At 45.3% G+C, this 1,153,433-nt stretch overlaps 1 protein-coding gene and 1 long non-coding RNA gene across 2 annotated transcripts; both read left to right on the top strand.

Annotated features, from left to right (window-relative positions):
* Positions 1-242,925: 242,925 nt before the first annotated feature.
* On the top strand, positions 242,926-1,055,195 carry SLCO4C1 (solute carrier organic anion transporter family member 4C1). The gene is made up of 13 exons (XM_069625459.1): positions 242,926-243,585; positions 362,722-362,985; positions 417,592-417,786; positions 490,781-490,877; positions 639,124-639,245; positions 683,087-683,202; positions 721,911-722,055; positions 794,026-794,221; positions 871,572-871,725; positions 930,177-930,358; positions 940,483-940,547; positions 1,015,519-1,015,656; positions 1,054,744-1,055,195. The coding sequence occupies exons 1-13, from the start codon at positions 243,336-243,338 to the stop codon at positions 1,054,866-1,054,868; spliced, it is 2,049 nt and encodes a 682-aa protein (XP_069481560.1). The 5' UTR covers positions 242,926-243,335; the 3' UTR covers positions 1,054,869-1,055,195.
* On the top strand, positions 1,016,519-1,017,308 carry LOC138510043 (uncharacterized). Its single transcript, XR_011280304.1, has 3 exons — positions 1,016,519-1,016,637; positions 1,016,992-1,017,091; positions 1,017,196-1,017,308. It is a non-coding gene; the product is annotated as an uncharacterized lncRNA (long non-coding RNA).
* Positions 1,055,196-1,153,433: the final 98,238 nt, after the last annotated feature.

Raw genomic sequence — 1,153,433 nt, 5'->3', positions numbered from 1 at the left:
AAGGCTATGGGATTCTCGGGAGGATAGCTCACAGCCAACGTGCTTGCCTTGGAAGCAAGAGACACGGAGCAACACAGGTTTGACCCCTGGGTCAGCGCTTAAAAACCTCTGGGTATTAAGCGCATTATAAATAACCAATCATATCATATCAGATACAGTCCTGCCATTGGTTAGGTGGCGTTGTGTCGGGAAAGAATACACATAACCCTTCCATGGCTGAACCGGGCCCACAGGGCTGACACATGTGTGATATCAATACTGAATGTGGCTGCAATGGTTATAAGTAGTGCCATGAACCATTCTTTAACTCAGGTATAACTTTATTTTAAAATGTTGCTTGCCACCAGCATGGGTTAATTATGATCATCATAGTTTTGGTAGAAGGGTGGCATAACCTAAATGCAGCCCCTGCGCTGCAGAGACTTGGCTGTCACTGGAGCTGTCAAATGGACAACTGTGACATCTGAACCTGCTCTATGCCACTGGTAGAGCAGGCACTGAAAATCAGGATACTGATCCAGCAAGACTCAGATACACACTATGCTTTTGGCATGGAGTTTATGAAAAGGGAATCTGATCAGAAGATCACCCTTTCAGAGATGGAATTACCCACATCCTTTTATTATAGATCACCCTTTCAGAGATGGAATTACCTGTATCATTTTATTATTTAATAAAAATAAAAAAAGCAATGACTTTCACACCTTTGTCAGATGCCAATTCCACGCAAATACTGTGAAATTTATTGTGATTCCTTTGATGATATTGCTTCATACGGTCATGTATGAAAGAGGTACACATACTGGTTGCTGTTTTTCCGACAGAGTGCAGGTGGTAGAATGCTGCTCTTAACCCTGAACAGAACAATTTGACACAGGAGATATGCCCCCAAAAGATGCCAGTAGTAGCTGGAGGTGTCCTCGGTTGTTGGGGTGTGGCAGGAGGAGTGGCAACACATGTGAGGCAACAGGTGCCATGTATGTCACTGTTTGCTCCAATGTCCTGTTTGGTGCTGCCATTGCTTGACAATGATATGCGTAACTGACACTTCACTGTAGACCTGACATGTGGTTTGTTGAATATCTTTACCCTTCATGCATGCTAGGGTGGCATTGCACCCTCTCTGTGTTTAATAGCCCCCCATATGTTTGTCTGGCTCACTGGTGGACATGGATTGGACTCAGTATCAGTGTTCTCAGTTATATCTCTGCTCAGTCTCTTTAAAGAAGATGGGATGAAGTCAACTTCTTGGGCACCATCCCGTTACCAGATTCATCTCCAAAATTACCATCATTGCATCATAGGCCCAAGGATGGAAGAAATGCAGTGAGTGTGCCACACTTAGAACGACTCTGCACCTTTAACATGGGTGATTAACAATGACCTTGTCATCCCTGAGCTACTGCTGAAAACCCCAACTCCAAACCCTGCTCATTACGCAGATCCCCTTCTGAAACAATATCTGTGGGCAACTCTTCCTCTGGCCCCTCAGAAACCCCCTGAAAACTCTGGATGTGTATCCTGGTATGTTGCAGCATGGGAAGATGGGATACATGCCCACTTGCACCAAACTCAGATGTTAGGGGCGGTGGGCTTTGGATTTACAGTAGTGAAGTGTCAGAAACAGCCAGTGTTGATATTAAAAGCATTTGTAGCCATCTCAACTGGTTTCTCATTGACTGGAGTAGTTTTAGGCCATGACCGATGTGCTACTTCTGGTTGCTGTACTATGATGCCACCTCTGATTCATCCATCCCAAACAATTGCAGCTGCAGCTGTTTCTGCTTGCAACCGTGCAACATTTCTGCACCTTCTTCACCCCCTCCCATGTGTGACTGTTTCTCCTTCAGGACATCTTATTTGGTGATGCTTATTGTCTCACACACCTGAAACACTGAGGGCCCTAATAGTGCATTTTCCAAAGCTTGGTAGGGCTGTCTGGTGTGCCCCTGCAACTGACAGCAACTCCTTCAACAAGTAGCAATACTTCAATAATCATGTCAAACAAGCACAACCCAAATACTCCATCATTCAATGTAGGCTAATACATTTAAAAGAAATTAAAATGTTTGTGTCAGCTATTTTGGTAAACCATATTGTGACTCATGAGTGAGTGCATTCAAACAAGCATACTCAGTACAACATCCTCCTCTGTCCATGCAGGTAATTTATTGCATCACACACCCAATCAACCTGCCACTAATGCCACTGTGTGAGTGGTTGCCAAAACCCTTCAAAAAATGTTCCCAGCATGCACAAAAATGCTCAAATTGTGCTAACAATTTTAAAAGAAATGTGAGTGCTGTCAGCTATTGTGATGCACTCAACCAAGTCATGTGAGAGCATGTGTTCGCTCAGGATACTCAAACACAAATTCCTCCTCCATCTAGGCAGGTGCTCTGTTTTGTCATACACCTAATCACCATCCCAAAAATGCCACTGTCTGAGTGATCAGCAAGACCATTCCAACATTTTTACCAAGCAACCCCCAAAAACCTTTCCTCGCCCCTCAAAGTGTACTAATATATTTTAAAGAAATTCAAGTGCTCTTGTCAGCTCTTGCGCGCATGCAAGTAATGACTGAGTGTGCACTCACTTAAGTAGCTCAACACAAATTCCACCTCAATTTAGGCAGCTGATGTGTTGGATCATACACTCCATCACCCAGCCACTAATGGCACAAATGAGTGATCAGCAAGACATTTCAAACAATTGTCCCAATACACCCCAAACACAAGGGCTTCATTACAAGTTTGGCAGTATCTCGGCAGTGCATTTGCCAAGATACAATCAAACGGATTAACTGTTACCGCCACTTGGTCTGACGGAATGACCGTCAGATTACAAGTGGCGGTATGGCGGTTATATTCCCTATTTGTGGAGTCCATAGGGCTCCATGGGAATTATGGCGAAATTAGCACCTGCAGTAATTCCGCCAAAAGGGCAATTTTTTGGCTGTAAAGTGTCGGAATTATCTCCAGGATTTTGCTGGAGGATTTCCTCCACCTTACCTCGAAACCCATAGTTCGGCGGTTCGCTAATGGGGCAGTAATGCAGTGGTAACTCTGTTATCACTGCAATGCCACTGTTTTTGGCCACACCGCTGAACTCATAATGAGGCCTCATTTATTCCTTACCGCAAAGTGTTCTGATGAATTTGAAAGATATGTAAGTGCTCCTGTCATCTACTGTACTAATGCTACTGACTTGGGGCGTGGCCTGGGCTCATGGAGTGAAGGCAGGTCCTGCGTGAGCTCTGTCCGGCGATAGCAGTGATTCTCCACAAATTGAAGATGCGCGCAACTCTAACTTACACAATTACCATCAAAAGGCAGCTGAAGCACTTCCCCACAGCTCGGTGGCAGATTTGGAGAAAATCGGTGCGGGCTTCGCACCAAACGGAGCCGCGGAAAGCAGACCTGAGGAGCGAAGGGGGAGGGGCGAACCAACACCGAAAGCCCCACACGAGGCGAAGAGAGAGCGGCAACCTGTCGCGCTGAGAGGCTCTATCCGGGCCGATTGTTACCCGGACCCAGCGGGGCTGAACCACGGCCTGAGGCGGTGTGAAGTGGAACGAGGACGCAAGAAGCAGGAGACTGCCCAAGGCGGAGGAGGCCGCCCCGAGGAACCCGGGCCACAGTTGAGAGCTGCTATGCGGAGACTGTGAGTGCTGTTGGCATTACGAGGTGGGCTCCGCTGAGGCCACGGGGGTTGAGGCGCACATCCCAAGCGGAAAAAGCAAACACCGCAGGACGGCAGGGAGCTGCAGGTGGTGGAGGAAGGAGCTATGCAGTGAGGCAAGGGCCGGGCTGGGCGCACGGAAGGGACCCGGGCGGGGCGGACACTCGCCAACGGGATCTCGAGCTATCACGGCACCAACAATCCCATCAGGGGGACCAGCCAAAGGCACAACTTGGGGGCACTAACGGCCCGCGACTACAAGGGCACGGACTGCCGAGCATGCTGAGGCATCGCTGGGGAAGGCGCACCGGGGGCCCAGACGCAGGCCCCTGACCGGGGCTGAGCAGGAACAGGCGGAAGGCCCCCACACACAAGCAAGCTACAGGGAGGCCAGTGACTCCCCTCCACTACGCAACACAGATCCGAAACACGGGTGCTGGAGCCTGGTGCACTACAGCAACATCGGACCTTGCCAGGCCCACAGGGCATAACTGGATGCATACCAGGACACACAAACAGGGCTAGAACGCGCCGGGGGAGCCGCTACTGCAGCACTCCCATAGCAGACAGGGCTCTGGAGACCACTGCTGAGACAACGCCATTGCCGGAGCACAGCTGCACTGTGCATAAACGCCTGAGCCCGTTAAGAAAAGGTTGATGCACCACTGAGAATCAACACAGCATAGGTGTACCTGCTGGAATATTGTGAGCCCCTCTCAAGACACCACCAACACGGCAATGTGCAAGGCCACAAAAGAGACGTCTCCTCCCAAAAACGAAACCAAGACATCCATAATGGACTCATTCGCGACAACAAGGCCCAAACAGCCGCATAATGGAGCCGCTGCAGGGGACGAAGCACCTGCCCCCTATGAGGCACCCCAAGACACACAAGTCCTCCAGGCCACAGCGGCGCTCAGGTCATTAATTGAAGTGAAAATAGAGGAGTTCAAGTCAGACTCGCACCTGATGCGCCAAGATGCCCGAAAGCTGACAGAAAGGGTGACCACGGCGGAGACAACCCTGCAAAGCACTGTCGAAAACACTTCGGAGCTACAGGCGAAGATCCAGAAGCTTGAAATGAGAATAGCCCAACTGGAAGCGCGCTCGGAAGATGCGGAAGGTCATGCCCGGTGCAGCAACATACGTATATTAGGTGTACCAGAGGACATGGAGGGGCCGAACCCAACCGACTTTGTGGAGACCCTACACCTACAAGAAATAGGGGCCGGGAAGTTCACTCAAGGATTCTCTGTTCAACGGGCTCACAGATCTCTGCAGAAACGGCCCCTGCCAGGATCATACCCATGCCCAATAATTGCAAAATTTTAAACTTCCGTGATAGCGAAACAACCCTGAGATACTCTAGAGAAGGAGGAGAGATCACACGGAACAACTCTAAGATAGTAATGTACCCCGACTACACTCCTGCGGTGCAACAGGCCAGAAATTCTTTTGTGCCAATAAAAGCGAAGCTGCGGAAACTCAATCTCAAGTATATGTTGCTCTACCCTTCCCGCTTGAAAGTCATCTACAACGGAAAAGCGACATTTCTGGAGACCCCTGCTGCAGAAAACATGTGGCTGGAGCACAATAACCTGGCTGATGAAACCGACCCCACGATGCAAACGGATGCTGCGAGACGCAAATTAAAAAAAGGGTCTACACCAGGACTCTTTGTCACAAGACAGCACAAAGATGGACGATTGATCTTAGCCATCCATGCAACAACAAGGTCGCAAAACAGAAGTAGACGTCATTGGATACGCATGCAACTACGGGGCTCCGGGAACCACACATGAGGCCCAACACGACCCACCCCCAAGAAACCGGTGCTGGCAGGATGCTGGCACGCCACCCGTGCCCGAAGACCTGGAGAGGTCCAGACGACGCGGGAACCTCTGAGTGTTGCAAGTTGCAAGCAACTGCTAGAGGCAGTTTATTGTTGACTGGTTCAGTTCCGTCATTCGTTGGAATGAAAGTTAACACAGTTGAAAAGTCACCAGATATGTGCACAGAAACCTTGGGAGGCCTGGAAGGAGGGCTGGGGCAGAACAAACGGCACAAAGAATCGAAGCGGTACCCCGTTTGCGCGGGAGCTGTGACGAAGACCCGAGGAGGGGGACCAAGGAGACCTCAGGAACTCTTCTCTGGAACGACATGGCGACAGGGATCAACGTCTTAACCTGGAATGTGCGAGGCCTGGGCTCATACCTTCGCAGAAATAGAATCAGGTCATACCTCCAAAGGAAAAGGGTCGGTATAGCCCTACTACAAGACACCCACTGCACGAAAGAGACTGAGACGAAGCTGAAAGATCATTGGGGAGGTCAGGGGTTTGGAGCTACCTATTCCAGATACGCAAGGGGAGTATTCACCTGGATCGACCCCAACTTCCCTTCAGACTGATCGATCTGGAGAAGGACCCTGAGGGCCGGTTAGTGATACTGAGGGGCCACATCGAACAGACAGAGGTATGCATTGTGAACTCGTACTTTCCCAACACTAACATCCCTGCCCATCTGAACTCGATGTACACTAAGACTGCACAACACAGAAACTGTATCTTCATTTGGGGGGGAGACTTTAACTGTGTACACGATCCGAACCTAGACAGATCTACACCCCCCACGGGAGGCACAACGGCGACCTCATCGGCATTCTGCGCCATGCTAGACCGACTGGAATTGGCCGACATCTGGCGCAAACTCCACCAGGGAGAGAGGGGATACGCTTATTTTTCCTCTCCACACGGCCTTCACACTAGATTTGATTATATTCTCATTGGAAAGGAACATGCATTCCAGATACAGAAAGCCCGATACCTGGGGAGAACCGTCTCTGATCACGCACCCCTTCTGGCCAAGTGGAACAATATGGGACCCAGACCCCTTATACCCTGTGGAGAATGCCGACAGAGTCCTTAGGGGATCAGGCTTTTAGGGAGGAACTCCAGAATGCTATTGAGTCCTACATAGAGCTGAACATGGGAAGTGTGGGCAGGGTGGGCACAGTGTGGGATGCGCTGAAGGTGGTAATGCGGGGAACGATTATAGCAAAAGCAGGCGGGATTAGAAGACACCTGAGATCAGATCTGGAAAACCAAGAAAAAGAAATCGAGAGGCTTGAAGCTGCCCCCCTAGGTGGAGCTGGAGGGGAGGACGTGCTTAGACAGCTAAGAGAGGAGTGCAGTGTTGCCTGGGGTAGACAAGCTAAATTTGATTACACCAATAGAACTGCCAGGGCACACGCGGAAGCAGATAAGCCTGGCCGCATGTTAGTCTGGCTTTGCAGGAAAGAGAATCCCAGACACCTAACCACAGCACTAGTGGATGAGGATGGCACCTTGCACCAAACACAATCGGGCATCAATGAAGCCTTCAAACGCTTTTATGCGAAACTATACTCCCATGAAATCCAGATCCCCAGAGAGGAGATCATAGACACACTGGAAGAAATAGGGCTGCCCAAGCTGTCACTAGCACAAGTTGAAGCAGTAGACACAGACATAGAAGACATAACGGAAGCAATTAAATCTCTAGCTACAGGCAAAACACCTGGCAGCGATGGGCTACCCTCAGAATTTTCTAAGACCTACGAATCGACCCTGGAACCCATGCTGCACAAGGTCTTCCACGAAGCATTTGAACATGGAGTCCTACCCAAAAGCATGAGAGAGACACTAGTGGTGCCAATACTTAAACCCAACAAACCTGCTGAAGAATGTGGCTCCTATCGCCCCCTCGCAATGTTGAACTACGATGTCAAAATTCTCACCACGATCCTGGCCACGAGACTGTCCAAAACCATAGGCGAGATAGTGCACCCCGACCAAAACGGTTTTGTACCAGGCCGAAACACCTCCCTTAATTTGCGCAGGGTCCAACATATAATAGATCAGACCAACCAGAAAGAAGGCTCATATGCACTGCTGTCACTGGATGCCATAAAGGCTTTTGATTCGATTTACTGGGAGTGGCTGCTAATGGTCCTCGAAGGGTTTGGATTTGGGCAAGGGTTCATTAGGTGGGTAAGAGTGCTATACACAAGGACACGAGCGCAAGTAAAGACCGGAAATACGTCTCTGCAGCATGGGATATAGAAAGGGGAACCAGGCAGGGCTGTCCACTGTCACCCATGCTTTATATCCTGGGACTGGAACCCATCGCAATTTTCTTCAGGAAACAATTTTTTGACGCAGGCATAAGGGTTGGGGGACAGGACCACATAAGCTCACTGTATGCGGACGACGTACTCCTGTACATCACAGACACCCATCTAAATGTACCAACTGTACTAGAGGTCCTGGATGACTACGCCAGAGTTTCTGGGATACAGTTCAGCAGGCAAAAATCATGCCTGTTCCCCCTGGCAGACCTGAGGGGATGAAACGCGGCACAACTCCCTTCAGTGAGAATATAGTGTCAAACTGAATCCTTCTGCTACCTACGGGTAAACATCCTACATACTCCCACACTAATGCATGAGAACAACACCAAGGCAGCGCTCCCCGCCCTACGCAGATCGATTGGGTTCTGGTCTAAGCTTCCCTTATCTGTGATGGGAAGGGCATCAATCATCAAAATGATTGTCCTCCCCAGATTCCTATACGGGTTCTAGAACGTGCATTACTACATTAACGGCCCCTTCTTTCGCTTGCTAGACACACTGCTAAGAGACTTCCTATGGGGGAAAAACAGGCACAGAATTGCATTCTTCACACTAGTCCTACCACATAGGCAAGGGGGGATACAACTACCACACATGGATAAATACTATATAGCGGCACAACTCAGCCATGTAACCAAATGGTTGGCTGATGACACCACGTCTGAAACGACACTGCTACGACAAATGATCTCCCCAATACAATTGAAAGAACTAATCTGGGTGCCCTGACAGCGCCTGAGCAGGGTACCGCTACTTGTTGAACTGGGCAGGAAAATATGGCTCAGGGCCAGAACACTCTTGCACATGAGACACCCATACTCACCGGAGATCCCGCTGCTGGCAGACATATGCACAACCAACGCAGACCTGAATAGGGTCAGACTCTGGGAGAGATTCTGGGTGTACACCTGGGGGGAACTGTACGCAGGGGTCAATTTCCGGGAGTTACTGTCACGACCGCTGAGCGCTGGCGGCTGTGGAATAGGTGGAAGCTGGGCCGCCATTAAATTGTGCCGTCACGTTATTTCCCTTACGGCGCTAACGGTCTAGTCTTTTTTCAACATGGCCGCCGCCTACGCGTATTTACTTTCACACGCTAGGCGGCTCGGCGCGTTGCAACTTCGGATTTCCTTCTGTTGCGCTCGCTCATATCCATAGTTCTCTCCTAGGCGGTGCTCCGCCCGTGCTGTCCTATTCCTTCCAATCTCTTGCTCTCTTTCCCCTTGCTCTTTCTTCTCTCAGTCTTTCCAGTTTCCCCCCCCCCTGGTGTTTTACACCAGTCCGTTCCTTTTCCCTGCGGTCTCTCGCGCTGCTCCCTTCTCTACGGAGCCATCCTACTCTGGTTACGCTCTCTTACTCACCTTACCTTGGATCGCCTGATTTCTTCACCGAGCATCATCTCACCTTACCTTGGATCGCCTGATTTCTTCACCGAGCATTCCTGATTTGGTTCCTGGTTTCCGGAGGGGTTTTTATGCCGTTTGGCTTTTCCCCTCACTCCGTCTTTTAGTCCGTCGCGGAGGGGGGTCACCGTGCCTCCTGTGTGGAGCCGCGGTGGCTTCCTTTCGAGGCCGACCTTACCTTCTCCAGAAGAAAAGGCATCCCCCTCTACACACCAGAAGAAAGAAGCTAAATTACTCTTCAAGCTCAGGTGAGGAGGAAAGGGAACGGGGGAACGAGTCGAGTTTTACTGAAGAGGAAGACATTACTGATCAACCTAAAGAGGTGGTGAGCCTGCCAGCCCTTTGTGATAGCTTGCAATGCCCCAATATTGAGATGGCGGCCCATTTCCTGTTATATTGGGGATTGGTTGGCTCCGCAAACACAACCCAACAATAAATTGGACAGACGACCTGCTGAGTTTCCACTCTTCCTTTTGTCAAGAAAGGTGTTTGCCGGGACCTATGTTTGAGGAAGTCAAGACGATATGTGCTACTGAGAGTAGCTCCATCCACAATATACCCAGGATATTTGAGGAATTTGCTGATATTTTTAAGGAACAACAACCTTCGGTACTCCCCCCTCATCGGCCGGAAGAATGTACCCCCTTTCTATGTCTGAAAAGGCAGTTCTCCGGAGCTATTTGGATGACAATCTTGCTAACGGATTGATCCGACCCTCGAGATCCCCAGCAGGGGCATCCTTATTTTTCATACCCAAGAGAGACTCCAAGGAGTTGAGACCTTGTATCGATTACAGGGGTCTAAATCGAGTAACGATCAAGGACAGATACCCGATGCCCATAATCTCGGAGATACTTGAAACCATTCAGGGATCGGTATTGTTTACTAAGCTCGATCTTCGGAACGCATACCATTTGCTTCGGGTGAAATCCGGTGATGAATGGAAGACTGCTTTCCGCACTCCCTACGGGCTTTTTGAGTACCGAGTGATGCCATTTGGACTAGTTAATGCTCCTTCTATATTCCAGAGGTTTATGGATCGCATATTTTCCGATCTGTTGGGGATCAACACAGTTGTATACCTTGATGATATCTTGATATTTTCCCGGAAGAAGGAAGAACATTCATCCCAGGTATTGGAGGTGTTACACCGACTCCGATTACATCACCTCTTGGTCAAACCAGAGAAATGTGCTTTTGCTCAATCATCCATGCCTTACTTGGGTTTTATACTCTCTGAAAAGGGGATAACCATGGATCCCGAGAAGGTAGAAGCCATTCTCTCATGGCCATCTCCTTCATCTGTCAAGGACGTCCAGAGGTTTTTAGGTCTGGCAAACTTTTACCGGAAATTCATCCCGGGGTTTTCAAGGCTCACCTTGCCCATCACTTCTCTCCTTAAGAAATCCTCTAAACCCTTTCTCTGGAATAAAGAGGCTGAAGACAGTTTCGCTAGTCTCAAAGGAAGATTCTGCACGGCTCCTATTCTTCGGCAACCAGACCAACTGAAACCTTTCATAATGGAGACCGACGCTTCTGCTGCTGCAGTAGGGGCCGTTCTTCTCCAAGTCAACCACGACATGGAACACCCAATAGCATATTTTTCTAAGACCTTGACAAACAGTCAACAAAACTATTCTGTCATCGAAAAAGAGCTACTGGCTATGAAATTGGCTTGTCTGGAATGGAGACACTTACTTCAAGGAAGTGTGCACCCATTTCAGATACGTACCGATCACAAAAATCTGGAGATTTTGAGGCAACAGGAATGCTATAACACTCGACAATCCAGGTGGGCACACTTTTTTGCTCAGTTTCATTTCACCATCACGTATATTCCAGGATCTCAGAACCAAGTCGCTGACGCGTTGTCCCGAAGAAATGAAGTCAACAAGCCATATCAGAAAGAACTCATGTTTCCTCGAACTAAGATCGTCCTGGTTGTGTCGTCTTTTCTAGAAGAAGTTAGGGGGGCTTATACTTCTTTAGAAAGACCCGCTCCCACTCTAGGAAAGCTACCTGTCGAGGAAAAAGATGGACTGTATTTCAACCTAGGAAGACTCATTCTACCTACACACGACCTCCAGGTACAAGCTCTTAGGTGGTGCCACGACTCGAAGGTTGCGGGTCATCGAGGTCTTCGTGGTACGCTAGAACTACTCCAAAGAACCTTCTTTTGGCCAAATATGAGGGCAGACACTCAGGCATATATTCAAACATGCTTGACTTGTTTACGTAACAAGAATTCCACCCAGAAATCGTTGGGGTTACTTCAACCCAGCCCGATACCTCCAGGTCCTTGGATTAACATTTCTACGGACTTCATCGTCGACTTACCTAAATCCCAAGGTTGTACATGCATCATGGTAACTGTCGATATTCCAAATTGGCGCATTTCTCCCCATTGTCCGGCATACCTTCTGCTTCACACACTGCTGAAGTCTTTCTTAAAGACATATTCAGATTGCATGGTCTCCCTCATAAAATTGTAACCGATCGTGGGAGTCAGTACACCTCTAAGTTTTGGTCAGCTTTGTGCAAATTGTTGGGGATTGAGAGGGCTCTTTCTTCTGGATTCCATCCTCAGACCAATGGCCAAACTGAGAGGTTGAACGGAACCCTAGAACAATATCTGAGGTGTTTCGTAAATCAGTCACAAGACAATTGGGTTTCTCTTCTCCCAACTGCCGAATTCACATACAACAATGCGGTTCATGCGTCTTTAGGTATGAGTCCTTTTTATTGCACTTATGGATATCACCCCAGATCTATAATACCCACCTTCTGGAAGGATACCTCTATCCCATCAATTGAATCCGGTTTGGCGCAGCTGCGAGGAGCTCACATATCCGCCGAACAGAGTCTAAAGAAGGCAAGCATTCAATACAAGGACCAAGCAGATCGCCACCGGAGACCGGTGCCGATGTGGGACAAAGGCTCAAAGGTTATGCTGTCTACCAAGTTTCTACCCCGTTGGGTCAGACCTTCCAAGTTGTCCCCCCGGTATATTGGACCTTTCGACATCCTGACCAAGATCAACCCAGTGGCTTACCGCCTCAAGTTACCTAAATCGCTCAGTCGTGTTCACCCGACTTTTCACTCCTCACAACTTCGCTCCTATGTGGCTGATGAGAGGAGGCAGAGAGCTCCCAGACTTTACGTTCCACCCGACCCTAACTCTGAGGAATACGAAGTCTCCCACATCAGTGATTCCCGTTACCATAAGGGTCGCCTGGAATACCTTATCCATTGGAAAGGCTTCCCTTCATCCGAGGATTCCTGGGAACCCCGATCTTATGTTAACGCACCCCGTTTGTTACGCCGGTTCCACAACCTGCACCCCGGCAAGCCCGGGGGGGGTCGCCCTAGAGGGGGGCATACTGTCACGACCGCTGAGCGCTGGCGGCTGTGTCCATGAGTTTCATTGTGTGTTTAGATTTGGCTAGTCTGGGGTAAGTTCCCAGCAGGCATGTGCTAGGTGACCATTTGTATATCGTCACGCCCGCTCTCGTGCAGGCGTGTTCCACTCGTGTCCAGAGGTTCTGTACCTTTGTGCAGGCCCATAGCATGTGGAACAGATCTGCCTCTCCGTTATTGCCCCATACGTAGCTGGATGATGTCTGTCTTAAAACTTCCAGAGGTTTGGCGTATCTCAAGTACCGTTGGCCATTTGCGTGATTCAGAGTTTTGCTGAAATTATTTCACCAGGATTATCTGCAACTTTACCCAGCCCATACAATTCCTCCATGTGTTTCTTTGAGTGCTCACACTGTCGTTACAAGGGATTTATAGACACCACTAAGCCATTTTCCATAATTTTGCTGCAACCAACCAAAATATTATAACTGGAGAAATATTTGTCATGCTATCAGAAACAGCAAACCTACTGGTGGGCATGGTGCTGTACAGAGAAGGAGCAGTAACACAGGCAATGTTAGCAGCAACAACATCATCATTATCCACTTTTAAACACTTCTCAACACTAAACATAGAGTATCGGTATGCAGCTTATATGAGGACGAACTGCATATATGCCTGAACAGAGTCAGTATGATGTCAAATTTCGCAGAAATTCCAAGTGTTAGTGCACTGTTCTTGCATGACATTGATCGAGTGGAATTTGTGGACCAGTTGAAAACAGACAGGTGCATTCTTCACTTTGGGTCTAGAATTGTTAGGGACTTGGTCCTTAAAGAAACAAATCCTTTACCCTATTGGGTTTTGACCTTCTGGCGGAGTCTGCTTACCCATATGAGCTGAATGGATGGGGTAACTTGGCAGGAGCCCGTAACTTGGTTGTAACAGTGTATGCAGCAAATGCTTTAAGCAGAGAAGTAGCTCTAACTGATAGTAGGAGACCCTGGGTAATTATAAAGAAGACTGGACTTGGGAAAACAGAGGGCAATGATGAAAGATGTTCTAAAAGAACCCTTTAGCCATTCGAAATGGCTGGCTGCTGTATCCAGGAACTCCAGCGGCAACACCCACTAATTTACTAATGTTGAAGTAATGAATCATTTGAGACAATTCAGTTGTGTCCATCTGCACTAGACATGGCTGGTGAGTTCAAACATTCTAGATGGTTACCATGTCTTCTGTCAGAAAGCCAAAACCAGCAAAAGGGGTAGAACATATGGGGGTCTACTATCCATAATTAGATCTTGTCAGGGCATCATCACTAATAAAATTCCACATCTTCCCTTTGGTATGCTGGCTATAGAACTATTAGCAGGGACACATTGGGATTTTAAGCCTCTGTTACCGATAAATGTATATTGGCACGCAGGGTGCGTGAATTAGACAAATGTATCAGTGTCATTATTGAAGTGGTTATAAACTTTAAATGTGATAAGGAGCAGGGGCGGGTAATTTTGGCTGGTGATTTGAACTCCACTTGTGTACAATTGGAAAGTGATCGGCAGTGCCTTAGGCTAAGACTTCTTAATAATGAGTGGAACGATAATAAGATGGTGGGTGCAGACTTTGGTTTACTTTAGGGAAAGATTGAGAATGTGGGTATAAAGAACTTAAGGGTAAACCCAGGGAAAACTAGAGTCTCTTGGTGGGGTAAATGATATTAGGCGCCTTAATAAATATATGGAAGAGGTGGCAAAGGCAAACTCATATGTGTGGAAGCTGGAAACATTTAGCTCAAATAATTACAATAAGACTTTAGAAGCCGTAGTGGAGAAGAATCTCGCAAAAACCAATGATGATGGGCAGTAGGAGAGGAAGTTGTAGTTACATGCTTTTGATAGGAATATTGCTGAGGGGAAAACATGAATACACTCTACTTAAGAAGGATTATTAACTCTGGTATGGCTCAGGTAGAGAAATGAATAGTGATTCAATAAGCGAAACAGAAACTTGAATTTCTGTAAGCAACACAAAGAAAACGTACTGCAGAGGGATGAAGGATGGTGGACATTTTGAAAAAAAGATATGTAGTGTCATTTTGGGAAGTTATTAACGAAGTGGAAGGTGGCCAGGTGGACGCGCAAATAAATGCAGTGTCAGAGGATATCTGGGTACTGCATTTTGAAAATGCATATGGCCAGATGCAACCGAGGGCGATAGGGGAATCAAGTCGAGTTGCGGGTGCTGATGGGAATTGGTCTCTCCTATTCAACCAAGAAAAGATTATCGAATGATTCAAACATAGTAGTAACTCAGGAGCTGCTGCCCAAATAAATTAACAAACCGAATATTTAAAGAGGACCCCATACCTTGTGCAGGTGTCCTATTTATATTATTTAACAGTGTAGTGGACATAGACTGTTTCCCTAGATCATGGAGCATAATATTTTGTGCCAATTTTTAAGAGGAGCACGAGGAAAGGATGAATCCAGTTAATTGTCATCCAATAACGTTCCTGGACATATATAGGAACATAGATACTAACATTTTCATGTCCCTATCTTTAATGCATCTAGAGGACTGGGTTAACATGTCTGGTAGGTTAAACAAATTGCAAATGGGCTTCCGAAAAGGGTATGTTACCAACTTGAATATCCAGGCAATTTGGGATATTCCTGAGGGCTTTTAAAATTAATCAATGGTTTACATCGGGCTTCAAGGATAAGAGTTAGACTCAATAAGGAAGGAGATCTCAGTCGAAGAATAGAAACTAGGTCAGGTTTGAGGCAGGGATGCATCCGTGCGCCCTGTCTTTTTAAGATCTACGTCTCAGTCATTGGAGAGCATTTGAAAACTGCATTTTTATCACCTAAAATGGGACAGTATAAAATTCTTTGGCTAGGGATAGAAAATAAATGTTGTTGAAGTTTTACCATACCACAGAATATCCCTACTTTCTTGGTCCATTCTGAGTTAGGATTGGACTTTATTGAGGATCCATATTTTATAGCTCCAACCCTGGTGTGGCTTGCAACATGGGTGAATCAAAATGCCAGCCTATCTAGAGATATAATTTTGTATATTATGTCACATGCCCATGCCATTAAAATCTGGTCGATTAGCCATAGAAAAGTAACCCTTCAATCAATGCTAGTCACCTAGACATAGCTGGTGAGTTCAAACATTCTAGATGGTTACCATGTCTTCTAAATATTGCTGAGGGGAAAAGATGAATGTGCTCTACTGTAAGAAGGCCCCACAGAGCTAATGAGAGGAAGGCTAATGCATTGCAAAATCATTTATTGGCACATAGAGATATTTCCAACCATGAGAAACCCTCTAATAGAACCCAAATAATTATTTAATCTCCTGGGATTTCGGAACCCTATCTTGAATGGAGCGTAAGCACCGGTCAATGTATGAATTTAGAATGATTAATATTTAATCTTTTCTAACTAAATTCTGTAGTAGGTAAGTGATTGGGGGTAGGGATTGAGCAACAGACCACCTCTTTTTGCCCAAAGGATCTGCAATCATAAGAGTATTTTCTCCTTTTGTGCCCAGTTTATAGCTCACTTCGTAAGAGAAGTGCCCTATAAAATTGAGGGTTCTGCCTTTTGATAAAAGATTAGATTATAAGATGGGCACATGAATCTTTCATTAAAAACGATTTACGTTTGGAAATACTCTTGGATACCTTGAGGGTATTATCTTTGTGTGTGTATAAAGATTGGTTGTGCACATTTTTTGATTTTAACTGCAGACATCTGATTGTATGAGTAAATATTTAACAGAGTTGTTTTTTTGAATGCCTTGACTTGTTGATAGGAGTCATGACAATATTTTATCATGGTCCTATTCATGATTTTATTACAGAGGCAGAATATATTTTATGTGTGGTCTTAATGTAGGTTTTGATGTTGTTTTAATATGTGGATTTTCTATGATTTATGATTGTCTGCAATCGAATACAATCGAATACATTTCAAACTTTGAAGTTTGATTTTATTAGCCTTCATCTCCTTAATCCTCATTCATCACACCTAGAGGATTTCAAAATCTGATTTGACATGCCTCAGCAAACCATGATCCGCTCCCTACTAGCCAACCTAAAAAATATAGCCCTCGAGGTGGAAGGGAGCGGGTGTTTGAAGCCACAGTGTGCAGGATGCTGCGACACATGCCACGTTCCTTAACCAACACCTCCCAGCATATTTAAACTTGGCCCGCCGCCCGGAGTGGTGAAGCCCGTGAAGTGGAAGAGAACATGTGTTTAGAAGCCGCAGCGTGTAGGATGCTGTGACATATGCCATGTGCCTTATCCAATGCCTACCAGAATATTTTAACTTGGCCCGTCAGCCACAGCGACAAAGCCCGCGAGGTGCAAGGGCACATGTATTTTAAGCCACAGGGTCTTCGGAGGAAAAGGGTGTCTAGCCACGGCCCACACTTACCTTTTGTTTTATAACAAACATTGTAACAACAGGAACTGGACATGGCAGGTTCGGAGGATGCTGCACTTGGGATCATTGGAGTACGAAGGTCATGGAATCTATGTTGAGATTGATCATGAGACTGAGATAGTGTTGCATCCATATAATTGCTTGATTGCTTTCTTTGCATAAAGCATATGCATTTGAACCTACTTGCACCCTGCTAGGGCAAGTTAATTCTTCAGATTCCTGGGCTCAGTGGCCTGGTGGGACTGAATATGTCCAACATGTATAACGTCTACAAACTAGTCAATTTAACTTGACCTTATTGGTGTGCCGATAACAGTAAAACTACGTTAAGTGCTATTGCATGTCGTGATCACTGCATTCCAGAAGCCTGACAGAACAGTTTATTTATGACTGGAACTACTGTTCTATTGACTTAGCTAAGGGAGCGAGGGGGGGGGGGGGCAGCTGTACTAAGGCTGTGTGCATATGCAGTTTATATAGCTCCAAGGTTTGTGTGTGAGCCAATCAGCCATACTGTGCAAAGTCTAAAAGGAAGGCAAATACATACATTTCCCCAAGGGCAGGGCCCAAGATGTTCTATAAAATGTTCAAACCTATAAATGAGGTTAATGTCCTTATCACAGATATCCAGGATCTCCTTCAGGATATTGATGGTATTTGGAAAAGACATGCCCTTCCAACTACCGATGGGGTTATGTACAAGGCTATTTTATCCAACTGTGTGGTGGAGGAGGTTTACAAACTGTGGGGGACAAGACCAAACCCAAGACTGGTCCCATTAGACTTGCTGGATCACTTAACATTTGGCCAGCTACTAATGTTAAGCAGCAGGTAGAAGACCTGCTGGGGGCTTAAGAGGTGGGGAAACACCCAGGTGAAGAGGGGAGGACAATATTATAAACTACTTGCCAGTGTACTAGGTGTCAAGGAAACAACTCAGTTGAATGTAATCAAACTTCAAACACCTCTAGAGGGTAGCGGTGACAGCACAAGTCAGGCCAAAGAAAAGATCTGTAGGCCTGTTCATGCCTTATTAGGGCAGGAAACACAGGCTACCCAAAAAGGGGTGGTTGTGATTGACCCCAGCATTCTGCTGTCTAAAAGGGACTCTCCTCTGGAAGGAAGCCCAGTAGATGTATCTGGTAGAGATAGACACAAGGGTGTGCCCCCTACGTGAGCAGCTGAGGGCCAGATCCTTAATGTGATCAAGGACAAGTTCAGCACACTTCCCTTGCCAAGAGCAAAGAATGTAGCAGAAGTTAATACCACCCAACAATGTACCACCCAGCATGAAGAGGAATATAAAGAACTGCGTAGTGAAATCTAATCATTAAGAGATATAATTAATACTTTGGTGATTAAGGTATATCAGTTGAGCAAGGGCAGATCCTGACACCCTGACCCCTGTGTATACAACATAACCCAATTGTCACGAATTGGACATCATGCATTGAATGCCCCATTCATTTGGAATTGGGGTCTTCTAAACCTGCCATTAGCAATCCTGGCAGTGGTTTATAGAAAAGCCCAAAGAGTACTTAGACAACAAAGAGAGCGAAGGAAGCTACAAGATCCACCTGAATGGTCCAAATCATTAGTTGCCACCATCGATAGGCACACACTTAATAATTTCTCATATACCATCTGTTTTACCCGATCATAGGGGGTAGGGCTAACCTGGGAAAAGACCTGTTCTCCGAATCATATAATTCAAAACCAAGTATTGACAAGGAAGAGGCCTTTGTTATCATGTACAATGTCCCCATACTGGCTACAGGTATTCATGAAAAACATGAATCCCTAACAGACAAATGTAGTCACTGGATTTGGTTTGTCAAAGGCTGTGTCTTGGTAATAAGGGAAGATATTGTCCAGTATGTGCGGTGGGAAATGCCAAACAGTTCGGATGATTGTATACAAATATCTTTCATTAAAAGATTCCTTGTAGAGGGTCTTTTAGCAATTGATTTTTGAACATAGCCACCAAATTGTTCTCGAATCACCTTGAGAGCCTCGCCGACAATGACAAACAAATCACCATGATGACCCTAAACATGGTACTGGGTGAAGCAACCATTAAAGGCTCCAACTAATAGGACCCCCATGAACCAATAGGGGGCAAGGGAATGGCACTACTGCATATGGGAAGGAGCTTTGAAGGTTTGGACTGACTCATAAAGTGTAATGGGAAGGACATCCCCACTTATAGCAGATCTTGTAAAATGATATCTTGAAATATAGCTGGCATAGGCAAACATATAGTTGACTCCGTTGCAGCAAATATATAAGGGGTTTCAACCTCAATTTTCTTAGGAAACCTGGGCCTAGGAGAGGGTTGTTTTGCAGGGCTACCAGTCTTTCACCATACCTGCATGTAAAAGTGCTAGGGGTAAACCGATTGGTGGCCTCGTCGTTTAGGTGGAAGTAGTATTAAACTGGGATGTTGAGGAGTGAGCCACAAGGTGTTAAACACCTAATAGTCCAAACACCCTTTGGGCACAGATACCTTTTGTTTAATATCAACAGTAGGCCAAATAATAGCTCTTTGGCCAGTTTGGTTGGGAAAATCCAGGAACTGGTGAACCTCTCGGAGTATGGGCATATTAGCAAAATATATATTTTAGTCATAGGCGATCCTAACCTCCATCTTGAGCCTGTAAGGGCTGTGCGATGATGAAGACGAGGCCTGGGGAGTTCCTGCCCTCATTGCGGTGTATCCAAAAAGAACACATGGACAAGCTATTGAGACAGCTCGGCTATTTTATGAACTTAAGCTGAGAGCATGTAACAGTAGGTTCCCTAAAGACTAACTGGCCAACTGTTCTTCTTGCATTGACTACGTTTTAATATCAGCTAGGGATTGGGAGGCTATTAAGTCCTTTGAAGTGGTAGATAGGCAGGATAGTGATCATAAGCAATTAACTGCCACCCTTTGCATTATGCAGAACCAGGAAAACATTTTTGGGATAACAACAATGTAGAACCAATTCTCTGATCGGCCACCCACATCGCAAAGTCAAGTGGGAAAAACTTGAGAACCCTAATAGCAAGTCAGGGATCTATAAATGGCAATTTTGGGGGAACATTGATAACATTTTCTCGATGGGATTCACTGACCTTCGGGTTATGAGTGAATTTGATGTCTTGGCAGGGAATATACTACTGTATGTAGCGCGTTCCAAACCCATGGCAAAAAAGTGAGCATTTGCCAAGGAGGAGTGGTGCAATGCTGAATGTAGATCAGCCAAGTCAAGATTATTTTCCTACCTGCAAGCCGGCCCTCCGGTGTGCAGGGATCTGCTGGGCACCCAAAGAGCGTGCTATAAAACATCAATTAAGGAAAAGAAAGCTACATTTTCACAGTCTAAATGGGATGACCTATTGCTAACTATTGAGACGGGTGATCCAGTAGCATTGTGGAAAATGGTCTCAGTCAAAGAAGCTAAATGTGATGAATTGTTTCACTATAGCATTACTGCAGATGCATGCTTTCACCATTTCTCTGTGTTGTGTGGATTAAGCACTGATTGTGCACCATGTAGGGTACAAGTTAGTCCACATTGAGATTAGAGTCAGCAAGTGGGGGAAACACCCAAAAAGACACAGGGCATAAATACTGAAGTCCAAAAGCCTGGGCCCATTGGTCCGCATATATGTATATATATGTGTGGAGGGTAAAGTTAATAAAAAATGTATAGGGGTTAGCTGTGGGGTTGCGGGGGACTCCCCCTGAATATACATATGTGGAAAAATGGGAAAAAAGAAAAAAATAATCGGGCTTTTGAGATTCAGGCTTTTTTAGTTAGTCTTTTCACACAGATCCCAATTGGGGGCGTTGATTTTTAACTCAATTTTGGAGAAGTTCTCAATGCAATTAAGACACAAAAAAGGGGGAAAGCACCTGGGCCCGATAGAATTCCCATTGATCTCTTTAAAGATGAACCTCTTATCTAGGCTCCCGTGCTGCAGCATTTAGTTAATGCAGTTATCCATGCGAATAAGGTCCCCATGTCTTAGCGCAATGCAGAAATGGTCTCGAGCTAAGTTGGACGTCATTTTTGTGGATTTAAAAACAGCCTTTGATGGGGTTCCACGTGACCTGTCAAGGACAGTTTTGCAAAGAAGAAAAGTGCCCAACCATCTCCTATCCATTGTGCAGGCTATTTATCTTGATCACCAAGCAGCAGTTTGTTGTGTGCTGGCGGGCAAGGTCACAGCCCCTATTGAGGTTGGAAAGGGAGTAAGACAGGGTTGTGTCCTCAACCTGCTACTCATTTGCATTTAAAATCAACTAGGTTATTGAAGAACTGTTGCTTGGATACCTCTCGATTGGGTAGTGATAGGCATACTGCATTATTTTTTGCAGTTGATGCTGTCCTCCTCTCAACCTCTCCATTGATCTAAAATCTACCATTGAGTACTTTGTGTCTAAATGTAAAGAGCTGGGATTATCATTAAATGAGGGGGAAACACAGATACTGACCTTTAGACCCTGGCATACCAAACACTGGCAGTTAAATAACTCAGTGGATGGCAGCAGGTTAGAGCAAGTCTCCACCTATGATTATTGAGGCATTAGATTTGCAGAGAACGGCCTATGGTTGGCCTTATGTTACTGCAAGGAAACCCCAAATGTTCTGTTCCGTATGGAGACGGATTTAGGCCCCATCAGGGACAAGGCTTTGTTGAAACCAGGGATGTATTGGGTCAGGTTGTGCGGTACTAGGGGCTGTGGGGCCTAGCCAGATATTGGGAGGCTTTATTACATATTAGGAATTCCTTGGACGAGGTGCAGCGGGTAGTGGGCCTTCTTGGCAAGGTCTGTGATGTGAGGAGAGAAGGAGAGAGTGGAGTTGAAGATGACACCAAGGTTTATTCCCTCAAAGGAAAGCAAAGGAGGAGGGCCCAAGGAGGGCAGCCAGAGTGAGAAAGGGAAAGCGAGCAGGGGTCTCAATGAGAAGGATCTCAATCTTACTGGCATTGAGGCTGAGATCGTTGGAGGGCGGCACGTCCTGAATTGTGGATAGAAAGCCAGGAATGAGCGACAGTGGAGAGGAGGCTGAGGGGAGCCTGAAATCTGAGTATCATCCGCATAACACTGAAAGTTAGACGAGAAGGTTTCTAAGAGGTGGACCAAAGGGGCCAACTAAACATTGAAGAGCCAGGGTTAGAGGTAAAAGCCCTGTGGAACAATACATGTTGAGAGAGAGGTGGTGGAGAGAAAGGAACCAAGTTGGCCCTGGGAGGGTCGATCAGGAGGAAGGAGGACAACCACTCCAGGGTCTGGTCCGTGATTCCCAGGTTCTCACAGAGTCGATTGATCAGGATGACGGTTCATAGTGATAATACCGAATACCAAAATCTCGAAAACCAAAATCTCGAAAACAAAAGGCCGAAAAAAAAAATATCGAATTTTTTTTTATGACGTTTTTTTTTCGAAATGGGGGGGTTCCTCCCCCAACCCTTTTTTTTATTTTTTATTTTAACCATTTTTTTTACTAACCTGACCCCAAAAACACATAAATAAATTAATAAATAATTCAATATTTTTTTTTTCGAGATTTTTGACATTTGGTATTATGTATTCGGCCTTTTGACTGACCACCCAGGATGACATGATTGATTGTGTTAAAAGCAGAGGAAAGTTCAAGGAGGATGAGGACAAAAGGAAAGCTTACATGTAGATTTGTGAGCAGTTCTTCACGGGTGTTCAGGAAAGCAGTTTCCATGCCCCATTGCTGCTCTGAAGCCAGACTGATGGTCATGGAGAAAACCAACAGATTCAGTGTGGAGAGTAAGCTGGGAGATGGCCAGCTTTTCCAGGAGTTTGCCCAGGAAAGGAGTGATAGAGATTGGTGGATAGTTTGCCGGACATTTAGGGTACACAAGGGAGTGAGTGCTTGAGGAGAGAGAAGAAACTTCCAGTGGAAAAACAGTGATTGCAGAAATCGGACAAGGCTGGAGGAGCAGGGAAGCACCTGTTTGGATGACACTTTCATAGATCAGACTTGTCTAGAAAACTCGTCATCTGTAATGAGAGAGCTAGGGGAAAGGAAGAGGAAAGGGAGAGGCAGCCAGAGGTGGGCCGAGAGAAGTTGAGGGAGAGGAAGAGGAGAGAGAGGTCAGGGTGTCCTGAGTTTTAGTGGTGAAGTGAGAAGCCAGAGCCATGCAAATGGCCTGGGAGGGAACAGAAGAATTGGAAAGTGCCTTACAGATTTTAAAGAGTTTGGCTACGTTGTCAGAGCTGCAGAGACACGGGCTTGGATGAGGGCTCTCTTCTTGGACAGGACAGAGTGTCGGTATTCCATTTGGAGAAGGCAGTAGGCCAGTTTGTTAGAGGATGTGCCCGATGCCCTCCACTTCCCCTCAGGCACCCTACACTTGCGTTGCAGGTTGGTAACACCGGGGTCATACCAAATGTTGCCCTTGAAGGCTGTCTTCATCCGGATTCTCATGAAAGGGGATATCCAGGGTGTTGGAGATAGAGAGATGCAGGTTGGAGAGGGATGTGTCAGAGTGTGAGTCAGCCGCAGGTGTAGGAGGAGCAGAGAAAGTAGTAGCAAAGGCATCCACTGACACATGCTTCATGGGTCGAATGGCCGAGAAGGTAGGTAGCAGTGCTGGTGTGGGCTTAGCCTGGGAGACAGAGAGCATCCAGTGAGAGAAGAGCAGAAAGTGGTCAGTCCAAGAGAGAGGAGTGGTGAGAGGGTTCGAGAGGGGGATGTCTGAGGAGATGAGAACATCCAAGCTATGCCCGGCCGAGTGTGTGGGACCAGAAGGTAGAATGGAAAGAGAGAGAGTGTCACAGAGGTCGCTTAAGAGCTCCCAGGAGGGATTAGAAGCATCCAAGTGGATATTGCAGTCTCTGAGGAAGAGAAGTTTAGAGGTAGAGGCAAGGAGAGAAGAGGAGAAGTCAGTCCACTCTGAGAGGAAGAGGGTGACCTGGGTATGGTTAACCGCAGTTAGAGAGAGGCCAGGACAGTTAGAGAGTCTGAAGAGCAGGCATTCAAAGGAGGAGTAGGCCTGCGTAGGAATGACAGAGTCAGGGACCCACTCCAGAAAGATAAGAGCTACTCCACCTCCAGGACGGTTGGTTCTGGGCTTGGAGAGGATCTTGTAGCCATCAGGGAGTAGAGTGTCAAACCTTGTGACAGAGCTGGCCGCAAACCATGTTACGATGAGAGCGAGGAAATCCAGGTCGAGTTCATCGAGGAGGTCCCAGATATCAGAGGAGTGTTTGACAGCAGAGCGAGAGTTCAGAGTAGCGACGTGGAGCAGGTTACCACATTTGAAAGACTTCTGTGGAGTGATACAGGCTTGAGGTACATCTTGCAGAAGTTGTTGAGGGGTCTGAGAGTAAGCAGAGGAGGTAGAAGGAGGTGGCAAAGAGGTCAGCGAGGAGGAGGAGTAGGGTGCCAGAGAGGCATCAGAGGAAGCAGGTGATGGAGGATCCAGAAAGGTGCTGGTGGGAGTAGCAGGAAAAGGAATGAAGTTGATAAGATGTGGGATATGCCTATTGAAAAGGAGGAGATTGAGCCGAGGGCCCTGGACCAAGACAGTGCCATTCAGATAGACATTAATGATGGTCTTGGAGGAGTGGAATGAGGCCAAGAGAGACTCCCGCCTTGTGGGACCATTAATAGGAGAGGAATAAAAAGGGGAGAGGGCAGAGACCATATGAGGGGTCCGTAGGTCTAGAGAGGGAATGACAAATAGGATGTCAGTGACCGTCTGTCTGGAGGAAGCACTAATGTAAGTATCAGAGATAGGGAGGCGAGTGTTGGAGTCCATGATGTCCCTCTTGAACGTCTTTCTTCCCGACTTAATGAGAAGGATACAATAGGAGATAGAGCAGCAGTTAGAGAAGATGGGAGAGAGGGAAAGCACCATAGGGGTATGAGGAGGACGTTAGGAGGGGGAGGGAGCGAAAGAGAGAAGGAGAGACACCGTTCAGCGCCACAAAGCACAGGAAATGCAGAGGGGGGTTGAGAGCCACACAAGAGGAGCAGACAGGAGACAAACAACAGTAAAACGATACCCACAGTGGGGTGGGGACAAAAGAGGGAGAGAGAGTCTAATCGGTTGCAGTTCACAGTCCAACAGTAACCAACAATGCAAAACCACCCAAATTCAACTTTCCTAAAAAGAGGGGAAAAGGCCTAGTTATAAACACAGCAGCATTGAAAAACCACCCAAATTTGACTTTCCTAAAAAGAGGGAAAAAGCCGTACTTGTAAACACAAAAGCAGTGCAAAACTCCCCAAATTAAATTTTCCTAAGAAGAGGGGAAAAGGCCTAGTTATAAACACAACAACTATGATAAACCACCCGATTTGACTTTCCTAAAAAGAGGGGAGCATGCCTAGTTAAAAACACAACAGAAGTGCGAAACCACCCAAATTCAAGTTTCCTAAAAAGAGGGAAAAGACGTCATTATAACACAGCAGCAGTGCATTGCGTCAAATCAGGGGAAAATACAAAGGGTGGCTAAACAAGAACAATTAACGGAGGTATAAAAGGCTAGTGGGGTAGACAAAAGGAAAATATTGAGGGGAGGGTCAGTAAGTGGAGTGCAGTGAGTGCTGCCTCCCGAATCGCATCACCCTGGTTCATCGCAGCAGGTTGGCGGCTGCAGGCTTCTTGCTTCCCTGGCTGACACCGGCAGACATCATCTGGAGCTGCAATGAGGTAGCTGCCCTTTGCCTTGAGGTCCTTCGACAAGGACTGCCAGGGCAGAGGCTGCCCAGAGAGGTAAACCTAAAAGGCACACAGGCCCAATCACAGCACTGTGGAGGTAAGAGGAGGCGGTAGCTGGGAGGGAGTGAGGGGAGGCAAGATAAGCGGTAACGGCCTGCAATGAAAACAAAAAAGAAAAGCAAGAAACGAAAAAAAGAAAGAACAGAAGTGCACAGTGCTGATTGGGCAAACAGCTTACCTCTAGACCACATGGAAAGTGCCAGCAAGGGGGTTTGCTACTTGGGGCTAACCCTGGAAGGTGAAACAGGAAGGGTGCACAGGGCCAATCACTGCACTGTGGAGGGAAGAGGAAGCAGGAGCTGGTTGGGATGAGGAGGGTCTGAGTTGAGGCAAGAGTTTACCTTGAGTTTAGGCTGGGCGCACTGAGGGTAGCATTTTTAATGAGAGGTGGAATGCACTCGAGCTTGTGCCCACTTTATGGGACATGTGAAGAAACTGTACTCCATTTATTGCTAATTTGTGATGAATTGAAAATTCTGAGGTGGGCTTATATGAAACCGATTTTTAACATGATGCACATCCATCTCACCATGGAGGTAATGACTGTTTGCAGATCTACTGACTGACTATTTGGCTGTCGTGCAACAAGTGGCCAAGTATATACATTGTGCATGACTATGCAAGAGACAGGCAACCAAATCTACAGAAAATCTAGATTAGCCTCTTCTTAAATGCAATTCTGGCCAGCTGCAGACCAATAGCAACAGTTAAACATGCTGGCCGAGGACCGTACCCCCAACTGTTCTACTACATTGCATCAAACAACATCCTTGAGAAAGACTAATATGACCTGGGCTCCTGCAGGCTCAAGAAACTCCAGCCAAAACATATTTCACAAAATTATGGATGGGGAGGTGAGCGCCATTGGTCTGGACGCATGTGTGGTGATGCCCAACATCACAGATTAATAACAAATGCAAGTAAATGTACGGACCAACGTGTGCTCATGTCGTATAATTAAATTAAAAAAATCAATGGTTTGAAAATCTGAAAATACTTTTTTACCAAAATCTCTTTAGGAATTTCTATTGCTGTTTTTCAAGGTGAAATCACAGCCAATGCATGTTTCGACCTATGCTCTGGTTTTTTTAAGGATATTCAATAATGATATTGAAACATATATTCGATCAAATTTAATATCCATATTTGAGTAAAACTTATTTTTTCATCTTTCCACCCCTCCAACACATCTTCCCATTCTTAACATTTCTACACAGAATGGCTGCGATCATAGCAATCATCATCTCATGCCTGGATGAGGCTAGCACTCTCTAACTGTGGTCACAACTTTTCAACCAGCAAAACAGCAATGTGTACAAAACACTGCTGCAATACCTGAGAGAAACATATCCCCAGCCTCTTCTCTGGCGAACGGTCCTGTGACTAGCCACCTTCATAGCAATTTGGATCACCCACCAAGTCCTGCACAAAAAGACAAGAATTCCCCCAGTGGAAATTCTCATGCTACATCTCAGAATGAAACCTCAGGTATGGCACATCCCACCTACTTAAAATCCCTGAGAAGCAGTCTCTGCAGTCCTCCCTATGTGTGTTGCTATGTGTGTCCAGCTACTGCCCGAAGTCTTTCTACTAGCTTCATTGTTTTCATAGGGCCGGACTTTTGGATAAAATCCCTCTCATTCTGCAGAGCGGCCGCGGAGTGGCTGCAGAGTCACAGTATCTGCAGTCCTCCCTACGTGTGTTGCTACGTGGGTCCAGCTACTGCCAGCAGTCTTTATACCAGCTTCATTGTTTTCAGAGGGCCAGACTTTTGGATAAAATCCCTCTCATTCCACGGAGCGGCTGTGAAGTAGCTGCAGAGTAGCAGTCTCTGCAGTCCTCCCTACGTGTGTTGCTACGTGTGTCCAGCTACTGCCAGCAGTCTTTCTACCAGCTTCATTGTTTTCAGAGGGCCGGCCTTTTGGACAAAATCCCTCTCATTCCGTGGAGCGGCCACAGAGTAGCTGCAGAGTAGAAGTCTCTGTAGACTATGGCAGCACAGGCCGCCCGCAGGGAAACAGACTTTACGATCGTTGCAAGCCCCCCCTTTGGAGGAAGAGGGACGCTGCCTTCGAAGTTCACGGAAAATCAAAGAAAAGAAAATGGCCCAGCCCTCGCTGTCCATCCCTCCCCCTACCTTGGGGGCAGGGTCTCCAAGCGTGTTGGAGGCACCGATCATGGAGCTGGCGGAGGACCGGCTCGCCGTGCAATCCTGTCTGCCTCCTCAGTCAACTTCAGCTGGTGGGCAATGTGGCACCTGCATGACTGCTCCTCCCTCTACCGCCGGCTCCTTGCCGCAGATGCGACTGCCTGCCTACCTCAGAGGAGGGGCAGCGCTGGTTGGAACAGGTAAGGGGGCTGAGGTGCGGGGGGTGCGGGGTAGCTTTGAGCAGGCTGGTGCCGCCATGCCGCATCGAGTGATGTCTGCTAGCACCGTTGGAGAAAACGCGCTACCCCCGCCTCCGCCAGCCGTTCTGGAGACGGCCGTGGGCACTGGGGCAGTGACTGAGTCCACAAGCCCCCCCACCAGCCTCTAAATCGAATAGAGAGGCCCATCTTGATTCACCCTCGACCACTATTCAGTGGTCTTTTTGATCCTCTGTGCGAGCCGGTTAACTCTGACCTTACCATCTTTAATCATCGAGCTCTTACAGATGGGTGGTAATCCTCGGGGTGTAGATCTCCTGAGGGTTCACAAAATGACAGCGATTCTACTTGCGAAACCTGCGTACTCTTCGGCAAAACCAACGGCTGCAGAAGCTAAAAAAAGCTCCTGTCGAAGAAAGCACTGCTCGAAGAAAGCGCTGCACCCACCTCTGACAAAAAACAGGGAACAAAGCGCCTCCCAGCTCGACTTTAAGATCTACGTCCTCCAACACAAGCCTAAAGAGGGACCAGATGAACTTAATGAAAGGAGAGGCTTGGAGTCACCCGCCACCAACATCTCTAACTAACTTTTTTGCCAAACATTCAAAAAGGAAACATCTAGAATCAGTTGAACTTTCGGACGCAGAAATCCTGAGTGTGGTTTCGGACCAGACGCCCCCCCCTCCAAGACCTCCCAGATACTCTGCCACAAGTTGGCAGTGCGATGCCTGCCATGACTTTGAGGCCTGGAGGCCTGGATGTATTTGCACCCTCGATTAGGTGGCACTTTGGGGCACCTTGTCCTCCCTTAAAAACTCCTGTGCAGGTAATCCATTCTGCCTTGCGAGCCGAAGAAGAAAGGGGCGCCAACCCCAAACCAGGGACTGCGCCATGGGTTGTGATATCAGACAATCCTGCTCTTCTCGAGTCATTTCCCCTGTTCCTTCACCATCCACTCACCCTCTTGATTTGTCTGGCTATCAACCGCTCCTCACTCCAGCCTTAGCCAATGTAGACGTAGAGGGGACTTTGAAACAGGTGGGTGGTGTTTTTGGAGGGGAAGTCTTAAAGCCTCCAAACCCACTGCCCTCGAATACGGACAACTTAAAGGGAAACCGTTACCCTCGGCCTCAAGCGACATACATCCTTGAAATCACACCCAAGCTACACAGTTGGGCAATTACCCTCCGCCATCACCCCAACCAGAGCAGGCTCCTGTTTCAGTCGGAAAGAACTTAAGGCTGCAATCTAAGACCAATGATCTATCTCTCCCTGATAGTGCTCTGGGGTTGGGATCATCCCCAGTACTGAAAATTCCTAGGTTTCCTCGTCCCCAGCAATCCCCTCCAAGAAACAGATGCTTCAGTGAGTTACCAGCAAATATACCAAAAGACTCACCAGGAAAGAAACCTGATCGCTCCTTTCTGTAAATTTTATGAGTCTATTAATGACTCCCTGAAAGACAACACTTCAATTTCAGCTATGATGAATAGTAGATACATTTTTCTAAAGGGTTACATCAATGCCTTAAATACACGGGTGGAAAAAGCAAAGTCGGGGGCCAGTGACCACTCTATAGACCCCTCTAAAGAGCCCTCTCAGGCGGTGACAGTGAATCTCTTGACCCCTCCTAGAATCAAGCATCCTACAACCTGTGAAATAAGTACTCAGACTTCATTAGATCCGGAGGCCGGGCAGTTGGCTGAGCAAATAGATAAAGGGAAAAAAAGGTTGAATGTTCCTATGCCTTTTAACAAAAAGAAAAGGCCTGAGGGAGGCCGCACCAATGGTGCAATCAACAACGAGGTGATCCTCATTGTGCCAGCTCTGCCTGAAACATCTCGCACGGACATGACCCCAAAAGAATCTTTTAATAAAGATTTTGCAATCTTCGACGCATCGAAATCCAAGGACCAAACAGCAAAAACCCAGTCCCGTCTCTTAATCGAGGAACATCCCAACAGAGAGGGGGGGCCTAAAATTTGGCTTCCACCTTCACAATCTTCAGAAAGTGCCCAAGGGGGTGAAAGCAGTGCAATCAAGGGGGAGTTGACAAACCCTAGGAAAAAAGGTGAGGGATTACAGCAGCCTTCACAATCTCCAAAATCTCCTGAAGAATTTATTGCAGCTGACAACCTAATTAATCTAAGTGAACATCTTCACTCTGAGGAAGAGACGGAAGATCCAAAATCACTGATCATGGATGGAGAAGGCCTTGCTCAGATCATCAACCTATCCAGACCTATGAGAATCTCTACAAAGGTGGCTCACAGCCCAGAAGAACAAGATCACTTCCAGATTCTGGAGAACTGCTGTACAAAATGAATCGCCAAACCTACTTGGGGTCCGGTAGCAAAGCAGCGGTCTCCCTACCATTCATCTCGAAGGACCAATCAAGAACACAGAGATCGGTCCGCACGACAGGTCCATTTGGGTGCAAGACATGAGGTTGGGAGGCATCTCTCACCGACCCACTAACTGAAAACTGAGAAAAAGCGTGCTAATTTTACCCCCGACTGGCGGCCTTCAAATCTGCCCAGATGCCGGCAGAGTAACTATCTGGCAAAAATGAGCTCTCACCAGACAAGAAACAACTTGCCCAGAAACTAAAGCAATTCCGACCATGTGAAAACAAAATGGACGTTTAAGCTGGAACAACTGCTTGACAACAAGGAATACATCATCCTAAATGAGGTTCAGTGCTTAATTTATTCCAATGTATTCCAAACCTACGCCTGTTAAGGAGTGAGGATTTAAAATTGGTTGAGCCAATACATGAAGAACCAAAAGCTACGGCACATCTTCACATAACTTCATCTGTAGTGAAGACAATGATTGCGACGCAGCTAAAAACTTTTTGAGACTGGGATTTGATCTCCTAGAATTAGTCGATAGAGGCTCTTCCCCTCTTGTGGCGGAGCATTACGAGGATAATAGGCTAAGAAACTCCAAACGTCTCACAAAATCCAAGCATACGACCATAAATTTACGTCACAGAAGATCGACGCTGGTAACATTAAAGAAACACGGACCAAAAGAACAGTCGTTGCCTCCTCAGGGGAAACAATAATCAACCCCTGTTGGAGTCTACGATCCATACCCTGTAAACAGTACACGGGGGTCGATAAGCCCACTGAGAGGACAAGTTATACAGACCCTCTAGGGATAGGCAAATTTCTGCAAGGCTGTTGGACAAAATTCAGCAAACCATTGCACAAGTTCCTCAAGTTGATAATATCGCGCCTCATGAACCTACAAAGCAGGCTCCACTTCTCCAGCTCTGGTCCTGGCTCCCGAAGGCACTAACTGCTAATCGGAAACAATAGCAATGCGCCCACCCCCTTACAGGTTCCGGTCTCGAAGACACAACCACACGACTAAACCCAGTGAAAGAGGTGTTGATTTTGGGGTCCTGGAACACACGGGGGTCCATCATTTGACAAAGCAGGGTGCCATAAACTTGGGATTCTTTGATATTCTCTGTATACAGGAATCTTGGATGATGGACCAACCTGTAATGGATGGCTATGACATATCTTTTCTCTCAGCGAAAAAAGGGGCCAAGGGGCGCCCGTTCTCAGGCTTTATCACAGCGATATGCTCGGGCAGGGGGCTGCACCTTCAAAAAATGCTAACCACCAACTTGTATCTACTTGTTACGCTATTACGCTGGGAACAACATACGAGCAAACCGAATAAGACCTCATCAACCCCGATGATCATCATGAACACCTAGTGGAATCCTCATGCCATGGATGACAAGACTTTTTTTTATCAATGATCGAACAGGCTATTGATGAGCCCTACACGGAACATTAGGTTTCAAACGTGATTGTATGCAGAGATTTAAAAGCAACATGTCGCTTTCAAGATGATAAGCGGCTGTGGAGGTCTCCGCTGCTCCAAAGAGAAGAGAGAGGACTAAAGTGGTCAGATCTTATGTCCTCAAGAGACCTCCTGAATGTAGGAGACTTATTTCCCCATTTAGATCGGGCCCCGACGTGGGAAACGGATAGCTCCCATGCAGATATAGATCATATTTTTTGGACAAGGTCACTAACCTCCAAAGCTGTTTCATTTGAGGTATTAAAGTGAACTCCAAGCGACCACAACCTCCTGGCCTTCACGTGGAAATCTCGCTCAACCTAGAAATTGCAAATGACAAATTGAGTAGAATGCAATCCCCAAAGAAACCGTCTTAAACTGTCCGCTAGATCTATAATGGACATAACAACCAACTATCTCAAGAGGATAGAGGCACCATACCCGAAAGACGCCCCAGGAGCGCTGGACTATCAGCCACTCTTGGTCCCGTACAAATCTACCAACAAAAAGGCAAACCCACCTTCAAACTCCCGTAACCATGTCTATTGTAAGACTTTGGTAGAGAAAAGACGGGACCTGCGGAAAGCGAAACGGATGGCCCAAAAACATCCCTCCATACTCAATTTCGATCAGCTACTCATAGCGTAAAGAATTTACAAATCCTGGGCAAAGAAGCATCGCCTAACTGTATATCGGCCATAACCCTCATGAGTTTTGGGCCCTAATCAGATCCGTCGACTCAACTGTGGAGGATGCTCCGCTGAAGAACATCGGCGAGGAGACGTGGGTGACGTTTTTCAAAACATAATTCCAACAGATCCCAATACCCACGACTATAGAGAAAGTAAGCCACACAGAACAATGGGCCGACTTAAGTGATATAGAAGACATTACAGATGCCATTCCCAGACTCAAACCATCTAGAGCCCCGAGACCGGATGGCATTACAAACAGTGACCTTAAACAGTATCCAGAGGAATGGGCGACTCTTATTAGTGCAATCTTCAAAAGATGTTCGGAGCTAAAGTCTATTCCAACATCTTGGACTTCAGCTATTGTTGTTCCTATATTTAAAAAGGTATCCAAAGATGAGCCATCCAACTACTGCCCCATCGCGTTACTAGACGTGATTGGTAAAGTCTTCGGGGCCCTCCTCTTAAAACGATTCCAACTGTGGGCTAAAACCGCACCCTGTGCAGATCCATTCCAATCAGGTTTTACCAAAAATATTGGGACCACCGCAAACATCATGTTCATGAGCGCATTGAAGAGCAAGATTCTTGAAGGGGCGCCTCGAGTCTTTGTGGCCTTCATTGACCTGGCTCAAGCCTTTGACCAGGTCAATCGAGAAACACTATGGAAGAAACTAGGTGTGTGGAAATGCCCTCCCGCTATCCTCCAACCCATTTGCGCTCTCCATGAGAACACCAAATTGAGAGTGTGTTTAAGTCAACAGGGTTGGCTTTCTGAGGAAATACCAGCAGCAAGAGGAGTTAAGCAGGGCTGTCCCTTAGCGCCTGCTCTCTTCATTATATACATGGGCGACTTCAAAGACTCTGAGGCTACTATAATTTCTTTCCTGCCCACAATGGGCTCAATTAAAACTATGCATCTGCTGTACGGCGATGATATGATACTAATGGACTATACACCAATCGGCTTACAGCGCCAACTTGATAACCTGGCCTCCTGTATACATGTGAATAATCTGCAAATCAACGTTGGCAAAACTAAAATTCTGGTATTGGAAAAACTACAAAAGAGAAACGAAAGGATGAAGTGGTTTCTCGAAGGCTCAGAGGTTGAGAAGGTCGACAAATTGAAATACTTTGGCGCGAATCTCGACTCTTCAGGAACAAACACGCCAGCGCAACAAACTCTCTGGGATAAAACGAGAAAACTGCCCAAGCGAGAGCACTGGATAAAAAATATGGTTGTTTTTCCTTAGTTCCTACGATCAGATTCTATCGATCAAAGGTGGTGCCATCCCTAACTTATGGTATGGAGGCCATGCACCAAACACCGAAAAAGCTACGGATCAGGCTTGAAGGCCACTTCTGGAGATCTCTGTTGGGCCTTTCGAAATCCTCATCTATGGTGCTAATCAGACAGGAACTAAGCCTCCTTTCCCTCCAAGCTATCATCGAAAGAAACAGCATGATGCTCTATAGCAAAACACTTTTGACAAACTGTCCATGCATATTAAACATGATTAGAGCAGAAACAACAGGTAATAGGTGCAACATGCTGAACGTATGGGAACAAGGCGGCAAAGCAAAACTAAACAAAATTCAATCGAACGAGGCTGAGCTGATCCAAAATCCCATGAAAATAAAAAAGAAAATGGAAGATCTAGATTGGATAAACACCTTGGACTCTGCTGCTGAGTTTAAATCGACTTCACATCTTCCTCTACAGTCGAGGAAACTAAACTGTGTGCAGAACTACTTAAAAAGTTTTCCAAGCAAATCGGTAAGAAACACTTTCCTAAGAGCTCGCCTTAACCTTCTTGCAACCAATGAGATCCTGGCAATTAGAGATTTAGCAAACTTCAACAAGTGCCGATTCTGCACAAAAGACGATCAGATCGAAACAATACGGCATTTGCTCCTCAACTGCCCTCAAGCTACGATTATAAGATCTAAATATCTGCTGGCGCACCTGACCTCTTCCTATACCCAAGAAGAATAAGTTTGGTGGGAGCGATTAATTGGTGGAGAAAAAACAACCTGGTCAATAGCAACTGTGCAGCTACTCAGACACTTTCTGGGGACTTTTAATCAATATGCAAAAACTGAACTTTTTGTCTTCGCAGAGAAAGCATTTACTTTACTCTACTAAATTCTACTTTGTACACTTCTGTTGTCTTTGTTTTTCTTGTAAAAATCACTAAACTGATTAAATCAAGTAAATAAAAAATAATTTAAAAATCCCTGTGACAAGAAAAACCTGCATGGGAGGCTCTGCATGTGCTGCTCACCAACATGTGCACCTTCTCTGCAGAGAACCACCCAAGAAATGGCTCGTCCCTAACTCTCACCTCCTCTTCCCTAATTGTCATCCTTAAATTCTAACCAACCAACCAACATGAAAATGTTCTGGTCCAAAGCCCACTCCAACAACCAATAGGACACTAGCCATTCATTTCCAAGTAGAGTACATGGAAGCATAGTAGAAATAGCATGACCACCTAGAGCATCAGTCCATATCCTCCATCGCATCCTGCCCGGTCGGATGCAATGAAACAAATCTCAATCCTTCTGAAAATCACCTTGATGAGAAGCAACACAGACAATTGGGGCACTCTCACCAATCACAGAATCAATCGATTTGCATCTCCCGAACACGCAACAGACACAGTATCTTCAATGGCTCTGAAAACAAACTGAAAGAGCAACAACGCCATGTAAAATACTCTTGCTCAATCCACATGATTCCACTCAGCGAGCTTTCTCCCTAATCCTGTTTGCCGCATGCCAACCCACGCACAAATACACATTCTACCTCACAAAACCCCCACGGGAAAATACCAGACACACCAATGATAATTCAACTTGACCCCCATCGTATACTATCCCTAGCTCTACGGAAGCAGAATCTGGTAGGATGCTTGTGGAGAGCCGCCACTACCCTGTGAGCACTGTGAATTAATTCCTGCAACAATCCTGTCAGGAAGGCCAGAGCAAACTGGACCTGCCAGGTAATCGCAAAAGGTCTTCATTCGCCACGAGGGGACTTAACTTATTTACTGACACAGACAAACCTACAACGCTGAAAACTAGCATGAGGAGCTGCTCTTGATGGTGTTAGCAAAACTGATCTTTTTTGTTGGGCACTGAACACATGGTACCGTTATCATGTGATGTCATTCCACAGTGCAGTTTGCATGCAATACCAAATATGCATGCAATGTAGCAGGACAGTTTGACACATTGGGCCTCATTACAGCTCTGGCGTCCGGTGAAGCCAGGCGCCGGGATTTGTAACTCTCTATTCCCATTTGAGTCCCATAGGACTCAAAGGGAATGGGGTAGACGGTAGCACCGGCACCATTCATAATGGTGCCGGTGCTAGCGTCAAAGTCTGAGAGCGGGTGCCTTTCCGCCTGCCAGGTCAGACCTGGCTGGCAGGCGGGCATCGGGCCTGCAGACCTGTAGTCTGCCGGTCCGGTAACAACGATGCCGGTTAGCCTACCGGCACAGTTGTTATCGGGCAAGCAGGGTCGTAATGAGGCCCATTATCTGTGTTTGACAAGTAATTTCCCTGCAGCGGTATGACTAGGCTTTACTCTGCTAGTGTATGTACTGTTTGGCATTTAGTGTTTATAAATATGCATGTAATGTAAAATACTGTTAGGAAGAATTCTCATAAATGTGCTAATTCTTCTCTACCTTAGAAACCCCAAGCTCTTTTGCTGACCTTTGGAACTTTGTACTTTTAATTCTGTTTGTTTTCTGTGTTTGTTTCTTTTGATTATGGAGTTTTAGACAACTCCATAGGCATCATCTTTTCATGTGTGTCACACAGCACCCTCAGTGCAGTGACACAGGGAAGCTTTTTAGGCTGTCCCAAGGTTTAAATGCCTTCTTAGGGATAACCTACTGTTTCCCAGAGAATGTGACGTTAAATTGACTTTATTAGTCTTTTTAAATTCCTAGACCCAGCATAAACTATCTTACAATAGAGTGCTGGAGTACCTAGTATCCCCTATGTTTAGAAACTCATGTAGCAGTAAAATGCTTCCCTTTCCTATCGAAATGGCTGGTGGCAGTGGTTTTACAACAAACTACCATGATTTTTCCTGACGCGAACACCGGTAGCTAAAAATCATGGGAGCCATGTTTTTCAAGATGGCGTCTGAGCCCCCTTTGTTTAAACAGGTCCCTAGTCTTCTTTTTTCACCATTTCTTTTTTGAAAGGTCCTTCTAGAATTTGTCTCTGCGCGCCAAACTAGGTTTGGTCCCTTTGTTTCTACGCCTTTGGTGGGCTGAAGACCGCCTCTGGCGCCCAAGTGTCTGGGGTGGGCAGGAAGTCAGGGAGGTGCCCGAAACTTACTGTGCTTAGTCTCCTACGAGACCCAAATGCACTCTGGTGTGATTGGCTGGCTGACTGTCCGGCAAGGACAGCCCCCCTGCTGTGTGAGTGGCAGGTAGGCTGGAATGAATGGGAGAAAACTGTTTAAAAGGTGAGTCTCTTGGACTAAAAGGCAGAGTCGACCACTGGAACGAAAGAACCGAAGACGAGCTGGAAGAGGATGGCTGCTGCAACTACTGGACTGTTGGTCTGTCCGGTGGAGCCCTGCTGCAGGTCAGAATCGCCAAGTTTACCTCGACAGTGAAGCCCTTCTAGGATGACTTCTTCCTTTGTGTTGGTAGGACCAATCAACTCGTAAGCCACCTAGACACCATTCTCAGAGCTGGTTGTATTTTCCTCAGAGTGCTACAGAACACCGAATAACGAGGGAGAAGGACACCAGCTTGTGCGCTTTAAGACAGCTACCGGAATCAAAGATTTGCCAGTTTGCCAGCTTTGTGACTAGTCCCCCTGCAGTGTAGGTGTCCCCCGATGTCCTCTCTCTTGTCCCCACGATAGAGGCTCAGGAACAGCAAGATCTGCAGGAACTGCCAGGAACCGGAGTCTTCAGCTGCATCTTTTTCCTTCAATATAAGGTACTGTGAAAACCCGACCGAGAGAACTTACCTCTCACTGTGAATGTGCGTATAACTTTGCCAATTTGCAAGCCTAGTCAGCTTGTGACCCTACATATGAACCTTTCTTCCGTGAACTACTTCCGAGAACCGTGGCAAAGACTTTTCTGTTTAAACACCAGAACCGTTTTTACCTGTACAAGACACTAGCCCATTGACTTTGGCATACCTACTCTGATATTCTTTTTATTAACTTTTCCTTTTTGCTCCTACTTCAACTGCTCTGAATGCCATTTTGCTCCTCGTTCAAAGTAGTATAAATGTTTCAGGACCGTTTATTGTAATATATTTTTGTGTGATATTGATTGCCTCCTTTTAGTGAATGTTTTCTAACTGACTGTGTAGATAAATTAAGAAGTGTTTTACCAAGAAACCTTGAGTTTAAGTGTCTATCTGAATACTTGTGATTGTAGACCTCTCTGTAACATCCTTACAAGCTCACATTCCCTCTTGAGATAAGCCTGGCTGCTCAGCTTGCTACCAAAAACTGTGTGGTACAGACTTATACCGAAGGTTGGTTTTGCTTAGACCTGTAGTCCTAGTTGTGTGTAGTGGTCCCAAAGGGTACTGCATGCAAACCCTCCCAAACAAATACTGCCTAACATATGACCCCTCAAAGACAATCATCAACTCTAGAGATAGGCAGTTGTGTATTTACACACGGCTCGCTGCACCTTTTGGTGCAGCAGCCTCCCATTAATTGGCTGAGTTGAATGCCCAATTCGATTCTCAAGCCAGCAATAACTTATTCACTGACATGGAAAATCACATAGCACACCCAGTTCACACATAAATCTGCTTAATATAATATGACAGTAGTCGCACCTCTGCCAACAATAACATTTTTGTGCAAACCGTTATGCATATTTGTATGCAATGGCCTTCTCTTGTAATACAATGTACCATTTTCCATGTATGTTCAGGTTGTGGTCTGGTCAACTCCCAGAGAACCTGAAGCTCTTCAAGGCTGTGACAGTGGCATTAGCCACTGTACACATTTCAGATAAGATATGTGCTACAATCCAGAACACGGAAACACAGACACACACCCTGCCCGACCATGCCACGGCCACATGCTCAGGCAAGACTATGCCACAGACTGAATACGCTTTTTAGGTCCAGCTCCGATTCATTTTAATGATTCTCGTCTGAGGAAATATGATTTTCTGTACAAATCATGATTGTGTTCCTTTTCAAAGACATCCCGTGTGCCCAAAGACATTTGGGAGCCCCTTGCTCTAAATTATGGGAGCTTGTCATTCAAGATGGTTATTATCATTATTATTTTATTATTATCATGGTATTTTTGAGCGCGGAAGCAACAAAGTGCTTTACAGAGGCATACACCAATACAGATACATAATGGAGCACTTTACAGAGGTGTACAAAATTACAGATGCATAACAGAGCGCTTTCCAATGGTAACAACCGAACAGATATACAGCGGGGGTAGACTACAGAGGGGGACAGGGGAAGGGTACAGCTGTACTGGGTCGAGGGCAGGGGTCAAAGGGTATGAAAAGAAGTAGTGTAACTATGTTCCCTGTGGTCTTGCTCTGCTCCCCACAAACCCCATCACTGTGCCCCATCCCATGCACAATACAACCCCCCAAACAAATGCACCTGCTGTTTAAGGGAACGTTCAGTGCAATGCACTGAAGTGCAAGTTTCAACTGCTTCTTACACTTTTATATTAAACCTAATCCATCCCGGAATGGTTTCTTATTAAAATAAAAGTATAGGAACAGTAAAACTTAATTAAAAGAAGTAGAGGAGCACCGCTCCCAACTGCTCCCGCCCACTTTGACCACTGGTCATGAGGAGTAGAGGGGTGGGTGGCATCTAGCGAGCCAGTTGGCACGAGGGGCAGCATGATGGCCTAGGTGATGAGGAGGAGAGACTCCTTGAAGAGGTGGGTCTTGAGTTTTTTTCTGAATTGTAGTACCGTGGGGGCGAGGCTGATGCTGACAGAGAGGAGGTTCCATAGTCTTGGGGAGTAAGCAGAGAAGGCTAGTTTTTTGGTCCTTTCCTTTTTGCCGCAGCGGATTTCAAGTCTGCACATGGCCTGGCTTCTGGTTGTGCTTTGTTTGCCAGAGATGCAGAGTTCCTTCGTGAGGTGGCTGGATGACTTGAGGGCGACTGCCTTATAAATGATGCTGCAAGATTTGAAGGTGATTTTTGCATGCAGTGGGAGGTAGATGAGGGGCGGGGAGATGAGGGCTGGGGTGTTTTGGTTGTACGTGCATAGACCCTTGATGAGGCGTGCAGCCTCATGTAGGACACTTCTCTGGAGCACAAGGCAGGATGAGGCAAGGTCTTCAAGGAGTGTATTGCTCCATCCAGATGGGAAAGGACCATGCTTCAACAGTGTCTTTAAAACTGTCCGGAGGGAGGAAGGGTTTTACTTTTCGCAGGAGGGAGAACTGATACCAAGCTGTATCAGTTTTCTTAGCAGTGTGTCTTGAAGGAGAGCTGTTTGTCGATGTGGAACCCAAGGGACTTGGTACAGGAGGTGTGCTCGGGTGTGAAGCCCTCAGAATTCATGGTTGATAGCCAGGTCAGTAAGTCTGGGTATTCGGTGTTGTTGGTGAGGAGCAGGAATTTTGTCTTAGAAGGGCTGAGCTCCAGGTATGCACTGGACCTCCAAGACTGGATCAGCGAGAGGCAGGTTTTGAGCCTATGGATGTTCTTGATGGAGTCAATCCTGAGCGATAGCTGTGTGCAATCGGCGTATTGGTGGATGTTAATGTTGTGTGTGGCTAAGAGGACTCCCAGCAATAGTTACTTAGGTTTTCGTGATCAAGAGTGGGTTTCTTTAGTAGCGGGAGGATTTGTTCTGATTTTAGGGTCGATGGTTGCAGTGTCAGTGTGCATTCACTGTAGAGCTCTCCCAGAAAGTCCTGTCACCACATATCTCTTGTAACTTGACACAAGTATGTAGCTTTTTTACATATTAGTAGCCGGCTAGGGCGGTATGGCGGCCTCCCGGCCAATGGGAAGGCTTGGAACGGGGTCCTTACCACACATTGAAAGACTGTGCTCTGTGCCTCCTCAGAACGGGAGGCTGCCATCTTCCTGCGCTGGGAGTAAAGGTAAGCACACTCCACATGACTCCTGCCCCTTCCCCTCCTTTCCCCTTACCCTCCACCCACACCTCCCTTTTCCACATATATGCTTCACTTGGGCTTGTAACTATTGACCCAAGGGCATTAACCGACCGGTAATGCCCCTCTCCTCAGGTTCTATTGCTGTATTAATGTGCAACGTATATATCAAAAATACATAAAATCTCAATATCTAAACAACATTCTTAGAATTAGTGATGCAATACTGCAAAGGATAGGAGCATGTTAAGTGTAAAAAAAATCCTTTGCGAAGACAGTGTGAACTGCATATCAGCAGAGCATGGTCAAACAGTGCTTTTTTCGTGGTGTTCAAAGAAAAGGTGTCGGCGCCATTAAACCCTTAACGCCTGATTACGAGGTCCCTTTGCGGGACCTGACCTTAACGGCTGGTTTTTCCAGCCGTTAAAGTAGGGACCCGCAATGGGACTTTGGTGCCAATAACGGTACCGCAATTTGCGCCTTCCCCATTGCCATTGAGCCCTATGGGGCAAAAATGGGAATGGGGAAGGGCCATGGCGGCATGGGGAATTACCGCCCCACCAACCTCGGAATGGGGTGGTAATTCCCCATTCCGCCATGGCGGACACCGGCATGGACCATGGTGCTAATAGCACCATGGTCCTCCGCCTGGGTCGTAATGAGGCCCAAAGTCTTTACACAGGAAAGGTGAATTTATTTGCAGCATGAAAAGGGTAGTGGCTCAACTGATTACGCTATCATGTAGACTCCTTAATAGTGCCTGGTTGTATTTTGGTGTCGTCTAGAATGACTAATAAGAGACATTGGGGGTCATTATGACCCAGGCGCTAATTGCGCCAAATTTACCACCGTGGATGGCGGATTTACCACCCCATTCCAAGGTGAGTGGGGCGGTAAATCCCCATTTCCCATTTTCCCTTCCCCATTCCCATTTTTGCCCCATAGGGCATAATGGGAGTGGGGAAGGCGCTAATTACGCCACCGTAAATTACGGTGGCGTAATTAGCATCATGGCAGGTTAGCGCCATGGATTTTAACGGCTGCTAAGAGCAGCCGTTAAAATCAGAATAGGCGTTAAGGGTTAACAACGGCGTTAACCCTTAACGCCTGGGTCGTAATGAGGCCCATCCTCTCAGTAGATCATTCTCTTTACTTGTACACATTATTGGCTTACTTGAACTTGGCAAAAATGATTGTTAACGAGGGCCATTAACATACCACCTTCCTGTTATCACAATGGATGTTACAAAGATTATCAGTGAACTGAGGTGGAAGATTACAGCTCTGCTTGCGCAAAAGGTTCAAGTTGGCTCATGTGTGCACGGGCGGGACAAATCAGGTGAGTTATAAATCAAAGTTCTGCAGCTGTTAAACCATTGCTGACCCTGGCACCACAAGCCTGAGAAAAGAATAAACTTCAGAATGCAGGGTTCTCACTGGATGTGGCTTGTTGATAAACATGTGATATTGCTCACTGCTTTGTGGGTACATCGGTCAGGTTGCCAATTTCAGAGCACTTTATTCATTGATACATGATTGACAAACCCTCGGGGATGAGAGGGTTCAGATTGATTTTACAGGCTTGTAAGGATGTCACATTGAGACCATTACATGCCAGGTTGAGGCCTGGGCCTTCACTGCTTGCTCACATCTAGGGGCAGTGGGCAGAAATGTGAGCTCACATGTATTTCCTTAACTAAACACTTCCCTGAATGTTCTGGCTGCTTGGACTAGCTTCCTTCTTCTAAACACAAGACAAGGGAATGAGAAGAACAACAGAGAGTTAAAGCAACACCCTTTGGTAAACTGAAGGGTATGTGGAAGAGATCGCTGGTGCAGCCATTATACTGGTTTTTGCTTCACAATTCTAGATTTATAATTCTAGAAAGTCTCTCTAAATCTGGTCATATTTATCAGTTATATCCTCTTTCATCTCGGATTTTCTCTCCAATGCAGCCAGCATTTATAGATCTGTGGACCATATTTCCAACTCTGGTCTTCTCCTTGGCTTCCAAAGATTCATTATCCTCCGCTTAGCAAAGTCACTGCTGAAAGAAGCCATTTTATTTTCTCATCTTTTAATGCATGAGGATGCGTTATATTTACCTGTGACGTTGCAAAGCACCAAGGAGAATAGAAATTCAGAAAAGGGGAAATGAAAAAGTAAATGGGAAGACACAGAAGGTGAATGGAATGAAAAAGAAATGGAAGTAGAAGACAATGGAAAATAGAGAATGTGAATGAACAGGCAAAACAAAACAATGAAACAATGAGGAAATAGGAACGGAGTGCAAACGGAAAGAAACACAGAGCGAAATAGAAGAAGGGAAGGAAAGTGAAAAAGAAGTAAAGTGTAAGAAAATGATAAGCAAATAGCAAGACATGCGGAAGCTATATGCGGAAGCTATATCTGAACCCAAATGAGACAATCAACATGTTTTTCATCCACAGACCACCACAGCACATGCCAGACTTTTTACTTAATCTCAGTGACCTAATCACTGCTCGCCTTAAACCTACATCTAAAATACTGATTATGGGTGATTTCAATCTGGGCTATGATGGCAAACAGACTCCCAATCCACATTAGTCACTAAAACACTGTATGACATGGGCTTTACGCAACATGCCAAAACACCTACCCATACTAAGGCAAGAATCCTGGATTGGGTTCCAACCAAAAATCTGTTCATTCACAATCTGAGGTGTAACTCCTGCTCTTGGTCGGATCATTACATATTGGACTGGAATATGTCTATTCCAAGCTGTGAGAAAACTAAGCCCCATAAGAGCTGGGTAACTTGCAGGAACCTGGGCAAATAGACACCGGACACAATGGGACCCTTTATATAGCCAACTATCGAGATTGTAGACTCTCTAAATTCTGCTGAAGAACTGGCTAAGGCCTACCATGATACTCTCGAAAGGGCTGTTAATCTTCTGAATCAATTGAAAAGTTGCCTATCCAAAAACAGGCCAGATAAAAAATGCTTCCTCACTGATATGAAATTGCTATGCACAGCTAAACTTCAGGCACTGAACATATGGGATAAAACTAATTTAGCAGAAGACAAACCATCCTTGCCAATACAACAAAAACATACAAAAAGGCTGTGCTAAAAGCAAAAACGTGAAATTATGACAATAGAATCTCCGGAGCAACTTTAAGTTCAGGTGAACTATTTAGGATTCTTAAGGAATTGGAAGAACCTTGCCCAGTTCTTGTGCAGATGGTAAAGAACGCCAGTTGGTTTACATCCATTCAACAAGCCATGCGAAATACAATAGGGAACATACAGAAAAATCTATAAACCAAAATCGACCCTAGCACCAAAGTAAATGTGACCCTGCCATCAGTTCCCCCCTCCCCAATGAAGACACTGATCATTTCAAGTTTCAACCCATCTCTGAGCAACACCTGTAAAAGGTCCTCAGCCAGTTTACACCAACAAACTTTAAGGGGGATGTCTGTCCTGGCTCAGTAATCAAAGAATGTGGTAATCAACTGGCCCCCCTCATTACCAAATGTATTAACCTTTCTTTTAAAAAGAGTGTTGTCCCTATCAGTATAAAAAAAGCCTGGATCTCACCTCTCTTAAACAAACCCACTCTTGACCAGAATGTGTCAAGTAACTACCAGCCCATTACGAACGTGCTGCACTTGTTGAAGATTCTGGACAATGCGGCATAGATACAGATTGAGGAGGTCCTGGCTAAACATAAGATCCTGGGGCCTAAACAATCAGGCTTTCGATGAGGCCATAGCACCAAGTTGACTCTTCTAGTTCTGAAGTCCAATATGTTAGAGATATTTGACAAAGAGAATGTAGCTCTGCTTGTGCTACTAGATCTGTCCGCAGCATTTGATCTTATGGATCATACCATTCTAGCAGACAGACTATGCGACACAGCGCGATTCTCTACCAAAGCAGCTAAATGGGTTCCGTCGTTGTTATCCAACCAGACTGCAAGAGTTTCTTCCAGGACTCAGTGGCAGAAGAATTTCAGGTATCCTGCGGCGTGCCGCAGGGTTCCTGTATATCTCTAACATTATTTAACATCTTTATGCTACCCCTGTTTAAACAACTAGATGCTACAGAGACCATCTATGCAAATTACCCTGATGATACTCAGTGCCTCATCCCATTACCAGGGGACTACACCACTGATCCAACTACCCTAAATTGCAGGTATGCAAAAATACAAGCCTGGATGCAGGTGAACACACTAGCCTTCAATGATTCAAAGACAGAGCTGATGGTTGTGGGTACAGCTCCCCAGCTACGAAAGATTGGTCAAAAGTATTGCCAGTTTTGCGCAGCTGGATGGTCGAATAAAACCCAACCCAAGGTCAAGACCCTTGGAGTCATTCTTGACCAAATTTGATCTATGAAGGCACATGTGAGCAGCCTTTCTCCTGTTACTCCTACTACCTTAAAATGCTGGCCCAGCTTTGCCCCTTTTTGAGCACTGCTAACAGTGGTACGATTGCATGTGCCATCACAGGGGCTAAACATGACTTGTGCTAGCCTCTTATTAGCGGTAACTAAAGGAGAACCTTTCCGATTTCCGGTGGTGTAGAACAATGCTGTGCGTGCTGTAATGGGGTTGGGGAGGGCAGATCATGTCTCCCTAGCCAGAAGGGCTTTGCATTGGTTGCCAATGAATAGCTGCATCCTGTACCGAGTGTGTTGTATAACTCACCAATGCCTCTATGGCTTGGGCCCAGAATATCTAGCCCAACATCTACATTGGCTGCCGGAACACAGGAGCTTGCGTTCTAACAACAGCTCTCTGTTGGTGATGCAATGTTCCAAATGCTCCTGTGTGACAAGAGGGTCATTCCCTCATGCAGGCCAGAGTCTCTGGAACGAGCTTCTTCTCAATCTTAGAGCATTCTAATCTTTTTCTGTTTTCAAGAAGGTCCTGAAGACAGCACTTTTCTGCTAATTTATTGAACTAGCATCCATATAGTTTTCCCCTGGTTACCTCTCTTACTCTGTTTTATGTATGTATATATTGTTTAGCGCCACCATGCCGATGGGCTCCCGTCATTTGCACTATATAAATAAATACAAATAAATAAAGCAACACGTGGTACAGATGCGTTATAAATGAAATATCATGGTGGTAGAAAAGCGTGTGGACAAGAAAAGGCAATAGGAAATTCTGAAGAAGAAGAAGGAAATAGAACTATATAAATAATTAAATGTAAAGAATCAATAGAACGGGACAAGTGAGGGGGAGAAAAAGTCAATGAAAGTGCAATAGAGGCAGAAGCAAAAGGCTGAAAAGATGAAAAAAGGTCAAGGAAATTTGCTAAGAAAAAGAAGCAGGACATGCAAAATAAGATGAGGCTCAACAAGGCTGAAACATGTTTGGGGATGCTTGTGGTCTCGTGCTGAAGGGATGTGACCAAGCTTTTCAGGCTGGACTACCCCTTTTTGGGTGGGACCAAGCCTGAGTTGCATATGGTCTTTCCCCTTTTGTAATGGCTTGGCAGCCGAAGAACGATGGTCTGGATGGTTGCCCAGAGTAATGCCAGAGGTTAAGATTAATACAGCCATCATCTCTGTTATTTTGCTTCATGCAAGATAAGAGTCACAAAAAAGATGAAAGGTTAAGTAAACGTGAAGGAATAGAAAATGAAAGAGATGTAACAGCAGGACAAAAACAGGAGAAAATGGAGAATGAGGAAAAGATGAGTGGTGTGAGGAAAGAAAATGAGGAGTCAATGAAGGAGCAGAGTACAGGAAGAAAAGAGGAGAATAAAGAAAACATGGGATAAGCAGAAAAGAAGATGCAAAGAGGTGCAAGAGAATGACAATTAAGAGACAAGAAGAATAGGAGAAGAGAAAAACAGTAGCAGGCATGGGCTGAGGAAGAGAAGAAGATAAAGCAAGTACTGTCCATGAAGTGTTAGGGGAAGCTGGACCAACCTCTCACAGTAGAGCTATTCAAAAACCTAACTTCACTTCTGCGGGCATAATATGGGCCAACTATCATATCATTTGTGACAGCTCACCAATATTAAACCATCCAACAACTAAGTCGGATGTCTTTGGTGGGTGCTACCATTGAAGCCGATACATATAAGCAGTTTTACAGAGAATGTTTCAGGTTTGCTGAGTGATTGCAACTCTGACGTCTTTGGGGGTAATGAGGTTTCCTTTGACGGCTACATTGGCACCATGAGATATATTTAATATTGGGGACTTGGGTCACGAAGTAGTGGAAAAAATAGTCAGTACCCTATGGTTCAGTTCACGGACTGTGCCCTCTCAGGAACTCTATGATTCTTTTTCTTATTTTTTTGTCAATTAGATCGATACTATTCGTCAGAATATTAGTAATACTGCTGCTCAGTCTACAACTCTTTCCTCCTTTGTTTCTTCACCTACTCTTAATGCTAATTGTTAGGGAGAATTCTCTGTAAAGGCTAATTTCCCAAACCTTGCTGGATTTTTGGGGTTTATTTCTTTCTCCTGCTAAGAGTGAGACACTTTTACTCCCACTCTTAGACATGATTTGAGGTGTTCCTTTGTCTTTCCATGTGTTTTATGGGCTATGGGGTCTTTTACTCCATAGGGTTTCATGTGTTTTTGATGTGGGTTACACAGCACCCTCCGTGCCGTAACCCAGGGGTGCTGTAGCGACCCCCAAACATGGACTCCTTACCCTGGGACTGACTACTGTCTCCCAGGGCATGTAAAGTCACCATTGGCTTTACTAGTCCCAAATTATGAACAGAAACCAGTACAAACCATCATATTGTGGACGTACTGGTCGGGCAATTCGATTGCCCCGGGGTCTGTTGTTCGAGGGGGCACGTCTCCGTCCCCCCTGATCGAGTTTTGGCTGGTAGCACTGGATACTACTTTTTATATTCGACCGCAAATATGTCTCTATGGGATTTTCCCATTGGTCGAGGCTACAAACTTTAATTATTTAATTCGTATAGCCTCGAACATACCGCCAGTTTATTTAATTAATATTAATTCACTGTTTGGTATTTTTTGCCAGAAATCGATTCTAAAATGGCGTTTGTATTCTCTTCTGTGACTCCAACCCAAGTCGAGCCCTTTGTTCCACTTTTTGGCGGGCTTCTCCACAGAAGCCTCCAAAAGTGGTGCCACTCTGTCTGGGTACCACATAGGGTGTGGGAGGGGGTTTAGGCACCCTGGACTGAGTTACCTTGGTAACTCAAGTCGCACTCTTGTGTGATGGGCCCAAGTGGCGAGCCGGCCATGACCTAAGGACCTAAGAATCCGAGGAGGGAGAAGCTGAGCCGACCTGCAATGATGACACCACCGGTGGAGCCCTGCTGAACCGTCTCACCACTTTTCCCGACGACAGAGGAGATCTCCAGTCCGGAGAGTCTTCTTCCTTTGACTGGTGGGGATAACCAGTTTTGTCTTCTTTTCACCTTCCTGGAGCATCTCGTGGCTGCTTTGCCTGTGCCAAGCACCCTGGCAACCGGAATACCACGGTTTACCACTACTGCAAAGAGAAGGGTAGTACCTTTTAACTGAAGAACTCCGCGGCTGGTTTCTTCCCTGGCAGTGCAACGACCTTCATCTTTCCTCCACGGCGAGACCTCTTCTTCCTCTGGATGAAACGCCGACTTGCACCTGCTGCCAGGAACAACTGCCCCCGCTGGAGCTTCCTTCACTTAAGGTGCTGTGTCCCGCCTGGCTTCCCTTGCGACAGATCGTACGGGGTGACACTAAAGTCTCGACTTTCTAACCTGGGCTAGCCTGGGACAACCTAGCTAACTTTTCATGACTTTAATTTCATCCTTTTTGTGCGAACTATCTACAAGACTCTTTGGGCATAACCCCACTGTGTGAACCTGGACCCCTTCTGCTTGCTCTTTCCGAGAGTGGGCCTTGCAATTGACTTCCCGGCTCTCCAGTAGAACTCTGCCTATCTTGCCTTACTGTGGTTCTTTTAAAAGTATTGAAACTTGTGTGCTTCCTTAACTCTGCCTTTTTCCCTCTCTTTCTTTATAACTTATTAGAGTGCCATTTTATGCTAAGCGCTCACCTCTGTCTGAAAATAAGTGGTGTTTCTCACTAAGACTTGTCTAATAAGTAATTAGGGTTGTATATATATAATAGTGACTGTGTGCTGAATTTACTTACCTCTTTGTGCTAGTGTAATTTACAAGTGTGTCTTTAAAATAAATAATTATATACTTTTACACCAAAGCTCTGGTCAGTGTTTGCTTGTACTACTGTGTCTCTGTACCTATTGTGTATACTCTACATACTGCCTAAACTCTTTTTGAGGGAAGTCTGACTGCTCAGCCACAGCTACCAAGTTAATCTGTGTGGTACAGACTGCTACCAAGTGGGTTTACTGCCAAACATCTGTAGTCTTAAATCTTTTGGAGTGGTCCCAGAGGGAACTGCACAGGTTTCTGCCTAACACAAATTGGTCTACTTTTCCCATCTTCCTTCACCACAATGTTTTGATTGCTATTCATAAGCTAAAATCTGCTTCACCACTTGACCCTATCCTTCTTGTTATTCTTAAGGAGGTCTTGGGGGAGATTATTACACTGATTACATCTTCAGTCAATATTTCACTCTCCTGTGGGCATATTCCCAGTGCTTTGGAACATGCTCTGGTTATTCCTCTGCTTAAGAAACCTTCTTTTGATTCTTCTGTTCTTTCTAATTTCCGTCCTATTTCGCTTCTTCCTTTTTTCTTGAAGTTGCTTGAGACTTTGGTGTCCCCTTTACGCTAATCTTTTCTCGAATTCTCTACTTTCTTTGATTCCGTTCAGTCTGGTTTTCGTCCTGGGAAAGGCACTGATCCAGTTCTTATATCCGTGATTGACGATCTTGTCCATTTGGTTGATCATGGTGGTGTTGGGGTACTGATTTTATTAAATCTATCTGCTGCTTTCGATACTGTTGATCATCCCACCCTGATCACCTGGCTATCATCTGCGGGTCTGTCAGGCCAGGTCCTGGCCTGTTTTTCTGCTTTCTTGGCGGGCGGTTCCCAGTCTGTCTTTCTTTCACCTTTTTGCTTTAAGCCTGTCCCTCTACCTTGTGGAGTCCCGCAAGGCTCTGCTCTTTCCCCCACGGTATTCAACATTTATATTCAGCCACTTCTCTGCCTTATCCATACCCCTGGCTTCTGCTGTTACTCCTATGCCGATGATATGCAGATCCTGGTTCGCCTAGATCTCGCTAGGCCCGATACTGCTGCACGGCTTAGGGGCTGCCTTGAAGACTTGGGTTTATGGATGGCTGAGAACTGGCTGAAGATAAATGGTGAAAAGACAGAAGTTCTGGTTGTTGGCACCTCCAGCCCTCTGTCCTTCTGGACTCCTGACTTTTTGCTGGTTACTCTTGGCCAATTTCCCTCTCCTGTCTCCTCTGTTAAGGATTTGGGGGTTAAAATCTCCTCCTTTCTCTCTATATGCAACCAGGTTGCTTCGGTTTGTAAATCTGGCCATTTTAAATTTAAAATTCTACGGAAAGTTCTCCCGTTTATTCCTGTGCAATTTCAGTCACCCATGGTGGCCACTCTTGTACTTAGCAATTTTGATCATTGCAATGCACTTTACTTAGCTATACCTGCTTATCTTATGCGTCGTCTGCAGCTCCTTCAGATTGCTGCGGCCAGATCTGTTATTCACACACCTTTTGGCACCCATATGTCTCCACTGCGTCGACAGCTTCATTGGCTCCCAGTTGAGAAACGTGTCCTTTTTAAGTCACTCTGCATTGTACACAAAGCTTTTTATAAGTGTGGCACAGAACATTTGCAGACTGAATTCCCACCCTTATGTTCCCTCGAGACCACTTCGATCACAGTCTGCCTTCCTGATCCAAATTCCTCGGGTCAGACTTTCCCTTATGGGTGGCCATGCTTTTTCGGTTGCTGCGGCAAGGGGTTGGAATTCTCTTCCCCTGTTCCTGCGCTCCACCCCTGGTCATCTTCCTTTCTGGCAGGGCTCTGAAAACCTTTTTGTTCTGAACTGCTGTATTTGATCTGCTGCCCGTCCTGCTCGGTTAGCGCCATGATGCCTTAGGGTGAACGTGTGTTAGGCAGAATCATATGCAGTACCCTTTGGTAACACCACACACAATTACGACTACAAGTGTAAATACAATTTCACCTTTGGTACAAGCCTGTACTACACAGTAAAGTGGTAGCGATGGCTGAGCAGCCAGTCGTATCTCAAGAGTAAAGTGAGCAGTATCAACAGTTACACAAAGGACAGCAATTACTATGGTTCAAACAAACACTGACTCAAGGTTTGTGAGTAAAATAATATACATTTATTTACACATCAGTTGTAAAACAGTTCACTAAGTTAAGCAGTTGAAAAATCACACTGTTAATATACTACACCACACGCAATGAATTCTGGACAAGTTAAGCTCAAACTGAAGTGTGAGCAAAATGGCACTCGAGCAATTAAAAAGGGAGGGAAAGACAAGGTTATACACAATTAATGCAGCACCAGGCAATCTAGTAAAGGCTTTCTACAATGAGGATTCAAATCAATAGGCCAGGGCCAATGTTAATGGGTCACAGTCTTTTCTCAGGATCACACAGTTCAGAGTAGTTTGCGGTTAAGTCTTTGCCAAGAGTTCGAAACGAAGTTGGTCGGAAGAAAAGTTACTTAAAAGAGTAGAGAAGGCCAAGCCCTCGGATTGGAGAAAGATTTCAAACACTTTCACCGCGGTCGGACGGAACGAACGGCTGGATTTAAACAGTAGCTTACATGAAGAAGAAGGCTGAAGCTGAGGCAACGTTCGTGGCAGATCCTACAGGCTCACGGTTCCTGAAGCGACTGTCGGACTGACATGAAGGAGGAAGACTGGAGGGTCCTGCACTGCCCAGGGAAGAAACCAGCAGCGGAGCACAGCAACAAATAAAAGGTGCGTTCCTGTAAACCCAAGCAGGGTCCGGGCCTCCTGGCTATCTGGCGCACTGCAGCTGAGCACAGAAAATTCGACCAGGAGAGGGAGGTCTTGCTTGGAGTTTGGGCAAACTGGTTGGTCCCACCAGCTCAGGGGAAGAAGATTCCTTGCAGATCTTCTCTGGCATCGAAGTTTGGAGATTCAGACCCGCAGCAGGGCTTCACCAGGAGGTTCAGTCGTGGTAGAGGTCCTCTTTCCTTAGCTTCTCTTCGGTTGTCTCGATCCAGTGGCAACTCTGCCTTCTCAGTCCCAGAGACCTGCTTTTCATGCAGTTCTCCCCCATTCACCCAGCCTGGCTGTCAATCACACAGCAGGGTGACTGTCCTGACCAGACAGTCACCCAGCCAATCAAACAGGGTACCGAGGGAACCCATAGCAGGGGTCCTAATACCCCTCCCTCACATCCTGCCTACCCAGGCATTCAGGCGCACAAAGGAACCAAACCTGGTTTGGCGCGCAGAGTAAAACACTAGAAACACTTTTACAAAAAGAAATGGCGACTAAACCCAGCCGGAATCCAATTAAAGTGAATATGGTCCAGCAGGTTTAAGTTCCAGGCTAACAACATAGCATAAAACAGTACCAGGGCTATTTAATTAAACGGTGGTAAGAAAAATATGGTAGATGCCACTGCCACCAGCCAAGTCTTAATGAAAAGGGAACGGAACAATGTTCCATGAGAGACAAACAAAATGGAATCACTATTAACCCTTTCCAGTACTCTATGTAAGATAGTTTGTACTGGGTCTGTCAGTTTAAAAAGACTAATAAAGTCAATGGCAACTTTTACATGTTCTGAGAGACAGTAGTCAGTCCCAGAATATGGAGTCTAAAGTGGGAAGTCTGAAAAAGACCACCCTGTGTGATTGCACTAAGGGTGCTGTGTGACACACAGTAAAACGATGATGCCTATGGAGCAGGTGAGTCTCCACAATCTATGAACACAAAAATGTTAAACACACACAGCAAAATACATGTAAGAGTGAGAAAAAAAGGCTCACACTCTTATCAGGTGAAATAAAAAATCCTAGAAATCCAGCAAAGCTGCTGAGGGACTCAGTAGGTAAGGGAAAGCAGCCATTCTGGAGAATTCTCCCTAACAACGTGCGTTATATACATTTTTTTAACATAACATACCATGGTAGGGCAATAAATAGGATTAATTGCATTATGAAATATGTAATGTGTTTTTGAGTATATGAACCATATAATAAGTAGATATTAGCTATTCTGTTTCTTTATGTTTATACCTACAGTTCAGCTCCTGAAGAAGGGCGAAAGGTCCCCAAAACGGTTAAAGTTACTGGTAGAGCTACTGGTTGACATCTGAAAAATAACGAAGTTTTGAATATAGATCTACGTGAAAGTGATTTATTCCCAGAGGAAGAATATATAACATTCAGAGGAACTAAATTAAATATTTGTGTGCTATTTATACAGCTATATGTATAGGGGACGGGAGTATCCATAAATTGGGCACCATTGTTGTATCTTTGTCAGACAGTTAGTGTCGTCACAAGAAATCAGATCTTGGCCAGACCAAACAGCAGAAAGGCAAAAAAGAAAAAGCATGTAAACAAGTGTTTTAGGTCTCTACCCTCATACTGTGAAGCCTTCTACTCAACAGCATCAGACTCTGCCTCACCCTCGTGCAATTTAGACAATAAAATAAGCCCCTCATTTTTAAGGAGCATTGTTTTCACACACTGTAAGATTTGTCAAACCAACCACTCCCAACCCACCTCTTGTTGCATCCCCACACCCACTTAAAGCAAGGTTCTCTGCCACTAAAAATAGTATGCTTGCAATGAATACTCTGTATAAGGACTGTTTTCCTCTGTGGACATCACGCTGTGTCTTATAACCATTACCTAAGTGAAGCTATGTTCACACTCAATAAATAGCCATAATAAAATTAATGCATGAAATACAAAGCAGGCACTGATGTAGTGTCATCAAACTTTGAGATGTCTGGAGGCGCAGCACACGCATCAATTCAGCCGTTACAACTAGATCCCACTGTAAGCTTTACCTTAAAGACCCAAAGAGGGCAGTAATCCAAGCCGATTTGTCAAGCATCTTCTTCATTGCTGCTCATGCCCTGTATGCCAGTGATGCCGTGTATGCCAGTGATGCTGTGTATGCCAGTGATGCCGTGTGTGCCAGTGATGCTGTGCATGCCCTGTGATACCATGTATGCCAGTGATACCTGCATACTCGCACTAAATTGGATCATATTTGCTGACATCTAACCCAACTTGCCAACAGCACATCTGCCCGAATCTTTGATAAATAGCCATTGTCTTCTAGCAGGAGAATTGGCAAATGCCTATTGTACTGTAAAATGATGGCCCCTTGGGCAGAGGTTAATGGGGGTACACCAATGATGATATCCTGTGTGAAGAAGGGCCATCCATACAAGTAGTAACAACATATGCACTAGACTACCACAAACCAGGAGACACCCAGAAACATGTTGGCAGTGCTATGTACCAACACCACCACATGTGTTGTGGGGCAAGGGAATGTAAGTAGTCTATCAGCACTGACATTACTATTTGCATTCCAATGCAACTCTTTGCACGGGCATCAGCACTGATCCAGGCCAGATATACCGAGCCATTTGAGTAGTGCGAGTAATGGAATAGGAGTGAAGATGGAGTTTATCTGTTGATGCTAAACTGGCCAGATTATTTAATGTGGGCACTGATGCAAACGACTGAGCAAATTCACTAAGCACCAGTTTAACTACTGGTGAAAAGGGCAATGGGTCAAACAGGCTTTGCACCAATCTACATTGCCTAAACATTGTTTTCATAGAGTAAAAAGATTTCTTCAAATTATTCTGTTAGTGTGATAACCGTAGAGCAACAAAGCAAATAGAGATGCGCCAAATTTAGCCAGGATTTTATCATGGGACATGACAAACCAAGGCAAGAAAATTGTGTGCACAAACTGATATTTCAGTTTATTTTCTGTCTATGCAGAAAGGAACACACCAAATGTAATGTGGCTCCACACTCCTATGGTAAAAGATGGGAGTTTGAAGGCCAACTCAAAATGGACTGCTGGCATTCCATGCAGCTGCACAAATTAAATGCTTGTGGGTTACTTGCCTGATGCGTTGTACTTTGTAATGCTAGCGTAGATGGACTAATGAAATTGTTCCATTAGCTACGTTCATTTATTTTCACTTTCTAAGAAGCTTGTGAAGCTGATGTAATGCAACTTGTCATCCCTACCCCAGCTCTTTTTTTGTATGAAAGTTGGATAACTTGATGCTCTTTTCTATTAACTTAAACTGTACTTAAAGTTAGTTTGATGTGAACTGACAAGTTAAATTTTTTTCTTCTGGTCTTGTAAGCCTGTTGATAAATTACCCTTCTCGTTGTGCTGAGCTGGTCCTTGCAATCTATCTTCCCTGGTAGCAGTCTGGTGATCTGGCAGCAGACCAGCCTCTTGTGTAGCCAGGGAGAATTGGCACGGTCACCACCAATCTTCTTTTAGCAGGCTGCCCGGCATGTGCCAGCAAAGAGAGGTGACAGCCATGGCAAGCTGCCCTTTTCCCTGTGCATCCGAGCAAATTCAAAAGAACAAAATCAGAACCATCAGGATCATCAGATACAAATTCAGTAGAGAAGAAAGATAAGGAGAGAATAACCCCTGCAGAATAAGAAATGCTGAGGACTAGTAGGGGAGAGGCAGTTCAAGGAATGTGAGTTGATTCAACCATAAGCAGTGACACGCTTGGACATGAAGGTCAAGAAGAGGGACCAGAGTGAATGAGAAAGAAATATAAACGCCAGTCCAATAATATGCAAGAGGTAGAACCTGCAGACATCCCCCAAACACTGACAGAATTAGAAGGGTGTGAGGTCAAGAGCTAGAAGGGGGTGATCCAAGGAGAAACGTTGTAGAATGGAACTGTAGGAGGGGAGGCAAAACGCCCTCCAAGGCAAAGCAGAACAAAGGAAGTCCAAAGAGAAGCGCAAAATAGAGCCGTCAGACGTACACTCAAACACAAAGAGTGAGAAGAGAGTACGTTTAAGAGGAGATATGCCAGGTGTAACACTGCTGAGTGGAACAAGGAGTAAGCAGTGTGAGGAATTGATATCTGGCAAGGGTGTACACACCTTGGTCGTTTTCTATTTTTATTAGTTAATGAAATGATGCAAGTAATTCCATCTCTGAAGGCTACTCTGCCAGTCAGAGTGCCCTTTCATTGGTTCCATGCCAACAGCATAGTGAACACTTGTACCCTGCAGCATCAGCAGCCTGATCTGCAACACCTGCTCCCCAGTGGCACAAAGCAGGTTCAAGGTCACAGATGCCCATTTAACAGCTGCAGAGACAGTCCAGTCTCTGCAGCACAGGGGATGTATTTAAGATATCCACCCCTGCACCATCATTCTATAATTATGAGAATACAGTTCTGGTGGCAGAATAATAAAAACAAAAAAAAGCAGCACTGGAGTTAGGGTATGGTGGATGGCATTTAACATATTTATTAAAACCACATGAAATTGATATCACACATGTGTCAGCCCTGTGATCCCAGTTCAGCTGTGGAAGTATTATGTTATTTCCCCCAGAAAGGCTGCCATGCTGCAGCCAGCAAAACTGTAGCCATAGGGGCTGAATCTCTGTGTTCCTTTGTGAGGACAGGTAACACCATCCCCAGAAAGTCAGCCAATCCATAGGAAGCTGTCCTGGGAACAGGAACCAAAGCACACACTCATTCACAGAAGGTTTGATCTCACATCAGGGTGCTGCACATCAATAGGACTTTGATACTATTGAGAAGAGAAGGGCGGGTTGGTGTCAACAGATGGAGCTCTTTACAGCTGGAGGAAGGTTCCATCTTATTTCTCTCAGCTTCTATCTTTCCTACCTGTCCCCTCCACTAGCACAAATAGCCTTGTGTGTGATGTCAGGAGGCAACATGGTTTGATTTCCAGAATAGGGATTTGACCCCTAAGGAGGCTACCTTTATTAAGCTATTAAGTTATTTATTGTACATTTGTAAGGCACCTATACCCAAGTGTTTCCAGGTGCCACAAGTCAAAGGAGGGGGGAGGCACAGAGGAGAAGAAAATAACAGTAAAACTGTCCTACTAGTCCCTGTGACATTTCCACTGTGCAAGTGCAGTGGCAGTATGTGCAGGGTGGGAGGGAGCAGGTCAAGGAGGAAGGGATGGGATAAGGGAAGGGGGTAGGGAGAAGTGAAGGAAGGGAGGGGTCCAATGGGCTTGGCAAGTGCTGAGGGGAGCCCAGGAGAGCAAGTGCAAGGGAAACCAGGGGTAAGGCTCAACTAGTGGGAGGAGGGGGTGAACTATATTCAGACTAGTCAGGGAAAGTGTGCCCAAGGGCAAGTGCTGGTAAAGGTGCTGGAGTAAACTGGATGAGGAGGTCTTGGCCACAGTAATGCACATAAGAGACCAGGCAATCAGTTGCAGTGGCAGGGGACATTAGCAAGGGAGGGGGAGAGGGAAGGAGGAGGGGAAAAGGAAAGGCGTGAGAGGTTTCCTGAACTTAAGGAGATCTGGCTCAAGTCTGAGAGGGGCAGGAAGGGTGTTTCATAGGGAGGCACCTGCCAAAGAAAGGAATCTACCCACCAACCTCTGCTTAGAGAAGCATCTGATCGGTAGAGAGTTGGAACTAGAGGACTGAAGCACTCTAGCAGATGAGAGATAGTTGGATGAAGTGGAGTCCCAGGCCCCAAAAAGCCTTGTGGATGATGCAGAGAATCTTGAATTTGATCCTTGCAGCAACCGGGAGACAGTCAATAGATTTTAGTGCTGGAGAGATGCCGTCCCTGGGCTTTAGGCCAAGGATAAGTCTTGTGGCCCTATTCTGGATTAGTTGAAGATGGCAAAGAGAAGAAAGAGGCAGGTTGAGGAAGAGGCTGTTGCAGTAGGCCAGCCTAGATAGAACCATAGCTCTGGTGACATTGATCTTCTGGGGAAAAGTGAGATGAGAGAGAATGCCTCTGAGGAGGTGGAGCAGAAAGTTGGACTTCTTGGCAAGGTCCCTGATGTAAGGGAGAACGTTAGAGGGGAGTTGAAGATTACCCCAATGTTTTTTGCCTCACTAGAGGGAGAGGGGAGGGGGCCCAAGGAGGGCAGCCAGAGAGTGGGAGGTAACCAGGGAGCAGGAGTCCCAATGAGAAGGATCCCAGTCTTACTGGCTTTAAGGCAGAGATCATTTGCAGAGCACCATGCCTGAATAGCCGTCAGGTATGAGGGATGAGAGAGAGGAGGTAGAAGAGGGAAGATTAAGGAGAGGTGTGTGTCATCAAAATAACACAAGATGTGAGGAGAGAAGGTGGAGATCAGGTGGGCCAGAGGGGCAAGGAAGATAGTATAAAGCCACACCGAAAGGCTAGAGCCCTGAGGAACACCACAGGTAGAGAGTGAGGTGGAGGAGAGGAAAGGGCCCAGTTGCACTTGGGCAGGACAGTTAGAAAAGAAGGAGGTCGGCCAGTCCAGTGCCTGGTGAGGATAGCAAGACTGACCATATCAAAGGCAGAGGAGAGATTGAGGAGGATAAGAACAGAGGGAGAGTTGGAATCAAGTTTTGAGAGTTGGTTTTCATGGGTGTTCAGGAGAGCAGTTTCTGTGTCTCTGGATGCTTTGAAGCCAGACTGGTGGTCGTGAAGATAGCCAGCAGATTCGATGTGGTGGGTCAGTTGGGAGATGACCAACTGTTCCAGGAGTTTGCCCAGGAAAGAGGTGATAGAGAAAGGGCGATAGCCGGACAGGAAGGGTCAGCAGTCGGCTTTTTTCAGAGAGGGTGCACAAGGGAGTGCTTGAGGGATTGATGAAACAAGCCAGTGGCAAATGAATGGTTACAGAAGTCAGCCAAGGAAGGGGCAAGAGAGGAGACCTTGTCCTTGATAGTTCTGGAAGAGCAGGGGAGCACCTGTTGGGAGGAGATTTTCATAGAGAGCAGGGCCGGTCTTACAACAGATTGCACCCCAGGCGGGAAGCATCGTTGGCGCCTCCCCTCCCCCAACCTGTGATCTCATGCATGTGTCATGGGCTGAGCAGCGGGAGTGGGGACTATGGGTTAACAAAATAGTCAATGCTGGCATCTGCTGAATTTCATGAACCTCAGAAAACAGCAATAAGAGGGTCAAACCCGAACAGGCCTGGTTATGTTAGTCTGCTTTTGCTCTTCATTTTTAGTAACAATGACCAGTTTGCTGCTGTGACTCAGGTCAGAGAATCGACAATTTCAGATCTACACTAATGTCATTCGTATGACCTCAAACATTTAGCCACTCTTAAAAGGTGATGAACTGGTCTTGAACAGTGTTACTCAAACCTCCAAGAACAAGCACCAGCAACATACCCACCGATAGCTGTACAAGCACGTCTATCTCAGCATTAAAATACATGCATTTATGCAATATGTATTGCATCAAATATTTCACGTGAAGTTAAATATATTTAGGAGGGACACACGTAAACAATATCACTACTCCATGTGAGTGGTAAAGTCTACTTTAAACATATGCAGAGAGGTAACATGCATGTAGAATTCAACATAGCTCCCAATGTTGATGTTGGAGAGGTGGCGTTCTAAAATTATGACATTACAATGTGGACTTTACATTGAACCACACTGCAGTGCATTACAGGGGAAGAGAAATGGCAGTTCGAGTATTGGGGTTTGTTTCGCTCATGCTTGTGAACTCTCCAAATTCTTAAATGTTTCCTTCGTGATCACTCATTTTAGCTCCCGACATCACCTGAAACTGTAAGATCGCAAAGAAAAACGATGTCTACCATCCCAACATAAAAACAAAAACAATCAAATTCTTAAAGGGTGGAAGATTACCTTTTCTTGAGACTCGTTAAGTTTACTTTTTGCAAATTACTAGTCACGTGCTGCTTGAATACCAGTGGCCCTTGCACATTGTGCAGTGTACAGACAAAGTTCATTTCAAGGGACTCGGAGTACTGCGGGTATCAGGGCAAGCATCTCCAGTGTACCCCAAGCGTAGTGCGCTTTGCCCTCTACCCTCACCGTAAAGAACATTGTCCCGAGCTTGGGAGAGAAATGGACAATGCAGAAGGAGCTGCCTCCCCAGGGTGTGTTTAGCTGCTGGTGTATCAAATGCAGAAATGGGTGGCATCAAGAGCCCCATGCTCTGAAACATCTTTTGCGCACTGGTTGGTCACACGACAGAAAGTGTGAGCAGGTGATTCCCCAACACTTGAACCATTCTTTAGAGACCTGGCTTTGATTAATGTGGCATTAGCTAGTCATGGCCATATCCCAGCGTTTGTGTTAAAGGCGATCGGAAGCTGCACGGTGCAGGGTAATTTAAAGGCCATGAATTGATGCTACAGCATGTCGCCCCCAGTGGAACAAAGAAAGTGAAGCATGCATCCTACAAGTCTGGGTAATTGCATTATACGGAAGACGGGCCAACCGTCCACAGAGACGGTTTCTACTGTAGTTGCTGAGTCGCTTTCCCAAGCCAGCTACTTTGCAGACTTCGCTCAGCTTTTGGTCCAGCGCCTGAATCCATCCTTCACACCATCATTCACAAGGCGCGTTCGTGTAGGTGTTTGTTTATCTCGTTAGACTAGCGTGATTGCTATTCCAAACAAAAGAAGCACAACGACAAAGAAGAGTATAAGACAAGTCTGAGCGAACAGTGAAATGTATGAAACTCTTGCACTAAAATAAAGTCAGCACTGCATGCCCAGGAAAGAGAGAAGGACGAACAATATGCTCGGTAGCGGGAACTAGGGGGGCGTAGTAACCCCCAAACCGCCCCAAGCATGGTAGCGGCCCCCAGGGCCTCGCCCTCAAAGTGATTTTGGCCCAGCCAACGGACCGACCAATCCAACCCTGCTGGAACGTGCAACTGTCAAAGATCTGCTGACGGTGACACTCTGCCCAGAACCGGCCTTTTGATCTCCTGAGGAGAGTCCACCACCTGTGCCCGCTTCCTTTTTCATGACTACTTGAGCCTTGACAAAAGTGTCTAGCTTTGTGGCCTCCAGAGGCTGTTCTTGGATGGCCCAGTCATCTCCGCAATACCATTTTAAAATAAATAAAATGCCTATGCAGCAATAGGCCTCGCTTGCGAGGACGGGAGCAGGTGGAAAGAAGTGTGCTTGCCTCGGCAGGCTGTAGTTACTGCCGGGTTTCCTGAAACAAGGCCAATCAGTAAGGGCAGGATGCAGAATCTGTTTGTATTTGCTGATTCTGCTGCTTGGCAGTGTGTGCTTGTGATGGGAGCAACTTCAGGATTTAGTGACCCACTCGCTCCTCTTTTCTGTAATGGCCGGGGCCGACAACACCAGCCAGCCCCAATCGATCCACACTTCAGTGTCAGTGTGCGCCCATAGCCTAGAGGAGGGCACACGTCACGTGCCCCCACGGGCCTGGCCGGCTCCAGCAGCGCCTGCGCCCCCCGGGGCCGGGGGAAGGTAATAAAGCAAAAAATGTTGATAATTTATTTGCCAATTGCCCTGCCTGAGGGCCGAGGCCAGGCCTGTTTCTTCGCCCGGACGCGGCGGGCAACTGCCTGGGACGCATTTGCCCCGGTCCCTGGAGCCTTTGGAGGGGATGGAATTCCCTAGTTTGTGGGGCGGCTCATTGACGTGGGGAAAGTTCCGCAGGTCAGGTGCTGGCGCTGCCCCTTCCGACTGTAATGTCACATAGTACATTAGTACTACGTGACATTACAGAAGTCAGAGGCTCCCTCTGACCACTTTTGCACCACTTGGGGTGGGAGCATAAGCACGCTAATACAAACACTTTAGGTCCGCCTGCAGCTAAGACCAGCCCCTTCCATCACAATGCCGGCAGGAAACTGCTAATGGTGGCCCATTAGTCACTAAATGGCTTCATGCTGGCATTGAGATGGGAGGGGAGGTGCAGTGGACTGTGGGGAGTGTGCGTGCCTTGCAGGGACGCACCGTGGGCCCCGACCCGTTTGGGCCCATGGTGCGTCCCTGCAAGCCCAGAAAATGGCCAAAAAAATAGTTTAAAACAGCGCTATTTCTTTCATGCTGCTTCTTTTGCAAACTATATATCAATTACACTTTTAACCACTTCCATGGCACTGGTGATGAGTTACTTCACTATGCGGATAATAGTTTTGACCAGTGTTGCTGAGTAAATAATCTTTAAGCTACGAACCGGTTTATTTATCTATTCATGCAATGTTTGTCGGGTACATGGAGACGGATAATTTATTTATTTATGCAATGTGTGTCGGATACCTGTATCCGACACACATTGCATAAATAAATAAATATGCAGGTACCCGACAAACATTGCATGAATAAATAAATAATCCTGGTCCATGTATCCTTAAAACAGTCAAGACTTTACTGTATCAAAGGATAACCCTTGATTCCCATTCAAAGAATGTTAAAGTGATTGTTTATTGGGTTCAGGTGTCTCCCTATCATTGCCCTTTTGGCTTAGTTTGCCACCAAACCCCCTTCAGCATCTTGTGTTCTTTGTTGGTTGTATATACTGCATCCTGTGCCATATTCATGGTCTCTTGGTTGGTGTGCCCAGTCCTCATTATCTGCAGCCTAAGTGGGACTGGGGCATAAAATTGTCTTGGGCACCAGTGAAAAAGTGGCCCACCGTTGCAAATGGCAATTCATTCCTTGTGTGACAGACTGTTTCACTTTGGGTAGGAGTTCCTTAACGGTGTAGTTTGGGAATGGCGCGCAGGGTGCGGTGGGAGTGGTGCGCGGGGTGGGGTGCGGGGGGGGCACATTCCTACTGTTTCGCCCTGGGCACCAAATGGACTAGAAACTGCCCTGGCCGAGGCCACAGCCTGCAGCAGTGCCAGTGGTAGAATACACGTGTAACACGTTTGTTTCCTAACATTATAAAAATGAACAGGCACATTAAATTTTATAATGTTAGGAAATGAACGTGTTACACGTGTATTCTAGCACTGCGCGGCCTGAGGGCCGAGGCCACAGCCTGCAGCAATGCCAGTGGTAGAATACACGTGTAACACGTTTGTTTCCTAACATTATAAAAATGAACAGGCACATTCCCTTTTATAATGTTAGGAAATGAACATGTTACACGTGTATTCTAGCACTGCCCTGTCTGAGGGCCGAGGCTGCATCTTGCATCAGTGCCAGTGGTAGAATACATGTGTAACATGTTTGTTTCCTAACATTATCAAAATGAACAGGCACATTCATTTTTATAATGTTAGGAAACAAACGTGTTACACGTGTATTCTAGCACTGTGGACTGCTGGTGCAGCGCCCCCTAGAGGCTGACTGACGTCAGGCAGCCACCTGGGCTTCCTGATGCAAAGACCGGCCCTGATAGAGAGGACTACTCTTGAGACCTTGCCCGGTGTCATGGGAGAGTACAAGGAGAGAAAGGGAGGCAGGAGCGGAGGGGGGTGGGCTGGGGAATAGAGGAGAGTGAGAACAGAATGCCCTGGGTTTTGGTGCAGAAGTGAAAGGCCAGTGCAATGCAGAGGGCCTGTGAGGGAAGGGGAGATTAGGATAGGCAAGTTACTTGAAGATTTTGAAAAGTTCACCCTTGTTGTTGGTGGCCCGCGAGATGTGGGCATGGATAAGAGCCCTCTTCTTGGAGCAGATGGCGAGTCGATATTGCCTTTGAAGCAGGCAGAGACAGACTTCAGGTGGATACCCCTGTCTGGGGCAAGGACGTCCAGAGTGTTTGAGAAGGAGAGATGGAGGTTATCGAGTGCAGAGTTGGAATGAGAGTCAATAGCAGAGGTGGGAGGTGGAATGAAGGTGGCGGCGATTGCAACAACTGATACACACTTCATCGGTCGAATGACAGAGAAGGAGACTGCCAGTTTGAGCAGAGGCATTGCCGGGGGGCCAGGGAGCACAAGGTGGGAGGAGAGGAGAGAGTGGTCAGACCAGGAGAGAGGGGTAGTTAAAGGGTTGGAAAGAGGGATGTCAGCTGAAATGAGCACATCCAAGGTGTGACCAGCAGAGTGGGTCAGGCTGGAGGGAAGTAGTGTGACGGAAAGAGGGTCACAAAGGTGACGGAAAAGAACAGTGGACGCATCAGGAGTCTCTGTGAATATTAAAGTCATCAAGGAAGAGAAGTTTGGGGGGATGTCAGAAGAGTGGAAGAGAGGTGGGTCCATTCAGAAAGAAAAAGAAAGGAAGGTCCAGGGGCCCTATAAATAGAGGCACGAGTGAGCGAGAGGGTAGGAGAGTCACCAATCCTACAGATCAGGCATTCAGAGGACGAGGAAGATTGAGTGGGAATGATAGTAGCAGGTATCCATTCAGGGAAGACCAGGCTAACTCTGCCTCCAGACCGGTTAGTCCTGGGTTTGGAGAGGATCTTGTAGCCTTCAGGATGGAGAGTGTCAAAAGCAGTGACAGAGCTGCCATTAAACCATGTCTAGGTGAGAGCGAGGACGTCAAGGTCAAAGTCTTCAAGGAGCTGACAAATGTTGGAGGAGTGTTTGACAGCAGAGCGAGAGTTGAGGGTAGCTAAGTGAAGCTGGTTGCCGCCTTTAAAGGACTTCCAAGGTGGGGTACAAGGATGTGGTATGCCCATCAGAGGGGGCGGAGAGGCCAGAGTGGTCAGAGTGGTGGCAGTTGTAGGAAAGGGAGAGGAGGAGAGGTAGTTGAACTGTGCAGGAGGAATTCACCAGGCAGCCTAGGAGCCAATACATGGGAGATGAAACAGAAATATAGTGAATTCAAGAGCCCAATGAAAGGCTAAAGTTTCAGGCTAAAGTTACAGCAGGCAGTAGTATCACAACATGAATGAGAAAATGGGGGAATCAGGTGAATAAACGCTTAGATTAAACACTGTCACAGGAACGAAACAATGCCCAGAATCAAGATTGTAAGGGTCCAACAGGAGGGCAAGATTAGAAAAGAGTTTGAGGGCAGTTAGAGGGCAGTTAGAGGGCAAAGCAAAATTACGCCTAGATTCAATTTTGCATCCGCACTAGAAATGCAAGAGTAGGCAGTAAACAGGAGAGCAACATAACACCTAGATTCCACTTTGCTGCAGCTCACTAGAAATGCAAGAGTGTACAGTTAACAGGAGAGCACAATTACACCTAGATTCAACTTTGCAGCAGCACACTAGAAATGCAAGAATATGCAGTTAACAGGAGCGCAAAATCACACCGAGATTCAACTTTGCAGCAGCACACTAGAAGAGCACGAGTATGCAGAGTGCATTCAGATTAGGATCATGATACATTTGGTATGAAAACAGCTGAGGATAGACAAGGTTTCAGGACACATCCAGGATATACCAATAATTCATGAAGGCCAATGTTCCAGAGGATGGGAGGCAACCTCATAGTGCACTTAGGATTGAGTCATGTAAGTTGTAGGAAACAGCAGAAATCTCTGCAAGGTGAAACACTTTGCTGTAGAAGAGTAGGTATAGAGTAATACCAGATTCAGTGCATTGGGTAAAGGCACAGCCATGCAGACGTCACGTGGAACGATCTATACAAGGATGTGGGTCAGGGCAATATCAGTGTGTGTGCTGATCTTTGGTGAGTAGAGGAGCCAGAGGATCTCACAGAACTATGAGGCGGCCAAAGACCTCCTACAAAGGGTGAAGAGACAGCCTCCGAAGGGAGCGAGGAGAGTAGGCACTACCCGGCATGGCAGAAGATATGAGAGTTAGAGGTCACAGGCACATCGATGAGGGGGGGAATGAATAAGGCTTACCCACAGTCTGTAGTGTAGGACCGTAGGTGTGTGACATTGAGATTCTGGGCAAACGGGGCCTCCCAGGCCCAGACAGGATGAGACCCTGCCCTTTGACGGTGGCCCTTAGAGGGGGGCTGGTGTTCGCATGCCAGCTCTCCAGGCCTGCTCTGATTTGTAGAGAGGGCAGAGCCAACCACACGGCTGCTTCAAGGCTGCTTTGAGGCCTCAGCTGATGGTGCAATTCCGATGGCCATGTTAGAAAGACCTGGGACAAAAGAAGTCAAAGCAGTGCCCATGCTGCTTGGACCTTGCTGAGAGTGAGGAGCGGGGTGCTGCTTGCTGGAAGGGAACGCTGGGAATAAAGGCCAGACAGGAGAGACCCTGCCTTTCGACGGTGGCCCTTAGATGGGAGTCAGCGTTAATTTTACGGCTCCCCTGGCCTGCTCTGATTTGTGTAGAGGGCACAGACCATCACGTGGCTGCTTCAAGACCGGTCAGAGGTTTCCGCTGATTGTGCAATCCTGGTGGCCATGTTAGAAAGGCCCGGGACAAAAGAACTCAATGCGGTCCCAATGGCCACATGGGCCTTGCTGAAAGTGAGGAGGAGGGTGCTGTTTGCTGGAAGGGAAGGCTGGCAATGAAGGTCATACAGGGGGGACCATGCCCTTTGATGGTGGCCCTTAGAGGGGGGCCAGGGTTTGCCTGCCAGCTCTCTCGGCCTGCTCTGATTTGTAGAGAGGGCACAGTCAATCACACAGCTACTTCAAGGCCGGTTGTAGGCCTCAGCTGATGGTACAATCATGTGGCCATGATTGAAAGGCCGAGACAAAAGAAGATAATGCGGTCTCCGAGGCCCCATGGGCCTTGCTGAGAGTGAGGAGCGGGATGCTGCTTGCTGGAATGGAAGTACAATCACCTGTTGCCATTTGCCTTTAAAAGAAGGAGTTCCCCCCTCCTTCTTTGATTCTTCTCTGGTTTTTAAGCCCCTGAATAAGAATTTGTTTGGACACAGCTGCAAGGGCAGTCCTTCCCAAAGACTTTTAGTGTCTGTGAAGGCAAGGGTCTGAATCCCACCGCTGCCAACAGTGTGAAAAATTAACTTCTGCCCAGCAGGAGAACAAGGATGAGTAGAGGTGAAAATGCTCATCTAGCCTTCACATGTCTACAAACCAATAGCCAACACTACCATAAAGGTAAAACAGGGACAGTGAAGAGATTTACCTCCTTTGCCTTTTGTGGTCACATGGACTGATGGAAGGCTGTATTCTCATGAGTGATGTGAATGTGGTTCAGTAGCAATGCAAACAGTGAAGTAATCCAGTCCATATTAAAGAAAAGTGCAATCAAGGTTGTATACAAATATATATATTTAAATTAAGTACACCATGTACAATAATAATGGACTAGAAAAATACAGCACAAAGCCCACCCATGAGGAAAGAAACCCGAATAAGCAAAGATGACAAGATACAGCACTTTGAGTATTTAATCAGGGGTTTCAGGCACTTAATAACCACACTGTTCTTTAAAAGTATACGTTCTTGGGTGCAAAAATGATTAATGTGACCTAGCCAGTCTCTTAGGCCCAAAGATGGACCAATGGGCAGTTAGCAGTCAATCATACATTTCTTAGCTCTTGGTAGTCTGGCAGAGCTGAACCAGACTTCTTGGTGCTGTGCAAGCAATTTGAAGATCGTGAGAGTGCAGAAGGCAGCAGTGGAGGTTCCTGAAACATGGATCCAAGCAGTTAAATGGGGGAAACACTAGGTTCCCAGCTGTCTTGGCTCTCAGGGTGCTGTGTGTCCCAATCCAGGGGATCAGGGCCAAGATGAGTCCTTTTGTCGTGCTCGTAAACATGAGGGAGACTGGCACATGACTGTAGGAGCCCTTCACATGGAAAGGTGCTGGGTACCACTGGCTGGCAGAGCGACAGGTCTTGTTCCAGTTTAATGTTCCCTGGGGATGGCTAGAGAGCAGAGCTGGCACTGTTACAAGTTGCCTTGGAATACCAATGGAGGAGGTCCACTTTCAGAGTTCCATCTACCATTTCAGGGGCAGCACAGAGAGGGGCGCAGGTCTTACACACTGAAGATCAGGTAGAACGAACATCTGGTATAGTTGAACAGTGGGAGGAGTTTAGAATTCCAGGTCTCTACCGCCACTGAATCAGTAACTGATAAGTGAGACAAAAATGATGATCATCATTATGATCTGTGGAATATTATTATCCACACCAATGCGCCACACTGCACCCCTTTGCCAATGGGGAAAGAAAACTGCCAAAAATAGAGGCGATAACCCTGTGCACACTAAATCTGCAAAATTGTGCATGGTTCACCTGTCACTTGAATCAATGCCACAGAAGTGGTAAAATCCGAAAATGCCCTTAAATACATCTTCCTAATCAATGACAAACTTCAGTGCTATTTTGTCGCTATATTCAGTCATTTTCCCCTGTGAATTATTGGAAGGAAAGTGTGCTAAAATAATGGATTGTCCAGGCAGTCAGAGGATTCCAGTCCTCCCTGCCTGACAGCTGCATCAGGAAGTTAGCTGTCAAATCTAGCTTAAAAGTGTTTCTGTTTCCTGATTAAAATTGCAAAATCTGCCTATTTAAAGCATGTTTGTGAAGGGCTAATTCTTTTAAAATGTCCAAATCCCTTATAAACTCTGCTTGTATTTATTTTTTTTAAATATAGTTTTTATTATCATGTTTTAAGGTTATTACAACAAACATGTCATTTCAATTCGGTACCATTCCCAGAAAAAAACGTTCAAACAATTCAAACAGTAACCCTCCCCCCCACCCTCCCCTAGCCAGTGAACATGTGCCTATTTCAAACTTGTCTTGCAGGGACGCATTGTGCATTTTTAAAGTTTGGGCTGTCAAATAGGTTAGTGCACACATAGTCTAGGGCTCAACCTAGCAGCACCCCGTGAGGGGGCGCGTGTCTCGTACAACGGATACCTATGAGGTCCCCAAATTCATCCTGGCTCAAAACCCAAACAGGCCAACAGATCAAGGGCTCGTACTTTTCAAAGAAGGGGAGCCAGAGTTCCTCAATGTTAGATCTGGATTCATCCAGGACATGGGTCAGAAATTCCATATTGTATATCGTCCGAAATTTCGCAACCCATTCCCTCTCATCAGGCATGTGCGGATTCCTCCACTTCTGGGCCAAGCAGCTCCTGGCCGCCACGAGCATGACCTGTAACATGTGGCCCTGGGTGTCCTCCTGGTCATCACCCACCTCGATGCCGAATAGAATCAACCAGGGACAGAGGGGCCTAGAAACACCATCCACCCCCCTAATCCAGGATAGGAACTCTCCCCAATATGACTGCACCCTCGGGCAAGACCACCACATGTGCATGTAATCCCCTTTTTCCTTTCGGCATTTCCAGCAGTGTGAGTCGTAACCCAGGCTCATTCTGGCTATCAACTGTGGAGGGTAGTGCCATCTGTGTAAAACCTTTAGAGCTTGGTGTCTGTAGTGGGGGGAGGTCATTGAGCGGTGGGCCCGGATGCACATTTTAGTCCACCTTTTATCATCTATTGGCGTGCCCAAATCTTTTTCCCATTGCGTCCGTGCTGGCGGGGGATCCCTGGGTATCGAGAGCAGGAGGAGTTTGTACAAACGGGATATGACCCCCTGGAGCCCCGTGTGGAGATGATCGTTTTCTCGAAGTCCGTGAGTTCCCTCCTGAGTGTGTCCCCCCATGAGGGTTCGGAAAGGACTCCCTTCAGTTTAAGGTAGCGGAAAGGTGATACGCGGCCGGCTCCGCCACCTTGGCTATGAATGGTGGCGCCCAAATACAACTTATTGGGGATGGCCAGGTTGTGAGCCATCTGTAGTAACCCCCTCCTTCGAGACCGACCACAGAACGCCCAATACCGGGTGGTCCAGTACCCGCCTGGGGATGTGTGATCTAGGGACCCACAACCACTCGTCGAGCGTGACCGGGGCGAGTAGCCTATTATCCAGTGCTACCCATTGCTTTTCTGACCCAGGGTGGAAGTGGTCGACCAAAATCCTCAGCTGGGAGGCCCTGTAGTATGTGTCAAAATCTGGGAATCCCACCCCTCCGTCTTCCTTGGGCCTCTTTAGGACGTCATAGGAGATCCTATGTTTTTTCCCCGCCCAGAGGAACCTGAGCAGGGTGCGTTTCATTGACTGTAGGAATGTGGCGGGGACCTGAGTGGGGAGCATCTGGAAGAGGAATAGGAATTTGGGAAGTACCACCAGTTTGATCAAGTTGAGTCGTGCCAGCCATGAGAACCCCGAGACCGCCCACCTCTCTACATCTCTCTTGACCTCAGTCCACAAATGGGTGAAATTGCTCAGGAAGAGGTCCTTTGGGTCAGGTGTGATTTGAATTCCCAAGTGCCGGAACCCCTCTCTCTGCAATTGGAAGGGAAGACCCTCCACATACTCTCTCTCGGTGTCCGGTAATCGACCCCCCATAAAGGCCACAGATTTGCCCAGATTGACCTTGTACCCCGAGAGGCTCCCATAACGCTCCAGTGCTCGCAACACATGAGGGATCGTCCGTGACGGTTTAGTGACATAGAGGAGAGCGTCATCAGCGAACAGGCTCATCTTACAGTGGGAGCAGCCCATCTGTACTCCATTGATAGCCTCGTTGTTACGCACCGGGATCGCCCAGGGTTCCATGACAAGGGCGTATATCAGGGGGTATAGTGGACAACCCTGTCTCATTCCTCGCTCTAGGGGAAAGGCTTCTGATTCCATCCCATTGGCGGCCACCCTGGCCGTGGGTGTGGAATATAGTGCTGCCAACCATCCCAACCACCTCTGACCCATCCCTATTGCCGAGAGGACCTCCCCCATGAAAACCCAACTAACCCAGTCGAAGGCCTTTTCTGCGTCCAGGGACAGCAGGAGGACCCCCTCGTCCCGGGTTTCCCTTGAGTGCAGCACATGGAGGGTTTTGCGCATGTTGTCCGAGGCTTGTCTATTTAATATGAAGCCCGTCTGATCTGGGTGACACAGGCGGGGCAAGCATTTCTCCAGGCGAGTGGCCAGGATCCTGGCAAATATTTTAGCATTGAGGTTTAAAAGGGAGATGGGTCTATAGGAGCCGCATTCTGTGGGGTCTTTTCCTGGCTTGGGGATTACCGAGATGAGGGCCTGTAGGAATGTGGGGGGGATCATCTCTGTGTTGCGGATTTGTTTGATTAATTTGGCCAAGGGTTCCGTCAGCATGGGTTGGAATTGCTTGTAGAAATCAGCCGTATACTCATCTCCCCCGGGGGCTTTCCCTGCTTTAAGTCTCTTGATAGCTGCCTCCACCTCCTCCACCGCTATGTCCCCCTCCAAGCCCTGCAGCTCAGCCTCCGTTAAGCAGGGTAGCCAGTGTTCCTCCAGATAGGCCCGGATCTCCTCCGTGATTCCCCTTCTTGTTTTGTGTACAGGTCCCTATAAAAGGTTGCAAAAGAGCCCACTATCTCTGCCTTTTTATTGAGGGCCATACCCTCCCCATCTTTAATAGGTCTAACCCTCCTCTCCAGTCTACAACCCCTGGCTCTACGTGCCAGTAGGGTCCCCACCCTATCCCCCTTTTCACAGTACCTTTGTCACGTGTATCTCAGTTTCTTGACCACCTCCCCTATGAGGACCTTTGCAGAGCTTGGCGTTTCTCGCTCATTTCCGATAGGAGGGACTCCTTGTCAGCCCCCTCTTGGGTAAGCCTACCCCGCAGGCTCTTGAGTTCCGTCCGTATCTTGGCCTCAATGAGCCCTCTTTCCCGCTTACGCCTAGAACCCTCAGCTATAAGGAGACCACGAAAGGTGGCCTTCGCCGCCTCCCACACTGTCACCATATCCGTCTCCCCATTGTCGTTTGTCTCGAAGTACGCCTCCATTTCGCCTCTCAGGAATTTCCTGAAGACCGGGTCCCTCAGGAGCGTGTCATTACACCTCCACCGGTCTGACCTGGGGGACAGGGGGAGCGCCAAGTCCGCCACAAGAAGCTCATGGTCGGACCACGTTATTGCCTTAACCCTTGGGGCCCTAGCTACCCCACTCCCCTCTTTAGAAGTCGAAAGGAAATCAATTCTGGTGTAGGTGTGGTGTGGGGGGGAGAAGAATGTGTATCCCCCGGGCTCCGGGTGTGCCACTCGCCAGACGTCCTCCCAGTAGTGTTCCCTCAGCAGTGTCTGGAACGTTAGGTTATCTTTAGTTATCCCTTTCGGTTCGGTTGCCCTTGCCGTCCACCAGTCCAGCCCGGGATCTATTATGAGATTAAAGTCACTCCCCAGTATCATGGCCCCTTCAGCTCATTCATCCAATACCCCTAGGATCTGGGTTAGGAAACCTATCTGGCCTGAGTTGGCGGCGTAGATGGTGGCTAGGGTTATGCGTTCCCCTTCTTAAGTACCCTTAATCCCCAGGAACCTCCCCCCAAAGCCTCTCTTGGTTTCTGTATTAGTAAGGTGGAGTGTTTTGCTCAAGAGAATCCCCACCCCATCCTTCTTCGAGCTTCTGTGGGAGGCCCAGAAGTTGGCACCGATTTCCTTCCCCCTGATGGGTGATTCCTTCCCCTGTCTGTAATGGGTTTCTTGGAGGAACAGCACCATTAGCTGCTGTTTGCGGAACATATTACTGGTCAGAGACCTCTTGTTTTGTGAATTGAGGCCCTTGACATTGAGTGTGCCTATCTTGCCTTCAACCATTGTCGTCTAGGTAGTCCATCTCTAACTTCACCGTAGTATAATGCTTGCGTGTGACTTGCTGTAAAGTGGAAGATTCCTGTTCGGATTGGCTAGTCCCCCCACACCCCCGTGAACCCCTCTAAGTGTTACCATTTCGACCTTGATGATGGTCGTTCTTCCTCCTCCCCCCTGCCCCTTTCCCCCTCCCCCTGCGCCCCGTCTTGAGGCGTTCATCCATGTCACCCGATCTCCTTCGGGGACGGTCAACGAACCACCAAGGACTCTACCCCAGTCCCGGGTAGTGTGAACGTGTGGATAACCCATTCTCTTTAAAACAGAATGAACTTGTGTGAACCTTTAAACCAAACTTGTGAGGCGTAACTTTGCACCCGAGGTCCCCCGCCTCCCCCCGTGTCCCCAGGCGCGGACCCGACGCGCAGGTCCATCGAACCAAATAACAAACATAACGGAAAGAAAAACAGTGGGCAGACCCAAAACTCCCCAAAACTCCCCACGGGCCTAGCACGGCACCGATGTGGCGCTCCTCCATGTGGCCCGCAGGCCCCGGCCCTCGAGAGCCAGCGACATAGCCCCCAGCAGCCATGGTCACTGGGAAATCTCATGCTCAGATGTTGAAGTGGTGTTACAGTCACATCAGGTGGTCCTCAGAGGCCGATGATGGGTGCCTGTTATTTTGGAACTTGCGCGCCCCCTTGACCTTGGTCTTGCCACTGGATTCTCCCAGTCTGTCGGGCCCCCGCGGAGGGTTCCTGGCTTCACCCCCAGATCCGCCGGACAGACCGGGTTGCCAGTGGCACGCAGAATGTCCTCCTCCATCACCAGGTGGTGTCTTTCCCCCGACCACTCGAATGCCAGGTAGAAGGGGTGGCCCCAGCGATATCTGACTCCCTTACCCTGTAACCATCTGGTAAGGGCTCTGCATTTCTTTCTCATTGTGAGGGTGAGGGCCGAGAGGTCCTGGTAGATTGCCACCTTAGAGTCTCCGTATTGGATATCACCAAAGTTCCTTGCCTTCTCCAGGATCCTGCTTTGTCCTTATAGTAATGCAGTTGGCCCATCACCGACCTCGGGTCTCTGCCACCTCCGCCGGCTCGATGCACCCTGTCAAGTTTAATTTCGATGTCGGCCTCCGCCCCCATGACGACTCCTATGATATCGTGAACCTTGCCTTCCAGTGCCTGCAGGCTCTCCCCTTCGGTCTCCACAAGACCAAAAATATGCAAGTTGTTCCTCCTTTCTCTGTTCTCCATGTCATCCACCTTGAACCGTAATTCCTCCTCCCTTCGATGTACCTCCTGGAACCTGGCCTCCATTTGCGTCTCCAGGATCGCCGTGGAGAGCTGATTGTTCTTGACTCCCTCCACGCTGTCTTCCAGGGTGGTGACTTTAGTGGTAAGGTCGGCCAACTTAGCACCCATGTTGGTTTGAATCCCACATATCTCCTCCAAGATCATCTGGATGTTATTTTGAATGGCTCCCAGGTCGGGAGGCGGCACTGATGGAGACCCGGCGGCCATTTTGTCCCCTCCGGCCGCAAACTGGTACTTGGAAAGGGCCTCTTTCCAACTCATGGGATGCTGATTGCGGCAGAGTGTGGCAACTGACCACCGCAGGGCCCACGGCCATGGTAGGGCTCGTGTATGGGGAGAGACCGGGAGAGTCCGGGGCCAACCATGGTGGGGGAGGCACTCCCGGAGTGACTGTCTATGGTTGTGCCAGCCGTATAACTCAAGGGTTTCAGCGCCAGTGGGAAAGCGGGTCTATCCCACCCCCGTGGTTAGGGAAACCACTAGATGGCTGGTCGTGTTCGGTGTGGACACCTGTGGCAGAGGTATGGGGGGCCCCTTCAGTCGAGCGGTGTTCGTGGGGGCCAATTCATGAAGTCCTGGCCCGAGGGCCTTTCACCTCGAACGTGCCTTCTCCAGTGTCCCCCAGCCGGATGTAGTGTGGCCGCGCTCCTGCGACGGCCTGGGCTGGGGAGTTCTGATGTGCGGTTAGGCGGGCCCGTTCAATCCCGTGGGTGGGTGGGTGGAGTGTCGGGGGGGATGCAGTACGTTGTTCAGCTCCTCAGGCATCTTCGTTCAATGTCGAGCGCCGCCTCACGCCAGCCCCGCACCGCCTTGCCACGCCCGAGCACAGGGCACCAGAGGCCCGGGGTGTGGCGGAACCTCTGGGGTCCCCCGCCTCCGACTTCTCCTCGCTCCAAGTGGCTACACCCCCCACAGGCGGCCGCAGTGTTTCCCCGCTCCTGTGCTCTGCTGCGGCCTTGGCGTGTCTTGGTGCGCACCGCCTGCGTGTTGCTCAGGACCGCGGGGGGAGGGGCCACGGGGACCTCGGGCGGCCGAACTCGGCCCATGGATGTCATAGAAACTCCTGGTTTGGACCCCTTGGGTGCGCAGGGGTTCGCACGGCCTTTTTTAAGAAGCTTGTGAGAGATGGGCTCCTTCTTCCTGCTAAACTCCGCAAGCTTCCTGGGGCTGGGTGCGGAGCTGTCGGCTCAGGCGGCCATCTTGCCTGCGCCCCCTGGTGGCCTCCGTGCTTGTATTTTATATGTGAATTACATACATAAACTGTGGCTTCTCTGCTACACTTACTAAGTTATTGCTCATTGAAAAGACTTTAATGTATAGGAACGCAGTCTGGAGCGAATCAACTATTTAATTCTGATCTGACAGCCCAGCCTGGGAAGATTCACATTTCAGCTTGACACTCAGTTGCTACAGGAAGGCTTAAGTGATGCTAATGGTTCCCGCTTAATGAAAACAAAGAGAGCTTCAGACATTCGTCTGCTGGCTGACCCAAGGACAAAGGAAGGCTTGGACACCCTTCCTCCTAAAGGAGGGGCAGGATGTGGAGGAGGTTTCTCAGTGAACTTCAAAGGACTGGTCATTTGCTCACTTTGGAAGTAAGAAAAAAAACCTGGCCTGGATTTTGAATGGAAATTACTTGTTTTTGCCTCAGAACTTTATGACATTTAACATGACAGCCAAAATAAGTAGACAAGTGAAAAATACAAACTTATAAATCTGAACTCATGCTAGACAGTTGAAGATTTGGTAGGAGTTCTTACTATATATGGAACCAAAGTTATGAAAAATGTCTTATTGTAGCAGAACGATCAATGTTGCAAACCTAAAATTGTATGTACATGATCCACTGATCAGCACCCAGAGAGGTACCAAATTCTAAATGATTAATCTTAATTGTTATGGGTAAAATTGATAAAAATCCATAGAATGAGAAAGACAGATCGCACAAGGATGGGGATTGAATGTGGATGTAGACAATCAAATATGAAATATATGTGTCCAATTTTATTAGGGTACTTAATGTTAGAAATGTACATGTAGCAAGAGTTACGTTTTGGTAAAAATCAAGGTGGGAGTTCCTAAATCCTGTCATAATGATGACAGCTCTGTTCAGACTGCCAACCAGGACAAAACACATGCCTGTAGCCATTCACAGACATGGGGGTGTGTTTCTGAAGTTCTGCCCATGCCATAAACTTTGTGATGTATAAATATAGGAGTTTCACTACACATAGACACACTGCTTCCAGAACACACTGCTTCCAGAACCCATTCAGGTGTCCGTGCAGCACCTTATTCCTGAACTCTTCATCTTGTAGCTGTCTCCAGAACTTTTTGAAGATCCAGATTCTTTGCAGAATCCAGACTTAGCATTGCTGAACTCTTGTCAGCTGACCCAATTGCAAACATGCAGAACTTAAAAGAATAATTCTGATTCAGCTTGGCTTGCTACCATTAAGTCTTATCCGCTGAAACTTTCACCCTGCTATCTACCGGTTCCAGTAACCAGAAGGGGCCCTTCCAAATACAGTCTAAGGTGCAGTCCAAAATTGACCAGAACCGTGTCGCTGATCCAATCCCTTCCAAGATGCCCTGCTGCCGGTAGACTTGATCCACCCAATGACCAGACCTGACGGTCCAAGTTAATTGTAAAGGACTGCAAGTATAACTGGAAGCACAGTAACCCATAGCCTATCATTATTGTATTATCCCTATCTCAACCCATCGCATCTTTAATTCAGAACCCTAGTATTGTTAGAATCCTTCTTGCGCTGATTTTCTCATCTATCTTACAAAACCATAACTCCTTAGGGATTTCAAGTAACTAAAGTAAATCCCAGAAAAAATTGAGGACCCATCATGTGAATGGTTGCGCTGGCCACGTAGCCGTGAAGATTCATGTGTGGTCTTTTCTTTTTCATAGTCATTAATCTAGTATAAGAAAACCTATCTGTCATTTTTAAATCGAATTTCTGTTTTCATTTCCGTGTCTATTTTGCAAAAACGTCTCTCACTAAAACCTCTATAACTCCTTCAGTTTTAAAGATAGAAACAACATTTCAACTCTCACTGATACCTAAGACCCTTAGCTGCATCCACAACTAAACCGCATTGCGGAACAGTGCATTTGACCCAATTTTCTCCAATATCGCATAGTAAAAGTTTGACGCGAATTTGCAAAGTTCAAACGTTTACACGTGTCTTTGTTTCATTTGAAAGTGCTTCTTCCATCCCATCCTGGTCTGAAGTGTGTACTTTTGTATATTATAGCTCATGTGTGTTAGGACCTGTTTAGTGTTGCTTTGGTTAGAATGTTTCTCCATTTAATCATTTTTGACCATTTTGCATTATTTCACAAAGCCATTCTTACCTTTCAGTTTAGAAGTGTCATTTGCCAAAATGTTTATTTTCTCTTGTTGAGGGAGGGTAGATTGCCTATAAACTCTAGAACCTGTCTTTCATTCCTGAATACCTGCTGGTTACTCACATTGGTGTAGGATTGCTCATTTGTCTTTAACCCAAACTTTGCAGGGGGAATATTAACCCTTCTTATGCCTTCAGTGCTGCATGGGCTTGCTGATGATCCCTGTTTCTGAACCCTGATATCTGCATTTGCTATCACATTTTGGAAGGCAAAAACCCTTCTAAAATGGGGGTGGGGGAGGAGGGGAATGCACGAACAAGAGTTGTCAACAACTCCTGCTCATGGACCTGCGTTGTTCTCCTTCCCCTCCCCCCACAGTGTTGTTGTGTGAATCATCATCTGCAGTGCCAGCCAGGCCCATGGGAATGGAATCCACGGCCTGCGCTGCTTGCAAACTTCAGACATAGTCTGAAGTTTGCACGCATGCGTGCACACACTGGACACACAAACTGGGGGGGAAACTGGGGGGATAAAGGCCATTGTATCCCCCCACTTAAAATTGTGGGGGGATCTATCCCCCCATACCCCCCATGTCCTACGCCCATGAAAATGGCCACCGTGTTTTGACTATTAAGTCTGCCTCTCCCAGAGACCAGCACTGACGCGCGATTGGCCAATTGCACCTCTTAGCCTATCAGGAGGCACCGGCAGGCATGAGCCGGCCTCTAAGGAAGGCAGACAAGAAAGGCTCCTGACCTGGGCCTGACCAGAGGCTGCCAGTGACCAGGGCCAGAAACGCTGCCCAGTTGCTACCCGTAAGTTCTTGAGTCTTTACCACCCCCATTTGCCACCTCCTTGACTTTACTTCATTGGTGTGCCCATATACAAATGTGCGCACTGTGGTGTGTGAACTCACATGCTTAGGATGATCGCCGTCTGCACGTTCTGCTCTCTCTGATGGTAAGTGAGTCTTACGTTCGCCTCTAGTGCTGCAATACGATTAGCAAATTGACTTATTCCTACACCTATGATACAAGCTGTGTTTATACACAGCAGTTTGCTGAACTGTTTCTGAACTCATGCAAAAACACAGCTTCACAATGCGTTACTGTATCTACCTACCTTGCTTGACCTTACTGTGTGCACCCCCCCAGTAAACACCTGCCATTCAGCACTAGTCAACGACATACATAAACTGTGGCTTCTCTGCTACACTTACTAAGTTATTGCTCATTTATCCTTTGCAATCTACTCCTGCCACGTGTTCTAATTCCCATTACATGACAATGTGTTAATATCCTGCTTAGTCTATACCACCTGCCAAGCACCTACTTCTCAATCTACAGCATACATTACCTGCCTCTGGTTGATCTTACTCTTCTGCATTTAACTACAATATGTAATGTATGTGCACACTAACCTGACTAGTAATAGCTTAGCAGCCTGTACTTATCTGTTAGCACAACATTGTCCTGCCTTTCTCGCCTTGGTTTTACTATTATAAGTGCAGAGGTTTTTCATTATGCCATACATGGTTTTAACAGTTATTTTTGATGTCTCAGCACAATCTTTGGTGACTGTAGAAAGTAAGTTATAGTAGACATAAATTGCATAACAGCCTGGCACAAACTTACGAGACCCACCTTTGCACCTAGCTGTTTCAAATTATACTGTCATTTATTGCAGAGATAGATTTCCTATAGGCCTAGATACATGCCAATTTAATGTGTTTGATTCTAAGCCTAGCACATGTTTATCCCTTGTTGTTGCAGCTTACCGTAGGCAAGAATTGAATTAACTGGTATATATCTTAATTTAGTGCTCATCCTATTAGTAATTATTCAAGCCGCCTTTAGTTACGCATCTGGAGATACCCTTTCACCTGAACTGCCTATCCTTCAGACCCCAGACATAGACCACTCTCTGTACTTTAAAGAGCATGCATACCTCTGGAAACATGTCTGGCCAGGCTCCTAAATTTCGTGCCTAGACCGACCTAGACTATTACATAAGGACACAGGTAGTCCCTCCTTTGATTCAGCCCAGACTAATACTCCCTGAGTCTCAGGCTTAACTGCCCTCACTTGGTGCTCCTCCCATTCCTAAAATGTCAATACTAATGATTCTACTGCCCCTTTTCAATCTACCAACAAGTCTATCTAATATATTTACTACTCCGCTTATGCTCCACGCCTATAGCACCCTGGATGTCAGCATTACACATTATAATACCCACTTAAAAAATCCACATTATACTAGACAATCAGCCAAACTGAACATGGAGCCTCCATCACCATTTACGTTAAACTCTTACCCATGTAACATGCATGACAGAAATAACAGACTCCGCTCAAGGCTTGCAAAAATATTTGAACCTTTAACAAGAACACTTATCTGCTGTAACAAAAGGTCGAACCCATATCCAGATACCTCCAATTTCATAAAAATAGTTCACAGGAAGATAGGCTCTGCATATGACTCCCTCAACCATACTTCACAGAAGACCCAAAAGTCCAAAACCCTATTAGATCCAACACCTACCAACCACTGCCTTAAAGGTGCACTATTAAATGCCAGGTCTCTGGTAGCCCGTGCCCCTGAGATAGCGGACATCATCCAATCAGAAAACCTTGACATTCTGGCTATCACGGAATCTTGGATGCATGGGCGGCAGGCCCTGCTCTCTCCCTAGCTATACCTAATGGTTACACGATCTTTAGATCGGACAGAAACGATTCACGAGGAGAAGGCATTGCCCTCATTAACAAAGCTAATCTACCAATCAGATTAACAACTCCGACTGACATTAAATCATGTGAACTCCTTACTGCCAAACTCACCAATTACAAAACTCAAACTCTCACGATTCATTTGGTCTACAGACCTCCAGGCCCTATTGGTACCTTTTGAAGATGAGATCTCCAACGTTATATCCAATAACCTTAAAAATACCTCTCCTGTACTAATACTAGGAGATATGAACTTGGGACGTAATGATCCAAAAGACTTACAGCCAGCTAGCGTGACAAATCCCCTAACTGAACTAGGATTTACTCAAAGAGTGCTTGACCCTATTAAAGGCTGAACATTCGATTGGGTGGCTGACCATAATTGTATCACTAGAAAAGCCTCCATATCTCCCCAGATCTGGACCGACCACTACATGATCTCCTTCTCCCTAGGTACTGAAAGACCCATTCCTACGCCGGCTCTTGCCCCCTCCATCCCAACGAGATGCAAAAAGAACATTACAGTTGACAGCCTACTCCCTCTGATTCTCCCCACTCTTAATGCTCTTCCAGACCATACTCACCCAGATGACTTAGTTAAAGAATTCAATCAAATTATGTCCACCTCCTTAGACTCAATAGCACCATTAAAAACCAAACGAAGTAAACCTAAGGCACACCTTAATTCTTGGTATGCCCCACACTTGTAGACCTTACGGAAAACTAAAAGGCAATGTGAGGTGTCTTGGAGACTACTGCCATCTGAGGAAAATAAAACTAATCTCCATACCATATCGGCTCTCTATAAAAAGGAAATACTCCAAGCTAAACGCGAACCTTACAATACTAGAATAGCCCATGCCAAGTCAAGCATGAAGGAACTATTTGCTAAACTTAAAGAGCTGGAAACCCCAATACCCATACTGGATAACTGTACAAATGACAAGCACTGGTGTTCGGACATTCAGCACGCTCTAGTTAATAAAGTCAAGACCCTACAAACGAAAATTGGCAAAAAATATAACGAGTCTCTAATCAAAACATCACCACCGTCTCCTCCCCTCATGGCTGATACTATACCTAACAGCCTTGACCACCTCCCACGCTTTAAGTTCACTTAGGTTACCATACTTGAGACGGAAAGAATTATCCTCTCACTTAAACCGTCCAACTGCAAGGGAGATCTTTTCCCGACACAACTTATAAAGGATGCTACTAGAGACCTGGCCCCGTTTATCACTAAACTGATCAATGCCTCTTTCTCATCTAGCAAAATCCCAGCTAACCTAAAGGAATCGTGGGTGCTTCCACTCTTAAAGAAACAGACATTGCACCCTACTATCCCTACCAACCACCAACCTATCACTACTGTGCCATTCCTGCTAAAAATACTAGATAAAATGGCTTACTCACAAATTCAAAAACACCTGGAATCCAACTCTTTACTGGGCTCATGCCAGTCTGGCTTCCGGCCACAGCATGGGACCGAAACAGCCTTATTAGACTTAAAGGCACAGATTTACGAACTCAGAGATAAGGGGACATCCGTCCTTCTTCTCTTATTGGATCTTTACGCTGCATTTGACTTAGTGGACCATGGAGTCCTATGTAGTCACCTTGATACAGCTGCCCACTTCTCAGGGGAAGCTATAGTCTGGATACAATCCTTTCTTAGCAACAGTACTATGAGAGTTTTCTCCCCGACTGCAGCTGTTAACCCCATCCCCATCACCTGTGGAATGCCCCAGGGGTCTTGCGTCGCTCCTACCCTCTATAATATCTTCATATCTTAATATCTAAGCCCATTTTCGATGATCTGGATCTTATGGGTGTCACCTACACTAACTATGTAGATGACACCCAGATCCTCCTACTGCTTTCTGGTGATTGTGATAAGGATTTGGCCTTGGTGAACAAGATTTACCTCGCCATCCAGGCATGGATGGCTATCCACGGTCTATGCATGAATGACGACAAGTCTGAGATCATCATCCTGGGCACCACTGCATCCCTTAATAAATTTAATTCTAACTACTCCACCTTCAATATTGATAATAATTGTATATAATCAATAATAATAATAAGCGATGAATAATAATGTTGAGCGCTTTGGTGTAAGGCACTATACAAACAAAATAAATACAATACAATACAATAACACTATCACTGTGGCTAAAGAGGTGAAGATGTTGGGACTTTACCTAGATTCAACTCTATATATCTCTCAATAAGCAAGTTTATGCGGTGGCCTCTTCCACAGCCTTCACGTGCAAATTGATTAGGGCTAGCAAACCCTTTCTATCAAATAACAGTTGCATCACCCTAGCCCGAGCCCTTATTTTATCAAAATTGGACTATTGAAATGCTTTATTCATAGGTGCTAATAAACACGATTCAGACCCTGCAAAATAATGCTCTTAGAGCAGCATTAGGAATTGCTAAACGAGAACACATCTCCGTGACTCGAAGAGCCAACAACTGGCTTTCTACACTTGACAAAATTAAGTTGAAGGTTGCAACCTTGACCTATAAATGTTTGAACAATGCTGCACCCAGCTACCGGTCAGAAAGATTCAACAAGATGTCCACTAGGATCACCAGACTATCTAACATGAATCACCCTGCAGTCCCTAGTTTCAAGCTATCAATAATTGGGGGTTGTAGCTTCCCTGTCAAGGCAGCTAAATTATGGAACTCATTACCACCTACACTAAGAGTTGTTCAGTCCTTCCACAACTTCCGTAAGAGTACTATCAAATGGCTTAAAGAATCAGACCTATAGTTGGTACCAGACACTGGACTGTAATATGACTGTAAATAATGACTGTAAATACTTGCCTCAAACTGTACAGCTTTTCTCCTCATGTTACGCATGCTACTTATGTTACCTTGTTTTACTCTCTTGCTTCTGTATATTGTACCTACCGTTGTTATTCTCACTTTTTACCTTAATCCTTTGTGTGTTCAATTTGGTTATTCCTGTAATCCTCTTGTGTAACTAAGCTTTGAATTACCTTATGCTCTGCACCCTGTTACCCTTGGGTCTGGTGCGCAATACAAATACAAAAAAAAAAAATGCTATCTGTGCACAAATCAAAACTGTTCTTTTTCCTGTGCTTCATCTGCTGTATCATTATAAGTGAATTCCATTGCTTGACTTATATTCTGAATTGTTTTGCCACTGTTAGGTGATTGCTGCCCCATATATATGTATATATATATATATATATATATATATATATATATATATATATATATATATATATATATATGTATATATATTAAACTTATGTGTCATTTGAATATTAAATAAATAAAATAAATATTTACCTTTACAAACTAGCCTGATTGCTGGTTCAGTGTGACCTGGGGGGTATTTTGAGACGGGTGTGATATGTGTGGTATATCATTCCGAATATTGAATTTATAGACAAAAATAAATAAGGGCATCATTCCGCACTACATTGCTAGGCGAGACCTGGGTGTGTGTCTGATTGAAATCCCTTACAGATCTGTCAGTGTCCAGGCAGAACTCCGCTTTGTTGCTGGACTGCAGTGGCCCTCAGGAGGATAATGAGGAGGATAATGACAGCACAGATACAGAGGCAGTTGCCTTAATAGAAGCCCACTCTCTTCCTATCTAGAGTCTCTTTGAGAAATAACCTTTCTGATACAGATCCGACAGGGCGTCACATCATTATGTTGTTAGCCCATAACAAAAAGAATAATTTGGCAATCGGGCAGTACTTCAATTCCTGGTGTATTTTCTGCCCCCTTGACTATCCACTAGATTTCTCCCTCAATAAGCACACTTGCATACGTCTGGCACAATATGATCTGCTCTTCCTCTCAAGTGCACTCAATGACATTTGTCTTGTTGGCTCACTTCGAGAGACAGACACTGACTGTTGTATCTCCTGCCTCAAAGAATCTCTATTTACAGCCTAAAAAATCACATGACCTTGATTCTTGCATTCTTGCATGTTTCTTTGATTATTTTCAAGAGATGGAAATTCACTGATGTATCCCATACCTCCATACATCTCTGATAATGTATCCCTCAAAAATCGTGCACGTGTGAGTCTCTCACAAGCTACCCTCAGATATTATCTATTCCCAAGTGTCCCATGATGGCATATATCTCATTTTCTCACTTCAAGAGATGGACACAGACTGGTGCATCTCCAGCTCCCTCAAACGCTGCTACTTTCTTCCTCAAAGATCACATGGGTGTGAGGCTTGCACAAGCTGCAATCAGGGATTCTCTGCTACTTCTGCGACTTATCCCAAGTGTCAACTGATGGTAGAAATCACACTGGCTTACTTGAAGAGATCAACATTGTCTGCTTCATCTCCTGCCTCCCTGAATCTCTGCTATATCCTCCCTCAAAAAAGACAGGAGCATGAGTCTCCCCCAGGCTTATGTTAGGGATCTTCTTATTCTTCTCCCAAGTGCCACTCTATCCCCATGTCTTGTTTACACATGAGATGGACACTGACTGGTGGATCTCCTGTTTCTCTGAATCTCACATTTTCTCTCAATAATCATGGGTACATCAGCCTCTTGCAAGCTGCTCTTTGGATTCTCTTACCCTCTTTCTCCCCCGCCAATGTCACCCTGTAAGACATGTATTGTTAGCTCACTTCAAGAGATGCACACTAACTGGTGAATCTCCCTTCTCCCTGAATCTCTGCAACTTTCTCCCTCAAAAAATACACTGCGTCAGTCTGGCACAAGTTATCCTCATGGATTGTATGCTCCTTCTCAAGTGTCAATGGATAGCACATTTCTTGTTCACTCATTTCAAGAGACAGATACTGATTACTATATGATTGGTATATGTGCCACCTCCGTGATTCACCCTAGCTCAAAAATATTCAAGTGAGAGTCTCACATAAGCTATCCCCAGGGACTCTCTGTTCCTCCTAATGCAATTGTGAAGCACAAGCTGAAAAACTGTTATTTTTTTCTCATGGCACATGTGTTGCTGAAATTAATTTAACACCACAACATGCCTGATATGTCCTACAGTAGTCTGACTTGTATTTAATGAAGAATGTGCATGCTTCATTATTTTGAATTTTGAGCACACAAATTAAAGTGGGCAGCATTTAATATTAGGAAGAAAAAATGACCAGCTTTTGTTTGCTGAGACTACATACATATATTACATCATAAATTATGGTATGATAATGTGCCTATTGAAGGAATAATCACTTATAAGGTGTTTAGATTTTTAAGCTGATTGTACAGTTGTGTTCACATCTTATATAGAGATGTGCTTCCTATATTTCTTGAAGTTAAGTCCAGTTTGTACATTAGCATATTTGTTTATAATTGAAACAACAATCAATTTGATAGATAGTTTTCCTTTCATTATACTAGACATCCCAGAAATTTGAATATTCATGAAACATCCATTAACTTTAATTAATGTTTTCTAAGCCAAAGGGCACTGTGAACTTGTTCGCATTCTGCTTGCAGTGAACTTTGTTTTCATCAGCTCATAATCAATCAGTTTAAGAATGCAGTTGGAGGATTAGTATCACTCACTTTTACTACAATATGTTGTTTTCTAATTTTCATTGGAGATGCAGACCAGATGGTTTTTGTATACATCTAATGGCCATCCACATGATTGTATGTTTGTACTCAGATACTGGGGCCTCGGTCAGAGCACAGTCCAGTACAGGGGCCTTAAACGAGATCCTCATGAATAAAGGTGTGCGTCGGGACTGCCTGTTGGCCCCCCTCCTGTTTGTTATCTTTTTATCTGATTTTACACCACCCATCGCATCCGGTGGGCCCTCTCCCCCTGAGCTTGAATTGGGTTTTATATCCCTCTTTATTGCATGCAGATGATGCAGTACTTTTAGACGGTTGCCAGTCAAAGGACCGACTCTAAAGGGTCGACAGGTCAAAGGATCGACACCAAAGGGTCGACAGGTCAAAGGATCGAATTTTTTTCACATATTTTTTTTTGGGGGGGGGGTCCCCCAACCCTCTTTTTTGCTAAAAAAACACTTTTTTTCCCTAAACGAAAACCTAAAAAAATATACAATCTAAAAAAAAATTAGATCCTATGACCTGTTGACCCTTTGGTGTCGATCCTTTGACCTGTCGACCCTTTAGATTCGATCCTTTGACTAGACACCCTTTTAGACCTGACCCATAAGGGGCTTGCCTGCAGCCTTGCCTATGCATCGCACTATTTTAAAACCAATGGTCTAATATTTTATTTAAAGGAAACAAAGATCACTGTGTTTGGCTTAAAAAATGAAAACACCTTTAATTTATTTATTATTTATTTAGATATACATTTAGCCAATAGGCTTTGTATAAAACATAAACATACAACATCAATACACAAGATCTAAAAACAATATTACAAATCCAAATATATCCTATACAGTACATTTTAAAATTGTCACAATCTTCAGATAAAAAACAACAATGAAATATATCAGATTAATATCATTCTCTCTCATAAAAATCATCCATTGGTCAAATATATCAGTCATCACAGTGCCATTATTATAAGATTTAAAACATGTAGATCGTAATGTATTTAAACTTTCACAACACATAATAAGATGGTGAAGGGACTCAACAACATTTACTCCACATAAACGACAATACTGAGAAGTATGTGGAGTCCCCATTGTGACGCAATTAGTCTCTAGTGCAACAGTCGAGTTGAATTTCATCATGAGGTAAGTGTGAAAAGTACCTTTATTAGGATAGGCAATAATGTATTTAGGGGGTGAGACTCTGCTCAGATACTAATCCAAAAACCAACCACTGTGCCTTTGAGATGCCAAGTTTACCATATTGAGTTCATGGCAGTACACCTTTAAATGGTGTATAGACAAGGTCAAACTAAGTGTGGTGGACTCTTACTGTTATTTGGGTGTTATCTTTGCAAGCAACTATCGGTTGTCTGCAGATCTAGTAATGGTGGAAAACCACCTAAGGACTAGTTTGGGTGGCCTCAGGTGATTTTATAAACAATTCTGCGCATTTCGCTTTGATATATGTATCCAAGCCCTTTAGGCTAAGATCTATTCTGCCATACTATATGGTTCTGAGCTGTGGGGTAGTGTGACCTGTACCTCCTTGGACCGTATACTTGGTATTTCTTTGAAAAAGCTGCTAGGTTTGATGCCCAGCACACCGGGAACACCTCTTGCATTTGAGACTGGGGTCTCTAACATTGGAGTTCAGGTTAAATTTAGGTTTTTGGAATACTTCCGCAAACTACACTCTTCTCAACCGCTGAACCCTAACCTCTTGAATGTATGAGAGGAGCTAGAAAAGGCAGAGGTGTATGTCATATATCCCTGGTATAAAGACTGTGGTAGTCTATGCAAGAAGTGGGGAATTGGCGTTGAGGAATTGAGAAATGGGGCGATTTCTAAACATCAATTATCCATGAAACCCAGAAGGAGAAATTCTGTTGTTGCAATGCAACGCATGGATAAGCTAACTTCATTGGTGCATCTGAGGAGGGCTTGCCAGAACTGCAATGAAAATATTTCTTTGAGTGTTATTCGTTCCCCGACTCAAAGGCGAATCATTTCAATGATCCGCCTGAATTTTTTATTTACCTTTCAAGGCTCGGATGAAATGGTTGTTTAACTCTAAGTGGTGCACATGTCGTTGCAGGTCTGAGGAGGATTTACCTCACTTCTTATTTCTCTGTCCCAATCTTTTGGATCTGAGATGGTCATGGTTGAAAAAGCACTTTATTGCTAATAACATCAGGCATGTCCCAGATGCGATGAATTTTACTTTGTCATGTGCAGATGTGTATTTTATTAATAGTTTATGTAATTATAGTGTTGAAACTTTTAAAAGTTTGGCAAGGATATTTTAACTTGTTACTATATTAAATTACTTTGTGCTGTAGTATATACTTTGTATCCATTGTTGAAGGTGAAAACCGAAATAAAGTGCTAACTAAGGACCATCTATTTTCCTTATAGAATGAAGGTTGATTGTTTAATGCCCCCTTTAATAATACAATAGCCATTTAGATCAACTAATGTACAAACTGGATTTGACTTCAAGAAATATAGGAAACACATATCTATATAAGATGCTAGTTGTCCACTAAAGAACAAAATTAGTGTTTTTGCACATAATCTGGTCAATGTCCTATGAGTCCACATCATAAAAGTCAGATTTCTATAAACATCATGAACCTACTATTAAATACAAAGCGAAACATGTAATTCTACAATTACATTTGATTTAAAAAATCCTCATAATTCCCTTACCATATGTTCTAGGATATTATAAAGAATATTTTCAAAATCTCCATAAAACACATAATCATATGTTCATATTAAAAATGCATTTTTCTCCAGATCATTGTCAGATATTGACAGAGTCAGTTGTTTCTTGTTTCTAGGCTTCACATGAACTGTGTTGGAATCTGCACATGCTTACAAATCATTTGTCATTTAGCACAATTTCAAATGTATGCAAATGATGTTATGTAAGAAACAAAAATTGTAAACAAAAATGACAAGTCACTTGCAGTGGCAGAGTGACATAGAGGTTAGAAAGTCACTGTGCTGAAAAGCCTTTAGACCACTGAGATTTTGAAAGTGGGCTCTGCTCCAATGTATTAGGAACATCAGGCCAAGAATCTGCTGAAAGAAGATAGTTACATCAAAATACTCTGATCTGGAGTAATGAGCTAAGCATAAAAGACATAAATACATTTGCTTCTATATCACATTTTTTTCAGCCAATGTGGTGCGTCCTTCAATATTCAAAATAATCACACACACCCCTTGGAATCAATCCCCCACGTGCACCTTTTAAATTGGGTGTTACAATCCGCCTTTGCTCCACCTCCCCTCCCTGCCGTGAACATGCATACACAAACCCACCCTCCCCTCACAGACACGCACACAATAAGAAACACAGACACTCGCCCACCTGCACCTCCTCTTCCTTGCAAAAGACACCCCTCAACCCACACACTTGCACTTACCTTCCACTCCACCCTTTCCCCCCGCCTTCACACTAAAAGCAGTCCCCCTCAAAAAACACACAGACTAACACTGAAACGCTTATCTCTTACACCCATGATGTCTGTCCTCCCCTACGCGGTGGCCTGCCAGCCCCTACATGTACTAGAATGTGGCAGGGTCATGATCGTTTGATTTATAAAGACTTAATTGGCCTTTTTTATTTAAAAAAAATAAGGAAGACATTTTCACTTAGGACCATATATATGCAGGGTGTTGGGGGTTTGTCTTTGGCCCCATGCGTGCCCGCAAGCCCCCACACTGAAAGGACCACACAGCTCACACGTCCTTCCAGTTCGGGCTTCCCGGTCGCTCTCCTGCGGCCGGGAATGCCCCGTTTATTTATGCAGCACGCGGCGGCGTGCAACGTCACGCCGCCGCGTGCGCCTCCCACACGGGACAGTGCCACACTCCTCCTTTTTCGGGAGGACACACAACTGCTTTTCTTACTAAACACTACAAACCACACAACACAATAACAGCAACATTTTACGCCCATACCCCTTTAATGTCAGCCGCCCGGGTCCCCCTTATTCGGGCATACTGTCCACATGTCCCAGCACGTATTCGCTGAGGTAAGCGGGTTTCCCTCACCCAGCCCTCTGGGGATACCTCCCGCTTACCTCCGGCACGGGAAGTCCTTCCGCAGCAGTTCCCCGGACAGGGGAATGCGGTGTGCCCAAGGGACCTCCGGCGTCCTCCGGCACTTCCGCCACATCCGGGTCCAGTGGTGGTTCAGGTTGTGGATCACCCAGCTTCTTAAAGAAACTGACGTTTCGGGTGACGGCAGATTTTCCATCCGAGGCCGTCACCATGGACCCCTTTACGGCTACCACGTCCAATGGCTCCGGCTCATAGGGGAGCGAGAGCTTCCCATGGGGGTGTCGGTTTCGAATGAGCACCTCGTCTCCCGGTTCCAGCCGCTGGGGGCGAAGACCCCTTCGCAAGTTCTCCTGGTCAATCCTGACCCGCCTGTCGGCCTCAACCTGCTGGTTGTCAATTACTCCTGGCTCCTTCTCCCGGATCTCGGGCAGTAGACCCCGGGGACATCGCCTGAACAGAGCCTCCGCCGGGGCTACCCCCATGGAGGCATGTGGGGTGGTGCGGTACACTCGCAGGAATTGGTAGAGGGCTCGTTGGAGTGGCTGCCCTTGTCCCTGGGCAATCCTGAAGGTCTTATTGAGTGTCCGCATCAGTCTTTCAGCGTCACCATTAGCTCGGGGCCACAGCGGGGATATCTTCTTGTGCTGAATCCCGCAGCTCTCCAGGAACTCCGAGAACCGCTCACTTTGGAATGGCGACCCATTGTCCGAGCACAGAGTGATGGGGAAGCCATGGGCCGCAAACACCTTCTCCGTGGCCACGACCACGTGCTCGAAGGCCACCGACTTCACAAACTCCACCTCCGGGTATCGTGAGTACTCATCAACGATTACGAGGAAATGGGTGCCTACGGACGTCGACCCAAAGTCCGCATGGACGACCTCCCAGGGCCGGGTCCCCCAAGGCATTGCCTCGATGGCCGGCTCTCATTGCACAGGAGAAGCCGCCTGGCACCGCACACAGGCCGCAACAAAGTCATCCACCCTCCTCTCCAGTTCCGGGAACCAGACCTTCACCCGCAGTCTCGCCTTGGTCTTGTCAGCGCCCTGATGTCCATGGTGGGCCAAGGTGATTACCTCCGTTATCTTGGATTGGGGGACCACTATGCGATCACCTCGGAGTAGGAGACCCGATACCGAGAAGGACAGCTCGTCCTTGACCTTCTACAATTGCTCGAGCCCTGTCCTAGCCTCCTGGGTCCGCCCCGCCAGAGCCTCCAAGATGGATTTCCAGGAGCCGTGCTGCATTGAGTGCTTTAGGATCTGGAAGCACTCATCCTCGGCTGCGGCCGCCTCCAGGTCCGACAGGGGCATTGCATTTGGCGTGGCTCCCTCCACCACCATTCGAACATGGTCGTCGGCCTCCTCCGCACAGGTGTCATACTCCTCTCCCCTGCGCACTCCAGGATGCCGGGAGAGGTAGTCCGCTGCATTATTGGCCCGGGCCGATACACCAGGGTAACTCCATACTCAAGCAAGGCAAGCATCCACCTCTCAATCCTAGCCGGGGGCTTCGAGGATGACCCAGCCAGAATGGGAAGCAATGGCTTGTGGTCTGTTACCACAGTCACTGGACGCCCCAAGACATAGAGTCGAAAATGTCTGCAACCCCAGAGGACCGCCAGTGCCTCCTGCTCGCTCTGGGAGTATCGTTGCTCCGTTTCTGAGAGCGCCTTGCTGGCGTATGCCACTGGGCGGACGCTCCCGTTCCGGTCCACCTGAGTCAGTACAGCCCCCAGGCTGAACGGACTAGCGTCCACAATGATCTTGGACACCAGCACCGGGTCGAAGAATGCCATGGTGTCCTCTGCTGTTAAGGCGCTCTTAATGTCCTCAAAAGCCGACTGCTCAAGTGGGCCCCACTGCCAGATCGACTCCTTCTTCGTCAACGCCCTGAGCGGCTCGGACCTTGAGGCGAGATTTTGAATGAAGCGCCCACAGTATGTCACCATACCAAGGAAGCTCCTCACGTCGGACACCGACTCGGGGGGCTGCGCCTTCTTAATGTCCTGAACCTTCCTCGGATTGGGCGACACCCCCCCCTCCTTGAACACGAACCCGAACCCGAAGAATTCGATGGAGGGGCGCAGGAACTCACATTTATCCCTATGAAGGGTGAGGCCCAGTGACTGCAGCCTCTCAAAAGTCTTTCCAAGCCTCCTCAGATGGTCCACCTCTGTCCTAGCGAACACCAAAATATCATCGCTGATATTAAGAACACCCTCCAGATCTGCTAGGGCGCTCCGTATAATGTTCTGAAATACTTCTGCAGCCGATGACACCCCAAAACTCAACCTCTTGTACCTGTATAGGCCACGGTGGGTGGTAAACGTTGTTATGTACTGGGACTCGGGGTGGAGGACAACCTGATGATATCCTGCTCGGATAACTTGGAGAAGAAACGGGCCCCTTGTACTTCAGCGATAATGTCTTCGATGATAGGGGTGAGATGCCGCTCCCTCTTAATGGCCTTGTTGGGTAGCCTCATGTCCACACAAATCCGCACAGAGTCAGGTTGTTTAGGTTTTCTAGCCACCACAATGGGGGACACCCAGGGCGTCGGGCCCTCGATCTTCTCGATAATGTCCAGACTCACCAGGTTGTCTAACTCCTTGTCCACCTGCTCCCTCAGATGGAACAGTACCCTGCGGTGCTTCAGGGCAATGGGCTGTACGGAGTCATCAATGTGCAGCCTGACCGGGTCACCGGTCATCTTTCCAATGCCGTTGAAGAGGGCAGCGTACTTATCAAGGAGGTTATTGATGTCTTCCAAGTACACCGAGTACGCAAAACTGACAATTCCGAGAGCCTCGGCAGCAGCACAGCTTAGGAGAGTGTTCTTACTCACACGGGTCACATAGAACTGAGCCCTGATCCGGGAGCCCTCATGCTCCACACTTGCCACGAAGGCAACGTCCAGCGGTATTGGTTGTAGTCCTCCAAAAGCGAATATGCGGGCTCTCGGCGTAGCCAAGTCCGGGGGTGGGTCAAGGGCGTCATGGTGTCCCCTGGCCATGACAATGACCGACGCCCCCGTGTCCACCAGCACCGGGACCGGAGAGTGGTTAACCTCCACCACACACCTCGGCTGCCTCCTGCTCTTCCCCTTCAGGACTTCCACACTCGAAACAAAGAAGATGTTCTCTTCCTCTTCCTCATCTGCCTCGTCCACCTGGGCCTCCTCTTCACCTTGCTCTACCTGGGCCACATTTGGTGGTCGGCTCTGGCGCGGTTTCCATGTCCGAGCCGGACCTCTCAGTACCATCACGGGCAGGGCCGCCTTGCACACTCTAGAGAAGTGGTCAGGCAGGCCGCACCTGCCGCATGTTCTTCCCGCTGCCGGGCACTCCGTCGGGTGGGGAAGGTCATAGCTACACTTCTGGCACGACTCCCCTGAACTTCCTGCTCTGTCCCGGGGTCCTCCGCCAGGCCTTCTCATTCCTCTGCCGCCTCACCACACAACACACACCTCCTCCGACTTTATTGAGCGGGACCCCGCCTCCATCTTGCTTGCGTGAGCCTCTGCCACCTCATGACATCGGCCCAGTTCCAATATGCGGGGCAGAGTGATGCCCGGTTCTCTCAGGACCTGCCTCCTGAGCTTGCTGGAGGAACACACCTGAATCAGCATTGTGCGCATCATGTCCTCCGCGTCCCCCCATGCACAGCCCAGGGAGAGGAGGCGCAGGCGACCATAACAGGTGTCCAGTGTCTCATCGTCCTTTTGTTTGGCCGACAGCATGACAAATCTTTCATAGTCCACGTTGGCAAGGGGCAGAAAGTGTGCAAGGAGCACTGCCTTGGCTGCATAATAGGATTGGTCCACCGGAGTAAGCGATTAAAAAATTTCCTGGACCGCAGGCCCCGCCGAGTACAGCATAGTGGCCACCATGCTGTCGTCGTCCGTCACCTGAGCAGCCCTGAAATACATGTGCAAGCGGCCAATCCACCTCCTCTACCGGGGCCCCATGCTGGAAGGTTGGCCCGATGCATCAAATTCGGGGATGGGCTGCAGGGCAGCCTGGGCTCGTGCCTGAGCCATGACAGGGAGTCCTTGCTGAGCACCTGGCTGTGCCACCGGCAGCACCTGGGGTGCAGGAGCCTGAACACCCACTTGCGGGGGCAGCTGTAGAGCCGCCGCTGGTTGTTGAACTGGAAGCACTGGGGGCTGCAAAGCCTGCTGATGTTGCGCCGCTTGGCCACCGTCCTGGGGAAGCTGTGCAGCTACGGCGGCCTCACCCTCATGATCATCAATGGTACTCATGGGCTTGAGCGCACAGGCACCCCCACCTAGTGTCCTGAGGGCCGCACTCAACCACCCACCACCACCATGCAGACAAAAGCCTCCCCCCCTCTTCCAGGAACAGCAACAGTCCAACCTGGGGGAGAGGCGGTGGTGACTTGTCCCTCGCTCACCTGGGACAGCTTCCAGCCACAAGACCCATGGAGGAGAAGAAGACACCCACTGCAGCCATCCTCGTGATGATGAAGGGGACAAAGAAGAAGCCACAGCGTCCTAATGATGAAGGGGACAAAGAAAAACACTGTGTTTCCACCTTGCCGTAGTCCACAGGGGTGTGGATGTTCCAAAAATTAAGCTACAATTGTGGAGTGGACTAGACAGGCCCTGCCATGTTAGTCCTTCCCCTAGCTTTCACTCGACGTAGGAGTCCCAAAACTCGAGTAAAATTCACAAACCAGGCATGGGCATGCATGTTAGTCTGCCTGCAAGCAGAATATCAAAAAATTAGACCTGGATCACCTTCACCCTCCAAACCGGAGCCTGATGAAGTTCCACGGCCTCAGAGACAAAATGGCCGCCAGCCACGTGTACGATCCGCAGCCACGGCGTGAAACGAAACATCCGAATGTTCCGCTTCAGGGAAAAATTCCGGAATGCCTTCACCGCCGATCCCGGGCATCCGTTGACACTTGTCGCCACTGTTGGGGGTTTGTCCTTGGCCCCATGTGTGCCCGCAAGGACCACACAGCTCACACGTCCTTCCAGTTCGGGCTTCCCGGTCGCTCTCCTGCAGCCGGGAATGCCCCGTTTATTTATGCAGCACGCGGCGGCGTGCAACGTCACACCGCCGCGTGCGCGTCCCACACGGGGCAGCGCCACACAGGGGAGACATGATTGTATTCTTGCAAGCTGACAACGCACCACATTTGCAGAAGAAATTCATGCTAATTGGCTGACATGGAGCTGAGACACACCTGAGCAAAAGGGGAATCAATTCTCAGAGACAGAAAAGGGGCACAGTATAGGATAGTTTGATACCTGGATACAGAGGCATGGAAGGGCAATCGTTTTACTTGTTGTCCAATGATTTGACCCTCCCTCTCAGCCAAAGGGGGAAAGCAGCAACAAGAGGTTTGAAAGAGACTCCACCAGGATGCTTACTCATGTCCAACTGTTTTCAATAAGCAATAGAAATTAAGTAAAGCAATGACCCTGACAGGTATTAAGATGTTATAATCTATTCAGGGGGGGCACTTTTTCTCTATGCCTCTATACTAAACAATGGTATGCCCCTGATTTGTTTTAGAAACAGGAGTCTTCTGGAATCTGTGATCTCGGGGTGCATTAGAATTCACTAATTTGTCAAAGGAATTGGAAAGAGTGTATTCCCTGTAACAGCGTTTGTCAATTAGTGACCCCAGTGGGCTCTAGAGATCAGGTGCTATGAAACGTGTGTTCTTGGGACTATGTAATGAGGGACAGAGATTTCATTATCTCTAAACACTGTGAATTTCTAGGACGAAATACAAAAATAGTTACAAAGTGCAAATAAAGGGAGGAATTTGATAATCTTTTTGATATGAATAGGTATTTTAACATGAAAGAGAATTCCATACATTTTAATATTTGATGCCTTTTATGTGAGTATAGAAGATTTGGTTCGAATTATATCATACTTTCAAATCAGACAACATGGATTTATGTGTAGGATTTTGGGGTCTTAGTCTGTTATTAGGTGGGTCCATGTGCATTTGAATGTATGTTTTATTAGTAACTAAAAACAAAATATTCTAATGAAAACAATGTATTTCTTGTCCCAGATTGTGGGGTGGTTTCTGGCCAATGGAGTCATTCAATTGTGTTATTCTTGTCCATTAAATTAACTAAATCAAATCATTGCATGAAGTAGGCTTTGGGGTGGATTATTAAATTGTCCTGAAGGGAATGTCACATAATTAAGTATGCCAAAAATTGTGGTAATTAGATTACCACACCGCCAAACTCGTAATGACCCCAATCATATTTAACACTTTCAGGGAATGGCAACATATACTGGAATTCACTCATTCTCCAAAGCAGCCTCATTAGGTCTAAACAATTGAACAACGTTTATTGAAAGTATGTTAGGAAAACGCTTTCAAATAGGGGATGTTATCCTTGCTGCTACCCTGGGGTAGCAACCTTATCCTAAGTTTCCTAAGACTGCATTCAGCAACAAACTCCTGCCTCTTTTAAAGCGGCCTGAGACTGACAATGAGCCTCATTACAGTGTTGCCAGTCCGTTAAAATTGCCAGTATAATTGCCGGTAATTCCATCACTGGCAATTTTACCAGACCGGAAAAAGACAAGTTTGCTGGTGGTTGGTGCAGGGGTAGGGGGCACTGATTTACCTCCAAACAAGAGCTGTAGTTAAATCAGGCCCCTACTGGTAAATAAATGCCGGAATTACTGACACCTGTATTACAGGTGGCAGTAATTCTGGCAATCCCCTCCATGGAGTCCTATGGGACTCCCTTGAATGGGGATGTACTGCCTTTTCTGCCATCTGTATATCCCGGTAAATCCATGATATCAGGTGGCAGAAATGGTAGATGCAGTTTGTCGGTATCCTGCCAGAATTAACGGCGGGATACCGGCAAACTTGTAATAAGGCCCATTTGAGTTGAAACCACATGTGCTCCTTTATAGCCTATGAGGTCAAACGTGGTTACATTTCTTAAAACGTTTGTGAGAAGTTCGACCAGGTCTATTCACACAAAATCCGGGTGATTGGAGCTGATATCAATTAAGTTAATTCTGGCCTATTCATGGATACAGTAAATGTGAGATTGTGTTTTTATGTATAATTTGCATATCAAATAAGTTAAAATAGCCTACATTATTACATTTTGATTAAATCGAAATACATGTATTTCAACACAATGGGCCTCATCGCGAGTTGGGCGATAACACTGGCGCTAATAGCGCTGGTGCTATTTGCCTTACCGCCAAACCCCCGGCGCTATTAGCGCCAGATCACAGGTTTGACAGTAATGGAAGTCCCCATTCCCCACTGAGCCCATTCGGAATGCCCCATTCCCCATTGGGCTCAATGGGGAATTTTCACGCTGATACCGCCGGCGGATTTCCTGCCGGCGGTATGAGAGCACATTTTCGGCAGATTTCCCCCCAGCTCAGAGCTGGGGAGAAATCTGCTGAAGCCCTGATTTGGCGGACCCTTAAATCCGGCGGTAATAGCACTACCACCGGATTTAAGGGTTACCGCCAAACTAGTGATGAGGCCCAATGTATTGATTTTGAACAAAACGAAGTTCAGCGGACAGGGCTTTGGCACGAAAAGTTTCTAAGGACACAGCTATTTCAATGTAAGTCTACTTGAGGGAGTGCAATAGTTAATCCTATGATTACATCTTTTCAGTCCACCTGTCATGAGCTAGGTTTTAGAAACTGGGACTTTGATAGCTATTGATTCTCTAATTCCAACCTAGTTTTCAATCTGGTGATATAGTTAATTGATTACATGCAGGCTTCACAGTTCTGTGTGAAAACTGCAGTAATTGTATTGAATCCAGATGGCAGTGACTCATCCCGTACTACTTCCAAGGATGATAAATTGAGTACCATTAAATTGCGAGGGGTCAAAAATGAACTGCTGTTTAAAAATGTACTAGCATTGTCTGTGTGTTGTTATATCAGGCATAGGCAATAGGGGAAATGTCATTAAGGATTTGAGTGTGATTTGCACCCATTGAGGGTCATGGTCTCTGCCAATCTGAAGGTGGATGGCCTGAAGGTTTTAAAATAATCATAACCACTACCACCAACATAAATAGTTTTTCAGCCTTACATGTCATTACAGAAGGGGGAAGAACATTGACCAATCGGGCTTGGTCTCACTGCAAAATTTGACATCACCAGTGAAGTGTAGCGTGGGTCTCTGGGCAAAGCCAGCACGGGACACACATCTGGCATATCTGGCAGCTCCTAGTATGTATACTTTTGTAGGTTTTTCGTTCTCTTAAACAGTTAGGAAATCCCCTGCTGCATTGTGGAATGGTCCATTAGAATGGGCCTAATCCCTTACTGCATCATGGAATCTTCCATTACCCTAGGCCTATATTCAGTAGTCTCTCAAAGAAGTATCTCATATGTTTGTCAACTTGACAAATGTTCACTAGTGTCTCTTAGTTTGGACACATATTTAGGGAATTTAGGCTCCTCATGCTACAATTCTCTGTTCTCGAATTTCCAAAGAATTTACTTCAATGCATGATAAACCATACATTATTGTACCGTGATGGTTTCCAGGTACCTTCTCAGACAAAGAAGCCAGGATTCACCTTTTACAAAATGGAGCAGCACAGAACTGCTATGAACACTTAGGTTACTGGAGCCAGGAGTCGTTCTGTCCGTTTGGAGTGTATATCAAAGGAGGTCTTTCCCTCCCATCTTAAGAAAGGATGGCAATTTCTATAACATAATCATGGGTCACTTTTCAATTATCTGGCTGTGTTTGGAGCAGATCCGGCACAAGGATAACTAACTTTAGGGCATAAATAGAGGTGCAGAGATAGAAGTGTGCCTCTCTCCCAGTATGGAGCAGATACCATGTCCTCACTTTCATTTCCCTCGATAAGCCGGGTGCGGGCGGACAGAGACGGTTGGATTTCGGCGCAAGTGTATGAGCACCACTACTGGCCTAGGTGCGATACATTTTATTCCTGTATGCCATGAAAATAGATGTGCTTGCAGAAGATTGTGGTGTGGCATGTTTTTTAGCAGGCATGTGCGATCAAACCAAAAACATCTCATTTAGGTATTGTCTCTGGGAATGGGTGATCTTGGGTGTTTAAAGGCTCAGAGCGTGTTGTTGTGCCTGCTCTCCCCTCCCCTCCCACTTCCTGGTTCTCCTCTCCCTCCCGCCTCCCTGCCCGCCCACCCCCCCCTCTGATTGGCTGCCTGGCCGCCTCCCTTCTTGGCTACTCGACGCCCGCTCCCCCTTCTCGCTTCTTTGTTCAGCTGAGCCTGGGAGAGCGGTCGCCGGGAGCCCTGAGGGAATTGCAGGCCCTGTGAAGCCCTGCCCTACCCTAGCGGGCATCCGTGAGTACATTGTGTGCTCCTTTTCAAAAAATAGTGAAATTACATCTGCGCTCAGAGCGCGTTGTTGTGCCTGCTCTCCCCTCCCCTCCCACTTCCTGGTTCTCCTCTCCCTCCCGCCTCCCTGCCCGCCCACACCCCGCCTCCCCTTCCTCTCCTCCCTCTGCCTATAACCACCCCCTCCTGGGCAGCCCTCTGCCCGGCAGCCCCCTGCGGCTAAGGGCCCCAAGGCCAAGTGCGACTCCTACAGTTGCGGCTCCCTGTGTGTCTGCAGGTGTCCGCAGGGGACGCAAGACGCAAGTTCAATTTGCCTTCACCACCTTCTCCCTGCCCACCCCACCTACGCCTGGTCACTGCATTCGCATGGTGTCTTCACCTCACTGTGTTCCACAGTTGCGGTAAACTAGGGTTTTTCTCCCCTCGCAGGATTCTCAAACGTAGGTGGACTCTCCACTGTGTACCTAAAACGCATTACTGTTGCTGTTCTTAAATGTGGTAAACTAGGGTTTTTCTCCCCTCGCAGGATTCTCAAACTTAGGTGGACTCTCCACTGTGTACCTAAAACGCATTACTGTTGCTGTTCTTAAATGTGGTAAACTAGGGTTTTTCTCCCCTCGCAGGATTCTCAAACTTAGGTGGACTCTCCACTGTGTACCTAAAACGCATTACTGTTGCTGTTCTTAAATGTGGTAAACTAGGGTTTTTCTCCCCTCGCAGGATTCTCAAACTTAGGTGGACTCTCCACTGTGTACCTAAAACGCATTACTGTTGCTGTTCTTAAATGTGGTAAACTTGTGCTTGGCGCTCTCTTCCTGTCTGCAGGCTCTCACATCGTCTGTCTTCCCCCCCCACTCCCTCCTACTCTATGGTGCTCTCTATCTCGCCTATCTTCTCTAACTGCTTCTCTACTGACTATCTTGCTCTCCTCACTAAATCCGGTAGGAAAAAGTTTAAAAAGGACATCCTGGTCTCCAACCCAGGCCTCCCTATCGCTGACACCTACACTAGTGCCTGCTCTAAGGAAACTCTCACTGACATCCTCTTTTTTGTGCCTTCGTCTGACCTATGGACCCTTCATATGGTCTCTGTGCTCTCTCCTTTTTCCTCTTCTCCCATTAATGGTGGCACCCGCTGGGATGTCCTCTTGGCCCCCTTCCACTCTTCTAAGGCCATCATTAATGTCTACGCTAATGGGACCGTCTTGGTCCAAGGCCCTCAGGCCAACCTTCACCTCTTTGATAGACGCTTCCCTCGCCTCATCAACTTCCTCTCCTCTCCTGCTGTCCCCCCTCCTCTGTCCTCGGCTACCTTGCCTCTACCCTCCCTGCCCCCTCTCTTGCTCCTTCTTCACCTCCTTCTTCTACACCTCCGCAGGGCGTACCTCTGATCTGTACCCCTCCCCGGAAGTCCTTCAAGGATGGCAACCTTCTCCACATTGCCACTCTTAACTCTCGCTCTGCCATCAAGCATTCCTCTGATATCTGTCACCTTCTTGAGGAACTGCACCTTGACGTCCTCGGTCTCACTGAGACATGGTTCACAGTCAGCTCTGTCACCAGCTTTGACACACTCCTACCTGACGGTTACAAGATCCTCTCCGTGCCCAGGCCCAACCGTGCAGGGGGGGGTGTTGCCCTTATCTTCCCTGAGTGGATTCCTGCCACTGTCACTCCTACTAAGAACTATTCCTCTTTTGAATGTCTTGTCTGCCGACTCTCTCTCTCTCCTAGCCATTCCCTTACCGTGGCTAATATCTATCGGCCACCTGGTCAAATTTCCTCCTTCCTCTCCGAGTGGGCTGACCTCTCCTCCTCACTCCTGTCCACTACCACTCAACTCCTCCTTCCTGGTGACTTCAACATCCACCTAGATGCCTCCTGTCCCCCCACTGGACTCTTTCGTGACCTCTGCGACTCTCTCTCACTCTCTATTCTCCCATCTGGGCCTACTCATTCTGCAGGGCACACTCTTGATGCTCTGATCTCTTCTGACCTTCCCCTCTCAGTCCCTCTCTCCACTCCTTTCTCCTGGAGTGATCACTTTCTCCTATCCTCCCACCTCAGCCTCCCTACCCCACAGGCCAAGCCACCCTCATCATTGCCACCCACCTTCTCGGTCATCCGACCCATGAAGCGCGTGTCAGTTGAGGCTTTCGCTGCCACCTTCTCCCCCCCCCCTTCCCCTTCGGCTGACTCCCACCCTGACACAGCCCTCTCCTTGCTCCACTCTTCTATTTCTGATACTCTTGATATCCGTGCCCCTGTCATTAGAATCCGCCTGAAGCCCAAAGCCAAATGTAACTCCTGGTATGATTCGGATCTCGTCACCCTAAAACGCAAGTGCAGGGTGGCAGAGAGGAAATGGCGTGCTTCTTGTTCATCCTCTGACAAACTGGCCTGCCGCCTGCTCCAAAGGCAATACCGTCTCTCCGTTCTCACCAAGAAGAGAGCCCTTATCCAAGCCCGCATCTCTGCGGCATCTAACAATTCGGCCGAACTCTTTAAAATCTGCAAAGAGCTTGCCACCCCTGCTGCAGTCTCTACCTCTCCTGTCCCCTCCCAGGCCCTCTGTACTGCACTGGCCTCTCACTTCATCTCTAAAACTCAGGGCATCCTGTCCTCACTCTCCTCCTATCACCTCCCTCCCTCGCTTCCCTGCTCTTCCTCCGGCCCTTCTGCAGCCACCCCTCCTCCCTCCTTCTCTGCCTTCCCCCTTTTCTCTGCTGACGAAGTTTCCAGACAAGTCCGATCTATGAAAGTCTCGTCTAAACAGGTTCACCCCTGTTCCTCCAAAACTATCAAGGACCACATCGACTCCCTGGCTCCTGCCCTGGCTGACTTCTGCAACCTCTCCTTCGCCTCTGGAGTCTTCCCATCCCCCCTCAAGCACTCCCTTGTGCACCCTCTTCTTAAGAAACCCTCTGCCGACCCCTCCTGCCCGGCTAACTATCGCCCAATCTCCATCAATCCCTTCCTGGGCAAGCTCCTGGAGAAACTGGCCATCTCCCAGCTTAACCTCCATGCTGAAGCTGTTGGTAGTCTTCATGACCACCAAAGCGGCTTCAGAGCGGCCAGAAGCACGGAAACTGCTCTCCTGAACATCCCTGATGACCTGCTCTTGAACCTCGACTCCAACACTCCACGTGTTCTCATTCTGCTCGATCTCTCTTCTGCCTTTGACACTGTCAACCATGCCATCCTGCTCAACCGTCTCCGCGATAACCTGGGTATCACTGGTCAGGCTCTGGCGTGGCTGACCTCTTTCCTTTCCAATCGACCCTCCCAGGTCCAACTTGGGTCCTTCCTCTGTGACATCTTTTTCTCCACCTGTGGTGTTCCCCAGGGATCTAATCTCTCTCCCTGGCTTTTCAACCAGTATCTGGCATTTCTTGCCCACCGCATCGCCGCCCTCTGCCCCAACTTTCAGTGCTATACGGACGATACCCAGCTCATTTTCAGGCTACCCTCGGCCTCCTCCTCTCCTGCCCTCATCTCTGACTGTCTGTCTGCTATCCAGGAATGGTGTGCTGCCAACGACCTCCGCCTTAATGCTAGTAAGACTGAGATTCTACTCATCGGCACACCCACTCCCTCATTCCCTGCAGCTCTCTGGCCAGCCTCTCTTGGGCCTCTTCCTGCTCCTACCTGCAAGGCAAAAAACCTCGGGGTCATCTTTGACTCCACACTCTCCTTCTCTCCTCATATATCTGACGTCTCTAAGAAGTCACACTACCAGCTGCACCTCCTTAGAGGTATTCTTCCCTTCCTCTCCTTCCCCCAGAAGCTCACTGTCTCCCGAGCCCTGGTTCTCTCGAAGCTGGACTACTGTAACAGTCTCTATCTTAATCTGCCTGCCTCCACTCTCCGCCCTCTGCAACTCATCCAGAACAGAACTGCGAGACTTGTCCTTGGCCTCAAGCCCTTGGACCGTATCTCTCCAGGACTGAAATCTCTACACTGGCTGCCAGTGGCTGCGAGGAGTAAGTTCAAAACCCTCTGCATTGTCCACAAGGCCTTCTGGGGCCTGGGGCCTAAATACCTGCAACTCTCTCTTCCTAAATATCTTCCTTCCCGAGCCCTTCGCTCATCCGTCTCCAACTCCCTCAGGGTCAGCCGCTTCTCGAAGCAACGAGCTGGGGGTAGATCTCTCGCCGCGGCAGGAGCCTCCCTCTGGAACAGCCTTCCTGCCTCCCTGAAACTTGAGGAGAACCATCTCCGGTTCCGGAAGCACCTCAAAACCTTCCTCTTTGCTTCTGCTTTCTCTCTCCCTCTCCCCTGCTAATTCTTCACTAAATTCTGCACTGAATCTGAAACTTGGCCACTCTCACCGACCTCGGTCCTGGGCCCAGCCACTCTCCACTTGCACTGCCTCCCTGGCAACCCCTGCACTGCGGGACTGTTCTCTGTATCCCTACAGCCCCCCCTTCCCAGCACTTGTCTGCACTTACCTTGCACTTGCCACCAGCTGGCCCTATTTATTTATTTATCTATTTATTTCTATTCTACTTACCTTGTACTGCACTTTTCCCTTCCCCCTACCCCTGCACTTGCGCGGTCTGAATGACACCTGGCCTAGTAGGATAGTTGTCTGTCCTCCCCCTGTTCCCCCCTCCCTGCCTCGTCGCGCCTTGAAGCACTTGTGTATAGGCGTGTTACAAATGCCATATCATATCTTATCATATCACTTTCAAACTTCTCATTGTGAGTATTCATTACTTTTATTGTCGCTTTCATGTCCCAGCCCTCAGGACTCTCCCTCGATTGCCGTTTCCTGTTCACCATTGATACCTCTATGCTGCTGTATGTACTCATATGATGTTTTGGTTGAGTTAGGCTATTATGGGCAGTTCGTTAGAGTGGGAGGACTTATATAGGCAGGGGCCAGAGCAGAAGAGAACGGGCGACTGAAAGGGGAGCCCCCGCATCATGGTACACCGAAGTGAAAATTAGTCTGGAAAGCACAAAGCATTTGCCCCAAAACCAATATTAACTGCACAAACAATGGGTTTAGTGCAGGCTCTCTTATAAATTGGAGCACCATTTGACAGGCCACCAGGACATAGAGGAGGGTAAAAACGAGCCATTACCCTCCCGAAATCCAGTGACAGGCGTGATGAGGGGCGCGTGAAGCACATGAAGCATCCAGGAATGCCCAAGGAAGGGATCACAGCTAATGTGGGAGCTTGAAGCGTTCCAGAACTGCAAAGGCAAAGGCCTGTGGGAATTCCAGCTTCCCAGAAAGAACTGCAAACACTGTTTCGATATGGAAACAGATGCGGCTGCCACTGTGCCCACACCCCGGTTATGGATAGCTCAGGGGCAACACGTGTGTCTTGGAAGCAACACAACACAAGTTCGAATCCCAATCCGTGCTTAGGAACCGATCGCTGGTATTAAGTGCGTTATAAACGAACCATTTTAATTAATTAATTAATTCCTTCATTCATTAGCCGCTGATGTGTTTACAACTAACAGATGTAAAATCTCGCCCAATGTGGAGGCATGAGTGCAGAGCGTGTTTGTGCTAGGTAAGAGCAGGCACTTTTTACAGCCTGGAAGGGCATGTGATATGGGCAACATGGTAGGGTCATTTCAGGACCAGTGCAGGGAAGAACAGACAGTGAGACGTGAGGCCCAGAGTTCTGGGGCTGTGTTATCATTTGCATTGTGCATTGATGGAAACACTTCACAAAACTGAGGCAAATATCTCCCACTCAATTGATGAATTCCCCGAATTCCTTTGTACCATCAGGAGAAGTTGCAGAAGACACGGTGCAATAACCAGTGAAGCAAGAGGAGAGCGATTGTGGGGGTTGTCGGTTTGTGGACCTGACCAATAGTTGCTTCTTGAGTCAGGACAAGAGGATGGGAGGTTAATAGTATCAGAGGAAGAGGAGGAACAACAGGACGTTGCAGTAATAGCAGAGAATCAGAGAAAGCGCCATATTGTGCTGAAGAGAAAGCAGGGGAACGATCCCCAGCGAAATTGCATCTGGCTTTATTGGGAAGGAGCTGTGAGCACCAGACTGAGACTGGAGTGCAGAAAGCGGGCAGGATAGGAATGATATGATATGATATGGCATTTATAACGCACTTATACACAAGTGTTTCAAGGCACGACGAGGCAAAGCAGGGGGAACAGAGGGAAGAAAGACAACGATCCTAGTAGGTCCAGTGTCATTCAGATCACGCAAGTGCATGGGAACGGGGGAAGGGAGAAGTGCGGGGGGGAGGGAGAAGTGCAGTACATGGAATAATAGCATAAATAGGATAAGATAAATAAAAACGGCCAACTGGTGGCAGGTGCACGGTAAGTGCAGACATAAGTGCTGGTCGGGGGGAGTATAGGGATACAGAAAACAGTCCCCAGGTGCAGGGGTTGCCAGGGAAGCAGTGCATGTGGGCAACTGGCGGGGCCTGGTCCCAAGTTCAGAGGGTGGCCAGGTAACCAGTGCAGTTTCTGTTAGGAATTCAGCAGGGGAGAGGCGGAGAGAAGGCAGATGCAAAGAGGAAGGTTTTGAGGTGCTTCCGGAACCGGAGATGATTCTCCTCAAGTTTCAGGGAGGCAGCAAGGCTGTTCCAGAGGGAGGCTCCTGCCGAAGAGAAAGATCCACCACCAACTCATTGCTTGCAGAAGCGACTGACCCTGAAGGAGTTGGAGGTGGATGAGCGAAGAGCTCAAGAAGGAAGATATCAAGGAAGAGAGAGTTGAAGCTATTGCAGCCCCAGCCCCCAGAAGGCCTTGTGGACAATGCAGAGGGTTTTGAACTTAATCCTCGCAGCCACTGGAAGCCAGTGCAGAGATTTCAGTCCTGGAGGGATTCAGTCCCTGGGCTTGAGGCCAAGGACAATTCTTGCAGTCCTGTTTTGGATAAGTTGCAGGGGGCGGAGAGTAGAGGCAGGCAGATTTAGATAGAGGCTGTTACAATAGTCCAGCTTAGAGAGAACCAGGGCTCTGGAGACAGTGATACTCTGGGTGAAGGAGAGGAAAGGAGGAATAGCTCTGAGGAGGTGCAGCTGGTAGTGTGACTTCTTAGAGACGTCAGAGATATGAGGAGAGAAGGAGAGTGTGGAATCGAAGATGACCCCAAGGTTTTTAACCTTGCAGGTGGGAGCAGGAAGAGGGCCAAGAGAGGCCGGCCAGAGAGCTGCTGGGAAGGAGGGGAATCCAAAGGGGCTTCCTCTCTTAACAAGATGCACTCCAGGCAATAACGGCGGCTGTGTTATTTTCCATTTGGGCCCCTGGCTGGCCCATATTTGGATGTCAATATGCCCTCCATGTTCAAAATGCCAAAATGGAGGGCTATATGACTTGACTTTGTGTCACTATATGGCTTTCTCCTGAAAACTCTTTGCCGCAAGCAAAATGCTGCAGAGTGTTTTCTAAATAGAACAGGAATAAGCAGATCACCAGGCTCTCAATAAACCATAGCAACTAAAAAGGGATGTATATTTATCACCCAGGCATGGATTAGGGAAAACATTGCTAACTCTCTCACACCCACTCTGCATGCACTGGCCGCTGCTGCACCTTGGTCCAACATCCGACTATTAACCCAACACCTCCAGCTTTCCATTTTCAACCCCCCAATCCCCCACCCCACTCCCCTGAGTAAAGAGATTAGACATTTACATTTGGCTCCTACAATTGCAGGATGGTATGAATCACCAATGGAAAACATTGGCAGAGGCACATGCAAAGTTGCACAAATTGACATTTCTCATAGGAAGATTTTAACAAAGGCCTAACTGACCATGGACGAATGGGAGAACAATGTAATCCAATGGAACATTTTGGGAGAAGAGTCTTTAGGACAGGGATCTGCAACCTTTGGCTATCCAGATGTTTTGGACTACAAGTCCCATCATCCATAGCCGGCATAGCCCACAGAAAAGGATAATGTGATTTGTAGTCCAAAACATCTGGAGAGCCAGAGGTTGGAGACCCCTGCTTTAGGTGAATAAAGCATACATTTCTGCCAATGGTAACTTCTTTTGGTGCCAATACCAAAATAAATCATGAGTAAGATAAAGAAATGCAGTTTTATAGGCAGCCTAGTGCTAGTCTTACAAGGTGGGCTCACCCTAACATAAGAGGGTGCAGAAAGGGCGAACCCAAGTGAAGAATACTACTGGTAGGGCATGCAGGAGTTTTACCTACCTCTGGGCTCAAGACTGGACCTGCCTTGATCTTATTGTAGTGTGAGGCAAGGAAGGAGGCTTTTAAATGAGAGAAGATGGAAAGGATAAATAGTCACACATCAAAATATAAAAGTAGAACTCAACAAATGGGAAAAGAAAGCTTTGATGCAGCAGTTTCACCGCAATACTGTTTGAGAACTTTTAAGTTCTCCCCTCACACAACCACAGTGATCTTCATTCAGTGTTTAATTTGAACAGGTGCTTTGCCGATCTTAATTCCGGAATTATTTTTAGTAGAGACAACTCAAATTTTGCTGAATTTTAAAATTATTTTTTCAGCACTAAATGCAGGGGGAGACTGCCCCACCTTTGTCACCTGCCACACCTTCGTCACCTGCCCTATCCGCCTTTCTCTGTGCCTAACCTAAATCCACCATCAGTATTTCTGCGGTAAAAAAGGTGCACAATATGCTGCAAAATGTGATTTGATCAGTTTAAAAGTCGAACAAAGTTTTATCTCAACTTGGCTATGTTGGTCAGGTCTAGCATGGCGACATATTTCTTCTGGTAATTATTGAGAATGTTATTTTCTCTTCATTAAATTTAACCTTCGGTCGCGTCCCCTTGGGTAGTGGTTTAGCCAAGCGAAGACCACATGAAAAATGTTTAAAGCAAAAAAGAAATCCCAGGTTGAGACTGCGCCCAATTTTTCAGAACTTGGTTTATTATCTGAATGCTCTTTCTGATGACACGTGTTTCGGTCCCATATAGGACCTTTTTCAAATCAGGGCTTATTTTCACCTACTGCCCCTTAATGGGTTAAATCAAATAGTAGTCGCTCATCAAGTCTCGGGTTAGATCCCTGCCAATACTGTTCTCACGTCTAATCGCGTACCGCCGATTATCCAGAGGATGCAGTTACTGCTGTGGCGTGGCATTCTCGTTGGCTGAAGGCGGGCTGGCTCCAAGCCTCCAACTCATTGTCATTCAATTCAGGAAATGGAGGCGCACGTTACCTCATCCGTTTCCTGAATGTACAGAAGTTGATGTCATTCGAGTTGGCTATGCCAAAATACGGCACCACTCGACCCGTATCCTTCGTGCTCCTGTGGTGCAGCTGCTACATTTTAAACTACCAGCTGCAAGCTGGCCATGTGGTGCAGGCGGCAAGGCATTCATAGTACCAGGCTTAAAATAACTCGGCATTTGCCTGCCACAAGCACTGCACCGTCACTGACACTAGCATTGTTGGGGGGGGGGGGCAGAAGGGGAGGCACCACCAGGCAAGCCCATGGAAAAAGTCACACTTATGATGGCTGGCAGTGCCAAGGCTGCTGACCTGTAATAGTATATAATACGGTGCACTCTACAGCTGTGGCCTGCCTTTTCCCGGTACCATTGAAAAGAAGCACTTGAATATAGAAAGTTCTGACAGATACTATTGGCATTGTGGGATAGTTTGCTTCACATAACCCGGACCGGAGGATAAATCAGCGGCAACGTGTTCGCCTTTGAAGCAGAGACGACAAGAAAGAACACAGGTTCGATCCCCGAGTCAGCGCTTAGAAACCTCTGGGTATTTAAGCACGTTAAAGATAAGCAACTAAGAAAAAAAATAGGACGAGAGTGGTGTAATATGTATTCATCTTCAGTGTAAGAGTCGTTTCTTCTTTCACAATCAACTGGGAGGTCAGACCCACGAAAATAGTCCAGAGAAGATGGAGATGCTTGATGTGCTCAGGGTGGTTGGCACTGTGTAGGTTGGGTACCATTAGTTCTCCACTTGATGCATGCATTCCAGTTCAGTCCTGTTCCATTAAAAGTATAGCAGCTTTACTAAGAAGTGGTGGCACTGTCCCCTAAAAAGAAGTGAAGAAGCGGGAAGTGTTGGTACAGCCCCAGTAAAACTACTGAAGTACTGTTACAAAGTGGCAGCCAGTCATTCTTGCTCAGTGAAAATAACTCAACCAACAAGAGCCTGACAATAATTAATATATGAATTAGCCTCATTCAGAAGCACCTGCGACAACATTCCTCGCCTGTTGACTTGCCAGTGGAAGGGTAGTGCGAACACAAGTGTGCTAGAAAATATTTAGGCCATGGCAATCATTTTATTTTCTTTTACTCATTAAGCACTACCTGCCTTGTCCTGTAAGTGAACTACCTTGCTTTTCCTCTCGCGAGCAAGCCATGAAGCCATAAACAGTGTACTGAGACTTTGCGGGTGAAGTGCGTCACACTTGAATGAAGAGGAAAGAACACACAGACAGGAGGACTTTGTTCCACGGCGCAGTAACCACAACACAGACAAACGCATACCACTGACCAAGCCTGTTTACTGGTGAACATTAACAGGGCATTACATCTTCTAGCACAATATAATGAAAGTATACACGCCACAATTTCCTAATATTTTAAATGTAATAACGTTTACTACGAATGTTCTTGGTCTAGTACTTCCTCTTTGGTGTTGCACTTTGTGTGATGTATCGCTCCCCCTCATCCATGAATGCCTTCCAGCGCTGTGATCCGTCTGTACTTTCTCCTTGATGTGGTTTACTGCAATCTGGCACCAAACCAAACTAAATAAATAATTCAACATTGGCGTAAAACGTGTGTGGCTACAACGGGAGCATATGTAAACACAGTGGTCCTTTAGTCTGTACCTTCTAGTTGTTGGCTTCACAATAATTGAGATCTCTGCACATACTTCCAAAGCTCCTTTGCCCCACAGTTCAATAGAGCGGGAGATCAAAATGGCGCCCCCACCTCCTGGTGTACACTCTGCAGTGCTCCCCCTCACTTGACAGGCTCCAGGGTTCATGGAGTTCTCTGTTACTGCCGCCGTTTTACAAATCCGTAATCCTGCGCATGGCAGTGGTGAAGCCAGGGCCACCAGCAGGTAAACATTGCAACCAACCAATGTTATTTCATGAAACGCATATTTGTATTACAAACCTTTTCCTAGAGTCTCCTCTCCTGACAGTTATCCCTGGCCTGTCATAAAAAGTCGCTTGTATTCAAATGATCAACACTTTCTTGGTCTCATTTTAGTATAGAGCTTCCACAAGGTAGCATTGCCGTTTATATGGCTCTTATGTTACAATTAGGGCTAATTCATTTCTACTCCCTTAAAATGGCCGTATTAGACAATCTGTACTTTTTGATTACATGATTTTTTGAACGTATTTGTAATTTTTTAAATGGTGGATTCCACTACCAAAATCAGCCTCACTTTTATCTGCTTATCCCTTTACCTTGCCCTGTGTTGTTTTTCATCTTTTCTTTCGTTTTCTCGTTAGCTGCGTACAGAGGACACGGGTGTCGCATTTTCCTAGAGGACTTGGTTCTTTCAGGACTCGTACCACACGTATGGCCACCTTGTTTGCACAATGCTCTCTGATCGGGAGGTGCTCACTGACCGTGGTTGAGAACCACTTGCTGATTTCTCCTTGTGTGAGTGGTTGTTCTCATCACATCCCACTTGAACCTTACAGTTATGCAGATTCCTTCTCTCCTGTCCCAGTTTAGCTTCGGTCTTAAGAATGAGGAACCTTATCTTATCTAAGATAATTATTTGACATTGTAGATATCAGATCCACCTTATATATAATCGGTTATTTATAAAGCGCTTAATACCAGGGTTTTCTAAGCTCTGACCCGGGAATAAAACCTGTGTTGATGCGCTCGTCTTGCTTCCAAGGTGAGCACGTTGCCCTTGAGCTATCCTCCCAACCCAAATACATAATGGCAGGGGGCACGACGAATTAATACTTTTTAAACCGGTTTATTTTCCCTGGTTTTGTGTGGTCAGCATTCCAAGTTGTCAAACATAGCTAATCAAAACAGAAATCATTCTTATTTTTAGTTTAAGTGACTTAACAGGAGGACTCATCAGTGCTGGGGTGCTAACTGGACCGGCCAGATTACTCACTGCTAATCTTCAAGTCCAAGTCTTCATTGTCACAGTAATTTCTCTATGAGGTGAATCCTCAATCGGGAGACAGATGCTTCACAAGGCAACTGAAAACATATATTTCTCTTCTCATTTTGTTTTAAAAACAAAAAAAAAACTCCTCCCCTAATCTGGGTATAAAAGTACCACTTTCTTATCAAGACTTATTGTTTGATTACCAAGTGGTTTAAAACCACAACAGATATTGGGAGAGAGGAATGTCGAGGGCTGTCACAAGGAAGACTCAAGACTCAGAGTAATGAATACTCAGAGGCATAAGGGAGATAAAGCCTGAGGCCTCAGTAAAGGTCCAGCTAACACAGCACAATCAGGTACACCTAGGAACAACACAGTGCAAAGAAGAGAATGTATCAAATGCATTTCACAAGGGCACCTGGAAAACACCAGCCCACCGCCCCATCCCCTGTTGTTAGCTCCCCATTTGATTGTTTCTCCACTTCGCGCACTGGGTTCTTCGCCCTATGATTGTAAAGCACTCTGTTGCTTCCCAAAGCTAAGTCCACGTTCAATGAATACCTTTTTAAATATTTTTTATTAAGTGTATGTAGTTTACTACAAACCTTTCACTATCTACAAATTAATTAAAAAAGGACAGATTTAGCAAACAGAAACAGCTAAAATCAGAAATAAACAATACACAATAATCAATAATCAATTACACTAATAGAAGCTAAAATAACAATACGCTATTTTTGCTAAATTAGAATCAAACATTAGAAAACAATCCAGCAGGTTGTTGATTAATTTTTGATTAATTTACAAAATGTATAACCAGTCCTAGTCTTCGTCAACCTTTCCGGAATGTTCCAACACCTTGAATGTTTGTTCCAAGAATTTAGATGCTGCATAATTAATTCTTGGTTTTCTGCAATCATATATCAAATTACACAATTTTTCTGAATCAAGACCACATAGATCTACGATGTTACTCCTGAGATATATATTTCTTCCATCTCTCAGTTCTGTACAGAATAATATCAGATGGCTTAGAGATTCTTCATTCATAAATACTTTAATAATAATAACAATAATAATAATAATAATAATAATAATAATAATAATAATAATAATACCTGGGAATTTGTCTGAATGTAAATGCAGAAATGCAGCCACTTATAACTTAAGGGACTAACTGACAGTCTAGAGACAAGGAAAGGAGTTGGTTTCCTAGATATTTGATTTTTGAGAAGTCCTTTAATATATCTTAAAGTGAAAGATGAAGGCAGAAGAGATAGGTCATCAATCAGGGGAACACAAAGGACTGTTAGTCATCATAATAAAAAAGGGAAGTCAGAAAAGCTCCCGATGAACAAAAATTGTACACGAAGGAGCTGTCCCACGAGGAAAGGTTCAGAAGAAAACTACTGCCAGGTGGCAGTATAACAAGGCCAGGGCTGACCTCAGTGGATTCTGCTTAGAATTAAGTAGCACAGCCGTTTCACTCATAGCTACACAGCATGATGAGAATGCTGAAAATCCCACCCATTCAAGAAGGGATATTTCAGAAGCTGAGTGAGTAAACCCTGCAAGCTTAGACCTTATTAAACCAATAGCTACTGGAACACTTGAGGATGTAAATGGCAGCAGCAAACACCACTGCATTGAGAACCAGACAAGGGGTCTTTGGAGGGCTTTCAATTTAGAAAGTGATGACTCTACTAGTCAATCATTGATGTTCCATAAACCTGCAAAATAGGTCAGCTTTGACCTAGCAGATAATGGATACATCAGGTGTGAGTGGCTGGCAATAGAGGAAACAAAAATACCTGAAATGGAACTCAACTGGAGAACACATGATTTTGACATAGAGGCAGCCCTATCTAGCATGATTTGGAACTCGAATAGGCAGTTTTATATAAAAAGAATAAGGTTCACGAATGCAGGACTGTTGTTGCATGCTAAAGACAATTTAAAGGTCTAAATCCGGAGATCAACATTGGATTAATGGATCTCAAATCAGAGAAACAGCATTGGAACTAAAATGACAAGTCGTCACTATAAGCACATTTTATGTAGAGCGTCCCATCCCAAAAAATAGGTATAGTGTCTCTGCTCAGGCCTGAAATTGTGACCCGAAGATCAAGCACATGATTGGTTCTATTGCTATATAATCATTCATCATTCTAGGTCAAGGGCTTTTGCTTTGACTCAGTGATGTGAAAAAGGAGCAAATATAACCCCCTTACATGGGAACATTTTTGAAGTCGTTTTTCTTTAACTGTTAAATATGCTCAGAAACTTGATTTGTAAAGCACTGCTACTATTGTCTTTGTAACTAAAAACCAAGCATGCTGTCCAAGTCATGAAGATCGAACCCTCTGGCAGTTCCAACTAAAGATATGAGCTGTGCTTTCCCAGCAAATTATTTGTATTAAACACATAAACTAGATTTTTATCTTGTGTGTTGCTTCGAAGTGTTTCAACAAATGTTTTGACTAATCTCCCCTAAAGATCACTTTAAATTATTGAATGTCAAATTCGGGAAGAGTAGTACACACCAATGACCATTGCACATGTCCTTCAGTTACACAAGAAGTACAATAAGGGCGGTAAGCATTATCTCCTTATACATCTTGTAAGATATGGGATAGTGGAAAACAGGTGTTTATTATTATATTATTATTATTATTATTATTATTATTATTATTATTATTATTATTATTATTATTATTATTATTATATTTATTGAGTGCAGACCTAGCTTCAAGAAGCAATGTAGCGCTTTACAGAGGTATACACCAATACAGATACCTAACGGAGTGCTTTACAGAGGTTTACAACATTGCAGATGCATAACAGAGTGCTTTTCAGTGATAACACCAGAACAGATATGCAGTGGGGCGTAGGATACTGAGAGGCACATACGAGGGATGCAACTGTACTGGGTGGCAGAGAGGAAAGGGTTGGGTGGTGTCTAGTGATCAGGTGGCATGAGGGGCAATGTCCATGAACTTAAACAACAAACTCAGAACAAACAGGACTTGTTTAGTTTTCCCATATTAAACGTGCATGGTGCTGCTACCTTGATTTCTCGTTAACACATGCAGTAGCTGGTAGATATTTAAAACGGAGGCACAGGGAGATGCACCATACCTCCAAGGATTACCTTCAGGTCCAGATGAAGAATGGCCTTCCACAGTGGCAGCAATGAGGAAATCACCACTTGCACAAATTATCTCAAATGGATGTCATCATCCGGCCAGACCCCAACTGCCCTTTATCACTGACATGCTGTAGGTGTCTCTGGATATGCCTGATGCTGTGTCCTCATGGACATCCAGAACACTACAAACCTGAGGAACTTTATAATGCTCCACAGAAAAGGACAATAGATGTGTACATGGGCTCCTGAGCGCAGCCTACATCTTCTAGTACCAGCACTGCAGTGCAGAATGGAGAAACGTTGTAACGTGGTAGCATGGTGATGTGGTAACGTGAAAACGTGGGAGCATCACCATCACCCGCTGCATGCTCCATTACCTGTCAGGGGACAGGTGCCAATGTGCAATCTGGACAGTGATCATGCAGAGGAGGCACTGCACCTCACAAAACTAGGCCAAACATTATTACTACTGTAACCATGGAGTCTTAGTTCTACCTGATTCAGGGAATCTTCAATTTATTTCAAACTTTCCCTTCTATGCATTAAGTACAAGTGGCATGGATATTACTAGTGCCATGGTTCAGGCATCAAATAAAACATTGTTTTATTTAGCTAAAAGGAAGGTTATCAATGACCCAACTCATGGATCTGTCCATGTGCTCCAACACACCTGGATTGAAGCAAATGTTAACTTTGTGTCTAAACTGCAGAGTAATTCTAAAACATATCCTTGAAGTAGAACAAGGTTTAATCAATGGAGCACTTGGTACAGTTGTAGGCTTCCAAACATATCCACAAGACAACAGCATTCAGTTTGTCAACATTCACTTTGACAAATTTGCAGACGTTAAAAAAATTGGCCGCCAAAAGCATGTTTCCTTCTTTTCAAAGACATGTATGTACTCAAAGAACAATTATCTCTGTCTATTGCATATGCTGTCACTATTCATAAATTGCAAGGTCTAACCCCAGATAACACACTGATTGACATTGGCAGCATAGTCTTTAAAGAAGTTATGAGTTACGTAGCACTTTCACATCTCTGTACACTCAATGGTCTATTCCTAGTTAACTTTGACACAAACAAAGTCAACACAGACATTCCTTGCATCCTAATATAACAGGCTATGTGCATTATACACACTCCACCTAGATATGTGTGCTGAATCTCAAAAAGAAAACCTTTAAAAAAATGTATACAAACAGAACCTATAACAGATCTCCCAACTATACCGCTAAAGAAACAACCACCAACTGCTTCTCCATCAAATAATACAACCACAAAACTGTCTAGTAAAAACTCAACTGCACGTCCATCAGAAGACAAAGAGATACATATTTCTTCTAAAAAAACAACTGCATGCCCATCAAAAGACGCAGAGGTACAACTCTCTGGTACATTTAAATTCAGCAACACAACTGGAGTAAATTGATGCGCAAATGTAACAACCAATCTTCTCTTCCAATTGCCACCAATTGTTCACAACATTTACTTAAACAGCTTGGACCAGTTGTGTTTGCAAATGCTCGTCCATCATAGAAATGCCATAAATAATCCTGACAGCACTTACAGTGTCTCAGGTCTAAGGGAAGAATTGGACTACTGTGCATGAATAGTACATTTTACACTAAACACACAAGAAGATCCTCAAGAATTCCTAATGCACTTACTGCAAGTACTGCAAACCAAAAACATCCCTATAAATGACATCTTCCAGATTTCATACACTTGGAAACGTTTATACACTCTCTGTAACCATGTTTCACAAGAGCACGTCCCTAATGAACAATTTGTAATGTACCCATACCAAATTGTGAATCCATTCCATTTCACCAGATTCTGCAAAATGCAAATCATGGCACACTATGCCCATTTTGCAGTTCAGACAATCATTCCAGCATACATGTAAACTCACACAGCCAATATGTCATACTAATGCTTCTAAGGTACAATGCAGATGGTACTAAAATAACTGTAAACTCACTAGCTTTAAACACAGCCAAGTATCTCTTGGCAAGAAAACCTTTACAGCAGTAGGCATGATATACCACACTGGTGCCACTACCACTTCAGGACACTATACTGCATATGTTAAAAGAATAAGAGGTTGGTTTGAATTTAACAAGACATCAGTTAATTCAAAACACAGGTTACCAGCAAATCTAACAAATGCCTACTCAATACTCCTTCAACCAAAATGTACCCACTAAACTGTAACAAAATGAACTAATAGACCAAGAGGTATCTAACTACATCGATAATACTACAATTGTACTTTTAAAAGTCAATTTAGTTAGAACACGGCAACAGGTATCTAACTACTTCAAAAATACCATTCACTGCAATACACTTCAAATACGGCATCCCAATTCTTGTTACTACACAACTTATTCTAAAGGCTAATGTAGTTATAATATGCCAACATGTATCTAAACATTCCCTTAATGACAATACACTTCAAACAAACATATTACTACACTTACACTCACATAATTGTAATTTTGAAAATCCTGTATGGATTGTTATTCCAATAACCAAATGATTTTATTTAATGTCATTACAACAGTGTATCATACACTAATGCTGTACCAAACAGTGCATAGAATGTACTGTTTATGAGGGTCAAAAAAATTAAATGTATATGTAACATTGTACGCAATTAAAGCTCTTAAACTATCCTGCTTAACACATTACATTGTTCCTTCTCACAGAAAATAAACCAGAGATTCCAGCATCATTACTGTATGCTACTAAGTAACCATATCAAGTATAAACAAATATATTCCATAAGGACCATCCTCAATTGTACTACAATCATAAATGCCATATACAGTTCAATGATATCATTCCACCTTATTGCAAACACTTTATACTCCCACTACATTACCTATCATTACTATACACATATTACTACTCTGGTGGTTGTGGCTAGTGGGCAGATTCTTCGGGCCATCGCCATAGCTACAATACACCTTCTAATACCAAAAGTCGCCCTGAACCCCCTGCAATTAGAATTATGTCCGCAGACAGCAGAAATGGCTGCAAACTCAGTGACCTCTGCAAACCTTTTCTTCAACTATAAAAACAGCTCCATATCATCTTTATTCCACTCTGCTACCCTTTGTATGCCTTCTTTCAGCCATCAAAAAACCCAAATGTTTTGTCCCAGCCGTCTGTTCACAGCGATGTCCTTGGACTACTGCGGTGTCCATGGAGCGGGCGGTACCCGCGCCCATTTATTTCACTTAGTAAACAGCTCCATATCATCTTTATTCCACCCCCTACCCTTTCCCGCCCACCTTCCGACCACCAAATAACCTGAAATTTGTTTTGGAGACTTTTTCCCCAACGCACTGCCCATGGACACTGGCGGCTGGCCACGGATCCAACATGGCAAACGTTTAAAAAAATATGACGCACCTCATGCTTTCCACCATCCAATCAGCGGGTGCGTATGATGTCTGCGGACATCACATCGCCCCCTGATTGGGCCGGAGGCCTGTCTACGGAGCAAATAGGGAAGTGGGTCAGTGGACCAAACCCATATATCACATATTTTTGTAACCTTCTTTTTGGCTCTTTTTAAAAAAACCAACGGGACAGATTTACACCAAAGTTACAAAAGCACACTTCCAGGACCAATCCGCCGCTCCTGGGGCAAATTAAGTGAAAATTCATCCCACGGTTTGGGCTGTAGGTTTGGGCAACATTTTTTTCCATTGAGTCTATGATGAAAACCACACATTTTGCGAACCCCCTGTAACTTTGCCCCCCCCCCCCCTTGACGAAACCTCACCAAACTTTGCAGAATCAATCAAGGGGATGGGGGTATATACTTTTTTTGCAAAGTTTGGTACGGATTTGCCCGAACGGAGGGTGAAGTACTACTCTAGCTGCCTTATTCTGCAACAACTGCAGACAATGGAGCAAGTGTCACAGGAGAGCTAAAGACAAGGTGTTACAGTAATCGATATTGCTGATTACCAAGAAAGAGACTACCAGAGCATGGAATTTAGTTGGAATACACGGGAGAACTTTCCGTAGGGTCCACAATTTAAAATGGCCTTCTGACAGGAAAAAGAAACCTTTTCAGCCATGGATAGTGAAGCCGAACACTTGACACCTAGGTCTTTCACTGATGAAATGGGAGGGAAAGGGACTAAGGCTGTCGGCCAGACCTCAGGGGTCCAGAATAAAGAGGGGGAGGCTTTGCCAACCACCAGCACCTCAGCTTTCTCGCCGTTCAATTTGTGCCAGTTCAAGGCCATCCAGTCGCCAACTGACTTTAAGCAATTCCTCAGACGTCCAGCTGTCTCAGGCTGAGTTAAGTCAAGCTGCACAATAATTTGCGTGTTTTTGGCGTAGGAGAAGCACAAGAAACCGTGTGCATGGATTATGCAAATAAATGGCTGAATAGACATATTGTACAAGGTGGGAGATAATGAGGAGCCCTGAGGGACACCACACAACAGTGGAACAGAAAGGGAATTGAAAGGAGGTAGGGACACAGATCGTGAGCGCCCGGCTAGAAAGGAAGAGAACCAGGCCGGACCTTAGCCAGAAAGACCCACGGAGGAGAGACGGACGACCAGGGTAGGATGGTCAATGGTGTCAAACGCTGCAATGGTGTCAAACGCCATCAACGACTGAGACCAACACTGATTCAGTGCCTCGACCGGCGCGAAAATCTGATTGAAAAGTAGCAAAGAAACCGGACGATTCCAGAAAAGCACTAAGTAGTGGGAGACCAAGAACTCGAGAAGTTTCATTAAGAAGAGGGGCAGAGAGACAGGACGAAAGTTAGACAAGATGGGCGGGTTCAGACCAGGCTTCTTCAGCAACAGAAGTACAGGAGCGTGCTTAAGATTGACAGGGATCACCCCTGATGAAAAGGAGTCATTGACAGCTCTGGTTAGCCATGGGACAATGTCATCAGAAACATTTTTTCAAGATTGAGAGTGAAATGGGATCGCTGGGTGACACTGATTATAAACTTTCTGTAGCCGCCAGACGCTTCCTGTTTGAAAAGACCAGAAAGGAGGACCAGAGACCGACCGCTGTGTCCAGACTGGTGGGTGAACCAAGTAACCGCCCCAGCTGCATCACCTGAGGGCAAGTCAAATGTATGACCTTATGAACAGAGGCTTATCGTCAAAAAAGGACGAAAGAGAGTCACAAAGTCACAAAGTTCCTGTGAGGAAGGGGTAGCATACTGAGATTTGGCTTGCACAGTTAAAGATTGAAGGGCCACAAATAAGGCTTTAGGTTGATTGTTCAATCTTAGTGCTAAAAAAGATTTGTTTGGCTGCCAAGATTTCTTTTTGGTATTTTACAGTGGCAAGACAGTAAAGAACTCCGTTGGATGGCAGGTAAGCGATCCTCCATTTTCTTTCACCTGTCTGCGGTGAAGTTTAAGAGTTTTAAGCTCCACTGTGAACCAGGTCTCAGAGTGATGCGACTTCACAGAACAGCGTTTACAGGGTGCAAGAGTGTCTGCCGCTGACTTAAACGTCTGGGAGACTGTCGCCAACGTGCAGTGGGGTGGGGGACATTAGTGCAAACCTTCAAGATCAGAAAACTAAGGTTCTGAGAAGGAACAGAATACCAACAATGCTTCGAGATGAACCGCTGAGAGTGGGGAGAAAGAGAAACCACCCCATCATAGAAAAAGGGACCACCACATGATCTCAGCAAATGATAGGAAACTCAGGAAAAACAGACAGGACTGCTGAAGGAGAAAAAAATGAGATCAAGGGTGTTCCGCAGCTGATGGCATAGTATAAGTAATCATCTGGGAAAGACCCAAGTATGACATTGTGGCCTGAAATTGACTGGCTAAATGACAGTTAGATTTATTTAATGGAAGATTAACACCTCCCACAATTTTCAGATTGAATCTTTTCTGACACAACATGGCCACGAGAGCAGGAAAATCAACACAGAAGCTCTCCTTGGTTTCAGTAAAAGGAATCAGGGTTTGCGGGGGTGTCCCCCCTTACCATTACATTTATTGAGGGACACCAAATAAAAAAAGACAGCAGCGGTGACAGCACCGCCCCACGTAAGTGGGACGAAATGATGCCACAGGTAGAAGGCAGTTGGCAGCGCACACAGAAGTGCACTGCAGTAAAGGTAAGTGGGTGGTGGGGGGTGTGGGTTGGAGGATTGTGGGCTGGGGCATACAGGCAAAAGTGATCTATCTGATCACTGCAATGCACCGTAATTGCAGATGACATTTTCTTTGGTTGAATTACGGGCGGCAGAGAGGTCACATAGATTCTTCAAAAATGCTGTGTCAAATGATGCTGCATGAGTGGAGTTTTCAGAATTTTTAAAGTCAAACATATGGGAAAAAGAGAGAGTTTTGGGAAAGTAGAAAGAGAAGAGAGCATGCTTGACAGGAGGAAAGTAGATTGGAACAGCAACTTGTAGTAGCTGATGAAAATTCTCTCTGGCCTTAAGATGGACTTTTCCAGAAGGGGGAGACCATTTTCAAGACAGAACGAGATTACTTGAAGGGGATCTTTGAAGACTGTTGACGCCCCCACCAAACCACAAGTGAGCATTAAGACATCTGTCATAATAATTAATTAAATCCCAGATAGCAGTTGAAAGTAATTTGAAAGTAATTTGGGTGAACCCTGCTTACAAACTATGTCACGGAAAATGATAAAAGGAGTATATGCTTTGTGGTTGATAACTAAAATGAAAACCCTGGGCAGCTTCACCAAAATACAGCTTTTCTCTTGCAATTTGGGATCTTTGGATGACTTAACAAAACTGAATTCAAATGTGGAATGGTAATCGTTTGTGATCAGTGGCTGCCATTTTTAATTAAGTAAATTATTTATTTGTATTTATTTCTAAAATGAACTTTTACAAATCAATTCATAAATATACAATTCTTTCAATCAGCTGATTGTACAATTCAGCATATCAAATTCACAATCATACAAAAACATTTTTGTATTCATGCCCAAGATAGGAACCAATAGTGTGTCACTGAAATTGTCCATCATTTTAAATTTGATTCAATCCTAATAAAAGAGAACCAAATACTGTGCCAATATTTGTATATGATGTAATTTTGTATGTCTTTGGGAATCCCTTCTGTTATGTTATGTATGGGCTCAAAGACTGAGTTAAGATGGTTGTCAGTTCCCACATCCACTGAATTGCATTAGATCTCATCGATCACCTTAACTCTTTCTTAACTAAATTAGTATGATTACTGTTATTATTATGTGATTCATTCAGTGTGGACCCAGCTTTGAGACTCAACAGACCGCTTTGAAATCATATTGAGGGAAGAAGTGAAACAAGGGAGAGGGGCACTAAAAAGAGAGGAGGGGAGAATGGTCACATCACTCAGCAATGAATCTAAAAACAACCAGGGGAGGAAACAGTCGGGATCAGATCACCCAGCCTCAGTTAGAGTGGGGAGTGGAAAGTCTGTGGACCTAGGTATTAGGTCCTACTAAAACATAAACATATATATATATATATATGAATATATTCAAGGAAAACACTTTAGTTGCAGGGATGCTAAGGTGAGCAATACATTGTAACAAAACACTTGAAATTCAAGGAAAATAACTTTAGTTGCAAGGACTTAGTGCAACAAAATCCTGAAAATTCTGCTAAAGCCACCTTAACTTTGCACCTCCTGTTGCACAGCCTATGACCACAGTGATAACATCACAGATCACATGACTGATGACATCACTAACAATATTACAACAGTAACTGGCATTAAGCACTGCCTTTAGCTATGGTCAGTGTACATGGCCAAATATATTTTAACACATGAATGGGTACTAGTGTTGGCCTTCTGCTATGGACAATGGTCTCAACCTTCATCCATGTACACTAACAGTTTACCAACCACAGATTTCAGCCTTTACCAGTGGACACAACTTTTAACCAGATTAGGCACTAGCCATGGACTTTATCACAATACTGGCCACTGGCCACAATCTTTGGCTGTGCCCACTATATATTCTAACATACAAATAGGGCTCTAGCCATGGCCTTTGACCTGGAGAAAAATAATAGAATGCAATAAGTGATGACCTTCAGACGTGGCCACTGTGTATTAAACAACACCAACCAAGCACTAGCTATGACTTTCAACCATGCCCATTGTATATTATGTACACTAACCAGTCACTAGCCATGGTCTCCAACACAATGCTAGCCAGTGGCCACGGCCTTTGGCTGGGCCAACTGTATATTCTGACAATTAATGGGCGCTAGCTATGGCCTTTAGCCATGGCTACTGACTACAGCTTTCAATTTTACCCACTGTATGTCTTTTAACCATGCAGATTAGTATTTTTGAACCCTAACCAACCATTACCTATGGCCTTTGATGCTCGCCAGTGACCCCAGTCTTTGTCATGGCCAAGTCCACAACCTAAATTATTATTAAGGTAACCAAACTTTTCATGAGCTACCTTATAAATGATGTCATGTCTATTAGTGTTGTCACCAGTGATGGCATCCTACTAAGACATTACAACATGTCTGAACATGAGAGCATGAGTAGTGATGACATCATCATTTGGGTCACCAATCCACCAACAAGGAAGAAGCACACTGAAATGAAAAAAAACAGCTGACAGTTGATGCTTCTTCAAAGTGGAGGAACACTGCTCCAGAAAAGAGGTGGAAGAGGTACTCTGCACATTCTGTAATAAGACTGCAGAGGAGGTCCCAAACATGATTTGCACCCCCACCACCCATTTTGAGGTGCCAGAAATGTTCACACCGAAATATGTGATGTATGATGAGCAAATAAACCAGCAGAGAGCAGCAACAGGGCTCTGCCCAGTACCTATCAGACTGACAGCACCTATTGAAGTACCTACACCTAAGAAACCTTGGACAGTAAGGTACCCATTGAGAAAACCATGCCGACAAGTGAGACAGAATGACGATTGTCAAAATGCAATACCGGAAGAAGCCAAGAAAGTTCTAAAAGACGACGAATGGTGACGTCACAAGAACCCAGACTGACTCACACATAAAAGATATGACGACCTAGGAATGATGAAAAGAGACGAAATACCATGGATAAGTGACATCCTGAGTTTAAAGCGAAATATCAATGTCAAATGTTAGATGCTTATGCCATGAGCGTGATGCAGATATTCAGCCAGCTTACACATGTACATATATAAGGAACCACAAGAAGCTAAGAAAATTGCAAGGCTTGCTAAAACTTAATAGTAAAGTAGAGTGCGGCAAGCATCACCTATACATATCTACCTCAAGAAAAGAACTGTATATAAGTATACTTGCACTATGCACAAGAGCAGAACTGACCAAAGGTTACTTAAGGTCTCACAAGGAGAGTTTTGCAGCAAGAAAATCGAGAATTAAGGACAGACAGAAACTCAGATGAAGACAAGTCATGCCAAGAAACCAAGGTCGTACCAGCTGAAGTAGGCCGATAGTAGACACATTTAATGGAGAGAAGAACAGAGTATCCTATTCTCAAAGGTCAAGATAAGCCTCAGGAGGCAGATGGCTGACAAAAGTAAATCAAATGCACGAATTACATGGAGAATAAGACAACTTTCACGGTGTCGGAATCATGTGACCGAGCCAGCAGAAGAGATCAAACTTTCACACCTACGCATGGAATTGTGCCATGCCCAGGCGCCTTCACTTTTCCAGACCAAGAGCAGTCTCAAGGCCAAGATACAAAGAAATAATTGACAAATGACCACTGAAGTGATGATTGATTGTTACAATAATTGGAGGGAAACTGGAGGAGTGAACAAACTCCCTGCACCTGGCCGGCTATTCTGCACGCTGCTAGGCTGGTGGAAAGGTATGAGTGGGGTTGATGCCAACCCAATCATAGTGAACCAAGTAATCTAGGGTCCTATAGTTAATAGAGCCAATGAGACGTCATACTTTTAGTGACCTCTACGGCAGCCGTTTTGAAGGTTGGGCTCAGATGCCTTACCTGACACTTTTTATCCAATCCCCTCACTTTGTTACCATATACAGATATAGTACCTATATTAAAGTTACCTTCCTATAACCATTAGAATTGCATGCAACATTTTAAGCGTTACACGTCAGTAATGATGAGTTTTCAGTATGAAAGATGTGTACGTTATGAAGTTTGTTGGAGTTGTGAAGCGAGAAGGAAGATCAAGCAACAGCTGATGTTCATGAACTCCCCGTTTTTTGTACTTGTCATTAAACAGACTCCCTTTGCCAAACTATTGAGTTGTCATTGTTGATTCGATGCAAGAGTATTAATCTGCACCCGATCCATCTCACGGGTGCTGCTACTCATCTTAAAGTGCTATTGGGCAACCCCCAGTTTTATGGGCCGGTTGGGGTCCTAGTGCACACTTGGTAGCAGAGAGAGGATGGTTTATCAACTATCGATTAGAGAAGACACTCATGGACCGTTGATATAACTACCTCTAGGTCCTCAGCAACATCACAAGTCCTTTGCCATCCGGCTAAGTAGACCGAGAAGCTACCCGTAGATAGTGGCTAGAGTAAATTATAAAATTTGCAGTTGAGGTCTGAAGGAACCTGTGTTTTCACCCACAAATCCCTTCGCACTTCTATGAGCAGCCTTCCAGAAGAAAAGCAGGAGAGGTGGTGACGAAGGCGGTGATCCCGAGGATCCAGAGAGGAAAAACATGCGAACGGTGAGTGAGAAAGACTAAATGCTTTGGCAAAAAAGTTGCATGCCTTAGAACAAGTAAGAGAAGGTAACGGTGGGAGGTGGGACAAAAATAAAGTCAGAAGTATAGTAGAATGCAAATATATATATGGGGAAGGTAATATTGACTCTATTGACTCGAGGGTGACCGAACAAAGCATAGAGGATACCGGGAGGATACCCGAGCTAGAGAGAGGATACCCCTAAATACCTACGCTTTAATATAGTGGTTAAAAGAAGCCTGCATTCAAAGTACTGAAAAGTTAGGGCAATAAGAGACTGAAACGGTTAAATGCGTTTTCGAAAGGAATGGGCTTACACTCCATATCAGAGTACATCATAGAGGCAGGAGATTTATGTAGCTGGCTGGATTCTGTCTAGTCTGTCACGTCTGTATTATGTTTTTTTCTTTTTCCTCTGACGTCCTAAAAAAAATAAGAGTTTTTTGGAAGAATTAGCACAAAAATTGCATGATTGTTTAACTAAGATATTGTATGATGTCAATTGATGGTTGTTGTGGAAAAATATTTTTGGGTGAAAAATGGGATTGGAGCTTCTGACGATTGGTGCTCACTCATATTGTTGATTTTGTTTAAACGTGACAAAGTGTTGTGTGAGGAGAAGATAAATCATTTTAAGTATGGAAGATATTACAACGCTAATACACTTGTGCAAACAGTTGCCAAACATGCACCTAAACTAAAAAGTACAGTGCAGAATGGGTCAAAGGAACCGCCCACAAAATGTTTATGCTATGGCCTCGGGGTGGATCACTTTCTAAAACAGTCCTGCAACACATGACAACATATTTGCATGCCACATATACTGGGAAAAAGTTAGACAAACACTTGGCTAATTTAGAGCTTTGTAAGATGTACTAGGAGGATAAGGAGGAGCCACCGGTAGATTTGATACTTAACATATGCACAGAGGGGGTGAAATGCCTTTCGTGCCACCCACCCCGTCTGAAACAAAAAGCGAAGCCAGTAAAGACGAAGGATTATATACATTAAGAGAACTTAAAGCAGCCACGGGATATAGCAACCCGGCATATGAGTCACCTATGCAAAGCAGTGATGAAAACCCAGACAAAGACAGAGACAGAGATATCACCTCCAAAGTCCTGAGGGACAAGGAGAGGCGAGAGAAAGAAAAAGGAGATCAGGCACAAGCAAGTACATCTCTAGAGACGAATAGAGAGGGAAAAAGATGGAAAGGGGATGAGGACAGAACTGAGGAGATGGCATTCACACAGAACTAATGGATGGGAGGTCAGATTCTATTGAAACCCGATGGTAAAGGCATTGAGGATTTGAGACAAAAGGGAGAGCCAGACGATTCACAAAGAAAAGAGAAAGAAAAGGAAAAAGGATTGAGACATAAAAGGATCAGGAAAAAAGATAGGCAGAGACGAAGCCAGGTGTATCGCGAAAAGCAAGAAAGGAAGCATGATCCTAAGCCAAGAGCAGCTAATGTCAGAATAGGCAGGAACAACAGAGAATAGAGGAAGAAGAGCAACAGATAAGGGAGAAGAGAATAAAAAGACAAAGGGATGAGAAAATACGAAGGGCAAATGAACGTAGAGATGCAAAGAAACAGGAAGAAGATAGGATCAGAGAGGAAGCGAGGAAGAGCAGAGAGTTCAATGACGACATAGAACGTAAGCAAAGACAGAGAGCATGTGATCTTGAATATCTGGAAAGAGAGGTTAAAAAGCTGATCCAGTAGTAGAATGGGAAGACATAGAAGAATTCTTTTCTGAGTACGATTCAGTACCAGGCACGTCTAGGGCAAATAACGAAGATGACTTCAACGCCAGAAGCATCAGAGAGATGATCGATAGAATATATGATGAAATGGGGCTAGAACAGGTACCCCAAGGGAATGGGGAGGAAGAACGCCTTGAGAGCACTCAGTTGTATGACGCTGAGGACTCCTCCCAAAGTAGTAGTAACAGAGAGCTGTACCTAGATAGGTTGACACTAAACAGAAACAAAGAAGATGAGAGGAGTTATACGAGTTGGGCACAGACAATATCAGACGCAGAAAGAGATGAAAATGAGGAAAAGGAAGAAGAGAGAATACGCGAAAAACGCTTCTCTGGAGGAAAAGGGATAAGATGGTCAGATTGTAGCGAGCCTGAATCTAAGGTATCAGAGTCAGCCACACAGTCAGACCGGCACGAATGAGCCTCTTACGGTCAGTGGGGGGGTGTCTCCACCATCCTATGTGAGCCGACTAAGGACATTGCCAGGTAGACGGTGATGCGGGACTATCACCCCTGCAGTGGACAGAAAAATGATGAGAGAAGAAAAAGAGTGCCATGTATTACAATTCACATTGCTCGAAAAAGGAGGAACAAGGTCACAGTATATTCAATGGGCACACATGGACCGAGAAAAATCTAAAAAATAAGGTTCCAATGTTAACAATTGGAGCTGGAAAATTGATACATGAGCTGGAAAAAATGACCGGTTGGCCATAAGGGATATCAAGGGTCTTTTAATCGCCATCCGTGGTGATCGAGCTGACGACGTGTAGACATGTGCAGGTTACCCTGGTGTGAATACAGTTAACACTGCACACAATGGAGCTCCTTTTAACAATTGCAGAGCCACGGTATGGAAAGCATTATGATTGCTATACACGGATACTTCTGACATGGGAGCCATAATGACCCGCAAAATGAAGGAGTCAGAAGATCCGTTTCTTTACATTCAGAATTTCCAAGACACATGGGTGCTGGAAACTCATGAATCTTGGGGGAAGTCCATACCTGTGTTTTACCATATATTATGCCAAGGGCTGCCAGATCAGGTATAGAAGCAGCTCAAGGAATTGGTAGGAATCGAGGCCAAGCCATGGTCTGAGATACAATTGACCATAGCTCACTATTGCAGACTTTTGCAAGAAAAGAATCGCAAGAAAGACACCACACTAAAAGTTGAAGAGGCAAAGTTAGTGCAGAAGAAATTGTAAAAATATGCCATTGAAGGGGCAATGATAACTAGCATAGACGGATCAAACATACAGCAGGTCAATAATCAACAGCAGGTTAATCAGGGCAGTAATGGGTTCTAACCCAGAGGGAGAGGCTTTCGAGGAAGATGATGGCAGAGTAATCAAGGAGGTTTCCAAGGTAATCAGGGAGGTTTTCAAAACATGCAAAGTGGCAACCAAGATATGGCAAATGGGTAATTAAGCAGACCGCCGCCAATATGTTGGACGTGTGGGATGACAGGGCATCTAGAGCGCAAAGCAGAAGTCAAGTCATGGTGCAAACAGGCCAAGAAATCAGAAGAGGAATGGTGACTCCACCTGTGTTTTTTCAGCAGGGTGGAAATGGACTTGCACAGAATCACACGGTGCAACAGCAAACGCCAGGAGCACAGCAAAGCTTGCAACCTCAGAACTTGATACGTTTTCCACAAGGACAGTCTCAACTTTCACTGATGCAACTGTCACAGACAACAAGTGCATTGAACTCTGGAATGAGAGCCAACACTGATGATGTAGGAAGACCATTCACACAGCATGGGACAAGGTTATATATGTACTAGGACAGCTCACTGGGAAACCTGATGTGTTCTATCCTATTGGTGACACCAAACCCTCATGAGGAACCAAGGGTGGATGTCGTTATAGGGGATAAAGAATATTACTTCTTAGTTGACATGGGTGCAAAACGCTGTTGTATACGTGAAGGCAAGTTTTCCTTGTTCGGCGATGCCATAAATACTCAGGGCTTTACAGGAGCAACAAGTTGTGTTCCTTTTACAAATGAATTTCCAGTCTCTATAGGAGAGTGTGGCATGAAGGTGCCATTGCTATAATCAAGGCAGACCCCAGTAAAAATATTGGGCCGAGACTTAATGACAAATTTAAACATGACAATCTCATTCACGGAGAAGGGCATAGTATGTTCGACTCCTGGAATGCATAATGTAAACGTCTGCGAAATCATTAGAGCATATGCGGGACAAACTGCTATGAGAGCTGTCCCATTGGAACCAGAAATATTAGCGTATGGGATACGCATACTAATGGCAGGGCTACCACGCCTCGCAGAAAAAACCATGAGAACCCCAGATGAATTTCTATTTAGGCCAAGAATACCTCTGCATTAAGAAAAGGGACAAGTATTTCCCTTGGCAATATTCACAGCCATAGTGCGAGGGAAAATGGTACTGATCTATGGTTGCGATGATGAAGCTAGACAATGGTGCACAGTAATCGCCATTGAGGAAGGGTACAGATTGACTGACGTCATTGATGACGATCTGTTTGACGAACAAAAGGATGTTGAGGAAACAACAGTTGAGGTAAATCTCATTTTTTAGGTGAGGATGATCAAAAGAGAGGTGCCCCAGAGAATGTTGCTGGCACAGAACCGTCCCGAATATTTTGATGACCACATGGCCCAGGTGCCTGTCTCAGTGTGGACCACAGGCCCCTATGATGCAGGCTTATTGAAAGAAATCAGAGAAGTAAGGATTAAATTGAAACCAGAAGCAATATTGCCAAAAGCACAAGAATATCCCATATCTAGGGAAGCAGATGAAGGGATTTTCAAGACAGTTTCTGCTCTGATGGAGCAGGGCATCTTAGTGACATCTTAGTGACATTGGAGTCATCATGCAACACCGCGGTTTATCCGATAAAAAATCAAAGGGAGGGTCGTGGAGACTAATTCAAGATTTACGCCCCATAAATGATATTGTAGAGGCCGAGTTCCCTCTAGTCCCTACACGGCCACAATCCGAATTAATATACCTGTTGATGCTCAATATTTCATGGTGATTGATCCCATTGCACAAAGACATTTACATTCAGACAGATGCGTCTGAAAAGCACAAGGTTACCCCAGGGGTACTGTGAGTCTCCTACGATTTTTAACAGAGTCCTGCAGATGGACTTAAGCAATATTGCATTACAGAGTGTTGTCTTACAATATGTGGATGACATCTTAATTTGCAGCACAACAGAGGAGAGCTGCAGACACGATTCTGTTCAGCTATTGACCATATTGGCTGAGAAAGGATATAAAGTTGACAAAGAAAAGTTACAATATTTTCAGCAAGAAGTGCTATGCATAGGCCAGCTGATCTCGCATAAGATGCCAAGATTTTTAGGACTTTGCAATTATGTCAGGGCATGGGTCTTTGACTACAGCTCATACAATAAGCCCTTGTTACAAGCCCTAAAGAAGGCACAGGGGACGAAAGAAAAAAAGGAATGGTCTGAGACCATAGAAGAAGGCTTTATTGAACTCAAGAAAGCCATTTGCACGGCACCAGTTTGAGGTATTCCCAATTATGTGGAGGAATTCTACCTGTTTTCACACATGAATGGCAGTGTTATGACAGCAGTACTCACACAGAGAACCACATTGACATACTACAGTGGGAATTTGGACCCAGTGATGAGAGGTAATTTCCCGTTCGCATAGAGAAGGCTACAACCATTGTGATGAGATGCTCAGTGACGTTGTTTGTCGAGCATGCCCTATTTGCCATTCTAGAGAAACCAAAGGGCACAGTGACATATCAGAGAGCTTCTGCTTATGAAGTGATCATATCGAATCCATCGATTAAGATAGTTTGATGCAAAATAGTAAACCCAGCTATGTTCATAGCAGAGCTAGTCACTGAAGGAGAATTGATCCCGACATCACTACGCCATAATGTTACTTAACGCAGAACCAGGAAGATAAACACACACATCCTCTCACAGTGCGTAGCTTTTCTTTCTTGTCCCAAATAGGAGAGCAAAACATTATTTTAAGAAAACATCAATAGTCTGCAATGTTACAAGTGCTTTTATTGATCAAAGATCGCTCACAAGAGAATATTAAATCCACAAAATGAACGATATTTATTTACCATACAACATATAGTCAGCGAATATCCCATGCTTTGAATGTTGTTTATAACTTCCTCATGGTACGCCGATTGTGATCAATGATTAATCACTCCCTGTAGTTCAATTCTTGTGTGCCCTTATGTTACACCAGCAAAACCTTCTAATGACGCACATGGTGTTGCGTTGGTGAGAAGTTATGAATTCTTTGCACTTTCGAGTGCAACACTTTCGCTTCAGCATGTTGTTACACCGTAAATGCTGACAGGTTGTTCCTTATTGCTCGTATGGACAAAGGGCAGATTGGTCCCTGTCAGTAGCCCCACATAACAGTTATACAATAAGCACCTTTATGGTTATACACCAATGTTGATTGAAGAATCCATCCAATTGCAGCTGGAAACTATGGCATGTGCAGAATGGTACAATATATCTGTGTAGATAACAGAATAAAATGATGTATTTTCGTAGCCGTTCTGTAATCAAATATAACAAGTTAGCCTATAATTCAGAAACCGGATGAAACCTAATCATAAACACAAACCACACTGAATGAACACACACATGACAACATGGGGGAGTATTTGAGACCACAATTTGCATGAAAGGTTAGTGTTGTGAGATATGTATAGCTCCCAATGGGATGTAGAAACAGATGCACCCACTTAACATAGGCCTCACCAGAAAATAAGGACAGAGTAGGTAACATGTTATGTTGAATCAAAGACAGATGGCATTATAACGGAACTGGTAAGACTAGTGATCGAAAAGAGAACCAAAAAGCTTCAATCCCTGCCCCTCTCCTAAACCCCCCTTTATGGTGCACAATGATGCAATGGTGACAGCACATCAGGACATTTCATGGGACAAAGCGTTTAGATATCATTAGCCTGCATAGAGGTTATGGTTGCGGGTCTTCGATGAATAATCGGCACAATATCCTCTAGCTAAAAACCCATAACAAGGCCAATAAGCATTAGGTCCAAAAAAATCAAACCTCTATGCACTCCTCTTTAAAGTATACACAAATAACCATCATTACTAGACAAATAAACAAACCACGATTTACGCACTCATTTTTTTATAGTGTGCAGTATAAATATCATTCAACACAACATAAACTACTGTGTCAATTCTTTTGATCAAATCGCACATTTGCACATCACTGAATTTGTCATTATGCATACAGCACACATGCCATTTTTAATTGCACAAATAGTACGTATAATTCAGCTTACATGATTTCAGGAAGTTCCATTCTCTCGTTGTCACACTGTGTAACCGCCCGGAACAACAGATTGTAGAAATGGGAACTACATTTTCGTATGTCCACTTTCAATATAGTAAATGTTATAATTTGTTGTTGGGTAGTCGACACATTGTGTCCTGCATCCTTTGAACAGTTGCTGACTTTCGCTCAAGGCCAAATAACAATAGCAGCCTGTTTTCAGCAATTGAAGTCAGAGACTGGTACGTTTCAATTTTGTGAAAGAACGGGACAAGACACTGCTTATGGCAAGTGGTTCAAAAAAGCAAGCACAGTTAGAAACAGCTACCTAAAATATGTTTCATGACAGGAACGTAGGAACAATCCAGAACGGTATGTGTTGCTGCTACCACAGGGTATATATCATCTCTGTAAGAAATTCAATCGAAACCCCACCTTTCCCTCGTCCAGCACAAAGAGCAGAATGTGTGGGTCAGTGTGACTGTATTTCTTCCTCCCTTCTTCTTGGCACCAGCCCACAATCCTCCCAGGTGCATTCCATAGTGACGTAGTAGTAGGCTTAGCATATTATCATACTTTTAACAATGTAATTTATGAGAGACCTGACCTTCACTCCATGGAGAGATGAACCAAGCTGACCCACGTGGGAATCAACAGATGGCTGAGAAACAAACCAATTGCAGCCTGTCATCCCCTATGGACCGAGATCATGTATACTGTCTTACCAATGAACTGTGTGTGTTCAGTCCCTATATGTGATGTCATTATTGATGCTGTGGCCTCTCAAAAGGCACCAACATTATTTCTGGAGTCCAAACATTCTTGAGCAGCATAGTCCTTTGCTGATATTTTGTATTCTGTACAATTAAATCTTGTTATCCTTGCAAGATATATCTTGGCTTCTTTCCCTAGGGGGTTGTATTTATTCATGTGTGAGTGAGCGTAACAGGGGACATCCTTCATTTGCACAGCACTTACGATAATTCATGCATGTCCGTTCATGCTCCCTTGGCACCTGAGCCAGCCCTCTCTTCCTTCTTGCGAAACAGGTGACATTGCTTTCATTAATACCCGGGTAGTAGGCCCTATCAGTTGTATTGTGACACTCAGCAAGAAATCACTACATTTTTCTGATCTAGTGATAACATATACTAGGCACAGTATAAACCTACAACTCTCATTCAGGATAACATAGTTATTCTAGGGGAGTTGGACCTTGGGGTGTAATATTCAATTACAGTTACTTTTCAGTTCACAGACTAAGGGAAGCAATAACTCTAACTTATTTTAGGACAACACAGTTACATTCAAGATAAGTAAAACCGATACTATAAGCAACTGAAATGCAGGTGTAACCTAAGACTCTTTTTGTGTCTGTCTAAAACAGGCCATGGAAAGCAAAACCCAGTGTTACACTGCATGAATGACCCAATGTTATTCTATGTAAAATCTAAGGCAGACTTTTTCTGAACATGCTAACAGCAAGTCAGGGGAAGCAAAACCCAGTTGGGGAACACATACAATTATTCTTACAGGAATAATAAAGTAAAACCAACAGCATAACTTTTGTAGAACCAATTAACAGGTGAACAAAATAACCTTTTATATACTTTCCAGAATGGCAGAACATTTCTAAGATAAGCAAACTTACCTTTTATATACTTTGCAGAAAGGTGATAACATGATTTCCAGTGATGTGAGGACTATTTGAATCCACTAGTGAAGTATAGGTGGGCCTTTCACATCAGTTGAAGTGTTCAGCAAATTACTCCCACCAGCTACTAATGGTAAGTTTGTCTGTGTAACATATATGTTACATTTATTTAAAATGAGAAAGGGGATACTCAGTACCACCCCAGCATTCCGCTTAAGGTTGGGGGTGCTGGTCCCACTTAATAAAATGTAAAAGGGATCCAAATATCCTTTCTACCCTCCAGGAACTGTAGTTCTGTCAAGGTTGGCCAGAGAAAGTTAAAAGTGGAGAACCTAGGGCAACCTAGCAACAACAGGCAATTATTGCCAAAAAGTTGTCAAAGAGGATACCATTGAAAAGACACTATGGGCACTATTACAATCTATGGAGAGCCCAAAAAATCACACCCATAAACCGACAAAAATATTCTGTGAGTATGTAAAAAGGTTCCCACTCACAGAGGTAAGAGAAAAAAATAATCCACCAGTAAAGCTAAATGTTCTGGAAGTTCTAGGGTTGACACAGGTCAGGAAGATTTATCATTACTATGAAAATCTTACCTTAACAGAGGCCATCAGCGCAAGTGCCATGGATTGTATGTATGCATGGGGTTTGGGTCTAGCAGAGGGTTTGACAGACACCAAGCCTCAGTGTACCTTTCACAGATGGTAAATATTCATTTGCATATGAGTCTTTCTCCCACCCAAATAGGCAGTTCTAGGGCAATTCTCTTCTGAACAATAGTACCAATAGCAACCACAAACTTGTGTCTTCTAGACATAGGATAAGTAATATAAATGAAGAAAAGGTAAAAGATATACATTAATGCATCATAAACCCGATCGTATTGGCATAAATAAATACATTGTAATACATTATCTAGCATTGAAATTGCAAGTGTAACAGCATTCAATTGTTTCTGTACAATGTCCAAACATTGGGGAACATATCTAAAATGTTATTGTGAGCAGATTTTGAAGACAGCTACAAATCATTTAAATCTGGAAGTCAACCTTTCAACAAGATCCTATTTTTGAGGACAAGGCTTGTTTGCAATGTTTTGTGGCATTGTATGTGTCCTAGGAACAAACTCAGGATCCATTCCATGAGTATGCCTGGCAAACACAGTCAATGTCAGATCTTTCACAAATTCAAATTCCATTTCCTGGTGTGTTGGCTTGGCCACCCATGGTTTGCCTCGTTTTGTAATGGACATGATGTAACGAAGCATCCCGAATGTTCCTGCAGTTTTCACTTGTTACCCCCAACATTCTCATTGTGTGCAATTACAGCGAGTCTTGTTCTGGCCTCCATACCGTCTATGCCAAAATGCAACCTTTTGGGCCTGTACTTTAGGCAGATGTTATGGAACACCTCGAAATCTCCAGTATGAAGGAATTCTGTGAGTGTCACGGTTCATGCTCCCAAACATCAGGTGCAGACCGATCTGCCCAGGGCATTGGCATCCATGGGGGCCTTTAAGGCCCCAAAGGATCCCTTGGGTGCTTCCTGGACTCGGTCCTGGCGCCGTTGGCACCAGGCTCATGGTGCCATCACCAATATGGCAAGTTTCAAACAAAGTGAACCACGTGTGGACCAGTCTGAGGCAGATTGAAGGGGATACTTGCCTGGGGAACATTTTGCTAGGGTGTGGTTGCTGGGACTACTTTCTGAAGGCTATATAAGCCACACCCTCAGTACAGAACATGCTTTGCGTTATTCTGCACTCCTGAAGCGTAACGCTCGCCGTGTCTAATACCTTCAGGCCAGCCTTCATCTACACCAGTCCAGTCCTCTCAAGCTACCTGCAAAGGAAGGAAGAGAAAGGTGAAGAAACAGAATTAGGCTCTTACCTGAAGCTCCGTGTCTTCGTCTGCTGAGCTGAAAAAGAAAAAACATCAGGTTAGCCGCGCAGACCAAGAAATCCACATCGCTTTCCTGCGCATTGTCAATATTTACCTGAGAGCTGCTCATTCCGGCGATCCAGCGAAACACCATCACTCGACCACCACCATCATTCGCCCACTGCTCCGGAGTCGCCGCACCTGTTGAACATAAGGAAAAACACCAGGTTAGCTGCGCATTGGGAAAAGCCTGCATTGGACATTCAATTCTTACGCAGCGCAATTACTCACCTGAAGGCTGCTTTTCCTAGCGGTTCCGCAAGGCTTCACTGCGGGATCCATCCCGGAGATACATCGCCTGCAAAAATACAAAGAACAACAGGTCAGTCACGCAGAAGGACAATAGCGCATGTAAAGACTTATCACAGAATGCTGGTGTGAACTTACCTTGGAAAAACAACTCTGTTTTCTTCATACTTTCGCACCAAAGGGAAACCTATAGGAAAAAGGCACAGACGTGAACTTGGGCAATTTGAACTCTACGGCGAACCATATCATTGCTATAAGACTTACCCATTTGAGTCAATGTTGTCTGGAACTCTACAGGATCAGTGAAGTAACTAGATCCTTGAACTCTACACCCCCCTGCATACTGTCGCAGCATGGAGAGCCTGCCATTCATAAAACTAAGGTGAGGCATAGCAGAGGGGTGTATTAGAAGGCAACGGGAGGCGGGAGTAGGCCTTCCACGTTACAGTTGGGTAACATTTCATTTAACCTTTTAGGCGCACCTTTGTGATGGAAGCGGGATTAAGAGGGGGTACGTGAAACCACTTAACATCGGACCAGCCAGTCCCGTTCGGCGCCCCTGTATAGACCAGGTGAGCGTAACAGAATACAAAGCCCTTACACAAACCTCTACCTAGGCGCCATGGAAACCTCAGAGACGGATCAACTAGCCCAGCTTTTGGGGGAACTCAGAGCAGATATGCATTTGGCAAGAGACTAACGCTTCAAGAAGAGAACTAATTGTGGCAAATGAGCGCACCAATGAGCTCACCAGACAATTACTCCAAGCGATGGGGGCATCAATCCCAACGCAGTCAAGTAATCCAGTGCAAGTGGTCCTTCCGGGAGCCATACCCTTAGCTTCACCAGTTTGCGGGAGACCCTAAGCGGTTTGCGGTTTTTATGAACCAGTGCTGCCTACACGTCATATGCCGGGCAGGGGCCTTTCCAAACGATCAAGCGAAGGTGGCCTTTGTACTTTCATACCTCAGTGGCAGTGCTGCAGACTGGTCTATACCACTAGTTAATCAGAATGATCCTCTTCTCCGAGACTTCCAGGGGTTTCAGCAGAATATGGAAAGGCTGTTTGCCCGACACTCCAAATGCCAGGCTTTAGATAATGAACTGCTGTCTCTTCGCCAAGGGAATCAGGATCTGCTAACTTATATTGCAACCTTCAACAGATTAGTGGTAGAAACCGGTTGGCCAGAAGACAAAAGGACTACGATATTTCATCGTGGGCTCAGAGGCGATCTGAAGGACGTCTTGGCTCAAGTTGTGAATCCTCCCCGAGACTGTTCGGAATACATCAACCTTCTGGTACAATTAGACAACAGACTGCAGAAACGGAAAGCTGACCGAGCTAGATTGGAAAACCGAGTGTTTGTGCGTCCGAAAGACAACACCCCCAAGATTACAGACACTTCATAACCCATGCAAGTCGGAGGTGTTCGAGGGCCATTGTCTAAATCCGAGAGAGATAAGAGGAGGCAACAACAATTGTGCTTATATTGCGTAATGGCCGGCCATTTCCTCCGAGACTGTCCTGTGAAACCTCCCAAGAAGGCACTCTGGGTTGCCGACAAAGTCAGTGCCGAACCAGAGCCGGAAAACTACCCCGCCCGGCAAGCGTAATAATCCTTATTAGTCACCAGCACCTGTCTCGTATGCACGCAGTCAGGGCTTACATCGACAGTGGAGCTATAGGTAACTATATGGATCAAGAATTGGCTTCAAGGATGTGTCTTTCTCTGTGCCCAAAAGCAACAACCGATTTGGTCACCACCATCGACGGAACAGAGATCTCTTCTGGTCCTGTAACGCACTCAGGGCCGGTCTTTCCATAAGGCAGCCCAGGCGGCTGCCTGACGTCAGTCAGCCTCTAGGGGGTGCTGCACCAGCAGTCCAAAGTGCTAGAATACATGTGTAACACGTTTGTTTCCTAACATTATAAAAATGAATGTGCCTGTTCATTTTTATAATGTTAGGAAACAAACGTGTTACACATGTATTCTACCACTGGCACTGATGCAAGATGCAGCCTCGGCCCACAGACAGGGCAGTGCTAGAATACACGTGTAACACGTTCATTTCCTAACATTATAAAAGTGAATGTGCCTGTTCATTTTTATAATGTTAGGAAACAAACGTGTTACACGTGTATTCTACCACTGGCACTGCTGCAGGCTGTGGCCTCGGCCAGGGCAGTTTCTAGTCCATTTGGTGCCCAGGGCGAAACACTAGGAATGCGCCCCCCCGCACTCCATCCCATGAGCCACTCCCACTGCACCCCGCGCTCCACTCCCGCCGCACCCCGCGCACCACTCCCACCGCACTCCACGCACCACTCCCACTGCACCCTACGCGCCCTACACCGTTAAGGAACTCCTACCCAAAGTCAAACAGTCTGTCACACAAGGACTGAATTGCCATTTGCAATGGTGGGCCACTTTTTCACTGGTGCCCAAGACAATTTTATGCCCCAGTCCCACGTAGGCTGCAAATAATGAGGACTGGGCACACCAGCCTCTGACTTCTCTAATATCACGTAGTACTTCTGTACTACGTGACATTACAGTCGGAAGGGGCAGCGCCAGCACCTGACCTGCGAACTTTCCCCACGTCAATGAGCCGCCTCACAAACTAGGGAATTCCATCCCCTCCAAAGGCTCCAGGGACCGGGGCAATTGCGTCCCCCGGGGCTATAGCGCCCCGGGCAGTTGCCCGCCTCGTCCGGGCCAAGAAACAGGCCTGGCCTTGGCCCTCAGGCAGGGCAATTGGCAAATAAATTAGCAACATTTGTTGCTTTATTACCTTCCCCCAGCCCAGGGGGGCGCCTGCGCCAGCCAGGCCAATGGGCGCACATGACGTGTGCCCTCCTCTAGGCTATGAGCGCGCACTGACACTGAAGTGTGGATCGATTGGGACTGGCTGGTGTTGTCGGCCCCGGCCATTACAGAAAAGAGGAGCGAGTGGGTCACTAAATCCTGAAGTTGTTCCCATCAGAAGCACACACTGCCAAGCAGCAGCAGAATCAGCAAAAACAAACAATTTATGCATCCTGCCCTCACTGATTGGCCTTGTTTCAGGAAACCCGGCAGTAACTACAGCCTGCCGAGGCAAGCACACTTCTTTCCTACTGCTCCCGTCCTCGCAGGCGAGGCCTATTGCTGCATAGGCGTTTTATTTATTTTAAAATGGTATTGCGGAGATGACTGGGCCATCCAAGAACAGCCTCTGGAGGCCACAAAGCTAGACACTTTTGTCAAGGCTCAAGTAGTCATGAAAAAGGAAGCAAGCACAGGTGGTGGACTCTCCTCAGGAGATCAAAAGGCCGGTTCTGGGCAGAGTGTCACCGTCTGCAGATATTTGACAGTTGCACGTTTCAGCAGGGTTGGATTGGTCGGTCTGTTGACCGGGCCAAAATCACTTCGAGGGCGAGGCCCTCGGGGCCGCTACCACGCTTGGGCCGGTTTGGGGGTTACTACGCCCCCCTAGTTCCGCTCCCGAGCATATTGTTCGTCGTTCTCTCTTTCCTGGACATGCAGTGCTGACTTTATTTTAGTGCAAGAGTTTCATACATTTCACTGTTTGCTCAGACTTGTCTTATACTCTTCTTTGTAGTTGTGCTACTTTTGTTTGGAATAGCAATCACGCTAGTCTAACGAGATAAACAAACACCTACACGAACACGCCTTGTGAATGATGGTGTGAAGGATGGATGCAGGCGCTGGACCAAAAGCTGAGCGAAGTCTGCACAGCAGCTGGCTTGGGAAAGCGACTCAGCAACTACAGTAGAAACCGTCTCAGTGGACGGTTGGCCCGTCTTCCGTATAATGCAAATACCCAGACTTGTAGGATGCATGCTTCACTTTCTTTGTTCCATTGGGGGCGACTTGCTGTAGCATCAATTCATGGCCTTTAAAATACCCTGCACCGTGCAACTTCCAATCGCCTTTAACACAAACGCTGGGATATGGCCATGACTAGCTAATGCCACATTAATCAAAGCCAGGTCTCTAAAGAATGGTTCATGTGTTGGGGAATCACCTGCTCACACTTTCTGTCGTGTGACCAACCAGTGCGCAAAAGATGTTTCAGAGCGTGGGGCTCTTGATGCCACCCATTTCTGAATTTGATACACCATCAGCTAAACACACCCTGGGGAGGCAGCTCCTTCCGCATAGTCCATTTCTCTCCCAAGCTCGGGACAATGTTCTTTACGGTGAGGGTAGAGGGCAAAGCGCACTACGCTTGGGGTACACTGGAGATGCTTCCCCTGATACCCGCAGTACTCTGAGTCCCTTGAAATTAAATTTGTCTATACACTGCACAATGTGCAATATTCAAGCAGCACAAGACTAGTAATTTGCAAAAAGTAAACATAACGAGTCCCAAGAAAAGGTCATCTTCCACCCTTTAAGAATTTGATTGTTTTTGTTTTTATGTTGGGATGTTAGACATCGTTTTTCTTTGCGATCTTACAGTTTCATGGTGATGTCGGGAGCTAAAATGAGTGATCACGAAGGAAACATTTAAGAATTTGGAGAGTTCACAAGCATGAGCAAAACAAACCCCAATACTCGAACTGCCATTTCTCTGCCGCGGTAATGCACTGCAGTGTGTTTCAATGTAAAGTCCACATTGTAATGTCATAATTTTAGAACTCGACCTCTCCAACATTAACATTGGGAGCTATGTTGAATTCTACATGCATGTTAACTCTCTGCATATGTTTAAAGTAGAATTTACCACTCACATGGAGTAGTGATATTGTTTACGTGTGTCCCTCCTAAATATATTTAACTTCACGTGAAATATTTGATGCAATACATATTGCATAAATGCATGTATTTTAATGCTGAGATAGACGGGCTTCTACAGCTATTGGTGGGTATGTTGCTGGTGCTTGTTCTTGGAGGTTTGAGTAACACTGTTCAAGACCAGTTCATCACCTTTTAAGAGTGGCTAAATGTTTGAGGTCATACGAATGACATTAGTGTAGATCTGAAATTCTCTGACCTGAGTCACAGCAGCAAACTGGTCATTGTTACTAAAAATGAAGAGCAAAAGCAGACTAACATAACTAACGCTCACCTGATTCCCACGGAGGCGCAGGTCTGGCTTCGAGTGCTGATGCTTCTTCAATGGTGAAGCGCAGGACTCTGAAGATGGACAGGAAGGGCCCTCTACTCTGGCTTCTCCGGCTCGCAGGAATATTCCCCTGTGCGTGAAAAGGGAGTATTACCTACTGACTGAGTTATGCTCAAGCCTCCCACTCTCTTCCAACCCTCCACGATACCCTTCCACGATTCCCCGTGAAGTCTCACCTTAGGGTCTGAAAGGACGAGCTCTCCATCCTGCTTCTGACGCAAGGGCGCGTTGAACCCAGTTACTTCACTGGATTGAGGTTGGATGGGAGTTCAGGTAAGCTTGATTATACTGGTAAGGCGCTGTAAAAGTTCTGTTGCAAGTTCAAAAGTTCAAGCTTTAAATAATAATGTTCATTGTCTTTTTTCAGGTGATGAATGAAGATTCCTTTGGAGACTTCTTGCAATAAAGCGCTGATGTTGATGTCTTTTCCCCATAGGGGCCGGGGTTCGGAATGCTGCAGAAATGGCGCCGACCCGAAGTGAAACGTGCAGTTCCAGTAAAGATATGGTAAGTCCTAGATGAGCGCTCAGGTAATGTTTTTGCATTCGCTCATCTAATGTCTTTGTCTTTTTTCCCCATAGGGGCCGGGGTCCTGCCTGGAAGCAGCAAGACCCGAAATGAAATGGGAATGACCCAACAGGTAAGTCTTAGAAGGAAACTGAGCTTTTCCTATTCCCTTCCTTCTCTCACCTCTTATTTTTGTCTTTTTCTCTAGGCTCTGGGAAGTGGCTGTGTATCCGGATGATCGCTGCTGAAGATGGAGGAATCCAGGAAAGGTGAGTGAAATGCAGCGCTGCAGCAATCGTAACAAAATGCTTTTAAAAATGATGTCTTCCCTTTCAGGATCGTCGGTGATGTCTCCGTGGTGCAGTATAGCTGGTAGGACTCTTGTCTCCCTTTGCAGGTGACCCAGGATGCTGACAGGCGTGGCTGAAGTCCAGATGCAGGAGCTGACACGGTGAGCGTCCAGCTGCGATGAGCAGAACAACGCGAAGCGTGAGTTGCTGATCGGGTGTGGTTTAAATAGCTTTGGAAGAAGTTCCAAGTGTGTATCCTTCCTCCGATCAGTTATGTATCCTTCCCCGACCACACCCGGGTGGAAAGTAGTCCCACAGGTAAAGTAGTTCCTATTCAGGCCTCAAGAGGGCCTGGATGTGGCAGCATGGTCTGCATCAGGTAAGTGCACATGCGATGAGCAGAACAACGCGAAGCGTGAGTTGCTGATCGGGTGTGGTTTAAATAGCTTTGGAAGAAGTTCCAAGTGTGTATCCTTCCTCCGATCAGGTATGTATCCTTCCCCGACCACACCCGGGTGGAAAGTAGTCCCACAGGTAGAGTTCCTATTCAGGCCTCAAGAGGGCCTGGATGTGGCAGCATGGTCTGCATCAGGTAAGTGCACATTAAAACACTTGAACACATGTCTAGCTTTATGAGCCTGGCGCCTAAGGCGCCAGGACAGAGGTCCAACATGAGCCTGGCGCCAAAGGCGCCAGGACTGCGTCCAAAGGGCCCCAGCTTGGGCCCGCTGGCACTCCCCTGGGGGAAATGATGCCTGCCTCTGGGGTTGCTGGGTCGGACCTGGCTCCTTGGAGGTAGGCATCATGACAGTACCCCCCCGCAAGGCCCCTCCCAAGGTTCTTCCCTCCGGGGGTTTGGGCTTGTTCGGAAATCTCTGGTGAAACCTTTGTACTAATCGAGATGCGTGGACATGGTTACTAGGCTCCCACGATCTCTCCTGAGGTCCATATCCCTTCCAGTCAACAAGATAGAAGAGTTTCGACTTTACCACCTTGGAGTCTAAAATGTCTTTAACTTTGAATTCTAATTCTCCTTCAATTTGAACTGGATCTGGAGGCTTGGACAATCGGGTTCCTGGTTGTACTGGCTTCAAAGGTGATGCATGAAAAACTGGATGAATACGCATGTTGGACGGTAGATCCAGTTTAAAGGCCACTGGGTTGATTATAGCTTTGATGGGATAAGGTCCTATGAATCTGGGATTGAAGGTTCGTGGGCCCTTGAGGGATAAATGTTTAGTTGCTAGCCATACCTGGTCTCCTACTTGGTAAGGAGGAGTTTTACTTCGGTGCAAATCAGCGTTTTCTTTATACTTTTTCTTGGCTTGCTGTAAATGAGTTGCAGCTTCTTTGAAGGCTCGGGTTATTGTGGAATGCAGATGATTTACTGCGGGCATTTCCAGGGTCAGGGATGGATCTAGATCAGAGGTCCGAGGATGGTGACCATACAAAGTATAAAAGGGGGTTTGTCCGGTTCCAGAATGCACTGAATTGTTGTATGCATATTCTGCGATCCAAAGGATGTCTTTCCAATTTAACTCGGATTGGTGTAACATGCACCGAAGATATTGCTCGAGAGTCTGATTGGTTCTCTCGGTTTGTCCGTCGGTCTGGGGGTGGTGGCTGGTGGATAACCGCACATCTATTTGTGCTAGTTGGCAACACTTCTTCCAAAAATGTGAGATAAATTGACTTCCACGATCCGAGACTAAAATGGAAGGGAAACCATGTATGCAAACTATATTCTCCAGGAATTCCTTGGCCAAGGTGGAAGCTGAAGGCAAACCCTTTAAAGGGATAAAGTGGGCCATTTTGGAGAATAGGTCCACAATTACAAGGATTGTGTTGTAACCAGCACAAGGAGGCAGATCTGTTATAAAGTCCATTGACAGGGTGTGCCATGGTGCCGGTGGAATATCCAAGGGTTGAAGTAGGCCGGCTGGCCTTTTCTTTTGACCCTTGTTTTGGGCACAAATTCCACAAGACAGTACAAAAGACTTTATGTCTTTTCTCCAAGAAGGCCACCAGAAGTGGCGTTTGATTTTTTCCTCCGTTTTAGCGATACCAGGGTGTCCTTCCATTAAAGATTCATGATGATGGGCAATAACAAGTTCTTGCAATTCTTTACTTGGCAGAAACAACTGCTCCTGGAAGTAGGGTAAGTCATCCTTAACGGTGTAATGAGGACCCTTTTGACTCCATTCCAGTAAGGTTGAAGAGTCTAGAAGTTGTTTTACTTGCGTTTGGATGTCCTCAATAGATTGCAATGAAGTTAAGCCTAAGATTCTTTGCTCAGGTATGATGGGCACTGGTTCTAAACTCGAATTAGGTTCTTCCATGCCAATCCGGGATAAGGCGTCTGCTTTTCCATTCTTGCAGCCAGGGCGATAGGTAATTACAAAATCAAATTCCGCAAAGAATAGAGCCCATCGGAGTTGTCGTGAAGATTGAGCTTTGGCCGTCTTTAAATACTGTAAGTTTCTGTGGTCCGTGATTACGGTGATGGTGTGTCTTGCCCCGAGAAGGTAGTGACGCCAAGCCTTGAAAGCAGATTTGATGGCCAGTAACTCTTTATCGGTAATTGCGTAGTTGATTTCAGGAGGAGAACATTTTCTGGACCAAAAGGCCACTGGGTGTAGTTGGTTAGTTTTTGGGTCTCTTTGCGACAGGACAGCTCCCATGGCCGAACTGGAAGCATCGGTTTCCACTATGTACGGGAGATCTGGGTGCGGGTGCTTCAATACAGGTGCAGAGGTGAATTTGGTTTTCAGGTCCTGGAAGGCTTGTTCGGCCTCAAGAGTCCATTCGAAGCGTTTATTTTTCTTTAGGAGAGCGGTGATGGATTGGACTGTTCGGGAAAATTCTGGGATGAATCTTCGATAGAAATTGGCAAAGCCGAGCATGCTCTGAACTCCCTTCAACAAACTTGGAGATGGCCATTTGAGGATGGCGTCCACCTTTCGCGAGTCCATTTGGACTCCTTGAGGTGTCAGGATTAATCCGAGAAACTCAACTTCTGTGGTATGAAAAACGCATTTTTCGAGTTTTGCAAATAGTCTGTGCTGGCGCAGTTTCTCAAGAACTGCCCTAACATGTTTTCTGTGATCAGATTCTGAAGAAGAGTACACCAGGATGTCGTCAATGTAAACAATGACGCAGACATCGATAAGTTCCCGAAGAACATCATTCATAAAGTACTGAAAGGCGGCAGGTGCATTGCACAAACCGAAGGGCATCACCTGATATTCGAAGAGCCCAAATTTGGTGCGGAATGCAGTCTTCCATTCGTCGCCTTCTTTTATGCGCACCAGGTGATAAGCTCCTCGGAGATCTAACTTGGTGTACACACAAGCGTCTTTCACCTGGTCGATAAGCTCAGGGATCAAGGGCAGAGGATAACGATTCTTAATCGTTATTTGATTTAGGGCGCGATAGTCTATACACAGTCTAAGGACGCCTTCTTTTTTTGGCACAAAGAACAGAGCTGAAGAGACAGGAGACTTGGACGGGCGAATAAAACCATTGGCTAGGTACTGATCTAAATACTGACGCAAATGCAGTTTCTCAGGTTCCGTAAGAGCATAAATCCTACTACAAGGTAGTTGAGCATTGGGTACCAGATCGATCTGGCAATCATAAGACCGATGGGGAGGTAACGTGTTAGCCTGTTCTTTCTGAAAAACGTCTTGGAATTCTTGGTATTCTGACGGTAGCTGTACAGGGGTGGAAGTTGCTATGGCTAGACCCATAGCTGGATTTCTTGGATAACAAGTTGGTTCACAATCAGGAAAACTTATCTTCTTTGCTCGCCAGTCAATTCTGGGATTATGTGTTTCTAACCAAGGAATTCCAAGAATTACTTGAAATTGTGGGGCCTTGATCACATCAAACACGATTGCTTCCCGATGTCCATCCTGACCCACCAGTGTCACTTCAACAGTGGAATGCGTTACAGGCCCTGAGGCTATTTCGGTTCCATCTACTGTAGTAATGACATCTTGGGTTACTTTCGGGCGGAGAGGAAGCTTAATCCTGGAAGCCAATTCACGGTCTTATAGCTCCACTGTCGATGTATGCTTTTATAGCATGCAACTGCTGAGGCTGTTTTGGGTCCACGAGCACCATTGGCATGACGAAATGCGAGGTCAAAGAGTTAGTTTTCAAGCTCGGCAAGCGGACCCCTACACTTGCCGGGTTAGGTCGTTTCCCGAATCTGGTGTCACTAATTCGTTATCAGTAGCTCCAACCACCTTCTTAAGTGGTTTAACTGGACAATTTCGAAGAAAGTGACCAGAAGTCCCGCAATACAGACAAAGTTGCATTTGCCGCCTTCTCTCTCGTTCTTTCTGCGTTAATGGTCCTTTAACACCACCGATTTGCATAGGTTCAGATACGTCGGTACTCTTGGAGGTAGCGTGGGTTTTGATCGGTGCTCGGTTTTCATACTTGAACCGATCTGCTTTTCTATTTTGAAGTCTGTGATCTAGTTGAACCACCAAGTCAATGTAGTCTGCGCAGACCTGGGGTGGGTTTACTATCTGAGCTAGAACATCCTTAAGCTCTCCGCGCAGGCCTCGATGAAACAATGTGATCCTTTTGCTTTCTGGCCATCCAGTTTCCACACCCAGTCTGTTAAAGGTGGCTATGTAGGACAGAAGATCCTGATTACCTTGTCGTAAGGATAGCAGTTCGTTATCAAGGGCCTGTCCTTGAGAGTGTCGAGCGAACAATCTTTCCATGCTGGCCTGGAAGCCCTGAAAATCCTGGAGAATGGGATCATCCTGATTTACCAATGGAATAGACCAATCGGCAGCACTGCCACTGAGGTAAGATAGTATAAAGGCTACCTTGGTCTGGTCGTTAGGGAAGGCTCCGGGTCTGCATAGAAAGTGTAAACGACATTGGTTCATAAAGACGCCATATTTCTTGGGATCCCCCGCAAAACGTTCAGGCGGGGCCAAAGGCATGTGTCCAGGTAGATTAATTTGTACCGGGTTACTCAAACCCATTGATGTGGAAATGTCTCTGGAATTAGGTAAAGGAGTGTGCCCTGCCTGGGCCTGTAATAACCTTTTGGCTAGGTCATCAGTTCTTTCCTTAGATAAGATCAGTTCTCTTTTGAGAGCGTTAGTCTCCTGGCGGGCTGAGTGCACCTCTGCCCGTAATTCCCCCAAAAGCTGGGCCAGCTGGTCAGTCTCGTAAGTCTCCATAGCGCCCGGGTGGGAAATTGTGGGTAGGCTTCGCGTTCTGTAACGCTCACCTGATTCCCACGGAGGCGCAGGTCTGGCTTCGAGTGCTGATGCTTCTTCAATGGTGAAGCGCAGGACTCTGAAGATGGACAGGAAGGGCCCTCTACTCTGGCTTCTCCGGCTCGCAGGAATATTCCCCTGTGCGTGAAAAGGGAGTATTACCTACTGACTGAGTTATGCTCAAGCCTCCCACTCTCTTCCAACCCTCCACGATACCCTTCCACGATTCCCCGTGAAGTCTCACCTTAGGGTCTGAAAGGACGAGCTCTCCATCCTGCTTCTGACGCAGGGGCGCGTTGAACCCAGTTACTTCACTGGATTGAGGTTGGATGGGAGTTCAGGTAAGCTTGATTATACTGGTAAGGCGCTGTAAAAGTTCTGTTGCAAGTTCAAAAGTTCAAGCTTTAAATAATAATGTTCATTGTCTTTTTTCAGGTGATGAATGAAGATTCCTTTGGAGACTCCTTGCAACAAAGCGCTGATGTTGATGTCTTTTCCCCATAGGGGCCTGGGTTCGGAATGCCGGCGAAATGGCGTCGACCCGAAGTGAAACATGCAGTTCCAGTAAAGATATGGTAAGTCCTAGATGAGCGCTCAGGTAATGTTTTTGCATTCGCTCATATAATGTCTTTGTCTTTTTTCCCCATAGGGGCCGGGGTCCTGCTTGGAAGCAGCAAGACCCGAAATGAAATGGGAATGACCCAACAGTTAAGTCTTAGAAGGAAACTGAGCTTTTCCTATTCCCTTCCTTCTCTCACCTCTTATTCTTGTCTTTTTCTCTAGGCTCTGGGAAGTGGCTGTGTATCCGGATGATCGCTGCTGAAGATGGAGGAACCCAGGAAAGGTGAGTGAAATGCAGCGCTGCAGCGATCGTAACAAAATGCTTTTAAAAATGATCTCTTCCCTTTCAGGATCGTCGGTGATGTCTCCGTGGTGCAGTATAGCTGGTAGGTCTCTTGTCTCCCTTTGCAGGTGACCCAGGATGCTGACAGGCGTGGCTGAAGTCCAGATGCAGGAGCTGACACGGTGAGCGTCCAGCTGCGATGAGCAGAACAACGCGAAGCGTGAGTTGCTGATCGGGTGTGGTTTAAATAGCTTTGGAAGAAGTTCCAAGTGTGTATCCTTCCTCCGATCAGTTATGTATCCTTCCCCGACCACACCGGGGTGGAAAGTAGTCCCACAGGTAGAGTTCCTATTCAGGCCTCAAGAGGGCCTGGATGTGGCAGCATGGTCTGCATCAGGTAAGTGCACATTAAAACACTTGAACACATGTCTAGCTTTATGAGCCTGGCACCTAAGGCGCCAGGACAGAGGTCCAACATGAGCCTGGCGCCTAAGGCGCCAGGACTGCGTCCAAAAGGCCCGAGCTTGGGCCCGCTGGCACTCCCTGCCTCTGCCTGCCTCTGGGGTTGCTGGATCGGACCTGGCTCCTTGGAGGTAGGCATCATGACAATAACCAGGCCTGTTCGGGTTTGACCCTCTTATTGCTGTTTTCTGAGGTTCATGAAATTCAGCAGGTGCCAGCATTGACAATTTTGTTAACTCATAGTCCCCACTCCCGCTGCTCAGCCCATGACACATGCATGAGATCACAGGTTTGGGAGGGGGGTGCCAACGATGCTTCCCGCCTGGGGTGCAATCTGTTGTAAGACCGGCCCTGAACGCACTCGACGAAGGAGATGACCCTGTTGTGCCAAGACGGGCATCGAGAGACCATTGTGTTTGACTTAATCAACGCCCCGCAATTTCAAGTAATTCTGAGAATGCAGTAGTTAGAAACGCATAATCATTGCATAGACTGGCATGACAAGAGGTTAACCTTCTCAGAATGTGCTCATACCTGCTATCCAGAAGAATTCCTGCCCAAGGCAATCGCAACAGTCATGAGTCCAGTAAATCAGTTACCCCAGGAATACCAGGATTTTCAAGATGTTTTTCAAAAAGACCAAGCCAATACCTTACCACCGCATAGACCTTATGATTGCCAGATCGACCTAATACCCGGAGCTCAGATCCCATGCGGCAGAATTTACCCCCTCACGGAACCCAAAAATCTTCATCTAAGACAATACTTAGATCAGTACCTGGCTAACGGTTTTATTCGTCCGTCCAAGTCTCCGGTGGCCTCCCCCTCATTCTTCGTCCCTAAAAAGGAAGGAGACCTAAGAACACGTATCGACTACCGCACATTAAACCAAGTGACAGTTAAAAATCGTTACCCCCTGCCTCTGATCCCGGAACTGCTGGACCAAGTAAAGGAAGCTCGAATTTACACTAAGCTGGACCTCAGAGGGGGGTACCATCTCGTACGAGTTAAAAAGAGGGACGAATGGAAGACCGCCTTCCGCACTAAGTATGGGCTTTTCGAATATCAAGTGATGCCCTTTGGCCTTTGTAACGCCACGGCAGCGTTTCAATATTTCATGAACGATGTCCTTCGAGAGTTAATCGATGTTTGTGTTGTATATATTGACAATATCCTAGTGTACTCGGCTTCCGAACGGGATCACGTGAAACACGTCCATGCCGTACTTAAAAATCGTCGGCAAAATTCACGGCAGCCGAACTGAAGTATGCTGTAACCGATAAAGAGCTTCTGGTCATCAAGGCAGCATTCAAAGCTTGGCGACATTACCTCCTTGGGGCAACACACACCATTACTGTGATTACTGATCACTGAAATTTACAGTACCTGAAGTCAGCCAAGGCCCAGTCCTCTCGCCAGCTCCAATGGGCATTATTTTTTGCAGAATATGATTTTGTGGTTACGTACCGACCTGGTTGCCTAAACGGCAAGGCGGATGCACTGCCCCGTATAGGCATGGAAGAGGCATACTCAAATCCGGATCCCGTACCCATCATCCCAGGGGTAAGAATCCTTGGAATCACCACTTCACTGGCCCTGGACGACATCCAAGAGGATATCTCGCACCTCTTCAATTCCGAGGCTTTACAAGACTGGTCAACCAAAAGCAGTCATCATTTTGTTATTGAACACTTACCTTATTTCCAAGGACGTCTCTACTTACCTAGTAAGGAACTTCAAAAACAGGTTATCTCAAATTATCATGAGTCATTTGTGGAAGGCCACCCTGGAATTGCAAAAACTGAAGCCAAGATCAAGAGACATTTTTGGTGGCCAACATGGCGTAAGGATATCAAACAATTTGTATTATCATGTGGCATTTGTGCACAGAACAAGGCCCAGAAAAAGAAACCACCAGGTCTACTACAGCCTCTGGATATACCTCGTTATCCCTTGATTTTTATGATGGATCTTCCTCCCTGTAATGGCTTCAACACCATATTAGTGGTACTAGACTTATTTCCGAAAAAGGCCCACTTCATCCCGTTAAAAGGTTTACCTTAAGCTTCAATTTTGGCGAAGGAATTTCTAGAACAGATTGTCCGAATACATGGATTCCCCTCAGTCTTAGTCTCAGATCGGGGGAGTCAGTTTATCTCACAATTCTGGAGAAAATGTTGCCAGTTAGCCCAAATTGACATAAGACTTTCAACCAGCCACCATACCTAAGATGCCTGTTACATCAAACTGAAAGCAATTGGAACGACGTTTTATGGATAACCGAATATGCCTACAATAACTCATTGCATTCCAGCACAGGGCAAAGCCCCTTCTATACAATATATGGAATGCATCCACGAACCTCAGAACTCGACCCACCTCAGCAGTTGGAAATGCCTACCATAAGCAGTCTGCACAAAACCATCACCCAAGCCTTCAAGAGGGCAACTGAACATTTAAGACAAGCTAAAGAAAGATACAAGAAATCTGCAGACCAGCATAGGAGTGAAGCCCCAAAATACCAGATTGGAGATGAGGTTTGGTAAGCCTCAAGACATATTCCACTAAAAGGAACCCACACATTTAATCCTAGATATTTGGGACCATTCACCATCAAAGCCATCATCAACCCAGTAGCAGTAAAATTGGAGCTACCCCCGAGCATGCAAGTCCACCCCGTACTCCACGTCTCCCTTCTGAAACCCGTACAACCAGGAACTCGGATCACAAAACAGCCAAGACCCATCTTGGTAGATGGCAAACCCGAATTTGAGGTGAAAAACATTCTGGACTCAAAGTGGGTTAAAACAAAACTCTTCTATCTAGTTGACTGGAAAGGCTATGGTCCCCAAGAAAGGTCATGGGAACCAAGTGACTACATTCATGCACCCCGCCTTGTAAACCGGTTCCATCGGAACTACCCGACCAAACCCGGACCAGCGAGACAAACCACCTTGGGAGGGGCCTCGGGAGGGAGTGCTGTTGCGGTTCATGCTCCCAAACATCAGGTGCAGACCAATCTGCCCAGGGCATTGGCATCCATGGGGGCCTTTAAGGCCCCAAAGGATCCCTTTGGGGCTTCCTGGACTCGGTCCTGGTGCCTTTGGCGCCAGGCTCATGGTGCCATCACCAATATGGCAAGTTTCAAACAAAGTGAACCACGTGTGGACCAGTCTGAGGGAGGCTGAAGGGACTACTTGCCTGGGGAAATATTTGCTAGGGTGTGATTGCTGGGACTACTTTACCTGGGGACTACTTTCTGAAGGCTATATAAGCCACACTGTCAGTACAGAACACGCTTCGCGTTATTCTGCACTCCTGCAGCGTAACGCTCACTGTGTCTGATACCTTAAGGCCAGTCTTCAGCTATGCCCGTCCAGTCCTTCTCGAGCTACCTGCAAAGGAAGGAAGAGAAAGGTGAAGAAACAGAATTAGACTCTTACCTGAAGCTCCGTGTCTTCATCTGCTGAGCTGAAAAAGAAAGGACATCAGGTTAGCCGCGCAGACCAAGAAATCCACATCGCTATCCTGCACATTGTTAATATTTACCTGAGAGCCGCTCATTCCGGCGATCCAGCGAAGCACCATCACTCGACCGCCACCATCATTCGCCCGCTGCTCCGGAGTCGCTGCACCTGTTGAACATAAGAAAAAACACCAGGTTAGTTGCGCATTGGGAAAAGCCCGCATTGGACATTTAATTCTTACACAGCGCAATCACTCACCTGAAGGCTGCTTTTCCTAGCGGTTCTGCAAGGCTTCACCGTGCGATCCATCCCGGAGATACTGCGCCAGCAAAAATATAAAGAACAATAGGTCAGTCGGGCAGAAGGACAATAGCGCTTATAAAGACTTATCACAGAACGCTGGTGTTAACTTACCTTGGAAAAACAACTCTGCGTTCTTCATACTTTTGCACCAAAGGGAAACCTATAGGAAAAAGGCACAGACGTGAACTTGGGCAATATGAACTCTACGGCGAACCATATCATTAGTATAAGACTTACCCATTTGAGTTAATGTTGTCTGGAACTCTACAGGATCAGTGAAGTAACTAGATCCTTGAACTCTACGCATCCCTGCATACTGTCACAGGATGGAGAGCCTGCCATTCATAAAACTAAGGTAAGGCATAGCAGAGGGGTGTATTAGAAGGCCACGGGAGGCAGGAGTAGGCCTTCCACCTTACAGTTGGGTAACATTTCATTTAACCTTTTAGGCGCACCTTTGTGACAGAAGCGGGATTCACAGGGGGTACGTGAAAGCATTTAACATCGGACCAGCCAGTCCCGTTCGGCACCCCTGTGGAGACCAGGTGAGCATAACAGTGAGTCCCTTCAGGTCTCTTGAAAGTGTTTAATCGTACACAATCTTCTCAACTACTTTGTGTCTAGTGGAACATGGCATCAACCACTTCTTCTTGCATTCCTGCTCCTTCGATAACGGTCCATGTGCAGATTCGTGGAAATATTGGTTTTCTGTCCATGAGTGTACTTTGGAATAAAGGTTCATCAATGAACACCATTTTCAAGTAGAACTTCTAAAGATCCATCACAAGTTGTGGAGCTCCACTAAGGATGGTTGCTGATAGACTGACACCACTTTAAAAGGTTTTCTAAAACCTTTTTTAACATGCAGCTGTATTTTTTTATTCATTGATTTGGCAACGTGCCACACATTGAATTGATGCTGAATGTGTGCAAACTGCTCTCGCATGGCCTTGGCTATTGAAACATGACTGTGCATGGCTATCAGGTCTATTTGCATTCCCCTGGATTCCAGATGTTCGATGGATTTAATGAAACCATGTTTCTCCATGGCCACAGATGATGTACATTTAGACACCTGCACGATGACCCAACTCACAGTGTGTCTACTTTCCATGTCTTGAAAGTGTAATGTGCAATACTTAGTGGAAAATCCTGGACTGTCACACTGTCTGTCGCCAGCTAGCCTCACACATTTGCCAAAGAATGTACTGTCCATTGACATCTGTTTGAGTTTCCAGGTATGGCAAATAGCGGAGAATTAGAATTTCCTCTGAAATTTGTAGTATTGGGTTTTAGCAAGGAACTCAAGTCCCACAAATTGACAGAAAATGGAAATCTTACTGAAAGTTGATCCGCTGAAAAGCAAATCTGCTGAAGAAAGTACATTTCCAGCAGGCACTTTGCCGAGCATCGGTTGAGCAGACCATGGAAATGTATTATGGAGGTGGACACAGCTGGCCTGGAATTTCAGGTTGGTGCCTTGTAATTCACAAGACACATACACCAATGGCTCCCTGCATATGTTCCCTCTTCATTTATGATCACATTTCAGTATTTGTACAATCTCTAGGATGCAGCTGTCAAATACAATACTTTCTTGCTTCTTTAATAGCCCATCGTACTGGAGTACTGTGTTTTGTGACTCAACATTGGTGGACAATTCCACCAAACTAGGCAAACTGAAGTCGAGATCTTTCCTCAGTCAATTGTGTTGAAGCTTCAGTCTCTGTTAGTTCAGGCTGTGATAACAGGTAACATTGAATTTTTGTTGGTTGATACATTTTTAGAGGGTGTAGATAGTGTCAACGGGTCTGTGAGCAATTGCGATGCATCATCCTTGTCTTCAGTTACATCGGGAAGAGTTTGCACAAAGTAGCTATAGTTCATGGTAACTTTGTATGGTTCACAGATGAGATTCCATTCATTTTACGGCCATTGGAAATATTCATCACGAGTCTAAATATTGACTGGACCACGCTGTACCACAAAGAATAGTTGCTCCATTGTGAAATCTGTTTGGCAAGCAAAATATTTGGTTTCAGTTGTTGTCTGAGTCTTTATACTCCTCTCCCTTCAGGGCCTCTAACAAATTTATAGAAAAACATGCTCAATGTATAGCACACATAACAGAAGATACGAGTTTCCAACTAAAAACATAATGTGACTAAAACATCAGCCTTAATACTTCTACAAAACAAACTGGCTTGTTCTTTACCCTTGTTTTCTTAATGTGCTTCGAAGCCGTGACCTTCTATGTGCTGACCGCAACATCAAGCTGAAAAAAGTGTTTTTATATGGTTTAAATCAAGCAAATTTTATTTCCACTCAAACAAACATATGTACATATCTACAAACGGAACCAACTTGACAGACTTGAAAACATGACAACATTATAAAAATGTATTCCTAATGCAATGTGATGACCAATTATATTTCTTATTAGGTTATGTATACCTCTGGTCCATATGCCTCTTCTAATTCCACATCTTGAGTACATTCCTTGAAAAAGGAAAATGTCAATCGCACTGACAATTAAAATCTTTCATTGCAAAGAGCACTTCCACACAAGGTAGTTTAAAATGATTACAAACCATATACTATAAGGTTGGTTGTTGCAACACAAATATAACATTCTTGTGAACATACCCTCGAAAACAGTTTACGTGAATTGGTCATAAAATGCATTTCAGATTTCACCAGATAACCTTCCAAGATGACACATGGACTCGATCTGAGATCACCCTGTAAAACATAGTGATTATAATGTTCCCTTCAACAGTAGTTTGCTTTGTAATGTTTCCTTTGTAATCTATTCTGCATTAGGGAGGAAGTGTAACGTTAGAACCAAAATCAGAAAACTGTAGGATTTACTTTCATTCTAGTTAGGGACCTGTAAGTACGCATACCTCATACTCTGGACCTGTTGCAAAGGAGGAAGTGATTGTAGTCGAAGTTCCAGCATCCCCCTATAACACAGTACTTGTTTTAATACGGATGAAAAAGCTAAATGAAATGGAAAAATGAGATGCAGACGATGGTACATACAGAGAGACACCCATACATGTCACTTTTTGTAAATAACCAATGCTGTACAGAATCATTTTCAATATGTTGAAATTCCAAGCATAACACATGCGCTTAGTTCATTTGCATATAAATGACTAGTAGTGAGTGAGGTTGATGTTGACTCCGGAAAAGTAATTTATGCAGAATCTTGCTCCTTCATTTTCAGTACACTGTCAGAAAATAGTACAATGGAAAAGGTAAATTAGCATTAGAAATGTGGCCACATCCAACACTGTAAAATATCACTTTGTGCAAGTCGGTAGGGCTCACCATTGGGATACTAGACATGTCGGTGGTTTTGTCACTTGTGAGTGTCTGTGCTTCCATCAGTGTGCTCTACGCAAAGAAGGACATGTCAACCAACACTTTTTGAAAACATTGGGTGGCTGTTAACGGGCACAATGGAAGTTTTTACTGAGGGTCACATTTAACTGATTTATTAGATGCTCCCAAAAGTGGGGATAGATAAATTATACTGAAGAGAAACATTTGTAAATTCTGGGGAATCTGGTAACTATGGAGTAATACAACTTTGATGGAAATAAACACCAAAAACTCTAAACCGTTCATGAATTTACCTTTTCAATACACTACTTTAAATAAATTGAGAGACCATAGAGAATATTTATTTATACAGACCATCGTCCTACATACCAACAAACATAACAAATTCATCATACACTGCTCACCTGAGCCAGCGTGTGCCTAATTTGAGTCAGAATTGCATTTGGAAGCAATTTACGAAGAATTCTCCGTCAACGCCTTTTTGTGTACCATGATTGTTCGTACATATTGACGGCAAAGTGCATACTGCAGAGGCCGAATAGTTTGCCCCTCACGTCTCATAAGACATACTGGTCTCTACTTTCAATGAGGTCCACTGGAAAACTGCAATTTGTAATGCATCTTCTTATTAAATCAATATCCTTTGGGAATGTATGCAGGACTGTGCCCTGAGTTTTGTCATGCCTCACAGAAGGGCAACCAATAACGATACATGAAGGCATTCTTGAAAAGTCTGTAAGATCTGTATAAAAAATATAATTAATTAATACAAATAATATTCTATGAATGTGAATAAAGGAATTATAACACAGCATTTTCTGTAAAGTTTTCTTTAAATAAATAAATAAAATCTGTGTAACCTAGTCGAATGAACACAGCGATAACTTTCTTACAGAATTGATTATTGTACCTCAAATCGTAACGTGTTACTCGTTCATTGAATGAACTTTCAATCATCAAAAGAAAACATGCTTACAAACATGGAGCACAAAACATTCCATTTCATTACATTGCACAGTGATGCAATGTGCTATCTACCGAGATCAAAATACATCGAACATTCGATAATGGTGAAGTCTTTGGGCTAAAAGAACATTAGAATACTGAGTACATTAGGTGGAAATCGATAGACATTTTCAGAGCAGCGATCGATGAACATAGAGAAGCAAATCAGTGACCTACCCTTACTTGGATGAACAAAATGAGCTGATTCAGCAAGGAGGGTAACCAGTAGCTGTGGAACAGGTATTGGGGGAACAGGTAGCTCAATGGCGATATACCTTGTAGATCTCAGAGATGTTCCCCTGGTAAATGTCAAGGTGTTTATAAAGGCTTAGAAAAGTGTGTATGGAATGTGTGACGTGTTCATTGACACCCACTCAACCGCAATGCCAATGTTTCACATCTGACATAAAATTGCCCACCCACCCAGCGCCCTTGCGAGAGCACAATCATAGTGTAACACTCACCTGAATCCCTCAGAGGCGCAGGTCTGGCCTGGGGGTTCTCGGAGTCTTCTAGGGTCACGCTCAGGCCTCGAATGCCCCCCTAGAAAGGCCCTTTCCTCACTGAGATCTTGATCTGAAGGGTGAGGTGTCTGCAATTATGAGAGCAAGGGGTTAATACGGATATATAAGCCTGACTGGGTAAGCTGCCTCCCCTTCCTGGTACTCCCAAGTAGTTCGTAGGCTAAATGTGCTCACCTTATGTAGGTGAAAGCGGAGCTCTCCATCCTGCGTCTGTGCAGGGGCGCCGAAGCCAGTTACTTCACTGGTTAATTGTCCAGCCTCTTGGTTGCAGAGGATGAAGATTTGGAGCTAGGCCGTTGTTAGCAGCACGAACGGCGGTTGCTTGAATATGGAGGTCCGGAGAGCGATGGAATGGCGAAGGTATTGCAGGCAAGTAAGTAGAAAATGTCAATTCGAAGTTAAAAGCACTTCTTAATGTCTCTTTTCCTTTTTCAGGTCGCAGAAGCAGCTGGGTAGAAAAATGGATGTCGAGGAATGCGCCGAGGAGTGAGAAAGATGAGCGCTGCCCAAAACACGTGCGTATAGATGGAGTTTTGTATTTCTTAATGATGTCCTTTTGTTTTGCAGATGCGAGTAGCAGCGTCGGCGCAGGCGAGAAGAATGCAGCGCAGGTAAGGAAAGTTTCAAGGAGGTTTACTAACCAATGTCTTTGCTTCCACAGGGTGCCAGAAAAATGGAAAGCTGCAGCCCGTGGGTTGAGATGCACCGATGGACTGGGTAAGTGCTGCGCTGGTTTTTATCTCGTGCTAACCTGGTGTTCTTTTCCCTTTTCAGATGCTGCTGAAGACGAATATGGTATTTCAGAAGGTAAGATTGCGGATTTCTCTTCCCCAGATGCAGAAGTTGAAGATTCTCTGGAGCTGACACGGTGAGCGTCCTGCTGCTATTGCAGAATAACGCGAAGCACGTTGCTCTGATCGGGCGTGGTTTAAATAGCTTACTGGAGTGCTTAGGTGTCTCCTTCCACAGCAGCCTCGCTCAGGTAAGAAGTCCCAGCTTCCAGAATAGTTCCAGTATCCAGTCCCAGGGAGTGGTGCTGGCCACACCCAGAAGGTAAAGTAGTTCCAGCCATGGATGGATGAGGATTTCATCCTGCAGGTGAGTGAGCAGCATGGTCTGCAGCAGGTAGGTCCACCCAAGCACCATTCCTTACATCATGAGCCCGGCACGTCCTGTGCCGGGACTGGGTCCCCTTATGAGCCTGGCGCCACTGGTGCCAGGACAAGGTCCATAAGGCCCCTATGGGAGCCGATGGGTGCCTGGAAATGAAGTTGTGACCCAGCTTCCGAGGCAGTTGGGCTAAACCTGACTCCTTGGAGGCTGCGGTCATGACAGCACCCCCCCTCAAGGCCCCTCCCAAGCTTGTCTTTTCCAGAGGTTTTGGCTTGTTGGGAAAAGCCCGATGACATTTTCGGACTAGACGAGGTGCATGTACATATTCTGAGGGTTCCCAAGATCTCTCCTGGGGTCCATATCCCTTCCAATCAATCAGGTAGTATAGTTTTGATTTGGAAATTTTGGAGTCCAAGATGTCTCGAATTTCAAATTCGGATTCTCCGTCAACTTGGATTGGCTCAGGAGGTTTAGTCAAACGGGTTCCGGGTTGCACAGGTTTCAGGAGAGAAACATGGAAGACAGGATGTATCTTCATTCGAGTAGGTAATTCTAGTTTGACAGCCACTGGGTTAATCACGGCCGTGATCGAGTAGGGTCCTAAATATCTTGAGTGGGGCCCTTTTAAAGATAAATATTTAGTGGACAGCCAGACTTGATCTCCTTTTTGATATTGAGGAGCCTCTTTTCGATGTTGGTCTGCTCCTTTTTTGTATGATTCTTTAGCTCGTTGAAGATGAGCTGTGGCTTCTTTAAATGCTTGAGTTATCATCAAATGCAGATGGTCAACAGCAGGTGTTCCGAGAGCTTGAGGTGGGTCCAGATTTGAGGTTCGAGGATGACTTCCATACAGCAGGAAAAAAGGGGTTTTTCCCGTCCCAGAATGGATTGAATTATTGTAAGCGTATTCAGCAATCCAAAGGACATCCTTCCAAGTACCCTCGGATTGATGCAACATGCAGCGCAGATATTGTTCTAAAGTTTGGTTAGTTCTCTCAGTCTCTCAGTCTGCCCGTCGGTTTGAGGGTGATGGCTGGTGGAAAGTCGTACATCAATTTGTGCTAAACGACAACAACTCCGCCAAAAATGGGAAATAAATTGGCTCCCTCGGTCAGAGATTAGTACTGAAGGGAAACCGTGCAACCGGACAATGTTTTCAAGAAATTCTCGGGCTAGAATGGAAGCTGTAGGTAAACCCTTCAGTGGGATAAAATGAGCCATTTTTGAAAAAAGGTCCACGATCACTAGAATTGTGTTGTATCCGGAGCAAGGGGGGTAAATCCGTGATAAAATCCATCGAGAGCGTGTGCCAAGGGCCTGGTGGAATGTCTATTGGATGTAGTAATCCTGCTGGTTTTTCCTTCTGACTCTTGTTTTGTGCGCAGATACCACAAGAAGCCACAAACTCTTTAACATCTTTCCTCCAAGATGGCCACCAAAAATGCCTTTTAATTTTCTCTGAGGTTTTGGCAACTCCAGGATGTCCTTCCATTAGAGAATCATGGTAGCAGGTGATGACCTGTTTTTGTAAGTCAGCGCAGGGTAAGAATAGTCTTCCTTGGAAATACAATAGGTTCTGATCTATTGTAAAATCCTTTCCTTTCAATTGCCAATTGGATGAATCTTCGGGAGTTATGAGTTGATTGACCCTTGCTTTAATCTCTTCGAGGGATAGTGTGTTGATTGCTCCTAGTATCTTTTGTTCAGGAATTATTGGCACCGGCTCCGGATTAGCTGTAAGTTTGTCTACCCCTATCCGGGAAAGGGCGTCTGCCTTTCCGTTCCTAACGCCTGGTCGATATGTGATTACAAAATCGAATTCTGCGAAGAATAAAGCCCAGCGTAGTTGCCTCGAAGATTGAGCTTTAGCTGACTTCAGGTACTGGAGGTTACGGTGATCCGTGATTACAGTTACTGTGTGCCGGGCTCCCAAAAGATAATGCCGCCAGGCCTTAAAGGCGGACTTAATTGCCAAGAGTTCTTTGTCCGTAATTGTGTAGTTGATCTCAGGAGCCGAAAATTTGCGAGACCAAAAGGCTACAGGGTGTAACTGGTGCGTTTCGGGGTCTCTTTGTGACAGCACCGCCCCCATTGCAAGACTGGAAGCGTCTGTCTCGACGATGTAGGGAAGTTCTGGACGGGGATGCCTTAAGACTGGAGCAGAGATAAATTTGGCTTTTAATTCTTGGAAGGCTTGTTCGGCTTCTGGAGTCCACTCGAATTTTTTATTCTTTTTCAGAAGAGCCGTGATAGGTTGGACTACCCGAGAGAATTCAGGAATGAACCTTCGGTAAAAATTAGCGAAGCTCAGCATGCTCTGTACACCTTTCACGGAAGTTGGGGAAGGCCATTTGGTGATAGCATTCACTTTTCTTGAGTCCATGTGAACTCCGTTGGGTGATAAGATGAACCCTAAAAATTCCACTTCCTTTGCGTGAAAGGTGCACTTCTCCAGTTTAGCAAACAAGCGGTGTTGGCGAAGTCTCTGTAAAACCGCTGTGACGTGTCTACGATGATCAGTTTCTGAGGCTGAGTATACCAGGATGTCGTCAATATAAACGACTACGCACACATCAATAAGTTCTCTGAGGACATCATTCATGAAAAACTGGAAAGCGGCCGGTGCGTTACATAGTCCGAAGGGCATTACTTGATACTCAAATAATCCATATATAGTGCGAAAGGCAGTCTTCCATTTGTCGCCCTCCTTAATGCGTACCAAATGGTAAGCTCCTCTGAGGTCTAACTTTGTGTATATGCAGGCGCCTTTTACCTGGTCCAATAATTCAGGAATCAAGGGCAACGGGTATCGGTATTTGACTGTAATCTGGTTCAGGGCGCGATAATCGATACAAGTTCTTAGGTCACCTTCCTTTTTCGGGACGAAGAACAAAGCTGAGGAAGCCGGGGATTTCGAGGGGCGGATGAATCCGTTAGCCAAGTACTGGTCCAAGTATTGCCTGAGATGGAGGTTTTCTGGTTCAGTGAGGGCATATATTCTACTGCACGGAGGGGTGGACCCAGGTATTAGGTCTATCTGGCAGTCGTATGACCGATGCGGAGGCAGGGTGTTGGCTTGATCTTTCTGAAAGACATCGCTTAACTCTTGGTATTCCAGAGGTAATAGGGGGTCCTCGGAAGTGATGGCTGCTAGCTTGATTTCGGGCTGAGGATAACAGGTTGAAGCGCATTCTGGAAACCGAATTACCTTGGCTCGCCAGTCTATCTGAGGATTGTGCTTTTCCAACCAAGGCATTCCCAGAATCACCTAAAACTGCGGGGCCTTGATTACATCAAACATGATCTTCTTCCGATGTCCGTCTTGACATAACAACGTTACCTCCATGGTGGTATGAGAAACTGGTCCGGAAGCTATTTCAGTACCATCCACTGTAGTGATTACGTCCTTTACCATCTTGGGACGTAGGGGAAGATCCATCCTGGTAGCCAAGTCTTGGTCCACATAATTACCGATTGCTCCGCTATCAATGTATACTTTGATAGCATGCATGCGATCTGGTCTATTGGGATTTATGAGGACCATAGGCATTACCAAATGCGAGGTCAAGGAACTGGTTTTAACGCTCGGCAAGCGGACCTCTACGCTTGTCGGGCGAGGTCGTTTCCCGATTCCAGTTTCTCAGCATTTTTATCAGAAACTCCTACGGTCTTCTTGACCGGTTTCACTGAGCAATCACGAAGGAAATGTCCAGAATTCCCACAGTATAGGCACAGCTGTAATTGCCTTCTTCTTTCCCGTTCTTTCTGAGTTAATGGTCCTTTTACTACTCCTATTTGCATTGGTTCCACGGAGTCATTCCCTTTAGCGGAGCTCTGAGGTCTTGAAAGTACCCGGGTTTCAAATCTGGATCGATCGGTCTTCCTGTTCTGTAGCCGATGATCTAATTGGACTACTAGGTCGATATAATCTGAACAGTCTTGCGGCGGATTAACCACCTGTGCTGAAACGTCTTTAAGTTCCCCACGTAGACCTCTGTAGAAGAGCGTGATTCTCTTATCTTCAGGCCACCTGGTCCCAACCACCAGTCTATTAAAGGACGCTATGTAAACCAGGAGATCCTGATTACCTTGTCTGAGTGACAGGAGTTCATTGTCCAAGGCCTGCCCCTGTGAATGTCTTGCGAACAACTTTTCCATACTGGTCTGAAAGTCTTGAAAGTTATAGAGGAGCGGGTCATCCTGTGTCACGAGAGGAATGGACCAATCTGCAGCACTACCGCTAAGATAGGAAAGTACAAACGCTACCTTGGCTTGGTCCGTTGGGAATGCGGCGGGTCTACACAGAAAGTGCAAGCGGCATTGATTGATGAATACTGCATATCGCTTTGGATCACCGGAAAAACGTTTGGGCGGGGCCAAAGGCACATTCCCTGGCAGATTCATTTGCACCGGATTACTTGAGGTTGTAGGAGTGCCGCCCCCTCCATAGGGAGGCAGTGGCGTCTGTCCCGCTTGAGCCTGTAGCAACTGTCTGGCCAGATCATCCGTCCGTTCCTTGGCAATGATCAACTCCCTTCGTAAAGCGTTTGTTTCTTGGCGAGATGCGTGTACTTCTGCCCTTAGTTCCCCAAGCAATTGAGCCAGTTGATCTGTGTCCGAGGTTTCCATTGCGCCTGGGTGGGAAAATTGCGGTAGGCTTCGCATTCTGTAATGCTCAACTGAATCCCTCGGAGGCGCAGGTCTGGGCTGGGGGTTCTCGGAGTCTTCTAGGGTCACGCGCAGGCCTCGAATGCCCCCCTGGAAAGGCCCTTTCCTCACTGAGATCTTGATCTGAAGGGTGAGGTGTCTGCAATTATGAGAGCAAGGGGTTAATACGGATATATAAGCCTGACTGGGTAAGCTGCCTCCCCTTCCTGGTACTCCCAAGTAGTTTGTAGGCTAAATGTGCTCACCTTATGTAGGTGAAAGCGGAGCTCTCCATCCTGCGTCTGTGCAGGGGCGCCGAAGCCAGTTACTTCACTGGTTAATTGTCCAGCCTCTTGGTTGCAGAGGATGAAGATTTGGAGCTAGGCCGTTGTTCGCAGCACGAACGGCGGTTGCTTGAATATGGAGGTCCGGAGAGCGATGGAATGGCGAAGGTATTGCAGGCAAGTAAGTAGAAAATGTCAATTCGAAGTTAAAAGCACTTCTTAATGTCTCTTTTCCTTTTTCAGGTCGCAGAAGCAGCTGGGTAGAAAAATGGATGTCGAGGAATGCGCCGAGGAGTGAGAAAGATGAGCGCTGCCCAAAACACGTGCGTATAGATGGAGTTTTGTATTTCTTAATGATGTCCTTTTGTTTTGCAGATGCGAGTAGCAGCGTCGGCAGAGGCGAGAAGAATGCAGCGTAGGTAAGGAAAGTTTCACGGAGGTTTACTAACCAATGTCTTTGCTTCCACAGGGTGCCGGAAAAATGGAAAGCTGCAGCCCATGGCTTGAGATGCACCGATGGACTGGGTAAGTGCTGCGCTGGTTTTTATCTCGTGCTAACCTGGTGTTCTTTTCCCTTTTCAGATGCTGCTGAAGATGAAGATGGTATTTCAGAAGGTAAGATTGCGGATTTCTCTTCCCCAGATGCAGAAGTTGAAGATTCTCTGGAGCTGACACAGTGAGCGTCCTGCTGCTATTGCAGAATAACGCGAAGCACGTTGCTCTGATCGAGCGTGGTTTAAATAGCTTACTGGAGTGCTTAGGTGTCTCCTTCCACAGCAGCCTCGCCCAGGTAAGAAGTCCCAGCTTACAGAATAGTTCCAGTATCCAGTCCCAGAAGGTAAAGTAGTTCCAGCCATGGATGGATGAGGATTTCATCCTGCAGGTGAGTGAGCAGCATGGTCTGCAGCAGGTAGGTCCACCCAAGCACCATTCCTTACATCATGAGCCCAGCACGTCCTGTGCCAGGACTGGGTCCCCTTATGAGCCTGGCGCCACTGGCGCCAGGACAAGGTCCATAAGGCCCCTATGGGAGCCGATGGGTGCCTGGAAATGAAGTTGTGACCCAGCTTCCGAGGCAGTTGGGCTAAACCTGACTCCTTGGAGGCTGCAGTCATGACACATAGGCCTGCCCTAGCGCTTATCACATCTGCTAAAGCCACTTATTACAACAAGAGAATAATTAATGCCCAATTCAACATGGGAGAATTGTTCAGAATCTTAGCTGAATTCCAAGCTCGTCCAGTTCCAAATAGAAATCTTATTAAGAATTCAGCATGGTGCCAAGAAGTCCATAATGGCTTTATGTCCAAAATTGCAGCCCATAAGGAAAATATTAAAAATATACTTAAATCTCACGACTTTGCTTCATCAGAACACACATCTAATATCACCAACAATACCAATAACATTCTTTTGTTCTCCTTTAGTCACTATTCAGAAGAAGAAGTGTGCAAGGTTGTTCGGGATCTAAAAGCCACTTCATGCCCAGGAGATGACTGTCCTACCAACATCTTTAAGGACTTACTAGATCTTCTTGTTCCCCGGCTCACTGAATTAATCAACTTATCCTTTGATGAGGGTATAGTTCTGTCTCTTAAAAAGCTGCGTGGATTACACCACTAATGTAAAAAGACAATCTGGACCCCTCAATGACAGATAACTATAGGCCTTTAAGCAATGTGCCTTTCATTTTAAAGATTCATGCCAGACTCGCTTATATTCAACTTCAGGCTCAGGAGGAGAAACATAACATCTTAGGCAAACAACAATCCGGCTATCATGCACGGCATAGAACAGAAACTGCAATGCTTGACCTTAAGTCAACTCTTGCTGGCATGGCAGATAAATATCATCCTGCATTACTGATGCTCTTGGTCCTCTCTGCAGCCTTCAATCTTGTTGATCACAATCTCCTGGTGACCAGGCTCGGAGAGGTCGACAATTGCTCCACTTTAGCCTACAAGTGGATTGCTTCCTTCTTAGGACTGTGCATAGTACAGGTTTGTGTAGGGAACGACCACTCTTCCCCATCACACAAACCTGCGGTGGTCCTCAGGGTTCATGCCTGTCACTGCTTCTCTTTAATATCTACATTCAGCCTTTGCTTGACCTGTTGTACAGCCTGGAAGTGCAATATACCAAACTACACTGATGATACCCAGGTTGTTCTTCAGCTCAGTGGGCATTACAAGCAAGACCTCACTGCTCTCAACATCATCTATAATGCCATCCAGAATTGGATGGCATGTAACTCCTTAGCCCTCAACAACAAAAAGACCAAACTCATGATCGTTGCAACCAAAAACACTCGATGCAAGCTTACATCTGACTATTCAGATTTCTTGATCGCAGATCACATAATTCCGGTCTCTAGGAAGGTGAAAACCTTAGGAGTTGTCCTGGAAGATGAGCTGTCAATGAAGCACCATGTATCCTATATTTCGGTCTGCATGTGGCTTTATCAACAAGCGCATACAAGACATTCAACCTTTTATAACCTCTGAAAATTGTGCATTGTTGTCCACAGCATTAATAAACTTCAGGCTCGACTACTGCAATAGTCTGCTGGTTGGTACTATCACTCTTAACATCCGCACCCTTCACGTTACACAGAATAATGCTTTACGCACCATCTTTCAGCTCTCTCATTGTACACATATCTTTACATTTAGGAAAGCCTTACACTGGCTCGTTGCGAGGCAAAGAATCTCCCATAAGCTCTCACTTTAGCCCACAAATGCTTATCTCTCTCATGTCCAGTATACCTACCGGATCGCATTAAGAGCAAGACATCCACTAGCACTCGTCGTTCATCTGTAGCACCCACACTTGTTCAGCCAAAATTCAAACTGGTTTGTTTTGGTGGCACAAGCTTTGATGTCCAAGCCCCTCTTCTTTAGAACTCCCTTCCTGTCTCTATATGCCTCAATAAGCACTACCTGCCCTTAAAATGGTCAGTAAGACTCAATTTTTCAATCTCAGTCCATATTAAGGTGCTCCTGCTTTGCTTGCTTCTTGCTGGTTTGACCTCTTCTGTATGTTGTGCGTCTTGTCTGATTTTGTGTGCGCCCTAAGACCTATGGCCAAGTAAAGGATACATGTGGGTGGACAGTGTAACTTTTAGTCAGAGGGCGGGTGCAACCCCTTGAACTTTTTGATGTTGGCAAGGTTTCTCACTATTTGGCTACCAGGATTTTACTCAGGCTGTCATGTTCCCATTGTAGACGCTTCCTCACAAGACCATACTCACTTGTTTCATATTGGGATTTTGTTTTCCACAGAATATTTCACTACAGATTTCTGGGTTTAAAGGTGTACACCTTTTATACTTTGACAGCATATATATTGGAACATTTCCTTGCTCAGGTTATTGTTCTGCTGTTCATTGTTTTTTTTAAAAGGCCAATGCTATCTCGTCTTGAACACTTTCTTCTAAGAGCACAGTCAACTGTACTAGATTAGTATATTTCACTTTAAGATATATGTTCACTTACTGGGCCTATATTCGTTGGTGACAGCTTTTGATTTTCACTAGGGGGGCAAAAGTACATGGGCATATGTTATTCTTGAGATTTTTTCAGTGCTGCTTAAATGATGTTAGTTGTATCACAGCAGTCACCAAGAGACCGGCCATAAAACAAGGGGCTTGTAGCACGCTGATTAAACAAGTTTGTGATCCTTGGCAAATAATGTAATCTCACTGTGCATTGCCTAAAAGAATTGTGAGTTTTGAAAGCCTGCCATTGTTTATACATAAGAATACCACTGTCAAAACAGGTCAAAATCAGTCTGTGATTGATGAACATCTTTGAGTGATGGCTGCATTAGGGTGGATTTCAAGGTTAACCTCTCAAACCTGGGTTTATGTTATTCTTGCAGCCGGTCATGAGAGATATTACCCTACTTATGCACGCCATGAAACAATAAAAGAATATGAGTGTGCTTTCAAGGGAAAACAGTTATCTGTGATTGTTTAACTGGTTTCAGGAAAACACAGAGGAACACAGAAAACTGGACATGGATAGATAGCACGACCGAAGGCCATGGCTAGTGACGAGATAGTGATTAAAAAATTACAATGACTAGTGGTCTGGTAGTGTTTTAAAATGAACAGTGGGCATTGCCAAAGCCCGTACCCACTTGCCATGGCCAAAGGCTGTGGCTAGTTGTATGGTAGTGTTCTAAAATATACAGTGGGCATTGCGAAAGGCCATGGTTAGTGCTGCAGAAAAAAATCTATGTAATAACAAACCCCCTGAAATTCAATGAAAAAAATGTAATTCGTGGTCAGTTGAAGCATAACAAAACACAGTACTTTGAGAAAGGGCAGGGGTGGGCACTACACAAGTAATTCAAATTTTCTTTATTCAATCAGTTCTTTATATTTCAAAAAGTCTGATTTGCAACTTTACAAAACTGAGCTCGAATCAAAGAAAATCAGAGAATTCAAAAGGGACACATAGGATTATCTCAATGATGAGGTTTATAGTTGGATGGATAAGTATGGACCATCGGTAAGAAAACCCAGGCAAGGAAACACAAGCGAAACATCAAATTCTGGATCAGAGACAGGGAAGGAACCTGAACGTCAAGAGAGAGAAAGTGCACCAAGCACCTCAGGTCAGAAACAACAGGTACTCAGAATATAAGAAGGGAAGCTTTTTCAGAGGTGGGCAGAGAAGAACAAGGAGGGAGAAGAGAAAGGCAAAGGGAAGGACCAAAAACAAGATTACAGCAGAAGAAGACTTAGTAATGAACCTCTCATCTAGAAGGTTGTCAGGTAAAGAAACGGAGACCTTACAAAAAGGGTTGACTTTTGTGCCCACGTACAACAGCACGCTGTTTGATACTGACATTGAGCTATACAAACTTGTAAGGAAAATGAAACTCAAAGTGTTCTTCAATGAACTAGCTCATGATCCCACCAAGGTACACGATGACTCTGGGCTCAAAGAATTCAGAACTAAGAGTAACTTTATTCCTCTAATAATGGTCCCGTCAATAGATATCTTTCAAAAACAAGTTACGAGAGACTTAGAAAAAGTTAAATTCAAACATTCTGGATACTGCAATCTGAAACCCCATGAATTGCAATTAATTAAGAACTTGTACAGTGATGAGACAGTGACAATTGGATCGGCAGACAAGGGTGGAGTATTGGTGTTACTAAACACCACAGATTATGATCAAGAATGCGAAAGACAATTGAGTGATGAAAATACATACGCCAAACTGGACATGGACCAAACAAGCCAAATAGCACATAATCTTGAAGAACTCCTGGGTAAAGCAGAAGAACTAAAATGGATTAACCACAACACATGGAATACCTGACCAACAACCTCGGACACCATACTTTTACCCAAAGTACATAAAGATCTTCATAAACCACCGGGAAGACCGATAGTAGGTGGGATCAATAGCTTACTACAACCATTGGGAAAATACATAGGGCCTCATTACAACCTGGCAGCTTCGGATCGTGGTGATTCCGTGACGGCGGTAATAAAGTTTCCGTGTCCGCAAGGTTGCGGAAAGACCGTCCGATTATGTTCTGTCATTCGCGCGCACCACACGGACGCGGAAACGTTACCGCCGTCACAGAAAAAGCCACGGAAATGGACATAGCGCTGCCACAAGTAGCGCAAAACCTGTGTCTGCCTCCGTCGCCACGGAAACGGAACCGGAATACCATGATCGCCAAAAACCGAAAACAGAGAGGCGCCCATCACATAAAGCACAATCCATTGCCATCCAGAGTCAGCACACGCACAATCCATACTGTGAGAAGGCAAAAGGGACCACCAGCATGTCTGCCAGGATTCCAGCGCAGAGGCAGCGCAAACAGCGCTTCAGTGAGGCAGAGCTAACTGTGCTCGTGGAGCACATAGTGGAGCATGCAGAGATGCTGTTCAGTGCCGATCAACGGCGTGCCACACAGCAGCGGAGGAAGGAAGTGTGGGCAGAAGCAGCACGCAAGCGCACAGCTGTGGGCGTGACAGTGAGGAGCGTCAAGGAGTGCCACAAGCGGTGGGACGACCTCAGGCTGAGGGTTCGTAACCTCATCTCCACACACCGCCAACGCAGCAGTGGGACAGGTCGAGGACCCCCTTCCCCACTGAGGCTGCAAGCATGGGAGGAGCGTTGCAGCAGTGTCCTCCACCGGGAGGGCATTCATGGGATCGGGGAGGCTGAGGCAGGAGTGAGCCAACCTGCAGATGCTGGTAAGTGGTCAAACATGAATGCCATATGAGAATATGTTGATGGCATTACAGTGCCAAAGGACCCATTAAACCCCCACACCCCCCAGCTAGTGCATGACTGGCCCAAAGGACCCATTAACAACCCCCCCGGCAGTGCATGACTGGCCCAAAGGACCCGTTAATAACCCCCCCAGGCAGTGCATGAATGGCCCAAAGGTCCCGTTAATAACCCCACCCCCCCGGTAGTGCATGACTGGCCCAAAGGACCCATCAAGATCCATGTGGCACCCAATATCACAACAATGCATACCCCCAGCAATCAGATGCATGTAACAAACACTATACAATGACCAACCTCTATGATGCATGTGATGCACCCATCAGCCACCACCACAACACTAATTGCATGTCCTCTGTGTCCCCACAGCTGTATCCAGTGACAGTGACACTGCACAACAGGCCAAGCAATCAGCACCGGCACGTGCCCAAGCCACCGCCCCCACACAAGAGGATGCTGCCAGCAGTTCGGCATCTCAGCCCCCACTACCAACTGCAACAGATGTGCTGGCCACCACCACTGACATCCCCACCGTCTCCACGCTGCCTGAGGCAAGACAGGTGCCACGGGAACCCACCATGCCCACCCAAACCAACACAGAAGGCAGCTGCACTGCAGAGGAGGCGGCCTGTAGTGACAACAGTGCCCCAGTAGAGCACTCTGATACTGGGCCACAGGGGGAGAGGCCCACATTTGATGACCTGGGTTCCTTCCATCAGCTGGAGTTTAGACCCACTTCACTCAGAAGTCCCATGAGGTCACCCACCCCATCCATGGCAGAGCTGAATTCCCGCATGCAGCGGATGGAGGAGCAGCAGACAACCCTCACCCAGCTGGTGGAGAGGCAGCTTGAAGAATCTAGGCTGCAGAGGGAGTGCTATAGCACGTCAGTGTGTCGCCTCTCAAGGTCTATTGGACGCTTTGCAAGCACAATAGTCACCCTGGCACGCCATGTGCAGGAGGGTAACGACAACACCTCCAGGCTCATTGAGGCCATGTTGATTGAGCAACAGGCAAATCTTGCACGGATGCCATCCATACCGGATTCTGTGCCATCAAGTACCACCACCCCATCAAGCTCCACTACTGCCAGTCCAAGGAGGCGCTCAAGTCGGCTAACGGGGCTCTCGGGCAAGGATGCACAGGCACAGAAGCGCACATGGAAGTGATGATATGTGTGTGGGGCACTGCAGGACACATGTGGACTTGAAGGGTGTAAGGGGTGGGTACATTTTGGGTGGTGGGAGAGGTTGTTTTGGGTGTTTGAACATTGGGGCCTGGGTGGGGGTGGGTACGTTTGGGTGGTGGGGGAGGTTGTTTTGGGTGTTTGAACATTGGGACCTGGGTGGGGGTGGGTACGTTTGGGTGGTGGGTGGGCTCGGGTGTACAGCTTCCCTAACCATTTCACCTCCTTCCCTGTTGTGAATTCATCAATATATCATCATTTGAAAGCAAAACATACATGTGTGGACATCTGCAGTACAACAAATCATTTATTGTCATCACTCTATGCATTGCTGTGATGTGCTGTGTCTCAAAAGTAAATGCAAATCAGCATATCCCGTGCTCTTTGGCCATGAAGTGCACGCCCAGGGGGAGGTGGTGCCATCCCATCCCCATCTCCATCCCCATCTCCATCCCCATCTCCATCCCCATCTTCTTCATCTGCGTCTGGGGGCATTGGGATGTTCCTGCGCAGGCACAGATTGTGCAGCATGGCACATACAAGCGTGATTTTACCCGTCTTCACTGGGCTGTACAGCAGTGATCCCCCAGATCTGCTCAGACAGCGGAAACGGGCCTTCAGCAGTCCGAATGCCCTCTCAATCATTCCACGTGTGCGGACATGTGCCCTATTGTGTGCCTCTTCATGCCTGTTCCTTGGTCTCTGTACAGGTGTCATCATCCATGGCGTGAGTGCATATCCAGCATCACCTACATGGGATGAAGATGGGGGGACATGTCAGTGTTTGTGGTATCATGTCTTAATCTGATGCTGTGCTATCTTGTATCATTGTTCATTCATGCATATGTGCCATGCAGTGGTTTGAAGTGTTCATTGGGCATCACAGTGGATGTCCCCAACTGGATATTGGCCTACACATTTATGTGCATGTGTACTGTGCCCTGCGGGTGACATTGGATTGTGAGTATGTCATAGTGCAGTGATGTGCACACATGGCAGAGTGACTCCACTGTACTGAAGTAGTTAATGCACAACGTCTCATTTACAGGCATCTCGTTCATTGGGAGGGCAGTGTTCCATTTGTGGGGGGGTGCCTGCAGTGGCACAAGGTGTTTGGGACAGTGACAGGATGGGCTGTGGCAGGGTGTGTACAGGCACACTGTGGTGACATGTCATGTCTTCCTTTGTGATGTTTGGTATCCGCTGTCTATTTGGTAGATGGGAGGGGGGTGATTCATGTGCGGTCCAGCGGCACACTCACATTGCTCATTGGCCTGGACACATACATAACGCTTCAACAGGGTCAGAGCATTGTCAGCTGTACTCACCCATTAGCCATGTGCTTTGTCCGGCATAGCGTTCCATGTACCGTGGCAACATGGAATTCCGCAGTACCATTGAGTCATGGGTTGAGCCTGGGAAATGTGTGCAGCAGTGTGTAATCAGTAGCGTGGCATCACATGCCATCTGTACATTCAGTGAGTGATACTGTTTCCTATTGCGGAACACCATCTCAATTGCACGTGGTACTGTCAGCTCAATGTGGGTGCAGTCAAGTGCACCTATGCAATTTGGCATGCCTGCTATGGCATGGAAGGCCAACTTTGTGGCAATGACCTCTGGGAGGGTACGGGGTAGGGCTATGTGTTCCAACACATGGCGCAAGAGGGCATCCAGTACCTGTACCAGGATTTTTGAGAAACAGGGTTGTGATATGCCGTGCAGCTCACTGACCGTGTGTTGGTAGGTGCCAGTGCCAAGGAAATGCAGCACAGACACAACCTTCAGGAGGGGGGGGGATGGCAGTGGGGATGTCTATGTGGCTGCTGATGTCGTCCTCAATCATGGCAGTGATGTACAGGATTGTTGGGCGGTCCAGCCGGTATAGTGTGTGGATCTGTCCTGGGGTAAGGTTCCAGGGTGAGGCCCTGATGCCTGGTATTGCAGGCTGCCTGCGGGGTAGTGGCTGCTGCACAATGAGGTTTGCCATAGGTGCAGGGTTGGCTGGTTGGCGCCTGCGCCTCCTCCGCCTCCGCCTCCTCCTCTGCACCATTACTGCCATCATGTGCAGTGCTGCCTGTTGGTTGAGTAGGCCCAGTCCAAGTGCTGCTAGAGCTGCTGCCTGCATGGTTCTGTGTTGTGTTGGGCTGGGTGTGGCCCTTTTGTGGGCTCCCAGTGTGCTGCTGGGTCCAGGTGGGCTGATTTGGTGCACCTGTACCCTGATTCTGTTCAGCAGGCACTGTTTAACGTCATGTTTGCAGTGGCGGCGGTACCGCCACCGTGATCACGGTTTTAACGCCATTTTTCTGGCGGTGTTTCCATGTCCGCGCTAGTTGTGATGCTCGTGGTGTTTCGTGTTGCCGGTAACGGAGGGGTTTCCGTGCAGGTGGACTTTACGGGACCCTTAACTCTGTGGTGGCGGTTTGAGGAGGTGCTATTTCTGGGGCCGCGGATCATGATTGGGCGGACGTGGAAACGGTGCCGGTATGGTTTTACCGCCGGCGTTAACTCCGGACTGGTGTACTTGTAATTAGGCCCATAGATTTCTTCCTCCAACCCTTGATTCAAAAAACATTTACCTATATTAAGGATTCAACCCATTTCCTACAGCTAATAAGTAGCATACAGTTTAATCCCAATCATATATTGCTCACAATAGATGTGAAAAGCCTGTACACGTCAATACTCCACAATTTGAGGAGAGAGACTATAAAATGGATACTACTGAACGAAGGCGAAATAGCAGCACAGAAAGAATTCATCTTGGCACTCCTGGAATTTGTAGGAGAACATTCATATTTCCGCTTCAAAGAAAATTATTACCAACAGGTTGCAGGCACTGCAATGGGTGCCACCATGGCACCTGTCTACACAAATGCATTTATGCATACATTTGAAATGGATCATGTTTTGAAACATCTGGTGCAGCAACAGAATTTGACAATTTGGATCCGTTATATTGATGACATTTTCGGAATTTGGACAAATACAGATATGAAACTGTTAGAATTCTTTCAATATTTGAACAGCATTGACCAGAGAATTCAATTCATGTATGAATACTCCAAAGAAACAATAAACCTCCTTAATGTCAATGTCACTGCCACAGAAACAGAATATAAGACCAACATATTTCACAAAAGTACAGACAAAAACAATATTCTGCACAGGTTAAGTTTCCACCAATTCAGCCTAATTAAGAATATACCGTACAGCCAGATGTTACGAGTCAAAAGAATCCTGAGCGACACAGAAGACCACAATAAAGAAATTGGAGAAATGGACAACACATGTATTAATCGGGTATACACCACAGAGGAAGTGAAATCAGCAGAGACAAGGGTTGAGACACAAAGGAAAGAAGACCTTCTGAAGATAAAAGAGAGAACTGACACAGCACCACCTCTGGTCTTTGTTTCAAAGTATTCTAAGCAAAGCAATAGGATCAAAGAAATCATCAAGAAAAACTGGAGAACTATCACATGTGACCAGTGAGTTGAGCATTTGTTTAAAGAATTTCCAACTTTTGCATGTCAACGCAGAAGAAATTTCAAAGACAGACTGATCAACACAAGACCTCCCAGTGAAAAAGACTCACTGATTGAATTGGAACTTTTCCCTGCCTCCATTGCAGTAATTGCGGATACATTTTGAACGGAGAGACTGTCAACCATCCACACATGGGAGAACGGATCCGGTTACAGAGTTACGCGACTTGTGATACACTTAGTATCAACTACGCGATTAAATGTCAGTGTGGTCTCTATTATATAGGACAATCAAGAAGGACTGCAAAAACCAGATGGAATGAGCACAGGTCGTGTATCAGGGACCACAACCTGAATTCGGCAGTAGCTAGACATTGGCACGAGAAAAAACATAAACTGGCACAGATCAAGTTCTTAATTCTTGAAGTTGTGATGAAAATAGACTCACATGAAGACATCAGAAGAAGCTTGACCAGAGAGAAACCTTCTGGATAGCCAGATCAAGCTCACTTTCACCAAAAGGACTCAATGAGGAAATCAACTATGTGTTTCTTATGATCATGACATGTATGAAGATAATATATGTCGAGCAGGGTGCCTCACACAAAGATGCAGATATATATGAATACCTAACTATTTGATGTATATGCTTGTATGTTAAACTACTGCGTTGAGTACTGGTAATTCTCCTCAATCTACTAACATGTAGTGAATGACACATTCACAAAAATGGAGATATATATGTATACCTAACTGTTTGGTGTATATGCTTGTATGTTAAACTACTGTGTTGAGTACTGGTAATTCTCCTTAATCTGCTAACACGTAGCACATGGCACACTCATCCATTAACATTCTAAGTATACAAACTGTACTACAGAAACATGACAAGGCTGACACATAGCAGTGTTTTTTGCATACAGAGATAAACTTGCCTTAACAGTTAGTAGATTGGTTGACAGGGGTTTGGATTGTCGACTTAACAAACCGACATAATAAGACATTTTTTTTCTAATTCACCTTAATCAACAAGACTTTAACTTCAAACTTAATTCTGACATGTTCTCATGTAGAACGTAATTAAGCAGTACTGATCACTGCTTGGACTTTCTGAGTACCTTCTGGCTTCACAGTAACACTGAGCTTATTGTTTGTATTCGTCTAGAAAATGCGATTACATGTTGCACGTTTAGACCTTTGCTTAACGTTTATTATTTTTCAGGATAAAGCAACACTGTATACTTTAGTTATGGATCGCACTCGCTAGCAATTACCATTAAGAATCACTCTGTGTTACATGACTAACGCTGCCATGAAGACTGTCCCGCCCTCCCGTTCCCATGGGAGGGTGGGACGCAACGCATACTTGCTTCGGAACTTCTGAGCCAGAGCGCAACGCCAACCTTTGGTCTCCATGGTGACATTTAAGAAGAGAGAGAGACCGCGCATCCCTCCGGTTTCTCCTTTGTGACTTTCGTTCGAGTCAGATCAAAGTACTGGAGGTATGATTAGACAGTATTATCCAACGCGCTTGATGACAGCATAAAAAGACACATGGGGTGTTGATATAGATTTACTTTCTGGGTACTGTTTTCTATGCGCTGTACGGGCAGCTGTCAGCTTGTTGTGGGATGCGAGTTACACGTGGCAACTAGTTAGTAACTGAATATGTGACAGAGGTAGGAGTATTTACCAAATGCGATCATACACATATAAAAGTACTTTGATGTTGTACTCAATAACAGTTGCTGATTGAGATTCTTTCTTTGTTTTACGCATGCCAACGAAATGCATGGACACAATTGACATTGCTCGGTATGTATACAATTGATAATGACGAACCCTTATACAAATAATGTTTTTTTATTGTATGGCCAAAAGTTCTGTATGTATCATATAAATTAGTTTGCATAGCCCTGAAGATGTTATTTAATACCGAAATGCATTGGCTTTGTGCATTAGACTGACCACAGTATTTGATTTCTGCCTACAAAAAGTACGACTCTATTTAACTAACTAACAGGAATGTGGATTAAAACATTACCTGTACTTTTCCATGACTACATGTTTTCTTTCTAAGTTAATGGTTCATTTGAACGTACAAAAGAAAATTTAAATGAGAAGAAACATCGAATTGGAACATAATGATACATTTTTGCTCTAATTGAGCCAACTGAGAACACCAGTTACCATGATGTGATTTCACATCATTTTCTTTTTGTTAACACAGTGCTTTCCCATCGCAAATCCCAAATGGGCATACTTAATGGAAGAGAAGGGATTCACAATGCCATATAAAATGGTATTATGGGGGATATAGTTATATAGCGGAGATCAACAGGATCACTCCGAGCTCAGCCGGTCCTGAGTTACCCAATGCATTGAATTTCAGGGGTTTTGTTGCGATGGGTTTCTTACCTTAACTGATCATTAACTAAAGTTTTTTTTCCATTGTATATATATATTTGTTTTTTACAAGAAAAAATTCCATTTACAAGGACGTTAAGGTGAGCAATACATTTTATTAAAAAACCTTGATATTCAATAAAAAAACTCGACAAGGGACGTTAAGGTGAGATCTTAACGCAACAAAACTTCTGAAATTCAGCTAAGGCCACCTTAACATTGCCCCCCTTTTGCACAGCCTATAACCGCAATGGTGACATCACAGATGACACCACTAATTACTTATTCTATGAGATCACTGATGGCATGACAGATCGCATCACTAATGCCATCACTCTGGACAACACTAATTATATTGCATAATACAGATTACATCAATAGTGGCATTAGACATTACATCATTTATAAGTTAGCTCATAAAAACTTTGATAACAGTTTAGGCCATGGACTTGGCAAGTTTAAAAGCTGTAACCACTGACCATAGCTAAAGGCCCATTAATACGTTCAAATATACAGTCGGCACGGCCAAAGACTATGGCTAATAACTGGTTAGTGTTGTAAAATATACAGTTGTCATGGCCGAAATCGATGGCCACTGGCAAAGTCTGAGAGCCTTGGCAAGTTGGCCGTTAGTGTTTTAAAATATAAAGTGGGCACGGCCGAAGGGCAAAGGCCATGGCTAGTTTCTGGTAAGTGTTGTATCATATACAGTGGGTGCCACAGAAGGCCATCGCTTGTGGCACGTTAGTATTTTAAAATGTACAGTCGGCATGGCCAATGGATGAAAACACATGTCATGGTCAAATGCCATAGCTAGTGACCCATTTATATGTCAGAAAATATAGTGGGCACAGCCTAAGGCCATGGCAACTGGCCAGTGGTGTGCTGAAGGACATGGCTAGGGGCTGGTTAGTGCTTATAATATACAGTGTACACAGCTGAAGGCCATAGCATTGGTTAAGGTCAAAGGCTATGGTTCGTTGCCTGTTAGTGTTTTAAAATATACAGTGCACACGGCTGAAGGCCATGTGTGTTAAAATATATTTAGCCATGCACACTGACCATGGCTGAAGGCTAATGGAATTAGTGGTGTCATCAGTGATGTCATCTGTGATGTCATCATTGTGGTCATAGGCTGCGCAACAGGGAGCACGAACATAAGGTGGCTTTAGCTGAATTTCAGGGGTTTTGTAGTGTTAAGTTCTAACCTTAACGTCCCTGCAACTAATGTTTTTTCCTTGAGTTTCAAGAGTTTTTATTACATTGTATTGCTGACTTTAATGTCCCTGCAACTAAGGTTTTTCCTTGAATTTTAAGGGTTTTGTTATTCCATATATTGTTGCCACAACATTAGCCATGCACACTGTGTATTCTATAGCACGACCACTACCACTACACTACTACAGTCCCAGTCAAACAATATAATATACAGACAAACATATGGTCTGCACAACGGCTTACCTAAATTCTTTCATGGATGTCTCATCTTCTCTGTTAAATCACTGTATAATCTCTGAAAGACAATGCAATACATTTCATAATAGAAATAAAAAGAAGTGTGGTGACCTTTATTTTCATGATAGTACTGTATGAATACTGAATTTATTCCTAGTGGCCAACCAAATAGGTTGTAGAAATTAATCATTATGTAGAGGAACAAAATCTTCTCATTGGAGAGAAAAAAAAACTCTACTCACTTATCTAAAATATCTAAAAATAACTATTTACACACAAATTAAATTCTATTTAACTTTGCACAAACTTCTCTATATGACAGACTTAGTGAGGATGTTAACATTCCAATAAATGCACATTATATTAAAAAAGAGAACTTAAAAGAATTACACTTGGAGAAGAAAGGGGTGTGGAGAGGCTGCTTTAGGTGCAGAAATCACTGCATGTGTACAGCAGCTACACTAAGCACTTAAGTAACTAAGAACCTGGTTTTGCATCAGCAAATTCTAAATAGAATTGCCTGCAATATAGTTTGTGCACCTACACATGCATTTCCGTATAATTCTTTTGAAAAAGAAGTGCAATAATAGTATCATAAAAATAAATAACTGCATACACAAAACATGTCTCATTTCTGTACAAACTTTGTTTCATATTAAATGATATGTAATTTGCAGAGTAGTTTATGAGATTGAGACATATAATCTAACAATGTCTTCAGTTTTACAAATAAAAATATAAAGACATGCCAATGTTGTAACATTATTTGGAGTGTCAAGTCTAGTCGTACTATTATTTGAAATAATAGGTAGATAAGAAATAGTTCCATGTGTGTAAATATATCAGCAACACTTATTACAAACCACACTAAGAATCTTAGAAATGTCATTTCAATAATTCTTGTAAAATCTGTGTGTGCCACCTACACACATGAGAAATTAATGATGGCATTTCATAATCCATGCATCATCTTTTACATTTTTGAAACATGTGGATTGTTATTTAATACTTCTATTTGCACAAAAACTTGTGTGCAGCATTAAATCGCTTTGTTTCTATTAAATAAAATGTCACTTTCAACTATTGTAATCATCTCTAAATTGTCATTAAAATACTTATTTTCAAATCTGTGTGCGTCAGTTCTTTTGGCCACCTACACACATAAGAAGTTAATTACAATTGTGTGTAATCTACTCTATAACAATAAACTGATATTTCCTTTAAAAAATTATATATATATATTTTTTTTAAGTCCACAGTTTAATGACAGAACACATTCCTGGATGTTTGTGAAAACTACCACGCTTGAAATGGAAGTTCTTTAGAGAATCCACCAACTAGTAATTAAAGTAGGCTGTTTTCCTTTTTAATTGAATTGGACAACCGATTTGTGTGTGCCCTTAATTTGGCCACCAACACACATAAGAAGTAAAAGACAATATACAAGAATCCTCCCATAAAATTCTAATTTGTGGTCGGATCTCATTTCTTTTTAAAACGCTGTACTTTTCTTTTTTTTTGCATCTACATCCTACTGTTAACTTGTTTCAGAAGTAAACATTTATGAACATCTACATTCCCTAGCATTCAAAATAATGTAAATGCAACCACATATTTAACCCAGTACTTATAGGGAACACTTAAACATATTATAATGTACAGTGTTTTACACAATAAAACAGAAGTAGAAGATTCCAGAATGCTGTTTTTTTGTATTTTATATTATCTTGGCGGTCTTATATATACATTTCTTTTGTTGTTATTTTATATTGCAACCTAGTACCTATCTATCCTCTAGTTTCCATAAAACCCTTTTATTAACCCTAATCTCCAATTTCAATCATCCATCTTGCATGTTTATATTCACAAAGAATATAAAACATATTCTAAAATGTTGCTTCTAGCAACATTAAATGAGCATTTTTTTAAACCCTTTGGTAATCTAACTTGGTGTGTGTGACTAGAGAGTCATTGCAGACAAGCCAATATACTTCTGTATGCACCCATGTTGTGAAATGTCCACAGTGAATGGATGCTCCCTCATGAAAAATAATTGCACATGTTTTAAAGTGCTATTATTATTAGACACTTGACTATTTACAAAATTCATTACTGACGACACGTTAATCTTCCTACCATCTACACTATATCTTTGAAACATAATTAAGAGGTACTTATTAAAAAGTAGATTTTGCAGTGTAGCTTGTAAATTACAACCACAGCCACTGCATTGCATTTCTTTAAAAGCTTTTATTACAAGATCAGAAAAATGCACACATCTGATCAGGGACAGGAAGATATAAAAACCTTTCTGAAACATAGAGAGTAATATGGGAATTGTGCTCTTTTGACAAAGGTATCCTTAAAAAGGATGAAGCGTGACAAGGTCAGAGAAATCAAATGAGGTTCCTCTACCCGATCAAACTTTACAAGAATATGTTCAATATTTGTACTGTGAGGAAAAGTGTGAAAATGCGACCACTCTTCCCACTGCTCCATTGATTAGACCAATTTCTACATTCAAGTTCCTCTTTTAAAACCGATTCTAGAACTGCTGTGTTGGAAACTGAACTGTCTAATTGGATCAATCAAGCCTTTGCTGTAATGTCATAGGATGGCCATCTAAAACATTGCATGATTTTATCCCTACAATGTCTTGCTTCTCAGAGAGCAGCATAGTACAATTGAACTTGTCACACTCTCCAAGTCTACACATCAAACCAACACAAGACATGTTCTTTTCTCGAAGAGTCAACATGACATCAGGCGCAGTGCAATCTGCTACCTATATATTTTATTTTACTTTCCTTAGATTGCAGCATCTTGAAAATTGGTTGACCTTTCACAGGAGGACAAATCTCAGAAAACAAGGAGATGTGTACCTCCAAACAAAATATTATAGTCAGTCTTAAAGACCTTTTGCATTCACAAGTGAATGAAAGCTAGCATCAAGTTAGGCACTATGCTTACTTCATCTACAATCAAGGTATTTTCTTTTCTTAGAACCTTTCCTACTTCTTGTGCTGCAATTGATATACGTTTTCGATACTCATGTTTATTGTCATGCTCCACTGGTAGCATCAGCAATCAAAGTAAAGTAACTCATCCTATGTTGAATGCTGCTAAACCAGTTAGAGCAGTTACAATACATGGCAGAGAGCAATGGATTACATTTTGTGTCTTTGCTCTCAATGCATGAGTTAAAAAAGATTTCCCTGTTCCCGCTTGTTCACTAACATACATCAACAGAGGTTAATTGGATATAGATTTCTGTAGCTGTCCACTATAACTAAATCTTTCATTTTAGCCTTAAGCTTGTGAGACGGTCCCCCACTCCTGAGAAGACGGTCTAGGAGATTAGTCTAATTTGGGGTCGATGTTCAAAGATGATTTGCCCCACCCACACACCTTTAAATTCTGATCGATGTATAGTAGGAATTAATTCTGCCTCTGGTTTGGAGCATACAATGAGGTTGCCGTGTGGTGCATTACTGCCACTATCCCTTTTAAAAAGATGTTACTGGATGTAATTTCAATGCCATTTTCCTCAGATCAGCTTTATTCAAATGTGTTTCCTGTGCGGTCAGATGCACTAATTTCTGTGATGTGCATGCTATGTTAATGGGCATGCTTAGCTTACGCACATTAAGAGACCAAATTCTAATCTTTGTAACCTAGAGATAGGAAAAATATATCTGGTCAAGGCTCCTTCTCTTATTTCACATCTCAGATTAAGTTTGCATTCTCTTGTGAGCATGTCGATACTTCATATACTTCTGGTGTAATTCAAAAATGTAACCCCCTTCCACCAAACAGTTTGCTCAACCTGAACATGTATCTGCTGGACAACTCCCTTTCTAGCAAAGTGAATCCTTTCCAAATCCCCTGTGTTGGTCCCCAATCCTCACTATTTCATTCCTGGCCCAATCTGCTTTTTGTAACTTGCAGCAATGATTAAGTGAATCAGGGTAATGGATATGAGTCCCCCCCCCTTGAATAATCACATTTACGGAGTAGTATTCTTCACCATATTTACCACATTAGGTATCTGTTATTGGCATTCCCCTGCACACCCCAATTAACAGTCATAGCTTGTCTGCTCTTGAAGCATGAACCCACACCTACAGGAGGAACATCTACCTAGAACGTAGCATTTCACATTTCCTGGAGGGAGACCTCACCTTAATCCACAGCTTCAGAGCAGAGCACACTGACTGGCATAGGCTCTCTTCACAACTAGCCAATTTCCTTCTGTGATGCAGGCTTTCACTACTGAAATTTGGGACCATTTTGTGCCTCGAGTTCTGGGAGATCCATGCCATTAATGCTGCTCTATCCAGTCCGCTTGACCTGCTCATTTGCACTGACCAACACCCTCCCAAGCTCTGCTGTGGCTGAAGCACGCCTCCATCGCATCCTTTTAGTCGCCATTTTATATATGTATCCCTTGATCCTGCGAAGTTGTTATGACTTCTTTGTCTGGGCTGCTCACTTTATTTCCATTATCGTTCAAGGGTCCTCACTCAATGAGACGCGTTTTATCTCTGTCTTGGAGGCTCTGGAGGGGGATTTGTTGGGACAATATTGCCATATGGGCAAGAGCCACAGGAGATTATGATCTCTCAGTTCGCCTTCTTGACTCCGCCCACTGTGTTTTGTTTCTCAAAAAAGTGCCTAAACTAATCAGGTGTTTTTGGAGTGTGGTGTAGTTTAAAACAGTTTTTAAAAGGGGGGCATAACGTTTCGGAACTTTAAAAAGAAACGCAACAGCACCGACGATTTTACATCATTACAAATCCATATCGATGTAAAAGCACGGTTGGCAAACCTTTCATTTAGATGAACAACCAGTGGTCCCAAACCAGAACATCAAAATCATTTGGACACAATATATTCCCACAAACGGACAGAACATTGATTGCATTCTCACAATCATCAGACCTCTGTACGTCTAAATCTCACTGAGCGCAAGGCTTTCCCACACAGATCAGTTCGGCTTAATGCTGAGAAACCTACAAAAGGAGAGGTCTAATTGTGTGGGTAGAACTGCACTGATCCGTAGTTTATAAGAAAAGGCCACTCCAAACAGTACAGCAGGATTTGTTTTGTTTTTCCACAGAAGAAAGGTATTGGCAAGCAAATGAAAGGCACCCATGAAATGGCACTCCATCGGAGTGGAATGCGAATAGCAAGAGGCGTTCTCGCTTGACTTTGATTACACATAATCCATTAATTAGCATTCCACTCAAACTTGGATTTGACCCAAGCCCTCTGTGCCAACAGAGAGGCAACCAGATTCCCATCCAGCTGTTCAATTATCTGGTGATGGAATATGCCTAGAGGGTGTGCTTTTGTTTGTGCTCTGTGTAGTTTCTTGCATTGCCATGGGTTTGGACTGTGGCTATGTGCAGCACATAGTGATTGTACGTGATTTCTACATTGTGCTGGGGGTACTGCACAAAGGGGTACACGTTTACCCGTGCTCTGCATCATAATTTATGTTAAAAATTAATAGTCATCTGGTGAAGGTGTAGAAGGCCTCACTTTGTTATTGTTATTGAATAATACAATTATGTGGGAATTACATTTTAGAAAGGGTTGCCTGCTAAAAAGACCCCATTTTAGAAAGCACCATGCCAAAAGCATAGTGAACACATGTGCTATGCTACATCCGGCTCTTCAATAGTGCCCCGTTTGACAGCTGCTGTGGCAGCAAAGCCATAGGAGACAGAGGTTGCATTTAAATCGGCATCTCTGATCCAAAATGAAAATAATTATGCATTTCCCATAATTGTTAAAGTCACATCTGATCTGTGTCATAATCATCTCACCACAGTGGGCACAGGCAAGCAATGGACAGGCAGTGTGCATTCCCTCCAGACTGCCTGTCTCTGCTGCAGATAGGAGAATAGGAAGAGGAGCTTTATCAGGTTAAGTAACACCTCCATGCAGCCCTGGAAATTCTCAGCAGGGTAGTCCTGTGAACTAAGCTTCAAAGTGGTGTTGGGTGTCGACTGGGACCTCATCAATAAAAATTACAAAAATAGTCAAAAAAGGAGTGTACACAGGCAAGAGGTAATGCAGGTTTATTTAGGGGCCAGACGCAGCTGAGACAGCTATATTCAAACAGGTTGTGGAACAGAACTGCATGGAAAGCCGCTGTCAAAGAAACGCCTCTAAATCTAAGACTTTTATAATAATTGAGCTAATTAACATTAGTAACTGTGCAACATGAAACAATCTCCCCAAAGGGAGCTGATTTGTGCTGGCACATCAGACCCTTATAGAAAAACATACATTATGTTCTGTAATTGGATCCATGAACCTTCCCAAGCCGCCCACAATTAAAATATGTGATGTCACAATCCAACCCCCATTTCGCACATCATAATGACAATTCATTGCAACATTTTGAAGTGACCAGCGGAACTTTATTCATCTGCCCTGGTCATCTCATCTAAGTACTCATCAGAAGCGCTCCTTTCCACGACACTGCCAGAGCCTTGAACCAGGAAGCACTGCTATACAAATGTTTCATATTAAGTACTGCAACCTTCTTCCTAAGCGAAATGTGCTAAGGGGCAATTTGAAATGGCTCTGGTTCTCTTGACTCCATCTAAAAATCATGTTTTGCAAATCATTTAGAATTATTAAATGGTTATGCTCTCCATGCCTGTTGGTGGGACCCATGGGTTCTAATCTGTGACCTCGAAAAATAATAATTGTTGTTTTGCTTCTTACCATACCAGCTTGGGATTGTGGGACCTGCAATCTGTTGCCAGCCACTGCGGCTTCATTGCAGATTAATAAAAAGCTAATACACGTTGGCTTCAAAGGCATGCTACAAGACCTATTTACCGTGTTTTAGCCTACCTCTAGGTTTTGGTTATACTTACCTCTGCCCCAACATTTCTTTTATATGTAAATTACATTTATTTGTGGGTTTGACTTAAGTAATGAATATGTGCGCACCTTTTCACGGTGCAGGACTTGCATTTTTATTAAATTATCCCCTTTTTATTGAACTATGAAGCCTCACGTTCGCTTTCTGCTACTTTATCTTTGTGAATCCATCTTTTTTCCATGTTTGTCATATCTCACAAGATCTCCTCCCAATTATCCAGAGATTCCCCCACCGACATACACCCTGTGCCATCCTTTAGGCATGTGATCCAAAATTGGCGCTAATTTTTTAAGTCTGCTGGTTGTGTGAAGACCCACCCATCAGGATCCCTTCTTCATTTTCCCCATTTATTTTATTACCTACACTAACTTTTCTTGCAGTGGCAAGGCAAGCCCTGCCCACTTCATTCACCAACCCTTTCAAAACCTCAGACCCAAACGCAACGCACAAGTGCTCATGAGAGTGCTGTTTGGCTGTTCAGCTGACCAGCAGACCAACACTTCAAGTCTGCTACCTCCTTTACCAGCCAGCTCCCCTCTGCTCTTGCCGGTTCTCCTTCAGCATTGTCTCTTGGAGATGTTGTGTGCAACCCTATAACGCACCAGCATGGCCCTGTACACGTTGAAAACAACAATGCCAAATTTTGACGACTCTGTTTCTGCAACTCAACAAGTCCTGCAACTACACAAACCACAGAAGGTGCACCCGTAATACCCGGGAAACATCTGATACATGTATCCAAAAAAGGGAAACATTCAAAATCTTTGTATGTGGATATTTGATACTTCTGTTTTGTAAAACCCATAGTCCAAAATAATCTCTCGATTACAAATGATACTCCTGTGATACTGTCAGCACCTCGGATCAAATACCACTTGAAAATATGTGAACGCGATACAAACCATATTACAGATGCAGAACTTTTAGCACAGGATACGCAGGGTGGTTCTCAGCCCCGAACTGATTCATTATAACACGTGAATAAAGTCCATATGCCAAGTCGTCAAGGGGAAGCAGTAACATGTCATGCACAAATAAATGAATGCGTTAGCATGAATTTGTCCACCCTATTTTCCCAAGTTCTTAAAGCTGGTACAACCCTGAATCTGCCCCTTGAAACAATTAACAAACATGGGCTAACAAATATCGCGCGAGATACGTCTCTCTCACAGCATGACACATCAAAAGAGGACTTAATTATCTCAAATAAGAGACAGGAGATAGTATTTGAAACACAACAAGATCGATTACCAAAGCTGAACTTGACAAACCTATCCAATTCCCCAATACTGACCCCAGAACCTCCAAATACCTCTTCTATTTCCTCAGCCTCTTCAGTGATGTCATTTGGTAAACTCACTCTGAGACCATCCTCTGTGTTCAAACAAATCCCGATCCCAGTCCATGAGACCACCCTAACAGCCATGAATAATGGCTTATACACAATAACAAAAATGTATGAAGCTCTGGATAAAAAAACAGATGCACATATGATTATGCTTAACTTATTGAATGACAAAATGGATTGGATTGCGGCTGAATTCATTAAAAAAACATAACCACTCCCAATGAAAAATTACCTTCTCCCCCCATAGAATCAATTGATATTATTCATCATCAATCTATGGGCCCAATAGAAAAAATCAGAGTGGATCTAGCAATAGAAGTAAATATTCCATCTGACATTCTATTGAATGTTCTTACACAAGTTGATATTGACCATTGGTCACTATAATAGAAATACCTGACACCCAAGAGCCATTATTTGAAGTTTTTCAAATAACAAAATGGAAGAAGTAAATCCCTATTTAAACCACAATAGAAAAAACAAAAAATCAATAAAAAGCAACTAAGACAAAGCAAAGTGAAAAAATGTATAGAGGCCCTAACAACTCCACCTAAAAAAATGATATTAAATATGAAACCAAATCCCAACCAACAAGTACTTAAAGCACAACGGAGAGTACATTTACCATCATGCTCTCAAAATATTGCAATACAAATATCTGCTAATGTGGACCCTTAGGGTAATGAAAGCGTATCAGTACAATGTGAAGACCTCATGAACGATTCAGCCTATTCGATAACATCTCTTCCGGGTCTGAATCCGACTAACTGACTAACCAGACTCGCCTGTAGAAATACCAATCCTTTCTATTAACCAACAAATGGCCTCCCCAGAAAATGAAAATGTTACCACTATGCAACAAACTGAACTTACTTTATGATCTGAAGCTGAAAGGAGAATAGAAAACGTAACCTTCGAACCCATGAAAAAATTATTTACTCACCTGAGAGACCGAGATCAATCACCAACAAATAGGAGATGTTTTCATACCCGTAAAACAAGTCGAAGTGGATATGCTGAAGCAAATGCCCCAGATATTGACTCGACCAGCACCCCTATTAGAGAGTCAAGTAAGAAGGATCAGCAAATCCTCCATAGCGATGCTGCAATAAACATAGTAACGAATGATACAAAAAGAAATGACCCTTATCCAAATCGGGCGACTCACCTAACTGTCCTGTCAAATATCACCAATCTAAAATTAATTGAGTCACATGACATTCAATCTGTATATCTCGAAAGATCTCATAAAATGGATACAGGATGGATAACAATACTCTCATAAATTGTTAAAGAAGCAATCTGGGATGAACGTGAAGCTTTAGCAAATTTAGGCTTTATCTTGACGATTAGCAGAAATCATGGAAATGACAGACAAGCCCAAACGCAATCAGAGAAATATGAAAGAGAAATCAATCCTTAAAAATCTCAAAGAGCAATATGACCTGCCTGAGGAAATCTTGAGCCCTTGATTATTAATTGCAAGGGAACTAGAGGAAAACGGACACGAGCAGTCTATTTTGATAATCCCACTCCTTCAGACTGGAAAACAACATGGAATTAGTTAAAGAAAGCGGTAAAAGATACTACCCAAAATACAAACTACTAATGCCAACCAAATCAGACCTGCCAAGTGTTAAGCTAGCTCTATGGAACACCAGAGGGTTTAAGAATTTAATGAATATGAATAACAACCACCATTTGACAGTCTACGACATAATCATACTCCAAGAGACTTGGATAACTAGACAACCCTTATGGACCAATTATAACCCCGTCTGGATTCCTGCTATCAAACAGCTAAAAGGTAGACTCACGGCTAGCCTGAAGATTGGTATGAAACTTGATATGCACGCCAGCTTCACTATATGGACTTCGCCACACCCATGCATTCAATTGGCAAAACTAACGCTGATGAACTCTTTGGACCCTCAAACTTCCCATATAGCTATTCTAAATCTTCACTGGAACCCCGCACTAATCACTGATGATGAATTCTTCAACTATATAAATCAAATGATTGACCTGATTGTAAATGAAACCATTCCGTATACAACACTTATTGTACGAGACACAAATATATCATGTATCCCAAAAGACGGCACCCCGCTAAAACCAAAGGCTAAAAGATGGTTAAATTTAATGCAAGAAAGAGATACCACTATTCTGAATGGAACACTACAGGGAGACCATCCATCCCAGCCAACCTGGAAAAGGAACCAGTTAAGAGCAATATTAGACTATGGGCCTCATTACACGGTAGGCGGTGAGCCATGGCGCTATTAGCGCCATGGCTCATGCCGGTAAAATACCGGCACCGCCTTGGCGGAAAGGGGATTTACCGCCCCATCCCAAGGTTGGAGGGGCGGTAAATCCCCCTTCCGCCATTGCCCTTCCCCATTCCCATTTCTGCCCCATAGGGCTCAATGGGAATGGGGAAGGCGCTAATTACGGCGCCGCAATTTAGCGGTGCCGTAATTAGCTCCGAGGTCCCTTAGCGGGTTGGTATTTAACGCCTGCAAAAAGCAGGCATTAAAACTCCAACCCGCTAAGGGACCTCGTAGTAAGGCGGCAGGGATTTACCGGTACCGGTAAATCCCTACCGCCTACCGTGTAATGAGGCCCTATGCCTTTATATCGACACAAGCGATAACTCTGATTGACAATTTCCAAATTGTGCCCACTACCTACAGTGACCATAATATTTTAACTATTACTTGGCAACATACCTCTACTACTAGGTGACACTATTACACTCCAAAATGTCATTTGACAGAGGGCCGGAACAGAAATAAATGGACAGTGCCAAAACTAAACCAGTTATTAATAAATCTTCAAACCAAAAATGATGCTCGAGCCTCTTTCACTCAGCCAATTTATACCCAAGCTCTTATGTTCTTTGCTGAGACCCCAAACACTTACTCACGTCCAACCTTTTAACATAAATATCCTTACGACCCAATTATTAAGATCACCAGAGCAAAAATGATGGACAAAATAAAAGACAAATGATCACTACATTTTATAGAGTACAAAGAAAAACGCTCTAAGATACGCACCACATATAAAAACTTCATAAAATATCACAAATCGTTGATAGCATAAGAAGCAAATAAGCATATGTTATCAGCCTTAGCTTTCAAATCTAGTGCAAATATTTGGAAACTCCTCAATGAATGCACAAATTCTGGCACTTCATCACTTCTTTTAAATTCAATTGCGTTATCAAGAAACCTGGATAAATACACAAGGAAATGATTTCACTCCCTTTGTCTTTTATCATCTGGATATCCTGATCTTATTTATGAAATTAAGTTTATCCCGAGCCCCGGGGCCAGATGGCCTTTCAAACGCCATCTTAAAGGCCCATCCAGAAGCATGGACAAATATCTTCTATGAAATATTTCAAGAAGTGAGAAGCACAGGATGCATGCTAGAAACGTGAAAACAGTCCATATTGATACCTATATTCAAGAAGAGAAATCGGAGCTTACCAACCAATTCCCGCCCGATCAGCCCACTTAATATATTGCGAAAGGTTTTTCGCGAGACTGATATTGAAAGATCTAAACACCTGGCTCAGATCAGAAAAAATTATGGATCCCCATCAATCTGGCTTTGTTGCCATACCAGGTACAGCTGTTAATCTCTTCATTTTAACAGCCCTAAAAAAGCAAGTATGGGAATCTAAGCAAACTATTTAACTAGCCTTTATTGATTTCCAACATGCCTTCAACTCGATATCTAGGAACATCTTATGGAAAAAACAAATAACTGTGGTTTTCTGAACCCACAATTTCCAAGCATTTTACCAACTATACTCCAACACATCTGTTCAAGGTAAATTAACCCAGGAAGGCCTATTATCAAAACAGAACTCCTCCTCTAGGGGTCTGTAACAAAGCTGCATTCTAGCTGCTATGCTACTTCATTTTTCCATTAGAGATATGTACAAACATCTCCAAGCCATGCAAGCCTTCCCAGCCAAACTCTGTAACTGCCCAATCGCATACTTACTCTAAGCTGACAACCTAGTTTTACTAGATCAAACACCAAGAGGGTTACAGAGACAATTGCAGGGGTTAAGAAATGTTGCTAGTGTAAACATTCTATGTCTATAAATATAAGCAAATCAAATATATTAAGGCTGACTCCAAATACTAGAACAACTAAAGCCCTCCCATTCAAATGGACAGTAGGTTCACACAAACTTGAAATAATCCATTACTATAAATACTTAGGTATTATTGTGAACAGTACTAAAGCAGATCTCCCATATAAAAATGCCTTGAAATATAAGACCCAATCTTTGTGCTCCCAAGCTAGACTTGTCCATAAGAAATATGGGAAATTGTCCTACGTGCCGATAATAAAATTCTACAAAGAAACGGTAATCCCGACCATTACCTATGGTGCACATACCAAGCCTCCTGAAAACTATCCGGACTGGGACTACCTGGAGGGGGTCTTCTGGAAGAACATCTTACTACTACCCAAAAGCTTTCTAATACAAATAGTCCGACACAAACTACGACTTATATCAATGAAAGCAATTGTAGCATGGAATGCTATAATACTGTATAATAAATGTATGAATAAAGATAAGTTCTGTGATACCCTCATAACACCATTAGGTAACTCACTAGGAAACACCATACAGTCTCCTTTAGCCACATGGAAGCAATACTGTATACTTATTATGACCAAGCCGACATTGATCAGACTCTGATTGAAATTAATCCTAACCGAGCTAAACATAAATGCTGGTTCATGGATTGGAATATGAACTGGTATGAATGTAACAAATATAAGATCTTCACCAATGGGCATTTCATACATGAAACACTTGAACACCTTCTAATAGAATGTATAAAGCTGACTGAGTTAAGACGGGAATATGTCCATAAGATCTTCTTGAAATATCTCCTTTTGATACCCCACCAAATGTGAGAATGAGTACCAATGCCGGTACAGTCACTCAAAACAGTTCAGAAAGCTAGTTGGGTACCCATGCGAAAATGTTGTCCAACCAACCACTTGATTGCACTCCAATAACTTTGCTTGTCATCTTTTCATGGAGTGTTCGTATCTCTATTATGGCTGCTTTCAATGTTCCATTTGAAGCTTTTCCATCGGGTATCATTGTGCAACAGCTGCTCCTGAGCTTAGCACAGACCCCTCCCTCAATAGCCATTAACAGTTCCAACACATACCTGTTTTGGAGGTCCACCAAGCGTAGCGCCCTCATTTGCTACTTAATTGCATTCAAACCTTTTGCTGTTGAGTTTGCCAACTGTAGCTGCTTGTATCTGGTGAGCTGCAACCACTTTGTATTAGTGGCAGCCTGGCCAGCTCAGAAAAAAACTGAGGTAAAAAAAACATTGCAGCCATAGAGAATAATCTGAACTCATCAGGGTTAGCAGCCAGGTTTTTTGAGCTTTTCTCCGAAAAGGTTATTGTTTGCCTACTTCTTCCTTCTTATTGATTTTTGTTCCTCCTCTTGCTGTGCATTTTTTCCCTGCAACACAATCTTCAAGGTAGTGCTATTTTGAAGCTCCACCAGTGCAGTACCATGCAAGGTGACACGAGTGCAAACACAACTCCAGTCAGGTAGAAGCTAGGCATAAGCCTTCAATCCACAGGCCCACCACATGGCCATCAACACAGCCAGCTCAGAACAGAACTGAGGTAAAAAAAACATTGCAGCCATAGAGAATAATCTGAACTCATCAGGGTTAGCAGCCAGGTTGTTTGAGCTTTTCTCCGAAAAGGTTATGGTTTGCCTACTTCTTCCTTCTTATTGATTTTTGTTCCTCCTCTGGCTGTGCATTTTTTCCCTGCAACACAATCTTCAAGGTAGTGCTATTTTGAAGCTCCACCAGTGCAGTACCATGCACGGTGACACGAGTGCAAACACAACTCCAGTCAGGTAGAAGCTAGGCATAAGCCTTCGATCCACAGGCCCACCACATGGCCATCAACACAGCAGTCCTCTGAATCAGCGCTGCATTCCGCATCAACTTGGTGCATTCAGATTTAGTGCCGAGGTAGATAGACCTACTCGATCTGAAACAAAAAGGGAATCATGTAAAGCTCTTGATGTCAACTGGTTGATGCTTTTCATGTGACCAAGTTTAAGCATGTACATATTTTCCCCAGATTTCCCTGCAACTGTTATTTGTTTGTTTATTATTTGTATAGCGCACCAAACGCGAGGGTATTCAGGCGCATACCAAGGTTACTCAAAGCTTAGTTACACATACAGAGAAAATATGTACAGTACATGGGAACACTCAATACTTGGTTACAACAAAAAGAGGGAAAAATACATTTTGGATGTTAACACATACAAAGTTGTAAGATTGACAGTGCATAGTATATTAACAGAGGATATGCCCCAGTCCAGTATATTACAGCGGCTAGAGGTAGAGGTAATGGTAAACGCATGTAAGCTCTGGGGATAAGTGGGGAGCTAGTGGTCAGCATTTTTTAGCCACTTTATTAAGTTAAGTCGGAATTCTTGGTAGGACTGCTCTAGTCTAATGGTGGAGTGGAGGGCATTCCAGAGTTGGGCTGCTTTGACCTGGAAGCTACTGCCTCCCACTCTGGCCAATTCATATCTAGGAATCAAAAGGCAATTCGTGTTGGAGAGTATGGTTGTTCTTGTCGTGGTTCTCAGGCTAATTCTGTCCAAGAGGTAGAGAGGAGATGCCTTGTTAATACATTTATGAGTGAGCGAGGCAACTTTGAGTTTGATTTTGTCAGATGTGGACAGCCAGTTATTGGCACTTCTCACCTCAGAGATATGTTGTCTCCTAGCTATTCCAAGTGCAGCTCTAAGGGCGTTATTTTGCAGAAGATGGATTTTCTTAGTTGCTTGTTTGTTTGCCACAGTGTACATGGCATTACCATAGTCTAACCTTGAGAGAATAAGTGCTCTGGCAAGGGTAATGCAGCTGTCGTTGGAGAGGAAGGCTTTACCTGCTCGTATCAATTTGCAGGTATAATATGTGGCAGAGGCCATGGCATTCACCTGTTTGTTGAGGGATAGGGTAGTATCCAGATAAAACCCCAGGGTTTTGACTTCTTTAGCGACTGAGATCATATTGTGGTCTATGTTAAAGGCTGAGTATTTGGGGCTAAGTTTTTTAAGGGAGGTTGGGGTGCCTAAGATAATGATCTCAGTCTTGTCATCATTCAGGCATAGTCCATGGGTGGCCATCCATGCCTGGATGATGAGATAGATCTTGTTCACCAAGGCCAAATCCTTTTCATAATCACCTGAAAGAGGTAGGAGGATATGTGTATCATCTGCATAGTTGGTGTAGGTGATACCCAGATGATCCAAATCATCGAAAATGGGCTTCGTGAAGATATTATAGAGGGTAGGTGAAACACAGGATCCCTGAGGCACTCCGCATGTGATGGGAGCAGGATCAGCTGCGGCCATAGGTGAAAAAGACTCTCATGGTGCGGTCACTGAGAAAGGATTGTATCCAGACTTTGGCTTCGGTGGAGAAGTGCGCCGCTGTGTCCAGGTGACTGCACAGAACCTGGTGATCGACCAGGTCAAAGGCGGCCGATAAGTCCAGAAGTAAAAGGAGGACTGAGTCTCCTCTGTCCCTCAGTTCATCTATCTGGGCCTTCAGGTCTATTAATGCAGTTTCTGTTCCCTGCTATGGTCGGAAACCTGATTGCCTTGATCCTAGTAGGGAGTTAAATTCCAAGTGTTTTTGAATTTGCGAGTAGGTCATTTTATCTATGATTTTCAGGAGAAAAGGTACAGTAGTGATGGGTCGGTAGTTAGTTGGATTAGGGGGTCTAGTGTCTGTTTCTTTAGGAGCAGGAGCACCCAAGATTCCTTGAGGTCAGTTGTGACGGTGCTAGAAGTGAAGGATGCATTGATAAGTTTTGTAATAAATGGTGACAGATATCTAGATGCATTCTTTATCAGTTGAGCAGGACATGCGTCACCCTGGCAGTTGGATGGTTTGAGAGAGAATATAATTTTTTCAGTTTCAATTATGGTGACTTTAGAAAACTTAAACCGAGGAAGGTCGATGTTATTTTTAGATGGGTCTACTGCAGTTCTGATAGGCGTGGTACTAGTTAATGATGTTTTTTGGTTGGAAATTTTGGCTTGTAAAGTTGTGACTTTGTTAGCCAGTGCTTGCTGGATGTTCGAACACCAATGTTTGTCCTTGATGCAGTTGTCTGGCACAGGGATCGGGGCTTCTAACTCTTTGAGGATAACGAAAAGTTCTTTCGTGCTAGAGTTAGCCTGGGTGAATCTTGCATTATAGGATTCGCGTTTGGCTAGTAGAATTTCATTTTTGTAATAGCACTGAGGTAAGTCTTATTATCTTCTGATGGGAGAGTTTTCCAGGAAGTGGCATATAACCTTTTTTTGGCACGTAATGTTTTGAGGTATGGAGTAAACCATGTGTTGAGATGTGCTTTGGGTTTGCTTTGTCTGAGTTTGAGTGGGGCAATAGCGTCTAAAGAGGTAGTCATGATCTGGTTATATTCCCTGACCATAGCATCAGGTCGAAGATTGTCTGGGATGATTTTGATTGTGGGTAAGATAAGTGGGAGTAGGTTGTCGCATGTAATGTTCTTTTTATTCTGAGTGGGAATAGGTGGCGCCAGAAGTATCGGAGCAGAAATGGGTTTGTCGGTGACTAAAGTAAAGGTTATGAGGTGATGGTCCGACCATATCTGGGGGGATATGGAGGTGATATTAACCTTACAATTATGGTCTGCTACCCAGTCCAGGGTTCTTCCTTTGATATGGGAAGGGTGTAACACTTTTTGTGAGAAGCCTTGTTCTGTTAGTATATTAGCTACGCTAGATGCATGTGCATCCTTAGGGTCGTTATAGCCTAGGTTGAGGTCCCCTAAAAGTAGAACTTGGGAGGAGAGTTTGAGATTATTAGAGGCAATGTTAGATAAATTCTCTTCAAAAGTTCCTATGGGGCCTAGAGGTCTATATATTAGATGGATCGTGAGTGCCTGGGAGTTGTTTATGTTAAGTTTGGTGGTCAGGTTCTCACAGGAGTTAGTGTCTAAGGACGGTACTAGTCTAAGTTGTAAGTTATCTCTAGCAATGAGTGCGACACCTCCTCCTCTGGTGTCCACTCTATCTGATCTTAGGATGATGTATCCTGAGGGGATAGCTAGTGAGAGAGCTGGACCTGCCGCAGCATGGAGCCAGGATTCGGTGATCGCTAAGAAGTCAAGGTCTGCAGCCTGTATCGTGTCTGCTATTTCAGTAGCATGAGCGATCATGGGTCTTGCGTTTATTAGCGCACCCTTGATGTTTTTACAGGCTAGGGTGGGGGTTGAAGAGCCTGGAGAGGGTTGAGAGTTGGGATTGATAGAGTCTGGTGCAGTAATTTTGAGTTGGGCTTTGATTTTGGGGAGAGGTGTGACCGGTGCGAAGGCCGATCTTTTGTTGTTGGGGGGAGGGTTCTTACAGGAGGATCATGGAGTTTGGATAGTCTAGATCGGAGTCTTTCATTTCTGGCAGGTGTTAAGGGACTTCAATTCAGCACTCCAACTAAGTCAATGCCTGGTCTGGGATGCCCAAGGGAAGCCCTTATTTATATATTTTTATGACAAGTTATAATCTGGATGATAAACCCTTATATAAAGCCCCTCTCTTTGAATCCCCCTGACCTCACTGAGCCAAGAAGTAGGTTGGTTTTGCAATTTACAAATTTATTGGAAAATTAAACAAGATATATATATCACACTTTTATAAATAAATTAATATTTGATAACACACTTATGAAGATAATGTTGATCAACAATGGATCCTAGCACATTTTTTTATCAGTTAGGAGTTGGTACAGAAAGGATAAAATAGCTGAGACTGCGTTATGGTTTCAAGGAAGAGTAATGATGGAAAGGAATGCAGTGCAGAAATAAACTGATATGGTTTCAACAAGAGATAATATAATCACTTTTCCCCTTTGTGGCAATTCACTCCCCCCTATGCAATATAAAGAGATGGAAGGAAAGCACACAGTTTTCAGGAATACAATCACAATACAATATGGATTTCAGTTCCCCCCTGGCAAGCTTAGAACACAGGGATGATTTTAAAACACAGGCAAAATACCTAAATGTGATTTGCAAAGAAGTGAAAATATGCTAAAAATGATTTTTATTCCCTATATGCGATTCAGGGTAGGTGGCAGCTACTTTGAATTAGTTCAGGTCAACACTATCAGTGATTCATGAGAGATTATTAGGTTGAAAACGGATTTCAGCAATGCAAAGCAAAAGACAGCGATTTTTGACAGGTGTTGAAATGAGCTTTAGGGTTAGGGCTTGTTGGAAAGCTGAGGATCTTAGCTTTAAAATGAAAGTTAAATCTTGTTCCTAGCACACGCGGTTCCAAAGATACGGACAATTTTGTGGAGGTAGATTTTCAGAAATAAAGTAGTGATTCAGAATGGCAAATGACACTTTCACAGGTTTAAAGTCAGAGAATGGACACAATTTCTATGATGCAGTTCTGGACAGGTTAAAATGGTTTGAATCAGATTATTTTAGACTAAGAGATTGGTTCTGGCACAGTTTTCAGGATACTCACTCCTAGTCTTGGAAGGAATGAGCCTCCGTCACGAATCTGGTCAACATGTTTAGCTGCGGTTCTCTCGCCACGGACGGTCTCTGGTACCGATTTTGAGGTCTGCTGAAAAGGATTCAGCTTGTAGTTCAGGCCCCTCTGCTTTAACGTTCTGGAGTCTGGAGTCTACGTTCTGGATGGTCCTTCTTGATATTGTCTGGTCCGGCAGAGTGCTTTGCAAGAAATCAGTTTGAAATGGAAAATGAATGTCTCTTCCTGGGTCTTAGTGGCTCTTTTTATGTCTTTTGAAAGTAGGTGGGAGGGCTGACTTTCTATGCCCAACCCTCTGAGGATCCTGATAGGTGAGAGAATCTGACGTCCTCTGATTGGGGAAGAAAATGAAGTGTCATTGTGATGAGGTAGGTTTATGGGTCAGAGGATCCTTCCCTTGTCAATTTGCACACAAATCTATTTTTGATCCAAATACATATTTATCTATGTACAATTTTTCTAATATTACATGTCCAGTTAACCTATTTTCTGTAGCACCAAATCATCCGATCCCTGTCTTTGTAAGATGTCGTGTCCACTTCTGACAGAATTCTGCCCTTTTCATCAAGAACACAACCTCTAAACTTTTCCAGAATTTACACAAACATGCGCAAGGAATATGGCCATCAGATGATAAAGTGTCAGATTTTTAACATACAGACATTTGGAGTAATACCTTATTTTCCGCTACTAACCCCCAGAACATACCACAGATCCCTAACCCCTCTTAAAATGTGCACAGAAAAATCACAAGAATAAATGATGTTATTATATAATTTTGACCATTTCGTACTATGAATTATCCATCTTTTTAAAATTATGCTCTGGCCCAGATGGGTGTGGTTTAGGTTCCAAAGCACATGGGGGGATTTCTGTCTGTCCCCGCCTCCAGCTCAGTTGGCTCCCAGAAGCACTGCTCCTCCCAGTTTCTTCCAAGAGGAAGACATTTACGACCCCCCTAATTTAACATTTGCCTGAGCCAAGGAAAGCTCATTGTTCTGTTTCCTGCAGCCTCAGGTACCCCACCCCTAATTCAATCGGAGAGGTGTAATCTCCTTTTGGTGGGAACAGCAGAAGGCAGCCAGGCCTGTGAATGCAGTTGATGGGCAAGTTTCAACTCCTGTCGGGGGTAGTTGCCGGGCAGAATTCAATCTCTTTAAGCCAGGCTTCAGCTAAATGTCACTTTTGTTCCCAGTTTTTCTTCATTCAAATCAAACTTACCATTTTTACACATGCAGCTAGAACGCTGATTCTAAGTTCAAAACTATGACATTTAAACAGTTGCAACCTATGTGACACTCCAAAGTAAATCACTCATTTATTTTAAACATTTCGATTTTAGTGGTTTTAAGTCCAATTTCACTTAAGCTGCTGACATCCACCGCTCAGCCAGTTGTGTTATGAACATTATTTTAGGCTCTTCATCTTTCCAGATTTTGTATGCACACAAGACTACATTCTGCCAAATGTCTGCTGGTGTTCAGTGAGATTTTTGAATATCTTGCAATGTTTGGAATAGGCATCTTGAGCTTGCATTTCAGAGAAACAAAGGTAATTTCAAGGCACTTTTTGAGCTAACCGGCACTGCTGTTTTTCCTTTGGCACCACGTTTCACTCATGGTGCTTCTGGCCCATCACGCTCGCACTGGTGGGTGGCAGGTCAGGCGACCATTTTGGTGTGCGCAAAACTGTGCGGTTTTCCTGGATTCTGGTGCAAATGTGGGCTTTTCAGCCATCTTGGATTTTCTAAGCCCACAGCAACAAATGTTGTAGCATAATGATTCAAACGTGGGTCAAGCCACCTGACACAGGCAGAGTGCAGGGATATGCTTGAGTCATGGTGGTGGCTAGGTTGTGGTCGTGGTTGGCGATGGGTATAGTCAGAAGATAGACTGTGGCTAGCACGGTAAGGAGGAGAGGTAGTGGGCTCCTTGGAATGTGCATGTTTTGGGTAAGCTTAGGTATACTGCTTGTTATGAGGAAATGGTCCCTATATGCAAAAGATCGGTACCCCGGCAGGACAATCAGGGCCGTCAATGCAAGCACAGCAAGTTTAGGTGATCAGGGCAGTCAATGCAGAGCAAACGCAGTGGGTTTAGGCAACCAGGGCAATCAATGCAAACACAGCAAGTTTAGGTGATCAGGGCAGTCAATGCAGAGCAAACACAATGGGTTTAGGCAACCAGGGCACTCAATGCAAACACAGCAAGTTTAGGTGATCAGGGCAGTCAATGCAGAGCAAACACAATGGGTTTAGGTGACCAGGGCAATCAATGCAAACACAGTAAGTTTAGGGGATCATGGCAGGCAATGCAGAGCAAATACAATGGGCTTAGGCAACAAGGGCAATCAATGCAAACACAGCAAGTTTAGGTAATCAGGGCAGTCAATGCAAGCACAATAGGTTTTAGGCATATGAGCAATATAGTCCATATAGCAAGCGAAGTTAGTGATGGGGTGCAATTGCAATAAATGGGGATGGGCGGTTCAAGTGAGTAAAAGTTGCACGATTGGGCACGTAGTCTGGATGTAGTACAGGTGACCGAAACGGTCGATGCAGGTATGATATAGGAGAACAAGTGAATACCATGCTTACAGATGAGGTAATCAGGGTCTCAGTATGAGAGCTATGTGGGTGACAGAGTCAGTGAAGTAATAGTTGGGGCAATCAGACATAAGCTGGATGCAAGTGGAGGAGTCAGACACACCAACACAGTAGAAAACAATGGGTAAGCACGTGTGTGTTCTCTGGTTATGTACGCGGTAGGTTTAGAATGGAAGATGCACATGTAGTGTGAGCGCATGTAGCCGGTGGTCACTCAGCGTAGGCAGACATGCGTAGCACTAGGCAGATCATAATAGGTATGAGGGACTCTTGGCTAACACTAGGCGAACAATGGAGAGGAGATATGGGTCTCACCAGATTGTGGAGGTTGGCATCCTAGCAGGAGGGAGTTCGGCAGTCTAGGACACGGCAAGCGTGCAACATCTTCATTGTTTGAGAACGCAGGGTGACGATTGATATAGGCAAGATGATAATGTTTTGGGTGGAAAAGGGCATAGTAGCACGCCCCTCGGCCCGACGCGGCACGACAGGCTAGGACAGGCACCAGCCTTCTCTCTGGGCCTTCCTGAGGAGGGCCGGCTTACGCCTGCCGGCAGCCGATTGGGCACTTTCTAGCCCAGTTAGCCAATGGCAGAGGATGATGGCTCGAGATGGGTGTAGGCAGGTGAGGGGTGGATGCCTAATACATCCCAGTGGCCATCTTGGAGCGGACATCCTCGTGCTCCATGGATTTGGAATGAGCACAAAAGTTGAATAAACGCCGTGTGGCGTTCTGCTTCAGAAACTGCTGCAGTGCAGTTTGCAGGCATTCATGTGACGCATTTAGCCAAGCTTTTTGATTTAAAAAATGAAGATGTTTGGGGGTGACCAGGAAAGCTCACAGGCTTACCTAAATAGTCAGAGGAAGCTCCAGCTTCTCCTCTGCACCGAGGCATTGCTCCTGCAGTGTCGGTGGGAGCTCCTGCTCCTAGGTAGGGTTGAGTGCTCTGGTAGGGCTAGGACAGGCACCAGCCTTCTCTTGGAGCCTTCCTGAGGAGGGCCGGCTTACGCCTGCCGGTGGCTGATTGGGCACTTTCCAGCCCGGTTAGCCAATGGCAGAGGATGATGGCTCGAGATGGGTGTAGGCAGGTGAGGGGTGGATGCCTAATACATCCCGGCGGCCATCTTGGAGCAGACGTCCTCGTGCTCCATGGATTTGGAATGAGCACAAAAGTTGAATAAACGCTGCGTGGCGTTCTGCTTCAGAAACTGCTGCAGTGCAGCTTGCAGGCATTCATGTGTGTGCATTTAGCGGCGCTTTTTGATAAAACAAATGAAGATGTTCGGGGGTGATCAGGAAAGCTCACGGGTTTACCTAAATAGTCAGAGGAAGCTCCAGCTTCTCCTCTGCACCGAGGCACTGCTCCTGCAGCGTCGGTGGGAGCTCCTGCTCCTAGGTTCACCACTGCAGCCATGTTTTGTTCAAAACCATTGCATTATTTCATAATTTGATTATTTCATTGTATGACATTGAATTATTTCCCACTCCCATTGGTCCCCATGCCCCACTGCTACCACTACCCTCATCAATGGCCTTGTATGACATCAGGATTTTCCCATCCCACTTGTGCACCATACTTTCTTGCGGTTGCTTAATTGTAAACCCCCTTGTTTAGGACACTCAGTGACACATTCCACTACCTCATGCCGGGTTTCCTTTTTCTGAAGTATTTTTGTTAATTTCACTAAATTGTCTTCATAAACATTTTCCCCTTCATCCACCCACTGACAGTTATCGTTTTTCCCTTGGATAAACTATTAGTTCTGCAGAGTTTCAGGTGTATTAGGCATCCTGCTTTCTCAAAGGACACAGCTTGGAGTACAATTTCTTTGGGCATTCCTATCACATCCGGGATGACTGAGTAGATGTATCAGGTACCATTCACCCTCTCTCTCCCCACACGCAACATCTTGGTGTGCCAAACATTTCCAGTTGATGAATCTGGCTCGCCTGCAGTGCCATGATGGAAACCTTCCTCATTCATTGAACACCTTTTTTCCCTATTTATTTTATCATTCAATTGTGTTACACTTGTTTCTCTTAAAACAAAATATATCAAAAGTATTAATCCTATACTAAAACATGTTAATATCATTACACTCCAAAACACTGAACACTTCTGTTTCTTTTTCATTAAAACCTTTCTTTATAGACATTTTCATCATTTTCTTTTGCTGATTTTCGATATAGTCTGAAAGCAGAGAAAAAGTTTAAAGAAATCTCCCATATACTTCCTATTATGTTGTGCTTGGGGAGACAGAGCACTTGTCTTTGGGCACGTCAGTGATGTGGACCCATCCTCGCTGCCTTTCCATCGTCACTGATGTGGGTGTCGAATATATCATGGTATGTGGGCCGGTGACATGTTCGGCCTTCCATTTACGAACGTGATTCTTAACAAGTATCTTCTCCCCGGGTAGAGAGTTGCTGCTTGTGGAAATTGTCCTGATTGTCTGCTTTGAGTTTTTGGCCCTGTCTGCAAGGAACCAGTTCAAAAAGAAAATTATTTTCCTTGTAGGATGGGGGACCAATCTATGGTTACTGTGGGTGTGTAGAGACCAATCCAAGGTCAACCTTGCTGATTATGTTAACAGAACAAAACTTCTGCTTTATTCCTGCTGTCTTTGCATATTTGTAGAAACTTCTTTTCACAAGAGAAATCCACATTTGTGTTTGGGACATTGATCTTGTTATGGTTTCTGTTTAACTTTTTTGTTTCACTTATGACTGTATTGAATTTGTATGCATGAATGTCATTTATTTTGAAAAAAAGTAATATTCCCAAAAAGTTTTTTTGATCAAATAGTGGTTTCTAAATCAAACACTGGCCCATCAGAGTTGTTGGCTCTTTTTCCCCTTATTGGTGCTTCTTAATCCAATCAGGTTAACCATGGGTATAGATTTTTGATTATCCAGAGCTACTTTAGGGTTCGCCATTTATTGGTTCTGGAGGCTAATTTGATAAGAGCCTCCTCCTCAGTTTAAGCAACCGCACTGGAATCAGAAGCGTGTTAACATATTCGCTTGGGAAGGCTAGACCCCACTTGTTTAGTAGTTGTTGATGCCCTTCTTTGGGCCTTCCCAATATATAGGGCTACCCCTTTCATTTACCACTTGACAAAGGGAGCAGTCTTTGCAGATGGGTATGCAGAGATCCCCTGGACAGATTTAGATAATCATGCCATCAGGCAAGTTGTGACTTTATAGAGGCCCACTGCGTTTTTTGTCTTTCCCTCTTTTTCCCTTTATTTTTTCATAAGATCAGATTGTGCTGTAGCAGAGCTTGTTATACTAAATGTGATGTCATTTTTGCAAGCAAAGATAATATTGACTGGCCTCCCGCTGATACGAAATCATGTGCTAACCACTCATGGCATGCCAGGCTCTGCCACTTGCCTCTGCAGGGTGTTGATATAGGAATGTTCGGATGGGCAATTTTGTCTACCTCAGATTCAAAGGCTAATTGGATGTGAATATTAAGTTGCCAAACCATGATTGCTGTGCTCAACCCGGTATCAAATGCTGTGTCTCACCTGCACTGGGTTGCTGTGGTTTCCGGTGCCCATACTGGGATGCCACCCCATGATACTGTAGGATGGCAGAGAGGAATGATGCACAAAGCTGTCCCCAAGCTCTCCTCCTTGATGAAGCAAAGGAGGATGACCTGCGACCCACTTCCTGCACCACAAATCAACTTCCCCTGATGTAACTTGATGCAGGAACAGCGCAGAGCACTGAAGGGGAAGTTATTCAGCATGTGCAATGGTGGTAAATGGCATATGGCATGATCATACAATGCACTGGAGGGATCTAAAAAGTTCAAGGTCAGGTGGAAGAGGAGGAGTACGACAGGCTGTGTGGCAAGCATAGGCAAGAGGGAGAGGGGCAGAAGCAGGGCAGTAGGAACCAGGAAAGTGGAAAAAAGTGAGCAGAGAAAAGCACAAAGAACAGGCAAGTAGCAGACTGGGAGAAGGCAGGAGGTAACCGAAACAGTGAAACCAAAGTGTTAAACGCATGGAGTGCTTACGAGTTGCTGGTTTTAAGGGGAGTTCTTGTCAGAATGAGGCAACAGAATTCTGCCGCCCCTGTTGCAGACACAATGGCAGACGCAAAGCAAACAGTGCAGGCATGCTTAAAGACCTAACGCTGGTCCCCAGCGTCTTTGCCTTGGAGATGTCATGAAGGCACTCTGTGACGATCCTTGAGATGTCGTCACTTTGCCCCAGGGGAGAACCCCTCTCCATGAGGCTAGGGAGCTGAGGCCGCTAACCAATATTCCCCCAAATGGTGGTAACATGAGGGAGGATCTCATGGAGAGGGAATTCTCTCCTGGGGATAAGTACATGATTGGAGGGCACAGCCTCTTGAAATCTTAAACGGTGGGCTGATGGTAGGAACTGATGCTTATGGGTTTAAACTTATGTCTCAGACCATGTCTTACTGTGAAACAATGAACTACACTGATGGTTTAGGTACTGAGATGAAGAAGCTCCCGAGAACGCTACAATTGAATGGGAAAAACACGAGAACAGCTGTGGTCAATGGGATGGATATCACCTCAGGGCGGACTCTACTATATTAGGGCATCTGAAGCAAACAAAGATGGAAGGGTTAGGGATGGATACCGGAGAGATTATTAGAAAGAGAACCAGCAAGTACAGTCGAGGTGGAGAGAGAAATCGAGAATCAGAGAGTGATCAAAACTGAGAGAACACCCACAGGCAGGCACGAGAAGCTTGAGCAAGAGATTTGGAGGGTGTGGCTCAAGGGATCACACAAGGATGTCTCACAGGGCAGCAGGGTGTTGGCCTTGGAGAACCAGAAACAAAGAAAAGATTAGGCATCTGCATGGAGTCTGAATGCCAAACGCTACACAACTGAAAGCTGGTGGTCTGTGGGTGAGAGGCTAGCCAAACAAGGGAAGGCATGGCAGAACACCTAGGTTGACCAGAAGTACATTGTTAGCGAGACGCAGGGAAAGCCTCATACCAGTATCCAGAGAAGTGGTGGCTGGACGTTCTGTACAGGGAAGGAAGGTCGAGTCCCTGGTCCGCTTCCCAGCGCCAACTGTACTGGGCCCAAGAAGCGAACCCTGATGAGAGTGGGAGAAGGTGATTGAGCATTATCTGAACTCCTACTGTCCTAGGGAAGCATCCCGACCCAAATACATGTAACAGGAGTTAATTAAAGTCTGGGAGGGAGCAGACGAGCTGTTTAAGAAACTTTTACGACATTCCATGAAACTTAAGGCAATTAGGGAGAACAATGAATAGTATGAACTGAGAGCCCCTACCTCAGCAGTTGAGAAGACACATTGTCCATGAACCTGAGACCCCAACTCCCTGAAATGCCATAAAAGGGGGTTACCTTATCAACCATGGAAAGTACAACAGAGGGGCCTAAAAGGGTTGGAGGCCTTGGAATAGTTTTTGGTCTCCTTCTCTACCTGAAATTTGAATAGCTGGGGAAACCCTCTACAAAGGAGAAAATCACTGTACACACCCCATAATCATCTAGGACTGGTCGTCGAGCCAAACCCCAATCATTTTCTGTCAATACCACTGTTACTCATTGCCGATAGGTCAACACTAGATCCAGCCAAGAGTCCCGTCTTTTCAGCTCATGACCTTAACTTTGCCTTCCTCAAAGATAAGAAGAATATTGCTAACATCGTCATATCCTTCTAGCTTAAAACGCAGATAAATAGAACAATCCTTTTAGACTGTAAGCTATAAAGAAAGAATGAAAATCATAAACCAATTTGTGATGCAGTTCCCGGTCTAGTTCCACTGGAGTGTGGTGCTGGAGAGTCTGAGGGGACTCTGGAACAGTTTCATCATCCCAGTGTGGCGGATCAAGAATTGTGGAAAAGATCGACAGATTGTGAAAACCTCCCTAAGGTAGTAACAAATCTTATTAGGAACTGTGAAAGACATTGGGGAACCAGTTGGGATAAGGGAGTAATTCTAGCCCCATGAGAACTTTATATGACTGTACATTTTCTGTTGGATTACAGAGAACCCAGAACGTTTGTGGAACTTTTACTTTAAACAACATGAGAGGCGCTTGGATGCTTTACATCCAGGAGAAGGGAGTCATTTTCAAGGATTACGAACAGTAGCTGGACTTTATGGTTTATGTGTAGTGATAGGGATAGAATAGGAGCCTTTGCGAGCAGGCTGTGAATTTTTGTTTTGACTCACACAGACTTCCTGACAAGCAACTAAGTTTCTTTAGTTTAGGTAGGGAAACCTCCTTATAGTTAGGGATAGATATTTTTTGTTTTCATTTAATTAAAGTCTATAGCAACCACTAATGCACCACTTGGTTATTATCTTCATTCCTGGTCATGATGGGGCCTCCCCGAACGTACCCCTGCAGGCAAGCCCCCACCCAGCGTTCTGCTGCCCGCGGAAGAGGTCAACATGGATAGAGCTACCAAGCAGATAAGTGGGCACACTGCTGATGGGCGGATGACGTGACACCTGGTACTCTGAAAAACCTAAAATCCTGAATTGTTAGTACCATATACATCCTATTTCTCCTCCACATTGCCCTTTAAATGAGGCCTTTTGAAGACTACATGCATTCTTTGTGCATTGTAACTTGTGAGCTACTTCAACAATCACTTATCCGGTTTTGTACAATACCGAAAATGATTCAGATATTTGGCCAGAAGATGGGTGTTAAGAATAAGGGGCTATTCAGGTTATGCCACTGAATAAACCCAGCAATGGATCATAACTCTTGGAATTTCCTTGATGCCATATGCCATCTACTACCGCACTGACAGGAAAAGCGCAGCCACAGAAGACGATAATTGAGCATCATGACGAGTAATTATTGTTGGGCACCATGGCCTGCTACTGTAGTATCATGTAAGAAATTGGGTGCATAGTGTGTACGGTATGTGTGTATGGTTAATGTGATACTATGCATGTTTTTTTTCATCATTTTGATCACAATTGTTTCACAAGTGCCTGGTCCAGGTCTTGTCAAAGGGGGATGGGGATAAACCAAGATTAAACCACCCTAACCTCAGTGCCTGAACGCCTGAGGATGGACCCACCCCATTCTCCTTACATTAGAGTCTTTAAAAGCAAACGGAACAAGCCATTTCATTGGATTTGCAGTGGTGACACTCCATTTGGAGACAGACTGCGACGATGAGGGAGTCTTCAAGGAGGTGTGAATGGGGATTTACCATTTCGACACCACTCATGATATCCCGGTAGCACCAGGATATCGGGAGGCGGAAATGGTGTTATGGGGTCAGCGGAGACCGCCGCCTTCCGGCGGGTTGTACCACCAACCTCGCAATGAGGCCACGTCTCAAATGCAGTTTGTTCTGTGTTGAAGTGTTTCCAACAAATCAGGCTAAGATAGCCTCTGTATCGGCAACAAGAAGGGAGATGCAGCACTATAGGTAATGCCACTATTGGCCCTGAGCCTTTCTACAGAACATGGCCTAATGGATTTATGAAAAGGCTCCAGTGAACATATTCGTAGGATCACACATTTTAACATTGCACAGCCAAATCAGACTGGAATGATGCAGCCTTGGCAGCTCATTTTCTCCAAGGACTCCATTGTGGAGGTAAGGGACAAACTATCCAGAGCCACTCTTCCTCGTACTATTTCCGAGTTAATATGCTTGCTGGTGCAAATTAATCAACATCTACAAGAAGAAGACCTTGAACTCTGCAAAGAATAGGCTGCTTGACTCCCTTCCGTGCGTCCAGCTGTGCAAACGGAGACATCCAATGAAGTTCTACCTCGTGAGCCAAATCAACTTAGCAGCACATCATGCTGAGGTTGATATTGAAGGAAGAGTGGCCACTAACTACACTTATGTCCCTTGCATCGAGCCAGGGAAAATTAGAGTGCTTGAAATTGCTGTATGGGGTTGCTGTTGGTACTCTTGTTCAGAGGAGAATTGCCTAGTATTTTGGTGCTGGACTGCCCCTGGGCAGGACAAAGACTGATATGCAGGGAAATGTCTTCTCTGTGAAAGGGACAGTGAGCTAAAGACTTGGTAGAGTCTCTCCCAGGGGTTACTCACCAAAGAACAGGTCATTGGGCTGTGTTCGTGCTGGTAGAGAGATTCCCAGACCCCCCCTTGCTTTGCTGAAATTGGAATAGTCTCCATGAATTCTGCAATTGCAGGCCTTAAGACCACCAAAGAGACCCATCAGTATATAAGCATTATTTTGACATACCAGAACATTCAGACCTCAGAAACAATGCATTCAGGGGCTGTCTAGTCTACATGGACACTTCCTTCACTCACCAGAATGGGGTACCATTGGAAAAAGAAGCCCATTCTGGAGAATACTACACCCACGTAATGTCGGGAAGAATCCTTCATCAAAGATCACCTCTGCATATGTCGTGCTCGGAACATCAAAAGTGGGCTCACTTGATTCAAGCTCCCCCCATACAATACTGAGATTAGCTTGGCTCCAAAAACACAACCCTGAATCAATTGGGCCACCATCACCTCCAGATGCCCCTTTTGCCAGGAGTCCTGTTCACTCTGGATATGACTAACTTAAAGATGCACCTTGATCCCAAAGAAATATGAGACACCTTTGCCGGCATGACCTTACCAACTCAATGTGAAGGTCTCAGGGAGGTGTTTCAAGACCAACACACATTAAACCTTCTGCTAGAAAGAGCCTTTGACTGTCCCATCAACCCCCTGTCCAGCGCCATCATTACCCATGGGAAAATCTATATTTTGAGACCTGTTAAAAAAGCTCTAAAACAATAACTTTCAGACACACTGGCTAAAAGGTTATATCTAACCATCTCAATCCCTTGCTGGAGTCCCACTCTGATTAAAGAAAGCTTAATTCAGGAAAGAACTGATAGCTCTTACCTCTAATCCTAGTGTTAGAATCACTGCAGGGATCCCAGATCTTCACAAAATTGGATCTCAGGGGGCCTATCATTTTCTTCCAGTTAGGTAGGTTGATAACTGGAACACAGCATTGCAAGTTCATTTTGGGCATTACAAGTTAATTGTAATACCTTTTGGACTCTGCAATGCTTGAGTCACTTCCCAGAGATTTATCAACAAGGTACTTCAGCAGTTCCAGTATATTTTGCCAATATATGTCAGGATGACATTCTGATTTATTCTCGGACACTCCAGGAGCATATAGGTCATGTAAGTGTAGTCTTACAGACCTTTATAGACTATCACCTCGGAGTTAAACTAGATAAATGTGCATTCTATTAGACCTCGGTTGAAGTCTTGAGTTATGCCATCAGCCCTTACAATGTTGCCATGTTCCCTTCCAAAGTACAAGCTGTTCATAATACCATATTCACTCAAGAACTTGCAACACTTCCTTGGTTTTGCCACCTTTTATAGGCTATGTATCCTTCAGATCTGTGTGCTGTTCTATGTTCTCATCAAATTGAACAAAAAGGACCATCCTTTTGAATGGAAGATAGAAACCGATGAGGCCTTTTAACGCCTTCAATTGGCCTTCTGACATTGCATGAGAGGCAGTTCTGTTGCAAGAAGACCGCCAAACCCATCTTGTAAATGTCATGGGGTATCTCTCATGGCACCTATCATCCACCACGGCAGGCTATACTATGCTAGAAAACAATTATTGGCCTTTGTGGTTGCATTCTCAGAATGTACATACCTACTGGAAGGTAAAGTCACATACCATCACCATAGGCATGGATTGCCATAGTCTACACCAAATTCATATCCTCTGATGCCTCAATTAGATGGATGTTCTTTTTGTTCACTTTGATTTTATCATCACCTACAGTCCCAGCAAATAGAGCAACTGTGCGGATTCATTGTCTCACATGTTTGTCACACCTTTGGAACAGGTGAAACATAAATTGGTCATAACCACATGTACAGGAGGGCAGAGCGACCTCTGACAGGCCCATGGGATCAGAGCTCACCCTCGAGTACCTTACGACGAGATAGCTGCACCTTGAGGTGGAAGTGGTGCGGGATTCTCTTACTCCAACACCAATCAAATAAGGACAACCCAATGGTTTGGCAAAGGGAAGTCCGTTAAATGACAAGTACAACAAATGGGGAAAACAAGGGAATCAAAAGTGATGCAATCGCCCGTCTCACTTCAACTCCCAAATTCTTCATTCAAACAGCAATTCTTATAGGCAAATAACACTCAAAAGTTTGTCATGCAAGTCTATTGGTTGGAAAAGGTAACTTAAGTATAGGTGCTATATCTGTATATGGTAATGGGGTGTGAGGATTGGTTAACTCTTATCGGGTGGGCGTCTACGCCCATCCCTCTACATCACTCGTGCCAAATGTCACTAAAAGTATGACGTCTCATTGGTTCTACTAACTATAGGACCCTAGATTATTTGGTCCATTGTAATTGGGTCGGTTACACCCCCAGGCATAAATCTCCACTTTTAATTAGCAGCATGCAGAATGGTCACCCAGATGTGTTATGCCCCACGATTCACCCTGCCTCCCTTTCATCAATCAGTACTTTAGGGCTATGGGCCTCATTACGACCCAGGCGGTAAGTTACCGCCTGGGCCGTGACTTTACCACCATGGCGTAAACTACGTTTACGCCATGGTGGTTGGCGGACTTACCGCCCCATTCCGAGGTCGGCGGGGCGGTAAGTCCCCAATCCCCATTTACCCTTCCCCATTCCCATTTATGCCCCATAGGGCATAATGGGAGTGGGGAAGGCGTTAATTACGCCACCGTAAATTACGGTGGCGTAATTAACATCAAGGTCCCTTACCGCCATGGTTTTTTACACCCGCTAGAAGCAGGTGTAAAATCCGCCATGGCGGAAAGGGAACTCGTGATTGGCGGTAAGGGGTCGGCGCAGCTAACGATGGCGCTAACCCCTTACCGCCAGGGTCGTAATGAGGCCCCATGTGTCAATTAGTTGGCTAAGGATGGCCTCGAAACTGTAGCTTCTTATCAGGAAAAGTTATGGCATCCTCTGGTTTTGGGTGACATCAGACGTTGGTACCTCTTCAAGCCTGGCTGGTCACGTGTTAGTACACCGTGAAGCTGCTTCATTTTCCATCTATTTGCATATTTGATTCTCCCTTCGGCCTCGCCACCTGCCTGGGCCTCCTTATCTCGACCTTCACGGGTAGGCTGCTATGCTCTTAAGTTTCGATTCTTCGAAGTTGCTGCTCTCCTCCTTTCCTTGGGTTGACCTCAAATTCCTAAGCATGAGCTGCTTCTTGCTAAGTTTCGATTTCGCTCTTTCGTCTGGATTTGTGCTGGTATATGAATCCTGGCCTGTTTGACCCGTACCATTCTGGGCTTAATTCTGCTTTCATGTAGAGTGGACTGCATTAATATAATGTGCTTCATTTAGGTAGATATATATATGGTTGGCGCTTGCCGCTCTATTCTTCTACTAAGCATAGCAAGCCCCACTGTTTTCTTAGCTTCTTGCGTTAGAAGCCTATGTACAGGCATTAGCAGGTTGCATACTTTCATCCTGCTCTACAGTTATGTTTCTTTATATTTCAACATCGTCTCTTCTTCTATGTCTGTGATATCCTTATCCATGGTGTTTCGTCTTAGTGTGTCATCTTTTTGGTTGTTGTTTCGTTTATCTGTACGTCTGTCCAGGCCCCTTGTCATCACCATTCGCCTTCGATTAAGGCCTTTGGGTCTCTTCTGGTACAGTTTGAAAGTCATCTTCATGTCGTGTCAGCTGCTGGTACGGTAGTCTCAATGGGTACCGTGCTGCCCATGGTTGTCTGGTTATTGGCACTTCAACAGGTATTGCTCTTCCGATGGGCACTGGGCAAAGCCCTAGCGCGGCTCTCTGCTGGTTTATTTGCTCATCATACGTCACATATCTTGGTGTGTACGTTCCTGGTGCTTCAAAATGGGTGGCTGGAGTGCAGGCCATATCTGGGACCTCCTCTACGCTCCCCCTTCTGGTCAGTTCATCGACCACTTCCTTCTTTTCTTTTGGATTCATCTTACTTGGTTCTTCTGTATCCATTTCTTCGTCTTCTGCGTTTGTACATGATGGTGTGAAGGAGTGTTTCTTTGGAGTCCATATTTTTATCACTCCTTTCAAACTTCCTGCTGTTTTTACATGTTTGTCTTTATTCCATGTCATTAGCTGGCATTGTCTATTTGGGCTGCAATAGATCCATTTTCCTTCATACTTTCTTCATTTCCTGGGCTACACAAATTTTGTTCCTTCTGGTGCATATTGGCTGGCCTTCATGAAGTCTCTTATTTCTTTGTCAGTCAGATCTCTGTGCTTCCATCCTGGTTTGACATCGATCATGATCTTCATCCTTTTGGCTTTCTTCGCAGTTTTCTGGCATTGTGAGATTATTATCTTAATGACACAAAATCCTAGTAGTATCATCAATAGCAGGGCTCCCAGAAACTTGAATATGTCTGCCATCCATTGTGGGACCCATGAGAATAGTGTTCCAAACCAGCTGTCATTATGAACTTCGTCCATTTCATCGATCATCTGGTTCTGTAGGTTTGTCAGCATACTTATGGCTTCTGTTAAGGTTCCATTTTCTTTGTCATGTGATGGTATAAATGTGCAGCATGATTCTCTGATTTTTGCACGATCACCTCCATCCATCGCTGTGATCATGTCAAGCACATATCTGTTCTGGAGAGTCATCAATCTAATTGCTCTTAATTCTTCCTTAATCGCATTGAATCCTTTTATGGTCATGTTGATGGTTTGCAGTAATTCCCATCTGGTGATTTGCAACCATTTAATATTTGCTCCAACCTGGAATCTTGGCATGAGGATTGTTGTGAACACTGATGAGGTGAGGCTAAACAGCCTGTGTTTATATGGGATTGCATGGAATGCTTCTTCTGATTTGGCAGAAAAGTAATTCTCTCTTTTCTTTCGGGATACCAGCTTCACAGATCTCCTTTTCCTCAGGTGAGCATCTGCTTTTGGGAAACTGTCAATATTCAGGTCACTTTTCGGGATCACTAGTGCTGGAACATGAACGTTCACTATTGTGCATATGCCTCCCCAGTTTTTCGGCAGTCTTATGTATGCTTTGGATCCACACGGCCAATAATGATCCATAATTACTGCGGTTCCATGCATCATTCCTGGAGGCTCAAAAATTCGTCCACAGTTCTGATTCTTTTCCATCTTCCTCGTGTCATTGTTCCTGAAGCACAATTTCGGGCTTTCCAGTGGCACTATCTGCAGGGGTCCTCCTCTGTCTTCAACCCAAGTCAGCAATTTTATGAGCTTTGTACAACCTCTGTGAGTTTTCTATTGCTTCTTTGCAGGCTCCAAGGACCATCCATGCTCGGCAAATCACCACTCCGTCTTCCCATCCGTTTGGTGAAACCACTGTTCCCCAAATCTGCATTTGGCCCCTGTTCTTCCAAATTTGAGCTTCTTCTGGAGTTTTTCCCTGGACATTTAGCTTTGGGTTCACTTCCCACCTGATTGCTGCTCCTTTAACTCCAGGCTTCTCATACGTGATCACATGATTCCTAGTATGGGCTGTTTCTCGTCTTAATGCCCTGTATATAATCATCTTCATCGGGCTAACTTTTCTCGGTTGCCCATATCAATGAGGCATCCCTCCCCATAAACTGCCCTCTGGTGTTGCACATTGCTGCGTGTGAAAGACAGTGTGCTGTCAGAACATCAATTTCTATAGCCATGAAGATCTTGGCTTTCCCCATGCTGTACGGTAGGAGTGCGCATATGAAGCATTCTCCTTCTGATTGCCTTCTTCCAACTTCTTTCATGTGCTGGTACCAAATGTTGTTTCTATATGTGCTGTGCTGTCCAGGTAGTCATTCAGTTCATTGTTATCTTCATGCAGGCTTCTCTTGATCCTTAGTGTCTTCCTCTAGTTTGCTATAACTACCTCTCTAAACGGGTCTGTGTGGCTTTTCCTTGCTGGAGGACTCTCGGGCATTTTGGTCCAAGGTGCCGGTTTCCTTATTGGCATCGATGGGGTAGATGGGGGTTCTGCAGTTCTCTTCCTCTCATCTTACATCCTTTTCCAGCCCTCTATAAGTGCCTTTATCAGCCACCAGCCTGTCACTGGCCCAGTGTATGGCTGCATCGTGGGCCTGGTACTTGTCCCTTGTGTTGGAACTTGTGTACTTGTCAATTTAGTCTTTGCGGTTTTATTTTTCAGTTCCTCATGCCGTTTCATCGCTCTAGCTATAAACGTGAATAAATTATCTATTAACATTTGTGTCTTTGCAGTTAATTCTCCTGTAGCCGCTTCTAACTTCTTAAGGACTTTTGATATGTCTGCTTTTGTTGGCCTTTCTCTTGATTCTTTTCGATTTCTCTCATTATTTTCTGGGACTGGTTGTTCGGTAGGCAGTCCTATGCTCTCTGTTGCCTTTGCTTGAGGTTCTGTGGCCTTTGACACTTGCCTAGGTTCGTGTGTATTCAGTGTGTGTGTGCGTGTAGTTGTCAGTGCTATGTTTTCATTCATTCTGTGCTGACCCTGTCTCCAGTTTTTCTCCTCATTCGTTACCTCAAGTGTGTGTGTATCACTGTTAATTACATTCATTTTCAGTTCATTTACTTTACCATCAGATTGTCTCGGGACTGGAATAACTATATAGGGTCTGGAGTCTTTTGTGGGACTCATGCGTACATCATCAGGTGGGTGCACTGAAATTGGAATGCTTCGTGCACCAATGAAGAATGCAGTTCTGATCGTCAAAGACAGCAAAATAATGATAAACACAATGCATAAAAACATAGTAGTACGGTAAGTCAGACGGCAGCATTTCCTTCCAGAGAAGCGAGGGCACCCCTCTGCTTGTAGGAGGCCCAGTTACCTGGGCCCCCATCCCGATCATAACAAAAATGTCAATGTTTATTCTTTTCCCCCAATTCAATATTGTTCTCGAACAGTTTGTGTCATAAAATGTCTGGTGCTTCACACGTGTTCCCCCTCTCGCGGGTGACGATTGTCTCGTGATACAGGATACAATTCTCTTGCTGGACTATGGAAAAATAGATTAGACTAACACTTCAGTGAGTCACTTTTACTGTACATGCTCAAAGTAGGTGAGTTCCCAGTCCAATCCTCTAATCTGCTTCAGTCCGGAGGACATTCTGGATGCTGGTCGATGTGAAGAAAGGGGAAGAAATGTCAACAATATATCAATGAATTCTTGACTCTGCTTCCTCGAACTGTCCCTCGACGGAAAGTTTCTTAGAATCTCCCAAGAAGTCGATGGACATTAGAATTTTTAATCTGAGCTATAATGGCGTGCAAGAGCATGTTTAGCTGAGTACTCTTCACTAGATCTCTGAGAAATGTAAGTACGTCAACATTGGGTGGTCTTCCCACTAGCTCTCGAAAGTTCTCAATGAGGTAAAAGAAGACATGGTATGCATATCTGCTGTCTTCTGGTGATAATGACATTCGTCCTGTCTTGCTGGGTTCAGGATTATAGGCTCTTCCCTTGACGTGAACAATATTTGCACTTTCCGGACGCGTGGATTGCGACCAAATGGCTTAGTTTGTTCCACAGCTGGTTCAAATGTTCAGTGTTTGCTGATCTCGAATAAAAGTTGGCGTGTCAGTATTTCTTCCGACAATAGCTGGGCACTCTTCGATTATGCAAAAGAAAAGTGTACTGATGAATTGCCTGTGGTGGAAGCATTTGTGTCCTTCTCACTGTATTCAGGCAGTACAATGAAGGCTTCCACGATGACGGTAAGTAGTTGCCAGATTACCTTCTTGTTGGCAGGATCTTGGATAAAGTCTGTGACACTGGTGACCCTCCCTACCAGCGACGGATATGATACCAATACTAAATGGAAGTAGTTGAGCACGTCCTTCGTGATGTCTCTACTGGGGGACACCATAAATGCTGCTAAACAAAGTCTTGATATTGGATGATTCAGGATGCTGTATTTTGCTCTTAAAGTAAACGTCTATAATCACTTCTGTTAGAGTATTGTTTCTCAACAATGCTTAAATGTGGCTTGGTTTACAAATTCGTGTCAACAAACGTGTTGTGGCTTACATGCGCAATTTTCTTCTTCACCCTGCAACTATGGTGCATTGAATGTCCGTTTTATGTCCTTATTCCCTTCTGCTTAGAGGAAATGTCCAATTTAAACCACAATTTGCACAAGGGTTCTTTTTTTTATTTTACTGCTCATGCGTCCTTCTTCCTTGTCATGGATCTCGTCTGTACGTGCTGAGGTTCTTCCCCGTTGTCTGTAATTTCTTTGCGGTGGGGTGCAGCTAGAGGACCTTCTCCGATATAGGGCTTGATGTCATTGAGAAAAATCCATGCTCTCCTGCCCTGCAGTTTCACAGCTGATGGAGTGGAGTCCTCCACGATGAAAGGACCATTGAATCTCGGCTCGTCCCACTTTTTCCTCGTGTGGTTCTTCACCAACTCAGCATCCCCAAGGAAAACGAGTGGAACACTTAGACCTTGAGCTGGGTCAGTTTTAGCGTCTCCTGCTGCGTTTTGTGCTGTGCTGCACCCTCTTCATCGTCACTGCAGTTGGTCTGAAATTACAGTAAGACTGGATGTCATGCAGTTCAGATATTTTTGCAATTCGGTTCTTACAACCTCTCGGGTTGGCTGGGCATCACATCTAGCTCTGTCTCGAGGGTATAGGGGAGTATTCATTCTCCTTCCTGTGACTATCTCGTGCGGCGTAAGATGATGGTTGGAGCCTGGTTGGTTCCAAAGAGCATACAATGCCAATGGAAGGCAGTGCAACCATCCCCTCTTTAGAGTAAGCTTCAACTTGGCTATCCTTTCCTTTAACAAGCCGTTGAGCCTCTCACAAATATCATTACCTTCCGGATGATACGCAGACGAGAACTTGTGCTTTATACCAAGCAACAAGCTAATCTGTTCAAATACAGCATTAACAAAGTGAGGGCCATTTTCTGATCTCACGACTTCACAAACCCCCCACCCAGGGAACACTTCCCTCACTAGAAATTTGGCTGCACAGGTAGAGTCTGGGTGTGTACATGGACCTGCTTCTATCCATCTAGAGAATGGACACACCACTCCAATTAAGTATTTGTACCGGTTAAACACTTGAATCATGTCGACATAGTCGATATGTAAGTTCTGAAAAGGCCCATTTGGCCGGGGATGACTCCTCTCATTACTTTTAATGTGTGCCCAGTGGTGAATTGCTGGCAGATTATGCAGTTCACCATAAAGAATGCATCCTCAGCTAAATTCGGTATAAACCAGTCTTCTGCAAGCGTTGCTGCTAGATTCTCTTTTGACATGTGTAATGGGTAATGCAATTGCTCCAATGCTATTTTTAGTAGGGCTACAGGCCTTACTGGTTTACCAGTGCTGATTTGCCACCACAATCCATCAGAGGGGTTTAAAGAACATCCTTGACGTTTCCATAGGTTCTTTTCGTCCTGTGGTGCCTCCCCCTGAAGCTCCATTAGTTGTGTCTGCCCCAGATTACTATAGGCTTCGGGTGAGGTGCGCGCCACCATCATTCTCTCATGGGTACACGCCACTTCCACCTACATGATCGTCTCACTTTTGGATGCCATACGCTTGGCTTCCGTGTCTGCTGTATGGTTTCCACATGACACAAAATCTGTCCCTTTGGTGTGGGTGGCGCATTTCGCAAATGCTATGCCCACTGGGAGCTGTAGTGCCTTAATCAGCCTGTTCAGTGTTCTCTGTAGCCATAGAGTGGCTTACATGGGACTTATCAGTATATATCCAATCCACCGTAGATTTCCCATTCCTCTCTCACCCACCTATGCTTTCTCCTACCATCCTGGCCACACCTTTGATGGCCCATTACTCCCCCAGAGTTGTGGTGTGACACAATAGTCCACAAATAGGCACCAAGGATGTCTGCCTTTTCGTTAAACAGCTGTGAGAAATGCATGCTTCTGCACTGTCTCTCAGCAGGGACACTGTATTTCAGCAGCCAAATAGTCAATTTTCCCATTGGCTATATTGCTATTTATTGCCCACCTGCAGCCCAGCTCTTGTCATCTGGTAGACCTCCCTAATGGCTATGCTACAAATCTCTGTTTTCTGCATGCCCGTTCTGCTTCACTGGCAGCTATCCTGTTGGTTACACTATTATCTTCTGCTTACCAGAATTTCAGTTCCATTCATCCTCACGCCTGAACTCTCCCTGTTCACCTCTGTCTCTTCTACCTGACAACATTGACAGATGCTCTCAAATACAGTAGAGAAATCATCACTATTTAAAGCTAGGGAATCAACCCCTCATTCCCCTAATATTTCGAGCTCCATAAAGGAAAATGGAGTCAAATGGTCAACAGTCATCAATGGTCATCAGCAAACTCTGGCCAATCAGGATGCTCGGAATGTGGGCTGTACTTTATGGTATAAACCCGCATTCTGAGCAGCTGGTTGCTGCTGGCCAGTGCCCCCTTCACTACTCTGCCCTCCCTCCCACTCGCCTCTTAGCACCTGTGTACTTCCCTACGTGGGTGTTAAGTGTGCTCTTTGTCTTTTCTTAAAACATAAAAGAGATGTACCTTTTCTAAATGTCCCAGCTCTGCTCTGTGTTTCCTGTAGTCCCTTTTCAATGTTGATGATGTCACAGTCATAAACTTTGAAAACAGACTCTGAAGCCTGATGCAGTGCCGGCCCACACAGAAAAGGTATGTTTCTTTTTTTTTAAAAATAACATTGAACACCATTATTATCCAGGTGCTAATGGTGATATTATCCTCGGCGAGGAGTCGACCCTGTCGGTAACAGCACTGCCACCTGCGTTAAGGGGCCCTTGCTTTGCATGGCCCCTTAACTTGGGCTGTGGGCCATTACCGACAGGGTCAGCTCGCTGCCTCAGATAATATCACCTCAATGTGCATGTTTTGGCTCTCATGAAGTCCGAGCCTTCATCAGGACCAGGAAAGCATCTCTCTTCAAGGAAATTGCATTATGATGATATACTGTATGCTAACGTATTATCACTTTTCAGTCTGTTTTTATCACACAGATGTACTCTTTGTACCTGATCAATTTCCAAAATACACCATTACCATTTGTGACATATGATACACAACCTTACTCAGTGAGCATCAATGAGAGAAGCTTCAGTACCTCTCCTTTGCCTCTGGATCATTCCCCTCCCTGCTGAAACACTCCCTTGTGCACCCTCTCCTCAAGAAACCCAGAGCTGATCGTTCTTGTCCGGCTAACTATCGCCCAATTTCCATTACCCCCTTTTTGGGTAAGCTCCTGGAAAAGCTTGCCACCTCTCCGCTTAACCTTCATTCTGCTTCTGTTGGCTCTCTCCATGACCACCAATCTGGCTTCAGGGCTGCAGAAGCACGGAAACTGCTCTCCTGAACATTCATGAAGACCTGCTCTCCAACCTTGACTCTAACATTCCCTCTGTCCTCATCCTACTTGATCTCTCCTTTGCTTTCAACACAGTCAACCATACCACCCCGCTCAATCGTCTCTGTGACAACCTGGGTATCACCCATCAGGCTCTGGCCTGGCTGACCTCGTTCCTCTCTAATCGGCCCTCCAAGGTACAACTTGGGTCCTTTCCATCTTCTATCTCCCTCTCTACCTGTGGTGTTCCCCAGGGGTCTAACCTCTCACCCTGCCTTTTCAACCAATACCTGGCAATTCTCGCCTACTGCATTTCCATTTTCTGCTCAAATTTCCAGTGCTATGCTGATGAAATCCAAGTCATTTTCAGGCTTCCTTCAGCCACCTCCTCTCCTTCCCTCATCTCTGATTGCCTAATGGCCATTCAAAATTGGTAGCTGCCCACAATCCTTGTTTAAATGCCAACAAGACTGAGATCCCCCTTATTGGAACACCTTCACCATCCTCTCCCCTCACTCTCTGGCCGACCTCCCTTGGCGCTCCTCCTGCACCTACCTGCGAGGCTAAGAACCTCGGGGTCATATTTGACTCCACACTTTCCTTCTCCAGAAACATCTCTGATGTCTCTAAAAAGTCAAACTTCTTACTGCACCTCCTTAGAGGTACTCTGCCTTTCCTCCCCTTCCCTCTGAAGCTCACGGTCTCCCAAGCTCTTGTTCTCTCTAGGTTGGACTACTGTAACATCCTCTTTCTAAATCTACCTGCCTCCACTCTCCACACTGTTAGGCAGAATCATATGCAGTACCCTTTGGGAACACTACACGCAATTAAGACAATTTCACCTTTGGTAAAAGCCTGTACTACACAGTAAAGTGGTAGTGATGGCTGAGCAGCCAGACTTATCTCAAGAGTAAAGTGAGCAGTAAAAGAGTTTACACAAAGGACAACAATTACTATGTTTCAAACAAACACTGATTCAAGGTTTCTGAGTAAAATAATATACATTTATTTACACCATCAGTTATAAAACAGTTCACTATCATAAAGCGGCAGAAAATCAGTCTTAATATACTACAACAACCCCCAATCAATTCTGGACAAGTTAGGCTCAAAATGAAGTGTGAGCAAAATGGCACTCCAGCAATTTAAAAGGGAGGAAAAGAAAGGTTATTCAATAGCACCAAGAAGTTATAGGCAGGGCAATCTAGAAAAGGCTACTACAACTAGGATTCAAGTCAATAGGTCTGGGCCAATGTTAATGGTTTAGAGTCTTTGCAGAGGATCACACAGTTCAAAGTAGTTCGGGGTTAAGTCTTTGCCAAGAGTTCAAAACGAAGTTGGTTGGAGGAAAAGTTATTCAACGGAGAAGAGAAGGACAAGCCTTCAAAGAGGCGAAAGATTTCCTGCATTTTTAACCACAGTCGGACGAAACGGATGACCGAATTTGCACAGTACCTTTAAAGAAGAAGAATGCTGTAGCTGAGGCAGTTGTTCCTGGCAGTTCCTGCAGGCTCACGCTTCATGAAGCTTCAGTCGTGGTGACAAGAAGGAGGATGGCTGGAGGGTCCTGCACTGGCCAGGGAAGAAGCCAGCAGCAGAGCAAAACGACAAATAAAAGGTGCGCTGCTTAAAACCCAAACTGGTTCTCTTCCCACTGGCTATCCCATCTACTGCAGCAATGCACAGTACATTCGACCAGGATGAGGACAGGTGTCTGGTGTTTGGTGAGCTGGTTGTTCCCACCAAGCTCAAGGGAAGAAGATTCCTTGCAGATCTCCTCTGTCATCGAAGTTTCAGGCCATTCGAAACCTGCAGCAGGGCTTCACCGGGTGTCCAGTAGTTGCAGCAGTCGTCTTGCTTGAGCTTCAGCTTCTCGGTGGTTCTCTCGTTCCAGTGGTGACTCTGCCTCCAGTCCCAGAGACTGTCTTTTTATGTACCAAATCCCCCATTCACCTGGCTGTCAATCACACAGCAGGTGGCTGTCCTGGCAGGGCAGTCACCTAGCCAATCAAACAAGAGTGCGACTTGGGTCTCCAAGGAGACCCTATGCAGAAGCCCACCAAAGGACAGTGAACAAAGGAACCACACCTGGTTTGGCGTGCAGAGTAAAACACTAGAAAGACCTTTACAAAAAGATATGGTGAAACAACTTGACCGGAACCAAGTAAAATTAAAAGTGGATTACCGGGTTTGAGTTTGAAGCTACCACCAAAGCCTCTAATGGTACCGAGGCTATTTTCATAGCTCGCAGTAGAATAAAAATGGTAGATACCACTGCCACCAGCCAAATCTTAGAGAAAGGGGAACATACTAATGTTCCATGAGAATCAGACAAAGGGAGATAACATATAACCCCTCCAGTACTCTATTGGAAGATAGAGTGTACTGGGTCTGTACATTTAAAAAGACTAGTAAAGTCAATGGTAACTTTAGATGTTCTGGGAGACAGTAGTCAGTCCCAGAAAATGGAGTTTAAAGTGGGAAGTCTGAAAAGACAACCCTGTGTCACTGCACTGAAGGTGCTGGGTGACACAAAGTAAAATGATGATGCCTATGGGGTGGGTGAGACTTCATAGCGCATGAGCAAAACAATTACAACAGACAGCAAAACACATGTAAGAGCGGGAAAAAAAGGCTCACACTCTTACCCAGGTAAAAAGATTAAACCCCAGAAATCCAGCAAAGCTGCTTAGGGACTCAAAAGGTAAAGGAAATTATCCATTCTGAACAAACCCTCTACAACAAACCCAGAACAGGACTGCAAGACTTGTCCTTGGCCTCAAGCCCTGGTATCGTATCTCTCCAGCTTTGAAACCCCTTAATTGGCTCCCAGTGGATGCAAGGATTACATTTTAAACCCTCTGCTTTGTCCACAAGGCTTTCTGGGGCCTGGGTCCAAAATACCTTCAACTATCCCTCTGTAAATACCTCCCCTCTCGAGCCCTTCGCTCCTCTATTTCTAACTCCCTCAGGGTCAGTTGTTTTTCATAGAAACAAGCTGGTGGTAGATCTCCGTCTTTGGTTGGGCCTCCCTTTGGAACAGCCACCCTACCACCTTAAAACTTGAGGAGAACCATCTACGGTTCCGGAAGCACCTCAAAACCTTCCTCTTCGCTTCTGCCTTTGCCCCTCTTCTCCCCTGCTGATTTACTTTCTCTCTCAAGCACTGTGAACCTGGCCACCCTCTGTCCTTCGGGCCCAGGTACCTGCTCACCCTGCCACCCTCCTGCACTGCCTCTGGGCCACCCCTTACACTGGGGCCTGTATCTGTACCTATACAGCCCCCCACCCACTCTTCTTCTGCACTTATCAGATACACCCTATATGACTAACCTAGCACTTTGCCGCTTGCCGGCTGCACTACCACTGTTTATTGCCTTTATTTATTTATTTTACTTATTATGATTTTGATTTTGAATATTTATTACGCGCACCAAGCAGAATAAACTGCATTCGGGCGCAGATGTTAACTATGGTTTGTACCTTGATCAACATGTAGGGACTGTGATATAGATCACCCAGGTTCACTTAAAAATAAAGGTTTTTTGTGCTTTTCTAAAGCTTTTCAATGATGGACAAGAGTGGATAGTCAATGGTAGTTGGTTCCATACCTTTGGGCCAAAGACTGCGAACCTCCTATCTCCCTTTGAGATCCGTTTAGTCCGGGGTATAGTCAACAACATTTTATCTCCTGATCAGAGATCTCTTATTGGTTGGAGATGATGGATCCTGGCACTCAAATATTTTTGGTGCATGATCATAGAAGCACTTATGCATAAGGCAGGCTATCTTAAATTTCACCCGGTCCTCCACCATCAACCAGTGGAGAGCTCTACGCGAAGCTGACACATGGTCTCCTTTTCTTAAGTGGGCAATTAACCTAAGTGCCGCATTCTGGGCCCTTTGCAGTCTCATCATCTGTTTGACTGGAATCACTGCCATTAAACTGTTACAGTAATTGATATGAGAGTTGGTTAACGCCCCTACGACCACAGGGTGGTCTTCCGCTGCCACAAAGGGGAACACATTCCTAAGCATACGTAGGGAGTGATATACGGCCTTCACTTCGGCCCCTACCTCGGCTTCACTACCTAGGTTTTCCTGCCATGTGCATCCGAGGTTCTTTATTTTCCTTGAAAATGTAATCTCTTCCCCTAGAATCCGTGGGATTATACTTTGTTTTTCGGCCATCAACTTGCTCCCTGCTCCAAATAAAATGATCTTGGTTTTAGCTGCATTCAGGTGTAGCTGATTGCACGCCATCCATATTCTAATTTCCTGCATACACTGGTTGATCTTTTCAAAAGCCTCCTCTATATTCTCTGTTTCCACATAGATTTGGGTGTCATCAGCGTAAGAAGGAAATCTCAATCCATACCTCCTCAAAATGTTGAATAATGGCCGGATGTATAGATTAAAGATCAAAGGTGACAATGCCGACCCCTGTGGAACTCCACATTTTAGCCATAGTAGTTCCGATAGAAAACCTCCCAGAGTTACTCGCTGTGTCCTGTCCATCAAAAAGGAACTAAACCAATCTACCAACATCAGCAATACTGTGGATCCTCCCCTATTTGCAGCTACTAACAGATCATCCTGGACCGCCAGCAAGGCGGTCTCTGTTCCGTGATTTGGGCGAAACCCCGACTAACATTCATCCAGGATGCTCTTGCTGTCCACAAAATCCTGAAATTGGCCACAGACCACTTTCTCCAAGATTTTAGTGGGCCAGCATAAATTAGCTACCGGCTGGTAGTTTTTGAGGACAGTTGGGTCTAAGTTGGGCTTTTTCAATAAAGGTTTTACCAGTGCTCCCTTCAGAGTACTAGGGACATAGCCCTCCATTAGGGATTTATTTATAAACTTTGTTCGAAATGGCGCAAGATTTGCTGCCAGACGGATAGCTGTACACGCTGGCATTGGAAAAGCCAGGTCCTTTGTTCGCTTTAGTTGGAGTATCTGTGCTAAGGCAGTCTTGTTTTCAAAGGTTTTAAAATTGAAACTCTCCTCTTCTCCCTTTTGGTCTCCTGTCTCCATCTCTTCTGAATACTCCTCCCATCTTTCACCCGTCTTCACTTTGGCAATGCTTTTCTGGATATCTAAAATCTTTTCTTCAAAAAAATTGTTACATTTGTTGGCTTGTTCCTGGGTTGCGGTAGTGGGGGCTGCCATACATTTTGGGTTCCTGAACCTTGCCACTACATCAAATAATTCTCTAGCTTGGTTTCCTGCCTGTTTAATTCGTCTTTGGAGGAAATCTTTTTTTTCTGTAGAGAGGGCTAGTTTATAGTCCATTAACAGGGCTTTCGCTTTCACGGCATCTCTATCCTGTTTGGATAGCCACCATCCATTATTAGCCTGGCGTAGCTGTTTACGCCAGTGCTGGTCCAAACCATGATTTGGATTTTTTTGTAACCTTTAATTTTAGGGGTGCATCTCTTCTAAGATCTCTGACCCCTTACTAAAAAAATCCTCACAGTGGAGCTCAGGGTCTAGCTTTCCCAGTCTTGCCTCCACTTCTTCTCCTGAGATCTTTTCCAAGTCCTCCATCTTTCAGATCCACACTGGTGTATTTTCCCGACCTCTACCTTCCTGTTATTCCGATCCCCCTAATCCAAATAATTGTGCACAATGGTCTGACCATAAGAGTGGGATGGACTTGACAAATGGTACCACTTCTCCTCTTATAGCTAGTAGGTCTAAGCAATGACCCTTATTGTGCAAGGATTCCCTGGTAACAACCTCTAAACTATGGTTGTCCAAGAGTTCTCTTAGGGCGTTTGAGTTGGGGTGTGTATCACTCTCCATCCAAATATTCCAGTCCCCCACACAGAGAAGCTCTTTGTATTTACTTCCCATTAAGGTAAGATGGGCATCTAGTTTGTCTAAAAAGTTTCCCAGGGGCCTGGGTGGTCTATATCCCAAAATCACCTTTATTGCCCTAGTATGGGATAGTGAAATTGAGAATTCTCCGAATTGGATGTTATCATTCCAATCCAACCTTTCCATATGTGAGATGGTAATTGAGGCTTTATAAATTATGGCTATGCCCCCTCATCTTCTATCCTCTCTGTTGATAACTTCAATAATGGAATTCTTGGGTACAAGCTTGTGGAATAAAGTTTCAACTTCCGCAGCATGTGCTACTGCAGAGCGTGCATTCAGCGAGGCAATTTTCATGGCTGTGTCCCCCTTTTCTATCTTTAGCATGGGGTCCCTTTTCTCCAATCCATATAGTCGAATTTTATTTAGATTTCTAAGATATAAATGACCACTCCCATTGTCACACGATTTTAACTGTGTGAATGTGTAACTCACATTACACTTGGGGTTCTCCATCCTCTGGATAGACAATAAAACAATTGGTCACCGTGTCCTCCACCTGCAGCGTTAATCGGCGCTCGCCGACTCCAGGCAGCAAACAGGCCTAAACAGGCTTCGCGTCAGTGCTTCGTGCTGACGCGAAGCAGTTAAGGGCTCTGTCGGCCGCGAGTGACGTTACTGCAGTGCGCCCTGTGTTAGTGCCTCTGGGAAGTGAAGTCCGTGTCTGACTACACAAGGCTTTCACTTACCCAGAAGTCACGGCAGAATCAGGAGCAATTTTCTCTGCAATTTAGCACGAACGCTGATCTATTATCTATTCTGTTCTCTCCTCTGTTCAGCACTTTCCAATTTCTCCCTTCTTCCATGCACTTTCTCCCTTTTCCCTTCTCCATGCACTTGCGAGTTCTCAATATCACCGGGCCTAGTAAGATCATTGTTTTTGTTCTCCCCTGTTCTCCTCCCTTTGTCTGGTCGTGCTATGAAACACTTGTGTACGAACGTGATATAAATAAAATATAATTTCAGATTATATTGAGTAGGTGCAGATGGGGAGTAGGTGCAGGTGGATCTAGGTCACCTAGCCTAAGCCCCGCCCACCTGGTGCCTTCCAGGTGGCTGCTCTTTTTCCCCACTTAGCAAGCCCTGCGCACCTGGTGCCTTCCTGGTTGCCACTCTTTTTCCCTACTTAAGGAGCCCTTCAGCCTCTTTTCGTTTGCTGATGGGGAGCAGCTGCAGGTGGATCTAGGTTACCTGGCCTAAGTCGCTCCCACCTGGGGCCTTCCAGGTTGCCGCTCTTTTTCCCTACTTAGCAAGCCCCGCCCACCTGGTGCCTTCTTGGTTGCTGCTCTTTTTCCCTACTAAAGGAGCCCTCCAGCCTCTTTTCCTTTGCAGATGGGGAGCAGGTGCAGGTGGATGTAGGTCACCGGGCCTAAACCACGCCCGGCTGGTGCCTTCCAGATTATAGCTCTTTTTCCCCACTTAGCAGGCCCCGCTCACCTGTTGCCTTCCTGGTTGCTGCTCTTTTTCCCCACTTAGAAAGCCCCACCCACCTGGTGCCTTCCTGGTTGCCACTCCTTGTTAGGGAGAATTCTCAATATGTGCTAATTTCCCTTACCTTTTGAGACCCCCAGCAACGTTGCTGGATTTCTCGGATTAGATTTTTTTACATGGAAAGAGTGTGAGCTTTTTTCCCACTCTTTCATGTATTTTGATGTGTGTTTTACTTTTGTTTTCTTTGGTTATGGTGTTTTAAATAAACTCCATGGCATCATCTTTTTCTAAGTGTCACACAGCACCTTCAGTGCAGTGGCACAGGGGTGTCTTTCAGACTCCCCAAGGTTTAAATACCTTCTCTGGGACTGACTACTGTCTCCCAGGGCATGTAAAGTTAAATTGACTTTAATAGTCTCTTTAGATTTACTGACCCAGCACACACTATCTTCCTATAGAGTGCTGGAGTGGTTGGCTACCTTCCCGTGAGTCAAAACACTCATGGAACAGTCAATGTTACCCTTTCCTACTTTAAATGGCTGGTGGCAGTGGTTTAGATAAAACTACTGTGATTTTTCCCGACCGCTAACAATGGTAGCTAAAAATCGGGTAAGCCATGTTTTTCAATATGGCGCCCAAGACCTATATGTAAAAACAGACTCCGGTCGACTTTTTTCGCCATTTCTTTTCGGAAAGGTCCTTCTTGTGTATGTCTCTGTGCGCCAAACCAGGTTTAGTCCCTTTGTTCGTTGGCCTTTGGGGGGCTTCAGTGCTGAAGCCCTCCTCTGGCACCAGTGTATCTGGGGTGGACAGGATGTGAGGGAGGTGCCCGAAACTCCTTGTGTTTAGTCTCCTAGCAGACCTGAATGCACTCTGGCGTGATTGGCCCGCTGGCTGTCCGGCAAGGACAACCCACCCTGCTGTGTGAGTGACAGCCTGGCTGGAATTAATGGGGGAAAACTGTTTAGAAGCAGGTCTGTGACTTGGAAAGCAGAGTCGACCACTGGAACGAAAGAACCGAAGAGGAGAGGAAGGAAGAGGATGGCTGCAACTCCTGGACGACCGGTGAAGCCCTGCTGCCGGACCGAATTGCCTGGAACTCTGACGGCAGAGAAGCCCTTCAAGGTTAACTTCTTCCCCTGAATTTGCTGGGACCAACCACCTCACAAGCCACCTGGACACTGTCTCCATCTGGTCGAATTTTTATCAGAGTGCTGTTGAAAACCAGATAGCCAGAGGGAAGGAAACCAGTTTGTGGACTTTAAGGCACTCACACCTTAAACCGACGTCTTGCTACAGCTTTTGCCCTCTTCCCTGGGCAGTGCAGGAATCTCCCGATGTCCTCCTTCTTGTCCTCGCGACTGAAGCTCAGGAACAGCGAGGTCTGCAGGATCTGCCAGGAACAACTGCCTCAGCTAGAGCTCTTCTTCATTGACAAGGTACTGAAAAAACACGGTCCAGAAATCTTTTCGGCCGTCGTGAAGGTTTGTGGAACTTTCCTCAAACTCGAAGGCTTGTACTTCCCTAAACATTCATCAAACTTTTCGCCTAGCCAAATTCTTCTAATCTCCTTGGCAAAGACTTAACCGTTATCTACCAGAACTGTGCTATCCTATACAAAGACTCTGAACCATTGACTTTGGCCCAGGCCTATTGAGAAGAATTGCTGGTTGTAGTTAACTGAAACCCTTTGCCCTGCCTATGAATGTATTTGGGCTGTCTAGTCTTATAACCTTGTCTTTTTACCCCTTTATTAAGTATCTGAAGTGCCATTTTGCTCCCACTTCAGGGGAGCCAAACTTGTTCATTTACTTACCGGTTGTATTTTTGTGGTTTATTAGTGTGTGATATTGAGCTGATTATGCTAGTGTAATGTTTTCTAACTGACTGAGTAAATAAATGTATATTCTTTTACCAAGAAACCTTGAGAAAGTGTTTGTTTGAATCACTGTATTAGCTGGTCCTTTGTGTAACTTGTTCTACTGCTCACTTAAACTCTTGAGATAAGTCTGGCTGCTCAGCCATCGCTACCACTTTACTGTGTATTTCAGGCTTGTACCAAAGGTGAAATTGTACTGACACTTGTAGTCTTAATTGCCTGTAGTGTTCCCAAAGGGTACTGGATGTGATTCTGCCTAACACTCGTGTACAGTGGTGAGGATAAAGTATACTTGTTACATTTAGAGTGCTACTTTTACCTTTGTTCAAATAACCCTCACAAGGCTAAGCAACACTAGTAAAGCAATTGTTTAATCATGACTGATATGGAAAGCTACAGACAGGATACTCTAGTGACTTTAACTGTTGATCAATTGAGAGACATGTGTTAAGCTAGGAATCTCACTGTGAAAGGCAAAAAGGTTGAATTGATAGAAAAGTTGTTAGAATGCCAAAGTCTGAGGAGTGGGCATGAAAACCCCACCCCTGCAGCAAATTTGGAAAATGTTGATGAGGATGATAATATGTCAGAACCCAGCTCTAATATTGTGGATGAGTTAGATGAGGCAGAAGAGTCTCTGAATGTAGGCCCTGTCTTACCTTTACCTGCTCATAGGCCTCAACCGTTGACCACACGGACCCCATCAGGTCCAAACCTATTTCCTGAATTTGTCTCACTTGAAAATATGAGACTGTAGTTAGAATTTAAAAGAATCCAAGCTCAATCTGAAAACAAACATCAAGAACTTAGACTCAGAGAAATGGAGTTGAATCATGCACTTGAAATGAAAAAGTTGTCTCTTGAAACTGGTTCTCTCCCAGAGTCCTCAAGGTCTTCCAGTCCTAAGAGGCCTCGCATGCCCAAAGATGCAGTAAGTATGTATGAGGTTAAGCTTGATATTTTGGATTGGTTGGCTGCTTTTGAATATAACCATGGGATTCAAGACATTACAGGGAATCAGTTGATTCCTTCGCTTTTTTCTAGGCTACCCCCTGTTGCAACTGATGTGGTAATAGAGTTGGGGGACATAGACAGAAAGGAGTATAAAACAGTGAAGCTGCTTTGATAGCTAGATTTGGGGAGACCCCTTCTCAGTATCTTAAGAGGTTTAGAACCCTCAAAATGCATGATGGTACCCTTTGGGTTACCTAGGTAACTGAATGTTTGTAACCCTTAACCCATCCATCTAAGTTTTTCAGAGTGAACACTTATGAAGGTATGGGAAATCTGTTTATGTTGGAATCTATTTATGATGCCTGCTCTCCTGAGCTGAGACAGCACTTGGCTGACTCTAAGAAAATTGATCCAAAGAGGTTAGCAAGGGCTGCTGACTTGTGGGTTGCCAACAGGACTACTCACAAGGATTCTGGGACAACTTAGAAGGATGAGGGAAAGCAGTACAAGAAAGATACCAAAGAGAATTCTAATACTTCCACTCCAAAAGAGGCCCACAAACATAACAAGGGTAAGCCCCAAGGGAAACCGAATCAGTCTAGTGTACCTTCTGGGGACAAACCAGAAGGAGGTCAGAACAAACCCACATTCATGAAAGCATTTGGTAAATGTTATGCATGTGGGTCAACTGACCATGTGAAATGGGATCCCAGATGTAAGGGTAAACCTTCAGTGATCCACACTGTCTCCTTAGCCTTCTCCCCAGTGAATGAAGTACCAATGGCAAGTGGAAACGTTCACTTACTGGCTGAGGAACCCATTAAAGTCTCAGCCAGTGTTTCCTTAGTATCCCTGGGTCTGTGGGAACAACAGAACTTAGATGTGTATAACTCTATTCCAGACAATACTGAAGTGTATAACAAAGACAGTGTTCTTGAGAATGGTCAGGAGACCCCTGCCATCAGAGACACTGGGGCCAGCATAACTGTAGTTGATGAATCATTTTTCAAGGAAGAGGATGTTGCTAAGGTACCCACATTCCTAACTAAGCTTGCTGGAGGCCCTGTCCAAATGCTCTGACAGTTACCAGCTCTCATCCAGTGCAATGACATGACTGTCAAGATACCTGTAAGTGTGCAGAGTGAAGTACCTGGGAGAGTCCTGTTGGGGAATGACTTAAAAACTCTTGGAGTTGTATCAAGCGCCCCCAGGTCTCCCAGCAAAAGGAAACAGGAGAAGACTAGGAAGGCCAGAAAGAGTACCTTAGGGGTCTCTCCAGAGGAGACTATAGAGGAATCTATAACTCCCAGTCCACAGGACTTACTGACTGCAATTTTAAAGAGGAAGGAGGAAAAGGAGAAACCTAAAACCTCCAGGAAGAAAACAGCCAACACTCCCGTGCTACCCACGAGGACATCCCTTAGGTGAATGTCCAAGATCACACCTGGGATCTTTCCACCAGCTGAGGCTGAGTGTGTTGAACAACCTTGTGTGGTTGAATCAGCTGCTGAGGAATCAGAGCTGGAAGAGGACCTTGCGCGCGCATACCGGAAGTGTGCTTTCTGAAGTGTGCTGATACAGATGACCACTCTGCTCTGCTCTGTGCCTGAAGACGCTTTTCTATGCTGTGCAGTGATTTTGTACACGGTATGGACTAGCCGCAGTATACTGACTTTGTATAGACTCAAGGGGACTTTGCCATTTACTTTGCTACTCAAGTGGACTTTGCCATTTATTTTGCTATTTCCTATTTTTCAGTTGCGCTGTCGCCCCTCCTCTAACCCCCAGAAGTCCATAACTAACAACTTAAACGTGCATCCCGCGCGCGCATACCGGAAGTGCGCTTTCTGAAGTGTGCTGATATGGCTGATGGGCTGTGGGGCATGCGGTGTGCGGTAGTTTTTGTATCCATTTGGTTTGTTTATGTCAAGTTAGTTATTGGCAACCTTTGTGGTACTTTCATTTTGCCAGTGCCCATAGGCTTACAGAAGCCGCGTGGACGGATACTGCATTTATTATTATTATTTTTTTGTTGTTGTTTTGGCCCTATTGTATTATTTTTGCCGCTCCTGCACCGTATATTGTGCCTAATTGGTTTTTTTCCCTACAGTTCCTTTTGTGTCCCGCTGTCGCGGGGATAAACCAGCGGCGCAACTTATTAACACATCATGGTGGTGCCAGTTTCTATGTATTACGGATCATAAGGGATCTGTGAACTGCTTGGCATACTTGGATTGGCTTGATAGGAGGTCGGGTTCAGGCTGTGTTACCCCGTTTGGTGTGCTGTATGCCCTAAGTGTCTGAGGAACTCGTGCTCTATTGATCATATATTTGGGGCATGAAGCTTCAAAAATACATATATAAGAGAACAGTGCCCTTAACAAGAAGGGAAACTATGACAGGAGTACGGGCCTATGATGACATTCTGTCTGCCCCCTTAGTCTTTACCCCAGTGAAGGGAACAATGAAAATGGCGTTGGAAATGTCCCTTCCCCCCTCTCCTCCTGGCGAATTTGGGCTGGGTTCCCCAGATATCTCTGTTGGTGATGAATCCATACTTTCGATTGAATCTGGACAGAGTAAGCGGGATGAGAATGGCGTTGCAAGTATGGATGAACCCCTAAGAACTAATGTGGAGGATGACTCTCTACCTCTGCTGGAAATAGGCACTACCCCATTGACAGCCCTATACCTGCTCTTTCCCAATACCCTATTAATCAGGAGGTTGAATGGGAGGTGTCTTCTGCACAGAAAGATAGTAGACCAGAGGGGGGCATTTGGGGGGCGTCTTCATATGGACAATTCAATGAACAAATATTAGCGGAATTGCAATTACACACACTGCTATTTGGGGACTTGATTATGGCTGTTGGGTAGAACAAAGGGAACCACTCAGTAATAGAGGCAAAGGTGGTGGCCAATAAAGGTACGAACACTGGAACTGTATACGAGAAAGGGCACTTTGTTCCCCCTTCTGGGCCCCCTATTGCTGATAAAAAGGGATAACCGGGGTTCCGTTGTTGATGAAACTGAAGGGAGGGACTTGGCTTCAAAAGAAATATTAGTCTCTTCTCCAAAAATCCAGAACCGCGCCACAAAAAAAGCAACAAATATTTCAAAGCGGAAACTTGGCAAAAGGCAAAATAGAATGTCTAAGAAAAATTGGCGGAACCTAATAAGAGAAGATGAAAATGATACACATATGGTCACTAATTTGAATGTGTCAGGGGAGGAGGAGGTGATCTGTAACAGAGAGGGTGGCACTGTGGCTACAGGCAAAATTACAGAAACCGTTAAGAAAAAAGGGAAATGTAAAACACAAGGTGGCAGACCCAAAGTGGCAGATGACCATCAGTGTGAAAATCGGAGTAAGGCTAACATCTTTAATTATTTCGCAAAAAAAAGACGACTAATGAAAGAGGGGAGAAGGAGATAGTAAAATCCCTACAAGTTGAAGTTATTCCTACTAAGAAGTCTATTAACACTAACTCAGTGCTTGTTAACTTGTTAACCCACAATCTGAAGTCAACCCATACGCCGATACAAGGCCTTCCGCCAATTCCATTGGCGAAGGTGAGATGTCTGCGAATGGGGAACTCCCTACAAATTTGAATATCCCTATGTTCAAGTCCATTCCCTTTCCTACTGACAATAGGACCTTGTCACCTTTATCCTACTCCAAGATATTTGGAGCCAAATCCAGTTTCCAATCAAACGGACCTGGTAGGGCTCAACATTTGGGAGAGGAGTGTGAGTTTCAGGATGCAAAATTAGCCCCTAGGCAAGTTGGGATGGACATTGTGCACACTTCTCAAGCTAATGGACCAGGGAGCGTCCAATGTTTGGGAGAAGAGCGGGAGTCTGGAGGGACAAATTGGCTCAGGTGGATGGTGGAATGGTAGCAGTGACTGCAGAGAGTGGCTTAGACGAAGTACAGGAATCTGAGTTAACTTCGACAGAAAAAATGATCTGGAGAGCCATGAAACAAATTCTAGAAGGGGGAAAAGTTGGATATATTGGTAATGGAGGAGTAAGTCGAAAAGCCATTGTGGGTGAGCTGCCGACTAAGTTACCGTTGGCAGAATCTAACATAGTACCGATAGTCACAGTGTCTGAAGGTCTAACGACTACTGAAGTAGTTGAACCCAGACAAGGTGATGATTTGGTTAGAAAGAAGGTCACTGTAAACATGCAACCTGATAAGGTACCATGTGAAGAAGCACATGGGCAGTGCTCAAAGATTTCTATTCAAATCCCTGGTCTAATGATATTCAGCTGAGGCAGCCCCACTGTGTGGAGTTACCAAGTTTTTAATATACTATCTGTTTCCTCAAGGTGGTCCCGTATCATTAAATAGAAGGAAGGTCTTGGCCCTATTCAATGAGATACCGATCCTTAGTCTCATTTCATCTGGGGACATCAAATTAATCGACTACATGCATCCGGAAAGATATGATTATGTCAGGATAGTTTTACACTCTAGAGCTGTCTATGAAGCTGTGTTAATGGAAGTGGATACCTATACTTGATTTGGCTATGATGTCATAATCGATAGTAGAGGTATACAAGGCGCCGAGAGCGGCAGCGATCTGCAAGTACCTAAAGGTAGGGGCTTGGAACAGGCAGAAGGGTTAGTTAGCAAGCCATTGAGAATTAATGATGCTGACTCTAATGAGTCTAGCCTAAGATGGCTGGCCTTAACTCTTCGAGACTCCATAGTGCAGCTACAGAGTTTAAAACCAAATATTTAGGATTGAAGATACATTTACCTTTGTGTCATGGAACACGAGGGGGAAATTGGTTTTTAAAAAACTCTTCAGAAATATGTACTATGCTGTGCAAATGTGCATTCTTTTGTTTACAGGAGACATGATTCACCCCTCATTGTGCTTTTGATGGTTTTGTTGTGTTTTCTGAGCCTGCAACTCAAGGACAATTGGGTAGACCGTCTGGGGGTCTGGCAATTGGAGTACATGTCAAAAGGGGACCAATGATAACAAAAATGTTCAGATTGTCAAATTGGTGCCTCGCCGTTCTTTTCGAACTTGTGAAGAGTGTGGGACCTAATCACTTCTTGATAGTCAATATTTATTGGAACGTTAAAAATCATTTGACTGACTCATTGATTTTACTTGGGGCAATGGTTGAAGAAGCCTACTCGATGCAATCTGAGGCAGTATTGACATTTGCGGGCGACTTCAATGTTTATATCCCTGTTTGTATGGGAGGGAAGCGCTTCCTTGGACCTGAGTTTTACCATATAAGAGGTGATTCTATAAATAAGATCATTCAGCTCTTGGGCAGTTTTTTGGAGGATTGGGGGTTAACTAACATAGCGGAGCTCTGGGGTGATATGGCTGACAAAGATACCTGGTTCAATGGTAAATGTTTATCCAAAATAGACTATATCTTTGTCTGTGTCTCACTGTGTCATCTGGCAAGCTCAATGCGTATAAGGGAGACTAAATGTAGCGATCATAAGATTCTGGAGGTTGATTTTAGTGGTATGGATCGTGAGGTGAAACATGGGGCATGTACTGATACTTATGTGGTCAATCAAGCTGGAACCCGTATTGTTTGGTACAATGATAACATTGATCATCTTAACGCTGTTTTTTAACTTGACTTTCAAAAACACCAGTCTTGGGCAAAAATGTTATATTTATTGTGTTGATCATTTTGATCACTATGTGCATACAACTATTAATCAGAATGTACATGTAGCTAAGACAAATGTAAGGAAGCCAAACCATCTTCATACCTTTGATGCTGGAATTAGAGAATTAAAAACCTTCACCAAAGGGAATTGAGACATAGGCGTAGACAGAATCTATCTGATACTGACAGAGAGGCACTGGGGAGAAAAATTAGAAAGAAATGGAAAAATCAAATTAAAGCCTGCAGAGCAAAGTTGTATCAGGGGGACAGTGAAGCAATGCTGGCAGCCTTGAGGGACCCATCTGTTAGATCTTTTTGGGCCTTAATTAATAATCGTAATGTCCAACAGGCTCAAATACAAACTTGTGTGGTATCGGAGCAACAGTGGAGGGGTCACTTTGGTTTGGTCTATGAGAATTCCAAGAATACAAATCCTTTGCAGAAAACAGTGCTAGAGCATCCATGGGACTTTCATTTTGCAAAAAATGATATCAAACTTTTGATAGACAAGGCCTCCCTGTCGAGGGCGGCTGGACCTAAAGGACTGACAAACATTGTCTTCAAGGGTAATGCAACTGTTTCGGCCAAAATACTTTTCCTCCTATTCAAGGACATAGTTAGACTTCGAGCAATCCCTAAAACATGGCATATTGCCTTCATAGTGCCAATTTATAAAAAAAAAAGGAGACAGGACATCCCCTGCAAATTATAGACCTATAGCACTCTTGGATGCGGACTCAAAAATGTTTTCAGGACTGGTACTGAAGCACATCCAAAAGTGGTAAGAGAGAGGTAAATAAGATTCTATCCTGTCTCCAATTTGGTTTTCGCAAAAAGGTGGCTACGGATGCAGGGGGACAACTTATGAATATTTTACAACAGAAAGTATGGAAAAAAGGGAGTACTCCTGTCTATGTGGCGTCAATAGACCTAACCATGGCCTTTGATATGGTTGATAGAAACACTCTTTGGGGAAACTACAACGAATGGGGCTACCTTTGCACCTATTGACAATCTTGTACCATCTACATGAAGGATCCAAGTTACAGGTACGCCTAAATAATTTGGGAATTCTCACACAGACGATCAACGCTACAAATGGTTTACGCCAGGGGTGCGTATTCGCACCGACAATATTCAATTTGTATTTATCAGATGCTGGAAAAGTCATTGAAACAGCTATCTTTGTACCACCTACAGTTGAAGGAATTAAGATATCTTGGTCTGCTTATGCGGACAACTTTCCACAGGGATTACAGCGCCTGCTAACAAAATTTAGAGACTACACTATTGCTATTTCCCTCCTGATAAATGTAAAGAAAACTGTGATTTTATGGCTACACTGCAGTGCTACAAGGGGTAATCCTGTTTGGTTTTTGAACAACGAAAGACTATGTGCAAAAACACATCTGAGGTATTTGGGCACCCAATTTTTGAAACTAAAAGAAAACAGAATTATCTGCAATTTTTGGATAAAAAGGTGCAGGTATTAATTGTCCAACTGAAAAAATGTATGCTAAATATGGGAAATTCTCATTCATACCGACTCTCCGTTACTATAAATCCAAGACCATCCCACAGTTCTGTTATGGTTTGGAGCTTTTCCCTAGGTGGCAATTGACGAGCTGGACTAATTTGAGGCTAAGATTCTAAGATCAGTGTTCACATGCCTGCCTAATTGCGTGCCCCTGGAAGCGTTGCGCTATGAACTTGGTTTAGGCTCCATTAGGAGCATGGTTATGTGGCGCAGAGTATGCTTATTTAGGAAACTAATTGTAAGCTCTAAAGACACAATGTATGATTTGCTGGGAAACGGGATTTGAACTGGCACATGTGTCTCAGAATATCTAATTGAGCTAACAAGGGAAAGCCTAGTATACTTATCTTCCTTTGGCACAACGTGTGAGTTGCTTATATTCAAACTAAACAAAGCAAAAAAATATGCAGAACAACTAGATTGGAATACCACCTCCGCAAAGTTAGTTGCAATTAAACTATATTGGCATTTGGTGTCTGGTTATAAAATTGGGGGCGGTGTGGAGTCATATTTGACTAAGTTTTCTGACAAAGGATGGCGTAATGAAATTATGCGTTTTAGATGCAATGTGCTACGACCATGGAAATCATAGATCTGCGGGAAAGGAAGCAAGGAATACTATCACTTTGCAGATTTTGTGGTATATTTGGGTTATCTGAAACTTTACAGCATGTCCTAGTTTATTGTACTGCTTTGCGAAGTGAACGCATACATCATTTCCTAAAATTTGTGAATATTCCAATGTGGATCTTGTATGACTGTGGCTCGAAATGTTACATGGAAGTAACTTATCTCTGTAGCTTGCGGTAGTAAGATTCCTAAGAAAGATCTGTCTGTCAGTTAAACAACATGAACTAAGCAAGAGAATTAAAATGTAATATTCCCCCTAAAGTGGACGCCCAAGTGATTGGTTGTAGTGGAAAAATTAATCAATAAGGAATGAATATGTAATATACACTGCTTCTTCTTGTCTTAATTTTGTGTATGTTCTTACTATGTATTAATGATTTATTTTTCTTCTGTAAATATGTATTCAATTGTGATTTCCTGATCTATATGTTGATGTGTTTTTGTAAAGGTTATGTATAACCAAAACAAATAAACAATAATAATAATAATAATAAGGAGGACCTTTCTCCTGTTGGAGACCTGGATCCTGCAGACCATCCTGAGCTTCAGTCTTTACTGACAGAAGGTGGACCCTGTAGGACAGACTTCAGCAGAGGTCAAAGAGAGTGTCCTACTCTTGAAGGTCTTCACCAACAGGCAGCTTCCCAGCTGGATGGGCAAGAGCCAGGGAAGGATAGGTTGTACTGGGAAGATGGCCTCTTCTACAATGAACCAACTGAGTCTAACCCGGGGGACTACAGAAGACGTCTAGTGCCTCTTGAAAGCAGAGTCAAGTTCCTACAGTTAGCCCATGAGATACCTTTGGCTGGTCACTTGAGTTTCAAGAAGACCAAGGAAAGGATTTCTTTGTACTTCTACTGGCCTAAGTTGGGGTCTGATGTAGATATGTTCTGTAGGAGCTGTCACACTTGCCAAACCTCTGGCAAGAGTGGAGCCAAGAATGTGACACCCTTGGTGCCTCTACCAGTGGTGGGAGTCCCTTTTGAGAGGGTAGGAATCGACATTGTTGGTCCCTTAGACCCTCCAACATCTTCAGGAAACAGGTTTATCCTGGTTGTGGTAGACCATGCTACTAGGTATCCTGAAGCAATCCCTATGAGAACTGTTACAGCTCAGGCTGTGGCTAAGACCCTACTTGCTATTTTTAACAGAGTAGGTTTTCCTAAGGAGTTTATCTCTGACAGGGGATCCAATTGGATGTCCCACTACATGCAGGCCATGTGGAAAAACTGTGGAGCAACTTGCAAGTTCTCAATTGCCTACCATCCTCAGACAAATGGATTGGTAGAGAGGTTTAACAGTACAATGTAGAGCATGATAGGTGCTTTAGAGGAACCTCTTAGAAGAAAGTGGGACCTTCTACTGCATTGCCTTTTCTTTGCATATAGAGAAATCCATCAGGAAGGAGTAGGATGTAGTCCCTTTGAACTTCTTTATGGCCATACAGTTAGAGGCCCCTTGGCCCTAATGAAGGAAGGGTTGGAGAGTGTTCCTTCCCCCAAGCCAGTGAGAGTCACTGACTATGTGCTAGGTCTCTGGAGGAGAATGTCACACATGATGGCAGAAGCATCAGATAACTTGAAAGCAGGTCAGGCTCTGGTGAAGCATTGGCATGACCAGAAGGCCAACATGGTTGAGTTTTCTCAAGACCAGCTAGGCTAGATCTAGTTATGGTACCTACAAGGCAGAGGGCCTTACAGGACTGTTTTGGGATGGTACACAGAGGTTTGTAAGGCAGTAATATGGAGTAGCTCTTTGACTTCACTCATGAGATTGCTCATAAAATTCTAACCTTGATCCATCAGGATTTCATTAGGAAAGCCGACACTGGGAAAATATGGTAGTAGGTGCTTTCGAATTTGCTGGGTGGTTTTGTTCCACATAGGAAATGCCTCTGGGTATCTAGTTGCGTAGTCAACAATCACAAGGACATATTTGTTTGGCCCAGTTTAGATGTTTGTAGAGGTCCAATGATGTCCATCCCGATTCTTCAAAAAGGGACTTCTATAATTGGTAACGGATTCAGATGGTCAGGCAATGGGATGTGAGTGCTGGTTTTCTGACATATTTCACACGTCTGAATAAAGGTTTTTATATCAGTGTGGATACCTGGCCAGTAAATCTTCCCACTGATATCTGCCTGGGTTTTGGATTGTCCTAAGTGCCCCGCCGTCAGATGGGAATGCGCAATCTCTAGTTCAATCTTTTGGTGGGTTTTGGGGATTGCTAATTGTGTTTTTCCTAAGCCTTCTATAGATGTTTCTTTTCTATATAGCAACCCCTGCTTTAAGAAGAAAAAAGGAATCCCCTTTTCTATACCTTCTCCTTCTGCAATAGCTTGTAAAAAAGCTTCAGCAAGGGCCAGATCGTTTCACTGGGTTAACGCCAGATCGGGTTAGATGGTAGGCTCTTCTCCCTTTATCCTTTCGATGTTAGAAGGTTTATCAGCTTCCCCAAAGCCTAAGGAACCTCTTTCTGTTTTGTATGGTTCACTTTCTGAAAATGAGGAAATACAGCCTTTTTTGCAGATTTAATAGGGCAATTTGGTCCCCACAATGTACTTCAAATGGAATTCCACCATGATTCTGTAAGAGAACCTTTATGTGTCTCCAGAAGTTGGGATTGATGACGTCTGCTAGAACATCTATACCGAACTTCCAAGCCAGGCCAGATCTTGGGGACACACTTATGTAACACCCAGGAGGGGGTATTAAAACCATGTCTGTGGGAATCATTCCTCTTTTCCCAGGAGGGATAGTAACCTCTATACTGCTACAGATATCAAAGCCTATTGATTCTTTTGTGGCAACAAAGGGGTTGGAGGCTATATGATTAAGCTTCTGAAATTGTAGGGTTCCCCAATTTGTTTCAATTGAGTCACATCCCACTCTGACACCATATGTAAGGAAGGCATGGTATGAGAGGGTGTGATGAACGCCTATCTAAACCTAAATCTAAGATGGGAGCAAGCTACGACCATCAAATAATAATAATGCAATCCTAGTGGAGTCTTGTCAAAATAAAAGGGCCTATACTGAAAAACGAATTGCCAATCCTTACCGCTAATTTACAAATAGTGTGGGAAAATGTTCATGAAAAAGAAATAAGTGTTCATGAAATGAGAAGTCAGGATGTTCAGGCCGTTGGCCTCCCTTCCCCATGTTTTCAGAATGGGACAAGGCGGTTCTCTCAAGCATTGCACACTCTTGGGCTTTTTCGGCATGAGGACACAGTTCCATTACCAACATCAGGGCCTTCTGTGCCCAAGTCTCTTATGTTATCAAAGTCTCTTGAATCAGAAGGCCAGATGTATCAAAAACAAATAAAAGGTTATTTCACAAATATGCAAGTCAGGTGTGTCTCTCTTTACCCTGGATCCCCCCCCTTCCGGGATCATATCCCTTTTATACCACTAGTCTCCCTCTGCCAGGCTCGAACCAGTCTAAGATAAATGTGTTGGCATCCCTCAGTTGGGTTCACATTTGCCACAGCAATACCTTTTTGCGGGTGACTCTCGGTTCACCCCAGACCCCCCTCTTCCGGGCTCAGATCTCCTCTTCACAATTACAGTTTGTATTAGCTATCGAAGACTTTCAAATGTTCACAGGGTTTGGCTTGTCCCGTTGCAGAACCACTTCGATTTCCCAGTTTACAATTTGACACTCTCAGTTGGATACCTAACAGAGACCTTGCGAATGAACACCCACGTGGTGCCAGACCACTCTGCATATGGTATCCACTTTTGTTTGAAAAGTTCAGTCACTCCTTGGATATTGAATTATATTTGCATCACTCATCAAATACGCCTTAAACTATGTTCTTTGCATGTTTCTTCATACAATGTTACTGCTTGTGACCTTGGTTCTAACACAGACCAGTCTGCTATCAGTCTCCCAGACTTAATAGCGTTGCTTACTTTATTGGAGCTGCTTTGTTATCGGAGCCAAGGACAGTACCATGGCGGCATTCACTCCTCCCCGCCTCAGCCGTCGATGCGGGAAAGCCCAGAGTACCTTCGACACACAATGCACCTTTCTTCATCTTTAATTCACGGTTTTATCGAGGGCTTCTGAAAGTAAGGGTTTTCTTCCATTGAAAAGGCCAAGGGCAATTCCCTCCTTGTAACCATTTCTGCTCTCACCGTCTTTCTCCTCATATTAAACTGCCATCTCGGAACTGCTGCTTCCTCTGTTGTTTTGTCTCGCTCAGAATGTGCTTTCTTTCGTGCTTCGCCTTTTAACTGTGTGGGGAAGTGTAATGGAAGTCAGGTGTGTGTAATTATCAGTAATTGCCTAACTCTGCCTGACCCTTGTGTTGGGACATGTCAGGTATACGGCTCTGGTGTTAGTCCATTGTCGCTCATGGTGAACTTTCCATGAGAAAGAGTTTGTGTTGGGAAAGGGGTGGGGGTTGAGTTCCTTGGTATCCTACCTGGTAGGATGGGGAAAAGGTGTTATTGGGAAAGGGATACATCGTCTCACCCTCCGGTGTCCAACTTCCACTCCCCGAAGACCCCTCATCCAGGTGATCGTCCCACACTGATCCACACCCAGGAACTGATTCCAATAGCGATGACTGTGTCCTGCCCACCTGGAGGACAGATCTCCGGGAACTATCGGGTGAGACACCTTCAGGTTTCTCACAACACCCTGAAAGCTCACACACACAGACACCAGTTCCTCCTGGCTTTGCGCACATCAACAAATGAGCACAAATTCTATCCTATCCCTCTCTCGCTCACTAACCAACCCTACCAACTTATTTTTACAGAGCCACGCAAGTGCCTGTAGACCATGCAAATGGCAGCAGTGCGCAGTATAAATCAAAATAACATATAACATTATTGACTGATAAGTGCCCAAGGTCCTTCTTCAGGTCCTAGAAACTGGTTTGGTCACCTTTAATTCCTTTTATCCCACACAAGAACAAATCCTTTCCTAAACACTGTGGTTTGTGATTACCTTTATCCCCTGTTTCATTACCCAGAGTACTGTATCTTTCTATCTTTGCATATTCTGTGATCTTTTCACAGGTGTGGGTCTTGTAGTGACGTTCTAGTTCTAGGCTGAGCCCCTCTCTTAGCAGATCATCTGAAGGCTATACCAGAAGCAGGAAATAAGAATTCATTTGGACCCAGACCGAAGGTACAGTCTGCCTTACCACTTCCGCCAGTAAAGGAAGGCCAGGATTTCCAAGAGGGAAGCAAGATCCCACCCCTAAACATCTTCCAGGGAACAGAGGGAGATACTGAATCAAGAAGACCCTACAAGCAGCTCCAGAAATGGTACCCAGAAAGCACACAGCGTGCCCTGCTAGGCTCTGCAGCAAGCTTACTAGATGGGAAGTGCCAGAGAGTCTCTGACCCAAACCAAGGACAAGGCTGTTGCCTGCAACACTCTCCTCAGCTTTGGGCAGTCCACCTTAAAGGACAACACGAGCCCAGCGAAGAAGCTAGGAGGAGTGCACCGACAAGCATCAACCAGCATCCACTTTTAAGGAAATATTCGAGGCAGTCGAGCCCCTAGAGCAGCAATCGACTGCACCACTGACTGTTGTCATGCCGCAGTCGCTCACACCGTCCAAGACGCCTTGACCAGTTCTTCAGACCCACCAACCAGCACTGAGACAAGGATTCCTGACCCCGAGCCACCATGTAGGCCACCCTGCTGCCATCTCTCCATACTTGCTCGTCCAACTGCCTGCCGTCTGATACCCGCAGCTGTCTCCCAACTTGAACTCTGTCGCAGAAGCTGCAAAGCGCTCTGAAACCGACTCGATGCTGTGGAGCACCAAAACGTTCTACAAGCACAGGGTACATTGCGGATCTGTCCCCCGGTCCTTCTCCGAAGGCCCATAGTGACATTTTACGACCCGTAGTTCCCTTTGTGCTGAGACCAAGTATCCTTGAACAGTGTGATTATTATTTATTTATTTATTTTATCTTCACATTTATATAGCGCACAAACTGCCCATGGGCATTGTGGCGCTGTTACAAGAAGGAATACTTGGTTGCATGAAAAAGACAGGAAACAAAGGGGAGGAAACATGGGAGAAGACATAGAGACAGCCTGATTGTGGTCATTGGTAACAGTGAACTTGCTCACAGTAACGTAACACAATGTTAATTGCAATGTACACCCCATAGTGCCGCTGTTACAAGGAGGCCGGGTGGGGTTTACTTTACCCACTACCCTCCTGTCAGTATCCAGTGTGCATCCCCTTTCCTTCTTGAAACTGTCTGTCCTCTGTACTCCTTTACAGTGTGGGTTGTATTTTGTAGTGTGCTAGAACTGTCTTTTGTGATAATAATAAAGTAGATATTTTTATACAACCTTCACTGTACAGTGCCTTTTATCATTGGGTAATAATTGTATTTGTATTCTCGCTGTTGCAACTAACCAACGATCCAGGACCTTGTGGAGATAAGCCTGCCGTTACGTTCACGTTACCAAAATTGGACAAGAAGGTTTATAATTGACTTTTGTTTCCAACCTGTTCGGATCTTTGCTGGTGTGGAGCTGATTAATTGTTTAGAAACCGATATTCATCCCTGGACCAGTGGTGCCCCGAAAGTTGATTCGTCGCAGCCATTAAATATAAGTAACCAACGTTAATATCCTCGTGTGAATATCACGATGATGACAGTAGCAGCCTGCCCTGTGTAGCTACGGACAAGAGAGACAACCTACTATAATGACAACGCGGCAATTCAGTTCCGCCTCCTCTTATTGCCGCAAGCAGTGGGAGGAGAGAGAGCTGGGGAAGTTTTGCAACAATGGCAGGCATGATTGCGGAAGATGCCTTCGGGGAAGTACGTTACCTCACAACAGTCGTACTATACAAGAAGCGTGTAAATACAGCCGGTCTAGCAAGTGCCCATCAAAATCAAGCGGCACTGGAAACAGGTGTGGCAACTAAGGGCAGCGACAAGTAAATGAGTGTGACGGACGCATTTCTTCGACTGTTCCTTGAGAAATAAACGCTGCACTTTGAAAGCATGAGGCGGTGCTACAAGCAAGGCTGCGCCAGGAATTCATGCAGCCAGGTGAGATGAAAGGAAACCTGAGCTGATTATTTTCATGTTGCCTCCCGTTTCGGTCGCAGGTTTAGTGGACTGTGGGAAACACGCTCTATAGGTTCACTGCGCTGCGCTCCTCTCTGCAAGCATATACCATGGCTGAAGGCGTCGACAACCCGGTCTTTACCTCCCTGGACGAGGTGGGCCTGAAGAAGGTCGCCAGCATTAGGCTGTGCGGGGAGCCGGAGCACGAGCGTCTCCCAGAAATTTCCAAGAGGCAATATAAGGAGGAGAATTACGAGGAAGGCCCCTGCGGATGGCCTTGCTTCACTCCCCGAAGTATCCAAGTCTGCAACAACCCCGTGGGTTACCTGGTGTTCTTCAGTTTACTGGCGATAATGCAAGGTAACTACGCTTCTCTGTTTACGTTTTTTCTGCGCAGTTACAAATGTGTTCGGTTTACATCATGCTTTGCACGTTCATTCAGAAAAGTGTGACAGAGTAACCAGGGACGGGAGATGAAAAACTGCTAAACGTTTGGGATTGGAAAGCTGGGAAGTCAAAAATCCCGACAATGTGGGCTGATTGGTAGAGTTTGGTGGGGTCATCATATGTGACACGGGCATGGGTTTATTACATTGATTTCATTATTTGCATATATTATTTTACACCCAATTGCACCCAATAGCCTCTTTGAGGAAAGCCGCATTTAGAAGAGTTCTCAACTGCATCTAGAAGTGTTCCCAATTGGATTCTGAAGCTGCGCCAAATAGCCTCTCTGAAGAAAGTTGCATCTAGAAGTATTCCCGTTTACATTTAAGTAGTGCTCCCAACTGCATTTAGCAGTGATACCAATCGCATTCTGAAGTTGCGCCCAATAGCCCCTCCGAGGAAAGTTGCATTTAGAAGTGTTCCCAATCACACTAGCGGTGCTCCCAACTGCATTTAGCAGTGATACCAATCGCATTCTGAAGTGCGCCCAATAGCCCCTCTGAGGAAAGTTGCATTTGAAGTGCTCCCAATTGCATTTTGAAGTGTTCCCAACTGCACCTAGAAGTGTTCCCAACTGCATTTGAAGTGTTCCCAATTGCATTTGAAGTGTTCCCAATTGCATTTGAAGTGTTCCCAATTGCATTTAGTAGTGTTCCCAATTGCATTTAGGCGCTGCGTCCAATAGCCTCTCTGAAGAAAGTTGCATTTAGAACTGTTCCCAATTGCATTAGTTGTGTCCCAATCGCTCTCTGAAGTTGCGCCCAATAGCCTCTCTGAGGAAAGCACCTAGAAGTGTGCCCAATAGCCCCTCAGAAAAGTTGAATCTAGAAGCTGCATCTAGAAGTGTACCCAACAAGCTAAATTGCGAATCTAGAAGTGCGCCCAACAACCTGTTTAAGTCAACGCAACACAACTAAGTCAACGCAATGTAGAAGCTAAATGGTGACTACAAAATTGATTTAGATCCACACAACACCGTCCCTGTATAAAGGCGAATTGAAAAAACTCCACCACCACCGTGCCCTACCCAATCCTATTCAGTATAACCAACAGTACTGCATTAGTTGTGTCCCAATCGCTCTCTGAAGTTGCGCCCAATAGCCTCTCTGAGGAAAGCACCTAGAAGTGTGCCCAATAGCCCCTCAGAAAAGTTGAATCCAGAAACGCACTTAGAAGCTGCATTCTAGAAGTATACCCAACAAGCTAAATTGCGAATCTAGAAGTGCGCCCAACAACCTGTCTACGCAACTCTAACTTAGAAATAACTAACAGTATAACTGCGCAATGTAGAATCTAAATGATGACTACAAAGTTGATTTAAATCCACACAACACCGTCCCTGTATAAAGGCGAATTGGAAAAGTCCACCACCACCGTGCCCTACCCAATCCTATTCAGTATAACCAACAGTACCACTGTATATTATTGTATCTAAAACTGTGACTAATAATCTGACTCCCCCTCTAAGCAAATAGAATCTAGAGGCTGACTGAATATCCTCCTGAGGACAAACAATCTTAGAAGTGTACCCAATAAACTAAAACAATCACTATCTACAACTGTAACTAGAAAAGCACCAAGTAAACCTAATACCATCTTCGAGCAGTTGAACCTTGAAGCGTACCTTAAAGCGTGTCATCACCGATCTTAGAACTACAATCAGAAAACCCTCCTAAACCATCCTTTAAGCTTACACCAATCATGAATGCACCCACTCCACCAGAATCAGTCAGAAACATCTCCCATGGAACACCCCCTTCCTCCGATCAGTCTTCCTTCCCATCCCGCCCCCCCGAACCCCCGCACCCTTTCCCTCTTTCCCTGCCTTTCCCCTCTCCAAACACCAAGCCAGGGGAGCACGATGGCGAACCACCCACCCTAAAACCACTCTTCCCCTGAACCCCACTCCCGACCCACCAGCACTCCCCATACCCGCTCCCATCACTACCATACCTAGCACACCCCACCCTGTAATCACCCACCTCCCACCCTCCCCTCATACCCCTGCCATCACCAACCTCCCGCCCTCCCCTCAGACCCCTGCCACCCTCCCCCCCCGACCACACCGTTTCCCCTCCCTAAAAACTGCACGGCTAGCCCTAGCAAGAACCGAAGCTGCCTCCTGCTCACCCTCCGACCCCCCTACTCTCTCCCACACACCAGTCGCAACAAAGAAACTAAAGAGGAAACGTTCTTGGTCCCCCTCAACCTCCCAGCACTCCTCGCCTCCCCTGGCTCGACCCATCACCTCTATCCCGCAATCCCCTCCTTCCCCCGTCGCTTCTCCCTACCTGAAACCCCTCTCCCTCGATTTCTCATCAACTCCAACTGAAACTCCTAACCGCCAACATCCCTCTTTCAAACCCCCCAATCAAAACCCGACCATCCTATCACACACTGCCTCCCAACCCCTCCCGAACCCTGCCAATCTCACTGCTCGCCCACTATTCCCATCTATCACCACCCACCCTACCCCTTTCCGTCCACACCCCCCACCACCGCCCCGTCCCGCTCCAGCACCGAGACCATCCTTAGCTGCCGATGTGAACTGCATCCTATTTAACGCCCGATCGGTAGCAAAAAACAGACATTCCATCTTTGACCTCCTCTCCTCTGCCACACCAGACCTAGTTTTCATCACCGAAACCTGGTTCTCTGATGACTTCGGCCCAATCGCTAATGAAGCTTTTCCTCCGGACTACTCCCTCATCCCACTGAACCGCACGTCCAGGGGAGGAGGGATAGCATTCGTCTTCAAATCCCTCTTCCGCGCCTCAATCATCGACAACCAACCCTCCATTCCATCCTGCGAATCGCTCCTTGTTAAACTATCCCTCTCCCTTTCACTCTCGTACAGCTTCCTAATAATCTACAGGCCCCCTGGCTATGATAGACACTTCGCAAACAACCTTTGCGACTCCATCTCCACCCTCCAACTAAACCATCCCAACCTCACCCTTCTTGGAGACTTCAACATATGGCTCGACATCCCCACCAACCCCATGACATACTCCCTGATTGACGGTTTAGATGCAATTAATCTCCAACCCCACATAAACGGCCCGACTCATTATAAAGGACACACTCTTGATGCCATCTTCAGCTCCAACACCCTGATTCATCTAAGGCCGCCCACACCTATCATCTGGTCCGACCACTTCATTCTCTCGTTCGCCATCCACTCACCTGAACCCCTTCCCATACTCGTATCTGAACCTCCGAACATTCGCAAAAGCTGGAAGAAACTAATAGTCACCCCTGACCTAGCCGAGGCACTCCTCCAGTCCCCACAACCTACCTACCATCTCAACAATCAACTAACCCCTGAGGCCTTTGATTCATGGCTCAACTCATCCCTGATGCGCCTGACCCCCTCGTGCAAACCATCAACCCGACTTGGCCTTTTCCCCAGATGGTTTACTCCTGAGCTAAAAAACACTAAACGACATTACAAATACCTAGAACGCAAATGGCATAAAGAGAAAACCCAAGACAGCAGGACCACCTTGGCACAACACCTGTACCAGTACAAAGCCGAAATCCGAAAAGCAAAAAAAGCCCACTACAACTCACGAATCCTAAACTGCAAAAACCCATGCAAAGAACTTCACAAAATTATCTCCGAATTCACCAAACCGGCATGTAACACAACCATCCCGACCGCGTCAAAATCACTATGTGACTCACTCTCCCTCCATTTCTACTCCACGGCCATTGAAAGGACAAAATCTCTGAACACCAAACAGGCTCTCTTACAACCACCAGGCAATCCTCAGCCCGTACCAGCCAGCCCCCCTACTACGACCACTACGCAACCAACTTTCGAATCCTTCAGTCCAATATCACCAGAACAATTTCTCAAACTCCTATCCGACCGCAAGCCATCTGGATCACCACTAGACCTTTGCCCAGCCACAACCCTTAAAGAAATCTTTGCCTCCACCTGCGCAGGAGAACACGCAAGATCTATCATAAACGCCTCCCTTTCCTCCGGTATCTTTCCAGATGCATTCAAATTAGTGTACGTCAAACCTCTGATTAAAAAACCCTCACTCGACCCTCTCGAACCAAAAAACTAACGCCCGATCTCTAACACCAGGTTCCTTGCCAAACTCATTGACCGAACAGCCTACTCCCAACTAAACGCCTTTGTTGAAGCCAACAATCTCCTAGACCCCGCCCAATCAGGATTCAGATCTTGCCATGGAACTGAAACCACCCTAACCTCGATCTGGGATGACCTAAAAATGACTGCTGACTCTGCAGGATGCGCCGCACTAATCCTTCTCGACCTATCAGCCGCCTTTGACACGATCAATCACTCAATACTCCTTGACCGCCTCCACTCCCTAGGAATCCGTGGAACCGCCCTTAAATGGATAGCCTCATTCCTCAAAGACAGGCACCAAATAACGACACTCTCCAACTTTACATCACAAGCCCGACCAGTTAACACAGGAGTCCCACAAGGAGCATGTCTATCCGCCCTCCTGTTCAATCTCTACCTGATCACCCTCCCACCAATAATTCGTGCTCACAACATCCTGTGTTACAATTACGCAGATGACACTCAACTAATTCTAAAGTTCCTGAACGTGAAACCCAACTCCCAACCTGACCTGACCTCCTGCCTCCTCAACATCGAGCGCTGGATGACCCAAAGCCACCTCCTGTTAAACCCCTCCAAAACAGAAATCATGGTCTGCGGCAACTCAGATCTTCTTCCGCACCCACTACCCTGGCCACCCGCCATGGGCATCTCACCGACCCCCTCTAACACAGTAAAAAATCTTGGGTGCACCCTGGACTGCGACCTAACACTCTCGCGCCAAGTCAACAATGTCTCTAAGTCCTGCCACTACCACCTCAAAAACCTTAGGCGCATCTTTCCATATCTCTCATTCCCTAACAGAGTCTCCGCGGTCCAATCAATCGTCATATCCCGACTGGACTATGGTAACCCCCTGTACCTCGGAATTCATGCCTACCAACTGAATAAACTACAAAGAACACAAAACGCAGCAGCCAAAATGCTTCTCGCGCTCGGTCCAAGGGACCACGTATCCCCAGCCCTTAAGACACTGCACTGGCTTCCAGTAGCCCGTAGGGTAGCTTTCAAAACCCTATGCCTCACCCACCGAGCTCTACATAAAACTGGACCCTATTATCTTCAAAAAAAGCTAATACCCTATCACCCTACCCGCACCCTTAGATCAAGCTCAGCCGGCCTCCTAGTAATTCCTAAAACAAACTCAGTCAGGTTAGGCGGAGCATCATTCTCAGCCCTGGCCCCAACCCTGTGGAACTCGCTCCCACCCCACATCCGCCGAACTCAGGACCTAACGGCCTTCCGCAAACTACTGAAAACCTGGCTCTTTCCCTAAAACCAACCAGCCCTAAACCACCATCATCCCAAAAAAAAAGAAAAAAAAGAAAAATAAAAAAATAAAACAAATATATTAAATAAATAAATAAAGTAACCGAACCAGATTGTAACCTACATTGACAAACAGAACTAAAACGAATAAACTATATCTAAACAGGGAAATGATTAAATAGAAAAAGAATCACTGAATAATGGAAAGAAGAGAGCGTGGAGAGCGGATGAACAAGGAGAGCGGATGAGCTTAGAGGGCACGACCAGATGAGTAGAAAGAACGAATGAGTATGGATGAGTATAGATGAGTATGGATGAATGTGAGGATAAATGCTGTTGGCAAATGAGCCTGGAGAATATGCAGAGCGCAAGATCATACAGAACGAAAGAGCGCTGAGAACAGAGGCACATATAGAGCGGAGAAATGTGGGGAACAACCGAATGGGGGGAGAGACTGAGTGTGGGGAGCGTATGAATGTATGGAACATATGAGTGTGGGGAGTGTATGAGTGTGAGTAGCGGATGAGTCTGGAAAGCGGATGGGTCTGGAGAGCGTATGGGTCTGGAGAGCGGATGGCTGAGTGTGGGAAATGGCTGAGTGTAGGGAATGGCTGAGTGTGGGGAATGGCTGAGTGTGGGGAATGGCTGAGTGTGGGGAATGGCTGAGTGTGGAGAATGGCTGAGTGTGGGGAATGGCTGAGTGTGGGGAATGGCTGAGTATGGGGAATGGCCGAGTGTGGGAAATGGCCGAGTGTGGGGAATGGCTGAGTGTGGGGAATGGCTGAGTGTGAGAAATGGCTGAGTTGTAGGGAATGGCTGAGTATGGAAAATGGCTGAGTGTGGGGAATGACTGAGTGTGAGGAATGGCAGGGTGTGTGGAATGGCTGAGTGTGGGGAATGGCTGAGTGTGGGGAATGGCTGAGTGTGGGGAATGGCTGAGTGTGGGGAATGGTTGAGTGTGGGGAATGGTTGAGTGTGGGGAATGGCTGAGTGTGGGGAATGGCTGAGTGTGGGAATGGCTGAGTGTGAGGAATGGCTGAGTGTGGGGAATGGCTGAGTGTGGGGAATGGCTGAATGTGGGGAATGGCTGAATGTGGGGAATGGCTGAGTGTGGGGAATGGCTGAGTGTGGGGAATGGCCGAGTGTGGGGAATGGCCGAGTGTGAGGAATAGCCGAGTGTGGGGAATGGCTGAGTATGGGGAATGACTGAGTGTGAGGAATGGCTGAGTGTGGGGAATGGCTGAGTGTGGGGAATGGCTGAGTGTGGGGAATGGCTGAGTGTGAGGAATGGCTGAGTGTGGGGAATGGCTGAGTGTGGGGAATGGCTGGGTGTGGGGAATGGCTGGGTGTGGGGAATGGCTGAGTGGGGGGAATGGCTGAGTGGGGTGAATGGCTGAGTGTGGGGAATGGCTGAGTGTGGGGAATGGCTGAGTATGTGGGAATGGCTGAGTATGTGGGAATGGCTGAGTGTGGGGAATAGCTGAGTGTGGGGAATAGCTGAGTATGTGGGAATGGCTGAGTGTGGGGAATGGCTGAATGTAGGAATTGGCTGAGTGTAGGGAATAGCTGAGTGTGAGGAACGTACATAATATGCATTGATATGCGGGAACATTCGAATGAACATATATCATACCACACCTCACGCCTACTCTCCTCTTTACACCATCACTCAAATAGAACACAGGGATACTATGACACCATTCGGTATAACTGTTCTCATATCAACATCTCCCGCTCACTCCCCATCACTCTAAGTAACCACCGCTGGTTTAACACCCCCAGCCAGGCGTTTCTCCTCAGGCTTAACGCAGCCACTCTCGAGCTGGATTAATTCTGCCAGAGCGTACACATTCTCCTGACCTCTCAACCACCACACCTACCGCTAAGAAGCAGCTACCACAATAACCCTGCACCAGCTGCACACATACTCTGTGCGCACACGCACCTTTTGTCTCTCTTCACCCTCTCTACTGACTCGAACCTCGGTTCCCAAGGGCGTTCAACCTACCAGCGCCTTCAGACCATACCAATGGTATATAAGGCGCTATATAAATGCAAAATACAATACAATACAATACAAGAGGAATTACATGACACGGAGACTAAGGAGCAAGCTGAGCCAAGCTCTCCGCCTGTTTTTTAAAGTTGGTTCCACCTTGCAATGGATTTTTCAATGGGGGCATGAAGTGGAAACTCTGCGTATTTCAATGCTGGGGCAGACTACCACTGGTGTTTTCAGCATCACATTTTGTTCCACGGGGAGGGGTTTGAATCTCCAACAGAATCCACAGGGATTACATGAAATCCCTCCTGTCAGACAAACAACTCGACGGCCGACATTGCCACTTGTTTACACCATTATCTCACAGCAAAATTCCACAGCAAACACGCATGTGATGCTGATGACGTCTCATTGCAGACGAGACAAAACAGAATAGAACATTATACTGCGATTATATTTTACTTTGGAGCCGAGTGCTGTGCCCTTTTTAAACATATTTGCATGTTATCAAACAAGACCGGCTAAAGTTTATTTATACAAAACAATGATGCCATATTACGTGGGAGTTGTATAATTTATTTTTATTTATTTGCATTTATAAAGCGTGCAACAGTCCTTAAGCATCGCGGTGCTGTTACAGAAGGCTTACTTAGTTACATAAGTGTTTGCAAAAATATGCAAGCTGCCTAACCTCAAGTTGCAGGGCGGCAGCAGCATACAAATGCATAGTCAGTTTAAGTGGCACAAAGCATGTTGCCCAGCCCCATGTTGCAGGGCGGCAGCAGCATACAAATGCATAGTCAGTTTAAATGGCACAAAGCATGTTGCCCAGCCCCATGTTGCAGGGCGGCAGCAGCATACAAATGCATAGTCAGTTTAAATGGCACAAAGCATGTTGCCCAGCCCCATGTTGCAGGGCGGCAGCAGCATACAAATGCATAGTCAGTTTAAATGGCACAAAGCATGTTGCCCAGCCCCATGTTGCAGGGCGGCAGCAGCATACAAATGCATAGTCAGTTTAAATGGCACAAAGCATGTTGCCCAGCCCCATGTTGCAGGGCGGCAGCAGCATACAAATGCATAGTCAGTTCAAATGGCACAAAGCATGTTGCCCAGCCCCATGTTGCAGGGCGGCAGCAGCATACAAATGCATAGTCAGTTCAAATGGCACAAAGCATGTTGCCCAGCCCCATGTTGCAGGGCGGCGGCAGCATACAAATACATAGTCAGTTTAAATGGCACAAAGCATGTTGCCCAGCCCCATGTTGCAGTGCCGCAGCAGCATAAAGATGCATGTGTGTAGTTATTTGTATAGTGCTTTCACTAAAGCCCTGTACGTAGAACATATTTACGTACAGTTATCACCCAACAGAAGTTAGTACTCATTTAACTTCTTCAGAAGGATGACAGCCTGAGTTTGCCTTGGTGGGATTCGAGCCTATGACCTGCAGATCACACACAGATTGTAGAAGCAAGCTCTCAATGCCCTGAGCTATCTTTTCATCATATAGTGCACAGAAATTCATCAGTTATGGTTCCTAAAGCAACTATTACTGACTGAGCCACTGCCATTCACTCCTCATTTCATTGACTTATTTAATTAAAGGTGTTTTGTAATGCACCATATCTGTGAGCAGGTCACTTTGTAAAACCCCAATTATAAATGTAAGGGGAGAAACTGACATTGAAAGCTTTTGAGCACTCATATCATAACATCAATAGCTCACATGTTGTGCTTATTCACGTGGGAAAAAGCCCATGAATATACCCTGTATGGTCCATTTGGGCATTTCTTTGTGTTAGACATCAAATCAACAGTTAAACTCAACATGAGCAGTGTGGGGCACTAAGGCGCTATAGAACTGGTGCCTGTAGTGGAGAGGAACAAGGGATGGTATTCCCCATATTTTTTTATTCCAAAGAAAGACTGGGGATTGAGCCCATCTTGGACTTGCGTTGGTTGAACAAACTCCTCAGGAAGGACAAGTTCAAGATGGTCACTCTTTCTCAGGTCCTCCAGGCCCTTCGACTTCAGGATTAAATTAATGAAATGGATGTAACGATTGCAATAGACAAAATGAATAAAATGGGCGAAATGAATAAAGAGAAGAGGATGGAAAGATGAACACAAGAGACTGATGAGTACACAGACAGATTTGTTTGTTTGTTTATTTATTTTGTATAGCGCTCCTGACCCAGAGGTATATGGGCGCTTAAGCATCAGGTTACAGGCATAGGTAAGAACATTTGTACATTTGTGCAGCATATGTATAGTTACAAAAGCAGTTATGAAAGCAGTTATAGTAGAATTAGTAACATCGATGCGGATACATACATACATACAGTGCTAGTTATTTGTTGAGTAACCAGGCGATGATCTTAGTTCTGAAAGGTTGAAATGTAGGGGTAGATTTGATGTCCAGTGGAATAGTGTTCCATAATTGTGAGGCTAGAACTGGGAAGCTGGATCCACCGGCTCTTTTTAGGGAGTATTTGGGCACTGTCAGTTGTAGTTTATTAGAGGATCTGGTGGTTCTAATATTCTGTCTTAAGGTGAATTTATCGGTTAAATAAGGTGGGGCCAGGTGGTTAAGAGCTTTGTAGGTGAGGCAGATAGTTTTTAGGTCTATTTTTTGTTGGATGGAGAGCCATTTGCATGTGATTCTTGTGGCTGAGATATGTTCTCTTCTGGGAATATTAAGGGCGGCACGGAGTGCATTGTTTTGTAGAACTTGCAGTTTATTGACAACCGATTTATTGGCACCTACATACAGGCTGTTGCAATAATCCAGTTTGGATTGTATAAGTGCTCTGGCTAGAGTAAGGCAATTGTTGGGGGATATCAAAGGTCTGCAGGCTCTGATTAGTTTCCCAGTGTAAGCAGTGGCTGAGGCGGTCATATTAATTTGTTTGGCGAAGTTGGTGTTAGTGTCGAGATAGAAACCCAGAGTTTTTACACTTTTGGCAGTGGGAATGGTGTTGCCGTCAATGATGAAGCTAGAGTAGCTAGGGCTGAGATTCTGGATAGTGTTGGGTGAGCCGACAAGGAGCAGTTCAGTCTTGTCATCGTTCAGGCAGAGGCCATGTGTGGCCATCCATGCCTGAATGATGGAAAAGACTTCACCGATCCTGTTGGCGTCCGAGTTGTAGTTGCCTGATAAAGTGAGGAGTATCTGGGTGTCATCTGCGTAGTTGGTGTAGGTGACACCCAGATGGTCCAGTTTATCGAATAGGGGCTTTGTAAATATATTATACAAAGTGGGTGAAACACAAGATCCTTGTGGGACACCGCAGGTAATTGGAATAGGGTCGGCTGCTGCTATGGGTGAGAAGACTCGCATGGTCCTGTTGTCCAGGAAGGATGGGATCCATGTGACCGCCGAGTGGGAGAAGTGTGCTGCCGATGATAAGTGGTTGCACAAGATTTTGTGGTCAACCAGGTCAAAGGCAGCGGAGAGGTCGAGGAGAAGCAGGATGGCAGCCCTCCCTTTATCTTTGATTTCGTCTATCTGGCTCTTGAGATGACACCGGCTGTATGAGTGCATGGCATAAATGGAAAGTACAGAATAGCCGATTCAAGTACATGAGACGGGTGTAGTGCATGAAACAGATAGAGAGCACGGAACGGATCCAGTGCATATGACAAGTGACATGGCCTGAATCGATAACGCATGATGAATGAATGAAGTGAACGGAGCGGATGAAATCGTTAGAATGAATGAAGCGGGTGGAACGGATGAGTGTGCTGAGCGGATGAATGCGCTGAGCAGATGTTCTCCTCAGGCCTAACGCAGCCACAATCAGTCTGGATAAATCTTGCCAGAACGAACACATACTTGTGATCTCTCAACCACCACACCTACCGCTAAGAAGCAGCTATTACACGAATTCCACACCAGCTGCACACATATCCGGTGCTCACACGCACCTTTGACTCTCTCTATTCTCTCTACTGACTTGAACTTCGGTTCCCAAGGGCGTTCAACCTACCAGCGCCTTCAGACCATACCAATGGTATATAAGGCACTATATAAATGCAAAGTAACATAACATAACATACCAGTATTGGTAATTCCGATGCAGTAAACCCTTCTAGCATCCTATAACACAATTACGTTTCTTGTTCAAACAACTAGAAAGGGCTGTTTTCTCCCAAGTACAAAACTGTTCAAATGGCTAACCACCTAGACAGTGCACAAGATGGCTTAAGGCCCATGCTATATAGCACCAGACTCGTTACGTTATCAGTCATGGATCATCTGAGATGTAAAGATGAAACAAATGAAACTGGTGACCTAATAGTATTGGACTTGTTGGTTTGACACCGTCAACCACCAAATATTGTTAGTGAAGCTGTACAACCTGTGCAAAACAGGATTAAATTATTCCTAGTTGATCAGAATTTGCAGACCCATTTGGGAACTTTTTATTTCCCCTTTCCTCACCCTTTGAAATGTGGCATCCCCCAAGGATCTGCTCTATCACCTCTCCTTTTTAATTTTAATCTTTACCCATTTATGGAAGTCGTAGACCATACAGGTGTCACCTTTTTTATCTATGCTGATGACGCTCAGATTCTGGTGGACCTTAATGGGTGCAGTGATGACCTATCTGTCAAGATTAGAGATGGCCTCCTTGATGTTAAGGACTAGAAGGACTCAAAGTTCCTAAAAATAAATCCAGAGAAAAAGAACATGTTAGTTATCGACGAAAACCTAATATCTGAACTCTATTCTTCCCAGTTTAGCTCTTATGGACAATGCCCTAGTCCAAATGTTCAGGTTAAGAATCTAGTATAATCTTAGATAACAAATAAACAGCCACGTTTCCTCAATAACAAAAACATGTTATTTCATGAGTAGGAAAATAAATATAAAAGCTTTTCCCTTATTTAGCCTTTCCCCAACAGGTGTTGGTGATGAACTCACGTTTCATGTCCATTTGGAATTTACCAATGGCATCAACCTCCCTAATGATATGATTTACGGGTTGCAGAGAGTTCAAAATACCAGGGCTAGACTTCAAATAAAACATTGTAAATATTAGCACATTACTCCTGCTCTTCAATCACTACATTGGCTCACAGTCAAAAACAGGATAATCTCCAAAAGTATGCGTTTAGTCTTCCAAAACTGTTAACACCCCACTGCAAACCCATTGTTTCTGAAGTTGAGTTCAATACTTCTTTCCACTCTTCAAGATTAAAACAGGATAGGAAGCTGAATGCACCTGGATATTGGAAGGAAACATCAAGCGGCCACTCCTTCCTAGTAAATGCAATCAGAATAGGGAGCGCTCTCCTTACTGATCTTTGTAGGGATTCCAACCGCTAATACTTTCAGGAAAAAATCAATGAGCTTTCTTTTCAAGTCAAATTAGTGCTACCTGTCTGTAACATCTGCAGAGCTTGCCTAATCTCAACTCATAGTTAATCTTTTCTGCAGCACAGAGAAAACTTTCTGGTGATTGTTGTGCTCTGTAAAACACTGATATAGCAGAACACAACATAATCCACACACTAACCCATACACACACTGATGACACATGCTGCTTGTACACACTTTGCACAAATGCACTGGCCATGCAGACACAAATTAACACTACCCCAAACACACTGACCTCTCACACACAACTGACCCCTACATAGATCCAAACACTGACCTTTGCGAGCACACAGCCATACACACACACACGCGCCCATTCAATGCCCCCTGCAAACGCATTCTACACATGCACTTCCCCCACAAACTGCCTTCCTCACATAATTCCCCCACACACACTGGCCCCACTTACAATGCCACCCAAACACAGACTGTCCCACAATGTCACTGCATCCATTGCAGACAGACACTGAAACGGTCTCCTGCCCATACTGCCCATTCACATACAATGACCCTACATACATTGACCCCTCACACACACAGTGCCACCACACACACATTTTCCCCAGAAACACAGACTCTGTCTGCTAACACTCACACTATCTGTCTTCCACACACAATACCACTCCTCACACTCTAATACACTGCCATTCCGCCACACCCATTTCCCAAATGCATGCACTGCCCCTCCCCAATACACAATGAACCCCCATACACCACCACCACACACTCTGCCCCACACACACTTTGCCTGAACACACTTCCACCAACCTATTGCCCACTAATGTGAATACTGCCCATACAACCATGCTGTCCATACACACACACACTGCTCTCCCCCAAAAGGTGCACCTAATATACTGATCTCACGCTGCCCCACCTCATTGTCACACTACAAATTCCCACCCTGTTGCATGCACATTGCCCCCATGCACACTACCCAACATACCCGCACTGCACCCGACCCACTCCCACACACACTATCCCCACACATACACACTCTCTCTTCTTACACACACACAGAAACTCCCACACACACTTCTCCCCCACACTTTCCTCATGCACTGTTCCCAAACTCTCCAATGCACACCCACTGCCCACACACTTCATCTGCTCCCATGATTCCATGCTTGAAAAATGTTGTCAGGAAGGTGATATTTTTTCCTGACCCCTAAAATACTGCCCCCAAATATTCTTTTGAGGGCTGTCATGTACGATTCTAATTCCAATCCTACAATATTTGGGGACAATGTTTGATTTTATTCAGGGTGCACATTTGGGGAAATGTCGCCCCTGGTGGCATTTTCCTTAATGAGATTTTCACTGAATACCGCCCCCACACAAAGCCATCCACCCACAAATCCCTCTGCACACAGACCCCACACTCCCCCACCATGCAAAACTCCCCATGCACATTGCCCCATGCAGACATCCCTTCTCACACATTGGTGAGCGTAACACATGCATGTATTGCCCACATATACTAACATTGCTCCCACAGACATACACACGCACACACACACACACACACACACACACACACACACACACACACGCACACACAGACACACACACACTCTCCGCATGCACACTAACACTGCCAACAAATACTACACCCCTACACACAATGGCCCAAAACACACACACTATCACCCCTCACACTCTTGTTCACCCCCAGACACCCTGACCCTCACACACACCCCTGCCCGATACACCTGGTCCCCACACCAGGCAATTGTTCCCAAAAGACACATCGCCACACACACACACACTGTTCCCACACATTTACTGCCCCCTGTACAGACTGTGCCTCAAACCACTCACACACATACATTAAATGTATATATGCACACGTACACACACACACACACTGCCCGCACACAACATACATGCAGGCACTCTCCCATGAACAATAGCAATGCCCACTTACACACATACTGCCCACATGCACTGTTCACACACTGTTCACAAACACATGCCATGCCCCCCACACACTGCACACACCAGCACAGTGCACACACACAAACACATTATTGGCATGATAGAAATATGTGGCCAATAACTGCCAAAATAGTGAGTAGTTGAGCATTGGATGGTTGTACTGGGAAAATGCTTATACATTGCCTATTCCAAACCTAAAAGTCTTGGCTTTGTCAGTCCTTGTTCTAGTTGGTAGTGCTTTCCTCCCTACAATCTATGGAAAATGCTGTGGAATCACAGATTGGGCAAACAGCAGAATGGATCCACTATTTCTGTACACATGTCAGGGCTGCATACTCTGGACCTACATAAGCGTGGGTCATTGTATTTGTATGTATGATGGCAAAGAGGGGCTGACTGCTCACATCCTGCAAAAAGCTGGGTCACTATCTGTATGGAGCATTCCTGTGAAGATGGGTAGAATTACTGCACTGTAGTGGCCATTTACCAACAAGCTGGATGTGAATCCACCACATTTTCTCCAGAAATTTGTGGTTTTACCACATGGTAATTCTGCCATCAGTAAATCCACCAAAAAATATAACTTGGTGGTTTGGGAAAAGTGGTGGTAACTGAATTACCACCACTTTTTTCCAGCAATGCAAAACTTGTGATGAGGCCCACATTCTGGTCACACAGGTGCCTTTTTTGTCAGTATGGAATATGTCTGGGAGAGATGGACTTTTTACAAATAGCTATATGAAGCTGAATGCTTGATAAGCTGTTTGAGGCAGGCAAGTTTAACAATAAGGTGGTTCAGTGTAGCAATATGATGCATGACGGTGAGGAAAGGAGGGGAGGGAGTCTGGGCGAATGAAGGAGAGTTTTGCTGTACCTGTATTAGGAAAGAGTAGGAGATACAGAGTGGTTACACATAGAAAAGAGTCACTAACTTAGAACATGAAGAACATGTAGACAGTGTGGTAAAATACGTGTGCACAACACTCTGTGTATGAATCTTTCCTGTATATAAATTGTAAAAAAATCTAGAGGGACAACTCTATATACATGAAGCGTTCTCAGTGGAAGGGAAAGGATGACTGGGCACACCATAATGGGCCACTCTACCTGCATGAAGCATTTATGGGAGCCAGTCACTGAGGGAGTCAAAGTCCTTGCAGTCAACTCTCAGCCTGCGTTTCATCCCTGCACAGTCTTTCTAGTGTTTTCATCCAGCTACCAGTGTGGGAGGACCTACATATACTCCACAACACAGCAGAGCGGCCGCGGAGCCAGTCATTGAGGGAGTCGCAGTCCCTGCAGGACCAGAGGGCTGGGAATGGAAACAACCACTGCTCAACCAGTGCCCAGTCACTCACAAAATAGCACACCGGAAGACGACAGCGAAAAAAGATGCCTGAGGAGCTCGAAAATGTCTAACTCAACACAAGACCCTCGAGAGTCTGCATGCGCAGTTATGCCCAACAGACTTCGCCTGCTCTCCTCTCCTAGTACAGCGTCCAAGCTGAGGGCTCTGAAAGAACGAGAGGGCTTGGAGGATCGCTACCGGCTCACAAAGACATAGAGTGAGCTGCACCACGATCCAAATCTTTCAAACAGAACTAAACTGCTGCCACGTTTGGCCCCTCACAAAAGCGCACTACGCGCCCTAACAGAAAAGACGAGTTTGCAGGAAAAACTACAGGAAAACGGGCTCTCAGCCCCAGCAAAGAAGTCCAACTCGAGAGCTAGCACCCCGACTGCGTTGATTTAGTCCGTGACCCCCCCGCCGCCGGGGACCCGCAACAACAAGTATGGGAGCCCACGCAGGAAAAAGCGTGTAAAACCACTGCACAACATACACCGCCACAGAGCTCCCCACTCACCTTCCATCGGGACGTTTTGTCAGAGGGGCTGAGGAGGCTGGAAGAAGGATCAAGGCCCCGGGACCAGACCCGCGAGACGGTGAAGCAGGGACTGCTGGTGGAATCGGAAATGGACAAACGGGAGCCAGGAACAAGGTGACAACGAAAGCGATGATCCACTCAATCGAAGGGAGGGACCCCCTTTTGGACATCTAGTAAACCCGGAAGCAGTAGAGGAACATAACATCTCGCCGGCGAAGGAAAAAAGCTGCAATTCCACAATCGAACCTGCTCAAGAAGAATGGGAAGACATAGAAAGCCATAGGAGTCGGCCATCCGCTTTCCCCACAGTAATGCAGGAAAAAAAACAGTAAAAAAAACAGACAGCGCAAAAGGTAAAACCAACCTCGAAGAAAGCGCCCACTAAAAATTCACAAATAAAAAATACTGAAACAACAGAAAAACAAAAAACCAAAGAAAAACAGCAGAAAATGGCGATTTGGAGAAAAATTGGACACACTCGACAAAGTCACAAACAACAAAAAAAAAACGGGGGAAAAATCCCTTCAAAGAACATACAAAGCAACTCACAAAAAAACTTTTTCAAACGTTTAGGGAAACAAACTCTCTGACGCTCAGATTTTGGAGGCAATACTAGACTGTACCCCGGTCTTTAAAGCGCGCAAAATTGGAATGTACAAAGTGCAAACTGCGCAAACAAACCCGCCTACTTTGGAAAATATTTCGGAAGCTGTAGCTGCAGAAGAATGCTTACCAAAAGCACCAATCCTAGAAGCAAGTATGGCGGACACAACCCACAAGTCCAACCTGGATGCTGCCATACAGCTCCCTGTGCCCAGTCAGGCTATTGATCTCCTGACGTCCAGCCCTGAGACCATCAGACCTCAGGTGACACAGTCAAATTCAGCCACAATCACTCCGCAACCACCAACGATATCACAACAGGAGGAAGCTCTCACCCCCAAGAGCCGGGAAACGTGACCCCAACTCCAATCACAAACAGAAGGTTACTGTTGCGCCCGCCTGCTCCAAATGGAATAAGCGAAAAAACGGGCCCAACCACGAACCGTGGGAAAAGCTTTCTATCTAACACCCCTCACTTAAGATCACAAAAAAAAGGACCTCTGACAAACCAAACGTCCCCTTGCAATATGTCTCAAGAATCTCTCCTCTACACGCCGGTAAAGAGTAGAAGCCGCAGTGAAGCTTTATCACAATCCCAAAAAGAAACGCCTTTCAAAAAAACGGATATGCTAACAATCATGTCGGCAATAGAAATCGCACTCACCCCATTCTGCAAACTATACGAATCATTGAACGAGTCCCTAAAAGACCAGACCACTGTGGTGGTGATGATGCATACAAAATTGATTTATATGGAGGGCTACATTACAGCCATGGAAAAAGCAATTTCAATCCAAAATAAAGAGGCAAAAGAACCCGCTACTCACAGAGACGCAAAGGACCAAAGAGGGGTCTCTCCTTTGGGTCACCAACACGTAAACAGTTAAAATCTGCTGAAACTCAAACTTTGCATGTGCTCCAAAAAGACCTCGAGTGTGATGGAAACCTGCCAAAGCCAAAACCAAGTCAAGATGATTTCAGTATATTTAACAGCCACTCAGCAAGTAGCACCGAACCATCAATCCATAGTATGGAGCTCTTAATTTTAACTCAACTCTGTCCCGGTCAGCAGCACAGTCTGGCTCAAGCGACCAGACTGTAAAAACAACAGTAGAGGAAAAGAGATTGAAAACCAGCACTATGGGTGGAAAGAAAAACAAAACACTGTTAAAACTGAAAGCACCTACGAGCCCAAACATTAGCTTGGCGAGAGTCCAGAGAAAAACCTCAAGCCAGGCACTAGAAAAATCCTCCAAACCCATAGCGACGCTCCGATCGCCACCGGACATGAGGAAAGAACAGCCAACTCACTCCGTCACACATCAGCAGTTCTCAAGATCTCCAATCACTGTTGAAGACTTCTTGGCCGAGGAAGATCTGATGAACCTTTCCCAACACTCTCAGCCAGAAACGGAGAAAAAAGAAAAAAAAAGGACGACAGCGTGATCGAAATATTACTACCAGAGAAAAAGGAGAAAACTCGACAGAAAAAATCCAAAGAAAAAGACCTGCGATCTTTCCTCGCTCACGCTCGCCAAGAAGTCATCACAAACAAAAACACGACACAACTGACGAGGTTCAGGTCATCGAATCTCCTATCAACCGAAAACAAAACAGGAGTGCAGTAGCCAAAACGCCGTTCGGAATGGCGAAAGATCAAGGCGTTCGAAAGAGCCCCGGCATCACAATCAAGATTCTCCACTCAACCAAAAGCCAAGAAGCTATGAAAGAAAAAATCAAAGTACAGACCGAGACAGAAGAACGCGATCCACTGAAAGAGCAAAGTACAGACATGCATACGAACCCAAGTCCAGAAAACATACACCAACGACCATCCTTAAACTGGAACAAACAGCATGGAACAAAGATGCCATAATGCTAAACAGGGGAATGGTACAAAAAACTTTCATAAAGAGCAACGCGCAAAAAATTCTGAGATCTGATGTCTTCATCCGGGTCGAACCATATCATAGAAACGCAAAAGCAAAGTCTTACCTCCACATAAGATCAGCTGCACTAAACTTGTCCATCAAAGAAGCCCAGGAAGACATGCTACAATGCGGTTTTCAGTTGACAGATCTGTCTAATACTGGACGCCCAAAACATGCGACGCTTGAGAAAACAAGAAAAATTCAAGAGCGACTGCACTATACATCCAGAACGGAATGCCTTTATAAAGATAACAGGCTGTATCACTCTGCGGTGGGAGAAACCTTTGACACATCATCCAAACAAGCCGACCAAACTTATACAAGGACAAAGGATGCAGCATCATCAGGAACCCAAACCGAAACAAGCTGAGAAAACCTAAAGCGATCTCAAGACAACTCAAGGCCCCAAAAAAACAGAGAACCTCAAACGCAACCGAATACTGAAAAAATCCCGCCGACAAAACCAGCAAAAGGCGACATTCAGACACAAATGAAACAAATGTGGGCCTGGTTGCCCAAAACTCTACCAACAACCATTAAGAAATAGCAACTTGTGGCCCACGAGTCTGGGCTAACCGAAATGAATATTGATCATCCAACTGGAACTGCAGAGACCTGCTTAAAAATCGGATCCTGGAACACATGTGGATTCCGACATCTTACCAGACCTGGTGACATCGATCTAGGCCAGTTCGATGTCCTCCTCGCCTTGCAGGAAACTTGGCTGACGGAAAAAACGTATCTGGACGGCTTTGACATGATATGATATGATATGATAGTTTATTTATATAGCGCCTATACACAATGTGTTTCAAAGCGCTTCAAGGCAAGGGAGGGAACAAGGGAAAATATGACATTCTTACAGGCCATGAACTGTAAGGATGTGAAATGAACTATCGTACTCGGCCTGACGACATTTCAGATAGTGCAAGAGCTAAGACATACATAAGGAAGGGAGGGGGAGAGTGGGAAGGAAATGGAAACAGACAGGCGACTAACGTACTAGGCCTGACGCCATTTCTGGTAGAGCTGGAGAAAAACAAAAGGTGAGGGAGAGGGGTGCAGAAAGGGTGGGATGAACAAAACAAGAGACTATTATACTAGGCCTGACGACATTTCAGATAGTGCTGGAGGAGGGTGGGGAGGAAAAGAACAGTAATGGGAGGGTGGAGGAAACAGACAAGGTTGCTATCATATTTGGTCCAGGGACAATTCTGATAGAGTAAGTGCATAGAAGAAATTAAGTGGAGGAGATAGGAAAAGGGAGAAGGGAAAGGAGGAGAGAACAGGGAGTAAGCAGTGAAGAAGCAAGAGTGGAGAGCAAATACAATTGCAGAAGTCAGTAGTAACACAATGTTGCAAGCCAGGATACAAGATGAAGATGGGAACAGCATGATTCAGGGCCACCATGAGTACAAGATTGAAAGGAAGTCCAGCATTAGAGTTGAGAAAGTGTGACGCACCATGAATGAATGAAGTCTATAAAAGTAAAATCCAGCATTGGCCACAAGACGGTGATGGTGAAACCAAAATGTATCAGGACAGACTCCTGCAGAAGTAGGCTGGAGGAGGTTGAGGGGGAGCAGGGTAGAAGAATCAAGCAAAACAGGCAACACCTGTGTGTGAGAAGGGGGGCACAAGGGAACATCACAGGGGGACCAGAGGGGGTGGCGATGGCCTGTGGGGACAGAGGGGATAACACATGTTGGTGCATGCTTACCTGCTGTCTGAGCAGGGGGTCAGGCCCTGGGTCCTCCTGGTCTGAACAGGTCCAAACAAGAATTGCCCTTTTCTTCATCTGCCCTTCACTGCAGACGCCTGGGCGAGAGACGCCCTTGATCTAATAGTCAAGAGCAGGAAGGAAGAGGCAGGGCTAAGAAGGTGGGTGCTGCTTAGGCCAGGTGACCTAGATCCACTTGCACCTGCTCCCCATCTGCAAAGGAAAAGAGGCTGGAGGGCTCCTTAAGTAGGGAAACAGAGCGGCAAGCAGGAAGGCACCATCACAATATCACCAGCTGTGAAGAGCCGGCTTGGATGCCCATCTTCAGGCATCCTACTGGCAGTTCACTCAGGGAGTGGTATCAGCATCTTAGAAACAACTGCAACCTGAAAACACCACTTAGCGGCTGTGATGAATTGGAGCAACCACGATAAAAAGACGATGAAAAAACAAAGCACCTGAATCGCAATCATAATAGCTTACTGGAACCCGCAAGCGATTGCCGATGAAACATTTCGGAGAATCATTGAAAAAGAGATTGATCATATGCGGAGACCTGAATGCCAAATGTCAAAATACCAACAAGTCGGACGCCAAGATCTCACAAACGATACCAGCTGAAAAAAGGGGAGAGCAATGGAACGAACTGATGGACTCACAAGACTTACACAATATAGACCACGCTTTCCCGGATCCAAAGAGAATCACGACCTGGGAAAGAATGAACCTAAAAGGAACCATTGACGATATCTTTGCTTCCGGGGTAATGCAGAAGCTAATAACATCTTTCAAAGTTATTCGGACATCAGCAAGTGACCATAATCTTCTGCAAGCAACTTGGAAATCGATAACTGCTCAAAACCCATCGATGATCCAAAAACTCGATTGTAATGTGCAGGGAAATCGACTCAGACTGACAGCTGAAAGAATAGATCAATTGACATGGAACTACAAAAGCAACAGTGCAAGGAACGTGCAAAAGGTCGACTATCAGCCCCTCTTGAGTCCTTATAAAGTTAAGCCCAGACGAAATCTTCCATCGAAGCCACAAAACCACCAATACCACAAGCAGGTGGTGATAAAGCATGCAGCATTAAGGCGCCTCAAAAGACTGGCAAAAAACTCTATCTCAGTGAATCTTCATAACGAACATGCTGCAGAAACAAAGAAATACAAAGCCTGAGTCAGAAACTACCATGCAACATTGTATCAAAATGACTCAGAGGAAATGCTGAAAAAGGAGCGGGCAAAAATGCTTGGGAATTCTGGGCCCTAATGAAACCGCCAGAAGCACTGAAAAAATGTGCCCCAACAAACAACGTCAGTGAAGAAAAATGGCAGGAACATTTCAAATCTCTATTTCAGGACCCCGAAAAATCGGAAAACATCCAGCAGGCCGAAAAACCAACTTCGTGGGACGATGTCTCGGGAGAAGAAGATATCACAGCAACCATACGAAAGCTCAAAACATCTAGAGCCCCAGGACCAGATGGGATCACAAATGTCGACCTTAAAAACTTCGTAACTGAATGGACACCTTTCATCAGCAGGGTTTTCTCCAACTGCTTGAACTCAAGAACAATCCCAAGATCCTGGACAACACAACGGTAGTTCCAATCTATAAAAAAGGCGACAGATCGGATCAGAGGAACTACCGGCCAATCGCCTTACTTGACGCAATCGGAAAAATCTACAGAACACTACTCCTCAAGAAATTCCAAGACTGGGCAAAGACAGCACCATGCGCGGATCGATTCCAAGCTGGTTTCAGAAAAAACACGGCCACAACAGTAAATATAATGTTACTCAGAATAATCAAAAGCAAAATCCTCGAGGGCACATCTAGAGTCTTCTTAGCGTCTGTAGATCTAACGCAAGCTTTTGACCTAGTAGACAGAGACAAACCGTGGACGAAGCTCCGGTCCTGGAACTTCCCAGAAATGCATCCTTGCTCCAATAAAAGCACTCCATACTGATACAACAATGAGAGTCAAACTAAACAAAAATGGCCTCCTATCAGCTGAAATACCAACAAGACGCGGAGTAAAGCAAGGATGCCCGCTGGCCCCGGTACTATTTACTGCATTCATTGGAGATCTTAAAGACTCATTCCAGCCATAAGAGCCTTCCCCCCCAAAAATCAGGGGTGACAGGGTGGCGCGACTGCTATACCCCGACGACATAACATTGCTGGACCAAACCCAGATCGGCCTACAAAGATCACTGAACAACCTGTCAGAGTACGTGGATCAGTCGAACTTGGAGATAAACAAAGCTAAAACGAAGATCTTGGTTTTGGAAAGGAACACGAAAAGATCCAATACCTTCCACTGGAACCTGGAAAAAGTCGAAATTGAAACAGTAAAGAACATCAGATACCTGGGAGCATTAATTCATAGCACAATCTCAGAAAAGAGCATGCAAACTGACCTTTGGAGAAAGACCCACTCAATGACAACGCAGGTGAGGGCCTTAGACAAAAAATGTGGTCGCTTCTCCCTGATTCCATTACTTAGGTTCTATAAAGCAAAAGTGATCCCTGCACTAACATATGGCGGAGACGCAATGCCAACAATCCCAGACGACATTTGGCAGAAAATGGAGGGTTTCTTCTGGAAATCAGCGGTAAATCTGCCAAAATCAACTCAGACGGCAGCAATCAGAAGAGAACTAGGCCTTATTTCTCTTTAATCGATGGTCGACTTCAACAGCATTTCCTTATATAGGAAAACAATCCTTCCAGACGCTCTACCCCTGTACAAACTGATCGACTCCGAAATCAAAGAAGGAGGCTGCAAAATGCTTGTAAAATGGGCCACACAGAAAAAAGAACAGCTTGAATCAATTGCGTGTTCAGAAGAAGATCTCATCTCGAACCCTCTAAAAAAAACTAAAAAAAAAACTAGCACAGCTGGACTGGATTGTCATCTTGGAAAGAGACAACACAAACAAACTCCTGTCTCATCTACCACCTTTTACAATGAAACTAAATGAAACTAAGCAACTTTTTCGGAGATTTCCGAATAAGCCAATGAGACACATCTTCCTGAGAGCCCGACTTAATCTTTTGCTTACAAACGAGATCCTTCACATCAGAGGCCAATCAGCTATAAAATCGTGCAGGCTGTGTAACAAGAGCGATCAGACTGAGTCTGTACGACATCTTCTTCTATCATGCCCGGCCATTTCCCAGATCAGACAAGCCTATTTACGTCCAATGTTGGGAACACACACCTCAAGAGAAGAAGACGTATGATGGCAACGTCTGATGAGTGGCCCAAAAACTGTGTGGACTATTGCAACGGCCAAATCTTACAAGCCGCTCTGGGGGAATGCAGCAAAACAAACTTAGACTAGGATACCATCCCAGCTTAAGTCGACCAAACAGCCAAAACAGCATGACTAAATTCAAACCCCGGAACCTGTTTTAGCATCTACCCAACGCAAGACCGAAGGAACTATCCCACAGCTAAACACTGTGTTAGCACATAGGAAGAAAGTAAACGAAAACTTGCAAAATCAAGAAAACTTGATACACACAAATGGAAAAAAAAATAATAATTTATGGGATTTCCAATGTCAACTGCTGACATATATTGTTGGCATGTCATAATCAAAGTGATTTACATTGGGAATTCTGACATTTACCATGAGTGCATCATACAAGTGATTTCCACTGCTGGCATATATTTTGGGCACAAAATCATCAAAGTGATTTATAGTGGCAATGTCAGGATATATTGTTTGTGCAATATCATGAAAGTGATTTAGAATGGCACTGCTAGGTCCTTTTGTGGGTACTAATCAAAGTGATTTATAGTGGAAATGCAGACTTATTTTTTAGGCATTACTTCAAAGGAATGTATAGTGGGAATGCTGACATATTGTGGGAACAGCAATGCTCTTACGTTAAACTCTACGTGTGTCCCTGGTCATGCGACCAGCTCTGCCTCCTCCAGCTTTTCGCGCCAAATGATGACCTCTGCCATCTCCCACTTTTCCTGCAAAATGGGCTTATTTTCTTCCCTTCCACATGTCACATGTCTAGCTCTGACTCCATCTTTTCCTGCCAAACGGTGGCTATTTGAGTGCCAGTTTTTTCCTTATTTATTTATTTATTTATTTATTTATTTATTTATTTATTTATTTGAATTCTTATATATCAGGCCACACGCCCGTAGGCCTCTGGGCGCACTTCTCTTGCTAGAGTTTTTCACAAGGTTCAGAGCAGTGTCCCTTGTCACGTGACCAGCTATTCTTCCTCCAGATTTCTATGCCAAATGTTGCCTAGCTCCACCTCCTCAATCCTTTCCCACCAAATAGTGCCTAGTTAAGGGCTTCTTTTTTCTCATTCTTGCAGTGCTCTTCCACCAGGCTCTAGAGTCACATGACAATCTCCACCATCTCCAGCACACCAGACAATTGGATGCAACCTGTTCTTCCTTATATCCAGCCTTCTACAGGGTTCCTTATAGCTGAGTACAAAAATAGGACATTGTGCCTCATTACGACTTTGGAGGCAACATGCCCTTAAGAAGGGCATGGCTACCTCCAAAGTCGGGGCCAGGTTCCTTGAATGAGGAATTACCGGGCCAATCCAACCTTGGAGGACCCAGTAATTCCTCATTCAATTTACCCATCCCCATTCTCATTTGAGCCCCCATAGGGCTCAATGGGAATGGGGAGGGAGCTAACAATGGGCCTGTTAATAATGGGCCCGCTGTTAGCTCCCTGGTCCCTGCGGGACCCGCAAAGGACATCTGGTCTGACCAGACGTCCAGAGCGGGTCCCGCAGGGGGACCTCGTAATAGGGCAGAATGGGTTTAACGGCTCCGGCACCTTTAACGGTGCCGTTAAACCCATTCCGCTAGCATCCTAATGAGGCCCATTGCCTATTTCTGCTGGTTAACGCAAAGGCTGGAACCCCTGTCTGTCCAAAGTCAAGCAGACATAACAATGCCATGATTTTTCCAATGCGGAACGCTGCGCCCCAGACCCTAACTGGGCATGATATGATATGACATTTATAACGTTCCTCTACACACGTGATTCTAGGCGCAGTACAGGGCCTAATCAGCCCAGTTAATGACGTTTCTGCTGCAATTGAATGTAACTTTTCCATTTCCCCTGTCTGTTTCCATTTCCTTCCCACTCTCCCCCTCCCTTCCTTATCTATGTCTTAGCTCTTGCACTATCTGAAATGTCGTCAGGCCGAGTACAATAGTTAATTTCACATCCTTACTGTTCATGGCCTGTAAGAATGTGGTTGTATTTTCCCTTGTTCCCTCCCTTGCCTTGAAGCGCTTCGAAACACATTGTGTATAGGCGCTATATATTTCTCTTTGGCTGGTGATGAGAGCATTTCCCTCACACCGTTTAACCTGATGGGGTTTTCAATTTCAAATGTGCTAATTTTGAGGTAACATTTCAAGAACTTGTCTGCAGGCACACTGCCGGTTTTGTTCCTTAGAAATGAATTCTGAACCACATCCTATCTCGTGCAGTTTAAGAAGCCCCACATTTCGCAGTTGTGCAATGCAGACGCGTGTACTGTAGCTTCCATAATCCTTAGACATTTGTCCATTCTTGTGCCTCCATAATTATAAGCAAAAGCCCTAAGTGTCATGATGCCTACCCCCGGGCATCAGGACCAAGGCCCTCAGCTCCGGGAGCAGGCATCCAGACATTTGTTTAAACCTCAACAGCCCCGGCTAGGGGCTGTCTGGGTTCAGTCCTGGCGCCCTAGGCGCCAGGCTCATCATAGAAATCGGTCCTGGCGCCATAGGCGCCAGGCTCATAGACTTTACTTACCTGATGCAGACCATGCTGCAAAAGAGTCCAAGCCTACACGAGGCCTGGATGGGACTATTTTGTTACAGGGACTATTTTTTAATCGGGCGTGGCTCTAGGGAACTTCTTACCTGGAACTACTTTGGAGGCTGTTTAAACCACACCCGAACAGCATCCAGTCTTCTGCCACGCCCGCCTCGAATCCGGAGCTCCTAGAATAAAGAAGAAGAAAAGGACAAGGTTAGAAAACAAACTTATTTCAAATCCTTCACCTAATTCCGTAACCATTTCATCTCCGGACCTGGAAAGTACATCAGTCCTGCACGCGTCGCTTCGCCAGCTCCAGCACGGCGCCATACTCACCATTTCTCACAGCATCTTTCGATCCAGCACTGTCTCCATCATTTCTTCGCCGTAATCCGGCACATAGGGGACACAAGAAAAAACAAGGTGAGCCAAGGGAATCTACAAATACAACCTCTTACCACCATAGATTTACCTGATTTACCACCGGCGGTATTATTCCATAACTCTCCACATTTTCATATGCCGCATCTGTAAAGAGGGAGAAAAACAACGCGTTAATGCATGCAATCGTTACCGGACAGCGTTGGGTAACACAGACTCTTACCTGAATGCCAGCAGCAGCTACGAGACCTTCTTCTCACGAACTTAGTTGCATTTTAAGGAAGGGGACAAGAGTGAACATCGGGCACATTGAACTCTTTGAACTTGATACTTACCAATCCCTCCAGGGACTTCAGAGTCAATACTTACCGGAACTCTCCCAACGCCTTCAAACCAGTGAGGTAACTGGTATCTATGCGCCCCTGCAAGACACGCAGGATGGAGAGCTCATCTTTTACGAACATAAGGTGAGGTTACTAAGGGGATATCGGAGGTGATTAGTGGGGGAGAGTGAGAACAGTTGGGAGGCCATCACTAAAACCCACAGGTGGTTAATCCCTGTCTCCATTTGCAGGAAAATACTTCTTCGGGTCCTGCAGACAAGACTATGCGGGCCAGTCCAGACAGTCATCTCTGCACTACGCATCACGTTGAAGGAGACCGCAGCTGTCCGGGTCCCCTGTGGGGTCCAGGTGAGCGTAACACTAAGACCTTCAAAGCATGTTTGGGTTCGTTTCACTATCCTTTTAATATGGTGAAGCCAGGTGCCATTCCGGTGGAACAACATTCCTATATAATTATATGTTTTCTCAACAAAAATATTTACATTGTTTACTGCCCATACACACTTCTTTTTATTATCTTTGTTTTCTCCAGATTCAATTGAAGGCTCTGCTCCTTAAAGAACCTTGCTGCATAATTTAAAGACTGTTGGAGACGCATGTGTGTTAAATCAAGGAGTGCTGGGTCATCAGCATACATCAGAGCCCCGTGTTTCGTCCCATTTATAATAGGCACATTAGTCTTCATTAGAGAATTAGATGGGTCAAAGTCTGATAAAAATAAAGTAAACAATAGTGAGGCAAGGGGAACCCTTGTTTAACACCTTTATTAGTAGAAAACTCAATGCAAAAGCTTGCCAAGCTTGGGCGTCTTAAGACAGCTGATGTTTCTGTGTATAAAAGTTGGATCAGCTGGAGTAATCCTGCAGGCACCCCCAGCCTATTCTATTTTTTTCACAGAATTGCCCTATCTAAAGAATCAAATGTTTTCGATAGATCAAGGAATGCAACAAAAACAACACAACCAGCACTAACCCTGACATATTTTTCTATAATAGTGTTCAGAAGGTAACAATAATCCAACATGCTATATCCTTTTCTAAAATCCGCCTGGGTTTTGGGGAGTATATTATTAATCTTGGCCCATTCTTCTAATCTGGTCCAACAGTCGGTAAAAATATGCTCTTTTTCCAGGACACCAGAGGTATCTGAGAACTCACTATACCATTAAAAACCCTTGTCAGGGTGGGAACCACCAAACAGGGAACCACTTAATGACTTTGACATTAATACCATCTGGTCCCAGAGCCTTTACGACCCTATCTGCCATCAGTGAGGCAACAATCGCTTCTTCAGAAAATTGTGGACAGTCAATGACAGGAGCACGAGGTATCCCAGTCTGTGATGAATTAAATAAGATAAATTGAAGCTCCAGACTTCAGGCTTGATTATACTGATTTCATTGTTGGCACTGTATTTTGACCCTTTAGCTGCAATCATCCTCACACAATCTTTGTTTTGCCTCTCTACCCTCAGAATCAAACCATGGTGCATCAACTCTTCTTCTGATGCAGATACTTAATGCACCGATTTGTCTCTATTTAAGAGCCTCCACTAATCTCTGTTCTAACAGCTCAAAAGCACCAATTAATTTAGAATATTCCTCCTCAGGATTAAGTATAAGCTACACTATTTAACGTGGTTTTAGTCAATCCCTTATTTAAGATGATTTCTCGTCTATCTGGGCTTGCAAGATTCTCTACAGTTAGCTCATTAGATCAGTCAACTGTAATTTCAAACTTAACCGCTAGGGGATTATGGTTGCTCTCCAGCCGATTAATAACCGCAAAATCTAGAGTGTTTTTGTATGCAAAATAATTTCTCAGCGCCTAATCTATCAACGAGGACTGATAGGGTTGTCTCAGCTTGTTTTTGCAGAAACAGACTAGAGTGGCCTGGTCCTCCTGGAGTTCTTCCTTTGTCCCTAGTTTAGCATTGAAATCCCCAAATGTTAGGCAGATAAAATATCGTGAAACAGGAAATTACTGAGAGTGCCTCCAGACTTAAACAAATTCCCATATATCTCCTTTGGGTGAATATGCATATTAATAATACATAGTTTCTCACCTAGACTTGATTTGATATCTAGAGAATTTATAATACATTCTTTATTATTGGAAGTATATCCCTCCACTTTATAACAAAGACTCTTACGAATCAAGGTAGCAAGACCCGCACTCAGACAACCTGGGCCTAATTGCCTTCCAGCAGCTGAGAACACTTGAAACTCATTAACATATTTCAATAGACAGCTCTCATCATCCAACTGTGTTTCCTGCATGCAAATGACATCGTGCTCTTTCAGCCATGCTGCCCATTTTGGGTCGCCACATTTATTAATAACTCCAGCCACATTCCAGCAAATTATCTTTAAACTATTATTTTGCTCTGGGTGCCTACTCCCTCAACCAGCGGCAAGGCAATTATTATGTTTTGAATTGTCACGCTGGTAGGTGAGGAAGTTTGTCTCGGATTAAGTTCTAATTCAGCCTTGGATTGGTCTATAATGAGACGATTATCACTACGAGATGTGGAGCGAATTTTACCTTGGCGTTGTAGTAGATAAGCTCTCCCTTCAGTATAGAATAACCATGTAGGATTTAACCATGTATCATGCAAATGACATGAGTTATGGTTTGTGCCTTTATACACCTCAATACCCTTGTGTGATAAAGCTTCATTACAATTAATTACACAGGCCCTAAAAATGGGCTAGCCATCCCAAACCTGATGTTACACCCTCTACAAAACATAGCCAGATAGAATCTGTGTAACAGTAAAAATATTAAAAGTAAGATCTTGCTTAATACTCTTTTATAGAGTTGATATTTCCATGCATAAGGGCCTTGAAGCAGCATATGATGTTCTGGTTCCTCCAGCTCTCCAGCATATTGTATGTGTTTTGCACTGTCACATTATTATCCTATCTAGCTAAAGGTGGGGCAAGATTTGAATTCCTATCCTGCTCCAACCCTCCAGTTCGCTATACACCAGGCGTGCTGACTCCAGTTGTGCTCACCACGCTATTTGCTGGTTTACTAACAATAGTCTTGACACTCTTTTTGCCTTCATTCGGTCCAGGTTTTTCACGCATTTTGACTTCAGGTTCTTTAGTTCCTATACCAGATTGTTGTGTGAAATGTCCTGTGTCAGACAGACTGGGTCACTCATTTTAGGAGGAACTGAAACCACTTTGTCCGCTTTGACCACCTCTGTATGCATGTTAGGTAATGTTTGTGAGGCCACGTCCCTCATAGATGCACCCGTCTTTACCTTTCATTCATAACCTTCCTCAGCTGTTTTGGTGTCAACCAATTTTGTAATCATAGCCACGCATTTGTCTAGCCGTACAGCATCTTATGTATGTTGCTCTTGTATTGACCACATTTCACTACTCAGATCAAAAAACATTGAGTTCAAATGAGCTAGCCACTCCACCAGCTGACTTTTCGCTAAGCCATGCCTGTACCATGTTTATATTAGTGCTATATGCTCTACTCTCTTTGTCCAGGTTATAAAAAGAATGGGAATGATTGTCTGTATTTTCCACCAGTTCAGCCTCTGAGATACTGTTGGGTTGATCAACCGCAATCAGGGGTTTCACCTCGCTCACTAATTGACTGGATACAGCTCCTTCCCTTTGAGGGCAGACCACACCTCTGTCCTTACAACAGTCCTTACCTCAGTCCTTCCATCAGTTAGTTTGTTTAGGCCGAGGGTTTGATTGTCCAAGCAGTTCCTGATGACCCTGCTAATCAGAGGGATTGAGGCATAGTTTGTCATACATTCTCCAGCCTTCTGTTGGGGTGCACCCTCCACATGTTCCCCCTCCAAAATTAGGAACAGGGCTGGAGGATTTATTAAAGGACCTGGGATTGGATCTGGGGCTACGTCCGGAAGATGAGCCTTTAGTGAACAGGCAGTCTGCGGCACAATCGATGTCAGGGCTGATAGCTGCAGAAACTCAGTGGTTAGGCTGGATATAAACTAATTATGTCATGCTCCAGCCCTTCAACTCCCTCCAAGAGGGAATTGTCCAAAGTAATTTGCTCCTCAGCTACAGTGTCTAACCACTTGGTTTGTTCATCCATCTGTGATGTTAGTGGGACTATGTAACGCTCACCTGACTCCCACAGAGACGCTGACCAGGTCTGGACTGCTGCGGCCTCTTCTAAGGTGATGCGCAGAACTCGGAAGACCGACTGGACAGGACCCCCAAATCTCGCTTGTCTGACTCACAGGAGAATCCTTCTGCAGATGGAGAAAGGGGATTAACTACCTGCGGAGTAGTGCGTCGGCCTCCCACTTCCCTCTTTCACTCTCCTCAGACCACCTCCGAAATTCCCCGTTAACTCTCACCTTAAGGTTTGAAAGGACGAGCTCTCCATCCTGCTTCTGGTGCAGGGGTGCGATTATATCCAGTTACTTCACTGGTGTTTGGATTGGTGAGGATCCAAGCTTACTTGACTTTCCTGGCAAGGTGCCGTAAGTATACTGTTGTAAAAGTTCAAGAGTTGGCCTCCTTTTCTATTTGACTTTATATTCAGTAGTCCGTCTCTTACCCCTTTTATCACAGGTGCTGAGTGAAGATTTCTCGTAGAGGAAACAATTCCCCGAAGGTAAACTCAGGTGAGTTTATGATGGGTGGTTCCTTTAATGTCCTTATATTCACCCACTAATGCGTGTGTCTTTTTTCCCCTTAGGGGCCGGGGTACGGTACTGCCGAAGAAGCGGCGCCGACCCGAGATGAGGAAAGATTCTCCCAACAATAATCAGGTAAGTCTTATGGTGAAAATCTGGCTTTCCTCAATATGTTCATTTTGCTCACCTTTTGTTCTTCTCTTCCCCCTTAAGCGCAGGTATGTGGTGGATCGTGCAGATGGTCGCTAAGGAGCACGGAGATGCCTCGTGAACAGGTGAGTGGAACGCCGCGCTGCAGCGAGCAACGCGATGCGCCTTTAAAATAAATGTCTTCCCTTAGGATCGCCGGCGTGATGACTCCGGACTCCGGGTAGAAGCAGGTAATGTTCTTCTGTTCACCTTTTCCCTTCTCTTCTTTCCTTTCAGGTGTTCCAGGATGGAGGCGGGCGTGGCTGGAGTCAGGATGCAGGAGCAGACACAGTGAGCGTCCACCTGCTAGGTGCAGAGCGAAGCGTGAGCTGCTGTCTGGGCGTGGCTTAAATAGCCCCCAAAGTAGTTCCAGGTACGTATTCTTCCCCGGCCACGCCCGAGTGGAAAAAAATAGTCCCACAGGTAAAATAGTCCTTTTCAGGCCTCAAAGAGGTCTGGATCTGGCAGCACGGTCTGCATCAGGTAAATTCACATAAACACTCCCTTTAAGAGCCTGGCGCCTATGGCGCCCGGACTGAGGTCCAAAATGAGCCTGGCGCCAAAGGCGCCAGGACAGTGTCCAAAGGGCCCCTACTAGGGGTTGCTGGCCTTTTCCCCGGGAACATGATGTCTGCTTCCGGGGACGCTGGTCCTGGTCTGGTTCTCCGGGAGTAGGCATCATGACAGACTATTGGTAACGGTTGAGATCTAGAACCTTCCGATGTGACCTGGGATATATCTTGGGATGGCTTTATTCAAAATATATATGATATATATGGGGAGTAAGAGTGCCCCTCAAAGTGTTCCTTGGCTAGAACTCCTTGCCCCTACCCATCCAGCATGTGCCCTAGTGCAACTTCAGGGTCAGCTTCGGAGTCAGCCAGGTCATCTAATCTCAATAAAGGCTGTGTGGTTTGGCTTTGAAAAACCCAGTTTATTTATTTATTTTATTTCTGTAGCACAAAACAGAAGCCCGGAGGCATAGAGGCGCTTAACAGAACAAACAACAATCAACAAGGAAAAGTAGAGAATATGGATCAGGAACAGTACATCATGGAGGTTCATTATTGCTTCTGATCCCTTGTTCATCTGATGAGAGGGGGAACAAGGTATGCCCCCCCCTGCTGTTATCAATGCTTTTGCAAGGTTTGCCCTTGGCGATTACCAATTACCGTTTAGATGTTTCCAGCCAACAATAGCCTCATCCAGAATGTTCCTCTCTCAAGGTACCACCTGCAGGTATACAGATGCTTGCAAGACCAGAGGGAAAGCCCCACGGTGCAGGTGTCAAAGTATATACACTCTGATACACTCTGTGACACTCAGTGTCTTTCTGACCACCCCTGGTCATCCACATCCTGCCCATCACAGCAAAGGATGCTGGAAGGGAGTACCAGTTAGTGCGAGTAAGTGAAGGGCAGCGACAAGGCAGCATGGCAACAAAGCAATGAAGGAGAGGAAAAGGAGAGGCAACCTTCCTCCCCACTTCCCCAGTTTTCTAGTTCCACTCCCACCTGGCCTCTCTACACGGGGTGCTGTCTGCTCTCGCCGCACAGTAAAGCACACAGTAGGAATTAGTACATTAAGTCTGGGCTGTCCTCTCTAGATATCACTATGCCTTGTGCCCCACTTACCGACTTTAAGAAAAGTCTCTTCATGCCAGGAGAGTGGTGAGCAGTGACTGCAGGATTTCAGTAGGGAATAGCAGGGCTCACACCCACACGGCATGTCATTGTGAAGCAGCTGCCTCAAGCAGACCTCTGATTAGCAGAACACAGTCGCGAGATGCGGGATGCAGAACATAGTCACTGCGACCAGCTCTGCAAACCGTGATCTGCAACCTGCAGCAACCTGTAGCAGGCTCTAGCAATTTTCAAGTGGTGCCAGCAGGCTTCTCTCTCCCTGCGTTCAGGACTAGAAGAGAGGACCTAGTGGAACCTCAAGCTATACTGTAATCTCTCACACAGTTGCTTCCGATGTCTGATGTCAGGGACCAGAGATGTATTTGCCACATTAGAGGAAACATACATGACCTTGTCTTCATAGCATCCTACATGATACATTGCCTTAACCCTATTGCTGCACTAAACAGACCATGCTGCCATGTCCATCTTCCTTACACTATCTCAGCAAAAGACAGGCTAAGCCCATCATGTCCTCAGGTCACTCTTCAAAAACGTCCTCATGGAAGAACTAGAACACAAACTACCAACTCTTACAAACCTCACCACTCACCACATCGATGCACTTATCAACTCTCAACCAAACCATAACAGGACTGTTTGCCCACATGCCCTGTTGGAACTTCATCATATCAGGATTAAACCCTCTTTCCCCTGGTACACAGAAGAACTAACCAACAATAATCACACCATCTGGTCACTCAAAAAACGCTGGTGCAAAATGCAGAGGACCAAAGACCTCACATTCAAGGACTCATACATTACGAATCAGTCCCTCATCATGAAATTCCAAACCGCATTTTACTCATCAGTTACCAATGTGGCCTGCAAGAGGTGTCCCAATATGACTTCTGCTCTTCAGGAGTATTAGTAGTTGCTAAACTGCCTACCTAGCCCCCACACTCCTACAAACCAAACAGTGATCCCAATCAAAAAGGTAAAACAGGCACGGTTTAAAGATATCCCTCCTTTGGCTTTCGTGGTAACATGGGGCACAGGAAGACTATACTCTCAGAAGGGGTGTGGATGTGAAACAATAGCAGTCCAAACAGCAAAGTACAGTGCAAAATAAGGGATTGTCCAATCAAGGGCACACACAACCATTCACTTACACCAACACCCACCCACATCATTCAAATACATTCACTGGTAAAGTCTCACTTCATCTGCTAACAGTTTAGCTGAATTCCTCCATCTTGGACTTTCCTCATGACTGCTGGCAACAAGGAAACTTGTTTTCATTCACATTGACGATGCCAATGGCCACTGGCCTTCACCTAATGAGACCAAGAACAAGTGCGGTTGAAAGTAAAAGTCTTTTTATATAAATTGGTATAGGACATGCAAAGGACTCTGCAAACTCTGAGAGCGCTCTTTCTGACAATAGCAAAGGCAGTCATTTATATTACAAGTACATGTCATGCATGAGCTAAGCTATAGGGGCCACATAGTCTTGGGGATTGGATGGCGACGACTAGCTACTATGTCAGCTGTAGGTACGGTGCTCCATGATTAGCGGGGATCACGTGATGGCATCATGGAGTGCTTGGGTCAGCGGGGCTCATCGGGGTGGAGTGCCAGGGTTCTGGCTGTCCATGGAGATACACTACTTTGGTGCTAAAAACTTGCCCTTGTGGCCATTCATACATATTCATCACACTCATTTATGTCAAGTTGGTATGTAAAATCTTCAACACATCAATCTAATACCAGGGAGGGGACACAGGAAAACAGTATGCAATATGAGGCTTTCTTTACACATCATCATAAAGTTGTCATTAACGAAGGATCCAATCTCATGGGTCCAGGTGTCGTATCAGGGGGCACGAGTTAGGCTATCTTCATCATTCTATTCTGTTAGATGTAGTGAGTGATAGTTTTACGATATGTTAGTACAGGGGTGAATAACCTTCTATGGCCCACTAAACTTAGGCTGAACTGAAATATAGCTTATACCTCAAAAAGGCGGTGGGGATTGGGACCATGTGGGTCGTAATTCTTCTAGACCTGGCCAGGGCGGCACATAGTGATTTTATGGTGGCATCTGGTGGCAGAGGCATGGGGGAAGGTAAATGCTTGGTGCGGGTCCAGCAGTAATGCGGGTAGGTGTAGCTGTAATGTTCCAACAACAGAATCCCGGGGACCTTCAAGCCCTGGCAAGCCTTGAAGGGAGGAGGGGGGGGGTTGGATGTGCAGCTCTCGAGAAGGAGGGGGAGATGGCCTTGTAACTTTTCACGGATCCTTGTTCACGGTACAACATGAATGCTGTTACGGGGCTGAGTGGCTGGGGGCGGGGGGCCATTATGTAAAGGGCACATTTCTACAATTCGTATATACTCGGGTTCACTGAATTAATACAATGACAGTTTTTCATTAGCATCACATCATATAACATTCATTACTCTGTTGCTTTAATTCCATGGGGGAGGAATGTACACAAAACGTGAGGTAGAACCTGGTTGGTGGGTACATGGGTCTCTGTGACACATCACAACATTAAACATATGATTTGGGTTCGTGACTCTAGGATCGGGGAAACAATGAGTTAATTTATCATTTAAATTACAGTGGATGTGGCTCAGTACTTTTAACAACTCACAAATATCACAACACTCTCAATTATACTATACACAAGCATTTTATATATGACTCTTGCAATCGTTTTACACTAGCAGCAAACATTCATCAATAAAAGGAGGATACAAGTGTCTATACGTTTGACACAAAAATGTCCTGGGGGTCATGACCACCATATATCATGGATGTAGGTTGGTGGTCTGCGCAGGGTCCAGGTGTACTTGATAGGGACGACTTTGTTCTTTCCCAGACCCCAACTAAAAGTCAGTTCACTGCCAGGGCAATGTTGTTCTGTGGAAGGTAAATGATACAGTGTTTGTTCTGTTACTTGTTCGCATCTAATTGCTCGTGAGAACGGGCCTTCAACGGATCTACCATGGGGAGGAGGCTTGGGGGGAGTGCAGGGCTTGCTGTGCGCGGACAAGTGGGGGGAGAGCTGCAGCTTCTGCAGGCAGCCTGTTCCACAGAGGCCTGGGTTCAGTATGCTCAAAAATGGAGTCTAAGTGTATTACAAAATGGGGTCTATGTTATGCTACACGGTGAGCCGTTCAGCCCCACGTGTCGATCTGCAGCCTCCCTGCCTCCTGGGCCCAGGTGCATTGGGGGGGCTGCTGACGAGTCGTATGCCTTACGTAGGAGATCAGTGTGGGTGAGGGGGTCCCAAAGACCTTTCCTTGCATACATTTCCCCCCTTTCATTACGTAAGTAACGAATATTGTAACTCACCCAACCTTTCGCATTCTTTCTCATTAGCTACTGCTTCGTCCCATGATGGTGTCCCCTTGATGGGCATCCATGTTCTACACACCTTTCGGAGGCTCTCTCCTGCCCTCGCATACTTGTCTGGGTGCAGTTCATATATATACATCCCCCATCCCCTTCCAAGTCCACCCATATTTCCTTATACCATTGTCCTTCCAGGGGTTCCTTTATTGTTGTGTGGTATAACCTGTCCACTATGTCCCCGTTATAATATAAAGCCACCATCCTATATTTCGGTTCGGAATCCTCACCTGTTTGTACTTGTGCCTCCTGCATAATTTGTGCTGCTCCTCTAGTGTTGCCCATTGTCACCATCATCATGGTACCATTAGGAACTGCGTTCGCGCAGCACCGAAGACCTAGCAGGCACACACAAAAAATCAGGAGCAAAAACACGATAATGGGTATCCGCGTTTTGACAGTCATTCCAAGCCAGGATGGCACTCATGAAAAAATGTTGTTGAACCAAGAGCTCGGGTCAACTCCACCTTCCTTGTTCATCCGCTGCCCCAAATTGTGCACTGCCGCGATAACATGTGACATGGATCCATTGTCTGCGTCCGCAGAAGTCACGAATGTGCAGCGCGCGTTCCCGATTTTTCGGCAAACACCTCCATCCATCGCCGTCAACAGGTCTAGGACATACCTGTTCTGCATTGTCATTAGTCTTAGGGCCCTTAGCTCCACCTTGATTATGTTGAATCCTTCTTCAGTGTCGTTGGCCAGTTGGATCAGCTCCCAGCGCGTTATTTGCAGCCATTTTGCATTGGCTCGCGCTTGGATACTAGGGATGTGGGAGGCAAAGAATGTTTCAGCGGAGTTGAATAGCCGGAACCTGTCAGGAATTTGTGCCAACAGTTCTGTGAAGCTTCGGATATGTAGTTGGATGATCTCCGCTTTCTCGACATCAGGCTTTGCATGTTGTCCGCGGATAGGGCATACATTGGCGTTTCTTCCGCTGATTGCATGTGCTCTGGAACTTGGATGGCTTGGAGTCCATTTCCCCCTTCGATATGGCTCTCCTGAACCACCATCAGGGCAGAGTGCAACGTCGCCAAAGAACATGTGCCCCTCCAGGATTGTGAGAGGTGCAAGTATGCCTGTTTACCACAGACCCAGTAGGTGTCCATAAGGGCAGCTGTCCCTTTCTTCATGTCGGGGATGATGAGCGTTTTGTTACAGTTCTTATTTGTGCCCATGTTGTTTTTTCCCTCGCCAAGGAAGCATAATTCATATATGATTTATTTTTGCAATTTGAAAGGTTTTTCTATGGCTGTCACCCAGGTTAACTTTGTGATGTGCTCGGTCCACACAGGTGTGCATGTTTTCTCGACCCATTGCAGTTTCTCTGCTGGCAATTCTCATGGCGCTTCTTCTTTGCATGTTATTACTTCCTCTTCCCACTTGTTTTGTGAAAATAAAGTTCCTTTGATCACTAAAAATGGTTCCTTTAAACATATCACTCCTTTGGGTCTTGAGTAGCATGTCTTCTCGTTTTGCAGCATTTTAAGCGATACTGTGTGTCCTTGGAAGGTGTTCTTTATTCTACTTAGGGTGAGATGAAGGAGGCACTGGGCATCTGCAAGAGGCAATTCTTGAGGCAGTAGTACCTTAGGTGTGCCTGAGGCGTGGGGTACCAGAGAGCATACGTAACAGCTCTCGTTGGTCGTTTGCTTGGCAGTGGAGCTCATATCCGCATACCACTTATTTGATTGATGTGGGTGTCTAGGGTCTTCTATGGTATCCAGCCCCAGCCGAGAGTACTCATCGTATTTTCTCCTCCCAACCTCCCTCCGTCTCCTGTTGCTTTTGAGGTACATTCTCGCATTCCTAAATGCTTCGTGTGTTGTGTTTTGTCCACCCGGCCCCCCTTTTCCCACTCGTCATAAAGGGCTAAGAACTGTTCAGTCATTTGTGCATTTTCTTCCTGCATACTTGTGGGGGATTCATAGTCTATGGATGGACAGACTGTTGGCGTGACAGGGGTAGTGTCATATAACCATGATAAGACTGAAGGATTACGATCGTTTAACCCATAGACACTATATTCAGAGGTATCGTATGGGGAAGTGGGACGTGGGGTCAGCTTATTGCTCGTGTCATTTAGGTGCTGTGCGTGATCAGGGTGAGTGTCAAACCCCCATATGAGCTGGAAGCCGTCCCATATAAGGTAGGCTCCTTCAACTTTAACTATGTTGGTTCCGTTCTCTCCTCCGTTGGTTCCGTTCCCCCCTTCCCCCTTATTTATATCGATAGATATAAATGCAACTGCCCAGTACAGAATCGGGCCAAACATTAGTGTAAAAAAATATGACAGCGCATACAAACAGACCACACTCATACCAATATCTACGCAAATCAAAATGTACATTTACATATTTGTCTGCCCTAACCCTATTCGTAGCAGGCGGCCCGTCCGTTGCCATGGTCTCACCTATATATTGAAACATAAAAGTGCATTAAGCATCCCAAAGAAGCTTTTTTATTATTTGTACGTCAACATTTTCAATTGACTATTATATATTTATATATTATTATAGTGAGCAGTGTAAGAGAGAGAGAGAGAAAGAGAGAGAGAGAGAGAGAGAGAGAGACATATTGTAGTGCATAATTAACAGTATGTACATTATAAGAGTCACTCATTTAGTCCTTTTTATATTCCATCAATTATTACTGGTAGGAGGTAGTTGTTTCTCTCTTTTTTACTTATTATTTGCGTTTTTTCTTCTTCTCCACTCCCTCATCCTGTCCCTGTGTAAAATTTTCATAGGCTTTTCGAACATCTGTTAAATGTATCCAATATCTCAGGCCCTTCACTTTAACCACTGTTGGTGTGCAATACACTAGTTTGTATGGCCCATGAAACCTTGGAGCATTCCACCTACGTATGAAACGTCTTACGTAGACCATCTCCCCTGGCAGTAGTTGGCCTGTTGAATTTTCTGTGATAGGGGATGTTGTCTCATTTCCTTCTTCACTTGTGAACGGGGGCGCGAGCTGTCTTGCTATCATACGGGCTGCTTTTGTGAGCTTTGTCAGATAGTCATTGAATTCTTCACCTAATACTGTAGCACTTCTGTGGGCGTCTGAATGCCTATAGAGTGGAGATTTCATGGGGTGACAGATGGTAGTCCTTGCTGGGTTGATTTCTCAGCTCAAACAAGGCCAAGGGCAAACAATGCACCCAATTTCTTTTCAGAGTGGAACATAGTTTTGACAATCTCCCTTTAAGGAGGCCGTTGATCTTCTCAACCATGCCGTTACTTTGTGGGTGATAAATAGAACATAGCTTGTGTTTTATACCTAGCAGGGCTGTTACTTCCCTGAAGAGATCGTTTACAAAGTGTGTGCCGTTGTCGGAGCAAATCGTGTCACAAATTCCCCAGCATGGGAATACTTCCCACACTAAGAACCTTGCAGCACACTTGGCATCTGGGTGTGCACACAGTCCTGCCTCAACCCATCTTGAAAATGGGCACACTACTACGATCATGTAGCGCGACCCATTGCACCTCTCTCCCATGTCTGCATAGTCAATATTCAGTTCTCTGAAGGGGCCTGATGGTTTGGGTAGTGTCCCCACGGTGTCCTCAGTGTCATTCCTGAATTATATATTTGGCATGTTGTACATTCCATTGCAAGTTTGGAAATTTGGTCCTGTAACCCTGGGACAAACCAATTCTCTTGTATCTCTGCGGCAATGTGCTGTTTTGCATTGTGGGCCTGAAAGTGAAGTTGTTGGAATGCTATTTCTAGTAGCTTGCAGGGCATAACCACCTTACCTGTGTTGTTCTGTTGCCATAGGATGTCTGTGGGTGACTGGCTACACCCTCTTTTCTCCCACACCTCTTTTTACTTGTTTGCTGCCCCATCTTGGAGTTCTAATATTTGTGATACAGGCATTGCATTATACCCATCTGGGAGATCTTCTTCTACATTTTTTTGTATCAAGTACTCACCTGTCCTTTCTTTCGTTAGGTAAGATGCCTCCTTGGCGGCAGCGTCTGCTGCCGCCAACACCAAAGAGATAAAATCAGTGTTGTTTGTGTGGGCCTGGCATTTCACTATAGCTACAATTATAGGGTTTTTCAAAGCTTCTATAAATTCCCTGAGCAATTCTGCATGTTGCACGGCCGACCCATCTGCCCTGTGAAATCCCCTTCTCCCCCATCGGGCCAATCCCCCATGTACTGTGGTAGTCATGTATGCCGAGTCTGTGCAAATTGTGACAGCACACACTTTGATGGCATGTAAGGCTTCAATAAGTGCTACCAGTTCGGCAGCCTGTGCTGAATAATGGGCTGGTAATCACTGCTGTACTAGCACTTCATATTCCTCTTCCTCTAGTTGCACAACAGCTATTCCCATGTGTTTTTCTCCTGTCTCTGAGTTTATTGATGCTGACCCATCTATGAAATATATTTCTCCTTCAGCTAGTGCATTTTCATTTGCAGTGGGCTTGTCCCCCTCCTCTCCTCTGTATGTTGCACAATCATGTGCTTGCATGTCTTCTCCTGTGCATGCCTCTGTGATAAATGTTGCAGGATTGACTGTTTTGCATCTCACTATGTGTATGTTGGCGCTGGACAGGATAATTTCATACGCTGTGACTCTGTGAGTGGTTAGTGTGCTTTTTGATCTTTCCAGTATGGCGAATAGGGAATGTTCCACGAACAGTGTCACGGAACATCCCATCACAATTGTTGCACTTTTTTCAATTGTGAACGCTGCAGCTGCGAGAGATTGTTCATAGGCGAAGTGTCCTTGCATTACTGCGTCCAACGTTGCTCTATAATAGGCCAATGGTTTGTGCCCCAAGGATGTTTTTTGTGTCAGTACTGCTGTCATAAGTGTCCCGTTGCAATGTGAAAATAAATAAAACTTGCGTTCATAGTCTGGGTTCGTGAGTACGGGTGCGCTTGAAATTAGCTCCTTAAGTGATGTGAAGGCGTCATCCAGTTCTATGGACCATTGTATTTCTGTGTTTTCTCTTTGAGCTTCTTTCAGTCCCTGCAGTAATGGCTTTGTGTATGCTGCATAGTCTAATATCCAGGCTCAGCAGTAGTTACACATGCGAATTTCTGCATTTCCTTCACTGTTTTTGGCCTGCTTACCGCACTGATGGCAGCCACTCTGTCTGGTATGATTCATTTGCCATCCTTTGAAATTAGTTGTCCCAGGTACAACACTTCTCGTTGACAGTATTTTAATTTTCCTTTATCTACTTTGTAACCTTTGTTGGCCAACAATGTTAAAAGTGTGATAGAATCTTTCCTACACTCATCCTCATTTTTTACACAAATCAGCAAATCATCCACGTACTGAATAATTATGCTGTCTGTGATCACATTTCCCAGATCTTCGTGTAGAATCCTGTTGAATATACTTAGGCTTTCAGAGTACCCCTGGGGCAGTCTACAATGTTCGTACCTTTTTCCTCCCAGTGTAAATGCTGTTAGATAACAAGACTCTTCCGTGAGTGGTACTGAGAAGAATGCGTTCTTCAAATCGACCACTGTGAAGCAAGACGCATCTTTCGGGATGCTGCATAGAATCGATGCAGGATTGGGGACCAATGGGAACTCCTTTTGAATTACGTCATTGAGTGGCTGTAAATCTTGGCTCATCCTCCAAGCCCCACCTTTTGCTTTTTTAATAGGGTAGATACAGGTACTGCATGGTGAATTCAATGGTACGATTATCCCCTGTGCTTACAATGCAGTGATTGTTTCTTTTATCCCTTCTTCTGCTTCCCGGGACAGGGGGTACTGTTTTATTCTAGGCAATAGTGCTCCTTGTTTGAGTTTTATCTTAACAGGTGTCACTTCATGCAACAGTCCCACGTCATGTGTACCTGTTGTCCACAGGTTGACTGGCACTCAATTCATGTCATTGTCAAAAAATGGGGGTGGCGCACCTACCACTGCCATCAGCTGCACTGGCACCTGCCTGGTCTGTATCATAATGTCACATGGGATGGCTATTTCCATTATTATTTCCCCATCACTATCTGAGTCTGTGAAGAGGTCTTCATCTGATAAATCTCGCACTGAAATGTCGGCATTGATGCACAGCACTGTGCGTCACTGGCAGCCATGTATGTCCATTGCAATGAATGCTATTCTTTGTGCTGAGACCTGTACTGCATTTAAGTGGTCAGGCTCTGGCATGGCTGACCTCTTTCCTTTCCGGTCGACCCTCCCAGGTCCAAATGGGCTCCTTCCTCTCTGACATCTTTTTCTCCACCTGTGGTGTCCCCCAGGGATCCAACCTCTCTCCCTGGCTTTTCAACCAGTATCTGGCACTCCTTGCCCACCGCATCGCCGCTCTCTGCCCCCACTTCCAGTGCTATGCGGACGATACCCAGCTCATTTTCAGGCTACCCTCGGCCTCCTCCTCTCCTTCCCTCATCTACGACTGTCTGTCTGCTATCCAGGAATGGTGTGCCGCCAATGACCTCTGCCTTAACGCCAGTAAGACTGAGATTCTACTCATCGGCACACCCACTCCCTCCTTCCCTGTAGCTCTCTGGCCAGCCTCCCTTGGCCCCCTTCCTGCCCCTACCTGCAAGGCTAAAAACCTCGGGGTCATCTTCGACTCCACACTCTCCTTCTCTCCTCATATATCTGACGTCTCTAAGAAGTCACACTACCAGCTGCACCTCCTCAGAGGTATTCTTCCCTTCCTCTCCTTCCCCCAGAAGCTCAGTGTCTCCCGAGCCCTGGTTCTCTCAAGGCTGGACTACTGCAACAGCCTCTATCTTAATCTGCCTGCCTCCACTCTCCGCCCTCTGCAACCTATCCAGAACAGAACTGCGAGACTTGTCCTTGGCCTCAAGCCCAGGGACCGTATCTCTCCAGGACTGAAATCTCTTCACTGGCTCCCAGTGGCTGCGAGGATTAAGTTCAAAACCCTCTGCATTGTCCACAAGGCCTTCTGGGGCCTGGGGCCTAAATACCTTCAACTCTCTCTTCCTAAATATCTTCCTTCACGAGCCCTTCGCTCATCCGTCTCCAACTCCCTCATGGTCAGCCGCTTCTCTAAGCAACGAGCTGGGGGTAGATCTCTCTCCGCAGCAGGGGCCTCCCTCTGGAACAGCCTTCCTGCCTCCCTGAAACTTGAGGAGAACCATCTCCGGTTCCGGAAGCACCTCAAAACCTTCCTCTTCGCTTCTGCCTTCTCTCTCCCTCTCCCCTGCTAAACCTGCTTAACTCCCCACTGAATTCTGCACTAAACTTGCATCTCGGCCACTCTCAGCGACCTCGGTCCAGGACCCAGCCACTCTCCACTTGCACTGCCTCCCTGGCTCCCCCTGCACTGTGGGACTGTCACTGTATCCCTACAGCCCCCTTCCCTGCACTTCCCAGCACTTGCTCTGCACTTACCTCGTACTTGCCACTAGCTGGCCCTTTTTATATATTATTTATTATTTAATATTTATTACACTACTTACCTTGTACTGCACTTTCCCCCCCACCTCCTCCCCCTGCACTTTCTCCTTTTCCCCCTACCTCTGCACTTGCGCGATCTGAATGACACTTGGCCTAGTAGGATCGTTTGTCTGTCTTCCCCTTGTTTTCCCTCCCTCCCTGCCTCGTCGCGCCTTGAAACACCTGTGTATAGGCGCGTTACAAATACCATATCATATAATATCATATCATAAGTCTAATGACATCACTGTTCCTGGCACTATCTCTGGGCGCGCTATGGGGCGGAAAACAAATTCTGCAGGCATCCTCCATTCCAGGCTCTTCAATTCTGGGACCACCCGTGCCAGTGTTTTTAACCCCTGGATGAACATGTCTGGGTACACTGGTATACCATGTACTTCTGGCGCTGTTGCTCGTGTGTATACTACAAACATCACTCGTAATGGGCAGATACCGGGAGTCGAGCAAACTATCCCCATTTTGGTAAAAGAAATAGTCATATTGAGCTTGCTGAGGAGGTCCCTCCCCAGCAAGTTGATCGGGGATTGTTCGTAATACAACAGCAGTGCTCATACTGTTTTGCCCCCCACTGTCGCATCCAAATCTTCTGTGTAAGGCACTTCGACCACCGCCCCAGAGAACCCCTGCGACTCCAAATTACGATTAGACAACGGAAACCTGCCTTCAAGTAGGCATGATTTTTGAGCTCCCGAATCTACCATAGAAATGAATTGTTTGTTCCCTATCTCCGCCCCTGTCAATGGTTCCTCTGCTGCATCGAGGGTCGTCGATAGTACTGGACACGCAAGTGCTCTCTGTGGGCTGTCCTATGCTGGGTGCCTCATGATGCCCCCTTGGCTGAAAACATTACCTGATACCAAGGCCACCCCACCCAAAGGGTGCAGGTGCACCATTTGCGGCTGTGGCGAAGGGGTTACCCTGGGTGTATGGCATGTGCTCACAGCTCTGAGGGTGTTGCTGGACATTGTGTGTTTGCTCCCTGCGTTCTTTTGGGTACCTTTGATCTTGCTGTTCTTGTCCTCCTCCACTGCCAATCAGTAGGCTGTATGGGCTTCCCGGGTAGGGGTTGGCCATACTGCTGATCGTTTTGGTAATTGTACAGTGGCCTGCTTCTACATTCGCGTGAGAAATGCCCCCACCTCCCACAATTCCAACAACTTCCTTGTCCTCCCCGGGGCCCTTGTGGTCCCCCGTACCCGCCATTCCCTCTGTATCCCAGGCCACCCCATCTGTTCCCTCTGTACCCACCTCTTCCTCCCTGGGCGCTCCACACTTGCCACTGCTGTCCTCCGTACTGTTCTTGTCCATTCCGCTGTGGCTGCCCATTCCCTGCCCAATTTGCTGCCATTCTCCCTTGTATCGCTACTGACCCCTCCTCCTCCTCCGCGTCTCTATCTAGAGGGAGTGCGGCTACAGCTGCTGCGGCCTTCACCAGTTTCATTTGTATTAGTTTTGCCTCATCTGACAACCTCCTCTGTGCTATCTCCTTCTCCCTTTCCTTGATCCTTTTGCAGTGGTGTACTATTATACTTTGAATTTTGGGCCAGCCTTTTGCTTCAATCCCTGCTATTTTGTCGATTGCTTTCTGAACTTCTTTTGGGAGCCCTCTCTTTATTATAAAGTAAAACAAAGATGTTGACTGATCCCAGGCCGTACCCGTTTCCGCTCTCCACATCTCCTGCATCCTTAAGATGAATTCCATAGCATCTTCCCCGTCATTCATTGTGCATTGCATAACTGATTGCAAATCTGGTGTGTCTGAGAAGGTGTCCCTCAATGCGCCCCAGATCCTGGTGCGTACTGTATTAAAAGAGGCACCGTCATGTCAGTCACAATCTAATGCTATCCCTGGGAACCCGGCCTTTGCCCAAACCCTCTCAGCTTGGTCACCTACTGCAGACACTAACAAGCTTTTGACATCACCAACAGCTAATGGGCCTCCCGCTGTGTGCTTCTCGAATGCATATATCCATTTGCTTGCTCCCCCCGACAGCAGGGGCAATGATTTCAATAAATTGGCTTTATCCATTTGAGCCCAGGGAATGTAGTTTGGCCTCCCACCTCCCCTATGTATCAGGGGTAGCTGTTACCTACTTTTTGTTCCTTTCCCACTACTCGCTTTTACCCCTTTCCTTCCCAGTGGTGCCATTCTTCCCACTCTATTCCTCAGTCTCCCAGTCCATTCTTCTTCCATGGCCCTCCACAATGATGTTTCGTCTAGACTCACTGGCCTCCCTCCTGTGGCCAGTCCTAATCTCCTTCCTTCTGACTCATCTTCCTCTATGTTGCACCACAACTCCTCCATTCCCTCTTCACCTGGGTTCTCTCCGGGCGTGTGTTGTTCTAACTCTATAATTCTGGTTGGCTCTTCTTGTATTCGGAATAGTATCTTCCACCCTTCCTCTATGGACCTGTCAGGCGTCTGTACCCTATGTGTTTGCTCTGTCCTAGACGTGGTTGATCCACTTTGCTCACATATGTCTCGTAACCTAGACAGTTCACTTCGGGCCATCGAGAGTCGGGAATCTAAATCTTCTGTTAATTTTCCAATATCTACTGTGGGAGTACTTACCTGTCCACTCGTTCTAGGACACTCATATGGCGGTGGTACAGTCGATTGTGTAGCAACTGTGGGAGTGACCCTCTATTGACCCTTCCTTCACTTTCACTTTCTTCTATTGCCAGGGGAGAGGTAACTTGTTCATGCGCTAATTCCTTCCTTTTAATTGGGGGAACTTCTTCAGACAGCCTCCATAAATCTAATATCTCTCTTCTGTTGTGGAACTGTTTTCCTTTGTATTTTATAAACAAACATGTGGCCACCATGTCTAGCACGCTTTTATCGAATGACCCTCCTTGGGGCCATACCTGCGGTAGCCCTTCCCCCTTTAGTTCCGTGACCCACTGGTCATGGTACTTGGTTATACGTTCTGCGTAACCTTGTAAATTTGTACAAATATGGGACAGAGGTATTTTGGCCCCCACGTTGTTCCCCTGTCTTCCACCCACTTGTGTCCCCTTACGTTAATTAGGGTACCTTGTGCGTACACTTAGAATGATAGCAGCTCTTAAATACTTATATATCTCTGTCACGCCCTGTGTAGTTAATGTCAAAAGGTCACACTTACCATGAACACTTTTTTGTCAAATCTTGATACCAACCAAATTTGTAGTAAAAAGAGAGCATGACATATTCAATGCATGATGTCACTTTCACAAATGTTTACTTACAACACACAACATGCACCACCTTTCCTTCCCCCATCATTTCTTATTCTAATGATCTCTTTCCCACTGACCCGTTACACCCTCTTCCCTTTGAAATGTCAGACCTTTTTCCCCTTGCAGTTTTAGAAAAAATGAGAAAGAAAAAAGCGTTTTCTAATTTTTACACTGAGTATTACTTCTTCTAAGACTCTTACTTATATTGTCCCTTGTTTCACTTATTCCCAGTACTTGTAAAGATAGCACTATGCGGCGTCGCCTTCTACCCCCTTGCAGAGCTAAGTTCCGGCTTCCTTTTTTACCTCATAATCTTTTTAACTTATCCTAATGGCCATATGCAACAGAAAGAGAAAAAAAAGTATGAAATCAACAGTTAATTTACCCCTAGGAGAACACCCTTTAGCTTATCCTAACCTTGTACACTTCTATCAATATCCGACTCCTTTTAATGTCCCTCGCACTTAATACTCACGTGCCCGTCTTGATCCGAGACCCTGCGGACTCGGTCCGTCCAGGCGGTGCTGCCTCACACTCAATGGCCGCCCCCGGCGAGCGGTACTAAGGGTTTTTTGAAGTGGGACCCGTACCCTCTCGCCCTACTGCATGCGCACGTCTAAGCATAGCAGTTGCCATAGGCGGGCAGCTCTCTGAGGGGGCGCACCGTGCGTCTATGCTGTGGCCGGGGATGTCTCGTGCCAAAAGGGTATTTCAAAATTGGGTACTCCCAGTTTTTTGTTATCGGGGGGACGACGCTATCAATGGGAGACTGATACGCTGAAAGCAAAGGATAATAGGTCGCCTACCCCTACCTTATGACCCTGAGTCACACCAGGTTAGATCCAAGGTGATCTCATCTAATTTTAGGATTACTCATACCACACGTGATTATCAAAAACGTTTTCTTTTTATTTTTATTGTTCAGACAACACATGCCTAAAATAAAACAGGCGTGCAAGCGCCTAAATCTGTAAAAACACTGTGCTAGTCACTTACAATCTAACTGGTGTAGACACACCAGACCTTTCAAAATGCCAAATTACATGGAGAAAGGTAACAGGAAAAACAGTGTATATTACTGCAAGCGTGGACACATGTAGTTTCAGGGAAGAATCAAGATATATTAAAGTCTCCCAACTGTGATGTATGCCTCAAAGATTTTATGACCAGAGCGGGTCTGCTAGTTCTGTGCTTTATTTATTAGCCGCTCTGTGCTGATTTATCTGCGTTGATGTAGGGTGACTGAGAGTTGCTTAATACATATCAGCTACCCTTTTTGCAATTTACTGAAAATGAGAGATAGGAATCAAAAAAGTGAAAAAGTTCCTATTAGCAAGTCGACATATGTTTCGGCCTTTCTGACTCATACGGAACTCTCTCTTGGTGCCGTTGGTTCTGATGGTAATAGTGGCCGTCTTCAGGACAGAAACAATTTTGTTGTTTTCAGTAATAGATACTTTCCCATTAGTAGAACATCTTAGTGTTTCTCAATTTCTTTGGGACGTGTATGGTAACTTATTCGGCATTTTCATCCGGCTCCTAAACGGATGCCACGCATTCAATTTATTTTCATGCACTGTATCTTTAGTGATTAGACTTGTGACGAACTGGTGAGGGCAAAAAAACTCCACTCCGCGTGGTTCACGGTGGTGCTGTGTTCACACTGTTGGCTGTTACGGGGCCGAGTGGCTGGGGGGCATTATGTAAAGGGCACATTTCTACAATTCGTATATATTCGGGTTCACTGAATTAATACAATGACAGTTTTTCATTAGCATCACATCATATAACATTCATTACTCTGTTGCTTTAATTCAATGGGGGAGGAATGTAAACAAAACGTGAGGTAGAACCTGGTTGGTGGGTACATGGGTCTCTGTGACACATCACAACATTAAACATATGATTCGGGTTCGTGACTCTAGGATCGGGGAAACAATGAGTTAATTTATCATTTCAATTACAGCGGATGTGGCTCAGTACTTTTAACAACTCACAAATATCACAACACTCTCAATTATACTATACACAAGCATTTTATATATGACTCTTGTAATCGTTTTACACTAGCAGCAAACATTCATCAATAAAAGGAGGATACGAGTGTCTATACGTTTGACACAAAAATGCCCTGGAGTAGGCAGAGGTCGTACCATACTAACCCGAGCAACTGGCACTATGGGTTTTGAGCCTTCTAGCACAAAGGCTTAGCAGCATTAAATGAGAATGGGAGACCCAGGGGTTTAATATTCATGTTTAACACTTTAGCTAGGGGGGCCGAGTTGGGGGGTCATGAGCACCGTATATCATGGATGTAGGGGAGTGGTCTGCGCAGGGTCGAGGTATACTTGATAGGGATGACTTTGTTCTTTCCCAGACCCCAACGAAAAGTCAGTTCACTGCCAGGGCAATGTTGTACTGTGGAAGGTAAATGATACAGGGTTTGCTCTGTCACTTGTTCGCATCTAGTTGCTCATGAGAATGGGCCTTCGACGGATATACCATGGGGAGGAGGCTGGGCGGGGGGGAGTTCAGGGCTTGCTGTGCACGGACAAGTGGGGGGAGAGCTGCAGCTTCTGCAGGCAGCCTGTCCCACAGAGGCCTGGGTTCAGTATGCTCAAAAATGGAGCCTAAGTGTATTACAAAATGGGGTCTATGTTATGCTACAAGGTGAGCCGTTCAGCCCCACGTGTCAATCCGCAGCCACCCTGCCTCCCGGGCCCAGGTGCATGGGGGTGGCGGCTGCTGACGAGTCATGTGCCTTACGTGGGAGATCAATGTGGGGGAAGGGGTCCTAAAGGCCTTTCGGTACCATACACACGGAAACTTGTTTTCATTCACATTGACTATGCCAATGGCCACTGGCCACTGGCCTTCACCTAATGCACCCAGTGTACCTGCTCTGCAAACCTCAACCTACATAAAATTTGGTGGACTAACCTCTTCAACATTTTGACTTGTGGAACTGCATTTCTATGGCCCTAAATGTGCTTCATTGGTTAATGGTCACCTTCTGCATCCTACAAGAAGCATTGCACATCAGATACATCAGGCAATTGACACAGGCTCTTACAATCTAAACTGTTGAGTGTCCGACGTAGAAGTTGTGTCAGCTTGAAATCCCAACTGTAGATTGAAATTCCTGATTCTCAATAACCAATCTATATAATGCTTTCTCCTCAGCACAAACCACCAAACCCTAAGACTCCTTGCATTCAAGTAACCACTTCAAACCAGTTTATTCCACTCACCACCTTCAATTATATAATTGGCCTCAAACCTAAGCATATTGTTGACCAAATCAGATAGAGGTACTTCCCTCATATAGGCAATTTCCTGCTTGATTTAATGCCAGCGAATGCCCACAATTGCCAGCAAAACTGTGTATAGTTCATGCAAACATTGCAATACTGAGCAATGTTTAATATCATGAATAATGATGTAGTCCTGCATACAAAACATGGGTTATGAAGTCATGTGCTCTGCCATGCGAAAAGTTGATACTTTCCTGCTAGCAAAGCCCTCATATTACTGCTTCTCCTGGATGCACTGAACAATGAAAGATGGCTGAAATATTTGCATTGATGCTTTTAAGGAATCATATGTAGTTAGGTCCGCTCAGGCGCTGCACTGGCTTTTGGTTGATAGTCAACATGTTTCTTTTAGTTAAAGGAATTACAGTTCACTTTTGTAAATTGCCGATTTTTGTCTCTTTGCAGTATGTGCATCCAACACCCTGTCAAACCAAAAATCAAACAAAAGAGCACCCTATCCAAAAACATGCATAGTTTATCGATGCTTTTTTGTTCGTTAGGTGAACAGGCAGCATCTGTGTTTCTACATCTTAGCTCTTCTTGTTTATTGCTGACCTGGTAGATTTGCAGCATCATGGGCAAAGACTGAAGGGGTTTCATTGCTGGACATGGGGAGATTGGCTATTGAAATATCCCTTCCCAACAATATTTATTCTATGCCACAAGATTCACATTTCGGAATCTTTTGCATTCAATTGGGGCACATGGGTTCATAGGCATTATGTAATTCACTATTATCATAGCTTGAGACATTATCAAAGGAATCACACACCTGCGTTTCTGAACTGAAGGAAGGTTTATTGTTCAAAACAATGTGTGGGAATACACTAGATAAACCAAGCATTCAATAACCAAATGCCCAGAAAAAACAGTTTCAGTCTACAGTAAGGACTGTGGTTTTTAGTCCCAATGTTCTCCTAGGTGGTAGTGTGTGGATAGGGCTCTCCTGCCACTTACAGTTCTCCATGTGGTGGAGTATGCAGCGACTGGCTTATGATGACCCTACTGGGCTTTTGTACCCATCTTTTAGTTGCCAGTCTATTTCTTTCCACATTTGTCTTTTAAGGCTGATCCGACAGCTGGGGCCAGAGAGTCCTCTTGACTCAATCTTCTTCCACACACCCCTTTAAGACCTCCACCAGTGTCTCAGCTTCTTGGGTGGCCTGAATGATTCCACCTAATCCCAGAGCATGGCTCCTGTTTAGCATACAATCTTTCTTTCCTTTTCTATTGTGTTGTTTTTTGACTTTTGGCCTCACCATTTTGAGCATAGGATCTCTAACCTTTTACTGCTCGTACACCTGCCCATGCCCACCACCTTTTCCATCTGCATCTCAGAACCACCTCCAGAATGTGCCCCTCTTGTCTTGGCAAAGGCTTGTTTTATATGCAGGTCCTCAGTCCCTTTTTACCTCCTCCTCATCCTCACCTCAAAACCTTTCTCCTTTACCCTCCTCCTTTGTTTTACTCCTCCCCTTTTCTCTCCCTCCTCTTCCCCCTTTTACCATCCAGAAATGTTAGCCGTAAGCTGCTTGTGGTTTTCTTCACCTTATTTCCTCAACCTTTCTACTCCAACTTCCTCTAATGTCCTTGTCCCTATGCCTCCGCTGGCCCCCTCTGCCATCTCTCATAAAATGGCAACACCTGTCACCAGCTTCCTTCGCTCAAGTATTTCCCTCCTCTGCCAGCAACCTTTTCTTTCCTTTGTCTCTGTTCTCCACTCTCCTGCTTGCCCTTTCCTCTCAGTCTTGCACAGTCCCCCTTTCTCCAAACTCGCAACCATCAAGCTTGGGCAGGATTCCCTTTATACTGATGAGCCCTGGGTGATTGTTCCAATGATGGATGCATATAATAAGTCTGACCCAAAACATGTACAATGGGGACTTGTTATGCTGCCACTGGATCCACGTGTCAAAGCTATAAAAGTGGAGAAACCATATTTGAATCAAGCATCCCCGTTATCTTGACAGCCTAATTCTCTCTTGGCTCCCTCCCCTCCACGTATGTGCCTATGTTGCTGTCTGAGCGTCTCTGCGAATATTCATAGTTTCTGCTTCTCTCCCTGTATGTGGTCTTTCCAGGTAAGATCACAATTGCAGTTCATCCCATGACCTGTGCTTGTGGGCTTGTCATTCTTTTTCAAAATTATTTTTCCTGCGTTCATAAACAGGAATCATGACCCGTGCTTATGAGGGGAAATTATACAGTTGCCTGTGTGAATGGGGTTTTGGCGTTAGGTGTGTGGCCTAGCAACGGAGGTTGGGAATGGGGAAAAGCCTTGGGGATCCCCCATACACTACTTCTGGAGTTGGCATTATGAAGCGGTTGGTCTTCCCTGTCCTTGAGTACCTCTTCACCCCCATTTCCCAGTATCCAAGCTGAAACTTTGTCACACTATCCTTTGATTTGCCATAGAAATAATTCACCATTGTTTTCTTTATCACTGTTAGCATGTTTTCGATGCTGATGTTTGCTCACTAAGTAAGGGCTGTCAAGAAGGACAAGATGATCGTGACTGGTAGACCTAGCTGTAAATACCATTACCTTGAGTCCCACTCTTTATTTTGGCTCTTTCAACAATTCGTCTGCCCACCCTTCCTTGTGGTCTATTATCAATGTGTTTTTATATTACTGATTTTGCAAACAACTTAGACAAGATTTGTAGAAACATACTGCACCTTAACTCATAAAATCAGAGAAGATGTAGGTGGAGTAGTCAGATCTGTAAAGGGTCTGTGCATATGAAGGTCTGTGTGGATAATGAAGAATATACACATTGATGAATTATTCATATCTTTTTCATTAAAATGTGATGAAACATTCTTTATGTCTGTTAGCAGCTGAAACACAAGAAATCAAGTACATGCTAGCTAGATAAAATACATTTATATTATGATAATATGATCAATGATGGACAGAATGTAATAGCTGTTGATAGCTGCTGTTTTGAATGTGTATCTCATTGATCAGATTTGATGTAGTCATGGCTCTAAAATGCATATTATAATATATGCTTTGTTATTTTAACATTGCCACAAGTTCAATAATTTCTGATTTTACATGGCTGTGTATACTGCATTAATATGTTTGTGTACTATTGGGTATATTAAATGAAATGCTATGTTTGATTTGTAATGCCGAAATAAAGCTTAATTGATGTTGGTGTAGGTAAATGTAAGGTTTCTGTTTGTTATTAACATGAATGAGTAATACATATCACTAATGAATAATAGTAGTTACCTAGTAAAGGTGTTAGTCATGAATACATTTTAAGGTTCAAAGAGCTGTGCAGCGGAGATTTTCCCACATCTGGCAGAGTATGTTTATTAAATGTGCGCGTTGCGCCATACTCTGTGCAAAAAGGATAGGAATGTGGGTTACACAGTTGGATATTATGCAGTTAAGGAATGAGTAAAGTATAATGATTTACCTAGTAACACTCCTGGTTTTCTACTTACAATATGATAGAGACGAGCCAACTTTTTACTTAACCTCGAGTTCAATTGCAGCATATGAATTGGGAAGAGCAGAGTAGAAAGGGTGTGCGCCCGAATAAGAATGTCATTAATCGAGAGCCTAGCATTATAAATTGGGGCACATTCTAACCTAAGGATATAAAATGATATGTTTTACTTGGCTTTAAAATAAAAACCTTTACCACTGTTCCAAATTTTCAACAACTTTACAATGTTAAAATATTCCATTCAATTAAAAAAGTCCTGTGACAATTGATTCACCCTTGTGAAGTGTGAACTGTCGATTAAGGTAAAGATGAACTTCAGAAAGTTGATCAACGCAAAGGTCAGTGATACTCGTTCACCTTGTGTCAGTAGTACCCACCACTGGTCTGCCGATGTTGGTGGTCACTCATTAATGAATGTTCCCCACATTGTTGTCCTCAATTCAGTAACTGCTTGGCAGCATAGCACTAAGTGCTGTAGTGATTCCATGGAGTCTTTACGCTTGTACAGTCTGCAGGTCACATCGGTCACACTCGATTTTTACCTAACACCCAGGATTTCTCTAGTTGGGTATAAATTCAATCGAAAGTGCATGAACTGTGACCGATGATATTTTCTATGAAATTTTAGCAAGCTTTTGGGAAGTGTATTTAAGGCTCGAGCTTCATGAAGAGATTTCCCATATACTTTGTATGCCTGTCTTTCTTGCTGGGTCCAAATCCAATCTTGGGTCCAAAGCTTGTTTTTGACTCTTGATGGGTTTTAATCAAGGTTTCCTCTGTTGTTTCCAGGTCGGCTAATATTGTCATCCAAATACGCTTCCATTTGCATAGAATTCCTTCTGAGCCCTCAGATAGGGCTTCTTGTAGTAGACTGGAACTTAATGGAGGTTTAGGTAATAGGCATTTTCGAAAGAGAGCCAGAGATTTCCATACTACCATTGCGTACATGGAACTTAGACCAAGATCCATCCGTTGTGATTGGATTGGCATACCTCTGGGTAAATTCAACACCGTCTTCCAGGATAAGCCTTCCAGAATTGGCCAAACTTCAGCCGGTAGTGCAAAAAATGCCTTGCTTCATAATATGATCTCTCTGGGGGCATCTCTCGCACTAATGTTCAGGCACATTCCCAGGTAAGTAAGGTCATTTACTTTAATTAACTTCTCTTTGTTCAAGAACCAAGAATGATTTCTTCCATTATTTCTATTTGTGGAGTCCATCGACAATATTCTCAATTTCTTGGCGTTGATCATGAGACCATTTTCCTGAACGTACACTTGAAGTGTTCCTAGCTGTCTTTGCAGGCCAATCAAGGTTTGATCTATGAGAATGAGGTTGTCTGCAAACAGCAGTCCAAAGGTTCTCTGGATAGTTTTGGGGGAAGCTTCTCGCTTTCTTTAAAGTTTTTGAGATATCTGAAATGAACAGATTGAATAATGCAGGGGCGAGTGAACAGCCTTGTTTCAATCCCTTCTGTTTCTCAATTGACTCAGAAAGAAGCCCACTCCTATCCAAGCTCACTCTTAGAGAGGTGCCTGAGTAAACATCTTGTATGGCTTCACTTATGTCTTTGAGGCAATCCCATCCCTTTAGCTTGACCAAAAGCTTCACTCGGTCAGTTTTGTCAAAAGCATGGACTAGGTCAATGAAGGCTAGGTAGATTTTGCCATCCTTCTTCTCCATAGCTCATGCTTTTAAGATTTTTATTAAGAAGACATTCAAAGCTGTCCCCACTCCTTTCACAAAGCCAGCTTGCCTCTTGTGGAACGTCTCAGACTTCGCACTCCAACTTGAAAGCACTTTTAGGATCAGTGCGGCAAAGATTTTCACTGCCACATCCAAAAGGGCGATAGGCTGGTAGTTTTTGGGTATAGTCCTGTCTTCCTTTTTGAATATAGGTACCATGATTGAGGTTTTTACCACCCAGGAACTCTTCTCGACCATTTTATGTATTCGAACAGTTCCCACAGGAAGGAGGCCCACAGCTCTGGATCTTTTTTTAGCATTGCTTTGATCATGTCCTCCTGGCCCGGTGCCTTCAAATTACTTGCTTTGTTAATTAAGGCAAGAATATCTTTTTTATCAGTTCAAAAACTCCATGCTTCACATCTTTGTACTCCATCATCCCTCATTGCTGATTCATTAATTGTGACTAGCGAGGAGAAATGATCCATCCAGATGCTGGCTGGGACAGCATTTGTCAGTAATGTTTCCTGAGGGGCGTTAAATGAATTCATTATCTGCCAGATTTCACTAGTGTTTTTAGATGCACCGTTTTAGAGCATGCTTTCTGAATCTTGTTGCAATTGACAGTGTCTACGACATCTCACCTAGTTGCAGTGATTTTGTTTTAATTTTTTGCAAAGAGTCATCCCATCTTTTGACCCCGTCCATTTGAGGGCCTTCATTCTAGAATTCAAGATCGTTTTCCTCTTTATCAGTTTTTCATCATGGGTGTGCCGATGTGAAAAGGAAGTTTTGGGGTCTGATTTCTTGAATTCTAAAAAGGCCATCAGCAACTTAGGGTAGTCAATGGCTACACCCCTAATGCCCAGTTAGATTGGGCCATGGTCATGCCGGTCAGTTGTCCTATTCTTTCAGGGTAGATAGTCTATTTCTCCCAGGTTCAACTTCCAGCAACATTGGGTAAACCTGAGACAGCCTTGTATTCGAAGGTGGCAGGTAAGCTTCAATATGTTATGGTCACTCATCTTGGTGTACAGAACTTCCAAGGACTTGACTTGAGTATGGCTACTGTGAGAGGTGAAAAAATAGTCTAGAATCTTTGCTTCCCGTCCCCTATTCCATGTTGTTTTTGCAGGGGTATCATCCTTGATATGTCCGTTCAACATATCGATGTTTCTTAAAAGCAGGTCCTCTCACCAAGCCAAGCCTCTGCCAGAGTCACAGATGGATTTATTTATTGTGATATGAGTTGTTCATTAGAGTGTTAATTTGGTCAAAACAATGGAGGTTAAGGTCACCGCACATAATTATTAGAGGGTCAATGCATGATTCCCTAGACCTGTCCAAGAGATCCATTATTATAGCTGAAAATTGGGCCGCTTCTGGAGCTGTCGTATTCCAGTAGAGTTTGAACACTATCAATATGTTGGGTCTTGAACAGTTGGCCCGCCTACCTTAATCGTTAAAACCTTAATGTAGGGCCTAGGATTTTCCATCATCAATACTTTCAGGTTTTCTGCATGTGAATTTAAGGAAATTTGTAATATGTAATTATTAGAAATGATTAGAAATATGAATATTTAGCACATATGCTTCTGAAATATTTACTTCTTTCCCAGGATGTACAGTGAATTTATATGCCACCCTTTGGTACTTACAAATGACAGGGGCTGGGGTTTAATTTATTTGCCTTAATAGTATTGTTCACCTCAGGATTTGTTCTTTATTATAGTATACTTACATCTGAGGTTCCTTTGGCTGCCTCACATAAAGGTAGGCAACCCCTTAATGACTGGTTCAATTATCCCCCTCTAGGAACAGGTGGGCATCAGTTAGCAAGATGGAGTCAACTCCCCTCCACAGCCTCCCTCTTTCTGTATTGGGACCTGTCTGCTCTCTCCTCAACTGAAGTGGTCCTGGGTCCTTAACTCCAGGTAGGCATCTCTTACATTGCTCTGCTAGTAATACATACAATGGGTACACACAAGGAGGGCCATCTATTCCATTCTCCTTTCTGATGTTATCAATTGTCCATTCTCTGTGTCTTCCTCTCCATCAGTCAGTGAGTGATTGAGTGTGTCTCACAATCTATGGGTTTAAACTTTAATGGAGCAGAATGCACACACCTTACCAATGTGTATAATTTCTCTAATCTAATTAGTCAATGCACGTGGTTGTACAATGTTCCTAAAGTGACATCACACTGAACCAACCCCTCTGTGGTCATTGGGCATATTAATAAAGGGGACAGTCTGATGGGAGTAACTTCTGAGCCCCATTTCCCTCCAATTTAATGTGATGTCATCTTGGAAATTTCGACATTAAACATTGGTAACATTCTGAAACAGCATATTTCACACATGTAATCATTTTACTTTCCATTTCATCAGATTACTCTGTTAGATTAATCACATAATGCAATTTTCATCTCTGTACAACCTGGGATGTTTGTTTTACAGATTTTTATCTTTTTCAAACTACTACTTTTACCCCAAAATTATTTTTCTCAAGAGAACAAGCTCGCCAGCACAAATGGTAGGATATATAAATCACTGGTGCTCACCGTTTTTGTGTGATGATATTCACATTTGCCTACTTTACATAATGAAGATAACATCACAAACATTATGCTTTGGAGCCATCTAATAGAGAATTTCACACTGAAAATGTTTCAAACATATTGGGCCTCATTACGAGCCTGGCGCTAATGGGTTAACGGCGCCGTAAAAGGCTGCAGCGCCGTTAACCCATTAGCGCCTGATCACGAGGTCCCTTTGCAGGACCCGACCTTAACGCTGGTCTACACCAGCCGTTAAAGTAGGGACCCGCAAAGGGACGTTGGTTCTAAGTACGGTACCGCAATTTGCGGTACCGTACTTAGCGCCTTCCCCATTCACATTGAGCCCTATGTGGCAAAAATGGGAATGGGGAAGGGCCACGGAGGAAGGGGGAATCACCGCCCCGCCAACCTTGTAATGGGGTGGTAATTCCCCCTTTCTCCATGGCGGAGTCGGTACGTTACCGGCATGGACCATGGTGCTATTAGCACCATGGTTTTCCACCTGGGTCGTAATGAGGCCAATTAACTCTCTACGACATTGAATTTAAAAGCAATAAAGTGAATCAAAATGTAAAATAAAAATGCATTTCTTTCTCTCTTCCAATTTACACAGTATTACATAGCAGTCACCAATTAATCTGCCCAGTTATAGAACATCTTGTGTGAGTTCCTTCCAGCTCACATTTGGGGAATTTGTGAATCCTTTGAATGCTGTTGTCATGGGAAATGATCTTTGTAATTAAGCTGGTAGGGGTGTTTACGGCCGTCAGTCCCACCCCTTAAGGATGTTTCCAGGATCCGGCTACCCCTTCCTATCACTTAAGGCGGAAAGAGGCAAGTTTTCACACTTTTTATTGTTTAATAGCAACCCCCATATCCTGCATCTTGTTGCTGGGGGTTTATGGGCTGGTCTGGAATACCATTTGGACGTTCAGGCCTAGCTACCTGCTGGTTGATTTCATTCACAATTGCAACTTTTAAAGTTACATTTTCTTTTCCCCTTGATTTTACAATTTCACAAAACACAGCAATTTATACATTTCTTTTTAATACAACTCCTTTCCAAATACATATTTTCAGCATCTACATGTTTCAAAATTTTGATTCAAACCTGTCAAAGAAATAAACACAAAGCAAGCTGTGTTTTTCATCACACAATGACCAGTTTTCCATTTTAATTAAAGTTGCAGGATACTTTCTGGTTCTTGGAAATATTTATCTTTAGTCTTGTCAGTTGCTACGACATGAACTCTAATGGAAGATGGGCTGCAAATATTGTACATTGCCTTGCATGCACCATTTCTCAGATGCTGTGTGCCAGCCACAGCTTGCATGTTGTTTTTTAAATGTCGCTTTTCTTCACATACATTTCCCTACAAGCCCCTCCTTTTATTTTGTGTGAAGCATACTTGAATAGTCCTGATGATTGAGCCATCCTTTACATTCCCATGATTTTTTTTATTTTAAATAATTGCCAATGCAGTGCTTAGTTTCTTTCAGAAAGAAACTTTTGATTAAGAATCAGATTGAGAATCAGAATATTGAAACCTGCAAATGCTGAAAATATGTGTTCGAAAAGGAGCTGTATATAATGTTTTTTATACATTGCTGTGTTTTCTGAAAATGCAAAATCAAGGCCAAAAGAAAATATAGATTTAAAAGTTGCAATTGTGAATGAAATCATCCAGCAAGTAGCATTCCTTATATGGATTCAAACGAGGATTCAGATCCTGTTAGATAAGCAGGCTTTATTCTTATATCTGATGTGATATTGAGCTAATGTCTGGCCTCTATGCCTTTTGAGATAGTGCCATTTTCTTAATTTCTTAGTGTCCCCGAATGTGTTAGTGCCCTGCTTTGTGAATTTCTCAAAACTATTTGGTCCTCCACACTGCAGGTTTATGAATTGGTGTGAGATATGCAATGATGAGGAGTTCCTTTGTCTGGCTCTCTTTTCCGTATATATGTTGAAAAATCAGAACTCCATGCTTAAGAATTTATTTGATTTCATTTCAGGAACATCGGTTCAATCAAGGAAAATATGTTCTCTAACTTGTACTCATTTAACCTGGAATGGCATGTTTTGAAGTCTTAGATAATAAGACGGTGGCCTTTTTTCCCCATTTGAAAGTCTTTTGACTGAGCAGGTCTGGTGATGTTTTTTGGTATAACTGTAGGCTTACACATTGTGGTTAAAACTGCTTTTTCTATATAATGTCCTTCAAGAGGTCAGATGTGGATGGTCTTCTTATCTTAATTTGGTTTTCATTTGGGTGTGCAATTAAATTGGTTTCCTTGTTTTAAATTGCACACATTGCTTTTAATGTTGAGGCCTGAAATAACGGTTCCCATTCTTATTTTTTAAATAAATATGTTTTATGTTGTTATTTCTTTTGATTGTATATATTATACTTGTGCCCTGATAAAGAATAGCCATTAACTTGAAAGGACTAGCGTTGACATCGGTTGGCTGTTATTTTTGTAAAGATTAACTTTTTTGCATTATTGTATTGTTTTTTCAACATCACTGATTTTAAATTCATGTATTTACTGCTTATTTGATCAAATTGTTTCACTTATTATTTTTGTACACACGTTTCTTTGATTTCCCAAAAATATTTTAGTGAAGAAATTTAAAGAAGAAAATAAAAATGATTCATAATTGTTATCAAATATAAAAATACCTTTTCTGTTATTTATATGTTATTTACATAGTTTTTCATGGGAATGTCCATTATTTGAAGACACATGATATTGGTACTGTTACCGGACCATATGTTTACTAATTATAATTGGAACTGTGTATGATTACTCCTGAGAATACATTAACATCTTTTGGTCTTAATGTACAGATCCAGTGGCATTCTTCTTGCCTCAGTTGTTGTTCTCTACATTGGGAATGTTTTGCCACTTGTTGGATTCCCTCAAATCTCTGTTTGTTCTGAGTGATAGTTGATCCAATGGTTGATGATTAGGTATTTCATGTCTTTATTATCGATTTCCCTGATATATTCCTGCATTTGTTGACTTAGAGGGCAGATTGAGCTTCCTATATCACACAGGCAGTAGACAATGTAGATTACATATTTAGTTCTACAATTGATGAAATCTTTGATCATCTTTTTTGATCGTATGTCTTTGGTATTTCCAAAGTCTTTTTGAGTGCCTGCTGTCATAATGGACATATCACACATTTTTAGGGGTGTTTTGGACATATGGGCATTCATTTTACTAGTGTGTTGTTGGATTTCAGATATTTCAATTAGATTAGATGAAGTTTTTTTCAAATGTTTTGTTTTTGTAAATATTGTTGTCAATGAGTTGGTAATATATTCATCCAGATTTTGATCCAACTGGAGGATATGCCCATTTTTCATGGCTATCTTTTTTATGTTGAGTCAGAAATCTAATGAATGGATCTTGAGCATGTCTTTTGTCACGTGGTAGGAGTATGTTTTCTCTAATGTTTAGAAATGTATTTTTAATATATGTGCTTTTAGTTTTGAATAATCAAGACTGATATTCAGAAATGAAGGACAATTGTGTCCAAAAAATACAGGATGCTCTCATAAAAATCATTCAGAATTAGTGTTTTTAAGCCATGAAGAATATACATATACATATCTCTCAGTAAAAAGCCCTACTGTGGAAAAGATTAAGCAGGGGCAAATAAATGTATTTGACCTTTTGAGCAGGCCATCTTATTCACAAAAGTGGACTACACTTTGCTAGGGGAGTGAGAGTTGGCCAGCCCACTTGCATACATTAGTTTTGGGAGCATATTTGGCACTCCATGCACTGGCATAACAGGGGCCTCCACAGCCCCCACAGTGCAGGGGGCTCCACCAGCACATGTCTTAGGTTGCAGCCCCAATTGGAGAAAAAAATGCAAAAAAGTATTTTAAAAAAATCAAATCAAAACGTTTCTTCTTTAACTCACTCTGCACTCATAAAGAAATTATTTCTGTAACAGAAATAATTGCTTTTTGAAGGCAGAGTGACTACAAAAAGAAATTTTCTTTTTGAAGTCCGAGGACTTCCACACCAGATGACATGGAAGACCCTAGGCCGGAGGCTTCCAAGTCATGGGGTGGGGGAAGCCCTATGATTTCAAAAAGAAATAGTTTATTTTTGAAGTCACTCCGCCTTCATAAAGAAAATATTACCATTATGGTTCGGTCCTTAATGGAAATAATTTCTTTATGAAGTCAGAGTGACTTCAAAAAGAAACAATTTATTTTTGAAGTAATAGGGCTCCCCTTAACCCCATGACATGTGTGTGTGTCAGTGTATGGTGAAAGGGTGCACACTTAAATGTATAGGTGGCTGCCTGTGTGAATGTATGGTGAAAGGGTGCACACAAATGTATGGGTGGATGAGTGTGTGTGTGTGCGTGCACAGTGAAAGGGTGCACACTTAAATGTATGGGTGGCTGCCTGGGTGTGCCTGTATGGTAAAAGGGTGCACACTTAAATGTATAGGTGGCTGCCTGTGTGAGTGTATGGTGAAAGGGTGAACACTTAAATGTATGGGTGAGTGCCCAGGTGTGTGTGCCTGTATGGTGAAAGGCTACACACTTAAATGTACAGGTGGCTGCCTGGGAGTGGCTGTATGGTGAAAGAGTGCACACTTAAATGCATGGATGGCTGGGTATGCGTCTGTGTATGTGGTGAATGGTGGGTGTGCTTGTGTTCAAGGGTGTTGTAAAACCTACATTTTGGGGGGCTAACCCTTCAAATGATGGGAGAGGCGCTAACTTCACAGGTGGTGGGGGGAGGGAATATATATTTGTGTGGCGGTATCTAGCTTCTTTACACATTTTAATGAGAATATTTTAGTGCATCTTCAATATTACAAACAGTAAACTTTATCCTTTAAGTCTGAAAGTACCCACTTATGGACTGCTGTGAGAATGAGCAGTCTCCTGTTCCCCCTCTACCCTTCCAATCACTCCCCTGGCATGCAAGTACTAAACCCACATCACGATTTCAATTGCCTAAAAAAAATTGGTATTTGAATGCAGGTACTAACAGTGAAATGCTTCACGTTAGTAATTGCTGGGCCCTTGTTAACAGCGAAACCCAGGTGCTGTTTAAAATGTGTGTCCTGTTCTGTACGGCAACTGCTCTGAAGGTCAGCCAAGTCGAGTAAACATAAAATTTCAGGGGATAGTGCTGAAGCCCAGCCAACTCAATGGTGTTGCGCATCAACTTGTGTTTAATGCATTGATTACTCATTGGTAATCTTCATTACACCTAGCCCGATTTTTCCTCATCCCAGTACTGTGTATGAGGCAGTACTTGTGTATGAGGCACTCTGCCTCATACACAAGTACTGGGATGAGGAAATGTCTGACCTAGCTACCTGTAATCTTCATGACTCCTAATCCCACTCTTCCTCATCGCAGTACCTACCTATGAGGCAAGGAGCCTCATTCGTAAGCTCTGGGACAAGGAAGAGGGATGTTGAGGTAATTCTGGGTCAGGGAGCTCATGTTGGTGCTTGGGGTAGGGGGTGGAATGGAGAGGGGATGTGTGGGGGGGTGGGATTGAGTGATACATTATAATGGTTGCCCATGTCCAGGCTAAGCAGGCAAGATAGGTGGTATTATTGGCTAGAGAGGCATTTTAGTGCAGCCAGTCTAGTCATTCCTCAGTTTGGTGTGACTTTTTTTTAACTGGGAATTTCTGATAAAGCAGTCCTGCTAAGTGTAATTACCTGGCTAGACGGGCATTTGGGTGCTGCCAGTCTAGCTGTTTCTTACTGTGGCATTGTATATTTTTCTGGGCATCTGTGATAAAATGATATGATATGATATGTCATTTATAATGCGCCTATACACAAGTGTATCTAGTAATGACAAAACAAGAGAGGGAAGACAGAGTGAGGACAAGACAAATAATCTTACTGGGTCTGGTGTCATTCAGATCGTGCAAGTGTGAGAACAAGAAGTGCAAGGAGAAAGGGAGAGGGGGAGGTGCAAAGGAGGGGGGGACAGGGCAGCAATGCTCTGAACAAGTGCAGCCAGTCATAGCGGCTCTGGGGAGTGCAAGCAGAACAAGGGACTGTAGGGTTACAGTTACATCCCCTAAGTGTGTGGTATGCCCAGAGGCAGTGTAAGGGTGACTGATCAAGAAAGAGCCTGGATGCAGTGACAGTCTGAGGGTAGCCAAGAAACCAGTCGGTACAGCAGACAGGTAGGTCAGGTAGGTCATCAGGGGAGGGAGTGAAAGAAAGCAGAGGAGAAGGGGTACATTTTGATCTTCTCCCAGAACTTCAAGTGGTTGGCTGAAGTTTGAGAGGGGCAAGACGGCCATTCCAGAGGGAGGCACCTGCAGAGGAATGAGATCTACACCCCATTCTCTGCCTAGAGAAGCGCCTAACCCACCGAGAGTTAAAGGTAGCTGAGCGAAGGCCTCGAGAAGGAAGGTATTATAGAGAGTGTTGGATGTCGTGCTGGCCCCCGGCCCCCGGCCCCAGAGAGCCTTGTGTACAATGCAAAGGGTCTTGAACTTGATCCTTGCAGCCAACGGGAACCAGTGCAGAGATCTAAGGGCTCGAAAGATACGATCCCTGGGCTTGAGGCCAAGGATGATTCTCGCAGTCCTGCTTTGGATTAGTTACAGAGGGCGGAGAGTAGAGGAAGGCAGATTGAGAAAGAGGCTGTTGCAGTAGTCCAGCCTAGAGAGAACCAGGGCTCTGGTGACAGTGAACTTCTGGGGGAAAGTGAGAAAGGGAAGAGTCCCTTTGAGGAGGAGCAGCTGGTAGTGGGATTTCTTAGCGACATCCGAGATGTGAGGAGAGAACGACAGAGTGGAGTCGAAGATGACATCAAGGTTTTTTGCCTCGCAGGAAGGCGAAGGAAGAGGGCCCAAGCGGGTGGCCAGAGTGAGAGAGAAGGATCTCTGTCTTACTGGCATTAAGGCAGAGATTGTTGGAGGCGCACCAATCCTGAATCGCGGATTGTTAGAGGAGAAAGAGAAATCAGGCAGACCAAAGGGGACAAGTAGAGGTTAAAAAACCAGGGTGAGAGGATAGATATCTGGGGAACGCCACAGGAAGAGAGAGAGGTGGCAGAGAGAAAGGAACCAAGTTGAACCTGGGAGGGGCTGTCCAAGAGGCAGGAGGTCAGCCACTCCAGGGCCTGATCGGTGATGCCTAGGTTCTCATGGAGTCGATTGATCAGGATGGCGTGGTTGACTGTGTCGAAAGCAGAGAAAAGATTAAGGAGGATGAGGACAGAAGGAATGCTGAATCAAGATTAGAGAGCAGATTTTCACGGGTGTTCAGGAGAGCAGTTTCCGTGCCTCTGGCAGCTCTGAAGCCAGACTAACGCTCATGTAGACAACCAACAGATTCAGTGTCGAGAGTAAGCTGGGAGATGGACAGCTTTTCCAGAAGTTTGCCCGGGAAAGTGGTGATGGAGATTGCGCGATAGTTTGCTGGGCAGGTAGTTTCGGCAGATGGCTTATTAAGGAGTGGGTGCACAAGGGAGTGCTTAAGGGGAAAGGGGACCCTCCCAGTGGCGAAAGAGTGATTACCGAAATCGGCCAAGGCTAGAGCGAGGGGGTCAATATGGTCCTTCATGGTTTTGGAGGATCAGGGGGCCGCCTGTTTCGATGACACTTTTGTAGATCAAACTTGTCAATAAGCCTCATCAGGTTTTGTCAGAGAGAAATAGGAGAAAGGATGAGGAGAAGGAGCGATGGCCGAGAGAGGAAGAGGGAGAGGAAGTAGAGATATAGGACAGGATGTCCTGAGTTTTAGTGGATAAGTGAGAGGCCAGGGCCATACAGAGGGCCTGGGAGGGAACAGAAGAGGTAGAGACTGCAACAGGATTGGCCAGTTCTTTGAAGATTTTTAAAGAGTGTGGCTGTGTTGTTAGAGGCCGCAGAGACGCAGGCTTGAATGTGTGCTCTCTTTTTGATGAGTGTTATTGCTTCGACTGGCATTTTGGTGCAGAAAGTTTAGGTATGTCTATATGTGGCCTGGCATGCTTTACTGTAATGTTATTATGTGTCGAAACTGGTCTAAATTGTGCAGCCAGTTGGACATGTTTTCATTGTGGCAGGACATTTTTAATAGCAAAGCGTTAATGTTCCTGTGCACTATCGGGACTTGCATGTATTGGATTGGTGTTACCCTCCAAAACCATTGCAAACACTCTGGCTTTTTAGCCAATTTTTCTCAGAAAGTGTACTGTATATTGGATTAAAATACATATGTATATCTTTCTATCTTTCTCCTAGTGCAGTGTACAGCATACCCCTTCAGCAGCAGGTTCGTGCGTATTGCGCTTGCGTGGTAATCTGGGCCGGCCCAGAGTATGGCACAAACTGTGAGCTCTCAGCATGGCTCTCAAGGTGGCCCCCACATTTTGTGTAATGCCACTGACTACATGAACCCATGTGGATGATGGGAGTGCATTTCATTATTGTGAAATGTGTAAGAAAAAGAAAACAAACTTTTCTGTCACTGTTTGAGAAATAGTAATGACAGTAAAGATTGCCCACGCTAATAGCTCAGGAAAGTCTTCATTCTATTAAAGACAAGGAGGCGAGCATTATGCCTATCTTTCTTTAATACTGCCAACTCAGCATTTTAAACGCTCAATTTTAACTTTTTGTTTTAGTTTTTTCTTACATAACTTTAGAAAAAACAAATGCAAAAATTACAACTTTCTCATTTAAAACAAAACTTCACAAGCTTCTGTGGACCATCATTCCCAAAATCCTGAGGTCCTTTGTAGTCCTGACCTCCCTTTTCCTACCAATCATGGCTTAGGTCATGGTATAAGGACTCTCCCCCTTCAGGTCCATTCCTCTTTCTTTGCCCAGTCACTAAAACCATATAACTCTTGAACTGTCCAATTTATATCACCAGAACTGTCCTGTTCTGCAACCGGCGTGTCCAAACGGTCCAACGGGGACAAATTGCTTGCATCAGGGCTGCGCCTTGGCAAAGTGTTCACAATGTCTTCTGGTCATCTCTGATAAGAACAGAGATAATCACATGAGGGCGGGTATATATCAAAAGTTATATTCATTCTCACATTTAAATGATCAAATGTTACATCTCCTATCATATTAAGATTTCTCTTCAACAATTCGGGCGGGATATAATGCTGGCCTCCTTGTCTTTAATAGAATGAAGACTTTCCTGAGCTATTAGCGTGGGCAATCTTTATTCTATGACAAGACAGGAGGCTTGCATTATGCTTGTTCAAAGCTTGCCATCACTCTATCCAGAATATCAGATACTGGTTTGAAATAGAACGTTTTAAAAGTAGACTCAGAGGACCAATCGGCTGATTTCATAATATCTTGTAATGAGACATCTGATGCGAACGCCCTAGAAGCCATTGCTCCCCTCGCTGAATGCGCACCAAATAAGGATAAATCTATCCCTGCCCATGGCATCACTTCTCTCACCCACCTCGCGATGGTCGCTGTAGCTACCGCCTGATGGGGCTTTCTGCGCGCCATAAGCAGTTGTGTTACGCTGTGCGGTCTAATCTATGTGCATGCTGCTTCATAATCTTTAATGCATTGCGCTACGCATAGCTTTTTATTCCCTGTAAAATACGGGTAGGAAATAACTCTGGAATCAGTCTTGGTCCTTCTAACGATAGTAAACGCCACTCCTTCTGGATAAAATATTTTCCTATCAATCTCTAATGCTTTCACATCTGATACTCTCCAGCAGGCTACAAGGCACAAGAGCATGGCTAGCTTGCCCGATAATTGTGACCGTGACAAAGCGTCATACACCGGCCATCTCAGGAATAACCGAAACACGTCTCTGATGTCCCAAAGAACTGCATATTTGGGTTTGGGCGGCCTTCGCAATTTTATGCCCTTGAGGAGACGCAGGACGGCAGGATGCTCTCCTGCTGGCCTACCTTCTACTTTGTTATGACCTGCTGAAATTGCTGATCTGTACACTCCCACCGTTCCATACGCACAGCCGTCCTGAAACCTTGAAGCCAAAAAATTGAGGATGTGTACTAGAGGAGCTGAAACGGGATCCAAACTGTGTTGTGAACACCATCGTGCCCAACCGTTCCAAGCTGTGTTATAGCTCATAACGGTGGAAGGTGTCCAGGAATCTTGGATACAGTCTGCAGCGAGCTCCAAAATTCCTGGCAAGTTCCATCTTTTCCTGAAACCCTGCATGCCATGAGCTGCAAGGTTCTCGCTTCTATCAGCGGGTGGGTCCGACCGGATGGATCGAGTAGAAGGTCGTGCCTGTTCGGAATCATCCTCGGAAAATCCGTAGAAAGTTCCATCGCTACCGGAAACCAGGGTTGAGCTCTCCAGCAAGGCAACACCATCACCAGATCTGCTTTGTCTCTGCGAACTTTGGCTAGAGCTCTCGTGATCATCATGAATGGGGGAACAGCGTAATGCACTGCTCCGCTCCATGGCTGCAGGAAGGCATCCGTGCCCGCTGCCCCCGGGTCTATCCTCCAGCTGTAGTATTCGTGGAGTCTGAGAGTTCAGCCTGGAGGCAAATAGGTCTATCTCCAGGGGCCCCCATATCTCCTGAAGGCGCCTGAAAATCGGGGGGTGCAGTCTCCAATCACTGGAGTCTACAAGATACCGAGAATTCCAGTCTGCTATACTGTTCTGTTTCCCTGGAAGATATACTGTGGTTACTGCAATGTTGTTCTGTAGGCAGTAATGCCAGAAATCTTTCGCTAATTCTGCTAGCATCTTGGATCTCGTGCCCCTTAGTTTGTTGATGTAACGGACTGCTGAGATGTTGTCCATCTTGAGCAACACGCAACATCTCACTTTGTCTTTCGTAAAGGCCAGAACTGTGAAGGAGCCTGCTAGAAGCTCGAGACAATTTATGTGGAGATTCAACTTCTTCTCCGACCATTTCCCCCCTGTCTGAGTCTGAGCACACCTGGCTCCCCAGCCTGACCTGCTCGCATCTGACTCTATGGTCAACTCCGGCACGTCCCCGAAAATCGCTCGCCCATTCCAGGCTTCCATATTTTCTAGCCACCATTGCATCTCCGCTACGGCTTCTTGATCTAGATCCACTATCTGATGGTACCTCAAGCCACCGCGCAGGTGTTTTATTTTCAATCTCTGTAACGCTCGATAGTGCAATGGACCCGGGAAAATGGCTTGAATGGAAGCCGCAAGCAGTCCCACTACTCTGGCCAGATTCCGAAGAGAAATAGATCGTCTTGCTAACACTAGTCTGAGCTCCTTCTTTATTGCCCTTACTTTGTGGCTTGGAAGCTCTAAAACCGCTCACACCGTGTTTATGGTGAATCCCAAAAATTCCAGTCTTTGCACTGGCGCTAACTGCGATTTCTCTAAATTCACTAATAAACCTAGAGAAGATAGGAATTTGAAAATCCACTGCACCTCTCTCGCGAGAGTCTCTTTGTTGGACCTCATCACTAGGATATCGTCCAGGTAGATGATCATCCGTATTCCTCTCTCTCTGATAGCCGCAGCAACTGGCTTCATCACATTCGTGAAGGCCCACGGGGCTGACGCTAGACCGAATGGGAGACATGTGAAGCGCCAGATCTCCCTGCCCCACCTGAATCTTAGATATTTCCGAAAAGTCACCGCTATCGGAATCGTTAGATATGCCTACTTGAGGTCCGGACGCGCTAACCAATCTCCTGACCTCAAAAGGTCTCGCAGGAGGTGAATGCCCTCCATTTTTAAATGATTGTACTGTAACCAGCTGTTCAGATCTTTCAAGTTTATGACGGGATGGATCTTCTCCCCCTCTGCACTAAAAACATGTTGCTGAGGAAACCTTGATCTAGCAAGCTCTCGCGCTCTATCGCTTTCTTGGCCACTAAACTCGCTAATTCGCTGTGCAAAAGCGCTTGCTCTTCTCGATCCATATGAATAGGAAAAGGCTCCCTGGCCTGAACTGGAGCATCTATGAAATCTAGTTGCAGCCCCTCTACTGCTTGATAAAGCTTGCCACTGCTCCAGAAAGAGGAGGGTTCTCCCTCCGATAGGAACCTTTGGTGTACTCACCGCCTGCTGCACTGGGTTGACAGAAGGAACCCCTTCCCCTGTGGCCTTTTCGGATGTCTTCCTCTTGCTGGGAAGAAGGTGTCTTGTTGGAGCCCTTCCCAATACTGGGCGCGTGGGCCTTGAGGCCTTCGCTGATAGTTGAACCGACCGGACGAGCGACCTCTAAAACGCCCGGTCCCGGTAAAAGCATGCCCTGGCAAAATGTTCCTAATTGAGCTCTGTGCTCTCTTGAGGGCCGTGTATGTGCCCACAAACTGAGACATTTCCTTAGCGAAGGTGTCGCCAAACAGAAGACCTTTCGCGCCTTCACCGGCTTCGTACGTGGCCAGGTCGCTAAGCTTCTTATCAATTTTCAAGAGTACACCTCTTCTTCTTTCTGAAGAAAGTGCGCAGTTGGCATTGCCAAGAAGACATACCGCTCTCTGGGCCCAGTTACCTAATGCTTGGACATCTACCAGAGTACCGGTGTCTTTCGCTTTCTCAACCAAATCCATAATTTTAGCAAGCGGTCCTGCGAGCCTCCTGTCTTGTCATAGAATGGGACAGCAGCAGTTCATGCAAATGCTATTTCACACTTAAATAAAATAGCATGAACATTTCAGAAATTACCTTATCATGCAATGAACATTCCCAGCACATGTTCCATAGCGGCACAGTGACTTGTATTTGTTTATTGCAGATTTTAATGTTGCTGAATTCGGGATGTACATTAGAACGTGCAGAAGGGCCACTTTATTGCCAAGAAGACATACCGCTCTCTGGGCCCAGTTACCTAATGCTTGGACATCTACCGGAGTACCAGTGTCTTTCGCTTTCTTAACCAAATCCATAATTTTAGCAAGCGGTCCTGCTAAATCTAGGAGCTTGTCCTGGCAACCTCTCCAAGCGCGATCTACCCCTTTCTTAATGTCTTGGGAGGACTTGGTAACCAAGGTGACCATCTTTGGGTCCAAGTCCGGGGTATCCGCTAATCTCCCCGGCAGCTCCGGTCTCGGACATTCCGACCTCATGCGGGATCGGACTTCTCTGTCCAACGGTTTTCTGATGTGCTGTGACATGTACAATGCCACTCTGGGCGAGGGCACCCATTCAGAAGACTTAGGGTGCCTAATAGCCTCCTGGTCGAACATCTCTACGATGTTGTCTTCATGGACACTTTCCTCTCTAGGCACTGCCATATCTTCCTCCTCGTCCCCCTCATCATCGGGGGCATAGCCTTCTTCGTAATATCTTGAATTGTCCACCCCTAGCGAAGGGGGTCTATCATGGCACTCAGCCATCTTGGCTAGAACCTCCGTGTAGAGGTTGCTGAATTCGGGATGTACATTAGAACGTGCAGAAGGGCCACTTTATTTGTACAAATGAGCAAACGGTACAACAACAGATGCACACATTAAAGGGAATTTTGTGAATAATAGGCACATCTTTTTGGGGTGCAAGTGATAAGGTAAGCTAGCTTTCTCATCACTTGTGCCAACAAATGTTCTAAGAATAGGCATCTTACTGAACATTTATATTCAGTGCTTTTCCCTGATACAGCTCTCATAATATGGCAATCCTTGTTAGGGAGAATTCTCAGTTCTGTGCTAATTCCTTTAAACCTTAGAGACCCCCAGCTCTTTTGCTGGACTTTAGGACTTTTTAATTTTTACCTTGGAGTGAGCCCTTTCTCTCACTCTCTTGTGTATTTTGACCTGCTTTGGATTCTGTGTTTCCTTTATTTTTGGAGTCTGCTCCATAGGCATCTACTTTTTGTATGGTGACACACAGCACCTTCAGTGCAGTCTCACAGAGCAATCCTTTAGATTTCTCAGAAGGTTTAAATACATTTTCTTGTGTGAACTACTGTTCCCAAGAACAGTAAAGTGAAATTGGCTTTACTTACCTTTTATCTTTGTAGGTCCAGCACACGCCATCTTATGTGGAGTGCTGGGGGTTACTTAGTAGCCCCCTTTCCTACCTACTCATGTAAAACATTTTATGTCACCCTCACTACTTTAAATGGCTGGTGGCAGTGGTTTAATGTTCCTACCATTTTGCTTTTCCTACCCAGCTGCAGTATAGCACCCATGGGTGACCATTTTTTCAAAATGGCAACAGTTTTCTTTTTTTGCCATTTTCTGTTTGTGCTGTCTTTTTTGGGTTTTACTCTGTGCGCCAAACCAGGCTTGAGCCCTTTGTTCATTTTGCCTTTGGCGGGCTTCAGTACTGAAACCCACCTCTGGCTCCAGTGTGTCTGGAAGGGCAGGAAGTGAGGGAGGTACCCGAAACTCCCGTTCTCTGTCTTTAGGAATGCTTGAATACCCCAGTCCTGATTGGCTGGCTGTCAGGACAGCCACCTTGCTGTTTGAGTGACAGCTACGTTGTGCATTAATGGGAGAATGCTGCTAAAAGGCGAGAGTTTTGGGACTGAAGACTGAGTCAACCACTGGGAAGAACAACCCGCCAAAGAAACCGTGAACAAACGTTTGCTGCATCCTTCTGGAGCATTGAACTGCCAGGTGAAGCCCTGCTGCTGTGCTGAAACTCATTTTTCTACTGGACAAGAGAGGCTCCAGAAGGGACAACCTTTTCCCTTGGGTTAGTGGGACCAACTAACCCCGACTGACTGTATTTCTTTGCTGCTGCAGGAACCGAGTGCCAGGAGTCGAGAAATCGATAGTCAAGTACAATGTCTGTAATCCAGCCAAAATGCTCCAGGAGTCTCCCCAGAACCATCCAGAAGCAGGATAACCAGAACTTGAGTCCCCTCACCAGAGTGCAGGACTCAAGGAGTGAAGGAAACCCAACCGGTATCCAAGATCTGTGGTGGTGCTGTTTACCAAGCGATGAAACCGCAAGGTGCTGCTGATCTGAAAAGAGCCATAGCTGCTGCCAACCTTCGAATTGCTGATGCATGAGTCCCTAGATGTCCTCCCTCTTGTCCCGACGACTGAGGCCCACGAACACAGGATCTGCATCACTGCACTCTTCTTCTAACCAAAGGTACTGTTCTGACTTGGGGTACTTACCTCAGTGTCTGTAGCTTGCTCTTCTCAGTTGAGACTTGCAGTAGCTGCCTTTCTAGAGCTGATTTCAGCTCTAACTTTCACAAGTGTAACAGCGTGTGACCCTACAGTGATTTTTCGTCAACCAACTATCTAACTATGTGCAAGACTTTTACTATCTAAGAAGTGCCTCAGCTCCATAGACTTTGCTCCAATTGACTTTGGCTGCCCTGGCTCCCTGTAGACCCTTTGATCCTTACTTATTTATAACAAAAACCTTGAGTATAAGTGTTACGTGGCTACTTGTATTAGTTGATTTCATTGCTACAGCTCTACATCTCACATTTATCCCTCTGGAGGTAAGCCTGGCTGCTTAGTCACACTACCAACTCGTGTAGTACAGGCCTATACAAATAGGTGGGTTACCCAATACCAAGAGGACAAGTGTTGTGTACTCTCCCACAGGGTTACTACATCAATTCTTGCCTAACACTGGTGGCAGGCGGCAGTGGGAAAAGATGTAGAGTGGTTACATTGATTATTTGCTGTACTTGTGCCCAACTAAACCAGCCACAAGGCTAAGCACCATCAAAAAGTGAAACAATTGTAACATGCCAAATATGGATAACCTCAATGAGGCAGCCTTGATTATCCTGACAGTAGATCAACTGAAAGACATGTGTAAAACCAGGGGTCTGACTGACTCTGAAAGGAGAAAAATGTGAATTGATTATAAGGTTGTTGAATCACCAAAATGTGGGTAGTAGGCCTGTAACACCTACTCACCCAAGTAATGTGGAAAATGATGATGAGCGGATCAGTTTAAAGTCGAGCTCCAATCTGCAAGAGGAGTCAGAGGAGGTAGATGAGTCTTAGGAAAGGAAGAGAGACCCTCTCTGCCACAGCCTGCCCTTATGCCTCAGCCCATTTCTATTGGGACCCGCAAGCTCCACAGTTAAGCCCAGAATATGTTTCTCTTGAAAGAATGTGATTAGAGTTGGAATTCTAGAAGTTACACACCCAAGCTGAAGCCAAACATCAAGAGGTGAAACTAAGAGAAAGAGAGATGCATCATGAAATGTATATGAGAAGAATGTCCCTTGATTCGGCCTCCCTTTCAGGGTCCTCGAGGTCTGCTAGTCCCAAGAGGCCTCACCTGCCCAAAGAAGCAGTGAGTATGTATGAACCTAAGCTTGATGTGTTGGATTGGCTGGGTACATTTGAATACACCTTTGGTCTTCAAGGAATCAGTGAGAATGGTGTAATTCCATGGCTCATGTCTAGGCGCCTCCTGAATGGCTGTGATGCTGTAATGGAGTTGGGTGCCATTAAGAAAAAGGATTATGAATCAGTGAAGCTGGCATTAATAGCCAGATTTGGGAACACTCCTTCGCAGTACCTTAAGAGGTTTAGGACCATCAAAAAGACTGATGGTACCCCATGGGCTACATGGGTATATGAATGTTTGAAGAACTTAGATGGTTGGGTTAAGGGTTAGAGAGTGAACACCTTTAGAGGAATGAAGAATCTTTTTTGTTAGAATCAATTTTTGATGCCTGCTCTTCTGAGCTGGAACAGTACTTGGCTTACTCGAAAGAGATTGATCCCAAAGCGTTAGCACAGGCTACTGACTTGTGGGTAGCCAACAGGGCCACACACAAGGATCATGGGGCAACTCAAAAAAAGGAAGAGGGGAAGCAGCACAAGAAAGAGGCTAAAGAGAATTCTAATTCCAACCATCCAAAAGAGGGCCCCAAACATAGCACATGTAAATTGCATGGGAAACCTGGTAAGTCTAGTGAAACCTCTGGTGCAAAACCAGAGGGAGGTCAACAGAAACCCCCATTTAAAAGAGCATTTGGGAAATGTTGTGTATGTGGGTCTGTAGATCATGTGAAAGGGGATCCCAGATGGAAGGGTAACCCTTCAGGGTTCCATACAGCCTCCTTAGCCTTCATCCCTGAGAGAGAAGATCAAATGGCAAGTGGCAACTTTCAATTACTGGCTGAAGACGCCTTTGGAGTTCAAGCCAGTGTTTCTTTAGTGTCCCTGGGTCTGTGGGAACAACATAATGTGGATGTGTACAACTCGATGAGAGATAACACCAAAGAATATTATAAGGATAGTATACTTGTAAATGGTCAGAAGACCCCTGCCTTCAGGGACACTGGCATTTTTAAGTGTATTTGATTGCTGCATATATTGCCCTTTTTAAAGAATGCTTATTTAAAAACGACTGATAAATAAATACATAATTATTTATAACAAAAACCTTGAGTACTTGGCTACATGTCTTGGTGGATTTCATTGCAACAGCTCTACATCTCACATTTACCCCTCTTTTTTTTTGTAATACTTTTTTTTAACATGTGACAGTGTCATACAGTGTATAGCATCAGTATACGTCAGGTGTAGTATATCCTATACATACACAATGCAGTTTATGCGCAAATACAGTGTCAATAACGTATGCATCTGTAACATATCGATTATCCTTCCAATTACAGTTTTAAAAGTCTATGCAGCAATTCAGGCAGGTAGCTGACTTCGAGCTGACTTTTCCGTGAAAGCTCGAAAGGGAGACCCGATGTCTATAGGCCGTGAAATTCTTACCATGGTTTGCACGTATCCTTCCTCATTTTCATTGATTAGTGCCATTTTGGAGAGCCATTGTTCTTTTGTCGGCCCTTCCTTTGCTTTCCATTTCAGTAGAATGCATTTCTTTGCGATTATGCCTCCTACATTAAATAATCTTGGGGTCTTAATATCTATTTTGCCAATGTCACCCAGTAGATACTTTAATGGGTGAAGTGTCGGCGCGATGGCCAGCATTTCGCTTAGTAATTGTGACATTTTTTCCAGAAGTCGGCGATCAGGGGGCAGTGCCAGAAAATGTTAATTGTATCTGCATCTTCTGTATTGCATTTCGGGCAGGATTGTATATTTTGGGGGTTGAATCTCATGATATGATTGGGGGTGTAGTGAAGTCTGTTTAGTACCTTGTATTGAATCAAACGAAGTAGTGCATGGAGTGATACTTCACTGGTCAGGGTGCACATTTTTTGCCATTTTACTTCATCAATGGCTGATCTGGGGTCTTTTTCCCACTGCTCCCTGAGCTTGGGGCTTGCTGGGGTTGCGTCTTGTATTTTGGAGTAGAGTCCTCCCAATAGCCTTTTCCTGCTATCGTTCTGTATTATCATTTCCATGCACTCGTTGGATTCTGGCTTGTTCGAGTAGGATGGCAACTGTCGTCGTACCGCAGCTCTCATTCGATAATATTGCAGTTTACTCACCGGGTTGTCCCGTAATTTCCCTTTGCATTCAGTTATAATCACAAACCTGCCTTCTGGGAACAGATCTACCAACTTCATTGTTTTATCCGGGTCCCATGCAGCTTGGATATCTACATACATAGTTGGGGGTAGATCTGGGGTATACCATAGTGGAATATTCTGATTTTATGGCTTTGTAATGTGGAGTCTCGACATTATGCGTCTCCAAGCGTCTAATGTTGTACGTAGTGGGTCGAACGGACAGGTGTCTGTCTTGTGGGAGCATATTAGTGTGGTTTTTATGTCATTGGGTGCGGCAGAACGTTTTTCCAGTTCAATATATGAGTATTTTATGTCAGGGTTGTACCATAGACCAGCGTAGTGGTCCTGTGCTGCCAGATAATATAGTTCAAAGTCAGGGGCTGCAAGGCCCCTACTGGAGTAAGGTTCAGTGAGTGATTCCCATTGTGCCCTAGCTGTGTTTCTGCCCAATGCAAAGCCCTGTGTCAAGCTACGGAGCGTGTAAAAAAATGTAAGACCTGGTAAAATCGGGATGGTGTTAAAAAACTAGAGTAGTTTGGGTGCCACAATCATTTTCAAGATGGCGATCTGGCCTATCAGTGACAGTGGGAGCTTCCCACATATAGTGAGTTTGTGCTTGAGTGTATTGAGATAGTTTGCATGATTATGCTCATATAGGCTCTTGTGTGTCCGTGCTAACTGGACCCCCAAATATCTCACTGTTTCTCCCACCCATTTCATCCCGTATAGCTGAGTGGATTTAGTGGTTTTGTCATTACGAGGGAACAGTTCATATTTCGTATTATTTATCTTATAACCGGAGTGTAGGGTAAACTGTTCAACCTTGTTTAGGATTGGTGAATAGAAAGTTCCATGACACAGAGTCGAAAGCTTTTTCTGCATTGAGTATCATTGCAGGTGTAGGGATTTCTGGATTTATTTGTGCCATGGTTCCAAATAGCTGTCTCATATTTAGGGAAGCAGATCTTCCAGGTATTAACCCTGACTGGTCCGGGTGCACCAGGGCAGGCATGAATGGCAATAGTCTGTTGGCCAGCGTCTTGGCAAAGATTTTCATGTCAGAGTTTCTCAAAGAGAGTGGACAATATGAGGCCATTTCATTAGTGGGTTTCCCCTGTTTAGCAAGTACCATTATTACCACTTCCGAGAGGGAGGGGGGCAATTGTCCAATGTTACATGCTTCCTCCCATACCATAAGTAGCTTGGGAGCTAGGATGTCTTTGTAAGTTGTATTTAGTTCTATGCCTATACCGTCAGGGCCGGAGGCTTTGCATGAAGCTAGCGAGGATATAGCTTTGGCAATTTCATCTACCGTGTTTGGGCTGTTTAGTTTGGCACGGGATATATCGTCAAGGTTGGGTAGTTTGGTTTGTGCTAGGTAACGGTCCTCTTCCTCTATTGTGACTTGGTCATTGTGGTAATATAGTGATCGATAGTAATCTCTAAACATGTTGTTTATTTCCTCGTGTCTGATGGTTCTATGCCCGTCAGGTTTAGTAATCCCACTTATGTGTTGTGTATCGCGTTCCCCTTTGATTATCCCAGCTAGTAGCCTCCCAGGGCGGTCCGCTTCGCCGTATCGCCTTGCTTGTAGTTTCTTGTATATGAATCGGGTTTCGCGGTCAGCCAGTTCACAACATTTTTGTCTTTTGCCCTTGATGACTTCCAGCAATGCCCTATCGTGTGTGCTGCTGTATTCGTTTTCGAGTTTTCTCAGGTTTCGTTCTATCTCCTGCAGCTCTATTCTAGTAGATTCATGTTGTGGCGGCTATCATTGTCGCTCGCAGCCACACTTTGAACGTCTCCCAGACCATGGAGAAATCATTGACTGAGTTCTTGTTTTCTGAAAAGAATGTTTCAATGTCTATCCTCAGTGTCTCTGCCAAGGAGCCATCCATTAATGTAGCCGGGGGGATTCTCCATGCGATTCTGAGTACATTTGTATTATTTGGACATATTTGAACTACTATGGGCAAAAGATCTGACCATGTCCATGGTAAGATTGTGATTTTACATTTTCCGTTTGTCCATGATTCAGAGATCACCCAGTAATCTATCCGGAAGTGAGCATTATGCACGGTAGAGTAGTATGTGTATTCTTTTTGTGTCAGATCTATTAAGAGGTGTTGCGACATAATCTGGTTTATCGGGCACAATGCTTTGGTCATTGCGATGCTGGAAATGCATCGGAGGGACAAGGCCTCCGTATCCTTGTCCTTTACTGCCTTCTATCGTGTGACCTGTCGTGTTTTCTGTGCAGGAGTTCATGTGGGACTCCTGGCGGTGCAGCTCTCTCTTTTGGTTTGTGTACAGACCCATGGGATACCCTTATGGCACCCATGGGTGGGGGTACAAGCCTGTGCCCCTAGTGTATGTTTTTGGGCACCTGTGTGTGGCCCACAGAGCAGGGTATGGGCTGGTGGCAGCTCCATGCTGAATTTGACAGATGCTCTCAGTATCCTCCATTTTGGGATATCCAGGCCCTGCCATTGGAATCAGTTGATTCCTGATAGGAAACAAGATGGCCCCTGTGGCCTCTTGCTTTCTATTGCCTGTTACCTTGTTTTCCCAAAGTCATGGGAATCCCTGACTTTGTCCCTTCCCCCTGACTGGCTGTTGGGTGGAAATTCCACATATGGTGGTGTTGTGAAGTCCAGGCCAGACTGGCTGGAGCCTTCCCAGTGACTGTATGTTGTGGGTACACCCTGTGGGTGGGACCTGGGTGAATGGAGTGTGTGACAAATACGCATTTTGTGTTGTGGATGTCTGGTATCTGGTGTTTGACACAATGACTGAGACAGCCCTGCCCGAAACTGGTATGAATGCATTGTGGAGTGTTGAATAGCTGGTTACTTGTCCCAATACACATAAATTGTTGTGAGTGTCTGGAGAGAAGTGAATGACCTGAATGCACTATGCACCTGATTGGATGCCTGTCTGCATGAATGCCCTTTTGACCGATTGGTTGCCTGAGTGTGGCCCAGCAGAATGAATGGGAGATCAACTAGTATATCTGGGGGCCTCTCACTGCTAGAACTCGTGTTCAGAAGCTGAAGAGAAACTGGAGTTGAGACTGAAGCTTAACCTTGAAGTCCTGCTGGAAGAGAATTTCTGTTGCCCTTCTTCATCAATCTGAAAGCTGCTGTGTCTCAAAGGACTGACCCAGAGAGGACCTGGTAAGGCACCCTCTTCCCGAGCTATGAGGGACCGTCGTGCACCAGCTGATCTTTGCCAAAGCTCCCTGGTAGACAGACCTACGACAGGCTGCCGACCGGAATCACAAGGAGAAGCGCCTGGACACTGTTGTCCAACACCATCGACGACAGCCATCGCCGACCGGAGCTGCCGTGCTCCCATTGCCTAAGAACTTTCGATTCATGGACGCGCTTGTCCGCACCGCCGCCTGCCTTATCCCGCCAGAGAAGGCCAGGCTGTCGACTGCCGAGGAGTATCCGCTGGTGGGTTTCCCGCCACCCAAAGACCAGAGAGATGCAGACGACTCGACGCCCTTGCTGGGCCACAGTTCTTCAAACTCTTTGCGGTCTTGAACTATTGACATGAGGTTCCCCGCACGCCTCATCCTTGCAGGACGTCTACGCTCCATCGCCAACGAGCACCGCTAGGAACAAAGCTGCCCCTTCACCGCCGTAGTTCACCTTGTTCATCGCCGGATGTTCAACGACCCGTGGCTCCTGCCATAAAGGGAGTGCACTCAAGAAGGGCTGTCGATTTCCCAACGAGGAACTCTACAACACCAGGTACTTTGGGGTTGCTGAACTATTGGAAAGATTCTTGTGAACAATATATGGACTGGGCTTGTGATATATCTTTATTTTACAGGTTGCCCAGGTGGGGGGATCTCCACACAGAACTGTGTCTAGGTAAACAGGGCCAGTATTCTGCCTATTGTTCTAACCAACTGCTTTCCTCTTATATCTATTGTTGCTTTCCTTTACAAACTGATTTGTGTGACATTTAACCATACAGTCGATGCACTTTAATGAGATTTAATAGTAATAGTGGTACCACGTAGATCTGCATCTTTGCCATTATAGATAACCGAGTACAAAGTGAGTTATTGTGATGTTGTACATAACCTTGAATATTATTATATAAAGACTGTGTTTTAACTAATACAGTATGCAGACATTCCGTTGTGGGGGCTTGTGGACTACACTGTACTTAAGAACCAGCCTGCATCACCTCCTGAGAAGCTAGGCCTTGATTGCTCGACTACGTTACCAATAATAGAGAACTTGGCTGCAGTCCTCTGTGCCTCTCCCATACCACAGAGAGCAGAAGTACAGACCCTCCCTCCAGTCTTTACAGTCATATTTCTTTGTTTTGAGCTTATTAGGCAGACTCACATGCAATACTCTTTGGGAACACTACATGCAATTAAGACTACAGGTGTCAGTACAATTTCACCTTTGGTACAAGCCTGTACTACACATTTATGTGGTAGCAGTGGCTGAGCAGCCAGACTTATCTCAAGAGTTTAAGTGAGCAGTAGAACAAGTTACACAAAGGACCAACAAATACAGTGATTCAAATATACACTTACTCAAGGTTTCTTGGTAAAAGAATAAACATTTATTTACACATTCAATTCCAAAACATTACACTAGCAATAGCAGCTCAATATCACACACTAATAAACCACAAATACACAACCGGTAAGTAAATGAACAAGTTTAGTTCCCCTGAAGGGTGAGCAAAGTGGCAGTTCAAATACTTAATAACGGGGTAAAAAGACAAGGTTATAAGAATAGACAGCCCAAATACATTCATAGGCAGGGCAAAGGGTTTCATTTAAATACAACCAGCAATTCCTCTCAATAGGCCTGGGCCAAAGTCAATGGTTCAGAGTGTTTTGTATAGGATAGCACAGTTCTGGTATATAACAGTTAAGTATTTGCCACGGATGTAAGAAGAATTTGGCTAGGCGAAAACTTTGACGAATGTTAAGGGAAGGACAAGCCTTTGTAGTTGAGGAAAGTTTCATGCACTTTCTTGATGGTCGAAAAGATTTCCGGACTGCCTTTGCACAGCACCTTGTTAATGAAGAAGAGCTGTAGCTGAGGCAGTTGTTGCTGGCAGTTTGAGCAGATCGCCCTGTTCCTGAGCTTCAGTCGTGGGGACAAGAAGGAGGACGTCGGGAGGTTCATGCACTGCCCAGGGATGAGGCCAAAAGCTTTAGCAAGACATCGGTTTAAGGTGTGAGTGCCTTAAAGTCCACAAGCTGGTTTCCTTCCCTCTGGCTATCCGGTTTTCAACAGCACTCTGAGGAAAATTCGACCAGATCGGGATGGTGTCCAGGTGGCTTGCGAGGTGGTTCTTCCCACCAAACTCAAGGGAAGAAGTTAATCTTGAAGAGCTTCTCTGTCGATGGAGTTTCAGGCAATTTGGACCTGCAGCAGGGCTTCACCGGTCATTCAGGAGTTGCAGCAGTCCTCTTCCTTCAGCTCGCCTTCGGTTCTTTCGTTCGAGTGGTCGACTCTGCTTTCCAAGTCCCAGAGACCTGCTTCTAAACAGTTTTCCCCCATTCATTCCAGTCTGGCTGTCACTCAGACAGCAGGGTGGCTGTCCTTGCCGGACAGTCAGCCAGCTAATCACACCAGAGTGCATTCAGGTCTCCTAAGAGACTAAGGACAGGGAGTTTCGGGCACCTCCCTCACATCCTGTCCATACTAGACACTCAGGCTCCAGAGGAGGGCTTCAGCACTGAAGCCCGCCAAAGGCCAATGAACAAAGGGACCAAACTTGGTTTGGCGTGCAGAGACAAACACAAGAAGGACCTTTCCTAAAAGAAATGGCGAAAAAAGTCGACCAGAGTCTGTTTTTACAGATAGGTCTTGGGCGCCATATTGAAAAACATGGCTGACCCAATTTTTAGCTACCGTTGTTGGTGATCAGGAAAAATCTTGGTAATTTCATCTAAACCACTCCCACCAGCCATTTAAAGTATGAAAGGGCAACATTTGACTGTTACATGAGCTTTTTGACTAGGGGGAAGCTAGGCAACCCCTCCAGCATTCTATGGTAAGATAGTGTGTGCTGGGACAGTAAATTTGAAGAGACTAGTAAAGTCAATTTAACTTAACAGGCTCTGGGAGACAGTAGTCAGTCCCAGAGAAGGTATTTAAACCTTGGGAAGTCTGAAATACATCCCTGTGCCACTGCACTGAAGGTGCTGTGCGACACACAGAAAAAAGATGATGCCCATGGAGTTGTTTTAAAACTCCATAACCAAATAACACAAAAGTAAAACACACATCAAAATACATGGAAGAGTGGGAAAAAAGGCTCTCACTCTTCCGAGGTAAAAAAAATAAAATCCTAGAAATCCAGTAAAGTTGCTGGGATCTCAAAAGGTAAGGGAAATTAGCACATTTGGAGAATTCTCCCCAACAGCACTTGATCTGTCCATGGAGAGGTCTAATATTGTGTTGAAATCCCCTCCCCAAATGATGGGGACATCAGGGGTGTGACCCATTAATGTCGCTATCTCGATGTAGAATATTGGATCATCAGAGTTGGGGCCATAGGTGTTCACAATGGTTATCGGTCGGTTGTTGATGGTGCCGGACAGCACAACAAATCTGCCGTCAGGGTCTATATTTGCAATTCCCACTCTGAAGTCAATGTTTTTGTGTATGAGTGTTTTCACTCCCCTAGCTTGAGTAATTAGTGTAAAATCTGTTCTTCCCCCATTTATACACCATCTGTTTGTGTGTTGGCTCTAGGGCATGGGTTTCCTGGAGCATAACAATGTTAGGAGCGTGGCGATATAGGTAAACCCAGACCTTCCTTGCCTTAATTGGGTTGTTTAGGCCTCTTATATTCCAAGAGATCAATTTCAGCTGGAGAGCCATGCTATATCGTCAGTTGCATTATCACTGTCTACCCATGCTGTTACAGTTCGGTTGTATATGAACGTGATATCAATTGCACAACTATTGCCACAACTTTTATGAACTTTATTTCCCGTAACTCCCGGATTGGCTACGGTCCAGTTAACTTGAACATTAAACATGCTTATTCTCACATGGTTCTCCCTACCCCTCGCCCCACCCTCACATCTACCCAAACTTGATGATGTGACCTCTCAGAACATTTGGATAAACCCTTAGGGGCCATGTTGTCAGCATTTCCTCCCGTTCAGCTCGATGCTCCTCGGGTTTGCTAGGTTTTTCATCCATCGCCTGTGACATTTAATGCTGGGTCTATCGATCTGGGGGTGTTATCATAACGGCGTTCTCAGTAATTTTCCTCTGAATGTTCTTCATTATTACGTGGTGTTTCGACCTCTAGTGTGGTTGCCGCCGGGGCGCAGGTATGTGTGACTCCACACAGGCTGTTGCCTAGAATGGGTTCTCGAAAAAGTGGGCTTTTCCATTGTGCTGTATTCAAAGCTTTGCTGGGAATATTAGCGAATATGGAATCTTTCTGGCATGGAGGAGGTGTTTCACTGTGCCATAGGATATATATGTATTCTGCTGGATTCAAATTGAAGTGTGTCTTTCTCCCTGGCGAGCCAGAACACCATGTCTCTGTCTCTGTAATTTAAGAGTCTGCCTATGCTTGTCCTCGGGGGGGCTTCGGGGTGTGGGGGGGAGCAAGTGCTTGATGCACCCTTTCAACTAGGAACTGTGACGATAATCTCGAGGGGTCGAAGAGGGATTTGAGGAGATTCTCCATGAAGGTTACCATAGGGCCCTTTATTGCTGACTCCGGGATCCCGACCACCCCGAGACCTTGACTCTAAATCATCACATTTATTTCCCACTTTCTTTAGCTCTGTCTGTATGGTATTTAGTGTGCGATCGTGGTGTGTTATAATGTCCTTGTTTTTGCTAATGTGCCCCTCCGTCTCTCTAATGCGGCCGATTTCTTTTTCAATCTTCGCTTTCAGCAACCCTATTGTACCAACAATATCGTCCAGTTTCACATTGATAGCAAGAAACCCATTTTGCCTGGTTTGCAGTAATTGTTCGTCTCTTGAGTTCTCCTCCCCTGATTGTATTTGCGAGTTGCTAGGGGGGAGAGGGGCGTTCGGTTGGTGTGGGTCTTGGGCCTGTGAAAGAGTCCATTGGTCCCTTTTTCCTATGGCTGCCTTTGGTCATAATGGTCGTTTTGCAGTATGTGGGGAGCCAGTCACCAGACACTGTTGATCTAATGTGTGTAGCTGCTTCAGGAACCCTGGCTCTCTATTGGCGATTTAGTGCACTAGTAAGTTGTTTAAGCAGGGTTCTATGGCCTACGCACAGAGGAGTACGTTGGAAGCGCATGTAGCATGATATTCCAGTGGAGGCAGTCAATTCGGCTGGCAAGAGAAAATAATTCTCCCACAGTTCAATGGAAGTAGTATGGTGTGGCGATTACTAACCACAAAGAGGTTGCCCCCCGGGGGACGTGATCACAGTTCGTGATAAGGAATATGCGTCGTGAAGTTGCCTTATCTATGCCCCACCAGAGATGCAGTTTGACGTTAATGCTGTGGTTGATATATGGCTTGGCAATTTAGTAGAGGGCTGTGGTACTTGTGTTGCGCCCACTGTGAGAAATGCATGAGAGCTGGAAGGTTTGGTAGAGCGCTATCTGAGTCCTTAATCTGTTATATCTGTGTGATTCCTGGGCAGGGGGACATGCAGCAGACTCTGTCCAGGAGTTTGTTGTTAAAAAGTATTATACCTGCCTGGTGCCACATGGGTTCTGGACTCTGGGGTCTAATCTGTAGCTGGGTTGATGCCTGCATGCCACAGTGCCCCTACGTCGTGAGTAAAAGTCTGGCGCGTGGACTCTTCTAACAGTAGGATAATATTGAAGGTCCTACCTTATGTTGCCTCGGGTGCACATCGCTGCCTCTCGTCCCAAGCAGGGTGTATGTGGCTTGCAGCGCCTCCCCCAGGCTTGCCGCAGTTCAGCGCTCGGACCCAGTGATTTCAACTGGGGTTTTGGTTCCCCAGAGTGCCACTGCAACAGCTATTGGCGTTCGGGGGGAGGAGGGGCCTAGTGCTTCTCACCCACAGTGCATGGGGTGCTCAGGAGGGTAGAGTTTGTGGCGCTTCTCTCGAGTCATCAGCAGCCAGAGCCGAGAAGGCTATGGCACCTCCCCCAGCTCAGCACGCTCTTCTACGCGCACCAAATCCACTGCTTTCCCAATCGGATTATCTCGAGCTGCAATGATGTGATCTGCTTGACTTTCGGATGGGATATGCCTAGTTGCTTCTTACACCGGCATATCTGCTTAGATAGAGTTGGGCAGGCGTGGTGACAGATCTATTTGGAAGGATTTTCTGACGAGGAGCGGAGCTGCTCGATCAAGCAGCCATCTTGCAGGCTGCTCAACAGCACCCCTCACATTTACCCCTCTTGAGATAAGCCTAGCTGCTCAGTCACACTACCAACTTGTGTAGTACAGGCCTATAACAATAGGTGGGTTACCTAATACCAAGAGGACAAGTTTAATGTAGTCTCCCACAGGGTTACTTGCCTAACAACCGCCAGTCTTAATCATGAATGCTTGACAAGGAACTAGCTGTACCTTAGCCCTACTGGACTTTCTGAGGGAATTGACCTGCAGCCAAGGACTCTCTCTATTAGCCCATAAATAACTTTAGTAGTCAAAGTCAAAATGTACCATTCAAAACCATGTGGGGCCTACATAACCCTTAACAGGTGAAATCGTTGTAGCTCCGGCAAAACCCCATGCACCTCTAATGCATGACTGACTGACTCTTTCCCAGTCCGATAGACTTTTCAGATGTTCATGTCTGTTATGAATTTGCTATATTCTAATAGTATAAACCTCAGTAGTACTCACTGAATTGGCTTCTGATTGATGAAAAGCAGACACAGAAAAGCATGCAACTGAATCTTACAATTTCCGGTTTAAGCTTCACTAATTTGATCCACTTTAGAAGGATGAAAGGCTGAGTTCTTCTTGCCCAGGTTCTAATATGGAGCCTGCAGGTTACACATAGTTAGTTCTCTGCAGTAGGTGCATTAATCCTCTGAGATTTCTTACTGCAGAGTTAAATACGCTACCATACTTGGATGACATTCCCAGATTCACAACACTGTTTTACCTTTGTCTAACATTAGCCTTACTCGACACCCCCTTCACTTTCTGTAGACTTTTAATTATTTTGTGTATGTTTTTCCAAAAGAGTAAGGTAGAACCCGTCCACATTTCTCCCAAACTTCCCTGAATATGTATGTCTCTTGAAGGAGATTTTGGCAAAATCAGGATGGAAGAAAAATCTGGAATAAATCGAAAACCTACACGAATCTCACTAGGAGATTCACAGGAGCCTTTGGGTCTTTGGGTCTCTTTAGAAAAGGTTCACTCATTTAAAAAAACATTTCTTTTATTGCGTATTCAGTTATAAAACTTTTACACAAATAGAACATTGTCATAATTACTTATATATATCATAGAAAAATACAAATTCATATAAAACACAAGAAGGGAGATATAATACAAATAAAACAAATACATCCCCTTCTAATCCAAAAGAAAAATAATTGTTAACACAGCATAAAGAAAAAAGAAAAAAGAAAAAAGAGAAAAAAGAGAAAAGAAAAAGTGGAAAAGAAAAAGAGATCATAGCAAGGCAAAACAGAACAAAAAATTACTGCATAACCACATATGACATCAGCGGTTTAGAGCATGACCAGTAACTATACATCAGACCTGCTCTCCAACCTTGATTCCAACACCCCCTGTGTCCTCATCTTACTCGATCTATCTTCTGCCTTTGACACGGTCAACCATGCCATCCTGCTGAATCGTCTCTGTGATAACCTGGGTATCACCAGTCAGGCCCTGGCTTGGCTGTCTTCTTTCCTCTCTGATCGACCCTCCTAAGTCCAACTTGGGTTTTACTCTCCTCTATCTCTATCTCTACCTGCAGTGTCCCCCAGGGGTTTAACCTCTCTCCCTGGCTGTTAAACCAATACCAGGAACTTCTTGCCCACCGCATTGCAGCTCTCTGCCCCAACTTTCAGTGCTATGCAGATCATTTTCAGGCTACCTTCGGCCACCTCTGTTCCGTCTCTCTTCTCTGATTGTCTTTCTACTGTCCAGGAGTGGTGTGCCGTGTTAGGGAGAATTCTCATTCTATGGCTAATTTCCCTTACCTATAGAGTCCCCCAGCAGCTTTGCTGGGTTTGAAGGGTTTGTTTTTTTCTCCTGCTAAGAGTGTGACTCTTTTTCCCACTCTTAGGCATATTTGCTATGTGTGTTCTAGGCTATTTTTTTGTGTTTAATGTCTATGGGGTTTTTCTCACCCTCATAGGAACCTTCTTTATACACATGTGTTACACAGCACCCTCAGTGCAGTGACACAGGGGTGTCATAGTGACCCCCAAACATAGACTCCATACCCTGGGACTGACTACTGTCTCCCAGGGCATGTAAAGTCCCCATTGACTTTACTAGTCAATTTTTATGAACTAAACCAGTACACCCCATCTTACTATGGAGGTACTGGGAAGGGTTAATAGTGTTTCCCTGGTGTTCATTTTTGAGAGGGTAACGTACAGTCCCTCTCTCAAAAGTTTCTGGCTGTTGGCAGTGGTTACTACCAAAAATATTCGACCGCGAATATTTCCCTATGGGTTTTTCCCATTGTTCGGGCCACCACTTTTACTGACAGCCTCTAACATACCGCCGGTTTATTTTATTATTAACTATACTCCGGTAGGTTTTATTTGCCAGAACTTTAATATAAATTCTTTCTCGTGTCTTTCTATAAACTCCTAACCCAGGTCGGGAATCCTTTGTTCGTCCTTTTGGCAGGCTTCTGCCAAGAAGCCCTCCTTTCGGCGCCACTGAGTCTGGGGTGGATCCATTGTGTGGGATGGGGAGTAGGACCCCTGGACAGGGTTGCCACAGCAACCCATGTCGCATTCTGCCCTGATAGGCTGGAGGGTCTCCCGCCAAGATGACCACTCCACTGTGTGAGTGACAGCTAGGCTGTATGAATGGGGATCTTTTTGCATAAAAGCAGGGTCCTGAGGACTGGAAGAGCAAGACGCCGCCACTGGAACTAAGAAGCCAAAGAGGAGAGAAGCCAAAGACCTCTGCAACGACTGAACCCGCCCTGCTGCAGCGTCTCACCACTTTTCTCCACACGACGAGAGAAGATCTTCATCTGCAAGAGCCTTCTTCCCTTGATCTGGTGGGGCCAACCAGTTTGCCAATCGCCATCCTGGACCTGCCCTGGTTGAATTGCCAGAACCCTGTACTTGGAGATCGGATAGCCAGGCACCCGTCCACCCGGACCGCAATTTAAAGGAGCGTACCTTTTATTCGTTGGGCAGAACCGCGGCTGGTTTCATCCCTGGGTAGGGCAGTAACTCGAACCTTCCTCCACGACGAGTGCCTCTCTTCCTCTGCTGGATCCCCCGAACTGCAGGAACTACCAGGAACAACCGCCACCGCAGGAGCCTCTTCTTTATTTGAAGGTACATTGTTCTGCCAGGCCGCCCTTTTCGCGTGGTAGTGCTAAAGGTGTTTTAACTCCTTTACCTACCTGTTGGGTTGGCTGCCCCTATCCTCTAACTTTGTCTTTTACCTTCTGCATCCACCTTTTCGAAACGTTAACCAAAGACTTGAATGCAGCTACAAGAACATTTTGCTCCTGGGCCCTTTGACCAGTACCACTGACTCTGGCACAGGCCTATTGACTCTGGCTGAATTTGTTAGAACTGCCTTCTTTAGATTGCTTCTCAATTAGAACTGTGTTGATGCACCTAATTCTTATAACCCCCTTTTCCTTCCCACTTTTAAAACTTGTGAAGTGCCATTTTGCTTGGTTTTCATTTAAGTATTCTCTATGCTAAAGTACTGCCTTGCCTAAACTTGTGCACAAACTTATGGGAAGTGTTGCAAGGGTGTGTAAGAAGATATTCCTGTATAACTTGTGCTTTACCTCCCTTGTGAGAAATTGCTAGAGTGCCATTTGTGTTTGGTTTTCACTGTGCCATTTTGCTCAGTTTTCACTCTTGCTCAAACTTGTCTACAATTTCACTAGAGTTGTGTGTACTTTTTTTGACTTATTTTAACTTGCTTTATTGACTGTGATTAATGTGTTGAACTAGAAGTGTGTAAAATAAATATATATATTCATTTTAATACGAAGCTTTGGTCAGTGTTTCCTTGTGCTATAGTACTGTAGCCCTATTGTGTAAACCCTGAATACTGCTCATCTCCCTCTTGCGATAAGTCTGGCTGCTTAGCCACAGCTACCAATTAAATCTTTGTGGTACAGACTGATACCAAAGGGGAGTTATTGCTCATACCTGTAGTCTTAATCTTCTGTACTGCTCCCTAAGGGAACTGCACAGGATTCTTCATAACACTGGTGTACAGCAGTGAGGATAAAAGTATTGGATTTACATTTTAGTGTGCTACTGGTGCCTTGGTTCAATTACCCACAAGGCTAACAATCACAAAAAGTGTATTTTAAACAAAGTCAAAGTATGGAAAGTTACAGCCAGGAGACCCTCCTAATACTGCTGATTATTTAAGGGATCTGTGTAGACAGAACGGTCTTCCTGTCAAAGGCAGGAAATCAGAAATGATTGATAGACTGTTAGAAAAACAAAGTCTGGATAGTGGTGCTGTAGTGCCCACTACTCCAGCAAATGTAGCAAACATTGAGGATGATGATGTTGAAAATGTTATTGTTGAAGCAGATGAGGAAGAGGAGGATAACAATGTCACCCCCTCTGGCTCTCTGCCTGCTCAAAGGCCTCAACCTGTGGCTATTGGACCATTGTCAGGTCCAACATTAAGTCCTGAATTTATCACTCTAGAAAAAATGAGACTTGAGCTCGAATTCAAAAGAATTAGTGCCCAAACTGAACAGAGACATCAATAACTAAGGATCAAAGAATTAGAGCTCAATCATGAGCTTGAGATGAAGAAATTGTCTTTGAAAAATGCTTCTCTCCCCGAATCTTCTAGATCTTCCAGTCCAGAAAGACCACGGATGCCTAAAGAGATTGTTGGTATGTATGAACCTAAGTTGGAGGTATTAGATTGGTTAGCTATGTTTGAATATAATCATGGGCTCCAAGATATCACAGGGAATCAGTTGATCCCCTGGTTATTCTCTAGGCTTCCACCTGTTGCATATGATGTGGTAATGGACTTGGGGGAGGTGGAAAGGATGGATTATGAATGTGTGAAACTAGCTTTAATAGCTAGATTTGGGAAGATTCCTTCCAAGTACCATAAGAGGTTTAGGACCCTCAAAAGCATGATAGTACCCCTTGGGCTACGAATGAGTGTTTGAAGAATTTAGAGGGATGGATTAAGGGTTACAGAGTTAACACTTGTGAAGGAATGAGAAATCTTGTAATGTTGGAGTCTATCTATGATGCCTGCTCTCCTGAGCTCAGACAGCACTTGGTTGATTCAAAAGAACTAGATTCTAAGAAACTGGCTAAGGCTGCTGACTTGTGGGTTGCCAACAGGGCTACTCACAAGGATTCAGGGGTCACTCAGAAAAAGGATGAGGGAAAGCAGCCTAAGAAAGACAACAAAGAGAATTCAAATAATTCCAATTCCAAAGAGGCCCACAAACGAAATTCTAAGGGTAAGTCCCAAGGGAAACCTAATCAGGCTAGTGCACCTTCTGGTCCCAGACCAGAAGGAGGTCAGAACAAGCCACCATTCATAAAGACATTTGGGAAATGTTATGTTTGTGGCTCTACTGATCATGTGAAAGGGATCCCAGATGTAAGGGTAAGCCTTCAGGGGTCCACACTGTCTCCTTAGCCTTCGCTCCAGAGGAGGAAGTACATATGGCCAGTGGAAACTTTCAACTACTAGCTGAAGACCCCATCAGAGTCTCAGCTAGTGTATCTTTAGTATCCTTAGGGTTGTGGGAACAAAAGAATTTAGATGTGTATAATTATTTTGCTCCTAATACTAAAGAGTATTATAAAGACAGTGTCCTAGTAAATGGTCAGGAGACCCCTGCCATTAGAGACACTGGGGCCAGCATAACTGTGGTGAATGAATTCTTTTTCAAGGTGGAGGATTTTGCTAAGGCACCCAAACGCCTCACCAAGTAAGCTGGAGGGCCTGTGCAGATGCTTCCCCAATTACCAGCTCTCATCCAGTGCAAAGGCGAAACCCAAGACTTCAAAGAAGAAACCAGCAGAAAGCACTCCAGTACTTCCAACCAGGAAATCTCCCAGGTTGTCAAAAATCACACCTGTGATTCCTCCTCCAGCTGGGTCTGAGAGTGAGGTACAACCCTGTGTGGTTGAACTAGAGCCTGAGGACTCAGATCTAGTAGAAGGCCAGGAACTCACTGGAGATCTTGACCCTGTGGACCATTCTGAGCTGCAGTCTTTACTTTGCAGAAGGGGGCCCCAACAGGGCAGACTTCAGTAGGGGACAAAGAGAATGTCCAACTCTGAAAAGTCTTCGCCACCAGGCAGCTTCTCAGCGTGAAGGGCAAGAGCCTGGCAAGTATAGGTTACACTGGGAAGATGGCCTCTTCTATAGTGAACTGACAGAGTCAATCCCTGGAGACTACAAGAGACTTGTAGGGCCCCAAGAAAGCAGACTCCAGTTCTTGCAACTAGCCCATGAGATACCTTTGGCTGGTCACTTGAGTTTCAAGAAGACAAAGGAAAGGCTCTCTCTCTACTTTTATTGGCCTAAAATGGGGGCTAAAGTAGAAAAGTATTACAAGAGTTGCCACACTTGCCAAACTTCTGGTAAAAGTGGCTCCAATAACGTGGCACCTTTAGTGCCTCTCCCTGTGGTGGGAGTACCATTTGAGAGGGTAGGAATCAACATTGTTGGCCCCTTGATCCTCCAACATCTTCAGGCAACAGGTTTATACTTGTTGTAGTAGACCATGCTACTAGAGAACCTGAAGCAATTCCTATGAGGACTGTTACAGCTCAGGCTGTGGCTAAGGCCCTCCTTGGAATTTTTACCAGGGTTGGGTTTCCTAAGGAGGTAATATCCGACAGGGGGTCACATTTTATGTCCCACTACATGAAGGCCATGTGGAAAAACTGTGGAGTTACCTACAAGTTCTCAACAGCATACCACCCTCAAATCGTTTGGTAGAAAGGTTTAACAAAACCATGAAGAGCATGATAGGAGCTTTAGAGGATCCCCTTAAGAAAAAGTGGGATCTCCTACTGCCATGCCTTCTCTTTGCATATAGAGAAGACCCTCAGGAGAGTGGGTTACAGTCCCTTTGAACTTCTCTATGGCCATCCGGTCAGAGGTCCATTGTCCCTGATCAAGTAGGGGTTGGAGAGTGCTCCTTCCCCCACACCGGTCAGAGTTACTGACTATGTGATAGGACTCCGGAGGTAAATGCCACACATGATGGCTGAAGCAAGTGATAATTTGAAAGCAGGTCAGGCTCTGGTGAAACATTGGCATGACCAGAAGGCCAACATGGTTGAGTTTGCTCAAGATCAGCTAGTTCCTGTTATGGTACCAACAAGGCAGAGGGCCTTGCAGGACTAATGGATGGGACCCTTCAAGATTGTGGGAAAACCTGGAGAGGTAAACTATCTGGTGGACTTAGGCAACCCTAAGGAGACTCCTAGAGTCTTTCGCACGAACCGTCTAAAAGCTTATGTCTCGACACCGGAACTGGGAGCTTTGCTTCTAGCTTCAGTTCAAGAGGAGGAGGAGAGTGAACCTCTACCTGACCTCCTCAGAGGCAAACCTTTAAATGAGCAAGTAGAAGGAGTTAATCTCTCTTCTAATCTGACACCTGAGCAACAGGAGGAGTGCAACGTTTTGTTAAATCAATTTGCCCCTCTGTTTTTTCTAGCACCAGGCTTGACCCCTTGGGTCCAGCATGATATCAATACTGGTGACTGTTTACCTGTCAAAAGCAGGGGTTACAGGATGTCAGAGAATGTAAGAACCCACATCAAATGAGAGATCAACAAGATGCTTGATCTCGGGGTAATAGAGCCCTCTACTGGTCCATGGTCTAGCCCAGTTGTGTTAGTACCAAATGCAGGATCCAGGGAGTTGAGATTCTGTGTGGACTATACAGCCCTAAATGCAGTCACTAAGACTGATGCCCATCCTTTTCCAAGGACAGATGAGCTGGTGGATAGACTTGGTTCAGCCAAATTCCTCAGCACATTTGATCTCACGTCAGGCTATTGGCAAATAGCACTGACTGACCATGCCAAGGAGAAAACTGCATTCTCCACCCCAGTTGGTCTATACCAGTTTAATGTTATGCCTTTTGGACTAAAGAATGCACCTGCTACATTCCAAAGGATGGTTAATCAGGTTCTGAATGGGATGGAGGACTTCTGCATGGCATACTTGGATGACATTGCAGTGCTCAGCCCTACTTGGAAAGAACATATTGATCACTTAGGATATGTTTTGCAGGCTCTTGAACAGGCCCATCTGACCATAAAGGCAAGCAAATGTCAAATTGGTCAGAGTAAAGTGGTCTACCTTGGGCATGAGGTAGGAGCAGGTGAAATAAGGCCTTTGGTCAGCAAGATTGAAGCTGTGCAAAACTGGACAACCCCTTCTACTCAAACCCAAGTGGGAGCCTTCCTAAGCCTCACTGGGTACTACAGGAATTTCTTTGAGAACTATGGATCTATAGCTTCTCCTCTGAATGTAATCTCCTCTCTAAAATTCCCTAAAAAGGTCAAATGGAATGAAGAGTGCAATCAGGCCTTTGAAAGCCTGAAGAAAGCCCTTTGTCAAGCTCCAGTTCTCAGAGCTCCTGACTACCACCAACCCTTCATTGTGCAGACAGATGCTTCTAATATAGGTATAGGTGCAGTCCTCAGTCAACTGGATGAGAAAGGCAGGGAGCACCCCATTTGCTTCATCAGTAGGAAACTGAAGAAACCTGCAACAAGGTGGGCAACTATTGAAAGATAATGTTTTGCCATTGTGTGGTCTTTGAAGAAGTTTAGACCATACTTGTATGGATCTACTTTCATTATTCAAACAGACCACCAACCCTTGAGATGCTTGATGCAAATGAAAGGGGAAAACCCAAAACTGCTAAAATGGTTAAACTGCCTCCAAGGGTTTGATTTTACCATTGAGCACAGGTCAGGATGTCACCACCAAAATGCTGATGGTCTCTCTAGGATGTTTATAACCGACTAGAGGTAAGAGACTCATCCAGGAGTGGATTAGATCCTCCTGTCCCTTAGTCTGAGGGGATGGGGGGGGGGCGAGTGTTAGGGAGAATTCTCATTCTATGGCTAATTTCCCTAACATATAGAGTCCCCCAGCAGTTTTGATGGATTTGAAGGGTTTGTTTTTTTCTCCTGCTAAGAGTGTGACTCTTTTTCCCAATCTTAGGGATATTTGCTATGTGTGTTCTAGGCAATTTTTTTGTGTTTAATGTCTACGGGGTTTTTCTCACCCACATAGGAACCATCTTTATACACATGTGTTACACAGCACCTTCACTGCAATCACACAGGTGTGTCATAGTGACCCCAAAATATAGACTCCATACCCTGGGACTGACTACTGTCTCCCAGGGCATACAAAGTCCCCATTGACTTTACTAGTCAATTTTTATGAACTAAACCAGTACACCCCATTTTACTATGGAGGTACTGGGAAGGGTTAATAGTTTTTCCCTGGTGTTCATTTTCGAGAGGGTACCGTACAGTCCGTCTCTCAAAAGTTTCTGGCTGGTGGCAGTGGTTACTACCAAAAATATTTGACCGCAAATATTTCCCTATGGGATTTTCCCATTGTTCGAGGCTACCACTTTTACTGACAGTCTCTAACATACCGCCAGTTTATTTTATTATTAACTTTACTCTGGTAGGTTTTATTTGCCAGAACTTTAATATAACCTCTTTCTCGTCTCTTTCTCTAAACTCCTAACCCAGGTCGGGGATCCTTTGTTCGTCCTTTTGGCGGGCTTCTGCCAAGACGCCCTTCTTTCGGCGCCACTGAGTCTAGGGTGGATCCATTGTGTGGGAGGGGGAGTAGGACGCTTGGACAGGGTTGCTTCAGCAACCCATGTCACATTCTGCCCTGATAGCTGGAGGGTCTCCCGGCAAGATGACCACTCCACTGTGTGAGTGACAGCTAGGCTGTGTGAATGGGGATCTTTTTGCATAACAGCAGGGTCCTGAGGACTGGAAGATCAAGACGTCGCCACTGGAACTAAGAAGCCGAAGAGGAGAGAAGCCTCCAACGACCGAACCACGGGTTAAGCACTGCTGCACCGTCTCACCACTTTTCTCCACACCACTAGAGAAGATCTTCATCTGCAAGAGCCTTCTTCCCTTGAGCTGGTGGGGCCAACCAGTTTGCCAAACGCCTTCCTGGACCTGCCCTGGTCGAATCACCAGAACCTCATACTCGGAGACTGGATAGCAGGGCACCCATCCAACCGGACTGCGATTTAAAGGAGCGTACCTTTTATTCGTTGGGCAGCACTGCGGCTGGTTTCATCCATGGGTAGTGCAGTAACTCGAACGTTCCTCCACAACGAGAGCCTCTCTTCCTCTGCTGGATCCCCTGAACTGCAGGAACTACTAGGAACAACCGCCACCGCAGAAGCCTCTTCTTCATTTTAAGGTACATTGTTCCGCCAGGCCGCCCTTTTCATGTGGTAGTGCTAAAGGTGTTTTAAATCCTTTACCTACCTATTAGGTTGGCCGCCCCTATCCTCTAACTTTGTCTTTCACCTTCTGCATCCACCTTTTTGAATCGTTAACCAAAGACTTGACTGCAGCTACAAGAACATTTTGCTCCTGGGCCCTTTGCCCTGTACCACTGACTCTGGCACAGGACTATTAACTCTGGCTGAATTTGTTAGAACTGCCTTCTTTAGATTGCTTCTCAACTAGAACTGTGTTGATGCACCTAATTCTTATAAACCCCTTTTCCTTCCCACTTTTAAAATTTGTGAAGTGCCATTTTGCTCGGTTTTCATTTAAGTATTCTTTATGCTAAAGTACTGCCTTGCGTAAACTTGTTCACAAACCTATGGGAAGTGTTGCTAGGGTGTGTAAGAAGATATTCCTGTATAACTTGTGCTTTCACTCCCTTGTGAGAAATTGCTAGAGTGCCATTTGTGTTTGGTTTTCGCTGTGCCATTTTGCTCAGTTTTCACTCTTGCTCAGAACTTGTCTCCAATTTAACTAAGGAGTTGTGTATACTTTTCTTGACTGATTTTAACTTGCTTTATTGACTGTGATTAGTGTGTTGAACTAGAAGTGTGTAAAATAAATATATATATTCTTTTTAATACAAAGCTTTGGTCAGTGTTTCCTTGTAGCCCTATTGTGTAAACCCTGAATACTGCTCTTCTCCCTCTTGAGATAAGTCTGACTGCTTAGCCACAACTACCAACTAAATCTTTGTGGTATAGGCTGATCCTGTCGCTCTCTGGCTGGCCTCTATTTGCCCTCTTCCTGCTCCCACCTGTGAGGCTAAAACCCTCGGGGTAATATAATCGACTCCACACTCTCCTTTTCACCTCACATCTCTGAAGTCTCTAAGAAGTAAATCTACCAACTGCACTTCCTTATTCCACATTTCCTCTCCTTCCCCCAGAAGCTCGCTGTCTCTAGAGCTCTGGTTCTCTCTAGGCTGGACTACTGCAACATCATCAATCTGCCTGCTTCTACTCTCCGCTCTCTTCAACTCATCCAGAACATGACTGCGAGACTTGTCCTTGGCCTCAAGCCCAGGGATCTTATCTCTCCAGCACTGAAATCTCTGCTTTGGCTCCCAGTGGCTGCAAGGATTAAGTTCAAGAACCTTTGCATTGTCCACAAGGCTTTCTGGGGCCTTGGTCCTCAATACCCCCAACTCTCTTTTTGTAAATATCTTCCCACTCGAGCTCTTCGCTCCTCCTCCTCCAACTCCCTCAGGGTCAGTCACTTCTCCAAGCAACGAGCTGGTGGTAGATCTCTTTTTTTGACCGGGGCCTCCCTCTGGAACAGCCTCCCTGCCTCTCGGAAACTTGAGGAGAACCATCTCCGGGTCCGAAGTACCTCAAGACCTTCCACTTTGATTCTGCCTACTCTCTTCCTCTCTCCTGCTGATTTCCTGTCTGATGCTGCATTGGTCAACTGGCTATCCTCTGATTTCGGGCTCAGGTGCCTGCCTGCCCATTTGCACACCTGCACTGCCTCCCGGCAACCCTTACACTCGGGTCTGTATCTGTAACCCTACAGGCACCCTATCTGCACTTTTGGACACCTGCTGTCTGCACTTACCCTTGCACCTGCCACCTGCTGGCCGCACTTCGTGTTATTGTGTTGATCCCATGTACAGCACTGCCCCTCCCCTTTACCCTGGCATTTTTCCCCTCCCCTCTCCTCTGCACTTGCGTGATCTCAATTTCACTTGGCCTAGTAAGATCATTGTCTCTGTCCTGCCTCTGTTCCCCTTCCTTGCCTCATCACGCCTTGAAACACTTGTGTATAGGCGTGTTACAAATGCCATATCATATATCATATTCCCCTATTTTTATTTATTTCATTGTTTTTTTTATAATGCGCTTAATACCTGAGTTCGGTTTCTAAGCACGGATCTGGGATTTGAACCTCTGTTGTTCGCCTTGGTCTTGCTTCCAAGACCAGCACGTTGCCCCTGTGCTATCCTCTGTTCACAAAGATAGCACACATTAACATTTACATGCTAATATTTGCATATAGACTCCCCCATTCAATTGATTGCATTATCTTCTCCCACTCCTTCACATGTGGTATTTGATTTCTTCAACTTGGGTTGTTGTCAGGTGATTGGTTAAGTAGCTCAGAACACTGCCCTGCCTAAGGCCTAAGCACGTGATGTGTTCTTGGCCTTCAACACGAGCTCAGTGGATAACTTCAAGGTCAGTTCGGTCCTTGCAAATAAAGCTGCTCTTTTCTCATCCCAGACAAACTGGTGGCAGCCATGCCTTTCTGTCGCAATATTATAACAGTTGGCATCATCCTTTGCTCTCCCTGGTACAAATCATGGGCCTCGTTGTCCTCTGTTCCCCCTTTATCAGCTACTCCTCCCGAGGGGAAGGCCTGGGTTTCCTGTAGGTCCCACTAATCAGTCTGAATAGTGAAGGATTTAAGAGTTTTGCTGATGGGCATCTGGTAGTTCAAATGGGATGGCAATTATCTAGGGGGGCGCTAGTGTCCTAAATCTCAGCTTGTGTTGTGGCAGCTCAAGACCTCTGCCCTGGCTCCCATGGGTTTGTCCTTCACGGCCGTATCCCTTCCTCGTCTTGGGCCTATCACATTCTTTTCCAATTTCGCAAAGTTCTAATAATCTATATCTGTGTGTCAATGTGTTTCCTACCTCGACCCGGGGTGGAGGTGGATTATCGCCCACAGGGCCTCATTGTTCTGTGTTTCTAACATGGCTTGCGAGGATTCAGGCCTACCTTCAATTGTAGTACCACTTCTATGACTCTTGTCATTGGGATTCATGCTATATGCGTGTGTCGTGAACATGCAATATATTTGCCTATCACTTTAAAAAGCTAGTCCTTAAATGAATATAAACCCCTATAGTAATCATGCCCTGCACCATTCAACTATATCTCAAACTCCCCCTGGCTCCTGTGCCTGCCCATATGCATTTCCCATGTATAACTATATTTTCCGCTATCTGAATCGTTTGGGAGGGGCTAGTGTCTGAACGAGCATCCCAACAGGAACACAGAGAGTATAGGAAGATAACCTGCCATGCTTTGCATGTCAGATTAATTAATTCACCAGTGGCCATATTGAACAAATGGTTCAAGAAGTACAACTGGCAGTTGCCCTTGTTTTCCACTCCTGGTGAAATTTGGTATTTGGCAATGGTCACAATCTGTAATACTGATCAAATAAGAGCAAAGGTTGGTGATGGGTGTTCGCACATTTGAATTGGGCTGGAAAATGAAGGAATTTGCACATGATTTGTTTATGGAACAGCTGCAATCACAAACAGGACCACAGCGGAGTTGCAGATTGTCCAACACACATCGGCTGTTGGGCAGGGCCATGCTAACAGGAATGGGCTTGCACACCTCACTCTTGACCTTTAAGAGAGGATCTCCAGCATCCTAGACTTGGATTGCACCCTCAGGCCTCTCCAGAAACTGCTGTAATCCTGTGCACTAGATGATGAAGATGCACCATCCACTATGGTAGAACAATTACTTTGGGAACACAGAGGACAATATCACCCATTATACTGCTCCTGGATAGCTCCCCATATTGCAGAAAGGGCAGCAATTGGCAACTGCGCCCCTTTGGTATAATGGACTGTGATGAGCACGATTAGCACTCTTGCATTCTCAAAAGGTTGTGCCCTCATTTGTCTGAAGGTAGTTTGCAAGAAAGCAAGGGAATTCCCTATGCCATTTCCTTCACTTCCTTCATGGAAGCATGCCCACGCAGAAACAGGCTGGATTTCTGCTTTCGCCTTAGGGTGGCACGCCTGTCCTTACTGGGACCATGGATCATGTTATAAAGTGGGACATGCACATATCCAGAGCACCCTGGCAGGATTTTCGCATGCAGGGTAAATTGTTGTAAATTGTTGCAAAGGCTCCAAAATGAAGGAATGCCCAATCGAGGTTCTGCAACAATATTGACCTTTAATTAAACTATACAAATTCAATCAGCTAACTAAAAACAGTAACACAATCCCATTGAACCTTTCGACACTGCAGAGGATTGAATCCCAAATAACAGCCTACGTGGTAATTGAAGGAAATTCAATGAGACATTAATATGTCACCTTTAGTTACATTTTCATGTCTTAAATATATATAAAAACGGTTTTCTTCACATGTGATTTCGAATAATATATGAACCGATTAATTAATTGTAATTGTTGATTGTGATAATTACCATGTACTGTATAATTGTAGCTGGTGTGCTTGCTATATTTGTTTTCATATTTCTATTCAAGTCACCATTATTGGCAACTGTTTAATTACTGCATTATTATAGGTGCAATGCATGCTGCACCCAATTAGCGGCAATTGCTAAAACACAACTTTAATTGGATAAGACACCAGTGCAGACTTTCTCCAACACCTATGCCTTTAATTGGTTTACTATATTAAGATAAGGTTCTCAGTCTACGTTACATTTTCGTTCTGAATACTGAGATAACACATTATTAGGATCCCAATTTCACAGTGCATGCATCATAACCATTCATTAAAACTGATAATAAGGGTCTTGTGCTGGGCACAGATAGTGCATCTTTAAGAGATCGCAAATGTTTCAGGTTCGAGGACTTGGGCATGTAAGAGACATATTTGACGCATGGTAAGTTTCTGTCCCCCAGTAAAGATAACACATCTCCCAGCACCTTTCCATACAAATATAGCACGGGGGTCGTCCAGGTTCCTAACCAGTAAAGTAGCAGTTGAAGTTAAGTATCATACGTGATGCCCCGTAATCATAATTCAAATATCAAAGGCTCATTTTGGCTGATACACCTCTAATGTTCGTGAGGTTGCTTTTCCAACAAACCTCAAGAAACACTTTCTAATTACTGCCCCTTGTTAGGATAATGATAAAGTGATTTTATTTAATTTGCCCCCCAAGAACCTTTTGAGCTAAGATGGCCGCCCACATAATTGTAGGTATCCACCCTTCAAGTATGGCACCCTGGAGCTTGATTGTGAACTTGCCACAATACATATTATTTGGGTGCCAGACCATTCTTTTAGTTTTAGTGATGTGGATTTCTAATCCCATGTGGCAGATCTACCATCAAATAAATCTAATTGATTAAACCTGGTGTTTTAGTGATGAGAATAATATGCTTGTATGCTCTCCTTATTTGGGTGTAAAGTTATGTTCTTCTAAAAGTCTAAAGCTAGCAGATTGATGTATAAAAGAAACAGCAGAAGAGCTAGCACACACGTGTGTATGATGCCTCTGCTAACTGGGAAATGATCGGTACAATCACCCCCTCCCTCCAGTAGCAGAATTACCCAAATATGAATTACAAACAGCCAATGATATATTTGCGGGGGCACCAAGTTCACTCAATTTGAGCCAAAGAGGATCACAGGGATCGGAGTCAGAAGCAAAATGTAAGTTAACAAATATAAAGGTTGTTTGGGAGGGCGTGGCTTGGGCAGCCATGGAGTAGGACGTGCTTCCTGAGCAGCTCCGGAGGATCCGACATATGATCCGTGAAAACTACCTACAAAAACGCGCTACTGGTTCCAGGATTGACTATACATGCATGGGAACGTGTGTTCTGCACACTGTATAAAGACCGAGTGAATCGTGTGTGGAATTCTGGAGGAATCGCTCGGCGAAGACGGCGGCTGCTCGGTCCATTGTCACACAAGATGGCCGACAACAAAGCAAATGAAACTGAAGCACCTGCAGCGACAGAATAGAGACGGCAGCCGCGGGGAAAGAATGATGATGGCGAAGTGGAGACGGAGCGAAACCCCTGCGGCGGTAAGCCTTGTATCACGTTGGCCCGCGTGCTGACCCGGAAGGCAAGAGCCCGGGGGCAGCGGGGGTGTGAATAGATAGGCCGCGCCATGATAGACATATGTAGTGCTCGCTTGGCATCGATGAGCAGAAAGCCGCGGTGAGAGGCGGCGGACGGTGCGACTGCTTGAAGAGTACTACAGTAGCTGATAAGGGTGGACAAGGCGGTTGGGGAGGCAAAAAGGAAGGAAAAGTCCCTCCCAGTATCTGGGACCTCCCCCCAGCAGCTCCTAGCTGCTCAAACCTAAAGGCTTCTTTTGGTATTTTCCATGGGGGCGCAAAAAACCTCCAAACTGGAAAGATTCCTAGCTCCATACAAAATAGAAAACCAGGAGGTCCTCCAAGTAGTAATCCTCACAACAAAAAGAAAGAAAAGACCAGATTTACAACGGCCCCAAAACAATCCCCAATCTCAAAGAAATTCATTAGAAACTTAACAACACCTCCAAAACCAAAAACTTTTGTCCGTGACAACACGTCAGGAAATTTGTTAAAGAGACAATCTCTATTCCAGACCCCGGTCTCCAACAGAGAAAATTGCAAAAAAGCAGAAGAAAAAACAGCCAACCATCCATCCCTGAAGAAAAACACGCAAAATTATGCAACTAAGTCAATGAAACTAAATCCACACAAGCGAAGGAGGGTCGTCTCGGATCCTAGCAGCGACTCAACCGTAAATGACCTTGAGGAACTTTGTAACCTGTCCACTTACTCACACGACGTGAGTGTGGACGGCGGCCATATCCACGACGTTAACATGTCAAATATTGACAAGTCCCCCCTTGAGCATCACATTCAACTACACAACAATCCTTGGAAAAAAAAAGAAGAAAAGCAAACATATTTGCCAACAAAACTGAGTGAGAAATGCACACAAGATGCAAGAAAGTCTGATAGCAAAATGATTGGAGAAAAACATCTCAATCTAAAGACCAACGAGGAAAAGTTAGTCGCAGTTCTAAACCCAAAGCGTACAATCGCCCAGAATCTTAAACTCAGGGACACAAGAGAAAAACGCTCCCCTGTCGACCAACACCGAATCATGACAGCAAAGAAAATCAAACTGGCTAACGTGTTGGCTGACGACTCTGATGTAAACTTGAATCGTGGCAATGTCATGCGCCTTCTGCATTCAGTTCCTTCTCTAAGGACAATTTCATCGGACGACATCCAAATTGTCGAATACTACTCCGAAGAAAGACTCGATTGCGTATTACTACATGTCAACTCACATGCAGTTAGAAGATCTATGATGGGAGCAAGAGAAGACATATTACGGCTCGGCTTTGAAATCCTTGAATACCTGGAACCAGCCAAACAGCACAGAGATAACCCATCCAAGGATCCTGAACAAAAAACCATCCTGAGCTATCGGCGTGAGCAGATTCGAAGGCATCTGTACTCAAACTTGACACCTGCCAAGACAAACAGGACCTCACAACACGATAAGAACAAACATTAACTAAACAACGGTGCACCCGAGGCCGCTAACACCCTGATCTCATGGAATACCAGAGGATTCGGCCACTTATACAACAACTTCCCAGTGGACCTCGAAGACAACTTTATAATATGCCTGCAAGAGACCTGGATGCGACAGCTTCCCGTAAAAGACGGCTACCACATACTAATAAACCCTGCAAGCAAAAACGCGAGAGGTCGCCCGTCTTCAGGATTACTAACATTGATAAAAATAGGAACAGGTTGGGAAGTGGCAGACACATTGAACCCTAATGGCCATGTCCAGTCAACTCTACTCGTAAGAAAAACCAGCGAACCTAGAAAAGACCTCAGCTCACCTCAACATCTGTTGCTAATTAATGTATATTGGAACCCTGCAAAGATCTCGGCTGGGGTTTTTATTCACTCAATAACTACAATAATCGACATAAATATAAGAAATCTTCACAATCTCTGGATAATTGTGTGTGGTGACTTAAATACATCCTGGTTCAATGGAAACCACTTAGACGTCAATCATCGCTGCAATAAGAATCTCAAGGACTCTTCTAAAAGAACAAGATGGCAGGAAGCTATGGAAGCAAGAGATTGTACAATGTTAAACGGCAATGTCCCGGGTGACACTCCACCGCAAATTACGTGGACGAACATGGGATTAAAGAACACTCTGGATTACATCTGGGTGTCAAATAATCTGATGCCGTCAATCATCAATATGCAGATTACGCCAACGAAGAACAGCGACCATTTTCCGTTGAAAATGCACTGGCAACCTCACTGTAAGCGTCTAAGCAGCTCGACATGCACTGACTTAGAGGTGAACACCAGCCGAAATAGAATTCGGATGTCCTCTAAACAGATACAACACCTCACTGCCGACTTTCAATCAAGAAATGAAGCATCGACAACCTTTACCGACTATCCCGCCATTCTCCTAACCGTGGCCAGCTCCCACCCAAGAAAGAACACGTCAGTGTCCAATCATAAACACACATGGAGTGTAGCCCAGAACAACGAGAAGAAGAAACTGAGGAAAGATCTGAAAGAACTAAGAGCGGAAAGTAGCGTTAATAAAGTAGCAAAAATCAAACACCGAAAACAACTATACCGAAATTGGACAAAAGCTTTTTCCCTCCAACGTGACCAAGAACGTGGCGAGGAGATGTTGTCCTTGATAAGATCTCAGAACACCAGAAACATTTGGAAAATCTTAAATATGGATCAGCCAAATCAAGCTGTAATTATGGCAAATGGTATTCCCGAGGCGGCCTGGGTAGCACATTTTAGAAACATCTTCTCACCCTCTAGCACCATGTTGGTGGGTGGGAAAAATGGTGGAGACGTACGCTGGGATATTGCTGAGACCGCAAAGACCATACATGGTGCCATATCAAAGTTAAAAAATTCCCGAGCAGCAGGCCCAGATGGCATATCGAACATCATGCTTAAACAACACCCCCACGAATGGGCAAAGTTCATAGCCGATCTATTTGTGACAATAGCCTCGTCCAGGATAATTCCGTCATCCTGGTTGGAGGCCATTATCGTCCCGATTTATAAAAAGGGCAACAGAGATGTACCTGCCAATTATCGCCCTATCGCGTTATTAGATACTATTGGGAAAGTCTTTGCCTCGTTCCTTCAAGAAAAGATCTCAGCCTGGGCACGTTGCTGCGGATTAAACGATGTACGTCAAACTGGCTTTACAAAAGGAGTGGGCACTGAAAACAACCTTGCTATACTCAATCTACTAAAGTTGGAAGCCATGAGACACAAGGGAACCCTGTTTTTTGCATTTATAGACCTGCAACAAGCTTTCGACGGAATCAACCGAGAAAAACTTTGGGGAAAACTGAATAAATGGAACTGTCCTCCAAATATATTAAATCCCATAAAAGCCCTACATGAATCTACATCAGTTAAAATAAGGTTGAACAAGGATGGTGTTCTTTCTGAAGCTATTCCAACGAAAAAGGGAGTGAAACAAGGCTGCCCCCTAGCAGCGGAACTCTTCAAATTATACATTGCAGATGTATCAGACACATTAATAAACACCCACTGCTTTCCTCCCAAACTCAATGGATTCCCTGTAAGTTATCTGATCTACGCCGATGACTTTGTCCTAGTTGACAAAACGCAAATAGGGCTACAGAGGCTACTAAATGCATTGAACACCTATATGATGGATCATGACCTAAAAATTAATGTGGACAAAACAAAAATTCTGAAATTGGGTCATGGCGTAACCCAGAAAAATAAGAAATACAAATGGTTTCTAAACAACGTCCCGATTGAGGAAGTGACCTCAATTCGATACTTGGGTATTCCATTCTCTATGTCCATAAGAGAATGGAGCTGGGTGTCCGAACTTGACAAAAGAATAAAAATCTTATCTTTACAGGGTGCAAAGATACATTCACAATTTGGAAAATTCTCTCTGATTCCAGTACGAACCTTCTACCAACAAAAGGTGATACCATCCCTGACGTTTGGATCAGAGACAGGCTGGAACATCGACTTCAGAGTCTGGCCTAAATTTGAGGGCTTATTCTGGCGCCGCGTGCTAAGACTACCTAAATATCTGTCAGTAACAGTAATCCGCCATGAATTGGGACTCGAACCAATGTACGGAGCTGTCATTTGGAAATCAATGACTTTACTACGAAAGATATCGTTGGAGAAGGTTGAACCAGCATATAAACTGTTCAACCCACAAACAAACTTAAATTCAAACACCTTACAAGAAGTATGGGCCGAAAAAGTAAAAATAATTATGCAAGCTGCTCATATCAGCATGGAGATGCTGATAGAACGACCCCAAAATGCAAAAAAAAAACTGAGACGTCATCTCTGGATTGCCAACTTGGAAAAACTCAATGAATTAAAGACTGCAACAGACCTAAGCATGATTCCGAACAAACTAGACTGCTTACCAAAATATCTAAGTACATTCCCGTCTCGCCATCATAGAGATGGCTTTTTACGTCTAAGAACAAACCTCCACAAAACCAGACAAATGTGCTTTCTACGACACATTGACAATGTAAAAGACCCCTCATGTAGGTTCTGTGGCAACCACTCAGAATCACTAAAACATCTTCTGACTGATTGTCACTCACTGAAGGACACAAGGTCTCTGCATTTACTTAAGTTCGCCCCTCAAACCGATTGTATGGATGAACTATGGTTGAAAATTTTAAGCGGGACCTCAGTTCACTTGACCTGTGCAGTTATAAACTTTCTGGAGCAAATTTTGAAGTCATGAACCAAGGAGCTAGCAAAATCCAGATGTTAACGTAAATGCAGGGTGAAGTGATCAAGGAAGAAAGTTGTAATAAAAGTTTGTAAGAAACTAGAAATTGCAATAAAAAAAAAAAATAAAAAAAAAAAAAAAAAAAAATAAGGGTGGACAAGGCGGTTGGGGAGGCACGCGGACGGTGAAACGAGACACCGAGGCATAACGGAGACCACAGAATGACAGCGCGAAGGGCCGTGAGCAAGAACAAGAATAAGCAACCCACAATGGATATTTTTGCCAAAACGCAACATTCTCCTGCGGCCATCGCGCCCAAAGGCTCGATGGCACCAGCGGAGGGCACCACAGTGGCTGAAAACCATCAGATTTTAGAGGCCATCACGGAGCTGAAAGACTCTTGGGGGGGTTGCGATGTCAGACCTGCGCACTTCCCTGGCGGCTAAAATAGACACAGTAGGCATAGAAGTCACCCTGCTGAGGCAAGATGTCAGGGGGCTGGCAGAACGAACAAGCAGCCTGGAAGGTGCGGTGAAAACCAACACGGACACCAGCACTAACAATGCAAAGGAGATCCATGTACTCAAACAACAGGTAGCTAACCTGGAGTCTCGTGCGGAGGAAGCAGAAGGGAGAGCAAGGAGGAACAAAATTCGCATGGTGGGCTTGCCGGAGGGTGAGGAGGGACAGGACCCAACAGACTACGTCGAGAACCTACTCCTACAAGGAATTGGGGCTGGAAAACTCTCGCAGGGATTTGCAGTGGAGCATGCACATAGAGCCCTTATGAGGAAGCCGAGACCAGGGGCCCCTCCCCGGGCGATAATCGCCAAAATATTGAACTACAAAGACCGCGAGAAAATACTGGAGTACTTCCGAAAAGGTGGAACAATCGAAAGGGCCTCGAGCACCATCACGGCGTATCTGGACTACACTATGTTGGTCCAGAGGCAATGGTACAGCTATGTGGCAATCAAAAGAAGGCTGCGCGCGGCTGGGATAAGATATATGTTTCTGTACCCCGCGAAATTGAAGGTGGTGCACAAGAGCAAAATGTATTTTTTTTGACACTCTGGAAGAAGCAACGACGTGGCTGGATCTGCAGGGCTGCCCGGAATGAGACACGGAAGAGACCCAAGAGGGACACGATATGTGACTGGGATGCGGTATGCATACTGTTAAGGCATCGAGTGAGCACCCCAGGAGTGCCTAGGTGAAGATTAAGATTAATGGGCGCGGCTGTAGGAGGCTGATATTTTGATAAGATACCGCTGACTGTAACGGCGTTGAAGGACTGGAATATAGAAGCGTGTACATATATGCAAATTGTATAGCAATGTGTAGTTAACCCGAAGTGACATAGGAGCAGCAGGGCGAAAGCACCCTACTCCCCAAATTATAGTTGTAGTAGTAGTAGGTTGGCCACTAGGGCAGCCTCACCCTGCGGAGCTTTGAGTACAGGCGAGAGCCAGAAAGAGCTAGATGCGGGGAAGCCTGAGATCCAGGGATGGAGCTGGGCAACAGTTGGGGGGAGTGATGTTGGGGAAGGGACGGGAGGCGGGAGGGAGGGGGAATGGGAAGTTTGGGGTGTTTTTGGTTAAAGGGAATTTAGAATGGGATGCGAGCCTATACAGATTGGATTGGAATTCAAAGTCAGACTGCACCTGGGGGAGGAGGAACGGAACTTGTACAGGCCATGGGGGACCTTAAGATTCTTACATGGAACATGCGGGGGCTCAACAGCTACTTAAAAAGGAACAAAGTTATGTTGTACCTGCGCAGGCAGAAAATAGATTTTGCATTGCTGCAGGAAACACACCTTACACGAGAGAGGATGGACACGATTGCTGGGAAGTGGAAACGAGTGTTGATGGGCTCATCGTACTCTGCTTATGCGAGAGGAGTGCTTATTTGGGTGGCGCCACATGTCCCTTTTCAGCGATTGCAAGTGGTGGCTGAGACAGACGGGAGGATGTTTATACTGAGGGGACTGGTGGAGAACAGGGAGATAAGCATTGTTAACATGTATGCCCCGAACCAGAACACAGCGGCGTACATTAGAACATCGAGTGCGAATTTGAGCGCATGCGTAGGAAGCGCGATGATCTGGGGAGGGGACTTCAACTGCGTATTGAACCCAAGGGTGGACAGATCGGATGGGAAGATGGATAGACCGGCCCCTGCTGTCAAAGCGTTACAGACATTGCTGGATGAGTTTGGTTTGGAGGATGCATGGAGAGTGAGGCACCCCCAAGAAAGGCAATATTCACATTATTCTGCCCCACAGCAGTTATCAACGTGGCTGGATTATGTCTTCACATCACCCGAAATGAAAGCGGAGATCGCACAAATAGAGTACAAGGCCAGGGTCCTTTCGCAATACTGCCCCCCGACATGGCGCCTACGAGCGGAAGTGCTGCGAGACCCCTTTTTTAGGGAGGACTTGAGGGAGGAGATTGTAAATTATTTTGAAATAAATACTGGGAGCGTGGATTCGGCGGGAACACTATGGGAGGCCTTTAAAGTTGTCATGCGGGGGGTAGCCATAGCGAAATCCAAGGGCCTACAAGGTGGGGTTTTAGCCGAACTGCAGGAGACGAAAGAAAAATTAGAAGAGGCCTTAAGGGGCAGAGACGATACAGCAGAGAAGCTAGAATTGACACTTAGGCTACATCAAAAAATGTGCGGAATATTGGGAGAGATTGTGTAACCTTAATTATAAAAAATACGTAGAGAGACAGCATGCGAGAGGTGATAAAACGGGGAGACGTTTGGCGTGGTTATATAAGAGTGAGACCCCCAGAGTCACAATCAGGACTATAGAAAGAGAAGATGGTAGCGTAGAGGACACCCAGGAGGGAGTTAATCAAGCATTTGTGGATTATTATAAGGTATTATACGGAGACGACGGGGAGAGTAGTCGCGCTATGATGGAAGAAACGCTTGAGGACATGGGGTTGCCCAAGATAAGCGAGGAGGAGAGAGAGGAACTAGATACCACAATCACTTTGGAAGAATTAGGGGAGGTGGTGAGGCAGCTGCCTACTAGTAAAAGCCCAGGGACAAATGGACTCCCAAGTGAGTTTTACAATGTATACATGTAAGAGGTCCTCCCCCACTGTTAGAGATGTTAAACGAAGCATTCGAGACGGGACGCTTACCGGAGTCACTGAGAGAGGCCGTCATAATACCGCTCCCCAAACCTAATAAACCTGGGCACAGCTGTGGTTCCTATAGACCCTTGTCAATGCTGAATCAAGACAGCAAGATATTAACTGCTGTTTTAGCAAATAGACTGAAGAAGGTTATTGGCAAACTAATACACCCGGATCAAACGGGCTATGTCCCACATAGAAACATTACCAATAATCATAGGCGACTCCAGAGAATCATTAGTTTGGCAGAGAAAGAGATGAGGAAATGGCAATTGTGTCTTTGGATGCAATCAAGGCCTTTGACTCCGTTAAATGGCCATGGCTGCTTGCGGCCCTGAAGTACTACGGGTTAGGGCCTGGATATGTAAAGTGGGCGAAAATTTTACATAGCGAACCGCTGGCTAGAGTTAGGACAGGATCTGTGATATCGGAAAGGTGGCAGCTCAGCAGGGGTACTCGACAGGGATGTCCGTGGTCTCCAATGCTCTACATACTTGCCCTGGAACCTCTAGCAATATATCTGAGGCAGCAATATGACACCATAGGCATCGAGGTGAAAGGGGAGTGGCATCTGATCTCCCTATATGCAGATGACATGCTGCTGTGCTTGCGATTCCCAGAAGAAAATCTCCAGTACATCCTAGAAGTGCTGGAGAGATATGCTGTGCTGTCCGGTATAGCAGTGAATCCCCAGAAGTCCAGCATGTTCCCATTAGGGGGGTACATGGGGATTCCAGCAGAGCGAATACCTGTATTGCAAGTGCCGTGGGCGGTTAGCACATTTCGGTACCTGGGGATAGATATATACCACACCGTGGAGGAAGAGCATAGGTGCAACACAGAAGTAGCCATTAAAAAAATTGAGAAGAGCATGCGTTTTTGGGCATAGCTGCCCTTAGCGATGATGGGGCGGGGAGCAATGCTAAAGATGGTGGTCCGGCCAAGGCTCCTACACTACTTCGGGAAAATACCGTACCTGATTCCTAAGAAGTTCTTCACCAAACTGAATAGCATGTGTAGGGACTTTTTGTAGCATGGCAAGTGAAATAGAGTGGCGTTATGGAAGCTACAGAACTTCCATGACAAAGGAGGGATAAAGCTGCCCAACTATGAGGCATACTACGTGGCAAGCCAATTACAGTATGTTGCCAAATGGCTCTCTGATGAAGAGACCTTGGAATTTAGGCTGTTTGGGCGTGATTGTGCACCTTTTTATTTGAAAGAAATGTTGTGGGTACCCAGGGCGGAAATGGTGGGGCACCCTAAAATGATGCTACTGGGGTGGAAGGTGTGGCGCAGGGCATGTCAAATGATGGGGAACCCGTCCCCATGCTCACCGCAGATACCACTGGTTGCATTGACGGGGGCAGACGTGCAGCTACGAATGATACTCAGGAACCACTAGGAACCGGCTGGGGTGGCAACAATGGGTGATATTTGGCGGGAGGGCTCTAGTGTTACTTTTGAGGGGCTGCGGGAAGAAACTGGGTTGCACGAGTGCCAGTATATTACGTATCATAGAATGGTACAGAGGATTAAGAGAACATGGCCTGAAACTGTGTTGGAGGAAGAATCAGATGCCACCATAGACATGATATACGACATAGCTGAGGGGGGGTCATGAGATTTCCAGATTGTATGAAATGCTGATGTCTAAAGTGGGGAAGGAGGTCACGCAGTTGAGACTAGATTGGGAAACGGAGGTTGGAGGCCCGATGGAAGACAGGATGTGGGAACGGGTGCAGGGGTATCATAAGAAGGTGTCTAGAAACGCGAGGCTGAAACAGATTCAGCTGTACATAACGCATAGGGCATATATGAAGCCTTGGAGGATATCGAGGTTTGAAAATACAGGACGGCAAGCATGCCCCAAGTGTGATGAGGAGAACGCGGGCATGCTGCATATGTTCTGGTCATGACGATCATAGAACATTTCTGGAGGGGAGTGAAAGGGAAACTGGAAGAAAAAGGGGTCAAGATTATAGTGGATACAGTGTGGGCCTGTCTGCTGGGGGGGTTCCCAAGTCCATAGAAGCTCAGGCACGTGAGTAAGCTGAGGGATCTGGCTTATGTGCTTGCAAAGAGGAGGATTGCCATAGGATGGAAGACATGCCATGTGCTAAAGGTAGAGGTGTGGTGGAGAGATTTGCAAAAATGGGCAGAAGCCGAAACCATGGCATGGCAAGAAGTGAGTAGCACAGGGGGGGAGGAGGAGACTGAGTCCTGGAAATCACTGATAGCCGAACTGTTTGGGTCATTAGATGAACCGGCAGAGCCTGTAGAAGAGGAGACCGAACCACAGGATGCGGAAACTGAAGGTCTAATGCAATAGACTTGTAGAGGGGGGTGGGATGAGGGAAGTAGTGGCTAGAAGTTATGAAAGTGTAATGAAACCGTTGGAACATGCATTGTTTGTTTGGTTTGTATTGTTTGGTTGTGTTTATAACTCAAAAAATGTTTTTTAAAAAAAAGAAAGGTTGTTTGAATGAAATCACATATTTTGAGGAAAAGAAATCATTATGAAAAGCCTGATCTACCGAGCTTACACCAGATCAGAAGCAAGCTTCTATAGCAAACACAACTCCTGCTACATTAGCCCATTTTTCCGCAAGAGCTAATAACACAAATGTTCGGTATGTCTAGGTGATGGCATCCAGTAGAGAAATAGAGAGATAGTTAGCGGCCATGTCAAGATCACCCTGAATATTGGGATAAAGTCAGCCCTCCTCCTGCTACTCAGGATCAGCTCATTCAAAGTTATAATGTTAAATAATTCACACACATTGATGGTTCAGATCCATGTAAATCAAAAGGGATGTTATGAAGCCCTGGGCTTTGTTGAATAACTGGGAATTGGGGGATTGTTATGTTCAGATGTGGGTGAATGGTGGATAAAAAGAAAGAGGATAATGCCTGAACTTCAGGTGCCAGATTACGGAAAGGTTGCACCAGTGCAAGTGCAAGGTTGCACGGTATTAGCATCACGGCAAAGTTTGCCGTATTTCTATAAACACTGGGACATACTTGAAAAATATTTAATCATGACACCAGGTACATTTATTTTAATCTCAAAACAATTTTTTCACAAATATTCTTTAGATATTTACATTATTTACATTACTTTCGATAAGCACGAATGTGACACGGACAGGTTTGGTATTCTAAAAATGGGGGGTACAACTGTGGAATATTTAGGTAAAGTTCCTTAAAAAAGTGCACACTTGGATACAACAATTAGGTAAAACAGAACTTGAGAAAGTGCTACCCGGGACTACTTTCAGTCCAGGTATAGCTAACAGACAGTGTACACAACACTATATACAAACACAGATCATCAACACTGTAGTGTTTCGGCCACAGGGGGCTTGATTTAAGCACATTATTATGGTGGCCTTCATCAGGAGAGATGTGTACAGTGGTTCTGTCTGTGGGTATTATCTGTGGGGGAAAGGATGACTGTAAGGATCTCAGATTTTTTGTTTCTTATATGAGGTTACTTAATAACGGCTAAATGATGCCTAGAGTATACACATTCATGTGTATTAAGTACGTCTTACCGTCAACTGAGTGTTCGGCGGTGTGGCTGTGCTTAAGAGTCCCTCATTTCATCATGGAGGACTGTAGTGTAATGAATACACTATAGCAGTTTGACCTGGGTTACCCGGATCAAAGATTTCAACAGGATCCACTAGGTCTATTATTGGCCTTTAGAGGTTTCAGATCTGTGTGAGGGGAGACAACAAAATGTCTGTGTGTCATTTCCCAAAACAGACTGTGGTGGCACCACAGTATAGTAAGTCGCGGTGTACTTGTTTGTAGGTGCCCTGAGTGGGAGGGTAGGGCATCACAAAGAGCGTAACAATAATGTCTAAACGCTCTTGGTCTTGAAAAAAGGTTGTGAGATTAACTAACAAGAACACGTGATGGTGTGTTCTATTACAAGTCATGGCACCTTATAAATTGGAGGCTGTGCCAGAATGGCACGTGTCGGTGTAGCATAGCTGTACACAAACAAATGTTGGTATGGTTAAAATGGTGCTGACAGGAGTGCTCAGTATTATCTCGCATGATTGTGCTGACCGGAGTTGCCAAACCCAGGGTGGGTTTGAAGTAAGGGAGCAGGTTGATCATCCTGTGTGCCTCTAAGTAAAGAATGGTAAGGTGCAGCCCCTGGCGTACTGATTGGTCTCTCGTGTAAACGGCTCTTACCGGCGTAATGACTACGAAGATCTCGCAGCGGTCACGGCATGTCAGGAATGCTGGTTGCTGTGGGAATCGAGGAGACAGCTTGCACTAGAACCACGCCGAAGGGTTCGATGGCGAATCAGGAGAGGTCTTGTGGACCAATGGGGTGCTAGGTGTGCGCCTCGGATGACGTCAGTGCACACTGTGGAAACCGAAACTGCGTTGGATAGGCTTGAGACTCCTCTAAGGCAATGGGTCATGAATGCGTCCCGCCCCAAATTGGCTCGAGCAAATCAGGGTAGGGGTGTGCGCTTTAGCAGGCGTGTTGGCCGTTAACCAAAAGTGAAACCCGGCCTGATGGGTTCACGGGTCTGTCAATAAGAACTTCTGAAGAGTTCAGTTTTCAGTAGGTTACCCGATCGGTACATGTGCAGGTTCAGAAAGTTGATAGATTGAAAATCACATTCGATGGCCCTTATCGACTGGTTTGATCGTGACGGATCTGTCCATGTTGAGTGCACTGAGGGATGTCCTTTCTCCTTTGCGCAAGTTTTATTGATAAAGGTTTTTTTGTGCTAGTCCAGCGGTAACAGTTTTGATTACTATTTTCTCAAAAGTATCAAACTCTCCAGGGATGGTGTGTGGAGGTGGCATAAAATTGAACTTCGGTTTGAAGTCTGTGGTGTTTTCTCGTGGTCTTTCTGGTTCCTGTGGGATCGTATTTTCTGTCCTGTTTCTCCGGTAGATATATCTCAAAGAAGTATTTAAGTTGGTTCCGAAAAAACCTTGTGAATTCTGCTTCTGTTTTGAAGGAGTCTGCTTTGGTGGCTGGGACAAAGGATAAACCTCTTTCTAGGAGTGTTTGTTCTGAGTTATTCAATATTCTTGATGATAAGTTTGAGATGGGGATTGATGTCACAGCTGGTTGCGAATATGTTGGTTGGAATGCCGTCTTTTTGGGTTGTGCCTATTTTACCACAAGACATGTACAGCAGGAGAATATCCAAAGTTCATCAAACACGGCCAAGATGTCTATCTGCTTTTGCAATTGCACTTGCTAGATAACAGCTATATGTTCATGTATATGCATCTGTTTAAACACTCTATCACATATGCATTTCAGAGCAATCACAAGGACTACCCACTCTTAGCGCACATCCCCATCGCATGGGCTTCGTACCTTACTACGTCCTCCAGGATGCACAGCACTGCTGCCAGTCCTCGGCACCTCAGCGCTGTGTTTTGTTGACAGACCCGTGAACCCATCAGGCTGGGTTTCCCTTTTGGTTAACGGCCAACACTCCGGCTAATGCGCACACCCCTACCCTGATTTGCTCGAGCCAATTTGGGGTGGGACGCATTCATGACCCATTGCCTTAGAGGAGTCTCAAGCCTATCCAATGCAGTTTCGGTTTCCACAGTGTGCACTGACGTCATCCGACGCGCACACCTAGTACCCCATTGGTCCACAAGTCCTCTCCTGATTCCCCAGCGAACCCTTGGGCGTGATTCTAGTGTGAGCTGTCTCCCCGATTCCCACAGCAACCACCATTCCTGACATGCCGTGACCGCAGCAAGATCTTCGTAGTCATTACGCCGGTAAGAGCCGTTTACACGAGAGACAGATCAGTACGGCAGGGGTCTGCACCTTACCATTCTTTACTTAGAGGCACACAGGATGACCAACCTGCTCCCTTACTTCAAACCCACCCTGGGTTTGGCCACTCCGGTCAGCACAATCATGCAAGATAATACTGAGCACTACTGTCAGCACCATTTTAACTATACCAACATTTGTTTGTGTACAGCTATGCTACACCGACACGTGCCATTCTGGCACAGCCTCCAATTTATATGGTGCCATGACTTGTAATAGAACACACCATCACGCGTTCTTGTTAGTTAATTTCACAACCTTTTTTCAGGACCAAGAGCGTTTAGACATTATTGTTACGCTCTTTGTGACGCCCTACCCTCCCACTCACGGCACCTACAAACTAGTACACCGCAGCTTAATATACCGTGGTGCCACCACAGTCTGTTTTGGGAAATGACACACAGACATTTTTTGTCTCCCCTCACACAGATCTGAGACCTCTAAAGGCCAATAATAAGCCTAGTGGATCCTGTTGAAATCTTTGATCCGGGTACCCCAGGTCAAACTGCTGCAGTGTATTCATTACACTACAGTCCTCCATGATGAAATGAGGGACTCTTAAGCACAGCCACACCGCCGAACTCTCAGTTGACGGTAAGCTGTACTCTAATACACACAAATGTGTATACTTTAGGCACCATTTAGCTGTTATTAAGTAACCTCATATAAGAAACAAAGAATCTGAGATCCTTACAGTCATCCTTTCCCCCACAGAAAATACCCACAGACAGAACCACTGTACACATCTCTCCTGATGAAGGCCACCATAATAACGTGCTTAAATCAAGCCCCCTGTGGCCGAAACACTACAGTGTTGATGATATGTGACACAACTGTTTAACCCTGTTGTATGTTTGTATATAGTGTTGTGTACACTGTCTGTTAGATATACCTGGACTGAAAGTAGTCCCGGGTAGCATTTTCTCAAATTCTGTTTTACTTAATTGTTGTATCCACTTGTGCACTTTTTTAGGGAACTTTACCTCAATATTCCAGAGGTTTGTACACAGTTGTACTCCCCATTTTTAGAATACCAAACCTGTCCGTGTCACTTTCGTGCTTATAGAAAGTAATGTAAATAATGTAAATATCTAAAGATTATTTGTGAAAAAATTGTTTTGAGATTAAAATAAATGTTTCCAAAACTATTTAACTGTATGGTGATCTCACATCCTGATTCCTTTTGATATTGATATATGTACCCTCCTGGGCATATCAGGACCCTGGCAGGCGCCCTTCAGATATAATCATGACACCAGGGCAAAAATTGCTGTAATGCAAACAAAGATACATTTTCTATGCATTTTTGTACCAGGGCAAAGTGTGCCCTACTTGTAAAACAGTATTAGCACGAGAGCAAACTTTGCCCTGGAGCAGAAATGCAGTAAAATGTATCTTTTTGCACTAGGGCATTTTTTGCACTGATGCTTAGAACATGCCAAACAGCACTAGTCATGGTGCAATGGTTTTCTAACATATCTCAGTGTTTTCAGAAAAAGGGCAAACCTTGCCCTACTGCTAATACCGGGCAACTTTGCACTTGCTGCGGTGCACATTTCTGTAATCTGGCACCCATAATATTACATGGTTTGTTGTAACGGTCTTTGAAACTTACCGTGTTCTGGCAGACATCTGGCGTACAGTTCTCAAAGAGTCAGGTTTCTTCCCTTTGATTTACTTACTCTGCCAACATTTTACATCTGCATGTGCAGAACTTGAAACCATGCACGGGGTTTCCTAATGTGGTCACAAGGGAGATCAGCTATGCAGATGTGAAATCAACCTCTGTTTGGTCGACTTCATTTTGGTCGCCAACTTTTGATTTGGTAGGTGTGTTAGTGGATTAATGGATAGTAAAGAGTAGGCAGTGGAAAAGGGTGGTGAGCAGGTGGAGTGGCGGCATGGGGGATCCGATGGTCAACAAAACAGTGGCGACCAAAATTAAATCAACCAAACAGAGGTTCATTTAACAACATTGAATCGGGCCATCATAATTGAAACTTTTTATATTCAGACCAACTTCTCTAATAAGGCCTAATTACCTATTCTAACCATTCTTTTCGTTTTCTATGCTTTATCACATACACATATTATAAAAAAAGTTGAAAGTAAACATAAAGCACAGGAAAAATCTTTATACACAAATCTGGGTATTGTAGATCAGCTGTTTTGCCAGCTGAACAAAGTAACATTTTTAATAGTATTTTTTTATGAATGCATTTTGCTAGCACATATGTATCCTTCTTAGCCAGGAATCCGACCCATATCCAGAATCCTTCCTGAATATAACATCCATGTACACATCATTAGTAGGCTACGCTTTTCCAGAACGGCCTCGCCTTTGCATCCTCTCTCTAGAAAGTCCATTCAGATCCACATCATAGAAATGTTCGAAAAGCTCAATCACAATGAAATGCACCAGTTAGGCCTTGCTCCATGGACTAGTGGCTAAACTAAAGATAGCCAAAAAGTCACTTCATTGTGTTTGTTTTCTGCTGTTTCACTTAATCTTGGCGGCCCTGCACAAGCTTCAATATATGTATCTTTAATAGACCCATGCAGCGGCGCCGTCACTGATGAAATGATGTTCTTTTTCGACAGGGACTGTTGTGAACGGCCTAGTGAACGTCAGTATTTCCACAATTGAGAAGCGCTATCAGCTGAACAGCTCCCTGACAGGCGTGGTGGCCGCCAGCTATGACATTGCCTTCTGCGTCTTATCGCTCTTTGTGTCTTTCTATGGACAAAGAGGCCACAAGCCCCGGTGGCTCGCCTTTTCAGCCTTCTTGATTGGTCTTGGAGCAATCATCTTTTCCTTGCCGCACTTTACGAGTGGACTATATGAATATGGAGCTGATTTTGAAGGTAAGACGTGTGAAAATTGTCAAGATACAAAAGAAAGCTCTTGATATTTTATTTCTTTGTTTAGAACGAGGATTGCTATGGTTTAAAAGTCTAACTCACATGTAGTTGTCAAAAACGGTTTAGAATGCGTCTCCTAGTATTAAATTTACAAGAACCATGAGGATTCATGAATGTCGTGACAGTCCTGCTTCGTTCAATGAATGCACAGATTGGGCCTCATTACGAGTTTGGAGGTAGCCATGACGCTATTTGCGGCATGGCTGCCTCCCAACTCGGGTCCGGGTTCGGGTTTCCTGAATGGGGACTTACCGGGTCATTCCAACCTTGGAGAACCCGGTATTTCCCCATTCAGGGAAGCTATCCCCATTCCCATTTCAGCCCCCATAGGGCTCAATGGGAATGGGGAGGGAGCTAATAACGGGCCTGTTATTAACGGGCCCGTTATTAGCTCCCTGGTCTTTAGCGGCTCCTGCTAAGTGCGGCTGGTTTCACCAGCTGCCCTTAGCGGGACCCGCTAAAGGACCACGGACCGTAAATTTCTGTCTGCTCAGAATTCCATCGCACGATGGAATTCTGAGCAGACACAAATTTACGGTCGCGTCGCCTTCCACAATTGCGAGGCAGTTTGAGAATTTATCCTGGCATTGTCCTACGTTTAAATTGTGAAGACTAATTGCTGTGATTTAAGCCTCTGATGAAGAGCTGTACGCAGCTTGAAACACGTGTCAAAAAATTCCAATTCCTTGGCGCAGAGAGACTGGGACATCCTTTGTTCTCTTTAACTTTCCTCGTGGATCTATATTGGCAGTATATCCACACCACCCAGATACCTGCAGCCTTGGTGTTCGATTTTTCCATTCGATATACAAGCGCTGTGGACCTGTGACTTTTTCTGCCATAACTTTGTTCTTGTTCCTAAGTACACTACGAAAAATATGGTTACAATATCACTGTAATGCAGTGGTCTTCAAACTTTGTTGGCCTGGGCCCCCCTGAGCAAAATGTCGGCAGGTCGGGACCACGCCATTAAATGCCAAATGGACAAAGAGTCCAAATGGCTATGAACTATAGGGTCCCATCGCCGCACCCTGCTCCCAGTATAGTCCCTGGGCTCTCCCACCCGCTCCCATCACAGTCTCTGGACTCCCACATCCCACTCCTAGCCCAGTCCCTGGGCTCTCCCCACCCCACCACAGACCCTGGGCTCTCCCTACCCTGCTCCCACCACTATCCCATGGCTCCCCCCATCCTGCTCCCATCACAGTCCCTGGCCTCCCCACCCTGTTCCCAGCACAGTCGTAGGGCCAGCAGCGGCTGGTGAATTTTTGTAAGCGGAGGGGCCTAAAATATTTCCCTCGGATATGTCATTGCGATTCAGCGTAGTGAGGGAGCCAGAACCAATCAAGAGGGTTTCGGGGTGTGGTGGTTTCTCCCCCCGGGAAATGCTTTAAAATAATGGGTTAAAATGCTGCATTTTAGAGCAGACTTTTTTCTAATTAACCTTATTTACCACTCTTACCTCCCATCCGAAAACTGCACAGTTTATTAACCAGTCTTTCTAGAACAAGGGTCACCATGTGAGGCAGTAGAAGGAAAGAAGAAGCAACATTTGTACAGATCTCTTTGTACCTGTCAGGGTGGATGGTTCTTGATTTAGGCTCACTTGTTTTAGACCTGTAATGACAGTACTATTTCAGTATCTGCACACCTACTGTTGGACTCTCAAGCACCTAGCATTAGAAAAACCACTAGCATTTCAATACCAAAAGGGTACCTCTACTGTAGGGCTAATACAAATTTGTTTCCTGTGTCAGGCACGTTTGTCTCACTCTTGCAGTCACATACATAGTTCATTATTTTATTGCAGCAGTGACATTCCTCTCTCATTTGGTGGTACTTGTTTTTGTAATGTTGCACTGGTCACCTTGCAGTAGTTATATATAAATTGCGCTTGTGCCTGTCCTACTGAGGATTACCTTTCCGTATTGCAGTGGTGGCGTCCTGTGTGAGGTGTGCTTGAGTCATTCTTGCACTGAAGGATGCATTTCAATAATTTAATACAGGGCGTTTGTCCTGGTTGAGGTGTTTGTTTTAATCCTGCAGTGTGAGTCGCATTTTAGTATTTCAGTGCCGGTGTCTATTCCTGTGTGATGTAGGCTTGTTTCAATCCTTCAGTGATGGTCGCAATTCAGTGTTTTATTGTTCGTGTCATGTTCTGGCTGAGGTATCTAAGGGCCATTTTCACTTATGCCCTCTCCTGCCTTGAGGAGCACTTGTTTTAATCTTGCATCCATTGTCACCTTTCAATTCTGCAATGCTGGTGTCCTGTGTGAGGTGAATTGATTGTGGTCATGTCATTGGTGTCACCATCAAGCATTGAAGTGATGGTGTCGAGTCTGATAAAAGGCACACTTGTTTCAGTTCCCCCAGTGGAAATGTCCTCTCTGGTGAATTCATGTGTCTTCAGCAAAAGCCACCTGATAAATAGTGGTGTGCCTGAGCTGGGTTCCCGAGTTTGTTTGTTTGTTTGTTTATTTATTTATACAGCGCTCCAGACCCAGGAGTAAAAGGGCGCTTAAGCACAGGTTACAATATATATAGAATTTACAGTTATACATTTTGTAGAAGCAATATACAATATATACAGTCAGAAGTAATTAGAGTATACAAATTAAACATTTGAGTGGTATGTGCAGTATATACAGTAGTCATGAGTTTTAGTCCGATTTGTTCGAGTGAAATCTCTGTTGCAGAAATTAAAGTTGTGTCTAATTGTGATCAACAGTGCTCCCTGATTTCTAATGGAAAAAGCCCCACTAAACCAATTGTGCACATATGACACCCAGAGAGCAAGTACCCTGTGCTATGAAATGAACGCTTGGCACCATATGGCTGCTTATAAATCACCTATATAAAACAACATTCTGAAGCGGCTGCTGGCGACATCAAGGTACAATATAAAATTCACAAATATTTGAAATTAATGAGTCATTTAATAAATGTTTCTCTCTTTCCTTCACAATGCACTAACATACAAACCTAAGCTGACATGATTAAACATGTAGTGATAAAGCCCACAGTTTTGGTTTTTGTGTGGAAAGGAGATAGGTCTTTGCAGGCATTACCTTACCAGTGGTATGTGTCCATAAAATGGTGACAGCTGGTGAATCGTGTGAGTACCTGAGCATGTGCATGGCAGTGGTTTCCAAACTATCTATCTATATAAGAGCCAACAGTGGCTTTGCCAAAGCTTGTTTTGTTTGCCATTTTTTGTGGCGAAAGAAATTATCAAAGCAGATTTCAATTCCTTTTAAAGCTTTGAAAAAATGTCAGGCGAGAATTTTTTCAAAAAGAACCCAGAAAACAGGAATCCCTAGATATGTGTGATCAAGCATGCGAAGGTCAGTATCCTGTAGAAAGACCTATCACGGGTGCAAATCCCTTAGCTTGTCAGCAATGACCCTATTTTTATGGTGCTCCTCAAACATCTGCATTTTAAATAACACACTTAACTAATGTCATGGATTAACAGAACTTGCAAGATCCAATGCCCAATAGTGTAGAGAGCTACACTACTGTATGTTGTGGCCATTATACTATATGCTAAATCTGGTCTTCAGCATGCAATGAATATTGTGTGTAATTATAACCGTGTGCAAGTAAATGGTACTATTGCACACAATATTCACTGCATGCTGAAGACCAGATTTTCTTTTTATTCTAGAATCTAGATTCCAGTCTAGATTGTAGACTAAAAAAGACAATTGTATTTTTTAATGCAGACTGTGGGTGTGACCCGCTGGACATGAGGATGCGTTCCCCCAGGGGGTCCTGCCCCCACAGTTTGAATACTGCTACTGTAATATGATATGCATTTCATACAAGAATGGATCCCCATATGTATTGTTAATATCAGTGTGTATAGGCCCATATTACCAAATTACTGAGAATGCAAGCAGACGTACAAGGCCAAATGATAATGATGTGTTATTATATAGCACTTACATGCTTTATATAGAACAAATATACCTGTGTTGGTACTCATTTATCAACCTCAGAAGGATGTAAGGCTGAGTTGGTTTTGCCGGGATTCGAACCTGCAAACTGACGATCACAGACACATCGCTGCAGCAAGTGCTCAACCCACTGAGCTATCTTAAAGCTATAGCTAACTTAACGGCTATAGTGAAATGAGCAATTACATGTCTGAATGTTCTAAAACTCAGAAAGCAAATTACACTCTGTAGTGGATACCTTTAAACTGGTGACAGATTTAACAGGTCAGTTCATCTGCAGGTCTGGTGTGAAGCTGGCCACATGTCAAGCCTACGTGGATCTACTTTTCAGGCTTCAGTGTTTGGCCTTACACAGCATCCCGTACTCTGGGCACTCGTTACCTCATACATGCAAACTAACATCCTGAACAGCATGCCCTGGAGATAGGCAATATAGACACATTACAACAAGGCATTTATTGTGGCACAATGAAGGCAATGGCCACTTGATGTGCTATGGTCAAACATTTCTACACTGTACATAAGCTTTGGAACAAGGATTTTGTCAAGAGACCGAGGACAGCGAGATGGAATGTCTTGTGATGATCATAATAGAGACAACAGCAGCAAAACACATGCTATCACTGCAACTTGCAAAAAGCAAAATACATTTATTTATAGTCCCAAATGGATGCCTATTCTACTCTAAATGCTTTTTGGATTTTTAGTCTGCTTTGTGATTTTGAGGTGTTTAATTAAATCAGTGACTCACCCCCTGAAGTGTCCCTGAACTAAACCTTTAATGAGTCTAGTGATTATTGTATGGAATTACAGAAAGACAAATTATTTGTTGTTCCTATTCTTTCTTATTTAGGGTCACGGCTCAAAGTGGTACATTTGTGGAAGCCCCTGTTTTTTAAGAGGCCTGAACAAGAAAGCCACCAAATCCAGAAACAAAGAGCCACGTGGTTCTGGTCCCAGCCCAGCAGTTTCCTCTTAAAAAAAAAAAAAAAAAACATGTCTTCTTTTTTTTTTAGGGGTAGCAAGGGAGACCACATGGGTAGCAAGGGAGTGACCCCTAAATGACGTCTCTGTCTTTGGTCCAATAAAAGCGTAGAAAGACTACTTACAAACATAGGGCCAGCTTCTCAGAAAGTAGCGCAAATGAAAGGAGCACATTCTCTGCGCTCCTTTCATTTGCGCTACTTTCTGAAATGCTCAGGCCACCCTATTCACAAAGGTAAAGTAATCATTTCAGAAAGGGTTGGACAATAGCTGAATTATTTAGTGTCCTGCCTTTTGCATACACGCTCCCGACTCTAATGTATGCCAGGCTCCCAGCAACCAATTGGTTGCTAGGAGTACATTTCACCCATACAGGTTAAAGGGCCTGTCTCAGTGAAATCCTTTTTTTTAAAGCATTTCCATCCATGTTTGGGGGATGGAAATGCGAGTGTGACAGCCGCAGTTAAAACCACAAATGGTACAGTTCAAGAACAAATCATGATGGTCTGAAACTGCACAGCAGACGTGCGGAGATCGGCACGCACAATTGTTAGCTGGGATTATAAACCGTGATTTTGCAGCAAGCAAACTGTATTATATCCACACTTGAACAATTAAAAGACTGGAAATGTGATTAGAAAATATGCCCTATTTTTTTAGACAGGCTCTCGTGAAGCCGAAACACGTGTAAATACATGGCACCCCACCATTGTACACAATCGCTTGCATTAACTCACTTTCAATACAATTTCCTTGAAAAATAACACTGTGTGGTGCAGTTATTGTGTGTGAAAACATTAACCACCATACTTAACCATGGAGGTAGGGCCTTTTGTTCCTCCGAAACCCTTCACACCAACTCGACACGTCCTTACGGAAGAGAAATCAGGTCGCAGGCATGAGAAGTTGCACCCCTGAGAATAACCCCTCAAAATAGGTTTCGGATACAATAACAAATCATGTCAGGATCAAAAGGCACAGGGAGGTGACACTTGTTTTTGGTCATTTTTAAGCGCATTGCATTTGGGATTTTGGGATGCACTTTAAAATGCCCAGAACGCCCCCTGAGTTGTGAAAGTACACAAAGGGGGACTAGAGCATCTGAATGAGCACATCGAAGATCCTCTAATTCAGAGGCCCTTTCTGAATTGGGCTGCTACTCAAAAAAGGTTGTGAGAATCTGGCCCCGAATCTCCTCCCGTTTACAGTCCCCCCCGGAAACTTCATCTACCCTCCAATTTCTGCTCACACCTCCAAGACATCCATCACCTCCCCATATTCTGCTGCTAACATTTCTCACTGTTTCCCCTTAAAATCTCTCAAATTCATGACACTCTCACAGCCCTCCTCTCTCTGCCCCCGAACACTCTACCAGCCTCTCCCTTACCTCTTCTACTCTCAACTCCTTCTACCCCACCTTTCCTATTGAATTAGCACCCATCCTTTGCAGTGCCAACACATCTTGCACTCCAATCGACCCTTTTCCTCCCCAAATGGTCAAACACTTAGCCTCAATCACCTGCCGTGTCTCTATAACCTCTCTCTCTCTGCTGGGCTCTTCCCTGCCACCTTCAAATCTGCAATTGTCTACCATTTGGTTTCTCTCCTTCAAAGGTCCTTCAGCGTGTGGTCTTTGATTGGATCACTGAGTACTATGACAATAAAGGCCTTGGAGATCCACTACATTCTACCCTCGGCAGTGACTGCTCCACCGAGACTGCACTCATGCATATGTCCAACGTTTTCTCTAATGCTCACCACGCCAAACTCTCTTCTATACTTATCCTTTGGGATTTCTATGATGCCTTCAACACTGTTGCCCTCTTCTCTTTCCTTCTCACTCTGAAGCTTACTCCTTCCTATCTACTCTTTCCACCCTCCAGAGAAAGTCCTCAACTTTGCTACCTCCACTCTTTGCAATCTACCCACATCCTCCTCCACTTCTACCTACAGACTACATGCTGGTTGGCTCTCCATGTGCAACTGCTCGCTCTCTTTTCTAGTTCCTTCTACCAGTCTACAAAGCTATCGAAGGACTTGCTCCTAAGTCCCTGTGTCATTGTATCTCAGTTTACTCACCATCTTATTACCTACGATCTTCCTCCAAACGAAACCTCACCATCCCATACCCTTGCTTTGCCTCCTGTCTCTTCCACTTTTTCTCTGTCCTCGCCCCACTCCTGTAGAACCCACTGCCCATAGCCATCAAAGTTAGCCCAACTGTGGATCTCTTCAAATCTCAGGTTATAATTCACTTACTTGCTAAAGAGAGAGCTCCCCTGCCATACCGCCATCCCCCCTATCTGACCCCACCACTGCCCCAGTGACACTTACTAATGTAATGTTCTTAATGTATATAGTACTCCTCTTTAGTCTCTAGCACTAGGTTAATGTTACTTTTGTAAGTCGCCTGTTTTCTTATATAGTTATATATTTTTTCTGTTTGTTTTGTGTTGTCCCTGGTATATTTCCCACCCTCAAAAACTGGCTGACCACTTGTTCTCATCTTGTGCTATTGTACAGGCACACTTTGTGGGAATACAGTTAATATTACTTTAATTTCTCCAAATGAGTCTGGACATTCTCAGTAAAGCAAAATCTGTAGGAGGATGCTTATGGCACAGACCATTGAAGAGGGAGCAAGTAAAAGCTTTAGGTACAGTGTCCCACTGAGGGCAACATCCAGAATCTTTTGCCTCGTCATCTTGGAAATATGCCAAATAAAACAGACATCTTCACATAACTGTACCTAATGAATGCAACAAATTCAGTCAGTACAAAATGCATTGCCGATATTGTTGACCCAGCAGGTAACTCTGCTGGGGCATTATAGATTGTGTTCCTTTCCACGGTTCTGGCTTCATTCATTGGGAAATCAACCCTCCCTTCCAGATCTGACAACATTGCATTGTCTCTGCAGAATAGCTCAGGGGCAACATGATCGCCTTGGAAGCAAAACGACACGGAGCAACACAGGGTCGATCCGCGGGTCCGTGCTTAAAAACCTCTGGCTATTAAGTGCGTTATAAATGAACCATTTGGGGCAAGAGTTGATACATTGTTCACAAGAGGAGTTGCTGATCTCTATTAGAGAAGCTGAGGAATATAGTTTGGAATTCTGTGTGCATTGCGTGACAGCCACGCGGGCCAAAAGAGGAACATGCAACATGTATTCTGAGTCACAGACTCTATCTTGCGTCCCAGTTGAAGACAGGTCTTCCACAGCAAAACAGACCGAGACAGTCTGTCGGCCCACCTGGGTAGAAGTATTATTATCACCTTTCTGGGGGCCACGTGCAGCCTTGGGGTAAATGTTAGTGATTTTTAATGTGCCACTACCCTTAGGTAGCATGGTCATGGATTTGCTACGACCCACTTGTGAGACGGACGCAACAGGTGTAGTTGTCTTGCGTTGATTGTTTTGATACTCACTTCATGCTATCCACCTCGGCAGGGTGGCCTTACTTAAATCAGTAAAGCACTCACCCTTTGCTTCTGTGCCCCTGAGCAACTGCCACAACTGCACTTAGCAGTGCACTTTGCGCCCTCTTCACGTGGCGGCGCTGCATAACTAATGACCTCCTCTTCCTCCGTCAAACAGTGCTGCATGCATAAAGAAAGGACTCCCAGTAGTGCACCAGGCACAATATCCTGGCATGAATGCACAGCAGCAAAGCCGGGTTTGGAAATCACTTTGCTAGCCAGCCACCATCATTGGGATCCTTCCTCTGCCGCAACGCTGCCACAACTGCACCTAGTAGTCGGGGATGGACTGGGAACCAAAAGAGGCCCTGAAAATAATGTTGACATTATTTTCAAACCCAACCCTTTTCCTATGCGAAAATGTGGAAATAAAACACAAAAGAGGCCCAGGGTGCAGAGGCCTACAGGGAAATCTCGAGAGTTCCCTGTAGGCCAGTGCACCCCTGTTAGCAGTGCATTTTGCTATTTTCAAAACAGCTTCTGTTTCTCCAGGAATTATTTTGGCTTGCATGCTCCTTGACACTGGATCGGGGAAAATATGTATGCCAAACAACTTTTCAAATTGAACAGTCATTGTCCCATGCCACTCTTCTGTAATATGTTAACGTTTGTCTCTAATATTTCCGCATCCTATGAGTACATATTAGCAATTGGGATATTTAAACTTTGACTTCAAATGGCAATAATGAAGGTTCTGTGGGACTTGGGACGAATGGCCCCTGCTGCACACCTGTTTTGTGTAGTGCGATGAACACCTGTTGAGCCTGTCTACCAGGGATAGACATGCATTGGTAAAGACAGCAGAGTCACACCGTGGATGAGGGGGCAACTCTGCTGGGTGAAACAGTAGACAGATACGCTCATCACATGGGCATCAGGTACCCTTTACACGAGCGAGAGATAGCTTACCCGACTTCACTTAATGAAGTCGTTAGGGATCTGTAGAAACATACCGTTTTCCCAAGTGGCCCAGTCAGGCTTTCATAACAAAGAAAACACAGTCATTCAAATAGGGAACGCTGTTTCACAATAACCTCGACATGACCAAAATACAGTCATTTGCGTCATCTTTTTTTTGTGAAAATGCCAATATTCCATAACGATACATATAAAAAACTGCGTTCTCATACTAAAATGATATTATCTAAGCAATTAATATATAGCAAAATCATCTATGAAATTAAGGTTAAAACCAAACATCATACTAAAAAGGTGCTTCTAAAAAGAAGGAGCTTCTGATTAACATACATCAGTCATCACAGAGGCAAGTTCATATAACTTCAACAAACGCGGTCAGTATATCGAGAGCTCACAAGCAAGACCTTGGCATCTGCCATCTTTCTCGGCCGGCTCTTTCCGCGCAGGGAAGATCCATCCGCTCGGTCTGTAGAAAGGGGAGCAGAGCAAGACATGGAATCCGTCTCTGTCTCAAGATGGCAAAGTGGGTACTTACTAGAGGTCGAGGGTGGCGTTTAGCAGTAGCCAATTCTACTAGATTCTACTGTAATGGTTGGCAATTCTGTTCAAATACACTTTTGGCCCCACATCCAGTCTTATGTGTCCAGGTATCTAGATGCCTCTGGCATCATTAACATATGTCAAAGACCCACTCCTTATAGCCGTTGTTTATTTCTTTTGAAGCCTTATCTGTTTTCACTATGTTTGATTCCACACAAAAACTAAAACGAAGGTCATATAAACAAGACTTTACATGGTAGGGTCATTTCCATTTCGGCCGTCTGATTCTCTTTCTAACTTTCAACGGACTGCCATCTGATACCCTGACTAAGGGCCTCATTACACGGTAGGCGGCCATGGCTCATGCCGGTAAAATACCGGCACCGCCTTGGTGGAAAGGGGATTTACCGCCCCATTCCAAGGTTGGAGGGGCGGTAAATCCCCCTTCCACCATTGCCCTTCCCCATTCCCATTTCTGCCTCATAGGGATCTATGGGCATGGGGAAGGTGCTAAATACGGCACCGCAATTTTGTGGTGCCGTAATTAGCTCTGAGTTCCCTTTGCGGGTTGGATTTTAACGCCTGCAAAAAGCAGGCGTTAAATCCCGCAACCCGCAAAGGGACCTCGTAGTAAGGCGGTAAGGATTTACCGGTACCAGTATTTTACCGGTACCGGTAAATCCTTACCGCCATCCGTGTAATGAGGCCCTAACTCTCAGAGGACTGCCATCTGGTACCCTGGCTAACCCCAAGAGGCCTGCAATTTGATTCCCTGGCTAACTCCCAGAGGAGCGCCTCTGAACCCCTGGCTAAATCCCAGAGGGCTGCCCTCGGATTCCCTTACTAACTCTCAGAGGGCTGCCGTCTGATTCCCTGGCTGACTCCAAGAGGGATGCAATTTGATTACCTGCTAACTCCCAGAGGAGCACCTCTGATTACCTGGCTAACTCCCAGAGGAGCACCTCTGATTCCCTGGCTAACTCCCAGAGGGCTGCCCTCTGATTCCCTGACTAACTCTGAGAGGGCTGCCGTCTGATTCCCTGGCTGACTCCAAGAGGACTGCAATTTGATTCCGTGGCTAATTCCCAGAGGAGCGCCTCTGATTCCCTGGCTAACTCCCAGAGAGCTGCCCTTTGATTCTCTTTCTAACTTTCAGAGGACTGCCATGTCATACGCTGGCTAACTCTAAGAGGGCTGCAGTTTGATTCCCTAGCTAATTCCCAGAGGAGCGCCTCTGATTCCCTGACTAACTCCCAGAGGAGCACCTCTGATTTCCTGGCTAACTCCCAGAGGGCTGCCCTCTGATTCCCTCACTAACTCTCAGAGGGCTGCCGTCTGATTTCCTGGCTGACTCCAAGAGGACTCCAATTTGATTCCGTGGCTAATTCCCAGAGGAGCGCCTCTGATTCCCTGACTAACTTTCAGACTAACTCTCAGAGGGCTGCCGTCTGATTCCCTGGCTTACTCCAAGAGGGCTGCAATTTGATTCCCTGGCGAACTCCCAGAGGAGTGCCTCTGATTCCCTGGCTAACTCCCAGAGGAGTGCCTCTGATTCCCTGGCTAACTCCCAGCGGGCTGCCCTCTGATTCCCTAGCTAACTCCCAGAGGGCTGCCCTCTGATTCCCTGACTAGCTCTCTGGGGGCTGCCATCTGAATCCCTGGCTGACTCCAAGAGGGCTGCAATTTGATTCCCTGGCTAACTCCCAGAGAATCACCTCTAATTCCATGGTTAACTCCCAGAGGGCTGCCCTAAGATTTCATGGTTAACTCTGAAAGGGCTGTCCGCTGGTTCCCTGGCTAAATACTTGAGGGCTGACCTCCGATTTCCTGTTAACTCCCAGAGGGCTGCCCTCTGATTCCCTAGTTAAACCCCAGAGAAGTGCCCTCTGATTCCCAGGCTTACTCCCAGGGGGCTGCCCTTTGATTCCCTGGCTAACTCCAGAGCATTTGTTTGCGTAAGTCAATTCTTTTAATTGATTGATATGTATCCATAATACCAGTGGTTTTACATGGGTCTCACAATAGGGTGAAGACCCAGTTCCATGTAGCGCGGGTGTTATTCTAGTACAGACACGACCCATCAGAGAGTAACAGGTTAGTATATGCATGCAACAGCTGGCACCAGGTGCACCCCCGTGGAGGGACAGCAGTTTCTTTAGGATGTGCTTTTTGCTAATTTCAAGCAATTTCACTGGGGTTCATCTGTGGAACTGTGCTCCATATCAGATTGCTGTTCGAACCTGGTCTTAATACCCTTCCAGTGTTGGAAGTGTCACTATACCCGCAAACAGAGACAGTATCTCCTTCTCTAGCTCTAAAAATGGTGCGACCAAGTCCCATAGCTGGCAATTCTAATGCCAAGTTAATAGGAAGAACCTTCTTGCTAGATGGTTTCTCCATATGCCCCGCCGTGCGCCCGAGCGAGCTGTGCCTAGAGACCCATCTACAAATCACTGATGACACCCAATGAGGCTGAAACATTTGCGGGGTTGCTTGTGATCTCGTCAGTAGGGCTGTGACTAGGAAGTTCAGGCTGGACTGCCCCATTTGGTCTGTTAGAAAGAATCACTTTCATATGATCTTTTCCCTTTGTGTAATGGCTTGGCAGGCTAAAGAACAATGGTCGGGAGGGTGGCCCAATGTCACTGCCAGAGGGTAAGACTAATTCAAAACCTTCCAGCCATCTCCTCTTTTTCCTTTGCTTCCCCTTTGAATCCAAAGGATACCTTAGAGGTCCTAGTTGGATGGCAGTGCAACAGTTTTTCGAAGTAGTGAACACCAAATTGCGATCTCTGTAAAACAATTGCAAGATGTCAAGTTGCTTCTTTATACCAATAGGGAATTCAGTATTAAAATAACATCATCCATATACGTTAAAATACCAATAGTTCTTCCATTAATTCCTGGTGCATCACAGTCTAGCCCTTGTATCAGTCCAATGAAGTTGTTTATGTGTTCATGTATAATACAATGCAAACGGCAGCGCGCACACCTCCTGCTGCACACCAATCTCAATTGGAAAGCAGTCATTACACTCCACATCCTGCCCATATCTGACCTTACCTATATTGCCATTATATTGTGAGTGCATTGCTGTCATGTGGCCAGAGCACATCTCCTATTTTCTTTTAATACAGTCAAAAGTTTAGGCCTATCCACACTATCAAAAGCCACTCTAAAGTTTATGAAAAATATATAAGCCCTCATTACGAGCTTGGCGGACGTTTTGTGATAATTCTGCGGAAACTACTGCCAAATACCTGTAGTACAGCGGTGCAGTAATACAGTGTTAATGGAATTAACACCATTTTTTACAGCACCGTCATACTTGTTATGATGCCCATATGGGAAAATCTGTTTCATGGCACACAATAGTAAGACTTGTTCAATTGTCTCTTTACTTTTTCTGAAACCACCTTGTAGTTCAGCAATGACATTTGTTTCCTCCGGCCATTCTTCAAGGTGCGCACTAGAACCGTGCCATACGTTTTCCAAGAATTGTCCATCAGAAAAATGGTTCTATAATCCTCAGGCATCGACCTGTAACCCCTTTTGAATGCAGGCACACATTCTGCTTTACGCCAGCTTGATGGTATGGCCATAGTAGAGTTTATCAAATTGAAAAAGGTGGTCAAAAGGTTAACCACATCTTTGGTTCATCAAGGAGAGGATCACTGAGTATACTATTATTACCAGGCGCTTACACTGAATTTTGTGAACTCAAAGCAAGGCCCCCCACTGTTTCTGTAAATCTTAGTTCTACCCATGAGGTCCTGCAATTTGCACGAAGGTCAGCCAGTAATTGGTTAAGAGTGTTATGCAATACCCATCTTTTAATATCAAAAGGTTATCTGAAATTGTTGAACGCTTCTGCAGAGATTACTGGGATTACTTCAAGGTGTTTAACGAACTTCTGTACCTTTTACTGGTATATACCAACACGCTTGTTGGTCTTTGCTTTTTGCTGCATCTATAAAACTAGCCTAGTTCTGCTGTAATATATTTGAATAGCAACACATGTGATATTTGGCATGTGGGCATTCCGCATCGAAGCAAGCATTAGGTTCTCTATGAAGGTATCTTAAAACAGTAATATGATTGGCCACAAAATGGACCATCACATCTCCCATAGTCTGGTAAAAACTGTCTAGGCATCCAGATCTTTTGGACGGGGGGGCATCGTGATAGGATTCTAAAGGCTGCATATGCTGCATGCTTAGTTAAGTAAGAGGTAGACAATATTACTTTAAATCGGATTTAGTTGAGTGCAGAAAGAGTAGAGTATTTGAATTGTATCTAGTCGATTAGAGTCAGGAGATGACATTCCCAGGAATTGTGAAGACCATTTAAGTGGAAGCCTTTTTGTTGGAGTTGAACATTATGTTCAACCTGGACATGTGTGCACCTTTCAAGCCAAAGACATTACCCATAGCACCTTAGAGTTCCTTTTAGAATGTGAGGGCCAGAATAGGATTTCAGACACAGGACATTTTGCTTTGGGCATCTTGACATCGGATAGACCCTTAGTTTTGGTTGAGGTAGGGAAATGCCTCTTAGAGCAGGGATAGTGAGGCTTTTCCAACCCTGTTATTATTTGAATAATAGTCAATAACAATCAACATGACTCCCCCGTCTCCGCGTCTCATTCCTGGTTCATCACAAACTAAACTGGGATTCTTCATCTCCTACTATAACAGTTTGAATCACTGAAAATCATTTTATTTTTAATCTGAAAACAGAATGCAACTGGAAGTTTTCAGGGACCCTTTTCCACCTCCAAGCATTGTAGAAGTTCTTCATATATATATATATATATATATATATATATATATATATATATATATATATATATATATATATATATATATATATATATATATATATATATATATATATATATATATATATAATACATTTTTTTTTGTGAGAGACTAATGACTCTTAAGTAAAAAAGGTAAAAAAGCCAGCAATGCACTTAGCAACAATTCACTTTTGTGCACTTGATATTCCGCAGCACTTTTTCCTTTAAATCATGCATGAATGAGGCTGATTGTACCCGCTTAACAAAATCACTCTGGGTGCTCAGTAATTTAGCAGCACATTGTAGAAAAGTTTTTTCACGGGGATAAGAATGGGTGAGGTGAGGACGCCAAATTCTTATCCTAGCTTCCCTGGTGCCACGGATTGCATAATATGTATCCTCTCACCCCATCCTTATTTTCAAACCAATACACACTGTTTTCTGAATAGCTGCCATCCAAGTGCTAATTTAGTACTCTGTAATAAAACTGACAGCATGTGAGAAAGGTTTGCAGGCAATCAAGTAGGATGCACTTATGAACCTGCCTCAACACATGGCCTTTCCTCCCGCTCTCTGCCCAAATGTTCAATGCTTTACCGTGCCTGGCACCTGGGCATGCCTTCAGATCATGTTACATCAAAGCACAGCTTAATGCACGCTGCCTTGTTCGGTGACCCAGTTAAAATCTGTAATGAATACTCCCTGCCTTCCTCTTCTGTGCTTATCTATGCAGTGCTCATTTCCGGACAACAAATAACACTATCCCAGCTCCCTCGCTGTGACTGCACCTTTTACCCCTGATGACATCACAGGAAGTGAAGTCACATACATGTTCACGAAGAGATGCCACAGGGCTTTTAAACCTTGATAACATCATAGGAAGTCAAATAGGAAGTTACATCAGTGAAAATGGATGCAAAGCTTTCGAAATAAATGTAACTTACCAACTTCAAAACATCACTTAAATGGTCAATGCAATGCAAATTTCTCAAATTTAGAAATAAACCGAAAATAGCATTGACAGATATATATCAAACACTTTAATGTGGTGAGAACTCAAATGTAATGTCTCCTCATATATTTGCCGAGTGAATTTCTTAGAAATAGGGCCTGGGTCGATATGTTAGCTGTTAGATTATTGAGGAAAGTATAAATACCTATATGATTCACCAGATTTGAGCTATGTACACCTCACCATTCTCTCAGTCAGAAGAACTGACAAGTCAGCTTTTGCATGTCCTTTACTAACTGAAGTTTCAATGCTCTCAAATTCCCATGAATCACAGCAGGGCATCACACTGCCCCATTGCAAGGCTGTCACATTGTAAGAGATGGCGTTTTGAAACGTCCTCCCTGCACACTTCAATGCCTCTCGTGAATAAGATGCTAACACGTACCTCACCAATAGATATCATACTTTATGGCTCGGGAAGTGCAGGAAAGTGGAAAGGCTAACTTGAGGTCATCAGTCGAGTGACCCTCACTACTCTCACTGTGGCTCCGGATGCAGGGCACCAAGGTATTCAAGATATAGGACTGCTAATTTATGCCGCGCTCACATCAACTCCTGAAGGGTCCCTTCCCCCATGTAGTTCCAGGTTTTTTCTCTCATCTTTTCTTTGGTAGGTCTACCAAGACTTTCTTCTCTTTACTTATAAAGACTAAACTCCTCATATTCCGCTATGTTGCATGCCTCCCTACTCTCTATCCTTTCACCTTCCCCCTCCTGAGGCTTTCTTGTCTTTTCCTTGAGGTATTCTCTTTTCCACTTCTCAGTTCCAGTCGCGCTTCCATCTCTCCCTGCACCTCTGTCTCTTCCAACACTTGATTCTGGCTTTCCTTCACTCACCTCTTTTTCTTGCATGTAGCCAAACGAATAATTATCTCCTGAAGTCCTCCATTTTCTCTGCTTTCTTATTTGATGCATTTCACCCCATTTTCCTTTCCTGTAGCCCGCTCTTTTTTTGCACCCATTTCCCCTCCACAAACACCCTCTGTATCAAGGAAATGGCATACTGAAACTCTGGTATGGAATCAAGGAAACTTTGGACTGAAACTCTGGGCTTGATTCAAGGAAAAACTGGACTGAAACTCTGGACTGGAATCACAGAAAAACTGGACTGAAACTCTGAACTGGAATCAAGAAAACTACAGACTGAAACTTTGGCCTGGAATAAAAAAAACTGAGGCCATAGAGCAAGAGATTGCAGACAAGGGACAAAGGGAACCATGGGCAGAGATCAAGGGGATGCAGGGAGAAAAAGGGTCTTATGATAACAACAGGGCCATACTCTTTCAAATCTTCAAGGAGCTGGCCAATCCTATGCAGTCTCCACCTCTACTGATCCCGCTCAGGCCCTCTGAATGGCTCTGGTCTCTCATTTCACCACTAAAACTCAGACATCCTGTTCTCACTTTCTTCTTCCTCTCCCTCTACATCTCTCAGGCCCCCGTCGGCTGCGTCTCTCTCTCTTCTTCCTTTTTCCTCCTTCGCGCTGACAACACCTGACAATGGGCCTCATTCTGACCCGGGCGCAAAGGGATACCGGGAACCGTTAAGGACAATGGTGCTGGTAATCCCTTTGTGCCCTATTCCTAGGTCCCTTAACGGGTCCCGCTGTGGGCGCCTGGTTTTACCAGGCGGCCTTAGCGGGAGCCGCAAAGGGACCAGGGTGCAAATAACGGTACCGCAAATTGCGGTACCGGTATTAGCTCCCTCCCCATTCCCATTGAGCCCTACGGGGGCTCAAATGGGAATGGGGATTGCCTTTTTCAATGGGGACTTACCGGTCCCGCAAAGGTCGGACTAGACAGGTAAGTCCCCATTGAATCAAGGCGGACTCGGTACCGTTATTGGAGGCAGTCATGGCGCTAATAGTACCCAGGACCACATTGCCACCCTCGCTCAAGCCTTGGTCGATTTCTGCAATCACTCTTTCGCCACTGGATCATTTCCCTCTCTCCTCAAGCACTTCCTTGTGCACCCCCTCCTAAAGAAAGCCCACTGCGATCCTACATGTGCGAAAAACTATTGCCCAATTTCTATCACTTGTTTCCTGGGCATCCGCCTGGAAAAGCTGCCCATCTCCCAGCGTACCCTCCACATTGAATCTATTGGCTACCTCCGGGACCATCAGTCTGGCTTCAGATCAGCCGGAGACATCGAAATTGCTCTACTGAACACCTGTGAAGATAAGCTATCTAACCTCGACTTCAGCTCTCCCTCCGTCCTCATCCTCCTTGCCCTTTCCTCTGCTTCCGACATGGTCAATCACATCACCCTGATCAACCAACTCCATTTGAACCAGGGGATCATGGATCAGGTCATGGCTTGGTTGACTTCCTTCCTCCTGGACCGTCTCTCCCAGGTCCAACTTGGATCCTTTCTCTCCACCGCCTCTCTCTCCACATGTGCTGTCCCCCACAGCTCTATCCTCTCACCCTGGCTCCTCAATGTATATCTGCCCCACTTTGGCCCACCTGATCTCCACCTTTTTTTGGAACTTTCATTGTTATGCAGATGACACTCAGCTCTCTTTCAGGCTTCCCTCAGCCTCCTCTCCTCCCTCTCTCATTCCTGTATATCCGCGATTCAGGATTGGTGCGCCTCCAACGATCTTTGCCTTAATGTGAGCAAGATGGAGATCCTCCTCATTGGGATCCCTGCTCCCGCTTTCCCTTTCTCACTCTGGCCGCCCTCCTTTGGCCCTCTACCCTCACCTTCCTGTGCCTACCTCTACTCTTCTCCCGCTGCAACTAATCCAGAACAGGACTGCAAGACTTAACCTTGGCCTAAAGCCCAGGGACTGTATCTCTCCAGCCCTGAAATCTCTCCACTGGCTCCCGGTGGCTACAAGGATCAAGTTCAAGACCCACTGCATCATCCACAAGGCTTTCTTGGGCCGGGGCCTGCACTACATCTAACTTTCTCTTCTGAAATACCTTCCTTCTAGAGCCCTTTGCTCAGCTACCTCCAACTCTTGGAGGGTTAGATGCTTCTCCAGGCAGAGATTGAGGGGTAGATCTCTCTCCTCTGAAGGTTCCTTCCTCTGGAATGGCCTCCCTTCCCCTCTCAGGCTTGAGCCTGACCACCTGAAGTTCCAGAAGCAGCTCAAGACCCTCCTTTACTCCTCTGCCTTCTCTCTCTCGCTCCCTTGCTAACTTACCTGTCTGCTAACTTACCTGTCTGCCACGCTTTTCCAAAGGACTAAAAGCTGCATAATGGGATATTTGGTTTTTGAAATCTAACAGTGAAGTTGCAATACTTTGCAGTGATGGGGCCCCTAGGGGACCCTCGCATATGGAAACAAGGCACAATCACCACACACGAACTGATACGCCAGACACAAGGTTCAATTCCCAAAATCTAGGGTTTATTGCAAAGCAAATAGTCTCAGTTGGCCAACTGGGTCTCGCGTCCCGATACGTGTGTCTCCAGACCATGAGGGACGCAAGAGAGCGAGCATTCTACAACAGTTACATATATACAAAACAAACATCTTATTATCAGAAATGACATATTCAATACCGCCCATAATGTGCTTCCTTTGAAATTGATTTGATGATTGACAATTGTGATGAATATGACACCTTCAGACATTCATTTAGCAACAGTTTGCAATTTGCGGACTTGCAGACACGATTCTTTGTTTTAGGGAACATACTGCCCTTGTTCTTTCAAGCAAGCTGCATGCAGGGGAGAGGCACATGCCAGGCCTCGATATCTTTTAGTTTCTATTTGTGTGCTAGGGATCAACTTGCTCTACAGGGCTCAGTGAAGGGGGGCTGTAAAAGAGAGCATAATTCAAGCCATTAATTGTTCATTCCTACCATTTCTACCGCATCAGTGAGACTAGCTGGCACCTGCGTAGTGATTAAATGCCTTGTTGCTTACTTCCAAGGACTTGTGAGGGAGGAGACCGGGCATTACTGTCTGGGTTGCCTGCGTTGTGTTTCAACATGTATCTTGTGGCCTTGCTCTATTGCATGAGCAACAACAGAATAGAATACGATTACAGCAAAGCAATTTGAACAGAAAGCAAGAAGCGAAAATGAATCAAAATGGAGAATTCTATTCCTACAAAATGGACGCTGTCTGGTCATGCTCATGGGTCTGTACTACCGATGCTGAATACATGATGTGGTTGGTTTTCGGCCAACAAAATATATTGCCTATGCTATGGGAGGGTCATTTCTAGACTCACAAACCCTCCTCTTGGCTGTAAGCCAAACGCATCATCCAAACATTGCATCCTCTTCTGATCAAGTCTCTGATTCCGAACTTTGCATACTACTATAATCGTCATCATTGTCATCAATATTGATTGACATGAATTCTTTCACTGGGCCTCATTATGACCCAGGCGCTAAGTGTTTAACGGCGCCGTAAAAGGCTGCGGCGCCGTTAAACACCTAGCGCCTAATTACGAGGTCCCTTTGCGGGACCCGACCTTAACGGCTGGTTTTACCAGCCATTAAAGTAGGGACCCGCAAAGGGACCTTGGTGCTAATTACGGTACCGCAATTTGCGGTACTGTAATTAGCACCTTCCCAATTCCCATTGAGCTCTATGGGGCAAAAATGGGAATGGGGAAGGGCCATGGCGGCATGGGGAATTACTGCCCCACCAACCTCGGAATGGGGTGGTAATTCCCCATTCCGCCATGGCGGACTCCGGCATGGACCATGGTGCCAATAGCACCATGATTTAGCGCCAGAGTCTGTCTTCATTTCATGATTCACTTGAGTATCCAACCCAGGAGGTTTTTTTTGTTTTACTATATGTACACACTCCTCTCTTATTTCAGTGCAAATTATTGGTAAACAGTGTATGCAACAACAACATGTCATAAATATTCCTAGCACTGCTACTAGGATTGCAACTAGTTTCCATCCCCATGAGCGTAATATTTCCAAAAACTAGGAGCTTATGTTTAATTCCCAACAACCTTCTGGGGGATGGAGGTCGGAGCTCAAAACGTGCAACTTTTTTATTGCTTAAAAAATCATAGGTGATGAGTCACTTACAAATTCGCAACACAATGATCCCAGGATTTTGCAAACTCCCCCACGATCAGCCAAAATTATGTCAAGAGCCATCCTATTTTGGAGTGTCATCAATCTAATCCCTTTTTCCTCAAATGTCATGTTGTATATATGTCAGTTGTCCCATTTATCGTTTTCTCTAATATTCTGGACAGTTGTCTTACATTATAGGAGTTTATTGCTTGGCCCCAAAATGGTATAAATGATTTTGCTATGTCCTCCGCAATTAATCCTCCCTCCTCGTCTCGTTGTGGTCTTGATCTAGATAGTTTGGCTATGTCGGCTGTTTTTGAAAGAAACACCCCTGGAAACAGAATCCCCAAATAACAAGTACCTCCCCAATTTCTAGGCAACCAAGGATAAGCTTTTTCTCCACATATGAAATAGACAGGGTCACCTATATACACTGGTTCTTCCTCTCTCTCAAGTATTGCAATGTTCATACACCGGGTGTACGTCCCTACTGAATAGGAGCCTTTTTTCTTTAAACAAAATGGAACAGAGCGTGGACTGTAATTTACTGCAGAGGAGGGGGGCACTGTATCTGTATTTCCTTCTAGGTTCATATGAAACGTGATTACAGATGATTTATATGGCACATGTAGTCTATCTTGTGGTGTGACTGCTGGTCTTATTAATCTAGCTTTGCTAAATATAGAGCAACCTACAGGTTTCATTACCACCTCCTCAAATTCATCCATATTTGTTTCATCTAATTGACACGTTTCACTCTTATTCCATTTCCCATAGTACAATGCACTTAAGGATGCGTAACATGCAGAATTTAATGGCAATGGCTGCACATACCAACTTATTCCTTTACCACCATGCTGTGGTAAGTTAGCACACACCCAACAATTGTTTTTTCTCAGAAATGATTGTGTCATATTAATCATCAAGAGTAATGTATTATTCCCATATCCTTCCCTGTGTCTCTTTTCCATTGGGGACAAAGTATAGGAAATTACGTGGACCGGGCTTTGAGTAGCGGAAATATTTCTAATTGGCAAGAACACTTTTAATGGGTGTATTTCTTCTAAATACCATAATACAGATACTGTCATTACCGGTGCTAATATTCTCATTACGCACATGACTATTGTTAGGATCAGCATACAATTTTTCCGTCAATTTTTTTTCTGTAACCTTACAGTCTCTATAGTTAACTTATTGTCAGCATTGGTGCAGGAGAGGGCAAAGCTGGTGCAGGCATCTTTCGCTTGTGGTCCTTCTTCTCCAACAATGTTTGTCGTGAATATCTCTTACCATTGCTCTTGTTCGAATGTTAATAAGTTCAGGAATGTCAACAAAGTGTTTTTCCAGTTCTCAGCAGCCTGGATTGCTATACGTTGGGCAAGATTTATCGTGCTTCTGCACATTGCTCAAAGAACTCCAGAGCGGTTATCAATTGCCTTTGTACTATATGAGCACCTCTTGTCCGTGAGGGGTGATCTGCACATGGATTTTCAAAGATAGCACCGGGGAGCCGCGTTCTTGGCCTGTCGGATTTGCACAACTCCGACGCCTCTCTCCCCTAGGCCTCCGATTCCTACTTCATCCATGATGGGGAAACAGAGGCAACAAAGATCAATAAAACAAAGATTTGATCACTCCTTGTTTCGAGGCCGTAAATTATACCGCCTTGCTCCTAGTACTGTGTGATCAATGAATAGTGCGGGTGCACTTCCAGACTCAGGCTTAGAGTCCGCCTGCCGTGCAACGATAAGTGGTGGGCGCCAAAGTGTCGATGCAGGCTTTGTGTCAGCCAGCAGTGATGCAGATTCTTCTGGGCAATGTTGGGGCACTCTTAGCCCTTTCTCCTTTATAGCAATCTTTCCAGGCTTTGTTTCAGGATCAGACAGATTTTGTGACAAAGAGCTGGCAACAATTTCTTTCATTTCTGGGGCCGCTGTCTCTCTTTGGTCATCTGGATCGGTCAATTCTTTCAATGGCGATGGGACCTTCTTCGTATGCATTGCATGCATCCACGCCTTCCTACCGTCCACACGGATTTCAGTCTGTGCTGCCAAAAGGATTTGGTAGGGTCCACACCACCTGGGTGCGAGCAATGACTTTCGCTCAAAGTTCTTCACTAGAACCCATTCTCCTGGTTGCAGCGAATGCCCCGGACCAGTATATCTGATAGGAAGAGCCTCCTGCACCTGCTGATGAATCAAACCCAATTTCTGTATTAACAGGTTACAATATGTACTGAGCACAGGATACTCGACTTCTCTCAATCGCCTCTGCTGTGGCGCACACCAAACATTCTCCGGCCTCCCCATCACAATCTCGTACAGGGAGAGCCCAGTCCTTGCCTGCACAGATGTGCTCATGCACAATAACGCTAGGGGCAATGCGCCTGTCCAAAACAACTTATTCCCCGCACAGATTTTGCTAATTTTGGCTTTCAAAATGCCGTTTTGGCACTCAATAAGACCTTCACTCATGGGATGTATGGCGCAATGGAATTGTTTGTCAATCTGGAGATCTGCGCATATCTGTAGTACCACTGCGCCCACAAAATGCAGGCCATTGTCTGACCATATGACCCGGGGCAAGCCAAACCGTGAAAAGTACTCCTTCAACATCACTTTTGCAGTGCTCATGGCAGTGCAGTCCTTCACTGGATATACTTCCACCCACTTACTGAATGCACACACTTTTTAAGTTTTGACACCTTTCCATTTCTATGAAATCAAAATGGATTACTTCGAATGGCATAGAAGGTGGGCCAAAACTACCTGTTGGAGTCGCTGTCCCCTTCCCCACATTGTGTTGCAGACACGTAATGCAATTCTGTACCAGTCTTTCTGCATTTTTCTTTATGAGTGTGTTTTGCCATACTGTGGCTAAGTGCTGGACTATCCTTTTTGCCCAAATGTGTGTGGGACTGTGGGCCAGTGTGACCATCGCGGTTACATAGGAGTTGGGCAGCATCCAATTTCTACTTTTCTTGTCCACCCAGCAACCTTCTAGATCTAATTCTGCAGAGCCGTCAGCCCATTCTTGTATTTCATCAGCAGTGGCTTCTGCCTGCATCTCTTTAACAGTGCCAATCCCATTCTCTATCATGCATGGCACTTCTTCTGATTCTACTGTTAACATCTTGGTACTCAAATCAGTGGCAGTTTGTTTCGCAATCCTGTCTGCAAATGCATTTCCCTCTCCCACTTTACATGTTACTTTTTTATGTGCCTCGCATTTCACTATTGCTAGGCGCTTTGGACACGTAAGTGCAGACAGCATTCGTACAATCAAAGGCCCATGTTGTATCCTAGTTCCATGTGATGTCAAGAAACCCCTCTCAGCCCAGCGTCGGACAAAGTTATGTACCACCCCAAAAGCGTATTGGCTGTCAGTATATATGTTTACACTCAAATTTTCAGAAATTTCACATGCTCTGGTTAATGCTATTCTCTCTGCGGCTTGTGGGGAGTTGTAGGGGATTCTTTTAATTTCTACAATACATTTTTGAGTCGTGATAGCATAGGCAGCAGTTGATGAGCCATCAGGTAATTTGAAGCAGGAGCCATCACAAAACAGTTCTCCATCTGGCTCTTTCTGTGGGGTGTCTGTTAAATCAATTCTTCCTTTCGTTTCTTCCTCAGTAACCATTAAACAATCATGGGGAGGTGATTCACTCTCACCTAGTTCACCATTGGGCAGTGGCATTAATTCGGCAGGATTCAAAGCGCTACACCTCATAATTTGGATGTGTGGTGCAAATAGAACAATTTCATAACTAGTCAATCTAGCGGACGTGTGGTGTTGCGTCTGCGTTCTATTTAATAGAACGTCTATGGCATGTGGCACCATTCAAATTAAAGTGTGCTCCAGCACCATTCCTTCAGTTTGTTTCACTGACGCCGCAGCCGCTGCAACAACTCGCAAACAACGTGGTAACGCGCAAGCAACAGGGTCCAGCGCAGAAGAAAAATAGCCGCATGGTCTATTTCTTCCACCTTGTTCCTGTGTCAAAACAGCCAACGCGCAGCCTTCATTCTCATGCACAAACAATCTGAAAAATGTTTCATAGTTTGGTGTGCCCAAAACTGGGGCGGAGCACAATGCAGTTTTGAGCAGATCAAATGCTCTTTGGCATGCTTCATTCCATTGCAAAAGCATCACAGCATCCTTTTTTGTCAATGCCACCATTGGTTTCACAATCATTGCAAAGTTCACTATCCACTGTCGGCAATAGGAAGCCATGCCTATTATAGCTCTGACTCCTTTCTGCGTTTTTAGAATAGGCATACCAGAGATACTTTCTATCCTTTCTGGTGTCAGTCTTCTCCCCTCTCTCTCAAGTAGGTAGCCCAAATACGCCACCTCCTTTCGACAATACTGGAATTTCTTCAAACTAGCTTTATGGCCATGTGCTGCTAAGTGTGACAATAACAAGACAGTACTTTCTTTACAAATTTTCTCCGTATCCGCAGCAATTAACAGATCATCTATATATAGTAATAATACACAACCTGCCGGTAGTTCTAACATATCTAATTGTTCTTTCAATGCCCTGCAATAAATATTCAGACTCTCTGTACAGCCTTGTGGAATGCGCGTCAATGTAAATGACCACCCTCCTAATGTGAAAGCAAACAAGTATCTGCTATCTTTGTGTACTGGGATGCTGAAAAAAGCATTTTTAAGGTATATCACGCTAAAATATTCTGCCGAGGCAGGTATCATTGTCAAAATAGTGGTGACGTCTGGGACCAATGGGAATTGAGGATCAACCACTTTGTTCAATGCACGCAGATCAATTATGAAACAATATGGTATCTCATTCCCTCCTTTCTTATACACCGGGAGAATGGGGCTGTTACATGTGCTACCTGTAATTTCTTCAATTACCTTCAATTTTACCAAATCTGAAACAATACTTTTCAATGCTTTCTCTCCCTCCATTGAAATCTTTTATTGAGGAATACGTGGCAATGTTACTCCCTCCTTCAAAACAATTTTTACTAGTTCTATCTTCAAGCATCCCACATCATGGTCATTCAACGCCCATATACAAGCTGGTACTTCACTCAACTCTCCCGGCAAAGGTTTGGACAAAAATTCGGACACTGGTATATTCTGTGGTGAAATTGTCAAGAACACACCATCAGGAGTGCAATGGATAACTGCACTCAGTTTTTTCAACAAATGTAATCCTAAAAGATTCTCCCCACAATTTTCTGTTAAGAGAAATTGACAATATTCAGTAATTGGACCTAATGTTACTGGTACTGATTGGGACGCTGGATTGATTACTGGCGTACCTGCAAACCCTACTGAAATATTTCTTTGCCCTGACAGCGGTATCTCCGGAACCAAGTGATGGTCTATTGAGCATTTTTGCGCACCTGTGTCTACGAGAAAGCTGTGCTCCCTATTCCCGACTTTCATTTCTACGTAGGGTCCTTTATGATTCACGGGAATAGACACTGGTTCCGAACCCTGTCTTGGGCTGTCCTATTGGGGAAACAACACATATCCGATGTATAATCGCCACAATAATATGTATGGGGTTGTGTGTCAAAAATGCTTCCACTTCTGCCTTTATTTTGCCCACTCGGATTTTGGTTATAAGGAACCTGACTCTGATCTTGGCTCTGATTCTGAGTGCCATTTCCTTGATTATTTTGGTCTTGCTGTATATTATCATTTCTATTCTGTCCATTTGTTCCCGGGTGTCCCCTGTGCGGTCTTCTCTGACCAAACCCATTCCTATTTTGCAAGTGTGTATTTTGCGCTCTCCAATGACCCTCTTCTCTACAATATGCACACTGATTTAATCCCAAAGGCCCTCCATGCATGTTAGAATTACTCCTCCCTTGTCCATTTCCTCTTCCTCTATTATGTCCTGCTACCTGCTGAAGTAACACCCTCGTTTTCAAATTTACCCTGTCCTTTGCCTCTTTCTCCTTCTCTGTATTCACCCTATTTTCATAATACTGGGCCATATGCAATACTTCACTCAATGATTTTGCTTGCCATGCACTTTCCGATGTCATTATTAAGTTTTGAATTGGAGGTATTAATCCTCTCACATACTTATCAACAAATAGCTTTTTACCTGCCTCTGTGCTTACATCCTGCCCACTAAAATCTGTAAACACTTCCTCAAATCTATTGAAATAATCTGTAGATAAGTCATCTTTGTTTTGAACACATGCAGTTAATTTGTCCCATACAATTCTTTTTTCTGGAACTATTTCCTTCAGTTTTTGTATTATTCGTCCTGGTAGCGCTGCCATATTTGGCGATGGTTCCTCACCTGCTTTTCTGTTCTTATCCTCTATTGCTAGTGGCACCGTAGGCTTCCTCATCATTCAATTTCCTTATTTGCTTCCATATGTCCGCTGGAATAATTACTGGGAATATTAAGTCTATGGGCCTCATTACACGGTAGGCGGTGAACCATGGCGCAATTAGCGCCATGGTTCATGCCGGTAAAATACCGGCACCTCCATGGTGGAAAGGGGAATTAGCGTCCCCATTCTAAGGTTGGAGGGGCGGTAATTCCCCCTTCCACCATTGCCCTTCCCCATTCCCATTTTTGCCCCATAGGGCATAATGGGAATGGTGAAGGCGCTAATTACGGCACCGCAAATAGCGGTACTGTAATTAGCTCCCTGGGTCCCTTTGCGGGTTGGTTTTTAACGCCTGCAAAAAGCAGGCGTTAAAATCCCCAACCCGCAAAGGGACCTCGTAGTAAGGCGGTAAGGATTTACCGGTACCGGTAAAATACTGGTACCGGTAAACCCTTACCGCCTACCGTGTAATGAGGCCCTATATCATTCATAGTAAAAATGGACGATCTCAAATAGGACTATATTTCCTTATAGAATCCCGCCGGATTCTTCCTCAAATCAGGAATCGTTTGTTTTATATTATTCACCTCTTGTCTGGAGAACGGGACATGTACATACTGTGCTGTATAATGCGCTTCCGTTACCTGCGCTGTGCCTCCATTAACACCAGGAATTTCTACTTTCGGCAGAAAAGTAAGTGAGACTTCCCTCATAGGAAATACCACACTTACTTTTCCTCCTCTCTCCCTCATATGCAATACTATTCCCAAATCAAGTGATAAGGCTGTTACTCCCGTTCCGCGTTCTATTGCTCTTTTATATATTGCCATCAATTCGGGGGGGCTAGCTTGTTTATTGTCTATATCTCTGCCCTGCAAATATTCAACCATCACCTGCAGTGCTTTTCTCTTCATTGGCAATGTGTATTGATCAAATATGTCATGCACTTCCATCGTAGGAATACTAGGATCTGTAATCCATTTTAGCGCCTCCCATGTACATATTTTCCATTTTTCACTCACCTGTTTTGATGGCAGAAGAAATCGCCGCTGCACATATGGTACCGCCTCTTTCCTATCCCTTCTTATATCTTTGTCCCTATACCCCGGCATGGCAAACATTTCAGCATATGCATCATCAAGTTCATTTTTAAATTCAAAAAGCCTGTCCATATGTTCTTTTATCTCTTCATCTCTCTCTCTACATCGTGCCAAAGCATTCAAATCCCGCAACGTCTGCGGCGGTACCATTCCAATATACTGCTTCCATCTCTCTATTAAATATTCTCCCATTCATTTCAACAATACCTGTCTTTCATTATTCTTCCTGAAATCATACATCGAGTCCAGCGTTGATATTTCATCATTTCCGTCTATATACATCTCTGCCTGTTCTTTCAACTCCCGTTTTCTTTCTTTGCTGACCGCACTACGGGTTACCCTAGTGCACTCACTTTGTGCCGTCCCCTCTCTTTTTGTATCTTCTCTTATTACAGTGAAATCAAGTTCAATGGGCGGAGGCGGAAGTGGAATATCTTGGGAGGGAGGTGCGGTTGGAACAACTGGAACGGGAACGGGGAGTGGCTGCTGCGGCGCTGAGGTTGCGGACCTCGGCGCTGCTGGCTGTATGATCTGTGGCTGCACTGGGATCTGAGCAGCTGGGAGGGGCTGGGCAACTGAAGGGGGTTGAGCAATAGGCACTGGTGCAATCCTCTTAGTCTCTCTTTTTGGGCGCTCTTTCCTTGTCTCAGTTAATATTTTATTTATTAGCTCATCTGATGAATGCAATTCTTGTTGAGGATATATTTTGTCTACCCCCAACAGACCACATCTCTCTGACTTTCTCATATTATCATTCCACTCCTTTTCATCCTGCTCTTTCACTCTTTCTGTTTTTGACTTGTGCCTGCGCGCATTTTTCTCCCTGCTTTTCCAACGAAGCATAGCTTCATTCCTCCAGTCTCTAATGACGTCAAATGCCGCAGGACGTGTTTTTATTGCAGCAATACTATTTCCAAATAATCTATCCTAGCAATCTGATAACTTCTGTGTTTTGGCCATTGTAAATCTACGTTGTGTCTGGTTTGCCTATGCCAAATTTCACAAAAAATGATCGCCCCTACACCATACTTCACATACATTTCATATGCCGGCGACCCCACTGGTGGCGCGACCTGGCCAGTTTCCAAAGATTGTCTACCGCAGTGGATGTTTTAACCTTACACTTGGTTCATTTTAACCTTACCCTGGGCGTTTGATTTTGTAAAACCAACTCTCAACCAATATCAGGGTTATTTAGAATCGGGGCACGACTCACCTGATCAACCAATTCGTCTTTTCAAGACGCAATTCGTCCATATACTGATGCAACCAAAAATCGTTGTGTCTGCGTATCTTGGCTCACTCTGCCTCATTGCGGGACCCTTGCCTCCTTGTTCTCTGGCCAGACATGTCGATCAGGGATCAGCTTTGTACAGATCTGCAAAGGAGTCTCATCACTTTCACAGGGGCGCCCCGAACACCTCTTGATCCCGGCTCGACCGTCTCTTTCTCGCTTCGTTTTCTCCTCTTGCCTTCTTTATATTACAATGTACACGATGGAACAAGTGGGGGAGGGTCCCTATTCGGGCACCATTTTGATGGGGCCCGTAGGGGACCCTCGCGTATGGAAACAAGGCACAATCACCACACACAAACTGATACGGCAGACACGAGGTTCAATCCCCAAAATCTAGGGTTTATTGCAAAGCAAATAGTCTCAGTTGGCCAACTGGGTCTCACGTCCCGAAACATGTGTCTCCAGGCCCCGAGGGACGCAAGAGAGCGAGCATTCTACAACAGTTACATATATACAAAACAAACATCTTATTATCAGAAATGACATATTCAATACCGCCCATAATGTGCTTCCTTTGAAATTGATTTGATGATTGACAATTGGACGAATATGACACCTTCAGACATTCATTTAGCAACAGTTTGCAATTTGCGGACTTGTAGACACGATTCTTTGTTTTAGGGAACATACTGCTCTTGTTCTTTCAAGCAAGTTGCGGGCAGGGGAGAGACACATTCCAGGTCTCACTATCTTTTAGTTTCTATTTGTGTGCTAGGGGTCAACTCGCTCTACAGGGCTCAGTGAAGGGGGGCCGTAAAAGAGAGCATAATTCAAGCCATTAATTGTTTGTTCCTACCATTTCTACCGCATCAGTGAGACTAGCTGGCACCTGCGTAGTGATTAGTTAAATGCCTTGTTGCTTACTTCCAAGGACTTGTGAGGGAGGAGACTGGGCATTACTGTCTGGGTTGCCTGCATTGTGTTTCAGCATGTATCTTGTGGCCTTGCTCTATTGCATGAGCAACAACGGAATAGAATACGCTTACAGCAAAGCAATTTGAACAGAAAGCAAGAAGTGAAAATAAATCAAAATGGCAAATTCTATTCCTCCAAAATGGACGCTGTCTGGTCATGCTCATGAGTCTGTACTACTGATGCTGAATACATGATGTGGTTGGTTTTCGGCCAACAAAATACATTGCCTATACTATGGGAGGGTAATTTTTAGACTCACAGCAGAGGGAATGCACAGTCACTCCTGTGCATGAATCTAGTTCTGGATGAATTGTGATGATGTATTGCAAGCCCCATTTAGTCCTTGGGAAGCACTGCCTTGTTTTCAAGTGGCAGAATCGTGACACTACTACTCCTAGTGACTCCTTGCATGACATCCATGCATGTGTTATTTCTTGTCAGTATTTCAGAAATCCCAGAAACATTTGGGAGCTGTAACTTGTGTAATCTTTTTTTGACTATTAAGGAGAAAGTATTAGGAAAGAGAAAACTCCTGTGTTGATTGGAGCACTTTTCGTGGCTGTAAAATAATGCCAACAACATGTGCCTTCCTTTTATGGCTAATAGTAGGAAGGAGAGAATTCTAGTGATACCCTTAAATGACATGCACACATGTGACATTTCTTGTTAGTAACTAGGGAGAAGGTCCCTAAATTGCTTGGAGGCAAGCAGGAAATGATCATTCAATAACAACTGAGGGTCCTCTCTTTTTTATGACGAGAGACTACCAGCACAGAAAATGTTCCTATAACAGCAAGTGTGAAGATTAATAACCATAACCTACACATATATAGGGAATAACAAACTTCATCCACTACATTTGCACATGTTCTAAGCCTGCTGGGAACCACACAGGAATATAACTGCCCCATTCTGTCTCGTAGATCAAACCCAGATCAGATAAGAACGGGGCAAAAAAACGTCCTAACAAAGTGCTATTGAAACCCCCATTAACAAATATACACGCTCCTACCCAGACACTGCTGTCTAAACATATATAACAGTTAAATATGAGCAAGGACAAAGGAGAACAAATCCTAAATGTTCACATAAAACGGGGAACCTTAACTTATGAACCACCAATGCTGGGCCAGCAAACCGAAATGCAGATAACGTATTCAATTTAAACCTGGAACACGAAGTTGGCCTACCGGTCACAGAAACATTTTTTCCCAGTCATTTTACTGCAATACAGACAGATACCTGTCATGAGCTGATTAAACTCTCCATATTCCCATGTGAAGGGGGGAAACTGCTTTGGACTAGGTTGGTCTTCAACTACCTGAGGATGAAAGGAGTGAAATCCTTCAGGCTCACCCCCACCGCCACCAAGATACAGTAGGGCACCGATAGAGGTGCTGCAGATCCCTGCTTCCCAAACATATAAGGACATTGAATCAATGATGGCTAACCAAAAGTCAGTTCAAAACGTGCATACCACCTTTAATGTCCAGAATAGAGTAGGGTGCAAGGTATGGGTCATAATGTTTTGCAGTTTTAAGGATTACAACTAAACCATATGATGATGAAAGCAATACCAACATTGAACAAATCTAAACTCCAGCCACAAGCACACAATGGGCCCAACTAATCCCCAGGGCCAAGACAAACAGCAAAGCCCTGAAAGCGCATTGTGAAGGGAATATAGGATGAGGAAAGGGAGGGATAAGCTTGGGAAGAAGCTTAGAAGGAAGCTGCAACATTTTCAGTCCAACCCGGGACACACAAGGAACTTGCTAACTGGGCAATTTACTTGACTTCTTGGCAAGCCATTAGCAGCTGCTCATGGAGAGAGTTATCAAGAGGTCACATCCACAAGAGGGGATGCTTGTGAGAATGTTGGTGTACTAGGGATCTGGTCCCTCAGCCACGCAGAAGGAGGCTTAATGTACACATGCTTCATAAAGAGGAGAGACCTATGGCATGAGGGTGGCATTTTCTACCCAAAAAGAACCCAACATGAGGGGAAAGAAATACACACTAACTATTGATGAAACCTAATATCTGTTAGACAATGCCAGAGGGTGTCAGAGAGAATGGAGGTCTAATCGAAATCTAAGCACGTGACACATTCAACTTGTTCCAATGCAATTGTTCAACTTACATTTTGGGTTTACCTACTTGTGGATGCAAACCCACATATGTGCTTTGGATTTGCTTGATGTGTTGATATTATCCTCTGAATTTACTCCACTTACTTCCCTAAAATCTTTACTATTTTCTTTAAGATGAACTGTTCCACTGTGGAAGTTAACTTTCTTGGGCCAATTTTGTCTTTAGACAGCCCTGAAAAATTCTTGCTTTATTTCTTTCTACCAGAGAGCCTGCACAGAAACGTTTTCCCTTTCCGTTGGCCATTTTATTTTACATTTTTTTTTGTTTCGAAACGCTGCAGCATGTGGGAGCAGAAAAAAATGCTATTAGTACCCAGGTCTAACGGGCCGGGGTACTAATGGCTATAAGCCCCTCGACAGCGGGCCAATACCGCACACGGTAATGCCCCTGGGGCCTCATTAAGTATCTACGGGTCCCGGGGGCAGTACCTGGGGCGGTATTGGCCTGCTGTCTCGTTCCTATTGCCACATTCCTATCTTCTACCCTAACATTAGCTGCAGATCAATGGGTCATGTAGCTGTCTTTAGCAGCATTACCAGTTATATACTGTCCACCCAAACCTGCTTTTTAATTGCCTTAATCTTATTCCCTTTCCTGTCCTGATTGCTCTTTTTCAAGTTACTTTTATTTACATTTATTGAATTGGTCATGTGTGAATTTGCCACTACTTATCATTCCTCACATTTATGTCTGCTAATCATCAAAACAACTGATTGCTCACACAATTGGTCTGAATGACTACTCTGGGGGGCAGGTAGGAGATATTCCATTTTGGAAGGGTTGAGTTTGAGGAAGTGAGTGGCCATCCCGATGGTGAAGGTGGAGAGACAGTATTTGAGGGTGTGCATTTGTTAGGGGAGGAGATTTGGAAGTATATTTGTGTGTAGTCTGCATATTGGTGAAATGGACAGTGTGGGTGTAACAGGTCTGTCATACTGGAAAAGGAGTGAAGACTGGGAGGATCCTTGTGGAACCCTGTGCATGACTGTGGTGGGGTCAGATCGATAGGGGGCATGGAGGCAAAGTAAGCCAGTCCAAAACAGTGCTGGAGAGTTTCATCCTTTGGGATAGGATGGTTAGGAGAATGGTGTGGTCAAATGCTGAGGAGAGGGCTGTGCATTTTTTGTCAGTGATGTTGTAAAGAGCATCCAACATTTGAAGTGTAGAGGCTTCAAAAACCAAATTGGAAGGGCTTGAGGATGTTTTTTTTTTGGTGATGTGTTGTTGAAGCAGACTTGTAACGCTGCGTCCCTTGGTTCTGGCAAAGTGTGATAGGAAAGTGACAGGAATGTAGTTTTCACAGAGTGTGGGACCAAGGGGTGGTTTCTTGAGTAGGGATGAGATGTGTCCAGTTTTGATTGCAGAGGGGATTGTACCAACTGCGAGACAGGGGTTGATGATGTTGAGTCATTGTGGTTCCAGGTGGGTGATGTAGTTGAATGCGGCTTAGGGTGGGCAATGTGAAGAATCCTGTGGATCCCTCATCAAAACCTGCCTAAAGTCTCCTCCCAGGTGGCCAGGGGAGGGAAGACACTTGCTGATCTACTGCCGGAGGAACCTGGGTGGAGATAGGGCCAAGGGTAGTGAGGAGAATCTATGGGATGAGACACAGGGCCTGATTCACAGAAGGGTTTTATAACAGCACAATCCCAGAAGAAAACCCTCTGTGAATCAGGCCCACTGTATTTCTTCTCTAAAGGGGATATTCTTACCAGTATGCCAGAAGAGGTTATGACCTATTGTCATTTTAACATCTCTCAACCTCCTGGTAAAATGGAGATGGTAAATCATAAGGTTGCAGGTCCACAGCATATTACACCAGAAGAGCAAATCTTTTTTAGCCCTAAAATCAAATGCCCTCCTCAATACCAAAGGTATAATACAAGGAATCTCTGTCATCTTTCTTTAATATGGTTGAAACCTACAATATTTTTTTGAAAATACTAAGGGAATTAAATCTACCCTTAAAAGCATAAAAGAAGTGGGAAAACCTAATTTCACTAAAGTGAACTACATGTCCCAGAATCCCATGGAAACTGGGACAAAGAAGGGGGCTGAAGAGGCATGTAGAAGTGAAGGACAGATAAGTAGGCTTAATAGCCTTTACCAGGGTCAGGCAGTTAACATTAAGGGCCTGCACCTGAAATCAATTGCCCCACCTGAGAGGTATAAAAGGCTGCAGGAGAAAGGGGAAGAAAGAAGGAGCTGGGGAAGGAGCTCGAGCAGTAGCTGGAAGGCAGGTAGTAGTAGCAGAAGGAGAAAAGCACAAAGCTGGCAGTTAATAAGGAAGTGTGTTCACTTAAGGGATGCCGGGACAAGAGAAAACCAGATTTCACCTGCAAGTTCTGAGTTGTTCCTATGTTCACAAACCCTGCCTTGCCGTAGCTGCACTGAGAGAGACATGCCCAGATTGAAGGTCTTCCCAGGTGCGCCTTATGGCTGTAATTGCAGAGCTGTGATCGTGCTGCAACCCAAGGCCCATGTACAGAAGTATGCCAGGCCAGACCAGAAATACCCAAGATGCAGAGGGATGTGGGTCCCAAGAGTGCCTAAATTAGTAGCAGAAGGAGAAGTGGGAAGTGGAAGCAGCTCGCAACCGCAGTGTTCCTGGAGCCACTGAGTGAAGCCGTTCAGCTCAGTGTTCAGGTTCACTTTTAAAACTTTGCCGGTAACTGTTAACAGCTCAATATTAACTTGCATAAGAGTGGGAACGAGTAGAAGTTGTTTGTCGTTGTGAAGAGTCCTGCTAACAATGGAAATGAATCATGCTCATTTCTAATGCACGTCAGAGTGCTTGTGTATGATGAAAAGCTTTTTAATTTCCCATTGTTGAACTGTTTAACTTTACCAGAGTGGTTGCGTGTCTCCAATTATGAAGGGGAACGCTTTTCCAAATCACTCGGAAACTTAAAGTTGACTTTTCACACATTGTTAAAAGGGATATTCTATCAAAGAAAGGTTGCGTGTGAACAATTGTGGTTCCCGACCAGAGTCAAAGTATAACTCTGTGTTAATAAAAGGGAATACAATTCCTTACAGTTCTTTAAAGTTAAACATCTTCATCAAAGAGTGGTTGCTTGTACCTAAATCTGTTTCCCTTTTGAAATTTGAACTTTGTAACATTGAGAACATGTATTTTGTTAATGTAGAAGTTGTTGAACTGAAGAGAAGAACAAGCATTACCCAAGCCAGTTGGTGAATCCTTTTTATAGTGAAACTAGCCGCTCTATTGAAATATAACCACCTGCATTCTGAAGTTGCTAAAGTTATTAAAGGTCCAGTGTCCTCTGATACAAGTGTGGCATTGTAATCTAAAGCTGGAAGTGTGGCAATGCATCTTCAGGGTAGCTACTGGAACCAAGAAGGTGTGAATAAAGCTGGTAAAGGGAGCTTGGTGAAGAAGATTAAGTCAACAATCTGTAATGCTTAGTCTGGTGAAACTGAGAGAAAAGCACTCTGGAAGCAGAGGCAGGTTTTATTGGTGGCAATAATAAGACAGAGAGAAGAGGCAAAGAGGCTGCCCTTTTCTTATAGCATAGGAAAGAAGAGTTCCTTGCCTACCCGTGGAGGTCAAAGAGTTTTGTCTTTAAAATCGTACCAAAGTCGAAGCAGAACTACCAGAACTGTGGCTGTGTATAACACTGTCAGCGAATGTACTAAAGGTAGTTGATGTAGCAGCATACTGTGGAACAAAGGAGTCTGTTCCGACAAGGGGGTTGTCAAGAGGAAAGAAACACCCTAAGAAGAAACATCCTGACAATTATACCAAAGATACTACAGAGGTTATAAATACTTGGAAAGTTGTTGAAGCAGAAATTGTTCCTTTTTTCTTTGAACTGTGGAAACACGATCTTGAAAAGAGGATATCTAGGATTTCCATTGGTACTGTTTTCTTAGCTGGAATTGGAAGGGAACATTTCAACAGAAAGCAGGATTGTTACCAGTGGATGTTTGTTTGATGAACTTTTATTTCATTTGGAACTTACAAAACTTTACTTTTCGTTTTCTGAACTTTGGGAGAAATTGACTTTGAACAATCCTGGGGGAGGCTCTACACGTGATGGGTGAAGGTCATCCAGATCACTGGTTGTTTGGTAGTCACTCATAAATGTTGTTTATTATTTATTTGAATGTTTTCTTTGGAGCTTAGATTAGATAGGGAGCTCCCTGAGAGAGTTGGTTTAGTTAGGATTTATTTGAACTTTTTCGTTGTCAATAAAATATCTAACACTGAGAAAATCAGAAGCAGTTATCCACCTCACATTACTGACCGCTCAAAGAAAGCACCATGCCGTAAGTGTGCTCGTTTTTTGTTTTTGCTGTGAGGGTACTGAGGGTGTCACTGCCAATGGGTTTGAATATGTCTCATGTGATGGAAAGTTTTGCAGTAGGCGGTGGGAGTGACACTACAGGGGGAGGACTTTTCTGATGTTATGTATTTTAGAGTGGAGGTAGTTCATGCAGGAGTTACATACTTTGGTAGATGTGGATTTGGATAGTAGGGTGGTGATTTGGTAAGCAACAGATTACTTGTATCCAATGGTCCTCCATCTTTGTTGAAATCCAAAATTGGACATTTCTGTGGTGATGACTTCTGCTTAACAGGGGCAGAGGATATAACACTCTCTTCATGTTAGTTATGATCCACCAGATATGATCTGTCTACTGAACGTAATGTTGGGACTTTTGACATGATCTGCTCTCATTCATTGTCAAACCCTTTAGGCCTTTCACTCCGCTATGGCTTGTATTTGCATCCTACTTTTCCTGGCAATGAGAGGGTTAAGGAAACACTCATAACTTCTCAGTTTGACATTAGAAACTGTTCCCTTCCCACATAACCCACCACACCCCACCATTTGTCTTAGGACAACTGGCGAGCTTCTGAAAAACTCATACTGAGCTTCTACCTCTCAGCCCTCTTGCTGTAAGCACAGTGGTGATGTACGTTACATGCATCAGGTGTGTTGCTGTCATGCTGTTGATGCAGCACAACCATGGCCATTGTTGTATGTGTTTGAGGCCATCAACAAGTTCACAACTCTGCTCAAAGGGCACCAAACCCTGCAGTCACTGGAATAAACAGTAAAATAAAGAGATTTGTGTGTTGTGCTAGTCAGAGTTTCAGAATCCAAGCACCTCAATCGAAATGGGCAGCAAGCAGGGAGACAGGCATAGTGCAGTGAGAAAGCATGATGTGTCTGAGCAACCACAGCAGTTATCTTGTGCAACATGGACCATCTACAAGTTCTCCACTCCGGCTCAAAACACACCTTACTTAAAAGAAATATATATTTATTATTATTATTTTTTTTTTTTTTTTATTGAAACACCAGTCTGATATGTCTCAATGCAAGCATTGTGACATCAGACTTTTATTACAATGTGGTCCTATGTATCCAAAAAGAAGGAAGAAGAAGAAAAAGAGAAGAAGACTTCTCCAAAACAAGCAAAGGTCCATCAGACTATTACCGTCCGCTCGAGCCATTTCTGAAAATCCTGGATGAAACGTTGTTTCAAATAAAGTTTGTGTCGAGACGTAGAGAGTCCAAGTAGTCAACTACGGCACAGCTTAATTTTATACAGTGTCCGGCTGCCGCATATGACCACCAATCTCGACTAATACAGTCCACAGGAATGAAGTCTCCCAGATGCGTCATCCGTTTGGCGGTGGTATCTTTGCATCTAGTGAGGAGATGTTCAGAAGTTTCGGTTTCACAGTGACAGAAACGACATATATTGTTACTCACTTCTTTAAAGTGACGACTCCACATCATTTATTTCGTTTTTATGGCATTTAAACGAAACCTTAGGAACTGCTCACGATGATGTCGAGACGGGCAGTGTTTTAGGTAGTTGCTTGTAACATTTAGCTTAAGTGCCCCAACTCCAGCGTCTAAGGTGGTCGGTTTCAAGAGACGTGAATCATTGTTCGAAATCCAGCACCATTGTTCGAACTTTTTTTTTGCTAGTTGTGGTCTCTCTAGTAGATCGTTCAGGTTGAGATCAGCAGTGGCTAAGATTCTCAGCATGATTTGCTTCCACTCATCGAGAAGTTTCGAATTCCCTGTGTTACTTGTCGTAGAGAAAATTTGGAATGCAGGGGCTGTCGGAGACAAATTCATCTTTCGCATTACTGTTAAGGACTTCCACATTACATGCGAATGTAGAGAATTCAGTGAAAGTTTGTATCTGATTTGGGTCATTGATATGTAGGTTGGAAGCTTCAGAACACGCCGCCAGAAGATTCCTTCCAATTTTTGCCAAAACGAGACATCTATGTTCCAACCGGATTCTGATCCAAAGGTGATTGCTGGAACTACCTTTTGGGTATAGAAAATCAAGACCGGTGTTAAAGTGAACTTGCCAAATGTTTTGTTCAGCAACTGTCCCTGAATGCCAAATTGAGTCATACGATTGACCATGTCAACCTTCCAGTGATGTTCATGGACTGAGTTGTTAAAGATGATTCCCAAATATCTGATTGAATTGACTGTTTCAAGACAGATGTCATTGATTTTCCACTTGAAGGTTTTTTGTCTTTTCGGACGATTTTGGCTAATAATAATGATCTTAGTTTTTTCAATATTTAGCTCCAGGTCATTTTTGTGCAGGTAGTCATGAAGGTTTGTTAATTGGCGTTGCAAGCCTATCTCGGTTCTGTCCAGTAAAACCACATCATCAGCATATATTATGCATCCTACTTCGATGTTATTCAGTTTTGGTGGAAAACATCGCACATCTTTGCGATGAGCAGGGATGTCAGAAATAAATAATTTAAAGAGTTCAGTAGCTAATGGGCATCCCTGTTTCACACCTATGCTGGTTGGTATCCGCTTGGATAGGGTGCCTTCGTTGTTTAGTCTTATGCTGACGGTGGTTTGCGTATATAGTGCTCTAATTGGCTCGATGAGGTTTCTTGGACAGTTCCAATTTGCCAGTTTTTGCCACAGTTTGTTTCGGTTTACACTGTCGAAAGCACCCCTCAGATCTATGAAGGCGAGAAATAGTCTCGTCTTTGCCTTTTGGCTTTTTAATTTGAGAATGTTTAGGAGCAACAGGTTCACCTCCACCCCCACGCCTTTGGTAAAACCTGTTTGCCGGATATCAGGGATTTGTTCTGACATAGACCACGCAGCCAGCCTTTGACGTAAAAAAGATGCAAAGATTTTACCTATAGTGTCCAGCAGGGCAATCGGGCGATAGTTGATTGGATCTGCCCGATTGCCCTTTTTGTAGATTGGCACTATGATTGCGTCCCGCCAGGAGTCAGGTATCGTTGCTGATGTAAGCACACGGGCGAACAATAGTTCGATGAAGATTGCCCATTGCTCCTCGTTCTTTTTCAACATCATGTTTGATATTAAATCTGGGCCTGCTGCGTGGGAATTTTTCAGGGATCGTATGGCGAGTCTTATGTCTGGTCCTGTTATTCGAGGTTCCCAAGATAATGTCTCTTGTGCAGGTTTTCTAGCGTCCTCATTAGCTGTTTTACAAAAGATGTTGCCATAATGCTGTTCCCATGAGTCGGCATCAATCTCGTTCGATGGTAGTGACTGGTGCTTCGAGTTTCCTGCGTTCAAAATTGCCCAGATTTCTCGGGAATTCTTTTGGACTAAATGCCTCATCAGGTACTCAGCTTGATCTTGCTCAATTATCGATTTTTGCGATTTTAACCAGTTACGGTATTTTTGGCGACGTATGCGTATGGCGTTGTTGATTGCATTTGTGTCGCTGTCCGATTTGTGGGACTTCTTTAAGGTTCTTATATCTCGTCTCATAACTTGTTTTGCTTGTGTCAGGATTGAAGATGAGAGGTGTTTATGTTTGGAGCCCATTGTACGATCAGCGGATTTGACTGTGATGAAATCAAATAGTAACGGTGCGTAGTTTACAGACTGTTCAGAGGTCCGCCGTAATTTCTGGCTTATTTTCTCTATCGTTGGTCTATCCATCTTCAGCCGGTTTCCGCCACTGTTTACGGAAATTACGAGATCGTATTTTCTTTGCTCAATCGTCCATTCTACCATACAGGCCAACCGAAGCAGATTGTGATCACTACTTGACATTGAGCTTATTGATAGTCTTATGTCACTTTCAAAGAAACTTTTTGATACCCAAAAGTAATCAATTATTGATTGGGCGTATGGGGATGACCAGGTTTTTTGGGGTGGTTTGTCGCCCGGAACTTGTCCATTTACCATATTGCAATTTCTATTGCATAGCGCCTGCCTCCATTTGGACTCCCGACTTTTTACTTCATCGTATGATGATAATTTGAACTGCTTGGTTGCATGGTCGAATTTGAACCAGGAGCAGTTTAAGTCGCCTGCACAGATTATTGATAGATTCTTGTAGTTTAGCAATGTCTGATCAATGCAGGTTGTTATTGAGTCTATGAATTTTTTGGTGCTTATTTTTGCCGGATTCCAGTAACTATTTATAATAAGCAGGTGTTTCCTTGTTTCTTTGTCTTCGTCTGTAGTTTGGAGCAGTGCACTTTGTACGAACGGATTAGGACTGGAGGAATCAACAAGGCGCCACCTGGTGTTTATTTTGATCATAATGACCAAACCAGAAGAGGGTCGCCCCTTTACATTTTTGATTGCAGGATTTAATAGAGTCTGGAATCCGTCCCTCGATGGTGGCTCGCACAACCATGTCTCCTGAAGACAAATGACAAAGACCCTTTCCAGGTCAGCCTCAAATTTGTTGAATAGGTGAGTGAATCCTCTAGTATTCCATGAAATAAATTCACGAGTACACTTTTTACTGCTGATTGATGGCTAACGTCGACCAGAGATGTTAGTGTGGCTGCCATTTTTCACTGGATGATTAAGATTTGTGCATGAGGTTACTGAGATTGCCATTTCTCTACGAAGCTCAGCACGTCGTTGTTCTTGGGTCCCTTGAAAGGTGTCTTTTGTATTGGACATTTCGATGTCGGACCTGGAGCTCGTCAGTTCCACCGATATGTCGAATCCAAATGTTAACAATTCCTCTAGTGCATTCAGAATTGTATTTCGAACTGATCCTGAGGAAATGTGTAGCAGTACCTGGTCACAACACTTTTCAGAAGCATACTCAACTATTTGAATGTCCTCCGACAAAATCGTTCTGAGGGATGGAATGCAAGAAAATAGTTTCAGTACGTTTTTGCGGTTCAGGTTCAAATCATGGTCTTCTCGATGTAGATTTTGTAGTTTCAATTTGCAGATTAGCGAGCTAGCTCCAGATCTCGAAGATGTGGATGCTTTTGATGAGTATCGGACCTGCTTTTTTTCATGCTGTCGGGGATTTTTTGGGTTAAGGCATATAGGCAGATTTAGACAGTCCTCAGGCTTTGTCCACCTATTATCATAGGTTGCCTCCTGTCCCGCTCTTGGATTTAGCCTATGCGAGGATTCATGTTGGATGTCATCGGTGGCCATATTGGAAGGGACGATTGAACGGTCGGCTGTGCCTTCATCAGAGTACGTAGAAAAGTTGGATATATCGATTGCTGATCCCGGTGACTTGCTCATGGGACTTTCACGGTCTGCGTCAACTCTTTGTCTCTTGCTTGTCGGAGAGACATGACGGCCTCCTCTACTGTGGTTTGTGACTTCCTGAACAATTTTTTGGTCATCAATTTTTGGCTGTTCAGCTCTTTCGAATAAGCCAACTCTACAGTCGTGTGTTACGTTTCTGATGAATTTCTGTGACTTTGAATGCTGTACATGTTTTTCAGGGTCTGGCAATTTTTTCCCAGGCTCTGACTGCCTGCTTTTCGGTTTCTGGGTTGTTTGAACTTGCCTCGTGGAAACCTTTAGTGATTTTGCCGGACCTTCGAAGATTCCAAATGAGGCTGTAGATATTTTGGAAGTCAGTTTTGGATTGAAACAGATTGCTTGTTCGTTCGGAAAAGACACAGAACCACACTCGGGGGGGTTGCGCGACCTGGACTCTAACTTCTTGCTGGCCGGTCGTAGTTGAAGATTCACTAGCTGCATCAGTGTTGTTCGAAATTAAAACATTTGCATTTGTATTCTGTGTTTGAACTTGCTGGTTGTGAGGATCTTTGCTCGATCGTGAGGGCACTTGAAGCTTTGTAGTTTCGATGCTTGGGTTCATCATGGCTGAATGTCTCATCCATTTTACGGCTTCAAGCAAACCGTCGGCTAAAGAGTCATTCTGGCAGTGGTGACGCGCTGCGAGGTCACTTAGGCGCTCTTGCCATCTTAATGTTTGTTCTGCTTCTTGTGTCGACCGTAGTTGCAGGAAGTGTGTCACAGAGTCGAATTTATCCATTTTTTCTTTTAGAGTTATTATGAGTGACGTCTGGTCTTTGTAGGCCTCGTGGAGTGACTCATACATTTTCAAAAACGGAAGGAGTGCCGCAGACGAGGCTGCTAGAACATTATTGTAGATCTGCATTGCAGCTGCTGAGGACAAACTTGGTTTTGACTCAGTGCTGGTTTTGTCTGACAGACTTAAATGTGAACTGTTTGAATTCTCCAAATTGGGATCTTTTGCCAGCGTCGAGGTAGCGGCCGTGGTAATAGGTAATTCCTGAGAAGGTTGTAATGTTGTAGACTTTAAGTTCTCATTTCTCGAATTAACTGGAGGGGTCCATGTTAAATGTTGGACCTCTTGGCTTGAAGTGAGGTGTACTTGAGGTACTTTCTCCTGTACCACCGCCATTTCGTTTGTCACGTATTGGCGAACAAATTTTGTTGAAGTTCCCCATCTGCATGTGTCCCATGTTGTCACACAATCTATGATGGAGATCAGCATGGTCGATGTGATTGCGACTATATCGTTGGAATCTATGTTGCTGACTGCCTTTTGCAGTTGTGTAGCCATGGAGAGACTGAATGGTATTAGACGTCGTATATTCCTTGGATTGTGGAAACCGAGGAGCTCTCCGCGGTGTGTCAACAGTTGCCGGAATGGTTCTTACAGTTGCGTGGTCTGTGTCTAAGGTCTGTGTAGTTAATATTATTTCATCAGATTCAAGTAGGCGCCCGTTTCCCTCCTCATCTTGTGAGGCTTCCATTAGTTCTGCATCCGTAAGTTCAAAAGGGGAAAAAAATTCATCAGCTGTTTCTGAGGTGATCTGGTTAGGCGTGGCTTGAGATGTGTTGTTGAATGAAAATGTTCTTGACAAGTTTAGGCCAATCGGAAGTAAGTTGTCAAGAGTTAGTAGTGGCCTTTGTTGAGGTACATTTATGTGTGGAACAGCCTTCTCTAATGAATCATTTGTTTCGCCGTCCCCAGGCGTGAGTGCCGGCACAGATCCCTCAGACCCCGCAGCTCCCACTGCCCCCTTTAGGATGGCGTCAGACGTAGTGTGTGCGCCTCTGTCAGCTATCTGATTACCAATGGTTTGTAGTGGCGATATGGGCAGCGCAGGAGGTGGCACAGGAGCAGTAGGATTAGCTTGAGCAAAACTTGTCAGGGTAAGAGGATTTTCGGAATTTCCTGGTGACAAACGACAGTCATTTGTTACTCGTTCTGACACCTCTTTGCTGCCTGCTGCGCACGTTGTGTTCGTTGTTGGGGCATCAAGGGATTTATCGTGCGAGGGAGAAGTCATAGAGGGGTCGGAAGGGGACACAGCAATTAACAGTGATTGCTTTGTTCCTGTTAAATCAACCGTTTCAGGTTGCGCTTTAGACGCGTGTTTTCGTGAAGCAGTGCTTACCTTTGAAGTGTCTGAAGCCGCGTCTGCCTTAAAGGCTGTCCACGGATTCTGCATCCGTCGTTGTTGAATCGTTTTCCTCCTTGTTTGGGGGCCTCCCTGGCCTGATTGGGCAGTCATTGCAGAGAGTACAATAATGCTAGCCGTAGGCAGACTAGCTGGAACAACCTAAAGTACTCAATATGTGGCCTGTGCGCACTGCACAGAGGGAGTGGGCGCTCAGAAAGGATCAAAGAGGTAGTTCCTCCGCAGTCTCCCTGATAATCGCGCCACCAGCGCCAAACAGCCGCTCAACAGCCGTTGGCCTTTACGCCTGTCGGGCTTAACGCCGCAAGGGTGTGCTGAGCTCTGTTTTATGTGCCTGGATAGGTCAGGTGATCAGTCACGTGACGGCACAGCGCTCCGCCTCCTCCTGGAAGCGTGCGAGCAGGCGAGATGGAAATGCGAAATGCGCGAGTTCTTAGAACTCCCAGCGCACGTTGACAAAATACAGCAGCAGCAGCAAGAAAGTGTCTTCTCCTCACGGGAATTGCACACGCCGCTTGGCTGTGCTGAGCTCTGTTTTATGTGCCTGGATAGGTCAGGTGATCAGTCACGTGACGGCACAGCGCTCCGCCTCCTGCTGGAAGCGAGCGAGCAGGCGAGATGGAAATGCGAAATGCGCGAGTTCTTAGAACTCCCAGCGCACGTTGACAAAATACAGCAGCAGCAGCAAGATAGTGTCTTCTCCTCACGGGAATTGCACATATTTATTACATGCATCTAGTTAACAATAACCTTAGTGGCCCAATCTGAAGAGGGCCTCACGCATGGTATCCATACACAGGTTTCCTTGATTTCTTGGAACTGTAGGGGATTTTCACATCTGTTTCAGCTGCATAGTGTGAATCTTTTTAATTTTGATTTGTTCTCCCTACAAGAGTGCTGGCTGACTGGCTCCTGTCATCGACGGGTAGTTTGTTTTTCTTACACCAGCCATTAGAGGTGACAAGGGGCACCCTGTGGCTGGTTTGCTGACAGGCACATCAAAGAAGATTTGGGCGGATGTAGAGAACTTTGCTAATCCCAATCCCTATGTCCAGGGAATTGAACTCATTTGGAATAAAGAATCTTTCCTGGGTAGAACCGACACCCAACATTTACTGGAACAATGCAACAATCTTACAACAAGACCTGCTGGACTCTGTCGAAGTGATCTTGTTTACTGGAGTTGGTAAAGGTCTATACTCTACCAAAATATGTGGAGATGTGAACATTAGTTTGGAGTGGCCAGTGGGTAAAAGCACCTCCAGGCCTGTAAAGACAAGTCAGGTAAGGAGGCAGGTATGGGGGAAATTTATGGCAGAATGGGGGCTATTAATACTCAATGGGAATATCAAGGGTGATGAAGTGCCACAGCACACTTAGGCGAGGTGTGCCCAAACCAATTTATTTGATTATGTTTATGTTACAGCAGATATTTTCCCCGAGATTGAGATACTGTCCATGGTGGAAACCTCGGTGAGCGACCTTCTGCCACTGAGATTTGCTTGGGAACTGCCCTCTAGAAAGCAGAACCCAAGAGGCTATGCCTTCGACTGTAAATATGGGGGAAACAAAAGAAGTTGGAACAAGCATAAAATGAGAGCTTTTAACAGCATCTTGGCCTCTGGAAAATGTAACATCTACTTTGAACTAGGGTTCAATGGAAACAGTGTTCGAGAAATTTGGGAACTGATTTATAACCGACTGCCAATAAGGAAATCAAGTAAAATGATACATAGATATAAATTTGACTGGGTTATCTTCCTTAAAAAGAGAGAACTATGGGGTTCCCTCATGGAGACCAGCAAATAGGATCATATGGGCAGGAAGCATTTGAAGGCAGTTTATAAGGCTTTGCTATGACATTACTGCCACCAGAGGATCCTGAGGGACGCTCGTTCAATGCTGGAGGTCATGGCAAGCAACAACTCGCATAGCTTCTGGAATTTAATTAAAGATAACGAAAAGGTCCAAACAGGGTGCCAAACAACCTGATATCTGAGGAATCATAGAAGACCTATTTCACTGAGATCTATAAATCAAAGAGTGACATTGAGCAGGAGTGGATTGGAGTCATGAGAAGAACGATAGAGTGGGGGTGAACATGGGACTCCGAAGATCTGCTTCAATTGATCTCCAGGAGTAAAACATCTATGGCTGCGGGGCCATATGGCCTGGTGGTTTGTGTTCTTAAAAACAATCCAGAAATGCGGGAAGGTGCCCTAGACAGTTTGTTCAGGGCTATACTTGGGGAGAAAGCTGTGCCAGGGTCTTGACTAACAGCAATTGTTGTCCCAATAATTAAAAAGGGCTTCCGTTTGAGCACTTCCAATTACAGGCTCATATCCCTCTTGGACTGCCCAGCCAAGATATTCACAGGCCTAGTTTTAAAAGACCTATGAAACTGGCCTAAAGAGAACAGAAGGATGGGTCTTTTCCAAACAGGGTTTTCTTGGGGAGCAGGGACTGAGATGAACGGTTTTGTGCTGGAACTGCTAAAAAAGGGGGCAATGACAAAAAATAAACCTCTCTACGTTGCCTTCATAGATCTTTTCATGGCTTTTGATACAGTTCCGAGGAACATGTTATTGGCCAAACTGGACAAATGGGATGTACTCCTGCCCTACTGGTCATCTTGATAGCTCTACAGACGGATACTACCATGTGTGTGCGACTGGAAAGAGAGGGGAGATTAACTGCTCCGATTAATTCTGCAAGATGCCTGAAGCAAGGTTGCTTTTTGGCACTGATTATATTTATTCGTTTCCTGTCCGATTTGGGTGATGCCTTTTTGAATACTACATTTTTTCCTCCGAAATTAAATGCCATAATGATCAATTATTTACTGTATGCTGACGACACCTGATCTTAATGGATCACACACCCATTGGGTTGCAGCGTCAGTTAAATGCCTTGGAGGTGTACACCAAAAAGAATAATTTAATGATCAGCATCCCCAAATCAAAAATCCTTACCATGCAAGAGGGTCCCCGGAAAGGCAGGAGGAAAATTCAAGTGATTCATTGGTGCGAAAACCCTAGAGAACCTGGGTTATTTTGTATAGCTGGGCTTCCCAATCTTCCCGAATGATAATAGAACCCAACGATTTGACGTAAAAAAACAAAAGTGGGCGTTATTGGCTGCACAGGCATTCTGTCTAAACAAGAAATGTGGGTTCTTCTCGATCACCCCAGCACGTGAGTTCTTCTGTAAAAAGGTGGTCCCTGTTATGACTTACAGTGCTGAGACGACATTCTTCTCTCTCAGAAGGCAATGGGCCAAGCTTGAAGGAGTATTCTGGAGGAGAATTTTAAAGTTGACAGCCAGTGTGCCAGTGCCGGTTTTAAGGTACGAATTGGGTCTGACTTCGCTGGAAGCTTTAGTGAAATGGAAACACCTAAACTTCCTGCGAAAGATCTACCTGGCAGAAGAGGGATCAAGTTGGGTGATGTTAAAGCGTGAGTTAGAGTCAAAGTCTTCGGCCGACCATATAGAATGCCACCAACAGCATCTAGAAATACTAAGTGCCATTGACTTCTTGGTGGAGTAGCTTTTCGCGAACCCACTGAGAGTAAAAAAAGAGTATGGGAGGCCGACTGGATTGAGACGATTGACCGCGTTAGGAAGTACCATTTATTTTCGGGGCTGTTGTCAGATGTTAGACCCTACAACACATTGCCATATTAATTGAGGAAATGTTCAGGGCTATATCGATGTGGACAGTGTCTACACTTTCAGTTGAATTTGTTTCCTACCAACGTAATTGTGGGTGCCCGTGGCGGCATTTCCAGCAATTTAAGGTGCTGTAGATTTTATATAATGGAAAACACGATCGAAACTATACATCATCAGACGCTTGATTGCCCTGAACTGACATCGCAACGTCAGACCCATTTTTCCCACAGTTTAAAGGATTTTAGGGAGGTACACTCAGGTTGGGTAAAGCAAAGCATTTTCATTGATCAGTCCTTAAAATTGTTGTTGGTTGCTATACGTTTTATAAAATAGATTTTAATGCTTTGTTAGGAATGTGACTGTGATTATGACTGTGAATCTGGATCATAAGATGTCAATCAGGGGTAAATGTATTATTTAGTATTCATTATTTTAATTAATTGGTAGCGTGAACAGCTTTTATTAGGTTTGTAATGTGAGCTTAAGTTCAAAGGTGTTTATGTGATGTGAAGTTGACGTTAATGTGTTTTCTTTATATGTTTTTAATTATGCTCTAACTTGTTTTCTTTATCATTGTGATGTTTTTAATGTGTTCTTGTGTTTATATGTGAAAAGTTCCTTGTGAACTATAACAGATTAAATTAAATTTAAACAAATTAAAATTAACAATAACCGTTTGCACAATTCTATTAAACACAGTCTAAAAAAAAACGGATTTAATTATAAGATTAAACACAATTTAACAAATATCACTCCAATATATTTAGTTCATTACACTCATAATAAAACAATGTGTACAATAAAATCATTATATCATTAAAAAATCTATCAGGGTTAAACACATACAATTTAATATTAGTCCATGCACCTTACTGAGCGTTCAGGCGATTCACAGATGTATTCCATATATGATAACAGGTGGCTGGTATAATAATGGAATTAGCTGAATAAATGTAGACCCAAAACTGGTTGGTTGCTATGAATTGTTGAGAAGGCACCACATTTCAATTCCCTTTGAAGTACTACCCCAGTAATTTAGGACAGTCAGTAAGAATGTGTTGGGCCGTTTCTAATTCAGTGCCGTAAAATAGACACAGCCTAGCTGCTCGAGGAACATTCCTCCAAGCACCTGCACATTCGCATACTGGAAGGATATGTAGGCGAAGATATAATATACAGCGCCTAGTCCCAGCCTGCACATTTTTATTAGATAGCTACAGACACTAACAGGACAAAAACTCTGTCTACTATACTGAACATACCTCGATTTTACCAGACGTTTCTCAATATTCTGGGCCTGATCCCAAACAATAGTATTCGATTTTAATTTATAGAATTCATAACTTTGATTTTCACCTAATAAAACGACATCAACAATTTTAAGATGTTCGTTAACCATGAACTCCAATTCACAGAATGCAGGATTAACTTGAGTCTGTAAACAATTATCAGTCATAAGGGTTCTATGTTGTTACATCACCAGTTATTTTTTCAATGTGTTTTTTGCTGAATTTTTGTGTGTTAGAACACTCATCACTTTTTTATATTTGGGGTTCCCCAAAAACTCCCTCTCCTATTATTTACTCCATATTCCCCACCACCTCTACCAGTTACATCCCCTTACCTCAACACTTTTTTTTATTAGTTTTTTCATTGAAATCCTTATAGCAAAAATATACTGACAATGTAACAACATTGTACCGTCAAGAGCAAATCAGATTTACTTTTGGCCCACTGAAACTTAGAATATATTTTACATTTGTGTATTCGCCAAAGGGCAGGAAGCAAAATCAGACCAAGTTCATGTCTTAATGCTTCAACTAGGACACCACACGGTAGACCTAATAAAGATCATAGGAGCTTGTCATCAATGACAACTAACCATGCAACAAAAGGAGCAGGGAGATTTTTAAGGTCATATAACATGCCTGGAATGACACACAATGTATACGTTTCTAAAAAACCCTCAATAGAGTTTGCTCCTTTTCTAGCCAAAACATTTTTAATTATATGTCATTTGCTGGTGACTTTCCTGGGAATCTAAACCTGGAATGATCACGGCTGAAAGTGACCGGGGATTTACAAAGAATGAAAGAATAGAAAGATATCCGTGTGCGGCAATGACTGAAGAAATAAAAGAGTTAAGCCACAAGACTGCAAACGTCAGCTGCGACATATGGATAAATGGATATAATCATTTGAAAGATAAAACTTTGACTAATTCTGCAACATTGGCCACGGATGAAGCAGAGCCTATCCGTTTGGCCTTTGGAGTTGAACAAAATGGCATTATCAAGATACACCATCGGATGGTGAGTGTCATAACGGGAGGGAACATCTCACCACTTTTCAAGTCCTGAGGAAGACGGGCATCAGTCACTACCAGGGGCCCTAGATGTTTTTCCGTCAAAACTATAGATAAGGGAAATATAGAAATTATAATCAGAGGGGTCTGCCTATATCTATAATCCCCTTTAATGCCTTTAATTGGCATTTACTTGAATGTTTTATGTATTCTTGAGCCCTATAGTGGAGAAAAAAAGTTTTAAACCCTTTAAAAAAAAAGTTTTTCTCCATATTCTCTTTAAAGGTAAATATGTTAGATTTGCTTAGTGATTTTGATAAATTGTATGCACATTTGCTCATGTGATCTTTACACTTTATCTGGAGAGCACCTTTTGTACATTAAATTGACTGTGTTCCTTTTTGATGTATGTATTATTCATTTTTTGACATCTAGAGCATGTTAAGGAATACATTCAGATTTATTGAGTGTTGTTTACAAATTGTTTTTAGAAAACATGTACAAGTTAAAAGAAGAAAATAACGTTTACTAAATGAGTAGTTTACACTGACTCTTTACTTACCTAATGTTGTCAGAAGTCCTTTAAAATTAAGTTAATCTAAATAATTCATGTTTCATGTGGCATCACTCTCTTTGGTTTACACAACTTTCCTGGGAATAACATTACCATAATAAGATATGACTGGGAAATACTTCATGGGAAGACCCAGATATAAGTATCCACAATTCCCAAAGCTTCACCATTCAGCTTTCATACAAATGTACACTTAGCGCACCTTTTTCCATGATCATTATCTTGGTCTTTGTTAGGTTAATGTTGAAGTTATTCTTAGTAGCATATATATGTAATGCTTTCATAGAACGTTCAAGACCCAGAGCAGTATGGTCATGCAAGACAGTGTCGTCTGCATAGGAGATCCAGACGACAGAGGTCTTGCCCAACTTTTAGGGGGAATTACTACAAGACGCAAGAGCTGCATTCATGACTGACACATAGAGGTTATAAAGCAGGGCTGTTAGTACGCACCCCTCCTTCAATCCGCTATTGCTTCTAAAAGATTTAGCAAGCAGACCTTCCTGCTCCAGCCTTATAGTGACAGTAGTGACTGTGTGCATCCATTTTAAAAATGTTAATAAGTCTGGATCAATGCACCAGTTACTATGTTTCTCCCAAAGTAAACTGCGTGAAACATGATTGACTGCTGTAGAATAATCCATGTAGCACAAGTACAAAAAAAACTATCTGGGTTGCACAGGGTAGATAGATGTGATTAGATATCACTCTTGCCTCACACTTCCCTCACATGCGCTTCACGCTGCAAAGGCTTTTTGAGCAAGTGCAGGTACAGACAAATGAGCACCGAGCACCAAGCTCCCAGGCACAATTATCGATGGAAGAGCACAATATCCAAACATAGTGGCCCGCCACACTGAGCAAAGTCAATTTTCAAGCCATTGACTGCAAACTGCCCAAAAACTTGTTTCCCATTTCCTTCGCCTCACACATTACAGTGACCAGAGCAAACAGGAAAATGAAGGGCTTTTACAAATGTGCCAAAACAGAGCTTCAGTCTTCAATCGCCGCCTCATGTGCAGCTAGTTGGGACACGATTATGGTTTAGTGAGACGGCGACCCACATCAGCATGACAGCATTTATATCTGAGGCAGGGCTCGTCATCAGTTTCCCTACTCCAGCTCAAAGGGCTCAGTGCACTGTAGTTACCTGAGCAAAGAATATCATTAAGTGCTTTGTGCCAAGTCAAAGCTCCAGGATCCAAGCCCATGAATCCCCATATACAGCTAGTTGGCAGGCGCATACTGCATGACCATAGACTATGTTGCATAGAACATACGATGCCAGCATCTATACCCTCCTTCTGCTATTCAAGCAAAATAAGAGAGCTTTGTGTCATCATTGAATAGTTATATTGTACCCTAAATCCTTTCTGCAATGCCAATTGTAAATGCAAGAACAGCACCGTTTACAGATTGGATTCTTTGCAACACTCCACTGGTCAAATTGTTTTGCATTCAAAAACCTGTTTGACAGGACTTAATTTCTATTATCATCCTACACTTCAGAAGGGACCTGAAGATTACAATCTTCAAGGAACATCTCACAATCGCAGTTTACTCCACCTAACTTAAGTAGTTCTCCCACTCCGGATCATCCCTCCCCTGCATTCCTTACCAAAAGAAACTACCTCTGATACCTCGAACCCTACCTGTAACCTACTGGGTGCTTACTCCATGTACCGCACTCTGTGACTTCCAGCTACTGTAGGTGCTCGTTTTATTTGTACCATGCATAAAAACATACATGCATACGTTTATACATTCATACCTCAGCAAGCTTCTGTGCTATTTTCTTCTGAGCACAACAGCTCTGTGAAAACAACTGTGTAAGTGATGAAATTGCCTTATCATGTTTGCAAGTCACTTAGAAAGTGTTTCCAAATGCTTAACTTCCTGTTCAGCTACGAGCGGACAGCACTTGCTCATCTGCGGTGAAACGATATGGAAGGGATGGCATTTTACTTACCATTTTTCAATCTCCTTCAGAAACTATCTTAGCCAAACCGTGTCCTTTGCTGCCTCCATTTTGGTGCAGTACAAACCCTCCAAATACATCACTACATCTAGTTGTTTTATTTCTTTTATTTAGCACTTGTTCAAGTTGACTTGAGGCCACTTTGCAGCAGGTTTTGTGGCTGGTGGAATCGGGATGTGGATGCACTCTAGCTATTGGATGAGGTAGCAGTAGAGTGCAGCCTTGCAATCCTGCAGAGGCTGCCATGACACAGGATTCTGTTGGGTAAAGTGATGGGACGTTATGTCCGCAAATCCATCCACTCCACATGCATTCTTAAACTGATAATTTCTTGAAAGGTATGTTTGAAGAGCAAACAAAATATATCCATAGGCAACTCAATCTCCCCTGCTGATCTGCTCTCTTGGCACTGTACACCCAACTGCACTGCCTCCTGGCCACCCCTCGCACTGGGGTCTGTATCTGTACCTATACAGTCCCCCAACCCTTGCATTTTCTTCTTTTTCTGCACTTATCAGACTTACCAAGTCTAATGCCGTAAACACAGCACTTGCCACTTGCTCTCTGCACTACCACTGTTTATTGCCTCAATTATCTATTTTTATTTATTATTATTATCTGTTTCTCCTCTGCCCCGCACTCTCCACTCTCCCCCTTCCATCCACTTTTGCCCTTTCCCATGCACTTGCGCATTCTCAATGTCACTGGACCTAGTAAGATCGTTGTTGTGTTCTCCCCAACACTCTGAAACACTTGTGTATGAGCGAGATAGAAATAAAATATCATATCATATCATAACTCATTTACGAGTTTCAGCGTTAATCAGCAGTGGGGGCCTGTAAGCTTGCACTTTGGCTTGCACAGGTCCCCACTTCAAGTACTTGTATGTTGTGTTCCGCCCCCCCTCTACACCATACAAGTTGACCCAAAATGTGACGTGCTGGAAATGCAATGGGTAATTTCCAGGACGCAAGGCCCAAAATGAGCCGCTCTGTCTTTGCAGCTTCGGCAATGATAGCTCCTTTGTTTGATTAACTGCTTCTCCACGTGTACAAAAGGAAAAACTGGACCCAAAAATCAGAAGCACCCTATGTCAGAAGTCAAAGACAGTGGCTGCCACACACGCCGATTCCTTAATGGATTGTGTGGCCTTTTACTTCTCAGATACAGGATGAATCAATGTATACAGCATGCTACACTGACTCAGTGGTGCTCTGTGTGTAGCATTTGGGAATTGCATCCAGGAGACCACCAATGCTTGGACCTTTGTTTTGCTGGTCCCCTGCATGCCATTATAAAACATTTACAAAGTGCAGGTTGAAAATGAAGAGTAAAACCAGGGGAAATCCCCTTTCAACTTCATGTCTACTCTGATTTGTAAAAAAATAAAAATAAAAAACACCTCCAAATTACGATTTGCATGTGGCCTTTAATAATGGATGCCTATTGTATTACGCCAGATCATTAGCTGGTGGTAATGTGAGGCAGATTGCATAGTAATCTGTTTGATTTACAACTGCTTTAAAGTCTCATGCAGGCGTAAAACACTGTGCTCTTCCAAGCAGAAGGAGGGTGGCATAGCCAAGATGCAAACTTCACTTGGTGCACCTACAAATCCTTGAGACTGGATGAAAATGAGCTGCACTGGTAAATGGAGGAGTAACAACATTATGCCTTGCTTTTGTGCCTTCACTTAACACACCACCTTTTACAAAACAACCCCCCATATGCTGCTGCGTATGTGCACAATTGTTAGGTCTATGCAATGAATATAATATGTCCTTCAATTAATTTCTTCCTTTTCAGCTATATGCGCAACAGCTCCAACCAACACTAGTACCCATACCTGCAGCCCCAGCTCAACATCGGCGGACTCCAATTATCTCTATGTGTTTATTGTGGCACAGCTGATACTGGGAGCAGGCGGAACCCCGTTGTACACTCTGGGAACAGCGTTTTTTGATGACAGCCTGCCTACACACAAATCCTCACTCTTCATAGGTAAGCCATTTGAATGCAAGTATATATTTTGCATGTCTCACCTGGTCAAAGGGCGTTGCAAACTATTTAAAAATGTGCAGGAGCTGCTGGAATATGAGATGAAGCACGTCATCATTAGAAGTGACATTTGATATCATGGGATGTCCATCGTCCCTTGTAACTTTGATGGATATCCTCTGGTTGAGACTCCAACCCGGGATATAGGCCGGTAGTAGAGAAACTCCCAGAACCCCCTTGTTTGTGCATATTAAGTAGTTTTGGGTTTTCACCCTAAGTTATTAGGGTAATCCAGACGTGGGACCCTTGCTCACTGTTCGTAGAGAGGCACAGCCCCCTCACTGACGAGGCCCAACCAGGCCAAAACACGTGTCTGGGGTTGTTGTTGGTACTCTTGTTCAGAAGAGAATTTCTAGGCATTTCGGTGCTGGACTGCCATTGTGCAGGACAAAGACTGATATGTAGTGGAAATTTCTCTTCTGTGAAAGGATGGTGAGCTAAAGACTCTGGTTGAGACTCTAAACCGGGATATAGGCCGGTAGTAGAGACACTCCCCGAAACCCCTTGTTTATGAGATGAGGCATGACATCATTAGAAGAAGTGACATTTGATATCATGAGATGTCCATCGTCCCTTGTAACTCTGATAGATTTCCTTTATACTTTCTTATTTGATGATTAACGACGCACGGAGGATGTGTCTTTTTCTCGAGGAACTCCTCCAATATTTGAGTGCACCTGGCACTTACAAGCAAGCAGAGACATTTATAGGCCTAATATATATGTGCAGGGTGAAAAAATGTGCTTTCTCTCCTATTTAATTGACTCATGTCCAGTAAGAAATGCTGTAGTGTGTGTATGTGTAGAATTGAGGTGGCAAGTAACATTTTTGGCTGGCCAGTAGCTTGCAACTTGAAATGTGTACCCCTGTAAGTCTACATTGATGCCCAGTATTGATCTGTTATCTGACCCTTATACGCACTTTTCTCACTGCAATTGACCTCTTTCTTCTAAAGAAATCAGAGTGTGTTATTGTGCTTGAAGTGATGGACCAGGCCTACTGTGACTAAAGCCCCATTTCCCCTACTCCAAGCACTCTAAAATCCCTCTTCCCTTTTTCCATGAGTTTTAGAAGAAAGCAATTCTGAGGAATCCCTGCCCCTTCCCGGTTCCATGTCCACCAGTTCAGTGCCAGATTTGTAAGCCAAGAGAATCCAAGTGGGAACCCCGTAAAGGATCTTCAGCATCTCCTTCATGCTCAGTTCCTTTACCCGGGGCCAGTGTAACTGATTGGTACTTCAAAAGTCACAAACCCCTTTCCTAATTCCCGGTAAGAAAACATTGGCCCTACGAAGTCACACTTTGGGCCTCATTACGACCCTGGCGGTAAGGAGTTAACGCCAGCGTTAGCTGCGCCGACCCCTTACCGCCAATTACGAGGTCCCCTAGCGCCATGGTGCTTTTAACACCTGCTTTTAGCAGGTGTTAAAATCCATGGCGCTAAGGGACCATGGAGTTAATTACGCCACCGTAATTTACGGTGGCATAATTAACGCCTTCCCCACTCCCATTATGCCCTATGGGGCAAAAATGGGAATGGGGAAGGGTAAATGGGGATTGGGGACTTACCGCCCCGCCTAGGTCGGAATGGGGCGGTAATTCCGCCAACCACCATGGCGTAAACGTAGTTTACGCCATGGTGGTAAGGTCACGGCCCAGGCGGTAACTTACCGCCTGGGTCGTAATGAGGCCCTTTGTCTATTAGACGTGTCTGCCGGGACATCCATCTATGCATAGAGCATAGACAGTACTTTTGGGGATCACAGAAGACTTTGTGGTACTTCTGCTGGAGTGCTGCAGGAAGGAGGGAAACATTGTCCAGATTGGCATTGATGATATGGTAGAGTTACCCTTGAGTTTTTTTCAATAATGTTTTTATCGGCCTCATTTTCTAAAAAAGGGTGATTGCATTCTTACGTGCTGTTGGGTCCCTTGCATGCAATTTTCAGCATGCACAAGGTGGAGGGGACATTTTCCTCTGTCTTGTAAAAAAGCAAGGAATTTTGCCGATCTAGTACCCTCAGCCCTCAGTACCCCTCCATGCCCCACCACTTCAAATGAATGCAGTGCCGTCACATTTATTTATTTTATTGCTTAAACTAATTTTGTCCGTAATGTTTAAAACTTTCTTTAGATAACCCTGGCTAGAATAATGTGCAGCTTGTTACTTTTTTACATAAGTAATAAAAAACACAGGATTTTACAGATGTGATTTTACGGGAACACATGTGACTACCATAGTAGGAAAATATATCTTTAAATTCAGCGTGAAGTACTAATGGCCATTTGTATATGATCCAAATACTGGGCATATAAAGATTCGATATGCAAAGTTGGATATCTTTATAGAATATTAAAACATATTCGTTGCTCAAACCGTGTGCCCGGAACACCACAAATAATGCTCATCTATTTCCTGTCCTCCTAACCTTTCCTTGGCCCTGGAACAATCCAATTGATGCTGATGACATAGTATATTATATACAATTTCTTGTACGTAAAAAGCACCCCGGAGTTCACATCCCTCTCTTTGCAAAGCTCAGAGAGCTCATTGCTGGTTCCCCTAAAGAGTCTGTTAAAGCAATGGTCTCCCTCTCACTATTTCTCCATAACTAGTCTGTACAGCTTTTCCACACCTTATAGAAATGTATTATAATCATGTTTCGACAGAGTAGAGCTTGCTTTTGCATGCCTTGAACACTGAGACCCAGCCTTCTCCAGTAAGGCAGTCTTGTGTTAATGTATAGTCCGACCCGATCGAGTTAATATTGACTGCTGTACTGTCACAGATCGTCAATGAAAACTACAAGATGTATGAAGGATACCTTCTACGTAAATCAATTTCAATGTATGCAATATGATGCTACCAATTGTAGCCATCAACTTGGCTCAAAGTCACATGTTGCCAAAAACATCTGCCTGATATAAATGATTCCATTTATTTACCTCTGCCTTCCAAAAAGTGCAAAGGCAAAACTACAATATATTAATAACAAACAATCAGACAAATACATGGTCATACATTGACACAATAAAGTGGAAAGTGCTAAATGAATTCGTACAGACAATTAATCCACAATTCACAATAATCAAGGTCAGACAAAGCCAACCTCATTCTGATGGAATGGCAGGCTGGAATGACATTTGTAACAGGCCACAGTTTAGACATTAACCAACCCATTCAAAATAACAACATATACACGATAGGGCTCAAAATAAAAAAAAATTAAGTTTGTAAATACCTTAATGGTCTTGATAGATCACGGGTGGCAACTTGGCACGCTCAATATATACTTCTTGAAAACATAATTTCTGAACAGAGTTGTGCGCTGAAATGACCTTCGAAGGAAAGTACATATTAACCATTCAACTTGCAGAACCTCAGTAAAGCAAGTGTTCAGAATCAGGGCACCTTAAGTCAAATACCAAGTACCTGTGTGCCGTCATAGAATTGCCAATAAATCACGTCTTGCAACCTTGGTCACGGTGTACAATGCCGTCCACCGAGTGCTGGCTGGTAACTATTGTGTTTTAACCAAAAGGACCAGTGTACCGAGCATGCATGTTACGTTGAATGAACATAGCCTCCATGTTGGGACAATCTAAGCATTAGACCACACCAACAGTAAATACAGCTGTATGGAAGGTCAGGATATGGTCGCCATTAAAGAAAATGCCACAAATGTGTGCTTATGATAAAACATTGTAAAAAGTGTAAATGGCTGCCAAATGAGACAGGCAGTAACCATGCTGAATAATCGTTGTTGTAAAGGTAAATGAGTGGAATGTCTCAAATTCATAACCAAGATGACCAAGGAATACATAGCTGGTAAAGATGGGCATTTTAAAAATGGAACAAAATGTCCAAGGGAATGTAATAACGTGACGCACCAAGTAACAGATGCCTGAATAAACACATGTAAAGTGGTCTTCAATTTTGAAAGACAGTGGCCCCATATCAAGAAGACAGAGTGGGGGTTTAAATTGTTTAAATACAACCTAACGGGTCCCATTCCTCCCTGTGAACTAGACCCTCAACAAAACTCTGAAGTGTGTACATCCAGTATTGTTCCCGATGGGCCAATTTATCTTGAACCGAATGGTGGTTTACCCCAGTTATTTTGTCAATCACCAACCAGGTAAATTCGTCTTGGTTATGACCCATCAAGACAAAATGATCCAGCAGGGGTGCTGCTGAGGATTTAGTTCTGATTCTAGATCTGTGTTCCTTTATGCAGTTCTAAATTGTCTGGTACTTTTATTCACATATATATTTGTGCAAGGACATTGCACAATGTATGCCACATTGCAACCTTTGGAAGTACTATGACATTTAAAATGCCACTCCTTGTCTTTAACTACAAAGCTTTGTTTTGCTGCAGTAAAGTTACAGGCCGTACAATTGCCGCAAGGATAATGCCCTGTAACTGGCGGTAATCCCAGATATGACCTTAAATTCTGTCCCCATCTCGGAATTGCCTATCTGCAGACACCAAATAAGGTTTCAAATGTTTTCCTTTTTTAAAAGCAAATAAAGTTGACTGGAATTCCGAGTTATTGAGCTGCAAGATATGCCAGCTCTTGAGTACCAATTTTTGGATGGCGTTGCTGTGAGGGCAAAAGGTGCCGACACATACCATCTTAGATGAGTCCCTTTTGGTTTGTGCTTTCTCTAAAAGAGAAGATCTATTTTGATTTCAAGCTCTTTTTCTGGCACGACTCAAAATGTGTTCGGGGGAACCTCCTTTAAGGAAACGATCAGTCATGATATCTGCGTCTTTATGGAAATTCTGCATCGAAGTACAATTTCTTCTGATTCTCAGAAATTGCCCATATGGCAAATTTTGTCTAAATGCTTTGGTGTGAAAGCTTCTGAGGTGAAGGGGTTTCTGACCGTTGGTTTTCGAAACAGACTCACCACCAATCTCTCATTACATACCTTAATGAACAAGTCTAAAAAAGTGATGGCAGAATTGTCCTTGGTTGAAGTGAATTTTAACTGTGGATTTTATGCATTGATCCATACAAAAAAGTTGTCAATGTTTCCTGCCCTTGTGTCCCAAATAAGAAAGATATCAATATACCATTTTAACATCCTGATGGCAGAAAATAAAGGGTTTTTCCTAGTCAAAATGTATAGTTCTTCAAATTTAGGCATATATAGGTTGGCTAAATTTGGGGCAAAAGCTACGCCCATTGAAGTGCCTTTAGTATGGAAGTAAAAGGTGTTTTTGAAACTGAAGTAATTCTTGCTCAGTGCGATGGCCAATAAAGATTGCCCACGCTAACAGCTCAGGAAGTCTTCATTCAATTAAAGACAAGGAGGCGAGCATTATGCTTTACTCTCTTTAATTACTGCTATTCAGCATTTTCAACAAAATATTTAAAACCGTAACATTTGCTCTTTTTTTCTCTTTTATGTAAAAAATACTAAATGAGAGGTTTTAAAAGTTCTAAAGTCACTGTTCTTTGTTGCACTACCTCCCCCATGATCCTCCGGGGCTTAGTAGTCCTGACCTCTCCTGATCCACCTATCCAAGAGCAGGTCACAGTATAAGAACCATCTATGATAGTCCACTGCCTCTTTCCTTTTTCTCTCAAGTGTGTATTGAACTTGAAACTGTCCTTAATTTGATCAACCGTGACGCTGGACGAAACTGGAACTGGCTGTTCAACTGTAACTTGCTAGGTTCTCCGGACCCCTTTGAGCAAACTTCTCAATATCTTTGATCTGTGTATGGAGTCAAGTCGCTTTCTGGTCTTCTCCTACGAGAAATGTAAAATACTTTATGAGGGCGGGCCAACAACATCTGAACATCAAAAATTACATATACATATACAGGTTCAGATTTTTAAAATACTTCATTGGGTGGGATATAATGCTCGCCTCCTTGTCTTTAATAGAATGAAGACTTCCTGAGCTGTTAGCGTGGGCAATCTTTATTCTATGACAAGACAGGAGGCTCGCATTATGTTTGTTCAAAGCTAGCCACCACTGTATTAGTTATAATAGAAACCGGCTTGAAGTACAAGGTTTTAAAAGTCGACTCTGAGGACCAATCTGCTGATTTCATAATGTCCTGAAGAGATATCCCTGCTGTAAATGCTTTAGAAGCCATTGCACCCCTCGTAGAATGTGCCCCAAATACTGACAGATCAATTCCAGCCCATTGCATGACTTTGCGCACCAATCTAGCGATAGTGGGTGCAGCAACTGCGTGGTAAGGTTTTCTGTGCGCTATAAGCAATTGGGAAACCCCTCGCGGCCTAAGGTGTTCTGTGGAGATTTCGTAATCCTTGATGCACTGGGCAACGCATAGCTTCTCATTTTCTGTGAAGTAAGGGTATGAAATCACTCGCGATCCTGTTTTCGTTCTTTTCGCTACGTGAAAAGCTACTCCTTCTGGATCGAAGATCTTCCTATCGATTTCCAATGCCTTTACGTCCGATACTCTGCGGCATGATGTAAGGCACAATAACATGGCCAGTTTACCTGATAACTGAGAGCGAGAAAAGTCTCTGTTCGCTGGCCATCTAAGGAAAGGTTGGAACACTACTCTGACATCCCATAAGACTGCGTACTTCGGTTCTGGGGGCTTCCTAATTTTTATTCCTTTGAGAAGCCTCAGGACCACTGGGTGCTCGCCTACTGCAATCCCTTCTATTTTATCGTGTCCTGCTGAGATTGCTGATCTGTAAACACCTATCGTTCTAAAAACTCCCCCTTCTTGAAATTTAGTTGCCAGAAAGTTAAGAACTTGCACTAAAGGGGCTGAAATGGAATCCAGACACTGGTCTGTGCACCATTGCACCCAGGCTTTCCATGCAGTGCTATAGCTCCTGATGGTGGAAGGCGCCCAGGAGTCTTTGATGCAATCTGCAGCGATTCGTGAAATCCCTGGCAATTCCCATTTTCTCCTGAAATCCTGCAGGCCATCAACTGCAGCTTGCCCGTTGATATCAGGGGATGGATCTGGCCGGTGGGTCCCAGTAGAAGGTCCAGCTGATGCAGAACTATCCTCGGAAAATCCAAAGAAAGTTCCATCGCTACTGGAAACCAAGGCTGAGATTTCCAGAGCGGTAGTACCATCACAAGTTCGGCGCGATCTCTGCGAACCTTCGCTAACGCTCTCGTGATCATGACAAATGGCAGGAATGCGTAATGAGTCGCACCGTGCCAAGGCTGTAGGAATGCGTCCATGCCCGCTGCTCCCGGGTCTATCCTCCAACTGAAGTATGTCTGCGTCTGAGCATTCAGTCTGGACGCAAATAAATCTATGTGTATTGGGCCCCAGCGCTTCTGCAGCTTCTCGAAAACTCGTGGGTGTAGTTTCCAATCGCTTGAATCAATCAGATATCTTGAGTTCCAATCCGCTACCTCGTTGAGAGCCCCTGGCAAATATTCTGCTGTGACTGCAATATGATGTTCCAGGCAATAATGCCAGAAATCTTTCGCTAATTCCGCTAATAGCTTGGGCTTTGTCCCTCCCAGTTTGTTTATGTAGCGAACTGCAGAGATATTGTCCATCTTGAGCAGAACACAACACCTTACCTTGTCTTTCGTGAAGGCTCGCACTGCAAATGAACCTGCTAACACTTCGAGGCAGTTTATGTGCAGATGCAACTCTTGCTCTGACCACTTTCCTCCTGTTTCTACATGTTCACATCTGGCTCCCCAGCCTGACCTGCTTGCGTTCGATTCTATGACTAACTCTGGTGCGTCTCCGAAAATGGCTCGGCCATTCCACGCCTCCATATTCTGAAGCCACTAGTGGAGCTCAGTGAGCTCTTCGTTGTCCAAGGTCACCGGTTGGTGATACCCTACGCCCCCTTGTAGATGCCTGATCTTGAGACGTCGAAGAGCTCGGTAGTGGATCGGGCCTGAAAATATCGCCTGAATCGAGGCGACTAACAATCCCACTACTCTGGCTAGACAGCGAAGCGAAATAACCTTGTTCGCTATCACTACTCTGAGCTCTTTCTTTATTGCTCTCACTTTGTGATGAGGGAGCTCAAGGGTTGCTTTCACTGTGTCTATGGTGGAGCCCAGAAATTCCAGTCTCTGAACTGGCCTTAGTTGTGACTTGTCCCAATTTACTAAGAACCCTAGAGAGGACAAGAGCGTACATATCCATTGTACATTTTTGATGAGAGTACTTCTGTCTGCGGCTAGCACGAGAATATTGTCTAGGTATATGATAATACGTATCCCTCTCTCTCTTATGGCAGCCGCAACCGGTTTCATCACTTTGGTGAAGGCCCACGGGGCGGACGCCAACCCAAATGGGAGACAAGAGAAACACCAAATCTGGTCTTTCCATCAAAAGCACAGGTACTTCCGAAATTCTTGAGCTATCGGAATTGTAAGATAAGTGTCCTTGAGATCCAGATGCGCTAAGTAGTCTCCTCTGTGCAGGAGATTGCGCAGAAGGTGAATACCTTCCATCTTGAAATGATTGCACTTGAGCCATGCGTTCAAACTCTTCAAGTTTATGACTGGTCGAGTCTTGTCTCCCCTGTGGACCAGAAACATGTTGCTGAGGAAACCTGGCTCCTCTTGCATATATCGCTCTATAGCTCCCTTGTTTACTAGACTGAGGAGCTCGTCATGTAACAACTCCAACTCCTCGCTTGCCATATATATGGGGAAGGCTCTACTCTCTGGATGGGGTTTCCTACAAACTCTAGCCGCAGCCCTGCTACTGCTTGTATCACCCATGCATCACGCAACAGCGCTCGCCACTCGCTCAAAAATTGGAGAGTTCTCCCTCCTACTCTCGTACTTTCTGTACTCACCGACGGTGGCACTGGGTTGCCGATAAGATCCTCTCCCTCTCAGAAATCTGGATCTGGATGGGAAGAAGGTATCCTGAGGTTTCCCTTCACAGTATTGGGCTCGCTGTCCCTGGGGCCTGCGCTGATAGTTGTAGCGACCGGACGTCCGGCCCCTGTGTCATCCGGTCCCGGAAAAAACACATCCCGGGAAGATTTTCTTTATTGAGCTCTGAGCACTCTCTAATGCTGAGTATGTGCCCACAAACTGGGCCATCTCCTTGGAGAAAGCTTCGCCGAACAAGAGGCCTTTGGCATTTTCCCCTGCCTCATAGGAGGCTAGATCGCTTAATTTCTCGTCAATCTTCAATAAGACTCCTCTCCTCCTTTCTGACGAAAGTGTGCAATTGGCATTTCGCAGAAGACACACTGCCCTCTGTGTCCAGCTTTCTAGAGCGAGGGGGTCTACTGGAGTTCCGGTGTCCTTTGACTTCTCCGCCAGGTCCATTATTTTTGCTAGAGGACCTGCCATGTCCAACAGCTTATCCTGGCATCACCTCCAGGCGTGGTCAATGCCTTTCCTAATATCACGCGCGGACTTAGTCACAAACGTGACCATCTTGGGATCCAGGTCCAGAATTTCCGCCAGCTTCCCTGGCAACACTGGCCTAGGGCAGTCCGACCTCATGCGCGATCGCACCTCTTTCTCCAACGGCTTTCTTATGCGCTGAGACATGTACGCTGCTACCCTGGGTGATGGCACCCATTCAGAAGATTTTGGGTGTCTGATAGTCTCTGGGTCGAAGATGTCAGCGGTGTTCTCCAAATCTTGAGGGTCGACATTTTCTTCAAAGTGTCGTGAGATGTCTTCGTCTCCTTCCCCCTCATCATCGGGCGAGTACCCCTCGTCATAATCCCCTAAATTGTTCACCCCTGGGGTAGGGGGTCTGTCCTGGTTCTCTTTCTGTTTATCCAGGAAGGCTCTCTTTAGCCTAGCAACGGGGTCGCTTACATCTTGGGGAGCAGCATCCTCCCTTTCATTAGTGCTCGGGGGGTCAAAGAGTGTTTGCTCTTCCGAGCTACCTTACGCCCCTTCGGTTCAACCCCAGCTGCGGGGTGTCCGGCTGACGGCCCTTCTTCTGGGCTCTCTGTCCGCCTTTTCTAGAGAGACTGCTTGAGTAAGCGAGTCCCCAAACACTTTCTTAAAGCTCTGAGATAAATCAGCTTCCTGGTGGGGGGGATATTCCTCCCATTCTTCTGCACTCCATTCAGGAGAAGTTGATGGTGTTTGGCCAGGGCTTCTGTATGCAGCCATCACTGCTGTTGGCAGGGCCAACTATCAGCTTGTCAGCCCTGAGGGGTGGGAAGGCTGCACAAAGCAGTGGAAGGAAAAGCCTTTGTTTTAGCAGGATAATCCCTTCCTCCCCTCCGCACGGTAAAATTCTTTTTTTTTTTTAAATCTCCGTGTTGTGGAGCCTTTCTGTCACTCTCGGCTTCGCAAACGAAATGAAAACGTTAGGCGCGAGCACTGATGTGCTCCCAGGGAATGCCGGGAAGTATATTTTCTCCCGCTCCCCTGGATCCTAGAGACCGCCGTGCTTTCGGCGTCTCGTGACGGAGCGGGGCCGGCATAAGGTGGGCGCGTTCGCTCGCGGCTCTGGCACCCGCTCCTGTTATATTAAAATTCCGAACTATAAAATTCTACAACTTTTGCATGTTAATAAATATATATACTTTACAGACGCATGCACGCGCTGCACTCCCGGAGGTAAGCACTAATTACTTATTCACGAAAATAAGTCTAGAAGACAAGAGGTGTAATACAAATAATCATTTTTCCCAAAATGTTTTAAGTACATCTTGAAACTTGTCATTAAATAAGAGACAGGTACTTATCTCAAAATGGCAGCAAAAAGAAAGAGGCAGAGGACTATCATGGAGGGTTCTTATACTGCGACCTGCTCTGGGATAGGTGGATCAGGAGAGGTCAGTACTACTAAGCCCCGGAGGATCATGGTGGAGGTAGTGCAACAAAGAACAGTGACTTTAGAACTTTTAAAACCTCTCATATTTGGCATTTTTTACATAAGAGAGAAAAAAAGAGCAAATGTTACGGTTTTAAATATTTTGTTGAAAATGCTGAATGGCAGTAATTAAAGAGAGTAAAGCATAATTCGAGCCTCCTGTCTTGTCATAGAATAATGCAAGGATCAAACCAGTAGAGAAATGATGGGGTGTAGTCCTACCATCTAAATAAATCTCTTCAGACGTCAAGGGCTTCTCCTTGAGGGGTATTGGAACATAAGGATTCCACATCCAAAGTTACAAAGAGGTCATGGTCTGGATTGAACAGTACATCTTCAACTGTATTAATCAAATCTCTTGAGTCAGAAAGAAATGTGGCTGATTCCATGGCTAATGGTCTGAGGAATTAATCAACCTATTTTCCCACCAGCTCCAATGTGGTGCTGCATAAAGACACAATAGGCCATCCAGGGGGATTGGAGAGGACCTGTATATTTTTAGCAGAATATGAAAAATAGGAGTTCTCGTATTGCTGGGATTGAGAAAGGTGTTTTCTTTGTCAGTAAGAAATCCAGCCTCAATAACTTATTGGTAATCTCTCAAATTTGAGCTTTGAGGTATTCTAAATGCTCTCCTGAGAGTGGATTGTAGGCGTCCAAATGTCCCACCTTTTTTAGAGCGTCACTGTGCATTATCACAATCCCTCTGCCCTTGACAGCACTTTTGATGACAATATTTGGGTCCGCGAGTGACTGAAGAAGGTTTTATTTCTTTTTTGCAAAATTGAATGACTATATTGGTTTATCATGTTTATATATATATATGTTCTAAACCTTTTAGGATGGCTTTCTCAAAAATATGATCGTCCTTGGACATCATATTGTTGGCAGGAACAAAAGAGGACGAGGGGCGGAATGGTGTAACACTTGTTTATGATGCCTCTGTACCACATCCTTAAAAAATATCTTGTAATTTGATTTGATGTAGAAATCGTCAGAGTTCAATATCCAGAGTCACCTGAGATACATTGTTGATCAGCACAAAAGATCAACTCAGTTTTACTACTGACAATTCCGCCTATGGTAATGCCCTCAAGGATATGTTAAAGACCAGAGAGATCTCGGTTATCTCCTGTACACTCTCCTCCTTGTCTGAAATGTATCTATCTGTGAAGGAGTCGCTATATGTGGAGGCTGCTGGTTGGGTATAAGTGTATCTCCTCTCCCTCTCGCCCTTTGTCAAAAATGGCCTCTTCCTTAAAAAGGATGCCTTTGTCCTCTCCTCAGGTAATTGCCACCTTCACAGTATTGCTCTGGTTCTTGTTCTGATCCTGAAGAGGAATCTGAGAAAGAGACACATTTTTTCTTGTACCTAGATTGTGTCCCACTGTTCTGGGGGCTAAGCAGAACCCCAATATGGTTTCCCAGATTAATCCACTTGTATAGATGGATAGAATTTTTCTTTATCCAAGGTCACTTAATCCTTCTTCAATTAATCAATTTTCTTTGTAGTAAAAGTTCTCAAAAATTCATCCTGCCACTTCTGAATGAATTCCAATTTGTCCTTAGCATTTTGAATAGTGGCGTCATAGAGGAATGTCCTTTCTGCTATGTTTAATTCTTCCTTAATCTTATCACTTAGCTTTAAAAGCTGTGTTGTGGTGTCACAGATCATATCAACTTTCCTTCTGTTGATGCCTGCGAAATTGACCTCTATACTCTCTTAACATCTTGATGAAATCATTTGTTGCCATAGAAATGCAGAAGATGCTCTTGCATATCAGCAGGGCATTTCTGTGTTCACATCTTGTTAACCGTGTTTGTGTGACTTATTCTCCATGATTGAAACTAATGTGAAGGCTATATTTTTGCTATACCAAATATCTTTCTACAGCCTCATGAAAGTATAACATAATAAAGCTTTCTCTAAAGCAATCATAACAGTGTTTTTAATTAAAAATGATATATGTTAATAATACATCATGTGCTGGTAATGGTATGGGTCAAGGAATGAATGGACTCTTCATTAAAATGTTGTGGGGCACAAAAGAACCTGCAGCTGTCATGTGTGCAGTTCACAAAGCATTCTCAGTTTTTAAATAATAGTTTGAATGCTGACCATTACTAATTATTTCAGAAACATATTTTGTGATAAGCATGTTGTGGACATATCTCTTTCAATTGGATATTTTTACAAACAGTGTGATTTCCATTGCTAAGTCATTTATCATCCCAATCGTCCTACTTGGTTTGCCTATAATGTGCCTCATAAGTTGGGCAAATTACTTAATGCTTTTTCACCTACCCATATATTTAAAGTTTAGTATGGACGGTTTGCAAAGTTTTATGTTTGAACCTGAGTATAGCGATGAAGGAATAACATCAAGACCACTGGAAGAACTCCAGCTGCAAGGCAGTGATAGCAAATGTGACATTCCCAAACTCAGCTTAGTCATATTGAGGCATTTGCTTGAATTTGAGCTGCCATGATGGGTGCTGACTAATATTTGTCACAACTATCAGCTGCACAGTGTACTAATTTATAGCACTGTCTCACAATGTCTCAAATGATTTCCACCACTGTAGTCTGATGTTATGATATTTAGAGCACTCCTCTACTGCCCTGTAGGCTAATTGATATGATATGATTGTGTATATATGCTATATAAATAAACTATGTGTTTCAAAGTGCTTCAAGGCAAGGGAGGGAACAAGGAAAATACAATGACATTCTTACAGGCCATGAACAGTAAGAATGTGAAATTAACTATCGTGCTCGGCCTGACGACATTTTAGATAGTGCAAGAGCTAAGACATAGATAAGGAAGGGAGGGGGAGAGTGGGAAGGAAATGGAAACAGACAGGTGACTACCGTACTAGGCCTGACAGCATTTCTGGTAGAGCCGGATAAAAACAAAAGGGAGGGTGAGGGGTGCAGAAAGGGAGGGGAGGAACAAAACAAGCGACTATCATACTAGGCCTGATGACATTTCAGATAGTGCTGGAGTGGGGGCAACTAAGGGGAATGGGGGACCGATGAGGTTGCTATCATACTAGGTCCAGGAACAATTCTGATAGAGTAAGTGCATAGAAGAAAGTAAGGAAAGGAGGGGAGGATATAGGAAAAGGGAGAAAAGGAGAGAAACAGAGAACAGAGTAAGCAGTCAAAAAGAGTGGAGAAGCTAGAGGGGAGAGCTAATACAATTGCAGAGGTCAGTAGTAACACATAACGTTGCAAGCCAGGATACAAGATGAAGATTCGAACAGCATGATTCAGGGCTGCCATGAGTACAAGATGCAAAGGAAGTCCAGCATGAGAGTTGAGAAAGGGTGACGCACCGTGAAACAATGAAGTCCATATTAGTCAAGTCCAGCATTGGCCAAAAGTCGGTGATGGTCCAACCAGAATGTATCAGGTCAGACTCCTGCAGAAATAGACTGGAGGGGGAGGGAAGGGAGAGCACGGTAGAAGAATCAAGCAAAACAGGCAACACCTGTGTGTGTGAAGGGTGGGGGCACAAGGGAACAGTTAAAGCCTGTGTATTCAGTGGGTTACATCAATCCTGATTAAGCGCTTTAGCCTTGATTGCTTGATAAATGGAGTAGCAGATTCTGTGGGGTAAGGACATATTTTACAAGCAGTGATTGCCCTCTGAAGCAGTTCCAAACACTACCTAATCTGTGCCTGTATGGCTTTGGGCAGGCATAGGGAAAATGACGAGGAAGTTGGGATTGGGGGACAGTATATCAGTTATTATTTTTTGTTGGATTTTTTTAACAGGGCAAGCAGAAATATGTCAGGTATTTTTTTCTTATATGTTTTAGGGAGTGGTGGGAAATGCAGAAGGCAGATGAGTAATGGTTGTAGGATGTCATGTATTTTATTATAACTTTTTATACTGGGGAGGGGGAGTGTTGTGGATGTCAGTAAGCTTATTGTAATTTACTCATGCATCCCTTCCACACCCCCTGGAATGCTGATCAATGTGGACTCGTCAAATTGGCTTTGCCAGATACCAAACCAAAAACACTGAAAGTAAAGCCCAAGAATGGAAAGTATAAAAACAAGTAGCTTATTCACAAAAACAATCTTATCGTTTTTGAAGGATGTTGCAAAATGTTCCACTTGCTATTAATTAATTTGACTGTTCTCTCTGTGACTGATCAGGAGATGGTTAATGCACCAGTAATCGCACAGCTGATGCGCCAGTGAGTTCTCTCACCTATACGGTGATGTGTTCAGCCCCAATATATCTGCAGACTGTAAGCCATCCATACCTGTAGACATCTCTATCTCTTCATGTTGTTGTGGCAATTCTTTAAACATCTTTTCACATGTTAATACAAATGAACTACCGGGACCGTTTCCTTTGAATGTAATTAAAAAAACAATTGGTTACCTTTTGCTGTCATCTGCCTTTGACAGAAATGCATGTTTTGTTCTGTTTGATGTGACTTCAAGTCTTGGATTTGCCAATGACAATAGACCAGCTTTTCACACCAGGGTGTGGTACCACTCTTTCAAGGCAACACTCCCCTCTTCTAAGCACCATCTTATATTGGTATGTAGATTTGCATTGCATTGAGCACTTGTATCATTTTGCTTCTCAGAGGTACAATAGCTTCAAAGCTATTCAAGAATCTATTCACATTTGCAAAGCCTGGGGATAATTCCACAAAGGTTAAGAGCTACTCATCAAGTTTCTGTCTTCATGTTTTACAACTATGTTAAAACCCCAGGCTATAAAATATTAGTTGCTTCCAAAGTTTATTCGTTACAACAAATTCAATTACGGACACTTTATTAGCCAATACAGCATTTTTCTTTACCATCAAGCATGAAAGGTAAGTAACGTTTCGAATCAATTGCATTCATGTGTTACTATTTCTCTTCATTCCTGTTCTAAATTCAATTCAATTACCTACCAACAGAATTATGTTAACTGGGCCACAAAAGATAATCTGTGAATTGTGATATCAATTGCCGGGACTGACAAACCCTGATTTCAAAGTAGCATTTCTTTTATAATGTCTACTGCCTCAATCAAAGTATTAGTTACTTTAAAACTCTTTTTTATTGCAGATTTTTCATGTTAGTAAAATACTTCCTTGCATGGTCATATGTTGTCCTAATGCTACACATACCAAGAAGCTAGGGACTGCACTCCATATTTCCCCCAAAGATATTTCACTAATCCAACAATGGCTACCCAACTTGCGGTTCAACCACATGAGATTGGTAAACAGACACATGAACTCTTATTAAATATAAGAGGACATTTTTACCATGTCTGCAGTCATCATTTCAGTTCTTAGATGTACATGTCTGTCAAATTCACTACAGAAGGCTAGCACAGGATGACTAAATAGTTCCTAGCAAATACGGTGCCAACACGTTTTCCACATACAAATTGGACAGTAAGTACAATATGGATCATTGTCATAGAGTGATAGGTATGCCACCACTGGATGTGTATTTTGTATGTCTGAATTGTTCTCTTTCCTCTTCAATGTCCTACCCATGCCCTTGTATGCCTTGCCCCCAATGCAGGTATGCCTGTCAGGGTTGTGTTATCCAATAACAGAGCAAAGTCAGGTTAGGTGGTGATTATTTGGTTGGTGTATGTGTTGCCCTATTCCCAGGTGCTTGTGCAGTATCGCAATATGATGACTGTGCCTTTTCCTCTTGACCCATTTGTTTCTTATGCACGGGAGGAAATGGGAGAAGGCAGGGTGCTATTGGTGACCTCTTATGCCTCAGAGCCAATGTATGTATCTCCGACATGGTTGTGTTGTCGAATTAAATTTTTTAGGACACAGCATCCACCCTCTTGATCTGCTGGCTTTTCAGAAGGGGTGTACACAAATAACATTGCAACATCAGTAATTCTCAATGGCAGCAAGGCTGAGAAAACAAAGTTGAGTACCCCGGGAGTATCAAGAGACTGCACTAGTACTATTACCATCACTTGATAAGAACATTTCATTCAAGTGGCACTGTTAACACCATACTATGCTAGGCATTATGTTAAAAAACAATCCCTGAAATGTTGTTATCAAATGTTACCATATTTAATAGAGGTCTAGGAAAAACGAAGGCCACAAACCCAAACCTCACCACAAACAAGGGACTCCAGCTGTCAAATGGCATTTTCTTGGGCAGATTTGCTTTCTCAACATCAACAACCAAAAACAAACAACCATCATCAAACATATGGATGAAAGATGCTTATATGCAGTGGCCAGAATTTGAATTAAACACCAGTGCAGATAGCAATTTCATTGCTATTCTGAAATGTCTCCAACACAACAGTCATTTCAGATATAGTCATGGAATTAAACACGGTCATTCCTTTTTGCAATCCATGCCATCCAAGCCTGAGTCGCAGGGTGAAATCAGTATTTGATCAATATCACCAAATGCATCACCAGCGCCTGAAATATCTCTTCTAAAAGCTTCCAAACTGCTTGAAAGTATTGCTGTTAATCAAGAACTTTACCGAGAATACAGTCTCTCTACTGCAGATGAAATATACTACAAAATGTGCAGTAGAAGACAGTGAAATGCCAAATGAAAGCCTGTTATGGGAACCTAAATATATAGTTTTTGAGTGCTGACTGCTTTATATTTTTAAATATATTGAAATACACAACATCAATTATTAGGACTTCTTGTCCCATTTGTTTATTGTCGAAAAATGTAATTGGAACCAACTTATAAAAATTCAAGGGACTTGTCATGACACCCACTACAGCCATTCTTGGTTCACTCCACTCTTCGTTGGTAATGTTGAAGCACGTATCATGTGATCTTTTCTTTAGTGTTCTAACGTTCATCAAAGGATAAACATCAGGTCCATTTGTAGGACGAGCATTCATGTCCAAGAAAAGAACAACTGCAGCAAAAACCAGAGGAAATATCTCTATCTTGCAATTGATGAAGCATGGTGACTTTAAAAGGCAGCCAGGGCAATGCACTTACTGGAAAAAGACTTGGGTTTGCTGGTGATATTTCATGTGAAAGCCCATGTATTAGTGCCAAACATTGCACTTCTCTTTTTAAGGGTTTGGCCAGTAGCACAATGTAAGATCTGTGGTTGTCAATGTTACACATCAATGTACTTCTTAGATTGCATTGGAGAGGCACGGTTTTACAAAATCTATTGGATAGCTTTGATCTTGAGGCATAGAGTTTAAAATGGAAGCCACCAACAGACATGTGAGCATAGCCAAAGAAATGTGAGAGAGGTTTCCACAGATCAGGCTTCAGATCGATATTTGGCATGTGTCTAAATCAGTGACCAAGTAAATCAATGCTGCTTGGAGAAAAAGGTTGGGAGCAACTGCTGAATTGATCACAGTCAATAAGCAATCAGCTATGGTAAAGATCACTAAATCGCAAGCATTCTGAAATACATACTTCTCAAAAAGTGGCAATGACTTCTACACCACAAAATAAGAAAACTGCATGGTATGCAAACTGACACTAGCATGCTTGCAGACTTACGGCACTGAGCGATGAACAACACTAGAGGAAATGGCTAGAGCCTGGGTCACTGCCTCTGGGGCTTTAAAGGTATAAGGTATTCCACTGCATGTGTCTAAAATACCATCGCAAATGAATGCATTTTAATTTCGATGGGATGGAAGCATGATCAAGGTTGGTAGGCTTAGCTCACAACGAAAATGTGGGTACGGAACAGGCCAGAACCAGTGCAGGTTTAGTGGGTAAGAACAAGCGTGGCAAGTTGAGGTATAGATTAGCCTTCTGTAAAACAGGGAGTGTGTTGCCAAGCAAATGTATGACAAATTGAAGTTTTAATGTGTTTATGACATATTTTATGTCATGATAATACAGAGCCCTGTCATTGAAACAGAATGGTGTCCATGTGCTGAAGAATTGTCACAGAACATTGCAGGCAAATAAAACTCTCTTCAGTCTGCTATTTTTGCACAACTTAGTTGATGATTTAAGTGAACATCTCATGTGTTTTACTTTATATTATGCCTTTTTAAATGGCCACAGTAATAGCCTTATCCGACTAATGAATCATGTCATGCTTTTTGTTTACACTATTTAAACTACACTTTGTGCTTACACTTGCATCTTCACCTATGACTGGGGAATACATTGATCAAGTGCAATACCCAGAGTTGACATACGTATTATTGATAAGTGACTGCCAAGATTTTGTAGACAATAGGTTAGTGTGTCATGCACTTTATGGGGTGATCAGTGTTCATATGCCAGTATATTGGTTTAGCCGGCATTTTCTGACAGACTGGGCCTGCACCATACAGATATAGGGCAGAAGAGCAAGGGGTGCAAGAAAACTAAAGGAGGTACTTTTATTTTAATAAAATGTCCAGCTAGATGTTTGGGCTTTTATTGTCAGTTTTACATTTTCTACTTACATTTAAAAATAAGAAAGATTCAAAATTCCCCTTTGACGTTTTCAAGGTAACCAACAAAATAAACTGTTTGATAAGGAGCCCTGCTGGTAGTCAATATCTGTCACAAGGATGCATATTGTTGTGTAATGTGACAAAGATTAACCATGCTACAAAAAGTGTTTGAATATCTAACATGCAGGCATTAGGAAAATAGAATAAGTGGTTAAAAAGTGGCATTAGCTTGTGATCCAGTGTGTTTTGTTGCACGGTAAGCTTGCTAAGTGGGCAGTGCTGGGGCTATGAGAGCATCACAACTTTACGAACACTCATGGTTTATGAAAATATGCTAAAGTATAGCTCTGCAATACTGTTCTTGCCTTAGGGGTGCATGCATGAGGTTCTGTATTTCAGTACACAATATAAATGTAGGACTTAATTTTCCAGATTGCTATTTGCAAGCCTGCAGGAAATGATATGTTTGTTTGTACCTAAACAACTTGAGTTCGATACAAATTACCCTATACATTGTGCTAATTCCTCAGAAGAGCTGGTATAATAATCCAGGCATTGTGGTCATTATTGGATACATGCTAATGCTTTGCGTATTATTCATTATGTGCTTAAACATTACACATATGCAAATATAAGTTTAAGACGTTGTTTTAGCAGATTCCTAGTGAGAACAGCCTTGTCGGACATCAGCTGGGCATATCTAGTTATTACTGAACCTCATGTTTTATTATTTTAATATTTGTCTGCATGTGAAACTCGTGCTTTAATGTATTGCCCAGTGTCCTGAGTGCACAATGTTGAATGTGCTACTACAATGCCTTGTATGCATTGTAGCAGGAACATCCAGCATCATGCAATTAGAGACGGGAACTACTTCCCAATACAAGATGTCTCCCTTTAGTCCAACTGCGGAATCTTCAGAAGTAGGTGATTATAATGGACTATGTAATGGAGAAAAGTGCATTGTGGATGATGGTGGTTTTGGGTCATATTTGACTTATTGTAACTGAACATGTGTGTGCCAATTATGAACAGCAAAAACATCCTGAAAAACATGTCTCTCTTCTCCTGCATGTAAAGGTTAAGGTTTGGCCCAGAGAAAACAGTGATGGGCTTGCCACCCGTGCTACAGTCTGTTTACAGCGCAGGCCAGATCACAGTTCCGAATCCTGGCAAGGCAGATACAACCTTTACACTCGCTGCAGGCGATATAGTCAAGTGTATGAATTAATCAAAGGTTGTAATGGGAAACCGCAGTAAAATGCCAGCGTTCACACAGTAATATGATAAGACAATTAGGTGCACGGTGATTGAAGCACATGCATGCATGCATCCTTGTGGGTTAGCCAGAGGGGCGCTGTTGAGAGAGTTTGATGTAATCATCCATTCAATCACAAGGGCATTTAAACAAGCAAAGTGATCTGTATAAGTAGTGGTGCTCCGGGATAAATCCTTTTTGGTCCCCGCATAATAGATTGTGGACCAGGGTTTTTGATTCCATCAGCTAGGTGAATTCTTCATTAAATGTGTGATCCCCCCCAATTAACTCAGTCCCAGGAATCGTACTACCTAATGTTGCTGCTTTTGATTTTTTATCAAATTATAGACATAAAGAAGTGCCTCTGAAGCTTGTTTCTCTGATGCCATTTTACATTTACAATCATGCCTTTGTTAAAAATATAAATATTCACATAAATGGGAGCATTGCAACACTTGACATTCCATCCAACAAGCTCTCCTTGCGAGTGCTCTAACATTTACTAACCCAAATCAAATAGCTCCTTTTAGCTTCTTTTATCATTCATTTTTCGTATGTTTTCCCCGAAAAAAATATAAAAAAAGTTATACATATTGTGCTTTCTTCATGAGTGCATGGCATATCGGAGCAATATCAAATGGCGACAAGTTACCTCGTGAAAGTACGAAAATGATTGCATTGCAGGTGAATTGATGGTAGCATCAAAGGAGATCTTTGTTCGTGGAAATGCATCGGTTGGGGCGGTGCTCACACAGCCAGGCCAGGGCACTGTTAGGATGCAGACTTGACATCAAATCATAGTTGTAAAAATATGATTGACTGCAGATTTATATGGCGAAGGGAATTTTAGGGGGGCTAAAGGTGATGGGCCATATTTTGAGGGCACCACCTGGATTGGTTTATTCATGTATTTATTGTTGATTTGTACAGTGACTGCTGGTGTGTGCTTATAGGTGTGGCAGAATCATCTATGATGTCAGTAGTGTCACACTCCTATTTCAACTCGTTATTAGTAGACGTTCTATAAAGCTTGATTTCAAGATGATCATTTTTTAAAACATTCTATTTTTCCCGACAGATACTGCCGGCAAACATGCGTGTGCCACCGCGTGACTTTTTCAAACAATTGTTTGCTTTGCGATCCAGAATGTAATGGCCAGGTCATGATCCTGATACTCTTGACCCTCAAACCCAGGTGGCCACTTGATCTGTCAGGGGTCTTAAGCAATGCACTGCTCTGTGTGCTGATGAGGACGAAATGGCCGACAGATCCATAAAACTTGGAAAATACATCTTAACCCGCTGTCACCAATCATGGAGAAACAAGAATAAGTGTGATCTGGTGTTGCGATCTTGAGGATACCTCACATTTGGTTTTACACCAAATTGTCCTCCATTTAGTAAACTATAGACTTCAATACAACACTCAGAAAAGCCCCAAAAGCACTTCACATCCTTTGAAAGGTTTACCTGCCAAAAGTAACTGACTTCTCCTGCCAAAAGTCACTGACTTCACCCACCTTACATTCTGAAATATTTGTTATATGGAATGGTTCTGACTATTCCAGTACATGTCGGAACAACATGTGGTTTTCCCGCAGAGAACATCCAACGAGCTAGGGCCAGTGAGGCCAGTGAGGCTGCATGGAGTAGCTGTGTGGTTCCACCATTCTTTCCAGTCTAGATTTTCTTTCAGATATTTCTGTGTGGGGCATCTTTGCATCGGGATGATGCATGTGGAACGTATGCTTCCCACGCGAAATGCCGTGCGACATAATTCACTACTCCAATCGGCTGCAAATCGGGGACGGGGGACCAAAAAGTAGCACCGCAACAATGCACACAAGTCAATACCGCTCATTACACAGCTAATCCCTAACATTATGCACAAAGAAGGGTAGGGTTGAAAATAAAAGGAGAAACGCAGTCACATGCCCTACAATACAGCATCTATCTTGACTGTACAATATCCTCCTCCATTCCCATGAGGGAAATCCTTGTACTGATAGCAGCCACTCTGGTGGAGCAAGTCCAGAAGTCAGCCCAGAAGTCAGCCCAGCAGCCAATAGAACAGCTTGCCCTGCATGGAGACCGGCAGCCCCCCAGCAGGCAGCCACGCGATTGGTACAACATCAAAATAACTCTGCAAAGAAGACAAACTTTGAAAACGAAAGCGAACAATATCTTTTACTGAAAATGATGAAAGCAAAAATATCCCACATTCAATAATATCAAACAAAAATCATAAAATAGATCATAAAAAAAGGACACGGTTTTTCCAGTGATCAATATGGTTGGGAGCAAGAGGAGGGGGGAGAGGAGGGTTAGAATTGTGATTGATCGTGATAGGGAAATACCTCCACCCCTTTTGAAAAAATATATATCTTCAAGGTGGAAATGCGTAAGGACAAATAACAGGGTGATGGGCTTAGATAATGGTGTTATAGTGGGGTTCCAATTGTCCTGCTAAATCAATAAGAAATCAAGAACACATTTTTGAAAGGAAATCATATATTTCCTAAGTATTTGCCTTTATTTACAAAAAAAGAAAATAATATATTTAATTCGTTTACATTTCTTCATTTAAAATATCTAGTTTCTGTTGACATGACTTTCAATGTAAAAGTTATTATTACTTCATTTTTGCAGCTTCATTTTCAGTCCTGGTTCTTATTCCTGGGATATTATAAAATAAATACCCTCAAAGGCTTAATCAGAAGGCAGCACACTTAGTGTAGTCTGCCCGCATGCACCCCAGCACCCCCAACTGCTTACCCAGCAGACAACATAGCACTCTCCATGTAGGCAACCCAACACCTCCACTCAACAGCCTGCCCAGCCGGCAGACCTGCAGATACCCCAGCATGCTGCCCTGTAGCATCACGATATCCTAGACAGGAGCAGCAGAGACGCAGAAGTGAGCCAAGGGTGGATACACCATGGGTGTACAGGCCCAGACTGTCAGCTTTATACAGAGTGACCAGCAAGTACTTGCCACCTAGTCCCTGGTAATGGCCACAATACAAACCCTCTTGCGAGAAATCCATGATGACATCAAAACCAACAGAGAGATCAGTGACGTAATATGTACCATTTTGAATCTGCTCAATGTTTGGCACATCCGTGTAAGTAGTTCATTCCATGTAACAATGGCACTTGCACATGTCATTGTACAGCCACAGTTCTCCAGAATCCTTGCACAGGACCTGTAATCCCTAATACAATGATTAGATCACTTAATCATGTTCGCCAGACATGCAGTTGCTATTCATGAAATCTAAATTCTTCAACATGGTTAGTGCCCTGGGCTGCACACGTGGCACCAGTATCATCCTCTGCCCAAGAGTAGGTCTTCTGCAGTAAACACAGGCAGCACAACATCAACATGTGAATGGACTGTGACGTAGACATACGCTTCACAAATGTGTGGTCTTGCTCCACAGGGTCAACACGTGACTTAATGATCCTGCACAACAGCTGTCTAGCACGAATCATGGTCTTGGCTGCTGGGAAGGTGCACAATAAAACACTTTCACAGAATTCAATGCTATGCTCATGCCCAGGCATCATAGATTTCCAGACAAAAGTATCAGTACATATAAAACCTGGACTTGGTCTCGGCCCCAGCAGCTTTTCAGTATGTGCAGCAATGGTATCTGTTCATGCCTCTGCTACCTCACTACTTGCCTCATTTGCTTCACCAATATTGCCTTAAGCATGGATTTGGATGCCCATATGTCCTGTAACTCCAGTCTCTGAAGCATCTGTACCAAGATCTGCGAGGTAACCACCCGATCCCTTCCATTGTTATCAACGTGTACCTACCCTTCTTTGATGTCTGACAATCATTCCATGAGGTCATAGACAGTATGGTCGGCCTGGAGCTTTGGTGGGATAGGTTGAGAAGGTGGAAGGAGGACTGGGGTGGTATTGTCTCATCTGTGAGTGGTCCCTGTTGCACTGGAGCAAGGTCCACCTGCCTACCTGAAGAAGTCACATTTTCACATCACTGAAGACAACCACAAGCAAGAAGGGCCACGGCCCAAGCTGGAGGATCACCCAAATGTCCACAATGACAATAGTGAGTGGCATTAAAGTGGTGGTGTCACCTTGGGCGACTAATGGCCCCAATGGGTTGGTATGTGCGGGAGGGGTGATGCCAGGAGCTAGAATAGCAAGGCCCCCTTGGCTAGAGGTGACATGTTGCATGCCTCCTGGTGGTTGGTGTTAACTTCTGCCTGTGACAGGAAACCTTGTGCATGCATGTTACCACATATGTTCACAAATGTATGATAGTCAGTATGTATGTAGTTTTGGGTGCCACACATTTCTATAATGTATCATACTTCCTTTATTTGGTACTCTTGGGGAGTTCATGTGATTCCCAAGATTGAAAATCATAATCTCTGTGATTGCAATGTTATGTTCTATATAAAACTAATAAACTTGGGCGATTTCTAGGTTGAGCTAACAACCACAGATTATTGGGTCTTTATAATGTTGTCATGTTGTTGGGGTGGGCCTGCACTATCAGAGAACGGCTTGTGACCTCAGCCCTAGATCACAAGAAATAATATACATCAAATTGGATACAGGCTACCCAGGCTACTTGCGCCCATATATCCCTCCTAGTACTCTTAGGGACTAACTCACAGAAGCATTTTCTAATGTCAAAAACCCATTGGAAAATGCTCTGTGAATCAGAGCCATAATGTCAATAACACAAAGTCACTCAATGCTGTTGTTATTGATTTCTGAAAATAGAACAACACAAAGAGTGACTTTGTATTATTGACGTCATGTTCTATATATATATATATTCAGTGAAAACACTTTGTTAAAGGGACGTTATGGTTAAGTTGCGCTACTAAAAACCTATACAATTCAGTGAAAAAAACTTTGTTTAAGGGACGTTATGGTTAAGTTGCGCTACTAAAAACCTATGAAATTCAGTGAAAAAACTTTGTTAAAGGGACGTTATGGTTCCAAGTAAAACCGAAAAACCCTTGAAATTCGCCAGTTATGGTAAGCTAAGCAACCATAACTCGCGCCACCACCGTGCACTGCTAAGACTAACACCCAGGACATCAAAGATGACATCACAAATGTCATTGATGACATCACTGATGACATCACATGTCTGGCTCACTATTTTTTCTTTTGCTGACATATCTAGGCCACATGGTTTTCTTCAGTAACAGTCAGAAACTAAGAATTTTATTTTATTTGTAGACGTATCCTTCTAGTAGGTTCTTACAGTAATTCCCTTAGAGTACAGTCACATCATATGAAACATATACATATGGGAAAACACAAGCTTGAAAGACAGCAATCCTTTTTGTGCATAAAGATAATCACTAGACTTATGAGCACTTTCTGATAGTTCTGTTGTTTTTTTTATGGCTGTACTTTCCCTGTATATGGTCATATTTGTATACATTGTACTCACACTACTTTCCTTAGGGTCCAATCAATCAAGTGATACATATACATAGGGTAAATAGCAGCTTTGAAACAGAGCAATCATTTATTTGCATGAAACTAATCAGTTAAGTTATGAATTGTTTCTGCTACTACTTGTGATTTTTTGCTAACTTCACTTTCCCTGTATATACCCATATTGGTATGTGTTCTTGTATCTTTGTGTTTTGTCTATAGTAATGCAATTATGTAATACATGGGTTTTATTAGCTACTTATTACATATTTCACAGTACACAAAAATCTATGAAGAAAACAATTATCATTTCATTATTCAACATATTAACATTACGAATATCATACCTTCATCTTGTACGCTGCACACAATGTTATGTTTCTGTATGAGTAGCTTAGTATACTAGATAGAACCCCATAATAGGATGCTATTTATATCAATGCATCGTTCAATGCACTTATTAGGGTATATTTCTTGCAGTGATTCTTGACACTTTTTTCGCAACATAATAAGAATCCCTTCTACACATACTTCATGAGAAGTACATACACATGTGATGTCATCAGTGATGTCATCAATGGCATTTGTGATGTCATCTTTGATGTCCTGGGTGTTAGTCTTAGCAGTGCACGGTGGTGGCGCGAGTTATGGTTGCTTAGCTTACCATAACTGGCGAATTACAAGGGTTTTTCGGTTTTACTTTGAACCATAACGTCCCTTTAACAAAGTTTTTTCACTGAATATCATAGGTTTTTAGTAGCGCAACTTAACCATAACGTCCCTTTAACAAAGTTTTTTCACTGAATTTCATAGGTTTTTAGTAGCGCAACTTAACCATAACGTCCCTTTAACAAAGTTTTTTCACTGAATTTCATAGTTTTTTAGTAGCACAATTTAACAATAATGACTTTGACTTTATATACCTGTCATATGGAACTGACTAGATCTCTTCTTATGAACTTGATGTCCGCAAACTTATTTAATGTTCGCGGACATGTTCGGAGAACAGTACCACCACCTAAAAACTCTGGGGAGGTATGATGTGTAATAGTTATATCATAACATAGGAACATTTAACAAATTCACAAAGCAGCACACATACAAAGTATATGTAGTAATACTTAAAAAATGTTACCCATATATGTAACACACTAACCATTCATGTAAATACAATATGTTTTAAAATGGAATATACCAAAAGAAGATAAAGTGGCTTCCACCATAATTACCTCACAGACGCTCCACAACCAACAGCAAGACCAGACGTATACACTACTGATTACATATCTCACCAGACATAGTAAGTGCACTTCTTTTTACTCATATATTTATAAACTTTCTATATTAGAAAAAAAAAATATTACTTCTTTGTTTTCTCACAGAAATGTGTAGTACTCTGGACTGGCTAGAGGACCATTTCCCACGAGACGATATGTTAGAAGATAGTCCACCTAATGGTACACACTTTACTGTATAAACCAATTGATAAATATTATTTTGTATACATTCAACATATACATTTGTTTTTACAGACCCTACAAAAATTGCAACTTCCAAAGAAAAAGAAGTGGTGGATAACACTCTTGAACACATTACTCACAAAATGGACCAATTTATGGCAAATTTTATGGATTTAAAGAACTTTGTGGAAGATCACCTAAAACCACCAACAACATACCATCGTCCCACCTGTACTTGCCCCCCCTCACCATATCCCATTCATTTATCCCCAAACTCTCTCCATGGACCACAACGTTTTGATGAGATTTCCATCCCTTCTTCACCTGATCCCACTAATATTGAAAACCCTAATTCTCCTGTTTTTGTTTCCGTTTCTGCCCCACCTTCTCAGTCATAAATTGTTTATATATGTTAAATAAAGTTACTTTTTTATATTGTGTTGTAATTACTTTCAGTTCCTTGTAATAAAACCAATTTAGGTGTCCACGGACACCGCGGTTGTTCGGAAATGTTCGTAAAGAAACAAAAATGTAACTGTCCTGAGGACACTACATCTGTCCGTAATGTTCTCATGCAAGTTCAAAATGTTCTAAGAACACTCGTAGTGTCCTGAAATGTTCGTAAAGAAACAAAAATTAAAGTGTTCTAAAGAACACTATATCTGTCCGTAATGTTCGCTATCAACTTAAAACTGTCCTAAGAACACAACTGGTGTCCTGAAATGTTCGTAAATAAACAAAATGATGTGTCCTGAACAACAGTACAACTGTTCGTAGTGTTCGCTACCCAATTGAAAGTGTTCTAAGAACACAATTGGTGTCCTGAAATGTTCGTACATAAACTAAATCACACGTGTCCTGAAGAACACTATATCTGTCCTTACTGTTCGCTACCAAGTTTAAACTGTTCTAAGAACACACGCGGTGTCCTGAAATATTCGTTTCACGTGTGACGCACTTTTAATTACTTCAGAACCCGAACAGTGTCCGTAGGACATCAATGCGCATGCGCTAACCAATCTCCGTGCACTTGGTGTCCTGCGGACAGGCGCTTCCTTCGCTGACTAGTTCGCAAACAGATCATATGACCGCGCCCACGCTCATCGTGTCCTGAAATGCGGACACTGTTCGTGTCCCCGAACAATTTAAAAGTACATTTTCAGTTAATCCATACTATTTTTCAATAAAATCTCACCATGCCACAAGTCCCACATAGCAATCTTGAGTTTCTATATACCTTTTGAAACTTTCCGATCCTTTTTTTGTGTTCGATCTGTCCGCGCACAGTGCCCATGTCTGCGGACCGCGCACAAGCACCCCTATAAAAGACCACGCCCAAGAGCTTATTCCCATTGTGTTTCTGGCTATTCTTCAGAACACAGTGATTTTTGCTGCCACCTGCAGACTACACCATCATCGACATGGCATCCTTGGCTGCTGAACTGCCACTTGGTGCTGCACCTGCTTCAGCACCACCACCACCCCCTCCACCACCACCACCTCCCCAAGGGCCTGAAGAGGGGAACAGGACTGAGGATGCGGAGGAGGAAGAAGAGGATGATGAGAATGAGGTAGAGGAAATCCCTACGACCCGCACTAGGCGTGAGTCTTGGGTGTGGCGGTTATTTACCATTCATGGGAATGGTCCTAAGGCTCATGCGAACCATGTTACCTGCAATGAGTGCAAAATGATACTCAGTCACGGGAAGCACGGTAACTACAGCTTTGGGACCACTACTATGAAGCGACACCTGAGGTCATTTCACTCTGGGGCTATTCGCAGGGTTGTACCTTGCGAAGAACGTAGCAGGTTGATTTCCTCTACTTCATCCTCTGTTTCTGATCTTGTCACCACAAGGACCACCTCTGTGGGACAGCGTCTTTCTCAAGCTGCCTCACAGGCCATACAGAATGCTGATGACCCTTACCTTTCGAGGGTCACAGTTGTATGTATGTACTGTGACACAGTACTCTGCAGGGGGGAGCGACTTCGGAGTGCTTTTGAGACTATCGTCTCAGAGCACGAGAAGACCTGCTCACTACCCAAATAAAACCCACTCTACATCTTCCTCTCTCAGCTCGCCCTTTCTTATCCCTGTGGTTAGTGTCCCCCCTTTACCCTCCTTTACCCTCCTCTCCTAGTGTGTCGTGTCTGAAAAACCAAAAAAAATACAAAATTACAAAAATCAAAAAAAAAAAGGCTCTTTTCAGAGCCGCCTTTCCCAGTTAAAAAATAGAAGTGAAAATAAATGAAGCAGGGCTCTTTGTATTTTTTAGAAGTCCGCGGACAGTTCGCGAACATTAAAAAAATTGGGTTACTACTCCATCACAAACATTGTAATTTTCTCTGGAAAGAAGTTGTGGCTCTGAAAAGAGCCTTTGGGTGGTGTTTGTAAGTCAAAAATTGTAAATGCTTAACATCTACTTCATAATCGTTGTTGTAATTCCAAAAAAGGTCGCAATGCATTTTGTACATTTCTCAGAAAAATCTGATTGCCAGCATAAGTAAGATGGACTCCATCTCTGCGAAAAATGTATGTACTACAAAACATAATATTTTCATTGTGAAAAGAAGACATGCCAAAATCTCTTAGAAAGCCACAAACAGCCTTATTAACATTGCGCCTTGCTTTTTCCATTTATGGACCAAATGAAGAAGAACGAAGCCACATTTGTCTCTGCGCAATCCGTGAAAATATCACTTGAGAATTAGGAAACATGTCCATAACCTTCCTCAGTCCTTCTTTCATAGCAAATTGCACAAAAATTCCAGTCACATGCCCTAAACTGTTCCCTCCACAATGAATTACAATTATGTCTGGATGTTGCTCTGTCTCCAAAGTAGCACAGAGAGGTAGCAAATCCAACCACTTCATTCCACATACTCCATGCCAGTGTACTTCCACATGTGGGAATCCAAGATCTACAGCTACTCCACAGCTTTCTGCATGCACCTTCAACCAATGTATCCACGAATCTCCTAAAATCCAAACAATCTGTTTTCTGAAACACACAGCCATAGCTATCTTTTGTTCTCTCAGCAAAAAGAGTTTCTCAGAAAATCTCTCCTGGCACAACACACCCACCAAACTTTCCTGACCAATCCCTTTCAGTGCTTATTCTCATTTGCATGACTTCTGAACCCAAAAATCCCCGGATGTAACTCCCGATGTCCGGGAACTACCGCCATGTCCGCGGACATATCGTAACATGAACAGCCCTTCTACCATTTCCACTACACTCTCTCTGCCATTCCCTCATTGGATGTACCTCAAAAATCACATGACCATGCACCAATCACCTTCAAGACCTCTACATCTAACCTCATCATCATAGATCAGCACTGCAAATGTACTCTGAATCTCTCTGAGTACAAGTGTCATATCATTGGCAAGCAGCATCTACCACAAATACTGTACAAGTCTTCAAGATTTCTACTTGCAGCTCCATGCATATGCATATGCATGAACACAAACTTCAGCTATGCATATTTTCTGTATAGTAGATGACATAGCTCTCAACCATTTTTGTTTTACAGGCGGGTGAAATCACCCGATTTTGTTTTTGGCGGGTGAGACGCCCATTGGAATGAATGGGCGTGCAGGAGGCTTGGCGGGTGAGTCTGCCCTTTACAAGGCGTGTGACACCCACCAAAAGCATGTGAGTTGAGAGCTATGGTAGATGAACACATTTTCAAATAGACTTTTACCTTGTAAAATCTGTAAAATGAATTTACTGTACTTTTTTCAATTTCCTAAAATCAACTATCACTTATACACCTTTATACTTTTTGCTTTCTTTATACACACACACTCAAATCATGTTAACTAACATTTTTTAAATGAAATATATTGACTACATATATTCAAACAAAATTGCATGCAAACACAATCTATGTTTAAACCTTTATAAAAATACTTATACAATTTCATATTTTTTGTTTTTGTTTATTTATTTACTTAATTACTTTAAATTAGACATGACATTGAGGCGCTATTACCTAGAACAGTTTACTTACAGAAATAGTGGTATTCACTAATATATTATAAATTTCACAAGACATAGTAAAGATATTTTATTTTTGCTACAGTTAGTCATTCAATACAATTTGTTCATTAAGAACATATCATATGTACTGAACTGATGCAATGTATCTTATGTAAATAAATTAGTTTAATGGTTTTACAGAAGGCACTGAGGATTTCAATTAAAAAAATCAAAATCTAAATTAAAAACACTGCTATATACAAACAAAGCTACTAATTTGAAGCTTTTACAGTTGCAGTGAAGACCAGTTTCCTGAAAAGAAGCAGCCGAATTCGAAGGAGAAAGAAAAACTAAGAAGTTACCTGTTAATGTAAAAAAAAAAAGTAAGTAAAATATCACCATAATATTTATATTATTAATCAAATATACTATAATATTAATACCAGCTATTTTGGTTTCTTAAAATAGAGATTTTGTACCATTTTGTCCAAAAATTTCCATGTCGTAAACAGCGATTTACAACCAGAATGGCCCACAAATTTCTATTTTTGGACACACAAATTAGCCAACTGAACCACTACAATTTTCATATTATAGAACAAACAACTGTTTTAATTGTATACATTAGATTTACTATTTGTACTTTTCCACACCACTAGCTTACTTTTTTTTTGTCATCTGAACCCCAGTTTAGTGACACATAAATTCAAGAATACCTATCCCTACTAGTTTTAGTTCCCAATGCACAATCACACACCATTACATACATCTTTATCATCTTACTCAAACACTCATGCACACAGCACACATACATTCCAGGACACCCCAACCCATATCTTCTTTAATTTTTTCAACAGACCCTAAAGAATGCCTACCAAAAGACAACTCCGTAGAAAGCAACGCAAAATTAGAGCAAATGAAAATAAAGGTGTCCAACATAAGCATCCATCTCTAGCAGAATTTGTAAAAAAAGTTGAAACAAAACAGCTAATACAATCATTTAGTGAAACACAAGAAGTTTCAAGTACAACAACTTCGCTTCCTCCATCAAAATGTAAAACAAACCAAAAAACAATTAACAGAAAATCAGCTATCAGTACAGATAAAACTACTTCTTCAAATTTTAATATAGTGCAAAGTAAGCATACCAAGAAAAGTATTTTAGCCAAAATATACCGTCACAAAGTCCTTCAAAATCTTATAAAAACAGGAGAGAAATCAGGTTCAAAGCTTAAAACCTATCGTAGGAAATTAATCTTAGAAGCATTGATGGACAGTGCAATTCTTCTCAAAAGAAATGTATTTATTTTACTGTTAAACAAAATGAAACCACTAACAAAACTAATAACTAAATTACAAAAAAGACTTCTCAATAAGCGAAATGTCAACAGAAAGAACTTCTTAAGTATCTGTGGAGGTGAATGGAATCACACTACGAGCACAGAACCATATTTTAATGAAGAAGCGTACAAACAAAAGCAAACAAATACAATTGCCATAAATAGCAGTGGTCGAGGTTATGAAAAAGTGAATAATACCATAATGGAACAAGAAGTACTCCTTACAAAAATATGCCCTGAAAACTTAGAATTACCCCTCCATTCAACTGAATCAGAACGTCTAGTGTACAAATGGCCATGCACGTCAATGTGTAACATTCCCAAACAATGTTTCAAATCTTTACATCAATTCCTCAATAAATATGTAAAAAGCAAAGACAAAATCAAAATTAAATTACTGCAAAATATAGATACCTGTCCAGTGCGCAAGTACACAGGACTACAAGGACATTCATTGGCCTGCATTACAGGACCTACTTGTAAAACCACTTTCCATGATATCAAAAGGATATCAACACATCATTCAACTATAAGAAATCTAGTCTATAAACTGTACTATGCTAAAAGTCCTGCTTTAGCACTAGCAAAGTTAAATAACATCCTTCTACATGGTACAGCAAAAGACCTACTTGAAGAAATTCACTATATCCAGAAAAAATATTTTGAAGTGAAAGCCATTTACAGAATGAAATAGCTTTAAACTAATTAAGCAACAATTCTACACATGGCAACCTTTTGCTAAACACATACAAAAAAGAAATACTAAAATTTAAAAGTACATCAGCTGAAGTACCAAACCATGTATCTGTATGTTGCCGTAGAATTTCTTTATAAAAGTAACACAAAAACTGTGGACCTATCATACAAAATAGAAGACAATGAAGATTCTAAATGGTTTGAATTAGCTCTCTACCTTCTAGCAGAAAACAAATATGAAATAACTGAGCCCTTAATACTTTGCAGTTAATCCACTACAAAACTTGACAACAACCAAACTCCTTCACGTTCTATCACAAATAATTTGGAATTATACCCAGTACCAAAACCTCTACAACAACTTAATTTATATGAGAGCATCATAATTCAAACAGTACACCCATTTCAAGCAATTATACGCCTTCAACCAAAAACAGCAAAATTACCTCCCTCTGAATTGGTAAAAGGCATTCGTGGAAAAGTAGTTTATTTACCATTAAATCTAAAAGAAAATGTGCATACTCTAGGAGTGCAACGTCCAATGCAGCAATCTTTAATTATATTAGTAAATGGAGTACCTACAAAAGACAAAAAAATATGCCAACAGCTGGTAGATTTATATAAAGTTAGACAAGCCTTCCAATATCTTAAAGAGAATAATGAATATTACAAAGAAATTAATATTGAAGAAAACTTGAAAGATACAACTGAAATAATTCATGAAACACAAGAAGCTGGTCAATTTGAGCTACTAGATCCTGCTACAATATCAAATACTTTAGACCATTATACAATTCATCCTTTGCACTGTAATGACACTCTACAAGATGTACTAGAAACTTACCAAATGCGTCAAACAAAAGGATCGCCAATCAGTATATGAGAAAAAAGTATAGAAGCACGTGCTTTTCCTCTACTCTTTCCTACTGGCAAAGGAGGAAGGTATGATGATAGACCTATTCAAATATCAGCTTTAGAATAACGCTCATTACGGATGTATTCTGAAGATCCCAGATTTAGACAAAATGTGGAATACATATTCCACCTACTCTTTGAAAGTGAACTAGCAACTTTATGTTATGGAGTTGCACACATATTAAAATCAGGATCACACTTTCAAAATATGACAGCTACACAATTATTAGAGAAAGTGCAACAAAAGGATGAGGTTTTGCAATCAAATATTACAAATCTATTAGCAAATATGCGTGGTACTAAAGAGTACTGGTTTCGATGTCATGGAGATGTACGTTGTATGATCAGAAACCTTGGCCCACCCACTTGGTTTGTTACATTAAGTTGTGCAGAATATGCATGGGAAGATTTACATGATTTCCTATGCATATCAAATAAAAACAAAACAAACATAGATATTCTAACACCTGGAGAACTTTGTTCTTTGGATCCTGTTAATGTTTCAAGATATTTTCACCATCGCTTCATTGCTATGCTACATTTTATTTGTAATAAAACTGTTCCTCCCCTTGGAGAAGTGCAACACTTCTTTTGGAGAAAAGAATACCAAGCCAGAGGAGCACCACATATCCGCATGCTTTTATGGATTAAAGATGCACCTAAATTTGGTCAAGACAGTGATGCCACTGTTTTACAGTTTATTGAAAAATATGTCAATTGTGAAATTCCATCAGAAGCCACAAATAGTGATCTTCGTGCACAAATTTTACAATTTCAAAGACACAAATGTGGAAAATATTGTCGTCGCAAATACAAAAACAAAGGCAAATACTACACCAAATGCCGATTTGGTTTCCCTAGACCAGTTACAAATACAGGTCAAGTAAACAACCTCATGTCTTCAGTTAGACATACTGTTAAAGGAAAGTCACCTAAAAATACATATTACATAAAAAGAAAAGAAGAAGAAAAATATATCAATGATTATAATGCAATCATTGCCCACTTATGGAATGCAAACATAGATGTGCAGTACATTGCAGACAATTCTACTGCAGTTGCACGATATGTCACAGCATACTTAACTAAAGCAGAAAAGACAGAGCTCCAAGACCTCTGGAATGACCTGTCATCAGATAAAACAGTATCTCAGAAATTATACAGCTTGGGCATAAAAATGCTCACCCATAGAGAATGTGGATCTTATGAAGCTGCTGATCGTTTAACTGGTACTTCATTGTATGGTAAATCTGAAAATATAGTATGGCTAAGTCTTGGTCCAGCTAAATCTAGAAAAAGAGTTCTAAAATCATATGAAGATATAGAAACAATAGCCAAACATGATCCCAACAGCCAAGACATTTTAAAAAACAATTTATTGGACACATACTACCCAAACAGAAGTAATACTTTGGAAAACATGTGTCTTCTATACCAAATAGCCCAAAACTACACATACAAAAATAATATGAAACCCGATGAAAAAAAAGGTAAATATAGAGTGACAGACTGTGAAGGCAGCTTAGTTAAACTCACTAAACCAAATTTAATTAATCATATCAAATTGTCATTGAAGACTCCTCAACATAAAGAAGTATATTACATGTCCCTGCTACAACTCTTCAAACCATGGAGAAAAGAAGAACAATTACTAGATAACTATGACTCATATGAGGATGCTTTCAAAGCAAATGAAAGCACTATAACTGATGTAAACTTTACACAGTACAAAACAATGTTGCACAATGAACAGCAACATGAAGAAGAACTCCAAGCCCAACTAGATAAGGATACTCCTGACAGTAGTCAACCTTCTGTAACAGGAAGCCAAGAACCACTGGGAGAACCACTAATAACAAATGAGGCAGAATTAGCTATGATAGAAGTAGAAAACACCATGTGTCAGTATGAAGATAAGGAAGACTTAACTATACTACAATCAACACTAAACAATGAGCAAAGTAGCATTTTTCAAGAAGTATCAAAACAAAGTGCACATGGTGTAAAACATGAAAATAAAGAATGTCCCTGCCATAATTATAAACCTATACTACTGTACGTCAGTGGTGAAGCTGTTTCTGGCAAAACATTCCTAATCAAAATCATTAGTAAGTTCCTTCAACAATTGACAAACAACAAACTGTCAGCTGTTGTCACTGCCCCCACAGGTTTAGCTGCCTACAACATAGGTGGTGTTACATTACACCGATTACTACTATTACCTGTAGAACACCAGAACAAATTAGACTATTACAAACTTTCTGCAGAAGCTGCAATGGAATTACGCAGAGTATTGAAACAAATGAAAATGCTACTAATAGATGAAGTGAGCATGGTCTCCAACCTGATGTTAGCTTTGATTCACCTCAGATTACAAGAAGTACTCAAAACAGACTATGAAGAGCTCTTTGCAGGAAAACACATTATTGTTTTTGGAGATCTGCTTCAATTAACACCAGTAAAAGGTGAACCTATTTTTAAAACATTAGGGCACAAACTCTGCCGTAAAACTGTTGGCAGCATTGGAAATGTCAACCTTTGGCAACATTTCCAATACAGAGAATTAACAGAAAACATGCGCCAATCTGCAGATCTAACTTATGCCAACATTTTAAAAAGTTTGAGAGTTGGTATACTTTCTAAAGAAGCAGAAGCAACATTGATAACCCGGCACATTAATGCACTTTATGGCGATAATGCATGTGCTACAGATGTTATGGAACAATTAGCCCACAAAAATGTCAATTGTATGGCCTTAATGCCAACTCTTGCAAGCTGTTTCAAATTCAATGAAATCATGCTAAGTAAAGAAATGCAACCAATAATGGAAATTAGCGCCACAGACAAACTAGATGGACATGGTATGACACTACCCATGTTTGACCAAGCCACAACAAGACTAAATAATTTAGAAAAATCAATCTCAAACACAGCAGGCTTAGAAAAGATGTTAAAATTATCCTTAAATTGCAGAGTAATGCTTAAAAGTAACCTTGACGTGGAGCAAGGACTAGTTAATGGAGCACTGGGTACAGTTGTTGGCTTTCAAACATACCCACATGACAACAAAATTCAGTTTGTCAATATACTCTTTGACAAACTTTCAGAAGTAAAACAGATAGGGCGCTCAACAGCTAGATTCCTTCTCTTCAAAGATATGTATGTACGCAGAGAACAATTTTCTCTAACTCTTGCATACGCAGTCACAATTCATAAATCACAAGGTCTTACCCTAGACAAAGCAATGATAGCTATTGGTAACACAGTCTTTAAAGAAGGCATGAGCTACATAGCACTATCACGCTTACGTACACTTGACGGTCTATTTCTAATCAACTTTGATGCAAGTAAAGTAAACGCTGATATTCCTTGCATTTTAGAATATAATAGACTTCGCTCACTATACACTCCCCATCTAAACACATATTCTGTTCCACAAAAACTAAAACGTTGTAAAAGAAAACTAAATCAAACAGAAATGCAACAGGACGTCACTGCAAATCCTCCAAAGAGAGTAAAAGAAACTAATACTTCATCAAGTACCACAAACAAAAAAGAATCAATTAGAGAAAGTAAACCAGGTACTTCTTTAAAGAAGGAAGACAAACTCCAAAAAAAGCAGTTAGATACAGAACTACCTGGACCATTTAAATTCTCAAATATAGTTGGTGTAAGTTGCTATGCAAATGTAGCAATGAATATTCTATTTCAATTACCACCAATTGTTGACAACATTTACTCACACAGTACAGACCTATTGTGTTTGCAAATGTTAGTACTTCACAGAAATGCAGCAAACAATCCTGACAACACATATGTTTTTGGAATTAGACGACAATTGGACTACTGTGCTGGAATGGTGAAATTCACTATACACTCACAGGAAGATCCACAAGAATTTCTAATGTACTTACTACAAGTACTGGAAAACAAAAACATACCTATAAATGAAATCTTTCAGATTTCATACATGTGGAAACATACATGCACTCTCTGCAACAATGTGACACAAGAAGAAATCCCCAATGAACGCTTCATTTATATATCAATACCAAATTGTGAATCCATTCCATTTCTGCAACTTGTACAAAATGCAAACCATGGTAGATTATGCTCTACCTGCAATTCAGATAATCGCTCCACGTTAGTAATACAAACACATAGTAAATACGTAATACTAATGCTTCTACGTTACAATGCAGATGGTACCAAAAACAACTGCAAGCTGACTGGATTCACACATGGTCAAATATCACTTGGTAAGAAAACCTTCACAACAATAGGTATAATCTAGCACGCAGGAGCCACAACCAATTCAGGGCACTACACTGCATACATAAAAAAGAAATGTGGATGGTTTGAATGTAATGATAGTACCATTACTCTAAAGCAGAGATTACCAGCAAATCTTACAAACGCTTATTTGATGTTCTTAAAACCAAAATTTGATAAATAAACTGTATTTAAACCTTTAAGTAAATTTGTGTTACAAAAATATAATTTGTTAGAATACTCCAAAAGCTATCTAACTGCTCAAAGATTCTACAACAACTAATCAGATAAATGAATACCACTAAATTAGGCCAAAAAATACACAGTTAGAATACGCCAATTGGTATCTAACTGTCCCAAAATTTAACAATATCCAAATAGGTAAATCAAAACCACTAAAATATATTAAAAAAATAGACAGTTAGAATATGCCAATTGGTATCTAACTGCTCCAAAATGTTATAATATCAAAACAAATGAAGAATCTGTTACTGCTCCAAAAAAAATACAACAAAGCAAAGTATAAAGCATTAGCCAGAGAAAAGTGAACACTGAAAACAAACAAACAAATAAACTGTGGCATAACAGAAAAAGTTTTTTTTTTAATCCAACATGGATTTTTTTTCTCCCACAGACCCAATGATTTTAGCAACAAATACAGAAACTGAGCAAATTGCACAGTACTCTGATTTGTACTCTACTAAATATGAGGGTCGAAAAAAAATAAAAGTATATTGCTTATACAATGTAATAAGTCATTACAAAATACTAATACTAACATGCTATTTTCTTTTATCACAGAAATGAAGAAGAAAAACATGGACTCCCATTACTAGACCAAACAGTAAGTATACAATAATAAGGACAACCATAGCAGCATATCACATCCATAGTATCTAATACCTTTGTTCCATATACATTTGTTTTTCACCCAAAGTTATAAGCAAATATGAATGTGATATGCTGCGGTGGTTGTTGCCAGGGCATAGAGTCTTGGGTGCATGGCCCAAGACTCTATGCCCTGGCAACAACCACCGCAGCATATCACATCCATAGAGTCAAACATTTCAACGATGATCTATGGGAACCTTTTAATGTCCGCGAACAATGTGAGTGTTCTTAGAACACTTTGAACTTGCCAGCGAACAATACGGACACCGTTTTCAGGACACCCCCTACGAACATTTCAGAACAACGCAATAGTTCTTACAACACTTTCAACTTAACAACGAACAATACGGACAGCGTCCTAAGGACACCCCCTACGAACATTCCAGGACACCGGGAGTGTTCTTAGAAGCGTCTTCAGAACACCACCATCTTGTTTATTTGTGAACATTTCAGGACACCGCGAGTGTTCTTAGGACACATTCAACTTGACAAAGAACAATACGGACAGCGTCCTCAGGACACCCCCTACGAACACTCCCCGGACACCGGGAGTGTTCTTAGAAGCGTCTTCAGAACACCACCATCTTGTTTATTTGCGAACATTTCAGGACACCGCGAGGGTTCTTAGGACACATTCAACTTGACAAAGAACAATACGGACAGCGTCCTCAGGACACCCCCTACGAACACTCCCCGGACACCGCGAGTGTTCTTAGAAGCGTCTTCAGAACACCCCCATTTTGTTTATTTGCAAACATTTCAGGACACTGCGAGTGTTCTTAGGACACATTCAACTTGACAGAGAACAATGCGAACAGCGTCCTCAGGACACCCCCTACGAACACTCCCCGGACACCGCGAGTGTTCTTAGAAGCCTCTTCAGAACACCACCATCTTGTTTATTTGCGAACATTTCAGTACACCGCGAGTGTTCTTAGGACACATTCAACTTGACAGAGAACAATACGGACAGCGTCCTTAGGACACCCCCTAAGAACACTCCCCGGACACCGCGAGTGTTCTTAGAAGCGTCTTCAGAACAAGCCCATTTTGTTTATTTGCGAACATTTCAGGACACCGCGAATGTTCTTAGAACACATTCAACTTGACAGAGAACAATACGGACAGCGTCCTCAGAACAACCCCTACAAACATTTCAGGACACTGGGAGTGTTCTCAAAAACGTCTTCCGAACACCCCCATTTTGTTTATTTGTGAACATTTCAGTACACCGCGAGTGTTCTTAGAACACATTCAACTTGACAGAGAACAATACAGACAGCACCGTCCTCAGGACACCACCTACGAACACTCCCCGGACACTGCGAGTGTTCTTAGAACAGTTTCACTTTGCTTGCGAAAAAAACGGACACATATTGACTCCTTAGAACACCCCCTAGTCAGTTTATTTAGAACATTTCAGAACACCCGTGATGGCCGTAAACAAATCGAACACAAAAAGAACGTCTAACACATACAAAACACAACTTTCATCCTATCTCATACACTCCCACCCTCCCCATACACTCCTACACACCAACACACTCTACAAAATACACATTTTGAACAAAGTTTCACCGCGCTGTCCGGGGACGTCCGCGAATCCAATATGGCGGGCGCTACCGAAAAATCTGACGCGCTTCACGCTCCACGCCTTCCAATCAGCGAACACTTTGCATGTCCGCGAACATCACGCAAGACGATTGGCCAATCAGGACACTTTCCGCGGAGCGAACAGGGAAGTGTATCCGCAAACCGAACACAGATATCACTAATTTTTTTTTACCTACTTTTTGGTCATTTTAAAAAAAAACTACTGGACGGATTTTCACCAAATTTGCAAAAGCACGCTTTCGGGACCAAGCCCCTGCTCCTGGTCCAAATTTGGTGGAAATCCGTCCAGCGGTTTGGGCTGTATGCGCGAGCAACATTTTTTTCCCATTCACTCTACGGAGAGTGAGTATAATGTATACAAATATGAGCATATAGAGGGAAGGTAGAGTAATAAAAATAAAACTATGAGAAAGTGCTGATAACCATAATGATTATCTTCATGCACAGAAAGGATTGCTCTCTTTCAAGCCTGTATCTTCCGCTATATACATGTTTCATATGATGTGACAGGACCCTAAGTCTACAAATATAGTACCTTTTCAATTTTTACTTCCTGACTGTTACTGAGGAAAACTATGTGGCTTCGATATGTCAGTAAAGGATAAAAAGGGAGAGCCAGCCATGTGATGTCATCAGTTATGTCATCAATGACATTTGTGATGTCATCTTTGATGTCCTGGGTGTTAGTGTTAGCAGTGCACAGTGGCGCGAGTTATGGTTGCTTATGTTACCATAACTGGCGAATTTCAGAACAGTTTTTCGGTTTTACTTTGAGCCATAACGTCCCTTTAACAAAGTTTTTTCACTGAATTTCATAGGTTTTTAATAGCGCAACTTAACTATAACGTCCCTTTAACAAAGTTTTTTTAATATCACGCAAACAATATACAAACATGGCATGCAAAAACCAACTTCTACAGATGGCTTTACACAGAATGTTGCAAAGTAAGAATTTATGCTTGTTCACAGTGAAGGTCAGCTGCTTCCACAACTTCTACAGATGGCTTTACACAGAATGTTGCAAAGTAAGAATTTATGCTCGTTCACAGTGAAGGTCAGCTGCTTCCATTTTTTTCTCGGCCCCCGGAGAGGCTCACGAAGCGGACTATAAGGTTGTATTGTGTTTTGACCTTGACAGACAGAGATTGTGATGAAAGACTTCTCTTGAAGGAGTGTTGCTAAAACGTAAGAGAAGATAAAGATGAAATTTCTGAAACGAAACCACTTTTACATATTATATCACTATACGAAAGATCGTTGGCACACGCGGAGTCGTATTTTGGGACTGCACCACTCGTAGACAATGGAAATTGCAATTGTACTGTAAGTAACCCTTTAGATTACTTTATACCAAATATAATTACAATAGCGTAGTATTAAAGACCGCTCAAGTTGAACTTGTTCGTTGAAAGTGGCATAATGTTTTCTACCGCGCACTATCGCCACCGAATTGATCCCCTGTCGTTTAGAGGGCTCTGAAAAAGGCAGACGACACAGGGTGGGTTAATAGAAATAAATTAACCGGTCTATAGGCGGTCAAGCGCTCTACTCGCTGTGCCACTTCACTGTAGCCTGTCAAGTGGCACGAGTACAGCACTCGCTTTGACATCCGTGCACAGCTTGCTAACGCAAGTTTGAATCCCGGCAAGGCGAAACTCAGCCTTTCATCCTTCCGTGGTCGATAAATGAGCACCACACACCGTGGTTAATAATAAGCATCGCTTACATACCTCACGGTTCTTAGCGCTATATGAATGGGAAAATATTATTATTTTATTATTAACATACTCTGTTGCACTATCTTCGATAGCAAATATTTTCACACCCTAATAAATAAAATGATGATTTTTAATGAAGATCGGCTGGTGAGACTAAAACAGGTACGTAGCCCCATTTTGTCCATGTCACGATTTACAGACTCCAGCGGATGGGGTCTTCAACTGCCAGGTGCAAGTCCAAATATGCAACTTCATGACCCTCACCATTTTATGGGACAATCGCCAAGGACCAATATGCCCTTACGCAGTACTAGCGGCTGCAAACAACATACCAACCAATAGGGTGGTCTAATGGCTCGTTGTTGGAGCAACCTTCCGATTATCAGAGCGACCATTTACTGCTTTTATCATAAACCAACAGCCTATCTACCACAAAGGAACAACGCGTGGCTCCAAATAAACTTTTGCTGATCGACAGCAGAAACAATAGAAAATCGCTGAATATTCACTAAACATTCCATGTGAAATAAATGTACTTTACCAAATGTACAATCCTGCTGTTTACTTTTAAACCACAGTTTCATATTCCGAATTGTGGCGTACTGAGTTGTAAGCTGATCTAACACTCTCTGTACCGGCAAAGGAACATCGCGTGTCTCAACATGAACTTTTGCAGATCGACAACAAAGACAAATGCAAATTGCTGAATATTCTCTAAACATTTGATGTCAAATAAATGTACTTTACAACATTTACAATCTTGCTCTTTGCTTTTAAATCACAGTTTCATATTCCGAATTGTGGCGCGCTGTGTTGTGACATAATGTGTGTTGTCTTCCGGGTTCTGTGTAAAGTCGCGTAGCACTGGAGACGACTGGGCGCGTTTCATTACACACCCTGTAACGTCACGGAGAAAGGCGGGGAATATGAATGCTTTGATAATATCAGGCTTAGGGGCGGAAGATATGATTTAGTGTCGCAAAAGCAAGTCAGCCAGGTCAATAGCGCCAGACATAGGATTATCACATAATGTCGGCGCACACCAGCCGGATTTATCGTTTCTTTAGTGGACAAAAAGTCGGTTGACGCCCCTAGGAAATTGTACTATTAGCGAACAAAAGGAGTGCTCTTAAAACACTTTCACCCTGACAACGAACAATACAAACAACGTTCTCAGAACACCCCCATTTTGTGTAATTGCAACCATTTCTGGACACTGCGAGTGTTCTTAGAACACATTGAACTAGACAGATTACAATACGGACAGCGTCCTGAGGACACCCCCAGTTTGTGTATGTACGAACAATTAAGTACACTGCGAGTGTTCATAGCTCATTTTTACCTTCCTTGCGAACAAAAATGACACATACTCCGTCCTCTAAACACCCCACCATTTAGTTTATTTACAAAATGTCAGAACAACCGTGTTCTCCGCGGACAAATCGAACGCAACAAAAAGGTCTAGCACATAAAAAAACAAAACATTGAACCTATCTCATACTCCCCCACCCTCCCCAAACACTCTTACACACCAACACACGGCACTAAATACAATTTTTTATCCACGTTTCACTGCGCTGTACGCGGTCGACTGCGAATACAAGATGGCGGGCGCCACAGAAAATCTGATGCGCTCCACGCCCCTCGACGTCCAATCAGCGAACACGTTGCATGTCCGCGGACATGACGCAAGCCCATGGGCCAATCGGGGGGCTGTCCGCGGAGCGAACAGGGAAGTCCGTCCGCGAAGCGAACGCAGATATCACTAATTTTTTTGCCTTACATTTTGGTCATTTTTAAAAAAACTACTGGACAGATTTACACCAAATTTACAAAAGCACGCTTTTGGGACAAGGCCGCCGCTCCTGCCGCAAATTTGGTGTAAATCCGTCCAGCGGTTCGGGCTGTAGCCGTGCGCTCCACTTCCCCCCAACCCCGCTCATGCCCTGTGTGTCTCTCTCCACTTCCCCCCACCCCCCGCTCATGACCGTGTGTCTCTCTCCACCTCCCCCCAACCCCCGCTAATTCCCCGTGTGTCTCTCTCCACTTCCCCCACCCCCCGCTCATGCCCCGTGTGTCTCTCCCCTCCCCCCAACCCCCGCTCATGCCCCGTGTGTCTCCCCCTCCCCCCACCCCCTGCTCATGCCCCGTGTGTCTACCCTTCCGCCCACCCCCGCTCATGCCCCGTGTGTCTACTCCGGCCGCCCACCCCCCGCTCATGCCCACCCCTCCCGCCTACCCCCGTTCATGCCCTGTGTGTCTATCCCTCCCGCCCACCCCCTGCTCATGCCCCGTATGTCTACCCCTCCCGCCCACCCCCGCTCATGCCCCGTGTGTCTATCCTTCCCCCCCACCCCCTGCTCATGTCCGGTGTGTCTACCCCTCCTCCCCACCCCCCGCTCATGCCCTGTGGGTCTACACCTCCCCCCCACCCCCCGCTCATGCCCCGTGAGTCTCTCCCCTCTCCCCCACCCCCTGCTCATGCCCCGTGTGTCTCTCCCCTCCCCCCACCCCCGCTCATGCCCCTTGTGTCTCTCCACTCCCCCCCACCCCCGCTCATGCCCCGTGTGTCTCTCCACTCCCACCCACCCCCCGCTCATGCCCAGTGTGTCTCTCTCCACTTCCCCCCCACCCCCTGCTCATGCCCCGTGTGTCTCTCCCCTCCCCCCACCCCTGCTCATGCCCCGTGTGTCTCTCTCCCTCCTGCCCACCCCCCGCTCATGCCCCGTGTGTCTCTCTCCCTCCCACCCACCCCCTGCTCATCCCCCGTGTCTCTCGACCTCACGGCCACCCCCCGCTCATGCCCCGTGTCTCTCTCGCCCACCCCCGCTCATGCCCCGTGTGTCTACCCCTCCCGCCCACCCCCTGCTCATGCCCCGTGTGTCTACCCTTCCGCCCAACCCCGCTCATGCCCCGTGTGTCTACTCCTCCCGCCCACCCCCCGCTCATGCCCACCCCTCCCACCTACCCCCGTTCATGCCCTGTGTGTCTATCCCTCCCGCCCACCCCCCGCTCATGCCCCGTATGTCTACCCCTCCCGCCCACCACCGCTCATGCCCCGTGTGTCTATTCCTCCCGCCCACCCCCTGCTCATGCCCACCCCTCCCACCTACCCCCGTTCATGCCCTGTGTGTCTATCCCTCCCGCCCACCCCCCGCTCATGCCCCGTATGTCTACCCCTCACCCCCACCCCCTGCTCATGTCCGGTGTGTCTACCCCTCCTCCCCACCCCCCGCTCATGCCCTGTGTGTCTACCCCTCCCCTCCACCCCCCGCTCATGCCCCGTGTGTCTCTCCCCTGCCCCCCACCCCCCGCTCATGCCCCGTGTGTCTCTCCCCTCCCCCCACCCCCGCTCATGCCCCTGGTCTCTCCACTCCCCCCCAACCCCACTCATGCCCCGTGTGTCTCTCTCCACTTCCCCCCCACTCCCCGCTCATGCCCCGTGTGTCTCTCCCCTCCCCCCACCCCGCTCATGCCCTGTGTGTCTCTCTCCCTCCCGCCCACCCCCTGCTCATGCCCCGTGTGTCTCTCTCCCTCCCGGCCATCCCCCGCTCATGCCCCGTGTCTCTCTCCCTCCTGCCCACCCCCCACTCATGCCCCGTGTCTCTCTCCCTCCCGCCCACCGCCCGCTCATGCCCCGTGTGTCTGGTCCTCCTGCCCACCCCCGCTCATGCCCCGTGTGTCTCTCCCCCCACCCCCACTCATGCCCCGTGTGTCTCTCCCCCCACCCCCACTCATGCCCCGTGTGTCTCTCCCTCCCACCCACCCCCCGCTCATGCCCCGTGTGTCTCTCCCTCCCACCCACCCCCCGCTCATGCCCCGTGTGTGTCTACCCCATCCCGCCTACCCCCCGCTCATGCCCCGTGTGTCTACCCCTCCTGCCCACTCCCTGCTCATGCCCCGGGTGTCTACCCCATATGCCCACCGCCCGCTTATGCCCCTCCCGCCCACCCCCTGCTCATGCCCCTCCCACCCCCACTCATGCCCCTCCCACCCACCCCCACTCATGCCCCTCCCACCCACCCCCACTCATGCCCCTCTTGCACAACCCCTGCTCATGCCCCATGTGTCTACCCCTAACGCCCACCACCCGCTCATGCCCACTCCTCACGCCCACCCCCCGCTCATGCCCACCCCTCCCGCCCACCCCCCGCTCATGCCACGTGTGTCTACCCCTCCCGCTCATGCCCACCCCTCCCACCCACCCCCGCTCATCCCTCCCACCCACCTCCACTCATGCCCACCCCTCCCGCCCACCCCCCGCTCATGCCCCGTGTGTCTCTCCCTCCCGCCCACCCGCCGCTCATGCCCTGTGTGTCTCTCCCTCCCGCCCACCCCCGCTCATGCCCTGTGTGTCTACCCCCCCCACCCCCTGCTCATGCCCTGTGTGTCTACCCCTCCCGTCCACCCCCCGCTCATGCCCCGTGTGTCACTCCCTCCCGCCCCCCCCGTTCATGCCCCGTGTGTCTCTCCCTACCGCCCACCCCCCACTCATGCCACGTGTGTGTCGACCTCCCGCCCACCCCGCGCTCATGCCCCGTGTGTCTCCCGCCAACCCCCGTTCATGCCCCGTGTCCGCCCACCCACCGCTCATGCCCTGTGTGTCTCTACCCTCCCGCCCAACCCCCGCTCATGCCCCGTGTGCCTCTCCCCTCCCGCCCACCCCCCGCTCATGCCCCATGTGTCTCTCGCCTCCCGCCCACCCCCCGCTCATGCCCCATGTGTCTCTCCCTCCCGCCCACCCCCCGCTCATGCCCCGTGTCTCTCCCGAACAGCCCACCGCCCGATCATGCCCCGTGTGTCTCTCCCGCCTGCCCACCCCCCGCTCATGCCCCGTGTGTCTCTCCCCTACCCCCCACCCCCGCTTATGCCCCCCTCCCACCCACCCCCCGCTCATGCCCCATGTGTCTCTCCCCTCCCGCCCACTCCCTGCTCCTGCCCCGTGTGTCTCTCTCCCTCCCGCCCATGCCCTGTGTGTCTACCCCTCCAGCCCACACCCCGCTCATGCCCCGTGTGTCTACCCCTCCCCCTCATGCCCCGTGTGTCTCTCTCCCTCCCGCCCAACCCCATGTGTCTCTCTCCCTCCCGCCCACTCCCTGCTCATGCATGCCCCGTGTGTCTACCCCTCGCGCCCACCCCCGCTCATGCCCCGTGTCTACCCCCCGCCCACCCCCTGCTCATGCCCCGTTTGTCTACCCCTCCCGCTCACCCCCCGCTCATGCCCTGTGTGTCTACCCCTCCCGCCCACCCCCCGCTCATGCCCCATGTGTCTACCCCTCCCGCCCACCCCCGCTCATGCCCCGTGTGTCTACCCCTCCCGCCCACCCCCCGCTCATGCCCACCCCTCCCACCCACCCCCCGTTCATGCCCTGTGTGTCTATCCCTCCCGCCCACCCCCGCTCATGCCGTATATCTACCCCTCCCACCCACCCCCGCTCATGCCCCGTGTGTCTATAATCCCCCCCGCCCCCCGCTCGTGCCCGGTGTGTCTACCCCTCCCCCCCACCCCCCGCTCATGCCCTGTGTGTCTATCCCTCCCCCCATCCCCCGCTCATGCCCCGTGTGTCTCGCCCCTCCCCCCCACCCCCTGCTCATGCCCCATGTGTCTCTCCCCTCTCCCCCACCCCCGCTCATGCCCCGTGTGTCTCTCCACTCCCCCCCACCCGCCGCTCATGCCCCGTGTGTCTCTCTCCACTTCCCCCCCACCTCCTGCTCATGCCCTGTGTGTCTCTCCCCTCCTCCCACCCCCGCTCATGCCCCGTGTGTCTCTCTCCCTCCTGCCCACCCCCCGCTCATGCCCCATGTGTCTCTCTGTCTCTCTCCCTCCCGCCCACCCCCCGCTCATGCCCCGTGTCTCTCGACCTCCCGCCCACCCCCCGCTCATGCCCCGTGTCTCTCTCGCCCACCCCCGCTCATGCCCCGTGTGTCTACCCTTCCGCCCACCCCCGCTCATGCCCCGCGTGTCTACTCCTCCCGCCCACCCCCCGCTCATGCCCACCCCTCCCGCCCACCCCCGTTCATTCCCTGTGTGTCTATCCCTCCCGCCCACTCCCCGCTCATGCCCCGTATGTCTACCCCTCCCGCCCACCCCCGCTCATGCCCCGTGTGTCTATCCCTCCCCCCACCCCCCGCTCATGTCCGGTGTGTCTACCCCTCCTCCCCACCCCCCACTCATGCCCTGTGTGTCTACCCGTCTCCCCCACCCCCCGCTCATGCCCCGTGTGTCTCTCCCCTCCCCCACCCCCCGCTCATGCCCCGTGTGTCTCTCCCCTCCCCCCACCCCCGCTCATGCCCCTTGTGTCTCTCCCCTCCCCCCACCCCCGCTCATGCCCTGTGTGTCTCTCTCCCTCCCGCCCACCCCCTGCTCATGTCCCGTGTGTCTCTCTCCCTCCTGGCCATCCCCCGCTCATGCCCCGTGTCTCTCTCCCTCCCGCCCACCCCCCACTCATGCCCCGTGTCTCTCTCCCTCCCGCCCACCGCCCGCTCATGCCCCGTGTGTCTACCCCTCCCGCCCACCCCCGCTCATGCCCCGTGTGTCTCTCCCAACCCCACTCATGCCCCGTGTGTCTCTCCCTCCCACCCAACCCCGCTCATGCCCCATGTGTCTCTCCCTCCCACCCACCCCCACTCATGCCCCTCCCACCCACCCCACTCATGCCCCTCTTGCCCAACCCCCGCTCATGCCCCATGTGTCTACCCCTAACGCCCACCCCCCGCTCATGCCCACCCCTCCCGCCCACCCCCCACTCATGCCCCGTGTGTCTACCCCTCCCGCTCATGCCCACCCCTCCCGCCCACCCCCGCTCATCCCTCCCGCCCACCCCCACTCATGCCCACCCCTCCCACCCACCCCCCACTCATGCCCTATGTGTCTCTCCCTCCCGCGCCCACCCCCCGCTCATGCCCTGTGTGTCTCTCCCTCCCGCCCACCCCTCGCTCATGCCCTGTGTGTCTCCCCCTCCCCCCCACCCCCCGCTCATGCCCCGTGTGTGTCTCCCCTCCCCCCACCCCCGCTCATGCCCCGTGTGTCTCTCCACTCCCCCCACCCCCTCTCATGCCCCGTGTGTCTCTCTCCACTTCCCACCCACCCCCCGCTCATGCCCCGTGTGTCTCTCCCCTCCCCCCACCCCCGCTCATGCCCTGTGTGTCTCTCTCCCTCCTGCCCACCCCCTGCTCATGCCCCATGTGTCTCTCTCCCTCCCGGCCATCCCCCGCTCATGCCCCGTGTCTCTCTCCCTCCCGCCCACCCCCCACTCATGCCCCGTGTCTCTCTCCCTCCCACCCACCGCCCGCTCATGCCCCGTGTGTCTCTACCCCCACTCATGCCCCGAGTGTCTCTCCCTCCCACCCACCCCCCGCTCATGCCCCGTGTGTCTACCCCATCCCGCCTACCCCCTGCTCATGCCCCGTGTGTCTACCCCTCCTGCCCACTCCCCGCTCATGCCCCGGGTGTCTACCCCATATGCCCACCGCCCGCTCATGCCCCTCCCGCCCACCCCCTGCTCATGCCCCTCCCACCCACCCCCACTCATGGCCCTCTTGCCCAACCCCCGCTCATGCCCCATGTGTCTACCCCTAACGCCCACCCCCCGCTCATGCCCACCCCTCCCGCCCCCACCCCCCGCTCATGCCCCGTGTGTCTACCCCTACCGCTCATCACCACCCCTCCCGCCCACCCCCACTCATGCCCACCCCTCCCGCCCACCCCCCGCTCATGCCCCGTGTGTCTCTCCCTCCCGCCCACCCCCGCTCATGCCCTGTGTGTCTCTCCCTCCCGCCCACCCCCCGCTCATGCCCTGTGTCTCTCCCTCCCGCCCACCACCCGCTCATGCCCTGTGTGTCTCCCCCTCCCGCCCACCCTCCGCTCATGCCCTGTGTGTCTACCCCTCCCCCCACGCCCCGCTCATTCCCCGTGTGTCTACCCCTCCCGTCCACCCCCCGCTCATGCCCCGTGTGTCACTCCCTCCCGCCCACCCCCCGTTCATGCCCCGTGTGTCTCTCCCTCCCGCCCACCCCCCGCTCATGCCACGTGTGTCTCTCCCTCCCGCCCACCCCCCGCTCATGCCCCGTGTGTCTCTCCCGCCCACCCCCGCTCATGCCCCGTGTGTCTGCCCACCCACCGCTCATGCCCTGTATATGTCTACCCTCCCGCCCACCCCCCGCTCATGCCCCGTGTGTCTCTCCCCTCCGGCCCACCCCCCGCTCATGCCCCATGTGTCTCTCCCCTCCCGCTCATGCCCCATGTGTCTCTCCCTCCCGCCCACCCCCCGCTCATGCCCCGTGTCTCTCCCGAACAGCCCACCGCCCGATCATGCCCCGTGTGTCTCTCCCGCCTGCCCACCCCCCGCTCATGCCCCGTGTGTCTCTCCCCTGCCCCCCACCCCCACTCATGCCCCCCGCTCATGCCCCATTTGTCCATGTGTTGGAACAGGGCAGACACGGGGCATGAGCGGGGGTGGGGGCCCCACCTTGCCCTACCCCCGCTCATGCCCCGTGTCTCTCCTGTTCACCCCCACCCCCGCTCATGCTCCGTGTCTCCCTTCTTTCCCGCTCATGCCCCGTGTCTCCCTTCTTTGCACCCCCCGCTCATGCCCCATGTGTCTAGCTCTCCCGCCCACCCCCGCTCATGCCCCGTGTGTCTACCCCGACCGCCCACCCCCCGCTCATGCCCCGTGTGTCTACCCACCCCCGCTCATGCCCCGTGTGTCTACCCCTCCTGCCCACCCCCTCTCATGCCCCGTGTCTGTCTCCTGTTCCCCCCACCCCCCGCTCATGCCCCATGCCTGTCTCTGTTGTTCTCCCCACCCCACCGCTCATGCCCCGTGTCTGTCTCCTGTTCCCCCACCCCCTGCTCATGCCCCGTGTCTCTCTGTTGTTCCCCCCACCCCCAGCTCATGCCCCGTGTCTGTCTCCTGTTCCCCCCACCCGCTCATGCCCCGTGTCTGTCTCCTGTTCCCCCAGCCGCTCATGCCCCGTCGGTACACCCCGTATCGGCGTCGCTGGTTCGGCGACAGGATGTTTTGGCGCGCCGCACACCAGTGCACATCGCCTGCTGTTTAGGGAAACGTTCAGTGCAGTGCACTGAAAATGCGAGTTTCAACTTCACCCCACACTATTTTAAAATGAAACTGTTCTAGAGAGGTTTCATTTTAAAATAGTGTGGGATGAAGTAGAAACTTGCACTTTCAATGCACTGCACTGGACGTTTCCCTAAACAGCAGGCAATGTGCACTGGGGTGCGGTGCACAGAGCAGAATTGATCTGCCGGGCTCACGAGGGTGGGGGCTGTGCTGCTCGGAGCAGACTGCTCCGAGCAGCACAGCCCCCACCTTCGCGGGCCCGGCTATGTACTCTGCGTGGCTGTGGTGCCTGCATGAAGAACTCTCAGGACATTTATGTGCGGCCAATTCGGTGCCGGCTGTCGCGCCGTGCCGCGCCGAACCGGCTCCTGCGCCGAACCGGCCACGCCAAATCGTCCTGGGCCGAACCGGCCGCCCGAAATGTCCTGCTCCGTGCCCCATGTCTCTCTCCTGTTGCCCCCCACCCCCCGCTCATGCCCCGTGTCTGTCTCCTGTACCCCCCACCTCCGCCCCGCTCATGCCCCGTGTCTGTCTCTTGTACCCCACCACCCCCCGCTCATGCCCCATGTCTCTCTCCTGTTGCCCCCACCCCCCCGCTCATGCCCAGTGTCAGTCTCCTGTTCCCCCCCCACCCCCCGCTTAAGCCCTGTGTCTGTCTCCTGTCCCCCCCACCCCCCGCTCATGCCCCGTGTCTGTCTCCTGTTCTCCCCACCCCCGCTCATGCCCCACATCTTCCTCCTGTTCCCTCCCACCCCCTGCTCATGCCCCGTGTCTTCCTCTTGTCACCCCCTCCTATGATGCCCCTTGTTGACCTCTTGTTCCCCCCACCCCCTGCTCATGCCCATGTCTCCCTTCTTTCCCCCCCACCCCCTGCTCATGCCCTGTGTCCTCCTTTTACCCCCCCACTCCACGCTCATGCCCGGTGTCTCCCTTCTTTCCCCCCCACCCCCGCTCATGCCCTGTGTCTGCTCTGTTGGAACAGGGCAGACACGGGGCATGAGCGGGGGTGGGGGCCCCATTTTGCCCTACCCCCGCTCATGCCCCGTGTCTCTCCTGTTCACCCCCACCCCTGCTCATGCTCCGTGTCTGTCTCCCTCCTTTTCCCCCCGCTCATGGCTCGTGTCTCCCCTGTTCACCCCACCCCCCGCTCATGCCCCGTGTCTGCTCTGTTGGAACAGGGCAGACACGGGGCATGAGCGGGGGTGGGGGCCCCACCTTGCTCTACCCCCGCTCATGCCCCGTGTCTCTCCTGTTCACCCCCACCCCCGCTCATGCTCCGTGTCTGTCTCCCTCCTTTTCCCCCCGCTCATGGCTCGTGTCTCCCCTGTTCACCCCCACCCCCCGCTCATGCCCCGTGTCTCCCTTCTTTCCCGCTCATGCCCCGTGTCTCCCTTCTTTGCACCCCCTGCTCATGCCCCGTGTCTCCCTCGTGTTACCCCCCACTCATGCCCCGTGTCTCTCTCCTGGTCTTCCCGATACCCTGCCGATGCCCTGTTGTGTTCTCTTTATACACCCTGCCTTCCCTTTCCCTGGTGTCCATCTTGGTAAAGGATTTTCCTTCCTACACCGGGACGCCTGCCTGCGGTGTCCTGGTTTGGGAAGAAAAATCTTTTTTTTACCACCCCGGTTTCTCACTTTGAGAACCTAGGATGCTAGTGGTCTTCCTCCATTGAAAAGGACGTTATGGTTACGTTGCACTAATAAAAAACTATGAAATTCAGTAAAAAAGAATGTGTTAAAGTGACTTTATGGTTAAGTTGCACTAATAAAAACCTATGAAATTCAGTAAAAAAACTTTGTTAAAGGGATATTATGGTTAAGTTGCGCTACTTAAAACCTATGAAATTCAGTAAAAAAACGTTGTTAAAGGGATGTTATGGTTAAGTTGCGCTACTAAAAACCTATGAAATTCAGTGAAAAAACTTTGTTAAAGGGACGTTATGGTTGAAAGTAAAACCGAAAAACCCTTGTAATTCGCCAGTTATGGCAAGCTAAGCAACCATAACTCGCGCCACCACCGTGCACTGCTAAGACTAACACCCAGGACATCAAAGATGACATCACAAATGTCATTGATGACATCACTGATGACATCACATGTCTGGCTCCCCCTTTTTTCCTTTACTAACATATCTAGGCCACATGGTTTTCTTCAGTAGCAGTCAGGACCTAAAAATTGAAAACTTACTATATTTGTACACTTATCCTTCAAGTATGTTCTTACAGTAATTCCCTTAGGGTCCAGTCATATCATATGAAACATATACATAGGGGAAGACACAAGCTTGAAAGACAGCAATCCTTTCTGTGCATGAAGATAATCATTAGGGTTATCAGCACTTTCTGATAGATCTGTTGTTTTTTTATTACTGTACTTTCCCTGTATATGCTCATATGTGTATACATTGTACTCACACTACTTTCCTTAGGGTCCTGTCACATCATGTGATACATATACATTGGGTAAATAACAGCTTTGAAACAGAGTAATCATTTCTCTGCATGAAGATAATCAGTTAGGTTGTGAATTGTTTCCGCTACTACTTCTGCTTTTTTTACTTACTTCACTTTCCCTGTATATACCCATATTTGTATGTGTTCTTTTCTCTTTATGTTTTGTCTATAATAATGCAAGTATGTAGTAAGTGGGTTTTATTACCTACTTATCAGATGTTTCACAGTACGCAAAACTTTATAATAAGAAAACAGTTATCATTTCACTATTCAAAATGGCAAGCTTATGAATATTGCACCTCCATCATGTATGCTGCACACAATGCCTATGTTTCTACATGGGTCCCTTATATACTGCATAAAACTTCATAATAGAATGCTACATATATCAACACATTGCTTAATGCACTAATTAGCACTTGATATTTATTCCAATGATCCTTTACACTTTTTTTTATTAACATTACAATAAGAATCCCTTGTACAGACTTTTCTTGAAAGGTAAATGCACATGTGATGTCATCAGTGATGTCATCAATGACATTTGTGATGTCATCTTTGATGTCCTGGGTGTTAGTCTTAGCAGTGCACGGTGGTGGCGTGAGTTATGGTTGCTTAGCTTACCATAACTGGTGAATATCAGGGGTTTTTCGGTTTTACTTTGAACCATAACGTCCCTTTAACAAAGTTTTTTCACTGAATTTCATAGGTTTTTAGTAGCGCAACTTAACCATAACGTCCCTTTAACAAAGTTTTTTTACTGAATATATATATAGATGTGCGACTGTCAATTCAAGGGGTGAGAATCCAGGGATAGCAGGGAAAGTGTAATTCCCTTCAAACATTGATGTACCAAAAAAAGTAAGTCCTCAGTGTGTTTAGGGGCTGCACAATAGGGGCTCATAGTTAAGGATGCATAGCTTCCAATACCTGCTAGAAATCCCTCTAGGGACAACCCACTCACATCTCCTAGCCTAATACATCACACTCAAAAGGCACACTGTGATGTCACATGCCAGTTCTTGTTAATAAGGCAGAGGTTACGTGCTACTATTACCTTAATGGAACACACCATTGCCATTTCCATTCACATGTGCACACAATGCACACTACCTTGTACTATATTGTATTGTATTGTTCTGTACTTACCATAACCATCTGACTTAGTGCTTCCAACTCTCTCAATACTAATGAATTCTTCCTCCCACGGTTGCAGCTCCAGTGGTGATGGTGGAGGGGCCACCTCCTGTGGTTTGGTACATCAGATTGAGGACACGCTGCACTTTATAATTTTCTAATAGCTGTGGGGTTGCCAGCCACTTCTTTATTTTGCACAGATGTCCTGTCACATTTTGATGGTCTGGCAAGTTGTGGTCTTAGGCGCCCCAGATTTGATGACACATGTTTCATCCTATACAATATGATCCAAAAGCACAGAGAGCTCCTCAGAAAACATGGTTTGGCATTATTTCCCAACCTTGTGGACAACAGATGGCATGCAGTGTGGAATGATAGCAGCTCGTGAGGCAAGGAGCAGGCCACAGACTTTGTCACAGGAACCGGTAGTTGGTGTTGTAAAATATACCAGAGCATGGCACAGGAAGTTGGAGGAGAGCAGTAGTGAGCAAGCAGGGCAGGTGAGCAGCAGCAGAAACCTAGACAGGGTGGTGCATCAGTCAGGAGGCAAGAAGGGGCACTGGGTGTGATGATTGCTAAGGAGATTTTCCATTTGTGTGCTAACTCCCCTCCACCTGTGAGACACCTAGCTATTTTTATCTGTTCTCCTGAATGACTGGGAGCCCTTTTTATCTCCTTCATTTTTTTGCTCTGACTATGGGAACCCTTGTTCATTATTTGTGTACTTTATTTTATGGAGTTATGCTTTCCTCCATCTTTCCTAAGGCATCTGTAATTTAATTTTACAGCACACCATACCTTTTGTGCTGGAAGCCCTTTGGTCTTCCCTTTTTATGTTAATTTATTTTCCTTGTGAGAGGTAATGTTGCCAAGGATAGGGGGAAACTTTTTATCATTACCTTTTCTTTTGTGAGATCAGCACCACCTTATGTAGAGTGCTGAGGGGTTACACTGTATTCTCACTGCTCCTGTAACATTTCTACTACAGTGACAAGCATACCTGAATGGTGGGATGCAGTGGACGTGTTCTTCTGACTTTTGTGTAATTTTTACTCGCAGGCTGTTCTCACAGCCACAGTAATGCACAGAAGGGTCTCCATTGACCCATACTGGTGACTGTTTTCTTTTTTGTAACATTTATTGGTTGCTTGTCCTTTCTTGGTCCCTTTCTGCCATGCTGGGTGAGCAGGTTCCGATTTAACTTTTGTCTTCGGCAGGAATTCTTTGAGAAGCCTGCAGAGAACTGATAAACACCGTCCTTCAAACTGTTCCCAAACTAATTTGGTTTAGAAACACATTTTATGGAAATGGAAACCTCTGAAAATGCTAGCGTGTCCCAGATTACAATTCCAACTCTGATCAGCTCAAAGAAGTAGAAGATTCATCATTGCTGATCAAGCACGTCCCAGCGTAATATCAGCGCTGTTTTGGAAATCATCGCCATCCTCCAGGGTCACAGCTCCCTGCAGAGCACTCGCCCCTTGATGCAATTTCTTGCTACAAACATTCCAGACTATTTTTGAGCTGGAATCCCTGGTCATTTATTGAAGCTTCTGCTTGGGACCCACGTCCACCATCAGCAAACATCTGCTGAAGAGGTGACTGGCTATTCTTGATCCATACAAGAGGCACAGCACTACCAGTGACTACAGAAGCATCCTCTCAAAAGCGACATCCGTAGGTCCAGATGAAGGTCGCCTCCACTGCCTGCTGAAACGTCTCCGGACATGCATTTGTACTGCGGTCCATCATTTAAATATCAGGAATACAGCTTCCGACGTTGACCTAGGATTTGTCTCTACACACCCACAGGATTCATTGACTAACCTCTCAGTCCGCCAGGAAAACAGCTCCCCTTGAACTGGTTCAGAACTAGAAAAAGTTCACTCTGAGACAAAAGGATTGAAAATATCTCCTTACCAGATGATAATAGATTGGACCTCTGTGGGTGGTCATTTCACTTTCTTCCATATGATGTACATGGTCTAGACAAAATCATGCTGTCCCGTTGATCATGTTCACGGAACAAAAAATGTTGCTTTATATCTGTTGTTTATGCACCCCTGAAACATATAGTGTTCATAAATGTACTCTTTACCCATGTTTGGGGCATTGAATTTTTTTCATATATCTTCTTATTTGTTTTGCTCTCATTAATGACTGCATGAATTTGTATGTATGTTTGTCATGTACTGTATAACTTGAAATCCAAATTTTCTTCTTTCTAAATTAAATAGTGGCCACTAAATTAAAAACGGCGGCTTGCTAAAGTTGTTGTTGCTCTCTTTTCATTGGTGCCTTTGTCTCCAATCGGGTCAACCAAGGGTATAGATTTCTTTGTGTATCCTGAGGTCCCTTAGGGTTCTACATTTACTGTTCTCTTTCAGTTAAAAACAATCACACCAGAATTAGGAGTGTGTAAAAGAACCCACTTGGGTAGGTCAATCTTTATTGTGTTTACCTGTTACTGATGCCCTTTTTTGACCTTCCCAATACATAGGGCTAGCCTTTTTGTTCACCATTGTTTCTGTGAGGACAGGAAGCAGGGGAGGATCCCAAAATTCTGCTGATCTTTGTCTTCCAGCATGCCTGCCTGCAACCAGTTCCAACTGGGTGGCGACAGCCATATTGCAAAGTTTGAATGTGGCATGAGTGTTGATTGGCTAGTTTCTTGGATAAAAGGCAGGTATCCTGAGGCTGATGCAGAGCCAACCACTGAAACTAAAGATCTAAAAATGAAGACAGCCAGAAACACCAGCAGCACCTTCCATTGACCAGAGAAGATTGCTGAAGTACCGCTGCTGTCCTGATCTCATTTTCAAATCAACAGGGAAGGTCCGAAGAGAATGACTTCCTCCCTTGGACTAGTGGGCATAATCAGTACTAAGAGGACCTACATTTTCAGTCATCCCATGACGACCTGCGACCTTCCTGGGCTTCAAACCGCTAATAGCCTGGAACCTGCGACCATTGTGCAGTGCAACATCTTGCCAAGAACAGGCCCTCCAGAAACTTTGGTGGACTCCTTCTGGACCTCCAGATGCAAGATCCCCCCTCCTCAAAGTCCCCGCAACAGAGAGCGGGACCGAGCAAGCGAAGCGAATCGATCGAACAGAAACCGTTCTTCATTGGTGTCTGAAAAAAGGTGCCACAACCACAGATCCACATTGGAGCATGAAGGGAGCCTTTCCCCGAGGTCCATGGACATTTTTTACCATCACAATCTTGCTACTTACTTGTAATTGAAGAATCCTTTGGAACTTTGTTTTTTCTACAACTGTGCCTTACCTGCTTTCCCTCCAGTCTGACTTTGAAGAGCTGATACTTAGATGGGGATGGACTGCTAAAGCCTTAAGGCCTCTGAAAAGTATTACAAGTCTTAACAAGCACTAACCTGCTATTGTTGCTGTTGTTCATCATTTTATTCCTAGAATATGGCATTCTGAGTTACTATAACAGCGGTTTTACTTACCTTTGAATTGTGTTTGTTAACTTTATAAGTCTTAGCCTGTGGTTTACTCACCTCAAGTATTGCATTGATTTTCCATTGTGTTTACTAGCTTTGAAATAGTACTTACCTATCTGAAGATTTACCTTTGCCTTGTGTACATATAAAATAAATAACAATTTTTGATATACATCTAAGTGTGCACGTTTTTCTTTGGGCCTATGTATATTATAAGTTCTCTGTATTGACCTACAGCTCATATCTCCTTCCTAAGATAAGCCTAGCTGCTCTGCCACACTACCAAAACATTGGCCCTCATTACAAGTCAGGCGTTAAGGGTTTAATCAGCCGTTAACCCTTAATGCCTGATTCACACTTTAACGCCTGCTTTTTGCAGGCGTTAAAGTCCAAGGCGGTAAGCGACCTTCGTGCTAATTACGGTGCCGTAATTAGTGCCTTCCCCATCCCCATTATGCCCTATGGGGCAAAAATGGGAATGGGGAAGGGCAAATGGTGAATGGGGAATTACCGCCCCACTCACCTTGGAATGGGGTGGTAATTCCGCCATCCACCATGCTAATAGCACCATGGTCCAGCGCCGGAGTCGTAATGAGGCCCATTGAGTGGTACAGGCCTATACTAGAAGTTGGAGCACTGTATATCAAGAGGACCGTTGCATAATTTACAGTATAAAGTCCTACCATAGGTGGACTTTAGAAAAACTCCCTAACAGTGGTCTCCAGGCTTCTGGGGCTATGAGGCGCTCCCATGCATGTGCAGTGAAACTAGGGAGGTTCAGGATCCTACCTTTGAACTTCTCCACATGTTGTGAAACCTGGGCATTTGCCCATTACCTAAAAATACACAAAATCAAAAATGTGTTTGTGCTGCATTTAGATGCCGATTTTACACATGGACAATCTGTTCATTTTCACTACATGTGCAATTTGCATTTGGTAACTAGGTTCCACATACAATGTCTGTGTTGCATGGAGAAAGATGACAATTTTGTGGAATGGCCATTCCAAACCAGATGCTAAAGTAGTAGGACTATTTAGGGCAGGTTTTCCCACTAAATCAAAATTAAGCTGTTCATGTAGATATAGAAATGGGTTTATAGGCTGAAGATGATGTTCAGTTTGTAGGTGCACTACTTTTGCTGTGTTTTATTATCTAGCCTATTGTGCTGTGTTTTATTATCTAGCCTAGCAACGTATTATTTATATAAGGAGAAGAATATAAGTGATGACCGGTTTATTTCAAATGCTGTCCTCTGTCTCGTAATATGCTGTCATCACCTCTAATGGAAGGTCTGGCATGCACTGTGAGCGTAATCGCCACTAAGCATTGTTTATTTTGGCGAATGACCAGCACATGCCTGGGACGGATCATGTATGCCCATTAATCGCACAATAGGCTCAAGTTGCGCAGCTGAGACTAGAAAACATCCCCACCAGGAATCATATAACACTGGTTATATTTCTGTTTAACTATGTCACTATTCATAGAGAGCCCATTTAGACCTGCTGGACCCCACGGAACTTCTGTGGGTTAACAATTCAATCAGAATGGGTAGAAAGACAATCTTCTAGGAGAACTGGTTTGAGTCAGGTGTTCTCTGCGTTGATAATGGGCGGTCCAATGGAGAAATGATCCTCCTCATCACAGTAGCCAACCACTATAGCTGTGCTAATGTGGAAATACGGAACTGCTTTCTACTAAGAGATGAGAAAAGATGAGAAGAGTAAAGAGAATAGATGGTTGCTAGGCAGGTCTCTCCAAGGCCAGGCCAGGAGCCCTGATTGAGAACCTAACTTACATCCTCCCTTTACAACCACTACACCTTCCTTCTAACCGGTTCTAGGTCATTTGGTCGAAAATAAATGGTCGACAGGACCAATGGTCGACACCAAAAGGTCGACAGGTCAAATGGTCACATTTTTTTTTTTGTTCACTTTTTTTTTTGGGGGGGGTTCCCCCCCCAACCTCCTTTTTTTTGCTAAAAAACCCTTTTTTTCCCTAAACGAAAACCTAAAAAATATATATATAAATGTAAAAAAAATTTGACCATTTGACCTGACGACCAAATTGTGTCGACCATTTGTCTGTCGACTATTTGACTGGACACCCTTCTAACCAATATTTTTCTACTTTACCAGAGTTTGCTTGTCCTTTTGACCATGTTATTTCTTGTTGTATGTCTTGGTTCCAATCCCTTACCCTTCCCATTACTAGCAGGTCTTAGGTCCTATCAAGGGGGGAATACCCTGCATGACTGAGGGCTCATAGAGTGGTGCAGAGTAGACGGGGGCTTATGCAGTTGAGGGAGTGTGGGGCCAATGTGTGGGGTTCTGTCAGGATGTGGGTTGTGTTCTGGGGTGATGGCTGTTAGGGCAGGGACTTGCATCAGGAGAACTGGTGGGATGCAGAGCTTGAGGGGACTGTGGGGTGCCAGTGAAAGGTAAGGCTCTGAGGCAGGTGTTTCACGCCGGGTCAGTGTGGAGTGCAGGCTGAGTTTCTGGGAACTGCTGTGATGCACAGATGCAAAGAGCTGAGTGGAGGTGTTGGAGAGCCAGGAATTCAGGCTCCAGTTTCTAGGGTTTTTTGAGGAGAGTGTACCATGGTGGTGGCACATGAGGCAGTCTGTGGGTGGTGGACCCGGTGGCAGGCAGGAGTTATTGGTGCAGTGTGGTTGGAGCAGGGCCGTTTTGGCGCCGGGGGGGCGGGGTCACGAGCATATGGTGTTCATTGTCTCTTTCACATTTTAGTAGTTTCTGGCCCTTTGTTTCTGTTTTTGTTTGGTCTCTACTGCCCAACTGGGAGCTTGTTGTCCACAGGAAAATAGGGCTTGCGGCCGACCCATTCAAGGTTGAGGGGCTTGATTGTGCAATTGTGGCAACCGCATGCAGCATATTTTAAACATTATTTGCCTCATGACGAGTTTGGCGGTAACCCTTAAATGCGGCAGTAACGCTATTACTGCCGCATTTAAGGGTCTTCAAAATCATGGCCAGTGATAACGCCAAACATTCCCAATTGGGCCCAATGGGGAATGGGAAATTCCTGAATGGGCACAATGGGGAATGGGGACTTACCGTTCTGCCAAACCCATGATCCGGTGGTAATACCGCCAGGGTTAGCGCGCAACTCGTGATGAGGCCCTATGAGTTAAAGGCTTGTTTGTGGATGCTTTTTGGGATCTTAAATTGTGGAAACAGTGAAGCACATAGGAGGTGATACAGAACTATGTTCCTGTGAAATACCCATGTTTTATTTGGTTTATTTTATGGATTGATAGATGTATTTTGGAGTTGCCGGCTGTTACTCCTTGGAATGGGGAAGTTCCATTTCCACTGCATGCAGAGAATGTTGTTGGGATTTGAGTTGTTAAGCATGGACAACAACTTACAGGCATTAGGGGGTGTAGAGTGGAGGCCCCTGAAGTTGAGCTTAGGTGGGTGACTATGTTGATTGTCCTTGGCAGTAAGTTTTCATTCCAGGATTCCTGGTCAGCTCCTGGTAGCACAATATGTGTGTTACAAGCATTCTGAACTGTAATACTTGGAAGCGTCAAGTCTGTTTTTGTCTACCATTGTCTGTGAGTCTTCAGACTCAGACACACAAGGTGGCAGCTAGATAGGTTACTCTGATGTGCCAAAGAGATTACAAGGTCTATAGCTGTCCTGTAGAGAGTGGGGACTGGTGACAGGATGTCTCGGGCAAGATCAGCAAAGGGGGTGAAAGCTGCCACATGTTTGAACCCATAGCTAAATTGGGTATTGTGGAATACCAATGCCAAAAGGAAAGGCCTGCAAGGCCAATATGGCTGTTAAGGAAGCCATATGCAGTGAATATATGTAATTCCATTTGTTTTGTTTTGAGCTCTGACCTCTTGAATCTAAACCTTTCTTTTATAGTAGATCCCACCATTCCGTCTCAATCAAACTCAGACCTGAGAAATGTCCCATGCAGAGGTCCGAGTGGGACACATGGACCATTTCAAGTTGTCATGCAGAGGTCTGAGTGTCACACTCTGACCTCTGTGTGACACTATGGGTGAAGGTCCTAACTCCCAAATTATGTTCCCCTTTTCTGTCCACCAAATTCATCTTGCATAACATCCCCTCTGTGCTCTGTCACTTCTGACAGCTGGCTGGGTAATCCAGATTGTTCCATATGGGGTCTGGTAGAGTACAGTAACACTTAATAGACAATGTTTTATGTATGTATTTAATGGACATTACAGGGAAAGCAGTGCATTTTTGGCACATAAATGCCTACTAAACCTATAACATTGATTTACAGAACGGAGGACCAGAGTCCTTAACAATGGGTGACAGGATATGGATTTAGGACTAGATGTTGAGGTGGAAGTTGGAAACATGAACCAGGGATGAGGACAACAGAGAATGATATAGGAACGTGATAGTGGAAGAAGAGATACATTTAGGACGAAGGGGTGATGGAGAAGTGCCGTACGGTTGTCATAGAAGGGTGTGGAGAGAGGAGAATAGGGAGATGTGATAGTGAAGAATACTGTGAAAGTGGTTCTTCAGAAAGGAGGCGGGCATGGAGGTTGTATTGCATTGCACAGAGGGAAATGAAGATCATTACGCAGTAAGGAAGCCAGGAGAGGGAGAGAGAGGACACGAGTTGGAGTGCTTTGGGCATGAGAGGTTTCCATGTCTTAAAATCACGGCAAATTAAGGCATGTATACACAATATTGCAGCAAAAATTCAGTTTTTTAATTTTTTTTTATTGTATTTGATTCTTCAAAGAAACTTTACAATTTGCAGATTCATAAAAATAAAAATACAAAATTATGAATTCTTTTTCTTTTTAAAACTTGCCAATTCATACACAAATTTACAGAATAGAAAATACATTTGATTCAAACAGATCTAGCACAATACTAAAATCATAAATTCAAATTATTAAGAGCTGCAACTCGTTCAGCTAATACTTTGAGAAAGTTTGTTACACTGATGAGCAGATTCATACTGTTCCCCCACAAACATCTGTTCCACAATGTAAGCCTCGAAAGTTCTGTACCGGAATGCCAGTGGCTCCCAAAATGCATCATTCTAAGCTCCTCAAAATATATACAGTACATCACCAAATGTTTCGGAGATTCAATAGTACCGGGAGCTTGACAGAAACGACATTCCATACCTTGGTTCCCAAACTTTTCCCTATTCCCAGTCCAGCTACCGATACGGACATATCTGCAAAACTGATTGAGTCGAAATCGCATATATAAATTTCTTGCAACCAAACATGGGAATTGGAGTATGTATCTGGGCAGATCACCCATTTTTCTTCTAAATACTGCATATTCTTTATAGGATTTGTAGGTACCTATGCGATCTGATTGCAAGCACCAAGTAGCAATTGGAATTTGATTTTGTTAGCTGGTAAACATAGTATGAGATCTTCCTTAGAAATATTTGTATCTTCCAGAATCCCATCCATTTTCTTTACAAATTTGGATAGATCAGGTAGAGATCTTAGTTCAATCATTATGTTCAGATCTACATAAAGAGAGTTCCTAGGGGGACTCAGCATTTTCCTATAATTATTTAATTGCCTCCAATTCCGTTTGGCAGAAAGAGGCAGTAATCTAAGTTTGTGCCGAATTATGTTGTTGGGAATAGATTTTGCTAAACCCAATACCTTTTTCCACAATTTACCTTGAAACATATCTAACATTTCGTCCATCTCTAACGTACATAAGTCAAGTAAATATAATATACATGGTTTGATTTTTAACAGGTAAAATTGAATAATAGGTATTAAGGAAAAGGTACAATATTTTCTGTACAAGATACACATGTGTGATGCCAAAGGTTTTATTTTTTCCCCGAAAAGTTCAGTCCACCATATTTTGGTATTCTGGTTGGTAAGTGTGCATCCAAGATAACATATATCCTTAACCACCTCAAGCTCTTCCATCCCAATTGACCAATTACCTTTCTTATTTTTTTCTTTTCATCAGCAAAGATCAAGATCTTCGATTTAGCCCAATTAATCTTTAGATTGTGATCCTCCGCAAAAAGATGGATGGCATCCAACTTATTTTGTAACCCAAACGGGTTCTGTCGAATAACAATAGATCATCCGCAGAGCTGATACAGTTCAATTTGAGATGACCGAGGCCTGCAGGATAGGTTATTAGATCCTTCCATAAGATATCAGTGTGTGAAAGATATAAATTAAATAAAACCGCAGCCAAAGAACAGCCCTGTTTCAGCCCGATTTCAGTCGGAATCTCTTGCGTTAGGGTTCCTATTTTATTGACACGTACCCTATAGTTCGTATTTGAATGCAGTATGCTGTCAAAGCCACTAAGTGTACAGGGATCCCTATATAAATCATTTTCTTCCAAAATTTAGATCTTATTACAGTGTCAAAAGCAGCACTAAGGTCAAGCGCGGCCATGTAGACTGCTCCTGTTCCCATTATTTTCGTTTGACACTGAAAGAACGATAGGATAGTGGCATTGAGAGTGCACCCTATAGCTTTCCGAAAACCAATCTGAAATTTGGACAGGGTATCATTCATAAAAAGAAATTCTTGTAATTCCTTTAAAATAAGCTGAGAGAAGACCTTGGAGGAGGCATCAGTTAGTGCTATAGGTCTAAAGTTTTGTGGATCATTTGATGGGCCCTTCTTATATATGGGCACTATTATGGCGGAACACCATGAACTAGGAATTCGTTTGGTGACAAATATTGTGTCAAATTTTAATTTGAGAATTCTAGCCCAAAATTGCGGATCTAGTTTTAATGCACATGATGGGATCCCATCCGGGCCAGATGCTTTAGATTCCTTTAGTTTTGCTATTGCATCTATTATGTCCTCTACGGACCAGGGACAATGCTCCAAGATTAACTCTGAATACTCCATATCCGATTCAATATAAAATAATTTTGGTATATAATAACGAACCCAGGTGGAAGCTAAAATAGATGGCTCGTTGGAGATGTCAAGGGCATTCAGAGTTCTGATTAGAGTCCATATATTTCTAGTGTCATGGCCCAAAATGTTATTCATCATACGTTGGTTGTCCTTGATGGAACTAGCATGCCTAAATTCCCTGATCTGATTCTTGAACAATAGAATAATACGCTTCTTTTCAGCACAATATGCATCATGACTCAGATTCAATCTCATTAATTTCCTCACATTGCAATTTTTTAAGATTTTTAGATTGTGAATGCTTAGGTCAAATGCATGTTTGCTCCTTTGGAGTTGGATACGGCTTGTTGTCTTGAACAATTCCCAACAAATGCGCCTGTATGGTGTTGCTTAATTTCGCTTCGATACTAGCGTTCGCATACACAGGATTCCGACTGATAAATATAAACAGGGCATCATCCTTGATTTTATTAATCAGTCTCTTACAGATATGCCTGTTCGATCTTATCGACACACACGGCCTGTCGATCTCTATCAGTTTAAGTGATGCTTCCGTGTCTAGGCTCCAATTACTTATATTTATACTAATGGATATGGCTGAATGATCCCCATACCCGAAATTTGAAATTTGTGTAGGTTCACAGATATTACACAGAAAGGTGGATATAAAAAAGTGATCAATATAAGAACTGAGATCACCCCACTTCCAGGTAAACAAGTGTGAACTTTGTTTAGGCTCCACCAATTGCATGTCCCATCCAAAGAGGTATCTCACCCACTTTTGCCCATTTTTTATTGTCAAGGGTAATTTATTCTTTTCCATACACACTCCAGGGGACTTGCTCTTATAGCAGGAAGAGTTAAAATCACTGCCTATTATAATCCCAACATTTTTCATAGTTACAAATAGATCTTCCAAAATTCCATCAAATATATTAACAATGTGGTCCCAAGTAATTCAAGCCTTATATATATACATATAAATACCAGTACTGGATCTTGTGTTTTGCATGAATTCAATTGCAATACCATTACACTTTCATCTTTGTACAACAGCATAACATCAAATGTACATCTTTTGCTTACAAGTATCACTAGACCACCAGAAGGCCTACCCTTTAGACCTCTAGTAGCATCCATCGAGTAGCAACTATAACCAGCAATATTGAAAGAAGACATATGCATCGTCTCTTGGAGAAGAATGATTTCAGGACATTTCCCTAGATCTTTTTTACCAAACCACCGAAAAAAATGTGCCAGGCCACAACAATTCCGTGATGTGACTCTAAGAGGACCCACGCTACGCTAATGAATCATCATTAGCCTTCGCAGGTGGACATGCTGTTCCACTTGGACCTGGTGTAACCCCATTCAGTGCAGCCACTGATGCTAGCAATTGCTTCAGAGTGTCTGCACTAATGTTGAGCTGTGGCACCGTTTGTAGAGTCACTTCTTTTATGTTTTCAACTACAGGGGGGGTTTCCAAAAATTCCTCTGCATCTTTTACATTCATGAAAACAGATGGGACGCGACCAAGTGCAATGAAATTCTTCCTCTGTTCCCAAACCATCTTCATGATTATCATAGACTGGAACCCACATAACATATGGTGGTTACAGTTGGTAGCGAGCCGTATCCAATCAAGATCATCTGAGCGGAGCATTCTTAATGGGGGAATTGCTTGGAAGGTTTTCAACATAAATGTTCTGTTCAAGCTAGTTCTACCATTCATTTGCACATTGCTTTCCCATCCCATAATAACTGGCACGCCTGAAACCAGTTTCTCCTCATGGGCCACTTTATTAGTACCTGACTCTAGTTCACTTTCTTCTTTATATACCTCTTGTTCCACTTCCTCCTCATTCCCATCTGTTATAGGATTAGGACTTATCATCTCGTCGGAGGGTTGCTTCTTTGACTTGATCATAGGTCTAATCCCTCCCTCAGGGGGTAACACCTCTTCTCCATCCACATCACCAATATTTTCATCCTCACCTTGGTTATCTCTACCAACCGTTCCTATCATCCCACGTTCATCTGTCGGCACACTCCTGCTAGCTTTACTACTACAAGGATTGATGTTTTTCAGTGGGTTTTTTTTCAGTTTTTTTATTATTTACTGGGTAAAATTGTGATAAAGCAGTTTGCACACCCGAAGTACCAATACCAACAGATGCAAATTGACCCTTTTTCCTGAGGCTGGGGATTACATTCTTTGCCAAGCCTCCCCCAACCTGACCAGGTTCTATGTTCAGATGTTTAGTCTTTTGTATACATTTTTTCAGGGGATCTTCCTCACATCTTCCTCACAGCCCTCTCAGATGAGGTCCAAATGGACCTTAGACTCTTCGTCCAGTTGGTGGAGATCAATACCATTCTCCTCATCCAGGTTATGTGCCACAACTTTGCGCAAGTTTGGAGGTGCAACCTCCACATTTTTTTTTGATTTTGCGTTTCATTTTTTCCTTTTCACATTTTTAGACTTGTTATTCTTTGCCTCTCTTTTCTGTGCACAAGCTATAGTTCTTCTTTCTCTCCTTGTCAGTACCACAGTCTGCATTTCACACTCACTTTCGAGATCAGAATCAGTCATGCTTCCACACATCCCTTCCTTTTTGTCATCAGACAGATCAATTAAGTCTAGAAGCACAGAGGGACTGTCCGATTCTTCTCTCTCGGGCACCAAATCCTGTTTCGGTGAGTGCGGGCACTCAATCCCATTTTTACTTTCTCCTAAAATGGATTTCTTAACTACCTCGATGTCCAATTTCATCTGTTGGATAACACTGCCCAGAGCTCCTATTGATTGTATAAAAGGATTATTAGATTTCAACTAAGGGTTCGGATAACGGCCTATGGGTGCATCCGCCATTTCAGCAAATGATTTTATTTCTGCATTTACCATTCTTTCATCTCCGGGGGTTTGTGTGGAGCAGTCCTTAAGGGATACTCCCATTTTGTTGCCCACTATTAGAATGGACACAGCATCACAAGTGAATAGAAGTCCCTCTACTTTATTGATCTTAGATAGCACTCGGTCATATTCGCTCTTAGGTCAGTTAACTCGCAATGAGTTCTTTCATGGCCCTTGTCGAGCAAGTCTAGAATCCTAGTTAGAATTGGAAAATCCACACCAAACCCCGGGGCATCCCGGGCACGTAACCCCAACTCCTCGTCCTGTCTAGCATCTTCTCATATTTCCGCTTTGGGGCGTATACCTATCTTTTTTGCAGATAGGTCAATCTGTTCAATGGGATTCGTAAAAGGATTCTTGGTTGTTAGAGGATGAGTAGAATTAGCCAACAATTTCTTTTCATATATATATCCTTTTAGTTTTTTGTCATTGCATACCACATCCTCAGTTATATCTCCTGAAAAAGAATGAAGGCTACCGTTATATTGAGCCGGTAGACTAAACATATGGACATCCTCTCTTCCTATTGCTCTTTTAGAGACTGGAGTGGAAGGCCCCAAGGAAAATCTCATTCTCTTACCCACTTCTGCCTCAATTATGGGACCGAGGATAGAGCAACCATTCAAACCTCCCATCGCACTTTTAGTAAAATTCTCAGTGTCTAGCTTTTTCCTCATCCATTCATCAATCTCTACCGCTTCTGAGTCCATTAACCATGGTACCTGGGCTCACCACATGCACTCACTACAGTTATAATCACTCTAGTGTCTCAGGCTAGCAACGTTACCAAGTTCTGAGCACAATTTAAGCAATTTCAATTCCACATGAAGAGTAATCAAGCAAGTATAAACAGCTGGCAGAGCCCATCCTAAACAGATTCAAACAGAATGCAACTAAACAGCAACTTACGCCCCCGCCACCACGCCAAACAACCCAACAGCCACTTACGCTTCCACTTCGGATGCGCGCGATGTGCATGCATCAAGCTAAATATAGGAAGTGTTGCAGGGCCAAAGGCGCGGGAGGTGGGAGGAGGGAGGCGAAGCCTGTGGGCGGAACAAACTGCAAAGAAAGAAAAAAATAAAGCTGTAATGCTCTGTAAAGCTAACAGGTGGAACGTGCAAGGGTGAAGCCGTGAGCCGCGGCAAAGCCGCGGAACACTGGGTTCCGAGAATAGAAAGTCAATTTATAACAAAGTCACTGAGCCAATAACTTGGTAATGGTCCAAAAAGCAGTCCAAACGGAGTCAGGCGGTGCCGTGTTGCGCCAGCAGAAATGCTTCCTCTTCCAGACGGCGATAGTCTAAAGCAAGGCATTGGCAGTGGCAGAGTAACAGGCAGCTACAGCCCAACAGCCACTTACGATTCCACTTCCGATGCGCGCACTCGATGCGCGTGCCTCAAGCAAAATATAGGAAGTGGTGCAGGGCCAAAGGCGCGGGAGGAGGGAGGCGAAGCCTGTGGGCGGAACAAACTGCAAAGAAAGAAAAAAATAAAGCTGTAACGCTCTGTAAAGCTAACAGGTGGAACGTGCAAGGGCAAAGCCGTGAGCCGCTGCAAAGCCACTGAACACTGGGTTCCGAGAATAGAAAGTCAATTTATAACAAAGTCACTGAGCCAATTACTTGGTAATCGTCCAAAAAGCAGTCCAGACGGAGTCAGGCAGCGCCATGTTGTGCCAGCAGAAATGCTTCCTCTTCCCGACGGCGATAGTCCAAAGCAAGGCATTGGCAGTGGCAGAGTAACAGGCAGCTACAGCCCAACAGCCACTTACGATTCCACTTCCGATGCACGCGCGCGATGCACGTGCATCAAGCTAAATATGGGAAGTGATGCAGGGTCAATGGCGCGGGAGGAGGGAGGCGAAGTCTGTGGGCGGAACAAATTGGTAATGGTCCAAAAAGCAGTCCAAACGGAGTCAGGCAGCGCCGTGTTGCGCCAGCAGAAATGCTTCCTCTTCCAGACGACGATAGTCCAAAGCAAGGCAGTGGCAGAATAACAGGCAGATACAGCCCAACAGCCACTTACGATTCCACTTCCAATTCTGTGGTTTTGCCCCCACAACCCCTGCTCCCCTTTAAAGGTATAATGGCATACACCTTTACCGAGTCAAACCACAGCATTTATGCCGTGATTTTTTTTACTGGTGACATTTTTGCCATGACTTTATTACCTGATAGCCTACAGAGATGGCAAGGCGGTGAGCCGAGGATGATCATAGCGAGTGAGGAGAATAGTAGGGCATGAGATGGGCCGATAGGTAAGGTGGGGTAAATATGTGTATAGTTTTGAAGACTATGAGAATAAATGTATACTTTGACCTCTGTCTGATAGACAGCAAGCCAATCTGGCGACGGACTGGGGAGGTGGAGGTGAAGTGGAATAGGTTGAAGAGTATACAGATTGCAAAGTTGGGGACTTTGTACAGAGGTGAAAAAGCATAGTTGGAAATGATACAGAGGAGGCTGGTGCAACAGTCAGATCGCGATAGGACTAAGAAGGAGATAATCACACATTTTTTCTGATGCTGAGTATGTTATGTCTGGCTGCAGTGGCCGATTTGAAGATGAAGCTTGAAACGTTGTGAGGTGGGTCAAAGATGACACCAAGGTTGCGAGCAGAAGCAGAGTAGTTAAGTTAGTCAGGAAAGAAGGAAACAAGACGGATGAGGGGAAGAAAGAGTAAGAGATAGCCTGTTTGAATGGGAAGTAGAGAACTTAAGTCATAGAGGATTTGAACATGAGCAAATAAGATGCCATCCAATATTTGATGGCGGAGAGACAGTTTGACATTTTTGATCGCAATTCATCAGGTAAAGTGTGAAAAGAGGAGATCTGAGTTTCATCAGAAAAGAGTTGGTAGTAGAAGCCATAAGAGGGGATCAGGGCGCCAAGAGAAGAAATATAGAGTGAAGAGAAGCAGGTCCAGTGCTTATCCTTGGGGAACACCAAGAGTAAGAGGGGTTAGTGAGGAGGCAAGGCTGTTCCCGGACACCTGGGAGTGTCTGGGGGCGAGATATAAAGCAAACCAGGCAAAAGTCTCTGATGCCCAGGATAGATAATGTAGAGGGAGGGTCTGAATGGTTGACAGTATCCAAGGCAGCTGAGACGCTGAGAAGAATAAGAATAGATGAGCGTTTGCATGATAGGCAGAAAATATTTAGTTGCCGACATTGAGGAGAGCTCTCTCGGTAGAGTGCAAGGGGCTGATGCCAGATTGCAGAGGATGCCAGATGTTGTGTGTGTCATGGAACTCAGAATGTCGGTTGAAAACTACTCGCTCTAGGATTTTGGAATAGTGAGGTAAAAGAGACACATGACATGAGTTGGCAGGACAGTTGGGTCTAGGCCAGGTTTTTTGAGGATAGAGATGACAGTAGCTGACATATAGGATGATAGAAACGAGGCACAGTCAAGAGAGCAGTTGACGAAGGAAGCAAGCTATCAACCCACACTGGGAGCTATGAGCTTCACTATGTGTGAGGATTGAGGGTCAATGCAGGCACAGGAAGGGTTAGCCATGAGAGGAAGGCAAGAGAATATCAGGGTTAGGGAAGCGTTAAGCCTCCATACAGGGTATGCTGGAGCACAACTCAAGCCCATCATGCAACCACTGTCTGACTAATTTCAGTGCTTCTTCCAGTAATACAGCCTGCCCTCACAGGTTATACGCTCGTTCTCAGGCGCATTGTGCAAAAGCCCTTTTCCCGATAAGCTGCATGCTTTGTTCACACTTCACTGACGCTCAGACATGCAAACTATTAGAAGCTAGATGCCAACATTCCAACCCGTCTCTGACCTTTACAAATATTTCAAATGTGTTTTAGTTTGCTCCACCTTCGCGCTTCCTCTCTTCCGATTCCCTCTTCCATTCCTCTGCAGACTAAGGTCTGTATACCCCGGGTGGGGCATAATGCAACACTTTCCAGAAAGGCTTTGGTGCTGTTGGACCACTATCATGGGGTCTGGTGCAGTACAAAAGCTCAGAACATACCACAATGTCATGGTCAAAGATAGGTATGTTTTTAAAATGTAAAACTGGAATAAGTGTAAACAAGTCATGGTATGCACAGTCTAATGTGAATGTTTTACTGTAATCGGGCCTGTTTTTAAGAGTAAACATGTACGCCTGAAAAATGACAAATGTAATATTGTGTACAGATACACAATTGCAAACCAAATTCTCATTTTCTTCACAGGCATTGGTTACGGCATGTCAGTAGTGGGTCCTGCTGTTGGTTATGTGTTGGGGGGACAGTTACTTAACATTTATATTGATGTTGATCAAGGCAACAGGTAAGAGATATCTTAAGTCTTCTTTGCATTCCAGGTGCTAATGTAACATAGATTTGCATTCTTCTCATGACTTACATTACCCTTACTTTCTGCACAGCCTAGACATGCAATATTAAACGTATAAGACTGCCTCTCTCATTACCCTTACTTTCTGCACAGCCTAGACATGCAATATTAAACGTATAAGACTGCATCTCTCGTCAGAGATGAACTAGGTAAAGACGTCCCGGGGAAATGTTTGAGGCAGAAGAGTAGGGACAGGGGGGTTGCAAGGACTGGAAAAGATCAGCGGCTAAGCTAATGTCGGACTGGCTGGACTCGGGGCTAGCTAGCATTTTGATTGTAGCACATGAGCTTCTATCCAGGGCTACAACCAAAAGACCCGGGCTATAGCCCTCTTAGCCCCCCCCCTAGCAACGCCTCTGAGTAGGGATGAGTTTAAACCTCTCGAAACAATGGACCTCTCTACAAGCGTGGCCGTAATCTGGTGGTAAATGTTTCGAATTATTGCCAAATTCATTTAGTCTTAATTCCACTAGGTCCTGTTTCATACCGCAGGGTTACAAGTGGCGGTCTGGCGGTGTAAATCCCAAATTCTTTTTGTCCAAACGACTCCATGGGGATCTTTATCGGATTTTCCTTGAGTGGTAATCTGCTGAGTTTCTGAGGTAAAGTGGACGCTCTAACTCCAGCACTTTTCTGAAGGTAGAGCCTCCATTTTACTTCCAAACCCACACTACAGTGATGTGGTAATGTGGAGCTAAAATGGCAGAAACAGAATGAATGCCACATTGCCGCCATTTGTACCACACAGCAATACTCCTAATGAGGCCCAATGTTTCCAAAGGTTTTACTCATCCATATAATTGTGGTATGGATTCACTGCACAGAGCAGGAACAACCGTGGGGAATCCACTCCATGCATTTCCCTTCTCCATACAGGGAATCTGCAGGCATCTCCGCCCACATCAGAATTCTGATGTCAATGTTAATACAGGGATACATAAAGAGCTGCTTTTAGTGTCTGCTCAGAGTAGGTGGCGTCGATAAGGATCGGATATAATGACGGCCTCTAGGTTCTGTCATGGTGTCTACCTTTACCTATTTCCACATAGGGAGTCAACAGTCCCAGGAATCCGTGCTCCCCTGGATCACCATGTCTGTTTACTATCCGTGTGTAAAATGCTGAGACTCTAGCAGAGAACCGTGCACCAATAACACACTCTGCCTTCACCACCACGATGGCCATGAGGCTCTTATTATCAACACTGACTAGGGCCCTAATTCTTGTGAGCAGGAAAATCACGGGGTACAACTCGCTTTCATGAACAACACCTGCACTTTATTATTATTTCTTTTTACTTTGTACATTTTACATTTCATTCCGTTTCAGTGAAAAAGCAGCACAACTCAAATGATTTGTTTGCCTTAACTTTGGAAAGTGTGAGACAAAAACTATAGTATGGGATGGTTGACAGTGTCGAAGACTGCGGAGAGGTCAGCAAGGAGGAAGATAAAGGGGAGTTTAGAAGGATGGGCAGGGGTGAGCATGTTAGAAGTGTGGGTCATTGCTATTTACCTCAAGTGTATGCTATAGGTGCCCGTCAGGCTCGGAATGGTCTATAGGGCAATGGGGCAAGGCCAGAACCAAAAACACAAAATGCTAGTGTGGGATAGTTTTTTGGGTCAAATTGGAGGACTTTTTTGGGGAATGTGGGCCAGTTTGATGAGTTACTTCACTATGCGGCAAGTAGTTTTGACAATTATAATTTGCATAACATGTTATCCAAACACTCCCCCTTGGGTACTATTCAAACAGACTGTCACAAAAAGAATGACTTGCCTTTTGCAACTGTGGACCACTTTTTCATTGGTGCCCGAGAAAATGTTCTGCCCGAGTCCGACCCGGGTGCCCGTTATAACCACTTTTAGGGCAGGTTGTATGTGATTAGCGCTCAGCCCATGCTTTTATGGGAACAGCAGTTCTTTAGCTTGCATAAAGTTTGTTTTACAGCAAGGCAACTTAGAGGTACAGTACACAATTTTCTTTGTATGAAATTGGGAACCTTCGCACCATTGGACCTGGTTTACATTATTTTGGATCTTGTACTTTTCAAGACTAATTGCAATGCTAGGGACTGATATTTCATTTTTCAAAGAGTTGATTTCAGATTTTTACAAATCCATACAACCATAACAAACAATCACAGAACACAGACTTCAAAACAATTTGACACAGCATATCCAGGAAGTAACCTAACATCAATTAAACAAGCATTAAAACTGCTAAATACCAAGCAATCTAAAATAAGACACCAACCAATCTGAAAGTGGACAGTCATTTTAAAACAGTTAATTCCCAATCATAGTATTAATCGAGGAAAGTATAACTGCCCTCCCATAATTTAAAACTTCTCAGCCAAGCTTTCTTTATAAAGCTGGCAAGGGCAAAAATGACAACCGGCTTGGTTGAACTTTACAAAGACATCATTGCCGGGACAATGTGACCTTACCCACCTTCTCTGAGCACATTCAATAAAAACATTCTGTGTATCATGTAAAAGTTGGTAAAACAATGCAAAATAGAATAGGGTCTCGCGTTCCATACAAATGCAGTCACAATCTGATACCCCTAAATCACCATTGGACCATTCTTGCATTTTTGCCCTTACTGGGAGTATATGAAACCTATCTTTTGAAAGAAGAGATCTCTGTTGAGGTATGGCCACTTCGAAAAATTAAGCTGCAGGCCCATCTAGTGAGACAGGGGTAGATATGCCCTTATGTGTTGTTTTAGAATAATTTAATCTTCCCTCATAGATGCCAAGTAATACATGGCCCTACTTTTTATCTCAATCTTAGAAACCTCTCCAATACTTTCTGGGTCCTCAACATACGAGGACCAGGAAAGGCTGCGTAACAAATACATACAGGGATGACCAGCATACTTTGTGGTGGCCACAAGTGAAATCAGGTTCATCATCTGTTCTTAGGTTAGAGCCCGATGATTGCTAGACCATAGTGACAACCAAGTCACAATGAGTCACACAAATATGGGGTCAGTGAGATACATCATTGCAGTTTCACGTGCACTGAATAGACTGGTGTTGAAGATGGGACCAATTGTAATCATCTTAAAAAGGTATTCTCTAACTTTTTTAGACGTTTTTCAGCTGTAGGTCCCCAAATCTTGAATCCATAAATTCCAGTGGGGATAATTGTACCTATATAACCTGTTGTATGTTCTACAGGGGAATTTTGCTAAGTTCTTGCTACTCCAAAAACTCCCCCCTATAGTTTGACTCATCTTAACACTTTGCTTCGCAATATGCTTATCTCATTTCAGCCTGCTGTTGAACCTAATTCCCAAATAGTCAAAGGAGGATTTAAATATAAGATATTTAATTTCCATGTCGAGCAATTCATGTATATTGACCACATTGTCACTTTAAGGGTGATGTTAGGCAGAAAGGTAGGGAAGAGGCTGGGGCTGGGCAGTATTATCACAGATGGCACAGATGGCACTTGAGGGTCTGGTTGGTTGAAACAATCACCTCTATTCACAACCAAGATATGTCCAGTATCAGAGTCCAGACCCTCATTAAATTCATTGGGTTCCTTGTGTCAGAATATCTCAATTTCCTCTTCCCCTGGCAGGACCGGCGCGTCAGTGCTGGCAGAAACATGTTCCTATCTCCCGCAGGTCCACACTTTCCTCTTTGTCCAGTTTCGGGATATTCCCTAAACTCACAATTAATTCCCTTTGAGTTCACTGTAACCTTTCTTCTATTATCTCTTACTGAAACAATCACATGTGAGATATCTATCTTTTTTGAGCTCATAGGTCAGCAGTCCCACCATCTCACCCCGCCCCCAGTACGACTCTGTTCTCTTCCTCAATAAAGCCAGCCCAGCATTCTTATTAATGTGTTTGTTAACCTTCATCCTTACATTGTTTAATTCCCTTAGGCCCTGCTCCTCATTTGAGATCGAATACGCAGTTTCCTTCACCTAAAGATCTTTCTCTGGGGTTTCCAGTATGCTTTGCTGGTTTTATTTTTTTCAACCCCATTCCAAGTAACGTTCCCCTTATACAAAGCTTTAGCGCGTCTCATACATCCCCAAGTTATGGATTGTACCCACGCTTTGGTTCCAGGAAACTTTTATCTCCTTTCTGATCTCTTCTCTTGTCATTCTGTCCCCAAAAGTTGAGAGGTTCAACCTCCAGTGTCTCACTTTACCATCAGTCTTGCCAGTTGGGTTTAATTCCAACAGCATAGGAGCATGTTAGGATAATACAAGATTACCAATGTGGATATAAGTCGGCTCAGGGATCGGTTCCTTTGACATGAGGTGAAAATCAATGCTCAAATATGTGTTTTGTGCAGAGAAAACAGGGTATTCTGTAGACACCGACCCTCACGGGGGACATACCTATGCGCAAGTACATGTAGATATGTGTTATACCATCAGCCCTCCCCCAGACTAGCAGCTGAGAAATCTAGTATTGGTTCCAGTGCAACATTAAAGTACCCTTCAGGAAAAATGTTATCCTTTTTAAACACTTTCATGACAAAAATATACCTCTTCACTTACCCCAGACGACATCAACCTTGTCTGTTGAGAAATGTACAGGCTACGCTTATGTGTTTTTGAAACTGTAACTCAAAGGAAAACCACATTTGCAGTTAACTTCTTTTTTCACACACATGCATTTCCTCCTCTTTGTAATCAGAACATTCAGCTCCTTGACATTACAAGTGTTCCCACTTGCCGCCCTAATAAGTCAGTTACACTTGCGAACCTTTTGTACACCCACATCACCATCTGCCAGTTTGCTCCACATCCTGCCATAACATTCTGCAAAGGTACACAACAAAGGAAATTACAATGATCATATTCTTATATCAGGAATGGGTTAAAACACCAGGCAGTTTAATATATGTATAAAAGAGTGAATTTTCAGTACAGTGTAATTTAACATCCTTGCATCGAGTAGATATCTTGGTTTACCGTGTGAATGTGATCTTAAAGGGACACTGGCAATCCCCGCATGGATAATCACATACCTATCTGTAAGCATAAACATGTCCATTACAAGGGGCCTCATTACACGGAAGGCGGTGAGCCATGGCGCTATTAGCGCCATGGCTCATGCCGGTAAAATACCGGCACCGCCTTGGCGGAAAGGGGATTTACCGCCCCTTTCCAAGGTTGGAGGGGCGGTAAATCCCCCTTCCGCCATTGCCCTTCCCCATTCCCATTTCTGCCCCATAGGGCTCTATGGGAATGGGGAAGGCGCTAATTACGGCACCGCAATTTTGCGGTGCCGCAATTAGCTCCGAGGTCCCTTAGCGGGTTGGTTTTTAACGCCTGCAAAAAGCAGGCGTTAAAGCACCAACCCGCTAAGGGACCTCGTAGTAAGGCGGTAATGGTTAACGGCCACCGTTACCATTAACGGTGGCCGTTAACCATTACCGCCTTCTGTGTAATGAAGCCCAAGGTCCCCTTAATCTGCAAGAGGTGTCATGAAATTGATATATTTTCTTTTCTTTTTTTTGTGATTTAGTTTACATGCAAACTTTTAACACAATCCATAGTCAAAACTAAAATCCATTTTTGTCAAAACAAAATCAAATGACCACTTCTTTTCCTCTGGTTTGTTCAATTAATGTATGCGTCAATTGGTGTCTAACGTCTCTATTCCTTTCATCACTTCTTCTAGGAAGTTTATTCCTACACACCTTAAACCAATTTGGTTTCCTGTAAGAAACTTTTTCCACCAGTCTTCAGCGGATTCCGTACTTCCAATGTTTAGATATCTCCCCAGAAATAATGTTCTTCCTTCTGTCAGTGCATTGCACTCGATCATGAGATGTCTTAGCGACTCATTTTGATTTTTGTCTTTACACATTCTGCAGTCCCCATTTTCTGTTCCCCTTTTGCCTGTCTGCTACAAATATTAATTTGTTTGGTAAATGTTTAGTCTGATCTGGAGTAATTGGTCTCTGTGAAATTTGCTTGGGAACTGTTGAAGATATTTTGGTATTTCACTCAGTTTTCCATGATCATTCGCTGTGTATATCAATTGTTTGTATTTGTCCTTTTTTCATGTGCATTTATCCAGTCTAGACGTTTTAATGTTTCTTTCACTTTGTCTGGATTTGTAGTTAACACATTTATTGCAGAATTTAGAGAGTTTAGATGTTTCACACATTTTGATTTCCATTCACTCAATATTACTGAGCCTTTTCCTTTTCCTTCGACCTTCAGGAACGTGTAGGGCAAAGATTGATTTTCTTCCATTATTTTCCTTAATAAGTTCAAGGATTTCCATGTTATCACAGCGTGGAGAGACTGTAGCCCCGTTCCTTCCTTATTAGCAATATCGGCAAATGATTTGGTAGTTTCAGGACCTTTCTCCAGAATTCGCTTTCGAGTTTTGGCTAGATGTCTTTGTTTGTGTTAAACATTGCATCACTACCGTAAGTTAAGCAGTGTCTTACTTTTTGTTGGTAGAAACTTCTTAAGGGTATCATTGTAAATTTACCATTTCACGAATGTAAGATGGAACCTTGCGCTGCCACTGAAGAGATATCTTTACCAATTCAGCCACTGTTGACATTTCTGACCAAGTAATATTAAAATGGACTCTGAGGTTGGACTCTGAGGTATTTAATCGACTCTGCTGATTCGTGCCCTTTTCCTCCCAACTTCCATTTAATTCTGTTCTGTTTTTTAACTTTTCTTTTTTTCCCAATTTGAACGATCCTTGATTTATCACTATTGATCTTTAGGTAATTTTGTTTCATGTAGTCGTAGATATTATTTAGACTCCTTTGTAGACCGTTCTCCATTTGGTCTATTTCCACAAAGTTGTCTGCGTAGATTACTGCCATTATTTTGGTGTTGTTTATTATTGGTGGATTTAAGTTGTCGTCCTTTGTCATTTCCGGTAAGTCTGCCATGTATAGCTTAAAAAGGGTGGCCGCGAGTGGACAGCCTTTTTTTACACCCTTTTTTGCTTCTATTTCTTTTGATAAGTTACCGTCTTTGTCCAACAGCACTTTTATTCTGGTGTTTCGATGGAAGGCAGTGATCATGGTAAGCAAGTCTTTTGGACAATTCCATTTGTGCAGTTTTTCCCAGAGTTTTCTTCTATTCACACTATCAAATGCTTCTTTTAAGTCGATAAATGCGATATATAGCTTTGTTTTTGTTATTATTGCTTCCAGTTTTACTAATGAAAGAATAAACAGGTTCAGTTCTGTTCCAGTAAACTTGGTGAACCTGATTTGTCTCTGGTAAACGATCTTTTTTTTGCTGTCCAGGTTATAATTGTTCTTGCAAGTGAGACGCTAGAATATTTCCGGGAACGTCTAATAAGGCAATCGGCCTATAATTCGCTGGCTCAGTTCTGGGACCTTTTTTGTAAATCAGAATTATCACTCCCAATGTCCGTGAGTCTGGTAGTTATTTAGTTGCTGCAATTTGATTGTATAATATCTCTAGGAACCCTGCCCATTATTTTGGATTGCGTTTCAAGATGATGTTTAAGAAATTGATATATCCATGTTAGATGGAAAGCGGTTACTCACACAGACAACTGCAAATAGCAAACCCGCCAAAGCTTGGGAAAGTGTCATCTGAAATTGTCCTCAGCATGGCACAAGCGTAGTTCAACAACAGGTGAGTCCAACAATCACAAAATATGTTGTTTTTCGCAAAGTGCCTATGTTATAGGTATGGGTTTATACTACGCTTGTGTAATTTGTTAAGCATTATCAGCTGTGCTTCAAGTGAAGCACCCAGAACAATGCCTCGAGCTAAAACAATATTTTCCTCAGGATAGCGACTGCCCAGTTGCAATTTCCTAAAGTGCTGCAGTAGTATCAAGAGACGCATTGCATATGCCTCTGAAAGGTGAGATAATAAGCATTGTCAAAGCCAAACGTTTTGTCATTTACTGGTGTTCTTTGAATTTTGCATATATAGGAACCAGGGTACAAGGAAGAGAGTGCAGCGTTTCAAGGGATGGTGCCATAAGTATAGCAAGGGAGGAAACGATTGAGAGAGGGTGCCATCGATGAGTGTGGTAGTAGGGTGGGTGGGGGTAGAGAGAGGTGGGTTGGTGGGGGTAGTGAAATTACGGGTAGAGTGGGTGGAGGAGGTTGTGTGGTGGTAGAAAGAGTAGGGGCATGGTCGGTGAGGATAGAAAGAGTGGGGGTAGGGTGGTATGGTTGGAGAGAGTGTGGATACAGTGGGTGGGTGTAGAGAGAGTGGGGAGAGAGTGGGGGTAGAGGTGGTGGATATAGAGCAAGTTGTGGTAGGGTGGGTGTAGAGAGAGTGGTGGTAAGGCGTGCGGGTGTAGTTGTAGAGAGAGAGTTGGTAGGGTGGGTGGATGGGGTAGAGAGAGTGGGGGTAGGGTGAGTGGGTAGTGGTAGAGAGAGTGGAGGTAGAATGGTTGGGTGGTGGTAGAGATAGTAGAGGTAGGGTGGGTGGGGAGAGAGTGGGGTAAGGTGGGTGGGGTGGGGAGAGTGGGGGTAGGGTGGGTGGGGTAGAGAGAGCGGTGGTAGGGTTGGTGCATGGGTGGGGCTAGAGAGAGTGGGGGTAGGGTAGGTAGGTGGTGGTAGAGAGTGGGGTAGGCTGAGGAAAGAGAATGGTGGTAGGGTGGGCTAAAGAGTGGGGTCGTGTGGGTGGATGGGGTAGAGAGTGGTGGTAGGGTGGATAGGTGGGAGTAGTGAAAGTGGAGGTAGGGTGTGTGGGGCAGAGAGAATGGAGGTAGAGTGGGTGGGGGTAAAGAGAGTGGAGGTAGGGTGAGTGGGCTTAGGTAGAGAGAGTGGAGGAGGAGTGGTTTGGTGGGGGTAGAGAGAGTGGAGGTATGGTGGGTGGGGGTAGAGAGAGTGGAGGTATGGTGGGTGGGGGTAGAGAGAGAGGAGGTAGGGTGGGAGTAGAGAGAGAGGAGGTAGGGTGGGTGGGAGGGGATAGGATGATTGGGGTAAAGTGGGGGTAAAGGGAGTGGGGGTCAGGTGGGTGGGTTGGCTAGAGAGAGTGGGGGTTGGGCGGGTGGAGTTAGAGAGAGGGGGAAGGGATACGTGGGCGTGGAGGTCTGGTAGGTAGATGGGGCAGAGAGGGTGAAGGTAGGGTGGGTGGTTGGGGTTGTAGAAAGGGGGTAGTGTGGGTGGGGTTAGAGAGAGTGGTAGAAGGGTGGGTGGTGTTAGAGAGTGGGGCTAGAGAGTGGGGGGAGGGTAGAGAGAGTGGGGAAGGGTGGATAGGTGCGGGTAGAGAGAGTGGGGAAGGGTGGGTAGGTGCGGGTAGAGACAGTGGTGAAAGGGGGTTGGAATTAGATAGAGGGTGTGGCAGGGTGTGCGGGTGGGGTTGGAGAGAGTGGGGGTAGGGTAGGGTGGGTGGGTGATAGTAAAGAGAGTGGAGGTAGGGTGTGTGGGGGCAGAACACGTGGATCTAAGGTCGGTGGGTGGGGGCTGAGAGAGTGAAGGCAGGGTGGGGTAGTGGGGGCAGAGAGAGAGGGGGTTGGTTGGAGGGGGCAGGGATAGTGGAGGTAGTGTAGGTGGGGGGTAGAGAGCCCGAAGGTATGGGGAGTGGGTGGTGATAGAGAGCGTGAAGGGAGGGTGGGTGGTTCAGGGTGGTGGTAGAGAGATTAGGGGTGTGGAGTGGGGGGAGGGTAGAGAGAATGGGGGAAGGGTGGGTGCAGGTAGAGACAGAGGTGAAAGGGGGTTGGCATTGGGTAGCGGGAGTGGTGGTAGAGTGGGTGGGTGTGGGTAGATAGGGTGGCGGTTGGGTGGGTTTTCAGCAGAGAGATTGGAGGTAGGGTGGATGAGGCAGGAAAAGTGGATCTAGGGTCGGTGGCCGGGGGCTGAGAGAGTGAAGGTAGGGCAGGTGGGTAGGGGCAGAGAGAGTGGGGGTAGGGTGGGTGGGGATAGAGAGAGTTTAGGTAGGGTGGGTGGGGGTAGGAAGAGCGGGGGTAGGGTGACTGAGGGTAGAAAGAGTGGGGGAGGGTAGGTGGGCGTAGAGAGATTGGGGGTAGAGTGGGTGGATGTAGAGAGAGTGGAGGTAGGGTGAGTGAGTTGGGGCAGAGAGAATGGAGGTAGGTTTTGTGGGTGGAGGTAGATAGAATGGAGGTAGAGTGCGTGGGTGGGGTTAGAGAGAGTGGAGGTATGGTGGGTGGGGGGTTGAGAGAGTGGATGTAGTATGGAGCAGAGAGAGTAAATCTAGTGATGGCGGATGGGGAAGTCAAAGTGGATGTAGGGTGGGTGGGTTTTGGCAGAGAGAGTCGAGGTTTGACATAGAGAGTAATGGAAGGGTGGGTGTGTGGCGGCAGAGCGAGTGAGGGTATGGTGGGTCGGTGGTGGCAGAGTGAGTGGAGTTCTGGTAGGTAGATGGGGCAGAGAGATTGAAAGTAGGGTGGGTGGTTGGGGGTTGGGAGAGAGGGGGTAGGTTGGGTGAGGGTAGAGAGAGTGGTGGAAGAGTGGGTGGGGATAGGGAGTGGAGTGAGGGTAGAGAGAGTGGGGGAAGGGTGGGTTGGTGCGTGTAGAGACAGTGGTGAAAGGGGGTTGGAATTGGATAGAGGGTATGGCAGTAGGGTGGGTGGGTGAGGTTAGAGAGAGTGGGGTATTGACAGTAGAGAGAGTGGAGGTAGGGTGTGTGGGGGCAGAATATGTGGATCTAAGGTCGTTGGGCAGGGGCTGGGCGAGTGAAGATAGGGTGGTTGGGTGGGGGCAGATAGAGAGATGGTTTGGTGAGAGGGGGCAGGGAGAGTGGAGATAGTGTGAGTGGGGTAGACAGTGCGAAGGTAGGGTGGGTGGGTGGTGGTAGAGAGATTGGGGGTAGGGTGGTTGCAGAGAAAGTGGTGGTAGGGTGGAAGGGTGTGAGAGAGTGGGAGTAGGGTGGGTGGCCAGTGGTAGAGAGAGTGGGGTTAGGGTGGGTGGGGTAGAGAGAGTAGAGGTAAGGTGGGTGGGAGTAGAAAGAGTGGGGATAGGGTGGGTGGCGCTAGAGGTAGTTAGGGTAGGGTGGATGGGGATCGAGAATGGTGGTAGGGTGGGTGGGAATAGAGCGAGTCAATGGAGAGTGGGTGGGGTAAGGCAAGTGGGGTTAGGGTGGGTAGATGATGGTAGAGACAGTGAGAGCAGGGTGGGGAAAGGGTGGTTGTATGATGGTGGTGGAGAGTGGGGGTAGTGTGGGTGGGTGGGGTATTTGTGTAGGGATAGGGTGGGTTGGGGTTGAGTTTGGGGATAAGGTAGGTGAGTGGGGGTAGAGAGTGGTGGTAGGGTGGATGGGTGGGAGTATTGAGAGTGGAGGTAGGGTGGGTGGGGGTAGAGAGAGAGTGGCGATATGGTAGGTGGTGGGGGAAGAGAGAGTGGTGGTAGAATGGGTGGGTTGGATTAGGAGTGGGGTAGGGTGGGTGGCTGGCTGGAATAGAGAGAGTGGGGGTAGGGTGGGTGGCGTTAGAGATAGGGGGTAGGGTGGGTGGGTGTGCGGTAGAGAGAGTGGAGGTGTGGTGAGGGGTTTGGGGTAGAGAGAATGGAGGTAGTGGAGGTGGGCGTAGAGAGAGTGGAGGTAGGGTGTGTGGGTGGAGGCAGAGAGGGTGGTGGAAGTTGCAGGAGGGTCGGTGGGAGTTGGTAGAAAGAGTGGGGGTAGTTGGGTTAAAGCGAGTTGAGTTAGGGTGGGGCAGGTAAAGTGGATCTGGGTTCAGTGGGTGGGAGCACAGAGAGTGAAGGTATGGTGGGTGGGGACAGAGAGAGTGCGGTAGGGTGGATGGAGCACAGAGAGTGTGGAGCTAGGATGGGTGAGTTGGGGCAGAGAGCGTAGAGGTAGGGTGGGTGGAGCTTCTGCAATTTTGGGGCCGCAGCGCCACAAAAATACACCAAAACCAAAAATGAAAGCATAAACATGTGGGCGCCAGTCCCCATGCATAATCAATAGGCCAGGTAGGGCAGCTGGTTTTCCTCTCTCATTCGGGATGTCCATTAAGTGTCCTTGCATTCAATATGTTGCATTATTTTATGCTGACATCCTTGCGTGTGCGTCCCACCATGCCTGCATATTAATGTATTAACCTTGAAACAGAAATGTGCAGGGCCACACTCCCTGCAGTTCCTGCCTATCAGGCACCCCCATTTATCATATCATTCAACAGAGCAGGACAGCCCCATCATTCCCACTTTTCTTAAAACATGACCAGGTCTGTAGCATGGTGAAGCCACATCCTGTTTACAATCCAGTTATGAACATCAATTTGAAACAAAAAAACAGGACACACACTAGGGAGTCACCTGATCCTTTCTCCGTTTTGCTCTGTGACCCTTCTCTGCCACCTTGAGGCTCCTTTCTTCTTATGTCATCTCCCTGGAGCTCTGTGCCCCCCCCCCCGCCCCCTATCTGTACCCCACGATGGCCACAGAGGCTCTGTTAGAAAGATTGCAGCCTTATTGAGGTCTCTTTCTCTGCTTGCCCCAGGCAGTGCTTTTCCGCAGCAGGCCCAAGAGCGAAGGGTCTGTTTAACATTGGTCTTGCACGCAGGACCTGCCTTTATTTTACAGGACTTAGGCAATCATCACCCACATCAGCCTCCCTTCACACACCTCTGGCTGCAGAGGCGCATTCCACTGCAAGCTGCTGTGGTCAGCTGCGAGGTCGGAGGTACATGGAGGGTCTTTATTTTTTTTTAAAAACGGGTTCCCAGTTGTTAGGGAGAATTCTCTTATAAGGCTAATTCCCCAAACCTAGTGAGTCCCCCAGCAGCTTTGCTGGATTTTGGGGGTTTGTTTTTTTCTCCTGCTAAGAGTGAGACTCTTTTCCTCCCACTCTTAGGCATGATTTGAGGTATGTCATTGACTTTTTGTGTGCTTATTGGCTATGTTTTTTTTTACTCCATAGGGTATCATCTGTTTTTGTGTATGTGTTAGACAGCACCCTCAGTGCAGTAACACAGGGGTGTCATAGTGACCCCCAAACATAGACTCCATACCCTGGGTCTGGCTACTGTCTCCCAGGGCATGTAAAGTCACCATTGACTTTACTAGTCAAAAATTGTGATCAGAACCAGTACAAACCATCATATTGTGGAAGTACTGGAAGGGGTTCATTCGATTGCCCCTGGGTCTGTTTCCAAGGGGGCACTGTCCAGTCCCCCCTTGTCGAGTTTCTGGCTGGTGGCAGTGGTTACCACGCACAATATTCCAGCAGAATATTTCCTATGGGATTTTCCCATTGATTTTAAACGCACCACTTTTTGGTGCAATGTTAAAGATACCGCCGGTTTATTTATTTAATATTAAATCCCCGGTTGGGTCTTTTTGCCAGAACTCTTTTCTAAAATGGCGTTTGTGTCTGTCTCTGTAACTCCAACCAAGGTCGGGCCCTTTGTTCCACTTTTTGGCGGGCTTCTCCACAGAAGGCTTCTGCCACTCTGTCTGGGTTCCACAGGATGGGTGGGGAGGGGAATTGGCACCCTAGATTGCATTGCCTTAGCAACTCAAGTCACACACTCTGTTCTGATTGGCCCAGTGGTGAGCCGCCCGGCTCACCACTTAGCGTGTATGAGTGACAGCTAGGCTGTTGAATAAGGGTTTTTCTGCATAAAAGCAGGGCTTTTGGGACTGGAACTTCAGAAGTAGCCACAGGACCTAAGAAATCTGAAGAGGGGGAGAATCTGAGCCATCTGCAACAACGACACCACCGGTGGAGCCCTGCTGCAACGGCCTCACCACTTTCCCGACGACAAGAGAAGATCTTCTGTTGAAAGAGTCTTCTTCCTCTGAGCTGGTGGGATGAACCAGTTCGCCATTTCGCCTTCCAGGATGTCTCTTGGTCGAATCGCCTGTGCCAAGCACCCCGGCGGCCGGATAGTCAAGCTTCACTACTGTGACCGCAAATACCAGGAACGCACCTTTTAACCGACGAACTCCGCGGCTGGTTTCTTCGCTGGGCAGTGCATCGACTCCAAGTTTCCTCCTCGACAAGATCCTCTCTTCCCCTGGTCGAAACCACGAACTGCACCCGCTGCCAGGAACAACTGCCACCGCTGGAGCTTCCTCAACTTTAAAGGTACTGTGTTCCACCTGGCCGCCCTTTCTACGGTTTGCTAAAGGTGACCCTTAAATCCTTTGCTTTCCAACTGGGTTGGCCCCAGACCTTCTAACTTTACCTTTTGAACCACCCCAACCTCTTTTGAACATTTCTTCAAAGACTTGAATGCATTTCTCAACTGTGTGATCTTGGGCACATTTCACCTTGCTCCATTTAAAGTGGGCCTGGCCTATGAACTTTAGCTCTACAGTAGAATTTGCCTTCACTAACTTGTTTTGGCCTCTTAAAAGTGTTGGGAACTGTTTTATTTTTATGACCTGCCTTTTTCTCTCCCTTTTATTTAATTATTGGAGTGCCATCTAGGTTAGGTGCTCACCTCTGTTTTGACAAAAAGTGGTGTTTTCACTTAGACATGTCTAATAATTTTACGGGAGGTGTGTATACTTTTCTGATTGTGTTTTGAACTTACTTTGATTAATAGTGCTAGTGTATTTTCTAAAGTGTGTGTTAAATAAATAATTATATACTTTTGATACAAAGCTCTGGTCAGTGTTTGCTTGTTCTACTGTGTTTTTAGCCCTATTGTGTATCCTCTATATACTGCCTAACTCTTCTTGAGAGAAGTCTGACTGCTCAGCCACAGCTACCAGGTAAATCTGGGTGGTGCAGACTGCTACCAATTGGGTTTACTGCTTACTCCTGTAGTCTTAATCTTTTTGCAGTGTTCCCCAAGGGAACTGCACAGGATTCTGCCTAACACCAGTTTCAAACAAAGGCGACATCAGGTGTACACGGAAATCCTTTGGACGACCCCGTGGTACATCAGTAAATATAAAGACAAAAGCACTGGCCCCACAGAATAAGCAAACCTCAGACCAATAAATGACAAGGTACACTCAGCACGTGCAGCCAGCCTCCTTCTGACCACATACCATATGAAAGGGCCCCTTAACAGCCCCTTGCAAGCAATCCTAGGAAACACACTTGCGGTTTCCCTATTCCGTCTACCATTGTCTTCGGACACAAAACAGGGGCTGTACCAGTCAAAATGCCAAGCAGTCCTTGTGCAGCGATCAACAAGAATAATTATGCCAATAACAAGATACTCTCATCTACTATTGCTCACAAAGGAATGAGTTGATCCCACCTTTGCAATCCCGCATGGTACTCACATTTCAGATCCTGGAGGGGATCTGATAAACCGTGTATTAGATGTTCAATCTTTTCCTTGAAGATTGGCGGCATGGGGAAGACGCGATTTAGGTGTTTCTCATTGGCCAGCTTTTTGGTTGGAAGTGCTAGGAATGATGTAGTACATAGAATAACCAGGAGGCGGAAACGCAGCAGAGTTATCGGAGGAACACACAAGGGGTGGCACTGCATCCCTGCAGAGATGATAGTAGCTCATCCTTGTCTCGGGAGGATAGCTCAGGGGCTGGAAGCAAAAAGACACGGAGCAACAGAGGTTCGATCCCCGGTCTGCGCTTAGAAACCTCTGGGTATTAGAGCATTATAAATAACCTATCGTATCATAGTGTGAAGTAATCAGAGAACGATGGCAACACGGGATCTGGAGGCAGTAGGTCTTTTTCAAAAAGAACGCCTGAAGAGCAAGTGGATTTCTTCAGCTGTGAAGTGTTGGGGGTCTGTCCTTTGCCCCCCAGGCGTGCCCGTGAGCCCCCAACCCAACAGAGCTCACACTCACACGTCCGTCAGGTTCAGGCTCCCTGGTCGCTCCCCTGCTTCCGGGAACGCCCCGTTTATTTAAGCCGCACGCGGCGACGTGCAACGTCACGCCGCCGCGTGCGCAGCCCTTACGGGGCAACGCCACACTCCTCCTTTTTCAGGAGGACACACAATTACGTTATTAGTTAAACACAACATATCACACAACAAACAACTTGCCCATCCTGGACCCAGGCCCCTTTAATGTCAGCCACCCTCACCCCGGACGACTCTCCAACTGTCCCAACACATACTCACTGAGGTAAGCGGGTTTCCCTCGCCCAGTCCTCTGGGGGTACCTCCCGCTCACCTCCGGCACCGGCAGTCCATCAACAGTAGCCTCCCGACACGGAGAGGCCGGGACACCGAGAGGGGGCCCATCTTCCTCAGGGATCTCGGCGACACCAGGGTCCAGAGGGGGTTCAGTTCTCGAGTCCCCCAGCTTCTTGAAGAAGCTGACGTTACGGGTGACAGCTGTTCGCCCATCGGAGGCCGTCACCATTGACCCCTTCACAGCGACCACATCCAGGGGCGCTGGTTCATAAGGTAGGGACAACTTCCCGTGAGGATGGCGGTTCCGGATGAGCACCTCATCCCCGGGTTCCAGCCGCTGGGGCCGCAGGCCCCGGCGCACATTCTCTTGGTTGATCCTGGCCAGTCGGTCGGCCTTAACCTGCTGGTCGTTGATAATCCCGGGTTCTCTCTCCTGTACCTCTGGCAGTAGACCCCGGGGGCATCGCCGGAACAGCACTTCCGCCGGGGCGACACCAGTGGAGGCATGTGGGGTGGTGCGATACACTCTCAGGAATTGATACAATGCCCCTTAGAGGGGCTGGCCTTGTCCTTGCGCAATCCGAAATGTCTGGTTTAGTGTTCGCATCAGTCTTTCTGCATCGCCGTTGGCCCTAGGCCACAGCGGGGATATCTTTCGATGTTGAACTCCACAGCTGGCCAGGAACTCTGAGAAGCGTTCGCTTTGAAATGGCGACCCATTGTCCGAGCACAGCGTCAGGGGAAATCCGTGGGTTGCAAACATCTTTTCCACGCCGACTACCACATGCTCGAATGCCACCGATTCCACAAACTCCACTTCGGGGTACCGGGAGTACTCATCGACTATGGCCAGAAAATGGGTGCCCACGGACGTGGACCCAAAGTCCGCATGCACGACCTCCCAGGGCCTGGTCCCTCGAGGCATTGCTTCGATAGCCGGTTCCCTCTGCACCGGGGAGGCTGCCTGGCACCATACACAGGCTGCCACAAAGTCATCGACCCTTTTCTCCAGCTCTGGGAACCAGACCTTCATCCGCAGCCTCGCCTTCGTCTTGGCAGCACCCTGATGTCTGTGATGGGCCAAAGCGATCACCTCACCCACTTTGGAGTGGGGGACCACTATGCGATCCCCCCGGAGCAGGAGCCCCGACTCCGAGAAAGACAGCTCATCTTTCACCTTCCACAGCTGTTCAAGGGCGGTCTTCGCCTCATGGGTCCGCCCTGCGAGTGCTTCCAAGACGAGCTTCCAGGAACCGCTCTGCATCGACTGCTTCAGTATCTGGAAGCACCCATCCTCGGCCGCCGCAGCCTCCAGCTCCGACAGGGGCAGTGCATTTGGTGTTGCTCCCTCCACCACCATCCGGACATGGTCGTCCGCTTCTTCTGCGCAGGTGTCTCCCGCCACTCCCCCACGCACTCCGGGATGACGGGAAAGGAAGTCAGCTGCATTGTTGGCACCTGGCCGGTATACCAGCGTGACCCCGTACTCAAGCAATGCGAGCATCCATCTCTCAATTCTGGCCGGGGGCTTTGATGACGAGCCCGCCAGAATCGGGAGCAGGGGTTTATGATCAGTCACCACAGTCACTGGGCGCCCCAGCACATAGAGGCGAAAATGTCGGCATCCCCACAAGACCGCCAGGGCCTCCCTCTCGATCTGGGAGTACCGCTGCTCCGTTTCCGAGAGCGCCTTGCTGGCGTATGCTACGGGCCGGAGGTTTCCATCCCGGTCCACCTGGGTCAGGACCGCCCCCAGGCCAAACGGACTGGCGTCGACCACGATCTCCGAGGGTAGCGCCGGGTCGAAGAACGCCATGGTGTCTTCCGTTGTTAGGGCGCTCTTGATGTCCTCGAACGCCGACTGTTCCAGTGGACCCCAGTGCCAGGCAGTCTCTTTCTTGGTAAGAGCTCTGAGCGGCTCAGACCTCGAGGCCAGGTTTTGGATGAACCGACCACAGTAGGTCACCATGCCCAGAAAACTTCTCGGTTCCGACACGGATTCCGGGGGCTGTGCACTCTTTATGTCCTGAACCTTCCGCGGGTCGGGTGACACCCCTCCCTCCTTGAACACGAACCCAAAGAATTCTATTGATGGGCGCAGGAATTCGCACTTGTCCCTATGGAGGGTGAGGCCCAATGACTGTAGTCTCTCGAAGGTTTTGGCCAGGCGCTTCAGGTGGATCACCTCCGTGTTGGCAAACACCAAAATGTCATCACTGATGTTGAGTACCCCTTCAAGATCAGCAAGTGCACCCCGGATAATGTTCTGAAACACTTCGGCAGCCGACGATACCCCAAAGCTCAACCTCTTGTACCTGTAGAGTCCCCGGTGGGTGGTGAATGTAGTAATGTACCGGGACTCCGGATGGAGGACAACTTGATGGTACCCTGCTCTGAGGTCGAGTTTGGAGAAGAATCTGGCCCCCTGTACCTCAGCAATTATGTCATTGATGGTCGGGGTCAGGTGTCGCTCCCTTTTTATGGCCTTGTTGGGTAGCCTCATATCCACACAGATGCGAACGGAGTCCGGCTGCTTTGGTTTCCTGGCCACGACAATGGGGACACCCATGGTGTTGGGCCTTCCACTTTCTCGATGATGTCCAAGGCCACCAGGTTGTCCAGTTCTTTGTCGACTTGCTCCCTCAGATGAAAAGGAACTCTCCGGTGTTTCAGGGCAATTGGTTGTACTGAGTCGTCAATGTGTAGCCGGACTGGATCACCGGTCATTCTCCCAATGCCATTGAACAGGGCTGCGTACTTGTCCAGTAGATCGTTGATATCTTCCAGGTATACTGAGTACGCAAAACTCACTATCCCGAGTGCCTCCGCAGCCGCACAGCTCAGCAGGGTGTTGTTGCTTATGGGGGTCACATAGAACCGGGCTCTGATCTTCGAGCCTTCATGCTCCACCTTCGCCACAAACGCTCCGTCCAGCGGTATGGGCTCGAGTCCACCGAAGGCGAAGATGCGAGCTCTTGGCACAGCCAGGTTCGGTAATGGGTCAAGAGCGTCATAATGTCCCCTCGCCATAACATTGACCGATGCCCCTGTGTCCACCAGCACGGGAACAGGCGAGCGGTTCACCTCCACCACGCACCTTGGCTGTCTCCTGCTTTTGCCTTTCAGGATCCTCATGCTTGAGACGAAGAAGATGTTTTCCTCCTCCTCTACTTCAGCCTCCTCTGCCTGAGCCTCCTCTTCCGCTTGATCCACCTGGGCCATGTTGGATGGCCGGGTTTGGCGCGGAGTCCAGATTCGGGCAGGACCTCTGGGTACCATGACAGGTAGAGCCGACTTACACACTCTCGAGAAGTGATCCGGCAGTCCACATCGGCCACATGTTCTTCCTGCGGCTGGGCACTCTGTGGGGTGGGGGAGGTCATAGCCACATTTCTGACATGACTCCCCCGATCTTCCTGCCCTGTCTCGGGGGGCTCCACCAGGCCTTCTTGTTCCTCTGCCGCCCCGCCACACAGCGCACACCTCTTCGGCCTTGATCGAGCGTGAACCCGCTTCCATCTTGTTTGCCCGTGCCTCAGCCACTTCGTGACATCGACCCAGTTCTAGTATACAGGGCAGAGTGATTCCCGGCTCTCTGAGGACCTGTCGCCTCAGTTTGCCGGAGGAGCATGCTTGGATCAGCATTGTCCGTATCATGTCCTCCGCGTCCCCCCACGCGCACCCTTGGGAAAGGCGGCGTAGGCGGCCGTAAAACGTGTCCAGGGTCTCATCATCCTTCTGCTTGGCCGACAGCATCACGAATCTCTCAAAGTCCACGTTGGCAAGTGGAAGGAAGTGTGCAAGGAGAGCTGCTTTCGCCTCACCATAGGTCTGGTCCACCGGAGTCAGCGACTCGAAGATCTCCTGAACCGCGGCTCCCGCCGAGTACAGCATGGTGGCTACCATGCTGTCATTGTCATCCACTCGAGCAGCCCTGAAGTACATGTCCAGGCGGGCCACCCACCTCTTCCATCGGGGCCCCAGACTGGACGGGGGGCCCGTAGGATCGAATTCTGGTATCGGTTGCAGGGCCGCCTGGGCTCTAGCTTGAGCCATAATGGGGGGCCCTTGTGGAGCGACAGGCTGTGCCCTTAGTGGTGCCTGTGGTGCAGGCCCCTGATTCCCTGGTGACAGCGGTTGCAGAGCTGCAGGCTGGGCCGCCTGACCTTCGTACTGAGATTATTCCCCAGGATCCGCGGTGTCACCGTCCTGGTCGCTGTCGGACATGGGACTGAGCGCACAGGCACCCCACTACCAGACCTGGGGCCGCAACTCAGATTCCCACCATCACCATGCGGAAGGATGCACCCCCGTGCCACACACAGCCTGGTGCAAACACACGAAGAACTTCCAAAACGGCCACCACCTCGTGATGATGAAGAGGATCAAAAAGAGTGTCCTGATGATGAAGGGGGCGAGGAAGTGCCTTGTTGCCACCTTGCAGCAAAGCACTGCTGTATAGAAGTCCCAAAAGTTGAGCCACGTGGATGGACTGGACTAAGCAGGCCCTACCATATTAGTCCTTATCCTGGCTTACACTCGACGTAACAGTCCCAAAATCTGATGAAAACACACAAATTGGGTATGGGCGTGCAGGTCATGCACTCAGCAACCACAAAATCCAAGAATTAGACCCGGATCACCTTCTCGGTCCGAACCGGAGCTCCGAGAAGTTCCGCGGCCTTGTATGCAAAATGGCCGCCAGCCGCGTGTGCGGTCCGCAGCCACGGCATGAAACGAAACGTCCGTGAACGTTCCGATCGTTTGAAAAAAATTCCGGACGCCTTTCACCGCCGGGCCCGGGCATCCGACATCACTCGTCGCCACTGTTGGGGGTCTGTCCTTTGCCCCCCAGGCGTGCCCGTGAGCCCCCAACCCAACAGAGCTCACACTCACACGTCCGTCAGGTTCAGGCTCCCCGGTCGCTCCCCTGCTTCCGGGAACGCCCCGTTTATTTAAGCCGCACGCGGCGACGTGCACTGTCACGCCGCCGCGTGCGCAGCCCTTACGGGGCAACGCCACATGAAGGAGTTGGTAGTTCTTTCGACATGACTGTACCCAGCAGTTCCCAAAGTTCTACCTCTGAACTTCTGTTATTCTGGTGGTGCTGGGTCATTGAGCTTGCGGGTAATGCGTGCAGCAGGCCAGACGTGCCCGAGTCCCGATTCCTGAGTGTCGAGATCCATGGGTGTGTATCCCATTCCGTGGGCAGAGCCCAAGATCAACCAATTAGAATGCAATACCTGTTCAGCTGCTGTATGATGGAACTAAGAGAGGTCCTCCTTGGTATTGCTCTGTCAGTGAGCCATGATTGTAGACCACTCCCTGCCATGCGCGTGGGTTGATTATTTGTACAGTGTAAGGTGATAAGACATGGAGGTGTGATAATAATGATAAATAGAAATGTAGCGTTATATAAAGCCCTCCATGGCAGATGTCTACACTGCTTTGATGAAATTAAGGATGTCAGCATTATTCAACACAAATGTCTAAGGCGAGCACTTAACTCACTCAGCCATCTTGTCAGCTGTAACTGTACCCAGTTTTGACAAAATGTACATGTCAATGCGAAAGCAGGAAGAAGTACAAGGAGATGAGTGAACATTGTTTCACAAACAAAACATCGGGCCACCAATGTGGGAAGACAGATATAGAGAAATATACCTTTGAATCCAATCGAAGGCACAGATAAGATGTGAAACGCTGATAGGATGGCATGTTGCTGTTTTGTATTACCACGTCTTATCTTTTATCATGACATGATAGTGCTTTAAGTCTTCAAACTAAAAGTGTGCTGAAGCGAAGGCTAGCCACGCTATAAAAAGCTATGACTACGCAAAGGTCACCATGCTTAGTCATGTCTCCTGCCGTCCAGTGAGATTCAACAGTGCAGTAAAGAAACTCATCCTCTGGCAAAGGTAGCCAATAGGTTTGCCAAACACTGAACCGCCCAACCTTCAGCCTATCCGGCATTCGCTGAACTCCTGAAAGGTAAACTGGAATGGGTGCTACCATCACACGATAAATGTTATCTATCAACGAGAAATGTACATGTATACATACACGTATTTTTTTCTACCAAGAGTCTGCCTTTCCATCTTAATTACAGAAACAGCTGTACCAAGTGAAGTCACCTGAGCCCATGGGAGTACATCTGACACCCCTCTTCTTTGGTATCTTTGTGTCTTCTTTGGGCCATGGTGACCTCAGCTCGTGTTATCTTCCCTTTCCCAGTTACACAATACGAGTGTGACCTCATCTCTTCTTATCATCTCTCACAGTTACATAATCGGATTGTGGGGCTTTCATAAAGTGGCGCTCCAAGTGAATCCTAGGAAGAAGCAGCTGTTTCCAGAGAGCCATATATCTCAGAGCTGGACTGTGGGCCTGTGCTGTTGGAGAGCCCCCTTCCAGTGAAAGGGCGTCAGATAATCAGCCCTTCTCACTGGCATCCGCTAGCATCTGCATTGGCCCATAGTGGCCTTGACGCTTATTATTTTGCCGCTCCCTCTTGACCTAGTAATAATGGTGGGGGGTACTCACGTGGTGGGGCTTGCTCCTGCAACAGAGTTGCGTTTTTGGAGAAACAGCTATTTCTGCGGAGCCTGTCCTCTCTGAGGTAAGATTTTGACACTTGCACAAAAGTGTAGGTGCGGGCTTCCATGTAGAGCAGAGTAAGGTGTGATTAGAATCTACTGTTTCCGGGTAGTTGGACCTCTCTGATGACGAGGGGTTATCACAATGTAAATGTGGGGATATTCCGTGTGGTGTAAAGTTTCAGTGGACATGACTGCTATGTAAATGTAAACTCTAACTTAAATCATCCAGCAAAATTTGTCATAGAAGTACATTGAACACATTTTGACCTGCCTTATTTATTGTTTTGGGTGTCTTTTTTAAGAAAACGAAAGAGAAAGTAAAAATGAAAAGCAACTCATCCACTTAACAACCAAACTAATCTTTGGCAGTTCCCGCTATTGCTACACAATCTTTGGCAGTTCCCGCTATTGCTACACAATCTTTGGCAGTTCCCGCTATTGCTACACAATCTTTGGCACTTAGTTTCACATATGATTTGAGTGATAAATGAAATGCTACATGACGCAGGTCAGTTGCGCCTACTCCTCACTTCATCCTGGCTACTTTTCCAGTCACAGACTAAGCTGCGTGCCGGCGTTGTCAGTTTCCCTGCTCCATTGAACCCGCAGAACCTGGGATTTTGCCCGGCATTCGTCAGGACCCTCTTTAAGGAAGATGGCTCTGTACCGCAATGCACAGCACTCAAAAACACGCTTCGAGTGACAACATTGCTTCCCAGGCTCCAAAAGCAAATACCTGTGCATACTCCCTGAGATGCTGTGGGTTGGGGTCAGGAGTATCATACGCATCCCGTTATTAACACTGCAGGCCCTTCTGGAGGACTGTGGGACCCAGTACATGTTTTGCAGAAAGCCTGACCTTCCTGACATGCATTACACACCGCAGTGTGAGCCACTTCTGGTGCAATCACCTCAGTTAGCACAAAACAATCCCCATTCCTTTTGACAAATGGGGTGGCTTCCTCAAAAGCCTTCTTTTGTTGAAAGATTATGTCTTGGAATATTGCAGGCCTGGAGAGTAGATTAAGTGATCCTGAGTTCATGGACTTTTTGAATCAGTTTGATGTTATTGTTTCAGGAAACTTGATCTGTTGCTCACCCAGATTAAATGAATTAATTCTTAGGAGGAGAGCTCAGGTGCAACGTGCTCGTCTGGGAAGCAAGACGACACAGAGCAACACAGGTTCGATCCCCGGGTCCGTGCTTCGAAACCTCTGGGTATTAAGTGCGTTATAAATAACCTATCATATCATATCATACTTCTTGATTTCTGTAAGTGCAACTCCAAGTAGACGGTGGAGGAAGCGAGGGGGGTTGGCTTTTTATGCTTCAGCGCGGATTGGCTGTGCAAGTACAAAAACGTTTTTTTCATCTGATACCCTTTTGGTTGTAGATATTACATTGTCTTTTGGTAAGAAATTGCGTGTGTTTAACTTTTACAATGCAAAGGGAGGGAAAGACATGAGGGCAAAGACATGGAGGGGTTGCTTCACAAAGTGGGATTGAAGCCTATTGGTGACGATTCCCAAGTCAAGCCCTTATATTATATAGGAGGTGATTTTAACCTAAAAATGGGAAATGCATTATGCAAGATGGCTTCACAAAGTGAAGAAGATGCAGCTTTGCATCTCCACATTCCAGTTTTTCATGACCTAACCTCTGAAGCCCCTGGTCAGGAATTCCTGTTAAGTTTATATGAGTTGGGCTTATGTCCAGTAAATGGCAGGTGCCCCTCTGATGTTCCAGCTAGGTATACTTTCAATAACTCTAAATATCGTTCAATTATTGATTTGTTTTTGTGGATATATCTAGCTGGAACTTGATTCATGATTTTGAAGTGCTTCCATGTCTGGAAAGTGACCACGGCCCTTTGACTTTAGCTATTAAATTCCCATTGTCCTTGAATAGTAGACAACCTTGTTCAAGGGAATTAGAAAGTATTGCTGAAGACATCTGTAAACCATTACTGTGGCCTCAATGTGATAATGAAAATGTGATGTCGAGATGTATTTGTAATGCCCTGTCTTGCCTTGAACAGTGTCTGAATCCCCTTACTGATTCAAACAGGGTGCTGAATAAATGGGGCAGTATAATGAGGATTGCAGGTGAGGATTTTGTGGCTCCTAAAAGGAAGCTGAGGCATGACAACAAGAGGCTAGGGTGGTTTGGGAACAAGTGTAGGTCTGCTAAACAATGACTCCTCATAATCTTGAAGCGACCAATTAGGTGCAGCAGGGAAATTGCTGCCCTTAGGCTACTATATGGAAATGCAATTAGCAAGGGGAAATCAGAATGGGCTGCAAAGAGATGGAATGCCCTGGAAATGGCCGCCATCTCCGGTGACTCCAAACTATATTGGAGAACGATTGCTGCAGGTTCAAATACAATTCCAGTAAAGATAGAGGGGGAACTGCAGAGATGTTGGCAAATAATTGGTTAGTTCATTACTCAGGAGTGTATAACTCCAGTGATCATTCACGTATGTCGGCATTAAGGCAGCCCCTAAGTGTGACAAATGGAGCATCTCATAACCCTGTGCAAGATGATTATCTTAGTTTTACCATAAAGGACAGGGATAACACAATTAAAAACGTATTTAACGGGAAACCTACTGGTCAAGATTTGGTCCCATTTGAATTCTTTAAATTGAACAGGAAATCTGGGTACCATTATCCACTAGAGTGTGTAATATTATCTCAATATTAACTGCACCTCCTCAGAGGTATTCTTCCTTTCCTCTCCTTCCCCCAGAAGCTCACTGTCTCTAGAGCTCTGGTTCTCTCTAGGCTGGACTACTGCAACAGCCTCTTTCTAAATCTGCCTGCTTCTACTCTCCGCTCTATGCAACTCATCCAGAACAGGACTGCAAGACTTGTCCTTGGCCTCAAGCACAGGGATCATATCTCTCCAGCATTGAAATCTATGCATTGGCTATCATATCATATCATGGAGTAAGACAATTCCACGTATCTGGAGCCAGGCTACTGCCTTGCCGATCTTTAAGAAGGGGAACATTGCAGATCCAACACGCTATCGTCCAATTTCCTTAATTGATACAACAGCTAAATGGTTTGGCAGGGCACTCCATGGGAAAATCATGGACTGGGTAGAGGAGAATGCTATTTTATCAGATATCCAATACAGTTTCTCTAAAGGCATGTGGACGGTTGACCAAACCCTGAATTTGTCTCTCATTTTGGGGAAATATGCCCATGGCTATAGGGCCCCCATTTATGTAGCCTTTGTGGACTTATGAACAGCTTTTGACTGCGTAAATCGCGGGAAGCTGTGGACATACCTGAAATCCCTTGGCATGCACCCTCTTTACTGGATTTCCTGGTAGCAATGCAGACAGACCTCTTAGTAAGAGTACGTGTTAACGCATTAGAGGAGTTATCAGACTCCATAAATTCAACTTGTGGCATTAGACAGGGATGTGTGTTGGCACCATTGGTTTTTATTTTTTATATCAATTCACTGTCTGCCATTTTAAACAACCTTTCGAGTGATGTACCTAAGCTAGCTGGAAGACGCCTCCCGGTGTTAATGTACGCAGATGATGCTGTTCTTATTGCAAGAACAGGAAGGGCCCTTCAACTGTTGGTGAAGGCTTTTGTAGTTACATGTCCGAAACAGATCTGAAAATAAATGTGGCAAAATCAAAAGTAATGCGTATTGGGTCTTTAAAAAGTACAACAAGAACCATATTGGCCAAAGGACATGCCATGCAATGGGCTCGCTCTTTTTCGCCATCGGGTGTGAAATTCTCAAAGGGCCTTCAGAGTCGTATGCATATTGATTCTCAGGCCAGTAAATGTTCTTGGTCTTGGCTCTTGATCTTTCCTGTATCTGAGTATGACATATTTCGGGGAGATTCCCATAAATACAACAATTGCTCCTTGGACACATGGACCACAAGGTAGCTAAAAACAGGAAGCTAAAAATAAAATAATGCTAAATAAACTGTTTTGGGCATTACTGCAAGTGTGGGAGCATTTCTGTAGCTGCCTCCCTTGGAGCAGATCAGGCAGAAGCTGTACTAACAGGCCAGTGAATTGGGAGTATATTTTAGTATCCCAAAGGGGGATAGTGGGGTATAATACATACAATAGGTGGTTGTTTTAGATGTGCCATTCCCTACAGTCCGCTGGCCTGTTACTACAGCTTCTGCCTGATATGTTCTGAGGGAGGCAGCTACAGACCTATTCCCACACTTGCAGTAATGTCTTGGAATGTACCCAATAGTTTCTTTATTATATTTTTAGCTACCTGCTTCACCCAAAATCCTAAAGCTAAAAACCTTACTCCTAGATAGTCAAACAAAGAAAGTTCAATGAAGACATGATCATTACCCAGCATGACCTGTAGTGTGAGTGGCTTGCACATGGCAACAATCATAAACTGTATGTTAGCGTTATTGATGATCATCCCCTTCATCCACTGAAATCATTTATCCCATTCAATGCATCTTCTGTGTGGGACCTGATCACTGCTTGATCTGAAAATAAATGCAGATGTGCCTGCAACCAGGCCAGTTGGGGTGATGACTCACCATATACATATATAATATAAAATATAATATAATTTAATATAATATATAAATAAACAAACAAACAAAACAAACCATCCCAGCAGTGAACTATTTGTACTTGTAGGAAAAGTTTAATTGATGGGGTCCATGGGGGGATTGCCGGTATTAGCTGCAGCGGTAATACTGGCAGTATTTTTACTGGTGGGGTGCCACTTTGGCTGAAGGTAATTCAGGCCACCAGACCGGCAAACTTGTAGTTTGGCAGTGCGGGAAAAGTGGTGGTAACAGAATTACCAGCACTTTCTTCCTGCACTGCCAAATTTGTAATGAGCTCTGATGTATCTCAAAAGAATTGAATCCATACAGATGGTTAAAAAACATACTACAGAGCTTAAAGGGTTGCAACACCTCCACCACCATTTTGCGAGACAAACTCAAAGAACCGAGAGACTACTACTCACATTGCACCAGTCACCACTAAGTAGTGTGAAATATCAAAGGAATGAATCCAATTCGTGAAAAAGTAAATGGATAGGTTTAACTAAACAGACTAAGGAGAAAAGATGAAGCCATTAACCAAAGCAGAGTACACTGGCGTCAAAATCGTGGCCAGTAGCTCACTCTTGCTGGTGCAGCAGGGGATGCAGTGTCCAAAATGTTGGAAAAAACAAGGAAAAAAGGACCGATTTGAAATGATAAGAACTGACTAAGTCTGCACGGACTTGATCTGAGCAGGTGAATTAAGCAATACCAAAAGTGTACTATGCATATTCTGTCCTACATAACACGACCTGGTAAGTTTAAGGTGCCTGGAGAGACTGGCCTATCAACAGGTACTGTTTAAGGACATCCTGAGGGGAAAGGGCGTCATGGATAATGTGACCAAACTGTTGTGTCACTGTCTCAACCATGTAATCTAGAGACAGATGAAAGATAACATGAAAAAGCCTATGAGGTAATACAAAGAAACATCAAGGATAAAGTGAAAATAAACATGAACATTCTCGCTCTGCACAGGGAAATAAGTGATCATACCTTGATCCATGGATGTAGTGTCAGTAAGAACGAATCCCCCAAAACATTTCAAAGCAGCAACTGAGTGCATCCTGAAAATAGAGCATGTTAATGCCAGTGTCTGAGCCATATAAAAGTGGCATTCAACATCCATAACTCAAGATTGACAGGCAGTATGTCTAAACTGAATCGAGGAAAAATGGCTGTGGAGATGAACCCAGCAACGCAGGAGCGTGATGGGCTCATACATACATGGGCACCATCAAAGTGGGGGATAGCTATAACTGCCCGATGTGCATGGAAAGACAACGGACGGCTGCAAAACAGGAGCAGCTGGAAGATAGCTCAAGGAGCATGTGAACGGCGAGGTTAGGGTTGTGTTCCTTTCCCTTACATTTCTTCTACTTTCATTGCTTTAGGGCTTCTGAGCCCCGTACCCTTTTAGGTAAATATCACTGTGTAATCCACAAAGATATTCTTTGCAGCTTTTCCATTCTTTAACCCATCAACTTGGCACACTTCTCTACCAAGCATAAGATTATGTCCTTTTCACTTGAAGGGTCCTTGACCCCGCTTTTCTCTATTTCTTAGGCGGGTCCAATACTCGCAAATCTATGAATAGCTTGGCGTACTCTCTGCCAAGTATAAAACTTTCTCTCATTTGTTCTTTCTTTAATTAAGGACTCAGGCCATCTTATTCTTGGTTACTCATATGGGTGGGGGTCCAAGATTCACACTTTTCAGTTGTATCTGTTGGGATAACTCTTCTGCCAAATATATGAGTGTTCTCTCCCGACTATTCTCGTGGTCTCCGACCATCTTACTCTTTGACTTTCAGAGGCCTTCTATCTCGGTTTTCTTTCAGGGTCCCAGACCCTCTAACATTTTGTCTCTAAAATAATAGGTCTTCTCTCTCAGTTGTTCTTGGGGTCCCAGACACTCGTACTGTTTAACTTTCAGGTTTCTGTACCCTGTTACACTTTGGGGACTCAGACCCACTTCTTACTCCTTGACTTTCAAAGAGTTGCAGGTCCGAGACCCTTTTATTTGAACTGTTCTCTTCATCCCCTTGCTTTTCCTGTCCTGCAACACCCCTCGGGTATCCCACGTACCTGTTAACTTCTTCATTAAAGGTACTGGTGTTGATTGAGCAGCTGAGTTCCTCAAGGCTCCGGTAGCGTTCAGGTGCGAGGCAGTGTCTGCAGCGGCTCTGAGGATGTCTCACTCTGCCTGGTTGTGCAGCTCTCCTCGCCAATATTTCACTGGGGCCTGGGTTACCTAGAGATATGTTTCAGTAGCAGCGCGAGCGGTCCTTCCAGCATGAATCACGTTTGTGTTCTCCTTTCTCTCTCTTCATGGCTTCCTGTTCGGCTCTCGTCTGGTTGGCCAGTGCACATCTCCCCCTGTTCGTCCATCGATTTCTCTTTGCGTCCCATCTGAGCTCCTTTTGAACTCCTGCACTGGTTTGCTGCTTTTGTTTGAACCAATTACCTCCTGTGAAAAACTAAACCGCTCACGTTGATCCTCCATAGTGATCGTCGGACACTCCGTCACCTTTTTCTTCACAGTATTTATTTTAATACCCATTGCAAAGTACTTAGTTGGTATTTCAGTCCTGTTAGGTGTATTAGTCTGACTTCTTTGGCACTAAAACATTTTGGCTCTGGCTGGAGGGGGGAGGAGTTACCACTGGAGAAGGGCTTGGTGATACTGAGGTGGGGGTATACTGCATCTCCTGAAAATAGTGATCCCTAATCCTCTAGGGGGCTTCCTTCCGCATGTGATCTTCTCTCATTTTACCACTCTGAGGGGGATTATCGTACTGTGGATGCACTACCCTGGCCCCATGTGAAAGGTATCCCCCTAGGGGAGAAGGGACAACATCCTCTGATTCATCACACTATCTAGTGCCATCACATAAGAAGGTCGATCCAATAGCTTTCTTGAAATATCCTTTGACTCTCCCTGTGGTAGATAATGCTGAGTTCAATAAACTCCTCAAGTGATGACAGCTGGAGACAGGAGGTTCCATATGCCACCCACTACGGTGGAGCCAAAGCAGGCTCAGTAAAAATCCGAGTGCTCCCTCAGCTGCACCTTTGGGGTGGGACCAACCCTGATTTGCATATGGTCTTTCCCCTTTCAGTAATGGCTTCACAAGATAAAGAATGATGCTCCGGAGCAGTGCCAGAGCGTAACATTAATTCCAAACCTTCCAGCCATTACCTGTTTTGTTGTGCTTCTCTCAGCTGCAATGAGGAATCACATGTGGGCTGTCCAGAGGTCTTGAGAACACCAGTGTTCCCCTGTGGCTTGGAGTACCCCGGCTGAGCCTGTGCAAAGTGCCATGAAAGGCAAGGGAGGTTTTGGTCTCCTAGATCTGCATGAACCCACTGGCTGGGGTAATGTAAGGCGCAAAATGGTGCAGCAGTGCTCATGAGTATGCATGGTTTAAATTGTAAGGCTTTTTGTACAGAATATCAGCGTTTCAATCCCTTACTTAAAAAGAAAACAATTATCAATTGCGTGAACCGCCCCCCGAACTCCCATTGGTTGGTTTATGCTGCCTCACTACGCGCAATCACTTGCACTCATTACCGGTAAATATCTACACTCCTTTCTTTAAAAATATTCAGAGATCATGTGTCACAGTTTAAGAAAGAGTTGCATATTTAAATAATTGAAGGTCTAGTATTCATATAATGACATAATAATTCATTAAATGAGTAAGCATTCACAATTATTAGCAAAGAAGGAAGAAACATGTAATTAATATCTCTAGAGCACTTGATAGTTGATGGAGTTTGAGCTTCAGTTAGTGGGAGTATTGGCCAGTGCCATGAAGCACCTTGTGTCTTGATGGGAACAGTTATATCTTGGTACAATGGGTTCAGGAAACAAATGGCAAGAGCAATCTGATGGCAGGGCATTCTGTAGAACTGCAACTGGTCTTTTTATTCTGGAGAAAAAAGGAACTAGGGCTCGGGTAAAGGGAGCGGTACAAAATCCAAGGTTGAAGTAAGACATGAAACTGCTAGGACTCCAAAGTCACTGTCATTTGGTAATATGGCCGCTGTCATTTGGTCATTTGTCTCCATGACCACCAGTCTGGCATCAGAGCTGCAAGTAGCACGGAAACTGCTCCCCTGAACATCTGTGAAGATCTGCTCTCCAACCTTGACTCTAATATTCCCTCTGTCCTCATCCTCCTCGATCTCTCTTCTGCCTTCGACACAGTCAACCATACCATCCTGCTCAACCGTCTCCGTGAAAACCTGGGTATCACTGATCAGGTTCTGGCCTGGCTGACCGCTTTCCTCTCAGATCGACCCCCCCAGGTCCAACTTGGGTCCTTCCTTTCATCTAGCTTCCTCTCTACCTGTGGTGTTCCCCAGGGGTCTAACCTCTCGCCTTGGTTTTTCAACAAATATCTGGCAATTCTCACCCACTGCATTGCCATTTACTACTCAAATTTCCACTGCTACGCTGATGACACTCAACTCATTTTCAGGCTGCCCTCGGCCACCTCCTCTCCCTCTCTCATCTCTGATTGCCTAACTGCCATTCAAGATTGGAGTGCCGCCAATGATTTTTGTCTGAATGCCAGAAAGACTGAGATCCGCCTCACCGGCACACCTTCACCATCATTTCCCCTCACTCTCTGGCCGGCCTCCCTTGGCCCTCCTCCTACCCCCACCTGCAAGTCTAAGAACCTCAGGGTCATCTTTGACTCCACCTTTTCCTTATCCGCCCAAATCTCTGAGGTCTCTAAATAGTCAAACTTCCTACTGCACCTCCTCAGAGGTACTCTGCCTTTCCTCTCCTTCCCCCAGAAGCTCATGGTATCCCAAGCTCTGCTTCTCTCTAGGTTGGACTATTCTAACAGCCTCTTTCTAAATCTACCTGCCTCTACTTTCTGCCCTCTGCAATTAATCCAGAACAGGACTGCAAGACTTGTCCTTGGCCTCAAGCCCTGTGATCGTCTCTCTCCACTTCTGAAAGCTCTCCATTGGCTCCCAGTGGATGCAAGGATTAAATTCAAAACCCTCTGCATTGTCCACAAGGCTTTCTGGGGCCTGGGTCCAAAATACCTTCAGCTATCCCTCTGCAAATACCTTCCCTCTCAAGCTCTTCGCTCCTCTACCTCCAACTCCCTCAGGGTCAGTCGTTTTTCAAAGAAACAAGCTGGGGGTAGATCTCTGTCTTCGGCTGGGGCCTCCCTCTGGAACAGCCTCCCTGCCACTCTAAAACTTGAGGAGAACCATCTCCGGTTCCGGAAGCACCTCAAGATCTTCCTCTTTTCTTCTGCCTTTGCTCCCCCTCTCCCCTGCTGATCTGTTCTCTCTTGGCACAGAGCACCTGGCCACCCTCTGTCCTCCAGGCCCAGGTACCTGCTCACCCGCCACCCTCCCACACTGCCTCCGGGCCACCCCTTGCACTGGGGTCTGTATCTGTACCCACAGAGCCCCCCTTTTTCTTCCTGCACTTATCAGACCTACCCTGTCTGCTTCCTTAAACCTAGCACTTGCAAATTGCTGGCTGCACTGCCACTGGTTGTTGCCTTTATTGTTTATTTATTGTTATTTATCTGTTTCTCCTTTGCTTCGCACTTTCCACTTCTCCCCCCTTCCATGCACTTTTCCCCTCCCCCTCTCCCATGCACTTGGGCGTTCTCAATGTCACTGGGCCTAGTAAGATCGCAGTTTTTTTCTTCCCTGTTCCCCTCCCTTGCCTTTTCGCGCTCTGAAACACTTGTGTACGAGGGCGATAGAAATAAAATATCAATATCAATATCAATACATGTTTTGGGCTAGATGTAGTCGAAGTACAATTCTCCTTTGATTTTAAGTCAGTTGTAGCCATGTTCTCAGTTGTATTTACCAAACCCAAATTCTCTTCTTTCGGTGTGAGGATGTTTTCAGTGCAACACTTTGTGAAACTACCAAGGCTTTCAGGAAGCTTGTTGCTAATGTGTAGGAGTGCAATATAGTGTCTGGGGGAGGACAGCAGGTTTAGGGACAGCTACACTCCACCATTAGAGGTTTGTCCTATATTGGTGGCCTTTCAGTCTCCCTTTCAGTAACATTTGCTGAATGACCTGCCATTCGTGGTGAGAAGGTGAAACCGCCAGTATGTTGTCATATTCCAGTCATTGAGATGGCATCCATTTTCTATATGCATCTATTCTTGGGGTTGTGTCCATTATATGATGCCATCGCTGCCATGCCATGAGCCAGATGGAAACGGGGTGCAGCACATTGTGCATGGCAGCCATCTTCACACTATGTTAAATACTGTGTCAACTACTTGCTCTGACCCTACAGCTTTAGTTGACACATACAACATTACCATGCTCAAAGCACTCAATGCCATTGCACCTTCTAATCTACGTAAACAAAAACCACGCCCCCATCTTAATTCCTGGTTCACTCCCCACCTCAGAGATCTACACAAAGAAAAAAGAAAGACTGTGGCACACTGGAAAAATACACCCTCTCTCACTAACAGAATCAGCCTCTCCAGTGCCTCTTCTTCCTACAAAGAAGCCATTCTGGCAGCTAAAAAAGACATATACAATAAACGCATCTTAAAAGCTGCATCCAATACAAAAGAACTCTTTAAAATCCTTATGGAATTAGAGTCCCCGGTATCCCCATTGGATACCTGTACCCACAACAACACATGGTGCACCAACATCCAAAAGGCACTTTTGGATAAGGTCAGCATGCTCCAATCTAAAACCAATGCCAAAAGAAGCAATATCGTAGATCCAGCACTCAACCCTCAGACGTACAACACCACTACTCCCAAACAAGCATTCAAACCATTCAGCTTCTCCCCTCTCTCTACCTGGGAGGTTGAAAATATAATTAAGAAGCTTAAACCTTCCAACTGCCAAGGCGATCTATGTCCAGCTCCCATCATTAAGGAGGCTGCTCATGACCTTGCGCCTTTTATTACCACTTTCATAAATGCTTCATTTAAATCGGGAATTGTACCTGACAACCTCAGGGATGCTTGGGTCATCCCACTAATCAAAAAGCCTTCTCTGGACCTGAGTAACCCATCTAACTACAGGCCTATCACTACTGTGCCCTACCTACTGGAAATTCTTGACCGTGCCGCCTACCTCCAAATTCAGGAATACCTCGAATCTAACAACCTCTTAGGTCTCAGGCAATCAGGCTTCCGCCCCAGGCATAGAACTGAAACAGCCTTGATTGATTTAAAAACACAAATAGAGTACCTAAAAGACAATGGCAAGCTGGCGCTATTACTCCTCTTGGATCTCTCTGCAGCTTTTGATTTGGTCGATCATCAACTTTTATGTCACCACCTCATAACAGCTGCACACTTCTCAGATACAGCCAATTCCTGGATCCAATCCTTCTTGCCAACAGAACCATACGGTTTTCTCACCCTCTGCCTCGGCCGATCCTGCTCCTGTTTCATGTGGAGTCCCTCAAGGCTCCTGCATCTCTCCAACTCTTTACAATGTGTTCACAAAGTCACTCTTCGACATTCTTGACTATCTGGGTGTCTCGTATACCAACTATGCAGATGACACCCAGATACTCATCCCCATCACTGGTGATTACATCACCGATTCTAAAGCACTCAACGATGTATACCTTGTCATTCAGGCCTGGATGGCACATCATGGGCTCTGCCTTAATGAGGAAAAAACTGAGTTAATCATCCTTGGGTCACACACCAAACTCTCCAAACTTGACTCTGCCTATAAAACCTTCTCTATAGATGGGAACACCATCAAAGTGTCCAGTGATACGAAAACACTTGGCGTTTACCTGGACTGTACACTTTCCCTAACGAGACAAACAAATGCTGTTGTCTCTGCTGCTGCATACACATGCAAACTGATCACAGCCTGTAGACCATTCTTAACCACTGATAATTGCATGATCCTCGCGAGAACCCTCATTATGGCCAAAATTGATTACTGTAATGCACTGTATTGAGGAACTAGCCAAATAAATACCAGTAAGCTTCAAATCTCACAGAACAATGCCATAAGGGCAGCCCTTAACATCCCTAGGAGGCTCCACATCTCTGATACAAGACGCAACCTACATTGGTTGTCTGTTACTCACCAAATCTCTCTCAAAACTCTGGCACTAACACACAAGGCTCAGAACAATTTAGCTCCTGCCTACCTATCCAATCGCTTCACACGACACACGGCTAATAGACGTTGAGGTCTGCCCATTCCAACACACTCACAGTTCCTAGATACAAGCTTCAGACGGCAGGAGGATCTAGCTTCCCTGGCCTCGCGGCCAAACTTTGGAGCACTTTACCCTCATCACTTCGAGCTGATCCTTCCTTCCCATCCTTCAAAAACAAACTTTGGCTCCACGAAATTGACGTCTCAACCTCCACCTCTTAACTTACCCAGTTAGGTAGGATGTGGGTAGCGACATAATCACTGTTGAAACATTGTTATGTAACCTGTTTTTCTTTAACTGCAGTCGACGTAACTCACTGATTGCATTGCTGTAACTACTTGCCTACTACCATTGGATCACTTGTTACTCGCCAAGCAAAGCTCTTTTGGGTCTTTCCCACTTGTGAAATCCTTTACTCTTGTATGTAACTATATCCTTTAAATTTTGTATTGCTTTACTCATGTATGTAACCATCTCCTTAAATTTTGCGCCCAGATGCCTTGGGGCAAGGTGCACAATATAAATAAACAAATACAAATACAAATGTTGTTAGTGTTATTCTGCATAGCAAAGACACATCGACTCCATCTCTGGAGCCTGTTCAAAAACATTTTAATAATAGTAATAAAAATGTATGTGAAAATAAAAATGATAAAATAGAAAAAATAAACCTGTGGACCTCCCATTGTCTAGAGTGTAAACACACATATTACGGCAACAATGTTGCCTCATCTTCCACGGTCCATAAGTACCTTCACATGTGTATCACGTCCCAACCTCACAGTGGCTAAATTGATATTCAGCTCTCCTCATTCTATATTAAAAACCGAATGCCTGATTCGCAGTCTAGTCCCTATGTTGACCACTGTTAGGCAAAAAAAAGATAAGCGTTCACCACATACACATTATATGTCTCATTCCTCCCAGAACTCAATTCTGTCACAATCCGATACCAAAGATACATCTACAGAATACATTCCAATGGCACTTTAAGTCCACTGCTGTGGGCCACATGAAGATCTATTCTATAGGCTCGATACATGCTATTTCTCTCGGTAAAAGCTTTTTCTGTACATTGCCCCCTCTCTTGAAAACATGCATCCTCTCCTAAATTACACACTTCAGTTGTGCAATATTATGGTTTGCTTCCAGGAAATTACTCGCCACTGAAGACCTCTAATTCTTGAGCCTGATATTGGACTTTTGCTCTGTCCAACGGGTTTTGTATTTACGTGATGTTATCGCTATGTAACAAAAGCCACAAGGGTGTTTTAAGGCATAGACCACATCAGAAGAGTCACTAATACTGGAGTGTCGTAGGAAGATTTCTTTGCCTGAGTAAGGGTGAATAATAAAGTTCCCCTTTTAGGATGTTGCCACAATGTTGCCAATTGTTGCAGGGTTGTGTCCCTGTGTGTTTGTTCTTTGACAGGTCTTGCCATTTATACTCTGCCTGTACCAGCATATTTCTCAATGCCGCACTTTTTTTGTTAGCAAAGACCAGTGGAGCCGGAAATAACTTCTCTAAGATGAAGTCTATCTTCAAGATTTCCCAGTTTCTTTTTACAATCTACTGAATCTTCCAGTTCTGTGCTGAATAGGTCGTAACATAAACTAATGAAAGATTCACTTTCACAGATTTTTATTTCAATAGGTCCTCTATAGGTATCTGTTCTACATTCCTAACTACCTCATCAATAAGTTCTGGGTTGTATTTTTTCTGCATGAATTTACTCTTTAGATTGGTCCTGTGATTCGTATACTCTTCCACTGATGAGATATTACTCCGATACCTCATGAACTCACTTAATGGTACACTATCCAGTGTCTGTTTTGGGCGGAAACTTATAGCCAACATTCTGACTTATGCAAATACCCAAGTACCTAAAGCCAGCATAGGCCCACACATTACGGTCCACATTAAACAACTCCCTATGGCACGAAAAGGGAGATCGGAAAGATCAGGGTCTTAGGGACATTTACCTTGCGATCTGAAATACTACCAAACATCTGTAATGACAACATCAGCTGCCGAAAGGAACGTTCTGAATCTGAGATCAACACTAAAAGGTCATCTGCATACAAGAGCACCTTAAAAATACAATTTCCAAATGGAATACCCTTCATGTCTGGGTGAGCCCTAGGCACAACAGCAAGTGCTTCTATAAAGAAGTCAAATAACAAAGGCAAGAGAGGGCAGCCCTGGTGAGTCCCCTTAAAATGTCAAAATACTCTGACATACAACAATTAAATGTCACAGCAACTCTTGCTCCGCTATATAAAGCCTTAAAAAGTTGCAAGAAAAGTAGACACCAGTTCTTTTTGATCAAAACATGCCCTAGATATACCCAATTCACCCTGTCAAATGCCTTCTCTGGTTCCATACTGACAGCTGCATAGGCTTCTGCAGAATGCCCCCTTTGAGATAAATGACATCCAGCAGTTCCCGCAAGTTATTGTAACTGTTCCTACCGTAAACAAAACCAATCTGACCAAACTTCGGGAGATAACCATTTAGCCTTTTTGCAAAGATTTTCACCAAATGCTTAACATCCATATTCAAAAGTGATATAAAGGGTAAGTTACCACAATCGGAATGATCTTTGCCAAGTTTAGGGATAACTGTGATTATCGGAGATTGCATAGATTCAGTAACTGTCTCAGTGCCTACAATCTCCATATATAGTTGCACTAGCAGGGGGGCAAAGACGTGACAAAAAGTTCTGTAGAACTCTATCGGAAACCCATCTGGTCCCGGGCATTTACCACACGCCATCATCTTATTAGAATCCACAACCTCCTGAATGCTAATTTCCGCATCTAAACACAATTTATCTTGGTGTTCCAAACAAGGTATTGCTATTGAATGCAAATACTCACTAATCTCTTAATCAGAAATATGGCCATCATTAGTTTTTAGAGGGGCATAGAACTGTCTAAACACCCCACAAATGTCCTCATTCCTTCTCAAGACTGATCCCTCATTATCTGCAATAAAGATCACCTACCTTCCTTTCTCCTTTAGTTATGTTATGTTATGTTGTGCGTTTGCTTATAATGCGCCGATAGCCCGCAGGCATGGGGCGGGGGAGTGTCTGGGGTAATTCAGTGCACATAATATTATATGCTGTAGAGGGCGGTCTGCGGAAAGATAATGAGATTATCATTGGAAGAGGTGGGTTTTCAACGATTTCCTGAAACACCGTTAGTTCTCTTCTAGTCGTAGAGTTAGTGGCAATTCCTTCCAGCATTTTGCTGCCTTCACTGGGAAAGATTTCCCCCGCCCTTGCACATGTTTAGCTCTAGGAATATTCAGATAAGCCTTATCCTCTGATCTAAGGTGTCTTTGAGGCAGGTACAAAGAAAATTGCTTCTAAAAATATCTCGGGGCTTCCCCATACAGACATCTGTGAACTATGGTCATCGCCTTAAAGTGTACTCTCTCTTCCACTCTTAGCAAGTGAAGGGATCTTCTCCCCATAATCACATGCTCCCTTTTTTGATTCTCTTGGTAGCTCGAACTGCATCATTTTACATGACCTGACACTTTGTATATCCTATCAATAAGGCGTTCCCGTAGTCAAGGCATGACAGAATGACCGCTCTTGCTATAGTTGCTGCATTCGCTTCAGTAATAAATGGCCTTATGGCTCTCATGAGACGCATGCAGTAGGCATGGTTTTTCTGCAGGTAGTTAACCTGAACCTCGGATCCTACTGATGTTTTCACAACCATCCCTAGGGTTTCTACGTGGGGCACCACTGGGATTTTAGCCTGTTTGATAGTAAAGGTCAGGTATTCTTTCCCTAACTTGGATCTGGCCTGTTGCGTCCCAAAAATCATCAGTTCGGTTTTCGCATTATTAAGACACATCCAATGACGTTGCATCCAAATGTCAATAATGCGATAAACCTCTGATATTTTTGCGCTGTCGATGCTGCATTCTCCCATGAGTTCAAAAATGAGCTGTGTGTCATCGGCATATTTAGCAAAGAACACGCCGATTTGTTCCAGGAGCTCGCATAGACTTCTCATATATATCCCAGCCACCGCCCAACGCAATTAGCGTTACCGCAACTCGATTCGGCACAATTTGTGCTGGATCACGAGTTGTGGGGAGAGGTAAATCCCCAATCCCATTGGGTCCTTTGGACCCAATGGGGGTTCCTTGGCACTATTAGCGCTGGTGCAATTAGCGCTGCACTAATAGTGCCAAAAATGGGCAGAACATTGTGATTTTTACCTCCAGCGAAAAGCTGGAGGTAAAACTCACATTTTCTGCCCAAATTGAGATTACCGCAGCATTTTACCGCTCCGCACAACTTGTGATGAGGCCCTACGACATTGCATCTCACAGGGTTGCATAGGGTATAACCTCCAAGTGGAATCTATTCCTAACCATAAATCAGAAGTTACCTCTGGGACAGAGGTCAGGTGGCTGGCTGGACTCTTGGGTGGTCGCACTTACCACATGAAACTTGCTGGTAGAAGCCCATATTCCTTGTACCAGCCCCTTTTGCCTGACTGTACTCTCCATTTCCACAGGCCTAATCCACATCGTTGCCACAAGTCTGTCCATGGCCCCATTTATGCCAGTATTTCTGAATCCTTTCACAGGAGTCTTGACCACCTATTGTGCAGTATATCTTCATGAATGCTTAGAATCTGAGAGTTAAGATAATATCGGACTTCTTCACAGGTGACATCTCTTTGAAGATTCAGTCTAGAGAAGACCACTGATTTTAATAACTCTATCAGGGCATCTCAAGTCATTGTACTGAGAGTTCCAATCATGTGCCACTCAGCAATATTGATATCTGTGTTGGTGAGCTGTGACCAAGTGATAATCCCTGTTGCTCTAACCGTCCCAAACATCCATCTAATTCTTGGCCCTGAAATAGGCCTCAAGCTGCAAGGCCAGTTTTGGCACCATCCCGACTCAATCCACTTCTTCGCTTGTCCTTATTTCTCTGTGTAACTCCTCAAACTGCTGCTGTAACCATATGGCCATGTCCTCTGTACAATTAGGAAACTTCATTGTGATGTGAAATGCAGATAAAGGCGTTGTAAAATTGTAAAAGAGGCAAGAGTAGCATATTTAGAATAACATACTGCAACTCTGACCTACCTATTTTACTGACTGTGCCGTATCATAAAGGCTGTTGACGTATGTATGTGCTATTAAGGAATTCAGTGACCTCAATGTTTGGTGAAACTAAATACTTTATCACCATAAACGTTCTATTTTCTAATTGTGTAAGTCAAAGTGGTTATCCGAAAACAATACAATTCCATTGAGGAACTGAAATCCTTTCCTAATGTAATGTTCTGATCCTCTATGCTACTTTTGCCCAGTGTGGCCACTCTATGAAAGCCCAAAGCCATATGTAATACAGTGTTATTTCAGCTTTCATTTAGCCCCTAAAGCCTTTCTTTCTCCACAGCCATTGTGCGGGTCCATGGCGAAACCAGACAATGGTCTTCAATATGTCTTTCTTCCTTTGTCTAGAATGTAAGACAGAATAACAATAGTATGTTAGATCAGAAACGTGAGAGGGTTCTGGATATGTTCCAGTAACAGTGTTTACACTAGTTCAATTTGTCACATTTTCTCTTATCATCTCTGGGCTAGGGCCAGTAGTTAACAGGTGCTGCATTGTGGCACAAGCAGAGGCATAGTTTTCCTCGGAAAGCTAATTAGGGAGATCTTCACATGGCTAAGAGACCATACAGGCAGACAAGCAGCTGGTTTTGGGAGGAACCCTACTAGCAGATCAACTCCACACTCCAAACTTCCGTTAAACCTGCCGGTGTCACCTTGGCAGTGTAAAATGTATCGTCTCTTATACCAGGGCAAAGTCTGAAATTCCTATGTTTTTATTACATGCAAATGAAAAAACACACTCCTTGGTTCATGGCAAGTCGAGGAAACAAGTTCATATACCTTGGAAGAATCATAAGACATATTGAAACATGAGTGGCGGAGCAACATAAACCTCTGGCACGGAACAGACCTATCCTTTCAATGGACAGGAGCCACAGCCTTTTTACAAGTAGGGTGCTCATATACTTTTATGGCAGAATTTGTTACTAATTACACTTGATAAGGGCCCTTTCAGCAGGACGCGAAGGCAGACTTCCACTGATGAACCTTGATTAACATTAAATCTCATGTCTGTAGCGAGTGGCAGGGTTCAGTTGGCTCCTTAGGCAAGGCAGCTTTCACCAGGTGAGAAATGGAATTGACAGAAATCTGATCTGCAGCACCTGCGCTCCAGTGGTACAGAGCAGGTTCAGAGGACACAGGAGCCCATTTGACAGCTGCTGACAACCAACTCATTGCAGAACATGGCCTGCATTTAAGACATGCACCACTGTTGCAAAAACTACATAAATATGAGAGTTGATAGCCTTGGGGCACGTTAAACTTTAAATATATGCCAAACCTGAGCTTGAGTTAAGGTGGCTAGTATCTCTCACACTTATCACAGCCAAAAACTCCATGCCAGAAGCATAGGGCATACTGTACCCTATGGATCAGTATCCTAATCTGCAGTGCCTGCTGTCCAGTTGAACATAGCAGGTTCAGGGAAACATGGCCAATTTGACAGTTGCCATGACAGCCACGTCACTGTAGCACAGAGGCTGAATTTAGGACATGCACCCCTTTTGCAAAAACTGCATAACTATGAGAGTTGCTGTACAGTGGCTACTACCTCTAATAATTATTGAAGTCACATCAATTTGATATCAAACAGGTGTCAGCTCTGTGAGCGCAGCTCGGCTACGGAAGGATTATGTGTATTCCCTTCGGCTAAGGTGCCTTGCTGCTCCCAACAAGACTGTAGCCCCATGGGTTACCTCCCTGTGTTCCCTTATGAAGGCAGCTAACACCCTCCCCAGAGAAATAGCCACAACACAGGAAGCTGTCCTGGGATCAGGAATCAAAGGGCACACCCATTCACAAAAGGAGTACCCTCACTTTAGGGTGCTGCATACAAAAAGGGCCTTTGATTCTATTGAGAAGGGAAGGTTGCAGGGTTAGTATAGACAAAGAAAGATTCTTACAGCTGGAGGAAGATTCGAACATCTTGTTTATCTTTTCCTCTATCTTTCCTTTATGTCCCCTTCTCTTCCTGTATCACAAAGCACTTTAGGTATGATGTCAGGAGGCAAAGGCTAGTTATTCCAAGGACAGGTATTGGACTCCTAAAGCAGGCTCGATTTTGTCAAATCAACTTTTGACTTTAAAAGAAGAGGTCTCCCACTCCTTCTTGGATTCACTTTGAAACAAACACCTAAGGAAACATTTGTTGGACCTCTTTTTGGAGAGTTGACCTTTCCAAAACCCTCTGCTATAGGTGAAGACTGAGTGCGTAGAGATGAAGCAAGCACTGCTCCTTAACCATCCTCAGGGCTTTTGGGGGTGACCTGCTGCTGGAGGTCCTCTCTGCACAGGACCTCACTGTGTTGCAGGAATTCAGAAGGTGTGTGCCAGCCTCCCTCATGGTTGCAACCCAAGAACAAGGACTGATCTTCTCATCGAGTCCCTGGATTGGGACTCACAGCAACCTCAGAGTCAAGACAGCAAGGATCCCATTGTTTTCAACTTTAAACTGCTGCAAGCCATAATTCAAGCCATTCGACCCTGTTCAAACCAACAGGACCATCCATAGATGACATTGGGCCTCATTATGAGTTTGGTGGTTCGCTAATAACGGTGCCGGTAAGGCAATACCGGCATCAATTACCGGGCCATAGTATTACGACCCTAGATACCGGTGCTACCGGCATCAACAAGGACCCGATGTGGCCGTGCACCACCGTACCGGCATGCGCGCCGGCGCCGTGCCCGTAATACTGGCATGCCGCAAGGAAGTGGACATCACGAGTCTCACGGACATGCACATACCGGCATCCAGATGCCGGTAAGAAGGGCCACCATGATGCCGTCAATATCGACATTGTGGATCACCCGTTAATAGGAAACTGCTGTGCACCCAACTGCCAAAGGTGCACATAATCAGCACAGGTGGAGGCAATGGAGCCAGGCCCAAAAGTAGCACACCCACACCTCTTCCAAGACCAAAATGGTACTACTTGCATTCGCCATACTGGAGCTGGAGGACATGCCTGCACTGCTACTCCTTGAGCAGGCAGTAAAACAGGCAACACAGAGGAGACGCAGGAGGAGAAGGAGGGTGAGACTGGGCCAGCAAATCCTACCAGTGCAGGCAGTTGTTCCTCGCAAGCAGCCACCAATTCCACCTCAGGTATTTCTGCTGTCACTTCCCCTCCCCGACAGCAACACTGCATTACACCATGGCAACATGTGCAGATGTAAAAAAATTGGCAGTACACATGCAACAAGGATGCATCAAATTGAACCCATCAAGTAGTGAGCAGCACCTACATCGGTGAGATAGGCGTGTAAATTTCCCACAGCACATGTGTACCAGCATGCAAGTCGACACCGTGTGTCATCTAAGGTACTCTACCCAACACTGGCGGACACTACCAACATTCACATTGTGCCATTTTTTTTTTATTCTTTTTTTTATTTACTTGTATATAATCAAAATATATGATTTTTACAAGGCTGAACATCAAACAGCAATATCAAGCGAACTAGTCAAGTTAGCAGAATGCAGAATTCAAGTCTGATAACAGGTAGACTACGCTTGACCTGTGTGTAACAAAGAGAATTTCCGTGAGGCACCTTACATCGTGCGGAATCAGGTAGCACAAAGCACCTTGCTAAATTTCGCTAAATCCCACGGCGTTGGTTTTAATAAACGCTGCTTCCAACAGTTTGGCTGAGGCTATCACCCAGCGGGTTTTCTCCCCTGAAATGAGACCACACCACCAAGTATTTTCTTCTATTAGACGGGTACGAGCCAGCAAGGTGATAGGAAAGCGGTGCTTTCATTCGTTAAGGAGGGACAATGCAAAAGAAGGTGACAAACTGTCTCAATAGAGTCTGAGACTTTGCATAGCCTACAGCTTTTTGTGGCTGTTTGTTGTCTTATTGTCAAGATTTCTCTTGTGTGGAGTAAATTCAAACGTGCTCTTAAAAAGGTAGATCTTAATTTTCTGTCTGGAAATTTCGAACAATAGGCTAGAGGAGTCTATTGAACGTAGGAGGAAGATGGGTCAGCAGCTTACATGCTTGTGCTTGGTCGTTGGTTGTTATCCAATCCAGATCCTTCAGTTTTTTGGCGACTCTAACTGGGTTGGTGATCAGATCGTCCACGGAGCACATAATCTCCTGCAGTTTATTTTTTTGGCGTTCAGCCCAGTTCACAAGAGTCTTGCACTCTGAGGAAGCCATCTCTTGGGGCGATGATGTTGAAGATGGGGAGACCGTCTGTTATAAGAGTCTTTCTAAATAGAGCTAAAGACAAAGCATTCACCGTGGCACTTAGTGATAGAAGGCCGAGCTCTCTTCTTACTGCCGCAATAGGAACAGAGTTAGGAAGGCTGAGAACAGATTTCCAGATGAAACCTTCCAGTTTCTGCCAAAAAAAAGTAGGTATGGAAAGTATGGCATCCATACCGTAAGTCAATGCCGGAACCATTTTTCCTTTGTAAAAATTAATGGCCGGAATCAAAGAGAATTTGCCATACTTGCGGTCCACCATTCTTAATTGCGAAGTTAAAGATTTTGCTTTTGCCCAAAGATGGTCCTGCATTTTGGCGTCATGAGTGCTGCCATCAAGAATTACTCCAAGATATTTGAATTTGGAAACAACTTCAATTTTTGTTTGGTGGACCGACCAGGGCCTGTTGATTTTTGTCGACGGGCGGTTTTTTGAGAAGATCATGATTTTAGTTTTTAGCTTGTTTATGGACAAGTTGTTGGATTCCATATATTGGGCTAAGTTTTCCAGCTGGCGTTGGAGGCCAATGGGCGTCTGATCAAGCAGAATCATGTCATCCGCATAAAAATGCGGGATAGCTTGGAGCCACCAAAATTCGGGGGAAAGGAACGCATCATAGGTTCTGAGTCTTTGAAATCACCTAAAAAGGCTAAAAACAGGGCCGGGGCCAAAGGACAGCCCTGCTTGACTCCTCTTTTGGCTGCGATTTCCTTTGACAGCGACCCTTGTTTGTTCAGACGAACCATAAGCGCGGTGTTCGAATGAAGCGCCATTATTGGATTCAGGATGGCCTCAGGGCAATTCCAATGTTTCAGCTTATTCCACAGAAGCTTTCTATATACTTTATCGAAAGCCTGCGGTAGGTCGATGAAAGCTGCGTATACCGTCGGAGCCCCTTGTTTAATTTTTGCCTTCAGGATGTTTAGTATGAAGATGTTAACCGTCGTGCTTCCGTTCTTCTTGAAACCGACTTGAAAGGGATCTCTGCAGGGAGCCGAAAGCGCCCAGCGGCGGAAACGGTCCAGCAGTAGGGAGGCAAAGAGTTTTCCCAGAATATCCAGCAAAGCAATGGGCCGATAGTTGCCTGGTTCTTCTCGGCTTCCTTTTTTGTAGATAGGTATTACTATGGCTTTGGTCCAGGATAGCGGGATTTTCTTGCTGTCAGCACAGTGTTTGAACAGAAGGCTAACGAAGGGAACCCATTCCTTGATGTGAGTTTTAAGGTCCAAGTTGGAGAGGCGATCGGGGCCCGGGGCTCTAGAGGATTTCAACTTCTGAATGGCCCTGGATATGTCTGCTTTGTCGGATAGATCGGCCCAAGGTGACTGCATTAGCTCTACTCGCAGGTTTCTTGTAGAATGAGGGGACGCAAACAGTGCTGTAAAGAATTGAACCCAGGCTGTTTCCCCGACTGCATTAATCAAGTTGTTATCTGTGTTGTTCTGCGAGTGTTTTATCAAATTCCAAAAGTCGGCAGTTTTTTTTTAAATGATAACTCTTAGCATTTTTTCTGCGTCGTTTCGATAAATGGCTGCTCTCCTTGATCTTATCCAAGCTTTATAGACTTTCTTGTGGTGTTCCCAGACGACCCACGATGCCCGTGTATTTTCAGATGTTGCTCTGCGTTTTTGTTTTCTCACTGTGCCATTTAATGTGACGAGTGTGTAGAGGTTGAGGTCACGTGCATGGTGTCTACAATGACCCATATTCATCATAGCCTGTAAAAGCAATATCATGTAGTACAGCAGCCAAATGAATCAAACATTGCCGAACATGCTTTTGGAGTCATCCCCTGCCAATCAGCCGTCACATGTGTATACATCATGGACTTTGTCATCCATCTGGGTGGCTGGTGGTACCAATGTCAAGGCCCCTGAGTCATGTACGTCACCCAAGACGAGCACCATGGATTGGCAAGTACTGTACAGGGCAGATAGTTGTGCAGATTTGAAATCAATAGCTGACATTGACGGAATACTGCATGTGAACATGAACGATGTACAGGCCGAGCACAAATGGAAATAGAGCAGTATCCTTAAACATACCTTCCTCTGCTCCCATGCAGGTGATGCTGGCTATCCCCTGAAGGCGTGGCTCCTCACCCCTGTCAGGAATCTGCAGAACAGGCACAAAGATGACTTAAACAAATCGTTCACATACACGCACGTGTGTGGTCATTGAGCAGACCTTTGCCCTATTGAAGGCACGGTTTCGCTGCCTCAGCAGGTCAGGTGGCGCCCTGAGTTACGGGCCTGAGAAGGTGGGCAAGATCATCATGGTATGTGCCATGCTGCACAACATGTGCATCTGGTGAAACATACCCCTGCCACCTAACATTGACCAGCAACCACCGGGTGAAAATGGGGATGATGAAGGATTAGAAGTAGTACATCAGCCATGTGCCGATGCACATGATGGACGTGCTGTGCGCCAAACAGTGATGGACATTTTTGTTTGATGCACTGTGATGAAGAGGGTGCATCAATTCCCACTCGCTGTGCACTGGGATAGGGGAACTCTGGGCACTGTACACTGTTTGGCATTAAATTGTGACACACTCAATAAGCAATGTTCGGTCATGTTATTTGTTTCCAAATGAGATGTAATTACCAATGAAACTAATTACATAGATGAACAGCCCACCTACGATGCAACTGAGTCTACCCACCCACCAACCCATCCCTCCCACCACCCTCCACCACTCATCCCTCTACTCCCCCCCCACAAACCCTGCCAAATACCCCCCATCCCTCAACTCCCCCACACACCCACGTCCCGGCACACATATGAGTTCTAACAGCCTCCATCCCGCATGTTTGACCGGCTACTGTCGGACCCTTTTGTATGGAGGCTGTGGCTCCTCAGGCCAGCGCATGGTGCGTAGCGACCTACGCACTGGGCTCGTCTGAGTTGAGTTTACATGGGTACTGCTCACGGTTGGCGGGGTTGTGACTTGGCAGGTGCTGCAAGACGTTTTGTCATGATGGCAGCCAAATGTGTGAACGCCTGGGTCACTGATTTCATGCCCTGACGTACCCGCCTGGCAACGCGGTTCACAGCACGGGTGAGTGCCTGTGTGCTGTCATGGTGGGCCTAGCGTGTGGCTTCCCCTACTGTGATTTATTATCGCAACATCTCGTTCATGGACTGCTGACGCTCCTCCATGTGGGTGATGCGGCCCTCTAGGTCCCGTATGTCATTAACTGCTTGTGGTCGCATGGGAGGTTGAGTTGGACTGCTTTGAGGGCTGAATGTAGGTCCAGCCATCTCCTCCCTGGAGCTACCACCACAAGACCCATGTCCCAGGGAGTGCTGTGTGTGTGCCACATGGATGGTGTTCCCTCAGTGTCCTCCAACATGCATTGGCCTGCTGTGTCAGCCTCGTCCTGTTGGACATAATCCTCTGCACTATTTATTGCGGATTGGGCCACCTCCCCTAGGTCACTAGTGGCCGGTGACTGAGGCGCCTCACCATTGCTGGCCATTGGTGTACCTTCCTCATCCACATGAGCTGGCTGCAGTGGGGCGGGGGTTGTTTCGTCTGTGGGCTTGGGGGCCAGTGTGCCTTGTGGCAGGTGTGCAGTGATGGCACCCAATTTCCCAGGCCGGTGCACATTCCCATGTGTCGGGGCTGGCTGCTCCTCAGATCCTATGGCCTGTGGCCCTTGTTTACTGGACAGCTGTGGCATGGGGGTGCTGGTTCTCATCCGCCTGGCCCGTGACGTAGACGGCCTGATGCCATCATCATCCCCTCTGCTTCTGCGTGCTGCTGTTGGCTTGGTTTCTACGGTGGGCCCATCAGCGCTGTCTGATACTGTGCCTGTGTGGGATGGAGAGGCAGGGCATGAGTCATGGGTGTAGGGACATCCAACATATATTGATGTCAGTACATTTTGGGTCCTGTGCATTGCTGTCTGCATGTTGGAGGGGCAGACATGGTGCTTACAGGTGTGGGGTGCAGTGTCTGTGCATCCTTCTAGTGCATCCATGTTGTGCATGCGGTTTGTTTGGTGGATTACAGGTGTGTCGTGGATTGCGTGTGGTGTACATGCCTCAGGGTCTGCGTGCCATGTGATGTGTCTCTAGGGCTCTGGTGTGCACTTGGTGGTGGAGATGTCTGCACCATGCAGTGGGATGTGACAGTGGTGGGGCCTGCTTCTCTGCAGTGCTGCATGTGTGTGTCTGCATGCTGATGGTACTTGTTTGGAATTGGAGACTCTGGTGGTGTGTGTCATTGGGGTTGGTTGCGTGTGTCCGTGACAGGGGTGTGGCATTTCTGTTCGGGCAGACATTAGGTGGATGGTGATGGGCAATGTACTTGCTGTCATCAGCTTGCCATTTGGACTCAGCCATTGGATTTGGGTTGGTGTGTGTCTGTTCACTTTTGTGTAGTGCCAACGCTCACCCACCTTCATCAGCCGATGATGTTACTCCTGTCTCAGCACGCCTGACCCCTTCTATGGTCTCCATGTGTATCAGGGAGCAGCACGTTTCTTCCCACCGTGCTAGCTTGATGGGCGAGGATGGTTTGCTTCCTGTTGCCTGGGCCTGCTGATGGTTGGTAGTCAGTATGTTGCGGACACGCAGCCGCAGATCTTCCCACCTTTTCCGGCAGTCCTTTGCATTGTGTGTGGCTGTCCCCACCGCGGGCACCTTCTGGGCCACCTCCTCCCAGATGTGTTTCTTCTTGATTTGTGTCGCACGGCGCAGGTCTGTGCAGAACACCACATCTGCATGCTGGGCCAGGGTGTCTGCCAGCATGTTTAGCACCGCGTCGGAGAAATGTTTGCGCAGACGAGGTGTGCCTTTGCGGGTGGAGTGTGACATTTTCTGGCAGGCTGGGATCTCGGTTTTGAATTTCAGTGCCTGTAGCCATGGGATTGCATTTGATTGTGATTTTCAAGATGGCCGCTGGGGCATTTCCCGTTCCGGCACGATGACGTTACTTCCTGGTCCGGTAATGACGGACCCGTTTGTACCACTATGTTAATACCGGTACCGCTATTTCGGGGTTGCCGATGGTGGAGTTGTCATGTGCGCATTTCATGATGCCGCTATCTGGGGTTTTGAGGGTCGTTACCGGCATGCCGGTACGGGCGTTACCAGCATGCAGGTATGCGCATGCTCACACACTCGTGATCAGTCGCTGTTTGCGGGATCTAGCCTACATGGACATGTTGTTACCGGCATGCCAATAATGAGGGATTTTTAGCGCCAATCTCGTAATGAGGCCCATTGTCTTTATTAATTGTCTTTCACCCCTGACTCATTATCCAGAGTCCTACATTTTGCTATCTTTGCATATTCTGCTTTCTTTCCTCATGTGTTGGATTTGTGCAGTGTATTTATATTTAGTTATTTTTGTAGGTGGTGTGTTTAATTAAAGTATATATATTTGTATAAAACCGTATTGTATTGCTCTTTGGGTTACTACTGAATCACATTCACACCCCTCTTGAGAGTATAGCCTCCCCTCACCCATGTTTCCAGAAAAGGCGAATGAGGTTTATCTCGTAACTGTGCCTGTTTTACCTTTATGGTTGGGATCACTCTTGTTTTTTTAGCAGTTTGAGGCCTGAGTAGGCACTTCAGCTACTACTCACCCTTGTATGACTGTGAGCAGAAGTCATTTCAGCATACGTTTCCAAGTAGGTTTTTATCAGTCAAATGAAGATTAGTTTCAATAGACTTTAGAGAAGGGGATGAAGGGAGCCTCAGAGGATGCCCATACAAGACCTCATGTGGGCTGAGTCCAGTTTTTCTATTCACGTTGCTTTGGATGCTAAGTAGTTAGAGGGGAAGAACATCTGGCCACTTCAACCCTGTTTCCTGACATAGCTCAGCAAGCTTATTTTTAATCACCCCCTTTTTTAATTTCCACCACCCTTTCTGATCGAGGTTAATGGGGACAGTGAAGATTGTGCGGTACATTGAGAGCTGTCAGAAGCTCTTTTATTACAACACTTTAATGCAGGCATCCCAAATCTTGGTACAAAATATCAGGGACTTTGACCACTGTGATGGCATCTGCTTTCCTACATCTGTCCACCCAGAGAACATATACAGTACCACAAAAGGAAAAGGATAGTACCAATTATTGCAGCATAGAAGTTGAAGGAAATGAATTCAGATGTTCAGGAAGGGACTGGGTAGCAGAGACTAAACATCCAAGGCTATTTCAGAGACATATTGCACATTGTGTACAATACTCCTGATCTATTTTAGCAAACTCTGGGGCATGTCAATATTTATCAATATTTATCAATATGTCTTCGGGTTCATTATCTTTCCTCCTTTTATAATCCATACCCTGTCCATGATATAGTTTAACAAGATCTGAAAGTGATATTTTGGTCATCTTTACTTAGAGAATCGTCATGCAATGTTCACCCCTTTTGAACCATTTATTTTTCACTTAAAGTTGCTTTTTCTTGCTTCTGGGCCAGTTCCTTTACAGTCTTATATGTAGAGCCTTCAAATGAAGCACACTTAACTATCACACTTTTTCTGGGAGCAAAATAGCATCTTAGGGTGCCTTCACATAATGACTGTTTTTAATAGGGGAACCCGTAGAAGTAAAAAATCTGATTGGTCACCGCAGTTGACCAAAGTCAAGGGATACTACAACGGTATATCTGGAGTCAGTCTAAATATTAAAAGACTGTTCAGCCACCAATTTGCATGCCTGAATGAGCGCCACCAGTTCTGCAGCCTGTGTGGAGATAACCTGTGGTAGCCTCCTGCTTTCCACCAACTCCCCAGATTCACATATAGCATATTCCAATAACAAGTTCCCATTTTGATCCCGGTAACACGACCAATGCACCCAATAGGTCAGCCTCAGGCAGAGGGGTATCAGTTCATTCATTTTAAGGGGTTAATAAGAAATCAGTGATAGCAACACATTCATATGGCTCTGTATCTGTCATGCCTGCGCCATGGGCGCATCCATTTACGCTCAATATGGACTATTTGTTTATCATTTATTTACAACAGACTCTTGGATCCATCTATATTTACTTTGGGAACTTTATTTCCCATTTGCGAGACTTTGATGCTTTATTATTTTTTCCAACAAACTACGCATACCATAATGCACTTGGCTACAAGCATCGATTCCTGGATGTTCCTATTGGTCATCAAAGGAACTACACCCCCCCGGAAGCCCTAGGGACTTGCCCTGCTTCCACCAGCCCAGGAACAGAAAGGGAGGTGGCTGATTGCCTACAGGTGTGCTTAGCCAGGTGCAACCAATTAGCCTGCCTCTGTGCTGGGCTAGGCAGTATAAAGGCTGCTGCCTGCAGTGGCTCAGCCTCTTGCATCTGAGAGTCCTTCCTCCACCTTTCGCGTCTTCCTACGGATCTTGTATGCTGTTTACCTTCACTCCTACTTGGACCCTGCCTTGTTGCTTGCTCCACCCTGCTGCCTCCAGCCATAGCCTTCCAGGCTCCCTGCCTCACAGCCCTGCTCCTCTGGGCTCTCCACACTGCAGCTGATCACGCTCTGCTGCCTTCCAGCCTCCGCCCTTGCCCTGCCGGGCTCTCCACATTGCAGCCGATCACGCTCTGCTGCCTTCCAGCCTCCGCCCTTGCCCTGCCGGGCTCTCCACATTGCAGCCGATCACGCTCTGCTGCCTTCCAGCCTCCGCCCTTGCCCTGCCGGGCTCTCCACATTGCAGCCGATCACGCTCTGCTGCCTTCCAGCCTCCGCCCTTGCCCTGCCGGGCTCTCCACATTGCAGCCGATCACGCTCTGCTGCCTTCCAGCCTCCGCCCTTGCCCTGCCGGGCTCTCCACATTGCAGCCGATCACGCTCTGCTGCCTTCCAGCCTCCGCCCTTGCCCTGCCGGGCTCTCCACATTGCAGCCGATCACGCTCTGCTGCCTTCCAGCCTCCGCCCTTGCCCTGCCGGGCTCTCCACATTGCAGCCGATCACGCTCTGCTGCCTTCCAGCCTCCGCCCTTGCCCTGCCGGGCTCTCCACATTGCAGCCGATCACGCTCTGCTGCCTTCCAGCCCCCGCCCTTGCCCTGCCGGGCTCTCCACATTGCAGCCGATCACGCTCTGCTGCCTTCCAGCCTCCGCCCTTGCCCTGCCGGGCTCTCCACATTGCAGCCGATCACGCTCTGCTGCCTTCCAGCTTCCGCCCTTGCCCTGCGGGCTCTCTACATTGCAGCTGATCACGCTCTGCTGCTTTCCAGCCTCAGCCCTGTCCCCTGGGCTCCCTGCTCTGCAGCCTGCCTCACTCCGGCTGCCTTCAGCCCTTGTCTTCTGGGCTCCCTGCTCTGCAGCCTGCCTCACTCCGGCTGCCTTCAGCCCTTGTCCTCTGGGCTCCCTGCTCTGCAGCCTACCTCACTCTGGCTACCTACAGCCCTTGTCCTCTGGGCCTTGATACTTGCAGCTTATCACGCTCCGCTGCCTACTACCTACCTTTTCCGCTGGGTTCTCGGCCTAGCAGCCCTCTAAAGTCCTCTGCTACCTTCTATGTTCAGCGGCCCTGTCCCTCAGGGTTCACTCCTTACTGCCCGGCCCTTATGGGATCCTTGCCGTGCAGTCTGCTTTACTCTGCTGCCCTAAGCCCTTTTCCTCTGGGCTTTCTACCTTACAGTCCTACTCCTGTGGGCTTACTCATTGCTTTCCTGCTCCTCTGAGCTCTCAACCTTGTTCCTTACTGTCCTCTGCTATCCTATCCTGTTACACGACTTTCTCTTCATTTCCTTCTGCTAGTTTGCTATCACCTCCTTTCCTGGATTTGTCTGTAGTATCTTCTCTTGTACTGTTTGTAGACCCTTTTGTACAGAGCTTGTCTGTTGGTTCCCATCAGTCAACCTCTGCCCCTTCCCTTGTCTCGTTTCTACATTACAGACACCCATAGCTGCTGTTCCAAGTCATGAGCAAACAGCGTGGGCCTCTGTTATAGCAAACTGTGCAGAAGGCTAGAGTATTTCCAAGGTTCGTGGAATACTCTTTTCCTATATCTGCATACACCCCAAGAGGGTATTCATTCTGTATCTTTTCCCTTGCTACTCTTGCCTACTCTTCGTTCTCTTTCCTTTCCGCTGTGCGTGTTCTTATCTGTCCACTTTATTTGGCACAACCACCCCAACCCTTTCTGGGTGTCCTGTGCCACTCTTAATAGAGTGCCATCCCTGACAGAATGCAAGAGCAAACAATTTCTTGTTCCATAGGCCGGAAAGGCACACACAGAACAAAGATGCTTTCCTTTCGGGTTAAGAAACCTTTGCATAAACCTATGGTTTCCCTAAAGACAGCAAACAAGAACCTTAGTCTAAAGGACAGTCTCGCCTTAGTAAACAAAGATTTACAAGCACGGTACTATACTCACTGGCTAGCTGACCCTTCTTCCATGTACAATTATTATGAAATTTGCGACTATGGCCCGCAGTCCTTATCTGTTGCAGAGCTACAGCAAGATAATGAATTCTTACAGATCTTGTTAAACCAAACAGTGAAAAACACTCCTGCGTCTTCTGACAAGCCTTCTAACACCGCAACAGACAAGGATATAGCACTCATTGTGGGAGACTCTAAACCAGAATACGCTGTTGCCAGAGTGATATGCGCAAGATCAGCTTGGCAAGCTCCCCAGAATGCTGGAAACCCTTATTTGACAGGACAAGGCAGTCATTATCCTGAGGTTTGTGCATCTGGTCCTGGGTACAAAAGACCTATACTAACCATTGGTTGTCTTAATGCTTCCACAGTATCTACTAACCACAATAACCCTAAGGTCAGTCTTCCCATTGCTACAACCGAATTTTCTGCCACACCAGCTTCTGAAGCTTTAGATCAAACTAATGATACTTACCTGCTACACGAACAACTCCTACGCCTTAAAAGAAAGACCGAAGACCTCTATGATGACTTTGTTTATTTGCATTATAAGAATCTTATGAAGGGACACAAGTCACCAGACCATCTGACACTATGTCCAACACCTGACATCTTATCTTTAGAGATCGACATGATAAGGCCTGGAATTGCCACGCAGAAAGGTATACAGACTTATACCAAGCAGATGGAAGACCTAAATATAGCATATGTATCCCTTCTAAAGACTGACACAGCTCTTTCACCTTCCAGCCACAGAAACTCAGGTTGTTGTACTGACAGAAAAGAATTAACTCCTCTGGTGGGTCAAATCACTCACACAGCCATTACACCACAAAACAAGGGTGGTCTTCTGATTGGAAATCCCTCTGAGTCAAAGGATGGTTCCGCCCTCACCCTTGCCTATTGTCCAGTACTCACATTTACAACCTCTTCTGAAATGACAACGGCAGCTGAAGAGACTGGCGCAATTCACACCGAGCATGCTGAGTTGGCAAGCGGGGCATGCCAAAGTGTGGCTGTGCTATCAGACAACACTCTTGAGCAATCAACATCTTCAGTTTCTCCGATACCCCCTGAATCGCCAGTGGTTGTGGTACCTGATCTACCAATAGTTGCAACACCTGAACTGTCTGTAGCTGCTACAGCACCCGAACTTCCAACTGCAATTCATGATCTTCCTGCTGCTGTGGTTCCTAAACTCCCTGCCACATTTGAGACTCCTCAAGTCCCTGCTGCAAATCTTGAGGTTGCTATAGCTACTGTGATTCCTGAAGCTACTGCTAATTCTGATGCTCCCGATGCCCAGATTTCTACTTCCTTCGCAGCGGTGCTCGCTGCAGCAGAAACCTCTGCTACACAACCTGATCCCTCAGCACCTTCTCTTCCTGATCCTACATCCGCCATGCTAACTGTTGCAAAGTCAGCGAAGGGTTTCCCTGTTAAGACTACTGCTCCAGTTGTTCCTGCTGGTGTATCTATAGCACTAAGACTGCCAGACTCTACTCTACCAGTCTCAGGTGCGTTCCAGCCCGCTGGTTCTCTCATGTCACCCACACACCCAGTTGCTACAGCCTTGATACTCTCTACAGCCATTCAAGATCTCACTGCTGCTGTAACCTCTGAACTGTCTACTAATCATGGGAAGTTCGCCGCTGTGACTCCTGAACTCTCTGCGGCTAACCCTAACGTTGTCATTGCTGCTCCGCATGTCTTGGAAAACCTTCCTAAAGCTACCAACTCTGCTGTACCTATGGCTCCACTTTCCAGCACCATACTGTTGCCCGTCAAAGCAAGATCTATCATGGAGCCTGCAGCAGTTTTTCGCAGTTCCTCTCTTCATGCACACACAGTTGGGGTCTGTGTTCCAAAGACTTCGACTATTCTGATTTCTACATCAAAAGTTCAGAACATTGGTACTGTCTCCGTCATTCAAGACTCTCACCTTGCAACCCGTTTCTGGTGTTTCATGATGTGCCTTTTTGGAGTAAGACTCTTGTACGGCGTGACAGACATTCTTCCTGTAGGTCGGTCTTCAGGGAGCCTGGAGAGGGGCCTGGAGAGGGGCATACTGTCATGCCTGCGCCATGGGCGCATCCATTTACGCTCAATATGGACTATTTGTTTATCATTTATTTACAACAGACTCTTGGATCCATCTATATTTACTTTGGGAACTTTATTTCCCATTTGCGAGACTTTGGTGCTTTATTATTTTTTCCAACAAACTACGCATACCATAATGCACTTGGCTACAAGCATCGATTCCTGGATGTTCCTATTGGTCATCAAAGGATCTACACCCCCCAGAAGCCCTAGGGACTTGCCCTGCTTCCACCAGCCCAGGAACAGAAAGGAAGGTGGCCGATTGCCTACAGGCGTGCTTAGCCAGGTGCAACCAATTAGCCTGCCTCTGTGCTGGGCTAGGCAGTATAAAGGCTGCTGCCTGCAGTGGCTCAGCCTCTTGCATCTGAGAGTCCTTCCTCCACCTTTCGCGTCTTCCTACGGATCTTGTATGCTGTTTACCCTCACTCCTACTTGGACCCTGCCTTGTTGCTTGCTCCACCCTGCTGCCTCCAGCCATAGCCTTCCAGGCTCCCTGCCTCACAGCCCTGCTCCTCTGGGCTCTCCACACTGCAGCTGATCACGCTCTGCTGCCTTCCAGCCTCCGCCCTTGCCCTGCCGAGCTCTCCACATTGCAGCCGATCACGCTCTCCTGCCTTCCAGCCTCCGCCCTTGCCCTGCCGGGCTCTCCACATTGCAGCCGATCACGCTCTGCTGCCTTCCAGCCTCCGCCCTTGCCCTGCCGGGCTCTCCACATTGCAGCCGATCACGCTCTGCTGCCTTCCAGCCTCCGCCCTTGCCCTGCCGGGCTCTCCACATTGCAGCCGATCACGCTCTGCTGCCTTCCAGCCTCCGCCCTTGCCCTGCCGGGCTCTCCACATTGCAGCCGATCACGCTCTGCTGCCTTCCAGCCTCCGCCCTTGCCCTGCCGGGCTCTCCACATTGCAGCCGATCACGCTCTGCTGCCTTCCAGCTTCCGCCCTTGCCCTGCGGGCTCTCTACATTGCAGCTGATCACGCTCTGCTGCTTTCCAGCCTCAGCCCTTGTCCCCTGGGCTCCCTGCTCTGCAGCCTGCCTCACTCCTGCTGCCTTTAGCCCTTGTCCTCTGGGCTCCCTGCTCTGCAGCCTACCTCACTCTGGCTACCTACAGCCCTTGTCCTCTGGGCCTTCCTACTTGCTGCTTATCACGCTCCGCTGCCTACTACCTACCTTTTCCGCTGGGTTCTCGGCCTAGCAGCCCTCTACAGTCCTCTGCTACCTTCTACGTTCAGCGGCCCTGTCCCTCAGGGTTCACTCCTTACTGCCCGGCCCTTATGGGATCCTTGCCGTGCAGTCTGCTTTACTCTGCTGCCCTAAGCCCTTTTCCTCTGGGCTTTCTACCTTACAGTCCTACTCCTGTGGGCTTACTCATTGCTTTCCTGCTCCTCTGAGCTCTCAACCTTGTTCCTTGCTGTCCTCTGCTATCCTATCCTGTTACACGACTTTCCCTTCATTTCCTTCTGCTAGTTTGCTATCACCTCCTTTCCTGGATTTGTCTGTAGTATCTTCTCTTGTACTGTTTGTAGACCCTTTTGTACAGAGCTTGTCTGTTGGTTCCCATCAGTCAACCTCTGCCCCTTCCCTTGTCTCGTTTCTACATTACAGACACCCATAGCTGCTGTTCCAAGTCATGAGCAAACAGCGTGGGCCTCTGTTATAGCAAACTGTGCAGAAGGCTAGAGTATTTCCAAGGTTCGTGGAATACTCTTTTCCTATATCTGCATACACCCCAAGAGGGTATTCATTCTGTATCTTTTCCCTTGCTACTCTTGCCTACTCTTCGTTCTCTTTCCTTTCCGCTGTGTGTGTTATTATCTGTCCACTTTATTTGGCACAACCACCCAAACCCTTTCTGGGTATCCTGTGCCACTCTTAATAGAGTGCCATCCCTGACAGTATCATGTGGCTCACAATCCTGGGGAATGGGAAGCAGAGATGCTGTATTTAACACTGAGCACCTGTTCAGAACAATGTTGTAGGAATTCAAAAGCATTATTTCATATTTACTAGCTTGGGATACACAGCTTTAGTTTTCAACAATAATGAGCCACCTGGCTATGGGAGTGCAACCTCTAGACGGGCTACCAGAAGAATATTTTCACACTAATGTACTTTTAATGTGGATGCAGCAACTGACAGCAAAAAAAGCACAGTTCCAGCAGCAACCAGATGTAGTTCTTTACTGTAATGAGCAAATGGACTTCAATAAAACCCATGTTTTTGAGTCAGGACTGCTGATACAAACTCGTTCCGTCTTGGCAGTATAAGGTGAACCCTTTCTTATAATCGGGCAAACCCAGAGCCGGCACCTCAACTAGTATTCTCTTCTTAAAAATGCCTACTCAACCTCCAGGTTCATTGTAGTGGCTCGACAGTGTTTGCTTTGGTGTAGTGTTGTAAAGGTTTGATAACCTCAGCATAACCTAAAATCTATGTTTAGCAATAGCCCATACCTAAAAATGCTCTCATCTGGGTTATACTCTGGAGCTTAGGGCTATAAGGATATGATTTGGTGCCTTAGTGTAATGTCATGTCCTAAATAATGTACTCTATGTATACACAATTGCAGCTTCTTTTTGTATCCCTTATGACATTTCTCTGCTAATGCTATCATAGTACTTGGGTATCTTGTTTACACGTTTCATAAGAAGGTGAATTTATCAGCCAGTCATCAACATGCTGAATTAAAACTGACTGTCCAGGGAATTTTGTATGATCAAAGTTCTTCATCAGCTGTTGAAGACCTAGTGTAGGGGACTCAGTATACCCCTGGGGCAGCCTAGTCCAGGCTTACTGAAATGCCATGTGCGAAACTGCGAACAGGTACTATCTGCCTTCATGTATGGGGAATGAGAAAAAGGCTGAGCACAGTTCCACTACAGTGAAATGTGTAGCACTTGGGGGACTGCAAATCAGAATGGTAGCAGGGTTTAATACAACTGTGAATGAGGGAATCACTATTGCATTTACTGATCTTTGAGCTTAGACAAACAGTTATGCATCTTTTCCTGGATGTTTAACAGGAAATATCAGGGTGCTGCAAGGGCTGGTGGCAGTCACAGCAATACCTTGTTTAAAGAGTGATTCCATAATGGGTAATCCATTGCTTGGTTATGGTTTCAGAGGGTATTGAGAAATACAAGACAGTTTCTTAAAAGGATCAACCATGATCTTTGCAGATTCAGCATCGTGAATATAAACCACATCATTACTGTGCACAGAACACAAGGAATCAGGTAGAGAATTAATCTGTTTCTTAAAATCCTCTCACTACTCTCCCTTTTCTGACAAGCCTTTCTCTGGGGAATTCTGGAGGGTGGCTAGAATAGCCTCAGCATTGTTGTGGGGAACAGTCAAGAACACCCTATAGGGTGCAATATATGGTGCTCTGGAGCTTGCATAATACGACCCTACCTAACAGTTTGACCAGAGCTGAAGAACTGAGGAGGAAGGCATGTGTATCAGTTATGGAACCTAGGGTGATTGTAAATAGTTCTGCAACTGGATGCACTACTGGAACATTAGATATTCCCATTATCCTCATAGTATCTGTAGATAAGGGAATGTTAGGAAACCTATCTACCCACAAAGCCAAATTACTGGCAAGCAAGGTATGGATTTTCCTTTTACTTGACACTGAACATGCAGACCCTTCTCGTCTACTGGAACCAGAAACTCCATTGGGACTTCCTCCCCTGAACTTAGGCAGAATGGGTCCTAATCAATTTGAGGGATCAAAAGAGGATCAAGAACATAGGTTCATGCACTAGGGTTTGGAAAGGTGTGGGTTACTCTAGAGTTCTTGTTGGGCTGAACCCCACCCCCACAAGAGGGTTCGGCACAGAATTCTTTCCTTGGCCATTTTTAAAAAAAGTGTCTCTGATGTCTTTAGGGGCACTTGTTCTTCCAGTAACCAAGATGTTTACAGTAGTTTCATGCCAACAGATCTGTCTGACCATGGACCCTGACACCCGGGTTGTCCCTGAAAATCTTGTTGCCCTAAATATCCTTGCTTCCCTTGTTGCCCAGCCTGCTCTGGATGATGTTGGTGCTCCTCGATCCCTGCCCCAACCGCTACCTGCAAAGCTTCCCCTGAAACCCCTTTTAAATATGATTGTGCACCTGTCCCTGTGGGTTCTGCAATTGTAAAGCAATTAGTCTACTCTCAATGCTTTCTTCCCTTTGCTCTTGGCACACCACACTGAAAGGGGCCCCTAGGAGTCCCTCGCGTTATGGAAACAAGGCAAGTCACCACACACGATAGATACGCCAGACACGAGGTTGTATTCCCAAAGCTAGGGTTTATTGCAAAGCAAATAGTCTCAGTTGGCCAACTCGGTCTCACGCCCCGCGACGTGTATCTCTAGACCTCAAGGGACGCAAGAGAGTGAATTACGTACATCAGTTACATATATACAAAATGCATATCATACAATCAGCTGTGACATGTTTAACACCGCCCTATATTGGGTTTCTTTGAACTCGGTTTGATGATGGACACTTCCGACGAATATGACACCTTCAAGTATCTATTCTAGTAACAATATGCAACCTTGCAAGTGCAGAGACATCTTTTCATTGTTGAACAGAACACAGTGCTTCTGTTCTTGTAAGCGAGCTACATACAGGGGAAGAGTCACATTCCAGTCCTTGCTATCTATGAGGTGCTATTCGTGTCCTGGGAGCCGATACGCTCTACAGGGCTCGGAAAAGGGGGGGCCGTAAGAAGAGCATAATTCAAGCCTTTAGCTGCTTTATTCTAACATATTCTACCATATAACGAGACTGGCTGGCAGCTGTGAAATGATTAAATGCCCTGCGGCCCTGTTTCAAGACTACATTCGGGAGGGAGCCGGGCATTCCTCTCCGGAGCTGCCTATGTTGTGTTTCACCGAACTCTTATTAGCCTCGCGGCCTTGTGGCCTTGTCCTTTCACGTTCAGACAACCATGTTAACAGTCGAGCAGTGTAAGCAGAAATGTGCTGTGAAGCAATTTGAACAGAAAGCAATGAGCAATTGTTAGAAAACAAAATGGCGATCCTTGTTACATCAAAATGGCCGTTCATTGGTCAAACTCAGAAACCTGTATTTCTATTGTTTCGTGCATGAGGCCGTTGGCCTTCGGCCACCAAAATGCATTTGGCGTCCATCGTGAGAGGTGTCAATTTTTCCTAGACCGACAACACAATGGTTTGCAACCACCAGTAGCTCTGATAGAGGTTTATTTTAGTGCCCAGTGCACACTGTTGTCTTTTGTGCCTGAATCTTAGGTAGTAGGCTGCAAATCAATGGCTTCCTGTGCAGTCTCATCTGGTTTATTTATACCCAGGTGCTGAGTAAACACTTTCTCCAGTTGGTTCAAGTAGTCTTCAGGTGATTCTCCTTTATTCTGCTTGCAGTCCATTATCTTTGTCCAATCAGTTTCTCTAGGGCAGATCACCTGGGAGCATCTCCCATACAGGGTTCCACCGCGGCCAAGTAGAATGTTGAACGAGCTCCTTCCTAACCTCTGGCCGTATTATTACTTTTATGAGTTTATTAATATCAGCCCAAGCGCGGATGTAGCACTGTATAACAGTGAGCATTTCCTCATTAAAACTTTGCGATTCCACCCTCATTTTGGGGAACTCTTTGGCTAAACTCTGTAGATCACCACATGCCCAAGGAACATAGACAGTATCTCGGGCAAGTACTGAGTTAAGTACCGCTTGGCCGCGGTGATTGCTGCTCGTTTCTGCTTGAATTTGCTATCTGCTATCCTTGGTGTTTTCCTCCTGCCGGCGGAGAAATGAAAGTGACAACAACAGCCTGATTGACAGAATCATTTGGCCCGCCTTTGTCACGCTGGGATTGGCCTGCATTTCTGCATCCTCATTGGACTTTGCATTTGAATGAAACACATGCGCATCGCACGTGCGCATCTCGGGCAAGTACCAAGTTAAGTACCGCTTGGCCGCAGTGATTGCTGCTCGTTTCTGCTTGAATTTTCTATCTGCTATCCTTGGTGTTTTCCCCCTGCCAGCGGAGAAGTGAAAGTGACAACAACAGGTGACCTGACTTTGAACACTGTATTATGCTCTTTACGAGCCTAGCCAGGAACATTTGCTTGAACATTTGCTGACATTGTCTGTCTTCATTTCTCAGCCTGATTGACAGAATCATTTGGCCCGCCTTTGTCACGCTGGGATTGGACTGCTATTCTGCATCCTCATTGGACTTTGCATTTGAATGAAACACTCACGCATCGCGCGCGCGCATCTCGGGCAAGTAGCCAGATAAGTACCGCTTGGCCACTTAGCCGTGCAGCCACGGCAGGGTCTGACACACTTATCATTCGGTTTGCTTTTCTGATAAGGGCTTGAACATTATTTGCAATACAAACTAATTCGTAACGCACTCCTCTAGGTGAGAGGGATCGCATAACATCTGCTTGTTGCCTTTCCATCACTGAGTTAAGATTGTGTCATTGTTTGCTCTTTTTTGGAGCATTTTATTTGTGTGATTCATTTCTTGTTTTGTTTTTCTTATTTTTTTTTTTTTGATGACGGCTTTACTTCCTACAAGCTATCAACCAGCATGCCCCCCATCCTGTCGTTGTCGCTTGTCATCCAATCCAACCCACTGTCACAAGGTCATTTCGACTCTGCCTTGTTACCTCAAACCTTTTTTTCTGCCACATCTGTTACCCCACGGTCTGCTAACAAGCAAACAAGATTTCCTTTTAATTCCCAAATTAACAGACCGGGTATGTCCCGTTTCCCTCCTTCCTCCCCAGTTCCCATCTCGTCATGTGAGGCTCAAACCCCTTCCCCTTTGACTATTGGAAAAGTCCATGCATCCCATTGCATGTCATTGAGGCGTGCAAATGCTCAACCGATTTCTGACATTACCATGATGGAATCTACAAAGAATTGTCAAACTGCATAATTCGAACATGTCTATTTCCCGATTGCATTTCCTCAATTACTACCAGACTCTTCTGTGCTCTCAATTCATGCGAGCTTACGTGAGTCTGATCATTCCATGGGGGGAGCTGAATGCATGTCTAGTGCCTCTTCCGTGATTTTCGATTCTTCCTCTGTGAATGAGCTACCTATGCTTAAGTCCTTTGCTCTGCCAACACCGCGCCCTAATAAATCTTATCCCATTGACAACGCCGCACAAACCTTATTAATGATACAACCAGCTCTCACAGCAATTAACACTGCCATTTTTAGTTTGTGCAAACTCTTTGAATCACTAGACTCTAAAGTAACTCGACAAACTCTCCAATTTGAGGAATTGATGAAATGGCTTTCCTTGCAACAGCTGTCTAAAACATCTCAAAGCAATCAAAGTCCTGACGAGTCCGTAGTCATGATCTCAAGCCATTCGGCAGTATGTTATGAAAAACCTTCCATTGCACCAATGTCCAAACAACCCACAAACGTGGTGACTCCTGTGGTCCTGGCCCCTTGCCCACTTCCTCCAATTTCGGGCATAATAGGCCCTGTGGCCCCCCCATGCGGAAATAATTACACCCTTTCAACCAAACAATATCGCAGTTGGTGAAGTGCCTCCTAGACTCACGGAGGCGCCAAGTGTGAGAACCGTATTGTCCGCTGGGCAAAGTCACTTACAACTCAAATCTAGAAATCCCAAACTCAACAAAAAAAAAATTAGCAATTCTGATCAAGAAAACTAAAAACATGATTGGCACTAAAAATCCAAAAAGCACCCTGAACACTTTTTTTAAAGCCCTTGGCAAAACGTCAAGCTTGCCTGCAGTACAGCAAACTGACACTGCTTCAGTAGCAATTGAAGCTGGACAATCTAAAACAACAGGAGTAAATAGTCAGCCTGCTCTTTCTACATCCACTATTAAACCAATTTCAAGGACTTCCGTGATGCTTTCTCCACTTTCGCAATTGGTACAATCACTTCAACATGCACAGCAAACCCCTTCTCATGAGTTGAACTCACTTCCCATTCTTCCTGTATCTAGCAAGTCACTCCTGATTGTAGACCGTCAAATGCATTTAGGTTCTGGGTCCCAGGAATTTCTGGTGCAACCACAACCTTTAATGGTCCCCCCAACACAGCCCAAATCAGTGTCCTTTGCCCCTGCATCTCAACACATTCACTCATTAGAAACCGCCATGCCTCAGATCACGGTTGATGAACTCAAAAAAATGTAGACGAATATCTAGCCAGTAACTTGGCAGAGGCATTTTCTCAAGCTTTTGGCCAGCAACATTGCCAGACCAATTTGTCTAGCTGTCCAAGCAGTCCGTCTGGTTCTCATCAAACAAACTCTTCTGCTGAGTCTGATGTTTTGCAGTGGCAAAGGAATGAATGGCCATCAAAATTCCCTGTCCAATCTGCTGCTGTGAAATGGACCCCTCGTAAATCTGAAACGCGATTGCACTCACGGCATTTACATCCACAAAGTGCAAATTTCCACACATTAATCCTAAAATGTAGAGAGGGCAACCATCCTGTGTATGATTTAAACCGCCAAAGTGTTCTAAACATATTTGGTGAAATTGAAGATTTGCATAACATCTCTACGTTAGACATTGATCAGATTGAATTCCTAACCGACTCTCCTCTCTCCATTGTCAGACTTTGGATTCCTTCGTGGTGGTTTGGCATTCGATATTGCGTAGCAAAATGCTCCTGTTTGATATGGGATTCTTGCTAGCAGAAGATCCTGAGAATGCCTTAACCAATTCCAAAGCACACACTGTTAGGAAAGATTTCTTAATTGTGGGTAATTTTCCTTCCATGTGGCAACCCCTAAACTTTTTGCTGTTGTTTTCACCATGATCTAGACTTTGCCAGCGAAGTGCAGCCTTCTGCCGCACTCCTTTGGGCTTTCGCTCCATTCTTACGGGGAAACTGACATGCCCTCAAGACAGTCAGTACCGGGAAACGTTGTTTTCTGTAGTTCTTTTATCATGTTGCAGCTTTCGCGCAACATGACATAAGAGGGCACTGTAAGCTAAATTACTGCTCTCTTGGGTCTCTAGTCTTCTACAGGCCCTAGACACTCTCTTTGGATTGTTAACGAACGGTGCAAGTGAATCACAGATGGGACTGGTGGCAGCAATCGTCTCTTTGTGTTTTGAGCTCCTTTTGGCTGTTTAAGCGCATTTCTCGCGCTTAGCCCAAAATGGTGGCCTGGCTTCCAATATGGCCAGACCACGAGGCTCTTTGTCCTGCCCACTGACCGTCTTGCCCCCTTCACCTTCCCCAGATCGAGCCGACTCGGGGCCTTCCTTATTTGGGCATGTACTTTCCCGCGAAACACAGATGCTTTCGCGGGCTTCTACAGGCCTTGTGTGTGCCTCCAGGGATGTCTGGTCCCAATACACATCCTGGGTGCCAGAGAGTCTAGTGTGTCGTGAATGCCTGGGACCACCATGGTCCGTGATAGGTCCGCGTATGGTGTGAGTGTTTTGTGAGCAGATCTCCCATTGGGTCCCCTCCGTTTTGGCGCGAAGGGAACCGTGGATAAGAGGAGGCTGGAAACAACACTACCATGTCGATCTCCTGAGTTCTCACGAACGAAGGAATACAGGAGCCAAGTATCCTGCAACTACGAGGCTGAACCGAGGAATCGCTGGTGACCCGCTGAAGGACTGCTCCTCTGCACTGCTGTCGCTTTGTGAAACCCTTTCTACCTCTGATCACACGAGAAGGCCTGTACTGGTACTTCGACCCCTTGGAATAGTGGAAACAACTATTCTCGGCATCTTCACCATCTCCTGCACGTAAGCCTTCGGAAGTGTCTCTGGGCCATCCAGTGGACTGACCAGCCTACTCAGGAGTCTTGCTCTGTAACCGCCATCAGGTTTCTGCTGTATTACGAGTCTTTGGCACTCTCACACGATTCGTACACTTGGCGTTCCCAGGTCTGAAGTGAGAAGTGTACATTGGGCTGAAATACACACAGCCGCACGTTGCCCTGCTGTGGTAACAATCTGTGGGGGTTCACTGCGTTTGGGGCATCCTTAACTCTAACTTCTGCTGCCGCGGAATCTACACGACGCCGAGACGTCCCCGGCTCGTATATGAACCTGCCAGCACTGAAACTGACGCAGAGAAGCCTGGGTCTGCCTGCATCGGGGACCGGTGAGTAGCATCGCTAGGAACTGGTCACCCTCCTGCAGTAGCCCATAGCTTTTCCTCGCTGTGTTAAACAGCACCCCTTTTCCGTACTCGCGCTCTGCTTCTGCCCACAGTGGAGGCTGCGCTTGAGTCGCGGAGCTCTGTTCATCTTCATTTGTTCACCGAACTGAACCGCCTGATTCCCTTGAAGAGACTCCCCTTTGCCCGTTGGCACCAGCGTGTGCAGGTACTTTTGAGCACCTGGCTCCACTCTTCACAGGGCTCGGACCTCCTTCTAGTTAGGTGCCTCTGAAGGCGGACTGGGTCCAACTATTATTTGCACTGCCTGTTTTCCTCCCCATCTAGGTGGTCTGCACATTTCATGCGTCTTACTCGTTAGACTCGTTGGTAAGTGTATATATATTGTATTTGATTGTGATGTATTGGTTTACTTGAGTTTTATTGTGATTTCTTGCTACGGTCAATGTTACAAAGGCCTTGTAATAAATGTGTCTATATTTTTAATATAACACCTGCTTGGAGTAATTTGTAAGTGTCCTTGCTTTGTGTGCTCATTGCGGGCTTTCAGTCACCCTCACCCCTCTTGAGACCTAGTCATGACCGCCGCGATCGCTACCTTGATTGGTCTGGCTTGTCCAGAGGTTACCCTGTTCCAAGAAACTAGGCTGGCCTTCTGAACCTCTGCCCCTCCAGGACAGAGATCAGAAATCCATCTTAACAAATTGGTGTACAGCGGTGGGATACGACTGAAGGTATCCAGTGTTGCGCACGAGCGAAAGCATTTCAAGTTATTCCTACCAGGACACGTAGTGAATTGTCGTAGTATAACTTTTAAAAGGCCATAGTCCTATCTAACAGTATGGAAACAAATACCTTGTTAACTTTAAATGCTTCTAAATCCGAAACATTGAAAAAGATGTGTGCAGAGAGAGGTGTCTCCTCTCAAGGCACCAAATTGGATATGATCAAAAGAATCGTGGCGTGGCAAGAAGCGCAGCTTGACGCTATAACTTCTGAGGACAGTGCAGAAGGAGGTGGGGCTGCTCTCACTGGCAGAACCGACGGTTCTGCCACTGCACTGGTCCACCGCGACCACGAGGACAGGGAGGATGAGATGTCTAATGTTTCCTCTGCCAGTGTTGATGGGGAGGCCATGCTTGAATTCAAGAAGCAAGAGCTGCTGTTTAGGCAGAAGGAGCTTGATTTCAGTATGGCCGAGTTAAAAATCGAACAGGCAGAAAAACAGAAAGACAGGGATCACCAGTTGGAACTGGCCAAGCTTCAGGTTGCAAATGGATCCAAGGGTCCTGGACATGGGTCTGGGGCCTCCTCTCATCCACGGTTTCCAAAAGATCTGCTCAGTGTGTATGAGGAAAAGAATGACATTATGGACTGGCTGAATACGTTTGAGTATGCATGTGAAGTTCAACAAGTTGACAATGCTGATAAGATTGCCTGGTTACTCAGCAGACTGCCCCATTCTGGCTGCAGTGCCATTATGGAAATGTTGAAGGCTGAGCGAGCAGATTTTGCAATGCTGAAGCAAACTCTCATTTCAAAGTTTGGAAAGACTGCTGCCCAATATTTAAAACGATTCCGAGAGTATAAGAAAAAAAAAGGTGGTAGTTGGTTATCTTATGTAACCGAATCCTTAAAAAACTTGACTGGCTGGGTCGAAGGTTATAAGGTTTCTACCTTTGATGGCATGATAAGTCTTGTCATGCTGGAACATATTTTTGCATCTTCTTCCCCGGAGCGTAAGCAGCATTTGGCAGATTCAAAGGAGATAGATCCTAAGAAGCTTGCCATTGCAGCAGATTTATGGGTGTCACATTGAGTGTCCCATAAGGACAAAACTCATCCTGGTAAGCAGGAGGAAGGGAAAAAGTCCAAAGATAAGGAGGGTGGAGAATCTGATAAATCTTCTTCTCAAAAGGGCCACAAAAAGAAAAATAAGGGTAAGACACAAGAGAACTCACAGGGTAGTGGAGGTCAGCCTCCGAAACAGAACTCTGGTTACAATAAGCCTCCCTATGTAAACAGACCCAATGGATCTTGTTTTGCTTGTGGAGCAACTGACCACGTGAAGGGGGATCCCCGGTGTAAGGTTAAACCTTTGGGGGTCCACTCCGCTAATCTAGCCTTCTCCTCCTACGAGGACGAAGAGATTACATGAGTATCCTTCTCCTCAGACTCCTTCCCCAGCGGGATAGAAGCTGAGGTAGTTTTAGTTTCCCTGGGTTCCTGGGAGCCTAAATTCGCAGAGGCTCATGCTGGGATTCCAGATAATACCAAGCACTACTTTAAAAACAGTGTGCTGATCAATGGAGTAGATACTCCAGCTCTTAGGGATAGTGGGTGCAGTCAAACTGTAGTGGATTCTACCTTGGTAGACTCAGAGGAAGTTGCCAGAGCTACTCTGATGCCCACTAAGTTGGCTGACGGCCCACCTCGCATGTTTCCAGTAATACCTGTAAATCTTACTTTAAATGGTACAGCAGTCAGGATTCCAGTGAGCATTCAGAGAAACGTCCCAGGAAAGGTCTTGTTAGGCAACGATCTCAGAGCTTTAGGGCTCGTAGGAGACACTGCCGACAGACACTGCACACGGTCTCAAACACGAGCAGCATTGGCCAAGACCAATACGCCACCCCAGCCAAAGGGGAAACCCAAGGCGAAAGGAGTAAGAAAGTCAAGACGAGGGAAAGAGAACATTCCCCCGAACTATCCTACCACTGCGGTGGAGGAGGTTGGTCAATCGCCTGGACCTGACGAGGAGGTGGCAATGCCTGAAGTATTTGACCCCAACGACCATCCTGAAGTAAAAGACTTGTTAGTAGAAGGTGGTCTTGACAGAGAAGAATTCAGTAAAGGCCAACGTGAGTGCCCATCTCTGGAAGGCCTAAGGAGACAGGCCTGCTCCCAGCTTGAGGGTGAACCTCCTGGGACGCCTCGGATTTATTGGGAAGGTGGACTCCTGTATAGTGAGCCCACAGAGTCTACGAAAGGAGACCATAGGAGGTTGGTGGTTCCCCTTGCTGTAAGACCCTTCCTCCTGCAGCTGGCGCATGAAGTGCCCCTTGCTGGTCACCTTGGTATTAAGAGGACCAAGCAAAGGTCATCCATGCACTTCTACTGGCGCAAGATGGGGGTGCAAGTAGAAAGTCACTGCAGGAGTTGTGCCTCCTGCCAGTTATCTGGTAAGAGTGGCTCAACAATCCAAGCTCCATTGGTACCACTCCCCGTTGTGGGAATACCATTCGAAAGGGTAGGGATCGACATCGTTGGTCCCCTTGACCCGCAGATATCCTCAGGCAATAGGTTTATTTGGTGCTAGTCGACTATGCTACCAGATATCCTGAGGCCATCCCATTGAAAACTAGTTACTAGGGTTGGCTTCCCTAAAGAAGTTGTGTCTGACAGAGGCAGCAACTTTATGTCAAAGTATATGCAGGCTATGTGGAAAGAATGTGGGGTCACCTACAAGTTCTCTTCTGCATACCACCCCCAGACCAATGGTCTGGTGGAACGTTTCAACAGAACCTTAAAGAGCATGATTGGGGCTCTGGAAGAACCTCAGAGAAGAAAATGGGAATCTTCTTTTACCATGCTTACTGTTTGCCTACCGAGAGGTACCACAGGAGGGTGTTGGCTTCAGCCCCTTCGAACATCTGTTTGGTCATCCTGTGTGGGGACCCTTAGCCATAGTCAAAGAGGGATGGGATTTGCTCACTCCCCCTGTTACTACCAACGTAGTAGATTATGTGCTGGGGCTCAGAAAACGGATGGTACATCTGATGGGCTTGGCTAGTGATAAATTGAAGGCAGGACAAGCGCTGGTGAAACATTGGTACGACCAGAAAGCTTCCCTCATCAACTTTACACCTGGTCAGCAAGTCCTGATCATGAATCCCATAAGGCCTCGAGCTTTACAGGACAAATGGTCAGGCCCTTATACAGTAGTGGAGCCCCTGGGTGAGGTTAACTATTTAGTGGACCTTGGAAGGCCTGGACACGCTCCAAAAGTGTTCCACGTAAATAGGCTGAAGGCTTTCTTCCAAAGAGTCGAAATCGCAGCGCTGCTACTGGCTTCAGATGTTGAGGAAGAGGAGTCAGAACCTCTCCCCGACCTGTTCCAAAGCGGTCCTTCAGATAGCTCATTTGAGGGTGTCCGAGTGGCCCCTCACCTGACTTCTGATCAGCCGGCTGAGGTGAAAAGTTTGCTTAGGCAGTTTTCCCCCCTGTTTTCACAGTTGGTTGGTGTGACACCTTGGTGCACACATAACATAGACACAGGAGATAGTGTACCTACCAAAAGTAGGGGATACAGGATGTCAGACAAAGTACGGTCTTACATTAAGACCAAGGTCAACAAGATGTTAGACCTTGGGGTGATTGAACCCTCTAGTAGTCCTTGGTCCAGCCCTGTGGTTTTGGTTCCAAAGGCAGGCACTTCTGAATTGAGGTTCTGCATAGATTACAGGGCTCTGAATGCTGTCACCAAGACAGATGCACACCCCTTGCCTCGAACAGATGAGCTGGTGGATACCTTGGGTGCCTCCAAGTACCTTAGCACGTTTTACCTCACTGCTGGCTATTGGCAAATAGCTCTAGCAGAACATGCCAAGGAGAAGACAGCGTTTTCTACTCCAGACAGTCTTTACCAATTCAGGGTAATGCCGTTCGGGTTGAAGAATGCACCTGCCACTTTCCAGAAGCTTGTGAATCATGCGTTGAATGGGTTGGACGAATTTTGTCTTGCATGTCTGGATGATATAGCAGTTTTCAGTGCCACCTGGGAAGACCATGTGAAACACCTTGGGATTGTGCTCCAGGCTCTTCAGAAAGCACACTTGACCATAAAGGCTAGTAAATGCCAGATTGGACAAGGCTCCGTGGTTTACCTTGGACATGAAGTAGGGGGAGTGAGGATACAGCCTCTTCCCAGTAAAGTACAAGCAGTACAAGACTGGCCTACCCCCACTACACAGACCCAAGTAAGAACCTTCTTAGGACTCACAGGGTATTACCGCAACTTCATGGCAGACTATGGCACCATAGCTACCCCTCTGACTGCCCTCACCACTCCGAAGAAACCCAAGAAGGTAACTTGGAACGACGAGTGTGAGAAGGCCTTCAACGGCTTAAAAGACTCCTTGTGCCAGGCCCCTGTCCTCAGGCCCCTGATTATCAAAGACCTTTTATTGTGCAGACGGACGCCTCTGACACTGGGATAGGAGCTGTACTGTCGCAAGTAGATAAGAAGGGTAAGGAACACCGTATTGGTTTTAATTAGTCGCCAGCTTAAGGACAGAGAGCTCAGATGGTCCACAGTGGAGAAAGAATGTTTCTCTGTTGTGTGGGCCCTACAGAAGCTGAGGCCCTACCTCTATGGGACCCACTTCACTGTGCAAACTGACCGTAAGCCCTTAAAGTGGCTAATGAACATGAAGGGAGAGAATCCAAAGTTGCTTAGGTGGTCCATAAGTCTACAAGGCTTCGACTTCACTATTGAGCATAGGCCAGGTGTCCAACATAGCAATGCTGATGGGTTGTCCAGAATGTTTAACCGACCTGAACAAGAGACTCATCCAGGGGTGGATTAGTTCCCCCTGTCCAGAGTCTGGGAGGGGCGAGTGTTAGGAAGTATTTCTTAATTTTGTGTCATTTTCCTTCCATGTGGCAATCCCTGAACTTTTTGCTGTTGTTTTCACCATGATCTAGACTTTGCCAGCGAAGTGCAGCCTTCAGTACCGGGAAACGTTGTTTTCCGTAGTTCTTTTATCATGTTGCAGCTTTCGCGCAACATGACACAAGAGGGCACTGTAAGCTAGGTTACTGCTCTCTTGGGTCTCTAGTCTTCTACAGGCCCTAGACACTCTCTTTGGATTGTTAACGAACGGTGCAAGTGAATCACGGACGGGACTGGTGGCAGCGATCGTTTCTTTGTGTTTTGAGCTTCTTTTGGCTGTTTAAGCGCGTTTCTTGCGCTTAGCCCAAAATGGTGGCCTAGCTTTCAATATGGCCAGACCACGAGGCTCTTTGTCCTGCCCGCTGACCGTTTTGCCCCCTTCACCTTCCCCAGGTCGAGCCGACCCAGGGCCTTCCTTATTTGGGCATGTACTTTCCCGCGAAAGACAGATGCTTTCGCGGGCTTCTACAGGCCTTGTGTGTGCCTCCAGGATGTGGGATGGGATGTCTTGTCCCAATACACATCCTGGGTGCCAGAGAGTCTAGTGTGTCGTGAATGCCTGGGACCACCGTGGTCCTTGATATGTCCGCGTATGGTGTGAGTGTTTTGTGAGCAGCTCTCCCATTGGGTCCCCTCCGTTTTGGCGCAAAGGGAACCGTGGATAAGAGGAGGCTGGAAACACCACTACCATGTTGATCTCATGAGTTCTCACGAATGAAGGAATACAGGAGCCAAGTATCCTGCAACTACGAGGCTGAACCGAGGAATCGCTGGTGACCCGCTGCAGGACTGCTCCTCTGCACTGCTGTCGCTTTGTGAAACCCTTTCTACCTCTGATCGAACGAGAAGGCCTGTACTGGTACTTCGACCCCTTTGAATAGTGGGAACAACTATTCTCGGCATCTTCACCATCTCCTGCACGTAAGCCTTCGGAAGTGTCTCTGGGCCATCCAGTGGACTGACCAGCCTACCCAGGAGTCTTGCTCTGTAACCGCCGTTAGGTTGCTGCTGTATTACGAGTCCTTGCCACTCTCACACGATTCGTACACTTGGCGTTCCCAGGTCTGAAGTGAGAAGTGTACATTGGGCTGAAATACACACAGCCGCTCGTTGCCCTGCTGTGGTAACAATCTGTGCGGGTTCACTGCGTTTGGGGCATCCTTAACTCTAACTTCTGCTGCCACGGAATCTACACGACGCCGAGACGTCCCCTGCTCGTATCTGAACCTGCCAGCACTGAAACTGACGCGGAGAAGCCTGGGTCTGCCTGCATCGGGGACCGGTGAGTAGCATCGCTAGGAACTGGTCGCCCTCCTGCAGTAGCCCGTAGCTTTTCCTCGCTGTGTTAAACAGCACCCCTTTTCCGTACTCGCGCTCTGCTTCTGCCCACAGTGGAGGCTGCGCTTGAGCCGCGGAGCTCTGTTCATCTTCATTTGTTCACCGAACTGAACTGCCTGATTCCCTCGAAGAAACGCCCCTTTGCCCGTTGGCACCTTTGTGTGCAGGTACTTTTGAGCACAAGGCTCCACGCTGCGTAGGGCTCGGACTTCCTTCTAGTTAGGTGCCTCTGAAGGCGGACTGGGTCTAACTATTATTCGCACTGCCTGTTTTCCTCCCCTTCTAGGTGGTCTGCACATTTTGTGCGTCTAACTCGTTAGACTCGTTGGTAATTGTATATATATTGTATTTGATTGTGATGTATTGGTTTACTTGAGTTTTATTGTGATTTCTTGCTACGGTCAATGTTACAAAGGCCTTGTAATAAATGTGTCTATATTTTTAATATAACACCTGCTTGGAGTCATTTGTAAGTGTCCTTGCTTTCTGTGCTCATTGCGGGCTTTCAGTCACCCTCACCCCTCTTGAGACCTAGTCTTGACCGCCGCAGTCACTACCTTGATTGGTCTGGCTTGTCCAGAGGTTACCCTGTTCCAAGAAACTAGGCTGGCCTTCTGAACCTCTGCCCCTCCAGGACAGAGTTCAGAAATCCATCTTAACACCCACCATAACACTAAAGATATATCGAGGTACTCGTCGAGAGACTCGAAAACATTGGGGAACTTAGAGCTCACACCAATTAACATTACATTGTATTACCCCAACAAAATTAAGTATTGTTAGCTGGAATTCTAGGGGCCATGGTCATCTAACCTCTTCATTTAAAGTTGTGTCAGAACCGTAGCCATATCATAGCACTACAGGAGACATGGCTAACTAAACCTCCATTATGGGACAATTATGAATTGGCACTTATTTCAGATGTGCCTAGTGGAGGCAGACCGTCATCAGGCCTTCTTGTTGCGGTAAATATCAAAGCAGGTTTCTCAGTTGCAAGATGGGCCTCCGTGGGAGCGTATATACAGCTACTTAAAATCACGAATGGTGAGAAAGCTTTTGCTGTGATCAATATATATCGAAACGTTGCTGTTATGCCTGATGAGACTTTTTTTGCTGGCCTCCTCGATATGTTTTATTACATTTCGTTAGACCATATGATCACACAAAACGGGGGGGGGTCTGGGAAACTCTACCAGCACGAACACAGCCATTGACTTGTTCTTGGGTGGATGGCCCCTGGGAGAGTCTCAACCAAGTCTTAGGCTCACTGTTCTTTTCACAGAGAAGAAATGTCCCCCCATATCAGTCTTTGTCCTGCCCAGGGGCAGTCCAGCACTGAAATGCTAGGCAATTCTCCTCTGAACAAGAGTACCACAGCAACCCCATACACGTGTTTCAACCTTGTTGGGCATCATCAGGGTGGTGAAGCTGTGTCTCTCTAAGAGCAGTGATCAAGGGGTCCACGTCCACGTCTGATCACACACACTATCCTGCAAAGAGATTTAAACCTGGATTGTTGGAAGGATAAGCTTCAAAGCCAAGCAGTATGTAGGTGGATGTCACTCATGCATGAGCGAAACTATCACATGGTGAATGGTTCAGTCCAGGGTGACGTGCCAGCACATTATACATGGCATTGTGGCCCTTCTACTAGCATAATCGATTATATGTATATCGATCATAAACTATTTCAAACCATTGAATCATTAACTATTAAAGATCACCCAAAGAGCGATCATAGTCTTCTGATTCTCCAGCTTGACTTGCATTTGAAGCCAAAACGAAATAAAGCCTATTACCGTGGCAATCTAGTAGTTAATAGTTCACGCTCACGAGTGAGATGGATACTGAGGACATTGACTAAGTTTGGTTGTGATAATTCGAAAATATCATCTAGAAACAAGTATACAGATTTGTTACACTTTTTTGTTCAAACAGTCATGATTCCTCAGCATAACATCATTTGATATCCACACGCTTTTGACTCTATCACCCATCAAAAAAGAGCTGAATTTAGGATCATCAAAAGGCAAATCCTAGCCTCAGTGTCAGTGACCAAGTGGGAAGAATTAAAATCTGCTAAATGTAAATATAAAAATTGGCTGCATGGTCGGAAGGCAACCTTATTTCAGAAAGACAGCGAAGCTATGGCTTCTGCAATGCACAATAAAAACTCATCTGGAATGTGGTTCCTCCTAAACAATCACACTTGTCATCAGCAAGCAGACGCTCAAATCAATGGTGTGTCTGAACAAGCGTGGGTTAACCATTTTTCTACTTTATATGAGGACCTAAGAACTGGTTTCAATCTCGATCTGGCAGTTAGAAGCTTCCTATGAAACTATCTATACCATCATACAGAAGATTAGTTCTTCGAGAGCAGAAGGTCCAGATGAGTTAACTAACCAGATGTTTAAAGCAAACCCACAGGTATGGGCCTATATACTTTCCATAATCTTCAAAGATATATTATATACACGAAACATACCACTGTCATGGAAGTCTTCCATAATTAACCCCATATTCAAAAAAGGGGATCGGACTGTCCCCTCGAACTACCGCCCAATAGTGCTTTTGGAAGCTCCGGGGAAGATCTTCACCAGGTTGGTTCTTCAATAATTCAACACTTGGACAGGGACTTGTAACCTTCGCGACTCCAATCAGACTGGGTTTATGGCTAGAATGGGAACAAACATCAATCTATTGACTTTAATGCCATTAAAGCTCACTGTCAGGAGAATAAGCAGCAGGTCTTTTTTTGCGTTTATTGATCTTAACGCTGCTTTTGACTCAGTCAGTCACTTTTTACTAATGAACAAGTTACAAAGAGATAATTGCCCCCCTGCCTTGTATGATATCATTCATTCCTTATATTACGCTACATCCGTCCAAATTCTTATCACTTTGGACGGACTTCTTTTGAAAAAAATTCCCACATTTCGCGGATTAAAGCAAGGTTACTCATTAGCCTCTGCTGTCTTTAACTATTTTATACACAATGTTAAAGTTCCTCTGTCAAAGGTAATTTCAGATTCTCCCAAGTTGAACAATCATCAGATTCAATCACTCATCTCCAGGGCTCAGGTCGGGCTACAGCGCCTACTGGATGTCTTTCAGGAATACGTACATTTAAATGAATTATCAATTAATCCAACCAAAACTCAAATTGTACAGTATTTACCTAGGCTCGAGGGCCTTCTGACTTTTATTTGGACTATTGGTTTTACTCTGTTCATGGTAGTACCAAATTATTGTTATTTGGGAATGCTTTTTGATGGGAAAATAAGAGTGCAAGGGCAGTTGGAGCGGGTGGGGACTAAGCTAACCTCAGCCATATCTCAAGCCTGCATCATTATGTATAAATATGGTACATTTTCGATCTTGCCCGCGTGGTAGTTCTGGACCAAGAAAATTGTACGAATGCTGCTTTACGGCCTGGAATCTATGTCAAACGAGTCCCCTTTTACATTTAATCAGTGGGAAGCCAAATTCTGGCGTTCAGTCCTGCATCTGCCCCAATGCGAACCGATGGCATGGATAAGATATGAGCGGGGATTTCTTTTGCTCGAGGTTCATTACAACTGCCGTCTGTGCGCTTTATTCAGGAAATGTTTGATGTCTACAAAGCAAAATGTATTTATAAAAATACTATCACAGTACATGTTTACAGCCAAATGTGTGTTTGTAAAAAATTGGTTGGATAAAGCCTATCAAATTTTGGCAAAAGCTGAGATAACCCTTGAACTGCTGTTGTCCAACCCGGATAAAGCTAAACTAAAGATACAACAAATTGACTGGATCAATACATGCGACCATTGTCTAAACTTTCGTGATGGTGACACAGCGCATTTTCCTCCGAAAAGAGTAGGCATTTTGCTGCCATATTTGATACGTTGTCCCTCACCCAAATATTGCAATGGTATACTCCTATTTCGCTTTAATTTTTGGGCTACAACTGATATAAAAGCAAGGCGCAGGCTTGTGAGTGCAGACAAAAACTCATGTTGTTTCTGTAATGATGGAACTATTCCTGAGACTCTAATACAACCGATCACAGAGTGCCCAATATTAAGAGCCAAAAGAGAAATTGTCTTTACACGATATTGTAAATACTTGAGGAACATATCTCAAAAAGAATGTTGGGCAGCACTTTTGGGATGTAACAATATGTCAATTCAAATTGTAGCTGTTAACTTTTTACACAGTTTTAAACTGTAAGAAAATGTGGAATTAACATCATAATTGTCATTGTCAGGATGCAGAAGCATAATGTCAATGTCTGGCAATAATTTAACTGCCTATCTAATTTTATCCTGTTTAGCAACATATGTACATGTGTTTGTCTTTTTCTTTAATTGCGCTCTCTCACTTCTCTCCTCCTCCTCTCTCTTGTTTTCTTTTATTTTTATCGTTTTGTGCACTTTAGTGATGATGTGAGCTGAGTTACTAATTGAAGCTTTTTTTTAATGAAGAATTAATGTAATTAATTTTAAGAAATGTTTTCTGAATTATTTCTTTAATGATGTGTCTTGTTTGTATTTTGAAAGGTTGATTCAATTCAGCCAATACAAAAAAAAATAAAATAAAAACATAGACAGTAAACAGGTGGGGCTGTTCCCAGTTGTCTGCTGGGCCTACTGGCATTTGTCTGAGTGGCACTTGAAGGATCGTAGTATCTCACTAGTATGGCATACCTTATCTTGTCACTAACCGGAGGTGGTTCTTGAGGAGAACCATCTCCGGTTCCGGAAGCACCTCAAAACCTTCCTCTTTGCTTCTGCTTTCTCTCTCCCTCTCCCCTGCTGAACAGCTAATTAATTCTTCACTAAACTTCACTGATCCTGCAACTGGACCACTCTAAACTGCCTTCGGTCCTGGTCCCAGTCACTGATCCCCTGGAACCCCCCTGCACTACGGGACTGTCTCTGTATCCCTACAGCCCCCCCTTCCCCAGCACTTGTTCTGCACTTACCTTGCACTTGCCACTAGCTGGCCCTTTTTTATTTATTACTTATGCCACTTACCTTTACTGCACTTCCCCCCCTCCCCTTGCACTTTTCCCCCCTCCCCCACCCCTGCACTTGCGCGATCTGAATGACACCTGGCCTAGTAGGATCGTTTGTTTTGTCTCCCCTTGTTCCTCCCCTCCCTGCCTCGTTGCACCTTGAAACACCTGTGTATAGGCGCGTTACAAATACCATATCATATCATCATATCATATCATATCATATCATATCTAATGGAGTATAAGAGAGGGGCACATCAGGCATATGTGGGATCACTGGAAAACCCAAGCCACTTGGCCCAGGCTGCAATAGTCCAGGTGGCATCATTACTTGGTGCTGCGTTATGACAGGTGGCTGGCAGCCCCGGCACCCATGTACCCTTTCCTGCCACCTGTCCCGCAGGCACTATCATGCATACACTAGTAAAGCAATCTATGATATCTTCTGTATTTTCGTCATCTCACTCATCCTGTCTGGCATCTGTCTTTCCATCTATTTTCAGTCGCGTGGCCTAGTGCACAGATGACTCTGCAGCTACCTTGTTCCAGGGAAAGCTAATATGTCCTCACAATCTGTCATTTGTGCCCTTTATTCCCCTTATCTTGGATGAATTCTGCCTAGTTATTGCTTCCTCCAGCCATGTAGCGTATGCCCCCCACTGGCTGGTTCTGACTTTTCCTTTTTTCTTCTCCAAAGCCCCTCTCAATGCCCCTAATTTGTACAGATGGAATGTTGCTGCTACTGGGAAGTGAGGGTGTCTGTTACTTTGTGTTAGCAGGTACCATGGTATGAGAAACTCTTCTGTCGCAATGTTAGAATTGGTACACATAACATGGGCCTAGGTGGCCATAATGGGTCTCCAACTGCTTTGACTGTTCCTTTGCCATTTCTCTCTCTCATTTTCTCACCAGCCACCCAGTAAACAGTCGCACCTGTAACACAAGCTCTTTGACTCTAATCCTTTTCAGTCCTGAGAAGGGAGGGCGTTTTGGTGAGATGCTGCAGAGCGGACATAAAAAAGACTATAGGGTACTTGCTTGGAATTCACTCAGCTTTCCCTTTTTAGTTTTCAAGTGGTTTATTCTTCCCAATCCCTTTTCCCGTTTCTCACAGTTTACGCTGTGTATTCCCTAACCAGAAATACTGCTATTCAGAAATGGGCCTTTTTAAAAAGTCCATAACCATACCTGAAACCACGCTACATCAGAGAGCCCAGAAGCTCTTACCAGGCCCGCCCACCTAGGCTACCACGGCTACTATTTTGCCAGATCAATCTCAGGATAACACAAACATACGACTGTCAACACCACAGCAATACAACAGGCAAAAAGAAGTACCACTATGAAATACCCAACCCAGAACTGCCACCCCGTATTTGCATAACCCCGAAACAAAATGTTCTGTTGTTGAACCATCATGATTAAAACCTTGGCTCCCAAGAGCGGCTTGCGATTACGCACCACTTACAGGATTCCTCCTCCTGATTGCCCCTTGGAGTTTTTAGCCAGGATTTCTAACCTCTTTCAGTTGTGCGCATGGGGCATTTGAGAGGCAGTTGTTCACAAGTATAGCAATCCACCTGCTTTGCGTGATTGGTTTGAGTCGCTGTGCCAACTTAGTAATCAGACTGGCATTCTCATTTTTGATGATGGTATAAAAAAGGGTGATAAATTAGTTGGCTTGCAAATTGAACAGACAACATCCTGTCCATTAACACATTTCCTCGTAACTGACCCAACCTGCCCTCCAGATCAATTCCCTTTATAGAGCATTGACCACATGATCATCTGAATAGCGAACAATTCTGAAAATAAAAGGCCCATCCTTACCTCTCATATTCAGTTAATCTAATTATTAATCTGGGGGGGCTGCACACTACCACAGAATGTATGGTTCAACTTTCACTCAGCCCAAAATCTCTATGTTTTAATATTGGCTGGCACCGCGAAGAAGACTCAACCAGCATGGCACTAGCTTGAGCTTCTAAGCAAAGTCAAGCTTTTCCTCTCTGCCTCAAGTTTCAGAACAGTTGCCCATGTCCTGGTCATCTCTGGCCTGGTGACAATTCCCTACTTGAAGAACTCCTAGGTGGCACCTTGGTCCTTCTGTAAGACATCTACAATGAGTTCCTCTAAATACTTCTGTTCCGGTTACTAGCCAGTGCTGCAAAGGCTTGTAGCTAGTCCTAGTGGTTTGGATCAAAATCCAGGATATAGTCTCCTCAGGCAGGCAGAAGAATAACACATCAATGCATATGTGTCATTTTCTCCATTGCACTTAGCAAAAAATGTATTCTGCATTTGTTTTCCCAATATTGTTATTTTTATTTGTACAGATTGGACAGACACATATCAATTACTTTTGTATGTGGACCGAATAATTTTAGACCATATATAGAAATTACAAAGCAGTAAAACACATTACATAAATAAATCATTTACAACATACAAATAAAAGGGAGGGGTTAGATGGTTCAGCAAATCACCCTATATTATTCCATAGTAATGGGGAAAGCACTAGATTAAGATGTCTCTCTAGGTATAACATTTTACATCTAAAAAACAGCCTCATGTTACAACTCATGGGCTCAGGGGTCTACAATGCTGCAGCATGCTTCATCACAGGACTACAAAAATGTGATCACATCAGCCCCATTCTCAATTGGCTGCACTCCCTTCGTGCACTCATCATGTTCAAGAATGCCTGCATCACCTACAAAGCTCATAATCATGATCCTTCATCCTAGTCCTTCTCCTTTATCATAGTCCTTTCCCGGATCTTTGTGTTACTGCAACCCCCATAGGTCCGACAGCCAGAAATGCAGATATTTTCTTTTCTCCACCCCCCTTTACATGACATACATATGGGAGACCCCCTGCACCCTCCCATACTTTTATTATATCCCATAACCCCTCCCACATATATGTGTGATATAAGGGGGTCACAAAAAAACAAGTCAGTATTTTCAGCAGTCGGAATTCTGGAGGCGCCATTTTGGTATATTTCCTCCTTTCACCAGTACGTCTCTGTTATAATAGTCATTCATCATAGTCCTTCTCCTTTGTCGTGGTCCTTCTCCTTTGTCGTGGTCCTTTTCCTTTGGAATACTACTTTTCCTTAATCATACTCCTTTGATATAGTCCTTTTCTTTGTCATTGTTCTTCTTCACCCTATCCCTTGTCCTTCACCATGGCCCTTTATCCCAGCCCTCCTTTGTCATAGTCCTACAACATAGACTTTCATAAAAGTCCTATGTCTAAGTATTTCTCTTTCACCATAATCATTCATCCTAGTCTTTATCCTTCATCCGAGTACTTCTTCATAGTCCTGTATCAAAATCCTGCTCCATGATTGAATCTCACACTATTCCTTCTCCATTGCCATAGCCCTTCACTGTAGTACTTCTGCTTCATCATAGTCCTTCATTCTAATACTTCTCTCTTTAAATCATAGGCCTTTACCATAGTCATTTCCAACATCCTTCTCCTTGGTCATAGTCCTTCAGCATAGAGCATCATCCGTGTTCTTCTCTGTCATCATACTCCATCACCTTCATCATAGGCCTTCACCATAGTCCTTCTCCTTTGTCCCAGTTTCTCTGATCTGTCCTAGTCCTTCCCTTATGTCCTTCATTTGAGTTATTTGGCTTTGTTATAGTTCTTTATCTTTCATGCTAATCCTTTGCATACTTCTCCACCCTCCCAGTGCTCTGCCCTTGCTCTTATCCGTCATACGAGTCCTTTGTCATAGTCCTTCTCTTTAATCCTAGTAATTCTCAGACAACCTAATTATTCTCCATTTTTTTCTTTTATCCTAGTTCTTCATTCTTCTTTCTAGTTCTCTTCACTTCATCCTAGTGGTGTGTCTTTTAACCTAATCCTTCATCCTAGTCTTTCATTACAATCCTTCTCCTTCTTCCTAGTCCTCCCTTGTCTTAGATCTAGTAATTGTCCTTCATCAAAAGAAAAGAAAAAAAGAAAAGGAAAAAGAAAAATAAATTATGAAAAACCACATTATATTTGGCAACTTCGCCTTTAATTATTAATTGAGGAATAACATTGTTTTTATTTTAAATGGAATATAGTTTGCAATGAAAAAGCACATTATATTTTACAACTTCCTCTTTAAATATTCATTAGAGAATACAATTTTTTTAAATGCAATGCTGCTAACCTCCAGGAATTCTGAGGGCTCACCAATATTCTATACAAGACCTCCTCCCTTGTAAGAACTCTAAACTCTTTTAGGAGTCTACTGAACAAGTTATGATGAGTGGTACACAAAGAGTGACATTCTAATATTAAATGATATAGTGTCTGAACTTTATTGGTCTCGCTACAAAAGCTGTCTAAAGTGTCTCACCACTTACGTTCTGGCGTCTATAACTTCCTTAGTGGGAAATAGATGAAGGTGTAATCTAAGGAATTGAGCTCTCCATACAGCATTTGGAAATTTAATTTTATATTCAGGAACTGTATTTAACTCTTTTTCCTGAAAAGAGACTTTTGAAAATAACTTATATTTCTTGGTATCTCTTAGTATTTATCCAGTCGTATTCCCATCATTTTTTTAACTCCTGTAGGGTTGACTATCATCATTTCTCCGGTGGCACCTATTAAATACAGGGTGGATTGGCACATAGACACTGATTAAAAGTTTAATTGGATTTTTGAATCATTAACAGTTTCAATGACTACCAAACATTATCCTCTCGAGCCACCTACATTTTTCACGAAATGTGCTACCCCCTTTCATTTGATTATGGAGTTCAGAGCCCGTAAACCAAGTTCATATTGGTTTACATAATTGGGAACCCACCAAAGTTGGTACAGGACGTGTTTCTAAAACACTCCTTCCAAACTCCCCCAAGATAGGTTTTCCATAGTGAGCGTGGATTCAGATCCATGAGTTAAAGTTGGGACCACTTTCATTTAATAGAATTTCAATACTGGTAACTGTGATGAATCTGAGGATCCCTAGGTGGACACTTTCCCATGGGGCCAGGCATTGTGTCCACAGTACAATAGTCTCCATGGGGGTGGAAGGAATCTCCCTAAGGGATTGGGAAAGGCCATTATCAGAGAAGGCGGTATAACCCTGCTTCAATACACTCACCCCCTTCCCCAACACTATATATTCCCTCCCCCTCTCTAGAGAGAGCCAATGTGTTTTGTTGTCAAGTCAGTGAAGCTAACATATGTGACAATATGTGACAATAGTGAAAGACCAGACAGTACACACTATCATACATATGGTTCCACATCTAAAGGAGCACAACCCTAGCATTGGTATCTTGTATTTCTGAACATTGTTTTACATCACTTCTTTCATTACCAGAGAGACTGGGAACTTTCATGTTGGTTGAAACCACAACAAACACTTTTACTTTGAGAAGAGATCACTCTTGCACAGTTACTTTAGATTATTAACGGTTAGGTACAGAGGTAGGATTTGAGACACAACAGTGACATACTTTTTAGTTTTGGACTTCCTGAGAATTTCACTAGTTTTCTTTGAGGTAGGGAAACTCCTTTTAGCTTTAGGCATTTCTCCTACCCTTTCTTGATTAATAAAAGTCTATCCCTAAAAATATGGCACCATTGTGTCAGAGCCTTACTTCTGCACCCTTACATAATATACCCATAACAAAGCCTGACTGCAATGTATCCAGTTTACCCTCAGCTTGTGCCCATGTACTTACATTTTGTTGCAATGTAGAGGTGAAAGGTTTACCAGGAATATCCAAAAGGGCAATGGGACGATAATTAGAGGGATTTGTTCTCACGCCCTTCTTAAAAACAGGAACCACTAGATATACTCTCCAAGAATCTGGAATTGATTTACTAGTTAACACTTAATTGAACACAGCTGCAAAGAAGGTGGCCCATAAGGTCGGATTAACTTTTAGGGTTGCATTAGTCAACCCATCCAACCCATGGGGCTCTTAAGTTCTTACTTTGGCATAGTAAGGCTTTGATGTCATCTTTGTTATAGGGTCAAAACTAAGACTTTGCACTGGGAATTTTTGAATAAGCTGTTGGTCTCCCTGTAGTTGGATAAATTGCTCGATAATGTTCCACCCAACTGAGCTCAGAGATTGGATTGAGTTGAAAAGCCATTTGCTTTTTGTCTTTATCTCTGATTAGCTTTCAAAACTCTGCTAGATTCTTAGCAGATAAGGCTTTCAACATATTCTCAGCATCCCTTTGCATCAGGATGTTCTTTTATTGGCTCATCCAAATGTTGTACTGCTTTTTAACCAGCGTGCCTGCCACCAAATTATGTACTTCCTGAACTGGGACTCATTTCTGTTATTTAGAGTGTAGTTCTTTTTCCTGCGCCTACACTGTTAGGACAAAAGAGTGTCTTCTCACATAGGGGACCTTGATGGAATATGGAATTTTGTCATAGGCATCTTCAACAACTCAGTGTAGAAATGGGTTTCTAGATAGATGTCAGTATCTAGGTTATTAGTTAATTCATCCATCTAAGCATTAAACAAGCCAATATTCCAGCTATTCCACCAGCATTTAGTGTTAACTCTAGGGAGTAAATCGATATATCTGATCCATACCAGAGAGTATTGCCAAAGTTAAAGGGGTAGTTAAAGGGGTAGTTCACTCAAAAATGTTATTTAAAAATATATATGAAACGTATTTCTACAAAAAGTTCCTATGTAAAATTTGCTGGAAATGAGCCTCAAAGTCTGTTTTTTTTTTTTAACACTAGAGGCTGCCATTTTGGGAAGCCTACTCTCGTGGCACTAATCAAGCAAAAGCCTACTGGGAACATTTGCTTATTACTTTCAGAGAGCAGAGAATGCTGTCAGGCTCTTCCCTGTGCTGCTGGTGAGTGCTGCCACATCTCCTTTTTTTAAATCTTCCTGCTTCTCCCATGCTCCCCCAACCGGGGGAACCCGGGAGACTTAAAGAGAAAGACCCGGCAATTATAAGTACCAGGCTGTATGCCGCAATCGGCATGCAACGTTGTATTTATAATTGCTATGCTTTTTGTTTTAAGTCTCCCTGGCTCCTTCGGGCTCCCCTGGCCTGCAGGGAGCTGGGGGGAGCTCAGGAGACTTAAAGCAAAAGTACCAGCAATTATAAATACTATGCCGCTCGCCGGTGGGCGTCGTAGTATTCATGAATGCCAGTACTTTTGTTTTAAGTGTTTCCCGGGAAACTTAAAATGAAAGTCACGTCAATTACGAATACTTTGCCGGCTGCCGGCAGAGTATTTATAATTGCCACAACTTTCGTTTTAAGTTTCCGATGCTCAGGAAACTTAAAAAGAAAGCCAAAGCAATTATGAAGACCCCACCTGCGGCCGGCAAGTATTTATAATTGCTGTGCCTTACATTTTATGTATTCTGTGCTCCCCATGACTTTGACAACATAAAAAGAAAGTGAAGGCAATTATGAATACTGTGGCGGCCTCCTCTCTTCGTGTTAAGCTCTGCTCTGCGGCTGCAGTAGGCAACAGCTCCCAATAGGGGGCCTTTGCTTGATTTTTGCCACAAGGTCAGAGATTAACATAAACAGAGGAGGCTGCTTCATTTCACAAAATGGATGCCCCCATATCAAAACGTTGTGCCTCATTTCCCAAAAACTTTATATAGGAATTTCTTTAAAATAGTTTTTATATATATTTTTGATTAAGGCCCATCTTTTTAAACAATTACATTTTTTGTGAATTACCCCTTTAATAATAGAGGTAAATGATCACTAGTGTTTGTGTCAGAAACTTTTAAGGACAGGCAGCTTTGAAATATATCTTCAGTTATGAACATATAATCCAGCTTTTCTTTTGCTGGTCTATGACCCACATGGCCTTAGCGGTGATGTCCTATCTAACGTTACCATTTTATTGAATAAATCCCCAGGTTTCCATAAGGGCCATACAAGCGTCCCCCCTAAGGTTATCTGCTCTAATGTGTTTCCAATTTATTGGGAAGTTATAGATATTTCGGAGCAGATACAATTTAAAGCACCACAGATCATTATAGTGTTAGAACATCTCACGTTTTGTCAATTATCCAAAATACTTTCAATTGAATCAAACAAATCAGCGTGTGAAATACTCTCCAGGTTCCAGTATATGTTAATCCATAATGAAAATTGTTCATGCAAGTACCTCCTCTTATCCCACATTAACTCAATGGCTTGAATAAGTGAGTTTGGGTACCCTCATACTTTAGCTGAGATACCCAGTTCTGTGCAAATACCATTCAACAGTTCCGACGTAGGCAGACCCCTGAACCCTCAAGTAGCTGGGTTGAGAAACAGTGAATAACAATCCAGAACCGGTTCCCTCATTAACGAAGTCTCCTGCAAAACAAACATTTCAGATGCTTCAAGATTAAAACAAGTGGGAAAATCATCTTGTATTCCAAGAGGTAATCCAAAAAAAAACCTCCTGTTGTTGGAACAGAGTTGTTAATCAGTCTGAGCAGGTTGTGAATGCAGTGCAAGGGCAAGCCGCCCCAGTCTTCTTCTTCTTTATTATCATTAGGGCAGCAATCCAATGTCGGAAACTGTCTGCTGGCTAAAGTCTCCTTAAACACGTCACCTGCATCATGTGTGGTCTCGATTGATGATTACTCTTGACAAATCCACTACTCTTCAGCATAGACCTTAATAGGGAGATATTTCTTTTATAAAGCTCCAATAAATCATATCCATATGGTAATAATTGATCAGCAGCACTGAGTAACCTTTACAAAATGCATTTGGAATTTGCATGCAGAATCACGCAGCCCAAAGAGTAGTCATCCCCAAACTCCACCTGTTCAATGTCTCTTGAACTGAATCCTGCCGAAGAGTCAAAGGGCCTCATTACACGGTACGCAGTAAAAATCAGCCCTTACCGGCATGCTACTATTAACGTGTCCACCTTGACAAGAGGCCGCTAATTGCGTACCATTACGAGTACGCGGACATGAGCAGAGCGCCATGCCGGTAATGATCCTACCGCCATGCCGCTAAAGACCCCAAAAACCTTAGCGGCACCGACGAAAGCGCTGATAGCACTTCTGACCTCCTGCAACACGCAAATAGCGGTCACCGCTATTAGCGGTCACCGTTAAATAGCGGAACCGGAAATAGCGTCATCGCACAGGAACGGTAAATATCACGGCGGCCATCTTTAAAAACACAATCCATTGCCATACTCTGCTCCCAGGACCTGTTGGATACTGCTGTGTGTGAGATCCAAACCACTACAACACCACAATGCCCAAGGCAATCAAGAAAGCCGCAGACCGCCAGCGCAAAGAAAAATGTACTAATGAGGAGCTGATAATGTTGACGGAGATCCTTGCATGACATGCAGCGTGAGACCCTGCTTAAAAAAAAGGCCATCTGGGCAGAAGTGGCAGAGAAAATCCGTGCGGTGGGCACCACCACCCGCACTGTTAGACACTGCAGGAAGAGGTGGGACGATCTCCGCCTCCTGGTCCGCAGCATACTGTCTGCTAATTGTAAGCTGGCCATGGCCGCAGGAGGTGGCGCTGATTCTCCCATCAAACTCAGGGAGTGGGAGGAGACCTGCGCCAGCACGATTGGCGTAGAATCCATCGAGGGAGTCGGGGACATGGAGTATGGTGCGGCCACAACATCAGATGGAGGTGAGTGTTCACATGAAACAATGCACTGTGAAACATGAGGCACCCCCCAAATGTGAGCCCAAAATCACCCCTTGGAAGCGGCCACAAACATACTTGCACACAACCATGACCATGTGAGTGTCACACCCCAACACACACACATGCATGCATCACCACAGACACGTGCCACACAGACCCATGCATGGATGACCCACCCAACAGCCCCATGACCTGAATGCCCACTAATGAAGTCCCAATGCACAGATCAGCATGATGCACAGAATCTGCATGAAGCACGTTGAACCATCACCAATGCCATCCACCTCTTTGTCCCCCACAGGCTCACAGACCGACAGCGATGGGCAGGACACTGCAACACAGGCTCCCCCTGCCAAAAAACAAGCCAGGGCACAGGAGACAGGGGACACCGCCACCACATCAAGGGGCACAAGGAGGAGTGCCACTGCACCAAGACCTGAAGCCACGGCTGCAACAATAGCCGCACCCACTGCTGTGATCCCCCCAACACAGGATACACCCATGGAGGGCCCACCCTCTGCTGCTACCAGTTCGACTGGTGAGACTGCTGCCACAGCGCCGCCGTCTGACATTGAGGAGACCATTGACTTGGCCATGCTAATGCAGACCCCCAGCCCCCCAGGATCCAGAGAGGCAAGCCCACGGCCAACACCACAATCCAGTAGCCATGGCCAGTCTGGTGACGAGACCATGGCAGGGTGCTGGAGCCCACAGGTGCCCACACCTGTTGCCCGAGACATCCAAGGCGCAGAAGCCACCCCACGAGCTGGACACAGTGGCCATGACCTGACCACCATCAGCCAGCGCGAGGAGGATATTACAGCGCTGGTTGGGCAGCATGTAGATGAGGCAGCCCATCTGAGGAAGGAGTTCAGGGAGACTGCTAGGCATTCGAGGGAGGGCATGGAAGCCTGCGAGGAGATGTCACAATTGAGGCAGATCCTCACCCGCATAGCAGACGCGATGGACCGACAGCACCCACCACCACCACGAGAACAACCAGGCACATCCTCCTCTGCAAGTTCAAGGCAGACAAGCCCCCGCCACCGCTCCTTGCGCACCACGAGGCGCACACCCTCCCAACCTCCTAATGGTGGTGGTGGCCATGGAAAGTAGGGTCAGCAGGATCTCGCTGCCACATGTGCAGCAGGACACCAACGTTGTGCAAGCCTCACATGGGGGTGTTGTGGGGGAGAGGGGAAAGGGTGTTTTGTGAGTGTTATGGGGGGAGGGAGGAAAGGGTGTTTTGGGAGTGTTGTGCGGGGAGGGGGTAAGGGTGTTTTGGGAGTGTTGTGCGGGGAGGGGGTAAGGGTGTTTTGGGAGTGTTGTGGGGAGAGGGGGGAAAGGGTGTTTTGGGAGTGTTGTGGGGGGGTAAGGGTGGTTGCATAGTTGGAACATGCACTTTTTATTAATCATAATATGTTCAATACACTGGTGACTAGTAGAAACACAGGCTTGGACCTCATCATTATGTATGTGTACTTTATTGGGGGACAGGGCCCATTGTACGCTTCACCACAAACACCAGTGCACTAATACCCATATCCATCCAACAGAGTTGAACCATGTGTCTCAGAATATTTGGTTGATCAGATGCTGACGCACATCGCGTCCCTCCTGGGCATCGCCTCTTGCATGACCTGCAGCCCTGTCCCCTCCGTCCTCATCCCCATCATCATCCTCATCAGGTGGTTGCATTTCAAGCTCAGGGGGCAATGGCACATTCCGTCTGATACACATATTGTGCAGCATGACACATGCCATGGTGATCTTGGCCACCTTCTCATGGCCGTACAGGAGTGCCCCACCCGACCTGCTTAGGCACCGGAAACGTGTCTTCAAGAGGCCAAATGTCTGCTCAATCACGATGCGGGTAAGGATATGTGCACGATTGTAGTCCTCTTCGTGCCTGTTCTGTGGGTTCCTTACAGGGGTAAGGAGCCACCTCTTCAGGGGATAGCCAGCATCACCTTCATGGGTGTAAGAATGGGGGGGACTTGTTACTGTTCACCTCAATTGCAACCTGTATATATCACCCTAATCGACTTTGCATTGTGATTGGCATCCACGAATCCTAGCATGCATGCAGACGATCTGTGTAACTGCAAAGTGCGAAGGTGAGCTCGTCCCTGCAAGTGGACATGCCCCATGCATGCCTCTGACAGTTATTGACATTTCCTGGGTGAGGACAGGTCTTAGGTGTTCCTGGGCCCAGGCAAATTTGGTACCACACTGCTAGTGTAATGCCATTCTGAAATCGATGTTGCCATGCTGTGAAGCGTAACTTCAGTGGTGGTGTAGGGGTGTGGTTCAGTGCAATGGCCAGAGGTGATCCCTTTGTATGCACTCAAGGGCGCATTGCTGTATTGATGTTGTGCTGCGCTCATTTTTTATCCCCATATTGGCGCCACGTTGCTGATTTGTGTCATATGTGGTGTGCCATAATGTGCAATGTGCATGTGGATGGATGTGTCATGTTTTGCATCTTGGATTGAATTCAATGTTGTGCTGCTTCAAATTGCATGTGGTTTCTTTTCCGGTAAATTGTGGCCTTCCTTGATGGACATTGACGTACATCTGTATGTCCATTTGTTCGACGGACGACAGTCCACACCCAGTTGTAGTATGCATCTCCACCCCCCCAATCACACCCAGTTGGAGTATGCATTTCTCCCCCCCCAATTCACACCCAGTTGGAGTATGCTCCCCCCCCCAATTCACACCCAGTTGGAGTATACATCCCCCCCAATTCACACCCAGTTGGAGTATGCATCTCCCCCCCCAATCACACCCAGTTGGAGTATGCATCTCTCCCCCCCCATTTCACACCCAGTTGGAGTATGCTTCTCCCCCCCAATTCACCACCCAGTTGGAGTATGCATCTCCCCCCAATTCACACCCATTTTGAGTATGCTTCTCTCCCCCCCAATCACACCCCACATCACACTGCCATGTGCTTGCCCTGCTACTCACCAAGTAGCCACAAACGTTGTCCGGCTTGTCGCTCCATGTAGCGTGGTATCGTTGAGTTCCGCAGGACCATTGACTCATGGGTTGATCCAGGATATCGGGCACAACAATGTGTGATTATCTTGTTTGCGTCACAAACCATTTGGACATTGATGGAGTGGAATTGCTTTCTGTTTCGGTAGACTACTTCATTGTGATGTGGGACCACCAATTCCACATGGGTACAGTCGATGGCCCCGATGCAACTTGGGATGCCTGCCAGTGAATAGAAGCCAACATTGGTGTTTGCGATCTCCTGGGCAGTCCGTGGCAGGGATATGTGTTCACGTGAATGCTTCAGGAGGGCATCGAGCACCTGGTTCAGCGTGCGTGAGAATACTGGTTTTGAGATGCCATGCATCTGCCCTACTGTATGTTGGTAGGTGCCTGTTGCCAGGAAGTGGAGCACAGTCACCACTTTCAGTAGAGGGGGGATGGCAGTTCAGATGTCTATGAGGCTCACAATGTCGTCATGTATCATGTCCACGATGCTGGTGATGGTATCCCGGTCCAGACGGTAGAGGGTGTGTATCTGCTCAGCGGTTAGGTTAAATGGACTGGCTCGGATCCTGGGGATTGGTGGCTGCCTCTGTGGTATTACTAGGTGCCCTGGTGGGGCTTGCTTCGCCTGTCTCGCCCAACTCCTCCTCCTCCTCCTCCATCTCCTCTGTGCTGCCTGTTGTTGTTGGTGCTGCAATGCAATCATGTCCTCCAGCCCATGTAATACTGCTAGTATTCGAACCATCTTGGTGTGGGGAGTGGTGTGGGAAGGGGTGTGGTGTGCTTCTTTTGTGCTGCCGCAGTCTCCATTGCCTCCATCTGTGCTGATTGTGTCCACCTGTGGCAGGTGGGAACACTGCTCATTTCTATTAACGGGTGGTTCGCGATGGCAGTATTTACGCCATGCCTGTATAGGCATTTTGGGCCTATTCCATGCCGCTATTAGCATGTCCGCATGGCTTGTGATGGTGTGCTAATAGCGCCATGGCGCTATTTACGGGATGAGAGGTCGCGTGCCCACGGCCTAGCCGCTATCAGTGGCACCGTTCTTAGAGGTGCCGCTAATAACGGTTTACCCGGGTCTTAATCGGCAAGGGATTTTAACGATACCGGTAATCCCTTACCGGTATCGTTATTCCCTTACCGCGTACCGTGTAATGAGAAAGTCCTTGAATAGTTGTAATACATTGGATCTATTAAGGATGATTGCTTCCTTAACAATTGTTAGCTTTCCCAATAGGAACTGAACTGGACCAGACTCTTGGTGACCTGTTTGTACGTTATAGTGGGGTTGCAGAGGTTTCAAATTGTGGCTTTTGTGTATTAGGGCCAATCTCCTTTCTCCTAAGGTGATAAAGGACCTGCATTCTGACATGATTTGAGATTTTGGAATACTTAATCATTTTAGCCCCAGGCACTGCTGAAATCACTGATTTCATGGGGCAGGACACCTTCATCTCAATAGAATGGTTATTTTTGGCCTATTAGGGAGATTCTTCAATTTAGTATGTTGAAATATCTAGTAAGGAACTAGGCAGATCCACATGACCACTCATAACTGGAAGAGTCATTTGGTCCGAAAGGTGCTCTCCCCTGTGTCCGAAGTTGCTGTGGATCAGGTTGTTGGGGGCTAACATTCCCACATGTATTTTTCCTCATGATTGGTTTATTAATAAGCTGCACTGGTTGTTTAGATTTTTTGGAGGTACGTTCAGATTTCACAACCAAGATCTACGGTTATTGTTAACATTTTCCAGCTTTTTATTGTTAGGTTTCTTTTTTTATTTATTTATTTTATCTATTTAATGTATAAAGTGCACAGACAGCATGGAGGCATCGAGGCACTTTTACATAGATTGGTTACTTACACACAGCAGAAAAAATTAACATCAATGCACACTAAAAGGTCAGTGGACAGGTAAGGGTACTGAAAATGATAAGTCTAGGCAAACAACCAGGCTTTGAGGGATCTTCTAAACACCCAGTAAGAGGGTTTAGCTCTCAGTGTGGGAGGCAAGGACTTCCACTCTTTGTCTGCTATATATGGGAAACTTGAGCCTCCCGCTTTGGAGCATCAGACTTTCGGTAGGATGATACGGTGCATGTAAGGGGGCCTGGATGAATGGGCTCTGGACATTATCTGGTAGAGGTAGGGGGTAGTGTTGGAAAGACTCTTTGAAAATGATCTGTTTGCAGATGGGAAGCCAATGTGCTGCTCTCCTGGCTGCAGATATATGTCCCTCTTGGGAATATTGAGGGCTGCTCTGAGAGCATTATTCTGTATGACGTATAGCTTCTGTAGTTTTTTTGCAGAGGTGCCAGCGAAGAGGATGTTACAATAATCAAGCCTCGAGCCGATGACTGCATGAGCGATGATTAGGCAGCTCTCTGTGGATAGAAAGGTTCTCAATGCATTTAGTAGTTTGGTGGCATAGGTAATATAGGCAGCCGATGAGGTGATAGCGTTCACTTGGCGGGGCAGTGAGAAGGTGGTGTAAAGATAGATACCTAGCGCCTTCACTGAGGAGAAGACTTGGAACGGGATGTCATCTATCTAGAATGCTGAGTACTGGTTGTGGAGATTCTTTAGTAACATTGGAGGCCCTACCAGCAGGAGCTCTGTCTTAGCTCCATTCAGAGAGAAACATAGTTTAATTGTTGGATTCTTCCGCATAGTTGCCAGTGAGAGGGAGAAGAATTTGTGTGTGATTGGCATAGTCGGTGTAGGCTATGCCGATGGAGTCCAGAATGCCAAGGAGGTGTCTAGTGAACACTCTCATGACTCTCCCCGAAGAAGGCAATCCAGGAAGTGGCTTCACGGGAGAAGTTAGCTGAGTTGTTAAGGTAGTGACACAGGATTTTGTGATCTACTAAGTCGAACGCGGCCGACAAATCCAGCAGGAGGAGGAAGGGAGGGTTTACCTTTGTCACTAATATTGACCATCTTCTTTTTCAAATTGAGCAACGCTGATTCCCGGCCGGAGCCTGGGTGGAAACCAGACTGGCACATTCTTAGGATAGGCTTAGTTTCAAGAAAATTATGTACTTGAAAATAGGCTGCTCTCTCTTGGATTTTCAGTCAGAAGGGGACTGTAGTGATAGGCCTATAGTTGGTTGGCACTACCGGCCTAAGGTGTTTTTCTTTTAGTAAGGGAAGTACCCAGGCTTCCTTGAGACTTGTGGGCACTACTTGTGCAGAGAGGGAGGAATTTATGAAGGTGGTGAGAGTGTCAGGACATCCAAGCAGTCCTTGATGTTGGTGGCGGGATAGATGTCACCTTTGCACCTAAAATGTTTTAGGCTTTTGGGGATTTGAGACCTCTGGTTCAGTGATCTTTTTGAAGTGAAACTGAGTGGTGACCAGAGTCGGGAGGGTGGAGGGAAGGGGGTGGCAGTCGTGGCTGAGAGGCAGGGTGATGAGAGCAGGCTGGCTTCCTTGGTAAGGATTTCTTTGTTAAGCATGTAAATTTTATCGAACACTGCAATTCAAATTTTTTAACACTATGCTTCTTCCTTTGTCAGTGAGGGTGGCTGGCAGGGGTTCCAAGTTCTCTGAGGATAGAAAAGATCTCTCTAGTGTCTGATTTGTTGTTGGCAATTCTAGAATTGAAAAAGGTGCATTTTGCAGCAATAAAGGCTTGCTTGTAGAGCAGGGCTGCCTTTGTGAATTCAAATCTTGACAAGTCAGAAGGATTCTTTTTCCAGGGGAAACCCCCCAGCCGCTTATTGTTACGCAGTTCAAGGAGGTGTGGAGTGAACCAGGAGTTTGAACACCTGACAGGTTGATCTCTAACCAGGAGATAGAGGGGTAATTGTGTCTACTGCCATGGTTAGGGTCGTGAAATAGAGGTTTCCCAGAATATTGAGATTCTTTGAATATGGTGATTCTAGGTTGGATGTGTCTACTGGGGCAGGATACGTTCTTTAGTGAGCTATCCTCTGATAGAAGATCAAATAGTTAGACAACTCCTTCTCAGGATTCTTTGTCAGCTCTTGAGGAGAAACATCTTCTCTTTGCTCTTCTATCAACAGCACTTGTTCAAAAAAGGTTGACAGACACCATATTGGTGATAGTGGCCTGTATAATTCTAGACTGCATGATGGGTCTTTTTTGCAGATATTGGGAGACCCACTTGACAGCCGATGAGCTGGCTGCATTTAACTCAACAGAGACATCTTTCTCACATGGAGGTTTACTTTGGCTAGATACCTTCAAAGCTGTTATGTATCCCTCCAAAAAGGCTAATTTCAAGTTAGTATGCATAATCATATATCTTTGTTCATTTGTTTTGGTGTTTATATTCTCATACAACCTCATGAGTGAATTTAGAACATAGTTTAGAGCAGAAATGGTGGTAGCTTATAAGGGTGGATTTCTGCTCTGATCGGGTGTCGAATGCGAAAAGAAAGACGGCAAAGATAACGGTGAAATTTGAGTGATCTTTTCCTGTGTATTAAAAATGAGATTCAGAAATTGAACCATTGATGAGTCATTGACAGGAGAGACAACATTGTTACTTGCTGTTATTGTTATAGCCACTTGTGGGGTGAGTGCACTTCACAGCATTGGTGCCTTTTTAACTTTACCCACTGGGCCTTTTACTAATTCTAGTGTTTAAATGGTACCGTGCCTACATGCCTGTTAGGCCGTTACAAGATGGCCATGTCGTTGTTGTTGACAATCTGTTTGTGCTATTTGTGTGGGCCAGCCCCTGCCCCCCTCTCCCATTGGTTGCCTTGGCCCCTTAAGCAAATGGCAGCAACCGGGAGGCGGGAGCAGGCCACACCATGTCTACCCCTGTCCACTACGGTACGCCACATTTGCCGCCCCCCATGAGTGTCTGTGTGCCCCCAATATCCCCCGTGTCTGTGTGCCCCCAATGCCCCTATGAGTGTCTGTGTGCCCCCTATGCCCCCTGTGAGTGTCTGTTTATCCCCCAATGCCCCCGTGAGTGTCTGTGTCCCTCCAATGCCCCTGTGAACATCTGTGTGCCCCCAATGCCCCAGTGAGTGTCTGTGTGCCCCCATGCCCCCGTGAGTGTCTGTGTGCCCCCAATGCCCCTTTCAGTGTCTGTAATGTCCCCTTGAGTGTTCTTCCCCTGCCCCCCGCCAGTGTCCACTTGTCATCCCAGCTCCCCTACAGTGACCCCCTGTCTTCCTCCTCCTTTTTTCCTCTTATTTCCCTTCTTCCCCTTGCGATTGCTCTCTTCCCTCTCTCCCCTTTCCTGTCTTTCTTCCTGTCCCTACGCCCTATGCCCCCTCCCTCTGTCCCCCCTCTCCACTACCCTCCCCCAAACCCCTCCCTTACTGCCGTCTGTCATTTTCTGGCACTACCCCAATTGCCGTCAGGCATAGTAATTCGTAGCACCTGTCTTTGCAGCCGTCTTCCACCCCCTCGCGCCTCCCCTATATTTCTTACTTCCCTAAGCACTTACTCTTATCACCGCTTCCTTGACCATTGATAAAAGCTGGTCTGCCCCCCCCCCCTCCCTTTCCCTTATGTTCTCTCCTCCCCCTCCTGTCCCAGCACTATCTTGACAGGCATTGATCTTCAATTGATAGTCAATTGATAGTCACTTGTTTTGTTTTCTCTCCTCACCACTTCCCTCCTCCCCCCTCACCCCTCCTCTCCTCTTGTCACTCTCGCACTGTGTTAGGCAGAATCATATGGAGTACCCTTTGGCAACACCACACACAATTAAGACTACAAGTATAAGTACAAATTCACCTTTGGTAGAAGCCTGTACTACACAGTAAAGTGTTAGCGATGGCTGAGCAGCCAGACGTATATCAAGAGTAAAGTGAGCAGTATCAGAAGTTACACAAAGGACAGTACTTACTATGGTTCAAACAAACACTGACTCAAGGTTTCTGAGTAAAAGAATATACATTTATTTACACCATCAGTTAAGCTCAAAATGAAGTGTGAGCAAAATGGCACTCCAGAAATTTAAAAAGGGAGGGAAAGACAAGGTTATTCAAAATCAAGCAGCACCAACAAGTAATAGGCAGGGCAAAATCTAGAAAAGGCTTACTACAACTAGGATTCAAATCAATAGGCCTGGGCCAATGTTAATAATTCAGTGTCTTTGCAGAGGATCACACATTTCAGAGTAGTTCATGGTTAAGTCTTTGCCAAGAGTTTGAAATGAAGTTGGTCGGAAGAAAAGTTATTTAAAAGAGTAGAGAAGGAAAAGCCCTCAGATTAGCGAAAGATTTAAAACACTTTCACTGCTGTCAGGCAGAACAAAAGACCAGATTTGAACAGTACCTTAGTAGAAGAAGAATGCTGTAGCTGAGGCAGAAGTTCCTGGCAGGTCCTGCAAGCTCACGGTTCCTGAAGCAACTGTCGGACTGTCAAGAAGGAGGAAGACTGAAGGTTCCTGCACTGCCCAGGGAAGAAACCAGCAGCAGAGCAAAGCGACGAATAAAAGGCGTGTTCCTTAAAACCCAAATAGGTTACCCTCCACCTGGCTATCTAGTTCACTGCAGCAATGCACAGCAAATTCGACCAGGAGAGGGAGTTTGGCGAACTGGTTGGTTCTACCTGCTCAAGGGGAGAAGATTCCTTGCAGATCTTCCCTGTCATTGAAGTTTCAGGCGATTCAGACCTGCAGCAGAGCTTCACCGGGAGGTTCAGTAATTGCAGTAGTCCTCTTCCTTCAGCTTCTCTTCGGTTCTCTCGATCCAGTGGCGACTCTGCCTTCCAAGTCCCTGAGACCTGCTTGTTATACAGTTTTCCCCCATTCACACAGCCTGGCTGTCAATCATACAGCAGGGGGGCTGTCCTGGCAGGACAGTCACCTAGCCAATCATACAAGAGTGTGACTTCGGTCAAACCCCTCCCAGACACTCAGGCGCCTAAGGAGGGCTTCTGTGCAGAAGCCCGCCAAAGGACGGCAAACAAAGGAACCAAACCTGGTTTGGCACGCAGAGTAAAACACAAGAAAGACCTTTACAAAAAGAAATGGCAAATAAACCCAACCAGAACTAAATAAAATTAAAAGGGGTCCAGCGGTTTAAAGTTTGATGCTACCAGTACGAATGCTATTTTCATAGTCCGCGGTAGGAAAAAAATGGTAGATACCACTGCCACCAGCCAAATCTTAGAGAAAGGGGAATGAAATAATGTTCCATGAGTTAGTGTTGTTACGCTCACCTGGCTCCCACAGAGGCGTCAATCTGAACTGGACAGCTGCGGTCTCCACCAATGTCATGCGTAGGGCCGAGATAACGGACTGGCCCACCTAGCTGCATTTGCTTGGCCCGTAGGAATATTCTTCTGTAAATGGAGAAAGGGAATTAACCACCCATGGGGTTGAGCGTAAATCCCCCCACCCCCGCTGTTCTCCCCATAGATCACCTTTGATGTCCCCTCTTATAGTCTCACCTGATGGTTTGAAAAGATGAGCTCTCCATCCTGCATTGAGTGCAGGGGCGCGTTGATAACCAGTTGCTTCACTGGCTCGAAGGAATTGGTGAGTTCCAGAACAATATTGACTCCGAAAAGTATGTAGTTCGTAAGAGTTCACATGTCTGACTTTCACTCTTGTCCGATTCCTTGCAGTTTGCAGCTTGACCCCAGCGAAGAGTTCCTCGTGGTAGCTGACGAAGTTCAGGTAAGGATTTGGCTTATCCTACACAGTTCAATAAAATAAGGCCAGAATATAACCTGTGGCTTGCTCCCTTATTCAGGCGTGGAGAGAAAATATGAAGTTCGGGGAATTATGCCTCCGGCGGTAAAATTAGGTAAATCTATTGTGGTGAGAAGAGTTCCCCTTGTTTGTCCCTTCGTCTCACCTTGTTGTCCTTTTATTCCCCTTAGGGGCTGGGGTACGGCGAGGATGCAATGGAGACTGCGCCGACCCGTGAAGAGGAATAGTACCCCCGGCGGTAATCAGGTAAGTCTATGGGGGTCGTTACTATTGCCTCTGTTTATTCCCTTGGCTCACCTTTGCTGTTCTTTTGTTCCCCTTAGGTGCCAGAGTGCGGCGGGAACGTGCAGAAGGATGCAGTGGATCGTGAGGATGCTGCGAAGGCCAGTGAGTTCAGCGTGGCGCTACAGCAGGCGAGGCGGCGTGCGTAAAATGATTCTTTCTTCCAGCTCGAAGGCGCGGTGGATCCGGAATTCAGGTAAGGATCAAAGGTTTTGCTCTTATTCTAACCTCTTCTCCTTCTGTTCCTCCCTTTTTCCACACTGACCAGAGCTTTGGTATCAAGGTATATAATTATTTATTTAAAAACACACTTATTGAAGCACTTCAGCACTATTATGGTAGATCACTCTAAACACAGTTACTATTATTATATATACATCCCTATTTCCTTATCAGACAAGTCTTAGTTAACACCACTTATTTCCAGACAGAGGTGAGCACTTAACTATAGATGGCACTCCAATAAGTTAACGAAAAAGGGAGGGAAAAAGGCAGAATGTAGGAAAATACACCACACTAATACTTAGGAACTCTTAAGCAAGGCAGGAAAGTCCAAAGTTACTTGTGAGCCAAAGTCTATAGGCCGGGCCCACTCTTGGAGAGAGCAGGGCAGAAATGCACCAAAGATCACACAATGACAACAGGCTTAAAAAGTCTTGTAGGGAGTTCAGACAGGTTTTTAGTTAGGCTTAGAAAAGTTTAGCCAGGGTGTCCCAGACTAACCCAGGGTCGAAAGCCAGGGGCTAAATCTACCCCGTACAGTCGATTGCAAGGGAAGCCAAGCGGAACACGGTACCTTATGTGGAAAGGATCCTCCAGCGGGGGCAGTTGTTCCTGGCAGCGGTTTCAAGTTGCGGCGTCGTCCAGAGGAAGAGAAGATCTCGATGTGGAGGAAAGATGAAGGTCGTTGCACTGCCAGGGAAGAAACCAGCCGCAGAGTTTTCTGGTTAAAGGTACTACCCTTGGATTCGCAGTAGTGGTAAAACGTGGTATCCCGGTTGCCGGGGTGCTTGGCACAGGCAAGGCGGCCACGAGATGCTCCAGGAAGCGAAAAAGGAAGCAGACTGGTTATCCCCACCACTCGAAGGAAGAAGACTCTCTGGGCTGGAGAGCGCCTCTGTCGTTGGGAAAAGTGGTGAGACGGTTCAGCAGGGCTCCACCGGTGGTGTCGTCGTAGCAGGTCGGCTCAGCTTCTCCCTCGTCAGATTTTTAGGTCCTGTGGCGACTTCTGAAGTTCCAGTCCCCAAAGCCCTGCTTTTATGCAGAAAACCCCCATTCACTCAGCCTAGCTGTCACTCAAACATGCTAAGTGGTGAGCCGGCCGGCTCACCACTTGGGCCAATCAGGACGGAGTGCGACTTGAGTTGCGTAGGCAACTCAGTCCAGGGTGCCCTAATGCCCCTCCACCCCTCCTAAGTACCCCAGACAGAGTGGCACCACTTTGGAGGGCTTCTGTGGAGAAGCCCGCCAAAAAGTGGAACAAAGGGCTCAACTTGGGTTGGAGTCACAGAATCGAAAACAAACGCCATTTTAGAACTGAGTTCTGGCAAAAAATACCAACCGGATAATTAATATTAAATAAATAAACCAGCGGTATGTTCAAGGCTATAGGAATTAAATAATTAAAGTTGGTAGCCTCGAACAATGGGAAATCCCATAGGGATATATTCGCGGTCGAATATAAAAAGTAGTATCCACTGCCACCAGCAAAAACTCGATAAGGGGGGGACGGAGACGTGCCCCCCTCGACTAACAGACCCCGGGGTAATCGAATTGCCCTGTCCAGTACGTCCACAATATGATGGTTTGTACTGGTGCTGTTCAGTTTTTGAGACTAGTAAAGTCAATGGTGACTTTACATGCCCTGGGAGACAGTAGTCAGTCCGAGGGTATGGAGTCTATACTGGGGGGTCACTATGACACCCCTGTGTTACTGCACTGAGGGTGCTGTGTAACACATATTACAAACACACATGAAGCCCTATGGAGTAAAAGACCCCATAGCCCATTAAACACATCTAGAGTCAAAAGAGACATACTCGAATCATGTCCAAGAGTGAGGGTAAAAGAGTCTCACTCTTGGCAGGAGAAAAAAAATAAACCCCAAAAAAACAGCAAAGCTGCTGGGGAACTCACTAGGTTAGGAAATTCAGCCTAAACAGAGAATTCTCCCTAACAGAAAGACTATTTGCCCGGCACTCCCAAGGACAGGCCCTGGATAACAAACTTTTGTCCCTACGACAGGGTAACCAGTACCTTATATCCTACATCGCGACCTTTAATAGGTTAATAGTGGAAACTGGAAAACCTGAGTTAAAACGAATCATGTTATTTCATCGAGGGCTTCGAGGAGAACTCAAGGATATCTTGGCTCAAGTCGTGAACCCACCTCAAGACTGCGCTGAATGTATAGACTTAGTGGTCCAGTTAGATCACAGACTTCAGAAAAGAAAGGCTGATCGAGCCAAGTTTGAGAATTGGGTGTTGGTCAAAACCCACGCTAACCCCAAAGGAGCAGATGCTTCTGAACCCATGCAAATTGGTGGGCTTAAAGGGCCCTTAACCCAGAAGGAAAGAAAAAGGAGACAGCAAATGCAATTGTGTCTATATTGTGGAACTTCTGGACATTTTCTACGGGATTGCCATGTAAAACCACCCAAGAAGGTGGTAGGATCTGCTGATAAAAGCCATATGGAGTCAGACTCGGGAAACGACCACGCCCGACAAGCGTAGAGGTCCGCTTGTCGAGCTTGAAGAAGGATACTCAGACCTCGCATTTCATCATACCAATGGTCCTCGTAGATCCAGGGCAGCCATCGCGTATGCACGCAGTAAGGGCATACATTGATAGCGGGGCCATAGGAAACTATGTGGACTATGAATTGGCTTCCAGGATGAATATACCTCTCTGCCGAAAAACCACCTCAGATGTCATCACCACAGTCGATGGAACTGAAATTGCCTCTGGGCCTGTAACTCATTCCACTGCAGAGATGACAGTATTGGGTCAGGATGGGCATCGATAGACTATTGTGTTTGATCTAATCAAAGCCCCACAGTTCCAAATAATACTGGGGATACCTTGGTTGGAAACACATAATCCTAGTATTGATTGGCGAGAGAAGAGAAAAACCTTCCCGGATTGTGCACAAACCTGTTACCCAAAGAAAAATCAGAACGCAGGCCTGGCCACAGTAACCACAGCAGTCATGCAACTACCTCCAGAATACCAAGAATTCCAGGATGTCTTCCAAAAGGAACAGTCAAACACCTTACCTCCTCACAGATCGTACGATTGTCAAATCAATCTCATACCCGATGCTCAACCCCCTTGTAGCAGGATCTATGCCCTTACGGAACCTGAGAACCTTCACCGACGACAATACTTAGACCAGTACCTTGCCAATGACTTTATTCGCCCACTAAGTCCCACTAAGTCCCCTGCATCTTCAGCTTTGTTCTTCGTGCCCAAAAAGGAAGGTGACCTCAGAACGTGCGTAGAGTACCGCGCATTGAACCAGATAACTGTTAAAAACCGATACCCATTGCCTCTGATCCCTTGATCCCTGAACTACTAGACCAAGTGAAGGATGCTTGTATATACACTAAATTAGATCTCCGGGGGGCATACCATCTGGTACGTGTAAAAGAGGGCGACGAATGGAAGACAGCTTTTCGCACTAAGTATGGGTTATTGATGCCTTTCGGGTTGTGCAATGCACCAGCAGCCTTCCAATACTTCATGAACGATGTCCTTCGTGAACTCATTGACGTTTGTGTTGTCATGTATATCGATGATATTCTAGTATACTCCTCTTCAGAATCTGACCATGTCAAGCAGTCCTTGAGAAATTGCGCCAGCACAAACTATATGCAAAACTAGAAAAATGTGTTTTTCATGCCACAGGAGTTGAATTCCTTGGGTTTATCCTGACCCCAAAGGGAGTCCGAATGGACTCACGAAAGGTGGATGCAATCCTTAAGTGGCCATCACCAAGTTCAGTTAAAGGAGTACAAAGCATGCTCGGCTTTGCCAATTTCTACCGCAGATTCATCCCAGATTTTTCACATGTCGTACATCCCATCACAGCACTCTTGCGAAAAAATAAACGCTTTATGTGGACTGAAGAAGCTGAAAATGCCTTCCAAGAGCTGAAAGCGAAATTCACGTCTGCACCTGTGTTAAAGCACCCGCGCCATGAACTTCCATACATAGTGGAAACTGATGCATCCAGTCTAGCCATGGGAGCTGTCCTGTCTCAAAAGGACCCTGAAACTGGCCAGCTTCACCCAGTAGCATTTTGGTCCAGAAAGTTCTTGGCACCCGAGTTGAACTATGCGGTTACCGACAAGGAGTTATTAGCCATTAAATCCGCCTTCAAGGCTTGACGGCACTATCTTCTCGGTGCCAGGCATACCATTACAGTGATCACCGATCACCGGAACTTACAGTATTTAAAAACAGCCAAGGCCCAATCGTCACGTAAACTCCGATGGGCATTGTTCTTTGCCGAGTTCGATTTCGTGATAACCTATCAACCAGGTTGTAAGAATGGTAAAGCAGACGCCTTATCCCGAATAGGGATGTGAGAGGCAGAAGTGAACCCAGAACCAGTACCTATAATTTCTGAACCAAGGATTCTTGGCATGACTACTCTACAGACACTAGAGGACATTCAAGTAAAGATCCAGCAACTCTTTGATCCTACAGCCCTGCAGGACTGGGTAAAGAAAGGCCCGGACTACTCTGTCACCAATGAACTGCCTTATTACCAAGGACGGCTATTTCTGCCACACAAGGAACTACAAGAGCTAGCCATTTCCGGTTATCATGATACCCTAAAGGAGGGGCACCCAGGTATTGCAAAAACTGAAGCTAAAATTAAAAGACAATTCTGGTGGCCCACCTGGCGAAAGGATATTAAATCATTTGTGATGTCTTGTGGCATTTGCGCCCAAAACAAAAGTCAAAAGAAAAAACCAGCTGGACTCTTACAACCTTTAGACATTCCGCCTACACCATGGCACACCTTATCGTTAGACTTTATTACCGATCTACCTCCTTGTAATGGGTTTAACACCATTCTAGTTATTGTGGATCTTTTTTCCAAGATGGCCCACTTTATTCCTTTAAAAGGACTACCTTCAGCCTCAATCCTGGCCAAAGAATTCCTCAAAAACATTGTTCGCATACATGGATTTCCGTCTGTGTTGGTCTCTGACCGGGGCAGTCAATTTATTTCACATTTTTGGAAGAAATGTTGTCAATTGGCGCAAATCGACGTGAGATTATCGACCAGTCATCACCCCCAGACCGATGGTCAAACGGAGAGGACCAACCAGACTCTTGAACAATACCTGCGTTGTATGTTACATCAGACTGAGAGTAATTGGAAGGACATTCTTCGGATCGCCGAATATGCATACAATAATTCAGTACATTCTGGAACTGGACAAAGCCCTTTTTATACCCTATATGGGCACCACCCTACAACCTCAGACCCTGACTCACCCCAACACTTAGAAAAGCCCGCAGTGGACCATCTACACGCTACGATTACACAAGCCTTTAAGGAGGCAACTGCACATTTAAAACCGGCGAAGGAGAAATATAAGAAAGATGTTGATCGGCATAGAAGTGATACTCCACAGTACCAGATAGGGGACCAAGTATGGTTGGCCACAAAACACATACCTCTCAAGGGAACGCGGACATTTAACCCTAGATATTTGGGACCTTACTCTATTAAGGCCATTATCAACCCGGTGGTCGTCAAGTTGGACTTACCTACTAATATGCAAATTCACCCCGTCTTTCATGTGTCACTTTTGAAGCCAGTGCAACCTGGGACAAGACTAACCAAGCCACCAGACCTCATCCTTATAGACGGGGAACCCGAATTTGAAGTTAAGAACATCCTGGACTCCAAGATGGTGAAGTCAAAACTTTTTTATTTAATCGACTGCAAGGGTTACGGACCATAGGAAAGGTCTTGGGAAACTAGTGACCACGTGCATGCACCTCGATTGGTGAAAAGATTCCACCGAAATTTCCCAGACAGACCAAAACCACAGGGAAGAACGACTTTAGGAGGGGCATTGTGCTGTCATGATGCCTACCCCCTGGGAACCAGCCCAGGTCCAGCAACCCAGGAAGCAGGCATCATGTTACTTTGAGCAGGCCCAAAAACCCCTGCTAGAGGCTGTTTGAGTGCGGTCCTGGCGGTCACATGAAGAGTCAGTCCTGGCGCCATAGGTGCCAGGCTCATAGAGTAGAACTTACCTGATGCAGACCATGCTGCAAGCTTACCTGATGCAGACCATGCTGCAGAGCTCCAAGCCAAATTAGGCTTGGAAGGGACTATTTTAACTAGGGACTATTTTTTACTCGGGTGGGGTTGGGGAGGAATACTTACCTGGGACTACTTTGGAGGCTATTTAAACCACGCCCGACTGACTCTATGGCGCCAGACTGACTCTTCATATGAGCCTGGTGCCATAGGCGCCAGGATCGCACCCAAACAGCCCCTAGCAGGGGTTTTTGGGCTTGCTCAAAGTAACGTGATGCCTGCTTCCAGGGTTGCTGTACCTGGTCTGGTTCCCTGGGGGTAGGCATCATGACAAGTGTGTACTGGGTCTGTAAAGTTTAAAAAGACTAGTTAAGTCAATGGCAACTTTACATGTTTTGGGAGACTTTAGTCAGTCCCAGAATATGGTGTTTACAGTGGGAAGTCTAAAAAGACAACCTGTGTCACTGCACTGAAGGTGCTGTGTAACACACACTAAAAAATTATGCCTATGGAGTAGGTGAGACTCCACAGTCTATGAACACAAAAATGTAAAACACACAGCAAAACACATGTAAGAATGGGAAAAAAAAGGCTCACGCTCTTACCAGGTGAAAAAAATAAAATAAATCCTAGAAATCAAGCAAAGCTGCTGAGGGACTCAGTAGGTAAGGGAAATTAGCCATTCTGGAGAATTCTCCCTAACACACTGCAACAATTGTCGTCAGGCATAGTAATGTTACTGCTAGTTTTGTCTCCCTCCTTCCCCCCTCTTCACTCCCTTATTGTTCTATGCACTTGTACTATCTGTTATGATTTGATAGTACATTTTTTCACATTCTGTGCTGTTTCAAGGCACTATACAAATAATCAATTCAATTCAATTGCTTCTGACAGTTTTTCCTTCCTAATCTTCCATCACGCTAGTCCTCCATCATGCTTGTGCACCATCATTCTAGTTATTCTCCTTCATCCTAGATACTCTTCCTTATCCTAGTGGTAGGACTTTTTCCTCCTCTTAAGCCTTTGTCCGTTTACATCCCCATGATCCTTATCCTGTCATTCTTCCTAGACAGACTGCCTCTCAGGCACAATGTTTCAGTCACTCAAAGGTCACGGTCTCCCTCTTTCCCTCCCTCTCTTCAGCCTTCTGTATTTCCTAATCTCACTTTACTTCTTGTACCCCTCCATATGTCCCTTATTGGTCTCTCACAGTCCTACGTTCTGTCTTGTTTGCTCTCCCTTTCTTTTTTCCCCCTCCTATCATAGGAAATATGGAAATGCTTGGGGTGGAAATCACACCAGGGAAGGACAAGAAAGAATAAAAGGCTGCATGAAGAATTTAATAAAGGGTGCTGGGCAATTTGATGTGCTCCAAGATAATTTTACTCGTTAGGACTGCATATGGCTATGCATGTGGTATTGCGTCATTTCACAACTAGGGGCCTTGCTTAATTGGAGGTTTCAAGCTAAATAAAAATCCAAAATAACTTAAGGACAATACAAAAATAGTAATACATGTACATAGAGTCAGGGAAGTAATTCATGCATATGGTTAACATTTGCACATGCTTTATAAAGCATTTTATGGAATGTCACCCACGATGGGGGACACTTTTCCGGAAGGTATTTTCCTGTCTGTTACTGGTAGAGCAGTGGGGCGGGAACCAAAAGGATGGGTGTTCTGAGCGATGTGAAGCTGATTGTATCACAGCCGGGGGCCGAAGACAATTACTGTATGAATATATCTTAATCTCTGTTATTAAGCATGAAACATTGCAGGCAAGGACTGAATGTAGCAGCTGCTCCACTTGGCACCAGGGTAAATGGTGAGGTATGAATGCCACTCACATTTTTCTCAGCCAGAGATGTGAATATAGCCTAACACTATAGGAGGGCCTGTCTCATATCAGTTATAACTGGCATGTTGACATGAATGTTTATGCCCTGTTTACATGAGCCTGGCTGGTAAGCTGTAGTGGTTCTATGTGATTCCATAGAGGTTTTATTGCCGCAGATGATTTTGTCGATTATTTTTTTCTTTTATTACAGTCTGCTGCACATGTATGATATGATATGATATTTATAACGTGCCTATACACAAGTGTTTCAAGGTGTGACGAGGCAAGGGAGGGGGAACAAAGGGAAGACAGAACAACGATCCTACTAGGCCGGTATCATTCAGATCACGCAAGTGCATGGGGAGGGGGAAAGGGAAAAGTGCTTGGGGAAGGTAGAGGGGAAAGTGCAGTACATGGGATAGTAGAATAAAAATAGATACATAAAACGGCCATTGGTGGCAAGTGCAAGGCAGTGCAGATTTAAGTGCTGGTAGGGGGATTGTAGGGATACAGAAAACAGTCCCCAGTGCAGGGGCTGCCAGGGAGGCAGTGCAGGAGGGCAACTGGTGGGGTCTGGGCCCAAGAATTAGAAGGGTGGCCAGGTAACCAGTGCCGTTTCAGCCAGGAATTTAGCAGGGGGAGAGAAAGCAGAGGCAAACAGGAATGTTTTGAGGTGCTTCCGGAATCGGAGATGGTTCTCCTCAAGTTTCAGGAAGGCTGGAAGGCTGTTCCAGAGGGAGACCCCTGCCGAAGAGAGAGATCTACCACCAACTTGTTGCTTGGAGAAGCGACTGACCCTGAGGGAGTTGGATGCGGATGAGCGGAGAGCTCGAGAAGGAAGATATTTAGGAAGCGAGAGTTGAAGGTATTGCGGCCCCAAACCCCAGAAGGCCTTGTGGACAATACAGAGGGTTTTGAACTTAATCCTTGTAGCCACTGGGAGCCAGTGAAGAGATTTCAGTCCTGGAGAGATAAGATCCCTGGGCTTGAGGCAAAGGACAAGTCTCACAGTCCTGTTCTAGATCAGGTGCAGAGGGCGGAGAGTAGAGGCAGGCAGATTTAGATAGAGGCTGTTACAATAGTCCAGCTTAGAGAGAACCAGGTCTCTGAAGACAGTGAGCTTCTGGGGGAAGGAGAGGAAGGGAAGTATACCTCTGAGGAGGTGCAGCTGGTAGTATGACATCCTAGAGATGTCAGAGATGTGAGCAGAGAAGGAGAGTGTGGACTCGAAGATGACTCCGAGGTTTTTTGCCGTGCAGGTGGGAGCAGGAAGAGGGCCGAGAGAGGCCGGCCAGAGAGCTGCAGGGAAGGAGGGAGTGGGTGTGCCAATGAGTAGAGTCTCAGTCTTACTGGAATTAAGGCAGAGGTCATTGGCGGCACACCACTCATGGATGGCAGACAGACAATCAGAGATGAGGGAAGGAGAGGAGGAGGCTGAGGGTAGCCTGAGAATGAGCTGGGTGTCATCCGCATAGCACTGAAATTTGGGGCAAAGAGTGGCGATGCGCTGGGCAAGGAGTGCCAGGTATTGGTTGAAAAGTCAAGGAGAGAGGTTAGACCTCTGGGAGACACCACAGGTAAAGATAAAGATATCGGAGAGGAAGGACCCAAGTTGGACCTGGGAGGGTCGGTCGGAGAGGAAAGAATTCAGCCATGCCAGAGCCTGACCAGTGATACCCAGGTTATCACGGAGACGGTTGAGCAGGATGGCATGATTGACCGTGTCAAAGGCAGAAGAGAGATCAAGCAGGATGAGGACGCAAGGGGTGTTGTAGTCAATGTTGGAGAGCAGGTCTTTACGGATGTTCAGGAGAGCAGTTTCCGTGCTTCTGAAAGCTCTGAAGCCAGACTGATGTATGCGGGGGAAGACGCCTCCAAAAGCCCTACCCCTCCCCCCACTTTTATTATGACTCTAACCCACCTCCCCACATACATTTGCAGAGAAATCCAGCAAAAAGAAATCGACAAATGTGTCTGAAGAAAAATCAAACCCGATGGAATCTACCTATGCAGTTGTAGCTGGGTCGTGGTGCAGCAAAATATTCTTATCTTGCTGCAAACAATAGTTAGAAACCAGTACATGCCTGCCATTCTATCTGAGTGGTACAGTGCTAAACCCGGGGCATGGCCCTGTAGTTAGCAGATTGTTAGGGGTCACAGCATTCTGTTGGACATTTGTCCCACTTGGAAAATGGAGCACAAAAGGGTGTTTTACATGATTGATAATGCCATGATGGAAGGTATAGAGATCAAAAGCATTTTACGGGTCTCTGTAGCAGGCTGGAGAAGCTGCAAACTATAGGCCTCATTACAAGTCTTGCGGTGCAGTAAAAATGTGGCAGTAATTTTTCCCACACCGCCAAATTATAATTTTTGACAGATTTACTTAGCATGCAGAAAATCCATGGATTTTCAGAGGAAACATGGTGGATTTACCTCCAGTTTGGCGCTGGAGATAAATCCTCCACTTTGCTTCCAACAATCGGCAGATTTAACACACAGTCATTTCCTCAGCGGTAAATCTCCCCAAAATCCATGTGGAGACCTATGGACTCCAAAAATGGGGAGTTACAATTACTTGTAATCCTGTGGTAACCCCATGTGGTAAATCATTAATTTTAACTCCAAAAATCGGCAGATGTATTACATGGCAATACCACTGGTTGGAAATCCACCCAAAATCTCCATGCTGTCCTATGAACTGGAAGAAATGGGGAGTTACCACCACGTGTAATCCCGTTGCAAATCCTGCACGACCAAGTGGCAGTAACAGTAAATTAATTTTATGGTGGTTTGGTGTAATTACCACAGCATTACCACCACATTCGTAATGAGGCCCAAATTTGTGCCTTAAAATGTTATAATTATTTCATCCTCAGCCAGTAGAGGCTACCAGCTCAAGTAATGATGGTCACATGATGACCTGTCCTTCACCGTGCATGTTCTTGAGCTCTGTCCATTCTCTATGGGGTCAATTTTTATTTTATTTTATTTATTGGGTTTTTATAATACGCCTATACACAATGGGCCTCATTACACGGATGGCGGTAAGGGATTAACAGCAACGGTAAGGGCATCGGTGCCGGTAATCCCTTACCACCCTACTACGAGGTCTCTCAGTGGGTCCCGTCCTTAACGTGTGGTCAGACCACACGTTAAGGACGGGACCCGCTGAGGGACTTCAGAGCAAATGACGGTACCGCCCAAATGGGAATGGGGAAGGGCCTTGGTGAATGGGGAATTACCGCCCCCGCCAACCTTGCAGGGTAGAAATGTCCAAGTGCTAAGTGCAAGGAATGGGCTGGAAGGGCTAAGGGGGTGCAAGCCCAGTCAGGCTAATGCAGGGGGAGGGAACCCATAAGGGCAGGTGCAGGTTGGGGGGGTCAAGGAGACCAAGTGCAGAGTTAGACTGGTAGGAGAGGGCCTGGTGCCCTGTAAGAATCGGAAGGAACCAGGCAGCCAGACAAGAGGCAGTGGTGGGGGGAATTAGCAGGGTAGGGGGAAAGGGAAGGAAGAAGAGAAAAGGAGGGTCTTCAGAAGCTTCTGGAATTTAAGGAGATCTGTCTCAAGTCTGAGAGGGACAGAGAGGCCATTCCAGAGGGAGGCACCTGTGGAGGAGAGAGATCTACCCCCTACTCTCTGCTCTGAGAAGCATCTGATTTGCAGAGAGTTGGAGCTAGAAGACTGAAGGGCTCTAGCCGGGAGGTATTTCGGGAGAGATAATTGATGTAGTGGGGTGCCAGGTCCCAGAAGGCCTTTTAGATGATGCAGAGAGTTTTGAACTTGATCCTTGCAGCTACTGGGAGTCAGTGGAGAGATTTTAGGGCTCGAAAGATGTGGTCCTTGGGCTTGAGGCCAAGGATAAGCCTTGCAGTCCTATTCAGGATTAGTTGAAGGGGGCAAAGGGAGGAGTTAGGTAGGTTGAGGAAGAGGCTATTAGAGTAGTCCAGCCTGGGGAGGACCTGAGATTTGGAGACATTGCGCTTCTGGGGAAGGCGAGGAAAGGAAGAACTCCTCTGAGGAGGTGAAGCTGAAAGTGAGCCTTATTGGGAAGGTCTGTGATGTGAGGAGAGAAGGAGAGGGAGGAGTCAAAGATGACACCAAGGTTTTTTGCTTCACAGGAGGGTGAGGGGAGGGGGCCCATAGAGGGCAGCCAGAGAGTAAGGGGAGAGGAGGGATCTGGAGTACTAACGCAAAGGATCTCAGTCTTACTGACATCAAGGCAGAGATAGTTAGAAGTGCACCATGCCTGAATAGTAGACAGACAATCAGGTATGAGACAGGAAGAGGAGGAGGCATAGAAGGGAATCTTGAAAGAGAATTGCGTGTCATCTGCATAAAACTGGAAGTTAGGAGAGAAGGCAGAGATCAAATGGGCTAGGGGGGCAAGGTAGATGTTGAAAAGCCAAGGTGAGGGACTAGAGCCCTGAGGGACATCACAGGTCGAGAGTGAGATGGAGGAGAGAAAAGGGCCCAGTTGAACCTGGGAAGGTCATTTAAAGAGGAAGGTGGTCAGCAAGTCCAGAGCAAGGTCTGTGATGCCTAGAGTATCACAGAGCCGATTTATAAGGGTAGCATGATTGACCTTATTGAAGGAAGACGAGAAGTCAAGAAGGATGACAACGGAAGGAGAGTTGGAGTCGAGATTAGAGAACAAGTCTTCACAGGTGTTCAGGAGTGCAGTTTCTCTGCCTTTGGTAGCTCTGAAGCCAGACTGGTGGCTGTGGAAACCACCAACAGATTCAGTGTGGTGGATAAGCTCAGAGATGGACAGTTTTTCCAAGAGGTTGCCCAGTAACAGGGTAGTGGAGATAGGCCGGTAGTCAGCTGGATAGGAAGGATCAGCGGAAGGCTTTTTGAGGAGAGGGTGCACAACGGAGTGCTTGAGGAGTGACGGGAAGGATCCTGTGGCAAAGGAGTGATTGCAAAAATCAGCCAAGGCTGGAGCAAGGGAGACAATGGGCCTCATTACAAGTCTGGTGGTCTATGTGCCGGTAAACCCGGCAGGTTGCCGCCAAACTTGCAAATATTACTGGCACCTGGATTGCCGGAAACAGTGGGGGATTACAACCCTGGCGTTCTGGGAAGTCAGGCGCTGGTAATTGTTAATCCCCTTTCACATTTGAGTCTGTTAGGACTCAATGGGAATGGTAACCACGGATGCACTGGCACTGATATTAACGGTTATAACGCAATAATGGTGGCAGTGCATCTGTGTTTCTCTGCGGGCGGGTGCCGTTCCGCCCATCAGGTCTGACCCTGGCCGTTGGGACAGCACCCGCCCGCAGACTCAGAGTTTGCCGGTCCAGTAACAACGGTGCCTATAAGCTTACCAGCACTGTTGTTACCGGACCGGCACACTTGTACGAGGCCCAATGTTCTGGAGGAGAAGGGGAGTTCCTGTTTGGAAGAGACTTTCATAGAGCGAACTTGTCTAGAAACCGCATCAGGTGATTAAGGAGTGAAAAAGGAGAGTAGGTGAGGGAGAATGTGAGGGAGATGGGTGGGGTGTAGAGGAGAGAGTGGACAGGATGTCCTGACTTTTAGTAATGAAGTGTGAGGCCAGAGAAGTGCAGAGGGCCAGGGAAGCCAGAGGAGAAATAGAGACTGTGGTAAGATTGGCGAGTTCTTTGCAGATTTTGAAAAGTTCAGCCGTTTTGTTAGTGGCCTCAGAGATGCAGGCTTGGATATAGGCCCTCTTGATGGAAAGTCTTTATTTGCCTTTGGGACAGGTGGCAGGCCAGTTTGTCAGAGGATGTGCTTGAAGCCCGCCACTTCCCCTCCGCTGCTCCCCACTTGTGTTTCAGAGAGGCCAGGTCGGAGTCATACCAAGAGTTGCACTTGGAGGCAGGTTTCATGCAGATCCTTATGACAGGGCAAGGATGTCCAGAGTGTTGGAGACATATTCATGCCTATAAATGTACAGTGCAATGAAGAAATGTATAAGCCAAAACTATTGGCTTTGTCATTGCATATTTTTATATGCAAATGCTGGTAAAATGCCTTATTATGCTACGGGACCCACTTCAGATATTTCTTTGTGATGATTAATCTCAAAGTTCACCAGACGTTACTGTTTTCAAGTGCCTAATGCTGTTAGCCTATTATAAGAGCATCCTTCTGTAGAACAAGCTTCTGTGGTCATTGCAGTCCATCCCTGTGTGCATGCCTCACATTCCATTAATCACCTCTCTTATTTCATATGAATGTTGAGATGCAATCCCTCCCTAGCTAAACTCACTAGACCATAGGCTGCCGTAAGTTCCATTTACTATCCTGCCCACGTTTACCCATATTGTAATTGTAACTGTAATTGTTTAATTATACAGGTGGAGTGCTTCAAAGCGCTTCAAGGCAGGAAGGGAACAAGGGAGTACAGTAATCATTCTTTGGCTTTGAAGTTTCTGAATGATCTAACAGAAAAACTAGCTTACTAGGCCTGACAATATTTCTGCTAGGTCAAGTGCATGAAGTGTTACAGTTGTGACCAAGCTAGGGAAGGGGGGGCACAGGACAGATGAACTTACTACTCCTAGTACATTTAGGACATGCATGCTTACAGACAGAGGTGCGCGGAAGGGGTCGGGAGGGAACAAACGCATCCGGTCCAACAGGGCCCTAGGTTAAGAGCAGAGAGGTTGCCCCGCTCAGGAGCGTAAACTGAAAGTGCAGTAATGCGGAACATAGTGCGGTGGTCCAGAGGCAAGTGCAAAAGACTGGCGGGGGAGCCTGGGACCTGTAAGGCACTGGAGGTGAACCAAGCAACTAGTCAGCAAAAACTGAGCCGCATTAGGGAGGAGAAGGAGGAAGGAAGGTTGAGAGAAAAAGAACACAGGTTAGCAGAGGAGAGGGAGAGAGGAGGACGAGAAGAGGAAGGTCTTGAGGAGTTTCCGGAACTTGAGGTGCTCTGGCTCAAGACAGAGAGAGGCAGGGAGGCACCTGCAGAGATTAAAGATCTACCCCCAAATCTGTTTGTGAAAGCGGCTCACCCACAGAGAGTTGGAGGAGGATGAGCGGAGGGCTCCGTAGGGAAAGTATTTAGGAAGAGAGCATTGTAGATAGTGCGAGTAGAAGAATGGGTTTACTGTTCACCTTGGCTAGCTTCAGTCCTTGCTACCAAAACATATTTTCATTAGCAATTGCTACGCAACAATCTGACAGGGCCCTGAGACCTGTTACTCTGTGGACAAAACGGTAACAATAAACTTTTCTCATGCTGTTTAGTCAGTATTTGCTCATGACCAAGCACTTGCGTGCCTATATTTTTTGATATAGTTTCATCTTTTTGGTGGGTTATAAAATAATCCTGCATTTCTTTTTAAATAGCATTTTGTAATGCTGTGCTTTTAATTTGAAGGGATGTCTTTCCTGAAATATTAGTCCGACAGGTAGCTGAAGATTCAATAAGTGGAGCAATCCACATTGTTTATTTTTGCCTTGATGGTTTGACTTATAAGTTGGGCATAATTAAGCTTGAACTGTTTAGGCGCAGGGCGTCCTATGGCAGTGGTAGTACTTTTTTTCTCTCAGGCAGGTGAAATTTGTTATGTTATGAGGCTGGTCCGATCCTGCAGAAAGCAGCGTTCTCCCCATCCCTCACCTACAGACAGACCAGTATATCAGAAAGAGTATTCATAGCCCTTCTCCTCCTTTTGCATAGACGGCAACACCATCCCCGTCTCCGTGTTTACTTGGACGCAGAATTAAATATGCAAAAACACCTCAAAGCCATTGCCTCTTCCACAGCCTACTCTACAAAACGTATACAGCTCTGCAGGAAATTCCTCACTTCCGATAACTGCCTCACTCTAGCCAGAGCCATCATAGGCAGCAAACTAGATTACTGCAACGCCATTCTAGCAGGGACCTCCACCAAGAATCTGAACAAACTTCAATTGATGCAAAACAATGCCCTCAGAGTAGTCTGGGGATTGAAGCACTGCAACCACATCTCCCACATCAGACGGGAGGCTCACTGGCTTCCCATCAAAGCCTGCATTGAGTTCAAACTCCTTGCCATCACCAACTGCCTACGTAACACTGCCCCCCCATACCTCACTCAACGCATCACCAAGAAACACAACTTGTGCAATCTCCGCTCCTCCACCACTTCTGCCTTGAGCATCCCCAGATTTACCAGACAAAGAGCCAGGGGCTCCTGCTTCATGCCATCACTCCCGCACTCTGGAACGCCCTGCCTCGGCACATCCAACACGAACCTGCTTATGCTCTCTTCCGTAAGAAAGCAAAAACCCTACTCTTTGACAAATATATGTAATGTACTGCCTTACCTACTATGTACCTGTTTTTCGACCTCTGACACCTTGTGACCACCTTTTGCTATGGTACCTGTAACTTAATGGGCCTCATCACGAGTTGGGCGGTAACGCTGGTGCTATCAGTACCGCCGCTAATAGCCCTACCGCCAACCCCCCGGCGCTATTAGCGCCAGATCACGGGTTTGGCGGAACGGTTAGTGCCCATTCCCCATTGGGCCCATTCAGGAATTCCTCATTCCCCATTGGGGAATTGGGCCCAAAATTCGCGCTATTACAGCCGTGGATTTCCCCCCAGCTCTGAGCTGGGGGGAAATCCGCCAAGGCCATGATCTGGCGGACCCTTAAATGCAGAAGTAATAGCGCTACCGCCGCATTTAAGGGTTACCGCCAGACTCGTGATGAGGCCAAATGTTCTCCTAACCATGTACTTAGTGCTGTGATACCGCCGGGTCTGAGAGCTACCAACAAATACAATAAATAAACAAAATAAATAGCGCAAGCCGGATCGTGCATGCTGTTGAGCTGCAAGGTGGCAGAAGCCTTGTATCTCATCCAGTTCACATTCCATTTGCACACCTCACACTGTGAAGGTCTTCTTGAAGAACTTTCATTGCTATTCTCATGCATCGGTTGACAAAAAGGCGAACCTATTAAGCTTTGCATTGATATCATCATCACATGTAACTTTATTTTGGTTTAAAACCATACAAGCACAGAGCAGCAATATATCATTAAAGCATTATATAGATAATACTAAAATCAAAAGTACAAATCATTAAAATTGATCGATACAGAGTTCATTCATAGTAAAATAAATGTCAATACATGATTTGAATTAAATACAGACATTTAAGACACCATGGGCCTCATTACGAGTTTGGAGGCAGCCATGGTGCAATTAGCACAAATTGTGTCCGGGTCCGTGGTCTGTGAATGAGGAATTACCGGGTCATTCCAATCTTGGAGGACCTGGTAATTCCTCATTCACATAACCATTTCCCATTCCCATTGAGCCCTTATAGGGGCTCAATGGGAATGGGGATGTAGCTAATAACGAGCCCGTTAACCCATTATTAGATCCTTGGCCCCCTCGCGGGACCCGGAAAGGACATCTGGGTTTGAACTCAATGCAGGCTTTGAAGGGAACCTCATAATAGGGCGGAATGGGTTTACCGGCACCATTACCGGTGCCAGTAAACACATTCCGCAAGGGTCATAATGAGGCCCCATGAGTACTGATGCTAAGTGCCTATTGGCTAGCAATGGATGGTGCCCTCTCTCTGCTCCACGACGTTTTGTAAATATAATTAGATACGACATAGGTTATGTCCATTGAACTTGCCATTTTACAAAAAAGAAAACCTCTATTTAACAGACGTGATTTTAGATTCTGTGCCTAATGTCAGCATAGAGTGGGCACTAGGAAAGAAAATGCGCAGACTCAGCTGTGCCAGACAGAAAGGGCAGGGACCTGTATTGATATTCGATTGAGCCTTGACTGAAGTTATCGGTAAAGTGACCAGTTGGATCTTTAAGTATATGGCTCTTTGAATGGGCTTTCAAAAAGGCGTAGATAGTCTCACAGGAAATACATTTGCTTAATAAGCAGGTAATTATAGCCCATTGATAAATGAAGTCCCTTGCTTATGTATTGGCCTGTTAGCAAATCTACATAGGCATCAATGGCAACCTGTCTGCTATGGCAAGTGATGACATCTGGGTTGCACAATAGATCTTGTAAATGTAATAAACACAAATACTCTTTGATGTACCTAAACCATGAGCGAGAGGACATTCTGGTATGTTCAGACATCTTTTACGGCTATTCTGTATTCTGCAAAGGAATCTTAGGACCTGAAAATCAAAGGTTTTAGAATTATCTGGTCACTAAGTCATGTAAGACCAAGTCCCATATGTAGTGGGATGTTAGGTGTATTTTTGGGGACCCACAGAGATCTTTAAAAGAAAATATTTTCAGTCACATACATGGAAGATTACCTAATATGCCCCATATTTCAAAACTACTATTAATAGGTTTCTACCAAAGCAATTTGAGAAACTCAGAATTCCCTTGAACCTCCACCCTAGCACCACATTTGCTTTGATGAAGTACTTGGACCATGTTCTGTCCTGTTAAATCATGACCCCCAAGTAATCAAAGTGGGGCACCACTTCTATTCTCACACAATCAATAGAGAGCTTTACTCATGAACTGGGTCCTTTGTGTTCGCTACATCTCATCATTTTCGTTTTGTTCTTGTTAATTTCTAGGCCTTGAATGTCATAGAATTTAACAAAATGCTCTTTAACTCTCAAAAGACCAAAGAAGGTTCGGGACATAATTGCCACACATGGCCTGCCTTACCTCCTTCTCAACAGGGAAGGCTTTAGAGCTTTACCCTCCTAACCCCCACCTCACTCTTGCCACCGTGTTTTCATAAAGGTGCATTCTATCTTTGAGTAGTGATAGGGGGACCTTTAGACAAGACTCACCAGATTTCAGTTCTCAGTATACTATCAAAGGTGACCTTGAGATCTATAAAGAGCAGATGCATATTGCCCCTTTGACGGTAACATATTCTTTCAGGATATGATTAAGTCTGAACACCTGGTCAGTAGTTCTCACCCCTTTAGTAAAACCAGCCTGCAGATGACTTAGGGAACTGGTTTCGGATACCCAGTCCTCCAGTTTTATAGAATATTTTGCTACTGGCATCCAGCAACGAGATCGGACGATAGTTATGTGGTAGACCAGGGTCCCCTTTTCTAAAGATTGTTACGATATCAGCCACATTCCAGGATTCCGGTTTTTGAGCTGTCTTGAGTATGACATTAAAATGGAAGTTCTCTCAAAAATGTTATGGTTTAAAAATATTGACCAGAACAAAACATATATATTGAAATTGTCTAAAAAAAAGTTCCTACGTAAATTCAACAGCAAATCTGATGTGAAGTGCTGCGTTTACAGGACTTGTGGGCATCAATTTTGTATGTAGAAACAGTATAATCTGTTTCTTTAATTCTCTGCACTCGTGGCAGTAATCAAGCAGGAGCCCTCCTAATGGGAGCTTGGGCGTGTTACTGCGCGAGAGAAGAGAATGCAAACACTCATTAACAGGACAGGCAGTCCTATGAATGCCAATCTTAAAACAGCGCAAACACACTTTTTCAGCAAAATATATATGCTGGAAAGCATTTGTTTATTGTATTAGGAGGGCATTCGCAAGGCTGTCTACCCTGTGAACAAGGCAAACACGTCCTCTTTATTTAACAGGGTGTCTTTGCCTTGCTCTCCCAAAGAGACTTGTGTGGTCCAGTGGACTGGGTCGCTCCATCTTACGTTTTGGCATAGATGCAGGTATGTTATGAGTATATCCCACCAAATTGTATGAATTTTAGGCTCACATTTCTTGGAAGTAAATGATATCAAAATAGCTGGAGAAACTGGTTAGATATAGCCCGGTCTGTTCTTAGAGATCCTCAAATACAGTACTCCTTCAGATACCCAAGTACAGGAAAGAACGTTTGGGTGGCTGGCCTTTTCAGTGTCCGTCCCCAGGCTTTGGAATTTGCTGCCTGAAAATTTTAGAAAAAATTAGGATTTCTTATCCTTCAAAAAGCAGCTCAAAAGTTTTTCTTTAGATCAAGCTCAGAGATACTTACCCCCTTTGACACCTGGGTTTAGTTTACATCTATCCTGACTATCAGTTGTTTGAGCGCCATGATGCTTTGAGTGATGGAGCGCTATATAAATAAATGCATTGATTGATTGATTGAGCTGCCAAAATTCCCCCAGTCATGGTCATCTAAGTGTATATCCAATCCGTCGATGTTACAAGATTTCAATTTAAGATCATATATATTGGTTCCAACGGGATGAGCGCTATTATCTTCAGCAACTGGATTTGGTAAGTGGGGTGACGCATGTCAGACAGTCGGTACAAACAGCAGGGGTCCTCCTCTGGGATAAATTACTATAGTGCACCTCCCTATAAACAATTTGGTCTGGAGGTCTGCTCCTGAGTTGTGAATATGTAGACCTGGTGGCGGTAAAGTCCGAACATCAAATGACGGCAAACCAGTTTTTAGGTGGTACCTACCAAGGAGAAACTTAACATGATCTAAATCATCTGTTTCACCTACACGAACCCGGCAGTTTTTATGCTGCATCCAATGGATACATTTATTCAGTAGACTATTCTTTCCTTCAAGTTTCCCCTTTTCCAATCTTGGTATGTGAACCATGTATATAACTCCATAATCCTACGATAAAAGCATATTAACTATTGGCCTGGGGGCCTGTCTTCTCACCTCTACTTCTGGTCTTGGGTTTGTAGTTGCGACATAGGGTTTCCCTCGGTAACTGGATTTCCCCAGTTGCAATGGGTTAGGCGTGTTAACTACACTATGAGGGTATCAATGATTTTTACATGTTTCTCTATGACTTGATTCACTGATGGGAAATGCGAATTGAGAGGTGGAGGCCCTTTACCCACATACAGCAAACTAAAATGAAGAGGGAGACATACCCTTAATAATTCAGCAAAGTTTTGATTAATAGTGCTGATCTCAGATTTCATCTCAAGCTCAAGCTTTCATAATAAAACAATCTCTTGCCCCAATAGATGTAAATTTATGCAAGATTTCAGGTCGCTTTTTAACAGAGAGATGTTCGTGGTAGTGCATGTCCCCTTAGCCCCTATAGCCTATAGCCCCTATAGCCTCACAATGTTTGCTTGTTATGCCTGGATTTGAGGCGATAGGATCCAACAATGCAACAACGCTCTCTTTGTTAAAAGGTGCAGGATTTGCCAATTCAACCAAAGGGAGACACTGATTTGCTGTTGGAATAGCTTTGTTTATAACACATGGGGCTGGAGGCAGATTTTCAGCCTTCCTTACAGGTATATCATTACTATGTTTCTGCCGCTGCCATCGCCAAATCCCGTTCCACGTGGGCTGGAAGGTCTAAGAAGAAATCGACAAACTGGAATCATCTGGTATAATTGAAAAGGTCTCTTGCTCCACCCCACGAGTTTTACTCATCATGATAGTTAGGCAGGGCCAAACAGGCAGGGCAAGTATACCGTTTTGTAGACATGCACTTCCCCAGTAAAGCCATAAAAGGGTTCCCCACATCACCCCTACCATCGTAGCTGATGTTAGGTTTGACGTTTTTCTGAAATCTGGATTTTAAGGCTGAGTACCGCCATCTTAAATGAAGAAGAACTCGCGAGCTATCTCCACATTCATGGTATGCAGGGATGGTACCAAATTCAGAATAACGAACAACATTTATAACGAAATTGAAATACCGAAAAAGCAGCAAAAAGTTGTAAAACATGTATATAGGGTTATGGGGAATAAAGGATTAGGGAGGGGGCTGGTATTGACTTATAAGCATGGGGAAATGCGGGGGGGGGAGTTGGATGCCCCCCAAAAAAAAGAATCTGTATATTTTGGGTGTTTCAGTTTCGGTAAAAAGGTTTTCGTTATTTGTAAATTCGGTAACATCACATGGAACCCACATTCACCACCTGCATGGGGTTACAGCATTGCAAGAGATTGAATGTTGGCGTCTCATTCATTGCACAGGTTTTCCAGAGTGAAAGCCACAGCTCACTTGTTGGACTTCTTGGCACCATGAGCATTCATGTTGATATTTCGGTGTACTCTGTTCCTGAAGACAAACACCCGGCTTGGCGCTACACTGTATTCTAGCACCTTCAAAAGATGGCTTTATTGTGAAAAATGTGAATTCTTCAAGCACACACTCAATTTATTTGGCTACATATTCAGCAGTGATGGAGTCAACCCAAACCTGAAGACGTTGAATGACGTTAAATCAGCCCCATGCTCTGAATCTTTGTTCAAACTCGGCAGTTTCCTGCTCCATATTCAGCATGGCCAATTACTACGGATGTTTCATCCCTAAGACACCCAACAAGATCTGCCACACACTGGGAATTAACTAAAACGCAACAGACAGCAATAGGAAAGACTTACATTTTCCAACTCGGTGGTACTTCCATGGTGTACTTTGACATGAAGTAAAAAGACTACGGCCCTCATTACAACCCAGGCGTTAAGGGGTTAACGGCACCGTAAAAGGTGGCGGCGCCGTTAAACCGTTAACGCCTGATTCCGAGGTCCCTTTGCGGGTGGCACTTTAAGGCCTGCTTTTAGCAGGCGTTAAAAAACCAACCCACAAAGGGACCTTGGTGCTAAGTACGGTGCCGGGATTTGCGGCACCGTACTTAGCGCCTTCCCCATTCCCATTGAGCCCTATGGGGCAAAAATGGGAATGGGGAAGGGCCATGGCGGCATGGGGAATTACCGCCCCGCCAACCTCGGAATGGGGCGGTAATTCCCCATTCCGCCATAGCGGAGTCGGTAAGTTACCGGCATGGACCCTGGTCGTAATGAGGGCCTATGTGTATGCCAGCCAAACCCTCTCAGAGACCAAAAAAAGGTACTCGCAGATAGAGAAGGAAGTTATTACTGTGCTATGAAGCATTAAACATTTTCACCGCTATATATGGCCACCAGTTCAAAGTGATTACTGTTCACTGGCGATTGGTGGCCCCCATACCTCCATAGGTAATGACAACCTCAACGTTTTCCTCTCATGTCACCCAAAAAGATGCCACTTCCGAGTGGCCCAGCATATACAAGACCATGTAAAGCCCTCCAAAATGTCAGAATTGCTCAATGAGACCGTAAAGTGCCCTGAATCTTCTCCATGACCAGGCACACAGGACTGGTGCTCTTCTTTCACACCTGTCAAACAATCAAGACAGTCCAAATCTTCTGAAGGACTCTATTGTGAGGCCCCCTGCATTGTGATCCACAAATCATTTTATAACCAAGTCCACCTCCTAGCACATGAAGGCTATCAGTGTATTGTGGCCAGGAAGGCCACCAAGGTGTTGTGAAGGCAAAAGTGGGGCTTTGAGAAAAAGTGTGGCTCTCTGGCATTGACACCGGGGTCAACATCCCGATATCCACTTGTATCATGTGCCGCACAGAAAGGCACACCAGTCGGCCACTGTCAGTATGCTCCCGAAAGAGGGGTGGAATGTCATGGGAAAAGGTGAGAGCAGACTTCTGATCTTTGCCAAGCTGATGCTATCTACTGATCATAGCAAATACTTGCTCATGCTACCCAGAAGCGGAAATGGGACACTCCACAGCAGCTGACTCCCTCCTCCCCATGCTTGGATAAAGTCTTTGCTGCAGAAGGGAACCCCTACATGCACTTAATAATAATAATAATAATAATAATAATAATAATAATAATAATAATAATAATAATAATAATAATAATAAGATTGATAATAATAATATTATGATTATTATTATCATCATCATCATTATTATGGTGCTGAAGACTGACAACTGACCTCCTTTTCAAGGTTGCAAGTTCCAATGAGAACAAGAAAACCCGCACTGTTTTCCTCCAGCCTACGACAATGTTGTGTGTTTTAATGAGGACATTGACCAAAGTGATCAGAATTACCTCTTAGAGACATGCCATCATTAATCACGAAATAGCATTTCCTATGCAGCCATTACACCACTGCACTCCCCCATGGGGTATGGCTCGGCAACCTACGTCATCGGGCATCTTGTAAAAAACACTATCCCTGTACATCCCTCATGGTCCCCAATCTGAGGTCAATACAGAACCGGCAGAAGCAAGATGATGAATCGATAACAATAATATTAGTACCGCCACGTGTGCTCGAATGCCAGCCATCGAGGTAGGTGGCACTGTCCTGGTCAAGAACAAAAATGCATGAAGTAAGACGAGCTCGCCATTTGAGGCGACACAGCCCCCATGGTCACTCATGGCACTATCACCACTGCAATCAACAATCACCACGAACTCTGCTCACTTCAAAGGTATGCATGGACTATCGTGGAAGGAGCAAGGTCACAAAGCCAAAGCGACAAACGCTTCGCAGAACCCTATCTCCAATGAACACTCTTCCCTAAATGACAAATCAAAGAGTTACATCCTTGAACACATTCTGAATGAGACACAAAGGGTGACAAATCCAGAAACCCAAATCGTTGGCAAGGTTACGCCTGATGCTTGCTTTGCTCCTGATGAGCCCTGGTGTGATCTGCTGAATGGCCGAAACCCCTCGACACAGCTATGTTCAAAGCTGATGAGGCATGAGACCCACCCTGTTATAATGACTTTTAGAGGGATGTTATGCATGAGTGGCGGTGCGTGAACTTTATAAGCAGCCTAGACAGATTCACACAAGCATACACTCATGCATGACCGGCGACACTTGAAGGTTAGAAGCAGCCTAGACAGATTCATGCAAGCATACACTCAGGCACGAGCAGTCCTGCTTGAAGGTTAGAAGCAGCCTAGACAGATTCACACAAGCATACACTCATGCATGACCGGCGACACTTGAAGGTTAGAAGCAGCCTAGACAGATTCACGCAAGCATACACTCAGGCACGAGCAGTGCTGGTTGAAGGTTAGAAGCAGCCTAGACAGATTCACACAAGCATACACTCATGCATGACCGGCGACACTTGAAGGTTAAAAGCAGCCTAGACAGATTCATGCAAGCATACACTCAGGCACGAGCAGTGCTGCTTGAAGGTTAGAAGCAGCCTAGACAGATTCACACAAGCATACACTCATGCATGACCGGCGACACTTGAAGGTTAGAAGCAGCCTGTACAGATTCACGCAAGCATGCACTCAGGTACGAGCAGCGCTGCTTGAAGGTTAGAAGCAGCCTAGATAGGTTCATGCAAGCAAAAACTGATGCATGACGGGCGACACTTGAAGATTAGAAGCAGCCTAGACAGATTCACGCAAGCATACACTCAGGCACGAGCAGTGCTGCTTGAAGGTTAGAAGCAGCCTAGATAGATTCATGCAAGCATACACTCATTCATGAGCAGCGCCGCTTGAAGGTTAGAAGCAGCCTAGACAGGTTCACGCAAGCAAACTCTCATGCACGAGCGGCGGCGCTTGATGGTTAGAAGCAGCCTAGACAGATTAATGCAAGCAAACACTCATGTACGAGAGGCGACGCTTGATGGGTACAAGCAACCTAGAAAGATTCATGCAAGCAAACACTCAGGCATGAGCGGCAACGCTTGATGGTTAGAAGCAGCCTAGACAGATTCACGCAAGCATACAATCGTGCATGAGCAGCACCGATTGAAGGTTTGAAGCAGCCTAGACAGATTCACGTAAGCAAACACTCATGCACAAGCGGCGACGCTTGATAGTTAGAAGCAGCCTAGACAGATTCACGCAAGCATACACTCATGCACGAGCAGGGCCGCTTGAAGGTTAGAAGCAGCCTAGACAGATTCACGAAAGCAAACACTCATGCATGAGCGGCAATGCTTGATGGTTAGAAGCAGCCTAGACAGATTTATGCAAGCAAACACTCATGCACTAGCGGCGACGCTTGATTGTTAGAAGCAGCCTAGACCGATTCATTCAAGCAAACACTCATGCCCAAGCGGTGACACTTGATGGTTAGAAGCAGCCTAGACAGATTCACGCAAGCATACACTTATGCACGAGCAGGGCCGCTTGAAGGTTAGATGCAGCCTAGACAGACTCACTCAAGCAAACACTCATGCACGAGCGGCGACACTTGAAGGTCATCACTTGCTACAAAAAAGAGCCCACCCCCATTCTCGATCAGGAAAATGCTAAACGGGCAGCAACAGCACACCAAAGCTCCTGGCAATCGTTTTTTATAGCTCTGTGCAAGTGCTTTGCTACCTCGGACAAGTAGATACAAACTCACTGCATAATATAATCCATATAGGAGTAGCACATTGACAGGGTCTTTATATTGCCTTACATAATTTTAAATGGGTCACAGTCATATATGTTTTCCATTTTCAGCCAAAGGTCTTCACAACACAAATGTTTGGTGGAAGGGCATTCATGCAGCAAATGCCAGGTCTCTCTAGGTGCAGAGGGGGTCCCCAATGGGTCATCACAGCAGGCCCGGATTGGCTGTATCTCGGCTATGTGAACCTCCAGGTTGCAGAGGAGAAGAAGCAGAACTCCCTTTCCTTCCTTCATCCATATCTTTGCAGGTTTCCGGCTCCTTGCCAGCTGGGCAGAACAATGCTACGGGTCTTTGATTGGTCTGCGGGGCTTGCGTCTGTCTGGCTCCTTCATGGAACACTTCCTCTGAGATAACAAACCAGCAAGAGGCAAGCACCCTACAGCCATATCAATGATGGGACAGGATGTGTTAAAATACACACACAAACACGCTTTGTATATGTGCATCTTGCCCACCATGAGTAGGATTTGCTGGATCAGGGGTGCCCAGAGAGGGATATCCACTCCTTGCATTTGGCTGATCCATGCAGGCAATACACCAGCCACTCCACTGCTTCCACACCCACGTTCCATTTTGATGGGCGTGGAGATCCTGGAATCCTGACAGAGTCTGCGTCACAGACTAGTAGGCATCCTCTATAGGGACCCCATGTAATGGTGGCCACCATGCTTGCACAAGGTGGCCCCATTACTGATCACGCATGGTGGTGAGCTTAGAGCGTGTCCCGCCTGCCATGTAAACCCTAGGCTCCATTGGATTGTAAAAGTCATCCAAATGAACCAGGAAGAACTACTTTGTCTGCACTGAGCATCTCGTCTTAACGTTTTAAAGTAAACAGGGTGTTAAAAGAACGAGCCAGCAATAAAAGCGATGCCCAGATTAGTAAAGACCTGGGCCATGGATGAAATAAGCTCTTATTTCTTCACAAAAGAGAGTAAAGTGCACAACCATTCCCCTTCCTATAGACTTCAGCAAAGGAAGCGAGCATGATTATTTATCAATATAATGCACATAGCGCAAAACGAGCTCCAGTGGTAGATTTCTGGCTCAGCAATGATACGATTCATATTCATCTGTGGTGAAAAGACAGATGAAATATATATGTTATGTTATGTTACCTGGCACTTATATAGCGCCTTATGTATCATTGGTATGATCTCAAAGCGCTGGTAGGTTGAAAGCCCTCGGGAACCGTAGTTCGAGTCAGTAGAGAGAGAGTCATAAGTTGTGTGGTTGCACTGGATATTTGTGCAGCCGGTGTGATCAGTATTACTGTTTACATTTTATTTTGCTTGGAATCTTGGAGATAAAGTTGCAGCATAGCTGAGCAGTCCGAGTTTACAGCTCCCACATATATTCTTGGCAGGGTACATGACTTGGTATTTTCAAAATTGGCAGTGTGCACAATTGAGCAGTATACAACATGAGAAATTGTGTTTGAATGACCACAATGCAAAATAATCAATGTTTGCAATATAGAAGCATTGTAGATCGTTATAGAAAATGTCACTGTATAGTGGGGATATTCTCCCTCACTCCGGTCAAGTGAGGATTTTCAAATTTTGTGGCATGGAAAAGAAAATATTGTGCCACAAATATGTACATTTTCAGCATGTATGCTTAGTTAGGTAGATACTAACATTACAGAATTCCTTTTCCAATCTGCTTATTGCACCTATGGATTGAAAACAATCTCTGAAAGGGGAATTCCTTCATATAAATGATGTGTGGAGCTCGAGACCTCTGGTGCTGTGGATGCAGATATGAATGGATTTACCGATCAGACTATGTATAATAAGTGGTATATGGGCAAAATGCTATATGTTTAGTCTTTTTAGAGGCATTTCTACTATTTTAAATCATATTTAAAATGTACAAATTTTGCACATGTTTTCCCCAGGATGTGCGCCAAATCCGTGCGTGGCGCACACAGGCGCACACGTCATTGCAACATCACGAACGCCATGCGTGACGCGCACAGGGAAAGTGCACAACGTCGGCGCACACACCAAAAAGGGGGCGGGATACGGGTGTAACACGCGGAATGGGGAACAACGCGTGAAAAAAGAAGGCATAACTGGGGAAGTACTGCAGGGAAATACACAGAACGTCCAAACGCATGCAAAAAACATGTATTCATGGAATAGAATACGGGAAAGCCGCACACGCCAAAAGACGCGCATAGGCGTCAACACGTCCGCCAAACAAAGGCAGGCGGAAGTGTCCCTGCGCACAGTATAAAAGTGTGCGCAAACAACAAACACGTATATCCGCAGGAGGAGGAGAATAGCCAGGGCCTGCATTTTTTTTCCCCGGACTAGCCTTTTTGGGATGCCTGGTCAATGGAAGGTATAGGTTTCTACCCCGTATTATCCTAGACCTGGTCAGGTAGTGGGAAGATGACCTAACATCACCCACTCTGTGCTTGGAGAAGGTGCTCAATGTCCTGCATTTTTTGGCCACTGGGTCATTTCAGCGGACAACTGCCATAGTGGGTGGGGGGGTCTCACAGGCTACGCAGTCACGCTGCCTACACCAGGTGTTGGCAATCATCACTGCGCACCCCTCAGTCCGCAGGCACATATACATGCCCAGAACACCCGCAGAAAGGCAGCCTGTGGTCCAGGACTTTTACAGGGTGGCACACTTCCCCAAAGTGCTCGTGCCATAGATTGCACCCATGTGGCCCTACGTCCACCTAGGGCCACTGAGCACATCTATCGAAACCGCATGCACTGGCATTCCATCAACGTGCAGGTCATATGCGATGCAAAGGGAATAATCACCTCTGTCTATGCAAACTACACTGGCTCTACCCATGACAGTTTCATATACAGAATGTCCGCCCTGAGCCGGGCCCTGGAAGCTGGGCAGCATGGCAACACATGGCTCCTAGGTCAGTACAAATGCTTGTGCACATGCATGCATGTCACACACAGCCAAATACACAAACCCCAATAATCACAACCATTATCACCTCCCCAAGGGACAGTGCCTACCCTCTGAGCAACCACATGATGACTCCAATCCGGAACCCCACCACACCACCCCAGGTAAGATACAACGCTGCCCATATTGCAACCAGGGGCATAGTGGAGTGCACATTCGGAGTGCTCAAGTCACACTTCTGCTCCCTTGACCGCTCTGGCGGCCAGCTACTATATGCACCCCCAGTAGTGTGCAGGATCATTGTGGCAGCATGTGTCCTGCACAATGTTGCAACACGGCGGGACGTACCGGTGGACATGGTGGTGCCCACACATCCCAAACCACAGGCAAAGGCGCTGCCCATGGGAGGGGAAAGGGCACGTGGCGAGGCAGCCCAGACCCAGCTTGTGGCCACATTTTTCACCTAAACTCCCACCCCTGCGGAGTACACACAGGCCTGGCACATACCAGGTGACAATCGATGATGACAAAGAGACAGTCAACTGTCACAACCTTACCATCCTGAGAATGTTGCCACGGAAGTGCTACATTGTATGCATCCCTAGCTACTTAAACATAACCAATCCTGTGTGACCAAAAGGAACACATGCAAGGTGTTTATCACACACCCCCGCAAAACAGGCCATTACAATCCCTGGTATGTCACCCAACACACATCACCCTTGTCTGCCACACCATGACATGGCATGCAATAGCAAAAGGCCAACACATGAACAATAAGATACGAAGTGACATGTCATAAATGAAAACTGACACGAGATAATGATGCCTGACATGGAATCAGATGAAATGACTGACCAACAAACTCCCACACATACAAAGTCAGACACAAATGCTTTCCACCAGTCGTAGCATGAACACAACACTGAATGCCTGTTCACATGCACATTGGGCATGTCAAAATCCCTACTCCCGAACCTGTGTGCTGTGCGTGTCTCCTGCAACACACTGCTCAGCACACAGCACATTGAGCAGCCATTGTGTGGCAGATACACCTTGAGCATCACATGAAAATGACATATCCAATCAATAACCAAATGACGAATGTACAGGATACCCAAATGGTAATAGATCATGTGCTGCAGGGACACAGCGGGCCCAAGAATGCAATCTGTGTGCACCTGTGGCCATGGAAGAGTGGTTTTACGTGTGGTGGATCATTGTGCAACTGTGTGTGTCATTAGGGATATGCACTCAATATATGCATGTGAAATAAAGTGACCCTCAGTGTCCTGGACACATCACATGTGAACATTGCCCATGTGAACACCCCAGCATGTCAAACCACACCAATCCCCTGACACCTGAAAAGTAAAGACAACACAGGAACAGGCACTGACCAGCACAACACATCATGTACATAGTACCCCACCATTACAATGTCAGAGTGCACAAAACACTGTAGCCCAAGCCAACTGTCCAACCACAAAAGGCCCTCCCTCATTTACACATCATCGTGACCTTATGAACAACTGTGTCTGGGGTACGCAGCCTTCTTCCTTCAAGTCTATCTGGCTACAGGATAACCCTACCCCTTGGTCTCCATGTTCCAGCTTGTGTGTAAATAGAAACAGCCCCCTCAGAGGCCACCTTGACTGGTATAAATTCCAAATCGCAGAGAACTCCAAGGAGCCAAACCCCCAAACCAGAGAAAAGCCTGTAGGCACCAAAAAACCCAGGAAGAGTCTCCGGTAGATGACTTGAAGTAGCAGGAAATGTCAAAGCACATGTACAAGCACAATGATAGAACAACCAAGATAGCACAGTTGAACAATGGTCCTACAGGATGGGTACCATTTACGGTACATAACATACAATGAGGATGCAACAACTGATGTGTAGTGACACACCTCCGGTGTCCAGGTGCATGAGTGTCACGAACCAACCACCCCCTCCGTGGTCTGTGCGCCTGCAAGGTCAAACTTACACAGGCCTCTGAGACCCCGGCGGGGAAGGAGGGTCAGGGATATGTTGCTTGGACAGGCATTGGTATGCAGGATAACCGGAAAGAGGGGCAGGAGAGGGGAGTCAGTTTGGTAAGGGAAGGTAGTCAAAATACAAAAAAAATTATATTCACAATAACACATACTCAATCTGAGAAAACCTGTTCATCATGCACATTGTACCAAATGAGTCAAATATAAGCCAAAGAGAGACTTATCTCTGAGGTGAGTGCTGGCCTCCTACCTGCGCACTCTCAGATCTGGTAACAGAAGCAGTTCAATGCTGCAAAGAGAGTGTGAGTTACTAATCTGAATGTGTTTTAACAACACACACACACAACACCATCCATGCCCCAAAGTAAGTGACTCCTCCACAAACAAACACTCCTGTCTGCTGTTTTGTACCCATATGTTTGCTTGGCCCCCTCATGGTTCATACACTGTCAATGCAGTAAGGCAGGCGCATGTGGGCGTGCGGGAAATGGAAGACCAATGCGTCAAGAATCACACATGATACAATGGTCCCTGGGTGAGCTGCTACACGCGTATAGCGAGGTGCAACTTCAGTAAAAGTTGTGTTCTGGCAGCCGCGGATTTCAAAAGGTAGTGCAGGTGGCAATTTGCACATGCAAATGATATGCACTGCACATGAGTCTGTGTCTCACAGGGTGTCCCTGTGCGCTGTATCAGTTTCTGGCTAGGAACACTACTGCCCTAAAAACTCTGCTTCAATGGAGCAGGGGGTACTCGAGGATATGTTCGATGGCCCCTGCATGTGCTCCTGGCAACTTATAAAGCCACTTTGCATTTGGCCCTCAACGCATGTCAGCTGTACTGTGCGCTTCTCCAACAATGCCTGGCAAAGCTCCCCGGCACTGGTGCTACTTAGCATGCATGTGCAAGTTGCCTGGTGGAAGGTTGGCTGCGGTGTGGGCCCTTGTGCAGCTCACCTTGCCTGGAGCTCCTGGAAACACATCTGCTTCTTTCGGACGTCTGAGCACAAGCCCTGTGCGTCTGCTTGCGCACACATGCACACGTCTGCACCACCGAACGTGGCCAGTCATCAGGATTACTCGTCCCTGTGTCTGCTGGCAAAGGTAGTGTGGAGGCTCATTTTCCTGCACAAAGGGCATAAAAGATATTAATAAGGCTCGAAAGTTCCATGTGTGTGTGTCTTCATGCTGGTTGTCATGGGCCAGGTTACAGACCTACATCCAAACTCCTCCCACCATTAGTGTGACTTTGACAGGCCAAGGGTGCAGTCTACTGTCTACAGCATGAAGGGCATCAAGCACATATACAGGCAAGAAAATAACATACATCACAATCCACATCAATTAATGGAGACATCAATCACATACTCACCCAAATTAATTACAGACAAGGACTGGATAAAACGCTACAAATCCCCACTAGGGGTGTTAACACTAGTAGTACAGTAGCAGACAGGCCACATTCATGACGAAAGTCCAAAGCCCTTGTGTAAATGTTTGTTACACCGAACCATCCTAGCAAGCCCATGGATAAGAGAAGCAGGAGTCGCCTTTGTGAGTCAGGACCCCAAGCGGCAAACACATACACGAGACAAGCTTGAAGGGCCCAGCTAGAACAGACAGTGGATGCTTTCAAAAGCCACAAAGCTCCACACCGTCACATGAATGCACAATAGACAAACAATATTAAACTATATTAACTAATTAAACTAACAATGAACAACCTACATAACCTAATTAAAATAACTATCAAATAGTCAATATTAACTAACTAAACTAAAATCAAAAATCAAAAATGGCCACATATGACCCGGGGGTGGGGGAACCCAGGAGGGGGGAGGTACAGGGTGCACCTCAACACCCACATGCGATGATGTTGAGACAAAAAAAAAAAACCTCCATGGGCTCAACGCCTGCACAGCCCGACTTGTGTGGGAGATATCTAGTCGTCCGAGTCTGCCTCTTCCTCAAAAGGTTGACGTGGCACAGGAGCCCGGCCACGCCTAGGCGCAGCTTGCCCCTCGTCGGCAGCAAGTCTGCCGGATGCGATGATGTTGAGACAACATCATCAGGGTGAGCCTGGTTCTGTGTGGCGATTACACGTAGATCAGCATGTCGAACCTCCGGTGATACACGTGCTTCCTCTTGCAAGGTAACACGTGTACCACAGAGTTCTTCCAGTGTGGCCTGGCAGGACAACTGATGCACCTCCCGTCAAGCACGTAGCTCAGCCGAGAAGGTACACTCAAGCTGCTCAAACCCCTCCTCTGACCGCACCCTCTGGGACATCAAGAGGACACCCAGAGTGGATCTGAGGGACTCATACTCAGCCCTCAGGGCCTCCATGTGTGCCTCTGCGTGAGCACCAATTGCTTGACGCAAAGACAACATTTCAGCCTGGCGTGCCCTGTCTGAGGCCACCATGCCCAGCCTGAGCGAGCGGGCTGTGGACTGTGCTGCCCGCTGCTGGAGAAGCACCTGCCTAGCAGTGGGAAGCATGGATTGGGCCACACGCTCCATGCTCACAGCAATGTTTTCCATTGCTGCCCCTGGTGTTCTGAATTGGCAGTCATGTCTTGCTCCCATTCAGTATACCTCAGTGGCGCACAGCCACCGCGTTGCTGGGCTTGACACCTGCGGGTCCCAAGGACCAGCCGTCCTTGTCGGGTCGGCACCGCCCACGGCTGCAGGACTTCATTCCCCCGTCGACGTGATATCCCATGCACATCAGTGACTGGTGTGGAGGGTGACCATGTGTCCCGACCCACCACAGGCGGAGGTCCCATCACCGTCTGGCCCCTCAGTGCAGGTGTCGTGGACAGAGGAGCGTCCACATCAGAATCACTCACCCCTGACAAATGGACCTGATGCACAGCCAACTCGACATGGACGTCAGAGTGGTCATCTTGGCTGGACTCATTACCAGCCATAGACAAGATGGTCTGTAACACATGTGGGATCTCGTGGTCTACCACCCCCCGACCCCCACTTGTGCCGGGTTGCTGTTGTGATAACAACTCTGTGCCTGCCATGACAACACCGTCCTCTGGCTCCATTGCGTCATCATCTGAAAAGAGGAGAAAAATAACATCAGTACACATGTCAGAAGCACATAACACACACACATAGACATCACACAGACAGCCAACACATCAAGCAGACATATCAGACACAACTGAGAACCTGCCATGCATGCAAGGTCACTTTGACATGGCATCAGTGAGTAGGCATGTATGTAGAACGGTGTAAGGCGGCTCAGAAGTGGGTTGATGCAGTACAGTACATGTGTACGTTACCCACTATCAACATGAACAAGTGCATCATGATGTGCATCAATATATGCGAAAGCAGTGCAAGGGCAAGTTCAGGCATCATGTGCAATGTGCATGCAATGGGTTGCATGGCTACAAGCAAATCACCCCTCCCCCTAAGTTGAAATGCAGGGATGGCTTGCATTGTATCAAAAGGATGACCAGAGACCTGTGTATTGGCAGACAGTGTTGACTAGCATCAATTGCATCATCTGAGTCAACTGACAACACAGCAGATGATGATGGGACAGTAAGCAGGACACACGATGAACCCTCAGTAGTACACCCATGTGTGCAGAAGACACTATACCAGTTGTACAGAGTCAGTGGGCCTGAAACAGGGTGAGGCCTGTGCCCCACACAGACTGTCACACCCTAAACATGTGTGGGACGCAGGACTGAGCCAGAGTGGGCATGGGAAGGCTGATGAAATGCCTTGAAATGTAGGTCACCCTGGACACGTACTACAATGATCATCCAGTCAAGGACACGTAGGGGCATGCATGGAATGCACATGGAGCATGAATGGGCACTCATGTCCCTGCAGAGCATCTGCACAGTCCAAGTGAGACAGCCTGCATGAAGGACAGATGATGTACCACCCCACTGCATGTGTTTGGGCGGTTGGCTGGTAGAAGTTTTCATGTACACAGGAGGCTTGAACAGGGCATTGCATCACGGCAAAATGATGCACACTAGTGCAATGGTGAAATTGGGGTAAAGGGGGGGTGGAGGGGCCAGGGAGCATGCCTACGTGGAGTACCCGCATGCAGGCAGAGGACACATGCACGTCAGTCATGCAATGACATAGTCCCAGTGCTGAGAGGAAGGATACCCCAGGCTACATGCAGAAGGGCCAGTGAGCTGGAACATGGACCGGAGGGGCATCTGGGTGACTAGCATGTGAGTAGGGTGCAAGTGAGGTGATGAGGACAGTCCCTGTCTGCTCTTCATGTCCACCATCCTGCACAGCAGGCATGCATCAGTGAAGCATTGCATGACTTGCACATGAGAACCATGTACACATGACATGTAGTGCTAGTCATGCACAACACATCACACAAGTAAAACACACATGGCCTCGACAAACATGCAACAACACTCACTGGAATTGGCATCAAAGTCCTGCATCTCTCCCACTCCTTCGACCTAATTCTGGTGGTATGAACTCCGCAACAAGTGAATTGAGGTCATTCCAACGCTTTTTGCACTCTTGCGCCGTGCGCACCTCATGGCCGAATGCACTCACATGTTCCGCAACTTGCTTCCAGTGGGTATCACGATGGGCAGCCATAGTTTGACAATTCGGCCCCACTAGCATGTCACGGTTGTGGTCCCGCACGTAGCCCACGAGAACGTCAATTTCCTTCTTGCAGAAAGGCTTATTCCTCAACGTGCCGGAGGCCGTAGCTGTGTCTGGGGTCCCAGCCTGTACTGCAGGTGAAACCTTCCTCCTCTTGGACGCTGGTCCGGACCCTGGCTGGCAAATGCTGCCCTGATCATTATGGGCAGTGGCGCTGGTAGAATGAGCCGAGGGAGTGGCAGGTGGAACATAGAGTGAGGCCCTGCCTTGAGTCAGTGGCTGCTGGGTGCCCTGGAATGGACTCTGTGCAGCAACATCCGCTGTACCAGGGTCATTGACCGGGACTGTCCTGGTTGGTAGACTCACAACCGGGGTGTTGTCGGCTGCATCTGCCCCTGCACTTGCCAACACCTGGCTGGTCGGGGCAGCAGATGACATTGCTGCCCCAGGGACACGTGCCTCGGTCAGGGCAGCCCTGCGTGCACCTACGGTGTTCCTCCTGACCACCTGGGATTCTGCCATGGACTCTTCAAGTGCCAACTCAGCTTGCGCTGGCAGACCTTGAGCCTGGGTGGTGGTGTCCACAGCTGCACCTGCAGCTACCACTACCCTTGGGCCCATGGCAGTCGATGAAATGGGCTGCCGGGTCACATGGGCGCCAGTGTCAGATGCAAGAACTGCATCTCCTGGAGCCGCAGGGGGTGATGGCATGACTGCACCAACATGTGGCACAACATCGTGCTTAGCTGGTGCACCCCTGCCTCTTCCCCCTCTGCAGCCACCCTGGACACCCTGGAGTCCCCCTACTCCCTGGTCACCCAGGCCACGTCCCTGACCACGCCCACCACGTGGAGTATGCCCAGCTGAGGCACCCCTCACCTTACGTGGCCTCCCAACCATGGCACAGATGGAGCTGTGCCGGCACAGATGGAGTAGTGCCAATGGGAGGCGCACACAACAATTATCCTTGTCAATTGGGGTGAAGGGGGTGGGATACAAGATGTTAACAGCACCCCTGCACCTGCAAGGCTGTATGTGACCCCGGTGATGAAGTGATGGGTCACGCAACGCTCAGGCACCCCAAAACTGCAGTAAAACCGTGCATGCAACCCCTGGTAGCCCACGTGTGTGGAATTAACCTCCCGCAGTACATGGTGGCACCCAGGGACATGAAAAACACATATGCGTGGGACACACAGGCTACTATGACCTCGAAAACGGGTACGCAATACACAGGGGCACCCGCAGTGGGAAAAATAGCATGTGTGACTCACCGTCAGACTAGCGTGATAATGAAAAACACGCGTAGCCAATACCTCCGCCAAAAGAAGAGATTCGTCCTAGATCCGCTGTGAAGTTGTGATGGCGCGTGAAACAACACGAAGTAGCAACACACACTTCGGTCTCCACGAAAGGCATGTACAGTGAACTGCTGGCCCCGCTCACCTTTAACCCGTGCTGAGAGAAACGCCTGCGCCCGTCACGTCACTTACACACTTAGGCACTTACCTCGGATCACACGCATTAACACGCGGACATGCTGGTATGTCACGTGCTGAATCACTATGCACCCGTCACGAGGGAAACGCCTGTGCACGTAACGTCACAGACACGCATATGCGCTAAGGGCCTTTCCTCGAATTACACGCTGACGTGCAGTTTTTTCACGTGCCAAATCACTCTGTATCAAGCTGGCCACGCGACAACACACGGAAGACCACGCTCCTGCCCAGAAGGCCATTTTCCTGCCCCCCAGAGCCCCGAGCACGCTCCCATCTGCCATCTGCTGCTGCCTGCCTGCCTGATGCCCACTGTAACGCTCACCTGATTCTCGCAGAGGCACCGGTCTTGACTGGGCGACTACCGTATCTTCAAAGGTGATGTGTAGCACCCGGTTGGCTCTTTGGGCTGGACCTCTGTGCACTGTATGCCTGACGTGTAGAGTAAGATGTCTGCAGATAGAAAATATGGGGTTAATGAACTGGGGTTATTGGGGTGTCCCTATCTCTTTCCTCTTCTCCTCTCCTGTAGACCCCCAAAGGTTAACGCTCTCACCTTAGGTAAGTGAATGCCGAGCTCTCCATCTGCCTCGGGGCAGGGTGCTGTAACCAGTTTCTTCACTGGATAGGTAGCGCAGGCCTCTTGACTTCAGAGGACTGCTGTCCGTCGTTTACTGCACGAACGGTAAGTTTCGAGTCATTCAAATGTCTTTAAAGTCTTTAGTAATGATGTCTCTTGTTTTGCAGGGTTCCGGCGATGGCGGATGACGGGCTGAAGTGAGTTGAAGATGGAGCCCGTGTGATGAATAGAAGCGCCTGGAAGCACGTAAGTAAGCGCTTGTTGCCTGCTTCACTATGCGCTCTAACTGTCTTTTTATTTTGCAGGTACGAGTTCGGAGCGGCTGCAGGGTGCCGGAATACCCACTGGATTAGATGTGGAAAGGAGTAATGGCACGTGAGTATTAAAGTTCCCCAATGTCTTTAAACGCACCTTGTTTTGTCTTTCAGATGCGGGATGCAGCGCCGAAGAGTTGGCAAACTTTTGTCTTTCAGATGCCGGAATGCTAACCTGTTCTTTCTTGTCTTTATAGGTGTTGCTGAAGACTGGATTCAGAATGGTAAGCCTTTGCCTTTCAGATGCCGGAATGCTAACCTGTTCTTTCTTGTCTTTATAGGTGTTGCTGAAGACTGGATTCAGGATGGTAAGCCTTTTTCCTTAGGCCCAGGACCGGATGCAGAAGACACGATGAGCGTTCTGCTGCAGAGGTTGCAGAATAACGCAAAGCAAGATTCATCCACCGGGTGTGGTTTAAATAGCCTCCTGTAGTGCTTAGGTGTCTCCTTCCACAGCCACGCCTAAGTAAGAAAAGAGTTCCTGGTAAGAAAAGAGTTCCTGCCTTCCAGAAGAGTTCCAGTGTTCTGAATCTAGGGAGTGGCTCCAGCCCCACCCAACAGGAAAAGTAGTTCCAAACAGAAGAGGATCAGAGGCTCAACTGGCAGGCAAGTAAGCAGCATGGTCTGCTGAAGGTAAGTCCACCCAAGCATTATGAGCCCGGCGCTTCCAGCGCTGGGACTGGGCATATTTATGAGCCTGGTGCCACTGGCGCCAGGACTGGGTCCAAAAGGTCCCAATTGGGACTGGTTGGCACTCGGAACCTGGGTTATGGATCTGCTTCCAAGGGAGTTGGGAAAACCCTGACCTTTTGGAAGCAGAGATCATGACACCCACGTGCCCTGCTATTTGGTGCCTGCACGTCAGCCATCTGCAGGGTTACAGTTGCTGTGTCCACCCCTGCTGGAACAGAAGACTCCCGACTGGTATACCATCGCTCCACAGCCCAGCCCCATGACTCAGTTGCCCACCCACACCTGCCTCGGGGGTCGCCATGTCGGGGAAAACACCATCCAAGACCACTGGCGACCCCCAGCCAGAGAGGCAGAGGGCTACCAGCTTCAGCGATAAGGAAGTTGGTATCCTGGTGGAGCAAGTTCTGGGGCATTATGATGCCCTCTTCACACCATCGCTCGCCGACAAGGAAGGACGGGAGAGGATCTGGGAGGATGTAGTGGTTGCCATCATCGCGGAGGGGGTGGCAACCCACGACATCAAACAAGTCCGGAAGCGCTGGGAGGACTTCAGGTCCGGGACCCTCAGCAAGGCCCGGTGCATTTTGACGGCAGAGGATGCAGAGGGGTGCCGGGTTAGCCTGACCAACATCCAGATGAGGGTCCTGGAACGCATAAACCCAGCGCTCCATGTCCAGATCCTTCAGAGGCAGACCCGTCTGGAGTTGAGCGGTAAGTGGCCATGCATTGCTGTGTGAAACTGGGCATTTTGCAGTGTGCTGGTAGTCAGACACTTGCCTGTATGTGTGACATAGGCCATGTATGGATGTGTGTGTGCAGGGACATCATGGTGCTGCATGTGAGACCAGTCATGCGTGAACAACATGGATGGTGCATGTGTTCTAATGCAACATGGGGAGCAGCATGCGGAATGCACACATGAATGCATGCCTGTCTCTGTTCTTGGACATGGATGGGGTGTGAGAGATGGGTGCTGCTGTCATGGACATGTATGGTGTACATGTTTGTGTGTCTGAGTAGCGTGTGTGTGACTTTTAAACGCCATGGATGCATGACACATGTCCGTGATGATGTGTTGATTCACTGATGCAGTCTAGTCATCCTTGTTTCCACTGTGTCTGTGGTGTATGAGGCCAGATGCATGCCCCTCCAGTGATGTGTGTGCATGGAATCAGTATGGCCCATGATGCATGTGAGTTTGAAGACAACATTTATGTCAATAGAGGCCCTTGTACATGGATGCTAATGTTGATTGCATGCGCCGTGCCTGTTTCTGCATGTGTGTTGCCTGCATTGACCCATGTGTTGTGGAGGGACAGGATGGAAGTGACGTTTGACAGTGCCACTCATGTGCTATTGCTTCCTGTCTAGGGGACTATTGTACAGTACCCTGATGCTTGTGTTCTATGACTCCCTCTACACAGCGTCGAGTGAAGAAGAGGGCGGAGACAGCGCTGTGGAGCAAAGCGGCGGGGATGCCTCCACCGGCCAGCGACGCAAGGCCCAGCCACCGTCCAGGAATTACCATCATCCGGGAGCGAGGGGACTGGTGCCGCGTCTGCCACTACAGCTGGCTTGCGATGGCGGAAGACGGTGTAGAGCCATCCAGGTTGGTGGTCTACACAGAGGAGGAGGAGACCGCTACTGAGCCGCACATGAGGCCTGGTGGGGCTGGTACCACTGGTGCAAGTGGTGCAGTCCAGGGCCAGGGGCAGGAGGCAGCACAGGTCGCCGTGGAGGGGCCTGTGCATGTCACTGTCCCTGACCCTGTGACTGCACCACCATGCACCAGCAGGGATGCCCCGTCCCAGGCCCGTCCGCAGGTAGGGGGGAGGCCCACGTCATCTGGCACTCCACTACCTGTGGACGAGGAGACCCATGACCGTATGGGGTCCGTCCTGATTGGTGTCACGTTGCGCACGCGTGTCATTCGTGATGGCGTGCGTGCTTCCTGGGGGGACCACGCACGCCATCAGTTGGGAGGGGCCCTGGTTGGAGGGTTCCTACATGTGTCGAGCACTCTGGCGGCCCTCTCCTCCTCTGTGGAGACTATGCGCCAGTCGTTCTCCCTGCCGTCTTCCGGCCCAGATTCCACCAGGGCCCCCTGTGGACCTGGCCTGACCAACGCAGCCAGCTTGGTGGAGATCACATCCCTGCCACAGTCGGGAGTCAGAGGTCCAGCAGGGTGGACACCCCACCAACTGGAGACCAGCAGATGGAGGATGTGCCGGCATCATCGGGCAGGGCACATGGACAGCAGCAGCAGGCTCAAGGTGGGAGCGATGATGGCTTGGGGCCATCAACATCAGTGGGGCAGGCATCAGCCGCGGGGCAGGAGGACCCTGGAATGGAAGTGTCTTCTGTGTGGCAGCGGTTGGGCCAGCGGATAGATGCGGAGCGGCGGCGGGCAGAAGAGGCACGGCTCACCATGGTCAGGTCCGCGTTCTCCATGCGCAGGGCGTTGAGGCAGGCTGAGTGCCTCGAGGCAACTCGCAGGGAGTTGGAACAGGCCGTGACTGCATCCCTCCGAGACCTCGGGGAGATGCCCGCCTCCGGGACATCGACATGGAGTTCGATGATGCCTTGGCCTGGGACATCACAGAGTGAGCCGAAGGATTTGCCCGCCACCATTGTATATAGTTAGTTAGTGTTAGGTTTTCTTTTTGTTTTTATTTATTTTGGGGTGGTTGGACAATGCCCCACCTTTTTGTATATAGTTGTTCATTAAGTAGGGTTTTTTGTAGGTTTCCTTTCAATGGTTGGGTTCATGCACCCTGGATTTGTACTTTGTATATAGTTCTACACTGGATTTCACTTCTTTTTTTTTGCTCCATGGATCAATGGTTTTGTCTTGTTTTTTCACTTTGGATTTGTTTTGACAGATAGACACTTTGGACCCATGTGCTTTTGGATTCATTTGGATTCTGCTTTCACACATTTTTATTTAATATTTTGGACATGCAGCTTTTTCTTCATTATTTCCATTATTGTATGTTTCATTTCATTCCCTTGCTTTTGTGTTTAATACATTTTTATTTCATACTTCAATGTATGATATTCTCTCTTTGGTTTCATGGATGTCACGATGTGTGTTTTCTCTATCACATGCACCCATTGTGTGTGTGTGAGGGAAATGTGTTGATGTGCATACTTGCCATTTGGGATGTATCATGTGATGGGGATTTCAATGTGGGGTGGATGTAATACCTGGTTTTGTGTTTGGACTGGGGTGGCGTGGGGTGTGATTTGGGTGGCCATGAGGCCCATGATTGTGGTTCGTCATGACGTGTTGGGGGGGCATGAGTCGGGGCCTGCTGGCTGGTGCCTGTCACTGCTGGGTGGGTGAGTGGGAGGGGGGACATGAGTAGGGGCCTGCTGGCAGGTGTCTGTCACTACTGGGTGGGTGAGTGGGTGGGGGGACATGAGTTGGGGCCTGCTGGCTGGTGCCTGTCACTGCTGGGTGGGTGAGTGGATGGGGGACATGAGTCGGGGCCTGCTGGCAGGTGCCTGTCACTGCTGAGTGGGTGGGGGGACAAGAGTCGGGGCCTGCTGGCAGGTACCTGTCACTGCTGGGTGGGTGAGTGGGTGTGGGGACATGAGTCGGGGCCTTCTGGCAGGTGCCTGTCACTGCTGGGTGGGTGACTGGGTGGGGGGACATGAGTCGGGGCCTGCTGGCAGGTGCCTGTCACTGCTGGGTGGGTGGGGATGCAGGGGGACATGTGTCGGTGCTCACTTTTGCATGGTGACATGTGGGCTGGCTGGGGGCATGGCCAGGGTGGATGGGATGCTTGCGGGGCATGACCAGGGGTGCAGGGTAGTCCCCTGTGTTGTGGCTGCCTGCAGGGCCTGGGGAGTGGGGAGAGGGCACACCTGGGACGACACACACTGCCAATTTGCGTCGGGGCACCCCAGGAATACACGTACCCCTCATGCGGCAGCGAAAACACGTGTAAAACTCCCTGCGCACCCCCGAAATACACATACCCCGCTCGCACAAGGCCTATCGCATGGAAAAGTCACACGCACCCCTCAGAATACACGCACTCTGCTTGCCTATCACATGTGATACTTCACACACACCCCTCTGAATACACGTACCCCATTTGGCCAAGGCCTATCACGTGTAAAACGTACCGTGCACCCCCAGAATATACATACCCCTCCTGCGGCAGTGAAAACACGTGTGACACTCCCCGCGCACCCCTCTGAACACACGTAACCCACTCAGCCAAGGCCTATCGCATGTGATACTTCACACACCCCCGAAATACACGTACCCTGCTCGCACAAGGCCTATCGCGTGTGAAACATCCCGTGCACCCCTCAGAATACACGTACCCCACTCGCACAAGGCCTTTCACGTGTAAAATGTCCCGCGCACCCCTCAGAATACACGTACCTCGCTCGCACAAGGCCTATCGCGTGTGATACTTCATGCGCACCCCTCTGAATACACATACCCCGCTTGGCCAAGGCATATCGCGTGTAAAACCTTCTGCACACCCCCTGAATACATGTACCGCTCCCGCGCAGCGAAAATGCGTGTAAAACTCCCTGCGCACCCCTCAGAATACACGTACCCCGCTCGCACAAGGCCTATCGTGTGTGATACTTCACGCACACCCCTGAAATGCACGTACCCCGCTCGCACAAGGCCTATCACGTGCAAAATGTCCCGCGCACCCCTCTGAATACACGTACCCCGCTCACCAAAGGCCTATTGTGGGTGATACTCTCTGCGCACCCCTCTGAATACACGTACCCCACTCGCCCAAGGCCTATCGCGTGTGAAACTTCCCACGCACCCCCCAAATGCACTGTACCGGCCCTGTGAACTGGTGCAGGATTAGCGCGGCCCTTTGTGCTGCAACGGCGGATTTCGATGCCTTATCCTTGCGCAAGGGGCGTTCTTGGGGGCGTAACTGGCGCTGCAGGATGTTCTCTGCGCCAACGCTCAAAATATTGCTTTGATATTCCATGAATACGCAGTGCGCCAGAATGCTGTTTAGCGCACACGGCTGGCGCACAGTGGCGCACGCTACCTCTCTGCGCTGCTCGCGTGCGCTCCCTCTGCGCTGACATCTATGAATTACCCTGTAAATGTCAAAGCCCAGGCGCCCAGGAGACCTGGAGAGTCCAAAGGGTCACCTAGCACTTTGGTATGTTGAATATAGGGTGCTGACTAGTTTTTTGCTTCCGCTAGTGTTGTATACATATGTAAGGTATGGAGAATTTCACGGGTCGCAGATTGCCTTATAAATTAGTCATGAATATGACTGCTTACAGTTTCTTAGTGTCCTGTTTTCATGTCTGCCCTCAGTCCCATGTCTATGTCTTCTCCCAGTTATGAAACTTGGGGGCATAAATAGATTCAGAGTGAGGCACATGAAATAAAGAGAAGTCACATACTCTTCAGCTCTGTGTCTGTGTACCTGTTATCGATACTGCTTTATTGTTAATATTGTTCCTGAGGTACGACCCGTTAATACATAACACATGTCACATTGTGAGCTGGGCCGCATTCTCGCAGCGGATGCCGGCGGGCCTACATAAAAAGGTCTCACTCTGTGCTGGCAGTCCCGCCCACGCTCCTGCAAATCGATAGGAGCTTTCTCTGCCATGAATGAATAATGAAAGGGAGCGCTTGTGCTGAGCACCAGTCCCCCCCGGCCTATGCACTTCGCTGGGAAGCACACTACAAATAAAAGCAGTTGGATTCACCCGTGCCGGATGCATGGACTTTTTCCTCCTTATACAGTGCCTGCCTGCTCACATACTGCAGGTGGAGGCTTGAGGAACAGTGCAGCTATGATCACATCAGGACAGCTCAATCTGCAGGCCCAGTGGCGCTCAGGGGCCTAGAAAACACATGATCAAGACATCATCAACAAGGCCTGACATCAAACATCACTGTGAGTAAAAGCCTATAATACAGTGATCGTGGCCAATGTGAAGCCCCCAGCATCAATGCCACTCCTTTGACATTTTCCCCTGGTTTGCCAAGCAGTGGATGGAAGCCATAAGTCTTTGCAGCTACAGGTTGTACCACCATTTGACATTTCAGATACCAGCAGTCTTGCACAACTCTGGAACAGATGTTTAAAGGGGCTATATATCTATATTGGCACTAATGGGGTAAGAGAAGAACGTCGTCTGAGAGGAATGCTCATGCATTCGCTAGGACCAATAGTGCGAGACATTGTATTTGAGATGCCAGAGAATGCCACAGACACGTTCACAGGAATTATTGAATCATTAAACACCTATTTTGCTCTGCATAGGAACGTTGATTATGAGAGACACATATTTCAGAGTACCACTCAAGAGAAGGGTGAGACATTGAACACATTTGTGATGAGATTGTGACAGAGGGTCAAGTATTGTGATTTTGAACAATTTTCGATGGATGAAGCTCTGAAATCACAGTTAATTGCAGGTTGTGAGTCTGCAGAGTTCCGGAAAACATTACTGCACAAAACCAGGTCCTTAGAGGAAATTCTAATGCTCACAAGGGCTGACATGGCAATTTCCATGTAAGCAGAGTCCCTGGACGATAAACAAATATCACAGACAGTGGCTGCTGCCCCGATATGTCAGGTCCAAGTGACTGACAGATAGATCAACAAGGAACAACGCAAATGTTATTGTTATGGCTACAGTTTTCCTCATGTCGGCCCATGTCCAGCAATTGGTCATTCACGTTACGCCTGCAAAGAGCATTAAATATGTCCAGCGATCTGCAGACTGCAGAAGCTCTGGCAGGGGCACATATAGTCCAATGGCAGTCTCCCACTTCCAAGCAGAAGGACTCCCCAGACAGACACCATGAGTCTCTGTACAGGGCTAGGAGATAGACAGAAAAGAGAGATGAATACCTTAGAGCGTCCACTCCGGAGGACCCGAGAAGAAAGTCCATGCGACAAAAGATAAGGTACATAGTAGCTTCACCTTAACGTCACAATGATTTCTGACTCATCCTCGAGTGCTGATCTCAAGAGAGGATATGTTCATGTCTTAGGATATAGGACGGCATTAGAATATAGTCTGATGGTATTTCTCCAACTAAATGGAAGTACACAAGAATTCCTAATTGATATAGGTGCCACGGTTAACATGATAAATGAAGGCAAATACCTAGGGTTCAAACATAATACAAAGCTACAATCTCCTGACATTAACATATATCTCTATGGATCGAACACACCACTCAAATGTAAAGGGATGTTTGAAACAACCTGCCCATCCAAGAACAAATCTGCAAAGTTGTTTACTTAATTCGTGAAAGGTGAGGTGCCAGGAGGAAGCATCCTCAGCCTCAAATCAGCCATGCAAATGGCGCTTGTGCAAATATGTACCAAATTATGTCGGCGTACACCACAGATCCCAAATACATGATCATCAAGATGTTTCCCTCGCTGTTTACTGGACTAGGAAAAATAAGAGAGAAGCAAATTAAATTGCAGATTAACCCTGATGTTAAACCAGTCACACAGCATTATCGGGGAATCCCACTGAACATTAAAAAAAGTAGAAGACGAAATACAATCACTGTTAAACCAAGACATTATTGAACATGCAACAGGGCCCACTCCATGGGATTCTCCAATTGTCTCTGTGCCCAAAAAAGAACATGAAGGAAAAAATTTAATTTGCGTGGACATGCGCGCTCCAAAACTGGCTATTGAAAGAGAGCGACATCTATCTCCAAGAATGACAGATATAATGCATCTACTGCATGGATTGAAGGTGTTCTCAAAACTGGACCTAAACGAAGGGTACCACCAGTTAAAACTGCACCCTGAATCTCGTTATATCATCACCTTCATGACAAATTTGGGATAAATCAGGTATAAGAGGCTAAGCCTTGGAATCTCATCAGCAGCTGAACTCTTTCAGAATGAGATTCATCAAATCATCAGGCACATTCCCCAGTGCCTTAATTACAGTGATGATATTTTAATCTTTGGGTCCAAACAGGAGGCAAATGACAACACTCTGCATACCACTGAGAATGCTAACCCAACATTGAATGCAGCCAAGGGTGAATTCAGCAAATCTACATTGATGTTCTTTGGGCATATATTTTCAAGAGGTGGTCTACAGCCGGATGCTTCTAAGGTGCAATCTTTAATTGTCATGCCACTTCCCACGTTAACATCAGCAGTGCAATCATTTCTTGGAATGTCCATACTGCAAAAGATACATTCAGGACTCCTCACTGGCAAAGGACCAGAATTTGCATGGTCATCGGAGTGTGATGAAGCCTTCAGGGAGATAAAATTATGCATCTCTTCAGCCTCTTGCATGGCCTACTATGACCCTGATCTGGAAACAGAGCTGACTGTGGATGCAAGTCCAGTAGGCTTGGGAGCCATACTAGCTCAATTCAAGCCAGGCTCTTCCTCGCCAGACACATTGTTGCATATGCCAGTCGAAGTTGGTCATCCACTGGATGTGCCTACTCACAGCCCGAGAAAGAAAGTTTGGCTGTAGTGTGGGCATGTGAACATTATCACTTTTTCTTATATGAGAGGAAATGTACCATTATTATAGACCATCAGGCGCTCATAACGATATATATGGCAAGTCCAATGCCAAAATGCCTCCGCGGATTGCATGCTGGGGGGTTACAAGAGTAATGTTTAGACATTATACACCGGCCATGTTTGGGCTGCATACAAATGACAAATACATCTTAGTGGCTATTGACCAGATGTCTTGTTTTCCTGGGGTACATCTGGTCTCATCTACCGCTGCCCATGCAGTAACCCCAGCTTTAGACACAATGTTTGCTGACTATGGCATCCCTTCAACTGTAAAGTCAGACAATGGTCCACAATCTGGTATCCTTCTCACTGGCTATCCGGTTTTAAACAGCACTCTGAAGAAAATTCGACCAGTATGGAGATGGTTTCCAGTTGGCTTGCGAGTTGGTTGTTCCCACCAGCTCAAGGGAAGAAGTTGTCCTTGAAGGGCTTCTCTGTCGAGGGAGTTTCAGGCAATTCGGACCTACAGCATGGCTTTACCAGGCAAACCAACGGTCCAGGAGTTGCAGCAGTTGCCTTCCTCATCTTCGGTTCTTTCGTTCCAGTGGTCGACTCCACCTTCCAAGTCCCAGAGACCTGCTTTTAAACAGTATTCTCCCATTCATTCTAGCCTAGCTGTCACTCACCCAGCAGGGTGGCTGTCCTTGCTGGACAGTCAGCCAGCCAATCATGCCAAAGCGCATTCAGGTCTCCTAGGAGTCTAAACACAGTGGGTTACAGGCACCTCCATGACATCCTGTCCACCCCAGACACTCAGGCGCCAGAAGAGGGCTTCAGCACTGAAGCCCGCCAAAGGCCAACGAACAAAGGGACCAAACCTGGTTTGGCGCGCAGAGACATACACTAGAAGGACTTTTCCAAAAAGAAAAGGTAAAACAAGTCGAGCAGAGCCTGTTTTTACAGCGGGGGCTCAGAAACCATCTTGAAAAACATGGCTTTGGTGGATTTCAGCTACCGGAGCGTTTAAACGGGTCGCGTTCGAGGAAATCATGGTAATACCACTGCCACCAGCCTTCATGAGAGGAAAGGGTAGCTTTTGAGGGCTACATGAGTTTTCTAGGCATAGGGAACACTAGGTATTCTCTCCAGCACTCTGCTGTAAAGCAGTGTGTGCTGGGTCTACCAATTTAAAAAGACTAGCAAAGTCAATTTAACTTTACATTCTCTGGGAGACAGTAGTCAGTCACAGAGAAGGTATTTAAACCTTGGGAAGTCTAAAAGACATCCCTGTCACTGCACAGAGGGTGCTGTGCACACAAGAAAAAGATGATGCCTATGGAGTTGTCTAAAACTCCATATCCAAAGAACACAAAAGTAAAACACATTAAAATATATGAAAGGGTGGGAATAAAAGGCTCACACACTTTGCAGGTGAAAATTCAAATCCTAGAAATCCAGCAAAGTTGCTGGGGGTCTCAAAATGTAAGAGAAGTTAGCACATTTATGAGAATTCTTCCTAACACCTGTTTTCATCTCTGCCCTCTGCCCCATGTCTATTTCTTCTCCCAGTTATGAAACACGGGTATATGTCACATGGGAAGGAGGGGTGTAATTAGATCCAGAGTGAGGCACACGAAATAAAGAGAAGTCTTGTACTCCTCAGCTACGTGTCCATGTACTTATTACGGCTCCTGCTTTATTGTTAATATTGTTCCTAAGGTACATCCCGTTCCTACACAACAAGTTTGTTAATAAACAAAATTGCCCACTTAAATAACATAAACCCTGAACGTTGTTTGCACGTGTTGGTTGACGGTGCTTACTAGCTAAAGTGTACATGTGTTGCAAGCTTTGTAGGCCTTGGTGTTAAACTCCCTGTGGTAAGTGCTTCCTTAGATTGTGTGAAATACTATTAAAGAATATAACAAAATGTCTCGCATTCTAATGGCATCTCTTTTTTTGTTCTCTAGTTTTCATCTTACTTCCGATGACCCACAATGGCTTGGCGCTTGGTGGATAGGATTTGTTCTGTGCTGTTTTATGACTTGGATGTTAATACCTCCCTTTTCCTGCTTTCCCAAGCATTTGCCAGGTGAGTCTCTAATGTACTTACTTTTACTTACGTACCTCGCCCCTGCTCACAAGTGAGGATATGTCAAATAAGGTGACTGTGACTAAGTTACAGACATTAGATTGAATGCAATACTCATCATTTTATTGTGTGTACTGAGCAACTTCAAGAGGAAGCTTACTGAGCCCAAAGGATAACTGAACCCACATTTACCCTTGGCGGTGCTCCCATTAGCAATGTTTTGTGGGCTTCAAACATGATAAGTGAAGGACTAGTAGCAACATGACAAAAGTCAATAAGTGGAACACCCAAACCGTCAACTCAAGAAGCGGCAACACTTTGGTCACCCAGCCCTAAACAGTGAAAGGGAAGGCACTATTTCTAACCTATGAACATAAGCAATGCACATTTGTTTCCAAATTAAAGAAGCCATATTGGTGTTCCTCCCCTGGGTGAATGCTAAACACCACAAAGAGGCTATCACATTTTCCAAATTAATTTGTTGTTTCAATGTAAGGATACCCCTTTTTATGTCCAATGAACATGCACTGTAGCCCTCTAAATACAGACCATCTGTCACAAACACAGGAAACACAATCACTCTATCCAGTTTTAGCAAGGGGAAAACCGTGGGAAGATACCATGATCCTGGTCTTAGTACCAGCAGATCTGGTAGGATTTTCATATATAGAGGCCAGCATGATTGCCTGCTAAGTCACCCAACAGTCTCACAGATGAGAGTGCCACCAAAAATAAGAGAGATGATCTACATCAAAGGCAACTGCGGGTTCAGAAGGAGGCCCCTCTAGAGCATCCAGTACCAAACTAAGGTTCCAGGGAGGAACCAATGATGCCTTCCTCAAGGGGTTGCACAAGAAAAATCCTCCTAATGGCCTCAGTACTCACCCCACCAAAATTGACAAATCACTACCTGGTTGGGGAATCACCTTAATGGCTGCCACTGCCAACCCTTATGTAAAACCATCCAATTGCCCCAAGTCCAAAGGGAAGACCAATGATGTGAGTAGGCCTTAGAAGTAGCCTGTCTTCTAGATCTCTGTATAACCCTATACACCTGCTAAGTCACATCTATCTGTTGGAGGACTGCCTTTCAACCACTATAACCACTAGATACCATCTGACTGCTCCCAACATGGAAAACTGAGGGCACAGCAGGCTTGAAGGACAAATAGGAAGCATCAAGATCGAGGCTACCACCAACGGCTGCCCTACCAGGAACCAACATCTATTCAGCTAAAATGGATCCATGAGGATCATCCCCACCATGGAAGACATTATTTTCCCCACCACTCAGAGAATAAGCGATAAATAGAGGAATACACACAGCAGTCCTGATGGCCATGTTAATGTCAAATTGTCAACTCTACAGGCAACTGCATCTGTGTTCCTTGAACAGTAGTAGGAAAAAAATAGTTAAACCTGTCCACACGTAGTTCCTATAATGGAAATCCTGGAGAGAGGAACATGTGAATGGTTGATAGGCAAATGCCCATAGATGAATGCCCTGTACAGGTGATCCGCTTCCACAGTCGTAGTGCCTTTCATTAACCACTGCAGCCAACAACTTGGACTTTGTTCTGACCTGGTGATTAACATACATTTTCGGAGTGGTGTTGTCTGTTCTTATCATACATTTCTTCCTTTCAATATGAGGAGCAAAAGTCAGTCAGAATGAAATGTAATTCTCTGCAAATGGATGACTGATTGCTTTCTTGTTCTTTCCATTGCTTTTGAGTTTTCATGCTTCTCCACTTTGATCTCCATCAGATCAGGCTTCCATCTGAAATAATCACCTCCTGGCTCGTCATGCTCTGGCAAAATTCCTATTTCAGGATATTTGCAATGAGAGGCTTATTTGAGAAATTCCATATGATGAACACATTTTCAGACTCTGTTTATCTTCTCATGAGCTAGAATTGGAGATGCCACAAAAGTAAGCCAGTTGTCCAAAAGAGGGGTGAATGTGAATCACTTCCTGGTGTAGCTCACTGTCACTGGCACTACCAACTTAGAAAATATCATGGGGGCAGTTGTGAAGGCATAAGGAGCACTCAGTATTTATACAACTTCCAGACACTGCTATCCGGAGAAATCTCTGGAGACAGCAGTGAAACTAGAATTTGATTTCAAGCATTGTGCTGGCCCAAGTACAAGTATGTCATGTACATACCTTTCTTCTTCAACTGGATAATGTTCTGCAGTGTCTTCATCCTGAACCTTATTGTTTGAACACAGAGGTTCAGTGCCTTCACATTCAATATTGGGTAAAGTTCTTTGGGGACCAAGAATACAGAGAAGAAAAAGCCCTCTTCCTTCCTCCTCGGGGACCAGCTTGATCACTTGTTTCCATAATATTTATTTTACCATCAGATTCTAGGTGTCTCTCTTTAAATTTGAATTTAATCCCAAAGCCCATGTTTCCCAAGGCCTCTGGTAATGAAGGTAATACAATTTGCCAGCTCTGAATCATTTCCTTTGTTGGGGTATCTTCTGTCCAAAAACCTTGGCATAGCCATCTTCTCGGGATCATTCCATTCGCTCTTCAGAATTTTATGGGGGTGATCATAGGACCGGTATCTGAGACAGAGTAGGCGTGTCGCCATGACTTAAGCAGTCCTTCTCATCATGAGCACCCAAATATTCTTCTGATAAGTTGAGATGTTGCTAAACGTGCTCCAAAAGTAACTTCCTTTCTGGTGTGGATCTGCATCCACAGTAGCATCTGTTTCCATGTTGCCTGGGATTGTGCATTTGCTGTTCTCTTGTGAGGCTGCAGGTTGTGCTTTCTCTTTTGAGGAATCCTTATGTGATGTGAGCTCTCATGAGGCTAAGGATCCCCTCTCTGTGACTTTGATGGGACAAGCCCTCCTGACCTCTGCTTTTGTGGGTTGTAAAGCACTTATAATGGTTGTAACTACCACCCCCCCAAATGATGGTATGATCTTTATTTGCACTTCCCTAGTCCATTCACTTGAATCACCTTAAACAAGCATAGCTCACCTTTCACAGTCATTTCAGGGGTTGGGTGTGGCTGGAACCTCGAGAACTCCAGATCAAGATCTCTCTACCGGCATGATCATCACTTCATCCACTTCAATAGTTTCCCGGGTGGAAGATGAAGGCCCCCAGTTTCAGTGATGAAGCTCCTGTTATGTTGCCTCATTTCGCCTACTCCCATGTCATCTCCTTGCACAGCTCAGCACTCCCAGCCTTCTCTGACATGCCCTAAATGTTCTGCATCCTCCTTTATCTGATAGAGATATACACTGCTGTGGGTCTTGATGAATGCCCCCTTCCACCAGACCCCCGACGACCCCCGAAGATACAGGAAGAAAATGGCCCATGTCCCAATAATAGCTGATATGTTTTAATTGGGCCGGGTTACCGTATGTGGCCACATGACCCACTACCACTAAACTGAATTACACTAAGAAGAAAAAAACAGAGTGAGATCATTTTGCACATCTGGCACACTGGAGAAACTGGTGGTACCCTTTTACCATCACTTTTTCAGATCGAAGAGATTTTATTTCAGTTGGCAGCTGAAGTTGGGGGTGGAGCGGACTTAAAACCTCTGCCTGCTTTTTCTTCTCCCACTGAAAAATCTGCCTACATAACCACCAGCATGCACTGTTCATACTACAGTAATGAAATCGATTCCTATGAAATCTATTGTAAATGCTTTCCTTAATCATAAATTGCAGGATGCATTTACACTTTTTCAAACATGCAGTAGAGAATTAAGGTTTATCCTTTACTTTCTTTAAACAATGTAAAGGTTGGAATATGTGTTTATGTAAAGATTACAGTATGTATTGGCTCTTTCCTAAAAAGGAGAATTAATTCAAAACATATAGGTTTCATGACATGTTGAGCTGTTGTACAAGATTTCTCTAAACCATTATTAAATATGACCCCTAAGTAGGGAGCCTAAGACAAAAAAAGCTAATATGTCTGGCCCTGGATTGTATTAAGATGTTCCCTTTTGTGGTGGGACCACACACTTTGAGCACTTTGAGGTTGAGATATTTTTGTAGGCTGTTTTGACTTTTATATTTTTGTATCAGAAACTTTGAATACAATATTTGAATATATGTTTTGAATTAATTCTCCTTTTTAGGAAGGAGCCGATCCACATGCTGTAATCTTTACATAGTTTAAAGAGAGTCTTTTTGAGTTGGGGGAAAGGTGGTCCACGCGAGAAATCCTGAGATTTCCTTCAGTGTTCATATGTACCCTTTACTTTGCAGTTGTTTGAAAGTTTTAAAATTGCACAAAGGGGACATTTTGCATGGAAGTGCTATTAGAAATTGTCTGATCTTGCAATTTACCTTTCAAATTAAAGTAACTGCTATGAGGTTCTGCAAGAGGTACCACACCTTATTCTTCCGGTAAGGGAGAAGCCTCTCAGCAGGAGCAGTGCAGGCAAATAGTCAAAGTTATGTCTGGTCCAGCGGAAGCTTATCCTGAGTTATGAGGATGAGGACAATGGAGGTAACTAAGGGTAATAGGAATTGATCATAGACCATTATTTGTCTACTTGGCTATGACAAAAGGTCAATAACCTCACATAGTTTTGAAAAGCACTGGAAATTGCCCTGCAACAAGAAATGAGCCAATACCATTGGTTCAACCGTCTACATTGCATGGCCCACCTCCTGTGTTCAGTGCTTCAAGAGGGATGCAAAATCAAAAGGGGGCTCTAAGAAGGGGGCGTGACCATAATATTGATCGTGTCATTTCTACTGATGGGCATGGACTTGTGTGGCATCAACTGACCCAAACAGTACACCTTGAGACACTGTAAACATGTACTTTAGGTCACTCAGCATGGTCATAGATGGATTTCTTTGCATCAAGTCTGCAAATTGTTAACTCATTTCTCTGGGATTTGAAAATAACATCACTGTCATTTTATTTAAACAATTCAATCAATGACTAAATCACCCTTCATTCTGTAAATAAATAATCTATGCGAATGGTGAAGGGGATAAATAGACCAATCTTTTTTTCGTGGCTATCCACATAAAAGAGCATTTTAGGAACAGAAGAAAGACCACACATTTTACATTTGAAATATCTCTGTGATGGTGGTTAAACTAAGAAACCCTTCTTAGCATCTACTGCACACTTGGCTCTCTGTTTGTTTCATTTGCCACAACAGTCATCTTAACAGTAAAATGTCTGCAAAACACAAACAATATATATCCATTTGGACAATGGCCACTTAGAGATGTGAGGTTTGGGCTTTTCTTCTTGAGCAAAGGACAACATCCCCTTTCCCTAAATGCTTAACATAGCTTGTAAAGCAAACCCTCAGTCCACCTTGCTTAGTGAGAGTCTCTGCTATCTTAATGCAAATGCCAACTTGGGATCATATTTGCAGTTGTCCAAACTAATACTCTTTTATCTTACTGTGATATGGTCCTTCAATGTACAAACAGCCCCCATTCTATGGCAATATTCAGGCTATCTTTGACTGTATTAAGGTCAACAATCCATTTCTGTTCTATTTTTCTTAATTTTAAATTTCTGTCCCCCCTCTCGGGTGAGATCCAATGATTTGAATAATATACCAGTGGATATCCTCATGAGTATGTTTGGCTGAGTTAAAATGCGCCACAAGTATAAAAATTACAACAGAATTATAAAAACTGGATAATACAGCGCAATTATCAGATGATCCAGAATGATGTTAGCAATAATTCTAGTAATGATCGCACCTTCTGGACCGTCATTAATACATTAGAGGCTAGTCAATTAAAATGCAGATCAATCCCATCCCAGAATCTAAATAGTTCATTGTATACTGAATCTTTGAATCCCAAATGGGGTAATGCCCCTTTTTCTGATGAATGGGAATTGAACTTTACCTACGAAGATGTGCTGCTTGCAATAAAAAAGGCAAGTGATTCTCGAGCCCCTGGCCAGAATAGATTGACAAACTATATTTTGAAAGCCACTCCAGAGCTGTAGCACGCATACCATGTTGTATAACAGTATATTGATATTGATATTTTATTTCTATCGCGCTCGTACACAAGTGTTTCAGAGTGCGACAAGGCAAGGAGGGGGACAGGGGAGAACAAAACAGCGATCTTACTAGGCCCAGTGACATTGAGAACGCGCAAGTGCATGGGAGAGGGGGAGGGGAAAAGTGCATGGAAGGGGGAGAAGTGGAAAGTGCGAAGCAGAGGAGAAACAGATAAATAACAATACATAAATAATAAAGGCAACAAACAGTGGTAATGCAGCCAGCAATTTGCAAGTGCTAGGTTTAAGGCAGCAGACAGGGGAGGTCTGATAAGTGCAGGAAGAAAAAGGGGGGGCTTTATGGGTACAGATACAGACCCCAGTGCAAGGGGTGGTCCGGAGGCAATGCGGGAGGGTGGCAGGGTGTGCAGGTACCTGGGCCCGGAGGACAGAGGGTGGTCAGGTGCACAGTGCCAAGAGAGAACAGATCGGCAGGGGAGAGGGGTAGCGAAGGCAGAAGAAAAGAGGAAGGCTTTGAGGTGCTTCCGGAATGGAAGATGGTTCTCCTCAAGTTTTAGAGTGGCAGGGAGGCTGTTCCAGCGGGAGGCCCCAGCCAAAGACAGAGATCGACCCCCAGCTTGTTTCTTTGAAAAATGACTGACCCTGAGGGAGTTGGAGGTAGAGGAGCGAAGATCTCGAGAGGGAAGGTATTTACGGAGGGATAGCTGAAGGTATTTTGGACCCAGGTCCCAGAACACCTTGTCGACAATGCAGAGGGTTTTGAATTTAATCCTTGCAGCCACTGGGAGCCAATGGAGAGATTTCAGAGCTGGTGAGATACGATCCCAGGGCTTGAGGCCAAGGACAAGTCTTGCAGTCCTGTTCTGGATTAGTGTAATTATAATCTACCATCGCCAAGTGACCGTCTCATGGAAACTTTAATTTGTAGAATTAAATCGACTGAACCCACTAAATTATTGGCCTATCACAATTCTAGATGCAGAGTCAAAGATATTTTCTGCACTAGTTTTAAAAGAACTAGAATCCTGAGCTGTCGCTTCTGGCCACCCGAGTAGACATCAATCAGGGTTTAGAAGAAACATGAGCACATCCTTGAATCTAGCTATGTTAAACATCCTGCGCAATCAAGCTAATGGCCTTATATCCCAGAATATCTTCATTGGTCTTATCAATTTTTCTTCCACATTTGACATCGTAGTTGGGAGTAGACTGTGAGAGAAATTGTCATCCTGGTGATTGCTGTCAAACTTACTCAGTATTTGAATCTATCTTCATACTGACACGGTCTTCCAGGTGCGCCTTCACAGCAAGGGAACCTTATCAAAGCAAAATGATACATGCAGGGGGCTATGGTAGGGGTGTGTACTGGCCTCATGTCTGTTTAATTTGTAAATGTATGACCTGGGAACAGCCATTGAGGATGCTTCTTTGGCTTCTTCTAGATTGGGAAGTCGCTGAATACTTTGGCTTGCATATGTGGACAACATTGTATTATTAGATATTGCCAAAAAGTGGACTTCAAAGAATGCTTAAGGTCTTACAAGGTTATACAGAAATAAATAACCTGAAGATCTGAAGAGCAAAAACACAGGTTATGAGGCTCTCGGCTGGGAATAAGAAAGCTGGGTTTAAATTTTGTTTGGACAGTGAGCCCCTGGAAGTAACTAATTATTTTCCTTACTTAAGGTTCTCGATGCTTGGAGGGAGAAGCAAGGGAGCTAACACCACCATTCTTAGTGCCAAAAGGGACAAGTTTGTACTCAAAATGAGGAACATTCTACAGAAAGATGGTAGGTTTTCGCTTGTGCCAACTATCACATATTAAATAACTAAGGTAATAGCAAGCATCATTTACGGTATGGAGACAAATATGAATCTTGATTGCGGCACAAGGTGCTGAGGCAGCCCTAGGGTTTACCAGGGGTCGCCCTATTATTTAAACTTGGACTTATATCCTTAAAATGCAGAGTTTGCTGGAATGCCCTTCTTTTGCTGTGGAAAATAAGATTTCCTCATCAGGTTTCCATTTTTTGTGACTTGAATGGTCTTCTGTTAAAAAACAAGTGTGAATACCTGTGGAAGGGGTCCCACAAATGTGAGCTGATCTTGGAGGAAGTGAATTTTACTCCTGACTTGCCGGAGGTTAACGTGTACACTGTGAAACTGCAGTTTTGGGACATGGACTGGGTATCTACATGCTCAGAGCTTAGGAAATGTATGTTGATACGAGATGTAAAGTTTGAACATAAAAAACAGGGCATATTGCCTAAATATCTACAACAATTCCCTAATTACAGAGATAGAGCGTGATTGATGAGGTTCAGGATGTACTTGGTAAACACCAGGGAGATCCTGTTTACTGGCATAGGAAGGATTACCCCCAGCCCTCATGCACTTTTGTGACAACCCAGAGGTAAAGGAAACACTCAGGCAGATATTAAGTCTCTGTTCAGCTCTATGTGATGTTCTTACTCAGTATGCCGGTCAAGTGGCAAAGCGAGTAGAGCGCTTGCTTTGACATCCGTGCAGAGCTTGCTGACGCAGGTTTGAATCCCGGCGGGCCCAAACTCAGTCTTTCATCCTCCCGAGGTCGATAAATGAGCACCACATACCGTGGCTAATAATAAACAGTTCTCAGATACCTGAGGGTTTGTAGCGCTATATAAATGCCAAATTATTATTATTACTGCGGGGAAAGTTCAATAAAGGAATGTCTAGTTGGGAACCCAGCACCATTGGCAAGGCTGCTTTGAAGGGAGAACGGTTAGGTACATAATTTAGGTTTTAAGATTTCTAAACGTATTGGACTACTTGAAAAATCAGTTAGGTATGTAAATATTACCCTAGAAACCCGTATTAGTTTAATGAATTACCATGCTGACGATTTTAAGATTATTTTTATACATTATTAAAATAGAGATGAAACTGGTTGTTCCCCTCTTTTGTATATTTTTCTGTTTTACCCTTTTATTCTTTCAATAATATTAATGAATTATTAACTGTATGATAGACGTTAATTTTATCAGATATGATTTTATATTGTATTGATAAACGTTTGTCTTGTGAAAAATGTCTATGTTAAACCAATGCAGACAATTGAACAAATAGTCCAGATTTCTAAGCGCAGATGTAGATGTGAGTCTGGTGGCTGAGTGGTGTGTAATATGGTGGCATTTTGTCCTAATGTTGAGATGGGTGACTCAAGCAGCTCTGGAAGTAGCCATAATAAACTGTTGGAGGCTAAGCTCACAGTCAAAGTGGACTCTAAGAATTCAAGCCTTGGATGAAGTAGTGATGATGTCCGGGGGAAAAGAGATTGGCTATGTGAAGATGAGGTTAGCATTGAGGCAGACAGCAATATGATTTCTATTCTGGAGGAGTTAAGCATTAGGCAGCGCCAGGTCATCCAGTGATGTCTGGCTCTGAGGCGGCTGGTTATGTGTTGAGAGATGTCAGGGGTGAAGGACGGAAAGGAGAATAAGATCTGGGTGTCGATGGCAAATAGTGAAAACCATAGGATGAAATGCTGTTGCCCAAAGAGGTGGTGAAAAGAGTGAAGAGGAGTGTCCCAGAGACCTATCCTTGTAAGCATTATAGTGGATAGGTGACAGCATTATTTAGGGACTAAAGATGTGCTCACATGGAGCATACTTCCATTTTGACTTGTTGCAATCTCTTCAACAAGATATACCTTAGACAGGCAAATCAAGTGTTGGTATTGGCAAAATAGGTCTGGAGGTGTGCAGAAGCTGGCCACGGATGCTGACACAGGTGTATTCTGCATTGTTGAAAATGATAAAGCAGCTTTTTATTTTCAAACCAATGCAGGAATTAAGCAGTGTTCAGTTTCTCCATAACATTGCAGATCAACAGAGTTCTGAAATGTCCGGTAGTTGGCAATGATGTACGGGTTAAGGGATGGCTTGTTTAGAAGTGGGCTTTCAGTGACATGTTTTAATGTTGCAGAAAATAACCGTTATTCGTTAATGGTGATTGTTGAGTCTGGGGTTAGCAGTTTAAAAACAAGGCGGGATATAGAAGCGTGTCAAGGGCCCATAGCGAGCCCGAATGCCCTGCAGCTTTGCTTTATTTATTTATTTATTTATTGTTCGCTTGATAGGCGCTTATACAATAAGAATATACTGTTTCAAAGCATCCAAAGTGCAGGGAGAGAGGGAGGGTACATTACAACACAATATTAAGAGCTGAGAGGAAAAGGAAGTGGGACAAACCTACTATGCCTTGTGGGTATTCAGAATGTGCAAGTGTAGAAAGGAAGAGGGAAGAGGGGGTAAGTGCTGGGGAGTCCAAGCTAGTGGGAGAGCCATGGAGGAAGTGCTAGGAATGTTGAGTGCTGCACGGCCAGAGCCACAGGAGGTGTATGTGTGAGTGTCCAGAGAGGAGGGTGTGCAGATGCAAAGTGCTGTGGAAAGACAGGAGCTGGGTGTAATCCGTGTGGGAGGTCAAGGCCCTGAAGATGCATAAGGGCCAAGGACACCGGTTTAGCAACTGTGGGACTAGCAGAGGAGAGAAGGTGTGAAGGAGGAGGAAAAGATGAAAGTCTTAAGGAGCTTCCGAAATTTGGAAAGGTCCTGCTCACGGCGTAGTGGGAGGCTATTCCAAAGGAGGAAGCCCGCAGAGGAAAGTGAGCGACCCCCTGCCCTCTGTTTAGCAAAATACTTTACCCAAAAAGAGTAGGTGCCAAAGGAGCAAAGAGGTCTAGTGGGAGACTATTTTGTGAGATAGAGTTGAAGATAGTGTTGGCCCCAGGCCCAGACAGCCTTGTGGACGATGCAGAGGGATTTTAATTTATTCTGTGCAGCAACCCAGAGCCAGTGAAGACTTTTTAGAGCAGGAGAGATGCGGTCCCTGGGCTTAAAGCCAAGGATAGGTCTTGCTGCTCTATTCTGGATAAGCTGAAGAGGTCGCAGAGTAGAGGAAGAAAGATTCAGGAGAAGGCTATTACATTAGATGACATTAGACGAGAGCGGTCCAGAGTTGAGGAAACTAGCCACATGAAAAATTACCCTCACTGATGTAGAGAGGGGTTTATGGTCATAATACCGAATTTACTAATCTTTTTTGACGTTTCTTATTCATTCCCCCTAACCCCCCTTTTTTAAATTTTTTTTTTTACCAATTTTTTTTTATCCCAGACCCCAAAATAAATATATAATTAAAAAAAGAGAAATTCAACATTTTTTTTTTGAGATTTATTTTTCGACCTTTTTGTCATTCGAGATTATTTTTTCGATATTTTGAACGACCACTGTAGAGAGGAAGTCAAGAAAGTCATCAGGCCACAACATGTCTGGGGCCCCTGACCATGCTATAACTGGAGGCTGGTGTATTGACACTGTCAGTGAGCATTTGACACCAACTACTGCTGCTGCTGCATACACTGGATCTGTCCGAACTGTCCAAACTTATGCTGTCATGCTTATGCTGTCATGCAAGGCAGTTAGAAATTGCACAGCTTTACATATCACATTTGGTCACTCTGGGCTTGCAATGAGATTAATTTGTTTATACACAAGTGTTTCATAAATTCAGCAGTTTCAGCACATTTTATTTGGGGCAGAAGAGAAAGAGGAGTAGACTTTATCAAGTCGTGCTCTGCAAGAAGTATAAACAGATGATGCAGAGAGGAGGATATCAGAAATGTGAAGACATTGATGAACAAGAATATAGATTAGGCTCCATTCCCATGGGTATGGCTGCAATACAACTTTGTGGAAGACATCAATAATTCCAAGGACCAAAAACACACCTGTATAAACTCTTCAGCGTTTGCTTGACTCAGGTCCTTTTGCTCCGTACACAGGATGCCCTAACTTTATCATTCAGTGCTACAGCCATTTAAAGTACACAGAAGCAAGGACTCACTGCCCACGGATTTGTCTCACAAATGTTTGACCGGATGTTTTCCAAATACAACCATACGTTATACAGATTCGTCACACTTAAGGTCCACAGCATAATGCTTTAATATTCAGAAGCACTGGCCTTATTTCAGAATGTGTTTACCAAAAGAGAAATTCGTACTATAAGTTAGCAAAGATGCAACGCTAGAATATGGCAAATGGAACGATCGTCAAAAAGAAAAATGCCAATGCAAGTAGTCTATATAACCAGGCCCAGCTTTGAATAAGGGTTTCCTGAAGAAAGTACTGACTATTGGGAACTGAAACATGTCAAGACCAGTTGGGTTCTCCAAAGAACTAAATGGAAAGCTTGTTAAACAATGTTATTGTGTTTAGTGTACAGTTTTGTTATTTCAGTAATTGTGTCACTGAGTTAATGGTGTTGTAGTAATTGATTCACATAATGTATATATATTTATATATATATATTCACTAAAAGAAACTTTGTTTAACAGGACGTTATGGTTAAGTTGCGCTACTAAAAACCTATGAAATTCACTAAAAAAAACTTTGTTAAAGGGACGTTATGGTTCCAAGTAAAACCGAAAAACCCTTGAAATTCGCCAGTTATGGTAAGCTAAGCAACCATAACTCGCGCCACCACTGTGCACTGCTAAGACTAACACCCAGGACATCAAAGATGACATCACAAATGTCATTGATGACATCACTGATGACATCACATGTGCATTTATTTTTCGTGAACACTCTGTAGAAGGGATTCTTATTATAATGTTGACCAAAAAGATCATTGGAAGACATATCAAGTGCTATTTAGTGCATTAAGCAATGCATTGATATAAATAGCATATTATGAAATTCTATCCAGTATACTAAGCTACTCATGTAGAAACATAGGCATTGCGTGCAGCATACATGATGGAGGTGCAATATTAGTAATCTTGCCATGTTGAATAGTGAAATGATAACTGTTTTCTTATTAGAGTTTTGCCTACTGTGAAACATGTGATAAGTAGGTAATAAAACCCACTTACTACATAATTGCATTATTATAGACAAAACACAAAGAGACAACAACACATACAAATATGAGTATATACAAGGAAATTGAAGTAAGGAAAAAAGCAGCAGTAGTAGCAGAAAGTGTTCATAACCTAACTGACTACCTTTACGCAGAGAAATGATTGCTCTGTTTCAAAGCTGCTACTTACCCTATGCATATGTATCACATGATTTGACTGGACCCTAAGGGAATTACTGTAAGAACATACTTCAAGGATATGTCTACAAATATAGTACTTTTTCAATTTTTAATTCCTGACTGTTACTGAAGAAAACCATGCGGCCTAGATATGTCAGTAAAGGAAAAAAGGGGGAGCCAGACATGCAATGTCATCTTTGATGTCCTGGGTGTTAGTCTTAGCAGTGCACAGTGGTGGCGCAAGTTATGGTTGCTTAGCTTACCATAACTGGCGAATTTCAAGGGTTTTTCGGTTTTACTTGGAACCATAACGTCCCATTCACAAAGTTTTTTTTGTGAATTTCATAGGTTTTTAGTAGCGCAACTTAACCATAACGTCCTTTTAACAAAGTTTTTTCTACTGAAGTTCATAGGTTTCTAGTAGTGGCACGTACCCATAATGTAAACAAACATCTGACTTCATTACACACCTTCCGGAGAATGCCACATGATCATATGCTGGCGCACGGCATGGTGACGTGTCCGAGAACCCGAACACACTTAAGAATAAGATCTATGCCTCGTGGACAGTGTGGAACTACATTTTTTACTGATGTAGGAACTTGCAACTTCAACATTTCCCTTGCACAGCTCCAACACCTATTCGTACTCAGCCATAAACAATCTAGTACAGAGTACATGCTTTTAGCAAAAGTACTATTTATCTGAAAACGACATGAGCTAAGGCCATCCCTCCTCCCAAGAAACAGCACCACTGCTGTAGTGAAGGAAAATGAGAAACACTGCCCCTACCTTACAAATAACACATGCACAACATTTTCTCCCGTCCACTTACCCCCCCATATTAATGTTTGGTGCCTCTTTGCTCATCTCCGTCCGCAACTTTCGTTCTTAGCTGTCCTCCCAAAAAAAAGCCATCCGTAAACAAAATAAACGTTCCTTTAAGAACCACCTTTCACAGTTAAAAAATATAACTAAAACAAACGCATAGACTCCATCTACTTTATATTTCTCAGTAAAGTACATAGTCGCAATAAGATTTTCCAACATTTCTATTTGCAGTTTGTGTTATGCTAATGGGAATATTGTAGAGTTCATCCTCCGTACCAGGGACTGGAACGTTGAATAAAGGGCCAGCAGGCCAAGTTATCATCCCAATCGAAGCGAGAGTGCATAACGAGACCTCTGTATCACTACCCCCCTTCCACCCCTAAAATGGGGGATGAATGCCATTAACAATCTAGATTTCCAAAACAGTAACCCGTGCTACTAAAAAAGAGGATTTTTCGTCCTAAACCTGGACGCCTGTGGCGTCCCGGTTAGGGAAACAAAATCCTTTTCCAAGATGACCACCATAGAAAGGGAAGGCGGGTGTTCCATACAGGGCCCCTCTTCGCTTTCCATGGCAACCTGCAAAAAGTAAAAAGGAAACCCTGTTAACATATTACCACAAGCACCTTTTTCTTCCCTTTTAAATGTATCCTAATGTCGAACAACTTTACCACAAAGCCAGTCCCAGGTGGACATGTCCACTTTAATCCTATCTTTTCTCCTTTCTGATCATGCCCAGTAGCCACATTGTGCGGATCATGACCTTATACCATGACCCAGACATTCTGCCCACTCCCCATGGCTACAGCCTACCCCTCAGTCAGTAAAGGTATACCGCTATTTTTTGTAACTACATTATGACACAACACTCCCACATCTCCAACACTATGCTTTTCGATCATTGCCAATCAGCCTTACGCAAATTTACTGTAAATCCACCCACGTTTTTTTTTTTCAAAACTGTCAAAAGAATACACAAATAATTTGTCATATTAGGTGTGCACAAAATTCCTACAAACTTTGTAAAATCATTCGCAATCACTAGTCTTGTCCATTGCTGTATCTGCCTAACATAAATTGCCCTGACGTCACTAAATCATATGGGCGGCTCCTGACCGTCACATAACCAACCCTAATGATATTCTACACCTTTTTTGGATGATGTTCCTCTCCAGCGTAGCCAAATGTGCCCATAAGCACCTACGTGCCTTGACACAGAACCTAAAAATGAACACACAGCGACTTACAACGTAGCATGTTACATTTTGAAATAATAAACTGGTTTTTAAAAGAAAACATTAACACTTTACAATTTGTAAAGTACTTTTATTTCACAAAAAACTGTCCGAGACCATCGGACTATTCCCATGTTCAATTAAATTGTAACTTTGTTTCTTCGGTCGTCATCGAAAATGTTAATCGTGAGGCACACATTGTTCTTTTCACATACACACAGTATTCGTTTTTGATAAAGCAACCGCTTCGGTCGCACAGTGAATTCCAGGATATCGGCATGAACTTGAGCCGAGACCACCATAAAAGATGTTATGTTACTCCTAATTGCCACTGCAGCGTACGGGCAAATGGGTCCTGTGCGATCGTCCCACAAAACAGTCACGGTTAGGCAGCCGGTCACGAGTACGTGCATCTGGTGTGCGAAAAATCCATCACTTGGCATCTGGAATCCATGGCAATCGCAGTATGGCAGGATGTAGCTATTTGGAAAACATAACAGAAAATACATATGAATACCCAACCTTTAGCAAACAATTTCAAAAAAGACAAAAAGAACGTGGAAACTGATACACAAATCAATGTGGTCATACGTGACATTTTAAAGGTATATTAGCATTGATCATGGGTGAATCTAGTGATAGCCTACAAACGCCGAGAATCTGCACTCTCCATAACTAAAAAAAATATGACAACTACACAGAAAGATAATACTTCAGTTACATTGCTAAAATTAATGTTCAGATAATAAAAAATTAAATCTCGTTCCGGTGTACAGTCGTCAAAAGCAAACTTACACGATATTGACCATCTCCATTGTCTTCGTGAAACTCAGACAGCAATGTGCTTGCACCAAAGAATCTTCATGAACTGATATTACATGTGCTTTACAAACGTTTTGAATGCATAACCTTATAAAATGGTCTTTTTTGCAAACTTTCAATCCCTGCATTCTTACTAAATTTTCCCTTTCGCTGAAGGTCAAAAAACACTTGACCCTTATGGGTTCAGTCGGATGCGTGGGCCTACTAAGCTCGCAACCAAAAAAGCAAAGCAAGTGACCTTCACTCAGAATCCAAATACATTCTGACTTTGCAACAACATGTCTCAATGCATTCATGAGGACTGGTACTTCCATAGACTTGCAGACCTGCTGTTTCCATCAAACACTGCAGGTGGCTGCCTCAGAATTCAAACTCTAGGGCGCCAGTCTGACTGCAATATTATTTTAAATGCATTGTAACACAGATGCACTAATTCTTCGCCTGTGCTTTACGGACATTATATTTGCAACAACTTCCAATTTACCGTATGAATTTGGTGACAAAAAAACGCCACTTTTTGACTTCCTTCTGCCCCATTCCATCCAGCCTCATTAACACTCACCTTCCGAGACAGTATTTCATAAGTTTAACAAGTACAATGTTGTGTTGTTTTACATGTATTAGCGGCGATGGCCGCGTACACCAAAACATGAATGAAAGATGGCGGGCGCATCGAAACAATCTGATGCACTTCACGCTCTTCAACATCCAATCAGTGAACACGTCACATGTCCGCTGACATGACGCTACGGATTAGCCAAAAGGTATCTTGTCCGCGAAGCGAAAAGGGAAGTGTGACCGCGCAGCGGACATAGATATCACTAATTTCTTTAGACATATTTTTGGGTTGTTTTAAAGAAAACTACTGGACGGATTCTCACCAAATTTACAAAAGTACGCTTTCGGGATCAAGCTCCTGCCGCAAATTTGGTTAAAATTGTCCAGCGGTTTGGGCTGTAGGCTTGCGCAAACCCCCCCAATTCAGTCTATGGGAATAAAAGACGTTTTGAGACCCGCCCTATAACTTTCCCCCCCTGGACCAAACCTCACCTGCAAAGAATTCAGAGTGGACCATATACTTTTTTTGCAATGATATTTGTGATGTCATCTTTGATGTCCTGGGTGGTAGTCTTAGCAGTGCACAGTGGTGGCGCGAGTTATGGTTGCTTAGCTTACCATAACCGGCGAATTTCAGGGGGTGTTCGATTTTACTTGTAACCATAACGTCCCTTTAACAAAGTTTTTTCATTGAATTTCATAGGTTTTTATTAGTGCAACTTAACCATATTGTCCCTTTAACAAAGTTTTTTCATTGAATTTCATAGGTTTTTATTTAACACATTTTTTTTTACTGAATTTCATAGGTTTTTATTAGTGCAACTTAACCATAACGTCCTTTTCAATAGATGAAGACCACTAGCATCCTAGATCCTCAAAGTGGGAACCCGGGGTGGTAAAAAAAAGATTTTTCTTCCCAAACCGGTACGCCTGCGGCGTATCGGTGTAGGAAGGAAAATCTTTTACCAAGATGGCCACCATGGAAAGGGAAGGCAGGGTGTATAAAGAGAACACAACAGGGCATCAGCGGGGGGTGGGGGGAACAAGACTTAAACAAGGGGCACAATAGGAGGGGGGGACAAGAGGAAGACACTGGGCATGAACGGGTGGTGGTGGGAACAGCAGGAAGACACGGGGCATGAGCAGGGGGTGAGGGGAACAGGAGGAAGACACAGGGCATCAGTGGGGGTGGGGGGAACAAGAGGTCAACAAGGGGCATCATCGGAGGGGGGACAAGAGGAAGACACAGGGCATGAGCAGGGGGTGGAGGGAACAGGAGGACGACACGGGGCATGATTGGGTGTTGGGGGGAACAGGAGGAAGACACGGGGCATGAGCGGGGGTGGGGGGAACAGGAGGAAGACACGGGGCATGAGCGGGGTTGGGGGAACAGGAGGGAGACACGGGGCATGAGCGGGGGTGGGGTGAACAGAAGAGAGACACGGGGCATGAGCGGGGGTGGGGAGAACAGGAGAGAGACACGGGGCATGAGCGGGGGGTGGGGGGAACAGGAGAGAGACACGGGGCATGAGCAGGGGGTGGGGGGAACAGGAAGGAGACACAGGGCTTGAGCGGGGTGGGGGAACAGAAGGAAGACACGGGGCATCAGCAGGGGGTGGGGGGAACAAGAAGTCAACAAGGGGCATCATGGGGGACAAGAGGAAGACACGGGGCATGAGCGGGGGGGTAGGGGGAATGGGAGGGAGACACGGGTGTCACGCTCACCAAATTCCCACAGAGGCACAGGTCTGGCTTCGAGTGCTGATGCTTCTTCAATGGTGAAGCGCAGGACTCTGATGATGGACAGGAAGGGCCCCTCTACTCTGGCTTTTCTGGCTCGCAGGAATATTCCCCTGTGCGTGAAAAGGGAGTATTACCTACTGACGGAATAATGCTCAAGCCTCCCACTCCCTTCCAACCCTCCTCGATACCCTTCCACAATTCCCCGTGAAGTCTCACCTTAGGGTCTGGAAGGATGAGTTGTCCATCCTGCTTCTGATGCAGGGGTGCGTTGAAACCCAGTTACTTCACTGGATTGAGGTTTGATGGGAGTTCAAAATAAGCTTGACTATTCAGGTGAGGCGCTGTAAGAGTTCTGTTGCAAGTTCAAAAGTTCAAGCTTAATAATAATGTTCATTGTCTTATTGCAGCCAGCGCTAATGCTTATGTCTTTTTCCCCTTAGGGGCCGGGGTTCGGAATGCCGGAGATATGGCGCCGACCCGAAGTGTAAGTTCTGGATGAGCGTTCAGGTAATGTCTTTGCATTCGCTCATTCAATGTCTTTGTCTTTTTTCCCCATTGGGGCCGGGTCCGGAATGCCAGGAAGCGGCAGGACCCGAAATGAAATGGTAATGACCCAACAGGTAAGTCTTAGAAGGAAACTGAGCTTTTCCTATTTCCCTTCCTTCTCTCACCTTGTTTTCTTGTCTTTTCTCTCTAGGCTCTGGGAAGTGGGTGCGGATCCGGATGATCACTGCTGAAGATGGAGGCGCCCAGGAAAGGTGGGTGAAATGCAGCGCTGCAGCGATCGAAGCGAAATGCATTTAAAATGATGTCTTCCCTTCCCGGATCGTCGGTGTGATGTCCCCGTGATGCAGCTTTAGCAGGTAAGGTCTTCTTTCTCTCCAATTCTCTCTTATCTCCCTTTGCAGGCGACCCAGGATGCTGACAGGCGTGGCTGAAGTCCAGATGCAGGAGCTGACACGGTGAGCGTCCAGCTGCGAGGAGCAGAACAACGCGAAGCGTAAGTTGCTGATCGGGCGTGGTTTAAATAGCTTTGGAAGAAGTTCCAGGCATGTATCCTTCCACCGATCAGGTATGTATCCTTCCCCAACCACACACAGGTGGAAAGTAGTCCCACAGGTAAAGTAGTTCCATTCAGGCCTCAAGAGGGCCTGGATGTAGCAGCATGGTCTGCATCAGGTAAGTGCACATTAAAACACTTGAACACATGTCTAGCTTTATGAGCCTGGCGCCTAAGGCGCCAGGGCAAGGGTCCAACATGAGCCTGGCGCCTAAGACGCCAGGACTGTGTCCAAAGGGCCCCAGCTTGGGCCCGCTGGCACTTCCCTGGGGGGAATGATGCCTGCCTCTGGGGTTGCTGGGTCGGACCTGGTTCCTTGGAGGTAGGCATCATGACAGTACCCCCCCTCAAGGCCCCTCCCAAGGTTGTTCCCTCGGGGGGTTTTGGCTTGTTCGGAAATCTCCGGTGGAACCTTTGTATTAATCGAGGTGCGTGAACATGGTTACTAGGCTCCCACGATCTCTCCTGAGGTCCATATCCCTTCCAGTCAACAAGATAGAAGAGTTTTGACTTTAACACCTTGGAGTCTAAAATGTCTTTAACTTCGAATTCTAATTCCCCTTCAATTTGAACTGGGTCTGGAGGCTTGGACAGTCGGGTCCCTGGTTGTACTGGCTTCAAAAGTGATGCATGAAAAACTGGATGAATACGCATGTTAGACGGTAAATCCAGTTTAAAGGCCACGGGATTGGTTATAGCCTTGATGGGATAAGGTCCTATGAATCTGGGATTGAAGGTTCGCGGGCCCTTGAGGGGGAAATGTTTCGTTGCTAGACATACCTGGTCTCCTACTTGGTAAGGAGGAGTTTTACTTCGGTGCAAATCAGCATTTTCTTTATACTTTTTCTTGGCTTGCTGTAAATGAGTTGCAGCTTCTTTGAAGGCTCGGGTTATTGTGGAATGCAGATGATTTACTGCGGGCATTTCCAGGGTCAGAGGTGGATCTAGGTCAGAGGTCCGAGGATGGTGACCATACAAAGTATAAAAAGGAGTTTGTCCGGTTCCAGAATGTACTGAATTGTTGTATGCATATTCTGCGATCCAAAGGATGTCTTTCCAATTTAACTCAGATTGGTGTAACATGCACCGAAGATATTGCTCGAGAGTCTGATTGGTTCTCTCGGTTTGTCCGTCGGTCTGGGGGTGGTGGCTGGTGGATAACCGCACATCTATTTGTTCTAGTTGGCAACATTTCTTCCAAAAATGGGAGATAAATTGACTTCCACGATCCGAGACTAATATGGAAGGAAAACCATGTATGCAAACTATATTCTCCAGAAATTCCTTGGCCAAGGTGGAAGCTGAAGGCAAACCTTTTAAAGGGATAAAGTGGGCCATTTTGGAGAATAGATCCACAATTACAAGGATAGTGTTGTAACCAGCACAAGGAGGCAGGTCAGTTATAAAGTCCATTGACAAGGTGTGCCATGGTGCCGGTGGAATATCCAAGGGTTGAAGTAGGCCGGCTGGCCTTTTCTTTTGACCCTTGTTTTGGGCACAAATTCCGCAAGACAATACAAAAGACTTTATGTCTTTTCTCCAAGAATGCCACCAGAAGTGGCGTTTGATTTTTTCCTCCGTTTTAGCGATACCAGGGTGTCCTTCCATTAATGATTCATGATGATGGGCAAGAACAAGTTCTTGCAATTCTTTACTTGGCAGAAACAACCGCTCCTGGAAGTAGGGTAAATCATCCTTAACGGTGTAATGAGGACCCTTTTGACTCCATTCCAGTAAGGCTGAAGAGTCTAGAAGTTGTTTTACTTGCGTTTGGATGTCCTCAATAGTTTGCAATGAAGTTAGGCCTAAGATTCTTTGTTCTTGTATGATTGGCACAGGTTCTAAACTCGAATTGGGTTCTTCCATGCCAATCCGGGATAAGGCGTCCGCTTTACCATTCTTGCAGCCAGGGCGATAGGTAATTACGAAATCAAATTCTGCAAAGAATAGAGCCCATCGGAGTTGTCGTGAAGATTGAGCTTTGGCCGTCTTTAAATATTGTAAATTTCTGTGGTCCGTAATTACGGTGATGGTGTGTCTTGCCCCGAGAAAGTAGTGACGCCAAGCCTTGAAAGCAGATTTAATAGCCAGTAACTCCTTGTCGGTAATTGCGTAGTTGATTTCAGGAGGAGAAAATTTCCTGGACCAAAAGGCCACAGGGTGTAGTTGGTTAGTTTCTGGGTCTCTTTGCGACAGGACAGCTCCCATGGCCGAACTGGATGCGTCGGTTTCCACAATGTAAGGGAGATCTGGGTGCGGGTGCTTCAATACAGGTGCAGAGGTGAATTTGGTTTTCAGGTCCTGAAAGGCTTGTTCGGCCTCAAGAGTCCATTCAAAGCGTTTGTTTTTCTTTAGGAGAGCTGTGATGGGTTGGACTGTTCGGGAAAATTTCGGAATGAATCTTCGATAGAAATTGGCGAAGCCGAGCATGCTCTGAACTCCCTTCACCGAGCTAGGAGATGGCCATTTGAGGATGGCGTCCACCTTTCGCGAGTCCATTCGGACTCCTTGAGGTGTCAGGATGAATACGAGAAACTCAACTTCTGTGGTATGAAAAACGCATGTTTCGAGCTTTGCAAATAGTCTGTGCTGGCGCAATTTCTCAAGAACTGCCCTAACATGTTTTCTGTGATCGGATTCTGAAGAAGAGTACACCAGGATGTTGTCAATATAAACAATGACATAGACATCGATAAGTTCCCGAAGAACATCATTCATAAAGTACTGAAAGGCGGCAGGTGCATTGCACAAACCGAAGGGCATCACCTGATATTCGAAGAGCCCAAATTTGGTGCGGAATGCAGTCTTCCATTCGTCGCCTTCTTTTATACGCACCAGGTGATAAGCTCCTCGGAGATCTAACTTGGTGTACACACAAGCGTCTTTCACCTGGTCGATAAGCTCAGGGATCAGGGACAGAGGATAACGATTCTTAATCGTTATTTGATTTAGGGCGCGATAGTCTATACATGTTCTAAGGTCGCCCTCTTTTTTCGGCACAAAGAATAGAGCTGAGGAGACAGGAGACTTGGACAGGCGAATAAAACCATTGGCTAGGTACTGATATAAATACTGACGCAAATGCAGGTTCTCAGGTTCCGTAAGAGCATAAATCTTACTACAAGGTAGTTGAGCATTGGGTACCAGATCGATTTGGCAATCATAAGACCGATAGGGAGGTAACGTGTTAGCCTGTTCCTTCTGAAATACGTCTTGGAATTCTTGGTATTCTGACGGTAGCTGTACAGGGGTGGAAGTTGCTGAGGCTAGACCCATAACTGGATTTTTTGGATAACAAGTTGGTTCACAATCAGGAAAACTTATCTTCTTTGCTCGCCAGTCGATTCTGGGATTATGTGTTTCTAACCAAGGAATTCCAAGAATGACTTGAAATTGTGGGGCCTTGATCACATCAAACACGATTGCTTCCCGATGTCCATCCTGACCCACCAGTGTCATTTCAACAGTGGAATGCGTTACAGGCCCTGAGGCTATTTCGGTTCCATCTACTGTAGTAATGACATCTTGCGTTACTTTCGGGCGGAGAGGGAGCTTAATCCTGGAAGCCAATTCACGGTCTATGTAGTTTCCAATAGCTCCACTGTCGATGTATGCTTTTACAGCATGCAACTGCTGAGGCTGTTTTGGGTCCACGAGCACCATTGGCATGACAAAATGCGAGCTCAAAGAGTTTGTTTTCAAGCTCGGCAAGCGGACCCCTACGCTTGTCGGGCTAGGTCGTTTCCCGAATCAGGTGTCAATAAATCGTTATCAGTGGCTCCAACCACCTTCTTAGGTGGTTTAACCGGACAATTTCGAAGAAAGTGACCGGAAGTCCCGCAATACAGACAAAGTTGCATTTGCCGCCTTCTCTCTCGTTCCTTCTGCGTTAATGGTCCTTTAACACCACCGATTTGCATAGGTTCGGATATGTCGGTACTCTTGGAGTTAGCGTAGGTTTTGATCGGTACTCGGGTTTCGTACTTGAACCGATCTGCTTTTCTATTTTGAAGTCTGTGATCAAGTTGAACCACCCAGTCTATGTAGCCTGGGCAGACCTGGGGTGGATCTACTATCTGAGCTAGAACATCCTTAAGCTCTCCGCGCAGGCCTCAATGAAACAATGTGATCCTTTGGTTGTGGAAACTGGATGGCCAGAAAACAAGTCTATTAAAGGTGGCAACGTAGGACAGGAGATCCTGATTACCTTGTCGTAAGGATAGCGGTTCGTTATCAAGGGCCTGTCCTTGAGAGTGTCGAGCAAACAATCTTTCCATGCTGGCCTGGAAGCTCTGAAAATCCTGGAGAATGGGATCATCCTGATTTACCAATGGAATAGACCAATCGGCAGCACTGCCACTGAGGTAAGATAGTATAAAGGCTACCTTGGTCTGGTCGTTAGGGAAGGCCCCGGGTCTGCATAGAAAGTGTAAACGACATTGGTTCATAAAGACGGCATATTTCTTGGGATCCCCCGCAAAACGTTCAGGCGGGGCCAAAGGCATGTGTCCAGGTAGATTGATTTGTACCGGGTTATTCAAACCCATTTATGTGGAAGTACCTCCGGAATTAGGTAAAGGAGTGTGCCCTGCCTGGGCCTGCAATAACCTTTTGGCCAGGTCATCAGTTCTTTCCTTGGATAGGATCAGTTCTCTTTTGAGAGCATTGGTCTCCTGGCGGGCTGAGTGCACTTCTGCCCGTAATTCCCCCAAAAGCTGGGCCAGCTGATCTGTCTCGGAAGTCTCCATAGCGCCCGGGTGGGAAATTGTGGGTAGGCTTCGCGTTCTGTCACGCTCACCTGATTCCCACGGAGGCACAGGTCTGGCTTCGAGTGCTGATGCTTCTTCAATGGTGAAGCGCAGGACTCTGATGATGGACAGGAAGGGCCCCTCTACTCTGGCTTTTCTGGCTCACAGGAATATTCCCCTGTGCGTGAAAAGGGAGTATTACCTACTGACGGAATAATGCTCAAGCCTCCCACTCCCTTCCAACCCTCCTCGATACCCTTCCACGATTCCCCGTGAAGTCTCACCTTAGGGTCTGGAAGGATGAGTTCTCCATCCTGCTTCTGATGCAGGGGCGCGTTGAAACCCAGTTACTTCACTGGATTGAGGTTTGATGGGAGTTCAAAATAAGCTTGACTATTCAGGTGAGGCGCTGTAAGAGTTCTGTTGCAAGTTCAAAAGTTCAAGCTTAATAATAATGTTCATTGTCTTATTGCAGCAAGCGCTAATGCTTATGTCTTTTTCCCCTTAGGGGCCGGGGTTCGGAATGCCGGAGATATGGCGCCGACCCGAAGTGTAAGTTCTGGATGAGCGTTCAGGTAATGTCTTTGCATTCGCTCATTCAATGTCTTTGTCTTTTTTCCCCATTGGGGCCGGGGTCCGGAATGCCAGGAAGCGGCAGGACCCGAAATGAAATGGGAATGACCCAACAGGTAAGCCTTAGAAGGAAACTGAGCTTTTCCTATTTCCCTTCCTTCTCTCACCTTGTTTTCTTGTCTTTTCTCTCTAGGCTCTGGGAAGTGGGTGCGGAACCGGATGATCGCTGCTGAAGATGGAGGCGCCCAGGAAAGGTGGGTGAAATGCAGCGCTGCAGCGATCGAAGCGAAATGCATTTAAAATGATGTCTTCCCTTTCAGGATCGTCGGTGTGAGGTCCCCGTGATGCAGCTTTAGCAGGTAAGGTCTTATTTCTCTCCAATTCTCTCTTATCTCCCTTTGCAGGCGACCCAGGATGCTGACAGGCGTGGCTGAAGTCCAGATGCAGGAGCTGACACGGTGAGCGTCCAGCTGCGAGGAGCAGAACAACGCGAAGCGTGAGTTGCTGATCGGGCGTGGTTTAAATAGCTTTGGAAGAAGTTCCAGGCATGTATCCTTCCACCGATCAGGTATGTATCCTTCCCCGACCACACCCAGGTGCAAAGTAGTCCCACAGGTAAAGTAGTTCCATTCAGGCCTCAAGAGGGCCTGGATGTAGCAGCATGGTCGCATCAGGTAAGTGCACATTAAAACACTTGAACACATGTCTAGCTTTATGAGCCTGGCGCCTAAGGCGCCAGGACTGTGTCCAAAGGGCCCCAGCTTGGGCCCGCTGGCACTTCCCTGGGGGGAATGATGCCTGCCTCTGGGGTTGCTGGGTCGGACCTGGCTCCTTGGAGGTAGCCATCATGACAACGGGGCATGAGCGGGAGGTGGGGGGAACAGGAGAGAGACACGGGGCATGAGCGGGGTTGGGGAGAACAGGAGGGAGACACGGGGCATGAGCGGGGGGGTGGAGGGAACAGGAGGAAGACACGGGGCATGAGCGGGAAGTGGGGGGAACAGGAGCGAGACTCTCAGCAGATCCGATCCCTATAACCTGCGGTGTACCACAAGGATCCTGTGTGTCACCTACCCTCTACAATGTCTTCACGAAGGCCCTCTTTGATGAAATGGATCATCTGGGTATCGCCTACACCAACTACGCAGACGATACCCAGATCCTCCTCCCGCTCTCAGGAGTCTACGGCAAGGATCTAGCTCTAGTGAACAGAATCTATAGCGTCGTTCAGGCATGGATGGCCACCCATGGCCTATGCCTGAACGATGATAAAACCGATCTTATCATCCTAGGCACACCAACTTATATATCCAAACTCAACCCTGATTATGCCAACTTCATTATCGATGGGAACAATATAAAAGTAGCTAACAAAGTAAACACCCTAGGATTCTACCTAGACGCCACCATGAACTTTGCCAAACAAGTTAACTCTCTTGCCTCTGCTACGGCATACACATGCAAACTCATCAGAGCTAGCAAACAATTCCTCTCCACAGACAGCTGCATTACACTTGCCATAGCCCTTATACTATCCAAATTGGATTATTGCAACAGACTCTACATTGGGGCAAATAAACAGACCATTCACAAAATCCAAGTCCTCCAGAACAATGCCTTGAGAGCAGCACTCAAGATTAATAGAAAGGAGCATATATCCTCTATAAGAAGAGAACACAAATGGCTTTCCACTTTTGATAAAATTCAATTTAAGATCGCCTCCCTCACCCACAAATGCCTCAATAATAAAGCACCACCCTACCTCATGGACAGGTTATGTAAAAGAACTTCATCTAGGCCAACAAAAACAGCTAACGCAAACTGCCTACAAGTTCCGCGCTTCAAACTCTCCACTATAGTAGGACATAGCTTCCCAGTCAAGGTTGCACAGTTATGGAACTCCCTCCCCCATGACATCAGAGAACCTCAGCCCTTCGCTAATTTCAGACAGAACCTAATCAGGTGGCTGAGAGCTAATGACATCTAACCACTTTAACCTGCATAACCCTTAGATGCACCTCCCGGGACACCAACTCTCTGATCCTGGAGCTCACTCACCATGCGTTTGAAGCTCCGTGCGCAGCATATCTTTCTGACACCGATGACCCGATATGTCACTTCGCACATAATTGTATATTATAACCTCATGACTACGCAGGAAACATGCACCCTGTGACCGATATGTCACATTATACATAACTGTATATTATAACCTTATGACTATGCAGGAAACATGCACCCTGTTACCTCTCCATTCCTTAACCCTTACCTGTCCTGTACATACCTGCCCATTGCAACATTGTTTATGTCTGTATTTTTCCTACTTATCCTGTACCTGTAACTAAGCTGAGCATATCCTTGTCTGCTTGCGCCCTGATGCCCCAGGGTATGGCGCGCCATATAAATAATAAACAAACAAACAAACAAAGAAACGGGGCATGAGCGGGGGTAGGGGGGAACAGGAGGGAGACATGGTGCATGAGTGGGGGGTGGGGGGAACAGGAGGGAGTCACGGGGGTAGTAGTGGGGGATGAGGGGAACAGGAGGAAGACACGGGGCATGAGCGGGGGGTGGGGGAAAAAGGAGGAAGACATGGGGCATGAGCGGGGGGTGAGGGGGAACAGGAGGAAGACATGGGGCATGAGCGGGGGAACAGGAGAGAGACACGGGGCATGAGCGGGGAGTGGGGGGAACAGGAGGGAGACACGGGACATGAGCGGGGGGTGAGGGGAACAGGCGGGAGATGCGGGGCATGAGCGGGGGGTGGGGGGAACAGGAGAGAGACACGGGGAATGAGCGGGGGTGGGGGGGAACAGGAGAGTGACAGGGGGCATGAGCGGGGGTGGGGGTGACAAGAGGAAGACACAGGGCATGGGTGGGGGGTGGGGGGAACAGGAAGAAGACACACGGGGCAAGATCCGGGGGTGGGGGGAACATGAGAGAGACACGGGGCATGAGCGGTGGGTGGGGGGAACAGGAGAGAGACACGGGGCATGAGCGGGGGGTGGGGGGAACAGGAGAGAGACATGGGGCATGAGCGGGGGGACAGGAGGGAGACACGGGAAATGAGCGGGTGGTGGGGGAAACGGGAGAGAGACACGGGGCATGAGCGGGGGGTGAGGCAAACAGGATGGACACACGGGGCACGAGCAGGGGGTGGGAGGAACAGGAGGAAGACACGGGGCATGAGCGGGGGATGGGGGAACAGGAGAGTGACACGAGGCATGAGCGGGGAGTGGGGAGAACAGGAGGGAGACACGGGGCATAAGCAGGGGGTGGAGGGAACAGGAGGGAGACACGAGGCATGACCGGGGGAACAGGAGGGAGACACGGGGCATGAGCAGGGAGTGGGGGAACAGAAGGAAGACACGGGGCATGACCGGGCGGTGGGGGGAACAGGAGAGAGACACAGGGCATGAGCAGGGGTGGGGGAACAGGAGGAAGACACGGGGCATGAGCGGGGGGTGGGTAACAGGAGAGAGACACGGGGTGTGGGGCTAACAGGAGGGAGACACTGGGCATGAGCGGGGGTGGGGTGGAACAGGAGGGAGACACGGGGAATGAGCAGGGGGTGAGGGGAACAGGAGAAAGACACGGGGCATGAGCGTGGGGTGGGGGAAACAGGAGGAAGACACGTGGCATGAGCGGGGGTAAGAGGGAAACAGGAGGAAGACACAGGGCATGAGTGGGTGGTGGGGAGGAACAGGAGGAAGACACGGGGCATGAGCGGGGGGTGAGGGGAACAGGAGAGAGACACAGGGGATGAACGTGGAGTGGGGGGAACAGGAGGGAGACACGGGGCATGAGCGGGGGATGGGGAACAGGAGGGAGACACAGGGCATGAGCGGGGGTTGGGGGGAACAGGAGAGAGACACGGGGCATGAGCGGGGGGTTGGGGGAACAGGAGAGAGACACGGGGCATGAGCGGGGGGTGGGGGGAACAGGAGAAAGACACAGGGCATGAGCGGGGGGTGGGGGGAACAGGAGAGAGACATGGGGCATGAGCGGGGGGTGGGTGGAACAGGAGAGATACAAGGGGCCTGAACAAGGGGTGGGGGAACAGGAGAGAGACACGGGGCATGAGCGGGGGGTGGGGGGAACAGGAGGGAGACACGGGGCATGAGCGGGGGTGGGGGGGAACAGGAGGAAGACACTGGGCATGAGCTGGGGTGGGGGGAACAGGAGAGAAACACGGGCATGAGCGGGGAGTGGTGGGAACCGGAGAGAGACACAGGGCATGAGCGGGGGGTGGGGGGAACAGGAGAGAGACACGGGGCATGAGCGGGGGTGGGGGGAACAGGAGGAAGACACGGGGCATGAGCGGGGGTGGGGGGAACAGGAGGCAGACACGGGGGCATGAGCGGGGGGTGGGGGGAACAGGAGAGAGACACGGGGCATGAGCGGGGAGTGGGGAACAGGAGGGAAACACAGGGCATGAGCGGGGGGTGGTGGGAACAGGAGAGAGACACGGGGCATGAGCGGGGGTGGGGGGTAACAGGAGAGGGACACGGGGCATGAGCGGGGGGTGGGGGGAACAGGAGGTAGACACGGGGCATGAGCAGGGGGTGGGGGAACAGGAGAGAAACACTGGGCATGAGCGGGGGTGGGGGGAACAGGAGAGAGACACGGGGCATGAGCGAGGGGTGGGGGGAACAGGAGAGAGACACGGTGCATGAGCGGGGGGTGGGGGGAACAGGAGGAAGACACGGGGCATGAGCGGGGGGTGGGTGAACAGGAGGGAGATATGGGGCATGAGCGGGGGTGGGGGAACATGAGGGAGACACGGGGCATGAGCGGGGGTGGGGGAAACAGGAGAGAGACACGGGGCATGAGCAGGGTGTGGGGGGAACAGGAGAGAGAAACGGAGCATGAGCGCGGGGTCGGGGGAACATGAAAGAGACACAGGGCATGAGTGGGGGGAACAGGAGGGAGACACGGGGCATGAACGAGGGGTGGGGGGTAACAGGAGAGAGACACGGGGCATGAGGGGGGTGTGGGGAACAGGAAAGAGAAACGGAGCATGAGCGGGGGGTCGGGGGAAGATGAGAGAGACACAGGTCATGAGCGGGGGTGGGGGGAACAGGAGAGAGACACGTGGCATGAGCGGCGGGTTGAGGGGTAACAGGAGAGAGACACGGGGCATGAGCGGGGGTTGGGGGGAACAGGAGGTAGACACGGGGCATGAGCGGGGGGTGGAGGGGTAACAGGAGAGGGACACGGGGCATGAGCGGGGGGTGGGGGGAACAGGAGGTAGACACGTGGCATGAGCGAGGGGTGGGGGGAACAGGGGGGAGATACGGGGCATGAGCGGGGGGTGTGGGGAACAGGAGGGAGACACGGGGGAATGAGCGGGGTGTGGGGGGAACAGGAGAGAGAAACAGAGCATGAGCGCGGGGTCGGGGGAACATGAGAGAGACACAGAGCATGAGCGGGGGGTGGGGGGAACATGAGGGAGACACGGGGCATGAATAGGGGGTGGGGGGTAACAGGAGAGAGACATGGGGCATGAGAGCGGGTGTGGGAAACAGGAGAGAGACACGCGGCATGAGTGGGAGTTGGGCAGAACAGGAGAGTGTTACGGGGCATGAGCGGGGTGTGGGGTGAACAGGAGAGAGAAATGGAGCATGAGCGGGGGGTCGGGGGAACATGAGAGAGACACAGGGCATGAGCGGGGGGTGGGGGTAACAGGAGGTAGACACGGGGCATGAGCGAGGGGTGGGGGAACAGAAGGGAGACATGGGGCATGAGCGGGGGGTGGGGGAACAGGAGAGAGACACGGGGTATGAGCTGGGGGGACAGGAGAGAGACACTGGGCATGAGCGGGGGTGGGGGGAACAGGAGAGAGACACGGGCCATGAGCGGGGGTTGGGGGGAAAAGGAGAGAGACACAGGGAATGAGCGGGGGGTGAATGGAACAGGAGAGAAACACAGGGCATGAGCGGGGGGTGTGGGGTACAGGAGTGAGACACGGGGCATGAGCGGGGGGTGGGGGAAACAGGAGACACGGGGCATGAGCGGGGGGTGGGAAGAACAGGAGAGAGACACGGGGCATGAGCGGGGGGTGGGGGAACAGGAGAGAGACACTGGGCATGAGCGGGAGGTGGGGAGAACAGGAGGAAGACACGGGGCATGAGCGGGGGGAACAGGAGGGAGACATGAAGCATGAGCCAAAAATACAGACCGATATCTGGGACATTGGGTACACGGCGCCAATATCTCCTGCTTACCTTCGCTCTCAGACAACCCTGGCAGACCCTCTCCGGAAACCAGGAAACAACCAGGGTCTCTGTTGAGTAAGCCCCTCTTGATGCGAACGATAAACAAAGATGGCGGGCGTCTTTGAAAATACGACGCACTCCACGCTTCACTGCAGCCAATGGGAGATCGCGTCACATGTCATCAAATGTCACGCAAACCGCTTGCCCAATCCCTGTCCTGTCCGCGGAGCGAATAGGGAAGTGTGGCCACGGAGCGGACATAGATATCACACATTTTTTTGACTTACATTTTTGTCATTTAAAAAAAAACCTACTTGACGAATTTACACCAAATAATAAAAAGCACGCTTTCGGGACCAAGCTGCTGCTCCTGCCCAAATTTGGTGTAAATCCGTCTAGCGGTTTGGGCTGTAGCCGTGAGCAAAGTTTTTTCCCATTGTGTCTATGGGAAAAAAAGAAGTTTTGGGACCCCCCCTATAACTTTGCCCCCCCTGGACCAAACCTCAGCAAACTTTGCAAGAAAATTCAGAGTAGGCCATATACTTTTTTTTTTACAAAGTTTGGTGAGGATTCGTCCAGGGGGAGCAAAGTTATAAGCCGCCCAAAATGTGCTCTTCCTATGGAAACAGCAACTTAACCATAACTACATGGCCACTACTGTGGCCATGTAATTAAGGATAAAACTTTAGTTGCAGGAATGTTAAGGTGAGAACTTAACACAACAAAACCCCTGAAATTCAGCTAAAACCACCTTAACTTTGCGCCCCCTGTTGCGCAGCCTATGACCACAATGATGAACCAGAATGTGTTTTCCATAGGCACACATACGCCTAAGCGCAATGAAGTGTTTGCGCCTGAATTATTCACCAATCACCTAAATCAACGTGGCCGCTTTGAGAAAAGGCCCAATCACTTTGAAAGCTGCATTGATGCAGATACGCGGCTTCGCACCTGTTTGCCACGGGTAATCAGATCATGTAACTGTTTTGCTTTTCCACTATATCTTGAATGTGTTCATTGTTCTAATGTTATCCAAGTAGACAGTTTAAAGTACAATTAGTACCCAACAAGGAATAAACAGATTGTTACAAACAATGTGATTGTCCCTCACCGGGTCATTAGCATCCAGACGAGGCACCGGTCACCACTACATCCCTAGGTGTTTGTTCTGTGAGTGGCTGCCATGGAAAGAGAGAAGGGACTACATGTACCCCCCTTATCCCTTTCCAAAGTGGCTACTTCCTTTGTTTTTTTTCTTCTATCTTTTTAATGGCCGTCATGGAAAGGGAGAAGTGACTATATGTAGTCCCTTTTCCCATTCCATGGCAGCCATCTTCTTTGTTTTGTTTTTTTTGTTTACTGTTTTAAATGGCCGCCATCGAAAGGGTGAACAGATTTCATATCCCATTACATTGCAGACATCTTTTTTTTAATCTTTTTTCAGTTGCGGAATGCCAGAGTGTCTTCCAACTGAATAAAGACACTATTAGTACCCCAGGATGAGGTGGATGGAGACTTCTGGCAGATGCATTGCATCAGAAAAAAAAGATTCTGTGAAGGCCTCTCGCTCATCCAAGTGGTATTGCTGGAGATGTCGGAAATGGTAAATCCCCATTCCTGTGGAGTCTGACAGCACTCCGTTGCTAACGGTGTTGGTGCGTCAGTGAAAATACTGCCAGTAGGTGCCTGAACTTCCGGCAGATCAGGCCTTTTAGGAGTTCTGTGCCCCTACTGGCAAACTCTTAGTTTGGTGGTTCAGAAAGGGTTCCATACCACCAAACTCATAATGAGGCCCTCTGGTTGTTGCTGGCAGCACCTTTAATGGGTGGAGGTTGATTCTGCACAACCACTGCTCACAGCTCCAGGGAAGAGGTAAGACCACATGTAAGCCAAAACAGGCTAGAGCCCACTATTAGACAAACCATCCAGAAAGCGTTAGGTGCTACTTTGAAACATAGTTCACAGCATCTATCCCTCATATAGAATCGTTACATTTCTCCAAAAGCATGGACAAGATCAGAAATACAGATGAGCATGGAAAAGAAAAAGGGTGAAGAAAGAAAGCCCGGAGAGCACATGATGGCCAAACACCTCTGAGTATCCCACGGAAGGAGAAAGGTGGCAAGAGAAAAGCACTGAGGTTGAGGATGAAAGAAAGTAGATGGTAGAAAATATCCGCACCCAGCTCTGTCAAGGAAAACGACAGTTTGCAGGAGCAGTCCAGTGAAGAGGAGATGAAAACACGGTCATCTACCAGTGAAGATTAAGACAAAAGAGCTCTCAAGAAAAGAAAGACCAAATAAAATCAAAAGGAAAATGGAGACAACTTTGACCCAGACACTCTCATCCATCCCTGGTCATCAGAATAGGAGCCACCAATGAAAATAGCAGCGTGCCTGATGAGGAGGTTGAGAACACCACTAGCCAAAAAAGCCAGAAACTAACTACAGAATGAGTTTCCCGGACCACACCTGAAAAAGACTAATCAATGCTCATCTACATGGGCAAGTATACTAACCACATAAAAAATGGCTTGATGCTGTTGGGGTGATTTTCCAGGGGTCGGCAGAGCCGTCCACGGACCTCCGGGGTGAGGGAGGCCCCAACTCCTCCCGCAGTCCCCAATGAGTATGAGACACACGCAAGAGCAAGGCGTTACTGCTGTTTATTAGATGAAACAGCAGGATCACAGGTCATCTGAGAACACCTCTCACGAAAGTGGGCTCTCGGGCCCTTTTTCTGCTTGCGTGCCGCCACACCATACGTCACATGGGAAAACTTCCCCCAAAACCTAACGCCACCTCGGGTTGGCTCCCCGAGTGATAGGGTTAGTATAGACACGTATAGAATCGTTAGTGATTGGTAGAGCAGAGGTCAGGTAGTATGCTTGGGTTGTCCCTAGAAATTGTTACAACAGAATGGTTACATAGGGAAGGTTAGTGATTGGCTAGGTTGTGATGCCGTCAGTGGTTAGCCCCCTGTACTCTGATTGGTTCATCCATGAGCCCCCAAGCCTGGGATCATCGTTGTTCCCAGCTCACGATGTACCTGGTGTTAGAAACAATGTATGACTATGTGTGGGTGGTGGACAATGGACAGGTCTGCCATTTGTTGCAGGAGCGCTTCTTTCTCATCGCCGTCAGTGTCCAATTTGTCACTTTATTGTTGCAGTCTGTGTCCCAAACGTGAGACCCCAGAGTTTCCCTGGTCCTTGGTACTTGGCATCGCATCAGGTCGGCCTAGTCACGTGTTGTGAGACCGTGGCTGGAGCAGAATACGAGCATTTGATTTGTATTTCGGCGGAGAGAAGCAGTTAGCTGTGGCAGGTGTAACCTTGGCTCAGGACACACGGCGTGTAGTTGCAACTTCGTGGCCTTGGCTGTGAGGCCCTCGTCGGGGTTCGTTCTGCACGATCAGTGTCTGAGCTGCTCTGGGCCTGTGGCTCTGGTTTTGCAGCCTACTCTTGTCTCATCTATGGATGGAGGCACATGGCTCACGACACGGGGGGTCGCGCAGGCGACATGGGTCCTTTTATATAGGTGTCTTACGTCACCGTGGTTTTAGTACCAAGGAAGCGTTTGCAAGCATGTACATGAGCTCTTCTTGCGTCTTGCGTTTCCACAGTGCTGTAGTTTAGCCTATGTGAACAATTACAACGATGCATGGATGAATGTGACGGTCCCCTACGTCATGGTGCTGAGTATGTTCTTTGTGTGGATTGGTGTGGGTATGACCAGTGTGCATGGTGGCACATGTGTTACCGTCCGTTGGCTATGTCGTCATGGCATCTCTAACGATGGTGGTTTTCATTGTTGCTGTTTAATCGATCTGATCAATATGATCGATGTCGGCGTCACCTGAGGTTCCGACATGTGGTTTGATTAACAGGCAGTTCCTCTGGCCGTGTGGGGCGCGGCCACAGTGAGTGTTGATGTCAGGGGCATCTGTGAGTGGGTCAAATTCTTCTTGTGGGGGGTGCTTGGGTCGTGACATTCTAGGCCATGGTCTGGATGAGAATCGGGGGAAGGGAACGTCCCATTTTCCCTCTTCAATGCATCTTGGAAATCATACCAAGATAAATTAATGGATGTGTTGAGACCAATTTCAAAGATAATCCACCTGGCTGATAAAGTCAAAGAGAAAATGGAGGCGCATAGACCCTACGGTTCAGACTAAATGGGCCCCAAAAGCCATATGCCTACTGCATAATTCCAACAGTACAATCACAACTGAAAGGACAAGAGCCATCATAGTATAAAGTGATCTTATATTGAGTGACCTAGCGACATAGAAGATAGCAGCAGCCACGTGCAAATTATTTGGCAAATTTTTCATCAATGAAAACCCTAACAAAAACATTTTCATATTTATTCATTCTTTCAAACTTTGTCCGTCCCCTATTTAAGAACCACCAGTTTGGTGAAAAATGTACATTTGTTACTTGTTCTGTTTTTTTAAAACTTTTTATATAAATCATTAGCTTAAAAATCTTCAACTACATATCCTGCTGACATATTTTAACATATGAATAAAATAAACACCAGGGCTATATCTAAGTTGCATTGGACATTATCACTTTCTTGAGGAATTTGCAATTCACTTGCTCAAACCTTACCTCTGGGTGGCCGCAATGGTTGTGGGTTGGGACCAGAACCAGACCGAATACCCTCCCCCAGCTCTGAGGAAGCTGTCTCAATAAATCTAGAGCCCAAATAGGGGACAGATGCGGACAACTCAGCTTCCCACTGTCTGGCCGGATGAAATGGGGACAAGACCGTAGTGGATTCAGTGCCCAAGGTTCGAAGGAGTGTGGCCCTTTAACATGCGCACAGCACCAATAGTTGCCACTCTGCATCCAGGTTTGCTGTATTGGAAAATCTGTTATCTGTCCTAATCATTCGATCGGACATGACTTTTTCCCATCTCAAACAAAAGGACCTAGTTATGTCTGCTTATGCTTCTGCCCTTAAATCACTGGAAACTGCAGTACTGGCTTCATCTGGCTCAGAGAAAATCATCGGGCTCAATCTTGAGTGATTGAAATATACTGCTCTCATTAAATCTAAGTCTCCTACAAGGGCCAATGCATCCATGGCTAAACAACCTATGACTAAGGAGACTACTCAAGTCAGTAAAAATGTCATTTGTCCAACTCGGAAAAAAGGAAGGTTATTTGCCAAGCGATAAAATATGCAAACAAAAGATCCACTATAACAAAGCATGGGGTAGCCTACACCTCTGTCTTCAACACTGGCCCACTGATTGGAAAGGCTAGTTCCACACCCTTGGGTGCTGCCCTTGCTGATATTAACTTCCCTTGGGCTCAAGGGACTAACACTATCAGCAGCAATGCCACATTGGGTCCTCAAGATGTATCTCATCAGGTGACACCTTGCATTGGTGCTCTGGCTTGCATAGATACCGCTCATGCCCCACCAACCAACGCAGTTGGGATATCTACTTTCCACCCTAGCCACTGTGTGAGCAGAAACAACTGTGCTGTTCAGACTTCTTTTTGCATTTAGGACTAGAAATCCACACAGAGACTCCCCCCTGCAGCGCATGCTGTTGCTGACTCTGTAGAACACAATACTTTAGTTGATGTTCCTAACATTTCCTTGTCTGTTCCCCTTGCTGTTGGACCCAAGAAACCCGAGAAGGTTGTGGGGGGTGGGTGGGGTGGGCGGGGTGGGCAGCAAACATCAGCATGATTCCGCCCCGGTGTATTTTCTAAAACAACTGTTTGCTGTCCCTGACACTACCTCTCCCCCCAAGCGCCCACTGACCTAGTAGCCAGTTACGCTCCTACATCTGTGACCTCATCTCCGGTCACTTCTATCTGGACTGGACCAGTTCCACTGATGCCAGACCTACTATGGGGAACACTGAAAAGGCGTTGCAAATTAGGAGCTTATTAAGTAGAGATCGATCAGACTTCTTCAAGCGGGCCCAGGTTTTACTCCATCATCCTCCTACTCTCCATTAGCAGCCATGATATTAAGGCTGTGCTCCAATGTGAGGGTGCTGATTGTGTTACTTAATCCGTTTACTTATCGTCGGACTCTAGTATTGACTATGCTACTGAATATTCCCAATTGTTCTTCAGAGTTGGATACAACTGTGTTGCCCTGAGTTGTAATAAACGACCCTCTCTGAATCACAGGGTTGATCTGGCGGGTGGGCCCAAACCCATTACCAGTTCCTTAGCAACATAGTATCCACTCTTCAACCCGCTGGGCTCTTCCCGTGTTCTGCCATGCCTCAACCCAGCTATAACTAACAATCCTCAAGGCCCTCAGCCCACCAATTTGGGTACAGGGACGGTAGCTGCTGGCCTAGTTAACGAGGATAATCATTGGGAGTGGCTAGCCGGGTTGGTTCGACGGAGAAATGTGAGGCATCCCTAACCACTCTTTCTTCCTTGTGAGTTGGAACACCAGGTGGCACAAGCACTTGTTTGAAGATGATGATTGGTTTGATCACGTTGATTGTTTCAGTGTTATTGCACTTCAGGAGACCTGGTTGGTGGATCCATTGGTGCTAGATGGGTGGACACTTATTCAAAAGTCTGCAATTAAAGGGAAAATTGGCAGACCTAGGGGTGGACTGGTCCTGGGTGCCAACAAAAACCTCTGCTGACTGAGATGGCATGTCACTCACTAACATTTTGATTTGTCGGCTGTCTTTGAATGATTTATCTGTTATAACACTACTCCCTATGCTGCCCCTCATGGAGCTGTTATGAAAGAACTGGTGGGGTGGTTTGAATCTGAGACTGTTGTCCTCACAACAATTCTGGTTGGGGACTGTAATTCTAGGATTCCCAGAAACCATGATCTTGAGGCCGGGTCATGGATGCGCACCACTCTAGCCCAAGGTATGAGTCTAGACTCGATCGCTGTAGCTTTAGGGGCCTGAGTTGGGTGACTCCACTCTACACACAACACTTTGTAATGTTGAGTGGGACACGACCATCGGACTGTCCACCACACGGTCTTCCCCCTCCAGTTTTAGTATCATTGATTATGTGTTTGTGGCCAAATGAACCATCTGTTGTAATTGACATGGGTATTTATCAACACTTGGAGAACGGCTACTTCCCCGTCATCCTTAGTCTTGACGTGGAGTTCCCCAGATACATTGACCGTAATACGGGGTCAGTCATTCTTAACAGAGCAAAGACCCCAGTGGGATTTAATCCTACCAGAGTTGAGGCTGCTCTGGTAACTGATTTAGGGACTTTCCAACAATAGGGCCTGCTCCAACTTCGGTGGTGGACCCCTGCTTGCGTTTGGAGAAAATACTACAATTACGAGGGGCTTATCATTCAGGTTACCAAGAGCATTACCCAGTTGAACAAGGGGAACAATCGGTGGGCCACTGGCTCTGCCAAGATACACAGACACGGCTATGATAACGCCATCTGTGACAAAAAGAGATCGATCCGCAAAGAGTTGCTGAAGTTGTTGCGCAAGGCTGTAGACTAAACCGTGCATGCCGAAGGAAGGAGGTTGATTAAGGTTAACTATTCTACGTGGCTTAGACTCCATATGTTCTCTAGAGAATGTCAAAAATGGTGAGACTCAGTGATGTCAACCATTGATCATGATGTGAGGACATTTTGGAAGATCGTCAATGGCCAAAACCCGACTCCCCTAGATCTTAAAGGTGTTCCTGAGCATGAATGCACTGCCTATATTTCAGCCACCGTGGGTTACTCTAACCCCAGACAGTGATGCAGGCCCCAGGAGGCAGGAACTTGGAAATTTGGGAAACGCATACAAGAGGTTGCCAGGTTTATTAGTGTCAGCAAATCTTCTCGGCCCACAGGAACGGATGGTCTCTGTAACCTGGGTATCAAGACCGACGTCACTCTCTGGGCAAAGGTTCTTCACCATCTCTTTAGATGTATTGCTGTTACCCAGGTCCTTCCTTGTTCTTGGCATGACAGCATTCTAGTCCCAGTCCATAAGAAGGGTGCTCCTGCTGATCCTCACAATTATTGCCTATTTGCAATGCTGGATGTTTCATCCAAAGTATTTGCGTGGATCTTACTAGAGGAACTGACCAACTGGGCAGAGGCTGGTAACATCAATCCCTGCATCCAAAATGGCTTTCGAAAGGCCTGCTCGACTTCTGTTCATATCTTAGCCCTTACCACTATTATCGAGCAAGCCCGGCAGATTCGCAAAAGAACTATCTACGCAGCATTAGTAGATTACAGTGCTGCTTTTGATACGGTTAATCACGCTATGCTCTGGGGGAAGCTGGATAGTTGGGGGATTCCACCAGGCCTGCTCAAGATGATTATGCTGCTGCATGCTGAGACTTGTTTTAAGGTCCAGTTTCTGGGTAATGGGGGAACATCCGCTTGGGTCCACACTGATGTAGGCCTGAAACAATGTTGCATCCTAGCCCCCATACTCTTCAATCTATACCTCTCTGACATGAGGAAAGCATTGACACAAAGTGCCTCCCGCCTAAGCTTGGTGACATGGTGGTATGATGGATAGGATATGTCGACGACATCGTCATTCTAGACCTTATGCCATGTGATCTCCAAATTACACTGAATAATCTTAACTCCTATTCGGCCCAGAATTCTCTCAGGATCAACACTGCGAAAACCAAGATTATGGTCTTTGAAATCCCACGCGGATGTGTAGTTAGAGCCAGTTGGAATTTGGAGGGCATTCCCGTTGAGGTCGTGTCCCAGTATGTATACCGTGGCATTGTTTTCAAAGCCAATATTAGAGGTGTGTTCCATCTGAATGTCATGAATGTGCGATCTGCCAGAACTGTGGGGGCCAGCTGCTTGTTTGCTAGCAGGAGAGGAGGCTACTCGGTGGGAACACCGCACAAGTTGTGTACTGCGAAAATTGCTCCCATCTTCTGTTACGTAGCTGAGGTCTGGGCCCTGGGATCTCTGGGGGTCCTAAGATCGAACATAAACTGCTCAGGTGCCTCCAAAGATGACCCCCCTATGTCCCTGCTGAAATGATTGCTAGGGATTTTTTGATCTCTTCCAGATTTGAGAAAGAATTATGCTAAGTTGTCTGACGAGCCACTGAAAGTTAGCACATGCACAGAGCAACATTCTCATGGGTTTTTTGTTGAAGGGGTTTTCCACCAAGGACCCCTTAATGAAGCATTCTACCATGGGAATGGTGCAGCGTCTTGTTGGTCAGTGGCTTGGGAGTTCTCAGGAGGAATTTTTAATGCTGGGCATGAACCATTTCAAGCGTATGATGAGGGGTAACCTGTAGACTTGTAATCATGACCAAAGGCTTGTCATATTGGCCTCTAAATCCACGGTTGATGTTTTTTTTCCCTACATACTTGACAGGCAGATGGTCCCTCCATATAGTTGTATGTTGCTTGGAAATCACATTGTATGGGACTACCTACGTCTCAAATTCAATGCTGTTAACATGCTTAAGATTGTAGGCAGGTGGTCGAAAATTCCAAAGGGAGATAGACTCTGTTGTTTCTGTGGTGAAGAGGGGGTGGAATCGCCCCAACATCTCCTTTTTTATTGTAATGCCTTGGTTCAACTGTGCAGAAGGTCCCCCAGAGCATCAGGGTTTGAATCTTCTCTTTCTCCTGCTGTTCTATGGGAGTCCTTTATGTTTGGTTCCCATGAGGGATTAATTGTTTTTTTAACCAAAAAGTGTATGGTATACTTTTAATGGTAGAGGAGTGAATTCTCTCACTCTTTTCTTCTTAACTACTATTTCTCTATTATGGTTCATCTAAATGGCAGGTTGTCCTGCTTATGTGAAAGGACCTTGCTGTAATGTATTAAACGTTATTTATTTATCTGTATGATGCAATAATAAGGAATAAAAAAAGAAATGTTACAGCTACAAAAACAAAACATGAGGGTGATTCTTAGGAAAGTATTGATTTGAAGCCATTGTTCACAACTTGTATTTCTGTCAAACAAAATATAAACAATTTTACAAACCACTTTGTAGAACCTATGATATACATATTCTGAGTAAAGAGAACATAAGTAGTGATCCTACCTATACCGTGCATAGTTCTGTTTTTGTCCAGGCACTGTTTACCTTGGATTGCCCCTGGTTCAGCAATGTCGCATACATGATGTTACATAATATAGTCTCTACTCTTGTGGCTCAGTGTGCGCTACCTGCTTTGGGCCAGGTAGCAGCTAAATGGCATGCAGACGCTGGGTCACACGTGGTATGACATAACATTAGAGCATGGTCTCCTGCTGCTCTGTAGGTTAGTGCTGGTCCCTTAACCAGGAGGCAGACATATGCAGGGATCTGAAGAGGGATGGGGAAGTTTAACTCCTCCTCCCCCTCCTATAAAATACATGACATAGAAGAAGGCCAGGAGACACTGCGATCGCCCATACTATTTCAGACCAATTCCCCGTGCTCCAATGATAGACAAGTATGTTGAGAGGTATCTCCTCAGCCGGCCCTTCAGGCCACGTGCCGTACAAATCTACCCCAGAGTGGATGAGGAGCCCCAGGCTGCAACTAAAGACGCCTTGATTGACAGTTTTGATTAAAGCGCAAAACAACCATGTTGCTGACGTCGATAGAGACACCACGACTTAGCAGCGTTAGACATGAAGCACACGTGCCATGCGCACTTCGGGACACAAACACACACTCGAATATATGAAGAACACGAGCGTACAGTTCTATAGTTAGAGGATAGATACATATACATACTGTCATTGCTTTTATTATTTTGCCATTAGCTAAACGCAGCAATGCAGAAACCACAAGAAGCAAGAGATCCTGAGCAAAGCTTGCAGATGCTTACATGTTAATAACCTTATGGAAATGCAGGAGAACCTATGGGACCTGACAGAGCCAATTGTGATTAATCTATGGAGAATATAGAAAAGCACAAACACTGTAGAAACTGCATACTGGTTAGGAAAAATACAACAGGCCGCAGGCCTCTCAGCAAGAGCTGACCTGAGCTAAATTCAGGCTGAACAGAGAGCAAATGTGGGAGACAGGACCCGCTGCCAACGCCACAAGATACAGATGACATTCCATTCCCTGAACAACAGTAGCACCAGCTGAGGTAAATGCAAATAATTCTTCATAATTCAGAGCTGCACAGCTCCAAACCATGGTCTCCGAACACGTGACCCGGCCGACACAGACAATGGACAGCAACCAGTGCTGGGAATGGGAGCCAATCTCACGCCACCAGACAGAGGACAGCAACAAAGATGTTACAATATGAGACAAGTGTCTGGCATACCGGGCAGTTTGTCCCAACAAGTTGGTAGCATAGTATGGTTTTGATCCATCGACATCTGGGTTATGGGCCCAGTCAAACTACCAGGTATGCCAGAGGGCCACTAGGAGTTTGCAGACTCTCTGAAGGCCCATCCCAAAAAGTGACCAGGGATACACTTACATATTTGGTAATCTGGCACAATATGCCCCTCAACCTCATGTGCCAATGCACAGTCCTCCATGCCACTGTGACGATCAAAACCTCAAACCTTCCAATGGATTCCTCACCATATTATGTAATGAAGGAAGACATTGGCAATATGGGCCCCAGATACCACATAGATCTTAAATAAATATCTGTGAAAATGAATAGTTTTTAAGATGTTAAAAAAGGCAATCATCATTCCGCTCACTGAGAAACCACAGCCAACTGGTAGCATCTTCAAACAGTTGACCCATACCATAACTTGCATTCTAGTAAAATCATGTACAAAAAGACCACAAGGAAACCACAGTGAAATGTATATTCTACCAATCTGGTACACACTCAGCAATCAGTCTTGAGGCATGCAAGAGTAACACATTTAACTTTTATTGATATATGTGAGTACCTGCTTGATTAGCAAGTTGATAGCAGACCAGTTGCTTTTTTCCTCTTGGGACTTTCCGTGGTCTTCATTACAACGGACCATGAGATGATAGAAAAGATGCTGGAGATGTGGATGCAGATTTTGGTTCTAGCCTGAAATGCTGTTTCCTGCCATTGACACACATTCTATCCATGCTCTGCATTATGACCATACCCTGCTAGATCAAAGAGCCAACTCTTGACTCTTGGCTAAAACTCACATTTCTGATGTAGCACTGTGAATTTGATGAGAATCATACATTAGGTGCACTGATCAGTCCTGCAATCTTGAATGCACCTATAATACATCAAGGGGGCTCTAGAACAACAGTGACTTTGTGGCCGATCCTAAACCTAATGGTTAGGGGCTCACAAATATCTGAACTAAGAGACCCAGTGTTAACGCCATCTAACATCACCTTGCAATTTTAAGCGCATCAAACAGATATAAAGTAACTTTTGGTTGGGCACACCTTTTACTTCCTGTGACACCTTGTTACCATGTATCTTTAACCACTCCACTTCACTCTGCCAAGCTAACCCAGTATGCTTCACCACGACTACCAATGGGTAGCAAAGTTGAAGGAGCATTCTTTTTCTAGGCTAAGAACAGCATTCAGCCTCTAACAAATGGATACTAACTAATACTAGAACACAGACATCATCAGTTTGACAAATAAAGGTGGAAAATGAGGATGACCTTTGGTCACTAAGAGATGTTGTATGATCCCGTCAGCTTGATTTTTACCCCATTACTAAACCATATAATCCAGAAAATTCAGAATCACACAAACACATACCATTCTCCCTCATGTTGTTTCCTTGACCCATATTGCTACACCATATAACCCACAATATGCTTCATATCAGATTGTCACACCTTTCACTCTTATATTGTTCCATTGCCCCATTCCTAAATCCCATCCCATCCAGAATAAACATCACACAAAGTGATACCATTCACCCTCACGTTGTTCCCTTCTCTCTTCTACCAACATAGTTCTTTATAAAACGTGCACTTATTTGTTTATTTGTGGTGAGTGAGCTACATGTAATCGGAGTGTAATGAGAGTTTGCAGACAATATTTCTCTATTTCTTGTTGATGTGCAGGTACAGCAAAGGTGCAGGCTGAAAAGGTCTCTCAGGCACACAATAATGGAAGTGAAGAGTATGTTGAAGAAAAGGATATTGGAAAGACATTCCAAGATTTCCCAGTGGCACTTATGGTAATGTCAACAGTGAATAGCAACTTTTAAGTGTTTTTAATTGATGTACATTCTGTCCACATGGAGGGAAAAGCCTGACTCGGCCATTTGCTGTTGGAATGCATACATATATATTCTACAGTCAGCTATATAGGATTTGTGTTAACTCCCGTATGGAACTTTTGGGAACAATTAGCCACAGGTACACTTTCAAATACATTCAGGAAGTAGCAATGGTAACAGATGAGCGAATTTAAAGAACAATTAAAGGGAGGTGTGTGTGTTGTCCTGTGGGATATTATGAGAACAAATTATGCCAAATTGTGCCCTTTTAAGAACAATGGGACACTAACACCAAGCATGGGGTTGGAGAGCTTCAGCACAATCATATTTTAAGATAACTAAAAAGAGCAACTTGTCACAATTTCTAATTAAAAGAGAAATTTCCAATTTCTTGTTCACGTTCAATGTAGCATTGTGGGGCAGCAGCACGTTGCCAGTCAAATGAACGGTATGTCCACCTCTCATATCCCAGAAAATGTTTTACCAGTTTCCAAATGCCCACTAACAGTTGACTCCAGTATCTATATCTCCAACAACATATATGCCTGTATCTAAATACCTAGAAACAGGTATTACCGACCACCATGTGCCCAGTAACACAACTGGCCAGACCCCAAATGTCTACTAAAGGGCCTGGACAGTCTTCCCATGCCATCATCATCTAACTAAGTATGCACCCCCTCATAAACAGGTGTGTCATTCTGCACATTCTTCCAATAGGTATTTCCAGCCAGCACCTGACCGTAAAAATGTATCCCCAAACTACACATACTCAGCAACAGGTGTACATAGCCTCACATGCCCAGCAACAGGCATAACCAGCCTTCTATCCTCTACCAGGCTTTCCTGCTCATCACTGGAACTCCTCACACAGTGTGCACTGTTGCTCTTGAAGTCTGTCTCTCTTCATGCTGTCCTCCATGCTCTTTCGGTGCCTTAGTCCTTTTCACATTCCTCTTCTTCTCTCTCTGCACCATGGCACCTATCTCCGTCCTCCTCCACTCTCCCGCATACTACCTCATCTTCTTCTGGCAACCTAAATCCATGCACCCGTCTCCTGTCAGGTAATAAACACATTAATGGCCACTGCCACGGCCTGTCCAAGCCAATAAAGGCACTTTGCCTGTATTTGCGGGCCTTTCTTCACTTGAGCCTATTAACTTACAGGCTGATAACTAGAATGCCCTTACCAGCCAGGTATGCCTGCTGCCGCCACAATTAACACTGCTGAAGTATCTTCTCGTGCTTGAATATAAAGGGACGTGAATTTCCCCAGGAAGCCATGCCCAGAAATATCCATAATCAGTGAGCAACCCTCAGCTAGCACAAGTGACCCTATGCTCTGAATGCTCAGATACCAAGCAATACAGTAAACAAATGTGTTTTTGATAGGACTGCAAAATCAATTTGTCCATAGCAGATCAACAACCAAATAAACACAAAAGGGAAAAACAAGAAAGGGGCATGTGCTAGTTACAGAGCACCACCACGCATGGCATCGGAATCAAGAGAAACAGACATCGGGGATTGTAGGTGATTGATCAGGTCCTGTACAGCCAGAGCAGGGGGAGGGGGCTTAACACCAGGGATCAAGTTGAGGGTACACGCGGGTGGACGTAGTCCGTGCACTTTTTTAAGAAGTCCCCCAACTTTTTTCTGAGGGCACCCTGATATGCTAATTTCTGGTGACACCACATTCAGTTGTTATGTCAATTAGTCCCCTACTTTTCCTTTTAGGACTTGACCCCTGCTTAACAATGTTTTAAATTTAAAACCATTGTGCTGTTGCCTATTTCAGGGAGCAGACACACCCTAAAGTATGTGCCAAAGAAAAGTGAGGAAGTGGCAATGGTTTAAGGTGGTGCATGAAAATATGCTACCCACTTTAATTCTGCAATGAGGTCAAACAGGATCCATCTACTGGACCGGCCATGGTGCTGGTCTCCGGATGTGAGTAGGTGTACTGTGAGGAATTCGACCATCCGCACGTGGTGTATGCGCTCGGCTGGGCTTTTTTGAAGTTTTGTAATGAAAAGTAATGATGTAAGCTCAACCTCAGAAAATGTGTGGGGCTAATTTGCACACATTTTCCTCTGCTCACTGCACAACAAACATAGTCATGTGTACTTTGGGGAGGCACATCTTACAGGCGCAATCCTCCCGTCACATTTAGCTGGAATGTGACAGCTGCTGGTACATCAAACCATCTCAGGAATTGGGAAGACAACATCTCTATTGTCTGCCATCTCTATTGTCTAGGTTCTGCTGGTGGCAGTGCATACTGATGAGAGTTAATTGAAACAGGCCTGTGATAGGCCTGATCGCAGAACTGACAAAAGGGGACAGGAAACCCAACACCTCTTTGATATGCAATTTGGCAACCTGAAGCCACCTTCCACCCCTCTGTAAGAAGAGCAGTGAATGGCATGTCTGGGACACTTGTTTACAGTAGGCAACCCCTGTAGGGGGACCCCCCCTTCAGGGGGCACGAAGTATGTGAATTGATGGAGACAGAAAGGCCCTTATTCACAGAGCATTTTCCAATAGGGCTTTGTCATTATTAAACGCTTCTGTGAATTCGGTCCAAAGTCTGTTCTCAAACTTCAAGGGCGACCTACGCTTTGATCAGGAGTCACAGAGAGCTCAATTAACCAGAGAGACACTTTGATCTACAACAGACAGGAAGATGGGCGGGACTTAGTCACACATAACAGAAGATTGTTAGTGGGGACCGAAGATTGGTTCATTAAGGTAGGCTTAGACCTCACCAATCACTGGGGCCCATTTGACTTTAAAAGAGGGCTGAGCCCCTCACTTAGCAGATCATCCGACGACTTCGACTGGAGTAATAAGAAGGACTCATTTGGACCCTGGCTGAAGGTACAGACTGCCTTACAGCTTCCACCAGTGAAGGAAGGCCACGATTTCCAAGAGGGAAGCAAGATCCTTCCCCTAAACATCTCCCAGGGACCAGAGGGAGATACCAGACTCAGAGGAATCATCCAGCAACTACAAAACTGGTACCCAGCCAGCAAACAGCGTGCCCTGATAGGTTCCTATGTGGGAAGTACCAGAGTGCTCTGAACAAAGACAAGGCTGTTGCCTGCAAACACTCTCCTCAGATTTGCCCCGTCTGTCTTAAAGGACGACACAAGCATTGCGAAGAAGTTAGGAGGAGTGCCACAACAAAAATCAGCCAGTGTTCATCTTTTAAGGACATTTTTCGAGGCAGTTGAGTCCTCAAACAGCAACTGGATGCACCACTGACAGTTGTCATGCTGCAGTCGCTAAAACCATCCGAGACACCTCGACCAGTGTTCCAGATCCGTCAACCAACGCAGAGACAACAATTCTTGACCTGAGCCACTGTGTAGGCCAGCCTGCAGCCATCTGTCCATCCTCGCTTGCCGAACTGCCTGCTGCCTGATATCCACAGTTGTCTCCCATCATGAACTCTGTCGCAGAAGCTGCAAAGCATCCTGTAACCGACTCAACGCTGTCGAGCATCAAGATCATCTTAAGCACCAGGTATATTGTGGTTCTGTCCCCCTGGTCCTTCTCCGAACGCCCCTAGTGACATTTACGACCCCTTGCTCCTTTCGTGTTGAAACCAAATAACCTTGAACCGTTAAGACTGATTTCTTTCCCGACTATCCTCCTGTCAGTATTCAAAGTGCATCCCTTTCCTTCGTAAAACTGTCCATCGTTTGTGTTCCTTTACAAGGTGGGTTGCTTTTTGTAGTGTGCTTGAACTATCTGTTGTAATGATAATAAAGTCTTTATTTTAATACAACCTTCAGTAGACAGTCCCTTTTATCATTGGGTAATAATTGTATTTTCGCTGTGTTGCAACTAACCAACGATCCACGACCTTGCATAGATAAGCCTGCTGTTCCGTCCACGTTACTAACAATGGACAAGTAGGTTTATAATTGACTTGTGTTTCCAATCTGTTCAGATCCCTTCTGGTGTACTAGAGGTGTGGGGCTAATTGATGGTTAAAAAAACGATATTCATCCCTGGACCACTTGTGCCCCGGAAGTTGATTCGTCACATTGGTGGCAAGCGGTCGGATCAGATGGAGCCTTGCTCACAGCTTAGTCACCCAACGATAAATGTACTGTTGCAGGCAATGTTTAGTCACTGCAAGGGGGCGCTAGTGGGCCACCAAGATGGTGGCTCCTCTCTGAGCTATCACGAGACTCCCGAATTAATGCTGATAATCGCTGCATTCCAGTGGGTGAACTGGCCCCAACTGGTGGAATGAGCGCTACGACTCTTTGGTGCTCATAAAACAAGAAACACTGCAACGCAAGCGGCTTGCCTGCACCCCATAGACGGCGGTGGCACAGAACCGAGAGGGGGCCTGGCTGCATGCCCGAGGTTTGAGTAGATTCTACAGCACAACGGGCAAAGGCAACAACGGGGGAGTCAGACGCCGGCGGATGAAGCCAGCAGCCCCCCTGCTTATCTGAGCACACAACGTACAGCTGAATTTGTGAGGGCAGTCGGGGATCCTTGGTGGTGAAGCCGGCGGTAGTGAACCCGTGGAAATAAAAGAACTCCTAAATCGGCACCCGTGTCGGGGTGCGCTGTGTCGGGGTGCAGGTGGAGCCTGCCCGAGTGCTGCGAGATCCTGTGGAGGTGAGCAAAGGTGGTCCAAAGCGGTGCGAGCAGAGGGGACAGCGGAGAAGGAGCGACCTGTTCCTTGGTCCTGCACATCCGCCACCGAGGAGGCATAGGCGGTACACGCCCAGCCACGGACAGGGGAAGAAGAACTGGCACAGCTAACCGCAAAAGGCACCGACTGTGGCGAGTGAACGGGGCGGCTGGGCTGGTCCCCACCCCCCCTCCTGACTTGGCAGGATCATCGGGAATCGGACAGCTGGGCCTCCGGTCCCGGGCAGTAGGACCCGCCTGTTGATATCGGGCTGCCACGGTCAGTGGGTCGTGGCGGGCCCTTGTGGTCTCCTGTGAACCGCGTCTCGCACCATGCTGGAGAGACGCTTGCAATCACCTTTAGGAACGACCGTAGTCACAGGGCACTACAATTCACAGGCCACCAGTCTCTGGCGACTGCCCTGACACCTGCCCTAGTTCGCCGCTACACCCCGGACAACGAGTAAACGAGCTGCAGCTCGTAGAGCAGCTGGCCATCTGGCCCATCTGAATGAACATTAGAGGGAACTAACCTTTTGCCCAGTGGAGGGACTCGAATTCGTCACACGGCACGAGCGGGATCTGCTGCAGTTCCGCTGGCACGTCAGTCCAGAGAAAGCTGATCCCGTACCCCAAATTTGGAACAGCAAGGAATCTGGAGGCAACATCACCTGTGAGACCCAGTGCACAGGAGAACCCTGAACTTTAACACACTACAAGAATTGCTCGTCCTCGGTGAGGCATCACTCAACACGCAAAAACGTTGCCTACTGAACTTTTAGTGGCAAGTTGGTATTCCAGTTAACAAGGAACCACTCAGGCTGCCAACGGTTGTGAAGCAGCTAAACCACGCTTATAAACTGTCCTGTAGTGGCCTATGTAATCAGTGAGAGACATGCGTTATATTGCCACAATCGGGGTGCCGCTAGTATTACTCCATCTTTCCCACCATACCCCAAGTGGAGGCCGACACAGATCTGCAGGCACTTGCTAGCAACAAGAGTTGTCATACCCCTGCCTTCCCCTGAGAACACCATCCTGAAATGACACATTCGCCCTGTGCAGACATCCAGCTCGATATGCTCATTCTCTTAGGCAGTGCACTCTTCCAGAACCTGGATCTTCTGGGGCTGAGCGGTCCACTCCCTGCTCGGGATGCCCAACACCACTGAACATTAAAACCACAGCACTACGAAGCATCCAATAACCCGGAAGCAAATCAGTGTCGGTCTGGCCCCCTACCCCCTGTCAGCCCCCTGCAGTGGGACATTAAGCTAGAACTGCGCAATCCCACATAAGTACCCTCATTTCTCAAAAAACAGAGACGTCCACACTCTATGCCCACACATCAGAGCCGCAATATGGGTAAATCCGGCAAATCCCAATGGAAATTGAACTTTGAGCCGGGGGCTGTTTTCAAAACCCTGAAACCAAGCAGCCAACCAGAATCCCTGCTAGGTGATACAGAACAGGATTAAGAACCCTCACAAGCCATGGACATATGCAAGATCCTTCTAGAACTGAAAGTCGGCATCTGCAACTTGGACATCAAACTTGATGCACTATCTTCCAAAGTCGATCAATTACAACACCGCCTAGACAAGCACGGAGACAGGCTAGACACAGTGGAACAGAGGGTCTCTGATTCTGATCTTAACGACAACACAGCATCACTGACAGAGAGAGTGAGGGCACTAGAAGGGCAGATGAAGGTGGCAGCCGCAAAAAATGAGGATCTCGAAGGGCGTTCGCCACGCAACAATATTTGTCTGGTCGGGGTAAGAGAGCAGCAACTCCCAATGAAGATGGAAGACCACGTAGAAAATATCTGCAAAGAACTCTTTGGGGCACTAGCGCTATAACAGCTGTTTGTTATAGAGAGAGCTCACGGAGTCCCAACAAGCAGACCCATCCCGGGAGCTGCTCCGCGGCCGATTATCGCCAAACTCTTAAATTACAAAGATCGTGATGCAATCCTGCGTCTGGCCAGAGACAAGGGGGATCTCCAATATAACAGCGATAACATCCAATTATACCCAGATTTCTCCCCGACCGTCCAAGCTCAGAGGAGGTCCTTCATGGGAGTAAAAAACTGTCTACAAGATAACCAAATGACTTACTCAATGCTTTATCCAGCAAAACTGCGGGTCCAGCATGACGGGAAAGTCCAGTTCTTCAGCACACCAGAAGAAGCAATCTTCTTCCTGGACAGAATTGGCTATAGACCCCCAAACAACAATCCATGACGATAAGCTATGCAAGCATACTGAACCCCTCGAGGGCGGGAGTCACACGCCGGAACGGCACAACAAGTTGTATTCAAAGGGAGCTTCCGATCTTGGGAGGACACTAGCGCTTCAAGTTCTGCACCATTAATGTTACCACACACAGGGAGGGCTGAATGGTCGGGTGAGTTGGGGGTTGTCCGTGCTGGGGAGGGAACGTACAAACTGTTGGGGGAACATGCCTCTCATAGATCCACCCCTCACCCCCTAACCCTTTGGTCTCGCCTGGGACCTTTTACTCACCACATCAACCAAAGGAGTCAAGATACAGACTCTGCTTCATCACTACAATACCGCCTAAACACTCAGATGGAGCCACACAGAGCTGACTCAGACATAAACACAACGTGTCAAGTTCAAGCTTGTCACAGAGAACATTAGAGGGAGCAATACCTCCAGAGGAATAAAATTGATGTATCCCTGATCTAGGAAACTCACCTTTTCCCGGAGTCAGAGAATCGCTGGACCCGTGACTGGGGCTGTCACAGGTACTTCTCATCGTATTCTTCCTATGCCAGAGGGGTGGCTATCCTGATAGACAAAAAAATCCAACTTCAGACTAATAAAGTCAGAGAAAGACGCTGAGGGCAGAGAAATCCTGGTAAGGGAGATTTCCGGAGGGAAGGAGATCGTTTTCATGAGCTCTTATGGCCCTAACTTGGATGGGGCGAATAGTTTCGATTGGGTGATGTCACACCTCGAAGGAGCAGGGTCAGCAACGATAATCTGGGGCGGTGACCTGAATACGCCATTAGACACCCAGAAAGACAAATCTCATACCTCAGTCACCCATCCCACCAAAGCAGGCATCCAAGTCTTTGAAATATGCAAAGCTTACAACCTAGTAGATATGTGGAGACACAGCAACTGGGAGGCACGCAAATACACCTTTCACTCTTCGGCCCACAACACGAGTTCACGACTCGACTATCTACGGTGTCTTCCCAGAGCCCGCTCCAATGGGGGCCATGCCAAATCCTTCAAAGGACTTTCTCCAATCACTCTGCGGTTACTCTCGAGTGTACCCTACCAGATAGCAGGAACAATAGATCTCACTGGAGATTCAAACCAGGATCGCTGCAGGACCACGTTTTTGCAGTCGAACTCCGCGACAAGATAATGTCCTTTCTGGAAATCAACCGGGACTTGGTCACGTCGACGGGCACACTCTGGGAATCGCTGAAGTGTTGTGTCAGAGGGGTCTGCATTGCAAAGGAGAATGGAATTCTAAGGCTAATCAGGAGGGAGCTTACTACCAGTGAGGGCAGTCTGAAAGAACTCGAACAAACATGCTCTGCTTCGAATGACCCACGCTCCCTGGCAGCACTAGTGAAGTTCAGAGCCACAGCGAAGAGAGAACTAAAATGCCTCACGTGGGGGCATTGTGTCCGCCCATATGGAGAAGGCCAAAAGCCCGGGGCCATCCTGGCCCGCCTAATAGCCGTTGACAGAAAGCCTACCCTGGTGTAAAAAGTGTGCAACTCGCAAGGCACCCTGGTGGACACAGAAGACGAAATAGCTGATGCATTTTTCAGCTTCTATCAGGAACTTTACAGCTCCAAACGCACCACGGACCCGGAGACCCTGCGCCCCTACCTGGACGACATCGAGCTCTACTGGGTGGATGACGAACTACGTGAACCCCTTAATAGGCCCATTACAGTAGAAGAAATTCTTCAAGCAATAAAAAGTCTCCCCAACACTAAGGCCCCTGGTCCCGATGGTCTAATAGGTGAATTTGACAAAACCTTTGCTGCTACTATAGCCCCCCCCCCCCCTGTTGCACTTATACGAGCAGGCCCTAGAGTCTGGAATATTGCTGCCATCCCTCCGGGAGGCCACAGTAATTCTCTTACATAAAACAGGTAAACCCAAAGAGTGCGCATCATATAGGCCAATCTCTTTAATCAACCTTGACAACAATATCCTAGCAAAGGTCCTCACCGCTAGATTGCTCCTCTTGATGCCCGGCCAGGTACTCACTAACAAGGCTGGTTTCGTACCTGGACGCACCACGATTTTCGGCATTAGAAGGATGTTTGGAATCATGGAAGCACTCGACCCTTCGCATCAAGCGAATGCGGTATTACTGGACGCAGAGAAGGCCTTCAACTCCGTTGTGTGGCCTTTTCTCTTCCCTACATGCAGATGACATGGTACTCTTCGTCCGGGACCCGAGCGAAAAACTTAATACTATCATGCGTGAGGTAATCGGGTTTGGCACCGTCTCTGGCCTGAAAATGAATCACATTAAATCCATCATATTTCCCCAGACTCCAGACAGCAGGGAATTCACAGACTGAAGGGGCCCCTGAGGGACCCTCGGATGTGGAAACAAGGCACAGTCACCACACACGAATAGATACGCCAGACACGAGGTTCTGTTTCCAAAATCTAGGGTTTATTGCAATACAAGATAGTCCCAGTTGGCCAATTGGTCCCACGCCCCGCGACGTGTGTCTAACAGACCTCGGGGGACGCAAGAGAGCGTGAAACATACATCAGTTACATATATATGAACGGAGCATCTTACAATCAGTAATAACACATTTGATGCCGCCCCCAATTCATTTCCCTTTGAATTAGAGGCGATGATTGACCATCGTGACAAATATGACACCTTAGACCACCATATTTAGTAACAGTTCGCAATATCCAATTTTACAGACACAATTTTTTGTTTGCGAGAACACAGTGTTTCTGTTTTTCATGGGTAAGCTGCGCGTAAGAGACCGGCACATACCAGGCTTCACTATCTCCAAGTTTCGATTCTCGCTCTAGAAGTAAGCCCGCTCTCCGGGGCCTCGCTGGGCTCAGAAAGGGGGGCTGTAAAGAAGATCATAATTCAACTCTTTAAATGCTAGCTTCGTACATTGCTATTCTTTCAGGAGACTTGCTGGCATTCGTATACTGATTAAATGCCTTGTTCCCTGTCTTCAAGTATACGTGAGGGAGGGAATCGGGCATTCCTGTCTGGCTCTCCAGTGTAATGTTCTCAACATGTTTCTTAGCCTTGGACCATTGAAGCGAAATAATATCTACAGCAAAGCAGTTTTACATGAGGCAAAGTGGCAATGTTAGAGAGAGCAGAGAGAGAAAACAAAATGGCGATTCTGGTCATCTTAAAATGGCTTCACTCTAGTTAACCTAATAGCTACGTAATAACTAATGACTAATGAATATATATTCTTACACTGTAAATGAGGCGGTTGGTCTTCGGCCAACCAATTATCATTCATTTCCGTACCCTCAAGGGGTGCTTAGTTTTTCTGGACTGACAAACCCTCCTCTTGACCGTAAGCCAAACGTCTCATCCATACATTGCATCCTCCTCCGACCAAGTATTTGGATTAGATTCGGAATCTGATTCAAATTCGGATTCATGTACACTTGTTGTCTCCTCGTTATTATTATTAATATCAATTGCCATGAATTCTTTACTGGTTTCAGACTTGTTACTATGGTGAGTACTTGATTTAGTAATGTTCTTTCGTTTCATCATTTGTACACACTCTTCGCTGATTTCAGGACATATTATGGGGAGACAATGTATGCAACAACAACATTTCACGAATATTCCTAGGATTGCTACTAGGATTGCAAATAGTTTCCATCCCCAGGATCGCAACACTTCCCAGAACCAGGAGCTTATGTTCAATTGCCAACCGCCTTCAGGGGGATGAAGATCGGAACTTAACACATGCAATTTTCTAATCGCCTCAAAATGGTGGGGGAGGAGTCACTTACAAATACGCAGCACTCTGATCCCACGATTTTGCAAACACCGCCGCGATCAACTAAGATTATATCAAGGGCCATTCTATTTTGTAGTGACATTAATCTAATTCCTTTTTCTTCAAGAGTCATATTATATAATATATCAGTGGTTCCATTTATTGTTTCTTCTAATATCCTAGACAGTCGTCTTATGTTATAAGAGTTTATAGCCTGGCCCCAAAATGGTATGAATGATTTTGCTATGTCCTCTACAATCAACCCGTCTTCAATATTACGGCGAGGTCATGACCTAGTCAATTTGGTTATGTCTGATGTTTTTAAAAGAAACACCCCAGGGAACAGAAATCCCAAATAACACATACCTCCCAGTTCCTAGGTAACCAAGGATATGCTTTTTCTCCACATATGAAATACACAGGATCTCCAACATATATTGGTTCCACTTCTTTATCAAGGAATGCTATATACCTGCATATGGTAAATGTTCCTACCTAGAAAGAATCCTTTTTTTAGACAGAATGGGACAGAATGAGGGTTATAATTCACTGTATATGAAGGGCGTTCTGCATCCTTGTTCCCATGTGGGTTCATGTGGAACGTGATCACAGAAGTTTTATAAGGTACAGACAATCTATCCTGTGGCATTATTGCTGGTGTAATTAATCGTCTTTTTTGGAACACGGAGCAACCCACCGGTTTCATAATCACTTCCTCGAATTCATTCATATTTGTTTTATCTAGTTGACCAGTTTCACTTTCGTTCCATTTCCCATAATATAGGGCACTGAGAGAAGCATAACATGCAGAAGTTAAGGGCAGGGGCTGGACATACCATCCTATTCCCCGACCACCATGATGCGGCAGTTGGGCACAAACCCAACAATTATTTTTTCTTAGGATTGAGTGTGTCATATTCATTATTAACAGCAATGTGTTGTTCCCATATCCTTCCCTATGTTTCTCTTCCATTGGAGACAAGGTATAGGAAATCACATGGACTGGGATTTCCGTTGTGGAAATGTTCATCATGGACAAAAGTACTTCAAGAGGGTGCATTTCCTCTAAGTACCATAACACTGTTATGGTCAACACTGGGGCTAATATACTCATTATGCACATTACTATGGTTAGACCCAGCATACAATTCTTTTTACCATGTCCTTTTTTCACCTTATTATGTACTACTACCTCAACTCGCTATCAGCGTTGGTGCAAGAGGAGGCATTTGCTGGTTCCGACATTCTTCTCTCGTCCTTCTTCTTCCGCTGTGCTCGTCGTGAATATTGTTTGCTCTTGTGCTTCTCCGGATGTTGAAATAGTTCAATCAATGTCTACAATCTTTTTATGCCAGTTTTCTGTCTGCCTGGATTGCCTATTTATCTGGCAAGGCCTCCGTGTATTTTGCACATCGCTCTACAATTTCAGAGCAGCTTCCTTTGTACCACGTGCGCCCCGCTTGTTCACTCGGGTTCCTGACACATGGATTTAGCACTGAGGAGTTGCATTTCATGAGCTGTCTAATTTGCACAACTCTTATGCCACCCTCCTCTAGGCCTCCGGTTCCCGCTTCATCCGAAAATAGGAAACAGAGGCAAGAAATTCACCAAGAGATGAAAAATGTGATCACTCCTTCTTTCTGCTCCATAGGTTGTACCAATTTTCTCCTGGTACCGTGTGATCAACAAATAGTGCGGGTGCACTTCCGGTCTCGAGCTTGGAGTCAGCCTGGGGAACAATGGCAGATGATGATGGGTGCCCATGCGAAAATGCAGGCTGTGGCGCAACAGAAGATGGTGGGCGCCACAGAGGTATGCGCTTGATGTCGGCCAGCGGAGATGCAGAATCTGCTGGACAACGTTGAGGCACTCTTTGCTCTTCCGTTTGTATGGCAATCTCATCAGGCTTTGTTTCAGGATCAGGCAGTTTCTGTGGCAAGGGACTGGCAATGGCATTTTTCGTTTCTGGAACCGCTGCTATCTCTTTCTGGTCTTTGTCCCTATCAGTTGACGTGTCGAATGGCGATGGGACTTTCTTGGCATGCGTGTCATGAATCCACACCTTGTGTTCATCCACGCGTAATGCTGTCTGCGTGGTTAAAAGTACCTGGTAGGGCCCACGCCACCTGGGTACCAGCAATGTTTTCCGCTCATAGTTTCTGATGAGCACCCAGGTTCCTGGCTCCAATGCATGTCCTGGGCCAGTAGTATAACGCACCGGTAATGCCTCTTGCACCTGCGGATGAATAAAACGCAGTTTTTTTACTAACAAATTACAATAAATGCTGAGTACAGGGTATTCTACCTTGCACATTTTCTTAGGCTGAGGTGCACACCACACATTCGCCGTTCTCCCCATTATAATCTCATAGGGGGAGAGCACAGTTCTGGCCTGCACTGACGTTCGCATGCACAGTAACGCTATTGGTAATCCATCTACCCAGCTTAATTTGCTACCTGCACAGATCTTACTGATTTTGGATTTCAAAATTCCATTATGGTGTTCTATAAGACCGGCCAAACTTGGATGTCTCGAACAATGGAATCGCTTATTGATCTGCAATCCTGCACAAATCTGCATTATCACTGCACCTACAAAGTGCGGACCATTGTCGGACCATATGACACGGGGCAGACCAAAGCGAGAGAAATATTCTTTTAGCATTACCTTTGCCGTGCTCATGGCTGTGCAATCTTTCAAGGGATATGCTTCTACCAATTTGCTGAATGCACATATGATCACCAGAACATATTTCAGATTTTGGCATCTCTCCATCTCTATGAAGTCAAAGTGAATCACTTCGAATGGCATAGAGGGAGGTCCAAAACTTCCTTTTGGAGTCACTGTGCCTTTTCCCACATTATGCTGTAGGCACGTGATGCAGTTTTGCACCAGCCTCTCTGCATTCTTTTTTATGCATGGATTTTCCCAGACTTTGGCTAAATGTTGGACTATTTTCTTCGCGCAGATGTGTGTGGGACTATGAGCCATTGTAACCATTGCGTTTACATACGCATTTGGCAAGATCCAATTCCCATTTTTTTTGTCCACCCAGCCACCCTCCAAATCCAGTCTACAGAGCCCTTGGCCCATCCCTGTATTTCGTCGGCGGTAGCTTCCGCCTGCATTTCTTTAACAGTCACAATTCCATTTTCTATCATGCAGGGCACTTCCTCCGATTGTACTGTCAACATTTTTGTACTCAAATCAGTAGCAGTCTGTTTTGCAATCTCATCTGCAAATGTGTTTCCTTCTCCCACTTTACATGTTACTTTTTTATGCGCCTCACATTTCACTATTGCCAGGTGCTTTGGACACGTAAGTGCAGACAGTAGTCACACAATCAGAGGGCCATGTTGAATTCTAGCCCCATGGGATATCAAGAAATCTCTTTCGGCCCATAATCGGCCAAAATTATGAACTACGCCAAAGGCGCACTGGCTATCAGTATACATATTCACGCTCAAGTTCTCCGAAATTTCACAAGCTCCTGTTAAAGAAATTATCTCTGCTGCTTGGGCAGAGTTATAAGGAATTCTTTTACTCTCCACAACACTTTTTAATGTCGTAACAGCATATGAAGCAGTTGATATGCCGTCAGGTAGTTTAAAACAGGAGCCGTCACAAAAAAGTTCCCCATCTGGTTCTTTTAGTGGTGTGTCACTCAAATCAATTCTTCCTTTTGTTTCTTCCTCAGTAACCATTAGGCAATCATGGGGAGACAATTCAGTCCCACCACTATTTTCCCCGGGCATTGGCATTCATTCTGCTGGATTCAAAGCGCTACACCTCATAATTTGGATGTTGGGCGCGAACAATACAATTTCATATCTAGTCAATCTAGCAGAGGTGAGGTGTTGCGTCTGTGTTCTATTGAATAGAACATCTATGGCATGTGGCACCATCAAAATTAAAGTGTGCCCCAAAACCATCCCTTCTGTTTGTTTCACTGATGCAGCAGCCGCTGCAACAGCTCGCAAACATCGTGGTAGTGCGCGTGCTGCAGGGTCCAGCGCAGAAGTAAAATAGCCACACGGCCTATTTCTTCCACCTTGTTCCTGTGTTAAGACAGACAACGCGCATCCTTCATTCTCATGCACAAATAGCCTAAAAACCTTTTCATAATTCCGTGTGACCAAAACTGGAGCAGAACTCAAAATGGTTTTTAGCAAATCAAATGCTTTTTGACATTCTTCATTCCACTGCAAAGGCATCACAGCATCCTTCTTTGTTAATTCCACCATTGATTTCACAATTAAAGCGAAGTTCATAACCCATTGACGACAATAAGAAGCCATCCCTATTATCGCTCTCACACCTTTCTTTGTTGTTGGAATAGGCATACCAGAAATACTCTTTATTCTCTCTGGTGTTAATCTTCTCCCTTCCTTTGAGAGTAGGTAACCCAAATAAGCTACTTCTTTCTGACAGTACTGGAATTTCTTTAGGCTTGCTTTATGGCCATGTGTGGCTAGATGAGTCAATAATAGAACAGTACCTTTTTTGCATATCTCCTCTGTGTCAGCAGCGATTAGTAAATTGTCAATGTATTGTAACAATACACAGTCTGCTGGTAATTCTAACATGTCCAACTGCTCTTTCAATGCTCTACTGTATATGCTCGGACTTTCAGTATAGCCTTGTGGAATGCGTTTGAATGTGAATGATCGTCCTCCTAAAGTGAAGGCAAATGAATACCTGCTTTCTTTGTGTACTGGAATGCTGAAGAAAGCGTTTTTCAAATCAATAACACTAAAGTATTCTGCCCAAGCAGGGATCATTGTCAAGATCGTAGTGATGTCTGGCACTAACAGGAATTGGGGATCTACCACTTTGTTCAGTGCACGGAGATCAATTATGAAACGGTACGGTACCTTGTCACCCCCTTTCTTGTATACGGGAAGAATGGGGCGGTTACATACACTACCTGCAATCTCTTCAATCACTCCCAATTTCACCAAATGAGAAACAATACTTTTCAATCCTTTTTCTCCTTCTGCTGAAATTGTATACTGCACAATACGCGGTAGCGTTATTCCTTCTTTCAATGTAATTTTTACTGGCTCTATTTTCAAACATCCCACATCATTGTCATTCACGGCCCAAATGCAAGTTGGCACTGTACTCAATTCCCCTGTTAAGGGTTCCGCCATAAATTCAGAAGTGGGCATAGTCTGGGGAGAAATAGTCAAAAATACCCCATCTGGTGTACAATGGATAACTGCGCTTAGTTTTTTCAATAGATTCAATCCTAAAAGATTCTCCCCACAATGCTCTGTTAAAAGAAATGGACAATGTTCAGTAAAAGGCCCTATTGTCACTGCCACTGATTTGGACTCAGGGTTTATTACTGGGGTACCTGCGAACCCTACTGAGATATTTTGTCGCCCTGGCAGAGGTATGTCTGGAACCAAGTGATGATCTATCGAGCACTTTTGTGCCCCCGTGTCTACGAGGAATCTATGCTCTTCATTCCCGATTTTCATCTTTTCTGGTTCACGGGAATTGACACTGGTTCCGACCCCTGTCCTGGGCTGTCCTATTGGGGTAACAACACGTCATCTGAGGTGTAGTCATGACTGTTATTATAGTATGCACCTGTTGGTTATCAAAAATGTTCCTCCCTCTCCCTCTATTTCCCATTTGTGCACCTTGCTGATTTTTACTCTGAATAGTTTGATTCGGAGCCTGGCCTGCATTCTGTGCACCATTCCCTTGATCATTCTGGTGCTGCTGCATATGATTTCTGTTGTGACCATTTGTTCCCATGTGCCCTCTGTGAGGCCTTCTCTGACTATATCCGCCTCTATTTTTCAAATGCGGACATTGGGCCTCATTACACGGTAGGCGGTGAGCCATGGCGCTATTAGCGCCATGGCTCATTCCGGTAAAATACCGCCACCGCCTTGGTGGAAAGGGGATTTACCGCCCCATTCCAAGGTTGGAGGGGCGGTAAATCCCCCTTCCACCATTGCCCTTCCCCATTCCCATTTCTGCCCCATAGGGCTCTATGGGAATGGGGAAGGCGCTAATTACGGCACCGCGGTGCCGTAATTAGCTCCGAGGTCCCTTTGCGAGTTGGATTTTAACGCCTGCAAAAAGCAGGCGTTAAATCCCCCAACCCGCAAAGGGACCTCGTAGTAAGGCGGTAAGGATTTACCAGTACCGGTAAATCCTTACCACCATCCGTGTAATGAGGCCCATTGTGCCCGCCAGTGTCCTTCCTCTCTGCAGTATGCACATTGATTTAATCCCAAAGGCCCTCCATGCATATTCGAATTTCCCCTACTCTGTGCATTTCCCCTTCCCCTGTGGTGTCCTGCTATCTGCTGGAGTAACACCCCTACTATCATCCGCAGAGCTTCTATTCTTATTTGCAAATGATACTTATTACATATTTCATTTATCTCCCCTACCGAAGTCCTAGGGCTTGACATCCATCTCATTGTTTCCCGCACACACCTCTGCATTCTTTGTCTATCACCTATCTGTCCGGGTGGCGGCAAGGATTTCTGCATATACAGTCTTGAGGCTCTCTTCCTGCCCCTCTCAATATTCTTTCTCTTATTCCCCGGTGTGGCGAGTACTTCAGAATACTCTTCATCCAATTCATTTTTTATTTCAAACAGTCGCTTCACATGCTCTTCTATTTCTTCATCTCTCCCTCTACAACGGGCTAATGCATTTAAATCCAACAATCTCTGCGGTGGTAACTTCCCAATTAACTTTTTCCATTGTCCCGACAAATATTCCCCCATGCATTCCAACAATACCTGTCTTTCGTTGTTTCTTCTGAAGTCATACAGGGACGCTAGCGTGAATATCTCATCATTATCGTCTATATACATTTCCGCCTGTTCTTGCAGCTCACGCTTTCTCTCCTTACTGATCGCGCTGCAGGTTACTCTTGTACATTCATTCTGCTCAATTCCACTCATGGGAGGGGCAGTCGGGACAGTGGCACCCACTTGATCAGGAAGTGCAGAGGGGGCAGTGAGAGTGGGATCCATCTGCTGGGGCCGTGGTAATTGTGAAACACTCAGGGCTGGCTGGCTAGTGGGCAATGCAGTGTCTGATGTAGCCTGTGGCTGTGCTGGTGTTGGGAGGGGCTGAGCAACGGTAGGGGGTTGAGCGGCGGCTACTGCATAGTCTTTTTAGTTTCACTCCTCGGGCCCTGTTTTGTTTCAGTTAAGATTCTGTTTATTAATTTGTCCGATGAGTGTAGCTCTCTTTGTGGATATATTTTTTCTATGTTTAATTCATCGCACCGTCTCGCCTTTCTCAAGCTATTACTCCACTCCTCCTCCTACTCCTCAGCTTTCTCCGTCCTTAACTTATGCCTGCGCGCATGTTTCTCTCTACTTCTAAATCGGAGCATTGCTTCCCTCCTCAAGTGCTCCACGGTGTGCTCTTTTACTTATCAACACCTTTTCCGGGTTATCTATACGTTCCATCTCAAAACTCCCATTCCTCGGCCACTGAAGATTTTCCTTTTTTCTGGTTTGCTTATGCCAATTTTTACAAAACATTATCGCTCCCATACCATACTTTATGTACATATCATAAGCCGGTGTTCCTCCCGGAGGTGCTTCCTGGCCAGTTTCCAAAGATTGTTCAACACAGCGGAAAAATCCCACTAAGGTGGACAATACCTCAGGCATGTTTTAACCTTCCCCTTGGCTAATCAAACTTACTCTGGGTGTTTAATTTTGCAAAATCAACTCTCAACCAATATCAGGATCACTTACGAATCGGGGCAGGACTCACCGATTAGTCAATTTGTCTTTTCAAGACACAATTTGCCCGTATACTGACGCAACGAATGACGTTGTGTCTGCGTATCTCGGCTTTGCCTCGTTTCGGGACCCTCGCCTCCTTGTTCACTGGCCAGGGACGTCGATCAGGGATCAGCTGTGTGCAGCAGCAAGGAATCTCATCACTTACGCAGGGCGCCCCGAACACCTCTTGATCCCGGCTCGATCGCTCCCGTCCTCGCCGTTCTTACCGCCTTCCTTATTTTGCAACGTACACGATGGAACAAGTGGGGGAGGGTCCCTATTCGGACACCATCTTGAAGGGGCACCTGAGGGACCCTCGGATGTGGAAACAAGGCACAGTCACCACACACGAATAGATACGCCAGACACGAGGTTCTGTTCCCAGAATCTAGGGTTTATTGCAATACAAGATAGTCCCAGTTGGCCAAGTGGTCCCACGCCCCGCAATGTGTGTCTAACAGACCTCAGGGGACGCAAGAGAGCGTGAAACGTACATCAGTTACATATATACGAATGGAGCATCTTACAATCAGTAATAACACATTTGATGCCGCCCCCAATTCATTTCCCTTTGAATTAGAGGCGATGATTGACCATCGTGACAAATATGACACCTTAGACCCCCATATTTAGTAACAGTTCGCAATCTCCAATTTTACAGACACAATTCTTTGTTTGCGAGAACACAGCGTTTCTGTTTTTCATGGGCAAGCTGCGCGCAGGAGACTGGCACATACCAGGCCTCACTATCTCTAAATTTCGATTCTCGCTCTAGAAGTCAGCCCACTCTCCGGGGCCTCGCTGGGCTCAGAAAGGGGGGCCGTAAAGAAGATCATAATTCAACTCTTTAAATGCTAGTTTCGTACATTGCTATTCTTTCAGGAGACTTGCTGGCATTCGTATACTGATTAAATGCCTTGCTCCCTGTCTTCAAGGATACGTGAGGGAGGGAATCGGGCATTCCTGTCTGGCTCTCCAGTGTAATGTTTCAACATGTTTCTTAGCCTTGGACCATTGAAGTAAAATAATATCTACAGCAAAGCATTTTCACATGAGGCAAAGTGGCAACGTTAGAGAGAGCAGAGAGAGAAAACAAAATGGCGATTCTGGTCATCTTAATATGGCTTCACTCTAGTTAACCTAATAGCTACGTAATAACTAATGACTAATGAATATATATTCTTACACTGTAAATGTGGTCTTCGGCCAACCAATTATCATTCATTTCTGGACCCTCAAGGAGTGCTTAGTTTTTCTGGACTGACAAGACGACTTTGGGTTTAAATGGGAGAGAACACGGGTAAGGTATCTTTGGATCCTGATGTCTAGAGACCACCAGTACATATTCCAGGAGAACTGTAAAAGAGTAGTGGGGTAGCTCCTGGAAAAAGTGAACAGATGGAAGTCACTGCCGCTAACCCTATGGGTTAGGGTCTCACTGATCAAAATGGTGATTCTTCCCAAATTCCTTTACCTGTTCACAAACATACCCCTTTTATTACCACAGATTTTTCTGAAACTAATTCGGAGCTTAATCCTCAAACTACTGTGGGCAGGCAAACCGGTGAGAGTTGCGTACACGACACTTATTCAACCAGTAACCAAAAGAGGATTGGCACTCCCTTATCTGGAGCGCTACTACTGGGCCGCTCAAGCACAATTTCTGAGCTACTGGTACACCACACACTTCAGTAGAACCCATGTCCAAATAGAACGGGCCCACGTAACCCCCAGCCTATTGAGAGCGATCATCATTGGCCATCTGCCCGCACCTCACACATCGCTAAATGTAGTCCTCTCCACCTATGCCGTCTGGAAAAAAATGGCGCAGAAATGCGACATTCAGGTCAGATTGTCCCCTTTGCTACCAGCAAGGTTCGTACCAGGACTACCTCTGACTGCAGAAAAAGTATTCCTTAAATGGGCAGATAAGCTACAAATACATACACTGAAAGACCTAGTCACTGAAGGAGTCTTCTTAACACCCCAACTAGCCAGAGAGAGTGCCAATGAGGGTGGTTGCAAAAGCAAGGTGGGAAAAGTCACTACGTTCTTCAATATTGAAGGACGACTGGGCAAATTTCCCGGGGCAAACCCAGAAAGTAGCTCTAAATACACGTTTTAAACAAATCCACTTTAACTACCTGCATCAGACATATTACACGCCAGAAAAACGCCACACACAACACCTGGAGATGGTGGCGTTGTGCGAGAGATGCAGAGCCCCAGTGGCTGACTTTCTTCATCTCGCCTGGGAGTGCCCGGCCATAACTCAATTCTGGGCCCAGATCCTCCAGAAGTCGTCAGCAATAATTGGAGTGCAGTTGAGGCCCAACCCCACTGTCGCACTGCTTGGGCTGACTAGGCACTTGCCATCCACAGTTCGGAAACTAGCTGGAATACTATTAGGACTAGCATGCAGGAGAATTGCTATGTCATAGGGACGAGGACCAGCACCTACCTTGTCAAACTAGCTTAAAGACAAAACCTACTTCCAAGATGGTGAGGCAGACTTCATCATAACTCTACTGCTACATGCACGCCCTCCAGATGTTTGGGGACCTTATATCTCCTATTTACTATCTACTCCTGATAGCGCCGATTCACCAGTCCCGGCTCTGCAAACCACTCAATGATGAGTTTGCGCCAAATGGCATGCAGACGACGAGGGCCGTGCAAAGAGACTCAACGGTTTTGCAATATCCTTTATGTATTACCAATGGGGACAGGTGGTTTTTACCTTGTTTGGTTGTATGTAATTTGTGTTGTTTGAAACACCAAAAATATAGTTTAAAAAATAAAAAGCGTTTAGTCACTGCAAGGTTTTAGTAATAGTCATGGATCTTGACATGGAGACTGTAAAAGGAAGGACCAAGGATGTCTGTTTTATGTCAAGAGAGGGGACTTTCCCACAGCACAAAGGTTACTAAACCTGAGCTGCTGACCAGCCTCTAAGCTTGGGTAGAAGCAGGGGCAGTTGGGGAAAAGTCCCCAGGGGATGGGCTAGGCCCTGTGTACACAAACGGACAAGACTTCTGGAAGGGGAAAATGACAAGGACGACCACATGAGCAGAGTTTCTCGCCAATCATCCCGCCGGGGGGCAAGTGAGGTTTCTCAACACTTCAGAGTGTCAGTGAGGACAGGGGCGATTGTGGCAACCCACAGGTCCCAGGCCTCAGCACAGTCTCTAAATGGCCCAGTAATTGTTCCTGCTGCTAATGAGGTAGTGGCTAGAAAGCTCCTGCTTGAGGAGAGGAGACCAGCACAAGAGCAACAGAAACAGGACAAGGTCACCATAGAGCTGTGAGAAGAAGGAGTCCTACAGATCCACCTCTAGTGAAAGCAGCACTAGTGGCTCAAACCAGAGTGGCTGGGATAAGCACATCCCCAAAGACTTAGTGTAGGCTTATGAAGTGGGGAAGGATATTTCTGACTGGTTTGAAGCGCCGGTGCTGGCTTTCCAGCTACACGAGGTGGATGAGGTACTGTGGGGTGCAGCCCTGGTGGGTCCTGATGAGTCACTTACCGACACCAGGGACCGATGCAATTCTTCAGTTAACTCCTGAGGAAAGGCCTGTTTATGAGAGCATGAAGGCAGCCCTCCTCCGGAAGTTCTGTAAAACTCCAGAGCAATATCTCAAGAGCGTCTGAGAGCTCGGAAATGAAAGTGGGCAGACATTTGAAGCTTTCACACACTTCTTGAAATATCTGAGCAGGTGGGTGACTGGTAACAAAGTTGACACATTTTAAGGGATGTACAATTAGATTGCGTGTGAGCATGCATTGAAAAATTGTGAGGTTGACCTCCACCAGCATCTTGTGGCAAAGACTATCACAGAACCTAGATAGCTTGCAAAGGCTGCCGACTGGTTCGTGAGTACTTTAGTCCAGGAAAAAGGCTCAGGCGAGCACACCCAAACTGGAAGAGAAATCGGCAGACAAAAAAGTAAACAAGAATGGGAAGGACAAAGGTCCAACCCAATCTTATTTGAAGTCAGGTCCCCAAAAGAATGAAGGGAAATCCCAAAACTCTAGTTCAGCATGCACACTAAAATGAAGAGCGCAGGCACCCCTACTGGGAGACCTGCGTTCTCACCACACAAAGGTTGCTTTGCGTGTATGGAGCTGGGCCATAGGAAAGGGGATCCTGCTTGCAAGCAAGACATAGTGAACGTTGGACTCATGCAAGAGACCATCATTACTATGGGCCTCTTAGCGGAGGACTTCCCACTAGACGATCATCTAAGGGGTACTTCCACAGATTTATTTTTTGGGGACCATTCTCAAGTGTGGAAGAGTTTGGACACAGAGAGTCAGAATAGGAGACTGGTTACCCCTCCCTTACTTGAGAGCAGTCAATGCTCACCTTTTCCGGATTATCTAACCATCAGCTATTATTTATGCTTCAGATTGCTGAAACAGAGTATCAGTTTACTCATATGTTTTTGTGTCTAATTTATTAGTACAATACATAAAAAAGCCTAGGAACCGGCTTCATCACTCAGGCAATATGATTAACAATACAACATCAATACTACAGGTGATGTTTAGACAACATGGATGCTAATTGCAAAACATAATATGTACAGCTGCGTGTTACAAACAGAAACAATGTTGTGACTGGGGGTTATTATGATGGTGATAGCTCTACTTTTTGCCAGAACACTGTTGGTAACAGTGGTGTCTTTTCTATTCTGAAGAGCACAGATTGTTGACACGTGATTGTCGGCTCTCGGTCTGTATTACACTGTACTCGCGTGTACAGAGTTAGTGATTGTGGAGCCATCTTCAGGACATGCTATTCATTTTGTATAGCATATGTCAGAGCAACTTCCACATTGGTTATACAACTTACAATACATAAAACAGTAAAGGTGTTTGTCTACAGGTTCTTGAAACTTAATGCGTGGCTTTCTTATGTGTGATAGTAATCCAGAGAAAAGGAGACTACCTTAAATTAAGGCAGACGCAGTAGGGAGCCTTTTGGATGCAATACTCTCTGGTGCTTGGTACTCGGATGCCAGATTTCTTCTAAGTATGGCAACTGTCTAGCTCCTATACATGTGTAAATTAAAGACATATCAATTGTCTAGATACTCCTGTTTGAATGTGAGGCAGGTCATCATCAAACTTAATAAATCGTAAATGATCCACTTGGCCAGGGAGTGGCCGAATGTGGATTGATTACACAGAGGGAACGGTACCAGATCTCCAGAAGAGACCCAGTTCCCAATAATACTCAACTCTATCTAGAACATGTGTATATCAATGGACACAAAACTCCTGCGGTCCGAGAAACTGCGGATAGCGTCACTACTGTCACCCGGCAGTGGGTACAGCCAGGCCAGTATGTGGATGGGCCTGATTTGTGCATTAGTGGGTTTGACGGACAGAGTAATTGCCCCTTGGCAATAGTAGTGTTCATATGGCGAAATGAAACGACCCAGCAGCATGTAGCAGTGAAAGACTCCATCGCTGTCCCATGTCTGTTGGGTAATGATTTTCCTAATCCTGAAATAGTTGCAGTGGCTACCGATACCTTAGGGCCTGGAGTGCTTCCACAGGGCTTGTTGGAAGGACCAGCATGGCCGGAAGCCCCTAGTCCAGTTCCACAGACTACTGAGTTGCCTACTCCTGCTGGAGAGGGGCTAGTAGCCACTGAGGACCCTACTTTGGTAGCAGGGGACTCAGTGACTTCAGAGTTGCCTGGTGCAGAGGAGGAACTTGAGGTGGAGGACCAGGTGGGCCCAGATCTGAAGGACCTGCACACCTTGAATGAGTTTGCATCAGCTGGGGGCCCAGGTCAGACTCATCTCTTAACAGCCCAGAAAGAGTTTAACTCTCTGGCAGGTCTGCAGGTGAAGGAGGAGGCTAAGGGCGAGTCCCCTGGCCTGCTCAAAGTGTACTGGGAGGATGGACTCCTGTACAGTGAGCTAAAATACTCTAATGGTGAGGGCACCATTATGTTGGTGATTCCCTAATGCCACAGAAAGTTATTTTTGGATTTGGCTCATCAAATTCCTTTAGCGGGTCACTTGGGAGTGACACATTCATCAGCCCGGTTGTCTGTGCACTTTTACTGGCCGCAGCTCGGCGTAAAGGTTAAGGAATTTTTCCAGTCCTACCCAACTTGTCAAGCTTCTCACAAGTCAGGTGGTGCCACAAAGGCCCCCTTAATTCCAATAACCATGGTTGGGTGGCCTTTCAAGATAATAGGCATTGATATTGTGGGTCCTTTTTATCCTCAAACCAGTTCAGGGAAGAGACACATCATGGTGGTGGTAGACCAAGCCACAAGATACTCTTAGGCTATCCCTCTGAGATGCATCAAAGCACCCGTCGGTGCGAAGGCTCTGATTGGGATACTCTCCCATGTTGGATTCCCCAAGGAAGTCATGCCTGACAGGGGATCAAACTTCATATCAGCGTATATGTGGGAAGAGTGTGGAGTCACCTACCGGTTCTCTACATTCTTCCATCCACAAACCAATGGGCTTGTTGTGCGGTTCAACAAGACCCTGAAAGGCATGATAGGTGGCTTGGAACAGCACCTGGGGAGAAAACTTGATATTCTCCTGCCATAACTTCTGTTTACCTACAGGCAGGTGCCACAGAACAGAGTTTGGTTTAGCCCATTTCAGCTTCTGGTTGGACACCCTGTACGAGGTCCCGTCAGTCTAGTGAAAAAGGGGTGGGAAAGCAATCCCTCATCCCCTACACGAAATGTGGTGGACTATGTACTCAGCCTTCGGTCTAGAATGGCAAAGTACATGGAACAGTCGACAAAGAACATAAAAAACTGTCAGGAGCCGATGAAGCACTGGCACGACCAGAAGGCCACAGTGACAGTCTATTCTCCAGGCCATGGGGTGTGGATTATGGACCCTGTCAAACCCATTGCCTTTCAGAACAAGTGGACTTGGCCTTACTGTGTGCTAGAAAAGGTCAGTGAGGTGGATTATCTCATTGACGTGAGAGGACCTAAACAGATGTGCAGGGTCTTTCACGTTAACTGGTTAAAACCCCATTATAGCTGGAATGACTTCGTCATGGCATTAGTGACTGACGGAGAGACTGAGAAGGAAACCAATCCCCTCCCAGACCTCTTGCACTCTGAAGCCACAGATGGGACATTTTAAGGTGTCAACCTTGCAACGGACTTGTCAGAACAGCAACTGACAGACTGTTGCCATTTACTGGGGACAGTTTGCCAGTCTGTTTTCTCAGACACCCGGTTGCGCAGATGGTTGTACCCATGATGTGGACACGGGCGATAGTAAACCAGTGAAGATTAGGATTCACTGGATGTCCAATAAGGTCAGAGCCATCCCACAGCCCCAGGGCTAGACTGGTGGTACTGGTCCCTAAAAAGACCAGTGGTGTTAAGACTGAAGTTCACTTTTGTGTGGGTTGCAGGGGGCTCAATTCTGTCATGAAGACAGATGCTCACCCCGTTCATCGTGCAGATGAGCTCATTGACAAGCTCAGCGCTGCCAAGTACATGAGTACCTTTGACCTCACAGCAGGTTATTGGCAGGTCAGCTTGACAGATGGAGTGAGAGAGAGGTCAGTATTCGAAACCCCAGTAAGACATTATCAGTTCACTGTGATGCCCTTTGGATTGAAGAATGCCCCAGCCACTTTTCAGCAGATGGTTAACCAGGTTTTGCCTGGTCTGGAAAACTTCAGTCTCGCCTATTTAGATGACATTGCTGTGTTCAGCCACACCTGGGAGGATCACTTATCCCACCTGAAACAAGAGCTTCAGGCGCTGCAGAATGTAGGTCTGACTATCAAGGCCACAAATTGCCAGATAGCGCTGGGCACAGTGACTTACCTAGCCCACCTGGTCGAAAGAGGTAAGGAACAACCTATCGAAAGCAAAGGTACTGGCTGTGAAGGATTGGGACATCCCCACCACACATACGCCGGTGAGAGAATGTTTAGGTCTCACCGGGTACTACGGGTCATTCATCAGAGGGTATGGGACCATTGCCATGCCCCTGAATGATGTAACTTCCAAGAAGATGCTGAAGAAGGTAACTTGGACCCCCACCTGTCAAAAGTCCTTTCCGGATTTAACAGAAGGATTGTGCAGGGCCCCAGCTCTGAAAGTGCCAGACTATGGTCAGGAGTTCATTAATCAGACAGACACCTGTGATTTTGGGATTAGAGCAGTGTTAGCACAGCTGAACTTTGAAGGGGTAGAGCAACCTGTCGCCTACATTAGCAGGTGGTTGACAAAAAGGGAAAGGAACTGGGCTGTCATAGAAAAAGAGGAGTGTGCAGTCATGTATGCCATAAAGAAGCTGAAACCCTACATCTTTGGGTCTCACTTTACAAACCATAGAGACCACCAGCCTCTCCGATGGTTAATGGTCATGCAAGGGGAGAACCCTAAGCTTTTGCTTTGGGCCATATCCCTACAGGGATTAGAATTAGATATGGACATCCAGCAATCACAAGCCAGGCTCCTAGCATTGAAATGCAGATGTCCTTGATGACTAACCAGACCCTCAGTAGGGTGGTGGTTCACATGATGAGGCTGGGGGGGCATGTGTGGAATTCGACCATCCACACAGGGAGTGTGCACACACCTGGGCTTTTTTGAAGTTTTGTAATGAAAATGAATGATGGGAGATCAACCTCACAAAATGAGTGGGGCTAATCCACACACATTTTCCTCTGCTCACTGCACAACAACCACTTAGTCATGTGTACTCCAGGGGGACACAGCGTACAGGCACAGTCTTCCCTGTCACATTTGGCTGAAATGTGACAGCCATGTGAACATCAAAGCATCTCAGGAAGGGGAAAGGCAACACGTTCCTCCAGCCATGGCCAGCCTACTTAACATATCAAAGGCTCCATGGATCTGCCCTCTCTATTATCTAAATTCTGCTGGTGACTGAGCATACTGATTAGAGTTAATTGAAACAGGCCTGCGATAGGCCTGATCGCAGAAATGACAAAAGGAGACAGGAAACCCAACAACTCTTTGATATGCAATGTATCAACTAGAAGCTAGCTCCCACCCGTCTGTCTGAAGGGCAGTGAATGGCATGTCTGGGACAAATGTTTACAGTAGGCAACCCCTACAGAAATACCCCCTTTCAGAGGAAAGAAGCATGTGAATTGATGGAGACAGAAAGTCTGGTCTCACCACAAACTTCAAGGGAGACCTGCGCTTTCATCAGTAGTTACAGATAGCTCAATTAAGCAGAGAGACACTGTGATCCACAACAGACAGGAAGATGAGTGGGGCTTGGTAGTACATGTTCTCACCCCTTACCTTTCCTGTTGCAAAGCACTCTAGTTATGACCTCACGTATAACAGAAGATTGTTGGTGGGGACCCAGGATTGGTTCATTAAGGTGGGCTTAGCCTGCACCAATCAATGGGCTTTAAAAGAGGGCTGAGTCCTCCACTTAGCATATGCAAGGGAGGTATGGTATCACAGGTATGACACTGTCATAATAGGTACTCTTAAAGCAAAGGTTCACTTGTGTCTCTCTCAGTCGGGCCCGGACCTTTTAAAGCAAAAGTTCACAACACTTGCAGGGGTTCCCTTCCCCAAGCTTAATTCACATCTTTTAGGGGTTCCTTCCCCTAACTTATTACACTTCCAGTCTCCCCCAGTCAGGCTTGGACAGTTTCCTGATGTTGAACACTTTCGAATGTGCATTGCTTTTTCTTACAGACCTCCACAAGACCACTTTGACAAGCACCAAAGTTCAACGTTCACCTTTTTACTCTCCCCTTTGCTCTGGGTTAATTTTGACCACTTTGTTTTTACAGTTCATTCACTTTATGGCTACAAACATTTCACCTTTCACAGAGACTTTCGAGTGGGCTACTTCCTTTCGCCGGACAACTCCGTTACTCAGTATCACTGGTTTCACAGCTATCGTTACTTCAAAGTTCATTCACAGGTCTGCCTTTCTTCGCATCTCATCCACATGCGTGCAGCCTTCAATTGTGGGATATAGTGTTGCAACTTCAATCTTTCCTTAACGCACACTGGTCTTTCATGTCACTTGCCAACTCATCGGCTGTGTGCGTTTCTTTTTTGTCTTTACAGTTTTCAAATTCACGAGTCAAGCTTAGTACCACAGACTTGGCCTCACCTCCCCAACTCTGCCGTTCACCCGAGAGCGTAGCTGGTGTCCTTGAAACACAATTCAGCCTTCTTGTTTGGAATTTGGCCTTCTCCATGTGTCTTTGTAATGTCCTCCTGCAGGGAACTCCTTGGGTTCTCCACCCTCTGCTCTCGTCCCTTGGTCCGTTGCTCTGCTCCAGTAGGTTCCCCTTCACCCTGAAGTTCTGCTCTTAGCCGTGTTCCAACTTTCTCAGAGTGTGTCTCTGTGCACTGCCTCTTATCTGTGTGAGGAGAGATAATTGGTATCAGATGTACGCACTTAGAGTCAAGTGCCTGACCCAATTAGCGGGACATGTCCATAAGATATGTAAGAGTTAGCCTCTTTAGTCTCAGTCACCCTCTTCACCCTCTTCCTCGTCCCAGTGTTTGTCGAAAAGGGGGTGAGTTGGGACATGGGAGAATCCTAAAAAATAGGATGGGTTAGGTGTACGGGAAAGGGGGAATAACACGTTTCGCCATTGGTTGTCTTACCCCCACTACGGAAGACCCCTGACCCAGGTGATCTTCCCGCACTGGTCCGCCCCCAGGAACAGGATCAAAAAGTGATGGCTGTGTGCTGGCCACCTGGATGACATGTCCCCGGAGACTAGCTGGTGAGACACCCTTTGGTTTCTCACACAGATCATCCGACGACTTCCAAAGGAGTAAGAAGAAGGACTCATTTGGACTCTGACTGAAGATACATTCTGCCTCAGAGCTTCCGCCAGTGAAGGAAGGGCAGGATTTTCAAGAGGGAAGCAAGATCCCTCCCCTAAACATCTCGCAGGGAACAGAGGGAGATACCGGACTCAGAGGAACCATCCAGCAGCTCCAGTACAGGTACCCAGCCAGCACTGCTAGGTTCTGCCGGCAAGCTTCCTAGATGGGAAGTGCCAGAAAGTCTCTTAACATAGGACAAGGCTGTTGCCTGCAAACACTCTCCTCAGCTTTGGGCCATCCGCCTTAGAGGACAACACAAGCCCTGCAAATAAGCTAGAAGGAGAGCCACAACAAGCATCAACTAGCGTCCATCTTTTAAGGACATTTTCAAGGCAGGCAATCCCTCGAACTGCGACTGGCTGCACCACGGACTGCTGTTACACTGCAGTCACTAAAGCCATCCTAGATGCCTCGACCAGCATTCCAGATATGCCAACCAGAACAGAGACAACGATACTTGATCAATCAATACATAGAAAGGTAGGACACTGGTCTTTTGTCAACAGCTGTTCACTCATCACAAACTACATATGTTTAGTACAAATTGTCAATTTTAATATAGTCTTATAAAAATCAAGAACATGATACATATAAAAAACATCAACAGACACTCTAAAAAGGTACATATATGTAACAGGGCACAAAACATATAACAATTTCTAAAAAAAATAGAGATATCGATCATATCAATCTATGTACAAACCTATGCTGTAATTCCTTATCAAAATAGGGGTTGTGATCCTGATGGATTCTCAACTGAGTTCTCAATTTAGAAATAATGCTAAATTGTATGATAGTATTGAATATTCCATCTAGCGATTGCCCCAATCTAAATTGAATATTAGACTGAGGGAGAAAAACTGTGAGTGATCCATCAGGATCACAACCCCTATTTTGATAAGGAATTACAGCATAGGTTTGTACATAGATTGATATGATCGATATCTCTATTTTTTAGAGATTGTTATATGTTTTGTGCCCTGTTACATATATGTACCTTTTTAGAGTGTCTGTTGATGTTTTTTATATGTATCATGTTCTTGATTTTTATAAGACTATATTAAAATTGACAATTTGTACTAAACATATGTAGTTTGTGATGAGTGAATAGCTGTTGACAAAAAAAACAGTGTCCTACCTTTCTATGTATTGATTAGCCTTGTTTCCCAAATCAAGGTAGGACGCCGCCTTGAGCGGTATTTGGGATCTCTCTACTGTCTTTTCATACAACGATACTTGACCCTGAACTGCTGTGTAGGCCAGCCTGCAGCCGTCCGCCCAGCCTCATTTGCTGAACTGCCTGCTACCAGATACCCGCAGCTGTCTACCGTCTTGAAATCTGTCGCAGGAGCTGCAAAGCGTCCTGGAACTGACTCTATGCTGTTGAGCATCAAGATCATCTCAAGCACCAGGTACATTGTGGTTCTGTCCCCCTGGTCCTTTTTTTCCGAAGGCCCCTACTGCCATTTACAACCCCTTGCTCCTTTTGTGCTGAAATTAAATAAGCTTGAACAGTTTAGACTGATTAATTTACCGACTACCCTCCTGTTAGTATCAAGAGTGCATCCCTTTCCTTTGTAAAACTGTCTGGCCTTTGTGTTCCTTTACAGGGTGGGTTGTATTTTGTAGTGTGCTAGAACTGTCTTTTGTAATAATAATAAAGTAAATATTTGTATACAACCTTGACTGGACAGTCCCTTTTATCATTGGGTAATCGTATTTTCACTGTGTTGCAACTAACCAATGATCCGCAACCTTGTGGAGATAAGCCTGCAATTCTGGTGTGAAGAGGTGTGGGGCTGATTAATGGTTTAGAAACCGATATTCATCTCTGGACCACTGGTGCCCCGGAAGTTGATCCACCACATGTACCACGACATCAGGAAGCATCATTTTCTTGCTACACAGTCTGGGATACTAGACTGAAAGTCCCACAGCAAGCATGGGCAATGGTAGTGAGAGGAGACTTCAGAAGGGAGGGATTTCACTGTGCATGTTATTCAGGGATAGGGTCGAATTCCGTCTAGAATTTCTGGGTCTGCAGTGGGCTTCTTGAGTGGTAGGTTAGTAGGCGAGGTATCCACTCTTCACAGCTGACAGTAGAAGGCATGAGCCTTACTGGAGTTAGCTTGCTGTCATATGTCTTTTCCGTGGGAGATGTTTTGAAGCACCATTCGGGCATTGCGGAAATCTGTAACAGAACATGGCGTACGTTTTGTGAGAGTAGTTGAGCATAGTTAGGGGAAGGTGTTGCATTTAGAGTGTCCGCATGAGAGAGGTAAGATTAAGATGCACTGTTAGATCACAAGTACTATACTTTGGCATAGCAATAATGCACCAGTGGCTGAGATGGTGCCGCTTTGGACCTGTTCCGGCACAGTAGAGCCAACGGTAGAAAGATACAGAAAGGTTCTTTAAAATACTTTTCAGGGTGTTTTGTGGTCATATAAATGTTTTTTTTTCACTTGAACGTTTCAGCCTCAAATTCTTAAGAGCCTAATTTCCCCTTAATCCACATGTAATCTTCAGACAATACTTTTTGCATGCCTAGAAGTTTTATATACAGAGTGTATTCCTCTGAACTTCACTGTCCGTGTAAGTTACACCATCTTTCACAAGCTTCCAACTGAAGTGAGTAGGGGGGCACCGGTACTGAGGTCTGCACCCTCATGTACTCACTGTTCTCAGATTCTCTTTGGTAGCACAAGACACAGGCAAATACAGATCTTTACATTCTAATCTTTCCAATGTCAACAGATGTTCATGCTCCATCGTGCGCTGAAAACAGGGTACGAGACAGGATTGGGGTTAGAAGAAAAATCTTGTCTCGTTGACATTTTCGTCACAAAACTATAATCATCTGTTTCTGTCCTAAGTATTTGTCAGCTAATATTTGCACCAACTACAGTCTCCTTTTGCATCCAAAGTGCATAAGGGTTGAATGACACTTACATATATGTGTATTCGGTACTTCATTGGCCTGGTAAGTACCACCTAAACTTAGAGGCGTATGGGGATCTTCTATTTCCCATTTTGTTTGATCCTATATACATTTGGACTCATTCCGAAAGATCAATCACGTCTAAGGTGTGCCCGTGCAAACAATATATTTGGTGATGAGCAAAGATGACCATGGCCACAAAATGAGCATCAATATGGAAATGTTGACGAGTCTGGGAAAGGGGCAACTTGTGCAGAGTCGTTTGCACAAACTGTGCATGCAAATCTTGTGCAAATGACTGTAGTTTTTCCGAGAATGATATGATATGCTATGCTAAGTCATTTAGAAAGCGCCTGCACACAAGAGAAGCAACTTGTATTGTAAGCAAAAATATTTCGTTCACATCAAAGTCACTTAATTAAGTACATCTTGATAGGTCTTTGCCCATTACCACTTGTCCAGACAAGGCAAACTCAGGAGCACAGCAAACTGCATCGAATTCGCCTTTGAGAATCAAAGCGTATATGGGGTGAGCCTTTGTAAACATACATCACTTAGGTTCGACCACTCCTTGGACACCCTCATTGTGCATATGCACATGCAATGTTATTGTTGTTCTAACCTTTCTCCGCATGATGGCACATGTAGCATATGCACACTATCCATGCGTGTGGACTTTTTATAGTTTCAAGTACATTTGAGACCAGGTAAATAGTTTGAGAATTCTAAGACAGTGTTTGTTCCCACAAAGGACTAGCCTGTATTTTAAGAAGTGCCAAGGACGAGTATACTCGTCCTTTTTACATAGACTTCAATAATAGCCTGGCACTTAAGGGGTTAAGCAATATCTTTATGAGATTATTCAGGTCTGAATTCCGAGTACGAAAGAAGAGCGGTTGTGCAATTATTACTGCAAATATTTGGTAGCTCTTTTTTGATGTGTTAATGGCGCAATATAATTGTTTATTTCCTTAGATTAATTCACAATGCAGTTGAAAGTATGCAATTTCCCTGCTCCAATATACTGTTGATCTTTGTAGACCATTTGACCTAGAAAGCTCTCCTGAGGAGTCTAATTACCATGAGTCCAGTGCATGGAATTGTTAAGCACACTGCAAAAGTGTGTGGGCGGCATGATGCATAGATTCAGGTCCTATGTGCACTGTAATTACCCCCTAGTCCCTCTTCTGAGGTGAATCCCACTATACTCGTCAGGATTATCAATCATTGACAAAAAATAAACCCTTTCTTAGCAGACTCTGCTCTCCTTAGCCCATCATATTTAAGGAGGTCCGTCACCTACGTCGCTTAGTGGTGTTTCTGTTGTACATAAGAAGCTTCTGTTCAGACCTATGCCCATCTTGGGTTTGCAACAAGGATTATGTTGGTTCTCTTTTTCTGCTTGTCATCAGAAGAGAGTGGGTGACGGTAAAGGCCACACCCGGGGGCCACGACCAGTGTGGTCCTAGGTTGAGCAACATTTTGTACATAACTGCATTAAGCCAGGTTGATTTTCACCACCTATAATATATTGCTTTCCCTTATGTTGGTCTCCGGATGCTTCTGTGCTTCCTAACTGCCATTCCTTGTCTGAACACATGATCTTGTCTTCAGGGTTTGCTTGCATCTGCATCCACAGGAGCACTTATAACTTCAGCATGCCGGCTGGATACTATTAGATGGAGCCCAGTCCAGATGGATGTGAATTTAGCCTCCAGAAGTTCTAGGTGTTTAAGTGTATTAAATGTGTTTGTCATTGGCAAGCATCAACAAGAGAGGATGCACCTTGAGGAAGACCCCATGCCCCCATTGTTCTCTTATCTCTTTTCATTCATTCTTTTCATTGGTTTCTCAAAAGATCATGATCATGGCGGCATTCTGGGAAGCCTGAGCTGTCTGCGCATAGAAAGTGCATCGTTGAGAGGGAGTCCACATTAGAATTGATCCCTGGCATTAAGGGACATGTCGTAGCTCCTGATTCTCCCTCTGAATCAGATTACAAGACAGAATCCAAGTGAATGCAGCCTGACAAAAAAAGTCGTTTGAGAGATATATGACTGAGTGAAAACTAATTGGAATCTCCCTGATTCATTGATTTCAGAAGCATCTTCTACATCTCACCTCAGGTAATGTGAACAGTCTATCAAAGAAGGACTGCCACTACATTCATATGTGATGATTTTAATTTTAAGAGAGTGAAAGGAACCAGATTGTTGTTCCTTTCCCAGATTCATGTCTACAGTGCATCCTTCTGTGAGATTTGAAGATATGCTTTGACATTCAGTCTAGAGGAAGTCTGCCCTATTTGCCCTAACAGGGACTCCATCTGAGACAGCAGAGAAAGTAACCATCCATGATCCTGTCAATAGGAAGAGGAATACAGCCATTAAGAAATCCTTTGTGGGAATTCATCTAGCTCTGACAGCCACTTCTTATGCAGTTGCGAATCAGAGTTCATCCTGGAGGAATTGCAGGCTCTTTCTGTTTCCATCACTGAGGGTATGGAATTTAATTCCTTGTTGGTAGCCATGCAGAAAAAGACAAAATACCTATCTGACCTGACATTTGATTAAGTCAGCGCTTCCTCAATGGGAGAACGCTTATCTATCTTGGCCAGATCCCTTTTCTAGGTAATACGCTGTTCTGGGACCATTTTCAGAGCAATGCCATTCTCACGTCTTCTCGTTAAGGAAGCATTCAGAGCCTTTGAGATTAAAGTGCAAGTACTCTCATGTGTCTGTGAACAAGAGGATTGCTTACAGCTCCTCTTCCTATTGATATCCAGAAATATTGCATACCAAACTGGAAAAGAACCTAGCCCCCACAACATGGTGATTCCTTTCCCCACCCTCAGGACTTGAATACGTTATATTTACTAGGTGTCCTCAATAAAAGAATGTCCAGTAGGTGCAGAACCTCTATATTTCTATTCGGAATGGGATCGATTGACCAGGGCATTCATCAGGGAGGGTTATCGTCTGGAACATGTCTCAACAACTGCTCTGTACTTGGTTTCAACCCCATGTTAGTTGACCCCATGCAAGGACATAGTCATGCATGTAGAATTATACAAACATTTTAAAGTAGAAGATCGTTATTATTTCAGTTCCCTTGTCATCATAGGGAAACATATTTTACTCAGGTGTTTCTCAGGTGTATCTCAAGTGAAAAAGTTTTCAGGGGCATTTTGAAATGCTTGGTTTCCAATGCACCAAAAAATGTCATTGTCCCAGCCAGGTTCAATAAGAACTGTAGATCATTTCCTTTGTATCAAAGGAAGATCAGTTAGCGTTATTCTATTTGGCAGGTGTTTGGAAATCTCAGAGGTTTCTCAGATTCATTGTGAGGTGCTTAGACCTCCATTTCAGAGGTTTGCCCTTCCCTTTGGACACACATAACTTCCAAGACATTTCAAAATTGATTGTCTCCCTTAGTGGCAATTCTGCATGAGACAGAAATGCCTCTATTTTGCTTACTTACTTGAATGATTGGATAATTGTAGCTCCTTTGACTATGATCTGCATTTCCCACATCATATTAATGGTATGTCTTCTCAAGCAAGGTGGATTTCTAATGGACTTGGAAATGTCCACAGTATTTGATGTTCATTGAGACCAGTTTGGAACAAACATGGGGATGATTTTCTTCTAGATGCCACAATACTTAGCAAACATCACTATATTTTCAGGGCTACTATGTAGGGTACTCCACATATCTTTGTGTCCCATTATTTAATACATGTATTAGTCACTCAGCATAATGCTTTTGGTGTTTGAATTCTAGAATCTTTATCCAAGTGTATCAACTTAATGAGAATAATATATATTAGCCCCCTTGCGGTGGGAGCCAGCCAATCCAGCAGCTAGGAAAGCGGGCTTGAACTGCCAGTGAAAACCTGCGTTCCTTCCCGCCTAATGGCCGGCTCCCCCCTCCGCCACCTTCACCCACCCCTGTCCTGGTATTTTTTCCCCAACTTACCTTAGTTCTGCAGCAGGGACAATCCCCGCCACCACTGTTCCTTCCTCTCTGCTCCTGCAGGCCACCATGGAAAGGGAAGAGGGGCTCAGTGTGGAGCCCCCCTTCCCTTTCGATGGTGGCCATCTTGTAAAAGTATTTTCCTTTGTTCAACAGGACTCTGCGCGCATCCCGTTGAACAAAGGAAAATACTTTGTTTTTAACACCGCGGGTTACGGCTTTGACAACCTATGGTGCTAATAGCCTTAATCACCCATTCCAAGGGCTGAAAGAAGCGGTGTAACAGGACTGTTACCCCTGTTGCAGACCTTGGAACCATGGATTAATGCTATATTCATGTTTGTTACTTAAAAGTACAAAACAATTGAAGACATTTGGTATGCCTCACATAAGAACTTGAGGAGGAAGAGGGGCATGGGGTAATGCTTACAATAATCACAGGTATTTTCACATTCCACTAGTTGTGCTTCCACATCACAGCCCTTATGATCCGTTCCTGTTCCATCCAGGGTGAGAGATGTTCTTTGGCTAGTTAGAACTTGTGTAAAAATAGGAAGTAGTTCAAATGAGGGCCCCCTTTATATCAAGTAGAGGAAGAAGGGGTCTGCTGATGTAAGATTGATTTTATTTTATAGTTGGTAATACTGATATAAGGACTGTCGTGAGAAAGTTTAGGACTAGGAGTAAGGTTATTTCTCAGGCATTTCTTATATCTGTTATTTCAGTAGCCATCATGTCAGGCAGTGTTTGGTAGTACAAGCGTAACAGAGCTGCTGTGAACTCTTCTCTCTGACTCTGCACATGGACAAACAAAGAACCCTCTGAAAGAGCTGCAGCCTCAAAAGGGAAGACTGCATTCATCAACCACCAAAATATGAAGTCCAGTTGGGTTTGCTGATTGACCAACTAGGATGAGCATAGCAAGCATTAGTGAATAAAGAAGCATTTCCCCCAGGTATATTTCCTGTGGAATATATTACAAAACTTGAGTGTATTTTAAGCTCCAAAAGCCCAAATCTACTAACTGCAGTCACATGGTCTGGGATTCCTGGAGCTTTGTATAGATATCCTTTTTTCCTGATTACAGCTCCTCAAACAAAGGCTTTCTCCTAGAGGAAAAGTCAATGTTTTCAACACTCCATTGTCAATGAAAGTTGGCACACAAGGGCATAGAAGGCTGACACTGAGTTATTGCATGGATTCATGATTGCTCAGGTGGCCATGAGCTGGCCATCATTTAAATGGAACAAGGGACCATGCCACTGAACAAAAGCACCCATCAAGAATTTCTTGAGCAATATGGGCACAGATGCAATGTAGATAGGTTATCTGTTCCCGTAAATCTGTTGTCGTCTGCATAGACATTGTCATGATTATTAGGGCACCATTAGATTGTTAATTCCTTTTCTTTACCAAACTGGATCTGTGGGATACTCTGTGTATCTCCTTTTCATGTGAAACAGTTGAGGATTGAATTTGAGTGGATGTTGAGGGATTTTTCGAAATACATTTAAGATAACATAATTAACAAGTTGTACCTGTTGTATCATACATCCATCTAGCACTCTGTCTGCCTCACCCCGTCTCACTTCGCTGCTCTAGCTCTGTCTCACTTTCTCTCTCTCCCTCTCGCAATGTCCCTCTCTGTCTCATTCTATGTCTCTTTCTCGTGGGCGAGAGTGGCTTAGTCATGTCTACTTTTGCTAGAGACAGCTCTGCTGTTGTTGACACGTGGGCGACGACTGGAGAAAAAATATATATCTTGGATTGCAGCAGCTTTTTTGTTATTGTTGCAATGTTTGTTCCGATTCATCACCTCTAGTATATACTGTAGTCAGAATAATAAGGTTAAACTTGTCTCATTGTAAATCAAATGATCTATAGCTAGAAAAAAGATTTACAATAGTTTCATATTGAAGGTTATCATCTCAAGTTGCACAGTTTGGTATTCTCCTACTGTACACTTTTGAAATATCTCTATAAGATTGGTGAAGAAGGCAAATAGCACAGTGAGGGTACCAGCCTGCTTTGCATAAAATCAAAGAGCCCTTTTGGAACATATTAATGACCAAAAAGCATTGTATTTGACAAACAAGTCTATGATGAAAGGGCTATATGCTTGAATCCATAAATACATGATGCACAGTGGGTTTGACGCTCATTTAATTTTTCAGAAAACTCACGCTTACATTAAAATGCAGCATACATAAAGATTCAAACAGCCTCACTGTGTGGTTTTAAGGCTCAAATGGATGCTGCAGATGTTTCCTTTCCCCATGAAAAGGTTTAACTGGGTCTCAGGGTAAGGATGTCTGTACACATGCTCCGTTCCCAATGCACAGATATTCTGCAAGAATTATTGACATAACTGCTTTTTTAACCTATTGGTATAAAATATAATGAACGTTGATTGTACAATTTGTTGTTGTTGCAGGTGCTGCTAAGGAACCCAGTGTTCATGTGTTTGACAATTTCCAGCTGCTCTGATGGATTCGTTACTGCAGGTTTTGCCACATTTTTGCCAAAGTTTATTGAAAATCAGTTTTCACAAAGCTCCAGTTTTTCTGCTACAATAGGAGGTAATTAACTATTTTTTACTCCTTGAAAGGAATGGAACTGGAACGGTGTTGCATATCATGTAGAAAAAAGCGTTCAATAAGCAACTGTGGAATGTTTTAGTAAATGGAAGCCTTGAATCACTAACAAAAATGTATGGGCGATGAAATGCCAACGAACAAAGTGACACAAACTGCTTTGTAGAGGAAATCTGTGGCAAGATTGATGAGTGAGACTACAAGTGGCTGAACAAAATGTAGCCAAGCTTCCCCATCACCAAAATCTGACAATCCACAAAAGGAAAGGCAGATGGCAAGTCTATTTGAAGGAACCGGATTGACGCTTGGTTAGCAGGAAATGAGTTGCTGGCTTTACGTAACAGATACTGGAGGTCTGGGTACTGTCTGCTAGCAAAAGTGAACATCAAATAATGAATAGCATGCAAGGTGTTCTGTATTTGTGGAACTCTTGTTCACCTCTTGTCTTGGCAATACAGACAAATAACAGATTATCATTGTTGCCCAACTCATATTATTTACCTCAGAAGAATGAAGGGATGAGTGGACCTGCCGGATACGAAATAACTTCTGCCCTGTAGGACAATGATGAGTAGTAGCTGAACCGCTTATTCAGCCCTTACATTTCTATAATAAAAGAGTGATACCAATCATGAAGGTAAAACAGGCACAGATGGGAGACATGCCTCCTTTGCTTGTTGTGGTAGCGTGGGCACAGGGAAGGCTATACTTTTAAGAGGGGTGTGAGTGTGAAACAGTAGCAACTGAAGCAGCAAAGCCCAAAAGTCCTAAATGTGGTAATGTCCAATCAAGGTTGTGTAAAAAATAAATACAAATAAAATAAAATATATATATATATATAATATTACACTGCCACGGTAGTGGCTGTGTAGCTATGATTAAGTTGCTGTTTCCATAGGAAGAGCACTTTTTGGGCGGCCTATAACTTCGCTCCCCCGGAACGAATCGTCACCAAACTTTGCAAAACAAGTATATGGGCCACTCTGAATTGTTTTGCAAAGTTTGGAGATGTTTCGTTCAGGGGGGAAAAAGTCATAGGGGGGTCCCTAAACATCTTTATTTCCCATAGACTGAATGGGGGGAAAACTTTGCACACGGCTACCGTGGGATGGATTTTCATGAAATTTGCGGCAGGTACAGGGGCTTGGTCCATAAAGAGTGCTTTTGTAAATTTGGTGACGTTCCATGCAGTACTTTTTATTAAAATGACCAAAAAGTAGGTCTGAATAAATCAGTGATATCTATGTCCGCTTTGCGGTCACACTTCCCTGTTCGGTCCACAGACAAGATACCGATTGGCTAAGGGGCTGGCGTCATGACCGCGGACACGCGACGTCTCTGCCGATTGGCTGCTGTGAGACGTGTTCTGCTTCAGATTGATTGGCTGCACCCGACATCTTGGATCCCCTGATAGCGGAGCGACAACCAGCGTACACATGCTATATTTATAAAACTTTTTTGCTGTGTCACAGAGCGTTGGGACAGGTTCAGACAGTAAGACATGGGTGATCAATGCATATGTTCTGGGGGTTGGTCTTCAAGATGTATTTTCTATGGCCACCCTGTATGCACAGAAAGTGAGGGGTGTAATAACGGTAGCATTTCAGTCCATGCAGTGCACAGGAAACTTGTAACTGTTGGAAGGACACGCGTAGGGGTAGCGAACATTGAAATTGACAACATGCCATAATTGCATTGACATGGGTGATCAATGCATTTGTTCTGGGGGTCGGTCTTCATGATGTATTTTCTATGGCCACCTTGTACGCACAGAAAATGAGGGGTGTAATAACAGTAGCATTTCAGTCCATGCAGTGCACAGGAAACTTGTAACTGTTGAAAGGACACGCGTAGTGATAGCAAACATTGAAATTGACAACATGCCATAATTGCATTGACATGGGTGATCAATGCATTTGTTCTGGGGGTCGGTCTTCATAATGTATTTTCTATGGCCACCTTGTACGCACAGAAAATGAGGGGTGTAATAACAGTAGCATTTCAGTCCTTGCAGTGCACAGGAAACTTGTAACTGTTGAAAGGACACGCGTAGTGAAAGCAAACATTGAAATTGACAACATGCCATAATTGCATTGACATGGGTGATCAATGCATTTGTTCTGGGGGTCGGTCTTCATAATGTATTTTCTATGGCCACCTTGTACGCACAGAAAATGAGGGGTGTAATAACAGTAGCATTTCAGTCCATGCAGTGCACAGGAAACTTGTAACTGTTGAAAGGACACTTGTAGTGATAGCAAACATTGAAATTGACAACATGCCATAACTGCATTACTTTTTCCTATGGTTATTATTATATTCATTAGTACCCCGCCATGGGTGTCACATACTACAGTGGTTGTGGCCAGGGCCTAGAGTCTTGGATGCATGGCTGTCGGCCGAAGGCCGTACTTAATGACTGTAGGCCCTGGCCACAACCACCGCAGCATGTCACACCCATGGATACACCCGTAGTATTGCGTATCGATTGCCAAGTTGTGGGGAGTGTGTGCAGTCTTGGGTGCATGGCCAAAGGCCATGCACCCAAGAACAAAGCTATAAGTACTAGACGTGCAAGCCACTGCAGACCCATCCCATGTAAGATCTATGGACATACAGCTAGGAGTGAAGCATCTGGCCAGAAGCAGTGAAGGATACCACACCTATAGAAAAACTCCCACTACCACACATCACTGAGGTGGTTGTGGGGAGACCCTGCACTCTTAGGTGCATGACCGAAGGCCATGCACCCAATAACAAAGTTATAACCTCTTCATGATGTATTTTCTATGGCCACCTTGTATGCACAGACAATGAGGGGTCCAATAAGGGCAGTATTTCAGTCCGTGCAGTACACAGGTAACTTGTAACTGTTGTAAGGACATGCGTGGTGTTAGGGAACATTGAAATTGCCAACATGCCGTAATTGCATTAATTTTTCCTATGGGTATTGTAATCATTAGTACGCCGCCATGGGTGTCACATGCTACGGTGGTTGTGGCCAGGGGCTATAGTCTTGGATGCATGGCTGTCGGCCGAAGGCCTTACTTCTAAAACTCTAGGCCCTGGCCACAAACACAGCAGCATGTAACACCCATTGATACACCCATAGTAATGTGTATCGATTTCCTGGTTTTGGGGAGTGTGTGCAACAAAGCTATACCTCTTCACTTACCAGCCCACATGGGTTTTATCTAGTGCAGTGGTTTTGGCCAAGATGTGTACTTTTGGGTGCATGGTTGCAGGCTGTATGCCATACACCCAAGCATGCACCCAAAAGGAAACTTATAAGCACTGGAGTTATAAGCCACTTCACAACCATATATTGAAATGTATGGACATGCACCTAAGATTTTAGGCCCTGCCCACAAACAGTGCAGCATTTCAGAGCTACAGAGACACCCCTAGTATTCAACATCAGTCAGGTGGCTGTGGGGAGGGTCTGCAGTCATGAGTGCATGGCCACAGGCCATGCACCAAACAGAACATTTATATGTAGTGTACTTACAAGGCACAATGGGTGTGATATGGTGTGGTAGTGCATCACTCAGGTGGCAGTGGGGAGGGGCTCAATCAAAGGGTATATGGCCGAAGGCCATTCCCCCAAAAGCACATTTGTATGTAGTGTACTTATATGCCGCAATGGATGTCATATGGTGTGGTAGTAGTGGCCAGGATGCAGAGTATTTGAACAAAGTAATAAGCACTGCAGTAGTAAGCAACTGTGCATTTTATATACTGTACACCCATACATTGATAATTCTATGGCCTCAAACTCACGTCTGTAGCCTGTGCCTACAAACTACTGCAACATATCACAGCTATTGGTACACTTGTACTATGCAACATCAATAAGATGGTTGTGGGGAGGGCGTAGCCTTTTGGGAGCATGGCCTTTGGCCATGCTCCCAAAACCAACTTTGTATATAGTGAAATGAGAAGGCACAATGGTTCCGATATGCTGTTTCTGGCCAGGACCCAGAGTCTTGACTGCATGCCCAAAGGCCATGCACCCAAGACTGGAGTCATAAGCAGTGGAGTTATAAGTGAATATGGGTGTGGTGTAATGCGCTAGTTGTGTGCCCGCCCTAATTTCTTGGCTGCATGGCTGCAGACGATGGTCCCAACAGTAAATTTATAAGTAGCTAATTTACAAGGACCATGGTTTCGATATGCAGCAATGGTTGTGGCTAGGAACTATACTCTTTGTACCTTGGTCGTAAGGCGTAGGTCGTAGGTTACACACCGAAGATACAAGGGCCAGCCTCCAGCCACTGCAGCATATTACCACCATAGATTAGACGTGTAGATTTGCATGTGTAGAAAATTACTCCCAATATACTTACTCCTTACTTTGTTCAGAATCCACATATATTTTTTAAATTCCTTTCGTACTTGGCGGAAGTATCCCTTTTTTAATTTCTGTGATAAAAGAAAAAGGTATGTTAGTCTTTGCATTTTATGAAAACTTACTATATTGCTTAATAGACAGTTTTTTTGACCCTCATATTTAGTTTACAAACCAGTGTACTGTGCATTGTGCTCAGTTTCCCTGTTTGCTTTTCTAATCCTTGGGTCTGGGGAAAAAAAAAATCCTTGTCGGATTAAAAAAAAACTTCATTTGCTATGGTACTAACTACTTCCTTGTTTCCTTTGAGAGTTTCATTCATCTTTCTGATTAATGTTATGTTTGTTGCCTTCCTGCCGATTTTTAACAACAGTTGCATACCTGTAGGTGTATTCTAACTGTGCATTTGTTCCTACAGATCTGTGATATTCATTTATTTGTGTCGTTATATGCTGTTTCCTTCATCTTTCTGATTAATGTTATGTTTGTTGCCTTCCTTCCGATTTTTAACAACAGTTCGATACCTGTAGGCGTATTCTAACTGTGCATTTGTTCCTACAAATCTGTGATATTCATTTATTTGTGTCATTGTTATATCCTCTTGGGCAGTTAGATACCTATTGGCGTATTCTAACTGTTTGTAGTCTTTCACATAATTTTTTTGCAATCTTGAAATACACATTATTTATTAAATTTTGGCTTTAAGAAGATTAAATACTCATTTGTAAGATTAGCTGGCAATCTCTTCTTTAGAGTAATAGTGCTATCATTACATTCAAACCATCCAGAATTCTTTTTAATGTATGCAGTGTAGTGACCTGCATTGGTTGTAGTTCATGCATGGTAGATTATACCTATTGTTGTAAAGGTTTTCTTTCCAAGTGACACTTGACCGTGTGCAAATCCAGTCAGTTTGCAGTTGTTTTTTGTACCATCTGCATTATAACGTAGAAGCATGTAGGCACTATGTGATTGTATCAGTAAGGTGGATCGATTGTCTGAATTGCAAATAGTACATAATCTGCCATGGTTTGAATTCTGTACAAGTTGCTTAAATGGAATGCTTTCACAATTTGGTATGGCAACATACACAAATCGCTCATTTGGGATTTCTTCCTGTATCACATTGCTACAGAGAGTGCATGTATGTTTCCACATGTACGAAATCTGGAAGATTTCTTTTACAGGTATGCTTTTGTTTTCCAATACTAATAGTAAGTACATTAGAAATTCTCGTGGATCTTCTTGTGAGTTCACAGTGAATCTCACCATTCCAGCACAGTTGTCCAATTCTTGCTGTATTCCATGAACACTGTAGGTGTTGTCAGGATTTCTTGTTGACTTTCTATGAAGAACTAACATTTACAAACACAATTGGTCTGTACTGTGCAAGTAAATATTGTTAACTATTGGTGGCAATTGAAATAGAATATTCATTGCTACATTTGCATAGCAACTTACCCCACTTTCATTTGCAAATTTGAATGGACCAGCTAGTTCTGTATCTGAGGGCGTTTTTCAGAACTTCTGTTCCTTCTTTGCCGACTTCCCTGGTTTACATTCCCTAATAGGTTCTTCTTTGTTTGTGGTAATTGATGAAACTTTAGCTTCTTTTCTTTGAGGAATTTGCTGTTGGATTCTGTTGCATTTCTGTTTCATTTAGTTTTATTTTACCACGTTTTACTTTATCTGGAACAGGATATTGTTTCAGATGAAGGGTGTACAGTGAACACAGTCTATTGTATTCTAGAATGCAAGGAATATCAGCTTTGACTTTACTTGCATCAAAGTTCATTAGCAACAGACCGTCAAGTGTACGTAAGCGTGATAATGCTATGTAGCTCATGCCTTCCTTAAAGACTGTGTTTGCTATATCTATCAATGCTTTGTCTAGGGAAAGACCTTGGGATTTATGAATGGTAACTGCATATGCAACAGTTAGAGAAAATTGCTTTCTACGTACATACATGTCTTTGAAGAGAAGGAATCGAGCAATTGAGCGCCCTATCCTTTTCACTTCTGAAACTTTATCAAAGCGAATATTGACAAACTGAATGTTGCTGTCACGTGGGTAAGATTGAAAGCCAACAACTGTACCTAGTGCTCCATTAACTAGCCCTTGCTCGACGTCAAAGTTACGTTTAAGCATTACTCTACAATTTAAGGATAATTTTAATATTTTTTCCAACCCAGCTGTATTGGAGATTGAATTTTCTAAACTATTTAGTCTTGTTGTGGCTTGCTCACACATGGGTACTGTCATACCATGTACGTCTAGTTTGTCTGTGGCGCTAATTTCCATTATTGGTTGCATTTCTTTATTTAACATTGTTTCATTGAATTTGAAACAGCTTGCAAGAGTTGGCATTAAGGCCATACAATTGACATTTGTGTATGCTATTTGTTCCATAACATCAGTTGCACATGCATTATCGCCATAAAGTGCATGAATGTGCCGGTTTTTCAATACAACTTGTGCTTCTTGCGATAGTACACCAACTCTAATACTTTTTAAGATGTTGGCATAAGTGAGATCTGCAGATTGGCACATGTTCTCAGTTAATTCTCTGTATTGGAAATGTAGCCAAAGGTTGACATTACCTATGCTACCAACAGTTTTCCGGCAGAGTTTGTGGCCTAAGGTTTTAAAAATAGGTTCACCTTTCACTGGTGTCAATTGTAGAAGATCACCGAAAATGATAATTTGTTTCCCTGCAAAGAGTTCTTCGTTGTTAAGTACTTCTTGCAATCTGAGGTGAATCAAAGCCAACATTAGGTTGGAGACCATGCTCACTTCATCTATTAGTAGCATTTTCATTTGTTTTAATACTCTGCGTAGTTCCATTGCAGATTCTGTAGAAGGTTGTAATAATCTAATTTGTTTTGGTGTTCTACTGGAAGGAGTAGTAATCGGTGTAAAGTGACACCGCCTATATTGAAGGCAGCTAAACCTGTGGGGGCTGTTACAAAAGCTGACAGTTTGTTGTTTGTCAATTGTTGAAAGAACTTGCTGATGATTTTGATTAAGAATGTTTTCCCTGATCCAGCTTCACCACTCACGCACAGCAGTATAGGTTTGTAATTTTGGCAGGTACATTCTTTATTTTCGTGTTGTACACCATGTACAATTTGTTTAATTATGTCTTAAAAAATGTGCACTGATCTTTGTTAAGTTTTGCTAGTTGTACATTTAAGTCTTCTGTATCTTCTTGATACTGATACGTGGTGTGTTCTACTTCTGCCATAGCTACTTCAGCCTCATATGCTATTAGTGGTTGTCCTAGTGGTTCTTGACTTACTGTTACAGAAGGTTGACTACTGTCTGAAGAGTCCTTATCTAGTTGGGCCTGAAGTTCTTCTTCCTATTGCTGCTGTAACATTGTTTTGTACTGCGTAAAGTTCACATCGGTGATAGCGCTTTCATTTGCTTTGAAACAATCGTCATAGCGGTCATAGTTTTCTAGTATGTCCTCCTCTTTTCTCCATGGTTTAAAAAGTTATAACAGAGACATGTAATATAGTTCTTTCGGTTGAGGAGTTTTTAATGACAATTTTACATGATTAATTAAGCTTCATTTGGTAAGTTTCACTAAGCTCGCTTCACAATCGGTCACTCTATATCTACGTATGCTTTCATCGGGTTTTACATTATTTTTGTATGCAAAGTTTTGAGCTATGTGGTGTAGACACATGCTTTCCAAAGTGCTACTCCTGTTTGGATAGCATGTGTCCAGTAAATTGTTTTTTAGAATGTCTTGGCTGTTGGCATCATTTCTGGCAATTGTTTCTATGTCCTCATATGATTTCAGCACTCTTTTTCTAGATTTTGCAGGACCAAGACTTAGCCATACTATGTTGTCTGATTTTCCATACAAAGCAGTACCGGTTAAACGATCTGCTGCTTCATAGGCGCCACATTCTCTATGAGAGAGCATTTTTATGCCTAGGATGTACAATTTCTGTGATAATGTTTTGTCTGATTCTAAGTCATCCCAGAGGTCATGAAGCTCTGTTTTTTCTGCTTTTGTTAAGTAGGCTGTAACATATCGTGCAGCAGCAATTGAATTGTCTGCACTGTACTGCACATCTATGTTTGCATTCCATAAGAGGGCAATGATTGCATTGTAATTATTGATATATTTTGATTCTTCCCTTCTTTTTATGTAATACGTGCTCTTAGGTGATTTACCTTTAACACTATGTCGAACTGAAGACATGAAGTTGTTTACTTGACCTGTTTCTGTAACTGGTCTAGGGAAACCAAAGCAGCATTTGGTGTAGTATTTACCTTTGTTTTTGTATTTGCGGCGACAAAATTTGCCACATTTGTGTCTTTGAAATTGTAAAATCTGCCCATGCAGCTCACTATGTGTCTGTTGTGAAGGGATTTCATAAGTGACATATTTTTGGATAAACTGCAAAACAGTGCTATCACTGTTGTGACCAAATTTCGGCACACCTTTAATCCATAACAGCATGTGAATATGTGGTACTCCTCTCGCTTGATATTCTTTTCTCCAAAAGAAGTGTTGCACTTCTCCAAGGGGAGGAACAGTTTTATTGCAAATAAAGTGTAGTATGGCAATGAAACGATGATGGAAATATCTTGACACAAATACCTGGATCTAGAGAGCAAAGTTCTCCAGGTGTTAATATATCTATGTTGTTTTTGTTGCTGTTTGCTATGCGTAGGAACTCATGTAAATCTTCCCATGCATATTCTGCACAACTTAGCGTAACAAACCAAGTCGGTGGTCCAAGGTTTCTGATCATACAACGCACGTCTCCGTGCTGTCGGAACCAGTATCCCTTTGTACCATGCATGTTTACAAACAAATTTGTTATACTTGATTGTAAAACCTCATCTTTTTCCTGTACTTTTTGTATTAACAGCGTAGCTGATATATTTTGAAAGTGGGTTCCAGATTTCAAAATGTGTGCAACTCATAACATGGTGTTGCTAATTAACTTTCATAGAGTAGGTGGAATATGTATTCCACATTTTGTCTAAATCTGGGATCTTGCAAATACATTCGTAAAGAGCGGTATTCTGATTCCCCAATCTGAGTGAGTCTATCATCGTATCTTCCACCTTTGCCAGTAGGAAATAGCAGTGGAAAAGCACGTGCTTCTATACTTTTTTCCCATATACTCGTTGGTGACCCTTTGGTTTGTCGCATTTGGTAAGTTTCTAGTGCATCATCTATGCTTTCATTGGAATGCAATGGATGAATTGTGTAATGGTCCAAAAGAGTGGATACTGTAGCAGGATCCAGAAGTTCGACTTGTCCAGTTTCTGATGGCTCTTGAATTATTTCAGTTGTTTCCATTAAGCTTTCATCAATATGTATTTCCTTGTAGTACTCGGTATTGTCTTTTAGATATTGCAATGCTTGTCTAAATATATGTAAGTCCACCAGTTGTTGCCACATTGTTTTGTCCTTTGTTGGTACACCATTTACCAAGACTATTAAATAATGCTCTATTGAACGTTGCACTCCTAGAGTGTGTACATTTTGCGTTAGATCTAATGGCAAATAAAATACTTTCCCACAAATGCCTTTCACCAATTCAGAGGAAGGTAATTTGGCTGTTTTTGGATGAAGGCGTATAATTTCTTGAAATGGGTGAACTGTTTGAATTATTATGATCTCATACAAATTGAGTTGTTGCAGGATTTATGGTAGTGGGAACAATTCCAAATTATTTGTAATAGCACGTGAAGGAGTGTGGTTGTTGTCTAATTTTGTAGTACAGTAACTGCAACATATTAGGCGTTCAGTTAGTTCATATTTGTTTTCTGCTAAAAGGTAAAGAGCTAATTCAAACCATTTAGAGTCTTCATTGGGCCTCATTACAACCCAGGCGGTAAGTTCCCAACTTTACCACCATGGTGTAAACTCTGTTTACACCATGGTGGATGGCGGATTTACCGCCCCATTCCAAGGTGAGTGGGGCAGTAAATCCCCATTCCCCATTTACCCTTCCCCATTCCCATTTTTGCCCCATAGGGCAGAATGGGTGTGGGGAAGGCGCTAATTACGGCACCGTAAATTACGGTGGCGTAATTAGCACCAAGGCGGGTTAGCGCCTTGCATTTTAACGCCTGCTAAAAGCAGGCGTTAAAATGGTAATCAGGCGTTAAGGGATAACGGCGCCGACGGCGCCGTTAAAACCTTAACGACTGGGTTGTAATGAGGCCCATTGTCTTCTATTTTGTATGCGATGTCTACATTTTTTGTGTTCCTTTTGTAAAACGTTCTGCAGCAACACACACACACACATGGTTTGGTACTTCAGCCGATGACCTTTTAAATTTTACTATTTCTTTTCTGTATGTGTGTAATAGAAGGTTGCTATGTGCAGAATTGTTGCTACTATGTTCTAAAACTATTGCATTTTGTAAGTGGCTTTCACTTCCAAAATACTTTCTCTGAATACAGTCAATTTTTTCTTGTAAGTATTTGGGTGTACCATGCAGAAGAGTGTTATTTAAATTGCCTAATTCTGAAGCTGGACTTTTCGCATAGTATATTTTATACACTAGATTTCTTACATTTGAATGATGTATTGATATCCTTTTGATATCATGGAAGGTGCTTTTGCAAATAGGCCCAGAAATGCAGGCTAATGAATGTCCTTGTAGTCCTGTGTATTTGCGCACTGGACAAATATCCATATTTTGCAGCACTTTCATTTTACTTTTGTCTTTACCTTTTACATACTGATTGAGGAACTGATGTAAAGATTTGAAAGCTTTTTTTGGAATGGCACACATTGATGTGCACAGCCATTTGTATACTAGACAGTGTAGTTCTGCTGAATCGAGAGGTAATTCTGAGTTTTCAGAGGATACTTTTGTAAGCAGTGTTTCTTGTTCCATGATGGTAGTATTGATTTTCTCATACCCTCGTCCACTGCAATGGATGGCAATTGTGTTTTTTTTAATTTGTTTGTATGCTTCTTCATTAAAATATGGTTCTGTGGTTGTTGTATGACTCCATTGACCACCACAAACATTTAAAAAATTATTTTTCTTCACATTCCGTTTATTGCTGAGTTTCTTTTGTAGTTTGGTACTTAGTTTTGTTAGTGCTTTCATCCTATTTAACACTAATATAAACAACTTCCTTTTGAGAAGGATTGCACTGTCCACGAGAGCTTGTAGGATTAACTTTCTACGGTAGGTTTTAAGGGGTGAGGTTGATTTCGATCCTCTTAGTAGATTCTGAAAGACTCTGTGACGGAACATTTTTGATAAAATACTTTTTTACTATGGTTTCTTGTTACACTATCAGGATTAGTAGGAGCATTATTAGCTGTACTGGTAGCGGATTTTTTGCCAACATTTCTGTGTTTTGTGAAACATTTTGATGGAGGAGGTAAAGTTTCGGTAGTTGAAGCTTCTTTTGTTTTGCTAACCGACTGCATTAGCTGGTTTCTTCCAACATTCTCTACAACAGATGGATGCTTAGATTGGGCACTTTTATTTTTATTTGCTCTACTGCTGCGTTCCTTTCTACGGAGTTGCTTTTTGGTAGGCATTCTTTGGTGTCTGTTGAAAAAAAGAAGGCATACTTTGGTCTGTTGTACAATGTATGTGTACTGTGTGCATGCGTGCATGAGTCTGATGGGGAAGCTCTTTGTCATGATGTGTGAATGTGCATTGGACTCTTGCAATAATTTGGTAAGGCTATTTTACTGTTTGTATACTACTACTATGTGCTTCAGATGAGAGTACAAAGTGGGCTAGTGGTGACGAGAAGCATTATTAATAAACAAAATACCATAAACTTGCAACAGCAACTTCTTTTCTAAATCTAACCTTCTAATGATTACGTATGTTATTTGAGTTCCAAACACACAGGGATTTGTGAGACATTCTGCCTGTTATTCTTTGTTCAATAAATGGATATTTGTAGGTAGAATGGTTCAGAAATCAATGTTTGCTTTGGTGCCCAAATTAAACAAATAACCCATGCAGCCTCTTTGAGGATTAGTTACAATATAAAGGTAGTACTTTACTTACTTTTTTTTACAAAATGACCAGGTTTCTTCGGATATGTCGTCTGCAGTGTAGATGCTGTTAATTCTCAGGAGAGTAGCCTTCACTGCGATTCAAAAAAACAAAATTGATTACTTTGTGTGTTTACAGCAGTGCTCATACTGCACACATTAATTGTGCATCGTTCGTCAGAGCATTCTACTTTCATATTTGAGCCCAGTGCATGTGCGCATTTCACTTCAATCTGTGCAGGCTTTGCATGGTGTTTTCAATATGTTACTTGCAAGTCCTTCAAAATTGCTAACATTGTTAAGGTTCTGAAAATGCGTTGTTTTTTACAAGGTGTACTATCTATAGGAGAGAGGTTTGTAAGCGATAGGGTATAGTAGTAGATGGGAAAAAATGTTCTACTTGCAATTTAAAAGCAAGATGCCAAATAATCGTGAGACCCTCAGAGGGAGATGTCACCACAGAAACCGGGAGAGTTTACTTTTGTCATACGATTACATTGCAAGTAGCATTACTGTAGGCCGTACACAGTATACAACTCCGACATTTTCTAATACAAAATCGAGTTTCGCCCTAAATAGGCATGCTTGCAACGTTTGTATAGGTTATGCGGAAGACAGTAAGAAGTCGTGCAGTTTGTCAATGATAAATCGGACATCTTGCACTTAAAAGGGGGAGCGTTGGTATGTATTGCCTATGCACATTTAGCAGCATTAATTTCTTTTAAATTAAATCATAAAGGTTGCACATGTTCTATGATTAAAATATACATACCTGTACTCTATACTCATGCATGTGCGCATGTAGAAATTCGCAACACTTGCACAGTAGCTTCTGAAGTAGGTGCTTTGCAATGATATGCGACTTCCATTCAGAATTATCGACAGTAATTTTGAAGTGCGCAATGTTGATGACGGAGTTACATTTAGCGATTTTCAATGTGATTGGTGGATGGTTGTGTGACTGCTTAGTTGTGTGTTAGATGTCTTGGGAGGACAGCCAGGCTTTGGTAAGGTGTTTGAATTTCGGGAAGGAAGGTTCTGCTCTCAGCTCATTAGGGAGTGAGTTCCAAAGTTTGGCTGGAAGCTGGATCCGCCTGATCTTTGGAGATTGAATCGTGGGATGACAAGGCAATTGGCTTGGGCCGATCTGCGAGGTCTAGAGGAGCTATGGAGGTCAAATCTGTTCGCCAAGTAGCAGGGTGCTTGGTTGTGAAGGCATTTATGGGTGAGAGCCAGAGACTTCAATGAAATGCGGTCTGGGATAGAGAGCCAATGGAGGTTACGCCTAGTGTCAGATATGTGCTGGCGCCTGGGAATGTTGAGGGCAGCTCTAATCGCATTGTTTTGGACAATTTGTAACTTATTTAAGTTACAGCGATTGGTACCTAGGTAAAGGGCATTGCAGTAGTCGACCTTGGACAGTACGAGGGTCCTGGCCAAGGTCACACAGTTAGCTGTAGAGAGGAACGGGCGACAAGCAGTAATAAGCTTACAGGTGTAAGCTGCTGCTGATGAGACAGAGTTAGTTTGTCTAGTCAGAAATAAGGTCGAGTCAATGTAAATCCCTAAGGTTTTCGTGTCCTTCGCTATAGGGATGGTATTCCCATCAATGGTGAAGGACTTAAAAGCCGGGTTGAGTTTGGTGAGTTTTTGTGGTGAGCCAAGGATGAGGAGCTCTGTCTTTTCGTCATTTAGACACAGTCCGTGTTGAGCCATCCAGGCTTGGATAACCTGGTAGATGGCGTTGATGGCGAGGGAATCAGTAGTGTAGTCACCTGTGATAGGGATAAGTATCTGGGTGTCGTCCGCATAATTGGTATACGTGACACCCAGATGGTCCACAATATCAAAAAGGGGTTTGGTAAACACGTTATATAACGTGGGCGAGACACAGGACCCTTGAGGCACGCCACAGGAGACCGGAGCAGGTGGGGCAGCTGCTAGAGGAGAGAACACACGCATTGATCTATTATCGAGGAAGGAACTGATCCAAGTAGAGGCTTTGTTCGAGAAGTGAGCAGCTGATTTGAGGTGGTGACAGAGAATCTTATGATTAACAAGATCAAAAGCAGCCGAGAGGTCCAGGAGAAGTAATAGCGCAAGTTTGCCTTTGTCTTTGAGATCTTCGATCTGCGTTTTTAAATTGATAAGGGCAGTTTCAGTGCCGTGACGTGGCCGAAACCCCGATTGCCTGAGTCCCAGAAGTTTGTTTGATTCAAGGTATTTTTGAATTTGTAGGTACGCCGCACGGTCAAGGATTTTTAGTAGAAATGGGACTGTAGTGATTGGCCTATAGTTTGTAGGTATGCTGGGATCCAAGGTAGGTTTTTTCAGGAGCGGGATGACCCACGCATCCTTCAGGTTGTCTGGAACAATCCCAGAGCTAAAGGAGGAATTGATGAGCTTAGTGATGAAGGGTGCTAGGTCATGCGCTGCTTCCTTAATAATAGGCGCAGGACAGAGGTCACCATGGCAGTTGGAAGGTTTAAGGCTAGCGATGATCTTTTTTCCACTTCAGGAATGGAGAGAGGAGAGAAGCTTAAAGGAGTCAGAGAATCTGGGATGGAGTGGTTTATGGTGGGTATAAGAATCGGTAGAGAGTTGGATTGGAGGCTAGTTTGTTTGTTATTAATTTTAATTTGGAGAGTGGCAATCTTGCCTAAGAGGGCCTCTTGGATTTTGGAGCACCAGGTGCTATCTTTGGTGCAGGTGTCAGGTGTAGTAACAGGAGTTTCAAGTTCTTTTAGTATTTTAAACAGTTCTTTGGTGTTGGATTTGGCTTGTTCGATGCGTTTATTGTATGTATCTTTTTTTGCCTGGAGTATGGCTTCCTTGTAGTTAAGGGTGGCTAGGAGTAGGCATGATTTGTTGGCTGGAGAGTGGTTACTTCTCCAGTGAGATTCCGCAATACGTTTTTCTTTGCGTAAAGTTCTAAGCTGGGGTGTGAACCAAGAGTTCAGGTGGGCTCGAGGTTTGGATTTTCTCACTTTAGAGGGTGCGATAGTGTCTAGTGCTTTAAGCATAGCCCGATTAAAGGCGTCGACCAGGGCCGTGGGGTCAGAGCATGAAAGAGCCTGGTCATTGAGAGCCGGGAGGAGGAGAGGGAGGAGTCTGTCGCAGGTGATATCACGTTTATTGCGGGTGGCCGTAGCAGGTGCAATGCTTGAGTGGCTGACGGGTTTGGACTCTATATTGAATGTAATTAGGTTGTGGTCAGTCCATGAGCACTGTTGGTTAGAGGTGATGTTGATGGGACAGTTATGGGCGGCTAGCCAATCAAGGGTTCTACCCTTGTCATGGGTGGGTTGGTTTATGAACTGTGTGAATCCAGCATTCGTGAGGATATTATCAATAGTCGTGGCAGCAGCAATAATTATTTTTTCTGTCCAGATCAAAGTATTGGGAGGTGTATCATTAATCGCGGCATGCGTGCGTTCATGTTACGCGCTGGTACGTTTTCTGCAGCCATGAAAACATTGTTCCAAGTAATGCAGATTATTTTTAAGCAGATGGTGTTGCGCTATCTACTTTGGGAAATGCAATGTTCTTTCGGAACGTAAGGCTTGCTTTAGAGAATGTTCTGTAATGGTTGTAGGAGTAAAGTAAGGACAACAAATGCAAAAAATAAACAAAATAACAGATGTTTGTAAGGTATCTGTCCAAAAACAAACAGAAAATGGCTCTTTTCAGAGCCCACCTTAAAGGGGAAAAAGTGGAATAATACTTTGATGTACCGTCGTCACGGTCTGATCCTATACATGTCCACGGACATAGCGGTAATTTGCAGCCAGCGCATATCACCAACAGGGTTTCTGGGGTGGAGACGCACGCAAATGAAAATGAGCAGAGCTAGGGATTGGTCAATAAAGTTCAGTGGGTGTGTTCTGAACGGCAAGATTTAGTAAGACCGTCTTCTTCCCGACAGGAGACCACACAGCCATGGCTTTGCATGCTCGCAAACAGATTATCTGGATTTTGGGAGACTCATGGATACATTGATTGAAGGTGCATGCATAAAGCTGCAGTTTATCTTCAGATCTTGGATTTCCTCATGTGGAAGTGCACTGGCATGGCGTGTGTGGCATGAGGTGGCTGGACTTGGTACCTCTCTGTGTTACTTTACTGACAGAGCGTCCTCCAGATATACTTATCATTCATTGCGGAGGAAACAGTTTAGGCCATGTCTCTGGAATTTCTTTGCAATTTGCAATGAAGGAAGGACTTGCGAAGGTGATGGACATGTTTCCAAATTGTCAAATACTTTTTCCCTGTATTGCACAAAGACAGATATGGCTACGTTCTTCTACTTTTGGTCCACATATGGAGAAAGCGAGACGCAATGTGAATAAGGCTGTTTTTGCCTTTTTAAGAGATGTTGACATGTCCTCATTCCAAAATGAAAACATTTTGTTTCACAGCTCTTTCATTTTCCACAGAGATGGAGTCCATCTCACATATGCTGGCAATCAGATTTTTCTTCGCAATGTACAAAATGCATTGCAACCTCTTTTGGATTCACAATAACCTATGTGACAATCTGTTTTCTCCAATGCACAGTTTTTGACCCACACAACACACCACCAAAAGGCTCTTTTCAGAGCCACCACTTACTCCCAGCGTACACTTCATTGTGTTTGCTCTGCTTGTACCCTCCTTTTTTTTCCCTACGACTGTCCGCAAACTTTTCCACAACTTTGCGGGGGTCTACAATGGTCACTTCATAGTTCTATTGTTAAACTGAGAAAGGCGGCTCTGAAAAGAGCCTTTTCTGTAATTTTTGTTGTTTTCACGTTTATTGCTTCTCAGCACACGTCACACTAGGAGAGGAGGCCAAAGGAGGGTAAGGAAGGGACACCAGCCACGGGGATAAGAAAGGGCAAGTGGACAGAGAAAGATATAGGGTGAGCTTCACTTAGGTAAGGAGCAGATCTTCTGGTGCTCCGTGACCGTAGCCTCAAAAGCACATCGAAAACTCTCCCCCCTGCAGAGTACTACATCAAAATACATACACACTATTGTCACCTTTGAAAGGTAAGGGTCAACAGCATTGCGAATGGCTTGTGAGGCAGCTGGAGGGAGGCGCTCCCCCACAGGAGTGTCTCTTGTGGTGGAAGGATTGGACTCGGAGGATGCTGTGGAGGAGCTCAACCGACTATGCTCTTCACATGGTACCACCTTGCGAATGTCCGCAGTGTGGAACGAAGTGAGGTGTGGCTTCATGGTTGTCGTACCAAAGCTGTACGCACCAAATCTCCCGCGACTCAGCACCACCTCGTACTGGTTACCCCTCACCAGGTTTGCACGTGCTTTTGGTACGTTCCCATAAACGGAAAACAACCGCCACACCCACGACTCCCGGCGAGTGCTCCTAGTGCGGAATTCCTCCACGTCATTCTCTTCCTCCTCTTCTTCCTACTCTCTACATCCTCACCCGTATATCTCTCTGCATGCCCTTGGGGAGGTGGTGGCGGGTTTGGGGGTGGTGCAAAGGCTAATGAACCAACAGCAGCCATGGAAGCGGTACCGATTACTTTCCTTTTAGTCACTACAGCAGTAAAGGCAATACACCTCAATCTGCTATAGCTAGAAGGACAATGAGGATGCGCTCGGGGGTGCAGCCATTTATAGGGGCGGAGGGGTCTACATCATGACCGTTTTCATCCCTGCAAAGCTGTACGAAAATTTTACACAAGTCCACAGGTAAGCTATTGTCAGGGATATGTGAAATGATATTTTTACACTCTACAATATTTTGCCTTGTGTCTACAAGTTCTTTTGTACTGCTGCGGAAGCACACAAACCGCGCAAATTAGTTCACACGCTCAGTATGGGTGCGGTCACATGATGACGTCCTGAACACATCCGCCACAGAAATGGGAGTCCGCTGGACAGCAAATGCAGAGTAACAAACTTGCGCATGCGCGCAAGTGTCCTACAGACAGTGTTTGGGTTCTCAATTAATTCAAAGTGCGACACAAGTGAGACGGACAGTTAGGGACAGGTGCAATGTTCGCTATACTTACGGTTGTACAGCGCATCTGCATACATGATATGCTCACTGCACGGACAGGTCCAGTGTCCTTAGGACAACTCCATTTTGTTTGACTACGAACTTGCCGGCCACCGCGCCTGTTCTACGGACGCCACCATTTTGGCTGCGAACGATACGGACAGGTATACTGTCCTTAACACACTCCCATTTTGCTCATTTACAACCATCCCGGACACCTGGTGTGTTCTACGTACATGTTTCATCTCGTTTGTAAGCGGCACAGTGAGGTATAATGTCCTTAGGACGCCCCTTTCTGTTTATGTACGCACAACTTGAACAGATGTTGCGGTCAAACATCAACTCCATCTTACTTGACATTAGTAACGGTAGGTGTACTGCCCTTACAACACCCACATTCCATTCCTTGTGGATAGGTTGAACAGGCGCACTGTTCGTAAACATTTTAAGTCTTTTTTTTAAAAAAAATCCCCAAAACTCTATAACTACAACTACTATACAACAACATTCCAAACACACACACACACACACTTCAATCCAAAGAAATAGCGGGGGAAGCAGATACTGACACAAATATAGGGGAATTAGGATTCAACACGGGCTGGTTATGAGGAGATGATTTGTGAGGGGACGAAGGGATGGATATTACGTCAAAATGTCTATTTTCTTCTTGAAGGTTTGGGGATGGTTCACTAGGGAATGGAGAAGCTGGGCAGGTACAGGTGGGACAATGGTAACATACGTTTCCTCTCACACAGTCCTCCACAAACTCCCTTAAACTTTTAAAATTGTCATTCAGTACATCCATTTTCTGCTCAATCCTTTTCATCCTGTCTTCTTCTGTCTCGTTTGTTGGCCTTTCTTCTTTTCTTTCCTGGTCTATACAAAAAAAATACATATGTTAAATGCCTATAAAATACTGATCAGTATTTTGCCTATGCAGAGCAGTGTGTACCATTATTGTCGCTGTCTTCAGACATTTCCCCATGCGGAAAATTCTCCTCCAGCCACTCCAAAGTACTAGCCATTTCTGTGTCAAAACAACAGAAAGAAATTATTATTTCTGCACTACATACTAAAAAAATTACACACACATTCAAAAAAATGACTCACTATTTTGATGTAATTTCTCTTCGTCCTACTGCGTCCGTCCACTTTCGGTCCAGGCTGCAGAGTTTCTGTGAAGTGCTTACGATGGAGGCATCCTTTTTTATTTATGGTACCATCCATTTCATTCTACATGGTTATTAAATGTGTCGTTTTCATTTCACAACTTTAGGTTTCCATATTTACTTATTACTACTTATAATGTCATTATGTCCTTCTTCTACATTGCAGATTTTTTGTGTAAGACAATAGTACATTTTCAGATACCCCCTGCATCATTGGGTAATGTTGATCCTGTCTGCCCCCTGTCCACAAAACAGGCGCTCAGTCCGTCCCTTTCTAATATCAATAGGGAGGGGGTTCTGTATGTTCTATGTTAAATGTATATCAAGTATGTACATTATACTACATATCTCCCACAATCACATGATGACAGGATATATTCAGCACAATAACTTCATTGACACAATGTTATGATTAAGTTCCCCTTCCAAAAACCTGCAAAATTAACTACAAAAAAAACTTTGTTGTGGCAACGTTATGGTTAAGTTGCCCTACCAAAAACCTGTGTACTTCATTAAAAAAAAAAAAAGGTCCACCTCCCCATTATGGTTCAAATTAAAACCGAAAAACCCCTGAAATTCGCCATTTATGGTAAACTAAGCCCCCATACCTGCCATCACCACTGTGCACTGCTAACGCTAACACCCAGAACATGAAAGATGGCAACACAAATGTCATTGATGACATCACTGACGACATCACATGTTTAGCCCCTTTGTTTTCGTTCCCTGCCACACATATATATATATGTACATTCAGTAAAAAAACTTTGTTAAACTGATGTTATACTTCACAGTGAAACCAAAAAATATTGCACATTCCCCAATTATGGTAAGCTAAACAACCATAACTCGCACCATCTACGTGCATTGCTACGACTAACACCCAGGACATCAAAGATGACATCACAATTGTCATTGATGACATCACTGATGATATCACATGTGCATTTAATTTTCACCCTGCACCTCCAGTAGTGATTGTCATTTGAATATTGGCCGAAAAGTGTAACAGATCATTGCAGAACTATCGTACGCCAACTAGTTCATTAAGCAATGCATTGCTAACAAACTCCAGTGAAATATACCTTTCTTTTAATACATGAACGCCCTCACAAACAAACGTAGTCATTGTCTGCAACATGTGCTACAGAGATGCAATATTCTACATCTTCCCATGTCCGCTACTACATTGATATATGCTTCCATTACATATGTATGCATACTGTGCTACATAAACAACTACGAATGCTTCCCTTACTCCATAATTGTACTATTACTCACAAAACACAAACAGACCACAATGTATACCAATAGAAGCATATACAGGGACTGTAACGTAAGCAAAAAACCTGCTGTATTACCAGAAACTATTCATAACCGTCCTCATTACTTTCATGCAAAAGAAAAAATTGCTGTGTTTCAGGATTTCTTCTTATCCTCTGTATATGTATGCTATGATGTTATTGTACCCTAAGGAAAGTATTTTAGGAACATATGAGAAGCGTTATAACTACAAATATCATACTTTTTAACTTTTTACTCCCTGACTGATAGTGAAGAAAGGCACCTGCCTTAGATATGTCAGTGAATAAAAAATGAGAGAGCTAGACATGTGACATCATCAGTGATGTCATCAATGACATTTGTGATGTCATCTTTGATGTCCTGGGTGTTAGTCGTAGCAATGCACGTAGATGGTGCGAGTTATGGTTGCTTAGCTTACCATAATTGGGGAATGTGCAGTATTTTTTTGTTTCACTTTGAAGTATAACATCCGTTTAACAAAGTTTTTTTACTGAATGTACATATATATATGTGGCAGGGAACGAAAACAAAGGGGCTAAACATGTGATGTCATCAGTGATGTCATCAATGATATTTGTGATGTCATCTTTCATGTTCTGGGTGTTAGTGTTCGCAGTGCACAGTGGTGATGGCAGGTATGGGGACTTAGTTTACCATAACTGGCGAATTTCAGGGGTTTTTTGTTTTTAATTTGAACCATAATGGGGAGGTAGACTTTTTTTTTTTTAATGAAGTATACAGGTTTTTGGTAGGGCAACTTAACCATAATGTCCCCTCAACAAAGTTTTTTGTAGTGAATATATATATTTATATACTCTAATTAAACACACCATATACAAAAATAACCGACTTAGAATACAATGCAAAAACCCACCCCTGCGGGAAGAATATACAATGTGAGACGAACACTCCACTAGGGTAGAGCAAGTGGGATCCTCCCCCCTCTCCAGAATCCCATAGGTTTGTTGGCTACAGGGGAATTGACAAATGTAATGAGTTGTCAAGGCATGTTTGTAAGGTTGGTGTGGTTTCTGACCCTATGCAGGCACCATACTCATGTTGACTCAGAATGAATCATAAGCCCTCACATCTCACTACAGCAGAGGAGAAGAGCCCATAAACATTGTTGGTAGGCCAGAGAGAGCCCTACAGAGCGACACAAAAAGCTTTCCTGGGAGGGTGGCTCAGAGAGAACTCACAAAATGTGTAACCTGGCACTGTGGAGGTGCCCGCGGAAGTCTTGGCTGATGAGCCACAGCAAGCAAGAAGCAGTTCCAGTGCTGCTGATCCAGCTAAAGGTGATGGAGTCTCTGGACTGAAAGGAGTCACTTAGGGTCCACAAAAACCCGCTAGACTCTGGCAAGAAGGGAGCAGCCGCTCCAGCAAAACCACTAAACGGCGACCAGATGAAGCCAAGCCACCTCACCAACAGTCTAGACTGGAGGGCACTGTGAGAAGGTTAAAAGTATACGGTTGCTCAGGGTAGTTTTGAGGAAATAGGTAGAAATAACCAAAAAAAAGTCTGACCTATACAAAAAGTTCGTCAATGCATGCCACCAAAGGTTCGAACATCAAAGGTGAAAGTGAAATGACCCCAAAAAGGGGTAAGAGAGGAAAAACTCCATGAGGGGGTGGAAATGAGAATCACCTGGAACAAAATCCGAACAACCCGTAGGTGTGGTGAACATGAAAAGACCCCAAAGCAGGGTAAATAACCAACAAACCGAAGCTGAGGCAAAATAAACTCAGCCCTGAGGTGGGCCACGGAGGGTGAAACCCCAACATGGGGAGGAAGACCAGGACCCCATGAGGAATAACCATTTACGAGGTTGGAGAGGAAATTCTGGGAACCTGTCAAGTTCAAAACCCTGGGAATTGGCTTTATCAATATTAAGGGTATCAGGCACACGAACTGGTACAAAGTAAAAGCTAGGAAATACAGAGGCAAGAAAAGCATACTAAAGAAAACTCTTTGTACAGTATGGGGTCGAGGAAAGAGACAATTGTGTTGACTGAACATTGGCACCAAGAACCCCTCTTTGAAACAAAGAAAGAATAGGGGGTCAGAAGCCAACCACCGTTCTATCTTTGGGGCAAGAAACCAACTTTTTTTCTTTCCATTTGTTTCTCTTCTGTATTTGTGATTGGGGCAGGAATAAGGTTTCTTACGTTTTGGACAACGACAAATCTTATTTTACTGGACATCCTGCGAAGCACCCTTTTGATGTCTTTATTTGCTTAGGTTAGGGCCTAGACAGGTAGGGACATAAATTAGTATTTGACTAAACAGATCAGCCATTCAAAATGTTATCTTGTCGGTCTCCTGATTCTCACTTACCACAAAAGTTTAAACGATGCAGCACTCCATTCTGGGCAATTAAACAAGGGTGAAAGACAATAAAAAACCCAGTTTCCTTAAAAAGGCAATGCTATTGTGTGAAAAAGAGATTAAAGGTGACCTAGCCAGTCGCTAGCATCAAAAGGTGGGCCGGGGAAGTTAGCAGTCAATAATACTTTTTGGTGTCTTGGCTTTTCGACAGCATCAAATCAGGCTTCTTGGAGCTTTGCCGAAGGTTCAAATTAGGCAGAAATCATGTTGTTACAGACAGGGAGTAGGTGTCAAGCTAGTGTTGATCTGAAGTTTGCTGCGGAAGACCAAGTGCAGATTGGGATGGGCAACAGTGCTGGTTTGGCACTCGGTACGACCGTGCAGATGCTGGTGACTGGATGTGCAGTTTGGTCAGGCAGTTTGATGCAGCATTCAAGGGTGGTAGTTCTATTAGGTCACCAGGATCGGTATGACCCTCGATGTGGAGCAGCGTCAAAGAGTCTGAAGGTTTGAAAAGTGGTTCAAACACGGTAGTTGCAGCAATGAGCTTCTAGTTCAAGCCATAGCAATGACGTCCTCACCTGATGTGGTGTGATGGCGTACTGGTTTGACTTCATGGCATTACCGCTCAGAAGTCAAGCGAGTGCCAGAAGCAGATCCGGATGGTCCTGTTGGTTCTGCTATGTCGGACAGGCTTGAATCATGGCTCGAAGGGAACCAACAGAAAAAACTAAGGAATTATGACTGTCTTTGCTCTCAGGGCTAAGTGACAAGATTGGTCCTTGTTCCCATTCTTCCAAACACGGTGAAGGCGGGCACACACCTGTAGAATTCCTTCACCACCAGTGCATCAGGTGTAACGGGCAGACAGGCAGGTCTTGCTCCAGCATCAGGTCACACCCAGTGTGAACTGGGGATGGTTAGGGAGCAGAGCTGGCATCTATCATGAACACTCAGTCTTCACCTCACTGGAAGAGGTCTTTGGAAAGTCCACTCTCCCAACAGAGGTGCAAATAATTGTTCCTTAATTGCTTGTCCCAAAGAGAATCAAAGACAGAACAAGACCCCCTTGTTTTATAGGCAGATGTCCACAGGTCATTGGACTAAAGCAAGCTTGCTTTATGGGGTCCATTCCCTGTTCTTGAGACAAATGCTCTTTGCTTTCTGACATCATTCCCAAAGTGCGTTGTGCTAAAGGAGGTAGAGGGGCCAGGAAGGAACGAGAGGTACCAAAAGAAAATACTCCAATACTCCAACTATGCTGAGCGTCTCCTCTCTACACTGACCACACCCCTTCCCTTGTCCAAAACATGACATGACCTTTTGGCATTCAGCACTCTGATGTAAGGCTAGTCTTTTTGGGATAAGTTGGCTGTTTGAGTACTGTTTCTCCTGCTGGAGACAGATGTAACCAGACCTCACAAAGGATCAAAGGGTAGGCACAGTGTTTCAGTGTCTTGCTCAGCAGGCTGGCACGGCCAGGCTGTCTGACCAGAATATTCCACAGCTGAGCTTGGCTCAGTGTACTGACACATGTATGATGTCAATTTGATGTGGCTTTAAACACTATAAGAGATACTAGCCATAATACCGGTATGGCTTATATTTCAAGTTTACAACTGCCACCAGGATAGTAGATATCATAGTTAGGTGGTTTGGGAACAGAGGTGTATAACCTAAATGCAGCCCTTGCACTGAAATGACTTTGCTTTCCTCACAGCTGCCAAGAGAGCACCTGTGGCCTCTGAACCTGCTCTATGCCACTGAAGAGAAGGCAAAGCAGATCAGGAAGCTGATTCAGCAGTGCACAGGGGTACACTATGCTGTTTGCATTTAACCTAAGGGCATTGGGTTAGTATATCACCCTTTCAGAGATGGAATTACCCATTGTATTCATTCATAAAAAATCAAATAATCCAGGGCTTCCACACCGTTGACAGATGGAATTCCTCAAACTGTGGAACCTGAGTCTGTGACCACAAGCTTATACACATATCCTTGCATTCGATACATTAACCCACTGAGCTGTAGACTCAGCTTGTAAAGTTTATCAGCTACGTTTCACAGAAAGGACCTGCCCAAAAGGAAGACATAAAAAAGCAAATAACATCCATTGTTTTTAACAAGAGTAATGGGGTCGCCATTCTTTTCAGGGGTGTTCGCGTGTAACCATGAGAGGATTGAAGCTTAAAGGTTTCATTGGGGCTCAGTTTATCCTAGTGGGTGCTGGATTCACTTCATATTTGGGGACAGCGCTAAAACCAGGCATCATCTTTATGGGGCTTCCTCATAGAAGGTTTACTGAATGTGCTGTTGTCTGACACCTGTAAACTCCCCAAAGAGAATCTGTGAGGTCAGTTGAAAATGTGGGTTGAAGAGAATTATGTTTGTTAAATAAGTACCTCTGAATTGGTAAATACATCATAATATTGCACCAAAGTGCACTTGATTTGCTGTTTGCACACTGAATGTTTATTTGGGCTTTTGTCCAGGACTGGCAAAGCAGAGTAGTTGGGGGTGTTCCTGCGCCTTCCATGATGTATAGTGATGTATACTGCGAGTGACCAGCACCCACTTACTGCCACCCCTTTGCTTGCAAGAGGGGTTATCACTACATGCTCAGTGGTTTCAAAATCATTGAGTGTGGTGGAGCTGCCAGTACAAAATACATAGATAGTTGTAGAGTGCCTTAGTCTGTCCAAAATGTTCGCACACCTGAGCATCTTACAGGGCCTTCACTAGAGCAGGGTAATGGGACCCTAGGATCTCTGTTGAGATATCGGACTGAGCTGTAATGATGATGTTATAGAACATGTCAGTCTGTGTGTGTCACTGAACTAGTTTCCCACTCTGAGGGAGAATAAGCAAGTGGAACCGTCTTTAAGTGGGACCTTTTCCAGGTGTCTTTTGTGGTACTACAGTATCTGTCTTGATGACCCCAAAACGAATCCTGTTGAGAGCTGTATTGACTTACTGTGTCTGCCTTTCTTATGGTTGCGGTGCCATGTGGTAAGGCTCAGCAAGGAAAGTCTTATTAGGTACTGATTTTTAATTTTTCTCATTGTCCACTGGAGAATGGCCTTCCTAGCATACAACATGGGTGGTCTGATCCTAAGGTCAAGTCATGAGGGGCCACGGAGCATGAGTCTGTGAATTGGGCTTGTTTGACTGCGCTCTGGAGTGATCTTTCATGGATTTACATGGAGGATGCTGAAGAGGCTTTGCTTTGATTTCGTTGTCCTGGCTTACCTAATGTTTTTTTAAAATATTTATTTTATACAAGATCCTGTTTAGTTTAGGTCAGGAAGTAATGATGCCACAACTTGTTTCATATGTTTCTCCTGTTGCTGAGAGAAAGTAGGCATAGCATGTTCATTAATGTTGTATAGCCACTCTGAGCATTTACTCATAGATTGGTGTGAATTGTTAGCACAGTGTTAGATATGTGCAATCTAGGTGCCTGATTTCTCTACAGATTGGCACCTACTGGTTTCAACTGTGCAAGGGCCATTGTCTAGTGGCACATGAGTGACATTTGGTAGCCCAGTAGATCATGTTTAAACATTGTACAAGTAGCTATCTGTAACATTTTGCATTATGCTATGTAGATTAGGCAGTTTAGCTATTGGAATGGATCTGTACTCATGTTATTTCATTTGTGGTGAATAATATAATGCTAGGTTAGGTTTGTCATTACCATTCATCAGAAGAGACCATGTCTCTTCCTCCCCCGAAACGTTACTAATTCCAGCTTCCTTCAGGGCAGTCGTTCTCAGTACTATCATGGCATCACAATTCATCAATAGGTGGCTGGCTGCTTCCAGGCAAAGATCTCTGCACAAAAGGCAAAAATGTTGATTTCGCAGAATGTTAATCCAAGCTCCAGTGATTTCGAATGGATTGACCGCATTCATTTTTAGCCTCAGATAATCCCAGACTAGAGAGTTTCCCACAAACTGTTGGATGTAGCCAGGTGGGCCTTCTCTGCACAAGATGTATTCAAGAAACTGAATGCAATTATTCTTAGTCTAGAGTTCACTGATTTGAAGCTCATTTCAGATGTATAGCATTGAAATCCAAGCTTCAAAGGATCCTCCAAACCCACAGGCTGCCAACTAGCAGAGGCAGAGGTAATGTTGATCAGATTGCTATGCGGCATACAAGGGCCTGTGGTCCATGAAGCTACAAAAATTAGATGGTTGAGGCTTTCAATTGGAGCATTGGCCAGTTTGCGATGAGTATACAAATTGGAGAACTGGACTCTCGCCAGAGATGAGACCGTCCCCAGTTCTAGCTACATCATTTCAACGGATGTGCGCGCCGGGAGACGAAACACCTTCAGAAGTGCACCCTACTTTAGATAGAGCAGGGATGTTAGCAAAATATTGGAAAAATAGGGAGAGCAGTTAAGCGGCAACTTATAGAACAGGAATTCCATAAACAGGAACATTTGACTGCTCATTTGGTGGATCGTTTCATTGAAAGTGGACATTCTACAGATGACTTGAAATGGACGACTTAATTGCAGATACAGTAAATGATAATGCCAGCAAGGAAAGCATGTTTGAACAGTAACAGGCATCGATTTTATTTACAAAAAGTGATCAGAAAGGGTAGATTAACAGCATTGAATGGGGATAAATTCAATCAGGTCACAAGCCCTGATGGTTCTCCAGACAATGGGCCTCATTACACGGATGGCAGTAAGGGTTTACTGGTACCGGTATTTTACCGGTACTGGTAAATCCTTACCGCCTTACTACGAGGTCCCTTTGCGGGTTGGGGAATTTAACGCCTGCTTTTTGCAGGCGTTAAAAACCAACCAGCAAAGGGACCAGGGAGCTAATTACGGTACCGCAATTTGCGGTACCGTAATTAGCGCCTTCCCCATTCCCATAGAGCCCTATGCGGCAAAAATGGGGAAGGGCAATGGTGGAAGGGGGAATTACCGCCCCGCCAACCTTGGAATAGGGCGGTAATTCCCCTTTCCACCAAGGCGGTGCCAGTATTTTATCGGCATGAACCATGGCGCTGATAGCGCCATGGTTCACCGCCATCCGTGTAATGAGGCCCAATATATTTAGTAACTAAGTCAGAAAGAATTGAAATAGGTCTCCATCTTTAAAAAATTAATTCTTCGGCCTAAAATGTTTTTATATTTATATTGATTTTGACATGCCACTTCTTTTTTAAGAAACTTTAAGGTGAGTTTTGTTGGCAACAACAAAAATATTGAACAGTACTACATCTCCCTTGATATGAGAAGCATAAGGATATGCTAGCATGCAGTACGCATGTAGAAATAAAAACAGTTCCCCATATACCTCTTTTCTGCTGCTCCATACTTGGAAGATGCTGATTTGGCATTGATTCAATGACAATAGGTAACAACACTATTGCATATCTCGTCTGCCTTAGTCCGCAACACCATCTTGAACGCTGCAGACGAATTACTGAGCTATGGATTCGATATTTCTCTCGAACCAACAAGCCCTAGTCATGCTAATCCAAAGTTAAGTCCAGGGCAGGCCAATTTCAATCAAAAGGACCAAAGACGCCCGGACCCGCGGCGGATTGACCCCACTACCGACCGCCAAAGATCGCATACTGATCAGACTTTTAAAAGCAATACGAGAAATGGCAAAACAGACTGGCATTGAACGAATGTCCACGTGAATTTATCTCTTGGAACACCAGAGGGTTCTCCCATCAATTCGATGTGGATTTGGGAAAAGTTTTGTCATGTGTCTGCAAGAGACATGGTTAAGTGTGCCTCCAACCAGACATGGATTTATGATCTTACTAAATCCCGCAATCAAAAACAAAATAGGGCGTCCTTCATCAGGCTTACTAATGATGATTAGGATTAATACATGGTGGCAGCTCAAAGAAGTATATATCCCCAATCCGTTCGTACAAAGCGCCCTATTACAATCAAATCATCAAAACATAGGCGCGAGGAAGCATTTGCTAATTTTAAATGGGTACTGGAACCCGGGGAAAATCACTACAAAATCCTTCATCGATTCCACAATTCACATACTTGATGACGTCATATTGAAGCATAAGAATCTCTCAATAATCTGTGCAGGAGACTTGAACTGCAATTGGTTCAAATATGATGAAGGAATTCAGAGTTACAAGCCAGCTCCTGCCAAAGAAATTGCGTCCCGGGGTCGTCAATGGAGTCAAGCACTCCACATGAGGAATTGCCAAATGGTTAACGGGCATGTGACAGGTGACCGTCCTCCAAAGCAAACGTGGTCAAATAATAAGGTTCATTCAATCATTGACTATTTCTGGGTATCGCAAAACCTGTTTGAAAAAGAATTGTCACTAACAATCGTACCCATGACTAACAGTGATCACAATCTTATGCGGCTCACCTGTCCGGTGGAATGGCCAACAGAAAATCGATGCCACGATATTCCTGTCTCAGTGAACGCAGGTGGCAACCGTTTAAGGATCGACAAAGCAAAAATCCAAAAGATCAGCCAAAACTTCAGCAACGACGAAGAAACAGCGGTTGATTATCTCCCCTTGCTTTTCGATTTCGTAACTGTTCGAGTGGCAAATTCCACCATGGGGCATAAACATAAACACATATCATCGACAATTCTGATGCAAGCCAAAAAAAGCGATGCGACGCGACGTGATGAAGCTGAAGAAGTCGCTCAAGATTACCAACGATACGAGCTCCACAATCTCTGCAATCCACAAACGTCGCAAATTGTATCGTAATTGGTTAAAATCTCAGAAAATTATAATAGAGCAGGACAAAGCTCAGCTATTAATGAAACAACTAGTCCAGAAAAACTCACGGGAAACATGGGAAATCCTTAACTCTGGGAACTCCAAACATCAGCCCATGGTGTCAAATGAGATTGACTCAGCGCAATGGATGCGCCATTACGCAAACATTTTTAGCAATCCACAACATGAAGTCGCAAATGGCTCTGATCAAAATCTGTCTTCATGGGGCTTGCGTATTCCAGCTGAGGACATAAAACTCGCAATTCGGTCTTTGAAGAACTCTAACGCCGCTGGTCCGGACCTCATAACGAATGTAATGTTAAAAAACAAAGAGGCGGAATGGGCCATCTTCATAGAATCCCTATTTGTAAGAATATCTTCAACGAAGAAAATACCTGTTTCTTGGCGGGATGCTATAATAGTTCCCATCCATAAGAAGGGCAATCGGGCTGATCCATCCAACTATCGCCCGATTGCCCTGTTGGATACCATTGGAAAAATGTTTGCCTCTTTTCTACGTCAACAGCTTTCTCAATGGTCAGTCGTGGAACAAATCCCAGACATGCGACAAACAGGATTCACAAAAGGAGTCGGCGTCGAAGTAAATTTGCTGTTAATGACCATCTTAAAACTTGAAAGTATAAGGGCTAAAACATGTCTGTACGTCGCCTTTATCGATCTACGTGGCGCCTTTGATAGTATCAATCGTTCTAAGCTATGGCGAAAATTGGAAAACTGGAACTGTCCAAGTAATTTGATCGACCCAATAAAAGCGCTTCATTCAGACACAGCCATTAGCATACGTTTAAACAATCAAGGCGCCCTATCTGATCAAATATCTACGAATATGGGCGTGAAACAAGGCTGCCCACTAGCTGCCGAGCTGTTCAAACTCTTCATTGCCGACATTCCAGCCTATCGCACAAATGTGAGATGTTTTCCACCAATCCTAAATAACACCGAAATTGGATGTCTCATTTATGCGGATGACGTGGTCCTTGTAGATAAGACCCAGATAGGCCTACAACGGCAAATGACAAACTTACATGAATATCTCATCAAAAATGATTTGGAGATAAACACTGACAAGACCAACATCATCGTCATTGGTAGAACAAACCTCAAAAGACAAAGGGCCTTCACTTGGTACATCGACAAGAACCCGCTTGATGTAGTAGACTCAATAAGATACCTAGGAATCTCTTTTAACAATTCACTCTGCGAACATCACTGGAAAACTGACCTAATAGCTCGAATGACTCAATTCAGCATACAAGCACAGCTCTTGAATAAATTATACGGGAAATTCACTCTTACTCCCATATTGACATTCTACTCTCAAAAAGTAGTACCGGCTATTACTTTTGGATCGGAAGCAGGCTGAAGCATAGCGTGGCTTTTTGGCAGAAACTCGAGGGTATTTTTTGGCGGCGGGTCCTGAAGCTACCAACATACATTTCAATGACTCAGTTAAGACATGAGCTTTCCTTAAACTCGTTACATACTAGTGTCTTGTGGAAATCTTTAATGGCATTCCGGAAAATGATTGTAACGCCCACATCTCCTGCTTATCAGATCTTCTCAAAAAGTGTTGGACCTGGTCACTCCAATTTACTTGAAGAGTGGAAACAACGCTTGGTACAGATATTAACTGGTGCTGATTTTGTAACGCTCACCTGATTCCCGTAGAGGCGCCGGTCTTGACTGGGCGTATACCGTATCTTCAAAGGTGATGTGTAACACACGGCTGGCTCTTTGGGCTGGACCTCTGTGCACTGTATGTCTGACTCGAAGGGTAAGATGTCTGCAGATAGAAAATATGGGATTAAGGAACTGGGTTATTGAATGTCTCTCTCTTCTTCCCTTTCTCTTCTCCTGTAGAACCCCAAAGGTTAACGCTCTCACCTTAGGTAAGTGAACGCTGTGCTCTCCATCTGCCTCGGGGCAGGGTGCTGTAACCAGTTTCTTCACTGGATAAGGGGAGCAGGCCTCTTGACTTCAGAGGACTGCTGTCCGTCGTTTACTGCACGAACGGTAAGTTTCGAGCAATTCTAATGTCTTTAAAGTCTTTAGTAATGATGTCTCTTGTTTTGCAGGGTTCCGGCGATGGCGGATGACGGGCTGAAGTGAGTTGAAGATGGAGCCCGTGTGATGAATAGAAGCGCCTGGAAGCACGTAAGTAAGCGCTTGTTGCCTGCTTCACGATGCGCTCTAACTGTCTTTTTATTTTGCAGGTACAAGTTCGGAGCGGCTGCAGGGTGCCGGAATACCCACTGGGTTAGATGTGGAAAGGAGTAATGGCACGTGAGTATTAAAGTTCCCCAATGTCTTTAAACGCACCTTGTTTTGTCTTTCAGATGCGGGATGCAGCGCCGAAGGCCTCCTGAGCGCGCGAAGAGTTGGTAAGCCTTTGTCTTTCAGATGCCGGAATGCAGGGCGAGGCGTTGGTGACAGCCGATGGACCAGGTAAGTGAAGAGCTGTCACTGAAGACCGTAATGCTAACCTGTTATTTCTTGTCTTTATAGGTGTTGCTGAAGACTGGATTCAGGATGGTAAGCCTTTTTCCTTAGGCCCAGGATCAGATGCAGAAGACACGATGAGCGTTCTGCTGCAGAGGATGCAGAATAACGCAAAGCAAGATTCATCCATCGGGTGTGGTTTAAATAGCCTCCTGTAGTGCTTAGGTGTCTCCTTCCACAGCCACGCCTAGGTAAGAAAAGAGTTCCTGCTTTCCAGAAGAGTTCCAGTGTTCTGAATCTAGGGAGTGGCTCCTGCCCCACCCAACAGGAAAAGTAGTTCCAAACAGAAGAGGATCAGAGGCTCAACTGGCAGGCAAGTAAGCAGCATGGTCTGCTGCAGGTAAGTCCACCCAAGCATTATGAGCCCGGCGCTTCCAGCGCTGGGACTGGGCATATTTATGAGCCTGGTGCCACTGGCGCCAGGACTGGGTCCAAAAGGTCCCAATTGGGACTGGTTGGCACTCGGAACCTGGGTTATGGATCTGCTTCCAAGGGAGTTGGGAAAACCCTGACCTTTTGGAAGCAGAGATCATGACAGTACCCCCCCTCAAGGCCCCTCCCAAACCGGGCTTCTCCGGGGGTTTTGGCTTGTCAGGAAATGTTCGGTGAAATCTTTTGATTAGGCGAGGAGCGTGGACATATTCAGCAGGTTCCCAGGATCTCTCTTGGGGGCCGTAGCCTTTCCAGTCAATTAGGTAAAATAGTTTAGATTTGGAGATCTTGGAGTCCAGAATGCTTTTGACTTCAAACTCGAGTTCTCCATCAACTAGGATAGGTTTTGGAGATTTAGTTAGTCGGGTTTGAGGTTGCACGGGTTTTAATAGAGAGACGTGGAAGACCGGATGTACCTTCATGTGCGGGGGCAAGTCCAACTTTACCGCTACTGGGTTTACTATGGTAGTGATGGAATAGGGACCAAGGTATCTTGGGTTGAATGTGCGTGGCCCTTTTAGAGGTAGATATTTGGTGGATAACCAGACTTGATCCCCTACTTGATATTGAGGGGCTTCCTTCCGATGTTGATCTGCTCCTTTCTTGTATTGTTCTTTAGCCCTTTGAAGGTGAGAAACAGCTTCCTTAAAGGCTTGGGTGATTGTAGAATGCAGGTAGTCTACTGCTGGTGTTTCAAGATCTTGGAGGGGATCCAACTCCGAGGTTCGAGGGTGACTGCCGTACAAAAGAAAAAACGGGATTTTCCCAGTTCCCGAATGGACAGAGTTATTGTAGGCATATTCGGCTATCCAAAGGATGTCTTTCCAAGTTTTTTCAGTTTGTTGCAGCATGCAGCGTAAATACTGTTCCAGAGTTTGATTGGTCCTCTCGGTTTGTCCGTCGGTCTGAGGGTGGTGACTGGTCGATAGTCTCACATCAATTTGAGCCGACCGACAGCAACTTCGCCAAAAATGAGAAATAAATTGACTACCTCGATCCGAAATTAGAACCGAAGGAAAACCGTGCAGTCGGACGATGTTTTCGAGAAATTCTCGGGCCAGAGTTGCTGCTGTTGGCAAGCCTTTGAGCGGAATGAAATGCGCCATCTTGGAGAATAAGTCCACAATTACTAGAATCGTATTGTATCCGGAGCATGGAAGTAGATCGGTGATGAAGTCCATAGAAAGCGTATGCCAAGGGCGAGGTGGGATGTCAATAGGGCGTAAGAGGCCTGCTGGTCTTTCCTTTTGACTCTTGTTTTGGGCGCATACTCCACAGGACATTATAAAGTCTCTGATATCTTTTTTCCAAGACGGCCACCAGAAGTAGCGCTTGATCTTTTCTGAGGTCTTGGCCATACCGGGATGTCCTTCCATTAAAGAATCGTGATAACAAGAGATTACTTTTTTCTGTAAATCTGTGCTGGGTAGGTATAATCGTTCTTGGAAATACAATAAGTTGTCCTTTACTGCAAAGTCCTTTCCCTGCAGATGCCAATTCTGTATGTCTGCTGGAGTTACAAGTTGCCTGGCTTTATCCTTAACTTCCTCTATGGATTCTGTGGCGATTACACCCAGAATTCTTTGTTCGGGAATGATTGGTACAGGTTTAGGGTTGATCAAGTGTTCTTCCACTCCCATCCGAGAAAGGGCATCAGCTTTACCGTTCTTTGTACCAGGTCGATAGGTAATTATGAAGTCAAACTCGGCAAAGAATAATGCCCAACGGAGTTGTCTAGAGGATTGGGCTTTTGCGGTTTTCAGATATTGCAGGTTTCGGTGATCCGTAATCACAGTAACGGTGTGTTGGGCCCCCAGCAGATAATGCCGCCAAGCCTTAAAGGCAGACTTGATAGCCAGAAGTTCCTTGTCAGTAATCGTGTAATTGATTTCAGGAGGCGAGAATTTGCGGGACCAAAATGCCACGGGATGCAACTGATTGGTTACTGGGTCCTTTTGTGATAGAACTGCCCCCATGGCAAGGCTTGAAGCATCAGTTTCCACGATGTAGGGGAGTTCGGGGCGAGGGTGTTTTAAGATTGGTGCAGAGATAAATTTAGTCTTCAAATCCTGGAAAGCTTGTTCCGCCTCGGTAGACCATTCAAAACGTTTGTTTTTCTTTAACAAGGCAGTGATGGGCTGGACTATTCGAGAGAATTCGGGGATAAACCTGCGGTAAAAGTTAGCGAAGCCTAACATGCTTTGCACACCTTTTACGGAGGATGGTGATGGCCATTTGAGAACTGCATCGACCTTCTTTGAATCCATACGGACTCCGCCAGGTGATAATATGAATCCCAAGAATTCAACTTCAGTCACGTTGAAAACACATTTTTCCAACTTAGCGAAAAGTTTGTGTTGACACAATCTTTCGAGGACCATTTTCACGTGTTTCCGATGTTCAGATTCCGATGAAGAATAAACGAGGATGTCGTCAATGTAAACAACAACACACACATCTATGAGCTCTCTGAGCACATCGTTCATAAAATATTGAAAGGCGGCCGGGGCATTGCAAAGTCCGAAGGGCATGACCTGATATTCAAATAGCCCATACTTGGTGCGGAAGGCCGTCTTCCATTCATCGCCCTCTTTTACTCGTACCAAGTGGTAAGCTCCTCTAAGATCCAGCTTTGTATATATGCATGCTTTTCTGACTTGGTCCAGGAGTTCAGGGATCAAAGGTAACGGATATCTATTCTTAACGGTGATCTGGTTCAGGGAGCGATAATCTATACAAGTTCTAAGGTCTCCTTCCTTTTTTGGAACGAAGAACAAAGCTGAAGAAGCAGGGGACTTGGAAGGACGAATAAACCCATTTGCCAGGTATTGATCCAGGTATTGTCGAAGGTGAAGGTTCTCAGGCTCGGTGAGGGCATAAATTCTACTACAAGGAGGAGTAGATCCAGGTATCAGGTCTATCTGGCAGTCATAAGACCTATGAGGAGGTAGAGAGTTAGCCTGATCCTTCCGGAAAACATCTTGGTATTCTAGGTATTCGGGAGGTAACTGGGGAGTCTCTGAAGAAATTGCTGCCAGTGCAACACCAGGTGGAGGGTGACAAGTAGAGACACATTCTGGAAACTGGACCGTTCTTGCTCGCCAATCGATCAGAGGATTGTGTTTCTCTAACCAAGGTATTCCTAGAATAATCTGAAACTGGGGGGCCTTGATCACATCGAACACGATCTTCTCATGGTGTCCATCTTGACTTACTAGCGTCACCTCTTGAGTGGTATGCGTTACTGGCCCGGAGGCTATCTCCGTACCATCCACCGTAGTAATGACGTCCTTTACAGCCTTGGGACAAAGAGTTAGATTCATCCTCAAAACCATTTCATGATCCACATAATTGCCGATGGCACCGCTGTCGACGTAAGCTTCAATTGCATGTAATCGATCCGGATTATCAGGGCTAATGAGGACCATAGGTATCACAAAATGCGAGGTCACGGAACTGGTTTTCACGCTCGGCAAGAGGACCTCTATTCTTGTCGGGCGAGGTCGTTTCCCTGCTCAGAGTTTGTAACTTTGATAACTGCAGCTCCTACTGCCTTCTTGGCAGGTTTCACCGGACAGTCTCGAAGAAAGTGCCCTGAGTTTCCGCAATAGAGGCATAATTGCAACTGTTTTCTCCTTTCCCGCTCCTTTTGTGTTAGAGGACCTTTCAGACCCCCTATTTGCATGGGTTCCCCGGAGTCTACTCCTTTGGAAGGAGTTGGCGGTTTGGAAAATACTCGAGCATCAAACTTGGAACGATCGGCCTTCCTGTTCTGCAGTCTGTGATCTATTTGAACGACTAAGTCTATATAGTCCGAACAATCTTGTGGGGGATTCACTACTTGGGCTATTACATCTTTGTGCTCTCCACGTAGACCTCTATAAAACAGCGTAATCCTTTTGTCCTCAGGCCATTGAGTTTCCACTATCAGTCTGTTGAAAGACACAATATAAGCCAAAAGGTCTTGATTACCTTGTCGCAACGAAAGAAGCTCATTGTCCAAGGCCTGCCCATGTGAATGTCTTGCGAACAGTTTTTCCATACTGAGCTGAAAAGCTTGAAAATCATGGAGGACCGGATCATCTTGATTTACTAGAGGGATCGACCAGTCTGCCGCATTGCCACTAAGGTACGAAAGCACGAAAGCTACTTTAGCTTGATCAGTTGGAAAGGCTGCTGGCCGGCATAAGAAATGCAACCGGCACTGATTGATAAATACTGCAAACCTCTTTGGGTCACCAGAAAATCGTTCGGGCGGAGCCAGAGGTACATTCCCAGGTAGGTTGATCTGCACTGGATTCATAGAGGATGTAGAAGGAAGATTTCCCCCAGATGCGGGTAACGGGGTCTGTCCGGCTTGTGACTGTAGCAATTGTCTAGCGAGATCATCTGTTCGCTCCTTGGAAATAATCAGTTCCCTTCTTAGAGCGTTCGTTTCCTGACGGGCTGCATGCACTTCTGCCCTTAGTTCCCCAAGTAACTGGGCTAGCTGGTCGGTATCCGAGGTTTCCATAGCGCCTGGACGGGAGTTTTGTGGTAGGCTTTGCGTTCTGTAACGCTCACCTGATTCCCGTAGAGGCGCCTGTCTTGACTGGGCGTATACCGTATCTTCAAAGGTGATGTGTAACACACGGCTGGCTCTTTGGGCTGGACCTCTGTGCACTGTATGTCTGACTCGAAGGGTAAGATGTCTGCAGATAGAAAATATGGGATTAAGGAACTGGGTTATTGAATGTCTCTCTCTTCTTCCCTTTCTCTTCTCCTGTAGAGCCCCAAAGGTTAACGCTCTCACCTTAGGTAAGTGAACGCTGTGGAAGCAGAGATCATGACAGATTTAAATACCGATGACCTGATAATGAGACCACAATCTGCGAGAAAAAAAAGTTTGAGACTGCGAAGTGGATCCAGAATAATGAACAAAGGAGAAAGATGGCCTCAACATTAAATGCTGGAATAGATGAACTTAAGCTGGGTGTTCCATGCAACTATCTGACGAATTGTCCGTCTAGATACCATTGTGAGCAGTTCCTGCGAATACGTCTGAATGCCATAGACACAAGAGCCATGTTGTGGCTTCGCCATTCCAAACAAGTAACTGACGATATATGCCGATTTTGCTTGAAGGAGCCTGAATCCCTAGAACATTTCATAACTAAATGCACAATGATTACGGCAAAACGTATCTTACATCTTGGGAACTTTAGTCCTGCGAGCCCCGACTCTCGAGATTGGTGGTCTCATGCAATGGCAGGCAATTCCGTGAAACTATGCTGTGCGATAGTTGATTTCATCGCCTCTCTTAAATTGGAGGCTGTGGGTCAATTAACACAGATTGTGCCACCCTAATCATGAAGCTAGATGATATTTGAACGGTGGCTTTGGTCGCTCCTGTGTTCTTTATGCACTCATCTTTCTTTTATTTTCTCTTGGTTTGGTCTAGTGTTAGTGTTTTTGGAGGAACATGTGACAAAAAATGTTTGTAATAAAAGTCTGATGTCACAGTGTTATGCTGAGACATATTAGACTGATGTTTCAATAAAAATAAAAAAATAAAAATAAATAGGTAACAATTGAATTGGAATTAAAATTCCTATATTATGGGTCGTGAACAGGAAAATACCTGATTCACATACACTCGATTTCCAATGCTCCATATCCTGCAGATGCTATTTTCGCGTTAACTCAACAACAAGAATGAAAGATTGATAAGCATTTTTTTGCTTGTTTGTGCACATGTTTTGTGAGTCAGAAAAATAGATTAAAACGACTGGCAATACTAATTGAATGCAAAAAATGTTCAAAGTAGAACTTAATATAGAATGGACTTAATGACTAATCCCTAAAGGTTTTTTCGAAAAAGGAAAGGAGAAGTTGAATATGACTTATATTTGAGTGATATGTTCCAGGCAGATAGAGGTATTCTTAAATGCCTCCCCAATTGAGACTGACAAATCCAGGCTAAGCTTTGCATTTTTGGGGGGATTAGGAAGGACATTGAAAGTAACCTTTTTCAGAAGGCTACTTCTAGAGAGAATCCTTTAATGAAAAATGCCTCCTCAGAATTCTTTATCATACGCTGGAAAAGGGACATTTTATCTTTAGAGGTGCTGTAATATATAACCTTATGGTGAATGAGTATAGTTGATTGTTAAAAGTACATCTCCAAATATAATGTATAAAGGATTTATGTTCTGTTTGCTTCATTTTAGATAATTGGAAGATGTAGGATTTTGTTTACTAGATTATTACATGTATGCCAAATTTTAATGAGAACGCCTGAAGAATGTTTAATCACTGATGGCATTCATGTGCAGAGATATCCTGGGTGCTATTGGGAGGTTAAAGTGTTAGTCTGTGGAATGTTCATAATGGTGCTATATTCCCCATTACTTAGATTTGGGTGGCATAATAAGATTGAAAGCTCTGTTGTCTCTTTTTTTACTAATTTGATCATATAAACGTGAAGATGATGCATGGGCATAATTTCATCTGGAGGCTGTACCCAGATGTGTATCAAATGGTTTTCTAGAATTGATGTAATATTAATGATATCATGAAGTTGGATAGGAAAGTCTGTTAACATTTAGGAATTATTACAGATTTTGTATATGATAATATAAGCATTGTTATTTAAATATTTTTTAGAAGATATCATTTTGCAATACAATTGAAGATTTGTGATATTGGTTAAACATGCCCAAAACAATGTATTATGTATGAAGCAATACATGAATTGCCTATAATTGAATGGAGTATCACTAAGTGATGGTAATATGAAAAAGTCACCCAGAGGAATTACATTTCTTACGGTGCATAAGAGTCCTAGAGTGAACAGGAATTGCCATGCACATACATCCAGGAATTGCTAGGAAAGCCTGTAGTTTCCTCATATTCAAATTCCACCACTGGGGCCTGTGCAATGCAGCCACGATGATCCCAAGCCCCCGGGGGAACCAAACTCCCTTTACCTGGAATCCAGCTTGAGGCATCATGATATGCCTTTAACCCTTCTGAGAAGCTACCCTTTCGGCTTAAGGAAATCTTAGTGTGTCTCTTTTGCACTCTGTGACACAGCAGAGGACACTAGTTGGGCATCTTCTGCAAAATCCTGGTGCCATTCAATGTTACCCTGCTCCCCTTCCATCCAATCAATGTAGCCTTCTAGCAGTTGCGTTCTGTGGGAAAATGTGGACATTCGTATGGCAAGTCCCTTTTTCTGGGCCTGATAGCTCCACCATGAAAATTACAGTAGATCCATTCCAAGAAGGATTCTCTCAGGCAGGCCAGGCATTAGCGCTGCCGCTGCAGTAATCCATACCCTGTCCATTTCCAGATCCACATGTGCATTTGGGTATATGTCCTTGTCACTGTGAACACAAGTGAGGAGCATAATACGGCTAGAAAACAAATGCCCACGGAAGACAAGATCAGCCCGAATGCCCATTTGTCAGCTTATAGACTCTAGGATCATCGATGTTGACTGAGACATAATAGTGTTTGCTGCTGGCTTCTGGAGCCAACATTTTGTGGTCCTCTTCTGGGCCCTTCTCTGGGTCTCTAGACTCAGACATTTGGATATCAATTAACTGATTTGAGGCTTGCTGAACAAACAAGGCCATGGATTGGCTTGAAAGCCAGGGGCATTAACCATATATGCCCTCCAGGCCCTGCATAATGGACCAGTGGTATTCCCTGGCCCCCATTGTCACCCCAGTCTCATTTACTATTCACCGGCATAGGACTTTGTTTGGCAGCTATTAAAATAAAGGTGATGATAAAGAAAGGGAAGACAGTGTTGGTGATGTAACAACAACAATTGGACTCATCAAGTCCATGATAGAAAGACTTAAACAATCTTTATACCTAATACTATTTAGGAACTTCAATTCTGCAAATGTAGTGTACATTACGAAAGTTATTCTGGGATAAAGCATCTTCCATGACAGGCCACTTCTGCAGAATGCAACACAATAAAAGGACACTAAATTGCACCCATTTGGGCATATGGCTACATCAGAACAGGCAAGCAAAATGTGTAGAAGGATCATAAAAATGTGTATGTATAAAAAGACATTTAAACACACGTTTGTGTACTGGGTTTTCCATGGAATCAAAAAGGTTGCTTTAGAAAAAAACTAACTATAAAAAATAGCTAAACATTGTCTTCTTTGTTTTCAATGCTTTTAGATCTTTTATTTAACTAGAAAACAAACAAGAGGAACCGAAACATGCACGTGAAAACACACAAACACTCATGTCTAGCAACACCTTTTATTCATGCATGTACACACATAAATAATATACAAAATGAATGAAAACACAATCACAAGACACACACAGCATGCCATTATTGATGTGTAACAATGCCGGCATGTGGACAATGTGTGAAAAAAACACACACGCAGAAGAAAAAGTAGAACAAATTAAAAATGGATGGAAATGGAATAAACACACAGTGTCCTGATTGACATCTCAGCAAGTTGGCATGCAACTTACTGTTGGAAAGCACACTCCTGCAGAAGCATAACCCAAAAATGTCAAAACTAAATAAAACAGGAAAAAATACACACCTGCCAAGACAAACCCTTGCCAAATATACCATGGGCACAGCATGCCAAAACACACATGTGTGGAAACATAGCAGAAAATACGAAAAAAGAAACAACACAAAAACAAAATGGTATGCAAAGATGGACATTTCAAAATTGTGTTTTTGCACAACACGTGAAATGCACATACACAGAAAACACATCAACCAACCATTTTAACCGATGGTCAAAGCACATAATTCCACCATGCGGAAACATATATAATGATGATGGGAAATGATACAGAAGCGCGGTAAAGTGCATGGACATAACACACTTACAAACATAGAAAAGGGAATAGTCCGGCAATAAAATACCTCTACAACAGTACATTAAGGTTGACTCCTTTAAAACATAAGTTCAGCAAACGTTGCAAATGCCAACATTTACATTGCAACAAACAATCGAAATAAAAAATGTCCCGAAAATCGGATTACAAATTAAGCCTTGTTTCACTTGACCACTACTTCACAACATTCACTTTCAATGTTAGGTAGTTTACACACTATATTTAAGGTGACTATTTTAAAGTTGCTACACGTTTTTCTTTTTGAAAATATCCGAAGTCTTTGATTAATCAGGGATATGAGAAGGCACTTCAGGTGGACAGTTTACGCTTTCTAATATATTTTCTATGAGTCAAAAAGAAGATGAAAGTAGTGACAAAGCAGAGAGGCTTTATTACAAAATATGATCAACAGCAAACATAAATAAGAAAGCTCACATGGATACAGAGGCCACTTTGTAAACTTGATAGCCATCTAAAGCATAGGATATGACCTTACCACACCTTCTAGTAACACTTAGAGAGGGACATGTCAACAATTTAACATGTTATCTAATTTCAACAAATCATTTTCCTACAAGTATATGAACACATTCCTGTCTGCTAAATATGCATAATTGTAATTAAGCAATATGACCCGAGCGGCGGGGGGCATTATTGACTCAAAGAAAGAAGCGGAGTAGGAAAGGTACGATTTGATGGGGTAGGTGAAGCGGTTTTTGACAATACCTGTAAGTGGGGCTCGTCTCCTTTAAGGCCGTAAATCCCAGAAATACTCCCCCCCTCCTACTCTCTAGAATACAGGTCAATTGCTTCTGCAGAAATGCTGTATAATATCTTGGAGATGGACCTAATGGTCTCGAGACGTGGTTCAGGTACCACGGCCTTTTGAGAGGAATTGGGGCCCAGTACATTGAGTTGAACACTAGAGAATTCGAGGGTGCTTCATCAAGCGCATTTTGTGCAAACAGGTGCATTATGGGATGAGAAAATTAACTCGGCAAGTTCTCTTTCGGGAACTGGATAAAACGGCTATGCACAGATGCGTTTTGGTATGAACTTCAAAGTGTCTACCGTGCTTTGACACTACTTCATGCATGTGGCAAAACAATACAACATGCCCCCCACTACAACCAGGTGGTACTAACTTGCCTCATCTGTGTACCTCTCCGCTAATCCACCTACGCGGATTGCCCTATGACGCTGCAATGACCAAGTGACTCCTTACCTGTATTCTGTCCACTCCCAGATTGCTGCATTTAGCCTATTCTACCTAACAGTTGATTTTCTGCATTTTGCCTACCTTGCCCAATGGTTGCCTGCTGCATCATGCCTATTTTTTTTAACCCATAGCTGACTGCTGCATTTAGCCTATTTTGCCCAACAGATGATTTCTGCATTTAGCCTATTTTGCTCAATGGTTGCTTGTTGCATTTAGCCTATTTTGCCCAACAGTTGATTTCTGCATTTAGCCTATTTTGCTCAATGGTTGCTTGTTGCATTTTGCCTACCTTGCCCAATGGTTGCTTATTGCATTTTGCCTATTATTTAGCCCAATAGCTGACTGCTGCTTTTAGCCTATTTTGGGACCTATAGTTGACTGCTGCATCGAGCCTACACTGCCTAATACTCAGCCTAATATCCAGCCCATGTTGTCTAACATTTGATCGATACACGCAATAGCAGGCTCTAGTTCTAGCACTAGCTATAACACTATGTTCTCTTACTTGCCTACCTCAGTCTATCGAGCATCATTCACCAACCTGATAGCCCTATTGATTACCACTGCCTTTATCACCATGCCTGCCACATTGCCCCCAGAGGGCGTAGGGGCCTCTCATATGCAACTTATCTCTAAATCCCCTTGTAGCATAGCACAGAGAAACCATAAACTCCATGCACGACTACCCAAAATATTTGAACCTGTTAACAAATATAACATTAACCTGGATCACCTTCGACCGAAAGGTCCCCTGGAAACCACCATTCCTCCTAGCCGCAAACCCCTCCCTGTAAGAAATAAGACCACCACTAACCGACTTGCCACCACTAACCGGAGTCCAACACCACAGCAAGAACCCGATTTGAAAGGTGCATTAATCAATGCTAGATCTATAGTCGCTCATGCTACAGATATAGCGGACACTATCCTGAACAACGACCTCGACTTCATCGCCATTACTGAATCCTGGCTCCACGAGGCAGCAGGTCCAGCACTAATGCTAGCAGTCCCGGACAACTATACTATCCTTAGAGCTGATAGACTAGATGCACGAGGCGGAGGAATAGCAATCATTGCCAAATCTAATCTTTCCATGAGAGTCACCTCTACACCCAACCTCAAATCCTGCGCGTCTCTATCCATTAAACTACCCACTGCCAACTCTCAAACATTAAATATCCATCTCCTCTATAGACCCCCAGGCCCTATCAGCACCTTCAATGAAGACATTACCACTGTTATCGCTGAGAAGTTAAAAAACTCCTCACAAACTTTAGTGCTAGGAGACTTCAACCTAGGGTACAATGATATCAATGATCACCAGGCCACCGCCGTAGCCAACACCCTGACAGAACTAGGCTTCTCGCAGAAAGTGAACACGTCCACCCACACCAAAGGCAGAACTCTTGACTGGATTGCCAGTCACAACTGCAACCTCTTCATTACATCGATCGCCCCCCAAATATGGACTGACCACCACCTAATTTCCTTTACTCTCAATATTAAAAGACCCTCTGCTCTAATACCCCCCTTCGCCGCACCTACACCAACCAGAAACAAGAAAAATATTACAGCAGACAATATTTTGCCCCATATCCTACCGAATCTTAACTCTCTACCAGACCATGCTGACCCAGGCCTTCTAGTGGAGGAATTCAATAAGGCTATGACCACGGCCCTCGACAGCATTGCTCCACTTAAACTTAGGAACAGCAAACCAAAAAAGCATTTTAACTCTTGGTTTACACCCCACCTAAAAAACCTAAGATTACAGAAAAGAAAATGCGAAACGGTATGGAATCTACATCCAACCATAGAAAATAAAACTAAGCTAAGAAATATCTCAACGCAATACAAAAAGGATATCATTCTGGCCAAACAAGAAACGTATAACAACAGGATTACCCAAGCCAACTCCAGTATGAAGGAGCTCTTCTGTATATTAAAAGAATTGGAATCCCCCATTGCAGTACAGGACGACTCCATAAAAGATAAAACCTGGTGTACAGATATACAGTTGGCACTAACCAACAAAGTAGCCAACCTCCAAACTAAAATCGCTCTAAAGAAAGCCTTATTATCCTCCCAAACCCAAATTCCCCTGATCAAAACACCTATACCTAAACAAAAAGAATCCACTCTATTCAACTGCTCTAAGGTCTCAGTGATCGAGGTAGAGAAAACCATTCTTGGACTCAAACCATCCAACTGCAAAGGTGACCAATGCCCAGCACAACTGATCAAGGACGCTGCTAGAGATCTAGCTCCCTTCATCACCAAACTTATTAATGCCTCCTTCACCACTGGCACTATCCCACGCAACCTAAAGGAATCTTGGGTACTCCCCCTTCTGAAAAAACAAACATTGGACCCCAACATTCCCACAAACTACAGGCCCATCACCACGGTGCCTTTCTTACTAAAAATACTAGATAAGGTAGCATACACCCAAATTCAGAACTTCCTTGAGGTAAACCACCTCCTTGGCGCCCGCCAATCTGGTTTCTGCCCTCAACACGGCACAGAGACTGCCCTTATCGATTTAAAGGCCCAAATAGACTCACTTAGAGATGAGGGTAAATTAGCACTCCTCCTTCTACTAGACCTCTCAGCCGCCTTTGACCTGGTGGACCATAGAGTCCTGTGTAATCACCTGGACTCTGCGGCCCACTTTTCAGGGGAGGCCATAATCTGGATACATTCATTCCTCAGTGACAGGACCATGAGGGTATTCTCCCCCTTAGCGGAAGCAGACCCGATACCCATTACTTGTGGAGTGCCACAGGGATCATGTGTCTCGCCTACACTCTACAATATCTTCACCAAGCCACTCTTTGACGATCTTGACAATCTGGGTATCACCTATACCAACTACGCAGACGATAACCAGATTCTCCTACCTCTTTCCGGGGATTACGGGGAAGATTTGGCTTTGGTGAACAGAGTCTTTAGCATCGTTCAGGCATGGATGGCCAACCATGGCCTTTGCCTGAACGATGACAAAACGGAGCTCATCATCTTGGGCACCGCTGCTCGCATTTCTAAACTCAACCCAAATTATTCTGCATTTATCATCGATGGTATCACTATCAAGGTCACCAGAGAAGTAAAAATGCTAGGTTTCTACCTCGACTCGACCCTATCCTTCACCAAACAGGTAAACTCATTGGCTTCATCCACGGCCTATACATGTAAATTAATACGCGCCGGGAAACAATTCCTATCAGATGACAGCCGCCTAATCCTAGCTAGAGCCCTTATCTTATCAAAATTAGACTATTGTAATTCCCTTTACGTAGGGGCAACTAAACAAACCATCAACAGAATACAAGTGCTCCAAAATAATGCACTTAGAGCGGCCCTGGGTATTCCCAGAGGAGTACATATTTCAGAAATAAGACGGAAACACAAATGGCTCTCTACCCAGGAAAAAATCAACCTCAAAGTTGCCTCCCTCATCCACAAATGCTTAAATAACAAAGCCCCTTGTTACCTAACAGAACGTTTTACTAGAAAAATCTCCACTAGACCATCAAGAACAGCCAGTCCCAATTGCCTGCTAGTGCCCAGATTTAAACTGACCACTGTTGGAGGGTCCAGCTTCCCAGTCAGGGCAGCTCAACTTTGGAACTCCCTACCTCATGCTCTTAGATCCGACCAAACGTTCAACAAATTCAGAAAGAACACAATAAAATGGCTCACCGAGAATGCTATGTAACCCGCATTCGCCCACATATCCTCTGCATGTACTGTACTTATATAGATTTGCTATCATGTAAAACGTCAGCTATATGATGACCGGCTTTCTGCACACCGTATTGCACATGCACTTTACTGCCTTAACTTCACCCTGTGGAGCCAAGAAAACTGTTTGTACCATGCTCTGTATATCTGTAACTTCTGTAACCAAGCTGTAAGTCTTCTTGTCTTATGCGCCCTGCTACCTCAGGGTCTGGTGCGCACAATAAATAAACAAACAAACAAACAAACAAACTCAGGTAATGCCCTGGGGCATAGTTATAGGCCCGAGCAAAGGGAGGGCCTTAATGAAGGCCCCGGGGCATTACCTGAGTCGGTAATGCCTCCGTTGCGAGGGTCATATTGCTATTAGTACCCCGGCCCGCAATATACGTGAGCGGGGTACTAAAAGCAATTTGTTCTGTCCCGAAATGCCGCAGAGTTTTGGGACAGAAAAAAAAAAAAGAAACGACCAAGAAAATGGCTGCCGGGAAAGGGAAAACGGAGTCCGTTTTCCCTTTCCATGGCAGCCATCGGGAGCGGACACGCTGGGAACAGAAGTGCTCCCAGCGCGTCCGCTGCTGGAAAAAAAGAAGCAGAAGGTAAGTGGGGTTGGGAGGGCAGAAGGGAGGGAGCAGAACAAAAAAAGTACTTGCGTCCCCGGCAGGGGACGATGGAAGCCTCCAGCCGTGTGGAGGCACGGAGCGGGGATGGCCCCGCTCCGAGTCTCCACACTGCTGGAGGCTGCCATCATCCCCCACTGGGGGCGCAGGAGCAAGAAGGTAAGTGGGGTGGGGAGGGCAGGGCGGAGGGAGGGAAGGGAAAGAAAAAAAAAGGCGAAGACAGCCTCTCAGCCGTGGGGAGACTCAGAGCGGGGATGGCAACGCTTCGAGCCTCCTCATTGGCTGAGGGGCTGCCACGCCCCCCACCGAGGACAAGGCAGCTGGAATCCTGGTCGAGAATCGAAGGATTCTCGTCTGGGTAAGGACCCGGCGAGAGCCAATCAGAATGCGTGTTGCATTCTGCATTGATTCTCGCCGGGTACTAATGTACTATTTAACATGTAAGATAATATAAAGTACTGACTGATTTTATTTTTTCCTGCAGCTGTATGGCCATATCTCGGTCTACCAACTACGTAATCACTGTAATGTGCAATCAGTGTCCTAGCGATGGATACTTGCATATCTACATGCTGTTTATGCCGTTTAGTGAAGGCTCCCTATAATAGATGGCTGGGTCTCATGCCAAATTCTGATTTTAATTCAGCAATCACTTTTTCACTTGCATAGCAATTCACAGAGCTCCCCATACTCAGCCCTATAAACTATGAAATATAATGTTAGAGTATTAGTGATCCTTGCCAAAAATTTTCATTTGCCTGCACACAAAATGTATACTATCATGCAATGCCTTTCTTCTCTCATGCATTGCACTGCTCACCAGGTTTGTTTTGACTAACGTCTGCCGAACTCCCAGGCATCCAAAATCACTTCAAAGTCATGACAGTGGCACATAAGCACTATGCATAATTAAGCAACATGCCCCGAGTGGCTGGGGCATTACCGAGTCAGGTAATGCCCCGGCGCCCATAGGTATTAATGAAGGCCTGGGGCATTACCTGACTCATTAATGCCCCCGCTGCAAGGGGCATATTGCTATCAGTACCCCGGTTCAAGACCGGGGTAGTAAAACCTCTTTTTCTGTCCCGAAACGTTGCAGCATTTCGGGACAGAAAAAAATAAAATAAAATGACACAGAAAATGGCCACTGGGAAGGGAAAACTGAGTCCGTTTTCCCTTTCCATGACGCCCATCTGGAGCAGACGTGCTGGGAAAATAAGTGATCCTAGCGCATTCGCTCCCGAAAGATGACAGAAAAGAAGCTAACTGGGGTTGGGGGAGAGGAGGGAATGAGGGAAAAGAAATAAAATTTAAAAAAACATAACTGTATCCCCAACAGGTGGCGATGGCAGTCAGCAGCCGTGTGGAGACTCACAGCACGGATGGCCCCTCTTCGAGCCTCTCATTGGCTGAGGGGCTGCCATGCCCCCCGCTGTGGACAAAGCAGCTGGAATCCCAGCCAAGAATCGAGGCATTCTCGGCCGGGTAACGACCCGGCGAGAGCCAATCAGAATGTGTTACATTCTGCTTGACTCTCACCGTGTACTAATCTACCATAACATAAAAGGTTTCATTGTCCAAAGCCATCATGTGAGGATATATATCAGCTGTCAGCATCCTTTAGCTATCCAGATGTTTTGGACTGCCACCTCCATCAGCCCCAGCCAGCATAGACAATGGTGAGAGATCATGTGAGTTTTAGCATGAATATCTGGAGAGCTGCATGTTGCAGACACCTGATCTATATGCAAACCCCCTTTTGGGGTGTGTCGGTCTTCACAGGGCAAACCTGGCCTATACGTGTCCTGAGCTGTGTTGCTACCTGTCAAACAGGAGATCGGTGTGCATATCAATTTATGGCATCTCCTCCTGACCAGATGGTAGGTGCAGTATGCGGGTGCCATTAGTGGGAGTAAAGTGCCTCCACCTACTGATTTATGGACAATAGATCTCCAACTTGAACTAAGCTCAGCAGTGAACAACAGCAAGCAATCAGGCACACCACAAATAGAGCTTAACATACGTTGTGATTGGTGTTCTGATACAAACATAATAATAGCATGTACAACTAATTAATACACTTGGGGGCAACATATGTCAAAGTAATTATGGATGCATTCACAATGCTGCAGCATTGGACCCGGTCTCCTGTTCCTTGGTCATGGTGACGGAAGGAGGGACTCTGGAAGGAATTTTGCAGCTGCAGTCGGGAAAGGGCTCCCAGGATTCTTCATGCTCTAGCGCAGACCTATAGTTTTGGTGCCTTTTCACTGACACACTTTCCGTCCTATCGATTCTTCTTGCTTGCTTGCTCCTGCACTCTGGGGAGGGGACTTTGACAAGGGGGATATTTTCTCTGGTGGTCCAGCAGGAGTCCACCAGAGTTTTGGGAGAGTTTGTTCACGGGAAGACGATGCACCGCAGGATGGTTGCAGGTCCCAGTGTACTGGCAGTAAGCATGCCGTGGAATGGCTCCGATTGCAGGTTGTCTTAGGACTGATTATGCCCACCAGTCCAAGGGAGGAAGTCAACCAGAGCTCCCCTGTCGATTCAAAAACAGGGTGAGGACAGCAGCGCTCACTTCAGCTGCCTTTACCAGTTGCTGGAAGGGGCTGCAGGCGTCTCTGGTCATTGTCTTCTTCAGTTATTCTGTTCCAGTAATCGATTTGTCTTTTGCCTCAGGATCTTTGCCTTTTATTCAGGAACCCTGAATGTAATCCTTTTTTTTTAATACATTTTTTTATGATTAAAACAAAATGTAACCTTTAACAATTTAAAATAATCAAAAACAAGTTAAAGCTCATGAACACAATCATTATGACATGATTGTATAAACATAAAACAAATACATTTCTGCATTTTCTAAAACAGTAAAAACAAATTCAAGTTCAAATCTCACAAAGGCGAAAAGAGCACAATAACAAATCCATATGTACAATGTTCAAGATAAGGAACATTTCTTATTCACAACTCAGGGAAAATGAAATAAAGGAAAACGTGGCAAGGGTGAGAACCAGAGAGTAACATCTACCCCAGCACCTCACTGGGGAAATCGAAACCAGAGGCAAGCACACATGGGGCCTCATTACGAGGCTGGCGGAATGGGTTTAACGGTGCCGGTAAAGGCGCCGGTAAAGGTGCCAGCGCCGTTAAACCCATTCCGCCCTATTACGAGGTTCCCTTGCTTGACCCGCTCTGGACATCTGGTCAGACCAGGCGTCCTTTGTGGGTCCCACGAGGGGACCAGGGAGCTAAGAACGGGCCCGTTGTTTGCTGCCTCCCCATTCTTATTGAGCCCTATGGGGGCTTGAATGGGAATGGGGAAGGTCCGGGTTCCCTGAATGGGGAAATACCAGGCCCTCCAAAGTCGGAATGGCCCGGTATTTCCCCATTCAGGACCACGGCCCGGACCCGAGTTTGGAGGCAGCCATGCCCTTATTAAGGGCATGGCTGCCACCAAACTCCTATTGAGGCCAATGGTGTTGGAAAGGTAGGACCAATAGCCAATTGCAAAGGGGATATTCTGTAATTTAGACATTCAAGCTTCAAAGATTTCATAAAATCGGTTAGCGCCACTACTGTGGCTGTAGTCCTTCCCACCAAGCAACATTTCCAGACCCATTCTTCATCACCCAATTTGAACAGACCCAAGAATTGTTTTAAGGAATTCCACCATTGAGCTTGTACAGCCGGGCAGAATCACAATAGATGTTTTAATTTTTCTTTTAGATCTTTTTCATGACAGAATCTACACAAGTGTAGTTCAGATTGCAGCAGGCCATATCTAATCAAGATCTCCCTGGTCAGTACAAGGTTCCAGCAAAACCGACGGAAAAGCGCTTGAGTGCTCTTGGCAGGGCAAATTGCAAGATAGGGCACTAACATACCCAGCTTTTTATGATCATCAAACAGGTGATCCAATGAGAAATATGTGTGCATACCCTCTATTGGGAGGATCCAATCAAGATTGTATAAAGAATGTTTGACTTTGACTGGATTATCAATCAAATTGCTCAATGAGCAACCAGTTCTAGTAAGAAGGTTGAGACAAAACTCATTGATGTCTTTTACAAGCCCATGTCCTTTCTACAGCAATATTACTTTAAGGTCCACAAACAAGGATCCTTCAGTGGGGCATAGGATCTTCCCGAATAGTGAGAAACATTTCCAGTATGCTCTAACTTTCATGGAAACCAATCCCAACTCAAATCTTATGGCAGGTAGAGGGACCAAGCCAGGCATCCGAAGGGCTCTTCTCCGGACCAACGCCTCGAGGGTAGGTAGGTATTCTATGGTCCATAAGGGGTATAATTCCATCCCATATAGAATCTTAGGGATGATTTTCCCCTCATAATACCGAATCCAGGGTAGAATTAAAAATATACCAAATCTTATGTCAACTCTGCTAAATTGGTTATCAAGGGCTGTAGCGTGAGATTTCAGGCACTTCTGTAGATGAGATTTACATGGTTTGAATATAATCAAAAGTCCCGGCTACAGAAGACTATTCACCAGATCGGTCCTAATCAGACCTGCAGAAGATTGGGGCCTTTCCCTGTCGCGAACACTGCTTAACTTTGGTTTTTGATGGATTAATATTAATCCACAAAGCTAGAGAAGCCCTCAATTAGGCATTGTAGTCTGATAGGAGTGCGGTCAAATATCAGAAAGTCATCCACGTAGGCTATCCAGAGCGGCCTTATGTTGTGGAATTTTGGAGAAACAAAAGAAACTGTCTCCAAATAATCACTAATGTCTACCATAGAAAGATTGAGCAGATAGGGTTATAATACGCATCCCTGCCTAACCTCACAAAAGCAGGGACTTGACGTGATAGTGACCCGTTGTGATTCAAACTGAGTAGAAGGCTGGAATTCTCATAAAGTACGATTATCATCCATAAAAGACCATTCAGACTTCCCCATATGTTAAGTTTAGACCACAACATACTGCAGTCTACAGCATCAAATCCTGCTGAAAGGTCTATGGATGCCATGTAAATGGAGTCATGATTCCCCACCCATGCTAGATCTTGTATGTACTTAAACATGAGGCCATTCAAAGAAGTACTCATATGTCTCTAGAAACCAATCTGCTATTTATCAACTCTCCCAATGCCCATAGCTCAAGGTGCTGAAGAAAGATGGTAGCAAACACCTTGCTATCGGCATCCAAGATAGCCATTGGTCGATAGTTAGTAGGGCCTGATCTAGCTCCCTTTTTATATATGGGTGCAATGTGAGCAGATGACCAAGACTTCGGGAAGGATGCTGTATTAATCACATTTTCAAATAGAAGAGTCAATGCCAAAGCCCATGCACGCGGATCACCCTTGAACAAAAATGTTGGAAAGCTTGTTCGGGCGAGGGGTATCAGAAGAATTGATTTTATTTCACTACATCACTACACTTGACTTCCGTGGGAAGTTCTATTATTTGATTTGTGGTCCTTCCTACGAGCAGAGGATACAAGGACTCAAAGTGGTGCACCCAATCCTTCTCGAACACTGAATATATCTGTTGAGTCGGCTGAACGATGTCAAGTTCATTGATTTACTTCTAAAAACCATGTGCATTTCCATTGCACAGAGTGAACAGCATAGCTTCAGAGTCCACTTGATTCCTTTTCACTCGACTATTACAGAGCCATTTCCGATGGATTTCTACGGCTCATCTAATCAGCCCCAATTTCTCAGTCAGAACTAAGGCCGCCCTCTTCTTTATTGATCTTATAACCACTCTCATCTCTTTCTTCCTAACAACTACCTCCCCATTGTAGGCCTGGAGATGTTTCTTTGATCTTGTTTCCCCACCCTATTTCCTCTTATTCATGCTGGATCTTATAATGTCACTCACAAACCCCTCAAGGTTGTCAACAGTGAAAGTAAAATACTTCCATGCCAGGTTGGTTGAGGCCAGGTAATCAGCCAGGGTATCATTCATCCGAACACCACAACAAGGATTCCATGATATCCTGCTGCCAACTGTATTGGCGTTAACGTCTGTTGAACCACACTCCTCCTGGTGACTGTTAATCAACCATACAACAAATTGCACCTCAAGCATAGAATGGTCAATGCAGAAAGTTGGGAGAATTTTCAATGAAACACATTTCTCAAATAACCATTTTCCTGCAAATATGTAGTCAAGTCTAGATTGTACAACTCCATTCGACCAGGTATAATGGGACAGGTCATCAACAGGAATAGTCCCATTCAAAAAATCTGAGTTGATACAGTCAGAGTTTAAATCACATGTTCAGATAAAGTGGCCACCGGGATACACACTACTCCAATTATGAACACACAACATGATGTTATCTAAGGCATCCTCCAGATTACAAATACCAGAATGCCAATATACATTTAGGATAGTGAGATGCATGCAGTGTTTCTTAATGATTTTCACATGGGAGGCCAAAATGCCGAAGCAAACATACATATTGGCCACCACTTTGACTTCCTTGCATGATCTGATGAGAATTAACAGGCTGCCATGAACATCCTTGTTGCCCACGTCTGGATGTCTGGAAACATGTCATGAAACTGTTAAGGGAGGGAGTGGTCCTTAGCTAAGTCTCTTGCAAAGAGATTATTATACGGCTCTTAAATCGTTCAATAATGGCTTCATTATTAAACATGTGTGAATACCCACGTGTGTTCACAGATATAAATGTAAGATGACTATCCAAACTCATGGCGAAGGATAGTGATTGTGGACTAGCCTGGGTTTGTTGCACTTGAGGTGCTCAACAACCAAGACCAACCACTGTTCTGTTTGGAGACTTGCATCTTTCTCTTGAGCACTTGAATGTCCTCCTCAACTGGCCCTGCATAATCAAGTACCCTCTCGTTTGCATTAGTAGTAGGTACAGTCCTTGGATTTCCAGTAAATTGTGCACCCATACTAATTTTCTCTGAATAAATTGTGAGATTAAATCCGTAGGCCCTGAGATGCTCTTGTTCCTTAAGAATAATGTCAATGACAATTTTAGAGTTGATGAAGATGACCGAGCGGTCAGTCCTATACAAATCGACGAAGTCAACCCTCTTACGATCACTTGCTCATATGCCAGATAAATCAGGAATTTCCCCAAGGAGGGGCAAGATGTTAATGTGATTCAGGACTACAAACCAATTGTCTGGTAACACACCTTCTATTAAGATCTTAAATGGGTGTTCCTCAAGGACAGCATCATCTTTCATTCCAATGGGTAAATTGTAGGACTTCTGAACTGCCCTTGGGCCCACTGGAATATGCTTATGTGCCCAGGTGCCTATCTCATTTAAGCATCTCTTAGAGTTGGAGGCCCTGTGGGGGAGTGCTCAGATAGATTGCTGATAGGTATGCCATCTATGCCTTGGTTGGCCTCCTTACCCAAACCGGAAGAGGCTGCAAAAATGACACAAGACACATCTGAGGACCAGCCACTGCCCTGCAACAGATTTTCACATGTACATAGCCTCCTTGTTCAGTGCTGGCCAAGTGATCACTTCCATCTGAAATACAAGCGATCAAATGTGCCATCAAGGAGGGTACCCTCTGTCTGAGAACCCCTCTGTCAGGTCCAGGCATCAGACTCTGTCACTGGGCCTCTAAGGTCACATTAGTCCACTGTTCACAATGATGAGCTCATTGGATTCGCCCAGAGCAGGTTCAACTGGATTACGAGCCAAGGCGGCTTTTACCACAGGCTGTGTAAGCAGAGAGCAAATAAAGTTCTGAGATGCTTTTTTATTCAGGTGTTGTAGTGGACGATTCTTGGTTTTCTTTACCTGGTTACACTGATGTTTCCTACCCAAGGGAACTTTCAAAATCTGTATTTCCCCCTTACTTTTGTGCAGACTGATGTTGCGTCCTGTTTGCTAGTTACTTAGGGCCTCCCCACATATAATTTCAAGAGGAGAAATTAGCCCGTCCTTTGGTGGCAAAACCACCTCAATGCTATGCAACAAAACAGGAAGAGATTTACTCCCTAGAGTGGGTGCAAGTATTTTTCATAAATCACTGCTGTGTCTATCTCGAAGAGATCAGGTGGCCCATAGACAAGCTTTGAGCAAGATTCACACCGTTGGGGCAAAACAGAATGTGTCTTAGTTTCTTCTTTAATGCCATCATAGAGGGAAACGAGAATGCATAGAACTTGATTAATTTCAACCAGAAGCTTGTCTTGTGGTTCCCCATTTCTCTGGTGCATTTGTTGCATTACTGAAGAAAGCCATGTAGTGGGTAGGGAGATCAGTGTCGACTCATACGAGGATATGGAGGAAACAAAGTCACATAGGTTTCTCTGTGCCAAGTCCGGCTCCGCATCCATGAGACTTAAGTCATTAGCATTCTCATGTATCGACAGCAGAGAGAATTGTCTTCTCTGTCCCCTATCAAGTGCGCTGGGCATAGGTTCTAGAAGTATGGGTGTTGCCAGCTGTAATTTACATGATTGGTAGTGCACCCTCGGTTCCCCACTTCATTCAAAGCACAGCCACGACCAGAGCAAAGAATGAAGCATTGTAATTTTTTCCGTGCATTTCTGGTCCCTTGGTAGTTCCCTTGGCAGGGTGAGATTGAGTCCACCCCCCCTTGTGGAACATCCCCATCAAAAGGCAGGAGGGCCAACTCACTACGATACACCAAAGTCAAGGGGCCTTCACCTGGGGGCATGGGGAGTGGGAGATTAATAGCCGCCAGCATGTCAGCATCAGAAATGTGTTCACAATTAGCTATCGGCGCTGATTTATGGCCACTTCTTAGTTCGTACATGTGCTATGACCTTGTTTTTCAGTAAGGATAAAATCAAAGACAAAATCAGCAAGTCTTTGCAACCTTATTGATAATTGTTGAGCCACAGCACGGAGGACAAAGGTTCAGGCAAAATGGGAAAATTCCTTTCTTGTGCAGTTGCACCGCTGAATCAGGCAGCCCAGCCTCCTACCTTCAGAAGAACTGCAACATGTAAGACAATTAAAGCGAGCGGCAACAGGCCTCCACGCCCTTGGTCGAGCAGGATGCCTTTGACGAGTAATGGAGGGAGCACTTAAACTCACTGCAGCAATATGCGTGAGATACAAAGGTTGCAGGCCGATAGAATGTTCTGCTCTGTCCACTAGCTAATTACCAATTAACAATGAAATGGACATAAATACTTTGACTTGTGCCGAACAGTCAGCTTTGTTTTCTGCTTACCAGTCACAGCAGAGCGTAATGGAGGAAATGCAGGCTCCTGCTGAAAACCCGTCTCCTGACAGGTCCACAACGAACCACAATAAACCACTCTGTCCCACTCAGCATCTGTGCAGTGCTCCACGCGTTAATGCAGTCTTTAAGTAGTCGCAGGATCTCCCAGCAGTGTAGTGCCTCCTACAAACAATAGGCACTATGGAAAGACTTCTCAGTTCGAAGGACCACAATAGACCACTCTTTCCCACTCAGCATCGATGCCTGAATGTAATATGTAACTCTCCTTCACAGAGACCACTTAATAAGCAGTCTTAGGGCCTGGCTGATGCTTTGTGGGTGCCTTACTCTGATTCCATTCTGTTTTTGGCTTGGTTTTGGGTGACATTTAGAGGGATTTGTGTATATTGTGTATATTTTGTAATTGTTATTTGGGCTAGTTGTTGGTTTTCTGAGGGGTTTATTTGGAGTTTTCCTTTGACACCCAACTCGTGATATGGATTTAGAGTGTACTGCCTTTGTACTGTAGTCCTTTGTTTGTTTCTGACGTAGTTCCCCACCCAACCCCTTAGCATTTGCTTCAGGCTATCGAGTGTCTCTTTACCTTTGTGCTGGCGCCCATCTCTCCCTGCTTCTTCCTCCGTTCCTGAATGTAATATGTATCCATCCTGCACAGAGATGACTTGATAAGCAGTGGTAGGGCCTGCCTGATGCTTTTTGAGTGCCTTACTTTTATTCCAATCTGTTTTTTGGCTTGGTTTTTGGTGCCTAATGGAGGGATTTGTGTGCATTTTGCAATAGATTTTTGGGCTAGTTGTGGTTTACCTTTGACTCCCAGCCTGATTTTTGAGCTGGTCTGTATATAGATTGCCCTTCTTTGTACTCTAGTCCTTTGTTTGTTTCTGTCCTTTTTCCTTGCCCCACCCAACCCCTTAGCAATTGGTTCATGTAGCCAGGTGTCTCTTTGCCTCTGTCCTGCGGCCATCTCCCCCTGTTTCCCCTTCCCATCCACCTTCATCCATCCCCTGACCCACCCTCCCCACTCCTCCCCTGCCGGTCCGTTTGGTTCCCATTGGTCCGTGCCCCCACTTGACTGGAACAGCTGCAGCTCAGTGGGCCTTCCAGCGCAACCTTGCCCAGGCAGCCATTGGCTAAGGGCTAGTGGCATCTCCCTACTGAGCAGCTCCACTCCCTGTTTGCCTGTGTTCACCTGGGATGCCGGACGCAGAAAAACTACAGCGACAGATAAGGTAAGTCTGGTGTGGGTCGGGAGTAAAGCTATTACTGTACTCCAGTAAAACCCCACCACTCTTACGACCTAAAATCATATACCTACAGGCATTTAACCTACCTGGATTAGTCAGCCATATTTTGCATTTAGCCTAATTGTCTAATGTAGCCATATTTTTAATTTTGCCTAATTGTGTAAGGTAGCCATATTTTGCATTTAGCCTAATTGTGTAAAGTAGCCACATTTTGAATTTAGCCAAACTGAATTAGTCAGCTATATTTTGCATTTAGATTAATTTTGTAAGGTAGCCATATTTTGTATTTAGCCTATTTGTATAAGGTAGCCATATTTTGCTTTTAGCCCTTTTGTTCAAGGTAGCCATTTCTCGCATTTAGCCTAACTGTGTAAGGTAGTCTGTCCTTGTTTTTAGCCCTTTTTCTTAAGGTAGCCATTTCTCACATTTAGCCTGTGTAAGATAGCCCTACCTTGCTTTTAGCTCATTTGTGGCAGTCAGCCATATCCTGCATTTGGCCTAATTGTGTAAGTTATTATGCATTCATCTAGCACTTAGATCGCCTGTGAAACATAGCACTGCACCATCTACATATATGCAACCCAGGAAGTAGACATTGTTGTTTGTACAGCTAACCCTTTTCTCCTCTTGCACACTGCACCTTCTCAGCTTAGCAGATGGCACAGGCTCACTTCCGCACACCCTGAACTCACATATAACAGAAACACTAATGCACATCCCCTCTGCCATAAGATTGAAGCTACTTTTAATGACAGAAATTCGAACTGTAGCGTCCCACATAACTCTCTATCTCTTCAAACACAACCCCCCTGTATTCCATAGTACACCTATGTTGCACCCATAAACACTCCATTTAGACATGGGTGAGTAGCAGGGTCTTGGGCACTCTCGCATTACTTTAATGGCAGAAATGCACATATGCATAATAGCTCCTCCCAAATTCTCCCAAATATTTGGACTCCGGTCCCTCTGAGGGCGTTCAACCAAAAGCGTGTTGGGACCATAAATTGGTGAAAGGCGCTACAACAAATGACAACATGAATGAACAAATGAATTGTGGTTTATTCTCATGAGGAGTAAGAGGGCAACTGACCTCAATATCAACTCCCCTTTGCAGACTCATGGGATGGAAATAAGTCGCTGGCCCTAAGGTCATAGTGGAGTAAAGTCAGAACGCTGCCTGTCCCCGTAACACACTGACTTGATGTAGCACAGTATTGCATGTCGGGGTGCAGGGCAGTGTCTAATTCTTACAAATAGGAAACTCCAGGAACCTGCCAAGACCTTCAGGATCATGTTTTCCAGAACTACACCTCCTAACCCACCAGGTTTGGCCACCTGATGGGCCACCTAGTCCCGGGCGACTGGCCTTGCTCCAGATCAAATATATATTTTATTTGTACACACTCGCGCCAGTTGAAAATCATAATTGCCATGATGCAGCATCTCAAATAATATATATTCATAGTCAGAACAAATAATTTCTCGTAATTTAATACATATTCACATATGTTTTAAAACACATATAGTTTTACGAAAACATGCCTATTTGGGAAATATTATAAAGTGGGTGCCAAAGTATTGTGAAATTGGTGCCTGAAATTTGTGCCAATACATGTTTCGTCCACATTGACTTTTCCAATTCAAATAATGTATCCTATTCCTTCATTTGTATAAATAGTATGATTACTTGGTCTTGATATAGCAAAACAAAATGATACAAACTGTTTGTGTAACCCTAATTACAAAGTGGTGCTGTGGTACACATTTATAAAATAGCTTATGCAGAATCATTTGATGTCTACACTAGATCATCCCTACACTGAACCTTGTACATTTCAATTTTTAGAATATCAAATTAAATTATTATCATTTAGAAGTGACTCAGAAAAGTTCATTGTGCCATCAAGTTCTAATGTATTTCTGGTTGTTTCAGTGACTTCAGTTGTTGCCTTTTGAAAATGATAGTACTTTTCATCTTGTATTCTTTTTAAGGAAGCTCATAGTATGGAATGTTTGATTAATTTGAATGTGAGTACTCAAGCAAGTTATATATATATATAGGATTCTTTACGGGTATAGGGTTAGAGTGCCTTTGCTGAGTGACACACGCAGCGTGGCTATTTATATATTCATTCAATTTAACTCAGAAATTGGCGCTAGGGATGATTTGTTCTAACCCCAAAACTAATAATTGTCCAGATACAAAATATATTTCCCTCCTGTTGCAGACAAGAGCATTGGAGTGATCTATACAGCTCCCAAAATCTAGTGACTGTGGGGAAACACTCTTGTGAAGAAACTTGTTGACATCTGTGAAGGTGTTCCCTAGGTACACCAGCCCTCAGTTGCTACTGTCATCTTCTGTCCCTGCACCCACATTCTCCAGTGAAGTGTGTGAGCCCACACCTATGCCACCCCTTACTCCCTCCACAAGAATTTCCTTTGTCTAGATATCTTCTACAGTCAGCTGACGTATCTCCCCTATTCTTGATTCCATCACTTTATTACGACAGTATTTACAGTGTGGGCCTTTTCTGGGCAGGGACTTATTGCCCGGTCCCACCTGGATCCGCCTCTTTGAAGGGGAGTTGTCTCCCTTCCCCCACACCACCTACCTCCAGTTCCCTCCGTCAGCTTCCTCATTCACCCGACACAGTTCTACTTCATCCTCTGCCACTTTGCTTTGTGGATGTTCCTATGGTGTCTCGCCCCCAAACCCCTTAATGGCCTTTACCGTGCCCCCACCAGCCGACTCGTTGCCAGCCCCCATAGAAACATTTTCTTTTCTGCCCAGAAAGTGCAGCGTGGTAAACCCCCACGTTGCACTTGCAGCATGGTAAAGTCAAATCACACCAAATCACACCAAATCACACCATTCCTTTCCTGGGTGACAATTCTCCTGACGTTAAGGGTGAATTGATTCAACCCTTCCTGCCAAGGGGAGGAGAATATGAGTAAATTCTAAATGGGACTCCTCTCTGACACCTGAAATAGGTCTACACCAGTCTCAGTTCTCTCACCTGCTCAAAAAAGCCCCAGACCCCCTATTATGTTAACAGTCCTCGCAGTTATCAGATCAGTCACCTCTCAGTCGTGCAGTCATTAAGGAACCGCTACTCACAGACAGTGTCCCAGTGGACATCAAACTGCCATTTATAAGTAGCCCCCCCCCCGCACAGCAGTATAGGACTACTCGGCCAGCGAGAGGTCAACATGGCATCACACCAGGAACTATGGCGCTCAGAGCTTAACCTTTTCAGAGCCAGGCAGCCTTGCTTGTCTATTTCCTGTCTAGTAAAATAGTAACCAGCATATTGAGTCGACAATATGACATGGGGGCTACATGAACACAGCTGCACACAATGAAAAGGTATTTGATATTATGAGGCCTGGAACCTGGTGCTCATGTCTATCCACCCTACCACTGTTTTCAAAATGTTAAAGAAGTTTCATCACACTCTTCAAAGATATAACTGTGTATATTCACGTGTTTGACTCATTATACATACTTAAGGAACATTATAAATTAAATACGTTTTTGATGAGTGTGTTTCCATATTTATGACCGAACAGTTGTCATTAAGCTCCAGATGTTCTCCTATTTTAGTCTCCATGAATAAGGTATAAGGTAGCAGAAGCACATCTGAGATGCCAGGCTCGTACCCTTACTATCTCCCGTGCAAATCTTTTGGAATCTGGCCCATAACATCTAAATAATATAAATACATGCCTTAGCTGTATTCAGCATGCGACCGTGTGCCAAGCTGGTCCTGCTTTGGGAGAATTGGAGCTGTGATTCCAGGTCATGCTAAACAGATGCAAATCAGCACCAGATACATTTTGAAAACATTGGTAATATGCATTAACCATTTAGCCAAGTACCTGTTATGACGGGGAGTTCTCTAGTGTTCTCTTTCCAATACTTGGTTGGAGGCACTATTTTGAATATAGCACCTAGAATCCAGGGCAACAGAGAAAGTGATATAGGCACAAAAGGCCTGTTCTAACGAAGTCAGAAAGTTTAAACCCATTTGACGTATAGCAGATGCATTGCCAAATGATCTGCCCCTATTACTTTTGGTTCTGGTGTTTTTTGGTAGCATAAGCCACCAAATATCACCAAAACATTCTTACTGTAAAGGAGAAAGAGGAGTTCGAGAGCAATGTATGGCATTGGCATGGCGACTTATTGACGCTTGGTGATGAAATGACCGACGCACCAGCTGTGCCTTGTTTTTTTATGTGCTTCCACCAGTCGACAACGTGCTTTAATGAGTTCCTCAAGAAGGGAGAGCACACGCTCATCCTGAAGGCAGAAGCATCTTTTCGGACGGCAGAAGAGGTGAGTCCCCATGAAGTTATAATGTGAAAGGCAATTAGAACGTTTTACTTACAGCACCAGGAGTACTTCCACCACCGATTGTAACAGAGTTTGTAAAAAGCCCTGTGCAACGGCACAACTCACAGCAACCTGCACCCCACTGCACAGTGCATTGTCAGCACTAATCCACACTCCTGGATACCCCCTGAGCACTAATCCACACTGTTGGATGCCTCCTGCACCCAGGTGATACTCTCACCATGACAACCTACAGTAAGGGAGAGAGAGAGAGTGCACTTATTATAGCAGGGACTCTCCTAGCAATCCACACCCCTAAGCACGCACAGTAAATGGGAGTTCAAACAGCACAGCAACCTGCACCCCTATGACTCAGGGTGCTTACAGTAATGAAGGACAAACCAAGCTCTGCTTCAGTGAGTAATGTATGCACACCTACAGCAGCGCTGTGCTTACACCCCATCACACATATGGATGGAGCACTCAACACCACAAGCACCACCCGATTCTTGTAGCAACCTGCGGGATCTGCACCCGAAGTGCCCGCATGAGTAACTTAGTTCTTGCAGCAGTCTGCACCCCAATGTATCCAGATATGTGCATGCACCCTGGGGATAATGACACCAGCTTCAATGGAGGCAACTTGCAGCTTCTGTCCTTGCAGCTTGCTGTTTTCCTGGGGCATCCAGAGCTGTAGAAAGTGCATTCAAAGTACTGTGAGGGGTCAGTAATGTGAGGCGGACAACTGCTTATAGTTTTCTCAGTATTGACATTTTATTAATAAAAGAAAATGCAAAGAGAATCTAACTAAGCCTACTCTATCTGGGAGTTCCCTACCTATTCTAGGTTTTAATGAAAAATCTCCAAGTATTTGCAAAACTGGCCCTCACACTAAACAACAACACATTCTAAGTAAATCATAAACAACATAAATAAATGTTTACCTTATAACCACTGACATGGATAGCTTCCACTTGTCCTGGGTAGATCCCTTTCCCAGGAATGTCCAAAGTCAATTATTCACAAAGAAAAGTAAAGTCTTGAACCAGTTCTTGAAAGTTCCAAAACAAATAAAAGTTCAACCAAACAGAAATCCACTGGTAACAGTTCTTTCTCTGTTGGTTGAAAAGTTCCCCTTCCAATTTCCACAAAGAAAACAGCACTAATGGTAACACTGGATAACCTCCTTCCAGGATAAGCTTGACAAAGTTCAAAACAATAGTACCACTTCTGATTCAACAACTGTTCTTCTTTTTGTAACTTCTACAGCCCGTTTGGTATAACTTGTCAGGATGCTGCTTCTAAGGGTGTTTCTTCCCTCTTAGCAACTCCCTTCTGCTAATGGCAGTCTGAAAGCAGGCTTCCTTGCTTCACAGTGTACTACTGCTTCAACCACCTTGAATATGTTTTCTGACATTATTATATACAACCACAGTTCTGTCAGTTCTACTGCTGCTCGATATTTTGAGGATTTATTAGGCAATTTAAAGACAAGACTTGTGGACCTCCACAACTAGGCAACGCACACTTCCTTCCTATGCCACAAGAAAGGGGCAGCCTCTTTGCCGCTTCTGTCCATTTTACAGCTACCACCAGAATCTGCCTTGGCTTCTAGACTGCTTCTTTCTCTCAGCTTCAACAGTCTCAGCTCTACAGATTGTCGATTAGTTCTTTTAACAACCACCCAGCTCCCTTCCCACCTTGTTTCCAGCAGTCACCCTTGTATCAGAAGATACTGAATTGTTATCAACTTTGACAACTTTAAAATATAAGTGGTTAGTTCTTATTAGGGTTGGTTTCACGTTAGGAAGGGTTTTTCTACGGGCTTGGGTAGTGCTTGCTCTTATCATTACTTCAGCAACTTATGCAATTAAAAAGTACTTTATTCTGGATGTTACAAGATTCAAGTTTCACTTTAGAAACAAAATTATGTGCACGCAACCACTCTTTGATGGAGCATTCCAACTCTTGCGCTCCCTTTCATTAATTCTAAATTTGGCTATAACCTGAATCGGGAATCACCATGATTCTCAGTTGACCTTTCTTCGATGTAATAGCCTTGCAACAATTCAGGAAAATTAGCTGCTACCTTTCGAGTGATTACAAGTAGCGTTTTCACTCTTAATTGGAGACACGCGACCACTCTGGTAAAGCAATTCACTACAACAATGGAAAGTTAAAGGTTTTTTCTGTATGCAAGCACTTGCAACTTGTTTTATTTATTTTTTATTTATTTATTACATTTGTATGGCGCACAAAGAGCCGGTGGGCATTGAGGCACTGTTGCTGGCAGGGAACTTAGTTACAGGGTGGGTACAGCTGGGGAATGCATTTACACATTTGTACAAGAAACATTAGGGTGCATAGATGGTAAGAGCACAAGTTACAAATACATTTGAGGTTTCTCAGGCTACGCTGCTGCTTGTGGCAAACATTATGCGAAGAGCACAGTTTTCATGGCCTTGCGGAATGCCATGAGGGATACCTCTCCTCAGAGGGTAGGAAGTAGGGCATTTGAGTGTGAGAGTGCGAGGTAAGGGAAGCTAGAGCCACCTGTTCTAGTTCTTTTTACCAAGGGCACAAAAAGCATGTTGGCGTAGGGTGATCTAGTTGGTCTTGTGGAGTTAGAGGTATGGATCCTTTGTGATAGGCATTCAGGTGCGGTGAGGTGGATGCACTTGTGGGTCAGAGTCAGTGCCTTGAATATGATCCTTTCTTTTATTGGGAGCCAGTGGGCTGATTTCCTGGCCGCGGTGATGTGCTCTCTTTTGGAAATGCCTTTGGCCACACAGAGCGTGTTATTCTGGATGACTTGTAGTCTTTCCAGGTTTTTGGTGGACGTCCCTAAGAAGAGTACATTGCAATAGTCTAGCCTTGAGCAGGTGATGGCTCTTGCTATGTTGGTGCAATTCTCTGGAGAGAAAGGGCCTAGCTGCGTTAATTAGTTTAGCATGGTAAGCTGCAGAAGAGGCGATTGCGTTGATTTGTCTATTCATGGATAGGTTTGAGCCCAGGTAGACTCTGAGGGTTTTGACTGAGTCCGTGACAGGTATTTTAATAGTGTCAATAGTGAAGGGGCTGAACTGTGTATCAAGGTTTTTTAGTGTGCCAGGGGATCCTACCAGAAGGAGTTCTGTCTTGTCAGAATTCATGCATAATCCGTTGTCTAACCAAACAATAGGGCAAAATCTACAAAGTTGATTGCCCTTAGTAGATTACATTCACACAAAAAGAGTAGGCAACACACATCTGTGTTATATGCTATGAGCAGCCGAAAAAAACCCAAGAGAGGTCCAGTTGGTAAAACCAAACCCAAGAGTAACTGTGGTGTAGACTCTGATTATAAATAAAATGAGAAAGAAGGCTGTGGCGGAAGACATAAGGATAGAGCGAAAAAGAGGTACTATCCCTGCCTACTGTGCACTCTCAACTAGGTTGCAGTGTTACAACGCCTGTCTCAAAGTGACAGAATAAGAATGAAATTACCAACTTCTATGATGTGTAATACATTCAGCCTTATAGGTCCAGTACAACTCTCTTCCAGATTAATTGAAATCGGAAGAGACTACGAGTAAAAGAAGAAGCACACCAGGGAGGATAAAACGGTTACATTTCTTGCTTTTTAGAAAACTCGTGTGGCATCTAATGGGATAGACAATCCTTTAATAACCCATTGATTGTCACACTGACCCTGGGTTGCTAGGGTTAAAATGACACAAACATACAGGAAGTGGATACATTCCTATTCCAACACAAAGACAATACAGTCACCGCTTCCCATGCAGGGCTTATTTTTACTAACGGGAAGTAGGACAATATAAAACGGTTTGTTCAAGCTAAAGAATAGGCACATTGGTGCCTTTTTAGATGTAACAAACACCTTTGACTGGTTTCAGTGGCCTAACTTTGATAAAGCCACATTCATCAGGACAGTCTAAGCTTCCTCAAAAGCTGGTATATTTCGTAAATCGGAGACCAGTTTATGAGAAAATAAAAAACGGTAGATGGAGTAGTACGTTACCACCTTTCCCTTGGTGTCATAGGACTGGAACAGTCTGGGAAGGAGCCAGCAGTTTTCCTTCCCCTGAGGTTTAAAGCAGAATATGCCTCAAAATGTGGCACGGCTTAGCTGACCAGTCCACGTGGTGTTCATTTGTTGACATCCTTCAAGGACATCTCCTGGATTACAACAAAAACACCCGACACGCGCTCGTGTCCACACCACAGTTACTCTTGGGTTTGGTTTTACCAACTGGACCTCTCTTGGGTCTTTTTCGGCTGCTCATAGCCTATAACACAGATGTGTGTTGCCTACTCTTTTTGTGTGAACATAATCCGTTGTCTGCCATCCAAGCTTGTATGGTGTTTTAGATGTTGTCGAGAGTAGTAGAGTCTGTGTCATAGTTACCAGTGAGGGTGAGAAGGATCTGTGTATCATTGCGTAATTGGTGTAGGAGATACCCATTGCATCGAGGATGAGGAAGAGCAGGCGAGTAAAGATGTTATATATGTACATGATACATTTTCTTTGTTGTCTATACTTCCCACAGCAACAAACAACTTTACTCACTTCTACTTCTATGCAAGTTCAAATAGAGAGGGTTGCAGTTACCAGCAAGGAGCTTTTAGTGAATTGGAGTACGTAGCTTTACTCACCAGCTCCAAAACACTGCAGTTGCGTGTGAATTCCACTTCCGACTTTTCTTCCTGCTACTACTACTTCAGGCACTCTTGGGAACCACACCCCACTGCAGCACGATTGTCGTTGATGTGGTCTTGACCACAGAGACTCTCCTTATCTCCTGCTTCCCTCAGCTTGCTTCTGAACGCGGGCCTCGTGTAGCTCCACAACCTCAGCTCTGTAGGCACAGCTATTAGGCACACCTGGGGAACAAATTAACTTCTTCAACTCTGTCTGAGTGCAGCCAAAGTCAGACAAGGTTTGTGAACACAGGTGCTACTCAGAACCTGCATTTGATATTTGCTTGTCTCTTGACTCGGCATCCCTTAAGTGGTCACACTTCCTCATTAATTGCCAGCCTTGTGCTCTTGAATGTCCTTTACTTCTGTATGCCTCCTGAGCCCTCTTCTTCGTCACAGTCCCTGAGGGATTCTGGGACATGTAGTTCATTTTAAGAAAATGTGTTTTTTCCACTTCGTTCCCACTTTTGAGGGTGGTTGTTAATATTTTTAAAAGGGGATTTGTGAGTTTTGGTTTTATTTGAGACAGAACATGCAGATAAAGCAACCCTCTGACCATTCCCTGTAGTTTAGCCTTGATACTGAGGGAGACCTTTAAGCTCAGGGTTAAAAAAACATGTTTGTTTGATAAAATAGCTTTAGACATGTCAATCTTTGGTTTTAGTAGTTTGGTTTTAACTGTAGGCTGAAAACCATTTGACTGACAACAAGCCATAACCTCTTGCTGGAGAGGTAATATCCCTTTCAATTGAAAAATATCGTCTCATCCTCTGGAATCCACGCACTACTCTGGGCCTTATCTCCACCCAGGTGATCCACCTGAAGAACATCACCCCCAGGATTGGCATCAGGAAGTATCTGCCCTCTCCTGGCCACCTGAGAAGAGACTTTACCCTTATCTAGAGCATGCTTGCTCCGTCTATACCCTGTGGCACTTGCACCATGGATTGCATGCCATGCATCACCTGGTGCATAAGCTGTGCCACGGCAACTCAGTCCCGGTGACACCTGCAGCCCCTTTTACAAATACACCTGCATTGGGTGCACCTGCGTGAAGAGTAGTTTTGTGCACAGGACACCAACGACTCGTGCACTTGGGTACCCTCACCCGGAACTCTTCCCTTTTAGATTGTTAGTTTGGGCTGGGAACAAGACGGTACATGCACAGGCTCACAACTGCTCCAATACTTCTCAGAGTAACAGGGACGTGCCTGGAGGGTGTGAGAATTGGGTTTTAATGATGGCTGAGTGTTCTTTGCAGAGGTTTCCTGCTGAGAAGCAAGATCTGTGAAATGTACTGTGTACTGTGGACCAAAAGCAAATGTAACATTAACACTGAGCGACTATTGCAAAGCACGTGCCAATGCATGGATCGTGGCATAAAGTGCTTAAGTGGAAGTAAGGCTGTTTGACACCTGCTTATGCTAGAAAACACCTGCCACTTGTCCCTACCATAACAGTCACCTGTCTCCCCCCCAATGTCCCCATGCCAGGGCAGTGAAGACTCCCACTGTACTAGGATTTTGAGGCTATGGTATGGGAGCAGTGCACTATATATCTTAATGGGACTGGGTACAGTTGGACACCTGATGCATGTCCTTAAGAGGTGTTACCATTTATAAAGCTCACTCAGGCCTCTGTCGAGGCACCTAGGCTCTACTTCTGTAGCAAAGAGCAAAGTGTCCCACGCAGTATTTATTGATAATTGAAGTCGGCTTTTTGTAATTTCCAAAATCTAGCAGGGTTGTGTACCCCAAAAGCAACCCCTCTGCAGCAAATCACTGTAATGGGCCGACTATTCGGCCACAATGTCCTACAAGCGGTTGACAAGGGTTGAATTTCCATGGGACCCACTGTAGTAGATCCCAATTAACTAACACCTGCATGCCTGAAAGGTTGCAGCTGTTTCCTGCGGGGATTTAACTGTCAGAAGCCACAGGACCTGTTATGTGATTTGTGTATGTTGTTTCTCGATTTTCAAGAGTGTGGAAAGTAGTTGTTTTATTTCTCGATAACCAAACTATGTACTAGCTTGTGACCTTGCTTCCTGCAAGCATGGCCCTCCAAAGTGAAGGAAGCACAGACTGACTCCCCCTTGGTGGGGGGGGGGGTCTTGTGTGGGTCGGGGGCTTGAGTCTGACGTTTTTTTGGGGGTTGTCCAACACAGATATCTGGGTGCTGAGTTTGTGTTTGGGGTGTACAGTCGTGAGGTGGGATTGAGGAGGTGACATGACCTACGGTTTGGTCCTCTGATTCAGCATTTAGCTGACCCAAAGTCTGGTCCTCCTAGCTAGGAATCAGACAAAATGTCTGAGTAAGCAGACTTGTATTCACTTTCAGATCACATAGGACTAAAGCACAAATTTGTTCTAATGCACTGAGGAAACATTGGAGTCTTAGTTCCCCTTTCTTCCTTTTCCTTTTCAGAACCTAAGCTCTGTTTTAATATACATGTGATTGTCAAATATGATGTAATATTTGTCTGATTTCACAATAACACTTTTGTGATTGGAGCAATGCTTATCTTGTTCAATATCCCATCTTTGCCAAGACTATGTTGTATATTTTTCTTGTCAAAAGGTTTGAATTGAAAAATACTAAAGATGATTAGTTTAGCAGATACTAAATGATCTGCTAAACTAATACAGCGGACATATGAGTTAAACCACTGCTTTTTGTTATATGTATGGATTGAGTCCACACACCCACCACACCGTCAAGGGACGTCTAGCTTACGTTTGAAGCAATATGTAGAACTTGGATGTAAATTACAGCAGACATACGAGTAGCAATGTACTGTCATGAATTTACCATGTGGTATGAACAACCCCTTTTGTTTCATAATGACATCACCAAGGTGTGCAGACATTGTGTGGGTGGGTTTGTGGGGGGTCGGGGATGGCTTGTGGTGTGAGTTCCACATCGGGTCGAGTATTGGAGGTATACACATTTTTGCAGTGTGCGATGCCGTCCGGCTTGCACATGTGGATCAGTATGTGTGAGCTTTGGTGCCTGTCTGCAGCCCCTCGTGCTCTGCTGGTGTTTTGTGTACCCCAAAAGCAACCCCTCTGCAGCAAAACACTGTAATGGGCCGACTATTCGGCCACAATGTCCTACGAGCGGTTGACAAGGGTTGAATTTCCATGGGACCCACTGTAGTAGATCCCAATTAACTAACACCTGCATGCCTGAAAGGGTGCAGCTGTTTCCTGCGGGGATTTAACTGTCAGAAGCCACAGGACCTGTTATGTGATTTGTGTATGTTGTTTCTCGATTTTCAAGAGTGTGGAAAGTAGTTGTTTTATTTCTCGATAACCAAACTATGTACTAGCTTGTGACCTTGCTTCCTGCAAGCATGGCCCTCCAAAGTGAAGGAAGCACAGACTGACTCCCCCTTGGTGGGGGGGGGGGTCTTGTGTGGGTCGGGGGCTTGAGTCTGACGTTTTTTTGGGGGTTGTCCAACACAGATATCTGGGTGCTGAGTTTGTGTTTGGGGTGTACAGTCGTGAGGTGGGATTGAGGAGGTGACATGACCTACGGTTTGGTCCTCTGATTCAGCATTTAGCTGACCCAAAGTCTGGTCCTCCTAGCTAGGAATCAGACAAAATGTCTGAGTAAGCAGACTTGTATTCACTTTCAGATCACATAGGACTAAAGCACAAATTTGTTCTAATGCACTGAGGAAACATTGGAGTCTTAGTTCCCCTTCCTTTTCCTTTTCAGAACCTAAGCTCTGTTTTAATATACATGTGATTGTCAAATATGATGTAATATTTGTCTGATTTCACAATAACACTTTTGTGATTGGAGCAATGCTTATCTTGTTCAATATCCCATCTTTGCCAAGACTATGTTGTATATTTTTCTTGTCAAAAGGTTTGAATTGAAAAATACTAAAGATGATTAGTTTAGCAGATACTAAATGATCTGCTAAACTAATACAGCGGACATATGAGTTAAACCACTGCTTTTTGTTATATGTATGGATTGAGTCCACACACCCACCACACCGTCAAGGGACGTCTAGCTTACGTTTGAAGCAATATGTAGAACTTGGATGTAAATTACAGCAGACATACGAGTAGCAATGTACTGTCATGAATTTACCATGTGGTATGAACAACCCCTTTTGTTTCATAATGACATCACCAAGGTGTGCAGACATTGTGTGGGTGGGTTTGTGGGGGGTCGGGGATGGCTTGTGGTGTGAGTTCCACATCGGGTCGAGTATTGGAGGTATACACATTTTGGCAGTGTGCGATGCCGTCCGGCTTGCACATGTGGATCAGTATGTGTGAGCTTTGGTGCCTGTCTGCAGCCCCTCGTGCTCTGCTGGTGTTTTTTGTGTGTGATGAGCCACAGCCTCTGCACCAGGCTCAGCCTGCTCTTTTTTTATTCCTGAAACAAGACAAAGATGGACACAGACTTGCCCTGGACAATCACGCATTGCCTCCGCTTTCAGACCTCAATACCGACCTAGTGAATACTAGGGCTCCCTCCAGGGCCTTCTCGGACTGTAGAGTAAACAAGGGGTTTGGCTGATTTGTGCATGGCTCTGGGTTGTCGATGGCCCCCGGCATTGATTGAGAACAAACCCCATGTCCTCTCAGCATGGTGGGCTGCCACTAGCTGTAGGACTACAGTTCACAGAAAGCAACAAAAAAGCAAGAATTTTAGGACATTAAGCACTACTATCTGGGATTATATTTTCCTTCCTTCTCATTCACTTGCACACCCGGGCCCCTTATTACATCCTCATTTAAAACTTTGCACCCTCCTCCTTGCACCCTAGAACCTATAAATGCAAAATGCAAATAACCTCTGTAAACGCCAAACTATTGCCATTGCCAATGCTTGTTTAACTAATGACGTAGATCAGTGAATGTGTCCCTGCTCCATGCAGCGACACATAATACAACCACAATAAACATGTTCGAGTAAAACGAAAGCTAAACAACAATACAGTAAGAAACAAACACGTGTGAGTTACATTTATTCTGAAACTGCATTGTTTTGCCTGCACTGCGTTCCTCTGACAAACACTGGCACACAGTCAATTTAAGGCACGTTATGATTTGGAGATACTGGATAAGTCCTAAAATGTAAATTTTGTATCTTCATTTCCCCCACAGGTGGTGTGTTAATTCCAGGAGCAGTGATAGGCCAAATAGTGGGTGGCATCATTATATCCAAGACCAAAATGAAATGCCGGAACATAATGAAGTACTCGGTGATCGTCGCTGTGGTGTCGTTGGCTCTGTCTTCGGTGTTTCTCTTCACTAAATGTGGGAACCATTCATACGCAGGAGTCTCTGTCAAGTACAATGGGTAAGTAAAGCGAAGGGACTCCTTCCTGTACAGCCTGGGCCCCTCAGACTAATGCCACCTGCACTCGTTTTACAGTAGACACCTATCATGCACTTCCGACGTCACAGACAGTCACTGACACATCCTGCCCACTACTGGACCCAGAGGTTGCTGGCAGGCTGCAGTGTGGGAAGTGGCATTGCATTTGCAAAAGCATTATCATTCTGAACAAATAGTTGGCATAATTGAAAGATTTGTGGATTTTCTGAATTGTAGATAAAAGGTAAAGGGGGTTGGAGTTTTCCTTCGTATTCATGCGTGGCCACGTGGTCTTTGTGATTACGTCACTGCAGCTGCATCACAGCCACTTGAAATGCTCGAGGAATGCAATGTTACTGGCAACATGCTTGTTTCAGGACACACAAAAAGGGAACATGGACACCACTGTTTGCTTCTTCCAGTTTGAGGTTACTCTTTGTGAAAAAAGGTGACGTTAACACATTAACTTGAGAAAGATGGAAACTAGACAGGCAAGGCCAGTGTTGCATCATCCTCGCAAGTAGGGTTCCATGTGTTAAAATCGCGGCAAAAATGGCCGTGAACACAAAATATTGCGGCACAAAGGGCTGTGGTTTTGCCGCCGCAATCCCTGTTAATGATGCGGGGGACATCCCCGGATGCATTATACCATTTAAGGGGAGAGGGGGACACCCCCGCAACTCCCGCTCCTTTTAAATGGTGTAATGGGGTACACCTTTAACGCGGCAAATCACTGTATTTTTGCCGCAGTTTTTTGTAAAGGCGACATTTTTGCCGCAATTTTATCACTGCATACCCGCAAGTAGCAGACCTGTGGTTGGGTGATAATTGGCAGAAGAAGCTGCTCTTACATGCTAGAGGTGACCAACAGAAGATGGGGATATACTGAGAGCAGCTGACGCCCACATCGAATACATCTCACTTAATTGAAACAGTATTGAACATCCACTGTCACACGGCCTAACGTTGTGCATACATTGACATGATTTGAAATGAAAATATTTACAGATTTTTCACAGACAGATCACAGACAAATCAATACACACACATCTGGTCATGAAAGGGGATAACATGCAACCAGGCTTTATTAGCCAGTGAAATCCAGTGTAACATCCGGCTGGCTGGTGCTTCCATCAACTTGACATGTGCTAAGGAAGACATGACATCTACCGGCCACGGTAGTTCCTGAAATTGCTTCTTCTGTCCAGCCAAAGAAACAGAAAAGGGATTTGCCCTCATCTGGACAAGATCCTTTTCTGTTTATGAAGTTGCCAATTTTGTCTTTGTTATAGTTTTGCCCTTGCTTGTGGGAGTGGATGCTCGCTCGACCTGATAGACTCTATTTAATTTGCCCAGTATTTCATATGTCTGATTTGCATTCTATCCAGTCCAGTGACCTCTGATGCCAGCTTCCTGTCTGGGGATGCTATGAGAGCATGTCGCACATGTGTGCTCAACACATCACTTCTTTTGGGCCTTATTTATATTTTTTTTAAATGTCATAAATACCTAATTTTCCAAGTAAATGTATTTCTGTACTGTTGACTACAGAGGTTTACTCTGCATTCTTTTCTAAAAAGGCAAAATAACACAGTTACAATATTGGAAAGAAATGACCCAAAAAATCTCTTCACTCAGTTGTTGATCTACATGTTGACTGAGCAGTTTCCACAAAATCTCATTCAGAGAATTTAGCAGATGCTCTAACTACGTAAAGATCATTCAGAACGCGAAATGATGTTCTACTTAACATTTCTTTATGAAACTGTATATTAAACACCAGTGCAAGTTTATATGCCTCACATCACCTGTAGGAACGAGATTAAGGGATTTTGATAGCTTTATCTAGTAGACATACATACTTGTTACGAACACTGATAGACATCAGAAATAGAAGAGGAATATGGACATTGATAGCCTAGTAGTGTGCAGGGTGCATTGAAACTGGAAGCAAGGAAACAAGCGAGGTCCACAGACATATTCTGCATGGAGAAGCAGACACATCTACATAGGTGAGATTCAAAAAGCTATTAGGCAGTGGTAGAAGTGTACCGAAAAAAGTAGTGAAACTGTAGTCTTGGCAGGAAAGTGGGTAGGAGGAAGCATAGGGCAACATGTGACAAGGTGTTGTGGCCGGGGCATTTGCAATAGTCTAAGTGACTAGTTACTAAGGCTCCTATGGCAACTTTACACTTGCCCAGGGACATCAAGGGGCAAATTCTCTATATAGAATGGTGAATATGGTCATAAAGAGTAGAGGAATAGTAAACAGAAAAAAATATAATTAGTGGAACACCGCTCCTGACCGTTCCCGCTCATTTTGATCACTTAGGGTCTGGGCTGATCAGCTCACAGGCACAAGTGAGGACACTTAGACCAGCATTGCGAAGAAGCAAATGATAGCCACCGGTGGAAGGGGGGGGGAGTACAAATACAGAGCAAATGTGTGGTGAAGCTACTAAGAGGATTAACACCTGTGAGACTTACGTTTTTTAAAAGAGATATGTAGGGGGCTGGAGAAACTGAGACAGAAAGAGTGGACGGAGGGAACGAGACATATGCATAAAAGAGGTTGAGACATTGTGTATAGTGAAATTGCAATCCGTAAAACCAGTTCTCCAGATCACCTTTGTTCGGAGGAAGTCATACATTTCCAAACCAAAAATTGTGGAAATCATTCCACGTGTCTGCAATTCAAAATTGAGGATTAAAACATTTTGTTTCGTTTGGTTTGCTTAATATTTTGGCAGTAAGCAAATTCTGAGATAAGAAAAATAAGTCAATTGTTAGGTAAGAGAAGGTTCTATATTGAAATACCGAATTTTAAATAACAAGGCTGAAAAGGTCGATTTTATTTTTGGTCGAATTTCGAAAAAGTATTTTCGTTTTTGTCGGACTTTTAAAAAAAGATGTATGCGGGGGTAGACCTCCCTGCACCTCACATCCTCCCACCATATTCCCCTTCGTTTTTTCATTCCCTTAGCTCACCCCAATGTATATTCTGCTTAACAAAGTGCAAAAGAATACACACATTTGAGAAAATATACTCAGTGTTTTCGGCCTCGTTGTTCTGTAATTAGTTTACATGGGGGATTACCGTAAAAAGAAATGTCTACTTCTACCTTATGTTCCTTTTTGAACACAATGGACAATAAAATAGCAACTCAATTTGTAAAGTCCCAATCTGGGCACAGGAAGTTGGGGGAAGGTTTGCAGGACACGATTCAGGTAAATGACAATACAACCAGCACATGTATGAAAACCTCTGTGGCTGCAGAAGTAAAAGGCATATTTTATACACTGTTGCTGTGATCTGGCCAGGTGAATTCCAAGGAAGAAGGATGACTCAGAAGTGAAGCCGATCAATGCTCTCCACGCAGCTATCTCCAACTGACACCCGGGGAACACTGTTGACATTCCATACATTCCTTAGTTTACATCACACACTCACGACAGCACAGGCATAATGCAGACATAGCTGGGCCAGGTCCCGGAACCAGATTCCTATATGCCCCCCCCACACAGAAAAGGGACAGAAAACAAAGAATGCTCTCAGAGGTAGTCAAGTAACACGCAACAGGTTCACACGGGGAGACACCAACACACAATAAGCTGAAAACCGACGCATGGGAACACATCTCTACAGTCTCACACACAATGGGCCTCATTACGGGTCGGGCAGTCCGGAAATAACAGTGGCGGTACCGGACCGCCCGATCTCGAGCCATGCAGGCGGGAGGTGGCGTTCCCACCAGGTCTGACCTGGCGGGTTTAACACCGCCCGCCTGCAGGCGGATGTGGAAACACCGGCACCATCACGAGATGGTGCCGGTGTTTCCACTTCCCCATTCCCATTGAGTTCTATGGCACAGTTCACAGAAAGCAAGAATTGGAGGACATTAAGCACTACTATCTGGGATTATATTCTCCTTCCTTCTCATTCCTATGGGACTCAATGGGAATGGGGAATTACCGAATTCCGCCTCCGGAATTCCTGGGACACCAGGGTCGTAATACCCTGGTAATTCTGGGAGTCACGGAGGTGGAATGGTAATACGAGTCCGGCAGTAACGGAGCCGGAAAAACCGGCTGGTTGCCGCCAGTCTCGTAATGAGGCCCAATATCTCAGATGCCTCCATGCTCTCACATGCGATCACTTGTAACACTACCACTACCACAAAGCAAGGGCAGGAAGGAGGAATAAATGAGACAAAGCCAAGACAGGAATGAGAGGAGGATGGAAAGAGAGAAGAAACACTCACCGTGACTTCCAAAAGACATGGCCACAAAGAAGGCCAAACACTTCAACCAGCTTAATCTGTGCTAGGCCTGCCATACCCAAGGAACCATCAACAATATGTGTCCCAATACGGCTGAACCTGGAATCACACTCCCTGGAGTACCCTCAGCTGTCACCCCAATGACACCAGAGAACCACACTTATAGGGCTGAAACCCCTGAACAACCATACAACCTCACTGAGACACACATTTGCAACAAGTATCAGACAACACCTAAACACCAATCTTGTAGCAAAGTCAAAAAATTGAGATAGGAAGAGAAAGGAAACCTAATGCAGTGAATACCACAGAATAAAACTTTGACCAACCGGGACAACCACAATACATGAGCAACTGCTGTCTGCCACTTATCGACAGATAGACAGAGGCTACACCACCATGAGAGACTCCAACTGGGTCTTCTGAAATCAGTGGTACCTTCTTCTCGGGCACACAATCCTCTAAATGGGTTACAAGAGAATGAAAAACCACTGGGAATGACAGGTCAGCACGTGACAGCAAAGACAGTTGTAAAGAGACACAAGAAGGATGACGGTTCAGGCACAGACATACCGGACAATAGCAAAAGAAATGGCACCTGCAACCACCACACAGACATTACACGTGGATGAACAATATAAACATGACACAACAACCAGTGCCATGAAAATAACGAAAACAATGCTTTTTGTAACTATGCGCACAACTGGGCATTCGCAGTACTCAGGAATGCAAAATAGTTCCACTAAACACACTCTATGCCAGCAAAACACAGACTTTCTATAGCGGGATGTCACTCTCTGCACCTAGGAGTGTACCTGAATGATGGGAGCACACCATGTGCAACAACCGCATATTCAACAACCGCTCCAGTGCCACAAGCAAACACACACTACTTATACCAGGATTATCAACACACCACTTGTGCAGCATCCACACCAGAGCTACAAGATGACACATAATACTCACAATAGTGGTCACAATGTTCTTCTTAATGATTACACACCATGTGGCATTTGTGTCAACCTCACCATACCATTCTAGAATCATCAATATACTACACATTCAGCAACATCAACAGCGCCACATGTAGCCAACAATCAGCAAGTGAATTAGCTGGCTACAACTGAAATGTAACATGCTGCAGTGTTGTGGTAAACCTCACAAGCAGGGCTAAACAAAAACAAGCATTGCTCATAATAGGCAATACTAGGCAGAAACCATCTCCCTCGGCGGAAAATATTGACTGTACATGATAATAATTAGGTACCACTTGGGAAAATGCAAACATTGTACGGAAAAGAGGCGCGCACATATCAGTTGTGAGAATAGCTCACTAAAAAGGAAGGTATTAGACTTGAGAGTGTCCTAAACAATTGAAGTTTAAGTAGATAGCATTTAAATGACAAGATAGGTTATAGGTAAGTATGTAGGGTAGATCGAGGTACTGTAAGCAGGCCTCACAGCATGCATGTCTCTTTAGTAGAAATCAACTCAGATGTTTTCATTTGCTTAGCAGCCACATGGGCTGAAAGCACAGTAGAAGAATACACATTCCCAGGATTGTATGAGAGGGAAGGAATTAACAACTTATGATACGTTCAAGGTCAAAGAGCCAAGCTCACGGGTGCAGGGGAAAGGCAGTGAACATAACCTCATTTAATAATTCGGCATGTTAGTTATGAAACTGGTCTGGTGGCAATTTCACAGTGTCCCATGGCGGTTTCAAATTGCCCCTTAGCACAATTTAGTCTGGGAAACAGTTCTAAGTGTTCTTAAGATGCAACATTAAAATGCTAACTTGTCTTTAGTTCAAGGTTCTGCCAGTGTCATGATCGGTAGTGTTATCATGGGAAGCGCATGGGGATGATGGGTGGCAGATGAATAAAGATCTGATGGTCATCCCAAATGTTTCAATACCTGAACTTCATGATGTGGGAATTGTGGGTTGGACTGTGACGTCACAGTGGGGATCTAGGATGGTGTTGTAAGATTTTCGAGACCCAATCATGGCAGGCTAATGTATGTCCCAATATAGGGGAATGACATGTTTGATCCAATGATCTTCATTCAAAGGATGGATCAAATGTGTCATTGTGTTTTGATGTTAATTAGTTTAGATGATTATAAACGTTTTTTTATTTATGGGCATTTATTTGACAGCGCCTTTTCATGCAGTTCTGTTCCGTGTTCTGTTTGGATATTACTGTCACAGCTGCATCTGGGGCCCTGAATAAAACAGTGTTACTTCTTGCCTTTTGTAATTGTTGCTTGTGAGTTCTGAGGCAACCCCCTCAACACACTCATGCCCATTATTAAGCGTTAACCACCCATTCCAAGTGCTGGGATGGGAGGTAACGGCCCCGGGACTCTGTTAAAGGCCTGAGCATAGTGAGGGAGTTTAATGAAGGCCCTGGGATGTTACCACCCATTCCAGCCCTTGGAACGGGTGGTTAATTCTATTAGCACCATGGGTTGCCAATCCGGTAACCCAGGGTGCTGACAAAATTGTATTTTTATTGAACAAAAGGGATGCGTGCAGTGTCCCGTTTGATGCATGAAAATACAATCTCAAGATGGCTGCTGTGGATATGGAAGGCGGCGCTCCATCCAGAGCCCCTCTTCCATTTCCATGGTGGCCCTGGAGCAGCAGGAGAAGTGTGTTGGCGGCTGCAGCGGGGCCACTGTCGCCGAATAAAGGAGGTAAGTGGTGAACTGAAAAAAATCAAAAATAAAGATGTGTGGGGGGAAGATTGTGCAGCAGGGTGGTGGAAGCAGCCTCCAGGTTTCTTGGAACGCGGGTTGAGATTAGCAGTTTTCTGCTTGCGATGCAAGGAACCTGATTAACTGCTCTCGCCACCCAGGAGCTAATAATAAGAAAAACACAAGCCACCCCACTCCATCAGTGATCCCACCCCAACGGGCAACATAACTACTGTAAAACATTTGCGACCAACATCAGACAACACATATCCATCAATCTCGAAGGAAAAACTTAAAATTGAGGTCGGAAGAGAAAGGGAACCTGATGCCATGAAGTGCCTGCCACAGAATAAAACATGAACCAACTACATGAGCAGTTTCTTTTCTGCCACATCGACAGACAAAGAGGATAGACCGCCATGAGTGACTCCAACTGAGTCTTCTGCACTTGGCGGCACCTAATCCTGGGGCACAACATCCTTTAGATATGTCACAATAGGTTGGAAGAGCAATAACAGATAAAGACACATAAAGTAACTAACATGATAAAGCAAAACAATATCTTGTTCATAATAATGTCAGTTGTATTACTAGTCCATCTGTGGAAGGAAAAATAAGCTCAGTATAAAAGGATTCACACTAACAATGACTAGAAGTAGAGTAGGAAATACTTTGACACAGACATTCGCCTGTAGGAGGAACTAAATTAGAGCATGTTAGGTGATGTAACAATTAGTAAACTAGCTCTCATTGACCTCCTAATTCCCCACACATTCTAGTTGCTGCTAGGAGTAATGGTCAGTCCTCACAAACCCACAAGCTCTTTATCTGTTATTACAACTCCAGATGTGGGGGGTAGAATTCTTGAAAGCACTGCAGGTCCCTGGCAGCTCATCTCTACAGATCAGACACCCCACTGGCCATGATCACGTGGCAAACTCATGAGGCAACATGGAAGAACCAGCACACGATGCGCACAAGTCATAACGGTTAAGATTGCTCCTGTCATTGCCTGCCATGCACTGTGCGAGCTGGTTTCAACCCCATCTGGGTTACTCCGAATGGACAGCCTTTACAACCTGTGCCCAACCTTTCAACATCACCACGCCAGCTCCAATATCCTGCCATGATATTTTTTAGTGACGTGGATTCGGGGATATTGCCCCAGCGTGATTGATGGGACACGGGACAGCCACCAACCCGGATGCTCTCAGTGCCCAGCTCTGGTGAAGTCATAATTGTGGGCTGGGAGGCAGAGCACTTTGGAGCTTTATTGCTGGCCTCTGAGCAGCACTCCCTGCCGCTTCTTCTCAATGGGTCCTCAGTACAGAATTCTTGTAGCCTCTCCACATCCTTGTGGACCAGTTGGTCCTCCCTCGATGTGATGCAGTGATGGCTACCACCTACGGTGCTCCTTTTAGTGCTAGGGGAAGGCCGAACATGCTGCTAAGTCTATGCGGCCAGCACCACTGCTGTTTTTGGACCGCCTTTCTTGTCTCACGTGGGACTGGCCCTTTACAAAGTGCACACCACATTGAATCCTGGGGCGCCAGTTGCAACCCTCACATATAGAGGGTCAAACTGACCTCAGAACACTTCTGGTCACAGTTGGGAAGGCAGACGTCACTGCGCTCTGTGCGGCTCCGACTTGTCTGCTCCCTCGCTAGCAGGCACAAAACCGTCTATGGGTGGATATACAGTTTCCTTGTTTGTGGGCTTGTCTTCAATGGGGGTAGTGGCCTCCATTCGCTAGTTGCACCCCCACTGCAGTGCTACACAGAAGGCTTGGAGAAGTAGGCTCATCGATAATGATCTTGTGATCTGGCCAGGTGAAATCCAAGGAGAAGGATGTCTTAGACGGTGGGTTCAAAGTAGGTCAATTTATTAATATAAATCCACAACTACATAGCAGGGAAATACGACACTGCTCACCAGCCAGACTATGTCCAACTGACCGGAGGAGCACTGGAGACACAACATCCCAAACATTCCACAGCGTACATCAAACACTCATGACATCACAAGCACAGCACAGACAGTGCAGGGCCAGGTCCCAGGGTCACATCCCCACAGATAGACAATCTATCAAAGTCTTTAACTTCCTTGTACCCATAGTTCTGGAATTTATTTTACTTTTTTGGACTTAGAAGATGCTTAGAAGGGGCCTAACACTCCATAACATAGTAAGAGAGGATTGGGGTAGAAATTGACATGAATCTCACAGTGGATGGCGGTTTGGCGCAATGTCTGAGCTGCAATGAGCTGTAACATATTTGAATAAGGTTGTTTGAGATGGGGCAGAGACAGAGATGGAAAATCCCTTAAGAAAATACATTTATTTTTATTTCAAGGCAGAACATTGCCGCTGAAATGACAGAAGGTATCAGTCACCAATATCAATAACTTGCCCAAAGCTTTATCTGCACTTGACAGGCACAGACCTTGTGAGGCACTGTAAGGTGGGACACACAGGAAACAAACATTGGCAATGGCAACAGTTTGGGCTTTAGTGTAGGCATGGGGAAAACACTTTCCAGGCACTGCCCTAGTGGAATTAACTGGCCATTGACAGTAGCATATGTAAGATGGTAAGGCTTGATTAAAGTGAGCTCAAAGAGTTCCCATGAGGAGGTGTTTGGGGTGGGCAGGGGCAGGAGCTGGGAGGGATTGGTAATAGGGATTAGCTGGGCCACGGGCATTTAATGGGTGGGCAAATAACCCACCACCACCTGGGGAAGCTGTGTGTTCCTCCTCATATGCCACATCTCTCTATCTGTACTCTAATTCAATAGATTACTCTTAGAGGTGGTGCAGGCACCACCTACCAGTCCAAGCTAAAGGAGTTCTATAAAGAGATTAGAGACACGTTGTGTAATGCTCATTTGATAGTCCACTACTTGTGACTTTACAATGTATGCACTTCCTGCCCAGCCTGTTTACTTATGATTTGACATTCGCCAAGGTAGGGGCAACTATTGGTAACAAGCCTAACATAGTAATTCCAGTTCCTTCTCTAAATAAGGCCTACATTTCTCACAGTACTGAAGAAAGAGCAGCTGTGGGTGAACAGGGTGCGAGAAACTGGGACAGAATGTCAAGTACAATGAGGGATGAAAGGGTCTCAACCCCTCTCCCGAACCACAGAAGCCAAATAGATCGATCCTCCCACCGTGGTTGGCACGGGTGTCTGAATGTAAGTACACAGATAACCACGTGGCAGCCAATGGGGGGAAGACAGAGTTAGGGAAAGGGTGTGGAATGACAAAGGGAAACTAAGGAAGAGAAAACATGAATTTCTTAACACATCAATTAATACTGAAACTTCATAGTCCTGCACTCCCTGCTTGATACTGCCTATCCTAATCAACTCCTGAATATACTATGTAGCACCTAGGGTTCTTAATTATACTCTAACATACCCATGACCATGTACGTGTGTGTAAAACGTGTATAACGCATAGCAAACATGAAGCAACATAAACTGTATGGCACACACAAGGGAATCTTCCCTACTTGAATTCAAAATGACACATGGTTCCGTGGACTGACATTGAACGTGAGCAAACATAAGCGAAAACATAGATCATGACTTGTTTGTAGTTGGATGCCTGAAATAGTAAAGATTCCTCTCTTTGCTGCGAGTATTGCCTCATACGCTGGGTATAAACAAAGTTACCAACAGTCTACTGAACCAACGTCAGCATCTCAGAATTTAGCACTGAAACACTATGCTCGAGGCATTTAACGTAAATACTTGAATGTACTTATCTTAGGGTCGGGGTGACTCAGGAGTACACCCAGACATCAGGACATGCCGCTGTTGGAGCACCGTAGCCGGAGCCACTGCCGCGCATAGTCTGGAGCTCAAAGTTGTAGTATGGAAGGTTCACCGCCGCGGCCGGGGGCAGCTGCCAAGTGACCCGCGTTGTCTCCAAGAGTCACTGCCGTAGCCCGCAAGGATCAACAGACTCGGGACGACAACTCTCTCTCCCCGCCGTGATTGCCTGTAGCCCTCTCTCGTCGCCGTGATTGCTTGATTACCCAGATCGCCATCAGTTCGTCCAGAGCCCCATACACGCCGTCCTAACCGCCCGTGCTGCACAACATCAATTATCAGCACCTGTGCACGGGCAGTTAACGGCTAAATACTCCCCTGATTGGCTCCAGCTGTCTCACGGCGCGAACTCCAGTGACTACAATTCGCCCTTAAGCATGCTGGGAACCATAGTCTTTACCTCAATTTCTCCTATACTGTCTCCTTGGCTTGCCCCACACCCTATTCCTGACACAGAACAAGCTGGCCAGAAATGGGGTTGAACATGGTAGAGCGATGAGGGAGAAAACATAAAGCTGAACTATCTGGGCACTAAATCTCACAACATCATGCACGATAAAAAAGGGTAATATTTGCTGTAGAGCCTGCCTGAATTCTGTGGTCCATCATGATTTGTGGTATATGTGACAGAAAGCAGAGTTAGCATGTGGAATGGATCACGTACACTAAATGCAATGCATACAATGGAACTACATCTGCTATATGAACATCTTACCTAATTTAGCATGCAGGGCTTTATGTGGTACTGCAAATAAAATATGGAGCTTCACCAATAGGTGTATACAGCTATGGCTTCTTTGAAAAAACTGCAGTGCAACCCTGAAGAGTGATGTACGTAAAAGCAATCAATTAATAATTTTTTTTTTTTTTAAATGTATTTATTGGTTTTAACAGAATAACAAAAACAAGTATACATCACTTGAATATCAGACGAATAATCAAAAAGTAACGTAACCCTCCCACCCCCCAACTCAAGACCAAGTAAACATTATTGTCCCATTACGATAGGCCAGATTGATGGCTAGGGAAGTCCGATCCATCCGAGCAATCAATTAATAATGACTGACATTTATTCTGGAAAGCCTAGCAAGTCATTGCTTTCTAGCCTGTGCTGTATCCAAATCAGCCATATCCAAATCAGCCTCAGTCTCATCCCAAAAGGAGCAGTGCAACCCAATTTGTTGAGTAACATTGCCTCAATACTCGACCACAATTGACCCGCACAGATTGGCTTCAATTGGGCATCTTAGGTGAGGTGCAGTTTGGGTCAGTAGTTACATGAAGCTTGGAACTCATGTCTGCACATCCCTGTGGTACTTGGTTGACATATGCAACATTGATGAGACCAAAACATAGGAACTAGCAGTTCAGGGTGTAATGATCCTTTCATTGTAGGACCAAATACTTGGCTTCCCTGAGCAATTTGCAGTGGTTATTAGTGATTCAACGGCTAACAAACTCCTCCATAAGACACATGACTCGTATATATTCACCAACATCGCTACAAATCTATTCCAGAAGCACCAATTTACCAGCCTGTTCTTTCCACTCCGAACTCGACAGCCGAACACAACCCTCAAAGGAAGCATGCCCATTTATGAATAGTTGAGAGACTCTGATTGGCTAGTTGAACTCCCCTCTAGAGTCTCAGGCTTTGCAATTGGAAGGCAGGTATAAATCCCCTTTTCCAGACTTGCATTGGTTTTAACTCTTGACATATTCCACAGGAATATTCCAGGGTAGGTCAAACAAGCCCAGAAAAGCTTGACATTCCTGCAGGGCACGTTTGGGGAATTTCAAACACTTCTAGAAATGAGATGTAGGAGCCCAGAGTGAACCATGGGTATGTGTAGGCGACTCAAAATGTGCTTGGAATGATGCATGAATATTCATGAGTCAAATGTTCTTAAGTATGCCAAACGCTACTTCTGCTGATACTAAAACTGGACAGCATGGACTACTATCGCTTGCTCCTGCACACTGTCTTATTAATAATAATAATAATAATAATAATCCCTTATACAAGAACAGGAAACATGTATTTGTAGCAAGTACTATTATTTTCAAAGTTTAAACAAAATATTCTGAGACACAATTGCTGTGGATAGTTCTTGTTGAAAATGCGGTTTATGAGAAGTTTTTCCGCAGTTGTGTTATTTGCTTTAATATTTTGATATACTGAATACTTGTTCTTTGCCATAAACCTTTTATGATACATTCTGACAAGTTAATTTGACACATTCTACATTCAGCCAGCAGCTACGACGAGAGGGCAGGAGCCCTCTCCACCTTGAGCTCCACTTCGCCCAAACCAGAGGATTCCAAAACCCTCCCTCTTTGTTCCTACGGTGAGATTTGGAGAAGCCTGAACCGCCTGCCAATATCCACCATAATGCTGTGTTTATATTATAACACAATACTACAGTATTCCTAAGCCCTTGAGTTTAGCATTAAACCTACATTTCGGCTGGAATTTGATTCCAGAGCCTATTTCACCATTATAAAATGGCCCCTGCTCTCCTCACACCTTGTTAGGTGCAACCTGAACACACTGCCTCAGCACCTGATTGGCCAGCCTCCCCTACACTAGCCAATCATATTGGCCGGTAGGCGGAAGCCGGCTCAATTTCCCAAGGCACGATTTCAACAAGGAGCTGTCTGTGCCTGTCTGTGCTGCCGAAGCCGCGGTGCCAGCCAAACCTACATCTTTCGCCCGTACTACAGGACACAGGAAAGAAAACCCTATATCATGCTCAGTGATGCCACCAACACTGTGGTAAGCAGGACCCATGCTTTAACAACTCTAGTATCTATAAACCTATTGCTGTCGCATCTAACTGTATTTGTTGATTCCCACCTGCATTGCTGTTTTACCTACAACCTATGCTATAGCAACGCTCCCTATCGGAGTGCACTGACAAAATCTGCAAATCGCGCGGTGTGTCGCCAAAAATCACGCATGTACCTACAGTATTATATCTGCCAAATGTTACCATTGGCTCTATTGCCATCTGTCAGCCTGGTTGTTAGCGCTGTGCATGAAAATTGTCCACATCTAATTGTGACACAAACTTCCTTTAACGTACGATTTCAATGGCCTATTGGTCACCTGTTGTCTGTCTGAGGTCCCATACAAGCGCTATGTTTGGAAAACAGCCTACCTCAATTGTGATATGGGCTGTCTTAACGCATGATTTCACGTGCCCACTGATCACTTGCTGTCTGGCTGAGCTCTTTTGTAAGCGCTTGGTTTGAAATACTTCCCCCTCAAATTGTGACTCTAATTATCTTTAGCACAAGATCTCATTGATCATTGCATACGGATTAGCACTGACTCTCTGACTGATTCACTCACTGATACCTCTTGCACGCTTCCTAACTGGACCTAGCCTTCCTTACCTGGCCTCTGACACAAATGGCTATCCTACGCAAAGTAGCCTCACTATGGCTACTCTACTCCCACTATTCAACATCATAACACCTACCAGGTTCCTGCCTTTACTCAAGCTGAACCCCCTGTGGCCCAGTTGCAATATCACTACCGCTGATTATGCCCCTGCTTACTGCCCTATCACTCCTGCTCAATGGATCCACCTTTATGCATCCCCACCTACACCTACCACACCCAGTCCACTTAGCTTCAGGAACGCTATTTTAGGATCACGCCTCAACTGTACTAAGACGTTCAACCGATTGTGCTCACCGTTCACTAAGCACAAACACACCAGAACCACTGTCTCCAAACCTTACCTCAAGCTTAACCAATCCACCTAAAACCTGTCACCTCAGCCCACTAGAACACTAGCTACTGCAAAGCCCGCCACTGACATAGCAACTATTAAAAGGGGCACTCATTAATGCTAGGTCGCTCGAGGCTCATGCCCTAGATGTTTCATACTTTATCTCAGACAACCAACTCGACTCCCTGGCAATAACAGAAACATGGTTACACCTTGCTGCAGGGCCTACACTATCCTTAGCCCTCCCTGAGAATTACACCATTATCAGAGCAGACAGAGATACTGGCAGAGGTGGAGGAGTGGCCTTCATAACCAAAACCCAACTTGGCCTTAGAGAATTTACAAATGAATCTTTCCCATCGGGGGAACTCCTCTCAGTCAAACTCCCTCATACAGAGAATCTCGCACCCTGCTGCTGCACCTTATATACCGACCTGTGGGTCCATTATCCTCCTTTGAGGAAGGCATCACTTGCCTCCTCACATGCAATAACAAACCAAACTCTCAAATTTTACTGTTAGGTGACTTTAACTTAGGACTCCACAATGTGAAGGTCACCAGTGCAACAGCCTTAGAGAATGCCATCTCTCAGCTTGGCTTCGAACACCACATCAGTGGCCCTACACACAACAAGGGAAGAACCCTGGATTGGTTGAAAGACCTTAACTGTACTACCAAGATCCTTGCTAACTCTCTGTGCGCTTAGTCAGATCACCATTGCATCTCCTTTACCATACAAGGCACTTTGTGCCCTTCCCTTAGCACTACACTTGCCCCGGAGATCTTGTCTAGAAACAATCGCCACATCACTGTGGACAACTTAAGGCCTTTACTTCAGCCTATCACCACTCTCCCTAACAGCTCCAACAAGGACCTGTCCTTACTTGTGGATTTATATAATCAGACCTTGCTCCAAGCTCTAAACAAAATTGGCCCATTAAAACTAATAAAATCTAAACCAACAACCCACCTTAACAAGTGGTTCAATTCAGACCTAAAAGCCCTACGTAGCTTCAAAAGAAATTCTGAAGCTGTTTGGAAAACAACACCTACTGTTCTAAACAAGGAAAAGTTCTTAATCTCCACTAACACTTACAAAGCAGCTAAACTAAATACTAAAAGACACATTTACAACACCAGAATTCAAAATGCCAAATCAGGTTCAAAATAACTTTTTACTATCCAAAGGGAACTGGAGACACCTGTTCCACCTACAGAATCTTACACCAAAGACGCCTTGTGGTGCACTAATATCCAAAAAGCACTACTGGACAAAATAGCTCTCTTACAATCTTCAATTGAGGCAAAAAAGCAAAGTCTTACTATGAATACCAATTTCAACCAGCACCAAGAGCTACAGCCTACACTGTCACCCATTCCAATGTTCTCCAGTTACGACTAAAGAAGTAGAAGACATCATAACTAGTTTGAAACCATCCAGATGCCAGGGGGACATCTGTCCAGCTACGACTATTAAAGAAGGAGCTAAGGATCTTGTGCCATTCATCACAGCCCTGATCAATGCATCCTTTGAAACCTGCACAGTACCAAACAATCTCAAGGAGGCATGGGTCATGCCTCTCCTCAAAAAACCCAACCTAGATCCAAACACCCCTTCCAATCCACAGTGACGTTTCTCCTGAAAATCATTGATAGAACAGCATACTTACAAATACAAAAAAATACCTAGAAGATAACAATCTTTTAGGATTAAGTCAATCCGGTTTTAGACCCAGACTTGGCACGGAAACAGCCCTCCTTGATCTTAAAATTCAAATAGACCAATCAAAAAAATAAAGGCAATCCTGCCATCCTCCTGCTGTTGGACCTTTCAGCTGCTTTTGATCTTGTGGACCACCAGATCCTCTCCAAACATCTTACCACAGAAGCCCACTTTTCCCATAGCACTGCCACTTGGATTGAATCCTTTCTTGCAAACAGAACCATGAGGGTTTTTGTCCCTCTGCATCGGCACAAAGCAGTACCAATTTCTTGCGAAGTCGCACAGGGTTCTTGCGTCTCGCCTACTCTATACAGTATGTTTACAAAGCTCCTCTTCGACCACCTCGACGGATTGGGTGTTACCTACATTAACTATGCAGATGACACCCAGGTCCTTATCACTATCCCGGGCTGATATGACAACACTTCTAATATTCTAAATGAAATCTATCTGCAGATCCAGGCTTGGATAGCCACCTGTGCCTAACTGATGACAAGTCTGAGCCTCTTATCATAGGCTCTTAACCTTGTCTTCTAAAGCTACATAAACTCTACAAATCCGTTAATATTGATGGCAACATCATTAAAATCTCTAGCAAGGTCAAAACTCTTGGTATGTATTTTGATTCCACCCTTTCCCTCGCTAAGCAAATTAATGCTACTGCCTTAACTACTACCTGTACCAATAAGCTGATTAATGCCTGCAAACCCTACCTTTCCACTCAGAGCTGCATCACTTTAGCCAGAGCGTTGATCCTATCCAAGCTCGACTATTGTAAGTTATATCTAGGTTCAAATGTACGTAACCTTAACAAATTACAAGCACTGCAGAATAACGCACTCAGATCAGCTCTAAGTATCCTACGATCCAGCCATGTATCTGCTATCAGACGAGACAATCACTGGCTCCCAGTGTGTGACAGAATCTCGTTTTGAACACTAGTAATTACACACAAATCTCTATCTAACACAGCACCAAAATACCTGGTCGACAAATTCATCAGGAGCCAATCTTCCAGACCAACCAGAACAAACTTTTCACAGTGCCTCCACATTCCCAAGTACAGACTTCACAAAGCGGGTGGTTTCAGCTTTCTGGTGCTAAATCTGTTGAATCTCTTCCAGGTCTGATTATCTTTACCGACTCTGTTGACTTCCTGTTATTCAATGTCTTGGTCTTGTATAACAAGCCACTGCCTGGCATTATAACCAGTCACTTCAGCTTTCTGTATTGACTATTTCCCTTGGTAATTTTTGCTCTTGCCAGTTGACCGGATATGTAACCCTAGTCATCTGCGCTTATTTTGTTTTGTTGTGTTTGTAACCATTGACTGTAATCATTGCCTGTAACCATTGTTCAAGTGCAAGCGCCCAGATACCCCAGGTTTAGATGTGCTCTATAAATAAATCAACAAAATTAAACTAAAATATCTCTCTCTTATGTAAAAAAAGGCTCTCCTGCTTGCGCCTGAACGAGGGAATACCACAGTCTCTTATAACTCATGCTATCACAAATCAACATAGCAGAGTATGCAGTTTATTGCTATTGGCAGGTTCACAATGTTCAAAGGACACATGTTTGACTGCCTTTCTCATTATTCACGTGAAGCTTGAGGATCACTTCCGACCCGCGCCAATGACTCTTTACTGAGCGTTGCTCAATTGACTCTCTGGAACGTTCGACAACGCATCGCTAACCAAAGCGGCATGTAAGACCAGGCACGGATTCCCTGATAACCCACCCTACATTACTTTAAAAAAAAAAAAAAACCTCTAGTGAAAGAGCATTCTCACATCAACGTGCTCTCTGAGCGAATGCACCTGCGCTCAACTAACTCACATCCTTGACAACAATAATTTCAGGATGGACCTAAACCCATCTCGATTGATTAATTGATAGGTTATTTATAACGCGCTTAATACCCAGAGATTTCTAAGCACGGACCCGTGTGGTCTTGCTTCCAAGGCGAGCACCTTGCCGCTGAGCTATCTCTTCAAGCAAGCCTCTAATGTGAAATGTTCTGCTGCCTATTCTCCTGCTCGCTTTCATACCACCCCTTCTTTCTACTTCTTCTCCATGTGGTCCCCACCCCATCCTTCCCCCTTTTGCAGCAGCAAGAGCTCTGAAATGGATCCGCACTCAACACAGGACCTTACACTAATACAACATAACACCATAAAATATGTAGCCTAACTACTCCCCTACACACCATAGCATGTCGTACTCAGAAACTGTGACCACAGCCACACAGAAAAGATGTGGAATTGCAAAGATGCTGTGTTTTTTTGTTGTATTTGCAAATGATTATCATTTTAATTGCATGCAGAATGAACATGTATGGCAGAATGTGTGTGTGCACCGATGCTGTTGTCGAAAATGTGCTAATTGCATCTATTTTTCTGTAGCCGCAAACTGTTTTCGTATGGAATACTGAAAGGATAGACAGGTGTGTTTTCTTTTCGTCAATGACTGCGTTGCATTGTTTGCTAATTTGACAACAATTGGTGCACTTTCCAGTGTTTTCTGCACCGCTTACACCTTATTGAATATATGTAGTTTCAGAATAGGTTTGTGGCACTGATGTAGGAAATACATTTGAAAATTAATGTGAATGCCCTTACAGTTGCAACACAGTGGAGCTCATCCTCAATGTCCCAGGAGTGTAAGTAGCGGCGCTAAAGACAGGCTTTTCACAGTTATGCCTGTCTTGACGACTCCATTCATGTGACGCAGGGATTGCCATTGTTTTTAAAGGTGGAGGCGTAACGTGGCTTACATTTCCACCTCCAATGGGCCCACCACCTTCAAAAACAACTTGGTTTCATGCCGCCATGAGAATGTCATGCTGGCATCAAACCAATGATTTCCCAAAGAAACCGCCTGCAAAAAGCACTTGGTTTCCATAGGAAATCATTGTAAACGCTACCTGTCATGCGTACATGGCAGGCAGCATTACTCTATTTGCACTTCTGAGCTAAAACAGGGACATGTAAAGAGGCTGCTGCTGCCGTTTCTTTGCACTTCTTATTTGCACTTCGCAGCTCAAATGACAAAAATTGCCGAAAGGGGACCTGTTACGTAACCTACCGGCTATTTACGTTGAAATAGCTTCTGAGCTACAGTGGGTTTTTACTAATACTGTGTTCCCCCTCAGGCCCCTCACCCTTGGTCCCCCTGTCACTTCTTGTGAAAACACTCCTATGCAGATATGGATTTGAGTCACATGTGCATTGCATCATTATTTGTAGGAACAGTTTACAGGGGTGCAATAAGCTTGAAAACGTTTTGGGAATAACAAGTATTTTAGACAAGTGTACATTTCAGCTTTTTTAGTAGTTAGGAGCTCATGTTGCTCCTAATCATAATTTAACGGCGGGTAACTGGTATGTTTGCACTCAGGCATAGCAAGGTACCCGCCACCAAAATTTCATAATTTGCATAGCAGAGTGCAAATGTGCAGGGCAAAAGCCAGCGTACACATGTCCGCCATGCAAAGTTAGTAAACCCTGCCTCGCCAGTATTTACTTTTTTGTACATGCCGCCTCCAGTGGCTGCATGGCAGGCAGCATTTTCAACTATAAACACTGCCTCACATGCTCACATGTCAGGCAGTGGTCAGGCAGTGTATAATTTTTACTTGTGAATGGTGCTTGCATGGGATCATGGCAAGCAGCCTTCACGGTTGTTAGGACAGTTTTTCTGTAGTACAGCTGAGGGCTTAGTAAAACCATACAATTGAGACAGTACAAAACTCCACTCTTAGCATAAGGCAGTCCCACCTGAGTATTTGGTAGCATAGACAGAAGAGCCAGGATTATCCTAGAAGGGAGAGAGGGCTGTTGGAAGGCACAAAGAACTTGTAGCATACCAATTCTTTAATAGAAATACTTACAACTGGAAGTATTATACGAATCAAAGGTTTATTATAGATACAGTTAGGCCAAGTTAAGTCTTGGGGTAAGTACTTTGTCATAGAGTCATAAACATATTATAAAAACACAACACAATGCTTGAAGGTACACAGAGCAAAACATAAACCTTCTTCAGAATAAATAACAGTAATTCTAGGGAAGTGAGACCGTATCAAACACATTTATTATAGGACACACCTATTCATGGGAGTAAAACCATAAGTTACTTTCAGATTACCTTGCAGTAAATCAAGGGTAGTAGACCCTGTCAGTCATGCAGGGACACTCAGTTAAGGAATCACTTAGTAAACCAACCCCATTATCAGGGTACTTTTCTGAATACTGGAATACAGATTCAGGAAACAGTATAAACCTATAACTACTATCAGGATAACACTCAGTTATACCAGGTGAGTGAGACCTTTTGGTGTAATATACAATTATAGTTGCTTTTCATATCAGTGGAACACAGACTAAGGTAAGCAATAACTTTCTCCGCTAATTTAGTATTGCACCAGGCAGACCAAGGTCATCTACACGGTTGCCAGTCATTTGGTCGAAAACAATTGGTCGACTGGACAACTGGTCGAATCAAATTGGTCGAAAACCAAATGGTCGAATTTTTTTATTTTTTTATTTTTACCCTTTTTTTTTTTTTTTTGGGGGGTCCCCCCAACCCCCTTTTTTTCTTTCTTTTTTCTTTTTCTACACGAAAACCCACAAAACACATATATAAATAAAAAATAAAAAAATCGACCATTTGGTTTTCGACCAAATGACGTCGACCAAATTGCAGTCGACCAGTTTGTAGTCGACCAAATGACTGGACACCCATCTACACCTACAGGACACTTTTTAAGAATGGTACTTAGCTATTCTAGGGAGGTTAAACCTAAAGGTGTAACTTCTGTTACAATTGCTTTTCAGATCAGTGGAACACAGACTAAGGTAAGCAATAACTCTTTCACTTATTTTAGGATGGCCTGCAACTATTCAAGGTAAGTAAAACCCAAGGCAGACTTATTCTAGACAGGCCACACAGCAGGTCAGGGAAAGCTAGAACCAGTTCGTAAAATTATACACTAATATTCTGAAAGAAATAGTTAAGTGAAGCCACAGCATTACTTTTGAAAAAGAGGCACAACTAATTCACAGGTGAGTAAAATAACCTTACACATACTTTTCAGAATGGCAGAACACATTCAAACTGAGTAAGAACTTGTGTAACTGCTCACTCTAAGAGGGGCAGTTACCATACAACCCTTTCACAAGTAAGTAACCTTTAAACACTTGTTATACTTTTCTAGGCAGGATCCTTTTCTTATCCAGTCCTTCCCAAGTCTATTGCATGAGTTCTCTCAGTGGCAGAAGAGGGAACCTATTGGTCTAGGAGTCAGCTGTAGGCAGGGTGAGACAGGGTTCAGTTGCAGGGAAGGTCAGAGTTCCTGAGGAAGTCTCTTCAAACAAGTAAGTATTTCACTTTAGAGTTAGTTGAAAGGGTCCATGGACTTCTGTGAAGACACTGCAGGAGGATTCCAGCAGTGGGCCTGGGTGAACTGGATGAGAGGACTCCCAATCACAATGAACACCCCAAAGCTATACATAAATCACACAGGATAAGATAAGTAAATACAGCAGGCAACACAGTACCTCAACACAGAAGAAGAGTTTTCAGCGGGGGAGACTTCAGATCTGCAGCCATAAAATCCGGTTGATGACAGGACACTGGAAGGGATTTTGCAGCAGGGATCAAGTGATAAGGCTCCAGGCAAGAGTTTCGTCATGGCTGGATGCAGCTCTGTGGTTTTGGTGCCCTTTTCAGTAGCCAGGAGTAGACTGAATATCACTGGTCTCTAATCAGGTCCATTACTCTGGTGAAGGGACTGCAAGGGCTTAACTCGTGTCTCTGGAGAGCCAAAAGAAGGACACCAAAGTTTCAGCTTGATTCAGAATTCAGAATACTGTGCACCGCACAATGGTTTGACATCACAGGGTATTGGGGTATTGCAGCCCCGCAAGGTCGCAGCATGACATGGGATAGTTCACACTGCAGGTCATCTTGAGTCTAGTGGATCTCACCAGGCTCTGGGTCAGGGCTTTCCTTTTTGGGATCCCTAGGTAGATTAGAAAGAAGGGTAACAGTAGGCTCTGGTTATGCAGCAGGCTCTCCGGTCGCTGGAAATCACTACATCCGTCTTTTCTTTCTCTTTCTCTTTGGTTTCCGCTCCAGTGGTTGACTTGTCAGTAACTTCTAGGTTCGGAGTACTTAACATGGACTACAGCACAACTTCTGCAATCTCTCCCTGCATTTTACAGAAAGGGGTGGTCTGGCTGTACAATCAGCCCCCCATTGAGACTGGGCTTCTTTCAGACAAAGTGAAAGACAAAGGCCTGCAGAGGTTTGGATTCCTCCCTTGCTTCCTCCCTTCTCCCTCCACCTCTCGTCGTCGATCTCCACACTCTGGAGCCTTGGCAGGGAATACAAAGGATTCCCGCCAAAGACAAAACTCCCACTGAGGTCTTTTCCACGTAGAATGGCAGGGGAAGACCTCAGAAACTACAAGCAAGCAAGAAATGGCAAAGAAAGAAGGATCCCACCATTTTAGAAAAATGGTAGCCTCTCTGTGCATTACCAAGGATGAATTAACATCCTGTGAGTAAAAATTACTAAGGGGCCGATTCATGGAACAAACGTGCGCCGAAAATCTTCGCGCAAGCAGGTGCAAGCGGAAAAAAACAGGCGCACGCGTGTGATTCATGGAAGTCCCTGCGCGTGTACACCTCGGGATGTGCGCCAAACCCGTGCATGGCGCACAAGTCACTGCAACATCCCGAAAGGCGTGCGCGACGCGCACAGTGAAAGCGCACAACCTCGGCGCATACACCAGAAAGTGGGCGGGACACGGGGCGTAACGCGCGGAATGGGGAACAACGTGCGAAAATAAGGGCGTAACTGGGGATGTACTGCAGGGAAGCAGACGGAACGCCCACACGCACTCGAACCACACGTGTTCATGGAATTGAATAGGGCAATGCCACGCACAGCCAAAGACACGCACAAGCTGAAACACGTCCGCCACACGAAGGCAGGCGGTAGAGTCCCAGCGCATCACAAAAGTGGCAACATACAACAATTTGGCCTGTGCGAGCGGGGTACGTGTATTTCGGGGGCGCGCGGGAAGTTACACACGCGATTGAGCGGGGTACGTGTATTTCGGGGGTGTGCGGGAAGTTACACACGCGATTGAGCGGGGTACGTGTATTTCGGGGGCGCGCGGGAAGTTACACACGCGATTGAGCGGGGTACGTGTATTTCGGTGGCGCGCGGGAAGTTACACACGCGATTGAGCGGGGTACGTGTATTTCGGGGGTTTGCGGGAAGTCACACACGCGATCTCATCCGGGTACGTGTATTTCGGGGTGCGGGGGAAGTATCCCACGCAACATCAGCAGGGTATGTGTATTCCAGGGGTGCGCGGGAAGTTCCACACACGATCTCATCAGGGTACGTGTATTACAGGGGTGCGCCGGGAGCAGCACACGTGAATTGCACGTGTGGGTCCTCCCAGGTGTTCCCTCTACACCCTCCACGGCCCCTGCAGGTGGCTCACACCACAGGGGCCTACCCAGCACATGTCTTGCAGGCACCCCATCCACCATGGCCATGCCCACCAGCCAACCCACATGTCAACTTGCACTACTGCCCACCAACGCATGTCCCCCTGCACCCCCAGCCACCAGGGGCACCCACCACCAGGCCCCCACCCATGTCTCCCACCACCCCCACCCCCCAGCAGTGCAGGGGCAGCCTCCACCAGGCCCCCACCCATGTCTCCCAGCACCCCCACCCCCCAGCCACCAGGGGCAGCCTCCACCAGGCCCCCACCCATGTCTCCCACCACCCCCACCCCCCAGCAGTGCAGGGGCAGCCTCCACCAGGCCCCCACCCATGTCTCCCAGCACCCACACCCCCAAGCAACCAGGGGCAGCCTCCACCAGGCCCCCACCCATGTCTCCCACCACCCCCACCCCCCCAGTCACCAGGGGCAGCCTCCACCAGGCCCCCACCCATTTGTCCCACCACCCCCACCCCCCAGCAGTGCAGGGGCAGCCTCCACCAGGCCCCCACCCATGTCTCCCAGCACCCCCACCCCTCAGCCACCAGTGGCAGCCTCCACCAGGCCCCCACCCATGTCTCCCACCACCCCCACCCCCCAGCAGTGCAGGGGCAGCCTCCACCAGGCCCCCACCCATGTCTCCCAGCATCCCCACCCCCCAGTCACCAGGGGCAGCTTCCACCAGGCCCCCACCCATGTCTCCCAGCACCCCCACCCCCCAGCCACCAGGGGCAGCCTCCACCAGGCCCCCACCCATGTCTCCCAGCACCCCCACCCCCCAGTCACCAGGGGCAGCCTCCACCAGGCCCCCACCCATGTGTCCCAGCACCCCCACCCCCCAGCCACCAGGGGCAGCCTCCACCAGGCCCCGACCCATGTCTCCCACCACCCCCACCCACCAGCAGTGCAGGGGCAGCCTCCACCAGGCCCCCTGCCATGTCTCCCAGCACCCCCACCCCTCAGCCACCAGGGGCAGCCTCCACCAGGCCCCCACCCATGTCTCCCACCACCCAGCAGTGCAGGGGCAGCCTCCACCAGGCCCCCACCCATGTCTCCCAGCACCCCCACCCCCAAGCCACCAGGGGCAGCCTCCACCAGGCCCGCACCCATGTCTCCCAGCACCCCCACCCCCCAGCCACCAGGGGCAGCCTCCACCAGGCCCCCACCCATGTCTCCCAGCACCCCCACCCCCCAGCCACCAGGGGCAGCCTCCACCAGGCCCCCACCCATGTCTCCCACCACCCCCCAGTCACCAGGGGCAGCCTCCACCAGGCCCCCACCCATGTCTCCCAGCTCCCCCACCCCCCAGCCACCAGGGGCAGCCTCCACCAGGCCCCCACCCATGTCCAACTCATGTTCCCCACCACCCCCACCCCCCAGCACTGTGGGGCACCTGCCAGCAGGCCCCCACCCATGTCCAACTCATGTTACCCACCACCCCTACCCCCCAGCAGTGCAGGGGCACCCACCACCAGGCCCCCACCCATGTCTCCCACCACCCCCACCCCCCAGTAGTGCAGGGGCATCCTCCACCAGGCCCCCACCCATGTCTCACACCACCCCCACCCCCCAGCCACCAGGGGCAGCCTCCACCAGGCCCCCACCCATGTCTCCCACCACCCCAGTCACCAGGGGCAGCCTCCACCAGGCCCTCACCCATGTCTCCCAGCACCCCCACCCCCCAGCCACCAGGGGCAGCCTCCACCAGGCCCCCACCCATGTCTCCCACCACCCCCACCGCCAGCACTGTGGGGCACCCACCACCAGGCCCCCACCCATGTCTCCCAGCACCCCCACCCCCCAGCAGTGCAGGGGCAGCGTCCACCAGGCCCCCACCCATGTCTCCCACCACCCCCACCCCCCAGCACTGTGGGGCACCTGCCAGCAGGCCCCCACCCATGTCCAACTCATGTTCCCCAGCACCCCCACCCCCCAGCCACCAGGGGCACCCTCCACCAGGCCCCCACCCATGTCCAACTCATGTTCCCCACCACCCCCCCATCCCCCAGCACTGTGGGGCACCTGCCAGCAGGCCCCTACCCATGTCGAACTCATGTTTCCCACCACCCCCACCCCCCAGCACTGTGGGGCACCTGCCAGCAGGCCCCCACCCATGTCTCCCACCACCCCCACCCCCCAGCAGTGCAGGGGCAGCCTCCACCAGGCCCCCACCCATATCTCCCAGCACCCCCACCCCCCAGCACTGTGGGGCACCTGCCAGCAGGCCCCCACCCATGTCCAACTCATGTTCCCCACCACCCCCACCCCCCAGCAGTGCAGGGGCAGCCTCCACCAGGCCCCCACCCATGTCTCCCACCACCCCCACCCCCCAGCCACCAGGGGCAGCCTCCACCAGGCCCCTACCCATGTCTCCCACCACCCCCACCCCCCCAGCACTATGGGACACCCACCACCAGGCCCCCACCCATGTCTCGCAGCACCCCCACCCCCCAGCAGTGCAGGGGCACCCACCACCAGGCCCCCACCCATGTCTCCCACCACCCCCAACCCCCCAGTCACCAGGGGCAGCCTCCACCAGGCCCCCACCCATGTCTCCCAGCACCCCCACCCCCCAGCCACCAGGGGCAGCCTCCACCAGGCCCCCACCCATGTCTCCCACCACCCGAGCACTGTGGGGCAGCCTCCACCAGGCCCCCACCCATGTCTCCCAGCACCCCCACCCCCCAGCAGTGCAGGGGCAGCGTCCACCAGGCCCCCACCCATGTCTCCCACCACCCCCACCCCCCAGCACTGTGGGGCACCTGCCAGCAGGCCCCCACCCATGTCCAACTCATGTTCCCCAGCACCCCCACCCCCCAGCCACCAGGGGCACCCTCCACCAGGCCCCCACCCATGTCCAACTCATGTTCCCCACCACCCCCCCATCCCCCAGCACTGTGGGGCACCTGCCAGCAGGCCCCTACCCATGTCGAACTCATGTTTCCCACCACCCCCACCCCCCAGCACTGTGGGGCACCTGCCAGCAGGCCCCCACCCATGTCTCCCACCACCCCCACCCCCCAGCAGTGCAGGGGCAGCCTCCACCAGGCCCCCACCCATATCTCCCAGCACCCCCACCCCCCAGCACTGTGGGGCACCTGCCAGCAGGCCCCCACCCATGTCCAACTCATGTTCCCCACCACCCCCACCCCCCAGCAGTGCAGGGGCAGCCTCCACCAGGCCCCCACCCATGTCTCCCACCACCCCCACCCCCCAGCCACCAGGGGCAGCCTCCACCAGGCCCCTACCCATGTCTCCCACCACCCCCACCCCCCCAGCACTATGGGGCACCCACCACCAGGCCCCCACCCATGTCTCCCAGCACCCCCACCCCCCAGCAGTGCAGGGGCACCCACCACCAGGCCCCCACCCATGTCTCCCACCACCCCCAACCCCCCAGTCACCAGGGGCAGCCTCCACCAGGCCCCCACCCATGTCTCCCAGCACCCCCACCCCCCAGCCACCAGGGGCAGCCTCCACCAGGCCCCCACCCATGTCTCCCACCACCCGAGCACTGTGGGGCAGCCTCCACCAGGCCCCCACCCATGTCTCCGAGCACCCCCACCCCCCAGCAGTGCAGGGGCAGCCTCCACCAGGCCCCCACCCATGTCTCCCACCACCCCCACCCCCCAGCACTGTGGGGCACCTGCCAGCAGGCCCCCACCCATGTCCAACTCATGTTCCCCACAACCCCCACCCCCAGCACTGTGGGGCACCTGCCAGCAGGCCCCCACCCATGTCCAACTCATGTTCCCCACCACCCTCACCCCCCAGAAGTGCAGGGGCACCCACCACCAGGCCCCCACCCATGTCTCCCACCCCCCCACCCCCCAGCAATGCAGGGGCAGCCTCCACCAGGCCCCCGCCCATGTCTCACACCACCCCCACCCCCCAGCACTGTGGGGCACCTGCCAGCAGGCCCCCACCCATGTCCAACTCATGTTCCCCACCACCCCCACCCCGCAGCACTGTGGGGCACCTGCCAGCAGGCCTCTACCCATGTCCAACTCATGTTCCCCACCCCCCAGCACTGTGGGGCACCTGCCAGCAGGCCCCCACCCATGTCCAAATCATGTCTCCCACCACCCCCACCCCCCAGCACTGTGGGGCACTTGCCAGCAGGCCCCCACCCATGTCCAACTCATGTTCCCCACCACCCCCACCCCCCAGCACTGTGGGGCACCTGCCAGCAGGCCCCCACCCATGTCCAACTCATGTTCCCCACCACCCCCACCCCCCAGCACTGTGGGGCACCTGCCAGCAGGCCCCCACCCATGTCCAACTCATGTTCCCCACCACCCCCACCCCCAGCACTGTGGGGCACCCTCCACCAGGCCCCCACCCATGTCTCCCACCACCCCCACTCCCCAGCAGTGCCGGGGCACCCACCACCAGGCCCCCACCCATGTCTCCCAGCAACCCCACCCCCCAGCACTGTGGGGCACCTGCCAGCAGGCCCCCACCCATGTCCAACTCATGTTCCCGACCACCCCCACCACCCAGCACTGTGGGGCACCTGCCAGCAGGCCCCCACCCATGTCCAACTCATGTCTCCCACCACCCCCACCCCCCAGCACTGTGGGGCACCTGCCAGCAGGCCCCCACCCATGTCCAACTCATGTTCCCCACCACCCCCACCCCCCAGCACTGTGGGGCACCTGCCAGCAGGCCCCCACCCATGTCCAACTCATGTTCCCCACCACCCCCACCCCCCAGCACTGTGGGGCACCTGCCAGCAGGCCCCCACCCATGTCCAACTCATGTTCCCCACCACCCCCAAGCACTGTGGGGCAGCTGCCAGCAGGCCCCCACCCATGTGCAACTCATTTTCCCCAGCCAACATGTCATCACAATCTAGATCCCTGGTCCCTATGGTCAGCCTCCAAATGCAAAACACCCACCCGAGTATTGCATCCACCCACTCATAATTTGCAATTACATCACAGAACACCAATTGCAAGTTCCGAAACAAACACATTTCCCTCACATACACCCAATGGGTGTCAGTGAATCTCAAAACACATATCATGAAATGCATGAAACCAATGAGATACCACACATTGAAGTTCACCAAAAAAAATATGTATTAAAGGAAACATAAATAGAATAAAAAATGAAGAAACAGAAATGTGAATGTACAAAAATTAAAAGAAGCATGTCCGTGAAAAAAAGCAAAACCAAAAATAAAATTCCAAAGTAATGTTGTCCAAAGTCAATGTCCACAAAACAAAATCCAATGGGAAATAAAAAAGAAAGCCATTGCTCCATGGTTAAAAAGTGAAAAAAAAATACAATCCAACTGTGAACTATGTACATGGGAACAAGCCAGGGTCCATTATCCCAAAAAAATAAAGGAAACCTATCTAACTACACTAACTAATAAAATAAACTATATACAAAAATGTGGCCAATGTCCGAAAGGTCCAAATAAAATCAAAACAAAAATGAAACCTAACACTACCTACATAACTATGTACAAGGGCAGCGGGCTAGTTTCACGGCTCACTTGTGGATGTCCCGGGCCAGGGCATCATCGAACTCCTCCTCAATGTCCCGGAGGCGGTCCTCCTCCATGGCCCCGAGGATCCGCAGGGCCGTCGACGTCTCCACCTCCAAACCCCTGCGGATTTCCTCGAGGCACTCGGCCCGCCTCAGTGCCCTCCGCATGGAGTTCTCCGCCCTGACCATTGTGAGCCGTGCCTCTTCCGCCCGCTGCCGCTCCGCATCTATGGCGTGGCCCAACCGCTGCCACACGGAAGACACTCTCTGTCCTGGGTCCTCCTGCCCTCCGGCCTATGCCTGCCCCTACGATGTTGAAGGCCCCGAGACTTCATGGCTCCCACCACGTTGCTGCTGCTGCTGTGCCTCTGCCCGTGCACTGCCTCCTGCTGCCTGCACATCCTCCGCCGGCTGGGGTGCAGTCGTAGATGTGGCCACCCCTGCTGGACGTCCGACTCCCGACTGTGGCAGGGATGCCTCCTCCACCAGCCTGGGCGCACCGTCAGAGGCAGCTCCACAGGGCACCCAGGTGACTGATGGGTGGGAAGATGGCACAGAGGACGACTGGCGCGTAGGGGGTCCAGTTGAGGAGGGGGTTGTAGCAAGCCCCATCAGACGGAGGAATCCGGCCTGGGTGACCTGTCCCAGCAGGCTGACGTGGTCAACGAGCCATTCGAGATGACGTGCAGTCTCTTCATGAAAAGACTGCAGGTCACCTCGCATGGCCCGTTGACGCAACGCCACACCAGCCAGGACAGGCTCAACCCGGACCTGGATAGCCACGTCCGCAGGCAGAGGAAGGCCAGTTGATGTGAGCTCATCCCCTGCCTGAAAACGGGTCTGGACGTAGGCATCCCTGCTGGTGCAAGATGATGCAGGGACAGGATCAGGGACAGGATTGCACACAGGCACCTCCGCGGCAGCCTGTGCTGCCTCCTGTCCCTGGTCCTGAACTGCACCACTAGCACCAGTGGGATCCCCACCTCCAGACCCCGTCTCTGGTGCTTGCACGGCCTCCTCCTCCACCAAACCCCCCACCAACCTGGATGACTCCGTGCCATCTTCCCCTGTTGGGCCCTGTGGGGTCCCAGCTGCCCCTTCTGCTGCCGAGGAGTCCAACTCCAACCTCCGCCTCTTGGACCTCCCCCCGGCAGCTGCGGCCTGGGACGCGGCACCGGACTCCTCACTCCCCGACGAGATCACAACATGGGAGGGGAGCCGGGCCTTGCTCCACAGCACCTTCTCCGCCCTCTTCATCAGTTGACGCTGCAGACAGGGAGAAACAAAACACAGGCATCAGGGCACTGTACAATGGACACATACACACATGACAGTTGTACATGAGTGGCATTGGCAAACCTCAGACATGTCATCACAATCCCCAACACACATGTCATTACAACTCGCACACATGAGCCATACCACAGCCATATCGCAACTGCCACCACCATCCATACACATACAACAGCATGAGCAGCCAAAGGTGATCCAGACATCACATGCAACACAGGAAGTGCACCACACATGTACACACACCACCACACTTGCATGCATGTGTACACCTCTGCCAAGTGTCGCAGTGTTCAGACGGGCATCCATGTCACATCTGCCAATCAGGCTTCCACATACCGCTGTCACATGCATCCATGTTGCATCACTGTTGCACCCTTGTCAAATACACACACATGCACATGTACACAGTGCTGATACATGCAGCCAAAAACAACATACATGCGTGACATCACAGACATGTCTACTTACATACACATTCATCCAAACATGTGTGCCCACACAACTGCATTTGGCATGCAAGCCTACACACACAAGCACCATCCATGTCTCATACATTCCAGCCCTCGCATGTGTCAGCCCCACGGCCCTGTACACCCCCACCCATACTCGACCCCATACAAACAGATGTGCAACCTGCACACTACTGAATAATCACCACACGCACTGCTCACAATCAGGATGCATGTACACTCACCACTCGACTCCAGACGGGTCTGCTTCTCAAGGACCTGGACGTGGAGCGCTGGGGATATGCGTTCCAGGACCCTCATCTGTTCTTCCCACAAGTGGCCCCGGCGCCCCTTGGCATCCGCTGCCTTCAAGAGGCGCCGGGCCTTGTTCAGGGTCCTGGACCTGAAGTCCTCCCAGCACTTCTTGACATGTTGTAAGTCGCGGACTGCCACCCCCTCCGCGTTGATGGCAGTCACGATGTCAGTCCAGATCCCAGTCCGTCCTTCCTTGTCGGCGCAGGAACTTCCGAAGAGGGCATCATACTGCCCCAGGACTTGCTCCACCAGGACACCAACTTCGGTGGCACTGAAGCTGGTGCCCCTCTGCCTCTCTGGCCGGGGGTTGTCAGTGGTCCCAGATGGTGTTTGCCCCGACATGACAACCCCAGAGGCAGGAGTGGGTGGGCAACTGGGTCCTGGAGCTGGGCTGTGGAGTGATGGAATCCCAGTCGGGAGTCTTCGGTTCCAGCATGGGTGGTCACAGCAACAGCACCCCTGGCTGATGTGCAGGCAGCAAATGGCAGGGCTCGTGGGCAGCAGGCAGTCAGGCAGCAGCAGATGGCAGGTGGGAGCGTGCTCGGGGCTCTGGGGGGCAGTAGTTCGGCCTTCTGGGCAGGAGCGTGGTCTTCTGTGTGCTTACGCATGGCCAGCTTGATACGGAGTTATTTGGCACGTGAAAAATCTACACGTCAGCGTGTAATTCGAGGAAAGGCCCTTAGCGCGTAAGCGCGTCTGCACGCATACGCATTTTCATTGGACAGAAGGCCCCTCAAGCGCAAGCGCCCCTGTGACGTGACGCGTACAGACGTGCATGGGCATTTCAGCGCGCGTGGAAAACTGCACGTCCGCGTGTAATGCGAGGAAAGGCCCTTAGCGCGTATGCACGGCAGCACGCATATGCGATTTCATTGGACCAAAGGCCCTTAGCGCGTGGGCGCGTCTGTGACGTGACACGCGCAGGTGTTTCCCTCATTGCACGTGATGACAGAACACACGTGGATTTCCACCAATCGCGTGTGAAAGTTCCCGGCACCCCGGAACACACGTACCCAGGCTAATCGCATGTGGAACTTCCCGCGCACCCCGAAACACACGTACCCAGACCAATTGCGTGTACGCTCACTCCCCTCCGATCACACGCGATGACACTCGGACCGTATCCGAATACAGGAAACCCGCGCACGGCAAAAGACGTGCACAGGCGTCAACGCGTCTGCCCACACGAAGGCAGGCGGAGCCATCCCCGCGCACAGCATAAAAGTGCGCGCAAACAACAAACGCGTATATACAGCTACGATGAATGCCCCATTTGTCGCTGCACTGATCGTGGGACACCGCAGGAGGAGGAGAATAGCCAGGGCACGCATTTTCGCACCACGGACAAGCCTTTTTGGGATGCCTGATGCCAGGTCTACGGCAGGTATAAGTTTCCACCCCATATCATCCTAGACCTGGTCAGGGAGTGGGAAGATGACCTCACATCCCCCACCCTTTGCTCCCAAGCATTGAGCCCCTTGGAGAAGCTGCTCAATGTCCTGCATTTTTTGGCCACTGGGTCATTTCAGCGGACCACTGCCATAGTGGGGGGGGGTCTCACAGGCCACGCAGTCACGCTGCCTACACCAGGTACTGGCAATCATGACAGCGCGCCCCTCAGTCCGCAGGCACATATACATGCCCAGAACACCCGCAGAAAGGCAGGCCGTTGTCCTGGATTTTTTCAGGGTGGCACACTTCCCCAAAGTGCTTGGTGCCATAGATTGCACCCATGTGGCCCTACGTCCACCTAGGGCCATTGAGCACATCTACCAAAACCGCAAGCACTGGCATTCCATCAATGTACAGGTGGTATGTGATGCAAAGGGAATCATCACCTCTGTCTATGCAAACTACCCTGGCTCCACCCATGACAGTTTCATATACAGAATGTCCGCCCTGAGCCGGGCCCTGGAAGCTGGGCAGCATGGCGACACATGGCTCCTAGGTCATTACAAATGCCCTTGCACATGCATGCAAGTCACACACAGACACATATCCAAACCCTAATAATCTCAACTATTATCACCTCCCCAGGGGACAGTGCCTACCCTCTGAGCAACCACATGATGACGCCAATACGGAACCCCACCACACCACCCCAGGTAAGATACACGCCGCCCATATTGCAACCAGGGGCATAGTGGAGCGCACATTCGGAGTGCTCAAGTCACGTTTCCGCTCCCTTGACCGCTCTGGTGGGCAACTACTCTATGCATCACCAGTAGTGTGCAGGATAATTGTGGCAGCATGTGTCCTGCACAATGTTGCTACACGGCAGGGCGTCCCGGTGGACATGGTGGTGCCCCCACATCCCCAACCACAGGCACAGGCGCTGCCCATGGGAGGGGACAGGGCACGTGGCGAGGAAGCCCGGACCCAGCTTGTGGCCACATTTTTCACCTAAACTCCCACCCCTGCGGAGTGCACACAGGCCTGGCACATACCAGGTGACAATCGATGATGACAAAGAGACAGTCAACTGTCACAACCCTACCACCCTGAGATAGTTGCCATGGAAGTGCCACATCGTCTGCATCCCTAGCTACTTAAACACAAGCTATCCTGTGTGACCAAAAGGCACACATATGACATATGACATGATATGGGCCATACACAAGTATTCCAAGGCGCAATGAGGCAGGGAGGGGGGACCAAGGGAACACAGAGAAAGGTACTAGTAGGCCAGGTGTCATTGAGATCGTGCAAGTGCAGGGGTAGGGGGAATGGGAAAAGTGCAAGGGGAAGGGTGGGGGGGAGTCCAGTACAGGGGAAGTAGCCCAAAAAAATAATACATAGGTCGCCTGGTGGCAACTACAAAGGTAAGTGCAGACAAGTGCTGGGAAGGGAGGGCTGTAGGGATAGAGAGACAGTACTGCAGTGCAGGGGTTGCCAGGGAGGCAGTGCAAGTGGAGAGTGGCTGGGCCAGGGACCGAGGTCGGTGAGAGTGGCCCAGTTGCAGCTCCTGTGCAGTTCCAGTGAAGAATTCTGCAAGGGAGAGGCAGAGAGTAAGCAGAAGCAAAGAGGAAGGTCTTGAGGTGTTTCCAGAACTGGAGATGGTTCCCCTCAAGTTCAAGTCAGGCCGGAAGTCTGTTCCAGGGGGAGGGCCCTGCTGCGGAGAGAAATCTACCCCCAGCTAGTTGCTCTGAGAAGCGGATGACCCGGACATGCAAGGTGTGCATCACACACACCTGCAAAACAGGCCATGGCCATCACTGTCATGTCACTCAAACCCTCCCAAACATCAACATGACATGGCAAGCAATACCCATACACCAACGCAGTAACGATAAGGTACACATTGCCATGTCCTAAATGTACAGTAGCATCGGACACTGCTGCCTGACCCGGAATCAGATGAAATGACAGACCAACAAAATCTCCCACCCAAAATAAGTAATTTCCAAATGCATTACAACAGTCATAGACGTAACATCACAATGAATGCCTGTCTACATGCACATTATGCATTGCAAAATCAACACTGCAGCTCATGTGTGCAGTGTCCTACTCCTGCATCACACTGCTCAGCGCCCAGCACAGTGAACGGCCATTGTGTGTGATGCACACCCTGAGCATCACATCTAAGTGACAGACCACGTCAAACATCAAATTAGGCATGTACTGGATCCATGATCGGTCACAGAACATGTGCTGCCGGGACACAGTGGGCACCAGAAGGCAAACAGTGTACACGTGGATATGCAAGGGTGGGAGTACATGTAGTGCATCAGAGTGCAAGTGTGTGGTTCTGCAAGGACATGCACTCCACATATGCATGTGCACTCAAGTGACCATCAGTGTTCCCTACACATCACATGTGAACATCCACCATGTGTACACCCCAGCATGTCAAACCACAACTATCCCCTCGCACCTGAAAGGAAAACACAACACATGAACAGGCATTGATCAGCAGAACACAACATGTACATAGGATACCACCATTACTATGTCAGAGTTCCCATCACACTGCAGGGCAAGGCAACTATCAACAATCCCCCCCCGGGGTCCCCTGTACAGGCGCGGGAGTGTCACGAAACAACCACCCCCACCATGTCCCGGGTGCCTGCAAGGTCAAACTCACACATGCCCCTGAGACCCTGGTGGGGAATGAGGTTCAGGGATATGCAGTCGGGACAGGTGTTGACACACTGGATGACTGCAATCAGTGGCAGGAGAGGGGAGGAGGAATGACACATGAAACTAGGGAATACACGAAAATGTACAACCTGCATGAACACATACACAATCCAAACAAACTTGGACATCATTGTCATGGCCTTCTGTAGTCCAGGCTCAGGAGTGGTACGAACCAACCACCCCCTCTAGGGTTTTGGCGCCTGCAAGTTCGGGGCTTACACAGGCATCCGCAACCCCAGTGGAGAAAGAGGGTCAGGGAACGTTTCTTGGATAGGCACGGGAAGCAGGAACACCGGGTAGAGGGTACAGGTTTCAAAATTGCATAGGATCACGGGTGATTAGGGAGAAAAAAACATACCAAATTGAACCACACATACATCCATGCATCAGTACACTCCCCAGCAAGCCTATGCAGAGCAGTTCGTAAGAAAAACAACAAGACACTTAGCTCTGGTTTTGAGTGCTGGCCTCCTGCCTGCGCACTCTCAGGTCCGGTTACAAGAGCACTGCAATTCTGCAAAGAGAGCCACAGTCAACAAGCTGTATGTGCCAATTACACAAAAACACAACACCAAACATGCCCCATAGCAACAAACTACTCTACAAACAGACAATCTGTGGTCGATGCTTCGTACCCATATATAACATCACCCCTGTGACGGGTCATACACAGTCAATGCAGTAAGTCAGCCGCTGGTGGGTGCGTGGCAAATGGAACACCAATGTGTCACAATTCACACAACATGCAATGTTCCCTGGGTAAGCAGACAGACCCATATAGCAAGCCATGACTACAGAGCAAGTTGCGTACCACCATGACGAAACAAAGTTGGCAGTGCATTTATCATGAAGTACGTCGAAAAGACATGCACTGCACCCGAGTATGTCCCTTGCTGTATGTCCCTGTGAGCTGCCCCTTTCCATGTCTCGGAAGGCTACATGGTTGATACAAGTGCCTCAATGGACCTTGGTGTACCGGAGGGTATGTGCCACTGCCCCTGCATGTGTCCCAGACAACCCTACTATCAACAGCCATCAGTCCACAAACACATCTGAGCTGCATTGTGTGCTTCAACACCAATATTCGTCTAAGCTCACCCTCAGTGCTGTGACTAAGCCTGCATGTGCAACTCGCCTGGTGCAAGCTTTGCTGTGTCGTGGCCCCCCTGTGATGCTCACCTTGCCTAGAGTTCCTTGGAACATGTCAGCAGTTCTAGGATGTGGGTCTGCAATCACTGTGCCTCTGCTTGTGCACACATGTGCATGTGGGCACCAACAAACGTGTCCAGAATTCCGTCGACCAATGGGCCATGTCTGCTGGCAAAGGTGCTCTGGAGGCTCATCCCCCTGCAGAAAGGGCATGAAACACATGATTAATGCTTCAAAGTCATCTGTGTGTGTCTCATCAGGCATCTCATTACTTGACCATGTCAGAGAGTCACATCACAAATCACACCATCAGTCCGTCTTTCACCTCCAAAGTGTGGAACACTATCTACAGCATGAATTGCAACAAGCACATGTACAGGAAAGATATGAAACATACTACACAATGCATAGCAATCAGTGTCCACATTAATCATGACACACCCCATCTAGCAAAAGCTGAACAGTGGACAATGACACCTAAATCATCCCCACTAGAGGTGTCAACACAAGTCACACAGCACCAGACATGCCACAGATATGACAGTCCAAAGCCCTTGTGTAAAATGCTGTAACACCGAACCATCCTTGCGAGCCCATGGATAAGGGAGGCAGGAGTGGCATATGTGAGTCAAGGACCCCAAGCACCAAACACATACACAAGACAACCATGAAGGGCCCAGCTGGAACAGACAGTGGATGCCTTCAAAAGCCACAAAGCACCGCACCATCACATGAAAGCACAATAGACTAGCAATTTTAAACTAACTCAACTATTAACTAATTACACTAACTATGGAAAACCTACATTACCTATTTAAACTAACTATCAAACAGAAACTTAACTAACTAAACTAAAAGAAAAATCAAAAATGGCCACATACGACCCGGGGGGGAGGGGAGGCACCCAGGAGGGGGGAGGTACAGGGTGCTGCTCAACATCCACATGCGATGATGCTGAGCCAAAAAAAAAATCCTCCATGGGCTCAACGCCTGCACAGCACGACCTATGTGGGAGATAGATGGTCGTCCGAGTCTGGCTCATCCTGGAAAGGAGGACGTGGCACAGTAGCCTGGCCACGCCTAGCCGCAGCTTGCCCCTCGTCGGCAGCAAGTCTGCCGGACGGGTGAGCCTGGTTCTGTGTGGCGATGTGACGTAGGTCTGCATGCAGAACCTCACGTGATACACGTGCTTCCTCTTGCAAGGTAGCACGTGTAACACGGAGTTCCTCCTGCAAGGCCTGGCTGGACAACCGCTGCACCTCCGGGCAAGCCTGTAGCTCAGCCGAGATGGTACGCTCAAGCTGTGCAAACCTCTCCTCTGCCTGCTGCCTCTGGGACATCATAAGGACACCCAGAGTGGATCTGAGGGAAGCATACTCCTCCCTCAGGGCATCCATGTGCGCCTCTGCGTGAGCAGCAATTGCTTGACGCAGAGACGACATTTCAGCCTGGCGTGCCCTGTCTGAGGCCGCCATGCCCAGCCTGAGCGAGCGGGCCGTGGACGGTGCCGCCTGCTGCGGGAGAAGCACCTGTCTAGCAGGGGGGAGCACAGATCGGGCCACACGCTTCATGCTCTCAGCGATGTTCTCCATTGCTGCCCCCTGCCGTTCGGAATTGGCAGTCATGTCTTGCTCCCACTCAGTATATAGCGGTTGCACGCGGCGACCGCGTTGCCGGGCTTGACCCCTGCGGGACCCAAGGACCGGGGGTCCTCGCTGTGTTGGCACCGCCAGCGACTGCACGAGTACATGCCCCCGTCGACGTGATGTCCCAGGCACATCAGTGACTGGTGTGGAGGGTGACCCTGCGTCCCGATCCACCACGGGCGGAGGAACCAAGACAGTCTGATCCCTCAGTTCAGGTGTCACAGACAGAGGAGTGTCCACATCAGAATCACTCACCCCTGACACATGGACTTGATGCTCATCCAACTCAACATGGACGTCAGAGTCGTCATCAAGGCTGGACTCATAGGCAGCCAGAGACAAGATGGACTGCAGCACTTGGGGGTTTTCGTGGCCTACCACCCCACGACCCCCACTAGTGCCGGGTTGATGTGGTGTTACCAACCCTGTGTCTGGCATGACAACACCATCCTCCGCCTCCATTGCGTTATCACCTGGAAAATAGAGAGAAAAAGGTCAATACACATGTCAGAAGCACACGACGCACACACACCGACAGCAAAGGCAACCGGCAGACATGTGACACACAACATATGACCTGGCATGCATGCTGGGTCTACTTTGAATAGCTTCTGTGATCAGACCTGTTGAAAGGTGGCAGTTTCCATGGAAGTGGGTCTATGCAGTGCAGAAAATGTGTACGCCACTCACTACCTACATGTACAAGCACTACATGGTGTGTGCCAGGAAATGTGAAGGCAGTGCAATGTCAAATTCAGACATCACGTGCATTGTGCATCAATGTGTACCATGTCTAGAAGCCAGGCACCCCTCCACCCCAGTACCAAAGCAGGGATGCCTAGCATGGTATCAAAAGGCTGACCATACACCTGTGTATTGACAGGCAGTGTTGACTGACATCAACAGCTTAATGTGATTCAAATTACAACACTGCAAATGATGCTGGGACAGTGGGCAGGACACATGATGGAAACTCCGGAGGCCGCCCACGTGTGAAGAAGACACAAGAGTTGGACAGAGTCATTGGCCATTGAACAGGCTGAGGCCTGTGAGCCACAAAGATTGTCAGGGCCTAAACATGTGTGCAACGCAGGACTGAGCCACAGTTGACATGGGGAGGCCGATGAGATGGCAGGCAATGTATGTAACCAAGGACTCATATTACAGTGATCATCCAGTCAAGGACACATAGGGGCATGCGTGCAATGCACATGGAGCATGAATGGGCACTCATGTCCCTGCGGGACATCTGACCCATGCACAGTACAAGTGAGATACCCTGCATCGAGTACTAAGGCTGTACCACACGGCATATGTCTGGCAGTTTCTACGCTGGAAGTTAGCATCTACACAGGACACATGAACAAGAAACTACACATTGGCAAGATTGGAGCAGACCAGTGCAAAGGTGGAACTGGAGTGCAGAGTGGCGGAGGAGGGGCAAGGGAGCATGCCCACATGGAGTCCCGCATGCAGGCAGAGGAGACATGCATGACGGTAGCATTGCATTACTTACACATCAGAACCATGTACATGTCACATGTAGCAGCAATTATGCACAACACATCCCACAAGTGAAACACACACGTCCTCAACAAACACGCATCAACACTCACTGGACTGGGCATCAAAGTCCAGCATCTCTCCCACTCCTTCGACCAATTCAGGTGGTATGAACTCTGCAACGAGAGCCTCATGCGGAGTGAGTTCTTCCTCCTCTGGTGCAGGCCCACCGCCAGTCACCAGAGTCAAGTTGTAATTGGAGGCACGCTTGGCCTTAGTGCTGCGCTTGATGTCATTCCAACGCTTTTTGCACTCCTGCGCCGTGCGCACCCCATGGCCGAATGAACTGACATGTTCCGCAACATGCTTCCAGTGGGTGTCACGTTGGGCAGCCGTAGTCTGACTATTGGCACCCACTAGCATGTCACGGCTGTGGCCCCGCACGTAGTCCACGAGGAAGTCCAGTTCCTGCTTACAGAAAGGCTTCTTCCTCGACGTGCAGGAGGTCGTGGCTGTGTGTGGGGTCCCAGCCTGTGCTGCAGGTGCAACCTTCCTCCTCTTGGACTGTGGCGCAGACCCTGGCTGGCTAATGCCGCCCTGACCAGTATGGCCAGTGGGTTCAGTGGATTGAGCCAAGGGAGTGGCAGGTGGAGGGATGACCAAAGGCCTGACTTGTGTCAGTGGCAGCTGGGTGCCCACTAATGGACCCTGCACAGCAACATCAGCTGTGGCAGGGTCATTGACCGCAACGGTCCTGGTTGGCAGACTCACAACCGGGGTGCTGTTGGGTGCATCTGCCCCTGCACTTGCCAACACCCGGCTGTTCGGGGCAGCAGATGACATGACTGCCCAGGGACACGTGTCTTGGTCTGAGCAGCCCGGCCTGCCCCTATGGTTTCCCCTCTGCCCTGTTGGAGATCTACCAAGGGCTCTTCAAGTGCCAACGCAGCCTGCGCTGGCAGACCCTGAGCCTGGGTGGTGGTGTCCACAGCTGCACCTGCAGCTACCACTACCCTTGGGCCCGTGGCAGTCGATGGAACGGACTGCCGGGTCATATGGTTGCCAGTGCAAGATGCAGGAGCTGCATCCCCCGTAACCACAGGGGGTGGTGGCATGGCTGCACCGACACATGGCACAACATTGTGCTCAAGTGGCGCACCCCTGCCTCTTCCCCCTCTGTGGCTGCCCTGGACACCCTAGAGTCCCCCTACTCCCTGGTCACCATGGCCACGTCCCCGACCACGCCCGCCACGAGGAGTACGCCCAGCTGAGGCGCCCCTCACCTTTGGTGGCCTCCCAACCATGGCACAGATGTAGTAGTGCTGGCACAGATGGAGTGGTGCCAATGGGAGGTGTACACCACAATTGACCTGGGCAATTGGGGTGAAGGGGGTGGGAAGCAAGATGTTAACAGCCCCCCTGCACCTGCAAGGCTGTATGTGACCCCGGTGATGTGGTGACGGGTCACGCAATGCTCAGGCACCCCAAAACTGCAGTAAAACCGTGCACGCAACCCTGCAGCCTACGTGCGTGGATTCAACCTCCCGCAGTACGCGGTGGCACCCAGTAACACGAATAACGCGTACGCGTGGGACACGCAGGCTACTATGACATCGAAAATGGGTGCGATACACAGGGGCACCCGCAGTGGGAAAAAGAGCGTGTGCGACTCACCGTCTGACTAGCACGATGCAGAAAAACACGCGTAGCCAATACCCCCGCCAAAAGAAGAGATACGTCCTTGTTAGCTGTGAAGTTGTGATGGCGCGCGAAACAACAGGAAGCAGCAACACACGTCGGTCTCCACGAAAGGCACGTACAGCGAACTACTGGGCCCGCTCACCTTTAACCCGTGCTGAGGGAAACGCACGCGCGCATCACGTCACTTACGCGCATGGGCCCTTTCCTCGTGTTACATGCGAACGTGCAGTTTTTCACGCGCGCTTACGCGCATGGGCCCTTTCCTTGTATTACATGCGGATGTGCAGTTTTCCACGCACGCTTACGCGCATGGGCCCTTTCCTCGTATTACACGCGGACGTGCAGTTTTCCACGAGCGCTGAAATGCCCATGCACGTCTGTACGCGTCACGTCACAGGGGCGCTTGCGCTTGAGGGGCCTTCTGTCCAATGAAAATGCGTATGCGTATGCGTGCAGACGCGCTTACGCGCTAAGGGCCTTTCCTCGAATTACACGCTGACGTGCAGATTTTTCACGTGCCAAATCACTCCGTATGAAGCTGGCCACGTGTAAGCACACGGAAGACCACGCTCCTGCCCAGGAGGCCGAACTACTGCCCCCCAGAGCCCCGAGCACGCTCCCACCTGCCATCTGCTGCTGCCTGACTGCCTGCTGCCCACGTGCCCTGCCATTTGCTGCCTGCACATCAGCCAGGGGTGCTGTTGCTGTGACCACCCCTGCTGGAACCGAAGACTCCCGACTGGGATTCCATCGCTCCACAGCCCAGCCCCAGGACCCAGTTGCCCACCCACTCCTGCCTCTGGGTTGTCATGTCGGGGCAAACACCATCTGGGACCACTGACAACCCCCGGCCAGAGAGGCAGAGGGGCACCAGCTTCAGTGCCACCGAAGTTGGTGTCCTGGTGGAGCCAAGTCCTGGGGCAGTATGATGCCCTCTTCGGAAGTTCCCGCGCCGACAAGGAAGGACGGACTCAGATCTGGACTGACATCGTGACTGCCATCAACGCGGAGGGGGTGGCAGTCCGCGACTTACAACATGTCAAGAAGCGCTGGGAGGACTTCAGGTCCAGGACCCTGAACAAGGCCCGGCGCCTCTTGAAGGCAGCGGATGCCAAGGGTGCGCCGGGGCCACTTGTCGGAAGAACAGATGAGGGTCCTGGAACGCATATCCCCAGCGCTCCACGTCCAGGTCCTTGAGAAGCAGACCCGTCTGGAGTCGAGCGGTGAGTGTACATGCATCCTGATTGTGAGCAGTGCGTGTGGTGATTATTCAGTAGTGTGTAGGTTGCACATCTGTTTGTATGGGGTCGAGTATGGGTGGGGGTGTACAGGGCCGTGGGGCTGACACATGCGAGGGCTGGAATGTGTGAGACATGGATGGTGCTTGTGTGTGTAGGCTTGCATGCCAAATGCAGTTGTGTGGGCACACATGTCTGGATGAATGTGTATATAAGTAGACATGTCCGTGATGTCACGCATGTATGTTGTTTTTGGCTGCATGTATCAGCACTGTGTACATGTGCATGTGTGTGTATTTGACAAGGGTGCAACAGTGATGCAACATGGATGCATGTGACATCGGTATGTGGAAGCCTGATTGGCAGATGTGACATGGATGCCCGTCTGAACACTGCGACACTTGGCAGAGGTGTACACATGCATGCAAGTGTGGTGGTGTGTGTACATGTGTGGTGCACTTCCTGTGTTGCATGTGATGTCTGGCTCACCTTTGGCTGCTCATGCTGTTGTATGTGTATGGATGGTGGTGGCAGTTGCGATATGGCTGTGGTATGGCTCATGTGTGCGAGTTGTAATGACATGTGTGTTGGGGATTGTGATGACATGTCTGAGGTTTGCCAATGCCACTCATGTACAACTGTCATGTGTGTATGTGTCCATTGTACAGTGCCCTGATGCCTGTGTTTTGTTTCTCCCTGTCTGCAGCGTCAACTGATGAAGAGGGCGGAAAAGGTGCTGTGGAGCACAGCGGCGGGGATCCCACCGCCAGCCGGAGACGCAAGGCCCGGCTCCCCTCCCATGTTGTCATCTCGTCGGGGAGTGAGGAGTCCGGTGCCGCGTCCCAGGCCGCAGCTGCCGGGGGGAGGTCCAAGAGGCGGAGGTTGGAGTTGGACTCCTCAGCAGCAGAAGGGGCAGATGGGACCCCACAGGGCCCAACAGGGGAAGATGGCACGGAGTCATCCAGGTTGGTGGGGGGTTTGGTGGAGGAGGAGGCCGTGCAAGCACCAGAGACGGGGTCTGGAGGTGGGGATCCCACTGGTGCTAGTGGTGCAGTGCAGGACCAGGGACAGGAGGCAGCACAGGCCGCCGCGGAGGTGCCTGTGTGCAATCCTGCCCCTGATCCTGTCCCTCCATCATCTTGCACCAGCAGGGATGCCTACGTCCAGACCCGTTTTCAGGCAGGGGATGAGCTCACGTCAACTGGCCTTCCTCTGCCTGCGGACGTGGCTATCCAGGTCCGGGTTGAGCCTGTCCTGGCTGGTGTGGCGTTGTGTCAACGGGCCATGCGAGGTGACCTGCAGTCTTTTCATGAAGAGACTGCACGTCATCTCGAATGGCTCGTTGACCACGTCAGCCTGCTGGGACAGTTCACCCAGGCCGGATTCCTCCGTCTGATGGGGCTTGCTACGACCCCCTCCTCAACTGGACCCCCTACGCGCCAGTCGTCCTCTGTGCCATCTTCCCACCCATCAGTCACCTGGGTGCCCTGTGGAGCTGCCTCTGACAGTGCGGCCAGTCTGGTGGAGGAGGCATCCCTGCCACAGTCGGGAGTCGGACGTCCAGCAGGGGTGGCCACATCTACGACTGCACCCCAGCCAGCGGAGGATGTGCAGGCAGCAGGAGGCAGTGCACGGGCAGAGGCACAGCAGCAGCAGCAACGTGGTGGGAGCCATGAAGGCTCGGGACCATCAACATCGGAGGGGCAGGCATCGGCCGGAGGGCAGGAGGACCCAGGACAGAGAGTGTCCTCCGTGTGGCAGCGGTTGGGCCACGCCATAGATGCAGAGCGGCAGCAGGCGGAAGAGGCACGGCTCACAATGGTCAGGGCGGAGAACTCCATGCGGAGGGCCCTGAGGTGGGCCGAGTGCCTCGAGGCAATCCGCAGGGGTTTGGAGGTGGAGACGTCGACGGCCCTGTGGACCCTCGTGGCCATGGAGGAGGACCGCCTCCGGGACATTGAGGAGGAGTTCGATGATGCCCTGGCCCGGGACATCCACAAGTGAGCCATGAAACTAGCCCGCTGCCCTTGTACATAGTTATGTAGGTAGTGTTAGGTTTAATTTTTGTTTTGATTTTATTTGGACCTTTCGGACATTGGCCACATTTTTGTATATAGTTTATTTTATTAGTTAGTGTAGTTAGATAGGTTTCCTTTATTGTGTTGGGATAATGGACCCTGGCTTGTTCCCATGTACATAGTTCACAGTTGGATTGTATTTTTTTTTTTCACTTTTTAACCCTGGAGCAATGGCTTTCTTTTTTATTTCCCATTGGATTTTGTTTTGTGGACATTGAATTTGGACAACATTACTTTGGAATTTTATTTTTGGTTTTGCTTTTTTTCACGGACATGCTTCTTTAAATTTTTGTACATTCACATTTCTGTTTCTTAATTTTTTATTCTATTTATGTTTCCTTTAATACATATTTTTTTTGGTGAACTTCAATGTGTGGTATCTCATTGGTTTCATGCATTTCATGATATGTGTTTTGAGATTCACTGACACCCATTGGGTGTATGTGAGGGAAATGTGTTTGTTTCGGAACTTGCAATTGGTGTTCTGTGATGTAATTGCAAATTATGAGTGGGTGGATGCAATACTCGGGTGGGTGTTTTGCATTTGGAGGCTGACCATAGGGACCAGGGATCTAGATTGTGATGACATGTTGGCTGGGGAACATGAGTTGCACATGGGTGGGGGCCTGCTGGCAGGTTCCCCACAGTGCTGGGGGGTGGGGGTGGTGGGGAACATGAGTTGGACATGGGTGGGGGCCTGCTGGCAGGTGCCCCACAGTGCTGGGGGGTGGGGGTGGTGGGGAACATGAGTTGGACATGGGTGGGGGCCTGCTGGCAGGTGCCCCACAGTGCTGGGGGTGGTGGGGAACATGAGTTGGACATGGGTGGGGGCCTGCTGGCAGGTGCCCCACAGTGCTGGGGGGTGGGGGTGGTGGGAGACATGAGTTGGACATGGGTGGGGGCCTGCTGGCAGGTGCCCCACAGTGCTGGGTGGTGGGGGTGGTGGGGAACATGAGTTGGACATGGGTGGGGGCCTGCTGGCAGGTGCCCCACAGTGCTGGGGGGTGGGGGTGCTGGGAGACATGGGTGGGGGCCTGGTGATGGGTGCCCCTGCACTGCTGGGGAGTGGGGGTGGTGGGAGACATGGGTGGGGGCCTGGTGGAGGGTGCCCCACAGTGCTGGGGAATGGGGGTGGTGGGGAACATGGGTTGGACCTGGGTGGGGGCCTGCTGGCAGGTGCCCCACAGTGCTGGGGGGGTGGGGGTGGTGGGGAACATGAGTTGGACATGGGTGGGGGCCTGCTGGCAGGTGCCCCACAGTGCTGGGGGGTGGGGGTGGTGGGGAACATGAGTTGGACATGGGTGGGGGCCTGCTGGCAGGTGCCCCACAGTGCTGGGGGGTGGGGTGGCGGGAGACATTAGTTGGACATGGGTGGGGGCCTGCTGGCAGGTGCCCCACAGTGCTGGAGGGTGGGGGTGGTGGGGAACATGAGTTGGACATGGGTAGGGGCCTGCTGGCAGGTGCCCCACAGTGCTGGGGGGTGGGGGTGGCGGGGAACATGAGTTGGACATGGGTGGGGGCCTGCTGGCAGGTGCCCCACAGTGCTGGGGGGTGGGGGTGGTGTGAGACATGGGTGGGGGCCTGGTGGAGGCTGCCCCTGCACTGCTGGGGGGTGGGGGTGGTGGGAGACATGGGTGGGGGCCTGGTGGTGGGTGCCCCTGCACTGCTGGGGGGTGGGGGTGGTGGGGAACATGAGTTGGACATGGGTGGGGGCCTACTGGCAGGTGCCCCACAGTGCTGGGGGGTGGGGGTGGTGGGGAACATGAGTTGGACATGGGTGGGGGCCTGCTGGTAGGTGCCCCACAGTGCTGGGGGGTGGGGGTGGTGGGAGACATCGGTGGGGACCTGGTGGAGGCTGCCCCTGCACTGCTGGGGGCTGGGGGTGCTGGGAGACATGGGTGGGGGCCTGGTGGAGGCTGCCCCACAGTGCTGGGGGAGTGGGGGTGGTGGGAGACATGGGTGGGGGCCTGGTGGAGGCTGCCCCTGGTGGCTGGGGGGTGGGGGTGCTGGGAGACATGGGTGGGGGCCTGGTGGATGCTGCCCCTACTGACTGGGGGGGTGGGGGTGGTGGGAGACATGGGTGGGGGCCTGGTGGTGGGTGCCCCTGCACTGCTGGGGGGTGGGGGTGCTGGGAGACATGGGTGGGGGCCTGGTGGTGGGTGCCCCACAGTGCTGGGGGGGTGGGGTGGTGGGAGACATGGGTGGGGGCCTGGTGGAGGCTGCCCCTGGTGGCTGGGGGATGGGGTGGTGGGAGACATGGGTGGGGGCCTGGTGGAGGCTGCCCCTGCACTGTTGGGGGGTGGGGGTGGTGGGGAACATGAGTTGGACATGGGTGGGGTCCTGCTGGCAGGTGCCCCACAGTGCTGGGGGGTGGGGGTGCTGGGAGACATGGGTGGGGGCCTGGTGGAGGCTGCCCCTGCACTGCTGGGGGGTGGGGGTGGTGGGAGACATGGGTGGGGGCCTGCTGGCAGGTGCCCCACAGTGATGGGGGGTGGGGGTGGTGGGAGACATGGGTGGGGGCCTGGTGGAGGCTGCCCCTGGTGACTGGGGGGGTGGGGGTGGTGGGAGACATGGGTGGGGGCTTGGTGGTGGGTGCCCCTGGTGGCTGGGGGGTGGGGGTGGTGGGAGACATGGGTGGGGGCCTGGTGGTGGGTGCCCCTGCACGTCTGGGGGGTGGGGGTGGTGGGAGACATGGGTGGGGGCCTGGTGGAGGCTGCCCCTGGTGGCTGGGGGGTGGGGGTGCTGGGAGACATGGGTGGGGGCCTGGTGGTGGGTGCCCCTGCACTGCTGGGGAGTGGGGGTGGTGGGAGACATGGGTGGGGGCCTGGTGGAGGGTGCCCCACAGTGCTGGGGGGTGGGGGTGGTGGGGAACATGAGTTGGACATGGGTGGGGGCCTGCTGGCAGGTGTCCCACAGTGCTGGGGGGTGGGGGTGGTGGGGAACATGAGTTGGACATGGGTGGGGGCCTGCTGGCAGGTGCCCCACAGTGCTGGGAGGTGGGGTGGTGGGGAACATGAGTTGGACATGGGTGGGGGCCTGCTGGCAGGTGCCCCACAGTGCTGGGGGGTGGGGGTGGTGGGAGACATCAGTTGGACATGGGTGGGGGCCTGGTGGAGGCTGCCCCTGCACTGCTGGGGGGTGGGGGTGCTGGGAGACATGGGTGGGGGCCTGGTGGTGGGTGCCCCTGGTGGCTGGGGGGTGGGGGTGGTGGGAGACATGGGTGGGGGCCTGGTGGTGGGTGCCCCTGCACTGCTGGGGGGTGGGGGTGCTGGGAGACATGGGTGGGGGCCTGGTTGAGGGTGCCCCTGGTGACTGGGGGTGCAGGGGGACATGCGTTGGTGGGCAGTACTGCAAGTTGACATGTGGGTTGGCTGGGGGTCATGGCCATGGTGGATGGTGTGCCTGCAGGACATGTGCAGGGTAGGCCACTGTGGTGTGAGCCACCTGCAGGGGCCGTGGAGGGTGTAGAGGGAACACCTGGGAGGACCCACACGTGCAATTCACGTGTGGTGCTCCCCGCGCACCCCTGTAATACACGTACCCTGATGGAATCGCGTGTGGAACTTCCCGCTCACCCCTGAAATACACGTGCCCTGCTGATGTCGCGTGTGAAACTTCCCCCGCACCCCAAAATACACGTACCATGATGAAATCGCGTGTGGAATTTCCCGCGCACCCCTGAAATACACGTACCCTGCTGAAATCGTGTGTGGCACTTCCTGCGCACCCCTGAGATACGCGTACCCTGCTCGCACGGGCCCAATCGCGTGTGGAAATTCCTGCGCACCCCTGAAATACACGTACCCTGCTGAAATCGCGTGTGGCACTTCCCGCGCACCCCTGAGATACGCGTACCCTGCGGAAATCGCGTGTGGCACTTCCCGCGCACCCCTGAAATATGCGTACCCTGCTCGCACGGGGCCAATCGCGTGAGGTACTTCCCCCGCACCCCAGTGATACACGTAGCCCGCTTGCCGTGCTGGTACAGGGTTAGCGCAGCCCTTTGCGCTGGATTGGGTATATTGATGGCTTTTCCCTGCGCGAGAGGCGTTCTTGGGGGCGTAACTGGCGCTGCTGCAGGGTCGCTGCGCCACTGTGCGCCACGGCTGGTTTTGGTGGCTGGAATCCATGAATACGCTGTGCGCGGAAATGGATTTTAGCGCACGCGGCTGGCGCAGGGATTCGCACGCGCCCACTGTGCGCCAGCCGCGTGCGCCACTTGTGCGCTGAATTCTATGAATTACCCCCTTAAAGTCATAAAGGTGAAACCACTGCCACCAGTCATTCAAGCAAACCTGTAATTGTAACAAAAATGTTACAGGTAAGTAAGGTGGGGTATGCTGGTTCACTATATAAATTGTAAAGGAGGATTAAAATCCCTCTTTACTATTTGGGAACTGTAGTTCACCCAAGTACATGAAAGAAAAATGAACAGGGGAGCCCATAGAGGCAATCCAGTCCAAGCCCAAATGGTGTAGGAAACTATACACTATGGAGGGATGTAAAAAGGTCACCCATAAAAAAGAGTAAAATTCTAGGTGAGAGGGGACAACTAGCGACAAGGTAAAATAGGTACCTAGTCAAAGCAAAATGTTCTGGGGTTGACACAGGTCAGGAAGATTTATCATTGATATGAAAATCTTACCTAACACCAGTTACAGGTAACTGCTGACTGACATGCAACATGTCGGGCAGCATTTAATTGCACTTGTACAAGCTGCCTGCCATGATAATATGGCAGGCAGCGTGCACAATGGATCCCTGTAGTGTCGGGCCGCTTCATGCTGGTGCATAAAACCAGCAGACCCCATAGAGATCTCTAGCATTTGCGCTGGTATGAAATTGATGGAGCATTTATATGGCAGAGAATGAAGGCAGCGGAAATGTAAGTTGGCTTCCAGCTCGCCTCGTCCCGATACAAATGATTGAAAATGTGGAATGGCGTTAATGGAAGCTGTAAAAGCCTTACTGCAGGCTTTTACGCCTTTCATTCACGGTACACCACTTAAGAAGATGAGTTCCTTTGAGTCCCACTTAGATCTGGAAAAAAGATGTATGTATGTAGGAACTCCTTATGAAAACTGTATGCCTTTTCGTGATATTTCACTATTACTCACTTAATGAAAACACAGGATTTGAATGAGCAGCTCTGAATCTGAAGTAGAGATGGCTGGATTATTGTAAACTACTTTTGGAGTGTGTACACGTCTCTAATATTAAATAACATATGACACCTTTGCTTGGAATTCCACATTTTGGTGAGTCACTGTAAGAAGGTATGCCATCTTTAAACCAGAAATTAACACTCTCCCACCTGTATCTTTTCCAAACAGTTTTGTCCCTATGATTTTGATGTGGTGATGTCACTGGCCAGCACTGCCACTCTGCAAATGGCTCAGCTGAGGGCCCAATTCTGAAGTGCGTGCAAACGTATGAAAGTGGTCATCTATGAAAGATGAAAGCATTCCTTACAAACACCATATTCTGATAAAGAAAGAATGTGGTGCAGGGACATGAAAGCACGGCTTGACAACAGCCCTAGCAACTATAAGGCATGCAGGGCAGCCGCATGGAGGGGATTCTCCTCCCAGAAGGACAAAAAAGGAGTTAAAATACGAGGTGCCGTTAAACTCTACTCCACAATTTTTCCCTTTATATAAATAGCATTTCTTAGACTGCAGTCCCATTTTTCTAGTTTAATGAAAGTTTAAGAAAACTTTCTTAAATTAAACAAGTGTCAGCCTTTTAAGAAATGATTGTAATGCCACTGGAGCACGTTTCCCACACAACGTGTGATTTTAGCAGCTTTTGCTGCTGGGAAGCACGACATCTCCCCTCCAATACTCCCACCCACTTCAGAATGGTGCTGCTGGAAACTGGAGGGGCGAGGGTCGTATTTCCACTCTCTTTTTATCATGAGCTCTGAACTGGGCCCTGAGTGTGCTTCCACATGCTATTCAATCATGCCTTAGGCTTCTGTTCTTTAGGAATGCAGCATATTTATCTCCTCCTTCCCTTGTGGCACCTTTTTTCTGCATTTTTATTTTGTGTCTCTATTTTTCCCCAACACTTGTTGCACTGGATAGTCTACTTTTAATGCAGGTGGCCTGTGACATTACATATATGATAATTATAATTTAACAATATCCAAAGACATGTAAGGTAGCGTTTTTTGTCTTAACTCAATTTAATGTTATGATTCTTTCCCGATGTATTCAAGTTTTCTATGATATACATATCTTTAACTGTATGTGAAATGTTTTGATTTAAAACAATTCACAATAAAAAATACTTTATAATTAAGCAATACCACTTCACGTAATGCCCGGGGCCCATAGTTACAGACCCGAGCGAAGTGAGGGCCTTAACAAAGCTCTGGTGCATTACCTGAAGTGGTAATGCCACCCCTGAGAGGGGCCTATTGCTATTAGTACCTCAGCCCATAGGACCAGGGTACAAAGAGCATTTCTTTCTGTTCTGAAACGCTCTGACGTTTCGGGACATAAAAAAATAAATCACCAAAAATGTCTACCAGGGAAGGCAACACGATGTCCGTTTTCCCTTTCCATGGCGGCATTGAAAATCAATGTGAAAGAGTAAACAAACAAAATGGCCACCATGGAAAGGGAGAAGGGACTACACATAGTTCCTTCTCTCCTTTCCATTACATTTTCCCCTATTTTTTGAATGGCCGCCAAGGAAAGGGAGAAGGGACTACTTGTAGTCCCTTCTTCCTTTCTATGACAGCATGTCTCGGTACGGGAGCGGACACGCTGGGGACAGAAGTGTTCCAAGCACATCTGCTCCTGAAATGGGCAGAAAAGAAGGTAAGTGGGGTTGGGAGGGCGGGGAGGGAATTCTTTGGATTTAGGGAGGGTGAGGGTGGGGAGACATTTACCTCGATCCCGGCGGGGGAAGATGGCAGCCTCCAGCAATGTGGTGGCTCAGAGTGGGGATTACCCCATTCCGAGCCTCCTCATTGGCTGAGTGGCTGCCACACACCCCCCGCCGGGGATCTTTGTGAAGAGAGGGATTCCCGGTTGGGTAATGCCTGGCGAGGGCCAATGAGCTTGCTTATAACAAGCTCATTGTCCCTCGCCGGGTACTAATGGACAATACAAAGTCTCAGTACACATCCAACAGACATTTTGAAACCCACTCCCAGGGTGGATGGCCGGAGCATAAGCCCCATTTGCAAATCTGTCATGGCACAGTGTGCGTAAACACAGGCACACACAAGCACACTAATGTAGCTATGCATTTCATGGCATATTTCCAGAGGAATCTGTTTCTTTGTGTTGTATTGCAGCATAGATTTCCATGCACTTCATACAATGTTGTAACCCAAACATGCATCCTTTCCTCAATGTCCACAACCTGAGCTAGAAAAAAAAGTAAAGACAAGGGTAATCAACAAGAACATTAAAAAATATTTTTAAAATACGGATGGCATCAGATTCTGATGCGCAGGCATCCTGCTGACAGTGCTTTCATTGCTTTCTGCAGATGTGCTTAGAAGGCCGAGCCAGGACCTTGTGCATAATTTACAAAGCGTCCTTCACTCAGGATTTTGTCACTAAAAACACTTTTGTAAATTAGGCTGGACTGCTGTACAGTCCACTTTTCGATAGATGTCTAAATGTTGAAAGTGTGCCTGAGATTAGAATCTGGGGCACAAAAGAGCCGGATGGCATCGTCACGTCCCCAGTCCACTACTCCCACGGGAGCTCCAAGTGTAATTTGACAAGCCTTAAAGAAGAAAAACACTGTTTTGCATTTTCACCCCTAATTTAGCGGTGGAAAGCTGACGCTGAACAGAATGCTCAGGCTTTGCAGTGCTGCCTTTTATGGGGCTTTGGGGGGCAGGCAGTGGTCTCACTGTGCCTTGCACCCTGGCAGGCCAAGCAAAAGATAAAGCTGTCAGAAGTCCAGTGTATTTCTGTGCGCATTCCTCTGAGAACATGCTGAGCGCACCCCCTGTTGAATCCTAAAGTGCAGGTTTTCAGAAACAGCACCATCGAGGTTCAAAGAAATGGGCGCATACACGGGCTCCCTTTGCGAAACGTATCTAATAAAAAATGGCTTTTCCTATCCTCTGAAAGCCCTTTTTCGGTATGCCGGTTCACAAACATGATAATAACACGTAAACAGGGAGCCAGACAGTGGTCGAAGTGCATGAAAAGAAGCAGTGGAACTATGTTCCCTCCTGGCCTGCCACTGCTGCCCACAAACCCCCATCGCCACGCCCCCTCCCATGACAATACAAACCTCCAAACACATGCGCCTGCAATTCATCGAAACGTTCAGTGCAATGCACAGAAAGTGCAAGTTTTAACTTCTTCCTACACTTTTATTTTGAAACAAAACCATTATGGAATGGTTTCTTTTTCAAATAAAAGTATAGGAACTGTAAAATGTAATTTAAAAATGTAGAGGAGCACCGCTCCCAACCGCTCCTTGCCACTTCGACCACTGGAGCCAGAGGAAATTATGTATTTGGTGTATTATTTAACATAATATTGGGCAATGACACAGTGCACACTAAAAGCCACATTACACCTTGGTTCTTGAAAAATAGAGGTCATTATTCGATTACTCAATAGCACTCATTTATCAATTCTGGAAAGATGACAGGCTAACCTGGCCCTGACTGGTTTGAAGCACGCTAACCACAGGATCCTATATAAGGAGATCATTCCACTAACTTATTTACCTTTGTAAACAAACCTTTCTTTTGGGGCCTTCATGCACACCTTCAGCAGGCATGCCCAGGGGTCGGACAATTAGGCAAGGTGTTTAAGGGCTGAACATTACGTATTTGATGTATTATTAAGAATAATATTGACAAATAAGGCAGTGCACACCACACACCCTACTATATCTTAGTGCTTCAAAAGTAGAGGTAATTACTCTCTTGCTCAATAGCTCTGCTTTCAAAATCCTGGAAAGATGAAAGGGTAAGTCTGCCCTTACTGGCTTGAAACAAGTTAAAGACAGATTGCTATACAAACAGCTCATTCCACTGAGTTATTTACCTTTGTAAATTGACTTTTCTTTTGGGGCCTTCAGGCACACCTTCAGACAAATGTACCTGTTCGTTTATTTCATCATTGTGTAGCGCAACGGGCTGTCATCTAAGTGCCGCTTTGTATGGCTTGATTGTCTGTTCAGGGCCGATTAGGTAATGTACGAGCATTCGTGTTGGGTCTCACTTGACGTGGCTTTGAGTCTCCTGTAGATAATTGGAAGGGTCCATTCCATTTGTGGGGGAGGAGTGTGTCCTTATGAGGGGCAAGAACGCAGTTACATTGCGTATGTTTAAATAACCGTAGTGCAAAAACTGCTGGGCAAATAAACACCACATTTCGACCATAAGATGTTGTCTGGCACAAAATAAATTCTTTCTTGGTGCTGTGAAAATCCACCTAGTTATTTTTCTAAAAGTGCAAAAAAGGACAATAGAAATATTTCTTTTATTAGCTCTGTATAGGACGTCAGTCCTGCATTTGTATTGTATTTGTTTTCTTAATAGTGCACACCTAGATATGACGCAACAGAGCACCGTACAAGTCATTGAAGTTAACTTTTGAGGTAAGGGGGGTTTACAATGTGTGACATTGGATGTTGCGGCAATGGAGGTGGATGTGATGAGAGAATGCAAGGAGCATAGGTGAGTAAGGTCTTGAGTTCCTTGCTGAACTGAAAGAGGGTTGGCCATCACTATGGTGTTCCAGTATGCAGGGGCATAGTAGTAGAAAGCCTCTTTCCTGTTTTTTCACTTGTGTGTCAGTTTCATCACGAAACTGCACTCATCGACCTAAAAAATCAAATGTATGAGCTTAAGGACAAAGGAGATCTAGCCATCCTCCGCTTTCTAGACCTGTCAGCTACTTTCGATTTGGTGGATCATAAATGCTCTGTAACCACCTTACCTCAGCTGCCCATTTCTCGACTGAAGACACAGCATGGATCCACTCCTTCTTAGATAACCGCTCCATGAGAGTGTTCTCACCTCTCTCATCAGCAGATCCAGTACCAGTAACCTTTGGAGGACCCAGGGCTCATGCGTCTCCCCTTCTATCTATAACATTTTCACAAAGCCTCTATTGGATGACCTTGATAATCTGGGTGTCTCCTATACTAACTATGCAGATGACACCCAGATTCTCGTTCCCATCTCAGGTTACTACGACACCGACATGGCAAGGATTAACAAAATCTACCTCATCATACAAGCTTGCATGGCCACACATGTGTTCTGTCTTAATGACGATAAAACGGAGCTCTTGCTCATTGGATCCCCAGGCAAACTCAACAAATTTAGCCACCACTTTCAATCATTCGACATTGATGGTATCAACATCAAAGTCTTTAAAGAAATTAAGACCCTAAGCTTTTACCTGGACTCAGCACTGAACCTGAATAAACAAGTTAATGCCACTGCATCAGCCACAAGCTATACATGCAAACTCATTAACGCCTACAAACCGTTCCTCTCATCGGATAGTTGCATGACACTAGCAAGAGCTCTCATTTTGTCTAAATTAAACTATTACAATGCACTCTATCTAGGTATCAGCAAATACAACATTAGTAAACTACAAACACTCCAGAATAATGCACTAAGAATGGCGCCCATATTTCAAACGCCAGACGTACCTCTAAGTGGCTTGCCATCAAGGATAGAATTATGTTCAAATGCTTAACCATGACCCAGAAATGTCTATCTAACCTTGCTGCTCAATACTTAGTGGACAAATTCACTAAACATACTTTGAAACGTCTAATCAGAACTTTCCATGCCAATTGCCTCAAGGTGCCAACATTCAAACTCAAGAAAGCAGGGGGAAGTAGCTTCCCAATTATGGCAGCCCAACTGTGGAACTCGTTTCCTGCCACGCTTAGATCAGTCCCCTCTCACTACAAGTTTAGGGAAGAAACTAAAACGCGGCTGTTCTCACTTGATGTATAACACACCTTCTCTTACTAGCCAGTCTATCACTACAGAATACCCTGCCTGCCTGTACACATGTTTTGGATAAATGTAAGTCAAATATATGTAGTTCATTGAAAGTCTGTTTCACTTAGATGAGCCCATGTTGTAAATAACTTTTATAGATTCTATGCTGTAAATAATTGTTCACTGATATTTTATAAGAATCTGCAACTCATATTATGTAAATGCTGTTCAAGTAACCATGTAACATGTAATGCGCCCAGATACTGCAGGGTTCGGAGCACTATATAAATTAATAAACAAACAAACAAGCAAACCCAGTTTCCCTTAGAAACGTAAGCCCCATGAGCTAGAGAGAATTTCCCCTCTGTATTCAGGCGTGCAAGCAGTGATTGCTTTATATGTATGTTCAAACCTAAATCAAAACCATGGCACGCAAGTTGAGAATTGTCAGGTTAAGTAAGACCTTTGAGCCTGGAAACCCTTCTGAAGTCTGTAGATGCAGATCCTGTGTCTGGTGACGACGTGCAGCAGCAATACCATGTTTTACGCATGAGGCATATTGATATTGCTGTGCTGTGCGGCATCACCAAAGGAAGAAAATGGCACGTCTCAAAGAGTTGTAATATAGTCTTATTTGAGAATAAAGCCAAATGTGAGGAGAGCACTGTGCACATTTCTGAAAGCCCCTTCACTCTTAGCCTGTTTAGTTTAGTTTAGTTTCTTTATTTGTACCGCACGCCGAACCCTGGGGTAACTGGGCGCCGGAGACTTAGAGCTGGTTACAGCAGAGTAAATACATACAAGCATAGTGAAGACATACAAGCTAATTATAGTAAGTGCAAGAGACCGGGAAACATGGTGGTCGATGGGCAGACATATAATAAGAGTACATTAGTTGGTGTGTCAGATAGAGGTGGAGTTCTTGTTGGAAAGCCAGGCTTTCACTTTTGCTCTGAAGGTCCAAAAGGAAGGTTCTGCTCCAAGGTTCAATGGCATGGCATTCCATTGTTTGGCGGCTAGGACTGGGAAGCTGGATCTGCCTGCTTTTTTAGAAGGAATTTGGGGATGGAAAGACAGTGAGAGTACAACGTTCTGGTAGGTCTGGATGAGGTGTGTTTGTTGAACTTATCTGCCAGGTATTTGGGGGCTTCGTTAGATAGGCATTTGTGGACGATAATAAGGGATCTAAGGGTGATCCTGTCTCGTACTGGGAGCCAGTGGGAATTATATCTGAAGCTGGAGATGTGTGAATACCGAGGGATGCTCAGAGCTGCTCTGAGGGCATTATTCTGCAGGACCTGCAATTCGTTCAGGGTACGTTCTGAGGTGCCAAGAAAGAGGGTATTACTGTAGTACATTTTGGAGAGCACTAGTGCTCTGGCTAGTGTGATACAGCTGGCTGGAGAGAGGAAGGGTTTACAGATATTGATAAACTTGTTTGTGTAAACTGTGGAGGAGGCTGTGGCGTTCACCTGTTTTTTGAGCAAGAGAATAGAGTCTAGATAAACCCCTAAGGTTTTAATTTCTTTGGCTACAGTGATTTGGTTACCATCTATGTTGATAGACGTGTAGCGGGGGTCTAGTTTGTTTAGCCATGGTTGGGAACTGACGAGAAGGAGCTCAGTTTTCTCGTTGTTGAGGCAAAGGCCATGTTCTGCCATCCAGGCTTGGATCTCCAGGTAGAGGTTGTTGATCCGTAAGGCGTCCTTTTCATAGCACCCTGATAGGGTGATGAGAACCTGGGTATCGTCAGCATAGTTTGTGTATGTGACACCCAGGTTATCAAGGCGGTCAAACAATAGCTTTGTGAAGATATTGTATGAGGTCGGCGAGATGCACAAGCCTTGTGGGGCACCACAGAGGATAGGGATGGGGTGGGCTGAGGCCCCCGGAGAGAAGACCCAGATGGTTCGGTTGGCTAGGAAGGATTGGACCCAGGCGGTCGCCTGGCTAGAGAAGGCAGCTGAGGCGGTCAGATGTTCCGTGAGGATCTGATGGTCAACAAGGTCAAAGGCTGCCGAGAATTCAAGCAGCAGGAGGATGGCTGTGTTGCCTTTATCCTTTCCCTCATCCATCTGGATTTTTAAGTCTAGGAGGGCTGTCTCTGTTCCATGCTTAGGTCTGAAGCCAGATTGTCTAAGGCCTAGGAGGTTGTTTTCTTCCAAATGCTTCTGGATTTGTAGGTACGCCACTCTGTCTAAAATCTTAAGGATGTAGGGAACAGTATTAATTGGCCTGTAGTTGGTTTGGATGTTAGGGTTTAGGTTAGGTTTCTTCAGCAGGGGCATGACCCAAGCCTCCTTGAGGCTGCTAGGGACTGAGCTTGTTTTGAAGGAGGCGTTGATTAGGGTTGTTACGAATGGGGCCAGGTCGTTGGCGCCTTCCTGGATGATGGGAGCTGGGCAGGAGTCCCCTTTGGAGGGATTGAGGCCTTTGATGATGCCTTCCACTTCTTTTGTGGTCACTGGGGTGAAAGAGAAGGGTGGGCATGATGGCGTTTTAGAGGTGGTTGGTTGAGGAGCGTTTCCTTTTTTGGCTAGGCTGAGCTTTTTTAGTTCAATTTTGGATTGAAGCATGGCATTTTTTTCTGCCAAGGCATTTTGGATCCCCTCACACCAGTTTGCATCTTTCACACAGGTTTCTGAGGGTGGGGAAGGGGACTTGAGTTCCCTGAGGTTGGTGAAGAGCTCTTTTGTTCTCAATTCTGTTATCATAGGTCTCTTTTTTTGGCCTTGAGGATAGAGGTTTTGTAGGTATTGGCTGCTACCGTGAATAGTGTTTTGTTGGTCTGGTTAGGAGTTTTTCTCCAGGTTGTTTCAGCTGCTCGTTTGGCATTCCGTAGGGTTTTAAGCTCAGGGGTGAACCATTTGTTCAGATGGGCTGCTGATTTAACTTTAGTGAGTTTGATAGGTGCGACGATATCTACAGCAGATTCGAGTGTTTTATTATAGAGTTCAGTGAGTTTATCCACATCTAGGTTGGAGTAGTTAGCAGGGGAGAGGATGTTGTGGGTAAGGGGTCGAAGGGACTGAAAATTGATGTTACGGGTATTTCTGGTGGAATTTTGAGGGATGGTGGCTGGAGGGGAGTTTGGTTGCAATTTCCCTTGGATAGAGAAAGAGATGGCGTGGCGGTCTGACCATGCGATTAGTTCATTTTTGAGGATGGAGGTGGAGCAGTTAAGTTTTGCCAACCAGTCCAGGGTTCTGCCTTTGTTATGGGTTGGGGTTGTAATCTTATGCTTGAACACTAGTTGGGAAATGGTGCTTTCCAGGGAAAGCGCGTTGGTGACATTTGGATCGCCGAGGCCCAAGTTGAAGTCCCATAGGAGGATGACTTGAGAACTTGTTTTGGTGTTGGTGGATAGGAGGCCGGATATCTCTTCCACAAATTAAGAGATGGGGCCTGGGGGTCTGTAAATGGGATGCATCAGGATGGTTTGTGTGGCCGAGAGTTGGAACTTAACTGACATGAGTTTGGCAGAACGGAAGCTGGACAGAGGGGTCATTCTCAGGCCAAGGGAGGTTTTGCCAATAAATGCGACGTCTCCTCCTTTAACAGAGTTTTTGTCGTTCCTTAATATTGAATAGCCTTCTGGGATGGCCAGGGATAGAGCTAGGTCTGCTGCCTGATGCAGCCAGGTTTCAGTAATGGCCAGGAAGTTCAGGTTGTTAGTGGATATGAGGTCAGCGATGTCCAGTGCATGGGCAACCAGTGATCGAGCATTGATGAGAGCACCTTTGATTAGAGGGTGTTCGATTAAGTAGGTGGTGGCCTTTTGGGTGTTGTCCACGATTCGCGAGGCGTTGGTATGGGCTTGGTTGAGTTGGGAGTGACAGGGGTGTTTCTTGGAAGGGGGATGAGGGGGTAGGAACCGGGAGCCAAGTCTCTGCTTTCTGTCCTTCAATGGGCAGGGGTGCCAGGGCGAGGGGGTAGCAGCAAATCGGCGGATCCATTCTGAGGGGCTGATAGTGCTGTTTGGCTGGTTGATTTGTTTGGTGTTGACATACCCCATAGTTAGGGTGTCTATGAGGCGTTGGGGCTGGGGTGACTGAAGCAATTGGTTTGTGGGGGATAAAGCTGTGTTGTTAGGGTGGAGTAGGGAGAGTGTTGCTGTCAGGGTAAGAGTGGTTAAGTAAAGGATTGCCATGAGCACAATGTTTGGGACCGGTGTTCACAGTATTGTTCTGACGCAGTAGATTGGTGCAAACAGAAATGGTTACGCTGGGCTAAGTGGGCACACTTGATTGAGACGCATGGGCTGGGCTAGTAAAAGATATTTAACAGTGCAGCTGGCTGGGTTCAAATAGGCTGTTTAACAGAGGAACAGTGGGCAGCAGCAGGCTAGTACAAGGTAATAACATATGGCTACAGCTGGCTAAATTCAAATAGGATGTTTCAACAGAGGAACAGTGGGCAGCAGCAGGCTAGTACAAGGTAATACCATTGGGCTACAGTTGGCTAAATTCGATTAGGCTGTTTAACAAAGGAAAGGTGGGCAGCGGCAGGCCCGTTCAGCTAGGCTAGTTCATTTGAAACAGTGGGCTGTAAAGTTAGCAGAAGGGCCAGTTAGTTGCGGGCATGGCGGGTTAAAGCGGTACGAAATAAGAAAAGCACAGTGTCTATATGAGCTTGCAGTGCAATGCGGTTTGAGATGGCTTTGTGCAGGATTCAGAGAGCGGCTCATAAAAATCATGTATGTGGACATATGGACCATCAAACATAACCAGAGAGTGAGCGAGTTATTTATGATACGTGCCAGACAGTTACTTACAGAGTGTTCATGTTCGCATATGTTAAAGAGCGTATATGAGATCCTTGCGTGATGGGGTATGTTCTTGGTTTTAGGCTGCAGAGAGGTATTTGAGCAGCGAGAAGCTGGAGACAGTTGAGGTAGAGATGTGTCTCGGGAGGGATTCAGTGCACGCACCCATGCTCAAACAGGGGCAAACAGGGTCGATTGGCCTTAAGAGGCCTTCGGATGGCTACCGGCTCTTCCGCCTGCCTGCAGATGTTTGTGTTTTTAAAAGGTATACAAACACGGGTTGCCTAGCAATGCCGAGGCATCTCAGCCTCGTTTTCATCCCGAATCGCGCCCAACATTTTGAGAAAGCTGAATGTTGGCGCGTGCGGTCTAGATGCAGATTCAGGGCACACGGAGGCAGGAGGAGGCAACGTAGTGCCCAGGCAGGGCAGGATGCAGCCTCAGCTGGTATCTCCAAGCACACGGGTACGGGTCGCCACTCGGATGCAGCACCACACGGCTTCTCTGTGTAGGGGGCCTCGTCATCCTCGTTGCATGTGGGGGCTCCTGCCCTCTCCACAAGTGGGGTCACAATGAGGGGCAAACAGGGTCGATTGGCCTTAAAAGGCCTTCGGATGGCCGCCGGCTTTTCCGCCTGCCGGCGGATGTTTGTGTTTTTAAAAGGTACACGTTGCCTAGTAACGCTGAGGCATCTCAGCCTTGTTTTCATCCTGCATCGCGCCCAACATTGTGAGAAAGCTGAATGTCGGCGCGTGCTGTCTGGTTGCGGGTTCAGGGCACATGGAGGCAGGAGGAGGCAATGAAGTACCCAGGCAGGGCAGGATGCAGCCTCAGCTGGTGTCTCCAAGCGCAGGGGGATGGGTCGCCGCTCGGATGCAGCAGCACACGGCTTCTCTGTGCAGGGGCCTCATCGTCCTCATTGCATGTGGGGCCTCCTGCCCTCTCCACAAGAGGGGTCACAATGAGGGGCAAACACGGTCGATTGGCCTTAAGAGGCCTTTTGGATGGCTGCAGGCTCTTCCGCCTGCCAGCGGATGTTTGTTTTTTTAAAAGGTACACAAACATGCGTTGCCTAGCAACACTGAGGCATCTCAGCCTCGTTTTCATCCCGCATCGCGCCCAACATTTTGAGAAAGCTGAATGTCGGCGCGTGCGGTCTGGATGCGGCTTCAGGGCACATGGATGCAGGAGGAGGCAATGTAGTGCCCAGGCAGGGCAGGATGCAGCCTCAGCTGGTGTCTCCAAGCGCAGAGGGACGGGTCGCCGCTCGGATGCAGCAGCACACGGCTTCTTGGTGCAGGGGCCTCGTCCTCCTCGTTGCTTGTGGGGGCCCCTGCCCTCTCCACAAGTGGGGTCACAATGAGGCCTGTGCCCTGGACACATTACCAATTACAATAGCACTCTTAGAGCCTGACCTAAAGATCCACAAATGGAAAACAAGTATTTCAGAAAACAGGTTGTGAATAATGGGCTGGTGTTTTGTTGATCTCTTGTTTGCAGATCTATGACACAAAAATGTGGTCCTTCAGATTTCCGACACGACAATCACGGAATTGGTGGATTTTTATGTTGTAATGCCTGTTTGTCTATTAGCCTGGGTCATTTGAGGTGCTGACTTGTAAACACTTCATTGAATGATGTCATACTTTGTTATCCTTTGTTTTGTTGCACAAATCTTGTTAGAAGTTTTGCGGTATTCAGGTGGTAAACCCTCCGCAATACTGTCAAACACAATTACTCTTATCGCCACTTGGTCCTGCGAAATGAACGCTGAATTACAAGTGCTGGTATGGAGGCGGTAGTCCACATTCAAGGAGTCCAAAGGATTCCATGAGATTTCGGCAGAATAACCGCCAGTGGTACTTCCACCGCCAGTAATGGCACTGATTTGCCCGTTTTTTGTGATAAGGTGGCAGAATGACCTCCAGCATTTAGCAGGAGGTTTTTTCTGTGACTCGTCACCAAAGTTATCGTACTGCAGTGCGGCAATGGGGCGGTAATGCATTGCCACAGTTTTTTACTGCAGCGCCGTACTTGTAATGAGGCCCATGTTCAATAAGCCTAGTGGCTTCGTCTCTTCTCCTAAATAAAATAAAAGAATTGCCTGCTACAGAAGAGATGAGAAAGTAAAGGAGAGCTCCCCCTTAAATGATGACCCAGAATTGGCCTACAATTGGGAATACCCGAGTGGCTCTCAGCATCCCCCCTTTGCCTTAGCACACTTACATGGCATTTTTTCAGCACCAGATCCGCCCGCACACTTGCTTTGTGCTGGCTCCTCTCCTCCTAGAACTTTGCCATGAAAATCATAAGGACTTGGTCTACAGAGACAGAGCTCCCATTTCACTTTCCTTGGCAGCCATCTTTTTTTTTACTTTCTATTCCTTCTCGAAGATGAGCAAAAACCTCATTGAATACCTTCAGAACATGAATACCTTTTCCATGTTTGGATTTATTTAGCACCCACGCCCCTTACTAATAGTCTTATCGGTCAGCCATATATGTGGGCTATGCTGGCATGCTAGGGTTCCTCAACCGTAGTTAATGCCATTACTGGTTACTACCAAAAAGGAAAAATCTACAGACAGACGGAAGTATATCTTGACTTTTCATCCAATTGTGGATAAGATTACAAAAAAACAAGGTAATTTACTGGAACCGGTCACAGATATAGGAATGCTTGAGCTGAACCCCGGCATCTGCGTTTGCCTTTCAAAGAGGGAGCTATTTAAGGCAATCATTCGTGGAGACATATAGGGAGGCTGAAGGTGTGTTGAATCAGAGTAGGTTATGGGGACTCTCTCTGGCTGTAGGTTAATTTAAATAAGGTTCCTTTACAGCATGCATGTATGCAGAAAATGAATAGGCATTGGCTATTGGCCTCATTTACCCACTTTCACTCTATCTATGTGTTCTATTATCTCAGATGCCCATGTGGATTTTTATGCATAGGCAAGTCAACAAGAAAGGTGAGTTTTTTTCAATGAATGAAAACCGTACTCGTAAGACAAAAAACTGTGCTTACAAAGAATGTTTCACAGGTTCTTGGCTATAACGGTCTGGTCTAACTTGGCGACATATTCGTTCTCGTTCTGTTTATTTTGCTTAGCTCCGTCAGATGTAATAGGTTGCGTCTCACTAGTTTTGTGGTTTAGCCAAGAGAGAACCACATATGCAAATGAGTATGAAGAAATAACCCAGAATGAGACTGCACCTAATATTCCAAAGTGATTTAATATATTACAAAGTGCCCTTCCTGATGACACGTGTTTCGGTCTCCCTTGAGACCTTTCTCAAATCAGGGCTTATTTTTCCTCTAGTGCCCCTATTATCTTAACAGAACTTGTCTGCTCTTAGATATTCTGGTTTGATCCCTAGTACCAGATGTCCTGCGTTCAATCGCGTGATTCTTGTGTCTCGAGGGGGTGCCGAAAGAAGCGTTCAACTGTATGGAATTTGCCAACTCAGATTCAAATCTGTTGGGTTATCCATCAAAACGAGACTCATCTACTAGCCAGAGAAGTTGCACCTCCCACCCCCTTACTACAGCACACCAACTGAGCAACTGACCCTGGCCCACCCCTCCTGTCTATCGCATACTCGTTGATATAATTTATATATGTGTATTGTCTGTCTGTTCTTGCTCCATACCCTACATTGACATCTAAGTGAGGTCTGGACTTGTCTCTGTCCCTGGTCTAGAACTCTTAGTACCACCCCTTCATCACTTTGTTTTCTCATGAAGGTTGGACACGGACACCAAATAAGCTTGGTGAGCAAAATAAAATGGTTACCCACTACCCTAAAAAAGCCTGTCCCACTTTCATAAACTGTGAGTAAGAAATGTATGAATAGCATAAACTGCACTAAATCACCTCTAAGGACTATCAATTATGGAGCGCAAGTCAGAGAATAAACAAGTTACCCAGGAGCACACACTCCGGTGAATTGTGGAAGCCGAGATCCGAGCAAGTCTGAAATGTAGGCATTTGACAACATTATTTCCCACCTCTCTTTGTACATTAAGATAGATTATTTGTGAAACTGTGGTTTTCAGAATCTGAAATAAGGATCTGTTTTATAGATTTGAACTGCAAATTTAGTAGACAATTCACAATAAACCAACCTGACAATATATTTGTATACCTATCGAAACAAGTTGCACAAAAAGATTATGATTCAAGCTTTGTTTTCCATTTTTAGTGGAATAGTAAATGTACCACCATGCAATGTAAAGACTAGGGTCCTCATTATAGGTTTGGAGGTAACTGAAAAAAGGAGGTAATTCTTTCAGAACACTTGATTGACTTAAAAGACAAAATAAACGGTGACATGGTCACCTGCTGGTGGTCATTTTTTGACATAGGTATACTGCTATATTAAATGAAGTGACCAGTACAGATTTGTGAGAGACCATTAGAACAGTAGATTTCTTTATGTGTAGCTCATGCTTATATTTCAAAAGATCCAGCTGTAGTTTAGGTCTTAAGTTTGACAACCACATCAAATCTGGCATTTGTGAAAACACATTGTTACCCAGGATGCCCACAATTAGTTACTAAAGGAGGAACAAGGTCACCCGCAGCATTCAGTGAGTGCTACCTGTGAAAGTTCACTAAAGCTCCTAGAGAGAAGTCACGGCAAAGTGCAAAAAGTCCACACAACTTTCTTAAGCACCAAGAATTGACTTTGCGGGAACTATACAAGAAAGGTCACAATCTGCAAAAGTATTGTGCACTGTATGTGGTACAAGAAGAGCCAATGAAGCTCCTAGAGAGGTCTGGGTGTGAATTGTTCTGTATATAAGAAAGCCCACAACCGAAGGTGCTTTGTGATCACTTTACAAGAACATGTAATCTAAATAGGATTTGTTGTGAGCGCCATGCATGAGTCGCAACCTCCTAGATGTGCTTTGGTGTCCAGTGCACTATGCAAGAATAGCCATTCAAAACCTGGAGGGGATTCAGCGTAGTTATACTAGAAATCTCACAATGTACCAGGCAGGATTGGGATGCAGCAAGCAGGAAAACATACAACAAAACCTTGACTGGGGGTTCATCATTCAGTGAGATTGTGTGTGGCAAACTCACACAAGCTCCTAGAAGTGATTGGAGCGGCTCTACAAGAAACCCCACCACCAGCTACTTGATTCAATGTGGCGCACATTCTTGCAGAGAAAAGTCGCCATAAAGAACACGGTGGTTGAAGTCTTAGAGGTCCACAAAGAAACTGTTTCTGCATTTAAGCATAGGAAGTATAGGTGTGGCACCCAGATACCTGGCCGACGAATCCCAACCAAGAAAAGAAGTGTAGCGGATGCCCGTGGAATCAGCTGCTTGTCACCAGAGTTCCTGGTCCTGCATTCGCATGGGCATGCCAAGGATGGATCATCCAGCACGCGCTTCATGGATCCGCCCCATGTTGTGCTGACCACCCAGCCCTTGTGATTCTGGCAGTCACTTCTCCATGTTGACCTTGGCCTTTTTTCATCAGTGGCTCATCGACTTTTAGCACTATTTTGTTATTTTTGGCAGTGAGAGTGTATTGGCTAACCTGATTGGCTTTTGCTTTATCTGTAGCGCCATATTGTTCCTCCGGATTATCTTCACATGAGGAGCATTACCCTCATCCTGCCTCTAGGCACTAGTGCAAGGGTACCTTCTAAGCCATGTGCCTTCTTTGTGCAAAACACCTATGGTCGATGTGGCCTCGTGATGCTGCTCAAAATAATGCTGCCTGCTTTCACCTAAGTGCGCTCTTGACCTTTTCCTCGGAGCGCTTTGAAGGAGTGTGAAGTAGCCGGCAGCCAGTCAAGGCGCTCTTTCAGAAGAAGAAACATAAATAAACGTGCACTTTCTGGAACTAGACCAGAGTCTGACGTTTTTAAGTGCAGTTTTTAATTCTCAGGAAGTTCAGCTCACCGGGGGCCCCTATGAAGCAGACCGAACTGTGAACAATGTTCAAGCAGAACGCACTGATAAGATGGCAGTGGAATGGAGTGCTGCGTCAGGATTATCAACTTTTCCCCAGCAAATCTAGCCATATACTGGTACCAAACAGCAGCGCATTGCATGAGTAAAGGGGGCAGGCGGTGCGCTGCCTGCATTGTATGCCGACCACTTTTCTTTTTGAGTAATCATAATTCTTTATAATGGATACAGTTTGCGTTTACAGGCATAGTGATATCAGCTGACGGGAGAGGTGTGCTGGTGCCCACTGGCTGCCCCCAAACATCCCACCTGCAAGTGATTATCTGATGCCCAGTCTCTCAAAATAGGGAGAGTCTCTGGGGAATTCTGTTCTCAGAGAAGTATTCCCAGTAACTATATCCATCATATAATGAATATAATTATAGTATGAATTCCAGGATAAACAGGATGGTAAGACAGCAGTCACCCAGCATCTGACTCCAGGAAACCCGCTTGGGCTACAGTGGGGTCAAAGGTAAATTTGTTATGCCATTTGAGGAGGGAAGGCAGAATTCTCACTGGCATCACCACGCTCACCAACTACGTCTTCTTGCCAGGACAGGCTCCTGGAGGCACCAGGGGCCATGCAGAGACATCATTGAGGGGTTGCCAGGAGTCGCAACTGCGACCCCTGTGGTCTCCCTTGCTACCCCTGTGGTCTCCCTTGCTACCTCTTAAAAGAAAAAAACTTTAAAAAAGAACGTTTTTTTCTTTTTTAAATGCAAGCTCCAAGGCTGTGGCCATCGCCATGTGGCTCTTTGTTTCTAGAGTGGCTGGCTTTCTTGTTCAGGCCTCTAACATAAAAAAAAAGAACAGGGTTTCCTAACACTTTCAGTAGTGACCCTAAATAAGAAAGAATAGGAATCTATACAACAATTGCTAGACTCATTGAAGGTATATTTCAGACACACTTCAGGGGGTGAATCACTGATTTAGTCTGTTCTCAAACACCTCAACTCAGCCTTTCATCCTTCGGAGATCGATAAATGAGTACCAACACAGGTTGGGTGATGTTGTATATATTCTATATAAAGCGCTTAAGCGTCGGTCCTATATAATAACACATCATTATCATTTGGCCACGGAAGTCTGCTTGCATTTAAAGTAATTTGGTAATATGGGCCTATACACACTGCTCTTAATGATACATATGGCGATTCATTCTTGTATGAAATGTATATAACAGTATAGTGATATTGTAACCATATTTTTCGTACTGTACTTGGAACAATGCTATGTGATACCAGTGTTTTGTTAAGGGGTGAAAGGTTGTGTTCCATCACTTCCCGTGATATCACTTTGGCGTGGGGTCAAATGACATCACTTCCTGTGATGTCATCGGAGGTCAAGGGTCCTATGATGTCAGAGGTCAAGGCTTGTATAATGTCCCTTCCACTACGCCTGGCATTTTGGTGAACTGACGCCCCTGGGGACCTGGCCAGAGCAAACAGAGCAGCATTTCCAAATACTTAAGTCAAGAAAGTGAAGTGAACGCCAGCAGCAGCCGTGGCAGCGGCAGCGTGTTCAACAGCAGCAGCAGCGTGCTCAACTGCAGCCAGGGCATCTTCCCAGTGAAGGCATTTGCTTTGCAAGTGCAGGCTGGCACCATGAATACTCATGCACATGCCTCAACAAAAATATAAGAATGATGGCACAGCGTTCATAGCTCGGCTTGTGCATTTCAATGAGCTAAGTAGGCTAACTAAAGTGCCTCTACGATTCATTCATCCAGCCAAAGTACCCACTGGATTCAAACTACTCAACTGAAACTGCACTCAAGTTATTTTAGTGCATTGTGGTGCATGCATTCAGCAGGGCTAAACCTACGGGGTTCACGCCTTTCTGTAGAGCAAAACCAGAACTTACGTCCCACTCCTATTTTAAGTTGACAACGCAGCGCAACACAGGTTCGAATCCCGATCCCGCGCTTAGGAACCACTCATTGGTATTAAGCGTGTTATAAAAAAAATATTAATAATAATAAAAATAATAATAGCTCCACCCCTGGCTACACCGATTTTGCACACAATGAAAGACACAGGACTCAAACTGAAACACAAGTGGGACAAAGTGGTTTGCCCAAGAACCCATTGCTTGAGCGAACAGGATTAGGTATTCTTACTTGTTGGGTTTCACAGCTGGCTGCCTAACATTAATAGAGCACTCTTCCTACCAAAATCAGTCTTGTCTATCTGGCAATCAGTAACCACTGAGACACACTGTTGTGGATAACCAGTGTTTGGTGGGCTAGTATGGCATGCCGTATATGTATCATTTTATAAGTACAAACTAGTATTTTTATTTAGCAAGATTTTTAACAAGTAAAGTAAGATATACCCAGGCTATTTTCACATTGCAACACTGTTTCGAAGACCTCTGAAGGCCTCATTTTTCATGTGTTCCGTCTTGCTTTTAAGCTCGGATCAATACGCTCCTGGTAACTTTCCTCATTTCAAAATGGGGGGTTAGTAGATGGGGGAGGGATGGTAAAACTGCAGGAACTAGCATGGAAAATGGTGTGACATTTTCAGTTTTATCATTTTTTCATCCTCACATTTTTGCCACTACCTGTTTCTTTCCACATAACTTGACATTTGTCTACACACTTCTCACACGGGTCCTTAGGTGACCTGACCTAATATGCAGGACAAAGAACACATCACAGAGAAACGAACATAATAAATTTGTCAATGGTAAACCTGTTATCACTCTAAGAAGATTTATAGACTGATGCTAACACACACTTTACCTTTGACTGACTGTGCCCCAGCCCTACCAGCCCTTGACAACCAATAATTCCTGAAAGCTCCTATTTTTTTATTCAAATTAAAAGTCCTCATTTCGTCACCCACAGAATGAGGAATATCTGGAACACTGTGATTGACTCTTACCCAACCCTACTGACATTTATGATACATCCCCACACAATATTACCCTTCTCGGTAGGGGTGTACCGAACTTCGGCTTCGAGTAAGTATTCAGCCGAATTCTGGCTGAAAAAGAGCTATTTGGCTCTGGCCAAATAGTTTCTTGCTATTCGGCTATTGCCGAATACTTTGACATTCTCATTTGAATACAATGAAACAAGAACTCAGAAAGGCAAATATAGGCTTCAGTTTGCAAACCTGAATAGAATTAGACCGGACACTTAGTCACAAGACCAGACTATCACACATCTGTAAAATATCTTATACTGTAATCTGCTCTTTAGGGCATGTTTTGTTACAGATTCTTAAAAAGGTGCTCATCTTTTTTACTTAGCCTGCAACAATACAGGAAAATCTTTTCTTTTGGCGAATCTCTTTATGTAATGTGCACTTTTTTCAGTTGGAAAAGAAAAACTGAAAGAAATGTGCATATTTCAAACTTCATGATACTTTCAGTTCCTGTCATGTGACTTCCCACTGCGTATGTCATAGTCCCACCTTTTCTTTTTTTTAAGCACTTGAGTCCCGAGTTTAACATTATCTGATATTTTACCAGGAATGATGAGTTGCATATGTTTGTGTATTGGCGATAAGGAGTGGTGAGGATAAGTGAAAAGTGAGCAACATTTGTTTGGGTGGGGTGAATAGTTGTGAGATGGAGTTCACACATTTCAGATTTCCTCTTGACTTGTGTCCTGCATGAGCCGAGATTAACCATTTTATACATTTCTATGTGAGCTGCAAAGAAATTTCAAAACTCCACTGCAGTGACTTTGCAACTGGATAGAGAATGCAATGCGTCTGATTCACAAAGGCAGTTCCAAATTGCATTATCCATTTTGTTCATTGCAACATGGTCCTTTTGCATTCGTGAAGCCTCCTAATTTAACCGGCACTGGTTTTGAATATGCAACAAGACTTAAGATTGACTTCCCTTTCCCAGACTATGCACTCCTACGTGACTTAGGCTCTAGCATCAGGTACTCCCAGCAAAGCCCCAGATAGCCAGCAACAAGGGGCTGCGACAGGTGATGGGGGGTCAGGGTCTAGTACTAGAGCCCTCATAAAGAGGAAACACCTGTGACAGGAGGCCCGCGGTGGTGATATTCCTCTGTCTGCTCACCCCAGGACAAGGATGATGCTGGGAAAATTGATGGTACAATTTCTACAAGTAATTACAAGACCTGCAGGCCTGGAGGAGGACTTGTTACAGGTCAAGAGATCCAGGAATGTGTCTCTAAACCCATTGCAAGGGGACTCAGGCTTGGGTACCTCAGTCCCATTCTTAGAGGGTCTACTGGGTTTACCAGTACCCCAGGGAGACGATTTCCATTTTCTGGACCGGTGTAAGGGTCCCTCTGGGCTACAAGCTAAATTTGAGAACCTGTGCACAGTCCACATTTTATTTCATTTTCTGTGCAATGTTAGCTTGGACTGCAAGCTTTAATGATTTGGTGTGGATTCTGACAACTATCTTTTTATTTGTTTTTCTCTCATGGAAGACAAAACCCAGATAGGTGACCTGGACGACAACTTCCAATTTTTCCTCTTTCAAATACCAAGAAAATTTAGATTTTAGATTTTTTATTAGAGTTGTAAAACATCTTGATTTTAGATTTAACTGAGTTAATTTCCAATTAATTTATTTTAATGTACGATTCTAGGTCTGTCAGCACACGCTACAGCCCAATTGGTGTGTAGTGGAATAGGACCAAGTCATCCACATATGCTAACCAATAAACAGAGAAGGCCCCTACAGTCAGGTGGGACAAATTTGTTTCCAAGAATGCTTCCTTTATATCTGAGATATACAAGTAGAACAAGTATGGCACCAGGACAAATTCCTATCTCAGACCTCTAAAAGTCTCTATCGTTGTCAACATGTTCCCGTCTGCATTCAGTCTTGTATTTTAGTGTCTGTGTGCAAGTGTCTTAAAGGGAAGACCTATGATTTAGGATACCACCAATGCAAACGTTTCTTCCAGAGTTTGTTATGAATAATCCAGTCGAATTCCATGGTTAAGTCTAGATAGCTTCTATTTTAGCCCTACATCTTCCTTGTGGTTGTGACAGCATAAAACCATTCAATGATGTCCCCAGTCCTGCCCTAAACCCTGATTTTTGGGGGTCCACACTTTCACCTTCTGCAGCCCATTTTGGTAAACGTCTCAACACAAAGAGAGAAATATTTTGCTTGTGGCATCTAGTAATGCCATCGGACGATAGTTTTTGGGATCACTAATATCCCCCTTTTTAAATGTGAACTAGTTGAGAGGTTTTCCAGGTGGGACGAGAGGAGCGCAAAGATATTATGCATTCAAATAGATAATATCGAAGACAAGACTATAATTCTGGGTTTCCCTTCAAGGTAAGATTTGATAACTCATGTTGTCCCGGTGCTGAAAATTTAAGTTGCATAATTACTTCCAAAATATCCTCGCTTGGGAAGGCTAAATCCCATCTTAAATCATCCTGGTACAAAGATATAATATTATCTGCTGTTAATACAGAGAATAATGATTGAAAATGTGCCACCCAAATTCCCTTGGGTATGGGATCGATTAAATGAAATGCCTGATATGCAGTATACTTGTAGATAATGTTCTAAAAATGTGCAGAATGGTTTGATGCCAGAACCTGTAGCATTGTTTCTGAGTCACTCAGCACTAGTTGTCACCTTTACATTCTTAGCCAGTACTTACACGTTAGCATTAGGCTCCTTTTCTCAGTCTACTAACCCCCCCGGTATCCATTCCACAAAGCTCTCTGATATCACACCTCACCTTTCTCTTTTTTCTCCTGGACATTTGGGTCAAAGCAATGGGTGCTGGGGTGTATTTGAATTATGTTGCTTTGCTCATTTAAAGAAATTTGCAAATATACCAATACATTTATTTCGGCTGAGTCGATCATGTAAATCATTATACTGGTAACTTTTAAGCTTAGTGGAAAGATAGTCATTGAACAGCTTAGTATTTTCGGGTTCCATTGAGATGTGATTTCCCCCCTGATTGAGTTTGGTGTGCTCGCTTCGTATAGATCTGGGTACTTCCACTTTAGATGTTACCGAAGGGAGGCAGAGAGCTGAATGATCGCTTCTATCCGGATGTGAGACGGTTAGTGGGGAGCATCCAGTAGTATAAGGTAGAGTAGCAAACATGTAGTCAAGAACAGCTACCTATGACCCCGTACAGCAAGTATTTTGCGAGGGAACAACGCCCTATAAATTCCCATTTATTTTTATAAAAACCCCAGGCATATTGTAAGCCTATTGTACACTATTTGCGGCCCATATTAGCTCGGCCTTGAACATGCACAATAGGAGGCCTCCGAGCCATGCCGCAGAATGTTGAATTCTCTTAATTTGTAAGCAGCACAGGAGTGTCCCAAAACAAGCTACCTATTGATGTCACAAGTGTAGGCAGGACATTTAGATTAATATGAGGCACCTATAGGTCAAAATCCTGTGTAGCAACAAATATCACAAGATATGCACAAAGGCAGATTTTTGCAAACATATATTTTTTGTTTTATTATTTAGATGTGTGCTAAAAAGCAAGGACCACCAAATAGTCCAGTTATTTAAAAAGACAATATATCACAACATACAACGACAATCAGTTGAACACTGTATACAAGAACATTCAAATATTAGCAATTGCCAAAGTTCATTTCGGTGGTGTTAGTAAAACAAAGTGACTCCCAATAGCAGGCATTTGTTTATAATTTCGCACAAAGCCCCCATGGGGGATTGTCGTTGTATGTTGTGATATATTGTCTTTTTAAATAACTAGACTCTTTGGTGGTCCTTGCTTTTTAGCACACATCAAAATAATAAAACAAAAAATATATTTTTGCAAAAATCTGCCTTTGTGCATATCTTGTGATATTTGTTGCTACACAAGACTTTGACCTATAGGTGCCTCATATATTTATCTAAATTTCCTGCCTACACTTGTGACATCAATAGGTAGCTTGTTTTGGGACACTCCTGTGCTGCTTATGTATTACAGACCACATCCCACAAGCCCCTAACAAAAAAATGGTCTCCCTTTTGCTCATATAGCATTACCCCACCTCCTCTTAATTTGTGACAGAGATCTGGGGTTCTATTAATGACAAAGGGCCTCATTACACGGAACGCGGTAGGGGATTACCGGCACCGGAAAGGGCACCGGTGCCGGTAATCCACTACCGCCTTACTATGAGGTTCCTTGGTGGGACCCGACCTCAACGGCTGGTTTTACCAGCCGTTAAGGAACGGGCCTGAAAAGGGACCTTGGAGGCAATTACGGTACTGCAATTTGCGGTACCATAATTGCCACCTTCCCCATTCCCATTGAGCCCTATGGGGGCTCAAATGGGAATGGGGAAGTGCCATGGTGAATGGGGAATTACCGCCCCCACTCACCTTGGAATGTGGCAGTAATTCCGCCATTCAACATGGCGGACTCGGTACGGTACCGGCGGCAACCATAGCGCTAATAGCGCCATGGTTACCGCCTACCGTGTAATGAGGCCCAAAGAGTTGAGTGTTATCCGTTCGCAGTGTCCCCCTTATTGGGTTTATTGTGTTTTTCAGCACACAGGGTCTTCCCAGGACAATCTTCTAATGATGGTTCCCAGGGCTCTTTCAGATTTGCCAGATGGTGCTGAACTGTTTTGAAAATGCTTTCCTTTTTACCTAAAGGGATTTTGGTGGAGGTGCTTTGGAATTCGCAGCTGTAAAGATGACAGACTACTATAATTGAGACTATGGGCCTAAGCGGTAGAGGTGCCGGTAAAACTGGCAGGCTGCCACTGCAGTTGCCATGCTTTCCGGTGAATGACTTCACGGAATCACCACAGCATTACAGCCCCGGCGGTCCGGAAATTCAGGCGCCAGAAAATGTTAGTCCCATTCACATAGGACTCAATGGGAATGGGAAGGACGGAAGCACTTGCACCGTGTGCAACAGTGCCGGTGCTTCTGTCAAAGTCTGTGAGCGACTGCCATCTCGCCTGCCAGGTCTGACCTGGCGGGCAGGACGGCAGCTGCTCACAGAGCTCGGTGTGTGCCCGTCAGGTAACAACAGTGCCGGTACGCTTACGAAGAAGAAGAGGTGGAGAGTGATAGGATCACTAAGGGCCATGGGAGAAGTAGTGTTTCTGTTCATATGGTAAAATTGTTACTGCTATGAAAGAAATAAAAGAGTATGGTGCATAATATGCACCTTTGTGCCATTGATAGAGTCCCGACTCTCCGTCACTAGCTAAGAGTATTCAACAGCACTGTGCATGTATTGTGGGCTGTAAGGTCAATATGATAAAGGAATGGGGAACTAGTCATGTGTGGCTGTCAGGAACATAAACTCATCAAAAACACAAAGAGGTGCAAGGGAAACAAAGCCCGACTCTAACCGACCCTCAAGTTAGGTTCACAAACCTTTGTCAGGGAACACAATAAGGTTAGGGGGCAACTCACTCTATTGCATGTGGGTAAAGGCTACCAAAAGAGCAATGATTAAGAGGGACAGAAAATACCTCAATCAACCTCATGAGGCATTGTAAATAAGAAAATAAACAATTTTATTAGTTTCAACATTAACAAGTTTAAAAAGTGCAATCAAATTGCCCAAAAAAAAAAACAGTTAAATACACGACTATTATTAAATAATTAGTCGAAAAAATCCCAGTGCAGCAATATTACAGAAAGGGTTGCATATTATGTGCTTCTAATGTCCAATCCTATGCAGTATTTCTGGAGAAAGTGTCTTGTGCTGTGCAAATTTTATGAATCACACACATCCAACACTCCATTCGTACTGATCGTCGTTCATGCATACTCATACTCTCGTCAGATTCTTCCAACATGTTTCTTTCCAGGTCTATGTGTGCAAAGTTTCATCGGAAATTCATCAGGGACGGTCTGTGGTCCACTGAAAGCACTGATTACAGAAAAGAAATGACTGCAAACAAAACCAAAAGTGTAAGAAGAACAATACATATAAAATTGTATCAGCTTTGCAATGGTTTGGCACCTCGTAACCCGGAATAGTGAAAGGGGTTACTGTACATCCAGCAGTTTGGCTCTCATATGCTGGTACATAAACTCACCCACCTATTTTGAGGTGGGAGAGGTGCAGTGAGTCTGTTCCACTTCCTTAGTTAGTTGACCAGTCAAGGATTATCCGTTCTGCCAATGGGGGACCTTTGCTTATTTTAGAGTTGCCTTTCTTTGGAGTAAGACATTGGAATGACCGGCTTTATTGGATGCTGGAGCATCAGATATGTATATTAACAAGTCCTTGTCCACAGAAATGGGTGTGCTGTATTTCTCAACATGTGTCATGCATGATGTGTGCTGCTCATGGAATTGTATTGACATATGGTCCAGTCAACACTCGGTCCAGGCTTGCTTGTTGATGAAAAATAACAGGGTCTTTTTAAATCATACTATGGTGTAATCAATATTAGTGTGATTACATCTTTAAGCAAGAACGATCTGCCTACACTATTTCCCAAAACCTCTTGGGATATGCTTCCCAAACTCTTCTGTGAAGAGGTTATAAAATCTAACTAAATTCTGACCAATCTTACTGGTCCAGTGTACTGTGCCATGGATTTGGCAAACAGTATTTAGGATAGAATGCCAGTGGCAGTGTAATGTTATCCATACATCTTATCAATGTTATTGGCCAATTGTGCTTTACAATGGTTTACTTTTTGTTGTACAGTGACATTTACAGATTATTAATGTCACGTCAAAGCGTCAGCGTGCTCTTTGATGCACTATTCTCTGCCACTTTTCCCAGGTTTACTACACATGGTATAATTGGTGCAAGCAAGTGTCTCTAATTTTTCTTTTAGAATGGTGAAAAGTATGTGTGCTATCCCTGTTCCTCATTACAGGCCCAGCTACAATTTTATTCAACACATGGCAATTGTGAATTGTCCATCAGCAACCTATGCCCTCTATGTGACATTTATGTGTAGCTGTAACTTTTATCCAAGTGGCCTTTTTATCAAGGTGTTTCATGATAACACGGTATTTGAGCTATGTTTGGCGTACATGGAAATTTGGTAGGAATCTGGTTGGATAACTACTCTAGTCCTGTTTGTGAATCAGCCCTTTTGATATCTTTTTTATGTAAGGTATTGCTTAGTCACTAACTGAAGCCCAGGGACTGTGGAGTGATGCATATAGCAGTAGGGAGGGATCCAGAGTATGAGGGGAATGCAGAAGACCCTGAGGAAAGATACATGGAATCCATGAGCCGAAACATTATCAGACACTTACTCATTGGGAACAAGGGGAATGAGGAGCTGTACAGGAGTTATATAAAATGTCATTCTGTAAGAGGAAGAAAGGGAGGCAGAGAAACGTCCTTGTGGCATCCCGACAGGTTGCGCATGTTCAGGAAGGGTGAGGCAGTTATTGCTGAACTGAGTAGGGTCGTTATCTACTACCTGAATTACCAGGGCTGGATGAGGGGTACAGTCTGAAAGCCAAGGGTGGCCATCAGCCAGGCTAGACAGCAATATCAGATACTTTTCTGAGGGCTCTCATTTCCTGATATTGAATTTTGAGGTTGATCCTGGATGTTCTGGTATGACCTGAGGAGATGACTGCTCTTGGATAGAAATGTGCATTCAGTTTGCATTCACGCCATGTTCCCCCATCCCTCCCCACGGTCTTCTATATACCAGGGAAAAGAAGCTGAAGACGTTCCTTCTGATTTTTTAATTTATTTCTGTTTCTTTGGACACACTGTTCCCATCAGCTGGCACAACCATTTTTGGAATTTTACACCAATCTATTTGAGAGCGTGCTTACCATTCGCATGTGAATTCTGCGTATAAACAGTTGAAAATGGGAGATGTGTCATTTACTCCTCTTCTCTTTCAGTACTGGTGTGATTGGTGAACTAACAGCCCCGTGCAATGCTAACTGCAGCTGCTTACGCTCCTCTTATGACCCTGTGTGTGGAGCCGATAACATCCAATATTTCTCACCCTGCTACGCTGGCTGTTCTTCTTCTGCTAATGACAAGGATGGAAAGGTACATGTTCAACTTGCATTCAGTCTCAAAGCAGGAGAATGAAGTTATACACCATATGAATAGTGTATATTGTTTCAGGGCCTGCTTACATGATCACTTCTTCCACTGGGTATCTGTGTGTAATACTGCATAATATAACTTGTTGGGTACCGGCTATTCTTTAAAAGAAGTCCTGATGTGAGTAATTCACACCATTGCCACACTCCTGCTATATTGGGTTTTGTATATCCTGCATTGTGCAGAATCGCACAGCAGGCCACACTATGTATAATTATGTTATATTAGAGGCACAGTTTGGTAAAGATAACTACTGGTCACATATATAAATCATAATTATTGTTAAAGAAATTAACATTCAGAAAGAACATAATTGTATTTCTTATAGCACCAAAAGTGGCAAGTCAGGTAATGATTGTAATCATTGTTGTAATGAAAATGGCATTTATTTTCAAATGCCACAACCTAATTTTCGAAAAATTATAGGTGTTCATAAGGGTCACCGAGAGAGCATAGCTAGTGAGCCAACATGTTTTCATTGTTCGTTTTAATGCTCACGTAAGTTTTGAAGTGTCGTGCATTGTAAGGCACATATTCAAATAAAGAAGCAAAAATGCCTTTACAAACGTTATTAAAGGGAGGCCCTTGATATAACCCAGAGCTCTACAAACTGCTACAATACCCCTCTGTGATCAATTGCACCTGGCCAGGGTGTGAAATCACTGGCTTTTTTGATTTTGATTAAATAATAAAATGATGTGGGTTACTACATCTCTGAAAGGGCAATCTGCTGTTCAAGTTCCCCTTTTATGGGCTTCATGCCAAAAGCATAGTGCTATTGGTGATCTGCTGCATCAGTATCCTGATTTACTGCGCCTACTCTACCAATGGCAGAGAGCAAGTCTAGAAGTCACAGTTGCCCATTTGACAGCTGCAGTTACAGCCAATTCTCTGCAGCTCAGGGGCTGCATTTAAGATATGCGCCTTTGTAGCAAAACTATAATTACCATAAGTGGCCATGATGCTGAAGCTATGCCTGTGTTAAGGCATGGTGCATGGCATACCTTTGATCATTGCAGCTACATTAAATTGATATTGCATATGTTTTAGCCCTGTGGGCCCAGTTCAGCTGTCAGATGATTGTGTTTATTCTTTCCAGGCAAGACCCACCCCTCACCACTGACATGACTGCAGACTTGGGGCTTGCTTCTTTTTGTTCATTTGTAAGGGCAGGTAACATCCTTTCCCCAAGGACAGCCACTCCACAGGACACTGGTCTGGGAACATAAACCAAAAGGCACACCTATTCACACGAAGCCAGGCCTCACACCAGCAGGCTGCATTTCTAAAGGCATTGTATCCTATTGAGAAAGAAAGTGGGTGGGTTAGTTTAGCCAGAGGGGGATCTGTACAGTTCTGGAAGGGTTCTTCCATCTTGATTCTGTCTGCCTCTCGTTCTCTTTCCTGCCTCATCCACTTCCTCTGGAGCAAAGCACTTTCAAGAGCTGTAATTTGACCCCTTAAGCAGGCTTGCTTTAGTCCAATCATCTAGGGTCTTTTGCCTATAAAAGGGGGGAACTCCCACCAATTCTTTGAATCATCTTGGGAATCATCTTGAAGCATCTTTGGATAATCACTTGAGAGGATTTTTTTGGACCCTGCTGAAAGAGCAGTCCTTCCTAAAGTCCTCCAGTTGTGAGGTGAATGCTGGTGTTCCAAGGGAAGAAGCACGCTCTGTCCCCTAACCATCCTCAGGGACCATTGGGGGTGATCTGCTGCTGGAACAGGACCTGCCTCTCAGCCAGCCAAAGCAGTACTCAGGACCTCACTGTGTTTGAGGACCCCTGCAGTTGTGGACCAGCCTCCCTGTGCCCGGGTGCCTGAGGAAAAGGACCCATCTTGTCCCTGAGTCCCTGGAGTGGGACTCACAGCAATCTAAGAAGTGACCTGCGGCTGCAGCAAGACCGACTCTGCCAGGTACAGCGGTACGCAGGACCTTGCTGTCTTTAAGTACCCCTGCAGTTGTATACCAGCCTCCCCCATGTTTGGAAGCATGAGAAAAGGGTTCCTCCTGTCTCTGAACTCCTGGATTGAGGCTCACAGCACCCTGAGAGCCAAGGTTTTTTGCTGTTATGCTGCTTGGAGCATGTTTTAAGAACTGGTCAACACATTTGAACTAGCAGGACCCTCTGTCTCTGCCTTTTGCTCTCTCCCTTGCACAGCACCAAGATGTCTGATTTGGCACTGCCCACTCTCTGTCTGCACCAGTTACCTTTCAAGGGGCAGCTGCAAGTTATACAAATGCCCAGTATCGCCAGGTGCATAGATTGGAGCCGTGAGGTGTGTTGGTTTTGGAGCATAGAGCCAGGAATAGAAGAAGTTGCTGGACACATAATGGTGCTGTGTGCGGGCCAGCAATGATGATGGTGTTGATGGCCTATACCCCAAAACATTGATAGAATGTATTTTATTTTTAAAACATTTCAGCATTGGTGCTGGGAAAAGGAAGATGGAGCAAGCTGGAAAGAGTGCTCAGCTTCGGTGGTGACACGTTCATGTATAGGCATGTGACAGCACAGTCTCCTTGCCAGACTGCAATCAGACCCAGTATCTTGAACAAACACTGGCACTGCATGTGGTGAGGCAAATAGGGAGGCAAAATGAGATGAAAGGGGAGGGAACTTACGTGGCACAACATGCAACAAGAGAGCACAGTGAGTTGTGCACTGCTGACTCAGCAACATGCACACTCAAAAACTGGAGCAAGAAAGGGAAAGATGCCACACAGGGAAACAGAAACAAACGGCAGAGTGAACAGTGGCAGCCTTTGGGCTGTGACGAACACAGGGAGCCTTTGTGGCTGTCCATCCTCAGGGAATATGAAATTATGGACAAACCTAAAGAGATTAGTGCCAGGGCTTCCACACTCCTGATGGGGTATCTATGGAAGATATTTCATTTTCAAAGGATTTTTTTGTACTGAAGAATTTCCCTAATGTATTACCCTCAACAATCCCACTCCATAATCAGCAGCAAGAAACAGGCTGTTTTAATTAGAATACTTTGTTAAATTTAAAATAATACATAAACCAATTCAAGGTGGTCCCTCAACTTTCAATTCTGGGGAAGACATCGACAATACTTAAAATAAATACATGAAGCTTGTTTACAGAAAGGAAAATGCAAGCTTTATGCTATTTTCTCAATAAGGTATTCATGCAAATTTGCAAGCACATCCATATATAGAAACACAAATATGATTAACTTTTCTAGGCAATAGAATAAAATACTCTATACAATAGAGTCACATTGACATTGGTTATTTGATTGAAAAAGTTAGAACAGTTATTTGAAAAAGTTTTGTAACAAAATAATTCAATTTGTTTTCTTTGAAACCAAGTGTTATCACAGACAAATGTATTTGCTGTTACATATGGTTCTCTGATTCTAGTACGGATTCACATCTAAAATGTTGGACTGTATCTGTGACAAACTATTCGTTCCTACCATGGGCATAGATACAGTGGATATGCTTGGGGTGTTGAATTGGTACAATTAATTTAAAAGGTTGGGTTGAGGGATTCTTGTTTCTTTTGGAATTCTGGAATATTAGCACCCAACTCTATCACTATTCTCAAGGAATCCAGTTCACCCACAACAGCCCAGATCCATGTGTTCATTAAGGAATGGATTTCAGTTACTTTGTTATCTATGATAGATGCCAATCACAGTTTGTAATTCCAAATGTCTAAGGCCTCACATATTGCTGGAGAACTGCCTTATTATGTTGATGTTACCTAGGGTTTCAATTTTATTGATCAATAATAGAGCACATGTGCCTTCGGGGTTATAGCTTGTAAACGGGGTTCACCCAAAATACCTTTCATTGCTATCTGGGATTTAATTAACTCTTGGAACAATTGTGTAAATACTCTGGGATCGTTGTATACACTTTTGGTTTGTTCTTTCAAATGGATAGGTAGGGACATCAGCTAGCCTCAGGCAGCATCACCCAAGAAGTTATTTCTTTACGTCTGTACACCTGCTCCAAAGGTCTTGTTCAAGTAATTTGGTTCTGTCTTGGGAAAGGCCACTGCATTCAATACCATCTAGAAAAGGCCCTGTTAAGGAGATTTTCCACAGTTACTTCCATTTGGATACCCAATCAGCTTTTCTCCGGACGGACTGCCTGCCTTTCTTTTCTGCTTTCCCAAAACCCTCCCTCCTTACTATGATATGATATGATAGTTTATTTATGTAGCGCCTATACACAATGTGTTTCAAAGCGCTTCAAGCCAAGGGAGGGAACAAGGGAAAATACAATGACATTCTTACAGGTCATGAACAGTAAGGATGTGAAATTAACTATCCTACTCGGCCTGACAACATTTCATATAGTGCACGAGCTAAGACATAGATAAGGAAGGGAGGGGAGAGTGGGAAGGAAATGGAAACAGACAGGAAACTACTGTACTAGGCCTGACGGCATTTCTGGTAGAGCCGGAGAGAAACAAAAGGTGAGGGAGAGGGATGCAGAAAGGGAGGGGAGGAACAAAACAAAAACAAACGACTATCGCACTAGGTCTGACAACGTATCAGATAGTGCTGGAGGGAGGGGGGAACAGTAAGATGAAGGGGGTTTACTTTTCTGCCGCTGCCCGTTATATCCTGGTATTACTGGGATATCGGGCGCGGAAACGGTAAGCAGAGATTGCCGGTAGGCTGACGGTACTACTGGTGGCATACCAGTAACCTCATAATGAGGGCCATTGTGTCAAGTAAATTCAGTTGGGCCCATTACGGCTTCTCTGACTTGATCAAAGTGATCATTAATGTGGCCTGTGCATTCTAGTTTTCAAGAAAGCTTGTACTTAAACAAAGACACTGTTTCAGGTCAAGTGAAGTTTACAGCTTAGGTTCACAGAATACCAACATTTCATTAGATATATCCTGACACAGGCTTTTACAACTTAACCCATTTTCACCTTTAATAACAGGTAGACAATGGGCCTCATTACGAGTTTGGAGACAACCATTCCTTAGTAAGGGCATGGCTGCCTCCAAACTCGGGTCCGGGTTCCTTGACTGAGGAATTACCGGGCCATTCCAACCTTGGAGGACGCGGTAATTCCTCATTCAAAAAACCCATCCCCATTCCCATTTGAGCCCCCATATATATAAGCTCCTTTTCACTTTCATTTTCATTAAAACCTACAACATGGCATGCTTACTCTGCTTATTCAATCTTGTTATGTTTGTTTAACATTCATTACGAGACATTTGAGTGTAAAGGCTTTCTGCTGAGTTTTCATTATTTAATGGAGAGAATGACATTTCATCATATCCAAGTTTCAAGGGTTTGTTGATAGCACACAGGATACCTTTGGCTTTTTACATTATCAAGTGTTCAATACATCTGATTCAGGTATAATCTGAATTGATTAATAGCTCCAGTTTCTGGAGTTCATTAACAAACAACTTTATGCATGGCCATTACCTCTGCCACTTGATTACTCAGGGACCAATTGTATGACTCACTGAGGGTTCAGGGGTGCCATTCACCCCAGCATTTGCGACACCAGTTACTAATGACTTCTTTTTATTTTCTGTGATTTCCATCCACATAAACTACGTTCTTCAAACACATTGTGAGAACAAGCTAGCTATATCTCTGTTGTCAGTTGTTTTTAAATCTTCATCTTCTAAATAGTTATCCACAGCACAGTTATACAGGTCTGCTAATCTTTGAGCCATCAGAATGTTGGCCATATCTGATCTCTACAGGGTAGCCTTGCATGGAACAAATCCAGGAAGTAATCATAGAATTAGAAACATTTCCAGTCCATATTGTAACGCTCACCTGATTCTCGCAGAGGCGCCGGTCTTGACTGGGCGACTACCGTATCTTCAAAGGTGATGTGCAGCACCCGGTTGGCTCTTTGGGCTGGACCTCTGTGCCCTGTATGCCTGACGTGCAGAGTAAGATGTCTTAGGTAAGTGAATGCCGAGCTCTCCATCTGCCTCGGGGCAGGGTGCTGTAACCAGTTTCTTCACTGGATAGGTAGCGCAGGCCTCTTGACTTCAGAGGACTGCTGTCCGTTGTTTACTGCACGAACGGTAAGTTTCGAGTAACTCAAATGTCTTTAAAGTCTTTAATAATGATGTCTCTTGTTTTGCAGGGTTCCGGCGATGGCGGATGACGGGCTGAAGTGAGTTGAAGATGGAGCCCGTGTGATGAATAGAAGCGCCTGGAAGCACGTAAGTAAGCGCTTGTTGCCAGCTTCACGATGCGCTCTAACTGTCTTTTTATTTTGCAGGTACAAGTTCGGAGCGGCTGCAGGGTGCCGGGATACCCACTGGGTTAGATGTGGAAAGGAGTAATGGCACGTGAGTATTAAAGTTCCCCAATGTCTTTAAACGCACCTTGTTTTGTCTTTCAGATGCGGGATGCAGCGCCGACGGCCTCCGGAGCGTGCAAAGAGTTGGTAAGCTTTTGTCTTTCAGATGCCGGAATGCAGTGTGAAGACATCCGGAGCGCACGAAGAGTAGGTAAGCCTTTGCCTTTCAGATGCCGGAATGCTAACCTGTTCTTTCTTGTCTTTATAGGTGTTGCTGAAGACTGGATTCAGGATGGTAAGCCTTTGCCTTTCAGATGCCGGAATGCTAACCTGTTCTTTCTTGTCTTTATAGGTGTTGCTGAAGACTGGATTCAGGATGGTAAGCCTTTTTCCTTAGGCCCAGGACCGGATGCAGAAGACACGATGAGCGTTCTGCTGCAGAGGGTGCAGAATAACGCAAAGCAAGATTCATCCACCGGGTGTGGTTTCAATAGCCTCCTGTAGTGCTTAGGTGTCTCCTTCCACAGCCACGCCTAAGTAAGAAAAGAGTTCCTGGTAAGAAAAGAGTTCCTGCCTTCCAGAAGAGTTCCAGTGTTCTGAATCTAGGGAGTGGCTCCAGCCCCACCCAACAGGAAAAGTAGTTCCAAACAGAAGAGGATCAGAGGCTCAACTGGCAGGCAAGTAAGCAGCATGGTCTGCTGCAGGTAAGTCCACCCAAGCATTATGAGCCCGGCGCTTCCAGCGCTGGGACTGGGCATATTTATGAGCCTGGTGCCACTGGCGCCAGGACTGGGTCCAAAAGGTCCCAATTGGGACTGGCTGGCACTCGGAACCTGGGTTATGGATCTGCTTCCAAGGGAGTTGGGAAAACCCTGACCTTTTGGAAGCAGAGATCATGACAGTACCCCCCCTCAAGGCCCCTCCCAAACCGGGCTTCTCCGGGGGTTTTGGCTTGTCAGGAAATGTTCGGTGAAATCTTTTGATTAGGCGAGGAGCGTGGACATATTCAGCAGGTTCCCAGGATCTCTCTTGGGGGCCGTAGCCTTTCCAGTCAATTAGGTAGAATAGTTTAGATTTGGAGATCTTGGAGTCCAGAATGCTTTTGACTTCAAACTCGAGTTCTCCATCAACTAGGATAGGTTTTGGAGATTTGGTTAGTCGGGTTTGAGGTTGCACGGGTTTTAATAGAGAGACGTGGAAGACCGGATGTATCTTCATGTGCGGGGGCAAGTCCAACTTGACCGCTACTGGGTTTACTATGGTAGTGATGGAATAGGGACCAAGGTATCTTGGGTTGAATGTGCGTGGCCCTTTTAGAGATAGATATTTGGTGGATAACCAGACTTGATCCCCTACTTGATAGTGAGGGGCTTCCTTCCGATGTTGATCTGCTCCTTTCTTGTATTGTTCTTTAGCCCTTTGAAGGTGAGAAACAGCTTCCTTAAAGGCTTGGGTGATTGTAGAATGCAGGTAGTCTACTGCTGGTGTTTCAAGATCTTGGAGGGGATCCAACTCCGAGGTTCGAGGGTGACTGCCGTACAAAAGAAAAAACGGGGTTTTCCCAGTTCCCGAATGGACAGAGTTATTGTAGGCATACTCGGCTATCCAAAGGATATCTTTCCAAGTTTTTTCAGTTTGTTGCAGCATGCAGCGTAAATACTGTTCCAGAGTTTGATTGGTCCTCTCGGTTTGTCCGTCGGTCTGAGGGTGGTGACTGGTCGATAGTCTCACATCAATTTGAGCCGACCGACAGCAACTTCGCCAAAAATGAGAAATAAATTGACTACCTCGATCCGAAATTAGAACCGAAGGAAAACCGTGCAGTCGGATGATGTTTTCGAGAAATTCTCGGGCCAGAGTTGCTGCTGTTGGCAAGCCTTTGAGCGGAATGAAATGCGCCATCTTGGAGAATAAGTCCACGATTACTAGAATCGTATTGTATCCGGAGCATGGAGGTAGATCGGTGATGAAGTCCATAGAAAGCGTATGCCAAGGGCGAGGTGGGATGTCAATAGGGCTTTAGAGGCCTGCTGGTCTTTCCTTTTGACTCTTGTTTTGGGCGCATACTCCACAGGACATTATAAAGTCTCTGATATCTTTTTTCCAAGACGGCCACCAGAAGTAGCGCTTGATCTTTTCTGAGGTCTTGGCTATACCGGGATGACCTTCCATTAAAGAGTCGTGATAACAAGAGATTACTTTTTTCTGTAAATCTGTGCTGGGTAGGTATAATCGTTCTTGGAAATATAATAAGTTGTCCTTTACTGCAAAGTCCTTTCCCTGCAGATGCCAATTCTGTATGTCTGCTGGAGTTACAAGTTGCCTGGCTTTATCCTTAACTTCCTCTATGGATTCTGTGGCGATTACACCCAGAATTCTTTGTTCGGGAATGATTGGTACAGGTTTAGGGTTGATCAAGTGTTCTTCCACTCCCATCCGAGAAAGGGCATCGGCTTTACCGTTCTTTGTACCAGGTCGATAGGTAATTATGAAGTCAAACTCGGCAAAGAATAATGCCCAACGGAGTTGTCTAGAGGATTGGGCTTTTGCAGTTTTCAAATATTGCAGGTTTCGGTGATCCGTAATCACAGTAACGGTGTGTCGGGCCCCCAGCAGATAATGCCGCCAAGCCTTAAAGGCAGACTTGATAGCCAGAAGTTCCTTGTCAGTAATCGTGTAATTGACTTCAGGAGGCGAAAATTTGCGGGACCAAAATGCCACGGGATGCAACTGATTGGTTACCGGGTCCTTTTGTGATAGAACTGCCCCCATGGCAAGGCTTGAAGCATCAGTTTCCACGATGTAGGGGAGTTCGGGGCGAGGGTGTTTTAAGATTGGTGCAGAGATAAATTTAGTCTTCAAATCCTGGAAAGCTTGTTCCGCCTCGGTAGACCATTCAAAACGTTTGTTTTTCTTTAACAAGGCAGTGATGGGCTGGACTATTCGAGAGAACTCGGGGATAAACCTGCGGTAAAAGTTAGCGAAGCCTAACATGCTTTGCACACCTTTTACGGAGGATGGTGATGGCCATTTGAGAACTGCATCGACCTTCTTTGAATCCATACGCACTCCGCCAGGTGATAATATGAATCCCAAGAATTCAACTTCAGTCACGTTGAAAACACATTTTTCCAACTTAGCGAAAAGTTTGTGTTGACGCAATCTTTCGAGGACCATTTTCACGTGTTTCCGATGTTCAGATTCCGATGAAGAATAAACGAGAATGTCGTCGATGTAAAGAACAACACACACATCTATGAGCTCTCTGAGGACATCGTTCATAAAATATTGAAAGGCGGCCGGGGCATTGCAAAGTCCGAAGGGCATGACCTGATATTCAAATAGCCCATACTTGGTGCGGAAGGCCGTCTTCCATTCATCGCCCTCTTTTACTCGTACCAAGTGGTAAGCTCCTCTAAGATCCAGCTTTGTATATATGCATGCTTTTCTGACTTGGTCCAGGAGTTCAGGGATCAAAGGTAACGGATATCTATTCTTAACGGTGATCTGGTTCAGGGAGCGATAATCGATACAAGTTCTAAGGTCTCCTTCCTTTTTTGGAACGAAGAACAAAGCTGAAGAGGCAGGGGACTTGGAAGGACGAATAAACCCATTTGCCAGGTATTGATCCAGGTATTGTCGAAGGTGAAGGTTCTCAGGCTCGGTGAGGGCATAAATTCTACTACAAGGAGGAGTAGATCCAGGTATCAGGTCTATCTGGCAGTCATAAAACCTATGAGGAGGTAGAGAGTTAGCCTGCTCCTTCCGGAAAACATCTTGGTATTCTAGGTATTCGGGAGGTAACTGGGGAGTCTCTGAAGAAATTGCTGCCAGTGCAACACCAGGTGGAGGGTGACAAGTAGAGACACATTCTGGAAACTGGACCGTTCTTGCTCGCCAATCAATCAGAGGATTGTGTTTCTCTAACCAAGCTATTCCTAGAATAATCTGGAACTGAGGGGCCTTGATCACATCGAACACGATCTTCTCATGGTGTCCATCTTGACTTACTAGCGTCACCTCTTGAGTGGTATGCGTTACTGGCCCGGAGGCTATCTACGTACCATCCACCGTAGTAATGACGTCCTTTACAGCCTTGGGACAAAGAGTTAGATTCATCCTCAAAACCATTTCATGATCCACATAATTGCCGATGGCACCGCTGTCGACGTAAGCTTCAATTGCATGTAATCGATCCGGATTATCAGGGCTAATGAGGACCATAGGTATCACGAAATGCGAGGTCACGGAACTGGTTTTCACGCTCGGCAAGAGGACCTCTATTCTTGTCGGGCGAGGTCGTTTCCCTGCTCAGAGTTTGTAACTGTGGTAACTGCAGCTCCTACTGCCTTCTTGGCAGGTTTCACCGGACAGTCTCGAAGAAAGTGCCCTGAGTTTCCGCAATATAGGCATAATTGCAACTGTTTTCTCCTTTCCCGCTCCCTTTGTGTTAGAGGACCTTTCAGACCCCCTATTTTCATGGGTTCCCCGGAGTCTACTCCCTTGGAAGGAGTTGGCGGTTTGGAAAATACTCGAGCATCAAACTTGGACCGATCGGCCTTCCTGTTCTGCAGTCTGTGATCTATTTGAACGACCAAGTCTATATAATCCGAACAGTCTTGTGGGGGGTTCACTACTTGGGCTAAAACGTCTTTGAGCTCTCCACGTAGACCTCTACAAAACAGCGTAATCCTTTTGTCCTCAGGCCATTGAGTTTCCACTATTAGTCTATTGAAAGATGCAATATAAGCCAAAAGGTCTTGATTACCCTGTCGCAACGAAAGAAGCTCATTGTCCAAGGCCTGCCCCTGTGCATGTCTTGCGAACAGTTTTTCCATAATAAGCTGAAAGGCTTGAAAATCATGGAGAACCGGATCATCTTGATTAACTAGAGGGATCGACCAGTCTGCCGCATTGCCACTAAGGTACGAAAGTACAAAAGCTACTTTAGCTTGATCAGTTGGAAAAGCTGCTGGCCGGCATAAGAAGTGCAACCGGCACTGATTGATAAATACCGCAAACCTCTTTGGGTCACCAGAAAATCGTTCGGGCGGAGCCAGAGGTACATTCCCAGGTAGGTTGATCTGCACTGGATTCATAGAGGATGTTGAAGGAAGATTTGCCCCTGATGCGGGTAGCGGGGTCTGTCCGGCTTGTGACTGTAGCAATTGTCTAGCAAGATCATCTGTCCTCTCCTTGGAAATAATTAGTTCCCTTCTTAGAGCATTCGTTTCCTGACGAGCTGCATGCACTTCTGCCCTTAGCTCCCCAAGTAACCGGGCTAGGTGGTCAGTATCCGAGGTTTCCATAGCGCCTGGGCGAGAGTTTTGCGGTAGGCTTTGCGTTCTGTAACGCTCACCTGATTCTCGCAGAGGCGCCGGTCTTGACTGGGCGACTACCGTATCTTCAAAGGTGATGTGCAGCACCCGGTTGGCTCTTTGGGCTGGACCTCTGTGCCCTGTATGCCTGACGTGCAGAGTAAGATGTCTTAGGTAAGTGAATGCCGAGCTCTCCATCTGCCTCGGGGCAGGGTGCTGTAACCAGTTTCTTCACTGGATAGGTAGCGCAGGCCTCTTGACTTCAGAGGACTGCTGTCCGTCGTTTACTGCACGAACGGTAAGTTTCGAGTAACTCAAATGTCTTTAAAGTCTTTAATAATGATGTCTCTTGTTTTGCAGGGTTCCGGCGATGGCGGATGACGGGCTGAAGTGAGTTGAAGATGGAGCCCGTGTGATGAATAGAAGCGCCTGGAAGCACGTAAGTAAGCGCTTGTTGCCAGCTTCACGATGCGCTCTAACTGTCTTTTTATTTTGCAGGTACAAGTTCAGAGCGGCTGCAGGGTGCCGGGATACCCACTGGGTTAGATGTGGAAAGGAGTAATGGCACGTGAGTATTAAAGTTCCCCAATGTCTTTAAACGCACCTTGTTTTGTCTTTCAGATGCGGGATGCAGCGCCGACGGCCTCCGGAGCGTGCGAAGAGTTGGTAAGCTTTTGTCTTTCAGATGCCGGAATTCAGTGTGAAGACATCCGGAGCGCACGAAGAGTAGGTAAGCCTTTGCCTTTCAGATGCTGGAATGCTAACCTGTTCTTTCTTGTCTTTATAGGTGTTGCTGAAGACTGGATTCAGGAAGGTAAGCCTTTTTCCTTAGGCCCAGGACCGGATGCAGAAGACACAATGAGCGTTCTGCTGCAGAGGGTGCAGAATAACGCAAAGCAAGATTCATCCACCGGGTGTGGTTTAAATAGCCTCCTGTAGTGCTTAGGTGTCTCCTTCCACAGCCACGCCTAAGTAAGAAAAGAGTTCCTGGTAAGAAAAGAGTTCCTGCCTTCCAGAAGAGTTCCAGTGTTCTGAATCTAGGGAGTGGCTCCAGCCCCACCCAACAGGAAAAGTAGTTCCAAACAGAAGAGGATCAGAGGCTCAACTGGCAGGCAAGTAAGCAGCATGGTCTGCTGCAGGTAAGTCCACCCAAGCATTATGAGCCCGGCGCTTCCAGCGCTGGGACTGGGCATATTTATGAGCCTGGTGCCAATGGCGCCAGGACTGGGTCCAAAAGGTCCCAATTGGGACTGGCTGGCACTTGGAACCTGGGTTATGGATCTGCTTCCAAGGGAGTTGGGAAAACCCTGACCTTTTGGAAGCAGAGATCATGACACATATTTGGTTGCTCTGCAAATATTGCAGAGGTTGGTGGAAGGTCACAACTATTAAATGTTCCCCAGAAATCAACAGATGGCAGTTATTGTCAACACCCATACCTTTGCTATGTGGTCTTTTTCACCTCATTACATTTTATTCTGACAGGTGATGTCTTACCTAAATATGAAATTTACCTTTTTCACCTGGTTATACTTCAAATGCAAGACCACAGTTAAACAGGTTTTGGAAATCCTGTCTCAAGGAAAACACCATATTTTGACTAGAATAAGTCAATCAGGAAGTCTGGGAGAGACTTCTTTGCAGTTGTTTCATATCCTCTGAGAGTCCACCTTATGCCTGCTTCAACCGGGACAGGTGATCTATGTGTAATTCTCTATGAATGTATGACTATAGTTGTCCATCCTGAGAGGCTTCATAACTCACATAGATTTGTGGGGTTCTTCAACTTCAATAACGTTGAAACCTTCTTTTGCTGAGAATGAAGGTCTTCAGCTATGAACTCATGGCTTAGAAAGTTTACTTTGGTTTTGCACCATTGTGATTTCTGATGAGATCATTTTGTGCCTGCCTTCAATAACTTTGTCAGAATTTGGCAAATCTCCATGAAGTGTCCTTCCACAGTTTTAATTTTAATTGATATGTCATCTATGCATGCAATTTTTCCTCTTCCTAGAAGGTCAATCATGGCTTTATGTAAGAGTATATTTAATGCATTACAACTACTAATATAAACGCACTGTGTACAACTCCAACGTATTGCTACCCCCAAAAGGTAAGACATGTTTATATTGGTGTTACAGGGAGCACAGATATATTCAAGTATCCATTTGTCAAATCGAGAGCAGAGCACACTTAGAACCTCAGATTTGTGCAAGTCCCTGATAAGCGTAAGAGAAGGGGCCGCTTGACATGCCTACCCGTTTGCCCAGTTGCCCTAGGTCTGCACAGAGTCTCCATTGTCTACTGCTTTTAATATTCCTAGTAATGGGTTATTAAAGATACTATGGATTGGATGAATGATGCCCTAGGATTCCAATTTCTTTTGTAATCTCTGTGCATGATTCATAGACACAGGAGGCAACCTATACTGTCTTGCAATTACAGGTGCTGTATACAGGTTTTTAGGTTTTGTTGCATAATGTAGAGATGTGTGTCCACAGTCATAGGAATTGACAGAGAAAATGTTCTGTTCTGGAAATCCAGAAGTGCCTGTCTCAGTCCTTGGGCCTCATTACGAGTTTGGAGGCAGCCATGGAGCTATTAGCTCCATGGCTGCCTCCAAACCGGGCTCCATTACCGGGTTCCTGCAATGGGGACTTACCGGGTCATTCCGACATAGGAGGACCCGGTAAATCCTCCTTTCAGAAACCATTCCCCATTCCCATATAGCCCTATAGGGCTCAATGGGAATGGGGAGGGAGGTAACAACGGACACATTACAAGTGTCCCGTTGTTACCTCCCTCTTCCCCTTGCGGGACCCGGAAAAGATGTCTGGTTTTACCAGACGTCTGATCCGGGTCCCGCAAAGTGAACCTTGTAATTAGCCCTGACGGAATGAAGGGGGCCAGTCCCATAACGGCCCCCTTCATTCCGTCAGTGCAAGGGTCGTAATGAGGCCCCTTGTCTTTGTTCATACGTCGCACAGGCATCATCCAGGCTGATATCTTCTTCAATCATCTGTCAGAAACTGATAATATTTCTGGAGTGGCAATTTGTGAAGTACCTTTAAGTTGGGTGCAAAGATCTCCATTTATGGTATCTAACTGGAAGGATAATTCCTTAATGTGAAGGTAGTTATTGGTACCTTGGAACAATAGTTTATTTTTTAAAGTATCATAGGTAATGTCCACTACACAATAAAGGTATAGGGAGTATCCCATGAAAATCCCTCCTTGGAGCATTGAGAGTTGCTGTTCTGCTATAACTTATTATAAAAGGCTGATATTTGACCAATTATTGGATTTGTTAGGTCCATTCACACATGTTTGGAATCAAAATACTTCACAATGCAGGTGTCTTGAGATAAAATTACACTTTTGGAATGATTACTTTTGACCAGTATTCAAATTATATCATCTTCGAAAACCGACTAATGGAGTTGGATGTAGAGAAAATACTTTTTAGGAGCAGGAAGAGGGGAAAGGGAGGCCGGCCAGAGAGTGAGTTGATGTTTCAGTGGTGAATGGGTGTTGGCGGTCTCAGGAAGGTTGTGGTTGAGTGCTTTGAGCTGGGTGTTGACATTCTGCAAGGTGCCGGATGTGGATGCTAAATTGATGAGATTTCCATCCAGTGCATTAATGGGAAAGTTCACAAAAGAGTGGTGGGTGTCTTGAAAGAATTTGTGTTGATCTTGACAAGGAAGAGGTATATATATGGTGGAGCAGGATGGGTATGACTGCATGGTCTGCTCAGTCCAGAAAATAGGGGGTAAACATTTGATGGCTGGAGAGGTGGTTAACACTAGGTGAACTGTGTTGCCTTTATTGAGAGTTGCTTCTGTGACAATTCTTTTGATGTCCATTGTGTATAGCAGTTTGAGTAGAGTCATTCTGGTTTTCTTGGTGGCTTGGATACTGGGTAGGTTGAGGTCTCAGAGGAAGATGTTAGTTGTGTTGTTGCAGGATACATGTATGGTGAGCTCCTGGAGTGTGCATGACCATGACATCTTGTGAATAATAGCAATATTTTCACCAGTCTTTCATTGCCAGTCCTTGTATTGGATGTTGTAGCCTGAATGAACCATGTCTTTTTGATAATGAAAGAAAAGAACACTACCTTGCACAGATGTGTAAACTGAAGGACCATAAAAAGTGAGTGTTACTGTATTCTGAATCAGATAAAGCATGAATACGAAGGTGGATGGCATTAATGGGCATCCCCACCTACCGCCCTCAAAGAAAGAACTACAGTGTTGGATTTGCCAGTGGCAATGCATACTATACCGCTAGACATTAATTATGGGACTCAGGCTAAAATATGCATCAAAACAGTTATTCTGGTTGAATTAGAGAAAATTGCGTACAAAGGTGGCCACAATATAGCAATGTAGAATGGGAATGTGGCAAAATGGGCCTGGGGGGCTGCTAGGTGAAACGCTAAAATATGCACAGACTCCATTTGTAGTACAGGTGACCACATCACAGGATATATATATTGAAGTTTCTGGCAAGGATAGCATTGTCACAGTTCATGGCCATAATCATTTGGTAGATCTCATGATCAAATTGCGTGTCCTTCTTGTTCACTGAGTAAACATTACCTATCATAGATTCCATTTCTTCCACTTTTGTTTTCACTGCCAGCAGTCTTATTTCCCTAAGAACATTTCTCCTAATTTACACAATCTCATAGATTTATTTCAGATGGGACTTATTTTAGCTGTATGGAGTTTTTGAAGCTGTTCACACACCGTGTGCTATATTGAGTCCTCCTTAACCTCACCATCTAGAGAATTATAAACCTCACAGCCAAATGGAATCATCTGGTTAGCTCAGGGCACTGCATTAAAGGTAAACTGAAATGGGCTATTTGCACCTACCTCACAGGAAGAGGAGAACAGAGTAGAGATGGTAAGAAGAAGTATGTGAAAGGGAAAGATGAGATAAACAATCTAACTTGTGCGAATGTCAGGGGTGTCGCTACAGGTTGCTGCAACAACACGAGCGCGTACAGCTGCGACCCCTGTGGTATCCCTTGCAACCCCAATATTTAAAAAAAAATGTTTTGCATTTTATTTTTAAACAGAGGCTCCTGGGCTGTGCTTTGGGCACCGCTGGGTCTGATAAAGTGGTAGTGTACAATGTTCTTTTTATGTATTTTGTCATTTGTAAAGCGCCCCAAACCTGAGGGCATCCAGGTGCTGGTTACAGTAAGCAAGCCTATGTAATACATGAGAAGAATATAGGCATTAGGATCCGGTCACAGAAGGTGCATCAAATGCAGCATAAGGATGTGGCACATACATTTTCTGCCTTGATCACGTGATACCGTGGTCTAGTGATATCTGATTGAATGCAATTTAAGAGATACTATGGTGGTTATAGGTGGAGTGAAAAGAGCCAAGTTTTCAGTCCTTTGCGTAAGGTCCAGAAGGAAGGTTCTGTTCTTAGGTGTGGTGGTAGGGCATTCCAATGTTTTGTGGTGATTACAGGTAAGCTACTGCCCCCCGCTCAATAAGCATCTTGAAGTCTGCCACCGAGTCCCAGAGTGAGGAGCAACTCATGGGTGTTTTCAATTTAAAATAACTGTGTTGTGCCACGGATTTATGTGTGCAGCAATTATAAAACATTAAATGGTGGGGTCTTTTTAAGTCCTCTGTGGCCTAGTATTACGCTTAGATAATAAAAACTATGGGGGGCTCTTGGGTATACTGAAATAATCTTTCCCAGGTATTATAATCCAGCAAAAATAACATTATTAGGTGCGCTCCTACCTGTCTAAGATGGTGCTCACAAGTGAGACATTGGGCCTCATTCTGACCCTGGCGGTAGCCGTGCCGGTAATTACCTTTTGGCAAACTTTTGAGAGACAAAAGGGGCCATCGTGAAAAAAGCATAAAAGTTTGAAATCAGAAGCACATGGGAGATGCAGATCCCGAGAGTCTTACAGAGGTGACTGTGCAGGACTGGGAACCTTTGTGAGAGAAGGCATACAGCAGGCACTAGCAGGGAGCAGAGGATGAGCCAAGCACGAAGGCTGGTGTGTGCGGAGTGGCACCCAGCGAACTGGCGAGTTGGTTGTCCCGCTTGGGGAGAAACCGCCAAATGGAGCTGCAGAGACCCAGTAATTGTCAGGGGACACTAGGAACGCCAGAGCACTACAAAGGACCATTGAAATGGTAACAGTTGATGGAAGAAATGCAAAATAGCATTTATTGAATACTGAACTAAATGAAAGGTGTTATTTACCACACACACAAATTAGAACTGCATTTATTGAATACTGAATTGTATAAAGGGTACTATTAAAGTCTGCACAACTTAAAACTGCATTTATTGAATACCGAAACAAATGAAAGGTGCTGCACAACTTAAAACTGCATTTATTGAATACTGAACTAAATGAAAGGTGCTATTGAAGTTGACACAGCTTAAAATTACATTTACTGAAAAATGAATCAAATGAAAGGTGTGATACTGACAAATGCAAAGCAACATTACGTTTACTGAATATTGGGTGACAAGAAAGTCGTGGTTTGAGTGAAACCAAGTGAATGCTGCAATTATTAAGAATTGAATGAAGAGAAAGTTGTTACTTGATCAGACTATGGAATGCTAAAGACTATATAAACATTCTGGGTCAATCAAGTGTATCAAGTAACCCACTGCCAGTAAAACACCTTAATTATAATGTGCAAGACATATCATGAAATTGAAGATATATCTTGAGTATTACTGAACAACGGCCTTTGGGGAAACTTATGGTTGTGTGACCTGTTTTGGGTGGACGGTGCGGTCTGACAACTGCGCCTAGATCAGGACATTTCCTAAACACTGACACTGCCAATATCAAGGGTCAAATTACAGACATGGCATGTGGTTGCTGGTTACATGACCTGTAGTTGGTGTACCGTATGGTCTGACAACTGTACCTAGACCAGAAACAACTAAATATTGGAAAAGCAGCAAATATGTGTGTGTCCTTGGTGAAGCTGACCAAAGGACTAGTCAAGTGGACCGTGTATTCTCTTGTAAACTTGTGAACAGAGGAAACAAGTCAACTTCTTAGCATAAGTCTTGGGGAAGAGAACCAAAGAACTGGAGAGTGTTTATTTTGGGGGCGTCCCAAGATCACAGTGTTGTATGAACTTGGTTAAATTTTAACTTGAGGACGGGAAACCCAGGACCCTATTTTGATGCAAACTGTGATACCTGTGAATCCACAGAAGGTAACTTCAGAACGTGATCAAACCTCTTTGAAACAAAGTTACATTTGAACTGTATTGAACTTGAACACTTATATTTGGTTGAGAACATTTTTTCCACTAGATTTCGTTGTAGTTGTGGGGACAACCATAGGTTTTGACACCGGCAGACTTTTGATGTGGACTTGTAGACACAATCTTTCCTTAGTTTCCTTTACGCAGGGAAAGTCCCACTATAGCATAGGGTTACTTAGGTGTTCCACCATCCTGATCATTAATAAAGTTTTGTTTAGAAATATATATCTGTTGTCTGTGTCATCTCTCTTGATACCAGTCCTGTCTCCCACAGCCTGTAAGTATCCCCTCCTCTTTCCCCCACCACCTCCAATATTAGAATATATGTGAGAGATGCAGGTTTCTAGAAAGGAAAGTGTTTCTGCAGAGACTTGCACCTGGCACTCCATCACCTGCCACAGCAGCCTGACAAATGAATGAATTCTGAGGAAAGCTGGACCAAGGAGTGAACAAGTGACATTCTGTAGGGAAATGGGAAAGGAGCCACTCATTGGGCTCTGCTCACCTTGAACGCATTCTAGTGTGATGTGAATGGTTGAGAGGGGCTGCACACCTGACCAGGACCCTGCTCTGGCGCAACACTGGCAACACTGGCACAGCACTGGGCACAGAGTCTCAAGGAGAGAGAGCCATGGAGTGGCCCACCACTCTCCACTCAAACTCCTTCTTGGAAAGGGCTTTGTGGAAGCTTGAGTCATGGGCTGATCCTCAGGGGGTCATTGAATAATGCACCTCGCCCATAGACCTCTGAAAATCATAGATGCATTGAGCTCCACTCTTGAGGGAAGTGCAATAACCCACCCCACCCATCCCCACACCTCACCCCATTAAAAAAGATTGAAGAAGAGTCATGTTTCAATGCCTAGGGCATTAAGGTATTATGTTCGGCTCTGCATTGTGTTGGACAACATGTGTTTGCTTGTCTCATAATTAAAGGTAATGGCATCAGCTTACACCCAAAAAATACGTTTCTTGTCTCTTTGCGGTAGCTGACTCATAGATATAGTTATAACCAGGGAATATTGTTGATACTAACTCCTGGTCAATGATTGCATTTTCAGGCCTTGCTTGTGCTGCATTTTGCTCCTTGGTAAACAGACAGCGCACCCCTCCCCAGGTCAGTGCTTTTTTGGCTTATTTAACACATCAATGCCACAGATAACGAGTAAATCTGTGTCCATTGCTCTATAGATGTTTCATACACTAGCTGTAGCCTGTGTTACAGATTTTGGTTAAGCTGCTGCTACACAAGTACTGAATTATGTATGTTTTTAGATATAGGCCCAATGTCGAAACTGGAAAATGATATTCCCCAAATGTGAGATCATGGACAAATCACAGCTTCCTCTGTGCCTCAGTTCTTATATCTGGCTGAAATGAGAGCGCCTGGAAACACAGGTGTTAGATGCATCTGAAGGTCGTGTGGCATCTCTTCCTGTGATGTCACTCGGGGTGGGGCCAAATAGCATCACTTCCTGTGATGTCATCACATGTCAAGGGTTGTGTGATGTCACTTCTCCTACCCCTGGCAATTTGGCTGAAATGACGTCACTGGTGACTGCCCAATGTTTGACATATCTTAACCAAAGTTTTAACCTGAAACAAGGATGACACTGTGACTGTAAGAGGATTCAATTCAAAACTACAGCTAAGTCAACGCCTAGTCTAGAATACTGAATGAAAACCCTTATTGATATACCTTTATGTCCAGTTCATGCGTTCTGGATGACTACCCCTATATAACACCCCTCTCTTGGAATCCCCCTGACCCCAGTGAGCCAAGAAGTAGTTCTGTTTTGCAAGTTAAAAGGTTTATTTGATAATTTAAAATATATATATCACACTTTATAATAAATTAATAATTGAATAGCACACTTAATCTGATATGATAAAGATCAACAACGGAGAATCTGGCACTAGCACACTTCTTATAATCACTAATGAGTTGACATGAAATGGATAAGGTAGCACACTGGTAAATAGGAACAAAAGTATAATGTGGTAGAGGATGCTTTATGTAAGCTCAGGTGGATGCAATATTCAATGAATGCAGTACAGAAAATACTCAATATGATTTCAACCAAACAATGTAATCACTTTTCTCTGGCAATCCCCTCCCCCCCTTGATGCAAGGCAAGGAAATGGAAGGAAAACACACAGTTCTCAGAAATGCAATCAATGTAAATCAGTTCACCCCAGCAAGCTTACACTACAGAAAACAGATAGGAGTTTTGAAAACACAGGCAAAATGCTTTGATATGTGCTAGCAATGGATGAGAAAGATGCTGGAAATGCTTTTAATTCCCTTTCAGAGGTTCAGGGTGAGTGGTATCTAGTTAATATTAGTCCAGGCTCACACTAGCAATGATGCAGGGATAGTTAGCAGGTTAAACGAATTTCTGGCAAATGGAAGGCAAGCAGCAGCTGTTTTTACACGAGGAGAAATTTGCAAATCGCGGTAAAATTCGCGAATGCGTGTTCCGCGATTGCGGTAAAACTATAAGGGGTAGGAAGGTGGTTCTTGGTGCGATTCAAAGCTAAGATTCTAAGCTTTCAAATGAAAGTTACTGCAAGTCTCTAGCACAAACGGTCACGGAGATATGAGCGATTTTGTGAAGGTCGTTTTTCAGATTTGAAATTTTAAAAGCTCAAAATGACAAGTGCAGCTTGCAACTAGAAAATTACAGGTGACAGATTTGGAGCTATCAGGCAGTTCTACTTAGGTTAAATAGATTGAATTAGATGAATTTAAACTAAGAGCTTTGGTTTGGTACAGTTTGGCGGTACTCACAAGAGATTTTAAACAGGAAGGCGGCTTTGTCACGATCTGGTCAACAGGTCTGGACTTCGGACGGTCTCTGGGCACAGCGTCTGGTCTCTGGAACTGCTCACAGCATCGGAGTCAGCACTCTGGATACAATGGCCTGGTCTCTAGTTCTGGATAGATTGAAGTCTCTAGTTTGGCTCTCTGGAGGTTTGATGGAGGTAAAGTATGGATTTTTCCGGCAGAGCTTCCAGCGGCAGATGGATTTGAAAAGTCTCTATCTGTCCTGTCTGTCTGCTTTTATGTGTTTAGAATGTGGGTGTGTTCTAGCATCACTGACCCTACCTCTCTCTCAGCTTCTAATTGGTCAAACTTCCATTTCTCATTTGATTGGCGAAGGAGCTGTGAGTTAGAGTGATGTCATCCATTTATGATCTCTTGAAACAACTCCCCTATCATCTGTGCACCCAAATCTATATATGATCAAAATCCATATTTCACAGTTACACAGTTGTTTGAAATTACACATACATGGTGTGGCTGAATTTAGCCATGTCTCTGTCCAAATCTGCTCTTTCTAGGAGCTTGCATTCAAAAATGGCAACTTCTAGCACTTTTTCATGTGCTGAACAACATTGGATCTTCATTAAATTTTATACAACTGTTCCTCACATATCTACCCACATACCAATGCATTTTCGTTTGTCTAGCTGAAACAGGGAGTCTGTAATATTAATAAACAATGGGGTTTTGCCCCAGAACATCACACAAATTGGAGTTTGGGCTTGAATTAAAGGTACATTTTTTAAATTAAAGCTCTCAAAGTTATACATTTCTGTCATTTGATTACAAAGAGTTATCAGTGTTTTTGTAAAATATATATTTTACTTTCAATTCAGTCCTCAGAGTGTTGAAGTCCGCCTCCAAGACTTGGGTGGGTCAGTCACAGATCTCTGCTGGCTGGCAGATCTTTGTTGACAGCAAACATCCAGAATTAACATATTCCTTTCAGAGGAAAGGGTCCTTTGTGTGGTGTCTGGCAAGCTCACATCAGGAGGCCAGGGGGCCACTTTGCATTTAATTAACAGAACCCTGTTATTTCCTGGCTTCTTGTGTTGAGTTCTGAAGTGTCAAGAGTTCTCAGGACAGGCAACCCCTTTGAACCTTTGATGAAATAAGACCCCTTTCTTTGCACTCATGCAGTTTGCAAGACAGCTCTCCTGTCAGAGTTTAGACCGCTAGCGCCACCATCAGGATTTTGTGGTTACTGCATCCATCCTTGGGATTTTTTTTTTTTAGATTGATTCCTTTCAGCAAGTGATATTATATGGAGTAGATTGTCCATGTTCAGGACATGGCATTGGTGTGTTTCTGCAGTAAAGTAATTCTGTGCCCATGATTTTGCCATATTTGACATTCAAGAAAAATGAATTCCCAACAGTATGGGTTTGCTTTTGGCAATCAGCATTGCATCTCTGAACTCACAATATAGGCAAAATGGGATTTTCCTGTGCATTTTCTGGGGAGCTCTGGCCATTATGATGTTTTCAATGCCAGTACTGCACAGTTTTGAGGTAGGGCCCGGATGCATGGGTAAATACATCCCACAAGCCCCCCTTCTTGCGGTGGCCATCTGATCCTTCACTAATGGGACCCGCAAGATCTGGGATGTAGTTCTCCTCTTCTTCCGATAAATGGCACAGTTCAGCATCTTTTCCTCCATCCGGTCGGATCGATCGGTTCTCCTCGCCGGTCCTGATGGGAGTATTGGGCGGTCCGCTGGGCCCATTGGATCTTCGTTCCCGGTCTCCGGATCGTCCTTCTTGGTCATTCTTCATGGTTTCATCTCTCCTAGGATGATAAAGCAAAAGCGGCAATATCTACTCATAGACGATTTTTTTTTTCCACCACTGTTGAGATAGTGGGGCAGCATATGCATTTTATCATAACGAAACATTACATTCTTATTTTAATAAAAACAGTATGACTAAGAGACAGTTTCATACAAATCACAGTATGTTAGAGACTAGATGTGGTATGTTTTATGATTGGAACTGAATTAGTCTGATACAGTACCCGCTAGGATTCCAGAGGATTCCTCTAGTTGTTGCAGAGTGTGCCTGGGATGGCAACATTTCAACTGGTTTATGTGGACCCACTTGTCTTCCCCCTCTGCCGAACCGCCTTTGGGGATGCGGATCTTGTAGGCCACAGGGGAGATCTTATCGACGATATCAAAGGGTCCTTTCCATGTAGGCAAAAATTTGCGCTGCTTTGCCTGGTTCCTTTGGAAGTTGTATAGATAGACCCGGTCTCCCACCTGATATTCCTTCCTGGAAGTTTTCAGGTCATAATGGGTCTTCATGCTATCAGCTGATCTTTCTAGATTCCGCTGAGCATAAGCAAAAGCATGTTGGAGGTGTTTCCTTAAATTCTCTACATACTCATGAGTAGTGGAGGCATTTATCAGTGTCTGCTCTTGGGTCCTGTAGAGCAAATGCTGAGGAAGCACCATCTTGCGCCCAGTCATCAACTCAAATGGTGACATTTTGGTTGCAGATGAAGGGGTAGATCTGATGGCCATTAGGACCAGAGGTAATCGGATATCCCAACTTGGCCCAGAATCTGCCACAAACTTCTTTAATATGCTCACAATTGTCCGGTTATATCTCTCTACTGCCCCAGAAGAAGCTGGCCGATAAGCAATATGCAACTTCCTTTTGACCCCCAGTATCTCCCACATCTTTGTCATTACTTCACTGGTGAAGTGGCTACCTCTGTCTGACTCAATCCTTTGAGGTAGACCAAAACGGGAAAAGATGTGGTTAATCATCAAGGCAGCTGCAGTTTCTGCCTTGCAATTTGGGGCTGGGAGACATTCCACCCACTTGGTAAACAAGCATGTCACAGTCAACATGTACTTATTCCCCCTAGCCGAGCGAATCACAGGGCCTACAAAGTCGATTTGTAAATCTGACCATGGCAGTGTCATCCCCCTCTTTTGGAGAGGCGCACGGTGCGTGAGGGATGATGGCTGAAATTGTGCACACACAAGACACCCCTTCAAGTATTGGTCGAGGTCCTGCCCCATGTGTGGCCAGTATGCAACCTCTCTTAAGATTTCCAATGTTGTGTGAAACCCCCTATGACCGGCGGTGGCCGCATCATGGGCGTGACTTAACATCAGGCTTCGGAATGAGGTAGGAACCACCCACTGATCGTGGCCAGCTTTGGATTTCCTTACCAGCAAACCGTCTTGAATCCGGAACATTTTTGGACATTTCATCAACACTCTTAGGTCCTCTTTCCCAATGTAATCGGTATCCGTCAGGGGAAAGTTCTCAGGGTCCTCAAGGTGCTGGTAAAATTTACCAATAATTGGATCCCCCTTCTGAGCAGTAATCAAATCATCATCATGGGTCTCCTTACTCCATTGTGCAATTGAAAGGTCGTTGTGAGCATTTGTCTGGGACCTAGTGATAGCAGTGACCTGGATTTCCCCCAACAGGGACTCAATCTCAATTAGATCCCCTTGGATGGCCCCGGTTTTGGCCAGCTGATCAGCTAAGTCATTTCCAGTTTTGTCTGGTCCCTCTACTTTGGAATGACCCTTGATCTTTTTCCAGTAGATGGTCATCCCATTCGATGTGACCAGATCATCAATGTTTTGGATCAACTTCCTATGTTTCAAGGGTTTGTTGTTAGCACATAACATGCCTCTGGTTTTCCAATTAACCAGGTGCTCCACGAACCCGTTCCGTACATAATCCAAATCTGTGATTATGACCAGTTCGTGGAGTTGATGCTGGACAGCAGTGAGGATGGCCTGATGCACAGCCATCAATTCTGCCACCTGACTACTTCGGGGACCAATTTTGTATCCAGCGGAGGGTTCTGGGGACTCATTCACCCATGCATTCCCTACGCCGGCCACCAGTTCTTTCTCCCCGTTGTTGTCAACATGGTAAGAGCATCCATCCACATACACAGTGGGCATTCCCTCACACTTGTCTTCTTCAAAGACTTTGTGTGGGGAATTAAGGTATGCCTCCATGTTGTCCTTGATTTTCAGACTTTCGTCCTCGAGACAGTTTTCTCTGGCACAATCATGCAAGTCAGCCAGACCTTGCGCGAGGGGACTCTTCTTGTTTTGGCCATATCTGACCTCCACAGGAAAGCCTTGCATTGACAGAATCCAGGAAGTAATTCGGGAATTACTCACATTTCCGGCCCGGATTCTGTCACTTTGGAGATATTGCAGAGGCTGGTGTGGAGTCTCCACTATGATGTGTTCCCCCTGGATAAACGGGCGGTAATTCTTCAATGCCCACACCGTTGCCAGGAGTGCCTTCTCACAATCGTTGAATTTTTCCTCCACAGAGGATAAAGTTTTGCTCGCATAGGAGATTACTTTATTGACCTTGTCATGCTTTTGGTATAATACTGCCGTCAAGCACGTATCAGAGAACCCCGTCTCCAGGAAGAACTCCTTGTTTCTGACAGGGTAAGCTAGGCAAGGCGCTTGTGAGAGGCTTCTTTTGAGTTGTTTTACCGCCTCGGCTTGTTCTGGACCCCATTCCCACTTGACCCCCCCCTTCAGGGGATGAATCAGGGGTCTGGTGATCTCTGCGTAGCCCTCAATGAACTTTCTGCTGTAATTAGTCAGTCCAAGGAGGCTCCTTAGTTCCCGCAGAGTTGTGGGGTCTTTCAGTTTCTGAAGTGCTTCCACTTTCTTTTCCTGGGGACAGAGACCCTGAGGAGTAATCTCATGCCCCAAGAAATTAACACGGGTTCTACACCACTGTGCTTTCTGAAAGGAAAGTTTTGCTCCGGCAGCCCTCAACTGTGTCAGAACATAACGGATCTCCGCTATGTGTTCCTCCACAGATGAACTTTTGATGAGGACATCATCTACATAAGCCAGGTTACCCCTTGCACCCAAGTCAGGCATGGCCTTGTGTAGAAAAATGTTGAATTCATTGCCGGAGTTGAGGTATCCGAAGGGAGTCCGGGTCCAGGTGTACTGCTGGCCCCCAAAGGTAAAAGCCAGCTTGTATTGGTCCTCCCTACTGACAGGCACAGTCCAGTATCCATTGGTCAGGTCTATTGCAGTGAATACCTGTGACCCCTGGATCTGGGCCAGCCCTTGGTCAATGTAGGGCAGAGGCCATCGGGAAGTATGGACCCGTTTGTTGAGCACCCTGAGGTCGGCACAGAGTCTCCACTGGCCGTTTGGCTTCAATATTCCCAGCACCGGATTATTGAAGGTGCTGTGGACTGGACGGATTATTCCCCGGGACTCAAGGTTCTTAATTATTTCAGTAAGGGACTCCATTGATGCGAGAGGCAAGCGATATTGCTTCACAAACACAGGAGTCATGCCAGGGTCCGTGGGGATTGTTGTTGTGTGGATGTCAGTGCGACCACAGTCATATGAGTCTACCGCAAAGAGATCTTGGAAATCCAAGAAAACTTGTTTCAACTTTTGCTTTTGTTCCAGACTCACACAGGCATCAGCTAGGTTGACTCTCTCTTCCACCATCTGCCTGAAGCCTGGAAAGACTTCTGGTTTGGCTATTTCCGCGGCCTCCTCCAGCTGGGTGGAGAAGTCCCTGGTCAGAGTGCTGATTTGGACCGGAGGCTTCAGGTGGGAAAGGCAGCCCTCATGTACCTGGAAAATCACCTCATCCCTCCTGAAGTCACACGTCACATCTTCCTTACCATAGGGGCAGGAAGTGTACACCAGGAAGTTCCCCCCATGCCGGGTGAAAATCCTGTCTGGTGTTGTATTGTCCTCACTGTCACTGTCAACACAGTCCTTGGGGATTGGTCCTAACAGTTCATTTACAAGATCAATGGAGAAATGTCGGTCATCAACCGCCATTCCAATAATGGTGCCTGCGGCTAGAGTAATACTCTTTAAGTCGCTGTTATCCACCTCTATTAGAATGGTGTCATGTTCTATGTTGACTAATGGAGTTGGGTTTACCCCCAACCCTTGCTGTTGGAAAGAAGCATTTAGATGTATGTAAGCATCAGGGTTTTTCAACTCTTGTCCCCTTTTAACTTTCACTTCCAGGGAGAATTGTCGGGTCCTTTCTGGGATGGTGACTTCCTCTTTAACCTGAATTTCAACTGCATAAGGTAGCAATTGAGCTGACCTAAATGCTTTTTCTGGATCATCAAAGCCCATGGGATTATCCGCTAATCGGGACCAAGCTTTGAAGTTTATTAGGTCCAAACTAATGGCAAAGCGATTGAGAATGTCACTGCCTAAGTAAAAGGCGGCAGTGACGTCTCGCACAACCCAACAATTATGGACTATGCTCTTGTTGCCAATGGAGATTTTGAGCATACACCTGCTTGGCAGGAGATGTTTTGAATTGGGTGCTTCCAGGTCCATTTCCCATTTGTCTATCAGTTTGAAGGTGGGAATGGCTGGATCTTTTGGAAGTTGGCGAAACATGGCTTCGCTGATGAAGCTCTTACCGTTGTTCACACACACTCGAGCGAGAACAGAGTCCTTCCCATCATTTAACTGAACAGGGATGAACAACTGCTCTCCAATTTGCTGAATATCAGCCAGGCTCTGAGCTGATTTCACATCTTTCTGGACTATAGGAGTGGGAGTTTCAGATTGTGGATTGGTATAGAATTTCAGAGTGTTTCCTTCCAGCGTGGAATACCACTTTAGACTGGAAGGAAGGTTGATTTTCAGAAATAGAGAGGACCCCCCATCATTAGTCTGTTGTCCTACTGCTATTACTGTCACGTCTGGAATCTGGTTGTTCTGGAAGTGAAATTCTACTTGGTCAGATTTTTGTTCAACCATGTGGCATGTGCCGTTTAAACTAACATGGTTGACACTCTGTTTTAATTTTATTGGTCGACTAGTCTGGGTCCAGAGGACCTTGTTTACACAATCTATTAGGGGTGACAACCTTCTCAGGAGGTCATTCCCTAGTAAACAAGGGGTGCCCTCCGGGGTCACAACTATGACCGGGTGTTTCAACTTATGTCGCCCAATTTTAATGTCCAAGTCTGCAGTCCCCTCAACGGGAATTTCCTTCCCGTCAAAGTTCTGTAGTTGTCCCGGAAGAGAGGTGAGAGGAATTTGGTAATTCTCTCCCCTTCCTGCATTCAGTTCATCAAAGGCCCTTCTGGACAGAAGGGTAGCTTGAGATCCAGTGTCCACCAGTGCCGAGATTGTACCCTGCCCCTGTACTTGTACCGGGGCATAATATCTTCCCTCCTTCTCCTCAAGGGGGCACAGATAATGTACATTTTTGGACAACTGGTGGGCTAATTTTCTGGTTTTGGACATCGCTAGCGAAGAGATTTGGGCAGAATTCTGTGGAGAGCCTTGGGAATCTGAAAGAAAAAGTTGGCAACTGGAGATCAGAGCCATTGTGGGTTCCCCTGGCTCCGGTTCTGGGCCGCCCCCCCCTTTTTGGAGGCAGTCACCAGGATGGGTTTGAACCAGGGGATTTTCTTGCTGTTGGTTCTGGGATGAGATGGTGGGCGGTGGTAGCTCAGTCTCCACATCTCCCCAGTCTGGATTTGCATCCCTAGGGACCCATTTTTCTTTGGGGGGAGTTCCCCCCTCTCTGAAGGAGAAGATCCTTTTCCCAGGATCCTCTGAGGATCCCTCTCCCTCAAATTGGAAGATCTGTACCTCCTCCTCAAACTGAGTCTGTTTGGGTCTTTTGTTTCTCCTACCCCCCCTCTGCTCCTTAGGAGGCAGACTTTCAGGGGCAAGAGATTTCGTTTCCGGTTCCTGGGTTTCCAGGGGCTGTTTACAAGTGAGGAAGGAAGCTTCCTCCAAGGCTTTACACCCCCCTTCCCTTTGTGCCTCCTCCCTGGGAACCGGTGAGTTATCGGGGTGCTGCCCCCGTCATTGTTCTGGAGCACCAGGTCCAGAGTTGGGTGCGTTCTGCGCCGGCACGCCCATCTGAGGGTTCTGCTGAGCCCTCAGTATGTGACCCAGATCCCGCGCCATGTTTTGAACCTGGCGCTCTAACTGGGAAACCCGCTCAGGCTGATACGGGGCCCTGTTTTCTCCCCTGGGCTGATCCCGGGAAGGGTAGCTGTCCCTCCTCTGGTAATACCCCGGGTTGGGAAGATTTGGGTACCCCTCCACCCTTGGCCTCCCCTCTCCCGGATTCAGTGGTCTGGGCTCAGGGAATTGGGGAAAGAAGGATGGATGGTTTTGGGGCTGAAAGTCGGGTGGATATCTGGGGAAAAAGTTCTGCCCAGGGTTTGGTAAATTTCTGCCCTCCTGTGGGAAGTTTGGAGGGAAGTTCCCTGGGTTAGGTGCTTGGCTGGATCCCCCCCCTTGGGCTGGAGGAGTCCACACATAACCCAGGATGGGTCGATTTCCCTTGTAACGGGGACTTACATAATCAGGAGAGCGACGGACCCCATTTGTGGGGCTGCCTCCCTGGCTCCCTGTCTGTGACTGGCCCGAGGACCTTCTGGGCCTAGCATTATTAGGTGCAGGTAGGTTTTTAGGCCCCCCCATCTCCAAATCCAAAACGGGGGTGACCTTTACCTCTGCCACCTTGGCAGCAGCAGGGGTGCTGTTGGCTTTGGGGTTTTTCTGGGCATTACTTTTGCTATCTACCGGTTTCTGCACCTCATAGATCCGGGTAGCCTGTTCAATGACCCAGTCTAAAGATCTTTTCTCGTGAAAATCCCTCACAAGCTGGGTCATGATATATTTGGGCAAGGCATGGAAAAACGTATTAATAAATTCCCTGCTATCCGTGCGCACCCTTCTTGTGGTCTGTGCAAAAGCACGCTTTAACTCCTGCACAAATTCTTGTGGGGCCTGATCCTCCCCACATTGCAAATTGTAGGCTGCCTTGCGAGCCTCTTGAGGATTTCTGTGAACAGAAAAATGTTTCAAGATGGCCGCCTTATAGGTGGACCATCTTAAATGATTTTGGTCCTCCAGCCCCGCAAAGAAACTGGAGTATTCCGGGGAGAAGGTCCACTTTACATATTGAATACAGCTTTGGCTGTCCTTCAAATGGAAAGTCTCCATCATTTGTTCAAACAACTCTAAGTGCTCCCAAACAGAATACTTAGCGTTCTTATGGTAAGGCGTGATGACGCTCCTGATCGCCTTAATCTGCTTTAAGGGGTCCTTAAGCAAGGCCCTTTTTGCCTTATTGGCCTTTTTGGTTCGGGTAACCCTTGTCCATTCATCCTCGGACTCAGAGGCACTGCTCCCAGAGGTTCCCGTCTGTTCTTCCAGGTTTTCCCGGATTCTGCGAGCCTGGGAATGGCTGGCAGAATGTGGGGACCTGGTCTCCTGTGTCCTGCGCAGTTCAGAGGAGTCTTCAGATTCCTCCTTGCTGCCAGGATTTGATGGGTACCCCCTCCACTGACCTAACTGGGCAGAGGTTTTCAGGATGCCCTTAATGGGCCTACTCTCCTGGGGTTCCCCATCGAACTGTACTGTACTTGGGTGCCCATACCCGGATGCCCACCCCTCCATTCCTGAGTGGTACTGGCCTATGAGCCCCATACTCTTAGCTGGATAGTAATCTGCCATCCCTGCAGCCCTGTGCTCATGTGCGCCAGGGGACATGGGGGTGGTAGAGTCCAGGGACTGGGGGAGATGAAGGCCCCTGGTGTTAGGGCTCCTGCGGTTATGGTCAGGAGTCTCTCTTTCCCAGCGGACCTCATCTCTATCCGCCCCTGCTCCCTGTTGCAATGCAAGAGCCTGCATTTGTGCTTTCAGTTCCTCTGTTAAGGCCTTACTCGACTCTATCAGTTTCTCCTGCATCGCTACCTGTTGCTGGAGCCTCTCATTGTGCTGGCAGAGAGCCTCATTTTCCCTCTGTGCTTCCTGGTTGGTCCTGGAGAACTGGGCCAGTCTTTGCTGCAGGAGGGTTACCTCCTGAGCTGTGTCCCTATTGGCCTGCTCCTTTCTTGCTAGAGCATCCTCCACCCTCCTGGTGTGCTCTAACAAGTTCTGGTGTTCTTTTTGGAGGTCACCCAGTCCCTGGTGGGCCAGGTGATTTTCTTCCATTTTCCTTTTTAAATGGCAGACTTCCTGGCTTAAGGCGTCTCTTTCCTGACTAAGAGCCTGCATTTGTGCCGCCAGGTCGTCCCTCTGCCTTTGAAAGGCACCAGCTTTCTGGCGTTCTTCATCAAACTCTGCCTGGGTATCCAGGTCTTTCAAGATCAGCTTGTTGCTCTCTACCTTCACTCTATCTAGATGACTTTGCAGGGTGGCTACCTGCTCCGTGCATGCCCTGTTAAAGTCTAATTGTTGCTCCAGCTTTTTCTGGCTCTGCAGTAAGGAGTCCAAACTGTCTTGGTGCTCCTTCTGCAGGGCCAGAAATCTAGTATCCTGTTCTACCTTTTCCTGTTGCAGTATATCCATATCCTCCTTTATTTTAGTGATGTACCGTCTGCTGTCATTTTCTGACTCCTGGCTCCTCTGCAGCCTCTGCTCAGAAGAGACCAGGTCAGATTGGACCTTCTCTAACACCATCTGTTGCCTATTTGCCAGATTTTGGCTTTCAGCACATCTATCCTGCATGTCTCCCATATATAGGTACAGGTATGCTGCTATCCTGGCAATCTTATTGTGTTCCTCTTTGGCTTTAGGAGCCATATATAGTTCACTCAGGGCCACATGTAAGGGACCCTGATCTCTATATATATCTGACCCTGTTTCAGTGACCTGTTGTGTGATGGCCTGCAACCACGCATCCTGGCCCTGTTCGGTCCATTCACCTCTCACAAATAGCTTATGCAAGAGGTGCTCTCTGGCTATTTTCATATCTACCAAGGTCGTCATTCTAGAGATTGGTCTCTGTCCTGACTTACAGAAGTTAGTATTTTATTTTTGCAGAACAGAACTTTTCTTGGAGTGTCCCTTTTGAGGAATGCTTCACAGCGTAATGCAGCGTGGTGATCCGACTGGATGTATGTATACCGTCAGTTAGCACACTGTATTAAGCTGCACAAGTGGTATTCTAACCCAAACGTCCGGCCCGAGCCCCCAATTTGTAAGAGGATTCAATTCAACACTACAGCTAAGTCAACGCCTAGTCTAGAATACTGAATGAAAACCCTTATTGATATACCTTTATGTCCAGTTCATGCGTTCTGGATGACTACCCCTATATAACACCCCTCTCTTGGAATCCCCCTGACCCCACTGAGCCAAGAAGTAGTTCTGTTTTGCAAGTTAAAAGGTTTATTTGATAATTTAAAATATATATATCACACTTTATAATAAATTAATAATTGAATAGCACACTTAATCTGATATGATAAAGATCAACAACGGAGAATCTGGCACTAGCACACTTCTTATAATCACTAATGAGTTGACATGAAATGGATAAGGTAGCACACTGGTAAATAGGAACAAAAGTATAATGTGGTAGAGGATGCTTTATGTAAGCTCAGGTGGATGCAATATTCAATGAATGCAGTACAGAAAATACTCAATATGATTTCAACCAAACAATGTAATCACTTTTCTCTGGCAATCCCCTCCCCCCCTTGATGCAAGGCAAGGAAATGGAAGGAAAACACACAGTTCTCAGAAATGCAATCAATGTAAATCAGTTCACCCCAGCAAGCTTACACTACAGAAAACAGATAGGAGTTTTGAAAACACAGGCAAAATGCTTTGATATGTGCTAGCAATGGATGAGAAAGATGCTGGAAATGCTTTTAATTCCCTTTCAGAGGTTCAGGGTGAGTGGTATCTAGTTAATATTAGTCCAGGCTCACACTAGCAATGATGCAGGGATAGTTAGCAGGTTAAACGAATTTCTGGCAAATGGAAGGCAAGCAGCAGCTGTTTTTACACGAGGAGAAATTTGCAAATCGCGGTAAAATTCGCGAATGCGTGTTCCGCGATTGCGGTAAAACTATAAGGGGTAGGAAGGTGGTTCTTGGTGCGATTCAAAGCTAAGATTCTAAGCTTTCAAATGAAAGTTACTGCAAACGGTCACGGAGATATGAGCGATTTTGTGAAGGTCGTTTTTCAGATTTGAAATTTTAAAAGCTCAAAATGACAAGTGCAGCTTGCAACTAGAAAATTACAGGTGACAGATTTGGAGCTATCAGGCAGTTCTACTTAGTTTAAATTCATCTAATTCAATCTATTTAACCTAAGAGCTTTGGTTTGGTACAGTTTGGCGGTACTCACAAGAGATTTTAAACAGGAAGGCGGCTTTGTCACGATCTGGTCAACAGGTCTGGACTTCGGACGGTCTCTGGGCACAGCGTCTGGTCTCTGGAACTGCTCACAGCATCGGAGTCAGCACTCTGGATACAATGGCCTGGTCTCTAGTTCTGGATAGATTGAAGTCTCTAGTTTGGCTCTCTGGAGGTTTGATGGAGGTAAAGTATGGATTTTTCCGGCAGAGCTTCCAGCGGCAGATGGATTTGAAAAGTCTCTATCTGTCCTGTCTGTCTGCTTTTATGTGTTTAGAATGTGGGTGTGTTCTAGCATCACTGACCCTACCTCTCTCTCAGCTTCTAATTGGTCAAACTTCCATTTCTCATTTGATTGGCGAAGGAGCTGTGAGTTAGAGTGATGTCATCCATTTATGATCTCTTGAAACAACTCCCCTATCATCTGTGCACCCAAATCTATATATGATCAAAATCCATATTTCACAGTTACACAGTTGTTTGAAATTACACATACATGGTGTGGCTGAATTTAGCCATGTCTCTGTCCAAATCTGCTCTTTCTAGGAGCTTGCATTCAAAAATGGCAACTTCTAGCACTTTTTCATGTGCTGAACAACATTGGATCTTCATTAAATTTTATACAACTGTTCCTCACATATCTACCCACATACCAATGCATTTTCGTTTGTCTAGCTGAAACAGGGAGTCTGTAATATTAATAAACAATGGGGTTTTGCCCCAGAACATCACACAAATTGGAGTTTGGGCTTGAATTAAAGGTACATTTTTTAAATTAAAGCTCTCAAAGTTATACATTTCTGTCATTTGATTACAAAGAGTTATCAGTGTTTTTGTAAAATATATATTTTACTTTCAATTCAGTCCTCAGAGTGTTGAAGTCCGCCTCCAAGACTTGGGTGGGTCAGTCACAGATCTCTGCTGGCTGGCAGATCTTTGTTGACAGCAAACATCCAGAATTAACATATTCCTTTCAGAGGAAAGGGTCCTTTGTGTGGTGTCTGGCAAGCTCACATCAGGAGGCCAGGGGGCCACTTTGCATTTAATTAACAGAACCCTGTTATTTCCTGGCTTCTTGTGTTGAGTTCTGAAGTGTCAAGAGTTCTCAGGACAGGCAACCCCTTTGAACCTTTGATGAAATAAGACCCCTTTCTTTGCACTCATGCAGTTTGCAAGACAGCTCTCCTGTCAGAGTTTAGACCGCTAGCGCCACCATCAGGATTTTGTGGTTACTGCATCCATCCTTGGGATTTTTTTTTTTTAGATTGATTCCTTTCAGCAAGTGATATTATATGGAGTAGATTGTCCATGTTCAGGACATGGCATTGGTGTGTTTCTGCAGTAAAGTAATTCTGTGCCCATGATTTTGCCATATTTGACATTCAAGAAAAATGAATTCCCAACAGTATGGGTTTGCTTTTGGCAATCAGCATTGCATCTCTGAACTCACAATATAGGCAAAATGGGATTTTCCTGTGCATTTTCTGGGGAGCTCTGGCCATTATGATGTTTTCAATGCCAGTACTGCACAGTTTTGAGGTAGGGCCCGGATGCATGGGTAAATACATCCCACATGACCCATCACTAGATCACCAACAGATGTTTCAAATTACTCTTTGTTTTTTTCCTTAATTACCCCATATTATTCAATTAGTTGTTTTTGAGAAGGAAGCCTGTCACACCCCTGAAGTATCACACAACTCCTTCCTAGCCACGGAAGCCAAATGCAGTTGACCCCTCCCACCTTGGCTGACACACGCTCCTGATTTTAGCATATAAAGGTACCTCGAGGCAGCCAATGGCTGGAAGAGGGTTAGGGAGAGGATGTGGATAGGTAGGGGGTGTTAGGATCACTGGGAAAGGTTTAGGGTTCTTGAAAATGAATGGGTATAGGGAGCATAGGGAAAGAAACAACCTGTTTAACACATACTTGTTTTAACCAATGCAGCACCTCCTAACATCTCCTCAACCTAGCTAACACCCTTCTTGATTAGGATATAGCTTACTAACTTATATATTCCTGTTCACCCCCTGACTCCGCAACAAACATAAGCACATAATGAGTTATTGATAGCCATAGATAACTGCAGCATCTACAACATGAATGGACAAAAAGCACAAGCAACAACATGTATCTTTCAACAGTGTGGTATTCCCTTTGGAAATACTCCAACCCCTCCGGCTGTGTCACCATGCATAGGTTAACGCATAGTAATGCTTAGAACATAAGCAGCTTGCCACAGACATGAAATGGGACAAGAGCAAGCAGCCACAAACAACATAGCATTCCTCTGCTTCTTATGTGAAAATGCCCCCAAAGTTCTAATGTTTAAAGCTCTAGGGTCCGCTTACCACTGTGAGCCCAGCGTGAGTTCATAAGACTCCTCTCTTCAGAGGGAAACACTTGTGCGGTACTCCGTGACACGTGTTTCTGACCTTATCAGCGTTCGGAAGATAAATGTACAGTGTACTACACATGGTGCAAGTCACACCCAAGAAATGCCTGTATGCATCCAAGACTCACACACATACTCTTCAAACACTTAACTGAGGCCCGGGGGGGGGCTCGCCGGCACAACCCCAGGTAACGTGTCAACGTGGTGGACAGACACACCGCTGTAATCTGTTCTGTGCCCTTACGAGGGGCAGAGCCTTTCAGGAACACACCACCTGCTCTCCTCCGGCCCGTGCCTGACCCGCTAACAATCACCAACAGGCAGCACGGGCTGGGGAGTGTCTTAAATAGACCGAATGAGCTTGCACACCTGCTCTCCTCTGGCCCAACCGAAAACCAAGTCTCATGGGAAATGAAGTCTTTTGCCCGCTTTTGCACAGAAACACTTTCCTGAGCTGCTTTGCAGCCTTCGGAGACCCTTTTTCCTTACAAAGCCATTTTATTCTCAAGTGGAAAAGAACAGAAAGGGACTAGTTGGAAGCCCAGAAAGAACCTACATCATAAAACACATTCTCATTTCCGAGCAAAGACCCACAAACCAGTGTTCGAGGCACATCTTTTCCATACCCTCTCTCGTAACCAGGTGTAGTGCCAGCCCTCCAATCAAGCAATTAGCGCTTAGAGCCAGAGTGAACCTGCATTGACCCCCAAGACGAATCTTAATCTACAACTTTTATTAACTAAAATACGTTTTAATTTTGTAAGTTGAGCTTTTCCAAACCTACCTCTATTGGGTATAGTGAACAGAAACAAAATAATGGTACTCCATAACTTGATATATTTATTTAGAGTTCTGCCTGTTTTATGGAAAAAAAGTTCTTCAATTGCACTGATAAGCTTTTTTTGCAGATATGGTCTGTTGAAGGATGGTTTGATCAGCCTAAATTAATAATTATTAAACAACTGTGATTCATGGACATACAGTAATTTTGTTCCACTCAGAGGAGGATGAACATCCCCAGTTACAATTAAAGGGATGCATTTTGTAATGAATCCTGCTGGGTCTTATGTTAGCAACTGATTGTATTTGTATATGTTAGTGATTGCTTGCTTTACTAATGGTGCTTATGAGATCCTGGCTCCACACTATCAAGCAAACGCATATTGTTAGAGGACTGACAAATAAAAATGTGCATAGGTGAATCCTCGGATGGAGATTAATCAAAACAAAATTCTATGGAATTAATAAATGCCACCGGGGATCTAGAAAACTGGCTAAGTATGATATTTACAAGATTTGCCAGACATTTGAAAGCCCATCTATAGGAAAACAAACACAGGTAAATAACCTGCCTATGTGATGGAGTCCATTCAATAAGGTTTACACTCACGTGTTTGCTCCTTCTGCCATGCCAGAGGAGAACAGTTCACTTGTATATTGGTCTGGTGTTGTCCGCCAGGACACGGCAGCACCAAAAAGACAGGCAATTTTCCTCCAGCTATGTGTACCATTAGCATCCTAAGGCACATGTTTCCGATTGTTAAGCATCATCATCATGCAGCACCTCTCTAGGCACAGAGAGCCAGCATCCTAAGGCACATGTTTCAGATTGTTAAGCATCATCATCATGCAGCATCTCTCTAGGCACAGAGAGCCCCACATCTGGATCACGCTGGCTAACTAATAGCAAAATCCCAAGGGGCTCATCACAAGTTGGGCGGTATCCCGACTGGAATTCCGCCCAACTATATTAGCATTACCGCCCAACCCTTTGGCGGTATTACTGCCGGATCACAAGTTGGGTGGTAACGGTTATTTCCCATTCCCCATTGGGTCCACTGAACCCAATGGGGAATTTTCAGCACAATTAGCGTGTGCTAACAGCGCGACTCTAATAGCGCCTGAAAATTGGAAACATGCCAGACCCATGATTTGGCGGACCCTTAAATGCAACGGTAACAGCATTACCACCGCATTTAGGGGCTGCTGCCAAACTCGTGATGAGGCTGCAAGTCTTTTAACATTTTTCAAAAGTGTAAGAGCCCCTCTTTTGGGTTCAAACAAGTCCAAATAACATTTTCTTTTGGGCAGTGGCCACCCAAGAAGGTCTATAATCACATTTTAGATCTCCGTGCCAGACCAGAGATAAAATATCCATTCACATCACTCTGGTCCTACCCACAATGAGGTGGAATTTCAGGCAATTGTTCTGTCATATTACATTAGTAAGGGGAATCCAGACGTGGAGCCCTTGTTTTCTGTGCCCACAGCAATGTGACACACTACCAAACCCCACTGATGACAATGCACGAGGAAAACATAACCATTTGCATATCAATCTGGGCCTGCCCACAAAGACAGTACAAAATATAGAACTACAGAAGAGAAAAGCACACCCTTTCTTATGTTGACTTTGTAGAAAATGGTAATTTAATTTAAATGCTTTAGAGCTTCTATGGCTCATAAAGTCTCATTCGTCTTTATGGGTGCGGGGGAGAGAAGAAATGACTCTGGTATCAAAAAGTCAACAATAGTATGAACACAACAGAGTTCCTATTGTTGATAGGAACTCCCGTCCCCTGCACACCATTCAATAGTGGAAAAATAATTTTCCAAACAAATTTAAATGATTCCAACAATTCAGTACATTCACAATCTCTGACTTTTAGAATTTTTAAAGGTAAATATTTCTAACTGCAACAATTATTCAAAGAAATTCAATTTCACAAGTTCGTTCAAATTATTTTGTGATTATATTTGTCTGATTTCAGTGGAAAAAAACTTTCTATGTACATGAGTTCCATTCCATACCTGTGCGCTGTTGTAATTGTTTCAGTTGCCTGTTCAGGATTTCATGAGGAATTTCTCAGAGTTCATGAATTCAACTCAAATCATGAGGATGGCTATGTTTAGTGTATATTAGATTAAAAAAAATACATTTTTGTATCTAATATACACCAAACATAGCCTATGATATTGCATTAATACACATTACTACTGATTTAGAGAGAAAATTTAATCCAGTACGGAACGCTGCCAAACTGTGAGAAATCAGGAAGAAAGACAGACATGTTGGCGGCGCGTGCGCCCGCACATACAGGTATTTAGGATGTATGTTTGTTTACTACTGTACATCAAACACAGTGAATGACATCTCGCTAACACATATTATATTGATTTAGGGAGGAACCCTGAATCCAGCACGGAATAAGGGCACACATCTTGAGACTCCCGGTTAACTACAAATTGGTGAGTTTCCTCGTCATCCTCATGATTTGAGTTGAATTCATGAACTCTGAGAATTACAGTATAAATACTTACCTCTTTAGGTCTTCGATCTCCAAACGTTTATGAAGTTGAAATTCCTCATGAAATCCTGAACAGGCAACCTAAGCAGACTCACAATTACAACGGCGCACAGGTATGCCTGATACTTATGTGAGTTATAATGAACGCGATATTCACTAGACTTACATACTACTAATACACACATTATACCATTTACAGATTATCATCAAAGAATGGATAATCACACAAAGATGTTTCCATGATTTCACAAAGGAATGGTTACTACAATATGCAAAGAAAGACTTGAGGGCTAAATCAGAAAGACTTGAGGGCTAAATCTGTTGAAAAATGCTCTTTTTCAAAATTAAGATTTGTTGAGAATATTACTTGTTGAATTATTTTGAAATCGTTTTTGCTCCTGAAGAAGAGAGAGAGAATCTCTCGAAACTCGTTGAGCTCCCAGTAGATTCGATTGTGTTGGAATTTGTTTTGAAAGTGTTAACTTTTACTTCAATGTTTAATCTAATCACTGAGTGAATGGAACTCATGTATATAGAACGTTTTTTTCCACTGAAATCAGACAAATATAATCACAAAATAATTTGAACGAACTTGTGAAATTGAATTTCTTTGAATAATTGTTTCAGTTGGAAATATTACCTTTAAAAATTCTAAAAGTCAGAGATTGTGAATATACTGAAATATTGAAATCATTTAAATTTGTTTGGAAAATTATTTTTCCACTATTGAATGGTGTGCAGGGGGCGGGAGGTTCCTATCAACAATAGGAACTGTTGTGTTCACAAAGACAGTACAATACTGAAATGGCAGGCAATTTTCCTGTCACCCTAAGTCAGTAAGGGTTATCCTTGAGTGGACCTATTCTACTATCCCATGTACTGTACTTCCCCCCTCCCTTCCCCCACGCACTTTTTCCCTTCCACCTTCCCATGCACTTGCGTGATCTGAATGTCACCTGACCTAGTATGATCGTTGTCTGTTCTTCCCACTGTTCCCCCTCCCTGCCTAGTCATGCCTTGAAACACTTGTCTATAGGCGCGTTATAAATGCTATATCGTATCATATCATATCATATCATATCATGCCCTCTACGACTTGGGATAAACTGCACCTCTGCTTCATTTACTGATTTACTGACTGCATTCAATAATGCAAAAACGAATGTCAATGATTTCTGTTGGCAATGCATATGGGTATTTCTTATCTCATATGTCAGAGAGCTAAAGTGCTAATGTGTGAATGTAGCCCCTCATGGTATGCAGAATCCCAAATAGCAGATGAAAAGGCCTCACTTTTTCTCAATACAGGAGCTCTCATTCTTTTTGGATGATGAAACACTTGAGATGCCATTAAAGGTATTCCAGAACTGCTCCTAGAAAAACGGTACACCTTGTGTACCACACGGATAACACACAACAAGGCATTACTATGTATCAGTATTTTCTGTGGGCACTCTCTTTCAGAGGTGAATTTTGTTGCCGGACTGTCCCTGGGGGCATGACCAGATTTATCTGGAAATGCAAGTTGATATGTCTCCCCTGGTTTGCTACAGAAAGCAAACGTGTGGCTGTAGTCCATCATCAGGCAGCACCATCCCATAGCACATGGTGTATGGCCTTGTTAATTCTGATTACAGGGCCTTTATACTTTTAGCGCATGCTATTTGTATGATCTACAATACAAATATGCGGGAAACGATGGGAAGTACAGGGATCAACAAATGAAACAAATGCTAGAGTTTTCGTTTTTAGGCAACAGTAATTTGCTGCCAGTCATTCATCCTTTGTTTGCTTTCTGAAGATGGTGCAATAAATGGCAAAAAGCATTTCCACACTCAGAATACGAAATAGGATGGAGCTGCAGAAGTGAAAGTGAAGAGTGACTGTTGTAATGAATCCAATGGCGTCATCACCAATTCCCCGGCGGTGACCTCCTCTTCCTCATGACTTCATTGGACCAGATGAGGTATCCCCTCTTTCCCATGAAGAAGGCCCTCTAATACCCAAGACCTTAATGGCCTATTGTTAGCTGTTTGTTCCACCTTGCAGAGAAAGTAAAAATAACTCTTCCCAATATTCTTCAGGTGATACTACCATCTATGACTCAACACACACAGCTGGAAATGTTCTCTCATGTAAAATGTAAACACTACATGTCCAATTACATTCACAGACGCCAACTCCCATAATCCCTGAAGTATTGAGACAAGGAGGATGAAGGAGTTCGATCAAGGTGACAGGAGCCCGAAGCTCAATGTGCAGATGTGTTCTTCTACAGAATCAACTGTGCACGTGACATTTAAAGATGGCAACTGCACTACTGAGTGTGGTGGTGCAGGAGAAGACACCGGTTCCTATGCTGAGGCTTTCAAGTGCGGGAGACACGTACCAGTGTGGCCGAGCAGAGGAGTCCACCGAAGCAGAAGGAGAAATGCAGTGCGTGAGCAGGAGGTGCCATGGAGAAGCTGGGAGTCACAAGAGAGTTCCTCATCGTTCGGCCGCTTGAAAAGGCAGCATTCTCCATACCGGGGCCTGAAGGCAAGCAGGTGTGTGACTGTGGAACCACGAGGGAAGCAGGAAGGACGTTTGTACAATCCAGAGTTGGAAGTGAGCAGAAGAGCCATAAGCGTGAACAAGAGATGCTAGAGAGAACCGCTGAGTCAACCTAAAGCCAGTGGGCACCACGGGGCATTCCGGCATCCGTGCCAATGATAAGTTGAATGTTATGAGATTGCTAACACACAAACTACAAGAAACTTGTTTGAATACAGAAAAGGCAACGCACAGATTCAAGCCCCAATAATATACGGATGTATGAAATGCAAATGTGGGGCAAAATCTGAACAGACATTACCATAGACAGCTATACCGAGTGAAGAACTGTATATGCAGTTTTGGTGATACAGAGGAACTTTGAAACCCATAAGAAGTCCTCGCAAGTGAAGTATACCAGGCAATTGAAAACACATAAAAAGTCCTGGCAAGAGAAGAACACCAGCAAGTGAAACCCCAAGAGAAGTCCTGGCAGGGGAGTAAACCGGGCAACTGAAACCACAAGAGAAGTCCTTACAGAGGGGGGTGTACCAGGCAAGTGAAACCACAAGAGAAGTCCTGGCAGGAAAGTACACCATGCAGTTGGAATTGCACAAATAGTCCTGGCAGGAGAGTATACCAGGCGTGTTGCAAAGCTACAAGAAATACTAAAAGAAGGACAGTGTTTGCTAGACAAAAGAGATACTTGTGTTAAAGAACGACTGTTGCAGAACTTGTTTCCTAACAGGAACAATGTGAATGCAGGAGAGACACAAACACAACTGTTAGTAAAAGAGACTTTGACATCCCATTTCAGAATCGAGGGGAAGGGACCCACTCTCTGGGTCCAATGTCTTTCACCTTAGAGAACATTTTTGTTGGAGCTATTATAACTTTCAGTTGTGAACATGTTTTTGCCAGTATCAGGTTAAAGACATTTTCTTTCACACTTTATTGTTTTGTTTGTAGTGTGAGGGTCAGGAAGGACATTTGGACACAAGGACAGCTTTTCAGTTATTGACATCCTGACAATGACAGATCCTTAGTTTTTGGTTTTTAGGTAGGGAAACTCCTCTTTAGAATAGGCTCAGAGAGGCATTTTCCCAAACCATTTTTACTTAAATACAAGTCTTTAACCAACGACATGACAACTTTGTGCCTGGCTTTCATTTATGACCCCTCACATGTTACTCTCCATTTCTAAAGTGGATGTAACCTTTCCTCAGGTGGCCTACACTTGATGGAAATATATGAAACAGGCTGTTACTGTAGACCTCAAAGAAGTTATTCAAGGCACTTATAATGGAAATTTGTATTAGATGCACTGCCGTAGGTCAGGGGGACTCTCATCCACATGATGCAATCCTTCCTTTGACAAGACATGTTTCCAGATAAAATTGTATTTTCAACAACTCCCTAGGAGCTACTCTTTTGTGATTGGAAGAGATGTCATACATCAATCTCTAAAACGTTTAAAAGACTTTCTCGCTGGGAGAAGTTTTGGAAGCCAGGGGATTACTTTGCAAAATTGGCAAAATGTGAGGAAAAAAGAGAAATGAGGACTGAACTGAGGAAATGTTTATGAAAGATGTTCCTATACATTCAATGAACAATTGATTACCTACAACTTGATCTAGGGTGAGTTGTCTGAAGTGTCTTACTGTATATTAATTCGTATATACCTGTTTTCTGTGTGTTTGTGTGTGCGTTTGCTAGTGTGCTGTGTGTCGTGGTTTCTCTTTCTTAGGCTTGGTAAAAGATACTTTCTTTTGAGCAGTACATTGTATTCTATGTGTCTGTTTATTGTTCTATTCATTTTAAATACAGAATATATATGTTTTATTTGGCCGTGATACAATGTGCCACTCCACAATACGTCTGAGTGTCCAATGTAGGCAATGTGAGAGTAAATGTTTGCTTAAACGATTATGGAATTTATTCTTTTCCAAACAGCCACAATGACATGCACCACTACAACAATAGATGGATTGATAACCCACTCTAACTATCACCTCTGGAGTCCATCCTCTCCCTGTGATCTTCAATCTTTACATAGAGCTGCTTGGAAACCTCTTCACTCCACATAGCATCCACATCCACCAATACGAAGATTACACTCAGCTCTACCTCAAGATATCCTCCATCAAAGAATCCACAGCCTCAATTCCTTCCTCTTTTTAATCAAGTTGTGGAGGTCTAGTGCCCACCTGAAGCTCAACCCCCTCCAAGACTGAATTCCTACTGCTGAGCAACAACACTGAACTCCCTGACATCCAGACCTGGATCTCTGTTATGCACCTGGAGGTCTTCACACTGCAGCTGGCCACCCGCGACATATCCCTTGAGTTTGACATCGACAGCCACTGCTCCTTCAAACAGCAGATAGCAAGGAAGACACAAACGGCTTGGAATTTACATTCTCTCTTTCAGAAATCAAGCCCTTTATCCCAGAAAGCAACTTCAGATCCGTTGTCCAAGCCTTAGTAGTTTTCTCCCACCTTGATAATGGCAATGCCCTTTTAGAAGGCCTTCTAGTGACTCCCTGGCACCCCTGAGATGTGTCCTGCATGCTGTGTCATGACTCATCAAAGGACACTGCGACTTCGACCACTTCACCCTGATACTTATAGAACTGCACTGGCTCCCGCTGCAAGCCCGTCTCATCTACCAATCCTGCTGCATCATCTTCAAGGCTGTCAACCTAAAGTCCCCAACCTACCTTATCGAGAAACTCAGCATCTCTGGAGGCCTACGATCCACCAGATGTAGAGACATGTGCATACTTGAACTCTGCCGGTGTAGGAAGGAAAGAACCACAAGACAGAACTTCTCTGTCTATGCCCCAAGACTCTGGAACCTTCTCCCCATCAACATCAAACTCACCCCCTCGCTTCTACAGTTAAGGAAGGAGCTCAAGAACCTCATCTTCAAGGAATGCCTCCTCCCTAACACCTAGACCCACACACCCTCCACTCCCCAACCTACCTGAGACTGTTTGACCTTATGCCCACTGTTTCCTCCCTAGGTTGGTTCTCAATGTCTTGCCTACAAATTGGCCACTCTCCCCCTTAGAGTTAGCTACCCACTCTGTTGTTTCTCTGCTTCCCTCACCATTTTCTTCCACCTATGATTGTTAAGTGCTCCACAGCCTGTCCTTGCTTAAAACCTACACACGGCATGGTATGCACGCGATGTGCAGCAGTGTGCAGTTTTGCTGAGCCTGAAGGAGCCTGGAGTCCTGCCTGGAGTCTCTTTACTGTTTTCTCTGCCCTGGAGGAGGTCCTTGCTTAAAACCTACACCCGGTGCGATAGGCGTGCAGTGTGTGGCAGTGTGCAGTTTTGCTGAGCCTGGAGTCCTGCCTGTTGTCTCTTTACTGTTTTCATTGCCCTGGAGGAGGTCTTTGCTTAAAACCTAAACCCAGCGTGGTACACATGCGGTGTGCAGCAGTGTGCATATCTGCCGTAAGCGGGTTGCCCTGATCACCTCCTTTCAATGTGCACCTCTCCTGGGATACAGACTTTTGCTATCTTGAACCTGTAAGTTGATTTTGCTTTGTTCTTCCTTGCGCTTGTACCACTACCTTGTGCCGTCCCTTCTGCTACTGGAGCATTCAGTGGCTTGTGCTTATTGCCATTCCCTCCTCCCTTTCCAGTTCGGGCTAATCCCCCCCCTTTTCTGCTTACACTGAAGTGCCGGCCTGTCTACCCCTTTGCTGCCCCTGAAGCAAAACACATTGCACTGCAATAATTAGGCGCTATGGACACACAGTCAGTACCCATTTCCTCCCTGTATGAGGTGTGTGAGCCACCAAGTATTGAGGAGGGTGCCGATCTTACATTGGATGAAATGAACATCCCGCTAAAAATACTCTGCGCGCTGCTCGCGCCTGCCCCCAACATACAGTAAAGTTGGGGGGGACTTGAAAGGTAACCTGGCGAGCTATAAAATGACTGATTACTTTCCACCAACTAATAACTGCACCTCTTGTGTCGCCTGCTTGGGATCTAAGACAATAACTACTGTGGTAAATGCTTTTACCAATGTCATGGTGCACCAGTTTGATGCTGCTTCCTCTTCTTTCTATGATCCCACATCCAGCTCTGTGCCACATGAAACTTCTCGAGAGGGCCATAATTATTTTACCGAGCCAGGGCCACAAATATGTAATGAAGTCGGCTCGGAGCCAGAACCTGAGCTAGAATCATTGCCTCCAATCACAGCACATACCATTGATACAAGTCAACCCATTTTGGATAGTGAGAGCCCATTTTATTCAGGACCGCGTCCCTCATAACGGATTTTCAACCTGTAACATTATAATGCTCTAATGGCCTCCCTTTGCCCTCTTCACCCAATTTTTCTAATTCTGTCTGTGATGATGTTTAGCAACTTGGAGACGCTGCTAATGGAGCTTACCAACAAAACTGTGATAATCATAAGTAGGCTCGAAACCCAAGCTGAACAACTAGCAAAGGCCAAGACTACAGTGGATTCTATGCTTGTTTCTTTTGATGGCCAGATGTCAGCCATACCATTGTTACCTCCAATACACCCCCCATGGCTATGCCACCCAACTTAGAACAGCTGCCTTCAAGCAATTCATTGACTTGCCTAAACCTGGATCACAGCTGGGATGCTCTGGTTTGAATCTCACTGATTGCCTACTTGAGCCGATTAGGCGAGGTCAATCGCACAAACACATCAAACATGTGCTTATGTATGAACCACTGGCAACTAAGAAGAAGCGCTTGAAGTATGAGGGTGTGACTGGAAAGGCCTGTGCAAACAAACCTGTGTATCCCATGTTTTAATCTAGACAACCCACGAATCAAACTAAAGAAGTGAGTAAGGGGCCTTTGCCTGTAACCAACTGTGCAGTGTTTTCAGAGGAACCTACCAGAATCCTGTCAATTGATTTGGACGGGGAACAGCCTATGGGCTCTCCTTGCAGGTTGCCTGAATACTAGTGCCCCAACGAAGCCTTCAACTAAGAACTCTACAATGACATCATTTATTCTAAACAAGAAGAAGATTGCAAGATCTATACATTCATTTCCCTCACGTATGGTTGTGGCTAAAGACTTGGAAGACATGGCCTAATTACTAACTTGGAATCCTCGCCCGACAATCATCCAGAACGTAATATGACTGCAGATCCCGGGCAGTTAGCATTGGGCACTGGCTCTACCACCTCTGCAGACACTGATCTGGAAGTGATTGCTGACCAGGCACCCAAGGGTAAAACTGACGAGAGGGGTCAGCGGCATTCTGACCTGAAATCTAACCGGGGGGTGGCTGACTCCAAAATCAGCACAACTCATAAGGCCCTACATATACAAAGTCTTTTCTGTCCCAACAATGGTCTGGTCTTGAATCGTGCACACATACTGGATTTATTCCATGGTATCATTCCCCTGCGACACATCCAGAGCAATGACATAAAGATTGTGGATATATGTGAACAAGTATCTAACCCTACTTCAATTGTATTCTTTTTTGCAAATAGTACCCTATCATATGTACGGAACACAGGGGTTCTTTGTGCCGTATGGGCTATGAATATGTGCTGGTGGAAACTGAGTATGGTAAGAGATTTTCCCCACTAAGATGTGAAGGGACATACCACACAGGTAACTTAGACAGCAAAACACGTATTGCTGTCTCTAGTTTAGCATGCAGTGTGAGAACCAGTAATTATGGCCAAAAGGAAGAAGCCCACTGGGCCTTGCTGGCTAGGTTGGTGGCCCAGCACCATAAATCTGGTCTTTAGCTCCCAGTCTAGTCCCAGGGGCTACGCTTTTTAGCTGGAATACCCGTGGACATTATTATTTGCGTGAGGGTGGCGGCTTGTTGGAGCAAATAGACGAATACACTGATTATTGACTGTTGGCAAGTACTCCACACATTGGCCGTCCAGGTCCCACGGGGCCGCCCAAGTGGAGGAATAATGCTAGCAGCTAAGAATCCCTACCTTTTGTGGAAACAGTTCCAAACTCGCCTATCATACTAGCAGGAACAATCTAATTTCCATCTGGGCCTTCTGGTGGGGGCCCCATGTACCTTATCATAGTGAATATCTTTGATCCCCCTTATAGGATATCACACGCCCAGGTTATGTCTGAAGTGGAGGCCCTGTTCCATCACCATCTAGGTTGCCACCCTTGCATCATCTGTGGGGACTTTAATTCTAGGATTCCTAAGGAATTGGCCCCCTCGGATCGAGATGCCTGTACTTCCTCCAATTCATCGGATGAGGAGGTGCTTGCTCGTTTTTGTAAGAGGGGCCTTGAATGGGCAAACATTCTTTATTCCTTTGGATTCAAAATAACCAATGAATCTATGCCATCTGATCCCACCGCCCCCCAATATGCTGGAATTGGACATAATTGTGTAGCATTTTGGATTACGCTTTTTTTGCTACCTCTGATATGACATGCGCGTGATCCATAGACTAGAGAGTGACCATTTACCCGTTCTGGTCAGTATGAATTGTTTCATGCACCCACCACACTTGACCCCAGAAAGGCAGCTGAGAATTAACCCTTATTTGAAACGGTTGTCTTTGAATGATCACAGAATGATGGCGGTAGTGGCCCCTATGCAGTTGGCTCTGAATGTCTATGCTGGGAACGGTGAGGAGAGACAGCTTGAAAACACTGGCACTTGTGCAGCTGGTGCCATTGAAGGTTTCACAGGCAATTATTTCTAAGACTTTTACTGCAAGAAATGATTGGCCACTAAGAGACCGCGCAAACACTTGTTTGACGAGCTAATTACCAAAAAGCGGAAAGAACTAGTGGAAAGAACTGCGTTCCTCTTTGAGGGATTTATCATGAATGGCCCTCAACCCCTCTGAAATTGTTTTTCAAACCAACCAGGTCAAACATAACTATCGTAAATGGCGGAGACATCATAGGTATGAACTAGAGTGTTCTCCTAGTGGGCTTTGCATTGACCAACGACATTCACCAGTTCTGGAGGATCATTGACTGTGATTCCTTTGTGACCCGCGATGTAATCAGCGTTTCACATTCAGCATGGGCAGAGTACATCACCAGAACCTTGGTGAGGACAAATATGGCTGCTCCATATTCAAACCTCCAATTGGATAAATAGGTTTACTCTAAAGACCCAGCTGATATTCTGAAGTTAATTGGGAGAAGTAAATCGCCTAGCGCTCCGGGCACCGATGCAATTTGCAGCTCCTTGATTAAATCTGATTCCACACATTGGGCCATCGCCCTAAACTGGCTCTTCTACTGGATCGGGGAATCCCAGATGATCCCTCCATCCTGACCCGATAGCATTATTTTACCTATTTGGAAAAAGGGTGGCCGCACTGACCCTAGCAACTATCGCATGTTAGCGATGTTGGATGCCCCCTCTAAGATCTTCTTTCCCCTATTGCTTGATGAGTTATGGAATAGGGCTGACAGCTCTAGACTTTTTCCATTTAAAAGAGACTGGTTTCCAGCAAGGCCTGAGCACCACTACCAATTGCCTTGCCCTGTCCTCTACTATCCAGCAAGTGTGGAGTATCTACCGGAGGACAGTATATGTAGCCTTTATCGACTACAGCGCTGCCTTTAATTCGGTAAATAGGACCAGGCTCTGCAACAAACTCGCCAAATGGAACATCCCTCAGGGCTTCTCAGGGCTTCTCACTTTGATAATTGTTCTCCACGACAAGACTAGCGTGAAAGTCCTACCTCTTGGATTCCTACCCATCATGGACTCAAACAGGGGTGCATTCTTGCCCCCCCCCCGCTTTACAATTTGTACATGGCAGACATGGGATCGGCAGTGAGTAATTCTATTTCAATACCTCCGAAACTGGGGAATAGACCCCTCCAATGGAAGGGGTATGTAGACGATATAGTCATTTTAGACCTCACCCCAGCTGGGCTCCAAGTAACCTTAAATCTGACACTAATTCTTTGACAATTAACATAAACAAAACCAAGGTTATGGTTTCACCCCGCCTTTTGGGAAGCCCCACTCTTTTAATTGGTGGTTGGATGGGAACACATTGGAGGTGGTCATTGAATATAAATATCTAGATGTCCTGTTTGATAATCAGCTATCAGGTACCCGACACATTGACCTCCTCGAACAAAAATGCTCCCAGGCCTTGGGTGGATTGACCAAACTGGCTCGGAGAGGAGAGGGCTATTCCCTAGGGATATTGGTTCAATTGCACACTGCAAAGATCCTCCCGATCCTCGTGTATGGTGCAGAGTCCTGGGCCTTTGATAACATTCCCGCAATCAGCAGGCTGGAGTCCAAATTACTGAAAAAACTGTTTTCGATTGCCAGCGCGGGTTCCAGGGTATCAGGTAATACTATCCCCATATATATGGTCGCCGTACATAATATCGCCGGGAAAAGGTTGTGGCGATATTATATGGGTGTTCCACATGCATTAATGTCCCCACAAAAAAACAGCCATTTTTCGGCGATATTTTTGCATGGCGATATTTTTGTGGGGACATTATTACATGGAACCGGTTCTAGTGGATTTGATCTATCTAGAATTTAATTTGGCCCCATGCGCGGCAAGATTCCAACTGTCATGTGTCAACACACACTGGAAATTAGCAAACGCCCCTCATGACTCTTTAAACATCTCTGAGGCGGGACGGCTAAAGACAAGTTTCATGCCCAACAGCAATATGGCCAACATTGCTGCGATAGCTGGTCGATGGTATTCCATGATACTGGGTCATCCTCAGTGCCTGCACTACTACAGACAAAAAACAATCATTAAATCCATAATTTTCCAAAGCTATCACGACCAACAGATTGTAAAGCTAACTGGGATAAGTAACCCTGCACTGTTCCTTGAATATATCCTATTGAGGGAGAGTTGCCCAAAATACATACACCAGTTCGTGGGTAACTCCCTGGTTTGGGACTATTTAGGGATCAAACTGAATGCAGTCAAATCATTTGAAATAACCGGAGCCTGGTCTAACAAACCTCGGCCGAGTTATTGGGCCTCATTACGACCCTGGCGGAAATCAACAGACCGGACCGCCATAGCGTAAATAGCGTTTCCGCCATTGCACGAAGGAGCAAAGTGCGGCCCATTCCGACCCATCGGGCACGAGCATTACGCCATGGCGGAATCCGAAAGGCTGCGATGGCGGAAATGACCCCAAAACGGCCCTTACCGCCGCCGTACGCTGCACCAGGTGCAATACCGCCACCCATCTTAGCGGTCACCGTAATGAGCGGTCACCGTAATGAGCGGGCACCGCAAATTACGGGCACCGTAAATATACGGAAACGGAAGTAAAAGCATGTGGCCGGAACGGGAAACAGCACGCCGCACAACTATAAAATCCGATTCCCAACACAACCATTAAAAATCCGACCCTGACACACATCCCAACCCGTTAGCAACCCCAGTTAAAAAAATAAATATGGGAAAGGTAGCCAAGAAAGCGTGTGATCGCAAGCGGCAGGTCCACTTCTCCCGAGAGGAACTGACCGTGCTCACCGAGACCCTCCAGGATAATGCCGCCGTCGTCTTCTCCAGTCAAATGACCAGGACGGCCCTTGCCAACAAGAAGGCCATATGGGCCCTGGTGGCACAGCGCGTAAGTGCGGTGGGGACAACACCCCGCACGCCACAGCAATGTCGCAAGCGGTGGGACGACCTGCGGATCCGCGTACGCAGCATACTTTCTGCGAACAGGAACATCGCCACAGCTACCGGGGGGGGATCAGAGTCGCCCATCAAGTTGACCCCCTGGGAGGATATCTGCGCCTCCACCATAGGAATGGAGAGCATAGAGGGAGTCGGAGGGATGGAGAAAGGAGTGCCGACATCCGGAGAATCAGGTAGGTTGGCCAAGAGAAACAATGCGAAATCCACAAAGCACGAACATGTGCAGTACCATGTGACCCCATAGTGCAATACATACTTTGCCCTGACAGCGCCCTCAAAAAGTCAGAATGAATAAACAAATTAATCAAGATGCCATAAACAACCCCTACATGTGCAGCATGCACCCCCTAACTGCAGGCAGCCAAATGAATGCATCCTCAATCCACACGAAAATGAGACCACCTCCAAGGCCCAGTCCCAAATCACCCTCATGTACCACCCCAATGCATTTGATACGTTGCCATTCCAAATCCCACAGACCCATAACTAACGCTCGGCCCTCTTTACTCCACCACAGGGTCCGATACCAACGACGAGCTGCAGGACACCCCTACCAGCACGCCTGCAAAGCGGGCCAGGACCAACGTCCCAAGAGCCTCCACCTCAGGTGCAAGGATCAAGACACGGCAGCAGCAGGAATCAAGTGGCAGCACACTGGAGGGGACTGCAACAGGCACCCCAGCAGCCAGCAAGTCCACAACCCCAGCACCACAGGTCCCCCCAAAGAACGTATCTGATGGCACTGCCTCTGGTGGTAGCAGCACCATAGGTGACACAGCTGTCATGCCAGCATGCTCCGACACGGAAAACAGTGCTGGCGACGTAGGTACCATCCATGACCTTTCCCAATCCCCCTGCATGTTCCATCCCCTACACCATGACGAAACCACGCAGGGGCACCCTGAAGACGACGACTGGCCAACCCCCACAAGTCCTGTGCCAAGGCAACATGTGTTGAGCAGCCCCCCTGTCACACCACCGCAAATGTCCATGGCCCAGCAGAGGCAACAGTCCCTCGACCTGCTGATCGAGCAACAGCAGGAAGTGTCCACGCTACTCAAGGACCATGCAAATGAATGCGGGGGTTCCAGGGCAGCCATGGAAACATCCACCGAGACACTCAGGGCACAAATAGAGAAAAGTAGTGAGAGCCTCAGGGGAGAAATGGAGAGAAGCACCGAGAGCCTGAGAGCACAAATGGAGAAAAGCACCGAGAGCCTGAGGGGGGAACTGCAAGCGACGTCCAAAGACGTTTGTGCTGAACTTGCTGCTGTGCGCCGTGTGCTCTCGGAGCTCTCACAAACCCTCAGAGACATGCATGGACGCGAGCAGGCAGAGACATCATCCGTGGCAAGTTCCGTCCAGGGCAGCCCCCAACGCAGATCTGGCAGGAACCTGCGCTCCACGGGCAGGGGTGCCCCTGATACCCGTAGAGGGGGCTTGCAATAGCGTCTACCCACGGACAGCATGCATATTTGGACACTGGTGTTGGGGGGGGAGGTAGTAGGGTGGAGGGGGTGTGTTGTGCTTCACTGGGTGGCGGGTCCATAGGGTGTATAAATCAAATCACATTCACAATACAGTACTTCATTATCATCCAATGACATGTGTGGACATTGATATTTGCGTACGAGGCCTTCATAGGCGTACAGTCCACAATGTGCCTGTACTACACACACACAGTGCCACAGGTCCCCTTTCCATGTAATAGGCACCATGCGTGGTTGCTAGAAGCATGCATCTATGATGCTCTGTCGGATTGCACGTGCATCCTGTGCCTCATGGACTCCTTGAGGTGCCTCCACATCCCCACCCTCATCATCATCATCTTCAGGTGCATGCAGTACAGCGTCAGGGGGCATGGGCACATTCCTACGTATGCACATGTTGTGCAGCATGACACATGCCATGACCATCTTAGAAACCTTCTCATGGCTGTACATGAGTGCCCCGCCAGACCTGCTGAGGCTGCGGAAACGAGCCTTCAGTAGGCCGAATGCCTGTTCAATGACCACACGGGTACGTGAGTGGGCATGGTTGTAGTCCTCCTCATGCTGGTTCTGTGGGTTCCGGATTGGTGTAAGGAGCCATCTCTTCAGTGGATACCCGGCATCACCTGTATGAGACGAATAAAGGGTGTCAGTGGAATGATAGTGCTAAGTAGCCCCCCCCCTTCCTGCAAGGTCATTGACGCATCAAATGGGCCACGATGTCATGCATGGAATGAGACTCACCGAGTAGCCAGGATCTGTGCCCTGCGTGTCGCTCCATGTAGCGTGGTATTCTTGTGTTCCTCAGGACCATAGAATCATGGGTAGATCCTGGAAATCTGGCACAACAATGCGTGAAGATCTTGTTGGAGTCACACACCATTTGCACATTGATTGAATGATATTGTTTCCGGTTGCGGTACTGGACCTCCATGGCATGTGGGACAACCAATTCAACATGGGTGCAGTCGATGGCACCAATGCAACCCGGGATGCCGCCAAGTGCATGGAATCCCACTTTTGCGTTGGTAATCTCCTGGTACGTGCGTGGTAGTGTGATGTGGTCGTCGGCATGCTTCAGGAGGGCATCGTGCACTTGGAAGAGTGTCCGTGAGAACAGTGGCTGTGAAATGCCATGCAACTGTCCGACTGTGTGCTGGTAGGTGCCTGTGGCCAGGAAGTGGAGTACAGACACCACCTTCAGTAGGGGTGGGATGGCGGTTGGGCTATCTATCATGCTCACGAGGTCAGCATGTGTCATGTCCACAATGGCGATTATGGTGTCCCGGTCCAAACGGTAGAGGGTGTGGATCTGCTCAGCAGTGAGGTTGAACGGATCAGCTCGGAGGCGTGGGATTGCGGGCCGCCTGCGTGGTGGTAGTGGCAGTGCTTGTGGGCCTTGCTGACCCTGCCTTGCCCTCCTCCTCCTCCTTCTCCTCCGTCTCCCCTGTGCGCCCGGTTGTTGTACCTGTTGTTGTTCGTCGTCTTCTTGTAGTTGTAGTACTTGCAGTGCTATCTGGTCCCCCAGGCCCAACATCGCTAGTCCTGCCGGTAGCATTTTGGAGTGGGAGTGGTTGTGGGAGGGGTTTGGGTCTGCTATATATATGCTGTCGGCCTGTATGGCCTCCACCTGTGCTGATTGAATTAATCTGTGGCAGATGCAATCCCTTCTGGCCGAGCACGTCCCGCACGTAAGGCTGCATTTGGCCGCATGGCATCTTGGGATTGGAATCATGTATCAAATTTCGATGGCAGTGTGATGTACTTTGACTGATTTTCATGCTATGCTCCCATTGTTACACATGCTATAATTGCAGCCGCTTACATACCTGTGAAGAGTCAGTGGTATGTAGTGCTCGATCGATGGCCGACCCTCATGCAGCACAGTAACGTACTTCACCGACGGGCGTGGCGTCCCATTTGTGATTGTAGCCAGTTAGCATTATGACACACAGCCGCACTACATTGATGTAATTGTGAATGCAAGCGTTCACAGAGGCCTTTTCGACGTAATGTTGCAAGTGAGGAATTCGAAGGCCAGCATTTTTGGTATCGAAGTAGCGGTGAGGAGACGCCCACAGGTCTGCCTGGAAATGTAACGTTCTATTGTTGAATGTCCTTGGGACAGGGCCCATAACGAGCAGGCAATGAATGTCATGAATTGAATGGGATGCGCAATAGCGTAGTGGACGATAAGGCAGGACGTTCCCAAATCCATCTTGCTTCACAACACTACAGATCCGGCCAGGAGCACAGTGGGTTTTTGCAGACTGCATTACGCACAGACGCGATGGAAGTTTCAAATATTATGTGAGTGAATATTCATGCGTTTTCATTGCGGGATGAGGGAATGATGAATGGATGCATGGACAGATGATTCCATTTAGGGTCTGCCATGTACATGGGTTTTTGGAATCAATCCCCTTCCCCTGCGCTATGTGATGCAAGGCTGCCATAGTGGGACTTACGTCTATCTGCCCTTGTCGGATCCTCCCTGTCTCGACGCGCCTTCATACACTTGTGTCTAGGCACGTTACTAATCCCATGTCATGGGTTCTGTCTTGACGGACGCATGCACAGTAACCGACGTTGCCAATGGTGTATTTACCTCGATTGATTTTGTTATGATTCGATACTGATTTAGGGGTGTGTATATTCCTTTGGAGTGGGCTAGCATGCATATGGGTGTGGATTTGGTGTGTTGAATGAAGAGTGTAATGCATCATGAGTCCCGTAATGCAATCGGTTAATTTGTGTTTCATTTGGGTGACAGGTATCTCCTGCCCTATTGCAGATGCCATCTGTACGCCACTCCTCCAGATGGGTTTTACTCTCGACACCTGCAGCTTCGGGTGAATCAGTGGAGCACCATTACGATCTTATGGGACGATCGCCAATGGGCCACATGCCCTTACGCTGTACTGGTGGCTAGGTTCAACATTTCGGCCTTTCAGCTGGACTAGTGCCTGCTTCATGGGACGGACCTGCGGTTCTTGCCGCTTCCATGTTGCCTTTTGGAACGTTGATGTAGGCCCTGTGTGCCATGATGGTACAGGGCGTCACACAAGTGGAAGCTGGTCAATTATTGCAGATGCAGCCCTCGGTGATGATGGATGTTTTGGTGTTATTTAGCAAATTGCTGTGAGGCCTTTGTCATTTGGATGTGCATTTAAATTGTATTCCGATATTTGGCGTGTTGCGTTATTCTTTGCAGGTGATGTAGCGATTTTCGATTTGTGGCGGTATGTATTGCGAGATGATCTGCATTGTGTTCCGCCTTCTGAGTTGAGTTGTGTGGTACTGTACTGGCCGCGTTTGCCTACGTAGCACAGTATGGTCACGGATGGGGGCTGCCATTGTGACTGTTTACATGATGTGCTGTTCAGGGGCGGGGGATTGGCTTTTGGCCGACTGGTGCCTGTCAGCCAGGTCGATTGGTGGAATGATGGGATGTTCAGAATGTGGCTGGTCACAGGTGCCTGTGTTTGCGTGCGTTTGTTGGAGGGGGACTGGGGTCATGTCCATTGGAATAGCTTCTGTATTCATGCCATCTGTGCCCTGCAGCTCCCATCGGCCCCTCTTGGGATGAGCCTGGCTGCTCAGTCACTCTGCCAACTTGTGTGGTACATGCTTCTGCTGATGGTTGGTTTGTTTACTGGCAAGAGTACAGGGCTGGTGCAATCCCCCTCAGGATGCTGTTTTGGATGTTGCCTTGCGCTGGTGGCAAGCGATGGGGGACTACTGTTGTTTTGTGTCATGTGTTCTTGATTTTCATTTTGATGTATTGTACCTTCACATGCCTGTGCTGCATCAGTACGGCTATGGTGACATGCCGTACATGGATGCCCACTCACGGGGCGCTTTGAGCCCCTGCATGCATTTCTACGTTGGCATGCATGGGTGAATTGTAGATTTCACTGGTTGCATAGTGTGAGTACATTGCGCCTGCCAGGAGTTGTGCAATGTGGCCAGGGAGTGGAGTACAGGCACTCAGTGGGCCAGTTACGGTTGGTTCACGATGCCGTATTTCTCGCCATGGCGGAATGGTACTTTCCGACGTGCTTGATGGCGTTCAGTACATGTCCGCTAGGGTCAGAATTCGCGTACCGTTGCGCCATGGCGGTGTTTCCGGTTTTGCAAGGCGCGCGTGCGCGTACTTGGTGCAGTTAGCGTTGCCGTTCACTGCGGTGTCGCTAATGGCATCGTACTTTACGGTGACGGGTCATGATCGCAACGAGCGGTGTTCGATGGCGGTATTGCATTTCCGCCATCATTTTTCCATTTCCGCCAGGGTCGTAATGAGGCCCATTGTAGGCTTTGTGGGGAGCTCCAGCTTGAAACTGCCAAAAAGTCTCTTTATGAGTTGTCTGGCACTAGGGATGCTAAGTGCCACCGCGTGCCAGGCTGCTGGCATTTATGGCAGTGCAAATGAGGAGACGTGGTTGCAGTTCATGAACGGCAGCCACGAAGCCTGTATCATTTTCTTCACAATCATGTGGAAAAAGCTGACCCCTATTTTGAATGATTTTCAAGTGCATTGAATGGCGTGTGGGAAGGGGAACGGAAGACTCGGTTGCTAATGATGGTCCCTTTACATTAGGCCACAGTGGAGTATCTTTGCTGAAAAAGTTGGGGGGAACATGACATCTGAAGAAAAGGTGCCCCAGCCAAATGATGGGGACAAAATGGTGTGCCATGAAAGTTGGGCGCGGGGGCACAAACACCCCTGTTCCCCTTACAATTACGCCCATGTAAGGCCGTGTGATCTTAATTTTCTTTTTCTTTCCTGTTACGTGTTGAAAGATTTTTCAACTTTGTCTATGTTTCACGTTAAATAAAAAAATAAAAATGTACATATTGTGAGTGGATATCACTGACTTCTACTACTTACAACAAGTCAGCAGCTATGGGACTCAGCATATGTTTTACTAAGTATATTTGCGTAGCTATTGAGACCCATTGTCTCTGAGCACTTGCCAGACATTTAGTATACCTTCTGTTTTTACACATTTATGGTACTGTATTAAAGTTGCATCTATATACACAGAATCAGGTAAATGGCAGATGCTTTTTAGTCGTGTAAAAAGAACTTGTAAGGAAGAAGCCATTTTGATGCATGTGCACTTGATTTTTCTCTCTAATTTTGCATTTATTAACTCTAGGTTTACTCCAACTGCTCCTGCATCGGCATCGCCCCACATGATCAAATGTGCAACATCTGTCAAGCCCGTGCCGGGAAATGTGCGTCCAGCTGCACACACATGACCCTATTCATGGGCCTGTTCTTCTTTGTCGTGGTCACCACCTTCATGACTGCGACCCCAGTCACCATGGCCATCCTCAGGTCTGTCTCCCGCTCCCCTTTGTTTTTGTATTGAAAGTAGTTGTTCGTCAGCCTTCATTACACCAGTACAAAAGTAAACGTGCACTTTGGGCAGTGTAAAAGGGAAAGCAGTATGCCCTTCAAATAACTTAAATGCAAGAGTCAGATATCGTATCGAAAGAGTTATGTTTTTACCACCAACAACCCGCACCTTATCTTACTGCAAACAGGCCAAGATTAGGAGAAGAAAGTCAACGAGGAGGGTGGTGCATATGTACGTGGTTAATTTATTTACATTTCATACACTGATAAACTGTGTATTTGAACATATATCCTACACTATGAAAATAGTACAACAAGACGATAACTAAAGTAGATCTGACTGGCCCCCTTAACCACCAATATCAGATAGAATAATTCTGATGCATTCACCAGCCAGAAATATCAAAAATGTAAATAGAATGTATTAGATTAGAGTAGAATATTTTCTCAAATTAGAGAATACGACTTTCAAGGACCTTGGCATGCATGCTTTAGAGAACCTGAAAGTATGGTTATCTGGAACATAGGTAGTATAATGGAACATTGCAATGACTATGCCATGACCTTATTTATTAACTATGATTACTGAATGTCATGGGGCTGAATACGCCATGCAGAGAAGGTGGAACAGTATCGAGCAGTACGATGGGCAGGTGGTGCGGTTCATCAAGTCAAGAATGGGCCATTTCCTGAAGTATTAGATCTTTTACCCACGTTTATTGTTGGTGGATTTATAAGAGTGTGCGTCTTCCGTCTACGACACCAATCACCCTAAATAACCCTTTTCAATAGCTCATTCTCTGAATGAGAAATGGTGCATTTAAAATGTATTGCAGATACATGCCAGCATCATATCACATGGAGAGAAATAACAAGCTTGAGCACAGCAGAGTAGATCCTGGTGGGAAAAGTCACAGGCTCGTTCCACGCCTTTGTTGGAAACAACTGTATCCATGCAGTGTGGCCTAATATGAAGAATGGTAGAGTGGTTCATAGAACCGATCAACCTCTAGGTGGGGCAATTATTGTAGGACACTCGCATAAATAATGATTGCACAGAGGTGGAAACAGGTGGGAGTTCCTTTATTTTGTGATACGTTGGGAACAATTATGGCAATAGGCCCTAAGATCCCCTTAATTGTGTTCCTGTCTTTATTCACTCGTTCTCTTTGTAAATGGAATAACATTTTGCAAATCAAAAAACAATGTCTGGTTCCTCCCTAACACCTAGGTCGACACACCCTCCACTCCCCACCCAACCTCGGTGATCTGCCCCTCACTGTTTCTTGCCACGGTTGCTTAAAGATCCCTTTCCACCAATTGCCATCCCTCCCCTGTTGTTAGCACCTGCTCCCTTTTTCTCTGCTTCCCTCAGTGTTTCATTCCCCTATGACTGTAAAGCTGCTAGGTCAGTGCTTAATACTACTACTACTACTACTACTAATAATAATAATAATAATAATTATAATAATAATACTATTATGATTATTTTATTACTCTTCATAGCATCACCTTTTCCCATCTATCGCACTTCTTAGCATTTATAACACTATAATCACACCACTCAAAACCACAGAAACCCCTAAACCACCACCACCACCACTAGCCATGGTTCAATGACTCCCTTATACAACCAAACAGGAAGCCAGATGCCTAGAAAGAGCCTTACAAGGGAACCCGTGCCACTCCTCCAAGATACCCCTCAGAGACTGCCACTCAAGAAACAAAATGTCCATAAACATAGCCAAATCGGCCCACTACCTCCAAGATCTCCATTCTGACAGCAACCCCACACAGAAACCTTTTAACATCATCATGCTACTCTGCAAATCACCTGCCACCGCTACCACACCCGATCCACCACAGTATGCAACTCCCTTATGGACTTCTACAACTCCAAAATACACATCATAAGACAAGCCCCACCTTCCACAGTCCCTTTTCCACACTGCACTCCAAAAACATCTTACACAACGGGTTCAATCCACCCTTATTGTCACCCTCACAACCAAAACTAAACCTGTACACTTTCTGGATAACGAATTCCCAGCACAGACTTCCACTTCCTCAAACTCATCCCATCCAAAATAGTACACCTCCTCTTTTGCCCCCCCCACCCAAGATACAAATCCAACCTCACCGCCTAGATCAAGGAACTTATCTTTGACAACCCACACATATCCCCCCTTCAAAGGCTCTGAGGCTTCAACATTGACCCAGCCCTATCCTTCCCAAACCACTGTCACCAAAACATGCAACCTACAGCTACAATTCCTACACAAGATAAGACACATCCTCCCCCCTGACAACGTCTGTACGGCAGTCCACAGAGTAGTTCTCTCTAACACAGACTATTGAAATGCTAACCCCACTTTACTTGGAAGAACACTATCACCCCCGGGATGACACACAGACTGCATAAGGGGAACTCATTCTACACTTATCCAAACTCTTACAACTCTCTCCCAGCCCCACTGGCTACCAATCCTCAAGAGAATTGCTTTCAAAGGATTCTACATTGTATTCAAGGACATCCACCTTAATATCCCATCCTACCTTTAGAGCAAACTGAAACTCATCACCCACACAAATACCAGAAAAAACAGAAAAGCCAATCAATATCGTTTACGCTTTCCATTCTGCAAGCTAACCTGCAACCAAACAAAGCTTCACCCAATGGGCATCCTTAGCCTGGAACAACCTCCAACCCACATCCGTGCACCAGCTTCCATCATCGCCTTCTTCCAAAGCCTCAAAGCTTTCTCCTTTCCCTGGTCAGGTGCAGGGAAAGGAGAAAGCTTTGACATAATCATCATAACCATCCTATGTTGTTCTGAAAATATTGTAACTTCTTTTCCCATCTCCTCCTTTTTAAACTGTGCACGGTGCTCCGAGACCCTCTGGGTAGGACCAGCATTGAATGCAATTTTAAATCAAATAAATGTCATGCATCACATTATTCTAGTGGCAATGCAAAATGGTATGAGGCAGCGTTCTTAGGGTAATATTGTATGGGATATTTTAAAATATTTCCCAAGGGCAATGTGTAAATTAACAGGACTCTGGGCCTCATCAGGGGTTGGGAGGAGCAGGAAAAAATGCAGCAGTAATGCTATGACCACCACATTACCACTCAGCCCAATCCTGAGTTTGGGCGGAAGGTAGGAGGTTTACCTCCAGCTTTTTGCTGGAGATAAAACTCTCCACTTTCCACCAAATGTGCAGTGCTATTACCGCCGCACTAATACCTATGGTCTCTTCAAGAAATAGGGAGTAACAGTTTTACCACAACTTAAGATCCGGCGCTAACAGCTAACATCGAGTTGCGGTAAGTTTATTTGTGCTGGCAGTATCCCAGCGGATTTACCGCTGGGATACTGCCAAGGCTCTGAAAAGGCCCTGTGTCTTTAACTGGAACCAATGACATGCAAAATACTGAACATGATATGGCTATTTTCTAGGGGAAATTTGGTACTGGTACTGGCAGAGATATTTTCTCTAGGCTATCTGAAAATAGGAAAGGAATTCTCTGAGTCCAATGTGGACACTATAATATCAGTGTATTTAACTGGATTAAAACTATCTTGACTGTGCCTAACTGGAGCAAATCTGTGATGGTACTGTTGCAATGGCCTTACAATGCGCGATTAATTTAGCTGGTATGATACTGGCTAGATATCTAGAATCTACAATCTATACTATTGCAACAGACTTCTGATTGGAGCTACAGCCAACCAGATCCACTGCCTTCAAAAGGCTCAAAATGCATGTGCAAGACTAGTTTTTGGTTAGCGGTGGATGATCGGATCAAATTTAAAATAGGGTGCTTGGTTTATAAATGCCTGAATGGTCTGGCACTGGCCTATTTAATCAATAAATTGAAGCGATATCAACCAACCAGAGGCCTTAGATCTAAAGATCAACTTTGTTTTGTAATTCGAAGGACAAATTATAGATCAAGAGGTGACCAATGTTTCTTAGTGTCTGGACCCCGATTATGGAACAGTCTTCTGTTGAGCCTGAGACAGGCAACCTCCCTGCGGAAATTTAGAGCAGGCTTAAAGACTTACCTATTTAAGTAGGTCTGATGACTGTCTAGCTGTGTTCTAATTTCTGTGTCATCTGTTCTCAGTATGAATATGCTTCCATACTATGAAATGTTACCATCTGCCCCAGGATACGATTAAGTTTGTTGTGCCCGCGCTATAAATACTTCAAAATTCAAAATTCAGTGTGGTAGTGCAACACCGTAACAGACACTGTTTCAGAGATGAGGAAATATATGCATCTATGGTGCATCCAGATTTCTGCTGTGTGCACAATTTCCTGATTGACATAGATATTTTTTTCTGCAGTGAATTGCTACTGTATACTGTGCCAGACCTGGCTTCTTATATATAGGAATATGTCATGTGTTCCCATTCAGAACAGACATGAAACCCTCATAGTGCCTCATTATGAGTTTGGTGGTAATTCAGCAGTAAATCTGCCTAATAACATCCAAACTTGATTAGTATTACCGCCACCTGGCCCCGCGAATTAACCACAGAATTACAAATGGTGGTAGGGTGGTGTTAATCCCCATATTCAGAGTCGATAGGACTCCATGGGAATTTTGGCTGAATTACTGCAAGCAGTAATTCTGCCAATTATGTTGATTTGTGGGGGTAAAATGGATGATTTATCTCCAGCTTTTTGCTGAAGGTACATCCTCCACCTTACCACCAAATTTGTAATACAGAGGTGCAGTAATGCAGGAATAACATAATAACACCTGCATTACCACTATTGTTCCCTCACCACTATACTTGTAATAAGACCCATGTCTTTTTCTTCAATTTCTTCCAGACAGTGCCTCATCACGAGTTGGGGGGTATCCGGTGGTAAATGTGTCGGCATACCGTCCAATGCTATTAGCATTACCCAAATTTGTGCTGGATTCTGAGTTGCGGTGGCACTGTTGATCCCCATTTATCGGAGTCCATAGGACACTATGGGTCAATAGTTGGTATTAGCGCCAAAAATGGGCGGAAAGGGGATGTTTTTACCTCCAGCAAAAAGCAGGCAGTAAACATCCCACTTTCCGCCCAAACTCAGGATTCGATGGAGCAGTGATACTGCTGCATTTTTGCCGCTCCGCCAACCCCCGATGAGGCCCAGTGTGCTTTATAATACAGCATTTGGGCTAATTATTTCAAATATTTTCTGGGTGACCGACCAAAATACCCTTCTCCACCCACCCATTCTCTCTTGATATGCTCAGTTGCTCATTCCATTTTGGGACAAGTATTTCTGCTCCACTTGTTTCAAAGTAGACTGGACACCACTTAATATGGTTAACATAAAAGTAAATAATTTGACTTTGTATTTGAAACGTATGGAGTGAGAATGGATTTTCTTTAATATGTCAAATGAACGTGCTTTTGCACATCTTTTTGGACAATATGGGCTTGACAATGGTGTTGATTGCGTCACTGCTGTTGTCATACTTTGACGATATGACCACTGCTCTGCAGGAGTACTGGAATAAGTAGTGGTTAAACCACCTACTCAGACCCGCACTACTACTAAATCAGCAGTGATCCCAATCATAAAGGTAAAACAGACATAGCCTGATGGGAATACCTCCTTTGCCTTTTTGTGGTAATGTGGGCAGAGGACAGGCTGAACTCTCAGGAGTGTTGATAACAGTAGTGACCCAAACAGCAATAGTGCAAACACTGCGAAATAACAGAAGGTCAAATCAAGATTCTATAGAAGTATATGTAACTTTAATTAAACAATCAAAAGTGCAATCAACTGTCTAAAACACTAGCAAAAGCCCACATCGGTGGAGAGCACACATAAAATGCAGCACTGGTGCAGCAGGGCACACTGGCTACTTGATCAGGGGTGGTCAGGCAAGCAATTGCAGCAACATCACTGTTCGAAGGATATGCTCTTGAACAACAAACTTATATAGAACAAGCTGAACAAGGGGGCTTGTAGTACCTTGTTCTTGTCTTCAAGGCTCAACAGCACTTTTTGGTGTTCAAATCATATTTGGGATAATGCAAGTCGCATTGATCCCGTGACGAGTCAGTGTCCAGTCTGCATCTAAGCAGGGGTGAGCGCCATTTTAATTGGAGTTCGAGAAGATGTGGGTAGGTGTGCTTCACAGGTTCATGTCAGTAGTCGAGTCAGGTCAAATAGGGATATGACACACTGACTTCCAGCGGTACAAGTCAATGCTTGAGTTGGGTCAAGACAAGGGCCTGCTGGATCAAAGCGGTGCTTGAAGGTGTGGCTAATGGGGTGCCTCCACAGCAGTGAGCTTGCATTTGAGTCAAAGTGTCAGGGAATGCTACTTGCGCAAGTCAGTGTTGAACTGGTTCAAAGAGGCAGTCAGCGATTTGAGGATGCAAAAGCAGCACCATTGGTCCTGTGACGGATCGAAGGCATAAAGCATGATTGAAGTAGTTTATAAATTACTCAAAGTTGTGAAACAGGATTCAAGGCTGCTTTTTACTTTCCATGTGCCTGTGTGCCCCAATTCATGGTCTTTATGACTAGGTGAGTCTTTCTTGCTCAGAGATCACAGTCCAAAAAGTTTGGCTGGAACCTAAAGGGGTTCCTTCACCTCAAATGAACAGCCATGTTCCAGTGCTGCTGGCAGAGGTTCAACCCTTGGTCCACAGCTGTTTTCCTCCACTGCTCAAAGGGAACAGTTAGTGAGCAGAGCCCTTCTCTGCCTTGCAAGCCTTCTATCTTCAGCTCACTGTTGGAGGACTCTCGAATGGACTACAGTACAAATAGAGATCCGGCAAATTTTTCTTCCCCACTTGAAAGTCCAAAAATGAATCCAGAAAAGAGTGGGAGAACCTTTACTTTTAAAGCTAAATTGTCACTAGGGATTGCACAAAAGTGAGCCTGCTGTAAGGGGTCCAATCTCTGTTGCTGTAACAAATGACCCATGCCTAATTACATCATACCAAGAGTGCCTTGTACTGCATGTAATTGAGGCTATAGGATGGAAAAGAGCCTCTACAGAAAATCAAGATAGTGGAAGCTCTACCTTTCCCTCTTTGGCTACTCTAATTCCACCTCTTTTCCATGAATACTCACTTCAACGTTCCTCTCTAGTGCAGCCCCTAGTGTGAGGTTGGAGTTCGTTATGTCAGTGCCCCTTTAAAGTAGGGGTACCAAGAGATCCCTTGGTGAGAGCTTCTGTGCCCTGCATGCAGGTATTGCCCTTCCTCCTGGGGAATTAAAGAAAGGTAGCCTTCTGGTTATTGTCTAGCCAGAATAACCATGAATATACATCAATTTCGCATTGCTGTCCTGGGCTCACAGAATTGACACTTGCATGATCTCAAATTGGGGCCACTTAATAATTGGGGGGCTATTAGCGGCATGGCTACCTCCTTACCGGCTACCAGGTCTGGGTTCCTCGAATGAGGAATTACCGGGACATTCCAACCTTGGAGGACCAAGTAATTCCTCATTCAAGGAACCCGGACCCAGTACATCCCCATTCCCATTAGAGCCCCCATAGGGGTTAATAACGGGCCCGTTGTTAGCATCCTGCCCTGCTTACGGGACCCGCTAAGGGCGCCTGGTAAAACCGGGTCCCGCGAGCAAAACCTCGTAATACGGCGGTAGGGGTTTAACGGGGCTGGCAGCTCTACCGGCCCCATTAAACCCCTACCGCCAAACTTGTAATGACCCCCAATGTCAACTATTTCACTGTGTTCATAGATAATTTATAGACAATGCCATGTCTTTAATTTCATATTTGGCCTATACTGGCATTGACCAACACTGGCAAGATGATTAAATATCATAAATATTGCATGTCAACTTTTGCTGTCTACTTGAACATGAGTAGAAATGTTATCGCCTTGCAGAATGAAGACATGGGCCTCATTACGAGGTCGGCGGTAAGGGGTTAATGGCGCCGGTAAGGATGCCGGTGCCGTTAACCCCTTACCGTCCTATTACGAGGTTCCCGAGCGGGACCCGCTCAGAACGTCTGGTCAGACCAGAAGTCCTTTGCGCGTCCCGCTAGGGGAGCAGGGAGCTAATAACGGGCTCGTTATTAACAGCTCCCTCCCTATTCCTATTGAACCCTATGGGGGCTCGAATGGGAAAGGGGATGGCTTCCCTGAATGGGGAAATACTGGGTCCTCCAAGGTTGGAATGACCCGGTAAGTCCCCATTTAGGAAACTCGGACCCGGACCCGAGTTTGTGGCAGCCATAGTGCTAATAGCACCATGATTACCTCTAAACTCGGAATGAGGCCCATTGAGTGCCACTTTGATGTTCTCCTTCTTCTTTGAACTTGTTTGCTCGAAATCCCACCCTCTTCTGGGATTTGAGTTTAATTGTATATTGCCTTTCAGTTAGGCCTATGGGGGTCATTACGAGGTTGGAGGTAAGGGATTTCCGGCACCGGTAAGGGTGCCGATGCCGGTAATCCCTTACCTTCGTATTCCGAGTTCCCTTTGCGGGTCCTTCCTTACCTCCTGCTTTTAGCAGGAGTTAAGTACGGGACCCGCAAAGTTACCTCGGAGGTAATTACGGTACCGTAATTTACGGTGCCGTAATTACCTCCTTCCCCATTCCCATTGAGCCCTATGGGGCAGAAATGGGAATGGCGAAGGGCAAAAGGTGAATGGGGAATTACCGGTCCCTCCAACCCTGGAATGGACTGGTAATTACTCCATTCACCATGCCGGATTTGGGACGGTTTCAGAGGCAACCATGGAGCTAATTACTCCATGGTTAGCTCCAAACCCGGAATTAGGCCCTATGTCTTTCTATAACCTTGACATTGCCAGTCTAATTGAATTTGCTTTGCATGGTCAACCTGTTCCTGAATTATTACATGCACATACAACCAGATCTAGTGCAGTGTCAGTAGCTTTCCTACGGCATGCTCCCATTTCTGACATCTGTTCGGTGGACTTAAGTTCGTAAGTTCTCTAAGTTCTCTAAGCACCATTACATTAATGTTTCCACCAAAAGAGAACCTTTTTATGGCCAATATGTAATATGGAATCTTTTCTCTTCTGGTCACTTGACATATTGGAGTACAGGATTTCACTGCACTCTGGAACTCTATCCACACATGGCTAAGCATAGAGGAAAACCACCTTACCTTAAAAAGCACTCTGAAAACCTGGCTCTTCTAATTACACACTTGCACGGAATCATTAAAGATGCTACCTAAGCAAGCACCTTAGACCAAGTCCAATCAAGCATACCTCCCATTCCCAGAGAACAGATCCAGACAGAACTTGGTAATTACTTTCTTCAACATGCAAAGCGCTCGAACACAACAGCCCTGTCAACGAACTTGGGAACACAAACTCTTTCAGGTTGTTAAACCAGAATAGCTGTGGTTCAACCAAGGTATTTGGGTGATTGCACGTCTTCAGGTCAGTTTCCCCATACTAAAGTGAATCAGAATCAAAAGACCCATTTACACGCAGGCAGCCATTAAGGATGTTCAGCGTAACCTGATAAAGAATCCGGCAGCCAGGGGCACTTTTTCTCTAGCCCAACCCCTCTGCTTTCCCCCACTAACCTACTTAATACCTTCATCTCTTAATACCTTGTACAACTCACATAATGAAGCCACAAATATACCACACTGAGAGAGCAATGCCACTGCTTACTCATGCACACCTTTCACATTCCCTTACGCCTGCAGCTAACCCAGTTTTGCAGTGCATTCTCTCACTATGATCAATATAGGGCTCTTCTTTCCAAGTGTCCGTCCAAGAACCATGTAGGCTTGCACAGAAACTCAGGACTCGGGTATTTCCAGCCTGCATGCACCAACACCTGAAAATGCATACATGCCGTTCCCTTTATTTCACAAACCAAAACCTGCCTTGTTTTCCTGGACCAACACAATGGCAGATGTGTGTTATTCAAGACTAGTTTACATTGTAGTACAGTTCATAGATTTACATGAATGGGAAGGGGGGAATACCTGTCTGCAAAATGTTCTTTGTTTTTAACAAGTTTGGGGTAATAATCATTGGTATACTGCTGATCTTATAAATATTTAATAGATGTACATTCTCTCAAACTAAGCAAATCTCCTTAATTTCAGGTGTGTACCAGATAAGCAGCGGTCTTTTGCTCTTGGTGTGCAGTGGCTCTTTGTACGATTATTAGGTAAAACATTTATTTTGTTTATTTTACTCTCCACACCTCCCTGATTCTGTTTTGTTTATACCTTTTATGCTTCACCATAGTTTATTGCATTCATATGGTATCACATTGAGATAATTGTATTGTTAGGATATAAGGCTAGGCAATCTTGTTAAAATACCCCTTGCTGGCTCCCACAAACCTCTTACACAGATTCAGTCCCTTTCTGGGTCATCATCCCTTTGAATACATTTTAATCAGTGCAGGCGAAGTAAATTACTGTTAGATTATGGGACTAGCCTCTAATTTGTAGTTCTGGGATAGAGGTAATCACATGTCAAATTTTACTTGGTCTGATATTCATCCTTCTGTGGTGAAAGAAGCTATTAGTACAAACTGTGTTTTTCCAATTGTACAATAGGGAGAGTTCATGACAACCAGGAACATCTAAATGATCTACATGGATTGGACGTAATCTGGCATATGGCAAGCATGCAGCATAACACCATTCATCCATCACAAGTTGCTTGCAGGAGTGCACATGAGATTGATATTATTTAAACTGTCAGTTGCATGCAAATTAAAACAGTAGTGAAACAGAATACTTATTAACACAAAAACACTTACATAGAATAGAAACAAAAATACAAAAATATAGAGGCATGCCTTATGTAAATTGGACTTTTATATGCACATTTGTACAATAGAAAAAAAGCTAAAACAATTTAAAAAATAATTTACAGAATCTAAAGGTGAGTGTGTACACTCTTTAGAGGACTTTTAGGGAAAGTAACATGTAACCCTTACCATGGACATTGATCCTTCACCGAAAAATCAAACTTTGACTTTTGAGTGTCTTATAGTGGGAACATTTATTTTCATAAGCTAACCTAGGCAGTAGACTGACAATGTGCTAGTAGATGTCACATCTGATCCTTTCCAATAAATAGTGGTAATGTAAAGTTTTGATGATTTTTGGGTTAAACGTTTTCCGTATCACAACACATGGGCCCTCATTACGAGTTTGGTGGTATTCCAGTGGTAAATCTACTGAGACACTGCCGAATTCAGTTACCGTTACCACAACCTGGTTGCATGGAGTTACCACAGGATCACCCGGGATTTTTACCACTGGCTGATGTAATGTGCAGTAATTCCCCCAATGGTAAATCTGCCAAAATATTTAATATGGAGATGCAGCAAAAGTGGCAGTAATGGAATTCGGACCACTGTTTTCCCACACCACCAAATGTGTAATGATGCCCGATGGTCTTTGGAACAGGAGAGATCAACATTTCAATCTGAGGATATAGTAGACTTTGTGGACTTTGTGGAAACCAGCCCACATCATCTATAAAAATCAACACAGCTGATTTTGTTTGAATTTGTCACTGCACAAAAGGAATGATCATATGGGTCAAACACAAGACACAACGTATTATAGGCTACAGGCTAACATTTAAAAAATATATTTTTATTAGCATTTTTACAACATTTGTGATCCTTAACTCCCCCTTCCCTAGTTTACCCTCCCTCCCTCCCTTGGTCCCGCAGTGTCTTGCTAGGATTGTCTTGTAGGATATCTTTTCTCGTTCCATCATCTGGTTCTAACACGCCCCTCCAGGGGGATCATCTTAAGTCCAATGTTCTCAAGTTATGTTTTTTAAGGAGGAACATGTTAGAGCTTTTAGAGAGTTGGCAATTACAAGGAACTATATTAATGAAGCTGTAAGAAGGTATTTTAAATGATTAGATATTTATCCTAGCAAGTTAATGAAAGGTAGGATCTTAAGATCTCAGAGATTGTTAATCATTACTACAGTGTTTTTTAAAAAAGTGGCTAGATTGCAAATCCAGCCATGGGGTGAAACAGGGCCCGGAATGGCCCAGCAGCCCGAGTCAACAGGAGATGGGCTTTTTGCATACTGCAAGTGTGCAATCTCCATGACTAAACTAAAATCAAAGATGACCACCACCATAGTAAATGAAAATGGTAATACATCCCTTTTCTATTGTCATGGCGGATGTCAGCGGCCGAGACAGCATGTGACTGGATGAGATGAGCAGGTAAGTGGGGTTAGGTGAGGTGGCTGTGGGGGTTTGTTGAGCAGCCTTGTCTGTCTATATTATTCATAATCATTTTTACATTTCCATCTGGAGTTTAAATGATGCATGATGTAATGGCAGCTCACCCTCCCATTGAGTCATTCCCAAATAATAATAGGTTATTACAGTCCTTATAGATTTAACATTCAACTTTCTCCCAATCTGTCTATATGCTGTATGGTACCCCAGAAGTATGCTGTCTCTTATTTGTTTCTTGAAATAGTCCCCAAAAGGAATTTTCAAATTCCTAATTTCACTTTTTTTCCCTAACCCTCTTCACCACCCACTACACAATGCCCACACCACTATTTTGTCCTGAACAAGACTGCGCTCCACCTCGTATTTAAAGGCGAGTACACTACACCCAAAATTAACAAGCGTCCCTCATTGCCTTATGGAACAAAGCAGTTTTAAACCTGAACATAGACCCATATAAAGACACCTTAAATTCCTACAAACTTAAAACCCCCACTATGTCACTTCCTTGATACTGATTAGTGTCAATTAATAAAGCTATTGGACATTTGTCTTCCCTCTACCTAAACATGACCTTTCATTACCAGAACCCAAGCTGGTATTAGTCATTTTAAAAATGCTACTGACATTTTGTTTACATTCTGTTCCCCATGATAAAATCAATAACTACCCTTCCAAATCACTTTGACGCAGCACAACTGTAAAATGATTTTCGCAACCGCCACATTTCTTAGCTTTGACATTTTATTTTCATTTCCATCCACTTCTTGGTTCTGTAATTGCACATATTGAGAAATACCACCTTTTTACCTTGTCATCGTCACTTTCTGTTATTTCATTGGATAATCCTGAAAGTAAGTTATGACAGCTAGTAATTGTCCACTCCCGTTCAACCTTGGCATGGAATATTCTGAGCTTGTGTTTTGGTGAAATAAATGTGGGAAATCCAAATTAGTCTCCTCAATGTTAATTTAGCTTTGAGTACATTTCAATAAACATCTCAATTTGTTTAGATTTCTCCCCCACCCACATCTGGAATCCCTTAAATACTTAGATTCAGTGCCCTTGACCGGTATGTCAACTTTTCGGCACATTTTTCTAACTGCTGTTTGCACTTTCAGATTATATGTTCACTGTTTCTGTACAACACTCTTGACTTCCTAAATTGCTCTAAACCGCCAGAAAATGTATACACGCTTTTATCCAGGAGATCCACATTTTTAACTAACGATTCCAAAACAGCTTATTGTCATTCTTCAAAGCCTCTTATTTCAGTTAATATACTGGGCCTCATTAAAATTGAGGCGGTTACCATGCCGGTAAAACGGGCAGGTTGCCACCAGACTTGCAATATTTACAGGCACCTGACTTCCCGGTAACACTGGGGTATTACGACCCCAGTGTTCCGAGAATTCAGGCGCCAGTAAATGTAAATCCCCATTCCTATGTGTCGACGGAAGCAGCGGCACCGTTAATGACGGTGCCGGTGCTTCCGTGAAACTCTGTGGGTGGGTGCTGTTCCGTCTGCCAGGTGAGACCCGGTAAGCTTACCGGCACCGTTGTTACTGGACCGGCACACTCAGAATGAGGCCCACTAATTACAGGATTGTGTTAATGGAGGCACCCTCACACCGTAACATACAACCACCCTGTGTGTCCTGCTTTATCTATTTGCTATTATTCTTTCCTTTTCATTTCTGTTATTTCACACACTTTTTGTGATTGCTTTTAGGTTCTTTACCTTGACTGACAATGTCCCTCTTTTTCTATTTTCCATCTTATGAGAGATTTATGTCGCTGGCCCTTGCCAGCGGCCACAGAATCACTTTCTTGGCTTTGGCTTTAATGCAGCTTTGTGGCCTAAAATGTATTCAGTTGTTTGATTAAATCATATTTGTAATGCCCTATCCCTTTCTGCAAGGCTGAGAAGTGTGTTGAAACAGTGAGAAAGTGACATCTCCACCCCCTAAATAAATAATAAATGTTAGCTCCACTCAGTTCAGGTAAAGGATTGCACCACAGAGTGTAGACCTACAAAACAGACTTCATAATACTTCTGTACCTACATGTTTATTGCTTGTACCCGCAAGCAAAAGGTTAAGAAGGTGAGTCAAGGCCAAATTATGGATATTAACTCCCTGAAGGGTCCAGAGGGCAAGAGGAATCCACCCTCCCACATTGCCATTACATTCCAAAAAAGCTCACAGCAGGCCTCAGGAATTTCCAGGCAGCCCGGTCCTGGGCTTTGATCTCAGTGGAGCCACAGACCAAAAGCCACCCTGATTTAAGAGTGCACATAGTCCCGCCCAGGTTTCCTGTCTAAAGAACATGGGCGATTGTGGGCCTAGAGTGCAAGTGCAAAAGTGTGTTCTCCTGCCCCGTTGTGCATCATTTGAATACACCAAGGCTGTGCAGGAAGGGCTCAAAGCCTCTACTCAAGGTGCCTGACAGCATCTGCATACCAGCCTTGTAATGGACAGTTGCCCTCAACAAATGTTATCCATAATTTGAATGTTTCCTTTGGCCGAGTGAGCCTGCTTTGCATTATTGTTCATTATAATCCTGTCATTCTACATTCCAGGGACTTATTTACCAATAAACTGCATACAGGGGAACTCAGTGCCTGATGATCCAAAGACGTTTTTTTTAATAAAGGCATAAGAACAGATTTTTTTAGATCACAAGGCACTATGCCCTGAGACAGGGAGGCATTCACAACATCGGTCAGAAATGATTTAAGAGATGATGATTGCACCATCAAGTAGGCAGGGATGAAGTCATAATCAAAATTGGTTGGTTTCAAATTCTGAATTAAAGTTTCAATATCTTCTGAATTTACCAGTGAAAAAGAAAATTCACATGGCCTGGAGGTAGACACAATCACATAGTTCTGAGGTGAACAAATGGGAGTAGAGGATGATTGTAAATCAACGTTTGTACGGATAGAATTAACCTTATAATGAAAGTAACTATTAAACTCATTTGCTAGGGTATAGGACGGAGACAGTTTAAATTAATATAAGATGGAGATGCAATATTTTTAATCATGGAAAATATTTCTTTCAATTGATTTTTCGAAGAGGCTATTTGCAGTTGAAAAAAATAGGTTTTTGCCTCTTATTATATCATCATATTCATCTTACTCTGCCTTACAATGCCAAATTGTTAAGCTGGAGGGTGTGGATATTTTATTATTTTCACACTTGGATTTGGGTATTTTTATTTTGAATAATTTCCTTAAAAAAAAAAAACATTTTGCAGAGCTTTTTTGTTTGTCATAAAAAGGCTGTCCTCAAAGTGAAACAGTGTTAGCTTTATTAGATTTCCCTTGAGGGCAGGTTTTTCTTAAAAAGACCCACTACTCCCGAGTTGAGGTTTTTCTGGGTAGTCGGTATAGTTAGTACATCTTGGACCAGGGGTCCTCTTGTCAATTTCTTTTTGTTCTTCTTTTGGTGTTTTCTTAATATTAAAGATATAGAGAGATTTTTGTTCTCTTCTATGTCCCTGTGTGTTGGATACATAGGCTTAATTAATCTTAATGAGACACCAGTTTGTTTTTATAAACAATATCCCTAGTTGGTCTGTGTCTTTACATCCACCCATTCCCTTCAAGCCTCAAACATAGTTTCGGCTGAGTACATGTAACAGTTGCAAAGATGTGAAATAAAGCAGTTAGAGCTGCGGAGTCCTCTTTTTTAGGGGGCTGTGTGGCAAAGGACTAATATGAATCTATAATGCAACAAGAATACCACAAAAACAGCTACCCGCCTACACACGTGCCAGGTGTGTCTAGTTGCACAACGTGCTACCTTTCATGTCGATCAATTATTTGCGACAGAAAACATAGAGAAATACATATTTTAATTCATGGATACAAAACACTTAGAAAAATTAAAAACAGGAGAGACAAAAATGCACATAACAATCCATAAGAGAACCTATACTGAAAAACAATTGTCTTGACCATTTGGTTTTAACTGAACACATTCGTCAGATACTGGTGATGTAGTGAGGTTAGTAAACAAATAAGGTGACATCCTATTATTAAATGAAACCTGGATGCAATTTACTATCCTTGACTTTGTTAATTTTTCTGTCCTTGACTTTGTCGACACCAAAGAGTGTGTTTCTGGGTCCAGGCAAAAGATGGTTAAAAAGGCTCAGTAGCTAGTTATTTGATGCTATCAGGCATGCGTCGGACCCGTCTTCAGGACTTGATTTATATAGATCTCCCAAATTGGGATTTCAGAAATAGTTAATTGGTAAATTTCCTAAAAACCAAACGAAAAAACCGTGTTGGTAACAAGATAAAAACAAAGTGTAGTGTCTCTATGTGTGTGCACATGCAACTAATTCAACTAACCTTTTCGTGGTTTATTTGGCGTGTGTGGCCTTGATTTTAGAACAAATGCGGACAGGATTCACTGGTCCCAACTGTGATTTCTTTTCAAAGATTTTGAAACCGCAACAAACGAAAATGATTTTTATGAAAAGTTTGTTTTTTCTTTTGCACTACATTCATTAGAAGGCAAAAGTTCAAAAATGATAGACAACAGAGCCACCTAAATGAGCCAAATCGAGTTCATATTTAAAGCGGTACAGACTGCCTTTGAGTGTTTGTCATTTGTATTACATCCGAAAATGGAAGTGAAATAGCAGTGAAGCCTACTAAATAAGCCAAGTTAAGTTCGTACCTAAAGTGATACAAACTGCCTTCAAATCAATTATGTTGCACTATTGTTTTGAACATTTTTTAATAAAATACTACATGTTTTTTTGAAAAGGTAGGAACATACCTCTTGATCCAAGCGAAGATATTCTACAATATAGCTTAATTTGCGGACACACATGTCCCGTATGTGATGTTTTTCGTATTGTAAATTGAAGTTTACCTAATTTGTTAAAGGAAATACGGAGATGTAACAGTCCGTATATAGCTAACAGAGTAGTGCTGTTTGCATATCACAAAAGCGCGATATGAGTGCTTACAATTGCTGCTTTTCAAGGAACTTACTTGATCACAAGCATTGTTGCTTCCACTCGAAACGAACGCGGGTAGTTACTGCCGGGTTCGCTTTCACTTATGTTAGGAAAAGGCTAGACTTGCTGTATTTATAAATTCATCTAATCGCAACCGCCATCTTGGAAGGAACAATGGCAGACGCGGCCAGATTATTAAGGGCTGAAAAAAAGTATGCTGCACAAGAATGGGGCATCCTAATTGCAAACATTAAATAAAATTGTACTTTGGTAATATTCTATTTGATATTTCAAAGGAAATGTAAAAAAAAATGGTCAATACATATTGTGACATTTCCACCCAATAATGTGCACTGAGGGCATTAGAAAGCTGTGTTGTAAACATGCATATGTGATGGCTCAGCATACACTAATGAATGTTTTGCGTGTGCTTCATGAATGTCACTTGTGCAAAGGAGTTACTTATGTAAAAACAAACTCCATTCAATTCCGATGTTAAGGCCAGCCTGAACAGTGTTTAGATTGTAAATCCACTTCTGTTCAAGCTGCCTCAGCTTTCGGTCGCGGTGTCCCCCACGAGGTTGTGATGGAACTGTTTGAATAATATACCACTCAATATCCTCACAGGTGTGTTTTGCTTTTACAAAATGAGCAACTAAAGGTTTCTCCGGAACTGAATTTTTAACACATGACCTGTGCTCGCAGATTCTCTGCTTTACAGGTCTTTTGTCTTCCCGATGTAAATTAATTTGCACGGGCAGATGATAGCATAGATTGCCCAAGCTGTGTTGCAATTGGTGAAGGCTTTTAAGTGCCATGTTAGACCCTTTAAGTTGACAGATTTCACGTTTTTTGTCAAACGACACACCGAACAGTTACCACATTTAAAGTGACCGCTCACTGGTGGCAGATGCCACAGTGTAGCTTGTTGTTGTACTGACGTAGTTTTTGGCACTTGATATGTATGTACCAATTTGTCTCGTAAATTGGGCATACGCTTGAACGCAAATCGGGGTTTGTTTAGGGAGAAGTCGTCAGTTTGAATTAAAGACCAGTTTTTTAGGATGCAGCGACGAAGGTCGTTGCTAATTGGGGAAAACGTGGAGACACATGTTATTTTGTCTTCTTGTACTCTATGGCGTTTCTCCAGACATTGGTCTCTGTTTGTGTTCCTTGCTCTTTTAAGTGATCGGCGGATCACGTGAGATGGATATCCTCGTTCTTTTAGTTTTTGCCACAGGTGACTACTATGCAGGTCAAAGTCTTCCTTAGTGGAGCAATTACGCCTGATGCGTAAGAATTGACCAAAGGGAAGATTTTCCCACAGTGATTGCGGATGAAAACTTTTGTATGACAACAGTGTGTTTTTATCTGTTGGCTTTTTGTATAGAGTGGTTTTTAATAAGCCTTGAGATGTTTTATACATTTCTAAATCTAGAAAGGCTATTTTCTGATGATTGAAACTCATAGTGAAATTTATGCATGGGCTTTGTGCGTTTATCCACTCAAGAAATTCTGTCAAAGTTGTTTCACTTCCATGCCATAAAAGGAACACATCATCTATATACCGATGCCAAGCTTTGATGTTTAACTGGAAAGGGTTGTTTTCATGATACACAGAATTTAATTCTAAGTTGTCCATAAATAAGTTTGCTAAATCAGGAGCAAAGGTAGCACCCATGCTTGTTCCGTGTAGTTGTTGGTAAAATTTATCTTCCACCATAAAGAAGTTATTGACCAGCGCTATTCGAATGCATTCGCAAATGAACTCAGACGGGACTGAAAGGTCTTCTCTGGTTTTGAGATACGAAAAAATTACTTGAATGCATTGTAATTGTGGAATACTGGTGTAGAGGGACACTACATCTAGAGTGACCAGAATATCGTTAGTGTCCGTGGCAAGTTCATCAATGATCTTAATCATGTTCGTGGTGTCCTGAACATACGACCTCATTTTTAGTACAAAGGGTCTAAGAAATGAATCTGTGTAAATTGATAATGGTTCAAGTAATGAACCAATGGCGGCTACTATGGGGCGCCCTGGTGGTTGACTGGCATCTTTATGAATTTTAGGCAAACAATATAGAGCTGGAGTGGTGGGTTGACTTCTAGTGAGAAAAGCTTTTTCTTCCTCATCTATCCATCCCTCGTGGAGTGCATGAGACAGCAGGCTGCTGATTTCATTCCGTATGATGTTAGTGGGGTTGCCTGGCAGCTGTTTATCGAATTTTTGTAGGCGGGTAGCTGTTTTTGTGGTATTCTTGTTGCACAGTTGCAAAGATGTCATTGACAGGCATAGGCAGTATGTTGTTTGCTATATGAAGTGCATGGGGACCATTGGCAAGGAATATCAAAGTCACATAAGCAATACATTGGCGGACATTCCATGTTTGGTGGTGCAGTTATAAAGTGGTGGTCATGGAATTTACTGTCACTTTTACAACACTGCCAAATTCTGACTTTGGGGGTAAAGCGGAGGAAAAGCCTGCCGCCCTTGGTTGGTGTATTTCCACCAGTTTACCTCCCAAACATGGAAGAATCACCACTGGCGGAATTACCACTGGTGTTAATTCCGCCAAACCCCAATGGAGTCCACATGAAAGAATATGGAAGATTTACTTCCAGTTCCGAGATGATACAGAGGCAGTAATGGTAATTCTATTTGGCAGATTTACCACTGGTAAATCCGCCCAACTTGGAATGACCCCTACTAATTGCTGAGAACTTTTAATCGAACAAAACTGAATGTGGTTTGTGTCTGCCTAGATGTGATACAGAGCACATCATGACCACATTTGTCATTAGCTTGAGAGTTTGCCTCCAGAGAGTGAAGTATCTCTAGAGGGTGGCGAGTGGCCCATGTTCTTTCTTCAAAGACATGCCCATTTGATTGCTTTCTTTTGAAAGTTCTGATGTTTATTGGAGCTACAAGTCTCTCTGATAACACTAGGCAGGTATTTCCCTGTTGCAAACATGAAATGAAAGAATACATATTTGCAATAGGACAAATTTTGCGCCGGTTCTAATTGCCTGCCAATTGCACCTGCACTGGTGCAACATTTTCCCTGTATGTCCTTTCATGGAGTTTGTAAAGAAGAGATCCTAAAGTTAGAAAAAATATAAATATGCATGCAAAGTAAATTTAAATCATATGGATCCACGATGACTGAAAAATAAGCATTGAATAGTTTTGGCTTTTGCAGTACTTCATGGCATTTTGAGTTTATAGACATGCATTTGTGTATACCCCATTAAGAATGGCCATAGCTCAAAGAACAGGCAAGCTAAACAATAGCCATAGTTCAAAGAATGTGCAGGCTGAATAGCTTCTGTACACAATATTTTTTATTACATGGCCTTTAAGCCTCTTTTGACGGATTGAATACTTCAAACATTTTACATCAGGATCTGAGGCACATTGCCTGCAATTTAAACAGCCTGCTATGGATGCTATGGACGGAACAACCCCATTTCTTCACAGACCAGCTTGTTCGAAGCCCATTTGTTCTTAGGTTTTTGTACCACATTTCACCGCAAATGTAGATGAGGAGTTGGGTTTAAGTATTTCGAAAGGTGGAGTGGATGTGTGGGGGACGTGGCGAGGAGTCTCCTCCCACATTTTCTGACTGTGAAATGTGGTAAAATAATTCAAACAAATGGGCCTCGAGCAAATTGCTGTGAGGAAAAATCACAGATCCCTATGGACACCAATCGAAGGATTCTGATCTCTGTACCATCTAGCATGGCATCAAAAATAATGTAAAAACACACCTTCATTTGACAATTGCCCAAGATCATAAACAATGTACAAAATAACTATCTAAAACCCTAACAGGGGTTTTAATAGCTGGCCCAAAATATACAACCGATACCATTCTAAATTGTAATACAGACATACATGATAGATGAGATGTAAATGTGGGAACATACTGCTTGGCAACTATCGAATGCAACAAGATAATCATTTTTTGCTGTACACCCAGCACCGATTCACCATCTATGCCCATGCAAAGAGGGCACTAACATTCTTGACATGTTAACATGCTAGTTTTAAATGATATGAAGGAGATTAGACAGTGTGAAGGCCATATGCCAATTTCTGGCTTTTAAACATTTGAGTAGCATTCAGGCCTTACCATTTAGCTCAGGGACAACTCGAATAGCTTCTGTACTCAGTGCTTGCCCACAGGCTTTGCACATAGGTTGTTTCATCATAATGGAGTCTTTAGCATAGATGTAGGGGCCGATTCATGGAACTAACATGCGCCGAAAATCTTTGCGCAAGCAGGCGCAAGCAGGCGCAAGCAGGCGCAAGCGCAAAAAAAAGGCGCACGCGCCAAACCCGTGCATGGCGCACACGTCACTGCAACATCCCGAAAGGCGTGCACGACGCACACAGTGAAAGCGCACAACCTCGGCGCATACACCAGAAAGTGGGTGGAACACGGGGCGTAACGCACGGAATGGGGAACAACGCGCGAAAATAAGGGTGTAACTGGGGATGTACTGCAGGGAAGCAGACGGAACGCCCACACGCACTCGAACCACACGTATTCATGGAATAGAATAGGGCAAAGCCACGCACAGCCAAAGACACGCACAAGCCGAAACACGTCCGCCACACGAAGGCAGGTAGTAGCGTCCCTGCGCATTACAAAAGTGGCAACATACAGCAATTGGGCCTGTGCGAGCGGGGCACGTGTATTTCGGGGGTGCGCGGGAAGTTACACACGCGATTGAGCGGGGTACGTGTATTTCGGGGGTGCGTGGGAAGTTACACACGCGATTGAGCGAGGCACGTGTATTTCGGGGGTGCGCGGGAAGTTACACACGCGATTGAGCGGGGTACGTGTATTTTGGGGGTGCACGGGAAGTTACACACGTGATTGAGCGGGGTACGTGTATTTCGGGGTTGCGCGGGAAGTTACACACGCGATTGAGCGGGGTACGTGCATATCAGGGGTGCGCGGAAAGTATCACACGCGATTCCATCAGGGTACGTGTATTACAGGGGTGCGCGGGAAGTTGCACATGCGAATGTCCAGGCTACGTGTATTTCGGGGTGCGCGGGAAGTTACACACGCGATTGAGCGGGGTACGTGCATTTCAGGGGTGCGCGGAAAGTATCACACGCGATTCCATCAGGGTACGTGCATTACAGGGGTGCACAGGAAGTTCCACACGCGAATGTCCAGGCTATGTGTATTTCGGGGTGCGCGGGAAGTTACACACGCGATTGAGCGGGGTACGTGTATTTCGGGGGTGCGCGGGAAGTTACACACCCGATTGAGCCGGGCACGTGTATTTCGGGGGTGCGTGGGAAGTTACACACGGGATTGAGCAGGGTACGTGTATTTCGGGGGTGCGCGGGAAGTTACACACGCGATTGAGCGGGGTACGTGTATTTCGGGGTTGCGCGGGAAGTTACACACGTGATTGAGCGGGGTACGTGCATATCAGGGGTGCGCGGAAAGTATCACACGCGATTCCATCAGGGTACGTGTATTACAGGGGTGCGCGGGAAGTTCCACACGCGAATGTCCAGGCTACGTGTATTTCGGGGTGCGCGGGAAGTTACACACGCGATTGAGCGGGGTACGTGCATATCAGGGGTGCGCGGGAAGTTCCACACGCGATTAGCCTGGGTACGTGTGTTTCGGGGTGCGCGGGAACTTTCACACGCGATTGGTGGAAATGAGGGAAACACCCGCGCGCGTCACGTTTCAGACACGCTCACGCGCTAAGGGCCTTTGGTCCAATGAAATCGCATATGCGTGCTGACGTGCATACGCGCTAAGGGCCTTTCCTCGAATTACACGCAGACGTGCAGGATTTTCACGTGCCAATTCACTCCGTATCAAGCTGGCCACGCGTAAGCACACGGAAGACCACGCTCCTGCCCAAAAGGCCGAATTACTGCCCCCCAGAGCCACGAGCAGCCTCCCACGAGCCATCTGCTGCTGCCTGCCTACCTGCCTGCTGCCACCGTGCCCTGCCATTTGGTGCCTGCACATCAGCCATCTGCAGGGGTCCATTTGCTGTGTCCACCCCTGCTGGAACAGAACACTCCAGACTGGGATACCATCGCTCCACAGCCCAGCCTCAGGACCCAGTTGCCCACCCACTCCTGCCTCTGGGGTTGCCATGTCGGGCACTGAAACATCTGGCACCACTGGCAACCCCCGGCCAGAGAGGCAGAGGGGCACCAGCTTCACTGCCACCGAAGTTGGTGTCCTGGTGGAGCAAGTCCTGGGGCAGTATGATGCCCTCTTCGGAAGTAAGCGCGCCAACAAGGAAGGACGGACTCAGATCTGGACGGACATCGTGACTGCCATCAACGCGGAGGGGGTGGGAGACCGCGACCACCAACATGTCAAGAAGCGCTGGGATGACTGCAGGTTCAGGACCCTCTTGAAGGCCCGACGCCTCGTGGAGGGGGGCCGGGGCCGCATGAGTCCCATCCAGATGAGGGTCCTGGAACGCGTAGGCCCAGCGCTCCACGCCCAGATCCTTGAGAGGCAGACCCGTCTGGAGTTGAGCGGTAAGTGGCCAAGCATTGCTGTGTGAGACAGGGCATGTCGCAGTGTGCTGCTTGTCTGATACTTGCCTGTATGTGTGACATAGGCCATGTATGCATGTGTGTGTGCAGGGACGTCATGCATGTGAGACCAGTAATGTGTGAACCACACGGTTGGTGCATGTGTTCAAATGCAACATGGGTTGCCCTATGCGGAATGGCCACATAAAAGCATGACAGTCTCTGTTCCTGGACATGGGTGGGGGTGAGGGATGGGTGCTGATGCCATGTACATGTATGCTGTCCATGTCTGTGTGTCTGACCTGTGTGTCTGTGACTTGTGAATGCCAGGGATGCATGACACATGTCTGTCGCAATGTTCAGGTTCACTGATACAGCCTAGTCATCCTTGTATCCACTGTGCCTGTGGTGTACGAGGCCAGATGGATGAAACTAGGGTGAAGTGTGTGCATGTGATAGGCATGGCCCATGATGCATGTGAGTTCCAAAACAACATTGTATGTTCCAAGAATCCCTTGGACATGTATGCTAATGTCCATAGCATGCGCCATGCCTGTTACCGCATGTGTTTTACCTGCACTGAGCCATGTGTTGTGGAGGGACATGATGGAAGTGATCTTTGACAGTGCCACTCATCTGCTATTGCTTCCTGTCTAGGGGACCATTGTACAGTACCCTGATGCTTGTGTTCTATGTCTCCCGCTACACCGTGCCACGTGAAGAAGAGGGCGGAGACGGCTCTGTGGAGCAAAGCGGCGGGGATGCCCCCACGGCTGCAGCGGAAGTGGTGGGTGAGCCCCCACAGGGGCTTTCAACGGCGGAAGACGGGGTGGAGCCATCCAGGTTGGTGGTTTCCACAGAGGAGGAGGAGGCCGCTACTGAGGCGCACATGGGGCCTGGTGGGTCATCCCTGCTGGTGCAAGTGTTGCAGTCCAGGGGCAGGAGGCAGCACAGGTCGCCGTGGAGGGGCCTGTGCATGTCACTGTCCCTGACACTGTGACTGCACCACCATGCACCAGCAGGGATGCCCCATCCCAGGCCCGTCCGCAGGTAGGGGGGATGTCCATGTCATCTGACTCCCCTCCACCTGCGGACGAGGGGACCCCTGGCTGTATGGAGAAGGTCCTGATTGGTGTCGTGTTGCGCACAGGTGCAATTCGTGATGAGGTGCGTGCTTCCCGGGAGGAGCATGCACGTCATCACGGAGAGCACCGTGCCGACGTGGCCCAGTTGGGATCGGCCATGGTCGGGGGTTTCCTACATGTGTCGATCAATCTGGCGACCCTCTCCTCCTCTGTGGAGACTATGCACCAGTCGTTCTCCATGCCGTCTTCCAGCCCAGATGCCACCAGGGCCCCCTGTGGACCTGCCCCGACCAATGCAGCTGGCTCGGTGGGGATCCCATCCCTGCCACAGTCGGGAGTCGGAGGTCCAGCAGGGGTGGACACAGCAGATGGAGGATGTGACGGCATCATCGGGCAGGGCACGTGCACGACGGCGTCGGTGGATTCCATCAGCCTGGATGCCGTCGTGCTGGCACAGACAGTTGCGTCGGAGGCAGCGGCAGGCTCGACGTAGGAGGCATCATGGCTCGGGCCATCAACATCAGGGGTGCAGGCATCGGCCGGAGGGCAGGAGAACCCTGGAATGGGAGTGGCTTCCGTGTGGGAGCGGTTGGGCCAGCAGATAGGTGCGGAGCGGCAGCGGGCAGAGGAGCAACGGCGCACAATGGTCAGGGCGGAGAACTCCATGCGGAGGGCGCTGAGGCAGGCTGAGTGCCTCGAGGGTCTTCGCAGGGAGTTGGAGCTGCACACTGCTTTATCCCTGCGAGACCTCGGGGCCAGGGAACATGCCGGCCTCCAAGCCATTGAACAGGAGTTTGATGATGCCCTGGCCCATAACAACATCCAGTGAGCCGTTGGACTAGCCCGCTGCCCATGTAAATAGTTGTGTAGTTAGTGTTAGGTTTCCTTTGTTTTTTGATTTTTTTTTACCTTTTGGACATTGGCCACATTTTTGTATATAGTTTATTTTATTAGTTAGTGTTGTTAGATAGGTTTCATTTCTTTGGTTGGGACAATGGACCCTGGCTTGTTCGTCTGTACATAGTTCACTGTTGGATTTTATTTCACTTTCACAATGTACCCATGGAGCAATGGCTTTCAATTATTATTTCCCATTGGATTTTCTTTTGTGGACAGTGACTTTGGACACCATTACTTTGGATTATGATTTTTGGTTTTGCTTTTTTTCATGGACATGCTTCTTTTCATTTCTGTACATTCCCATTTCTGTTTCTTTATTTTTGAATCTATTTATGTTTCCTTTAATACATATTTTTTTATCGAACTTCAATGTGTAGTATTATCTCATTGGTTTCATGCATATCATGATATGGGTTTTGAGATTCACTGACACCCATTGGGTGTATGTGAGGGACATGTGTTTGTTTGGGACAATGGACCCTGGCTTGTTCGTCTGTACATAGTTCACTGTTGGATTTTATTTCACTTTCACAATGTACCCATGGAGCAATGGCTTTCAATTATTATTTCCCATTGGATTTTCTTTTGTGGACAGTGACTTTGGACACCATTACTTTGGATTATGATTTTTGGTTTTGCTTTTTTTCATGGACATGCTTCTTTTCATTTCTGTACATTCCCATTTCTGTTTCTTTATTTTTGAATCTATTTATGTTTCCTTTAATACATATTTTTTTATCGAACTTCAATGTGTAGTATTATCTCATTGGTTTCATGCATATCATGATATGGGTTTTGAGATTCACTGACACCCATTGGGTGTATGTGAGGGACATGTGTTTGTTTCGAAACTTGCAATTGGTGTTCTGTCATGTAATTGCCATTTCAGAGTGGGTGGATGCAATACTCAGGTGGGTGTTTTGCATTTGGAGGCTGACCATAGGGACCAGGGATCTAGATTGTGATGACATGTTGGCTGGGGTCATGAGTTTGGGCCTGCTGGCAGGTGCCCCACAGTGCTGGCGGGGGGGGTGGTGGGGAACATGAGTTGGACATGGGTGGGGGCCTGCTGGCAGGTGCCCCACAGTGCTGGGGGGTGGGGGTGGTGGGGACATGAGTTGGACATGGGTGGGGGCCTGCTGGCAGGTGCCCCACAGTGCTGGGGGGTGGGGGTGGTGAGGAACATGAGTTGGACATGGGTGGGGGCCTGCTGGCAGGTGCCCCACAGTGCTGGGGGGTGGGGGTGGTGGGAGACATGAGTTGGACATGGGTGGGGGCCTGCTGGCAGGTGCCCCACAGTGCTGGGGGGTGGGGGTGGTGGGGACATGAGTTGGACATGGGTGGGGGCCTGCTGGCAGGTGCCCCACAGTGCTGGGGGGTGGGGGTGGTGGGAGACATGAGTTTGACATGGGTGGGGGCCTGCTGGCAGGTGCCCCACAGTGCTGGGGGGGTGGGGGTGGTGGGGACATGAGTTGGACATGGGTGGGGGCCTGCTGGCAGGTGCCCCACAGTGCTGGGGGGGTGGGGGTGGTGGGGACATGAGTTGGACATGGGTGGGGGCCTGCTGGCAGGTGCCCCACAGTGCTGGGGGCTGGGGGTGGTGGGGACATGAGTTGGACATGGGTGGGGGCCTGCTGGCAGGTGCCCCACAGTGCTGGGGGGTGGGGGTGGTGGGGAACATGAGTTGGACATGGGTGGGGGCCTGCTGGCAGGTGCCCCACAGTGCTGGGGGTGGGGGTGGTGGGAGACATGGGTGGGGGCCTGGTGGAGGGTGCCCCTGCACTGCTGGGGGGTGGGGGAGGTGGGAGACATGGGTGGGGGCCTGGTGGAGGGTGCCCCTGCACTGCTGGGGGGTGGGGGTGGTGGGGACATGAGTTGGACATGGGTGGGGGCCTGCTGGCAGGTGCCCCACAGTGCTGGGGGGGTGGGGGTGGTGGGGAACATGAGTTGGACATGGGTGGGGGCCTGGTGGAGGGTGCCCCTGCACTGCTGGGGGGTGGGGGTGGTGGGAGACATGGGTGGGGCCTGGTGGAGGGTCCCCCTGCACTGCTGGGGGGTGAGGGTGGTAGGAGACATGGGTGGGGGCCTGGTGGAGGGTGCCCGTGCACTGCTGGGGGATGGGGGTGGTGGGAGACATGGGTGGGGGCCTGGTGGAGGGTGCCCCTGCACTGCTGGGGGGTGGGGGTGGTGGGAGACATGGGTGGGGGCCTGGTGGAGGCTGCCCCAGCACTGCTGGGTCGTGGGGGTGGTGGGAGACATGGGTGGGGGCCTGGTGGAGGCTGCCCCTGCACTGCTGTGGGGTGGGGGTGGTGGGAGACATGGGTGGGGGCCTGGTGGAGGGTGCCCCTGCACTGCTGGGGGGTGGGGGTGGTGGGAGACATGGGTGGGGGCCTGGCGGAGGGTGCCCCTGGTGTCTGGGGGTGCAGGGGGACATGCATTGGTGGGCAGTAGTGCAAGTTGACATGTGGGTTGGCTGGGGGGCATGGCCATGGTGGATGGGGTGCCTGCAGGACATGTGCAGGGTAGGCCCCTGTGGTGTGAGCCACCTGCAGGAGCCGTGGAGGGTGTAGAGGGAACACCTGGGAGGACCCACACGTGCAATTCACGTGTGGTGCTCCCTGCGCACCCCTGTAATACACGTACCCTGATGGAATCGCGTGTGGAAGTTCAAGCGCACCCCTGTAATACACGTACCCTGCTGAAATCGCGTGTGGAAGTTCAGGCGCACCCCTGGAATACACGTACCCTGCTGAAATCGCGTGTGGAACTTCCCGTGCACCCCGAAATACACGTAGCCTGGACATTCGCGTGTGGAAATTCCCACGCACCCCTGGAATACACATACCCTGCTGATATTGCATGTGAAACTTCCCGCGCACCCCGAAATACACGTAGCCTGGACATTCGCGTGTGGAACTTCTCGCGCACCCCTGGAATACACGTTCCCTGCTGATATCGCGTGTGAAACTTCCCGCGCACCCCTAAATACATGTAGCCTGGACATTCGCGTGTGGAACTTCCCGCGCACCCCTGGAATACACTTACCCTGCTGAATTCACGTGTGAAAATTCCCGCGCACCCCTGATGTACACGCACCCTGATGGAATCGCGTGTGGAACTTCAAGCGCACCCCTGTAATACACGTACCCTGCTGAAATCGTGTGTGGAACTTCCCGCGCACCCCTGAAATACACGTACCCTGCTGAAATCGCGTGTGGAACTTCCCGCGCTTCCCTGAAATACACGTACCCTGATGGAATCGCGTGTGAAACTTCCCGCGCACCCCTGAAATGCACGTACCCAGCTGAAATGACGTGAGGTACTTCCCACGCACCTCAGTGATACACGTAGCCCGCTTGCCGTGCTGGTACAGGGTTAGCGCAGCCCTTTGCGCTGGATTGGGGATTTTGATGGCTTTTCCCTGCGCGAGAGGCATTCTTGGGAGCGTAACTGGCGCTGCTGCAGGGTCGCTGCGCCACTGTGCGCCACGGCTGGTTTTGGTAGCTGGAATCCATGAATACGCTCTGCACGGAAATGGGTTTTGGCGCACGCGGCTGGCACAGGGATTCGCACGCACACACTGTGCGCCAGCCGCGTGCGACACTTGTGCGCTGAATTCTATGAATTACCCCCTAAATCTCATTGTATATTGTTAGTGTCCCAACCTCTTGCAAACTCTCCATGCAGCCTTTAACTCTCACTTTGCCATCTCTTGTGCCATAAACACCCTGACTGGCACCACACTCACCAGAAGGAGGGAAATGGAACATGTGAGAGCAAGAAGGAGAGGAAGGGGGACAGAGAGAGAGAGAGAGGCAAAGAGGGACTTTCAAGATTCACACCACATTTTAGGTAAAAGATTCTTTCACAGTGCTTTCAGTGTCCGAGTGCATCCTGGATCGCCAGTGCTTTCAGGATCTCTAGCATGTTCAGGAACCACAACACTTTCATGGTCAACTGCAATTTTGAGGTTCACCAGGATGTTGGTATTCACAACTCTTTGGGGGCTGTAGCTCACTTTGGTATTTCAGGGTTGACCTGTGAATGTCTTTGTATTTGGTTGCTGTGGATTTTACCCACCTAACCCATTAACTAACTAGGGTTTCGATGTTGCCGTACAGTTAATTTGATTTTCCACTACCAATGTGGTTTAATGTCAATGTCATGACTGCTGAGAATACAATTTTTGTTTTTTGCACTAATACAGGAGATTTTCTCTAGACAAATGTGCTCCTAGAATCACTGGTATTTTAGACATAATGGTCCTTCTCTACAGAACCACACTATCTTTTTTTTCTTCAAAAGTCATATCAGCTTTGGGATAAAGTAAACAATTCTCATTGGCACAAGTAATCCCAGAGGTCTCCTAGGGCATCATGGCATTTGTACTAAAATGGACACAACTGCAGGTTGTTTACTGTAAAGTAAAGTAGGGCCTGCATAATCTACTGGTTCTGAGAGTGATCTCAAAACTTTTCCGTCTCTCTTCCTCTCTTTTTTTGAGTCACTTGCTCATTTTCACCTCATCAGGAAGCAATGAGTGCCCGTTTATATTCACATTTTCAAGTGTTGTCTCTATATAGGGCTTCCCTTTCATTTTGATGTAGTAGACCCATTGTTCCAGTAGCTCTAAGTTCATTCTGGCTTTTCAGGAGATATTTTCCCATTTTCCACAATTGTAGCACTGAGGCATTTGAGGTGAAGTAATAGTTTGGGAAGTCTATATTTACTTTCCATACTCTCTTAGTTTTTTTTTCAGACAGATTGATGCCCTTTTAGCTATGTGTTGCCCATGGTATATTTAAGAGTTTCATGTATTCCATTTCCTCAGACATCATATACCCAAATATAATATTTTGCTTGGTTGGCACGCTGTTGTTCTGAGTGGGCATTTGTACATAACACTCTTTTTTTTATCATCTGAATGAACAACTCACAGGCACATTTTTTAAAATATTGTGGCCCCTTTCATTCTCTGATACAGTCCAGACACAGACTTGTGAGATGCTGTTTCTCATTTCACCACTAGCTGGTGATGTCATTCAGCAGGGGCTTAGAAATTCACACCTGCATTCGCTGTCCCTGCTCTAACATGCACTGTGAAGAGGAGGACTCTGTGGCGGTGGCATTGTTTCAATGGCCAACACATTCTTGATCTACCCCTCTGTCCTTTTCTTCCCTTCAAAAGTCCACAACCGTCCCAGATCGTCTCCCACTTCTATCTACTGTAACAGTGTTGGATAGCTCTCCATACAAAATCACTCCCTTTATGTTTCTGCTACTCGTCTACAAATGTATCCATGCTGTTGCCCCCCCAAACTAAAGTGCTGACTGTATTTTACTGTACTCTCCCTCATGAACTCTCTGCTCCTCGTCTCTTAAAACCTGATCTGTTGTCCATTCCATGAGCCTCATCCCACTGCTTTTTGCAACTTGCCCCACCCCAATGTGATAACCCACCTCCCCTCTGCGCCCTGTCAAGAATTTCATCTCTTCGGTGGAACTCATAAAAACGATGGCTCAAATATCACTACTAACAATGGAAAAAATCACTCAAGCACTACCATTTTTATTCATAACAATATTTCTTAATACCAAGAGTCTGCGGCCCTGTAATTACATATTTACAAATTACTGACTGAAGAGTACATGAAAGTTTGGGTAGGGAGGTTCATATAAATAAAAATGGGGTGCTTGAGTGATTATTTCCATTGCTGGGCCTTTATCCTGGTATATGTTCCCACTCTTACCCCTTCACCTGCTGGGTACGTACCATTCATTCTAACAACACTCTTTTGTAAAGGCACCTTACAATAGGCATTTTCCGCTATTTGTTATTGCCTACTTGTAAGCCTTTTTTTATCAATTCGTTTTTTATTGGTTTTATCATCAATACACAATCATACCATCACTTAAAACAAGCTAAAAACAAAGAAAGAAGCATATTCCCTGCATCCCAACAAACAAAATAATGCAAACATTTCTGGTCATCTGAGTCTGAAGGAGAAAAATATTACAGGTTTGGATACAAGTGTGAAGAGCAAAATATGTTACAAGCTAAAATCGTGGTTTTATTATTTCTGATAGGACATAGTTCCCCTCAGGCCATCCTATCCCTTCTAACCTCTAGCCGGTGTCAATATAAACTCAGGTATTTTTTCTCAGTGATTATGCATGGAACAAGGTAGTGGACTGTTCTTCTATCTCAGGGTTTCTCCCTGCATGTATTCACTTCTTATCTAGGGTATGGAGTATGCCCATTCAGTTTGAATGGTGCCCAATCATCCTGGAAGGATCCCATGTAATCATTCACAAATGCAATCCATTTCTACATTATAAATATGCCCCATACCTTGTGTCTTGTCGGGTGCATTTTGACTTTTCCATTTTTGGGCAACTGCCAGAATCCCTGCTTGGAACATCTCCTACCACATTCTCATGAATCAATAGTCTTCCCAGTCTATCAGGGGGATGCCCAATAAGATTTGTAATGGATTTAACTGGAGCTGGACCCTTGTTACCTCCCTCATCCAGCTCAAGAGCTTGGTTCAGAAGAATTGTATTCTGGGGCATGACCACCTATTTGCCCACTTGTTCGGGAACATAGTGGAGAGACCCTGTTATTCATCTTAGAGAGTTTTAAGGTATCTCAGTGCCAACCATGCAGACATTTGGAAGTTATGCTCCATTGCTGCAGTGAAGAAGTTACCCTGGAACATAGCTTTGTTCACTTTGTCCCATATAGTCTGCCTCCCAACATTGTCAGTGGTTACAAGCAACTTATACAATTTATAGAGGATCAAATTTCGAGTCGACCACTGTTTTCGAAGGGTTTGAGGTCTTGCACCAGGTAATCCCTTCATTTGAGGTCCATTATGTGCCCTTTAAGACGGAAGTATTGATATATAATAATGTCATCCTGGGCTGGCATATCTCTGATGTAGTCATACCCTTTAAATTCGCCACCCTCTGTGAATAGCTGCCCTACTCTTTTGAGGCCCCTATCCGACCGTTGCTCTGGAAGCCAAGTGGGGCAAGATCAATGGGGCCTCCCCATAGTGAGGACAATGGAGAGGGCCACATAGACAATTTGTCATTAAATTACCCTCTTCTCCAAAGTGACCACAAGACTTCTAGGGTTGGATACTTTCTAATTCTAGCACGGAGGAATCTGAATGGTGCCCATAGTAGGTCCGTTACTTTTTTAGGATGTGTTGTCATGTCCTTCAAATCTGTCCAGTAAGTACCCAGTTCACCCTGCATGTGCTCCAAAAGAACCCATAACAGAGAAGCTTTGTAATATAAGTGAAAGTACAGGAAACCGAAACCCCCACATTCCTTTGGGAGGGTAGCCTTGGTCTTTTGCCCTGCCATATGAATTTAAAGATCATATAGCTCTGGTTTTTGAAGAAAGTTTGTGCGTGTACCATTGGGATTGCTGAGAACAAATACAGTAGGTGGGGAAGAACCTTCATTTTCACTGACATCAACCTTCCATACCAGGAGAGTACTATGGAGTTCCATCTCTTCAAGTCTGTCATCAGTGTTTCCAATAGGAGATCAACATTAATTTTACCTATACTCGCAGGATTCCTAGGGACTTGAATTCCCAGGTAAGTGATTGCTTTCTCCTCTAACCTCATCCCTACAATCTGTTTGATATGTTCTAGACTGGAACCGCGGGTCCCGATTGGCATAAAACTAGATTTTTCAATGTTGATCTTCAGACCTGGGAAATGCCCGAATGAATCAATGTGTGCCAACAGAAGAGGAAGTGAATGCAGAGTCTCTCCCAAGTATCCCAGTATGTCAACTGCAAGGAAGGATAGCTTAAATTCATTCCACCTCCCCACACTGTTTGCCACTAATTTGCCGTTTTTCCCTTAGCCCTGTAACTAGTGCTTCCATTGTCAGGGCATATAACAATGGCAAGAGGGGGCAGCCCTGTCTAGTTCCGCTAGATAGTTGAATTGGCACAGATAGTTTCCCATTTACTTGAAGCCACCTTGTCAGGGAGCTATGTAACGCTGAAATCAATCTCCTTATGTTTGGGCCTAAACCAGTCGTTTCCATGACTCTACCCATATACTGCCACTCTACTCTATCAAAGACCTTCTCTGAATCTAATGAAATCACGGCGGCCTCCAGGTCATTCACTTGAGCATAGTGTATTGGGTGAATTGTTTTCCTGAGGTTATCTGAGCCTTCTCAACCTTTGATAAACCCACTTGGTCTCTGTGGATGAGCGAGGGCAGGACTCACTCCAGTCTCTTCCTCAATAATTCTGCTAGCATTTTTACATCTGTATTTAGAAACAAGATGGGTCTGAAAGAAGCACAGGATGTTACATCTTTACCTTCCTTTCGGATAACAACAATTATGTCCACAAGCATTAATTTGGGTAGAACTCCCCCTTCCAGAAGTGCATTAAAGACTCTTGCCAGATAGGGTGCCAAACTGGATTGATACAATTTATAGAAGCAGACAGACAAGCCGTCATCCCCTGGGGTAGTGCCTCCATTCATTCCCTTAATGTTCTGGATCCCCTCTTTGTCAGTTATAGGCGAGCCAAGAGAGGTCGCTGTCTCCTCCGAGATGCCCGGTAAATTGAATTGATTAAGCAAGCATGTTATATGCAAACTGCCCCCCTTATATTCAGCTGTGTACAGTCTCTCATAGCATTGTCTACATTCTTTACCTATGCCATCTTTATCATATACCGTCCAGCTTTATCCCCTTTCTTATGGTATTTTTGTTTAAGGAAGAGTAATTTATATTCTGTATCATGAATCAACAGCACATATAGTTGGGATTTGTCAGCTTAACTTGTTTCACCGTTTCAGGGGTGATGAACTTGTTGGTCCCTCCCCCTGGTTGTATTGCAGCTATTTTCCACCGGAGGCTTGCCTCTTCTCTCTGTCATTCCCTTTTTAGTCTTAATACATTCTCCCCTTATTGTAGCCTTGAATCCATCCCACAAAATCTGTGTCCTCACCTCGCCATAATCATTACATAAAAAATATTCCTTAATGCAGGTTAAAAGACTCTATGCAACCTCTTTGTCTTTGAAAATAGAATCATTACAGATCCACAGCCCCTGTTATGTGTCTTCTGCCCAATCCTCCATCTTAACAAGTACCAAATCATGGTCAGACCATGGTATTGACACCGTCGTCTCATTAACATATTCCTTCATACCTGCGCCTACCACGATGATGTCTATCCTAGAGTATGAGCTGTGGACCTGTTAATTCGAGAACCAGAGAATCCACTAACCCCAACTCATGGTTAATTTCTCCAAACCTTTATGACACCCCATACCTCTCATAAAGGGTGTTTGTTCCTTTCAAACTCTTCCTTTTCCTTAAGGGGTCAAGCACCATGTTGAAGTCTCCCCTACAATTAAAGGCCCTTCCATTAACAGTTTCAGCATGTCTGTGACTGAATCCCTAAAAGCTTTCTGGGCCGTGTTCAGGCAATTGACTGCTCCCAAAGTTATTTTGTTTCCCTCAAGTGTCCCCCCCAGGGAGAAATAGTGACCCTCCAGGTCTTTGAGATCACCACTAAAAACCCTAATCTGCTAACCACTATAATCTAATATACTAACCACAGCCAATGCTGGATTTGACTTTTATGGACTTCATTGATTCACGGTGTGTCACCCTTTCGTAACTCTCATGCTGGACTTCCTTTGCATCTTGTACTCATGGTGGCCCTGAATCATGCTGTTCCCATCTTCATCTTGTATCCTGGCTTGCACCATTATGTGTTACTACTGAGTTCTTCAATTGTATTCGTTCTCCCCTCTTGCTTCTCCACTCTTTTTGACTGCTTACTCTCTGTTCTCTCCTCCTCTCCCTTTCTCCCTTTTTCTATCTCCTCCCCTTACTTTCTTCTACGCACTTACTCTGTCAGAATTGTCGCTGGACCTAGTATCATAGCAACCTTGTCTGTCTCCTCCCCGCTCCCCTTATATGTTTCTCTCCCATCCCCCAGCACTATCTGAAATTTCATCAGGCCTAGTACGATAGTCGCTTGTTTTGTTTTTCCCCCTCCCTTTCTGCACCCCTCCCCCTCACCTTTTGTTTTTCTCTGGTTCTACCAGAAATGTCATCAGGCCTAGTACGGTAGTCGCCTGTCTGTTTCCATTTCCTCCCACTCTCCCCCTCCCTTCATTATCTATATCTTAGCTCCTGCACTATCTGAAATGTCATCAGGCCGAGTACGATAGTTAATTTCCCATCCTTACTGTTCATGGCCTGTAAGAATGTCATTGTATTTTCCCTTGTTCCCTCCCTTGCCTTCAAGCGCTTTGAAACACATTGTGTATAGGCGCTATATAAATAAACTATCATATCATATCATATCGCTACCCCTTTTTTCTTCTTGGGTCCCGCGGCATGGAATGTTACGTCTATAGATCTTCCCTCCAAAAATGGGTCTCTGCCCCTCAGCCAATGCATCTCTTGGGGAACAGCAGGTCTAACCTTGAGCAGTTGAGTTATCGAATTGTCATGGATCTTTTTACCAGTTAAGGCCTCTAACACAGACGGAACCTAAAGTGAGTGTCACTGCAGAGTTAACGATGAGGGTGTCGGAGTTGCTTCTTGCGGGCACCAGCTCACTGCCTTAAACATATATTGCTTACACACATTTCCTTACACCTAACAACCGTCAGGCCCGTTTGCATGAGAAAATCACCCCAAAACCCATCATGAAACCCCAACTCCCCCACATCCTCCACCCTCCCCTCAGCGCCAATCCTGTGCCATAAGCAATCTCACACACGGACCCAACCACCGGCAGTAAACAAATCACCCCCCCTCCTTCAGCCGCCAATGCTAAATCTCTCCATCACATGCTCTCGTTCATATTCAAACCTTGTTACCCTTACCTTGAATAAGTCTTATCAATCCACAGACTGCTACTCTCTTTTATCAATTTTCACCTACTATACCTCTCTTACTAGAGAGACTGAAGGCCCCACCAGTGCCAGCTCAGTTGATCAAACAAACAACATCCTTTTCTTGGTCAATCCCATCATGAGCCTGCCATTTGTCCAGCACCATCAATAGTATGCACAAAAAGGTGGAGACTTCACTTCCCTGGCGACAGGATATTTAATTTCTTAAACTTTTGGGAACCTGAGATTCGCTGTTTGCCTTTGGGTGTTTCAAATCCCAGTGGGCCCCTGTCAACCATTCCAGAAGCTCTAACTGGTGGGTCTTTCTCTCCCACGATTTGCCTGGTAATTCTCTGAATATCATCCTCTGTGATCAGTTTGTACTTATTGCCCTTGTGTTTGAAAGAGATGGAGAATGGAAATCCCCAGCGATATCGCACCCACTTACGATTCATTGAGCCATTGGGGAGGGGAGCGCACATCCGACCCCTCGCTAGAATAAAGACGTAGAGGTCCTGAAATATGGTTATCTTCACGGCTCCATAATCTATGGGGCTCTCTACTTGCCTTTTCCAGGGTTTGAGTTTTCTCAAAGTAACAGTGATATCTTGCCAACATTGTTCTCGGCCCTTGTGCTCCTCTGCCAGTTCTATGGGCCCTTTCGATAGTGGGTTCAGTGGTACTTTTGTTTCTGAATATCTTCCTGACAACCTCAAGTATGGTTTGGTTTGGTTTTGGTTTTTTATTTATATAGTGTGCAAAGCCCTCGGGCATCAAGGCGCTTTAATTTAAGAACATAGTTACAGTAAGTGCATTACAACAAATACAGACACAGGCAAACATTACGTCTGTGTAGTACAGGAGAATACATACATGAAGGCAAGTACGTATGAGGACATGCTAAATACAGAAAATATATACTTTGGAAAGCTCACCTCTTGTTGCAGGGAACTACATCAGGTACATATGGGGACATGATAGGTGACAGTATATATACTTGGGTAAGCTCACCTCTTGTTGCAGGGAACTACATCAGGTACATATGTGAACATGATAAGTAACAGGATATATACTTGGGAAGGCTCGCCTCTTGTTGCGGGGCACTACATCAGGTACATACGAGGATAAGATAAGTAACAGGATATATACTTGGGAAAGCTCGCCTCTTGTTGCATGGAACTACATCGGGTACATATGGGGACATGATAAGTACAGAAAATATATACTTGGGAGAGCTTGCATCTTATTGCGGGGAACTACATCAGGTACATATAAGGACATTATAAGTAACAGTACATCAGGTACCTATGCGGACAAAGTTAAAATCAGTCTGTAATGAAGGTTGATGAGAGTAAGTATAAGTGGATTCTTCCACTTATAGTGGGTGCAAAGGAGAAAATGTACATTAAATACATTGAAGTGAGGTACATCGGTTGATATATGGAGTGGTGGCTAACATGCAGAAATGAAATGTTAAGCATACAAACGAACGCCAGAAGATAATGGGATAAAGAGTGTAAGGGACATTACAGAACAGCCGATTATAGCAGTCATCTCAAAGATAGGAGGGTAGGGACTGCATTTGAGAGGCAGCGTTATAGAGTCATTAGAGTGGTGAAAACTGTTGAATATAAATGGCATACTCAAAGCATACCATAAGCCAATGAGCCTAAGCTATGATACAAACGGCAAGCAAAAGCTGTTGACAATGGGTGCGAAAAGTAATGACGGTTTTGAGCTTCTCAAATAACATATCAATATCTCTCTCTGTTTTCCACTCTTTATCCGGAAACCCCAAAAATCTGGGGTTGTTGGACTGTCCCCGATTTTCAAAGTCATCCAACTTGTGGGTTATCTTCTCGTCCCTTCTTTCCAATTCTGAAAGTGTCATAGTAATATGTGTTTCCATGATGTTAGCTTCAAGGCCTTGCAGTCTATTATCTATGGCCTCCACTATTTTATCAACACCATCCAGACGGTGTCCAATATCTGATCTTATGCCTCTTATTTCTTCCAGTAGGGCTGCTGTGTATTTTTTCGTTAAACTCATTTCCCCCTCCATTTTCAATGATCGATATCCACCAGCACCTTTGTCTACAGGCGGTGGGGTACTTGAACTTTTGGACAGATTCCTTCCAGTTCATTCGGGGATCCGACTGTCCCTTACTCTGATATTTACTGATGAATCGAAGGATGTTGACACATATGGGCTGTGAAAGGTGCAACCAGATCCCTACCATTCCTCCAGGGTTCGCAGGTACCAATAGGATACATTTTTCATGTCCAGGGCCTGTGACTGCCCAGTGCGTCCTGCTCTCTCTTTGCTAAGCGTCCTCACATCCCCCATTCCAGCGGATTTGCCTCACAGGAGATTTAGATTGGGACACTTTGTTCAAAGTCAACATAGCCTTCGCCTTCCATTATCTGTGCATATAGAGCTTTTAAAGGGAGCTCTGTTTGTGGCGGGCAAGCTCCCAGAATGAGTAAGTCTCCGGACGGTGCACTCGTAATCTCTCAGCACCTACTTGACTTAAAATGCCAGGCAAGTTTCTAGATATGTTATGCCCCTCAATAGTACTCTGTGAGCCCATTGTATGGGTCCTCTGGTCCTTGGGGGTTGGGTCTGGGTGGATGCCCACTAGTGGGATCAGCCCGACACAGTAGGGTTTGTGTGGGCCTCTGGGGGTGTGGGGGGTGCTGTAAGCTGATGGGAGGACCAACTCCCCTGACTTACAATTCGGCAATCAATATCAGTTCACAGGCGGCTAGTAACCCTGCCCTTGCACTCACTGTGTCCCGGGGGAGGGAGGGGTCCTCTCTCACAACCACAACATGAGAGTGAGGAGAGTCGTCACTTTCCTGCCCCCCTCCCGTCAAGGTCCACCTTGTTCTGAGTCGCTGTTCCACAGATGTGCCTCTGCCCCCATGAACCCCTGGCAGTGTTGTCTTGGCTCCTGTTAACCTCTCCTGAGTGATGTCTGCCGTAACCAGTTGGGAGGAATCTGCTTGTGACAGGTAGCTGCGGTGGCCGAATGCCTTTCAGGGTCTCGTGGGGCCTAACAGGCCTTATGTTAGCTCTATCGAGTGCCGACCTCCTGGAGCTTGCGAGCAGGCTGTTCCTTTGTTCTCCACCGTTGAACGTTCAGACGGTGATATCTCAGCTTGTGGAGATTGGATCTAGACCAAATTTCCCATGGGGATCTCAGCAACCCTGAACAGGTTTTCACAACTTCATATAACACCGCAGGCGAATTGGAGGTGAAACTAGGGGCTCAGGCCCTGTTTCGTCCCAGTGGTTTCTGAGCTCCGAGGTTATGCGACTTGCATCATCGTGCCCCCTGGTGGCCTCCTTGTAAGCTATTTTTAATAAAAATGACACCATGTTTTTCAATAAATACAAAATCTATTATTGTAAAATACAAATACAATTTTGCCTCATGCCCAGTTTTTTGTCAAGAAGCCTTAGGCTGAAGTGTAGGAGTCTGCCTAAAAACCAGTACAAAGATTGGTAAAACAGCACCATCGACCTACCTTCAAGGTCAAGATATGGACTAAAAAAGAAACCATAATGTATGTAGAATCTAATCTGTTCAATTAAGAAATATACTTGGCGGTATCTTTGAGATCTGACTGTGAAGTAACAACCAGAAAGAAAAATCAAATAAAGGAGAAAGTGGTTTACCAGGAATCCTCGGCTAAAAGGAGCTCTAAAATGGTTCCCTGCATATTATTTACATTTGTTGGATTACGCCCTTTGGTAACACAAAAGAAAGATTCCCTTACTCTGAATATTTTCTTTGTGCTTTCCTTCTGCGGGCATATTTGTTCACTCTTTGCAGTATTGAGGATTAGCCTGTGTATCTGGCATTTTATCACCAACTGAAATGATGGTCACAGTGACTGAGGTCAAGCCAAGGTTAAGGCTTTTTTTTCCTTGAGAGAATCCTTCAATGCAGGGTCTTAGTCATTCTTTGCACCTGTTCAATTTTCTTGTAATGGCTGCACGCTATTTTTGGGAGTACCAAGTTGTTCAAACTAAGTAGGTATCCTTTTCGTATGTTAATGCCAATTTTCGGTCACTCCCAGGCACTTTGCACATATTATACCCAATTGGTATGCACCAAATAAATCACGACACCATTTGGCACTATGCCAAATCTGAGCGTAAAAGCTGTTGTGTTTACACGAGTTACAGAAATACAATGTGAAGGTGGGCACCACAGAAGTTAGGTCCTTTAATATAGATAAAGTTCATTTAGGAAAATTGTGTAATATTTTAACCTGGAGCTGCCAGTCTATGATTGATCCTGTGGCATCCGGATCACACTAAACGAATTCCAAGAAAAAGTAAGGTAAAAATACCGTACTTAAGACTGGTGCTCTCAGTTGACCTTAAATAAGGTTGCTCAATCATATATAGCTCTTGCGTAAAATAATTCAAATGTCAGACAAAATATATTTCCAAATGGTACAAAGTTTTTCCAAGAGAAATGTTTAATTCACATTTCCTGGTTTTATATCTTTCTTGATTAGTTCAGATATTGCGAGGCAACTCAAAATCGATAGGTCAATTATTAACAATAGTACATATGCCAATGCATTTCGGTCTGAGACCATCTTCAGGGCTGTACTGAAGTGAGTGTAGAATCTGCACCGTGTTAACATCAATTATTCATCAGAATACACATAAATATAATAGATAATTCAAAATAAAGCAAAGCACATACCCCAAATAGATCCAAATGGATGTTGTACATGTAAGAGAAAAATAAATATGAAAAATATGTCAACATACATTATATCGCTAACCATTCATAGTTGTTTTTCCTCTTTGTATTTTGTGTCCTGTACCTGCTAATTGTGAGTTGTCCTCTCCTGTGAATGCGTTCGTAGAACGTCTCCAGTGTTCCTGTTAATTGCCAGAGGGGAATATATATTACTATTATTCTAGCTATATCCAATTGTGAAGCTATTTCAACCTGAAAAGTTAAATGGGCTCTTACCTGCACTCGTATGATTCGCGCGCGGGACCGATCGCGCTCCCTGTGAGAGCGAAAGTGAACTGCGCGCGGCCAAAAAATGCTTTTAAGGGTAGTCATGGGAACCTAGGCGGGGCGTCGAGCAGCAGCAAAGTTGCTGTCGCACGTACGCCTCGGGACCCACCGCCCTACGGGAGCGCAGGGGGGCGGGACTGTTGCCATGGCCCCAAGGTGTGTGTATGCTCTGTGTTACTGATGATGGAATTAACTCGAGTGAAAGAGAGGTGTGGATAAAGCCTAGGCAATTAGTGGAAACTATACACGTGACTTCGTTCTATATCTGTGTATATGTTCTATGAATGTCAACCAATGTAGGTGTCAAAATAAGGATAGATACTGGTTGTGTGGAGTGGATCATGCGATCCATACCCATTCATACACTCCTAAATATTTTAAACTGTTGCATGATGTGCAATTAATACATGTAAGTGCAAAAACACCAGAAAACAACACCAAGTTCAATCACACGTTTTCAATGTGTCCCCAGTTGTATCTGGATCTAAGTCCATTGCGCTTCTTCATCCACGAAGAATTCAAAGACTTATTCTTGAACCAACCGTGAATCTGGCTTTTTTAGAGAAAACACATATAATTGATCTCTTCATTGATTCCCTTCGGTGTAAGGGAACTTAGTCTGTCTATCCAAAACGTTTCTCGTTGATCAATTCTTTTTTGTAGATCCTCGTATCTTTCTCTTCTTTGGACTCTTTCCAGGACTACAAATTTAATCTGTGCCAGATTGTGTTGTTTACTCTGCCAGTGTCTTGCTACTGCAGAGCTTGCAGTCTTGTTCCTGATACAAGATCTGTGTTCGTTCCACCTGATCTTTGCTGTGCGCTGTGTTTGTCCGACGTAGTATAAACCACAAGGGCATTTAATTCCATATATGATTCCTGCCGTGTCACATGTGGCATAGCATTTCAATTTGATTTTTTCTCCAGTATATGGATGATTTATGGTTTGTCCTTTCATGATATATCCACAGTTGCTGCAGTTGAGGCATGGAAATGTACCTATGCGGTCCGTGCTTCTCTTCTTTTGTGGGGGTCTCGTGTGGACTAATCTGTCTTTCAAATTAGAACTTCTCTGGTAGGCAAATGTGGGGGTTTCTTTAAATAGGTGTTCTACCCTTTTATCACATGTAACAGTGTTCCAATTTTTCTTTATGATTGACTTAATCCGATTGCTTTGGCGTGAATATTTCGATACAAACACCAGTGGGGGAGAGATATCCTGTTTGTTGATTTTGGGTTTGAGTAATTCTTCTCTATCTTGTGTAGCCGTGCGTATTTCTGCTGATGTAACTTCCTCTGTTGAATAACCGCGGGCTAGAAATTTCTTGCCCATTTCTCTCACAGCTCTTTCGTATTCACTTTGGTTACTCACAATCCTTTTCACTCGAAGCAACTGACTGTAAGGTAAATTCTTGATCAGACTGGGTTGATGAAAACTGAGTCTATGTAGCAGACTGTTCCTATCTGTGCTTTTCCGATAGATAGTGGTTTGATATCCAGTTTCTGTGACGTTAATCTCAACGTCCAGAAAATGAATAGATTTACGTGAATATTCGTATGTGAACTGTATACGTGGGTCTATGTTGTTGATGTATCCAAAAAATTCTAGTAGGTGTGATTCTGTGCTCTTCCAGATGCCGAAAATATCATCTATGTACCGGATCCAGGTGATAAGTTCTTGATTCCATACGTTGTTTGTCAGAACATGTTCTGTTTCGAATTTGTGCATGAAGGAGTTTGCATATGAAGGGGCCATGGTTGCCCCCATGGCCGTGCCTGCAACCTGTAAGTAAAATTTATCTTTAAATTGGAAGTATGAATTGTTACTAATGAATTCCAACAATCCCATAATGAACTCTTTTTGTGCAGGTATTTCTCCTTCCCTCAGGAGCATCCACTCCACCGCTTCTCTGCCCAAGTCATGGGGAATCGATGTATATAAGCTTTTTACGTCTACTGTGAAGCAAATGTTGTCGTTGTTGAATGGAACACTTCTTAGGTGTTGTAGGAAATGAGTAGAATCTTTGATATAGGTACTTGTCTTTTGAATCAAAGGTTGCAAGAAATAGTCAATGTATTTTCCGAGTGGTTCGAGGATGCTGTTGATTCCGGCTACTATAGGTCTTCCCGGAGGTTTCTGTGTATCTTTATGTATCTTCGGAAGAGTATAGAAATGAGGAACTTTTGGATATGTATTCGTCAGAAATTTCTTTGTATTATGATTTATCCATTCTAATTCTTCTGCTCTTTCCAAAAGTTTGTCCAGGTTACCCCGAATCTCCTCTGTAGGATCTGCGTCTAGTGATGCATAGGTGTTGATGTCCCCAAGCTGTCTAAAGCATTCTTCTTCATAATCGCTTGTATTGAGTAGAACTAAGCCTCCTCCTTTATCTGCAGATCGTATTGTTATCCTGTCATCTCCATACAAGTTCTTAATGAGTTCCAACTCATGAGGTTTCATGTTCTGATTTCTCGGATGCCTGAATTTGATCTTTTCAAGGTCTCTTGTGACCTGTTTCTGGAAGATATCCACCGAGGGGACTGTTATTGGTGGGATGAAATTGCTCTTTCCTCTGAATTCTTTGAAGTCTGAATCTTCTGTATTTCTAGGATTCTCTTCCTCTAGTTCACTGAAAAAAACTTTCAATTTCATTTTACGAACCAGTTTGTATAGTTCAATCTTAGAATCAAATAGGGTGCTGTCGTATGTAGGAACAAAACTGAGTCCCTTTTGTAATGTTTTAATTTCAGACAGGGTTAGATTTCTAGAGGACAAATTAATCACTATGTTCTCTTCTGTTGTTGTCTCGTATTCGGTTTTGTCTTTTGCCTTCCTTTTCCCCCTTCTTGTTCTCTTCTTCCTAATCCTAAAAAAGGCTCTCTTTCTCTGTTCGGTGTTTCAGTTGGGTCTGCTGTACTTGATGCTCCTGGTGTAGCTTCTTCTTCTTGATTCTGTATTTCTCTCTCAGTGTCCGTTCCAGAACTAGAAGTCTCGCTTGTGAAGTTTTGTTTTGGTTTCCTTATTGGAGGGCCATATTTTTCCATCCATGTATAAACTTCATCTTTGAGATAATCGTAAGTATCCCGTTTGAATTTTCGGATTTTTTTGGTTTCTAATTCCGTCTTGTACCCAGATAATTTCTTGTTGATGTCTTCCAAGATGGAATCTACTTCTTCTCTATTTAATGTTGCCACTAAAGACTTCTCAATTTCTAAGATCTCCTCTCCCAGATCTTTAAGGTCTTTGGCCAGTTCTTGTATGGTTAATAAAATCAAATCCAACGAACATTTATTCAGTATAGCCTCCCACTTCTTTACGAAAGCTTTACTTTCTTTGCATAAGGTGGGCCTCAATTGTAGACGTAGACCTCTTGGTATTCTTTGACTTTTATGGTATCTCCCCAGTGTTATCGCATGTAGTTTACGATTGATCTCTTTTCTTATTAGATATTCTAGCTGTTTAATTTGACTGGTTGGATCCTGTTTCTTATTGCTTGTGCCACTAAATCCACTGTCGGTGATGAGACCTAAGATTTCGTTCGCCTCTTCGGCTGTGAAGCCTAGCGTGTCCGCTCTATTTGTCGTTAAGCCTTCAATGTCCGCAAATGACATTATTCTTGATGATTATGGTACTGTAGAGGATTTCTAAAATAAATTCTTTAAAGAGATGTGTGCCTCCACCTTGGATATGCCTAGGCCAAGTTACAGAAATACAATGTGAAGGTGGGCACCACAGAAGTTAGGTCCTTTAATATAGATAAAGTTCATTTAGGAAAATTGTGTAATATTTTAACCTGGAGCTGCCAGTCTATGATTGATCCTGTGGCATCCGGATCACACTAAACGAATTCCAAGAAAAAGTAAGGTAAAAATACCGTACTTAAGACTGGTGCTCTCAGTTGACCTTAAATAAGGTTGCTCAATCATATATAGCTCTTGCGTAAAATAATTCAAATGTCAGACAAAATATATTTCCAAATGGTACAAAGTTTTTCCAAGAGAAATGTTTAATTCACATTTCCTGGTTTTATATCTTTCTTGATTAGTTCAGATATTGCGAGGCAACTCAAAATCGATAGGTCAATTATTAACAATAGTACATATGCCAATGCATTTCGGTCTGAGACCATCTTCAGGGCTGTACTGAAGTGAGTGTAGAATCTGCACCGTGTTAACATCAATTATTCATCAGAATACACATAAATATAATAGATAATTCAAAATAAAGCAAAGCACATACCCCAAATAGATCCAAATGGATGTTGTACATGTAAGAGAAAAATAAATATGAAAAATATGTCAACATACATTATATCGCTAACCATTCATAGTTGTTTTTCCTCTTTGTATTTTGTGTCCTGTACCTGCTAATTGTGAGTTGTCCTCTCCTGTGAATGCGTTCGTAGAACGTCTCCAGTGTTCCTGTTAATTGCCAGAGGGGAATATATATTACTATTATTCTAGCTATATCCAATTGTGAAGCTATTTCAACCTGAAAAGTTAAATGGGCTCTTACCTGCACTCGTATGATTCGCGCGCGGGACCGATCGCGCTCCCTGTGAGAGCGAAAGTGAACTGCGCGCGGCCAAAAAATGCTTTTAAGGGTAGTCATGGGAACCTAGGCGGGGCGTCGAGCAGCAGCAAAGTTGCTGTCGCACGTACGCCTCGGGACCCACCGCCCTACGGGAGCGCAGGGGGGCGGGACTGTTGCCATGGCCCCAAGGTGTGTGTATGCTCTGTGTTACTGATGATGGAATTAACTCGAGTGAAAGAGAGGTGTGGATAAAGCCTAGGCAATTAGTGGAAACTATACACGTGACTTCGTTCTATATCTGTGTATATGTTCTATGAATGTCAACCAATGTAGGTGTCAAAATAAGGATAGATACTGGTTGTGTGGAGTGGATCATGCGATCCATACCCATTCATACACTCCTAAATATTTTAAACTGTTGCATGATGTGCAATTAATACATGTAAGTGCAAAAACACCAGAAAACAACACCAAGTTCAATCACACGTTTTCAATGTGTCCCCAGTTGTATCTGGATCTAAGTCCATTGCGCTTCTTCATCCACGAAGAATTCAAAGACTTATTCTTGAACCAACCGTGAATCTGGCTTTTTTAGAGAAAACACATATAATTGATCTCTTCATTGATTCCCTGTTACATGTGATAAAAGGGTAGAACACCTATTTAAAGAAACCCCCACATTTGCCTACCAGAGAAGTTCTAATTTGAAAGACAGATTAGTCCACACGAGACCCCCACAAAAGAAGAGAAGCACGGACCGCATAGGTACATTTCCATGCCTCAACTGCAGCAACTGTGGATATATCATGAAAGGACAAACCATAAATCATCCATATACTGGAGAAAAAATCAAATTGAAATGCTATGCCACATGTGACACGGCAGGAATCATATATGGAATTAAATGCCCTTGTGGTTTATACTACGTCGGACAAACACAGCGCACAGCAAAGATCAGGTGGAACGAACACAGATCTTGTATCAGGAACAAGACTGCAAGCTCTGCAGTAGCAAGACACTGGCAGAGTAAACAACACAATCTGGCACAGATTAAATTTGTAGTCCTGGAAAGAGTCCAAAGAAGAGAAAGATACGAGGATCTACAAAAAAGAATTGATCAACGAGAAACGTTTTGGATAGACAGACTAAGTTCCCTTACACCGAAGGGAATCAATGAAGAGATCAATTATATGTGTTTTCTCTAAAAAAGCCAGATTCACGGTTGGTTCAAGAATAAGTCTTTGAATTCTTCGTGGATGAAGAAGCGCAATGGACTTAGATCCAGATACAACTGGGGACACATTGAAAACGTGTGATTGAACTTGGTGTTGTTTTCTGGTGTTTTTGCACTTACATGTATTAATTGCACATCATGCAACAGTTTAAAATATTTAGGAGTGTATGAATGGGTATGGATCGCATGATCCACTCCACACAACCAGTATCTATCCTTATTTTGACACCTACATTGGTTGACATTCATAGAACATATACACAGATATAGAACGAAGTCACGTGTATAGTTTCCACTAATTGCCTAGGCTTTATCCACACCTCTCTTTCACTCGAGTTAATTCCATCATCAGTAACACAGAGCATACACACACCTTGGGGCCATGGCAACAGTCCCGCCCCCCTGCGCTCCCGTAGGGTGGTGGGTCCCGAGGCGTACGTGCGACAGCAACTTTGCTGCTGCTCGACGCCCCGCCTAGGTTCCCATGACTACCCTTAAAAGCATTTTTTGGCCGCGCGCAGTTCACTTTCGCTCTCACAGGGAGCGCGATCGGTCCCGCGCGCGAATCATACGAGTGCAGGTAAGAGCCCATTTAACTTTTCAGGTTGAAATAGCTTCACAATTGGATATAGCTAGAATAATAGTAATATATATTCCCCTCTGGCAATTAACAGGAACACTGGAGACGTTCTACGAACGCATTCACAGGAGAGGACAACTCACAATTAGCAGGTACAGGACACAAAATACAAAGAGGAAAAACAACTATGAATGGTTAGCGATATAATGTATGTTGACATATTTTTCATATTTATTTTTCTCTTACATGTACAACATCCATTTGGATCTATTTGGGGTATGTGCTTTGCTTTATTTTGAATTATCTATTATATTTATGTGTATTCTGATGAATAATTGATGTTAACACGGTGCAGATTCTACACTCACTTCAGTACAGCCCTGAAGATGGTCTCAGACCGAAATGCATTGGCATATGTACTATTGTTAATAATTGACCTATCGATTTTGAGTTGCCTCGCAATATCTGAACTAATCAAGAAAGATATAAAACCAGGAAATGTGAATTAAACATTTCTCTTGGAAAAACTTTGTACCATTTGGAAATATATTTTGTCTGACATTTGAATTATTTTACGCAAGAGCTATATATGATTGAGCAACCTTATTTAAGGTCAACTGAGAGCACCAGTCTTAAGTACGGTATTTTTACCTTACTTTTTCTTGGAATTCGTTTAGTGTGATCCGGATGCCACAGGATCAATCATAGACTGGCAGCTCCAGGTTAAAATATTACACAATTTTCCTAAATGAACTTTATCTATATTAAAGGACCTAACTTCTGTGGTGCCCACCTTCACATTGTATTTCTGTAACTTGGCCTAGGCATATCCAAGGTGGAGGCACACATCTCTTTAAAGAATTTATTTTAGAAATCCTCTACAGTACCATAATCATCAAGAATAATGTCATTTGCGGACATTGAAGGCTTAACGACAAATAGAGCGGACACGCTAGGCTTCACAGCCGAAGAGGCGAACGAAATCTTAGGTCTCATCACCGACAGTGGATTTAGTGGCACAAGCAATAAGAAACAGGATCCAACCAGTCAAATTAAACAGCTAGAATATCTAATAAGAAAAGAGATCAATCGTAAACTACATGCGATAACACTGGGGAGATACCATAAAAGTCAAAGAATACCAAGAGGTCTACGTCTACAATTGAGGCCCACCTTATGCAAAGAAAGTAAAGCTTTCGTAAAGAAGTGGGAGGCTATACTGAATAAATGTTCGTTGGATTTGATTTTATTAACCATACAAGAACTGGCCAAAGACCTTAAAGATCTGGGAGAGGAGATCTTAGAAATTGAGAAGTCTTTAGTGGCAACATTAAATAGAGAAGAAGTAGATTCCATCTTGGAAGACATCAACAAGAAATTATCTGGGTACAAGACGGAATTAGAAACCAAAAAAATCCGAAAATTCAAACGGGATACTTACGATTATCTCAAAGATGAAGTTTATACATGGATGGAAAAATATGGCCCTCCAATAAGGAAACCAAAACAAAACTTCACAAGCGAGACTTCTAGTTCTGGAACGGACACTGAGAGAGAAATACAGAATCAAGAAGAAGAAGCTACACCAGGAGCATCAAGTACAGCAGACCCAACTGAAACACCGAACAGAGAAAGAGAGCCTTTTTTAGGATTAGGAAGAAGAGAACAAGAAGGGGGAAAAGGAAGGCAAAAGACAAAACCGAATACGAGACAACAACAGAAGAGAACATAGTGATTAATTTGTCCTCTAGAAATCTAACCCTGTCTGAAATTAAAACATTACAAAAGGGACTCAGTTTTGTTCCTACATACGACAGCACCCTATTTGATTCTAAGATTGAACTATACAAACTGGTTCGTAAAATGAAATTGAAAGTTTTTTTCAGTGAACTAGAGGAAGAGAATCCTAGAAATACAGAAGATTCAGACTTCAAAGAATTCAGAGGAAAGAGCAATTTCATCCCACCAATAACAGTCCCCTCGGTGGATATCTTCCAGAAACAGGTCACAAGAGACCTTGAAAAGATCAAATTCAGGCATCCGAGAAATCAGAACATGAAACCTCATGAGTTGGAACTCATTAAGAACTTGTATGGAGATGACAGGATAACAATACGATCTGCAGATAAAGGAGGAGGCTTAGTTCTACTCAATACAAGCGATTATGAAGAAGAATGCTTTAGACAGCTTGGGGACATCAACACCTATGCATCACTAGACGCAGATCCTACAGAGGAGATTCGGGGTAACCTGGACAAACTTTTGGAAAGAGCAGAAGAATTAGAATGGATAAATCATAATACAAAGAAATTTCTGACGAATACATATCCAAAAGTTCCTCATTTCTATACTCTTCCGAAGATACATAAAGATACACAGAAACCTCCGGGAAGACCTATAGTAGCCGGAATCAACAGCATCCTCGAACCACTCGGAAAATACATTGACTATTTCTTGCAACCTTTGATTCAAAAGACAAGTACCTATATCAAAGATTCTACTCATTTCCTACAACACCTAAGAAGTGTTCCATTCAACAACGACAACATTTGCTTCACAGTAGACGTAAAAAGCTTATATACATCGATTCCCCATGACTTGGGCAGAGAAGCGGTGGAGTGGATGCTCCTGAGGGAAGGAGAAATACCTGCACAAAAAGAGTTCATTATGGGATTGTTGGAATTCATTAGTAACAATTCATACTTCCAATTTAAAGATAAATTTTACTTACAGGTTGCAGGCACGGCCATGGGGGCAACCATGGCCCCTTCATATGCAAACTCCTTCATGCACAAATTCGAAACAGAACATGTTCTGACAAACAACGTATGGAATCAAGAACTTATCACCTGGATCCGGTACATAGATGATATTTTCGGCATCTGGAAGAGCACAGAATCACACCTACTAGAATTTTTTGGATACATCAACAACATAGACCCACGTATACAGTTCACATACGAATATTCACGTAAATCTATTCATTTTCTGGACGTTGAGATTAACGTCACAGAAACTGGATATCAAACCACTATCTATCGGAAAAGCACAGATAGGAACAGTCTGCTACATAGACTCAGTTTTCATCAACCCAGTCTGATCAAGAATTTACCTTACAGTCAGTTGCTTCGAGTGAAAAGGATTGTGAGTAACCAAAGTGAATACGAAAGAGCTGTGAGAGAAATGGGCAAGAAATTTCTAGCCCGCGGTTATTCAACAGAGGAAGTTACATCAGCAGAAATACGCACGGCTACACAAGATAGAGAAGAATTACTCAAACCCAAAATCAACAAACAGGATATCTCTCCCCCACTGGTGTTTGTATCGAAATATTCACGCCAAAGCAATCGGATTAAGTCAATCATAAAGAAAAATTGGAACACTGTTACATGTGATAAAAGGGTAGAACACCTATTTAAAGAAACCCCCACATTTGCCTACCAGAGAAGTTCTAATTTGAAAGACAGATTAGTCCACACGAGACCCCCACAAAAGAAGAGAAGCACGGACCGCATAGGTACATTTCCATGCCTCAACTGCAGCAACTGTGGATATATCATGAAAGGACAAACCATAAATCATCCATATACTGGAGAAAAAATCAAATTGAAATGCTATGCCACATGTGACACGGCAGGAATCATATATGGAATTAAATGCCCTTGTGGTTTATACTACGTCGGACAAACACAGCGCACAGCAAAGATCAGGTGGAACGAACACAGATCTTGTATCAGGAACAAGACTGCAAGCTCTGCAGTAGCAAGACACTGGCAGAGTAAACAACACAATCTGGCACAGATTAAATTTGTAGTCCTGGAAAGAGTCCAAAGAAGAGAAAGATACGAGGATCTACAAAAAAGAATTGATCAACGAGAAACGTTTTGGATAGACAGACTAAGTTCCCTTACACCGAAGGGAATCAATGAAGAGATCAATTATATGTGTTTTCTCTAAAAAAGCCAGATTCACGGTTGGTTCAAGAATAAGTCTTTGAATTCTTCGTGGATGAAGAAGCGCAATGGACTTAGATCCAGATACAACTGGGGACACATTGAAAACGTGTGATTGAACTTGGTGTTGTTTTCTGGTGTTTTTGCACTTACATGTATTAATTGCACATCATGCAACAGTTTAAAATATTTAGGAGTGTATGAATGGGTATGGATCGCATGATCCACTCCACACAACCAGTATCTATCCTTATTTTGACACCTACATTGGTTGACATTCATAGAACATATACACAGATATAGAACGAAGTCACGTGTATAGTTTCCACTAATTGCCTAGGCTTTATCCACACCTCTCTTTCACTCGAGTTAATTCCATCATCAGTAACACAGAGCATACACACACCTTGGGGCCATGGCAACAGTCCCGCCCCCCTGCGCTCCCGTAGGGCGGTGGGTCCCGAGGCGTACGTGCGACAGCAACTTTGCTGCTGCTCGACGCCCCGCCTAGGTTCCCATGACTACCCTTAAAAGCATTTTTTGGCCGCGCGCAGTTCACTTTCGCTCTCACAGGGAGCGCGATCGGTCCCGCGCGCGAATCATACGAGTGCAGGTAAGAGCCCATTTAACTTTTCAGGTTGAAATAGCTTCACAATTGGATATAGCTAGAATAATAGTAATATATATTCCCCTCTGGCAATTAACAGGAACACTGGAGACGTTCTACGAACGCATTCACAGGAGAGGACAACTCACAATTAGCAGGTACAGGACACAAAATACAAAGAGGAAAAACAACTATGAATGGTTAGCGATATAATGTATGTTGACATATTTTTCATATTTATTTTTCTCTTACATGTACAACATCCATTTGGATCTATTTGGGGTATGTGCTTTGCTTTATTTTGAATTATCTATTATATTTATGTGTATTCTGATGAATAATTGATGTTAACACGGTGCAGATTCTACACTCACTTCAGTACAGCCCTGAAGATGGTCTCAGACCGAAATGCATTGGCATATGTACTATTGTTAATAATTGACCTATCGATTTTGAGTTGCCTCGCAATATCTGAACTAATCAAGAAAGATATAAAACCAGGAAATGTGAATTAAACATTTCTCTTGGAAAAACTTTGTACCATTTGGAAATATATTTTGTCTGACATTTGAATTATTTTACGCAAGAGCTATATATGATTGAGCAACCTTATTTAAGGTCAACTGAGAGCACCAGTCTTAAGTACGGTATTTTTACCTTACTTTTTCTTGGAATGTGTTTACACGAGTTCACATGGCAGCTGTCTGAGGGATAACATGTAAGTTGGGCCATCTATGATCTGTGGACCATCAAAATATGTTGGTTAACCCGGCAATTAAAAAAAAGCAATAAGAAAGAAAACAGACAGACATGCAATATTACAGGAACCTTGCACTGGTGGCAGTACAATTATCACTAGGGAAAAAATATGTATTCAATTGATTTTTTTTTTATCACATCTGGGGCAACCATTGCACTGGTGCAAAACTGCATTGAAATAATGCATTTGTGTCTGTATGGCATTTTCTTTTACTTAGCGTATATCACTCTTGCACCAGTGCACATTTCCTGTAATACTGCCCATTGTGTTTCCTGTGTATACTGATTTCATTTTAATGATGATACTATACTAATTCAAATGAAATAATGCACACTTTCCTTTTTTGCCCCCCCCTCCCCACCTTACTGGCATGATTCCTTGTTATCAGTTATTAAACTTACTAGGACATTTCCTGTCTTTGTTTCAAAAGTATACCCTACAATCTACTGTCAGAGATGACTATGCATTTACTGTTACTCTTTGTCCCAGCTTTATGATTGTGTTCATCAAGATATTTTCTTTTACCAAACGTAGCTTTCACTCTGCAATGTCTTCTTCATCATTGCTCAAGAGGCAATGACATTAATGGTTCACTTGTTGCAAAGGCTAAATGCCTCTCATCCAGAATAATCACCTGATATGCTTTTACAGTGTTTTCAAATACTAGTCATACTTATATTGTTCTGTTTCTTTGTTGGCATACTCAACAAGCGTTGGCAATGCCAGCAGTTTTGGCTATTATCACATGACTGGCAAGTGACTAATGAGGGAAGTGCCATGAATGTGGAGAACAGGGACCACTGCAAAAGCAGTGGCCATGTGCTATTATTTACTGGCAATGTTAGAAATAATTTGACGTTTTCTTTCTTACCTTTAAAGAAAATATGAAGAATGGTAGTATATGCATTTAATGTGGTTGTGTCAAGGAACACAAAAAGGACAATTCTTTATAGAGGTATGATAATGTGATTTGCACACGAGTGGAAATACATTGTAGTATATTAAATAAGAGAAATAGGGACCTTTTTTTTTTTTTTATTTTATTTATTATTGATATCGTTGAAATGAATCAACTTTTCAATACAAAATATTACATACAAATGATCTTAAAAAGTACATAAGATTAAGAAGTAAGAATTAAGAAAGGATGAATTAAAATTGATTAGGGCGTTGAAATTGATGCATTAGAATAATATACAATTCACATGAACAAAAAAACTGAGAAAAATAGATTATTCAATTCAGTTCATATAAAACACATCCAACTAGAAATACTGAGAACGAAAAGATTCAACATGCCATTCCTGGATAAATGACCGGGAATTCAAGTAAACAGCAACAATTGTTTAACAGGTTAAGTTCACTCCATAAAGAAAATTGACAATGGCAATTTGAAGAGAAACGTTGGTCGTCAGCAATAATGTGGACCATCTTTGTACTGATTCTAAGTTCCCTAGGTAGCTACAATGCCATGAGAAAAATGTTAAGCGTTTTTGAATTAGCGCGGGGCAAAGTGAAAGTATATGCTCTAAGGTTTCTACGGCTTTAGTATCACCACAAAATCTACAAAAGGAGGCCACCTCCTCACTGCCCTTCCGTTTGGCCAAAAGTTCACGAGTGTGCCATAAGTTCAGGCGCATTCTGAGAATGGCTAAGCGCGTTCTCTTACAGGGAAATTTTAAGAGATAACGTTCAATACATCCCAATCTCTTATGTCGGAATTTTTCAGGAATTGCAGACTTATATTGCAAGCATTTGTTTCAAGTGTTAATCCAATCATTGCGGTAAATTAATTGGTTTACTTTGTTTGGATTGGTCAAGAGCAATTCAAGTGATGCATCTGCCTCTACCAAAGTGCGATAAATTGCCCGCAACCACTGTTTGACAAAAGAGTGATCAGTATGAAAAATATAATTTGATAAAAATTGTAAAAGATTGTGCTCACGGTGAGGTAGGAGAGTTTTCCGCAGTAAGGCACATGTTCTCCAGTGATACTGGGCATAGAGAGAAGAGAGACCCAATTCATACCGTATCCAGACGATCGGAATACATTGAGGCAGCTAAAGAATGGCTTTCCAGAATTTACCTTCAAGCTTATCAAAGACTTTTGGTAGCCATGGTGATTGAGACTCAAAGCCATATAGGATACATGGGGTGGCTTTTTGTTTCCACAGCTGGTTGCATAGGAAAAGCACCATATCGATGCATTATAATTTTGGTTTGGGAGATGGCAGAGTTAAGCTTACACTTAATTGCATCGAGGTGAGCATTAGTAGTGGTAATGACATCAAAGACCATACCAAGGTAAACATAGCTTGATACTATCGCCAGATTTATGTGACTAATGGACCAAGATGAAAGAGATCTTATTGTATTACGTGGTCTGTAGACGACAACCTGAGTTTTGGTTGTATTCACATGTAAATCATTGGCCAGTATATAGCTATTAAAGCCATCAAGAGGTTTTTGTAATCCAACTGGAGTTTTGGAAACTAACACCAAATCGTCGGCATACATTAAAGTTTGGATCTGGCAATTGTTTATCCTGGGGGAGTCCGATGTTATTTCCTCAAAAACCTTGCGCACGTCATACATATAGTAGTTGAAGATTGCTGACGCAAGAAGGCGACCTTGTTTAAGGCCACGAGCAGTTGGAATTGCTCTAGATAGAAGACCTTCTAGGTTCAGTCTAATGCGCACTGAGGTATCCCCATGCAACAACTGAATAATTTGTTGTAGAGTGGGCGGACACTTATCTCTGGTAAGTTTTGCAAAGAGAATCGGACGAGAGATGGCATCAAATGCCGTGTGGAGATCCACAAAAGCAAAATAAAGTGCTTGTTTGGTATTTTGCGCTTGAGATTTGAGGGCGTTAAGACAGAACAAGTTAATGTTTGTGCCTAGCCCTGCAAGGAAACCTGTTTGAAACGGGTCTCTTGCATGGGCTGCTTTGGTCCAGATGTTAAAGTCCCTCAAAATAAGTTTTGAAAAAAGCTTTCCGGGGGCATCAAGAAGGGCAATGGGTCTATAATTGCACGGTAAAGTGCGGTCGCCCTTTTTGTGAATAGGAACTATAATAGATGTTTTCCAAGAGTTGGGAATCTCGCGAGTCCTGATGATAGATTGAAAGACATTATTTAATATTTCAGCCCACTTTGTAGGGTTCAATTTAAACATATGATTGCTCAGGCCATCAGGGCCTTTAGCCTGAGAAGAGCTAATATGTCTGATGTAATCTTCAAGTATAAGTGGGGAACAAGCAAGAGACCAACGCTCGGAGTCGCTAGGTAGTTTGACCAAAGGCACAAAAGACGAGTCTGCATATAGGTTAGAATAGTGTTCAATCCATTGGGTCTCAGTAACACTGGAGACCTGTAAAGTACCTTGAGATGTATTAGCACATTGGTTGAAAATTGCCCAAGTTTCGGCCGTATTCTTATTTGCTATTAATTTGAGCATATGTTCACCATATAGTTGTAAAATGTGTGCACAATGTTGTTTCATCCAATTATGGAATTTGCTCTTAATAATTCGCAACTGTTGAATGGAGTTGGGCAAATTCATTTTGAGAATCATTCTTTTTTCACGATGATATTCAGTCTTTTTAGCCTTGATTAATGGATTGAAGGTATGTTTGTGTGGAAGAAGCACATTACTTTTCATACGAGAATCAAAAGTAAGGAGAAGGTTAGTATACTGTTTTGGACAAGCAGAGCTATCATTTAAGAAGATCAGATGAGCCAGCGAGGACAAGTTACTATTTGACCAACAAAGGCGCTTTTTAACTATTAGGTCATTCGTATAGTATGACCTTTTGATAGGTAAATAATTCCACTTAATTGTAAGCACTAGTAGATGGTGATCACTATGTACTTGGGGAAATATTTTAAAAGTGCTTATTTGTCCAGATAAGTTGGTATGTGTATACATATAGTCTATTGTAGTAGATATGGAACCTCTATGCCATGTGGGCTGAGCCGGAATATCACCTTGGATTACACCATTGGTCATGTGAAAATGGCGATTTGACATGAAGGAGGTCCAACGCTTAACCTTCTCCATTGTGATCTTTCCTTTAGGATTAATACAGTCCAAATTAAGATCACCTACGATAAGGGTATCCGTAATATCTTGGGAAAGGAATACCAAATCCAAAAGTCTAGACAGACCTGTATAAAAAGCAGTATCAGTCAACCCTAAAGGATTGCGATAGATATTAATCAATGCAATGGTGTGTGCTGGACCTGTAATCTTGACAAGTTGGATAAAGGCAGAAACGGAATCCCAGGCTTCAATGGCGAAACCACTTGATATGTTTACTCCTGTCAATAAACCTGATGATGGTCGACCTCTTTGACTCCCAATGGCTGGAAGCAGAACAATTTCGTAATTGTTCCATACAGGTGTTTGCAGGAGCCAAGTTTCCTGTAATGCTATTATGTCCATAACTGCTGGGAAGTTAGTAATAGAGGTTTGTAGATGAGAATAACCTCTAGTGTTCCAACTAGCAACATTAATGAGATGGACTTTAGGTGTTTCTAATGGTTATGACATATACGACTCGGCACGACCACTGTTCTGCATCAAAGGGAGGCTTGCGCTAGATTGATAAGATGGTTGCTTTGCATTAGAGTCCCCATTTATAAATGCTGGGTCTTGTGCTAATAAGAACCCCATCGAAAATAATTGCATTTTTGATTTCCAGATGGTATTTAGAACGATACCCGAAGGTATCCACAAATGCACCACCGAACAAGTATTCTCAGAGATGAATTCAATCTGCTCAATGTCACTCGAGCTTATGTCTTCGAGCTCCACCACTTCAGAGAAGATGTTGAGCACACTACGGCGGTTTAAATCATAGGTGCCAAAGTTTCCTCCTCGACACTTCAAAATTAAAGAATGGCATTTGCGCCGTGCCAAGGGATGAGAAGTGGGTACCACTGGGATGTTATTTCGGGAATTGTGGGTTACAGAATAAAAAGGAACCTTTAGATTAGGTTTAGGTAGATCTGAAGCGTGAGCTGGAGTAGCGTGAGGGCGATTGTCAGTACGCAGAGAAGATTGTTGAGTTACTATGGATGTTGGCATGGAATTCGGTAAGAGCCACTGGCTCAGCGACGAATTTGGACCACTGGGTTTTTGGGGAAGCTTAGAAGGGATAGACTGAGAGCATGAGGCCAAATATGCATCTACAGCCTCACGTATTTGTTCCGCCGAGACTGTGGTGGAAGAGTCAATGCTCTTTTTGGTGGCTGAAGACACAATTTTGTCACTAACAGCTAGGTTTGTTTGGCCTTTGCATTTGTTTGGGAGTTGGCAAGTGGAGGCTAACTCAAGTTCACGAATCAAAGCATCTAAGGGAGGATGGCTAGAGGCCATGGTAGTAATCGACACTGGAGGCAGCACTGGGATAGTGGACTCAATATTGGACTGTAAAGGGTTCTGACACGGAGGTGGGGCAATTAAAATCAGATTTGGAGAAGAAGCTACAATATTAGCCAGAGGTACAGTAGGAAGTCCTAAAATGGGTTTAGGATTCTGCAGACCAGAGATAGGAAGCACTAAGGAGGAGGATATTGCTATCGATTGTGTAGGATCAAGAGTTTGAACTGGCTTACTTGCCAAAGAAGCAGTTGTCGCTTGGGTCAGAGGACAAGAATTTACACTACTAATAGTAGGAACTGAATCGGGAACAAGCGTAGGTGAAAGTTGTTTAGACACTGGCGCTTGTATTGGATCTTGAGAAGCTTGTGGTGCTACCAAAGACTCAGGTACCGGGATTAAAGTTTGAAAGAAAGTTTTCATAGTTTGCTTCTGTAATGTCAAAGTAACCAGATTAGAATTTTTCTTCTTTTTTTTCTCGGTATTGTGAGAAATTTTGGAGGTCTTTTTTCTGTTTCTTCTTGCTGGTAAGGACGGAATATCATTTCCTTTCTCAACAGTAATCGCAGAAGACATAGGGGCTGGGGGGGGGGTGAGAGCACTAAGGTAGAAGAATCAGTTGGGAGAATGGTATGTGCATCATTTACCAGTTCATAAGTGGTGGCAGGATTCAGCCGTCCTTCAGAAGTAATAATATCAGCAATTGCCGGTATAATCTGCGGAGGTGGAAACTTAGGGGACATGGGACTTGTAGATTTGATGGTCATAATTGAAATATCGTCATCATGAGCATTGTTAGTTGGACAAGAATGGCGAGGATTTGATGACAGATTATCAGCTAAAGTCTTGAGTAGTACTAAAGTTTCGTGTGCTTCTACTGAATGAGCAGTAACTTTAGCATCTAGACATTCAAATAGTTTAAACAGACTTTGTAAATTTAGCTGCATAGCGGCCAAAGTAATGTCGGATGTTGATAGAGCAACCCTGGCTTCTATAGGGAGGGTAGCCAAAGGGAGATGAGAATCAACTGGTAATATGGTCCGCACTGGTGATGTTGTTGTAACAGGAGATGGGCTCTTAGATGGCATGTTTGTTTTGTCCACCAGATTAACTAATGAAGTGTTAAATGGATTCTGAGAAGTGAGTTTTCCCACAGCACTTTGAAAAGAAAGTTCCTGTGGGACTTGTATTTGGACTCTGCGAGGAGTCGGATAGACAAAGGAAATTGAAGGGGAACTTGGTGAACACTCCAAACATGGGACCTTTTATTATATATGTTTTAATTAGGTAAATCATATTTGTAAACACGTACTGAGTAGTAAATGTGCATTGTAAGTTTACAGAAAATGAGTCCAGTGGATTAGTGGTTTAGTAATCTGTATTATTTTAAATTAGAAAAGTTGATCTCATATCGGTACGGTCTGGCTTATTTCCTTCTCCTCGAAGCAATGGACGGATAAGGAGACATGCAAACCTACAAGCATCGAAAATGCACTTTAATGGACAGCCCACTTGAAGCCAAAAAGGAGCCACCACGGAGTGCTAATTACTAAAGTAACGTCCCTGAAAAATAGTTTAACTCTGATTGTTTAAATAAGTATTACTTAAGGTAATGAGCCACACACACATGAAAGAATCAAAACAAAGCCCAGGCTAATGCAGTACACCAAATTTCAAATATCCCGAATTCCGGGTTTAGGCAAATTGGTGCAAGAGAGTTCAATAATGATAAGGCATACATGGTTTTAGCTTATGGTCAGTCTTGTACACAGAAGTGGGTATTTGCTAGAGCAGTTGCAGGAGATGTAAAAATTGAAGGTGGATTTAGTTGAGGGTGAGGTAGAGGTAAAACTGGAAACATGATTTAGTTGTGGGACAGGTAGGTAATTATAAAAGGATTTATTTTAGTAACAGGTAGAACATTAAAATGGGATTTATTTTGAATGAGTTCGAAATTTAAATACAAACTCTTTTTGTAACGGTTAGTAGACGACAGAATCTCAGTGACTGCTTTGCATGGTGTACATGCTAGTAACATTTCTTCTCAGTTACTACTAGTAAGTGTTGGGAAGGAAATTAACCCCTCCCACCCACTTAGGCGCTTTAGAGTAGGGTGAATTTCATAACTACACTTGCGATGTACCGGGGGGGGGTATGCTAAGAGACACTGCACAGGCACAATATTATGCGAAATGTAGATGCTTAGACTTAGTGCGCACATATAAGCCATTTTTGGAGCTATGGTAGAAACAGCCCTGCATGGCTGTGCAGTAAACACAGACCCAACGAAGAAACCTGAATAGGCCCAAGCGCTGAGGATAGAGAGACCCACACTGCTAGCTCCCATAGAAACTTTCCTTTTTTCCATAACGGTTGCTAATATGTGTTTTCCCAAGAAGGAATGTCCACTGCAAGTCCACGAGCCAGTAACAGGTGCCTCACAGTGCACGTTTATCGCAGCCAGGCTAAATCAGTCCCCCAAACCCCACCCAGCCAACCATGAATTATAACACCCACACCTGTCCCAGCCCAAGACCCCTGCATTCCACAATAGTAGGTGACCTCAGACAACAAACCATAAACCCGCTGGCCATACAAGATCTAAAAGAATACAACCATTCCACCTTATTTCATAATGACAAACCTTGTAATGCATGGTGGAGTAAATTATAGTCCAAAGAGAGGGTAGAAGCCTTGGGTGCGGATAGTGTGATACTGAATGAGTAAGGAATGTGTAGGTCAGCTCGATCTTAAGCCTTCTGTTGTGCCAGCCCCACAATCTCCCACGTGCACTGCATAATGATAGAGTAGCATTGTCTTGCATAGTAACTAACTGTGAACCTTGGTTCCCTGGAGATGCTGAGCTCAGCAGACCCCACATGATGGAAGACGGACGGACAGGGCTGGGACCAATAGCAGCCTGGTACGCCCTATTGAGCAGTCCACCCATGTATAGGGTCTCACCAACCAGCCACTCAGGTTTTTACTGTATATGTGTACATCATTGGTGATGATGGTTTTCCTTATAACATTCTGATTGTACCATTTTTTGGCAGAATGTTCTTGGGCAGCAGAGTTCTTTGCTGGCATACTTATCTCTGTGTGAGTAAAACTTGGTATCCTGCAAGAATCTCTTGGCCTTTTTTCCCTAGCGGGTTGTATTTTTTCTGTTGTGAGCGTTTGTGGGCGTGACTTCATAAGTGAGGAAAAATCTCCAGAACGGTTTGGAAGAAGACAAGGGATTACACTCTGTACTTGTTACCAGCAGCAAAGAGAACATTGTGGACTTGTAATGAGGTATTAGATTGGTCTCAGTGGTTGTCACTGAGTATATCATTCTTTTGTGATGAGACAGAATACTAGTAGCAAAGATAAAATCATAGAATTGTCTGGATGATGGATACTACATTTAATGGATGCAATAAAGTGTGACATCTTTTTGTGAAGCATCAAAATACTAGTAGAGGATAAATAATCATAGAATCGTTCAGGGGTTGGAGGTTGCACTCAGTGGCTATAATTGAGTGTGCAATGCACACACCATTGTCAGGTGGCTACTAGAGGTAGGGAACAGCCATTCCCAGTGATCTCCTCGTGATACATATAAGGACCTCACATTTCTTGTTTGTGTGAGGCGAAATAACTATCTTGAGTGCTGACATTGCTGTAGCACCTTAATGTGCCGTGGTGGAGAGGCATGCAGATGGAGGGCATTTTACATTAGCCACAGAAGCTTCTCTGTGGACCGGGGATGATAGATTTGAGCATGTTAAATTAAAGGCATTAAGCAGGCATTGCAGCTAGAGGAAGAAGACACAGTTCATTTTGCTGTCTCTTGGGCAGAAGGGGAGAGATGCAGATTGTGCACACCGTGAGATGCAACGCAGAATGTCGAGGAGGCAGATATGGGATGTTTCTAATCTCCCCCACCACCAAAGTTTAGTGAGTCTGAGAATAACTATGATGATAATGATGAACTAGATACAAATGATGACCTATCTGAGTCCAAATGTGTACGCCGTCTTTAAAACACAGTTAAGATATGAAATTGTGACAGTCAACCTGTGGCACCCAGACACTTAAACTATCACCTTCCCATAATTGGACATAATAGGACATGTCTTAGCCTATCACAACAATGTAAAGTCTGAAAGAAAACTTTGTTCCATAGTGTAATTGAGACCAACATAGGTAACACATCTTTGCGTTCCCAAATGATGTAGCATTGTACAACTGGGATTAACTCATAATGCCTCTTCTGCATACCCACTAAAACGTTAATGCTTTACTAACATTGTTCTGGATGCTGAGCCCAAATGTCCTGCTTTAATACTCCATTTCACCATGTCAGTGTGATGGAGATGTTTCAGCAGAGACAAAACTATCATAGGACTCTTGACAGTGTGTACTCTCTTATTGCTAACCTTACAGAAATGTTGTCTATGTTGTCCATGGACTTCGTATTCTTGAGCCAAACACTCTGGTTTTACCAGTTTATCAGTGAACTCTATTACTGCTGGGATGTTCACAGTCAACTCTACTTTTCATGCAAGGCTGTACTGGAGTTGTACGATGTGGTGCTTTTCCCAGTGAAGCTGGGATGAGATCTGTCTGACAACCAGAAATTCCACGTTCCCTTGGACATGTGGAAGAGTGGATAGCGCACTTTGCTTTCCCTGCAAGCTGAGGGGTGGCACGTGTCTAATTTTCTTTCTGCCTCACTAATGGTCAAGACCATGCATAGTCCTTGCTTTGCACCAGTCCTTTACCATGTGGTGATACATTTCATCAGTATCTGCCAAACTGCAGAGGAAGCAATTGCCATGGCCAAGGAAATAATCTAACTTGTTAGCTGGGCCTATAATTGTTGCACCAAGTACAGGCATGCCACAAGTTGCCACATCACAACTCGAAGACTGCACTTTTTACCTGTTGGAATTAAAATTTGATGATGCTGAATGGCTGACTGAAAAATGCACTGCTGTCACCAAATATTATTGGAACAGTCCAAGCCAAGCATTACATGGTGATTCCTTATATTAAGACAGTTGGAACTACTGCCTGTTCTTATGTGTGCGTTGGCTTATTGAGGAGACCACCAAGCTTGTAAGCTAGAAGAGTATGATTTGGCCACTGGTGACACAATGCTATGTAAGGGAGTGACTATTTGCAAGCTGGAAGGGTCCCAGGTATTACCAAATGTTAACAACTTTTCTGAAAATGTGTGGCGGGATAATTAATGGGTACCCAGGCCGGCCTAACAGACTTAGAGCTTTTATCTGAATTCCCTATTCGAGCACCCTGTACCAGGGATAGAGCATCCATCCCAGTTCTTGAGTTGGAACTCACAGTCCCAGGCATTTACAGTAACACCCATATTGCTTTTTAACTACTTAGATCCCGGGATATTTCACTCAACACACTTTTTAGCGTCTCACTTGTTCTCAGGACTGCTCTTTGCACAAATAGTTTCATCCTGGTTTCTGGTCCCTCTTCCAGACATAGGGACATGAGCACAACACAGTCATACCAGCAATATCTTCTTATTTCTACTTGCCTTAGGGTATTACCATATGAGAACATATTTGTCCCCCTTTACCATTTCATTACTCTTAGCTTATCAGCAAGCACTCTATCGCTCACCCTTGACAGGGTGTTGTTAAACCATGTTACCGTAACCCAAAAGCATAGGGCCATCCACAGGCTCTGGCTATTTCCTTCTGGTCTCTGGTCCATCCGAGTGCCTGAGATATGGCCCTCAGAAGCCTTACAGCAAATGGTATTACATTTCTATGACTTCTGCCAGGGCCTGACAAATAGGCCTCTTTAGGCTAGTGTATTTCTTCCTTCTGGTTTCTTGGGTTCCTCCAGCAAATGAATTCTGGACTTCAGCAAGCCTAGTGTTAACTATGTCCCTGTTTATCTGGGCACACCTGCTCCTTCCTATATCATAGACATGACTGTTGCCTTCTCTGATCCTCCCTGAGCTCTTATATAGGACTATACATTAATTTGCTTAGTCAATAACCCTCCCACATGTTCCCACATCCACCTCATTCTCTGGTGTTTCTCCTCCACTCATGTTCTGGTCCTTGTATTTCCCCTTACTTAGTTTGATTGCCTAATTTTATTCTGTAACATGAACCAAATGTTCAATACTGTGGTCTGCCATTTAGAAGAAAGGCAAACGTTGTGCCCATGTCATATGGCTTTGCGCCACTCTGTCATACACAGCTGCTGTCTCATGTGGGAATGGTGAACTTGACAGACCCAAGCGATTAGCAAGGCATTGTGAGCGGTACCCGAGGCTGCCTGAGAATGTGAGAGCTTGTGTAAGCGCTCCTCCGCCTATGTAGCAGCAATCTTCCACTGACACACTGACCACATTTATCTGAATATTTAAAAGATTTGAGTCGCATTTAGACCAAGGTGGTCTCCAGCATTACACAGTGGAGATCACCACAATGTTATAGACTCATAAATCAATAATGAACCAAACAAAAATGCTGCTACCTGTATGAATCACTCTACTGGTTCACACACATGCACTAATTTCCCGCTCTTTACGCATCAATTTGCAACAGAGTTGAGGCAATTTGTGATGATGAGTCTAATGACATAGCCATTCTGGAGTCTTACATAATGCTAAACAAAACTATGCTTCCCTTTATCTCTGTACCTGTTGTGAAGGTAAAAAAAAAAGCAATTTGCAAAGATGAGTGGTACGACAAAGAGTGTCGAGTGGTCAAAAGTAAGATAGTGGATCGTGTGGAAGCAAAGGAGGGGGTGGACAAGTTGAAGTTACGCCAGGCCCGTGTAGAATATAAAAAGATAATACTTGCAGAAAAAACAATTGTGCTAGACAAATGGAGGTGCTTGGGTGAGGCCTGGCAATTGGTCAGTGAGAAGGACTTGAAAGGTGACCACAATCTTGACTGTTGTATACATGCAGAGGATTGACAGCAGCACGTTTAATCCTTTACAGTAACTATGATTCTGCAGCCGTGCACACATCCTTGCCCAGTGTGGGTTCTTCATGGCTCACTGAACAACTTTGCGTTACCATAGACAAGGTCGAACCGGCCATAAACACACAGAAGCAGGGAAAACCAGCAGGCCCAGATCTGATTCCGGCTGATCTGTTTAGAGACAAAGTGGACATTTGGGCACCTATCCTGTGTAATGTTTTTAACTCCATTTTAAGAACAGGTTTAATCCCAGGGTCATGACACCAGGCTGTAATAATTCCACTATACAAGAAGGGTGGGAGGAACATATCGGGAAATGGCCGATATACTTACTGGATAGTGTGGGGAAACATTTTGGGAAGGGAATCCTCACACACCTTTAAGATTGGGCAGATAGCAATAAAACAATTACTGACCTTCAAGCCCGTTTTGGAAGGAAGAAAGGCACCCTGGACCAATGTTCCATATTGTATATGTTAATTCAAAAATACACAGTCCTAAAAAAATGACTGTATGCAGCATTCCTAGACCTTACGACTGCCTTTGATTCAGTCTCCCTGGATAAACTGTGGAGCCTCCTTAATGCATGGAAAATTCCCCCTAATCTAATTAGGATTATAAATCTGCTATATTCCAAAAATAGTGCCTTGGTCTGTTATGGCCGGGTGGTGAAAAAACAGCAACCTTTTTGGTTAATAAGGAGGTAAGGCAAGATTGCACCCTGGCACCCTTTGGTTTAACTTTTATATACAAGAAATAATTGATGCTCTGCTGAAGGGGTGCAAGGACTGCCCTAAAATGGCCTCTAATAAATACCTAGCACTATTCGATGTGGACAACGCTGTGTTGGTGGCTATCACCCCGGAAGGCTTGGAGAAATCCTTGGTGATTTTTATGGCAAAATGCAAAGAGCTACAATTAGAAGTTAACATAAATAGGTCAAAAGTCCTAGTTTTTAGGCCCTGCTTTTCAAAATACAAACCATTAGTGCTTAAGGTGGATGGAGTACAATTTGCCCAAATTAAACATTTCAATTATCTTCGGGTAAAATTCCAAGAGACAGGAGGGTGGGATGATCATGTTAGATGCTCAGTTATTACCATGGAGAAACTCAGTGGGCCAATTAAGTCCTTCCATGTAAAACATGGTGGAGGTACTATTTCACCTGCCCTAAGTCTTTATGAAAATCAGGCCTTGCCTGCGGCCTTGTACGGGACAGAATTATGGGGGACACACAACAGTTTATAACCTAATTAAAAATGGGCACTCGTTTCTATAAATGTTGGTCTTGCTCCCAAAACGTGCTCCCTCCACCTTGATAGTTTTAGAACTTAACATCAACCCATTGGTTGCCCAATTTAAGATCAGTCGCGTTTTATTCTGGCTAAAGTTGTGTGAAACAGGAAGGGCTGGAAACTTGAGGATGTCATTGAAACACCTCATGGCAAAAGAAGGAGGGAAATCACGTCCTTGGCTTTGCCATATAAAACCATCACTCTATGATGAGGGGTGGGGCAATCTGTGGATCAATCCTGAATTCCAGCCCTCTGGCACAAAACAAATCAGAGAGGCCTTGATTAAGGGAGCCCGAGATGAGTTAGTGCAAAAGGCTTTGAAACGTAAATTGGGCCCAGCTTATCTCATGCTAAATCAACCAGGTTTTAAGCATTATTTGGATTACATTTGTCCACCCTTCAAAAGATCCTTGTTTTTATGTGTAAGAATAGGTATTCTTTAAGTGGCCTCATTTACACTTTCAATGAACTCTGCTAATAGTGATCAGTGCCCAATGTGTGGGATGGCAAAAGACCATATCACATTTTATGCTGCTATTTAACAAATCAAAGCCCCTGAGGTACATGTAATTTGAGACCTCCATTGAGAGCAGCTGGGATCAGGGGAACAGTAGCAGCAATGGCATTTCTGAGGCACAGTACAGACCCTTTTGTGGTGTTCTGGTCTGCCCATTATATACACAGGACCTGCCTACTAAGTTAAAAAATAATTAAATCCTAGCCCTAATACAAATGTCTGCCCATAATAACTGCCTCTGAGGCCCCCCTATGTTTTATTGATTGCTTATTTTTGGAGTCAACTATGGAAAAATTCTGCAAAGACTAGTTTTGTCGAATTGAGGCTGCTAGCAGGGCTCTCCTCATTGTTCATACTTTTTTTTAATGAACTGTCTGTAGTTGTAACTGTTTGTACTACCTATTGTTTTAACTTTTGTATTGCCTATTTTTCTGTTTTATCCCTTGGCTGTAAAATGTTTTAACTTGTAGGCACAATGCCAAATAAAGGTTTGTTGACTGACTGACTGGTATTCATTTTCAATCTCAATTCTATGTATATTATAATCTAAAAGATACTTGCCATTTTAAGTGCACTTCTCCTATGAGTGCTATTCACCCAACATATACGTTTACTGATATAAATCAAATTCAAAATCACTTAATTTTCTTCAGTATCAAAACAAGTATGGTATTGGAGAAAACATATGTGAACATTGAGCAATTATAGATACATATTTTCCCACTTGGCTCATCTATATGTGTATGGGGTTGTGAATGTATTGGCTATGTGCAGGTCATTTAAATGTAGACAATGTCCAGCTTGCATATGATTCACACAGGTCTGAATTTGGAAAATAATGTTCTTTGAGATTTTACACTCTGCTGTGCATACACATGTGCAGTCTTCTCGGGATAGGTATGTGCAGCTTTGAAAAACATGTATGGGCAAATGTCAATAAACTTGTGGGTGCTGCTTTCAGTCTAGTTGTGCGTGCAACTATCAATCTATGTATGCATGCACAGCTTTTAATGTGCCCTTGTGTGTAGTTTGGAGTTTACATGTGTTCTTGAGCTGGAAATGTACTATTGTTAAAACCCCCCTGCCCTTTCAAATTACACACAAGTCTACCTGTGCATTCAAAGATAAGGGACTGCGTGGATTTAACTGAATAGCATACATTCTTCGTGCACATTTTGGTTGCCAAAACATCTAATGTATGACTAGCTTCACAGAAATTTCACATTTGCATAATATCACATTAGACAATTGTGCCATCTAAAAAAAAAAGCATTTGGTTTTAAAGAAATTATGGGGATAATTTATAGAATTTAGCACAGAAGTAGCGCATGCGGCTGGCACAGCGAGGGAGTGTGCGCCAGCTGCGTGCGCCAAAACCCATTTTCACGCACTGCGTATTCATGGATACTTACATCCATAACCAGCCGTGGCGCAGAGTGGTGCAGCGACCCTGCAGCAGCGCCAGTTCTGCCCTCAACCCCGACCTGTGTGCCAAAAACATCAAACAAATCCCATACATGGCGCAAAGGCCAGTGGACCAGCATGCAGCCCCCCAACCACGAAAACACGCTAAAAATGCCACTCAGCCCTAACGTGCCAGCGAAACCGTGTGTAAAATTCCCTGTGCACCCCTAGGAATACGCGTACCCTGCTTGCGCCAGCAAAATCACGTGTAAAACTCCCTGCGCACCCCTCGGAATATGCATACCCCGCTCGCACCAGCGAAATCGCGTATAAAACTCCCTGCGCACCCCTCGGAATATGCATACCCCGCTCGTGCCAGCAAAATTGCATGTAAAACTCGCAGCACACCCCTTGGATTATGCATACACCGCTCGCGCCAGCGAAATCGCATCTAAAACTCCCTGAGCACCCCTGGAATACGCCTACCCCGCTCGCGCCAGCCCGATTGCATGTTATACTCCTCGTGCACCCCTTGGAATACGTGTAACCCGCTCGTGCCAGTGCAATCGCATTTAAAACTCCCCGCGCACCCCTGGAATACACGTACCATGCTCGCGCCAGCCCAATTGCATGTAATTCTCACCCCCAGATTCACGCAGCAGTGTGGTGGGAAGCCACATGCACACCCTGAAGCCAGACCACACCACAGGGGTCCACCCTACACCCATCCCCATGCCCCGCAGGCAAACCATCCACCCTCCCCATGCCCCACAGTCAGCCCATCCACCCTGACCATGCCCCACAGGCAGCTCATCCACCCTCCCCATGCCCCGCAGACAGCCCATCTACCCTGACCATGCCCCACAGGCAGCCCATCCACCCTCCCTATGCCCTGCAGGCAGCCCATTCTCCCAGACCATGCCCCGCAGGCAGCCCATCCACCCTGGCCATGACCCGCAGGCAGCCCATCCACCCTCCCCATGCCCCGCAGGCAGCCCATCCACCCTGACCATGCCCCGCAGGCAGCCCATCCACCCTGACTATGCCCCGCAGGCAGCCCATCCACCCTCCCCATGCCCTGCAGGCAGGCCACATGGCATCACGCACTTGGGAGCCCCAACTCATGTCCCCCCACGACCCCCCATTGACAGGCACCTGCCAGCAGGCCCTGACTCATATCCCCCCAAACACCACGTCATAACTATACAGACCCATGGCCCCAATGCCAACCCAAATCCCACACCCCCACCCCCCAGTGCAAACACTTAATGATCCACTGCCCCCACTCCCTAGTAAATTACCCATTCCATGACACTCTGAAAAGAACCATCATGCCCATTAACAAATGTCCTACAGAGACACACAGTGGCAACACATGACTGAGCCAATGCTCATGGAGACATGCACAAAATAAATCATAGTACACCACACTAATAATGTTGAATTATGAAATGTATTAAAAAGTAAAACAAATGACAAAATGAAAACCACACATGCAAATGAAGATATAATTAGTGCAATAAGAAAAAGAAAGTCAAATCCAAGGAAAAAAACAAATCTAAAACATGAAAAAATATAAGTGGTCCATACCCAAAGCCCATATAAAAAAATCATGAGTTGAAAAGCATAAAACAACATTAATCCATGTGAACATCTAAAAAAGAAAGTATGTACATGTCCGGAAAAATTGTAAACAAAGTCTGAAGGGTCCATTATCCCAAAACAAAAGGAAACCTACCTAAAACCCTATCTAAAATACAACTAAATACAAAAAGTGGAGCAAAGTCTGTGAACTCCAAATCATAATAAAAAACAAATGAAACCTAAACCTAAATAACTATATACAAAGGCGGCGGGCTAGTCTGACGGCTCATTCATTGATGTCCCGGGCCAGGGCATCATTGAACTCCATGTCGATGTTCTGGAGGCGGGCCTGTTCCCTGGCCTCGAGGTCTCGCAGGGATACAGCCATGGCCTTCTCCAACTCCCTGTGAGTTGGCTCGAGGCACTCAGCCTGCCTCAAAGCCTGGTGCATGGAGTTCTTCGCCCTGACCATTGTGAGCCGTGCCCCCTCCGCCCGCCGCCACTCCGCACCTATTCGCTGGTCCAACTGCTGCCACACGGAAGACACTCCCAATCCTGGGTCCTCCTGCCCGCCGGCCGATGCCTGCCCCGATGATGTAGAGGGCCCCAAGGCCACATACACGGAGCCTGATGCCGCCTCTCTGCTGCCTGCCACCGCCACCACGACTGCTTCCATGTAGATGTCAACACCCGGGGCCATCGTGCAGATGCCCTTCTTGTATGTGCCTGCACATCGTCTGTTGCCAGGGGTCCAGTTGCTGGGGTGACCACCTGTGCTGGAGCCCTGACTCCCGACTGTGGCAGGGATGGGATCTCCACCGGCCTGGCTGCGTTGGTTGCGGCAGCTCCACAGGGGGCCCTGGTGGCATCTGGGCCGGAAGACGGCATGTAGAATGACTGGCGTATAGTGTGCACAGAGGAGGAGAGGGCCGCAAAACAGAGCAACACATGGAGGAAACCCCTGACCATGAACCCTCCCCACTGGGCCATGTTGGCACACATCTCTTCGTGATGACGTGCGTGGTCCCCCCAGGAAGCACGCATGTCATCACGAATGCCACATGTGCGCAACGCGACACCAATGAGGACGGACGCAATCCTGTCACGGTTCCCCACGTCTGCAGTTAGAGTGCCAGATGACGTGAACCTCCCCCCTACCTGCGGACGGGCCTGGGACGGGGCATCCCTGCTGGTGCATGGTGATGCAGTCACAGTGTCAGGGACAGTGACATGCACAGGCCCCTCTGTGGCAACCTGTTCTGCCTCCTGCCACTGCCCCTGGACTGCACCACTTGCACCAGTGGTACCGGCCCCACCAGGCCCCATGTGCAGCTCAGAAGCGGCATCCTCCTCCTCCATACACACCACCAACCTGGATGGCTCCGCACAGTCTTCTGCCATCGGCAGCCCCTGTGGCGGCTCACCCGCCACTTCCGCTGCAGCCATAGTGGCGGATGCGGCACCAGTCCCCTCGCTCCCAGATGATAGAATTACCTGGAAGGGTGACTGCGCCTTGCGTCGCCGGCCGGTGGAGGCCTCCCTGCCGCTTTCCTCCACAGCGCCGTCTCCACCCTCTTCTTCACTTGCCACTGTGTAAAGGGAGACATTGAACACAAGCATCAGGGCACTGTACAGTAGTCCTCTAGACACAAAGCAATAGCACCTGAGTCGCACTGTCAAACGTCACTTCCATCATGTCCGTACACAACACATGGGTCAGTGCAGGCCACACACATGCAGAAACAGGCACAGAACATGCAACAAACATTTGCATCCTTGTCCAAGGCACAGTAGAAACATCCAATAGTGGGCTGAAACTCGCATGCATCATGGGTCATGCTGATCACATGCACACACATCACCGGAGAGTTATACATCTGGCCCTGTATACCCTCAGACACAGTGGATACAAGGATGACTAGGCAGTATCAGTGAATCAACACATCGTCACGGACATGTGTCATGCATCCATGGTATTTACCAGTTACTCACACACTACTCAGACACACGGACATGTACAACATGCATGTCCATGACAGCAGCACCCATCTCTCACACCCCAAACATGTCCAAGTACAGACACAGGCATGCATACATGTGTGCATTCTGCATGCTGCTCCACATGATGCATTGTAACACATACACCATCCATGTGGGTCATGCCTGACTGGATTCACATGCAGCACTATCATGTCCCTGCACACACACATCCATACGTGACCCATGTCACACATACAACCAGGTAGCTATCTACCACCACACTCCAACATGCACTATTTTAAACAGGAATGCATGGGCACTTACCGCTCGACTCCAGAAAGGCCTGCATCCTGAGGATCTGGTGGTGAAGCACTGGGCAAATGCGCTCCAGGACCCTCATCAGCTGGGTGGTAAGGTGGATCCGGCGCCCCACTGCATCCACTGCGTCCAAGAGGCGTTGGGCCTTCTTGAGGGTCCTGGACTTGTAGTCCTCCCAGCGCTTCAGGGTGTGTTTGATGTCACAGGGTGCCACCCCCTCCGCGTTGATGGCACCCACTATGTCCTTCCAGATCCTCTTTCGTCCTTCCTTGTCGGCACGTGATGGTGTGAAGAGGACATCATAATGCCCCATGACTTGCTCCACCAGGATGCCAACTTCCTTTTCACTGAAGCTGGCAGCCCTCTGCCTCTCTGCTGATGGTGTTGCGTTGGACATGGCAACCCCTGAGGCAGGTGTGGGTGGGCAACTAAGTCCTGGGGCTGGGCTGTGGAGCAATGGAACACAAGTCGGGAGTCTTCTGTTCCAGCAAGGGTGGTCACAGCAACTGGACCCCTGCAGATGGCTGATGTGCAGGCACCAAATGGCAGGGCACTGTTGGCAACAGGCAGGCAGCAGCTGATGGCTTGTAGGAGGCTCACTAGGATTCTGGGAGGCAGGAAAATGTCTTTCTGGGCAGGCGTGTGGTCTTCCGTGTGTTGTCGCGTGGCTAGCTTGATGCAGAGTGAATTGGCACGTGAAAAAACAGCACGTCAGCATGTAATTCCATAGTTCCATAGTCTGGTTAACATTTTGATCATTTTTTTAAATAAAAATTGGCATCAGATATTTTACCCTTAGGGCCTTATACCCATTGCACAATAACATGAAATGGGCTGGAGTTTTAAGTTCAAAACTGCAAACTGGACCAGCACTGTCATTATTCACATCCCAACCTTTAGTAAAGGTGACAAAATTAAAAATGTCGAGTCTTAGTTTCAAGAAAAACATTTGTGCCAGGGGCGGTCTGGCTGCATCCATGTTTTTCTTGAAACCAGAAATCGTTTTGCATATGAGATATTCTGGTCCTGTTTGTAATAGACTACTTGCTCAACCATACTCCTCCGTGAGTAGTCCAGGGCTCCTTTTTTACACCAGCCATATGAGTTTAATCAATGGTATGCAGATTGTACCATAAAGAATGTAAGTTCAAATCAAAAAGAGCAGCTTTCACATGCTTCAACCATGGCAACAATGTCCCCCCACTAGACGCATAATATGTAGAAGTGCTTCTCTGTATTTCATCAAAGCAGGGGAACTCCAGACCCGGATGCAGTAAAATACAGGCCTTATTCAGACCTCGGCCCCTACAGGGTGAAGCTACAATTCCAAGTTTACATTTTTAAATGTGGCTTCTCATTTGGGGAAAATCAGCTTGGACCCTCTCTATGGAGCTGCTGCACTCAGCAAGGTCTTTGCTGTGCTAGCTGCTTGGAGCCGAGGCCTAATCATCTCTTCAGTCTGCCTTCCAATCAGTCTCCAGATCTCAGTTCTTCTAAGCCTTCTCCTCCTAGTTGTTTACAAGAATATGTTTCAATATTAATCTCCCAATCTTCTTTTCATAATTCCCCCTCCTCCTTGTGCATGATATTATATATTCTTCAGCTCCGCCCTAGCCTTGTTACTAGGTGCGGCTTTCATCAGCCTTATGACTGCAAAGTGGGGGTTACACTCACTCCTAATGTAAAATGGCATTTTTGTTTCTGTGACTTAACTTTTCATGTGAATATACAAGAATAATCAAATCTATATCACTGTAATCTACATATCAGTAGGAGGAAACCAAGATGTTAATTGTCCCAGTGTGTTGGATATTTTCAGAGATAAGTGTTTTTTCCATTTATCTCTAAATCTTTCCATGGAACCCCATGCATATGTCATATGGGCTGAAAGACATATGTTCTATCTACGATTTGCTACTTTTCTTGTGTGTCTAACAGTTTCCCAAACAGAGATATGATTTTTCAAAGAATTACATTTTTGATCTAAAATGCCATCCATTAGATTTCTAATGAAATCTGAGAGGGAAGAAATGCTGTCTTTTGCCTGCAGATATCATTGGTAATATATCTCCTGCAACTCCACCTTTCCTGATGCAAAGTATGTTGATTAAAAGTTTATTTTGTTTTCAACAGTCTATCAGATAAAAATCCTGTGACGTTAGCTCAAATGGAATGTATGAGGGGGCCTACTTGATGGATGTGACAGTCCTCTTTGAAGTTGTCTTTAAGCCAGCTTTTTGGCAGTATCCACCATTTTAATGTGAAAAAGTAGTTTCAGCACTTTATATCTCAATAGTTCTGTATATCCTCTATCTTGTGATGGTTATTCCTGAACTGAGGGTAGGCTTTAGAAAAGTGAATTTTTGACAGTTTCAAGTTACAAGTACACCTATACAATTTTCCTGGCATTTTCCTATCAGTTCACCACTGAAAGGAAATTAAGTCACCCGCAGATACATTTTCTGTACACCAGGCATCCAAGTGATATGAATTTGTAAACAATTGAGTTCTTATTAAGCTTCAAGGCTGCAAAAATAAGATTTCTGGGACCCATGGTGAGTACTGCTGCTGATGAGCACATGCTTGAACCTTAGTAGTTTTGTACATGTGGCAAAGGTTTCAGATTCTATGCATATTTGTACATGTCCTTAGCATCACCCAGCCAGACTCTGAAAACACATTTAAAGGCCCTAGAAAATAGGTAAAATCTTTTGAAATTCACTTTTACTCAGTTGAAATATTCTCCATGTGTTTTATCATGGCAGCAATAAAGACATGCAATCCAATTGATTTTTTGTTTTATCAATGGCACATCTCTCACACTCTTTAAGAAAACTATCTGTGCTGCATTTTCTCCAACAAACCCATGACTTTTCCAACCCCCAAAATTAAAAGAGAAATATGCCCTAATCCTGTACACCTCAAACCATTCCAGTGAAACATTTGGCAAAACAGCTGCCATAAGCTTGCCCCTATGTGTTGGGCAGGAACCATCAAGAACATTGCCTTTTTTATCATCAGCTGATACATTTCTCTTGTTGCCTTTACCACCTTTACAATCATCTGTGAACAGTACTGACATTAATGATAGGTTGTTCACTGGCATCAAATGATGTAGCTGGAATCCAAATTCACTTCCCCCATTGTGGAAATGTGTAGCTTAAGTGTAATCGACCATTTTGGCATCCACATATCCAAATTATCCATCATAATCCTCATTGGCAAGGTTGGACAACTACAGAAGTAAAACATTGGTCCCTGACATGAGGACAACCTGCTCTTCACAAAATGTAGTCCTGTACCAAGGCCAATTTAGCCTTACATCTTTTAAAGGTTGATGAATGAAATACCTTCCAAAATGGGCTAGTAATAACATCTGTTATTAAAGCACTAAGAAGACAGAGGAATCTGGCATGAAGCACTATATAAGAACACAATATTGGTATAACACTCACCCTGCTCTCATGTGTGTCACATATGTTACTGTTATAGGCTTAAATATTAAGAGGAGGCATCTTTTATGCTCTGGGGAAAGCCTGAGTCCCCGCGTGCACCTGTGCATTTCTGGTTACCTGCAGTCAAGGGACGCAGGTAAATATATACCTTGTACCACTGTCATTTTCATTTTTGAAGCAGATCTGAAAAAATAATATGTCTCATGGAAACAACATGCCAAATTCAAAAATCAACATTGTTGGAGGTGTTGTCTACTCAGCCAATTAAACTCAGTGTAGTTCATCACTCATGCAAATATATCTTATCACGCACAGAATCAGGAAATACATGAACTTGACATGTTTTTCCAACATTCCTAATTTGATATAGTGATGTGTCCACAATAGGGTCAACATGAATAATTCTAGGAAGCATTTAGTGTGTGCTTGGGAACCTCAGAGAACGTATACATGTCTGGCATTCCTGCAATTGGCATTTTTCTGTATAGTTGAGTTCTAACTGGTGTTTCATTTTTATTGTAATTCCCCACAAAATATTAGAAATACATTTTCAGTTTGGCTATCAATTCTGGAGCAGTGGGGTCCAGTACCAGCCTGTTTATTAGTTAGTGTGTACATACATATGAGTTGATGTATTTCCCTGACAGCCAAATGTCGTTTTCCAAATAAACCAAGGGAGGTTACATGCACACGTGCACTTTTGGAGTGAGATACTAGCAGAGACCCCAATATCCCTGGTAACGTTTAGATGTTTAATTGAGATCTTTTTATTTATTTTTTATTTTTTTATTTATTTATGTATAAAGTTTCACAAGTAGATAAAAGATAAAATCAATCAGAACAAATAGTACGATACAGTAAGAATATACAGAACAGCAGAACATTATATATTCATAACTAGCAATAAATTTAGTAGAAATTCAGGAAGTCATTCCAAATTTTCCCATATACACTCAATTTCTTTTGCCTCTTAAAAAACATTTTTTCCATGGATGCCAGGGCAGACATTCCCTCAATACAATCATCAAGAGTTGGAGCATTCTGTGATTTCCAGCCCCTCAAAACCAGTTTTTTGCCCATACTAGCACCACGGAGTAGAAACTTCTTCTGTGACATAGAGAGATCCTCCAGCAAAGCCCCACCTCCCAAAATCATGGTCATAAAATCCAAATCCACATCCAGATTCAAAACACGCAGACAGGCAGAACAAATATCATGCCAGAATCCCTTTACACGTACACATTCCCATAGTAGATGTTCCAAACTTCCGTGTTCATTCCGACGACACCAGCAATCATCCGAGTCCATCAATCCCCTCTTAAACATCCGTTCCGGACTCCAAAACACCCTATTGAGGATCTTTATCCGTCTCGATCGTTCCACCAAATCAATAGCACAATGTTTAATATTCGTACACATATCCAACCACATCTCGGGCGAAACCTCACACCCCAATCTCCTTTCCCATTCCTCTCTCAACACAGAATTTTCCTTATAAGCAGACACTATACAATGGTATAACCTGCTAGCGATTGAACAACCACCTGGATCCCTTTCTCTAAGAAAGAGATTTACCATTGAACTTCCTTGCTCCGTCACATCACCGATACACCTCTTCAATTTTCTGAAGTCATCAGAGCTGAAATTCTCAATGTGAAATTTCGCTCGCAACTCACACCCTCCAATCCACTCCCCATCCACCAAAACATCACCAATCCAGAGAACTCCACCTAGAAACCAATCCGGCCGAATAAAGGCTTACTCCCGACGGAAATCAGCAGATTCAACCAAATGGATGCATGAATGCTCTTTGAAGCAACCGATCCCATCAATTCATGTTCCTGCCTCCACGTTTCTCTCAAAAAGACAGTCAAAGGTGATTTCTTACATAACTTGTTAGTTGCCGTGAGAATTGCCCTCGGAGGGAGCGGGCCCAACATACTTGCCTCAGCAATTACCCATTCATCAGGCTGATCCCTCAGAAAGGGAACAATAAAATGACTTGAAAAAGCCAAATGATATGCCTTAAAATTCGGCACCCCCAGCCCCCTTTTTCCATAGTTTTAGCCGTGGTGGCTTATTATCCCACAGAAACGACTGTAACAAGCCATCAATTTTTTTCCAATAATGTTGGCCAATTTTCATCGGACGCATACCTAGAACGAAATTAATCTTCGGAGCTGCAGTCATTTTTATAGCATTCACCTTGCCCCATAGGGACAAATGAAGCAAAGACCACCTCAAAATGTTCATTTTCAAATCATTACACACTTCACTCATATTCACCACAACCATCTCATCCACCATTGGGGTTAACCATATACCTAGGTATTTCAATTTCTTGTCACACCACTGAAACCCAATCTCAGTAATCAGATTCTTGTCACAGTAACCTGAAATCGGCAATACCTCAGATTTAGACCAATTAACCTTAAATCCAGCCACTGCATAAAATCTATCCAAAACATCCAGTAATGCCGGAAGGGACACTGTTAAATTCTGCAATAACAATAACAAATCATCCGCATATAACCACAACTTCTGTTTGGCACCATGAAAATTCAGACCCTGTATCCCAACGTGACACCTCAAGGCAATCGACTGTGGTTCTATGGCCAAAACAAATATCAGGGGGGATAAAGGACATCCCTGTCTTGTGCCCCTCTGTAGTACAAATGAGTCTGACAATAGCCCATTAGTTCTGACAGCGGCAGTCGGAGAAGCATGTAACAAGGTGATCCATGAAATAAACTCCTCTCCCAAATTCATAGCACGCAATACAGAAAAAAGATAGTTCCAATCAACGCGATCAAACGCTTTTTCCGCATCCAATGAAAACACTGCAACATCATCCTCCATATCCTGAGCATGTGTCATTAATAACAATAAGTTCCTAATATTACTAGATGTCCTCCGGTCGTAAGCAACCATCTTTACCCCTTTTAAGAAAAACAGATATAATGGCATGACTAGTAGAAGCAGGAAGCATACCCCCCACCCTGGACTCTAGGAACACATCTCGCAGAAGTTCCACCGCCGAATCAGGCAACAATTTATAAAATTCAGCAGGCAGGCCATCCGGACCAGGAGACTTGCCCGAGTTTAATTTCCCAATCGCAGACTTCATTTCATCCACAGTCAAAGCTTCACCGAGCATGGCTTTCTCCAAACCATTCACTCTAGGTAGTTCCAATCCTTCCAAAAACAACTCATTTAATCCATTGACACCCAACTCATTCTGATACAGCTTCGTGTAATATTCCTTAAATGTCTCATTAATCAATTTCGGATCACAGGTCACCTGACCATTCTCTCTTTTAATAGAAGTGATAGACCTTTCTGACTGTTGCTGTCTTAATCTATAGGCAAGCCAGCAATCACATTTTTTGCCATCTTCAAAATAAGAACATTTCAATCTGAACAAATCCTTTCAGACCTTGTTTTCAAAGTCTCATTCAGCTCCCTCCGCAGTTCCCTCAGTTTTCTCCTTTTCTCCAGATTAACTGAGTCATTTATCAAATTCTTTGAAAGCTGCTTAATATTTTGTTCCAAAACCAAACTTTTCTTCTCCATACATTTCCTCTTGCTACTGGACAAACCCAAGATCAAGCCCCGCATCTTACATTTGAATGCCTCCCAGACTGTCCCAACACCAATTCCTTCTGTCCTATTTTCCACAACAAAATGATCAGCCTCAGATCTGATTTTTTCCACAATCATTTCATCCTGAAGGATCGAGATGTTCATTCTCCAACAAAATGATCTGGGAGTATCAAACTGCAAACCCATATTCATAAACACAGGTGCATGATCAGTGACAGCAATACAACCAATCTCACAACTTGTCAGATTCAAGGTTGCTGAACCAGCAGTGAGAAACATATCTATACGAGAATGCAAGCCATGAGAGTTAGAATAAAACGTATATTCACTCAAATCAGCATGAAGCAGTCTCCAACAATCTTCTAAGGCAAATTCAGAAACAAGTGAGTTAAAAGAACAAAATGTCAGGTCCCGTCTGTAAGCAGCACTGGATCCACTTTGGTCTTCGACATTATCAATAACCAAATTAAAATCCCCCCCCCCAGAATAACATTCTGGCATGCAAAATCCTGTAATATTTGAGCCATCATCCACTGAGGGAGTGTAAATATTGCAAAGGACATGTTGAACTCCCTGAACTTCCACCAAGAGTGCAACAATCCTACCCTCCTTATCAGAGCGAGATTTCAAGACCCTGATCGGGGAATTCTTCCGAATCAAGATAGCTACCCCCTACTCCTGGATGAATAGCGCGAGACAAAAAATTCCCCAATCCATCCTTTGCGCAACATGTTCACTTCATCCAACAATAAATGGGTCTCTTGAAGAAAAGAAACATCACTGTGCATATCCTTCAAACAATTAAAAATTGTTTGCCTCTTGAGTGGATTGTTCGGACCATTTATATTCCATGAGGAAACAGACAACTGGTCACTCCTCTCAGATGTCATTGCAGTGAAAAAAAAAAGACAACAAAAGACCAAATAAAAAAATCTGTACTTATAAAGATCAAAAACCCACCCCCGCCCCCACCTACAGAAGTATGGATCCAACGTCAACAAGAACTAACAAACCCCAAGCCACCCCCGATACCCCTCCCAATCATATATAGACATCACCAACCAGAAAACACCAAAGTTAAAAAACCATGTAGACCCTAAGGAGCCCAACATCAAAACTTAATCTGAATCATATTTAAACGCAACACAAACATTAAAGTAATAGGTGCAATAAAAATACCTACCCCCTCTAAAAGAAAAGAAGAAAAATATACGAGAATAGCAACATAATAAAACAGTAAAATAATTAATAGTGCAGCAAAACATAAAACTCAAAATCATATTATAAATCTGCAGTCCTATCTAAGTCCAGCAATTTCATGTAGCATTGTAGAAATCCATCCTGCCGCCACAGTTGGAATCATGAACTATCAGTCACAGTACCTGAATAAGTTCCTGGATGCAGTTAGTTAGACTGAAATTAATCTACTTTACGTGGCCATTTACCTTCCCTTTGCCGACCAAAAACAAAAATAAAAAATAAAGGCTGCCCACATATCCGCAATGTCGCATGGCCCTCAAATCAGCACTCAAGACCATCCACGCACCACATTGTACGGCAGAGAAAGGGCAAGTGAATTGGGTAGGCCAAACAGAGGCAGATGAAGTAGCCCAGGAGCGCTTGTGTGTGATGAGAACAACTGCAAGATGCCGGGATCAGAGACGGTGTAGTGTGTTGGGGAAGGGCAGGACCAAAACATTAGGCTGGGCAAGGCGCAACAGACCTGTTCACCAGCCTCCCGACTGCCTGTAACCTACTCCTTACATCTAAGCAATCACCCCTTAAATTGGCACAGGGGACTGCTCCCTGGCAGACCCTGCTGGAGCAAGGGCTCGATGGACAAACAATCTGGGGCCGGAAGGATCGCTGGACATCTGCTGTTGAATGCGGAGCATTTCCAAGTGCATGGGATAGGAAATGGTAGTAGGCTGTGTCAGCTCCCTATCTCTGTATGTGATCTTTCAATCCGTCAGTAATCCACATAACGAGCTAAACCTGTGAGCTACCGGACACGGTAAAGGTGAGAGCGGTGCCCCCAAAGCCATGGTGTTTGAGTCCCTTTTCCTGACCCACCAAATGGCGTGTTTACAGCACACTGAATCTAACCCCAGCGATGATGCAACACATGACGTCTTCAGTATTGTGCTTGCACAAAGACGAGCCCCCCTGCAGTCACTGCTCATAGCCGACACGTTAGGATTTTCTTTTGTACCGCCGTCACTTTGATCGCCATTTTCTCCCATTAATACCGATCCAATACATCAGAGTACCTTAATGTCTTGAATCCGTCCACGCTAGTAATCAGCCCATCCAGCCATGATCAGCCGACTCACATCCCTGAGTCCGGCGTGTCGAGCCGCCGCACAGCCACTCGCCAGAGGAGGGAGAGCCGAAACTTGAAACGCATCCGCTCCGATGCGTACGCCCTTCCCGACACGTGACATGACGCTCAATGAAGAAGAGTGAAACGCGCCACACGGCAGCAACGTGCCAAAAATGCAGGTCCTTTTCTCCTTTTTACTACGGAGCATCGGCATGGGAAAACATAAACAAACAGTATCGAATGTAAGTGAATTTTAAACCCGCAACTGAAACCCTCATCCCGCGCCATCTTTTTACATTCAATCCAATGTTAAAAATATATCCAAAAAGCAAAAAAAAAAAAGAGGAGGAAGGCACTAATGTGAATCATAGTGAAATCAATCAGCTATTGTGCCAGATTTATCCCGTAGAGCCTCAAGCCAAGACATGGCTTCTTTTGGGTTAGAAGTTATTTTTTCACCCTCCGGCAGCATCAAAGTCAAAGCATTCTATCTGTTCAAATAGGACTTCACCTTCATGGATTTAGCTAAGTCTTTCACACCCTTAAAGCTCCTCCTAGCCATCATAACTTCCTTAGGGTAATATGGAAACACAAAAATAGGTTTTTCCTTGTAAAAAGGCAGATCCCTTAGATCTAGCAGCGAGTAGTAGACTCTCCTTCTTCCTGGCCAAAACAAAAACCACCATTATGTGTCTAGGTTTAGACCCTGGTTGTTTACCAATCCTGTAAATATGATCAATATCCTCTTCCTTAATTAACAGCAGTCCAAAGCAATCTTTGAAAATCCCAGTAACTAGTGAAATCAGATCCTCAGCTCCGGGGTCTTCCTCTACTCCAGCCAGTCTGACATTTCTCTCCCGCATTTTGAAGTCCATTTCTAATCTCCGCCCTTTTTCAACATGGAGGTCCTTCTTCAAATTGTTATAGGCCCTGTAGCTCCCTGCCATCTCCGAGGTCATTGAGTGTGATTTTCTTTCCAACTCCTCCACTCTGCCATCCAGATGACACACCTTAGAGTTCAGTTCTGCCAAGGTAGTCTTCACCTCAAACATATCCAGGGACACTTGCTTTAGAAGTTTATAGATGTCCTGACTGCTAAGAATATCATCTTCCATCTCCATCAATTGTTTCTGTTTCTTTGAAGTAGGATTTTCTGGTTCATGAATTTTCTTTTTTGAATTCATTATCAAACTTGAAATAACTTCAGGGAGGGGACCAGGAGCTGCAGGTTCAAGCTGCTGTCACCTTGGCCAACATCTTAAATCCGTTTAATTGAGATCTTAAACCCCTTTAAGTCACTTAATTTAATTAATTGATGTGTTTAAATGTTCCCTCTTGAATATTTGGGCTATCGATTTCTTTAAACCACGTTTGAAGGAATGAACTTGAGATTTAGGATTAACTAAGGACTTTTAGTAGTAGAAGTTTCTATGTACATGTGTATGAAAGTCTTTTATTTTGTGTAATATTGTTTAATCACTGTATTGTTTATTAATTAGTTTTGTAGTATGTGCAATAATAATGTGCAAGGTTTAATTATGAACCATGTGCACAAAATAAATAAAATAAATAAATAAACAAACCAAATTCTGTTGCCCATAGCCAAAAGCAACAATAAGAGGCATCAATATTTAACAAATGATGTTCATAATCCATGTGTGCATCTATGGGTGTTTGGTATGTTTAAAGGACAGACAGTGGGATGCATAACTGTCCCCATTCACCATGGACATATTCTTATGTGAGGGAAACAGAAGAGAAATGTTATCTTTTAGTAAATATGAGGAACGTCATTTGACCAAACAGTGAGGGGTGGCAAGGTCGACCACCCAGCTATAGAGTCCAGATAGTGTGCATAATTTAAAAGCATATGGTTTTGCTATGCTTCCCTTTTGTCTTAGCATTTACATCTACAACTGAAGGAGGAAGGCAAACCGTCTTGTGAGACTTAATTCTGAAATTGCTCACCTGCAGGGTATCTGGCTGTAGTAGTTGTTGGGACTCAAAACTTTTTTTTAAGCTTATAAGTGTCTTTTATTGTCACATTTAGTAGACAAGGGTTGAATAAGTGTCTGGCTGCCTAAGTTCCACAAGGGCTTTCCTGAATAAGAAAGATCTAACAGAATCAGTGACTATTGAAACCAGACAGGAACCACATTACTGGTCGATCTCCTTCCTAGGTAATCAGGACCAACAAGGGTCCCCACAGACTGTTCCAGAAGGATGACAGAATCACTCAGTATTTAATTTCACAGCTCATGCATAAAGTTCTGTCTTTTCCCTCCAAAGAGTTGGAAAGCTGAGCCCTATAGATTATACAAAGAAGGAACATGTTTATGTCAAGATGTTGGAAAGAACTCCTATGTACACCTGTGCATGTCATTCAGAAGTACTAAGAGCACATATGTTGTCAATGAGACAGGAAGAAAAGATAATTTTTCTGTATAATTTCATGACATGTACTTTCTTATGCATCTGCACCACCTTGGGATTTCACAATCCTTCAGAGTAACCTACATAGATGAATTTGTGTGCATATAAATCGGAAGTGCCATATGAAGCATCACTCAATTATAACAACTTATTTGGAGTTTGAAATTGGTTGTTACATATACGCATATCATGACAGTTCGAGTTTATTTATGGGTTTTATTAAGTGTATTTACTTTGTGTTATGCATGGTTTGTACCCTGTCACCTCTTAAAAGAAGTTTCTATGTTAAGTCACTAACAGCCATAAGAACATTGTGCAAAGGTTTGGCAGAAATGTTAACACTTTGCAAAAAGCTGAAAATTATGTATACAATTTGTAGGAACATGTTTCAATAATATACCTAAAAAATCACAATCTTCCAGCTAATCCCAAACAGAGTTTTAATTGAACAGAAAAGGTTTTATATTTATCACATTAAATGTGCTTCCAATGTACACTCACAGATCCTTTACTTTTTGTAGGTGCTATTCCTGGTCCAATTCTTTTTGGTATAACAATAGACAGTGCCTGTATTTTGTGGAACATTGAACCGTGTGGAGGTAAAGGAGCATGCTGGACCTACAACAACGACAGAATGTCTAATTTGTTAATAGCAATGAGTAAGTTTCTAATTTTTCAGAATTAAAATTGTGTTTTATTTTAAATTGTACATATGATTATTGTGATATATTTACACTGAAGCTTTTTTGATATATCTCTAAAGTTTGTGGCATAGAGCTTACCCTACACAATAAAAATGCATTCACGACCATGAACTGAACAATCACTGATGTTTAGATAATAATGTAAGCAATTGGAGATACACTGAGAACTATACATTCCTTTAATTGGCACAATATGTGTACTTGGAACTCAAAGGTATTCTGTGGTGATTATATCAACTGAAAAGAATAAGGACTCCAGCCTAAAACCACAAGAAATGGCTGGGAAACTTAAAGCAAATCATCTTGTTTAACTGTGGAGCACAAATCAACAATCTATTTTACTCACCGCCAACTCGTATTCATGTATTTAATATACAGTAGTCATCATCTTGGTATAAATCTCTGTACTGAACCAATTTCTAGTTCTACAGTTTGTTATGTTGAGGAATTAAAATAACATGTTTTCACATAACTATTATTAAAATGTAAACAGTACAAAAATAATAAATAAACTTAGACTTTGCCAGAAGGTGTTGTCCAAATTAAGGTCACACACTTTTTTTACCAACAGACAGCACAGAAGATTTGATTCAAATAAGGTTCACACAATGCCAATCAATACCCTCATCCAAACCTACTCTATGGCTCTGTAGTTTGAAAATAATTATTTGTTCGAAATTGACATGTGCTGTTATGGTTAGCACAAGTTTGCATACGGGCTACAGCTAGTGTGTCTTCTACCTGACGTACAGAGTGTTGGCATGTCGCCGCAGTACCGGTGAGTACTCTTTACACACGACTGGTTTCTCCCATTGTTTTACTCTATTACACTACGTGACTAAAGTTGGCATTCTTTTTCTTCCTTTGTTCACGTGCTATGTGCATGCCGCTCGGCCCTCTCCACCTTGAAGCTACCACTTTATTACTGATACAGACGTGAGTAAAGTTGGCTTTCTTTTTCTTTTTAAACATGCTTTATGCACGCCACTCCGCACTCTCGATCTTGTAGCTACTACTATGGGAGAACCCTTATTAATGCTGCTGTTCTGATGGTGTGGATGGTGATGGATTCACTTTGCTTGTCGGACGTTAAGCCGGTATTTCACAGCCCTTTAATTGTGCATGATGGCGGCTATCATCGTGTGAAGAGTCAAATTGGTGTTGGGACTCTTAACAGGCATGTTGTATGGCACTATGAGGCTACTGTAATTAAGGCACGATCTGGCCATTGCAGAAATGATGGCTTTATTAATCATGGTTCCCTTTTGTGCTGTTGTGTTTTGGCCCTAGGTGTTTGGACGTTGACTTGATGTTATGTTGAGCTATAAACTGACCCTGGGCACCCTGTAATCCTTGAATTGAGCATCTGGATTCCTTTGTTTTTTTTAAGGTAATTGAGTGGAACAATACTCCCCCTTATGATATATCTCCCGACAAGAGTCAGTCTTCACCCGTACTAAAAGTTGGGTATATGCAATTTTTTTGTCTCTGCAGTGTCTCTAACTGAATATTGAGGCGACCTTTTGTGCCTATGGTGGAAGTAGATGCATCTGCTAATTGGTGCATGTGTAGCATTTACCAAAAGCACACCCTTGATGAGAATTCCCAGTTAAGGTAATTTTGAGTTAATTTACAGAACTGTCGGTAGGATGGCTTATATATTCGCCAGGCCTCCAGTCTGCATACTCCAGAAATGTATATTGCAGTGTGTGTTGGCATATTTAGTATTGTAAGTTCTTGACCCTGCTCTGAAGGTCCCCCTTGTTGTATTTTAGGTACATTGACATCCATTTATGTGATGTGAGACATGACCCCCTTTAAACAGTGTTGAAGTAGTCTACAACAATTTTTACAGAGGTTTCCTCTGAAGAATTTTCACCCTTTTGAGGATTTGAAAGAACAGAAACATGTCAGGAATCATTTTTATGACACATTTAGAATGTTAAATGTATCAGTGAAGTGTCTTTTGTGTTTGTTAAATCATGTTAGATGTTTTAGACAAAATGTTTAGGTATTAGTTTGTGGGTTACACTGTGTACACTGTTTTTTGGATCAATTTATGTTTTTACTTGAATATACATTGTTTTGAATAAATGTATATGATGTTTTTTGATATATTTAAGAATACTGTTTATTTTTTACGGACATAGTGTGCCGGGTAATCATGGACCTCGGATGTGTGGTTGACATAATTGGTGCATAGTGTAGATCTATCTCCTTTTATAGAACAATATAAATTTCCCCTGCTGGTGGAGGTAGGTGTTGTGTTTGGTAGGGGTATTGTATTATACCTATTTAAAACACAACTTATTACTCTATACAGGTCAAACGTTTTATTCAGGTACAACAAAGGCTCAAAACTTCTTTTGTGTCTTTTCCAAATACATTGGTATCTTATTTCTCATAGTTCGTCTTTTTCTAACATACTCAGTGCTCCAAAATCAACATGAGTCAATAATGCAGGTAAGATGGGGATACATTGCCGATGGAGAATGCATCGCTATATTCTCATAGTCTCTTGTTTCATGGTTGCCTGATAGAAATCGAGCTTCTATAGTGCCATCTACTCTTGTATTACTTCGACAGTGGCAGAAGTAATTCAAGAGGAGATGTTAAGAGAGATTGCAATAGAAGCCCAAGTTCAGTCCTAAGTCCATGTAACAAGAGACTATGAGAATGGAGAGATGAACACCCCCTTGGCAATAATAACAATAACATAAAATGAATTCCCTCTCATCAAGCTAGCAGTCATTGGGCCTCATTAGGACCCAGGCGGTAAGGGGTTTACGGCGGCGTAAACAGCGCCGACCCTTACCGCCTGATTCCGAGGTCCCTTAGCGCCATGGAGGATTTAACACCTGCTTTTAGCAGGTGTTAAAATCCATGGCGCTAAGGGACCTTGTTGTTAATTACGCCACCGTAATTTACGGTGGCGTAATTAACGCCTTCCCCACTCCCATTATGCCCTATGGGGCAAAAATGGGAATGGGGAAGGGTAAATGGGGATTGGGGACTTACCGCCCCGCCAACCTCGGAATGGGACGGTAAGTCCGCCAACCACCATGGCGTAAACATAGTTTACGCCATGGTGGTAAAGGTACGACCCAGGCGGTAACTTACCGCCTGGGTCGTAATGAGGCCCATTTAAATTAAATTCCATGGTCACTGCTTTCAGCATGATATGTGCATATTGTTAAGCTGCATATAGCTTTATTATTGAAAGGCATCAAGGTTGCTGGTGTGTCATGAAAGAGAACAGCAGAAGTAGGCATATGTATCTTAAATATGATTGTCAGTCACACAGTTGAACACACTATGGGACAGCATGCCCATCCGGCTAAATAACACTACTGTCACATTTTAAGACTTCTTTTAAAGTTAGGCTGATTAGTAGAACAAACTGTCATGCAGAGTCCAATAATTGATCTCTTTGAAGAAACCAGGCAGGTATCCCCTAGCCAATGGAAATCTGCCAAATGCCCCAGATATGTGAAAAAGTGGGCTAGTCCTTTAGAGCTCCAGTCCCATCATCCCAAGGATATGTCTCCCAGGGGTCTTATATGCATGAATATCTTTCATGCCAGTTAATGCATAATGTCAATTACGAATCCCAGGATGGATCTGTAATGTCACATGCACCTGGAATATTCCTTTGGCCATTTTATGGTGCTCTGCATCTCCTAGACTCACTAATACCACTACATGCCAACCCCTCCCCCCTTTCCCTGGGACATCTCAATCCTGGGGATTTGATTTCCAGTAGTGTGTGCTCCCCTGTCCTTCAGATGCTTCCCAGAACATGTTTGCTTTCCCTTTGTACTCAATAACACTACCAGTTCTTCCTACCTCCGTGCAATACTTAGATTTGAGGAGGGGTCTAGAACCATGCTCTCATCCAGTCATGTTTGTCGGAGCCTGAAGCTCAGAATCAACATTGCTCTCTCCCTCAGAGGAGAGTGGGCAATGCCATGGCCCTTTTGTGGGATCCATTCATCTTTATTTTAAAGCAGCCAGTATGCATTCTCCTGGAATGGGGTTGAACGTTTCTTTTTATGCACTCAATGGAAATCTCCTCTCAGGGCATGTCGATCAAATTCACTCAGGGATGGTTGAATCACCCCTCCTATGCCTAATTCTGAATGGTCTCGGCCACTTCAATTGTGAGGCCATCCATTAAGAGGGGCCTGTAGAGATGAGCCCCCGTTGCTATCCCCTTTAGTATGTGTGCTTGGTGTATGCTCTTCACCTAAGTCCCCATCTTCTTTTGTTACAGTTGCACCGATTAAGAGATACCCTGAGGAATATTTGTTTTGTCAAGGCCTCTTAATGCTGTCCCACCACAAGGGTAGCACTTTCCAGGGGGTATCTATGTAATTGAAACCCCTCATGAGTCAGTGACCATCCTCTCCTTAGTGAGGCCAATGTGCAGTGTCCCTTTCCTAGATCTGAGCTACCCCACTGAACGTGTAAGAGGCTCTACTAAGACGGGGACGCATACTTCTTTGACCTTTTTTGCTTAATGAGCCTTCTCCAGTCCCAATGGTATCACCCTGTGGTAGTCTCGAGGGACAGGTTCATAGCTCTAAGCTTCAGGATCCCCTCCCTGGGACTTACCTTCTCCACCTCTTGGTCTGTCTTTGGGGTAAATCAATTGGATGACTGGCCCAATGTTCCTTTTCTGGACCAACCCCATCGCCTCTTTCCTTTTGGACTAGCAACCTAAAGGCTATAATGTCTAACGATGTATAGTTCTTGCAGGTAGGGGAACCAAACCAACGCATTTGCCCCCATAGCAGACTGGACCGAGCCCTCCCTAGCCTGATGGGCCAACATCACCAATTGCAGAGCACTCTTTTAGTCACTCACCTGCTGACTCCAGGTGAATTTACCCACCAAGGAATCGCAGTAGCTCATAAACATGATGCTCGAGCTTCCACCTTGATCCTGTTTGAAGATGAGCGAGCACTTTGAAGTGCACAGAAATGAATATGTATCACTTATGAAACAAATAAATAGGGCAGGTATTTGGGAGGCTGAAATGGAGAGCACGGGGCTGTCATCGTATTATACAGAACTATGTAAACACGGACACACAGAAACCTAGATCAGCAGATTACTCATATTCTCTTCAACAGTTTTATCCTTATGTCTGTTGAGATCAGAAATTATGATATTTCTCCTTGTAGGCATTACCCTTTCTGCTGGTCCTCCTAAATTCTGCATCACTGTGTCATAAACATGCATGTTTCAGCTAGCTTGGTAAATATTTTCTTTAGGAAGATCCATCTTCTGACTTACATCCTTACTCTCCTCACTCTAACCTCTTCCTCTCGTAAAATGTTCTATCCCCTAAGCTGTTGTTTTTTGGTTTTGCCTCACATTTGTCTCAACTCGCTCTTTTCAATTATTTGACTATATCCTTCTTTGGGAACGCAACTGTTTTTCGTGTCTGTATAAGCAACTGCCTGCATTCCATACACGTGAAGACGATTCCAAGCAGGTGGGATGTACCATATAGAGGAACCAAAATGCACCACTCTTTACTATTTAACGTTTTATTGATGAGGATGTACCTCACCTCGATCAACTAACTGTGTGCTGAAAGCCAGCATGCAGGCAGCATTGTTGCAGAAATGCATTGTCTGCTTCTTCACATTCTGAAACATTCTTCATCGCACATTGTCTCATCTTGGACCTCCTGCAGCCCCATGCTTTTAAGCACTATATCAGTAGCTCAGATAGGCAAGGGGTATGATAAAGGACACCCACACAGTACTAGAATCACCTCTGATACTAGCGCTCACGCAGATTTATACATTCGTGATATTCAATGGATACATATAATCAGACCTATGTTGATCTGTCAAATATCAAAGATAGTATAGACACGTGTGTGTGGTAGCATCAGAGTTGACTCCCCTTCGACTACATATCAGACTGGTGCATGGGGACAGGTACCCAATTCCATATGCTGCAGCATACACATAACCAGTTCTGAATACTACACAAACCAGTGCATCAGCCCCTTGGAAACTAAACAGTGCAGGATGCAGGGGGGCTAAGCATAGTAAGTCACCCAAGAGAATTCAGAGCTTAACAAGTAACTGGCTCAGTAAGTAGCACAGGGGGTATATGCAGTACCTAATGCTCATGATATGAGCCAATGTCTTGAATGGCGCCTTCATCAAGTCAAAGCTTTCAAATAGTAGTCAGTAGTAAACGTTTATGAAGTGAAAAAAAATGCCCAGCAGAAACAGGTTTCACAGCAATGTATAGAAATAATGCAGCATGGTAACAATCACAACAGAATAATAAAATAGACATAATTCATGACGAGGTAAACAAAAAAACACACGACAAAATACAAAGAATTCGAAATTGAAAGACTTACAGCACACGTTGGGCTATTAGTGTTTTAATGTAATTTTAAAAATGTGCTATGACGAGCAGTTTCTGATTTCAATGGGAAGATCGTTCCCAAGGTGACACTGTAGCACCTTCAAGTATTTGCCACCTAATTGGGCTCCCTGAAATTGGCTTACTACATTATGTAACCGGGATGTAATTGAGCGAAACACTTGATGTGGCGATCAAATGAAACACACAGGAGCAGCTCACTTAAGGATTTTCAGGAGTTGGGTCATAGTTCAAACCCGAATCTGAGTTCTCATTGGCATGCAGCTCAGGCTAATACTGGATTGGGGGACAGTCCCAACATGTCATCATATAGACAACAATATGAATGGCCTTATTTTGAACAGCTTGAAGTTTGTCCAAAGATGTGTTGTTAATGCCTACATATGAGGACATACAGTATTGTAGCCTAGACAAGGACACAGCTTGCACTAACAGCTTACAATGATTTTTACAAAATACGTTACTACCCCTGCTATCATTATATGGCAATGTGCAGCTTTTACAATTGAATCAAACTGAGCGGGAAAGGACAGTTGGTTGTCAAATGTAACCCCAGATTCTTGACTAACTCCACCAGAGAACTAGGATGGCTGGGCCATCGGAAGGGCAGTGCACCTGGAGAGGCACATGTCAGGAGAAACACTTCCATCGTATCACTGTTTAGGCATATGCAGTTATCTTGCATCCAAAACTATGCTCTATGATACCTATATGTAAACAATGAGCTATTTCAAACTAATATTTGTCCCTGTATCCTCATAAGATGTTCCAGGTGGTGGTCTGCAATGCTGTGGTCCACGGTGTCAAACACTGTGAAGAGATCTGATAGTATTAAAGCTAACCCTCTGATCTAGCCACTTTTTCCACATCAGCAGGTTAGTTATCACCGTACTCCGGAAAGGACAAATACATGAATGACAATCAGCCAGTAAATTCTGCTCTTCCAAAGGTTGACTTGGAAGTACATCTTATCTAAGGAGGCATTAAGATCTATCTCGAAAAAGATCCAAAGAGGACAACCCACTCTCGTGACACCATCATAACTGGATAAAAGACAAAATGAGAAAACCCTAGAGGGGGTCTGACAGATATAGATGTTAAAGAGGTGCTAAAGATTGCCATAAGAGTTATTTATTGTCATTAACAAGTATGCTAATCGGTTACACAATGGCTGAGCATATACCACTTTGAGGTACTTATAAGTTAATCTTTAAATGCTCAGCTGAATTAGAGTAAACCGAGGGAATTCTTGAAGAGAAATATGAATTTTAGCTTGAAATAGGAATCTATTTTATAATTAGATAAATGTTTTTACTTATCTATATTGGTTCTTGAAGATTGCCGAAGATATTTAAAAGGTACCCCTCATGTTTTAGGTTAAGTAACTCGGAATTGACCAGTGATTATTGATTTGAACCCCTGGTATGGTATGGAATGGTAATTTTTATCTGTATAGCACCTATATACAAGACACGTGGTTGAAAGCGCTCAAGGTAAAGAGTGGGGGGGGGAGCAGGGGAGGAAAACAACAGTCATTCAGAGCCCTTGAAGGTCTGAACGATACAAGTCTGCCCAGGTAGAGGAAGTGCATACATACAGTTACCAGTGTAGTTAACAGCAACTAGGCTTGATGACTATCCCGTAGTTTTGCCAAGAGCATAGAAGTGCAACCATGCAGGAGGGAAGACAGGGATGAAATGATAGACGATCTTCAGGCATGGTATGTTCAGATCGTGCAAGTGCACAGCAGGTACAGGAGGGGAGGCACAAGTGCAGGGGAGGAACAAGTTAGCCAGAAACTGGTAAGTGCTGAGAGATGCCATTCTCATGGGTCATTGACCAAGTGCAGTAGCAATGAGGCAAGTGCAGGCCCTGAAGCAAAGTGCTGGGGGACTGGCGAGGGTGCCAGGGACCTGAGAGACTCTGAGGTAAACCCAGTGGAAAGTCGACATGCTGTGTGGAAAGGGAGGGAGTGAGGGATAGAGCGTAGAGAGTGGTTAGCAGGGCAGTGGGAGAAAGAAGGAACAGGAGAAGAGAATTGTCTTAAGGAGTTATTGGAAATTAAGGAGATCAGGCTCAAGACAGAGGGTGGCAGGGAGGCTGTTTCAGAGGGAGGCCTCTGCTGAGGATAAAGAATTCCCTCCAAATCTCTGCTTGGAGAACCGGCTCACTCGCAGAAGTTTGGAGGTAGATGAGCAGATTGCTCAGGAGAGATAGTATTAGGAAGGCATTGTTGCAGATAGGTGGGTCCCAGGCCGCAGAAACCTTGTGGACAAAGCAGAGGGTCTTGAACGAACTTGATCCTTGCAGCCACTGGGAGCCAGTGGAGGGATTTCAGTACTGGATAGATGTGGTCCCTGGGCTTGAGGCCAAGGATAAGTCTTGCGGTTCTGTTCTAGATGAGTTGCAGAGGGCACAAAGCAGAGGTGGGGAGGTTGAGAAAGAGGCTGTTGCAGTAGTCCAGCCTTCAGAGAACCAGGGCTTTGGAGACAGTAAGCCGCTGGGGGAAGGCGAGAAAAGGAAGAGTTCAACTGAGGACGTGTAGCTGGTAGTTGGACTTTTTAGGGATGTCCGCAATGTGAGTGGAGAAGGAGAGAGTGGAGTCGAAGATGACCCCAAGGTTTTTTGCCTCGCAGGTGGGTGCGGTCACAGGGCCAAAGGAGGCCGGCTTGAGTGAGAGGGGAAAAGCGGGAGCAGGAGTCCCGATGCAAACAATCTCAGTTTTACTGGCATTGAGGCAGAAGTTGTTTGCAGCACACCATGACTGAACTGCGGACAGTCAGATATGAGCGAGGTAGCTGAGCGTAGCCTGAAGGAGAGTTGCGTGTCATCTACATAACAATGGAAGTTAGAGGTGAAGCTGGCAATCACATGTGCCAGGGCAGCCATGGTGACATTGAAGAATCAGGGAGATAGGTTAGAATCCTTGGGGACGCTGCAGGTTGAAAGAGTGATAGTAGAGATAAAGGAACCAAGCACTACCTGGGATGGGCAGTCAGAAAGGAAGGAGGCCAGATCCTGACCTATGATTCCAAGGGGGCCACAGAGACATGCGATCATGATGTTGTGGTTTACTATGTCAAAAACAGAGGCAAGGTCAAGAAGAATGAGTATAGAGGGAGTGTTAGTGTCGAGATTTGAGACCAAGTCGTCACCGGTGTTCAGAAGAGTAGTTTCCATGCTGTGGGATGCTCTAAAGCCAGACTGATGCTCGTGGAGAAAACCAGCAGATTCTGTGTGAGGGTGAGCTGAGAGATAGCCAGCTTCTCCAGGCGTTTGCCCATGAAAGGTGTGTTGAAGATGGGGCATTTGTTTGCCGGAATTGAGGGGCTGGCTGAGGGTTGTTAAGGCAGGGTCCACAAGGGAGTGCTTGAGAGAAGTTGGGAAAACTCCAGTGGCAAAAGAGAGATTGCAGAGATCAGCCAAGGATGGAGTGAGAGAGTCAATGTTGTACTTAATGGTTTTGTAGGGGCAGGGGTCCACCTGTTTGGAGGAGGCCTTGATAGGTCAGACTGGTCTGGTGCCCTCGTGAAGTGTAATGGGAGAGAGAGAAGAGAGGAGAAGTGGTGGAAGGGCCATGGAAAGCTCCAGAGGTGTTGGTATATGATGTGGTGTGGAAGTGAGAGAGGAAAGGATGCTATTTTTGTGGTTAAGTGAGAAGCCAGAGCCGAACAGAGGTCCTGGGTGAGTGTGACAGAAGAGGAGGCTGCTGCCGGATTGGCCAGTTCCTTACAGACTTTGAAATGCTTGGCCGTGTTGTTTGATGATGCAAAGCTGCAGGCTTGAATAAAGACTCTTTTCGATATTGCCTTTGAAGGAGACGGCAGGCCAGTTTGTCAGCAGGTCCGCCTTATGTATTCCATTTCTGCTCAGCTGCCCTACACTTGCGTTTGAGTGGAGCCAGATCAGTGTTGTACCAAGAGTTGAACTTTTTGGAAGGCTTCAGTCAGACCCTCATGATAGGGGCTAGAGTGTTAAGGGTGTTGGAGATAGAGAGTTGGCTTAATACAACTTTTTCAGAGGTGCCAACTGACCTAAAATGACAAGAACCTTATCATTAAATATAACACATATTTCATCTGGTGATTAAGAGAGATAACTCACTGAAAATGTTCTATGAAGCGTATCAAAATTTCAAAAAAATCTAAAAACAGTATTAGAGTTCTCTAAAGGTGTACTAACTATCAGTATGCCATCTATTCAGAAGAGCATTTAATCAATACATGATCAGTACATGAAACAGGTAACAATGTTGCATCTTCCAATTCTACATGAAACTCCAATATTACATTTAAAAGATCACCCACTGAATCAGTAGGACATGATGCACAAGGCTTAAGCACCAACATTTCAAGTAAATCCTAAAGATATTGAGTTATCACGGATTCCTTAAGTCAATATTAAAATCCACAGGGACAATATTGTTTGAGGAGGGGGACTGCATTTCCTCACAGAATTCTTCAAACAGAGTAACACATAAATGATTATATTTCGCGATCTGCGAACCATGGCTAAATCGGAAAAATCCACACCAGTTATAATTTACACCATTGAATGCTCAAAAGTGGAAAAGTATTTAGTTTGTCCATCAGGCCATTAGGAATGAAAACACAACACCTTCTCCCGCTTACCCAATCTATTTTTACAGAAATCTGAATACCCCAGGGCTTTTCAGTATCAGTAAGAGCTAGGAAATCGAAATATTCATCAACCAGCAAATCAAGTGAGGCTGCCGTACTTTTAACCTATGACCGAACTTATGAAACACCTATGGATGCTTTAAGGAAAAAAGCAGTTCACACATATTAATTGTCTTCTTATCCATGCCATCAGTAATAATTAGTTTGTAGCACAGCATAATTTATATTTACAGATTCTGACGATGAAGAATATAAATTGTTGGGCATATCATATTACCGGGTGGAAGGATATATTCTAGAGGGTCACATTGTCTGGAGCCCTGAAACATTAACTCAAAGTTGTCCATCTTGTAACTAAGAATGTCAAGCCCACTGGTGTTGGCCTGGCTGCAATGGTACCACACAAACCGAATTCCGTGGTGGCAGACTATTGTATCAGCCACATTGAATATATCTATGTAGGAGCATCACACTCAGTGAATTGATGGCTTGCTGGTGGTGGTGGGGAGATTGAGAGATCGTGTTAATCAACTGTTATTTGACATCATGGCAGGTTGGCACATTGAACATCCTATTATAAGAGTGCATGCTGGGCTATTTTAGTAACCCTTTGAAATTATTGACAGCACTCTGAAAACTCAGGTACCCTTAAGGAGTAACATATCCATAGTGGAGGAGCTCTTAGAGCTACTAATTCTCATTGTATTTTACGTTGTGGCAGTTTTTGTAATTCATTATTTACTGCAGGAACACTAATGTGCATTAAACACCCTAGTACAATATTAAAAGCGGGTATAATTGGCCTATCATTGACATTTTTCCCAGTGTGGTAGTAGCATACTGTATCAGCCATTGATTTGATTGGTTGTGATTTATTTATGTATTCATTTATTGCATTTGTTTGTAGCGCCCAGACCCGCAGTTATCACTGTGCTAAAGGTTACGATACATTGATATAATACATTAGTAGTTAGTCATACCTTTGGCAGGCAGTTTGTACATACAGGAAAGTAGGCAGTCAGCATACTGTTCAGGTCCTGACATTTAAAGGTATTGTTATTTGGCATTTATATAGCTACATATATATCATTGGTATGATCTCAAGGCGCTTGTGGGTTGAATGCCCTTGGGGACCGTAGTCCAGTTCAGTCGAGAGAGTAAGGTAGGATACAATGCTTAGGTGCACTCAATATGTGTGCAGCCAGTGTGATTTCCGTGACGGAGGCTGCATCCTAACATTAGATGAGGTGGTAGTGAGAGATCTGTTGAATGTGTGCAGTCAGGTGGCTTGTCACCATTCAGCCAGTATTACGCCTGTTTAGGACCTTTATGTGTGCAGTTAGAATGCATCTATACCCCACGTAAAGATTGGCCTAACAGATTTTTTAGGTGTTCATGGAGAGTTGTTCGTATTTGTGCAGCTAGGCCGAAATTGATGGAGGGGTATAGCTGCAATTTTATGTTGGTGTGAAGAGGAGAGTGAGCGTAGTGGTAGGAGAGGTGAGTGTGTTACTTTCTGGGCTTGGATGATGTAGTAGTGATCGTCCTTGTGTTTTGCAGTAGTGGTACTCTGAGGTAGATTTACAGTTTGGACCCGGTGTGTTAAGATATTCTTGGACTCAGTACTATGCGCCAGGGAGCTCATTTGCTAGGTCTTGGTTGTTGTTTATGATCGGATATTGGGGAAGATCTTGGCAGGATACTGGTTATAGGTCAGGATATATCTTGCCACAACGTGGTCCTACCAAGGCAGTGGTGCTAAAGGGCATGCTGGCCAGTGGCATTGTAGAATCCAGTTGTTCTAGTGCCGTGGGATGGTTTGTATATTAGGTATGTAGTCGGGCAAGGTAGGGAGTGCGAGGGTTTTGATCAACATGATTGCAGGGGTCTGTTAGGCCTATGTAGTAGAAACAGGAAGGGGAGAGACAGAAGATTCATATCCTAGAGCTTGCAGGACACTGAGGATGCCAACTGTGGCCTCACAGTTCCTAATTCGCCTTGATGTCTTATTGGTCAGTTTCTGAGGTCTCTTCTCTCAGTGTCCCTAGGAACACTTGTTGGCCGGCTGTAATTACTTTCCAGTTTAATGTCATTGAAACTCATGATTCAAGACATTTGGATGAGTTTGAGTGGACTTAGAAGGTCCTAATCAAATTTAATGTCATTGAAACTCATGGTTCTAGAAATTTGGATGATTTTCGGCGACCTAAGACGGTCCTAATCGTGGTATATGGAAAGAGACAGGTGTTTAGAGCTTTACGGCTTTACAGAAGGCCATGTACTCTTGGGTGTGTCGAATGTGAGGAGGGAGTGAGTTCCACAGGGTTGGAGTAAAGTTTTAGTAGTCAGACCCTCCAATCCTGGTTGAACTGGAGGCTGGAAACACAAGTAAGAGGGTGGTGCTTGACCTTAGGGTGTATGAGGGTGGTAGGGTGTTATCTTCTCTTGTAGGTATGGTTGGCCGGTCTTGTGCACTCCTCGGTGGGTAATGCATAGGATTTTGAAAGTGGCCCTTCCTCCAACAGGGAGCCAGTGAAGGGTGCAGAGAGCTGGGGAGATGTGATCCCTTTGTCCCACTGCAAGAAGGATTCTGGTAGCAGCGTTTTGTGCTCTTTGGAGTTTGTTAAGTTGGTATGCCGGTGTGCCCAGACATAGGGAGTTGGCATAGTCCAGTCTTCACATAACAGTGGACATAATAGCGGCGAGTCTGTTGTTGTAGGTGAGGTAAGGGAAAATGCATTTTAGGAGCTTGAGGTGGTAGTGACAGGATTTTGATGCATTATTTATCTGATGGGACAGGGTTAAGCCCGAGTCCATAGTGCAGCCAAGGTTTTTGACTATAAGTAGGATGGCAGTGCCAAGGGAGGGGGCCATGGGAGTGGTTGCGATAGAAGCGTAGTGCTGCCGCACGCCATGATTATCTAGGTTTAGAAGGAGATGGTTTCTTGTCATCCATTGGCCAATGTCACTGAGTCAAGCTTCAAGATTGGGATGTAGGTTGACACTTGTTCTGGGAATTCTCAGGACAATTTGGGGATTGTCAGCATAGTTGTAGCAGGTGAGGATGTGTGCACGGATGATCCCTGGTAGAGTGGTCATATAGAGGTTGAAAAGGAGAGCAGAGAGGCAGGCGCCTTCTAGTACTCCAGTGTTCACAGTGCAAGCAGTTGAGAGAAAAGGGGAGAGGAAAGTGATTTGTTGCCTGTGGTTGAGGAATGAGGCAATCCAATTGAGTGGCGAGCCTCGGATTTCTCGGGAGTGGAGTCGCTCAAGGAGGATAGAGTGGCTAACGGTGTCAAAGGAATCTGACAAATCATGGAGAACCAGCCCTGCACAGCCCGCTGAGTCTGCCGAGACCTTGAGATAATCCCAGATCGAGATCAGAGTGGTTTCTGTTCCATGGCGTGCCCTGAAGCCTGATTGAGCGGGGTCAAGTAGGTTGCTGGATTGTATGAAATGGTTGAGCTGAGAGTACACAGTGCAGTCAATGAGTTTCGTCAAGAATCGGATGTTGGAAATTGGCCTGTATTTCTTAAGCTCAAGGGGCTTGAGGGAGGCTTTTTTTAGAAGAGGTTTGACATGTGCTATTTTAAAGGCCTCGGAAAAGATGCCATAGGAGAGGGAGTCATTTAGTATGGACATTGCTTGTTCTCCTGCACATGTGGAGACAGGGATCGAGGAGGGATCCAGAGGGGCTGCTGCCGGACAGTAGATCAAGGAACTTGTCTCTCGAGATGGGGTTGAAAGAGTCGAAAGATGGCATTGCGGCAGTCTGAGCAGTGGAGTCATGCGGAACAGGTGTGCAGCAGGCGGTGAAGGTAGACAGTGTGGTATTAAGGGTTGCCATCCTGTCTAGAGATGTCTTGTAGAAATGCAGGGAGAGGGAGTCGCAGAGCGTTTGTGTGCATGTGGTCAGAGCATAGGTGCAGGAGGGTTTCACAAATTCTCAGATGATCCTGTGGAGCACTTTGCTGCTGTTGCAACAGTTCTGGATTTGTTTATTGTAACAGGCCTTTTTGGCCTTTTGGATCTCGGATTTGTAATTACGCTGGTGGCGGCCAAACATAGATCTGCTGAGAGGGATTTTAGATGTTTGCCATATGCATTCAAGAGTGTTATTTTGGCTTTTGATGGTCTTCAGGTGGGGCATGAACCATCTGGGGGACTGTCCTTTGCGAGAGGTGGCAGGGCGTGAGGGGGTGACAGGAAGTAGTGATTCTTTAAGCCAGGAATCAAAGGATTCGATGGTTAATGGTTTATATGGGGTTGGCCATGCTGGGAGACTGTGTAGCAGGGCTTCAGCTAGGTCAGGGAGTACCTTGACTTTGTTCTAGCATTTATGATCGTGGGTGCAGGCAGGCTGAGCCTTGGGTGGAGGGGGTAGATTGTGGACAGAGAAAGAGATGGCAGAGTGGTCTGAGCAGATGAGCAGCTTGGAACTAGATCCAGAGACGAGGTCATAGGAGCTGAAGATTGCATCGAGGGTGTGACCCGCAGAGTGGGTTGGACCTGTGGTGTGTCGCAAGAGGTTGAGTGCCTCTAGACTATCGGCCAGGGCTTGGGTCATGGAGTTGTTTGGCACTTTAAACCAGATTTTGAAGTCCCACAGTAGTGTGAGAGTTGGGTGGTTTACCAGAATGGTAGCTAGCGAGGCAAAGAGGTAGGTAGTTGGCAAAATGTCTATCATATCCGGGGGGTCTGTATATGAGTAAGAAGATGTGAATGAGTGTTGACAGTAGAAAGAGTTTTACTTGAGGGGATTCATAGTTAGCGTTGCATAGTTGGTTTTCGGTGAGTGAGACAGAGAAATGAGGTTTATAGAGGATCGACACCTCCGGAAGGTCTGTTGTGGGTGATAAATGAGTAGCTTGGGGAGAATGCCTTGTGCGCGACTGGTGCAAAATCATCAGAGAAACAAGTTTCAGTGATGAAAATGAGGTCGGGTTTGTCAGAGGATAGGAGGTCAAATATGATGTATTTGTTTCTCGACAAGGAACAGGCATTGAAAAGAAGGCAGGTGACTTCTTGAGGCATGGGGTTTTTTCTGATGCTCGTGGCTGGGGGGGGCTTGGTTGGGTTGAGAGCCAGTGAGTAAGATGTCAGTCGTTGCGACGGAAGGTGTGTTGTCGGAACAGTCAGGGTGGCCGTGCCTGGCCGGGGGCTGGTAGTGGGGGTTCGGGACACAAGGGTTCTTTGAGGGAGGGAGTGGGCCCGGTCGATGGGAAATGGGAATAATAGGCGGGCGGTGGTAGAGCTTCATGGGATGTTACAGGGGGATCAGGGGAGGGAGGGTGGAGTCTGAGTGGTGCACATGTGGTGTGTGGGGTCAGGCAAGTTGTTGAGTGTGGTTTGTGTCTGGATGGAGCTAGGGGTTTAGGTGTACTGGGCGAGAGGTCATGTTCGAAGAGGTGGATACAAGGAGTGGCAGGATGAGTGGGCCTGACGGCATGGCTGGGAAAGAATGGGTGGTTGGACTGGTGAAGAAATTGGGAGGTATGGAGACTCGAGGGAGAGGGCCGGTCACCCTGTCAGCATTTTGTGCGTTTGGCTACAAGAGGAGTGCAAGAGAGTGTTGAAGGGTCGGAGGGGAAAGTGGATGAAGCAACAGTTTTAGAAAGGGCAAGGCGTGCTACTTTCAGAGAAGGGAAAGAGGTTGAAGGGGGAGTTATGGGGGTGGGGATCGAGGAGGAGCTGAGGGTGGGGGTGAGTGGGTTAGGGCGGGAGTGATTTATAGGTGAAGCAAGGGAGTTTCCAAGTTGTGTGGAGTTCGGGGAGTGTGAAGATCCTAGTGGGTCTGTGCTGTCAAGGAAACACAGGGATTTTGAAGGAGTGCTGTTGGTGGTGAGGAGGTGTGGGATTGAGAAAAGGGGACAGGTGGGATGCGTGATGACGGAGGGTTGACCATGATGGTGCACCATGGAGCTCTGGAAGAGTGGGTGAATGCTAGTGCAGGGTTTAAAGGGGTTTTATCAGGGGCAGTGAGGACTGAGGTCAGGGGGCGGTTCTGGGAGGGGAGTTCTGGCGTGACCACCCCAGTGTCGCAGGAGTGGCGGGGTGTAGTTGTGTGAGGCTCATGGTGTTTGGAGCGCCAGATAGCTCCTCTGGGTTTGGAGTTGTAAATTGCCTGAGGTGTAGGAATGGGGGGTAGCAGGTTGTTCTCAATAGATGCCCGGGGGGTAGAGAGGGTGAGAGGGCAGATGGGCTGAAGTGTGTGTTAGGTGGGTAGGGGGTTGGTGGTATTTGGTGTGCCAGAGCGCTCCTCTGATCTTAGAGCGGATATGGTGATTGGGGCGGTTTGGGGGTCAGACTGTATGGGTGTTCGAGTGCAGAGGTCAAAGGTAGGGAGGGTGAAGTGGCATGTAGGGGGGTTTGTGAATGAAGTAGCTAGTATGGGGTACATGCATGAGCCGGGTGGTGTGCAGTGTTGTTTGGCGGGTGGGTGGCGGTGGTGCACTGGGGCAGGGTTGTGGTGGCAGAGAGGCGGTCTTAGTTATCGTGCTACCTCCATCAGGTTGGGCAAGTCAGTCATGGTAGTAGGATGGATTAGTGTAGCAGGTGAGCGATGTGGGGGGTCAGCAAGTAGAAGCAGATACAGCGGGATAGGACAGAAGGCATCAGGGTCGATGCATCTAAGACTAAGATAGCAGCAGATTTAGGGAGAGCTAATGCAATAATGGCAGCTAGATTTAGGACACCTGAGTAGAGGAAGAAAGGGCCTAGGACAGCGGGACGGCCGTAAATGCAATAACAGTAAATGCAATAACAGTAAATGCAATACTAGCACCTAGAATTGGGACACCTTGATAGAGGGATAAGTGCCTAATATGGGTGCGCAATGGTAAATGTAATAACAACAAATGCAGGGTTGGTAGCCCAACATTTTTATGAAGAAGGAAGAAAAGCGGGTGTGGGGGGGCAGCGCTATGGGCACGACACTCACTTGCACCAGGGACCAAAGTAGTTAGGGATGGCAGGCAGTAATTAAATACATTTAGATTGGAGACACCTACACAATGGGAAAAAGGCCTAGGTTTCACAAAATGGCAGGCAGTAAGTTGGAACATCAAGATTTCAGACACCTAGATAACGAGAGAAAGGCCTCGTATTCACAGAATGGCGGGCCAGGCAGTAAGTTACACCACCAAGATTTGAGACATCCAGATAACAGGAGAAAGGCCTAGGTTTCACAGAATGGCAGGCAGTAAGCTAGAACACCAATAAATATCTGGTGGGGTCCTCTACATAAATATCTGCAATGGTTGAATGTTTGTTCAATGTCTCATTTAAAACATGTTTCTTGAGGGAGAGGCCCTTTACCCAAACTTCACCTAGGGAAGGTTGACCTTGCTGGGTTTTTGCGCCTGCTTGCAGAAACTTTACATACTTTTACAGCCACCACTGAGCACCGTATGATTTGGAATGCTGATTTTTTTTCTACCTATCCAATTACACTTATCATGCTTTATAACCCATCTGTCCATATAGCATTAGCAATGGGAATCACTGGGAATTTCTTAACATTCCGATGTATGCTGTAAGACTTCCCAACAAAATGTGTGCAATGGGACCAACTACATAGAACGTTAGTAGGATTGAAGCTCAGCAGGGTGAGCACGACACTGTTATTTAGTTCTAACTTTGTGCATCCTACTTAGCTGAATATTGTCTATGCAAAATGTCTGTTGTCATTGGTGACGGCATTCTTTTCATTGTATGTCTGTTCATTGTTTTCATCCCTCTTGAGATAAACACTGGTTGCGCTCTCATAATTAAATGAAGTCACTGCGCGTAGATGTGTTCTTGAAATATTTGTATGTTATGTTAATCTACTTTTATATTGCACCAAAGCATCACGGCAGTGGTGTTAGAGCGCCTGGCTTCTCTGAGAGTCGGCGTATGATGCCCCCGGCCAGGGTGCCCAGACATTAGCCTCTGGAGGGGAAGGAGCAAGCATAGTGTAAGTGGGTCTGAAAGGAAGGTACGGGATAGCTTGAGTGCCTGTGGATCCGAAAACCTGGACAATCAGTCTGGATTGTACAAAGGAGATATAGTCTAAGCATATTTAGAATTGTACAAACTATGCGATGCCGAAATGATTCCCCAATTTAAGTAAAATGTGATCCGATGCATTGACGTTTTGCACTTGTATTTGTACGAGGGGAAACAAAAATGGCCCATTGTAAATATGGGTAAAGCAGTGCATTTCCGCACTGGGCAGGTTTTGTAATCTGGGCCAATGACATTCTCTCCACATTTCATCGAACAGTATCTCAGTAGGAAATAAGAGTCCATCTTTGAAACCGTCCACAGTCTTGTGACCGACTGAAGCAGTTTAGCCTTTTTGGTCCCAAGCGCGTATTACTGCGACTTTGCCCCCTATTACGTTGACTATTAAACTGTACTAATCCACGATCTGACAGATTTCTCATTTTGATTTATGAAGCATTTATAAAGCAAAATTGTAAGCCCCAAAGACATCTTTGTACGTGATATAATCCCATACAGAAATATGAATCAAAACACACACATACATCCTCCAACACACAGCAACATCATGCCTTTCAGCTACCACATCAACATTAATGGAGTAATGTTAATGTTAAAGCTCATTTATACCGTGCACTATCACCACCGGAGTGGTCCCCTGGAGCTCTGGCAACTCTGAAAAAAAGGGGAGGGGTCGGGGGGGCTATTGGGATGGGCTGGAGAAGTGCAAGAGAGCAGTAATGTGCTGTTAGTGGCCTCAGCCTGGAATTCCGTTGGCTGGGCCTGGGGTGTGATACTGTCGGAAGTCTTTGTGTGCTGTTGTGCAGGTCTATGTGTGCTTTATTTTGTTGTTGCAGTATAGTGAAGTTTGTGCAGATTTTTGTGTTGTAGGTTTGTGGTTGTGTTTGGTTAGAATTTGAGAGTTGTATGCAGAGGGTGAAGTTGTTAGTGGGTTTGTTAATTGGCATTGCTGTATTGAAGTGAGGCGCATTTCTAATTAGGTGGGGTATGTGGGTGTCTCTGTGTTTATGTCCAAATCAGAGCTGAACGACACTCATGGTCCCTTTCCAATATGGCATCCGTTCATAAACATAACCTTGCCTAAGTTGGGTACCGGCCGCCTACGTGGCCCCTGTTTGTATGCGGGGCGGCCAGGCGTTTGTGCGTCCCTTGCAGTGTAGCCCAGACAGCATTCCCAATCTAGTCTATTAGGAGGGCGGCTTCGGTAAGCTTAGCTTTACTCCCTGCATGTTTTGGGGGTGCTCAGCATTCATCATCTTATTCGATTGCTCATTCATGTTACTGCTCCTACCCCCTTTGGAATGTGGCAATGCTAACGCTTGCACGTATGTCCAGGGGCAGCATCTGCCTTCATTCACAACTCTCTTCAGATGATGCCCCTGCCAATATCCACAGCTTTGCTAGTGTGGCAAGTGCTAACGTTCACCCAACTTTATACAGGTATAATCTACATTAGCATTCATTGAGTGGGTGAAGGTTGTTCACTGGGAGTTGGCTAGGTATGCTGGATTCTGTCCTCATGGGTGTCGCTTGTGTCCTATTAGACTTAGTGTCATCTCTCTTGTTATAGTAGGAGTTTCTTTATTCGGTTCTGGATGTGTCATTGTCTTCCTAGATTTGTCACCCTTTTCATTGTGTTTCCCGTTTGGTGGTTTGGTTTTTCAGTTTGAATCTGTGATGTTGAAGAGCCAGGTTTTTAGTAATTTTCGCAATTGTAGGTGGTCTTTGATGTTTCTTATTTCTTTCGGGATGTTGTTCCAGGATTTTGCGGCTAAGTGGGAGAAGGAGGAGCCCCCAAGTTTTTTCTTAAGGTATAGTTTTTCTTCCAGACGGATTTCATGGCTTGATCTGAGGAGTCTCGTTGGCTTGTAGATTGTTAATATCTTTTGCAGGAATTCAGCTCCTTGTACGCTGATTGCCCTGTGTGTTATGCACACATTGATTTGAAGGTGATACAGTGTTTGATTGGGAGCCAGTGGAGTGTTTTAAGGGCTGAAGTGATGTGGTCTCTTCTGGATAGTTTGAGCAGAAGTCTGGCTGCTGCATTTTGGATTTGTTGAAATTTCTTCAGGAGGTATTCTGGTATCCCGAGAAAGAGGCTGTTTACATAGTCGATTCTTGACATGATGAGGGCAACGATTGTGAGTGTTTTGTGGGTGAAGGAGAGGAAAGGGAAGATTCTTCTTGCCGTGTGAAGGAGGAAGAAGCATTTCTTGATTATGGCATGTATTTGTGGTTCTAAGGTTAGGGTGTTGTCCATCAGGACTCCCTGATTTGTTTACTGCCTTAGATGGAATTGGTGTGGTTCCCATTTTCGTTGGCCAAGGAATATAGGTGTTGTTCTCTTGATTTTTGGATATAATCATGATTTCTGTCTTTCCTGTGGTGATTTTCAAGTTGTTGGCATTCATCCAATTAAAGACCTTTTTTAGACACTCGATTAGGGTTGAGTGATCGACTTGAGTGTCTTCGATTTTGTAGATGATTGGAGTGTCATCTGTGTAGTTGTAGCATGTAATTTTGTATTTTTTGAAGATTCTGATTAGTGCAGTTTGGTAGATGTTGAAGTACAGTGGTGATAGTTGTAGCCCACAGTCTTTGACTTGTGGTGTGGGTTTGAAGGGTTTTAACCAAACGGTTTTTGTTCTGTCTGCTAGGAAAGATTTAGTCCAGAGTAGTGATGTGTCTGTTATGTCTATGTCTTCTAGTCTTTTGATTAGGGTGTCATGACTAACTGTGTCTCAAAGGCTGCAGAGAGGTCGAGCAGAATCAAGCCTTAGGTTGTGTCAGAGTCCGCGTTTGTTTTTAGGTGTCCCAGATGGATAGTAGTGCTGTTTCTGTTCCTCTTGTGGGTCTGAAGCTGACTTGTGCTTGGTCCAACAGGTGGTGTTTTTCTACGTGTTCTTGGGTTAATTTCTATGTGTAGGTTTCCAGGAGTTTTGCTGGGTAGGGAATGTTTGAGATCAGCCTGTAGTTGGAGAGGTCTTCTACGTCGCCACTTGTGTTTTTTATGAGTGGTTTAATATATGCTGATTTGAATGTTTTTGGTATGGTTCCTGTTGCTAGTGAGAGATTTAGGAGGCTTTTGTAATATTCTGATGGTGTTCCTTGTGCGAGGATTGATTTGTAGATGTTAGGCGGGCAAGGATCCATGGGTGAACCTGATTTCTTGCTTTGTTTCACCAGCAAGACGAAAGCCTCTGCTGATATTTCGGCAAAGTTTTGGAGTTTGTGTTGTGGTTCTGTGTTGGGTTCGGTTGGTTGAATGTTATGGTTGGTTGGTCTGTTTTCTCGGATGTTGTTGATTTTGATCTCGAAGTGGTCTGCTAGGTCGTTGCACAGTTTCTCTGAGGGGGTTGGGGTGTTGTCGCAGCCTGGTGGGTTTCTCATTTCTTTAATGATGTTGAACATTACTTTTCGTGAGTTTGTCGCATTGGTGATTCTGTCATCATAATGCCTTCTCTTCTTCTCTTCGCCTTTTGTATTTTCTTCGTATATGCTTGTATTCCCCCATACCTCCCAACACCCACGCCACCCTCCCACCCCCAACCCTAACCCAAGCCCCAACCCTAGCCCCAACCCTAACACTAATATAACCCTTAAACTAACCCAAACCCCAACCCTAACCCTATATTAACACTTAAACTAACCCTAGCCCCAGCCCTAACCCTGAATCCTAACTCTAGCCCCAACCCTAACCCTAATTTAACCCCTAAACTAACCCAAAGCCCCAACCCTAACCCTATTTTGACACTTAAACTTACCCTAGCCCCAACCCTAAACCCTAGCCCCAACCCTAACCCTAACCCTAATTTAACCCCTAAACTAACCAAAGCCCCAACCCAAATCCTAACCCTGGCCCCAGCCCTGCACTAATACTTACCATCACATGTCGATGGCACCATTGAATATTTTTCAACAAAATGGTCATTCAATGGAATGGCATTTCGAGAAGAAAAATTAAAAGGTTTGCCATTCGAAACGTTTACATTCGTTGAAATGACCGGATACCTTCCTTGGCATCTGATCTAATATCAATTTACTGTGCTTTATATAACAACTTTGTCCAAAGCGCTTTACATATAAAGTCAGAGATACATAAACATCAGCAATGCAAATCGAGGTTCGGATACTGCCGGTAGCAATAAATCAGAGGAGTAAAGCTGTTGAGTTTTTAAAGAGAAACGGAGCATGTTCCAATGAAGAGCAGCAAGGAGCTGAAAAGAACGAAAGCAGGACTGGGCACAGGGGGGACAGGGAACATTCAGTCTGAAAAGACCAGAGGAATGGAGAGAACGAGAAGGAGAATAAAATTAAAGGAGAGATGCAAGATAATCACTGGCAAGTCTGTAAAGGGATTTAAAGACTAGGCAAAGAAAATTCAATTTAAACTGAGAATAGAAAGACAGCCAGCCGAGTGAGGCAAGTGAAGAAGAGCTTGAGTCCCGATAAGAAGGAAGACCAAAGAACATGACAGAACAATAGAAAAGTCAAGAGAAAATTAACGAAGAGATAAGAAGTTTCGTGGTGTGAAAAGTGAGAAAAGGGCAGACTCTGTGAATATTGTAAAGATGAAATCGACAGACGCGAGATGTAAGGGAAATGTGGTGGGAAAAGTCAAGATTAGAATCGAAGTAAAGGCCAAGATTATGGGCGGTAGGAGAGATAGATAGACTGGAGGGAGGAAAAGAGATAGAAGGAGGAGGAGACTGTGTCAAGAGAGTGTTAGCGGCAAAGAATAGGACTTCAGTCTTTCCAGCATTTAAAGTAAGGAAATGAGAGGTCATCCAGGATTTAATGGCGGAAAGGCAAGTTGTGAGAGTATGATGAATATCAGGCGTAAAAGATGAAAAGGAGAGAAAGAGCTGAGTATCATCAACATATAAATGGTGTGATAGTCCAAAAGAAGAGATTATAGGGTCAAGTAGTGAAGTGTATAATGAGAATAGAAAAGGACCAAGGACTGACCCTTGAGGAACAACATGTTCAAGGGGAAAGTATGGAGAAGTGTTACCACCCCATGAGACTGCGAAAGTACGGCTGGACAAGTAAGATGAAAAACATGATATAACTGAACCACAAAGACCAAAGGAGGAGAGAGAATCCAGAAGCAAAGAGTGATCCACAGTGTCAAAGGCAGCAGATAGGTCAAGAAGATTAAGAACAAAAGAGTGTTTAGAGTAGCGAGCTGTAAGAAGAGAGTTAAGCACGCAAGTCAAGGCTTTTTCAGTGGAATGTCGGGGACGAAAGCCAGATTGAGTAGAGGAAGAAGAGATAGACAAGACACAAATGTAGAAATTCGTAAGTAAACAAGACGCTCAATAAGCTTAGATAAAAAAGGTATTGCAACGAGTTGGATGTTAACAATGCTGGTCACTGATGCTGGCCATATCCATACACTGCTCCGTTCATCCTGCATGACATTTCTGCAAATTCTCTACTGTAATGGGTGAGTTGACAACAACAGGACACTCGCCAGGCAGCAGCCCCAACATAGGGGCAAGGTCAGAAAAAGGCCAAAATCGAAGAGAGTTCCTGTCATGAGTTATAACCTATAGTAGACAATCTTGCAAGTTCATCAGTTCAGTAATGCTTTTGCCTGCATTTCTCCATCATTTTACCGTAGGAGGAAAGCATGCTTGCTCTTTTTTCTATGGATAGGTGGATAACATGTTCCACTTCCCACCGATATGTTCACAGCTAAATATTAATGATGGTGACTTTTAAAGAAACACTTTAAAAATGTAGTTTATTTCAATACACAATATGTTATGTCAATTGATATCTGTAAATCACTCAGTAGATCCATCACCCTCAGTTAACTGATGGGAGTTGCAGCTTTAACCATAAATATGTTGGCAAAGTATGGAGCAGCCATGGGTAGTGTCAACAGTGTGCTGGGAGTTGCCCACCCCAATGTGCAACAGGTGTGCTAGAAAATATTTGGCTGCTGGCAAATTAAGCAGTGCACAGAACAGAATCATTTTCAGCAATTAAGATACCTCCTCCCCTAGATCCCTGTGTGTGCCTTGCATCTGCAGTGTAGTATAAAGTCAATCACATATTTTCTTGGAGACAGCTCCATAATTTGCATCTTAAGAAAGGTAAACACAGACGTCTAAAACCCAGTGTTTAGAGAAGAAGTAAATGGCATCCATCTATCACCTTTAGTGACCATTAATAAGAACTCACATATTAGCAAATATCATATTTTTCTCTCCTACCTACAGGGAAAGACGTCCCTAATTATATTGCTGAAATGAGGTCACATGCTCTAAAAAGAGTTTCAACCTGAACATATTCACAGGACTGAATTGAAAAGTTGGTCAGTGGCAGGCAGCCCTGAATGTATGTGACCGTAACATCAGGGAAGGGAAAATCTTGAGCACATTGTAATAATTTCTAAATTTTACATTGATCCATAAATGTTGCTGCACACACATATGCTTTGAGGAGAGAGTGTGATAACTAAGAGGAATCAAACAAACACAAACACTCTTGATTCATTAGCATACAATGAAAAATGATGTTGTGTTATGTAAGGTAGACTATTTAATAGTGCCCTATTGCAGATTCCTCCTGCTTCTAGTGCTGTAATAAAATGTGTTACCATTACCTAATGTATCGATCGCGGAAGGATTTGAATTTGTGGATTGAAAGCTTGGTCCATGTCCACTGAATATCCAGCGTGTGAGCTACCCACTTTGGTATCATGAAAACAATGGACTTTCTGGGTGAACTGGCTTCAAACTGATTCAAAACTATCTAAACACTCAGGGTTCAACTCACCTTGAAAGATTGAAACCATTTGGAGCTTGGGCTCGAAATGGTTAAAAAAAATTAATCCAGAAATCGAGATGATCAGATAGGTAAAAAGTATTTGATGGTTTGACGCGGCTTGTAACGTTGCTCTTTGTTAACAACTGTTTCTAGAATACTGCAGCAGTATCCTAGAATTCCGTATTATTAGTGGCTATGGAAACGAGACAACAGGTAATCAAATTAAATGCAAATAAAAAAGTCCAGAGGATGCATTTTTTTTCATTTGTGTTCATTTTAAAAATGTGCAGATCAGAAGGGGGCGCTGTTGCGCACGACGAAGATGGCCGCCTGAATCCTGCGCTCCTGCTCCAGTACAAGATCCTTCCAGAAAACATCAGTTTTGGAGCCACCTAAGCACCCACAAATGGCTGTGTAGACGAGCCGAGGTCTGGTCCCCAACATCTCCAAATCCTGGTGGAAATCGGTCTCTGGCGCCGAAGTTACGCCACTCTGAATTTGGCCCGACTGGTGTTGGGAGCGCGATCCGGCTCGGAGTTCCAGGCAGAGGCAACACAGAGCCGTGAACTCTGGCGAGGAGGAGGCCGAGTGGGGGCGGGCCATTGTCAGCGGCCCGCGCCTGTCTCACGCCCACGCTGAGCAGCTGCGGACTGAGAGCTGTTCGGTCGTGAAGACGAGGAGACATTGTGTCCCCCTCAGGTACGATACCCCCTACTCTTCTGTGGCCCCACACCACGGAATTTGCGGCGGTGATGCCACTAGACAGGGCGGTGACATCCTGTTACGCGGCTGCCCGTGGCAGGGAGCCGGCACGTGGGGTGCGGAGGAATTGGCCCCAAGTGATTCGACACTCCCGGTGGACGGGAAGCCGGTCTCTGTGTTACGTGCGGGCCCACGCCCGCTAAGACATTACATAAATTTACGGAGGCCAAAGCCCAAGGCTTCGTGAAGCAGCGGGAGGTGAGGGGTCCCTGTGCCAGGGAGGGGGGACTGACGGAAACGCCCTCCTAGCGGGCAACATTGCTCCTGATATTACATTGCACGCCCTACATCCGTGTAGTCTGCTGCGGAGTCCTTGCCTCCCGGTCCCCATCCAGAACTATCTGTTTGTCGTGAGTGTACATACGCAGGAGATTATACTACCTTTGGCAACTTCAGGCACGGTCCCCCTAGCGCATGAAACCCTGTGCTGGTGGCCTGGCCGATCCCACGCGCTGGTGGACACCCAGTCATCTATATAGGCCCTCTTTGGCGTAAACTGTGGCGCACCCTGAGTTTTGACACCTAACTATGTGGGAGAAAATATCCATCACTGGTGCCTAACATTGGGCCTTGGTGCCCTGGTACTGGGGTCCTTGCCGGAAAATCTACGGACGTCTTGGGAGCAAGGGGGGTGAGGCGGAGGACCCCTGTTGCCCCAGCTGCAAACTCTGTCGTCCTGATCCAGGTGGCTTCGCTGAATATCCACAAACAACGGGCCGGGGCTGGCACCATGGGCGAGCCGCACAGGTCTGGGAAGGGAAGCAAGACGCCCAGTAACAAGAGGAAGGGTCCTATGGATGCATTTACCGGCAGCCAGGCGCCGGACGCCATAGCTGAGGTGCACGCTGACGCTAATGAAACCCCACCTGCAGACATTGAAGGACGGGAGGACAAGCTGACCATGCTTGTGGAAAATGGATTCCGAGCAGTGAACATGAAACTGGACGATATAGTGTCTACCATTGGCTCCCTGAAGGCAAGAGTTGAAAAAGAGAGCATACGTGTCATTGATGCAGAAAATAGAATTAGTAGTAACGAAGACGCTATCTCACAACATGGTCGTGACATCGCTCAGCTTAAGGAAGCCATGACTAAAATGCAAAATAAATGCGAGGATCTTAAATCTAGATCAAGACGTAATAACATCCGTGTGGTCGGCGTGGCGGAGTCATTTGGGAAAGGCCAATGGAGAAACAACTTGAACAACTGCTTAAAACACTATTCGGTCCTGAGTCATTCTCCGAACATTTCTTGGTGGAGAGAGCCCACCGTACTCTTGCCCCAGCCCCCAAACCAGGTGCTCCCCCTCGCACAATAATTGCACGGCTGCTTAACTATTGAGATAGGGACACAATCCTGCAGCTGGCCAGGGAGGCTGGTACGCTTCAACACGAGGAATGCCGAATACATATATATCCAGACTTTTCTGCCGGGGTCCAGGCGAGCAGGTGATCATATGAACCAGTCAAGAGACTCCTTAGAGACTCCTTAGAGAACAATAGAACAATAGACCAAGAACCGAGGACTAGGGATCTCCGGCGACCGGATTGGTCTGTATCCTTATGTAGTATCCACTGCAGCCTTATGGGTCCGACAAGCAGGGCGGCTCCATTCCATGTGACTATTGGAGATTGGAGCCAATCAGGCTGCCATGTGAGGCAACATGGCTATCCCGGGAATGTTCCACGATTGTTTTTGGGTACATCGTCAAGTTGGGGGTGATGATGAGGGTGGGGGGGAGGTAAGAGGGGTTGGAAATGGGTGTTCTTGGTGTGGAAATTTGGACCACCTGAAGGGGTTTCATTCGAATACAAGGTTGGCTTCGGCCGGAAGTTTGGTCAATGCCAAAACAAGCTCGACCACGGTTATTGAGTGGGTGAATATTCCGCAGTTGATGTGGGCGGTGGGTGGGGCAAAGTTGGGGCAGATGTGGGTTCCTGGTGTCAGATCGGGATGGTTTTGGGAGTTTCTGTTTAAAGGAGTTTGATTGTTAAAATCAGAGAGCGGTTGCATGGCAGAATGGCCGCATCACTTGCGACAGGGGCGAGGCTACGGACAGATGATTTTTACAACATGCGGGTATGGCACAGGCTGGTAGGGGCTTAGAAGTCAAGCTACTCTCCTGGAATATTCGCGGGTTTAACAACCCAGTGAAGGCGAGGAGGGTGGCAGCATATGTTACACGCCACGATCCTCATATTCTTTTCATTCAAGAGACACACGCACTGGGTAATGTCAATTCTGCATTCCTGCCAAGATGGGGCCCCCAGAGGTACTACACGGAATACTCAACACAGTCTAGGGGAGTGTTAACCCTCATACACCCCAAGCTGTGCTTTAAATACCACTCCAGTAAAATAGATCCGTTTGGCAGATATGCACTAGTCTGGGGGGAGTTGGCGGGATACCAATTAATACTTGTTAATACATATGGGCCAAATGTGGACGATCCACAGTTCTATTGTACGATACTTGATATGCTAACTATGTCAGGGGAGGCACTGATAATCTGGGGCGGCGATCTCAATAATATTTTGGACCAGTCCCTTGATCGGTCCTCTACTGCCCCCAGACCCCCCTCCAGAGCCGCATTGGTTGTGCGGCAGTTGATGGAACAGATGGATGTGGTAGACGCTTGGCGCACACTGCACCCTACTGAGAGGAAATTCACCTTTTACTCTTCTGTCCATGATTCCCATTCACGTATCGATTACTGGTTCATTAGCTCACCCCTGGCCGGCATGGTCACCAGTTGTGAAATACACCCATTCACCCTCTCTGACCACTCACCAGTAACACTTGGCATTCAGCTGGGTGATGCCCCTCCTCCAGTTAGACGGTGGAGAATGCCCCCCGCCATACTCAGGGACACTAATATTTGCGAAGCCCTCCATACTGAGATCACAGAATTTATTGAAATAAATGAGGGATCGGTAACCACTTATGCTACTCTCTGGGAGGCATTCAAGGTCTGGATCCGGGGTACTATCCTGGGCAAGTCCACGGGTATGCTTAAAGCTGTAAGACGGGAGCTGGGCGCAGTCGAAACTAAAATAGGCCTGTTACAAACTGAATATAGCGCCACACAGGACAAGGCAACACTATCGAAAAGGCATGTCGCGTTGAAGGAATTCAACACGTTAGCCAGCAGGGAAGTCTTATACATGGCTGCGCCTGCCAAGGCCCGTAGATATGGGGAGAGTAATAAGGCCGGGGAATTCTTAGCCACCATGCTTAAAACAGATAGACATCAGAGCCCAATCCCTGGTATTTTGACACCCACTGGGGCTTTGGTTAATAAGGAGCAGGACATTAATTCCACCTTCGCTGAGTTTTATTCCTCCCTTTATTCCAATCATGACATCAAAAGTAAAGAAGACACGTTCCGGTATTTGGATAGCCAAGACCTCCCTACACTGACCACTGAGACCCGTAACATACTGGATCAGCCCATCACTATTGAAGAAATCGTAGAGGCCATTAAATCTCCGTCAGGGAGCCGCGCCCCCGGCTTGGATGGACTTAGCGCGGAACTATATAAGGAATTTAGGACTGAACTAGCCCCCCTACTGTTAAAGGTGTGGGAGGAGGCGATGGATCAAGGGAACCTTCCAGAATGGATGCGCAAAGCTATTATTACTGTCCTCCTGAAACCCCGTAGACCTGCACATGACATGGGTTCGTATAGACCGCTCTACTTGATTAATACCGATGCGAACATTTTAATCAAGGTGTTAGCCACCAGGCTCCTGCTGTACATGTCGATCCTTGTTCACCCAGACCAGGCAGGCTTTATACCAACTAGATCTACAGCTCTTAACCTGAGGTGCTTGTTTAATGTTATGGCACACATTGATCCCACAACAAAGGCTGCCGTGGTGGCCCTTGATGCCGAGAAGGCCTTCGATTCCGTGTCCTGGTCTTATCTCTTCCTGGTGCTTGAACGATTGGCTTTGGCCGATACTTCATCAAATGCGTACAGCTACTATATACTCACCCGACTGCTAAGGTTCTGACCAACGCCACTTTGTCCACCTCGTTTAGGCTCTACAGAGGTGCCAGGCAGGGCTGTCACTTTTCACCTATACATTTCGCACTTACTATCGAGCCGATGGCGGAACATATACGCCAGAACCACTCACATAGAGGGCTTAGGATGACCGCCCCCCCCCAGATCATTTCACTATATGCTGACGATACCCTGCTATATGTCCGCGACCCAGTAGAGAACGTACAGCACACAATGTCGGACATACATGACTTCTCGGAATATTCAGGGTACATAATCAATGTTCCCAAGTCCGAAATATTTCCCCTTACGGATTGTACGGGTAACATTGCTGCAATTGCTGGGCTTAGGCCCACCCCGACTCAAGTACGTTACTTGGGTATTATGGTGGCCAGAGACAAACAATTGTTATATACACAGAACCATGGTGAACTGTTACTGAGTTTGACGACCAAGTTCCAAACGTGGGCTAGCCTTCTCTTGTCCTTTTATGGTAGAGTGGCTATTCTAAAAATGGTAGTCTTACCCAAACTCTAATATTATTTTAACAACATTCCGATATGGCCCGGCAAGTCCTTTTTCATGAAACTCAAGTCGCTCGCCTCTAATTTCATTTGGAATGGGAAGAGGGCCAGATTGGGGTGGGATAAGATGGTGGAACCATTCTCACGGGGTGGCATTGCTGCGCCAGATTTTGAACTATATTATCTGGCTGCACAGGCTCAATTTGTTAAACACTGGTTTGACCCTGATGACACATCTCCCCACATCCCCATGGAGAAACATGCTGATCGCCCCAATGACATCAGATCACTTCTTCTTAACCCTGTCTATGGAGACACATGCCCGTTTGACCCGGTATATACAACCATACGCGCCTGGGCCAAGATATATAACAGATTAGGCCTTGAGACCCCCTATGTCCCGGAGGTCCCCCTGTGGAACTTCTCGAGTATATCCCCACCATTTGATAAAGCCATTCAACAATCCTGGGATCCTAACAAGTTATTCACACTAAGGGACATGTTCCCAAATGGCACATTCTGTGAACTCACTGACTTCATCGGGATGGTGGGAGGAGGCCCACTTAAGCGCTTTCAATATCATCGTATGAAAACTGCTTTTGCGGCTAGATGGCCATCTTTCCCGTTGGAACCCCCGGTACATGAATGTATTATGGCAATAGTATACCCTAATAGTCACAATAAAGGGGTCTCGTTGGTACACTCACTAGTACAAACCCACTCCCCGTCACATAATACGATAAGAGAGACCTGGGAGCGGGATACGGGCACTCAGATTGATGAAATACGGTGGTCACGCTTCTGTCAACATACCAAATCCGTCTCTATGAACGCGGGGCTACGGCTGATCCAGTTTAAAGTTCTGAATCAGCTCCACTATGCCCCCCCAGACTGGCCAAATTTGTTGAGAGTTGCACGGGAGCCTGCCCCAAGTGCAATGCACCAAACGCTAGCCCCTACCACATGTACTGGTCATGCCCTTTGATTATAGAATTCTGGCGGGAGGTGGCAGAACTCCTCAAAGACATAACGTCGATTCCGGCGACCCTGTCCCCCTTAAAGTACTTGCTTGGTGACATTGGTAAGGTGAAAGAAACTACGAGGCGTTTATTTAATATTTCATGTGTTGTCGCCAAGCGCTGTATCCTTAAATCATGAAGTCTACAACTGCACCACCCAGAGCCAATTTCTTAAAAGACTTATGTTTGGTAAACGACGATGAAGGACTTTTTGTTTTATCGGTCCCGACACAGTGTCGGCCCAAAGACATTTGGTCACTGTTGCGTATTTGTGTTCCCAGATATCGGACGAGGATACTACGCCTCTCCCTTCGCCATGATGTGGGATGTTTGATGTGTTTTTCTTGCTACTCTGTATATATGTGCCAATACTGTACATGCCTCAATACCTTTTCAAATTCTTTCTTTAGTGGACGGTCTGAATGCTAACCTGCACTCTTAATAAATAAATGTTTAAAAAATTTTAAAAAATGTGCAGATCACCTGATCTGCAAAGGTGAGCTGCACATTTCAGGGGGAGTGGGCGGCAGCGCAAATAAGAAACTGACCAGCCTCCTCACTGCATTAGTGTCAGGACTGCGCTCCCAACGCTAAAGCATGATAGACCCCCAGCACCAATGACGTATTGGGAACGCATTTCAGATTGACTGAGCCTGAAATGGCCCATCAGTGTGATATGTTCAAACAATTCTATCCATGTCTGATAGAAATGAAAGTGGGACAACAGCAGTTTATACTGCCTCTGTTCTATTTTATAGAAAATGCATGAGAGAATTGGCAATGATCCTGTCGTGCATTGTGCATTCCCTTTTGCCCATGTGACTTTTGTGACTGTTTTATGTGTATTTCAACGAGCATTCCATTTGTGGATTTAGGATGCCTTTGAATGCACAGAAACAACAACTTATTCACGCAGAAGCAGATAGGGTTGAAAAAGGGCATCTAAATGTTTGCATTTGTGACGCACACATTCAGGCGACTTTTGGGACTAAGGTTCAAGCTTTTTTCTGTGCAAGCGATGAGATGTATGAGCAGGAACGCTTTTTAGCCAAATTTGGGACATAGGAATTGGCTCCAACTGATTTGCACCAAATCACACATTTACTGAGTCTCGATGGAGGCTCGAATGGCTCGAGCTGTTATGAACCTTTTCTGCAAAGATTTGAACCAGCCTTTCAGTCAGGCACTTGATGGCTCGGAAATAAGGGTGCTGGTCGCACCGTACCTGCACCCTTTCTGGACCGCCCCACTACAACTCTGCTGTCTGCGGCCATTGTGCCTGGCAGGTCTCACCTGCGGGGCGCAACGGCCCCAGAAAGCAAAGTTGTCATGGAAGCACCACCACCGTTAACAATGGTGCTGGTACTTCTGTCAACACATGTGGACACTGCCTGATATCCCAAGCCGCCGGGACTTTTAATGTCCCTGTGACACCAGGATATCAGGTGGCTGGTTCGGTATTTCGGTATTACGAGGACAGTGATAACCCACCGGCAGGTCCGGCGAGTTACTGCCATACTTGTAAAGAGGCCCACTGTCTTGTATTTAAAAACTTTATCAGGTAAAATTGTAAATGATGTCCTAATTGTACTTTGTAAATGGTAGCATATTCCTGTTGTTAACTTACAGTATTGAGTTAAGAAATAAATGTTGATTTTTTGGAAATTTTAAATGGAGAAATCCAAATGCAATGCTTTTAAATGAAAAAATAGATAGTAGTTAGGTTTCTGATTCTGGCACCACCTTATGGTATACTGCAAAAGAATGGCAATTCTGAGAGAGTCTGATATCCCAGAATAATGTTAGTTTGTTTGTTTCTTTCTTTCTTTATTTGTACCGCGCGCCAGACCCAGAGGTATCAGGGTGCGGAGACATGGATATTCTAAGCTTATAAGTCACAGGAATTTACATCATTTACAAATTGCATATTTATTACATGAGAAATATACATAGTCAAAAGGGTGTGTTGCAGTGGTTGACAGCATTTGTGAATTACGCACTGGGTGACCAGAGAATAAAATACAGGTTATGGTTCAGGGAGTAGGTGAAATGGAGAGGACAGGTTATGGTGCAGGGGGTAGGTAGGATGGAGAGGAAGTCGGGGGGAGCTGATGATGAGGATGAGAAGTTGGGGAACCTTCTCTTACAAGTCAGGATGGCTTTAGATGTAATTAGATTTGAGCCAATTGATAAGATTGCACCTGAAATGTTGGTAACTTTGGTTTTCCCTTAGTCGTGGGGGTAAGGAGTTCCATAGTTGAGCGGCTTTGACCGGGGAGCTATTACCGCCTAAGGTGGCTCAGTTGAATAAGGGAACTGTTAGGCAATTTGCGTAGACCGTTCTGGTCGGTCGGGTTGTCAGTCTTTTGTTAAACCTCTCTGTGAGATAGAGAGGAGCTGCATTGTTAAGGGATTTGAACGTTAGAGAGGCAGTTTTATGTTTGATTTTATCCATGGTGGATAGCCAATTGTTTCTCAGGGCATTGTTCTGGAGTATTTGTATTTTCTTTGTGAAGTATTTGTTGGAGAGCATTACAATAATCCAGCTTGGAAAGCACGAGTGCTCTTGCCATTGTGGTGCAATTGCTCGTTGAAAGGAAGGGTTTAGCTGACCTGATCAGTTTGCAAGTGTAAGCTGTGGCGGATGCCATAGCATTCACTTGTTTTGTTAGAGTAAGGGTGGAGTCAAGGTAGAAACCAAATGTTTTAACCTCTTTCATTACCTTGATTGAGTTGCCGTCTATATTGAAGGAAATATATTTAGGGCCGAGTTTGTTAATGTTAGGGGTGGTCCCCAGGATGATAAGTTCTGTTTTGTCATCATTCAGGCATAGACCATGTAATCATTGTAATGCCATCCACCAAGGCCAAATCCATGTTGTAATCCCCTGTAAGTGAGAAGAGAATCTGAGTGTCATCTGCATAGTTAGTGTAGGTGACACCAAGCCAATCCAGATCATCAAAGAGGGGCTTGGTGAATATATTATACAGGGTAGGGGAGACACAAGAGCCCTGGGGAACCCCACATGTAATAGGGATAGGATCAGCTGCTTCTGAAGTGGAGAAAGCTCATCGTTCTTTCACTCAAGAATGATTGTATCCATGCTATGGCATTTTGTGAAAAGTGTGCAGCTGATTCTAGGTGGTTGCAGAGGACAGTGTGATCCACCAGGTCAAAAGCTGCTGAGAGATCTAGTAAGAGTAAAAGGGCACATTTGCCCTGATCTCTAAGTTCATCCACCTGGGCCTTGTGGTCAGTAAGTTCTGTTTTAGTTCCATGTTGAGGCCTGAAACCTGATTGCCTTGTGCCTAGAAGTTTGTTCTGTTCCAAAATGCTCTGGATCTGTAAGTACGCCACCCTGTCTAATATTTTGAGGAGCAACGGTACCGTTGTTATAGGTCTATAGTTGGTGGGTATGGCTGGGTCAGGAGTTTGTTTCTTCAGAAGAGGGAGGACCCATGAATCCTTAAGATTACTTGGGGTGGTGCCTGTTCTAAAAGATGCATTAATAAGCTCAGAGATAAATGGCGAGAGGTTTCTAGCAGCGTCTCTTATGATTTGGGCCGGGCATTGGTCTCCTCTACAGTTAGAGGGTTTGAGAGAGAGTATTATTTTTTCAAATTCCAATATAGTGATTTTGTTGAAGTTGAAGCGGGCGTCTGGTTTAGGTAAGTTAGGTACATTTCTAGGTTGGGTAGTAGCTATTGGTACATTTTTTTTTTTTGTCAATCTTTACTTGAAGAGTGGCAATTTGTCTGTGAGTGCTTTCTGTATGCCAGCGCACCACAGCTTGTCTTTGACGCAGTTGTCAGGTTCAGGGATGTTATTTTCTAGTTCCTTTAGTATGGCGAAGAGTTCCTCCGCACCTGATTTAGCCTGTGATATCCTAATGTCAAAACTTTCTTTTATAGCTCGTCGTATTTCATTTTTGTATTTAACAGAAATATTCATATAGTTTGCTTTGATCTCATCAGAAGGTGTTAACCTCCCCATGGATTCGCTTTTACGTTTTTCTTTTCTTAATGATTTAAGGTGTGGAGTAAATCAGGCATTTAGATGTGCTCGTGGCTTGCTGCTCCTTGTTTTTAAAGGGGCAATGGTATCAAGAGCTTCTAATACAACTCTGTTGAATTTATTCACTACGGTGGAGAGGTCAAGTGAATCTGGGAGGGAGTTTAGAGTGTGGAGTATCAGGGGAATGAGTCTATCTGATCTTATATTCTTTTTGTGTTTAGTTGGCATGGAGGGTGCTATGGGGTTGTTACCAGTATAGATCATTTTGGAGTCTATAGTAAAGGCTATGAGGGAGTGGTCCGCCCAAGCCTGTGGGTTGATGGTGGTGAGATTAATGTTACAGTTGTGGTCGGCTACCCAGTCAAGTATTTTGCCCTTGACGTGAGTGGGTTGTATTACTTTTTGTTCAAAGCCAAGTTCGGATCGGGCGTTGGCGATGATAGACTCTTGAGTATCGTTGGGGTCATTGTAACCTAAGTTCAAGTCTCCGAGTAGCAGTACCTGGGATGTATTTTTTAGATTGTCAGACAATAACATAGATAGGTCCTCTTCAAAGGAGCCAATGAGACCCGGAGGTCTATAAATTAGGTGTATGGTAATAGTTTGTGAATCTGAGATAGGTAGCTTTATAGTCAGGGATTCACATGAGTTGGTGTGCATAGGCGATACTAATCTCATTGCTAGTGAGGATTTAGCTATTATTGCTATTAACTCGGGTGTTAGCTCTATCTTCTCTTAAAATAGTATACCCTGTTGGCACAGCGATCATCAGGGATGGGCCTGCGGCCTGGTGCAGCCAAGATTCTGTGATTGCTAGGAATCGTATTTCTCTGTTTCTATAAAATCAGCAATTTCTGTAGCATGTGCTACCAGAGATCTTGTGTTGATAAGAGCTCCCTTAAGCTGGTGGGTGGGTAAGTCTAAAGTTGCGGTCAGTGTAGTCTTACTGTAGTTAGTGGTCATTGTATTATGACTTGTGTTAGGTTTAGCTAATTTTGTATTAACCGAAGGGGTGATGCTATGGTTGGTATTACTCGATTTGGTAGAGATGTGTTTGGAATGGTAGGTATAATTGTTTGCTAGTCTAGTTAATGGTTTGTATAGCTTGGGTAGTCTTGAGCGTAGTTTAAAGGGATGGTCTAGTAAAAATGTTTTATTTAAAAAATAGATAGGCCACATAAAAAAAAATACTAGCATTCTCCGTTTTAAAACTTCCTATGTAAAAGTTTGAGCTATTCAAGCTCAAAATTCGAAAAAGCAAGCACAGGGGTGCAGCCATTTTGTGAAATGGAGGCCCTCCTGTGCTGGCTTTTGCTTTTGCGGCACTAATGAAGGAAAAGCCAGCCAGCTGTAGTAAACAAAGTCTACCGCTGGGTGGCTTTCCCTTCATTAGTGCCGGGACTCGGAGGACGCGGACCAAAGACCAGAGCAGGAAAGCTGCAGCTGAATCTCGGTAAGTGCTATTTATTTTTTTTACAAAAAATAAGCACTAGCTGTGTTTTTTTTTCTAAGTTTTCCGGGCTGGAGGAGCCCGGAAAACCTAGAAATAAAACCGCAGCTTTAAAAATGTTATATTTATGTTTGCGGTCGCTTTTGAAGCGACAGCAAACATAAATACGTTATTGTGTTGGAAAACGCTGCGTTTTTTCTTTCCAAGTTTCTCAGGCTCCGAGCCTTGAATAGCTCAAAATTTTACATAGGAAGTTTTAAAACAGAGAATGCTAGTATTTTTTTTTTTATGTGGCCTATCTATTTTTTAAATAAACATTTTTACTAGACCATCCCTTTAAGGTTCCTATGCAAGAGGTCACATGGGGCATATGTTATATTCATGTTAAATTGGGAAATAGGCTGGAGAGGTCTGGTCAAGGTATTCTGAGAGATATTCAAGGTGGGCCGGCACTCAATTAGCAATAATGTACACACGAGGACCGTAAGGCAGTGGGTGGTGGTAAACATCATGTGCTGAGATAAGTTAGTTCAGCTGTGAAGTGGTATAGTAGTACACAATAGGCTAGTTCAGCTATGCAGTGGTATAGTAGTTCACCATAGGCTAGTTCAGTTATGCAGTGGTATAGTAGTTCACCATAGGCTAGTTCAGCTATTCAGTGGTATACCAGCACACAATAGGCTAGTTCAGCTATACAGTGGTATAGCACCACACAATAGGCTAGTTCAGCTATGCAGTGGTATAGCAGCACACAATAGGCTAGTTCAGCTGTGCAGTGGTATAGCAGCACCCAGGGGAGGTAAGGGTCTCAGCATTATATGAGGGGTCTGGACGTAATCTCAAATGTGCCGGTACTGATGCAAGTATTTTAACAACAATTACAGAAACGAGAGATAGCGGTGGGCCACGGTACAGTGCATGTCAAGTGCGTATCAGGACCGAGATGGGGGGAGCTTAGTAAATCTGTACCATTACCACGTGGTATTAGGCCTAATACCGGCGTACATGTTGCACTTAATATTGGGCTTTATAAAAGTGTAACAGTATTAGTGTGCATATCGTACATTTTCAGGTCGGCGTGTGCAGTGCACAGAGGTGTGTGACATGCACTGAGGAAAATGGGATGAGGTTGAATGCGCAGGTATAAGCTGGGAGAGTTTGCAGTACATGTGTTGCTCAGCATGAATATAGGGCAAGGTAGTTCGTATTAGGGTTCACGTGACATGTTAGTCAACAGCTAATGTCAACATGGTGACTAAGGTGTATGTTGTTTGCATTGATTCAAATATTTCTTGAACTAAAGTTATGGGCCAGAATGAAAGCCCCCAGATGATTATGCCATGACTATTTTCTGATTCTGGTAGCCAACTGCAACATACAGTCATTCACTAACAGTGTCCATTTTCATTTTATTTTTAGGTGCCTCTTGTAAAGTCATAACTATAGTCTTCCTTATATTAGCATTCTGCCTTTACAAGCCTCCAGCAGAGAAAGGCATGCCACTGGAAGAGGACAGTGCCGTCATTGCTACTGTGACTACATGAACATCTGAAAGGATGCAGAAGTGCCAAGGTATAAGGAAGAAAACCTATAAAAGATGTCAGCTGCCTCAATGCTAAGATGACATTTTAACGGAACCCATTACCACTGGAATTGGAGCTGCAACTCCCATGGTGCCCACATGTGCTGTGATCTTAATGCTGGTTCGTCATGCACACCGCCCACGCAAGGACTGTGGAGCTCGTGTATGCTGGCACTACACTCCTTTAAGTCTTGAATGTCGAAGAACAAATAGCATGATGTCCTTAATACAAATTTTTCTATCTATATATAGATGTAATATACAGCCAATAAACATATTTTCACTTTTATTCCGGCGTTGTATGTTTTTTAAGTCAGCGCTCTGTATACCTACATGTTTGCCTATTGTCATTGCACAAACACGAGTTTGGCAGAGTCGTATAAGCTGCACTTCTTGAACATGTCAAACTCATGAATTATTGCCCATAATCTGGTGGAATGGGATGCGCTAACTGTGAACCTAGGAAGGTTTTTAAAAAAAATATTTAATGTGAATTACACTATTTTAATAGATGTTTTACCCTATAATGCCATTGCTGAGCTTTTGTAATATCTGCAAAGCACTAGTTACTGTACTCAGTCGTTTACTATGTCAACCAGACCACCCCAAGGTAATTATAGCATCATAAGTAATGGATATTTTTCATGTATCCTCTAGTTTAGTTACCTGCTTATTGATTTTGCCAAACAGAGGAGGTTTAAAAACGTGGTTTACAGGTGTGGTGTCATTCCTGCGGATAATTTCCTGGCTATGGAGGTACAAATGTATGTTTACATACATATGTATTTGCAGATATATCTGTAGGTATACACATAGCTATATCTCGAATGTATGTGTGCCTGTACACGTGTATATCTGTAATGCAGTACTTTTATAGAAGATACATAATTAAGTTTAATTATCAATAATTCCACTTACATTTGGAGATATCCACTCTCTGAAACATTAATTTCTAATGCTAGATTCCATTAAATTATTCTTAACCTGAAACCCTGATCATTGTCAACATTTGATACAACTTTGAAACATATCACTTAGTGATTCTGACTCAACGTGTTTTGTCTCCAGCTCCCTATAACTCTATCTATTTATACATATTGATTACTGAATATATTGAAAACATTTGAGCCGAAATCTTAACATTGAATCAAAGCTGCAATAAAGGTATTTTATTTTTATTTATTTTATTTTGTTGAGCATTTGTTAGGCGCCTACACAACAGAATTGTGTTTCAAAAAGCCCCAAGGCTAAACGGGAAGGGTACAGGGGACATAAATAGCAATGGTAAAAACAGTAAATATACAGTCGTGGTCCTACTAGGCCCGAGGCATCCAGACATGCAAGTGCAGTGAGGAGAAGTGCAGGAGATAGGGATGGGAGGATTGAAGGAGGAATGGGAGCAAATGAGTGGACAAGTGCTGGTGGAGGGCCCGGTGGGTGGGGTGGCTGCTAAGGGGAGCCAAGGAGGAGAACCTCAAGCTAAGTGCTGGTGCATGCTACTTCCAAGGGTGCTAAGAAAGGGCCCGCATGGCAGTGCAGTGCGGGTTTGGGGGGTGCTGGTATCGATTGGGAAGAAGGGCCTGGAATCCTGTGAGATTAATGAGGATCAGGCCACCGGTGACAGTGGCGTTATTAACAGGGAAGGGAAAGAGGTAGAGAAAAGAAGGGTGTTGAGCAGTTTCCAGAACTTAGGGAGGTCCAGCTCAGGTCTGAGAGGGGCAGGGAGGCTGTTCCAATGGGAGGTACTAGCCAAGGAGAGAGACCTGCCCCCCACTCTCTGCTTGGAGAAGTGTTTGACAGTCAACAAGTTGGAGTTAGTGGAACGTAGGGCTCTAGCAGGGGAGTAGTTAGGGAGGGAACACTGGAGATAGTGTGGTCCCAGGCCCCAAAATGCCTTGTGGATGATGCAGAGGGGCTTGAATGTGATCCTTGCAGTCATTGGGAGCCAATGGATAGATTTAAGGGCTGGGGAAATGCAGTCCCTGAGCTTGAGGCCAAGGAAGAGTCTTGCAGTCCTCATCTGGATTAGCTGAAGGGGGCAGTGAGTGGAAAGAGGCAGATTGAGGAAAAGTCCAGCCTAGAGAGAACGGGAGCACTGGAGACATTGACCCTCATTACAACCCCGGCGCTAAACTATGGCGCTATTAGCACCATGGTTGGTGCCGGTATTGTAACGAGTCCGCCATGGTGGAATGGGGAAATACCGCCCCATTCCAAGGTTGGCGGGGTGGTATTTCCCCATTTCACCATGGCCCTTCCCCATTCCCATTTTCGCCCCATAGGGCTCAATGGGACTGGGGAAGGCGTGAAGTATGGTACCGCAAATTGCGGTACCGTAATTAGCACCAAGGTCCCTTTGCGGCACCCTACTTTACTAAAACCAGCCATTAAGGTCGGGTCCCGCAAAGGGACCTCGTAATCAAGCGTTAAGGGTTTAACGGCGCCGACACCTTTTACGGCGACGTTAAACCCTTAACGCCAGGGTCGTAATGACCCCAATTGAGTTTCTGTGGGAAGGTAAGGAAGGGGAAAATGCCTCTGAGCAGGTGAAGCTGAAAGTAGGCCTTCTTGGCAAGGTCCGTGATGTGAGGGGAGAAGGAGAGAGGAGTCAAAAATGACACCACGATTTTTTGATTCACAATATGGTGAGCGGACAGGAACCAAGGAGGGTGGCCAGAGAGTGGGAGGAAAGCAGGGAGAAGGATGAGAAGGATCTCGGTCTTACTGGCATTATGACAGAGATCATTAGCTGCGAACCATGCCTGCATAGCAGTCAGACAATCTGGAATGAGAGAGGAGGGAAAAGAGGTAGAAGTGAGAAGCTTGAGGGAGCGCTGAGTGTCATCATCATAACACTTGAAATGTAATGTAAGTAATGTAATGTAACAAAACGTATGAAGTGCACCTACAGCCCATAGGAGTCTAGGCGCTAACCACAGGCAGACATTCAGGGGGGAAAAAAGCCTACGAATTCAAAAAGGAACAGTTAGAAAAGATAGGTTTTAAGTGCCCTGCGAAAACGACAGATACCCATCAATTACACTCAAAGCCAGGGGGAGTCTCATCAATAAAGTAGGGGCAAGCACTTAGAAAGAGTGACCACCCACAAGGGCTCACTGATACGTTGGTACTCTGAGAAGTGCACATGAAGATGAACAAAGGCATCTAGTAGGATGGTACTCTACACCTTGTTTTTCAGGTAAATAGCACCAGCACCGCCAAGTGCCGGGTGAGTAACACACACAGTTTTAAACTCAACCCACAATGTTAACGGTAGCCAGTGAAGTTGACGCAACAGGCCTGCAGATCGTGTCATCCTAGTGGCATTCAGGGCCAGCATGGCAGATGAATTCTGGAGTACTTGCAGTCACTGAATTTGATGTTTCGACTGCCCAAGAAAGACCCCCATTACAATACTCCAACAATCTCATAATCTCCGAAGTGACTACTTTGGACCAGCAGTCAGCAGGAAGAAATGGCAGAATCTTTCTTAAAATGTTAAGTTTTCCAAAGCTGGTATTGCAAAGAGCTGCAATCTGGGCTTCGGGAGCTGTTCGAAGTAAGCCTCAGCCCTAGGCTTTTCACAGATGTGCTGGGAGTCGGACAGGGAACAAGAGAGTTGGCCATCATTGGGAGTTCCAAGAGCTAGGCGACCAAAAACAAGAACCTCATTTTTTCCCCATTGAGTTTTAACCAGTTGACCGACATGCACCTGCCTATAATGGAAAACAGTTTCTTTATTTATGGGTAGGTTCAGTAGTGAGGGAGCCCAGACGAAACATCAATTGTGTGTGATATGCATACGTGTACAATAAAACCCCAGACTCTGAAGTGAGGTCTGCCCGTGGGAGCAAATACAAATGAAACAGAAAAGGGTAGCGGGCCGATCCCTGGGGTACACCACAAGGAGGAGAAGAAGGGGGAGAGTGGTAGGCTTGAAAGGAGACTTTTTGAGTGTGCTCTGCCAAAAATGAGGTGAACAAGGAAAGTAGGTGGTAATCAGATGGGCAAGGTAAATGTTAAAGAGCCACAGGAATAGGATAGAAACCTGATGGATGCTGCAGGTAGAGAATGAGAGAGAGGAGAGGAAAGGGACCAGTTGCACCTGGAAAGGATGATACGAAAGGAAGGAGGTCAGTCCATATAGGGCATGTTCCATGATCCCAAGGGTGTCATGGAGCAGCTTTATGAGGGTGGAATGATTGACTGTGTCAAAGGCAGAGGCGAGATCAAGGAGGATGGGAACAGAATGGAGAGTTGGAGTCAAGGTTTGAGAGCAGGTCTTCACAGGTGTTCAGGGGAGCAGTGTGCATGCCTCTGGATGCTCTGAAGCCAGACTGGTGGTCATGGAGACAGCCAACATATTCAGTGTGATGGGTTAGTTGGGAAATGACCAACTTCTCCACGAGTTTGCCCAGGGTAGGGTTAGTGGAGATAGTGTGATAGTTAGATGGGAAGGAGGGGTTCAGCAGACAGCTTTTTCAGGAGAGGGTCACAAGGGAGTGACTGAGGGATAGTGGGAAGGAGCCAATGGTAAGGGAGTGAATACAGAAATCAGCCAAGGCAGGAGCAAGAGCAGAGATGTTGTCCTCGATAGTTCTGGAGGAGCAGGGGAGCACCTTTTTGGAGGAGACTTTTCATAGAGCGGGCAGCTTTAGAGAGTTCATCTGGTTCTATGGGGTGAAGGAGGAGTGGGTTAGAGGAGGGAAAAAGGGGTGCAAAGCGAGGCTTAAGAAGAGGTGGGGAAGTATGGAGGGGAGTACAGGAGAGTGAGGACAGGACGTCCTGGGTTTTGTTTGTGAAATGGGAGGCCAATGCAGTATAGAGGGCCTGGGATGGGTGACGAGAGGTGGACACTGTGGTAGAATTGGCGAGTTCCTTGCAGGTTTTGAACAATTCAGCCAGATTGTTGGTGGACCCAGTGAAGCGAGGTTGCGTTTCAGAGAGGCTAGGTCAGAATCATACCAACTATTGCACTTGGAGGCAGACTTCATACAGATCCTCATGACAGGGGCAAGGGTGTCAAGGGTGTTGAAGATGGAGAGGTGAAGGTTAGCAAAGGCTGTGTCAGTGGGAGAGTCAGTAGTAGGAGTCTGAGGGGGCTGAAAGTGGCAGTAAAAGCAGCAACTGACGCTCGCTTCATCAGTCGAATGAACGAGAAGGAGACTGGCAGTGCAGACAGAGGCTTGGGCAGGGAGCCCAAGTGCTCCAGATAAGAGGAGAGGAGTGAATGGTCAGACCAGGAGAGAGGTGTGGAGAGAGGGTAGAGATAGGGATGTCTGCTGAGATGAGCGTGTCTACGGTGTGTCCGGCTGACTGAGTCAGCCCAGATGTACGAATGGTGAGGGAAAGAGAGTCACAGAGGTCATGGAAGAGTACACTGGAGGCATCAGAAGAATCAAGATGAATGTTGAAATCTCTAAGGAAGAGAAGCTTGGAGGTAGCGTTCATGAGAGAATAGATGAGGTCAGCCCATTCAGAGAGGGGGAGGGAGAGCGGGCCAAGGGGTCTGTTGATGGTGGCGAGAGTAAGCAAGAAGGTAGGGGAGACACTAACCCTGCAGACGAGGCATTCGAAGGAGGAACAGGATTGAGTGGGTATGATGGAAGCAGGAACACATTCTGGGAAGATCAAGGCCAGTCTGCCTCCAGACCAGTTTGGCCTGGGTTTGGAGAGAAAAATGTAAACCTCAGGTAGAAGAGTGTCAAGAGCAGTGATCTATATGGCATTGAACCAAGTCTCAGTAAGGGCAAGAACATCAAGGTCAAAGTCTTAATGAAGGAGACAGATGTCGGTGGAGTGTTTACTGGCAGAGCGGGCATTGAGAGTAGCTAAGTGAAGCTGATTACCCCCTTTGCAGGTTTTCCGAGGGGGGGTACAGGGATGTGGTACTCCCGTCGGTTGTGAAGAAGGGGCAGAGGGTGGCAGTAGGGGGAAAGGCAGAAGAAGAAAGAAAATTAATGAGTGACGGAAGACATAGAGGATGGGAAGTGTGGCAAGAGAACTTCCCATCTGGTTCCACCATTAATGGGAGAGGAAGAAAATGGGGAGAGGATAGAGACCATAAGAGGACTCCGTCGGTCAGGTAGGGGTCAACACAGAGGATGTCATTGATAGTCTGCCTGCAGGAAGCTATGATGTAGGTGTCGGCATTGGGCAGGCCCGGATTAGAGACCAGAAGTGCTTTCTTAAACATTTTCCTTCAAGACTTTGAGCGAGAGGTAGAAAATGTGATAGGCTAGCAGGTAGGGTAGATAGGAGAGATGGAAAGCACTATGGTTGCAGGGGGTGGAGAAAAGATAGGGGAACTGCATAATGATTTTGGTGGTGCGTGTGTGTGTGTGTGCGTTTCTGTCTGTGGCTATGTGTTTTAGTGTATCTGTGACTGTAAAGTATACGAGGAAGGATGTTCATGTGACTATGTATCTATATATGTGTCTTTTGTTGTTTAAATAAAAGTTCCTAAAATAAAATAAACCCATGAAAGATTTAGTTTGTAGTCTAATAATACCTGGATATTACATCTTTCTCTATGTTAAATTAACTATGGCCTGAAGTGAGTACTTTAAACAATCCACCAGCATTCCTATAACTATGCTATAGTACCATCCGTTAGTGCTATTTGGGGTACTAGTTTCTTTTATTAACTCAGAGTGATCAATACATTCACCAGAACATAGGGGAAGGATTGTCGTAGAATAAAGCCCAAGACAAGCTCTAATAATAGCTTTCCCTTTTTTCTCTGTCCTTTTGTCCATAATGCTCACTCACTCATTTGGCTAAATGGCTAATATATAAACTTACGTACTTCCTCGGCAACAGGTACGTGTGATAAGCTTTTGAGGATTGTAACAGACCATTGTGTATTGGCCACAGCAGTTCCAACATAATTTTGCAGGGTCACATAATCTGTCATTCAAATGCGTACATATCCTGTAGGCAGAATGGGCGTGCAACTGACGCCTAGGCTGTTCTCCATGTCACTCACTAATGGGGAGGTCCATGTGTGGGGGTCACTCAGGGACATTTGCAACATTGTTGAAGGCAACACAAATGCCTCACACCATCTAGTAGGCAATGCGGCACTCGGTTACTTCTGGCATGCTGGATTATGAAGGTTTTCTTTTTCTTTACATTTTGCAGCTTTGGCCCAGGAAGCATCAGCCCTGCCAGCTGGGCAAAGGTGAATTTGTACTGTCACTTGTAGTCTTAATTGTGTGTGGTTTTCCCATAGGGTACTGCATATAATTCTGCCTAACAATAAGGTCTGCAATATCTAAAGCGTGTGCTGTCAAGTTCTGGCTTTTATGAGCGCTCCCTTGATAAGTAAGGTAGTACGATCTGAATTTGTTTGGCTGATGGGGGTATTTTGGTGTCAAGATGGCACATTAGTGGCTTTACTGCTAGTTAGGTTGGCTACATTAGGGATTTTATTTTTACTCTTGTTAGCAAATTGTATAGGTCTTGTAGCCAGAATTCTGGAGCCTAGTCTGGCATTCCTGATTGTCGTTGGACTATTTGTGGAATTATTTCCACAAATAAGTAGCTCTCAACTCCCATTGAGCCCCATAGGGCTCAATGGGAATGGGGAGGTCGGATGCACCGGCACCATTCAGAATGATGCCGGTGCATCTGACATGCTCTGCTTGTGGGTGCCGGTATGGCCGCCAGGTCAGACCTGGTGGCCGTAATGGCACCCGCGAGCAGAGCTCATAGTTTGCCGGTCCGGTAACTACGGTACCGGCAATCTTACCGGTACCGTAGTTCCCGGACTGGCAAATGTATAATGAGGCCCATTGTCATCAATGATGCACACATACAGTAAAAAACCTGTGTGGCTGGTTGGTGAGACCCTATACATGGGGATACCAGGCTGCTATTGGTCCCAGCCCCATCCGTCCATCTTCCATCACATGGGATCAATTGGGCTCATGATCTCCAGGGAACCAAGGTCGAGTTTGCAATTAGTTGCTATTGTAAGACGATGCTACTCTATCATTATGGCATGCTCCTGGGGAACTGTGGGACTGGCACATGGAGAGGCTTAAGAGCGAACTTACCCACACATTCTTCACTCAGTACATATTGCACATTCCACACCCAAGGCTTCCACCATTTGGACTATAATTTATTCCACCCAGTACCTCACATTTCAAAGTTTGTAATTATGAAATAAGGTGGAATGGTTGTGTTCTTTACAATCTTTTATGACCACTGGGTTTATGGTTGGTGGTCTGAGGTCATCTATTATCGTCGAATTCAAGGATCTTGGACTGGGGCAGTTGTGGGTGTCATAACTCATGGTGGGCTGGGTGGGGGTTTGATGTTTGCTTTTGGCCTGACTGTGATAAATGTGCACTTTGAGGTGCCTGGTACTGTCTCACAGCCTTGCTGGGAGCATTCCTTTTCGGGATAACACATAATAGCAACAGTTATGGAGCAAAGTAAAGTGTCTATGGGAGCTAGCAGCGTGGGTCTTTCTATCATCAGTGCTTGGGCCTGTTCAGGTTACTTTGTTGGGTCTGTGTTTACCGCACAGCCATGCAGGGTCAAATGTTTGTACCATTACTACAAAAATGGCACTCAATTATATGCACGCACTAAGTCTACGCATCTGTATTTCATGTAATATTGTGTTCAAGCACGGTTTCTTAGCACGCCCCGACCCCCTGGTACATCGAATCTAGTTATGGGATTTGCCTTACTCCAAAGCACCTAGGGGGGGTGGGAGAGTTTAATTTCCTTCTTAACATTCCCCCCTTTCGTTACTTTTACAGTAACAAATTCCTTTGCATGCTTGCACTCATTTTCCCTTCTCACTTGGGCCTTGTTCCTTTTATTGCATCCAAGCCCTACATACTGATCATAAACTTTCTCCTGCTTGCACGTATTCTGCGGCTGTGCATGTCATATAAATACATCCCCAGCTAAATCTGCCCAAGCTTCATTATCATTTTCAGGGTCAGGGGGTCGGTGTTACGCTCACCTGGCTCCCACAGGGGCGTCGGTCGGACCCGTCAGCTGTGGTCTCCACCCACGTGATGCGTAGTGCAGCGATGACTGACTGGATCTGCCCTCCTAATCTTGTCTGCTTAACCCGTAGAAATATTCTACTTATATTCTTGAAAGATGAGCTCTCCATCCTGCGTGGAATTGTAGGGGCGTGTTGATTCCAGTTACTTCACTGGTTTGAAGGCTCGGGAGAGTTCCGGAGAGTATTGACTCTGAGGTTCCTGGTGAGGACCAGTAAGTATTAAGTTCATAGAGTTCAATATGTCCGATGTTCACTCTTGTTCCCCCCTTCCTTTCTTGTCTTGCAGCTGGCTCGTGGCTCTTGTGGCAGCTGGTGGCACTCAGGTAAGAGTCTGTATTACCCGGCGCTGTCTGGTAAATGTTGCACGAGGAAAACGTATTGTTTTGTCTCTCTTTACAGATGCGGCACGTGAAAATATGGAGAGTCATAAAAGGATGCCTCTGGTGGTAAATCAGGTAAGTCTATGGTGGTAAGAATTATATTTGTTGCTTCCCTCGGCTAACCTTGTGGTTTTCTTTTGTCCCCTAGGTGCCGAAGTTCGGCAAAGAAATAATGGAGGCAGCGCCGACCCGCAGGATGCTGTGAAGACTGGTGAGTATGGCGCGACGATGCAGCTGGAGATGCGGCGCGTGCAGAAATGATGTTCTATACAGGTCCGGAGACAAGATGGATCCAGAATCAGGTGTGGAATAGAAATAAGTTCGGTTTCTATCCTTGTCCCTTTCTTCCCTCTTTGTTTTAGGAGCTCCGGATTCGAGGCAGGCGTGGCAGAAGACTGGATGCAAGCTGCAGGCACGGTGAGTGTTACGCTGCTGGTTGCAGAATAACGCGAAGCGTGTGTTGCTGGTCGGGTGTGGTTTAAATAGCCTCAAAAGTAGTCACAAGTAAGAAGTCCCTAGAACCACACCCGAGTAAAAAATAGTCCCTGTAGAAAAATAGTCCCTTTCAGGCTTCATGTTGGATTGGAGTCATTTGCAGCATGGTCTGCCTGAGGTAAGTAATGACTATGAGCCTGGCGCCTTAGGCACCAGGACTGATTCCTACTATGAGACTGGCACCTAAGGCGCCAGGACTGAACCCAGATAGCCCCTAGCCGGGGCTGCTGAGGTTTTACTAAATGTCTAGATGGCTGCTCCCGGGGCTGAATGGCTTGGTCCGGATGCCTGGGTGTAGGCATCATGATAGCCGGACAGTGATGGTGTGGTAAAAGCAATCTACTTCATCTCTGTAGTAAATATGGAGCATTTGGGGAATGGCATGGTCAGTTTGTTTTTCAGTTTCTTTTGTATTACAAGGTACTTTATAACACAAATTGACACCATCATCATTGCGTTATTAGGCACTGCTTTGGCACAATGCCGGAGTCCCATTTGGCACGTCCAGAAGATGACCAGGATGAACAGGATATCAGGTTCCAGCATCTTCACAATGGCTCCTAACCAGGAGAGAGCCCAATCAAAGCCAATGTCAAACCAATGTTCCCCTTGGATACCAGCTTCTTTTTTTCATACGCACTCCCAGATCGTGTACTGCTGCCTGTACGCCGGGTGGCAAGATTGAGGTGAAAAATGCTTAAGCAGGGCTGAAAAATCAGTATTCTTCAGGTATTTCCCCAAGCATTGTGGCTGAGTCTTTTAAAAGATAGTTTGATGCTCTTGTCTTTCTTCGCAGTTTATCCTATTGGGTCTTACTAGGTAGGATGCAAAATTCTTGTGGTGGCATTGTCTTCTGTTCTTCAAACACCGGAGAAACTGTTGGGTTTGTGTCAGGTAATGGTCCCCCTTTCAAGTGTTCTTCTGGCTGGGACTACTAGTAGCGCTGAGTGCAGCGTGGCCAGCCAACAATAGTCCCTCCATGATGGCGGGAGGTACAGGTACGCTTGCTGGCCACTAACACCACTACTTCTTCTTTGTACCCCAGGAGCCCATCAGCTAGGCAGCTGATTGTTGTTTCCTGCCACTTGTTAATGTACTTTAGTCCATCAATTACTAAATATGGTGTTGTAAGCAATTAAGTTTTTTGGGTTGTTGCTGCATTGCAGTGCATCTGGATCCACAATCTCTAGTCGCACGCTGTGTGCCTGGAAGGTGCCTTTTACCCTACATGTAGCACATGACGAACCAGGCATTGTGCCTCTATAAATGGAACTTCCTGTGGTACTAAAACCTTGGGTGCCCCCGATGCATGCCGTATCAATGAGCATACATAGCAGCTGCTGTTTGTTGTTTGTCTGCCCACAGCACTCATGTCAGTGTAGCAGCTGTTGGAGTGCTTGAGATGTCTAATATCTTCAATAGCATCCAGGCCAAGGCCATAGTATGCTTCATATTCGGGCCTATGCGCTTGCCTTCTCATTCTATCATGCTGTGATATATATCCCTTCACTAGTGTACTACTGTTAACATCGCTACTAATAAGTATTTATAAAAATTGTAGGAAATATGATTTCGAACATCTTTCTCATGCCCACCCTCATTCGACCAGGTGTATTTGCTTGTGTGTTGACACTGTTATTGCTCGTCTGGGAAATATTATACATATGTACAGCAGCTGGTTGTGTTTAGCAATGCACTTCCCTTTATGTTCCCCCTTCCCCTTTTAGATGGCTTGCCCAGATAAAAGATGGACCTCAATAAATTCCTAACATAAACATATAGTGAACCGGAGAGCAGTGAAGTGTGGCCCACATGTGTAGGAATGTAACCATCTTGACTTAACAGTAAATGTATCTACTTTCCTAATATACAATGAATCATTTGACGTTGAGGGTTCCATTTCGTACACTCCTGTAGAGGAATCAAAAACAAGGGTGGGAAAGAGAGAGAGAGAAAAAGAGAGAGAGCGAGAGACAGAGAGCGAGAAAGAGAGAAAGAGTTTTTCTTTTATTTAGCACCAATGCATGTTCATTATGTAGGACATGTAGTGATGTTATTACTTTTAAGGTAGTTATTCTGAGATATATTGGTAGTTTCTAATCAGAGAGGTGAATCCAATATCGAAGCCCCTTCAATTTTCCTGCGAGAGGGGTGGAAAACACCACTTCATATGGGCCATGAAATGTAGGGTTGTTTCACTTATGTACACAGCTTTTGATGTATATTAGTTCTCCTGGGAGCAACAGTTGGGTGGCCGTAGTGTCTGTGGTAGGCTGTTCTGCAGTGCTCTGTGTATCCTCTAGGTGAGGTCGTGCAATCTGTCGGGAGACATATTTAATGGCACAATTTAGGTTTGTTAAGTAATCTTTGAATTCTTCACCCATAATTCCCTCCTTACTGGGGAGTTGGGTTTATGCATGCGCCTGCCAGTTACTATTTTGTGGAGTGAAAGGTGATGGTCTTTATTTGGTTGAGTGCGTAAGATGAACAGAGCCAGGGGCAGGCAATGAACCCAGTTTTTGTTCAAGGTGGTGGAGAGCATGGAGAGATTGCTTTTAAGGAGGCTGTTGATCCTCTCAACAATGCCGTTTGTTAGGAGTGGTAAATTGAATACATCCAGTGTTTAATGCCAATTAGTGCTGTGATCTCCTTGAAGAGTTAATTGAAGAAGTGGGTGCCATTATAGGATTTTAGTACATTGCACATGCCCCATTGAGGTAAAACTTTGCACACTAAAAATGTAGAAGCTCATTTGGCATCCGGATGTGCATAAGGTCCAGCTTTAACCCATTGTGAAAAAGGGCACACTACAACCATTAGGTATCAGGAACCATTGCATCTTTCTCCCATGTCTGAGTAATCTATGTGAAACTCATGGAACGTCCCAATGGGGTGAGGCATAGTGCCTCATGTTGTCTGGAGCATCATGCCAGTTCTGACATTTTGACAGATGTGCAGTGTATACATGTTTGTGAGATGCTCCTGAAGGTTTGGTATAAACCAATCTTCGTGTATGTCTGCTGCAATGTGCTGTTTGGAGCTGTGGGATGGGTGGTGTAACTAATTGAATGCTATTGCCAAGAGCTCTACGCGCATTACTGCCTTCCGTGCATTCTTGTCTCCAGAGTAAGTATGTAGGGGACTATTTAAAACCTCTTTTTGACTGTAGTTCCTTCTCCTCATTTGGTGCTTTTCCCTGCAGTTCAATGAGTTGTATGAGTAGAAAAACTGTGTATGATGTTGATTGTTGATTATGTGATGGTGTAGTACTCCACTGGGACAGGGAGATAGGTTGCCGTTTTGACTGCCGCTGGGTTTCTTCATGAGATTTCGTCAGTGTTTCTGGTGTGGGTGGCGCACTTAACGACTGATACCACAGAGGTTGTGATAGTGCGGAAATCACTGTGTCTAATAGTGCAATGTGCTGTGCTGGGGAGCTGGCTGCTCTACGGAATCCTCTCCTTCTCCACCATGAGAACCCGGCATGCACTGTTGTAGTGACGTATGCTTAGTCTAAATAAATGGTCACATGGCTTCCTTGTGATGCGTTTAGCACCTTGATGAGTGCCACAAGCGCCACCACTTGTCCTGAATAGTGCATGGGTAATTTTTTCATCACTAATGTTTCATATACTCCTGCTTTGAGGTGCACTACTGCCGTGCCCGTTTGTCTCTGTCCTGTGTCCTGGTCAATTGCTGAACCATCAATAAAAAGTGCTTCCCGCTCTTCTAGAGGGCTGTCTTTTGCTTTGGGGATGTCATTATCCTCCCCTCCATATGTGGCACAGTTGCATCATTCCAAGCCCTCGTCTGTGCACACTTCTGTTAGGAACGTGGCAGGATTTACTGTTTTGCACCGCCCTACATGAATATTCAGACTTGAGATGATAATCTATTATGGCAAAGCTGTCTGTTTGGTCAGGGTAGAATTTGATCTTCCTAAAATGGCAAATACTGAATGCTCCACATACAATGTTACCAAGCATCCCATTACAATTGTGGAGATTTTTCTTTGGCGAAGGCAGATGCATCAAGCACTTGTTCACATGCAAACTGCCCTTTGTGAGAAACCTGAGGGTATTATCCCAAGTAGACCTTGAGAATTATTTATTCAGTTGGACAGGAAAGGGCTGGTCCTCTCAGAACCCAACCCTGGGGGTGGATGAGCGAGGGACGATCAACTGGGTAGGGGAATCCGGGGTTATGTTCAGGGGAATGCCCGAGGTGAGAAGCGGTATGACATCAAGGGAGAAGACTAGCAGAACAAAAACTCTGAGGCTTTTGTAGTTTGAAGTTTGAAGTTTGTTTATTTATAAAGCGCAAACCAGGCCCGGAGGCAACCGGGCGCATAATCTTACAAGCAGGTACAGTAGACAGAGCATACACAGTGAATTACACACAAAGACATATACAATAAAAATGAACAGCAGAAAATACAAAGGCAAATTAAGTTACACATGGAGGGTATGTAAGCCCGTAGCTCATATTGCAGGTGGCAGGTGCAGGTCTGTGGCGAGGAGTCTTATAACTCATGGGAGAATAGCCACTTTTTGGCGTTGTTCTTGAAGGTTTGGAATGACGGTTCAGCTCGAATAGTAGTAGGCAGTGTGTTCCAGAGTTTGGGAGCTAAGACTGGGAAAATCACGCCACCCGCTTTTTGGAGTTTGAATCTAGGTAGGGTGAGGCTGTGGGTTTGTGCTGCTCTCCTGGGTCGAGCGGAGGTGTAGGGTGTAAGGCGGGAGGAGAGTTAGGGTGGGGCCATGTTCTTCAGGCATTTGTGGGTCTGGGCTAAGGTTTTCAAGGCAATTCTTTGTTTTACCGGGAGCCAGCCAAGGTCAGCTCTGACAGAGGAAATGTGGGAGCGTCTCGGGATGTTTAGGGCTGCCCTTATGGCATTATTTTGTACAGTTTGCAATTTATTGAGGTTGGACTGACTGGTTCCAAGCTAGAGAGCGCTACAGTAGTCAATTTTGGCCATAATGAGCGTTCTAGAGAGGGAGATGCAGTTGAAGGTGTTTAGGAAGGGTCTGCAGGCGGTGATAGGTTTGCAGGTGTAGGCAGAAGCCGACCTTACTGCATTTATTTGTCTGTTCATTGAGAGTGTGGAGTCAAGGTAGACACCTAATGTTTTAGTGTCATTAGAGACCTTGATATCATTGCCGTCAATAGTGAAGGACTTGTAGGTTTGATCTAGTTTGTTAAGACGATAGCTTGATCCAAGTATTAAGAGCTCGGTTTTATCGTCATTTAGGCAAAGTTCGTGCTGTGCCATCCAGGCCTGGATGACCAGGTAGACATCATTCACGGCTTTGGTGTCTGTAGTGTAATCGCCCGTGATGGGGATGAGTATCTGGGTGTCGTCCGCATAGTTTTTGTAGGAGACACCCAGATAGTCAAGCACATCGAAGAGGGGCTTCGTGAATACGTTGTACAACGTAGGGGACACGCAGGAGCCTTGGGGAACACCACATTGAATAGGGGAGGGGTCTGCTGAAGCTGTGGGTGAGAAGACCCTCATACATCTGTTGCTCAGGAAAGAGTGGATCCAGGCATTGGCGGAATCAGAGAAGTGGGCCGCGGTTTTGAGATTTTGGCACAGTATTTGGTGGTTGACCAAATCAAAGGCCGCAGAAAGGTCCAGGAGAAGGAGGAGTGCTAGCTTCCCATTGTCCTTTACTGTCTCCATCTGAGTTTTCAGATCAATCAGGGCTGATTCAGTGGCGTGTTTAGGACGGAAGCCTGATTGTCTTGATCCCAGGAGATTATTAGGTTCGAGGTAGTCTTGAATCTGCAGATAGGCTGCCCAGTCCAGGATTTTAAGCAAGAACGGGACTGTAGTGATGGGTCTAAAATTAGTTGGGATGTTGGGGTCAAGGGAGGATTTTTTGAGGAGTGGGATGACCCACGCATCCTTTAGGTTATCCGGACTATACCTGACTTGAAGGAGGCATTTATAAATGCTGTGATGAACGGGTCTAAGTCGTGGGATGCTTCCTTGATGATAGGAGCTGGGCAAGGATCGCCTTGGCAGTTGGATGGTTTGAGGTTATTTATGATTTTTTCTACTTCCGAGGTAGTGAGCGGGGAGAAGGAGAAAGGTTTATGAGGGGCATTGGCTAGAGGCGTATTCAGTAAAGGTGTGGTCAGAGGTTGGCCAGTCTGAAGTGATTTTTGTTTGTCTCTGATTTTAATTTGGAGAGTAGCAATTTTACCCAAGAGTGCTGTCTGGATGTTCGTGCACCAGATGCTGTCTTTGGTACACGGTTCAGGAGGGGGTGCCGGCGTCTCAGGTTCCTTAAGGATTTTGAAAAGTTCCTTGGTGTTGGACTGGGCAGACACAATACGGTTGTTGTATGAATCTTTTTTAGCCTGGAATATGGCTTCCTTATAGTTAAGGGTGGCTAGCAGAAGACTGTCCTTTTGGGTGTCGGACGGGTGGATTTTCCAACGAGTTTCTGCAATGCGTTTCTCTTTACGTAGCACTCTGAGTTGGGGAGTGAACCACAAGTTAAGGTGAGCACGCTGTTTGGATCTCCTGAGTTTAAGCGGGGCAATAGAGTTAACAGCTGCAAGCACTGGTTGTACATGTCGGCTAAGGTGGTAGGGTCCGAGCAAGTGTTGAGTGCGTTATTAAGGGTGGGAAGGATGAGGGGGGAGTAGTTTTTTGGTGGTTATGTTCTTTTTATTTCTCGTGCGGGTGGCTGGTGTGGTAGTAGGTGAAGGTAAGGAAGTGGCATCAATGCTGAAGGTGATAATATGGTGATCGGACCAAATGCAAGGGGCGTTCGAAAGTACACTGATATTGCAGTTGGAGGCACTAAGCCAGTCAAGGGTCCGTCCTTTAATGTGAGTAGGGTCTTGTATTTGGTGAGAGAAGCCTAAATCTGCGAGGGTGCTGGCGAGGTCAAAGGCCCCAGTATCGTTAGCGTCTTGGTATCCTAGATTAAGGTCTCCAAGAATGATCATTTAAGAGTTAGGTTTTGCTTTGTCAAGTACTAATGCAGAGATGTCGTCCACAAAGGAAGTAGGAGGGCCAGGGGGTCTGTAAATTAGGTGGATGGTGACCGTTTGGTTGGCTGTGAGTTGGAGTTTGACACAGAGTAACTCTGCAGATTCCAACTTAATGCTGGGAGTGGTTCTAAGTCCTAGTGAGTTTCTGAAGATAAATGCAATTCCTCCACCTCTTGAGGTGCGGTCACATCTGATGATGGAGTAATTTGTGGGCCAGCGAGAGTGCAGGGCCTGATGCAGCATGTAGCCAGGTCTCAGAGATGGCGACGAGGTCAAGTTCCTGAGTCTTGATCAGATCAGCAATGTCCAAGGCGTGGGCAGCTAAGGACCTTGCGTTGATCAGAGCAGCCTTGATAATGCCAACGTTACTTGTTGAAGCAAGGTTGGGCTGGGGGCAGTGAGGCATAGGTAGGGTGGACGTTGGTGGGGGAGGGCTGGTCATCAAGGTTTTTGGATGAAGGCCCGCATACCTAGGGTGACCCTTCTTACCCATAAGTCTAGCGCCTAGTCTTGTGTTTCTTAGGGCAGTAGGGCAAGGTTGGTTGGGTGTAGGTTTCTTAGCGAAATGGTCAAGCCATAAGGCTGGCGCATTGAGGTAGATGTTGTGGTTCTGGGGGGCCATGCTTGTGGAGGTATCGGCAGGGATGTGGGTGGCAGCCATGGATGTGGAGTGAAGGGTACTAAGTACTACTAATGTAGAGAGAGTCCAGGTGGATACCCACACTAAGAGTGGTACTTTTAGTATGGAGAGCAGAAGCCTTAGGATGGACAAGTGTGATAACATGTTACCGGAGTTGGAGGGATAGCGCAGTGCGAGACTAAGTGGGAATCGCTGGTAGGGCTGCACGTTACAGTAGGCTGGGTAGTGAGGCACATCCACATCAGGGTGCAGAAAATACTGATACTGGGGCAAGATGAGAGTATGGGTCTAGCAAGCAAGGATCAAAGTCGTATACAAAGGTACGAGTCAATTAGGCGGCACCATGAAGTTTAGGCAATGCAAGCGCAGTAGGCTGGCATCAAGTATGCGCAGGTCAGTGGCAACAAGTCTCAAGTACATCTGCATAAAGGAGTGCAAAGTGCAGCGCAGTTAAATTCAAATTTCAAGCATATCAGGCAATACTGTGCGGAGTGTGGCACATCTAGAATCGAATTTCAAGCATAACAGGAAATACAGCACAGGAGGCGGCACAACTGGAATCAGATTTCAAACATTCCAGGTAGTACTGTGCGGAGTGTGGCACATCTAGCTTCGAATTTCAAGCATAACAGGAAATACAGCGAAGTAGGCTGTTTCAGTTAAACTGCCCTTCTGCCTAATGAATCCCCCTTTGGAGAAGCGAACAGACCCTTCACCTGTGGTAAACCCATTAGGAAAAAATGGAAAACAGGTGGGCACCACCGTTGGTTTGTTTCGTATGGAGAGACAAGCTGTTTCTTTTGTTATTTCAGATAAATGTGTGCTTTTCTAAGGAGCCTACCAGGTTGAAACAAAGCCCAACGACACTCTGGCTTTATAGTAAGAACAACAGTTAGAAAAACAGAGTGGAGACCAGCCCATAGTACCCAGTGTTCACTATAGCTTCCTTCCAGGAAGCTAATTTCATTTATTTAGATCCGTTATTAATTGGTTTGTTCAGTTTACTTATCCGTTAAGAAAAGCAGTTTCAAAAATGCAGCTCAAAAAAGCAATTGTAGTCACTTCTTTTTCAAATCTTTACTGTTGTGGTTGTGTTTAAATCACACAATTAATCAGTGGATTCACAATTCCTCTACAAATCAATACGGCTCTTGCCAATGCATTTCAGTGCCTAGCACCACCTTCAGGGCTACATTTTAACACAATTCATATCACAAAAATATAATGTAAGTGTACATACCCACAAGTAATTCAGTCCCATTGTGTAGTTGGGTGAAAAGAAGAAGGAAGGACAAATTCCAATGTATTCATTAGTGACCATGGTACCGTAAGTAATGCTTCTTTGCAATGTACATAATGTGCTCGTAATCATGCATTTTTACCTTAGCCGTTCTTTCGCAATCCTAAACACCTCCTGTGTAAGGGGACCTCCATGGCAACCACCTGTGTTGGCATGATTGTAAGATTTCATAAAAATGCATTACGGTACATTTTTTATTGGTGTCTTCAATCATCATGAGTATGAAGTTATATGGGGCAGCCTCCATGGTTACAGCGACTCATCCGCCGTCCTCAACTGGACGGACAGAGCGTGTCTCAAATCTCACCCTTTTACATGAGAGGGGCGGAGACCTACTGTGTGCCTACTATACGTCATAGTTTGCTGTGAGAGAATATCACACGGCATGCAAGCCTGACTGTGTTTATCATACATCGCACAAGGGTCACATTGCAATACATATTAATCACAGATTGTGTTTAACGCATACTGTTAGGGCCTTACATTCATCATTATTACATTATATTGGAATAGCCGTATACGTAAATGCTCGCTAATGTGTAGCCTCTAATTTCACAAAGCGTATCATCCCTAGGTGACAAAGTAGCCACAATTCCCAGAAAACATTCTTATTTTCAAAAAAGTAATTAATTAACACTGTATATTCATTAAAGGAAACAGGCAAAGTTGATCTCTTCGTTCAGCCCCTTGGGGGTTAGAGTTCCCAATTTATCAATCCAAAACGATTCTCTCTGATCAAGTCTTTGTTGGAGATTCATGTGTGGCTCTCTTTTTTGCACCACTTACAAGATTTGGAATTTTATCTGGGACAAATTGTGTTTCTTGTCGTCCCAGTGTCGTGCCACTGCCGAGGTTTTGTTGTGTGTTCGTATACACGAACGGTGCTCATTCCATCTTGTTTTAGCTGCTCGTGTCGACTGTCCCACGTAATAAAGCTCACATGGGCATTTTATGGAGTAAATTATATTCACTGAGTCACATGTCCCAAACTGTCTTAGTTTTATTTTTTCTCCAGTGTGTGGATGATTCACTATGTTCCCTTTCAGGATATATCCACAATTCGAACAGTTCAAACACGGGAATGTTCCGGTTTTGTTTGTGTCCTTTTTCTTCCTCAGATTCCTTGTTTTAACCAGCTTGTCTTTCAAATTCTGACTCCTCTTGTAGGCAAAGGTGGGAAGTTCTTTAAACAAAGGTTCTACTCGTTCATCCAATGCAAGTATGTTCCAGTTTTTTTTAATCATATCTTTGATCCGTTGACTCTGTTTTGAATATTTGGACACAAACACAATCGAGGGCGCGTCATCGGCCTTCTGTTTGGGTTTCAGCAGTTCTTCCCTTCCTTTGTCCTTGAGTCTCCCTTCTGCTTCTGCAATTTCTGATCTGCCATGACCCCGATTTAGGAATTTGGTTGCCATCTTGTTGATTACTTCTTCATAGTCCTCTGGATCGCTGACTATTCTTTTAACTCTCAGCATTTGACTGTATGGGAGATTCTTTATTAAACTTGGCTGGTGGAAACTCAGCTTGTGTAAGATGTTATTCCTGTCAGTTGGTTTTTGGTATATGTTGGTTTTGTAGCCTGTGATTTCTTTAGTAATCTTGACATCCAGGAAATGTATGGTTTCGGTGGAGCATTCGGATGTAAACTGTATGCGTTCATCAATATTGTTGAGATATTCCAAGAATTTCCTCCGTTCGTCTTCAGTGCTATTCCAAATCCAATTTTCATGCTTTGATTCGAATAAGTGGTCACAAATACTAGACTTTCTGGTTTTTTCTTTTGATGTGATTTCCTGTGTTTGGATCTGTGTAGCTTTCATGGCACTTTCATTTACTTTTATCCGATCATATCCTTTCAATTCGAATTTTTTGGCTAAATCTTGAGACTTGTTTGTATAATCCGTTTCATCTGAGATATTGATAATTGCAGCATCTCTTCGATCCGGCGCTGTCTCCATCTTTACATCGCCGAATCCCGGCACCTAAGGGGGACAAGAAATAATTCTACGATATCTCAGGAATTGGCTCAGCGGAATACTTGAAATTGTGTTCCTTGGATGAAACTTCTTGCGTGTAGCAAACTATTTCTGCTGTTTCTTTGGTAAAGATCGTTGTACATAAATTCCCATTTTTAATGTAGACTCTCACATCTAGAAAGTCAATCGATGTCTTACGCATTTGCGACATGAAGACGACTTCCATTTCCAGCCGTCTGTGACTATCAAGCAATACAAGTAAGTTGACCGTTTATCAAACGGGTGCAACGACACGGCACAGTAGCCGCAATGCAATGCCTAGAGTAGTTGTGATAATATCGTAATCAACATTTATTGTCACCTTTCAGAGAACATCTTTGTTGTGGATAGAATCGCAAGGCAAACACGAACAATACCACTATTGACATGTAGCCGAACTTTACAAGTGACGTTCTGTGCACTGAAATCTCCGCACTCAACCAAATATTACATAGGAATATGGTGAGACAAATGTTTTGTTTTTGAAATAACAGATGACATAACCGTGGAGTGGGACCCAGCGCTTCTTTCGAGCGACACGGTCCCACTCGCGGTTTTTTGTACATATAAGACTCATGACGAGTTTTTGTAAATATGCAATTCTCTATTAGGTATCAGCCCGATTTACAAACTAACATCTAGAAGACCTTATCAACTCTCTGATGCCATCTAATTTGGTCCAGTTTTCATTGGTACCCTTGTAACACAGGTCAGTTATGTACCTTTTGACTTTCGACTATGGCTATTGTTAAAATCCAATATATATTTGAAAACTGAATATAAGCCCGATATTTTCTTATTTGTATTTTAGACTACAAGAAAAGGAAAGCTTCAAATTTGTACCTGAAGAAGGGCTAGTCCCGAAACGCGTTGTACATATGTTTCGTGAGATTATGAACCTTATGCTCTTGACTGAGATAATGTGAATGTCATAAATTCTCATGTTTGCTCATAATGTTTATAAATTGTAAATGTCTTTATGTACAATGTATTTACTTTACACAAAGTGTACGTGAAATGTTAACCTCTGTAGGATATACATGTTTAATTCAGTTGAGATAGTTATCTCGAATGAAATCTAATATAATTAAAAATAAAAAAATATTCTTTTTACTGAAACAACAAATCTAATATCGACTGACGTTTGTCAGACATAAGTGTGCCCTGTGTTTGTCCACCGATTAGTGGTGGACCTTTTCTCTTGTTCTACTTTGTTATGGTCTTTTAGCCGAGACCTACTCAGGAGCACCTAAATTCCAATAGGACAAAGGGTAATTTTAGTTAAATCCTTTACAAACTTATTAGCACAAACAACAAGAGTGCACCTCTACACTTCATTTCTAGAACAAGAGTGTTACCTGATTTCTTACCTGATTCCAGATTCATCACACCTTCAAACCAGAGGGAAAGACTTTGTTTTAAACGCGTTGCATTGCCAGCAGCAGCGCCGCACCATACTCACCGTTCCATGCAGCATCTCTTCGATCCGGCGCTGTCTCCATCTTTACAACGCCGAATCCCGGCACCTAAGGGGGACAAGAAACAACAAGGTGAGCAGAGAGAACAGACAGAGACAATCTCTTTAGCCGCCATATGCTTACCTGATTTTACTGCCGGAGGTATAATTCATCAGCACGCCACATCTTCTTATGCCGCACCTGTAAAATAAGGAGAAAGCAGCAAGTTTAACCCTTGCCATTATTTACCGGACAGTGTTGGGTAACACAGACTTTTACCGGAGCGCTTTCAGGTGTCAATCTTCTTATTGGGTCAAAGCTGCAAGATAAAAGAGGAATTGGACAGGAGTGAATTCCAGACATTTTGAACTCTTACAAACTATATACTTACGGCTCTTCGCCAGGACCTTTTGGAGTCAGGATTCGTCTACAACTCTTCCAATAACTTCAGGCCAGTGAAGTAACTGGTCATCAACGCGCCCCTGTGTGCTTCGCAGGTTGGAGGGCTCATCCTTCAAGAATATAAGGAGAATATTTCTATGGGTCAAGCAGACAAGATTAGGAGGGCAGGTCCAGTCAGTCATCGCTGCACTACGCATCACGTGGGTGGAGGCCGCAGCAGTCCGGGTTCGACCGACGCCCCTGTGGGAGCCAGGTGAGCGTAACAGGTATCTACACTTACATTCTATTTTTGTGATATGAATTGTGTTAAAACCCATTAGGAACCCAAACCACAATACTGTGGAAAACTACATCTCCCAGAATCCTGTTTTCCTGTTGCCTACCCAAGTACTCCAGTCATTCTCCTCCACGTCCTTCTGATTATTATTTCCTGAACTTCCAGTCTACTTTGACAAAACACTACCTTTCCCACAATTCTCTCTATTCATTTTACAAACCCAACAAAACTCTAACTCCTCCCCTTCTCGACACAAACACTTTCTTACACAGTGAATGACAATGTCCTAACCCCAGAGCTGTTTACCTGACATGGGTTTACCCCACAAGGGTCAGAACCCATCAGGCAATTGACAATAATTATGCACACCTGACAGCACTCTCTCTTCCTCACAGAGATAAAAGTGGAGCACAAAAGCACATTTAGAGCAAGACAAAACGCACGACGAGGCGGCTGTTCCAAGACGGCAGTTCAAAATGAGGAGAAAAGGAGTGAAACCTAAAAGGATAAGAAGGGGGGAAGTGCCCTTGCCCTTTTTAGACCCAGACCCATGAAATCTCCATGAGAGGAATCATAAGGCCAGGAACAGCAGCTAGCGGGTGGTGCAACAGGTGGCAATGGTGCACGGGGCCCTCCCTCGCTGATAACCAAGGCGGAGAGAGGTGCTTGCTACCATGGTACCGTTCTTGACTCCAGAGACAAGAAACGCCAAGGAGTTCCGCACAGCCGGTGAGTTGGAGGGATTACTGATAGCAGACTGATCTGTGTTGAGCAAAGGTTGCAAACGGGAACATGATAGGAATTGAAAGAACTTGTGAACAAAGAACTTGTCTGTTACTGAACTTTTGAGAACCAGTGGAGGACCAGCTGCAGAGTGGTCCGGTGCCACATGGGCGCTTATTCTAAAGGCTCTGGTTGGTCCCCTTTTGTTAAAGCTACAGATACCAGGAGACCCTAGGACAGCCCGACGTAAGAAGTCAAAGTGGTCATACAGGGCTGAGTAAAACCCCTTGTACAATCGAAAGTCATTGACCCATAACTAAGAGGAAGTGACATACCCGTAAACATTGTGAGGACAAGCATGAATCTGACTGAGGGATGTCCGCAGTGAATTGATCGTCTGAACCCAATCGAGGGACGCTATCGTAAACCAAGAGACAAGCTAAAGGAAGTGAATCCTGCAATTGTGGTAAAGCAAATTACCAAGAAGCCATAGGGAAGTCCGACGTGAGGTGTCAGGGTGGTCATACAAGAGTCAAGTCAAAGCCCTGTACTATCGAAAGTCTGTGATACATCATAGAGGTTTTTGACACTATCAGGTAATATCCCCATAAATAATGTTGCTATACATATGGTCACCGGGAAATGTCATAGGTGACATTATTTATGGGGATAATTTATGGGTTAAATGGGAGCGTTGGTTGCGGGGGTGTCTCCCGCTCCCTTTAAAAAAATGTGGTGTTTGCGAGGGCGTCCGCTGCAGGTTCCATGGGTTAATATTGCTGCAAAAAAATAGCGTCATTCTTGTATGGCGCTATTTTTGTGGAGATATTAACACATGAAACCTTTTTGACATGGTGTGGAGGTAGACATGAATCTGACTGAGGAATGTCTGGTAATTGGGTGAACCCTAACGCACCCTAGAACATTGTGTGAACCAACTGCGTGAAGCCTGACTGGGGGCTTTAGAGGAAGCCTGACTGGGGGCTTTAGTGGAATCCTGACTGAGGGGCTTTAGAGGAAGCCTGACTGGGGGCTTTAGAGGAAGCCTGACTAGGTGCTTTAGAGGAAGCCTGACTGGGGGCTTTAGAGGAATCCTGACTAAGGGGCTTTAGAGGAAGCCTCACTGGGGGCTTTAAAGGAAGCCTGACTGGTGGCTTCAAAAGGAGAGCCTGACTGGGGCTAAAATCTGGATGTGGAAAATGTGAACCCGGCTGAGGGATGCCTGCCAAGTGGGGTGAAGCATGATAACCCCATGAACATTGTGCTGACAAGTGTAAACCCAGCTGAGGGATGTCCACAGTGAAAGGTTGCTTAAAAAGACATTGGGCCTCATTACGAGTCGGGCGGTACAGGGTTAACGGCACCGGTAAAGGTGCCGGTGCCGTCAACCCCGTACCGCCCGATTCCGCGTTCCCCTCGCGGGACCCGCTCTGCACATCTGGTCTCACCAGACGTGCAGAGCGGGTCACGCGAGGGAAAGAGGGAGCAAACAACGGGCCATCTCGTAATGGCCCGTTGTTTGCTCCCTCTCCCATTCCCATTCAGCCCTATGGGGGCTGAAATGGGAATGGGGAAGGACCGTGTCCGGGTCCTCGGAGGGAGGAATTACCGGGCCTTCCGACCTCGGAATGGGCCGGTAAGTCCTCATTCCGAGGACCCGGACCCAGACGCGATTTCGGCGGCAGCCAATAGCGGTATGGCTCCCGCCGAACTCGTAATGAGGCCCATTGAGACTTGTGAATACAACAGGTCAAATATTCTGAGTAAAAAGCCGTAGTGAACCCGACGGAGTGAGGCTAACATTCAAGGAGTGTCTGAGCCCGGGAAGAGGGGGATCCATGGGTGAAGGGTCATCACCCAACATACATACAGAAACCAACTTTTGTTTTGTTATTTTGGACACATCAGGCCCTCGGAGGCAATGGACTTTGTAGAAAAGAGACTTAACCACTGGAGGTCCTGATAGCGCATAGAAAGGTACTTTAGCCTTGTGTTGTGCTGGAGAAGCTCAGGAGTTTGCTATGCTCAAGAGTCCTTCAGTGTCCCATGCTAAAAAAAGTGGGGAAGGGAGACTCCGGCTATAACATCCTGACTTTTTATTTGTGAACACTTCTTTCTTTTCTTGTGAACACTATCCCACACTCTTTTGTAACTTAGCGGTAAGGTTTTTTTTTTTTAGCATAGGCCCTTTTACTTGACAAGACACCATTATTATTTGATGGTCGTAGCTTGCTCCCATCTTAGATTAAGGTTTAGATTGTGAGTCTAGAAATTACCCATCCATAGCATAGGCGATGTATTTTGTTGGCTGGAGACCAACCGCATCATATATTCAACATTGGTAGTACAGACTCATGAGGATGACCAAAGTGCATCCATTTTGATGCAATATAATTTGCCATTTTGGCCCTCATTACGACCCTGGCGGAAAGGGGAAAACGATGGCGGAAATGCAATACCGCCATCGAAAAGCGCTCGGTGCGACTATGACCCGTCACCGCAAAGTACGAAGCCATTAGCGACACCGTAGTGAACGCCAACGCTAACTGCACTAAGCACGCGCGCGCGCACCATGCCAAACCGCAAACACCACCATGGTGCAACGGTACGGCAATTCCGACCCTAGCGGACATGTACCTAACGCCATCAGGCATGGCGGAATGGACCATTCCGCCATGGCTAGAAATACGGCATCGTGAACCAACCGTAAATGGCCCACTGAGTGCCTGTACTCCACTCCCTGGCCACATTGCACAACTCCTGGCAGGCGCAATGTACTCACACCATGCAACCAGTGAAATCTACAATTCACCCATGCATGCCAACGTAGAAATGCATGCAGGTGTTCGAAGCGCCCCGTGAGTGGGCATCCATGTACGGCATTTCACCATAGCCGTACTGATGCAGCACAGGCATGTGAAGGTACAAGACATCAAAATGGAAATCAAGAACACATGACACAAAACAACAGTAGTCCCCCATCGCTTGCCACCAGCGCAAGGCAACATCCAAAACAGCATCCTGAGGGGGATTGCACCAGACCTGTACTCTTGCCAGTAAACAAACCAACCATCAGCAGAAGCATGTACCACACAAGTTGGCAGAGTGACTGAGCAGCCAGGCACATCCCAAGAGGGGCCGATGGGAGCTGCAGGGCACAGATGGCATGAATACAGAAGCTATTCCAATGGACATGACCCCAGTCCCCCTCCAACAAACGCACGCAAACACAGGCACCTGTGACCAGCCACATTCTGAACATCCCATCATACCATCAATCGACCTGGCTGACAGGCACCAGTCGGCCAAAAGCCAATCCCCCGCCCCTGAACAGCACATCATGTAAACAGTCACAATGGCAGCCCCTATCCGTGACCACACTGTGCTACGTAGGCAAAAGCGGCCAGTACTGTACCACACAACTCAACTCAGAAGGCGGAACACAATGCAGATCATCTCGCAATACATACCGCCACAAATCGAAAATCGCCACATCACCTGCAAAGAATAACGCAACACGCCAAATATCGGAATACAATTTAAATGCACATCCAAATGACAAAGGCCTCACAGCAATTTGTAAAATAACACCAAAACATCCATCATCACCGAGGGCTGCATCTGCAATAATTGACCAGCTTCCACTTGTGTGACGCCCTGTACCATCATGGCACACAGGGCCAACATCAACGTTCCAAAAGGCAACATGGAAGCGGCAAGAACCGCAGGTCCGTCCCATGAGGCAGGCACTAGTCCAGCTGAAAGGCCGAAATGTTGCACCTAGCCACCAGAACAGCGTAAGGGCATGTGGCCCATTGGCGATCGTCCCATAAGATCGTAATGCTGCTCCACTGATTCACCCGAAGCTGCAGGTGTCGAGAGTAAAAACCATCTGGAGGAGTGGCGTACAGATGGCATCTGCAATAGGGCAGGAGATACCTGTCACCAAAATGAAACACAAATTAACCGATTGCACTACATGACACATGATGCATCACTATCTTCATTCAACACACCAAATCCACACCCATATGCATGCTAGGCCACTCCAAAGGAATATACACACCCCTAAATCAGTATCGATACATAACGAAACCAATCGAGGTTAATACACCATTGGCAACGTCGGTTACTGTGCATGCGTCCGTCAAGATAGAACCCATGACATGGGATTAGTAACGTGCCTAGACACAAGTGTATGAAGGCGCGTCGAGACAGGGAGGATCCGACAAGGGCAGATAGACGTAAGTCCCACTATGGCAGCCTTGCATCACATAGCGCAGGGGAAGGGGATTGAATCAAAAAACACATGTACATGGCAGACCCTAAATGGAATCATCTGTCCATGCATCCATTCATCATTCCCTCATCCCGCAATGAAAACGCATGAACATTCACTCACATAATATGTGAAACTTCCATCGCGTCTGTGCGTAATGCAGTCTGCAAAAACCACTGTGCTCCTGGCCGGATCTGTAGTGTCGTGAAGCTAGATGGACTTGGGAACGTCCTGCCTTATCGTCCACTACGCTATTGCGCATCCCATTCAATTCATGTCATTCATTGCTTGCTCGTTATGGGCCCTGTCCCAAGGACATTCAACAATAGAACGTTACATTTCCAGGCAGACCTGTGGGCGTCTCCTCACCGCTACTTCGCAACCAAAAATCCTGGCCTTCGAATTCCTCACTTGCAACATTACGTCGAAAAGGCTTCTGTGAACGCTTGCATTCACAATTACATCAATGTAGTGCGGCTGTGTGTCATAATGCTAACTGGCTGCAATCACAAATGGGACGCCACGCCCGTCGGTGAAGTACGATACTGTGCTGCATGAGGGTCGGCCATCGATCGAGCCCTACATACCACTGACTCTTCACAGGTATGTAAGCGGCTGCAATCATAGCATGTGTAACAATGGGAGCATAGCATGAAAATCAGTCAAAGTACATCACACTGCCATCGGGATTTGATACATGATTCCAACCCCAAGATGCCATGCGGCCAAATGCAGCCTTACGTGCGGGACGTGCTCGGCCAGAAGGGATTGCATCTGCCACAGATTCATTCAATCAGCACAGGTGGAGGCCATACAGGCCGACAGCACATATATAGCAGACCCAAACCCCTCCCACAACCACTCCCACTCCAAAATGCTACCGGCAGGACTAGCGATGTTGGGCCTGGGGCACCAGATAGCACTGCAAGTGCTACAACTACAAGAAGACGACGAACAACAACAGGTACAACAACCGGGCGCACAGGGGAGACGGAGGAGAAGGAGGAGGAGGAGGGCAAGGCAGGGTCAGCAAGGCCCACAAGCACTGCCACTACCACCACGCAGGCGGCCCGCAATCCCACGCCTCCGAGCTGATCCGTTCAACCTCACTGCTGAGCAGATCCACACCCTCTACCGTTTGGACCGGGACACCATAATCGCCATTGTGGACATGACACATGCTGACCTCGTGAGCATGATAGATAGCCCAACCGCCATCCCACCCCTACTGAAGGTGGTGTCTGTACTCCACTTCCTGGCCACAGGCACCTACCAGCACACAGTGGGACAGTTGCATGGCATTTCACAGCCACTGTTCTCACGGACACTCTCCCAAGTGCACGATGCCCTCCTGAAGCACGCCGACGACCACATCACACTACCACGCACGTACCAGGAGATTACCAACGCAAAGGTGGGATTCCATGCACTTGGCGGCATCCCGGGTTGCATTGGTGCCATCGACTGCACCCATGTTGAATTGGTTGTCCCACATGCCATGGAGGTCCAGTACCGCAACCGGAAACAATTTCATTCAATCAATGTGCAAATGGTGTGTGACTCCAACAAGATCTTTACGCATTGTTGTGCCAGATTTCCAGGATCTACCCATGATTCTATGGTCCTGAGGAACACAAGAATACCACGCTACATGGAGCGACACGCAGGGCACAGATCCTGGCTACTCGGTGAGTCTCATTCCATGCATGACATCGTGGCCCATTTGATGCGTCAATGACCTTGCAGGAGGGGGGGGGGCTACTTAGCACTATCATTCCACTGACACCCTTTATTCGTCCCATACAGGTGATGCCGGGTATCCACTGAAGAGATGGCTCCTTACACCAATCCGGAACCCACAGAACCAGCATGAGGAGGACTACAACCATGCCCACTCACGTAGCCGTGTGGTCATTGAACAGGCATTCGGCCTACTGAAGGCTCGTTTCCGCAGCCTCAGCAGGTCTGGCGGGGCACTCATGTACAGCCATGAGAGGGTTTCTAAGATGGTCATGGCATGTGTCATGCTGCACAACATGTGCATACGTAGGAATGTGCCCATGCCCCCTGACGCTGTACTGCATGCACCTGAAGATGATGATGATGAGGGTGGGGATGTGGAGGGACGCCAGGGAGTCCATGAGGCACAGGATGCACGTGCAATCCGACAGAGCATCATAGATGCATGCTTCTAGCAACCACGCATGGTGCCTATTACACGGAAAGGGGACCTGTGGCACTGTGTGTGTGTAGTACACGCACATAGTGGACTGTACGCCTATGAAGGCCTCGTACGCAAATATCAATGTCCACACATGTCATTGGATGATAATGAAGTGCTGTATTGTTAATGTGATTTGATTCATACACCCTATGGACCCGCCACCCAGTGAAGCCCAACACACCCCCTCCACCCTACTTCCTCCCCCCCCAACACCAGTGTCCAGATATGCATGCTGCCCGTGGGTAGACGCTATTGCAAGCCCCCTCTACGGGTATCAGGGGCACCCCTGCCCGTGGAGCGCAGGTTCCTGCCAGATCTGCGTTGGGGGCTGCCCTGGACGGAACTTGCCACGGATGACGTCTCTGCCTGCTCGCGTCCATGCATGTCTCTGAGGGTTTGTGAGAGCTCCGAGAGCACACGGCGCACAGCAGCAAGTTCAGCACAAACGTCTTTGGACGTCGCATGCAGTTCCCCCCTCAGGCTCTCGGTGCTTCTCTCCATTTGTGCTCTCAGGCTCTCGGTGCTTCTCTCCATTTCTCCCCTGAGGCTCTCACTACTTTTCTCTATTTGTGCCCTGAGTGTCTCGGTGGATGTTTCCATGGCTGCCCTGGAACCCCCGCATTCATTTGCATGGTCCTTGAGTAGCGTGGACGCTTCCTGCTGTTGCTCGATCAGCAGGTCGAGGGACTGTTGCCTCTGCTGGGCCATGGACATTTGCGGTGGTGTGACAGGGGGGCTGCTCAACACATGTTGCCTTGGCACAGGACTTGTGGGGGTTGGCCAGTCGTCGTCTTCAGGGTGCCCCTGCGTGGTTTCGTCATGGTGTAGGGGATGGAACATGCAGGGGGATTGGGAAAGGTCATGGATGGTACCTACGTCGCCAGCACTGTTTTCCGTGTCGGAGCATGCTGGCATGACAGCTGTGTCACCTATGGTGCTGCTACCACCAGAGGCAGTGCCATCAGATACGTTCTTTGGGGGGACCTGTGGTGCTGGGGTTGTGGACTTGCTGGCTGCTGGGGTGCCTGTTGCAGTCCCCTCCAGTGTGCTGGCACTTGATTCCTGCTGCTGCCGTGTCTTGATCCTTGCACCTGAGGTGGAGGCTCTTGGGACGTTGGTCCTGGCCCTCTTTGCAGGCGTGCTGGTAGGGGTGTCCTGCAGCTCGTCGTTGGTATCGGACCCTGTGGTGGAGTAAAGAGGGGCGAGCGTTAGTTATGGGTCTGTCGGATTTGGAATGGCAACGTGTCAAATGCATTGGGGTGGTACATGAGGCTGATATGGGACTGGGCCTTGGAGGTGGTCTCATTTTCGTGTGGATTGAGGATGCATTCATTTGGCTGCCTGCAGTTAGGGGGTGCATGCTGCACATGTAGGGGTTGTTTATGGCATCTTGATTAATTTGTTTATTCATTCTGACTTTTAGAGGGCGCTGTCAGGGCAAAGTATGTATTGCACTATGGGGTCACATGGTACTGCACATGTTCGTGGTTTGTGGATTTCGCATTGTTTCTCTTGGCAAACCTACCTGATTCTCCGGATGTCGGCACTCCTTTCTCCATCCCTCCGACTCCCTCTATGCTCTCCATTCCTATGGTGGAGGCGCAGATCTCCTCCCAGGGGGTCAACTTGATGGGCGACTCTGATCCCCCCCCGGTAGCTGTGGCGATGTTCCTGTTCGCAGAAAGTATGCTGCGTACGCGGATCCGCAGGTCGTCCCACCGCTTGCGACATTGCTGTGGCGTGCGGGGTGTTGTCCCCACCGCACTTACGCGCTGTGCCACAAGGGCCCATATGGCCTTCTTGTTGGCAAGGGCCGTCCTGGTCATTTGACTGGAGAAGACGACGGCGCCATTTTCCTGCAGGGTCTCGGTCAGCACGGTCAGTTCCTCTCGGGAGAAGTGGACCTGCCGCTTGCGATCACACGCTTTCTTGGCTACCTTTCCCATATTTATTTTTTGAACTGGGGTTGCTAACGGGTTGGGATGTGTGTCAGGGTCGGATTTTTAATGGTTGTGTTGGGATTCGGATTTTATAGTTGTGCGGCGTGCTGTTTCCCGTTCCGGCCACATGCTTTTACTTCCGTTTCCGTATATTTACGGTGCCCGTAATTTGCGGTGCCCGCTCATTACGGTGCCCGCTCATTACGGTGACCGCTAAGATGGGTGGCGGTATTGCACCTGGTGCAGCGTACGGCGGCGGTAAGGGCCGTTTTGGGGTCATTTCCGCCATCGCAGCCTTTCGGATTCCGCCATGGCGTAATGCTCGTGCCCGATGGGTCGTAATTAGCCGCACTTTGCTCCTTCGTGCAATGGCGGAAACGCTATTTACGCTGTTGCGGTCCGGTCAGTCAATTTCCGCAAGGGTCGTAATGAGGGCCTTTGTCTAATTTTTGCTTTTTGCTTTCTGTTTAAACTGCTTTGCTGTAAGCTTATTCTATTCCGCTATTTCACTGTTGCTCATGCATAGAGCAAGGTCACCAGATACATGTTGAAACACAACGCAGGCAATCCAGACAGAAATGCCTGGTCTCCTCCCGCACAAGTCCTTGGAAGTAAGCAACAAGGCGTTTAATCAATACGCAGGTGCCAGCTAGTCTCACTGATGCAGTAGAAATGGTAGGAATGAACAATTAATGGTTTGAAATATGCTCTCTTTTACGGCCCCCCTTCACTGAGCCCTGCAGAGCGAGTTGACCCCTACCACACAAATAGAAACTGGAAGATAGCGGGGCCTGGAATGTGTCTCTCCCCTGCACGCAGCTTGCTAGAAAGAACAAGAGCAGTGTGTTCCTTAAAACAAAGAATCATGTCTGCAGGTCCGCAGATTGCAAATTGTTGCTAAATGAATGTCTGAAGGTGTTATATTTGTCACAATTGTCAACCAAGGAAATACATTATGGGCGGTATTGAAAATGTCATTACTGATAGGGAGATTTTCGTTTTGTATATATGTAACTGTTGTACAATGCTCTCCCTCTTGCGTCCCTCAGGGTCTAGAGACACACGTTGCGGGACATGAGACCCAGTTGGCCAACTGAGACTTTTTGCTTTGCAATAAACCCTAGCTTTTGAGAACTGGACCTCGTGTCTGGCGTATCAGTTCGTGTGTGGTGATTGTGCCTTGTTTCCATACGCGAGGGTCCCCAAGGGGCCACATCAAGATTAGGCATTTTTCTCACCCATTTATACAGTTTAATAAACACTCTTGAGCTGTGATCACTTGTGTCTGTCTTTACTGTTGCCACAATGAGTTCCTTACAACTTGCATAACTTAGTCGAGCGTTCCGCTGTAGTAGGCCAACGGTTTGTGGCCCTTTGTACTTTTCTGTGTTAATACGGCAGTCATAAATGTGCCGTTTGAACGTGAGCATATATAGAACTCTTGTGTGTTATCTGCGGTAACGAGAACTGGGGCTGTAGAAATCACTTCTTTCAAATCATTAAAATGTTGTACCATGTCTGTTGTCCATTCTAGTTTGTGGTTGCCTTTCTGTGCTTCCTTGAGACCTAATAGAAGTGGCCTAGTGTATGCTGCATAGACCAGAATCCCTGCTCTGCAGTAGTTACACAACCCCAGGAATGTTTGCATGTATTTTACTGTAACAGGTTTGGGCATGGTGTGAACAGATGCTGCTCTGTATGGTATTATTCTCTTGCTGTTTGCTGATATTAACTGGCCCAAGTAAAATACTTCCAGTTGACAATATTGGAGTTTGGCCTTATCAACCTTGTATTCCTCGCAGGCCAAACGTTGTAGGAGAGTAGTGGAATATCTACAACAGTTCTGCTCACTGCCACTGCAGAAGAGCAAGTCGTCCATGTACTGAATGACCGTGCTGGGCAATTGAATGTTAACTAAGACTGCATGTAATATTCTGTTTAATATGTTTGGGCTCTCGCAATACCCTAAGGGGCAAACAAGTGTGTTTGTAGCACTTTCCGCCATGTGTAAAGGCTGTGAGGTAGTGCGAGTCAGGGTGCAAGGGTATCGAAAAGAAGGCGTTCTTTAAATCAATCACTGTCAAGTGGATTGTTTCTTTAGGGATACTACACAAAATTGTGGCAGGGTTCAGAACTACAGGAAACTCTTTCTGTACTACGTGATTTAGAGGGCGGAGATCCTGGATCATTCTCCAATTGCCCCCAGTGGCTTTTTCTACAGGATGAATTGCAGTATTGCATGGTGGGGTAGAGGGCAGTATTATCCCTTGGTGATGCAGGGCCTGTATCATGTTTTTTATTCCCTCTTCTGCCTCCCTCGATAGTGGGTACTACAATACCCGGGGTAATACTCCTCCAATTTTCAGTGTAATTTGTACTGGGATCACTTCCTTTCATAGACCTATGCCATGTGGGTTGGTTGTCCACAGCTGTGCGGGCACATGCTCCAAGTGAGCTTCACTGAAGGGAAGTGGTGCAACAATGGGCATTAGGGGGCACTGCACTCTCCTGTACTGTACCATAATGTCACAGGGGATACATATCTCTAGTATTATTTCTCTGTCATTGTCATTGCCTTCGGAAAACGTTCAGCATCAGTTATTACTTTGAGGGGTTTGGTGGGATTGATGCTTAACACAGTATGCCATTGGCACCCTGCCCTGTCTGTCCAAAGGACAACCAATCTCTTTGCAGATACTAGCAATCCTTGTAAGACTAGGAACATTATTGTACCTGCTACCAATTCTGGGTACACCACAGGTCGGAAAATGAAATCGGTTAGCACTCTCTAGCAGGCTTTGGCAATTTGCGGCACTGCTTCTACGAGCACTGTTATGCTGTATATGAACATGTCTGGGTTGACGGTTATGCCTCACACTACTACATCACATGCCATGGCGTGTATTATAACCATTGCTCTCATTGTGCACATCCCTGATGTGGCACAGAAAATGCAGTGATCAGCAAATTAGATTGTCATGTTCAACTTGCTAAGCAGATTCCTGCCGAGCAAGTTGGCAGGAGAGTTCTCAGAATACAGTAGGGGAGCGCACACTACTTTCCCCCTACTTTAACATCCAAATCTTTAGTATATGAAACTGTAGAAATAGCCCCAGAGAATCTCTGCGGGTGGAAAGTTTTGCCAGATAACGGGCAGTCTCCTTCACTGATGCATGATTTCTCAGTGCCCGAATCAGCCATAAAAACTAATTGAAAATTTGAAAAACAAAGGTTCCTCTTCTGGGATGCGGGTCATCGACAGGACCAGACATGCAAGTGCTCTCTGTGGGCTGTCCTAGTCAGGACATGTATTTGTCCCCCGAAATGAGAAGGGGATTCCCCCACCACTGTTGTGCCTTGGAACGGAGCGACAGTGCCATTGGGCATTCCGTTAAAGGGGTTTGCATGACCTGTCTGCTGGAAGTTGTTGTGGGGCATATATTGTTGCATTGTTTGTTGCTGCTGCTGCTGCAGGGAAGGACCCAGTATCTGCAGGGTAAACTGAGTGTATGCCTGGTATATTTCATAGGGTATGGATGTCAACCTAGGAGTTCGCCCTTGAGGTACCCCTGGAGGTGGCATAGCATAATTTTGTTGACCGTAACTGTACCCCATCCCCTATCTGCTTCTACACTTCTTGGAGAAATTGCCTCATTTCCCACAGTTCCAACATTGCCCCATTCCTCCTCCCTTGGGTCCCATTCTTCCTAACTTTCCTCCCCTTGATCCTCAGAACCCAGCTCTTCCTTGCTGTTGTGCTCATTGCCACTGCGTGCTGGGTATTGTGTTGTTCCACTCCACAGTTCTTGTCCTCATTTTGACCATACCGCAGCTATTCTGGCATTTGCAGAGTTAAGGATGTACCCTGCCACTTCTGTTTGTGCTGGCATCAATACTGACACCTCCACAGCTACTTTAGCTAATTAGTTTTGTACTAGTTCCGCTTCCTCTGCTTGTCTCCTCTGAGTCATTTCCCGGTCACATTCTTGTATTCATCTGCAATGGTGTACTATTATGCTCTGTATTTCAGGCCAGCCCTTCACTTCGACCAATTTTATCTAGTGCTTTCTGCACTTCTTTGGGTAGGCCCTGTTTAACAATTAAGTAGAAAAATGGTATTGATTGGTCCCATGCACTACCCATCTCTGCCCTCCACATCTCTTGAACCTTAAGAATGAATTGAGCGGCATCTTTGTCATCGCTCATAGTACATTACATGATAGAATGTAAGTTGGGTGTGTCAGGAAATGCTCCCCGCAGCGCATACCATATGTTCACTCTTATCTTATCAAAGGATGGTCCATCATGTGCATCGTTCCCCAGGGTTACAGCTGGGTAACCCGATTTTACCCACACATCAGTAGCCTGATCTCCGATCATGGCTACTAATAGTCTTTTGATGTCTCCTACTGCTAGCGGAACTTATCGCTGTATGCTTTTCAAATGCGTGGATCCATTAACCTGTGCCCGCCGTGAGGGCAGGGAGTGCTTTAATTAGGTGTGTTTGTCCATTTGTGCCCATGACACACCCCTTATGTATGAGAGGCATTTGCAGTCGTGCCTTATTCCCCTCACTCTTCTTCAGACTTCCCTTTTTCCTTGCTACCACCATCCAGCTGAATCTACTCCTTAACCTTCCATCCCATACACTTTCCACCCTAGGAGTTTGTTCAGGTGCCTGTTCTGCCTCCTCCTCCTCATCATCCTCAAACTCATCGAATGTACTTCACCCATCAGCATTGTCATATCCTAGGCTGTCTACCCGTTCATTTCCTTCTCCCTTCTTTTCCATGTGTACATTTTTTATAGGTTTATTATCTATCCTTCTTTCCACCCTTCTGGTGTCTGTTCTTCCTGTCTATCAGTTGCACTGTTCACAGTCTATTCAGTTCTGCTATTGCTGAGGCAAATGCCACCTCTAAATCTCTCTTATTGACATCGGCATGTCCTGGGGTGTCTGGAGGAGACACATATGGGGCGGTGGGGCTGTTGCTGCTGTGGACACATACGTTGGGTTGGTGTAGCCTACCACAGGGATAGAGCCTGGTGGGTATATCCCTCCATGCTCTATCTCTGCCCCACCCTCTCTTCCTGGGCAATCACCCTCCCTACCGTCCTGTCCGTTCTCTCCCTTACACTATTCAGTGTCCCCAAGCATTTTCCAGAGGTCTAATACTTCCTTCCATCCATGTATTTGTTTTCCCTTATATTTGGCTGTATAGATACATGTTCTAGTATGCCCTTATTGTGGGAGCCCTGCTCTGATCACGAGCGGGACATCCCCCCTCCTCTTGTTTCCATTATCCACTGCTTACAGTACTTCTCATGTCTATCTCGGTATAGCGGTAGGACCTTACACATATACTCTATCAGTGTTTCTCCTCCCATAGTAGGGGTGGTTGCGCCTCTGCTGCCCTTACACTTATACAAACCCGCTGCACACAATATTACAGGTTGTCAAAAAACACAATCAATTTTCACCCACTCCCTCCTGCCAAAAATTCAAAATATGTTCTCCCCCCCCTTCTTTGTCTTCCCACTGTCGCTCACACACTCAAATATACCACACATTGCACAATGCCCCTCCTGGGCCTCCACACTGCACAATAAAAACACCAATAAAACATGCTAAAATAATAAACTTAAATAGCAACTACTATTCCTGAGCCCTCTAATTATGCGGGGCTCCTATATGTCTCGTTATCCTTCGTTATACAGTATGAATGGCGCCAGCTTCTCCCCTCACTCGGGCAGACTGCCTACCATTCCATTTGCCTTTCCTTAATATTCTCCTCAAAAAGTTAATAATATCGAAAAACAAAACAATCCACATGCATGCCACACCCACAATTTCAATATCCACGTGTTCACACCGTTCACACTCTCCCATACATCTTTCTCCTGCTTATTATCACTTACAAGGCTATACTCAAAGTGCGTGTGTTCACCCGAACTCCTACGTCATGGGGTTCCAACAATGCCAGCCTGCACTTCTCCTGTGAGCTGCGCCCGCTCCAAAGAGCAGACAGGAATTCTGCAAAGACGGCTCTGGAATGTACGTGTTTTTGAGACTGGTCGCTGTAGGTGGGTGCAGCCTCTTCTGAGAGGCTGCCTAGTCATCTCTGCAGGTACAGCGGGTGCTGGCATCATGTCGGGGTCACCAAATGAAGGCATTTCCCAAACGTTCACGCCAGAAAAATACATCCCGCTAGGGAATAAAGGCCAAGAGATTCTTGCAAAGATAACACACTTTTTGGTAAGGGAAAAGTACATTAGTGTTGCTTATTGCATGTATGTCACTTTAAATGCAGCTAAAATCTTGTGAAGCGAGCCTCTGTTTATTAAAGCTCAGTTCCCAAGACAGAGTGTAAAGAGGCTATATTTGTAGTTGGAACATATACAGCATTAATCATTAATTCATCTATTAGCTGAACTAAACAGACAGAGCTGTGGCCATTTAGAGCTTATGGTAATCCTTCTAAATAGAGAAACAGTTCTGTATTCATGAAGCCATATTTTATTGGCGCTTGACAGCTTGAGAGATGCTAGGTCAAATGACTTCAGTCCGCTCCTTTAGTGAAACAGTGCTTCAACAGATTCATTTCCATATAGCCCTGACTCTTTTCACCTGAGTCAGAGAATTAAACCATTAACTATTGTGTGTCTGCTTCATGGCCTGGGCTTTAGAGGCCTTATTTCATATTTCCGGCAATTATAATATCCCCTAATGCAAAGTAAAGGTTTGGAAAAAATTATGACATTTATTTATTTGCAAAGCACCAAAATAGAATCATAACATCAGCTATATGAAAACATATTTTAATTTGCCAAGTGCTGCATGCCACACACGTGTAAGCATGATACATTAATATGTATGAGTTTTGATAAATGTTCATATTTCAATATCTTTCTCATGCTGCCAATTTTATGAAAAAGACGTGTGTCCACGGATTCAGAATGTTCTTGTGATTTAGAATGGCTAGGCCTCAATAATGGTACAGGTCCATTACAGAATTTGTAAGGGAAAAATGTATTTAAGACCAATTTGATCATGGCTCTGGATGGTAGGGTAGAACAACCTCACATTATCATATAGCAAAATACATTTTCCAGTGGCGGATAAATGGGAGTGTCTGTATATGTGGAGAACCTATCAAAGGCCTCGTACAATGGGAAAATGTTACATACAACAATGTTGCATGAGTGGAGTTTATCAGGTGTTTAAGGGCAGACAAACAGGCAATATAGAGAGTTCTTGGGGAACTAGAATACAAAGGGAGTCTGCCCTATAGGAGAAATGTTGATTGGGGTTACATCTGGATGTAGCAGATATAAATCCCCCTTTATGAAGGCCTTCACATAGGGAACCTGATGTGTTAGTCTTGCTGAAGACAGAATTGGATTGTATGAGATGGATTTTAAAATCAGGGGACAGAATGGGAGCAAAGCTTACTTGGCAGAGTTACTTGGACCTGTTGATGTTCTTACCTGTCCTGGGTCTTTTGAAGACAATGGAAAAGTAAGTACAATAATAACTCCGGCACATTTAGATATATGTCCCAATAATGTGTTTAACCCCTGGCAGTCACTGAAAGTATTTTAGGGGAATCCTTTACAAGCTATACAAATAAATGGGGACTGGACTGTAAGTGAAACTTAGTAGCGATATACATAAACTTTTTAAGAGTTTTCATACAGTAATGTTTACCTGGTTTTGTGATATGGTGTACAACATGTTTCACAGATTTAAAGACATTGTTATACCTATTTAACTGTGAAAACCATAGTTAACATACATACAGACATCCTGAATAGAGTTTTAGACCAATTAATGTGGAATAGGAAGTTGGCTGTTTCTCCACTTTATTCACAAGAAAATAATGTCAATTTAAATAAGCAATGGCATTCTTCTAAATAACATTGCACAGAAAAGAAATGATTCTGCCTTAAGTGGACTCTTAATGCCAATGAAAATTAAATATGTATTCCTTTGCTTTCGCAAATGTATAATCTCATGCTTCTGTGACCCTTTACATTATTTAATAGATTGTGCTCTCCAAAATGAAAGCTATCCTAAACCTAAGCCAGCAGACTAAATAGCCAAACCTTCCACACCCTGTGTAATATTTGCATGCACAAACTAGAAACCAACAATACCATACATCTAGAGTAGAATTACCCCTAGTATAAGAAAGTAACATGTGAATCCAATGCTTTTCTTCAGTGCCAAAGTGTGTCAATGGTGTCAGAGAAAATTAGTAGAAATATATGTTATAAAGTTCAGATGAGAATATTGAAATGATCTTGCTTGAAATGTGATGCAGACAAGCAGTGCTAATTGGAATATTTAAATTGAAGAAGATTACATAATTATTTCTAGAATAGTTAATCAGACTTGCCTTTAAACAATTGGATTTGTGCACTCATTGTGAATGTCAATACCATCTAGATGATGTCAGACAGGTTGTGTTTTTCTTCTAAAGACAAGCTACTCACATTTGTATGCATATTTGTAGATGCCTTCTCGAGAATTCAAGTTAGGGGGGCACCTTTAATTGATGTGATGTATTATTGTTAATAAAACAGATTATTTACAATGAAATCAGATGCAATTGGGTTGTCAGATCTGTATGTCTGCACCAATCTTCAAGCATTTAGTTCTCTAATTAAGTGTATTTATGGGAGAAGCTATTCTCTGCAATCCCTAGAGTACAACCTGGTGGTAGCTTTCAATTATGGCTAATTGTGTAGGCTTCCAGTACAACTTCTCTTCAATGAAGTTGTATAAACCAAAATGAGTGTGCCTTCTTGTCTCACAAGTTATCCCTCATTATTCATACATTGAAGGTATCATTGTTACATCACAATACTGCTATCATACATAAAAGTATGTTCTACTAAATATGCAATCAACTGTTCAAAAGGCCATTGAATTATTGCAAAAGTTCTGTTTCACAGTTTTTCTTTAGAAACATTGCTGTGTATGTTCAAAAAAGGACAACTGCATGGCCATGAGTTTCAGCCGCTGGGCTTTATCAAGGCTAATTACTACTTAAGAAACACACAACTGTATAAGTATGTATGACACCCAGAAAGACAAAGCAAGTGGGGAGGGAAAAGAGGAAAAAATTCAACAATAAGGAGTAATGCTTGTGTAAAAGGCATTGATGAGCATCATTGAATGGTAATATAAACGTGGGCCAGTTACTGCAGAGCATGATTCAATGTTTTCTCCTGTTGTGTCTACATTCTATTATGCGTTGATCGCATCTATCTCCATGCGTACATTGCCATACTCTAAACAGAAGATGTGTACTTGGTATGTGTCAGATAGTTATCTATCTAATGTCACACCAGGTATTCATGGGATTAATTAAATAAAGTCCAATTAACATTATTTCAGGTGTATTTTTCTCAAACAAGAATTATTGCCTCGCTTAATAGAGATTTGACTGTAGTCATATCAGTCCATTCCTATATGAAACAAAAGTCATATTGGTCCATATCATTATGTGAAAAATCCCACTAAGCGAGTCAATGTATTTATGTAATTGTAATCCTATCAGAGAAGTATCCAGTACAGACGTATGCAACATTTAAGTTAGATGCAGAAGCATCCTGCAGTCTTGGGCATATTCTGGCATCTCACATGCAGAACTCTAAACCTTTGTATTCTTATGTTCTCACTGTGTCACCTGCATATAGTGTACTAGCAATTGTACCCATGCTTTGCACAGTAATTCCTACAAAAAAAAAAGAACTGGGAAAGGTATATTTACATTTTATACGGTTTACATTGTCTACACGATAGAACCTATTCACATGCCACATTTCAGGTTTGTAGCATGTTGGGAAGTAGGCTGAACATTTTGAACAGACACATGCACATACACATCCAGGCATTGCAGACCACGTAAAAAGAAGCTTAAAAAATAGGCAAATGTATATTCTGTACTTTCTACATTATCTACACCATGGAAGATACCCACATTCCAAATGTCAGGTTTGTAGCATGTTGGGAAGTGTGCTGAACATTTCGAACAGACATACACACATATCCTCAAATAGACCCCCAAAAATCAATCAGCCAAAGATTTATTTATATTCTATACGTTTTACATTGTGTACAACATGGAACCTACCCACATGCCAAATTTCAGGTTTGTAGCATGCTGGGAAGTATGCTGAACATTTCAAACAGGCACACACACACACATATCCACACATTTCACCCCAAAAACCAATTAGACAAACGTATATTTATATTTTATACTTTTTACTTTGTCAACACCATGGAATGCCAATTTTCAGGTTTGTAGCATTTTGGGAATAATGATGAACTTTTCAAACAGACACACACACACATTTCCACAAACCTCCCTTTTATAATTACTAGCAGGTGTACCCTTTCTACGCAAGGTAATTCCTAGGGCTGAAGCATGTAAGATTGAAGTGCCGTACCCATAGATGTAATGTTGAGATGGCATACATTCATCAACTTCCGTGGGAAATGACGTTCCTGGAATTATTACGAGAGATTTGCCACGATTTGATGGACAACATCATTGCAGACACTATTGAAGAGACATGCACCGTTTCCGGTCACCCGCATTACTACAAACGCAGTGTTTTGTGTCACCTGCATGACTTCAAAAGTGAGTGCTGCTAATGTCAGCTAGAATGCTGATAGTGTGGAATGTTTAGGAACAATGAACTGCTGAAGTTTATGTAGAACTACAGCAGAACTACAGTGCGAAGAGCCATATGGCAGGGGTAAGCATTTTCTATTGTGTACACCATGGAACCTACCCAAATGCCAAATTTCAGGTTTGTAGCAGGTAGTATGCTGAACATTTCGAACAGACACTAACACATATCCATATATGGCAGGGGTAAGCATTGCAGACCGATTCTCATTTAGATATTTGCATTGTCTACACTATGCAACCTACCAATATACCAAATTACAGGTTTGTAGCATGTTGGGAAGTATGCTGAACATTTCGAACAGATAGACACACACACATATCCAGGCATTGCAGACCATTTAAAAACAACACTTACAAAATCAAAGTAGACAAATGTATATTTTATACTTTTTCCATTGTCTAAACCACGGAGCATACCCAAATTTCAGCTTTGTAGCATTTTGGGAAGTATGCTGAACATCTCGAACAGACACACACACATAACTAAGCATTGGAGACCACTTAAAAAATCAAAATTAGACAAATGTATATTTTATATTTATTACATTGTCTACATCATGAACCTATCCACAGGCCGAATTTCAGGTTTGCAACATGTTGGGAAGTTCCCTCAACATTTTGAACAGGCACACACACATATCCAGCCATTGCAAAACACTTAAAAACAATGCTTACAAAAAAAGTAGACAAATGTATAGTTTATACTTTTTACATTGTCTACACCATGGAACCTACCCACATGCCAAATTTCAGTTGTTGGGAAGTATGCTTAACATTTTGAACAGATACACACACACACACACATTTTCCCTTATATATATATAATACAAGTTAACATACTGAAATTATATCCATAGTTTATATAATTCCAGTAATGTTTGGCTTGACATAATACAAACCATGTAAGTTCATTGTCTGTAGAGATTGTCTTTGCGCAAAGTTAAAGTCTCCCACTAAATCACTGGTATGGTTTAACTATGCATTACGTTGCAATCTATCCTCATATCATAGGTTCTTGCTGATGGTTTCTGTAAAAAATAGGAACTTCTGATTTGCAGAGTATTAGTGTTTGGTTACCCGCTCATTGATGCTCATCAAGTTATGATACTGTTATGTCCAGTGGATATCTGAACCTATGTGTCTTCAAATAATACAGTTGTTGCTTATTTGTTCAATGTACCAAACAATATTGCAGTACACATTACTTCCGGGAGGAGCTTACAGTGACATAGTTGTTCTATATAGCTCATAAAAGTGTCTATGCCAGCTGCTATCAGAGCAATCTGCAGAAAGACATCCAGTTTGTTATCAGTATTGAGTTCATTTGCAAATGTATCTCGCCTCCTATTTTCTCTGTTGCAAACTCTCTGTGATTGTTTCATGTGGTCATTTGCCAGGAATTTGATTTCCTCTTCTTATTGTCCAGCTGATGTACTTCATTGCAATATTATTATAACGGTAGTGTCGGATGTTGACTGCCTATTGTGCTCATGTGTTCTCATATACATATGCATAGCTCTTGTATTGTACCATTTACCACATACACACATGATAATATAGACCACAAGTTTACTTTGACAGTTTAAGAAATATTTGATGTCAATCTGTTGCGATTTGGTAGCAGTACATTTATGTGTATTGTCAACGGTGTGTGCATACTACAGAATCCACATTTATAAAAACCCTTCATTTGTTGTGCTTTTTCCAACCATTTTCTTGCTGATATTTGTGTCTCCATGTAACTGGTCTCTATACAACAAGTTATACCCTATGTTTTTGTTTATCGAGGGGTTTGTGGTGTATAAGGGTTCCTAAAGCAAGAAAGAGTGAAAACCACCAACTTACCTCCTGCTCCTGCATTTTGCTCCGACTTTCAATAGTCAGGATCAAGTACACACCTTGAAGTCATGACATATATCAACTTCTAGTCTGACAAACCATACTGTTTTTTAATTAGAACATAATATTTTTTATTTTTGACCCATCTTGAGTCTCTCTTTTCTCTTTTTGTGTTAAAAATACATAAATCACATAAAACATATAACAATGTGGTTTGGGTTTGGCATACAATATTGTCCTGTACATCACATCAGACAACAAAAGAAAAAGAACAACACAGAAATCAACAGTGGTGAATACGTTTCTTGATGGTTATCAGGTACTTAGTACCTATCACCTTGCAGAGGTGTTTTATTAGCAATGGATGAATTTCCAGAGAATGGTGTCATGTAACTGGGGCATAACTTGATGCATATAGTAGGAGCTCTGCGATAGACATTGTTTGGTCTGGTTCCAATGTATTTGTTATTTTATTCCATCCATTGTCAATAAGCGACATTTTTGAACATACACAACAGTGTTTCTAAGCAAAAACTGTGAAACATAAATATTGTAACAATTGCCTGACCTTTTGAAATATCACAACAGTGTGTCTAAGCAAAATGTATGGATGGGAAGTGAAGTCTGCAATAGTTGATTGCATATTGTGAGGACCGGGAAATGAGTCTCGGATACAAGGGATTCATGGTTTTGATCAAAAACGTTGATTAAAATAAAAGGGGGTCGGGAAATGACTCTCTGTCCCTACTCTAGAGGTGTTCCCCTACCTAAAACCAAACCTAAGGCTCTTTCAAGGTTAGAATGTCCAAAGAAAAACCGTCCTGTCTCCAAAGTACTATTCTGGCCCTCATATTCTAACAAAATAAATTATATGGTGAAACGGGTAATGTCTTTGGCATTGAGTGGTTTATAAATGCTCAAAAAGGAAAATGCGTAACTCCAACACAAAAGTACAAGAACAACAGAGTTCTTGGTTCCAGAGGCTGGTTCCCTTCTCCTGGATTTCTCTTCCTAGATTACATAGTCAAAGATATCAGTTCATTGAGTTTCCCTTGTTCCACAACACAACTGGTACACAAAACAGCTTGGCTCTTTATATTTATCTTGTTAGGATACCTTGCATACTCTCCTGCCAGGTTTTCACTCTTCTCTTTGGTTTCATATAGCCTTTGACTAGCCCTGATTATCCTTCTCAGAACCCCTTTAGGTGATTTATATCTTATACACTGTTCAGTCTGTCCTTGCCTGGTGTAACAGGGAGGTCAGACAACTCCTCCCTAACCAAAAAAGCCAAATAGAGGACGGCCCTCCTACCATGGTTGGCACAGGTGCCTGATGTGATATTAACAGGACACCAGGCGACAGCCAATGGGGGTAAGTGGGTTAGGGAGAAGGTCTGGACAGGTATGGGGGAGATAAGGGAAACTGGGAAGAGGTTTAGGGTTCATGATTGGATAGGTAGGGGGTACTGTAGGGAAGGCACAAACAACAAATACATAAGCTCCTAAATCGTATTCATACTCCAGACTACCTACTGCACCTGACTGAATCGTAACCCTACTATGTTGCCCTGTTCACAAACTTAAGGCACATATACTGATAAATTGCACAAACATGATATGGCACATACAATGGAAGCATAAAAACATAATGTAGCACATGAAATGAAAGCTTACACCAACACAATGTAGCACATGAAAATGAAGCATGAAGGGAGGAACCATCCACCCACAAGCAGCATGAGATGAAACAAACATAAATATATTGGACAGCTCTGACTGAACATATTCCCCCTCTACACCTAATTCAAGTTCTGAATTGACTGGCTCATATTGCCCCAGGCACCAGATAATTGGTAAATCACTTGTTCAAGGCACTACCTACAAAAAACTGCATGAGGCACTGCTGCCCAGCCACCCTGTTACTTGACAGGGTAATGACTCTACAGGGATTCACCATTTCCATAGCCCAAAAGATCTTCAGCATCACTTCTCTTGAATGTCATAACCTGATTTCACACACACTGAATACTTTTCTCAGACTTGGGCGCCCACAGCAACCCTGAGAGGATGAATGCCAGCATAGTAAGATTCTTAATTATGGCGACTGTGGTGGCTGTCCACCATGGACCAAAAAGTATCCGGAGACTCCTGAAGCACAGCAAGAATGCTGCGCTGAAACAGTGCGTGTAATTCGCAGAGTTGAGCTCAATGCTGCAGCCCAGGAAACACTGTGTTGTAGCTGCTGTCACCGGCCAAGGATTTTAACAGCCTCGCCGTACATGCCGCTCACCCCTGCATCTCGGGAAGAATTATCAGCACCTGGCATGGGCGTGCGGCTTCCTTAAGAAGTCCTAGGCGCACATGGTGTGCGTCTGCACGTTGTTTGCCCCCAAGGCCTCATGGGTCATGTTGTTTTACATGACAAAACGGTCAAGGGCCCCAGAAGAAAGCACCTCCAAAGCTTATTGGCCCATGCTTGGTGTTTCTGGCTACAACAGGCCTAAAACATGTGAGAAAGGGCCCCCAGGCTGCCCTTATTGCTCACACCTACCAGGGCTTTCTTATATGAACACACTTGCAATTGCCTGGCATACTTTCCTCCCAGGGCTTTCTTAAATGAACATACTTTCAACTCCTTTGTATACTCTCCTGACAGGACGTTTTTAAACACACTTGCAACTGTTTGGTATACTCTCCTGCCATGATGTTATTAAATGCACACACTTGCAGCTTACTATGCCTGGTGTACTTTCCTTCCAGTGCTTTACTCATGTAGGCTCTGTGCGCATGTGCAAACATGACATCTTCTGTGTTTGCTTTATCTAATACTGTTTCTGCTGGGTACACTATCCAGCCAGGGCTCTTCTTAAAGCATGCACTGCGTACACTCAAAAACAGCAAAGTCGCTTACTTGTTTTCTCTTTTAAAGAAATGTTCAAAGGTTCCTTCTCCGCCAGGTATTTCATTAGCTTCCTTAACAATTATTTGCCTTTGTTCTGTCTACCAATATGCCCTGGTGTCCCAGCTTCCCTTCCATGGACTCACTGGTTATTGCTGGCATACTTCGTTCCTCTTGTGGCAAGCCGGCGGCGGTCGTTCAGCGCTCCATCCCGTTTTGCCACCTTCATTCATCATCTTCTCTGCCTCTCACAGTTCCTGCTGGACCCTTCTGCTTTGTGTCAGGCTTTGGTAGGGCAAACGCTGCCACTCAACACCTATAAATGCCCACAAGCCCTGCATTGGCTCTGGCATTCTTGCACTGTGTTCTCTCTCACACATCAGATTTCCTCATCTTCCTCTTTGAGCCGGATGGCTCCACAGAACTTCTAGTAGCCCCATGGTCTCTCGGTCCATACTGAGAGAAGCAGCTTTCTCCCTCCAGCAGCATGCCTCAGTTAGGTGCTTCTGCTCTTTACATTTCTCAGCCACAGGTATGAGCTCCCAACAGCTAAAGCGCAGCTTGTGTTCTTGGTTTTTTCTGCTCTGCATTACTCAGCTTATCTTCCTCATCCTAGTAATCACACAGTTATGGAAATGGAAGTCCATTCTTGATGTTGTACATGTAATGTCTGGGTAAGCGTTCTCAGTGGATATACAGAAAGGAACATTCATACTGCAACACAGAAAGCTGGGACTAGGACGAGAGATTAACTAATTGCTAACAAGAAATACACTGAATCAGAACAAACAGGTACACAAGAGAAAGTGAAATGTGTTACTGTCTATAGCAGTGAGTGTCCTCAGCTTTACAGGAGTCCCAAAAGATATTGGCATGTATTTACAATGGATGAAATATTTAACAAATACATTGGTACCAGACCAAACATTGTCTATCACAGAGAATCTACTATACCCAACAAGTTATGCCCCAGTTACATGGAGACAGAAATACCAGCAAGAGACTGGTTGGACACAGCACAGAAAATGAGGGTTTCTATAAATGTGGATTCTGTAGTATGTGTGCACACACCGTTATAAAATACACATACTTTTATTGCTACTATCTCGGAACAGATTGATACCAACTATTTCTTAACCTGCCACAGTAAATGTGTTGTCTAAATTATCTTTGTATGTGGTAAATTGTATTTTGGAAGTGCACTACATGTAATTTGCATACGTATATGAGAACTCATGAACACAATAGGCAGTTAAGGTCCGAGACTACCATTATGACAACACTGCAATGAAGTACATCAGATTGACCCCAAGAGGGATATCAGATTCCTGGTAATTGACCACATGAAACAACTGAGAAAATATTCTAAGGCAATTGGAGGTGAGATACATTTGCAAACCGTGAACTAGAATACAACGACACAGTACTGAAAACAAATTAGATGCCTTCCATTAAATTACTCAGATAATAGTTGGTACAGACACTTTTATGACCTATATAGAACAACAATGGGCCTCATTCCGAGTCGGGCGGTAAGGGTTAACGGTCACCGGTAACGAGACCGGTGCCCTTAAACCCGTACCGCCCTATTCCGAGTTCCCTTTGCGGGTTGGAACTTAACACCTGCTTTTTGCCGCAAAGGGACCTTGGAGCGAATTACGGCACCGTAATTTACGGTGCCGTAATTAGCACCTTCCCCATTCCCATTGAGCCCTATGGGGCAAAAATGGGAATGGGGAAGGGCCCATGGTGAATGGGGAATTACCGACCCCGCCAACCTTGGAATGGGGCGGTAATTCCGCCATTCACCATGGCGGAGTCGGAATGATAACGGCGTCAACCAAGGCGCTAATAGCGCCTTGGTTAACGCCAGGGTCGGAATGAGGCCCAATGTCCCTGTAAGCTCCCCCTGGAAGTAATATGCACTGCAAAATTGTTTGATACATTTAACACATTAGCAACACTTGTCTTATTTGAACAGACATAGGTTAACCTATCCATTGGACATTACAGTACCAGACCTGATGAGTGTCAATGAGTGGATAACCAAACACTAATACTCTGAAAATCAGAAGGTCCTATGGATGTTTATCCTATTTCTTAAAGTAACTATCAAGAAGAACCTATGATACATGGATGTATATCGACATAATACATAGTTAAACCATACCAGTGAATTAGCCTTTAACTTCAAGAAAGCAATCAAAGATCTATACAGACCAGGGACTATGTTGAAATGAAGTTACATGGTTTGTATTATGATGATTCAAACATTACTGCAATGATATACACACTATATGCAGGTAGCATGGAAGGAACATATGAACACAAAAGGTTGGAGTTGTACTGCACTAGGAGGCAAAATACATAATTTTCGAAATCTAAACTGTTCACAGGCAGTTGGATAGATCGTCATGATAACATATATGTTTACAAGTGACGTCACATGAATTGCGTGATTACATCATTCTTTGTATTTATAAGACACTTCAAAATGGCACCACATTCTGCATGTGGGATGCCAGAATATGTCCAACAAGACAGGATGCACCTGCATCTAACTTATATGTAGGGTAACTTTGTACTGGCACCTGTATGATAGGATTACTATTATATAAATACATTGATCAGCTGTGGGGGATTTTTCACATGATGATGTGGACCAATGTGACTTTTCTCTCATATAGGAATGATATGATATGATATGGCATTTGTAACGCGCCTTTACACAAGCGTTTCAAGTGTTTCAAGGCGCGACTATAGAATGATAAGACCACAATCAAAGAGCTATCAAGCAAGACACTAATGCTTGGTTGAGAAATATACACATGGAAATAGATGGAACCAATGCATAATATGAATTAGATAAAACAGGAGAAATCATTGAATTATTCTCTGCAATGAATCTCTGAGGTTAGAATCTTTCCATTGACCTACTTTTATATTACCATTGAATGATGCTCATCAACACCTGTTACAAATGCATTACTAATTTGTATTTTCTTTTTTCTTTTATCAATTTTGTTTTGTCTTTCTATGTTTCTTAAATACTAATATAATTGTGTATTACCCAAGTAGACATTTGCCTTGATAAAGCCCAGTGGTCGAAACACATGGCCATGTAGTTGGCCTTTTTTTAACATACAAAACCGTATTTCTAAACAGAAACTGTGAAACAGAAATTTGGCAACACTTGAATGGCCTTTTGAACTAATATAACAGTGTTTCTAACCAATATTTGTGGAACATGACTTTTGCACCAGTTGAATGTATAGGTAGTAGGACATAATATAATGTAAGTATGATAGGGGTATTGTGGTGTAATGTTACATTGATATCTTCACTGTATGAATAATAAGGGATACCTTGTGAGGCAACAATGCACACTCATTAAAATGCCTTTATCCAATTTTGGTTTACACAACTTAATTGAAGTGCACTTGTACTGGAAGCCCACAAAATTAGCCATCAGATTAAAAACAGCTTGATTCTTGTCCCCAAATTGTGGGATGGGATTGTAGTGGTGGGGGTGTTAGATCAGGTAGTGTTTCTCTGTAAAAATGAAACCTCAAAACTGAGATATATTTCATAGTTAAATGTCACTGCATAGTGGACAATGGGCATGCCATATTTGTTTTATATTTTACAGGTTAGATGGCCTCCACAATGTATTTCATCGAGGACAGCCTAAGTATTGCATCAATTAAAATGTTGAACTCCAACGTAGCTAAAATGTAGCTTTTCAATCGCGTGTATTGAAAAGCTCATTTGGATAGACCAACATCAAATTATCCATAGTAAGGAATGTATTTAATTTGTTTATTACTTTGTTAATTTTGGGTACTTGAATGCTGTTTAAAACATCTTGCATCTCAGTATTATTGTGGTTACAGTATAGCAACGGGAACAAGTTGAGGGAAGATTAGACAATATGGATATGATATATTTTTTTGATATCCTCAGTCAAAATCTTCTCTTTGATCCCTGCTACCAATATATGAGGTACCTAGAGTTGCTAATCAAATATTCCATTGGGTCATTGGGATATGTTATCAATGTATTATGTACAGGCTCATTGAATTTATCTGAAAAAGGATTAAGGAAAATATAGAAATCACCATCCATTATTATTGACCAAGGATATCCTAGTAATTTGGATCATTTCAATGTTGGCCAAGATGATGGAGTAATTTGTATATAACAGCCCTGATCCTTAAATATGCTAAGATCATCAAATGGAAGTATCTGCATTTACTTTATCAAATAAGAAATTGTATTTTCTGGAGGTAATAATGTCTACCCCTCTGAAATGTAACTCAAAAAGGCCATATTGACAACCCATCCCAGGGGCACTAAACCAATCCTATGTTTCAAATCGGGCTCAATCGGCTTATTGCAAAAAAGAAATCTCTGCACCCAAATATGTATTATTATTAAAGATCACAGCCTTCTTTTTTTAGCTTTGTTAGGCCGTTAATATTCAACGTAAAACATGCATTGGCAAAGGCAACAGGTCTGGCTTTGTAAAGTGTCCCATTTCTGTACAAGAAAGACATAACCTTTCCTTTTGCAAAATGAAAAAAGCCTCAATGTACCAAGCAAGATTGGAAAAAGAATAATTTCACAGTTGTGCTAGAATCCACAGATTTACTGTCACTATGACTGATATGTCACTGTTATATGCTCTTTCTACATCATGGTTAGCTGATTGACAACAGGGCCCTGCAACATATTGCTGCATACGTTTAGCATAGAGCTGAGTCTCTTTTGCAAAACCATACTTCCCTAAGCCTTTATAAGGCATTCTCACTGAAAATGTATTATCAAAGAATATGGTTATTACTCTTTTGACCTTTTATTTGTGATATGTTATACTTTCTTTAATATTTCTAGGTAAGGCATTAGCGATAGCAGGACAAGTAGTGTGTTATACTGGCTCTTTAACAACCCTTTCTTTCACTTCGTCACTCAAAACTCCTAACCATGGAGACATTTACCTCTTTGACAACACATATATATGCTCAGTGTCAAGGACCCCGGAGTAGTGGAACTGCCACTAAATTAATATTTGCACAATTACACCCCATTAGATTAAACCTCATAGATGTATACAGTTACAATCTGTGAATAGAATTATTATAAGACCATTGGAAATGTCATGGATTCTGAGGCATGCGTTAATGTATGAATTTTCCCACTATGCAAACTGGATGTTTTTCTGGGGATAATAACAATTGGTTGATTACTTTAAACGATGCCAGGTTGTTTAAAGTAATCAACGAATGTGCAGTGTTCGAAATGCTTCTCATTGTCTGCCCTTTAAACATCTGATCAAGTGTAAAACTTGAATCCTTTAGTAGTAATGAACTTTCTTCTTGCTGAACAAACTTATTATTTTATCTTTAATGCAGTCATCTGGAAGTTAACTAAGAATGTTCTGGCTTCTGCCATTGGATTGAAACAGGATTACCATGAGCTCTCTGCAGTTCACATACTAAATATGGTATCCGTGTAATGCTGTATCTTTAGAAATACTGATGATAACTGCATATGGGCTGGGCGTCAAGACCCTACTTCCTTTAGGAATACCTAGAAAGTGAAGACTGGAGGATTCCATTTTCCAACACCTCTATCTTTTCTTCCATTTCACCTTTAAAAGATATTCAGGACTTTATTACTTGTGATTTTGCATGAACTTCATCACTGTGTTTCGGGCCTAATTCATGGAACGTTTTCCTATGGGATTGCACCATTATAAAACACTCCCATGAATTAGGCCCTTAGAACATGCAGTCCCAGTGATGTTGCCAGGGTCGTAAGGCTGCATATTCTGGGGTCTGTCAGATGATTTCAGTGAGACTGTATTTGCAGTCGTTTGATCAAGCCATGGAGCTATATCAGATTATTTCTGTCTGGAGTATACTGTGCCTGTTAGGCATTCTGGACCCTCCATTGCCTTGCATTTATCTTACGATGAGATGGAAGAAGGTTTAACACAACATATATTGCCTGACTGTCTTACTTCAGATTTGGAGTTGGTTGACTTGTAAGCCCCACTTAAGTTATACCTAGGATATAGATGATCAAAATCATATTGTAGGTAGTTTCAGGGGTACTGGCTGAATACAGTTAAGCAAGTCATTTTTGCAGAAATAGTAGTAGATTAACATTAAAACATTTTAGTGGACTTCCCAATTGGTTACTATGCTGGACTACTGCCAAACATTTAGTAGATGTCTTCTTTTTTACCAATGTTTTCTTGGGAAACTATATTAAAGGGGAAGTGGGTTCTGAGCTGTTGCGGATGGTGTTGCAGATCATCATGCTATATCTCTGAGACTGTAGGGGCTGTATAGTGGGTTAAAATGTCAGAGTGAGCCAAGCACTTCATAACCCAATTTTATTGCAATTGTCTGCTGAAATCCGTCAATGATATCTGTTTGCTCTACACTAACAAAGAAGGATACATGATAAACAACAGTAACTGCTGCATTATCAAACACAATACAAACTATTATACATTCTTCCTAAACTCCTACTCAGCCCCACACTACTACTGAACCAGCAGAGATCTTAGTCATAAAGGGTAAAAAGGCACAATATGAATGGCACACCTCCTTCACCTTTTAAGGCAGCACAGGCAGGTGGCAGGCTACACTCTTCAAGAGGATTGCGAGCCAGCAAGGGATTGTCCAAGGCAACAACAGTACTGTGGTACCAACACAAATGAAATGTCCTATCCAGCTTCTATAAAAATGGGAGTCTTTAATTAAACTAAAAATGGTACCACATTATTAAATACACTAACAACCCAACCCCGTAAAAGACTAAACAGAAAATGCACTTTGGGCATGAAGACAGTGGTGTGTATGCAATTGCTTTTGTAGCAAACGTCATGTTCAAAGAATGTGTCTTTTAAAGGGTACAAAATGGGGTCTTGGGGCAGGGGTGCTGTTAGCAGCCCAAGCAAATGGCTGCCTAGCCTGGGAGCTCTGTACAGCGACTGATAGCTGTAGAAACCGGTGGCGGTAGCATTCAATGTATCACATCAAAATCAGTGGAGATTGAAAGGTAAACTCTGGAGCACGCACTGGCCCACTCCTGGGTCCCGGCTTGCCTTGTATGCAGAGATATTCGATGTGGCAGTAGCTGATTCTGTTGGCGAAATCTGGCCTGAGAGGAAGACGCAGACTGCTGTGATAGACTGTGCGGGAGGAATGGGAAACCCTGCACTCCCTGCTTTCCCCGACGCCATTGAGCGGTTTGTGGACCTGCTGCCAGAAACAACAAAACCAACAAAGCAGCGGATGGGAGGTGCCTACGGGGGCTGAAGCACCACTTGCAATTGACCCCCTGACTCCCTGATGCAGAGTATTAGGGGCAGAGCCAACACCTGCAGATGGCAGTGAGCGGAGACGACTGTGTGGGAGCACGGAACAACCGTGAGAACACACTGCTGTGATCCAAGCCGGGGTGCGGTAAACATCAGGATCAGCCCAGCGGCCCTGTTGGGCTGCATTTCTTCTGGCACATGGACACTGGCGCAGCCATCCCAGACTGGCTGCGGTAACCCGACACACAAGTCGTTACCCTAACATTCACAGCACTGCGGGATCCAGATCATAAGGTGAGCCTGTGGGGAGGGGGCTGCGGGGTGAGCTGGGGCGGGCTGGCATATTTCCGCCGACTTTCCCCATCAACGGACTACATAGCTACTGAAGACTTGTTGAAGATTGGGAGTGGGTATTAAGGACCCGGAAGGCTGGGGAGCTGCACGCACCAACATCGGTCTGAACACTGGAAGCTTACCAACTGTGAATCACATGCTTAGCTTGCATACGGTTTGGGGCTCACCCCTCACCCAATCAAGCCAATATAGAGCATACTAGACGACAAGTGGGCTACCACAAACCATGCATGATTGTAATACCGGCCACATATAGGAGATAGTACATGCGCCCATGAACCAAGAGTAAACCAACTGCTGTGGCTTATCAGGGATACCTGATATATATGGAAGGGTACAACAGCCAACGTAAGCCACGACCCAAACACTGCATCAATCATGGGAGTCACCAAGGCCCTTCCCACTCGACCACGACTGTTCAGAGAACCAGCCTGCCCCCTCTCAAAGCTACACAAACATCCCTACTTGCTGGACACTGCTTCGCTGAGCAATCACTGATGTGAGGGACCGTACTGCCCCGACCCTGCACTGATTTACTATCCTGAATCACTTGCCCTGATCTGGCGCAATGGACACATTTGCAAAAACGACCCCATGCAATGAAGCAAATCTGCAAGATCAGGCTCCGCTGGGACAACCCGTTGCCGGAGCTGCAGCCCCGCCAGTTCCTGACCTATCAGGCGTCACAGAAGCCATGGCAAAAGGATTTGCTGCAGTCCATGTAAAACTGGATGACATTAATGCCACAGTAGCCTCCATAAAGACCCACCTAGCCCATGAAGGTGCCCATATAACGGAAGCAGAGAACAGGATAAGCACCAATTAAGACAACATCAGATCACTGCAAGACACTGTGACAACGCTATCCAACAAGATGAAACTAGCAAATAATAAATGCAACGATTTAGAGTCGCGCTCTCGTGGGAATAACCTATGTATTGTGGGGGCCCTGAAAAAGCACTCCCAGGCAGAATGGAGCTAGCCATTGAAAACCTGCTAAAAGACCTTTTAGACCAACCAAATCTATCACCATTCTTCAATGTCGAGAGAGCCCACAGAGCGCTGTCATCTAGACTGAAACTGAGATTATCCCAGACCCATAATCGCCAAAATATTAAGTTATCAGGACAGAGACGCGATTTTCCGACTTGCCAGAGAGAAGAAAGAACTAAGGCTGGGATCACAGATATTCTGTATCTTCTCTGACTTCTCGGTCCAGGTCCAACAGGTGTGCTGTCAATTCACGGGTGTAGAGAAGCTGCTAAGAGAAAGAAACATACAGTGTGCTATGCTGTCCCCAGCCTGCCTGAAGTTGCAATTCTGCAGCAAGCTGTATTTCTTTACCATGCCGAGTGAAGCCATTAAATTCATTGAAGCTCAGATCCCTGAAACAAATGCACCCGAAAATCCAACTGATGAAAATTATTGAAACTGCTCATCCTTTACTATGTGAATTCATTGTGTTTCAAGAGATAATTTCTGAAACATGTGAAATTAGTATATTAAGATGTCTGTTCACCTTGACACTGGCTTGGATAAGGGGCGTCGGCCCCTGGTCACCTGCAATAGCCGTGCAGTAACATTGCTTCTGCCAGCAACTGCTTTATGTATGTGTTTAAAGTGTGTTTGCCCAAGACCCAAGGGCCTAATGGGATGGTTAATGGGATGGATGGGGTGGGAGTTCACACTGCTGGGTTGGAGGTGGCAGTGAAGGTGGTGGGTGGGGTAGCAGGAACAGTATCCCCCCTGGAAGGGGATAGCATAAGTAGCGCCAGTTGCGCCTCACAAGGGAGTAGTTATGCATTAATCGTTAAAACACTGACAAGCGTAGACAGGCACAAAACATGAGCACATTTGACACATGGCCACATTAATGGATACTACATTACCACACATAAATGCCACAACAGGTGACAATCATGAGTTGGAATATCAGGGGTTGGGGAACTTCACTAAAGACCAGAAAGTGGCTGCTTACTCTAATAGACATAAAGCCCATATCCTTTTCCTACAGGAAACTCACGCAACCGAGGCTACATGCCGCAATATAGCCCCCACCTGTGGAGCAAATAGATATGCTACATCATTCTCCACTCAATCAAGAGGGGTAGCCATATTAATACACAAGTCCCTAAAATTCATGGTGAAACGCTCGCATATTGACCCTGATGACCGTTATATAATCATCCACTGTGTGCTTGAAGGTCTTGAGACCATATTGATAAATACATATTGCCAAAATATAGACACCCCAGAATTCATTCTGAACATACAAAATACCTTAGCGGGATATTTTGGGATACCCCAAATTTGGGGTGGTGACATGAACCTGATACTGGACCCTGCCCTAGAAAGGTCCAACAAAGCCCCCACACTCCAGTCCCGGGCGGCCCCCCAATGAATCTCTACTATGCAGAGGTTTAATCTCCGTGATGCATTGAGAACCATCTACCCCACAACCAAAGAGTTATCTTTTTACTCATCAGTCCACTATATGTCCATTAGTATCAATCTGTTCTTACGATCTAGCTCATTAATGGGGAAGGTTGATAAAGGAGAAATTAAACCCTGCACTTTGTCTGACCACGCCCCTATACTACTGGCTATGAAATTTAAAGATAGCCCTCAAAGGCGTGCATGGAGATTCAAATCCGATGCCCTACAAGATGTAGTTTTCCAGGCTGGCATCAAAAACACCTTCTTTACATGCAATACATCGGAGGTTACATCCCAAGATGCGAGATGGCAAGCCTTCAATGTATTTATTCGGGGAATGGCGATATCCAGGGAGGCAGGGGTACTTAAGGGTGTCAGGAGAGATCTGGACCAGTCAGAGAATATCTTCAAAAACCTACAACAGGGACATTCCCTAAACCTGGATCCCTTGATTCTGGCTCATATCCATGCTGAACTTGAGCGATTCGAGGCCCACGCCACCAGTGAAAAACATTTTATTTCCTTTACCACTGCAGCTAGGAGATACAGTGAGGGAGACAGACCAGGTAGGACACTATCCAGAGTGGTCCGCTCTGAACGAGGTAGAAAACAGGTAGAGTGTATTGGATACACAGGGTAACAACAGTTGGGCTGACTTAGAGGTGGTGGAGGTGTTCAGGGAATTTTATCAGAACCTATATACAGCCCCCCCACCAAAGGGAGAAGCCGACATTTGTGCTTTATTCGTTAAAATAACATTACCTGCCCTAAAACCACAGGACAAGGGGAAACTGGAACAGCCAGTCACACTAGAGGAAATAATGTATGTCATTGCCTCGCTACCTAAAAGCAAGGCACCGGGACCAGATGGCCTAACAGCTGAATTTTATGAAGAGTATGTCAGTACACTAGCTGCGATTCTCTTATAAGTTTGGGAAGAATCGTTACAACGCTGCATTCTCCCTGAATCCCTTACCGAGGCAATGATCACGGTACTTCTGAAACCGGCAAAGCCCAAAAATGAATGTGGCTCCTACAGGCCCCTGTCCCTAATAAAACGTGATACAAAGATATATGCTAAGATCCTGGCCAATAAGCTACTCCCCTTGATTCCCCAAATAATTCACCCTGACGAGGCTAGTTATATTCCAGGGAGATCCATCTCGCTTAGCATTAGGCGTCTCTTCATCATAATGGCCAGACTTGAGCCGAGCAAGCAAGCAGTGGCGGTCACAATAGATGCCCAAAAGACATTCGACATGGTTGCCTGGGACTTTATGTTTTCTTAAACTGGAGGCGATGGGAACTGGACCCAATATGCGACAATATATTCAATTGGTGTACACACTTCCACTGGCCAGGGTTCGGGTCAACTCGCTTATATCCGCCGAATTTCATCTAGAACGGGGTACCCATCAGGGCTGTCCCTTTTCCCCTATGCTTTTCACCCTGGCCATAGAGCCCATGGCGGAGTTTATTAGGGAACGCCAAGCACACCGGCGTATCCACTTGACGGGGCTTCCTGAAATTATCTCCTTATACGCTGATGATGTCATGCTCTTTATTAGTAACCCCCTTAGCAACCTCTCACCGATCATACAAGACATTATCGACATTGGGGAACTGTCTGGATTTACGATAAATGCCACGAAATCGGAGAAATTCCCCCTCACCAACAGTACAACTAATTGCCAAGGGCGGCAATCCCTCCGTTGGGCTCCCGACTCCATAAAATACTTATGGGTAACAGTCTCAAGGTCTCACGCATCGCTGCAGAGGGACAATTACGACACACTGAGAACATACTCAGAAGCTAAAATGAACAAATGGAAAGCTCTCCCAGTGTCAGCCGCGGCAAAATACTATATGTGTTTGTCAATGTCCCAATCTGGCCTGGAAAAGGTTTCTTTGCACATCTACTTAGACAGATGGGCCAATTCCTCTGGCATGCTGGAGCTGTCTGCAAAAAGTGGTCGGACATGACACTCACATATGAAAAAGGAGAATCACCGCACCAGATCTGGAACTATATTGGATAGCAATATGCATCCTACTGGTAGCCCAGGGCCATCCATCCTCCACATACTAAACTTGAGGCCCTAGCGGCTGGCGAGGCAGACATTAGAACCCTGAAATGGCATCCACAATACAGAGACAACTGCCCATTCGATCCGGTCACTTACACACTACAGGCATGGAGAAGGATTTTTTCCCTCACAGGTGAAACAAAACCCTGCTATAAATGGCTCCCACTGTGGAAGTTCCCTGGAACTCAAACCAACATGGGAAAAGTCACTACAAGTAAAGTGGGAACACCTGGGCTACAAAAATATGGCTGATCTCTTCCCGAGTTGAAAATTCATTACCCCAGACACCTTGAAACCTGGGCACCGGGGAACAAGTGGAGAGCAGCTGCAATTCTACAGATTAAGAGCTGCCTCTACTGGCAGATGGGCAAACTATCCTAACGAGCGTCTGGAAAATCCCCTTGCTGCATACATAGCCAACTCAGCAAATTGCAAACACATCATGTCACCCTTTACAAGAGGGTCCAGAAATCATGCGCGATCTGAATGTCACCTGGCCTAGTAGAATCGCTGTCTGTCCTCCCTTTGTTCCCTCTCCTTTACCTCATCGCGCCTTGAAAAACATGTGTATAGGCGCGTTATAAATGCCATACCATATCATATCATATCTCCAACCCCGATACCAAAGGCAAGGGCTGGCTAGTCAAGAGAACTGGGTTTAGAGCTCTCAGACAATCACTGGACCCTAACGTGCATAGACACCAAGATGGTATCAATTAACTTTAGATTTAAGTTTATGCAATACAAAAAACTGCACATACTCTACTAGACTCCAGCACGACTTGCCAGGATAGATAAATCACAACCCCAGGGGTGCCCTAAATGCGCGCAAGATAGTGCAGATCATTTAGACATGTAACTATTGAACCTAGGTAATGGATACGATATCCAAGGTTACTGACAATCAGCTAGAACGTGAACCCATGGGACCGCTTTTTGGCAGGTGGCCAGCAATTAACAGCATTGAGACGCGGACATTCGCCAATACGCCCTGTATGATTGTCAAGAGATTCATCCTCTTACACTGGAAAGACAGGCACCCACCAAGCGGGAAAGAATGGCTTAATGCACTAACCTGGTCACAGGAATGTGAATGCATGTATGTAAATACCCTACCCATTAGGGCAAAACCATGTGACTCGTTGGCGAACTTTCAGACTTACCCTAATAGCATGAAGACGGCTTGAATGCTACAGTAGTCAGTATGAACTTATTAGCTGCTCAGTCCAGCGCACTGGAGAAGGTTGGGTTTGGTAAACGGACCCACACTAATACTGTCTCAGATTTGTACCCTTCCCACAACCGTCCTTCCATGTCTTCTGTTAATGTTAATGTTGCTGTAAGTACCAATTCAATGTGATATGGGACATGTCCCACTGTGTATGCTGCTCTGTCCTGGCAGAATAAAATAAAGGTTTAAAAAAAAATAATTCACTGGGCACCTAAAACCAAGCCTGCGGGAAAAAAACGCTGTGAGTACCAATGAGGCCTGATTCATGGAATTATATGTGTCGAAAATCGCAATTTTGCGTGCCAATATGTGTGCGAAATCCTGTTTGTTGATTCATGGAATAGACTGCATGGCACTTTTTCGTACTCCGCAGGGACTTCGCGCAGGGTCGGCACATCACTGTGAGAGGCCGAGTGGCTTGCGCGAGACACCAGGCCGAGCGTGGGCCTGGTTTGCGCAGAGGGCAGGGTAAGGGATGGAACAAGGAAAATGAGGAAGAACAAGGTAAAAAAGTGGGCGTCATGAGGGACGGCCCACAGGCAGTCCATCGCACATGCCCACTATTGCATGGAATGATACGTATTCATGGACCCGAGTGTGCAACCTCTCAGCGAGGAAATGGTGACGCAAAGCCCTCATACTATCCACCACCTGAAGGCAGGCGTACAGACACTTGCACATAAGATTCACTGCCCAGAGGTAAGATCGGGTAACCACTTTAGGGTTGCGTGTACACAGCTGTGGTTCCGATCTGACTTAGGGCTGCGTGTACTCAATGTAGCGAGGTGCAGGAATGGTTTATTGGGGTTAACACACAGATTTTTTGAGTTTTACCCGAGTTACAATAAATCATACGCATGCTGTCATGGTGCTGGTAACAGTTACGCAGGAGCACACGCAGGGGCCCTGAGATGCAGGCCTGCTTGCGGGGGACCCCACGCACTGTTTGAAGTGTGTGTGTATTTGCACCTGGGATGCAAAGGTAGCTGTTCTGGCTGTTTTTGCTTTGCGTGGGGGGCGCGTCGGGCGCATTATCAGAGTTCCTCGTCATCAGGAAGTATGGGATGTATGTGAGTCCTAAACATTGTCAAGATAGTGAAACCCATCCTCTGGGAACAGAATCTGTTCTCCCCCATCTCCTTGTCTGCTTGCATCAAAGACACGCCAGTCATTATCTCCCTGGTGTCACTTTCCCATTGTACTGGAATGGTTTCCTGTGAAGCACTGGTCTCACCTGGCCTCCCTGGAGGTACATCCTGACCTCCTGAGAAGTTTTCAAGTCTTCCCAGGAGAGACCAAAGAGAGATTCTAGGGATGGGCACAACAGTTCTTTTGAGTGAAACACATTCCTGCACAGTGGTACACAAACCTCTTATACGAGTCACTAGAAACCAGTTTGACAACAAAATTATATTAGATTGGTTTTTGGCATTTATAAATGTATGTCATCAAAGCTATATCAAACCAGATTCCGTTTTACATTAAACCTATGTACGGTTATATATAGTTTGGATCATGGGAGTTTGCTGTTCAAGGCAGACCATAGCTGGAATTAATTTAGGTTCCAGTGGCTGTTTGTCAGGAATGTACATGTTACACTGATGATGCAATATTGCCAACGCACATGGCAGTTACTGGTGTGTCAATAGAGAGGGCCACTATGAGCTTTCAAGAGAATGCATGTGCCCTTTACTTTTTCTGCATGAAACATTAACAAAGTGAGGCCTGATTAGCAGCGCTCACTTTCTGAGACAGTATTACCAGCATTGTTTTATGTTACAAAAATATAAGATGCTTGTGATCGCCTACCTGTGCGGATGACATTAAGCATTTTTGTGATTGGATAATGGTGACTCTGCAATAAATCCGGAATGTCACTTCTTCTGCATGTTCCTCCAACCCCCGGCTACAGATGTGGTCACACCTTAGGTTTTCTTCCGCTAGGTAGTGGATGATGATGCCAGTGTCACTTGTTTGGGATCCCCACACTGGACCTAATAACCCAAAGATGTTGCCCGCCATTGATTTCCGCCCTTTCTACAAGAGTATAGTATGATAACATTTTCGAAGCAGATTATCTTTCTTCTTTTGATCAACTTGTATTACATTGTTTCCCTTTGTTTGGATCCTAGTTTGGAGAAGATCAGTTCCACAAACACTCTCGCTCTTCTTTCATAAATATTGCTTTTTCTCAGGTGTATGACATTTCTAAACAAAAACCAAAAAGTAATCACACAAAATCAAAGTTTGCCGAAAAGAAAACTCAAAATGTTACTAAATTAAAATACTAAACCCTTCATTAACCGAAATAAACAAAGTGAGGTTCCCTAAGTATTAAGAAACACTGAATAGGATTGTTTTTCTAGCAACAAAAAAACTGTCTTCCATAAAGAGGAAAGCCAAACCAATTAGAAATGTCCTAACTAAAATAAACACTGCAAAAGGTGATTCCAAAAAAAGAGATGACATTCACACAAAATAATTCCTGTCTAGGTTCTCTCTGCAGAAATTCCTCCTAGTTTGTGGATAAGCTTTGTATCACCATCTTGCAGTTCAACATACAAAGGAAATTGAAAGTTAGTAGGCAGTGTATATGTTGTACTCGAGAGCAACATGTGTACATATCACACTTTTTAATCACTGGTTTAAAAGAGAAAGAAATCCCTAAGAAACATGGACTTCTTTACCAAGATTTGACTTGTTGAAATGCTCTGCCATGACAGCTGTCTAAATGCAGAGTTAGAGCAACCAGAAAAGCCAAACAAAACATTTCTCCATTTCTGAACGTATTCCTGTGTTGAATCACAAACGTAATGAAACATTTTGGGAACACAAAAGACTGCAATGACAATTTAACTAACAAGATATGAACGATGGCAGTTTCTAACAAATGTTTTATGTATTGCAGACAAGTAAACATTGGAAGCGTCTTCTAAAAACAAAAGAATCCAACAACACATACACCAGAGAAACATCATTGTTAATGCACATAAAGTTAGGAAATCAATGAATGGGTAAGGTAAATAGTTTGACAAATTCCGTACAAAGAAGGGTCTTGAATAACTGTTCCAAGATGACAGTCACTGTTACTCACGTGCACCTCCCTTTTGCTTGTTGCAGAGAAGCATAGGAGACAACAGTGCAAGTCAGTGTGCTCTGAGTCAAATGCAGCAAGGTAAAAGGGCACATTGTGTGTCGGCAGAGATTACAAATGTTGTAAACAAGTACAGGCGATGGCCGAACTCTTGCTAAAATGTCACATGAATGTCCATTTACATCAGGAGGATAGTGAACTGGAACACAATCTTGAACAGTCTGATTGACTCACAGGCTCGTGCAACCCAATGTGTTCCTAAAGGATGAGCCTCTGGAGAAGTGGTGGTAACATTTCAAAGGATTTGAACAGGCTGAGACCGGAGAATGCAAATGAGCTGAGACCATCTCTTAAACCACAACACAAATCCATGGGAAATGAATTCAAACAGAACAGACACATGCTACAGGTTGCCGGCTGCACTCTGATCTGAGAGAAGACTGTGACCAACTGGAGTAAAACATTTCTTTAAATCCTTATGATGCAGCATTATGTATATGTTTGGGAAGGAGTGGAAGGACATTGATTGGAGTCCTCCCTGATCAGCTTTGCCTCAGCATAGCACAATCTGCGTGTACAGTTGTCTAAAAACTCTTACTTATATGCTGGTGGGTATTTCCACCATTACAACATGCATGCTTATGAGCAGTTACTCCCCAATGTTTCATGGCAGTGTCACTGGGGCATATGGCGAGAGGCATCCCACAGCAAGCTCGATGCCAACCTGACAATTATCATATCTGCGGGGCCTGCCATTCTCATTTATTAAAAGCATGGTTACGGGTGACTGTTGAGAGTTATAGGTCAACACTGTTCTCCAGAGGCTCATCCTTTAGTAGGCCAACACTGTCAAAACAATGCCCTACGAGCTGCCCTCAGTGTGTCTAAAAGATTCCATATTTCAAAGATCAGGCATCAAAACAACTGGCTATCCACCCAAAACAAAATCCACTTAAAAGTAGCGTCCCTGGTTCACAAAGCCCTGAACAATGCCGCACCGAGCTATCTCTGTAACAAACTTACAAAAAGAAACCACACACGCCCTGCCAGAACCTCTACTGCCAATAGCCTCATCATTCCAAGATTCAGGCTATCTAAGGCGGGGGGTAGCAGCTTCCAGGTTCAAGCGGCCCAATTATGGAACTCACTGCCAAACCCTCTACGTGAGGAGCAGCCCTTTCCGAAATTCAGAACTAACTACATTAATCTGCTGAGGTCTGCCAAAGATTAGCCCATTGGCGCCCACGTATCCTTACACAAACCTTGCATATACACATCATTATCCTGTTCTACTTTGATCTTATGGACCTCCTCACTCTGCCCACGTGGCCGATGAGATAACGTCCACCTAGTGTCTGTATATATACTGTTTTTTTTGTATTTTGTACTCATTTTGCATGTAAATTGCAATTGCCGCCTACCTGTGATATATTGTATTTTGTATTTTGTACACTGTATGCAACCCATGACCCTACACTGTAACTTAAGCATCACATTTTCTGTACTGCTGTGCCCAGCTACCTTCGGGTCTGGTGCGCATTATAAGTGAATAAAACAAACAAACAAACAAACATTCTCAGGCACAGTTACCTTTCTGACAAACTGAGAAAGCGAGACATACTCACGAGTGAAGGTCATACAGAAGGAGAAAAGCCATGCAGCAAAGCGAGATCCTCTGAACTGCACACTATACAAGACCTTCTAAGAACAATACCATCTGGCAGGGACACCTTCATTCCTGCATCCAAGACGGACTGCTGTGGGAAATACTGTACATCTTGTGAATCCTGACTGAATCCCAATGTGTTTAGGCCACCGGCATAAGGCTAGCATACAGAAGCACAGCTGATAGATGCATAGCTAATTTGCACATGTAAGCGAGGAAGCTAGCTCGCAAGAAAAGAGCATGCATAACAGTATTGGTTCACAAAGTAGTCTATTTAATCAGCAACAACTGCTCAAGTGACCATCAAAACTTTAAGCTGACCGCCTATTAGTGTACATCTAAAAAGAGACTGCAATGCACACGTTATTGTTTCTGATTTCAAGAGAAAACTCTGTCTCAAGTTAAAAAACGGACATTAGTTAACGTGAACTAGCACCACATCATGGTACACGAACACTAAACATAGTTGCACCAACTGCAACAAAGAAGAGTACACCCAGTGGCAGCACAGAGGATAATTACTGGTCCCTCATACAATTCAGAAGCAAACATGTATGATGGCAATATTGGATGTTGCTGGTGACCTTGAAAGCTGTAGGTGGTAAAAGCATGCATGCTGTCAAAGCTCATGATGGTATTGGCTATACTGAGTAGTCTACTTGAGACTGAGTGTTTGAAAATTCTGCATGCACAGACAAGACAAAATATGTGCACCTCTCAAATGTAACACTGCCAGCCCCTCAAATATTTTTAAGGAGCTCCAGCAGATGAACGTGACTCCTGCAACAAAGTTTACAATTCTTTGGCACAGCAGAGTTCCCCTCAAACCTGTTTATGATTCTCCTACAGAGGAGAGGTGGTCCATCAGAAATGATTATGGCTCATCCACAGAGCACAAACATACCTTAAATATGGATCAAATTCAGTTCCTCAAGGACTGTCTACTCACAATATCGATAATGTTTTACGTTGTGCCTCTACATAGAACTCTATTCCACAAGCTTCTTTAGTTCTCCACAAGCTTCTTTAGTTCTCCAAAACCGATCACAATATGACAACGTAAGCCAAAGCTGCCTGAACAGGCCATCCCACATTGCCTTTGTATGACAGTAAAGCCACCCTATCTATCAAAATAGCAGTGGGGCACTGTCACATGCTAAGCTCTCCTCTTTCACCCTATTCATAGTGTTGTGAAATGCTTTGATGGCTGGATGGATGCAAGCTAGCCTGGAATGGTCAGAGAGAATGTTGGAAAATTAGAATGCTAATGTATGAGTGAGCGAATGCTAGTGTGCTGGCGTTCCAAACCAGGCAGTTGGGAGATATATCCTGGGTTGTGGGAGACACTGGATTCCTCTCCTGCAATGTAAGAATAACTGGAACAAAGGAACTGTTAAGCAACTTACCTGAAGTATCCATAGTATGCTTATAACCCATATCAAGTCTTGGGAAGAGTCTTGGGGTCATACAGCAACATGACTATTGATATTTTGCTGGACATCCATTGGTCCTGAAGGTGCTCAAGGTGCCCCTTGCACCAGTAGAAGCTTCAATGCTGGACGCTATAGAGAGTACTTAATGGGGGATACATAGATATTATAGGTGGGAGCATACCACAGCCCATATACATCTCTCTGTCAGAAACTGTCCCATGTCCCCTGTCTAACAGATGTTCATCAGAGATTGTACACTAAGGTGTACTACTCCACTTGCACAGTCTTCCCTTCAGGTAGGCCAAAGTAGTCTCACACCCAGAACCAAGGGACATTTGTTTGAGGGCACATCCTGAACTTCTCACCTTTGTCACTCAACAACACTATGGCCAAGAGAATTATCTGCTTCTCTCTCGATCTTAGCCTCTACCTCCTATTACAGCCACATCAAATTGATATCACACATGTGTCAGCCCTCTCAGCATTGCTCAGGTGTGTAGGTATTATGTGTATTTCCCCCAGAAAGGCTAGTGCTGCTCTATCCTTGGGGGATGTCTCTTTTTGTTCCTTTGTGAGGGAAGTAAACACCCTCTGCAGAATGTCAGCTACTCTGCAGGAAGCTGTCCTGGGAACAGGAATCAAAGGGCACACCCATCATTCCCAAAAGGCTTGGCCTCACACCAGGTTACTCCACGTCTAAAGGCCTTTGATCCTATTGAGAATGGAAGGGGATGGGGTCAGTGTAGACAGAAGGGGCTCTTTTCTCTCTGCTTCCATTTTATTCCTGTCCCCTCCACTTCAACGCACTTTGGGTGTGATGCCAAGAGGCAAAGTCCACCTGTTCCAAGAACAGGGATTTTAGGCCCCTGATCATTAGTCCGATCACCTGTGGGCTTTTGCCTTCAAAAGAAGGAGTCTCCCACTTCTTCTATGAATCATTTGTGGACTTCCAAACTTCAATAAGATTTTGTTGGACCCTTTTGGGAGAGCAATAATTTCCAAAGGTGAGGTGAGGACAGGTGTTCCAAGGCAGAGGCAAGCTCCGTCTTGTAACCATCTGCAGGGACCATTGGTGGTCAACTTATGTTGGAACAAGACCTGCATCTCTGCCAACCACACTGCTGCCTAGGACCATATCATGTTCAAGAACCCCTAATGGTGTGTGCCATGCTCCCATGGGATTGGGGGACCTGGAAAAGGACCCATCTTGCCCTTGAGACACGGTAGTGCACCTCACAGCTCCTGAGAACCAGGATGGCCAGGATTCCTGCAATTCTGCTGTTGAACCACTGCAAGCTGTGATTTGGTGCGTTCAACACTGATTGAACCACCAGGACCCTGCAGAGCTACATTTGGCACGTGCTGATCTTCGAAGCACTGTCATGTACATTTGAGCCTATTTGCTGCTGCACTGTGCCAACTGAAAGCACTATGTTGCCTCGGTTCGAGCAAAAACGTATTACTACATCTGAACTGCTCTCATTGGTCAAACCTCCAGTTTCTTCATCTTCCTGCTTTGAATCAACTTGCGTGAGCATCCCGTCATCAGCCTTTGCATCGTCAAACCTCGAATACTGAACCAAACTTAGTGACGTTCATGATTCAGATCCTTCGAGTAACATTTCAAACGGCAGATGTCCTCATTTTGACATTGCATCAACATCTACTTGATGTTGAACCACTGCAACTGCTGCATTTCTAACAGCATCAAAACCACCAAACAGCATCCCTAAGGCTGGTTCAGTATTGTCAAACCACCAAGATACTTCAAAGGTATTATTGACTGATAATTGCCCCCATGTCCATTTCGGGCCCTAGAGACTGGCTAGATCACAATAATCGCTTATTTCAACTCCAGAACTTATTCATTTTGAACATTTTGATTTGTATTGCCTCTTCATCCTATGTCTCATTACCCAGAGTTCTGCATCTTGATATCTTGCATATTCTGCTTTCTTTCAACATGTGTGGGTTTTTGTAGTGTCTTCCATTTAGTTATTATTGCATATGTTGTGTTTAATTGAAGTTTCCATATTTTTAAAGAAACTTTGATTGGACATGCCTTCATTTTGGACCGTTACACTTCGATCTTTGGATTGCTACCGAATCACATTCACATCCCATTTCAGAGTATAGCATTCTCTCGGCCCACATAACCACAAAAGACGAAGAAGGTAAATCTATAATCTGTGCCTATTTTACCGTTATGATTGTCTTGGCTCTTGGTTTATAGAGGTGGCACTTTAGCCTGTACTCATCCATATACTCCTGCATGACAGATGCCAATTCGCCACACAATGGCTGCCATTAATTTATTTGTATCATTTGTTAAGAGGGGGACCAGGCTCAAATATGGTTCAAGGAGCTGTACAGAGAATAGGGAAAGTTATTTTCAGTAATGCACGCAGAACTTTATCAACATATTTAGTCAGGCACAGACAATAGATCCCAAAAAATATTCTTCTTTACCTGCTAATAAGGGGGAAGAATGGGAAAGTGGATATGGTAATCAGCCTGGGTATACTGGGGCTGGTATAAGAGCACAGGGGGTCGATACAAGCTGCCATGGCGAGCTGCCAAGAGGCAAGCCCTGACATGGTGACTATCACAGTGCCTCAAGAAATTCAAGCTGGGGAACAGCAGGCAGGAAGACACTAGGGATGCTGCAGAGTGGAACAGTGGGCTTGCCTTTGAATACATGCATCCTGGCTCGGAAAACTCAGGGAAGTACACAGCAGAGAAACAGGCAGCTGCTTTTCAATGATGCCCATATGTAAATCCAGGAATAGGGGCAGCTGGCACCAAATCTGCTGAGAAAACCCTTGCCCAGGAGCTGTGAAAAGGTTGCCATTTCTCCTAGGATGAGTCCAAGCAAGAGGGAAAGGACTTGGTAGAATGGAAGTGTGAAGGAGCGGTCCAGCAGCTGTCATGTCTGGCAGAAAAGCTGTGTATGGTGTGGCTGTGACCTTCTAGCAGTCACCCCAATTATCAGCAGAGAACACTCGGGCCCATCAACGACTCCCAGCCAAAAGAACGGGAGACTCAGCCATGGGTCAACATTTACTGTCTTTTATTAGCAAATATATGCAAATAAAAGGCAATACCCCAAAGTTTTTGTTTGCGGGGACCCAATTCTCAAGAAGGGACGTTAATCAAGAGGCAGAAAATGGTGCATAAAGCACAGAGAATTGAAAAACCCCTCACTACTGGAACCCAGGGGGAAGTAGAGATTGACCGATTATTATCACATACAACTTAACAACACCATGAATATGTCACATAAAAGTACATTGCAAAGGAACTCATTAGGACTGAAGACAAAATAGAGCAATCTAAGTAGAAAAATATGTATAAATCTTATTTTATTGATAAATATTAAAAACAATATATATTCATACAATAATGCATCACGAAAAACACAAAAGACGACTGTCTATGTAATAGAACATACAACAGGGAGAAGGGAGAATTTATCAGTCCTCCTTTCGCATTTGAAAAATGTGACTATAGCAGTTGTGCTTAAACGCTATTCGAGAAAGAGAGTGTCGACATGTTTCGGCCAGTAGTCAGATTAGATACGTTCTCAGGTATCGATTCAGGAATAAGTGAAATGGCCGTCTTCAGGACAACAAATTTCTTTGTGATGAAGCTGATGTGTAGTTTAGATAAGACATCGTGATCTAAAAGAATGTGTGCATAATTAATTCATTGGACAAGATGCATAATTTCTAAAGATTGCATTTGTCTTCTTTTGGTAATATTCACATAGTTTGCAATGTATAAAAAGTATTTAAAGAAGGCAGTGCATATAATCTATAGCCTTTACAAAGTAAAAGAGGTGTTGTACACTTCAAAGTTAAGACAACATGAAACATACGGATAATTCATAGTTGAGTGACAAAAAAATCAGAGCAATCTCTTACTTAATTCCACAGGGTCAAGTGTGCTGGAGTAGATGCAAACGTTCATCCGTCTCAGAGTTATTTTATGTACGTTTGGCGGCACACTAGGGGCACAAATCGTAGGGCCTATGGCAAGGTGTACCACATCCTGTTTTTTTAAAAAGGAAGAAGAACATCTACGGTTATGTTCACATATTTTATTAAATGTCAAGGGTTTGTAATCATTTAATATAAACAGAAGTCTGTACATATACAGAGGTATCTCACATCGTTTAGATGTTTAAAAGGGTTTCCATAAAATGAATTGAGGAAAAACAAGTTGGCTAGAAATGTTCAAAACCAAGCTTGAAGGGGACTTTCAAATAGTTTAGTCACCAGCGATCCTTCCACTATACTTTAACACTGCATCTTGTGATTGTACGAAAAAGATGCATATGTGGGTCGGAAATGAATGCAAGCCGGGTTACAGGTGTATATCCTTCTGTGGATGGAAACAGATAGGGGAAGACCCAATGGGTTACTTGTGTAGAACATGGGAGAAACTTTAAAAAGGGGGAAATTGCATAGTGAATGCATACTAAATGAATTACCTCGAGAAACTCCCATGAATGGCTCGGAAGAGAGTTCTTATATGAATCGTATTGGGAGTTCGGGCGTGTAGTTGTTCAACAGACGGGTTTTTTCAAAAATACGACGTCCGTCGAGATCTAACAAATATGCAAAAAAAGAAACAGATGATAAATCTGTACGATATTGGAAAGTGCCTGCCTGGTGGGTTAAATTCAGAAGCAGACGACGCCTCCATAATAATTTAGAAAGGCAGACGCGAGAAAGGAGTCTAATCAAAGAAATGTTTAGTAAGAGAAACTCATGTATACCTGGGTAGCAGGGGAGCCGGGATCAGTCGTTCGCTTCGGGTGCTGGCTAACCTCCAAAAAATCAGCGTACATGGAGAGAGGCTCGAGGATGGAGTTGATTGCCGAAACAATTGGTCTACCTGGCGGAGTTAGCAAAATTTTGTGATCCTTAGGAAGGAGGTAGAAGGCCAGGATGGTGGGTGAAGTTTTTATCAAGAAATGATGTTCATCTTGGTCAACCCATTCCTGCTGCAGGGCATGATCCATCAGACTTTTAATCTCCTCTTGTAGGTGTGCTGTGGGGTCTCTGAGTAGTTTTCGGTAAAAGAGAGGGTTGCTTAGTTGTGACATAGCTTCTGTTTTGTATAAAGCAGTGTCCCAAAGGACAATGCCGCCCCCTTTATCTGCTGATATTTTTCTCAGACCCTTTGTAAGATCCATGAATTCCTTTGTCAAGGACACAACTAATATGATCAATATAGTGGATTTGATGCAAATAGAAACCACAGACCTTGTTGTCACCTTAGATGTGACCTCTTTGTACACGAGCATCCCCCAAACGGAATGCCTGTCTATTATGGAATCTTATCTTAACAAACGCACAGATCCCTTAATAAAGTACCCACCGCTTTTATAATGGAGTGCATCAAGATCGCACTCACTGAAAACTTCTTCCTATACGAGGGGACATTTTACAAACAAATCCATGGCACGAGTATGGGGGCCACATTCGCCCCAGATTTGGTGAACCTTTTTATGGATAACTTTGAGTCCACCTCTGTTTATGACCCCTCCAATCCATTTAGGCATCACATTGTCAAGTGGTTACGCTACATTGACGATGTGTTCCTTATTTGGAAAGGGGAAATTACTCTTCTTCAATCCTTTCTTGAGTGGCTCAATAATCACAATCCTCATATTAAGTTCACTATGTCGTACGACTTAAAATCCATCCCTTTTCTTGACCTGTCAATTTATAAAACAGCTACTGGTCTGTTGAAAACTAAGTTGTTTCGAAAACCAACTGACAAAAACACACTTTTAAGATTCAATAGCTTCCATCCTCTGAGCCTTCGTGAAAATCTACCAGTAGGCCAATTCTTCAGAGTAAGAAGAAACTGCTCTGATGACAGTGACTTTATCCTAGAAGGAAAGGACCTTAAACAGCGGCTTATCAATAGGGGTTACCCAAGAAAATTCATCAACAGAGCATATAAAAGAGACAAACACACTATTAGAGACAGATGTCTCCACCCAGAGCCTACCATCTCAGAAGAAAGAATCACATGCGTAAGTACATTTAGTCCTATTAGCAACGCCTTACGAAGAACAATAAAGAAACATTGGCATCTTTTAGTTACCGAAGATTTCAGTCCGATACAACCGAGGTTCGCATTCTAATGCCAAAGAAATATGAGGGACATGCTGGTCCATACTTACCCCAAGGAATTGACGCCTTCGACTCAAACTACCCTCTGGACCCTTCAACCAGTTCTAGGCCACTATAAATGTAGGCATTGTTCAGTTTGTTGTCTAACAAACAACTGTAAGACTTTGGACCTTAATGGTAACATTTGGAACATTAGGTTCTTTTCAAATTGCGCCTCTGAATGGGTCATTTATGGCATTAAATGCCCCTGTAACTTACTCTATATAGGAAAAACCAGCAGAATGATAAGACAGAGAATCTGTGAACACAGATCCTGTCTTAAAAATAAAACTGAAAATAAACCCCTGGTTGCCCATTACACAATAGCTAACCATAAACATACAGAGCTACTATGGTTTGTTATTCAAAAAATTCCATCCTTACCAAGAGGGGGCAATAGAGAGCTGACACTAACTCTGGCAGAACAAAGATGGATTTATAACCTCAATACGGTCAATCAAGGTTTAAATTCATCCATCGAATGGAACAATCTCCTATCCTAGATCATTGCGTCTTTTAACCATCTGGACCTTTTTATGTACCCTTTTGGCCGGATGACTACATAGCCATTGGCATACCACCCCATTATTTCTTTTGACCTCTTCAAGGGATCCTTAATCTGTGTTTAACACAAAAACAACGCAATACTCGTTTGCATAGACGCTTTGGGGCTCGCAGATGTCTCTAAAAATGATTTTTTGGAATTACTTTGACTGTATTGTTTTAGCAATACATCCAGCCACCGCATGTGCTATACAATACTCGCTGCCATGGGTTACCAGCACTGTGCTTTGCACATGGCTAATACACCTTTAAATCACACTTCTAGCTATCGAAAATCATGTGACTTTGGTCACATGTGCGCAGTGCGCTGATTTCGACACAATGTATACGTCAGCCTCGCGCTCGCTCTCGGACTTTAAAAACCGATCTGCTCACACTGTCTCCATTTGGAGGTTAGTCAGCACCCGAAGCGAACGACTGATCCTGGCTCCCCTGTTACCCAGGTATACATGCGTTTCTCTTACTAAACATTTCTTTGATTAGACTCCTTTCTCGCGTCTGTCTTTCTAAATTAATATGGAGGCGTCGTCTGCTTCTGAATTTAACCCACCAGGCAGGCACTTTCCAATATCGTACAGATTTATCATCTGTTTCTTTTTTTGCATATTTGTTAGATCTCTTGACGGACGTCGTATTTTTGAAAAAACCCATTTGTTGAACAACTTAACGCTTTATGAAATACGATTCATATAAGAGCTCTCTTCCGAGCCATTCATGGGAGTTTCTTGAGGTAATTCATTTAGTACGCATTCACTATGCAATTTCCCCCTTTTTAAAGTTTCTCCCGTGTTCTACACAAGTAACCCATTGGGTCTTCCCCTATCTTTTTCCATCCACAGAAGGATATACACCTGTTACCCGGGTTGCATTCATTTCCGACCCACATATGCATCTTTTTCGTACAATCACAAGATGCAGTGTTAAAGTATAGTGGAAGGATCGCTGGTGACTAAACTATTTGAAAGTCCCCTTCAAGCTTGGTTTTGAACATTTCTAGCCAACTTGTTTTTCCTCAATTCATTTTATGGAAACCCTTTTAAACATCTAAACTATGTGAGATATATCTGTATATGTACATACTTCTGTTTATATTAAATGATTACAAACCCTTGACATTTAATAAAATATGTGAACATAACCTTAGATGTTCTTCTTCCTTTTTAAAAAAACAGGATGTGGTACACCTTGCCATAGGCCCTACGATTTGTGCCGCTAGTGTGCCGCCAAACGTACATAAAATAACTCTGAGACGGATGAACGTTTGCATCTACTCCAGCACACTTGACCCTGTGGAATTAAGAAAGAGATTGCTCTGATACTTTTGTCACTCAACTATGAATTATCCGTATGTTTCATGTTGTCTTATCTTTGAAGTGTACAACACCTCTTTTACTTTGTATAGGCTATAGATTATATGCACTGCCTTTTTTTTAATACTTTTTATACATTGCAAACTATGTGAATATTACCAAAAGAAGACAACTGCAATCTTTAAAAATTATGCATTTTGTCCAATGAATTAATTATGCACACATTCTTTTAGATCACAATGTCTTATCTAAACTACACATCAGCTTCATCACAAATAAATTTGTTGTCCTGAAGATGGCCATTTCACTTATTCCTGAATGGATACCTGAGAACGTATCTAATCTGACTTCTGGCCGAAACATGTCGACACTCTCTTTCTCGAATAGCGTTTAAGCACAACTGCTATAGTCAAATTTTTCAAATGCGAAAGGAGGACTGATAAATTCTTCCTTCTCCCTGTTGTATGTTCTATTACATAGACAGTCGTCTTTTGTGTTTTTCGTGATGCATTATTGTATGAATATATATTGTTTTTAATATTTATCAATAAAATAAGATTTATACATATTTTTCCACTTAGATTGCTCTATTTTGTCTTCAGTCCTAATGAGTTCCTTTGCAATGTACTTTTATGTGACATATTCATGGTGTTGTTAAGTTGTATGTGATAATAATCGGTCAATCTCTACTTCCCCCTGGGTTCCAGTAGTGAGGGGTTTTTCAATTCTCTGTGCTTTATGCACCATTTTCTGCCTTTTATTAGCAAATACAAATGGCAAGGATCACACCAGGAAAACAAATATTCTCCAGAGCTCTTGTGTACTAAGCATGGGTCTGCCGCTTTCATTGGCCAGTTTGAGCCAGTTACATATAAAGAACCTACAGGTTAGTCCTACGATTGAAGAACCATGTCTACGAGACCCCCCTAAGGCCACCTCTACTAATATCAGTCTACAATGTTGCAGGGTCACAGAGACACCATTGGCCCTTGCAACATATTATCCCCCTATGAAAGCCGAATCTGTATTGGTCAGAGTGTGTCCTCCCATCCCTGAACCCGGACAGTTACCAGACTGAGTGTACCTTTTCAAGGCAATGGGAATGAACATGGAGGTCCAAAGAGTTCCCTAATGTTGCCATTCTTTGATCACCTAAGCCTTTAAGAGTGCTTTCAGTTGAACACCCAGATACAGCAATTGTAGCTTCTTCTCCCTTGGTTCGATGGGAATGGCTCTCCTCGTCTACCTTGTTTGAATGGGCATTGTCCTGTTTAGCTGGGTCATGCGTACTGAGACCACAAAATTAAGCATTCTCGCCTGTAATTATGAGGATTTTAGTCTACCTTTAGGTGGCTTATTGTCTTGGTTACTGGAACTTTTCCGTCTCCACTTGTCCTTGGCTGAGTGCCTTGTTTCTGTTTGCCTCTGCCTGCAGCGTTCGTGTAAGCTTTTCCATGTGCTCGAATCCTGTCTCTCTTTTGACATCTATTTTAGAGACCTATAGCTTCCATATCCTTCCCTATGGCTTCTCGAGGTTAATAGCAGTCAAGAATGTGCAAGCTAAATATATTAACTCATTCTATCTTGCAGTTTCAGCTTTAGCGAGAGATATAAACACAAATATTTACATGTATCTGTCCTCTTACCCACATGAGTCATGAGCATGTGCTTCGTGCCTATATGTAATAAACGAGTGCATGTTCATGTATCTTCATGAATGGATGAATATAATTCGGCTACGTCGTGATGTCAGTAACGACATCATTTATTTCTGGCTTTGCAGTCAGTCAACTTACGCGATCAATGCCATTGTCATATCGTCCAAGTCATTGATTGGGTATGGTCTGAATGGTTGTCTGAGTGAATAGCATTTCTCACACCTGCGATACATCAAAGTTGGTGATGATGGGTCTAAAAGTGAGGCACATCTGTCGTTTCTCTGCCTTTGTGCTGAGGATTGTGTGGGGGGCATGAGAGTTAGATTTGGCCCCTTTACAGCTGTGTGATGTAGATTTGGCTGAAGCAGTAGGGGGATTCCAGTGGAATACTGCCAAAATGGGGGACTAGGCTATGTCCAGAATTGAGTACTGGAGGTCGTATGCAGTAGAAAGGGAAACATTTGTTTGCCAAAGGAGGAGGCCAAGCACTGTCATCTGATATTTGGAGATGTCAGTTTGTATGTAGAGCAGATAGTGGGCCTGGTTTGCATCTGTGCTTAAAGTGTAACATGAAGATAGCAGGTTGGATCAAGTTACAGAACCTGGGGGCACAACAGTGAACAGGCTGTCCTTATTCTTTTATTCTTTTTGAAGCTGGCCACCATGTTTGCAAGGATGACACCTATTTTGCCTGTCCATCATTTATATTTTCTAGAAGAGTGTAGCCTGTGTTCAGTAGCAGCTGATTCAATTGCACACAGATGTTTTCTTTAATGGCAGCAGTTCCAACCAAACAAAGGACCACCAGATGGAGGACCCTCTGCAAGTTTTCTGATACTCACAAGAGCCCTTGCGTGCCTCTCCGAGGAGAGCTCCATCGTTCACGATATTCATATTTATTTTCACTGCCTGGTCCTTTTATTCCCCTGATCCTTCTTCCATTGCCCTCGATTGACCCTACTTATTTGCTTAGCAGTCCCTTACCTCCATCTGTACTAGTTCTTCTGCCCGTGTACGGGTTTTCTTGCCACCCAGGGATATGCTTCTCCACTTTCCCTGGTTTCTGACATTATTTCTCAATTAGCTCTTCTTTCCTTCTGATGTAGTGATTGTCCCTTGCTTCCCTTCTTGCGATATGTTGCGAGCTCTGGAATAATGTATGACATGTACCCCCTAACCTGTACCACCATCTTGCCCTGTATTATTCCTTGCTCTCCTCTATGCTTTCGTCCCCTGACCCTTTGCCTGTTCCAACCTCGTCCTCTTTCTATTCCTTCCTTCTGCATTATAGTCAATGGGTCAATCCAAAGCATTATGTATCTTTGCTTTCTCATTTCATGTGAAAACGAACCCAGACCACACATCCATCCCTTCACCACCAGTACACACATGATTTGATATGATGTGATATGGCATTTATAGCGCACCTATACAAAAGTGTTTCAAGGCACAAGTGTTTCAAGGCGCACAGTCTACGCAGCACATAGAGTTAGGGAAAGCCAGGTTTATTGGCTCTAGCAATGCTCGTTCTCATTGTGATTCCACACCGACATGTTCCCTGTCTTTTAGGAACATAGGATCCACGAGGGGATCTGTTCCCATGCGATGCCAGCAAGGAAGGGATCTGATTTGATCTTTCTCTGTGGGTTGGCGTCACCGCACTTGGAGAAGGAGACGCGTGCATTGGTGCTCCGCCCGTGCTTGGCTGAGCTGCTAAGGCGTTGGTGGTTTCCCCTCAGCAAGATGTAAATAGGAGGTAACCGGTTGTATGAGTCAGGCACCGGAACTCCATCTTATTAAGTACAAGATAACATCATCAGAGCTTTGCATCTTTCAGACAGCGCGTGAAGTCCCGACGAGTCCCTTTAATTTATAGGATGACAAGTGTCAATAGAACATTGAGAGTGAAGAGACTGGAAAGTCTGTACAATCTCGACTTTTAATTGCCCATCAAATCATAGTGGAACTGAACTTGAAAAGTAAATCAGGCCATGCACCATTTACAAAAGATCATACGTGGACAGTGGTAAAACCATCGGACAATGGCGGCCATGCTGGCTGATGTTTGAAAGAAAACTGGGAGGCAGGTCAATCAATCAGAAACGGTGGCCTCTCATAGCCGGATATGCCTGGCAAACCCGTGGGTACATGTTAACTGGGATCAGAATGAGACTTGGCAGGAGTAATGCATTGTCAGACAAGCAGTGGATATTTGATAATAACACATACAAGCTTTTACGGATGTCCTCTCGGGAATCAGTGCGTTGAGACAGCAGCCCATTACTACTAGTGTTGACTGGAGGCCAAGCATTGTGTCGTCAGAAGCAGAAAAGGAAAAAGAAAGATATATTTCTCTGCATTTATGAGAAAAAAAACATTGCGATTTCCCTGCGAGATTTCTTTGCACAAGACTCTCCAGTTTTTCACACCAAAATGAAATCCGAAACATTTAGAATCATGCATGCTCATGTTAAAATTGTTCCAGTACAACTCAGTTTACAATGCAAGACTTACCCTAGAAAAACAACCTTGTTACTTAAATATTACATAAATCAACGTGTACTACTAACATGTCTTGTGTATTTACTTTATCTACTATTAAACCATGTTTTTTTTACTTCACTAGCAAAACTCCCAAATCGATATTGCTATTACCACTCAGCCGAGAAGGGGTCCTTGTCAGCCAGTTCTTTCTGGGTGGGCCATATTTCAGACATGCAATTCATGAAACCTGAGGTTATCATTGTTCATGTAAAACACTCTCAAAGATGTGACACTATGACCCGCAAGCGTGTCAGAACCACCATTTATTGTGCAAGATCCAGAATCATGCAAGATTCAGAATCATGCAAGATCCAGAATCAAGAAGTCTGAATGCTCGTGATTCAGTTGCTTGAGTTGAAAATAGCTTTACACATTTTAAGAATGAAAATATACTGCCACCTAATGGGTGATAATATCGTGGCATCCTGGTTTGTAATAGGAATCAAACGGAACTTCTGTCCGACTCTTTAGAGAGACGTACATTATTAATACGAAATAAGACCAGAGTTCTCGCCGCCATTTCTACTCATGTTAATGATCTTGGGCACGTAACTGCATTGATAGACTCGATCAGGCAATTACAAATGCGAAAAACGGCTGACCAAAGAATCACAACAAATTAGGGAAAAGGAAATGAATATTAACAGAGATTATTTATAAACGGAAGCAATTCGCTCAGGAGAAGCACTGAACGCGCCAGGTTGTGAACTGCCTGGATTAATATGCTGAAGGAACCGACGATTTCAAACAATACGATTTGAAGCAGGTAATCCGCACAACGCGTTTTGGAAAGAACCTCTTCTTCAGTTGGTTAATGTCTATCGTGTGAAAGCCTTTACCGGTAATGCCCATGAAGCAGGCACCTCGCCACAGTACATGGACTTGGAGCCCTCAGCAGAGTTTGGAAGGCCAAACAAACATAATGCTTACTGATTAACTAGCCCTCACATCTATTAACTAAGCAGTGCTTGTTGTCCTTAGAATTGCCATAAGCTAACTAAATTTAGATTTAGAAAGAGAGAAAATGTCTGGCACTCTGATCATAACATTAAAACACTTCCTAGCCCCGAATAGTTTCCTGGGGAGGAAACCGATAGGGGCCAGAAGACCTTCAAGGGCGAGTAAAAGCTTCCATGCGCTATGTCCGAACCTTTCCTTCCACAAATTGGCTCAGTGTTGTTTCATCAAAAAAGGAAAACCGGAAAGTGAACTCTATACTTTGCTTGCTTCTACTTTAGTAACATGGGCTGAGGGTATGTTATATTCTTCAAAGGTGTGAGTCCGTAGTGGACATTTCCAACTGGTGCTGTAAGAGCTAAAATCAAAGGAATGTCCAAACGAGGTGCTTTAAAAATAAGCACTCTATTTAAAACAAAGATAACTAATACAAATGCTAAAAACTCACCATTGCATGTTAAGCAAACAGACACAGATAGCCCATGTTACAAATATGTAGAAAGTACACTGTGGGTATTATAAAACACGGTGGAGAAAAGGTGCAGGCAAAAATGAATAGAACACTGAAAACACAAACGAAATTGGTTACCTTGAAAATGACATTAGGCAAGGTGGGGACGTTTGACCTAACTAGTCTGTAAGGCTCGAGGGGGAATCCAGGAATAAAGGGGAAATCCAAGAGGAAAGTGAACTCAGGAAAGGGGAAATCCAGGAGGAAAGTGAACTCAGGAAAGGGGAAATCCAGGAGGAAAGTGAACTCAGGAATGTCTCCCAATAGGGCACTTCATACAAGAGTTCACTCCCTTAGTGTCTTTTTTTAAAAAAAAATTCATAATGTGAGTTAGTCACACAAAACATCTGACTTTTCACAATATAAAACAATATTCATCAACAGATCAATTGTTAAACAATAATTCAGATATATATGCCCATAGATTTAAAAAAAATAGAACACTTTCCCAACATATATACATTATTACACCAACCCACTAATCCCCAGGGCCGCAGGGAGTGTTCCTACAGTTTTAACAGTTTAAGCAGTTTATATAATTCAAGAAACAGAACCATGTCTTGCCCTGGGGATAGTTGGGGCCAGAGATCTCTCGTGTCCAACCACTGTGGATGCTCCATGAATCTTGAGAAGGCTTGCACTCTTTTTGCTCGAGTTCCTTCACGCTCTATCGACAGATGATGTGATTGAGAGACATTTTGATTGCATTCAGGACCAAACCTTTGCATTGCACCAACAGATTCAGCCAGAGTCTCAATATCGAATTGCAGGCTTTACAATCCGCAAACTGTGTCAAGTATTTCGGGAGAGTTCCCGCGCTTTTATCCAAGAGTGAGGGATTCTTATGGAGTGTGACGCTTCTCATTGCATCCGTGGTATTGATCCAGTCCATAAAGTCTAGTGCTGATTTACAGCCATTTGGATTCGGGACTAGATCAATTATATTGGTTTGTATCATTGCCGGGATGCTCTCCACCTTTAGTCTTAAAGTCTACTTAACCCTGTGTCTTCTTCCAGTGCTATATCCATATATAACGAGTTTAATTGAGGCACTATAATGGCTCTATACAGTTGGAGCAGTTTCCAATGAAGCCCGATCTTAAGGATTTCAGACCCAACTCATAGCGCAAAGCTGCAATAGGCAGTGTTAGTGGTAATTTTAGTGCTTTCTTCCATATGCGCCCTTCCCAATAATCCCAGTCAAGTTCGCAAGCCTGAGATTCTATATCTAATCCATATAGAATAGCAGGGATGATTTTCACCTTGTAGAACTTTAGTATCAGCTTGATTGAGAATTAACAACATTTACATTTTATGTTACGCAGTTGTACCGTAATTTGGTCTATTTTTCTGGCCAGAGGTTTTATAAGAAGAAGGCCATTTGGATGCGCTCTGAGTCTAAAGACCAAATATTTGCTCTGTACTATGGGCCTAATGACAACTGTTTCCAGTTTCCAACACAGTGAGGGTGGAGTTCTGCTCTGTTTACTCATTCTCAATATCTCAATATAATCGCTGTACAACCCTAGGAGTGAGGTCAATGAGCCGGATGTCGTCAGAATAAGCCAGCCAGCAAACCTTCACTGCTCCCATCTTTGGGCTTCCAAAGGCAGCTGCATTTAGATGGTAGTTGACATCTGATAGATATAGATTAAACATAAATGGTGGATAAATACACCTTTGTCGGAAACTTCTACTTGTAGGTATGTTTTTTGACAGATGACCTAATCCATCCAGCTTCACAATAATATTAGTATCACTATGCAGATATACCAGGATTGCCAATAGTCTACGTGGGAAGCCCCACCCATCAAGCTTTTTCCATAGTAGCAGTCTATTTACTGTATCAAATACCTTGGAGAAGTCTATCAATGCCACAGATAGACATATAGTGGTGTCTTATTCATATACCAAACTTGATCTCTAAAGGTGTTAAATATGAGCCTGTTTAGTGTGGTAGACAGACCTCTCCTAAAGCCTGTCTGGGCTTTATCTAAAATGTTTTTTCCCTCAGCCCACTTCTACAGTTCTTTTAGGATGACACCAGTGAATATCTTGCTATCCGCATCCAGAAGGGCGATCAGGCAATAATGGTCCGGCCTCTCCAGATCACCCTTCTTAAAGATGAGAACTATTATAGCTGATTTTCAGCTACAATGTTGTGTCTCAAAGCAGTTCTCGAAGAGTTTGTATAATACTACTGACCAGTCATCCGTGTTTTGTTTTAGAATTGTTTGGGCCAGCAGCCCTGCAGCTAAACAGGCTTAGGCAGGCTAAACCGCTTCAAGCAGACTTATTGCCCCTTACACTTTTAGAAGAAGCGGAAGAGTGAGTCCCAGCATCTTGATGTGACAGGCAGCTTGTGATATGAAAGCAGCCAGGCATGTTAAGTGCCATGCAGCTAGTTCAGGGGCCAAATACTACTTAAAGTCTGAAAACAGGCTCACATTCTCTTGGATGAAGAGTTAATTTGCTGAGCAACAACATGTGGCAGGTGCTCTTGGACTTGGAGATGCTGTGGGCTCCAAAACCAGTTGCCCTGAATAATTGGGACCGTCCTCTACTCTTTCCAATCCCAGGAAGGGGTCAGAATGCACATGGAGCAAGCTTGCCACAGCAGTTGCAGTGAGCATCTTGGGCACTTGCGTATTGGCAGCAGTCACACTTTTTGTTTCTTCCAGCAGGCAGCTTCTCTGTTCTACAGCGAAAGATACGGAAGGGGCTTTCTAATCCCCTCTTGAAAGCTTACCACGAGCTCTGTAGGAGGGCCATTTAGACTTGGTCAGTTTCAGTAAGACTGAAGAGAATGGGGGGCTCTTTCTCCGTATATAGTAGAATTCTGGCAGGGAATGTGTGTATTTAACAGCCCTTTGCCAGGAGCAAATTCATAGTCAATGTCAGAAGTGTTCTCTCTCTCTCTCTCTCTTTCTCTCTCTCTCTCTGCTGTTGTCATGTTGCAAAATCTATTTATTCATTTTATTTATTTTTGCATATATTAAGCACTCTAAACCCAGAGACATCAAATCACTGGTTACATCAATTAAATAGTAGGTGGTTCACAGTCTGCAGGAAGTCTTGTGGGGTGAAAAGAAAGTGATGCAAAAAGTAATTGTCAAGATGGCAGGTTCTTTATTGTATGAGTCACTCTTAATATAAATCCTCAAAATCCTCTTTATTTCACCCTACTCCTGTCTTCTACAGATCAAAGAGTCTCCTAAGCTGCCCACCCTCTCCTTAGGAGGTCATTTTGAAGCCCTGATCAAGGTATCACCCCCACCCACTGCACACACAGAATAGAGGTGCTACATGTTCACTAGGGGCACCCAGGTTTTCCTGTTGTCCTGTCTGCATTTGGATTAGCTAACTTGATCACTACAGAATATGAAAGCTCTCAGCAAATGAGCGGAGAGCCAACATAGACCGAACAAATGTTTAACAGCACATTTACGATTGGCAATAAGTGTCATCCCTTTCATACCACAATGTCCAACTTTGGCAGGACAGAGATTTATCATTAATTGTATCTACGCTCTATTTTTTAGTCAGCTCTGATTCTACTAGGTAAAAGAAGTTTCATTAAGGCCAACATAAAATCCACAGTAGGTTTTCATCTACACATTTCCAGAAACAGTACGTGTGAAATTTATAATACATTTGTGTCTGTGTATGCTACGGATGCTTCGTTTGGGAGCAAGCATATATAGGTTGTCAGTCCTGTAGTTTCCTAGCAGGTATGCCAAACAAGAATGGTATACCAATGTATGATAACCAAAACATCACTGTAGGCTTCACTTTTAAAGTGCTGTTCCATTACTGCAGACATTCATTTAGTTGTTTCAGTATTTTTAATAAGCCATACTTTCGTTTACATTATATGACAACATTGAAGAGGCAGGGGGTGTTCATGGGCATTATTGCCAAATGAGCTTTAGAAAGGGAACCTAGATGAGCAGCTGTCAGTTTCCTTGCTGTGTGTACCATAACATAAGGTATCTTTGTGCCCTATTGACTTCTGGCTACCTAAAGAACTGATGCGTAGCAGAACAAATAGATGTGGTGTGTACATATAGATGTTAGTGATTCTTTTATTAGACATAACAACCTAAGATATTAGATGAAGAAGAATAAATAAAACCGAACACATCAACACATCATTATACAAGTAGGAATACATCTTCTCACGATACCTCTCAACAGATATAAGATAAAAGGATAATACAAGCAGTTACATTTAAGTTCTCTATGCATACTTGTTCACTCTGTCTGGGTTCTGGGTGGTTACTTTCAATTTTAAAAAAAAATCAAGTACGAAAATAGCAACTGAAGTCTGATGGCCAACCAGACATTGCAACCAGAGGTTATTACAATCAATAAAAGATAAACTATGAACCAATTCCTTAAAGAACAAAGTGTGAGATGCCTAGAGTGCATTACAATAAATCAACAAATGTTTCAAAGTTTCTGATTCATTAATTTCTTTACAAAATTCGATAATACGACTCCTGGGATATCAATTTACGTTGCAACAAGATCTCTATTGTTGGATAAAGATTGCATTTGAATCTTAAGAATTCATCCCAAATGTGTTGGTTAGGAAAAATATTCAAATATGGTGCTACAATACCTAATTGGTTATGTTTGTGACTGGGGTGGGATAACGTGGCATAACTGTGGAACGCATCTATTGAATTCTGCAGGTCAGCCTCATCCAGTGCTATTTTCACTGGTCCACGATTTTCCACAAGATCTAAAGGACCTTTATCAATGTCAGAAAGGATAAACTGATACAGTTCACAAAGTGCATTTGTACAAAACATTCACATTATAAAAAAATAACATATATAGAATTTCAATTCTTTGAAATTAAAATCAAACATGCTCGCTTGTAATGATAGCAGGCAGTGTATTTCTCTGAAAACTGTGAAGTGGATCAGATTTTCACATGAATTCTTTGAGTAGGTGTGATTTAGTATACGTTTTAAGGTTTTATAAATAATCTCCAGAATGTAATATCCTTGGTAATAGAGCTCTGGAATTCAATGGAACATTCCTTTACCTATTTTCAGTAGTGATTTCAAGGTTAATCCAATTTAAAAAATAACAAAGGGACATTTTTTGTATTTTTGGTGTATGTTTTTAATTCTCATTCCTATTAAATGATCTTTTTTTGACCATTGCATCTAAACATGTACATGTTTTTGAGAAATTCCTTTCATCACAGCAAATGCCCATACTTATAACTGTCTCAATATCATTTAGAGGTCCGTCTTTTTCCTTATTCGTATTTGTTCTCCCTTACGGACGAAGAGGTAACTGTCACATTATCATGTCGATAAGTACCAACTAAATAAGACATCACAATGCAAAAGGAAGAAAACACAAGGATAGAGATTCATCCACAAACCAATATTGATACTGTAATAACTATTGTAGTTAGTCCTGATGACGAGATTAACTAAAGATATGTCTACGTGTAGGGACACAATTAAAAAAAAAATACTTGGCTCAATATCAACAAAAAACACTTATAGGCACAAAATGTTAAAACATACAATATAAATGCAAAACAACTTTATCTGTTAGATTTTTATGAAAACTGGCGTATTATTGAAATCACTAATGAAAATGGACTAACACAATTTCTCATTTAATTATAATTTTAATTATAATAAGAGTAGCACATCTTACCTTGATTTCTTTTTTCTTTTCAGATTTGTATCTACAACAGGGACATGCCCATTCTTTCGGAAGTTCTGTATCACAGTAGTTTAGAACTGTGGATGACCGGCATAAGGAAACTTCATCTAACATTGTAAAAAATTGTCTAGGCACATTGCTTTTGCTTGAATCTTCAATGGGGAATATATGTCAAATATGTCAAATGATGCCTTAATTTCAATATTGTCTCTATATCACAAACCGTTCCCTGTGTCTTTAGGAACTGGCAAGGCATTGCCTAGCATGCCCTTTACAGGGGATGAGAGACATAGAGCTACCTTCTTTGGGGCAACCATCTCTCATCATTCCAAATACTTCTTTGTGGTTGTCACCTGTCTCACACAGAGAACAAAGAATGTCCCTACCATGTTTGTCTCCAATTAGTGTTCGCCTCAAGGACTCCTGAGCTAGCTTTTATAAACTGGGGTAAACATTTGCAGAACCTCTCCCCCATTCCATGGGATACTTCCCAGAATAACCCACCAGTAACCCTTTCCCTTCTGAATTGAGGGGTATATCGGTGTTACTGCCACTCTTCCCTTTCTCAATCTCTTGACAGGTTGGCAGAACTGTCCAGTGACTGTTTCCACATGTTCTATTTTGGAGAACTTCAGGATATTTATTGACAGGGTATCTACCTTTCACCTGATTATCTGAACACCATTCTGTAGGTTGAACCATCCCAATAGTCCTCCTCTTACCTGGAAGCTCAAAAAATCCTCCTTTGGTCTCAGCCAGCCACCTGCTTGGTTTGGTATAGGAACCACCAAGGTAGATTATGGGAATCTTTGACAGGCTTTGTGGTGGTCTCACACATTTCATTAATATGTTGTGTATTCTGGATATCCAAAAATACTGATGTATTGCCTCCAAGTCTTCAATGAACACTTACCTTACCCACAGAGTACCTTGACTACTTTTCATGTAAGTGTAGATATACCTCTGTTGGGGTCTTAAATCTAAATCTAACTCAACCCTTTATCTCCATCTGGTTTTCCCCTTGCATTCTCTGCCTGGCCATCCCAGCTCCTCTACTACCCCTGCACGGCTGCATTTGCACATTTCCTTGCTGTGTACACAGTAATGTTGGTATATGCACGAGGTTAGTTAACTGAATGTAATGTTTTCTATAAATGATATGAAGTGAGAAATACATTTGTTACTGAAATAGTCATCAGTTAAAATTCAAAAATGCCATGCACCTTTCCCAATATAAATATGCTGCTGAAAGTGACATAGTTTTATGTTAAACAAGGAAAATGATTGCCGTATTTATCAAAATGTTTTTTTTTCCACACATTGAATCGGTAGAAAGTTTATGAGTTTGTACGACTGCATTTGTGTTTTCTTTTAGTTGTAATATATATAATAACAATGTTTCTCATATCAAAGCAAATTCAATGTTCAAATCTTGACAGCACATTCTCAAACAGAGTCTGTCAATCACATTAATATTGATACAATCATTTGTGAAGCCTGAATTAAACTTATATGCATACATATATGACTATTTTTTCTAAATGTAAGGGGATGCAAATGTCACCACACAACAGTATAACAGTATAATAGTATAACATTATAACAGTATAACAGTATAACAGTATAACAGTATAATAGTATAACAGTATAACAGTATAATAGTATAACAGTATAATAGTATAACAGTATAACAGTATAATAGTATAACAGTATACTAACTGACCCTATGCATTTCAGCCTTATGCCATGATTGAGGCCTTGATGCATTCTAAACGCAAAAGAAAAGACTACGTGCAATTACTGAATACATTCCAATCATAACCCAACAAATACTTAAAGCAGGTATTGAAATAAAAAAACAATTAAATACAAATGTAATTGTTTCCAAATGGGGTAGTCACAGCTAAATGGAACAATGAGGTGTCAATACATATTCTTGGTGATGCAGTCTTTACTAAGTCATTCTATACAACCTGAGTGATTCCTTGTTTAATGTCTAGCCACACAAGTAACCTGTATAAAGTATCACAATGTTGAAGCATTGTGTTATTCTCTTATGAGTTTAAAAAGTTTCAAGCAGGTACATTGACAATTGTAAAGAGTAAAAAAGGTGGAACGATCTCGGATGCACAGGTGTAATTGGGGCAAAGGTGATTGCATCATCGCACACTAGTGAAATGACATCAATGCATATCGCGGTAACTGTGTGAACACTTAACAACATGCGATTGACCCACAATGTGTTGAAACCAACAATTTTGTTAAAATATATGTTAACATCAACATGAATACAACAACTCTTCCATTTTAAAACCTAAACCATAAGCAGCAATCAATTACAGTGTTTACATCCCACAATAAAGTAATCAACTATAAACAAATACAAATAGTGTTAAGAAGTTTAATGGTTGGGGAGCAAATTTGTTTGAATAAAGTATATCATTATCACGTGTTTTTTTCTCAATAATATACGCATAGCATTTTTGTTGGTGCACTGTTTTGAAAACCTTTCCCTTTCAGCAAATATCCAAGGAATGAATAATAATGAGTAATTATTAGTCATACATTGGGTTTTTCTATGAGTGTTCACTTGCTTTCCGTATATATTACTATTGCATAATACAAGCAGGAGAGATATTAAGTAATACTTTGCATAATAGACCCCTCTAGGGTCATGTGATGTGAACTGGCTAAGACTGTGGACTTCAGAATGGTGTCATGAAAAGTTACAAGCATGTGTTATGAGGATGAGCGTGGTCCTGGTCGCCACTGAGCTGGAGCTTATCAAAAGGACTACGGTCAGGTGATAAATGAGTAAGAGACATCTACGTCAACGATGGACTTGTGCATTTTCCAGAATGAATTGGACAGAGGTGGGAGGCCTCCTCTTCAGGACTTGACATCGGTTTTCTGTACTTGAATGTTCCTACATAGGTTTCTGTCTCAGTCAAATGGTGTGACCTATACATGTGGAGCTCTGGTAGGTACCCCAGGTAGTGGCATTGTTCTGGCAGAGTAAACATGTAGCTCTGTCTCTGCTACTTTCCAAGAATGATCTTGTGAGATCTTTTTCTCCAACCAATGAAACAAGTAGAAAAGGCAAATTCAAGAAAGAATAAAACATAATAATACTCATGAACTAAATAACAAGAATATACAAACTGTTCTAGAAAACATGCGTGGGTTAACTTTTAATTTGTAATATTTGTAATCCATAAATAACAATCCAATGCCATTCTTCTTTAAGACCATGATGCTATTGGTTTCTTCACCTGTATATCCCGTAAAATCTTGCTGTATTAAATTCTATTCCACACTAACTCCTATCGGGGAGTGCACACTGTGATCTTTAACACTTGGTAACGTAATTCTGCGAATAAGTGACCAGCTTATATTAAAGATCTTGCAAATGCACATTGTAAAATGTTCCTTCTTATTTTGACTTACCCCCTTTTTAATTTGGATTTTATCATTGCTGCTTTCCTTGCCCACATAATATTTGCTGCATGGACAACATATGGTCTATACCATATGAGTGTTATCACAAGTAGTGCAACCCTGTAATTTAGGGGCCGATTCATGGAACAAACGTGCGCCAAAAAAAGTGGCGCAAGCTGGCGCAAGCTGGCGCAAGCGCACGGGCTCACACTTCATTGCAACATCCCGAACACTGTGCGCGACGCGCACCGGGAATGCGCACAATGTCCGCGCACACACCAAAAAGGGGGCGGGACATGGGGCGTAACACACGGAATGGGGAACAACGCGTTAAAAAGAAGGTGTAACTGGGGAAGTACTGCAGGGAAATGCACGGAACGCCCACACGCACGCGAACAACCCATATTCATGGATTCTCGCGCACTGTAAAGGCACGAAGGCAGGCGGAAGCATCCCCGCGCACCGTATAAAAGTGCGCGCAAACAACAAACACATATATACAGCTACAGCTACGATGAATGCCCCATTTGTCGCAGCACTGATCGTGGGACAACGCCGGAGGAGGAGAATAGCCAGGGCCCACATTTTTTGACCCCGGACCAGTCTTTTTGGGATGCCTGACGACCACGTCTATGGCAGGTATAGGTTTCCACCTCATATCATCCTAGACCTCGTCAGGGAGTGGAAAGATTACCTTACTTCCTCCACCCTGTGCTCCCAAGCATTGAGCCCCTTGGAGAAGGTGCTCAATGTCCTGCATTTTTTGGCCACTGGGTCATTTCAGCAGACCACTGTCATAGTGGGGGGGTCTCACAGGCCACACAGTCACGCTGCCTACACCAGGTGTTGGCAATCATCACTGCATGCCCCTCAGTCCGCAGGCACATACACATGCCCAGAACACCTGCAGAAAGGCAGGCCGTAGTCCAGGACTTTTACAGGGTGGCACACATCCCCAACGTGCTCTGTGCCATAGATTGCACCCATGTGGCCCTACGTCCACCTAGGGCCACTGAGTACATCTATCAAAACCGCAAGCAATGGCATTCCATCAGCGTGCAAGTTGTATGCAATGCTAAAGGAATCATCACCTCTGTCTCTGCAAACTACCCTGGCTCCACCCATGACAGTTTCATATACAGAATGTCTGCCCTGAGCCGGGCCCTGGAAGCTGGGCAGCATGGCGACACATGGCTCGTATGTGAGTACAAATGCCTGTGCACATGCATGCAAGTCACACACAGACAAATACCCAAACCCTAATAATCTCAACTATTTTCACCTCCCCAGGGGACAGTGCCTACCCTCTGAGCAACCACATGATGACGCCAATCCGGAACCCCACCACACCACTCCAGGTAAGATAGAACGATGCCCATATTGCAACCAGGGGCATAGTGGAGCGCATATTCAGAGTGCTCAAGTCACGCTTCCGCTCCCTTGACCGCTCTGGTGGGCAGCTACTATATGCACCCTCAGTAGTGTGCAGGATCATTGTGGCAGCATGTGTCCTGCACAATGTTGCAACACGGCAGGAGGTACCGGTGGACATGGTAGTGCCCCCACATCCCCAGCTACAGGCACAGGCGCTGGCCATGGGAGGGGACAGGGCATGTGGCGAGGCAGCCCGGACCCAGATTGTGGCCACATTTTTCACCTAAACTCCCAGCCCTGTGGAGTGCACACAGTCCCGGCACATACCAGGTGACGATCGATGATAACAAAGAGACAGTCAACTGTCACAACCTTACCACCCTGAGAATGTTCCCACAGAAGTGCCACATTGTGTGTATCCCTAGGTACTTAAAAATAACCAATCTTGTGTGACCAAAAGGAACACATGCAAGGTGTGTATCACCCCTGCAAAACAGTCCATCACAATCCCTGGTATGTCACCCAAACTCTCCCAAACCACATCACCCGTGTCTGCTACACCATGACATGGCATGCAATAGCAAAAGACAAATACATGACCAATAATATACAAAGAGACATGTCATAAATGAAAACTGGCATGAGACAATGATGCCTGACATGGAATCAGATGAAATGACTGACGAACAGCCTCCCACACATACAAAGTCAGACGCAAATGCTTTCCAACAGTCGTAGCATGAACACAACACTAAATGCCCGTTCACATGCACATTGGGCATGGCAAAATCCAAACACCCGAACCCGTGTGCTGTGTGTGTCTCCTGCAACACACTGCACAGCACACAGCACTTTGAGCAGCCATTGTGTTGCAGATACACCTTGAGCATCACATGAAAAAAACGAATGAAATCTACAACCAAATGACGCATGTACAGGGTCCCCAAGTGGCAATAGATCATGTGCTGCATGGACACCGCAGGCCTGAAAATACAATCTGTGTGCACCTGTGGCCATGGAAGTGTGGATGTATGTGTGGTGGATCATTGTGCAACTGTGTGTGTCATTAGGGACATGCACTCAATATATGCATGTGAAATAAAGTGACCCTCAGTGTCCTGTACACATCACATGTGAACATTGGCCATGTGAACACCCCAGCATGTCAAACCACACCAATCCCCTGACACCTGAAAAGTAAAGACAACACAGGAACAGGCATTGAGCAGCACAACACATCATGTACATAGTACCCCACAATTACAATGTCAGAGTGCCCAAAACACTGTAGGCCAAGCCAACTGTCCATCAACAAAAGGCCCTCACTTACACATCACTGTGACCTTCTGAACAACTGTCTCTGGGGTATGTAGCCTTCTTCCTTCAAGTCTACCTGGCTACAGGAACACCCTACCCCTTGGGCTCCATGTTCCAGCTTGCATGTAAATAGGGTCCAGCCCCCTCAGAGGCCACCTTGACTGGTAAAAATGCCAAATCGCAGAGAACTCCAAGTAGGTAAGCCCACAAACCAGTGCAAAAAGCTGTAGGCACTAAAAAACCCTGGAAGAGTCTCCAGTAGATGACTTGAGGTAGCAGGAAATGTCAAAGCACATGTACAAGCACAATGATAGAACAACCAAGGTAGCACAGTTGAACAATGTCCAACCGGATGGGTACCATTCACGGTACATAACATACAATGATGATGCAACCACTTATGGGTACTGTCACAGCTCCGGTGTCCAGGCGCAGGAGTGGCACGAACCAACCTCCCCCTCTGTGGTCTGGGTGCCTTCAAGGTCAAACTAACACAGGCCTCTGAGACCCCGGCAGGGAAGGAGGGTCAGGGATATGTTGCATGGACAGGCATTGGTATTCAGGATAACCGGAAAGAGGGGCAGGAGAGTGGATGTGGATTTGCAAGGTAAAGTAGGCAAAATACAACTAATCACAAAAACACATACTCAATCAGTCAAATGAAAGCCAAAGAGACGCTTATCTCTGGAGTGAGTGCTGGCCTCCTGCCTGCACACTCTCAGGTCCGGTAACAGGACCACTTCAATGCTGCAAAGAGAGCGTGAGTTACTAATCTGAATGTGTGTTTACAACACACACACACAACCCCATCCATGCCCCAAAGTAAGTGACATCTCCACAAACAAACTCCCCTGTCTGCTGCTATGTACCCATACATTAGCTTGGCCAACCAATGGGACATACACTGTCAATGCAGTAATGCCGGCGCATGTGGCCGCGGGGGAAATGGAAGACCAATGGGTCAAGAATCAGACATGATACAATGGTCCCTGGGTGAGCTGCTAGACGCGTATAGCAAGGTGCAACTTCAGTACAAGTTGCGTTCTGGCCGCCGCAGATTTAAGTAGGTAGTGCACGTGGCAATGGCATGCACTCACCACAAGTCTGAGCCTCGCTGCATGTCCCTGTGCGCTGTATCAGTTTCTGGTCAGGAACGCTACTACCCTAATTACTCTGCTTCAATGGGGCAGTGGGTACTCGAGTATATGTTTGATGGCCCCTGCGTGTGCCCCTGACAACTAGTAAAGGCACTTGGCATTTGGCCCTCAACGCATGTCAGCTGTACTGTGTGCTTCTCCAACAATGCCTGGCAAAGCTCCACAGCACTGGTGCCACTTAGCATCCATGTGCAATTGGCCTGGTGGAAGGTAGTCTGCGGTGTGGGCCCTTGTGTTGCTCACCTTGCCAGGAGGTCCTGGAAACACGTCTCCTTCTGTCGGACGTCTGAGCACAAGCCCTGTGCATCTGCTTGCCCACACATCCACACGTCTGCACCACCGTATGTGCCCAGTTTTCTGTATTAGTTGTCCCTGTGTCTGCTGGCAAAGGTAGCCTGGAGGCTCATGTTCCTGCAGAAAGGGCATGAAATAAATTAATATGGCTTGACAGTTCCCTGTGTGTGTGTCTACATGCTGGTTGTCACTTTGCCAGGTTACAGAGTTACATCCAAACTCCTCCCACCATCAGTGTCACTTTGACAGGCCAAGGTTGCAGGCTACTGTCTACGGCATGAAGTGCATCAAGCACATATACAGGCAATAAAATAACATACATCACAATCAACATCAATTAATGGAGAAATCAATCTCATACTCACCCAAATTCACTACAGACATGGGGTGGATGAAACACAACCAATCCCCACTAGGGGTGTTAACACAAGTAGAACAGCAACAGACAGACTACAGTAATTAAGGAAGTCCAAACACATACACAAGACAAGCTTGAAGGGCCCAGCTGGAACAGACAGTGGATGCTTTCAAAAGCCACAAAGCACCACATCGTCACATGAATGCACAATAGACAAACAATATTAAACTATATTAACTAATTAAACTAACAATGAACAACCTACATAACCTAATTAAAATAACTATCAAATAGTCAATATTAACTAACTAAACTAAAAGGAAAAATCAAAAATGCCCACATATGACCCGAGGGGGGAGGCAACCAGGAGGGGGGAGGTACAGGGTGCACCTCAACACCGACATGCGATGATGTTGAGACAAAAAAAAAACCTCCATGGGCTCAACGCCTGCACACCACGACCTGTGTGGAAGATAATTCATCGTCCGAGTCTGCCTCAACCTTTAAAGGACGATGAGGCACAGGAGCCTGACCATGCCTAGGCGCAGCTTGCCCCTCGTCGGCAGCAAGTCTGCCGGACGGGTGAGCTTGGTTCAGTGCGGCAATGACACACAGGTCTGCATGCAGAACCTCCCGTGATACACGTGCTTCCTCTTGCAAGGTAACACGTGTAGCAAGGAGTTCTTCCTGCGTGGTCTGGCTGGACAACCGATGCATCTCCCGGCAAGCATGTAGCTCAGTCGAGATGGTACGCTCAAGCTGCTCAAACCTCTCCTCTGACCGCACCCTCTGGGATGTCAAGAGGGCATACAGAGTGGATCTGAGGGACTGAGACTCAGTCCTCAGGGCCGCCATGTGTGCCTCTGCATGAGCACCAATTGCTTGATGCAGAGACATTTCAGCCTGGCGTGCCCTGTCAGAGGCCGCCATGCTCAGCCTGAGTGAGCGGGCCGTGGACTGCGCCGCCTGCCGCTGGAGAAGCACCTGCCTAGCAGGAGGGAGCACGGATTGGGCCACACGTTCCATGCTCGCAGCAATGTCATCAAGTGCTGCCCCCTGACGTTCTGAATTGGCAGTCATGTCTTGCTCCCACTCAGTATACCTCGGTGGTGCGCAGCCACTGCGTTGCTGGGCTTGACACCTGCGGGACCCAAGGACCGTGCATCCTCGTTGGGTTGACACCACCCACGGCTGCACGACTACATTCCCCCGTCTACGTGATGCTCCAGGCACATCAGCGACTGGTGTGGAGGGTGACCCTGCATCCCAATCCACCAAAGGCAGAGGTCCCACCACTGTCAGGCTCCTCAGTGCAGGTGTTGCGGACAGAGACGTGTCCACATCATAATCGCTCACCACTGACGTATGATCCTGATGCACATCCAACTCAACATGGCTGTCAGAGTGGTCATCTGGGCTGGACTCATAGCCAGCCAAAGACAAGATGGACTGAAGCACACATGGGTTCTCGTGGGCTACCAGCCCATGAACCCCACTTGTGCCGGGTTGTGGTTGTGATGACAACCCTGTGCCTGGCATGACAACACCATCCTCTGGCTCCATTGCGTCATCACCTGAAAAGTGGAGAGAAAAACAAATTAGTACACATGTCAGAAGCACATGACACACATACACATAGACATCACACAGACATCCAACACATGAAGCAGACATGTCACACACAAAACAGAACCTGGGACGTGAACCTGCCACATGTGATTCCTCTCAAGTGTGAGACACATCAATGGTGTATGTGTTGGTAAGCATGCAGTGCAAATGTATGTGTGGGTGCACACATGTAATAAATGATGTGTATGTACTGTGGCATGGTTGTGATGTCACACATGGATGCTGGTTCATGCTGCATGTATCTGCACTATGCACATGTGCATGTGGGTGTATTTTACAAGTGTGCAACTGTGATGCAACATGGATGCATGTGATACTGACATGTAGAAGGCTGAATGCCAGATGTGACATGGATGGCGATATCATCACTGCGACAGTTGGTGGAGATGTACACATGCATGTAAGTCTGGTGGCGTGTGCGCATGTGTTGTGCACTCCCCGTGTTTCATGTGACGTCAGGCTCACCTTCGGCTGCTTGTGCTGTTGTTTGTGTATGGATGGTTCTGCCTGGTGCAATATTCCTGTTGATTTGCTCATGTATGTGAGTTGAAATGACATGTGTGTTGGGGAGTGTGATGCCATGTCTGTAGTTTTACACTGCCACTCATGTACATGTCATGTGTGTGTCAGTCCATTGTACAGTGCATTGATGCCTGTGTTCTATCTCTCCCTGTCTGCAGCGTCAACTGATGAAGAGGGCAGAGAGGGTGCTGTGGAGCAAAGTGGCAGGGATCGCACCACCATCCAGAGACGCAAGGCCCAGCTCCCCTCCCACGTTGTCATCTCGTCAGGGAGTGAGGAGTCTTGTGCCGCGTTCCAGGCCACAGCTGCCGAGGGTAGGTCCAAGAGGCGGAGGTAGGAGGTGGACTCCTCGGCAGCAGAAGGGGCAGCTGATACCCCACAGGGTCCGACGGAGGAAGATGGCACAGAGTCATCCAGGTTGGTGGAGGGTTTGGTGGAGGAGGAGGCCATGTAAGGGACACACACGGGGTCTGGAGGTGTGGATTCCACTGGTGCTAGTGGTGCAGTGCAGGGGCAGGGACAGGAGGCAGCACAGGCCGCCACGGAGATGCCTGTGTGTAATCATGTCCCCGATCCTGTGACTGCATCATCCTGCACCAGCAGGGATGCCTACGTCCAGACCCGTTTTCAGGGAGGGGATGAGCGCACAACAACTGGCCTTCCTCTCCCTGCGGACGTGGCAATCCGGGACCGGGTTGAGCCTGTCCTGGCTGGGATGGCGTTGCGTCAACGGGGCATGCAAGGTGACCTGCAGTGTTTTCGTGAAGGCACTGCACGTCATCTCGGATGTCTCGTTGACCGCATTGACCTACTGGGACGGGTCACCAGGGATGGATTCCTCCGTATGCTGGACCTTCTTCCGACCCCCTCCTCACCTGAACCCCCTATGCGCCATTCATCCTCCATGCCATCTTCCCACCCATGTATCACCTGGGTACCCTGCGGAGCTGCCTCTGACCCAGCGGCCAGGCTGGTGGAGGACACATCCCTGCCATAGTCGGGAGTCGGATGTTCAGCAGGTGTGGCCACCACAACAACTGCACCCCAGCCTGAGGAGGACGTGCAGGCAGCAAGTGCCAGGGCACAGGCACAGCAGCAGCAACAAGTGGGAGCAATGATGGCTCATGTCCATTAACATCCGAGGGGCAGCCATCGGCCACAGGGCAGGAGGACCCAGGATTGGGAGTGTTTTCTGTGTCCCAGCGGTTGGGCAAGGCCATAGATGCGGAGCAGCGGCGAGCGAAAGAGGCATGGCTCACAATGGTCAGGGCAGAGAACTCCATGTGGAGGGCGCTGAGGCGGGCCGAGAGCCTCGAAGGCAATTCGCATGGAGTTGGAGTTGAACATGGCATCGTCCCTGCGAACCCTCAGGGCCATGGAAGAGGACCGCCTCCAGGACATAGAGCAGGAGTTCGATGAAGCCCTGGCCTGGGAAATCGGAAAGTGAGCCTCCGGACTAGTCCGCCGCCATTGTATATAGTTTTTAGTGTTAGGTTTCATTTTGGTTTTGCTTTATTTTGGGTGATTGGACTATGCCGTTACACACGCGATAGGCCTTGGGCGAGCGGGGTACGTGTATGACTGGGGTTCGCAGGGAGTCACACACGTGATAGGCCCTGTGCGAGCGGGGTACGTGTATTACTGGGGTTCGCGGGGAGTTTCACTCGCGATTTGTGCATTGTTCATTGCACATGGGGAGGGGTTGGGGGCATAACTGGCGCTGCTGCAGGGTTGCTGCTCCACTCT

This window comes from Ambystoma mexicanum, chromosome 6p, assembly GCF_040938575.1.
Source record: "Ambystoma mexicanum isolate Mex_15411 chromosome 6p, UKY_AmexF1_1, whole genome shotgun sequence".
Taxonomy (NCBI): domain Eukaryota; kingdom Metazoa; phylum Chordata; class Amphibia; order Caudata; family Ambystomatidae; genus Ambystoma; species Ambystoma mexicanum.
The sequence above is the reverse complement of the archived record's forward strand: the minus strand, read 5'-3'. Positions and strand labels throughout refer to the sequence as shown.

What these genes read in the sequence shown, in the direction of transcription:
- SLCO4C1 (XM_069625459.1), top strand. Translation starts at nt 243,336, where the DNA reads ATGGCTGAAGGCGTCGACAACCCGGTCTTTACCTCCCTGGACGAGGTG. An exon ending in CTAATGACAAGGATGGAAAG is followed by an intron (nt 871,726 to 930,176) that starts GTACATGTTCAA and finishes TATTAACTCTAG; the next exon opens with GTTTACTCCAACTGCTCCTG. An exon ending in GCTCTTTGTACGATTATTAG is followed by an intron (nt 940,548 to 1,015,518) that starts GTAAAACATTTA and finishes TACTTTTTGTAG; the next exon opens with GTGCTATTCCTGGTCCAATT.